General features: G+C 49.0%; 3 protein-coding genes across 5 annotated transcripts in view; all 3 read left to right on the top strand.

The window, feature by feature from the left end:
• LOC138468352 (solute carrier family 22 member 7-like) overlaps window positions 1-98,924 on the top strand; it is a 291,137-nt gene extending 192,213 nt beyond the window's left edge. The window contains exons 8-10 of one of the 2 annotated variants that reach the window (XM_069608872.1): window positions 20,408-20,516; window positions 81,949-82,155; window positions 98,214-98,924. In XM_069608872.1, coding sequence (XP_069464973.1) covers window positions 20,408-20,516; window positions 81,949-82,155; window positions 98,214-98,508 — 611 coding nt within the window. In that variant the 3' untranslated portion in view covers window positions 98,509-98,924. Of the gene's footprint in view, window positions 1-20,407; window positions 20,517-81,948; window positions 82,169-98,213 lie in introns of both variants that reach the window. The other variant, XM_069608873.1, reaches the window with a different exon arrangement.
• Window positions 98,925-293,956: 195,032 nt separating this feature from the next.
• Window positions 293,957-468,374, top strand: LOC138467370 (uncharacterized). Its single transcript, XM_069607331.1, has 5 exons — window positions 293,957-293,961; window positions 447,054-447,116; window positions 453,237-453,299; window positions 464,646-465,974; window positions 466,931-468,374. Exons 1-5 carry the CDS (start codon window positions 293,957-293,959, stop codon window positions 468,372-468,374), a joined length of 2,904 nt encoding a protein of 967 aa, XP_069463432.1.
• On the top strand, window positions 463,745-1,130,203 carry SLC22A7 (solute carrier family 22 member 7). 2 transcript variants are annotated; one of them, XM_069608871.1, is made up of 11 exons: window positions 463,745-463,899; window positions 481,573-481,967; window positions 601,476-601,579; window positions 622,590-622,744; window positions 683,574-683,742; window positions 684,236-684,359; window positions 707,975-708,084; window positions 708,189-708,403; window positions 889,548-889,656; window positions 926,727-926,933; window positions 1,129,724-1,130,203. In XM_069608871.1, exons 2-11 carry the CDS (start codon window positions 481,590-481,592, stop codon window positions 1,129,794-1,129,796), a joined length of 1,644 nt encoding a protein of 547 aa, XP_069464972.1. In that variant the 5' UTR covers window positions 463,745-463,899; window positions 481,573-481,589; the 3' UTR covers window positions 1,129,797-1,130,203. The 2 variants fall into 2 exon arrangements, with proteins under 2 accessions (XP_069464972.1, XP_069464971.1); XM_069608870.1 differs by having other exon boundaries at window positions 1,129,721-1,130,203.
• The last annotated feature ends 23,230 nt before the right edge of the window (window positions 1,130,204-1,153,433 follow it).

Genomic DNA, 1,153,433 nt, shown 5'->3' with positions numbered 1-1,153,433 from the left:
AAACACTAATAGCACTTAAGCTATTGACGACGCCATGACTGACCTTGTTCATCACCCCCTCCAGATATGCACTACGCTATCGGTGATGCCCATGCTCGCTAATCTTACCCACCTGGAAATCATAGCGGCACTTATGTACCTTCACCATGACAGAGTTCATTCATTGCCTTCCTCTACCGGGTATACACTACTACGCTATGAGGCCAAGAGATATTGGTCTCCAATTTTCTGGACCGATGGTGCTTGACTCGTAACCCAAGCACTTATGTACCAATGCGATGGCTGAGCTGATCGTTACTCCATCCAGATATGTGCTACGCTATCAGTCCAGGAGATACCAATCCTTGCAGATTGTACTCATCATGAAATCTTTGAGCGAAACCTCATAACTAGGACCTACTAGCATTTGTATATTTGCCAATCCTACCTATCTGGGAATGTATCTAGCTGAACTACCGACCTAGGGCCTCTCCAGCACCTCTATTGAAACAATGGGCCTCATTACACGTTATCTGGTAAAATCCGGCCATTACCGGCATGGCGCTATTAACGTGTCCGGCTTGGCATGATGCCGCTAATTGCGTGGCATTACGAGTAAGCGGATACGAGCACAACGCCATGCCGGTAATGACCCTACCGCCATGCCGCAAAAGACCCCAAAAAGTCCCTTACCGGCATCGACAAAAGCGCTGATAGCACTTCTGACCTCCTGCTACATGCAAATAGCGGTCACCGCTAATGGCGGTGACCGCTATTAGCGATCACCGCTATTAGCGGTGACCGTAATATTGCGGAACCGGAAATAGCGTCATCGCACAGGAACTGGAAAGAGCACGGCGGCCATCTTTAAAAACACAATCCATTGCCATCCTCAGCACCCAGGACCTGTTTCCACACGACTCCAACACCAAATCATCCCGGATACCCTGACGATGCCAAAGGCCATCAAGAAAGGTGCGGATCGGCAGGGCAAAGAAAAATTCACCAGCGAGGAGCTGATCATGTTAACCGAGACCCTTGCCGCAAATGCCAATGTTGTATTCGCCAATGACATGCGGCGTAAGAACCTCATGAAGAAAAAGGCCATCTGGGCAGAGGTGGCCCACACAGTCAGTGCGGTGGACGCCACCACCCGCACTGTCAAGGACTGCAGAAAGTGGTGGGACGATCTACGGCTCCGGGTCCGCACCATACTGGCTGCAAATCGCAACCTGGCCATGGCCACAGGAGGTGGCGCTGATTCACCAATCAAACTCCGGGAGTGGGAGGAGACCTGCGCCAGCACAACTGGCGTGGAATCCATTGAGGGAGTCGGAGACATGGAGCGTGGAGCGCCCACTTCATCAGATGGAGGTGAGTGTACACATTAAACAATGCACTGTGAAGGGTGAGGGGCGCCCCAAATCTGAGTCCAGAATCAGCCCATGGATCCAGCCACAAACATACATGCAAACAACCCTGCCAATGTGAGTGTCACACCCCAACACACACACACATGCATGCATCACCACATACACATGCAACACAGACCCATTCAGGCATGACCCACCCGACATCCCCATTACCGGATTAACAACTAAAGAGGTCCCAATGCATAGAGCGGCATGACGTAATCATTCTGCATAAGGCACGTAGAACCATCACCGATGATATTCCCTATTTTTGTCCCCCACAGGATCACAGACAGACAGTGATGAACAGGGCACTGTGACACATGCTCCCCCAGCCAAGAAAAAGGCCAGGACACAGGAGACAGGGGACACCACCACCACCTCAAGGGGCACAGGGAGGAGTGAGCACCAGCAGAGGGGTAAAGGCAGCAAGACCGCCAGTTCAACACGGCCTGAAGCCACGGCTGCTACAATTGCTGCACCCACGGCAGTGTTCCCCCCGTCGTTGGAAACAAGCACGGAGGGCCCGCTCTCTGCTGCCACCAGTTCGATGGGCACCTCCTCCTCTGCGAGTTCACGTCAGACAAGCCCCCGCCACTGCTCCTTGCGCACCATGAGGCGCACGCCATCGCAACCTCCCAATGGCGGTGGAGGCCATGAGAAGTAGGGCCAGCAAGAACTAGCTGGCACATGTGCAGCAGGACACCTACGCACTACAAGCCACACATGGGGTGTTGTGGGGGGAGGGGGAAAAGGGTGTTTTTGGGAGTGTTGGGGGAGGGGGGAAAGGGTGTTTTTGGGAGTGTTGTGGGGGGAGGGGGGAAAGGGTGTTTGCACAGTTGGGGCCATGGACTTTTTGTTCACAAATTAATCATAATACACTGTTGACAAGTTGAAACACAGGCTTGGTCTTCATCATTGTGTATGTGTACTGTATTGGGGACAGGGCCCATTGTGCGCCTCACCACATACAGCAGGGCAACAATACCCATCGCCATCCAAAAGAGTTGACCCTTGTCTCTCAGAATATTTGATATATCAGATGCTGACGCACATCGGGTCACTCCTGGCCATCGCCTCTTGCATGTACTGCTGACCCATTTCCCCCATCCTCATCCCCGTCAACATCATCTTCATCAGCTGGTTGCATGTCAATGTCAGGGGGCATAGGCACATTCCGTCTGATACACATATTGTGCTGCATGACACATGCCATGGTTATCTTCGGCACTTTGTCATGGCCGTACAGGAGAGCCTCATCCGGCCAGCTTAGGCACCAGAGCCGTGTCTTCAGAAGGCCAAATGCCTGCTCAATCACGACGCGGGTACGGTTCTGTGCAAGGTTCTATTCCTCTTCGTGCATGTTCTGTGGGTTCCGTATAGAGGTAAGGAGCCAACTCTTCAGGGGATATCCAGCATCACCTGCATGGCTGGAACAATGGGGCCTTGTTACTGGTCACCTCAATTGCAACCTGGACATTTCACACTAATTCTGTTAGCAAGTGGACGTGCACCATGCATGCTTCCGGCAGTATTTCCCATCTCCTGGGTGTGGACAGGTCCTAGGTGTTCCTAAGCCCAGGCAACCTTTGTACGACACTGCTAGTGTACTGCCATTATGATTCCAATGTCCCCATGCTGTGAAGCGGCACATCAGTAGTGGTGTACGGGCGTGGTTCTGTACAATGGCTACAGGTGATCCATTTGCATGCACTCAAGGGCGCATATCTGTTTTGATATTGTTCAACATACATTTACATTATGCATATTGGCTGCATGTAGCAGCTTTGTGTCATGTAGGGTATGGTATGATGTGCAATGTGCATGTGTATAGATGTGTCATGTATTGCGTTATGGATTGATGTCTTTGTTGTGCAGTTTACTACTTGCATGTGGTTTTGTGTCCTCTCCATTGTGGGCTGCGTTGGTGGACATTGGGGTACATCTGTATGGCCCTTTTATTGTACGGACGACAGTCCACAACCAGTTGGAGTATGCATCTCTCCCACCCCAAACACACCCCACATCACACTGCCATGTGCCTGCCCTGCTACTCACCAAGAGGCCACAAACTTTGTCCAGCATGGCGCTCCATGTTGCGTGGTATCATTGAGTTCCGCAGGACCATTGATTCATGGGTTGATCAGGGGTATCGGTCACGACAATGTGTTATTCTATTTTTTGAGTCACATACCATTTGGACATTGATGAAGTGGTAATGCCTTCTGTTTCAGTAGACAGCCTCATTGTGATGTGGGGGCACCATTTCCACATGGGTACAGTCGATTGCCCCGATGCTACTTGGGATGCATGCCAGTGAATAGATGCCAACTTTGTCGTTGGAGATCTCCTGGGCTGTCCGTGGCAGGGATATGTGTTCACTTGTGTACTTCAGGGGGGCATCGAGCAGGAGGTCAGCGTGCGTGTGAATACTGGTTGTGAAATGACATACATCTGCCCTACCGTATGCTGGTAGGTGCCTGTGGCCAGGTAGTGGAGCACAGTTACCACCTTCAGTAGAGGGGGGATGGCAGTACGGATGTCTATGTGGCTCACTATGTCGTTGTGATTCATGTCCACCATGGTGGTGATGGTATCCCGGTCCAGGCGGCACAGAGTGTGTATCTGCTCAGGGGTTAGGTTGAATGGAATGGCTAGAATCCTGGGGATTGCTGGCTGCCTCTGTGGTATGACTGGGTGCACTGGTGTGGCTTGCTGGGCCAGTATCGCCATACTCCTCCCCCTGCGTCTCCTCTGTGCTGCCTGTTGTTGTTGGTGCTGCAATGCAATCATGTCCTCCAGCCCATGTAATGCTGCAGGTATTGGAACCATCTCGGTGTGGGAAGGGGTGTGGTGTGCTCCTTTTGTGCTGCCCCAGTCTCCATTGCCTCCACCTGTGCTGTTGTGGCCACCTGTGGCAAGTGGGGACACTACTCAGCTCTCTTAACGTGTGGTTTGCGATGCCGATATTTCCTCCATGCCGGTATGGGCTTCTTCGGCCAATACCATGCTGCTATTTGCATGTCCGCATGCCTTGTAATGGCATGCTATTAGCGCCATGCCGCTATTTCCGACCTGAGAGGTTGCGCTCCCACGGACTGGCCGCTATTAGTGGCACCGTTCTTAGCGGTGCCGCTAATAGCGGCCAGTCCGGGTCGTGATAAACTAGGGGATTTAGCGATACCGGTAATCCCTTACCGGTACCGTTATTCCCTTACCGCCTAACGTGTAATGAGGCCCACTATGACTCGGGCCAGATCTGGCTGTCATCATCCAACAGACCATGCTAATAAACAATTGCAGATACAGGGAGGACCTTAGCCTAATAGCCGAACCCATAGGGATATCCCATCCCCTCTCGACAGGCACTGGAAACATGTTAGGAACAAGGTTCCCTTCATATCCACACACACACTCAAACACAATAATATGCTAACTCTTCCCTCTGCACCAACAAACGATAGAAACCAGCTATACCCCTCGATTAATTCGGCCTAGCTGCACCCATACTTATACACCTCCATGATCCCCTCAACAGGCTTTAGAGCGCAGCTATGCCCCATGAAAATCGGCCTAGCTGCCCACATAATCCCGCACACAATCTTTGCCGCCACCAGAATGCAGCTACCCAAGTCCAACTGGCCTTGCTGCACACATTCTACTGATCTCATACAACCACTGCACCACGCCTAGCAGTAGAATGCAGCTACACACCTCTCAATATGCCCTGGCTACACACATACCGAGTGCACCCAAGCACTCAACTACACTACTCTCTCCACCGACCTGGACTACGGTTCCCCAGGGCATTCAACGCACAGTGCTTTGAAATCATGGCAATGGTAAAAGGTGCTATACAAATACCCAATTGCTCATATATGAAAGATCTTTTAAGGGGTACCTTGCTTTCTTCTTCGTTTTTGCTGGGGTTTCACAAGAGATGTGAGAACTTTGCTAGTATGATCTCTCTACATCTCACAGACATTGTCTTCGTAAAAAAAAAGGAAAGTCACTGTGTGGGACAGATCTCTGATTGCGATGATCTTAATAGATTGCTAGTGTTCAGGGATAACCAACATCTATTCATACCACCGTGCAAGTTGAGATCCTGACATCGAGATCTTTACTTTAAATTCCGTTTAAACGTTTTGCCTACTTTAGAAGTCCTGCGGCCCAAACTGGGTATAGCTAGAGAGATGCCTGGGTGCCGGATGTGCGGTTCTGACCAAAAGGAATCATTGGCCCACTTGGTACTGGAGTGCCTGTTCTCCTTGGCAAAGAGAATTAGCCATTTGGGGAGGTTTCTGCATTCTACCTACCTGGTTCTGACTAAAAACCTATGGGAGAGGCCAATGCTTCCTGCCAATCAGGCTTTAACGATCGCATGGACATCATTCTTAGAGGAAATTGTCCAAGGTCTGAAAAATAGAATGTCTGAGGGGGAAGCAGCATGTAGGCAGATTTGGGATTAATTCATGTTTATATCTGTTAATTATGTTGACATTAGTTGATGAATTGTTTTATGATTTGAGTATCGAATTTAGTGTGTTGTTTTAATGTTTGTACTCGTTTTTTAGTTTTAAATAAGAAAATAAAATTCCAATAGCATAACATTACTACTACTACTGCTTCATACTACCACTACTGCTATTACCACACCCTCCTACTACTACCACCACTACTATCTCTACTAAGACTGCTGCAACTTCTACTACTGCTACCACTAATACTGCTGCTATAACTGCTATTGGTACTACTACTAATACTACTACTACTGGTATCACTAAGTCTACTAATGGTATCACTACAACTGTCTACTCCTACTACCACTACTACAACTGCTGGTACTATCTCCTCCGCGTACTGGTACTACCACTACTATTATCACTACTATTGGTACTACCACAACTTCTACTAATACTACTACCATTACTATGACTACCTCCTCTGACTAATATTACTGTTACTGCTATTGGTATTACTACCACTACTACTACCTCCTACTCCTACTATTACTACTACCATTACTGCTACCTCATCCTACTCCTACTAATTGTATTGGTACTACTAATACTACTACTACTAAAACTACTACTTCTACTACTGATACCACTGTTATTACTGATATTGGTACTACTACCACTGCTATTACTACCTCTACTACTGCTACTACTATTGAAAGCAAGCGTCCCCAAACAGCACGATCCTCCCCTTTAATGAGAGACAATGAAGGACTCTCCCAAAATGGGAATAAGGCCAAGACAGAGTGCGGGTGAACGTAAATGGGAGTTTATCAATCAGAATAGGGCATGCAAAGAACTCTGCAAACTCCGAGAGCGCTCTGTCTGACAATAGCAAAGACAGGCGTATATATTTACAAAAAACGTCATCGAAACCTACATACTATAGGGGGCACAAGTTCATTGGGATTGGGTGGCGACGACTAAATATAGGTGCTGCTGCGGTGTGGTTGGTCTTGGCTGGAGGACGTCACTGGTCACCCTCGTGGGTTGGGCTGGGCCTGGCAGGTCGGCTTGAGTTCATCCGGGCGGTGTTGGTGTCCCGAGGCGGCCTGTGGCAGAGATGAATGCCTTTTCTGACTTACTTGCCCTCTGCCGTGCACACTGCAGTCATTCAGTCATTTACAGTTTTATTCTCTTTAGTAAATCTTTTAATAGGTTAATGCAACACAGGAGGAATGCACCTTGTGAGGGATCTGGAGATAATATATCGTGGCTAGGTTACTTGTGATTTGTTGACCGGGACCATAGGTCGAGGGGCTAAGCTTCAGGGACTGGGGCGGGTGGTACAGGTCTTTCTGTCTTGTTAGAAGTGATTATGGATGTTTCGCTGTGTGTTGTCAAAGTGTTAGGTGTCCTGATTGCACAGGGCCATAAGTTTGAGACAGTCCGGTGGGTTGTGGGGTTTATGAGGGGGCGCTTGAGTTTAAACTGAGGTTTACTGCTGTGCTGTAAATAATGCAGGTGTCTGGCCGCGGCCTTGGGTGCTGGTGTGGGGCTACAAGTCTTTGAAGCGGCTCCAGTCGGGTCGGGGGAGGCGTGATAACACAGAGCGGGGCTCTGTTCTCCTGTCTTGGCAGCCTTCTGATGGAGGGAGGGGGATACATCGAGACCTTCTACACTTTCACAAAGGTATCTCCCTCGTGCGTTGCGGAATATAAGTAAAGACATCGCAAACATTTGAATACTTTCTATAATACTTATTTAAAATCACTTCGAAACATGCATTTTAATCTTTGCTGGGTGCGTTTCGATTATACCCAGTTTGAGCATCATATTTGTACATTAGACTCTAGCAGCTACAGTGTTTCAGTTACATGCATATACATTCTTAGTAAATGAGGTAGTGGTTAGATAAGTGGAGTACATAGAAAACGACCCGCCACTGTACGTGACGGTGGTGGCATATGAGGGGCTCAGACGTTCACACATGATACGTGCACTCTCGCGCATTCTTTTCATGGGTTCATAGTATAGTTACATCCGCTTTCTCGTGTACTCTAGCAGCATTAGCTTTAGTTATGGCGCGAAACCACGTGAGGTAGGCTGCCCAGTGATACACACAACGAACAGACCCCTGGAGCGTTCCTTTATCATTGGCATCCACCTGCAATGGTGCGAACTCGCCATAGCTTATATCATGGGAGCATACTCTCTCATTTTAATACATTCTACAGGCATTTGTATTTTGTGGAAGAAAGAAATAATGCAAGAGGTCTTGACATTAATATATACATATATATATATAAAGACTGTCTGCCATCAGAGGACCATTTTACTGTTCTTTCTCATTGTTCAGGCCTGCTGGCCGGGTCATGCTGATAGTGATGGTACACTGCGGGAGGTGAACTGTTACAATGTTAGCGTATTGTGCTAGCTCATGTCCGTCTTGTTCGTGGGAACGTGCTCGCAGCGGATCTGCCAGGGTGCTGCGGCAACAGGGATGTTCTCCAAGGGTGGGGGCCGCGCTACAGTGCGCTGAGCTCACACCATCCTTACCGGGCAAAGAATGGTTTTTGGGCCTAGCTCAATTTATGTTGTAAGCAATACATGCGGGCATTCGATACGTGTGGGCAATGTCTCCAGTGGGTGAGCCCCCCACCACCTGGGCCCGGGTGGCATGAGGGAACGCCCAATGGGCCATAGCCCTCACCTGGGGACGAAACGCAGGCGAGAGGGGTCTCCTGGACCAGCCCTCCCCTACACTATCACCACTACTACTATTATTGCTACTGGTACTACTACTACTAACACTACTATTACTACTGGCACTGCTACTACTGCATTTACCTACTACTGCTACTACTACTACTGCCATTACTACTATTGCTGTTGCTAGTAGAACTTCTATGTCTACTACTGCATCTACTAATATCACTACTACTATTACTGCTATTGGTTCCACTACTACCAGTAATACTGGCACCACTACTACTACTGTCTCCTCCTCCCACTGCCACTCATTCTACTACTGGTATGAGTGCTACTACGACCTCCTCCTCCTCCTACTACAACTACTGGTTTTACTAATGCTACTACATACTCCTCATGGTATTATTTTTACTACTACTACCTCATCCAACTACTACTGCTACCACTACTACTACTGCCACTAATGGCACTACCACTACTACATGTACTACTACCACTACTACTAATAGCTTCTCCTACTACTGCCTCCTCCTACTACTACAGCTACTACCACTACTACTAGTTCTACTGCCTCCTGATACTGCAGTACTGCTGCTGCTACTACTGCTTCCTCTTCTAGTGCTACCACTGCTACCACTACTACTATTATTGCTACTGGTACTACTACTACTCTACCACCTAGTGCTGGTACTACTACTACTGCCTCCTGCTAATGGTACATCTGCCTCCTTCTACTACTGCCAATACTACTCTTACTTATATTACTCATTTATATTATACATATTGCATACCACACACTGGACCAATGCATCTTTTTTATTTTTTTATTATTAGGTTTAATTAAATTTTTACAATTTTTACAAGAAATTGTTCTCTAAAAGAAGAAAAGAAGTAAACGTCTGTTTCAAATCTCAAGTTTAACACTATCGAGGTTGGTTGGCAGGACAGGATAGATTACAGTTCCAGTTTTTCAACGTTTGTCCTCTGCTTGTTCCTGGCCTATGTTCTGGAAGAATAGTGCTACAGCTATCACCAGTGCTGTTTTATTGCCGCTCATCAATCGGGACCACCAGACCCTTTCCTCATACATCTGTATGGTGGTTAAGTGCCAATCCAAGTAGGTGGTTGCTTTAGTTGTTCCTGAGCATGACAGCAACAGGTGCCTAACTGTTTCCACCTTGTCTTTTTTATTACAGTGTCGACAGCTATTAGTGCTTGATTTCCCCCTGACAGCTAGGATCTCTTTGTTTTTTAGAAGGTTCGGACATGCTCTTAGAAACGTTGTTCGCAGCGTTCTATTAGGGAATTTTGCTGGGTATCCCATCACTTGGTTTACTTTTTGTGTATTTGTCGGTAGGTGTGCAGTTAGCTTATTCTTAGACGCTGCTTCTAATGATTAACCTGCACTAAGTGAATATGCTGTAACAGTGCCACAATGCCTGCGGGCCGCTGGGCACTTTATAAATTCAAATACATAAATAAATAAATTGTATCCAATCCCATTCTTTTAATCTTTTTTTTTACTTTGGATGGGTACACTCCAGTTCTTCCTCCGTGCTGCCAATCTTGTTTAAGAGGGTATTATTCTTAACTGACCTGAACTACCTAACATTTAGTTTTTCCCTCCCTCCATTTCTCTGTAAATGATCTCAAATATTTTTGGCTGAGGAACTGATCTTCCTGTATAACATCAGTCTGATCAGATCGATCATCGCTTTAAGTGACACCAAACTCAATTCCCTTATGATAGTGGCCATTGGCATTGACGATGGTAGTCTAAACACTTTGTGTCAATAGTATGCTTCCAATTTTTGCCAGATTGTCTCAGGAATTAATGGCATTGCTTCTGCTCCATAAGAGATAGCTGGTGGCACTCTTGCTTTACAGAAATCTATCATCGGGATCAATGAAAAACGCCTGGATTTTTTGTCCATAGCCTTTGTTTGTGAGGCTAAGGTCTTAATCTTTGCATGGAGTGTTGTCTGCATTGCGATTTCTACTGGGCTGCCGTTGAGTGTTGTGCCCAAATATTTGAAGTTCTTTACTTTCTCAATTTGCTCTCCAGCAAGATGCCACTGTTGTTTTTTTTTTTTTTGCTTATTTGTTTTTTCATAGACCATCATTTACGTTTTGTCTGTGTTAAGTTCCAAGTCGTTTTGTTTTAAGTATTCAAGCAAGTTGTTTAGCTGACGTTGGAGCCCGATTGCAGTCTGGCCCAGTAAGATGATATCGTCAGCACATAGGAGGCGTGTGACTTTCTCTTCTGCTATCGTTTGGGGGAAAGATCTTATATTTCCCTCTTGGTCCTTGACATCTCCCATATATGAATACAAAGCTGGGGCTAATGGGCAACCTTGTTTAACCCCTCTGAAGGTCTCGATCTCTTCAGACAGTTGCCCCGCTCCACTGAGCCTCACTCTCATTGATGTTCCGGAGTGCATGGATTTGATAGGGTCCATGATTGAATTAGGACATTTCCATTTTGTCAAATTTAGCCATAGTTTCTCACGGTTGACCCGGTCAAACGCCTGGATTAGGTCAACAAAGGTTAAAAACACTCTAGTACTTCCCTCCATAATTTTAGCCTTCAGTGTGCTTAGCAACATGATGCTTACTGTTGTGCCCAGGTTTTTAACGAAGCCCGATTGGTAAGGGTCTGTGCAGTCTGCCGTCCTATCCCATGTTTGGAACTTATCCAGTAATAAGGAGCCGAAGAGTTTGCCTATCACACCCAATAAAGCTATTGGGTGAACATTCTTTGGGTTATCTTTTTTGCCCTTTTTGCAGATTGGGACCACATTTGCAGTTTTCCAAGATTCTCAAATTGATTTTGTTGTCAAACATTTTTTGATTACTCCCGCAATGAAGTGGGCCCATTCTTCTAGATGATTTTTCAAGTCGATATTGGTGATCCCATCAGGGCCTGGAGCTCTCAATCTATTGAGCATGGCTATTTTCCTCAAGACCAGTTCAACATCGTATTGAATGTCCCAAAGTTTTGATGGTGACTGTTGACAGGCACGAAGTTCTCCAAGCGGTTGTCGAAGGAGGTCTGAAAAGTATGTCACCCATTTTTGCTCGCCTACCTTATTTTGAAGGGCCTCGTGGATGTCTTTTGATGTCGAGTTTATAAGTAACCAAAAATCTTTTGATTGTCTTCTGCAGATTGAACGGAGCATTCCAGTTTTATCCGGTGGTTCTTTTGCCAGTTTTTGTAGGCTTTAGTTGCTGTTTTTGCGTTTTCCTGGTTTTCTGCGGTCAGTGTTTTTTTTGTGCGTCTTATTATTTGACGCAGCGCTTTTCTCTTCCCCACCAAGAGTGAGCTGTTTTTGTGAGGATGCTGTTTTGGTGGATTATTCCGGTTTTTCCATACCAATTGATAAGGAAGTAATAGTGGGCGTTAGTCAACCCTTGATGAGTCTGAGACCCTACCTTTTCATTCGTTTGCTACCAAGTGCTGCTTGGTTATTTCACTTATTGATTCTTTTGTCAGCCTTAAGCGAGTACCGCGGTCACAAGTTTCTATTGGAGTCCCCATTTGTTTTCTCAAAGTTTTTGGGGCTGTCCATGAAGTAATCAATATATCGTGATCACTGTGTAATGTTCTCTTCACCTTAAATCAGGATATGAGGGAGAGCAGTCCTTTTGACACATATATGTGGTCAATTGTAGCTCCACATCCATCGCGTTCCCATGTGGGGATGTACAGCTTATTTGAATCATTTACTGAGTGTATCATGGAGGTCCCTGGATTCCATTAGTTCTAATCATTGAGTGCCTCTTATAGCTGACCCTGTGCTATTTGCAGCTTGAATAGTATTTATTTTTTTATATTTGTTTTTTTCCTTTCCAATATTTCTACAGGTGGCGTTTAGGTCACCGCATATTATTATGTGGTTGACTTCATTTGCTGTGCTCATTTTATTGATGACTACTTTCATTTTACTCAGGAATTTTCTGTCTGATTGTGCTTTTGGGTTCCAATAAGTGTTAATTATCAGAATCAAGTCAACCTTGCTGTCTGTGGGTGACAGCTTTGGGTGATTCCAGGAGAGAGGCATGTATAAATGTATTAGAGAGAAGCATTTTTGGAGGTGCAGGTCACTTCCGGAGCGTATATCTGTTAGCAAACCTGAGGTAGGCCGCCCTTTTAGGCCTATTACAGCTGGCGAGATTGCAATCTCGTATCCATCCAAAGGCGGACTTACCACCAGTCATGTCTCTAGCAGACATAATAGATCACAATTCCCCAAGTTTACATCGCTGGGGATTGTCAGATGGCTTAAACCTTGCGTGTTCCAAGATCCCAAAGTTATGTGATTTTGAGCTGTGTGGCTTTCAGTTCCCATGGTCTCTTGCGTTTGGAGATGGTGCGCTGACTGTGGTGGTTAGGTTCTTGTGTGGTTTGCTAAAGCTTCTGGAATCCATGCCCACCTCCTTTGTTCCTTTTTCTTTAGACCTTTTAAATAGGAGCTGGCATTTGTTTCATGATAGTTGCTTGGTCAATCTTGATTGATGGTAATTTTAAATTTTGGTAAGGGTCCATGTGGTACTCGGCCGGTGTCCACATAGGTTTTGACACCTTCATTGTCTCTAGGATAAGGTCTAGATCTACTATCAGCCCCATTTTCTCTTTGGCCACTGGATTTTGAGGAGATACTCTCTTTTAGTGTTCCAATGGCGTTGTGGTTCACATTCGGTTTGCAGCTTACATCGTTCGGTTTCTCTTTTTCTTGGTTTTCCAGTATCTCTGTGGTTAGCTGCTGGAGTTTCTGATGGTAAATAGAGATCATCAGTTTTTTTCGGAGATCTTCGTCTCTCATATTCTCATTCTTCCAGTTTAGTTTCCTTTAGGTCATAGCCTAACTTTTGTAGATTCTCTGCTGCCTTGAGTATAATGGACTTCACCACTGGTGAGGTAATGTGTAGATATATGCTGTCTGTGCAGCCCCTATGACAGAATTCGATGATGTTTATGTCATCCGACCGGAGTTGTCTAAGGTTTGGAATATGATGGAGCAGATTCATTGTTGTGTTCCTATCTCCTTGATCCAGTATTTGTTCCAATTTGAGAGTCCTGCTTGTTCTTTTTCTACGGTTCGATGACGTTGAATCGCTTTTTGTTTGTCTGGTATCTCGGGCGAGAGTGTGTGACCTGAAATGATTGTCATTATGGTTACGATTTTGGTCGTGCATATGGTTCACGTATATTGAAGTGTTGTAACTGGTTCTGTTTTTTCCAGTTTTGTTTTTGCCTCTCCCAGACTCTCGGCCTCTCTGGGCTGGCCCTCTTTTATCTCTTGCGTTAGGAATCCTTCCAATGGACCTATGTTTGTGGAGGTGCCTGACGTTTAAGGAGTTGTGCTCCTCTTCTCGATTCCTTGAGAACAATTGACGCTTCTCGTCCATGGTCAAGAAGGTTGGAGAGTCAGGTTCCGTTATTGTTACTTTTTTCTTGGGTTCCAGCGAGAGCGAGTTCTACATATTTTAATCTGCTTCACTCTTACGCTGAGATATGTCAAGAAGTTCAGTTTCTGATTCTTCTATTGTATATTGGCTGATGTCCATTAAATCAATTGAAGTTTCCACCTCATCTATAATGGACACAGACGTGTTTGTATTTTCTGTACTGTTAAGTGAATGCTCTGTTGCTGGTACCAATTTTCGGATTCCTCGTAATGTTGTCCTTTGTTCAAATATTGATGCCAATCGCTTTTCTTTCATGACTCTGGTGTTCTGTTTCCGACCAATGTCAGTTTGAGAGTGTCCTGTCGGGAGAGCTGTTTTAACCTCTTTTAAACATAGGTATTTTTGTGAGGGCGAAGTGTCCAGCTTTAAATCAGGCTTGTTGTTTCCTTTTGGTTGCAATTTCAAGTTTGCTGGCTGTGCTGGATCAATTATTGGTTGTAAATGTTTGTTAGTTTCTAAGACCGTACAACCGTTTAACCTCCTCTCCCGGGTGAGATCTTGTTTTACTGAGTTTACCTTTTTTATATAGGTATCGAGAGGACTAGCTTGTTTTTGGGACGTCATCTGTTGGACCGTTTTCTGTGATTTGTTTTTGGATTGCTTAATTGAAGCTTTCACTAGAGGTGTGGATCTCTGATCTTCAGACATTGTTTTTTCAGGTGTAGCTGGTATTTTTAGAACTTCAGATGTTTGAGTATCAACTGCAATACTTTCTTGCTATGGGTGCTTTCAAACTGTGGCGTTTCTGTTTCTTGATCCTTTCTCTGTATAGCAGGAGTAGAGGTACTTTGTTCTCTGATATTTGATTTCCATGCTTCCGTTGATGTGCTGTATCCTTCCAAATATGTCCGTTTAGTGTGCATCAGTGCCACCATTGTTGTGTGATTTTTCAATGCCTCATTTAATGTTTCGTATAGCTTACTAAATGGCGCTAGGGCAATTGTTACAGCTGACATAATGGCAAACAAGTCTGGTTTCTTGTTTGGTGTTTCCTTTCCTACCGTTTGAGGGATCGCGCTCAGTCTTCTGTTCCTTGGTGGAGTAACTAGGGGAATCTGTGGTATTAAAGGTACAGCATGGGTATTTGAGTTAAGAGTCACACACGGATTCTCTTTTGTGTTTGTCTTGGTTTCGTTTACTGTTCCTTCCCTGGGTTGATCCATGTTTTTTGACAGGAGCTCTCTCAATGGGTGTCGGTGTCAGACACAGATTGTCTTTTGCTTCATTTGGAAGATGTTTCTTTGTTCTTCTGATATGGGGGGTCATTTTGCCCGTTGTTAAGGCTATTTGCGCCAATATCATATTGCCTTGCTTGCCAGAGGTTATTTCAGGCAACTGTGCGGTGCCCTATGGCTTTAAAATTCAACTAATGATCTTGACCTGTGGTGTTACTTCGTTTGCGGGAGGTTTCCCAAAATGCCATCGTTTTGGGGTTGACATTTGTTCATGTGTCTTAGCAGTGTTTCTGTTTACAAATGCTGAAGACAGCTGAGGGTTGCAGTTGCCTTCAATTTCTCTTTCTGTTAAGTCATCTACCCCTCCAAAATGTCTGCATCTGAAAGTTCGCTCAGTTGGACAGGGGTCACTTTCCCATGTTTGTTGAAAAAAAATTCTAATGAGCCAGTAAACGGCAGTCTCAGAGGGGTTATTTTCCTAAACTTGCGCGGTTGTTTCGGTAGATTTTGCACATTTTTGTTTGATTTGAACTGGCCAGTTTTGGGTTGGAATGGGATTTAAGGTGGGTAGCTTGTCCTCTTCATTTGTCTCTGCGTCCTTTCGATTCCCCCAAGCGCATGTTCTTTTCGGTTTTCTTGAGCTTCAATTCTCCCTTCGAAGATCCCTGGGTAGGTTGCGGCTTCTTTAATGGTTCCTCGGGTGTTTCGTCCTGGAGGTCACTCATAGCCTCAGTTATGTCTGTTTCTGCTTCAGAGCCCTTTGATTTGTCTGCTTCAGTCAGTGAACAATTAAGATCACTTGAATCATATTGGGGGCTGACCACATCCTCCCTTGCTGTCACTGGATGTACCTCGATCTGGATTTTTAATGCAGAATTTGGTCCACTCATACCCCACTCCACTGCAGGTTGAGTTGGTTGTTCGTTTTGTATTTTGGATGATTGAAACCCAGCTGGGTCCAATCTTGTTGTGAATGCTGTTGGGTTTAAAATATTGATAGATTGACTCCCAGCTGTGGCGCCATTGTCCCAATTTTGTTTGTGCCTAACCGGGATTTCCATTTGGGGTGAGATTTTAAGAATATTTACCGTGCCTGCTTGGTTTTGGCAAGAAGTTATTCTCCCCCCCTTCCTTCTTGCAGGCTTTGGTTGATTCCCTCGTACCTCTTTCTGCCTCAGCCGCTTTCAGGTCCGTTATTGGATTAGGCTGAAAGTTCTGAGCAGGTTCAAGGGGGCTCTTAAGGACCTCTCTAGTCCTTTAGTTTCCTCTATGGCCAGGCACAGTCTGTTGTTCATGCGAGGAGAGTGCTTCTCGTGAAATGGTCAGGCAATCGGCACATTGACTGCAGGTTTTACAGTAGTGTTATAGTATTCGTGAATTAAATACCAAGTAGATCTTTTAGGAGATGCCCATTACTTTGCCAGATGTCATGTTCAGATTACTTATGTCTCTTGAATGTATTCTGGAATGCAATCTCTTGTTCCTGGTGAGGACACTCTACTACATGTGGTAAAATTTGAATATCGTACGTCTCTTGAGTGTATTCTGGAATGCATTCTCTTGTTCCTAGTGAGGACACTACTACATGTGGTAAAATGTGAATATCGCACGTCTCTTGAGTGTATTCTGGAATGCATTCTCTTGTTCCTAGTGAGGACACTCGACTACATGTGGTAAAATGTGAATATCGCACGTCTCTTGAGTGTATTCTGGAATGCAATATCTTGTTCCTAGTGAGGAGACTCTACTACACATAAGATGTGAATATTGCATGTCTCTTGAGTGTATTCTGGAATGCATTCTCTTGTTCCTAGTGAGGACACTACTACATGTGGTAAAATGTGAATATCGCACGTCTCTTGAGTGTACTCTGGAATGCAATACCACATGTGGTAAGATGTGCTGTAGTGCCAGTCTATCTGTCAGCCCTTCGAGACTTATTTCCAAGTGATAGAGGTAGGGATTGCACAGAGTGACTTCACTGTGACCACGGGTCATCTATAATGGGTGACAGAGCGCCAACCTGTCGCCCGCATTGAATGAGCCAAGCCGGCCCAGTGAAAACACTGGGCACTCCCTCAGCGGCTTGCTGCAGCACAGGGAGCGCTCCTGGTCTGGTGTCAACTGTCAAAGGTTTGGCAGTTCAGTTATCCCAGTATGCATGCCCAATGGGCAGTGCAAGGCCAGTGTCATTTTGCTTCCCCAGACTTGTATGGTCCATTTGGGCATGCCAGCTCGGGTACTGCAGGGCTTAATGTGTACAAGAGGCACCCCTGCCCCTCCCCACCAATTCAGTAGCCCTGGGGCGTAGAGCTGGGGCCCTAGCAGCTCAACTGAACATGTGCAAGAACTAGTAAGCCCTCCCTGCTTCCTGTGTGTGCTGCACAGGAGCCGGAGAGCCGCTGTGAGAGCCTGAGATGGAGCAGATTCTTGACTGGTGCTGCAGGAAAAAAAGAAGAAAAAAAAACAATGCATGTGTGTGTACACATGCATGACTGTGTAAATAAAAAAATTCTATGGTATATGAGTGCATGTGTGAATGAGAGATTGTATGTTGTATAGGTGCATGGGTGAAGGAGACTGTATGAATGCTGCATCAGTGCGCAAGTGAATGTATATGAATTCTAAATGAATGTCTGTGCTTGTTTGCTTACATGTGTGCTGAGGAGCGGGCCTCTGATTTGGTGGGAGGGGGCTTACATTTGTGTAGCAGGCTGCAGCTGCCAGCCTGGTCATATTTTGGTAGTGTGCATGGCATTCTTTAATGGGCATTAGTGTTATTATGTTGCTAGACTGGCCTACATTGGTGGAGACAGTTTGGATATGCTTTCTTACTGTGGCCTGGCATTTCTGCTGAGCATCAAGGGTAAAGAAAACATGGTAAGTGGTAATACATGGTGAGATTGACTTACTCTGATGCAGTCAGTTTGAACATGTTTTCCTACAGTGGCATTGCTTTAATCTTGATGGCCAGTCATCAAAGCTAACATTATAAGTGTAATTATGTGGCTAGACTGGCCTACATTTTTTGGCATGCCATTTTTTACTGGGTATCAAGGGTAAGGCAAACAAGTGTTATTATGTGGCTGGATGACCTACATTTGTGCAGCCAACCTGAGCATGTTCTTTACTGCGGTGTGGCATTTTTTACTGTCATCAAGGGTAAAGCATTAGTGAGTGATCTTATGCAGCCATACTGTCGTAGAGCAGGGAAGGAGAGCTCTGGGGCAACATGTTCATCTTGGTAACAAGACTGCACTAAGCACCACAGGTTCGATACCCAGTTCTAGTCCTGCGCCTAAAGGCTGGAGTCCAACATGAAGCGTGCTGTAAGAACCCAATGGGCTTCATTATGATACTGGTGGTAGCCGTGTTGGTAAAAAAAGCACGGCTGCCGAGGGTATCATTTTTTTTCCGGCACCCGTAAATGGGCAATTACCGGGTCATTACGGCCTTGCCTGACCCGGTAATTGCCCATTCACGGGTGCCGGAAAAAAATGCTCTCCATTCCCATTTGAGCCCAATAGGGGAGATCGGATGCACCAGCACCATTCAGAATGGTGTTGGTGCATCCGACATGCTCTGCCCGCGTGTGCCGGTACGCCGACCTGGCAGGCAGGAAGGCACCCACAAGCAGAACTTGTAGTTTGCCGGTCCGGTAAACGGTACCGGTGTTATAACTGATGAACAAGGGCAAATATTTCCAACACATGCGTCTTTTGGCATTTATAATTGGCACCCACCTCTTACACGGGTCTTCATGGATCAGGAGTTTGAAGAAGGATGATAGTGGGTTTCACCTAGAAACCCTCCACTGCCCAGCCGAAAAGGCTAGGGAGTAGTGGTGCTTCCAGGGAAAAAAACCAAAAGGGGAAAAAACCCTGTGGCGCACTGCTAGGGTATGTGGAATCCTGGAAGCAGCTGTGGTCTTTCTTTTGTAATAGGCGGGACTTCTATTGAAGGCCGAAGTCCTCTCGTGACGTCTAGTAAAGACAGAATGCAATTGTGAATGGAAAGAGCAAAGTTGAAAGAGTGTGAAACTGATGGAAGAAGGGGAGGCTTACCCTGGAGTTACAGACAATTTCCTGATTGGTACCAGTCACGGGTGGAGTGATTGCAACCCTATAGCGTGAATGACCTAATAAGGTAAGGAGGTGGAAGTATTAAGCCCTATAGTGTTTTACACAGTAAACAGTAAAGAAGAGGATCGTAAGTCAATGGATAATGTCGCCTACCAAAGCATCCGTCACTCTGTCGCCATGAAGAGAAGAAATTGACTAGAAGGCTTCGAGTGGACGGCTGCAGAATGCCCCTACGGCTGGTTCCTAGCACTTTGGACGAAAGATAACAAATGTAAACAGATCGCACGCGAAAAGAGGAACACAAACTGAAGATGGATCCCAGCAAACGGGAGACTACGCACCGTACGGGTAATGCGGTAAGGCTGCACGTAGATTGAGGTCTCGATATGCCTCGCGTGTAAAGGAGGTAATCAGAAATGACTAAATACATGGAGGAGTAGAAACAGAGAAAGATTAGTTAAAGTGATTTCAGGAAAGAAGGTTTGTAGAATCTAGAATGTAAGTATATGTCTTGAAAAGAAGGAAGCAAGTAAGCGAACTTACGGAGCGCAACGCGACTCTGAATATTACCGTTTTTACCGGACCAGTAAACTTATAATGAGGCCCAATGTATTGATTTATTATATTTTTTTTATATTGGTGCTGCTAGCTTGGATATGTTTTCTTACTGTGGGATATCATGTTTGTATATGGTAATAAGGGCATATATTGGCGCAGCATGCGTGGACATGTATGAGCACAGCCAGCACGAGAATCTTTTTTATACTGGCATATATTGCGGGCAAAGGCATCATGAAAATGAGTAGGAAAAAGCTCATGCGCACTGTTGGTAACTTACATCTATTGAATTTGTGTGGCTTTTTACACATTTTTTCACAATAGTTGTGCTGTAAAATTAACCATTTTAACCAATTAGTTAAACAAATGTCTTGCAGGGGAAGCCCCCGCACCGAAGCAGTTGCTCGTTCATAGTGATGGGAAACATCAACAGATTTCCCATCCAGCACTGTACCCTATGCTGCACATGGGGGATAAACCTGCCCCAGATCCCAGCATTTGCTGGAAATGCTCCCAGTCCCATGATTACTGGCATGTAATTCCTTCTTTTCTCCTTCTAGAACAAGGCATGGTGCGCTCTGCGGTCGCCATCTTGGGCAAGGGTTTCTCAGAAGCCGCTTTCACCACAGCCTTTCTGTACACTGCAGAGCTCTACCCGACGGTCCTCAGGTAAGAGGTCTGGACATAAAGGAATGGTGTTAGCGAAGGTGCAAAGCGATGTGTGCAAACTCTGGTGCTAATAAAGTTTGTGAGCAGCAGAATGTGGGGTGCAGAGGAGCCTCGAGCATGGGTGTTTATACAGTTTGTGAGCACGAACACAGAGGTTTAAAGTGGCCTGCATGCGTGTTTATAAGGAGTGTGAACAACAACAGAGAGTTTTAGAGTGGTCTACTAGCACTGGTGTTTATAAAGATTGTGAACAAGAACACAGAGGTTTAGAGGTTTAGAGTGGCCTGCTAGCTCTGGTGTTTATAAAGATTGTGAACAAGAACACAGAGGTTTAGAGTGGCCTGCTAGCTCTGGTGTGATTGTGAACAAGAACACAGGTTTAGAGTGGCCTGCTAGCACTGGTGTTTATTAAGATTGTGAATAAGAACACAGAGGTTTAGAGTGGCCTGCAGGCACTGGTGTTTATTAAAGATTGTGAACAGGAAAACATAGGTTTAGAGGTTTAGAGTGACCTGCTAGCTCTGGTGTGATTGTGAACAAGAACACAGAGGTTTAGAGTGGCCTGCTAGCACTGGTGTTTATTAAGATTGTGAATAAGAACACAGAGGTTTAGAGTGGCCTGCTAGCACTGGTGTTTATAAAGATTGTGAACAAGAACACAGAGGTTTAGAGTGGCCTGCTAGCTCTGGTGTTTATAAGTAGTGTGAACAAGAACACAGAGGTTTAGAGCAGCCTGCTAGCACTGGTGTTTATTAAGATTGTGAATAAGAACACAGAGGTTTAGAGTGGCCTGCTAGCACTGGTGTTTATAAAGATTGTGAACAAGAACACAGATGTTTAGAGTGGCCTGCTAGCACTGGTGTTTATAAGTAGTGTGAACAAGAACACAGAGGTTTAGAGTGGCCTGCTAGCACTGGTGTTTATAAAGATCGTGAACAAGAACACAGAGGTTTAGAGTGGCCTGCTAGCTCTGGTGTTTATAAGTAGTGTGAACAAGAACACAGAGGTTTAGAGTGGCCTGCTAGCACTGGTGTTTATAAAGATTGTGAACAAGAACACAGAGGTTTAGAGTGGCCTGCTAGCACTGGTGTTTATAAAGATTGTGAAGAAGAACACAGAGGTTTAGAGTGGCCTGCTAGCACTGGTGTTTATTAAGATTGTGAATAAGAACACAGAGGTTTAGAGTGGCCTGCTAGCACTGGTGTTTATAAGTAGTGTGAACAAGAACACAGAGGTTTAGAGTGTGGCCTGCTAGTACTGGTGTTTATAAAGATCGTGAACAAGAACACAGAGGTTTAGAGTGGCCTGCTAGCTCTGGTGTTTATAAGTAGTGTGAACAAGAACACAGAGGTTTAGAGTGGCCTGCTAGCACTGGTGTTTATAAAGATTGTGAACAAGAACACAGAGGTTTAGAGTGGCCTGCTAGCTCTGGTGTTTATAAGTAGTGTGAACAAGAACACAGAGGTTTAGAGTGGCCTGCTAGCACTGGTGTTTGTAAAGATTGTGAACAAGAACACAGAGGTTTAGAGTAGCCTGCTAGCTCTGGTGTTTATAAGTAGTGTGAACAAGAAGACATAGGTTTAGAGTGGCCTGCTAGCACTGGTGTTTATTAAGATTGTGAATAAGAACACAGAGGTTTAGAGTGGCCTGCTAGCACTGGTGTTTATAAAGATTGTGAACAAGAACACAGAGGTTTAGAGTGGCCTGCTAGCACTGGTGTTTATAAGTAGTGTGAACAAGAACACAGAGGTTTAGAGTGGCCTGCTAGCACTGGTGTTTATAAAGATTGTGAACAAGAACACAGAGGTTTAGAGTGGCCTGCTAGCTCTGGTGTTTATAAGTAGTGTGAACAAGAACACAGAGGTTTAGAGTGGCCTGCTAGCACTGGTGTTTATTAAGATTGTGAACAAGAACACAGAGGTTTAGAGTGGCCTGCTAGCACTGGTGTGTTTATTAAGATTGCGAATAGGAACACAGAGGTTTAGAGTGGCCTGCTAGCACTGGTGTTTATTAAGATTGTGAATAAGAACACAGAGGTTTAGAGTGGCCTGCTAGCACTGGTGTTTATTAAGATTGTGAATAAGAACACAGAGGTTTAGAGTGGCCTGCTAGCACTGGTGTTTATAAGTAGTGTGAACAAGAACACAGAGGTTTAGAGCAGCCTGCTAGCACTGGTGTTTATTAAGATTGTGAACAAGAACACAGAGGTTTAGAGTGGCCTGCTAGCACTGGTGTTTATAAGGAGTGTGAACAAGAACACAGAGGTTTAGAGTGGCCTGCTAGCACTGCTGTTTATAAAGATTGTGAACAGGAACACAGAGGTTTAGAGTTGCCTGCTAGCACTGGTGTTTTTTTTAGGAATGTGAACAAGAACACAGAGGTTTAGAGTGGCCTGCTAGCTCTGGTGTTTATAAAGATTGTGAACAAGAACACAGAGGTTTAGAGTAGCGTGCAAACACTGGTGTTTAAAAGGAGTGTGAACAAGAACACAGAGGTTTAGAGTGGCCTGCTAGCACTGGTGTTTATAAAGATTGTGAACAGGAACAAAGAGGTTTAGAGTGGCCTGCTAGCACTGGTGTTTATTAAGAGTGTGAACAAGAACACAGAAGTTTAGAGTGGCCTGCTAGCACTGGTGTTTATAAGGAGTGTGAACAAGAACACAGAGGTTTGGCCTGCTAGCACTGGTGTTTATAAGGAGTGTGAAGAAGAACACAGAGGTTTAGAGTGGCCTGCTAGCACTGGTGTTTATAAAGATTGTGAACAAGAAGACATAGGTTTAAAGTGGCCTGCTAGCACTGGTGTTTATTAAGATTGTGAATAAGAACACAGAGGTTTAGAGTGGCCTGCTAGCACTGGTGTTTATAAAGATTGTGAACAGGAAAACAGAGGTTTAGAGTGGCCTGCTAGCACTGGTGTTTATAAGGAGTGTGAACAAGAACACAGAGGTTTAGAGTTGCCTGCTAGCTCTGGTGTTTATAAAGATTGTGAACAAGAACACAGAGGTTTAGAGTAGCGTGCAGGCAATGGTGTTTATAAAGATTGTGAACAAGAACACAGAGGTTTAGAGTGGCCAAATAGCACTGGTGTTTATTAAGAGTGTGAACAAGAACACAGAGGTTTAGAGTGGCCTGCTAGCACTGGTGTTTATAAGGAGTGTGAACAAGAACACAGAGGTTTAGAGTGGCCTGCTAGCTCTGGTGTTCATAAAGATTGTGAACAGGAACACAGAGGTTTAGAGTGGCATGCTAGCACTGGTGTTTATTAGGAATGTGAACAAGAACACAGAGGTTTAGAGTGGCCTGCTAGCTCTGGTGTTTATAAAGATTGTGAACAACAAGACATAGGTTTAAAGTGGCCTGCTAGCACTGGTGTTTATAAGGAGTGTGAACAAGAACACAGAGGTTTAGAGTGGACTACTAGCACTGGTGTTTATAAAGATTGTGAACAAAAACACAGAGGTTTAGAGTGGCCTGCTAGCTCTGGTGTTTAAAAGGAGTGTGAACAAGAACACAGAGGTTTAGAGTGGCCTGCTAACACTGGTATTTATAAAGACTGTGAACAAGAACACAGAGGTTTAGAGGTTTAGAGTGGCCTGCTAGCTCTGGTGTGATTGTGAACAAGAACAAAGAGGTTTAAACTGGCCTGCTAGCACTGGTGTTTATAAAGATTGTGAACAGGAACACAGAGGTTTAGAGTAGCGTGCAAGCACTGGTGTTTAAAAGGAGTGTGAACAACAACAGAGAGGTTTAGAGTGGCCTGCTAGCACTGGTGTTTATTAAGACTGTGACCAGGAACACAGAGGTTTAGAGTGGCCTGCTAGCACTGGTGTTTATAAAGATTGTGAACAAGAACACAGAGGTTAAGAGGTTTAGAGTGACCTGCTAGCTCTGGTGTGATTGTGAATAAGAACACAGAGGTTTCGAGTGGCCTGCTAGCACTGGTGTTTATAAAGATTGTGAACAAGAACACAGAGGTTTAGAGTGGCCAAATAGCACTGGTGTTTATAAGTAGTGTGAACAAGAACACAGAGGTTTAGAGCAGCCTGCTAGCACTGGTGTTTATTAAGATTGTGAACAAGAACACAGAGGTTTAAAGTGGCCTGCTAGCACTGGTGTTTATTAAGATTGTGAACAAGAACACAGAGGTTTAGAGGTTTAGAGTGGCCTGCTAGCTCTGCTGTGATTGTGAACAAAAACACAGAGGTTTAGAGTGGCCTGCTAGCACTGGTGTTTATAAGGAGTGTGAACAACAACAGAGAGTTTTAGAGTGGCCTGCTAGCACTGGTGTTTATAAAGATTGTGAACAAGAAGACATAGGTTTCAAGTGGCCTGCTAGCACTGGTGTTTATTAAGATTGTGAATAAGAACACAGAGGTTTAGAGTGGCCTGCTAGCACTGGTGTTTATAAAGATTGTGAACAGGAAAACAGAGGTTTAGAGTGGCCTGCTAGCACTGGTGTTTATAAGGAGTGTGAACAAGAACACAGAGGTTTAGAGTGGCCTGCTAGCACTGGTGTTCATAAGGAGTATGAACAACAACACAGAGGTTTAGAGTGGCCTGCTAGCACTGGTGTTTATAAAGATTGTGAACAGGAACACAGAGGTTTAGAGGGGCCTGCTAGCACTGGTTTTTATTAGGAATGTGAACAAGAACACAGAGGTTTAGAGTAGCGTGCAAGCAATGGTGTTTATAAAGATTGTGAAGAAGAACACAGAGGTTTAGAGTGGCCTGCTAGCACTGGTGTTATAAGGAGTGTGAACAAGAACACAGAGGTTTAGAGTGGCCTGCTAGTACTGGTGTTTATAAAGATTGTGAACAAGAACACAGAGGTTTAGAGTGGCCTGCTAGCACTGGTGTTTATAAGGAGTGTGAACAAGAACACAGAGGTTTAGAGTGGCCTGCTAGCACTGGTGTTTATAAAAATTGTGAACAGGAACACAGAGGTTTAGAGTGGCATGCTAGCACTGGTGTTTATTAGGAATGTGAACAAGAACACAGAGGTTTAGAGTGGCCTGCTAACACTGGTGTTTATTAAGATTGTGAACAAGAACACAGAGGTTTAGAGGTTTAGAGTGGCCTGCTAGCTCTGGTGTGATTGTGAACAAGAACACAGAGGTTTAAACTGGCCTGCTAGCACTGGTGTTTATAAAGATTGTGAACAAGAACACAGAGGTTTAGAGTGGCCTGCTAGCACTGGTGTTTATTAAGATTGTGAATAAGAACACAAAGGTTTAGAGTGGCCTGCTAGCACTGGTGTTTATAAAGATTGTGAACAGGAACACAGAGGTTTAGAGTGGCCTGCTAGCACTGGTGTTTAATAATAAGAGTGTGAATAAGAACACAGAGGATTAGAGTGGCCTGCTAGCACTGGTGTTTATTAAGATTGTGAATAAGAACACAGAGGTTTAGAGTGGCCTGCTAGCACTGGTGTTTATAAAGATTGTGAACAGGAACACAGGTTTAGAGGTTTAGAGTGACCTGCTAGCTCTGGTGTTTATAAGGAGTGTGAACAAGAACACAGCGGTTTAGAGTGGCCTGCTAGCACTGGTGTTTATAAAGATTGTGAACAGGAACACAGAGGTTTAGAGTGGCCTGCTAGCACTGGTGTTTATAAGGAGTGTGAACAAGAGCACAGAGGTTTAGAGTGGCCTGCTAGCACTGGTGTTTATAAAGATTGTGAACAAGAACACAGAGGTTTAGAGTGGCCTGCTAGCACTGGTGTTTATAAAGATTGTGAACAGGAACACAGAGGTTTAGAGTGGCCTGCTAGCACTGGTGTTTATAAAGATTGTGAACAAGAACTCAGAGGTTTAGAGTGGCCTGCTAGCACTGGTGTTTATAAGGAGTGTGAACAAGAACACAGAGGTTTAGAGTTGCCTGCTAGCACTGGTGTTATAAGGAGTGTGAACAAGAACACAGAGGTTTAGAGTGGCCTGCTAGTACTGGTGTTTATAAAGATTGTGAACAAGAACACAGAGGTTTAGAGTGGCCTGCTAGCACTGGTGTTTATAAGGAGTGTGAACAAGAACACAGAGGTTTAGAGTGGCCTGCTAGCACTGGTGTTTATAAAAATTGTGAACAGGAACACAGAGGTTTAGAGTGGCATGCTAGCACTGGTGTTTATTAGGAATGTGAACAAGAACACAGAGGTTTAGAGTGGCCTGCTAACACTGGTGTTTATTAAGATTGTGAACAAGAACACAGAGGTTTAGAGGTTTAGAGTGGCCTGCTAGCTCTGGTGTGATTGTGAACAAGAACACAGAGGTTTAAACTGGCCTGCTAGCACTGGTGTTTATAAAGATTGTGAACAGGAACACAGAGGTTTAGAGTAGCGTGCAAGCACTGGTGTTTAAAAGGAGTGTGAACAACAACAGAGAGGTTTAGAGTGGCCTGCTAGCACTGGTGTTTATTAAGACTGTGACCAGGAACACAGAGGTTTAGAGTGGCCTGCTAGCACTGGTGTTTATAAAGATTGTGAACAAGAACACGGAGGTTAAGAGGTTTAGAGTGACCTGCTAGCTCTGGTGTGATTGTGAATAAGAACACAGAGGTTTCGAGTGGCCTGCTAGCACTGGTGTTTATAAAGATTGTGAACAAGAACACAGAGGTTTAGAGTGGCCAAATAGCACTGGTGTTTATAAAGATTGTGAACAGGAACACAGAGGTTTAGAGTGGCCTGCTAGCACTTGTGTTTATAAGGAGGGTGAAGAAGAACACAGAGGTTTAGAGTGGCCTGCTAGCTCTGGTGTTTATAAGTAGTGTGAACAAGAACACAGAGGTTTAGAGTGGCCTGCCAGCACTGGTGTTTATAAAGATTGTGAACAAGAACACAGAGGTTTAGAGTGGCCAGCTAGCACTGGTGTTTATAAGGAGTGTGAACAAGAACACAGAGGTTTAGAGTAGCGTGCAAGCACTGGTGTTTATAAAGATTGTGAACAGGAACACAGAGGTTCAGAGTAGCGTGCAAGCACTGGTGTTTATAAGGAGTGTGAACAAGAACACAGAGGTTTAGAGTGGCCTACTAGCACTGGTCTTTATAAAGATTGTGAACAAAAACACAGAGGTTTGGAGTGGCCTGCTAACTCTGGTGTTTAAAAGGAGTGTGAACAAGAACACAGAGGTTTAGAGTGGCCTACTAGCACTGGTCTTTATAAAGATTGTGAACAAAAACACAGAGGTTTAGAGTGGCCTGCTAACTCTGGTTTTTAAAAGGAGTGTGAACAAGAACACAGAGGTTTAGAGTGGCCTGCTAACACTGGTGTTAATTAAGATTGTGAACAAGAACACAGAGGTTTAGAGTGGCCTGCTATCTCTGGTATTTATAAAGACTGTGAACAAGAACACAGAGGTTTAGAGGTTTAGAGTGGCCTGCTAGCTCTGGTGTGATTGTGAACAAGAACACAGAGGTTTAAACTGGCCTGCTAGCACTGGTGTTTATAAAGATTGTGAACAGGAACACAGAGGTTTAGAGTGGCCTGCTAGCACTGGTGTTTATTAAGAGTGTGAACAAGAACACAGAGGTTTAGAGTGGCCTGCTAGCACTGGTGTTTATAAAGATTGTGAACAGGAACACAGAGGTTTAGAGTGGCCTGCTAGCACTGGTGTTAAGATTGTGAACAGGAACACAGAGGTTTAGAGTGGCCTGCGAGCACTGGTGCTTATAAAGATTGTGAACAGGAACACAGAGGTTTAGAGTAGCGTGCAAGCACTGGTGTTTATAAAGATTGTGAACAGGAACACAGAGGTTTAGAGTGGCCTGCTAGCACTCACGTTTATAATGATTGTGAACTAGAACACAGAGGTTTAGAATGGCCTGCTAGCTCTGGCGTTTATAATGATTGTGAACTAGAACACAGAGGTTTAGAGTGGCCTGCTAGCTCTGGTGTTTATAAAGATTGTGAACAAGAACACAGAGGTTTAGAATAGCCTGCGAGCACTGGTGTTTATAAAGATTGTGTACAAGAACACAGAGGTTTAGAGCAGCCTGCTAGCACTGGTGTTTACAAAGATTGTGAACTAGAACACAGAGGTTTAGAGTGGCTTGCTAGCTATGGTGTTTATAAGTAGTGTGAACAAGAACACAGAGGATTCGAGTGGCCTGCTAGCACTGGTGCTTTTTAAAGATTGTGAACAGGAACACAGAGGTTTAGAGGTTTAGAGTGACCTGCTAGCTCTGGTGTGATTGTGAACAAGAACACAGAGGTTTAGAGTGGCCTGCTAGCACTGGTGTTTATTAAGATTGTGAATAAGAACACAAAGGTTTAGAGTGGCCTGCTAGCACTGGTGTTTATAAAGATTGTGAACAGGAACACAGAGGTTTAGAGTGGCCTGCTAGCACTGGTGTTTAATAATAAGAGTGTGAATAAGAACACAGAGGATTAGAGTGGCCTGCTAGCACTGGTGTTTATTAAGATTGTGAATAAGAACACAGAGGTTTAGAGTGGCCTGCTAGCACTGGTGTTTATAAAGATTGTGAACAGGAACACAGGTTTAGAGTGACCTGCTAGCTCTGGTGTTTATAAGGAGTGTGAACAAGAACACAGCGGTTTAGAGTGGCCTGCTAGCACTGGTGTTTATAAAGATTGTGAACAGGAACACAGAGGTTTAGAGTGGCCTGCTAGCACTGGTGTTTATAAGGAGTGTGAACAAGAGCACAGAGGTTTAGAGTGGCCTGCTAGCACTGGTGTTTATAAAGATTGTGAACAAGAACACAGAGGTTTAGAGTGGCCTGCTAGCACTGGTGTTTATAAAGATTGTGAACAGGAACACAGAGGTTTAGAGTGGCCTGCTAGCACTGGTGTTTATAAGGAGTGTGAACAAGAGCACAGAGGTTTAGAGTGGCCTGCTAGCACTGGTGTTTATAAAGATTGTGAACAAGAACACAGAGGTTTAGAGTGGCCTGCTAGCACTGGTGTTTATAAAGATTGTGAACAAGAACTCAGAGGTTTAGAGTGGCCTGCTAGCACTGGTGTTTATAAGGAGTGTGAACAAGAACACAGAGGTTTAGAGTTGCCTGCTAGCACTGGTGTTTATAAGGAGTGTGAACAAGAACACAGAGGTTTAGAGTGGCCTGCTAGCACTGTTGTTTATAAAGATTGTGAACAAGAAGACATAGGTTTATAATGGCCTGCTAGCACTGGTGTTTATAAGGAGTGTGAACAAGAACACAGAGGTTTAGAGTGGCCTACTAGCACTGGTGTTTATAAAGATTGTGAACAAAAACACAGAGGTTTAGAGTGGCCTGCTAGCTCTGGTGTTTATAAGTAGTGTGAACAAGAACACAGAGGTTTAGAGCAGCCTGCTAGCACTGGTGCTTATAAAGATTGTGAACAAGAACACAGAGGTTTAGAGTAGCGTGCAAGCACTGGTGTTTATAAAGATTGTGAACAGGAACACGGAGGTTTAGAGTGGCCTGCTAGCACTCACGTTTATAATGATTGTGAACTAGAACACAGAGGTTTAGAGTGGCCTGCTAGCTCTGGCGTTTATAATGATTGTGAACTAGAACACAGAGGTTTAGAGTGGCCTGCTAGCTCTGGTGTTTATAAAGATTGTGAACAAGAACACAGAGGTTTAGAGTGGCCTGCTAGCTCTGGTGTTTAAAAGGAGTGTGAACAAGAACACAGAGGTTTAGAGTAGCGTGCAAGCACTGGTGTTTATAAAGATTGTGAACTAGCCTGCTAGCACTGGTGTTTATTAAGAGTGTGAACAACAACACAGAGGTTTAGAGCAGCCTGCTAGCACTGGTGTTTATTAAGATTGTGAACAAGAACACAGAGGTTTAGAGTGGCCTGCGAACACTGGTGCTTATAAAGATTGTGAACACGAACACAGAGGTTTAGAGTAGCATGCAAGCCCTGGTGTTTATGAAGATTGTGAATAGGAACACAGAGGTTTAAAGTGGCTTGCTAGCACTGGCGTTTATAACGATTGTGAACTAAAACACAGAGGTTTAGAGTGGTCTGCTAGCTCTGGCGTTTACAAAGATTGTAAACAAGAACACAGAGGTTTAGAGGGGCCTGCTAGCACTGGCGCTTATAAAGATTGTGACCAAGAACACAGTGGTTTAGAGTGGCCTGCTAGCTCTGGTGTTTATTAAGATTGTGAACAAGAACACAGAGGTTTAGAGTGGCCTGCTAGCACTGGCGTTTCTAATGATTGTGAACAAGAACACAGAGGTTTAGAGTGGCCTGCTAGCACTGGCGCTTATAAAGATTGTGACCAAGAACAGATAGGTCTGGAGTGGCCTGCTAGCAGTGGTGTTTCCTTAAGATTGTGAACAAGAACACAGAGGTTTAGAGTAGCTTGCTAGCCCTGGTGTCTATAGTAATTGTAAACAACTGAATGTAGGCCCCACTGGAGCATGCAAACACTGGAGCTTATAATGTTTGTAGACAACAGAATGGGAGGGGACCAGGAGGGTGCAAACACTGGTGTTTATGATGTTTTTGCACCAGAGCACAGGAAATTCAGAGAAGGATGCAGGCACTGGTGTATATAAAGATAATGCAGTGTGAGAGGTTCTAAATAGCCTGCAAACGTTGTGCTTCTAAGGATGGTGCCCAAGAGTGATAAGTGGTAAGAGGGAGCCTCTCAACACGTGTGTATATGAACATGCTGAGTAGGAACGTGGGTGGTACAGAAGGGTGTGCCACAGTATTGTTCGAGGTGCAGATGAGTGTGAAAACACTACCATATACACACAAATGTTAAGAATTCATATTCAAAGGGGCAGTTGCATGTTGAAGAGTTTCCAAACATTGTGAAGAGGAACGCGTTATGTGTGTAGGAGTGTGCAAACACTAGTGTTTTGGATGCTTCTAAGGAGAATAGGCGATGCAGGGAGGCATGCAAAAAAGAAAAGGTTACTCACTGTAGTGACTATTGTAAGTCCATAGTCCCCTTTCCTCCATACTGTATGAGCGTTCCCACACTGGGACGGATCCAGAGCCATTTACACCACAAAATATGCACTTCCCCTTTAAATTTTAATTTAGGTGTGTGTAGGAGCGAGGATAGGGGTGATCGTGCACGCTGAAGTCACCCCATGGTGCCACACCTCTGTCCCCATAAACACGCATTGGGAACGACTGCCCTAACTACATATTTTTTAATGACTGGGATGGTTGGGTGGGATGTATGGAGGAGTCTATGGACTAGGAGTACAGTAACTCACTACGGTGAGTAACATTTTCTTACTCCTGCATTCCGTCCCCTTTCCTCCACACTTTATGGGCGATTCTAACGCAACATAAGCGTAAGGGAGGTGATGCATTGAGTAGTTTCACAATTCTGAGTACTGCCTGGCCAAACGCTGCATCTTTGCATGAACTGACATCCAGACAGTAATGATGACAGAAAGCCGATGGTGTTGCCCACATGGCTGCTTTGCTGATTATATCCCATGCTACGTGACGCCGGAAAGTGACTGCAGTTGCTTTTGCTCTTACTAGATGCGCCCGAATACCTTCAGGTGTCACCTTGCCCTACACTTTGTAGGCTTCTGATGCACATGACACCATCCCATGGAGACTTGCTTGCCCAGCGAAGCCACGCCAAAGGCTTCTGAATGACTTGGATCTGCTTAAATAGAATTGTAAAGCTTGTCTGACGTCTAGCCAGAGAAAGAACTTGTCGGCTTGTGACTGCGGGTTAGGAAAGAATGTAGGTAATACAATCTCTTGTTTTATGTGAAATTCAGACACCATTTTACGTAAAAAGGTCAGATGAGTGCGCAAAACTGCTATGTCCATGTGAAATGTTGTATACGGCTAGATGCTGCTAGCGCTTGAATTTCACTAACTCTTCTTGCTAATGTTAATGCCACTAACAGAACAGACTTTAGTGTCAAAGTTTATTGTCTGCGGAGGCCATGGGCTTGAATGGTTTATGAGCTAGAGCTGCTAAAACAGCACTGAGATTGGGGGAAATCATCTTGTTAACTCTTCCAGGCGCCCTTTGATGACAGGATTAGCTGAATTCCTATATGCTCTCATGGCACCTAGATACGTCCTGCACGTGTCTCCCTGTATCCTGCACTGTGCTAAATAAGCTGTAAACGATACGTTATCCAGCATACAATGTACGGGATCAATAGCATTCCGTTGAAGCCAGTGACAAACCCTCGTCCACTTGCTCTTATATTGGGACCTAGTTGAGTCCTTTATAGCTTCCTGAATAATGGCCATACTGACTTCAGACAGCTTTACATGAGCTAACGTTAGCTTTACAAGCCCCAGGCTGCTGGGGCCATCGCTTGTGGGTTCGGATGAAGCACTGCACCTCTTGTTGGGACAGGATCTGTTAAGGGACTTCTATTCAGCACTCCTACTAAGTCAATGCCGAGTCTGGGATGCCCAAGGGAAGCCCTTAATTATATATTTTCATGACTAATTCCTAAATCTGGATGATAAACCCTTGTATAACGCCCCTCTCTTTGAATCCCCCTGACCTCACTGAGCCAAGAATTAGGTTTGTTTTGCAAATTAAAAGATTTATTTTACAAATTAAACAATATATATATATCACACTTTTATAACGAATTAATATTTGATCGCACACTTATGAATATGACAGTGATCAACAATGGATAAAGTTACACTAGCACACTTTTGTAATCACCTAGGAGTTGGTATAGGAAGAATAAGGTAGCTGAGAATGCTTTTATGGTTTCAAGAAAAACAATGATTGAAAGAATGCAGTGCAGGAATAAACTGATATGGTTTCAACAAGAGAGAATATAATCCCTTTTCCCCTTGTGGCAATTCCCTTCCCCCCTATGCAGTATAAAGAGATGGAAGGAGAGCACACAATTTTCAGGAATACAATCAACATGCGATACGGATTCAGTTCAAATTCTAGTAATCTTGGAGCAACCGGTATGCTTTTAAAACATGCAGAAATATTTTGAATGTGATTTGTACTGAAGTGAAAATATGCTAAAAATTATTTTAATTCCCTATAGGCGATTCAGGGTAGGTGACAGCTACTTTGAATTAGTTCAAGTCAACACTATCAGTGATTCATGAGGGATTGCTGAAATCAAACGGATTTCAGCAATGCAAAGCAAAAGACAGCTATTTTTGACAGGTGGTAAAATGAGCAAGTTGCAATTTGCGGCACTTTTTCCGAGTGCGTCGAGCGCGATTACAGAAAAACTAAAAGTCTAGGGCTTGTTGGAAAGCTCAGGATCTTAGCTTCAAAATGAAAGTAAAATCTTGTTCCTAGCACACGCGGTTCCAAAGATACGGACAATTTTGTGGAGGCAGATTTTCAGAAATAAAGTAGTGATTCAGAATGGCAAATGACACTTTCACAGGTTTAAAGTCAGAGAATGGACACGATTTCTATGATGCAGTTCTGGACAGGTTAAAATGGTTTGAATCAGATTATTTTAGACTAAGAGATTGGTTCTGGCACAGTTTTCAGGATACTCACTCCTAGTCTTGGAAGGAATGGGCCTCCGTCACAGATCTGGTCAACAGGTTTAGCTGCGGTTCTCTCGCCACGGACGGTCTCTGGTACCTGTTCTGCTCACAGCGATCTGGATCAGCTCTGCTCTGCTGGTCTAGATCTCTGGTTCTGGCAAAAGTTCTTGGCACTGCACAGCGGTCTGGTCTGGATACAGCACTGCTTTCTGGGTTCTGGCATAGGGTTCTAGCCAGAATCAAACAGCACAGCCCGGCTGTTGAAGAGTCAGGTTGCAAAAGATTTGGAGGCCTGCTGAAAAGGATTCAGCTTGTAGTTCAGGCCCCTCTGCTTTAAAGTTCTGGAGTCTGGAGTCTAAGTTCTGAATGGTCCTTCTTGATATTGTCTGGTCCGGCAGAGTGCTTCGCAAGAAATCAGTTTGAAATGGAAAATTAATGTCCCTTCCTGGGTCTTAGTGGCTCTTTTCATGTCTTTTGAAAGTGGGTGGGAAGGCTGACTTTCTATGCCCAACTCTCTGAGGATCCTGATAGGTGAGAGCATCTTCTGTCCTCTGACTGGAGAACGGAGTAGTGAGTCAAGATGAGTCAGAGTGATGCTATTTTTTATGGCTGGCTGAAGTCCCTCCCCTTTGCATTTACTTAGAAAAACGATTTTTCATAACCACACATGCTTCCCCGATACACAAGTTGTTGAAATTACATGTACACATTGCAGATGAATTAAGGTACATTCTTGCCCAACTCTGATCTTCCTAAGAGCTTGGGTTCAGAAATGAAAACTTATTTTCATTTTTAGTGGGTTTTGCCATATTGGACTTTTACCCAAATTTACACAGAAGTACACCCCCTCTCTGGGCATATTATAGTAAATTACTATGTCTCTAGCATAAACACAGTGTCTACAATATTCATAATTCCCTGGGTTTTGCCTCAGAACATCACAGAGCTACCAGCTGAGTCTTGCACCGTGAGTAAAATTGTCATTTTAAGAATCTCAAAGTTGTACATTTCTGTCATCTGGTTACAATTCGTTATCAGTATTCTTATAAAACATATATTTGCCTTCAATTCACAAAAGTGTCTGGGTCCACCCCCAGAAACTTGGTGAGTCAGAGATCACATGTCTTGTTTCTCCCAGAGCAGTGTTGACAGTTAACACCCAAATCAGCATATCCTATTCAGTGGAAAGAGGCTATTGTTCCTTTCTGCCAGGCTGCAGGAAACTCTCCTCCCCTCCTAATTTACATGTCAAGGCGATATCCTGTACTGTTGGTGGTCAGAGCAGGTGTGAAGACTTCCCATCCTCTTGAACTTTTAATTGATTGAATCAGGCTGCCTTCTTGTGAGGGCCTGGGAACGGCAGGGGTTGACAATTCTCATTAATCAGCAAGCCCTTGAAGTCCCAGCTAGCTCAGGATCCTTTTGCAACTCCTGAAATACAGTTCTCCTGTCAGAGTTTAGATCGCTAGCGCCGGTTAGTGTCAAATGCTGGTACTGCACCCATTTTTGACAGCTGTCTTGAATTAATGTCTTTCAAAAAGGGGATTTAGCTTGACAGCATATGATTTTAGCTGACATCGTTTTGATGGGGATCCTTGCAGTAGAGTGATGTGGAACACCCCACAAGAAGGTTGAATCTTTATAGTGGTCTTGTGGGCCATGATTTCAGCAAATTTTGACACCAATGAAACACATTTTTGAACAGCCCTGTGTGCAACCAAAGGATGGGTCGGGGAATTGTCAAAAGTGGATGGTGGCTTATCTGTTAGGTTTTCGCTGCGCTTTTTCTGGTGGGCAGCATTGCTTTTTATGCTATCAGCAACGCACAGTGATGTTGTAGGGCTCGGATGCGTGGGTGAAAACATCCCACAAGCTCCCCTTCTTGCGATGGCCATTCTAATCTTCCATCGATGGAGCTTCGCAAGACTGGGATGTTAGCATCATCTTCTTCTGATTCCAGAGATGACAAAGTTCAGCATCTCTTCCTCCATCAGGTGGATCGATCGGTTCTCCTCGCCGGTCCTGATGGGCGTATTGGGCAGTACTCTGGGCCCCTCGGATCTCTGCTCCGGTCCCCGGATAGTTCTCCTTGGCCAGTCACCAGGTTTTCCCTCTCCTAGGATGACAAAGCAAAGCGGCAATACCTATTCGTAGACATTTCTCCCCCACTATTGATATAGTGGGGTGGCATATACATTTTATGAACCAAGAGACATTTGCATTCTTATTTTAAAAAACAAGATATAATCAGGAGACATTTGCATTCTTGTTACTATATTTTTGATATGTGGAATATTTTAGGGTTGGAGTTTTTATGGATCTGGAGCGGCCCCCTCTGGGATTGCAGAGGACTCCTCCAGTTGCTGCAGAGTGTGCCTGGGATGGCAACACTTTAGCTGATTAATATGGACCCACTTGTCTTCCCCCTCTGCCGAGCTGCCTTTGGGGATGCAGATCTTGTAGGCGACTGGGGAGATCTTGTCTACAATTTCAAAAGGTCCCTTCCATGTAGGCAAACATTTCCGCTGTTTGGCCTGGTTCCTTTGGAAATTGTATAGATAGACCCGGTCTCCCACATTGTATTCTTTCCTGGTAGTCTTCAGGTCATAGTGAGTTTTCATACTCTCGGCTGATCTTTCTAGATTCCGCTGAGCATAGGCAAAAGCATGTTGGAGGTGTTTCCTTAAATTCTCAACGTATTCGTGAGTTGTAGAGGCATTTATTAATGTCTGCTCTTGGGTCCAGTAGAGCAAATGCTGGGGAAGCACCATCTTGCGTCCAGTCATCAGCTCAAACGGTGACATTTTAGTTGCAGATGAAGGGGTAGATCTGATGGCCATTAGGACCAGAGGTAATCGGATATCCCAACTTGGCCCAGAATCTGCCACAATTTTTTTTTAATATCATCACAATGGTTTGGTTGTAACGTTCTTCTGCACCAGAAGAAGCTGGCTGGTAAGCAATGTGTAGCTTCCTTTTAACCCCCAGTATCTCCCACATCTTAATCGTTACTTGTCAGAATTATTCTTCACAGAATTGAACCCGTAGTGTAGAAGAAGAATTCTTCCCACCAATGTACTCCTTTGAATGTAAGTTATACACAGTGCAAAGGAATCAATTAATTGAAAGAATGGATATCCCACCGAGACAACGTGGCTGTAGAAGGAAATACAACACAATTAGTACCAAATGACTGATGATTGAAAATCACAATTCTAATCTAAACCCAATAACAGTAACCTGAGTGAACTGAATAGGATGGAATGTACTACCACGATCAGGTTAAGAAGAGAGCCCAGAGAAGTTCTGCAAAACAATATTCAATATGAGTAACCACTATGTGCCTAAGAAATAAGAATACTGAGCTAATGAGCTTATACCACAAGAATGTTCTTACCAGGGAATATCCAGGAGTGAATCCGTAGAATGGATGACACAAGCCACCTTCAGCAATCCGTGATAACAGACGGTAATCTCATGGCGCGGGGGACAGTTCTTCCAAGAGTTCGTATTCCCGCGTTGCAGCGGAGGCTTTCCCACGGCGCAGCGGCGGCTGTCCCACGGCGCGGCGGAGGCTGTCCTACGGCGCAGGAAAAAACTTGTGAGTCACTAATTAATCCAAGTGAATATGAAAGTCAGCACAACATACTAGGAAGTTACAAAACACACAAGACGTAAATTCAGAATCCAAAAGGTTAATCCATAAGCCGGTCCGAGTCCAAGAACACCTTACGGGCACCAAACAAACAGTCAAGGAAATTGCGAAAACGTAATCCAGGTCACAGAAGCCAGAGATCAAGGAACCATGAAAAGCTATGAGGAGAAGTCGCCAAAACAGTAGGGTAATCCAAAAGCCAAAAACAAGTACAATTCCGGGTTAAAACACGAGGAAAACCGTAGAAATATAAGACAAGAAACAAAACGCCAAAATGCTCAATCAGAAGTGCTGAGCAACTAAGGAGGAGGGGCTAAATACCCAGGATCACCTGATCAACGTCGTGATCGTGCACGAACATTACTCCTCCTTAGCAACGTGTCACCAAGCTTCCATGGCAACCTCCAGGCTCCGCCTCGGATAGCGTTTCTGGCAACCAAATGCCGTTGTCCCAGCGCTTTCCTTTGTTTGCCTTGTCTTGCTGCTGAAGGCACACGAAAACCCGTTCACAACTTCCCATGCCTGACAGTACCCTCCCCTAAAGATAGGCTCCGTCTCCTCGAGGCCCAAAATTCAGATATCAAGCGAGGGTCATGAAAGTGCTGTACTGGTTCCCAGGTTCGTTCCTCCGGTTCATAACCCTTCCAATCCACGTAATACATCCTAGTACCTCTAGAAACCTTGGTATCCAGAATTTTATGGACCTCATACTCCTCCTTCCCTTGCACCGTGATGGAAGGAGGGCGCATAGGGAGAGTGGTTCCGGGATGAAAAGGTTTGATTAGAGACACATGAAAAACGGGATGTACCTTCCACTTGGCTGGAAGAGACAGCCGAACCACTACAGGGCTGTGATATCATATGGCCCTACATAACGTGGAAGAAGAGCCCTCCTACCAGGAATACGCAGATTCTTAGTAGATAGCCAAACCCTATTTCCCACTCCATAATGAGGAGCCGGAGAACGGTGGACATCAGCAAAGCGCTTGGCGTTTTCCTGTGCAACAACAAGGTGTTTTTTCACCTGATCATGGATTGTACACAGATTCTGGATACAAGAAGAAGCCGCCGGCTGGCGTGTGGGCAAAACAGGGGCAACGGGAAAAGACCGAGGATGACGACCGAACATGGCAAAAAATGGGGAAGAGCGCGTAGAGGAATGTAAAGAATTGTTATACGCAAATTCTGCCATGGGGAGCAGTGAAAGCCAGGAATCCTGATATTGATGAATAAGGCACCTTAGATATTGTTCCATGGTGTAATTGAGGCGTTCAGTTTGTCCATCCGTTTGAGGGTGATAAGAACTGGAATATCTTTCATCAATTCCAAAAGAGGCAGTAAGTGACTTCCATAAAATGGGAAGTAAACTGCAAAACCCCTATCTGAGATGATAACGCAGGTAAGACCAAAGAGGCGAAAAACGTTCTTCAGAAACAAATCCGCCAGTCTCGGGGCAGATGGCAGACCTTGACAAGGCACAAACAATGCCAATTTGGTGAAGTAATCAATGATTACCCAAACAGTGTCAAATCCTGAAACCGGAGGCAAATCAACCACAAAGTCCATCGAGATCATGTACCAAGGATACTCGGGAACAGGCATGGATTGCAAGAGTCCAACCGGATTAGTACTAGGAGCTTTACATTGAGCACAGACATAGCAATGGGAAATATATTCCACAACGTCCTTTATCATCGAAGGACACCAACGCTGCAAGAGATCAAGAGTCTTCCTACTACCGGGATGTGCAGCTAATCTCGAATCATGGCACCATTGAATAGCCTTCTTCCGAGTACCACTATCCGGAAGAAACAGTAACCCCTTGATATGTGGCAACCCCTGAATGATTTCAAGATTGAGCTTAGCCAGTTCTGCAGGATTGTCTCTCACCCAATCCTGTAGATCGCTTCTTAGTGTGGGTTGAATGGTACAACCACAAATCACTTGGTGTGGTAACAAAAGAGGACCTTCCGATCTGAGAGGGAGAGATTCTCCATGGATATGTGAAAGGGCATCCGCCTTCGTGTGTAGAGCACCAGGGAGATAAGTAATCGTGAAATCGAACGTTGAAAAGAACTCATGCCATCTGGCATGCCGGGCGGTGGAACACTTAACTGACTGTAGGGCTACCAAATTCTTGTGATCAGTGTATACCTGAACAGGAAAAACCGAACCCAATAAATGGTGTTGCCAAATCATGAACAAATCACAAACTGCTAACAACTCCCTCTCTGTGATAGTGTAATTCTTTTCATAAGAGGTAAGTTTTCTAGAGTGAAAGGCCACTGGATGTAACCCCTTTGTTTCCGGACATTCCTGAGACAAAATTACCCCCAAGGCTATGTCCAAAGCATCCGCCTCTTGGGGTCTCCATGGAACCCTTCTGGAGGAGCCAATGGGAACTGTGAGGCAATGTATACCGGGCCAGCCTCTGCCTGTGCAGGTTCAACAACAGGCACATTAGGCATCGCCGGAGCTACTGGTGGTAATGGCTGAATGGCAGTTTGTAATTCGAGGATTTGTTGTTGTGTAGTAGTGTGAGCATTGGCCATATCAGATATTAAATCAGCCACTAACTGAAGCAAATTAGCCAGGGTCTCGTTGGGGTCCATGTTAAAGAAGGCTTCTGATTCTGTCAGAACTCCTCTTCACAGAATTGAACCCGTAGTGTAGAAGAAGAATTCTTCCCACCAATGTTCTCCTTTGAATGTAAAATATACACAGTGCAAAGGAATCAATTGAAAGAATGGATATCCCACCGAGACCATGTGGCTGTAGAAGGAAATACAACACAATTAGTACCAAATGACTGATGATTGAAAATCACAATTCTAATCTAAACCCAATAACACTATCCTGAGTGAACTGAATAGGATGGAATGTACTACCACGATCAGGTTAAGAAGAGAGCCCAGAGAAGTTCTGCAAAACAATATTCACTATGAGTAACCACTATGTGCCTAAGAAATAAGAATACTGAGCTAATGAGCTTATACCAAAAGAATTTTCTTACCAGGGAATATCCAGGAGTGAATCCGTAGAATGGATGACATGAGCCACCTTCAGCAATCCGTGATAACAGACGGTAATCTCACGGCGCGGGGAACAGTTCTTCCAAGAGTTCGTATTCCCACATTGCAGCGGAGGCTGTCCCACGGCGCAGCGGCGGCTGTCCCACGGCGCAGCGGCGGCTGTCCCACGGCGCAGCGGAGGCTGTCCTACGGCGCAGGAAAAAACTTGTGAGTCACTAATTAATCCAAGTGAATATGAAAGTCAGCACAATGTACTAGGAAGTTACAAAACACACGAGACGTAAATTCAGAATCCAAAAGGTTAATCCATAAGTCGGTCCGAGTCCAATAACACCTTACGGTCACCAAACAAACAGTCAAGGAAATTGCAAAAACGTAATCCAGGTCACAGAAGCCAGAGATCAAGGAACCATGAAAAGCTATGAGGAGAAGTCGCCAAAACAGTAGGGTAATCCAAAAGCCAAAAACAAGTACAATTCCGGGTCAAAACACAAGGAAAACCGTAGAAATATAAGACAAGAAACAAAACGCCAAAATGCTCAATCAGAAGCGCTGAGCAACTAAGGAGGAGGGGCTAAATACCCAGGATCACCTGATCAACGTCGTGATCGTGCACGAACATTACTCCTCCTTAGCAACGTGTCACCAAGCTTCCATGGCAACCTCCAGGCTCCGCCATGGATAGAGTTTCTGGCAACCAAATGCCGTTGTCCCAGCGCTTTCCTTTGTTTGCCTTGTCTTGCTGCTGAAGGCACACGAAAACCCGTTCGCAACTTCCCATGCCTGACATTACTTTGCTGGTAAAACGGCTACCTCTGTCTGACTCAATCCTTTGGGGTAGACCAAAATGCGAAAAGATGTGGTTGATCATCAGGGTAGCTGCTGTTTTTGCCTTGCAGTTTGGGGCCGGGAGACATTCCACCCACTTAGTAAATAAGCATGTCACCGTCAACATGTACTTATTCCCCCTAGAGGAGCGAATCACGGGCCCGATAAAGTCGACTTGCAAATCTGACCATGGCAGTGTCATCCCCCTCTTTTGGAGAGGCGCACGGTGTGTGAGGGATGTTGACTGAAATTGTGCACACACAAGACACCCCTTCAAGTATTGGTCGAGGTCCTGCCCCATGTGTGGCCAGTATTCAACCTCTCTTAAGATCTCAAGTGTTGTGTGAAACCCCCTATGACCGGTGGTGGCCGCATCATGGGCGTGACTTAACATCAGGCTTCGGAATGAGGTAGGAACCACTCACTGATCATAGCGAGCTTGGGATTTCCTTACCAACAAACCGTCTTGGATTCGGAACATTTTTGGACATTTCATCAACACTCTAAGGTCCTCTTTCCCAATGTAATCGGTATCTGTCAGGGGAAAGTTCTCAGGGTCCTCAATGTGTTGGTAAAACTTAGCAATTATTGGATCCCCCTTCTGAGCCGTAATCAAATCAGCATCTGGGGTCTCCTTACTCCATTGTGCAGTTGAAAGATCATTGTGAGCATTCGTCTGGGACCTAGTGATAGCAGTGACCTGGATCTCCCCCAACAGGGACTCAATCTCTATTAAATCCCCTTGGATGGCCCCGGTTTTGGCCAGCTGATCAGCTAAGTCATTTCCAGTTTTGTCTGGTCCCTCTACTTTGGAATGACCCTTGATCTTCTTCCAGTAGATGGTCATCCCATTCACGGTGACCAGATCATCAATGTTTTGGATTAACTTCCCATGTTTCAAGGGTTTGTTATTAGCACATAACATGCCTCTGGTTTTCCAATTAACCAGGTGCTCCATGAACCCGTTCCATACATAATCCGAATCTGTGATTATGACCAGTTTGTGGAGTTGATGTTGGACAGCAGTGAGGATGGCTTGATGCACAGCCATCAACTCTGCCACCTGACTACTTTGGGGACCAATCTTGTATCCAGCGGAGGGTTCTGGGGACTCATTCACCCATGCATTCCCTACGCCAGCCACTAGTTCTTTTTCCCCGTTGTTGTCAACATGGTAAGAACATCCGTCCACATAGACAGTGGGCATTCCCTCACACTTATCTTCTTCAAAGAATTTGTGTGGGGAATTAAGGTATGCCTCCATGTTGTCCTTGATCTTTAGACTTTTGTCCTCGAGACAGTTTTCTCTGACACAATCTTGCAAGTCAGCCAGACCTTGCGCGAGGGGACTCTTCTTGTTTTGGCCATATCTGACCTCCACAGGAAAGCCTTGCATTGACAGAATCCAGGAAGTAATTCGGGAATTACTCACATTTCCGGCCCGGATTCTGTCACTTTGGAGATATTGCAGAGGCTGGTGTGGAGTATCCACTATGATGTGTTCCCCTGGATAAACGGGCGGTAATTCTTCAATGCCCACACCATTGCCAGGAGTGCCTTCTCACAATCGTTGAATTTTTCCTCCACAGAGGATAAAGTTTTGCTCGCATAGGAGATTACTTTATTGACCTTGTTTCTGACAGGGTAAGCTAGGCAAGGCGCTTGTGAGAGGCTTCTTTTGAGCTGTTTTACTGCCTTGGATTGTTGTGGACCCCATTCCCACTTGACCCCCCCCCTTCAGGAGATGAATCAGGGGTCTGGTGATCTTTGCGTAGCCCTCAATGAACTTTCGGCTGTAATTAGTCAGTCCAAGGAGGCTCCTTAGTTCCCGAAGAGTTGTGGGGTCTTTCAGTTTCTGAAGTGCTTCCACTTTCTTTTCCTGGGGACAGAGACCCTGAGGAGTAATCTCATTCCCCAAGAAATTAACACGGGTTCTACACCACTGTGCTTTCTGAGAGGAAAGTTTTTCTCCGACGGCCCTCAACTGTGTCAGAACATAACGGATTTCTGCTACGTGTTCCTCCACAGATGGACTTTTGATGAGGACATCATCTACATAAGCCAGGTTACCCCTTGCACCCAGGTCGGGCATAGCCTTGTGTAGGAAAATGTTGAATTCATTTCCGGAGTTGAGGTATCCGAAGGGAGTTCGGGTCCATGTGTATTGCTGGCCCCCAAAAGTAAAAGCCAGTTTGTATTGGTCCTCCCTACTGACAGGCACGGTCCAGTATCCATTGGTCAGGTCTATTGCAGTGAATACCTGTGACCCCTGGATCTGGGCCAGCCCTTGGTCAATGTAGGGAAGAGGCCATCGGGAAGTATGGATCCGTTTGTTGAGCTCCCTAAAGTCGGCGCAGAGTCTCCACTGGCTGTTTGGCTTCAATATTCCCAGCACCGGATTATTGAAGGTGCTGTGGACTGGACGGATTATTCCCCAGGACTCAAGGGTCTTAATTATTTCAGTAAGGGACTCCATGAATGCGAGAGGCAAGCGATATTGCTTCACAAACACTGGAGTCATGCCAGGGTCCCTGGGAATTGTTGTTGTGTGGATGTCGGTGCGACCACAGTCATATAAGTCCACCGCAAAGAGATCTTGGAAATCCAAGAAAACTTGTTTCAACTTTTGCTTCTGCTCCAGAGACACACAGGCATCAGCTAGGTTGACGCTCTCTTCCACCATCTACCTGAAGCCTGGAAAGACTTCTGGTTTTGCTATCTCAGCGGCCTCCTCCAGCTGGGTGGAGAAGTCCCTGGTCAGGGTGCTGATTTGGACTGGAGGCTTCAGGTGGCAATGGCAGCCCTCATGGACCTGGAAAATCACCTAATCCCTCCTGAAGTCACAAGTCACATCTTCCCTACCATAAGGGCAGGAAGTGTACACCAGGAAGTTCCCCCCATGCCGGGTAAAGATCCTGTCTGGTGTTGTATTGTCCTCACTGTCACTGTCAAAACAGTCCTTGGGGAATTGGTCCTAACAGTTAATTTCCTAAATCAATGGAGAAATGTCGATCATCAACCGCCATTCCAATAATGGTGCCTGCGGCTAGAGTAATACTCTTTAAGTCGCTGTTATCCACCTCTATTGGAATGGTGTCATGTTCTATGTTGACTAATGGTGTTGGGTTTACCCCCAACCCTTGCTGTTGGAGAGAAGCATTTAGATGAATATAAGCATCGGGGTTTTTCAATTTTTGTCCTCTTTTAACTTTCACTTCCAGGGAGAATTGTCGGGTCCTTTCTGGGATGGTGACTTCCTCTTTAATCTGGATTTCAACTGCATAAGGTAGCAATTGAGCTGACCTAAATGCTTTTTCTGGATCATCAAAGCCCATGGGATTATCCGCTAATCGGGACCAAGCTTTGAAGCTTATTAGGTCCAAACTAATGGCAAAGTGATTGAGAATGTCACTGCCTAAGTAAAAGGCAGCAGTGGCGTCTCGCACAACCCAACAATTATGGGCTATGCTCTTGTTGCCAATGGAGATTTTGAGCATACACCTGCTTGGCAGGAGATGTTTGGAATTGGGTGTTTCCAGATCCATTTCCCATTTGTCTATCAGTTTGAATGTGGGAATGGCTGGATCTTTTGGGAGTTGGCGGAACAGGGCTTCGCTGATGAAGCTCTTACCGTTGTTCACACACACTCGAGCGAGAACAGAGTCCTTCCCATCATTTAACTGAACAGGGATGAACAACTGCTCTCCAATTTGCTGAATATCAGCCAGGCTTTGCGCTGATTTCACATCTTTCTGGACTATTGGAGTGGGAATGTCTGATTGTGGATTAATAAAGAATTTCAGAGTGTTTCCTTCTAGTGTGGAATACCACCTTAAACTGGAAGGAAGGTTGATTTTCAGAAATAGAGAGGACCCCCCGTCACCAGTCTGTTGTCCTACTGCTATTACTGTCACGTCTGGAGTTTGGTTTTCCTGGAAGTGAAATTCTACTTGGTCAGATTTTTGTTCAACCATGTGGCAGGTGCCGTTTAAACTAACATGGTTGACGCTCTGTTTTAATTTTATTGGTCGGCTAGTCTGGGTCCAGAGGACCTTGTTTATGCAATCTATTAGGGGTGACAACCTTCTCAGGAGGTCATAGTAAACAAGGGGTGCCCTCTGGAGTCACTACTATGACCGGGTGTTTCACCTTGTGTCGCCCAATTTTGATGTCCAAATCTGCAGTCCCCTCGACGGGAATTTCCTTCCCGTCAAAGTTCTGAAGTTGTCCAGGAAGAGAGGTGAGAGGAATTCGGTAATTCTCCCCCCTTCCTGCATTTAGTTCATCAAAGGCCCTTTTGGACAAAAGGGTAGCTTGGGATCCAGTGTCCACCAGCGGCAAAATTCTACCCTGCCCCTGTACTTGTACCGGGGCATAGTATCTTCCCTCCTTCTCTTCAAGGGGGCACAGATAATGCACATTTTTGGACAACTGGTGGGCTAATTTTCTGGTTTTGAACATTGAGAGAGAGGAGATTTGGGCAGAGTTCAGCAGGGAGTTTGGAGAATCTGAAAGAAAAAGTTGGCAATTGGATATTGATGCGGTTTTGGGTTCCCCTGGTTCCAGTTCTGTGCCGCCACCCCCCCCTTTTTGGAGGCAGTCACCAGGATGGGTTCGAACCAGGGGTTTTTGGTATTGTTGGTTCTGGGATAGAATGATGGGCGGCGACACCTCAATCCCCACATCTACCCAGTCTATTGATGCGGTTTTGGGTTCCCCTGGTTCCGGTTCTGGGCCGCCCCCCCCCCTTTTTGGAGGTAGTCACCCGGATGGGTTTGAACCAGGGGTTTTCGGTACTGTTGGTTCTGGGATAGAATGATGGGCGGCGACAGCTCAATCCCCACATCTACCCAGACTATTGATGCGGTTTTGGGTTCCCCTGGCTCCGGTTCTGGGCCACCCCCCTTTTTGGAGGCAGTCACCCGGAGGGGTTTGAACCAGGGGTTTTCGGTACTGTTGGTTCTGGGATAGAATGATGGGCGGCGACAGCTCAATCCCCACATCTACCCAGTCTGGGTTGGAATCCCTTGGGACCCATTTTTCCTTGGGAGGAGTTCCCCCATCTCTGATGGAGAAGATCCTTTTCCCAGGATCCTATGAGGATCCCTCTCCCTCAAATTGGAAGACCTATACCTCCTCCACAAAATGGGTCTGTTTGGGTCCTTTGTTTTTCCTACCTCCTCTCTGCTTCCTGGGTGGCAGACTTTCAGGGGTAGGAGATTTTGGTTCCGGTTCAAGGGTTTCCAGGGGCTGTTTACAAGTGGGGAAGGAAGCTTTCTCCAAGGCTTTAGACCCCCCTTCCCCTTGTGCCTCCCCCCTGGGAACTGGTGGGTTATCGGGGTGCTGCCTCCGTCATTGTTCTGGAGCACCAGGCCCAGAGTTTGGGGCATTCTGCGCCGGCATGCTCGTCTGAGGGTTCTGTTGAGCCCTCAGCATGTGACCCAGATCCCGTGCCATATTTTGGACCTGGCGCTCTAACTGTGAAACCCGCTCAGGCTGATACGGGTTTCTACTTTCTCCCCTGGGCTGATCCCGGGAAGGGTAGCTATCCCTTCTCTGGTAGCACCCCGGGTTGGGAAGATTTGGGTACTCCTCCACACTTGACCTCCCCTCTCCCGGATTAGGTGGTCTGGGCTCAGGGAATTGGGTAAAAAAGGATGGATGATTTTGGGGCTGGAAATTGGGTGGATACCTGGGAAAAAAGTTCTGCCCAGGGTTTGGTGAATTTCTGCCCTCCTGTGGGAAGTTAGGAGGGAAGTTCCCTGGGTTGGGTGCCTGGTTGGATCCCCCCCTTGGGCTGGAGGAGTCCATACATACCCCAGGATGGGTTGGTTTCCCTTGTAGCGGGGACTTACATAGTCAGGGGAGCGAGGGACCCCATCTGTGGGACTACCTCCTTAACTCCCTGTCTGTGACTGGCCCGAAGGCCTTCTGGGCTGAGAATTATTCGGTGCAGGCAGGTTTTTAGGCCCCCCATCTCCAAATCTAAAATGGGGGCAACCTTTACCTCTGCCACCTTGGCAGCAGCAGGGGTGCTGGTCGGTTTGGGGCTTTTCTGGGCGTTTTTATTTTCTATGGGCTTCTGCACCTCATAGATCCGGGTAGCCTGTTCAATGACCCATTCTAGTGACCTTTTCTCGTGAAAATCTCTCACTAGCTGGGTCATTATGTATTTGGGTAAGGCATGGAAAAACGTATTTACAAACTCTTTGCTGTCCGTGCGCACCCTTCTGGCAGTCTGCGCAACGGCACGCTTCAATTCCTGCACAAATTCTTGTGGGGCATGATCCTCCCCACATTGCAAATTGTAGGCTGCCTTGCGAGCCTCTTGGGGATTTCTGTGAACAGAAAAATGTTTCAAGATGGCCGCCCTATATGTGGACCATCTTGAATGGTTTTGGTCCTCCAGCCCCGCAAAGAAACTGGAGTATTCTGGGGAGAATGTCCATTTTACATACTGGATGCAACTACTGCTGTACTTCAAATGGAACGTCTCCATCATTTGCTCGTAAAGCTCCAAGTGTTCCCAAACAGAATACTTGCCGTTCTTGTGATAAGGGGTGATGACACTCCTTATTGCCTTAATCTGTTTTAAGGGGTCCTTAAGCAAGGCCCTTTTTGCCTTATTGGCCTTTTTGGTTCAGGTAACCCTGGTCCATTCCTCCTCTGACTCAGAAGCACTGCTCCCAGAGGTGCCTGTCTGATCTTCCAGGTTTTCCCGGATTCTGCGAGCCTGGGAATGGCTGGCAGAATGTGGGGCCTGGTCTCCTGTGTCCTGTGATGCTCAGAGGAGTCTTCAGATTCCTCCTTGCTGCCAGGATTTGATAAGACCCCCCCACTGACCTAACTGGGCAGAGGTTTTCAGGATGCCCTTAGTGGGCCAACTCTCCTGGGGTTTCCCACTAAATTGCACTGTACTTAGGTGCCCATACCCGGATGCCCGCCCATCCATTCCTGGGTGGTACTGGCCTATGAGCCCCATACTTTTGGCTGGATAGTAATCTGCCATCCCCGTGGCCCTGGGCTCATGTGCGCCATGGGACATGGGGGTGGCAGAGTCCAAGGACTGGGAGAGATGAAGGCCTCTGGTACTAGGGACCTCATCTCTATCAGCCCCTGCTCCCTGTTGCCATGCAAGAGCCTGTGCTTTCAGTTCCTCAGTTAAGGCCTTACTAGACTCTTATCAGTCTCTCCTGCATGGCTACCTGTTGCTGGAGCCTATCATTGTGCTGACAGAGAGCCTCATTCTCTCTCTATGCCTCCTGGTTGGTCCTGGAATACTGGGCCAGTCTTTGCTGTAGGAGGGTTCCTATTCCTACTGGCCTGTTCCGTTCTTGCCAGAGCATCTTCCACCCTCCTGGTGTGCTCTAACAAGTTCCGATGCTCTTTTTGGAGGTCACCCAGTCCATGGAGGGCCATGTGATTTTCTTCAATTTTTTCCTTTAATTGACAGACTTCCTGGCCTAAGGTGTCCCTTTCCTGACTAAGAGCCTGCATCTGTGCCTCCAGGTCGTCCCTCTGCCTTTTAAGGGCCCCAGCTTTCTGGCGCTCTTCTTCAAATTCTGTCTGGGTATCCAGGTCTTTCAGAATCAGTTTGTTGCTCTCTGCCTTCTCCCTATCTAGGTGGCTTTGCAGGTGACTACCTGCTCTGTGCATGCCCTATTGAAGTCAAGTTGTTGATCCAGCTTTTTCTGGCTCTGCAGTAGGGCGTACCAACCTTCTTGGTACTCCTTCTGCAAGGCCAGAAATCTTGTATCCTGGTCAGACTTTTCCTGTTGCAGGATAACCATATCCTCTTTTATTTTAATGATATACTGCCTACTATCATTTTCTGACTCCTGGCTCCTCTGTAGCCTCTGCTTGGAAGAGACCAGGCCAGATTGGGCCTTCTATAATGCCATCAGTTGCCTATTTGCCAGATCTTGGCCTTCAGCACATTTGTCCTGTATGGCTCCCATATATAAATATAAATATGCCGCTACCCTGGCAATCTTGTTGTGTGCATCCTTGGCCTTAGGGGCCATATATAGTTCACTCAGGGCCACATGTAAGGGATCCTGATCTCTCCATATATCTGACCCAGTTACAGCGACCTGTTGGCGATTGCCTGCAACCACACATTCTGGTCCTGTTCCGTCTATTCGCCTCTCACAAATAGCTTATGTAAGAGGTGCTCTCTCGCTATTGTGATATCTACCAAGGTCGTCATTCTGGAAATTGATTTCCTTCCTGACTTACAGAAGTTAGTATTTTATTTTGCAAAACAGACCGTTTCCTTAGAGCGTTCCTTTGAGGAGTGTTTTTACAGTGTAATACAGCGTGGTGATCCAACAGGATTTATGTATCCTATCAGTTAGCACACTGTATCAAGCTGCATAAGTAATAGATCTAATCCAGATGTCCCGGCTCGAGCCCCACTCTGTTAAGGGACTTCAATTCAGCACTCCCACTAAGTCAATGCCGAGTCTGGGATGCCCAAGGGAAGCCCTTAATTATATATTTTCATGACTAGTTCATAAATCTGGATGATAAACCCTTGTATAGCACCCCTCTCTTTGAATCCCCCTGACCTCACTGAGCCAAGAATTAGGTTTGTTTTGCAAATTAAAAGATTTCTTTTACAAATTAAACAATATATATATATATATATATATCACACTTTTATAATAAATTAATATTTGATCACACACTTATGAATGACAGTGATCAACAATGGATAATATTACACTAGCACACTTTTGTAATCACCTAGGAGTTGCTATAGGAAGGATAAGTGTAGCTGAGAATGCTTTTATGGTTTCAAGGAAAAACAGTGATGGAAAGAAGGCAGCACCGAAATAAACTGATATGGTTTCAACAAGAGAGAATATAATCCCTTTTCCCCTTGTGGCAATTCCCTCCCCCCCTATGCAGTATAAAGAGGTGGAAGGAGAGCACACAATTTTCAGGAATACAATCAACATGCGATACAGATTCAGTTCAAATTCTAGTAATCTTGGAGCAACCAGTATGTTTTTAAAACATGTAGAAATATTTTGAATGTGATTTGTACTGAAGTGAAAATATGCTAAAAATGATTTTAATTCCCTATAGGCGATTCAGGGTAGGTGACCGCTTATTTGAATTAGTTCAGGTCAACACTATCAGTTATTCATGAGGGATTATTAGGTTGAAAACGGATTTCAGCAATGCAAAGCAAAAGACAGCTATTTTTGACAGGTGGTGAAATGAGCTAGTTGCAATTCGCGGCACTTTTTCCGAGTGCGTCGAGCGCGATTACAGTAAAACTATAAGGAGTAGGAAGTCGGTTTAGGGCTTGTTGGAAAGCTCAGGATCTTAGCTTTAAAATGAAAGTTCCTAGCACACGCGGTTCCAGAGATACGGAAAATTTTGTGGAGGTAGATTTTCAGAAATAAAGTAGTGATTCAGAATGGCAAATGACACTTTCACAGGTTTAAAGTCAGAGAATGGACACGATTTCTATGATGCATTTCTGGACAGGTTAAAATGGTTTGAATCAGATTATTTTAGACTAAGAAAACAATTTTTCAAAACCACACATGCTTCCCTGATACACAAGTTGTTGAAATTACATGTACACATTGCAGATGAATTAAGGTACATTCTTGCCCAACTCTGATCTTCCTAAGAGCTTGGGTTCAGAAATGACAACTTATTTTCATTTTTAGTGGGTTTTGCCATATTGGACTTTTACCCAAATTTACACAGAGGTACACCCCCTCTCTGGGCATATTACAGTAAATTACTATGTCTCTAGCATAAACAGTGTCTACAATATTCATAATTCCCAGGGTTTTGCCTCAGGACATCACAGAGCGACCAGCTGAGTCTTGAACTGTGAGTAAAATTGTCATTTTAAGAATCTCAAAGTTGTACATTTCTGTCATCTGGTTACAATTAGTTATCAGTATTCTTATAAAACATATATTTGCCTTCAATTCACAAAAGTGTCTGGGTCCACCCCCAGAAACTTGGTGAGTCAGAGATCACATGTCTTGTTTCTCCCAGAGCAGTGTTGACAGTTAACACCCAAATCAGCATATCCTATTCAGTGGAAAGAGGGTATTGTTCCTTTCTGCCAGGCTGCAGGAACCTTTCCTCCCCTCCTAATTTACATGTCAAGGCGATATCCTGTACTGTTGGTGGTAAAATCAGGTGTGAAGACTTCACATCCTCTTGAACTTTTAATTGAATCAGGCTGCCTTCTTGTGAGGGCCTGGGAACGGCAGGGGTTGAGAATTCTCATTAATCAGCAATCCTTTGAAGTCCCAGCTAGCTCAGGATCCTTTTGCACCTCCTGAAATACAGTTCTCCTGTCAGAGTTTAGCTCGCTAGCGCCGGTTAGTGTCAAATGCCGGTACTGCACCCATTTTTGACAGCTGTCTTGAATTAATGTCTTTCAAAAAGGGGATTTAGCTTGACAGCATATGATTTTAGCTGACATCGTTTTGATGGGGATCCTTGCAGTAGAGTGATGTGGAACACCCCACAAGAAGGTTGAATCTTTATAGTGGTCTTGTGGGCCATGATTTCAGCAAATTTTGACACCAATGAAACTAATTTTTCAACAGCTCTGTGTGCAACCAAAGGATGCGTCTGGGAATTGTCAAAAGTGGATGGTGGCTTATCTGTTAGATTTTCACTGCGCTTTTTCTGGTGGGCACCATTGCTTTTTATGCTATCAGCAACGCACAGTGATGTTGTAGGGCTTGGATGCGTGGGTGAAAACATCCCACAGATCCAATCCAATACTTCCAGTCTGGAAGGTCCCTGATAAGCCATCCTTGTGAGGTCTGAGCACCATGCCCTGGAGGGCGACAGAGGGGCTATTAGAATTAATTAGGAATTCTTGGCTATTCTAAATTTGTTGAGGACCTTCTGCATGCGAGGCGTCAGTGGGAATGCATAACGTGTCATTTCCGACCGGTCTATCTGAAAGGCGTCTCCCTCCAAACTCTCCCCCTGGCCTTCCCAAGATGCAAACCTGTTGCATTTGATATTGCTGCTCATCCCAAAGAGGTCTATCTCTTGTTGACCTCCACATTAAGAACAACTCATGAAGAATACACTTTGCTGTCCCCCATTCGTCAGAGCTCACCCTGAGTCTGCTGAGCCTGTCGGCTTCCGCATTTTTCTGACCTGGTAAATGAGCTGCTTGAAGCCCCTGTACTATCACTGACTCCCACAACGGAGGGCTAGCTGGCATAGGTACAGGGAATTGGTCCCACCCTGTTTGTTTACGTACAACATTGAGGTGGTACTGTCTGTTAGGATTAGCACCACCTTGTTTTGTAAAATCAGACCCAAGGACTTCAATGCCAGAAATATTGCCTTCAACTCCAAATAATGTATATGTCTCTTTTTGTTGCTGGAGGGCCACAACCTGTGAGTCGTATGAGACCCTAACATTGCACCAGAGAAGAGTCTGTTATTACTATGTGGTAGAGGGTGAAATGGAGCTCCAGTCAAGGGTCTGTTTCCACCATAGGAGAACCTCCTTGAGAATTGCAGGGATCATTACTGTGTCCGATTGGGATCCTGTTTCTTGATCCCAGGACGCTGCTAAATGAAGTTGCATCCTCTGGATTTTGAGCCTTACGAATGCAAGTAGCAAGGAGACCCACAGATGCTGATACCACAACATTGTCATGAAGTCCTTTGCTAAGAAAGGCTTCACTGCTGTCAAGATATCCTTCCTCCGCTCCGGAGTGTGGAATATTCTGGCTTGTACTGTGTCGCACTGGAAACCAGTGATGGTAATCCTCTGACTGGGGGTCACCTCCGACTTCTTGGTGTTGATTGAGAATCACAACACAAAAAGTATGTCGATTAGGTTTGTAGGGACTGTGTCTGCTCTCATAAACCAATCGTCGAGATAGGAGTATACATGCTGTACCCTGTTCCTCAACAAGCTGGTTATCGCATTCATAATCTTTGTGAAGACTCTTGACAATGAAATTAAACCAAATGGGAGGACTTTGTATTGGAAATGTTTCCCCATGATCGAAAATCTGAGGAGTTGTCGATGGGGGTGCCAAATTGGTATGTGCAAGTAAGCGTCCTTCAGGTCCAAGGCGCATAGCCAGTCTCCTGCACAGAGGGACTCTGCAATCTGAGTTTGGGTCACAATCTTGAATTTTTCTAGGTGTAAATAAAGGTTGAGGAAAGATAGGTCCAACACAGCTCTCAGGCCCAACTGTTTCTTCTTGTGTATAGCGAAGATCCTGGAATAAAATCCCTTGTCCCTGTCTTACACAGGGACTCTTTCTACCGCTGGGGATTTCTTCAAGTTCTCTATTTCCTTGAGAAGTGCCGGAGATCATATCTGTATGAGTGGGAGGGATGCTGGGAGAGGAAAAGAGACAGGGAGACGAAACCTTTTTCCCACTGAAATTAACCAGCACTCTACAAAATGGTGAAAACCGATCGATAAAAACAACTCTAAGGGGATCAATAAGAAGTGCACCGTTTGCAAGAATAACCAAGTTTTATTACATGCAAAGACGTCCGGGAGTGTCAGTCAGCCCTGTAAAACTGAGAACTGTAACCACGCTCGACACACCCATTTCAAGTTTTATAGCGGAAAAACCCAAATTACCATAAGCAAAACAAATCAGATACGGCATAATCCCACCTTCACATTGGCTAACACCTATACAGAAATAGAAACATCACCTATAGTTCATTACCCTATTGGTCGTGCATATCTAAATATAACCCCTTACAGGATGACCTAATTGTACAGTCAGCAGAAAACAGCAAGATGTGATTTGTCCACTATATTCAGGTAGTTTGTTTATTTTGTTTATTTTATAAGGCGTTTACACAACAATAGACTCTTCTTGTTGGTCAAGGGAGCTTTGGCCAACTCACGAAGTGCATGCCCCCGACAAGACCCAATCAGGGAGCAATTGGGAACAATGAGGTCAACCCCGCCTAGGATTACAACGGCTTCCGAATGAGACCAGACAATTTGGCATACCCAGATAGCCGCTTCAATCTTGCAGCTGTATTCCTTGGCATCACCTCTTGCAAGTCCCGTCTTCAAACAGGTAATTTCCCCAGCACACCTCCTACCTTTTCTCTCTTGGGAAGCAGGTGCTTTATAAAAAAATGCAGTCCAGGCAACGCTCTTGGGGATGAATTTCTTATATTTATTTGATCAGACACCGGTAGTTCAAATGGACTGGCCACTTCTCAATGGGGGCAGCATTACTCAAAGCCTAGCTCAACACCATGGCCATGCCAGACACCAGGCTCTGTTCTCATGATATTTGTCCTTCACAGCGGCAGCACTGATCTAATCGTCCAAAACCAACGTTCCGTTCTCAGCTCCTCTGAGCTGCTCGGCCTGGCACAATTAACTGTTAGCTGTGCTGCACGTCTACCTTCTTCCACAGCCTTGCTGGGGGGAAGGATGCATAAAGTCGAATTAAATAGACGTCGTAATTCTCCAACTACCAGAAGCTGCAACTTCTAATGAGGCCTAATCCCAAATGGCAGAACTCTCACGCGGCATAAAGCCGTCATGTTACTACAGCACAACCCTTACCCTGTCTCACTGCTGGACACTTCAGCCACCTTTTCACCTGCTACCAAACATTTTCCTGTATATAAAATGAAACCGCATATTCTAAAATCTCCTCAATGCAACCAAAGCACAACATCAATCCCTACGACTAGCTACAAAACTATTAAACACGCCCCAGCTCTCACCTCTTTCTATAATAAGCAACTGTATTATATTGTTGCTCCTTCGTTCATTGCGTAAGGCTCTGTAATGCTCTCTAAAACGTGTCAAGGCTAACTACAAATAACACTTGTGCAGAACAGCCAAACCAAACAGCAAAATACTGACACTAAACGACCAGCTCTTTGTGCTAATACAAAAAAGGCAGCCTCAACCTCTTTGCAGGGTTGGGGCGTTGCACTTGCATCCCAACACACCACTGATCCTTGTGCAGAGCCACTCTACTACCCACAGGATATTTGTGGACCCAGATGACTGCATCATGTTGTCTCTGGCTCTGAGGCTGATGCTGAATAAGGGGGGGGGCGAGTAAACCCCTTTAGGGTTAGTTCTCTGTTGCTTCCGTCTATGAGTACTCAGCGATGGGTCCGGTTGCCTAGTCCTCCTTTCTTGGAAGCCTCTAAAACCCACAAATGATCTTAATCTGCTTTCCAACCTGGGTTGAACCTGGGAAAAAGTCTTTGAAGTCAGCTTGATAGGTATAGTTAAAGATTTAGCCAGGATATCGGGTGGCAGAGACGGTAAGGCTGGGTTGCTGGTATCCCGCTGGAATTACTGGGGGATACCAGCAACCCTGTAATGAGCCTCCATGTGTCATAAAGAAGATTCAAGCGGATTTTGCAGGACCATCTTTGCCTCAATAAGGCCAGACTTAAACGCTGCTTGCCTGTCAACCAGGAGATCTTGGGTGAACTCAGAAAAATGGAGTGATGAATTTATGTAGACTTTTTCTCCCAAAAGACTCCGAAAGCTTGTCCTCTCTGTTAAGAACGGCTGAAGACATAGCCTCTTGACCTGATGAGCCAGCACAGTAGGCTTGGCATAAAGTACGGCCGCTGCAACAACCGATTAAGGCGGATGGAGATGCGAGGCAAGCAAAGGTCCTTTTGAGCCCAATTGTCTGTACCGGGCATGGTCATTTTTTGATGACCGACTGGCAAGAGTGTGCCTTTGCCCATATCTTTTTTGCCACATTCTGTTAGTTCTGCTCTCTGCATGCTCAGACTCAACACATAAGCTACAACAGAATGCCTGATATATGGAGAGCTAGAACCTCTGCTAAAACTCCTGATTCTGGTTGCTCTTATGGAGGTATAGGAACCCCTGAAAAATTTCTAACCCTTCTAGCCTTTCATGAAAAGCCTTGGCAGAGAAGGGGAAATCGGCTTCCTCATCAGTATCCTGTTTCCAGATTGATCCTCTGGCTGCTGTCTCTTGGGGAGCTCTTTAGGGATGTTGCCCATCCTGCCTGAGGGTTGAGCCACGATATTGTGTGTCTCCCTGGATACCACAATTGGTGGCAGTGGTACCAGAGGAGGTGGGGGAGGTGGAAGAGGTGGTTGAATAAGCAGCAGAGTTGGCACTGAAGGGGGCTGTGGTGCCAGCGGCAGCCCCTATGGCTGTTCAAGTTGTTGAGGAAGAACTTCCTTTATAAGTCCTTAGAGAATGCCTGACATTTGAGGCGACTTCATCAAATTTAGGAACCTCTCAAAGAATCTGTCCTTGTATGCCGGTGAACTTTGTACCGAAGACAAGGAGCCCCTGAAGAAGGAGTCCAAGTTGATATGAGTGACTGGAACCAAAGGGCCTTGGCTGGGCTGCTGTATCCATGGCTCATAGTACCTAAGAGCACTAAATGTAGTTGGGTATGAGGTACATCAGGCAACATCACCACTTGACCCTCTACCCTTGCCACTGGCTCACTTTCCGTGTTTATTTGGGAACTTGATTCTGGTCATGAGCTCCCCGTAGCTGTCTCTGATGGAGAGGAGTCCACAGAAGAGGATGCCTTGCGAGAAGAGGCCGCCCGCACAAGAGCAATTTCCCACCATTGTGTGTACTTCAGACTGTGGTAAATTTTGAGTAGGCAGGGAAGCAGTGCCCGGCTCGACACTCTTAAGAGCAGGTCTTACTGGACCCTCAGTAGCTGTTCCGGTTCTCTTTTGGACCTCGGAGCCAGCTCTGGTAGGCTTGGAGCCTTCAGCAAAAGTGCTGATAGTCCTGCATAGAGGCACCCCCTCAGGCTAAGGTCCGGTCACAGAGCAGCCAGCCCCTCGGACTAATGTTTGGTAATAGAGCTGTTACGCCCCTTGGTACTAGGCCCGGTTGGATCCACAGACCCCTCAGTGCCTGCCCCGGTAGTTGTTTGAGACTACTGATATTAAGACCTTTCTAACCCCTCCCAGTCAGAGACCTCACAGGGAAGGGGTCCTCCTTCTGGGGTACCTCGGAAAATAAAGGCTCACTTACCTTGTAACAGAATTTTTGAAATGCGAATTCCTTCAGGTGGTTCGGTGGTGACTTCGAAAAGATTTCTCTCCACCTCGCAAGCCTGTTCTTAAATGATCTTGGTGTCACCACGTCACACGCCGCACACGAGTCCCACCGGTGGTCGGGGCCCAAAGACTGTAAGCATGGTGTAGGAGGATCCGAGACCGGGAAGTGAGTACTGCACGACAAACATCTACCTAAGTCAGAGGTACCCGACATGTGCCAAGAGACCTGGGTGCAAAAACACGTGGCAAATAGATGACAAAAGTATGCAGAGATTGCGTGAAAAGGGAAGTGCCTAGCAAAAAAATATACAGGTGCAGTACAGGCGTCCGTTCCTATCGAGCAGAAAAAGGGACTGAGGTGTGGGGCAGGGTTACGGAGTGTGGTCACCCCTATCCAATTTGAAGTGCATGTTTTGGAAGGGAAAAGGGGTCCCGTCTCTGTTTATCAATTTGATGAAGTGGGTGTGGGATTTTAGAGGCACGAGCAAACACTAGTGTTTTCTAAAGATGGTGAACAGGTATGAGGAGTGTACAAATATAGCTACATATCATGATGTTGCCGAGTGTGTGAGGTGCTGAGGTGCCTGTGAACAATGTTTGGAACCTGGTGTCCTGGAGCATTTGAGGTACAGAGGTTGGGGCAAGTGAGGAAGGTGAAGAGGAGCATGGGAGGTACAGTGGACCCTTTGAACACTGCTGGTGTCCATAAGGATCGTGAGCGGAAGCATGGGAACTGCACAGGAGCATGCAAATGCGCTCACAACGATGGGGAATAGGTGTGGAGGAGTGTACAAATACTAGTGTTTATAAAAACGATGAACGCGAGTGCAAGGACAAAGAGGAGCATGCAACTACGGGGGAGCAAAGTCACGTGAAACATGCAGGTACTGATGCCTGTAAACATGGTGGGAGGTGTAAAGGAGCATGCAAGTACTGATGCCTTTAAACATGGTGAACAGGTGCATGGGAGGTGTAAAGGAGCATGCAAGTACTGATGCCTGTAAACATGGTGAACCGGAGCCTGGGTGGTGTAAATCAGCAAGCATGCAAGTACTGATGCATGTACACATGGTGGGAGGTGTAAAGGAGCATGCAAGTACTGATGCCTGTAAACATGGTGAACAGGTGCATGGGAGGTGTAAAGGAGCATGCAAGTACTGATGGCTGTTAACATGGTGAACCAGAGCCTGGGTGGTGTAAATCAGCAAGCATGCAAGTACCAATGCCTGTAAACATGGTGAACCGGAGCCTGGGTGGTGTAAAGGAGCATGCAAGTACTGATGCCTGTACACATGGTGAACCGGAGCCTGGGTTTTGTAAAGGAGCATGCAAGTACTGATGCCTGTAAACATGGTGAACAGGTGCATGGTAGGTGTAAAGGAGCATGCAAGTACTGATGCCTGTAAACATGGTGAACAGGTGCATGGGAGCCTGTAAACATGGTAGGAGGTGTAAAGGAGCATGCAAGTACTGATGCCTGTAAACATGGTGAACCGGAGCCTGGGTGGTGTAAATCAGCAAGCATGCAAGTACTGATGCCTGTAAACATGGTGAACCGGAGCCTGGGTGGTGTAAAGGAGCATGCAAGTACTGATGCCTGTAAACATGGTGGGAGGTGTAAAGGAGCATGCAAGTACTGATTCCTGTAAACATGGTGAACCGGAGCCTGGGTGGTGTAAATCAGCAAGCATGCAAGTACTGATACCTGTAAACATGGCGAACTGGAGCCTGGGTGGTGTAAAGGAGCATGCAAGTGCTGATGCCTGTAAACATGGTGAACCGGGGCCTGGGTGGTGTAAAGGAGCATGCAAGTACTGATGCCTGTAAACATGGTGAACAGGTGCAAGGGAGGTGTAAAGGAGCATGCAAGTACTGATGCCTGTTAACATGGTGAACCAGAGCCTGGGTGGTGTAAATTAGCATGCAGGTACTGATGCCTGTAAACATGGTGGGAGGTGTAAAGGAGCATGCAGGTACTGATGCCTGTAAACATGGTGAACAGGTGCCTGGGAGGTGCAGAACTGGCCGCAAACACTGTGAATTCACAATTCTAATATGATTACATGAGGGGATGAGTGAGACTGAAAGTCCCTTCCTGCCACTCTGAGACAAGGCCCTCGTCATTTGGCTGCGTTTGTGACTGGTGACCTGACCCAACGTCTCATTCGATGCCTCATCAGCGACACAAATGACAGCTGTCCATTGAGGGTCTGTAAGCCCCTGAGGGGTCGGGGTGCACCATGTTTCCCTGTGTGTGTGTGTGTGTGTGTCTCCTTCCATTGATGGCTGTCTGGGCTTCAGTTGTTGGTGGCAGCCTGTTTCTGATTTTGAGTACAGCACACTGTGTCCCAGGGATGCCTCTTCTGGGAAACCCTATTTAAGCCTCAGTTTGACATAGCAAGCCTTATTCCTATGAGTAAGTGAATAGGATACCGATGTGGATATATATGGTCCTGACCTGTGTCCGTTTTGGAACGTAACACCAGATATGACCTGTTTGTAAACAGTCTAAATCCATTCTTGAGCCCACACCGAAAGACCCTGAAAGCTGAATAAAACAGTGGCAGTTCATTGGGTGAATAACAGGTGTGTTAATGGCCCCTAGTCCTGAGTTTCTGCAACACCTCAGCCCCAATGCACCATAAACCTGGAGAGCCGCTCCTTTACCTTCTGGTGTCCAGGCAAGACCCCAAAACCACAGAAGATGCCTCATACCAGAGGCGGAAAGGGGAACTAAAATTAAAACACTTTGCTGTAATGGTTAAAGGCAATGTTGGGAAATGACTTCAGGGTGTTTTTATGAAGAGGATTGCCGTGCCCGCCCCTACTGACACACCTGTGAAATGTGACCAGGCACTTAGGTTTCCCCAGGTAAGACAGAAAGGAGGGAGAAAAAAACAAACACCAAAGACAAGGGCCCCCAGCCTGTGGAAACAAAGGGGAAAACTATTGGAACCTAATCTCTATTGAGTAAAACTCTGTACATTCAAGACTTACTCCCACCTAGAGTGAGTGAAGACAACAGCAGCAAAGAAACTAGTTGGGGTCAGCAATCCTCCCTGAGCACTCAGTCCATAGGTCAGAGCCCCACACAAGCGCTCAGGAGGAACCTTTTCTAGTGTTCTTTAGCCTACAAAGCGAGCTCCGGTAGGGTAAAGAGTAGACTTGAGTCTGTGTTATGAATCATTTAGGAGGGATCTCTGAGGGACCGGGAGGGACCTCTTCCAGTGTCCATCGGCCTACAAAGCGAGCTGTAGATGTCATAAACAGTAGACATGAGTCTGTGTTAAGAACCGTTCAGGAGGGACCTCTTCCAGTGTCCTTAAGCCTGCAAAGCGAGCTGTAGATGTCGTAAACAGTAGACATGAGTGTGTGTTAAGGAAGGACCAGGAGGGACCTCTTCCAGTGTCCTTCAGCCTACAAAGCGAGCTGTAGATGTGGTAAAGAGTAGACTTGAGTGTGTGTTAAGGAGGGTCCGGGAGGAACGTGTTCTGGTGCCCTTCAGCCTACAATGCAAGCTCTTGGTGGGGTAAAGGGTAAACATGAGTGTGTGTTAAGGAAGGGCCGGGAGGGACCTCTTCCAGTGTCCTTCAGCCTACAAAGCGAGCTGTAGATGTGTTAAAGAGTAGACTTGAGTGTCTGTTGAGGAGGGTCCGGGAGGAACGTCTTCCGGTGTCCTTCAGCATACAATGCGAGCTCTTGGTGGGGTAAAGGGTATACTCTAGTGTGTGTTAAGGAGGGTCTGGGAGGGATGTTTTCCGATGTCCTTCAGTCTAAAATGCGAGCTCTTGGTGTGGTAAAGAGTAGACTTGAGTATGTGTTAAGGAGGATCCGGGAGGGACCTCTTCCAGTGTCATTCAGCCTACAAAGCAAGCTGTAGATGCTGTAAAGAGTAGACATGAGTGTGTGTTAAGGAGGGTCTGGGAGGGACCTCTTCCAGTGTCCTTCAGCCTACAAAGCAAGCTCTTGGTTTGGTAAAGAGTAGATTTGAGTGTGTGTTAAGGAGGGTCCTGGAGGGACCTCTTCCAGTGTCCTTCAGCCTACAAAGCGAGCTGTAGATGTGTTAAAGAGTAGACTTGAGTGTGTGTTAAGGCGGGTCCGGGAGGAACGTCTTCCGGTGTCCTTCAGCCTACAATGCGAGCTCTTGGTGGGGTAAAGGGTATACTCTAGTGTGTGTTTAGCAGGGTCTGGGAGGGACGTTTTCCAATGTCCTTCAGTCTAAAAAGCGAGCTCTTGGTGTGGTAAAGAGTAGACTTGAGTATGTGTTAAGGAGGGTCCGGGAGGCACTTCTTCCAGTGTCCTTCAGCCTACAAAGCGAGCTGTAGATTTGGTAAAGAGTAGACTTGAGTGTGTGTTAAGGAGGGTCTGGGAGGGACCTCTTCCAGTATCCTTCAGCCTACAAAGCAAGCTCTTGGTTTGGTAAAGAGTAGATTTGAGTGTGTGTTAAGGAGGGTCTGGGAGGAACGTCTTCCGGTGTCCTTCAGCCTACAATACGAGCTCTTGGTGGGGTAAAGGGTAGTAGACTTGAGTGTGTGTTAAAGAGGGTCTGGTAGGGTCCTCTTCCAGTGTCCTTCAGCCTATAAAGCGAGCTCTTGGTGGGGTAAAGGGTAGATTTGAGTGTGTGTTAAGGAAGGCCCAGGAGGGATCTCTTCCAGTGTCCTTCAGCCTACAAAGAGAGCTGTAGATGTGTTAAAGAGTAGACTTGAGTGTCTATTAATGAGGGTCCGGGAGGGACGTCTTCCGGTGTCCTTCAGCCTACAAAGCAAGCTCTTGGTTTGGTAAAGAGTAGACTTGAGTGTGTGTTAAGGAGGGTCCGGGAGGAATGTCTTCCGGTGTCTATCAGCCTACAATGCGAGCTCTTGGTGGGGTAAAGGGTAGTAGACTTGGGTGTGTGTTAAAGAGGGTCTGGTAGGGTCCTCTTCCAGTGTTCTTCAGCCTACAAAGCGAGCTCTTGGTGGGGTAAAGGGTAGACTTGAGTGTGTGTTAAGGAGGGTCCTGGAAGGACCTCTTCCAGTATCCTTCAGCCTACAAAGTGAGCTGTAGATGTGGTGAAGAGTAGACTTGAGTGTGTATTAATGAGGGTCCGGGTGGGACATCTTCCGGTGTGCTTTAGTCTACAAGGCGAGCTCTTGGTGGGGTAAAAGGTAGACTTGAGTTTGTGTTAAGGAGGGCCCGGGAGGGACTTCTTCCAGTGTCTTTCAGCCTGCAAAGCGAGCTGTAGATGTCGTAAACAGTAGATTTGAGTGTGTGTTAAGGAGGGTCCGGGAGGAACATCTTTCGGTGTCCTTCAGCCTACAATGCAAGCTCTTGGTGGGGTAAAGGGTAGACTTGAGTGTGTGTTAAGGAAGGGCCGGGAGGGACCGCTTCCACTGTCCTTCAGCCTACAAAGCGAGCTGTAGATGTGGTAAAGAGTAGACTTGAGAGTGTGTTGAAGAGGGTCCGGGAGGGACCTCTTCCAGTGTCTTTCAGCCTACAAAGCAAGCTGTAGATGTTGTAAAGAGTAGACTTGAGTGTGTGTTAAGGAGGGTTTGGGGGGGACCTCTTCCAGTGTCCTTAAGCCTACAAAGCGATCTCTTGGTGGGGTAAAGAGTAGACTTGAGCGTGTGTTAAGGAGAGTCCAGGAGGAACGTCTTCCAGTGTCTTTCAGCCTACAATGCGAGCTCTTGGTTGGGTAAAGGGTAGTAGACTTGAGTGTGTGTTAAAGAGGGTCCAGGAGGGACCTCTTCCAGTGTCCTTCAGCCTACAAAGCGAGCTCTTGGTGGAGTAAGGAGTAGACTTGTGTGTGTGTTAAGGAGGGACCGGGAGGGACCTCTTCCAGTGTCCTTCAGCCTACAAAGCGAGCTGTAAATTTGGTAAAGAGTAGACTTGAGTGTGTGTTTAAGGAGGGTCTGGGAGGAACGTCTTCCGGTGTCCTTCAGCCTACAATGCGAGCTCTTGGTGGGGTAAAGGGTATACTCTAGTGTGTGTTAAGGAGGGACTGGGAGGGACATTTTCCGGTGTCCTTCAGTCTAAAAAGTGAGCTCTTGGTGTGGTAAAGAGGAGACTTGTGTGTGTGTTAATGAGGGTCCGGGAGGGACCTCTTCCAGTGTCATTCAGCTTACAAAGTGAGCTGTAGATGTGGTAAAGAGTAGACTTGAGTGTGTGTTAAGGAGGATCCGGATGGGACCTCTTCCAGTGTCATTCAGCTTACAAAGCGAGCTGTAGATGTGGTAAAGAGTAGACTTGAGTGTGTGTTAAGGAGGGTCTGGGAGGGACCTCTTCCAGTATCCTTCAGCCTACAAAGCAAGCTGTAGATGCTGTAAAGAGTAGACATGAGTGTGTGTTAAGGAGAGTCTGGGAGGGACCTCTTCCAGTGTCCTTCAGCCTACAAAGCAAGCTCTTGGTTTGGTAAAGAGTAGATTTGAGTGTGTGTTAAGAAGGGTCTGGGAGGAACGTCTTCCGGTGTCTATCAGCCTACAATGTGAGCTCTTGGTGGGGTAAAGGGTAGTAGACTTGAGTGTGTGTTAAATAGGGTCTGGTAAGGACCTCTTCCAGTGTCCTTCACACTACAAAGCAAGCTCTTGGTGGGGTAAAGGGTAGACTTGAGTGTGTTTTAAGGAGGATCCGGGAGGGACCTCTTCAAGTATCCTTCAGCCTACAAAGCGAGCTGTAGATGTGGTAAAGAGTAGACTTGAGTGTGTGTTAAGGAGGATCCGGGAGGGACCTCTTCCAGTGTCATTCAGCCTACAAAGCAAGCTGTAGATGTTGTAAAGAGTAGACATGAGTGTGTGTTAAGGAGGGTCTGGTAGGGACCTCTTCCAGTGTCCTTCAGCCTACAAAGCGAGCTGTAGATGTGGTAAAGAGTAGACTTGAGTGTGTGTTAAGGAGGGTCCGAGAGGAATGTCTTCCGATGTCCTTCAGCCTATAAAGCAAGCTCTTGGTGGGGTAAAGGGTAGACTTGAGTGTGTGTTAAGGAGGGTCCTGGAGGGACCTCTTCCAGTTTCCTTCAGCCTACAAAGTGAGCTGTAGATGTGGTGAAGAGTAGACTTGAGTGTGTGTTAAGGTGGGTCCGGGAGGAACGTCTTCCAGTGTCCTTCAGCCTACAATGCAAGCTCTTGGTGGGGTAAAGGGTAGATTTGAGTGTGTGTTAAGGAAGATCCAGGAGGGACCTCTTCCAGTGTCCTTCAGCCTACAAAGCGAGCTGTAGATGTCATAAACAGTAGACACAAGTCTGTGTTAAGAACCATTCAGGAGGGACCTGTTCCAGTGTCCTTAAGCCTGCAAAGCGAGCTGTAGATGTCATAAACAGTAGACACGAGTCTGTGTTAAGAACCGTTCAGGAGAGACCTCTTCCAGTGTCCTTAAGCCTTCAAAGCGAGCTGTAGATGTCGTAAACAGTAGACTTGATTGTGTGTTAAGGAGGGTCCGGGAGGAACATCTTTCGGTGTCCTTCAGCCTACAATGCAAGCTCTTGGTGGGGTAAAGGGTAGACTTGAGTGTGTGTTAAGGAAGAGCCGGGAGGGACCTCTTTGAACTGTCCTTCAGCCTACAAAGCAAACTGTAGATGTTGTAAAGAGAGTAGACTTGAGTGTGTGTTAAGGAGGGTTTGGGGGGGACCTCTTCCAGTGTCCTTCAGCCTACAAAGCGAGCTCTTGGTGGGGTAAAGAGTAGACTTGAGCGTGTGTTAAGGAGAGTCCGGGAGGAACGTCTTCCGGTGTGTATCAGCCTACAATGTGAGCTCTTGGCGGGGTAAAGGGTAGACTTGAGTGTGTGTTAAGGAGGGTCTGGGAGGGACCTCTTCCAGTGTCCTTCAGCCTACAAAGCGAGCACTTGGTGGAGTAAAGAGTAGACTTGAGTGTGTGTTAAGGAGGGACCGGGAGGGACCTCTTCCAGTGTCCTTCAGCCTACAAAGCGAGCTGTAGATGAGGTAAAGAGTAGACTTGAGTGTGTGTTAAGGAGGGTCCGGGAGGAACGTGTCCCGGTGCCCTTCAGCCTACAATGCAAGCTCTTGGTGGGGTAAAGGGTATACTCTAGTGTGTGTTAAGGAGGGACTGGGAGGGATGTTTTCCGGTGTCCTTCAGTCTAAAAAGCGAGCTCTTGGTGTGGTAAAGAGGAGACTTGAGTGTGTGTTAATGAGGGTCCGGGAGGGACCTCTTCCAGTGTCATTCAGCTTACAAAGCGAGCTGTAGATGTGGTAAAGAGTAGACTTTAGTGTGTGTTAAGGAGGATCCGGGAGGGACCTCTTCCAGTGTCATTCAGCTTACAAAGCGAGCTGTAGATGTGGTAAAGAGTAGACTTGAGTGTCTGTTAAAGAGGGTCCGGGAGGAACCTTTTCCAGTGTCTATCAGCCTACAAAGCAAGCTGTAGATGTTGTAAAGAGTAGACATGAATGAGTGTTAAGGAGGGTCTGGGAGGGACCTCTTCCAGTGTCCTTCAGCCTACAAAGCGAGCTCTTGGTGGGGAAAAGAGTAGACTTGAGCGTGTGTTAAGGAGAGTCCGGGAGGAACGTCTTCCGGTGTGTATCAGCCTACAATGCAAGCTCTTGGTGGGGTAAAGAGTAGTAGACTTGAGTGTTTGTTAAAGAGGGTCCAGGAGGGACCTCTTCCAGTGTCCTTCAGCCTACAAAGCTAGCTGTAGATGTGGTAAAGAGTAGACTTGAGTGTGTGTTAAGGAGGGTCCGGCAGGAACGTGTCCCAGTGCCCTTCAGCCTACAATGCAAGCTCTTGGTGGGGTAAAGGGTAGACATGAGTGTGTGTTAAGGAAGGGCCGGGAGGGACCTCTTCCAGTGTCCTTCAGCCTACAAAGCGAGCTGTAGATGTGTTAAAGAGTAGACTTAAGTGTGTGTTAAGGAGCGTCCGGTGTCCTTCAGCCGACAATGCGAGCTCTTGGTGGGGTAAAGGGTATATGCTAGTGTGTTAAGAAGGGACTGAGAGGGACGTTTTCCGGTGTCCTTCTGTCTAAAAAGCGAGCTCTTGGTGTGGTAAAGAGCAGACTTGAGTGTGTGTTAATGAGGGTCTGGGAGGGACCTCTTCCACTGTCATTCAGCTTACAAAGTGAGCTGTAGATGTGGTAAAGAGTAGACTTGAGTGTGTGTTAAGGTGGGTCCGAGAGGAATGTCTTCCGGTGTCTATCAGCCTACAATGTGAGCTCTTGTTGGGGTAAAGGGTAGACTTGAGTGTGTGTTAAGGAAGGGCCGGGAGGGACCTCTTCCACTGTCCTTCAGCCTACAAAGCGAGCTGTAGATGTGGTAAAGAGTAGACTTCAGTGTGTGTTGAAGAGGGTCCGGGAGGGACCTCTTCCAGTGTCCTTCAGCCTACAAAGCGAGCTCTTGGTGGGGAAAAGAGTAGACTTGAGCGTATGTTAAGGAGAGTCCGGGAGGAACGTCTTCCGGTGTGTATCAGCCTACAATGCGAGCTCTTGGTGGGGTAAAGGGTAGTAGACTTGAGTGTGTGTTAAGGAGGGACCGGGAGGGACCTCTTCCAGTGTCCTCCAGCCTACAAAGCGAGCTGTAGATGTGTTAAAGAGTAGACTTGAGTGTGTGTTAAGGAGGGTCCGGGAGGAACGTCTTCCGGTGTCCTTCAGCCTACAATGCGAGCTCTTGGTGGGGTAAAGGGTATACGCTAGTGTGTGTTAAGAAGGGACTGGGAGGGACGTTTTCCGGTGTCCTTCTGTCTAAAAAGCGAGCTCTTGGTGTGGTAAAGAGCAGACTTGAGTGTGTGTTAATGAGGGTCCGGGAGGGACCTCTTCCACTGTCATTCAGCTTACAAAGTGAGCTGTAGATGTGGTAAAGAGTAGACTTGAGTGTGTGTTAAGGAGGATCCGGGAGGAACCTTTTCCAGTGTCTATCAGCCTACAAAGCAAGCTGTAGATGTTGTAAAGAGTAGACCTGAGTGTGTGTTAAGGTGGGTCTGAGAGGAATGTCTTCCGGTGTCTATCAGCCTACAATGTGAGCTCTTGGTGGGGTAAAGGATAGTAGACTTGAGTGTGTGTTAAAGAGGGTCTGGTAGGGAACTCTTCCAGTGTCCTTCAGCCTACAAATCAAGCTCTTGGTGGGGTAAAGGGTAGACTTGAGTGTGTGTTAAGGAGAGTCCGGGAGGGACCTCTTCCAGTATCCTTCAGCCTACAAAGCGAGCTGTAGATGTGGTAAAGAGTAGACTTGAGTGTGTGTTAAGGAGGGTCCGGGAGGAACGTCTTCCGGTGTCCTTCAGCCTACAATGCAAGCTCTTGGTGGGGTAAAGGGTAGACTTGAGTGTGTGTTAAGTAGAGTCCGGGAGGGACCTCTTCCAGTATCCTTCAGCCTACAAAGCGAGCTGTAGATGTGTAAAGAGTAGACTTGAGTGTGTGTTAAGGAGGGTCCGGGAGGAACTTCTTCCGGTGTCCTTCAGCCTACAATGCAAGCTCTTGGTGGGGTAAAGGGTAGACTTGAGTGTTTGTTAAGGAAGGTCCAGGAGGGACCTCTTCCAGTGTCCTTCAGCCTACAAAGCGAGCTGTAGATATGTTAAAGAGTAGACTTGAGTGTGTATTAAGGAGGGCCCGGGAGGGACGTCTTCCGGTGTCATGCAGCCTACAAAGCGAGCTGTAGATATGGTAAAGAGTACACTTGAATGTGTGTTATGAAGGGTCCGGGAGGGACCTTTTCCAGTGTCCTTTAGCCTACAAAGCGAGCTGTAGATGTGGTAAAGAGTAGACTTGAGTGTGTGTTAAGGAGGGTCGGGAGGGACCTCTTCCAGTGTCATTCAGCCTACAAAGCGAGCCGTAGATGTGGTAAAGAGTAGACTTGAGTGTGTGTTAAGGAGGGTCGGGAGGGACCTCTTCCAGTGTCCTTCAGCCTACAAAGCGAGCTCTTGGTGGGGAAAAGAGTAGACTTGAGCGTGTGTTAAGGAGAGTCCGGGAGGAACGTCTTCCGGTGTGTATCAGCCTACAATGTGAGCTCTTGGTGAGGTAAAGGGTAGACTTGAGTGTGTTAAGGAGGGTCTGGGAGGGACCTCTTCCAGTGTCCTTAAGCCTGCAAAGCGAGCTGTAGATGTCGTAAACAGTAGACTTGAGTGTGTGTTAAGGAGGGTCCGGGAGGAACATCTTTCGGTGTCCTTCAGCCTACAATGCAAGCTCTTGGTGGGGTAAAGGGTAGACTTGAGTGTGTGTTAAGGAAGGGCCGGGATGGACCTCTTCCACTGTCCTTCAGCCTACAAAGCGAGCTGTAGATGTGGTAAAGAGTAGACTTGAGTGTGTGTTAAGGAGGGTCGGGGAGGGACCTCTTCCAGTGTCCTTCAGCCTACAAAGCAAGCTCTTGGTTTGGTAAAGAGTAGATTTGAGTGTGTGTTAAGGAGGGTCCGGGAGGAACGTCTTCCGGTGTCTATCAGCCTACAATGTGAGCTCTTGGTGGGGTAAAGGGTAGACTTGAGTGTGTGTTAAAGAAGGTCCAGGAGGGACCTCTTCCAGTGTCCTTCACCCTACAAAGCAAGCTCTTGGTGGGGTAAAGGGTAGACTTGAGTGTGTGTTAAGGAGGGTCCGGGAGGGACCTCTTTTAGTGTCATTCAGCCTACAAAGCGAGCTGTAGATGTGGTAAAGAGACGACTTGAGTGTGTGTTGAAGAGGGTCTGGGAGGAAGGTCTTCCGGTGTCCTTCAGCCTACAATACGAGCTCTTGGTGGGGTAAAGGGTAGTAGACTTGAGTGTGTGTTAATGAGGGTCCGGGAGGGACGTCTTCCGGTGTCCTTCAGCCTACAAAGCAAGCTCTTGGTTTGGTAAAGAGTAGACTTGAGTGTGTGTTAAGGAGGGTCCGGGAGGAACGTCTTCCGGTGTCTATCAGCCTACAATGCGAGCTCTTGGTGGGGTAAAGGGTAGTAGACTTGGGTGTGTGTTAAAGAGGGTCTGGTAGGGTCCTCTTCCAGTGTTCTTCAGCCTACAAAGCGAGCTCTTGGTGGGGTAAAGGGTAGACTTGAGTGTGTGTTAAGGAGGGTCCGGGAGGGACCTCTTTTAGTGTCATTTAGCCTACAAAGCAAGCTGTAGATGTTGTAAAGAGTAGACATGAGTGTGTGTTAAGGAGGGTCTGGGAGGAAGGTCTTCCGGTGTCCTTCAGCCTACAATACGAGCTCTTGGTGGGGTAAAGGGTAGTAGACTTGAGTGTGTGTTAATGAGGGTCCGGGAGGGACGTCTTCCGGTGTCCTTCAGCCTACAAAGCAAGCTCTTGGTTTGGTAAAGAGTAGACTTGAGTGTGTGTTAAGGAGGGTCCGGGAGGAACGTCTTCCGGTGTCTATCAGCCTACAATGCGAGCTCTTGGTGGGGTAAAGGGTAGTAGACTTGGGTGTGTGTTAAAGAGGGTCTGGTAGGGTCCTCTTCCAGTGTTCTTCAGCCTACAAAGCGAGCTCTTGGTGGGGTAAAGGGTAGACTTGAGTGTGTGTTAAGGAGGGTCCGGGAGGGACCTCTTTTAGTGTCATTCAGCCTACAAAGCGAGCTGTAGATGTGGTAAAGAGACGACTTGAGTGTGTGTTGAAGAGGGTCTGGGAGGAACATCTTCCGATGTCTATCAGCCTACAATGTGAGCTCTTGGTGGGGTAAAGGGTAGACTTGAGTGTGTGTTAAGGAGGGTGTGGGAGGGACCTCTTCCAGTGTATCAGCCTACAATGCGAGCTCTTGGTGGGGTAAAGGGTATACTCTAGTGTGTGTTTAGCAGGGTCTGGGAGGGACGTTTTCCAATGTCCTTCAGTCTAAAAAGCGAGCTCTTGGTGTGGTAAAGAGTAGACTTGAGTATGTGTTAAGGAGGGTCCGGGAGGCACTTCTTCCAGTGTCCTTCAGCCTACAAAGCGAGCTGTAGATTTGGTAAAGAGTAGACTTGAGTGTGTGTTAAGGAGGATCCGGGAGGGACCTCTTCCAGTGTCATTTAGCCTACAAAGCAAGCTGTAGATGTTGTAAAGAGTAGACATGAGTGTGTGTTAAGGAGGGTCTGGGAGGAACGTCTTCCGGTGTCCTTCAGCCTACAATGCGAGCTCTTGGTGGGGTAAAGGGTAGTAGACTTGAGTGTGTGTTAATGAGGGTCCGGGAGGGACGTCTTCCGGTGTCTATCAGCCTACAATGCGAGCTCTTGGTGGGGTAAAGGGTAGTAGACTTGGGTGTGTGTTAAAGAGGGTCTGGTAGGGTCCTCTTCCAGTGTTCTTCAGCCTACAAAGCGAGCTCTTGGTGGGGTAAAGGGTAGACTTGAGTGTGTGTTAAGGAGGGTCCGGGAGGGACCTCTTTTAGTGTCATTCAGCCTACAAAGCGAGCTGTAGATGTGGTAAAGAGACGACTTGAGTGTGTGTTGAAGAGGGTCTGGGAGGAACATCTTCCGATGTCTATCAGCCTACAATGTGAGCTCTTGGTGGGGTAAAGGGTAGACTTGAGTGTGTGTTAAGGAGGGTGTGGGAGGGACCTCTTCCAGTGTATCAGCCTACAATGCGAGCTCTTGGTGGGGTAAAGGGTATACTCTAGTGTGTGTTTAGCAGGGTCTGGGAGGGACGTTTTCCAATGTCCTTCAGTCTAAAAAGCGAGCTCTTGGTGTGGTAAAGAGTAGACTTGAGTATGTGTTAAGGAGGGTCCGGGAGGCACTTCTTCCAGTGTCCTTCAGCCTACAAAGCGAGCTGTAGATTTGGTAAAGAGTAGACTTGAGTGTGTGTTAAGGAGGATCCGGGAGGGACCTCTTCCAGTGTCATTTAGCCTACAAAGCAAGCTGTAGATGTTGTAAAGAGTAGACATGAGTGTGTGTTAAGGAGGGTCTGGGAGGAACGTCTTCCGGTGTCCTTCAGCCTACAATACGAGCTCTTGGTGGGGTAAAGGGTAGTAGACTTGAGTGTGTGTTAATGAGGGTCCGGGAGGGACGTCTTCCGGTGTCCTTCAGCCTACAAAGCAAGCTCTTGGTTTGGTAAAGAGTAGACTTGAGTGTGTGTTAAGGAGGGTCCGGGAGGAACGTCTTCCGGTGTCTATCAGCCTACAATGCGAGCTCTTGGTGGGGTAAAGGGTAGTAGACTTGGGTGTGTGTTAAAGAGGGTCTGGTAGGGTCCTCTTCCAGTGTTCTTCAGCCTACAAAGCGAGCTCTTGGTGGGGTAAAGGGTAGACTTGAGTGTGTGTTAAGGAGGGTCCTGGAAGGACCTCTTCCAGTATCCTTCAGCCTACAAAGTGAGCTGTAGATGTGGTGAAGAGTAGACTTGAGTGTGTATTAATGAGGGTCCGGGTGGGACATCTTCCGGTGTGCTTTAGTCTACAAGGCGAGCTCTTGGTGGGGTAAAAGGTAGACTTGAGTTTGTGTTAAGGAGGGCCCGGGAGGGACTTCTTCCAGTGTCTTTCAGCCTGCAAAGCGAGCTGTAGATCTCATAAACAGTAGACACAGGTCTGTGTTAAGAACCGTTCAGGAGAGACCTCTTCCAGTGTCCTTAAGCCTACAAAGCGATCTCTTGGTGGGGTAAAGAGTAGACTTGAGCGTGTGTTAAGGAGAGTCCAGGAGGAACGTCTTCCAGTGTCTTTCAGCCTACAATGCGAGATCTTGGTTGGGTAAAGGGTAGTAGACTTGAGTGTGTGTTAAAGAGGGTCCAGGAGGGACCTCTTCCAGTGTCCTTCAGCCTACAAAGCGAGCTGTAGATGTAGTAAACAGTAGATTTGAGTGTGTGTTAAGGAGGGTCCGGGAGGAACATCTTTCGGTGTCCTTCAGCCTACAATGCAAGCTCTTGGTGGGGTAAAGGGTAGACTTGAGTGTGTGTTAAGGAAGGGCCGGGAGGGACCTCTTCCACTGTCCTTCAGCCTACAAAGCGAGCTGTAGATGTGGTAAAGAGTAGACTTGGGAGTGTGTTGAAGAGGGTCCGGGAGGGACCTCTTCCAGTGTCTTTCAGCCTACAAAGCAAGCTGTAGATGTTGTAAAGAGTAGACTTGAGTGTGTGTTAAGGAGGGTTTGGGGGGGACCTCTTCCAGTGTCCTTAAGCCTACAAAGCGATCTCTTGGTGGGGTAAAGAGTAGACTTGAGCGTGTGTTAAGGAGAGTCCAGGAGGAACGTCTTCCAGTGTCTTTCAGCCTACAATGCGAGCTCTTGGTTGGGTAAAGGGTAGTAGACTTGAGTGTGTGTTAAAGAGGGTCCAGGAGGGACCTCTTCCAGTGTCCTTCAGCCTACAAAGCGAGCTCTTGGTGGAGTAAAGAGTAGACTTGTGTGTGTGTTAAGGAGGGACCGGGAGGGACCTCTTCCAGTGTCCTTCAGCCTACAAAGCGAGCTGTAAATTTGGTAAAGAGTAGACTTGAGTGTGTGTTTAAGGAGGGTCTGGGAGGAACGTCTTCCGGTGTCCTTCAGCCTACAATGCGAGCTCTTGGTGGCGTAAAGGGTATACTCTAGTGTGTGTTAAGGAGGGACATTTTCCGGTGTCCTTCAGTCTAAAAAGTGAGCTCTTGGTGTGGTAAAGAGTAGACTTGAGTGTCTGTTAAAGAGGGTCCGGGAGGAACCTTTTCCAGTGTCTATCAGCCTACAAAGCAAGCTGTAGATGCTGTAAAGAGTAGACATGAGTGTGTGTTAAGGAGAGTCTGGGAGGGACCTCTTCCAGTGTCCTTCAGCCTACAAAGCAAGCTCTTGGTTTGGTAAAGAATAGATTTGAGTGTGTGTTAAAGAGGGTCTGGGAGGAACGTCTTCCGGTGTCTATCAGCCTACAATGTGAGCTTTTGGTGGGGTAAAGGGTAGACTTGAGTGTGTGTTAAAGAAGGTCCAGGAGGGACCTCTTCCAGTGTCCTTCAGCCTACAAAGAGAGCTGTAGATGTGTTAAAGAGTAGACTTGAGTGTGTGTGAAGGAGGGTCCGAGAGGAATGTCTTCCGTTGTCCTTCAGCCTACAATGTGAGCTCTTGGTGGGGTAAAGGGTAGTAGACTTGAGTGTGTGTTAAATAGGGTCTGGTAAGGACCTCTTCCAGTGTCCTTCACACTACAAAGCAAGCTCTTGGTGGGGTAAAGGGTAGACTTGAGTGTGTTTTAAGGAGAGTCCGGTAGGGACCTCTTCCAGTGTCATTCAGCCTACAAAGCGAGCTGTAGATGTGGTAAAGAGTAGACTTGAGTGTGTGTTAAGGAGGATCCGGGAGGGACCTCTTCCAGTGTCATTCAGCCTACAAAGCAAGCTGTAGATGTTGTAAAGAGTAGACATGAGTGTGTGTTAAAGAGGGTCTGGTAGGGACCTCTTCCAGTGTCCTTCAGCCTACAAAGCAAGCTCTTGGTGGGGTAAAGGGTAGACTTAAGTGTGTGTTAAGGAGGGTCCTGGAGGGACCTCTTCCAGTTTCCTTCAGCCTACAAAGTGAGCTGTAGATGTGGTGAAGAGTAGACTTGAGTGTGTGTTAAGGTGGGTCCGGGAGGAACGTCTTCCGGTGTCCTTCAGCCTACAATGCAAGCTCTTGGTGGGGTAAAGGGTAGATTTGAGTGTGTGTTAAGGAAGATCCAGGAGGGACCTCTTCCAGTGTCCTTCAGCCTACAAAGAGAGCTGTAGATGTGTTAAAGAGTAGACTTGAGTGTGTGTGAAGGAGGGTCCGAGAGGAATGTCTTCCGTTGTCCTTCAGCCTACAATGTGAGCTCTTGGTGGGGTAAAGGGTAGTAGACTTGAGTGTGTGTTAAATAGGGTCTGGTAAGGACCTCTTCCAGTGTCCTTCACACTACAAAGCAAGCTCTTGGTGGGGTAAAGGGTAGACTTGAGTGTGTTTTAAGGAGAGTCCGGTAGGGACCTCTTCCAGTGTCATTCAGCCTACAAAGCGAGCTGTAGATGTGGTAAAGAGTAGACTTGAGTGTGTGTTAAGGAGGATCCGGGAGGGACCTCTTCCAGTGTCATTCAGCCTACAAAGCAAGCTGTAGATGTTGTAAAGAGTAGACATGAGTGTGTGTTAAAGAGGGTCTGGTAGGGACCTCTTCCAGTGTCCTTCAGCCTACAAAGCAAGCTCTTGGTGGGGTAAAGGGTAGACTTGAGTGTGTGTTAAGGAGGGTCCTGGAGGGACCTCTTCCAGTTTCCTTCAGCCTACAAAGGGAGCTGTAGATGTGGTGAAGAGTAGACTTGAGTGTGTGTTAAGGTGGGTCCGGGAGGAACGTCTTCCGGTGTCCTTCAGCCTACAATGCAAGCTCTTGTTGGGGTAAAGGGTAGACTTGAGTGTGTGTTAAGGAAGGGCCGGGAGGGACCTCTTCCACTGTCCTTCAGCCTACAAAGCGAGCTGTAGATGTGGTAAAGAGTAGACTTCAGTGTGTGTTAAGGAGGGTCGGGAGGGACCTCTTCCAGTGTCAGTCAGCCTACAAAGCGAGCTGTAGATGTGGTAAAGAGTAGACTTGAGTGTGTGTTGAAGAGGGTCCGGGAGGGACCTCTTCCAGTGTCCTTCAGCCTACAAAGCGAGCTCTTGGTGGGGAAAAGAGTAGACTTGAGCGTATGTTAAGGAGAGTCCGGGAGGAACGTCTTCCGGTGTGTATCAGCCTACAATGTGAGCTCTTGGTGAGGTAAAGGGTAGACTTGTGTGTGTGTTAAGGAGGGTCTGGGAGGGACCTCTTCCAGTGTCTATCAGCCTACAATGCGAGCTCTTGGTGGGGTAAAGGGTAGTAGACTTGGGTGTTTGTTAAAGAGGGTCCAGGAGGGACCTCTTCCAGTGTCCTCCAGCCTACAAAGCGAGCTGTAGATGTGTTAAAGAGTAGACTTGAGTGTGTGTTAAGGAGGGTCCGGGAGGAACGTCTTCCGGTGTCCTTCAGCCTACAATGCGAGCTCTTGGTGGGGTAAAGGGTATACGCTAGTGTGTGTTAAGAAGGGACTGGGAGGGACGTTTTCCGGTGTCCTTCTGTCTAAAAAGCGAGCTCTTGGTGTGGTAAAGAGCAGACTTGAGTGTGTGTTAATGAGGGTCCTGGAGGGACCTCTTCCACTGTCATTCAGCTTACAAAGTGAGCTGTAGATGTGGTAAAGAGTAGACTTGAGTGTGTGTTAAGGAGGATCCGGGAGGGACCTCTTCCAGTGTCATTCAGCTTACAAAGCGAGCTGTAGATGTGGTAAAGAGTAGACATGAGTGTGTGTTAAGGTGGGTCCGAGAGGAATGTCTTCCGGTGTCTATCAGCCTACAATGTGAGCTCTTGTTGGGGTAAAGGGTAGACTTGAGTGTATGTTAAAGAGGATCCGGGAGAGACCTCTTCCAGTGTCATTCAGCTTACAAAGCGAGCTGTAGATGTGGTAAAGAGTAGACCTGAGTGTGTGTTAAGTTGGGTCTGAGAGGAATGTCTTCCGGTGTCTATCAGCCTACAATGTGAGCTCTTGGTGGGGTAAAGGATAGTAGACTTGAGTGTGTGTTAAAGAGGGTCTGGTAGGGAACTCTTCCAGTGTCCTTCAGCCTACAAATCAAGCTCTTGGTGGGGTAAAGGGTAGACTTGAGTGTGTGTTAAGGAGAGTCCGGGAGGGACCTCTTCCAGTATCCTTCAGCCTACAAAGCGAGCTGTAGATGTGGTAAAGAGTAGACTTGAGTGTGTGTTAAGGAGGGTCCGGGAGGAACGTCTTCCGGTGTCCTTCAGCCTACAATGCAAGCTCTTGGTGGGGTAAAGGGTAGACTTGAGTGTGTGTTAAGTAGAGTCCGGGAGGGACCTCTTCCAGTATCCTTCAGCCTACAAAGCGAGCTGTAGATGTGTAAAGAGTAGACTTGAGTGTGTGTTAAGGAGGGTCCGGGAGGAACTTCTTCCGGTGTCCTTCAGCCTACAATGCAAGCTCTTGGTGGGGTAAAGGGTAGACATGAGTGTGTGTTAAGGAAGGTCCAGGAGGGACCTCTTCCAGTGTCCTTCAGCCTACAAAGCGAGCTGTAGATGTTTTAAAGAGTAGACTTGAGTGTGTGTTAATGAGGGTCCGGGAGGGACCTCTTCCACTGTCATTCAGCTTACAAAGTGAGCTGTAGATGTGGTAAAGAGTAGACATGAGTGTGTGTTAAGGTGGGTCCGGGAGGAACGTCTTCCGGTGTTCTTCAGCCTACAATGCGAGCTCTTGGTGGGGTAAAGGGGTTTATAGTCATAATGTCGACAACAAAAATGTCGACAGTCAAAATTTCGAAAAAAAAATGTCGAAAAAAAAATTGTCGACTTTTTTTCAATGCATTTTTTTTTAAATGGGGGGGTTCCCCCCAACCCCCCTTTTTTATTTTTTTTTTAATTTTTCCCTTTTTTTTAACTCCCGAACCCCTAAAATAAATATATAATTAAAAAAAACGAAAGTCGACATTTTTTTTTTCGACATTTTTTTGTCGACATTTTTGTCTGTCGACATTTTTTTTTCGAAATTATGACTGCCCACCGGGTAAAGGGTATACGCTAGTGTGTGTTAAGAAGGGACTGGGAGGGACGTTTTCCGGTGTCCTTCTGTCTAAAAAGCGAGCTCTTGGTGTGGTAAAGAGCAGACTTGAGTGTGTGTTAATGAGGGTCCGGGAGGGACCTCTTCCACTGTCATTCAGCTTACAAAGTGAGCTGTAGATGTGGTAAAGAGTAGACATGAGTGTGTGTTAAGGTGGGTCCGAGAGGAATGTCTTCCGGTGTCCTTCAGCCTACAATGTGAGCTCTTTAGGGGTAAAGGGTAGTAGACTTGAGTGTGTTAAAGAGGGTCTGGTAGGGAACTCTTCCAGTGTCCTTCAGCCTACAAATCAAGCTCTTGGTGGGGTAAAGGGTAGACTTGAGTGTGTGTTAAGGAGAGTCCGGGAGGGACCTCTTCCAGTATCCTTCAGCCTACAAAGCGAGCTGTAGATGTGGTAAAGAGTAGACTTGAGTGTGTGTTAAGGAGGGTCCGGGAGGAACGTCTTCCGGTGTCCTTCAGCCTACAATGCAAGCTCTTGGTGGGGTAAAGGGTAGACTTGAGTGTGTGTTAAGTAGAGTCTGGGAGGGACCTCTTCCAGTATCCTTCAGCCTACAAAGCGAGCTGTAGATGTGGTAAAGAGTAGACTTGAGTGTGTGTTAAGGAGGGTCCGGGAGGAACTTCTTCCGGTGTCCTTCAGCCTACAATGCAAGCTCTTGGTGGGGTAAAGGGTAGACTTGAGTGTGTGTTAAGGAAGGTCCAGGAGGGACCTCTTCCAGTGTCCTTCAGCCTACAAAGCGAGCTGTAGATATGGTAAAGTGTAGACTTGAGTGTGTGTTAAGGAGGGTCCGGGAGGAACGTGTCCCGGTGCCCTTCAGCCTACAATGCAAGCTCTTGGTGGGGTAAAGGGTAGACATGAGTGTGTGTTAAGGAAGGGCCGGGAGGGACCTCTTCCAGTGTCCTCCAGCCTACAAAGCGAGCTGTAGATGTTTTAAAGAGTAGACTTGAGTGTGTGTTAAGGAGGGTCCGGGAGGAACGTCTTCCGGTGTCCTTCAGCCTACAATGCGAGCTCTTGGTGGGGTAAAGGGTATACGCTAGTGTGTGTTAAGAAGGGACTGGGAGGGACGTTTTCCGGTGTCCTTCTGTCTAAAAAGCGAGCTCTTGGTGTGGTAAAGAGCAGACTTGAGTGTGTGTTAAGGAGGATCCGGGAGGGACCTCTTCCAGTGTCATTCAGCTTACAAAACGAGCTGTAGATTGTTAAAGAGTAGACTTGAGTGTGTGTTAAGGAGGGTCGGGAGGGACCTCTTCCAGTGTCATTCAGCCTACAAAGCGAGCTGTAGATGTGGTAAACTCTTCAATGAGTGTGTATTGAAGAGGGTCCGGGAGGGACCTCTTCCAGTGTCCTTCAGCCTACAAAGCGAGCTCTTGGTGGGGAAAAGAGTAGACTTGAGCGTGTGTTAAGGAGAGTCCGGGAGGAACGTCTTCCGGTGTGTATCAGCCTACAATGTGAGCTCTTGGTGAGGTAAAGGGTAGTAGACTTGAGTGTGTGTTAAGGAGGGTCTGGGAGGGACCTCTTCCAGTGTCCTTCAGCCTACAAAGCGAGCTCTTGGTGGAGTAAAGAGTAGACTTGAGTGTGTGTTAAGGAGGGACCGGGAGGGACCTCTTCCAGTGTCCTTCAGCCTACAAAGCTAGCTGTAGATGTGGTAAAGAGTAGACTTGAGTGTGTGTTAAGGAGGGTCCGGGAGGAACGTGTCCCAGTGCCCTTCAGCCTACAATGCAAGCTCTTGGTGGGGTAAAGGGTAGACATGAGTGTGTGTTAAGGAAGGGCCGGGAGGGACCTCTTCCAGTGTCCTCCAGCCTACTAAGTGAGCTGTAGATGTGGTAAAGAGTAGACATGAGTGTGTGTTAAGGTGGGTCCGGGAGGAACGTCTTCCGGTGTTCTTCAGCCTACAATGCGAGCTCTTGGTGGGGTAAAGGGGTTTATAGTCATAATGTCGACAACAAAAATGTCGACAGTCAAAATTTCGAAAAAAAAATGTCGAAAAAAAAATTGTCGACTTTTTTTTTCAATGCATTTTTTTTTTAAATGGGGGGGTTCCCCCCCAACCCCCCCCATTTTTTTTTTTTTTTTTTTTAAATTTTTCCCTTTTTTTTAACTCCCGAACCCCTAAAATAAATATATAATTTAAAAAAACGAAAGTCGACATTTTTTTGTCGACATTTTTGTCTGTCAACATTTTTTTTTCGAAATTATGACTGCCCACCGGGTAAAGGGTATACGCTAGTGTGTGTTAAGAAGGGACTGGGAGGGACGTTTTCCGGTGTCCTTCTGTCTAAAAAGCGAGCTCTTGGTGTGGTAAAGAGCAGACTTGAGTGTGTGTTAATGAGGGTCCGGGAGGGACCTCTTCCACTGTCATTCAGCTTACAAAGTAAGCTGTAGATGTGGTAAAGAGTAGACATGAGTGTGTGTTAAGGTGGGTCCGAGAGGAATGTCTTCCGGTGTCCTTCAGCCTACAATGTGAGCTCTTTAGGGGTAAAGGGTAGTAGACTTGAGTGTGTGTTAAAGAGGGTCTGGTAGGGAACTCTTCCAGTGTCCTTCAGCCTACAAATCAAGCTCTTGGTGGGGTAAAGGGTAGACTTGAGTGTGTGTTAAGGAGAGTCCGGGAGGGACCTCTTCCAGTATCCTTCAGCCTACAAAGCGAGCTGTAGATGTGGTAAAGAGTAGACTTGAGTGTGTGTTAAGGAGGGTCCGGGAGGAACGTCTTCCGGTGTCCTTCAGCCTACAATGCAAGCTCTTGGTGGGGTAAAGGGTAGACTTGAGTGTGTGTTAAGTAGAGTCTGGGAGGGACCTCTTCCAGTATCCTTCAGCCTACAAAGCGAGCTGTAGATGTGGTAAAGAGTAGACTTGAGTGTGTGTTAAGGAAGGTCCAGGAGGGACCTCTTCCAGTGTCCTTCAGCCTACAAAGCGAGCTGTAGATATGGTAAAGTGTAGACTTGAGTGTGTGTTAAGGAGGGTCCGGGAGGAACGTGTCCCGGTGCCCTTCAGCCTACAATGCAAGCTCTTGGTGGGGTAAAGGGTAGACATGAGTGTGTGTTAAGGAAGGGCCGGGAGGGACCTCTTCCAGTGTCCTCCAGCCTACAAAGCGAGCTGTAGATGTTTTAAAGAGTAGACTTGAGTGTGTGTTAAGGAGGGTCCGGGAGGAGCGTCTTCCGGTGTCCTTCAGCCTACAATGCGAGCTCTTGGTGGGGTAAAGGGTATACGCTAGTGTGTGTTAAGAAGGGACTGGGAGGGACGTTTTCCGGTGTCGTCCTGTCTAAAAAGCGAGCTCTTGGTGTGGTAAAGAGCAGACTTGAGTGTGTGTTAATGAGGGTCCGGGAGGGACCTCTTCCACTGTCATTCAGCTCACAAAGTGAGCTGTAGATGTGGTAAAGAGTAGACTTGAGTGTGTGTTAAGGAGGATCCGGGAGGGACCTCTTCCAGTGTCATTCAGCTTACAAAACGAGCTGTAGATTGTTAAAGAGTAGACTTGAGTGTGTGTTAAGAACAAAAAAAGCTCAGATAAGATGATATGCGTCGAGGCCATGCATGATTGAGTGGTGAGTGAGTAGCATGTTGTCAGAGAGTGAGGAGAGAGCATAAAACAATGGCAGAAAAGGTGAAATGCTATAAGCGACGGAAAGTGGGAACACAGCCCAACAAAGCCCCTTACAGATATTCCTTGGCGAGGGGAAAGGTGGAGCGGGGTTTAGGATGCAATAGAACTAAAGTGGAACACTAGAAAAAAATACCTGCCAGCGGCCACTTGGGCACAGCAAGGACATGCATTACTCTGCCTAGAAATGCTTAAAGCAGGAGGGATCTGACCGGTCAGAAGCATGTACTGACCGGTCAGAAGCATGACCCACTGTACCTCATTTATTACCCAGGTTCCACTGGAGGTTCTGCTTCCACTGGATGGGTCTGGGCCAGGCTGCCCAGTTGCTGAATGAGCTTGTGTATTAGGTAGCTCACATCAAAGCTATAGTTAAAGTGAGTTCTGTGTTGCTGTGCTTGCAATGTGGGTTGAGGTTTCATCTGTTGTGGGATGGCCTTTGTATTAGAGAAATAGTTTGAATGTTTGGGCATCAACTTTGGCTGGAGACCATGCAAATGGCAATGGTACGCGGCATAAATCACAGTTACGGTTCCAACATTTTCAGACTTTACCTTCTGGTCGATTTGGCGTGTTGGTGGTCACCTTAAGGTATGTAGACTTTGGACCTCATTATGAGTGCTGTGATAGTGGTAAAACAGGCAGTACTTGGGAATTCAGTCAACCACAACTGTAAAAACTGCTTGCTTTTGTGTGAGGTAATTACCTCCGCACAAATGTGGTCATGCATGCGGTGCAATAACCGCAAGTCCTCAATGGACTCCAATCGTGCTTCAGAATGGGGAATAACTACTCGGTCCGTTTGACTCTAAATTATGTGCATAGCTACCGTTTTCTGCATGCAGTAACAGCGATAGAGTTTGGCGGTATTGCTCGGAGTAATACTGCCAACCAAGTGAAGAGGTGCTTTATGCTTTTCTGCAGGGCACTGCTGGAATGTGGTGGGGGGGAAATATAACAGATTGTTGAGTAGCCATTCAAGTATCTGCTCCTTTTACCACTTTAGCGCTCAGCACCAAGGACGGTGAACCACGATAAAGGGTAGAAGTAAGGTGAGAGTGAGTAGGTGCGGTGTGCACACTGGAGTCATGGCGTGTGCAACGCATGATCTACTGATGTACAAGTATGTCCGCGGGCGGCAACAGTACATTGGTGCTGTGCCCACTAGGGTCCTCACTCACAGTTTGTCGGTACTACGTTTGGTAGTACCGCCAAATGAAATTACTGTTACCGCATGACTGCATGCAATAAGCACACAGTATGTCGAAGGGTCTTCATGATTCAGAGTCTTGAGGACCCTTCAGTTTATCCTCAGTAATTTCCTCCACACAAAACAATCCAGTTTATTTTTACTTTTAACTGTGAAACTCTGAACTTGGCAGTGCATTTAAAATGGTGGTAATTCGGTTATCACCAGTTATTTCACCCCCATGTCAACCTCTGAATGAGGAAATTCATGCTTTGTGCTTTTGTAAATAAGTATTGAAGAATGGGGGTAGGTAAACTGGCGGTATCAATACTAAATACCTCTTCCTTCCTCTTTCCAGGCAGACTGGGCTAGGGTTTGTCTCTTTTGTGGCGCGGATAGCCAGTGCCACCGCACCACTTGTGATGCTGTTCGAAGACTCTTGGGTCCTGCTGCCCTCTCTGATTTTCAGCATCGTGGCCCTTGTGTGTGGAAGTGTGGCGTTTCTACTGCCAGAGACCACTCAAGTGCAGCTGCCGGAGACCATTGAAGACGTGGAAGGGGACAGGTACGCTGGGCTGGTAAGAGGGAGCCTCCTTAGGAAACGAAGTGAGACTTACTGTCACTTGAACACAATGCACCCCAACGGCTACTGGACAGAATGCTCTTCAAAGCTAGCAGATAAAATATATCTTTAGTTTGACATTTGCTTAGGACGCATCATTTGCACTCATTTGTAACCTATCACTTTATGTTATGTTGTGTTAAAGAAGCCCTTGCCCGATCCTTCCTCTCCAGCTAACTATCGCCCGATCTCCATTACTCCTTTCCTGAGCAAACTCTTGGAAAAGCTGGCCATCTCCCAGCTTAATCTGCATACTGAATCTGTTGGTTGCCTCCATGACCACCAGTCTGGCTTCGGAGCTGCCAAAAGCACGGAAACTGCTCTCCTGAACACCCGGAAACACTGGCTCTCCAATATTGACTGTAATATCCCTTCTGTTCTCATTCTCCTTGATCTATCCTCTGCTTTTGACACAGTCAACCATGCCATACTGCTCAATTGTCTCCAGGACAACCTTGGTATTACTGATCAGGCCCTGGCCTGGTTGACATCCTCTCTCACCAACTGACCCTCTCAGGTCCAACTGCGGTCTTCTTTCCTCTCTTCTATATCTCTCTCTACTTGTGGTGTTCCCCAGGGCTCTCAACTCTCTCCCTGGCTCTTCGACCACTACCTGGCACCTCTTGCCCACTGCATTGCTACTTTCTGCTCCAATTTTCAATGTTATGTGGATGACACTCAGCTCTCTTTCAGGCTCCTCTCAGCCGCCTCTGCTTTTTCTCTCATGCCAGACTGTCTGGCTGCAATTCAGGCATGGTGTGCCACCAGTGATCTCTGCCTTAATGCCAGTAAGACTGAGATCCTCCTTATTTGGACACCCGCTCCCTCCTTTCCTCTCTCTCTCTCTCTCTCTCTCTCTCTCTCTGGCGGCCCACGCTGGGCTCTCTTCCTGCTCCTTCCTGTGAGGCTAAGAACCTTGGTGTCATCTTCGACTCCACCCTCTCCTTCTCTCCTCACATCTCTGATGTCTCTAAGAAGTCAAACTATCAGTTGCAACGCCTCAGAGGCATTCTTCATTTTCTCACTTTCCCCCAGAAGCTCGCGGTCTCCAGAGCTCTGGTCCTCTCTAGAATGGACTATTGCAATAGCCTTTTTCTAAATCTTCCTGCCACTACTCTTCGACCTTGAAAACTTATCCAGAACAGGACTGCAAGACTTTTCCTTGGCCTCAAGCCCAGGGATTGTATCTCTTCAGCTCTGAAATCTCTTCATTGGCTCCTAGTGGCTATGAGGATTAACTTCAAGACCCTCTGTCCACAAGGCTTTCTAGGGCTTGGTCCCGCTCTACCTCCAACTTTCTCTTCCAAAACATCTTCATTCCCGAGCTCTCCGCTCATCCACCTCCAACTCTGAGGGTCAGACGCTTCTCCAAGCAGAGAGTTGGGGCAGATCTATCTCCTCGGCTGTGGCCTCCCTCTGGAACAGCCTCCCTTCCTCTCTCAAAGTTGAGCAGAGCCACCTCAGGTTCCGGAAGCAACACAAGTCCTTCCTTTTTGCTTCCGCTTTATCTCTTCCTCTCCCCTGCTGATGCACCTGACTGCTCCGCGTACTGGTCACCTGGTCACCCTCTGAACCCGGCCCCAGGCTCCGCAATGTCCAGTTGCCCTTGCACTGCCTCCGGGCTCCCCAGCACTTAAGTGTCTGTATCTGCAACCCTACAGTCCCTTCTCTCTGCACTTATGAGCCACCTGCTAGCTGCACTTGTGAGTTAACTGCACTTCCCACTTCCTCTCCCCCCTGGCACTTCTCCCCTTCTCTCTTCCCCGCACTTGTGCGATCTGAATGACACAAGGCCTAGTAAGTTTGTTATTTTGTCCTTCCTTGTTTACCTGTCCTTGTCTTGTTGCGCCTAGAAACACGTGAGCACAGGAGCGTTATAAATGCCACATCATATCATAGCATATCATATCGTACCATGTTATGTTGATTTATACTGCACACCGCTACTACCCAGGGGCAGTCTCCAGGCGCTCCCTTTACCTATCCAGATGCACATATATCGACAAAATCCAGCAAGCACATTTAATGAAAGTACTTACAGCCAAAGCAGGTGACACATTTGTAGTTGAGAAGGGGGTCTCTGAGGGTCTCATTAAGACTTTGGGGTTTGTGTGTAAAAAGAATGGTTATGGGATTACCGCCACAGTTAACACTCTGTCAAATTTAGAGTTTCTAAAGGAAACTCGTGAAATCCACCTGCTTTTGAGTGGGGGACATTTTCTCCACTAAACCATTACCACCTGCATCAATTGCCGCCTGCATTACTTACAGAACACCCTCGAGTGCTATGAGACTCCAAAATGGGGAATAACTGATCTTTAATTATGCGGCTCCTTCCCGTCACTGCATGCAAAATGAGCCCTAAGCCGTTATCATTTGGTACTGCCCCTTTCTGGTATCATGGCGCGCCTCTTCCGACATCAGCTCTCCCATCCAGTTACACAAAAACAAAAGGTTTGTCTCCCTCTGGCTGCTATGTGGCTGTGAGGCTTCCCTATGGACCCCCTGGAGAAGACCAGCAGCATCCTCCACTAGCAGCAAACTGTCATGGGCGCCTTTCTTCCCAGCATGCACAGAGGCTTTCCCTCCAGATCCCCTATCATGAGGGTGGCAGAGCTCTTTCTATAGCCGCCCTCTTCCCCCCACGCTGCTGTCAGTCGCTGTGGCTCTGCTTGGTCGAAAAACGAGATCCCCATTGGGCCTTCTACAAAACCCCACTCATTCCCAAGTAATAATAACACTCCCCAGAAAGCCCCTCAGCACCACCAGAAGGGGCACCACACTCACCAAGTCAATCTGTCTGTACTCCAAAAATCTTTGTCAAAACCCTCTCTATGTCAATCAACACAAGCATTGATTACTCTCCAAATAGTTTCCATGTTCAAAATCCTAACAAAATGCAATAGATTTGTTGGTTCACATAATGTTGATTGCCCCTAGTCACAAAAGAGAGTTGAGACTCTATTAATGTCGTGGAGGCGAGCATTATGCAGCAAGAAGTGCAAAACATAAAGAAGAACCTTGAGACCACCTCTTTCCAAGTACAAATCCCATACGCCTCTGCCAATGTCATGTGATCTCTGTCAGTCCCCCAATCCCCAAGCATCTGGACCCAGGTCATTCCTTGACTCTGTAAAGGAGTGGTATCAAACATATGATGTAATCATCAGGGGCACCTTGGGGAACAGCAATAAACTATCTGCAAATATATAAATGATGTCTCAAAATGACCCCCAAATTGATTTCTGTGGAGAGGAGTTCTAGATAGAGTCTTTGCCACTCCAATGATACAGGGTAATCAGAAAAGAATGAAGACTGGGAGCATGACATTGCTCAGCAGAGCCAACATCCCGGCTCAAATTAAGAAAAGGCCCACATTGTATCACTGAACCGCTCAGTAGACAATATAGCTGGAAATAAAATGTCCATCTAGGTCCCTCACTATGTAGGTGTAAGTGGTATGTGTGTGTGCATGCATCTATGTGGGTGTACACCTGTACATGTGTGTGAGCATTTGAATGTAGGTAAGTGTGTGCATGCAGGGATGTATTGGAGTGCACTGGAAGGTGTTTGGGCATGTGCACAGATATGTAGTTTAGTGACCATGCATGTCTGTATGTCTGTGTGTTTGTATGTGTGTTCATGCAGAAGTGCGCATTTGCATGTTGGAGGTGTGTGTGTGCATGCAAACAGGCGTGCCCATTCAGTTACGTGAGCATGTACAAATGTCTACATATATACACAAACCTTCAGACATGAACAAACACATGTGCTTACCTACACAGAGAAGTGTGAGTGCAGAAATGTATGCACATTTCTGATGTTTGTTAATCTGCTTAGAATCACATGCTGTGCATAGGTCCGACATCCAGTGGTCACTGCGGAGTATTGCATTTTGTTTTTCATAGTCGAAAAGGGACGTCGACAAGGCGTGTCTGAAATACTATCCCTGTAGTGACGTGCGTTGTACCCACAATCCCTCACGCGTCGAGGTCCCTCAGATTGTTTTTTTCCGCCCAGCTACTGGTCGCCTTTACGCGGAGCTCCTCGAGAGACATTGCAGATTTCATCTCCTCGACCTTTGGTCGTTTTCCTATTTAATATATAACACATCGATCCCTCCCTCGACGCAGTTGTGAAGCTGTCTCCGCCGAGCAAGATCTTCGACGGAGGGGACGAGCGGAGGAGATCCTTCGGCGTTGCCGAACACGTGGCCTGGCCTCGCAGGCCAAATACAGTAGGGAGAGTGGGGTCGTGGGACATCTCTGGTTCTTTTCTGAGAATGCCTTTCCTTTTCCCCTTCCTTTCCCTTGGGGTCGTTATCACGATTTATTGCCTCGGCTATGGAGAGGACACCCTTTAGGTTTTGCCCGCTTTGCAAGGGCAAGTTTACTTGGAAGGACAAGCATTCACGGTGTAACCGCTGCTTGCCCCTCGATCACAAAGAGGAGGGTTGCACGGCTTGTCGGCTTCTTAAGCCAAAGACTCTAAAAGACCGTAGGGTCAAGAGGTGGGCGGCCTACGCTATGTCGATGGCCGATTCTTCACCCGCCGCTGCTACCACCGACAGTGACGAGGAACGTGATAACACGAGCTCCGCTACGGAAGTCGCAGAACCCTCTAAAGAGCGCTCGCGCTCTTCGTCGTCTGTCCCCGGCCCCGACGGGCTCGGCTCACGCCCTGCTTATGGGGATGAACACCCCGGCGACACTGACGCACACGATACCACACATAAGCACACAACCCATGGCTCTTCTTCGTCGAAGACGAAGAAAGCATCAGCGCCCAAGGAGACGCAGGTTCCACCGGCGGCCTCCTTGGACCGTTCAGGTTCGAAGCCCCTCTCGCAACTGCAGCCGCGACCAGCGACTGGGCTTTCGGCAAATAAGGGCGCCGCCCCAAACCATCGGCCGGCGCGCACCAGCAGAGAGCGCACGCCGCCGTAGAACGATCGACACCCGTAACGTCGAAACCACAGCCCTCCGCTGACAAACGAGTCACAGAGAGCTTGGCGAGGATCGTTGTAGCCGACGCCCAGAAGCGTATGCCGAAAGACACGTCGAGCGCTACGCAAAGGTCGAAAGACACGCCGAAAAAGCCCGAAGAAAGACAGGGACTACCCCCTTCAGTCGGGGGGACCCCAGCACACCGGAAGGCTTTTCGGAAGGCGACGGGACACTTTCCTCGACGTTGTGGGAGAGGTCGAGCCATTTTCAGCTAGATGACACTAATTTTCCCCCGCTAGACCGCTCAGGGGTACCCCATGAAACCATGGAAAGGCTCCATCTCTGCATGGAGAGAATGGAGAGGTTTATGAAGACCCAGAACCCTCCTACTCCCAAGAGAACAAGAGAAGGGCCTCAGGAGTACCCCAGGGCCAAATATCCGAGACTATTTAATCCCCAGCAGGACACAGCCTCAGATTTCCATAATGTGTATGACCTCACTGGTGAGGAACAATACTTGGAGGAGGAGGATGAATTTGTGGACGATGAAGAGGGACAGAACCAGGAGGAAGGTCTGGAAGACAGCCCAGACATGGTAGGAGAAGGCTTCGGAGAAAATCCAGAAGAAGGACCTTCTCATCCCTGGCAATCCCCATCAGTATATTCGGACACTGATGTCCTGAACCTAAATCCTCCTGACAATTCACCTGTTAGAAACACGTTTCCTATTGACGATCAGCCCACATTTAATGCCCTGTTGCGCAGAGCAGCAGCACATTTCGAACTGGACACTGGGGAGATCTCTCCTGAAATAGACTTTGTGGAAAGAGTAATTAAGGAGAAACCCCCGGTCAGCCAGACCATTCCCCTCCTCGCTTCAGTGAAGAGAAGAATCATCCCTTTGCTATCCACACCCGCACTAATCAGAGGAGTTAATCCAAGAATTGAAAAACTTTTCACTCCTTCACCCTCAGACCCGCTGTACATCAGGGGACATTCCATTCCGGATTCCCTTGTAGTAACTAATACAAGGAAGAGGGCAGGGGTGCCGCTGTCCACCAGCGAGGCACCACCTGACAAGGAGGGCAAGAGGTTATATGCCCTTGCAAAGAGAGTCACATCCTCGGCTGCCTTTTCGGCAAGAATTGCGAACAACAATTCTTTGCTAGCTAGCTACGCGGACGCGCAGTGGGCCAAACTGCGCAAAGACGCCGAAGAAGCGCCGGAATCACTACATACACGCCTGCTATCAACTATTGGCGAAGGAACCCAGGTCAACCAGAGTATTGTAAAGAACTCTCTGGATGCTGCAGAGACAGCGGGACGTTCCCTGGTTCAGGGAATACTCCTAAAACGCCATGTATGGCTGCGCAACTCAGGGTTCAAACCGGAGACACAGGCGTTTTTAATAAATAAACCTGTTGAAGACTCAAACCTCTTCGGGAAAGCGGTGGATGAGGCTCTGGAGATGGCTAAAAAAGAGTTCGATACTATCAAAACTCTTGACCAGATCTCTAAGCCCACTACCGGACGCGGCTATGGCAACAAACGCTTTTTTCGTGGCCAACGCCAACAGCAGAATCAGCAGCAACAGTACCCTGCCACCAATTACCAGACCAATAGTGGGCAGTACAGCCAAAGAGGCCAGCGCCGTGGCAAAGGGAGAGGTCGGGGGTCCACCCCCGGAGGCTCCCAAGCCCCCAACAACACCAAGTGACGCGAAGATTTGCGTCCCCTCCCATGCAACACCGGTCGGGGGCCGGATAACATCCTTTCTTCCAGCATGGGAGGAAATAACGTCAGACCGCTGGGTACTTTCCACCGTAGCCCACGGATACTGCATCGAATTCAACGGTTCCCCAACATACAGACCCCCGAGGGGACGACGCATGACACCGGAACACCTTGCCATCCTTCTCCAAGAAGTACAACAACTGCTGGAAAAAGGAGCCATAGAGGTCGTGCCTCTATCTCAGGTAACGGAAGGTATTTATTCAGTGTACTTCCTTGTACCCAAAAAGGATCTAACCATGCGCCCTGTATTAGATCTGCGCCCAGCGAACAAGTTTATCAAACCCCAGAAGTTTCGTATGGTGACCTTACAGGAAGTGATCCCACTGCTATCACAGGGAGATTACATGACAACATTGGACATGAAAGATGCATACTTTCATATTTTAATGTTGCCAGCGCACAGAAAATACCTCCGGTTCATGATAGAGGGCAAACGCTACCAGTTCAGAGTGCTACCCTTTGGCATAGCATCGGCACCAAGGGTATTCACGAAGGTACTGGCAGTGGCAGCGGCCCACCTGCGCAGGTTGTCCATCCCAGTTTACCCTTACCTCGACGACTGGCTCATAACAGGGGATTCTTACGAAACATGCTTCTCCAATACCCAAAAGACTGTAGACCTTTTGTTCCAGTTGGGCTTCTCCATCAACGAAAAGAAGTCCAGCCTAGACCCCAGCCAAATCAAACAATTCCTAGGGGCTCTAATTCAAACAAAGGACGGCCTCGTCTTCCCCTCCAACGAGAGGGTCCAAAACATGCTGTTTCAGATCCCTCAATATGTGACCGGTCGAGAGGTGACGGTACGCAAAGCAATGCGCTTGCTCGGCATGATGGCGTTGTGTATTTATTTGGTACCTCACGCGCGCCTGCGCATGCGCCCTATGCAAGAGTGGCTCAACAGCCAGTGGTGTCAGGCCAGCGGACTATGGAACGATCTAGTGATGGTCTCGCAGGCCTTGGTTCTCTCGCTACGGTGGTGGACAAAGGAAAACCTGGAAAGAGGGAAACCCTTTGCCACACCTGCGGCGGAAGCCACTCTAACCACAGACGCATCCCTCACAGGATGGGGGGCTCACCTATCCCATCAGACTGCTCACGGAGTGTGGACTCCAAACGTAGCATCCAAACACACAAATCTACTGGAGCTACTAGCTGTGTTCAAGGCGCTAAAAGCCTTCCAGAAACACCTACAAGGCAAGACTGTGTTGGTCCTTACAGACAGCACCACAGCCATGTACTACATCAACAAGCAGGGGGGCACCCACTCTCCAGGACTGTCCAAACTGGCCCAAAATATATGGAAGTGGGCACTCAAACAAAACATGTTCCTACTGTCACAACATGTACCAGGGGAACTCAATCTGCTGGCAGACAAACTCAGCAGAGATTTCCCCCTGCCCGAAGAGTACGAATGGCGACTGCACGAAGACATCGTCTTCGACGTCTTCACACAATGGGGATTCTCAGAAATAGACCTGTTCGCAATCCTGGAGAACTCACAATGCCAAAGTTACGCCTCCAGGTACCCCCAGAACCAATCCAAGGGGAACGGTCTGTCGATGCAATGGTCAGGGAAATTTGTTTACGCTTTTCCCCCGACTCCCCTTCTTAACAAGGTGGTGCACAAGATGCACCAGGAACAAGTGACCATGATACTGGTGGCCCCAATGTGGGCCCGACAGCCATGGTTCGCTCACTTGATGGAGATGTCTCTATCTCCCCCAGTGAAACTCCCCTGCCCGTACAACATGCTGTCACAAGACAAGGGCAGGACTCTGCATCCATGCCACCAGAACATGAAATTAGCAGCTTGGCTCTTGAGATCATAGAATTCGGACATCTACAGCTCCCGCAGAGATGCATGGACATCCTCAGGGAAGCCAGAAAACCTAACACTCGCCACTGCTATTCTAGCAAGTGGAAGAGATTTGTCATCTGGTGCAGAGGAAAAAGCATCAACCCGACTGACTGCTCTCCCACACATATTGTTCTATACCTGACCCACTTATTGGATTCAGGTCTAGTGTTCAATTCCATTAAAGTCCACCTAGCGGCACTTTCTGCATACACCACTTCCCAACTCAAAGTGTCGTGGTGGAAGATCCCTGTTATAAAGGCCTTCATGGAGGGAGTAAAGAGAATACACCCCCCGATAGCTGACCCAGCTCCCGGATGGGACCTTAACGTGGTACTTACCAGACTCATGGGCTCACCATTCGAACCCATGCACAAAGCATCTTAAGACTGCTTTTCTAATAGCTATCACCTCCATCAGGAGAGTAAGTGAACTACAGGCTCTTTCTGTTCTAGACCCCTTCGTTACAGTTCACAGAGATAAGGTGGTTCTACGCACGCACCCAAGGTTTGCTCCGAAATTCATATCGAAATTCCACGTAAACCAGTCTATAGAACTGCCAACGTTCTTTCAAAATCCTTCCAACTGGGGAGAGAAGAGTCTGCACACACTAGATGTGCGCAGAGCGGTCATGTTCTACATGGAAAGAACCAGACCACTGAGGAAGACTAATCAGTTCTTCGTCTCGGTGGCAGCAGGGAGAGAAGGGGATGCAGTTTCAAAGTCCACTATTTCTAGATGGATTGTTCAATGCATCACTCTCTGCTATACTCTTGCTAAGAGAGAACTGCCCTTTAAGCCTAGAGCGCACTCTACTCGAGGCACGGGGGCGTCCATAGCATTCATTGCAAATGTTCCCCTTGAGTCCATCTGCAAAGCGGCTACCTGGAGTTCTGTGCACACCTTTACAAAACACTACTGTCTAGATGCACACTCGAGATCTGACTCCCAGGTGGGACAGGCAGTATTAAGACATCTTTTCTCTACTGTTCCTTCTCATAACCCACCGCCAACTCCGGGTACTGCTCGCTAGTCTATGCACAGCATGTGATTCTAAGCAGATTAACAAACATCAGAAGACAATGCATTACTTATCGTAAAAGCATTTCTGATGGTTGTATCTGCTTAGATTCACATGCGCCCACCCTTCCTCCCCGCTCGGATGGAAGGAACATAGACTTCCTTTTATATCTCTCTTTTCTGTACTCACTCACGTCTAGAAGGCTCCCTCAGGGCAGAAAAATACAAACAGAGGGACCTCGACGCGTGAGGGATTGTGGGTACAACGCACGTCACTATAGGGATAGTATTTCAGACACGCCTTGTCGACGTCCCTTTTCGACTACGAAAAACAAAATGCAATACTCCGCAGTGACCACTGGATGTCGGACCTATGCACAGCATGTGAATCTAAGCAGATACAACCATCAGAAATGCTTTTACGGTAAGTAATGCATTGTCATATGGAAGTGTATGAGTGCATGTAAATGTGTGAGTGTGTGCATATACAAGTGTGTATGTGTGCCGATTTGCACATGCATGCAGAGGTGAAAATATGCATGTATGTGTACATGGATGAAGATGTGTGTGTGCAGGTATGCAAAGGTATCTGTAGACAGATGTGTGAGCACATGGATCTACACTGATGCACACCCACCTGCACCCACTGAGGTGTGTGCGAATGCATGGAGATGTGTGACTGTGGATAAGTGTGTGTGTGTATGGGCATTATCATGGATGGTTATACTGGAGTGTGTGTGCAATACATTGGGCTTGATATGTAGGTGTGTGAGTGTGCGCACAGATGTGTATGCACATGCAGGTGTGAATTACTTGAAGGTGTGAATGCATACACAGCGTGTACAAGCATATGTGCAAAAACACAAACGAGTGTGTGTGCAGAGGTGTGTGAGCTCACAGAGGTGCATGAGCTTGCACAGGTGTTTGAATCCAATTGTGCAGGTGTGCATGTATGTGAAGGTGTGTGTATGGAGAGATGTGTGTGCACGCAGTTAGGTGTGTGTGTTGATAGTGTGTAAGTATGTGCATGCAAAGCTGTATATGGGAGCTCATGGGATGTCTGTGTGTAAGCAGATCGATGTGTGAACGTGTGGACATCTGTGTGTACATGCAGAATGTTGTCTGTGTGTATGTATGCAGGGGTCTATGTGTGTGGGTGGAGGTGTGAGCATGTGCACATAGCTACGTGCATTCATGTAGAGTTGCATGTGTGTACACACCCCTGCACATGTGCTTATACTATGGCACACACCTCTGCAACTTCACATGTGTGCAAACCCCATACATGATTTTCGTCTAATGTACTCAGGCTCACACCTGCACACACACACACACACACACACGCCTCTGTACAGTCACACACATGCACAGAAACACATCTCTGTGCACACTCCTCCATGTTCTCTCTCACTCCTGCATGTGAGCATGCTCACACCCTGGTGTACATGCTCATACCCATTTGACATACACCTCTGCATTCTCGCACCTCTATGCACATGAACACACATTCGCGCACACACACATATTCCACACCAACAACGGCTTCGTCACAGACAAAAAGGGCGACATATTGACCGCTCCAAACACACCACTGATATCTTACCCATACCAGACCGCAATTCAGGGCAATTACTGCAGAAGACCTGACCAACAGTCTTGCAGTCCTCAAAAAGTATACACTGTTCTCTTGTGAAGATCAACCAAGTTGAAGCACTGACTCTTCTTCTCAACATCATCAACGCATCCCTCATACAAGGCACCTTCCCGAAAATGGGGCAGATTCTTGCTCTGCTGCAAACTTGGCCCAGATGACCTGGCCAACTATCGCCCCATCACGCATTGACTTTTCTTTGCCAAAGTAATCGAGAAGACTTTCGCCATCCAGGATTACACAGTACAATCTCATTGCCACCATACACCTAATTGATGTCACTCAATACATCCTGGACAAAGGAGGCCCTTGCTTACTCGTCTCATTGATCTCTCTGCAGCCTGTGATACTGTTGACCGTGAAGACCTCCTCAAGTCCTTACTATGTGCATGAGCTTCGACAGAACAGCCCTGCAGTGGTTCGCCTCAGACCTCTCCAACAGAGACCAACTAGTCCAGTTGGGCCCCAACAGATCCTAACAATGCTCAGTAACCTGCAGAGTTCTGCAAGGCTCCATCCTGTCCCCTTTCACCTTACGCTACTACATAGAACCTCTGTGAGAACTCCTCACCAACCCTGACATCAAGATACACCAACACACAAATGACATACAGTTTTGCCTGCAGATCTTGCATCAGTGACATACATCAACTCAAGCACTGTCTGTTCTCATTACAAGCCTAGATATCGAATGTACCAACCTGACGCTCAACACTACAAAGATCCATTTCATTCTCCTAGGGAACCCCACCAAACATACTCAAGTGCAGAATTGGCTGGCAGCATGGAATCAGCTTTCAGCAACCTTTCACCCTGGCACAGGTTGCAGAAGAGTTCTCCCTGCCCCGGTCATCTCTCACCTGGATGGTGCAATGCCCTGCCCACAGGCGCCACAGATGCCACCTTGGGCCCCTCTGAAAGCCATCCAGCACACTGCAGCTTGCCTCCTCATAGGACTAAGAAAATGTGCCCACCTCATTGCCTTTCTCAAGGGGCTCCACCGGCGACACTGTCAAGCAAGCAGTTTATTCACACCACATTTAGCTGAGAAGCTCACCATCTGCGCAGGCCAGGGTACCCCCAGAAACCACATGTCCATGCTGGAAACAAATAGCTGCAAGAGAGAAAACAACAGGAAACCAGCCTTCTTTGCTATTCAGCCTGTCTCTGGATCAAGTCTCCATCACAGAAAAGACTGTCCCCCTCTATCCTGCATATCAGGAAGGACCTAAACACCATAGACTTAAAATCCCTACTCTTAAAAGAACATCTCGCCAATCGCTGATCACTCCACTCATCCCTACTTATGCCCTTTGGAGTTCCTCCAATCGCTGATCACTCCACTCATCCCTACTTCTGCCCTTTGGAGTTCCCCCAATCGCTGATCACTCCACTCATCCCTACTTCTGCCCTTTGGAGTTCCCCCAATCGCTGATCACTCCACTCATCCCTACTCATGCCCTTTGGAGTTCCCCCTATCACTGATCGCTCCACTCATCCCTACTTCTGCCCTTTGGAGTTCCCCAATCGCTGATCACTCCACTCATCCCTACTTCTGCCCATTGGAGCTTCTCAAATCGCTGATCACTCCACTCATCCCTACTTCTGCCCTTTGGAGTTCCCCCTATCGCTGATCACTCCACTCATCCCTACTCATGTCATTTGTGGTTCCCCCAATCGCTGATCACTCCACTCATCCCTACTTCTGCCCTTTGGAGTTCCCCCAATCGCTGATCACTCCACTCATCCCTACTTCTGCCCTTTGGAGTTCCCCCAATCGCTGATCACTCCACTCATCCCTACTTCTGCCCTTTGGAGTTCCCCCAATCGCTGATCAAGCCACTCATCCCTACTTCTGCCCTTTGGAGTTCCCCCAATCGCTGATCACTCCACTCATCCCTACTTCTGCCCTTTGGAGTTCCCCCAATCGCTGATCACTCCACTCATCCCTACTTCTGCCCTTTGGAGTTCCCCTGGGTGTGTCCTCTTTGTACAGGACTTTGCCGTTTTACAGATGCGTTTTTAAATCCCATGCACACATGCATACACCTGCACAAAAGTGCATGCTCACACACAATCCTGCACGCATGCATGCTCACACACACACTTCATTCTCCCTTACCAGCGCATGTTTGCACCCACAACTCTACATACATACACTCCTCTGTGAGTTCTCATACCCTTGCATGTGTGCTCATAACCTGTATGTGCACAAATGCACCCCACGTATGTTCACATAACTGTACACACTCCTACAAACATGTGTCCACACCTCTGTGTGCCCACACACATGTGTACACACTGCAAACTGAAATGCATGCCCGTACCTGACAAACAAGCACACAAGACCATGTGCACAGACTGCAGCACACACGCTGTGAACTCTGCATGTGATGACACATCAACACGCGGGTGCACATGCACGAAACTCTAGCGATAGAGAGAGCGAGAAAGAGATGGACCTAGACGGCAATTTGATGTTTGGTTATGTTGTCTACTGTAGAGTGTTGTGGGATGATAGAATGTGACCATGCGTTTTCTTTCAGAAAGGGTCTTGCCATGGCAAAACAATGTGAAGCTGTCAGTCATCATGTTTGTTCTCTGCTCATTGTGGAGCCTAATTTACATATTTACTTATGTTGTATTGCTATTCTCCAAAGAGCCACCGATGATTACTTTAATGTTTAAAAAAGCCCCATGCCTCCTTCAGACAGTGCTGTCTGCCTCTTCTGTACTTCTACTCACATAAGGTCTTCACAAGTAGCTGGACCACTTGACACTGAAAGCGTTAAAGAGTACCCAACACTAACTTCCTACTACTGATGCAGGCCCTTCATGCTCAGGGCACATGAGTAAGTGCAGCAGCCGCCATCTTGGAAGATGGTCTATGAGGGCCGTCCCCACTCAGCGGAGCAGATGCTAGAGGCTCAGTTTACTCTGGAATAGAGGGGATATCGAAGATCATGTGAAGCGGTGTCAGGCTCACATTCTGTATAGCGTCCCCTATGGCCAGCGTACAGATAGTGCACACAACCTAATAAGTCTCAAGTCTCAAGGACGAGATTGCTCGTCATGTTTGCATAGACTTACATAATAGCCTGGCACTTACGGGGTTAACTTAGGGGCAGAGGAAACTATGGAAATCAGCTTCCTTCCCTCCTGCCTTCATGACCACAACTGTTTCTATGCACAGCCCAGACTATAGAAACCGTGCTCTACCTTGTGCCAAACATTTGGTTGCCAGCCGGTCCTGGGAAGAGCGGTGGCTGCAAGGGGGCAATGCAAGGAATGTTAAGACGACCCTCCCACCCACCGGTTCAGTTCATTCTCCTCTTGGGGGAATCAGATCTCTCCTGTTTGATGGCCTTAAAGCCCTGGACCAAAGCCTACATCACAAGCGCAGAAATTAGGGATGAATTGACTTTCACTCATCAAATTCCACGGTCACTCAGGCGGTCTTCCGTCGTCCAGGGCGCGTTCTGGTGGCGTATCTTGCCACTATTGACTCTGCGCCACAGAATCGCTCAGGATTACTTCCCCGCCTTTCATAGTGGCTCCGTGGTTACCCTACTGAAAACCTACACACGGCACAAACCTATTCCACCAGCAACACCTTTAGGCTGTGAACATCCGGCCGTATCAATAGTGCCCAGGGGAGCACGTAGACAACCCCAATAAGGCAGGGGCTGCGGTTGGAAACCCTATGCCTCGTCTGGAAGGTACTAAAGAACATGGCACCAGCGTCCATCTCCAATCTCTTCCCTCTCTATCAACTGATCCGACCCATAATATCGGCATCCCAGAACCTCCCAGCTGCCTACCTCAATAGGAGTGAGATCTGCCCACACTCATTGCTCCGCCCAGTGGAACCCTGCTCCCCTCCACCTCATTCTTAAGACTCACTTGTTCCTTGGCGACTTCTGGTCCCAGAATCACATTGAAGATCACGATTGACCACTTGGATCAGTACACAAGACGTCCTGAAACCCGATCTTTGCCCCACTCGAGCAGAGTTGGCCAGTTAACGGGTCGAGCTGGTGTAGGCAAAGCTCAATCAGCAGCCTTGCTAATACCTTTCCTTAAACCATCCCCGGGCACTCAGAAGGTGATAAAAGGGGGTTTGTTTTAAAGCCCAGGAGACCTTAGCATTTGTTCACAATGAATGCCTCCCGCTGAACACTGGCTTAAGAGTCCCATGTCCTGGAGGACTGTATGATCCCTGAGGGGACGTCTGTATGGTGAGCCTAATGATTTACCCCACAGTCAGAGAGAGGTTGGGGTCTTTGTCATCAGCAGCTGGCATAGGCTGTGCACCAGCCATGTCCCTTCCCGCTCCAGGGGTACCCTCTAACAATAACAGCTAGCATTGTACTGAATAGTCATCCTTGCTGCAGGGATGAGGGTTATCTTTCCAGCTGAGAAATTGAGAAGCTCGGGTGCAGACTGATGGGTCTAGACAGCTGTGAAGAGGAACCCTGAGCAAACTGCAGGTAGCAAGAGCTCTTAGTTTCTAGTACAGATGCCTGCTGGTTCACACTGCCATCATGGGTCTCTTGCCACGTACCACTATATCTGCCGAATGCAACATTCTCGCTGGTTCCTGTCTTGTTATCCTCTTTCATGCATGCTCACGCAATACCAGCACGCTCAATATATCCCCGTCCTGTGCCTACATGTTTAAATGAAGCTGCAAGCAATACACATTCTTCTAATTTCAACTTTCTTTTACCTCTAGACTGAAGAATGCCTCAAGTCCCTACCTCGATGGCATGGAGCTGAACGGGATCCCCCTGATCAATGTGTGCCAGGAAGTGAGCCCCGGCAAGAGTGCCGCACTCTTAAACCAAAGCAATCAAGCCAGTGATCCCGCCTTTCCAGAGAACAGCAGTTATCCCAATGGCGCCATCCAGATAGTGGAGGCAGTGGACTTCAACAATATTCCAGCGCCTGCAAAGGACTTGATGGCCAAGTATGGGCAAATCTCCAGAAGCAGTGAAAGCCAAGCAGCTTGGGAAACCAAGGAGGAATGACATTTAGTGCAGGTCGCCCAAAGATGACGTCACTTGAGCCCAGCCACAGCAAGCAGTCACATCTAATGCACTTTTATCAGGGACATTATGATCACTGCGCCGCCTTATTAATGAGCAAGTGCCTCACTCAGTTACAACACCTGATCCATCAAAACAATTTTGGAAAATGAGGATGCGTCCCTTTTTGCGATGTAAGAGACCAGCTCCTAAAAGTTGGGCATTTTCAAGTCCTACCTCACCTCCTTTCTCCTGTACATCCTCCTCGCATGTGCAATCCCTCATCATGAACCCAACTCGATCGCAATTTAGCAATTTAGCCCACCTTCTCTTCGTGTTTTTGAAGACATGTATAGGCCAGTTTGGAGCAAAAGCTAGCAGTACATGAAGAAATAAATGAGAAATGATTTGCAATAAAAGTCAGGTGTTATTTGTTTTCAGCAGCTGGCCTTCGGTCTGTCCTGTGTCAGCGTATAACCCATTACTGGCCTCCCAGCATCTGATTCAATGCCGCCCAGCTAGTGAATGTGCGTGAGTCTGTGTGCCACATGTCTCCCTGGGCATACTGTGCCATGACATGACCACGTCTTTCATGCCCCGCGTGAAGGAGGGCAGCTGGATTTCGATGTGGCAGCATGCGCTGTGGTGGGTCAGATGTCTGACTAGCTCCATACCATGAGCAGATAACACATGTTGGTATCTTCAAGGCATGTCTGAGATCTATAATACATCTACAAAAAAAGATCCTGGGGCTTATAACCGGGGAGAGCTGACCTTTAAACTATCTTAGAACATTTTGGGATGTCAATGAGATAGGCCATACCTCCTGAACCAGGTAAGGTGGCATGATCTTTGATCTACATCAAAAGGTTCCTATGTTAATAGACAGTGAAAGATCCACTTGCTACAGGGTACAACCTGTCTATTTTAAAATGAAAAATGTGTCCACATTTAGATGCTGAAATACTGTTTGATTAAAGGATTAACATGTTTAAATATGGGGGTTCACCTCATAGGACCTTTGCCTGCCCCTTCCACACCTTTTCCCACATACAACCCTAGAAGAAATGCAGACTGACACGTATGGGCCTGATTCATGGAATGTTTTCCTATGGGATTGCGCCATTATAAAACACTTCCATGAATCAGGCCCTCAATGTTTCCCTTACATTCGCATTGCCTTGTTTTATTAATGGGGGCGTTTCAACCCCCAAATCCACATCATGCCCATTGACACCCGTCCCCATTTCTCATTTCACTTCTCTCTCAGCCCAAAATACATGTCGACCTTACATGTCTATAATTTGGCTGTGTCCATACTTTGTATATGTCGACCTTAAGAAGTCTTTATTTTGACCCGGTCTATATTTTGTACATGTCGACCTTAACCCCTTAAGTGCCAAGGGCGTGGTATCTCGTCCTTGGGATTACCTCCCTGTTGCCAAGGACGAGATTCCTCTTCCATGGCACTTAAGGGGTTTATAAAACAGAAAATGTTAGAAGGCACTGAATGGAGAAATACCAAAATCATCAAAAAAGGCCTTGGAACTGGGGGGGAGGGACCCATGGAAAACCTGGTCTATATTGTGTACATGTCGACCTTAAGAAGTCTATATTTGGACCCTTTCTATATTTTTTACATGTTGACCGTAAGAAGTCTTTATTTTGACCCTGTCTCTCTTTTGTATGTCCACCTTAAGAAGTTTGTATTCTGACCCTGTCTATCTTTTGTATGTCCACCTTAAGAAGTCTTTATTTTGAGCCTGTCTATCTTTTGTATGTCCACCTTAAGAAGTCGTTATTTTGACACTGTCTATATTATGTATGTCCACCTTAAGAAGTCTTTATTTTGACCCTGTCTATCTTTTGTATGTCCACCTTAAGAAGTCCTTATTATGATCTCTTGTGTATATCCACCTGAAGAAGTCTTTATTTTGACCCTGTCTATCTTTTGTATGTCCACCTTAAGAAGTCTGTATTCTGACCCTGTCTATCTTTTGTATGTCCACCTTAAGAAGTCTTTATTTTGACCCTGTCTCTCTTGTGTATATCCACCTGAAGAAGTCTTTATTTTGACCCTGTCTCTCTTGTGTATGTCCACCTGAAGAAGTCTTTATTTTGACCCTGTCTCTCTTTTATATGTCCACCTGAAGAAGTCCTTATTTTGACCCTGTCTCTCTTGTGTATATCCACCTGAAGAAGTCTTTATTTTGACCCTGTCTATCTTTTGTATGTCCACCTTAAGAAGTTTGTATTCTGACCCTGTCTATCTTTTGTATGTCCATCTTAAGAAGTCGTTATTTTGACACTGTCTATATTGTGTATGTCCACCTTAAGAAGTGTGTATTCTGACCCTGTCTATCTTTTGTATGTCCACCTTAAGAAGTCTTTATTTTAACCCTGTCTATCTTTTGTATGTCCACCTTAAGAAGTCTTTATTATGACCCTGTCTCTCTTGTGTATATCCACCTGAAGAAGTCTTTATTTTGACCCTGTCTCTCTTGTGTATATCCACCTGAAGAAGTCTTTATTTTGACCCTGTCTCTCTTGTGTATATCCACCTGAAGAAGTCTTTATTTTGACCCTGTCTATCTTTTGTATGTCCACCTTAAGAAGTCTGTATTCTGACCCTGTCTATCTTTTGTATGTCCACCTTAAGAAGTCTTTATTTTGACCCTGTCTCTCTTGTGTATATCCACCTGAAGAAGTCTTTATTTTACCCTGTCTCTCTTGTGTATGTCCACCCGAAGAAGTCTTTATTTTGACCCTGTCTCTCTTTTATATGTCCACCTGAAGAAGTCCTTATTTTGACCCTGTCTCTCTTGTGTATGTCCACCCGAAGAAGTCTTTATTTTGACCCTGTCTCTCTTTTGTATGTCTACCTTAAGAAGTCTGTATTCTGACCCTGTCTATCTTTTGTATGTCCACCTTAAGAAGTCGTTATTTTGACACTGTCGATATTGTGTATGTCCACCTTAAGAAGTCTGTATTCTGACCCTGTCTATCTTTTGTATGTCCACCTTAAGAAGTCTTTATTTTGACCCTGTCTATCTTTTGTATGTCCACCTTCAGAAGTCTTTATTATGACCCTGTCTCTCTTGTGTATATCCACCTGAAGAAGTCTTTATTTTGACCCTGTCTCTCTTGTGTATATCCACCTGAAGAAGTCTTTATTTTGACCCTGTCTCTCTTGTGTATATCCACCTGAAGAAGTCTTTATTTTGACCCTGTCTCTCTTGTGTATATCCACCTGAAGAAGTCTTTATTTTGACCCTGTCTCTCTTGTGTATATCCACCTGAAGAAGTCTTTATGACCCTGTCTCTCTTGTGTATATCCACCTGAAGAAGTCTTTATTTTGACCCTGTCTCTCTTGTGTATATCCACCTGAAGAAGTCTTTATTTTGACCCTGTCTCTCTTGTGTATATCCACCTGAAGAAGTCTTTATGACCCTGTCTCTCTTGTGTATATCCACCTGAAGAAGTCTTTATTTTGACCCTGTCTCTCTTGTGTATATCCACCTGAAGAAGTCTTTATTTTGACCCTGTCTATCTTGTGTATATCCACCTGAAGAAGTCTTTATTTTGACCCTGTCTCTCTTGTGTATATCCACCTGAAGAAGTCTTTATTTTGACCCTGTCTCTCTTGTGTATATCCACCTGAAGAAGTCTTTATTTTGACCCTGTCTCTCTTGTGTATATCCACCTGAAGAAGTCTTTATCTTGACCCTGTCTCTCTTGTGTATATCCACCTGAAGAAGTCTTTATTTTGACCCTGTCTCTCTTGTGTATATCCACCTGAAGAAGTCTTTATTTTGACCCTGTCTCTCTTGTGTATATCCACCCGAAGAAGTCTTTATTTTGACCCTGTCTATCTTTTATATGTCCACCTGAAGAAGTCTTTATTTTGACCCTGTCTCTCTTGTGTATATCCACCTGAAGAAGTCTTTATTTTGACCCTGTCTATCTTTTATATGTCCACTTTAAGACTCTTTGCCCTTATGAAAAAGCGAAGTAATAGCTCCTCACTCGTGAAACAAATGTGCACGTAGAGAAGCTCTGAGCCACACAGTGTCAAGCAGTGCTGCCACTTGCTCTCGACGCGGGAGAAATACCTTTGGCAGTAATAGATCGAGAAACCATGCTAGTGGGACGGACAAAGGGGCCAAAGCAGGTACCATCCCAGCAAGGGCTTTGCCGGGCCTCTGGACCTTTACTGACCCTGTCTGCCCCTAGAAGGGTTTATCACTGTTAGCACGCCAGGGGATTCCTTTGGGTGTTTATACTCTGAAAACATTTTCTCAACAAGCGATGGGTGCTACCATGGAAAATTAGAAAAGGGAGTAAGTCCCTTTTCCATTTTCATGGTGGCAGTGGGCAGGCAGCCGAGATGATGCAGGGTTGGGCGGGCAGGGTTCGGGGGTCCAAGGAAAAGGATGGGGGTGTGGGGAGCAGTTCAAGAGGGGCTCAACAAAAGGAAATGGTAGACACCCGGGGTACACGATCAGCAGGCAAAGTAACAGAAGATTACGAGATCTTTGAGTCAGCCTAGTGGAAAGAGTAAATGAATATGTATAACTTTACTTTACTTTTACTTTGTTACATTTATACCGCGCACCATTGACCCGGAGGCACAAGCACAAACAATAACAAAAAACAAAACATCACATAAAAATGAAACAACAGATACTCCTACTGCAAATTGATCAATCCGATAAAGGAACAGTTGGCAAACACAGGATGGGAGTAGTCCTCTCTTAAACAAATCAATAAATGATGGTCACACTTCTCTCGGGTTCAAACAGGATGGCATCAGAGTATCATATTACAATTCGAAGACCCTCTGGGAAAATAATGGCACATGCTTAAGTACATCGGTAAGCTGCTAGACCCACAACCCAGGGGGACACAGTCCCTATTTGATTGAGGGCACCATTCGTTTAGATCAATTCTACGTAGTATCTTCAAATCAGAAGAACTGACAACTCCCGGCCCCGTTCTTTGTCGATGCCATGCCAGCACCTTATTACGAAGAGCTTCTCTATGTTCTTTTCCAACAGGCTTCTCAATGCTTGTAAAACAAAGTTCCTTTAGCGAAGGCTTGTATACTCTTATCCTTGATTATTGGCATTTGTGCTTTTCTTATATGCAAACTCTGAGAAGTCACTTGAATAAGTTTAGAACTCATCTCTACAGGTTGGTTAGCAGACTTTACACAAGGTGTATAGCCAAGTAAAGGGAGTATAAGAGGCAATTCCTGGATTTACCCATTAGTGGCATCAGCAAGTGATTCATGAGTTTCATTAGTAGGAGGGTCACCCCCCCCCCCCCCAACCCCCCCGGCAGTAAGGTTTGAGAGGCTTGATCCACCCTCTCCAGTTGTATGGAAACTTGGCAAGCATTGTCAATTTTTAAAGTCTGATGAGGAGCGACTGGGACAGGTTGTGCATCTGCCAGAGTCGCATTAATCACACTACGATGGCACAGATCATCAATCACAGTCCTCTAACAAGTCCACCAAAGAGAAAAGATCAGAAAGACTGTTACATAGTTGAAGCTCTTTAAAAACACTCACCTTTAAGTGAGACCACTGGACATGGGCAGTATGAACTACTAAAGAGTTATTGGATCCAGAACCCCCTTGTAAAGCAGAGGAAGACAATATTTAATATTCTGCATGTTTCTCTTTCCCCCCTATCATGGAAGTATTATCCATTCCTTGTAAAGATTCAGGGGTGGCAAATCCTGTAAGATCTAAATTAGCAGTCTGGGAATCCAGTTCTTTCGTTAGACACTTACGATGAGAGCTCAAATCCTCGACCTTAACTAAGTCAGCTAATATATCTGGGCGATATAACCTTCTGCTGAAAGACTTCGTAGGTGCCCTAAAATGATCCTGGATGTGCCAGGGGGATTCTCTGATCTGTATGGCACGGGGGATCCTCCCATTCTCTTCTCATTTCTATACAGCTTATGCATCCTCTCAATTTCGGTCCCAGAAACCCAGGCAAGATCTGATCATCATTATCTGAAATATTGCCATACAATCAGAGAACCACCAAAGGAGCCCTACATCCCACTCCCCAGCTGCCATTAGGGTCTGCTGATCGAGGTCTATTTGAAGGAAGTCCCAATATGATTCTGCCACTTGCTCCTGGTCCCTTGAACATTCCTTGATTTTCATATGACCCTCCTTGTTTATCTACTCCCTGAGGTTGGGCACATTGGGTAGGTGTGTAATCTTTCCGTTCCTCACCTTGATGTACCAAGTGGAAGTGTTTGGCTGCATCCGAGTGGTTTTGTGCAGTTTCAATGGCCATGGCTAGCGTAGGTCGATTTAATTGTAATACAGCCTTTTGCAGAGAAGGGGTTAAGGAATTGGTGAACTGTTCTAACGTAATCATTTCTATCAGTTCTTCCAGGGATTTGTTGTTGATACAAAGGCTATGGTATTTTTGATACGTTTACCCATTCAAAGGGGGTTTCTCCAGGATTTAATATAATGGCCCTCCATTTTTGCCTCGAAGTTACAAGTTTGGCCCACTCTCTTCAATAGCCCTTCTTTTATGGATACAAAGGTGGCTCCCTGGGCAAGATTGAGTAGTTGGTAGGCAGTCTGTAGTTCACCTTTCAACAAGGGCCCCAAATAACAACTTTTTTTTCTTCCAATTAGGCTTTATTAATGGTTTTCCAAACAGTACAACAAACCATTCAAATGAAAAAACTAAAACATTACCATTAAGGTTGGAACATTGTTAGTAGAACCACAAATTAGCTAGGCCTTCTTTGGAATAAGACAAAGATTACACATTGAAAAGCCCCCCCCGTCCTCCCTCTACCCACCAACCCCCCTCTGCCCCTCTGTGGTTGACTCTTTTCCCTTTGTAAGTCCACTTGCGGGCTGAATCAAGACCGTGTCCGATATGTTCAAGGGCCATTAATGACTAGGGCCCTTTCGAGTGGTTTCTCTCATTCCACGCCTCCTTTTAGCCCCTCATTCCGGTACGCTAGATATTCCCCAAAGCAACCATGTTGTCTCATGTTAGCGCCCCTGCTGGTGAATCTGCTCCGGTTGTAGACAGTGCCATATACCTACTGAAAAATTCCCCCCACTCCTGCTCTACCCCCACCACCCTTGGGGCCCGCGTTTATTCGTTCCATAACGTACATATATTAGGCTACATTTATGCACTCCTTTTTGCTTGGTGTGCATGCTCTGGCAGCTAGTAACAGGCTCGCTGCCATGGGGGGGGGGGGTCATAAAGGTTCCCCGTCCACTTCCTCCAGATGGAACAGGACCAGCAACAGAGCTTTGATTCTAGTGATCCCATCAAGCTCCTTAATCCAGCCCAGGATCTTGACCGAGTAAAATTGTACCTTGCGGCACCCCACCACATGTGCCAGTAGTCCGTCCCTGGAGCCACATTCACGCCAACAGAAAGGGCTGACCTCCTGGTACATCTTGGAGAGTCTGACAGGGTCATACTGCCACCTGTTCGGCAGCTTGATGGCATGGAGTTTATATTGGGTAGAGATCGAAGACTAAGAGGCTTCGCTGCAGAGTTTGTCCCATAAACGTGGGTCCAGCCCCCTCCATATCTCTCCCACTGTCCCCTCAGCTTATCCGTGGATCCCTTTCCTGCATCCACCAGGGCCCCATACATGGCCGAGATCAGCCCCCTGCCCTCCGTTCTAGTGCCTAGGAACCTTTCGAAGGGTGTAAGGGCTCTCTTGATCTGCTCCTTCCAACCCTCCCCTGTCATCACCCTCTTGAGTTGGAGATAAAGGAAGACTGAGAGTTGGCCTATGCCCAGGGCCTCCTCAAGTTCAGAGATACTGATGAATCTGCCGTCCCTCCAGAGCTTTCTAACCCTCCCTCATACCAGGACTGCAATCTAACAGGACTGTGTATGGTGTCCCTGATTCCCAGCACCCAAATGTGTCCCAGCGGTGACAGCCAAGTCTTCACTCCCTTCATTTCTGCCACCGGCTTCCAGATATGCCAGACTGTCCCCACAATCGGATGTTTCTGTATTCTACATGGTATCTTATATCTCACCAACTGTGGCCAGCCGCATGTGCAAATTGTCTAAAGCAACCCATTGCAGGTCCGTCTGCGCCCTTAGATGGGGTATCGGGACTCTAAGCTGGGCGGCCCTGCAATAAAGTTTCACGTAGGGCAGACCCACACCTCCCTTTTCTTTTGGAAGGACGAGAATGTCTGCCGGAATCCTCGCTTTCTTCCCTTGCCATAGAAACTTCAACATGTTACCCCTGATTTCCTGAACATACGCATCCGGGATCTGGATGGGAAGCATTTGGAACAGATAGATCAACTTGGGGAGGAGGACCATTTTGAGGGCATTAAGGCGCCCCAGCCAAGAGACTGTCAGTTTACCCCACTTCTCTAAATCCTCCTTTAGCCGGTCCTGCAGCAGCTTGAAGTTAGCTTCAAACAGATCTTATAAATCCCTGGTAACATTAATCCCCAGGTATCAGAGTGGTCGCCGGCTGACCTGCATTCCAGGGCCATATTGCCATCCTCCTTCTTGTCCAAGGGGCAGAGGAGCACCGATTTGGACCTATTGATCTTAAACCCTGACATGGTACCATATAGTTCAATCAGTTGGACCGATACCGGTAAGGATCCCAGGGGATTTGAGACATCTAGCAACATGTCGTCCACATACAATGCTACTTTGTATTCCTTCTCTCCTATACTGAACCCCTCGATTCAAGACTCCCCCCCTGATCTGCGAGCGGTTCCAGGGACAGTGCAAACAGAATCAGCGAGAGGGGGCAGCCCTGTCTGGTTCCCCTCCCCCAGGGTGAATAACCTCCATTTACATTAACACATGCCCTGGGAGAGGAGTACACTGCCATGATCCCCGGCAGGACCCTTTCCCCCATACCACACTTAACCAGTACTGCTTTCAAAAAGTCCCACTCCACCCTGTCAAACGCCTTCTAGGCATCCACCGAGAGGAAGGCGGGGTCACATGCTAGTCTCTATGCCTCGTGCAATAGGTGCAAGGATTTTATCATTGTGTCCGCCCCCTGCCGGCCTTCAATGAAGCCCACTTGGTCAGGGTGTATCAGCCGGGGCATGTATTCCTCCAATCTGGTCGTGAGAACCCTGGCATATATTTTGGCATCAATGTTAAGAAGGGAAATGGGGCAGTACGCCCCACATGTGCTAGGGTCCTTACCCTCCTTGGGTATCACAGTAAGGAGTGTCCAGGAGAAGGACTTGGGGGTGGGCTACGCCTGTCTTAAAAATATCATTGAAGAGTTCTGTCATGAAAGGCAACAGAACTTTGAGAAGTTACTTGTAGAATCCCTCTGAGAACCCATCTTGCCTGGGGCCTTACCCAGCTGCATCCGCGCCACTGCCCTCCTAATCTCCTCCATTATAGGGGCCTCCAAGAACCTCGATTCAACTCCTGACAGTTTGTGCAAGGCGATGTCTGCTAAATATGCATCAATAGGTCCCTCCTCCTGTCTAGACTCAGATTTGTACAGGGCCTCATAAAAAGAGGCAAACACCTCTTGTATCTGCTCCGGTGAGGAGACCTGCACATTATCTTTCCCCATAAATTCAGAGACCTTCCCTTTGCTGTCCCCGCAGCCTGGCCACCAAGAGTGCATCAGCCTTATTGTCATGATGCCTACCCCCGGGCATCCGGATCGAGTCCATCAGCCCCAGGAGCAGGCATCCAGATACTTATTAAAACCCCAACAGCCCCGGCGCCAGGCTCATCATAGAAATCAGTCCTGGTGCCATAGGCGCCAGGCTCATAGACTTTACTTACCTTATGCAGACCATGCTGCAAATGATTCCAAGCCAACATGAGGCCTGGATGGGACTATTTTATTACAGGGACTATTTTTCACTCGGGTGTGGTTCTGGGGAACTTCTTACCTGGGACTACTTTGCAGGCTATTTAAACCACGCCCGAACAGCAGCCCATGCTTTGTGTTATTCTGCATCCAGCAGCGAAACGCTCACCGTGTCTGCAAGTTAGCATCCAGTCTTCTGCCACGCCCGCCTTGAATCTGGAGCTCCTAGACAAAAGGAAAAGAAAGGAGAAGAGGTTAGATCACTGACATTATTTGATTCCTTACCTGATTCCGGACCGAGCACAGCTCCGAGACTGGAAAGGACATTATTTCAGCACGCGTCGCTTCGCCAGCAGCAATGCCACGTTATACTCACCAGTCCACCGCATCTTTCGACTCGGCGCTGCCTCCATCATTTTCTTCGTCGAAACCCAGCACCTGGGGGGAAAACAAAAGGAATTATATGATATGGCATTTGTAACGGGCCTATACATAAGTGTTTCAAGGCCCGACGAGGCGGGGGGGAACAAGGGGAGAACAGACAACGATCCTACTAGGCCAGGTGTCATTCAGATCGTGCAAGTGCAAGGGTAGGGGCACTGGGAAAAGTGCAAGGGGAAGAGGAGAGGGGAAGTGCAGTACATGGTTAGTAGAATACAAGATAAGTAATAGGGCCAACTGGTGGCAAGTGCAAGGAGAGTGCAGTACATGGTTAGTAGAATACAAGATAAATAATAGGGCCAACATAGGGCCAACTGGTGGCAAGTGCAAGGTAAGTGCCGGGAGAAGGGGCTGTAGGAAACAGAGACAGTCCCGTAGTGCAGGTAGGCAGTGCAGGGAAGAGTGGCAGGGCCAAGGACCGAGATCGGTGAGTGGCCAGTTGCAGATTCAGTGCAGGTTCAGTGATTTACACAGTGAATAACAAGGTGAGCAAACCGACAAAGACAATCTCTTGCCACCATAGGCTTACCTGCTTTACCACCGGAGGTATTATCCTTTAATTCGCCGCATCTTCCTATGCTGCACCTATAAAGGGAGAGAAAACAGCAAGTTAAACTCATGCAACTTTTACCGGACAGTGTTTGGTAATACAGACTCTTACCTGAACGCCATCAGCTGCCTACAGGCAATATTCTTTTGGACCCAGCTGCAGCCTAACGAGGGAATGGAACAAGAGTGAACATCGGACATATTGAACTCTTTGAACTTTATAGGCACTGGAGTCAATATTCCTCCGGAACTCCTCCAGTACCTTCAAACCAGTGAAGTAAGTGGTATCTACGCGCCCCTGAATGCCATGCAGGATGGAGAGCTCATCATTTAAAAACATAAGGTGAGGTTACCAAGAGGGGATATCGGAGGTGATTAGTGGGGAGAACGAGAACAGTTGGGGGGCCATCACTAAAGTCCACGGGTTGCGAAATCCCTTTCTCCACTTGCAGGAGAATACTTCTACGAGTCCAGCAGACAAGATTAGGCAGGCCAGTCCAGACTGTCATCTCTGCACTAAGCATCACGTTGGTGGAGACCGCAGCTGTCCGGGTCCGATCGACGCCCCTGTGGGAACCAGGTGAGCGTAACAGAACCCAAAGCCTATCTACAAATCCCCACCCGGGCGTAATGGAGACCTCAGAAACCGACCAACTAGCCCAATTGTTAGGGGAACTTAGGGCAGAAGTGCACTCTGCGCGCCAAGACACCAACGCCCTCAGGAGAGAATTGATTGTGTCAAAGGAGCGCACTGATGATCTTGCCAGACAACTGCTGCAAAACCAAGCCGGGCAAACACCACTACCTGGACTTGGGGGGAATTCAACCCCCATTTTATCGAGCAGCCCTGTGCAAGTGGTTCTACCAGGGAGCATTCCTTTAGCTCCACCCGAACGCTTTGCTGGGGACCCGAAAAGGTTCGCCGTGAACATGAACCAATGCCGCTTGCACTTTTTATGCAGACCAGGAGCTTTTCCAAACGACCAAGCCAAAGTAGCCTTTGTACTGTCATACCTTAGTGGCAGCGCAGCAGATTGGTCAATTCCATTAGTCAACCAGGATGACCCTCTTCTTCGGGATTTTCAGGGTTTTCAATTGAGCATGGAAAGACTATTCGCCAGACATTCACAGGGACAGGCCCTGGGTAACGAACTTCTATCCCTACGACAAGGAAACCAGGACCTGCTAACTTATATCGCAACCTTCAATAGGTTGGTGGTTGAAACCGTATGGCCAGAGGTAAAGCGAATTACATTATTTCATTTTGGCCTTCGGGGTGAACTCAAAGATGTTTTGGCCCAAGTTGTGAACCCACCTCAGGATTGCGCAGAATATATAGACTTAGTGGTCCAGCTAGACCACCGACTTCAGAATAGAAAAGCTGATCGAGCTAATGTCGAGAATCGGGTATTGGTTAAACCCAATGTTACTCCCAAAGGAACAGATGCATCAGAACCAGTGCAGATCGGGGGGGTTAAGGGACCCTTAACTCAAAAAGAAAGAGATAGGAGACGACAGATGCAGTTGTGTCTGCACTGTGTGGCCTCGGGACATTTTCTACGGGATTGCCCTATAAAACCATCCAAGAAAGTAGTCGGAGTTGCTGATAGAAATCAAACAGAGCCTGATTCTGGAAACGACCACGCCCGACAAGCGTAGAGGTCCGCTTGCCAAGCTTAAAGAAGGACACTCAGACCTCGCACCTAATCATACTAATGGTCCTTATTGGTCCTCTGCATTGCCCACAAGGCCTTCTGGGGCCTTGGGCCAAAATACCTTCAACTCCCTCTTCCTAAATATCTTCCTTCTCGAGCTCTTCGCTCATCCGCCTCCAACTCCCTCATGGTCAGCTGCTTTTCCAAACAACGAGTTGGTGGCAGATCTCTCTCCGCTGCAGGGGCCTCCCTCTGGAACAGCCTTCCTGCCCCCCTGAAACCTGAGGAGAAGCACCTCAAAACATTCCTCTTCGCCTCCGCTTTCTCTCCCACTCTCCCCTGCTAAAGTTACTAAACTGCAACGAATCTGCAACTGGGCCACTCACCTTCTCGGTCCTTGGCCCAGCCACTCTCCCCTGCACTGCCTCCCTGGCACCCCCTGCACTACAGGACTGTGTCTGTATCCCTACAGCCCCTCCTTCCCAGCACTTACCTGCACTTACTCGCACTGCCACTAGCTGCCCCTTGTTACTTTCCTGTATGCTTTGACTTTCACATCATACACTCTGACTATGGTGTAAGGCTTGCCCTGTACTTGACGGTCCAATTACCTCAGCTGTCTGCCTTCGGAGCACACACGCGCAAACCGATACGCCTCAACGGTTTCTCCTTCACCGATCCGCGCTTCACAGCTGATGACACGATAACAATGAGCTCCTTATGATGCGTAGCTTATGCTGCTAGGTCCGCTCCTCTAATGCAGCAGGACTCGGACTTGCGAAATGAATACTAGCATTGCAATGCTTTAAAATAACACGTGCAAGCCGGCACAACGTTACAAAACACTTTTCTACTGTTGGCACGCGCGTTAAGTATCCAAATTAACGAAACATGTAAATACAATCCAATTTTGACTCGAAGCTTTACATCAATTTACAAATACTTTTTGAAGATTTAACAGCAACTATCTTCAACTTATTCTGTACATACAGTTCCTTTTAAACTTTACAGTTTTTTCAAGTACTTTTCTCTGTCACTTATCTGAAATATTGTCCCTGGCACTTCTTGGAGTAGATCTTCGAAGATATGAGGTTTCTTTATGTAGTTCCTATAGTTTTCCTCTGGAGCTCTAGTTCGCTGTGACCACTCTCATGCAGACCTTGGATGAAAGGCAGTTTAGAACCTCTGGCGGGTTCCAAACTGCATCATAGTAGGCCTCAGCCAATTATTGTTGATCAGGAAGTTCACCATCTTTGATTGGGAGAAAAACAGCTGGCTAACATGAGGAACATGAGGGTTAAGGAAATATTGTGAACATCCGCCCAACTAAACCTAGAAAAACCTTTGTTCCCAGGGACCTACCAGTCGTGATCCGACCATGCTATAGCACGAATCGCGGATGCCTGGGCGACATCCCACACGTCTCTAGAGAGGAACAATTAGTCTATTCTCGTGAATGATCCATGCGGGTGCAATAATAATGTATAGCCCCTCTCCTGCGGGTGGAGGGGCCGCCAGATATCTTGCAACCTATATAAGTCTAGAGACTCACAGACCTCCACATAAACCTTTCTCGGGGGCTCTTTTTCTCTATTGCACGTCACCTGCCTGTCCATGTCAGGGTTTGTCCAGATATTAAAATCACCTCTGAGAACCAGATGTCCCGAGCTTTTGCTTAAGATCTTAGGGAGGGTACCCTTCATGAATCTCAATTGCCCCTGGTTAGAGGCATAAATCATGGCGAACATGAAGGACACTTTCTGGATACTCCCCGAAATCAGGAAGGCCCTCCCGCCACATCTGACCAAACCTTTGATACCACCATCCTGAGTGTCTTGCGGATTAGAATCCCCACTCCTTCTTTCCTGCAAGGACCCAAGCCCCAGAATTTGTGTCCCACTGAGCCATTTGGGATCCTCCATTCTTCCCCCTTCATGAATTTGGTCTCTTGGAAGAAGAGGATATCTGGCCCTGATCAATGGAATTCCCTGGCCACCAAGGATCTCTTTGATGAGGAGTTCAGACCTTTAACATTCAAGGTAACCAACCTCAGGGTGCCCATTCACGGCCTGTCCCCCTTGGTCGCCATCGGGTCACCTCATGACAGGAGCTCCTTCTCCTCCACTTACTACGCCACTGTATAAGAAAGCAAACACTTTCAGGACCCAAACCAGTACTTCGACTGCTTAAGAGACAATCACCTCCCACAACCCCGTCCCTCCTCCCTTCTGCTTCCCCCCTCCCACTCCCTCCTGGTGCTCGGCCTGCCCCTTTGACCCATCCTAGAGTGCGACTGCACCACCAACCGGACCCGCAACTCGGGTCATCTGTACTGACACCACTTAACCATTGAGCCCTTCCCTCCCCAACAAATCCCTTGGCCCCACTGTTGCTCAGTTTTCTAACCAGTATATACTCGGTAGACCACCACCTCAAAGGAGATGGGTCTGCAGAACACACCTATCCTGAGTATGACAGCTGAACCTAGCCCCTCCCTTATGTCCCCCCTCTCTAAACCATGGAGCAGTTACTCGTGGTTACTGAACACAGCCATCTCACGTCAGGTCTCAGCTGCAGGGGAAGCATTTAGTTTCCTGTACTTCCTGCCACCAGGGATACGTTTCCTTCTGGGTCCCCTTACTTGCCACTGTCTGTCCTCTGTGTTCCTCTCGAGCGATCCCTCAGGGGCCTCTGTCACTCCCTGAAGTTCGTTCTGCACTCCGTTGATCTCATCCTCCGTGATCAGTTTATATTTCTGTCTATCAATCTCAAACGTGATGGAGAATGGAAACCTCCATCTATATCGAACACCTTTCTCATTAAGCCACTTGATGAGGGGCTGACACAGTCTTCTCTTGGCAAGGGTCAGGGATGATAAATCCTGAAAAATAATAATTCAAGAGTCATAGAGGGTCAGGATAGTTATGGAAGCTGGCAAAGATGGATCTACGGCCCCCGGGGGTGCCACCTGCTCTAGGTATCCTTTCAATTTTGGGTTCATCTATGGTATCGTCCCCAAAGACACATTTCGTAATCTCATACAGGCCTCTCTACAGGTCTCTCTCAATCCCCTCCTCTTTCTACGGTATCCCAAAAATTCTGAGGTTGTTCCTCCTCTCCTGTTCTCAAAGTCGTCCATCTTTAATTCAATCTCTGCTTCTCTGCGTTCGATATCTGTCATCCTCCCGCCCATTTGTGTTTCTATTATCTCGAGGGAGTACTGATTGTGCTCCATCTCCTGGAGTCTCTCCTCCATCTTGTCGATTCTCTGTGTGATCTTATCGACCTTCCTACCGGTGTCCGCTCTCATGCTCCTGATCTCGTCCATTATTGAGGCCACATCCTTTTTCGTAGCCATGGAGTCTTCCTCCTTCCCTGCCATGGTCTCTATTCATTCCATACTCCTTGTGTCAACCCTCGGGGTGTATCCTTACCCTGAGAGCCTCGGCGCCCAGTCCATGTATGACTTCACGCTGCTGTGTGCACTCAGGTGGGGTCTCCATGCTTGGGGGTGGCGGTGGAGCGACTTCGCTCGTGTGGCCAAACTTCATGTGTTCTCATAAGAAACCCAGGGGTTTCCCGGGCAGTGCTCCAAGTCCAGCACCCCGTGGGTAGGAGGGTCTCTCTCCCCACCGAGGGAACCCAACCCCCCCTGTGAGCAGCCATACTCGTGTCCTGTTCATGCGCCATGGCTAGCGGCTCATCGCCACCCACTGCACCTGGTGTGTACTGCCGTGGCTGGGCCGATTGCTCCATTCCACTCCTGTGCAGTCTGTATATCCCAGTGGGGCCCACACCTCCTTAGGCCCTGGGGGTACTATATCCTCTCACCGGGTCTCCATACGCCGGTGGCCCCCAGTTTATTCCATGGGCGGCCCCCTCCTGGTGCCACTGGTGAGCGCGGGCTGTCAGGGCCCCCGCTGTGCTGTTTCATGGGTCTGACTTTGGCTCCTATTCCTCAGGGCCCTTTGGATCCTATGGGTGCTCATCCCCCTCTGAGGCCCTGCAGTGTTGTCCTCCAAGGCCCGGTGGTCACGCCTTGAGGTGTGGGGCCATCCGCATGGTCTCTCCGGGTGCCGGCCAGCTACGGCCATCCCTGGTGGGTCAGGGTCTTCAGGAGGCAGGCACACGACCCGCAACCAAATAACATCTTTTAAGGTTTTCCTCCCATCCTAACTGTTCGGCTAATTGTTCAAAATTCTGAAAGAAGTTCCCTAGATCTTCACCTTCTGGGTATAGTTGTAGTATCCCCTTGGTAGTAGGGGTCTGGCTTGCAACATCGACCAATTTTGCCATGTTTTCTTGGAGCCTAATTTCGGACTGGATTTGATGGGCCGCCAACCAGGCTATGACAGCTGATAGGTCGGCCATTTCTTCCAGTGTGGTAAGGGTTCCTTCGGGGGTCTTTTCTGAATCAGAAAGAAAATAGGTCTCGAATAAAGTTTCAAAGTCGTTTGATCCTTCTGAGTCTGATTCTGCTGAAGGGAGTGATATAGGTATGTTTGTCTCTAACCCAGATAGTCCTGTGACGGTTGGTTATTGGGTACCAAAAAAAAGGTTCAGGGATTTAGGGCACTAGATCTATTGAAGGAAAAGGCTGGTCGGATTTTCAATAGTATTTGATCCCACTGTTGAAAATTATAATGAGAGAGTGGGAGGGTATCTTATAGCAATTGAGTTTTAAAAAACAGGTCTTGTTGACTCGTTGGGATATGAAGTTGAGAGAGCAAAACCTCTTTTTAAGAGTGGATGCACAGTCAGAGTCAAGGAATTCAACAATTCTATTTTCCTCTTCCGGTGGTATGACAATTATCAGCATCGATTCACATCCCACTCTGACACCATATGTATGGAAGGCATGGTAGCCACATTTCAATGGTGTTTATTGAAGTTTCACAAGGGTGAGATAAATGCCTATCTACACCCAAATCTACAGATGGGAGCAAGCTACGACCATCAAATAATAATAATGCACATTAAAAAGAAGCTGCTCCTGCTTGTGCGGATCGAGAGGGGCACTGACACAATCCCCCTTTCCTCGGGACTGAAACTCATTGAAACACTTGTGTATAGGCGCGTTATAAATGCCATATCATATCAAAAGGGCCTATACTAAAAAAACTATTGCTGAGGGGCGTGGCTTAGAGCCGACACGAGCGGCATGGCTCCATAGAAGCTCCTGGCGGGTCCCGGCTGCTAAACGGAATACCGCCGGCTCTCCTCTTCATTCACACTCCAAAATAAGTAGATAGAGTGAGGAAAGGAAGAAGCACAAACAGACCGCATGACAGACCAGAGAATGCTGTACTTAGTTTGAACGGCTCCGTTCAAGGTCCCCCGAAGCGGCCAGAGTGGTAGAAGTAAGATGGCGGCCGCTCCGTTTTGGAGCTCTTAACACGCAGCAGAGAGGAGGATCCATAACTCTTGGAAAGGCATGGGAGCCTGGCATGATCCCAGCGGGCAGCGAACTGGCAATTGAAGCGGAAAAGTAGCCAGAGTAAGAGAAGGGTGCCCAGCAGAGGCTTTGATGTCGTATGAATTGAATCTCTGACCATCCCCATTCCCCGGATAAACTCAGAATTGGATTCCAGCCACCGGCGGGTCCTTATCCTGGTCCGACGTGGTAGTGCTGAAGCAAGCAAGGAAGTGGGGAAGGCAGCAGAGAGAGGTCGGAAGCCTCTCCTGCTTGTGCAGATCAAGAGGGACACTGACGCAATCCCCCTTTCCTCGGGACTGAAGCTCCCAGTGGATTGTGTGTCCCTGCAGTACCGGTGTGTGTATAGCCGGCATGCGGAGGTGGGGCCCAGCGAAGCACAGTAGGGAGAAAGACTGTACGGGGCCTCGGGAATGGTCCCCAGGGGAAGGCTCCCTCCGAACCTGCAAGCTTGGAGCAACACGTACAACAATGCAGAGGAATCCAGCGCGCACCTGGCCCAAGGAAAGGAGTGATAACTGGTGAACGTACCAGACTGTGAGTGGGGGAATTCCAAGAGGGAACAACACGTATAAGAGGAAGGACTGATCCCTGGCAGCAGCTCATAAGTCTTCCATCCCAATCATAGGGAGGTAGGGAACCCATGGGTCTCCCAAGGGGTTGTGGAATACCAATCAAAGCATGGAATAACCTTGACAGCCTGGACTGCCTCTACAGCGACCCATGACTCATTAGAGCAAAGGGGGTACCTCCACCAAAGGCAAAGGGACACATCAGGAGCACCTGGATCAATCTGACAGGCTGTACCATCGGACCCCATAACGAAAGAGAGACAAAACACTGCCCTACGCAAGGCTGGGAGCTGAACCCTCATCCCCCCAAGAGGCGAGGGGGGTCCAAGAACTGCAGAGGAGGGAGTTCCCACTTATGACCAGCTGACTATCTCCAGGCAGTGGCAGTGCAGGTGTGGAGGCAACAATTCACATCCGCCCTGCTACATAAGCTCCCATTAATCCTGCTAAGACCCTCAGAGACCCCTGACTGCCAGTGATTCGAAAGTGTGACGCTCTCACTCTCCTGTTCCTCGAAGGGGCGAAGCAACGGTGGCAGCCCATCCCACGAAATCATCAAATCCCAGCTCCGAGGCACCTATACTTAGAACCCACAGAAGGGAAGGATGGCAAGAATGGGAAAGCAACGAAGCAGGCAGATATAGTTACGCTAATGGGCAACAACACCCAGGAGAAGATGAAGAAGGGTGAATATGCAGGGGAAAACACAACTGCTTGTTCCGGCAGCTCAGAATTAGCTCAATCAGCCACAAAGTCTGACCTAAAGGATTTATTGTCGGCCCTAACGATGGAAATTTAGAAAGGAACGGACGAGGTCATGAAGAAGATCTCAACCCTAGACAAGAGGGTGGAGGAGGTAGAAAGTAGGACAGCAGACATCGAAAACAACCTATGTGTCCAAGCTTTCGAAGTGGAAAAGGGTGCGGACAGGATTGCAGCCTTAGAAGCTAAATGTGAAGCCCTGGAGGCGAAACAGGAACATGCTGAAAAGTGTTCGAGGAGGAATAACATCCGCCTCCGGGCCATCCCCAGCTCGGTTGCAGACACAGATAATTAAATTATCAAAAGCAACAAAAGTCATGTGAGTCCAGTAGCGGTCCTAAAAAGGGAGGTCGCCACAGATTCATCTAGGAGGAGGCTCTGATGTGTATGGTGTATACAAAAGAGGACAGTAGGAAAGAGGTGAGTTTTAACTATCCCTGCCTGTGTGTTCACTAGTACTAGAAGGCGCTGGTTTACCACTTATCTAACAGTGACAGGAAACAGAATGGAATATTTACCAATTTGTAATATGCACCTATCATCAGGTAGAGATTAAAGGGTGTCTCCACAACCTAAATCAGACACATTATGTACACGTGAAATGTGTTTGATGGCTAAACAGTAAAAACTGAGCAAGACAACAATGCTCAATCATACTCCTATGTCAGTCTACTCATGGTAAGAATATACTTTAATAACCTGTAGAGGTGGCTAGGAGTGTGCATGTGTTCATAAAAGATAACCAAAAGTATCTGTATAGTAAAACTGGGTGCTAAAGTACCCCAACCCATATATGCAAATCTCTGAATTGTTTACAGGTGGGTTGTCTCAAAAATAGAGACTGAGGACAAAACGTACACAGTATGGGGATGTCATGCCTGCTGCGGCGTCTCCCCCTGGTTCTGCTGGCAAGACCACCCTGAAGGAGCTCCAACAGAGACGCTTCGCTCGGAGATCGGCAGTCAGGCCGCTCTATTCACGCTGGCTTTTGTATGAAAGATTGCCTTGGAGACGGCGTTTGCAGCAAGGACGCCATTCCTGATTGTCACATCATCACGTTCAGGCTGTCACTTGAAGCTTGAAGCGAACGTATTTAAAATCAATGCCTGGTGGCGTTAGCTGCTTCTGATTGTATTCCACACTGGAGCTTCGAATACTATCCTGCTACTTAGTATCCAGTTACTACTTGAATCGCCTGCCTTTCTGCGTTCGTGGAACCCGAGAGGGCAGGTACTTTCATCTAAAATCTTTTCTAGTCCTCACTGGCCTTCCTAATCATAACGGAGGGAATCCATCCTGCCGTGACGCCTGACGGAATTCCTCGCTAGCTTTCCCATTCATAGCAGAGGACGGTCATCCTGCCGCGACTCCTCACGAACACTCTCCAGAACACTGCACTAACCAGTGCGGGGTTGTTTTCAGAGTCCTTCTGGCTGAGGAAATTCTGCGCTGCTACTTGTTTCCATTGTGGGCAATACGCTTCCTGCACAAACATTATTTACCTATTACATCCTATCATCACACGTACAGAGTACATTCATTACTGAACTGAACTGTTATTCTGCAAGACGTTTTGCTGCTTCCTTGTTTGTTTTCACCACATATGTGCACTGAACTTTACGGACACTTTCCAGGAGTGCACCATCCCGATCCTATTGCGGCCCACGAAGTTCTTAACTTGAGTTCGAGTTTATTGAGGTTTATCGGCCAAGAACATGACCTGTATCCTTTATTGAACAATTGGAAGGTCAGCAAGCCCAGTCTAGACTACTGAGACAATCAGCCAAGAAACAACCTGTATCCTTTTATGGTCCAGGAGAGTGTTACCTTATCCTCATTGCAGTATATCAGTAGTGCGACAGAATCAGAAGCCTAAACATGGAGGGCACAGACCCTTTGGCAGTATTAACACAGCTGATATCTGATTAAAGAAACAACATGGTCACTGCACAGGATGCCTTACGTCACTGCATCAATGTATTACAGGATGCCGTGCGTACTCCTTCTCAGGGGACTGATCCTCCTGCAGCCACTGCTTCTGGTTCTGGTTTTCCGTTACACCACCAGGAGACAGTGCAGGTGGTAATGCCCACACAGTTCCCTTTGGCGCCACCTGAGAGGTTCACAGGCAACCCCAAAGCATATAAGACATTTGCCAATCATTGTCGCCTTCATTTCCTTTGTTGCACTAATTAGTTCCCTGATTTGACCACCAAAGCAGCTTTTGTGCTTTCCCATTTGGGAGGAACAGCTGTGGCCTGGGCTAACCCATTACTGAAATATAATAGTCCTCTGCTCTACGACTGTGATGCCCTTCTATCTGCCATAAGTAAGGTGTTTGACATGCGTTATGCAACACAAGCCAGAGATCTAGAATTACTGAGTCTGCAGCAAGTTAACCAGTCCTTATTGGCTTACTTAGCTGAGTTCAACCAGCTAACCGCTGAAACCAGCTGGCCTGAGGACAGGAAATCAGCTGTTTTTATAGAGGATTATCAGAAGATCTAAAAGACGCTCTGGCCACGGTGCCTGTGGTACCCTCAGGGTTCACCGAGTTACTGGATCTGGTTCTTCAGATCGACGCCCGTAGATCTGCCAGAAAAGGTGAGAAAAAACCTGGCATGCAGCCCCTTATGCGGTCTGATGCCCTTGTTGTTCCGTTAAATGAGCCTGACCCAATGCAAATTGGGGCGATCCGTGGCTGTTTATCTACAGCAGAAAGGGTAAATCGCCAGAAAAACAACTTATGCATGTATTGCGGTTCTGCTGACCATCTATTGATTTCTTGCCCCAAAAAAAGGCTAAGCGCTCGGAAAACGTCAGAGTTCGGCAATAGCAGGAGTCCCTGTGCTGGGTCCTAAACCGGACTCCATTTACGCCTTTCCGGCTTCGCCTGTTGCTGTCTCAGTAGACCTGCACTTCGGCGGTGCCTGTGTTTATTCCACAGCAATGGTTGACTCCGGGGCGACTAACAACTATATCAATATCAGTTTTGCTAAGACTAACGTTATACCCACAGTTTTGAAGAAGACTCTAGAATCTGTTAACACTGTCGATGGTTCAGCGTGAACCTCTGGCATGGCCACGGAAGAAACCATCCCCATTCAGATGGTCCTGTCCGATGGAAATACAGAAGAGGTGGTCTTTGATGTGATTGCGGCTCCTAAGTACAAGTTAATACTGGGGTTTGCGTGGTTGACACTACATAATCCGTCCATTGATTGGGTTGCTCGGCAACTACAGCACCCTTCGACGTACTGCAATGACCATTGTTTCCAAAACTAGGAAGTGACTAGAACATCCACTTGTTTGGCTTTCATGGACTTGACACCAACCATCAGTTCTATCCTGCCTAGCGGGACTCAGGTACTATGTGAATACGAAGATTTTTCCGATGTATTCGACAAAGGCATGGCTGAGCAATTACCGCCTCACAGACCATATGACTGCCCTATTGAACTAATGCCCGGTTTTAAGATATCAGCGGGTAGGGTGTATTCATTGACACGTCAGGAAGACGAAGTCCTGAAAGACTATATCGACAAGGCATTGAAGATGGGGTTTATACGTCCTTCTCAATCTCCTGCGGCCTCCCCATTATTCTTCGTTCCCAAGAAGGAAGGGGATTTAAGGCCCTGTATAGACTACAGGGCTCTTAACGTCATTACCATAAAAAACCAATACACTTTACCCTTGATTTAGGTTCTTCTGGACCAGTTGGGGGCCTCTGTGATTTTCACCAAACTAGACCTCCGGGGGGCATACAATCTAGTGCGCATCCGTGAAGGCGACAAGTGGAAAACCGCCTTCAAGACACGGTATGGGCTTTACGAATAACTTGTGATGCCTTTTGGACTTTGTAATGCACCTGAAACTTTTCAGTTCTTTATGAACGATATCTTCAGCGATCTCTTGGACCAATTTGCGGTCATCTATCTGGATGATATCCTGATTTATTCATCTTCATATCAGGAACATGTTACTCATGTGTCCAGAGTATTACAGAGGTTACGAGAAAACCTGATGTTTGTGAAAGCTGAGAAGTGTGTTTTCCATACACAGCAGGTGGAGTTCTTGGGATACGACATCACAAGTCATGGGGTGCGGATGAATCACTCCAAAGTCAAGGCCATTCTGGACTGGCCTATACCTGTCAACACCAAGGCACTGCAGTCCTTTTTGGGGTTTGCGAATTTTTACTGTGGATTCATTCGGTCTTTTTCTCTGACGGTGGCACCCCTTACCGCCTTGACCAGTTCCAAGGTATCGTCTTGTTGGAATTGCGCCGCTCAGGACGCCGCTTTCGACGCACTAAAAAAGACTTTCACTACGGCTCCCGTCCTACAGCACCCGGATCCTGAATTGCCATTCATGGTGGAAGCTGATGCATCCAGTATCGCGGTCAGCGCTATCCTTTCTCAGGAATGTCCGGATACCAAGGAAGTGCATCCGGTAGCTTACTTTTCCCGTAAGTTAACTCCATATGAATGGAATTATACTATTACTGAGAGGGAACTCCTTGCGGTCAAGGATGCCTTATTGGGTTGGCGCCACCATCTTCTGGGGGCCAAGAATCTGGTGTTGGTATACTTGGATCATCGTAACCTCCAGGCATTCAAGACTATGAAATGCCTTACAGCACCACAGGCCTGGTGGCATGCATTTTTTGCACAGTTTGATTTCCACATCACCTATCGTCCTTCACGACACATTGCCAAGGCAGATGCATTACCATGTTTGAATAGTGGAACTCCCAACGTCCGTCCGGAGCGGCTCCCTGTTCTGGCCGACCATGTGATTTGCAGCTGTTCAGCACAGCCTTCGCTCAAGCAGGAGCTGCTAGACTGGGTTTCCCAGAATCCACGTGAAATCCAGGAATACAATTTGGATATACACAACAGCCTACCTTTCATTCAAGGCGTACTCTTCCTGCCAACCGAAGGTACCCGGAACAAAGCACTACAATGGGGACACAACTCTCTGATCTCGGCTCATCCAGGCCAGAAGAAAACCCTGGAATGGCTCTGTAGATGGTGTTAGTGGCCGTCCATGTCACGTGATGTAACAGATTTTGTCTCCTCCTGTTCCGTTTGTGCTCAGTGTAAAACAAACCCTGGGAAACCAATGGGGCTTTTGTGGCCTCTCCCGGTTCCACACAAACCATGACATATGGTTTCCATGGATTTTGTTGTGGAGCTTCCAGCAGTCCAAGGTTTCGACACCATATGGGTTGTGGTGGATTACTTTACCAAACTCGCTCTCTTCATTCCCTGTAAGGGGGTACCCACAGCTCCCGTTCTCGTGGATTTGTTCATGCGGCAGGGTGTTTCAGGTTTTTTGGATTATCTTCCATAATTGTTACTGATGGGGCTCTCAGTTTACTTCAAGCTTCTGGAAAGCCTTGAGCGCTGCTTTTCTCATTGATGACAGGATGTCGAGCTCCTATCATCCACAAACAGACGGACAAACCGAAAGGAAGAATAGCTCCATGGAACATTACCTGCGGTGCTTATGTTTACAGTTCCAATCTACCTGGTTGTCTGTATTACGATCAGAGGAGTTCGCTTACAATAACTCCTTACACTCTTCCATTGGTACGTCTCCATTTCATGCTTTATATGGCCAGCATCCCAGATCCATTCCGTTGGATCCTATGCTTTCTCTTGATAACCCAGCCGCAGCTTCCAGCGTTCGGGATCTCACTGTATTACATGCCAGAATTAAGAAGCACCTTGTGAGAGCCATGTAGCGTTCTAAACAGTACGCTGATGCTCACAGGTCACCAGCTCCTGTCTATCGGGTCGGTATGAAGGTTTGGCTTTCAGCTAAGAATCTGAGGATTCCCTGCAAGAGGAAACTGCTGCTGCGGTTTATTGGACCCTGCGTTATCTCCGGTATTGTGAACCCGGCTGCCGTCCGTTTGGATCTCCCAGTCCGTTGGTGGGTGGATCTGGTTTTTCATGTCTCCCTCATTAAGCCATGTCTGCCTTCTACACGTTTACCTATTTGTCCTCTGGTGGTTTCTGTCAGGGGTTCTGAGGAGTACGAGGTGAACGCTATTCTAGACATGCGGTTGCGCTCTGGTAAGCCCTATTACCTAATTGAATGGAATGGCTATGGTCCGGAGGACAGGTCTTGGGAACCGTTATCTAATATTCACGCTCCAGGCCTGCTCTGCCGGTTTCATGTTAAGAGGGGTGTGGTGGGGCCTTTAGGGGATGGCACTGTCATGCCTGCTTCCGCGTCTCCCCCTTGTTCTGCTGGCAAGACCGCCCTGAAGAAGCTCCAACAGAGATGCTTCGCTCGAAGATCAGCAGTCAGGCTGCTCTATTCACGCTGGCGTTTGTATGAAAGATTGTCTTGGAGACAGCGTTTGCAGCAAGGACGCCATTCCTGATTGTCATGTCATCACGTTCAGGCTGTCACGTGAAGCTTGCAGCGAACATATTTAAAATCAACACCTGGAGGTGTTTGCTGCTTCTGATTGTATTGCACACTGGAGCTTCGGATACTATCCTGCTACTTAGTATCCACTTACTACTTGAATCACCTGCCTTTCCACGTTCGTGGAACTGTGGCGGGCAGGCACTTTCATCTAAAATCTTTTCTAGTCCTCACTGGCATTCCTAATCATAATGGAGGGAATCCATCTTGCTGTGACTCCTCACGGAAGTCCTCGATAGCCTTCCCATTCATAGAGAAGGACGGTCATCCTGCCGCAACTCCTCACGGACACTCTCCAGAACACTGCACTAATCAGTGCAGGGTTGTTTTCAGAGTCCTTCTGGCTGAGGAAATTCTGCACTGCTACTTGTTTCCATTGTGGGCAATACGCTTCCTGCACAGACATTATTTACCTATTACATCCTATCATCACACGTACAGAGTGCATTCATTACTGACCTGAACTGTTATTCTGCACTTTTTTCTGCTTCCTTGTTTGTTTTCACCACATATGTGCACTGAACTTTATGGACGCTTTCCAGGAGTGCACCATCCCGATCCTAGTGCGGCCCTCGTTCCGCTCGGGTGCTAGCTACCTTACTAACCGCCTCTCCCCCCTGGTCCTTGTTGCTTTTGGACTTCCTGGATCAAGACTCTCCTGGAATCACAAGTTGGCCTCCTTTCTCTGCATTAAAGAAACCAGCAGGTTAGTCTGATTCTACTATTCTTTGAGTTTGCTGTTCAGACCATTCATGAAGAACAGCTACTGATTAGAGTTTTTTTTTACACAGCCTGGCCTTTGTGGTTAATTGTGCTCCGTGCCCTTTCCATTTATTTCACCGCTCTAGCTGTGGATGTTATAGTAGCTAGCGGGGTTCATCAATTGGAAGGTCTTAACTTTAGTTAGAGTTTATTGAGGTTTATCGGCCAAGAACACGACCTGTATCCTTTATTGAACAATTGGAAGGTCACCAAGCCCAGTCAAGACTACTGAGACAATCAGCCAAGAAACAACCTGTATCCTTTTATGGTCCAGGTGAGTGTTACCTTATCCTCATTGCAGTGTATCAGTAGTGCGACAGGGGACAGCCTAGAAGGGCACCCACTTCTGTGTATAGGTTAGAACTGGTAATTGCTTAATGTTCTACGTCTACCGGTTTCAGTGGTGTTTAATCGAATTTACCCACTTTTTTCAGGACAGTTTTAGTTGGATACCAGAACAAACTGGAGTAAAAGGGAAAAAGGGTGGAGCATTGCAGGTTACTCAAATCCTCCTTGTTGATACTGCAGCACAGTCCATGACAAAAGTCTGTGGCCCTGTAAAGAAAAACGATACAAGGGTCAATAGAGTTGTTGCTGAGGCTAAATTAATTAGTACACACATGGCTAATTGTTAGCATGTTCATAAGACACACCTAAGACAGAAATGGAAAAGAAACTAGCCAGTTGCAAGGGAAGAGGCTGCCGTAATTGTGTGACCCAGTGTAGATGCACTGGAGTCACTGGGGCTAGGGCAATGATTAATTCCCTCATCACCCCGTTACACATACAGAGCCTCACAATGAAATGCAAACTAGACACGTGAAAATGATTTCTCTGAACAGGGAAAACAAGGCTACAATCATCCAAGTTTTCCTTAACATAAGGATTGGAATGTTTGTTACATTGGTTTATTATGTGATTTGTGCACTTTTCACTTTTTTATATTAACAGTACTATTTAGTCATACGTTAACACATAGTTGTATCGGAGCTGAGAAAATATGTGGTCAAGGATTTAAAGAGCAAACTGAGCTCAAATCCCGGGTTCACCTCTTAAATAAAGTGTGTGGTCGTGGAAGATTACGCCGTGTGCTTTGCCAGAAGTGAGTGTTAAGTGACCCTACACATTGTCTCTGCATTGTTTTGGGGGGGCAGAACATGGCCCCTTGGGCAATACCTGGATTTCCGAATACACTCCAACAGAAGATGAAATCAAGGTTATTGAAAAGGGGATGGGTTTTGTACCTACCAACAAACATGACCCATTCAATTTCAGACAACAAATTTTTACTTTCATGAGAAAAATCCATTTATTCCAATATTTCCAAGGCAGCGACTTTGAACCTGAAAATTCAGATTCCAAGCTACACAACAAATCTACATTCTGTGTCCCGAGTCAAGCACAAAGTGCGGAGGCAAAGGTGTTTCAGAAATGTGTACTCCATGACCTAGAACAATTGGAAAAGAAAACCAAAAATAAGACTACATTCATGAATATGAGTACACGTAAAAAAACAGCAATGAGAGATCTTCTCATGAATGAACAAATTGTTATCCGCAAGGAGGACAAGGGGGGAGCCATAGTACTACAAGACAAAGATAAATATGTACGGGAATGTAATAGGCAACTACTCGACCTAGAGAGCTATCGCCATCTTCACTGTGACCTGACCGATAAACTTAAACAACTCATCAGGCAGAAAGTCGAAAAAGCCAAACAGAGAGGGTGGGGTACACCTAACTTCCTTATAAAAACTAAACCAAGAATCCCTCAGTTTTACACCTTACCCAAAATTCATAAATCTCTGTCTAATCCACCTGGGAGACCAATCGTGTCAGGTGTAGAATCAGTACTGGAACCCCTGTCCAGATTTGCAGACACATTTCTTTAACCATTGGTCCGGAGGATGGAGTCATATATTCAAGACACCACCCAAATGATCAAAATAGTGGAAGATATATCTTTTGACATCGACACAGAAATCCTCCTTGGTCTTGAAGTGGTGGCCTTGTACACTAGCATTCCTCAGAAAGAATCAATCGAGATATTAGAAGAAAAACTCCTAAATTACCATGAAGTAGGTAAAACCCCAATCTCTTTCATCCCCTGGTGCGCAGAAATGAGTTTACAAGAAAACTACTTTCACTTCGACGGTGACTTTTACCAACAGACCCAGGGGACTGCAATGGGGGCCACACTGGCACCAAGTATCACCAACCTATATATGGAATTTTTTGAGCTAACAAAAATCATGCACATCACCAATCCTTTCTTGAAAAACATCAAAAAATGGAAAAGATATATTGACGATATTTTCGTCATTTGGAAGGGCACACCAACGGAACTACATGACTTTCTCACCTGGATAAACACCCAAAACAGGTTCCTTAAATTTACCTCGAGCTCCAGTAGGGAAGAACTTAATTTTCTGGACATTTTCAAACTATTTGTGAAACCATATCATAAACCCACAGACAGAAATTCCATGCTTCATTATGAAAGTTTTCATCCAAAACATGTGCGGGATAATCTACCTTTAAGTCAGTTTCTAAGATTGAAGAGGAACAGTTCCAACAAGGAGGATTTCCTAGCAACAGCCAAAAAGATGCAAATGAATCTGGAATTAAGAGGTTACACTAAACAAATAACCACACAAGCACTAAAAAGAGCGAAAAACAATCATCGAGAATCCCTCTTAGAATACAAAGAACACAGCTCACAAAGAAACCAAGACGCTAAATTGGTATTTGTTAACACTTACAGTAACATGTTGAACAAAATTAAGAAAATCATCACGAAGTATTGGTCCGTGCTGGACAAAAGCGAGACCCCTGTCCCGAGACCTATTGTGGCATTTAAACGCAGCAAGAACATTAAAGATCTCATTACTCGCAACAACATCACTCCAAAAATGCAACAACCGAAAAGGTAAACAGAAATATGGAATATGCCCCCAACATCAGGCCATTTCCCATGTGGACATTGCATTTATTGCAATTTAACAAAAAGAAGCACAGAAGTTGACCTGGGCTTACGCTCACCTTGGAAACAAATGAAACATACAAACTGCAATACAAGCATGGTCATCTATGCCATCTGGTGCCCCTGTAAAAAATTCTACATTGGTAAGACTGAGAGGAAGGTGAAACTGAGAATTGGGGAACATAAGAGTTGTTTGAGGAGCCGAACTGCAAATGCCCCCCTGGTGGACCATTGGGTGGAATACGGACACGCGGCTGAGGATATCAAATGGACTGTCCTTTACAAATTGATGCAGAGCACTGACATCAACAGAGACAAAGGCTTACTTCAGCGGAAAGAACAGCAGATTATCTTTTTGACCAAAAGCACAACTTCAGGGCTAAATGAAAAAATCGATTGGCTGAATGTTTGACCACCATAGCTGAGTGTATCCTTTTAGGACCTCTGACTAACAGTTGAGCAGAATATACTGCAAAACACTAGACAGAATACTCTTCTTCACATACTGACACGGTCACAAATGTGCATTAACATCTGAAGAAACGTGCACAGTACGTGTGGACCTAGGTGTGGAATCATATATATATATACTCAAGGGGTATCTGTATGGTAAATTACATACCACTGGTTTGACTTCTACACCGCCCCGTGCCAACGAGATGAATAGTTTCTTGTAGTGACCAATTGGTCTTGTGGAACGACTTGACAACATGCGTGTTCCAGTGACAAAATGAAAGGGCACTGGCGAGCATTTGTAGCTCAACAGCCACGCGAGACATGCAGCCATGTACGCGTTATTTCCTCTTACATTTTTTATTTCTTCTTCCACTCTTTCTAAGAGTCCGGCCGGATTACCCACAAACATGCCTGCCGGGGCGCAGTTGATGACAGTATAGCTACTAAAAAAATCTTAGGGTTTCCACTGAATTTTTCGTCAATTTCGGGTCACCTGGCTTGCGTATGATTGGTCATTTAAGCACGCCTACTGCAGGCACAACATCAGGTGGATCATTATAAATAGGCCACAGCCGCCGTCAGTGCTAGATATGCGGCTAATCACGTGATATTGCTCTCAACCTATCATAAGCGGGCTCTTTTGACGCCCTTGCATGTTTAAACACAAGCTGTTGAGCACATGATGCATGCATCTTGAGCCACGCCCATATCCACCACGGAGGAGTGTCTTTAGCCGAGCAAAGAATCACGTTCACAGGTACGAGAAAGCCAATTCGTATTTCTTTGGCGGTACTACAGCCCGCCCAGTGGCCACTGCTTTGCCATATTTAAGAGACCATTGAGGCTTATGCTGATTTGCCTCTATCTCCCTCTCCACAGTTTCGAGTATTTGCCATACACTGGCTGCCCTGCATACCCGATCAGCCAGACACGGTTGTGTGAGTCTGCTACTACATAGAAGATGCTGCTCCTCGCCCCTTAGCCGGACTTGCCCGGTGCACAGCGACGCCTACACTACGGTCCCTCGTTGGTTGGCGACCCCAGGTACTCGGCGAACTTTGAGAAAAAAAAAATATTTTCGGATGGGTTAAACTCTTCCCTTCACTTTTTACCGACTTACTTTAGGGTTTCTCTGTCCCCTTCCCGAGTCAAACTATAATACCGATGACTAACACGTAATGGAAGGAGACATTGATAACAGCACCCCTCTCTTGCGTGTGCTCTCTCTCTCGATCTTAGGCTGCACCGCAATTGACCTCCCACTGGTTTAGCCCTGCAACTCAGTGCCGAGTCGGGAAGAACCAACCGGCTACAGAGTAATCCTCCACAGAGCGTCCTCTGCTGGATTGCAAGATTTATTCACATAGACCATCAAGTAGATGGTAAGTCATCCCCGTACGCATGATGAAGATGAATTCGGGTGTTGAGAAAAAAGATAACCATATACAGTTGGGAGAATTGAGTCTCTTTTACTGGTATTAGGTTCAGATTGAAAAAGTGTCAAACGGAGAGATGAGTGAGCACCACAAAATTCAAAAATTACTCTAAATATTTAAGTCAGTGTAAAAAAGGTGTAAAGTTCAGAATAGTAGTTCTGGAGGAGCTAGCTGTGATAGGTCTGGAGACACCCTGACTCAAAAAATACAACAGAAGCTAAAGACCAAGTAGCAATACTAGGCCACACAGCCGCTCTCTTTGGGGCCCAATCTGGGTATGTAGTTGTTCAAAGTTCCAAGCAATATAAACAGGTATCAAAAATGTATAATGCTTAATAAAAAAAATAGATGAGTCTGTTTCATGATTGAGTATCCAAAATGATTATTTATCCAAAAGAAATTCAAAACAAAGAATGTCACTAATGAATTCTTAGTGAGGGAGCAATTGCCACAATCCATACATAATTCAGACTTACGAAATTAAGTTCCCAGTTTCCCCACTTATGTTATGTTATATTACTCTGCTTTTGTACTACGCTGAACCACCACCATAGTAGCTTCAAAGCGCTGAATCCTTGTTTGAGGCATATTTTGCCCCCGCCTGGGATCACCAGACCTTAGCCAGCTGGGAAGAATAGCATGAGCGAGGGTGGAGTAAGCGGGAGGGAGGGAAAGCGGGCAAGGAGTTTGCAGACACAGTTGGGCAGGGCTGTGTTGGGCTGCATGCTGGTCCATTACATACAGACCATCTCCTAGAGAGGGGAGACAGAAGGACAAGTGTTGAGCTGTTACTGGGATGCCAAGGCAGTCTAGAAGTGTCATAGGATATGGCTAGAGTACAGTTGGGCAGGGCTGTGTATGGCTGCATGCTGGTCCATTACATATAGACCATCTCCTAGAGAGGGGCGACAGAAGCACATGTGTTGAGCTGTTACTGGGATTCCAAGGCAGTCTTGAAGTGTCATAAGATATGGCTAGAGTACAGTTGGGTGCGTGGGGGGCTTGAGAGTGTGATCGGGCCACCCTGGCAGATATGTAGGCTTACAAATACCTCCTGTGTACATTCATGGTAACACAGGAACATTCCTGAATAATAATTCAACTTAAAAGGTGGTGTAATCCAAGAGTAGGGTGTGAGAGTGGCAAACGTTGGCAAAGATGTGTGATGGACAGGGTTCCAAGTGATGTTACAGAAATATGTTTACCGAAGACTGTTTTACTGAGCTGATTTTACTGAAAAATAATGTCGGTATTTTTTGTTTTTAGGGACCCCCTCAATCCACCCCCCCCCATTGTTTCAATGTTGTAACCCCACCCCAACATACCCCTTGTTGTAAAGCCTTTCACTAGACATCAGATGCATCACCACTGAAGCACAGACCAGCTGTAGTCCCTGGGTTAGTTCCAGGCAAGGCTTTTTTTCACATATGTACATTATGTACATTACTCCAGTTTCTCTTGTATATATGTACAGTCACGTATAGACTCTGACAGGAACATGGATGGGTATAAACATAACTAACAAAGGAGTGGACCCAGCGGCCATCCAGCCATCCCCAGCTCAGGCCCCAACTAACACTCACAGAACATTCACACACAGATCCCCCCAACATTCTCCTGAGCTGCATTCATGCACCAACATTCTTACAGCAGTCACCCAGGCCAGTGGCAAGACAAGACCATCTATTTTAAAAAAATACTGAGAAAAAAATGTGGTCATATTTTTTCAGTAAGACATTTTTCGGTAAAGACATTTCGGTAACATCACTGGATAACGATGGACAGAGTTAATACAGTAAATATTTTATATTTGGCCATAAAAGGAAAGAAACACTTTGTTCTGTTTAGCTGTGCCATAGCAAGACCACGGCAAGCCAGCAATGTAAGCACCAGTGACCCCAGGAGCAGGAAAGAAATGGCTACCAATAGCCTGTTCTATAGTGCAGATATGTGCTGACCCTGAATAAATGCTCAGGTTCGGGTGGCTTTCAGTGTGCAGTTTCCCTGCCGAGGATACCCAGCCCTGATGCTACTGCCCGATCAGTCATTGTGCCATGCCAGCAAATCTTCAAAGATTTCTGGCTTGTTTTGGAGACTGGGTCCCTGCGAGGCGGTTGCTGGACTCCTCTGGGAATAATACAGCTTTATAGACCTGCAGCGAGGGCCGTACCGGGTGTTATGGACCCTGAGGACCGAGTTAATGTCCCGAGGGAAGCGAGGGCCTTTAACAAGGTATTAGAACACCCTCAGAGCCCGATTCTGAACTTGGCGCAGTGAATGCGCTAAAGAGCAGGATTCACTGCGCCAAATCAGGACGCCCAGGCTCCACCTGTATTCTCAAGTGGGCCTGGGCATCCTTGTAGTGCACGACAGTGCGCTGTCAGCATTGCGCCTGTTTTTGTCATAATGGGCGCAGTCCTGAAATCTCAGCAGCATTTTTGTAAAATAACAACATATTTGTTATTTTGCAAAAATGCTGCTGAGAACACGAGTATATGAACACTTTCACACACACCAAAGCTGCACAGGTAAGTAAGAACAACCCGATTTGCGGGCTGTAATCAATCTGCAGGCTATACCAGTTCGTATAGCCCGCAGATGGACCAATCAAGATTGTGAAACACCCGTTAGGGTGTTCTAATATTCATATACACACCCCTCTCAAACCCAAATGCCAGAGGTGCAGTGGCCTAGTGAGGCCAGCAGGGGGCAGTAGCAAGTCCCAGGGTAGATCTCAGGCCCTGAGTGGACAGAATGTCATAGAAACACAAATGGATCTGCTCCGGAAAGGCAAAAGAAATGGCAGCCTGGGAGGTGTATACATTTGGAAACTCTTCAAAAGCAGTACAATAGGCAGAATTGCATTACAACCTGTCCCAACACAAATGAGTTGGTTGCAAAGCTAACAGCCAGTCCTACACCCTTTGCCGGGAGCAGGATCCATGGGGATTCGGGCAGTAGAGCACAAATAAAAGCAATACCTTTCTTCTTCTTATGTTTCAACTTTTATTTCTTTCTCTCTTTATTACGGCTAATGAGTGATATGTCTCGCGATTTATGCTGCTCTGCATTCCTCGTTCACTACCATGGAAGGTCTTGTCTAGCTTGCTTTCGCTCCTGGAAAATATCTCTCTCTCTTCCCTCTCTCTCTCCCAGCATCTCTTGCGTCGCGATGGAGAGTGACAGGACACAGCTCACTTTGGTTCTGTTCCTAGACCTTCGAGGCGCAAGAACTACTACTTTCAACAAACACTTCCCACTGATTCTTGTGCAATATCTCCAGAGTACAGTCCATTTGGTTCTCTTGAAACCTCGCACCACACACGTTTGGCTTCGGGAAATGTAAAAGCCAGCATTTCCACAACCCACTTCTCACTCTTCCCTGTCTCAATCAATGTCCCTTGTGCTGGGGAGCGTCAAGACCTGAATTCCCAAAAGACAATGGCCTTCATTATAAGTATGCCGTTAGGCGGTACATTTGGAGGTAAATCTGTTACCGCCAACTTTTCCACTATTTATTTATTTAGTTCCATTTATAAAGCGCACAACTGCCCTCGGGCATCGTGACGCTGTTCCAGAATATTCACTTAAGTGCAAGTTAACATAGATACAGATCTTAGGTACAGGATCACATAATTACAATTTAGACAGTATTCGTGTTCCATGGTTACAGGGGAACACAGTAGAGAGAGTACGGCCTACCTGAAAAGATTGACTTTTAACGCCTTTCTGAAGGCCATGAGAGAGGTTTCTTTTCTAAGTTTGAGTGGTTGTGAGTTCCAGGATTTTGGTGCTAGCACTTCAAACCTGGACGCCCGGCTTTGGCTCTGTTAAAGGCTGGGATTGTAAATTGGTTTGAGTATATGTCACGTTTAGGTCTGTGGGATTGTGCTTGATGTTTTCGTTCTGCTAGGTAGGGGGTGTGCCGATTGAGATAAACATCTGTGTGTGATGGTGAGTTCCTTGAACAGTATACGTTCTTTGATCGGGAGCCAGTGGGCGTTTTGTCTGGCCTGAGAGATATGCTCTCTCCTGGGGATACTGAGAGCAGCTCTAAGAGCATTATTTTGCGTGATTTGTAATCTGTTGATGTTTTTAGCGGACATAACTAGGAGGAGGACATTACAGTAGTCCAATTTTGCACCTACTGTGGCCCTACCAATGTTGAGACATTGTTTGGAGGATAGGTGGGGTTTTACAGGATTGGTGATTTTGGTTGTGAGTGCTGCTGATGGTGAGATGTAACTAACTTGTCTTTCCATAGACAGGGTGGGGTCCAGGTATACTGCCAGTGTTTTAACTGCAGCAGAGACTGTGATTACAGTGTTCTCTATGCTGAAATTGCTGTATTTACTGTCTAGTTTGTTCAGTGTCTCCTTGGGGCCTACCAGTAGGATTTCCGTTTTGTCCCCAGTGAGATTAAGGCCATTGGCCGCCACCCACGCCTGGATGATTGCATATGTCTTTTGTAGGGTTTTAAGGTCCTGCTCACAGTCACCAGCTAGTGGGAGAAGCATTTGTGTATCATCTGCATAGTTGGTTGAACGTTATGCCGAATTCTTCTAGGGCATTGAATAGTGGTAAGGTGAAAAGGTGATAGAGGGTAGGGGAGGTGCACGAACCTTGTGGCACCCCACAACCAATAGGGGATGGAGCAGCTGATGCCTGAGAAGACCCTCATGGCTGGGCCCTCCAGAAAGGATGTTATCCAAGTGGTGGCTTCGTGGGAGAAATGGGCAGAGTCTGTGAGGTGTTTCCCAAGGATCTTGTGGTCAACCAAGTCGAATGCTGCCGACAAGTCATGGAGCAAAAGAAGCGCAGACTTGCCCTTGTCCATGTTTTCTAGTAGCAGATTTTTTAGTCTAGCAGAGCTGACTCTGTGCCATGTCGAGGGCGAAAACCTGATGGCCTTTTCCCCAAGATGTTGTGCGTTTCCAAGTAGGAATGGATCTGTAACTAGGCAGCCTTACCTAGAAATTTCTGCAGGAATGGCACAGTGGTAATCGGCTTGTAGTTGTTTGGGGAGTCTTGGTCCAGTGTGGGATTTTTTAGCAGAGGCCTGACCCAAGCTTCCTTAAGGTAGGAGGGTACTGTGCCAGAAGTGAATGAGGCATTAATAAAGGCTGTAACGAAGGGAGCTAAGGCTCCGGCACAGTCTTTGATTATGCTTGCTGGGCAGTTGTCGCCCTTACTATGCTGAATCATGACTCACAGAAAATTGGTATTAATTCCGCTGGTGGAATTACCTCCAGTGGTAAATCCTCGTAGAATTGCAAGAATTAGCCCTGGGGCTATTTCTGTCAATAGAATTACCACCATAAACAAAACACCTATTTCCACCGTATTACAAGAGGAATTCAGTGGAAAAATCAGCGTTAATTCAGCCAAAAACCCAGCGCAGGTTATGGAAATCAAGGCGCAGGTGCACCAGATCCACACAGGAGAAGTATAAACGGGCCACACCTTCCCCAAACACACATCCAACCAACATGCAGCCACAAGTAGAGGTTGATTATGGGATCCACAACCTCCTTCCAGCTCCAGCAGCATTGAAGATCCCAGCAGGGGAGGAAACAGGCACTCATCCAGCCCCAGCAGCGTGCAAGACCCCAGCAAGGGTGGAGACAGGCGCTCATCTAGCCCCAGCAGCGTGCAAGACCCCAGCAAGGGAGGAGACAGGCGCTCATCTAGCCCCAGCAGCGTGCAAGACCCCAGCAGGGAAGGAGACAGGCGCTCATCCAGCTCTGGCAGCGTGCAAGACCCCAGCAGGGGAGGAGACAGGCGCTCATCCAGCTCCAGCAGCGTGCAAGGCCCCAGCAGGGGAGGAGACAGGCGCTCATCCAGCTCCAGCAGCGTGCAAGACCCCAGCAGGGGAGGAGACAGGCGCTCATCCAGCTCCAGCAGCGTGCAAGGCCCCAGCAGGGCAGGAGACAGTTGCTCATCCAGCTCCAGCACCGTGCAAGACCCCTGCACGGGAGGAGACAGGCGCTCATCCAGCCCCAGCACCGTGCAAGACCCCAGCAGGGGAGGAGACAGGCGCTCATCCAGCTCCAGCAGCGTGCAAGACCCCAGCAGGGGAGGAGACAGGCGCTCATCCAGCGCCAGCAGCGTGCAAGACCCCAGCAGTGGAGTAGACAGGCACTCATCCAGCTCCAGCAGAGCGCAAGACCCCAGCAGGGGAGGAGACAGGCGCTCATCCAGCTCCAGCAGCGCGCAAGACCCCAGCAGGGGAGGAGACAGGCGCTCATCCAGCTCCAGCAGCGCGCAAGGCCCCAGCAGGGGAGGAGACAGGCGCTCATCCAGCGCCAGCAGCGCGCAAGACCCCAGCAGGGGAGGAGACAGGCGCTCATCCAGCCCCAGCAGCGCGCAAGACCCCAGCAGGGGAGGAGACAGGCGCTCATCCAGCTCCAGCAGCGCGCAAGGCCCCAGCAGGGGAGGAGACAGGCGCTCATCCAGCGCCAGCAGCGCGCAAGACCCCAGCAGGGGAGGAGACAGGCGCTCATCCAGCTCCAGCAGCGCGCAAGACCCCAGCAGGGGAGGAGACAGGGGCTCATCCAGCGCCAGCAGCGCGCAAGACCCCAGCAGGGAAGGAGACAGGCACCGCAAAGGTGCAGGAGACTAAGAAATAGTGCTGGGCTTGTATAGTGCCACCCTGACAACTTAAATGTTGATAGAATATAAATGTGGTTGATAGTAAGTCTATAAATGCAGTGCCTGGTCGGTTGGTGTTGTGGTGTCATTTCCTCTCATCTGGCATACCATAGCGGTGGAGTCAGCATGGGTGATATTAACCCATTGGTCATTTATTTTGCATATACGATTGGTGCATTATTTATTTTATACTAAATGGATGTCTGTTTTTCCTTGCTCTCTAGCAGGTTCAATGTCAATTACCCAAACTACTGTGTTACTCATAAATCAGGAACTGTATTACGAACGTATGAAAAAAGGTTTTATTAGAACATAAATCACGTGTCTAGCCTAGATAAAGGTGTCTATGGTGAAACATTTTCACGTGCACCAATGGCAAATGTAGGCACAAATACAAGGGCACAGGCACGCCATGCTCGATGAAAAGTGAATGCCTACTCGTGATTAAATAAACAGTCACAATAGAATAACATTGAACTGAGCACACTGCATTGGGGGAAAGTGTTAGTTTAAAAGACGCAGCAGGCATGTGCTGTGGTGGGCACCCATACCACATGGCCGCCTATCCCTTTGGACACCGATGGACAGCCAATTGGTGACCCTCTATTGTTTGGACAGACCCACCATCACAGACCTGCTCATCCTGACCCGGATGATCCCCAGAGTGCCATTGCAATCAAAACTGCCACTCCGCCCGTCCCTCCCCCCAGTCCCCGCTGAAGCTTGTGTCGATCCTGCACTTTTGAACCACAGGCAGATTCCAGCACACTGTTGGGACGCTACATACAATGTCACAGCCCACTTTCTCAAAGGTGCTGGACCAAATCCTGGATGCGCTCATGAGGCATGCCCATCATCACATCTCCCTGCCCTACACCCAGACGCAGGTGCACCCATCAAAGGCATGTTTCTACACCATTGCCCAGTTCGGTTTGGCAGCACCACAGTGGCCTTGGATTGCAAACATGTGGCATTGGAGCCCCTAGAGGCAATGGAGCAGGCAAACAAAAAAACAGGAAACAGTACCATTACCTGAATGTCCAAATGACATGTGATGCAGACCTCACAATCAGCCACTGCTGCGCCTGATACCCTGGAGCCATGCATGATGCCATGACGCTAAGGAACAACACCCTACCAGCGCATGTGGACACACACAGAGGACAGCTGACCTTGCTTGTGGGTAAGCAGTAGTCAATCTGAATAAGACATATCACTGTTACTCACATGGGGAACGGAATGAGGAGTAATGTGACACAACCACAAGTCCCATGATGCATCACCAATAAAGCACTGAACAGGCGATGAGCCATGACTGACTTACCCCAGTACACATACTGAACTCAGGTGACTACACAGGACGTCCTGGCATGCAAGGCAGCAGAACGCAATCAGGGCCCCATCAAACCTATTACCTGACTAAGCATGATCATAGGGCGGTACATGGCCTACCACCACAGCATAGCGACAACTGCAATGGTGACGTCATTGCATCTAAAAATACACAATGAATGGTGTCTCATGCACTGTGAATGACTGCAAGTGTACCATGTATGCCGATACCCATCAACCGCAATATAGCCACGATGCACCATCCATATGCTCTGAGGTGTGTGCATTAGCCAACATCACATCAGGATCATATACATGTTCTCCGTCCCACACACTGCCATATCTCACACAGTCTATTCATGTTTTGCAGGTGATGCAGGCTATCCACAGTTACCATGGCTGATGATCCCTGGGAGGAACCCTGCTACGCCACAGGAGACAGCCTATAATGAGGCCCAGAGGAGGACCAGGCCATGCATTGAACGCACCTTCTGATTCACACACCTGACTGCCCCTTCCCTTCCCCATAGGGATAAAAGGCGGAGCAAGGAAGAACGTACGAGGAAGCAGTGATTCCACAAAAGCAGTTCAAACAGAGGAGACAGGCGGCACGACCTGAAAGGACGTCAAGGAGGGAATTGACATTGCCCTTTTCAACCTAGACCTGCAAAGCCTCTAAACAAAGAAACTGAAGACTGGGAATCGCAGCTGGCAGATGGTGTGACGGTTGTCAGCAGTACATGGAGCCCTACCACACTGATAGCCAGGGCAGGGAGACGAGGTTGCCATTGTGGTACCGTCCTTGACTCCAGCTGCAAAAGAAATGCCAACAGTTCAGCACAGCCAGTGAGTCAAAAGAACCTAGTAGGAGCCGGACTTTGTTAAGCTCAAGGTTGCAGTGGCAACATTAAAAGATTAAAGGTATAAACTACGAATACCAGAAGGCCATAGGAGAGGCTGACGAAAGGTGTCAAGGTGGTCATACAAGGGTCCAGCCAAATCCCTTGTATAATCGACAGTCCTTGACAAATTGCAAAAATATTAAGGATTGTGAATCAGGTGTTTGCACCCAGCTGAGGGGAATGCCATACGAACTGTGATTTTGGGAAACAGAGTGACCCAGCGAGACATGATCGACCTTCATGATCGGCCTTCGGATGTTTCTGTGATTAAAAATTAGCAAGTGCTATTGGAAGGTCTGAGCCTTGTTAGGGGGACCTAAATAAATGACATGGTTGTTTAAAAATGGCATTAAGACTTTTGAATACTACACACGATGAGGTTGTGATTGAACCCGACTTAGGGGTGCCAGGAGAAAAGCCAAGGGAAGTGAATCCCACATGGTGAAAAAAGCTGCATGAACTACATTGTGGTGAGGAATGTCCAGAAGGAGTGGTTCGTCTGAGCCCGACTGAGGGACACTAGCATTGAGAGATGGATCAGAGCCAGGCTGACGGGGATCCACAGTGAAGAATAATCGCTCGACGTGAAGAGGAATAAAAGGAACTTTTGTTTTGGTTATTGATGATACATCAGGCCCTCTGAAGTAAGAGACTTTGCTTGAAAGAGTCTTGAACACAGAAGGTCCCAATATTATTGAAAGGAGCTGTAACCTCGTACTGGAGAAGCCCAGGACTGTGCTGTGCTTAGGAGTCCCACCTTTGTCCCATGCTAGAAAATGTAGGGAAGGGAGACCCGGGCCATAACATCCTGACTTATCTTTTTGTGAACACTTCTTTCTTTTCTAGTGAACGCTGTCCCACACTGTTTTATAATTTAGCTGTAAGGACTGGCAATATGTTTTTTTAGTATAGGCCCTTTTATTTTGAAAAGACGCCGCTGGGACTGCCTTATTAATATTTGGTGGCCATATAAATTGATTTCCCTGGCCATGGTGTCATGTGAGGCCGAGATCTATTCCACAAGCTCCCTTACCCTCTGGCTGATAAGGCTGTTGCTGGCATTGCTGTGCACACTGCTCCCACACAGCCGATCGATGGATCGGGACACCCGCTTTGCCGCCACCCCCCCTCCCGGAGGACATTGCGCATGGCCTCTGAATGGCCCAATTGTTCTTTTGCAATTGCATACATTTCTCCCTGATATTTCTCCATTCTCTCCAGATGCTCCCCAATGGCCTGTCATGTGGGGCCCGGCGTATTGTCGTGGGCCCAGACCCACATTGTGGGAGGCACAGCGAGGTTGCTCTGCCTGGTCATCTGAGGATGAGCTGTGCTGGAATTGGAGTGCAGAGGGATGACAAGAATTAGGGGTGTACTGCATGGGAAAGAGGCTTCGCAGGGGAGGATTCTGGTGTAAAATGTCTCACGGGGGATGAGGTGGACTGGAGGTCGGTGAGGATGATTGTGATGGCATGTTTGCAGCGGGTGCAGTGGACTGCTCACATGGCTCGCTGTTGGCCCCGCCAGTTTATGTTTCGCCTGTGTTCCCAGCAGTGTAAGGGGTGCTGCTGTTGCAGGTGGAGCTGCAGGCTCACTGTTGGCCTGAGAAGGCCTTCCAGTTGTGGCAGTGGCAATGGAGGTGGACAGCACTGTTGGTTGAGGCCTTTTCTGGGAGGGAGGAGGGTATGCTCCCACTCCTGGATGAGGCATGGCCTGTGGTCTTCGTGGCAGCTGTTGGTGCTGGTGCGGTCGAGGTACCGGCCCCTTCTGGTGGTTCCTGGGTGTCTTGTTTGCCTACTGAGAGACATGAAAATGTGTGTAGATACATTGATAGTAATGTGCTTGGTGAGTCGACATGTACTGTTGCATGTGCTATGGGGGACAGAGGGCGGTAGGCCTCCAAGAGGACATGCTTCATGTGACTGGCAGTATGGCAGTCTTCTGCAATGATTGATGTACAAGCATATGGTCAATGTGAGGGACCTGCCTTGCTTGGAACATGCAGTCCTGTTCATCAATGACCTACAGGGTCACGTGTGCACATGTAGGGCACAACGGTTGTTGCTTGGTCATCTTGTAGTGCTGTTGGCTGATGGGTGATCTGATAGTTGTGGTTGAGTCATGTTGAAATGAGGTTGAACATCATTGTCTCCATGTGGCCTTTTGGGCTTCTGGCCAGTTGCAGTAGTTGCAGTGGTTGTTAGTCTAAGACACACGTCCAGTGGTGTTCTTTGATGGCCATCCGCTACGTGTATGGTACCATGCTTGCTGTGGTTTCTGTGCATGGGTGACTTGTGCGTGCAAGGGGTGGATGTGATGTGCACTGCAGATGTGCATCAGTCCTTGTTCTTTGCAGTGCAATGGTGGGACTTGTCTACGTCATGTCCTCGTCATCCTGCTTGGTTGTTATGTAAGGGGTATCCCGGCTTTGACGACTCATGTTGTTATGGCCTGCAGTGTCACGTGGATGGGTCATGCATTGTTGGGGTTGATGTTGCATGGATGCATGGCAGTATGTGTCTGTTTACATGCCATCATGGTTGTTTTGCAATGGACACATCATTCACGCAGGTACTCACCAGATGCTCCTTGGCTGCTGTCTCCAACCTCAGCGGAGCCCAAACCTTCCAGACCCACCATGTTGAGGATGCAGATACCCACCCCCTACCATAGGGTCAGCAGTAGGGGCTCAACGGTTCTTCCACCAGTGGCAGCCATCTCCCACCGGTGGTTAGCAGTGAGCCGGCAGACTCTTGAATTGTGGTAATTCCAACGCTTTTTCATGTCCTTAGCGTCACGTTGGTGTGCATTGTAGCCATCACCTTGTCACAGATTTCTGACCCTGCCTGCTGGTCTTTCTATGTTGGGCCCCATATAGTTTAACGGAGTGTGCCACCACCTGCTCTGCCAGTACAGTGAGCACCTGCTCATTTAATTTAGGTTTACGCATCAGCATATCCGGCACCCTGGATTTGCCCTTCCCTGATGACATGATTTTAGTCGTCTCTAGGTCTGGATGGCATTCATACAGTCTGATTTTGAACGGATTGCGATTTTCAAAATGGCTGCTGCAGTGCTTCCTTTTCACACGATGATGAAATTGTACTGTATTTCCCAGCAGTAACAATAACTCTGCTGATTATCAACACTAGCTCAGTTTTCTGCGTTTTTTCTGCTGGACAGAATTACCATTGCACGCGCCCACCATGTTGTGATACAGCAGAAATCCTGCTGCACACCAGGGCGGTAACAGTAATTCCACGGAGGAGTGACCACCGATTCTGTGCCACACTCTTAATGTCGGCCAATAGATTGTGGCTCACCTGAGATCTCTCAGAACCACATGCGTTACCTTGTAAAGTGTTAAAACTACAAGTGGCACCCAGCGAGGCTCAATAATCTGCTTTCTCTTTCTCAGCACTCACGAGTACTTCCCCCTGAGTGTATCTGATTCTGCTTGCGAACTCATCTTTCCAGCGCAGTTTCATGAGGGCAGCAGGATCCCTCAGACACCACGGTCTCAGGGCATCCCATGCCATATTTGTCTCATCTCAAAAGAACGTTTCTAACGCTCACCTGACTCCCACGGAGGCGCTGGTCTAGTCTGGGTTGCTGTGGCCTCTTCGAGCGTGATGCGCAGAACTCGGAACACCGACTGAACAGGACCCTCAAATCTTGCTTGTCTGGCCCGTAGGAATATCCTTCTGCAGATGAGAAAGGGGATTAACAGTCTGCAGAATAGTGTGCTTGCTCCCCCCCTTCCCCCCTTCGTTCTCCTCTAACTTCCTCCGAAATCCCCGGTTGAAGCTCACCTTATGGTTTGAAAGGATGAACTCTCCATCCTGCTTCTGGTGCAGGGGCGCGTGTTAGTCCAGTTACTTCACTGGTTTTCAAAATGGCGCTGGCAAAATCCACTTGACTTTTCCGAGCGGAACGCCGTAAGTATGAAGATTACAAAAGTTCAAGTGTTGAGCCTCCTTTTCTGTTGCCTTCCTAACCTGTGATATGTCCTTTATTTCAGGTGCAGAATGAAGGCGATGCGTTGAGGGATTGAATTGCCGATGGTAAACTCAGGTGAGTTAGCGATGGAGGCGATCCCTCTTAATGTCTTTATATTCCTCCAGTAATGTCTTTTGTCCTTTCCCCATAGGGGCCGGGGTGCGGTACCTGCCAACGAAGTGGCGCCGACCCGAAATGAGGAATGGTCCACCAACAGAAGACCGGTAAGTGTTATAGCGGAAAATTAGGCTTTCCTCATATGTTCCTTCTGCTCATCTTTTGTTTCTTCTTCTCTCCCCTAGGCGCAGAGATGTGGCGACCGGTGCAGACAGTCGCGGTGGAGCCAGAAGAACTCCCGAGGACAGGTGAGTGAAGCGCGGCGCTGCAGCGAGCAACGCGGTGCTTTTAATGAAAGTCTTTTCTCAGGAACAGGAACGCTGGTGTGAAGGTTCCGGATGCAGGTAAGAAGTTTGATAAAAATCTTGGTTTTCACCTTTCTCTTCTCTTCTTTCCTTACAGGTGTTCCAGGATCGAGGCGGGCGTGGCTGGAGACCAGATGCAGAAGCAGACACGGTGAGCGTTCAGCTGCTTGGATGCAGAACAACGCAAAGCGTGAGCTACTGTCTGGGCGTGGCTTAAATAGCCCCCAAAGTAGTTCCAGGTAAGTATCCTTCCCTGGCCACGCCCGAGTGGCAAAATAGTCCCAATGAAAAAATAGTCCCTTTCAGGTCTCAGGGAGGCCTGTATCTTGCAGCATGGTCTGCATCAGGTAAGTGCAAAAAACACCTTCCTTTATGAGCCTGGCGCCTATGGCGCCAGGACTGATGTCCAACATGAGCCTGGCGCCAACGGCGCCAGGACAGAGTCCAAAGAGCCCCTATAAGGGGCCGCTGGGCTTTTACCCGGGGGCATGATGCCTGCTCCCAGGGGTGCTGGGCCTGGCCTGGTGCTCTGGGGGTAGGCATCAAGATAGCACTCCCCCCCAAGGCCCCTCCCAAGGTCGTTCCCTCTGGAGGTTTCGGTTTGTTTGGGAAATTCCGATGGAACCTTTTTACCAGCCGAGGTGCATGTACGTGGTCGCTGGATTCCCAAGACCTTCCTAAGGCCCGTACCCTTTCCAATCAATTAGATAGAAAAGTTTTGATTTTGAGATCTTAGAATCCAAAATGTTCTTCACCTCGAATTCAGGCTCCCCATCTATCTGGATTGGTTCTGGTGGCTTTATTAATCTGGTTCCTGGTTGCACTGGTTTCAAAAGTGACACATGAAAAACGGGGTGAATCCGCATGTTAGCTGGTAGATCGAGCTTGACTGCCACTGGGTTAATTATAGCTTTGATCGAGTAAGGGCCCAAATACCTTGGATTAAAAGTTCGGGGTCCCTTGAGCAATAAGTGTTTGGTAGCCAACCATACTTGATCCCCTATTTGGTATGGAGGCGCCTCACTCCGATGCAGATCTGCATTCTTTTTGTATTTCCCTTTCGCTTGTTGCAAATGTGCAGTTGCATCCTTGAAGGCTTGAGTTATCGTGGAATGCAAATGGTCCACTGCGGGCATTTCAAGGCTCAGAGGTGAGTCCAGGTCTGAAGTACGAGGGTGATGTCCATATAGGGTATAAAAGGGGCTTTGTCCAGTTCCAGAGTGTACCGAGTTATTGTATGCATATTCGGCCACCCATAAAATATCCTTCCAATTACCCTCCGATTGGTGCAACATACATCGTAGGTATTGTTCAAGGGTCTGGTTCGTTCTCTCTGTCTGACCATCGGTCTGTGGGTGGTGGCTGGTTGAGAGTCTTACGTCGATTTGTGCCAGTTGACAACACTTTCTCCAAAAATGAGAAATAAACTGGCTTCCCCGGTCGGAGACTAGCATGGACGGGAATCCATGCAAACGGATGATATTTTCGAGGAATTCCTTGGCCAGGACAGAAGCTGAAGGTAATCCTTTCAACGGAATAAAATGGGCCATCTTGGAAAATAAATCCACCACAACCAGAATAGTATTGTATCCATTACAAGGGGGCAGGTCCGTGATAAAATCTAGTGACAAGGTGTGCCAAGGTGCTGGTGGAATGTCTAAAGGCTGAAGAAGACCGGCGGGTTTTGTCTTTTGGCCTTTGTTTTGGGCGCAAACTCCACAGGACATCACGAAAGATTTAATATCCTTTCGCCAGGAAGGCCACCAGAATTGTCGTTTAATTTTTTCCTCAGTTTTGGCAATGCCAGGATGTCCTTCCATCAGGGTATCATGATGACGGGAAATAACCAGTTCTTGCAACTCCTTTTCTGGCAATAATAAGCGTCCTTGGAAGTAAGGTAGGCCATCGTTGACCGAAAAGTAAGACCCCCTTTGGATCCAATCCTGCAAGGCTGTAGAGTACAGGAGTTGTTTTACCCGTGCTTGAATGTCTTCAAGGGTTTGTAAAGAGGTTATCCCCAAAATTCTTTGTTCGGGAATTATCGGCACAGGTTCTGAGTTTGTGTCTATTTCTCCCATTCCTATTCGAGATAGCGCGTCCGCTTTGCCATTCTTACAGCCGGGGCGGTAAGTGATTACAAAATCGAACTCAGCAAAGAACAAAGCCCATCGGAGCTGACGTGACGATTGAGCCTTGGCAGTTTTTAAATATTGTAAGTTTCGGTGATCAGTGATCACGGTGATGGTATGCCTGGCGCCAAGAAGATAATGCCGCCAAGCCTTAAAGGCGGACTTAATGGCTAATAATTCCTTGTCGGTGATTGCATAATTTACCTCAGGTGGCGAGAACTTTCTGGACCAAAATGCTACGGGGTGCAGTTGGTTGGTTTCAGGGTCTCTCTGAGACAGGACAGCTCCCATGGCTAAGCTGGACGCGTCGGTTTCGACTATATATGGGAGAAATCGGGACGCGGGTGCTTCAAAATAGGTGCGGACGTGAATTTAGCTTTCAATTCCTGAAAGGCCTGTTCGGCTTCCTCGGTCCATTCGAAGCGTTTATTTTTTCGCAAGAGTGTAGTGATGGGTTGTACCACACGTGAAAATTGCGGGATAAATCTGCGATAAAAATTAGCAAAATCAAGCATGCTTTGGACACCTTTCACCGAACTAGGTGATGGCCATTTGAGGATGGCATCCACTTTTCGTGAGTCCATGCGGACCCCTTTAGGTGTCAGGATGAATCCAAGAAACTCAACCTCGGTGGTATGGAAAACGCACTTTTCCAGCTTTGCAAACAGTTTGTGCTGGCGCAATTTCTCAAGGATGGCCCTGACATGCCTTCTGTGATCAGATTCCGAAGAGGAGTACACAAGAATGTCATCGATATATACGACAACACAAATATCTATGAGTTCCTTAAGGACATCGTTCATGAAGAATTGGAAGGCAGCAGGCGCGTTGCACAACCCGAAAGGCATCACCTGGTATTTGAATAATCCATATTTTGTATGGAATGCCGTTTTCCATTCGTCGCCTTCTTTTACTCGCACCAGATGATAAGCCCCCCGGAGATCTAACTTGGTGTATACGCAAGCGTCCTTCACCTGGTCAAGGAGTTCAGGGATCAGAGGCAGAGGGTAACGGTTTTTAACAGTTATCTGGTTCAATGCGCGGTAGTCGATACAAGTTCTAAGGTCGCCTTCTTTTTTGGGCACGAAGAACAAAGCCGAGGATGCCAGAGACTTTGACGGGCGAATGAAACCATTGGCTAGGTATTGATCTAAATATTGTCTCAAATGCAGATTCTCAGGTTCAGTAAGGGCATAAATCCTGCTACAAGGGGGTTGTGCACCGGGCACCAGATCGATTTGGCAATCGTACGATCTGTGGGGAGGTAACGTGTTGGCCTGTTCCTTTTGGAAGACGTCCTGAAAGTCTTGGTATTCCGGAGGTAGTTGCATGGAGACAGAGGTTACAGACGCTAGACTAATCTTCAGATTTTCTGGGTAGCAGGTTTGTGCACAATCCGGAAAGGTTATTCTCTTCGCTCGCCAATCAATTTGAGGATTATGTGTCTCTAACCAAGGGATTCCGAGAATAACCTGAAACTGTGGAGCCTTGATTACATCAAACACAACTGCCTCCCGATGGCCGTCCGGACCTATAAGTGTCACCTCAGCAGTGGAATGTGTTACCGTTCCAGAGGCAATTTCGGTTCCATCAACTGTGGTGATGACATCTTTGCTGGTTTTAGGACGCAGAGGGAGGTTAATCCTAGAGACCAATTCACGATCCACATAATTTCCTATAGCCAAAGTATCGATGTATGCCTTTATTGCATGCAACCGATTAGGCTGTTCCGGATCTACTAGGACCATTGGCACAATGAAATGCGAGGTCTGAGAGTTAGTTTTCAAGCTCGGCGAGTGGACCCCTACGCTTGTCGGGCGTGGTCGTTTCCCGAAACAGAGTCTTCATGGTTTTTATCAGCGGCTCCTACCACCTTCTTGGGCGGTTTTGCCGGGCAATCTCGTAGAAAGTGTCCAGAGGACCCACAATAAAGACATAATTGCATCTGCCGTCTTCTTTCACGTTCTTTTTGAGTTAAAGGTCCTTTAACCCCTCCGATTTGCATAGGCTCAGAGACATCAGCACCCTTGGGGTTAGCGTGGGTCTTGACCAACACCCGGGTCTCAAACTTGGACCGATCTGCTTTTCTGTTTTGAAGTCTGTGATCCAATTGGACCACTAAGTCTATATATTCTGTGCATTCTTGGGGCGGATTTACAACTTGGGCCAGGACATCTTTAAGTTCTCCACGTAGACCTCGATAAAATAACGTGATTCTTTTATCTTCTGGCCACCCAGTTTCCACAATTAGTCTATTAAAGGTTGCAATGTAGGATAGGAGGTCCTGATTGCCCTGTCGCAGGGATAGTAGTTCGTCATCCAGAGCCTGCCCCTGAGAGTGTCGAGCAAATAACCTTTCCATGCTTGCTTGAAATCCTTGAAAATCACGGATAATCGGGTCATCTTGAGTAACCAGTGGAACTGACCATCGGCAGCACAGCCGCTGAGATATGACAATACAAAGGCTACCTTGGTCTGGTCATTAGGGAAGGCCCCAGGTCTACATAGGAAGTGCAAACGACACTGATTCATGAATACGGCAAATCATTTGGGGTCCCCAGCAAAGCGTTCGGGTGGGGCCAGCGGCATGTTTCCAGGTAGATTAATCTGCACAGGGTTACTGGGAACCACGGGAGCGGGGTTCCCCCCGGAACCGGGTAGAGGATTGTGTCCAGCTTGACCTTGCAAAAACTGTCTAGCCAGGTCATCAGTTCTTTCCTTTGATACAATCACTTCCCTCCTGAGAGCATTAGTCTCTTGACGAGCGGCGTGTACTTCGGCCCGTAATTCCCCAGTAGTTGGGCCAACTGATCAGTCTCAGAAGTTTCCATAGCGCCTGGGTGGGAATTTGTAGGAAGGCTTCGCGTTCTGTAACGCTCACCTGACTCCCACGGAGGCGCTGGTCTAGTCTGGGTTGCTGTGGCCTCTTCGAGCGTGATGCGCAGAACTCGGAACACCGACTGAACAGGACCCTCAAATCTTGCTTGTCTGGCCCGTAGGAATATCCTTCTGCAGATGAGAAAGGGGATTAACAGTCTGCAGAATAGTGTGCTTGCTCCCCCCTTGCCCCCTTCGTTCTCCTCTAACTTCCACCGAAATCCCCGGTTGAAGCTCACCTTATGGTTTGAAAGGATGAACTCTCCATCCTGCTTCTGGTGCAGGGGCGCGTATTAGTCCAGTTACTTCACTGGTTTTCAGAATGGCGCTGGCAAAATCCACTTGACTTTTCCGAGCGGAACGCCGTAAGTATGAAGATTACAAAAGTTCAAGTGTTGAGCCTCCTTTTCTGTTGCCTTCCTAACCTGTGATCTGTCCTTTATTTCAGGTGCAGAATGAAGGCGATGCGTTGAGGGATTGAATTGCCGATGGTAAACTCAGGTGAGTTAGCGATGGAGGAGATCCCTCTTAATGTCTTTATGTTCCTCCAGTAATGTCTTTTGTCCTTTCCCCATAGGGGCCGGGGTGCGGTACCTGCCAACGAAGCGGCGCCGACCCGAAATGAGGAATGGTCCACCAACAGAAGACCGGTAAGTGTTATGGCGGAAAATTAGGCTTTCCTCATATGTTCCTTCTGCTCACCTTTTGTCTCTTCTTCTCTCCCCTAGGCGCAGAGATGTGGCGACGGGTGCAGACAGTCGCGGTGGAGCCAGAAGAACTCCCGAGGACAGGTGAGTGAAGCGCGGCGCTGCAGCGAGCAACGCAGTGCTTTTAAATGAGTCTTTTCTCAGGAACAGGAACGCTGGTGTGAAGGTTCCGGATGCAGGTAAGAAGTTTGATAAAAATCTTGGTTTTCACCTTTCTCTTCTCTTCTTTCCTTACAGGTGTTCCAGGATCGAGGCGGGCGTGGCTGGAGACCAGATGCAGAAGCAGACACGGTGAGCGTTCAGCTGCTTGGATGCAGAACAACGCAAAGCGTGAGCTACTGTCTGGGCGTGGCTTAAATAGCCCCCAAAGTAGTTCCAGGTAAGTATCCTTCCCTGGCCACGCCCGAGTGGCAAAATAGTCCCAATGAAAAAATAGTCCCTTTCAGGTCTCAGGGAGGCCTGAATCTTGCAGCATGGTCTGCATCAGGTAAGTGCAAAAAACACCTTCCTTTATGAGCCTGGCGCCTATGGCGCCAGGACTGATGTCCAACATGAGCCTGGCGCCAACGGCGCCAGGACAGAGTCCAAAGAGCCCCTATAAGGGGCCGCTGGGCTTTTACCCGGGGGCATGATGCCTGCTCCCAGGGGTGCTGGGCCTGGCCTGGTGCTCTGGGGGTAGGCATCAAGATAGCACTCCCCCCCAAGGCCCCTCCCAAGGTCGTTCCCTCTGGAGGTTTCGGTTTGTTTGGGAAATTCCGATGGAACCTTTTTACCAGCCGAGGTGCATGTACGTGGTCGCTGGATTCCCAAGACCTTCCTGAGGCCCGTACCCTTTCTAATCAATTAGATAGAAAAGTTTTGATTTTGAGATCTTAGAATCCAAAATGTTCTTCACCTCGAATTCAGGCTCCCCATCTATCTGGATTGGTTCTGGTGGCTTTATTAATCTGGTTCCTGGTTGCACTGGTTTCAAAAGTGACACATGAAAAACGGGGTGAATCCGCATGTTAGCTGGTAGATCGAGCTTGACTGCCACTGGGTTAATTATAGCTTTGATCGAGTAAGGGCCCAAATACCTTGGATTAAAAGTTCGGGGTCCCTTGAGCAATAAGTGTTTGGTAGCCAACCATACTTGATCCCCTATTTGGTATGGAGGCGCCTCACTCCGATGCAGATCTGCATTCTTTTTGTATTTCCCTTTCGCTTGTTGCAAATGTGCAGTTGCATCCTTGAAGGCTTGAGTTATCGTGGAATGCAAATGGTCCACTGCGGGCATTTCAAGGCTCAGAGGTGAGTCCAGGTCTGAAGTACGAGGGTGATGTCCATATAGGGTATAAAAGGGGCTTTGTCCAGTTCCAGAGTGTACCGAGTTATTGTATGCATATTCGGCCACCCATAAAATATCCTTCCAATTACCCTCCGATTGGTGCAACATACATCGTAGGTATTGTTCAAGGGTCTGGTTCGTTCTCTCTGTCTGACCATCGGTCTGTGGGTGGTGGCTGGTTGAGAGTCTTACGTCGATTTGTGCCAGTTGACAACACTTTCTCCAAAAATGAGAAATAAACTGGCTTCCCCGGTCGGAGACTAGCATGGACGGGAATCCATGCAAACGGATGATATTTTCGAGGAATTCCTTGGCTAGGACAGAAGCTGAAGGTAATCCTTTCAACGGAATAAAATGGGCCATCTTGGAAAATAAATCCACCACAACCAGAATAGTATTGTATCCATTACAAGGGGGCAGGTCCGTGATAAAATCTAGTGACAAGGTGTGCCAAGGTGCTGGTGGAATGTCTAAAGGCTGAAGAAGACCGGCGGGTTTTGTCTTTTGGCCTTTGTTTTGGGCGCAAACTCCACAGGACATCACGAAAGATTTAATATCCTTTCGCCAGGAAGGCCACCAGAATTGTCGTTTAATTTTTTCCTCAGTTTTGGCAATGCCAGGATGTCCTTCCATCAGGGTATCATGATGACGGGAAATAACCAGTTCTTGCAACTCCTTTTCTGGCAGTAATAAGCGTCCTTGGAAGTAAGGTAGGCCATCGTTGACCGAAAAGTAAGACCCCCTTTGGATCCAATCCTGCAAGGCTGTAGAGTACAGGAGTTATTTTACCCGTGCTTGAATGTCTTCAAGGGTTTGTAAAGAGGTTATCCCCAAAATTCTTTGTTCGGGAATTATCGGCACAGGTTCTGAGTTTGTGTCTATTTCTCCCATTCCTATTCGAGATAGCGCGTCCGCTTTGCCATTCTTACAGCCGGGGCGGTAAGTGATTACAAAATCGAACTCAGCAAAGAACAAAGCCCATCGGAGCTGACGTGACGATTGAGCCTTGGCAGTTTTTTAATATTGTAAGTTTCGGTGATCAGTGATCACGGTGATGGTATGCCTGGCGCCAAGAAGATAATGCCGCCAAGCCTTAAAGGCGGACTTAATGGCTAATAATTCCTTGTCGGTGATTGCATAATTTACCTCAGGTGGCGAGAACTTTCTGGACCAAAATGCTACGGGGTGCAGTTGGTTGGTTTCAGGGTCTCTCTGAGACAGGACAGCTCCCATGGCTAAGCTGGACGCGTCGGTTTCGACTATATATGGGAGAAATCGGGACGCGGGTGCTTCAAAATAGGTGCGGACGTGAATTTAGCTTTCAATTCCTGAAAGGCCTGTTCGGCTTCCTCGGTCCATTCGAAGCGTTTATTTTTTCGCAAGAGTGTAGTGATGGGTTGTACCACACGTGAAAATTGCGGGATAAATCTGCGATAAAAATTAGCAAAATCAAGCATGCTTTGGACACCTTTCACCGAACTAGGTGATGGCCATTTGAGGATGGCATCCACTTTTCGTGAGTCCATGCGGACCCCTTTAGGTGTCAGGATGAATCCAAGAAACTCAACCTCGGTGGTATGGAAAACGCACTTTTCCAGCTTTGCAAACAGTTTGTGCTGGCGCAATTTCTCAAGGACGGCCCTGACATGCCTTCTGTGATCAGATTCCGAAGAGGAGTACACAAGAATGTCATCGATATATACGACAACACAAACATCTATGAGTTCCTTAAGGACATCGTTCATGAAGAATTGGAAGGCAGCAGGCGCGTTGCACAACCCGAAAGGCATCACCTGGTATTCGAATAATCCATATTTTGTATGGAATGCCGTTTTCCATTCGTCGCCTTCTTTTACTCGCACCAGATGATAAGCCCCCCGGAGATCTAACTTGGTGTATACGCAAGCGTCCTTCACCTGGTCAAGGAGTTCAGGGATCAGAGGCAGAGGGTAACGGTTTTTAACAGTTATCTGGTTCAATGCGCGGTAGTCGATACAAGTTCTAAGGTCGCCTTCTTTTTTGGGCACGAAGAACAAAGCCGAGGATGCCAGAGACTTTGACGGGCGAATGAAACCATTGGCTAGGTATTGATCTAAATATTGTCTCAAATGCAGATTCTCAGGTTCAGTAAGGGCATAAATCCTGCTACAAGGGGGTTGTGCACCGGGCACCAGATCGATTTGGCAATCGTACGATCTGTGGGGAGGTAACGTGTTGGCCTGTTCCTTTTGGAAGACGTCCTGAAAGTCTTGGTATTCCGGAGGTAGTTGCATGGAGACAGAGGTTACAGACGCTAGACTAATCTTCAGATTTTCTGGGTAGCAGGTTTGTGCACAATCCGGAAAGGTTATTCTCTTCGCTCGCCAATCAATTTGAGGATTATGTGTCTCTAACCAAGGGATTCCGAGAATAACCTGAAACTGTGGAGCCTTGATTACATCAAACACAACTGCCTCCCGATGGCCGTCCGGACCTATAAGTGTCACCTCAGCAGTGGAATGTGTTACCGTTCCAGAGGCAATTTCGGTTCCATCGACTGTGGTGATGACATCTTTGCTGGTTTTAGGACGCAGAGGGAGGTTAATCCTAGAGACCAATTCACGATCCACATAATTTCCTATAGCCAAACTATCGATGTATGCCTTTATTGCATGCAACCGATTAGGCTGTTCCGGATCTACTAGGACCATTGGCACAATGAAATGCGAGGTCTGAGAGTTAGTTTTCAAGCTCGGCGAGCGGACCCCTACGCTTGTCGGGCGTGGTCGTTTCCCGAAACAGAGTCTTCATGGTTTTTATCAGCGGCTCCTACCACCTTCTTGGGCGGTTTTGCCGGGCAATCTCGTAGAAAGTGTCCAGAGGACCCACAATAAAGACATAATTGCATCTGCCGTCTTCTTTCACGTTCTTTTTGAGTTAAAGGTCCTTTAACCCCTCCGATTTGCATAGGCTCAGAGACATCAGAACCCTTGGGGTTAGCGTGGGTCTTGACCAACACCCGGGTCTCAAACTTGGACCGATCTGCTTTTCTGTTTTGAAGTCTGTGATCCAATTGGACCACTAAGTCTATATATTCTGTGCATTCTTGGGGCGGATTTACAACTTGGGCCAGGACATCTTTAAGTTCTCCACGTAGACCTCGATAAAATAACGTGATTCTTTTATCTTCTGGCCACCCAGTTTCCACAATTAGTCTATTAAAGGTTGCAATGTAGGATAGGAGGTCCATATTGCCCTGTCGCAGGGATAGGAGTTCGTCATCCAGAGCCTGCCCCTGAGAGTGTCGAGCAAATAACCTTTCCATGCTTGCTTGAAATCCTTGAAAATCACGGATAATCGGGTCATCTTGAGTAACCAGTGGAACTGACCATCGGCAGCACAGCCGCTGAGATATGACAATACAAAGGCTACCTTGGTCTGGTCATTAGGGAAGGCCCCAGGTCTACATAGGAAGTGCAAACGACACTGATTCATGAATACGGCAAATCATTTGGGGTCCCCAGCAAAGCGTTCGGGTGGGGCCAGCGGCATGTTTCCAGGTAGATTAATCTGCACAGGGTTACTGGGAACCACGGGAGCGGGGTTCCCCCCGGAACCGGGTAGAGGATTGTGTCCAGCTTGACCTTGCAAAAACTGTCTAGCCAGGTCATCAGTTCTTTCCTTTGATACAATCACTTCCCTCCTGAGAGCATTAGTCTCTTGACGAGCGGCGTGTACTTCGGCCCGTAATTCCCCAGTAGTTGGGCCAACTGATCAGTCTCAGAAGTTTCCATAGCGCCTGGGTGGGAATTTGTAGGAAGGCTTCGCGTTCTGTAACGCTCACCTGACTCCCACGGAGGCGCTGGTCTAGTCTGGGTTGCTGTGGCCTCTTCGAGCGTGATGCGCAGAACTCGGAACACCGACTGAACAGGACCCTCAAATCTTGCTTGTCTGGCCCGTAGGAATATCCTTCTGCAGATGAGAAAGGGGATTAACAGTCTGCAGAATAGTGTGCTTGCTCCCCCCTTGCCCCCTTCGTTCTCCTCTAACTTCCACCGAAATCCCCGGTTGAAGCTCACCTTATGGTTTGAAAGGATGAACTCTCCATCCTGCTTCTGGTGCAGGGGCGCGTATTAGTCCAGTTACTTCACTGGTTTTCAGAATGGCGCTGGCAAAATCCACTTGACTTTTCCGAGCGGAACGCCGTAAGTATGAAGATTACAAAAGTTCAAGTGTTGAGCCTCCTTTTCTGTTGCCTTCCTAACCTGTGATCTGTCCTTTATTTCAGGTGCAGAATGAAGGCGATGCGTTGAGGGATTGAATTGCCGATGGTAAACTCAGGTGAGTTAGCGATGGAGGCGATCCCTCTTAATGTCTTTATGTTCCTCCAGTAATGTCTTTTGTCCTTTCCCCATAGGGGCCGGGGTGCGGTACCTGCCAACGAAGCGGCGCCGACCCGAAATGAGGAATGGTCCACCAACAGAAGACCGGTAAGTGTTATGGCGGAAAATTAGGCTTTCCTCATATGTTCCTTCTGCTCACCTTTTGTCTCTTCTTCTCTCCCCTAGGCGCAGAGATGTGGCGACGGGTGCAGACAGTCGCGGTGGAGCCAGAAGAACTCCCGAGGACAGGTGAGTGAAGCGCGGCGCTGCAGCGAGCAACGCAGTGCTTTTAAATGAGTCTTTTCTCAGGAACAGGAACGCTGGTGTGAAGGTTCCGGATGCAGGTAAGAAGTTTGATAAAAATCTTGGTTTTCACCTTTCTCTTCTCTTCTTTCCTTACAGGTGTTCCAGGATCGAGGCGGGCGTGGCTGGAGACCAGATGCAGAAGCAGACACGGTGAGCGTTCAGCTGCTTGGATGCAGAACAACGCAAAGCGTGAGCTACTGTCTGGGCGTGGCTTAAATAGCCCCCAAAGTAGTTCCAGGTAAGTATCCTTCCCTGGCCACGCCCGAGTGGCAAAATAGTCCCAATGAAAAAATAGTCCCTTTCAGGTCTCAGGGAGGCCTGAATCTTGCAGCATGGTCTGCATCAGGTAAGTGCAAAAAACACCTTCCTTTATGAGCCTGGCACCTATGGCGCCAGGACTGATGTCCAACATGAGCCTGGCGCCAACGGTGCCAGGACAGAGTCCAAAGAGCCCCTATAAGGGGCCGCTGGGCTTTTACCCGGGGGCATGATGCCTGCTCCCAGGGGTGCTGGGCCTGGCCTGGTGCTCTGGGGGTAGGCATCAAGATAGCCCTCCCCCCCAAGGCCCCTCCCAAGGTCGTTCCCTCTGGAGGTTTCGGTTTGTTTGGGAAATTCCGATGGAACCTTTTTAGCAGCCGAGGTGCATGTACGTGGTCGCTGGATTCCCAAGACCTTTCCTGAGGCCCGTACCCTTTCCAATCAATTAGATAGAAAAGTTTTGATTTTGAGATCTTAGAATCCAAAATGTTTTTCACCTCGAATTCAGGCTCCCCATCTATCTGGATTGGTTCTGGTGGCTTTATTAATCTGGTTCCTGGTTGCACTGGTTTCAAAAGTGACACATGAAAAACGGGGTGAATCCGCATGTTAGCTGGTAGATCGAGCTTGACTGCCACTGGGTTAATTATAGCTTTGATCGAGTAAGGGCCCAAATACCTTGGATTAAAAGTTCGGGGTCCCTTGAGCAATAAGTGTTTGGTAGCCAACCATACTTGATCCCCTATTTGGTATGGAGGCGCCTCACTCCGATGCAGATCTGCATTCTTTTTGTATTTCCCTTTCGCTTGTTGCAAATGTGCAGTTGCATCCTTGAAGGCTTGAGTTATCGTGGAATGCAAATGGTCCACTGCGGGCATTTCAAGGCTCAGAGGTGAGTCCAGGTCTGAAGTACGAGGGTGATGTCCATATAGGGTATAAAAGGGGCTTTGTCCAGTTCCAGAGTGTACCGAGTTATTGTATGCATATTCGGCCACCCATAAAATATCCTTCCAATTACCCTCCGATTGGTGCAACATACATCGTAGGTATTGTTCAAGGGTCTGGTTCGTTCTCTCTGTCTGACCATCGGTCTGTGGGTGGTGGCTGGTTGAGAGTCTTACGTCGATTTGTGCCAGTTGACAACACTTTCTCCAAAAATGAGAAATAAACTGGCTTCCCCGGTCGGAGACTAGCATGGACGGGAATCCATGCAAACGGATGATATTTTCGAGGAATTCCTTGGCTAGGACAGAAGCTGAAGGTAATCCTTTCAACGGAATAAAATGGGCCATCTTGGAAAATAAATCCACCACAACCAGAATAGTATTGTATCCATTACAAGGGGGCAGGTCCGTGATAAAATCTAGTGACAAGGTGTGCCAAGGTGCTGGTGGAATGTCTAAAGGCTGAAGAAGACCGGCGGGTTTTGTCTTTTGGCCTTTGTTTTGGGCGCAAACTCCACAGGACATCACGAAAGATTTAATATCCTTTCGCCAGGAAGGCCACCAGAATTGTCGTTTAATTTTTTCCTCAGTTTTGGCAATGCCAGGATGTCCTTCCATCAGGGTATCATGATGACGGGAAATAACCAGTTCTTGCAACTCCTTTTCTGGCAGTAATAAGCGTCCTTGGAAGTAAGGTAGGCCATCGTTGACCGAAAAGTAAGACCCCCTTTGGATCCAATCCTGCAAGGCTGTAGAGTACAGGAGTTGTTTTACCCGTGCTTGAATGTCTTCAAGGGTTTGTAAAGAGGTTATCCCCAAAATTCTTTGTTCGGGAATTATCGGCACAGGTTCTGAGTTTGTGTCTATTTCTCCCATTCCTATTCGAGATAGCGCGTCCGCTTTGCCATTCTTACAGCCGGGGCGGTAAGTGATTACAAAATCGAACTCAGCAAAGAACAAAGCCCATCGGAGCTGACGTGACGATTGAGCCTTGGCAGTTTTTAAATATTGTAAGTTTCGGTGATCAGTGATCATGGTGATGGTATGCCTGGCGCCAAGAAGATAATGCCGCCAAGCCTTAAAGGCGGACTTAATGGCTAATAATTCCTTGTCGGTGATTGCATAATTTACCTCAGGTGGCGAGAACTTTCTGGACCAAAATGCTACGGGGTGCAGTTGGTTGGTTTCAGGGTCTCTCTGAGACAGGACAGCTCCCATGGCTAAGCTGGACGCGTCGGTTTCGACTATATATGGGAGAAATCGGGACGCGGGTGCTTCAAAATAGGTGCGGACGTGAATTTAGCTTTCAATTCCTGAAAGGCCTGTTCGGCTTCCTCGGTCCATTCGAAGCGTTTATTTTTTCGCAAGAGTGTAGTGATGGGTTGTACCACACGTGAAAATTGCGGGATAAATCTGCGATAAAAATTAGCAAAATCAAGCATGCTTTGGACACCTTTCACCGAACTAGGTGATGGCCATTTGAGGATGGCATCCACTTTTCGTGAGTCCATGCGGACCCCTTTAGGTGTCAGGATGAATCCAAGAAACTCAACCTCGGTGGTATGGAAAACGCACTTTTCCAGCTTTGCAAACAGTTTGTGCTGGCGCAATTTCTCAAGGACGGCCCTGACATGCCTTCTGTGATCAGATTCCGAAGAGGAGTACACAAGAATGTCATCGATATATACGACAACACAAACATCTATGAGTTCCTTAAGGACATCGTTCATGAAGAATTGGAAGGCAGCAGGCGCGTTGCACAACCCGAAAGGCATCACCTGGTATTCGAATAATCCATATTTTGTATGGAATGCCGTTTTCCATTCGTCGCCTTCTTTTACTCGCACCAGATGATAAGCCCCCCGGAGATCTAACTTGGTGTATACGCAAGCGTCCTTCACCTGGTCAAGGAGTTCAGGGATCAGAGGCAGAGGGTAACGGTTTTTAACAGTTATCTGGTTCAATGCGCGGTAGTCGATACAAGTTCTAAGGTCGCCTTCTTTTTTGGGCACGAAGAACAAAGCCGAGGATGCCAGAGACTTTGACGGGCGAATGAAACCATTGGCTAGGTATTGATCTAAATATTGTCTCAAATGCAGATTCTCAGGTTCAGTAAGGGCATAAATGCTGCTACAAGGGGGTTGTGCACCGGGCACCAGATCGATTTGGCAATCGTACGATCTGTGGGGAGGTAACGTGTTGGCCTGTTCCTTTTGGAAGACGTCCTGAAAGTCTTGGTATTCCGGAGGTAGTTGCATGGAGACAGAGGTTACAGACGCTAGACTAATCTTCAGATTTTCTGGGTAGCAGGTTTGTGCACAATCCGGAAAGGTTATTCTCTTCGCTCGCCAATCAATTTGAGGATTATGTGTCTCTAACCAAGGGATTCCGAGAATAACCTGAAACTGTGGAGCCTTGATTACATCAAACACAACTGCCTCCCGATGGCCGTCCGGACCTATAAGTGTCACCTCAGCAGTGGAATGTGTTACCGTTCCAGAGGCAATTTCGGTTCCATCGACTGTGGTGATGACATCTTTGCTGGTTTTAGGACGCAGAGGGAGGTTAATCCTAGAGACCAATTCACGATCCACATAATTTCCTATAGCCAAACTATCGATGTATGCCTTTATTGCATGCAACCGATTAGGCTGTTCCGGATCTACTAGGACCATTGGCACAATGAAATGCGAGGTCTGAGAGTTAGTTTTCAAGCTCGGCGAGCGGACCCCTACGCTTGTCGGGCGTGGTCGTTTCCCGAAACAGAGTCTTCATGGTTTTTATCAGCGGCTCCTACCACCTTCTTGGGCGGTTTTGCCGGGCAATCTCGTAGAAAGTGTCCAGAGGACCCACAATAAAGACATAATTGCATCTGCCGTCTTCTTTCACGTTCTTTTTGAGTTAAAGGTCCTTTAACCCCTCCGATTTGCATAGGCTCAGAGACATCAGCACCCTTGGGGTTAGCGTGGGTCTTGACCAACACCCGGGTCTCAAACTTGGACCGATCTGCTTTTCTGTTTTGAAGTCTGTGATCCAATTGGACCACTAAGTCTATATATTCTGTGCATTCTTGGGGCGGATTTACAACTTGGGCCAGGACATCTTTAAGTTCTCCACGTAGACCTCGATAAAATAACGTGATTCTTTTATCTTCTGGCCACCCAGTTTCCACAATTAGTCTATTAAAGGTTGCAATGTAGGATAGGAGGTCCTGATTGCCCTGTCGCAGGGATAGGAGTTCGTCATCCAGAGCCTGCCCCTGAGAGTGTCGAGCAAATAACCTTTCCATGCTTGCTTGAAATCCTTGAAAATCACGGATAATCGGGTCATCTTGAGTAACCAGTGGAACTGACCATCGGCAGCACAGCCGCTGAGATATGACAATACAAAGGCTACCTTGGTCTGGTCATTAGGGAAGGCCCCAGGTCTACATAGGAAGTGCAAACGACACTGATTCATGAATACGGCAAATCATTTGGGGTCCCCAGCAAAGCGTTCGGGTGGGGCCAGCGGCATGTTTCCAGGTAGATTAATCTGCACAGGGTTACTGGGAACCACGGGAGCGGGGTTCCCCCCGGAACCGGGTAGAGGATTGTGTCCAGCTTGACCTTGCAAAAACTGTCTAGCCAGGTCATCAGTTCTTTCCTTTGATACAATCACTTCCCTCCTGAGAGCATTAGTCTCTTGACGAGCGGCGTGTACTTCGGCCCGTAATTCCCCAGTAGTTGGGCCAACTGATCAGTCTCAGAAGTTTCCATAGCGCCTGGGTGGGAATTTGTAGGAAGGCTTCGCGTTCTGTAACGCTCACCTGACTCCCACGGAGGCGCTGGTCTAGTCTGGGTTGCTGTGGCCTCTTCGAGCGTGATGCGCAGAACTCGGAACACCGACTGAACAGGACCCTCAAATCTTGCTTGTCTGGCCCGTAGGAATATCCTTCTGCAGATGAGAAAGGGGATTAACAGTCTGCAGAATAGTGTGCTTGCTCCCCCCTTGCCCCCTTCGTTCTCCTCTAACTTCCACCAAAATCCCCGGTTGAAGCTCACCTTATGGTTTGAAAGGATAAACTCTCCATCCTGCTTCTGGTGCAGGGGCGCGTATTAGTCCAGTTACTTCACTGGTTTTCAGAATGGCGCTGGCAAAATCCACTTGACTTTTCCGAGCGGAACGCCGTAAGTATGAAGATTACAAAAGTTCAAGTGTTGAGCCTCCTTTTCTGTTGCCTTCCTAACCTGTGATCTGTCCTTTATTTCAGGTGCAGAATGAAGGCGATGCGTTGAGGGATTGAATTGCCGATGGTAAACTCAGGTGAGTTAGCGATGGAGGCGATCCCTCTTAATGTCTTTATGTTCCTCCAGTAATGTCTTTTGTCCTTTCCCCATAGGGGCCGGGGTGCGGTACCTGCCAACGAAGCGGCGCCGACCCGAAATGAGGAATGGTCCACCAACAGAAGACCGGTAAGTGTTATGGCGGAAAATTAGGCTTTCCTCATATGTTCCTTCTGCTCACCTTTTGTCTCTTCTTCTCTCCCCTAGGCGCAGAGATGTGGCGACGGGTGCAGACAGTCGCGGTGGAGCCAGAAGAACTCCCGAGGACAGGTGAGTGAAGCGCGGCGCTGCAGCGAGCAACGCAGTGCTTTTAAATGAGTCTTTTCTCAGGAACAGGAACGCTGGCGTGAAGGTTCCGGATGCAGGTAAGAAGTTTGATAAAATTCTTGGTTTTCACCTTTCTCTTCTCTTCTTTCCTTACAGGTGTTCCAGGATCGAGGCGGGCGTGGCTGGAGACCAGATGCAGGAGCAGACACGGTGAGCTTTCAGCTGCTTGGATGCAGAACAACACGAAGCGTGAGCTACTGTCTGGGCGTGGCTTAAATAGCCCCCAAAGTAGTTCCAGGTAAGTATCCTTCCCTGGCCATGCCCGAGTGGCAAAATAGTCCCAATGAAAAAATAGTCCCTTTCAGGTCTCAGGGAGGCCTGATTCTTGCAGCATGGTCTGCATCAGGTAAGTGCACAAAACACCTTCCTTTATGAGCCTGGCACCTATGGCGCCAGGACTGATGTCCAACATGAGCCTGGCGCCAACGGCGCCAGGACAGAGTCCAAAGAGCCCCTATAAGGGGCCGCTGGGCTTTTACCCGGGGGCATGATGCCTGCTCCCAGGGGTGCTGGGCCTGGCCTGGTGCTCCGGGGGTGGGCATCATGACAGTTTCTTTCCATGTCATTCATGTCTCACCCTCCTCACTCTGCACGGGGGTATGGTGCTGGAGGGTGTAGCTAATGCCCCCCTTGTGTGAGGGGGTAATGTGGGCGCAGGGGCATTGTTTGAGCTGGGTGGGGGCTGCTGTGGCCTGGTGTTCTGGTGCACGTGGGGAGTCTGTTAAGGGCGGTTGGGTGGTGGTAAGGTGTGAGCTTCCGATGGAGGACGCATCGGGATCTAATGATTGTGGAGCTGAGAGGCAGTCGGATCCTGTTAAGAAGAAATGTAAGTCACAGGTTGTGCCAAGGAGCAGGTCCCATGTGGATAGAGCGGGGGGTTGATGTCCGTGGCATCTCTGTTTCTTCAAGGTACTTTGTGTTGGAGCACGCAGAGGCAGTGCCGCTTTCTTCTGAGGTGGCGGGAGGTGCGGGCGGTTGTGTAGTGGGTGCTGTGTCTGGGATTGGTGTTGTGTGTGGCCAGAATGCTCCTCGGGCCCCGTGAGCCTCCCCAGCCACAGAGCACACACAGAGACATGCTCGCTGTCTGAGCTCCACGATCGCTCTAATGTGGCCGTGGCAATGCCCTGTTTATTACAAACACACGCAGCCAAGTTGCGTCTCTCCGCCATGTGTGTGCCCTTAAAGGGGCAGGCATCACACTCCTCCTTTTTCATAACAAACAACAAAAGAAGGTAACTGAAACACTTCAAACATTAGACTATACCCAAAACAAAACACCCCTTTAATCGCTTTCCTCCCAGTCCCACAAGTCACTGCTCCGTCTGTGGGCTGGGCCCACCAGTTCAGGGGTCCAACATACAGTCATTGAGATGGGCAGGCTTTCCCCTCCCAACCCTTTGGGGATACCTCCTGCCTGCCTCCCGGATCGAGCCCTCCTCACCTGCGTCTCCTCGACCTAGGGGACTCTGTGGATGGGCCAGGCCACCGCCCTCATCCAGTACCTCACCACCCTCTCTTGTCAGGACCGCCTCCGGCCTGGTCTCCCCCACCTACTTGAAGAAACTGCCATTACGGGTAACAGTGGCAGTCCCACCCGATGCAGTCACCATCGAGCCACGCACCGCCACCACGTTCATCGGACTAGGCTCATAGGTTAGTGAAAGCTTGCTTTGTGGATGCCGGTTCTTCACGAGTACTTCATCCCCACGACTCAGCTGCTGGGACCGGAGCCCTCTCCTGATGGTCTCTCCCTCTGTCCTGAGTCTCCATTCACGCTCCACTTGAGCATCATCGACGACAGCAGGTTCCCTCCCCTGCACCTCAGGGATCAGACCCCCGAGACACCGCTGAAACATTGCCTCCACTGGTGCCACTCCAGTGGACGCATGAGGGGTTGCCCTATATTTCCGCAGGAACTGATACAGCGCTCATTGCAGGCAGTGTCTTTGGCCGTGAGCGATGCAAAACACCTTGTTCAGAGTCCGCAGCTTCACCATTCGCACGGGGCCAGACTGGTGTAATTTTCCGATGTTGTATTCCGTAGTCCCCCATCAGCTGGACGAAGCTGTCCCCTTGAAATGGGGGTCCATTGTCTGAACACGGGGTCTAGGCATGCCGTGAGTGGCAAAGATCTTCTCCACCTTGTCAAAAGAGACCGATTCGATGAACTCAACATCTGGGTATCGCACCCACTCATCCACCAGTGCTCAGCTCGTGGACCCAAAGTCAGCATGGGTATTTTCCCAGGGCCTCATTCCACAGGGCATCGTCTCGATAAGGGGCTCCCTCTGTGCTAGGGCAACCGCCTGGCACCACACACAGGCTGACACAAAATCCTCCACCCCTCTTTCAGTGTCCGGGAACCATACTTTCACTCGTAGCCGTGCCTTCGTATTGGCAATTCCCTGATGGCCCTGGTGCGCTAGCTCCATGACTTGGGGAACCTTGCACATTGGTATCACCATGCAGTCACCCCAGAGCAGTAGGCCCGACTCAACAAATGTCAGTTCATCTTTGACTCTCCACAGTTGTAAACGTCGACCATGCCTCCTGCCTGTGTGTCCAGCACCGACCTCCAGGACCCTTGCTGAAGGGCTGCCTTTAGAATTATGAAGCACTCATCCTCGGCTGCTGCTTTTTCCAGCTCTTGTAGAGGCACTGAGTTTGGGGTTGCCGCATCCACAATTAGCCTCACATGTTCATCAGCCTCCTTCCCACTGATGTTTCCACATCCTTCCATCTTGCCTAGACAATATAATCTGCAGCATTGTTACTGCCTGGCCAGTACACCAATGAAAACCCATATTCCAGGAGCGCCAGCATCCACCACTCAATCCGGGCTGGAGGTTTGGAAGACGAGCCAGCTATGATCGGTAGCAGGGACTTGTGGTCAGTTACCACCGTCACTGGCTGTCCCAGCGCATACAGGTGAAAGCGTTGACACCCCTGCAAGACTGCCAGGACCTCCCTCTTGATTTGCGAGTATCGCTGCTCTGTCTCCGACAGTGCCTTGCTTGCGTAGGCGATCTGGCTGATCTCCCCATTAGTGTCCGTCTGGGTGAGAACTTCACCCAGACCAAAAGGGCTGGCATCCGCCACAATCTCTGATGTGAGGGATGGATCAAAAAACGCCATGGTGTCCTCTGCCGTCAGCGCTCCCTTCACATCTTCGAATGCGGCCTGCTCGAGCGGACCCCACTGCCATGTTGCCTCTTTCTGGTTGGGACTGCTCAGGGGCTGTTAGGGAGAATTCTCTTCTAACACCAATTTCCCATACCTATAGAGTGCCCCAGCAGCTTTGCTGGATTTGAAGGGTTTATATTTTTCTCCTGCTAAGAGTGAGACTCTTTTTTCCCCACTCTTAGACAGATTGCTAGTGTGTGTTTTAGGCTGTCTTGTGTGCTTATGGTCTATGGGGCTTTTCTCACCCTCATAGAAATCATCTTTTTAAGATGTGTGGTACACAGCGTCCTCCGTGCTGTACCACAGGGGTGTGGTAGCGACCCCCAAACATAGACTTCATACCCTGGGACTGACTACTGTCTCCCAGGGAATGTAAAGTCCCCATTGACTTTACTAGTCAATCCTTATGAACAAAATCAGTAAAACCCAACTTAATATGGAAGTACTGGAAAGGGTTAATAGTTTTTCCCTATTGTTCATTTTCGAGGGGGTACCGTACAGTCCCTCTCTCAAAGGTTTCTTGCTGGTGGCAGTGGTTTCGACCTTAAATATTCGACCGCAAAAATTTTCCTATGGGATTTTCCCATTGTTCGAGGCTACCACTTTTACTGACAGCCTCTAACATACCGCTGGTTTATTTTAATACTAACTTTACTCAGGTAGGTTTTTATTGCCAGAACTTTGATTACATTTCTTCCCGTGTCTTTCCCTATAGTCCTAACCCAGGTCGGGGATCCTTTGTTCGTCCTTTTGGCGGGCTTTTGCACAGAAGCCCTCCTCTCGGCGCCACTGAGTCTGGGGTAGACAGGATGTGTGGGAGGGGGAATAGGCACCCTGGACAGGGTTGCCTACGCAACCCAAGTCGCACTCTGCCCTGATAGGCTGGGGGGTTCTCCCGCCAGGAGAGCCACCCCACTGTGTGAGTGACAGCTAGGCTGTATGAATGGGGGTCTTGCTGTATAAAAGCAGGGTCCTGAGGATAAGACGTCGCCACTGGAACTAAGAAACGGAAGAGGGGAGAAGCTGGAGACATCTGAAACGACTGAACTGCCGGTGAAGCCCTGCTGCAGAGCTCACCACTTTTCTCCAACGACTTGAGAAGATCTTCATCTGCAAGAGTCTTCTTCCCTTGAGCTGGTGGGGCCAACCAGTTCGTCAATCGCCTTCCAGGACCTGCACTTGGAGCCAGATAGCCAGGCACCCGTCCACCATGACCGCGATTTAAAGGAGCGTACCTTTTAATCCATTTCGGCATCACCGCGGCTGGCTTCTTCCCTGGGCAGTGCAGTAACTCAAACCTTCCTCCACGACGAGAGCCTCTCTTCCTCTGCTGGACAACACAAACTGCAGGAACTGCTAGGAACCACCACCACCACAGGAGCCGCTTCCACTTTTTCAGGTAGATTGTTCCGCCAGGCCTCCTGTTTTGAGGGGTATTGCTAAAGGTGTTTAAAATCCTTTACCTACCTCCTGGGTTGACCGCCCCTATCGACTAACATTATCTTTTACCTTCTGCTCCCTCCTCTTGAATTGTTAAACCAAAGACTTTACTGCAGCTACTAGAACAGTTTGATCCTGGGCAAATTGCCCTGTACCACTAACTCTGGCACAGGCCTATTGACTTTGGCTAAAGCTGTTACAACTGCCTTCACTAGATTGCTTTTTACCCTCAACTGTGTTGGTGCACCCAAAACTCTTATAACCACTCTTCCTTCCCTCTTAAGTATTGCTGAAGTGCCATTGTGCTCAGTTTTCACCTATGTATGACTTTTGCTAAAGTGCTATCTTGCCTAACTTGTTCACAATCCACTTTGGAAGTATTGTTCGTGTGTTTAAGAGGTTACATCTGTATAAATTGTCCTTTCCCTCCCTTTTGAGAAATTACTAGAGTGCCATTTTTGCTTGGTTGACCCTGTGCCATTTTGCTCAGTTTTCACTCTGGCTCAAACTTGTCTACAATTTAAATAGGGAGTTGTGTATACTTTTCGTGACTGTTTTAACTTGCTTTGATGAATGTGATTAATGTTGAACTAGAAGTGTGTAAAATAAATATATATTCTTTTTAATACAAAGCTTTGGTTAATGTTTCCTTGTACCACAGTACTGTAGTCCTATTGTGTAAACCCTGAATACTGCTCATCTCCCTCTTGAGATAAGTCTGACTGCTCAGCCACAGCTACGAACTAAATCTTTGTGGTACAGACTGATACCAAAGGGGATTTATTGCTCTCACCTGTGGTCTTAATCTGCTGTAGTGCTCCCTAAGGGAACTGCACAGGATTCTGCCTAACAGGGGCTCAGACCTGGAGGCTAGGTTCCGAATGAACCGGCCACAGTAGATGACCATCCCCAGGAAGCTTCAGACTTCAGACACATTCTCAGGGGTCCTAGCCTCCACAATGTCTTTGACCTTTTGGGGGTTAGGGGACACGCCTCCCTCCTTGAATACGAACCTGAAAAACTCCATATTTTTCTTGAGGAATTTGTATTTTTCCTTATGCGAGGTTAGTCTGAGTGCCTGCAGCCATTCCAGAGTTCTCATGAGCCTCTCCCTATGTTCTGCCTCAACCTTCGCAAACACCAGGATGTCGTCACTGATGATGAGGATGCCATCCAAATCAGCCACTGCCCCACAAATGATGTTTTCGAACACCCCTGCCGCAGAAGACACCCCAAAGCTTAGGTGCTTGTATCTGTAGAGGTCTTGGTGCATGGTAAAGAGGGTTATATACCTTGAGTCTGATGTATCCCGCTCATAGGTCAAGTTTTGAAAAGAAACACATCCCTTGCAATTCCACAATAATTTCATCGATCGTGGGCGTAATGTGCTTTCACGTTTGATGGCCTTGTTCGGCAACCTCATGTCCACAGAAATTCTCACAGACTCAGGTTGCTTTGGCTTCCTTGCAATTACTATTGGAGACACCCACGGGGTCGGTCCATTCACCTTCTCAATGATGTCCAGTACCACTAAACTGTCCAGTTCTTTGTCAACGAGGTCCCACAGATGGAATGGGACTCTGCAATGCTTGAGTGCAATTGGTTGTATCAACTCGTCAAAGTGCAGCTTCAGTGGTTCGCCAGCCATGTGGCCTTTCCCCTCAAAGAGCTGTCTGTACTTTGCGAGCAGCCCCTGCACGTCTTCCACATACACTGAATAGGTGAAGCTCACAATGCTCAACGCTTCCACTGCTGCACAGCTCAGGAGAGTGTTGCTGTTGACGTTCGTTACATAGATTTGTGCCTTGACGGATGAACCTCCATGCTCAACATTTGCCACAAATGCTCCGGCCTATGGGATAGGCTGCTCACTGCCAAACGTGAATATGCGCGCCCTGGGCTTCTGTAATGACATTGACTGACGCCCCTGTGTCCACCAACACCGGTATTGTCAACTCATTGACTTTCATGAGACACCGTGGCTGCCTTCTGGTGGGGGCATGTAGCGCACTGACACTAGAGATAAAGAAGATATTCTCCTCCTCATCCTCTTATTCATCTTCGTAAGGCACACTGTTACCCGGGACTCAAGGGGTTAACGCTCGTGAGCCCCCTCCGTTGGAAAGGCGGAGTTTGACTGGGCAAGGGGGTTATGGGGCACGTGCGCTGCGAGTGCCAGTTCCAGTTTGGTTGTGAAAGAATAAAGAAGTTCCTCTTATCTCTCCGTGTGTGCGTCCTTCATTTGGGCCTAGATCCCTAGGCAACATTTGGCGACGAGGATCTCTCCCGCGCACCGGAGTCCTCCTCCTACGGCAGTCCGCCTGTGGTGGCCGATCCAGCGAGCCCCCTCCTCCTGCTCCACCTCCGCGCAACACGGCACTCCGCCGAATCCGCCTTGCCGGACCTCCTCCGTCGAACCTCCGCGGAAGCGACCCCGCCCGCGCACCCGTGGGCCTTCTCTCCCAGGCGCCATGAGCACCTCCAACCCGGGGTCCAGCCAGGGCTCGCCTCAACTGCCACGGGTGGCGAAGTCGATTCAACTACGACTGCCCCCGCCGTTCACTATGACTCCTCAGGCCACCAAAGGCCCCAGATGGACCGACTGGATGGACGATTTTCGACACTTCGTGAGAGGTTCCGGCGACGGGGACTCCCCCAATATGAGAGACATTTTCCTTAACCTGGTAGGGGGAGAGATCAAAACGGTCGTCAAGGCCATTCCGCCCACAGACCAGGACACTTTTCCCAAGCTGATCGGCGCTTTGGACAAACTGCTTATCATCGAAGTCAATCGGGACTATGAAAGATACCTGTTCAATCAATGCACCCAACTCCCGCAAGAGACCGTCGACGAATTCATCACACGTCTACGGGTGAAAGGGGCGAACTGCCAATTTGATGCGTTCTCGTTAGAGGAAGCTATCCGGCTGAGGGTGATCGAGGGATGCCTCTCCCCCGCACTCAAGAAACAGCTCCTCAAGAAACCGCTCACCATGCCCGAGGTCAGTGAACTCGCCCGCATCCACGAGAGGGTGGATGCGCAGGCCTCAGCCATGGGCCATTCCAACAACGCGAAAGTGGACTCAGGGGAATTCGTGGCCGCCATACTGCCCCCCCGTCAAGGCGACAGGGGCCCTCAGCCATATAGACCACCGATTGCCCCGTCGATGTCAACCCCGCGTCTGCAAAGACAGTGCTACCGCTGCGGGATGTCCTTCCCCCACTCAGGGTCTTGCCCAGCCCTGTCCCAGCGATGTACCAACTGCGGGAGAGAAGGACACTTTCACTCCGTTTGCAGGGAGGGCGTACCATTTCCACCGATGCGGCCCCAGGCGGCCCCCAGAATGCCGTTCCGCCCGCAACCCCTGCAATACAGCCAGCCGAGACCATATCAACAGGGCCTCGGCCAGAGGCGTTACGTTCGTGCGATGGACGAATACCTAGCGGCAGGATATGCCCCTCCGTATGACCAGGCCGAACAGCCCAGACATTTCACAGACGAATACGACAACCCGCCTGCAGAATACAGGCCGGAAACCCTCTGCCAAGACGACCAGGCGGCGGCCTACTACGCGCCGCAGGACCACTACGACCAGGATGAGTTCGTGAACCTCATCCTCGACAACAAAGAGGCCAGGGAGGCCCCGCAGATCCCGCTCAAGATGGCGAATTGCCAATTTCAATTTATGATCGACTCTGGGGCCACAGTGAACATCATGGGTGAACAAGACTACGCCAGGATACCATGCCCGCCACAGCTCAGTCCGTCTCGCTCCAGAATCTTCCAGTGGGGTGCCGCCACCCCGCTCCAAACGGTGGGTCAATTCACCCAGTGCCTTCTCCTGAACGGGCGGCAAGTCGATGCGACCATTCACGTGATACGGTCCCTCGCCAAGAGCCGATGCCTCCTTAGCTACTACACGGCGTCGCACCTCGGACTGATCGAAATTCACGTGAATGCGGGAGACGTGATCACTGCCGCAGCGGCCAAACCCGGCCAGGGGAACACGGTAGATGCGATTGCCTATCATCAAACTCAATCGCTCGTCTCACAAGAAGACATCGCGGAGGCCTTCCCCAAGCTCTGCGTGGGGCTAGGAAAACTACAGGGACCCCCCATCCGGCTCCACATTGACCCCAACGTGCGTCCAGTGCCGCAACATCCCAGAAGGGTCGGATTCCACCTTCAGGAGACAGTTTCGGAGGCGCTCCAGCAACTGCTCCGCGACGACATTATTGAACCGGCGACGGGGCCGACGCCGTGGGTGTCCCCCCTTGTGGTGGTACCCAAGGAAGGGGGTAAGATCCGCTTGTGTGTGGACATGCGGGTGGCCAACACGGCGATTCAACGGGAGCGACACCCGGGACCATGTATTGAGGACATGATTGTGCTGCTGAACAGTGCCCAAATGTTCTCCAAACTGGACTTAAATCAGGGATACCATCAGCTGGAGCTCCACCCTGATTCCCGGCCCATAACCACGTTTGCGACACACGATGGGCTCTTTAGATACCGGAGGCTGAACTTTGGAATCTCATCTGCCGCTGAGATCTTCCAGGAAACTATACGCCAGATCATCCGACCTATCAAGGGGGCTCTCAATTACAGCGACGACATTCTCGTCTTTGGATCGTCCAAGGAATCCCATGACAGGGCTCTACACGACACATGCGAAGCCCTTCAGAGTGCCGGCCTCACGCTCAACATATCAAAATGCCGGTTCAGCAGAACAAAACTCAAGTTCTTTGGACATATCTTCTCCAAGGACGGCATGCTGCCTGACCCTGAGAAGGTCGAGACGATCACCAACCTCGCCGAGCCCCGACAAGTGGCGGACGTCCGCTCGTTCCTTGGCATGGCAGGATACTGTGCGAGGTACATCCCCCACTATGCCTCCATCACAGACCCGCTGAGGAAACTGCTACAGAAGGAGTCGCCGTTTGAATGGACACAGGCCTGCCAACAGGCTTTCGCGGACATCAAGCAAGCCCTCGCCGAGGCTCATCGCCTCGCATATTTTAACCCACAGTGGCACACCGAGGTGGTAGTCGACGCCAGCCCCGTAGGCCTCGGCGCCATTCTGGCCCAAACCAGTGGCGCGGATGTTAACCCCAGACACGTGATTGCATACGCGAGCCGAGCGCTATCAACACCTGAACTAGCCTACTCCCAAGCCGAGAAGGAGAGCTTGGCAGCCGTCTGGGCGTGTGAGCATTTTCATAACTTTATAATCGGAAAGAAGTTTACGCTGATCACCGATCATCAGGCACTCCTCTCATTGTCTGGGAACCCGCATACCAAGATGCCACCGAGGATCGAGAGGTGGGGCATCCGCCTCCAGGAATATGATTACGATATCGTACACCGCCCGGGGGGCGACCTTAACCCCGCTGACTACCTCTCCCGACACCCAGTAGGGGCCCCGCTGGCACGGAAGGGTGACGTTGCGTATGTGCAATATGTGGCGGCTCAGGCGCTGCCCCCGGCACTATCACTTGAAAGGGTAGCGGCCGCATCAGCAGCCGATCCCACGACAGCCCTGGCGATCAGCCTCACGACGGCCAACAAGTGGAAAGATCACCAGAGAGCCACCCTAGCTCACCCGGGCGTGAACAAGCAAGAAATCGAACGGCTAGCCAGGGTCCATGGTGAACTGGCGGTAAAGGACGATAACATTCTGCTCAGAGGGTGCAGGATCGTCATCCCTGCCACACTCAGGAGCGAGGTGGTCAGCATAGCGCACGAAGGTCACAGGGGAGCGGAGAACACAAAGAAGCAGCTCAGATGCCATGTGTGGTTCCCCTTCCTGGACGCAGCTGTGGACGAGTGGGTGAAGAACTGCCACGCCTGTCAGTGCACAGCCCCTGCAGAACGTCCGCCCCCGCTCCAACACACTCAAATACCTGAGCACCCATGGGAACGAGTAGCCATGGATTTTTACGGGCCCACTGAAGCGGGCGACTACATTCTGCTCTTCGTGGATGAACACTCAAGATTCCCGATTGCCAAGAGAGTCAGTTCCACAGCGTTCTCTCAAGTTGCGGCAACGATAGAAGAGGTCTTTAGTGAGTGGGGGATCCCCAAGTGGGTCAAATCCGACAACGGACCACCGTTCTGTGGACACGAATTTGGGACATTGGCAGAGCACCTGGGGTTCAGGCACATGAAGATCACACCACGTCACCCCCAGGCTAATGGAATGGCGGAGCGATTTATGGGATCGATTAAGAAGACCATTCAGAGGGCACGGCTGGACGCCGTTGATACACACCAAGCGCTATGCCGCCTGTTAAGAGACTACAGGAACACTCCTCACGAGGTCACAAATAAGACGCCTGCAGAGCTCATGTTCAGATATGTGGTGCGAACTCGCATCCCGAGGAGTACGGTGCAGGCTGAGCCGGCCGACCAAGATCTGCTCCAGAGAGATGCGGTGGCAAAAGAGGTTGCGAGGCGTCGCACCGATGCACGAAGAGGAGCGGTGCTGCCGGAGCTCCAGGTGGGAGACGAAGTCCTGGTACAGCAGCCGGCAAGCAGGAAGACAGACCCGCGGTTTGCTCCAAGCCCCATGAGGATTGTTGCCATGAAAGGCACGATGGTGACGGCGGAAGATGAGAACAGGACCATCACCAGAAACTGTCAGCAGTTCAGGCCATATACAAGGAGAGAGCCCACGGAAGGAACCCAAAGGGCACTTTCACCGGAACCACGGATGCCGAGGGATGATGAGTGGTTTCCCCCGGAAGGGGACCCCCGGGACATGGCCCAGAGTGAAGTGATTGAAGAGGAGCCTGATCTGGGGACTCGAGGTGAGAGGCCGAGACGGCTCATAAAGAAGCCGATGAGACTTGTTGAAGAGTGTTGAGTTATTTGTTGAGACACAGCGTGTCAAGTTGATGTTTGGACATATTGTCCGGGGGTAGTGTTACCCGGGACTCAAGGGGTTAACGCTCGTGAGCCCCCTCCGTTGGAAAGGCGGAGTTTGACTGGGCAAGGGGGTTATGGGGCACGTGCGCTGCGAGTGCCAGTTCCAGTTTGGTTGTGAAAGAATAAAGAAGTTCCTCTTATCTCTCCGTGTGTGCGTCCTTCATTTGGGCCTAGATCCCTAGGCAACACACACCATCCTCCCCTTGGTCTACTTAGGAGACATTTGGTGGGCGCTGTGGCCTAAAGAACCCTGCCCGTACCGGCCCCCTTGGTACCACCACCGGCAACAGAGCCCTGCACATCCGGGCATAATCGTTGAGTGCCCCACAAAGTCCACAGGCTTTCCCCTGCGCAGGGCGCTCTGCGGGGTGCAGAAGATCATACCCACACTGTATGCAGGATTTGAGAGCTCTAGCACCTCTATCACGCTGGCCACCACGTGGACGTCAGGCCCCTATTCCGCCTTGACCTTGACTCAGAGCGCATACCTCCTCCATCTTCCCTGGATGCACTGCTGCATCCATTTTCGAAGCGCACACCTTCGGCACCTCCTGGCAACGGCTGAGCTCTAACATGCGGGGTAGCGTGAGTCCCGGTTCCCGCAGCACCTCTCTGCGCAGTTTTCCAGATGAGAAGCCTTGTATGAGTTGGTTTCTAATCATTGTTTATGAATCCTCCCAGGGACACGACAGGGACATCCGGTGCAGCTGTCCATAGAAAGTGTCCAGAGACTCATCGTCCTTCTGTCTGGCACTGCACATCACAAAGTGGTCATAATCTGCGTTTGCCAGCAGCATGAAATGCTTGCGCAGTGTGTTCTTGGCCGCCGTGTATGATGCATCCGCAGGTGTCAGGGACTGAAAGACTTCATTCACCGCTGGTCCGGCTGAGTAGAGAAGTGTGGCCACTTTGCTTTCCTCATCAGTCTCACCAGTGGCCTGGAAGTACATGTCGAGCCGATCTATCCAGAGCCTTCACTTTGTACCAAGGCTTGACGGGCCCTCGAAATATCAAACTAGGGCATACGTGTGAGCGTGCCCTGCTGTCTCGGCACACGCGTACCCACTGGGCCTGCTAATCCTGCCACTAGTGCTAGGGCTCCTGTACCGCCATCCTGGTCATTCATGGTGGTGAACGCACGAGCAACCCAAAAGAGCACTGGGGCCGCAACTCACAAATAGCCTCTTCCAGGAAAACTGTGTTAAAATATTGAGCGTGATGACGTTGGCCAAACATTCTCCTTCTGGCTAGTTCTGATGATTGCCCTTGCACCAAACCATACAGTCACAAAGTGCTTCCCCTGGCACCCAGTCCAGAATGTCCAAAAATTGGGGGGCATGTAGCCACTTTACACTACACCCTAGGGCCTGCAATCATGGTAGTCCCCTCCACCAATGTCCAAACAGCCAGGAAGAATGGGACAGTTCCCCAAGCCCAAAGATTAGAGATCCCAAAAATGGAGTGGGGTGGGCCCAGGGGACAAAGAATAACAAAGACTGTAGGCCTCCCCTTTCGCCTCACCTCACACTTGACACGTGAAAAGTGCTGAAAATACTCCAAACATGATGAATCTGCAGCACAATGCTGCCTTCTTTGTAGGGGTTCAAGAAATTCCACGTGGGGGGCCCACAAACACTCCTAGAACGAGCCGCAACTCTCACCACCGCATGGAGAAAATGGCAGCTGACCGCGTGGACTCTGCCCGGCAGAGCGGCATGAAAACTGGAGAAGAATGCCTCCATGTTCTTTCACCGCCTGTGCCCGGGTCTGCGTCGGATCAATCCCCCAACTCGTCGGATACTGTTGCATGTTGCCAGAATGCTCCTCTGGCCCCTGTGAGCCCCCCCCCCCAGCCACAGAGCACACACATAGACGTGCTCGCTGTCCGGGCTCCACGGTCGCTCTAACGCGGTCGTGGCAACGCCTTGTTTATTACAAGCACACGCGGCAGAGTTGTGTCACTCCGCCACATGGGTGCCCTTAAAGGGGCACTTGGGTCTTGTGTGCCGCAAAAAGGGTGTTGTTGTTACGGAGCAGGGAACGGATTTTGTGGTTCTTGTGGCAAGTGCTGTGGAGGGTCAGGATTTCGGGCTGGTGTGTGTTATGAGGGAAGGTGAAGGACACAAAAGGGTTCAAGGACGGAGTGGGGCAGGAGGAAGAGGAGGAGCCTCAGGAAGGAAGAGGCAGGAGTTCTAATAAAGTCTTAATGGAAGTAAAACATATCCTGTTGTCCTTCTGTGCGGCCTAAATGAGGTTAGGGTTAAACTAACAGTGTGGCCGACTGAGATAGTGCTCTCTGTAGAGGAGTGGGCTTGTCCGCCTCAGGCTATCCGTAAACTGGCTAGGGGTAAGCTTTTTGATTGCTGTGAGTCTTTTGAGCAGCAGTAGATAGAGTTGTGCTTGCACAGTGGTTGGGCGTGGTGTGTTGTTTACCGCCTGTTCGTGTGGCTAGAGGTATGGTGTTTATTTATTTATTTATTTATTTATATAGCACACCACGCCCTGGGGCATCTGTTCCACGCAGTACGGACTTGGCCTTTTTGGTGACTCTGCTTATGGACGTTGGTGTGGTTGCAGTGCAACAGTTGGGTCCTAGGAACGGGGATGGGGTAGTGCTTGCCTTGTGTAATGTTTGCCTTGTGTAATGTCTCCCGGTGGGTTAGTACAACGTCTATAGGCTGCCTGTAAAGTTGGCACAGATATTCTGCGTCTGCACAGCTGGAGTTGTGGGATTGCAGAACTAATAACTGCCTCACCTGGGCTCTTCGTCTGGAACTGGCTGCTCGGTGTTCACCTGCACGCAGGCCTCACAGCAGTACTTCGTCTGTACAGGTTTGTTGGTCAAGTGCCACAGGACTTTCCAAGTACTTGTAATGTATCTTAGTTGTCATCCCATCACCGCTTTTAGAACATTTCTCACATGTTTATATGTTCTGCATTCCTCACACCTTGGCTTTATCCGCAAGAAAGCCTGGCTTCCCTTCCCAGCTCCCTGCAGTGTCCCTGGGCAAGGCCGATGCAAGCTAGGCACTAACCAGCAGAGGGAGCCAAAAGGCAAGTTTTCCCTCTGCTTTCATTAAATAGGAACACATGTAATCGGATCAGTGACCACAGGATGGCCTCGCAGGAGCAGGAGCAGTGCTTCATTTGTTCAAAAAAATTAAGTCCAAGGGCTCAAATATTCTCAAGCACTGCCCGGGGCGCGGGGGCCCCCCGGTTACACATACTGGTCTGGGGGGGGCTGCAGCACCGTGAGTACACAGCGTCACCCTGCAGGCCGGAAATGAGACAGAGAGGGCAGTGCCATTCGTGGAGTCTGCAGCGTTCTAACGAGGAGCCTTTTATTGGGGGCCAGTCATGACGCCGCAGGGCCTGGGGGCAGTTTATTGGGCATCCCTCTCTCTCGTAATTAAAATTTTTATTTTCACATTAAGCAAACATAAATAAATGAACAGCAGTCCATGAAATTCACACATATCAACCAAGTGAAAGCAAAGTAATCAATTCGCCATAAACAATCCAAACATATAAACATCAAAAATAGAACAAGAAGGAAGAAAGGAAAAGAAGAAAAAGAAAAAGAAAAAGAAAAGGAAGAAAGAGAATAAGAGCGTAGGAGTAGAAGACATAAACCAAAAATTTCAATGCAAAATACTATACCTCAGACAAAAGGGCATTACAAAAACCATCACACAAACTATAGGTATTATACAGATTATGAGTGTTCAAGGGTAAGTACATAATACCCCAGATCAAAGATCAGGTTTATCCATATGCATCAAGAAAGCAGCTCCAAATGTCCCAAAATTTTTCAATGTCACCAGTGAGTTTGTAAATGGCTTTTTCATATGTTGAAACAGTAAGTAGCTCCTCCTCCCTCTCTCTCGTCGTCTTATGTCACCCTAAACCCCAGGATGATCTTCACTAGAGATGAATAACCCTGGTTGTGAGTGCTTAGAAGCCGAAGCTTTATCTGATGTGCTTCTGCCATGGGTTTCCCTTTCCCAGATTGTTCAGCAAGAATGATAGCTTGCATGTATGATCTGATTGGTTATTTATAACCCACTTAGTACCCAGAGGCTTCTACATCGGAGCCGGGGACCGAACCTGTGGTGCTCTGTGTCGTCTTGCTTCCAAGGCGAGCATGTTGCCCCTGAGCTATCCTTCTGAGTCACGCTGTTCCATTCTCTCGCTGGCTTACTACTCCTCTCTCCTACCCTCTCCTACTTTGATCCAATACCCCTCTTCCCCCATCTTTCTCCCCGCACAACCCTCTCGCCTGTCCCGCTGATGTTACGCACTCTTACCCTCATCCCTCCGTGCATCTCTCTGCTCGCGCCCATCCTCACTCGGCTACTATCACCACTCCTCACTCAGACACTCTCACCGCTTTTTAATTCTCTCTTCTCCCTGCACCCATTTCCTCGCACCACACTCTTTGCTATCCTTAGTCCCTTAAAGATGCAGTGAATTGTTGAGCAGCAGGAAGTTTGCCCCAGTCCAGATTATGGTGCACCTGCACCTGTCTGGGAATGAATAGCTTGCTGGTCTTCCCAGGCCACCCCTCTCAACTCACATGCTTTAGGCGGGTTTCACCCACTTGGAAGGAACTCATTCACGCCCCCTAGCCTCCTACCGGTCCATTCATATCAATGGGCTCTCGCCAGCCCCGGAGAATTAAAATGTTGAGAGCGGTGATATGATAGGACAGGTTATTTATTTACAACGCGCTTAATACCCAGAGGTTTCTAAGCGCGGACCCGGCCTCGAACCTGTGTTGCTACATGCCATCTTGCTTCCAAAGCGTGCACGTTGCCCCTGAGCTATCCTCCCGAGACAAGCCTTATCCAATGTCTGACGGAAGCTTGCACTTGCTCTGCCCAGTGTGTATCTGTTTGTGAAGGAAGCATTTACTGGCCCTGCACATGGGGTACATTTTGTGAGGAGACTTCCCCTTGGCCTGCCAAGACTATGTTGTGTGTTAGGGCTGCATACTCTCGCCCTCCCATACATGTTGGTGACTGAAGCTTGTACTAACCCTGTCCATGCTGTATGGGTACTTGTTTGGTACAGTTTTTCTGCTTATGAGTGAAGCTAGCTGTGTGTGTGTGCGTGCGCACACGTGCGTGCGTGCGCGTGTGTGTGGTGTATGTTATGTGATTTTATGATGTTATCAAAAGGTTTAAAAGATGCTGAAAGGGGAACATGTAAATGTGGGTTATGCATGGGGTCTGAGTCATATTGGTTTGGTAAAACGACCTTTTTCCTAGGGTGCCTAAAATCCTTACTTCGATCCTGGCTCCCGGTAAAGCCATTAGAAAGGAAAGGCTGGACGTGGCTAGCTGCCCGCAAAATGGCCGCTTAGCCCTGGGGCTCCCCGCGCTGTCCCCTCTCCCCCCTCATTTTAACATAGCCTGTCTGAAATCTTCTCATTGAAGTGGAGTAGAGTATTTGGTAGGACAGGCTACCAAATACTCTACTCCGGAGAGGAATCAGCTTGACTCGAAGAGGGCGACCTGTGATGCCTTTTCTTCGATTTTCTTGAATATTGCGAGGAATGATGTGATCCGTTCCTGGGGCGTGATTTAGTTTTTTGATCTCTTCCTTTGAGGAGAGGAATCATTCGATTCATCGGTTGATCTTTTACTCGATGGTGCCATCGGAGGGGATTTAGTAGGGGTCCTAACCACTGCTAGTTTCCCTTTACGCTCCTTCAGAGCCTTACCGGTCATCGACTGACAGGATTGACAGTCGCCTGTTCATGTTCTGAGCCAAGTTATCACAGACACAACCAATGGGGGTCCATTAGGGACATCTTGGTGCCACTATTGTAGCACTTTTTTAACCCGGTCTTCGGGGTTGTCGGAGCTGAAGACCATAACTCGATGAAGTTTTCTCAGAAAAGTTGAAGGGCGTTGTAATTTTCGAAGCAATTTCTGTCACGGAAAAACAGAACTGAAGCCAAGGGACGCTGCATGCGCTATATATACCGACAGAGATATCGACTACGAGACAGAAGCCCTTGAGGGACATTGAGTCGACCGCATCGACGCACAGCGCCCTCTGCCAAAAGGTTTTTCCAAAGCAGCTGAAGCTGAAAGATATCATGTCATAAGATGAGGAATAGGTTGGAGGACACAATCCATTCAAAGTAGCCTTTATGTATAGGCTGCATTACCAGAACTAGATCTAAGTGATCAACAAATGCTAGGTGAGCGCATTTTAACTAAAGAGGTGCGCAAAAGTATAACAATTATGAGCTGCGGGAAGGCACACAGGGAAGATGGTCTACTCTCAAATTCTAGCAGAAATACTTATGTTTAATGAGGCTGTAGACAAGGGGGCATTAAGAACGGAGTTCAATGCAGTGACTCTCACAATTATCCATGAAGCTGGATGGGCCCGTGTTGTGTAACAGCTATTGCCAGTTTCCTTCATCAACATGGACATTAAAATACTGGCCAAAGTGCTGGCCTCCAGACTTAAGAAGGTAATCGCAAATCTGGTCCAGGGGACGCATGTGGGTTTAAGGTTAGCGAGAGATAATATGCGCCTCCTGCTACATGCGATTTGTCGGGAGAGAGATGGTCAGGGACCCACAGTTGCACCCTCGCTAGATGCTGAAAAAGCATTTGATCGGGTGGAGTGGGGATACCTGTTCTGAACCCTGGAAAGGTTTAGTCTTGGCCGGGACTTCATAAATAAAGTGAGACTCCTTTAGGTCAGTCTAAATAGCAAAGTTGGGTGTGGGGGATATATGTCGCAATATTTTAATGTCAGTAGAGGGGCAGGTTAGGGATGCCCACTGTCCCCCGTGCTCTTTGTGCTCGCCCTGGAAACTCTTTCTCGCGCCATGAGGCAGAACAGCAAGAGAAGGGGTATTGAGATTCTAGAAAGTGTTTTTCGATGTAGACCTTTGCACGTTCATCTATACGTAGGTCGTATAGTTCAATTTTTGCAATAACTTGCTACTGCACAGTGTTTAGTGAATAAAAGGTAAATGGTTTTAATTCAAGTATTGCACAGTGTTTACATATCAGTGTGAAAAGCAAAATTCTTTGTTTCATTGAACTTGTGCTTGGAGGCACGTGCGTGTATTTCACCCTTTCTTGAGCTTTGTCAAGGCACTTAGTACATTGGTTTAGTGAATTCAGTGAGATACAACAATACATTCCATTCTTTAGTATAGTACAAAGAAATATTTTTTCAGTAATTCCTTTGTAATGTGTTGTGTTTTCCACTGTCCTGGGGTTCTGTTTAATTATGAAGATACTGTTGTGATACACAAAAGTGACAATTTGCCAATCAGGGCTTTAGATGACAGCATTAGCTGCTGAAAGCCAATAGTTTATTCAAAGTATGTGCTAAATGCTGACAGTAATCTGTTGTAGCACCTCCATTACGCAGTAGTGAGCTACAAGGAATATGCAGGCCTAGTAGGGGTGGTAGGTCACATTATCCATTATAGATAGACAGGCAGGGCGGAGACCCCAGTTCTGTAGCTAATAGAGACATTATTGGAGTGTTTGGAGCATTATGGCACCTATATAGCGCTTAGATAGCCAATCTTAAGCACTATGGACACTAAGCTATGAGTGCATGCCTTTTAGAGCTTGCTCACATGGGGTTAATTCATCTCAGCTTCTCTTAGAATATTCTGCCTTTCTAACTGTAGCCCTGCATGGCTTCCTAAACAAATCCTGTTTCCCTGAGAAGGCCTGGTACGGCCTTGCCCACACGCTGATAAGGACATTCCAGTGCTTTCGCAGTGGGGGGTCCAAGGGAGGGGTAGGAGCGAGCAGGGAGCATCTCAGAGAGAGTTGGGTTTTTCCATGAGTAAGCCTATATTTTGCACAGGGAAAATTCTGGAACTTTCCGCGGCACGAAAGCGAGGCTGATCCTCGCTTGAAGCAGTTTAAAACTGCATTCATCCGCCGGTAGGCGGAACCGCCGGTGGCCAGCACGAAGGCCACACAAAGGCCTGTTCCTGCGCCTGTTTCGCGCATGGGAGCGCGGCGTGGCCACCCCCCCTGCTCAATTTAAACTTCCCCGACCGCCTTCCGCAAAAGTCCGAGGCAAGCTATCGGAACCAAGTATCCAAATATCTCCATTCATACAAGGGGAACCTACTGTAAGTACTTTGCCCTTGTCCTTGTTCCTATTACTGACATTGCAATGATACGACTCCCCCTCAGTCGGCTTATATCTGTACTCCATTTACTACGTGGACCGTCATTTCAAGGAGTATAATCACGCATGCCAGTACCAGGGACACTACTGTAGGCATGCACTCTGAGCCACTATTATTTGAATGTGTTTCAGGCCACCATTGAAACTCTCGAACCTTAGCATATCATAAGTATTTTGTGCCTTATGGTCACTAGTAGACCACCTTATAACTGTATTGTGCCTTATGGTCACTAGTAGACCACCTTATAACTGTATTGTGCCTCATGGTCGCTTACAAACCATTTCTATTGTGTTGTGCCTTAAGGTCGATCACAGACCTTTTCATTGTGTTATGCCTTAAGGCTGCTTACAAACCATTTCTATTGTGTTGTGCCTTAAGGTCGATCACAGACCTTTTCATTGTGTTATGCCTTAAGGCTGCTTACAGACCATTTCAATTGTGTTGTGCCTTAAGGTCGCTTACAGACCATTTCAATTGTAATGTACCCTATGGTAGCCCACTGACCACTTCAACGGTGTTGTGCCTTAAGGGCGCTTCAAATTGTATTGTGCCGTGCCTGACTTGGGTCACGTCTAATCTAGGTTTACCACTGCCCTGGGCGACAGCCTGTGATTACGCTAATCTAGGGCTGCCCTGACCTTGCATTCCAGCCATTGGGTTATCCCTATCTAGGTGCCCAGGCTTCCAGCCATACCATAGCACCCTCACTCCCTTCCATTATCTCACCAGTCCCACTCAAGGAGACCCTATCTTGTCCCTGTCAACAAGCTCATAGGGAACCTATTCTGGCAGCCAGCACCACCATCATGCACATCAGCGTGCGCCTTCTATTGCACTACCTCCTAGCCACACACCTTGCCCTATTCACTCAACCACCCAAGTCAACCACTCCTACCTTTGAGGTTAATAACCTGGCCTGCCCTTACCTACGTGACCCAGCGTCACCCACCATGACTTTGACACCCTCAACGAGTCCTTCAGCAACTACCGTTGACGCTCACCACCCCTGCAACCAGATTAACCAATACCTTAATGACCCAGCTCTCTGGCTCAAACACTTTGCCACGAAACCAACTCCTAACCAACCTTGCCCCCTCACTCTCAGGAACAAGAGACTAGGCACCAGATTCCGCATTCGTCCTTCCCGCACCAACACCACTAAGCAAGCCCCACACACACCACCCAGCCCGCCTTCGCCCACCGCCACTTGCAAAACTAAGACCACAGGGGTTAAATTGCCTGTGTTCAAGGGTGCCCTCATCAATGCTAGATCCCTCACAGCACACGCTCTTGACATAGCCGACCTTATCACCACTGCCGACCTTGACTTCATTGCCATATCTGAAACCTGGCTACATGCCGCCTCTGGCCCTTCTCTATCCTTGGCCTTACCGCCTGACTATGGCATCACACGCTGTGACCGCTCCTCTGCCCATAGTAGAGGTGGCGGCGTGGCATTCATCCACAAAAACTCCCTTGACCTAAGAGTGGTATCCGACTCCAAACTCGAATCAGCTGAACTGCTGACAATCAAATTACTACTAACACCTAACCAAACGGCCACCCTTCACCTTATCTACAGGCCCCCAGGGCCGGCACCCACCTTTGTCAGTGAAATTTCCACTCTTCTTCTTGACAAAACAAAAAACAACTCCCAAACAATAATCTTAGGTGATTTCAATCTATGTCGCGGCGACCCTAAGGATCCTGTAGCAACTGATCTGGACAATGCTCTTACTGACCTTGGCCTCACCTTGTACATCCAAGAACCGACCCATATCAAAGGCAGGACCATCGATTGGTTAGCCGGTTCCAACTGCAACATCCAGGTCCTCAATAACTCCCCATGCTTATGGTCTGACCATCACATCATAACATTTAACATTGAAGCTACCCCGCGAGCCCCAACACCCATAGCCCCAGCCCTCCCCACCCGCAATAAAAAAAATATAACAAGAGAACAACTCCTCCCACTGTTACTCCCCTCTCTTAATGCGGCGACCAACGCCTGCTCTGATCCCACCTCCCTAGCAGACATCTACAACCAAACGATGCTCACGGCTATTGACACTATAGCACCAATCAAACCTAGGAAGGCTAAACCACGAGCACATCTCAACTCATGGTTCACTCCACAACTAAGAATCCTCCGCAAAGCCAAACGCTGCGGGGAAAACCGTTGGAAAAGCCACCCATCTCATGAGCATAAAGACGGCTTCCTCCTCGCCTCCCTCACTTATAAAGACGGCATCATCATTGCTAAAAATAAATCGCTTAATAATCGTATCATGCAAGCCGACTCTAATTCCATGGAACTCTTTAGAGTCCTAAAAGAGCTCGAAACCCCAGTCTCCCCGCCAGACACTTGCACGAAAGACAGCAAATGGTGTGCTAACATTCAAGCAGCCCTCCTAAAGAAAAATCTCTATGCTCCAATCTAAAATAAAAGAAAAGCAGGACTGCCTGAGGCGTGACAACCGCTCATTCTCCCCTACTAGGCCCACCCTCTCCAACTCTGCCAACATCAAACCTTTCACCTTCGCACCGCTCATTGTCACCGAAGTAGAAAACATCATCCTCAGGATGAAACCATCCAACTGCCAAGGTGACCCGTGCCCAGCTCCCATCATTAAGGACTCCGCCCATGACCTAGCCCCATTCATTACAGCCTTCATTAACTCATCCTTTGAAACAGGTATTGTCCCGGACAACCTTAAAGACGCCTGGGTGATCCCGCTACTAAAAAAACCTTCCCTTGACCCAAGCATACCTACGAATTTCTGACCTATTACTACAGTTCCATTTCTGCTGAAGATACTGGACCGAGCAGCTTGCCTGCAGATCCAAAACTACCTTGAATCAAACAATCTGTTAGGTCTACGACAATCCGGATTTCGGCCCAGACATGGGACCGAAACGGCTCTATTAGACCTAAAAACCCAGATCGAAGTCCTGAAGGACAAGGGCAAATTAGCAATGCTATTACTCGACCTTTCCGCCGCATTTGATTTGGTTAACCACCAGATCCTTTGCAGGCACCTCGACTCTGCTGCCAACTTCTCCCCCTCCGCAACGGCCTGGATCAAATCCTTCCTGAGCAACAGATCTATGAGGGTCTTTGCACCTTCCGCTGCCGCAGTTCCCTCCCCTATTCATTGCGGTGTTCCTCAGGGTTCTTGCGTGTCACCTACTCTTTACAATATCTTTACAATATCTTTACAATATCTTTATGAAACCACTCTTTGATCTGCTTGATTATCTGGGTGTCTCCTACACCAACTATGCGGACGACACCCAGATACTCATTCCCATCTCTGGTGATTATCTTGCTGACACCAAGGCCCTCAATGACGTCTACTTGGTCATCCAAGCCTGGATGGCCCAGCACCAGCTATGTCTGAACGACGATAAGACGCAGCTACTTATCCTGGATACATCACAACTCCTGAGCAAACTTGAGCCATCCTATCAGTCATTCATCATAGACGGCAACTCCATACAAGTCTCGAAAGACAGTAAACACTAGGCTTTTACCTGGATTCCACCTTATCCTTGTCAAGACAAACTAATGCAGTCAGGTCCACCTCCGCCTACACGTGCAAACTCATTTCAGCCTGCAGACCATTCCTCACCACCCACAATAGCGTCACACTAGCGAGAACACTTATCATGGCAAAAATAGACTACTGCAGTGCTCTATATTTAGGCACCAGCCAAGAAAACCTGTCCAAACTCCAAACCACCCAGAACAATGCAATTCGAGTGGCCCTGAACATCCCTCGTAACCACCACATCTCAGAAGCCAGAACGAGCCTTAAGTGGTTACCCGTGAAGCAGAGAATTTCCCTAAAAACGCTTGCCCTCACGCACAAATGCCTAGCCAACAAGGCTCCGATCTATCTCTGCAGTCAGCTTTCACGCCACTCCACTGCCCGACCACTAAGAATTGCTCAGACTCACTGCCTTACTATCCCTAGGTTTAAGCTCCAAAAAGCGGGAGGCACTAGCTTCCCTGTCCTAGCCTCCAAACTTTGGAACACCCTCCCCGCTGCCATCAGAGCTGAAGACTCCTTCAACACCTTTAAGAATAAAACCAAATCTTGGCTCTTTGACCAGCAATAGTTGTGTTAGACATCTGTCCTACTTACCCAGCCCGCCTGTTCCTCTGCACAATTTCCGGTCTGCTACCTTCCCAACTACCTCAGGGATACTTCCTCTGCGGAGCCTAGGGACACTGTACCATGTGTAATATTTGTAATTATTAAGATTGTTATTATGCTGATTTGATATACTTTTATTGTAATCTATCTGCCTGTATGTTCTTTTCTTGCAACCCTGTACAAATTGCGCCCTGATGCCCCCGGGCCTGATGGTCTGCGCGTTATAAATAAACAAATACAAATACTGTGCGTCATGGACTGACAGCACGAGATTACAAAAATGCATGCCCACCTGGATCAGGTGGGAGATCGATCCGTGGACTTGGTTCGAGGAAGATCGAGTGTCAGGAACCTGATGCTCTGTCGGCACCCTGCAGCGCTGTCATCTGAGCGGGGCTGGCAACAGCTAGCTTATGAGGGCCAGGGTCTCCTAGCACTGATTGAAGGGGCGTAAGACTTTGTTACTCTATGTTTCTCTACGTTCTGTGTTTCTCTTTTTTGTATTTCTCTAAGTTTTGTGTTTTGTAATCTTCTCTTACTTGAATCCCAAAGTGCTGCTAAATTTTACTGTTTATGCTTTTTTCTAATAAATGGTAAACATTTTGAAGGTGTCATTTGTCACTAGCATGAGTTCACTGCTTGGCACAATAAACCCTGTATTTTGGGCTGAATTGGGTAATTTTTGCTCTCAAGGGCTGGTCCCGGGGAAGATTTTCCCCTTTTCAAGGCAGATACTCCACCAATACGCTGTCCACTCCTTTTGGATGAATCTAATCGCTGATTAGATTCATCCGAAAGGAGTGGACAGCAACGCCTAGTACGAAGCAGAGGGATTTCCCAATAGGGAAAGATATATGTTAACGCAACTAAGGACTCTAAACCAAGTGTTTGACACCATAGAATATGGATTGCGTATTGGTGCAGTATCTTTATAATTAAACAGAACCCCAGGACAGTGGAAGACACGCACTAGATTAAGGACCACAGAAATGTGTTCATTCATGAACCTCAACCAAAGAAAATGCAACAAATTACAAATGAATTACTGAAAAAATATTTCTTTGTACTATACTAAAAAATGGAATGTATTTTTGTATCTCAATGAAAATCAGCACAATCGTGGCGGATTTTCCCCCAGCTAAGAGCTTGGGGTAAATCTGCCGATTCCGTGATTTGGTGGACCCTTAAATGCAGCGGTAATAGCGTTACCACCGTATTTAAGGGTTACCTGCCAAACTCGTGATGAGGCAGTATGTCTGAATCGTATTTATATTTCATTTTGTGGTTTCAGCATTTTATCTTTCTGCGCACATGTGATCTAATATGTACCAACTTTAACCAAAAAGTAACACTAAAGTATCTAATTAACTACACTGGATACATATGAAAATGTAACATCACGCCCAGTTCACTGCACCCCAGTCACACATATGGCACACAAAACATAAACCCCTTTATAATTAACTATACTGGATACATATGAAAATGTAACATCGCGCCCAGTTTGCTGCACCCCCAGTCACAAATATGGCACACAAAACATAAACCCCTTTTGATTGTGGGACCTTTCCTGACCACCCCAACAGTCCCACCTTTAGTTAATACAAATCATAATCATCTTCTTTGGGAACAACCCTACAATAACCTTTCATACCAGTCCCAATATGTGCATACTCCTCTGCTGAACAAACCCAACTCCACACTATCATCACAACTTGACAGAGTACACAAAACAACTTTAGTCTGAGTACCCATGTCAGATGAAATGGCAGCGATTCTGGCCTTGGACAGGGTCAGAGTCATCATAGCAGCTGCTTTCGGTACCTGGCAGAAGAACATCGTAAAATGATCTGACAAGAGCAAAAAACAATAAGAAACAAGACAAAATTTGGTAGAAGGATCTTTACAGCGAGACTTATCCGAGACAGCACTCAGGAGAAAAGTGAGTCTAAACATGAATCATTTGTAATTCCTGCCTCATTTTCCCTGATCAATCTGAATTTATGCAAGGCAGAGATAGTTTGTGACAGGGAACCATTCTTGGGAGGCACACATGTGCAACAAGTACCTCGCAATCTTTTTACATACACCACCCTCCATTGCTGTCAGGAGATTGGGGTTGTAATGATTTTGCAAAGTCATGAGCCACTGAGCTCTTCCTTACCAGCACTAAATGCTGTCTTGGAGGCATTGAGAAACAGTAGGAGTTCATATCTGGTCACATGGAGCCAGATCAACGATGCAAAGCTTGCAGCTTCAGTTCCCATTTGTGCCAACGGGCACAGTGCCATTGCCCTTAAACACAGAGAAAAATGGGTAAGTGTATGTATCGTAACAGGTTTTCTGGGCTCTTTGAGCCACGTCAGATGCTGCAAATAACTTTTCCACACATTCCCACATTCTTGGTTTATTTGTGCCACTGCTTTTCTGAGAATCCCCTCATTCCTCCAGCACTGCAACTCTTCACCCCTTGCTCCAATTGAGTTTTCAAAAAAATAGCCCCTTCTAATCTCAATTGTGCTCTTTGTGTGCACCGAACATTTTTCTGCTCTTTACGTTCTGCAACTGAACACTCTTCATCAATCGGCAAAACAGATGTTGTAATTGATTGCCCTTTAAACTGCCTGCGAACCTTGCACAATGCTAGGCGCATTAGGCATAGTGCGTTTGCTACCTCTACTTTATTTTGGATAAAAACCCTAGGAACACCAGAAGCATGGGGGATGAGAGAGCAGATGTAGCAATATCCTACTGATCTCTCTCTCCCAACCTTCCTCATATGGCTGTACCATACATTGTCTACTGCAAAATCATATGCATCTATTGTGGGATCTATTTAATCATCCCCATTATCCAAGAAATCAACATCAACACTTCTTTTTACTCTTGACCATACATCCTCTAATTCTACAAACCTAAATACATTTGAACCCTCTACATTTACATTTGTTACCATCTTCAAACATGAAGTCAAGTGAACTACAAAAAACATAGAAACACTCATTTTAACATACATTATACATTTGAATATTTCTTCATTTTCTAAACAGAGAAATTCAAGACCCAGATTTTTGTTCGCACCCCCCTTTTTCACTGGAATGAATGGCAGATCCTGAAGGCATATTTAACTTTGTTCCTGCTCCTGTTCTGGTGTAGGGGTGCCGGTATCCCTTCGGGTATCACTAATATGCACTCCACCTACACAACAGTCGGAGTCACATAAATAACATAGAGTGGCCCATGAAAACACTACTCATTCCAATGGCAAGGAAGGTCTGAATGAAGAGCCAGTCTCCCGGGAGTAGCTGTGGCTTGCGTTGGTTTCCTTGCCATTTTTTCGTGTAATCTGTTGGTGAGAAGACACAACCTGTGAAGATATAATCTTGACACTTTTAGATAAATCCCTAAGGTACTCCCTAAATTCCTCTCCTATGACCTCTGTGGTCTTGTGTGCACCTGATGCAGTGCGTGCAGGTGAAAGAGGTGTATGTAGCCTATGCCCCATCACAGTCTCATTGGGGGCTCAAGTGGTAGTCTTTTCCTGCCTGATTTCTCAAGTAAAACAGTGCTAGAGTTAAACAATAGTATCATGACATTTTTTACTCATTGCACACTTTTGCTAACTGGGCCTTAAGGACCCCATTAAGTCTATCCATGATTCTGTTTGCCTGTCGGTGGTATACCAAGCACAGCCTGTGCTTGATTCCTAAAAGTGAAGTAATTTCTGCGAACAAGGCATTAAAGAAGAAGAAACAGTAGGGGCCTCCAAAGAGTTAATTATGGTATGCCTACAATGAATGTATCATAATTCTTACTTTGAACACACAACTCTCTATTAACAAACATCAGGAACAGCCATGGGTGCCATAATGGCACTTCTCTACACAAACGTATTTATGCATAAATTGGAAGTGACACATATCCTCAATCCTCCAATGTGGTCTAAAAACCTAAAAACATGGGTATGTTATATAGATGACATTTTTGGAGTATGGCATGGATGATCTGATTTACTGAACAAATTCTTTGTATAAATGAACACAATAGATTCAAGGATACAATTCACTGCCATGATCGGCAACCCAGGTATACACTACCTAGACATACAAATCAACGTGCATGAGTGCAAGATCTCGACAACATTGTTCACCAAACCTACTGATACGAATAACTTATTGCATAGGTTGTGTTTTCATCCACAGAATACATTAAAAAACCTACAATATGGTCAAATGCTCAGAATTAAGAGAATAGTGAGTGATTCAACCGAATGTGATGCACAACTGTCTAAACTGTGTACAAAGCGTAAGGAAAGAGGATATTCAAAGTCAGATTTGAAAACAGCAGTGTCCAAAACAAGAACTCAGATACAGGATGACCTTTTGAAAAACAAGATAAAAAAGCATCATCCTCAATCATGTTTGTGTCTAAGTTTTGTACACAAAGCCAACAAATTAAGCGATGCACCACTAAACATTGGAATATACTGACGAGTGACGAAAGCACTAAAGATCTGTTTGGTAATTTTCCCACTTTCGCCTATCAAAGAATTAATAATATGAGGGACTTACTTGTCAACAGGAGGATTGGCACAGCACACTGGCCAAAGGTCAAAAAGCAAGGCACGTTTCTATGCCTCACTCTGATAACTGCAATAATATTAGTAAAGGAGCAGTAGCATTCCACCCGACAACTGGAGAAAACATTCAGTGGAGAGTATATGCCACCTGCCTCACAGAAAATGCAATATATTGCATACAATGCCCTTGTGGAATCATATGTTGGCAAAACAGGAAGAAAGATACGCTGCGAATGAATGAGCATATGTCATGTATAAGGAATAAGAACATGATATCTACATTTGCGCAACATTTTAACGACAAAGGACACATCATTTCCCAATTGAAATTTCAAGTTTTGGAAACTATAATGATATGATATGGCATTTATAACGCGTCTATACACAAGTGTTTCAAGGCGTGATGAGGCAAGTTAGGGGGAATAGAGACAGCGATCTTACTAGGCCAGGAGACATTGAGATCGTGCAAGTGCAGGGGGAAGAGGTAGGGGGCAGTGCAGTACATAGGATAACAGTAAGAATAATTAAAAAAATAATAAAAAGAGCGCCCAGCTGGTGGCAAGTGCAACGGTAAGTGCTGGTAGGGGGCTATAGGGATACAGAAACAGTCCCGAGTGCAAGGGTTGCTAGGGTGACAGTGTAGGTTTGCAACTCGGGGGAGGGGACCTGGGCCCGAGATCAGAGGGTAGCCAGGTAACCAGTGCAGTGTCAGTTTCTGCCAGGCGATCAGCAGGGGAGAGGAGGAGAGAAAGCAGAAGCAAAGAGGAAGGTCTTGAGGTGCTTCCGGAACCGGAGATGGTTCTGCTCAAGTTTCAGGGAGGCCCCAGCCGAAGAAAGAGATCTACCACCAACTCGTTGCTTGGAGAAATGACTGAACCTGAGGGAGTTGGAGTGAAAAGCTTGAGAGGGAAGATGTTTAGGAAGAGAGAGTTGAAGGTATTGAGGCCCCAGGCCCCAGTATGCCCTGTGGACAATGCAGAGGGTTTTGAATGTAATCCTTGCCACTGGGAGCCCGTGCAGAGATTTCAGTCCTGAAGAGATACGTTCCCTGGGCTTGAGGTTAAGGACAAGTCTCGCCAGTCCTGTTTTGGATGAATTGCAGAGGGCGGAGAGTACAGGCAGGCAGATTTAAAAAGAGGCTGTTGCAGTAGTCCAGCCAGAGAGAACCAGAGCTCTGGAGACAATGAGCTTCTGGGGGAAGGAGAGGAAAGGAAGAATACCTCTGAGGAGGTGCAGCTGGTATTGTGACTTCTTAGAGAGGTTAGAGATGTGAGGAGAGAAGGAGAGTGTGGAGTCGAAGATGACACAGAGGTTTTTATCCTCACAGGTGGGAGGCCGGCCAGAGAGTGACAGGAAAGGAGGGAGCAGGAGTGCTGATGAGGAGAATCACACTCTTACTGGCATTAAGGCAGAGATCTTTGGCAGCACACCACTCCTGGATAGCAGACAGACAGTCAGAGATAAGAGAAGGAGAGGAGGTGGCAGAAGGGAGCCTGAAAATGAGTTAAGTGTCATCTGCATAGCACTGAAATTTGGGGCAGAGAGCGGCAATGCAGTGGGCAAGAAGTGCCAGGTATTGGTTGAACAATCAGGGAGAGGGGTTAGACCCCTGGTGAACACCACAGGGAGAGATAGAGATAGAGGAGAGGAAGGACCCAAGTTGGACCTGGGAGGGTCGATCGTCAAGGAAAGAGGTCAGCCAAGCCAGAGCCTGATTGGCGATACCCAGGTTATCACAGAGATGGTGAGCAGGATGGCATGGCTGACCATGTCAAAGGAAGCGGAGGGATCAAGTAAGATGAGGACACGGGGGTGTTGGAATCAAGGTTGGAGAGCAGCTCTTCACAGATGTTCAGGAGAGCAGTTTCCGTGCTTCTGGCAGCTCTGAAGCCAGACCGATGGTCCTGGAGACAACAAACAGATTCAGTTTGAAGATTAAGCTGAGAGAGCCATCTATTCCAGGAGTTTGCCCAGGAAAGGAGTGATGGATATTGGGCGATAGTTAGCCGTGCAGGATGGGTCAGCAGAGGGTTTCTTAAGAAGAGAGTGCACAAGGGAGTGCACAAGGGGGGAAGGGAAGACGACTCCAGCGGCTAAGGAGTGGTTGCAGAAGTCAGCCAGGGCAGGAGCCAGAGTGTGAATGTGGTCCTTGATGGTTTTGGAGGAACAGGGGTGAACCTGTTTTGAGGAGACTTTCATAGATCAGACATGTCTAGAAACCTCATCTGGGGAGAACAGGGAAAAGGCACGAAAGACCAGAGAAAAGACCTTAAAAGAATCAGGGCACAGAGAGAAGCCTATTGGATTGACCATCTTAATGCTTTAAGCCCTAATGGAATGAATGAAGATTGGGACCTCAACTGTTTTCTTTAATTTTTGTTAATCTATATCAGTATATCAGTTTATATCAGTATGTTATGAGATTATGCGGCTATCCTAGGTAATTACCAAGATATTTAGTAGAATGTATGGCAGCTTTTTGATGGCATGCTGTATGACATTGTTGTTATATATTTAGATTAAAGAATGCTATTGGAAATGTACACATGTGTGATGATATGTGATGATCAGATGATACAAAGACGCCCTGAAGGACTAATGACAGAGCAAAATGCATTGGCTGGTATTTGCATTTGTGCACAATTGATTTGATTAAAATTCATAAATATTTTGTATATGTTTATTTTTGGTACACCCATTTGTGGACACAAAAGATTGTGAGAAGTCGACTTTTAATGCCATGTACTGAAATAAATTGACGACACCAGAAGAGTAGTTATAAGGGTGTGTAGCCCACATTGAACGCTAATCAGCCTAGGTCACTTATTTGTTATCGTTATTTTGCTTTCCCAGCATGGAGGCATGATACAGTGGGTTGCACCCCACTCACAATCCTATAGAATTTGATGAAACTTGAAATATTATTATTCAAGAAGCTACTTACTTAGTAGTGGTGCCCACTCACCATATCAATCATTAAAGGAGAGGGTCCATTGTCGGATTTTAAGACCAAAAAAAATCCCCACTGTGGAAATTCCTCCCTTACCAGAAACCTTGCTGTGGACTTAGCATCAGGATGTATGCAGGGACCTACCTCAAGCCACCGGGAGAATGAACAAACAACCACAATGAGGTACCGATAATTGATGCACCTCGTGATCATATCCACAAAGTCCACATGGAGCTCCATGCAGGGCCCAGACGGCCTAGGCAACACTCCCCTTACTGACCTCAGGGTATTTCCAGGACTGAATTCTTTGCAAACTACACAGTTCCCTACGAATCTACTTACCTGTTCCTGGAGGTTCGTTATAAACCATTCTTCCTGGAGCTCTGCTAAAATTTGTTGCAGAGAAGAGAAGTGTGCAACAGGAAATGTAGTTGCTCTAGAACCCAAAGAAGCAGCTCTATGGGTATTAGTACTTTTCTCCATCAACTCCTGTCTCTACAGCAAATCTGTGGGTGAAAGGACACATCTTTTCTTTTTCCAGAGCTCCTGTTCTTCTCTAGGGACTTTTCCTTGTAGCTCTATAATCTGAAGCACCAGGACTGCAATGAATGGGGCTGGCAACTGTTGGGACACGGTTTCCATTTTCTTTGAATCTGTAAAAGTTCAGTACGCTGCTTCCTTAACCACCTGTGACATTGTTTCCAAGGGCTATTGGATTAGTACGTTTTTTTTAAACAATTTTTATTACTTGTTCAAACAAACAAAACCAATATACACCAAACTGCAGTGCAAGCATCAATAGTACTGTTCCACATTTTCATTACACAATTTTAATCACTGCTCCCCTTATCCTGCCCCCCCCTTTACTAGCCTGTTTATTTTATTCAGATTGTGTCCGCACCGCATGGTGGGGTCCCATTTTCAGTTGATTCTGACAAATCTTGTATTATTCCAAATAATTCCGCCACCAACGATTTCCATGCCATCAGGGTACCCACCTCTTCCCCCCGCCCTACGTTACTTGCCTCCTGCCATACCATGGTCTCTGCCTCCGCCCACTTCTGCAGATCCTTCCACCACATTTCCACTCGTGGCCTATGACAATTTTTCCAACCCATGGCAATCCTCCTTTTTGCAAGCACATATGCTAAATCCTTCAGTTTATTGACATGCTTAAGTTTCTGCGATCTGGAGAACCCCCCCAGTAAGCAGGCCCAGGCTGAATCTATGACCATAGTAACTCCCTTCTCCGCCACTTTCCCAGCTACTTCGCTCCAGAAATGCTCTATCACCGGGCAGGACCAGAACATATGTACCATATCGGCCCGTTCCTCGCCACATTTGGGACATGTTTGTCTGCCAGCATTTTCAAACCTTGATATCCTCAGGGGCGTCATGTATGCCCTGTGCGTGATATATAATTGTATCTGTTTTAGTCTAGCGTTTCTTGACACCTTTTTATGGTACCCAAGGGCCCGTTCCCACATCACATCTTCTATCAGGGCTCTCACCTCCGCCTCCCAGTCTAGTCTCAGTTGCGTTAATTCTTTCCCAACTTTGGACATCATCATTTCGTACAATCTAGAGATCCCATGCCCTCCTTCCATTATATTGTATATTGTATCTATGGTGACATCCGGCTCTTCTTCCAGTACTGTCTCAGGCCAAGTTGTCTTAATTTTCTGCACCATTCTGTGATATGTAATATATTGTCCCACATGTAATCCCACTTCTCCTCCTAGCTCTTCAAAAGTTATAATGGTCCCCTCCCGCCACACATCTCCCATAGTTGCCAACCCCACCGATTCCCAGTGGTTCCTGATTGTCATTTGTAACTGCTTATCTCCCCCAGGCAACGTTACCAGAGGTATCTGCGGGGAGCATGGGACGGGTTTTCCATCATCCGGCATGCTCGTGCTCGGCGCCAGATCCTCCACCCAAGCATCATCATCTCAGGACGTGCATTCATTTCTGACTTGGGCAGCCAGATCATCTCTTTTAAATAAAATGGGGCACAGTCTGCTCTAAAAAACCTGGATTCAGGGGTCGCTTCATCTGAGAGCCATTTAGCGACATATTGCAGTTGGCTCGCTACGTAATAGATGTCATAGTTAGGCAATTTTATTCCCCCTTTTTCATAAAAGTTCTGCAACTTCCATAGTGCCACCCTATTCCTGGTACCCTGCCACAGGAAATCCCTGCACATGCCATTCAGTCTGGTGAAGAACTTCTTAGGTGTTAGGTACGGAATGTTCCCAAAATAATGCAGGAGCCTGGGTAAAACCACCATCTTGAGCATTGCACCTCGCCCCATCATTGCTAGAGGCAACTTCACCCAGAATTTCATACTCTTTTCTATTTTCGCTATGGCTACCTCGGTAGTGTGCCTATGTTCTTCTTCCACTGTATGGTGCACATCATTCCCAAGGTATCAAAAGGTTCCATCAACCCAAGGGGCCTGCAGCACCGGCAACCGCCTGACAGGGATCCCCTTATAACTACCTAGTGGGAAAATAACAGATTTCTGAGGGTTCACTGCGATGCCAGACAGCCTTGCGTACCCTTCCATAACCTCCAGGATGTATTGGAGATTTTCTTCTGGGTACCTCAGGTACAACAGCAAATCATCTGCATACAAGGACAGCAAGTGTCGCTCCCCTCCTACCTCGATACCTATTGTATCATATTGTAGTCTGAGGTATATCGCCAGAGGTTCTAAAGCTAATATATACAGCATAGGAGACCACGGGCACCTTTGTCTAGTAGCTTTGCTTAGCTGCCATCTGTCAGAAATCACTGCTCCCGTTTTAACTCTGGCCAACGGTTCACTGTATAGCATCTTTGCCCATCTTGTGTATCCTGGCCCCATACCATAGCCTGCCAAGGCTGCCAGCAGCCATGGCCACTTGACAGAATCGAAGGCCGTCACAGCGTCCAGGGACACTATTGCCATTTCACCCTCATTCTTACTCCCCCACTCAACAACTCGATGGAGTCGTCTGTGATTGTGAGTTATGTTCCTATTCGGGACATAGCCCGTCTGGTCGGGGTGTATTAGTTTGCCAATAACTCTGCGCAGTCTGCCTGCCAGGACAGCCGTCAATATCTTGCTGTCCTGGTTCAGCATTGACAATGGTCTATAGGAGCCGCAGTTATATCCGGGCTTATTAGGCTTGGGAAGCAGTATTATGATTGCTTCTCTTAGTGACTCTGGCAGCCGTCCCATCTCAAATGCTTCGTTTAGCATATCCAACATTGGGGGGAACACTTCTGCTTTATACACTTTGTAAAACTCACTTGGAAACCCGTCCGCCCCGGGGTCTTACTAGTCGGTAACTGTCTCACCACTTCTTCTAGCTCCTCCAAGGTGATTGGTGCGTCTAACTCCTCTCATTCTTCAGCACTTACTTGGGGCAAACCTATGCCATCCAATATATTTGATATTTCCTCATGGCTGCTTCTCTCACCTTCCTCATATAGTTTCCTGTAGTAATTTGCAAACTCCTGATTCACTCCCTCTTGGGTATCGGCTACACTGCCATCTGCTCTCGTTATTGTCCTAATGGTGGGTCTGGGGATCTCACTCTTGTATAACCATGCCAGGAGCCTTCCTGTTTTGTCTCCACCTGCATGCTGTCTCTCTATATATTTCTTATAGTTAAGATTACACAGCCTATCCCATTGCTCTGCATATGTCTGTTGCAATTTAACTATCAAATCCATGTCTCTTTCAGTGTCCCCTCTCCCCTTTTGCACCTCTTCCAATTCCCTTTTCTGCCTCCTGTAGATCGGCAAGGATTCCTCCCTGCAGGCTTTTAGATTTTGCTATGGCGACGCCCCGCATCACCACCTTAAAGGCTTCCCATAGCGTGCCCGCTGAATCCACACTCCCCGTATTTACCTCAAAGTAGTTTGTGATCTCCTCCCTTATCTCTTCCCTAAAATGGGGGTCCTTCAGCGTCTCTGCCCGGAGACGCCATGTTGGGATTCGCGCTCTTGGGGGGCAGTATTGCCAGCCAATAACCAGGGGCGAGTGGTCCTACAGGAAGAAATAATCCAGCCTCGTATGTAACTGTTGCGGGGCAGAATAGTGTGAGTACTGCCTTTATTGGGGGTGTATCATTCTCCACACATCTGCCAGACCAAAGTCGTCTAGCAACGTCTGCAATGCTTTTGCTGCTGGGGCATGTCTATCAAATTTCCGATCTGATCGATCCACACCAGGGTTCAGTACACAGTTGAAATCCCCACCCCAGATCACTGCACTCCCCACACACATGCTAAGGTTAGTACTCAGGGTTCTAAAGTATGTTGCTGTGTTCTGATTGGGGGCGTAGGTGTTCACAATACATATCTCCCTGTTTTCCACAAGTCCCCTCAACATGACCATTCTCCCATCTGCTTCCACAGTTTCCTGCAACAAGTGAAATGGGACATGCAGCGCCACCCAAATGAGCACTCCTCTAGCATAAGCAGAGTATGTTGAGCCCGCCACAGCCCCTTTCCATTTCTTCCCCACCGTTCCCAGCTTTTCCCGTGTCAAGTGAGTTTCCTGCAGCAGCGCAATGTCTATCTTTTGCCTGCGCAGGTACAACATAACCTTGTTCCTTTCTGGGTAATTATTAAGGCCCCTGACATTCCATGTGATTATTTTAAGATCCCCCATGGCTTGTTAAATCTCCCATTCCCCCCTAGCAGTGCAGACCTGTTCCTTTTCACATTCTTGTCTATATAGGCTCATACCCCAGTTCAAACTTCCCTTAACTACACACACCCCAAACACCCTTCCCTCCCTCCCTCCCGCCACCCTTCCCTTCCCCAACCTCACTCCCCCAAACAATTGCCCAGCTCCATCCCTGGATCTCAGGCACCCCCGCATCTAGCACTTTCTGGCGATAGCCTGTACTCAAAGCTCAGCAGGGTGAGGTAGCCCTAATGGCTATCCCGCTACTTCTACTACTATCTGGGGGGTAAGGTGCCTGTGTTCTGCCGCTCCTGTTTACCACAATCCAACCACATGCTATTATCCCCTCAGTCTATGTAATCAGAGCTCTATATTCCAGTCCAATGCCACTCAGTAAAATCTAGGATGTCCAAACCCAGCTGCCGCGCCACCCATCTCTTCTCATCTATTAAAGTTTCTGCCAAGCCTCTGCTGGGATACCTCACAACGTGACATACTAGTCCCCATGATTGCCGTAGTCACTTATCTTGTTCTCCTTGGGCTCGTGTAGCATCCTGTTCCGGGCAGCCCTGTAGGTCTAGCCAAGCGGCGGCCTCCTCTGGGGTGTCAAAGAAAAACATTCGGCTCTTATGTAGCACTTTCAGTCTCGCGGGATACAGAAGCATATATCTGATGCCGGCCACGCGCAGCCGTCTCTTCACCGCTACATAGCTGTATCTCTGCCTCTGGACCTGCCTTGTTAAGTCCAGATAAGCTGTGATGGTAGCCGAGGATCTGTCTATTGTGCCTCCTTTCCTGAAGTACTCCAAGATCTTTTCACGATCTCTATAATTCAGAATCTTGGCAATTATTGCATGGGGAGGTTCTCCGGGTTTTGGTTTTCTCGTGAGGGCTCTATGTGCACGCTCCACTGCAAATCCTTGTGAAAGTTTGTCAGCTCCTATTTCTTGCAGGATCATGTTTTCCACATAGCGCGTGGGGTCTTGGCCTTCTTCTCCTTCCGGCAGACCGACCACCCGAATGTTGTTCCTTCTCGCTCTCCCTTCCGCCTCCTCCGCACGGTTCTCCAGGTTGGCCACTTGCTGTTTCAGTATGTGGACTTCTTTTGCATTGTCAGTGCTGGTGGTCGTGTTGGTTTTAACAGCACTTTCCAGGCTGCTTGTTCTGTCTGCCAGCGCCCTGACATCTTGTCGCAACAAATTGACATCTATCCCAACCGTGTCGATCTTAGCCTCTAAGGAGGTCCGTAAGTCCGCCATTGCCGACCCCCAGGAGTCCTTTAGTTCTGTTATAGCTGCCAAAATCTGATGGTTGTCAGTCCCTGTTAGGCTCCCCGTGGGCCCACTTGCACCCACCAGCGCTGATGCGGCTGGAGACTGCTGCGTCTTGGCAAACAACTCCATCATGGGTTGTTTGGTCTTACTTTTGACCACGCTGCCGGTCATCTTGCGGCCCAGGGCAAATATCCCTTCACGCCTCGATCGTGGCACAGCAAGCCCACCACTCTATTTCAACTTGATGTATGCAGGTTACTCTTGATTATGGCTATTGTTACGGGGTGCTTTCTTAGATTCCTGCGCACCGAGCGATCTCCTCGTGTGGGTTATGTCCTCCCACGTACCGGTTAGCCCGTCTGCTTCTCGACGCAATTTCACTCTGTGCGCCCTTCAGATTACGCTCCTGGAGCCCAGCCCCTGCATTTTGCGCGTTGTTTGCCTTTTCTCAGTGCCGCTGGGCTTGTATGGCGCTCCAGTCACACCATCGCGCACCTGCCGGTCAAGGAAGTTCTTCTCCTTTCCTACGTCTTCCCCAATATCGCTCAGCACCATCAGCAGCACAGTCCACCCATCTCAGTTGCTCCACTGGGCTCCCCACACGTCCAGAGGCTGCCCCAGTTATTGTTGGACCCCAGGCTCTGGGTCTCCCCTGTAATGGCACAAGGGATAGCTTCCCTCTGTTGCCAGAAGTGTTATGTTCGTAGCTTCTCTCGTGGCTTATCTGCCATGAGAGGGGAAATTTCGTAGGCAGCACTAGTCTAGCTCCTTAGTCTTTCCGTGCATTTCAACATTATCAACCAGCCTCCATGCCCACTTCCACAGGCGCTAGTATTATTGCTATCCTTCAGCCGCGCTTCTTTATTAGGCGAGGATGGTGGCCCCTCCCCCATCCCTCGCACTGACGAGACAAAGGAAATGTCTCACAGAGGGCTCCCTCCCTGTGCTTGCCACGGCGCCCAGATCTTGTTTGGGCTCAGCAGTCCCATCCCCGCGATCCGCTCACACGGGCGCCTTTGTGCATTTACTCAGGCCCTCATCAGCTGGGCCTCCGCCTCTCCACTAGCGCTCGGCAGCTGATCGATGGTCGGGTATCACACCGCACCCCCTCTCCTGTCCCACGGCACCAGCGCAGGCACTGCATCCTCGCTCGTGCCTCCCAGAGGGCCTCCCTCCCGATGCCTCATGTCACGGGGGGCCACGCAGACCGCGGTCACCGGCCCCCGTCTCCTCCCCACACGGCACCGCAGTCACCGTTTGGGTGCACTCGCTCTGTCAGCCCTCTGGACTGCGTGACCTCTCTCCAAGTCGCCGCTTTCCTTTCGAGCGGCGTGAATGCAATCTCGTGTTCGGCTACAATGTTTCTTCATGAGCCGCTCGTCTTGTCACTCCAGTTTTCGCGCCGGCCCCTCATTGTTGTCCGCCATCTTGGATACACAGTAACAAAGTCACCAAACTTTCCAATGTCAGTTTCTTCCTTATTGCACACGCGATCTTCTCAATATTTGTAGCTGAGGCAGGGCATCCCATTCATGGACCCGTGTCTTCATTGTTGAAGCTAGGGGATCATTTCTAGCATGCGTAAACACGGATCAATAACGGATCATCGGAGCAGCTCCCAGCAGGCATGTCCTACTACATGGCCAGTTAGCCACGCCCCCCATTGGATTAGTACAGTTAGTATGCGTAGCACATTTAACTAAACCTACTTCTGCCGCTGACAAAGTTAATGCTTCAATTAGTCTGCATAGCGGTGCAGCATGCTGGACAGGGGTCCCTTCAGATCTCCTAAACCCTCTTCTCCGCCACCTTGATAACCCTGAATGCATAGTGGAGGGGAACATACGCACAGTCCGAATAAATTGTGACTGCCTTCCCCTTACTCATTTCTAGTGCCTCTATAAGTGCCACTGGTTCTGCCGCTTGCACAGAGTAATGTGAAGGAAACAGTCTCTTCAGTCTGACCCAGTATTCCATATCCACAAAGCCCATAACGGCTGCACCTGTACTCCTCTCACCGGTGTCCTGATCGATTATTGAAGACCCTTCAACACAAAGTACCTCACCTCCCTCCAAGGCATCCTCTTTGACATTCATCCTCTCTTCCACTTCCCCCTCATAAGTGGTACAATCATGAACAATATCATCAGGTTACACTGGCTTGGCTACAAATGTCACAGGATTGACTAGGTGACACTGCACAGGATGTAATGATGCATTTGACAGAATTACCTTGTACCCCGAAACTCTTTGGGTCATAAAAGTCGACTTTGATTTTTCTAGGATCGTGAAGACTGCATGCTCTACGTAGTGTCGCCGGGCAACCCATAGTAATGGTCGAAGACTTTTGAATCACAAAAGCTGCTGCTGCTAAAGCTTTCTTGCAAGGGAACTGTGCCTGCATTACTGGGTCAAGGAGTCCACTGTAGTACGCTAAAGGTTTGAGGCCTAGTGATGTTTGCTGGGTCAGTACTGCTGTCATCACCTGCTCAGTTGAATGAGAAAACAAATAGAATGTATTTTTGTAATTCAGGGTCGCTAATACTGGAGCTTTACTGACGAAACCGCCTTGAGTTCCAGAAAGCAAGTTGCCATTCCTTCAGACCATTCTATCAGACCTTTCACCTTATGCGCTTCCTTAAGCCCCTGCAGTATGGGCCTCATGTAACTAGCATAATCAAAGATTTCAATCTACAATAGTAGTAGTAGTTATAGAGCCCCCAAAAACTGCTGCATTTGTAATTGGTAATTTTGTAATTGGTTATTTATGACATGCTTAATACCCAGAGGTTTCTAAGTGCGGAACCGGGCATTGAACCAGTGTGCTCTGCATCATCTTGCTTCTAAGGCAAGCATGTTGTCCCTAAACTATCCTCCCAAGTTTCACTGACTGACTGAGGCGTATTTGGAACTGCAGTGGCGCTCTCTGGCATTACCTTTCTTCCTGCGGGCGATATCACTTGCCCCAAATATACAACTTTTGTCTGGCAGTGCTACAATTTTTCTTTATCCTCTTTGTACCTCTTCTCCGCAAGCAGGGAGAGGACCGTTATTGAATTGCCTCAACGCTGCTCCTCTTAAGTGCTACAAACTAATAAAACATCCACGTACTGATGTACAGTACTGGACTCATGTAAATTCCCCAAATCCATTTGAACCCCCCTGTTAAAGCCACTCTGAGATTCACAGTACCCCTGGGGAAATCTTGTGTGCTCGAAGCTCTGACCACGATACGTAAACGCTGTGAGGTACTGAGAATCAGGGTATAAGGGGACTGAGAAAAATTAATGTTTTAAATCAATCACCGTGCAGTGGGTTGACCCAGTTGGGATGTTACAGAGGATGGTGGCAGGATTCAGTACCACTGGAAATTCCGCCTCACCAATATTATTGAGGGGGCGCAAATCCTGGGAAATCTTCCAACTGGCTTTCTTCACAGGGTAGATGGCCGTATTGCATGGAGACACAGAAGGCTGTATTATGCCTTGCTTCAACAACGCCATAATGGTCTTGTAAATCCATTTGTCAGCCTCTCTAGACATGGAGTGCTGCTTAACCCGTAGTAATATTGCACTAAGTTTAAATTTTATTTGCACTACTCCAACACTCTTTAGCAGTCCTACCCATTCATCACAGCCTTCATCAACTCCTCCTTTAAAACTGGGACAGTCCCTGACAACCTCAAAGACGCTTGGGTGATCCCACTGCTCAAAAAACCAACTCTAGACCCTAGCATACCCACTAATTTTAGACCCATAACCACAGTCCCATTCCTGGATCGCGCAGCATACCTGCAGATCCAAGACCACTTGGAATCTAATAATCTCCTTGGCTCACGGCAATCTGGATTCCGCCCTAGACATGGGACAGAAACGGCCTTGATAGATTTAAAAACCCAAATTGAGATCTTGAAAGATAATGGAAAACTAGCTATGCTTCTTCTCCTAGACCTCTCTGCAGCCTTTGATTTGGTCAATCACCAAATCCTATGCCGGCACCTCCACTCTGCTGCCCATTTCTCAGACTCCGCCTCAGCGTGGATCAAATCCTTCCTGAGCAACAGATCCATGAGGGTCTTCTCACCATCTGCAGCCGCTGACCCTGCTCCTATTCACTGTGGCGTTCCACAAGGATCTTGTGTGTCACCGACACTTTATAATGTTTTCACTAAGCCGCTCTTTGATGTGCTTGATTATCTGGGTGTCTCATATACTAACTATGCTGACGACACTCAGATACTCATTCCCATCACAGGCGACTACCTAGTTGACACTAAGGCCCTGAATGACGTTTATTTGGTCATCCAGGCCTGGATGGCCCAACATGAATTATGTCTCAATGACGACAAGACGGAGCTTGTCATCCTAGGTTCACCGCAACGTCTTGGTAAGCTAGATCCTTCCTACCAGGCATTCATCATAGATGGTAATACTATCAAAGTCTCCAAAGACACTAAAACATTAGGTTTTTACTTGGACGCCACCTTCTCCTTGACCCGACAAACTAATGCTGTTAGATCAGCGTCGGCATACACGTGCAAACTCATTGCAGCTTGCAGACCATTCCTGACCACCCCGAACAGTGTCACCTTAGCTAGAACGCTCATTATGTCCAAGATTGACTATTGTAGCGCTCTATATCTAGGGACCAGCCAAGGGAATCTAAATAAACTCCAAGTCACCCAGAACAATGCCATTAGGGCAGCCTTAAACATTCCCAGAAACCACCACATCTCCGAAACTAGATCCAACCTACACTGGCTACCTGTCAAACAAAGAATAGCACTGAAAACACTTGCCCTCACGCACAGATGCCTAGCCAACAAGGCCCCCCCCTACCTTTGTAACAGGCTCTCCGTCCACTCCTCCACCCGACCGCAAAGAACTGCTCAGCTCCATAGCCTCTCTATCCCTAGGTTCAAACTGCAAAAAGCGGGGGGTACGAGCTTCCCTGTCCTTGCCTCCAAGCTGTGGAATACCCTCCCTGTCACCATCAGATCTGAAAACACCCTGAACACTTTCAAGCTAAAAAACAAACTTTGGCTTTTTGATCAGAACTAGGCACCACTGCTTCTAGGCCTATCTGCTAACTCCTACTGTTAGTTGTATATAATCATGTTTGCACATTCACTTGTATATAATAATCTTGTCTGTATATCTTGTATATAACCATGTATGTTGACTACCTGTATGTATATTAACCTAAGTTGCGCCCAGATGCCTTTGGGCCTGATGGTGCGCGTTACAAATAAACAAAATACAAATACAAATACATCATAAGGATTGCTGGTCCATAAATGGTCCAGTATCTTTTCCAAATCCTCCTTCCAATATGCCAATGTATTGGTCTGTGGTACTTCCTTTTGCTCTATAGCTATCTGGCAAAGCACTCAATATCAAAATCCATCACTCATGTGCCTTTGAACAATTACTCATCGGACACATCCCTTAGCGATAAGGTTGGATCGATACACAGAACTGCGTGCCATTCTCTGCTTTCCTAATCTGTGCCCGAGAGAACCACCCTGTTCTTCTTGATCACTACTGCCTCTAAGAGAATCGTAACAATGGTGCCTGGTGTTACCTCGTGCGGCACACCAGGCTGAAACAAGAACTCAATTGGTACACACCATGTCTGATTTCTGATTCCAGGAACCCAACTTAACAAAACCACTACTCCATAAAGAAACTGTATGTACAGGCACCCCCCTTATGATGTTGTTGCTACAGTATACATGCAAGCGCCCTGCTTCACTTACCGGACACAAAGCTGGAGTCACGCATACTATACCTTCCTTCGTGAAAGCAATTGACATCCACAACTTGCTTATGAGGTCTATTCCCAAAACATTTGCTGGGGTGTCTACAACACAGGGGCAGATACATTTTGAGTACCTACCTTAATACGTAGCTCTTCAGTATAAAGAACTGACAGGACAGCCCCAGAGAATCCCAGTGTGTCCATCATTTTTCCTTACAAGGGGAACTCACTTGCCTTACTGCAAGATTTTGTAGCCTCTGTGTCGACCATAAATGAGAACATTGGGTCACCTACCCGCACACCTATCTGGGGTTCCTCTTCCGGATCGTTGGTAACAGACAGGACTGGGACATCAGAGACACCTGCAAGCTGTCCTACTCCTGGTACATATTAGCATTGAGAAGCGAAAAAGTACTCCCATCAAAAACACTTGCTCTAGTGTAATGAGTAGCCGTAACTTGGGGTAACAGATCTTTCTCCCATGTCTGTACTGGTGCTTGTACTGGCATGGTCAATGGGTTATCGTAGGTCAGTGTAGCCCCATTTGCTGGATTCTGTTCAACCTGTGCCTGCTGTGATTGCACAGAGCCTGGAGCATATCGCAGGGTCAGGACTTGCATCTGCTAAACTCCCACGTTAAAATACAGTGACCTGTCTTGACAATCCCGTGACACATGTCCCAAACTCGTGCATGACCAACAACAAATCCAAAAAAAACCCTCCATAATTATTTCCCATTGGCCCATTAAATCAGGGGCCCATTCCTCCGAACCCGCCAAATGATTCACTTCCTCGTGGAAATCCTCCCCTACTCCTCGGAAACCCTCTCATTTGTCTTGGACCGGAAGAATACCTGTCCATCCACCCCTGTGTAATACCTGATTCACGCTGTCCCTGTTGTCCCAATTGCCCCTGCTGTCCCTCCATGGAGTTGGTAATTACTGCCCCTTCCAAACAAATCTTCGCCAATTGTTTCTGAACAAGCTTGACCTCGGCCTTTTGTGCTTGTTCCATACTCTCCTTTTCTATTTCTTGCCTCCTTTTACACAAATGCACAATATGTGCTTCAATTTCTGGCCAACTCTTGGCTTCCATCCCTACCACTTTATCTAGATCATACAGAACTTCCTTGGAAAGTTCCTTCTTGAGCATGTCGAACAAAATTGCCACATTCTTGTCCCACACTTCTCCCGTCTCTGCCCTCCACATTTCCTGAATTAACTGGATGTATGCAGCAGGATCACCATCCAATTTCATCATTTTGGCTAGAATATCATTTATATCAGGCGTATTGGGATACATCATTTGAAAGGCCCCGCATATCTGTCCCCTGCAATTATTAAAAGCTGCTCCATCGTGGGCATTTGTATCAACCAAACTCCCGGATACCCCAATCTCCTCCAAAGCTCATCTGACCGCTCCCCCAATAAACTCTTTATGTCCTCTATGGCCAAAATTACAACAGCAGTATGTTTCTCTAATGCATAAATCCACTTCACCGCCCCTGCAGTGAGTGGAGGGAGTGTCTTCATGAAGTTATTGTGATCCATGTGTGACCACAAGCCAAAATCCACCTTTCCCAGATACTTCTGGAGCAATGGCCTCACTAACTTCTATGGCCATGCGAGTACACCAGCGAGTTCTGAGATCCCATAGAGTACTATCTGTCACTGCTACTGGAACGGGAGGCAGGGCTGCTACATCCTACTCTCCTTGCTCGACATCCTCTTCATCTACTATTCTTGTTTTCACCTCCCCTGCGAATCTACAGGCACCGACGCATACTCAGCACTGCCATAGGATGCCATCTCCCATCCTGCCCGATCAAACCCTGTACCTGTGGCAATATCACTGTTCTCCATGTTCATCTCAACTGTTTTGATAACTGATTTATCCAACCTAACAAGAACCTGCCCAAGCCTCCACCTTCCTTTTTCTACATCCCTTACCTGTCTTATTCCTTCTTCCTGCTCTTCATCTCTTTGCCGCTGGAGAAGCACTACCTCTTCATCCACTAGCCCCAGCGCTTCTTTCATGTTTTCCCGCTCTTGTGTCTCTACCGCTCTTCCCAGCCTATCCTCTATACTACCAGGAAAAGGCCTAACCTCCTCCTTCTCCCTCGTTCCCAATCCTTCATCTGCTCTTCTGAATGCCAGCCTCAATCTTTCTCTTTCATTCACCCCAACCTAGCAGTCAGGGGAGTTATTCATTTTCTTCTCTCCATTCCAGGCTTTCTGTAGCCCTAACCATTGAAGGATTTACCCATCCACTTCCTTTGCTATCCTACTTCATAGGTATCGTAGATGATGGAGGCATCACCTGTGTTAGTCTCGCAACCACTGTAGTGGCCGCTGGGGAAGATGGAGGTTTGAACTTAGTGTCTGTGTACCCCTCTTCCGGCAATAAAGGATAGTACTCATATGGGGGCCGTATAGAAGGAATTCCTGAACCCTCCTTTTTCGGCACTTACTCCATGATTTTAACACTATGGCCCTTCCCTACCTTTTCATACATCCGCTATAGCTCTAAGATGTTCAACCGTTTCTGTAATTTTGAACCATTGTGCATCGTAGTTAAAAAAAAGTATGCAGGTTCTCCAAAATCCCTGTATCAAAGGTTCCCTCGATAGGCCAAGAATTGAACATTTTACCCTTGGTTTCCGGCTGCCTTTCCCTATGGTACTTTAGAATGTTCACCTTATGACCAGGAAGTACCTAACACAAATGATTCAACAGAGTCTCCATACTCCAACCCAATTTACCCAAACCGATTTCACAAAAAACATCACTGAAGCCGAACCTGTGGCACAAAGAATTTTCTCACCCAAGGAACCCTCCTTTTTACCTCTTCCCAGTGTCTTAGTAGTCACCCTCAATCACTCACCATGCTCGCTTACAATCCAATCACCTTACTCAGCTACTTGCTTTATTTCTACTTCTCACTCTTACACAAAAGTCAAAATCTTATCAAAAACACTTGCTGGCCAATATTTCAGAGATATCTCCTTCACACACGCACAGAAGGAGTGCAATGCTTTTCACTACAACACCGCTGCTCTCGCTCACTTTATCACTAGTACTGCCTTCTCTACTACAAAACCATCTTTCCCTGACTACAGAAAGTTTCCCTTCACTATTTCGACTAACCAAGAAAAGCGAGTTGAGGGCTCTGCCCGCACAGTCAATACAGTATGAAATATGCAAAGGGTAAACTTCAGGAAGGTATCTACGGGTGGACTTAACATAAGATGCCACATCACTTGTAAGTGAGGGCTCCCACCAACCAGACAAGCAAACTGAAGGGTATCAGGGCAAACCTCACAATGGCACAATGACCGTGCTGGGTGGAATAATAACTCACACCTCTAAAATATCAAACTAGGTAAAAATACATATAAGGGAAGTACAACGTGAAACAGTTAAATCACTCCTTCAAAGCACTCACCCTTTCAATCCCTGTAGCCCTGACTAACTTCACACACATATGCCAACTTTACCCTTACCAAACCCCTTAAATCAAAGAAACAACTCTCTTTTCCCATGTTTCCCCTCTTGCCTTACCCCAAAAAGTGCACTCACATGAACCCAAAGATCTCCAAAGTGGTGCTCTGTCAAGTCATTCTGCACAGCTGGTACCACGCCTTCAGGGAACAGACGGACCTTTAACCAATATAGCGCCCGCAAACCTCTCTTTTTCACTGTGCATGGAAGACTGGTCCCCACAGTGAGGTGCTGCAGCTGAGTTGTGCGGAGAGGAGACCCCCAACATCTCAGAAAGGCTGGGCACCCTTCTTGGTCACCAATTTTGTGGGGGCGGGTCCTTTAATCACCTTAACCCAAGCGGGCCCACGACCTGAGGAACGAGTGCATGTTTTTTACGTAAAGCAAGTTTATTGTACAATCATCTGGGGAGGAACTAGATGACGCTGTGGAGTCAAACTACCCAAGTCTCACTGAACCACATAAGTTGACACATTATGTACAGTTTTGCAACAGTTAAAACACTCCCATATATGTTGTTACAATCCACCCCCCACATGTGATCGGAAATTGGTAGCCTTTATCTTAACTACCATCTTCAGCTCATGTAAAACACACTTCCTTTCAGCATTTGTCCATGGTAGGTCATGACATCATCAAACAGTTAAACATATGTGTGCAAAACAAATTAATTACTAGTAACAACTGCCCTGAGCCATTTAACCTTAACCCTAACTGCACATGGATCACATAGATACTTCAAGCAATATGAAGAAGGCTGTTTAAACAGGTTCTCTTTGAATTTTTCTAGTTTCCATGCCCTGAAAGTGGTATGTGCAGTACTTTGCTGAAAATCTGGGGCTGCCACACTGTCCATCACCAGCTAGCCTGAACAGTTTGTCAGAGCCTTTCAATTGACATTTGTTCAATTTTCCAGGCTTCACTAATAGCGGGGAATAAACATTCACGTTGATATTTGTAGAACTGCGTTTTAGAAAGGTACTGAAGTCCCACAAATTGACAGAAACTGGACAACTTACTAAAAGTAGAGCCACTGAAAAGTAAATCTGCTGCACACAGTAGATTTCCAGCTGGCACTTTGCCCAGCATTGGTTGTGTCATGAATAAAGTTTCAGGCTCTAGAAGATTTGTGGCCCCCTTTTTCGTTCGCAAGAGAAGCCGTGCTCAGAAAGGTTCTGGCCCTTTAAGACGAGAACTACCAGGTGCATGGAAGTTGGCTTGGCAATGCTGGCGTCCCGTCACTTCCTCATTGCCCCGCCTCCGGCGTGCTGCTAGTGTGTTCACGTGATCACTATGCGCTCACGTGATTGTTTAATAAGCGCCGCCGGGAATCACTCGGTGCTTCTGAACTTCCTGGTTTCCAGTGGCATTACTTTGTACCTTTGATTCTTGTGAACCTTCCCTCCCTTTCCCCACACTTCTTGGAACTGCTATCCCGTGTATCGGACTTCGTACTGTCCCTGGATTCTGCCTGTCTTCTTCATCCTTGGTGTTTGGACATTGTTTGCTGCCTTCATCGTACTGCTTTGATCTCGGAACGTCCACGGACTTTGAACTAGCCTACGTTTGTTTGCCTTTTGGATTGCTTCTCTTACTAAGCCCCTTTGGAACTTCTTCGGATCTTGCGGGCTTTCTGGGATTGCGACGGACTTCTCTTTGAACTACCTTGGCTTATAGATACTTTTGGATTTTGGTTGTGGACTTGCCTTTGGATTTGAACTTTGTGTGTACTTTGAACTTGAGACTGCCAGTGAGTTCTGCTTAGGCGTCCTCGTTCCGTCGGGGTAGGCTCTGTTTGGATTCCCTTCATTCCTCTACGGACCATCGACTCTTCGTTTCCTCAACTGCTCCAGTACAGCTTCCTTCACGGTAAGGGTGTATTTTGAGCATTCACTTTTGGTAATCTTTAGCCTGCCAATTCCACTCGCTAGCATTTATTGTTGTATTTCCTTATCCACAGGGGTAAATTGGTAGATTGGTTGACACATTTCCTTGGGTTTGAGAGTTCTTAACTCAAAGGTCAGTGCTTTGTCATTTATTGCTTACAATGTATTACTGTTACGGATTGTGATTAACTTACATCACTTTCCTTGCAGTCTCTTACAGTCTACCTATACTCCTGTGTCGGCGCACCTTATCCTGAGTACTGCAGCCATCTTGGTCTTCGTTTGGCATCCTATCTTTTGGCTACTAGATTGCACTGGATGTTTATTTCCAGCCAGCGGGGTATAATAGTCAGAAGAATTCTTCGGCTACACAACGAGGGCAATATTCAACCCTGACAGATTCAGAAGCCTTAATTAATAATGGATGCCAACGATTCATTGACGACTATTCTCCAGCTTGTGGCTGAATTACGTACTGATATGGCTGCTGCCCACTCCGCCGCTGAAAGGCGCATTGATCAGCTTCAAGCTGGTTTACAACCCGGTGGTGCTCTTATACCCCCCGTCTGCAGTGCCCTCGGGTTCCGGTTTATCTCAGCCTCAGCAGGAGGCGGGCTCGATATATATGACGACCCAGTTTCCATTGGCTCCACCGGAGCGGTTTATGGGGGATCCTAAATCTTATAGGACCTTCCTAAACCAGTGTAGGTTGCATTTTCTTTGCAGGCCTGCTTCATTTCCGGACTCCACAACCAAAGCAGCCTTTTTGTTGTCACACTTGGGTGGTACTGCAGCGGCTTGGGCTAATCCCTTGCTTGAGGAAAGGAGTCACTTGTTATACAATTGTGACGCATTAATAGATGCCATGAGTCGTGTTTTTGACACGCGGTATGCCACACAGGCTACCGATTTGGAATTGCTTGGATTGCAACAAGGGAATACACCTCTCCTGACTTATGTAGCTAAGTTTAACCAGCTTATAGCAGAAACTGGTTGGCCAGAGGACAAGAAAGCCTCCCTGTTTTATAAGGGACTTTCCGATCCCCTAAAGGACACACTAGCCACTGTCCCAGTGATACCTACGGCCTTTCCCGAGTTATTGGACCTTGTCTTACAGGTTGACTCACGACAGGCAGAAAGGAGAGGGGAGAAGAGACTAGTCCAACCCACCTCTTCCTCTGCTCATGTCTCTGCTCCCAGTACGGTAGAACCCATGCGGATTGGATCTGTTCAGGGGCCAATATCACCAGAGACAAGGGAACACCGGAGAAAGAACGGACTCTGTTTCTACTGTGGGGCTTCTGATCACTTGTTCCGCTCATGCCCCAAGAAACCCAACAAGAAACAGGGAAACGCGAAAGCCTGACAATAATTGGAGTCCAGTTGTCGGGTGGTGTTTCTCGAGACTCCAATGGTCAGTTTCACTATGGTGTGTCGGTGGCTCTTTCCGCTGAGGATGGTGAGGAATGGTTAGTTACTGTGGTCCTGGATTCCGGGGCGACAGGTAGCTATGTGGATGATGCGCTGGCTAGAAGACTGGGGTTACCAATTGTCCTGAAATCATGTCAAGAGATCGTGAAGGCGGTCGATGGTTCGTCCATTTCGTCTGACATGGTAACCGAAAGTACTGCCGCCTTGATTATGAATATGGAAGACGGGCATACGGAAACTATCACATTCGACCTGATAGCTGCTCTCCAGTTTGGCTTTATTCTTGGCCTTCCTTGGTTACAGTCACATAACCCAGTGGTGGATTGGCAGTCCGGGGTGGTGTGTTTTCCTTCGGAATTCGGTGCTAAGAACTGCCAAGTGATTAATCAGGAGTCCGTAACAGCTAGTCGTGCGCTTTTGGACACGACTTTTGTTGTAGGTGCGGTAGGTAAAACACAGCTTCCTGATGAATATGAGAACTACCAGGACGTCTTTATGAAGGGGGTGCTGATGTTTTGCCACCACACAGACCATATGACTGCCCTATTGAGTTAATTCCGGGGGCTAAATTCCCCTCTGGGCGCATATATTCATTGACTCCTAAGGAAGATCAGGTTTTGAAGTCTTACATTGACAGATCTCTAGCATCTGGTTTCATATGCCCTTCGCGATCCCCGGCGGCCTCCCCCTTGTTCTTTGTGCCTAAGCGAGAGGGAGATCTCCGCCTGTGTATCGATTATTGCGCTTTGAATTCCATCACTATTAGAATCAGTACCCCATTCCGCTGATTTCTGATTTGTTGGACCAACTAGGTTCAGCTAAGATTTTGACCAAACTTGATCTAAGAGGGGCCTATAATTTGGTGCGAATACGTGAGGGGGATGAGTGGAAAACCGCCTTCAACACCAAGTATGGTCTCTTTGAATATAGGGTCATGCCCTTTGGCCTTTGCAATGCCCCAGCCACATTTCAGTACTTTGTTAATGAAATATTCCACGATATGATGGACTGGTACTTGATTGTATATCTCGATGATATCCTGATCTATTCACCGTCTTATTCTACACATGATGACCACGTTTCGGCTGTACTGCAACGGCTTCGGGAAAACCACCTTTATGCTAAGTTGGAGACATGTGTTTTCCACGTAAACGAGGTGGAGTTCCTAGGCTACAACATCACCAATAAGGGGGTGGAAATGAGCCGAGCTAAAGTAGCATCGGTGTTAGATTGGCCAACACCTGTCAACTTAAAGACCTTGCAATCGTTCCTTGGATTTGAAAATTTTTAACCGCACTTCGTCCAGGACTTCTCTGCAATTGTCAGCCCTTTTACTGCTCTCACCAGTTCAAAGCGCTCATTTATTTGGAATGAGGAGGCACAGAACGCCTTTGAGGCCTTGAAGACTGCTTTCACGACCGCCCCTGTACTCCAACATCCGGATCCGACCTCACTGTTTGTGGTTGAAGCTGATGCTTCGGAGGTGGCGATTGGGGCTGTATTATCTCAGTATTGTTCAGATATTAGTGGTCTACATCCTGTGGCTTACCATTCCAGGAAGCTTACCTCTTATGAGCATAATTACACAATAACAGAGAGAGAGCTGTTGGCGGTCAGAGGCGCCTTTTTGGTTTGGCGGCACCATCTATTAGGCACTTCAGAGCCGGTCCAGGTCTTTACGGACCATAGAAACCTCCTGGCTCCCCAGTCAGTGAAATGCATGACAGCACGTCATGCTCGATGGCATGAGTTCTTTTCGGCATTTAACTTTACCATCACTTATCGCCCTGGTTCTCAGAACTCTAAGGCGGATGCCCTTTCCCGCCTGCACGGGACCTCGGGTCCTGGTAGCCTTGATGGGGTCCCGGTTTTGCCTACTCAGGTGGTGTGTGGATGTACCTTGCAGCCATCTTTGAAGGAGTCTCTGCAGAACTGATTTAGGGAGTCACCTTCTGAAATAAATACCCTGGGACTCGAAGTGTTTCATTCAATACCTTATAAACTGGGAAAGGTCTACTTACCTGATTCATCCACCCGGAATACCGCCATGCAATGGTGCCACGATTCATCTTTAGCTGCCCATCCAGGTGTTAGAAAGACCCTGGATCTCTTAAAGAGATGGTGCTGGTGGCCTTCTCTAGATAAGGACGTGGCCTCGTATTGAGCAACATGTGCGGTGTGTGATCAGTGTAAACAGACTTCGGGTAAGCCGATCGGCCTGTTACAACCAATGCCCATCCCTGAACATCCTTGGGTAGCTATATCGATGGACTTTGTTGTGGAGTTACCGCGGGTGGATAGTTTTGACACTATTTGGGTGGTGATAGACTACTTCACTAAATTTGCTCTGTTTGTACCATGTCGTGGCATTCCTAGTGCTCCTACGTTAGCCGACCTGTTTTTGAAACACGTGTTCAGTTTATTCGGCTTACCTTCTGTCGTGGTCAATGATCGTGGTCCTCAATTTACATCTCGTTTTTGGAGGGCTTTGACTACTTCGCTCGGGATTGACGGGAGGTATTCAAGTGCCTACCACCTCAGACAGATGGGCAGACCGAGCGACTAAATGCCACCATGGAGCAATATCTCCGTTGTCTAACCTGCCTCTCCCAGGATACCTGGGTCTCTATGTTGGCTTTTGCTTAATTTGCCTACAACAATTTGTTACATTCAACTACCCAAGTGTCTGCGTTCTACGCTTTGTATGGCCAGCATCCTCGTTCTTTGCCACTAACTCCAGAGATACCAGTACGTAACCCGGCCGCAGAGGCCTGCATTAGAGACCTGTCTGAGATCCTAGCACAGGTGAAGAAACATCTACAAGAGGCGCGCCTACGGACCAAGGCCTTTGCTGATGCTAGACGCTCACCGGCTCCGGTTTATCATCCCGGCATGCGGGTGTGGCTATGGACCCGGAATCTGCATCTTCCTGGGCGGAGGCCCTTGTTGCCGCGTTTTGTGGGTCCGTATGTAGTGCAGCGGGTTATTAATGCTGCGGCCGTCTGCTTGACCCTTCCGGCCACTTGGAAGATACACCCTGTGTTCCACGTTTCATTACTGAAACCTTGTCATCCGGATGCCCAGCTGCCCTCTCGGCCATTACCCGTTCGGGTTCGGGGCACGGATGAGTATGAGGTATGTAAAGTGTTGGACACCAAGGTCTGTGGTAGTAAGCGGTTCTATCTCATAGACTGGAAGGGCTACGGTCCGGAAGACCGCACTTGGGAACCCGCTGTGAACGTCCCTGCCCCGACCCTGGTGTCACAGTTCTGGGCTTCTCGTAGGGTGAGGGCCCCTTTGAGGGAGGAATCTGTCATGAATAAAGCTTCAGGCTCTCGAAGGTTTGTGGCCCCCTTTTTCGTTCGCAAGAGAAGCTGTGCTCAGAAAGGTTCTGGCCCTTTAAGACGAGGACTACCAGGTGCATGGAAGTTGGCTTGGCAACGCTGGCGTCCCGTCACTTCCTCATTGCCCTGCCTCCAGTGTGCTGCTAGTGTGTTCACGTGATCACTATACGCTCACGTGATTGTTTAATAAGCGCCGCCGGGAATCACTTGGTGCTTCTGAACTTCCTGGTTTCCAGTGGCGTTACTTTGTACCTTTGATTCTTGTGAACCTTCTCTCCCTTTCCCCGCCCTTCTTGGAACTGCTATCCCATGTATCGGACTTCGGACTGTCCCTGGATTCTGCCTGTCTTCTTCATCCTTGGTGTTTGGACATTGTTTGCTGCCTTCATCGTACTGCTTTGACCTTTGGAACGTCCACGGACTTTGAACTAGCCTACGTTTGTTTGCCTTTTGGATTGCTTCTCTTGCTAAGCCACTTTGGAACTTCTTCGGATCTTGCGGGCTTTCTGGGATTGCGACGGACTTCTCTTTGAACTACCTTGGCTTACGGATACTTTTGGATTTTGGTTGTGGATTTGCCTTTGGATTTGAAACTTTGTGTGTACTTTGAACTTGAGACTGCCAGTGAGTTCTGCTTAGGCGTCCTCGTTCCGTCGGGGTAGGCTCTGTTTGGATTCCCTGCATTCCTCTAGGACCATCGACTCTTCGTTGCCTCAACTGCTCCAGTACAGCTTCCTTCACGGTAAGGGTGTATTTTGAGCATTCACTTTTGGTAATCATTAGCCTGCCAATTCCACTCGCTAGCATTTATTGTTGTATTTCCTTATCCACAGGGGTAAATTGGTTGATTGGTTGACACATTTCCTTGGGTTTGAGAGTTCTTAACTCAAAGGTCAGTGCTTTGTCATTTATTGCTTACACTGTATTACTGTTACGGATTGTGGTTAACTTACATCACTTTCCTTGCAGTCTCTTCCAGTCTACCTATACTCCTGTGTCGGCGCACCTTATCCTGAGTACTGCAGCCATCTTGGTCTTCGTTTGGCATCCTATCTTTTGGCTACTAGATCGCACTGGTTGTTTATTTCCAGCCAGCGGGGTATAATAGTCAGAAGAATTCTTCGGCTACACAACGAGGGCAATATTCAACCCTGACTATGAAAACGTATCATGGAGCTGGGCACAGGTGGCTTGGATTTTCAGGGTAGTGCCATGTGATACACGAGTCACATTCACCAATGGCTGCCTGCATACTTCCCGCCACACCGGATGGACACATTTCAGCATCAGTATAATCTCTACCAGGCAGCTGTTGAATACAATGTATTTGTGCGCCTTTATTAGACTATCTCCTGCATGAATGTAGTTTGTAACTCAACTGTGGTTGACATATCAGCCGAACAGGACACACTGAAGTCGAGATCTTTGGCAAGTTCCTCGGAAATTGCGTTGAGGCTTCAGCGTCTGTTATTTCAGCTTGTGTTATTTGCACACAAATTGGAGAAACCATCAATGTCGATTGTTTATTGGGTGGCCCTTTTTTTGTGATTGTAGATTGTGTGAAGTGGTCATTGAGTAAGTCAAAAGCATATTCATTATATTCAGTTTCATCTTCATCTTGTCAAGTTCTCACATTGTAGCAATGGTCCAAAAACACTTAGCTTGCTTGGCCGGTCACATTCAATTCATTTTCTGGCCATTGGGCATAAGCATCTCCAGTCTGCTTATTGACTGGAACACGCTGAGCCTCAAATAATAGTTGCTCCATGGTGAAATCTGTTTGGCAAGCAGCATCTTTGGTTTCATTTGTTGTCTGGGCCGCTAGGAGATGGCTTGTAAAACATGTTCAATGTAAATCCAATGTACAGTATATAGCACTTTAGATTAAAATAAAACATGTTATGAAGACCACACCAGACCAAACCACTTTTCGTAAACAAAATTGTTTATAAGTTATCCTTGTTTTCTTGATTATCTGTGAAACCCTGTTCTTCAATGTAACGACCGCACCAGCAAGCTGGTCCGCCACCTCTGATCCATGTGCCTTCTCTTCTAATTCCCAACCTTGTATACATCCCTTGAATAGAATATTCATTTAAAAAAAAGTCAATCGTATTTGAAATCAAATTTTTTCATCGGACACATCGCTTACATACATACCCTCATAAACAGTGTATGTCATTTAGTCAAAATATACATTTCAAATTTCACCTGATTGATGGCAAGTGTACTCGATCAGAGATCACCGTGCAAAACCTACTGATTCTAATGTTACACTCAAGTATTTTGCAATTTTGCATTGTATTCGGCATTAGGTTAGAAATTGTAACATTAGAACTGATATTATAAAAGTCTGAAAAACTGCATGTTTATATGAATGTCACTGTCTAATAGAATCAGATGTAGGATTTACTTTCTTTCATTCAAGGGAACCTTCAGTACGCATACCTCATACTCTGGACCAGCTCCAAAGGATAATGTAATTGTAGTGAAAGTACCAGCATCCCCCTGTAACACAGTACTAGTTTTAGTATGAATAAAAACAGTGAAATTGAACAGAGACAATCTTATGCAGACAATGGTACATATAAATAAAAACCCATGAATGAAACATTATGTAAACAAATGACAGGATGCGTAAACTATTTCATAATATCTAAAATTCCATGCATAATACATTTCCGTAATCGAAAAGCAAAATAAAACTACCTGATAGGCGCTCGAAGTTGTTGTCTCTATAAAAGAAATGGATGGAGAATCTTGCTCCTTCATTTGCAGTGCATTGTCACAAAGTGGTAAAGGGAACATTAGATTTGCATTAGATATGTGGGAAGATCCAACTCTGAATAACATGAACTTCAGCAAGTCTGTATGGCACCATTGGTATACTGGATGTATTGGTGATGTCGTCACTACCGATAGTCTGTTCTTCAGTCAATATGCTCACCTAAAAGAATTGACATGTGAAGCAACCGATTACAAAAAGATTATGCTTATTTCGTAGGGCACTATGGCATAGTTTTCTGTGTTCATAAATAATTTTCTATGATGCTCCTAAAACCAGGGACAGATATCTAGCAAAATGGGGTATAGTTATAAAGCAATACAATCTGGTAAATATGCAAAGTTTAGTAAGAAACATTTACACCACAAGCACCAATCCGTTCATGTAGTTACCCGTTCAGTACCCCAAGGCCTACAGCTATTTCATGAATCATGACTCACCTGAGGCAGCGTGTGCATGAATAGAGTTGGAATTGCATTTGGAAGCAATTTACGAGACGTTCTGAGTCGATGCTTCTTTGTGTACTGCGATTGGTCGTACATATCCGGGGTAAAGTGCAGGCTGCAGATGCAGAATCGATCGCCCCTCAAGTCCCCCAAGACATCCTGGGCTCTACTTTCAAGGTTGCCCGGCACAAATCCACAATATCTGACCCATTCTCTAAATAGATCTAAATTCCTCGGGAATGTATGCATTATTGTGCCCTGAGGTTTGGTATGGGTCTTAGAACAGCAACCATAAACCATAAAACCAGGCATTGTTGAAAAATCTGTTAAAGAAAAGTACACATAGTTAAAAAATTATTTTACATGAATGCGTGAGAAAGATGGAATTATATCATACATTTTTCTATGTAATGTTTGTTTTGGTCACAGAAGCAAAACCTGTGTAGCGTAGTGGACTATACACTAGGATAACTTTCATACAGAATTGATTGATGTGACGCAAATTGTAACGTGTTATTCGTCCGTTGAATGTACTTTCATGCATCAAAAGGAAACATGCTTAAAGACACGGTCCACGAAGGATGCAATTCTATCCCAATTGATACTGAAGACAATTGCTATATGTCGAGAACAGAACAAATTATACAGAAGTCACTGGTAATGGCAATGAGATGAATGAACATGACACTACTGGGTACATTTGTTCGAATAAATCGATAGAAATTTAGAGATAAAGAAGAGATGATTAGGTGACCTGCCCTTACCTTGACCAACAAACAGATTCAGCAAGCAGGGTAGTTTGTAGCAGGAGAACAGGTACCGTGATCATGAGTTGACTTGCAGTGCTCAAAGATGTTCACAGGTAGCACGATGACGAGCTGACTTTCAGTGGTCACAGATGTTCTCAGGTAGCAAGATCACGAGTTGACTTGCAGTGCTCACAGATGTTCTCATGATAAATATCAAGGGGTTTGTAAAGAATTAGAAAAGTGGGTGTGTATGTGAATGAGTGACATGTTTATGGTGTGGTCTTGTGTGGATAGCAGAGCGTGGCCTGCTTCAGGGGAGCCTGCCTGGAGACACCGGGTTTGGCTAGGCCATGTGTACAATGTCCGCTGTGCAGAAGATACCTTTGAAGTGTACATGGTGTTTGGCGCCTTGGCCGTTCCCATCCCTGCCAGCCCCTTTGCTAGTGCATATTCCACAGGTGTGAACTGCTTTGATAATGGAGGAGGGATGGATGGGCATGAAGCGTGCAGACAAGGCCCAGAACACTGCTGAAGGGAGAGACATACTTATGTGGATTGCAGAGGCAAGGTCTGCTTCAGGGGAGCCTGCCTAGAGACACTGGGTCTGGGGAGGCCATGTGAACAATGCCCCTGCACGGAAGACAACTTTGAAGTGTACATGGTGTTTGGCACCACAGCTGTTCTCACCATGAGAGCGCCCTTGGGAGGGCACGGACACAGGCGCAAACTGCCATTGATAGGGTAGGGGGATGGACGGCCAAGAGGCATGCAGGAAAGGGCCGGAACACTGCTGATTGGAGGCACAGTTATGTGGATTGCAGGGGCGCGGTCTGCTTCAGGGGAGTATGCCTGGAGACACTGGGTCTGGCTAGGCCATGTCTACAATGGCCCCTGCGCGTAAGATACCTTTGAAGTGTACATGGTGTTTGACACCTTGGCCGTTCCCATCCCTGCCAGCCCCCTTGGCAGCGCACATCCACAGGTGTGAACTGCCATTGATAATGGAGGGGGATGGATGGGCATGAGGCGTGCAGACAAGGCCCGGTTGACCGCTGAAGGGAGAGACACACTTATGTGGATTGCAGGGGCACGGTCTTCGTCAGGGGAGCATGCCTGAAGACACTGGGTCTGGGGAGGCCATGTGGACAATGGCCCCTGCGTGGAAGATACCTTTGAAGTGTACATGGTGTTTGGCACCTCGGCCATCACCACCCAGTCAGCCCTGCCAGGACAAGTGAGCATGTCCTTGATTCGCTGAAAAATTGAAACAACCATTCATAAAAGTTCAGTTGTATTTTATTTTGTTGTTGATGTTGATGGCGCAACGGTACTACACATTGTATATTTGGGTTGCAGCACAGTGTGGGAAAATCCCCTGTACCAACCGCTGTCACTGGGGAATGTTGTTCTAATGGCACCAATAACACAGGCGGGTATTACTCGTTGAACGCGGTATCCAAGCCTCCCATGAAGCCACCGTGTAAACACACAATAGGCCACCAGCATGTACCACCTGTGGAAGGGAAACATACAAACTGTATTTAAATGAATGAAGTTGCAAAACAACTATACAAATCCCTCGAACGCAAATGGCGGAAAGATAAAACCACCCTGAGCAGATCCACCTTAGCCCAGCACCATCACCACTACAAGGCCGAAATCCGGAAAGCAAAAAAAACCATTACAACTCTCGAATCCTCAACAGTAGAAACCCCAGCAAAGAACTCCACAAAATCCTCTCTGAATTCACCAAACCATCATGTACCACCACCCAATCAACCCCTTCTCAATCACTCTGTGACTCACTCTCTCTCCACTTCTACGCCACTGCTCTCGAAAGAACAAACTCCCTAATCAACAAACTGGCCCTCCTGCACCCACCGCACATTCCACCTACCCCACCCACCAATCCTCCGCCTGCAACTACAACCCACCCGACTTTCGACTCATTCACACCAATATCAACTGACCAATTTACCAAACTTCTCACCGCCCGGAAACCATCCAGCTCCCCGCTAGACCCCTGCCCAGCCTCAACCCTCAAAGAAATATTTGCATCTACTGGAGCAGGAGAATATGCGAGAACCATAATAAACGAGCCCCACTTCTCGGGAATTTTCCCTGACGTGTTCAAAACTGCTCATGTCAAACCCCTCCTAAAAAAACTGGGACTCAACCCTCTCGACCCCAAAAACTACTGTCCCATCTCAAACACCAGGTTCCTGTCATGACGACTGTGAGGGTGCACAAGTTGTGCCACAAGCAGGCTCCCACCAGAACCCTGAGGGCCTTAAAACCACTGCAAAAGGGCTCCTGGAGTCAGTCCTGGCACCTTTGGCACCAGGCTCATATGTAGGAAGGAAGGGCTGTTCAAACTAGGTCCCATTTATGTACAAGGGCCTTTAAATCCAACATGGAAGCACCCACACAGTCTAGTTCTAAGAACCAAGCCATGCGGTCTAGTGTTTTGGGTGTGGCAGGCCTGGAACTATTTTCCCTTGTACTACTTTACCTGGGCTATATGAACCACACCCTGACTGCAGAACATGCTTCGTGTTATCCTGCAACCAGCAGCGTTACGCTCATCGTGTCCAGCTCCTGGTCTTCAGCATCTTCCTGTAATCCTGCAAGAACAAGGACAAGATTATTCTGTCTTACCTGAGAAAACACCATCCAGCACTCAGCATCTCAACTGGGCTGCAATCTGTGGAAACCGAGAGAAGAAGAAACATCACTCACCTGTGAGTACTAGCTTAAGGACTTCCGGCAAACCACTACCACAGCTGCTGTTCGAACATTGCGACCTGCAATAACGAGAAAGGGAAAAACAATATTAGAACGCGCGCTTCCAAAACATTGAATTCCATCAGCCTTACCTGAATTACATCACGCTACGCCACACTTCTATCCGGAGCACCAAAGCAACATCTGCAAAGGAAAGGAGACATATTCAGGTTCTCATTCAATATTAAACAACCACATATCGCTGTACTTACCTTAACGGATTACGGGGGCCTGTTTTTCATCGCGCTCTCATCCACTCGCAGCACCACAGCGGCCTGTGAGGAGAACAAGAAGAAAACACAGGTTAGCTTTAAAAGACAATAAAGGCGCTGCGCTTCACGCTTTCTCTTACCTAGAAACGTGCCTCTCCATACCGCACACCAGCATCAAGACCTTCGCACCTAAAAAGAAGGAGATAAAGACATTAACGAATTCCCACCATAAACAGAACAAAGACTTACAATTAACAAACCTACCTGCCTACCAGCAGATCCAGGGTTACAGCAGGCCTGGGCCCAAGGAAGGTGTACTGCACCAGTGAAGCAACTCGGGCAGCTCGCCAACAAACGTCAAGCGCCCCTGCACAAGAAACGCAGGACGGATAGCTCACCCTACAAATAACTAAGGTGAGAGAAGAACCCAGTGGGAAGGGAATCGGTCAGAGGGAGGTGGGAGATTCACCCATTAGAGACAGTTATCACAAATCCTCCCTTCTGTAATTGCAGATTCATTATTCAGCACTGGGCAACTACGCATCCAGGGTTCCAGATCTCAGAGCCTTCCAAACGCCCCCAGGGATATCAGGTGAGCGTAACAGAACACAAAGCCTTTAAATCTTATCCACCTGGGTGTCATGGAGACATCTGAACCTGATCAGTTAGCCCAGCTTTTGGGCCAATTACGCACCGAGGTACACACAGCCCGGCAGGAAACCAATGACCTTAAGACAAGAGTTAATAGTCACAAATGACCGTACTAATGAACTAAGCAAACAGCTACTACAACCACAGGCGGGGCAGGCTCCATTGCCCGGATTCGCCCCATCCGTCGCTACACCATTATCAGTCAATCCAGTACAGATAACGTTGCTGGGAGCTGTACCCCTGGCACCACCAGAACGGTTTAATGGAGATCCCAGAAGGTAAGCAACATTCATGAACCAGTGCTGCCTCCATTTTCTTTGTAGGCCTGGGGCTTTCCCAAACGACCATGCGAGGGTGGCCTTCATGTTATCATATTTGAGTGGAAGTGCCGCAGACTGGTCGGTACCTTTAGTGAGCCGTGATGACCCATTACTGCAGAACTTCAGGGGTTTTCAACAGGAGAAGGAAAAGTTATTAGCTCGACAATTGCATGGACAAGCTCTTGATAACCAACTCCTGTCCCTCCGCTAAGGGAATCAAGATTTGCTAACTTGTATTGCCACCTTTAATAGACTGGTTGTAGAAGCGGGGTGGCCAGAAGATAAAAGAACCATGTTGTTTCATCGGGGCCTACAAGGAGATCTGAAGGATGTCCTTGCTAAAGTGGTAGGCCGACCTAAAGACTGTGCAGAGTTTATCAACCTGGTAGTTCAGTTGGACCACAGATTACAGGATCGAAGAACAGACCGAAGTAGACTCATAAATCGTGCCATGTACGTAAGTTCAAAGGAAATGTCAACGTCCATCAGAAAATACCACAGAACCCATGCAGATTGGAGGAGTACAACCCGCTTTAACGAAGGTTGAAAGAGACAATAGGAGACAGCTTCAGTTATGCCTATACTGCGGTAAATCGGGTCACTACCTCAAAGAATGCCCAGTGAAACCTCCAAGGAAGGTGCTAGGTGCTACAGAGAAAGAAGATGATGGAAAGGAATCAGAAAACTACCAGGCCCGCCAAGCGTAGAGGTCCGCTTGTCGAGCGAGAAGGATGAGTCACAGACCTCACATTTCGCCATACCAGTAACCTTGATCAATCACCAACGACCGTCATGGATGCATGCCATAGAGGCATATACAGACAGCGGAGCAGTTGGTAATTACATAGATCGAGATCTGGCAACAGAAATGGGACTTCACTTATGTACAAAACCAACAACTGAAAAGGTAACTTCTGTTGACTGTACAGAAATTGCTTCGGGACCAGTAACCCAATGCACAACAGAATTAACCCTTCTGTGTCAGGATGGACATCAAGAAGCAATCACGTTTGACCTCATCAAAGCTCCTCAGTTCTGGTTGATCTTAGGGATGCCATGGTTAGTAACTCACAATCCCCACATAGACTGGTATGCAAAGAGACTGACCTTTTCCGACGAATGCGCCCACGCTTGCTACCGGAAATCTATACCACAGCCAAACCTGAAATTTGTTCAAGGAATAGCATCGGGGATCGTGGAACCAATGGACACCTTACCAAAATAATATCAGGATTATCAAGAGGTTTTTTAGAAGGAACAGGCTAACACATTACTGCCACATAGGCCCTATGACTGTCAGATCAACCTGATACCTGGCGCACAGGTTCCTTGTGGTCGAATTTATGCACTTACGGAAACCGAAAATCTCCACTTGAAGTCCTATCTGGATCAATACCTGGCTAATGGTTTTATCCGCCCGTCAAAGTCACCGGCAGCCTCTCCCTTATTCTTCGTACCCAAGAAGGAAGGAGATTTGAGGACTTGCATCGATTACTGCGCACTTAATCAAATCACAGTAAAAAAACGCTACCCTTTTCCCCTTATCCCGGAACTGTTGGACCAAGTCATGGATGTCGAATCTACACCAAACTAGACCTCAGAGGAGCATACCACCTTGTACATGTTAAGAAAGGGGATGAATGGAAACCGCGTTTCGCAACAAGTATGGCCTGTACGAAATCAGGTAATGCCTTTCGAGCTGTGCAATGCTCCCGCAGCGTTCCAATACTTCATGAATGACGTATTACGGGAATTAATCGATGTCTGTGCCCTGGTCTATATTGACAACATCCTGGTGTATTCCCCCTCTGAAAGAGATCATGTGGAACATGTTCGCTCAGTCCTTGAAAAACTTCCCCAGCACAAACTGTACGCTATACTCGAGAAATGCTCCTTCCATGTCATCAAAGTTGCGTTCCTCGGTTTTGTTCGCTCGCCAAAGTGAGTCAAGATGGATTTACACAAAGTAGATGCCATCCTTAATTGGCCATCACTTTCTTCACTTAAAGGAACCCAAAACATGCTCGGCTTTGCAAATTTTTATCGCCGATTTATTCCAGATTTCTCACAGATAGTCCACCCAATCACATTGTTACTGAGAAAAAACAACAAATAAATTCCATTGGACTGAAGAGGCGGAACAGGCCTTTCAAGAACTCAAGAAAAGATTCACCTCTGCGCCAATTTTACGACATCCTTGCCCTGATCTCCCATATGTAGTGGAAACTGGTGCTTCCAGCGTAGCTATGGGAGCAGTTCTTTCTCAAAAAGATCCAGGGACAGGCCAATTACACCCCGTGGCCTTTTGGTCACGTACATTTTCACCACCAGAACTTAACTATGCAAATACAGACAAACAATTGTTGGCAATAAAATCAGCACTCAAAGCCTGGCAGCAGTATCTATTAGGTACCAGGCATACCATCACAGTAATCACAGATCACCGAAACCTTCAATACCTAAAGTCAGCAAAAGCCCAATCGTCACGACAGTTGCGGTGGACTCTATTCTTCGCAGAATACGATTACGTAATAACATACCGACTGGAAGTTTGGAATGGGAAGGCCGATGCCTTGTCTCGTATGGGTGTTGAAGAGAAACCGAACAGTACCCTGGACCCTGTTGCCATCATCCCAAGTGATAAACTACTGGGACTCACCACCACATTGACTCTGAGTGAACTTCAAGATAAGATTCAAACCTTAATGAACCCCGAGATCTTGCAGAAATGGAATTCCCAAAATGAACATCACACGGTTCTGGATGGATTACCCTACTTCAGGGAATGACTATATCTACCAAGTAAAGATCTGCAAAAATTGGTCATGTCTGGTTATCACGATTCCTTGATCGAACGCCATCCCGGGATTGCTAAGACTCTAGCCACGGTTAAACGGAATTATTGGTGGCCAACCTGGCGTAAGGACATTGCTCGATTCATTCTATCCTGTGGGATATGTGCACAGAATAAATCACAAAAACAGAAACCAGCTGACCTCCTACAACCACTGGATATTCCACTGGCTCCTTGGCATACTCTTTCTCTTGATTTTATTACAGACTTACCTCCCTGTCAAGGTTCTAATACCATTCGGTTGTAGACCTGTTCTCTAAAATGGCACATTTCATTCCATTCAAAGGATTTCCTAACGCTACCGGTCTGGCAAAAGCATTTCATGAACAGATTATAAAACTGCATGGTTTCCCCTCAGTCCTAATCTCATATCCTGGAAGCCAATTTGTATCCAACTTCTGGAGGAAATGTTGTACCATGGCACAAATCGATGTTCGATTATCCACTAGCCATCACCCCCAAACGGATGGACAAACAGAAAGAACAAACCAGACATTAGAACAGTATCTACGTTGCATGCTGCATCAAGTGGAAGAGAATTGGAAAGACTTGTTATGGATAGCGGGATGCGCATACAATAACTCCATACACACCAGCATGGGACAAAGCCTGTTCTACACAATATACAGAAGACATCCACGTACCTCTGAACTAGACTCCCCCACGACCTTGGTAATGCGAGCAGTAAAACCTCTACACACAAGCATAAATCCAGCCTTGAAAAGGGCAAATGAACATTTACTGCAAGCCAAAGACAGACAAAAAGAATTCTCGGACCGGCACCGAAAGAAAGCTCCCGATTACCAAGTTGGAGACGAAGTCTGGTTGGTATCAAAACATGTGCCCATAAAAGGTACCCGGACCTTTCGTCCAAGATATCTAGGACCCTATACCATCGAATCAGTGATAAATCCAGTGGCTAATGTTCCCTGTAAACTGCGCGGCTGCACGTCCGCCCACTTTTGTTTCTGAGGCCACGCAAAAACATTTAATCACTGCGCATGCTTTTGCCTGCCCTCTGTTCATCAGTCTGTTCTCAGCCAATTGCAAGCAGCAGAAACAATGGTTTGAATAGGATTGGTTGCAGGCAGTGCTTGACTGACATGCTGCACTGCTTCAGCCAATGAAATGGCTTCCTCCTTCAGTCCTTGTGCGTAATGCGTGGCATTACAGCTTTCCACTTTGGTAATAACACACGGCTCCATGATCGCGCTGTATGCTTCTCTCCCTGCTGGTGACCGCCTAGCATTTTCAGGCACAGACACAGCCTAGATCTTCACCGATGTGAGGGATTATTTCAGGGAGCTGTATTCCTCGTACAGCGGGACCCTCTCTTCACGCTTCGTTATCCAAAGATACGGATACAGACTACAGCGCGCATTCCAAGGTACTCTGGGGCTGCAGTATTTATCCAATCTCAAGTGCTGAAAAGAAAAATAGCACTCGATCGAGGCTTTTCAGTTTAGCGTTACTGAAAACAAAGTCAACGCTTCTTTAAAAGCACAAATGTGTGTTTATTCTTTAACAATGTTGATCGGTATTGAAAAAGCTGTGCGACATTATGCTCAGATTACGTGAACATGTCGTTGGATGTCACACAAAGCCTTTGTTCGGGTTGGATTATAAAGAGAGCTAGCGAAGGGGTGTAATTGCTTCTGGCTGGGTGAGGGTGCTGCAAGACAGTGTTTCACTGAATGGATTTCACTGTAAGCATTTAGGTCGTGAGTGATTGATGGTTAAGCAAACAGTAACAAGTTCAAGGATTAATCCATAACTCCTGATTTACAAAACGTTTTTCAATGAGAAAGCGCCTACTGAAAAACGCCTGGTAAATCAGGCCCATAGACTTGTTATGAGGAGGGTCGGATCATGTGTGTAGAAATAGGACACCATTTTTCTTAATGCATACATTTGACATATCGGATTCAAACGTATGGAAACTTTGACAGCATTGTCCCAAGGAGCTTTTTGTACTTCACGCTAATCAGATGGTGGGTTTATGTGCAAATGCCTGTGTGTTACTTTCAGGATAGTGCACGCATAGTACACCTCGATGTTGCTATTATATTTATTAAAAAAGTGTGTTCACTAAACTAAAACTGCCATGCCGAGGACCCTGTTGCTAGAGCAATGGCTACACTGACTGGCTGCCCTGGCACACTGTTTAGATTTTCTCAAGAGGCCATAATAGTTTAAGGGGCACAGTTTAAACACATTCTAGACAAACGGATAGAATAAAGCACACAGCAAGGATATTGTCGCCTAATCTAATGCTGGAATGCTGGTTTGTCCTGCAAGTGTTAAGGTGTTTAAATCCTGCTTTATTCAAAGAATATTTTGTCTAACTAAATCTACGTTGACACATAATAAGAGGAACAGCTGCGCTATGGTGCTTTTGGGGAAAATGAAGTATAAGTGTTCAATGTGATATTTATTAAAATAAGCATATACATCCAAAACACGTTTCTGCATTGCTGAGGGATTTTTAAAGCGAGTTAAACGCCTATGTGCTTTATCCCCTGCGTGTCCACATAGTGCACACATGATGATTCACTCACAGTTGTACACTGTCTTGAAAGCAGACAATACCTGTTACAACAGTGAGAAACCGGATTTGGAATGTGCCCTTGGCCCAAACCTTTTGATAATCTGGCCAACGCTTATGTAGTGGAAGGGTGAGTGGCCCTCTGTTTTATCATGTTTTCAGGACCGTGCGCACAAGCATGAGTGAATTATCATGTGTGCGCTAAGTGGACACGCAGGGAATAAAGCACATCAATGATTTATTTATTTATTTATTTATTTAAATGTTATAGTTTAATTTTTAAACTTGTCATTTGTCTCCAGTTTTCCAAGGTTTCTCTTCAACTTATTACAGGTTTGCCAAGACCTAGAATTTCTTGTAGAAATTGGCATATTGTCAAGATCAGTTTTTGCGATTTGCCGTTGAGCATCTCCATCCTTCTTTCTTCTGTCTCCATTGTTTGCTCTCCGATTTTATAATAGCTGCCGAATTTAGATCTTTGTTCTGAAAGTTTGTTGCATTCCATTAGTAGGTGGAACAGTCTTTCAGATTTTTGGGTGTCTAAACAGAAGCGGCAGAAATGTTCTGTTGGAGCAATTTGTCTGGTTTTGGCTAGATGGAAGCGTGTTGGTATGGTATTTGTTCGGACTTTCAAATATGTTGCACGGATTTTGGCATCAGGAAAGATGGTCAGGCAGGCTGGTAGTTCGTTAATCGATCGAATGTCTGTGTCGCATTGTAGGTTGAGGGAGTATTTTGTTTTTTCATCAAGGGTTATTATCCAGTCATTTTCCATTATTTTTGTTTTTACGTGTTGAGGTCGCATCGTAAGCATTTCATGTGAAATTTCTTCTGTTTGCATGAGTTGATCCAAATAGTTTTTCCATTGACCGAGGATTGTGTTGGTTATTGCTCCGTCGTGGAACTTCAAAATTTGTATTGCTGGTGTTTTCTCATCTGTGAGGAGCTTGCGGTATAGGTCTAGTTGTTTCCATAGGACAATTGAACTGATGGACTGTAGTGCTATTTCGTGTCTGATTCTAAGCATTGGAAAAGAAGGTGGCAGCTGTAAGATCTTACGCCAAAAGAGGGCTTCCAGCTTTGTCCAGCTGTAGTCCGTTGCATGTATCATGGCTTCTGTTCCGTAGACTATTGTCGGAATCACCTTTTGCTTGTAGTATGTGGTTATTGGTTTGAAAGAGTATTTGCCGAATTTGCGCTGGATCATACAGCCTTGTCTTGCTAGAGATTGAGTCCGTTGTTCCAGTTTCAGAGTCCACTCTTTTTCAGATTTGAATTGGTTTATGTGGATGCCCAAGTATTTGAATGTTGTCACTTCTTCGAGGCGGTTGTCATTTAGATGGATTTTTAGTTGTTTCCCGGTGTTATTGGTCGGTCTGGACAGTTGCATGATTTCTGTCTTTTTTGTATTGATGGTGAGTTTGTTTCGATTCATATAAAGGCTTAGTTGGCTGATGCTGTTTTGTAGACCTGATGGTGTCTTGTCCAGGAGAATGATATCGTCCGCATATGTCATGATTGTTACCGGAGTTGAGTTGATCTTTGAGGGGTTGAGGGCATCGGGCTGTAGATGGGTGTCGATGTCTGCGGTAAAGAGATTATACAATGTAGCTGCAAGAGGGCATCCTTGTTTTAGACCATTTTCGGCTTTTATTTTTGGTGTTGTGTGGCCTTCTCTTGTAAGTCTTATTGCTATGGTGGTGTTTGAATAGAGTTGTTTGATTGGGCCTAGTATGTCATTAGGGCATTCCCATTTTTCAAGTTTATTCCAAAGTTTTTGGCGGGATATCCCGTCGAAGGCCATGTGGAGGTCTATGAAAGCTGCGTATATTTTTGTTTTGCTGTTGATTGCTTCATGTTTTATCAGATTTAGCAATAGTATGTTGATGTTTGTCCCGACATTTGGGGTGAAACCAGTTTGTCTTATTGCGACGCGCTTTGTGTCAGTTGCCCACTGATTAAGTTTTTTCAGAAGAATCGATGCAAACAGCTTTCCTAACGGATCCAGTAGCGCAATTGGGCGGATGTTTGTCGGATCGTCCTTCGGACCTTGTTTATGGATAGGAACGATGGTCGCAGTTTTCCATGATGTTGGTATCTGGTTAAGCTTGTTAATGAGCGTGATGATGTTCCTCATGAGGTTGGCCCATGAGTGTGGATCTTTCTTTATCATTGCGTTCGATGTTCCATCAGGGCCTGGAGCGCGAGATAGCTTGAGTTTTTGGATCATCTAGAAAATGTCTTGATAGGTACAGTTTACTGTCCACTTTGTGTTCTGTTTTTGTGGATTTTTTCCAGTTTCTGATGGTCGGGCTTTATATATTTTTGTGTAGTGTTCAATCCATCGATCTTCAGTCACATTTCCTGTCATTTTTTGCTGGTCCGCTGCGTTGTTGTTCAGAAGATTCCATAGGTCTCAAAGATTGTGTGTTTTGTAAGTTTCTAAGATTGCTTCTGCATCTGCTTGTAATAGCATCATGTTGTGCGTTTTGATCCAGTTTCTGTAGGTTTATTTGGTGCTTTTATTTTGACGAAGGATTCCTTGTCTTTTTTTTTCGTCAATTGCCGCACTGTGTTTCTCAGTGCGCTTTTTCTTTCAACTAACTCCTTGCTGTATGAATGTTGATGAGTCTGTGCAGTATTCTGTTTGGTTGGTTTGTAGCAAGGTTGGAGTAGCCATCCGTAATTTAATTTCTGGTCGTCAGGTAGGGTAGTTTGGATAAATTGTCTTGTCAGTTAACTTGTTAATTGTTGGGTTATGCAAAGTTTTTTCCCGGCTGTGCAGACTTCTAGCGGGGTAGGACGATTGGGCTGAGGTTGGCGCGACATGTCTTGTCCATGTACGACAAGTTGGTTATGGTCGCTCTTTGTTGTTGCGATTATGCTTGTAGTTTGTACTGCAGCTCTTAGCACTTTGGAAAGATAAATGTAATCAATTATGCCAGATGATTTGCCTCGGGACCATGTGGAAAGAGGCTTGCCTGTTTCGTCTTTAGGATAATCAATGGATAGTAGATTGTGGATGCCGGTTTCTTTAATCCATTTTTTTGCACAAATTGTTCGTTTTTCGTTAGGAGTTGGTTGTCCGTCTTGTTGCCATAGATGTACGTTTAGGTTGCCACATAGTATGAAATCAATCCTTGTATGTTTAAGAATGAGGTTGTCAACTGTTAGGAAGACAGCGTCCAAGAACGCTTCATTGTTGATTGCCACTGGATTCCAGTACAGATTCATGATTGCAATTTTTCTTTCTTGTTTGGATGTCGTTATTGTAGGATCTAGGGCTTTCTTTGTCACTATTTATATGACTGTATTTTGTATCCACGGGTTGATGTTTGTTGTGTGCAGTATTGACCATGTGGGGTCAATCTTGATTAACGTTAGTAGACCTGATGTGGGTCTTCCTTTGGTTCTTGTCGGAGCTGGGTTTAGGAAGGCTAGAAAGCCGTCACAGCATGGAGTGTTTGAAAGCCATGTTTCTTGAAAACCGATGATCTGATATGAGTCGAATTCGGGTGATGGGTCGTTAAACAAGTGGGAGTTTCCCCGTGTATTCCATGAGCACAGGGTCCAGCTGTTTGATGTGTTGATTAATGGTTATGAGATATTGCTCAGTTCTGTAGAGACTGAGAGATTTAGCCTGTCATCTGATGCATACTGGCGTCTGATCGGACGATCTATGTTGTAGCTCATACTTGATTCGTCATGGTTATGTTTACTGTCTTGTAGGGTGTGCTGTCGTCTGAATTGGCGTTCACCGTTGTTACTGGTGGCATTATCTTTTTCAGTTTTGAAGTTTTGGGCTGCGGTCTTCTTAAGGTGGTCACACATGGTTGGAAGGTTATTTGAGTGGTTATGTCTCTCGTTTGACTGTTTTCTCGAATGTTCTTGATTGAGATTTGATGTGAAGGCGTTTCTGGGGTTTTCCTTTCTGCTGATATCTTCATATTTCGCTTTGATTTCAGACGTACAGCTGAAGCCCAGCTTGTGTAGCGCGGCTTTTGACGTTAGAATTTGCTCCATAGTTATTTTGTTGTGCAGTTTTAGTAATATTTTGTCATTGGAGTTTTCGTCTACAAAGATGACTAGGTCAATGTCTCTGGAACGTACTTGAATGAGGTTTGGAATTGATTGGAAAAGGATTAGAATGTTCGCTCTGTTTAGGACCAATTTGGTAGTCCTTGTGATGAAGTTTTCTATTTGTACCATGTGGCACTCTGTTGTCTTGAATGGGTTCAGGAATATTGGTTCAGATAGATCTGTGCATTCTCTCGGATGTTGTGATCCAGGGTTTTCTTTTGTTGGGCGAGTTGGGGAGTGCCTAGTGCTGATGCTACTGGTTGTTTCGTTGAGAAACGATGTTGAGGAGATTTCATCATAGGTTGACTGTTTACTTGGAGCGTCAATTGTATTGGTCATTGATCTATCTGAAATTTCTTCGCACGAGATTGTGTAACTAGCAGAGTGATTTGGTTGGTATTCGTTGATGACTATTAGACTTGAGTCATTTAATTGACTTTTCGTTTTCATTTTTTCTTGTGTTGGTGGGTCATCATGCGTCGTTAGGTTGAGTAGATCGTCTGATTCTGCGCTTTGGTCCTTGTGTGTTAGTGCTGTCTCAGCTGCTGGTTTTTTGTTTGGTTTTGGTGCCGGTAGGTCCGGGTGTTTCATTACAGATTTTTTAGTTAGATTTTTTGGTGCTTTTTCTGTGGTTGTATCTGGAACCGGCTTTGGTATTGACAGGTTACGGAGAAATGCTCGTGACCCCGTTTGCTTTTGAGTGTGTTTGGTGGGTTTCTTTGCTGGTTCTTTGTCAGTTTTTTTTGCTGGACCGAAGATCCCGAAGGTGTCGTTGACGATCATGGTTTGTGAGCCGTTTGTCAGTTTTGTTTTCTCTTTGCACGTGTTTGATGGGTTTGTTATTTGGGCCAATGAAGACGTTGAAGGTTTGTTTGGTGTGGATCTGGGTCGATCAAGGTTTAATTTTTCAGGTATCGTACAAGGTGGTGTGTTGTCTTTTGTTGTGTTCTGCGATAAGGGCACTTGGTTTCTGAGTAAGGTCATAAGTTCTTTTGTGAGTTGAATCTTTTCTTCCTTGTCGCCTCATGCTATCTCAAAAAGTCTTTGTTGCCAAATGCGAGATTGTTCTGCTTCAGAGTCTAGACGTTTCCCAATTGTATTTATGATTCTTCTGTGTGTATTTGCTTGGTGTGGATCATTGCCAGGAGAGTGGCTTGATCTCGTATGTTGTCTTTTGTTGCTTCGTGAAGTTTAAGGAAGGGTATCATGGATTGGGACTCCAATGCTAGCAGCATGTTTTGTAATTCAAACATTGATGTCGGAAGTCTCTGGTTTTGATTATCGCCATTTGGAGAAAAGTGTTTTCCTGTGACTCCAGATGTTGGGGTAGGGTGGTTTGTGGTATTTCCTTGCACCGGCGTATGAAAGGATTCCTCGGCATCGTAGTCAAATTGGGTAGTTTTTTGTTCCTTTTTTATTTTGAGATGTAAGTGTTGTGCTTGTCTGCGTGGGCTTTGTTTTCCATGGGATTCACAGTTCTGTTGGTTGGAATTTTTTGGTAGTGGCGTCGAAGTGCAGGATGGAGTTGCCAAGTGAGTCGGCTCACCGAAGATTTCTTTCCTTCTTTCTGCACTGTTCATGATGGACTCTATTTCAGTGATGTCTAAAGATAGACGGGCAGCTTTTCCTGTCGCTGTGTTCAGAAGGTGTATCAGAGGTTCATTTAATAGCTTTTGAGCAGTGTGGGCTTGTAACCACTGTAGTTTGGCCTGTTTTGCTTTTTCTTTTTTTGTCATCGCTGTCATCGGCACTCTCGGGGTAATCGTTTGGCTTGATTGTTTGTATGATTCTTCATTGTCAGTTTGGTTCTGAGTAGCCGCTGATATTTCGGCTGGTGGGAGATTTGACGTTTCTGTTGGTCGTGTGTCTCTAGTTGGGTCGTTGGCAGCGGTCATTGATGGATTAGGTTGAATTTTTGCGAGGGTTGGATCTGCAGTTATCTCGCTCCGTTTGTTTGTTTATTTTATTTCAGATTGCATATCTGGTGGTTTGTAAGCTCGGACGATCTCATTGTCCTCTGTGTGGCTTTTACAGGTCAATTGGTTGGTTTGGACGTTTTTTTCTGTTGTTAGCTGGTTTCCCATTTGGTCCCAAGTGGTTGGGATTTGTAGATCTTGAGCAGTTTGGTTCCTTGATTTGTTTGGATCGGCTCTTTAGTTTGTCCACAATCTGAGTGCGGTGAGGGTTCGCTTGTGCTTTCTGGGAGGGTCTGTTCTATGTCTTCCGACTGTTTTTGTGTTTCATTTTCTTGAATTTGTATTTCTGAGGTGTTGTGGGTTGGTCGATTTTCGTTATGAAGTTTGTTAGAGTTCTTCTTTTGAAATTCCTGTTCCATTGTTGTTTGTGAGGGGTCAATGTGAAGCTTTCCTCTGAGCCTTGTGTTTGGACGCATGGTCTGTTTCTTTTGCATTGAAAGGGACAGGTGATTTCCTGTCGTCTCTAGTACTCTTGCAAGTTTTGTTGTTGGTAATGTCCCAGTTTGCATTTCAAGGTGGGAGAGTCTCTTGGTGCGATGGTAGAGGGGTTGTTGTTGGACAAGGTTTCTTTATTATAGCACTCAGGACAGGATCAAAGGGGTGTGAGCCCTCACAGTCTCCTGTGTTCCGATGGATTCAGGAACGAGTAGGCACTTTAGATGAAGCAGTGGGGGCCAAAGTGATGAGCTAGGTCGTCGGAATTTCTTTGATACAGCGCCCAGGGCAGGATCAAAGGGGAGCAAGCCCCTACAGTCTCCTGCCTTCCGGTTAGTTCAGATGGTCACTGACGATTGTTTGCTGTAGATCGAAGATCTGGTCAGGATCAAAGGGGGGAGAACCCCTGCAGTCTCCTGTTTTTGGTCGTTACGTTGCTATGATGATGTACTTTCAATGATGGTGTTTCTGTTAGTATGGGGGAAGGGTTGGCAGGGTCAAAGGGGAGAAAGCCCCTGCAGTCTCCTTCCTTTGGTTAGTTGCTGAGGGTCTGAGCTCGGGACTCCAAGAATATCGCTTCTGCTGCTGATGTTATTGTAGCAAGGTAAGGGTTGGGGTTGGCAGGATCAGAGGGGAGAAAGCCCTTGCAGTCTCCTGCTGCTTGTTAGTTGCTAAGGGTCTTAGATCGGCACCCCAAGGAAAGCACTTGAGCTGTGGATGTTGTTATAGCAAGGAGGTCTCTTGTGCTATTAGTGTTTTTGGTGTTCTTGGAGCAAGGTAGGCGCTTGATGTAAAGCAGAGCGGAGGTTGCTCTCTGTGTTCTCCTATCTTATGAGATGTTATAAATTTCCTTATTGCGGCACAGGGGAGTTAGAAGAAGCCGGACACTAGCCTGCTTGTGTTGAAGGATCACTATTTTTTTTGCTGCGAGGCTAGGCTCTTTGTGCGGCGCTTTAGGTTTCCAGGGAGGTTGATGTTTTGAAGGGCTGTCTTGGTGAATTCTTTATTGTGCAGAGTTCTGATTTTCCCTTGGTTATGTGAGATTGTCTTGTGTCGGGAAGTAGCACTGCTTGGGTGGACACTGGGCAGTGTGGCAGGTTAAAGTCCTTCAGCTGGTAATGATTTGCCTGCAGTGGCAAAGGGTTGCCACTAGGTGGAGCCGGCATGCTCGAGGCTGTAGGATGGGAGAGCGCAGCTCACGGGGAGCCTCGATGAGAAGCTGGAGGCCACGGGAGGCCAGGCACCGCAGGCCGTACGGGGGACAGAAGAGCAGATGCGGGGTCACCCGGTATCAGCCGCGCAGAGGTGAGCACAGAGGTCCACGCCTCTTCCGTTCACAGTCGGAGCACCGTCGCACGGGGCTTGCTGGCGCGGGCCGTGCAGCAGCGGGCGGGCCGGCTCGCGGCTCGTCCGCATGTGGCTGGATTAGCGGAGCCGGGGTGCGTGAAGAGGAAGATCAGGCTCCGAGAGCACGCGGGTAAGGGTTGGCGGGCGGGCTCGATTGTCTTGGGGGTTTGTTATGCGGGCAGGAGATTTTCAACGTTGGGAGGCGAGGACTTGCAAGGGGGGGGTCAAATTAGCCAAAGGGAGGGGGGTGGGCAGACAGGACAGGCTTTAAGGAGCCAGGTATGTGTTTCTGGATGTGAAGGGGGGGAAGAGGGAAGTGTGGTGGCACAGATCACGCAGGAACAGTCACACAGTCACAGAGGGGCAGCTTGATCGGCGGAGCCGACGTGCATGGGTAGAAAGGCCAGGCTCCGAGGGCACATGGGTGAAGGATAGTGAGAGGGCTCAATCTTCTTGTTTGTTTGATCTATAAGCAGGAGAGATGTAACGTGGCGAGGTAAAGACTTGCGAGGACAGGAGTGTGCTCAAACGATGGGAAGCGGGGGGGAGCAGACAGGACAGGTTTTTGGGTGCCGTAGATGCAGTTCTTGTTAAGTGGAGGGGGGGAGGGCAAGCAAGGTGGCGGGCAGGTAGGGGGGTGTCACCACTCACCGTGGAGCAAAGGTTTCATCAGTTGTTTTGGGCCAGTCTCAGGGAAATCTCTTGATGGAAGTCTGTTGTTTTTTGTTGGAGGTAGAGCGGAGTGGCGCCACGGAGCCTGCAGAGCCTAAAGACCAAAAGACTCTGCAGCAGACTCTGCGGCCGCTCCGCAGCTTCCTGGGGATTATAAGTGAAATTGCCTGAGATAGAAAGAGGACTGGAAAAGTCTTCTGTGTTCCTGGAACAAAGCAAAGTAGAGTCCTGCAGTATCAGTATCCAAAAGACTCTGCAGCAGACTCCTCAATGATTTAATATTCACTCAGCAATGCAAAAAGGTGTTTTAAAAATATATGTGTATTGCAATAAACATCACAACGAACAATGTGTCTTGTTCATAATTGCAGTTTTGCCAGCAATGTAGTTGTCACACTGTATTGAGAAAAAAAATAACTTTGAATAAAACAGGATTTGAACAGCCTATTACTCGCAGGGCAAGCCCCTTAAGCTGTTTATACCAGTTGAGAACATCGGGACATCTGGGGCATCTAACATTATGCCCAAGTGATTTCTGCCCATGCTACACAGTTTTGCTAATGACCATCCAAACTGCTCAAACGCACACAACTTTTGCACTTTCAAAGATGCACTTCCATTGTTTTTAATAATACCAAAGTAGGTATACAGACAATCTTATTTGCAATGGGGGCTTTTGGAATCACCAAAGTGAAATGACTGTAACACGTGGTGTTAATTGATAATTGCACTCTTCAGTGTGCATGGATAGGGAGGGCATTGTGTTTGGTCGTTAGTATTACAGTGTTCCCAGATTACTATCAAAAGCGTAGCATTTATGAAACGCCTTCACTATTTCCAGACACCATAATACAATAATTGTCATGTCTCTGGAGCAATAGCTCAGGGGCAACGTTCTTGCCTTGGAAGCAAGAGGACACGGAGCAACACTGGTTCAATCCCTGGTTCTGTGCTTAGAAACCTCTGGGTATTAAGCACGTTATAAATAACCTATCATATCACTGTGGAATTTAATATTTTATGATCATGAGCACAGACTCCATCTCTCACCTTTCAGCTAAATGTGGGTGCTCGCACTGCACTGTGCCACTGCCTAGACTTCACAGAGCTCAGAGCATGCTACTTTTCAACCCTTTTTCTGCATTTGAATTCTGCGCTCTTTACCGCAACCACTTCCCCCGTGATTTTCTTTGCACCATGTATGTCTGTACAGGGGTTTTAAACAGTGCAACCTTGGCTAGCCTTTGTTTTTACATTGTGCACTGTTGAGGAACATGTAGTGTTAAACCAATGGATTCAGAGAATCTGGTGGCCATGTCTCCTTCCTGTTTGTGAATGGCATAAACCTTAGAATAAAACACATTTCACTGGCTGTAATCCATTGAAGAATACAAATATGATGGGCACATATACCCACATTAACATCTTTGCAAGCTGGTTGTTGATTAATACTAAGTTGTCACCATTCTTGGAGATTTTCTAAGCCCGTTGGTTTGACTTCCCAGTTGGTAGAACATGATATGTTGCATAGTATTATACTCTTTAAACTACTTCCCTCTTCAGTCATCATAGTCAATCATGTTTCGTCATTGCACCAAAGGCCAGCATAGTTTTTCTATTGCATATGTTTAATAAAGGGCAGAAGGTGGTAGGCTATCTACTCATCCTCTCACTTAAATATTTTAACAGATTTAAATGGTTACAATATCAGACTAGATATTAAAACGTTTGGAGGAGAACAGAACATCCAAAACCCCCCTGAAGTAGAGTGCGCCTTGCTATGCTTGCTTTGCTCACCACTGCATTACTCAGTTGCGCACATGACTGAAAAACAGCCCGCACACAGCCCAAAAAAAATAGAGGGAACATTGCCGGTGGCCGTCAAGTTAGACTTGCAAATTCATCCAGTGTTTCATGTATCACTTGTAAAACCTGTACAACCAGGAACCCGAGTCTTAACACCAACAAAACCTGTGCTAGTAGATAGAGAACATGAATTTGAAGTTAAAAACATCCTGGATTTGAAACGTACCAGATCTAAGCTATACTATTTAGTGGACTGGAAAGGGTACGGGCCTCAAGACAGAACTTGGGAACCGAGTGAACATATTCACGCACCACGTCTGATTAAGAGGTTTCACCTGGATAACCCCACCAAACCCAGATCGGACAGGAAGGCTACCATGAGAGGGGCCTTGGGGGGGGGAGTGCTGTCATGACCACTGTGAGGGGGCACAGGTTGTGCCACAAGCAGGCTCTCACCAGAACCCTGAGGGCCTTAAAACCACTTCAAAAGGGATGCTGGAGCCAGTCCTGGCGCCTTTGGCACCAGACTCATATGTAGGAAGGAAGGGCTGTTCAAACTAGGTCCCATTTATGTACATGGGTCTCTAAATCCAACATGGAAGCACCCATACAGTCTAGTTCTAAGAACCAAGCCATGCGGTCTAGTGTTTTGGGTGTGGCAGGCCTGGAACTACTTTCCCTGGTACTACTTTACCTGGCTATATAAACCACACCCTGACTGCAGAACATGCTTCGTGTTATTCTGCAACCAGCAGCGTTACGCTCACCGTGTCCAGCTCCTGGTCTTCAGCATCTTCCTGTAATCCTGCAAGAACAAGAACAAGATTATTCTGTTTTACCTGAGAAAACACCATCTAGCACTCAGCATCTCCACTGGGCTGAAATCTGTGGAAACCGAGAGAAGAAGAAACATCACTCACCTGTGAGTACTAGCTTAAGGACTTCCTGTGACCCGCTACCACAGCTGCTGTTCGAACATTGCGACCTGCAATAACGAGAAAGGGAAAAACAATATTAGAATGCGCGCTTCCAAAACATCAAATTCCAATGTCTTACCTGAATTCCATCACGCTACGCCACGCTTCCATACGGAGCTCCACAGCAACATCTGCAAAAGAAAAGAGACATATTCAGGTTTGTTTTCAATATTAAACAACCGCACAGTGCTGTACTTACCTTAACGGATTCCGGGGGCGTGTTTTTCATTGCACTCTCATCCACTCGCAGCACCACAGCGGCCTGTGAGGAGAACAAGAAGAAAACACAGGTTAGCTTTAAAAGACAATAAAGGCGCTGCGCTTTGCGCTTTCTCTTACCTAGAAACGTGCCGTTCCATCCGGCACGCCAGCATGAAGACCTTCGCACCTGAAAAGAAGGAGATAAAGACATTAACGAATTCCCACCATAAACAGAACAAAGACTTACAATTAATAAACCTACTTGCCTACCAGCAGATTCGGGGTCACAGCAGGCCTGGGCCCAAGGAAGGCGTACTGCACCAGTGAAGCAACTCGGGCAGCTCGCCAACAAACGTCAAGCGCCCCTGCACAAGAAACGCAGGACGGATAGCTCACCCTACAAATAACTACGGTGAGAAAAGAACCCAGTGGGAAGGGAATCGGTCAGAGGGAGATGGGAGATTCACCCATTAGAGACAGTTATCACAAATCCTCCCTTCTGTAATTGCAGATTCATTATTCAGCACTGGGCAACTACGCATCCAGGGTTCCAGATCTCGGAGCCTTGCAGACGCCCCCGGGGATATCAGGTGAGCGTAACATTCCTTGCTAAACTCATCGATCGAACCGCGTACTCCCAACTAAATGCCTTTGTCAAAGCCAAAAATCTCCTAGACCCCGCTCAATCAGGTTTCAGACCCCGACACGGAACTGAACTCCTCTGACCTCAATCTGGAATGACCTTAAAAACACAGCAGACTCTGCGGGATGCGCTGCACTAAGCCTTCTTGACCTATCTGCTGCCTTGAAGTGGATGGAACGGATGAAGTGGATGGAACGGATGAAGTGGATGTAACGGATGAACTAGATGTAACGGACGAACTAGATCTAACGGATGAACTGGATAGAATGGATGAAGTGGATGGAATGGATGAAGTTTATGGATCGGATGAAGTGGATGGAACGGATGAAATGGATGGAACAGATGTAGTTGATGGAACGGATGAAGTGGATGGATCGGATGAAACCGATGAAGCGGATGGAACGGATGGAATGGATGAAGCGGGTGGAATGGATCAAGCGGGTGGAACGGATCAAGCGGGTGGAACAGATGAAGTGGGTGGAACGGATGAATTGGTTGAAATGGATGAAGTGGATGGAATGGATGAAGTGGATGGAACGGATGAAGTGGATAGAACGGATGAAGTGGATGGAACACATGAAGCGAATGGAACGGATAAAGCAGATGGAACGGACGAAGCATGAAGTGGATGGAACGGATGAAATGGATGGAACGGATGAAGTGGATGGAACGGATGAAAGGGATGAAGAGGATGGAACGGATAGAATGGATGAAGCGGGTGGAATGGATCAAGCGGGTGGAACGGATCAAGCGGGTGGAACGGATCAAGCGGGTGGAACGGATCAAGTGGGTGGAACGGATGAAATGGGTGGAACGGATGAAATGGATAGTCCGGATGAAGTGGATGGAACGGATGACGTGGATGGAACGGATGACGTGGATGGAATGGATGAAGTGGATGGAACGGATGAAGTGGATAGAACGGATGAAGTGGATGGAACACATGAAGCGGATGGAACGGATAAAGCGGATGGAACAGAGGAAGCATGAAGTGGATGGAACTGATGAAGTGGAAGGAACGGATGATGATGGAATGGATAGACCAGAGGAAGTGGATCGAACGGAGGAAGTGGATGGAACTGATGAAGTGGATGGAACGGAAGATGATGGAATGGATAGACCAGAGGAAATGGATCGAACGGATGAAGTGGATGGAACGGATGGAACGGATGGAACAATGGAAGGGATGAAACGGATGAAATGGATGGAACGGATGAAACGGATTGAACGTATGAAGTGGATGGAACAGATGGAGTAGACACTACAGATGAAACAAATGGGACGGAGGGAATAGATGGAATGTATCGATCTGATGGAGAAGATGGAACAGATGAAATGGATGGAACAGGTAGAGTGGATGAAACAGGTAGAATGGATGAAACAGATGGAGTGGATGAACAGATAGAGTGGATAAACAGATGGAGTGGATGAACAGATGGAGTGGATGAACAGATGGAGTGGATGGAACAGAAGGAGTAGATTGAATAGAAGGAATGGATGGAACAGATGGAGTGATGGAACTGAAGGAGTTGAACGAAAAGTTGGAATGGATTGAACGGATATAGCAGATGGAAAGAATGGAGCAGATTGGAGTAGATGGAACAGATGTAGTAGTTGGAGTAGAAGGTTCAGGTAAAGTGGATAAAACAGATGGAGTGGATGGAACGGATAGAGCAGATGGAATGAATAGAGCGGATTGAACAGATCGTGCAGATGGAACAGATGGGGTGGATGGAGCAGATGGAGTCGATAGAACGGATAGAGCAGATGGAATGAATAGAGCGGATGGAACAGATCGAGTGGATCGGATGGAGTGGATGGAGTGAATCGAATGGATGGAGTGGATGGAGTGGAGGGAACGAATAGAGTGGATGGAACTGATAGAGTGGATGGAACGGACAGAGTGGATGGAATAGATAGAGTGGATGGAGTACATGGAACGGATGGAGTACATGGAACGGATGGAGTGCATGGAATGGACAGGATCGATGGAGTGGATGGAACGGATAGAGTAGATGGAACGGCCTTACTGAAAACCACCATATCACACTACCACGCCTACTCTCACCTATACACCACCACTCAACTTGAACACAGCGATACTATGACACATTCAGTATAGCTGTTCTCATACTAACACACGCCTCTTACTCTTCAACATCCTAAATAAGCACAGCTAGCTAAGCACACACCGCTATCCTAAGCGTCTCCTCAGGCCTAACGCAGCCAGAAATCAGTCTGGGTGTCAACCCCCCAAAATGAACACATTTTCCTGACCTCCCAACCACCACACCTACCACTATGAAGCAGCTATCATGCACGTGCCACACCAGCTGCACACATATCCGGTGCACCCACGCACCTTATGAGAGCGCTCTCAACTAAACTACAGTTCCCGAGGGCATTCAACCTACCAGCGTTTTGAGATCATACCAATGATACATAAGGCGCCATATAAATGCAAAGTAACATAACATAACATAAAATAAGTGTATCAAACCTTAGTTGAAAATGCAATCTTGTACCATATGGCATAGTTGCCAGTACAAATTTTACTTCATGGATCAATCAACATGCGCTTTAAATTGTAGACACATTACAAAAGTGAATAGCTATTCATTCCGTAATGTTTGTGGCACAGAGAAATATTGTTTCTTGGTTGTACGTGAAAGACACATAAGATGACCAGTATGATTTCCCCAAATCGCGAGTGATGTATAGAATTGCAAGACTACATTAATTTGGCAGTGATAGATCAAAGTTACGACAATATAGGAGACAAACAAGAAATATAAGTGGCCTCAGTGGTCAAAGTGATATCAAATCGAGAGTACACTTACTCCTTACTTGGATTGCGAGGGCGAACTGTTGCACGAGGTTCGTGCATAGGCATCATCATAATCCTTAACATGGACCATGTGAGGAAGGCTGCCCTGAAGCCTGGCAGCTCGGTAAGGTATTGCGACCATGTCTCATCTTCCGATGTGTAGGCCAAGCATCCAGAGTTTTTCTCGGCAGCAGCAGTTCTCCTCCTCGGTTGGCATTACCTTGCACCGATTGCAGGTACACCAGGTGGAAATGTCTTCCATGAGACTAGGCTCAGGCTCTTGATCTGGTGATTCGTCCTCCCAACTGTTGTGCAAAACCCCATTGTTTCCGCATGTTTCTCTTTCGACTAATTCCGCCTCGGAATACTCTGGCTCGTACTGGTAGGGCTGTATTGTTGCCATTATGTGACAAAATTAAAATAGATAGTAATGAAAGTGCCAGTATCTGTTTGCACGAGCTACAAGCAACAAAGATAGCTGAACAGAGCAGAAACGAGCCACAGGATACACAAAAAAAGACAAACGATTGAAAAAGCAACTCTGATGTTGTCTGATGAGAAGCGGTCTGTTTATACTTATTGAGGAAAGAGGCGGCCTGCCATTTCCATGGAGATGCGTCATTAGCTGGAGCACAGAGAAAGTTGACACGAGACGTGCATTGGCGTTGTGAAATGGGCCGTACGCATCTAGTGATGTCAGCTTCAGGAGCGCGGGATAGGATTTAGTGCCGCCAGGGCAGTTCACCTTAGGGCAATGCGGCAAGGGATAAGATTAGCACAAGATGGTCGCGCCCTGCTGCCTGATTTCGCATGTGTAAAAGTGATGAAAACTACGGTAAGGTGCATAGGAAATGTTTGTACAATCAATCAACGTATGCTTAAAAACACATGCCCAAATGCTTGGGACAATAATATTTTTGAGCGCACTATTCCTTTAATCAAAGACAACTTGCAAAAAGCTTGGGCCAAGACACAACTGTATCTTTGGAATTGAAAATCTCTATGGGGTAGGGTTCAGATAGTCAAAATGGTGGTAATAGCATGCCTGAACTACATGTTCAGGCTACTTCCATTGAAAGTGCTGCCCACTCTTATGAGAAAAATGTGCGGCATCAAGTCATTCATATGGGGCAGTCCACGACCAAGGCTTAAAATCGAAAAAGCTATATGCACCTGGAACCAAAGGGGTCTGAGACTCCCCAATGCTGAGCTATATTACCTAGTCCAACGACTCTTCCAGGTAGCTATCTTCTTCAAATTGACAAGTGCCAGGACCATGGGCACTTTGGGCATGAGATGGTCCGGAAGCCTGGCCCGGCGGAACTGTTTAGCATTGAAGAGCATCCTATATTGGGAGTTGTTGCTCAGGCCTGGAAAAGGACCCACTCTGTGATCAAGGTAGACATCAACTGTCACCTGGTGGCACCCATTTGGAATAATCAGGCAATTAAGATTGCAGATAGGGAGGTTTGCTGGTCGAGCTGGGTCCTTTACATTGAAGAAGCCTCCCTGAAGTATGACCTGACAAACAAAGAGGCGTGGAGGGCACTGCATAAGGGCGGCACAGGGGGCCCATCAGGCCTCTATAAGCCCCATCACCAAACTAATCAGTACATGGAGGAGTGACAGGAGTCCAGTTAGGGCACTCTGGGCCACTCTGATAGTATCATTGTTCGCCGAACAAAATAAGGCGGGCATCATAGATAGTTGGCAGAAGGTGTTGGAGGAGCAGCTCCCTGGCAAGGTGATCCACAGTATTATTTTCTGAAACTTTCAACAGGGAGTTAGGAAAGTGCACCCTACAGTTTACTCACTTTATGATTCTCCAGCGTTGGTAGATTCTAGAGAAAATTCAGGATACACTAGACAGAAACATCCCAGTAGACCCCAAACTCTGTATTTGGCATGACACATCTGATCTAAATGAAAGATGGCTAAACACTGTCCTGCTTGTAGCCAAGCAGATAATACTGAGACTGTTGAAGTCGACAACATGTCCTCTAGACCTGGGAGGAAGAGATGATTAAGGCTGCGTCATATGAACGCATTATATTTAGAGCTCACAACAGAGGCAGACTTCATGGTAAATGGGGGGCTTTTACTACCACTCACGCAGGGGAGAACCCGGTAGGCCTCCAGCACAGTCAATGACCCAAACAGACCGAGAACCAGAGGTTAAATATGTAAGACCTCTCACCCTGATACTGGAGGAACTGCACTCTAGTGTACCGCCACATATAGGCATCAATGTCTGCGTCCGGGTTTTACTGTTCTGTAGGTTGTTCTTTCTGTTAACCCTTTTGCTTTACTGTGTCTGGTTCAGTCTTCTGTCCCCTCCAAGTCCAAGAGTCTTCTCTCTAAAACTGATGGAATTAATCATGTGTAGGCTGAGGAACATATGCATATAGCAGGCCAGATGTGCAAGTGTGTCAAATGAGTGCTCCTAATCATAGTCGTGCATAGGATCGCAGATGACTAGTTGTTTTTTTTAATTACATTTTTGAAACACCCAGACCCGGAGGTATCACAGCATTGATACAACTAACAAGGAAAGAGTGCAAAGAGTACATGGGAAAAAAGATACAGGTTGTAGGATACAAAATAGGAACCTGGACAGGAGGCAGCAGGTTACTCATGTTTGTCAAATAACCAGGTCTTGACAAGTATTTTAAAAGTAGAGAATGATTGTTCAGTTCTGATAGATGGTGGAACGGAATTCCAGAGGGCAGGTGCCGTAACACAGAACCTAACTCCACCCGATTTGTTGGTTTTATAGTGGGGAGTATGCAAGGAAATGCTGGAGCTGGATCTTACATAACGTCTGTGGACAAATTTGGAGAGACAATTATTGATGCATTGTGGGGCCACTTTGTAAACACAATGGTGGGTGAGGGAAAGGCGTTTGAACTCAACCTGTGCTTTAATAGGGAGCCAATGAACAGCACATCTGTTGGCTGAGATATGATCATAGCATTTGAGGCCAAGGGCAGAGTGGAGAGCTTTGTTTTGGAACAGGTGTAATGTAGTCAGATTTGCAGTAGAGGTGCTGATCGGCAGAATGTTGCAATAGTCAAGTTTGGAGAGGATCAGTGCATGAGCGAGAGTGAGACAGTTTCTGGGGAGAGCAGCTTTCTGCTAAACGAAATTAGCTTCGCTGTGTAAAGGTGTGCGAGGCTAGGGTATTCATATGTCTAGGCATGGTGTGGTCAGCTTCAAGGTGTAATCTAAGTGTTTTGATATGCTTCAGAACAGCAAGGGGCATGCCATCAACACAAAAGGATGAGAAGCAGGCATCCAAATGTTGAAGACGGTGCATGGTGCATATGATGAGGAGCTCAGTTTTCTCATCATTGATGCATAAATTGTGTGTGGTCATCCAGTTCTGGATTGTGCTATAGACCTCATTGATTGTTATGGAGTAACAATTGTGATCACCCGAGAGGGGGATAAGGATTTGCGTATCATCGGCAAAACTGGTGTAGATGATGTTTCTGGCATCAAGGAGATCAAAAAATGTATAGGTGTTAAAAGGGATAGGAAAGAGGCAAGAGTCCTGAGAGACATCGATCGGGGCAGGAATAGCATCTGCTGCTGAGTCTCCTATGAAAACTCATGTAGTACGCTGCTGTGGACGGAGTTGATCCACAGCGTGGCTTTGTGGGAGAAATATAAGTGTTGGAGGAGGTGTTGACATCGGATGTTGTGATCGACCAGATCAAAGGCTGCTGAGAGATCTAACAAGAGCAGGATTGCTAGTTTGCCAGAGTCACTGATGGGGTCCGTTTGGATTTCCAGATCAAATAGAGCTGCGTCTGTGCTGTGCTTAGGGAGGGTACCCAGATTACCTTTTGTCCAGCAGTTGGTTGGTCTCCAGAAATTGCTAGACTTGGGTATAAACTAGGCAGTCCAGTATTTTAGGAAAAGGAATGGGACAGTGGTGATGGGGCGGTAATTAGTGAGGGTGAGAGGATTCAAAGGAGTTTTTTTTAAATAGAGGTGATACCCAGGCTGCTTTAATTGAGAAGGGCACTGAGCTAGAGGAGGAGGAAACGTTAGCAAATTCTGTGATGATAGGAATGAATGTGGGTGCACAGAGCTTAACTACATGGACTGGACATGAGTCACCTTTACAATTAGAAGGTTTAAGCGTCCTGATGCTGTCCGCTACTAGCTCCTTGGTGACTCGGGAGACGGTGAAGAGGGGGATATTGGTGGTGGGAGTCCCGCTAGGTGGGGCTAGTAAGGCAAGCGAAGGTGCTTTGCTGGCAAGTAAGGCTTTTTTAGTGCAAGAAGAGAGTCGATTTGTTGAGTAAGGGCATTTTGGATTGTGGTACATCCGAGGTTATCAGGGTGTATGCCAAAAATAAGGATAGCAAGTTACTCTTTACTGTTGGGACTGGCGTTAGTAATGCTGTCCTTGTAGCGATTAGATTTGCAGGTCTCCACTGCTTTCTTGTAATGCAAGGCTGTTGTGGCGAGATCCTGGCAGTTTATTGTAGAGGGGTGATTTTTGCACAAATGTTCAGGGCTCAGCATAGCAGGGGTTTTGTTCAACTTCAGTAGTGAGAGATTGAAGCTAATCAGGAAATGGTCTGACCATGAAACCGGATCAATGGATGACATGTTGATGTTAGAATTAGCAGTGAGTATCCAGTCGAGGATACAACCTTTAGAGTGAGCAGGAGCAGAGATAAGTTGGGTGAAACCCATGTCGCAGAGTCCGACAGTAAGTGCAGTAGCTTTGGTGTCAGAGGCATCATTAATGCCAAGATTCAGGTCTCCTATAATAATGCATTTGGTGAGAAGTTTCAAAAGTGGCGTGATAAGCAGTGGGATGTGAAGGTCAGGAAGGCTAGCTCCATTGGGTTGCCTGCAGATCAGGAGCCAGTTCACTGTGGTTTGAGGGTCAGTTGTCAGTTTTAGTAACAACATTTCCTATCCTGGGGTGGAAGGTAGTGGGCAGATCCTGAAATTCAAAGACAAATTGGCAATGAGGGCAACTCCACCTACTATTCCATCAAGGCAATCAAATCTATAGACAGTATAATCTGGTGAGCAAGGGACCAGAAGCGTTGTAGAGCCAGGACTCAGAGTAGCCGCTTGAATAGGTGTATGGGTGAGGCAGACTTAGGGCCTTACGCAATACACCTGTATTTATAGAGCAACATTATGACCTTCCAATCATATGAGTTTGTTATATGCTGTTGCACATACACTATGTTGTGTCCCAAAGACAGAGATCTTGAGGGTCAGCACTCAGGCTGAGAGTAACCTGAGGAATGCAGACTTGTGGCCAATGTCATTGGGTCATTCCCCCAAGGCCAGGGCTTCATTCAAAAGCCTGTATCTAGAGAGTCACATATTGCCTCGATATGCAGCGCTGGCTTTCTTTCTCAAACTCTTAGGAAAAGTGCTGTCTTTTATCCCTGAACATCTTCACACCTGAGTGGTCACAGCTTCGATTACTGCAACGGGATCTACCTAGGACAGCCGTAGTTCTTATTTCATCATCTTCAGACACTGCAGAACTCTGCAGTAGGTCTTGCACTCAATGCCCCTAGATGTACTCATACTTTACCTCTGCTCCTTCAGCAGCACTCGCCTCCTGTCAAGCAGTGCATTGAGTTTAAGATCCTGTGTATCGTCCACACAGCAGCTCAACTTGAGGGCCCCCTTTCCTCAAATAGAAACGTTGTCGATATGTTCCATCAAGAGCCCTTCGCTCTGGTTTTGGGATCCTGTCCCTAAATTCTGCGGGGCTCCTGAGGGTGGGTGTTCTTTCTCTGTTTTGGCTCCAAATCTATCGATCTCTCTTCCGTCTTACCTCTGCGGGCTGTCTGACGACCTCTCTTTTCGTAAAGCTTTAAAAACATTTTCTTTGTTTAGGCTCTTTTTAGGGGCTCCTTTTCTACTAGTGGTCCTTGCCGCAACCGCACCCAGATGCCTTTAGGGCCTTGGTTTTGCACTTTATAAATCCTTATACAATAAATGCAATGCTGTAGCCTTGCCAGTGGATGTCTTGGTGGTTGAGGGTTTGGTTGTTTGTTTGTCTTTCTCTTTACCTGCTATTCATATTTTAAAGAATGTTAAGGAGATGAAATGAAAAATAAAACCTTGATGAAATGTATATGAAATGATAATGAATTACAAATTGTTAGTGACGGTATCGTTTTCATGAATTTAATAAAAAGCATAATTCTAAAAACAAGAAAGGATAGGTTGATGGTCTGATGCTTATGGCAAAACACCCTACTGGTGACTGTATCCCATACACACTTTGACATCTGTCTCTCAACCTGCTTCACATGCAGCTTACACCGAGGAGTCCCCATGATATAATGTTGGAAAAGCAGTGAACATGCGTACCCATTTCTTCACCACCAGCAAACATGTATCAGCAAAACGTTGTGTCAGTCAACAGTGTAATGGAGAAACTGCAGTCGCTCACTGCAGACCAGGGTGACTAGTCTCAAACAAGGAATCATCCACCTTCCATCTCATCCACTGACCACCTCACAGGTGTGGTACCCTCATAGATGAGATCATTGACTGACCTTCAACAGCTTCAGTCTCTCACGTGACCAACATCTTCCTTGGAGACTTCAACCTCCACGGTGGACAAGTAACCAAAAACACAAATTCACTGGACGTAACACAACATGTGCTAGTCCCCCCACACACATTAGGGGTAATACCGTAGACCACATCTTATCCTCTGCTCCCCTCCTTCTGCTCGACTAGACAGGCCATGCATCCATCCCATTCTCTTTAACACAGCCTGCAATGGTCAGAATAAACACTTTGTGTTGGCACAATCGCTCCTTCAAAATCTTTCCAGTTGAGGTGCTGTATAACAGTTTCTTAATCTCCCCCACTTCTGACAACGTCATCTCGCTGTTAGAAACCTTTTGTCAAACCTCAAATGATCTGTGTCAGAACTAAACTGTCCACCCCTTGGTTTGCTCAAGAGCACTCTATCAACACACAGTCCATTAGAGCTTTTGAGAAATGCTGCCAAAATGCCCACAAACAAGAGGACCTGCTATCCCTCAAAGCCTCAAATTCCAAATGGCGGACACTGATACATGAAGCCAAGGCTACCTATTACAAATTAAACTACAGCCATTATGACACCCTTCAACAATAGCAGAGCCCGTTTTGCAAAAGTCAAACACTGCTCGAATCCCACACCAGACCCAGAGGTACCCAATCCTGGGAGATGTGGGAGGCTATCAATAAGTTCTTTATCAACAAGATCGATACCATTAGGCTCCACATTGAGCACTACAAATGTACTGCTTCCTTGCCTAACTGTCATGAAAATGTCCTTTGTTAACCGTAACTAATTTCTGTTTTCAAGTCTCTGCTGGGGCCGCATTCTTGTAACCCTGAATCAAGCCTCCCTAAGCCTTCTCATAGCGCCTCAATGCCTGAGGGCTACAGTGCGCTTTACAAATGCAAATAAACAAACAAATAAATAAATACAAATCTTCTGATCCCCCCTCCTGTTATCCCCCCACAGTCTGTTCAACCATGGACTGATTTCCCTCTGCTCTTGTCAGAGGACTTGTCGTACACGGATGCACCCTTAAAACAAACTTCTTACACCGGCAACATCCTCTCGGTTACCATCCTTAAAAAACATATCAGTCCTGCCTTTACTGTTAATGCGTAGGGTCCTCCATGCCTCCCTCACAGAGGGTATGTTCTCAGATGTTCTAGAAACAGGGCTTACACGCCCACTGCTGAAAAAAACACCCTCAACCCAGGAGACCTAGCTAGCTGCCAGCCAATCACAAGCCTACTTTTTATCAGCAACGTCATTGAGAAGGTAGTTGCTAACCATCTACTCATTAAGCTGAGCTGCTCTAAGATTACACATCTGGATTCCGACCCACATTTAGCACTGAAACAGCCACCATCCAGGTGGTTGAACGGGCCTTTAAATCATCGACAAAGGGGACTCATGCCTTCTTGCCCTCCAGTACCTGTCGGCTGCATTCAGCACGGTCGACCATCAGACACTACTCACCCTCCATGCACACAGGGCAGGCTTCTCTGGCATCATCCTGAAATGGTTCACATCCTACCTATCTGACAGACACCATGCTGTGCAGATGGCATCCCAGTGGCATGAACACTTCCCTGTCACCTGTGCAGTCCCCCAGGGTTCAATTGACTCCCTGGTCATCTCTAACCTTGATGTGAAAAAGCTGGGCTCACTCATAGAGGATCCCAACATCACGATACACCAATACGCAGATGATGCACAGATGAACCTATAGGTCAAGGGTCCACAAGATATCGCTTGCCTTTACTCATGCCTTGCAACCATTCAAATGTGGATAACAAGTACCACCAAGAGCAAATGTGTACTCCGGAGCCACCCCGGCAAGCAGGAATCCACTGAAAGGTGACTGGATGCAACGCATATGGGAGGGTTCAATCGCCATCCACTCAGAAAAGGGCCTACGCTTCATTGTAGATAGATATCTATGCTTCCAACAACACAGCACAAAAAAGCACAAACGACTTGACATCAGATCACTTTACTCTGCAAGATCAAGCCCTTCCTCTTGCTGCAGGACGTCAGCATGGTGGTGCAGACCCTGGTGATCTTGTGTAGTGGTAATGCCATCATTGCAGGGCTCCTGGCTGCTCACCTGGCCCCCTCAAAGTGGTCCACCATGCTGCAGCCCACCTCATCACCGCCTCGATGAAATTTGATCACCTCACTACCTCCACCCCCATGCACGAATTACACTGGCTTCCCATCCCGGCTAGGATCTGGTTCAAAATTGAGTACCACATGCATAAGGCAACCATAGCCGGTACACAGACCTCCCTGATGGCCAAACAAAAAATATTTGATGGCACAATGTCATCTTGCAGTAAGACCATTACCAGACTGGAAAGTAGACTGGCTCGCAGGGAGAAAACTAGAAAACAATCCTTCTCAAAGTACACTCTGGTCCTCTGGAACTCCAGAGGACCTGAAGACCAGAGTGTAACATCCATTAAAGACTGCACTGAAACACTTGCCTCCTTTCTCAAATCCTTCATTAACGCCTCCTTCAACGCCAACACAGTTCCAGACAGTTTAAAAGAAGCCTGGGTACGCCCCCTTCTAAAGAAAACACGCTTGACCCAGAAATTGCCAATAACTATAGGCCCATCACCACTGTGCCTTTCTTGCTCAAGATCCTGGATATAGTTGCCCACACGCAAATCCAGGAATACCTTGAAACTAACAATATCCTAGGCAAAAGACAGTCCGGCTTCCGACCAGGTCACGGGACGGAATCGGCCATACTCGACCTAAAAATACAACTTGGGGACATCATGGACAAAGGCAAACCGGCACTCCTTCTCCTACTGGATCTGTCCGCCGCCTTCGACCTTGTCAACCATGATATTCTAGCCATGCACCTAAAAAATGAAGCTCATTTTTCACCAGAAGCGATCTCGTGGGTAGCCTCATTTCTAAATGGCAGACTTATGAAGGTCTTCTCAGACACTGCCTCAGCCACCCCCACCATCTTCCACTGCGGCGTCCCTCAGGGCTCCTGCACCACCCCGACTCTCTACAACATATTTACCCTTCCACTTTTCAATGACCTCGATTGTTGCAATATAGCGTACACTAATTGCGCGGACTACACACAGGTACTACTCCGACTAACTGGGATCTATGAGGAAGATGTGACAGCCCTAACCAAAATCTACACAGCCATCCAAACAGGGATGGCTGCTAATGGCCTCTGCCTAAATGGGGATAAAACCGAGATCCTCATAGTAGGGACTAGCGAAACTCTCAACAAACTCCCCCCTCAATACAAATCCTCTAACATCGATAACTCCATCATCACAGTCTCCAAGACTGTCAAAACCCTAGGTGTTCACCTAGATGCCTCACTATCTATGTCCCGCCAAGTCAACACCATAGCCTCCACCTCAGCGCTCACCACCAAGGTGATCAACGCAGTCAAGCCTCTCCTCTCCACTAAAAACTGCTTATCCATTGCCAGGGCCACAATAGGTACCAAACTGGACTACTGTAATGCCCTTTTTCTAGGCACCTCCATCAACAACTTAAAAAAACTTCAAATCAGGCAAAACAATGTGCTCCGGGCTACGCTGACCATTCCCAAAAGGGAACACATCTCGGAAGCCAGAAAAAACGGTCATTGGCTACCGGTAAAGGAACGCATACTCTTCAAAGCCATGGCCATCACACACAGGTGCATTACTTCAGACGCCCCTCCCTATCTCTCAGAAAGAATTTCCCTCAGCACCTCAAACAGACCTACCAGAGCACAACGCGCCAACCAGATGTATGTTCCCACGTTCAAAAGAACCAGAGCAGGGGGGTCCAGCTTCCAACACCTTGCACCCAAAAATTGGAATGCCCTGCCTACCTCACTAAGGAATGAAAAATCATACACCACCTTTCGAAAACATCTAAAAACCTTCCCATTCCGTTAAAGTCACAGAACTAATCTGCACAGTTATGCTTGCACTGTAACCCTAGCAAGCTCTACCACTGCTATCTACTGCTACATCCTATGCTATGTTTACTCTCAAGTCTGCTGTAACAGCGCCACGATGCCTCAGGGCAGCTCTGCGTGCTTTATAAATGCAAATAATTAAAATAAATAAATCCAGTGGCAATTCGGACTGCTTCAAGCCTCCTTCAGTTTAGGAGAGCAATCAAGACTTGGCTTTTCTAACAACATCTGGGTGTACCCTCGATTACAGGTACCTTTTTCACATACCCATAAGCATATTGTATTTTGATCATTGTTATTAATGTTTAATTGATGACTTGTTAAATTCTCGCTACCAATGTTTTTCACTATGACCGGTGCAGTGCTCCATTGTCCTTGTGCTAGTTTTGCAATATAAACAAACAATAATCAGAGTCGGAATCATAACAGTAACTTAGTTATAGAATCATGGCAAAGACAAGACATAAAACTGAGCTAGTGAAAATCCTAAGAATAATCGTAGAATAGTTGGCAAAATACTATTTTCCTACTCTATGTAGGGCAGGCACGATTTAGACGAGCATTGCATCTTGAAGACCTATCACCCTCGAAGAACTCCGATCCGTGAAGTTGGTCATTGGTGTTGAAAGTAGCAAAGCGGCCAAGTAGAGCAAATGCTTTCACGCAGCCAACATTGCACAGTGACTGCATCTTATTCACGAAATTTAGAGAACGCAACTGCAGTGCCCCCAGAGGAGCTAAAAGTCAAACGGACTCCCATTAATAAAGGTGATCTTTGATAGATAATGTTTCTTTGTTGCAATATTTTTGAGTTCCTAGACTTGTTTGCTGGGATCTAGACAATGGAGTTTTGCCTTCCTTATCACCGGGGCTACTAGAGTAAGGTTTATGGTTGAGGTCCAAGGTCCGGATGTTTTGATCTTAATCTCCCATGATCCCTCACAAATCACTCTGCTGGCTGTGGCTGCTGGAAGTTGTAGTTCAAAACATCTGTAGAGTCAAAGGTTGCATACCCCTGGTTTAGGCTGAATGTCATAAACCAGGCATACACTCAGAAATGGGCAGATGTAAGAGTGCAAGAACTACCATAGAACCCTAACCAATGGCAAATACACCCATCCATTTGGTTTTATGTTTGGTTTCCAGACCACCAGGTATCCGAAAGGTGTATGTTATTCCCCCTCAGCCTTGAATCATTGAGGTCATTTTCTTGATCAGCTTACAAAAGCTATCCTTCAAGGAGGCTATGCCAATTTCCAGTGCTGCATTCATTCCTGCTTCTACCTTTAGCCTCACGTTCATGACGTGCAGTTTACCTCTCAGATCCTTCAAGGAGCCTACGCCATTATCCAGTGCTGCGTTCATTCCTACTGTTACCTCTAGCCTTGCGTTTATGACATGCAGTTCACCTCTCAGATCCTTCAAGGAGGCTATGCCATTATCCAGTGCTGCGTTCATTCCTACTGTTACCTTTTGCCTTGCGTTCATGACGTGCATTTCACCTCTCAGATCCTTCAAGGAGGCTACGCCATTATCCAGTGCTGCATTCATTCCTGCTGCTACCTTTAGCCTCGCGTTCATGACGTGCAGTTCACCTCTCAGATTCTTCAAGGAGGCTACACCATTATCCAGTGCTGTGTTTATTCCCGCTGTTACCTCAACCCTCTGTTCATGACATGCAGTTCACCTCTCAGATCGTTCAAGGAGGCTACGCCATTATCCAGTGCTGCGTTCATTCCTGCTGTTACCTTTAGCCTTGCGTTCATGACTTGCAGTTCACCTCTCAGAACCTTCAAGGAGGCTATGCCATTATCCAGTGCTGCATTCATTCCTGCTGCTACCTTTAGCCTTGCGTTCATGACGTGCAGTTCACCTCTCAGATCCTTCAAGGAGGCTACGGCATTATCCAGTGCTGCCTTTATTCCCGCTGTTACCTTAACCCTCTGTTCATGACGTGCAGTTCACCTCTCAGATCCTTCAAGGAGGCTATGCCATTATCCAGTGCTGCGTTCATTCCTGCTCATTGCCTTTAGCTTTGCCTTCATGATATGCAGTTCACCTATCAGATCCTTCAAGGAGGGAAGGCCATTACCAAGTGCTGCGTTAATTCCTGCTGTTACCGCGAGCCTTGCGTTCATGACGTGCAGTTCACTTCTCAGATCCTTCAAGGAGGTTACGCCATTATCCAGTGCTGCGTTCATTCCTGCTGTTACCTCTAGCCTTGCGTTCATGATGTGCAGTTCACCTCTCAGATCCTTCAAGGAGGCTATGCCATTATCCAGTGCTGCGTTCATTCCTGCTCGTTGCCTTTAGCTTTGCCTTCATGATATGCAGTTCACCTATCAGATCCTTCAAGGAGGGAAGGCCATTACCAAGTGCTGCGTTAATTCCTGCTGTTACCGCGAGCCTTGCGTTCATGACGTGCAGTTCACTTCTCAGATCCTTCAAGGAGGTTACGCCATTATCCAGTGCTGCGTTCATTCCTGCTGTTACCTCTAGCCTTGCGTTCATGATGTGCAGTTCACCTCTCAGATCCTTCAAGGAGGCTATGCCATTATCCAGTGCTGCGTTCATTCCTGCTGTTATCTCTAGCCTTGCGTTCATGATGTGCAGTTCACCTCTCAGATCCTTCAAGGAGACTACGCCATCATCCAGTGCTGCGTTCATTCCTACCGCTACCTTTAGCCTTGCGTTCATGATGTGCAGTTCACCTCTCAGATCCTTCAAGGAGGCTAGGCCATTATCCAGTGCTGCGTTCATTCCTACTGTTACCTTTAGCTTTGCGTTCATGATGTGCAGTTCCCCTATCAGATCCTTCAAGGAGGTTACGCCATTATCCAGTGCTGCGTTCATTCCTGCTGTTACCTCTAGCCTTGCGTTCATGATGTGCAGTTCACCTCTCAGATCCTTCAAGGGGACTACGCCATCATCCAGTGCTGCGTTCATTCCTACCGCTACCTTTAGCCTTGCGTTCATGATGTGCAGTTCACCTCTCAGATCCTTCAAGGAGGCTATGCCATTATCCAGTGCTGCGTTCATTCCTACTGTTACCTTTAGCTTTGCGTTCATGATGTGCAGTTCCCCTATCAGATCCTTCAAGGAGGTTACGCCATTATCCAGTGCTGCGTTCATTCCTGCTGTTACCTCTAGCCTTGCGTTCATGATGTGCAGTTCACCTCTCAGATCCTTCAAGGAGGCTATGCCATTATCCAGTGCTGCGTTCATTCCTACTGTTACCTTTAGCTTTGCGTTCATGATGTGCAGTTCCCCTATCAGATCCTTCAAGGAGGCTATGCATTATCCAGTGCTGCATTCATTCCTGCTGTTACCGTTAGCCTTGCGTTCATGACGTGCAGTTCACCCCTCAGATCCGTCAAGGAGGCTACGCCATTATCCAGTGTTGCATTAATTCCTACCGCTACCTTTAGCCTTGCGTTCACAACGTGCAGTTCATCTCTCAGATCTTTCAAGGAGGCTATGCCATTGTCCAGTGCTGCATTAATTCCTGCGGTTACCTTTAGCCTTGCGTTCTTGACGTGCAGTTCACCTCTCAGATCCTTCAAGGAGGCTACGCCATTATCCAGTGCTGCCTTCATTCCTACCGCTACTTTTAGCCTTGCGCTCATGATGTGCAGTTCACCTCTCAGATCCTTCAAGGAGGTTCCACCATTATCCAGTGGTGCGTTCATTTGCGCTGTTACTTTAGTCTTGCATTCATGACGTGTATTTCACCTCTCAGATCCTTCAAGGAGGCTAGACCATTATGCAGTGCTGCGTTCATTCCTGCTGTTACCGTCAGACTTGCGTTCATGACATGCACTTCACCTCTCTGATCCTTCAGGGAGGCTACGCCATTATCCAGTGCTGCGTTCATTCCTAGCGCTACCTTTAGCCTTGCGCTCATGAATTGCAGTTCACCTCTCAGATCCTTCAAGGAGGTTCTGCTATTATCCAGTGGTGCGTTCATTTGCACTGTTACTTTAGTCTTGCATTCATGACGTGTAGTTCACCTCTCAGATCCTTCAAGGAGGCTACGCGATTATCCAGTGTTGCGTTCATTCCTGCTGTTACCTTTAGCCTTGCGTTCATGACGTGCAATTCACCTCTCAGATCCTTCAAGGAGGCTACGCCATTATCCAGTGCTGCGTTCATTCCTACTGCTACCTTTAGCCTTGCGTTCTTGACGTGCAGTTCACCTCTTAGATCCTACAAGGAGGCAGCGCCATTATCCAGTGCTGCAATAATTCCTACCGCTACATGTAGTTTTGCATTCATGATGTGCAGTTCACCTCTCAGATCCTACAAGTAGGCTACGCCATTATCCAGTGCTGCGTTCATTTCTGCTGTTACCTTTAGTCTTGCGTTCATGACATGCAGTTCATTTCTTGGATCCTTCAAGGAGGCTATGCAATTATCCAGTGCTTCATTAATTCCTGCGTTACCTTTAGCCTTGTGTTCATGACGTACAGTTCACCTCTCAGATCCTACAAGGAGGCTACCCCATTATCCAGTGCTGCGTTCATTCCTGCTATTACCTTTGGCTTTGCCTTCAAGTCTTAGAGTTCACCTCTCAGATCTTTCAAGCAGGCTATGCCATTACCAGTGCTGCATTCATTCCTGCTGTTATCTTTAGCCTTGCATTCATGTCGTACAGTTCACCTCTGAGATTGTTCAAGGGGGGTACGCCATTATCCAGTGCTGCGTTCATTCTTGCTGTTTCCTTTAGCTTTGCGTTCATGGCGTGCAGTTGACCTCTCAGATCCTTCAAGTAGGCTATGCCATTATCCAGTGCTGCGGTCATTCATACCGCTACCTTTAGCCATGCATTCATGACATGCAGTTCACCTCTCAGATCCTTCAAGGAGACTAGGCCATTATCCAGTGCTGCGTTCATCCCTGCTGTTACCTTTAGACTTGCATTCATGATGTGCAGTTCACCTCTCAGATCCTTCAAGGAGGTTCCACCATTATCCAGTGGTGCGTTCATTTGCGCTGTTACTTTAGTCTTGCATTCATGACGTGTATTTCACCTCTCAGATCCTTCAAGGAGGCTATACCATTATGCAGTGCTGCGTTCATTCCTGCTGTTAACGTCAGACTTGCGGTCATGACGTGCACTTCACCTCTCTGATCCTTCAAGGAGGCTACGCCATTATCCAGTGCTGCGTTCATTCCTAGCGCTACCTTTAGCCTTGCGCTCATGATGTGCAGTTCACCTCTCAGATCCTTCAAGGAGGTTCTGCTATTATCCAGTGGTGCGTTCATTTGCACTGTTACTTTAGTCTTGCATTCATGACGTGTAGTTCACCTCTCAGATCCTTCAAGGAGGCTACACGATTATCCAGTGTTGCATTAATTCCTACCGCTACCTTTAGCCTTGCGTTCATGACGTGCAATTCACCTCTCAGATCCTTCAAGGAAGCTATGCCATTATCCAGTGCTGCGTTCATTCCTACTGCTACCTTTAGCCTTGTGTTCATGACGTGCAGTTCACCTCTCAGATCCTTCAAGGAGGCTATGCCATTATCCAGTGTTGCATTAATTCCTACCGCTACCTTTAGCCTTGCGTTCACGATGTGCAGTTCATCTCTCAGATCTTTCAAGGAGGCTATGCCATTGTCCAGTGCTGCATTAATTCCTGCCGTTACCTTTAGCCTTGCGTTCTTGACGTGCAGTTCACCTCTCAGATCCTTCAAGGAGGCTACGCCATTATCCAGTGCTGCGTTAATTCCTGCCATTACCTTGAGCTTTGCGGTTCATGACGTGCAGTTCACTTCTCAGATCCTTCAAGGAGGTTACGCCATTATCCAGTGCTGCGTTCGTTCCTACTGCTACTTTTAGCCTTGCATTCATGACGTGCAGTTCACCTCTTAGATCCTACAAGGAGGCTGCGCCATTATCCAGTGCTGCAATAATTCCTACCGCTACATTTAGTTTTGCATTCATGATGTGCAGTTCACCTCTCAGATCCTAAAAGTAGGCTACGCCATTATCCAGTGCTGCGTTAATTTCTGCTGTTACCTTTAGTCTTGCGTTCATGACATGCAGTTCACTTCTTGGATCCTTCAAGGAGGCTATGCAATTATCCAGTGCTTCATTAATTCCTGCGTTACCTTTAGCCTTGCGTTCATGATGTACAGTTCACCTCTCAGATCCTACAAGGAGGCTACACCATTATCCAGTGCTGCGTTCATTCCTGCTATTACCTTTGGCTTTGCGTTCAAGTCTTAGAGTTCACCTCTCAGATCCTTCAAGCAGGCTATGCCATTACCAGTGCTGCATTCATTCCTGCTGTTATCTTTAGCCCTTGCATTCATGTCGTACAGTTCACCTCTGAGATCGTTCAAGGAGGGTACGCCATTATCCAGTGCTGCGTTCATTCTTGCTGTTACCTTTAGCTTTGCGTTCATGGCGTGCAGTTGACCTCTCAGATCCTTCAAGTAGGCTATGCCATTATCCAGTGCTGCGGTCATTCATACCGCTACCTTTAGCCATGCATTCATGACATGCAGTTCACCTCTCAGATCCTTCAAGGAGACTAGGCCATTATCCAGTGCTGCGTTCATCCCTGCTGTTACCTTTAGACTTGCATTCATGATGTGCAGTTCACCTCTCAGATCCTTCAAGGAGGTTCCACCATTATGCAGTGGTGCGCTCATTTGCGCTGTTACTTTAGTCTTGCATTGATGAGGTGTATTTGACCTCTCAGATCCTTCAAGGAGGCTAGACCATTATGCAGTGCTGCGTTCATTCCTGCTGTTACCGTCAGACTTGCGTTCATGACGTGCACTTCACCTCTCTGATCCTTCAAGGAGGCTACGCCATTATCCAGTGCTGCGTTCATTCCTAGCGCTACCTTTAGCCTTGCGCTCATGATGTGCAGTTCACCTCTCAGATCCTTCAAGGAGGTTCTGCTATTATCCAGTGGTGTGTTCATTTGCACTGTTACTTTAGTCTTGCATTCATGACGTATAGTTCACCTCTCAGATCCTTCAAGGAGGCTACACGATTATCCAGTGTTGCGTTCATTCCTGCTGTTACCTTTAGCCTTGCGTTCATGACGTGCAATTCACCTCTCAGATCCTTCAAGGAGGCTACGCCATTATCCAGTGCTGCGTTCATTCCTACTGCTACCTTTAGCCTTGCGTTCATGACGTGCAGTTCACCTCTCAGATCCTTCAAGGAAGCTATGCCATTATCCAGTGGTGCGTTCATTCCTACCGCTACCTTTAGCCTTGTGTTCATGACGTGCAATTCACCTCTCAGATCCTTCAAGGAAGCTATGCCATTATCCAGTGCTGCGTTCATTCCTACTGTTACCTTTTGCCTTGCGTTCATGACGTGCATTTCACCTCTCAGATCCTTCAAGGAGGCTACGCCATTATCCAGTGCTGCATTCATTCCTGCTGCTACCTTTAGCCTCGCGTTCATGACGTGCAGTTCACCTCTCAGATTCTTCAAGGAGGCTACACCATTATCCAGTGCTGTGTTTATTCCCGCTGTTACCTCAACCCTCTGTTCATGACATGCAGTTCACCTCTCAGATCGTTCAAGGAGGCTACGCCATTATCCAGTGCTGCGTTCATTCCTGCTGTTACCTTTAGCCTTGCGTTCATGACTTGCAGTTCACCTCTCAGAACCTTCAAGGAGGCTATGCCATTATCCAGTGCTGCATTCATTCCTGCTGCTACCTTTAGCCTTGCGTTCATGACGTGCAGTTCACCTCTCAGATCCTTCAAGGAGGCTACGGCATTATCCAGTGCTGCCTTTATTCCCGCTGTTACCTTAACCCTCTGTTCATGACGTGCAGTTCACCTCTCAGATCCTTCAAGGAGGCTATGCCATTATCCAGTGCTGCGTTCATTCCTGCTCATTGCCTTTAGCTTTGCCTTCATGATATGCAGTTCACCTATCAGATCCTTCAAGGAGGGAAGGCCATTACCAAGTGCTGCGTTAATTCCTGCTGTTACCGCGAGCCTTGCGTTCATGACGTGCAGTTCACTTCTCAGATCCTTCAAGGAGGTTACGCCATTATCCAGTGCTGCGTTCATTCCTGCTGTTACCTCTAGCCTTGCGTTCATGATGTGCAGTTCACCTCTCAGATCCTTCAAGGAGGCTATGCCATTATCCAGTGCTGCGTTCATTCCTGCTGTTATCTCTAGCCTTGCGTTCATGATGTGCAGTTCACCTCTCAGATCCTTCAAGGAGACTACGCCATCATCCAGTGCTGCGTTCATTCCTACCGCTACCTTTAGCCTTGCGTTCATGATGTGCAGTTCACCTCTCAGATCCTTCAAGGAGGCTAGGCCATTATCCAGTGCTGCGTTCATTCCTACTGTTACCTTTAGCTTTGCGTTCATGATGTGCAGTTCCCCTATCAGATCCTTCAAGGAGGTTACGCCATTATCCAGTGCTGCGTTCATTCCTGCTGTTACCTCTAGCCTTGCGTTCATGATGTGCAGTTCACCTCTCAGATCCTTCAAGGGGACTACGCCATCATCCAGTGCTGCGTTCATTCCTACCGCTACCTTTAGCCTTGCGTTCATGATGTGCAGTTCACCTCTCAGATCCTTCAAGGAGGCTATGCCATTATCCAGTGCTGCGTTCATTCCTATTGTTACCTTTAGCTTTGCGTTCATGATGTGCAGTTCCCCTATCAGATCCTTCAAGGAGGTTACGCCATTATCCAGTGCTGCGTTCATTCCTGCTGTTACCTCTAGCCTTGCGTTCATGATGTGCAGTTCACCTCTCAGATCCTTCAAGGAGGCTATGCCATTATCCAGTGCTGCGTTCATTCCTACTGTTACCTTTAGCTTTGCGTTCATGATGTGCAGTTCCCCTATCAGATCCTTCAAGGAGGCTATGCATTATCCAGTGCTGCATTCATTCCTGCTGTTACCGTTAGCCTTGCGTTCATGACGTGCAGTTCACCCCTCAGATCCGTCAAGGAGGCTACGCCATTATCCAGTGTTGCATTAATTCCTACCGCTACCTTTAGCCTTGCGTTCACAACGTGCAGTTCATCTCTCAGATCTTTCAAGGAGGCTATGCCATTGTCCAGTGCTGCATTAATTCCTGCGGTTACCTTTAGCCTTGCGTTCTTGACGTGCAGTTCACCTCTCAGATCCTTCAAGGAGGCTACGCCATTATCCAGTGCTGCCTTCATTCCTACCGCTACTTTTAGCCTTGCGCTCATGATGTGCAGTTCACCTCTCAGATCCTTCAAGGAGGTTCCACCATTATCCAGTGGTGCGTTCATTTACGCTGTTACTTTAGTCTTGCATTCATGACGTGTATTTCACCTCTCAGATCCTTCAAGGAGGCTAGACCATTATGCAGTGCTGCGTTCATTCCTGCTGTTACCGTCAGACTTGCGTTCATGACATGCACTTCACCTCTCTGATCCTTCAGGGAGGCTACGCCATTATCCAGTGCTGCGTTCATTCCTAGCGCTACCTTTAGCCTTGCGCTCATGAATTGCAGTTCACCTCTCAGATCCTTCAAGGAGGTTCTGCTATTATCCAGTGGTGCGTTCATTTGCACTGTTACTTTAGTCTTGCATTCATGACGTGTAGTTCACCTCTCAGATCCTTCAAGGAGGCTACGCGATTATCCAGTGTTGCGTTCATTCCTGCTGTTACCTTTAGCCTTGCGTTCATGACGTGCAATTCACCTCTCAGATCCTTCAAGGAGGCTACGCCATTATCCAGTGCTGCGTTCATTCCTACTGCTACCTTTAGCCTTGCGTTCTTGACGTGCAGTTCACCTCTTAGATCCTACAAGGATGCAGCGCCATTATCCAGTGCTGCAATAATTCCTACCGCTACATTTAGTCTTGCATTCATGATGTGCAGTTCACCTCTCAGATCCTACAAGTAGGCTACGCCATTATCCAGTGCTGCGTTCATTTCTGCTGTTACCTTTAGTCTTGCGTTCATGACATGCAGTTCATTTCTTGGATCCTTCAAGGAGGCTATGCAATTATCCAGTGCTTCATTAATTCCTGCGTTACCTTTAGCCTTGTGTTCATGACGTACAGTTCACCTCTCAGATCCTACAAGGAGGCTACCCCATTATCCAGTGCTCCGTTCATTCCTGCTATTACCTTTGGCTTTGCCTTCAAGTCTTAGAGTTCACCTCTCAGATCCTTCAAGCAGGCTATGCCATTACCAGTGCTGCATTCATTCCTGCTGTTATCTTTAGCCTTGCATTCATGTCGTACAGTTCACCTCTGAGATTGTTCAAGGGGGGTACGCCATTATCCAGTGCTGCGTTCATTCTTGCTGTTTCCTTTAGCTTTGCGTTCATGGCGTGCAGTTGACCTCTCAGATCCTTCAAGTAGGCTATGCCATTATCCAGTGCTGCGGTCATTCATACCGCTACCTTTAGCCATGCATTCATGACATGCAGTTCACCTCTCAGATCCTTCAAGGAGACTAGGCCATTATCCAGTGCTGCGTTCATCCCTGCTGTTACCTTTAGACTTGCATTCATGATGTGCAGTTCACCTCTCAGATCCTTCAAGGAGGTTCCACCATTATCCAGTGGTGCGTTCATTTGCGCTGTTACTTTAGTCTTGCATTCATGACGTGTATTTCACCTCTCAGATCCTTCAAGGAGGCTATACCATTATGCAGTGCTGCGTTCATTCCTGCTGTTAACGTCAGACTTGCGGTCATGACGTGCACTTCACCTCTCTGATCCTTCAAGGAGGCTACGCCATTATCCAGTGCTGCGTTCATTCCTAGCGCTACCTTTAGCCTTGCGCTCATGATGTGCAGTTCACCTCTCAGATCCTTCAAGGAGGTTCTGCTATTATCCAGTGGTGCGTTCATTTGCACTGTTACTTTAGTCTTGCATTCATGACGTGTAGTTCACCTCTCAGATCCTTCAAGGAGGCTACACGATTATCCAGTGTTGCATTAATTCCTACCGCTACCTTTAGCCTTGCGTTCATGACGTGCAATTCACCTCTCAGATCCTTCAAGGAAGCTATGCCATTATCCAGTGCTGCGTTCATTCCTACTGCTACCTTTAGCCTTGTGTTCATGACGTGCAGTTCACCTCTCAGATCCTTCAAGGAGGCTATGCCATTATCCAGTGTTGCATTAATTCCTACCGCTACCTTTAGCCTTGCGTTCACGATGTGCAGTTCATCTCTCAGATCTTTCAAGGAGGCTATGCCATTGTCCAGTGCTGCATTAATTCCTGCCGTTACCTTTAGCCTTGCGTTCTTGACGTGCAGTTCACCTCTCAGATCCTTCAAGGAGGCTACGCCATTATCCAGTGCTGCGTTAATTCCTGCCATTACCTTGAGCTTTGCGGTTCATGACGTGCAGTTCACTTCTCAGATCCTTCAAGGAGGTTACGCCATTATCCAGTGCTGCGTTCGTTCCTACTGCTACTTTTAGCCTTGCATTCATGACGTGCAGTTCACCTCTTAGATCCTACAAGGAGGCTGCGCCATTATCCAGTGCTGCAATAATTCCTACCGCTACATTTAGTTTTGCATTCATGATGTGCAGTTCACCTCTCAGATCCTAAAAGTAGGCTACGCCATTATCCAGTGCTGCGTTAATTTCTGCTGTTACCTTTAGTCTTGCGTTCATGACATGCAGTTCACTTCTTGGATCCTTCAAGGAGGCTATGCAATTATCCAGTGCTTCATTAATTCCTGCGTTACCTTTAGCCTTGCGTTCATGATGTACAGTTCACCTCTCAGATCCTACAAGGAGGCTACACCATTATCCAGTGCTGCGTTCATTCCTGCTATTACCTTTGGCTTTGCGTTCAAGTCTTAGAGTTCACCTCTCAGATCCTTCAAGCAGGCTATGCCATTACCAGTGCTGCATTCATTCCTGCTGTTATCTTTAGCCCTTGCATTCATGTCGTACAGTTCACCTCTGAGATCGTTCAAGGAGGGTACGCCATTATCCAGTGCTGCGTTCATTCTTGCTGTTACCTTTAGCTTTGCGTTCATGGCGTGCAGTTGACCTCTCAGATCCTTCAAGTAGGCTATGCCATTATCCAGTGCTGCGGTCATTCATACCGCTACCTTTAGCCATGCATTCATGACATGCAGTTCACCTCTCAGATCCTTCAAGGAGACTAGGCCATTATCCAGTGCTGCGTTCATCCCTGCTGTTACCTTTAGACTTGCATTCATGATGTGCAGTTCACCTCTCAGATCCTTCAAGGAGGTTCCACCATTATGCAGTGGTGCGCTCATTTGCGCTGTTACTTTAGTCTTGCATTGATGAGGTGTATTTGACCTCTCAGATCCTTCAAGGAGGCTAGACCATTATGCAGTGCTGCGTTCATTCCTGCTGTTACCGTCAGACTTGCGTTCATGACGTGCACTTCACCTCTCTGATCCTTCAAGGAGGCTACGCCATTATCCAGTGCTGCGTTCATTCCTAGCGCTACCTTTAGCCTTGCGCTCATGATGTGCAGTTCACCTCTCAGATCCTTCAAGGAGGTTCTGCTATTATCCAGTGGTGTGTTCATTTGCACTGTTACTTTAGTCTTGCATTCATGACGTATAGTTCACCTCTCAGATCCTTCAAGGAGGCTACACGATTATCCAGTGTTGCGTTCATTCCTGCTGTTACCTTTAGCCTTGCGTTCATGACGTGCAATTCACCTCTCAGATCCTTCAAGGAGGCTACGCCATTATCCAGTGCTGCGTTCATTCCTACTGCTACCTTTAGCCTTGCGTTCATGACGTGCAGTTCACCTCTCAGATCCTTCAAGGAAGCTATGCCATTATCCAGTGGTGCGTTCATTCCTACCGCTACCTTTAGCCTTGTGTTCATGACGTGCAATTCACCTCTCAGATCCTTCAAGGAAGCTATGCCATTATCCAGTGCTGCGTTCATTCCTACTGTTACCTTTTGCCTTGCGTTCATGACGTGCATTTCACCTCTCAGATCCTTCAAGGAGGCTACGCCATTATCCAGTGCTGCATTCATTCCTGCTGCTACCTTTAGCCTCGCGTTCATGACGTGCAGTTCACCTCTCAGATTCTTCAAGGAGGCTACACCATTATCCAGTGCTGTGTTTATTCCCGCTGTTACCTCAACCCTCTGTTCATGACATGCAGTTCACCTCTCAGATCGTTCAAGGAGGCTACGCCATTATCCAGTGCTGCGTTCATTCCTGCTGTTACCTTTAGCCTTGCGTTCATGACTTGCAGTTCACCTCTCAGAACCTTCAAGGAGGCTATGCCATTATCCAGTGCTGCATTCATTCCTGCTGCTACCTTTAGCCTTGCGTTCATGACGTGCAGTTCACCTCTCAGATCCTTCAAGGAGGCTACGGCATTATCCAGTGCTGCCTTTATTCCCGCTGTTACCTTAACCCTCTGTTCATGACGTGCAGTTCACCTCTCAGATCCTTCAAGGAGGCTATGCCATTATCCAGTGCTGCGTTCATTCCTGCTCATTGCCTTTAGCTTTGCCTTCATGATATGCAGTTCACCTATCAGATCCTTCAAGGAGGGAAGGCCATTACCAAGTGCTGCGTTAATTCCTGCTGTTACCGCGAGCCTTGCGTTCATGACGTGCAGTTCACTTCTCAGATCCTTCAAGGAGGTTACGCCATTATCCAGTGCTGCGTTCATTCCTGCTGTTACCTCTAGCCTTGCGTTCATGATGTGCAGTTCACCTCTCAGATCCTTCAAGGAGGCTATGCCATTATCCAGTGCTGCGTTCATTCCTGCTGTTATCTCTAGCCTTGCGTTCATGATGTGCAGTTCACCTCTCAGATCCTTCAAGGAGACTACGCCATCATCCAGTGCTGCGTTCATTCCTACCGCTACCTTTAGCCTTGCGTTCATGATGTGCAGTTCACCTCTCAGATCCTTCAAGGAGGCTAGGCCATTATCCAGTGCTGCGTTCATTCCTACTGTTACCTTTAGCTTTGCGTTCATGATGTGCAGTTCCCCTATCAGATCCTTCAAGGAGGTTACGCCATTATCCAGTGCTGCGTTCATTCCTGCTGTTACCTCTAGCCTTGCGTTCATGATGTGCAGTTCACCTCTCAGATCCTTCAAGGGGACTACGCCATCATCCAGTGCTGCGTTCATTCCTACCGCTACCTTTAGCCTTGCGTTCATGATGTGCAGTTCACCTCTCAGATCCTTCAAGGAGGCTATGCCATTATCCAGTGCTGCGTTCATTCCTATTGTTACCTTTAGCTTTGCGTTCATGATGTGCAGTTCCCCTATCAGATCCTTCAAGGAGGTTACGCCATTATCCAGTGCTGCGTTCATTCCTGCTGTTACCTCTAGCCTTGCGTTCATGATGTGCAGTTCACCTCTCAGATCCTTCAAGGAGGCTATGCCATTATCCAGTGCTGCGTTCATTCCTACTGTTACCTTTAGCTTTGCGTTCATGATGTGCAGTTCCCCTATCAGATCCTTCAAGGAGGCTATGCATTATCCAGTGCTGCATTCATTCCTGCTGTTACCGTTAGCCTTGCGTTCATGACGTGCAGTTCACCCCTCAGATCCGTCAAGGAGGCTACGCCATTATCCAGTGTTGCATTAATTCCTACCGCTACCTTTAGCCTTGCGTTCACAACGTGCAGTTCATCTCTCAGATCTTTCAAGGAGGCTATGCCATTGTCCAGTGCTGCATTAATTCCTGCGGTTACCTTTAGCCTTGCGTTCTTGACGTGCAGTTCACCTCTCAGATCCTTCAAGGAGGCTACGCCATTATCCAGTGCTGCCTTCATTCCTACCGCTACTTTTAGCCTTGCGCTCATGATGTGCAGTTCACCTCTCAGATCCTTCAAGGAGGTTCCACCATTATCCAGTGGTGCGTTCATTTGCGCTGTTACTTTAGTCTTGCATTCATGACGTGTATTTCACCTCTCAGATCCTTCAAGGAGGCTAGACCATTATGCAGTGCTGCGTTCATTCCTGCTGTTACCGTCAGACTTGCGTTCATGACATGCACTTCACCTCTCTGATCCTTCAGGGAGGCTACGCCATTATCCAGTGCTGCGTTCATTCCTAGCGCTACCTTTAGCCTTGCGCTCATGAATTGCAGTTCACCTCTCAGATCCTTCAAGGAGGTTCTGCTATTATCCAGTGGTGCGTTCATTTGCACTGTTACTTTAGTCTTGCATTCATGACGTGTAGTTCACCTCTCAGATCCTTCAAGGAGGCTACGCGATTATCCAGTGTTGCGTTCATTCCTGCTGTTACCTTTAGCCTTGCGTTCATGACGTGCAATTCACCTCTCAGATCCTTCAAGGAGGCTACGCCATTATCCAGTGCTGCGTTCATTCCTACTGCTACCTTTAGCCTTGCGTTCTTGACGTGCAGTTCACCTCTTAGATCCTACAAGGATGCAGCGCCATTATCCAGTGCTGCAATAATTCCTACCGCTACATTTAGTCTTGCATTCATGATGTGCAGTTCACCTCTCAGATCCTACAAGTAGGCTACGCCATTATCCAGTGCTGCGTTCATTTCTGCTGTTACCTTTAGTCTTGCGTTCATGACATGCAGTTCATTTCTTGGATCCTTCAAGGAGGCTATGCAATTATCCAGTGCTTCATTAATTCCTGCGTTACCTTTAGCCTTGTGTTCATGACGTACAGTTCACCTCTCAGATCCTACAAGGAGGCTACCCCATTATCCAGTGCTCCGTTCATTCCTGCTATTACCTTTGGCTTTGCCTTCAAGTCTTAGAGTTCACCTCTCAGATCCTTCAAGCAGGCTATGCCATTACCAGTGCTGCATTCATTCCTGCTGTTATCTTTAGCCTTGCATTCATGTCGTACAGTTCACCTCTGAGATTGTTCAAGGGGGGTACGCCATTATCCAGTGCTGCGTTCATTCTTGCTGTTTCCTTTAGCTTTGCGTTCATGGCGTGCAGTTGACCTCTCAGATCCTTCAAGTAGGCTATGCCATTATCCAGTGCTGCGGTCATTCATACCGCTACCTTTAGCCATGCATTCATGACATGCAGTTCACCTCTCAGATCCTTCAAGGAGACTAGGCCATTATCCAGTGCTGCGTTCATCCCTGCTGTTACCTTTAGACTTGCATTCATGATGTGCAGTTCACCTCTCAGATCCTTCAAGGAGGTTCCACCATTATCCAGTGGTGCGTTCATTTGCGCTGTTACTTTAGTCTTGCATTCATGACGTGTATTTCACCTCTCAGATCCTTCAAGGAGGCTATACCATTATGCAGTGCTGCGTTCATTCCTGCTGTTAACGTCAGACTTGCGGTCATGACGTGCACTTCACCTCTCTGATCCTTCAAGGAGGCTACGCCATTATCCAGTGCTGCGTTCATTCCTAGCGCTACCTTTAGCCTTGCGCTCATGATGTGCAGTTCACCTCTCAGATCCTTCAAGGAGGTTCTGCTATTATCCAGTGGTGCGTTCATTTGCACTGTTACTTTAGTCTTGCATTCATGACGTGTAGTTCACCTCTCAGATCCTTCAAGGAGGCTACACGATTATCCAGTGTTGCATTAATTCCTACCGCTACCTTTAGCCTTGCGTTCATGACGTGCAATTCACCTCTCAGATCCTTCAAGGAAGCTATGCCATTATCCAGTGCTGCGTTCATTCCTACTGCTACCTTTAGCCTTGTGTTCATGACGTGCAGTTCACCTCTCAGATCCTTCAAGGAGGCTATGCCATTATCCAGTGTTGCATTAATTCCTACCGCTACCTTTAGCCTTGCGTTCACGATGTGCAGTTCATCTCTCAGATCTTTCAAGGAGGCTATGCCATTGTCCAGTGCTGCATTAATTCCTGCCGTTACCTTTAGCCTTGCGTTCTTGACGTGCAGTTCACCTCTCAGATCCTTCAAGGAGGCTACGCCATTATCCAGTGCTGCGTTAATTCCTGCCATTACCTTGAGCTTTGCGGTTCATGACGTGCAGTTCACTTCTCAGATCCTTCAAGGAGGTTACGCCATTATCCAGTGCTGCGTTCGTTCCTACTGCTACTTTTAGCCTTGCATTCATGACGTGCAGTTCACCTCTTAGATCCTACAAGGAGGCTGCGCCATTATCCAGTGCTGCAATAATTCCTACCGCTACATTTAGTTTTGCATTCATGATGTGCAGTTCACCTCTCAGATCCTAAAAGTAGGCTACGCCATTATCCAGTGCTGCGTTAATTTCTGCTGTTACCTTTAGTCTTGCGTTCATGACATGCAGTTCACTTCTTGGATCCTTCAAGGAGGCTATGCAATTATCCAGTGCTTCATTAATTCCTGCGTTACCTTTAGCCTTGCGTTCATGATGTACAGTTCACCTCTCAGATCCTACAAGGAGGCTACACCATTATCCAGTGCTGCGTTCATTCCTGCTATTACCTTTGGCTTTGCGTTCAAGTCTTAGAGTTCACCTCTCAGATCCTTCAAGCAGGCTATGCCATTACCAGTGCTGCATTCATTCCTGCTGTTATCTTTAGCCCTTGCATTCATGTCGTACAGTTCACCTCTGAGATCGTTCAAGGAGGGTACGCCATTATCCAGTGCTGCGTTCATTCTTGCTGTTACCTTTAGCTTTGCGTTCATGGCGTGCAGTTGACCTCTCAGATCCTTCAAGTAGGCTATGCCATTATCCAGTGCTGCGGTCATTCATACCGCTACCTTTAGCCATGCATTCATGACATGCAGTTCACCTCTCAGATCCTTCAAGGAGACTAGGCCATTATCCAGTGCTGCGTTCATCCCTGCTGTTACCTTTAGACTTGCATTCATGATGTGCAGTTCACCTCTCAGATCCTTCAAGGAGGTTCCACCATTATGCAGTGGTGCGCTCATTTGCGCTGTTACTTTAGTCTTGCATTGATGAGGTGTATTTGACCTCTCAGATCCTTCAAGGAGGCTAGACCATTATGGAGTGCTGCGTTCATTCCTGCTGTTACCGTCAGACTTGCGTTCATGACGTGCACTTCACCTCTCTGATCCTTCAAGGAGGCTACGCCATTATCCAGTGCTGCGTTCATTCCTAGCGCTACCTTTAGCCTTGCGCTCATGATGTGCAGTTCACCTCTCAGATCCTTCAAGGAGGTTCTGCTATTATCCAGTGGTGTGTTCATTTGCACTGTTACTTTAGTCTTGCATTCATGACGTATAGTTCACCTCTCAGATCCTTCAAGGAGGCTACACGATTATCCAGTGTTGCGTTCATTCCTGCTGTTACCTTTAGCCTTGCGTTCATGACGTGCAATTCACCTCTCAGATCCTTCAAGGAGGCTACGCCATTATCCAGTGCTGCGTTCATTCCTACTGCTACCTTTAGCCTTGCGTTCATGACGTGCAGTTCACCTCTCAGATCCTTCAAGGAAGCTATGCCATTATCCAGTGGTGCGTTCATTCCTACCGCTACCTTTAGCCTTGTGTTCATGACGTGCAATTCACCTCTCAGATCCTTCAAGGAAGCTATGCCATTATCCAGTGCTGCGTTCATTCGTACTGTTACCTTTTGCCTTGCGTTCATGACGTGCATTTCACCTCTCAGATCCTTCAAGGAGGCTACGCCATTATCCAGTGCTGCATTCATTCCTGCTGCTACCTTTAGCCTCGCGTTCATGACGTGCAGTTCACCTCTCAGATTCTTCAAGGAGGCTACACCATTATCCAGTGCTGTGTTTATTCCCGCTGTTACCTCAACCCTCTGTTCATGACATGCAGTTCACCTCTCAGATCGTTCAAGGAGGCTACGCCATTATCCAGTGCTGCGTTCATTCCTGCTGTTACCTTTAGCCTTGCGTTCATGACTTGCAGTTCACCTCTCAGAACCTTCAAGGAGGCTATGCCATTATCCAGTGCTGCATTCATTCCTGCTGCTACCTTTAGCCTTGCGTTCATGACGTGCAGTTCACCTCTCAGATCCTTCAAGGAGGCTACGGCATTATCCAGTGCTGCCTTTATTCCCGCTGTTACCTTAACCCTCTGTTCATGACGTGCAGTTCACCTCTCAGATCCTTCAAGGAGGCTATGCCATTATCCAGTGCTGCGTTCATTCCTGCTCATTGCCTTTAGCTTTGCCTTCATGATATGCAGTTCACCTATCAGATCCTTCAAGGAGGGAAGGCCATTACCAAGTGCTGCGTTAATTCCTGCTGTTACCGCGAGCCTTGCGTTCATGACGTGCAGTTCACTTCTCAGATCCTTCAAGGAGGTTACGCCATTATCCAGTGCTGCGTTCATTCCTGCTGTTACCTCTAGCCTTGCGTTCATGATGTGCAGTTCACCTCTCAGATCCTTCAAGGAGGCTATGCCATTATCCAGTGCTGCGTTCATTCCTGCTGTTATCTCTAGCCTTGCGTTCATGATGTGCAGTTCACCTCTCAGATCCTTCAAGGAGACTACGCCATCATCCAGTGCTGCGTTCATTCCTACCGCTACCTTTAGCCTTGCGTTCATGATGTGCAGTTCACCTCTCAGATCCTTCAAGGAGGCTAGGCCATTATCCAGTGCTGCGTTCATTCCTACTGTTACCTTTAGCTTTGCGTTCATGATGTGCAGTTCCCCTATCAGATCCTTCAAGGAGGTTACGCCATTATCCAGTGCTGCGTTCATTCCTGCTGTTACCTCTAGCCTTGCGTTCATGATGTGCAGTTCACCTCTCAGATCCTTCAAGGGGACTACGCCATCATCCAGTGCTGCGTTCATTCCTACCGCTACCTTTAGCCTTGCGTTCATGATGTGCAGTTCACCTCTCAGATCCTTCAAGGAGGCTATGCCATTATCCAGTGCTGCGTTCATTCCTACTGTTACCTTTAGCTTTGCGTTCATGATGTGCAGTTCCCCTATCAGATCCTTCAAGGAGGTTACGCCATTATCCAGTGCTGCGTTCATTCCTGCTGTTACCTCTAGCCTTGCGTTCATGATGTGCAGTTCACCTCTCAGATCCTTCAAGGAGGCTATTCCATTATCCAGTGCTGCGTTCATTCCTACTGTTACCTTTAGCTTTGCGTTCATGATGTGCAGTTCCCCTATCAGATCCTTCAAGGAGGCTATGCATTATCCAGTGCTGCATTCATTCCTGCTGTTACCGTTAGCCTTGCGTTCATGACGTGCAGTTCACCCCTCAGATCCGTCAAGGAGGCTACGCCATTATCCAGTGTTGCATTAATTCCTACCGCTACCTTTAGCCTTGCGTTCACAACGTGCAGTTCATCTCTCAGATCTTTCAAGGAGGCTATGCCATTGTCCAGTGCTGCATTAATTCCTGCGGTTACCTTTAGCCTTGCGTTCTTGACGTGCAGTTCACCTCTCAGATCCTTCAAGGAGGCTACGCCATTATCCAGTGCTGCCTTCATTCCTACCGCTACTTTTAGCCTTGCGCTCATGATGTGCAGTTCACCTCTCAGATCCTTCAAGGAGGTTCCACCATTATCCAGTGGTGCGTTCATTTGCGCTGTTACTTTAGTCTTGCATTCATGACGTGTATTTCACCTCTCAGATCCTTCAAGGAGGCTAGACCATTATGCAGTGCTGCGTTCATTCCTGCTGTTACCGTCAGACTTGCGTTCATGACATGCACTTCACCTCTCTGATCCTTCAGGGAGGCTACGCCATTATCCAGTGCTGCGTTCATTCCTAGCGCTACCTTTAGCCTTGCGCTCATGAATTGCAGTTCACCTCTCAGATCCTTCAAGGAGGTTCTGCTATTATCCAGTGGTGCGTTCATTTGCACTGTTACTTTAGTCTTGCATTCATGACGTGTAGTTCACCTCTCAGATCCTTCAAGGAGGCTACGCGATTATCCAGTGTTGCGTTCATTCCTGCTGTTACCTTTAGCCTTGCGTTCATGACGTGCAATTCACCTCTCAGATCCTTCAAGGAGGCTACGCCATTATCCAGTGCTGCGTTCATTCCTACTGCTACCTTTAGCCTTGCGTTCTTGACGTGCAGTTCACCTCTTAGATCCTACAAGGAGGCAGCGCCATTATCCAGTGCTGCAATAATTCCTACCGCTACATTTACTTTTGCATTCATGATGTGCAGTTCACCTCTCAGATCCTACAAGTAGGCTACGCCATTATCCAGTGCTGCGTTCATTTCTGCTGTTACCTTTAGTCTTGCGTTCATGACATGCAGTTCATTTCTTGGATCCTTCAAGGAGGCTATGCAATTATCCAGTGCTTCATTAATTCCTGCGTTACCTTTAGCCTTGTGTTCATGACGTACAGTTCACCTCTCAGATCCTACAAGGAGGCTACCCCATTATCCAGTGCTGCGTTCATTCCTGCTATTACCTTTGGCTTTGCCTTCAAGTCTTAGAGTTCACCTCTCAGATCCTTCAAGCAGGCTATGCCATTACCAGTGCTGCATTCATTCCTGCTGTTATCTTTAGCCTTGCATTCATGTCGTACAGTTCACCTCTGAGATTGTTCAAGGGGGGTACGCCATTATCCAGTGCTGCGTTCATTCTTGCTGTTTCCTTTAGCTTTGCGTTCATGGCGTGCAGTTGACCTCTCAGATCCTTCAAGTAGGCTATGCCATTATCCAGTGCTGCGGTCATTCATACCGCTACCTTTAGCCATGCATTCATGACATGCAGTTCACCTCTCAGATCCTTCAAGGAGACTAGGCCATTATCCAGTGCTGCGGTCATCCCTGCTGTTACCTTTAGACTTGCATTCATGATGTGCAGTTCACCTCTCAGATCCTTCAAGGAGGTTCCACCATTATCCAGTGGTGCGTTCATTTGCGCTGTTACTTTAGTCTTGCATTCATGACGTGTATTTCACCTCTCAGATCCTTCAAGGAGGCTATACCATTATGCAGTGCTGCGTTCATTCCTGCTGTTAACGTCAGACTTGCGGTCATGACGTGCACTTCACCTCTCTGATCCTTCAAGGAGGCTACGCCATTATCCAGTGCTGCGTTCATTCCTAGCGCTACCTTTAGCCTTGCGCTCATGATGTGCAGTTCACCTCTCAGATCCTTCAAGGAGGTTCTGCTATTATCCAGTGGTGCGTTCATTTGCACTGTTACTTTAGTCTTGCATTCATGACGTGTAGTTCACCTCTCAGATCCTTCAAGGAGGCTACACGATTATCCAGTGTTGCATTAATTCCTACCGCTACCTTTAGCCTTGCGTTCATGACGTGCAATTCACCTCTCAGATCCTTCAAGGAAGCTATGCCATTATCCAGTGCTGCGTTCATTCCTACTGCTACCTTTAGCCTTGTGTTCATGACGTGCAGTTCACCTCTCAGATCCTTCAAGGAGGCTATGCCATTATCCAGTGTTGCATTAATTCCTACCGCTACCTTTAGCCTTGCGTTCACGATGTGCAGTTCATCTCTCAGATCTTTCAAGGAGGCTATGCCATTGTCCAGTGCTGCATTAATTCCTGCCGTTACCTTTAGCCTTGCGTTCTTGACGTGCAGTTCACCTCTCAGATCCTTCAAGGAGGCTACGCCATTATCCAGTGCTGCGTTAATTCCTGCCATTACCTTGAGCTTTGCGGTTCATGACGTGCAGTTCACTTCTCAGATCCTTCAAGGAGGTTATGCCATTATCCAGTGCTGCGTTCGTTCCTACTGCTACTTTTAGCCTTGCATTCATGACGTGCAGTTCACCTCTTAGATCCTACAAGGAGGCTGCGCCATTATCCAGTGCTGCAATAATTCCTACCGCTACATTTAGTTTTGCATTCATGATGTGCAGTTCACCTCTCAGATCCTAAAAGTAGGCTACGCCATTATCCAGTGCTGCGTTAATTTCTGCTGTTACCTTTAGTCTTGCGTTCATGACATGCAGTTCACTTCTTGGATCCTTCAAGGAGGCTATGCAATTATCCAGTGCTTCATTAATTCCTGCGTTACCTTTAGCCTTGCGTTCATGATGTACAGTTCACCTCTCAGATCCTACAAGGAGGCTACACCATTATCCAGTGCTGCGTTCATTCCTGCTATTACCTTTGGCTTTGCGTTCAAGTCTTAGAGTTCACCTCTCAGATCCTTCAAGCAGGCTATGCCATTACCAGTGCTGCATTCATTCCTGCTGTTATCTTTAGCCCTTGCATTCATGTCGTACAGTTCACCTCTGAGATCGTTCAAGGAGGGTACGCCATTATCCAGTGCTGCGTTCATTCTTGCTGTTACCTTTAGCTTTGCGTTCATGGCGTGCAGTTGACCTCTCAGATCCTTCAAGTAGGCTATGCCATTATCCAGTGCTGCGGTCATTCATACCGCTACCTTTAGCCATGCATTCATGACATGCAGTTCACCTCTCAGATCCTTCAAGGAGACTAGGCCATTATCCAGTGCTGCGTTCATCCCTGCTGTTACCTTTAGACTTGCATTCATGATGTGCAGTTCACCTCTCAGATCCTTCAAGGAGGTTCCACCATTATGCAGTGGTGCGCTCATTTGCGCTGTTACTTTAGTCTTGCATTGATGAGGTGTATTTGACCTCTCAGATCCTTCAAGGAGGCTAGACCATTATGCAGTGCTGCGTTCATTCCTGCTGTTACCGTCAGACTTGCGTTCATGACGTGCACTTCACCTCTCTGATCCTTCAAGGAGGCTACGCCATTATCCAGTGCTGCGTTCATTCCTAGCGCTACCTTTAGCCTTGCGCTCATGATGTGCAGTTCACCTCTCAGATCCTTCAAGGAGGTTCTGCTATTATCCAGTGGTGTGTTCATTTGCACTGTTACTTTAGTCTTGCATTCATGACGTATAGTTCACCTCTCAGATCCTTCAAGGAGGCTACACGATTATCCAGTGTTGCGTTCATTCCTGCTGTTACCTTTAGCCTTGCGTTCATGACGTGCAATTCACCTCTCAGATCCTTCAAGGAGGCTACGCCATTATCCAGTGCTGCGTTCATTCCTACTGCTACCTTTAGCCTTGCGTTCATGACGTGCAGTTCACCTCTCAGATCCTTCAAGGAAGCTATGCCATTATCCAGTGGTGCGTTCATTCCTACCGCTACCTTTAGCCTTGTGTTCATGACGTGCAATTCACCTCTCAGATCCTTCAAGGAAGCTATGCCATTATCCAGTGCTGCGTTCATTCCTACTGTTACCTTTTGCCTTGCGTTCATGACGTGCATTTCACCTCTCAGATCCTTCAAGGAGGCTACGCCATTATCCAGTGCTGCATTCATTCCTGCTGCTACCTTTAGCCTCGCGTTCATGACGTGCAGTTCACCTCTCAGATTCTTCAAGGAGGCTACACCATTATCCAGTGCTGTGTTTATTCCCGCTGTTACCTCAACCCTCTGTTCATGACATGCAGTTCACCTCTCAGATCGTTCAATGAGGCTACGCCATTATCCAGTGCTGCGTTCATTCCTGCTGTTACCTTTAGCCTTGCGTTCATGACTTGCAGTTCACCTCTCAGAACCTTCAAGGAGGCTATGCCATTATCCAGTGCTGCATTCATTCCTGCTGCTACCTTTAGCCTTGCGTTCATGACGTGCAGTTCACCTCTCAGATCCTTCAAGGAGGCTACGGCATTATCCAGTGCTGCCTTTATTCCCGCTGTTACCTTAACCCTCTGTTCATGACGTGCAGTTCACCTCTCAGATCCTTCAAGGAGGCTATGCCATTATCCAGTGCTGCGTTCATTCCTGCTCATTGCCTTTAGCTTTGCCTTCATGATATGCAGTTCACCTATCAGATCCTTCAAGGAGGGAAGGCCATTACCAAGTGCTGCGTTAATTCCTGCTGTTACCGCGAGCCTTGCGTTCATGACGTGCAGTTCACTTCTCAGATCCTTCAAGGAGGTTACGCCATTATCCAGTGCTGCGTTCATTCCTGCTGTTACCTCTAGCCTTGCGTTCATGATGTGCAGTTCACCTCTCAGATCCTTCAAGGAGGCTATGCCATTATCCAGTGCTGCGTTCATTCCTGCTGTTATCTCTAGCCTTGCGTTCATGATGTGCAGTTCACCTCTCAGATCCTTCAAGGAGACTACGCCATCATCCAGTGCTGCGTTCATTCCTACCGCTACCTTTAGCCTTGCGTTCATGATGTGCAGTTCACCTCTCAGATCCTTCAAGGAGGCTAGGCCATTATCCAGTGCTGCGTTCATTCCTACTGTTACCTTTAGCTTTGCGTTCATGATGTGCAGTTCCCCTATCAGATCCTTCAAGGAGGTTACGCCATTATCCAGTGCTGCGTTCATTCCTGCTGTTACCTCTAGCCTTGCGTTCATGATGTGCAGTTCACCTCTCAGATCCTTCAAGGGGACTACGCCATCATCCAGTGCTGCGTTCATTCCTACCGCTACCTTTAGCCTTGCGTTCATGATGTGCAGTTCACCTCTCAGATCCTTCAAGGAGGCTATGCCATTATCCAGTGCTGCGTTCATTCCTACTGTTACCTTTAGCTTTGCGTTCATGATGTGCAGTTCCCCTATCAGATCCTTCAAGGAGGTTACGCCATTATCCAGTGCTGCGTTCATTCCTGCTGTTACCTCTAGCCTTGCGTTCATGATGTGCAGTTCACCTCTCAGATCCTTCAAGGAGGCTATGCCATTATCCAGTGCTGCGTTCATTCCTACTGTTACCTTTAGCTTTGCGTTCATGATGTGCAGTTCCCCTATCAGATCCTTCAAGGAGGCTATGCATTATCCAGTGCTGCATTCATTCCTGCTGTTACCGTTAGCCTTGCGTTCATGACGTGCAGTTCACCCCTCAGATCCGTCAAGGAGGCTACGCCATTATCCAGTGTTGCATTAATTCCTACCGCTACCTTTAGCCTTGCGTTCACAACGTGCAGTTCATCTCTCAGATCTTTCAAGGAGGCTATGCCATTGTCCAGTGCTGCATTAATTCCTGCGGTTACCTTTAGCCTTGCGTTCTTGACGTGCAGTTCACCTCTCAGATCCTTCAAGGAGGCTACGCCATTATCCAGTGCTGCCTTCATTCCTACCGCTACTTTTAGCCTTGCGCTCATGATGTGCAGTTCACCTCTCAGATCCTTCAAGGAGGTTCCACCATTATCCAGTGGTGCGTTCATTTGCGCTGTTACTTTAGTCTTGCATTCATGACGTGTATTTCACCTCTCAGATCCTTCAAGGAGGCTAGACCATTATGCAGTGCTGCGTTCATTCCTGCTGTTACCGTCAGACTTGCGTTCATGACATGCACTTCACCTCTCTGATCCTTCAGGGAGGCTACGCCATTATCCAGTGCTGCGTTCATTCCTAGCGCTACCTTTAGCCTTGCGCTCATGAATTGCAGTTCACCTCTCAGATCCTTCAAGGAGGTTCTGCTATTATCCAGTGGTGCGTTCATTTGCACTGTTACTTTAGTCTTGCATTCATGACGTGTAGTTCACCTCTCAGATCCTTCAAGGAGGCTACGCGATTATCCAGTGTTGCGTTCATTCCTGCTGTTACCTTTAGCCTTGCGTTCATGACGTGCAATTCACCTCTCAGATCCTTCAAGGAGGCTACGCCATTATCCAGTGCTGCGTTCATTCCTACTGCTACCTTTAGCCTTGCGTTCTTGACGTGCAGTTCACCTCTTAGATCCTACAAGGAGGCAGCGCCATTATCCAGTGCTGCAATAATTCCTACCGCTACATTTAGTTTTGCATTCATGATGTGCAGTTCACCTCTCAGATCCTACAAGTAGGCTACGCCATTATCCAGTGCTGCGTTCATTTCTGCTGTTACCTTTAGTCTTGCGTTCATGACATGCAGTTCATTTCTTGGATCCTTCAAGGAGGCTATGCAATTATCCAGTGCTTCATTAATTCCTGTGTTACCTTTAGCCTTGTGTTCATGACGTACAGTTCACCTCTCAGATCCTACAAGGAGGCTACACCATTATCCAGTGCTGCGTTCATTCCTGCTATTACCTTTGGCTTTGCCTTCAAGTCTTAGAGTTCACCTCTCAGATCCTTCAAGCAGGCTATGCCATTACCAGTGCTGCATTCATTCCTGCTGTTATCTTTAGCCTTGCATTCATGTCGTACAGTTCACCTCTGAGATTGTTCAAGGGGGGTACGCCATTATCCAGTGCTGCGTTCATTCTTGCTGTTTCCTTTAGCTTTGCGTTCATGGCGTGCAGTTGACCTCTCAGATCCTTCAAGTAGGCTATGCCATTATCCAGTGCTGCGGTCATTCATACCGCTACCTTTAGCCATGCATTCATGACATGCAGTTCACCTCTCAGATCCTTCAAGGAGACTAGGCCATTATCCAGTGCTGCGTTCATCCCTGCTGTTACCTTTAGACTTGCATTCATGATGTGCAGTTCACCTCTCAGATCCTTCAAGGAGGTTCCACCATTATCCAGTGGTGCGTTCATTTGCGCTGTTACTTTAGTCTTGCATTCATGACGTGTATTTCACCTCTCAGATCCTTCAAGGAGGCTACGCCATTATCCAGTGCTGCGTTCATTCCTAGCGCTACCTTTAGCCTTGCGCTCATGATGTGCAGTTCACCTCTCAGATCCTTCAAGGAGGTTCTGCTATTATCCAGTGGTGCGTTCATTTGCACTGTTACTTTAGTCTTGCATTCATGACGTGTAGTTCACCTCTCAGATCCTTCAAGGAGGCTACACGATTATCCAGTGTTGCATTAATTCCTACCGCTACCTTTAGCCTTGCGTTCATGACGTGCAATTCACCTCTCAGATCCTTCAAGGAAGCTATGCCATTATCCAGTGCTGCGTTCATTCCTACTGCTACCTTTAGCCTTGTGTTCATGACGTGCAGTTCACCTCTCAGATCCTTCAAGGAGGCTATGCCATTATCCAGTGTTGCATTAATTCCTACCGCTACCTTTAGCCTTGCGTTCACGATGTGCAGTTCATCTCTCAGATCTTTCAAGGAGGCTATGCCATTGTCCAGTGCTGCATTAATTCCTGCCGTTACCTTTAGCCTTGCGTTCTTGACGTGCAGTTCACCTCTCAGATCCTTCAAGGAGGCTACGCCATTATCCAGTGCTGCGTTAATTCCTGCCATTACCTTGAGCTTTGCGGTTCATGACGTGCAGTTCACTTCTCAGATCCTTCAAGGAGGTTACGCCATTATCCAGTGCTGCGTTCGTTCCTACTGCTACTTTTAGCCTTGCATTCATGACGTGCAGTTCACCTCTTAGATCCTACAAGGAGGCTGCGCCATTATCCAGTGCTGCAATAATTCCTACCGCTACATTTAGTTTTGCATTCATGATGTGCAGTTCACCTCTCAGATCCTAAAAGTAGGCTACGCCATTATCCAGTGCTGCGTTAATTTCTGCTGTTACCTTTAGTCTTGCGTTCATGACATGCAGTTCACTTCTTGGATCCTTCAAGGAGGCTATGCAATTATCCAGTGCTTCATTAATTCCTGCGTTACCTTTAGCCTTGCGTTCATGATGTACAGTTCACCTCTCAGATCCTACAAGGAGGCTACACCATTATCCAGTGCTGCGTTCATTCCTGCTATTACCTTTGGCTTTGCGTTCAAGTCTTAGAGTTCACCTCTCAGATCCTTCAAGCAGGCTATGACATTACCAGTGCTGCATTAATTCCTGCTGTTATCTTTAGCCCTTGCATTCATGTCGTACAGTTCACCTCTGAGATCGTTCAAGGAGGGTACACCATTATCCAGTGCTGCGTTCATTCTTGCTGTTACCTTTAGCTTTGCGTTCATGGCGTGCAGTTGACCTCTCAGATCCTTCAAGTAGGCTATGCCATTATCCAGTGCTGCGGTCATTCATACCGCTACCTTTAGCCATGCATTCATGACATGCAGTTCACCTCTCAGATCCTTCAAGGAGACTAGGCCATTATCCAGTGCTGCGTTCATCCCTGCTGTTACCTTTAGACTTGCATTCATGATGTGCAGTTCACCTCTCAGATCCTTCAAGGAGGTTCCACCATTATGCAGTGGTGCGCTCATTTGCGCTGTTACTTTAGTCTTGCATTGATGAGGTGTATTTGACCTCTCAGATCCTTCAAGGAGGCTAGACCATTATGCAGTGCTGCGTTCATTCCTGCTGTTACCGTCAGACTTGCGTTCATGACGTGCACTTCACCTCTCTGATCCTTCAAGGAGGCTACGCCATTATCCAGTGCTGCGTTCATTCCTAGCGCTACCTTTAGCCTTGCGCTCATGATGTGCAGTTCACCTCTCAGATCCTTCAAGGAGGTTCTGCTATTATCCAGTGGTGTGTTCATTTGCACTGTTACTTTAGTCTTGCATTCATGACGTATAGTTCACCTCTCAGATCCTTCAAGGAGGCTACACGATTATCCAGTGTTGCGTTCATTCCTGCTGTTACCTTTAGCCTTGCGTTCATGACGTGCAATTCACCTCTCAGATCCTTCAAGGAGGCTACGCCATTATCCAGTGCTGCGTTCATTCCTACTGCTACCTTTAGCCCTGCGTTCATGACGTGCAGTTCACCTCTCAGATCCTTCAAGGAAGCTATGCCATTATCCAGTGGTGCGTTCATTCCTACCGCTACCTTTAGCCTTGTGTTCATGACGTGCAATTCACCTCTCAGATCCTTCAAGGAAGCTATGCCATTATCCAGTGCTGCGTTCATTCCTACCGCTACCTTTAGCCTTGTGTTCATGACGTGCAGTTCACCTCTCAGATCCTTCAAGGAGGCTACGCCATTATCCAGTGTTGCATTAATTCCTACCGCTACCTTTAGCCTTGCGTTCACGACGTGCAGTTCATCTCTCAGATCTTTCAAGGAGGCTACGCCATTGTCCAGTGCTGCATTAATTCCTGCCGTTACCTTTAGACTTGCGTTCTTGACGTGCAGTTCACCTCTCAGATCCTTCAAGGAGGCTACGCCATTATCCAGTGCTGCGTTAATTCCTGCCATTACCTTGAGCTTTGCGGTTCATGATGTGCAGTTCACCTCTCAGATCCTTCAAGGAGCCTACGCCATTATCCAGTGCTGCGATCATTCCTACTGTTACCTTTAGCCTTGCGTTTATGACATGCAGTTCACGTCTCAGAACCTTCAAGGAGGATACGCCATTATCCAGTGCTGCATTCATTCCTGCTGCTACCTTTAGCCTCGCGTTCATGACGTGCAGTTCACCTCTCAGATCCTTCAAGGAGGCTACGGCATTATCCAGTGCTGCCTTTATTCCCGCTGTTACCTTAACCCTCTGTTCATGACGTGCAGTTCACCTCTCAGATCCTTCAAGGAGGCTATGCCATTATCCAGTGCTGCGTTCATTCCTACTGTTACCTTTAGCTTTGCCTTCATGATATGCAGTTCACCTATCAGATCCTTCAAGGAGGGAAGGCCATTACCCAGTGCTGCGTTAATTCCTGCTGTTACCGCTAGCCTTGCGTTCATGACCTGCAGTTCACTTCTCAGATCCTTCAAGGAGGTTACGCCATTATCCAGTGCTGCGTTCATTCCTGCTGTTACCTCTAGCCTTGCGTTCATGATGTGCAGTTCACCTCTCAGATCCTTCAAGGAGGCTATGCCATTATCCAGTGCTGCGTTCATTCCTACTGTTACCTTTAGCTTTGCGTTCATGATGTGCAGTTCCCCTATCAGATCCTTCAAGGAGGTTACGCCATTATCCAGTGCTGCGTTCATTCCTGCTGTTACCTCTAGCCTTGCGTTCATGATGTGCAGTTCACCTCTCAGATCCTTCAAGGAGGCTATGCCATTATCCAGTGCTGCGTTCATTCCTACTGTTACCTTTAGCTTTGCGTTCATGATGTGCAGTTCCCCTATCAGATCCTTCAAGGAGGCTATGCATTATCCAGTGCTGCATTCATTCCTGCTGTTACCGTTAGCCTTGCGTTCATGACGTGCAGTTCACCTCTCAGATCCTTCAAGGAGGTTACGCCATTATCAGAGCTGTGCACACTCCTAGCGCTACCTTTAGCCTTGCGCTCATGATTTGCAGTTCACCTCTCAGATCCTTCAAGGAGGTTCTGCTATTATCCAGTGGTGTGTTCATTTGCACTGTTACTTTAGTCTTGCATTCATGACATGTAGTTCACCTCTCAGATCCTTCAAGGAGGCTACGCGATTATCCAATGTTGCATTCATTCCTGCTGTTACCTTTAGCCTTGCGTTCATGACGTGCAATTCACCTCTCAGATCCTTCAAGGAGGCTATGCCATTATCCAGTGCTGCGTTCATTCCTACCGCTACCTTTAGCCTTGCGTTCTTGACGTGCAGTTCACCTCTTAGATCCTACAAGGAGGCAGCGCCATTATCCAGTGCTGCAATAATTCCTACCGCTACATTTAGTTTTGCATTCATGATGTGCAGTTCACCTCTCAGATCCTACAAGTAGGCTACGCCATTATCCAGTGCTGCGTTCATTTCTGCTGTTACCTTTAGTCTTGCGTTCATGACATGCAGTTCACTTCTTGGATCCTTCAAGGAGGCTATGCAATTATCCAGTGCTTCATTAATTCCTGCGTTACCTTTAGCCTTGCGTTCATGACGTACAGTTCACCTCTCAGATCCTACAAGGAGGCTACACCATTATCCAGTGCTGCGTTCATTCCTGCTATTACCTTTGGCTTTGCGTTCAAGTCTTAGAGTTCACCTCTCAGATCCTTCAAGCAGGCTATGCCATTACCAGTGCTGCATTCATTCCTGCTGTTATCTTTAGCCTTGCATTCATGTCGTACAGTTCACCTCTGAGATTGTTCAAGGGGGGTACGCCATTATCCAGTGCTGCGTTCATTCTTGCTGTTTCCTTTAGCTTTGCGTTCATGCCGTGCAGTTGACCTCTCAGATCCTTCAAGTAGGCTATGCCATTATCCAGTGCTGCGGTCATTCATACCGCTACCTTTAGCCATGCATTCATGACATGCAGTTCACCTCTCAGATCCTTCAAGGAGACTAGGCCATTATCCAGTGCTGCGTTCATCCCTGCTGTTACCTTTAGACTTGCATTCATGATGTGCAGTTCACCTCTCAGATCCTTCAAGGAGGTTCCACCATTATCCAGTGGTGCGTTCATTTGCGCTGTTACTTTAGTCTTGCATTCATGACGTGTATTTCACCTCTCAGATCCTTCAAGGAGGCTATACCATTATGCAGTGCTGCGTTCATTCCTGCTGTTAACGTCAGACTTGCGGTCATGACGTGCACTTCACCTCTCTGATCCTTCAAGGAGGCTACGCCATTATCCAGTGCTGCGTTCATTCCTAGCGCTACCTTTAGCCTTGCGCTCATGATGTGCAGTTCACCTCTCAGATCCTTCAAGGAGGTTCTGCTATTATCCAGTGGTGCGTTCATTTGCACTGTTACTTTAGTCTTGCATTCATGACGTGTAGTTCACCTCTCAGATCCTTCAAGGAGGCTACACGATTATCCAGTGTTGCGTTCACTCCTGCTGTTACCTTTAGCCTTGCGTTCATGACGTGCAATTCACCTCTCAGATCCTTCAAGGAAGCTATGCCATTATCCAGTGCTGCGTTCATTCCTACTGCTACCTTTAGCCTTGTGTTCATGACGTGCAATTCACCTCTCAGATCCTTCAAGGAAGCTATGCCATTATCCAGTGGTGCGTTCATTCCTACCGCTACCTTTAGCCTTGCGTTCACGACGTGCAGTTCATCTCTCAGATCTTTCAAGGAGGATATGCCATTGTCCAGTGCTGCATTAATTCCTGCCGTTACCTTTAGCCTTGCGTTCTTGACGTGCAGTTCACCTCTCAGATCCTTGAAGGAGGCTACGCCATTATCCAGTGCTGCGTTAATTCCTGCCATTACCTTGAGCTTTGCGGTTCATGACGTGCAGTTCACTTCTCAGATCCTTCAAGGAGGTTACGCCATTATCCAGTGCTGCGTTCGTTCCTACTGCTACTTTTAGCCTTGCATTCATGACGTGCAGTTCACCTCTTAGATCCTACAAGGAGGCTGCGCCATTATCCAGTGCTGCAATAATTCCTACCGCTACATTTAGTTTTGCATTCATGATGTGCAGTTCACCTCTCAGATCCTACAAGTAGGCTACGCCATTATCCAGTGCTGCGTTAATTTCTGCTGTTACCTTTAGTCTTGCGTTCATGACATGCAGTTCACTTCTTGGATCCTTCAAGGAGGCTATGCAATTATCCAGTGCTTCATTAATTCCTGCGTTACCTTTAGCCTTGCGTTCATGATGTACAGTTCACCTCTCAGATCCTACAAGGAGGCTACACCATTATCCAGTGCTGCGTTCATTCCTGCTATTACCTTTGGCTTTGCGTTTAAGTCTTAGAGTTCACCTCTCAGATCCTTCAAGCAGGCTATGCCATTACCAGTGCTGCATTCATTCCTGCTGTTATCTTTAGCCCTTGCATTCATGTCGTACAGTTCACCTCTGAGATCATTCAAGGAGAGTACGCCATTATCCAGTGCTGCGTTCATTCTTGCTGTTACCTTTAGCTTTGCGTTCATGGCGTGCAGTTGACCTCTCAGATCCTTCAAGTAGGCTATGCCATTATCCAGTGCTGCGGTCATTCATACCGCTACCTTTAGCCATGCATTCATGACATGCAGTTCACCTCTCAGATCCTTCAAGGACACTAGGCCATTATCCAGTGCTGCGTTCATCCCTGCTGTTACCTTTAGACTTGCATTCATGATGTGCAGTTCACCTCTCAGATCCTTCAAGGAGGTTCCACCATTATGCAGTGGTGCGCTCATTTGCGCTGTTACATTAGTCTTGCATTGATGAGGTGTATTTGACCTCTCAGATCCTTCAAGGAGGCTAGACCATTATGCAGTGCTGCGTTCATTCCTGCTGTTACCGTCAGACTTGCGTTCATGACGTGCACTTCACCTCTCTGATCCTTCAAGGAGGCTACGCCATTATCCAGTGCTGCGTTCATTCCTAGCGCTACCTTTAGCCTTGCGCTCATGATGTGCAGTTCACCTCTAAGATCCTTCAAGGAGGTTCTGCTATTATCCAGTGGTGTGTTCATTTGCACTGTTACTTTAGTCTTGCATTCATGACGTATAGTTCACCTCTCAGATCCTTCAAGGAGGCTACACGATTATCCAGTGTTACGTTCATTCCTGCTGTTACCTTTAGCCTTGTGTTCATGACGTGCAGTTCACCTCTCAGATCCTTCAAGGAGGCTACGCCATTATCCAGTGTTGCATTAATTCCTACCGCTACCTTTAGCCTTGCGTTCAGGACGTGCAGTTCATCTCTCAGATCTTTCAAGGAGGCTATGCCATTGTCCAGTGCTGCATTAATTCCTGCGGTTACCTTTAGCCTTGCGTTCTTGACGTGCAGTTCACCTCTCAGATCCTTCAAGGAGGCTACGCCATTATCCAGTGCTGCGTTAATTCCTGCCATTACCTTGAGCTTTGCGGTTCATGACGTGCAGTTCACTTCTTAGATCCTTCAAGGAGGTTACGCCATTATCCAGTGCTGCGTTGTTCCTACCGCTACTTTTAGCCTTGCATTCATGACGTGCAGTTCACCTCTTAGATCCTACAAGGAGGCTGCGCCATTATCCAGTGCTGCAATAATTCCTACCGCTACATTTAGTTTTGCATTCATGATGTGCAGTTCACCTCTCAGATCCTAGAAGTAGGCTACGCCATTAAACAGTGCTGCGTTCATTTCTGCTGTTACCTTTAGTCTTGCGTTCATGACATGCAGTTCACTTCTTGGATCCTTCAAGGAGGCTATGCAATTATCCAGTGCTTCATTAATTCCTGCGTTACCTTTAGCCTTGCGTTCATGACGTACAGTTCACCTCTCAGATCCTACAAGGAGGCTACACCATTATCCAGTGCTGCGTTCATTCCTGCTATTACCTTTGGCTTTGCGTTCAAGTCTTAGAGTTCACCTCTCAGATCCTTCAAGCAGGCTATGCCATTACCAGTGCTGCATTCATTCCTGCTGTTATCTTTAGCCTTGCATTCATGTCGTACAGTTCACCTCTGAGATTGTTCAAGGAGGGTGCGCCATTATCCAGTGCTGCGTTCATTCTTGCTGTTACCTTTAGCTTTGCGTTCATGGCGTGCAGTTGACCTCTCAGATCCTTCAAGTAGGCTATGCCATTATCCAGTGCTGCGGTCATTCATACCGCTACCTTTAGCCATGCATTCATGACATGCAGTTCACCTCTAAGATCCTTCAAGGACACTAGGCCATTATCCAGTGCTGCGTTCATCCCTGCTGTTACCTTTAGACTTGCATTCATGATGTGCAGTTCACCTCTCAGATCCTTCAAGGAGGTTCCACCATTATGCAGTGGTGCGCTCATTTGCGCTGTTACTTTAGTCTTGCATTGATGAGGTGTATTTGACCTCTCAGATCCTTCAAGGAGGCTAGACCATTATGCAGTGCTGCGTTCATTCCTGCTGTTACCGTCAGACTTGCGTTCATGACGTGCACTTCACCTCTCTGATCCTTCAAGGAGGCTACGCCATTATCCAGTGCTGCGTTCATTCCTAGCGCTACCTTTAGCCTTGCGCTCATGATGTGCAGTTCACCTCTAAGATCCTTCAAGGAGGTTCTGCTATTATCCAGTGGTGTGTTCATTTGCACTGTTACTTTAGTCTTGCATTCATGACGTATAGTTCACCTCTCAGATCCTTCAAGGAGGCTACACGATTATCCAGTGTTACGTTCATTCCTGCTGTTACCTTTAGCCTTGTGTTCATGACGTGCAGTTCACCTCTCAGATCCTTCAAGGAGGCTACGCCATTATCCAGTGTGTCATTAATTCCTACCGCTACCTTTAGCCTTGCGTTCAGGACGTGCAGTTCATCTCTCAGATCTTTCAAGGAGGCTATGCCATTGTCCAGTGCTGCATTAATTCCTGCGGTTATCTTTAGCCTTGCGTTCTTGACGTGCAGTTCACCTCTCAGATCCTTCAAGGAGGCTACGCCATTATCCAGTGCTGCGTTAATTCCTGCCATTACCTTGAGCTTTGCGGTTCATGACGTGCAGTTCACTTCTCAGATCCTTCAAGGAGGTTACGCCATTATCCAGTGCTGCGTTCGTTCCTACCGCTACTTTTAGCCTTGCATTCATGACGTGCAGTTCACCTCTTAGATCCTACAAGGAGGCTCCGCCATTATCCAGTGCTGCAATAATTCCTACCGCTACATTTAGTTTTGCATTCATGATGTGCAGTTCACCTCTCAGATCCTAGAAGTAGGCTACGCCATTAAACAGTGCTGCGTTCATTTCTGCTGTTACCTTTAGTCTTGCGTTCATGACATGCAGTTCACTTCTTGGATCCTTCAAGGAGGCTATGCAATTATCCAGTGCTTCATTAATTCCTGCGTTACCTTTAGCCTTGCGTTCATGACGTACAGTTCACCTCTCAGATCCTACAAGGAGGCTACACCATTATCCAGTGCTGCGTTCATTCCTGCTATTACCTTTGGCTTTGCGTTCAAGTCTTAGAGTTCACCTCTCAGATCCTTCAAGCAGGCTATGCCATTACCAGTGCTGCATTCATTCCTGCTGTTATCTTTAGCCTTGCATTCATGTCGTACAGTTCACCTCTGAGATCGTTCAAGGAGGGTACGCCATTATCCAGTGCTGCGTTCATTCTTGCTGTTACCTTTAGCTTTGCGTTCATGGCGTGCAGTTGACCTCTCAGATCCTTCAAGTAGGCTATGCCATTATCCAGTGCTGCGGTCATTCATACCGCTACCTTTAGCCATGCATTCATGACATGCATTTCACCTCTCAGATCCTTCAAGGAGACTAGGCCATTATCCAGTGCTGCGTTCATCCCTGCTGTTACCTTTAGACTTGCATTCATGATGTGCAGTTCACCACTCAGATCCTTCAAGGAGGTTCCACCATTATCCAGTGGTGCGCTCATTTGCGCTGTTACTTTAGTCTTGCATTCATGACGTGTATTTCACCTCTCAGATCCTTCAAGAGGCTAGACCATTATGCAGTGCTGCGTTCATTCCTGCTGTTACCGTCAGACTTGCGTTCATGACGTGCACTTCACCTCTCAGATCCTTCAAGGAGGCTACGCCATTATCCAGTGCTGTGTTCATTCCTAGCGCTACCTTTAGCCTTGCGCTCATGATGTGCAGTTCACCTCTCAGATCCTTCAAGGAGGTTCTGCTATTATCCAGTGGTGCGTTCATTTGCACTGTTACTTTAGTCTTGCATTCATGACATGTAGTTCACCTCTCAGATCCTTCAAGGAGGCTACACGATTATCCAGTGTTGCGTTCATTCCTGCTGTTACCTTTAGCCTTGCGTTCATGACGTGCAATTCACCTCTCAGATCCTTCAAGGAATCTATGCCATTATCCAGTGCTGCGTTCATTCCTACTGCTACCTTTAGCCTTGTGTTCATGACGTGCAATTCACCTCTCAGATCCTTCAAGGAAGCTATGCCATTATCCAGTGGTGCGTTCATTCCTACCGCTACCTTTAGCCTTGCGTTCACGACGTGCAGTTCATCTCTCAGATCTTTCAAGGAGGATATGCCATTGTCCAGTGCTGCATTAATTCCTGCCGTTACCTTTAGCCTTGCGTTCTTGACGTGCAGTTCACCTCTCAGATCCTTCAAGGAGGCTACGCCATTATCCAGTGCTGCGTTAATTCCTGCCATTACCTTGAGCTTTGCGGTTCATGACGTGCAGTTCACTTCTCAGATCCTTCAAGGAGGTTACGCCATTATCCAGTGCTGCGTTCGTTCCTACTGCTACTTTTAGCCTTGCATTCATGACGTGCAGTTCACCTCTTAGATCCTACAAGGAGGCTGCACCATTATCCAGTGCTGCAATAATTCCTACCGCTACATTTAGTTTTGCATTCATGATGTGCAGTTCACCTCTCAGATCCTACAAGTAGGCTACGCCATTATCCAGTGCTGCGTTAATTTCTGCTGTTACCTTTAGTCTTGCGTTCATGACATGCAGTTCACTTCTTGGATCCTTCAAGGAGGCTATGCAATTATCCAGTGCTTCATTAATTCCTGCGTTACCTTTAGCCTTGCGTTCATGATGTACAGTTCACCTCTCAGATCCTACAAGGAGGCTACACCATTATCCAGTGCTGCGTTCATTCCTGCTATTACCTTTGGCTTTGCGTTCAAGTCTTAGAGTTCACCTCTCAGATCCTTCAAGCAGGCTATGCCATTACCAGTGCTGCATTCATTCCTGCTGTTATCTTTAGCCCTTGCATTCATGTCGTACAGTTCACCTCTGAGATCATTCAAGGAGAGTACGCCATTATCCAGTGCTGCGTTCATTCTTGCTGTTACCTTTAGCTTTGCGTTCATGGCGTGCAGTTGACCTCTCAGATCCTTCAAGTAGGCTATGCCATTATCCAGTGCTGCGGTCATTCATACCGCTACCTTTAGCCATGCATTCATGACATGCAGTTCACCTCTCAGATCCTTCAAGGACACTAGGCCATTATCCAGTGCTGCGTTCATCCCTGCTGTTACCTTTAGACTTGCATTCATGATGTGCAGTTCACCTCTCAGATCCTTCAAGGAGGTTCCACCATTATGCAGTGGTGCGCTCATTTGCGCTGTTACTTTAGTCTTGCATTGATGAGGTGTATTTGACCTCTCAGATCCTTCAAGGAGGCTAGACCATTATGCAGTGCTGCGTTCATTCCTGCTGTTACCGTCAGATTTGCGTTCATGACGTGCACTTCACCTCTCTGATCCTTCAAGGAGGCTACGCCATTATCCAGTGCTGCGTTCATTCCTAGCGCTACCTTTAGCCTTGCGCTCATGATGTGCAGTTCACCTCTAAGATCCTTCAAGGAGGTTCTGCTATTATCCAGTGGTGTGTTCATTTGCACTGTTACTTTAGTCTTGCATTCATGACGTATAGTTCACCTCTCAGATCCTTCAAGGAGGCTACACGATTATCCAGTGTTGCGTTCATTCCTGCTGTTACCTTTAGCCTTGTGTTCATGACGTGCAGTTCACCTCTCAGATCCTTCAAGGAGGCTACGCCATTATCCAGTGTTGCATTAATTCCTACCGCTACCTTTAGCCTTGCGTTCAGGACGTGCAGTTCATCTCTCAGATCTTTCAAGGAGGCTATGCCATTGTCCAGTGCTGCATTAATTCCTGCGGTTACCTTTAGCCTTGCGTTCTTGACGTGCAGTTCACCTCTCAGATCCTTCAAGGAGGCTACGCCATTATCCAGTGCTGCGTTAATTCCTGCCATTACCTTGAGCTTTGCGGTTCATGACGTGCAGTTCACTTCTCAGATCCTTCAAGGAGGTTACGCCATTATCCAGTGCTGCGTTCGTTCCTACCGCTACTTTTAGCCTTGCATTCATGACGTGCAGTTCACCTCTTAGATCCTACAAGGAGGCTGCGCCATTATCCAGTGCTGCAATAATTCCTACCGCTACATTTAGTTTTGCATTCATGATGTGCAGTTCACCTCTCAGATCCTAGAAGTAGGCTACGCCATTAAACAGTGCTGCGTTCATTTCTGCTGTTACCTTTAGTCTTGCGTTCATGACATGCAGTTCACTTCTTGGATCCTTCAAGGAGGCTATGCAATTATCCAGTGCTTCATTAATTCCTGCGTTACCTTTAGCCTTGCGTTCATGACGTACAGTTCACCTCTCAGATCCTACAAGGAGGCTACACCATTATCCAGTGCTGCGTTCATTCCTGCTATTACCTTTGGCTTTGCGTTCAAGTCTTAGAGTTCACCTCTCAGATCCTTCAAGCAGGCTATGCCATTACCAGTGCTGCATTCATTCCTGCTGTTATCTTTAGCCTTGCATTCATGTCGTACAGTTCACCTCTGAGATCGTTCAAGGAGGGTACGCCATTATCCAGTGCTGCGTTCATTCTTGCTGTTACCTTTAGCTTTGCGTTCATGGCGTGCAGTTGACCTCTCAGATCCTTCAAGTAGGCTATGCCATTATCCAGTGCTGCGGTCATTCATACCGCTACCTTTAGCCATGCATTCATGACATGCATTTCACCTCTCAGATCCTTCAAGGAGACTAGGCCATTATCCAGTGCTGCGTTCATCCCTGCTGTTACCTTTAGACTTGCATTCATGATGTGCAGTTCACCACTCAGATCCTTCAAGGAGGTTCCACCATTATCCAGTGGTGCGCTCATTTGCGCTGTTACTTTAGTCTTGCATTCATGACGTGTATTTCACCTCTCAGATCCTTCAAGAGGCTAGACCATTATGCAGTGCTGCGTTCATTCCTGCTGTTACCGTCAGACTTGCGTTCATGACGTGCACTTCACCTCTCAGATCCTTCAAGGAGGCTACGCCATTATCCAGTGCTGTGTTCATTCCTAGCGCTACCTTTAGCCTTGCGCTCATGATGTGCAGTTCACCTCTCAGATCCTTCAAGGAGGTTCTGCTATTATCCAGTGGTGCGTTCATTTGCACTGTTACTTTAGTCTTGCATTCATGACGTGTAGTTCACCTCTCAGATCCTTCAAGGAGGCTACACGATTATCCAGTGTTGCGTTCATTCCTGCTGTTACCTTTAGCCTTGTGTTCATGACGTGCAATTCACCTCTCAGATCCTTCAAGGAAGCTATGCCATTATCCAGTGCTGCGTTCATTCCTACTGCTACCTTTAGCCTTGTGTTCATGACGTGCAGTTCACCTCTCAGATCCTTCAAGGAGGCTACGCCATTATCCAGTGTTGCATTCATTCCTACCACTACCTTTAGCCTTGCGTTCACGACGTGCAGTTCATCTCTCAGATCTTTCAAGGAGGCTATGCCATTGTCCAGTGCTGCATTAATTCCTGCGGTTACCTTTAGCCTTGCGTTCTTGACGTGCAGTTCACCTCTCAGATCCTTCAAGGAGGCTACGCCATTATCCAGTGCTGCGTTAATTCCTGCCATTACCTTGAGCTTTGCGGTTCATGATGTGCAGTTCACTTGTTAGATCCTTCAAGGAGGTTACGCCATTATCCAGTGCTGCGTTCGTTCCTACCGCTACTTTTAGCCTTGCATTGTTGACGTGCAGTTCACCTCTTAGATCCTACAAGGAGGCTGCACCATTATCCAGTGCTGCAATAATTCCTACCGCTACATTTAGTTTTGCATTCATGATGTGCAGTTCACCTCTCAGATCCTACAAGTAGGCTACGCCATTATCCAGTGCTGCGTTCATTTCTGCTGTTACCTTTAGTCTTGCATTCATGACATGCAGTTCACTTCTTGGATCCTTCAAGGAGGCTATGCAATTATCCAGTGCTTCATTAATTCCTGCGTTACCTTTAGCGTTGCGTTCATGACGTACAGTTCACCTCTCAGATTATACAAGGAGGCTACACCATTACCAGTGCTGCGTTCATTCCTGCTATTACCTTTGGCTTTGCGTTCAAGTCTTAGAGTTCACCTCTCAGAACCTTCAAGCAGGCTATGCCATTACCAGTGCTGCGTTCATTCCTGCTATTACCTTTAGCTTTGCGTTCATGGCGTGCAGTTGACCTCTCAGATCCTTCAAGTAGGCTATGCCATTATCCAGTGCTGCGGTCATTCATACTGCTACCTTTAGCCATGCATTCATGACATGCAGTTCACCTCTCAGATCCTTCAAGGAGACTAGGCCATTATCCAGTGCTGCGTTCATCCCTGCTGTTACCTTTAGACTTGCATTCATGATGTGCAGTTCACCTCTCAGATCCTTCAAGCAGGCTATGCCATTATCCAGTGCTGCACTCATTCCTACCACTACCGTTAGCTTTGCGTTCATGACGTGCAGTTCACCTCTCAGATCCTACAAGGAAGCTATGCCATTATCCAGTGCTGCGTTCATTCCTACCGCTACCTTTAGCCTTGCGCTCAGAACATGCAGTTCTCCTCTCAGAACCTTCAAGGAGGCTACGCCATTACACAGTGCTGCGTTCATTCCTAACGCTAACTTTAGCCTTGCGCTCATAACGCGCAGTTCACCTCTCAGATCCAACAAGGAAGCTATGCCATTATCCAGTGCGGCGTTAATTCCTACCGCTACCTTTAGCCTTGCTCTCATAACGTGCAGTTCACCTCTCAGATCCTTCAAGGAGGCTACACCATTATCCAGTGCTGCGTTCATTCCTGCTATTACCTTTGGCTTTGCGTTCAAGTCTTAGAGTTCACCTCTCAGATCCTTCAAGCAGGCTATGCCATTACCAGTGCTGCATTCATTCCTGCTGTTATCTTTAGCCTTGCATTCATGCCGTACAGTTCACCTCTGAGATCGTTCAAGGAGGGTACGCCATTATCCATTGCTGCGTTCATTCCTGCTGTTACCTTTAGCATTGCGTTCATGGCGTGCAGTTGACCTCTCAGATCCTTCAAGTAGGCTATGCCATTATCCAGTGCTGCGGTCATTCATACCGCTACCTTTAGCCATGCATTCATGACATGCAGTTCACCTCTCAGATCCTTCAAGGAGACTAGGCCATTATCCAGTGCTGCGTTCATCCCTGCTGTTACCTTTAGACTTGCATTCATAATGTGCAGTTCACCTCTCAGATCCTTCACGCAGGCTACTCCATTATCCAGTGCTGCAGTCATTCATACCGCTACCTTTAGCCATGCATTCATGACATGCAGTTCACCTCTCAGATCCTTCAAGGAGACTAGGCAATTATCCAGTGCTGCGTTCATCCCTGCTGTTACCTTTAGACTTGCGTTCATGACGTGCAGTTCACCTCTCAGATCCTACAAGGAAGCTACGCCATTACCCAGTGCTGCGTTCATTCCTAACGCTACCTTTAGCCTTGCGCTCATAACGCGCAGTTCACCTCTCAGATCCAACAAGGAAGCTATGCCATTATCCAGTGCTGCGTTAATTCCTACCGCTACCTTTAGCCTTGCTCTCATAATGTGCAGTTCACCTCTCAGATCCTTCAAGGAGGCTACGCCATTATCCAGTGCTGCGTTCATTCCTACCACTACCTTTAGCCTTGCTCTCATAACGTGCAGTTCACCTCTCAGATCCTTCAAGGAGGCTACGCCATTATCCAGTGCTGCTTTCATTCCTACCACTACCTTTAGCCTTGCGCTCATAACGTGCAGTTCACCTTTCAGATCCTACAAGGAGGCTACGCCATTATCCAGTGTTGCGTTAATTCCTACCGCTACCTTTCGCTTTGCGTTCATGACTTGCAGTTCGACCCTCAGATCCTACAAGGAGGCTATGCCATTATCCAGTGCTGCGTTCATTCCTACCGTTACCTTTAGCCTTGCACTCATAACAGCAGTTCACCTTTCAGATCCTACAAGGAGGCTACGCCATTATCCAGTGCTGCGTTCAATCCTACAGCTACCTTTCGCTTTGCGTTCATGATGTGCAGTTCACCTCTCAGATCCTACAAGGAGGCTACACCATTATCCAGTGCTGCGTTCATTCCTACCACTACCTTTAGCTTTGCGTTCATGACGTGCAGTTCACCTCTCAGATCCTACAAGGAAGCTATGCCATTATCCAGTGCTGCATTCATTCCTACCGCTACCTTTAGCCTTGCGCTCAGAACATGCAGTTCACCTCTCAGAACCTTCAAGGAGGCTACGCCATTATCCAGTGCTGCGTTCATTCCTAACGCTACCTATAGCCTTGCACTCATAACGCGCAGTTCATCTCTCAGATCCTACAAGGAAGCTATGCCATTATCCAGTGCTGCCTTCATTCTTACCGCTACCTTTAGCCTTGCGCTCATAACGTGCAGTTCACCTCTCAGATCCTTCAAGGAGGCTATGCCATTATCCAGTGCTGAGTTGATTCCTACCGCTAGCCTTGCACTCATAACGCGCAGTTCACCTTTCAGATCCTACAAGGAGGCTACGCCATTATCCAGTGCTGCGTTCATTCCTACCGCTACTTTTAGCCTTGCGTTCATGATGTGCAGTTCACCTCTCAGATCCTACAAGGAGGCTACGCCATTATCCAGTGCTGCGTTCATTCCTCCTGTTACCTTTAGCCTTAAAGCTCAGAACATGCAGTTCACCTGTCAGATCCTACAAGGAAGCTATGCCATTATCCAGTGCTGCGTTCATTCCTACCGCTACCTTTAGCCTTGCGCTCATAACGTGCAGTTCACCTCTCAGATACTACAAGGAGGCTACGCCATTATCCAGTGCTGCGTTCATTCCTGCTGTTACCTTTAGCCTTAAAGCTCAGAACATGCAGTTCACCTCTCAGATCCTACAAGGAAGCTATGCCATTATCCAGTGCTGCGTTCATTCCTACCGCTACCTTTAGCCTTGCGCTCATAACGTGCAGTTCACCTTTCAGATCCTTCAAGGAGACTACGCCATCATCCAGTGCTGCGTTCATTCCTACCGCTACCTTTCGTTTTGCGTTCATGATGTGCAGTTCACCTCTCAGATCCTACAAGGAAGCTACGCCATTATCCAGTGCTGCGTTCATACCTACTGCTACCTTTAGCCTTGCGCTCAGAACATGCAGTTCACCTCTCAGAACCTTCAAGGAGGCTACGCCATTATCCAGTGCTGCGTTCATTCCTGCCGCTACCTTTCGCTTTGCGTTCATGATGTGCAGTTCGCCTCTCGGATCCTACAAGGAGGCTACGCCATTATCCAGTGCTGCGTTCATTCCTGCCACTACCTTTAGCTTTGCGTACATGACGCGCAGTTCACTTCTCAGATCCTACAAGGAAGCTATGCCATTATCCAGTGCTGCGTTCATTCCTACCACTACCTTTAGCTTTGCGTTCATGACACGCAGTTCACCTCTCAGATCCTTCAAGGAGGCTAAGCCATTATCCATTGCTGCGTTCATTCCTGCTCATTGCCTTTAGCCTTGCGTTCATGATGTGCTCAAGGAGGCTACGCTATTATCCAGTGCTGCATTTATTCCTACCGCTACCTTTAGCTTTGCGTTCATGACGTGCAGTTCACCTCTCAGAACCTTCAAGGAGGCTACGCCATTATCCAGTGCTGCGTTCATTCCTAACGCTACCTTTCGCTTTGTGTTCATGACGTGCAGTTCACCTCTCAGATCCTACAAGGAGGCTACGCCATTATCCAGTGCTGCGTTCATTCCTACCACTCCCTTTAGCTTTGCATTCATGACGTGCAGTTCACCTCTCAGATCCTACAAGGAAGCTATGCCATTATCCAGTGCTGCATTCATTCCTACCGCTACCTTTAGCCTTGCGCTCAGAACATGCAGTTCACCTCTCAGAACCTTCAAGAACCTTCATTATCCAGTGCTGCGTTCATTCCTACCACTACCTTTAGCTTTGCAGTCATGACGTGCAGTTCACCTCTCAGATCCTACAAGGAAGCTATGCCATTATCCAGTGCTGCATTCATTCCTACCGCTACCTTTAGCCTTGCACTCAGAACATGCAGTTCACCTCTCAGAACCTTCAAGGAGGCTACGCCATTATCCAGTGCTGCGTTCATTCCCAACGCTACCTTTAGCGTTGCGCTCATAACGCGCAGTTCATCTCTCAGATCCTACAAGGAAGCTACGCCATTATCCAGTGCTGCGTTCATTCCTACCACTACCTTTAGCTTTGCATTCATGACGTGCAGTTCACCTCTCAGATCCTACAAGGAAGCTATGCCATTATCCAGTGCTGCATTCATTCCTACCGCTACCTTTAGCCTTGCGCTCAGAACATGCAGTTCACCTCTCAGAACCTTCAAGGACGCTACGCCATTATCCAGTGCTGCGTTCATTCCTAACGCTACCTTTAGCCTTGCACTCATAACGCGCAGTTCATCTCTCAGATCCTACAAGGAAGCTATGCCATTATCCAGTGCTGCCTTCATTCCTACCGCTACCTTTAGCCTTGCGCTCATAACGTGCAGTTCACCTCTCAGATCCTTCAAGGAGGCTATGCCATTATCCAGTGCTGAGTTGATTCCTACCGCTAGCCTTGCACTCATAGCGCGCAGTTCACCTTTCAGATCCTACAAGGAGGCTACGCCATTATCCAGTGCTGCGTTCATTCCTCCTGTTACCTTTAGCCTTAAAGCTCAGAACATGCAGTTCACCTCTCAGATCCTACAAGGAAGCTATGCCATTATCCAGTGCTGCGTTCATTCCTACGCTACCTTTAGCCTTGCGCTCATAACGTGCAGTTCACCTCTCAGATCCTACAAGGAGGCTACGCCATTATCCAGTGCTGCGTTCATTCCTGCTGTTACCTTTAGCCTTAAAGCTCAGAACATGCAGTTCACCTCTCAGATCCTACAAGGAAGCTATGCCATTATCCAGTGCTGCGTTCATTCCTGCTGTTATCTTTAGCCTCGCGTTCATGACGTGCAGTTCACCTCTCAGATCCTTCAAGTCAGCCTTGCTTGCATTTTCATCTCATTCTACCATTTGTAAAAGAGTGAACAGTTCTATATTGGGGTGTTCTTTGCATGTCTGTATTTAGCAGACATCTCTCATCTCTCACCACGTGTTGCTGTGTTATCTTCCGGACCATTGAACCTGTGCTTCCGGTTTCCTGTCATTTCTGTAGCTAACTGTAGTGTTTCCCTTCTGGCCTCTTTTTTGTGGTTGGTGTGGCGGATGCTGAATAGTTTCATTTTTGATGTTCTCCATTGGAGCGACTTTTAGATCAGCCTGTTAGCCTCTCCTTACAGTTAGGGGTTTTGGTCCTTCTCCTTTGTAGGCAATAAGACTTGGCATAGCCCCAAATATGTAGGTCATACAGGTGAAGGATCCCTTTATATATAGTGGGGATCCCAGGTGCTTATTATGCCCCCATGCCTGTTGTATGCCCTTGTTTTCCACGCTACCTATGTTCTGTACAGTAGAGACATATCTAACCTATGTGAAGAGGCTTGTCCTTTTCTTTCTATGCTGTTTCTTCATTTATTACCTAGAGTTAAGGTAGGGTTGCTAATAGGCCAGACAGAAACTGGAGCATGACTTACACTGCTTTCCTGGTCTTGTGCACACTCACTCACTTCAGAGGCAAACCCTGGGATCCAGAGCAGAAGGCAGGGCGTGTGTGCCAGGAAAGCAGTCAGGCAGGGATATGTAGACAGTGGGCAGTGGCCACGTATGATAGGAACAGTCACTGATGAATGTGAGGCTCATATGCCAGAGGTTCCCACTGACAGGAGCGGGCCGAGCGGAGGCCCGAGGGACCGGAGACCGCGGCCAATGCCAGGGGCAGCCACGCGTAGGAAGAGGCCTGGCCAGAGGCAAGGAGAGCAGGAAGTGACAGCTGAGTGTGCCAGGCGTGGCCAAAGGAGCAGAGATGGACAAAACAAAACGACAGCGGCTCATAGAGCGGCGGCTGTGTATGCCAGGAGGTGCCATTGCAGGTGCAGTGGGACACAAGCAGAAAGTATCCAGCCGCTGGGAGCCGCATTGAGAACCAATGATGTGGGAACAAACACGATTCTTCCAGCGGTCCCTATGTCGGTGCGCGATCAACATCTCTGCGTTCCTCCAGCTCTGGGGCTCCCAGCAGACCTGAGCGATGGAAGTATATGTCAGGGGGGTAACATTATGTTTTAAGCACAGCCATAAAATAATGGCATCTTAATGAAGATCTCTTGAACTTGTCAGCCCGGACAGACAGAATTGCCCATGCCACCTCAAAACTGGCCACAACCAGCAGCGGGCACTCTGCAGGAGGTTACTTCTCAATATCAAGGCTTTCTGCACCACACCATGAAGCGAGTGGAGAGGGGTCGTTGAATACCCTCTGGTTGAGTTCAAAGAAACTTTCATTGGACACAGAGTCATCTAGCCGCAGATACATGTACAAAATCGCAATTTTACCTTTATAAATAACACAAGTGTACAACCATTTTCAAATCCATTCACCAGTACTGCAGAATCCAAATGAGTCAAATCCATTTGGATCATATTAAGAAGAAGTACTACCAGCGTCGGGTAAAATCGTGTGAAAGACAATCTTTCCAGTTCATATGTGGCCCTTTTGAACATTAGAGGCTCCACCAATACACACTTTGAACTTTTTCGCCCTCACTCGCCAGGCTTGAGTCAGATATGTATTAAATCACATTTTCTTAAGAAAAGGAGCGCAACTCTGTGTTGCTTATGTCATTATCATTCAGAAGGGGAACTAGGAGTCTCCTTCTGGGGGCTTGATAACCCATACAAAAACATAAAAAATGTGCCATGGCCTCCTCCGCTGCCAAAAACATGGGGACACATCACTCTTACGGGATATTGGCGACGGGAAGAACCCAGCAGGTGAGACAACTGGCCCCACACCAGAGCTAAGGGTGCATAGTGTGTCGGCTGATATGACAGCCCGCGAGGGCAGGTACTGTATACCGCAATGTGCTCCGCTACAAGGACATTGCACCGTACCACAGTACCCAAGGCTCATTACCACCCCAAAGGTGTATATTCCTTTACATTTACACTAGTTAACTTTGGCTTTTGTATGATGTTTGTTTTGGGTTGTACCTCCCCATCACTCAGTGCCACTGTGTTACCTCTATTCATATAGAGACTTTAAGACCTTGGCTACTGTTAGGGATAACATTATATTTCTGTCATGCTTTAACTCACCGTGCACCTCACCGTGCACCTCACCATGCACCTCACCATGTACCTCTGAACGCATCTGCTTTATTTGCGATTTCAATTTTTGGGTTGTTGTGGGGCGAGGGAGAAGCTTTGATATTGAGATGTTAGCATAATATGACATAATGAACACAGAATGTACCATGGAAGAATGTGTATGTTATTTGGGTGCCTGGTGCTAATTCCCTTGAAAGTGTCAATAAGGATCAATTCAATGTTGTTGTTTCATCATGTGTTTTAATGATCTTAATCATGATCATTGCTTTGATGATCATTTCTTATTTTCACGTTTTCCGTTATATTTTGTAACATGTGTTTCACTACTTTGAAGCAGCTCCCCCTGCAGGATTTAAATGAATTACAGGTTCCTAGATTGTGCACCCATTCACTCCTGAGAACAGTGTCAAAAATCTTCTATCGGATCGATTTGTCCAGATTGTTATGTCGGATGAAAACGTCCTGAATATAAGGTTGTTCAGCTGCTGCTCGGGGTTCCCTGGATAGTGTCCTGTGCAAGGCCTCAGAGAGGAATGCTCAACAATGACCTCTTTCTGCAGGCGAAGGACCAGGGACGCCATTAAGAACAATTATACTATCATTTTATGATATAAAAGTTTCATTTGAGCACATCAGACGATATATGAACACATTGCAGTATGTTACATAAGAAAGAGAGCGTGAAAGAGAGAGTGTGAGAAACCTGAGGGTATTCCCACTCCTACGCCTCTTGCATCCTCGATGCAGGTGGCCAGGTGAAGGCCGTTGCGTTTGGAACCTGAACCTGGTGGTGGAGAAGCGAGGAAGGATCACCTGGGTGATGGGTCCTTGAGGATTGGGAGTGGGATGCCCCTAGGTGAGACATGGAACACCCCTTTTTCTAGTAACAGTCAACCTAACCCTCCCCTAACTTTTCTAGGTTGTTACAAGCCAATTTCCCTCATGATTCCACGCACAACAGCTGACAGGACTGAGACGAAGAAGAGGCAACTGAGAGTAATGGAGATTACTCCTCTTCACCACTTAGGTACTGAGACAAGCAAGCTGCATCCCAAGCACTGGGAAGGTCCGGCATGTCTACCTAACAACGGTCAGGCAGGTTCAATTAAACTGACACACCTGCAGCCTATTAGAGGGCTTCAAATGCATACAATGAGCGACCAACGAGGAGAGAGAGAGAGAGCCCGCAAGGAGAACCAGCCAAGAGAGCGGTGAAGGAGAAGCAGAGAGCCCAGCAAGGGACCCGCTCTTCGAGGGACCGATGTGGTGCAACTGGAATTCAAACCAGGATGCCGGTAGACCCAGTCCTCAAATAACGCTGCCATGTTTGCAAGCGAAAGCAAGGCAAGCAGGGCTGGCATTGATGCTGTTCTCCACCCCAGAGGCAGAGTGGAGCCCGCAGCAGAAGCCGTCGGGAGCAGGAGCAGACTGCTGGTGAGTGTCAGAATGACACACGAACATCAGTAGGGTCCAGGACAGGCAAGTGCCTGTCCACATATCGAATGTTGACCTATATGAAATCGCAATCTTGCAAGAAACCAGGATATCCTGAATACCGAATTACATGAAGCCTAAACATTGCCAGAAACCAAGGTATGCTGAATACCAAACTATATGAAAACTTAACATCACAAGGCAATGCAGATATACTGAATACCGACATGTCTGAAAACGTAACATTACACGGCAATGCAGATATACTGAATACCAAACTATATGAAAACTTAATATTAAAAGGAAATTCAGATATACTGAATACCGACCTATATGAAAACTTAACATTACATGGAAATGCAGATATACTGAATACCGACCTTTATGAGACTTTGACGTTTGAACACTGCATTGTAGGAAAACTTTGCATTGAAATAAACACATTGAATTGCAAACTCTAAAACACCTTTACCTTGAGACAATGCAAGTGTGCCTCCAAACTTCCATTTGATTAAGAAATATAAGAATACTTTTGGAACTCTGAATTGAAACTCAAATCTTAGTAAAACCCTGTTGCACAGAGAATTACATCTAACCTTACAATTGACTACTGTAAAGACTAAAGGAAGCATGAACCATTAACTTTAATGAATGAATGGCAAAACAACTTCTTAGTGAAGGGTGTATGATACATGGTGGCAGGGCCACGAGGCAATCCAGGAAAAGCTAAAGGATTTAAGATTGCACCCTAAAAACCAGGGGACCAGCACAGCAGAGTCAAGTAAGGGTGACTTGGCACACAGGAGCCAGTGCCAAGGAACCCTTATGATGGGCAGAGAAGTCCAGGGATCCTGGTTGCACGACCTGCGATGGGTGGAATGTGTGGTCTGACAACTGCGCCTAAACCAGGGAGCCCTAACTGGTGAGCACTAAAGACATTACGAAATAAGCTCAACAAAACTACTGCAACACATTAAAGCTATGCGTGTTGTCTTGGGAGCAGAATCCTGAGAACCTTTTTGTTCTGGAGTGTGCTACTTAAAACTTGGGGAAGGGAATCCCACAGGAATGGCCCTGAACGATATTGCCTTGAACTGATGAAGGTAATCGTTGAGACTTTTTCTTTTATGGAACTTTTATACTTGGGGAAGGGGAGCTAAGAGAAGGCTATGAGCTGGAAAAAGCTCAGAACTTTAGGCTAAACACTGTTTCTTTTGAGTTTGACATCCCTACACCTTGGCTTAATATAGTTGTGAGGGCAAGGATAGGTTTTGGACACAAACAGACTTTAAGTTGAGCTCTTTGAGAAATCCCATTTTAGCATAGGGCAAGTTAGGCCTTCACCCATCCTAACATTTCAGTTAAATAAACATCTTTTGTCTGAACTTGAAGTCTGATGTCTCTGTCGTACTTCATGATGCCTTCACAAGAGACAGAAAGACAGAGCAACATGGTATGAACCACAGTAACATATGAAATGCAGAACCCACACAGAACACAGCGCATTGCATTGGAAAAGGAGAGATGGCAAAGAATGCCCCATAATGAGGGATAGAACAGTGCATGGTATATCATCTTCTGCTACTCAGCGCCCCTTTAAAGGGCCATTAATAAAGATGATGTCAGGGGAGCGTCTTAAAGTCAGGTGTAAATGTACTGCTCTGCAGTAAAAGCCATCGGGCAGAAAGGTGAGAGAATTCAAGTGTGTGTGAACATGGGTGGCAGAGGTACAGGGGGTGGAGCAAAATAAAAAGAGGCAAAAAGTGAGTGCTGCCTCCTCAACTGTGTGTAAATCAATGATAACACACAAGAACCCTCACCCACCAAGCCCCTGAATGTATTGCGGGCAGGGGCCGTGGGAAGTGTACACTGTGCTGTAACCTAACAATGTATTGCGGGCAGGGGCCATGGGAAGTGTACACTGTGCTGTAACCTAACAATGTATTGCGGGCAGGGGCCGTGGGAAGTGTACACTGTGCTGTAACCTAACAATGTATTGCGGGCAGGGGCCATGGGAAGTGTACACTGTGCTGTAACCTAACAATGTATTGCGGGCAGGGGCCGTGGGAAGTGTACACTGTGCTGTAACCTAACAATGTATTGCGGGCAGGGGCCATGGGAAGTGTACACTGTGCTGTAACCTAACATGGAGCACTGGAAAAAGTGCCATAGGCACTTCACCCAAACGGTCTTAAATTGCTCCAGCTGCCCAGGCTGTTCTATTGGACTTAGGTTCTACCCCAGGTGGGTATAAAGTTCTTTTGTTTCTGTTCTTGAGGAACACCTTTGAATTCTCATAATTTCACACTTATTCTTATTCTTTGTACTGCACTCCTCCCATCCCCCATCCTTGCTATTAACTTGCACATTTCTGTTCTTGGCCACATCCTGCTTTGCCAGAGGACCCTGTGCCCCATTTGAGGGCCCTGCCTACAAAACAAAGCACCCTGGCCTACAACACCCAGGACTCTGCCTGCATGTGTGGGAGCCATCTGGAACACTGTGATTGGCTCCCAGATTAACATGTGACACAGTGCCTCAATTATTCAGTCTCCTCTGGGCATCGAGCCCGGGCAGCTGCAGCCAAGACCACAAAAAAGGAGCAAAGGGCAGCTCCCTGTTTGGGTGTGTTAGGACTGGAAAGGGCCTAGGGCCAGTAGCCCCAGCTCAAGCCAGGACTTTGTCAACCTTACCCTTTACCTAACTCCTGCCTCCAAGCATCGGGATCCTTCCACCCATTGGCCCTCATTACGACCCTGGCGGAAATCGAAAAACGATAGCGGAAATGTAATACCGCCATCGAATACCGCTCGGTGCGATTATGACCCGTCACCGTAAAGTACGATGCCATTAGCGACACCGTAGTGAACGCCAACGCTAACTGCACCAAGTACGCGCACGCGCGCCATGCAAAACCGTAATTACCACCATGGCGCAACGGTACGTGAATTCTGACCCCAGCGGACATTTACTTAACGCCATCAAGCATGGCGGAAAGTACCATTCCGCCATGGTGAGAATTACGGCATCGTGAACCAACCGTAAATGGCCCTACTGAGTGCCTGTACACCACTCCCTGCCCACATTGCACAACTCCTCGTAGGTGCAATGAAGTTACACAATGCAACCAGTGAAATGTACAAGTCACCCATGCATGCCAACGAACAAATGAATGTAGGGGCTCCAAGTGCCTTGTGAGTGGCCATCCATATTTGGCATGTCACCATTGCTGTACTGATGCAGCACAGGCATGTGAAGGTTCAAGTACAGCAAAATGAACTGAAATATGAGACAAAACAACAACAGGCCCCCATCGCTTGACACCAGTGTAAGGCAACATTCAAAGCAGTATCCTGAGGGAGACTGCACCAGCCCTGTACTCATGCCAGTAAACAAACCAACCATCAGCATAAGCATGTACCACACAAGTTGGCAGAGTGACTGAGCAGCCAGGCTCATCTCAAGAGGGGCCAATGGGAGCTGCAGGGCACAGATGGCACGAATACAGAAGCTATTCCAATGGACATGACCTCAGTCTCCCTCCAAGAAATGCACGCAAACACAGGCACCTGTGACCAGCCATTTTCTGATAATCACATCATTCCACCAATCCACCTGGCTGACCGGCATCTGTTACACAAAAGCTAATCCCCCGCCCCTGAGCATGACATCATTAAAACAGTCATAATGGCAGCCCCTATCCCTGACCTTACTGGGCTTCGTAGGCAAACGCGGCCAGTACAGTACCACGCAACTATACTCAGAAGCCGGAACCCAATGCAGATCTACTCACAATACATCGCTCCACAAATAGGAATATGCTACATTACTTGCAAAGAATAACGCTACACGGTTAACATCAGAATAAAATTTGAATGCACATCAAATTCACCAAGCCCATACAGCTATTAGGTCATAAACCCCAAAATATTTTCAATACTGTGGGCTGCATCCGCAATAAATGACCAGCTACTCCTTGTGTGACGCCCTGTTCCTTCATGGTACACAGGGGCTACATTCACGTTCAAAAAGGCAACATGGAAGCGCCTAGAACCGCAGGGCCGTCCCATTAGGTAGGCACTAGTCCAGCTGAAAGGTTGATATGTTGCTCCTAGCCACTAGTACTGCGTAAGGGCATGTGGCCCATTGGCGATCGTCCCATAAGATCGTAATGGTGCTCCACTGATTAACTCGAAGCAGCAGGTGTCGGGAGTAAAAGCCATCTGCAGGAGTGGCATACAGATGGCAGCGGCAAAAGGGGAGGAGATACCTGTCACCCAAATGAAATGAAAAAGAATAGTATGGGCATCAGAACTCCATTAGTATTACTCACTTCAATGATCACACTAAATCTACAGCCATATGCATGCTAGCCCACTCAAAAGGATTATTTCCACCCAAAAATCACTTGCCAATCATAACAATATAAATCGAGGTGAAAACACTATTACAAACGAGTGTTTGTGTGCATGCGTCTGTTAAAACAGAATCCATGAGATGGGATTAGTAACGTGCATAGACACAAGTGTTGGAAGCCGCGTCGAGACAGGGAGGGTTCAACAAGGGCAGATAGACGATGGTCCCACTATGGCAGCTCTGCATCACATAGCGCAGGGGAAGGGGATAGATTCCAAAAAGCCATGTACATGGCAAACTCTCAATTAAATCATCTGTCCATGCATCCATACATCATTCCCTCATCCCGGTATAAAAACGCCTGATTATTTACTCACATAACATTTGAAATCTCCATTGAGTCTGTGCGTAATGCAGTCTGCAAAATCCACTGTGCTCCAGGCCGGAATAATAGTGTTGCGAAGTAACATGTATTTGGGAACGTCCTGCCTAATCGTCCACTACGCTATTGCGCATCCCATACTATTCATTGCATTCTCGCCATGGCCCCTGTCCCAAGGACATTAAACAATAGAACGTTATATTTGAGGTCAGACCTGTGGGCGTCTCCTCGCCGCTAGCTGAAAACCGAAAGCGCTGTCCTTCGAATTCCTCATTTGCAACATCACGTCGAAAAGGCATCTGTGACCGTTTGAAATCACAAATTCATCCATGTAGTGCGGCAGTGTGTGAAAATGGCAACTGGCTTCACTCACAAATGGGACGCCCCGCCCGTCGGTGAACCTCGGTACAGTGCTCGCCCAAAGGGGATTGCAGCTGGCACAGGTGGAATGAATCACCACAGGTGGAGGCTACACAGCCTGAAAACACATAAATTGCACACCCAACCCCCTCCCACAACCACACCCACTCCAAAATGCTACCGGCAGGTCTAGCGATGTTGGCCCTGGGGGACCTGATAGCACTGCAAGTACTCCAACTTCAAGAAGAAGATGAACACCAACTACTACAACAACCGGCCGCACAGAGGAGACGCAGGAGGAGGAGGAGGGCAAGGCAGGGCCAGCAAGGCCCACCAGCACAGCCACTACCACCACGCAGGCAGCCCGCAATCCCACGCCTCCGAGCTCATCCGTTCAACCTCACTGCTGAGCAGATCCACACCCTCTACCGTTTGGACCGGGACACCATAATCGCCATTGTGGACATGACACACGCTGACCTTGTCAGCATGATAGATAGCCCAACCGCCATCCCACCCCTACTGAAGGTGGTGTCTGTACTCCACTTCCTGGCCACAGGCACCTACCAGCACACAGTCGGACAGTTGCATGGCATTTCACAGCCACTGTTCTCACGGACACTATTGCAAGTGCTCGATGCCCTCCTGAAGCACGCAGACAACTACATCTCATTACCACGCTCGGAGCTGGAGATTACAAACACAAAAGTGGGATTCCATGCACTTGCCGGCATACCGGGTTGCATTGGTGCCATCGACTGCACCCATGTGGAATTGGTTGTCCCACATGCCATGGAGGTCCAGTACCGCAACCGGAAACAATATCATTCTCTTAATGTACAAATGGTGTGTGACTCCAACAGGATCTTTACACATTGTTGTGCCCGATTTCCTGGATCACCCATGATTCTATGGTCTTGAGGAACTCTACAATACCACGCTACATGGAGTGACACGCAGGGAACAGATCCTGGCTACTCGGTGAGTCTCATTCCATGCATGATAATGTGGGGTATGTGATGCGGCAATGACCTGGCAGGAAGGGGGGGGGGATGCGTACGTAGCAATGTCATTCCACAAACATCCTTTATTGTCCACATACAGGTGATGCCGGGTATCCACTGAAGAAATGGCTCCTTACACCAGTCCGGAACCCACAGAACCAGCATGAGGAGGACTACAACCATGCCCACTCACGTACCCGTGTAGTCATAGAACAGGCATTCGGCCTACTAAAGGCTCGTTTCCGCTGCCTCAGCAGGTCTGGCGGGGCACTCCTGTACCGCCATGAGAAGGTTGCAAAGATAGTCATGGCATGTGTCATGCTACACAACATGTGCGTACGTAGAAATGTGCCCATGCCCCCTGACGCAGAACTGCAAGCACCTGAAGATGGTCATGATGAGGCTGGGGATGTGGCAGCACCTCAAGGAGTCCGCGAGGCACAGGAGGCCCGTGAAATTCGTCAGAATATCATAGATTCATGCTTCTAGCACTCACGCCTGGTGGCTGATGCATGGACACGGGACTTGTGGCACTGTGTGTGTCTGGAACATGCACAATGTGGACTGTACGCCTATAAAGGCCTCGTACACAAAGATCAATGTCCACACATCTCATTGGATGATTATGTAATGTTTATAGCATATGTGAAATTATATTACACACCCCATCGACCCGCCACCCAAGTAAGCCCAACACCCCCCCTCCACCCTCCTACCTCCCCCCCGAACACCAGTGTCCAAAGATGCTCATTGTCAGTGGGCAGACGCTATTGCAAGCCCCCTCTCCGGGTATCAGGGGCACCCCTGCCTGTGGAGCGCAGGTTCCTCCCAGATCTACGTTGGGGGCTGCCCTGGACGGAACTTGCAACGGATGATGTCTCGGCCGGCTCACGTCCATGCATGTCCCTAAGGGTTTGTGAGAGCTCAGTGAGCACACGGCGCACAGCGGCAAGTTCACCACATACGTCTTTGGACGTCGCATGCAGTTCCCCCCTCAGGCTCTCGGTGCTTCTCTCCATTTGTACCCTTAGTGTCTCTGTACTTCGCTCCATTTGTGCCCTAAGTGTCTCAGTAGATGTTTCTATGGCTGCCTTAGAAGCCCCACATTCATCAGCATGCTCCTTGAGGAGCGTGGCCAGTTGCTGCTGTTGCACGATCACCTGGTCGAGGGACTGTTGCCTCTGCTGGGCCATGCCCATTTGCGGTGGTGTCACAGAGGGGCTGATCACCTCATGTTGCCTTGCCACAGGGCTTGTGGGGGATGGCCAGTCGTCGTCTTGTGTGTGCCCCTGCGTGGTATCCTCATGGTGTACGGGATGAAACAAACAGGGGGATTGAGACAGGTCATGGATGGGTCCTACATCGACAGCACCGTTGTCTGTGTCGGAGCATGCTGGCATTAATGCAGTGTCACCTATGGTGCTGCTGCCATCAGAAGCAGTGCCTTCTGTGGCATCCATTGGGGGGACCTGTGGTGCTGCTGGTGTGGGCATGCTGGCTGCTGGGGTGCCTGTTGAAGTCCCCTCCTGTGTGCTGCCACTTGATTTGTGCTGCTGCCGTGTCTTGATCCGTGCAGCTGAGGTGGAGGGTCTTTGGCCGTTGGTCTTGGCCCTCTTTGCAGGTGTGCTGGTAGGGGTGTCCTGCAGCTCGTCGTTTGAATCGGACCCTGTGGTGGAGTAAAGGAGGGCGAGCGTTATTTATGGGTCTGTGGAAATTGGAATGGCAATGTATCACATGCATTGGGGTGGTACCTGAGGGTGATTTGGGTCAGGGCCTTGGAGGTGGTTTCATTTTTGTGTGGATTGAGGATGCAGTTGTTTTGCAGCCTGCAGTTAGGGTGTGCATGCTGCACGTGTAGAGGGTGTTTTTAGGATTTTTGATTGTTAATGTATTTGATGTGAGTTTTAAAGTGCGCTATCAGGCCAATGTATGTGGCCGTTCTCCTGGACATGTGTTTCTGTTGCACTGTGTGGACACATGGTACTTCACATGATTGGACATTGTGGATTTAGCATTGTTTTATTTGGCCCACCTACCTGATTCTTCGGATGTCTGCACTCCTTTCTCCATCCCTCCGACTCCCTCTATACTCTCCATTCCAATGGTGGAGGCACAGATTTCTTCCCAGGGGGTCAACTTGATGGGTGATTCCGATCCTCCCCCGATAGCTGTGGCAATGTTACGGTTGGCTGATAGTATGCTCCGTACGCGTATCCGCAAGTCGTCCCATCGCTTTCTGCATTGCTGTGGGGTGCGGGGTGCGGTCCCCACCGCACTTACCCGCTGTGCCACCAGGGCCCATATGGCCTTCTTGTTCGCAAGTGCCGTCCTGGTCATTTGCGTCGAGAAGACGACGGCAGCATTCTCCTGGAGGGTCTCTGTGAGCACGGTGAGTTCCTCATGGGAGAAGTGGACCTGCCGCTTGCGGTCGCACGCTTTTTTAGCAACTTTTCCCATTTTGATTGTTTTAACTAGGGTGGCTAACGGGTTGGGATGTGTCTCAGGGTCGGATTTTTGATGGTTGTGTTGGGATTCTGATTTTATAGGTGTACGGCGTGCTGTTTCCCGTTCCGGCCCCATGTTTTTACTTCCGTTTCCGTATATTTACGGTCACCGTATTTTGCGATTACCGCTCATTACGGTGACCGCTATGATGGGTGGCGGAATTGCACCTAGGGCGCCGTACGACGGCGGTGAGGGGCGTTTTGGGGACATTTCCGCCATCGCGGACTTTGCACTTCCGCCATGGCGTAATGCTCGTGCCCGATGGGTCAGAATTAGCCGCATTTTACTCCATCGTGCAATGGCGGAAACGCTATTTACGCTATAGCGGTCAGGTCAGTTACTTTCCGCCAGGGTCGTAATGAGGGCCATTGTCTCTCCATTCACCGCACAGCTTCTGTTACCTCAAGGGACCAAGAACATTTCTGTTTTTGGCATATTATGTATTTTGGTTACCTATAGACAAATTCTAGCCCAACTCAGAACTTACACATACTTCCTCTCAGCCATCCACCCAGCCCTCCCCATTCCCCTCACCCACCTACCCTTTCTCTCTCTTGGGCTTCATCGTGCATCTTGATTTCGCTGCATTCCTCCTTCTACCAACTCTTCTTATTCCCTTCTCTCATTGCCTTCAGCATCAACTTGGTGTAACGTCTGCATAACTCTCTGGCCTCCACATCTTCCTCCTTCCCCCGTGCACCCAGGCGACCCTGCGCTATCAGGATCTCCAACCCATCTACACCCATCGCCCACCCCAAAACACCTGCTTCTCCCCCTTCCCCCGATCCTCTTTCACTTGGCCTTTGGAATGCACAATCCCTCTGCAACAAGTCCTCCTACATCACTGGCCACTTCGACTCTTATCACCCTCAACTTTCACTTCTGGCTATCACAGAAACCTGGATCTCCCCCCGTGACTCTACAACACAACAGCTCTCCACAGTGACTCTGCTACCTTATCCCACTCTCCGTGACCTCTTGAAAAAGAGCCTGTGTGGGGATCCTTATAAATAGGGCCTGCAACACTATCCCGTTAACGCCATACAACGTCAACTTGAGCCATACTTGGCATTAGGTGGAGAATGCTTGCAAAGACCTGCAGGTGCAAAGTCAAGGGCCTCCCTCAGAAATGCCACCCAATACCCGTTACTGCCTCACTGAGCATGCGTGGTATAGCTACCACATGCAGAGATCAGTTTCACATGCTTCGTGTCTAGCTACAGCTATCGTATGCCAACTGCAATGTTCCCTCTAATTATTATTCTCTGAATACATGCTTTTGTGTGCACATGGGTTTCCATCTACGCAATGCACTGATGGGGTAAGCCACTTTGTGATGATTTGTGGTTAGTGAGCTTTGAATTTGAAGGGAGTGTGGAAGGGAACCTCCCACTCTCCAACCAATGCAGCTCTTTGCAAATCAGTATAAAGTTACATCTTGCAGCACCTTTTCCAATAATATATTGGCTACAAAACAGCTTCATGGTTGTAAGACATGCAACAGAACCTAGCAAACATACTTCAATGTACAGACACATACATGTATGTACAACATGAAAGCATGGTATGCTCAACAGAAACCTTGTATTTAGTTGTGGTGATTTATTTGTCAAGTGGTAATCAAAAGACCACAGCAAAAGACTGCATACCAAACAGCCCATTTCCCTCACTGAATGATACAACGTCGTTTCATCGACAGCTAGTTTTTTGACAGGTTTTTTTAACGAAAATATTTTGCAGAAAAAAACATTGAAAAATATAGGGGGACATAGAAGAGATTCGGGGGGTCGGGAATAGTGAATAAACTATAGGGAAGGGGGGTTTTGAGGAGAAAACCCCTCAAATAATGTTTTTTTTTTGTATGGGTTTTTTCAGCGGAAAATGTTTGTAAAAAAAACCTGTCAACAAAATAGCTGTCTGTGAAATGACATAGAACCCACTGAACTGTCCCGCCAACACATCTGAATTGGATTTTGAAAGAAACTGATTTGACATTGCCCGTTCCCCCATAACATATGTGACCCTGCGGCCTCCTAACCCCCCTTCCCGCCCCATGCTTCTGTGCTGGCCTCCAATACTAGTTGACAGGGTTCAGTAAAAAGTGGGGTGTGCTCCTCTGGGCTTGGTAGTGGGGTGTGCTCCTCTGGGCTTGGTAGCAGTAAAATATTTGTTGCAACACTTCCAGACTCGCAATACTTTGCAAACGAATATGCAAAGCCTCACCATGATATTAAGGGAGAGTTGAAGAAGAGCCAGAAAATCTCACAAACCTGTATGCACAGAATTATTGTGCAAGGCAAGCCAGAGTGTTAGCAGCATGCCCCCCACCCCCCCCTAACGTTTCTGGCCAGGGTTATACAAGTGCTCAGTGAAACAGCTGATTTGCACACAGGGATCTGAGTTACCATAGCATTCCTTACCTCCTCGACTGGCTTCCTCGTTACAGCCCTTACTTCCTTCAGGACATCGCCTCAAGGCAGTAAGGAGTGTGACGAGGAAGAATAGGGCTCGGTGTAATGAAGATTGCCAGTAAGTCACCGGCCCTTCAATGTGTATGGCCATTGGAACTCTGAGCCTTGGAAAGAAGGCAGATTTCCTGGAAGGCATTGCAGATGTCTTAGGATCTGTATGAGCAGTGCCAGGAATATTTCCAAACCCATCATCCTTTGTAGGCCAAGCAAATGATATTGCAATGCTGCTACCCCTTGGAGGGAATAAACATGCCTACCCCAGTTCATTGGAGGGCTAATAGGTGTTAACTACCAGACTCATGTAGTGGGGGATACTGTAAACGGGGTCGACCAGGATATCAAGACTACTTAGTATAGTATGATATGATATGATAGGTTATTTATAATGCACTTAATACCCAGAGGTTTTTAAGCGCGGACCCGGGGATCGAACCTGTGTTGCTCATTTTCGGCTTGCTTCCAAGGCGAGCATGTTGCCCCTGAGCTATCTTCCCGAGACATTCTCAACAGGGGAAACAGCAAGTATTGACTGGCTTGTGGATTATGAACTCTTGAGAAGGTGGCAATTGTCTGTGTGCACTGCCAATGCTCTCCTGACTGGCACCCAGAGGGTAGCTGGGCAAGCGCACATGCAAACAGCTTAGAGCACTGGTCTTCAAACTATGGGGTTGGCCCTGATAGGGGGCCCAAAGGATGTCCTGGGGGAGCACGAGGCTCTTCAAAAGGGGAGTGCGTTGATTGGTTTTAATAGAAAATACAAGCAGATATGGCATCTGTGGGACCGGACGCAGACTCCGGGGAGTGCTGCCTTACCCCATGTTTCCCTGCAGGGAGCTTCAGAGAGGTGACGTGACGCGAACTCCGGGGAGTGCTGCCTTACCCCATGTTCCCCTGCAGGGGGCTTCAGAGAGGTGACGTGACGCGGACTCCGGGGAGTGCTGCCTTACCCCATGTTCCCCTGCAGGGGGCTTCAGAGAGGTGACGTGACGCGGACTCCGGGGAGTGCTGCTTTACCCCATGTTCCCCTGCAGGGGGCTTCAGAGAGGTGACGTGACGCGGACTCCGGGAAGTGCTGCCTTACCCCATGTTCCCCTGCAGGGGGCTTCAGAGAGGTGACGTGACGCGGTCTCCGGGGAGTGCTGCGTTACCCCATGTTCCCCTGCAGGGGGCTTCAGATGGGTGACGTGACGCGGACTCCGGGGAGTGCTGCCTTAGCCTATGTTCCCCTGCAGGGGGCTTCAGATGGGTGACGTGACGCGGACTCCGGGGAGTGCTGCCTTAGCCCATGTTCCCCTGCAGGGGGCTTCAGAGAGGTGACGCGGACTCCGGGGAGTGCTGCCTTACCCCATGTTCCCCTGCAGGGGGCTTCAGAGAGGTGACGTAACGCGGACTCCGGGGAGTGCTGCCTTAGCCCATTTTCCCCTGCAGGGGGCTTCAGAGAGGTGATGTGACGCAGACTCCGGGGAGTGCTGCCTTAGCCCATGTTCCCCTGCAGGGGGCTTCAGAGAGGTGACGCAGACTCCGGGGAGTGCTGCCTTACCCCATGTTCCCATGCAGGGGGCTTCAGAGAGGTGACGTGACGCGGACTCCGGGGAGTGCTGCCTTACCCCATGTTCCCCTGTAGGGGGCTTCAGAGAGGTGACGTGACGCGGACTCCGGGGAGTGCTGCCTTACCCCATTTTCCCATGCAGAGGGCTTCAGAGAAGTGACGTGACGCGGACTCCGGGGAGTGCTGCCTTGCCCCATGTTCCCCTGCAGCGGGCTTCAGAGAGGTGACGTGACGCGGACCCTGGGGAGTGCTGCCTTAGCCCATGTTCCCCTGCAGGGGGTTTCAGAGAGGTGACGTGACGCGGACTCCGGGGAGTGCTGCTTTAGCCCATGTTCCCCTGCAGGGCGCTTCAGAGAGGTGACGTGAGGCGGACTCCGGGGAGTGCTGCCTTAGCCCATGTTCCCCTGCAGGGGGTTTCAGAGAGGTGACGTGACGCGGACTCCAGGGAGTGCTGCCTTAGCCCATGTTCCCCTGCAGGGGGCTTCAGAGAGGTGACGTGACGCGGACTCCGGGGAGTGCTGCCTTACCCCATGTTCCCCTGCAGGGGGCTTCAGAGAGGTGACGTGACGCAGACTCCGGGGAGTGCTGCCTTAGCCCATGTTCCCCTGCAGGGGGCTTCAGAGAGGTGACGCGGACTCCGGGGAGTGCTGCCTTACCCCTTGTTCCCCTGCAGGGGGCTTCAGAGAGGTGACGTGACGCGGACTCCGGGGAGTGCTGCCTTACCCCATGTTCCCCTGCAGGGGGCTTCAGAGAGGTAACATGACGCGGACTCCGGGGAGTGCTGCCTTACCCCATGTTCCCCTGCAGGGGGCTTCAGAGAGGTGACGTGACGCGGACTCCGGGGAGTGCTGCCTTAGCCCATTTTCCCCTGCAGGGGGCTTCAGAGAGGTGATGTGACGCGGACTCCGGGGAGTGCTGCCTTAGCCCATGTTCCCCTGCAGGGGGCTTCAGAGAGGTGACGCAGACTCTGGGGAGTGCTGCCTTACCCCATGTTCCTCTGCAGGAGGCTTCAGAGAGGTGACGTGACGCGGACTCCGGGGAGTGCTGCCTTACCCCATGTTCCCCTGCAGGGGGCTTCAGAGAGGTGACGTGACGCGGACTCCGGGGAGTGCTGCCTTACCCCATGTTCCCATGCAGGGGGCTTCAGAGAGGTGACGTGACGCGGAATCCGGGGAGTGCTGCCTTACCCCATGTTCCCCTGTAGGGGGCTTCAGAGAGGTGACGTGACGCGGACTCAGGGGAGTGCTGCCTTAGCCCATGTTCCCCTGCAGGGGGCTTCAGAGAGGTGACGTGACGCGGACTCCGGGGAGTGCTGCCTTAGCCCATGTTCCCCTGCAGGGGGTTTCAGAGAGGTGACGTGACGCAGACTCCAAGGAGTGCTGCCTTAGCCCATGTTCCCCTGCAGGGGGCTTCAGAGAGGTGACGTGACGCGGACTCCGGGGAGTGCTGCCTTACCCCATGTTCCCCTGCAGGGGGCTTCAGAGAGGTGACGTGACGCAGACTCCGAGGAGTGCTGCCTTAGCCCATGTTCCCCTGCAGGGGGCTTCAGAGAGGTGACGCGGACTCCGGGGAGTGCTGCCTTACCCCATGTTCCCCTGCAGGGGGCTTCAGACAGGCGACGTGACGCGGACTCTGGGGAGTGCTGCCTTACCCCATGTTCCCATGCAGGGGGCTTCAGAGAGGTGACGTGACGCAGACTCCGGGGAGTGCTGCCTTACCCCATGTTCCCCTGTAGGGGGCTTCAGAGAGGTGACGTGACGCGGACTCCGGGGAGTGCTGCCTTACCCCATGTTCCCCTTGCAGGGGGCTTCAGACAGGCGACGTGACGCGGACTCTGGGGAGTGCTGCCTTACCCCATGTTCCCATGCAGGGGGCTTCAGAGAGGTGACGTGACGCAGACTCCGGGGAGTGCTGCCTTACCCCATGTTCCCCTGTAGGGGGCTTCAGAGAGGTGACGTGACGCGGACTCCGGGGAGTGCTGCCTTACCCCATTTTCCCATGCAGGGGGCTTCAGAGAGGTGACGCGGACTCCGGGGAGTGCTGCCTTACCCCATGTTCCCCTGCAGGGGGCTTCAGAGAGGTGACGTGACGCGGACTCCGGGAAGTGCTGCCTTAGCCCATGTTCCCCTGCAGGGGGCTTCAGAGAGGTGACGTGACGCGGACCCCGGGGAGTGCTGCCTTACCCCATGTTCCCCTGTAGGGGGCTTCAGAGAGGTGACGTGACGCGGACTCCGGGGAGTGCTGCCTTACCCCATTTTCCCATGCAGGGGGCTTCAGAGAGGTGACGCGGACTCCGGGGAGTGCTGCCTTACCCCATGTTCCCCTGCAGGGGGCTTCAGAGAGGTGACGTGACGCGGACTCCGGGGAGTGCTGCCTTACCCCATGTTCCCCTGCAGGGGGCTTCAGACAGGCGACGTGACGCGGACTCTGGGGAGTGCTGCCTTACCCCATGTTCCCATGCAGGGGGCTTCAGAGAGGTGACGTGACGCAGACTCCGGGGAGTGCTGCCTTACCCCTTGTTCCCCTGTAGGGGGCTTCAGAGAGGTGACGTGACGCGGACTCCGGGGAGTGCTGCCTTACCCCATTTTCCCCTGCAGGGGGCTTCAGAGAGGTGACGCGGACTCCGGGGAGTGCTGCCTTACCCCTTGTTCCCCTGCAGGGGGCTTCAGAGAGGTGACGTGATGCGGACTCCGTGGAGTGCTGTCTTACCCCATGTTCCCCTGCAGGGGGCGTCAGAGAGGTGGCCTGACGCGGACTCCGGGGAGTGCTGCCTTACCCCATGTTCCCCTGCAGGGGGCTTCAGAGAGGTGACGTGACGCGGACTCCAGGGAGTGCTGCCTTACCCCATGTTCCCATGCAGGGGGCATCAGAGAGGTGACGTGACGCGGACCCCGGGGAGTGCTGCCTTACCCCATGTTCCCCTGTAGGGGGCTTCAGAGAGGTGACGTGACGCGGACTCCGGGGAGTGCTGCCTTACCCCATTTTCCCATGCAGGGGGCTTCAGAGAGGTGACGCGGACTCCGGGGAGTGCTGCCTTAGCCCATTTTCCCATGCAGGGGGCTTCAGAGAGGTGACGTTAGCCCATTTTCCCATGCAGGGGGCTTCAGAGAGGTGACGTGACGCGGACTCCGGGGAGTGCTGCCCTACCCCATTTTCCCATGCAGAGGGCTTCAGAGAGGTGACGTGACGCGGACTCCGGGGAGAGCTGCCTTAGCCCATGTTCCCCTGCAGGGGGTTTCAGAGAGGTGACGTGACGCGGACTCCGGGGAGTGCTGCCTTACCACATGTTCCCCTGCAGGGGGCTTCAGAGAGGTGACGTGACGCGGACTCCGGGGAGAGCTGCCTTAGCCCATGTTCCCCTGCAGGGGGTTTCAGAATGGTGACGTGACGCGGACTCCGGGGAGTGCTGCCTTAGCCCATGTTCCCCTGCAGGGGGCTTCAGAGAGATGACGTGACGCGGACTCCGGGGAGTTTTGCCTTATCCCATGTTCCCCTGCAGGGGGTTTCAGAGAGGTGACGTGACGCGGACTCCGGGGAGTGCTGCCTTAGCCCATGTTCCCCTGCAGGGGGCTTCAGAGAGGTGACGTGACGCGGACTCCAGGGAGTGCTGCCTTAGCCCATGTTCCCCTGCAGGGGGCTTCAGAGAGGTGACGTGACGCGGACTCCGGGGAGTGCTGCCTTAGCCCATGTTCCCCTGCAGGGGGCTTCAGAGAGGTGACGCGGACTCAGGGGAGTGCTGCCTTACCCCTTGTTCCCCTGCAGGGGGCTTCAGAGAGGTGATGTGACGCGGACTCCGGGGAGTGCTGCCTTAGCCCATGTTCCCCTGCAGGGGGCTTCAGAGAGGTGACGTGACGCGGACTCCGGGGAGTGCTGCCTTACCCCATGTTCCCCTGCAGGGGGCTTCAGAGAGGTGACGTGACGCGGACTCCGGGGAGTGCTGCCTTACCCCATGTTCCCATGCAGGGGGCTTCAGAGAGGTGACGTGACGCGGACTCCGGGGAGTGCTGCCTTACCCCATGTTCCCATGCAGGGGGCTTCAGAGAGGTGACGTGACGCTGAATCCGGGGAGTGCTGCCTTACCCCATGTTCCCCTGTAGGGGGCTTCAGAGAGGTGACGTGACGCGGACTCCGGGGAGTGCTGCCTTAGCCCATGTTCCCCTGCAGGGGGCTTCAGAGAGGTGACGTGACGCGGACTCCGGGGAGTGCTGCCTTAGCCCATGTTCCCCTGCAGGGGGTTTCAGAGAGGTGACGTGACGCGGACTCCGGGGAGTGCTGCCTTAGCCCATGTTCCCCTGCAGGGGGCTTCAGAGAGGTGACGTGACGCGGACTCCGGGGAGTGCTGCCTTAACCCATGTTCCCACGCAGGGGGCTTCAGAGAGGTGACGTGACGCAGACTCCGGGGAGTGCTGCCTTACCCCATGTTCCCCTGTAGGGGGCTTCAGAGAGGTGACGTGACGCGGACTCCGGGGAGTGCTGCCTTACCCCATTTTCCCATGCAGGGGGCTTCAGAGAGGTGACGCGGACTCCGGGGAGTGCTGCCTTACCCCATGTTCCCCTGCAGGGGGCTTCAGAGAGGTGACGTGACGCGGACTCCGGGAAGTGCTGCCTTAGCCCATGTTCCCCTGCAGGGGGCTTCAGAGAGGTGACGTGGCGCGGACTCCGGGGAGTGCTGCCTTAGCCCATGTTCCCCTGCAGGGGGCTTCAGAGAGGTGACGTGACGCGGACTCCGGGGAGTGCTGCCTTAGCCCATGTTCCCCTGCAGGGGGCTTCAGAGAGGTGACGCGGACTCCGGGGAGTGCTGCCTTACCCCTTGTTCCCTTGCAGGGGGCTTCAGAGAGGTGACGTGATGCGGACTCCGTGGAGTGCTGCCTTACCCCATTTTCCCATGCAGGGGGCTTCAGAGAGGTGATGTGACGCGGACTCCGGGGAGTGCTGCCTTACCCCATGTTCCCCTGCAGGGGGCTTCAGAGAGGTGACGTGACGCGGACTCCGGGGAGAGCTGCCTTAGCCCATGTTCCCCTGCAGGGGGTTTCAGAGAGGTGACGTGACGCCGACTCCGGGGAGTGCTGCCTTAGCCCATGTTCCCCTGCAGGGGGCTTCAGAGAGGTGACGTGACGCGGACTCCGGGGAGTTTTGCCTTATCCCATGTTCCCCTGCAGGGGGTTTCAGAGAGGTGACGTGACGCGGACTCCGGGGAGTGCTGCCTTAGCCCATGTTCCCCTGCAGGGGCTTCAGAGAGGTGACGTGACGCGGACTCCAGGGAGTGCTGCCTTAGCCCATGTTCCCCTGCAGGGGGCTTCAGAGAGGTGACGTGACGCGGACTCCCGGGAGTGCTGCCTTAGCCCATGTTCCCCTGCAGGGGGCTTCAGAGAGGTGACGCGGACTCAGGGGAGTGCTGCCTTACCCCTTGTTCCCCTGCAGGGGGCTTCAGAGAGGTGATGTGACGCTGACTCCGGGGAGTGCTGCCTTAGCCCATGTTCCCCTGCAGGGGGCTTCAGAGAGGTGACGTGACGCGGACTCCGGGGAGTGCTGCTTTACCCCATGTTCCCCTGCTGGGTGCTTCAGAGAGGTGACGTGACGCGGACTCTGGGGAGTGCTGCCTTACCCCATGTTCCCATGCAGGGGGCTTCAGAGAGGTGACGTGACGCGGACTCCGGGGAGTGCTGCCTTACCCCATGTTCCCATGCAGGGGGCTTCAGAGAGGTGACGTGACGCGGAATCCGGGGAGTGCTGCCTTACCCCATGTTCCCCTGTAGGGGGCTTCAGAGAGGTGACGTGACGCGGACTCTGGGGAGTGCTGCCTTAGCCCATGTTCCCCTGCAGGGGGCTTCAGAGAGGTGACGTGACGCGGACTCCGGGGAGTGCTGCCGTAGCCCATGTTCCCCTGCAGGGGGTTTCAGAGAGGTGACGTGACGCGGACTCCGCGGAGTGCTGCCTTAGCCCATGTTCCCCTGCAGGGGGTTTCAGAGAGGTGACGGGACGCGGACTCCGGGGAGTGCTGCCTTACCCCATGTTCCCCTGCAGGGGGCTTCAGAGAGGTGACGTGACGCAGACTCCGGGGAGTGCTGCCTTAGCCCATGTTCCCCTGCACGGGGCTCCAGAGAGGTGACGCGGACTCCGGGGAGTGCTGCCTTACCCCTTTTTCCCCTGCACGGGGCTTCAGAGAGGTGACGTGACGCGGACTCTGGGGAGTGCTGCCTTACCCCATGTTCCCCTGCAGGGGGCTTCAGAGAGGTGACGTGACGCGGACTCCGGGGAGTGCTGCCTTACCCCATGTTCCCCTGCAGGGGGCTTCAGAGAGGTGACGTGACGCGGACTCCGGGGAGTGCTGCCTTACCCCATGTTCCCATGCAGGGGGCTTCAGAGAGGTGACGTGACGCGGACTCCGGGGAGTGCTGCCTTACCCCATTTTCCCCTGTAGGGGGCTTCAGAGAGGTGACGTGACGCGGACTCCGGGGAGTGCTGCCTTACCCCATTTTCCCATGCAGGGGGCTTCAGAGAGGTGACGCGGACTCCGGGGAGTGCTGCCTTACCCCATGTTCCCCTGCAGGGGGCTTCAGAGAGGTGACGTGACGCGGACTCCGGGAAGTGCTGCCTTAGCCCATGTTCCCCTGCAGGGGGCTTCAGAGAGGTGACGTGACGCGGACTCCGGGGAGTGCTGCCTTAGCCCATGTTCCCCTGCAGGGGGTTTCAGACAGGTAACGTGACGCCGACTCCGGGGAGTGCTGCATTAGCCCATGTTCCCCTGCAGGGGGCTTCAGAGAGGTGACGTGATGCGGACTCCGGGGAGTGCTGCCTTAGCCCATGTTCCCCTGCAGGGGGCTTCAGAGAGGTGACGCGGACTCCGGGGAGTGCTGCCTTACCCCTTGTTCCCCTGCAGGGGGCTTCAGAGAGGTGACGTGATGCGGACTCCGTGGAGTGCTGCCTTACCCCATGTTCCCCTGCAGGGGGCGTCAGAGAGGTGACGTGACGCGGACTCCGGGGAGTGCTGCCTTACCCCATGTTCCCCTGCAGGGGGCTTCAGAGAGGTGACGTGACGCGGACTCCAGGGAGTGCTGCCTTACCCCATGTTCCCATGCAGGGGGCATCAGAGAGGTGACGTGACGCGGACCCCGGGGAGTGCTGCCTTACCCCATGTTCCCCTGTAGGGGGCTTCAGAGAGGTGACGTGACGCGGACTCCGGGGAGTGCTGCCTTACCCCATTTTCCCATGCAGGGGGCTTCAGAGAGGTGACGCGGACTCCGGGGAGTGCTGCCTTACCCCATTTTCCCATGCAGGGGGCTTCAGAGAGGTGACGTGACGCGGACTCCGGGGAGTGCTGCCTTACCCCATTTTCCCATGCAGGGGGCTTCAGAGAGGTGACGTGACGCGGACTCCGGGGAGTGCTGCCTTACCCCATGTTCCCCTGCAGGGGGCTTCAGAGAGGTGACGTGACGCGGACTCCGGGGAGAGCTTCCTTAGCCCATGTTCCCCTGCAGGGGGTTTCAGAGAGGTGACGTGACGCGGACTCCGGGGAGTGCTGCCTTAGCCCATGTTCCACTGCAGGGGGCTTCAGAGAGGTGACGTGACGCGGACTCCGGGGAGTTTTGCCTTATCTCATGTTCCCCTGCAGGGGGTTTCAGAGAGGTGACGTGACGCGGACTCCGGGGAGTGCTGCCTTAGCCCATGTTCCCCTGCAGGGGGTTTCAGAGAGGTGACGTGACGCGGACACCAGGAGTGCTGCCTTAGCCCATGTTCCCCTGCAGGGGGCTTCAGAGAGGTGACGTGACGCGGACTCCGGGGAGTGCTGCCTTAGCCCATGTTCCCCTGCAGGGGGCTTCAGAGAGGTGACGCGGACTCAGGGGAGTGCTGCCTTACCCCTTGTTCCCCTGCAGGGGGCTTCAGAGAGGTGATGTGACGCGGACTCCGGGGAGTGCTGCCTTAGCCCATGTTCCCCTGCAGGGGGCTTCAGAGAGGTGATGTGACGCGGACTCCGGGGAGTGCTGCCTTACCCCATGTTCCCCTGCAGGGAGCTTCAGAGAGGTGACGTGACGCGGACTCCGGGGAGTGCTGCCTTACCCCATGTTCCCATGCAGGGGGCTTCAGAGAGGTGACGTGACGCGGACTCCGGGGAGTGCTGCCTTACCCCATGTTTCCCTGTAGGGGGCTTCAGAGAGGTGACGTGACGCGGACTCCGGGGAGTGCTGCCTTACCCCATGTTCCCATGCAGGGGGCTTCAGAGAGGTGACGTGACGCGGACTCCGGGGAGTGCTGCCTTACCCCATGTTCCCCTGTATGGGGCTTCAGAGAGGTGACGTGACGCGGACTCCGGGGAGTGCTGCCTTACCCTATTTTCCCATGCAGGGGGCTTCAGAGAGGTGACGTGACGCGGACTCCGGGGAGTGCTGCCTTAGCCCATGTTCCCCTGCAGGGGGCTTCAGAGAGGTGACGTGACGTGGACTCCGGGGAGTGCTGCCTTAGCCCATGTTCCCCTGCAGGGGGCTTCAGAGAGGTGACGCGGACTCCGGGGAGTGCTGCCTTACCCCTTGTTCCCCTGCAGGGGGCTTCAGAGAGGTGATGTGACGCGGACTCCGGGGAGTGCTGCCTTACCTCTTGTTCCCCTGCAGGGGGCTTCAGAGAGGTGATGTGACGCGGACTCCGGGGAGTGCTGCCTTACCCCATGTTCCCCTGCAAGGTGCTTCAGAGAGGTGACGTGACGCGGACTCCGGGGAGTGCTGCCTTAGCCCATGTTCCCCTGCAGGGGGCTTCAGAGAAGTGACGTGACGCGGACTCCGGGGAGTGCTGCCTTAGCCCATGTTCCCCTGCAGGGGGCTTCAGAGAGGTGATGTGACGCGGACTCCGGGGAGTGCTGCCTTAGCCCATGTTCCCCTGCAGGGGGCTTCAGAGAGGTGACGCGGACTCCGGGGAGTGCTGCCTTACCCCTTGTTCCCCTGCAGGGGGCTTCAGAGAGGTGATGTGACGCGGACTCCGGGGAGTGCTGCCTTAGCCCATGTTCCCCTGCAGGGGGCTTCAGAGAGGTGACGTGACGCGGACTCCGGGGAGTGCTGCCTTACCCCATGTTCCCCTGCAGGGGGCTTCAGAAAGGTGACGTGACGCGGACTCCGGGGAGTGCTGCCTTACCCCATGTTCCCATGCTGGGGGCTTCAGAGAGGTGACGTGACGCGGACTCCGGGGTGTGCTGCCTTACCCCATGTTCCCATGCAGGGGGCTTCAGAGAGGTGACGTGACGCGGACTCCAGGGAGTGCTGCCTTACCCCATGTTCCCATGCAGGGGGCTTCAGAGAGGTGACGTGACGCGGACTCCGGGGAGTGCTGCCTTACCCCATGTTCCCCTGTAGGGGGCTTCAGAGAGGTGACGTGATGCGGACTCCGGGGAGTGCTGCCTTACCCTATTTTCCCTTGCAGGGGGCTTCAGAGAGGTGACGTGACGCGGACTCCGGGGAGTGCTGCCTTAGCCCATGTTCCCCTGCAGGGGGCTTCAGAGAGGTGACGTGACGCAGACTCCGGGGAGTGCTGCCTTAGCCCATGTTCCCCTGCAGGGGGCTTCAGAGAGGTGACGCGGACTCCGGGGACTGCTGCCTTACCCCTTGTTCCCCTGCAGGGGGCTTCAGAGAGGTGATGTGACGCGGACTCCGGGGAGTGCTGCCTTACACCTTGTTCCCCTGCAGGGGGCTTCAGAGAGGTGATGTGACGCGGACTCCGGGAGTGCTGCCTTACCCCATGTTCCCCTGCAAGGGGCTTCAGAGAGGTGACGTGACGCGGACTCCGGGGAGTGCTGCCTTAGCCCATGTTCCCCTGCAGGGGGTTTCAGACAGGTGACGTGACGCGGACTCCGGGGAGTGCTGCCTTAGCCCATGTTCCCCTGCAGGGGGCTTCAGAGAGGTGACGTGACGCGGACTCCGGGGAGTGCTGCCTTACCCCATGTTCCCCTGTAGGGGGCTTCAGAGAGGTGACGTGACGCGGACTCCGGGGAGTGCTGCCTTACCCCATTTTCCCATGCAGGGGGCTTCAGAGAGGTGACGCAGACTCCGGGGAGTGCTGCCTTACCACATTTTCCCATGCAGGGGGCTTCAGAGAGGTGACGTGACGCGGACTCCAGGGAGTGCTGCCTTACCCCATTTTCCCATGCAGGGGTCTTCAGAGAGGTGACGTGACGCGGACTCCGGGGAGTGCTGCCTTACCCCATGTTCCCCTGCAGGGGGCTTCAGAGAGGTGACGTGACGCGGACTCCGGGGAGTGCTGCCTTAGCCCATGTTCCCTTGGAGGGGGTTTCAGAGAGGTGACGTGACGCGGACTCCGGGGAGTGCTGCCTTAGCCCATGTTCCCCTGCAGGGGGCTTCAGAGAGGTGACATGACGCGGACTCCGGGGAGTGCTGCCTTAGCCCATGTTCCCCTGCAGGGGGCTTCAGAGAGGTGACGTGACGCGGACTCCGGGGAGTGCTGCCTTAGCCCATGTTCCCCTGCAGGGGGCTTCAGAGAGGTGACACGGACTCCGGGGAGTGCTGCCTTACCCCTTGTTCCCCTGCAGGGGGCTTCAGAGAGGTGATGTGACGCGGACTCCGGGGAGTGCTGCCTTACCCCTTGTTCCCCTGCAGGGGGCTTCAGAGAGGTGATGTGACGCGGACTCCGGGGTGTGCTGCCTTACCCCATGTTCCCCTGCAAGGGGATTCAGAGAGGTGACGTGACGCGGACTCCGGGGAGTGCTGCCTTAGCCCATGTTCCCCTGCAGGGGGTTTCAGACAGGTGATGTGACGCGGACTCCGGGGAGTGCTGCCTTAGGCCATATTCCCCTGCAGGGGGCTTCAGAGAGGTGACGTGTCGCGGACTCCCGGGAGTGCTGCCTCACCCCATGTTCCCCTGTAGGGGGCTTCAGAGAGGTGACGTGACGCGGACTCCGGGGAGTGCTGCCTTACCCCATTTTCCCATGCAGGGGGCTTCAGAGAGGTGACGCGGACTCCGGGGAGTGCTGCCTTACCCCATTTTCCCATGCAGGGGGCTTCAGAGAGGTGACGTGACGCGGACTCCGGGGAGTGCTGCCTTACCCCATTTTCCCATGCAGGGCTCTTCAGAGAGGTGACGTGACGCGGACTCCGGGGAGTGCTGCCTTACCCCATGTTCCCCTGCAGGGGGCTTCAGAGAGGTGACGTGACGCGGACTCCGGGGAGTGCTGCCTTAGCCCATGTTCCCCTGCAGGGGGTTTCAGAGAGGTGACGTGACGCGGACTCCGGGGAGTGCTGCCTTAGCCCGTGTTCCCCTGCAGGGGGCTTCAGAGAGGTGACGTGACGCGGACTCCGGAGAGTTTTGCCTTAGCCCATGTTCCCCTGCAGGGGGTTTCAGAGAGGTGACGTGACGCGGACTCCGGGGAGTGCTGCCTTAGCCCATGTTCCCCTGCAGGGGGCTTCAGAGAGGTGATGTGACGCGGACTCCGGGGAGTGCTGCCTTAGCCCATGTTCCCCTGCAGGGGGCTTCAGAGAGGTGACGTGACGCGGACTCCGGGGAGTGCTGCCTTAGCCCATGTTCCCCTGCAGGGGGCTTCAGAGAGGTGACGCGGACTCCGGGGAGTGCTGCCTTACCCCTTGTTCCCCTGCAGGGGGCTTCAGAGAGGTGATGTGACGCGGACTCTGGGGAGTGCTGCCTTAACCCATGTTCCCCTGCAGGGGGCTTCAGAGAGGTGACGTGACGCGGACTCCGGGGAGTGCTGCCTTACCCCATGTTCCCCTGCAGGGGGCTTCAGAGAGGTGACGTGAAGCGGACTCCGGGGAGTGCTGCCTTACCCCATGTTCCCATGCAGGGGGCTTCAGAGAGGTGACGTGACGCGGACTCCGGGGTGTGCTGCCTTACCCCATGTTCCCCTGTAGGGGGCTTCAGAGAGGTGACGTGACGCGGACTCCGGGGAGTGCTGCCTTACCCCATGTTCCCATGCAGGGGGCTTCAGAGAGGTGACGTGACGCGGACTCCGGGGAGTGCTGCCTTACCCCATGTTCCCCTGTAGAGGGCTTCAGAGAGGTGACGTTACGCGGACTCCGGGGAGTGCTGCCTTACTCTATTTTCCCCTGCAGGGGGCTTCAGAGAGGTGACGTGACGCGGACTCCGGGGAGTGCTGCCTTAGCCCATGTTCCCCTGCAGGAGGCTTCAGAGAGGTGACGTGACGCGGACTCCGGGGAGTGCTGCCTTAGCCCATGTTCCCCTGCAGGGGGCTTCAGAGAGGTGACGCGGACTCCGGGGAGTGCTGCCTTACCCCTTGTTCCCCTGCAGGGGGCTTCAGAGCGGTGATGTGACGCGGACTCCGGGGAGTGCTGCCTTACCCCTTGTTCCCCTGCAGGGGGCTTCAGAGAGGTGATGTGACGCGGACTCCGGGGAGTGCTGCCTTACCCCATGTTCCCCTGCAAGGGGCTTCAGAGAGGTGACGTGACGCGGACTCCGGGGAGTGCTGCCTTACCCCATGTTCCCCTGCAGGGGGCTTCAGAGAGGTGACATGACGCGGACTCCGGGGAGTGCTGCCTTTGTAACGCTCACCTGATTCTCGCAGAGGCGCCGGTCTTGACTGGGCGACTACCGTATCTTCAAAGGTGATGTGCAGCACCCGGTTGGCTCTTTGGGCTGGACCTCTGTGCCCTGTATGCCTGACGTGCAGAGTAAGATGTCTGCAGATAGAAAATACGGGGTTAATGAACTGGGGTTATTGGGGTGTCCCTATCTCTTTCCCCTTCTCCTCTCCTGTAGACCCCCACAGGTTAACGCTCTCACCTTAGGTAAGTGAATGCCGAGCTCTCCATCTGCCTCGGGGCAGGGTGCTGTAACCAGTTTCTTCACTGGATAGGTAGCGCAGGCCTCTTGACTTCAGAGGACTGCTGTCCGTCGTTTACTGCACGAACGGTAAGTTTCGAGTAACTCAAATGTCTTTAAGGTCTTTAATAATGATGTCTCTTGTTTTGCAGGGTTCCGGCGATGGCGGATGACGGGCTGAAGTGAGTTGAAGATGGAGCCCGTGTGATGGATAGAAGCGCCTGGAAGCACGTAAGTAAGCGCTTGTTGCCAGCTTCACGATGCGCTCTAACTGTCTTTTTATTTTGCAGGTACAAGTTCGGAGCGGCTGCAGGGTGCCGGGATACCCACTGGGTTAGATGTGGAAAGGAGTAATGGCACGTGAGTATTAAAGTTCCCCAATGTCTTTAAACGCACCTTGTTTTGTCTTTCAGATGCGGGATGCAGCGCCGACGGCCTCCGGAGCGTGCGAAGAGTTGGTAAGCTTTTGTCTTTCAGATGCCGGAATGCAGTGTGAAGACCTCCGGAGCGCACGAAGATTAGGTAAGCCTTTGCCTTTCAGATGCCGGAATGCTAACCTGTTCTTTCTTGTCTTTATAGGTGTTGCTGAAGACTGGATTCAGGATGGTAAGCCTTTTTCCTTAGGCCCAGGACCAGATGCAGAAGACACGATGAGCGTTCTGCTGCAGAGGGTGCAGAATAACGCAAAGCAAGATTCATCTACCGGGTGTGGTTTAAATAGCCTCCTGTAGTGCTTAGGTGTCTCCTTCCACAGCCACGCCTAAGTAAGAAAAGAGTTCCTGGTAAGAAAAGAGTTCCTGCCTTCCAGAAGAGTTCCAGTGTTCTGAATCTAGGGAGTGGCTCCAGCCCCACCCAACAGGAAAAGTAGTTCCAAACAGAAGAGGATCAGAGGCTCAACTGGCAGGCAAGTAAGCAGCATGGTCTGCTGCAGGTAAGTCCACCCAAGCATTATGAGCCCGGCGCTTCCAGCGCTGGGACTGGGCATATTTATGAGCCTGGTGCCACTGGCGCCAGGACTGGGTCCAAAAGGTCCCAATTGGGACTAGTTGGCACTCGGAACCTGGGTTATGGATCTGCTTCCAAGGGAGTTGGGAAAACCCTGACCTTTTGGAAGCAGAGATCATGACAGCCTTAGCCCATTTTCCCCTGCAGGGGGCTTCAGAGAGGTGATGTGACGCAGACTCCGGGGAGTACTGCCTTAGCCCAGGTTCCCCTGCAGGGGGCTTCAGAGAGGTGACGCAGACTCCGGGGAGTGCTGCCTTACCCCATGTTCCTCTGCAGGGGGCTTCAGAGAGGTGACGTGACGCGGACTCCGGGGAGTGCTGCCTTACCCCATGTTCCCCTGTAGGGGGCTTCAGAGAGGTGACGTGACGCGGACTCCGGGGAGTGCTGCCTTACCCCATTTTCCCATGCAGGGGGCTTCAGAGAGGTGACGTGGACTCCGGGGAGTGCTGCCTTACCCCATGTTCCCCTGTAGGGGGCTTCAGAGAGGTGACGTGACGCGGACTCCGGGGAGTGCTGCCTTACCCCATTTTCCCATGCAGTGGGCTTCAGAGAGGTGACGCGGACTCCGGGGAGTGCTGCCTTACCACATTTTCCCATGCAGGGGGCTTCAGAGAGGTGACGTGACGCGGACTCCGGGGAGTGCTGCCTTACCCCATTTTCCCATGCAGGGGTCTTCAGAGAGGTGACGTGACGCGGACTCCGGGGAGTGCTGCCTTACCCCATGTTCCCCTGCAGGGGGCTTCAGAGAGGTGACGTGACGCGGACTCCGGGGAGTGCTGCCTTAGCCCATGTTCCCCTGGAGGGGGTTTCAGAGAGGTGACATGACGCGGACTCCGGGGAGTGCTGCCTTAGCCCATGTTCCCCTGCAGGGGGCTTCAGAGAGGTGACATGACGCGGACTCCGGGGAGTGCTGCCTTAGCCCATGTTCCCCTGCAGGGGGCTTCAGAGAGGTGACGTGACGCGGACTCCGGGGAGTGCTGCCTTAGCCCATGTTCCCCTGCAGGGGGCTTCAGAGAGGTGACGCGGACTCCGGGGAGTGCTGCCTTACCCCTTGTTCCCCTGCAGGGGGCTTCAGAGAGGTGATGTGACGCGGACTCCGGGGAGTGCTGCCTTACCCCTTGTTCCCCTGCAGGGGGCTTCAGAGAGGTGATGTGACGCGGACTCCGGGGAGTGCTGCCTTACCCCATGTTCCCCTGCAAGGGGATTCAGAGAGGTGACGTGACGCGGACTCCGGGGAGTGCTGCCTTAGCCCATGTTCCCCTGCAGGGGGTTTCAGACAGGTGATGTGACGCGGACTCCGGGGAGTGCTGCCTTAGGCCATATTCCCCTGCAGGGGGCTTCAGAGAGGTGACGTGACACAGACTCCCGGGAGTGCTGCCTTACCCCATGTTCCCCTGTAGGGGGCTTCAGAGAGGTGACGTGACGCGGACTCCGGGGAGTGCTGCCTTACCCCATTTTCCCATGCAGGGGGCTTCAGAGAGGTGACGCGGACTCCGGGGAGTGCTGCCTTACCCCATTTTCCCATGCAGGGGGCTTCAGAGAGGTGACGTGACGCGGACTCCGGGGAGTGCTGCCTTACCCCATTTTCCCATGCAGGGCTCTTCAGAGAGGTGACGTGACGCGGACTCCGGGGAGTGCTGCCTTACCCCATGTTCCCCTGCAGGGGGCTTCAGAGAGGTGACGTGACGCGGACTCCGGGGAGTGCTGCCTTAGCCCATGTTCCCCTGCAGGGGGTTTCAGAGAGGTGACGTGACGCGGACTCCGGGGAGTGCTGCCTTAGCCCGTGTTCCCCTGCAGGGGGCTTCAGAGAGGTGACGTGACGCGGACTCCGGAGAGTTTTGCCTTAGCCCATGTTCCCCTGCAGGGGGTTTCAGAGAGGTGACGTGACGCGGACTCCGGGGAGTGCTGCCTTAGCCCATGTTCCCCTGCAGGGGGCTTCAGAGAGGTGATGTGACGCGGACTCCGGGGAGTGCTGCCTTAGCCCATGTTCCCCTGCAGGGGGCTTCAGAGAGGTGACGTGACGCGGACTCCGGGGAGTGCTGCCTTAGCCCATGTTCCCCTGCAGGGGGCTTCAGAGAGGTGACGCGGACTCCGGGGAGTGCTGCCTTACCCCTTGTTCCCCTGCAGGGGGCTTCAGAGAGGTGATATGACGCGGACTCTGGGGAGTGCTGCCTTAACCCATGTTCCCCTGCAGGGGGCTTCAGAGAGGTGACGTGACGCGGACTCCGGGGAGTGCTGCCTTACCCCATGTTCCCCTGCCGGAGGCTTAAGACAGGTGACGTGAAGCGGACTCCGGGGAGTGCTGCCTTACCCCATGTTCCCATGCAGGGGGCTTCAGAGAGGTGACGTGACGCGGACTCCGGGGAGTGCTGCCTTACCCCATGTTCCCATGCAGGGGGCTTCAGAGAGGTGACGTGACGCGGACTCCGGGGAGTGCTGCCTTACCCCATGTTCCCCTGTAGAGGGCTTCAGAGAGGTGACGTTACGCGGACTCCGGGGAGTGCTGCCTTACCCTATTTTCCCCTGCAGGGGGCTTCAGAGAGGTGACGTGACGCGGACTCCGGGGAGTGCTGCCTTAGCCCATGTTCCCCTGCAGGAGGCTTCAGAGAGATGACGTGACGCGGACTCCGGGGAGTGCTGCCTTAGCCCATGTTCCCCTGCAGGGGGCTTCAGAGAGGTGACGCGGACTCCGGGGAGTGCTGCCTTACCCCTTGTTCCCCTGCAGGGGGCTTCAGAGCGGTGATGTGACGCGGACTCCGGGGAGTGCTGCCTTACCCCTTGTTCCCCTGCAGGGGGCTTCAGAGAGGTGATGTGACGCGGACTCCGGGGAGTGCTGCCTTACCCCATGTTCCCCTGCAAGGGGCTTCAGAGAGGTGACGTGACGCGGACTCCGGGGAGTGCTGCCTTACCCCATGTTCCCCTGCAGGGGGCTTCAGAGAGGTGACATGACGCGGACTCCGGGGAGTGCTGCCTTAGCCCATTTTCCCCTGCAGGGGGCTTCAGAGAGGTGACGTGACGCAGACTCCGGGGAGTACTGCCTTAGCCCAGGTTCCCCTGCAGGGGGCTTCAGAGAGGTGACGCAGACTCCGGGGAGTGCTGCCTTACCCCATGTTCCCCTGCAGGGGGCTTCAGAGAGGTGACGCGGACTCCGGGGAGTGCTGCCTTACCCCTTGTTCCCCTGCAGGGGGCTTCAGAGAGGTGATGTGACGCGGACTCCGGGGAGTGCTGCCTTAGCCCATGTTCCCCTGCAGGGGGCTTCAGAGAGGTGACGTGACGCGGACTCCGGGGAGTGCTGCCTTACCCCATGTTCCCCTGCAGGGGGCTTCAGAAAGGTGACGTGACGCGGACTCCGGGGAGTGCTGCCTTACCCCATGTTCCCATGCTGGGGGCTTCAGAGAGGTGACGTGACGCGGACTCCGGGGTGTGCTGCCTTACCCCATGTTCCCATGCAGGGGGCTTCAGAGAGGTGACGTGACGCGGACTCCAGGGAGTGCTGCCTTACCCCATGTTCCCATGCAGGGGGCTTCAGAGAGGTGACGTGACGCGGACTCCGGGGAGTGCTGCCTTACCCCATGTTCCCCTGTAGGGGGCTTCAGAGAGGTGACGTGACGCGGACTCCGGGGAGTGCTGCCTTACCCTATTTTCCCATGCAGGGGGCTTCAGAGAGGTGACGTGACGCGGACTCCGGGGAGTGCTGCCTTAGCCCATGTTCCCCTGCAGGGGGCTTCAGAGAGGTGACGTGACGCAGACTCCGGGGAGTGCTGCCTTAGCCCATGTTCCCCTGCAGGGGGCTTCAGAGAGGTGACGCGGACTCCGGGGACTGCTGCCTTACCCCTTGTTCCCCTGCAGGGGGCTTCAGAGAGGTGATGTGACGCGGACTCCGGGGAGTGCTGCCTTACACCTTGTTCCCCTGCAGGGGGCTTCAGAGAGGTGATGTGACGCGGACTCCGGGAGTGCTGCCTTACCCCATGTTCCCCTGCAAGGGGCTTCAGAGAGGTGACGTGACGCGGACTCCGGGGAGTGCTGCCTTAGCCCATGTTCCCCTGCAGGGGGTTTCAGACAGGTGACGTGACGCGGACTCCGGGGAGTGCTGCCTTAGCCCATGTTCCCCTGCAGGGGGCTTCAGAGAGGTGACGTGACGCGGACTCCGGGGAGTGCTGCCTTACCCCATGTTCCCCTGTAGGGGGCTTCAGAGAGGTGACGTGACGCGGACTCCGGGGAGTGCTGCCTTACCCCATTTTCCCATGCAGGGGGCTTCAGAGAGGTGACGCAGACTCCGGGGAGTGCTGCCTTACCACATTTTCCCATGCAGGGGGCTTCAGAGAGGTGACGTGACGCGGACTCCAGGGAGTGCTGCCTTACCCCATTTTCCCATGCAGGGGTCTTCAGAGAGGTGACGTGACGCGGACTCCGGGGAGTGCTGCCTTACCCCATGTTCCCCTGCAGGGGGCTTCAGAGAGGTGACGTGACGCGGACTCCGGGGAGTGCTGCCTTAGCCCATGTTCCCTTGGAGGGGGTTTCAGAGAGGTGACGTGACGCGGACTCCGGGGAGTGCTGCCTTAGCCCATGTTCCCCTGCAGGGGGCTTCAGAGAGGTGACATGACGCGGACTCCGGGGAGTGCTGCCTTAGCCCATGTTCCCCTGCAGGGGGCTTCAGAGAGGTGACGTGACGCGGACTCCGGGGAGTGCTGCCTTAGCCCATGTTCCCCTGCAGGGGGCTTCAGAGAGGTGACACGGACTCCGGGGAGTGCTGCCTTACCCCTTGTTCCCCTGCAGGGGGCTTCAGAGAGGTGATGTGACGCGGACTCCGGGGAGTGCTGCCTTACCCCTTGTTCCCCTGCAGGGGGCTTCAGAGAGGTGATGTGACGCGGACTCCGGGGTGTGCTGCCTTACCCCATGTTCCCCTGCAAGGGGATTCAGAGAGGTGACGTGACGCGGACTCCGGGGAGTGCTGCCTTAGCCCATGTTCCCCTGCAGGGGGTTTCAGACAGGTGATGTGACGCGGACTCCGGGGAGTGCTGCCTTAGGCCATATTCCCCTGCAGGGGGCTTCAGAGAGGTGACGTGTCGCGGACTCCCGGGAGTGCTGCCTCACCCCATGTTCCCCTGTAGGGGGCTTCAGAGAGGTGACGTGACGCGGACTCCGGGGAGTGCTGCCTTACCCCATTTTCCCATGCAGGGGGCTTCAGAGAGGTGACGCGGACTCCGGGGAGTGCTGCCTTACCCCATTTTCCCATGCAGGGGGCTTCAGAGAGGTGACGTGACGCGGACTCCGGGGAGTGCTGCCTTACCCCATTTTCCCATGCAGGGCTCTTCAGAGAGGTGACGTGACGCGGACTCCGGGGAGTGCTGCCTTACCCCATGTTCCCCTGCAGGGGGCTTCAGAGAGGTGACGTGACGCGGACTCCGGGGAGTGCTGCCTTAGCCCATGTTCCCCTGCAGGGGGTTTCAGAGAGGTGACGTGACGCGGACTCCGGGGAGTGCTGCCTTAGCCCGTGTTCCCCTGCAGGGGGCTTCAGAGAGGTGACGTGACGCGGACTCCGGAGAGTTTTGCCTTAGCCCATGTTCCCCTGCAGGGGGTTTCAGAGAGGTGACGTGACGCGGACTCCGGGGAGTGCTGCCTTAGCCCATGTTCCCCTGCAGGGGGCTTCAGAGAGGTGATGTGACGCGGACTCCGGGGAGTGCTGCCTTAGCCCATGTTCCCCTGCAGGGGGCTTCAGAGAGGTGACGTGACGCGGACTCCGGGGAGTGCTGCCTTAGCCCATGTTCCCCTGCAGGGGGCTTCAGAGAGGTGACGCGGACTCCGGGGAGTGCTGCCTTACCCCTTGTTCCCCTGCAGGGGGCTTCAGAGAGGTGATGTGACGCGGACTCTGGGGAGTGCTGCCTTAACCCATGTTCCCCTGCAGGGGGCTTCAGAGAGGTGACGTGACGCGGACTCCGGGGAGTGCTGCCTTACCCCATGTTCCCCTGCAGGGGGCTTCAGAGAGGTGACGTGAAGCGGACTCCGGGGAGTGCTGCCTTACCCCATGTTCCCATGCAGGGGGCTTCAGAGAGGTGACGTGACGCGGACTCCGGGGTGTGCTGCCTTACCCCATGTTCCCCTGTAGGGGGCTTCAGAGAGGTGACGTGACGCGGACTCCGGGGAGTGCTGCCTTACCCCATGTTCCCATGCAGGGGGCTTCAGAGAGGTGACGTGACGCGGACTCCGGGGAGTGCTGCCTTACCCCATGTTCCCCTGTAGAGGGCTTCAGAGAGGTGACGTTACGCGGACTCCGGGGAGTGCTGCCTTACTCTATTTTCCCCTGCAGGGGGCTTCAGAGAGGTGACGTGACGCGGACTCCGGGGAGTGCTGCCTTAGCCCATGTTCCCCTGCAGGAGGCTTCAGAGAGGTGACGTGACGCGGACTCCGGGGAGTGCTGCCTTAGCCCATGTTCCCCTGCAGGGGGCTTCAGAGAGGTGACGCGGACTCCGGGGAGTGCTGCCTTACCCCTTGTTCCCCTGCAGGGGGCTTCAGAGCGGTGATGTGACGCGGACTCCGGGGAGTGCTGCCTTACCCCTTGTTCCCCTGCAGGGGGCTTCAGAGAGGTGATGTGACGCGGACTCCGGGGAGTGCTGCCTTACCCCATGTTCCCCTGCAAGGGGCTTCAGAGAGGTGACGTGACGCGGACTCCGGGGAGTGCTGCCTTACCCCATGTTCCCCTGCAGGGGGCTTCAGAGAGGTGACATGACGCGGACTCCGGGGAGTGCTGCCTTTGTAACGCTCACCTGATTCTCGCAGAGGCGCCGGTCTTGACTGGGCGACTACCGTATCTTCAAAGGTGATGTGCAGCACCCGGTTGGCTCTTTGGGCTGGACCTCTGTGCCCTGTATGCCTGACGTGCAGAGTAAGATGTCTGCAGATAGAAAATACGGGGTTAATGAACTGGGGTTATTGGGGTGTCCCTATCTCTTTCCCCTTCTCCTCTCCTGTAGACCCCCACAGGTTAACGCTCTCACCTTAGGTAAGTGAATGCCGAGCTCTCCATCTGCCTCGGGGCAGGGTGCTGTAACCAGTTTCTTCACTGGATAGGTAGCGCAGGCCTCTTGACTTCAGAGGACTGCTGTCCGTCGTTTACTGCACGAACGGTAAGTTTCGAGTAACTCAAATGTCTTTAAGGTCTTTAATAATGATGTCTCTTGTTTTGCAGGGTTCCGGCGATGGCGGATGACGGGCTGAAGTGAGTTGAAGATGGAGCCCGTGTGATGGATAGAAGCGCCTGGAAGCACGTAAGTAAGCGCTTGTTGCCAGCTTCACGATGCGCTCTAACTGTCTTTTTATTTTGCAGGTACAAGTTCGGAGCGGCTGCAGGGTGCCGGGATACCCACTGGGTTAGATGTGGAAAGGAGTAATGGCACGTGAGTATTAAAGTTCCCCAATGTCTTTAAACGCACCTTGTTTTGTCTTTCAGATGCGGGATGCAGCGCCGACGGCCTCCGGAGCGTGCGAAGAGTTGGTAAGCTTTTGTCTTTCAGATGCCGGAATGCAGTGTGAAGACCTCCGGAGCGCACGAAGATTAGGTAAGCCTTTGCCTTTCAGATGCCGGAATGCTAACCTGTTCTTTCTTGTCTTTATAGGTGTTGCTGAAGACTGGATTCAGGATGGTAAGCCTTTTTCCTTAGGCCCAGGACCAGATGCAGAAGACACGATGAGCGTTCTGCTGCAGAGGGTGCAGAATAACGCAAAGCAAGATTCATCTACCGGGTGTGGTTTAAATAGCCTCCTGTAGTGCTTAGGTGTCTCCTTCCACAGCCACGCCTAAGTAAGAAAAGAGTTCCTGGTAAGAAAAGAGTTCCTGCCTTCCAGAAGAGTTCCAGTGTTCTGAATCTAGGGAGTGGCTCCAGCCCCACCCAACAGGAAAAGTAGTTCCAAACAGAAGAGGATCAGAGGCTCAACTGGCAGGCAAGTAAGCAGCATGGTCTGCTGCAGGTAAGTCCACCCAAGCATTATGAGCCCGGCGCTTCCAGCGCTGGGACTGGGCATATTTATGAGCCTGGTGCCACTGGCGCCAGGACTGGGTCCAAAAGGTCCCAATTGGGACTAGTTGGCACTCGGAACCTGGGTTATGGATCTGCTTCCAAGGGAGTTGGGAAAACCCTGACCTTTTGGAAGCAGAGATCATGACAGCCTTAGCCCATTTTCCCCTGCAGGGGGCTTCAGAGAGGTGATGTGACGCAGACTCCGGGGAGTACTGCCTTAGCCCAGGTTCCCCTGCAGGGGGCTTCAGAGAGGTGACGCAGACTCCGGGGAGTGCTGCCTTACCCCATGTTCCTCTGCAGGGGGCTTCAGAGAGGTGACGTGACGCGGACTCCGGGGAGTGCTGCCTTACCCCATGTTCCCCTGTAGGGGGCTTCAGAGAGGTGACGTGACGCGGACTCCGGGGAGTGCTGCCTTACCCCATTTTCCCATGCAGGGGGCTTCAGAGAGGTGACGTGGACTCCGGGGAGTGCTGCCTTACCCCATGTTCCCCTGTAGGGGGCTTCAGAGAGGTGACGTGACGCGGACTCCGGGGAGTGCTGCCTTACCCCATTTTCCCATGCAGTGGGCTTCAGAGAGGTGACGCGGACTCCGGGGAGTGCTGCCTTACCACATTTTCCCATGCAGGGGGCTTCAGAGAGGTGACGTGACGCGGACTCCGGGGAGTGCTGCCTTACCCCATTTTCCCATGCAGGGGTCTTCAGAGAGGTGACGTGACGCGGACTCCGGGGAGTGCTGCCTTACCCCATGTTCCCCTGCAGGGGGCTTCAGAGAGGTGACGTGACGCGGACTCCGGGGAGTGCTGCCTTAGCCCATGTTCCCCTGGAGGGGGTTTCAGAGAGGTGACATGACGCGGACTCCGGGGAGTGCTGCCTTAGCCCATGTTCCCCTGCAGGGGGCTTCAGAGAGGTGACATGACGCGGACTCCGGGGAGTGCTGCCTTAGCCCATGTTCCCCTGCAGGGGGCTTCAGAGAGGTGACGTGACGCGGACTCCGGGGAGTGCTGCCTTAGCCCATGTTCCCCTGCAGGGGGCTTCAGAGAGGTGACGCGGACTCCGGGGAGTGCTGCCTTACCCCTTGTTCCCCTGCAGGGGGCTTCAGAGAGGTGATGTGACGCGGACTCCGGGGAGTGCTGCCTTACCCCTTGTTCCCCTGCAGGGGGCTTCAGAGAGGTGATGTGACGCGGACTCCGGGGAGTGCTGCCTTACCCCATGTTCCCCTGCAAGGGGATTCAGAGAGGTGACGTGACGCGGACTCCGGGGAGTGCTGCCTTAGCCCATGTTCCCCTGCAGGGGGTTTCAGACAGGTGATGTGACGCGGACTCCGGGGAGTGCTGCCTTAGGCCATATTCCCCTGCAGGGGGCTTCAGAGAGGTGACGTGACACAGACTCCCGGGAGTGCTGCCTTACCCCATGTTCCCCTGTAGGGGGCTTCAGAGAGGTGACGTGACGCGGACTCCGGGGAGTGCTGCCTTACCCCATTTTCCCATGCAGGGGGCTTCAGAGAGGTGACGCGGACTCCGGGGAGTGCTGCCTTACCCCATTTTCCCATGCAGGGGGCTTCAGAGAGGTGACGTGACGCGGACTCCGGGGAGTGCTGCCTTACCCCATTTTCCCATGCAGGGCTCTTCAGAGAGGTGACGTGACGCGGACTCCGGGGAGTGCTGCCTTACCCCATGTTCCCCTGCAGGGGGCTTCAGAGAGGTGACGTGACGCGGACTCCGGGGAGTGCTGCCTTAGCCCATGTTCCCCTGCAGGGGGTTTCAGAGAGGTGACGTGACGCGGACTCCGGGGAGTGCTGCCTTAGCCCGTGTTCCCCTGCAGGGGGCTTCAGAGAGGTGACGTGACGCGGACTCCGGAGAGTTTTGCCTTAGCCCATGTTCCCCTGCAGGGGGTTTCAGAGAGGTGACGTGACGCGGACTCCGGGGAGTGCTGCCTTAGCCCATGTTCCCCTGCAGGGGGCTTCAGAGAGGTGATGTGACGCGGACTCCGGGGAGTGCTGCCTTAGCCCATGTTCCCCTGCAGGGGGCTTCAGAGAGGTGACGTGACGCGGACTCCGGGGAGTGCTGCCTTAGCCCATGTTCCCCTGCAGGGGGCTTCAGAGAGGTGACGCGGACTCCGGGGAGTGCTGCCTTACCCCTTGTTCCCCTGCAGGGGGCTTCAGAGAGGTGATATGACGCGGACTCTGGGGAGTGCTGCCTTAACCCATGTTCCCCTGCAGGGGGCTTCAGAGAGGTGACGTGACGCGGACTCCGGGGAGTGCTGCCTTACCCCATGTTCCCCTGCCGGAGGCTTAAGAGAGGTGACGTGAAGCGGACTCCGGGGAGTGCTGCCTTACCCCATGTTCCCATGCAGGGGGCTTCAGAGAGGTGACGTGACGCGGACTCCGGGGAGTGCTGCCTTACCCCATGTTCCCATGCAGGGGGCTTCAGAGAGGTGACGTGACGCGGACTCCGGGGAGTGCTGCCTTACCCCATGTTCCCCTGTAGAGGGCTTCAGAGAGGTGACGTTACGCGGACTCCGGGGAGTGCTGCCTTACCCTATTTTCCCCTGCAGGGGGCTTCAGAGAGGTGACGTGACGCGGACTCCGGGGAGTGCTGCCTTAGCCCATGTTCCCCTGCAGGAGGCTTCAGAGAGATGACGTGACGCGGACTCCGGGGAGTGCTGCCTTAGCCCATGTTCCCCTGCAGGGGGCTTCAGAGAGGTGACGCGGACTCCGGGGAGTGCTGCCTTACCCCTTGTTCCCCTGCAGGGGGCTTCAGAGCGGTGATGTGACGCGGACTCCGGGGAGTGCTGCCTTACCCCTTGTTCCCCTGCAGGGGGCTTCAGAGAGGTGATGTGACGCGGACTCCGGGGAGTGCTGCCTTACCCCATGTTCCCCTGCAAGGGGCTTCAGAGAGGTGACGTGACGCGGACTCCGGGGAGTGCTGCCTTACCCCATGTTCCCCTGCAGGGGGCTTCAGAGAGGTGACATGACGCGGACTCCGGGGAGTGCTGCCTTAGCCCATTTTCCCCTGCAGGGGGCTTCAGAGAGGTGATGTGACGCAGACTCCGGGGAGTACTGCCTTAGCCCAGGTTCCCCTGCAGGGGGCTTCAGAGAGGTGACGCAGACTCTGGGGAGTGCTGCCTTACCCCATGTTCCCCTGCAGGGGGCTTCAGAGAGGTGACGTGATGCGGACTCCGTGGAGTGCTGCCTTACCCCATGTTCCCCTGCAGGGGGCGTCAGAGAGGTGACGTGACGCGGACTCCGGGGAGTGCTGCCTTACCCCATGTTCCCCTGCAGGGGGCTTCAGAGAGGTGACGTGACGCAGACTCCAGGGAGTGCTGCCTTACCCCATGTTCCCATGCAGGGGGCATCAGAGAGGTGACGTGACGCGGACCCCGGGGAGTGCTGCCTTACCCCATGTTCCCCTGTAGGGGGCTTCAGAGAGGTGACGTGACGCGGACTCCGGGGAGTGCTGCCTTACCCCATTTTCCCATGCAGGGGGCTTCAGAGAGGTGACGCGGACTCCGGGGAGTGCTGCCTTACCCCATTTTCCCATGCAGGGGGCTTCAGAGAGGTGACGTGACGCGGACTCCGGGGAGTGCTGCCTTACCCCATTTTCCCATGCAGGGGGCTTCAGAGAGGTGACGTGACGCGGACTCCGGGGAGTGCTGCCTTACCCCATGTTCCCCTGCAGGGGGCTTCAGAGAGGTGGCGTGACGCGGACTCCGGGGAGAGCTGCCTTAGCCCATGTTCCCCTGCAGGGGGTTTCAGAGAGGTGACGTGACGCGGACTCCGGGGAGTGCTGCCTTAGCCCATGTTCCACTGCAGGGGGCTTCAGAGAGGTGACGTGACGCGGACTCCGGGGAGTTTTGCCTTATCCCATGTTCCCCTGCAGGGGGTTTCAGAGAGGTGACGTGACGCGGACTCCGGGGAGTGCTGCCTTAGCCCATGTTCCCCTGCAGGGGGTTTCAGAGAGGTGACGTGACGCGGACTCCAGGAGTGCTGCCTTAGCCCATGTTCCCCTGCAGGGGGCTTCAGAGAGGTGACGTGACGCGGACTCCGGGGAGTGCTGCCTTAGCCCATGTTCCCCTTCAGGGGGCTTCAGAGAGGTGACGCGGACTCAGGGGAGTGCTGCCTTACCCCTTGTTCCCCTGCAGGGGGCTTCAGAGAGGTGATGTGACGCGGACTCCGGGGAGTGCTGCCTTAGCCCATGTTCCCCTGCAGGGGGCTTCAGAGAGGTGACGTGACGCGGACTCCGGGGGAGTGCTGCCTTACCCCATGTTCCCCTGCAGGGAGCTTTAGAGAGGTGACGTGACGCGGACTCCGGGGAGTGCTGCCTTACCCCATGTTCCCATGCAGGGGGCTTCAGAGAGGTGACGTGACGCGGACTCCGGGGAGTGCTGCCTTACCCCATGTTTCCCTGTAGGGGGCTTCAGAGAGGTGACGTGACGCGGACTCCGGGGAGTGCTGCCTTACCCCATTTTCCCATGCAGGGGGCTTCAGAGAGGTGACGCGGACTCCGGGGAGTGCTGCCTTACCACATTTTCCCATGCAGGGGGCTTCAGAGAGGTGACGTGACGCGGACTCCGGGGAGTGCTGCCTTACCCCATTTTCCCATGCAGGGGTCTTCAGAGAGGTGACGTGACGCGGACTCCGGGGAGTGCTGCCTTACCCCATGTTCCCCTGCAGGGGGCTTCAGAGAGGTGACGTGACGCGGACTCCGGGGAGTGCTGCCTTAGCCCATGTTCCCCTGGAGGGGGTTTCAGAGAGGTGACGTGACGCGGACTCCGGGGAGTGCTGCCTTAGCCCATGTTCCCCTGCAGGGGGCTTCAGAGAGGTGACGTGATGCGGACTCCGGGGAGTGCTGCCTTAGCCCATGTTCCCCTGCAGGGGGCTTCAGAGAGGTGACGTGACGCGGACTCCGGGGAGTGCTGCCTTAGCCCATGTTCCCCTGCAGGGGGCTTCAGAGAGGTGACGTGACGCGGACTCCGGGGAGTGCTGCCTTAGCCCATGTTCCCCTGCAGGGGGCTTCAGAGAAGTGACGTGACGCGGACTCCGGGGAGTGCTGCCTTACCCCTTGTTCCCCTGCAGGGGGCTTCAGAGAGGTGATGTGACGCGGACTCCGGGGAGTGCTGCCTTACCCCATGTTCCCATGCTGGGGGCTTCAGAGAGGTGACGTGACGCGGACTCCGGGGAGTGCTGCCTTACCCCATGTTCCCATGCAGGGGGCTTCAGAGAGGTGACGTGACGCGGACTCCGGGGAGTGCTGCCTTACCCCATGTTCCCCTGTAGGGGGCTTCAGAGAGGTGACGTGATGCGGACTCCGGGGAGTGCTGCCTTACCCTATTTTCCCCTGTAGGGGGCTTCAGAGAGGTGACGTGACGCAGACTCCGGGGAGTGCTGCCTTAGCCCATGTTCCACTGCAGGGGGCTTCAGAGAGGTGACACGGACTCCGGGGACTGCTGCCTTACCCCTTGTTCCCCTGCAGGGGGCTTCAGAGAGGTGATGTGACGCGGACTCCAGGGAGTGCTGCCTTACACCTTGTTCCCCTGCAGGGGGCTTCAGAGAGGTGATGTGACGCGGACTCCGGGGAGTGCTGCCTTACCCCATGTTCCCCTGCAAGGGGCTTCAGAGAGGTGACGTGACGCGGGCTCCGGGGAGTGCTGCCTTAGCCCATGTTCCCCTGCAGGGGGTTTCAGACAGGTGACGTGACGCGGACTCCGGGGAGTGCTGCCTTAGCCCATGTTCCCCTGCAGGGGGCTTCAGAGAGGTGACGTGACGCGGACTCCGGGGAGTGCTGCCTTACCCCATGTTCCCCTGTAGGGGGCTTCAGAGAGGTGACGTGACGCGGACTCCGGGGAGTGCTGCCTTACCCCATTTTCCCATGCAGGGGGCTTCAGAGAGGCTACGCGGACTCCGGGGAGTGCTGCCTTACCACATTTTCCCATGCAGGGGGCTTCAGAGAGGTGACGTGACGCGGACTCCGGGGAGTGCTGCCTTACCCCATTTTCCCATGCAGGGGTCTTCAGAGAGGTGACGTGACGCGGACTCCGGGGAGTGCTGCCTTACCCCATGTTCCCCTGCAGGGGGCTTCAGAGAGGTGACGTGACGCGGACTCCGGGGAGTGCTGCCTTACCCCATTTTCCCATGCAGGGGGCTTCAGAGAGGTGACGTGACGCGGACTCCGGGGAGTGCTGCCTTACCCCATTTTCCCATGCAGGGGGCTTCAGAGAGGTGACGTGACGCGGACTCCGGGGAGTGCTGCCTTACCCCATGTTCCCCTGCAGGGGGCTTCAGAGAGGTGGCGTGACGCGGACTCCGGGGAGAGCTGCCTTAGCCCATGTTCCCCTGCAGGGGGTTTCAGAGAGGTGACGTGACGCGGACTCCGGGGAGTGCTGCCTTAGCCCATGTTCCACTGCAGGGGGTTTCAGAGAGGTGACGTGACGCGGACTCCGGGGAGTGCTGCCTTAGCCCATGTTCCCCTGCAGGGGGTTTCAGAGAGGTGACGTGACGCGGACTCCAGGAGTGCTGCCTTAGCCCATGTTCCCCTGCAGGGGGCTTCAGAGAGGTGACGTGACGCGGACTCCGGGGAGTGCTGCCTTAGCCCATGTTCCCCTTCAGGGGGCTTCAGAGAGGTGACGCGGACTCAGGGGAGTGCTGCCTTACCCCTTGTTCCCCTGCAGGGGGCTTCAGAGAGGTGATGTGACGCGGACTCCGGGGAGTGCTGCCTTAGCCCATGTTCCCCTGCAGGGGGCTTCAGAGAGGTGACGTGACGCGGACTCCGGGGGAGTGCTGCCTTACCCCATGTTCCCCTGCAGGGAGCTTTAGAGAGGTGACGTGACGCGGACTCCGGGGAGTGCTGCCTTACCCCATGTTCCCATGCAGGGGGCTTCAGAGAGGTGACGTGACGCGGACTCCGGGGAGTGCTGCCTTACCCCATGTTTCCCTGTAGGGGGCTTCAGAGAGGTGACGTGACGCGGACTCCGGGGAGTGCTGCCTTACCCCATTTTCCCATGCAGGGGGCTTCAGAGAGGTGACGCGGACTCCGGGGAGTGCTGCCTTACCACATTTTCCCATGCAGGGGGCTTCAGAGAGGTGACGTGACGCGGACTCCGGGGAGTGCTGCCTTACCCCATTTTCCCATGCAGGGGTCTTCAGAGAGGTGACGTGACGCGGACTCCGGGGAGTGCTGCCTTACCCCATGTTCCCCTGCAGGGGGCTTCAGAGAGGTGACGTGACGCGGACTCCGGGGAGTGCTGCCTTAGCCCATGTTCCCCTGGAGGGGGTTTCAGAGAGGTGACGTGACGCGGACTCCGGGGAGTGCTGCCTTAGCCCATGTTCCCCTGCAGGGGGCTTCAGAGAGGTGACGTGATGCGGACTCCGGGGAGTGCTGCCTTAGCCCATGTTCCCCTGCAGGGGGCTTCAGAGAGGTGACGTGACGCGGACTCCGGGGAGTGCTGCCTTAGCCCATGTTCCCCTGCAGGGGGCTTCAGAGAGGTGACGTGACGCGGACTCCGGGGAGTGCTGCCTTAGCCCATGTTCCCCTGCAGGGGGCTTCAGAGAAGTGACGTGACGCGGACTCCGGGGAGTGCTGCCTTACCCCTTGTTCCCCTGCAGGGGGCTTCAGAGAGGTGATGTGACGCGGACTCCGGGGAGTGCTGCCTTACCCCATGTTCCCATGCTGGGGGCTTCAGAGAGGTGACGTGACGCGGACTCCGGGGAGTGCTGCCTTACCCCTTGTTCCCCTGCAGGGGGCTTCAGAGAGGTGATGTGACGCGGACTCCGGGGTGTGCTGCCTTACCCCATGTTCCCCTGCAAGGGGATTCAGAGAGGTGACGTGACGCGGACTCCGGGGAGTGCTGCCTTAGCCCATGTTCCCCTGCAGGGGGTTTCAGACAGGTGATGTGACGCGGACTCCGGGGAGTGCTGCCTTAGGCCATATTCCCCTGCAGGGGGCTTCAGAGAGGTGACGTGTCGCGGACTCCCGGGAGTGCTGCCTCACCCCATGTTCCCCTGTAGGGGGCTTCAGAGAGGTGACGTGACGCGGACTCCGGGGAGTGCTGCCTTACCCCATTTTCCCATGCAGGGGGCTTCAGAGAGGTGACGCGGACTCCGGGGAGTGCTGCCTTACCCCATTTTCCCATGCAGGGGGCTTCAGAGAGGTGACGTGACGCGGACTCCGGGGAGTGCTGCCTTACCCCATTTTCCCATGCAGGGCTCTTCAGAGAGGTGACGTGACGCGGACTCCGGGGAGTGCTGCCTTACCCCATGTTCCCCTGCAGGGGGCTTCAGAGAGGTGACGTGACGCGGACTCCGGGGAGTGCTGCCTTAGCCCATGTTCCCCTGCAGGGGGTTTCAGAGAGGTGACGTGACGCGGACTCCGGGGAGTGCTGCCTTAGCCCGTGTTCCCCTGCAGGGGGCTTCAGAGAGGTGACGTGACGCGGACTCCGGAGAGTTTTGCCTTAGCCCATGTTCCCCTGCAGGGGGTTTCAGAGAGGTGACGTGACGCGGACTCCGGGGAGTGCTGCCTTAGCCCATGTTCCCCTGCAGGGGGCTTCAGAGAGGTGATGTGACGCGGACTCCGGGGAGTGCTGCCTTAGCCCATGTTCCCCTGCAGGGGGCTTCAGAGAGGTGACGTGACGCGGACTCCGGGGAGTGCTGCCTTAGCCCATGTTCCCCTGCAGGGGGCTTCAGAGAGGTGACGCGGACTCCGGGGAGTGCTGCCTTACCCCTTGTTCCCCTGCAGGGGGCTTCAGAGAGGTGATGTGACGCGGACTCTGGGGAGTGCTGCCTTAACCCATGTTCCCCTGCAGGGGGCTTCAGAGAGGTGACGTGACGCGGACTCCGGGGAGTGCTGCCTTACCCCATGTTCCCCTGCAGGGGGCTTCAGAGAGGTGACGTGAAGCGGACTCCGGGGAGTGCTGCCTTACCCCATGTTCCCATGCAGGGGGCTTCAGAGAGGTGACGTGACGCGGACTCCGGGGTGTGCTGCCTTACCCCATGTTCCCCTGTAGGGGGCTTCAGAGAGGTGACGTGACGCGGACTCCGGGGAGTGCTGCCTTACCCCATGTTCCCATGCAGGGGGCTTCAGAGAGGTGACGTGACGCGGACTCCGGGGAGTGCTGCCTTACCCCATGTTCCCCTGTAGAGGGCTTCAGAGAGGTGACGTTACGCGGACTCCGGGGAGTGCTGCCTTACTCTATTTTCCCCTGCAGGGGGCTTCAGAGAGGTGACGTGACGCGGACTCCGGGGAGTGCTGCCTTAGCCCATGTTCCCCTGCAGGAGGCTTCAGAGAGGTGACGTGACGCGGACTCCGGGGAGTGCTGCCTTAGCCCATGTTCCCCTGCAGGGGGCTTCAGAGAGGTGACGCGGACTCCGGGGAGTGCTGCCTTACCCCTTGTTCCCCTGCAGGGGGCTTCAGAGCGGTGATGTGACGCGGACTCCGGGGAGTGCTGCCTTACCCCTTGTTCCCCTGCAGGGGGCTTCAGAGAGGTGATGTGACGCGGACTCCGGGGAGTGCTGCCTTACCCCATGTTCCCCTGCAAGGGGCTTCAGAGAGGTGACGTGACGCGGACTCCGGGGAGTGCTGCCTTACCCCATGTTCCCCTGCAGGGGGCTTCAGAGAGGTGACATGACGCGGACTCCGGGGAGTGCTGCCTTTGTAACGCTCACCTGATTCTCGCAGAGGCGCCGGTCTTGACTGGGCGACTACCGTATCTTCAAAGGTGATGTGCAGCACCCGGTTGGCTCTTTGGGCTGGACCTCTGTGCCCTGTATGCCTGACGTGCAGAGTAAGATGTCTGCAGATAGAAAATACGGGGTTAATGAACTGGGGTTATTGGGGTGTCCCTATCTCTTTCCCCTTCTCCTCTCCTGTAGACCCCCACAGGTTAACGCTCTCACCTTAGGTAAGTGAATGCCGAGCTCTCCATCTGCCTCGGGGCAGGGTGCTGTAACCAGTTTCTTCACTGGATAGGTAGCGCAGGCCTCTTGACTTCAGAGGACTGCTGTCCGTCGTTTACTGCACGAACGGTAAGTTTCGAGTAACTCAAATGTCTTTAAGGTCTTTAATAATGATGTCTCTTGTTTTGCAGGGTTCCGGCGATGGCGGATGACGGGCTGAAGTGAGTTGAAGATGGAGCCCGTGTGATGGATAGAAGCGCCTGGAAGCACGTAAGTAAGCGCTTGTTGCCAGCTTCACGATGCGCTCTAACTGTCTTTTTATTTTGCAGGTACAAGTTCGGAGCGGCTGCAGGGTGCCGGGATACCCACTGGGTTAGATGTGGAAAGGAGTAATGGCACGTGAGTATTAAAGTTCCCCAATGTCTTTAAACGCACCTTGTTTTGTCTTTCAGATGCGGGATGCAGCGCCGACGGCCTCCGGAGCGTGCGAAGAGTTGGTAAGCTTTTGTCTTTCAGATGCCGGAATGCAGTGTGAAGACCTCCGGAGCGCACGAAGATTAGGTAAGCCTTTGCCTTTCAGATGCCGGAATGCTAACCTGTTCTTTCTTGTCTTTATAGGTGTTGCTGAAGACTGGATTCAGGATGGTAAGCCTTTTTCCTTAGGCCCAGGACCAGATGCAGAAGACACGATGAGCGTTCTGCTGCAGAGGGTGCAGAATAACGCAAAGCAAGATTCATCTACCGGGTGTGGTTTAAATAGCCTCCTGTAGTGCTTAGGTGTCTCCTTCCACAGCCACGCCTAAGTAAGAAAAGAGTTCCTGGTAAGAAAAGAGTTCCTGCCTTCCAGAAGAGTTCCAGTGTTCTGAATCTAGGGAGTGGCTCCAGCCCCACCCAACAGGAAAAGTAGTTCCAAACAGAAGAGGATCAGAGGCTCAACTGGCAGGCAAGTAAGCAGCATGGTCTGCTGCAGGTAAGTCCACCCAAGCATTATGAGCCCGGCGCTTCCAGCGCTGGGACTGGGCATATTTATGAGCCTGGTGCCACTGGCGCCAGGACTGGGTCCAAAAGGTCCCAATTGGGACTAGTTGGCACTCGGAACCTGGGTTATGGATCTGCTTCCAAGGGAGTTGGGAAAACCCTGACCTTTTGGAAGCAGAGATCATGACAGCCTTAGCCCATTTTCCCCTGCAGGGGGCTTCAGAGAGGTGATGTGACGCAGACTCCGGGGAGTACTGCCTTAGCCCAGGTTCCCCTGCAGGGGGCTTCAGAGAGGTGACGCAGACTCCGGGGAGTGCTGCCTTACCCCATGTTCCTCTGCAGGGGGCTTCAGAGAGGTGACGTGACGCGGACTCCGGGGAGTGCTGCCTTACCCCATGTTCCCCTGTAGGGGGCTTCAGAGAGGTGACGTGACGCGGACTCCGGGGAGTGCTGCCTTACCCCATTTTCCCATGCAGGGGGCTTCAGAGAGGTGACGTGGACTCCGGGGAGTGCTGCCTTACCCCATGTTCCCCTGTAGGGGGCTTCAGAGAGGTGACGTGACGCGGACTCCGGGGAGTGCTGCCTTACCCCATTTTCCCATGCAGTGGGCTTCAGAGAGGTGACGCGGACTCCGGGGAGTGCTGCCTTACCACATTTTCCCATGCAGGGGGCTTCAGAGAGGTGACGTGACGCGGACTCCGGGGAGTGCTGCCTTACCCCATTTTCCCATGCAGGGGTCTTCAGAGAGGTGACGTGACGCGGACTCCGGGGAGTGCTGCCTTACCCCATGTTCCCCTGCAGGGGGCTTCAGAGAGGTGACGTGACGCGGACTCCGGGGAGTGCTGCCTTAGCCCATGTTCCCCTGGAGGGGGTTTCAGAGAGGTGACATGACGCGGACTCCGGGGAGTGCTGCCTTAGCCCATGTTCCCCTGCAGGGGGCTTCAGAGAGGTGACATGACGCGGACTCCGGGGAGTGCTGCCTTAGCCCATGTTCCCCTGCAGGGGGCTTCAGAGAGGTGACGTGACGCGGACTCCGGGGAGTGCTGCCTTAGCCCATGTTCCCCTGCAGGGGGCTTCAGAGAGGTGACGCGGACTCCGGGGAGTGCTGCCTTACCCCTTGTTCCCCTGCAGGGGGCTTCAGAGAGGTGATGTGACGCGGACTCCGGGGAGTGCTGCCTTACCCCTTGTTCCCCTGCAGGGGGCTTCAGAGAGGTGATGTGACGCGGACTCCGGGGAGTGCTGCCTTACCCCATGTTCCCCTGCAAGGGGATTCAGAGAGGTGACGTGACGCGGACTCCGGGGAGTGCTGCCTTAGCCCATGTTCCCCTGCAGGGGGTTTCAGACAGGTGATGTGACGCGGACTCCGGGGAGTGCTGCCTTAGGCCATATTCCCCTGCAGGGGGCTTCAGAGAGGTGACGTGACACAGACTCCCGGGAGTGCTGCCTTACCCCATGTTCCCCTGTAGGGGGCTTCAGAGAGGTGACGTGACGCGGACTCCGGGGAGTGCTGCCTTACCCCATTTTCCCATGCAGGGGGCTTCAGAGAGGTGACGCGGACTCCGGGGAGTGCTGCCTTACCCCATTTTCCCATGCAGGGGGCTTCAGAGAGGTGACGTGACGCGGACTCCGGGGAGTGCTGCCTTACCCCATTTTCCCATGCAGGGCTCTTCAGAGAGGTGACGTGACGCGGACTCCGGGGAGTGCTGCCTTACCCCATGTTCCCCTGCAGGGGGCTTCAGAGAGGTGACGTGACGCGGACTCCGGGGAGTGCTGCCTTAGCCCATGTTCCCCTGCAGGGGGTTTCAGAGAGGTGACGTGACGCGGACTCCGGGGAGTGCTGCCTTAGCCCGTGTTCCCCTGCAGGGGGCTTCAGAGAGGTGACGTGACGCGGACTCCGGAGAGTTTTGCCTTAGCCCATGTTCCCCTGCAGGGGGTTTCAGAGAGGTGACGTGACGCGGACTCCGGGGAGTGCTGCCTTAGCCCATGTTCCCCTGCAGGGGGCTTCAGAGAGGTGATGTGACGCGGACTCCGGGGAGTGCTGCCTTAGCCCATGTTCCCCTGCAGGGGGCTTCAGAGAGGTGACGTGACGCGGACTCCGGGGAGTGCTGCCTTCGCCCATGTTCCCCTGCAGGGGGCTTCAGAGAGGTGACGCGGACTCCGGGGAGTGCTGCCTTACCCCTTGTTCCCCTGCAGGGGGCTTCAGAGAGGTGATATGACGCGGACTCTGGGGAGTGCTGCCTTAACCCATGTTCCCCTGCAGGGGGCTTCAGAGAGGTGACGTGACGCGGACTCCGGGGAGTGCTGCCTTACCCCATGTTCCCCTGCCGGAGGCTTAAGAGAGGTGACGTGAAGCGGACTCCGGGGAGTGCTGCCTTACCCCATGTTCCCATGCAGGGGGCTTCAGAGAGGTGACGTGACGCGGACTCCGGGGAGTGCTGCCTTACCCCATGTTCCCATGCAGGGGGCTTCAGAGAGGTGACGTGACGCGGACTCCGGGGAGTGCTGCCTTACCCCATGTTCCCCTGTAGAGGGCTTCAGAGAGGTGACGTTACGCGGACTCCGGGGAGTGCTGCCTTACCCTATTTTCCCCTGCAGGGGGCTTCAGAGAGGTGACGTGACGCGGACTCCGGGGAGTGCTGCCTTAGCCCATGTTCCCCTGCAGGAGGCTTCAGAGAGATGACGTGACGCGGACTCCGGGGAGTGCTGCCTTAGCCCATGTTCCCCTGCAGGGGGCTTCAGAGAGGTGACGCGGACTCCGGGGAGTGCTGCCTTACCCCTTGTTCCCCTGCAGGGGGCTTCAGAGCGGTGATGTGACGCGGACTCCGGGGAGTGCTGCCTTACCCCTTGTTCCCCTGCAGGGGGCTTCAGAGAGGTGATGTGACGCGGACTCCGGGGAGTGCTGCCTTACCCCATGTTCCCCTGCAAGGGGCTTCAGAGAGGTGACGTGACGCGGACTCCGGGGAGTGCTGCCTTACCCCATGTTCCCCTGCAGGGGGCTTCAGAGAGGTGACATGACGCGGACTCCGGGGAGTGCTGCCTTAGCCCATTTTCCCCTGCAGGGGGCTTCAGAGAGGTGATGTGACGCAGACTCCGGGGAGTACTGCCTTAGCCCAGGTTCCCCTGCAGGGGGCTTCAGAGAGGTGACGCAGACTCTGGGGAGTGCTGCCTTACCCCATGTTCCCCTGCAGGGGGCTTCAGAGAGGTGACGTGATGCGGACTCCGTGGAGTGCTGCCTTACCCCATGTTCCCCTGCAGGGGGCGTCAGAGAGGTGACGTGACGCGGACTCCGGGGAGTGCTGCCTTACCCCATGTTCCCCTGCAGGGGGCTTCAGAGAGGTGACGTGACGCAGACTCCAGGGAGTGCTGCCTTACCCCATGTTCCCATGCAGGGGGCATCAGAGAGGTGACGTGACGCGGACCCCGGGGAGTGCTGCCTTACCCCATGTTCCCCTGTAGGGGGCTTCAGAGAGGTGACGTGACGCGGACTCCGGGGAGTGCTGCCTTACCCCATTTTCCCATGCAGGGGGCTTCAGAGAGGTGACGCGGACTCCGGGGAGTGCTGCCTTACCCCATTTTCCCATGCAGGGGGCTTCAGAGAGGTGACGTGACGCGGACTCCGGGGAGTGCTGCCTTACCCCATTTTCCCATGCAGGGGGCTTCAGAGAGGTGACGTGACGCGGACTCCGGGGAGTGCTGCCTTACCCCATGTTCCCCTGCAGGGGGCTTCAGAGAGGTGGCGTGACGCGGACTCCGGGGAGAGCTGCCTTAGCCCATGTTCCCCTGCAGGGGGTTTCAGAGAGGTGACGTGACGCGGACTCCGGGGAGTGCTGCCTTAGCCCATGTTCCACTGCAGGGGGCTTCAGAGAGGTGACGTGACGCGGACTCCGGGGAGTTTTGCCTTATCCCATGTTCCCCTGCAGGGGGTTTCAGAGAGGTGACGTGACGCGGACTCCGGGGAGTGCTGCCTTAGCCCATGTTCCCCTGCAGGGGGTTTCAGAGAGGTGACGTGACGCGGACTCCAGGAGTGCTGCCTTAGCCCATGTTCCCCTGCAGGGGGCTTCAGAGAGGTGACGTGACGCGGACTCCGGGGAGTGCTGCCTTAGCCCATGTTCCCCTTCAGGGGGCTTCAGAGAGGTGACGCGGACTCAGGGGAGTGCTGCCTTACCCCTTGTTCCCCTGCAGGGGGCTTCAGAGAGGTGATGTGACGCGGACTCCGGGGAGTGCTGCCTTAGCCCATGTTCCCCTGCAGGGGGCTTCAGAGAGGTGACGTGACGCGGACTCCGGGGGAGTGCTGCCTTACCCCATGTTCCCCTGCAGGGAGCTTTAGAGAGGTGACGTGACGCGGACTCCGGGGAGTGCTGCCTTACCCCATGTTCCCATGCAGGGGGCTTCAGAGAGGTGACGTGACGCGGACTCCGGGGAGTGCTGCCTTACCCCATGTTTCCCTGTAGGGGGCTTCAGAGAGGTGACGTGACGCGGACTCCGGGGAGTGCTGCCTTACCCCATTTTCCCATGCAGGGGGCTTCAGAGAGGTGACGCGGACTCCGGGGAGTGCTGCCTTACCACATTTTCCCATGCAGGGGGCTTCAGAGAGGTGACGTGACGCGGACTCCGGGGAGTGCTGCCTTACCCCATTTTCCCATGCAGGGGGCTTCAGAGAGGTGACGTGACGCGGACTCCGGGGAGTGCTGCCTTAGCCCATGTTCCCCTGCAGGAGGCTTCAGAGAAGTGACGTGACGCGGACTCCGGGGAGTGCTGCCTTACCCCTTGTTCCCCTGCAGGGGGCTTCAGAGAGGTGATGTGACGCGGACTCCGGGGAGTGCTGCCTTACCCCATGTTCCCATGCTGGGGGCTTCAGAGAGGTGACGTGACGCGGACTCCGGGGAGTGCTGCCTTACCCCATGTTCCCATGCAGGGGGCTTCAGAGAGGTGACGTGACGCGGACTCCGGGGAGTGCTGCCTTACCCCATGTTCCCCTGTAGGGGGCTTCAGAGAGGTGACGTGATGCGGACTCCGGGGAGTGCTGCCTTACCCTATTTTCCCCTGTAGGGGGCTTCAGAGAGGTGACGTGACGCAGACTCCGGGGAGTGCTGCCTTAGCCCATGTTCCCCTGCAGGGGGCTTCAGAGAGGTGACACGGACTCCGGGGACTGCTGCCTTACCCCTTGTTCCCCTGCAGGGGGCTTCAGAGAGGTGATGTGACGCGGACTCCAGGGAGTGCTGCCTTACACCTTGTTCCCCTGCAGGGGGCTTCAGAGAGGTGATGTGACGCGGACTCCGGGGAGTGCTGCCTTACCCCATGTTCCCCTGCAAGGGGCTTCAGAGAGGTGACGTGACGCGGGCTCCGGGGAGTGCTGCCTTAGCCCATGTTCCCCTGCAGGGGGTTTCAGACAGGTGACGTGACGCGGACTCCGGGGAGTGCTGCCTTAGCCCATGTTCCCCTGCAGGGGGCTTCAGAGAGGTGACGTGACGCGGACTCCGGGGAGTGCTGCCTTACCCCATGTTCCCCTGTAGGGGGCTTCAGAGAGGTGACGTGACGCGGACTCCGGGGAGTGCTGCCTTACCCCATTTTCCCATGCAGGGGGCTTCAGAGAGGCTACGCGGACTCCGGGGAGTGCTGCCTTACCACATTTTCCCATGCAGGGGGCTTCAGAGAGGTGACGTGACGCGGACTCCGGGGAGTGCTGCCTTACCCCATTTTCCCATGCAGGGGTCTTCAGAGAGGTGACGTGACGCGGACTCCGGGGAGTGCTGCCTTACCCCATGTTCCCCTGCAGGGGGCTTCAGAGAGGTGACGTGACGCGGACTCCGGGGAGTGCTGCCTTACCCCATTTTCCCATGCAGGGGGCTTCAGAGAGGTGACGTGACGCGGACTCCGGGGAGTGCTGCCTTACCCCATTTTCCCATGCAGGGGGCTTCAGAGAGGTGACGTGACGCGGACTCCGGGGAGTGCTGCCTTACCCCATGTTCCCCTGCAGGGGGCTTCAGAGAGGTGGCGTGACGCGGACTCCGGGGAGAGCTGCCTTAGCCCATGTTCCCCTGCAGGGGGTTTCAGAGAGGTGACGTGACGCGGACTCCGGGGAGTGCTGCCTTAGCCCATGTTCCACTGCAGGGGGTTTCAGAGAGGTGACGTGACGCGGACTCCGGGGAGTGCTGCCTTAGCCCATGTTCCCCTGCAGGGGGTTTCAGAGAGGTGACGTGACGCGGACTCCAGGAGTGCTGCCTTAGCCCATGTTCCCCTGCAGGGGGCTTCAGAGAGGTGACGTGACGCGGACTCCGGGGAGTGCTGCCTTAGCCCATGTTCCCCTTCAGGGGGCTTCAGAGAGGTGACGCGGACTCAGGGGAGTGCTGCCTTACCCCTTGTTCCCCTGCAGGGGGCTTCAGAGAGGTGATGTGACGCGGACTCCGGGGAGTGCTGCCTTAGCCCATGTTCCCCTGCAGGGGGCTTCAGAGAGGTGACGTGACGCGGACTCCGGGGGAGTGCTGCCTTACCCCATGTTCCCCTGCAGGGAGCTTTAGAGAGGTGACGTGACGCGGACTCCGGGGAGTGCTGCCTTACCCCATGTTCCCATGCAGGGGGCTTCAGAGAGGTGACGTGACGCGGACTCCGGGGAGTGCTGCCTTACCCCATGTTTCCCTGTAGGGGGCTTCAGAGAGGTGACGTGACGCGGACTCCGGGGAGTGCTGCCTTACCCCATTTTCCCATGCAGGGGGCTTCAGAGAGGTGACGCGGACTCCGGGGAGTGCTGCCTTACCACATTTTCCCATGCAGGGGGCTTCAGAGAGGTGACGTGACGCGGACTCCGGGGAGTGCTGCCTTACCCCATTTTCCCATGCAGGGGTCTTCAGAGAGGTGACGTGACGCGGACTCCGGGGAGTGCTGCCTTACCCCATGTTCCCCTGCAGGGGGCTTCAGAGAGGTGACGTGACGCGGACTCCGGGGAGTGCTGCCTTAGCCCATGTTCCCCTGGAGGGGGTTTCAGAGAGGTGACGTGACGCGGACTCCGGGGAGTGCTGCCTTAGCCCATGTTCCCCTGCAGGGGGCTTCAGAGAGGTGACGTGATGCGGACTCCGGGGAGTGCTGCCTTAGCCCATGTTCCCCTGCAGGGGGCTTCAGAGAGGTGACGTGACGCGGACTCCGGGGAGTGCTGCCTTAGCCCATGTTCCCCTGCAGGGGGCTTCAGAGAGGTGACGTGACGCGGACTCCGGGGAGTGCTGCCTTAGCCCATGTTCCCCTGCAGGGGGCTTCAGAGAAGTGACGTGACGCGGACTCCGGGGAGTGCTGCCTTACCCCTTGTTCCCCTGCAGGGGGCTTCAGAGAGGTGATGTGACGCGGACTCCGGGGAGTGCTGCCTTACCCCATGTTCCCATGCTGGGGGCTTCAGAGAGGTGACGTGACGCGGACTCCGGGGAGTGCTGCCTTACCCCATGTTCCCATGCAGGGGGCTTCAGAGAGGTGACGTGACGCGGACTCCGGGGAGTGCTGCCTTACCCCATGTTCCCCTGTAGGGGGCTTCAGAGAGGTGACGTGATGCGGACTCCGGGGAGTGCTGCCTTACCCTATTTTCCCCTGTAGGGGGCTTCAGAGAGGTGACGTGACGCAGACTCCGGGGAGTGCTGCCTTAGCCCATGTTCCCCTGCAGGGGGCTTCAGAGAGGTGACACGGACTCCGGGGACTGCTGCCTTACCCCTTGTTCCCCTGCAGGGGGCTTCAGAGAGGTGATGTGACGCGGACTCCAGGGAGTGCTGCCTTACACCTTGTTCCCCTGCAGGGGGCTTCAGAGAGGTGATGTGACGCGGACTCCGGGGAGTGCTGCCTTACCCCATGTTCCCCTGCAAGGGGCTTCAGAGAGGTGACGTGACGCGGGCTCCGGGGAGTGCTGCCTTAGCCCATGTTCCCCTGCAGGGGGTTTCAGACAGGTGACGTGACGCGGACTCCGGGGAGTGCTGCTTTAGCCCATGTTCCCCTGCAGGGGGCTTCAGAGAGGTGACGTGACGCGGACTCCGGGGAGTGCTGCCTTACCCCATGTTCCCCTGTAGGGGGCTTCAGAGAGGTGACGTGACGCGGACTCCGGGGAGTGCTGCCTTACCCCATTTTCCCATGCAGGGGGCTTCAGAGAGGTGACGCGGACTCCGGGGAGTGCTGCCTTACCACATTTTCCCATGCAGGGGGCTTCAGAGAGGTGACGTGACGCGGACTCCGGGGAGTGCTGCCTTACCCCATTTTCCCATGCAGGGGTCTTCAGAGAGGTGACGTGACGCGGACTCCGGGGAGTGCTGCCTTACCCCATGTTCCCCTGCAGGGGGCTTCAGAGAGGTGACGTGACGCGGACTCCGGGGAGTGCTGCCTTAGCCCATGTTCCCCTGGAGGGGGTTTCAGAGAGGTGACGTGACGCGGACTCCGGGGAGTGCTGCCTTAGCCCATGTTCCACTGCAGGGGGCTTCAGAGAGGTGACATGACGCGGACTCCGGGGAGTGCTGCCTTAGCCCATGTTCCCCTGCAGGGGGCTTCAGAGAGGTGACATGACGCGGACTCCGGGGAGTGCTGCCTTAGCCCATGTTCCCCTGCAGGGGGCTTCAGAGAGGTGACGCGGACTCCGGGGAGTGCTGCCTTACCCCTTGTTCCCCTGCAGGGGGCTTCAGAGAGGTGATGTGACGCGGACTCCGGGGAGTGCTGCCTTACCCCTTGTTCCCCTGCAGGGGGCTTCAGAGAGGTGATGTGACGCGGACTCCGGGGAGTGCTGCCTTAACCCATGTTCCCCTGCAAGGGGATTCAGAGAGGTGACGTGACGCGGACTCCGGGGAGTGCTGCCTTAGCCCATGTTCCCCTGCAGGGGGTTTCAGACAGGTGATGTGACGCGGACTCCGGGGAGTGCTGCCTTAGGCCATATTCCCCTGCAGGGGGCTTCAGAGAGGTGACGTGACGCGGACTCCCGGGAGTGCTGCCTTACCCCATGTTCCCCTGTAGGGGGCTTCAGAGAGGTGACGTGACGCGGACTCCGGGGAGTGCTGCCTTACCCCATTTTCCCATGCAGGGGGCTTCAGAGAGGTGACGCGGACTCCGGGGAGTGCTGCCTTACCCCATTTTCCCATGCAGGGGGCTTCAGAGAGGTGACGTGACGCGGACTCCGGGGAGTGCTGCCTTACCCCATTTTCCCATGCAGGGCTCTTCAGAGAGGTGACGTGACGCGGACTCCGGGGAGTGCTGCCTTACCCCATGTTCCCCTGCAGGGGGCTTCAGAGAGGTGACGTGACGCGGACTCCGGGGAGTGCTGCCTTAGCCCATGTTCCCCTGCAGGGGGTTTCAGAGAGGTGACGTGACGCGGACTCCGGGGAGTGCTGCCTTAGCCCGTGTTCCCCTGCAGGGGGCTTCAGAGAGGTGACGTGACGCGGACTCCGGAGAGTTTTGCCTTAGCCCATGTTCCCCTGCAGGGGGTTTCAGAGAGGTGACGTGACGCGGACTCCGGGGAGTGCTGCCTTAGCCCATGTTCCCCTGCAGGGGGCTTCAGATCTGATGTGACGCGGACTCCGGGGAGTGCTGCCTTAGCCCATGTTCCCCTGCAGGGGGCTTCAGAGAGGTGACGTGACGCGGACTCCGGGGAGTGCTGCCTTAGCCCATGTTCCCCTGCAGGGGGCTTCAGAGAGGGTACGCGGACTCCGGGGAGTGCTGCCTTACCCCTTGTTCCCCTGCAGGGGGCTTCAGAGAGGTGATGTGACGCGGACTCTGGGGAGTGCTGCCTTAACCCATGTTCCCCTGCAGGGGGCTTCAGAGAGGTGACGTGACGCGGACTCCGGGGAGTGCTGCCTTACCCCATGTTCCCCTGCAGGGGGCTTCAGAGAGGTGACGTGAAGCGGACTCCGGGGAGTGCTGCCTTACCACATGTTCCCATGCAGGGGGCTTCAGAGAGGTGACGTGACGCGGACTCCGGGGTGTGCTGCCTTACCCCATGTTCCCCTGTAGGGGGCTTCAGAGAGGTGACGTGACGCGGACTCCGGGGAGTGCTGCCTTACCCCATGTTCCCATGCAGGGGGCTTCAGAGAGGTGACATGACGCGGACTCCGGGGAGTGCTGCCTTACCGCATGTTCCCCTGTAGAGGGCTTCAGAGAGGTGACGTTACGCGGACTCCGGGGAGTGCTGCCTTACCCTATTTTCCCCTGCAGGGGGCTTCAGAGAGGTGACGTGACGCGGACTCCGGGGAGTGCTGCCTTAGCCCATGTTCCCCTGCAGGAGGCTTCAGAGAGGTGACGTGACGCGGACTCCGGGGAGTGCTGCCTTAGCCCATGTTCCCCTGCAGGGGGCTTCAGAGAGGTGACGCGGACTCCGGGGAGTGCTGCCTTACCCCTTGTTCCCCTGCAGGGGGCTTCAGAGCGGTGATGTGACGCGGACTCCGGGGAGTGCTGCCTTACCCCTTGTTCCCCTGCAGGGGGCTTCAGAGAGGTGATGTGACGCGGACTCCGGGGAGTGCTGCCTTACCCCATGTTCCCCTGCAAGGGGCTTCAGAGAGGTGACGTGACGCGGACTCCGGGGAGTGCTGCCTTACCCCATGTTCCCCTGCAGGGGGCTTCAGAGAGGTGACATGAGGCGGACTCCGGGGAGTGCTGCCTTAGCCCATTTTCCCCTGCAGGGGGCTTCAGAGAGGTGATGTGACGCAGACTCCGGGGAGTACTGCCTTAGCCCAGGTTCCCCTGCAGGGGGCTTCAGAGAGGTGACGCAGACTCCGGGGAGTGCTGCCTTACCCCATGTTCCTCTGCAGGGGGCTTCAGAGAGGTGACGTGACGCGGACTCCGGGGAGTGCTGCCTTACCCCATGTTCCCCTGTAGGGGGCTTCAGAGAGGTGACGTGACGCGGACTCCGGGGAGTGCTGCCTTACCCCATTTTCCCATGCAGGGGGCTTCAGAGAGGTGACGTGGACTCCGGGGAGTGCTGCCTTACCCAATGTTCCCCTGTAGGGGGCTTCAGAGAGGTGACGTGACGCGGACTCCGGGGAGTGCTGCCTTACCCCATTTTCCCATGCAGGGGGCTTCAGAGAGGTGACGCGGACTCCGGGGAGTGCTGCCTTACCACATTTTCCCATGCAGGGGGCTTCAGAGAGGTGACGTGACGCGGACTCCGGGGAGTGCTGCCTTACCCCATTTTCCCATGCAGGGGTCTTCAGAGAGGTGACGTGACGCGGACTCCGGGGAGTGCTGCCTTACCCCATGTTCCCCTGCAGGGGGCTTCAGAGAGGTGACGTGACGCGGACTCCGGGGAGTGCTGCCTTAGCCCATGTTCCCCTGGAGGGGGTTTCAGAGAGGTGACGTGACGCGGACTCCGGGGAGTGCTGCCTTAGCCCATGTTCTCCTGCAGGGGGCTTCAGAGAGGTGACATGACGCGGACTCCGGGGAGTGCTGCCTTAGCCCATGTTCCCCTGCAGGGGGCTTCAGAGAGGTGACGTGACGCGGACTCCGGGGAGTGCAGCCTTAGCCCATGTTCCCCTGCAGGGGGCTTCAGAGAGGTGACGCGGACTCCGGGGAGTGCTGCCTTACCCCTTGTTCCCCTGCAGGGGGCTTCAGAGAGGTGATGTGACGCGGACTCCGGGGAGTGCTGCCTTACCACTTGTTCCCCTGCAGGGGGCTTCAGAGAGGTGATGTGACGCGGACTCCGGGGAGTGCTGCCTTACCTTATGTTCCCCTGCAAGGGGATTCAGAGAGGTGACGTGACGCGGACTCCGGGGAGTGCTGCCTTAGCCCATGTTCCACTGCAGGGGGTTTCAGACAGGTGATGTGACGCGGACTCCGGGGAGTGCTGCCTTAGGCCATATTCCCCTGCAGGGGGCTTCAGAGAGGTGACGTGACGCGGACTCCCGGGAGTGCTGCCTTACCCCATGTTCGCCTGTAGGGGGCGTCAGAGAGGTGACGTGACGCGGACTCCGGGGAGTGCTGCCTTACCCCATTTTCCCATGCAGGGGGCTTCAGAGACGTGACGCGGACTCCGGGGAATGCTGCCTTACCCCATTTTCCCATGCAGGGGGCTTCAGAGAGGTGACGTGACGCGGACTCCGGGGAGTGCTGCCTTACCCCATTTTCCCATGCAGGGCTCTTCAGAGAGGTGACGTGACGCGGACTCCGGGGAGTGCTGCCTTACCCCATGTTCCCCTGCAGGGGGCTTCAGAGAGGTGACGTGACGCGGACTCCGGGGAGTGCTGCCTTAGCCCATGTTCCCCTGCAGGGGGTTTCAGAGAGGTGACGTGACGCGGACTCCGGGGAGTGCTGCCTTAGCCCATGTTCCCCTGCAGGGGGTTTCAGAGAGGTGACGTGACGCGGACTCCGGGGAGTGCTGCCTTACCCCATGTTCCCCTGCAAGGGGATTCAGAGAGGTGACGTGACGCGGACTCCGGGGAGTGCTGCCTTAGCCCATGTTCCCCTGCAGGGGGTTTCAGACAGGTGATGTGACGCGGACTCCGGGGAGTGCTGCCTTAGGCCATATTCCCCTGCAGGGGGCTTCAGAGAGGTGACGTGACGCGGACTCCCGGGAGTGCTGCCTTACCCCATGTTCCCCTGTAGGGGGCTTCAGAGAGGTGACGTGACGCGGACTCCGGGGAGTGCTGCCTTACCCCATTTTCCCATGCAGGGGGCTTCAGAGAGGTGACGCGGACTCCGGGGAGTGCTGCCTTACCCCATTTTCCCATGCAGGGGGCTTCAGAGAGGTGACGTGACGCGGACTCCGGGGAGTGCTGCCTTACCCCATTTTCCCATGCAGGGCTCTTCAGAGAGGTGACGTGACGCGGACTCCGGGGAGTGCTGCCTTACCCCATGTTCCCCTGCAGGGGGCTTCAGAGAGGTGACGTGACGCGGACTCCGGGGAGTGCTGCCTTAGCCCATGTTCCCCTGCAGGGGGTTTCAGAGAGGTGACGTGACGCGGACTCCGGGGAGTGCTGCCTTAGCCCGTGTTCCCCTGCAGGGGGCTTCAGAGAGGTGACGTGACGCGGACTCCGGAGAGTTTTGCCTTAGCCCATGTTCCCCTGCAGGGGGTTTCAGAGAGGTGACGTGACGCGGACTCCGGGGAGTGCTGCCTTAGCCCATGTTCCCCTGCAGGGGGCTTCAGATGTGATGTGACGCGGACTCCGGGGAGTGCTGCCTTAGCCCATGTTCCCCTGCAGGGGGCTTCAGAGAGGTGACGTGACGCGGACTCCGGGGAGTGCTGCCTTAGCCCATGTTCCCCTGCAGGGGGCTTCAGAGAGGTGACGTGGACTCCGGGGAGTGCTGCCTTACCCCTTGTTCCCCTGCAGGGGGCTTCAGAGAGGTGATGTGACGCGGACTCTGGGGAGTGCTGCCTTAACCCATGTTCCCCTGCAGGGGGCTTCAGAGAGGTGACGTGACGCGGACTCCGGGGAGTGCTGCCTTACCCCATGTTCCCCTGCAGGGGGCTTCAGAGAGGTGACGTGAAGCGGACTCCGGGGAGTGCTGCCTTACCCCATATTCCCATATAGGGGGCTTCAGAGAGGTGACGTGACGCGGACTCCGGGGTGTGCTGCCTTACCCCATGTTCCCCTGTAGGGGGCTTCAGAGAGGTGACGTGACGCGGACTCCGGGGAGTGCTGCCTTACCCCATGTTCCCATGCAGGGGGCTTCAGAGAGGTGACGTGACGCGGACTCCGAGGAGTGCTGCCTTACCCCATGTTCCCCTGTAGAGGGCTTCAGAGAGGTGACGTTACGCGGACTCCGGGGAGTGCTGCCTTACCCTATTTTCCCCTGCAGGGGGCTTCAGAGAGGTGACGTGACGCGGACTCCGGGGAGTGCTGCCTTAGCCCATGTTCCCCTGCAGGAGGCTTCAGAGAGGTGACGTGACGCGGACTCCGGGGAGTGCTGCCTTAGCCCATGTTCCCCTGCAGGGGGCTTCAGAGAGGTGACGCGGACTCCGGGGAGTGCTGCCTTACCCCTTGTTCCCCTGCAGGGGGCTTCAGAGCGGTGATGTGACGCGGACTCCGGGGAGTGCTGCCTTACCCCTTGTTCCCCTGCAGGGGGCTTCAGAGAGGTGATGTGACGCGGACTCCGGGGAGTGCTGCCTTACCCCATGTTCCCCTGCAAGGGGCTTCAGAGAGGTGACGTGACGCGGACTCCGGGGAGTGCTGCCTTACCCCATGTTCCCCTGCAGGGGGCTTCAGAGAGGTGACATGACGCGGACTCCGGGGAGTGCTGCCTTAGCCCATTTTCCCCTGCAGGGGGCTTCAGAGAGGTGATGTGACGCAGACTCCGGGGAGTACTGCCTTAGCCCAGGTTCCCCTGCAGGGGGCTTCAGAGAGGTGACGCAGACTCCGGGGAGTGCTGCCTTACCCCATGTTCCTCTGCAGGGGGCTTCAGAGAGGTGACGTGACGCGGACTCCGGGGAGTGCTGCCTTACCCCATGTTCCCCTGTAGGGGGCTTCAGAGAGGTGACGTGACGCGGACTCCGGGGAGTGCTGCCTTACCCCATTTTCCCATGCAGGGGGCTTCAGAGAGGTGACGTGGACTCCGGGGAGTGCTGCCTTACCCCATGTTCCCCTGTAGGGGGCTTCAGAGAGGTGACGTGACGCGGACTCCGGGGAGTGCTGCCTTACCCCATTTTCCCATGCAGGGGGCTTCAGAGAGGTGACGCGGACTCCGGGGAGTGCTGCCTTACCACATTTTCCCATGCAGGGGGCTTCAGAGAGGTGACGTGACGCGGACTCCGGGGAGTGCTGCCTTACCCCATTTTCCCATGCAGGGGTCTTCAGAGAGGTGACGTGACGCGGACTCCGGGGAGTGCTGCCTTACCCCATGTTCCCCTGCAGGGGGCTTCAGAGAGGTGACGTGACGCGGACTCCGGGGAGTGCTGCCTTAGCCCATGTTCCCCTGGAGGGGGTTTCAGAGAGGTGACGTGACGCGGACTCCGGGGAGTGCTGCCTTAGCCCATGTTCCCCTGCAGGGGGCTTCAGAGAGGTGACATGACGCGGACTCCGGGGAGTGCTGCCTTAGCCCATGTTCCCCTGCAGGGGGCTTCAGAGAGGTGACGTGACGCGGACTCCGGGGAGTGCTGCCTTAGCCCATGTTCCCCTGCAGGGGGCTTCAGAGAGGTGACGCGGACTCCGGGGAGTGCTACCTTACCCCTTGTTCCCCTGCAGGGGGCTTCAGAGAGGTGATGTGACGCGGACTCCGGGGAGTGCTGCCTTACCCCTTGTTCCCCTGCAGGGGGCTTCAGAGAGGTGATGTGACGCGGACTCCAGGGAGTGCTGCCTTACCTTATGTTCCCCTGCAAGGGGATTCAGAGAGGTGACGTGACGCGGACTCCGGGGAGTGCTGCCTTAGCCCATGTTCCCCTGCAGGGGGTTTCAGACAGGTGATGTGACGCGGACTCCGGGGAGTGCTGCCTTAGGCCATATTCCCCTGCAGGGGGCTTCAGAGAGGTGACGTGACGCGGACTCCCGGGAGTGCTGCCTTACCCCATGTTCCCCTGTAGGGGGCTTCAGAGAGGTGACGTGACGCGGACTCCGGGGAGTGCTGCCTTACCCCTTGTTCCCCTGCAGGGGGCTTCAGAGAGGTGAGGTGACGCGGACTCCGGGGAGTGCTGCCTTAGCCCATGTTCCCCTGCAGGGGGCTTCAGAGAGGTGACGTGACGCGGACTCCGGGGAGTTTTGCCTTATCCCATGTTCCCCTGCAGGGGGTTTCAGAGAGGTGACGTGACGCGGACTCCGGGGAGTGCTGCCTTAGCCCATGTTCCCCTGCAGGGGGCTTCAGAGAGATGACGTGACGCGGACTCCAGGGAGTGCTGCCTTAGCCCATGTTCCCCTGCAGGGGGCTTCAGAGAGGTGACGTGACGCGGACTCCGGGGAGTGCTGCCTTAGCCCATGTCCCCTGCAGGGGGCTTCAGAGAGGTGACGCGGACTCAGGGGAGTGCTGCCTTACCCCTTGTTCCCCTGTAGGGGGCTTCAGAGAGGTGATGTGACGCGGACTCCGGGGAGTGCTGCCTTAGCCCATGTTCCCCTGTAGGGGGCTTCAGAGAGGTGACGTGACGCGGACTCCGGGGAGTGCTGCCTTAGCCCATGTTCCCCTGCAGGGGGCTTCAGAGAGGTTATGTGACGCGGACTCCGGGGAGTGCTGCCTTACCCCTTGTTCCCCTGCAGGGGGCTTCAGAGAGGTGATGTGACGCGGACTCCGGGGAGTGCTGCCTTACCCCATGTTCCCCTGCAAGGGGCTTCAGAGAGGTGACGTGACGCGGACTCCGGGGAGTGCTGCCTTACCCCATGTTCCCCTGCAGGGGGCTTCAGAGAGGTGACATGACGCGGACTCCGGGGAGTGCTGCCTTAGCCCATTTTCCCCTGCAGGGGGCTTCAGAGAGGTGATGTGACGCAGACTCCGGGGAGTACTGCCTTAGCCCATGTTCCCCTGCAGGGGGCTTCAGAGAGGTGACGCAGACTCCGGGGAGTGCTGCCTTACCCCATGTTCCTCTGCAGGGGGCTTCAGAGAGGTGACGTGACGCGGACTCCGGGGAGTGCTGCCTTACCCCATGTTCCCCTGTAGGGGGCTTCAGAGAGGTGACGTGACGCGGACTCCGGGGAGTGCTGCCTTACCCCATTTTCCCATGCAGGGGGCTTCAGAGAGGTGACGTGGACTCCGGGGAGTGCTGCCTTACCCCATGTTCCCCTGTAGGGGGCTTCAGAGAGGTGACGTGACGCGGACTCCGGGGAGTGCTGCCTTACCCCATTTTCCCATGCAGGGGGCTTCAGAGAGGTGACGCGGACTCCGGGGAGTGCTGCCTTACCACATTTTCCCATGCAGGGGGCTTCAGAGAGGTGACGTGACGCGGACTCCGGGGAGTGCTGCCTTACCCCATTTTCCCATGCAGGGGTCTTCAGAGAGGTGACGTGACGCGGACTCCGGGGAGTGCTGCCTTACCCCATGTTCCCCTGCAGGGGGCTTCAGAGAGGTGACGTGACGCGGACTCCGGGGAGTGCTGCCTTAGCCCATGTTCCCCTGGAGGGGGTTTCAGAGAGGTGACGTGACGCGGACTCCGGGGAGTGCTGCCTTAGCCCATGTTCCCCTGCAGGGGGCTTCAGAGAGGTGACATGACGCGGACTCCGGGGAGTGCTGCCTTAGCCCATGTTCCCCTGCAGGGGGCTTCAGAGAGGTGACGTGACGCGGACTCCGGGGAGTGCTGCCTTAGCCCATGTTCCCCTGCAGGGGGCTTCAGAGAGGTGACGCGGACTCCGGGGAGTGCTACCTTACCCCTTGTTCCCCTGCAGGGGGCTTCAGAGAGGTGATGTGACGCGGACTCCGGGGAGTGCTGCCTTACCCCTTGTTCCCCTGCAGGGGGCTTCAGAGAGGTGATGTGACGCGGACTCCAGGGAGTGCTGCCTTACCTTATGTTCCCCTGCAAGGGGATTCAGAGAGGTGACGTGACGCGGACTCCGGGGAGTGCTGCCTTAGCCCATGTTCCCCTGCAGGGGGTTTCAGACAGGTGATGTGACGCGGACTCCGGGGAGTGCTGCCTTAGGCCATATTCCCCTGCAGGGGGCTTCAGAGAGGTGACGTGACGCGGACTCCCGGGAGTGCTGCCTTACCCCATGTTCCCCTGTAGGGGGCTTCAGAGAGGTGACGTGACGCGGACTCCGGGGAGTGCTGCCTTACCCCATTTTCCCATGCAGGGGGCTTCAGAGAGGTGACGCGGACTCCGGGGAGTGCTGCCTTACCCCATTTTCCCATGCAGGGGGCTTCAGAGAGGTGACGTGACGCGGACTCCGGGGAGTGCTGCCTTACCCCATTTTCCCATGCAGGGCTCTTCAGAGAGGTGACGTGACGCGGACTCCGGGGAGTGCTGCCTTACCCCATGTTCCCCTGCAGGGGGCTTCAGAGAGGTGACGTGACGCGGACTCCGGGGAGTGCTGCCTTAGCCCATGTTCCTCTGCAGGGGGTTTCAGAGAGGTGACGTGACGCGGACTCCGGGGAGTGCTGCCTTAGCCCGTGTTCCCCTGCAGGGGGCTTCAGAGAGGTGACGTGACGCGGACTCCGGAGAGTTTTGCCTTAGCCCATGTTCCCCTGCAGGGGGTTTCAGAGAGGTGACGTGACGCGGACTCCGGGGAGTGCTGCCTTAGCCCATGTTCCCCTGCAGGGGGCTTCAGAGAGGTGATGTGACGCGGACTCCGGGGAGTGCTGCCTTAGCCCATGTTCCCCTGCAGGGGGCTTCAGAGAGGTGACGTGACGCGGACTCCGGGGAGTGCTGCCTTAGCCCATGTTTCCCTGCAGGGGGCTTCAGAGAGGTGACGCAGACTCCGGGGAGTGCTGCCTTACCCCTTGTTCCCCTGCAGGGGGCTTCAGAGAGGTGATGTGACGCGGACTCTGGGGAGTGCTGCCTTAACCCATGTTCCCCTGCAGGGGGCTTCGGAGAGGTGACGTGACGCGGACTCCGGGGAGTGCTGCCTTACCCCATGTTCCCCTGCAGGGGGCTTCAGAGAGGTGACGTGAAGCGGACTCCGGGGAGTGCTGCCTTACCCCATGTTCCCATGCAGAGGGCTTCAGAGAGGTGACGTGACGCGGACTCCGGGGTGTGCTGCCTTACCCCATGTTCCCCTGTAGGGGGCTTCAGAGAGGTGACGTGACGCGGACTCCGGGGAGTGCTGCCTTACCCCATGTTCCCATGCAGGGGGCTTCAGAGAGGTGACGTGACGCGGACTCCGGGGAGTGCTGCCTTACCCCATGTTCCCCTGTAGAGGGCTTCAGAGAGGTGACGTTACGCGGACTCCGGGGAGTGCTGCCTTACCCTATTTTCCCCTGCAGGGGGCTTCAGAGAGGTGACGTGACGCGGACTTCGGGGAGTACTGCCTTAGCCCATGTTCCCCTGCAGGAGGCTTCAGAGAGGTGACGTGACGCGGACTCCGGGGAGTGCTGCCTTAGCCCATGTTCCCCTGCAGGGGGCTTCAGAGAGGTGACGCGGACTCCGGGGAGTGCTGCCTTACCCCTTGTTCCCCTGCAGGGGGCTTCAGAGCGGTGATGTGACGCGGACTCCGGGGAGTGCTGCCTTACCCCTTGTTCCCCTGCAGGGGGCTTCAGAGAGGTGATGTGACGCGGACTCCGGGGAGTGCTGCCTTACCCCATGTTCCCCTGCAAGGGGCTTCAGAGAGGTGACGTGACGCGGACTCCGGGGAGTGCTGCCTTACCCCATGTTCCCCTGCAGGGGGCTTCAGAGAGGTGACATGACGCGGACTCCGGGGAGTGCTGCCTTAGCCCATTTTCCCCTGCAGGGGGCTTCAGAGAGGTGATGTGACGCAGACTCCGGGGAGTACTGCCTTAGCCCAGGTTCCCCTGCAGGGGGCTTCAGAGAGGTGACGCAGACTCTGGGGAGTGCTGCCTTACCCCATGTTCCTCTGCAGGGGGCTTCAGAGAGGTGACGTGACGCGGACTCCGGGGAGTGCTGCCTTACCCCATGTTCCCCTGTAGGGGGCTTCAGAGAGGTGACGTGACGCGGACTCCGGGGAGTGCTGCCTTACCCCATTTTCCCATGCAGGGGGCTTCAGAGAGGTGACGTGACGCGGACCCCGGGGAGTGCTGCCTTAGCCCATGTTCCCCTGCAGGGGGTTTCAGAGAGGTGACGTGACGCGGACTCCGGGGAGTGCTGCCTTAGCCCATGTTCCCCTGCAGGGGGCTTCAGAGAGGTGACGTGACGCGGACTCCGGGGAGTGCTGCCTTAGCCCATGTTCCCCTGCAGGGGGTTTCAGAGAGGTGACGTGACGCGGACTCCGGGGAGTGCTGCCTTAGCCCATGTTCCCCTGCAGGGGGCTTCAGAGAGGTGACGTGACGCGGACTCCGGGGAGTGCTGCCTTACCCCATGTTCCCCTGCAGGGGGCTTCAGAGAGGTGACGTGACGCAGACTCCGGGGAGTGCTGCCTTAGCCCATGTTCCCCTGCAGGGGGCTTCAGAGAGGTGATGCGGACTCTGGGGAGTGCTGCCTTACCCCTTGTTCCCCTGCAGGGGGCTTCAGAGAGGTGACGTGACGCGGACTCCGGGGAGTGCTGCCTTACCCCATGTTCCCCTGCAGGGGGCTTCAGAGAGGTGACGTGACGCAGACTCCGGGGAGTGCTGCCTTACCCCATGTTCCCCTGCATGGGTTTTCAGAGAGGTGACGTGACGCGGACTCCGGGGAGTGCTGCCTTAGCCCATTTTCCCCTGCAGGGGGCTTCAGAGAGGTGATGTGACGCGGACTCCGGGGAGTGCTGCCTTAGCCCATGTTCCCCTACAGGGGGCTTCAGAGAGGTGACGCAGACTCCGGGGAGTGCTGCCTTACCCCATGTTCCTCTGCAGGGGGCTTCAGAGAGGTGACGTGACGCAGACTCCGGGGAGTGCTGCCTTACCCCATGTTCCCGTGCAGGGGGCTTCAGAGAGGTGACGTGACGCGGACTCCGGGGAGTGCTGCCTTACCCCATGTTCCCATGCAGGGGGCTTCAGAGAGGTGAGGTGACGTGACGCGGAATCCGGGGAGTGCTGCCTTACCCCATGTTCCCCTGTAGGGGGCTTCAGAGAGATGACGTGACGCGGACTCCGGGGAGTGCTGCCTTACCCCATTTTCCCATGCAGAGGGCTTCAGAGAAGTGACGTGACGCGGACTCCGGGGAGTGCTGCCTTGCCCCATGTTCCCCTGCAGGGGGCTTCAGAGAGGTGACGTGACGCGGACCCCGGGGAGTGCTGCCTTAGCCCATGTTCCCCTGCAGGGGGTTTCAGAGAGGTGACGTGACGCGGACCCCGGGGAGTGCTGCCTTAGCCCATGTTCCCCTGCAGGGGGCTTCAGAGAGGTGACGTGACGCGGACTCCGGGGAGTGCTGCCTTAGCCCATGTTCCCCTGCAGGGGGTTTCAGAGAGGTGACGTGACGCGGACTCCGGGGAGTGCTGCCTTAGCCCATGTTCCCGTGCAGGGGGCTTCAGAGAGGTGATGTGATGCGGACTCCGGGGAGTGCTGCCTTACCCCATGTTCCCATGCAGGGGGCTTCAGAGAGGTGAGGTGACGTGACGCGGAATCCGGGGAGTGCTGCCTTACCCCATGTTCCCCTGTAGGGGGCTTCAGAGAGGTGACGTGACGCGGACTCCGGGGAGTGCTGCCTTACCCCATTTTCCCATGCAGAGGGCTTCAGAGAAGTGACGTGACGCGGACTCCGGGGAGTGCTGCCTTGCCCCATGTTCCCCTGCAGGGGGCTTCAGAGAGGTGACGTGACGCGGACCCCGGGGAGTGCTGCCTTAGCCCATATTCCCCTGCAGGGGGTTTCAGAGAGGTGACGTGACGCGGACCCCGGGGAGTGCTGCCTTAGCCCATGTTCCCCTGCAGGGGGCTTCAGAGAGGTGACGTGACGCGGACTCCGGGGAGTGCTGCCTTAGCCCATGTTCCCCTGCAGGGGGCTTCAGAGAGGTGACGTGACGCGGACTCTGGGGAGTGCTGCCTTACCCCATGTTCCCCTGCAGGGGGCTTCAGAGAGGTGACGTGACGCAGACTCCGGGGAGTGCTGCCTTAGCCCATGTTCCCCTGCAGGGGGCTTCAGAGAGGTGACGCGGACTCCGGGGAGTGCTGCCTTACCCCTTGTTCCCCTGCAGGGGGCTTCAGAGAGGTGACGTGACGCGGACTCTGGGGAGTGCTGCCTTACCCCATGTTCCCCTGCAGGGGGCTTCAGAGAGGTGACGTGACGCGGACTCCGGGGAGTGCTGCCTTACCCCATGTTCCCCTGCAGGGGGCTTCAGAGAGGTGACGTGACGCGGACTCCGGGGAGTGCTGCCTTATCCCATGTTCCCATGCATGGGGCTTCAGAGCGGTGACGTGACGCAGACTCCGGGGAGTGCTGCCTTACCCCATGTTCCCCTGTAGGGGGCTTCAGAGAGGTGACGCGGACTCCGGGGAGTGCTGCCTTACCCCATGTTCCCCTGCAGGGGGCTTCAGAGAGGTGACGTGACGCGGACTCCAGGAAGTGCTGCCTTAGCCCATGTTCCCCTGCAGGGGGCTTCAGAGAGGTGACGTGACGCGGACTCCGGGGAGTGCTGCCTTAGCCCATGTTCCCCTGCAGGGGGTTTCAGAGAGGTGACGTGACGCGGACTCCGGGGAGTGCTGCCTTACCCCATGTTCCCCTGCAGGGGGCTTCAGAGAGGTGACGTGACGCAGACTCCGGGGAGTGCTGCCTTAGCCCATGTTACCCTGCAGGGGGCTTCAGAGAGGTGACGCGGACTCCGGGGAGTGCTGCCTTACCCCTTTTTCCCCTGCAGGGGGCTTCAGAGAGGTGACGTGACGCAGACTCCGGGGAGTGCTGCCTTACCCCATGTTCCCCTGTAGGGGGCTTCAGAGAGGTGACGTGACGCGGACTCCGGGGAGTGCTGCCTTACCCCATTTTCCCATGCAGGGGGCTTCAGAGAGGTGACGCGGACTCCGGGGAGTGCTGCCTTACCCCATGTTCCCCTGCAGGGGGCTTCAGAGAGGTGACGTGACGCGGACTCCGGGAAGTGCTGCCTTAGCCCATGTTCCCCTGCAGGGGGCTTCAGAGAGGTGACGTGACGCGGACTCCGGGGAGTGCTGCCTTAGCCCATGTTCCCCTGCAGGGGGTTTCAGACAGGTGACGTGACGCGGACTCCAGGGAGTGCTGCCTTAGCCCATGTTCCCCTGCAGGGGGCTTCAGAGAGGTGACGTGACGCGGACTCCGGGGAGTGCTGCCTTACCCCATGTTCCCCTGCAGGGGGCTTCAGAGAGGTGACGTGACGCGGACTCCGGGGAGTGTTGCCTTAGCCCATGTTCCCCTGCAGGGGGCTTCAGAGAGGTGACGCGGACTCCGGGGAGTGCTGCCTTACCCCTTGTTCCCCTGCAGGGGGCTTCAGAGAGGTGACGTGATGCGGACTCCGTGGAGTGCTGCCTTACCCCATGTTCCCCTGCAGGGGGCGTCAGAGAGGTCACGTGACGCGGACTCCGGGGAGTGCTGCCTTACCCCATGTTCCCCTGCAGGGGGCTTCAGAGAGGTGACGTGACGCGGACTCCAGGGAGTGCTGCCTTACCCCATGTTCCCATGCAGGGGGCATCAGAGAGGTGACGTGACGCGGACCCCGGTGAGTGCTGCCTTACCCCATGTTCCCCTGTAGGGGGCTTCAGAAAGGTGACGTGACGCGGACTCCCGGGAGTGCTGCCTTACCCCATTTTCCCATGCAGGGGACTTCAGAGAGGTGACGTGACGCGGACTCCGGGGAGTGCTGCCTTACCCCATTTTCCAATGCAGGGGGCTTCAGAGAGGTGACGTGACGCGGACTCCGGGGAGTGCTGCCTTACCCCATGTTCCCCTGCAGGGGGCTTCAGAGAGGTGACGTGACACGGACTCCTGGGAGAGCTGCCTTAGCCCATGTTCCCCTGCAGGGGGTTTCAGAGAGGTGACGTGACGCGGACTCCGGGGAGTGCTGCCTTAGCCCATGTTCCCCTGCAGGGGGCTTCAGAGAGGTGACGTGACGCGGACTCCGGGGAGTTTTGCCTTATCCCATGTTCCCCTGCAGGGGGTTTCAGAGAGGTGACGTGACGCGGACTACGGGGAGTGCTGCCTTAGACCATGTTCCCCTGCAGGGGGCTTCAGAGAGGTGACGTAACGCAGAGTCCAGGGAGTGCTGCCTTAGCCCATGTTCCCCTGCAGGGGGCTTCAGAGAGGTGACATGACGCGGACTCCGGGGAGTGCTGCCTTAGCCCATGTTCCCCTGCAGGGGGCTTCAGAGAGGTGACGCGGACTCAGGGGAGTGCTGCCTTACCCCTTGTTCCCCTGCAGGGGGCTTCAGAGAGGTGATGTGACGCGGACTCCGGGGAGTGCTGCCTTAGCCCATGTTCCCCTGCAGGGGGCTTCAGAGAGGTGACGTGACGCAGACTCCGGGGAGTGCTGCCTTACCCCATGTTCCCCTGCAGGGGGCTTCAGAGAGGTGACGTGACGCGGACGCCGGGGAGTGCTGCCTTACCCCATGTTCCCATGCAGGGGGCTTCAGAGAGGTGACGTGATGCGGACTCCGGGGAGTGCTGCCTTACCCCATGTTCCCATGTAGGGGGCTTCAGAGAGGTGACGTGACGCGGACTCCGGGGAGTGCTGCCTTACCCCATGTTCCCATGCAGGGGGCTTCAGAGAGGTGACGTGACGCGGACTCCGGGGAGTGCTGCCTTACCCCATGTTCCCCTGTAGGGGGCTTCAGAGAGGTGACGTGACGCGGACTCCGGGGAGTGCTGCCTTACCCTATTTTCCCATGCAGGGGGCCTCAGAGAGGTGACGTGACGCGGACTCCGGGGAGTGCTGCCTTAGCCCATGTTCCCCTGCAGGGGGCTTCAGAGAGGTGACGTGACGTGGACTCCGGGGAGTGCTGCCTTAGCCCATGTTCCCCTGCAGGGGGCTTCAGAGAGGTGACGCAGACTCCGGGGAGTGCTGCCTTACCCCTTGTTCCCCTGCAGGGGGCTTCAGAGAGGTGATGTGACGCGGACTCCGGGGAGTGCTGCCTTACCCCATTTTCCCATGCAGGGGGCTTCAGAGAGGTGACGTGACGCGGACTCCGGGGAGTGCTGCCTTACCCCATGTTCCCCTGCAGGGGGCTTCAGAGAGGTGACGTGACGCGGACTCCGGGGAGAGCTGCCTTAGCCCATGTTCCCCTGCAGGGGGTTTCAGAGAGGTGACGTGACGCGGACTCCGGGGAGTGCTGCCTTAGCCCATGTTCCCCTGCAGGGGGCTTCAGAGAGGTGACGTGACGCGGACTCCGGGGAGTTTTGCCTTATCCCATGTTCCCCTGCAGGGGGTTTCAGAGAGGTGACGTGACGCGGACTCCGGGGAGTGCTGCCTTAGCCCATGTTCCCCTGCAGGGGGCTTCAGAGAGGTGACGTGACGCGGACTCCAGGGAGTGCTGCCTTAGCCCATGTTCCCCTGCAGGGGGCTTCAGAGAGGTGACGTGACGCGGACTCCGGGGAGTGCTGCCTTAGCCCATGTTCCCCTGCAGGGGGCTTCAGAGAGGTGACGCGGACTCAGGGGAGTGCTGCCTTACCCCTTTTTCCCCTGCAGGGGGCTTCAGAGAGGTGATGTGACGCGGACTCCGGGGAGTGCTGCCTTAGCCCATGTTCCCCTGCAGGGGGCTTCAGAGAGGTGACGTGACGCGGACTCCGGGGGGTGCTGCCTTACCCCATGTTCCCATGCAGGGGGCTTCAGAGAGGTGACGTGACGCGGACTCCGGGGAGTGCTGCCTTACCCCATGTTCCCCTGTAGGGGGCTTCAGAGAGGTGACGTCACGCGGACTCCGGGGAGTGCTGCCTTACCCCATGTTCCCATGCAGGGGGCTTCAGAGAGGTGACGTGACGCAGACTCCGGGGAGTGCTGCCTTACCCCATGTTCCCCTGCAGGGGGCTTCAGAGAGGTGACGTGACGCGGACTCCTGGGAGAGCTGCCTTAGCCCATGTTCCCCTGCAGGGGGTTTCAGAGAGGTGACGTGACGCGGACTCCGGGGAGTGCTGCCTTAGCCCATGTTCCCCTGCAGGGGGCTTCAGAGAGGTGACGTGACGCGGACTCCGGGGAGTTTTGCCTTATCCCATGTTCCCCTGCAGGGGGTTTCAGAGAGGTGACGTGACGCGGACTCCGGGGAGTGCTGCCTTAGCCCATGTTCCCCTGCAGGGGGCTTCAGAGAGGTGACGTGACGCGGACTCCAGGGAGTGCTGCCTTAGCCCATGTTCCCCTGCAGGGGGCTTCAGAGAGGTGACGTGACGCGGACTCCGGGGAGTGCTGCCTTAGCCCATGTTCCCCTGCAGGGGGCTTCAGAGAGGTGACGCGGACTCAGGGGAGTGCTGCCTTACCCCTTGTTCCCCTGCAGGGGGCTTCAGAGAGGTGATGTGACGCGGACTCCGGGGAGTGCTGCCTTAGCCCATGTTCCCCTGCAGGGGGCTTCAGAGAGGTGACGTGATGCGGACTCCGGGGAGTGCTGCCTTACCCCATGTTCCCCTGCAGGGGGCTTCAGAGAGGTGACGTGACGCGGACTCCGGGGAGTGCTGCCTTACCCCATGTTCCCATGCAGGGGGCTTCAGAGAGGTGACGTGACGCGGACTCCGGGGAGTGCTGCCTTACCCCATGTTCCCCTGTAGGGGGCTTCAGAGAGGTGACGTGACGCGGACTCCGGGGAGTGCTGCCTTACCCCATGTTCCCATGCAGGGTGCTTCAGAGAGGTGACGTGACGCGGACTCCGGGGAGTGCTGCCTTACCCCATGTTCCCCTGTAGGGGGCTTCAGAGAGGTGACGTCACGCGGACTCCGGGGAGTGCTGCCTTACCCCATGTTCCCATGCAGGGGGCTTCAGAGAGGTGACGTGACGCAGACTCCGGGCAGTGCTGCCTTACCCCATGTTCCCCTGCAGGGGGCTTCAGAGAGGTGACGTGACGCGGACTCCTGGGAGAGCTGCCTTAGCCCATGTTCCCCTGCAGGGGGTTTCAGAGAGGTGACGTGACGCGGACTCCGGGGAGTGCTGCCTTAGCCCATGTTCCCCTGCAGGGGGCTTCAGAGAGGTGACGTGACGCGGACTCCGGGGAGTTTTGCCTTATCCCATGTTCCCCTGCAGGGGGTTTCAGAGAGGTGACGTGACGCGGACTCCGGGGAGTGCTGCCTTAGCCCATGTTCCCCTGCAGGGGGCTTCAGAGAGGTGACGTGACGCGGACTCCAGGGAGTGCTGCCTTAGCCCATGTTCCCCTGCAGGGGGCTTCAGAGAGGTGACGTGACGCGGACTCCGGGGAGTGCTGCCTTAGCCCATGTTCCCCTGCAGGGGGCTTCAGAGAGGTGACGCGGACTCAGGGGAGTGCTGCCTTACCCCTTGTTCCCCTGCAGGGGGCTTCAGAGAGGTGATGTGACGCGGACTCCGGGGAGTGCTGCCTTAGCCCATGTTCCCCTGCAGGGGGCTTCAGAGAGGTGACGTGATGCGGACTCCGGGGAGTGCTGCCTTACCCCATGTTCCCCTGCAGGGGGCTTCAGAGAGGTGACGTGACGCGGACTCCGGGGAGTGCTGCCTTACCCCATGTTCCCATGCAGGGGGCTTCAGAGAGGTGACGTGACGCGGACTCCGGGGAGTGCTGCCTTACCCCATGTTCCCCTGTAGGGGGCTTCAGAGAGGTGACGTGACGCGGACTCCGGGGAGTGCTGCCTTACCCCATGTTCCCATGCAGGGGGCTTCAGAGAGGTGACGTGACGCGGACTCCGGGGAGTGCTGCCTTACCCCATGTTCCCCTGTAGGGGGCTTCAGAGAGGTGACGTGACGCGGACTCCGGGGAGTGCTGCCTTACCCTATTTTCCCATGCAGGGGGCTTCAGAGAGGTGACGTGACGCGGACTCCGGGGAGTGCTGCCTTAGCCCATGTTCCCCTGCAGGGGGCTTCAGAGAGGTGACGTGACGTGGACTCCGGGGAGTGCTGCCTTAGCCCATGTTCCCCTGCAGGGGGCTTCAGAGAGGTGACGCGGACTCCGGGGAGTGCTGCCTTACCCCTTGTTCCCCTGCAGGGGGCTTCAGAGAGGTGATGTGACGTGGACTCCGGGGAGTGCTGCCTTACCCCATTTTCCCATGCAGGGGGCTTCAGAGAGGTGACGTGACGCGGACTCCGGGGAGTGCTGCCTTACCCCATGTTCCCCTGCAGGGGGCTTCAGAGAGGTGACGTGACGCGGACTCCGGGGAGTGCTGCCTTAGCCCATGTTCCCCTGCAGGGGGCTTCAGAGAGGTGACGTGACGTGACGCGGACTCCGGGGAGTTTTGCCTTATCCCATGTTCCCCTGCAGGGGGTTTCAGAGAGGTGACGTGACGCGGACTCCGGGGAGTGCTGCCTTAGCCCATGTTCCCCTGCAGGGGGCTTCAGAGAGGTGACGTGACGCGGACTCCAGGGAGTGCTGCCTTAGCCCATGTTCCCCTGCAGGGGGCTTCAGAGAGGTGACGTGACGCGGACTCCGGGGAGTGCTGCCTTAGCCCATGTTCCCCTGCAGGGGGCTTCAGAGAGGTGACGCGGACTCAGGGGAGTGCTGCCTTACCCCTTGTTCCCCTTCAGGGGGCTTCAGAGAGGTGATGTGACGCGGACTCCGGGGAGTGCTGCCTTAGCCCATGTTCCCCTGCAGGGGGCTTCAGAGAGGTGACGTGACGCGGACTCCGGGGAGTGCTGCCTTACCCCATGTTCCCCTGCAGGGGGCTTCAGAGAGGTGACGTGACGCGGACTCCGGGGAGTGCTGCCTTACCCCATGTTCCCATGCAGGGGGCTTCAGAGAGGTGACGTGACGCGGACTCCGGGGAGTGCTGCCTTACCCCATGTTCCCCTGTAGGGGGCTTCAGAGAGGTGACGTCACGCGGACTCCGGGGAGTGCTGCCTTACCCCATGTTCCCATGCAGGGGGCTTCAGAGAGGTGACGTGACGCAGACTCCGGGGAGTGCTGCCTTACCCCATGTTCCCCTGTAGGGGGCTTCAGAGAGGTGACGTGACGCGGACTCCGGGGAGTGCTGCCTTACCCTATTTTCCAATGCAGGGGGCTTCAGAGAGGTGACGTGACGCGGACTCCGGGGAGTGCTGCCTTAACCCATGTTCCCCTGCAGGGGGCTTCAGAGAGGTGACGTGACGCGGACTCCGGGGAGTGCTGCCTTAGCCCATGTTCCCCTGCAGGGGGCTTCAGAGAGGTGACGTGACGCGAACTCCGGGGAGTGCTGCCTTACCCCTTGTTCCCCTGCAGGGGGCTTCAGAGAGGTGAGGTGACGCGGACTCCGGGGAGTGCTGCCTTAGCCCATGTTCCCCTGCAGGGGGCTTCAGAGAGGTGACGTGACGCGGACTCCGGGGAGTTTTGCCTTATCCCATGTTCCCCTGCAGGGGGTTTCAGAGAGGTGACGTGACGCGGACTCCGGGGAGTGCTGCCTTAGCCCATGTTCCCCTGCAGGGGGCTTCAGAGAGATGACGTGACGCGGACTCCAGGGAGTGCTGCCTTAGCCCATGTTCCCCTGCAGGGGGCTTCAGAGAGGTGACGTGACGCGGACTCCGGGGAGTGCTGCCTTAGCCCATGTCCCCTGCAGGGGGCTTCAGAGAGGTGACGCGGACTCAGGGGAGTGCTGCCTTACCCCTTGTTCCCCTGTAGGGGGCTTCAGAGAGGTGATGTGACGCGGACTCCGGGGAGTGCTGCCTTAGCCCATGTTCCCCTGTAGGGGGCTTCAGAGAGGTGACGTGACGCGGACTCCGGGGAGTGCTGCCTTAGCCCATGTTCCCCTGCAGGGGGCTTCAGAGAGGTTATGTGACGCGGACTCCGGGGAGTGCTGCCTTACCCCTTGTTCCCCTGCAGGGGGCTTCAGAGAGGATTTGTGACGCGGACTCCGGGGAGTGCTGCCTTACCCCATGTTCCCCTGCAAGGGGCTTCAGAGAGGTGACGTGACGCGGACTCCGGGGAGTGCTGCCTTAGCCCATGTTCCCCTGCAGGGGGCTTCAGAGAGGTGACGTGACGCGGACTCCGGGGAGTGCTGCCTTAGCCCATTTTCCCCTGCAGGGGGCTTCAGAGAGGTGATGTGACGCAGACTCCGGGGAGTGCTGCCTTAGCCCATGCTCCCCTGCAGGGGGCTTCAGAGAGGTGACGCGGACTCCGGGGAGTGCTGCCTTACCCCATGTTCCCCTGCAGGGGGCTTCAGAGAGGTGACGTGAAGCGGACTCCGGGGAGTGCTGCCTTACCCCATGTTCCCCTGCAGGGGGCTTCAGAGAGGTGACGTGACGCGGACTCCGGGGAGTGCTGCCTTACCCCATTTTCCCATGCAGAGGGCTTCAGAGAGGTGACGTGACGCGGACTCCGGGGAGTGCTGCCTTACCCCATGTTCCCCTGTAGGGGGCTTCAGAGAGGTGACGTGACGCGGACTCCGGGGAGTGCTGCCTTACCCCATTTTCCCATGCAGAGGGCTTCAGAGAGGTGACGTGACGCGGACTCCGGGGAGTGCTGCCTTGCCCCATGTTCCCCTGCAGGGGGCTTCAGAGAGGTGACGTGACGCGGACCCCGGGGAGTGCTGCCTTAGCCCATGTTCCCCTGCAGGGGGTTTCAGAGAGGTGACGTGACGCGGACTCCGGGGAGTGCTGCCTTAGCCCATGTTCCCCTGCAGGGGGCTTCAGAGAGGTGACGTGACGCGGACTCCGGGGAGTGCTGCCTTAGCCCATGTTCCCCTGCAGGGGGCTTCAGAGAGGTGAGGTGACGCGGACTCCGGGGAGTGCTGCCTTAGCCCATGTTCCCCTGCAGGGGGCTTCAGAGAGGTGACGTGACGCGGACTCCGGGGAGTTTTGCCTTATCCCATGTTCCCCTGCAGGGGGTTTCAGAGAGGTGACGTGACGCGGACTCCGGGGAGTGCTGCCTTAGCCCATGTTCCCCTGCAGGGGGCTTCAGAGAGATGACGTGACGCGGACTCCAGGGAGTGCTGCCTTAGCCCATGTTCCCCTGCAGGGGGCTTCAGAGAGGTGACGTGACGCGGACTCCGGGGAGTGCTGCCTTAGCCCATGTCCCCTGCAGGGGGCTTCAGAGAGGTGACGCAGACTCAGGGGAGTGCTGCCTTACCCCTTGTTCCCCTGTAGGGGGCTTCAGAGAGGTGATGTGACGCGGACTCCGGGGAGTGCTGCCTTAGCCCATGTTCCCCTGTAGGGGGCTTCAGAGAGGTGACGTGACGCGGACTCCGGGGAGTGCTGCCTTAGCCCATGTTCCCCTGCAGGAGGCTTCAGAGAGGTGATGTGACGCGGACTCCGGGGAGTGCTGCCTTACCCCTTGTTCCCCTGCAGGGGGCTTCAGAGAGGTGATGTGACGCGGACTCCGGGGAGTGCTGCCTTACCCCATGTTCCCCTGCAGGGGGCTTCAAAGAGGTGACGTGACACGGACTCCGGGGAGTGCTGCCTTACCCCATGTTCCCCTCTAGGGGGCTTCAGAGAGGTGATGTGACCCGGACTCCGGGGAGTGCTGCCTTACCCCATTTTCCCATGCAGGGGGCTTCAGGGAGGTGACGCAGACTCCGGGGAGTGCTGCCTTACCCCATTTTCCCATGCAGGGGGCTTCAGAGAGGTGACGTGACGCGGACTCCGGGGAGTGCTGCCTTACCCCATTTTCCCATGCAGGGGTCTTCAGAGAGGTGACGTGACGCGGACTCCGGGGAGTGCTGCCTTACCCCATGTTCCCCTGCAGGGGGCTTCAGAGAGGTGACGTGACGCGGACTCTGGGGAGTGCTGCCTTAGCCCATGTTCCCCTGCAGGGGGTTTCAGAGAGGTGACGTGATGCGGACTCCGGGGAGTGCTGCCTTAGCCCATGTTCCCCTGCAGGGGGCTTCAGAGAGGTGACGTGACGCGGACTCCGGGGAGTGCTGCCTTAGCCCATGTTCCCCTGCAGGGGGCTTCAGAGAGGTGACGTGACGCGGACTCCGGGGAGTGCTGCCTTAGCCCATGTTCCCCTGCAGGGGGCTTCAGAGAGGTGACGCGGACTCCGGGGAGTGCTGCCTTACCCCTTGTTCCCCTGCAGGGGGCTTCAGAGAGGTGATGTGACGCGGACTCCGGGGAGTGCTGCCTTACCCCTTGTTCCCCTGCAGGGGGCTTCAGAGAGGTGATGTGACGCGGACTCCGGGGAGTGCTGCCTTACCCCATGTTCCCCTGCAAGGGGCTTCAGAGAGGTGATGTGACGCGGACTCCGGGGAGTGCTGCCTTAGCCCATGTTCCCCTGCAGGGGGTTTCAGACAGGTGACGTGACGCGGACTCCGGGGAGTGCTGCCTTACCCCATTTTCCCATGCAGGGGGCTTCAGAGAGGTGACGTGACGCGGACTCCGGGGAGTGCTGCCTTAAACTATTTTCCCATGCAGGGGGCTTCAGAGAGGTGACGTGACGCGGACTCCGGGGAGTGCTGCCTTAGCCCATGTTCCCCTGCAGGGGGCTTCAGAGAGGTGACGTGACGCGGACTCCGGGGAGTGCTGCCTTACCCCATGTTCCCCTGTAGGGGGCTTCAGAGAGGTGACGTGACGCGGACTCCGGGGAGTGCTGCCTTACCCCATTTTCCCATGCAGGGGGCTTCAGAGAGGTGACGTGACGCGGACTCCGGGAAGTGCTGCCTTAGCCCATGTTCCCCTGCAGGGGGCTTCAGAGAGGTGACGTGACGCGGACTCCGGGGAGTGCTGCCTTAGCCCATGTTCCCCTGCAGGGGGTTTCAGAGAGGTGACGTGACGCGGACTCCAGGGAGTGCTGCCTTAGCCCATGTTCCCCTGCAGGGGGCTTCAGAGAGGTGACGTGACGCGGACTCCGGGGAGTGCTGCCTTACCCCATGTTCCCCTGCAGGGGGCTTCAGAGAGGTGACGTGATGCGGACTCCGGGGAGTGCTGCCTTAGCCCATGTTCCCCTGCAGGGGGCTTCAGAGAGGTGACGCGGACTCCGGGGAGTGCTGCCTTACCCCTTGTTCCCCTGCAGGGGGCTTCAGAGAGGTGACGTGATGCGGACTCCGTGGAGTGCTGCCTTACCCCATGTTCCCCTGCAGGGGGCGTCAGAGAGGTCATGTGACGCGGACTCCGGGGAGTGCTGCCTTACCCCATGTTCCCCTGCAGGGGGCTTCAGAGAGGTGACGTGACGCGGACTCCAGGGAGTGCTGCCTTACCCCATGTTCCCATGCAGGGGGCATCAGAGAGGTGACGTGACGCGGACCCCGGTGAGTGCTGCCTTACCCCATGTTCCCCTGCAGGGGGCTTCAGAGAGGTGACGTGACGCGGACTCCGAGGAGTGCTGCCTTACCCCATTTTCCCATGCAGGGGGCTTCAGAGAGGTGACGTGACGCGGACTCCGGGGAGTGCTGCCTTACCCTATTTTCCCATGCAGGGGGCTTCAGAGAGGTGACGTGACGCGGACTCTGGGGAGGGCTGCCTTACCCCATTTTCCCATGCAGGGGGCTTCAGAGAGGTGACGTGACGCGGACTCCGGGGAGTGCTGCCTTACCCCATGTTTCCCTGCAGGGGGCTTCAGAGAGGTGACGTGACACGGACTCCTGGGAGAGCTGCCTTAGCCCATGTTCCCCTGCAGGGGGTTTCAGAGAGGTGACGTGACGCGGACTCCGGGGAGTGCTGCCTTAGCCCATGTTCCCCTGCAGGGGGCTTCAGAGAGGTGACGTGACGCGGACTCCGGGGAGTTTTGCCTTATCCCATGTTCCCCTGCAGGGGGTTTCAGAGAGGTGACGTGACGCGGACTCCGGGGAGTGCTGCCTTAGCCCATGTTCCCCTGCAGGGGGCTTCAGAGAGGTGATGTGACGCGGAGTCCAGGGAGTGCTGCCTTAGCCCATGTTCCCCTGCAGGGGGCTTCAGAGAGGTGACGTGACGCGGACTCCGGGGAGTGCTGCCTTACCCCATGTTCCCCTGCAGGGGGCTTCAGAGAGGTGACGTGACGCGGACGCCGGGGAGTGCTGCCTTACCCCTTGTTCCCCTGCAGGGGGCTTCAGAGAGGTGATGTGACGCGGACTCCGGGGAGTGCTGCCTTACCCCATGTTCCCCTGTAGGGGGCTTCAGAGAGGTGACGTGACGCGGACTCCGGGGAGTGCTGCCTTACCCCATGTTCCCATGCAGGGGGCTTCAGAGAGGTGACGTGACGCGGACTCCGGGGAGTGCTGCCTTACCCCATGTTCCCCTGTAGGGGGCTTCAGAGAGGTGACGTGACGCGGACTCCGGGGAGTGCTGCCTTACCCTATTTTCCCATGCAGGGGGCTTCAGAGAGGTGACGTGACGCGGACTCCGGGGAGTGCTGCCTTAGCCCATGTTCCCCTGCAGGGGGCTTCAGAGAGGTGACGTGACGCGGACTCCGGGGAGTGCTGCCTTAGCCCATGTTCCCCTGCAGGGGGCTTCAGAGAGGTGACGCGGACTCCGGGGAGTGCTGCCTTACCCCTTGTTCCCCTGCAGGGGGCTTCAGAGAGGTGATGTGACGCGGACTCCGGGGAGTGCTGCCTTACCCCATTTTCCCATGCAGGGGGCTTCAGAGAGGTGACGTGACGCGGACTCCGGGGAGTGCTGCCTTACCCCATGTTCCCCTGCAGGGGGCTTCAGAGAGGTGACGTGACGCGGACTCCGGGGAGAGCTGCCTTAGCCCATGTTCCCCTGCAGGGGGTTTCAGAGAGGTGACGTGACGCGGACTCCGGGGAGTGCTGCCTTAGCCCATGTTCCCCTGCAGGGGGCTTCAGAGAGGTGACGTGACGCGGACTCCGGGGAGTTTTGCCTTATCCCATGTTCCCCTGCAGGGGGTTTCAGAGAGGTGACGTGACGCGGACTCCGGGGAGTGCTGCCTTAGCCCATGTTCCCCTGCAGGGGGCTTCAGAGAGGTGACGTGACGCGGACTCCGGGGAGTGCTGCCTTAGCCCATGTTCCCCTGCAGGGGGCTTCAGAGAGGTGACGTGACGCGGACTCCGGGGAGTGCTGCCTTAGCCCATGTTCCCCTGCAGGGGGCTTCAGAGAGGTGACGCGGACTCAGGGGAGTGCTGCCTTACCCCTTGTTCCCCTGCAGGGGGCTTCAGAGAGGTGATGTGACGCGGACTCCGGGGAGTGCTGCCTTAGCCCATGTTCCCCTGCAGGGGGCTTCAGAGAGGTGACGTGACGCGGACTCCGGGGGGTGCTGCCTTACCCCATGTTCCCATGCAGGGGGCTTCAGCGAGGTGACGTGACGCGGACTCCGGGGAGTGCTGCCTTACCCCATGTTCCCCTGTAGGGGGCTTCAGAGAGGTGACGTCACGCGGACTCCGGGGAGTGCTGCCTTACCCCATGTTCCCATGCAGGGGGCTTCAGCGAGGTGACGTGACGCGGACTCCGGGGAGTGCTGCCTTACCCCATGTTCCCCTGTAGGGGGCTTCAGAGAGGTGACGTGACGCGGACTCCGGGGAGTGCTGCCTTACCCCATGTTCCCATGCAGGGGGCTTCAGAGAGGTGACGTGACGCGGACTCCGGGGAGTGCTGCCTTAGCCCATGTTCCCCTGCAGGGGGCTTCAGAGAGGTGACGTGACGCGGACTCTGGGGAGTTTTGCCTTATCCCATGTTCCCCTGCAGGGGGTTTCAGAGAGGTGACGTGACGCGGACTCCGGGGAGTGCTGCCTTAGCCCATGTTCCCCTGCAGGGGGCTTCAGAGAGGTGACGTGACGCGGACTCCAGGGAGTGCTGCCTTAGCCCATGTTCCCCTGCAGGGGGCTTCAGAGAGGTGACGTGACGCGGACTCCGGGGAGTGCTGCCTTAGCCCATGTTCCCCTGCAGGGGGCTTCAGAGAGGTGACGCAGACTCAGGGGAGTGCTGCCTTACCCCTTGTTCCCCTGCAGGGGGCTTCAGAGAGGTGATGTGACGCGGACTCCGGGGAGTGCTGCCTTAGCCCATGTTCCCCTGCAGGGGGCTTCAGAGAGGTGACGTGACGCGGACTCCGGGGAGTGCTGCCTTACCCCATGTTCCCCTGCAGGGGGCTTCAGAGAGGTGACGTGACGCGGACTCCGGGGAGTGCTGCCTTACCCCATGTTCCCATGCAGGGGGCTTCAGAGAGATGACGTGACGCGGACTCCGGGGAGTGCTGCCTTACCCCATGTTCCCCTGTAGGGGGCTTCAGAGAGGTGACGTGACGCGGACTCTGGGGAGTGCTGCCTTACCCCATGTTCCCATGCAGGGGGCTTCAGAGAGGTGACGTGACGCGGACTCCGGGGAGTGCTGCCTTACCCCATGTTCCCCTGTAGGGGGCTTCAGAGAGGTGACGTGACGCGGACTCCGGGGAGTGCTGCCTTACCCTATTTTCCCATGCAGGGGGCTTCAGAGAGGTGACGTGACGCGGACTCCGGGGAGTGCTGCCTTAGCCCATGTTCCCCTGCAGGGGGCTTCAGAGAGGTGACGTGACGTGGACTCCGGGGAGTGCTGCCTTAGCCCATGTTCCCCTGCAGGGGGCTTCAGAGAGGTGACGCGGACTCCGGGGAGTGCTGCCTTACCCCTTGTTCCCCTGCAGGGGGCTTCAGAGAGGTGATGTGACGCGGACTCCGGGGAGTGCTGCCTTACCCCATTTTCCCATGCAGGGGGCTTCAGAGAGGTGACGTGACGCGGACTCCGGGGAGTGCTGCCTTACCCCATGTTCCCCTGCAGGGGGCTTCAGAGAGGTGACGTGACGCGGACTCCGGGGAGAGCTGCCTTAGCCCATGTTCCCCTGCAGGGGGTTTCAGAGAGGTGACGTGACGCGGACTCCGGGGAGTGCTGCCTTAGCCCATGTTCCCCTGCAGGGGGCTTCAGAGAGGTGACGTGACGCGGACTCCAGGGAGTGCTGCCTTAGCCCATGTTCCCCTGCAGGGGGCTTCAGAGAGGTGACGTGACGCGGACTCCGGGGAGTGCTGCCTTAGCCCATGTTCCCCTGCAGGGGGCTTCAGAGAGGTGACGCGGACTCAGGGGAGTGCTGCCTTACCCCTTGTTCCCCTGCAGGGGGCTTCAGAGAGGTGATGTGACGCGGACTCCGGGGAGTGCTGCCTTAGCCCATGTTCCCCTGCAGGGGGCTTCAGAGAGGTGACGTGATGCGGACTCCGGGGAGTGCTGCCTTACCCCATGTTCCCCTGCAGGGGGCTTCAGAGAGGTGACGTGACGCGGACTCCGGGGAGTGCTGCCTTACCCCATGTTCCCATGCAGGGGGCTTCAGAGAGGTGACGTGACGCGGACCCCGGGGAGTGCTGCCTTACCCCATGTTCCCCTGTAGGGGGCTTCAGAGAGGTGACGTGACGCGGACTCCGGGGAGTGCTGCCTTACCCCATGTTCCCATGCAGGGGGATTCAGAGAGGTGACGCGGACTCCGGGGAGTGCTGCCTTACCCCATGTTCCCCTGTAGGGGGCTTCAGAGAGGTGACGTGACGCGGACTCCGGGGAGTGCTGCCTTACCCTATTTTCCCATGCAGGGGACTTCAGAGAGGTGACGTGACGCGGACTCCGGGGAGTGCTGCCTTACCCCATTTTCCCATGCAGGGGGCTTCAGAGAGGTGACGTGACGCGGACTCCGGGGAGTGCTGCCTTACCCCATGTTCCCCTGCAGGGGGCTTCAGAGAGGTGACGTGACACGGACTCCTGGGAGAGCTGCCTTAGCCCATGTTCCCCTGCAGGGGGTTTCAGAGAGGTGACGTGACGCGGACTCCGGGGAGTGCTGCCTTAGCCCATGTTCCCCTGCAGGGGGCTTCAGAGAGGTGACGTGACGCGGACTCCGGGGAGTTTTGCCTTATCCCATGTTCCCCTGCAGGGGGTTTCAGAGAGGTGACGTGACGCGGACTACGGGGAGTGCTGCCTTAGACCATGTTCCCCTGCAGGGGGCTTCAGAGAGGTGACGTGACGCAGAGTCCAGGGAGTGCTGCCTTAGCCCATGTTCCCCTGCAGGGGGCTTCAGAGAGGTGACGTGACGCGGACTCCGGGGAGTGCTGCCTTAGCCCATGTTCCCCTGCAGGGGGCTTCAGAGAGGTGACGCGGACTCAGGGGAGTGCTGCCTTACCCCTTGTTCCCCTGCAGGGGGCTTCAGAGAGGTGATGTGACGCGGACTCCGGGGAGTGCTGCCTTAGCCCATGTTTCCCTGCAGGGGGCTTCAGAGAGGTGACGTGACGCAGACTCCGGGGAGTGCTGCCTTACCCCATGTTCCCCTGCAGGGGGCTTCAGAGAGGTGACGTGACGCGGACGCCGGGGAGTGCTGCCTTACCCCATGTTCCCCTGCAGGGGGCTTCAGAGAGGTGACGTGATGCGGACTCCGGGGAGTGCTGCCTTACCCCATGTTCCCCTGTAGGGGGCTTCAGAGAGGTGACGTGACGCGGACTCCGGGGAGTGCTGCCTTACCCCATGTTCCCATGCAGGGGGCTTCAGAGAGGTGACGTGACGCGGACTCCGGGGAGTGCTGCCTTACCCCATGTTCCCCTGTAGGGGGCTTCAGAGAGGTGACGTGACGCGGACTCCGGGGAGTGCTGCCTTACCCTATTTTCCCATGCAGGGGGCCTCAGAGAGGTGACGTGACGCGGACTCCGGGGAGTGCTGCCTTAGCCCATGTTCCCCTGCAGGGGGCTTCAGAGAGGTGACGTGACGTGGACTCCGGGGAGTGCTGCCTTAGCCCATGTTCCCCTGCAGGGGGCTTCAGAGAGGTGACGCAGACTCCGGGGAGTGCTGCCTTACCCCTTGTTCCCCTGCAGGGGGCTTCAGAGAGGTGATGTGACGCGGACTCCGGGGAGTGCTGCCTTACCCCATTTTCCCATGCAGGGGGCTTCAGAGAGGTGACGTGACGCGGACTCCGGGGAGTGCTGCCTTACCCCATGTTCCCCTGCAGGGGGCTTCAGAGAGGTGACGTGACGCGGACTCCGGGGAGAGCTGCCTTAGCCCATGTTCCCCTGCAGGGGGTTTCAGAGAGGTGACGTGACGCGGACTCCGGGGAGTGCTGCCTTAGCCCATGTTCCCCTGCAGGGGGCTTCAGAGAGGTGACGTGATGCGGACTCCGGGGAGTTTTGCCTTATCCCATGTTCCCCTGCAGGGGGTTTCAGAGAGGTGACGTGACGCGGACTCCGGGGAGTGCTGCCTTAGCCCATGTTCCCCTGCAGGGGGCTTCAGAGAGGTGACGTGACGCGGACTCCAGGGAGTGCTGCCTTAGCCCATGTTCCCCTGCAGGGGGCTTCAGAGAGGTGACGTGACGCGGACTCCGGGGAGTGCTGCCTTAGCCCATGTTCCCCTGCAGGGGGCTTCAGAGAGGTGACGCGGACTCAGGGGAGTGCTGCCTTACCCCTTGTTCCCCTGCAGGGGGCTTCAGAGAGGTGATGTGACGCGGACTCCGGGGAGTGCTGCCTTAGCCCATGTTCCCCTGCAGGGGGCTTCAGAGAGGTGACGTGATGCGGACTCCGGGGAGTGCTGCCTTACCCCATGTTCCCCTGCAGGGGGCTTCAGAGAGGTGACGTGACGCGGACTCCGGGGAGTGCTGCCTTTCCCCATGTTCCCATGCAGGGGGCTTCAGAGAGGTGACGTGACGCGGACCCCGGGGAGTGCTGCCTTACCCCATGTTCCCCTGTAGGGGGCTTCAGAGAGGTGACGTGACGCGGACTCCGGGGAGTGCTGCCTTACCCCATGTTCCCATGCAGGGGGATTCAGAGAGGTGACGCGGACTCCGGGGAGTGCTGCCTTACCCCATGTTCCCCTGTAGGGGGCTTCAGAGAGGTGACGTGACGCGGACTCCGGGGAGTGCTGCCTTACCCTATTTTCCCATGCAGGGGACTTCAGAGAGGTGACGTGACGCGGACTCCGGGGAGTGCTGCCTTACCCCATTTTCCCATGCAGGGGGCTTCAGAGAGGTGACGTGACGCGGACTCCGGGGAGTGCTGCCTTACCCCATGTTCCCCTGCAGGGGGCTTCAGAGAGGTGACGTGACACGGACTCCTGGGAGAGCTGCCTTAGCCCATGTTCCCCTGCAGGGGGTTTCAGAGAGGTGACGTGACGCGGACTCCGGGGAGTGCTGCCTTAGCCCATGTTCCCCTGCAGGGGGCTTCAGAGAGGTGACGTGACGCGGACTCCGGGGAGTTTTGCCTTATCCCATGTTCCCCTGCAGGGGGTTTCAGAGAGGTGACGTGACGCGGACTACGGGGAGTGCTGCCTTAGACCATGTTCCCCTGCAGGGGGCTTCAGAGAGGTGACGTGACGCAGAGTCCAGGGAGTGCTGCCTTAGCCCATGTTCCCCTGCAGGGGGCTTCAGAGAGGTGACGTGACGCGGACTCCGGGGAGTGCTGCCTTAGCCCATGTTCCCCTGCAGGGGGCTTCAGAGAGGTGACGCGGACTCAGGGGAGTGCTGCCTTACCCCTTGTTCCCCTGCAGGGGGCTTCAGAGAGGTGATGTGACGCGGACTCCGGGGAGTGCTGCCTTAGCCCATGTTCCCCTGCAGGGGGCTTCAGAGAGGTGACGTGACGCAGACTCCGGGGAGTGCTGCCTTACCCCATGTTCCCCTGCAGGGGGCTTCAGAGAGGTGACGTGACGCGGACGCCGGGGAGTGCTGCCTTACCCCATGTTCCCATGCAGGGGGCTTCAGAGAGGTGACGTGATGCGGACTCCGGGGAGTGCTGCCTTACCCCATGTTCCCCTGTAGGGGGCTTCAGAGAGGTGACGTGACGCGGACTCCGGGGAGTGCTGCCTTACCCCATGTTCCCATGCAGGGGGCTTCAGAGAGGTGACGTGATGCGGACTCCGGGGAGTGCTGCCTTACCCCATGTTCCCCTGTAGGGGGCTTCAGAGAGGTGACGTGACGCGGACTCCGGGGAGTGCTGCCTTACCCTATTTTCCCATGCAGGGGGCCTCAGAGAGGTGACGTGACGCGGACTCCGGGGAGTGCTGCCTTAGCCCATGTTCCCCTGCAGGGGGCTTCAGAGAGGTGACGTGACGTGGACTCCGGGGAGTGCTGCCTTAGCCCATGTTCCCCTGCAGGGGGCTTCAGAGAGGTGACGCAGACTCCGGGGAGTGCTGCCTTACCCCTTGTTCCCCTGCAGGGGGCTTCAGAGAGGTGATGTGACGCGGACTCCGGGGAGTGCTGCCTTACCCCATGTTCCCCTGCAGGGGGCTTCAGAGAGGTGACGTGACGCGGACTCCGGGGAGAGCTGCCTTAGCCCATGTTCCCCTGCAGGGGGTTTCAGAGAGGTGACGTGACGCGGACTCCGGGGAGTGCTGCCTTAGCCCATGTTCCCCTGCAGGGGGCTTCAGAGAGGTGACGTGACGCGGACTCCGGGGAGTTTTGCCTTATCCCATGTTCCCCTGCAGGGGGTTTCAGAGAGGTGACGTGACGCGGACTCCGGGGAGTGCTGCCTTAGCCCATGTTCCCCTGCAGGGGGCTTCAGAGAGGTGACGTGACGCGGACTCCAGGGAGTGCTGCCTTAGCCCATGTTCCCCTGCAGGGGGCTTCAGAGAGGTGACGTGACGCGGACTCCGGGGAGTGCTGCCTTAGCCCATGTTCCCCTGCAGGGGGCTTCAGAGAGGTGACGCGGACTCAGGGGAGTGCTGCCTTACCCCTTTTTCCCCTGCAGGGGGCTTCAGAGAGGTGATGTGACGCGGACTCCGGGGAGTGCTGCCTTAGCCCATGTTCCCCTGCAGGGGGCTTCAGAGAGGTGACGTGACGCGGACTCCGGGGGGTGCTGCCTTACCCCATGTTCCCATGCAGGGGGCTTCAGAGAGGTGACGTGACGCGGACTCCGGGGAGTGCTGCCTTACCCCATGTTCCCCTGTAGGGGGCTTCAGAGAGGTGACGTCACGCGGACTCCGGGGAGTGCTGCCTTACCCCATGTTCCCATGCAGGGGGCTTCAGAGAGGTGACGTGACGCAGACTCCGGGGAGTGCTGCCTTACCCCATGTTCCCCTGCAGGGGGCTTCAGAGAGGTGACGTGACGCGGACTCCTGGGAGAGCTGCCTTAGCCCATGTTCCCCTGCAGGGGGTTTCAGAGAGGTGACGTGACGCGGACTCCGGGGAGTGCTGCCTTAGCCCATGTTCCCCTGCAGGGGGCTTCAGAGAGGTGACGTGACGCGGACTCCGGGGAGTTTTGCCTTACCCCATGTTCCCCTGCAGGGGGTTTCAGAGAGGTGACGTGACGCGGACTCCGGGGAGTGCTGCCTTAGCCCATGTTCCCCTGCAGGGGGTTTCAGAGAGGTGACGTGACGCGGACTCCGGGGAGTGCTGCCTTAGCCCATGTTCCCCTGCAGGGGGCTTCAGAGAGGTGACGTGACGCGGACTCCGGGGAGTTTTGCCTTATCCCATGTTCCCCTGCAGGGGGTTTCAGAGAGGTGACGTGACGCGGACTCCGGGGAGTGCTGCCTTAGCCCATGTTCCCCTGCAGGGGGCTTCAGAGAGGTGATGTGACGCGGACTCCGGGGAGTGCTGCCTTAGCCCATGTTCCCCTGCAGGGGGCTTCAGAGAGGTGACGTGATGCGGACTCCGGGGAGTGCTGCCTTACCCCATGTTCCCCTGCAGGGGGCTTCAGAGAGGTGACGTGACGCGGACTCCGGGGAGTGCTGCCTTACCCCATGTTCCCATGCAGGGGGCTTCAGAGAGGTGACGTGACGCGGACTCCGGGGAGTGCTGCCTTACCCCATGTTCCCCTGTAGGGGGCTTCAGAGAGGTGACGTGAGGCGGACTCCGGGGAGTGCTGCCTTACCCCATGTTCCCATGCAGGGGGCTTCAGAGAGGTGACGTGACGCGGACTCCGGGGAGTGCTGCCTTACCCCATGTTCCCCTGTAGGGGGCTTCAGAGAGGTGACGTCACGCGGACTCCGGGGAGTGCTGCCTTACCCCATGTTCCCATGCAGGGGGCTTCAGAGAGGTGACGTGACGCAGACTCCGGGCAGTGCTGCCTTACCCCATGTTCCCCTGCAGGGGGCTTCAGAGAGGTGACGTGACGCGGACTCCTGGGAGAGCTGCCTTAGCCCATGTTCCCCTGCAGGGGGTTTCAGAGAGGTGACGTGACGCGGACTCCGGGGAGTGCTGCCTTAGCCCATGTTCCCCTGCAGGGGGCTTCAGAGAGGTGACGTGACGCGGACTCCGGGGAGTTTTGCCTTATCCCATGTTCCCCTGCAGGGTGTTTCAGAGAGGTGACGTGACGCGGACTCCGGGGAGTGCTGCCTTAGCCCATGTTCCCCTGCAGGGGGCTTCAGAGAGGTGACGTGACGCGGACTCCAGGGAGTGCTGCCTTAGCCCATGTTCCCCTGCAGGGGGCTTCAGAGAGGTGACGTGACGCGGACTCCGGGGAGTGCTGCCTTAGCCCATGTTCCCCTGCAGGGGGCTTCAGAGAGGTGACGCGGACTCAGGGGAGTGCTGCCTTACCCCTTGTTCCCCTGCAGGGGGCTTCAGAGAGGTGATGTGACGCGGACTCCGGGGAGTGCTGCCTTAGCCCATGTTCCCCTGCAGGGGGCTTCAGAGAGGTGACGTGATGCGGACTCCGGGGAGTGCTGCCTTACCCCATGTTCCCCTGCAGGGGGCTTCAGAGAGGTGACGTGACGCGGACTCCGGGGAGTGCTGCCTTACCCCATGTTCCCATGCAGGGGGCTTCAGAGAGGTGACGTGACGCGGACTCCGGGGAGTGCTGCCTTACCCCATGTTCCCCTGTAGGGGGCTTCAGAGAGGTGACGTGACGCGGACTCCGGGGAGTGCTGCCTTACCCCATGTTCCCATGCAGGGGGCTTCAGAGAGGTGACGTGACGCGGACTCCGGGGAGTGCTGCCTTACCCCATGTTCCCCTGTAGGGGGCTTCAGAGAGGTGACGTGACGCGGACTCCGGGGAGTGCTGCCTTACCCTATTTTCCCATGCAGGGGGCTTCAGAGAGGTGACGTGACGCGGACTCCGGGGAGTGCTGCCTTAGCCCATGTTCCCCTGCAGGGGGCTTCAGAGAGGTGACGTGACGTGGACTCCGGGGAGTGCTGCCTTAGCCCATGTTCCCCTGCAGGGGGCTTCAGAGAGGTGACGCGGACTCCGGGGAGTGCTGCCTTACCCCTTGTTCCCCTGCAGGGGGCTTCAGAGAGGTGATGTGACGTGGACTCCGGGGAGTGCTGCCTTACCCCATTTTCCCATGCAGGGGGCTTCAGAGAGGTGACGTGACGCGGACTCCGGGGAGTGCTGCCTTACCCCATGTTCCCCTGCAGGGGGCTTCAGAGAGGTGACGTGACGCGGACTCCGGGGAGTGCTGCCTTAGCCCATGTTCCCCTGCAGGGGGCTTCAGAGAGGTGACGTGACGTGACGCGGACTCCGGGGAGTTTTGCCTTATCCCATGTTCCCCTGCAGGGGGTTTCAGAGAGGTGACGTGACGCGGACTCCGGGGAGTGCTGCCTTAGCCCATGTTCCCCTGCAGGGGGCTTCAGAGAGGTGACGTGACGCGGACTCCAGGGAGTGCTGCCTTAGCCCATGTTCCCCTGCAGGGGGCTTCAGAGAGGTGACGTGACGCGGACTCCGGGGAGTGCTGCCTTAGCCCATGTTCCCCTGCAGGGGGCTTCAGAGAGGTGACGCGGACTCAGGGGAGTGCTGCCTTACCCCTTGTTCCCCTTCAGGGGGCTTCAGAGAGGTGATGTGACGCGGACTCCGGGGAGTGCTGCCTTAGCCCATGTTCCCCTGCAGGGGGCTTCAGAGAGGTGACGTGACGCGGACTCCGGGGAGTGCTGCCTTACCCCATGTTCCCCTGCAGGGGGCTTCAGAGAGGTGACGTGACGCGGACTCCGGGGAGTGCTGCCTTACCCCATGTTCCCATGCAGGGGGCTTCAGAGAGGTGACGTGACGCGGACTCCGGGGAGTGCTGCCTTACCCCATGTTCCCCTGTAGGGGGCTTCAGAGAGGTGACGTCACGCGGACTCCGGGGAGTGCTGCCTTACCCCATGTTCCCATGCAGGGGGCTTCAGAGAGGTGACGTGACGCAGACTCCGGGGAGTGCTGCCTTACCCCATGTTCCCCTGTAGGGGGCTTCAGAGAGGTGACGTGACGCGGACTCCGGGGAGTGCTGCCTTACCCTATTTTCCAATGCAGGGGGCTTCAGAGAGGTGACGTGACGCGGACTCCGGGGAGTGCTGCCTTAACCCATGTTCCCCTGCAGGGGGCTTCAGAGAGGTGACGTGACGCGGACTCCGGGGAGTGCTGCCTTAGCCCATGTTCCCCTGCAGGGGGCTTCAGAGAGGTGACGTGACGCGAACTCCGGGGAGTGCTGCCTTACCCCTTGTTCCCCTGCAGGGGGCTTCAGAGAGGTGAGGTGACGCGGACTCCGGGGAGTGCTGCCTTAGCCCATGTTCCCCTGCAGGGGGCTTCAGAGAGGTGACGTGACGCGGACTCCGGGGAGTTTTGCCTTATCCCATGTTCCCCTGCAGGGGGTTTCAGAGAGGTGACGTGACGCGGACTCCGGGGAGTGCTGCCTTAGCCCATGTTCCCCTGCAGGGGGCTTCAGAGAGATGACGTGACGCGGACTCCAGGGAGTGCTGCCTTAGCCCATGTTCCCCTGCAGGGGGCTTCAGAGAGGTGACGTGACGCGGACTCCGGGGAGTGCTGCCTTAGCCCATGTCCCCTGCAGGGGGCTTCAGAGAGGTGACGCGGACTCAGGGGAGTGCTGCCTTACCCCTTGTTCCCCTGTAGGGGGCTTCAGAGAGGTGATGTGACGCGGACTCCGGGGAGTGCTGCCTTAGCCCATGTTCCCCTGTAGGGGGCTTCAGAGAGGTGACGTGACGCGGACTCCGGGGAGTGCTGCCTTAGCCCATGTTCCCCTGCAGGGGGCTTCAGAGAGGTTATGTGACGCGGACTCCGGGGAGTGCTGCCTTACCCCTTGTTCCCCTGCAGGGGGCTTCAGAGAGGATTTGTGACGCGGACTCCGGGGAGTGCTGCCTTACCCCATGTTCCCCTGCAAGGGGCTTCAGAGAGGTGACGTGACGCGGACTCCGGGGAGTGCTGCCTTAGCCCATGTTCCCCTGCAGGGGGCTTCAGAGAGGTGACGTGACGCGGACTCCGGGGAGTGCTGCCTTAGCCCATTTTCCCCTGCAGGGGGCTTCAGAGAGGTGATGTGACGCAGACTCCGGGGAGTGCTGCCTTAGCCCATGCTCCCCTGCAGGGGGCTTCAGAGAGGTGACGCGGACTCCGGGGAGTGCTGCCTTACCCCATGTTCCCCTGCAGGGGGCTTCAGAGAGGTGACGTGAAGCGGACTCCGGGGAGTGCTGCCTTACCCCATGTTCCCCTGCAGGGGGCTTCAGAGAGGTGACGTGACGCGGACTCCGGGGAGTGCTGCCTTACCCCATTTTCCCATGCAGAGGGCTTCAGAGAGGTGACGTGACGCGGACTCCGGGGAGTGCTGCCTTACCCCATGTTCCCCTGTAGGGGGCTTCAGAGAGGTGACGTGACGCGGACTCCGGGGAGTGCTGCCTTACCCCATTTTCCCATGCAGAGGGCTTCAGAGAGGTGACGTGACGCGGACTCCGGGGAGTGCTGCCTTGCCCCATGTTCCCCTGCAGGGGGCTTCAGAGAGGTGACGTGACGCGGACCCCGGGGAGTGCTGCCTTAGCCCATGTTCCCCTGCAGGGGGTTTCAGAGAGGTGACGTGACGCGGACTCCGGGGAGTGCTGCCTTAGCCCATGTTCCCCTGCAGGGGGCTTCAGAGAGGTGACGTGACGCGGACTCCGGGGAGTGCTGCCTTAGCCCATGTTCCCCTGCAGGGGGCTTCAGAGAGGTGAGGTGACGCGGACTCCGGGGAGTGCTGCCTTAGCCCATGTTCCCCTGCAGGGGGCTTCAGAGAGGTGACGTGACGCGGACTCCGGGGAGTTTTGCCTTATCCCATGTTCCCCTGCAGGGGGTTTCAGAGAGGTGACGTGACGCGGACTCCGGGGAGTGCTGCCTTAGCCCATGTTCCCCTGCAGGGGGCTTCAGAGAGATGACGTGACGCGGACTCCAGGGAGTGCTGCCTTAGCCCATGTTCCCCTGCAGGGGGCTTCAGAGAGGTGACGTGACGCGGACTCCGGGGAGTGCTGCCTTAGCCCATGTCCCCTGCAGGGGGCTTCAGAGAGGTGACGCGGACTCAGGGGAGTGCTGCCTTACCCCTTGTTCCCCTGTAGGGGGCTTCAGAGAGGTGATGTGACGCGGACTCCGGGGAGTGCTGCCTTAGCCCATGTTCCCCTGTAGGGGGCTTCAGAGAGGTGACGTGACGCGGACTCCGGGGAGTGCTGCCTTAGCCCATGTTCCCCTGCAGGAGGCTTCAGAGAGGTGATGTGACGCGGACTCCGGGGAGTGCTGCCTTACCCCTTGTTCCCCTGCAGGGGGCTTCAGAGAGGTGATGTGACGCGGACTCCGGGGAGTGCTGCCTTACCCCATGTTCCCCTGCAGGGGGCTTCAAAGAGGTGACGTGACACGGACTCCGGGGAGTGCTGCCTTACCCCATGTTCCCCTCTAGGGGGCTTCAGAGAGGTGATGTGACCCGGACTCCGGGGAGTGCTGCCTTACCCCATTTTCCCATGCAGGGGGCTTCAGGGAGGTGACGCAGACTCCGGGGAGTGCTGCCTTACCCCATTTTCCCATGCAGGGGGCTTCAGAGAGGTGACGTGACGCGGACTCCGGGGAGTGCTGCCTTACCCCATTTTCCCATGCAGGGGTCTTCAGAGAGGTGACGTGACGCGGACTCCGGGGAGTGCTGCCTTACCCCATGTTCCCCTGCAGGGGGCTTCAGAGAGGTGACGTGACGCGGACTCTGGGGAGTGCTGCCTTAGCCCATGTTCCCCTGCAGGGGGTTTCAGAGAGGTGACGTGATGCGGACTCCGGGGAGTGCTGCCTTAGCCCATGTTCCCCTGCAGGGGGCTTCAGAGAGGTGACGTGACGCGGACTCCGGGGAGTGCTGCCTTAGCCCATGTTCCCCTGCAGGGGGCTTCAGAGAGGTGACGTGACGCGGACTCCGGGGAGTGCTGCCTTAGCCCATGTTCCCCTGCAGGGGGCTTCAGAGAGGTGACGCGGACTCCGGGGAGTGCTGCCTTACCCCTTGTTCCCCTGCAGGGGGCTTCAGAGAGGTGATGTGACGCGGACTCCGGGGAGTGCTGCCTTACCCCTTGTTCCCCTGCAGGGGGCTTCAGAGAGGTGATGTGACGCGGACTCCGGGGAGTGCTGCCTTACCCCATGTTCCCCTGCAAGGGGCTTCAGAGAGGTGATGTGACGCGGACTCCGGGGAGTGCTGCCTTAGCCCATGTTCCCCTGCAGGGGGTTTCAGACAGGTGACGTGACGCGGACTCCGGGGAGTGCTGCCTTACCCCATTTTCCCATGCAGGGGGCTTCAGAGAGGTGACGTGACGCGGACTCCGGGGAGTGCTGCCTTAAACTATTTTCCATTGCAGGGGCTTCAGAGAGGTGACGTGACGCGGACTCCGGGGAGTGCTGCCTTAGCCCATGTTCCCCTGCAGGGGGCTTCAGAGAGGTGACGTGACGCGGACTCCGGGGAGTGCTGCCTTACCCCATGTTCCCCTGTAGGGGGCTTCAGAGAGGTGACGTGACGCGGACTCCGGGGAGTGCTGCCTTACCCCATTTTCCCATGCAGGGGGCTTCAGAGAGGTGACGTGACGCGGACTCCGGGAAGTGCTGCCTTAGCCCATGTTCCCCTGCAGGGGGCTTCAGAGAGGTGACGTGACGCGGACTCCGGGGAGTGCTGCCTTAGCCCATGTTCCCCTGCAGGGGGTTTCAGAGAGGTGACGTGAGGCGGACTCCAGGGAGTGCTGCCTTACCCCATGTTCCCATGCAGGGGGCTTCAGAGAGGTGACGTGACGCGGACTCCGGGGAGTGCTGCCTTACCCCATGTTCCCCTGTAGGGGGCTTCAGAGAGGTGACGTGACGCGGACTCCGGGGAGTGCTGCCTTACCCCATGTTCCCATGCAGGGGGCTTCAGAGAGGTGACGTGACGCGGACTCCGGGGAGTGCTGCCTTACCCCATGTTCCCCTGTAGGGGGCTTCAGAGAGGTGACGTGACGCGGACTCCGGGGAGTGCTGCCTTACCCTATTTTCCCATGCAGGGGGCTTCAGAGAGGTGACGTGACGCGGACTCCGGGGAGTGCTGCCTTAGCCCATGTTCCCCTGCAGGGGGCTTCAGAGAGGTGACGTGACGTGGACTCCGGGGAGTGCTGCCTTAGCCCATGTTCCCCTGCAGGGGGCTTCAGAGAGGTGACGCGGACTCCGGGGAGTGCTGCCTTACCCCTTGTTCCCCTGCAGGGGGCTTCAGAGAGGTGATGTGACGTGGACTCCGGGGAGTGCTGCCTTACCCCATTTTCCCATGCAGGGGGCTTCAGAGAGGTGACGTGACGCGGACTCCGGGGAGTGCTGCCTTACCCCATGTTCCCCTGCAGGGGGCTTCAGAGAGGTGACGTGACGCGGACTCCGGGGAGTGCTGCCTTAGCCCATGTTCCCCTGCAGGGGGCTTCAGAGAGGTGACGTGACGTGACGCGGACTCCGGGGAGTTTTGCCTTATCCCATGTTCCCCTGCAGGGGGTTTCAGAGAGGTGACGTGACGCGGACTCCGGGGAGTGCTGCCTTAGCCCATGTTCCCCTGCAGGGGGCTTCAGAGAGGTGACGTGACGCGGACTCCAGGGAGTGCTGCCTTAGCCCATGTTCCCCTGCAGGGGGCTTCAGAGAGGTGACGTGACGCGGACTCCGGGGAGTGCTGCCTTAGCCCATGTTCCCCTGCAGGGGGCTTCAGAGAGGTGACGCGGACTCAGGGGAGTGCTGCCTTACCCCTTGTTCCCCTTCAGGGGGCTTCAGAGAGGTGATGTGACGCGGACTCCGGGGAGTGCTGCCTTAGCCCATGTTCCCCTGCAGGGGGCTTCAGAGAGGTGACGTGACGCGGACTCCGGGGAGTGCTGCCTTACCCCATGTTCCCCTGCAGGGGGCTTCAGAGAGGTGACGTGACGCGGACTCCGGGGAGTGCTGCCTTACCCCATGTTCCCATGCAGGGGGCTTCAGAGAGGTGACGTGACGCGGACTCCGGGGAGTGCTGCCTTACCCCATGTTCCCCTGTAGGGGGCTTCAGAGAGGTGACGTCACGCGGACTCCGGGGAGTGCTGCCTTACCCCATGTTCCCATGCAGGGGGCTTCAGAGAGGTGACGTGACGCAGACTCCGGGGAGTGCTGCCTTACCCCATGTTCCCCTGTAGGGGGCTTCAGAGAGGTGACGTGACGCGGACTCCGGGGAGTGCTGCCTTACCCTATTTTCCAATGCAGGGGGCTTCAGAGAGGTGACGTGACGCGGACTCCGGGGAGTGCTGCCTTAACCCATGTTCCCCTGCAGGGGGCTTCAGAGAGGTGACGTGACGCGGACTCCGGGGAGTGCTGCCTTAGCCCATGTTCCCCTGCAGGGGGCTTCAGAGAGGTGACGTGACGCGAACTCCGGGGAGTGCTGCCTTACCCCTTGTTCCCCTGCAGGGGGCTTCAGAGAGGTGAGGTGACGCGGACTCCGGGGAGTGCTGCCTTAGCCCATGTTCCCCTGCAGGGGGCTTCAGAGAGGTGACGTGACGCGGACTCCGGGGAGTTTTGCCTTATCCCATGTTCCCCTGCAGGGGGTTTCAGAGAGGTGACGTGACGCGGACTCCGGGGAGTGCTGCCTTAGCCCATGTTCCCCTGCAGGGGGCTTCAGAGAGATGACGTGACGCGGACTCCAGGGAGTGCTGCCTTAGCCCATGTTCCCCTGCAGGGGGCTTCAGAGAGGTGACGTGACGCGGACTCCGGGGAGTGCTGCCTTAGCCCATGTCCCCTGCAGGGGGCTTCAGAGAGGTGACGCGGACTCAGGGGAGTGCTGCCTTACCCCTTGTTCCCCTGTAGGGGGCTTCAGAGAGGTGATGTGACGCGGACTCCGGGGAGTGCTGCCTTAGCCCATGTTCCCCTGTAGGGGGCTTCAGAGAGGTGACGTGACGCGGACTCCGGGGAGTGCTGCCTTAGCCCATGTTCCCCTGCAGGGGGCTTCAGAGAGGTTATGTGACGCGGACTCCGGGGAGTGCTGCCTTACCCCTTGTTCCCCTGCAGGGGGCTTCAGAGAGGATTTGTGACGCGGACTCCGGGGAGTGCTGCCTTACCCCATGTTCCCCTGCAAGGGGCTTCAGAGAGGTGACGTGACGCGGACTCCGGGGAGTGCTGCCTTAGCCCATGTTCCCCTGCAGGGGGCTTCAGAGAGGTGACGTGACGCGGACTCCGGGGAGTGCTGCCTTAGCCCATTTTCCCCTGCAGGGGGCTTCAGAGAGGTGATGTGACGCAGACTCCGGGGAGTGCTGCCTTAGCCCATGCTCCCCTGCAGGGGGCTTCAGAGAGGTGACGCGGACTCCGGGGAGTGCTGCCTTACCCCATGTTCCCCTGCAGGGGGCTTCAGAGAGGTGACGTGAAGCGGACTCCGGGGAGTGCTGCCTTACCCCATGTTCCCCTGCAGGCGGCTTCAGAGAGGTGACGTGACGCGGACTCCGGGGAGTGCTGCCTTACCCCATTTTCCCATGCAGAGGGCTTCAGAGAGGTGACGTGACGCGGACTCCGGGGAGTGCTGCCTTACCCCATGTTCCCCTGTAGGGGGCTTCAGAGAGGTGACGTGACGCGGACTCCGGGGAGTGCTGCCTTACCCCATTTTCCCATGCAGAGGGCTTCAGAGAGGTGACGTGACGCGGACTCCGGGGAGTGCTGCCTTGCCCCATGTTCCCCTGCAGGGGGCTTCAGAGAGGTGACGTGACGCGGACCCCGGGGAGTGCTGCCTTAGCCCATGTTCCCCTGCAGGGGGTTTCAGAGAGGTGACGTGACGCGGACTCCGGGGAGTGCTGCCTTAGCCCATGTTCCCCTGCAGGGGGCTTCAGAGAGGTGACGTGACGCGGACTCCGGGGAGTGCTGCCTTAGCCCATGTTCCCCTGCAGGGGGCTTCAGAGAGGTGAGGTGACGCGGACTCCGGGGAGTGCTGCCTTAGCCCATGTTCCCCTGCAGGGGGCTTCAGAGAGGTGACGTGACGCGGACTCCGGGGAGTTTTGCCTTATCCCATGTTCCCCTGCAGGGGGTTTCAGAGAGGTGACGTGACGCGGACTCCGGGGAGTGCTGCCTTAGCCCATGTTCCCCTGCAGGGGGCTTCAGAGAGATGACGTGACGCGGACTCCAGGGAGTGCTGCCTTAGCCCATGTTCCCCTGCAGGGGGCTTCAGAGAGGTGACGTGACGCGGACTCCGGGGAGTGCTGCCTTAGCCCATGTCCCCTGCAGGGGGCTTCAGAGAGGTGACGCGGACTCAGGGGAGTGCTGCCTTACCCCTTGTTCCCCTGTAGGGGGCTTCAGAGAGGTGATGTGACGCGGACTCCGGGGAGTGCTGCCTTAGCCCATGTTCCCCTGTAGGGGGCTTCAGAGAGGTGACGTGACGCGGACTCCGGGGAGTGCTGCCTTAGCCCATGTTCCCCTGCAGGAGGCTTCAGAGAGGTGATGTGACGCGGACTCCGGGGAGTGCTGCCTTACCCCTTGTTCCCCTGCAGGGGGCTTCAGAGAGGTGATGTGACGCGGACTCCGGGGAGTGCTGCCTTACCCCATGTTCCCCTGCAGGGGGCTTCAAAGAGGTGACGTGACACGGACTCCGGGGAGTGCTGCCTTACCCCATGTTCCCCTCTAGGGGGCTTCAGAGAGGTGATGTGACCCGGACTCCGGGGAGTGCTGCCTTACCCCATTTTCCCATGCAGGGGGCTTCAGGGAGGTGACGCAGACTCCGGGGAGTGCTGCCTTACCCCATTTTCCCATGCAGGGGGCTTCAGAGAGGTGACGTGACGCGGACTCCGGGGAGTGCTGCCTTACCCCATTTTCCCATGCAGGGGTCTTCAGAGAGGTGACGTGACGCGGACTCCGGGGAGTGCTGCCTTACCCCATGTTCCCCTGCAGGGGGCTTCAGAGAGGTGACGTGACGCGGACTCTGGGGAGTGCTGCCTTAGCCCATGTTCCCCTGCAGGGGGTTTCAGAGAGGTGACGTGATGCGGACTCCGGGGAGTGCTGCCTTAGCCCATGTTCCCCTGCAGGGGGCTTCAGAGAGGTGACGTGACGCGGACTCCGGGGAGTGCTGCCTTAGCCCATGTTCCCCTGCAGGGGGCTTCAGAGAGGTGACGTGACGCGGACTCCGGGGAGTGCTGCCTTAGCCCATGTTCCCCTGCAGGGGGCTTCAGAGAGGTGACGCGGACTCCGGGGAGTGCTGCCTTACCCCTTGTTCCCCTGCAGGGGGCTTCAGAGAGGTGATGTGACGCGGACTCCGGGGAGTGCTGCCTTACCCCTTGTTCCCCTGCAGGGGGCTTCAGAGAGGTGATGTGACGCGGACTCCGGGGAGTGCTGCCTTACCCCATGTTCCCCTGCAAGGGGCTTCAGAGAGGTGATGTGACGCGGACTCCGGGGAGTGCTGCCTTAGCCCATGTTCCCCTGCAGGGGGTTTCAGACAGGTGACGTGACGCGGACTCCGGGGAGTGCTGCCTTACCCCATTTTCCCATGCAGGGGGCTTCAGAGAGGTGACGTGACGCGGACTCCGGGGAGTGCTGCCTTAAACTATTTTCCCATGCAGGGGGCTTCAGAGAGGTGACGTGACGCGGACTCCGGGGAGTGCTGCCTTAGCCCATGTTCCCCTGCAGGGGGCTTCAGAGAGGTGACATGACGCGGACTCCGGGGAGTGCTGCCTTACCCCATGTTCCCCTGTAGGGGGCTTCAGAGAGGTGACGTGACGCGGACTCCGGGGAGTGCTGCCTTACCCCATTTTCCCATGCAGGGGGCTTCAGAGAGGTGACGTGACGCGGACTCCGGGAAGTGCTGCCTTAGCCCATGTTCCCCTGCAGGGGGCTTCAGAGAGGTGACGTGACGCGGACTCCGGGGAGTGCTGCCTTAGCCCATGTTCCCCTGCAGGGGGTTTCAGAGAGGTGACGTGACGCGGACTCCAGGGAGTGCTGCCTTAGCCCATGTTCCCCTGCAGGGGGCTTCAGAGAGGTGACGTGACGCGGACTCCGGGGAGTGCTGCCTTACCCCATGTTCCCCTGCAGGGGGCTTCAGAGAGGTGACGTGATGCGGACTCCGGGGAGTGCTGCCTTAGCCCATGTTCCCCTGCAGGGGGCTTCAGAGAGGTGACGCGGACTCCGGGGAGTGCTGCCTTACCCCTTGTTCCCCTGCAGGGGGCTTCAGAGAGGTGACGTGATGCGTACTCCGTGGAGTGCTGCCTTACCCCATGTTCCCCTGCAGGGGGCGTCAGAGAGGTCATGTGACGCGGACTCCGGGGAGTGCTGCCTTACCCCATGTTCCCCTGCAGGGGGCTTCAGAGAGGTGACGTGACGCGGACTCCAGGGAGTGCTGCCTTACCCCATGTTCCCATGCAGGGGGCATCAGAGAGGTGACGTGACGCGGACCCCGGTGAGTGCTGCCTTACCCCATGTTCCCCTGCAGGGGGCTTCAGAGAGGTGACGTGACGCGGACTCCGGGGAGTGCTGCCTTACCCCATTTTCCCATGCAGGGGGCTTCAGAGAGGTGACGTGACGCGGACTCCGGGGAGTGCTGCCTTACCCTATTTTCCCATGCAGGGGGCTTCAGAGAGGTGACGTGACGCGGACTCTGGGGAGTGCTGCCTTACCCCATTTTCCCATGCAGGGGGCTTCAGAGAGGTGACGTGACGCGGACTCCGGGGAGTGCTGCCTTACCCCATGTTTCCCTGCAGGGGGCTTCAGAGAGGTGACGTGACACGGACTCCTGGGAGAGCTGCCTTAGCCCATGTTCCCCTGCAGGGGGTTTCAGAGAGGTGACGTGACGCGGACTCCGGGGAGTGCTGCCTTAGCCCATGTTCCCCTGCAGGGGGCTTCAGAGAGGTGACGTGACGCGGACTCCGGGGAGTTTTGCCTTATCCCATGTTCCCCTGCAGGGGGTTTCAGAGAGGTGACGTGACGCGGACTCCGGGGAGTGCTGCCTTAGCCCATGTTCCCCTGCAGGGGGCTTCAGAGAGGTGATGTGACGCGGAGTCCAGGGAGTGCTGCCTTAGCCCATGTTCCCCTGCAGGGGGCTTCAGAGAGGTGACGTGACGCGGACTCCGGGGAGTGCTGCCTTAGCCCATGTTCCCCTGCAGGGGGCTTCAGAGAGGTGACGCGGACTCAGGGGAGTGCTGCCTTACCCCTTGTTCCCCTGCAGGGGGCTTCAGAGAGGTGATGTGACGCGGACTCCGGGGAGTGCTGCCTTAGCCCATGTTCCCCTGCAGGGGGCTTCAGAGAGGTGACGTGACGCGGACTCCGGGGAGTGCTGCCTTACCCCATGTTCCCCTGCAGGGGGCTTCAGAGAGGTGACGTGACGCGGACGCCGGGGAGTGCTGCCTTACCCCATGTTCCCATGCAGGGGGCTTCAGAGAGGTGACGTGACGCGGACTCCGGGGAGTGCTGCCTTACCCCATGTTCCCCTGTAGGGGGCTTCAGAGAGGTGACGTGACGCGGACTCCGGGGAGTGCTGCCTTACCCCATGTTCCCATGCAGGGGGCTTCAGAGAGGTGACGTGACGCGGACTCCGGGGAGTGCTGCCTTACCCCATGTTCCCCTGTAGGGGGCTTCAGAGAGGTGACGTGACGCGGACTCCGGGGAGTGCTGCCTTACCCTATTTTCCCATGCAGGGGGCTTCAGAGAGGTGACGTGACGCGGACTCTGGGGAGTGCTGCCTTAGCCCATGTTCCCCTGCAGGGGGCTTCAGAGAGGTGACGTGACGTGGACTCCGGGGAGTGCTGCCTTAGCCCATGTTCCCCTGCAGGGGGCTTCAGAGAGGTGACGCGGACTCCGGGGAGTGCTGCCTTACCCCTTGTTCCCCTGCAGGGGGCTTCAGAGAGGTGATGTGACGCGGACTCCGGGGAGTGCTGCCTTACCCCATTTTCCCATGCAGGGGGCTTCAGAGAGGTGACGTGACGCGGACTCCGGGGAGTGCTGCCTTACCCCATGTTCCCCTGCAGGGGGCTTCAGAGAGGTGACGTGACGCGGACTCCGGGGAGAGCTGCCTTAGCCCATGTTCCCCTGCAGGGGGTTTCAGAGAGGTGACGTGACGCGGACTCCGGGGAGTGCTGCCTTAGCCCATGTTCCCCTGCAGGGGGCTTCAGAGAGGTGACGTGACGCGGACTCCGGGGAGTTTTGCCTTATCCCATGTTCCCCTGCAGGGGGTTTCAGAGAGGTGACGTGACGCGGACTCCGGGGAGTGCTGCCTTAGCCCATGTTCCCCTGCAGGGGGCTTCAGAGAGGTGACGTGACGCGGACTCCGGGGAGTGCTGCCTTAGCCCATGTTCCCCTGCAGGGGGCTTCAGAGAGGTGACATGACGCGGACTCCGGGGAGTGCTGCCTTAGCCCATGTTCCCCTGCAGGGGGCTTCAGAGAGGTGACGCGGACTCAGGGGAGTGCTGCCTTACCCCTTGTTCCCCTGCAGGGGGCTTCAGAGAGGTGATGTGACGCGGACTCCGGGGAGTGCTGCCTTAGCCCATGTTCCCCTGCAGGGGGCTTCAGAGAGGTGACGTGACGCGGACTCCGGGGGGTGCTGCCTTACCCCATGTTCCCATGCAGGGGGCTTCAGCGAGGTGACGTGACGCGGACTCCGGGGAGTGCTGCCTTACCCCATGTTCCCCTGTAGGGGGCTTCAGAGAGGTGACGTCACGCGGACTCCGGGGAGTGCTGCCTTACCCCATGTTCCCATGCAGGGGGCTTCAGCGAGGTGACGTGACGCGGACTCCGGGGAGTGCTGCCTTACCCCATGTTCCCCTGTAGGGGGCTTCAGAGAGATGACGTGACGCGGACTCCGGGGAGTGCTGCCTTACCCCATGTTCCCATGCAGGGGGCTTCAGAGAGGTGACGTGACGCGGACTCCGGGGAGTGCTGCCTTAGCCCATGTTCCCCTGCAGGGGGCTTCAGAGAGGTGACGTGACGCGGACTCTGGGGAGTTTTGCCTTATCCCATGTTCCCCTGCAGGGGGTTTCAGAGAGGTGACGTGACGCGGACTCCGGGGAGTGCTGCCTTAGCCCATGTTCCCCTGCAGGGGGCTTCAGAGAGGTGACGTGACGAGGACTCCAGGGAGTGCTGCCTTAGGCCATGTTCCCCTGCAGGGGGCTTCAGAGAGGTGACGTGACGCGGACTCCGGGGAGTGCTGCCTTAGCCCATGTTCCCCTGCAGGGGGCTTCAGAGAGGTGACGCAGACTCAGGGGAGTGCTGCCTTACCCCTTGTTCCCCTGCAGGGGGCTTCAGAGAGGTGATGTGACGCGGACTCCGGGGAGTGCTGCCTTAGCCCATGTTCCCCTGCAGGGGGCTTCAGAGAGGTGACGTGACGCGGACTCCGGGGAGTGCTGCCTTACCCCATGTTCCCCTGCAGGGGGCTTCAGAGAGGTGACGTGACGCGGACTCCGGGGAGTGCTGCCTTACCCCATGTTCCCATGCAGGGGGCTTCAGAGAGGTGACGTGACGCGGACTCCGGGGAGTGCTGCCTTACCCCATGTTCCCCTGTAGGGGGCTTCAGAGAGGTGACGTGACGCGGACTCTGGGGAGTGCTGCCTTACCCCATGTTCCCATGCAGGGGGCTTCAGAGAGGTGACGTGACGCGGACTCCGGGGAGTGCTGCCTTACCCCATGTTCCCCTGTAGGGGGCTTCAGAGAGGTGACGTGACGCGGACTCCGGGGAGTGCTGCCTTACCCTATTTTCCCATGCAGGGGGCTTCAGAGAGGTGACGTGACGCGGACTCCGGGGAGTGCTGCCTTAGCCCATGTTCCCCTGCAGGGGGCTTCAGAGAGGTGACGTGACGTGGACTCCGGGGAGTGCTGCCTTAGCCCATGTTCCCCTGCAGGGGGCTTCAGAGAGGTGACGCGGACTCCGGGGAGTGCTGCCTTACCCCTTGTTCCCCTGCAGGGGGCTTCAGAGAGGTGATGTGACGCGGACTCCGGGGAGTGCTGCCTTACCCCATTTTCCCATGCAGGGGGCTTCAGAGAGGTGACGTGACGCGGACTCCGGGGAGTGCTGCCTTACCCCATGTTCCCCTGCAGGGGGCTTCAGAGAGGTGACGTGACGCGGACTCCGGGGAGAGCTGCCTTAGCCCATGTTCCCCTGCAGGGGGTTTCAGAGAGGTGACGTGACGCGGACTCCGGGGAGTGCTGCCTTAGCCCATGTTCCCCTGCAGGGGGCTTCAGAGAGGTGACGTGACGCGGACTCCAGGGAGTGCTGCCTTAGCCCATGTTCCCCTGCAGGGGGCTTCAGAGAGGTGACGTGACGCGGACTCCGGGGAGTGCTGCCTTAGCCCATGTTCCCCTGCAGGGGGCTTCAGAGAGGTGACGCGGACTCAGGGGTGTGCTGCCTTACCCCTTGTTCCCCTGCAGGGGGCTTCAGAGAGGTGATGTGACGCGGATTCCGGGGAGTGCTGCCTTAGCCCATGTTCCCCTGCAGGGGGCTTCAGAGAGGTGACGTGATGCGGACTCCGGGGAGTGCTGCCTTACCCCATGTTCCCCTGCAGGGGGCTTCAGAGAGGTGACGTGACGCGGACTCCGGGGAGTGCTGCCTTACCCCATGTTCCCATGCAGGGGGCTTCAGAGAGGTGACGTGACGCGGACCCCGGGGAGTGCTGCCTTACCCCATGTTCCCCTGTAGGGGGCTTCAGAGAGGTGACGTGACGCGGACTCCGGGGAGTGCTGCCTTACCCCATGTTCCCATGCAGGGGGATTCAGAGAGGTGACGCGGACTCCGGGGAGTGCTGCCTTACCCCATGTTCCCCTGTAGGGGGCTTCAGAGAGGTGACGTGACGCGGACTCCGGGGAGTGCTGCCTTACCCTATTTTCCCATGCAGGGGGCTTCAGAGAGGTGACGTGACGCGGACTCCGGGGAGTGCTGCCTTAGCCCATGTTCCCCTGCAGGGGGCTTCAGAGAGGTGACGTGACGTGGACTCCGGGGAGTGCTGCCTTAGCCCATGTTCCCCTGCAGGGGGCTTCAGAGAGGTGACGTGACGCGGACTCCGGGGAGTGCTGCCTTACCCCATGTTCCCCTGTAGGGGGCTTCAGAGAGGTGACGTGACGCGGACTCCGGGGAGTGCTGCCTTACCCTATTTTCCCATGCAGGGGGCTTCAGAGAGGTGACGTGACGCGGACTCCGGGGAGTGCTGCCTTAGCCCATGTTCCCCTGCAGGGGGCTTCAGAGAGGTGACGTGACGTGGACTCCGGGGAGTGCTGCCTTAGCCCATGTTCCCCTGCAGGGGGCTTCATAGAGGTGACGCGGACTCCGGGGAGTGCTGCCTTACCCCTTGTTCCCCTGCAGGGGGCTTCAGAGAGGTGATGTGACGCGGACTCCGGGGAGTGCTGCCTTACCCCATTTTCCCATGCAGGGGGCTTCAGAGAGGTGACGTGACGCGGACTCCGGGGAGTGCTGCCTTACCCCATGTTCCCCTGCAGGGGGCTTCAGAGAGGTGACGTGACGCGGACTCCGGGGAGAGCTGCCTTAGCCCATGTTCCCCTGCAGGGGGTTTCAGAGAGGTGACGTGACGCGGACTCCGGGGAGTGCTGCCTTAGCCCATGTTCCCCTGCAGGGGGCTTCAGAGAGGTGACGTGACGCGGACTCCAGGGAGTGCTGCCTTAGCCCATGTTCCCCTGCAGGGGGCTTCAGAGAGGTGACGTGACGCGGACTCCGGGGAGTGCTGCCTTAGCCCATGTTCCCCTGCAGGGGGCTTCAGAGAGGTGACGCGGACTCAGGGGAGTGCTGCCTTACCCCTTGTTCCCCTGCAGGGGGCTTCAGAGAGGTGATGTGACGCGGACTACGGGGAGTGCTGCCTTAGCCCATGTTCCCCTGCAGGGGGCTTCAGAGAGGTGACGTGATGCGGACTCCGGGGAGTGCTGCCTTACCCCATGTTCCCCTGCAGGGGGCTTCAGAGAGGTGACGTGACGCGGACTCCGGGGAGTGCTGCCTTACCCCATGTTCCCATGCAGGGGGCTTCAGAGAGGTGACGTGACGCGGACCCCGGGGAGTGCTGCCTTACCCCATGTTCCCCTGTAGGGGGCTTCAGAGAGGTGACGTGACGCGGACTCCGGGGAGTGCTGCCTTACCCCATGTTCCCATGCAGGGGGCTTCAGAGAGGTGACGCGGACTCCGGGGAGTGCTGCCTTACCCCATGTTCCCCTGTAGGGGGCTTCAGAGAGGTGACGTGACGCGGACTCCGGGGAGTGCTGCCTTACCCTATTTTCCCATGCAGGGGGCTTCAGAGAGGTGACGTGACGCGGACTCCGGGGAGTGCTGCCTTAGCCCATGTTCCCCTGCAGGGGGCTTCAGAGAGGTGACGTGACGTGGACTCCGGGGAGTGCTGCCTTAGCCCATGTTCCCCTGCAGGGGGCTTCAGAGAGGTGACGCGGACTCCGGGGAGTGCTGCCTTACCCCTTGTTCCAATGCAGGGGGCTTCAGAGAGGTGATGTGACGCGGACTCCGGGGAGTGCTGCCTTACCCCATTTTCCCATGCAGGGGGCTTCAGAGAGGTGACGTGACGCGGACTCCGGTGAGTGCTGCCTTACCCCATGTTCCCCTGCAGGGGGCTTCAGAGAGGTGACGTGACGCGGACTCCGGGGAGAGCTGCCTTAGCCCATGTTCCCCTGCAGGGGGTTTCAGAGAGGTGACGTGACGCGGACTCCGGGGAGTGCTGCCTTAGCCCATGTTCCCCTGCAGGGGGCTTCAGAGAGGTGACGTGACGTGACGCGGACTCCGGGGAGTTTTGCCTTATCCCATGTTCCCCTGCAGGGGGTTTCAGAGAGGTGACGTGACGCGGACTCCGGGGAGTGCTGCCTTAGCCCATGTTCCCCTGCAGGGGGCTTCAGAGAGGTGACGTGACGCGGACTCCAGGGAGTGCTGCCTTAGCCCATGTTCCCCTGCAGGGGGCTTCAGAGAGGTGACGTGACGCGGACTCCGGGGAGTGCTGCCTTAGCCCATGTTCCCCTGCAGGGGGCTTCAGAGAGGTGACGCGGACTCAGGGGAGTGCTGCCTTACCCCTTGTTCCCCTTCAGGGGGCTTCAGAGAGGTGATGTGACGCAGACTCCGGGGAGTGCTGCCTTAGCCCATGTTCCCCTGCAGGGGGCTTCAGAGAGGTGACGTGACGCGGACTCCGGGGAGTGCTGCCTTACCCCATGTTCCCCTGCAGGGGGCTTCAGAGAGGTGACGTGACGCGGACTCCGGGGAGTGCTGCCTTACCCCATGTTCCCATGCAGGGGGCTTCAGAGAGGTGACGTGACGCGGACTCCGGGGAGTGCTGCCTTACCCCATGTTCCCCTGTAGGGGGCTTCAGAGAGGTGACGTCACGCGGACTCCGGGGAGTGCTGCCTTACCCCATGTTCCCGTGCAGGGGGCTTCAGAGAGGTGACGTGACGCAGACTCCGGGGAGTGCTGCCTTACCCCATGTTCCCCTGTAGGGGGCTTCAGAGAGGTGACGTGACGCGGACTCCGGGGAGTGCTGCCTTACCCTATTTTCCCATGCAGGGGGCTTCAGAGAGGTGACGTGACGCGGACTCCGGGGAGTGCTGCCTTAACCCATGTTCCCCTGCAGGGGGCTTCAGAGAGGTGACGTGACGCGGACTCCGGGGAGTGCTGCCTTAGCCCATGTTCCCCTGCAGGGGGCTTCAGAGAGGTGACGTGACGCGAACTCCGGGGAGTGCTGCCTTACCCCTTGTTCCCCTGCAGGGGGCTTCAGAGAGGTGAGGTGACGCGGACTCCGGGGAGTGCTGCCTTAGCCCATGTTCCCCTGCAGGGGGCTTCAGAGAGGTGACGTGACGCGGACTCCGGGGAGTTTTGCCTTATCCCATGTTCCCCTGCAGGGGGCTTCAGAGAGGTGACGTGACGCGGACTCAGGGGAGTGCTGCCTTAGCCCATGTTCCCCTGCAGGGGGCTTCAGAGAGGTGACGCGGACTCAGGGGAGTGCTGCCTTACCCCTTGTTCCCCTGTAGGGGGCTTCAGAGAGGTGATGTGACGCGGACTCCGGGGAGTGCTGCCTTAGCCCATGTTCCCCTGTAGGGGGCTTCAGAGAGGTGACGTGACGCGGACTCCGGGGAGTGCTGCCTTAGCCCATGTTCCCCTGCAGGGGGCTTCAGAGAGGTGATGTGACGCGGACTCCAGGGAGTGCTGCCTTAGCCCATGTTCCCCTGCAGGGGGCTTCAGAGAGGTGACGTGACGCGGACTCCGGGGAGTGCTGCCTTAGCCCATGTTCCCCTGCAGGGGGCTTCAGAGAGGTGACGCGGACTCAGGGGAGGGCTGCCTTACCCCTTGTTCCCCTGTAGGGGGCTTCAGAGAGGTGATGTGACGCGGACTCCGGGGAGTGCTGCCTTAGCCCATGTTCCCCTGTAGGGGGCTTCAGAGAGGTGACGTGACGCAGACTCCGGGGAGTGCTGCCTTAGCCCATGTTCCCCTGCAGGGGGCTTCAGAGAGGTGATGTGACGCGGACTCCGGGGAGTGCTGCCTTACCCCTTGTTCCCCTGCAGGGGGCTTCAGAGAGGTGATGTGACGCGGACTCCGGGGAGTGCTGCCTTACCCCATGTTCCCCTGCAAGGGGCTTCAGAGAGGTGACGTGACGCGGACTCCGGGGAGTGCTGCCTTAGCCCATGTTCCCCTGCAGGGGGCTTCAGAGAGGTGACGTGACGCGGACTCCGGGGAGTGCTGCCTTAGCCCATTTTCCCCTGCAGGGGGCTTCAGAGAGGTGATGTGACGCAGACTCCGGGGAGTGCTGCCTTAGCCCATGCTCCCCTGCAGGGGGCTTCAGAGAGGTGACGCAGACTCCGGGGAGTGCTGCCTTACCCCATGTTCCTCTGCAGGGGGCTTCAGAGAGGTGACGTGACGCGGACTCCGGGGAGTGCTGCCTTACCCCATGTTCCCCTGCAGGGGGCTTCAGAGAGGTGACGTGAAGCGGACTCCGGGGAGTGCTGCCTTACCCCATGTTCCCCTGCAGGGGGCTTCAGAGAGGTGACGTGACGCGGACTCCGGGGAGTGCTGCCTTACCCCATTTTCCCATGCAGAGGGCTTCAGAGAGGTGACGTGACGCGGACTCCGGGGAGTGCTGCCTTACCCCATGTTCCCCTGTAGGGGGCTTCAGAGAGGTGACGTGACGCGGACTCCGGGGAGTGCTGCCTTACCCCATTTTCCCATGCAGAGGGCTTCAGAGAGGTGACGTGACGCGGACTCCGGGGAGTGCTGCCTTGCCCCATGTTCCCCTGCAGGGGGCTTCAGAGAGGTGACGTGACGCGGACCCCGGGGAGTGCTGCCTTAGCCCATGTTCCCCTGCAGGGGGTTTCAGAGAGGTGACGTGACGCGGACTCCGGGGAGTGCTGCCTTAGCCCATGTTCCCCTGCAGGGGGCTTCAGAGAGGTGACGTGACGCGGACTCCGGGGAGTGCTGCCTTAGCCCATGTTCCCCTGCAGGGGGTTTCAGAGAGGTGACGTGACGCGGATTCCGGGGAGTGCTGCCTTAGCCCATGTTCCCCTGCAGGGGGCTTCAGAGAGGTGACGTGACGCGGACTCCGGGGAGTGCTGCCTTAGCCCATGTTCCCCTGCAGGGGGCTTCAGAGAGGTGACGTGACGCGGACTCCGGGGAGTGCTGCCTTAGCCCATGTTCCCCTGCAGGGGGCTTCAGAGAGGTGACGTGACGTGGACTCCGGGGAGTGCTGCCTTAGCCCATGTTCCCCTGCAGGGGCCTTCAGAGAGGTGACGCGGACTCCGGGGAGTGCTGCCTTACCCCTTGTTCCCCTGCAGGGGGCTTCAGAGAGGTGATGTGACGCGGACTCCGGGGAGTGCTGCCTTACCCCATTTTCCCATGCAGGGGGCTTCAGAGAGGTGACGTGACGCGGACTCCGGGGAGTGCTGCCTTACCCCTGTTCCCCTGCAGGGGGCTTCAGAGAGGTGACGTGACGCGGACTCCGGGGAGAGCTGCCTTAGCCCATGTTCCCCTGCAGGGGGTTTCAGAGAGGTGACGTGACGCGAACTCCGGGGAGTGCTGCCTTAGCCCATGTTCCCCTGCAGGGGGCTTCAGAGAGGTGACGTGACGCGGACTCCGGGGAGTTTTGCCTTATCCCATGTTCCCCTGCAGGGGGTTTCAGAGAGGTGACGTGACGCGGACTCCGGGGAGTGCTGCCTTAGCCCATGTTCCCCTGCAGGGGGCTTCAGAGAGGTGACGTGACGCGGACTCCGGGGAGTGCTGCCTTAGCCCATGTTCCCCTGCAGGGGGCTTCAGAGAGGTGACGTGACGCGGACTCCGGGGAGTGCTGCCTTAGCCCATGTTCCCCTGCAGGGGGCTTCAGAGAGGTGACGCGGACTCAGGGGAGTGCTGCCTTACCCCTTGTTCCCCTGCAGGGGGCTTCAGAGAGGTGATGTGACGCGGACTCCGGGGAGTGCTGCCTTAGCCCATGTTCCCCTGCAGGGGGCTTCAGAGAGGTGACGTGACGCGGACTCCGGGGGGTGCTGCCTTACCCCATGTTCCCATGCAGGGGGCTTCAGCGAGGTGACGTGACGCGGACTCCGGGGAGTGCTGCCTTACCCCATGTTCCCCTGTAGGGGGCTTCAGAGAGGTGACGTCACGCGGACTCCGGGGAGTGCTGCCTTACCCCATGTTCCCATGCAGGGGGCTTCAGAGAGGTGACGTGACGCGGACTCCGGGGAGTGCTGCCTTACCCCATGTTCCCCTGCAGGGGGCTTCAGAGAGGTGACGTGACGCGGACTCCTGGGAGAGCTGCCTTAGCCCATGTTCCCCTGCAGGGGGTTTCAGAGAGGTGACGTGATGCGGACTCCGGGGAGTGCTGCCTTAGCCCATGTTCCCCTGCAGGGGGCTTCAGAGAGGTGACGTGACGCGGACTCTGGGGAGTTTTGCCTTATCCCATGTTCCCCTGCAGGGGGTTTCAGAGAGGTGACGTGACGCGGACTCCGGGGAGTGCTGCCTTAGCCCATGTTCCCCTGCAGGGGGCTTCAGAGAGGTGACGTGACGCGGACTCCAGGGAGTGCTGCCTTAGCCCATGTTCCCCTGCAGGGGGCTTCAGAGAGGTGACGTGACGCGGACTCCGGGGAGTGCTGCCTTAGCCCATGTTCCCCTGCAGGGGGCTTCAGAGAGGTGACGCAGACTCAGGGGAGTGCTGCCTTACCCCTTGTTCCCCTGCAGGGGGCTTCAGAGAGGTGATGTGACGCGGACTCCGGGGAGTGCTGCCTTAGCCCATGTTCCCCTGCAGGGGGCTTCAGAGAGGTGACGTGACGCGGACTCCGGGGAGTGCTGCCTTACCCCATGTTCCCCTGCAGGGGGCTTCAGAGAGGTGACGTGACGCGGACTCCGGGGAGTGCTGCGTTACCCCATGTTCCCATGCAGGGGGCTTCAGAGAGGTGACGTGACGCGGACTCCGGGGAGTGCTGCCTTACCCCATGTTCCCCTGTAGGGGGCTTCAGAGAGGTGACGTGACGCGGACTCTGGGGAGTGCTGCCTTACCCCATGTTCCCATGCAGGGGGCTTCAGAGAGGTGACGTGACGCGGACTCCGGGGAGTGCTGCCTTACCCCATGTTCCCCTGTAGGGGGCTTCAGAGAGGTGACGTGACGCGGACTCCGGGGAGTGCTGCCTTACCCTATTTTCCCATGCAGGGGGCTTCAGAGAGGTGACGTGACGTGGACTCCGGGGAGTGCTGCCTTAGCCCATGTTCCCCTGCAGGGGGCTTCAGAGAGGTGACGCGGACTCCGGGGAGTGCTGCCTTACCCCTTGTTCCCCTGCAGGGGGCTTCAGAGAGGTGATGTGACGCGGACTCCGGGGAGTGCTGCCTTACCCCATTTTCCCATGCAGGGGGCTTCAGAGAGGTGACGTGACGTGGACTCCGGGGAGTGCTGCCTTACCCCATGTTCCCCTGCAGGGGGCTTCAGAGAGGTGACGTGACGCGGACTCCGGGGAGAGCTGCCTTAGCCCATGTTCCCCTGCAGGGGGTTTCAGAGAGGTGACGTGACGCGGACTCCGGGGAGAGCTGCCTTAGCCCATGTTCCCCTGCAGGGGGTTTCAGAGAGGTGACGTGACGCGGACTCCAGGGAGTGCTGCCTTAGCCCATGTTCCCCTGCAGGGGGCTTCAGAGAGGTGACGTGACGCGGACTCCGGGGAGTGCTGCCTTAGCCCATGTTCCCCTGCAGGGGGCTTCAGAGAGGTGACGTGACGCGGACTCCGGGGAGTGCTGCCTTAGCCCATGTTCCCCTGCAGGGGGCTTCAGAGAGGTGACGCAGACTCAGGGGAGTGCTGCCTTACCCCTTGTTCCCCTGCAGGGGGCTTCAGAGAGGTGATGTGACGCGGACTCCGGGGAGTGCTGCCTTAGCCCATGTTCCCCTGCAGGGGGCTTCAGAGAGGTGACGTGACGCGGACTCCGGGGAGTGCTGCCTTACCCCATGTTCCCCTGCAGGGGGCTTCAGAGAGGTGACGTGACGCGGACTCCGGGGAGTGCTGCCTTACCCCATGTTCCCATGCAGGGGGCTTCAGAGAGGTGACGTGACGCGGACTCCGGGGAGTGCTGCCTTACCCCATGTTCCCCTGTAGGGGGCTTCAGAGAGGTGACGTGACGCGGACTCTGGGGAGTGCTGCCTTACCCCATGTTCCCATGCAGGGGGCTTCAGAGAGGTGACGTGACGCGGACTCCGGGGAGTGCTGCCTTACCCCATGTTCCCCTGTAGGGGGCTTCAGAGAGGTGACGTGACGCGGACTCCGGGGAGTGCTGCCTTACCCTATTTTCCCATGCAGGGGGCTTCAGAGAGGTGACGTGACGCGGACTCCGGGGAGTGCTGCCTTAGCCCATGTTCCCCTGCAGGGGGCTTCAGAGAGGTGACGTGACGTGGACTCCGGGGAGTGCTGCCTTAGCCCATGTTCCCCTGCAGGGGGCTTCAGAGAGGTGACGCGGACTCCGGGGAGTGCTGCCTTACCCCTTGTTCCCCTGCAGGGGGCTTCAGAGAGGTGATGTGACGCGGACTCCGGGGAGTGCTGCCTTACCCCATTTTCCCATGCAGGGGGCTTCAGAGAGGTGACGTGACGCGGACTCCGGGGAGTGCTGCCTTACCCCATGTTCCCCTGCAGGGGGCTTCAGAGAGGTGACGTGACGCGGACTCCGGGGAGAGCTGCCTTAGCCCATGTTCCCCTGCAGGGGGTTTCAGAGAGGTGACGTGACGCGGACTCCGGGGAGTGCTGCCTTAGCCCATGTTCCCCTGCAGGGGGCTTCAGAGAGGTGACGTGACGCGGACTCCAGGGAGTGCTGCCTTAGCCCATGTTCCCCTGCAGGGGGCTTCAGAGAGGTGACGTGACGCGGACTCCGGGGAGTGCTGCCTTAGCCCATGTTCCCCTGCAGGGGGCTTCAGAGAGGTGACGCGGACTCAGGGGAGTGCTGCCTTACCCCTTGTTCCCCTGCAGGGGGCTTCAGAGAGGTGATGTGACGCGGACTCCGGGGAGTGCTGCCTTAGCCCATGTTCCCCTGCAGGGGGCTTCAGAGAGGTGAGGTGATGCGGACTCCGGGGAGTGCTGCCTTACCCCATGTTCCCCTGCAGGGGGCTTCAGAGAGGTGACGTGACGCGGACTCCGGGGAGTGCTGCCTTACCCCATGTTCCCATGCAGGGGGCTTCAGAGAGGTGACGTGACGCGGACCCCGGGGAGTGCTGCCTTACCCCATGTTCCCCTGTAGGGGGCTTCAGAGAGGTGACGTGACGCGGACTCCGGGGAGTGCTGCCTTACCCCATGTTCCCATGCAGGGGGCTTCAGAGAGGTGACGTGACGTGGACTCCGGGGAGTGCTGCCTTACCCCATGTTCCCCTGTAGGGGGCTTCAGAGAGGTGACGTGACGCGGACTCCGGGGAGTGCTGCCTTACCCTATTTTCCCATGCAGGGGGCTTCAGAGAGGTGACGTGACGCGGACTCCGGGGAGTGCTGCCTTAGCCCATGTTCCCCTGCAGGGGGCTTCAGAGAGGTGACGTGACGTGGACTCCGGGGAGTGCTGCCTTAGCCCATGTTCCCCTGCAGGGGGCTTCAGAGAGGTGACGCGGACTCCGGGGAGTGCTGCCTTACCCCTTGTTCCCCTGCAGGGGGCTTCAGAGAGGTGATGTGACGCGGACTCCGGGGAGTGCTGCCTTACCCCATTTTCCCATGCAGGGGGCTTCAGAGAGGTGACGTGACGCGGACTCCGGGGAGTGCTGCCTTACCCCATGTTCCCCTGCAGGGGGCTTCAGAGAGGTGACGTGACGCGGACTCCGGGGAGAGCTGCCTTAGCCCATGTTCCCCTGCAGGGGGTTTCAGAGAGGTGACGTGACGCGGACTCCGGGGAGTGCTGCCTTAGCCCATGTTCCCCTGCAGGGGGCTTCAGAGAGGTGACGTGACGTGACGCGGACTCCGGGGAGTTTTGCCTTATCCCATGTTCCCCTGCAGGGGGTTTCAGAGAGGTGACGTGACGCGGACTCCGGGGAGTGCTGCCTTAGCCCATGTTCCCCTGCAGGGGGCTTCAGAGAGGTGACGTGACGCGGACTCCAGGGAGTGCTGCCTTAGCCCATGTTCCCCTGCAGGGGGCTTCAGAGAGGTGACGTGACGCGGACTCCGGGGAGTGCTGCCTTAGCCCATGTTCCCCTGCAGGGGGCTTCAGAGAGGTGACGCGGACTCAGGGGAGTGCTGCCTTACCCCTTGTTCCCATGCAGGGGGCTTCAGAGAGGTGACGTGACGCGGACTCCGGGGAGTGCTGCCTTACCCCATGTTCCCCTGTAGGGGGCTTCAGAGAGGTGACGTCACGCGGACTCCGGGGAGTGCTGCCTTACCCCATGTTCCCGTGCAGGGGGCTTCAGAGAGGTGACGTGACGCAGACTCCGGGGAGTGCTGCCTTACCCCATGTTCCCCTGTAGGGGGCTTCAGAGAGGTGACGTGACGCGGACTCCGGGGAGTGCTGCCTTACCCTATTTTCCCATGCAGGGGGCTTCAGAGAGGTGACGTGACGCGGACTCCGGGGAGTGCTGCCTTAACCCATGTTCCCCTGCAGGGGGCTTCAGAGAGGTGACGTGACGCGGACTCCGGGGAGTGCTGCCTTAGCCCATGTTCCCCTGCAGGGGGCTTCAGAGAGGTGACGTGACGCGAACTCCGGGGAGTGCTGCCTTACCCCTTGTTCCCCTGCAGGGGGCTTCAGAGAGGTGAGGTGACGCGGACTCCGGGGAGTGCTGCCTTAGCCCATGTTCCCCTGCAGGGGGCTTCAGAGAGGTGACGTGACGCGGACTCCGGGGAGTTTTGCCTTATCCCATGTTCCCCTGCAGGGGGCTTCAGAGAGGTGACGTGACGCGGACTCCGGGGAGTGCTGCCTTAGCCCATGTTCCCCTGCAGGGGGCTTCAGAGAGGTGACGCGGACTCAGGGGAGTGCTGCCTTACCCCTTGTTCCCCTGTAGGGGGCTTCAGAGAGGTGATGTGACGCGGACTCCGGGGAGTGCTGCCTTAGCCCATGTTCCCCTGTAGGGGGCTTCAGAGAGGTGACGTGACGCGGACTCCGGGGAGTGCTGCCTTAGCCCATGTTCCCCTGCAGGGGGCTTCAGAGAGGTGATGTGACGCGGACTCCAGGGAGTGCTGCCTTAGCCCATGTTCCCCTGCAGGGGGCTTCAGAGAGGTGACGTGACGCGGACTCCGGGGAGTGCTGCCTTAGCCCATGTTCCCCTGCAGGGGGCTTCAGAGAGGTGACGCGGACTCAGGGGAGGGCTGCCTTACCCCTTGTTCCCCTGTAGGGGGCTTCAGAGAGGTGATGTGACGCGGACTCCGGGGAGTGCTGCCTTAGCCCATGTTCCCCTGTAGGGGGCTTCAGAGAGGTGACGTGACGCAGACTCCGGGGAGTGCTGCCTTAGCCCATGTTCCCCTGCAGGGGGCTTCAGAGAGGTGATGTGACGCGGACTCCGGGGAGTGCTGCCTTACCCCTTGTTCCCCTGCAGGGGGCTTCAGAGAGGTGATGTGACGCGGACTCCGGGGAGTGCTGCCTTACCCCATGTTCCCCTGCAAGGGGCTTCAGAGAGGTGACGTGACGCGGACTCCGGGGAGTGCTGCCTTAGCCCATGTTCCCCTGCAGGGGGCTTCAGAGAGGTGACGTGACGCGGACTCCGGGGAGTGCTGCCTTAGCCCATTTTCCCCTGCAGGGGGCTTCAGAGAGGTGATGTGACGCAGACTCCGGGGAGTGCTGCCTTAGCCCATGCTCCCCTGCAGGGGGCTTCAGAGAGGTGACGCAGACTCCGGGGAGTGCTGCCTTACCCCATGTTCCTCTGCAGGGGGCTTCAGAGAGGTGACGTGACGCGGACTCCGGGGAGTGCTGCCTTACCCCATGTTCCCCTGCAGGGGGCTTCAGAGAGGTGACGTGAAGCGGACTCCGGGGAGTGCTGCCTTACCCCATGTTCCCCTGCAGGGGGCTTCAGAGAGGTGACGTGACGCGGACTCCGGGGAGTGCTGCCTTACCCCATTTTCCCATGCAGAGGGCTTCAGAGAGGTGACGTGACGCGGACTCCGGGGAGTGCTGCCTTACCCCATGTTCCCCTGTAGGGGGCTTCAGAGAGGTGACGTGACGCGGACTCCGGGGAGTGCTGCCTTACCCCATTTTCCCATGCAGAGGGCTTCAGAGAGGTGACGTGACACGGACTCCGGGGAGTGCTGCCTTGCCCCATGTTCCCCTGCAGGGGGCTTCAGAGAGGTGACGTGACGCGGACCCCGGGGAGTGCTGCCTTAGCCCATGTTCCCCTGCAGGGGGTTTCAGAGAGGTGACGTGACGCGGACTCCGGGGAGTGCTGCCTTAGCCCATGTTCCCCTGCAGGGGGCTTCAGAGAGGTGACGTGACGCGGACTCCGGGGAGTGCTGCCTTAGCCCATGTTCCCCTGCAGGGGGTTTCAGAGAGGTGACGTGACGCGGACTCCGGGGAGTGCTGCCTTAGCCCATGTTCCCCTGCAGGGGGCTTCAGAGAGGTGACGTGACGCGGACTCCGGGGAGTGCTGCCTTAGCCCATGTTCCCCTGCAGGGGGCTTCAGAGAGGTGACGCGGACTCAGGGGAGTGCTGCCTTACCCCTTGTTCCCCTGTAGGGGGCTTCAGAGAGGTGATGTGACGCGGACTCCGGGGAGTGCTGCCTTAGCCCATGTTCCCCTGTAGGGGGCTTCAGAGAGGTGACGTGACGCGGACTCCGGGGAGTGCTGCCTTAGCCCATGTTCCCCTGCAGGGGGCTTCAGAGAGGTGATGTGACGCGGACTCCGGGGAGTGCTGCCTTACCCCTTGTTCCCCTGCAGGGGGCTTCAGAGAGGTGATGTGACGCGGACTCCGGGGAGTGCTGCCTTACCCCATGTTCCCCTGCAAGGGGCTTCAGAGAGGTGACGTGACGCGGACTCCGGGGAGTGCTGCCTTAGCCCATGTTCCCCTGCAGGGGGCTTCAGAGAGGTGACGTGACGCGGACTCCGGGGAGTGCTGCCTTAGCCCATTTTCCCCTGCAGGGGGCTTCAGAGAGGTGACGTGACGCAGACTCCGGGGAGTGCTGCCTTAGCCCATGCTCCCCTGCAGGGGGCTTCAGAGAGGTGACGCAGACTCCGGGGAGTGCTGCCTTACCCCATGTTCCTCTGCAGGGGGCTTCAGAGAGGTGACGTGACGCGGACTCCGGGGAGTGCTGCCTTACCCCATGTTCCCCTGCAGGGGGCTTCAGAGAGGTGACGTGAAGCGGACTCCGGGGAGTGCTGCCTTACCCCATGTTCCCCTGCAGGGGGCTTCAGAGAGGTGACGTGACGCGGACTCCGGGGAGTGCTGCCTTACCCCATTTTCCCATGCAGAGGGCTTCAGAGAGGTGACGTGACGCGGACTCCGGGGAGTGCTGCCTTACCCCATGTTCCCCTGTAGGGGGCTTCAGAGAGGTGACGTGACACGGACTCCGGGGAGTGCTGCTTTACCCCATTTTCCCATGCAGAGGGCTTCAGAGAGGTGACGTGACGCGGACTCCGGGGAGTGCTGCCTTGCCCCATGTTCCCCTGCAGGGGGCTTCAGAGAGGTGACGTGACGCGGACCCCGGGGAGTGCTGCCTTAGCCCATGTTCCCCTGCAGGGGGTTTCAGAGAGGTGACGTGACGCGGACTCCGGGGAGTGCTGCCTTAGCCCATGTTCCCCTGCAGGGGGCTTCAGAGAGGTGACGTGACGCGGACTCCGGGGAGTGCTGCCTTAGCCCATGTTCCCCTGCAGGGGGTTTCAGAGAGGTGACGTGACGCGGACTCCGGGGAGTGCTGCCTTAGCCCATGTTCCCCTGCAGGGGGCTTCAGAGAGGTGACGTGACGCGGACTCCGGGGAGTGCTGCCTTACCCCATGTTCCCCTGCAGGGGGCTTCAGAGAGGTGACGTGACGCAGACTCCGGGGAGTGCTGCCTTAGCCCATGTTCCCCTGCAGGGGGCTTCAGAGAGGTGACGCGGACTCCGGGGAGTGCTGCCTTACCCCATGTTCCCCTGCAAGGGGCTTCAGAGAGGTGACGTGACGCGGACTCCGGGGAGTGCTGCCTTAGCCCATGTTCCCCTGCAGGGAGTTTCAGACAGGTGACGTGACGCGGACTCCGGGGAGTGCTGCCTTAGCCCATGTTCCCCTGCAGGGGGCTTCAAAGAGGTGACGTGACACGGACTCCGGGGAGTGCTGCCTTACCCCATGTTCCCCTCTAGGGGGCTTCAGAGAGGTGATGTGACCCGGACTCCGGGGAGTGCTGCCTTACCCCATTTTCCCATGCAGGGGGCTTCAGGGAGGTGACGCAGACTCCGGGGAGTGCTGCCTTACCCCATGTTCCCCTGTAGGGGGCTTCAGAGAGGTGACGTGACGCGGACTCCGGGGAGTGCTGCCTTACCCTATTTTCCCATGCAGGGGGCTTCAGAGAGGTGACGTGACGCGGACTCCGGGGAGTGCTGCCTTAGCCCATGTTCCCCTGCAGGGGGCTTCAGAGAGGTGACGTGACGTGGACTCCGGGGAGTGCTGCCTTAGCCCATGTTCCCCTGCAGGGGGCTTCAGAGAGGTGACGCGGACTCCGGGGAGTGCTGCCTTACCCCTTGTTCCCCTGCAGGGGGCTTCAGAGAGGTGATGTGACGCGGACTCCGGGGAGTGCTGCCTTACCCCATTTTCCCATGCAGGGGGCTTCAGAGAGGTGACGTGACGCGGACTCCGGGGAGTGCTGCCTTACCCCATGTTCCCCTGCAGGGGGCTTCAGAGAGGTGACGTGACGCGGACTCCGGGGAGTTTTGCCTTATCCCATGTTCCCCTGCAGGGGGTTTCAGAGAGGTGACGTGACGCGGACTCCGGGGAGTGCTGCCTTAGCCCATGTTCCCCTGCAGGGGGCTTCAGAGAGGTGACGTGACGCGGACTCCAGGGAGTGCTGCCTTAGCCCATGTTCCCCTGCAGGGGGCTTCAGAGAGGTGACGTGACGCGGACTCCGGGGAGTGCTGCCTTAGCCCATGTTCCCCTGCAGGGGGCTTCAGAGAGGTGACGCGGACTCAGGGGAGTGCTGCCTTACCCCTTGTTCCCCTTCAGGGGGCTTCAGAGAGGTGATGTGACGCGGACTCCGGGGAGTGCTGCCTTAGCCCATGTTCCCCTGCAGGGGGCTTCAGAGAGGTGACGTGACGCGGACTCCGGGGAGTGCTGCCTTACCCCATGTTCCCCTGCAGGGGGCTTCAGAGAGGTGACGTGACGCGGACTCCGGGGAGTGCTGCCTTACCCCATGTTCCCATGCAGGGGGCTTCAGAGAGGTGACGTGACGCGGACTCCGGGGAGTGCTGCCTTACCCCATGTTCCCCTGTAGGGGGCTTCAGAGAGGTGACGTCACGCGGACTCCGGGGAGTGCTGCCTTACCCCATGTTCCCGTGCAGGGGGCTTCAGAGAGGTGACGTGACGCAGACTCCGGGGAGTGCTGCCTTACCCCATGTTCCCCTGTAGGGGGCTTCAGAGAGGTGACGTGACGCGGACTCCGGGGAGTGCTGCCTTACCCTATTTTCCCATGCAGGGGGCTTCAGAGAGGTGACGTGACGCGGACTCCGGGGAGTGCTGCCTTAACCCATGTTCCCCTGCAGGGGGCTTCAGAGAGGTGACGTGACGCGGACTCCGGGGAGTGCTGCCTTAGCCCATGTTCCCCTGCAGGGGGCTTCAGAGAGGTGACGTGACGCGAACTCCGGGGAGTGCTGCTTTACCCCTTGTTCCCCTGCAGGGGGCTTCAGAGAGGTGAGGTGACGCGGACTCCGGGGAGTGCTGCCTTAGCCCATGTTCCCCTGCAGGGGCTTCAGAGAGGTGACGTGACGCGGACTCCGGGGAGTTTTGCCTTATCCCATGTTCCCCTGCAGGGGGCTTCAGAGAGGTGACGTGACGCGGACTCCGGGGAGTGCTGCCTTAGCCCATGTTCCCCTGCAGGGGGCTTCAGAGAGGTGACGCGGACTCAGGGGAGTGCTGCCTTACCCCTTGTTCCCCTGTAGGGGGCTTCAGAGAGGTGATGTGACGCGGACTCCGGGGAGTGCTGCCTTAGCCCATGTTCCCCTGTAGGGGGCTTCAGAGAGGTGACGTGACGCGGACTCCGGGGAGTGCTGCCTTAGCCCATGTTCCCCTGCAGGGGGCTTCAGAGAGGTGATGTGACGCGGACTCCAGGGAGTGCTGCCTTAGCCCATGTTCCCCTGCAGGGGGCTTCAGAGAGGTGACGTGACGCGGACTCCGGGGAGTGCTGCCTTAGCCCATGTTCCCCTGCAGGGGGCTTCAGAGAGGTGACGCGGACTCAGGGGAGTGCTGCCTTACCCCTTGTTCCCCTGTAGGGGGCTTCAGAGAGGTGATGTGACGCGGACTCCGGGGAGTGCTGCCTTAGCCCATGTTCCCCTGTAGGGGGCTTCAGAGAGGTGACGTGACGCAGACTCCGGGGAGTGCTGCCTTAGCCCATGTTCCCCTGCAGGGGGCTTCAGAGAGGTGATGTGACGCGGACTCCGGGGAGTGCTGCCTTACCCCTTGTTCCCCTGCAGGGGGCTTCAGAGAGGTGATGTGACGCGGACTCCGGGGAGTGCTGCCTTACCCCATGTTCCCCTGCAAGGGGCTTCAGAGAGGTGACGTGACGCGGACTCCGGGGAGTGCTGCCTTAGCCCATGTTCCCCTGCAGGGGGCTTCAGAGAGGTGACGTGACGCGGACTCCGGGGAGTGCTGCCTTAGCCCATTTTCCCCTGCAGGGGGCTTCAGAGAGGTGATGTGACGCAGACTCCGGGGAGTGCTGCCTTAGCCCATGCTCCCCCGCAGGGGGCTTCAGAGAGGTGACGCAGACTCCGGGGAGTGCTGCCTTACCCCATGTTCCTCTGCAGGGGGCTTCAGAGAGGTGACGTGACGCGGACTCCGGGGAGTGCTGCCTTACCCCATGTTCCCCTGCAGGGGGCTTCAGAGAGGTGACGTGAAGCGGACTCCGGGGAGTGCTGCCTTACCCCATGTTCCCCTGCAGGGGGCTTCAGAGAGGTGACGTGACGCGGACTCCGGGGAGTGCTGCCTTACCCCATTTTCCCATGCAGAGGGCTTCAGAGAGGTGACGTGACGCGGACTCCGGGGAGTGCTGCCTTACCTCATGTTCCCCTGTAGGGGGCTTCAGAGAGGTGACGTGACGCGGACTCCGGGGAGTGCTGCCTTACCCCATTTTCCCATGCAGAGGGCTTCAGAGAGGTGACGTGACGCGGACTCCGGGGAGTGCTGCCTTGCCCCATGTTCCCCTGCAGGGGGCTTCAGAGAGGTGACGTGACGCGGACCCCGGGGAGTGCTGCCTTAGCCCATGTTCCCCTGCAGGGGGTTTCAGAGAGGTGACGTGACGCGGACTCCGGGGAGTGCTGCCTTAGCCCATGTTCCCCTGCAGGGGGCTTCAGAGAGGTGACGTGACGCGGACTCCGGGGAGTGCTGCCTCAGCCCATGTTCCCCTGCAGGGGGTTTCAGAGAGGTGACGTGACGCGGACTCCGGGGAGTGCTGCCTTAGCCCATGTTCCCCTGCAGGGGGCTTCAGAGAGGTGACGTGACGCGGACTCCGGGGAGTGCTGCCTTAGCCCATGTTCCCCTGCAGGGGGCTTCAGAGAGGTGACGCGGACTCAGGGGAGTGCTGCCTTACCCCTTGTTCCCCTGTAGGGGGCTTCAGAGAGGTGATGTGACGCGGACTCCGGGGAGTGCTGCCTTAGCCCATGTTCCCCTGTAGGGGGCTTCAGAGAGGTGACGTGACGCGGACTCCGGGGAGTGCTGCCTTAGCCCATGTTCCCCTGCAGGGGGCTTCAGAGAGGTGATGTGACGCGGACTCCGGGGAGTGCTGCCTTACCCCTTGTTCCCCTGCAGGGGGCTTCAGAGAGGTGATGTGACGCGGACTCCGGGGAGTGCTGCCTTACCCCATGTTCCCCTGCAAGGGGCTTCAGAGAGGTGACGTGACGCGGACTCCGGGGAGTGCTGCCTTAGCCCATGTTCCCCTGCAGGGGGCTTCAGAGAGGTGACGTGACGCGGACTCCGGGGAGTGCTGCCTTAGCCCATTTTCCCCTGCAGGGGGCTTCAGAGAGGTGACGTGACGCAGACTCCGGGGAGTGCTGCCTTAGCCCATGCTCCCCTGCAGGGGGCTTCAGAGAGGTGACGCAGACTCCGGGGAGTGCTGCCTTACCCCATGTTCCTCTGCAGGGGGCTTCAGAGAGGTGACGTGACGCGGACTCCGGGGAGTGCTGCCTTACCCCATGTTCCCCTGCAGGGGGCTTCAGAGAGGTGACGTGAAGCGGACTCCGGGGAGTGCTGCCTTACCCCATGTTCCCCTGCAGGGGGCTTCAGAGAGGTGACGTGACGCGGACTCCGGGGAGTGCTGCCTTACCCCATTTTCCCATGCAGAGGGCTTCAGAGAGGTGACGTGACGCGGACTCCGGGGAGTGCTGCCTTACCCCATGTTCCCCTGTAGGGGGCTTCAGAGAGGTGACGTGACGCGGACTCCGGGGAGTGCTGCCTTACCCCATTTTCCCATGCAGAGGGCTTCAGAGAGGTGACGTGACGCGGACTCCGGGGAGTGCTGCCTTGCCCCATGTTCCCCTGCAGGGGGCTTCAGAGAGGTGACGTGACGCGGACCCCGGGGAGTGCTGCCTTAGCCCATGTTCCCCTGCAGGGGGTTTCAGAGAGGTGACGTGACGCGGACTCCGGGGAGTGCTGCCTTAGCCCATGTTCCCCTGCAGGGGCTTCAGAGAGGTGACGTGACGCGGACTCCGGGGAGTGCTGCCTTAGCCCATGTTCCCCTGCAGGGGGTTTCAGAGAGGTGACGTGACGCGGACTCCGGGGAGTGCTGCCTTAGCCCATGTTCCCCTGCAGGGGGCTTCAGAGAGGTGACGTGACGCGGACTCCGGGGAGTGCTGCCTTACCCCATGTTCCCCTGCAGGGGGCTTCAGAGAGGTGACGTGACGCAGACTCCGGGGAGTGCTGCCTTAGCCCATGTTCCCCTGCAGGGGGCTTCAGAGAGGTGACGCGGACTCCGGGGAGTGCTGCCTTACCCCATGTTCCCCTGCAAGGGGCTTCAGAGAGGTGACGTGACGCGGACTCCGGGGAGTGCTGCCTTAGCCCATGTTCCCCTGCAGGGAGTTTCAGACAGGTGACGTGACGCGGACTCCGGGGAGTGCTGCCTTAGCCCATGTTCCCCTGCAGGGGGCTTCAAAGAGGTGACGTGACACGGACTCCGGGGAGTGCTGCCTTACCCCATGTTCCCCTCTAGGGGGCTTCAGAGAGGTGATGTGACCCGGACTCCGGGGAGTGCTGCCTTACCCCATTTTCCCATGCAGGGGGCTTCAGGGAGGTGACGCAGACTCCGGGGAGTGCTGCCTTACCCCATTTTCCCATGCAGGGGGCTTCAGAGAGGTGACGTGACGCGGACTCCGGGGAGTGCTGCCTTACCCCATTTTCCCATGCAGGGGTCTTCAGAGAGGTGACGTGACGCGGACTCCGGGGAGTGCTGCCTTACCCCATGTTCCCCTGCAGGGGGCTTCAGAGAGGTGACCTGACGCGGACTCCGGGGAGTGCTGCCTTAGCCCATGTTCCCCTGCAGGGGGTTTCAGAGAGGTGACGTGACGCGGACTCCGGGGAGTGCTGCCTTAGCCCATGTTCCCCTGCAGGGGGCTTCAGAGAGGTGACGTGACGCGGACTCCGGGGAGTGCTGCCTTAGCCCATGTTCCCCTGCAGGGGGCTTCAGAGAGGTGACGTGACGCGGACTCCGGGGAGTGCTGCCTTAGCCCATGTTCCCCTGCAGGGGGCTTCGGAGAGGTGACGCGGACTCCGGGGAGTGCTGCCTTACCCCTTTTTCCCCTGCAGGGGGCTTCAGAGAGGTGATGTGACGCGGACTCCGGGGAGTGCTGCCTTACCCCTTGTTCACCTGCAGGGGGCTTCAGATAGGTGACGTGACGCGGACTCCGGGGAGTGCTGCCTTAGCCCATGTTCCCCTGCAGGGGGCTTCAGAGAGGTGACGTGACGCGGACTCCCGGGAGTGCTGCCTTACCCCATGTTCCCCTGTAGGGGGCTTCAGAGAGGTGACGTGACGCGGACTCCGGGGAGTGCTGCCTTACCCCATTTTCCCATGCAGGGGGCTTCAGAGAGGTGATGCGGACTCCGGGGAGTGCTGCCTTACCCCATTTTCCCATGCAGGGGGCTTCAGAGAGGTGACGTGACGCGGACTCCGGGGAGTGCTGCCTTACCCCATTTTCCCATGCAGGGGTCTTCAGAGAGGTGATGCGGACTCCGGGGAGTGCTGCCTTACCCCATGTTCCCCTGCAGGGGGCTTCAGAGAGGTGACGTGACGCGGACCCCGGGGAGTGCTGCCTTAGCCCATGTTCCCCTGCAGGGGGTTTCAGAGAGGTGACGTGACGCGGACTCCGGGGAGTGCTGCCTTAGCCCATGTTCCCCTGCAGGGGGCTTCAGAGAGGTGACGTGACGCGGACTCCGGGGAGTGCTGCCTTAGCCCATGTTCCCCTGCAGGGGGTTTCAGAGAGGTGACGTGACGCGGACTCCGGGGAGTGCTGCCTTAGCCCATGTTCCCCTGCAGGGGGCTTCAGAGAGGTGACGTGACGCGGACTCCGGGGAGTGCTGCCTTACCCCATGTTCCCCTGCAGGGGGCTTCAGAGAGGTGACGTGACGCAGACTCCGGGGAGTGCTGCCTTAGCCCATGTTCCCCTGCAGGGGGCTTCAGAGAGGTGACGCGGACTCCGGGGAGTGCTGCCTTACCCCATGTTCCCCTGCAAGGGGCTTCAGAGAGGTGACGTGACGCGGACTCCGGGGAGTTCTGCCTTAGCCCATGTTCCCCTGCAGGGAGTTTCAGACAGGTGACGTGACGCGGACTCCGGGGAGTGCTGCCTTAGCCCATGTTCCACTGCAGGGGGCTTCAAAGAGGTGACGTGACGCGGACTCCGCGGAGTGCTGCCTTACCCCATGTTCCCCTCTAGGGGGCTTCAGAGAGGTGATGTGACCCGGACTCCGGGGAGTGCTGCCTTACCCCATTTTCCCATGCAGGGGGCTTCAGGGAGGTGACGCAGACTCCGGGGAGTGCTGCCTTACCCCATTTTCCCATGCAGGGGGCTTCAGAGAGGTGACGTGACGCGGACTCCGGGGAGTGCTGCCTTACCCCATTTTCCCATGCAGGGGTCTTCAGAGAGGTGACGTGACGCGGACTCCGGGGAGTGCTGCCTTACCCCATGTTCCCCTGCAGGGGGCTTCAGAGAGGTGACGTGACGCGGACTCCGGGGAGTGCTGCCTTAGCACATGTTCCCCTGCAGGGGGTTTCAGAGAGGTGACGTGACGCGGACTCCGGGGAGTGCTGCCTTAGCCCATGTTCCCCTGCAGGGGGCTTCAGAGAGGTGACGCGGACTCCGGGGAGTGCTGCCTTACCCCTTGTTCCCCTGCAGGGGGCTTCAGAGAGGTGATGTGACGCGGACTCCGGGGAGTGCTGCCTTACCCCTTGTTCCCCTACAGGGGGCTTCAGAGAGGTGATGTGACGCGGACTCCGGGGAGTGCTGCCTTACCCCATGTTCCCCTGCAAGGGGCTTCAGAGAGGTGACGTGACGCGGACTCCGGGGAGTGCTGCCTTAGCCCATGTTCCCCTGCAGGGGGTTTCAGACAGGTGACGTGACGCGGACTCCGGGGAGTGCTGCCTTAGCCCATGTTCCCCTGCAGGGGCTTCAGAGAGGTGACGTGACGCGGACTCCGGGGAGTTTTGCCTTATCCCATGTTCCCCTGCAGGGGGCTTCAGAGAGGTGACGTGACGCGGACTCCGGGGAGTGCTGCCTTAGCCCATGTTCCCCTGCAGGGGGCATCAGAGAGGTGACGCGGACTCAGGGGAGTGCTGCCTTACCCCTTGTTCCCCTGTAGGGGGCTTCAGAGAGGTGATGTGACGCGGACTCCGGGGAGTGCTGCCTTAGCCCATGTTCCCCTGTAGGGGGCTTCAGAGAGGTGACGTGACGCGGACTCCGGGGAGTGCTGCCTTAGCCCATGTTCCCCTGCAGGGGGCTTCAGAGAGGTGATGTGACGCGGACTCCAGGGAGTGCTGCCTTAGCCCATGTTCCCCTGCAGGGGGCTTCAGAGAGGTGACGTGACGCGGACTCCGGGGAGTGCTGCCTTAGCCCATGTTCCCCTGCAGGGGGCTTCAGAGAGGTGACGCGGACTCAGGGGAGTGCTGCCTTACCCCTTGTTCCCCTGTAGGGGGCTTCAGAGAGGTGATGTGACGCGGACTCCGGGGAGTGCTGCCTTAGCCCATGTTCCCCTGTAGGGGGCTTCAGAGAGGTGACGTGACGCAGACTCCGGGGAGTGCTGCCTTAGCCCATGTTCCCCTGCAGGGGGCTTCAGAGAGGTGATGTGACGCGGACTCCGGGGAGTGCTGCCTTACCCCTTGTTCCGCTGCAGGGGGCTTCAGAGAGGTGATGTGACGCGGACTCCGGGGAGTGCTGCCTTACCCCATGTTCCCCTGCAAGGGGCTTCAGAGAGGTGACGTGACGCGGACTCCGGGGAGTGCTGCCTTAGCCCATGTTCCCCTGCAGGGGGCTTCAGAGAGGTGACGTGACGCGGACTCCGGGGAGTGCTGCCTTAGCCCATTTTCCCCTGCAGGGGGCTTCAGAGAGGTGATGTGACGCAGACTCCGGGGAGTGCTGCCTTAGCCCATGCTCCCCTGCAGGGGGCTTCAGAGAGGTGACGCAGACTCCGGGGAGTGCTGCCTTACCCCATGTTCCTCTGCAGGGGGCTTCAGAGAGGTGACGTGACGCGGACTCCGGGGAGTGCTGCCTTACCCCATGTTCCCCTGCAGGGGGCTTCAGAGAGGTGACGTGAAGCGGACTCCGGGGAGTGCTGCCTTACCCCATGTTCCCCTGCAGGGGGCTTCAGAGAGGTGACGTGACGCGGACTCCGGGGAGTGCTGCCTTACCCCATTTTCCCATGCAGAGGGCTTCAGAGAGGTGACGTGACGCGGACTCCGGGGAGTGCTGCCTTACCCCATGTTCCCCTGTAGGGGGCTTCAGAGAGGTGACGTGACGCGGACTCCGGGGAGTGCTGCCTTATCCCATGTTCCCCTGCAGGGGGCTTCAGAGAGGTGACGTGACGCGGACTCCGGGGAGTGCTGCCTTAGCCCATGTTCCCCTGCAGGGGGCATCAGAGAGGTGACGTGACGCGGACCCCGGGGAGTGCTGCCTTAGCCCATGTTCCCCTGCAGGGGGTTTCAGAGAGGTGACGTGACGCGGACTCCGGGGAGTGCTGCCTTAGCCCATGTTCCCCTGCAGGGGGCTTCAGAGAGGTGACGTGACGCGGACTCGGGGGAGTGCTGCCTTAGCCCATGTTCCCCTGCAGGGGGTTTCAGAGAGGTGACGTGACGCGGACTCCGGGGAGTGCTGCCTTAGCCCATGTTCCCCTGCAGGGGGCTTCAGAGAGGTGACGTGACGCGGACTCCGGGGAGTGCTGCCTTAGCCCATGTTCCCCTGCAGGGGGCTTCAGAGAGGTGACGCGGACTCAGGGGAGTGCTGCCTTACCCCTTGTTCCCCTGTAGGGGGCTTCAGAGAGGTGATGTGACGCGGACTCCGGGGAGTGCTGCCTTAGCCCATGTTCCCCTGTAGGGGGCTTCAGAGAGGTGACGTGACGCGGACTCCGGGGAGTGCTGCCTTAGCCCATGTTCCCCTGCAGGGGGCTTCAGAGAGGTGATGTGACGCGGACTCCGGGGAGTGCTGCCTTACCCCTTGTTCCCCTGCAGGGGGCTTCAGAGAGGTGATGTGACGCGGACTCCGGGGAGTGCTGCCTTACCCCATGTTCCCCTGCAAGGGGCTTCAGAGAGGTGACGTGACGCGGACTCCGGGGAGTGCTGCCTTAGCCCATGTTCCCCTGCAGGGGGCTTCAGAGAGGTGACGTGACGCGGACTCCGGGGAGTGCTGCCTTAGCCCATTTTCCCCTGCAGGGGGCTTCAGAGAGGTGACGTGACGCAGACTCCGGGGAGTGCTGCCTTAGCCCATGCTCCCCTGCAGGGGGCTTCAGAGAGGTGACGCAGACTCCGGGGAGTGCTGCCTTACCCCATGTTCCTCTGCAGGGGGCTTCAGAGAGGTGACGTGACGCGGACTCCGGGGAGTGCTGCCTTACCCCATGTTCCCCTGCAGGGGGCTTCAGAGAGGTGACGTGAAGCGGACTCCGGGGAGTGCTGCCTTACCCCATGTTCCCCTGCAGGGGGCTTCAGAGAGGTGACGTGACGCGGACTCCGGGGAGTGCTGCCTTACCCCATTTTCCCATGCAGAGGGCTTCAGAGAGGTGACGTGACGCGGACTCCGGGGAGTGCTGCCTTACCCCATGTTCCCCTGTAGGGGGCTTCAGAGAGGTGACGTGACGCGGACTCCGGGGAGTGCTGCCTTACCCCATTTTCCCATGCAGAGGGCTTCAGAGAGGTGACGTGACGCGGACTCCGGGGAGTGCTGCCTTGCCCCATGTTCCCCTGCAGGGGGCTTCAGAGAGGTGACGTGACGCGGACCCCGGGGAGTGCTGCCTTAGCCCATGTTCCCCTGCAGGGGGTTTCAGAGAGGTGACGTGACGCGGACTCCGGGGAGTGCTGCCTTAGCCCATGTTCCCCTGCAGGGGCTTCAGAGAGGTGACGTGACGCGGACTCCGGGGAGTGCTGCCTTAGCCCATGTTCCCCTGCAGGGGGTTTCAGAGAGGTGACGTGACGCGGACTCCGGGGAGTGCTGCCTTAGCCCATGTTCCCCTGCAGGGGGCTTCAGAGAGGTGACGTGACGCGGACTCCGGGGAGTGCTGCCTTACCCCATGTTCCCCTGCAGGGGGCTTCAGAGAGGTGACGTGACGCAGACTCCGGGGAGTGCTGCCTTAGCCCATGTTCCCCTGCAGGGGGCTTCAGAGAGGTGACGCGGACTCCGGGGAGTGCTGCCTTACCCCATGTTCCCCTGCAAGGGGCTTCAGAGAGGTGACGTGACGCGGACTCCGGGGAGTGCTGCCTTAGCCCATGTTCCCCTGCAGGGAGTTTCAGACAGGTGACGTGACGCGGACTCCGGGGAGTGCTGCCTTAACCCATGTTCCCCTGCAGGGGGCTTCAAAGAGGTGACGTGACACGGACTCCGGGGAGTGCTGCCTTACCCCATGTTCCCCTCTAGGGGGCTTCAGAGAGGTGATGTGACCCGGACTCCGGGGAGTGCTGCCTTACCCCATTTTCCCATGCAGGGGGCTTCAGGGAGGTGACGCAGACTCCGGGGAGTGCTGCCTTACCCCATTTTCCCATGCAGGGGGCTTCAGAGAGGTGACGTGACGCGGACTCCGGGGAGTGCTGCCTTACCCCATTTTCCCATGCAGGGGTCTTCAGAGAGGTGACGTGACGCGGACTCCGGGGAGTGCTGCCTTACCCCATGTTCCCCTGCAGGGGGCTTCAGAGAGGTGACCTGACGCGGACTCCGGGGAGTGCTGCCTTAGCCCATGTTCCCCTGCAGGGGGTTTCAGAGAGGTGACGTGACGCGGACTCCGGGGAGTGCTGCCTTAGCCCATGTTCCCCTGCAGGGGGCTTCGGAGAGGTGACGCGGACTCCGGGGAGTGCTGCCTTACCCCTTGTTCCCCTGCAGGGGGCTTCAGAGAGGTGATGTGACGCGGACTCCGGGGAGTGCTGCCTTACCCCTTGTTCCCCTGCAGGGGGCTTCAGAGAGGTGATGTGACGCGGACTCCGGGGAGTGCTGCCTTAGCCCATGTTCCCCTGCAGGGGGCTTCAGAGAGGTGACGTGACGCGGACTCCGGGGAGTGCTGCCTTAGCCCATGTTCCCCTGCAGGGGGCTTCAGAGAGGTGACGTGACGCGGACTCCGGGGAGTGCTGCCTTAGCCCATGTTCCCCTGCAGGGGGCTTCGGAGAGGTGACGCGGACTCCGGGGAGTGCTGCCTTACCCCTTGTTCCCCTGCAGGGGGCTTCAGAGAGGTGATGTGACGCGGACTCCGGGGAGTGCTGCCTTACCCCTTGTTCCCCTGCAGGGGGCTTCAGAGAGGTGATGTGACGCGGACTCCGGGGAGTGCTGCCTTACCCCATGTTCCCCTGCAAGGGGCTTCAGAGAGGTGACGTGACGCGGACTCCGGGGAGTGCTGCCTTAGCCCATGTTCCCCTGCAGGGGGTTTCAGACAGGTGACGTGACGCGGACTCCGGGGAGTGCTGCCTTAGCCCATGTTCCCCTGCAGGGGGCTTCAGAGAGGTGACGTGACGCGGACTCCCGGGAGTGCTGCCTTACCCCATGTTCCCCTGTAGGGGGCTTCAGAGAGGTGACGTGACGCGGACTCCGGGGAGTGCTGCCTTACCCCATTTTCCCATGCAGGGGGCTTCAGAGAGGTGATGCGGACTCCGGGGAGTGCTGCCTTACCCCATTTTCCCATGCAGGGGGCTTCAGAGAGGTGACGTGACGCGGACTCCGGGGAGTGCTGCCTTACCCCATTTTCCCATGCAGGGGTCTTCAGAGAGGTGATGCGGACTCCGGGGAGTGCTGCCTTACCCCATGTTCCCCTGCAGGGGGCTTCAGAGAGGTGACGTGACGCGGACCCCGGGGAGTGCTGCCTTAGCCCATGTTCCCCTGCAGGGGGTTTCAGAGAGGTGACGTGACGCGGACTCCGGGGAGTGCTGCCTTAGCCCATGTTCCCCTGCAGGGGGCTTCAGAGAGGTGACGTGACGCGGACTCCGGGGAGTGCTGCCTTAGCCCATGTTCCCCTGCAGGGGGTTTCAGAGAGGTGACGTGACGCGGACTCCGGGGAGTGCTGCCTTAGCCCATGTTCCCTTGCAGGGGGCTTCAGAGAGGTGACGTGACGCGGACTCCGGGGAGTGCTGCCTTACCCCATGTTCCCCTGCAGGGGGCTTCAGAGAGGTGACGTGACGCAGACTCCGGGGAGTGCTGCCTTAGCCCATGTTCCCCTGCAGGGGGCTTCAGAGAGGTGACGCGGACTCCGGGGAGTGCTGCCTTACCCCTTGTTCCCCTGCAGGGGGCTTCAGAGAGGTGATGTGACGCGGACTCCGGGGAGTGCTGCCTTACCCCTTGTTCCCCTGCAGGGGGCTTCAGAGAGGTGATGTGACGCGGACTCCGGGGAGTGCTGCCTTACCCCTTGTTCCCCTGCAGGGGGCTTCAGAGAGGTGATGTGACGCGGACTCCGGGGAGTGCTGCCTTACCCCATGTTCCCCTGCAAGGGGCTTCAGAGAGGTGACGTGACGCGGACTCCGGGGAGTGCTGCCTTAGCCCATGTTCCCCTGCAGGGGGTTTCAGACAGGTGACGTGACGCGGACTCCGGGGAGTGCTGCCTTAGCCCATGTTCCCCTGCAGGGGGCTTCAGAGAGGTGACGTGACGCGGACTCCCGGGAGTGCTGCCTTACCCCATGTTCCCCTGTAGGGGGCTTCAGAGAGGTGACGTGACGCGGACTCCGGGGAGTGCTGCCTTACCCCATTTTCCCATGCAGGGGGCTTCAGAGAGGTGATGCGGACTCCGGGGAGTGCTGCCTTACCCCATTTTCCCATGCAGGGGGCTTCAGAGAGGTGACGTGACGCGGACTCCGGGGAGTGCTGCCTTACCCCATTTTCCCATGCAGGGGTCTTCAGAGAGGTGATGCGGACTCCGGGGAGTGCTGCCTTACCCCATGTTCCCCTGCAGGGGGCTTCAGAGAGGTGACGTGACGCGGACCCCGGGGAGTGCTGCCTTAGCCCATGTTCCCCTGCAGGGGGTTTCAGAGAGGTGACGTGACGCGGACTCCGGGGAGTGCTGCCTTAGCCCATGTTCCCCTGCAGGGGGCTTCAGAGAGGTGACGTGACGCGGACTCCGGGGAGTGCTGCCTTAGCCCATGTTCCCCTGCAGGGGGTTTCAGAGAGGTGACGTGACGCGGACTCCGGGGAGTGCTGCCTTAGCCCATGTTCCCTTGCAGGGGGCTTCAGAGAGGTGACGTGACGCGGACTCCGGGGAGTGCTGCCTTACCCCATGTTCCCCTGCAGGGGGCTTCAGAGAGGTGACGTGACGCAGACTCCGGGGAGTGCTGCCTTAGCCCATGTTCCCCTGCAGGGGGCTTCAGAGAGGTGACGCGGACTCCGGGGAGTGCTGCCTTACCCCATGTTCCCCTGCAAGGGGCTTCAGAGAGGTGACGTGACGCGGACTCCGGGGAGTTCTGCCTTAGCCCATGTTCCCCTGCAGGGAGTTTCAGACAGGTGACGTGACGCGGACTCCGGGGAGTGCTGCCTTAGCCCATGTTCCACTGCAGGGGGCTTCAAAGAGGTGACGTGACGCGGACTCCGCGGAGTGCTGCCTTACCCCATGTTCCCCTCTAGGGGGCTTCAGAGAGGTGATGTGACCCGGACTCCGGGGAGTGCTGCCTTACCCCATTTTCCCATGCAGGGGGCTTCAGGGAGGTGACGCAGACTCCGGGGAGTGCTGCCTTACCCCATTTTCCCATGCAGGGGGCTTCAGAGAGGTGACGTGACGCGGACTCCGGGGAGTGCTGCCTTACCCCATTTTCCCATGCAGGGGTCTTCAGAGAGGTGACGTGACGCAGACTCCGGGGAGTGCTGCCTTACCCCATGTTCCCCTGCAGGGGGCTTCAGAGAGGTGACGTGACGCGGACTCCGGGGAGTGCTGCCTTAGCCCATGTTCCCCTGCAGGGGGTTTCAGAGAGGTGACGTGACGCGGACTCCGGGGAGTGCTGCCTTAGCCCATGTTCCCCTGCAGGGGGCTTCAGAGAGGTGACGCGGACTCCGGGGAGTGCTGCCTTACCCCTTGTTCCCCTGCAGGGGGCTTCAGAGAGGTGATGTGACGCGGACTCCGGGGAGTGCTGCCTTACCCCTTGTTCCCCTACAGGGGGCTTCAGAGAGGTGATGTGACGCGGACTCCGGGGAGTGCTGCCTTACCCCATGTTCCCCTGCAAGGGGCTTCAGAGAGGTGACGTGACGCGGACTCCGGGGAGTGCTGCCTTAGCCCATGTTCCCCTGCAGGGGGTTTCAGACAGGTGACGTGACGCGGACTCCGGGGAGTGCTGCCTTAGCCCATGTTCCCCTGCAGGGGGCTTCAGAGAGGTGACGTGACGCGGACTCCCGGGAGTGCTGCCTTACCCCATGTTCCCCTGTAGGGGGCTTCAGAGAGGTGACGTGACGCGGACTCCGGGGAGTGCTGCCTTACCCCATTTTCCCATGCAGGGGGCTTCAGAGAGGTGATGCGGACTCCGGGGAGTGCTGCCTTACCCCATTTTCCCATGCAGGGGGTTTCAGAGAGGTGACGTGACGCGGACTCCGGGGAGTGCTGCCTTACCCCATTTTCCCATGCAGGGGTCTTCAGAGAGGTGACTCTGACTCCGGGGAGTGCTGCCTTACCCCATGTTCCCCTGCAGGGGGCTTCAGAGAGGTGACGTGACGCGGACTCCGGGGAGTGCTGCCTTAGCCCATGTTCCCCTGCAGGGGGTTTCAGAGAGGTGACGTGACGCGGACTCCGGGGAGTGCTGCCTTAGCCCATGTTCCCCAGCAGGGGGCTTCAGATAGGTGACGTGACGCGGACTCCGGGGAGTTTTGCCTTAGCCCATGTTCAACTGCAGGGGGTTTCAGAGAGGTGACGTGACGCGGACTCCGGGGAGTGCTGCCTTAGCCCATGTTCCCCTGCAGGGGGCTTCAGAGAGGTGACGTGACGCGGCCTCCGGGGAGTGCTGCCTTAGCCCATGTTCCCCTGCAGGGGGCTTCAGAGAGGTGACGTGACGCGGACTCCGGGGAGTGCTGCCTTAGCCCATGTTCCCCTGCAGGGGGCTTCAGAGAGGTGACGCGGACTCCGGGGAGTGCTGCCTTATCCCTTGTTCCCCTGCAGGGGGCTTCAGAGAGGTGATGTGACGCGGACTCCGGGGAGTGCTGCCTTAGCCCATGTTCCCCTGCAGGGGGCTTCAGAGAGGTGACGTGACGCGGACTCCGGGGAGTGCTGCCTTACCCCATGTTCCCCTGCAGGGGGCTTCAGAGAGGTGACGTGACGCGGACTCCGGGGAGTGCTGCCTTACCCCATGTTCCCATGCAGGGGGCTTCAGAGAGGTGACGTGACGCGGACTCCGGGGTGTGCTGCCTTACCCCATGTTCCCCTGTAGGGGGCTTCAGAGAGGTGACGTGACGCGGACTCCGGGGAGTGCTGCCTTACCCATGTTCCCATGCAGGGGGCTTCAGAGAGGTGACGTGACGTGGACTCCGGGGAGTGCTGCCTTACCCCATGTTCCCCTGTAGGGGGCTTCAGAGAGGTGACGTGACGCGGACTCCGGGGAGTGCTGCCTTACCCTATTTTCCCCTGCAGGGGGCTTCAGAGAGGTGACGTGACGCGGACTCCGGGGAGTGCTGCCTTAGCCCATGTTCCCCTGCAGGGGGCTTCAGAGAGGTGACGTGACGCGGACTCCGGGGAGTGCTGCCTTAGCCCATATTCCCCTGCAGGGGGCTTCAGAGAGGTGACGCGGACTCCGGGGAGTGCTGCCTTACCCCATGTTCCCCTGTAGGGGGCTTCAGAGAGGTGACGTGACGCGGACTCCGGGGAGTGCTGCCTTACCCTATTTTCCCCTGCAGGGGGCTTCAGAGAGGTGACGTGACGCGGACTCCGGGGAGTGCTGCCTTAGCCCATGTTCCCCTGCAGGGGGCTTCAGAGAGGTGACGTGACGCGGACTCCGGGGAGTGCTGCCTTAGCCCATGTTCCCCTGCAGGGGGCTTCAGAGAGGTGACGCGGACTCCGGGGAGTGCTGCCTTACCCCTTGTTCCCCTGCAGGGGGCTTCAGAGAGGTGATGTGACGCGGACTCCGGGGAGTGCTGCCTTACCCCTTGTTCCCCTGCAGGGGGCTTCAGAGAGGTGATGTGACGCGGACTCCGGGGAGTGCTGCCTTACCCCATGTTCCCCTGCAAGGGGCTTCAGAGAGGTGACGTGACGCGGACTCAGGGGATTGCTGCCTTAGCCCATGTTCCCCTGCAGGGGGCTTCAGAGAGAGGTGGGTACAGTGAGTAGCCGCTGTCGGCATGGGGCGGTAGGCACCGAGTCTTGTTGACCATGATCCAGCTTTCTGGGGCATGGGACTGGTGGCAGTCGGCCAGTAGTTGGGAGTGAAACACACTGCCTTAGCAGACACCGTGCCAACGTCTGCAGGGAGAAGTTCAACTGCCTGTGGATGACAAGAGATTGAAGGGTTTGTGCTGTGATGAATAAGCCAAGTATCTAAACTAAGTACCGCGTCGGGCAAGATATATTTGCTGACTTGCAAGTGCGCATTTGACGTAAACCAACCGTTGAATGGTAGCGGCGCTGTGACCCCGGTGGGCATGGAGAGAACGCGTGTTAAGAGGTAAGGGGGCAGAGGGGAGACGGCCAGGGTGTAGAATTGATCATTATTTTGTTGTCTTTGGTCAAACAGTTTCCAGTTTAGATGTAGTTGCTGTGAAGGATTTGTGAGCCCCCTCTACCCCCTCCTGTAAGTTCTAGGGATAATAGAAATCAGGGGGTGGGCTATTTAGGCCCCCCACTTCTGTTTGTATTGCTGTACAGCAGATGCAGGCTATCTGAATGTAGAAGGGTTTCTAGCATTGGGGGTACAGGAGCCTGTAAGCAGCAGAAGATGCAGCCCTCCATCCGCCCAGGGTCCCGCAGAGGCTTTTGGGGAGGTTGGCAATGACCCCACAGGGGTCCAGGAGGAGTTGTGTTGATGTGTCTAATGCATGAACACACATTTGAATCAGCGAACATTGTGAAGTGAGCAAACGCGTTAATAACAAGATACATGCATTCAGGGACTCTCTGGCAAAACCAAGTACCCCATTCTGCACTGTCCACTCTCTTTTATTCGGCCTGGGAAGGTAGATTGGGGGGTTCCTAACATACAGGTCTACTATTGGGCGTCACAACTGGCGGTGGTGAATAACTGGAGGTTTGGGAAAGGGACGAGTGGACATGGAACAAGCTGGGATGGGACAGAGCTGTACAGCTAAGTCACTACACAGTGGCAATGGACAGTAGACTGGGTAGCAGATCGCAAGGGCAATGGGAGAGGCTTGGGCACTAGCAACATGACAAATGAGGTGTGAAATGGAAACAGTCATCCAGTGGAAATGGAACGAGCGGGAATGGGACTGACGGAGTAGCTAAGTCATTGCACAGTGGGAATGGACAGTAGACTGGGTAGCAGATCGCAAGGGCAATGGGAGAGGCTTGGGCTCTAGCTACGTGGCAAATGAGGTGTGAAATGGGAAGAGTCATCCAGTGGAAATGGAACGAGCAGGAATGGAACTGACGGAGTAGCTAAGTCATTACATGGTGGGAATGGACAGTAGACTGGGTTGCAGATCGCAATGGCAATGGGAGAGGCTTGGGCTCTAGCTACGTGGAAACTGAGGTTTGAAATGGAAAGAGTCATCCAGTGGAAATGGAACGAGCAGGAATGGGGCAGAAGGCGGTAGCTAAGTCATTACATGGTGGGAATGGACAGTAGACTGGGTTGCAGATCGCAAGGGCAATGGGAGAGGCTTGGGCACTAGCTACGTGGAAACTGAGGTTTGAAATTGGAAGAGTCATCCAGTGGAAATGGAAGGAACAGGAATGGGGCAGAAGGGGACAGCCAAGTCATTACATGGTGGCAATGGACAGTAGACTGGGATGCAGATCGCAAGGGCAATGGGAGAGGCTTGGGCACTAGCTATGTGGCAACTGAGGTGTGAAATGGGAACAGTCGTTCAGTGGAAATGGAACAAGCTGGAATGGGACAGAGCGGGACATCTAAGTCATTACATGGTGGGAATGGACAGCAGACTGGGATGCAGATCGCAAGGGCAATGGGAGAGGCTTGGGCACTAGCTACATGGCAAATAAGGTGTGAAATGGGAATAGTCATCCAGTGGAAATAGAATGAGCAGGAATGGGGCACTCAGCTAATGCCAGTCCTCTGCCTCCAGGCTTGGGCACTCAGTGTCACGACCCTCGCCCAAAACCCCCTCTGGCAAACCCATTGGCCAGGGGGAGTCAGGACTCGGGCCTCTAGAGCCTGGCATCCTCTTTTAAAGCCCTCATGGGGCCAGTCCTGGCACCTATGGCGCCAGGCTCATACACCATGAAAAACAATGTGCTTGGGAACTACTTTATTGTATTGTCAGCCAACATGGAGGCATCCACATAGCTTGGTTCCCAAGAACCAAGCTATGCGGTCTAGTGTTTTGGGTGTGGTAGCCTAGGGACTACTTTACCTGGACTATTTTGTTGGGGCTATTTAAAACACACCCGAGCAAGACAACACGCTTCGCGTTACTTTTCAACTTGCAACGTGACGCTCACCGTGTCCAGCTATTCCCTCGAACCTCGGAGAAGCAGAACCTGCAAGGAGACAAAAGGAACATCATTAGCAGCAGCATCTTACCTGCAGTCTTCATCTTTAAACACTTGCAGCTACTGAGAACAGCTTCCTGGAATCTGCACGCCTCCCGGACAGAACGATCTGAAAGAGGAAGATAGAGGCAACATTAAAGAAAGCAGTAGACATTGTAGGGGAGGATTGGTCCAAAAGACCCCCCCTTGCCTACATCCCCTCCCCAGGTAAGGGCCATGGCTCATCAGGGGTCCCCTTCTTACTACCAGGGCCCAGGTGGTGGATGGCTCACCTGCTGAAGACATCGCCCAAACGCATTGAATTTAGCTAGGCCTCAGAAACCATTTTGTCTAATAAAGATGGTGTGAGCTCGGCGCACTGCAGCACGGCACCCACCTTTGGAGAGTTTCAATTATCCCTGTGGCCGCAGCTCCCTGGCAGATCCGCTGTGAGCCCGTTCCCACGAACAAGACGGACATGAGCTAGTGTAAGATACCAACACTGTAACATTGCACCTTCCGCAGTGTATCACTGCTCCCAACATGACCCGGCCAGCAGAGCCTGGGTGGAAAAAGAACTGTAAAATGGCCATCAGATAAAAGCAGAAGTTCCCAAATGCTAATGCTAAAACTACCTGCAATGGGCGTATTTTGTCCACAAACCTCTTTGATTAAGAAAACCTGTAAAATGTACAGATATGGCAGACTACATGTTCACATGGCATTAGCAATGAAGCACCCACACCACTGCAGTTGTGTGCAAATAGTAGAAGCGTCTCGGGGGGGTTATTTGTTATGCGTATCATTGAAATGTTTACACCCCACGGTCCCGCGCCATAACCGAACTAATGCTGCTAGATTGCAAAGAAAGACAAATGCAACCATACTGAGCGCTCATGTGAAGGACGCGCGAGAATGCACCCTCCATGTGTGTAAGTCCAAGCCCCTTATGTGCCACTACCGTCACGTACGGTGGCAAGTCGTTTTCTATGTGCTCCATCAACCTCACTACTACCTCACTTACTGTAAATGTATATGCATATAACAAAATGTTGTAGTTGTTAAAACATAGTGTATAAATAATGAGCTCAGACTGGCTATATTTGAGAGGCATGTAGCAAAGTTAAAATGTAAGCTTTGGAATGATTCAATGAGTATTGTATAGTACGCCAATGTTTATGATGCTTTCACCTAAGGTCGGCAACACACGAGGAAGATACCTTTGTGAATATGAGCAAGGCCATTCCCCCTCCCTCCCAGCAAAGCCTGCCAGACGAGAGAGCAGAGGCCCGCGCCGCGCGGCTCCACCTCCCCCAACTAGGCGGGAGCCGCTTCAAAGATGTGTAGTTCCCTCTGCAGCGCCCAAGGCCACGGCCCGCCACCTGCATTATTTACAGCCCGGCAGTAAACCCCCGCCTGAATACACAAACTCAGAGGCGCCCCCTCTTAAACCCCACAACCCACCGGACCACCTTAAGTTAATGGCCCCTGTAAAATTAGGACACCCAATATTATGGTAACATCCCAGCAGCACATTCATAACGACTTCTAACAAGGCAAGAGGACATGTACCGTCTGTCCCATGCCCTGAGACCCAGCCCCACGACCTATGGCACCCGGTCAACAGGACACTGGTAACCATGCACTGATGAATCGCCACCAAACCCCTCTCAAGGTACATTCCTCCTGTGTTGCATTAACCTGTAGAATAACCTATTGGAAGATTTACTAAAGAAGATAATATTGCAATAACTGAATGACTGCGGTGTGCATGGCCTAGGGCAAATAAGTCAGGAAAAGACATTAATCTCTGACACTGGCCACAATGGCACAACAACACCGCCCGGATGAACTCAGCCGACCCGCCAGGCCCAGCCCAACCCACGAGGCTGACCAGCGACGTCCTCCAGCCAAGGCCAACCACATCACAGCAGCACCTATAGCTAGTCGTCGCCACCCAATCCCATTGAACTTGTGCCCCCTATAGTATGTAGGTTCTGATGACGTTTTTTGTAAATATTTACGCCTGTCTTTGCTATTGTCAGACAGAGCGCTCTCGGAGTTTGCAGAGTTCTTTGCATGCCCTATTCTGATTGATAAACTCCCCTTTACGCTCACCCGCACTTTGTCTTGGCCTTATTCCCATCCTGGGAGAGTCCTTCATTGTCTCTCATTGCGGGGAGGATCGTACTGGTTGGGGACGCTTGCCTTCAACATTTACAAATTACGAACTGCTCAAAAGGCTTACTTGGCTGGTCGCCTCTCGGCTGGCACCACTCCGGACATTCCACTCGTGCTGAAGAACACCGCGACCTACAAGGAAGGAAAACACAGGTTAGCAAAGGCAAGACTTCGCAGTGCTGCACATAGCGCTTACCGCATCATAGCGCTCTTAATGCGCCATCATTTACCAGAGGGGCTCAACCAAGCCAGTTCGCCGCGCTGAAGCTCTGCATACCTAAGGGAGAAAAAAGAGACATTTTAAACAAAGAAAGGCATGCAGGATAGCAACAAAACTAAAGAACAACAATAAGACCTACCTGAACAATATCAAACGGGCCGGCGTCAGTGAAGTAACTGGACCGCACTCGCCCATGAAAGACAACGCCCCCCTGCAAAGCAGGCAGGATGGAGAGCACGCCTAATTCTACCACACGGTGAGGAGAGGGCGCCAGAGGGACTGAAATCATACGGGGGTGGAGGGAGGATACTTACCGCAGTCGGTCAGTCTTGAACACAGTCCTCCTGTATTTTCAGGCAGAACCTTCCCCGCAGACCACATCAGGGCAAAGCTGAGAAGCATACCAGCGAGTAACCCAGCTGGGTGGCGTCCCTGTGGATACCAGGTGAGCGTAACAGAACGCAAAGCCTACCATAACAAATCCACCTGGGCGCCATGGAGACATCAGAAATGGCCAAATTGGCCCAATTACTAGAAGAGCTTCGTGCTGAGGTTCATTCTGCCCGACAAGAGACTAATGCCCTCTGGCGAGACCTAACAGTGACCAAAGAACGCACTGAAGAGATTAGCAGGCAATACTTGCAATCGCAGGCAGGACAGACGCCTCTACCTGGAAGCAATCCAACGATGCAAAACCCTGCCACACCACGCACTCCGGCACAGATCACGTTACCTGGAACAGTGCCCCTGGCACCACCAGAAAGGTTCTCATGCGACCCACGGAAGTATGCGGCATTCATCAATCAGTGCCGCCTTCATTTTCTTTGTAGGCCTGGAGCATTTCCAAACGACCAAGCTCAGGTAGCTTTTGTCTTATCATACTTGAGTGGTAGTGCAGCAGATTGGTCGGTGCTGTTGGTAACCCATGACGATCCTCTATTACATGACTTTAGGGGGTTCCAGAGAGAAATGGAAAAACATTTTGCTTGCCATACCCAGGATCAAGCAGTAGACAATGAACTCTTGTCCCTCCGACTGGGGAATGAGGACTTGTTAACGTACATTGCTACCTTCAACAGACTGGTTGCCGAATCTAGGTGGTCAGAAAACAAAAGAACCATGTTATTCCATCGAGGCTTACGAGGCAAATTAAAGGACGTCTTAGCCCAGGTGGTTGATCCACCCAGAGACTGTGCAGAATTCCTAAATCTGGTCGTGCAGCTAGACCACCGGTTGCAGGACCGAAAGGCAGTCCGGTCTAAGATGGACCCTCGGACCGTGTATGTTCAACCAAGGGAAAACACACCCCGTGTACCTAAAAATGGTGTAGAACCCATGCAGATTGGAGGGATACGGCCTCCATTAACAAAACAAGAGCGGGGCAAAATAAGACAACAACAGCTTTGTTTGTATTGTGGGAAACCAGGACATTTCCTGAAGGACTGTCCAGTAAAACCCCCAAGAAGAACAGTCGGGCCACAGAGAAGGATGAAGCTAAGGAATCGGAAAACTACCAAGCTCGACAAACGTAGAGGTCAGTTTGTCGTGTGAGAAGAAAGAGTTGCTGACCTCGCACTTTGCAATACCAGTGATCTTAATTAACCGCCAGAGGGACTGACAACAGACCAACAGTCGTCAAGAATACATGCCGTTGAAGCATACATTGATAGCGGAGCAGTTGGAAATTATATTGATCAAGAACTGGCAGCAGAGATGGGGCATCCTTTGTGTTCTAAGCCAACTATGGACAAGGTAACCACCGTGGATGGGACAGAAATCGCTTCCGGACCAGTAACCCAGTGCACAGCCAGGGTAACCCTGCTGTGCCAGGACGGACATCGGGAGTCTATTTCATTCGATCTCATCAAGGCACCTCAGTTCAGGCTAATACTAGGGATGCCATGGTTGGTTGCTCACAACCCTTTGATAGACTGGCGGGCATGAAAATTAACCTTCCCCGGTGACTGCTCCCCTGCCTGCTATTACCAAGAGTTGCAATCCGACATCTGTATCCCCATGACTCCCGGAGCGACAGTATCAACACTGGGAGCAACTAATACCTTGCCAAGTTAATACCATGATTTCCAAGATGTTTTCTGAAAGGACCAAGCCAATACATTGCCGCCGCACAGGCCTCATGACTGTCAGATCGACATTGTTCCTGGTGCACAAATCCCTTGCGGCAGGATCTACGCTCTCACAGAATCGGAAAACCTTCATTTGAAATCCTATTTAGACCAGTACCTTGCAAACGGATTTATCCGTCCTTCAAAGTCCCCCGCAGCCAGTCCTTTGTTCTTCGTACTGAAAAAGGAAGGAGACTTGAGAACCTGTATTGACTAACGTGCATTGAACCAGATCACCGTGAAGAACCGCTACCCCTTGCCACTTATCCCTGAGATGCTAGACCAAGTTAAAGATGCCCAGATTTATACCAAATTGGACCTTCGAGGAGCGTACCACCTGGTCCGAGTCAGAAAAGGAGATGAATGGAAAACCGCCTTCCGTACTAAGTACGGCTTGTTTGAATATCAAGTCATGCCCTTCGGGTTATGCAACGCTCCTGCGGCATTCCAGTATTTCATGAATGACGTCTTAAGGGAGTTAATTGATGTGTTAATTGATGTGTGCGCCTTAGTGTACATAGACGACATCTTAGTATACTAAGCCTCGGAACAAGATCATGTCAGGCACGTTCGTTCAGTCTTCACCAAGCTCCGTCAACATTGCTTGTTTGCAAAGCTTGAAAAATGCTTTTTTCACGTCACCGAAGTAGAATTTCTTGGTTTTATCCTTAATCCAGGAGGCATCAGAATGGACGTGCACAAGGTAGACGCCATTCTGAAATGGCCTTCACCGACGTCTCTGAAAGGGGTACAAAGCATGCTGGGCTTTGCGAACTTCTACCGCCGGTTCATCCCAGACTTCTCTCAGGTTGTGCACCCAATCACAGTACTATTACGAAAAAACAATAAAAAGTTTGCTTGGACCGAAGAAGCAGAAGAAGCCTTTCAGGAACCTAAACGAAGGTTTACCTTCGCTCCAACCCTGCGACATCCTCGTCCAGACCTCTATTATGTCGTTGAAACTGATGCGTCCAGTCTCGCAATGGGGGCTGTCCTTTCACAGAGAGACCCGGAAACATGCCAGCTACATCCAGTGGCCTTCTGGTCGAAAAAGTTCTCACCTCCAGAGATTAATTATGCCATCACGGACAAGGAACTCCTGGCTATCAAATTCGCCTTTAAAGCCTGGAGGCACTACCTTCTGGGGGCCAGACACACCATTACAGCCATCACAGACCACCGAAACCTGAAATATCTCAAAACAGCCAAGGCCTAGTTCTTCGCTGAATATGATTATGTAATCACATTTCGGCCAGGAGTCAGAAACGGAAAGGCGGATGCCTTATCTCGCATGGCCATAGATGAAATAGTATATACAACTCCAGACCCAGTACCTATTATACCTGTAGACAAACTCTTGGGTATCACGACAGCCTTAACACAGCAGAACTACAAAAAGAAATCCAACGGACAATGAATCCTGATGCCTACCTCGCATGGCAAACTCAAGGAGAACAATATACCATCAAGGACCATCTACCCTTTTTTAGGGATCACCTATATGTACCCAAGGAGGAATTACAACAGCATATTATTTCAAACTATCACGATTCACTGATCGAAGGGCATCCTGGGTTCGCCAAAACCCTACCTAAGGTGAAAGAGACCTTTTGGTGGCCTACCTGGCGTAAGGACATCATTCAGTATATTGAGTCCTGCGGTGTCTGCGCACAAAATAAATCACAGAAACAAAAACCATTTGGTCTCCTACAACCATTGGACATTCCTCCAGTTCCATGGCACACTCTTTCCCTTGACTTCATCACTGATCTACCTCCAAGCCAAGGGTTCAACACCATCCTTGTAGTTGTGGACTTATTCTCAAAGATGGCCCATTTTATTCCTCTCAAGGGCCTCCTAGACGTAGCCACTTTAGCAAAAGTGTTCCTGGAGGGCGTGGTTAAGCTACATGGCTTCCCTTCAGTTCTGGTCTCTGATCGAGGCATCCAGTTTGTTTCAAACTTCTGAAAATAATGTTGTGCAATGGCGCAGATCGACCTTCGGCTATCTACCAGTCACCATCCCCAAACGGACAGCCAAACCGAGAGAACCAATCAGACACTCAAGCAATATTTACGGTGCATGTTGCACCACGAACAAAGGAATTGGAAAGACCTACTGTGAATAGCCGAATATGCATATAACAATTCTTTGCATTCAAGCACGGGACAAACGCCCTTCTATACCCTTTATGGCAGACATCCACGTACCTCTGAACTAGACCTTCCAGCCAGCTTGGAAATGCCAGCGGTAAAGAATCTACAAACAACCATTACTCAGGCTTTCAAAAGGGCAAAGGAACACCTTATTCATGCCAAAGAAAAACAAAAGAGATTTGCCAACCAACACTGGAAAAAGGCCCCTGATTATCAAGTAGGAGACAAAGTTTGGTTAGCCGCTCAATTGGTACCCATCAAGGGAACCCGGACCTTTCATCCCAGATGCTTAGGACCGTATACCATTAAGGCAATTATCAACCCAGCACCCATGAAACTGGATTTACCACATAATCTACACATCCACCCGGTATTCCATGTGTCCCTCCTGAAACCAATGCAACCCGGCACACGGATTGGGACACCACCTAAGCCCATACTTGTTGACGGAGAACCAGAATTCGAAGTCAAAGACATCTTGGACTCTAAATACTCTAGGACCAAGCTATATTATTGTAACGCTCACATGACTCCCACGGAAGCGCTGGTCTAGTCTGGGTTGCTGTGGCTTATTCGAGCGTGATGCGCAGAACTCGGAACACCGACTGAACAGGACCCTCAAATCTTGCTTGTCTGGCCCGTAGGAATATCCTTTTGCAGATGAGAAAGGGGATTAACAGTCTGCAGAATAGTGTGCTTGCTCTCCCTTCCCCCCTTCGTTCTTCTCTAACTTCCTCCGAAATCCCCGGTTGAAGCTCACCTTATGGTTTGAAAGGATGAACTCTCCATCCTGCTTCTGGTGCAGGGGCGCGTGTTTGTCCAGTTACTTCACTGGTTTTCAGAATGGCGCTGGCAAAATCCACTTGACTTTTCCGAGCGGAACGCCGTAAGTATGAAGATTACAAAAGTTCAAGTGTAGAGCCTTCTTTTCTGTTGCTTTCCTAACCTGTGATCTGTCCTTTATTTCAGGTGCAGAATGAAGGCGATGCGTTGAGGGATTGAATTGCCGATGGTAAACTCAGGTGAGTTAGCGATGGGGGTGATCCCTCTTAATGTCTTTATATTCCTCCAGTAATGTCTTTTGTCCTTTCCCCTTAGGGGCCGGGGTGCGGTACCTGCCAACGAAGCGGCGCCGACCCGAAATGAAGAATGGTCCACCAACAGAAGACCGGTAAGTGTTATGGCGGAAAATTAGGCTTTCCTTATATGTTCCTTCTGCTCACCTTTTGTCTCTTCTTCTCTCCCCTAGGCGCAGAGATGTGGCGACCGGTGAAGACAGTCGCAGTGGAGCCAGAAGAACTCCCGAGGACAGGTGAGTGAAGCGCGGCGCTGCAGCGAGCAACGCAGTGCTTTTAAATGAAAGTCTTTTGTCAGGAACGCTGGCGTGAAGGTTCCGGATCCAGGTCACCTTTCTCTTCTCTTCTTTCCTTACAGGTGTTCTAGGATCGTGGCGGGCGTGGCTGGAGACCAGATGCAGGAGCAGACACGGTGAGCTTTCAGCTGCTTGGATGCAGAACAACGCAAAGCGCGAGCTACTGTCTGGGTGTGGCTTAAATAGCCCCCAAAGTAGTTCCAGGTAAGTATCCTTCCCTGGCCACGCCCGAGTGGCAAAATAGTCCCAATGAAAAAATAGTCCCTTTCAGGTCTCAGGGAGGCCTGAATCTTGCAGCATGGTCTGCATCAGGTAAGTGCACAAAACACTTTCCTTTATGAGCCTGGCGCCTATGGCGCCAGGACTGATGTCCAACATGAGCCTGGCACCAACGGTGCCAGGACAGAGTCCAAAGAGCCCCTATAAGGGGCCGCTGGGCTTTTACCCAGGGGCATGATGCCTGCTACCGGGGGTGCTGGGCCTGGCCTGGTGCTCCGGGGGAGGGATCATGACAATTATCTCGTCCATTGGAAAGGATGTGGACCACAAGATAGATCCTGGGAGCCCAGTGAGAATATCCACACACCACGTCTAATCAGGAAATTCCATCAGAACTTCCCAACCAAACCTGGGCCAGACAGAAGGAACACCATGGGAGGGGCCTTAGGGAGGAGTGCTGTCATGACCCTCGCCCAAAACCCCCTCTGGAAAACCCATTGGCCAGGTGGAGTCAGGACTCTGGCCTCTAGTGCCTGGCATCCTCTTCAAAAGCCCTCATGGGGCCAGTCCTGGCGCCTATGGCGCCAGGCTCATACACCATGAAAAACAATGTAATTGGGAACTACTTTATTGTATTGTCAGTAGGCATCATGACAGCACTCCCCCCCAAGGCCCCTCCCAAGGTCGTTCCCTCTCGAGGTTTCTGTTTGTTTGGGAAATTCCGATGGAACCTTTTTACCAGCCGAGGTGCATGTACGTGGTCGCTGGGTTCCCAAGACCTTTCCTGAGGCCTGTACCCTTTCCAATCAATTAGATAGAAAAGTTTTGATTTTGAGATCTTAGAATCCAAAATGTTCTTCACCTCGAATTCAGGCTCCCCATCTATCTAGATTGGTTCTGGTGGCTTTATTAATCTGGTTCCTGGTTGCACTGGTTTCAAAAGTGACACATGAAAAACGGGGTGAATCCGCATGTTAGCTGGTAGATCGAGCTTGACTGCCACTGGGTTAATTATAGCTTTGATCGAGTAAGGGCCCAAATACCTTGGATTAAAAGTTCGAGGTCCCTTGAGCAATAAGTGTTTGGTAGCCAACCATACTTGATCCCCTATTTGGTATGGAGGCGCCTCACTCCGATGCAGATCCGCATTCTTTTTGTATTTCCCTTTCGCTTGTTGCAAATGTGCAGTTGCATCCTTGAAGGCTTGAGTTATTGTGGAATGCAAATGGTCCACTGCGGGCATTTCAAGGCTCAGAGGTGAGTCCAGGTCTGAAGTACGAGGGTGATGTCCATATAGGGTATAAAAGGGGCTTTGTCCAGTTCCAGAGTGTACCGAGTTATTGTATGCATATTCGGCCACCCATAAAATATCCTTCCAATTACCCTCCGATTGGTGCAACATACATCGTAGGTATTGTTCAAGGGTCTGGTTCGTTCTCTCCGTCTGACCATCGGTCTGTGGGTGGTGGCTGGTTGAGAGTCTTACATCGATTTGTGCCAGTTGACAACACTTTCTCCAAAAATGAGAAATAAACTGGCTTCCCCGGTCGGAGACTAGTATGGACGGGAATCCATGCAAACGGATGATATTTTCGAGGAATTCCTTGGCTAGGACAGAAGCTGAAGGTAATCCTTTCAACGGAATAAAATGGGCCATCTTGGAAAATAAATCCACCACAACCAGAATAGTATTGTATCCATTACAAGGGGGCAGGTCTGTGATAAAATCTAGTGATAAGGTGTGCCAAGGTGCTGGTGGAATGTCTAAGGGCTGAAGAAGACCGGCGGGTTTTGTCTTTTGGCCTTTGTTTTGGGCGCAAACTCCACAGGACATCACGAAAGATTTAATGTCCTTTCGCCAGGAAGGCCACCAGAATTGTCGTTTAATTTTTTCCTCAGTTTTGGCAATGCCAGGATGTCCTTCCATCAGGGTATCATGATGACTGGAAATAACCAGTTCTTGCAATTCCTTTTCTGGCAGAAATAAGCGTCCTTGGAAGTAAGGTGGGCCATCGTTGACCAAAAAGTAAGACCCCCTTTGGATCCAATCCTGCAAGGCTGTAGAGTCCAGGAGTTGTTTTACCCGTGCTTGAATGTATACAAGGGTTTGTAAAGAGGATATCCACAAAATTCTTTGTTCGGGAATTATCGGCACAGGTTCAGAGTTTGTGTCTATTTCTCCCATTCCTATTCGAGATAGCGCTTCCGCTTTGCCATTCTTACAGCTGGGCGGTCAGTGATTACAAAATCAAACTCAGCAAAGAACAAAGCCCATCGGAGCTGACGTGACGATTGAGCCTTGGCAGTTTTTAAATATTGTAAGTTTCGGTGATCAGTGATCACGGTGATGTTATCCCTGGCGCCAAGAAGATAATGCTGCCAAGCCTTAAAGGCAGACTTAATGGCTAATAATTCCTTGTCGGTGATTGCATAATTTACCTCAGGCGGCGAGAACTTTCTGGACCAAAATGCTACGGGGTGCAGTTGGTTGGTTTCAGGGTCTCTCTTAGACAGGACAGCTCCCATGGCTAAGCTGGACGCGTCGGTTTCGACTACATATGGGAGATCGGGACGCGGGTGCTTCAAAATAGGTGCGGACGTGAATTTAGCTTTCAATTCCTGAAAGGCCTGTTCGGCTTCCTCGGTCCATTCGAAGCGTTTATTTTTTCGCAAGAGTGCAGTGATGGGTTGTACCACACGTGAAAATTCCGGGATAAATCTGCGATAAAAATGAGCAAAACCAAGCATGCTTTGGACACCTTTCACCGAACTAGGTGATGGCCATTTGAGGATGGCATCCACTTTTCGTGAGTCCATTCGGAGCCCTTTAGGTGTTAGGATGAATCCAAGAAACTCAACCTCGGTGGTATGGAAAACACACTTTTCCAGCTTTGCAAACAGTTTGTGCTGGCGCAATTTCTCAAGGACGGCCCTGACATGCTTTCTGTGATCAGATTCCGAAGAGGAGTACACAAGAATGTCATCGATATATACGACAACACAAACATTGATGAGTTCCCGAAGGACATCGTTCATAAAGAATTGGAAGGCAGCAGGCGCGTTGCACAACCCGAAAGGCATCACCTGCTATTCGAATAATCCATATTTTGTACTGAAGGCCGTTTTCCATTCGTCGCCTTCTTTTACTCGCACCAGATGATAAGCCTCCCGGAGATCTAACTTGGTGTATACGCAAGCGTCCTTCACCTGGTCAAGGAGTTCAGGGATCAGAGGCAGAGGGTAACGGTTTTTAACAGTTATCTGGTTCAATGCGTGGTAGTCGATACAAGTTCCAAGGTCGCCTTCTTTTTTGAGCACGAAGAACAAAGCCGAGGATGCCGGAGACTTTGACGGGCGAATGAAACCATTGGCTAGGTATTGATCTAAATATTGTCTCAAATGCAGATTCTCAGGTTCAGTAAGAGCATAAATCCTGCTACAAGGGGGTTGTGCACTGGGCACCAGATCGATTTGGCAATCGTACGATCTGTGGGGAGGTAACGTGTTGGCCTGTTCCTTTTGGAAGACGTCCTGAAAGTCTTGGTATTCTGGAGGTAGTTGCATGGAGACAGAGGTTACAGACGCTAGACTAATCTTCAGATTTTCTGGGTAGCAGGTTTGTGCACAATCCGGGAAGGTTATTCTCTTTGCTCGCCAATCAATTTGAGGATTATGTGTCTCTAACAAAGGGATTCCGAGAATAAACTGAAACTGTGGAGCCTTGATTACATCAAACACAACTGCCTCCCGATGGCCGTCTGGACCTATAAGTGTCACCTCAGCAGTGGAATGTGTTACCGGTCCAGAGGCAATTTCGGTTCCATCGACTGTGGTGATGACATCTTTGCTGGTTTTAGGACGCAGAGGGAGGTTAATCCTAGAGACCAATTCACGATCCACATAATTTCCTATAGCCCCACTATCGATGTATGCCTTTATTGCATGCAACCGCTTAGGCTGTTCCGGATCTACGAGGACCATTGGCACAATGAACTGCGAGGTCTGAGAGTTAGTTTTCAAGCTCGGCAAGCGGACCCCTACGCTTGTCGGGCGTGGTCGTTTTCCGAAACAGAGTCTTCATGGTTTTTATCAGCGGCTCCTACCACCTTCTTGGGCGGTTTTGCCGGGATATCTCGTAGAAAGTGTCCAGAGGACCCACAATAAAGACATAATTGCATCTGCCGTCTTCTTTCACGTTCTTTTTGAGTTAAAGGTCCTTTAACCCCTCCGATTTGCATAGGCTCAGAGACATCAGCACCCTTGGGGTTGCGTGGGTCTTGACCAACACCCGGGTCTCAAACTTGGACCGATCTGCTTTTCTGTTTTGAAGTTTGTGATCCAATTGGACCACTAAGTCTATATATTCTGTGCATTCTTGGGGCAGATTTACAACTTGGGCCAGGACATCTTTAAGTTCTCCGCGTAGACCTCGATAAAATAACGTGATTCTTTTATCCTCTGGCCACCCAGTTTCCACAATTAGTCTATTAAAGGTTGCAATGTAGGATAGGAGGTCCTGATTGCCCTGTCGCAGGGATAGGAGTTCGTCATCCAGAGCCTGCCCCTGAGAGTGTCGAGCAAATAACCTTTCCATGCTTGCTTGAAATCCTTGAAAATCACGGCGAATCGGGTCATCTTGAGTAACAAGTGGAACTGACCAATTGGCAGCACAGCCGCTGAGATATGACAATACAAAGGCTACCTTGGTCTGGTGATTAGGGAAGGCCCCAGGTCTGCATAGGAAGTGCAAACGACACTGATTCATGAATACGGCGAATCGTTTGGGGTCCCCAGCAAAGCGTTCGGGAGGGGCAACGGCATGTTTCCAGGTAGATTAATCTGCACAGGGTTACTGGGAACCACAGGAGCGGGGTTCCCCCCGGAACCGGGTAGAGGAGTATGTCCAGTTTGACCTTGCAAAAACTGTCTAGCCAGGTCATCAGTTCTTTCCTTTGATACAATCACTTCCCTCCTGAGAGCATTAGTCTCTTGACGAGCGGCGTGTACTTCGGCCCGTAATTCCCCCAGTAGTTGGGCCAACTGATCAGTCTCAGAAGTTTCCATAGCGCCTGGGTGGGAATTTGTATGTAGGAAGGCTTCGCGTTCTGTAACGCTCACCTGACTCCAACGGAGGCGCTGGTCTAGTCTGGGTTGCTGTGGCCTCTTCGAGCGTGATGCGCAGAACTCGGAACACCGACTGAACAGGACCCTCAAATCTTGCTTGTCTGGCCCGTGGGAATATCCTTCTGCAGATGAGAAAGGGGATTAACAGTCTGCAGAATAGTGTGCTTGCTCCCCCTTCCCCCCTTCGTTCTTCTCTAACTTCCTGCGAAATCCCCGGTTGAAGCTCACCTTATGGTTTGAAAGGATGAACTCTCCATCCTGCTTCTGGTGCAGGGGCGCGTGTTTGTCCAGTTACTTCACTGGTTTTCAGAATGGCGCTGGCAAAATCCACTTGACTTTTCCGAGCGGAACGCCGTAAGTATGAAGATTACAAAAGTTCAAGTGTAGAGCCTCCTTTTCTGTTGCTTTCCTAACCTGTGATCTGTCCTTTATTTCAGGTGCAGAATGAAGGCGATGCGTTGAGGGATTGAATTGCCGATGGTAAACTCAGGTGAGTTAGCGATGGGGGCGATCCCTCTTAATGTCTTTATATTCCTCCAGTAATGTCTTTTGTCCTTTCCCCTTAGGGGCCGGGGTGCGGTACCTGCCAACGAAGCGGCACCGACCCGAAATGAGGAATGGTCCACCAACAGAAGACCGGTAAGTGTTATGGCGGAAAATTAGGCTTTCCTCATATGTTCCTTCTGCTCACCTTTTGTCCCTTCTTCTCTCCCCTAGGCGCAGAGATGTGGCGACCGTTGCAGACAGTTCCGGTGGAGCCAGAAGAACTCCCGAGGACAGGTGAGTGAAGTGCGGCGCTGCAGCGAGCAACGCAGTGCTTTTAAATGAAAGTCTTTTCTCAGGAACGCTGGCGTGAAGGTTCCGGATGGAGGTAAGAAGTTTGATAAAATCCTTGGTTTTCACCTTTCTCTTCTCTTCTTTCCTTACAGGTGTTCTAGGATCGAGGCGGGCGTGGCTGGAGACCAGATGCAGGAGCAGACACGGTGAGCATTCAGCTGCTTGGATGCAGAACAACGCGAAGCGTGAGCTACTGTCTGGGCGTGGCTTAAATAGCCCCCAAAGTAGTTCCAGGTAAGTATCCTTCCCTGGCCACGCCCGAGTGGCAAAATAGTCCCAATGAAAAAATAGTCCCTTTCAGGTCTCAGGGAGGCCTGAATCTTGCAGCATGGTCTGCATCAGGTAAGTGCACAAAACACCTTCCTGCCAACGGTGCCAGGACAGAGTCCAAAGAGCCCCTATAAGGGGCAGCTGGGCTTTTACCCGGGGGCATGATGCCTGCTACCAGGGGTGCTGGGCCTTGCCTGGTGCTCAGGGGGTAGGCATCATGACAATTATTTCGTCCATTGGAAAGGATGTGGACCACAAGATAGGTCCTGGGAGCCCAGTGAGAATATCCACGCACCACGTCTAATCAGGAAATTCCATCAGAACTTCCCAACCAAACCTGGGCCAGACAGAAGGAACACCATGGGAGGGGCCTTAGGGGGAGTGCTGTCATGACCCTCGCCCAAAACCCCCTCTGGAAAACCCATTGGCCAGGTGGAGTCAGGACTCTGGCTTCTAGTGCCTGGCATCCTCTTCAAAAGCCCTCATGGGGCCAGTCCTGGCACCTATGGCGCCAGGCTCATACACCATGAAAAACAATGTGCTTGGGAACTACTTTATTGTATTGTCAGCCAACATGGAGGCATCCACATAGCTTGGTTCCTAAGAACCAAGCTATGCGGTCTCGTGTTTTGAGTGTGGTAGCCTAGGGACTACTTTACCTGGACTATTTTGTTGGGGCTATTTAAACCACACCCGAGCAAGACAACACGCTTCGCATTACTTTGCAGCTTGCAACGTGACGCTCACCGTGTCCAGCTATTCCCTCGAACCTCAGAAAAGCAGAACCTGCAAGGAGACAAAAGGAACATCATTAGCAGCAGCATCTTACCTGCAGTCTTCATCTTTAACCACTCGCAGCTACTGAGAACAGCTTCCTCAAATCTGCACGCCTCCCGGACAGAACGACCTGAAAGAGGAAGATAGAGGCAACATTAAAGAAAGCAGTAGAGACATTTACAACTTACGAACTGCTCAAAAGGCTTACCTGGCAGGTCGCCTCTCGGCTGGCCCCACTCCGGACATTTCACTCGCGCTGAAGAACACCGCGACCTACAAGGAAGGAAAACACAGGTTAGCAAAGGCAAGACTTTGCAGCGCTGCGCATAGCGCTTACTTACCGCATCATAGCGCTCTTAATGCGCCATCATTTACCAGCGGGGCTCAACCAAGCCAGTTCGCCGCGCTGAGGCTCTGCATACCTAATGGAGAAAAAAGAGACATTTTAAACAAAGAAAGGCATGCAGGATAACAACAAAACTAAAGAACAGCAATAAGACCTACCTGAACAATATCAAATGGGCCGGCGTCAGTGAAGTAACTGGACCGCACTCGCCCATGAAAGACAACGCGCCCCTGCAAAGAAGGCAGGATGGAGAGCACGCCTAATTCTACCACAAGGTAAGGACAGGGCGCCAGGGGGACTGAAATCATACGGGGGTGGAAGGAGGATACGTACCCCAGTCGGTCAGTCTTGAACACAGTCCTCCTGTATTTTCAGGCAGAACCTTCCCCGCAGACCACATCAGGGCAAAGCTGAGAAGCATACCAGCGAGTAACCCGGCTCGGTGGCGTCCCTGTGGATACCAGGTGAGCGTAACACTCAGCTAATGCCAGTCCTCAGCCTCCAGTCTTGGACACTCAGCTAAGGCCAGTCTCCTGCCTGCAGGCTTGGGCACTCAGCTAATGCCAGTCCTCTGTCTCCAGGCTTGGGCACTTAGCTAATGCCAGTCTCCTGCGTCCAGGCTTGGGCACTCAGCTAAGGCCAGTCTCCTGCCTCCATGCTTGGGCACTCAGCTAAGGCCAGTCTCCTGCCTCCATGCTTGGGCACTCAGATAAGCCCAGTCTCCTGCCTACAGGCGGGGGCACTCAGCTAAGGGCAGTCTCCTGCCTCCAGGCATGCGCACTCAGCTAATGCCAGTCTCCTGCCTCCAGGCGTGGGAACTCAGCTAATGCCAGTCTCTTGCCTCCAGGCGTGGGCACCCAGCTAAGGCCAGTCTCCTGCCTCCATGCTTGGGCACTCAGCTAAGGCCAGTCTCCTGCCTCCAGGCTTGGGCACTCAGCTAATGCCAGTCCTCTGCCTCCAGACTTGGGCACTCAGCTAATGCCAGTCCTCTGCCCCCAGGCTTGGGCACTCAGCTAATGCCAGTCTCCTGCCTCCATGCTTGGGCACTCAGCTAATGCCAGTCTCCTGCCTCCAGGTGGGGGTACTCCGCTAATGCCAGTCTCCTGCCTCCAGGTGGGGGCACTCAGCTAAGGCCAGTCCTCTGTCTAGTCTGGATCCTGTGCACCGTTCTCTTACTGTCTGTGAGCTACATCTATACCAGGGCCGGAACACCTTCCTTGTGGCTGCTTTTGAGGAATAGTGTTCTGTTCCTGTGCCACAACACAAGTGCCCTCGTTGTGGGCTGCTGATGTTGCCCTTTGCATGGTACTAGTTTATCCTTCTGATTGCAGCAAGAGTGAAGACTGCAAGGGCACTGCCAGGGAAGACCCGTGGTTATTTGGATATAAAGCTATGTGTTGTGGGCGTGACGAGGGGCGCAACCAGATGTTCTGTATTCCTTCATTCCTGTGGTTCCTTGGAGGGGGGCCCCACACGTGTCCGTGTACCGAGCCCCACAAGTGAGAAGGATGGTCCTGAGGCTGGAGTTATATGGGGGATGCCACACACTCTTTTGTAGGTCAGCCCCAGAGTCGTGTGCACCTTCTGCACACGGAGGGGATCCCCCTTTCTCTCTTCTCCTGCTCCCCATTGGGACAGAGGACCCCTTTTCCCTCCACTTGGAGCATGGACATCAGAAGGCTCATTGCGGTATTCAGTGGTGTCGCTATGGGGGGCAAAACCCCTCCTCAATATGAATAAATAATTGCTATATGAATGAAGCTGGGTTCATTACATTGTAATGCAAGTCCTTTACAGAAGAATTCTAATGTGAAAACACAGCTGTTGCTGCCAAAGTAAATGGTTGTTCTGTCACCTGCTCTCAGGGAAGGCCTTGCCTGAATGCAGTTTCAAACTGTTTGTACTGGCACACTGCGGTGTGACCAGCCTGCCGGGTTCTGAGGGCCCACTGGCCTGGCCCTGTGGTGCAGGTGTTCTGTTTGTACCATCTCACTTGTATTTGGCAAGGGACTATACTAGACTATCCTTGTGCATTCTTTTCTGATGGAAGGTTATCATTCAAAGATGGACAGTCTGGTACACTCTTATTGTACTCTTCCAAAAAACTTCTCTGAGAGTGGGAAAGGGGACAAACATTACCAGTGAGGATTCCTGTATGCTTTGCATTACATCACAGAGCATGTCAGGACTATATCAGTGATCAGAGTTATCTATATTGGATAAAGAAGTCTGTGATAAAAGGATTGTATGTGTGAATCTCTAAATGCATAACTGATGCATGGCTTGGTGCTCACACTACTGTTCACAACACTCACCTTACATTAACATGTTTGTAACCATAAATCATACATAAGCTTACGTTTTTGGATGCAAGTATAAAATGGCTGCAACATCGGCCACTCAAATGGGGTACAAGAGCTCTTTTGCTTCTTGTTTCTGAATAATTTTAGGTGAGGAAGGGCTGGGTCTCACTGTGGGCATGCCCAACCCCAGTACAGAAACATCTTTAGGGAATCATATCTACAGACAGGGCATGAACCCGCACAAGAGGGACCCAATAAACAATGCACAGAAAGGCTACACAGAAAGGATTGTACCTCTTACAAACTTTAGCCTGACCAGTAATAAGCTGATGAAGCATTTTAAACAAAACCGGCTTCTAATGCATGGTAAAGGGTCCACAGTTCCTCAGCCACTACCTCCTCATTCTTACGCAGGCCTCAGGGGTTATTTTTGCAAAAAAGAGCAGGCCCATGCTTTATCTAACAGAGCTGGCATTAGCATCTCTCATTAGTGCTGGCCTGCAGCTATTGAAAATCATGGTGTGGCAGTGTAGAAAGGGTGCTTGGCCTAGTGGATTTACAATTTCGGCAACTTCTTTGATTGTTTTATGCGTTTAAGTGTGGGCACAGTATAGCGTGCTGGTCAGAGCCACATACCCAAAAGGTTCCAGTGTGCTATTGTATGGACATTGGACGCATCAGACAAAAACAGGCATATATGCTGTTACATACGGGAGCACCACAGATGCCATTAAGCAACAAGGTGATGGCTTGTGCAGCACACAAAACATTGCTGCACACATCACCTCATTGATTTGCCATGGACTATTGTCTGCATGGGGACACCAAATTGCTAAGGTGCCCAGTGACATTGAGTTGCCATCTGGTGTGCACGCTAAGCAGTGGCTGGCTTGTTTAGACAATTAAAAGACCTTCGATGCTGAGCAGATGAATTTAGTCCATGTCCCAAAGCAGCCACTAGAGTACTTAAGCAGGAAAATGACAGTTAAGCTTCCCAGGGATGCACCGTATATAACTAAAAAGTAATATAAAAAAATAAAACGTTTTGTCAGTCCAATGAAGAGACATGAAAACATGACATGTGCTGGCCTGGTGAATACAAGTGCCCAGGTTCAGTTCTTAACACTGAAATGTTAAGCATATACTCGGTAAAAACAATGGTTTGTTAAATGAGCCATCACTTATAAATTCATTACCCCACTTGAAAGGCTGTCAACACAAAGAATGAGGGGTATAGGCTGTGACTCACGAGCATCTCACACGCTGTGTTAGGAATATGCGTTCCTTTGTTTGCATATTCCAACGCATTGCAGTCATGAACAAGTCCACAGAGAGCGGCCACCGGACATCTCAGGAGCTCTCACCGGCACAGCAGGCTGCTTATTCTTTTGTCCGGCAAGATCAAAGTCAGCTTTATGGGTGGGTCCCTTACTGCGCCCACCTCCTGAGCTATTTAGCTCTGCGCCGAGGGTCGTCGGCCGCTCAGCCCGGGCAAGAAACAGGGCTAGGAACAGCGAACGTCCAGCAGCAGGAGTGGCAATGTCTTGAAGAGGGTAACACGTTCTCTTAACAGAAATGGCAGAATGTTCACTTTATATAGGCGTGGGGGGGCAAGGGGGCAGTTCCAATGTCTCCTGTCGTCAGGGGTTAGAAATCCTGAAAGGCAGGACTTCCTCATGGTCTGCTATCTCAAGGTCCTGGACTCATCTGAGTGTCCATGTTATAACATCATGGATGACCTCTCTACACAATTATTTTTTTCAGGTTACATCGAAGATAAAACAGGTAAGTAAAAGAAAGGATAAATTATACCTGTCCACTAGCATTACAGAGGCATTTTATATCAGGCTTTAAATGCGCTGAGAGCAACATTGAGTTCAGCAGAAGACCACCAGAGGCACTCCTTCCGGCTGCCTGAGGCTGCCTACAAGAACTATCCAGTGTCGATCTACTGGCTAATCAGGTGACCTCTGACCCCAAAACCGCCATCTTTGAATGGTATTTCCATCCCGCTCCACCTGGGAATACCTCAGATCCACCTAGTACATTGCCAGCTAGCCCTGACTACTACTGAACTAAAATGCGTTCTCTTTCCTCATCCTCTTCCTGCTATTCTCTCCTTATGCGCTCGCCAATCCCCCACGTTTCGTATCCCTATCATAAAACTCACCACTTTCACCACATCATCTGCACACCACCCCCTTCTAACAAACAATGGCTGCCAACAGACCACTCTGCTCCTATCACCTACCCACCCCACCTCCCCTACTCTAACGTTCCATCTTAACTACCCTCGTCTGATGGGAAATGGTGGTGGTGTCGGCCACCCATTTTCTTCCCGTCTTAATATCTCATACCCCAATGCCACAATGCCTCCTACCTCCTTTTTCCTTCCTCGTTCTATTCACTTCATGTCTATCTATCGCCCTCCTGGCCCCACTGGACCATTCTCCAATGAACTCGGGCAGCTCCTTGATTCTCTCTCCCTGTCACATTAACCCATCCTCTTCGGCGGCTTTGACCTTCCTTCTCCGAGCACTCTGCAGAAATCTGAATGAACCCATGATCCGCTCTATTCATCACCCACCCACTCACTCTGCGGGCAACTCTCTTGACCTCTCTCTCAGCAATTCACACTACTGTCACGCCATCTGTTTTTGACCACTCCAGTGCAAACACCACCATTATCTTTCCAGCCTCTAACCTTTCCTCCCCACTTACCTCTCCCATAGCCCAAAGAAAAGGTAAACCCTCTGCTCTGCTATTCATCCCTTCCTCTCTGACCTTCACCTCTAACTCTCTTCCTTCCATTTTTTTATTTTATTGAGAATTTGTTAGGCACCTTATACAACAGAATTGTGTTTCGAAGCACCACAAGGCTAAATGGTAAGGGAACAACGGGAAGTAATAACAATGGCAAAACAGTCAAACACAGTCATGGTCCTACTGGGCCTTGTGGCATTCGGCCCTGCAAGTGTGGGAGATAGGGAGGAGGAGGACGAGCAGAGGAGCGGACAAGTGCTGGTAGGGGGCGCGGGCAGCAAGTGCTGCGGGGAGCCAAGGAGGAGAACCTCAGGCTAAGTGTTAGTGCAGGCGACTCTCAGGGGTGGGATGCAGAGCCACAAAGTAAGGGCCATCGAGGGCAGTGCAGTGGGGGGAGGAGGGTGCTGGTATCGACTGGGAATAAGGGCCTGGAATCCTGTGAGATTCGTGGGGATCAGGCCACCAGTCCCAGCGGCAGTGGTGATCGGCAGGGAAGGCAAAGAGGGAAAGACGTATAGAACAGCAGAGTTTTGAGCAGTTTCCGGAATTTAAGGAGGTCCGGCTCAAGTCTGAGACGGCCAGGGAGGTTGTTCCAAAGGGAGACGCCAGCCGAGGAGAGAGGCCTGCCCCCACTCTCTGCTTGGAGAGTTTGACAGTCAGAGAGTTGGAGTTAGAGGAGAGTAGGGTTCTAGCAGAGTATCTAGGGAGAAAAAGTTGGAGATAGCATGGTCCCAGGCCCAAGAAGGCCTTGTGGATGATGCAGAGGGTCTTGAACTTGATCCTTGGAGCCACATTGAGCCAGTGGAGAGATTTTAGGGCTGGAGAGATATGGTCCCTGGGCTCGAGGCCAGGAATAATTCTTGCAACCCTATTCTGGATAAACTGGAGGGGTCCAAGGGAGGAAAGAGGGATCTTGAGAAAAGAACGTTAGCAGGAATGATATGGGACGAAACAATACTGTTGTTCATGAAGCCTGGAAAGGGGTATCCATTCTTTTTACAGGATATTTTCGGCCACTGCATATTTTTGCTGCAAATGTTTAACCAAATTTTTTGCTGTGACAATATAGGGGGCTTTGGGTGAGACAACATGGTCTGGACCATGAGGGAAGGTTTTGCACCTGTATTTTCATTGGCAAAAAAATCAGTTAAAAAATGCTGGGAAAATAAAATCGGTGGTAAAACACATAGAACCTTGGTACGGTCGCTCTGGATTGTGGTTGATATTGACTCATGTCCATGTTTAATGTGGATATTAAAATCTCAGGCAAGGTAATGGCGGCCGCCTCTCAAGAGTTATTACCTTGATCATGCATGAGGTTCTGGGCAGAAAGACCACGTTTAAGCAAAGGAGACTGGTCTAGCTGCTAGATCATCATAAGAAAGGGGACTAGGACTAGGCCATAGTTGGCCTCAACTCTCACAAGGCTTTCAACAGAGTAGACTGGATCTATATGGAAGAAATACTGCCCGGCTTAGGGTCAGGCACATTGCTTATAAGGTGAGCCACGTTAGTATATGAGTCACCGCTGGCAAGAATCTGTTTGAGTGGTGGCCAGGAGGTAAGGGCACTAGACAAGGGTGCCCGTTATCACAGCTAATCTTCGCCCTGGCAGTGGAGAACTTGGCCAGATCAATTAGACAGAGATTTGGGTGGAAAGAAGACGTCACATTTGGGGGGCCACTGCATGTGGGTTAGCTCAATGCGATAATGTCCTTCTGTATGTTCACAGACTGAGTGGTACATTTCAAGAGATGCTGGAACTGGTGGAAGAATTTGGGATCATCTCGGGACTTGGAATAAATTGTCCGAAGTCCACCGTACCCCCATTACGGGGGGCTGCAACGAGCCTGCTAGAAGGATTGCTGATAATGCTGAGGGCCTTCAGATAGCTGGGCTTCCACGCCAGTAACAGCTCTATAACAAATGCTTCATCTGTTCAGGCGCTTTGCGCATTATGGTGGCCCCTCCCAATGTCCTTAACGGAGAGGGTAGCGCCAGCAAAACATGATTATACCAAGAGCACTATTCTAATTTCATTGCATGCCAGCGGGGATCCTCGGTCGTTCTGTGGTGCCCTGGATCCTTTAGTGTTGAAGCTATGCTGGGATGGGCAGAGGGTGAGGATTGGATTGAGGGGAGTGCAGCTCCCCTCTTGCAGGGTGGGCTGACCTCCCAAGGCTTTATAGCACAACTCCAATGGGCACCTTCACAGTACTGGTGGGGGTGGGGACGGTGCCATCAAATTACTATTTTGGCTAAGGCCCTGCTGGCCCCTACCCAGCTGAACAATATTGCCAAATTAACCAAAAAAACAAATGAGTAGATTGCTGGAGCTGATTGACACTGTTGGATAGTTCTGGAAAGGCATAACTTAGATGGAGCAGTACCGGGCACCGTACACATCAGCAACACTGATCTGCGGTAAGAGGTCAGCACCTGCCGGGCCCAGTTTCCAGAACTAACCAGAATTGCTGATATTGGGCTGGAAGGAACTCCAGATGTATGCTTCCCTAGTTTGATGCCATTGTGAAATAAAAGCAAATGAACACCATTTGTAATAGTGTGTCTTGGACTAGCTAAGAGATGCATTGCGCTTCGGTGGAAGCGTGCAGCACCCCCTAGATTAGGAGATTGGAGAAGGGATTTAGAGAAGTGGGAGACGGCTGAGCGAGATTTTAGATTATACATGGGACCTTTGATTAAGCCTCAGATATCAAAGCTGCCTGAGGAGGATATCTGCTTATCCTGAAATGAGAACATGTGAACTTTGTGTTTTTCATTAAATAAAGCGGGGAGGTGGGAATGCCTCCTATAAGATATCTAGATATATATATTAAAGGGTCTGCAGAAGCGGCCCTATAGTTATGGTTAAGTTGCTCAACCCATAGGAAGAGCAGTTTTTGGACGGCTCTGCAATAAAAGTAAATGGCCACCTCTGAATGATTTTGCAGAGTTTGGTGCCGTGTTGTCAATTTATAGGGGGTTCCAAAACTTTTGAAATCCTCATAGACATAATGTGCTCACGCCTGCAGCCCAAGCCGCTGGAAGGGTTTGCACCACGCTTGCGCGAGGAGTGGTGGCTTGGTCCCGATGCTGGCTTTTGCAAAGTTGGTGCAAATCCGTTCAGTAGATATTTTTAAAATGGCCCAAAAGCAGGTATCGTAAAATGTGTGATATCTGCATCCAGTCCGTGGACTCACTTCCTGATTCGGTGTCCGCTGTCATTTCTGGACCAATCAGAGAGCCACGTGGCGTTTGCGACATCGTACGCGTCTGCTGATTGGTCAATTAAAATGTTAGGTGCATCAAAACTTTTCAAACGGACGCCATGTTGGATCCGTGAACTGCGCCCGAACTGTCACTTGTGATGTCATCTTTGATGTCCTGGGTGTTAGTTTTATTAGTGTATGGCGGTGGCGTGAGTTATCGGTGTGTTTGTTGGGTTTTTAGATTTGACTTGTTACCATATTGTCCCTTTAACAAAGTATGTGTCCCTGAATTTATCAGTGCAACTTAACCATAACGTCCCTTTAACGTTTTTTCATTGAGATATGTAGATATATATATAAAGTGACGCATGGAGTGTTATGCCAGTACTGAAACCTGAACCGCCTGGAAGTGCAACGTTACTTAAACTGATAAATACATGTTGTTGTTGTTTTTTAAATGAGAACCATTGGGCACAGCATCCCATTGGATCACGCAGTAGAGTTAATGATCTTATTTGCTGATGTCATGGGTCTTTGGACTGCCAGAGAGGAAGGGCAATTTCCTAAATGATCTCATGCACCCCCTTGTCGGGGTGCTTTCAGTGCTCTCTTCAGTGTATCTTCGATGACTTGCAGGGGTGCAGACGGCATTGACGGGGTCGCTGCTTCAGTGCCTGGCACTGTCTACATCTAAAGAATTATTAACACCAAGAAAAGGAAAAGCAAAGGTCCGAAGTTAAAGGATCATTGCAGCCAGGCAAGGCGGGAGTGAAACAGGTCCCAAAGTCCACGAGTGAACGTGCATAAAACCTCTGGAAGGCTCAACACACAGCGCACCGCACAGACAGCGACTCCCAGCCTGGAACCGCACAGTGAGTACTCCCCCCCTCATCCTTCCACGACCAGCCTCCTTCCCATCACCTGAGCGCTGCAACCCGCTCCCATCAGCACTGAGCAGGCCCTCCCCCTCACTGCAAGCATCACTCCCATCAGCACTGAGCAGGACCTCCCCCTCACTGCAAGCAATGCTCCCATCAGCACTGAGCAGGACCTCCCCCTCACTGCAAGCAATGCTCCCATCAGCACTGAGCAGGCCCTCCCCCTCACTGCAAGCATCCTCCCATCAGCACTGCGCAGGACCTCCCCCTCACTGCAAGCAATGCTCCCATCAGCACTGAGCAGGTCCTCCCCCTCACTGCAAGCATCTCTCCCAGCAGCACTGAGCAGGCCCTCGCCCTCACTGCAAGCACCTCTCCCATCAGCACTGAGCAGGCCCTCCCCTCACTGCAAGCACCTCTCCCATCAGCGCTGAGCAGGACCTCCCCCTCACTGCAAGCAATGCTCCCATCAGCACTGAGCAGGACCTCCCCCTCACTGCAAGCAATGCTCCCATCAGCACTGAGCAGGCCCTCCCCCTCACTGCAAGCATCCTCCCATCAGCACTGCGCAGGACCTCTCCCTCACTGCAAGCAATGCTCCCATCAGCACTGAGCAGGTCCTCCCCCTCACTGCAAGCAATGCTCCCATCAGCACTGAGCAGGCCCTCCCCTCACTGCAAGCATCTCTCCCATCAGCACTGAGCAGGCCCTCCCCTCACTGCAAGCACCTCTCCCATCAGCACTGAGCAGGACCTCCCCCTCACTGCAAGCAATGCTCCCATCAGCACTGAGCAGGCCCTCCTCCTCACTGCAAGCATCGCTCCCATCAGCACTGCGCAGGACCTCCCCCTCACTGCAAGCAATGCTCCCATCAGCACTGAGCAGGACCTCCCCCTCACTGCAAGCATCGCTCCCATCAGCACTGCGCAGGACCTCCCCCTCACTGCAAGCAATGCTCCCATCAGCACTGAGCAGGACCTCCCCCTCACTGCAAGCATCACTCCCATCAGCACTGAGCAGGACCTCCCCCTCACTGCAAGCATCACTCCCATCAGCACTGAGCAGGACCTCCCCCTCACTGCAAGCATCACTCCCATCAGCACTGAGCAGGACCTCCCCCTCACTGCAAGCAATGCTCCCATCAGCACTGAGCAGGACCTCCCCCTCACTGCAAGCATCTCTCCCATCAGCACTGAGCAGGACCTCCCCCGCACTGCAAGCATCACTCCCATCAGCACTGAGCAGGCCCTCCCCCTCACTGCAAGCATCGCTCCCATCAGCACTGCGCAGGATCTCCCCCTCACTGCAAGCAATGCTCCCATCAGCACTGAGCAGGTCCTCCCCCTCACTGCAAGCAATGCTCCCATCAGCACTGTGCAGGACCTCCCCCTCACTGCAAGCACTGCTCCCATCAGCACTGTGCAGGACCTCCCCCTCACTGCAAGCATCACTCCCATCAGCACTGAGCAGGCCCTCCCCCTCACTGCAAGCATCTCTCCCATCAGCACTGAGCAGGACCTCCCCCTCACTGCAAGCATCTCTCCCATCAGCACTGAGCAGGCCCTCCCCCTCACTGCAAGCAATGCTCCCATCAGCACTGAGCAGGCCCTCCCCCTCACTGCAAGCATCACTCCCATCAGCACTGCGCAGGACCTCCCCTTCACTGCAAGCAATGCTCCCATCAGCACTGAGCAGGTCCTCCCCCTCACTGCAAGCAATGCTCCCATCAGCACTGAGCAGGACCTCCCCCTCACTGCAAGCAATGCTCCAATCAGCACTGAGCAGGCCCTCCCCCTCACTGCAAGCAATGCTCCAATCAGCACTGAGCAGGACCTCCCCCTCACTGCAAGCAATGCTCCAATCAGCACTGAGCAGGCCCTCCCCCTCACTGCAAGCATCGCTCCCATCAGCACTGTGCAGGATCTCCCCCTCACTGCAAGCATCACTCCCATCATCACTGAGAAGGCCCTCCCCCTCACTGCAAGCATCACTCCCATCAGCACTGAGCAGGACCTCCCCCTCACTGCAAGCAATGCTCCCATCAGCACTGAGCAGGCCCTCCCCTCACTGCAAGCACCTCTCCCATCAGCACTGAGCAGGACCTCCCCCTCACTGCAAGCATCTCTCCCATCAGCACTGAGCAGGCCCTCCCCTCACTGCAAGCACCTCTCCCATCAGCACTGAGCAGGACCTCCCCCTCACTGCAAGCATCTCTCCCATCAGCACTAAGCAGGCCCTCCACCTCACTGCAAGCATCTCTCCCACCAGCACTGAGCAGGCCCGCCCCTCACTGCAAGCATCTCTCCCATCAGCACTGAGCAGGCCCTCCCCCTCACTGCAAGCATCTCTCCCATCAGCACTGAGCAGGCCCTCCCCCTCACTGCAAGCATCTCTCCCATCAGCACTGAGCAGGCACTCCCCCTCACTGCAAGCATCTCTCCCATCAGCACTAAGCAGGCCCTCCATCTCACTGCAAGCATCTCTCCGCTCAGCACTGAGCAGCCCCCCCCTCACTGCAAGCATCCTCCCATCAGCACTGCGCAGGACCTCCCCCTCACTGCAAGCAATGCTCCCATCAGCACTGAGCAGGTCCTCCCCCTCACTGCAAGCATCTCTCCCAGCAGCACTGAGCAGGCCCTCGCCCTCACTGCAAGCACCTCTCCCATCAGCACTGAGCAGGCCCTCCCCTCACTGCAAGCACCTCTCCCATCAGCGCTGAGCAGGACCTCCCCCTCACTGCAAGCAATGCTCCCATCAGCACTGAGCAGGACCTCCCCCTCACTGCAAGCAATGCTCCCATCAGCACTGAGCAGGCCCTCCCCCTCACTGCAAGCATCCTCCCATCAGCACTGCGCAGGACCTCTCCCTCACTGCAAGCAATGCTCCCATCAGCACTGAGCAGGTCCTCCCCCTCACTGCAAGCAATGCTCCCATCAGCACTGAGCAGGCCCTCCCCTCACTGCAAGCATCTCTCCCATCAGCACTGAGCAGGCCCTCCCCTCACTGCAAGCACCTCTCCCATCAGCACTGAGCAGGACCTCCCCCTCACTGCAAGCAATGCTCCCATCAGCACTGAGCAGGCCCTCCTCCTCACTGCAAGCATCGCTCCCATCAGCACTGCGCAGGACCTCCCCCTCACTGCAAGCAATGCTCCCATCAGCACTGAGCAGGACCTCCCCCTCACTGCAAGCATCGCTCCCATCAGCACTGCGCAGGACCTCCCCCTCACTGCAAGCAATGCTCCCATCAGCACTGAGCAGGACCTCCCCCTCACTGCAAGCATCACTCCCATCAGCACTGAGCAGGACCTCCCCCTCACTGCAAGCATCACTCCCATCAGCACTGAGCAGGACCTCCCCCTCACTGCAAGCATCACTCCCATCAGCACTGAGCAGGACCTCCCCCTCACTGCAAGCAATGCTCCCATCAGCACTGAGCAGGACCTCCCCCTCACTGCAAGCATCTCTCCCATCAGCACTGAGCAGGACCTCCCCCGCACTGCAAGCATCACTCCCATCAGCACTGAGCAGGCCCTCCCCCTCACTGCAAGCATCGCTCCCATCAGCACTGCGCAGGATCTCCCCCTCACTGCAAGCAATGCTCCCATCAGCACTGAGCAGGTCCTCCCCCTCACTGCAAGCAATGCTCCCATCAGCACTGTGCAGGACCTCCCCCTCACTGCAAGCACTGCTCCCATCAGCACTGTGCAGGACCTCCCCCTCACTGCAAGCATCACTCCCATCAGCACTGAGCAGGCCCTCCCCCTCACTGCAAGCATCTCTCCCATCAGCACTGAGCAGGACCTCCCCCTCACTGCAAGCATCTCTCCCATCAGCACTGAGCAGGCCCTCCCCCTCACTGCAAGCAATGCTCCCATCAGCACTGAGCAGGCCCTCCCCCTCACTGCAAGCATCACTCCCATCAGCACTGCGCAGGACCTCCCCTTCACTGCAAGCAATGCTCCCATCAGCACTGAGCAGGTCCTCCCCCTCACTGCAAGCAATGCTCCCATCAGCACTGAGCAGGACCTCCCCCTCACTGCAAGCAATGCTCCAATCAGCACTGAGCAGGCCCTCCCCCTCACTGCAAGCAATGCTCCAATCAGCACTGAGCAGGACCTCCCCCTCACTGCAAGCAATGCTCCAATCAGCACTGAGCAGGCCCTCCCCCTCACTGCAAGCATCGCTCCCATCAGCACTGTGCAGGATCTCCCCCTCACTGCAAGCATCACTCCCATCATCACTGAGAAGGCCCTCCCCCTCACTGCAAGCATCACTCCCATCAGCACTGAGCAGGACCTCCCCCTCACTGCAAGCAATGCTCCCATCAGCACTGAGCAGGCCCTCCCCTCACTGCAAGCACCTCTCCCATCAGCACTGAGCAGGACCTCCCCCTCACTGCAAGCATCTCTCCCATCAGCACTGAGCAGGCCCTCCCCTCACTGCAAGCACCTCTCCCATCAGCACTGAGCAGGACCTCCCCCTCACTGCAAGCATCTCTCCCATCAGCACTAAGCAGGCCCTCCACCTCACTGCAAGCATCTCTCCCACCAGCACTGAGCAGGCCCGCCCCTCACTGCAAGCATCTCTCCCATCAGCACTGAGCAGGCCCTCCCCCTCACTGCAAGCATCTCTCCCATCAGCACTGAGCAGGCCCTCCCCCTCACTGCAAGCATCTCTCCCATCAGCACTGAGCAGGCACTCCCCCTCACTGCAAGCATCTCTCCCATCAGCACTAAGCAGGCCCTCCATCTCACTGCAAGCATCTCTCCGCTCAGCACTGAGCAGCCCCCCACTCACTGCAAGCATCTCTCCCATCAGCACTGAGCAGGCCCTCCCTTCACTGCAAGCATCTCTCCCATCAGCACTGAGCAGGCCCTCCCTTCACTGCAAGCATCTCTCCCATCAGCACTGAGCAGGCCCTCCCTTCACTGCAAGCATCTCTCCCATCAGCACTGAGCAGGCCCTCCCCTCACTGGAAGCATCTCTCCCATCAGCACTGAGCAGGTCCTCCCCCTCACTGCAAGCATCTGTCCAGCACCTGAACACTGCAGCCCAATCCCATCAGCACTGAGCAGGCCCTCCCCTCACTGCAAGCATCTCTCCCATCAGCACTGAGCAGGCCCTCCCCCTCACTGCAAGCATCTCTCCCAGCAGCACTGAGCAGGCCCTCCCCTCACTGCAAGCATCTCTCCCATCAGCACTGAGCAGGCCCTCCATCTCACTGCAAGCATCTCTCCCATCAGCACTGAGCAGGCCCTCCCTTCACTGCAAGCATCTCTCCCATCAGCACTGAGCAGGCCCTCCCTTCACTGCAAGCATCTCTCCCATCAGCACTGAGCAGGCCCTCCCCTCACTGGAAGCATCTCTCCCATCAGCACTGAGCAGGTCCTCCCCCTCACTGCAAGCATCTGTCCCAGCACCTGAACACTGCAGCCCGCTCCCATCAGCACTGAGCAGGCCCTCCATCTCACTGCAAGCATCTCTCCGATCAGCACTGAGCAGCCCCCCACTCACTGCAAGCATCTCTCCCATCAGCACTGAGTGGGCCCTCCCTTCACTGCAAGCATCTCTCCCATCAGCACTGAGCAGGCCCTCCCTTCACTGCAAGCATCTCTCCCATCAGCACTGAGCAGGCCCTCCCTTCAATGCAAGCATCTCTCCCATCAGCACTGAGCAGGCCCTCCCCTCACTGGAAGCATCTCTCCCATCAGCACTGAGCAGGCCCTCCCCCTCACTGCAAGCATCTCTCCCATCAGCACTAAGCAGGCCCTCCATCTCACTGCAAGCATCTCTCCGATCAGCACTGAGCAGCCCCCCACTCACTGCAAGCATCTCTCCCATCAGCACTGAGCAGGCCCTCCCTTCACTGCAAGCATCTCTCCCATCAGCACTGAGCAGGCCCTCCCTTCACTGCAAGCATCTCTCCCATCAGCACTGAGCAGGCCCTCCCCCTCACTGCAAGCATCTCTCCCATCAGCACTAAGCAGGCCCTCCCCCTCACTGCAAGCATCTCTCCCATCAGCACTAAGCAGGCCCTCCATCTCACTGCAAGCATCTCTCCGATCAGCACTGAGCAGCCCCCCACTCACTGCAAGCATCTCTCCCATCAGCACTGAGCAGGCCCTCCCCTCACTGGAAGCATCTCTCCCATCAGCACTGAGCAGGTCCTCCCCCTCACTGCAAGCATCTGTCCAGCACCTGAACACTGCAGCCCGCTCCCATCAGCACTGAGCAGGCCCTCCCCTCACTGGAAGCATCTCTCCCATCAGCACTGAGCAGGTCCTCCCCCTCACTGCAAGCATCTGTCCCAGCACCTGAACACTGCAGCCCGCTCCCATCAGCACTGAGCAGGCCCTCCCCTCACTGCAAGCATCTCTCCCATCAGCACTGAGCAGGCCCTCACCCTCACTGCAAGCACTGCAAGCATCTCTCCCAGCAGCACTGAGCAGGCCCTCCCCTCACTGCAAGCATCTCTCCCATCAGCACTGAGCAGGCCCTCCATCTCACTGCAAGCATCTCTCCCATCAGCACTAAGCAGGCCCTCCCCCTCACTGCAAGCATCTCTCCCATCAGCACTAAGCAGGCCCTCCATCTCACTGCAAGCATCTCTCCGATCAGCACTGAGCAGCCCCCCACTCACTGCAAGCATCTCTCCCATCAGCACTGAGCAGGCCCTCCCCTCACTGGAAGCATCTCTCCCATCAGCACTGAGCAGGTCCTCCCCCCTCACTGCAAGCATCTGTCCAGCACCTGAACACTGCAGCCCGCTCCCATCAGCACTGAGCAGGCCCTCCCCTCACTGCAAGCATCTCTCCCATCAGCACTGAGCAGGCCCTCCCCCTCACTGCAAGCATCTCTCCCAGCAGCACTGAGCAGACCCTCCCCCTCACTGCAAGCATCTCGCCCATCAGCACTGAGCAGGCCCTCCATCTCACTGCAAGCATCTCTCCCATCAGCACTGAGCAGGCCCTCCCTTCACTGCAAGCATCCCTCCCATCAGCACTGAGCAGGCCCTCCCTTCACTGCAAGCATCTCTCCCATCAGCACTGAGCAGGCCCTCCCTTCACTGCAAGCATCTCTCCCATCAGCACTGAGCAGGCCCTCCCTTCACTGCAAGCATCTCTCCCATCAGCACTGAGCAGGTCCTCCCCCTCACTGCAAGCATCTGTCACAGCACCTGAACACTGCAGCCCGCTCCCATCAGCACTGAGCAGGCCCTCCCCTCACTGCAAGCATCTCTCCCATCAGCACTGAGCAGGCCCTCCCCCTCACTGCAAGCATCTCTCCCAGCAGCACTGAGCAGGCCCTCCCCTCACTGCAAGCATCTCTCCCATCAGCACTGAGCAGGCCCTCCATCTCACTGCAAGCATCTCTCCCATCAGCACTGAGCAGGCCCTCCCTTCACTGCAAGCATCTCTCCCATCAGCAATGAGCAGGCCCTCCCCCTCACTGCAAGCACTGCAAGCATCTCTCCCAGCAGCACTGAGCAGGCCCTCCCCTCACTGCAAGCATCTCTCCCATCAGCACTGAGCAGGCCCTCCATCTCACTGCAAGCATCTCGTCCCAGCAGCCCCTGGTAGCCATCCTGTGGGCATCCCACCACGCTCATCCCCAGATTCCACAGTTCTTCCCTGAACAGATTCCTTCCTGGAACGGTCCCCTCTGCCCCAGTATGAGCAGCTGCCCCTCCAGGCCCCGCTGGCCAGAAGACACCCTCTCCCTCACTATCGTGTGACCACCACTCAGCTATTAGATACTTTCATCCAGTCTCCACTCCACTGTTAGTCACACCCTGCTGCACTGTCAAGTGAGTTCTTCTCCACCATTACAAACCTCTTATCCACTATCATCCGGTCTCCATGTCACTGTTAGACACAATCTTGTATACTATCATCCGGTCTCCATGTCACTGTTAGACACAGTCTTGTCCACTATCATCCGGCCCCACTCCACTGTTAGACACAGTCTTGTCCACTATCATCCGGTCTCCATGTCACTATTAGACACAGTCTTCTCCACTATCATCCGGTCTCCATGTCACTGTTAGACACAATCTTGTATACTATCATCCGGTCTCCATGTCACTGTTAGACACAGTCTTGTCCACTATCATCCGGCCCCACTCCACTGTTAGACACAGTCTTGTCCACTATCATCCGGTCTCCATGTCACTATTAGACACAGTCTTCTCCACTATCATCCGGTCTCCATGTCACTGTTAGACACACTCCACTATTGCACAAAGGCCACCCCACTATCATCAGTTATCCACCCAATATTAGACACAACTTTCTCTACTATCATCTCCTCTCTACTGCCCACTGTTAGTCACACCCTGCTGCACTGTCAAGCGATTTCTACTGCACTATTACAAACCTCTTCTCCACTATCATCCAGCCTCCACACCACTATTAGACACAGTCTTGTCCACTATCATCCAGCCTCCACTCGACTATTAGACACAGTCGTGTCCACTATTATCTGGTCTTCAAATCGCTGTTAGACACAGCCTTCTCCACTATCATCCGGCCTCTACTCCACTATTAGACACAGTCTTCTCCACTATCATCCGGTCTCCATGTCATTGTTAAACACACCCCACAATTGCAAAAAGGCCACCCCACAATCATCAGTTATCCACCCAATATTAGACACACTTTTCTCTACTATCACCACCTCTCCACTGCTATCACCACCTCTCCACTGCCCACTGTTAGTCACACCATGCTGCACTGTCAAGCGATTTCTATTGCACTATTACAAACCTCTTCTTCACCATCATCCAGCCTCCACTCCACTATTAGACACAGTCTTGTCCACTATCATCCGGTCTCCAAGTCACTATTAGACACAGTCTTGTACACTACCATCCGGTCTCTGTGTCAACGTTAGACACAGTCTTGTCCACTATCATCCAGCCCCACTCCACCGTTAGACACAGTCTTGACTACTATCATCCGGTCTCCATGTCACTGTTAGACACAATCCTATCCACTATCATCCGGCCTCCACTCCACTATTAGACACAGTCTTGTCCACTATCATCCGGTCTCCAAGTCACTGTTAGACACAGTCTTGTCCACTATCATCCGGCCTCCATGTCACTGTTAGACACAGTCTTGTACACTATCATCCGGTCTCCATGTCACTGTTAGACACAGCATTGTCCACTATCATCCAGCCTCCACTCCACTGTTAGACACAGTCTTGTCCACTATCATCTGGTCTCCATGTCACTGTTAAACACACCCCACTAATGCACAAAGGCGACCCCACTACCATCAGTTATCCACCCAATATCTCTACCATCACCACCTCTCCACTGCCCACCATTAGGAACTATCTTGTCCTTTATCATCAGGTCACTACCCCAATATAAACAGCATTCCTAATAGACCACCAGGTATCTACTATCAACGGGCCCCCCAGCCCCACTCCATCGTTAGACACACTCTTCTCCTCTATTTCTTTTCTTTTTTATTTATATATTTGTAACGCAGCAAAAGGTCGCAGGCATCAAGGCACACACAAACACATGAGGCAAGGAACATCAAAACAGAGGAGAGAAGGTTGCCTTTTCTGTGAGAGACAAGACGCAAGAATGAGTTGAACAGTGCAGCTTTCAGTAATCTACGGAAGGAGGAGAAATTCTCCTCTCCTCCTGCCTTACGGTCAGGGGTAGCGCATTATAAACTACACCTGCCTGGACTGGAAAGGATTTACTTATTCCTTTGCTCCATTGAAATCTGGGACAACACACAGGACTAGTGTTGCAGGATCGCAGGGCCCTTTTGGGTTCATATTTGACCAGCTTTTCCTGAAGATAGACAGGGTTTGCCATGGAGACATTTATGAACCAGGTTGGCCAACTTAAATTGCATTCAGGCGGCCACTGGCAACCAGTGCATGTCTTCCCTAGTGTTGGAAATATGAGTGCTATAGGAAACATCCGTCACAATGTGGATAGCATCATTTTGTAGGACTTGCCGTCTCTGTATGCAGCCTTTATTCGCCCCAGCCAAAGGTGCGTTGCAATAATCGATCCTTGGTAGAATGATCGCTCAGGCTAATGGGATACAGTTCCTCTCAGACACAAAAGGTCTAACGTGTCGGAGGAGTCTGAGATGGCACTGCCAGCTTTTAACTATTTGACTGGTGTGTGCCTCTGCCCCAAGAGAAGATTCCAAGTGAACCCCTCAGGTTTTCTCCTGAGGGAGTGTTTGTAGATGACAGCTCCCGATGGTACAGCTAGTGTGCCCGCGATCTAATTGGGCACATGCTTGAGAAGAGCCAAACATTAAGAGCTCAGTTTGGAGCTGTTCTGGTACATCCAGTGCAGAGACATCCAAGCCTCTACAGTTTTATAGATGCAAGCCAAATTGGCCCCTCCGGTTTCGAATCCCCATTGAGCTCAAGTACCAGCTGTGTATGATCAGCATAATTGGTGATATACACTTCAGTCTCAGTTAGAAGATTGCATAAGGGTTTCTATATAGATATTGGATAATGCAGGTGGCAGACAGGCACCCTGGGGTATTCTGCTAAATGTAAGGCCAGAGTCAGAGTTGCCGTCACCCCAGCAAAACGAAGACCTTCCATTACTTAGCAACGAGAGGATCCTGCATTCAGTGTACTGTGAACAGGTACGTTCTGATACAAGGGTGTTAAGGAGTGGTTCGTGATCCAAGAGATCGAAGGTCGCTGATAGGTCCAGTAACACCGAAGGCCCTGGTTGACCTTTGTTCAGGATGTCGAGCATCTGTCCCTGGAGATCTAGCATGGCAGGTTCAGTGCTATGACTCAGCTGGAAACCAGATTGCCTAGTGTGTAACTTGCAGGCAGAATCTAGATGCTCTTGAAGCTGGGCCGTGGCCACTCTGTCAATTATTTTCAACAGAAATACGGTGTTAGTAATTGGCCTGAGGTTCTTAGCATCATTTGGATTCAGCCCTGCTTTTTTCACTAAAGGGCTAACCGAGATCTCTTTTATCGCACCCGGGACATATTCGTGGGAAAATGATGCGTTCACGAATCGCACCAGAAATTGTAAGAACAATCTTTTGTTGTCAAAAGATTATTTTTGAGGGAATAAGATCTCTGTGACAAAGGGTAGGTCGCCTTTCACCTAAAGCCTTTTACATTTCAATCAGTGAAATGGGTTTCAAAGAGAATTCAAGGGGTGGTGAGAAAACTCAATGGTTGCTCGAAAGAGTGGAGTAGCGATCGCATTCATTAAGAAGTGGATCAGTGCTTAGCTCATTTTTAATTTTCTCTCGAGCAAGGGTAATTTTTTCGGCAAATGCATGCTGGATTCTAACGCGGTCTCAACTAGTTGGAATAAAAGGCTGTGCTAATGCCTTGGGCTTTTCTAGCGTTTTTAATATTTTGAAAAGTTTCTTAGTGTTATTTCCAACGTTATCAATTTGTTTATTAAAATAATGTTTCTTTGCAGTTTGTATGACTTGTCATGGTTCCTCCAGGTATTCCTGGAAGCGTCGGAGTTCGTTTTCCTCCATTCCCACTTTGCCCGTCTCTTCTTTGTCTTAAGTGCTTCAAGGTCTGACATAAACCCAACACGGTGGCACGTGCCATCCCATACTATCTTCCTGTTCATAGGGGCAGCCGGTCCAGCATAAGTGCCAGAGAAGATCTGTAGGCCTCAGCTAGGGCACAGGGGGAATCAGAGACATCAGTGATCTGTCACTACATTCCTGAAGGTCCAGCATAAGTGCCAGAGAAGATCTGTAGGCCTCAGCTAGGGCACAGGGGGAATCAGAGACATCAGTGATCTGTCACTACATTCCTGAAGGTCCAGCATAAGTGCCAGAGAAGATCTGTAGGCCTCAGCTAGGGCACATGGGGAATCAGAGACATCAGTGATCTGTCACTACATTCCTGAAGGTCCAGCATAAGTGCCAGAGAAGATCTGTAGGCCTCAGCTAGGGCACAGGGGGAATCAGAGACATCAGTGATCTGTCACTACATTCCTGAAGGTCCAGCATAAGTGCCAGAGAAGATCTGTAGGCCTCAGCTAGGGCACAGGGGGAATCAGAGACATCAGTGATCTGTCACTACATTCCTGAAGGTCCAACATAAGTGCCAGAGAAGATCTGTAGGCCTCAGTTAGGGCACAGGGGGAATCAGAGACATCAGTGATCTGTCACTACATTCCTGAAGGTCCAGAGACTGAACCTTCTTGAAGTTCGGGTTTTGGACCCTCCTAGGCATGCTTATTGGCTTTTTAGGTGTTTCGAGAAGCAGCGAATGAGCGATCATACCAGATATAAGGTCTGGTGCAGATGGCATTGATGTCTAGGTTCTGTGAAGTTACCCAGTCCAAGATGGTTTCCTTATTGGATGTGGGCTTGTTATTATGTACTATAAAAGATATATTGTTAAGATTCTGTTCCAGCAATATCGGATCCTTATTAGAGGTGCTACCTCGCCCACGGTTCAGGTCCCCCAAGAATAAAGTTGCACAGTTGGATTTATTCAGCGGCCTCAGTAATTGTACAATCTCATCCTTGAAATTGGGTCTATCCACAGGGCGACAGCAAATGAGCACAATGCTGACACAGCTGTTGTGGGTGGGATTTAACTTGAGATGGAGAATCTCACAGCTGTTACAAACACTGGGGACTGCGTTGAGTTGATAATCTTTCATTGCCCCGTTCCCTTTCTCCTGATTTTGAGAGAACAGAACATATCTCTCTGGTGTCTTTATAAGTCGATTTTCAGCCCACTAGAGTTTTTAAACCAGATCGCGGCTAGACATAATATACCAATGTCGTTGTCCACTATGTAGTCGTGGGCATCCTTGCCATGTCTGTTCAGAGGTCTGGGATTCAGGAATGTTGTCATTTATTCCAGTTTACCACTACAGTTACTTTGAGCTTGATTAGGTAAGGTTAAGATTCGGGTGGCAAAGGGCATATTGCTCTGGTAGATTTCACAGTTGTAGGTTTGTTATTAAGAGCTTTGGCTTGTTTGGCCTTAGGGACACTATGGCCCTTCTCTCTGGTTGAAGCAGCAGGTGTATCTATGCTGTTATTCAGTCCAGGACTATTTGTTTCAGGTGGCAAGGTGGAGACTAATGCATAATGAACTATTTTCCTCAGGGAACAAACCTGTGCCTCAGGTATTGAGACTGTGCTTGTGTTCGCATCGTCCTCAGTGGTTGAAGTAATGGATGGCAAATAGCCATGTCGGGAGGATAGCTCAGCGGCACTGTGCTCACTTTGGAAGCAAGACGACACGGAGCAAAACAGGTTCGATCCCCGGGTCCGTGCTTAGAAACCTCTGGGTATTAAGTGCGTTATAAATAACCTATCAATCAAAGCAGAGGTTTGAGACCCCCCTGCGGCATATTTGCCAAAGCAGGGAGTTTGTCCAAAGCTTAGACATCAGAATTGAATTTAGCAGCGAGAAGCGTTTCCTACAATGCCATCCGGGCAACTATCAACAGGTATCCACTCAACTATTAGATACACTCTTCTCTACTATCATCAGATCTCCAGACCACTGTTAGACACACTCCTCTCCACTATCATCAGGTCTCCACTCTTCTATTACACACGCTCATCCCCACAATTATCCAGTCTCACACAATCTTCTCCACTACCCTCAGATCTCTACTCCACTATCATCAGGTCTTCACCCCACTGTTAGACACACTCCTCTCCACTATCATCAGGTCTCCACTCTTCTATTACACACGCTCATCCCCACAATTATCCAGTCTCACACAATCTTCTCCACTACTCTCAGGTCTCTACTGCACTATCATCAGGTCTTCACTCCACTATTAGACACACATTACTCCACTCTCATCAGGTCTCCACTATTAGACACACATTTCTCCACTCTCATCAGGTCCCCACTGTTAGACACAATCCTGTCCTCTAGCATCAGGCATCCACTCCACTATTAGCAACATTCCTCCCTAGTTTCAATTGCCAGAAGCTTTCCACCCCACGGATAGACACACCACTCTATGCTGCGAGAAGCTCCCACATCCACTGTTAGATACACTCATCTCCTCTGGATCAGGTCTCCACCCCACTAGTTAACCACATCTCCATTATTTTCCATTCTCCACCCCACTGTTAGATTCACTGCTTCCCAGTGTCATCTGCTCCCCACTCCACTATTAGACACACTTTTCTCCACTGATATCGGGTCTCCACTCCACTATTGGACACACTGTTCTCCAGTATCATCCCATTGACACTCCACTATTAAACACACTGTTCTCCACTGTCATTTGGTCTCCAATTCACTATTAGACACATTATTTTGGGCTGTTGTCTGGTCTCCACTCCACTATTAGACACAGTCCACCCCACTATCATCAGGTTAGACATCTCATCTCCACTTTACTATAAGTCACACTCTTCCCCACTATCTTTAGGTCTTTGCCTACTATTTGACACACTTGTCTCCCCTGTTATCTGGTCTTCACTCCATTATCAAGTCCATTCTTCTGCAATATCATCAGGTCTCCAGTCCACTGTTAGACACACTCCTCTCCACTCTGCTAGTAGACACACACACTCTTCTATACTATCATATGGTCTCTACTCCACTATTAGACACATTACTCTCCACTATCATCAGGTCTCCATTCCACAATAAGATATACTTTTCTCCACCATCATCAGGTCTTCACTCTCTCCGAATAGACACACTCTTGCCCTCTAGTATCAGGTCTCCACTCCTACATTAGCAACATTCCTTCCTATTGCTGATTGCTAGAAGGTGTCCAGTCCACAAACAGAGGGAATCCTCTCTACGCTACACTGCTAGAACACACTCTTGGTCACCATCAACAGTTCTCCACCAGACTACTAAACACACTCTTCCCCACTGTTATTCAGTGTCTACTCACTATCAGGCACACTCTTCTCCACTATTAACAGGTAACACCTTTTCACCAATAAATATACTCTTGTCCTCTATCATTAGACCGACCTCCACTCCACTGTTTTCACCATTCCTCTCTAGCATTGATTGCCAGAATGTCTCCACTCCACTAATGACACACACTCTCTCGCCCCTCTAGACGCCTAGAATCTCCCTAGTCCACAAAGTGACAGAACCATCCAACTACCACCAGGGGACATTATTAGCCACATGTCTCTCCTCTATCATTATGCCTCTACTTATCTATTAGACAAACTCTTCTCCACTACAATCAGGGGTCCACTTCACCCCCATCGACTGGTATCAACCCCACTATTAAATTCACTGCTGTGCTCTATTATCAGGTCTCAACTATTATGAATATTCTCCTCTTCTCCCCCATGAACTGGTCTGCACTTCAGGATACACACACACGCACGCACATGCACGCACACACACACGCAGGCACACACACACGCAGGCACACACACACACACACACCGCGCGCGCACACAAACACACACGCACACACACACCCCCACACACTCACTCACCCACACACACCCACAGTTGCAGCCCTTCTCTCTATGCAGCGCGTTGCCACTCTGGTCCTATCCCTGCAGATTCCCTCCTGTATCCCACCACTGCTGTTCCACCAACTATTACTGTCTACCTCAATGGCCAGGAACACCCCTTTCTGGTGCCTACAACATTACATTACACCTCGTCAGCACCGCTGTCACATCTCCCTCACAGATGTGCATCCTTCGACTCAGTGGAGTGCACAGGGTCCGCTAGTGGGTGATTTCTTCAAGTCTTCTGCTGGAGCCCTAGTGATTCTGTTGCCCTCCGGCCATCTCCTCAAGTCTTCTGCTGGAGTCCTAGTGATTCTGGTAGCCGTCCGGTCATCTCCTCAAGTCTTCTGCTGGAGCCCTAGTGATTCTGGTAGCCCTCCGGCCATCTCATCAAGTCTTCTGCTGGAGCCCTGGTGATTCTGTTACCCTCCGGCCATCTCCTCAAGTCTTCTGCTGGAGCCCTGGTGATTCTGTTGCCTTCCGGCCATCTCCTCAAGTCTTCTGCTGGAGCCCTGGTGATTCTGTTGCCCTCCGGCCATCTCCTCAAGTCTTCTGCTGGAGCCCTGGTGATTCTGGTATCCCTCCGGCCATCTCCTCAAGTCTTCTGCTGGAGCCCTGGTGATTCTGGTAGACCTCCGGCCATCTCCTCAAGTCTTCTGCTGGAGCCCTGGTGATTCTGGTATCCCTCCGGCCATCTCCTCAAGTCTTCTGCTGGAGCCCTGGTGATTCTGGTAGACCTCCGGCCATCTCCTCAAGTCTTCTGCTGGAGCCCTGGTGATTCTGGTATCCCTCCGGCCATCGCCTCAAGTCTTCTGCTGGAGCCCTGGTGATTCTGGTAGACCCCCGGCCATCTCCTCAAGTCTTCTGCTGGAGCCCTGGTGATTCTGGTGCCCTCCGGCCATCTCCTCAAGTCTTCTGCTGGAGCCTTGGTGATTCTGGTATCCCTCCGGCCATCTCCTCAAGTCTTCTTCTGGAGCCCTGGTGATTCTGGTAGACCTCCGGCCATCTCCTCAAGTCTTCTGCTGGAGCCCTGGTGATTCTGGTATCCCTCCGGCCATCTCCTCAAGTCTTCTGCTGGAGCCCTGGTGATTCTGGTAGACCTCCGGCCATCTCCTCAAGTCTTCTGCTGGAGCCCTGGTGATTCTGGTAGACCTCCGGCCATCTCCTCAAGTCTTCTGCTGGAGCCCTGGTGATTCTGGTGGCCCTCCGGCCAGTGCTCATAGGGCCTCATCCACATCCAGCAGGTTTATCCTCTGTTGGTGCACCCGGATCCATGCCCGGGAAAACAGTTTCCTGTGCTTCCAAGGGGCTCTTCTCAGCTTTCAGTGTAGCCCTCTTTCTGTAGCACCCTGTCTCTACATTGCAGTAGCTTTCTCGCCAAACCTTACCATTGGCTCTTCTCAACATTGTGTCCTCCCTCCTCTGTGTCTCGTCCACCATCAGTAGTTGTTAGCCATGTATGCAAAGGCTTCTTGTGTTGGAAATTAACTCCAACCCTTATCCCTCATTTTCTCCCACCACCTTTGGTCAAGCGCCTTATACCTAACATTCTTTCACTACCTTTGGTCTCTAACATACTATCCATAACTTCTTCACACCACCTTTGATCTCAAACACCTTATCAGTAGTTATCAGTAATAGCCTTCCACCAAATTGGTGTCAGACTCCTCCCTCACTTTCCCTAATCACCTTTAGTGTCAGAGGCCTCATCCTTTACATTCTCTCAGCACCTTTGGTACCAAACACCTTGTCACTAAGTCTCCCACCAAATTTGATGTCAGACACCACCCCTTACTTTGTCTCACCACTCTTGGCATCAGACACCTTATACTCTAGCCTTCTCTCACCATGTTTGGTGTCAGACACCTTATCCCTAACATCCTGTCACCACCTTTGGTGCCAGGCACCTTGCCCCTTGCTTACTCCCACCTCCTTTGGTGTCAGACACCTTACACCCTAGCATTCTCTCACCATACTTGGCGCCAGGCACCTCACCCCTCGCTTACTCCCACCTCCTTTGGTGTCAGACTCCTTATCCATCACATTCTCCCACCCCTTTTGTTATCAGAGAAATGATCCCTAACATTCTCCAGCCAACGCTCATCCCAGGCTGCGTCTGTCAATCCTCTTTTCCTCTCATGAAGACTACACTTACTAGCATGCAACATTTTCTTTGTTCTGCCCAACAGCTGGATTGCCTCTGAAAATGAAGTTTGAAGACCTCCTAATTGATGCCGGGGGCCTCGGGAGGTTCCAGTTGTTCACTTTTCTTCTCTTGACCATACCACGCCTCACCCTGCCACTCCACTTCCTGATACACAACTTCCTGGCGGGAGTGCCCCCGCACCGCTGCGCCCTGCCCACCCAGGATGTGTTTGGGAACCTCACTGAGGAGGAGCAAGTCCTCATCTCCATCCCCCGGGAGCTGGGTGGGACCTTCAGCTCCTGCAAGATGTATCGGGAGCCCCAGGTGCAGCTGCTGGAGAACTCCACCGGGGGAGCTGGCAATGCCTCGGGCCTGCAGAGCTGCCAGCATGGCTGGGTCTATGACCACTCCCAGTTCTCCTCCACCATTGCTACCGAGGTAGGATCTGATTAAAGTTCCAACTGCTGGCATAGGAAGCCCGGTGTTTGTTGGGGGGCATGTCAAAAACAGAAACCCATGACGAACATTACAGTTGAGGAGCCGGAGATGTATGTACGTTACATGGAATGACCTCCTTGAATGATGGAGATGGGGGTGTGGATGTGGGAGGCAGGCCAAAATGGGGAAAGCCGTGTGGGAGACCCCATGCAGAGCCACAGTTTTGGGCCAGGGAATTAACAGACCCTGGTGAGGTATGTCCTCGTCCACGGGAAACTCGATGAGACAGAGGTACTCCTCATTAATCTCTATGGCCCAAGCACAGACGAGCCAGACTTCTACACTAAGGTATTTCAGAAATGTGCTAGATACCCAACTGCACACATCATCATGGGTGGAGATTTCAATACAATACTGTGCACCCAATTAGACCGCATGTCTAGATGCCCCAGAACACTCACCCAGGCTGCACGCACAATACACACGCATACAGCTGACCTGGGAATGCGCGATGTTTGGTGCTCCTTACATGGAGACAAGCGAGCATACACCTTTTACTCATCCGTGCATGACATGCACTCTAGAATTGACATCTGGCTGACATCTCAGAGGATCCTAGGCTAGGTATCAGAAGCGACAATATTACCCAGAACACTATCGTACCACTCACTGGTATTACTGTCTTTGTGTATTCCCAAGATCTCCCCGCGGAGACCCCCTTGGAGATTTAAGGCTATGTCTTTGGCGGATCACGTGTGTAAGAAAACTCTTACATAACACATTGACAAGTACTTCGAGAAAAATGAGGGCACGGTGGAGAATCAAGCGACACTGTGGCAGGCCTTTAAAGTATATATAAGGGGGATGGCTATGTCAACGGAGCTGGGAGTACTCAAGAATATTCGCAGGGAACTCAAGAGGCGTGAGGAAGGCATAGCGCGACTGCAGGAGCAATACGCCATTAATCCAACACCCCAGGTTAAACTAGATATTAAGGCACAGCTAGATGAGTATAAAGAGACAACGGGACGAGAGATCCGCTACTTTGACAAACTGGCAGCCACCAGGCGGTACGGTGAGCAAGAACGCCCTGGTAAACTTTTAGCCAAGATGGTGAGAGGAGAACGGGCCCAATCCAACATCCCATGTATAACACGACCAGACGGAGTGGTGGTCACTGATCAGGAAGAAATAGGGAAGGTATTTTATGATTTTTTATACAGGCCTATACTCTCCCCAGAGCATCGCCACAGAGGAAGAGATAGACAGATACCTGGCTGGGATACCCACAACACTTTTGTCGCCTGCGACAAAAGAATCCCTTGAAGATCCTTTGACACAAACAGAGATAGCTGAAGCCATAAAATCCCTCCCCAACGGGTAGGCTCCTTGTTCCGATGGAGTAAGTGCCAAATTCTATAAAGAGTTTGCCGCGTCCCTGGTTCCCCGATTACTTGATGTCTGGACCGAGGCTCTGAAATCTGGTGAACTGCCCGAAACACTGCACAAAGCGATCATTACGTTGTTGCTCAAACCCGGGAAGCGCCCGGAGGAATGTGGGTCGTATAGAACTCTTTCACTCAGAAATACAGATGGGAAAATCTTCGCTAAAATACTAGCTACATGATTAAACCCACTAATGTCTCATATGGTTCACGAGGACCAGGCTGGCTTGGGTAGGTCCACAGCGACCAATATTAGGCACTGCTACAATATTATAGCGTCAATACCTAAAATAAAATACCAATAAATAAAATAAACAAACAAACAAACAAATAAAGACACACAAGGGGTGACTGGCACTGGATATACAAAAGGCCTTTGATACGGTCTACTGGCCCTACCTATTCAGAGTCCTCAATAATTACGGGTTCGGCCTGAATTTTGTAAGGTGGGTACGGATACTATATACAAAACCGTATGCCAGAATATGTGTCAATGGCACCCTATCGGTGATCCTGGACTTAGCCGGTGCCACGAGACAAGGCTTCCCGCTGTGTCCACTATTATTTGCCTTGGTTATTGAGCTGCTATCGGATCTGCTAAGAGCTTGACATAGCAAGATCGGAATTCCCCTCGCAGGTGGGATAGAGATCATCACATTATATGCAGATGATATCATGTTGTATTTTAAGGACCCAGAGAACACCCTGGGTAGGGCCCTACGAACGGTAAAGGAATTCGGGGAATTCTCTGGGCTGAAGCTAAATTCGACCAAATCCGAGATGTTTCCCCTTAAGGATGCCACTTGAAACCCCACAGAGCTACTTGGGCTCTTATGGGCCCCCACACGGGTGATGTACCTAGGGGTAGAAATAGCGTGCAATACACAGACCGTCCGAGCCCTAAATTATGCAAGCATTGCAGATGCGCTATGCGCCAAACTGGAGCGCTGGCGATCATTGCCTTTTTTGCTTATGGGTAGGCTTGCCCTGGTCAAGATGATTATACTGCCAAAACTGTTTTACCTGTTTAGTACAGTCCCTGTATGGCCAGGCAGATCGTTGTTCGATAAGATCCAGGGTGCATGTACAACATTTGTTTGGAATGGGCAACCCAGAGTGAGTTGGCGCAGGCTTACCCAGACGTATCCACAGGGAGGTCTCTCCACTCCGGACTTCGAACTATATTACCTCGCAGCACAGGCTCACTACACTCCATACTGGATAGATGGGAACCCTCAAGAACCACACTCCGCAATTGAGACTCATTGCCTAGGCCCACTACAATTGTTACATAGAGCGGCAGAAGCCAGAGTCAGAAATGATAACACCATTGCCCCTGCATTAGTAACATGCTCAGCTTGGACCAGAATGGCGGGCCGCCCTGGACATGAGGTCCTATACCACCCAACTATGCCGCTATGGGAGGTTCACTACTTACCCCCGACACAGGATAAGACTCTTGCCACACACTGGAGGGGCAAAGGGATACACCGGTTTGGAGATCTATTTACAGATAAATTGTTCATCAGCTGGGAAGAAATTCATAAAATCATAGGGGGAAATCCACTGCAGAAGCTGCAATATATACGACTGCGCTCGGCCATGGCAGAAGAGTGGGAAATATTCCCGGAGGAACCGCAGATACACCCCGACTTGGGTTACATGTTCACAGCTAATGTAACTAAGACATCCATTTCTGAAGACAAGGGTAAATGGGGAAGGGATCTGGGTTGCACTATCACAGATTAAAAATGGGCAAACTTGTGTGCACTGTCAAGAAATATATCATATAACTCACGCTACCGACTAATACATTACAAGGTTTTGCATAGGGCCTACTACACTCCAGCCAGGATCAGAACCTTGTACCCTACAGCAGATGGGAAATGTCCAAGGTGCGGTAGCGAAGGGGCTGCTATCCTTCATATGTTGTGGTCTTGCAGATGACTTTCGGAATACTGGGAGGGAGAATGCTCTGCACTAGACGAAATGTCGGACCTTTCTGTGGTGTGGGACCCTGGAATATGTATGTTGAGCACAGTCAGCAAAATGAATCCAATCTGGCGCAAACTGCTTAATATCAGTCTGATACTAGCAAAATGAGCAATATTAATGCGATGGAAATGTGTGAAACCACCCACAACAAAGGACTGGGAAAGAGATATGACGTGGGCCAGTGATTGTGAGGAAGTGTAGGAAGTGTATGCCGACCAGATATAGGAAGTGTATGCCGACCTATTATCCACGCACAATCTCCCCAGGGACATCTGGGGCAGATATAGGAAGTGTATGCCGACCTATTATCCACGCACAATCTCACCAGGGACACTGGGGCAGATATAGGAAGTGTGTGCCGACATATTATCCACGCACAATCTCACCAGGGACACTGGGGCAGATATAGGAAGTGTATGCCGACCAGATATAGGAAGTGTATGCCGACCTATTATCCACGCACAATCTCCCCAGGGACATCTGGGGCAGATATAGGAAGTGTATGCCGACCTATTATCCACGCACAATCTCCCCAGGGACATCTGGGGCAGATATAGGAAGTGTATCCACGCACAATCTCACCAGGGACACTGGGGCAGATATAGGAAGTGTATGCCGACCTATTATCCACGCACAATCTCACCAGGGACACTGGGGCAGATATAGGAAGTGTATGCCGACCTATTATCCACGCACAATCTCCCCAGGGACACCTGGGGCAGATATGGACAATATTTGTCTGATAAATGTGAAAAGGCGGAGGGTTCAAAGTTACCATAATATTGCATCAAAGTGTACCCGCACATTGTGAAACGTGTGATGATGACGCTAGAATGATTGAATGTCTGTGTAAATTAAAATAAAAGTAAAAAAAAAAAAGAAAACCTGGTGAGGGTGCATTGTGTATGCAGAGGGACTGTGTGCCCCTTCTCGCAATAACAGGCAGGCTGCACAGAAAAGTGGGAACACAAATGAAGGCAGGAACAGATGTATTACAGGCAGAGAAGTTATCTCATTGCCAGCAGAGTAAGTTAGCCCCACTGGACACAGATCAGTGTCTGTGGGCATGAGGCAGACATTGATGGCAGGCATAAAAGCTAGGACACCCACTTGCATGGAACCCGGGGGGGGGGGGCGCGTGTGGTGGCTCACTGAATGCAGGGGGGGGTGGGAGAAAAGGGACAACAAGGAAGGGAAGGTTTGAAGAGGGTGAGAGCTGATAGAAGGGGGAGAGGGGTAGAGACCTAGGCACAGGACAGCATAAAGACAGGCAATAGGCCCCTGAGGGGGTGAAGCGAGAGAGAAAAAGAGGGAGAGACAGAGAATGAGAGAGAGAGTAGGGTCGAGGCAGAGGTGATCAGGTTGTGGAGAAAGGGACACAAGGGAAGGGAAAGAGGAGAAGAAGGCCAGACTGGGAGATGTGTACCTGCTAAGGGCCTCTGTAGCTTCTCTGCCCTCACCCACTTGTCCAGCACACCGCTGAAAGCAAAAAGAGACCCCAAAGCCGCTCTCAACTTGCTTATAAGGCTGTTGTTGACCCCGGCCCCTCCAGAGCCCATCCACAGGATCCAAGGAGGAAGGGGGCAGGGAAAACAGTGTGTAGGGCAGACACATGCTGTCACCGCCCCTTCATCTAGCGCCCACCTCTAGGATGAATACAGCTGTTCCTAGGGAGCAGAGGGGCTTGGTGACAGGAAGGGGGGGGGGGCAGGTAGGCAAACATAGGCAGGGGCAACAGATGGTGTGGAGAGGAGAGGAAGAAGAGATGGGCATAGGCATGGACCGGTCCTCCCTTCACAGCTGTGCTTCCTCACTCCGTCCTGCCCCCCCGCACTTCCCACTCTCCCATGATGGACACAATGGTTCCCAGGGTCCAAGGAGGAAGGTGACAGGAAGGGGGCATCACAGGTGGGCAAACATAGGCAGGGGCTGGGGAGAGCAGGAAGTTTTCTAAGGAAGGAGATGGAAGGGCCAGCCCCTCCCCTCCTAAGCTGCAGTAAAAGCTTGCAGCTGTCGCCTAGGCTTTGGATTCTATGTGTCTGGGCAGGAGCGGGCAGGAGCGGGCTTACACAATGGAGTCACACAGTGCAAGGTGAAAAATACATTTGGGAAAATGAAAAGTCATGCAATTCATTGAAAATGAAAAATACAGAAAACCCACAGTAAACAACTACTGACATATATGTGAGACATAGGTAAAGGCAGTCAGGGATCGGTTCCATCTAATTTCATCGCAGGATGTTTTTTCGCTGGGTTTTTTACCACGATTTTCTTTACGAAAAAACCCATCACATTTTTTTTAGATTATTTTGGGGGGGGGCGGGAATTCCCCCCACGAAACCCCCAATTTTCTTTAATTTGTATTTATTCCCAAACACCCACACCCCATATATATAATTTAATAACCTCCCCTAAAAATTAGATGGGATTTTTCGAAAAAAATGTGCACCAAAAAAACCCACAAAAAAACATCCTGCGATGAAAGGACGTCATACCCAGGGATGCACATGTGGCGACTGATGTTGCCACAAAGGGGCTGGAGGTGTATGAACATTGCGTGGCATGAGCTCCTCGAGTGATGGAGATGGGGGGGTGGAGGTGTATGAGCATTGCGTGGCATGAGCTCCTCGAGTGATGGAGATGGGGGGGTGGAGGTGTATGAGCATTGCGTGGCATGAGCTCCTCGAGTGATGGAGATGGGGGGGTGGAGGTGTATGTGTGTTACATGGAATGAGCTCCTCGAATGATGGAGATGAGGGAGTCAGAGATGTCTGGATGTTACATAGAATGAGCTCCTCGAGTGATGGAGATGAGGGGGTGCCGGGGATGTATGTGTGTTACATGTAATGAGCTCCTCGAGTTATGGAGATGAGGGGGGTGTAGGTGTATGTGTGTTACATGGAATGAGCCCCTCGAGTGAGGGAGATGAGGGGGCTGGAGATGTATGTATGTTACATGGAATGAGCACCTTGAGTGAGGGAGATGAGTGCCAGAGATGTCTGGATGTTACATAGAATGAGCTCCTCGAGTGATGCAGATGAGGGGCTGGAGATGTATGGATGTTACATGGAATGAGCTCCTCGAGTGATGGAGATGAGGGGCCGGAGATGTATGTGTGTTACATGGAATGAGCCCCTCGAGTGATGGAGATGAGAGCCTGAGATGTCTGGATGTTACATGAAATGAGCTCCTCGAGTGATGGAGATGAGGGAGTCAGAGATGTATGGATGTTCTGTGGAATGAGCGCCTCAAGTGATGAAGATGAGGGGGGTGGAGAAGTATGTATGTTACATGGAATGAGCACCTCGAGTGAGGGAGATGAGTGCCAGAGATGTATAGATGTTACATGGCATGAGCTCCTCGAATGATGGAGATGAGGGGCCGGAGATGTATGTGTGTTACATGGAATGAGCCCCTCGAGTGATGGAGATGAGGGGCCGGAGATGTATGTGTGTTACATGGAATGAGCCCCTCGAGTGATGGAGATGAGAGCCAGAGATGTCTGGATGTTACATGAAATGAGCTCCTCGAGTGATGGAGATGAGGGAGTCAGAGATGTATGGATGTTCTGTGGAATGAGCGCCTCAAGTGATGAAGATGAGGGGGTGGAGAAGTATGTATGTTACATGGCATGAGCTCCTCGAATGATGGAGATGAGGGGGCTGGAGATGTATGGATGTTCTGTGGAATGAGCGCCTCAAGTGATGAAGATGAGGGGGGTGGAGAAGTATGTATCTTACATGGAATGAGCACCTCGAGTGAGGGAGATGAGGGGGGTGGAGAAGTATGTATGTTACATGGAATGAGCACCTCGAGTGAGGGAGATGAGTGTCAGAGATGTATAGATGTTACATGGCATGAGCTCCTCGAATGATGGAGATGAGAGCCAGAGATGTCTGGATGTTACATGAAATGAGCTCCTCGAGTGATGGAGATGAGGGAGTCAGAGATGTATGTGTGTTACATGGAATGAGCCCCTCGAGTGATGGAGATGAGAGCCAGAGATGTATGTGTGTTACATGGAATGAGCCCCTCGAGTGATGGAGATGAGGGGGCTGGAGATGTATGGATGTTCTGTGGAATGAGCGCCTCAAGTGATGAAGATGAGGGGGGTGGAGAAGTATGTATCTTACATGGAATGAGCTCCTCGAGTGAGGGAGATGAGGGGGCTGGAGATGTATGGATGTTCTGTGGAATGAGCGCCTCAAGTGATGAAGATGAGGGGGGGTGTAGAAGTATGTATGTTACATGGAATGAGCTCCTCGAGTGAGGGAGATGAGTGCCAGAGATGTATAGATGTTACATGGCATGAGCTCCTCGAGTGATGGAGATGAGGGGGCTGGAGATGTATGGATGTTCTGTGGAATGAGCGCCTCAAGTGATGAAGATGAGGGGGGTGGAGAAGTATGTATGTTACATGGAATGAGCACCTTGAGTGAGGGAGATGAGTGCCAGAGATGTCTGGATGTTACATAGAATGAGCTCCTCGAGTGATGCAGATGAGGGGCTGGAGATGTATGGATGTTACATGGAATGAGCTCCTCGAGTGATGGAGATGAGGGGCCGGAGATGTATGTGTGTTACATGGAATGAGCCCCTCGAGTGATGGAGATGAGAGCCAGAGATGTCTGGATGTTACATGAAATGAGCTCCTCGAGTGATGGAGATGAGGGAGTCAGAGATGTATGGATGTTCTGTGGAATGAGCGCCTCAAGTGATGAAGATGAGGGGGGTGGAGAAGTATGTATGTTACATGGAATGAGCACCTCGAGTGAGGGAGATGAGTGCCAGAGATGTATAGATGTTACATGGCATGAGCTCCTCGAATGATGGAGATGAGGGGCCGGAGATGTATGTGTGTTACATGGAATGAGCCCCTCGAGTGATGGAGATGAGGGGCCGGAGATGTATGTGTGTTACATGGAATGAGCCCCTCGAGTGATGGAGATGAGAGCCAGAGATGTCTGGATGTTACATGAAATGAGCTCCTCGAGTGATGGAGATGAGGGAGTCAGAGATGTATGGATGTTCTGTGGAATGAGCGCCTCAAGTGATGAAGATGAGGGGGTGGAGAAGTATGTATGTTACATGGCATGAGCTCCTCGAATGATGGAGATGAGGGGGCTGGAGATGTATGGATGTTCTGTGGAATGAGCGCCTCAAGTGATGAAGATGAGGGGGGTGGAGAAGTATGTATCTTACATGGAATGAGCACCTCGAGTGAGGGAGATGAGGGGGGTGGAGAAGTATGTATGTTACATGGAATGAGCACCTCGAGTGAGGGAGATGAGTGTCAGAGATGTATAGATGTTACATGGCATGAGCTCCTCGAATGATGGAGATGAGAGCCAGAGATGTCTGGATGTTACATGAAATGAGCTCCTCGAGTGATGGAGATGAGGGAGTCAGAGATGTATGTGTGTTACATGGAATGAGCCCCTCGAGTGATGGAGATGAGAGCCAGAGATGTATGTGTGTTACATGGAATGAGCCCCTCGAGTGATGGAGATGAGGGGGCTGGAGATGTATGGATGTTCTGTGGAATGAGCGCCTCAAGTGATGAAGATGAGGGGGGTGGAGAAGTATGTATCTTACATGGAATGAGCTCCTCGAGTGAGGGAGATGAGGGGGCTGGAGATGTATGGATGTTCTGTGGAATGAGCGCCTCAAGTGATGAAGATGAGGGGGGGTGTAGAAGTATGTATGTTACATGGAATGAGCTCCTCGAGTGAGGGAGATGAGTGCCAGAGATGTATAGATGTTACATGGCATGAGCTCCTCGAGTGATGGAGATGAGGGGGCTGGAGATGTATGGATGTTCTGTGGAATGAGCGCCTCAAGTGATGAAGATGAGGGGGGTGGAGAAGTATGTATGTTACATGGAATGAGCACCTTGAGTGAGGGAGATGAGTGCCAGAGATGTCTGGATGTTACATAGAATGAGCTCCTCGAGTGATGCAGATGAGGGGCTGGAGATGTATGGATGTTACATGGAATGAGCTCCTCGAGTGATGGAGATGAGGGGCCGGAGATGTATGTGTGTTACATGGAATGAGCCCCTCGAGTGATGGAGATGAGAGCCAGAGATGTCTGGATGTTACATGAAATGAGCTCCTCGAGTGATGGAGATGAGGGAGTCAGAGATGTATGGATGTTCTGTGGAATGAGCGCCTCAAGTGATGAAGATGAGGGGGGTGGAGAAGTATGTATGTTACATGGAATGAGCACCTCGAGTGAGGGAGATGAGTGCCAGAGATGTATAGATGTTACATGGCATGAGCTCCTCGAATGATGGAGATGAGGGGCCGGAGATGTATGTGTGTTACATGGAATGAGCCCCTCGAGTGATGGAGATGAGGGGCCGGAGATGTATGTGTGTTACATGGAATGAGCCCCTCGAGTGATGGAGATGAGAGCCAGAGATGTCTGGATGTTACATGAAATGAGCTCCTCGAGTGATGGAGATGAGGGAGTCAGAGATGTATGGATGTTCTGTGGAATGAGCGCCTCAAGTGATGAAGATGAGGGGGTGGAGAAGTATGTATGTTACATGGAATGAGCACCCCGAGTGAGGGAGATGAGGGGGTGTAGGTGTATGGATGTTACATGGCATGAGCTCCTCGAGTGATGGAGATGAGGGGGCTGGAGATGTATGGATGTTCTGTGGAATGAGCGCCTCAAGTGATGAAGATGAGGGGGGTGGAGAAGTATGTATGTTACATGGAATGAGCTCCTCGAGTGAGGGAGATGAGTGCCAGAGATGTATAGATGTTACATGGCATGAGCTCCTCGAGTGATGGAGATGAGGGGGCTGGAGATGTATGGATGTTCTGTGGAATGAGCGCCTCAAGTGATGAAGATGAGGGGGGTGGAGAAGTATGTATGTTACATGGAATGAGCACCTCGAGTGAGGGAGATGAGTGCCAGAGATGTATAGATGTTACATGGCATGAGCTCCTCGAATGATGGAGATGAGGGGCCAGAGATGTATGTGTGTTACATGGAATGAGCCCCTCGAGTGATGGAGATGAGGGGGTTGGAGGTGTATGGATGTTACGTGGCATGAGCTTCTTGAGTGAAGGAGATGAGGGGCTGGAGATGTATGTGTGTTACATGGAATGAGCCCCTCGAGTGATGGAGATGAGAGCCAGAGATGTCTGGATGTTACATAGAATGAGCTCCTCGAGTAATGGAGATGAGGAGGTTGGAGGTGTATGGATGTTACGTGGCATGAGCTCCTCGAGTGAAGGAGATGAGGGGCCGGAGATGTATGTGTGTTACATGGAATGAGCCCCTCGAGTGATGGAGATGAGAGCCAGAGATGTCTTGATGTTACATAGAATGAGCTCCTCGAGTAATGGAGATGAGGGGGTCGGAGGTGTATGGATGTTACGTGGCATGAGCTCCTCGAGTGATGGAGATGAGGGGCCGGAGATGTATGTGTGTTACATGGAATGAGCCCCTCGAGTGATGGAGATGAGGGGGCTGGAGATGTATGGATGTTCTGTGGAATGAGCGCCTCAAGTGATGAAGATGAGGGGGGTGGAGAAGTATGTATGTTACATGGAATTAGCTCCTCAAGTGAGGGAGATGAGTGCCAGAGATGTATGGATGTTACATGGAATGAGCTCCTCGAGTGATGGAGATGGGGGGGTGGAGATGTATGCATATTGCATGGAATGAGCTCCTCGAGTGATGGAGATGAGAGCCAGAGATGTATGTATGTTACATGGAATGAGCTCCGCGAATGATGGAGATGGAGGGTGGAGATGTATGTATATTACATGGAATGAGCTTCTCGAGTGATGGAGATGAGAGCCAGAGATGTATGTATGTTACATGGAATGAGCTCCTCGAGTAATGGAGATGAGGGGCCGGAGATGTATGTGTGTTACATGGCATGAGCTCCTCGAATGATGGAGATGAGGGGGCCAGAGATGTATGTATGTTACCTGGAATGAGCCCCTCGAGTGATGGAGATGAGGGGCCGTAGATGTATGTGTGTTACATGGAATGAGCCCCTCGAGTGATGGAGATGAGGGGGTGTCGGGGATGTATGGATTTTACGTGGCATGAGCTCCTCGAGTGATGGAGATGAGGGGGTGGAGGTGTATGGATGTTACATGGCATGAGCTCCTCGAGTGATGGAGATGAGGGGGGTGGAGGTATATGGATGTTACATGTAATGAGCTCCTCGAGTGATGGAGATGAGGGGCCGGAGATGTATGTGATTTACATGGAATGAGCCCCTCGAGTGATGGAGATGAGAGCCAGAGATGTCTGGATGTTACATAGAATGAGCTCCTCGAGTGATGGAGATGAGGGGGTGCCGGGGATGTATGGATGTTACGTGGCATGAGCTCCTCGAGTGATGGAGATGAGGGGGGTGTAGGTGTATGGATGTTACATGTAATGAGCTCCTCGAGTGATGGAGATGAGGGGCCGGAGATGTATGTGTGTTACATGGAATGAGCCCCTCGAGTGATGGAGATGAGAGCCAGAGATGTCTGGATGTTACATAGAGTGAGCTCCTCGAGTAATGGAGATGAGGGGGTTGGAGGTGTATGGATGTTACGTGGCATGAGCTCCTCGAGTGAAGGAGATGAGGGGCCGGAGATGTATGTGTGTTACATGGAATGAGCCCCTCGAGTGATGGAGATGAGAGCCAGAGATGTCTGGATGTTACATAGAATGAGCTCCTCGAGTAATGGAGATGAGTGGGTCGGAGGTGTATGGATGTTCTGTGGAATGAGCGCCTCAAGTGATGAAGATGAGGGGGGTGGAGAAGTATGTATGTTACATGGAATGAGCTCCTCGAGTGATGGAGATAAGGGGTCGGAGATGTATGTGTGTTACATGGAATGAGCTCCTCGAGTGATGGAGATGAGAGCCAGAGAGATATGGATGTTACATGGCATGAGCTCCTTGAGTGATGGAGGTGAGGTTGCCAGGGACGTATGGATGTTACGTGGCATGAGCTCCTCGAGTGATGGAGATGAGGGGGGTGGAGGTATATGGATGTTACATGTAATGAGCTCCTCGAGTGATGGAGATGAGGGGCCGGAGATGTATGTGATTTACATGGAATGAGCCCCTCGAGTGATGGAGATGAGAGCCAGAGATGTCTGGATGTTACATAGAATGAGCTCCTCGAGTGATGGAGATGAGGGGGTGCCGGGGATGTATGGATGTTACGTGGCATGAGCTCCTCGAGTGATGGAGATGAGGGGGGTGTAGGTGTATGGATGTTACATGTAATGAGCTCCTCGAGTGATGGAGATGAGGGGCCGGAGATGTATGTGTGTTACATGGAATGAGCCCCTCGAGTGATGGAGATGAGAGCCAGAGATGTCTGGATGTTACATAGAATGAGCTCCTCGAGTGATGGAGATGAGGGGGTTGGAGGTGTATGGATGTTACGTGGCATGAGCTCCTTGAGTGAAGGAGATGAGGGGCCGGAGATGTATGTGTGTTACATGGAATGAGCCCCTCGAGTGATGGAGATGAGAGCCAGTGATGTCTGGATGTTACATAGAATGAGCTCCTCGAGTAATGGAGATGAGGGGGTTGGAGGTGTATGGATGTTACGTGGCCTGAGCTCCTCGAGTGAAGGAGATGAGGGGCCGGAGATGTATGTGTGTTACATGGAATGAGCCCCTCGAGTGATGGAGATGAGAGCCAGAGATGTCTGGATGTTACATAGAATGAGCTCCTCGAGTAATGGAGATGAGTGGGTCGGAGGTGTATGGATGTTCTGTGGAATGAGCGCCTCAAGTGATGAAGATGAGGGGGGTGGAGAAGTATGTATGTTACATGGAATGAGCTCCTCGAGTGATGGAGATGAGAGCCAGATATGTATGTATGTTACATGGAATGAGCTCCTCGAGTGATGGAGATGGGGGGTGGAGATGTATGTATATTACATGGAATGAGCTCCTCGAGTGATGGAGATGAGAGCCAGAGATGTATGTATGTTACATGGAATGAGCTCCTCGAGTGATGGAGATAAGGGGCCGGAGATGTATGTGTGTTACATGGAATGAGCTCCTCGAGTGATGGAGATGAGAGCCAGAGAGATATGGATGTTACATGGCATGAGCTCCTTGAGTGATGGAGGTGAGGTTGCCAGGGACGTATGGATGTTACGTGGCATGAGCTCCTCGAGTGATGGAGATGAGGGGGGTGGAGGTATATGGATGTTACATGTAATGAGCTCCTCGAGTGATGGAGATGAGAGCCAGAGATGTCTGGATGTTACATAGAATGAGCTCCTCGAGTGATGGAGATGAGAGCCAGAGATGTCTGGATGTTACATAGAATGAGCTCCTCGAGTGATGGAGATGAGGGGGTGCCGGGGATGTAAGAATGTTACGTGGCATGAGCTCCTCGAGTGATGGAGATGAGGGGGGTGGAGGTGTATGTGATTTACATGGAATGAGCCCCTCGAGTGATGGAGATGAGAGCCAGAGATGTCTGGATGTTACATAGAATGAGCTCCTCGAGTGATGGAGATGAGGGGGTGCCGGGGATGTAAGAATGTTACGTGGCATGAGCTCCTCGAGTGATGGAGATGAGGGGGGTGGAGATGTATGTGATTTACATGGAATGAGCCCCTCGAGTGATGGAGATGAGAGCCAGAGATGTCTGGATGTTACATAGAATGAGCTCCTCGAGTGATGGAGATGAGGGGGTGCCGGGGATGTAAGAATGTTACGTGGCATGAGCTCCTCGAGTGATGGAGATGAGGGGAGTGTAGGTGTATGGATGTTACATGTAAGGAGCTCCTCGAGTGATGGAGATGAGGGGCCGGAGATGTATGTGTGTTACATGGAGTGAGCCCCTCGAGTGATGGAGATGAGAGCCAGAGATGTCTGGATGTTACATAGAATGAGCTCCTCGAGTGATGGAGATGAGGGGGTTGGAGGTGTATGGATGTTACGTGGCATGAGCTTCTTGAGTGAAGGAGATGAGGGGCTGGAGATGTATGTGTGTTACATGGAATGAGCCCCTCGAGTGATGGAGATGAGAGCCAGAGATGTCTGGATGTTACATAGAATGAGCTCCTCGAGTAATGGAGATGAGGGGGTCAGAGGTGTATGGATGTTCCGTGGCATGAGTTCCTCGAGTGATGGAGATGAGGGGCCGGAGATGTATGTGTGTTACATGGAATGAGCTCCTCGAGTGATGGAGATGAGGGGGCTGGAGAAGTATGTATGTTACATGCAATGAGCTCCTCAAGTGAGGGAGATGAGTGCCAGAGATGTATGGATGTTACATGGAATGAGCTCCTCGAGTGATGGAGATGGGGGGGTGGAGATGTATGTATATTACATGGAATGAGCTCCTCGAGTGATGGAGATGAGAGCCAGAGATGTATGTATGTTACATGGAATCAGCTCCTCGAGTGATGGAGATGGGGGGGTGGAGATGTATGTATATTACATGGAATGAGCTCCTCGAGTGATGGAGATGAGAGCCAGAGATGTATGTATGTTACATGGAATGAGCTCCTCGAGTGATGGAGATGAGGTCCTGGAGATGTATGTATGTTACATGGAATGAGCTCCTCGAGTGATGGAGATGAGAGCCAGAGAGATATGGATGTTACATGGCATGAGCTCCTCGAGTGATGGAGATGAGGGGGGTGGAGGTGTATGGATGTTACATGTAATGAGCTCCTCGAGTGATGGAGATGAGGGGCCGGAGATGTATGTGTGTTACATGGAATGAGCTCCTCGAGTGATGGAGATGAGAGCCAGAGATGTATGTATGTTACATGGAATGAGCTCCTCGAGTGATGGAGATGAGGGGCCGGAGATGTATGTGTGTTACATGGAATGAGCCCCTCGAGTGATGGAGATGAGGATCCGGAGATGTATGTGTGTTACATGTAATGAGCTCCTCGAGTGATGGAGATGAGGGGCCGGAGATGTATGTGTGTTACATGGAATGAGCCCCTCGAGTGATGGAGATGGGGGGGTGGAGGTGTATGGATGTTGCATGGAATGAGCTCCTCGAGTGATGGAGATGGGGGGGTGGAGGTGTATGGATGTTGCATGGAATGAGCTCCTCGAGTGATGGAGATGGGGGGGTGGAGGTGTATGGATGTTACATGGAATGAGCTCCTCGAGTGATGGAGATGAGGAGCCGGAGATGTATGTGTGTTACATGGAATTAGCTCCTCGAGTGATGGAGATGGGGGGGTGGAGATGTATGTGTGTTACATGGAATTAGCTCCTCGAGTGATGGAGATGGGGGGGTGGAGGTGTATGGATGTTGCATGGAATGAGCTCCTCGAGTGATGGAGATGGGGGGTGGAGATGTATGGATGTTACATGGAATGAGCTCCTCGAGTGATGGAGATGGGGGGTGGAGATGTATGGATGTTACATGGAATGAGCTCCTCGAGTGATGGAGATGGGGGGTGGAGATGTATGTATATTACATGGAATGAGCTCCTCGAGTGATGGAGATGAGAGCCAGAGATGTATGTATGTTACATGGAATCAGCTCCTCGAGTGATGGAGATGGGGGGGTGGAGATGTATGTATATTACATGGAATGAGCTCCTCGAGTGATGGAGATGAGAGCCAGAGATGTATGTATGTTACATGGAATCAGCTCCTCGAGTGATGGAGATGGGGGGGTGGAGATGTATGTATATTACATGGAATGAGCTCCTCGAGTGATGGAGATGAGAGCCAGAGATGTATGTATGTTACATGGAATCAGCTCCTCGAGTGATGGAGATGGGGGGGTGGAGATGTATGTATATTACATGGAATGAGCTCCTCGAGTGATGGAGATGAGAGCCAGAGATGTATGTATGTTACATGGAATGAGCTCCTCGAGTGATGGAGATGAGGGGAGTGTAGGTGTATGGATGTTACATGTAATGAGCTCCTCGAGTGATGGAGATGAGGGGCCGGAGATGTATGTGTGTTACATGGAATGAGCTCCTCGAGTGATGGAGATGAGAGCCAGAGATGTATGTATGTTACATGGAATGAGCCCCTCGAGTGATGGAGATGAGGGGGTGGAGGTGTATGGATGTTACATCTAATGAGCTCCTCGAGTGATGGAGATGAGAGCCAGAGATGTATGTGTGTTACATGGAATGAGCCCCTCGAGTGATGGAGATGAGGGGTGCCGGGGATGTATGGATGTTACGTGGCATGAGCTCCTCGAGTTATGGAGATGAGAGGGGTGGAGGTTTATGGATGTTACATGTAATGAGCTCCTCGAGTGATGGAGATGAGGGGCCGGAGATGTATGTGTGTTACATGGAATGAGCCCCTCGAGTGATGGAGATGAGGATCCGGAGATGTATGTGTGTTACATGTAATGAGCTCCTCGAGTGATGGAGATGAGGAACCGGAGATGTATGTGTGTTACATGGAATGAGCCCCTCGAGTGATGGAGATGGGGGGGTGGAGGTGTATGGATGTTGCATGGAATGAGCTCCTCGAGTGATGGAGATGGGGGGGTGGAGGTGTATGGATGTTGCATGGAATGAGCTCCTCGAGTGATGGAGATGAGGAGCCGGAGATGTATGTGTGTTACATGGAATTAGCTCCTCGAGTGATGGAGATGGGGGGGTGGAGATGTATGTGTGTTACATGGAATTAGCTCCTCGAGTGATGGAGATGGGGGGGTGGAGGTGTATGGATGGTGCATGGAATGAGCTCCTCGAGTGATGGAGATGAGGAGCCGGAGATGTATGTGTGTTACATGGAATTAGCTCCTCGAGTGATGGAGATGGGGGGGTGGAGATGTATGGATGTTACATGGAATGAGCTCCTCGAGTGATGGAGATGGGGGGTGGAGATGTATGGATGTTACATGGAATGAGCTCCTCGAGTGATGGAGATGGGGGGTGGAGATGTATGGATGTTACATGGAATGAGCTCCTCGAGTGATGGAGATGGGGGGTGGAGATGTATGTGTGTAACATTGAAATAAGCCCCTCGAGTGAGGGAGATGAGTGCCAGAGATGTATGGATGTTACATGGAATGAGCTCCTCGAGTGATGGAGATGGGGGGGTGGAGATGTATGTATATTACATGGAATGAGCTCCTCGAGTGATGGAGATGAGAGCCAGAGATGTATGTATGTTACATGGAATCAGCTCCTCGAGTGATGGAGATGGGGGGGTGGAGATGTATGTATATTACATGGAATGAGCTCCTCGAGTGATGGAGATGAGAGCCAGAGATGTATGTATGTTACATGGAATGAGCTCCTCGAGTGATGGAGATGAGGGGCTGGAGATGTATGTATGTTACATGGAATGAGCTCCTCGAGTGATGGAGATGAGAGCCAGAGAGATATGGATGTTACATGTAATGAGCTCCTCGAGTGATGGAGATGAGGGGACGGAGATGTATGGATGTTACATGTAATGAGCTCCTCGAGTGATGGAGATGAGGGGCCGGAGATGTATGGATGTTACATGTAATGAGCTCCTCGAGTGATGGAGATGAGGGGCCGGAGATGTATGTGTGTTACATGTAATGAGCTCCTCGAGTGATGGAGATGAGGGGGTGCCGGGGATGTATGTGTGTTACATGTAATGAGCTCCTCGAGTGATGGAGATGAGGGGGTGCCGGGGATGTATGGATGTTACATGGCATGAGCTCCTCGAGTGATGGAGATGAGGGGCGGGAGATGTATGGATGTTACATGGAATGAGCTCCTCGAGTGATGGAGATGAGGGGACGGAGATGTATGTGTGTTACATGTAATGAGCTCCTCGAGTGATGGAGATGAGGGGCCGGAGATGTATGTGTGTTACATGTAATGAGCTCCTCGAGTGATGGAGATGAGGGGGTGCCGGGGATGTATGGATGTTACATGGCATGAGCTCCTCGAGTGATGGAGATGAGGGGCCGGAGATGTATGTGTGTTACGTGGCATGAGCTCCTCGAGTGATGGAGATGGGGGGGTGGAGGTGTATGGATGTTACGTGGCATGAGCTCCTCGAGTGATGGCGATGAGCGGGGTGGAGGTTTATGGATGTTACATGTAATGAGCCCCTCGAGTGATGGAGATGAGGGGCCAGAGATGTATGTGTGTTACATGGAATGAGCTCCTCGAGTGATGAAGATGAGGGGGTGGAGGTGTATGTGTGTTACATGGAATGAGCTCCTCGAGTGATGACCATGAGGGGGGTGGAGGTGTATGTGTGTTACATGGAATGAGCTCCTCGAGTGATGGAGATGAGGGGCCGGAGATGTATGTGTGTTACATGGAATGAGCCCCTCGAGTGATGGAGATGAGGATCCGGAGATGTATGTGTGTAACATTGAAATAAGCCCCTCGAGTGATGGAGATGAGGGGCCAGAGATGTACGTGTGTTACATGGAATGAGCCCCTCGAGTGATGGAGATGGGGGGGTGGAGGTGTATGGATGTTGCATGGAATGAGCCCCTCGAGTGATGGAGATGGGGGGGTGGAGGTGTATGGATGTTGCATGGAATGAGCCCCTCGAGTGATGGAGATGAGGGGGTGGAGGTGTATGGATGTTGCATGGAATGAGCTCCTCGAGTGATGGTGATGAAGATCCGGAGATGTATGTGTGTTACATGGAATGAGCCCCTCGAGTGATGGAGATGGGGGGGTGGAGGTGTATGGATGTTGCATGGAATGAGCCCCTCGAGTGATGGAGATGGGGGGGTGGAGGTGTATGGATGTTGCATGGAATGAGCCCCTCGAGTGATGGAGATGGGGGGGTGGAGGTGTATGGATGTTACATGGAATGAGCCCCTCGAGTGATGGAGATGAGGGGGGTGGAGGTGTATGGATGTTACATGTAATGAGCTCCTCGAGTGATGGAGATGAGGGGCCAGAGATGTATGTGTGTTACATGGAATGAGCTCCTCGAGTGATGGAGATGAGGGGGGTGGTGGTGTATGGATGTTACATGTAATGAGCTCCTCGAGTGATGGAGATGAGGGGGGTGGAGGTGTATGTGTGTTACATGGAATGAGCTCCTCGAGTGATGGAGATGAGGGGGGTGGAGGTGTATGGATGTTACATGTAATGAGCTCCTCGAGTGATGGAGATGAGGGGGGTGGAGGTGTATGGATGTTACATGTAATGAGCTCCTCGAGTGATGGAGATGAGGGGGGTGGAGGTGTATGTGTGTTACATGGAATGAGCCCCTCGAGTGATGGAGATGGGGGGGTGGAGGTGTATGGATGTTGCATGGAATGAGCCCCTCGAGTGATGGAGATGAGGGGGTGGAGGTGTATGGATGTTGCATGGAATGAGCTCCTCGAGTGATGGTGATGAAGATCCGGAGATGTATGTGTGTTACATGGAATGAGCCCCTCGAGTGATGGAGATGGGGGGGTGGAGGTGTATGGATGTTGCATGGAATGAGCCCCTCGAGTGATGGAGATGGGGGGGTGGAGGTGTATGGATGTTGCATGGAATGAGCCCCTCGAGTGATGGAGATGGGGGGGTGGAGGTGTATGGATGTTGCATGGAATGAGCCCCTCGAATGATGGAGATGGGGGGGTGGAGGTGTATGGATGTTACATGGAATGAGCCCCTCGAGTGATGGAGATGAGGGGGGTGGAGGTGTATGGATGTTACATGTAATGAGCTCCTCGAGTGATGGAGATGAGGGGCCAGAGATGTATGTGTGTTACATGGAATGAGCTCCTCGAGTGATGGAGATGAGGGGGGTGGAGGTGTATGGATGTTGCATGGAATGAGCTCCTCGAGTGATGGAGATGGGGGGGTGGAGGTGTATGGATGTTGCATGGAATGAGCCCCTCGAGTGATGGAGATGGGGGGGGTGGAGGTGTATGGATGTTGCATGGAATGAGCTCCTCAAGTGATGGAGATGAGGGGGGTGGAGGTGTATGTGTGTTACATGGAATGAGCCCCTCGAGTGATGGAGATGGGGCGGTGGAGGTGTATGTGTGTTACATGGAATGAGCTCCTCGAGTGATGGAGATGGGGGGGTGGAGGTGTATGGATGTTGCATGGAATGAGCCCCTCGAGTGATGGAGATGAGGGGGGTGGAGGTGTATGTGTGTTACATGGAATGAGCTCCTCGAGTGATGGAGATGAGAGCCAGAAAGGTTGACACAGAAGGCCCATTATACTGACCAGGCATCAGTTAGGTGTATGGCTTCTGTGACCAGTAAGAAAGTGTCTTCTAAATGTTATAAACTCTGTGTTCAGCACACAGTAGGAATGGGTAGTGTGCTTCTGACAGAAACAAACACACAACTGCTGTTAACAACGTGATGCTTTAGAGAACACAGAAGTAGGAGTTAATGGATAAATCCCACTGTAGGAAGAGAGAATTCCAAGGGAAGCGCATCTGTCACACCAGCAGAGCCAAATAGAGATGGTGATTGGATGCCCTCCACCCAAAGCGCCCTATCCTGGTTGGCATCATTCATACATTGCCCATTCAGCACAGCACTATCCGTCCCAGACCTTTCGATGGCATGGTGGGGGTTTCAGAAAGCGGCATGCCATCACCCATGGGGAAACGCTTAAATGAATCAGTCATGTGGCGGGTTTTACCAGCAGCCCCCTAAGGAGGACACCTGCGTGTATATGTTCTAACTCCTGGCTCTGTGCTGCAGCAGAGAGAAGATTCTCCATACCCGGTGCATCCTACCAGCCACTCCACACTCCTTAACTTTCCACATTCAAAACAGTATCGCATGCTTCCATATATGCATCTAGTAACGGCTTCTTGACCGAGTGCCTTCATTGTATCCAGAACTCCCTCATGTTAAATCAATCCATGATTCCAAAAACTGCTAAAGTTACAACTACAGTCAAGTACCTGAAAATGTTATAAAAATACTTGGATCCAAACCAGATAATACAATCTGGTCTCCTGCAGACCTGGCTCCCCATGGAAAACGAATATTATTTATTTGTATTATACTGCACCAGCTTACCACCATAGTAGTCTCAAAGCACATAAGCCTTGTCCGGGTTCAGGTGCATTAAGTCCCACCCGGGGGCAGGCGGGCCTTAACCTGCTTACGATGCATTGACTGGGAAAGGGGAGGCTACAGAAAGAGAGATGTGTGTAAAGGTTAGACCTGGCACTGAGCATAAGAAGGTGTGTAAGCAGATGGTAGACAGGTGGCGATTGCTCAGCTGTATACAAAGTCTGGGTGCGTTGCGGGGATTGAGATGTGCTCAGGCTTTCCTAAGGATGTTGTGGGCATGGTTGACCAAGGTCATCGCAATGGTTGTTCCGTGCCTTCTTAAAAGGTTGAGATAAATGGGCTGACCAAAGCTGAGGAGAAATATCCCAGAGTATGTGCAAAGAAGGATGATTTGAGGAAGGGAAAACGTGAAGGATAGGTGTCATCTCCTCCAATCTCCACCTTGCACGGCCAAACTCAGGTGGTGCCCTATCCAGGTACGGCAAACCTCCACCCCAAACTTCTGCCTGAGCCGGAAGAGGATTGACGCCCGAGGTGGAGCCCCTTAGCAAAACCAATCCATTCCACCTCAAACACAGAGCCTCACCAAGAGCATCCATTCTCCAACCCAGCTTCTTCTAAAGAACGAGCTCTATGACCATCCCTCGAGGAGTAGAGAGGACACTTCGCTGCCAGGCTTCTTGCAAACAGGTTACTTCCCTGTTCAGCTCCCACTCGTGGTTGGCAGTCGCCCGCTGGCACAAGGAACCTGCCACAAAGTTTTCCATTCCCAAAAGATACATTCCTTGGCGAATGGCCCCGTTGCCAAATCTGCACCGCTAGCAATGTGCCGTGCCAACGTGCTTCGACTTTGTGCCGCCCTGCTGGTTTATAGTTTAATACCGTTGACTATTGGAGGTCTAGGCAATTTTGCTTGAATGCAAACCAGAGTTCATCTTGACTCGGTTCTCAACCGAAAACGAATACCATTGACTATTTAAAAATAAAATGTTTTTTTAAATGTTATTATGAATTAGTTAACCGAAGTCAACCTTACATAAACAGCCAACAAATGCAACAAATACAACATCACATACTACATTATTCTAAAATGTATTCATAACAATGAAAACAGATAATAGAAGTCCTTACATAGAAGGCAGCCCATTAGATGGTCCTACGAACTCGACAGTTAAAACGTTATTCCAATACATATACAAAATCTCATAAGTCTCGTATACAAGTCTTTGACGATTGCCGAACTGGAAATGATGTCACACTAACTTATTCTCTGGTATATTTGTGAACTCAAACTTTAATGTGATAGCTCCTCCACGAGTCGTATGACAAAGGCGCCTCGGCGTCTTCTGCACGCTTTGTTTTGGCGCTACGATGTGATTGCGTAAGTCCGCACAGCCAAAGCCATTGGAAGGAGGAAGCCAATCAAATGCAACGCCTAGAAAGTAAAGAATAACACAACTGGGGCCCATGGAAAGGGACCCATTGCTTTAAGACATACTCGCCTTCCAGTGAAGAATCTAGCAGAGTGGCCTTGTGATGGAGAGCAAAAATAGCCAAACATAAAGGTGCACAGCATGGCCTGACATTGAAACTTGACTGGTGGTGGACATGGCTACTGCCCAAAGACTCTGCTCTTTCAATTAGATTCAAACGGTGTCAGCGATTCCCCGCGAGCGACTGCGCCTCTCTGAGCAGATTTGGGCAACAAATACATAAAGCGTATTAGTTATTATTTCATCTGGAATTGGGGATTTTACATTGCAATATGCAAGTCAAAACATGTTTTGCACACATTGTGCTTCATCAGGACAATATGTTGTACTGTAGTTCAATATTCAGTATTATCTATGAATTGGTAAACAAATAACATGAAATGAGTAAATGTTATGAATGTACTGAAAGATGACAGAAAGCCAGGAGATCAAGAGTGGGAAGAAGGAAGGCAAGATTGAGGTTGCACAGGAGATCAAGAGTGGGAGGAAGGAAGGCAAGATTGAGGTTGCGCAGGAGATCAAGAGTGGGAGGAAGGAAGGCAAGATTGAGGTTGCACAGGAGATCAAGAGTGGGAGGAAGGAAGGCAAGATTGAGGTTGCGCAGGAGATCAAGAGTGGGAGGAAGGAAGGCAAGATTGAGGTTACGCAGGAGATCAAGAGTGGGAGGAAGGAAGGCAAGATTGAGGTTGCGCAGGAGATCAAGAGTGGGAGGAAGGAAGGCAAGATTGAGGTTGCGCAGGAGATCAAGAGTGGGAGGAAGGAAGGCAAGATTGAGGTTGCACAGGAGATCAAGAGTGGGAGGAAGGAAGGCAAGATTGAGGTTGCACAGGAGATCAAGAGTGGGAGGAAGGAAGGCAAGATTGAGGTTGCACAGGAGATCAAGAGTGGGAGGAAGGAAGGCAAGATTGAGGTTGCACAGGAGATCAAGAGTGGGAGGAAGGAAGGCAAGATTGAGGTTGCACAGGAGATCAAGAGTGGGAGGAAGGAAGGCAAGATTGAGGTTGCGCAGGAGATCAAGAGTGGGAGGAAGGAAGGCAAGATTGAGGTTGCGCAGGAGATCAAGAGTGGGAGGAAGGAAGGCAAGATTGAGGTTGCGCAGGAGATCAAGAGTGGGAGGAAGGAAGGCAAGATTGAGGTTGCACAGGAGATCAAGAGTGGGAGGAAGGAAGGCAAGATTGAGGTTGCACAGGAGATCAAGAGTGGGAGGAAGGAAGGCAAGATTGAGGTTGCACAGGAGATCAAGAGTGGGAGGAAGGAAGGCAAGATTGAGGTTGCACAGCAGAATTAGCAAATGGAAACAGAATGTGTTGCATCATGCATGTGTGACGTGTGACCGACCCTTCCCAGGTTTATTGGCCTTTTTAGAGACAGGTGCAGCAATTTACCCTTCTATGATCCCCCCTCCCACACTTCCCCCCTCTTCCTCTCCCTTCTCCTTCCATGGCACTTGCACGCCCTGAATTGTCTCACGACCCAGTAAGGATGTCACCGCCTGTCTTTCCCCTGCGCTCCCCCCACCTACACCTCCCTTCCTTCCCCTCCCCTCTTTCTCTCCTCACTCTTTATATTGCACTTTGTTGATCCGAATGTTTCAAAACCTAGTCGGGACGTTATTGTTTTGGTTGTTCTCCCCTGTACCCATCCCTTGTCTTGCTGCACCTTGAAACACAATGTTTGCTGTGTAGGCGAATTACAAATAACCAATAAATACATATGGGTACCATTGATGTTGGTAGCATTACAAAAGGGAGACCATGTGGGTCATTCCAACCTTGGAGGACCTGCTAAATCCCCATTCTGAAAACCATTCCCCATTCCCATTCGAGCCCCCGTAGGGCTCAATGGGAATGGGAAAGGAGCTAATAGCGGGCCCGTTATTAGCTCCCTGGTCCCTTAGCGGTTCCCGCTAAGGGCGGCTGGTAAAACCAGCCGGCCTTAGTGGGACCCGCTAAGGGACCTCGGGATGCGGCGGTAGGGGGTTAACGGCACCAGCATCCTTACCGGTGCCGTTAACCCCTTACTGCCGGCCTCGTAATGAGGCCCCATGACAGGCATTTACCTCTAAAAAGACTAGTCAGGCTCTGGCAGTTAGTCACATGTCCAGCAGGAATGATGCAGCGAGTCCTCTTTCTGAGGTCGCTCACATGAGTACCATTGAGTTCAGCAATAAAACAATAAGGAGATGCCATGGCAGCCATTTCCCTCTAAAAAAAACATCACATGATGACACACGAATGATGCAGATGGTGACCTTTCTGATAGTACCGTTGAGGTTGGTAAATACTGTGCCCGACATTCACCTCTAGAAAAGCTCTATCGGGCTGGGGCAGACTCAGTCGCATTTCAAGCATTCATGGCACCGCTCATCCTCCTCCTGAGATCACTTGGCTGAGTGCCATTGGGGTTAAAATATGTGATAATCAAGGTTCATGGCAAGAATGTCTTAAATCATTAACAGTCTCTTGGGATGTGGTAATGGCAATGTAGAACCCTGCACTTTTCTGCCTGGTACTGGGCCAATGAGGATTGTGGAGGCGGGCCCGCCTAAGCTCAGGTTCCACTTGGTAGCACCCCCGCAGGGAGCCAGGAAGAAGAGCACGGGGCCTGGGTCACTCATTTCCAGAATGAAGGTAATGATCGCGATTCTCTCACTGACTCAATTGCTTGGATCCCACTTCAGAAAGGGATTAGTTCCAGTAGCAGGTTTTCTAGGAACTGAACTGGAGGGAGTTGTATTTACAGTATGCAAATTGCTTCCTCAATGTTGGGTGAACGTGCAAAAATCCTGCCCTTATCTAGTGCCATACCCTGTCATTTATTTTATTGGGCATTTGTAAGGCGCCTTGTACAACAGAATTGTGTTTCAAAGTGCCAGAAGGCTAAATGGGAAGGGAACAGGGCAAGAAGTAACAATGGCAAAAACAGTAAAATGCAGTCATGGCCCTACTAGGCCTTGTGGCATTCGGCCCTGCAAGTGCAGTGAGCAAAGTGCAAAAGAATGGGAGGAGGCTGGAGAGCAGAGGAGTAGGCAAGTGCTATTGGTGGGCCCAGGAGGGTAGTACTACGGGAAGCAAAGGAGAAGAACCTCAGGCTAAGTGCTACTCATTGTGCAACTCTCAACTCTCGCTCTCTTATAGCTCATGTGATTAAGACAATAATAGTAACCTGGATGAGCACAGCCTCTGGTCATGTCCTTTCCTTAGTTATCCCTGAGAGATATGTTAGACTTAATACTAATACACTTTACTGAAGAGGGAGAGGGAGAGGTGGTGTCCTAATTCATGAATCCTCTACCACTTTAATTACTTTGATCCATCCTGATCCTGAGGGATGGAACTGAAACTGCACTGGTCACTTGGCTACCCTCTGATCTTGGGCCCTGGTCCCCTCCCCGCCAGTTGCACACCTACACTGCCCCCCTCGCAACCATTGCCCCTACCAGCACCTGACACCTGATGTCTGCACTTACCCCTGCACTTGCCACCAGCTGGACGCACTTTTTAGTTATCATCTTTCTTATTTATTTGACTGTTTATCCCATGCACTGCCCCCCCCGCACTTTTCCCCTTCCGTTCTCCCCTGCACTTGCATGATCTCAATGTCACCTGGCCCAGTAAGATCGTTGTCTTTGTCCTCCCTCTGTTCCCCCTCCCTTGCCTCGTTGCGCCTTGAAACACTTGTGTATAGGCGCCTTATAAATGTCATATCATATAATGGGACCTACTAAGTGTCGAAGTGGCATCTACGATCCCAGAAATGCGCGTCTTCCTGATTTACTATCCTCAGAAATCTAGAGATCTTAACAATGCGTTCCGTGATATCATACTGACTGGTCTTAGACCACAAAGTAAAATGCTGCTACTTGGAGATTTCAACCTGGGATACATTGATCCGTCCCATCTGACGGCTGCAGATTTATACTCAGTCTTAAGTGGTCTTAGTTTTACACAACTTGTTCATTTTCCTCCCCATGTTAGAGGTCATACGTTGGACCTCGATTTTAGCCCGAAAAGTGGCTGTAACTGAGATCAGGGATAAAACCATTGATTGGTCAGACCATCTCTGTATCTCATTGAACGTAGCCAGTCTAGCAACATTGCTATATTTCCCAATGCACCACAGCCCATCGAAAGAAGTGTTCTCGCTTAGCCATTAACGAAATAGGAAATAGTGTTGCTGACATTAGTGCTGACAGACACTCAGACACTCAGAGGATTTAGTCAAAAGTCAATCCACAAATCAAGTCAGGTGCAAGCCCCTCTCGGATGCTATCTAAGATACTCTCTAAATTAAGTACCCCAGATATGCCTATGTTGGAGCTACTGCATCAAGCAATTGGGGCAACGATTTGCAAACATATTTTGCTGACAAACTCATTGATATGCGAAATAAAATGTCCACAACCAAAAAGCCATCCAGATTTTGAGAGGTCATGTGGTCATTGCATCTGCCGCTACTTACGAAGCTTGAGATATTGTTAAACCTCTTAGACCCACAGCTGGCCCAGGCGATACCGGCCCGGCGGAAGTACGTAAATACCAGGCGGAAGTACGTAAATGCCATCCTGAGGTTTTGGCACCATCTCTGCCTAGCATTGTAAAGATCTCTTTATCAGAAGGTTTCATCCCTGCTGTTGTAGACTGAAGCTGGTCTAGGCCACTTCTGAAAAGACTATTTCCGGGACTCTTTATTTGCTTGAACTATCGACCAATTCTAAACAGTGCCTTCTTACTTAAAGTCATCGACAGGTCCCCTTACATTCATTGGAGAGGTTTCAAAGAGAGTAGGGCGCTATTGGGTAAGTGCCAGTCAGGTTTTTAGAATTGGCCATAGCACTGAAACGGCCCTAATGCACACTAAGGATAGCCTACTTCACTACCTTGAATCTGATGGTGCAGGATTGCTGATGTTGCTGGACTTATTAGCAACTTTTGACACAATCGATCATCAAATCCCATTGCAATTCCTTGCAGAAAGTCTATGGCTTGATCCAAAAACACAACATTGGTTCTACTTTCCTTCCCGACTCTACCACGGGCAAAGCTAAAGCTTTGAATCTTTTGCTTCTTTTCAATCTTGCGGTGTACTGGAGGGGTCATGTCTGCTGACCCTATTATTCAACGTGTAGATATAAGCATTTGTCCAATCTTCGATCCAGAACTACGCAGACGATGCTCAGATTGTATGTAAAATTCAGAAAACCTCTGGGGATATCTGCACTCGCATTCAGACAGTCTTTCCTCCGATTCAATCCAGAATGAATGATAACGGAGTAGTCTGACTCAAAAACCGAATTTCTATCGGCCTGCTTAGACCAGCACAACACAGTACTCCCCTTCCAGAAAGCTAAGATCTAAAAACCTGTTTCTGATTTCTGAACCATGTTTTAGACATTTAAGAGCTTGGGCCGCTTCTTTCAAGTTCTGGTGGCTTCCCTCTGCAATGCTATTCCTCCAGAACTGTGAGGCATACAATCCCTGATGGCATTTAGAAAACTGCTAAAGACCCTTCTTTCCTAGGTTCTTACATTTATGAGTCATAATTGGTACTTGCCATGTTCTTAGTTAACCCATGGGTTGTTAGTGACATAGATATCTTGCAGTCAACCAGACTGGATGCAAACAAAACTATCTGGGACCATGCTAGGTGGCCCAAAGTATGTGTGTGCAGAGCCTCATGATGTATTGTTTGTTTGGGGCAAGTGGCCCTCCCCTAAGTAGCTTGCCCTTCCGCTAGGCCATGCCCAGCACCATTTGGCGGCTTCACCTTTCCAGGGCTATCCATTGATTTCGTACCCCACTTAAATCACTACTCATGGCCCTCAAGGGCAATTACTCAATAGGAGCAGACAGTAGTAGAAATACGGAGGTAGTAGGAGGTTTTGGTAGTAGTGATTGGAGGAGTTAAGATGATGTCATATCATAGGTTGGAGGCAGGAAGGTGGAGTGCAACATCGGACAGATAGTAGTATGGTCGGGAGGAGAACATTGTGGGACACCAGTGTCGAAGAGATCGAGTGTGCCACATCTGGTGGAAGAAAGGCACCTTCCCTAACACTCCCTTTGAACACTAAGCAGGCGTAGTAAAGGGCCAGCTAGAATGCCCCTAGGGAGTCAGTCAGCCTACGAACTAATGAAACCACCAATAGCGCAAACAAGAAACAGAGAGAAAGGTGTGAACTGGTGGTAACCCTAGCAATCCCATGAAGGACGCCTGGTTAGGGAGGGGGTAAACCAGTGGGAAGTAGAGAGAGATGGCCCGCCCTTCCGCTAACCTGGTAGGCCCTTAACATCTCCCGCAAGACCCCACTACCCATTCCAACTCTATAAAGTACAAATAAACACTCTTTGGACGTATTCAAGTCTCCAGAGTAGTTCTTTGTGGTGGGCCCTGTCACACCCTACAAATCATTGTTTTAAGCCTTCAAAGCCATTACAGAAGAAGTGAGACCATGTGCAAATCAGGCTTGGACCCTCCCCAAGAGGGGCAGTCCACCCTGAACTGCTTGGTCACATGGTCAAATTCAGCCTGCACCACACCAGAAGCAACCCCAGGCATGATTCTGCCTTACTAGGCATCATCAGTGAAGATTAGTTGACTAGCCACAGCAAACTCTGGACCCACGTCTGGTCATACCTGCCCCAATCAGAGTGATTTCAACTATGCTTTATAGACCTTGCTCAATGGGGATACTGGGAATTAAAGGCCCTGAAGAACGAGATAAATGCCCAAGCACAGCACATGATTGTAACAGGGTTTATGGACCTATAACCCATGACACAGCCCTATTATATGTGTTTTTAGGGTGGAAATCTACATGTGGTGGTTACAGGGAATTGGCTGTGAGCACATAGTTATGTGCCGACGGAGAGGCAGGTTTTCTGATACCGTGTCAGTCCGCTTCTGACGGGTGCATCCCAGCAAAGAAACAGAGTGGCGGCCGGAGGAGGAGGCACGGGTGGGCCGCGTCTGCTAGGTACAAGTTTGTCGGTGGGAGTTACCTGACTTACCTCCAGCCAAGAGCTGGAGGTAAATCAGGCTCCCACATGCAAAAAACAGTTGGTTTATTCTGGCACCAAATACCAGCAATTCCCTGCATGGAGTCCAATCGGACTCCATGGAATGGGGAATTGCCGGTATCCCCGCCGCCTGTAATATCCAGGTAATACCGCATATCAGGTGGCAGAAACGGTAAAACCGTTTGCTGGTATCCAGCCAGATTTCCTTCCTCCAGCCTAAGCACAAGGGTCACTTGGCTCCTCACCTCCTCCCATTTCATCTAGCAGTGTCTGTTGCACTTGTGGAGGGCCCGTACTACAACTCCCAAAGATATTACCTTTTTCTCCTCTCCCCACAATCTCGATCCATTTTATTTCATTAACTCTGCAGATGCCCTGATTTAAACCTTGCAGCATTTCCCGACCTGTTTTCTTCACTGCAACACGTGCAGCACGCTCCTTCTTCATTTCGGATTGCACTCTGCATGATGGCCGCCGTCTTCCTTGGCACAGGAGTGGCTCAGAGGGTTACCATGTAAACGCAGTCATGCTCTTAGTTATTGGGCGTTCCATCAGTTTCACTGGCCTGCTGGGAGCAGGCAGGTAAGAGAGCCGGGCCCCAGCACCGAGGCCCACACAAAGGCGCCTGTCTGAGCCTGTCCGAGCCTTGGAAGGGCTTTGAGGGCCTTCCATCTCCCCCTTACCATTTGACACTGCCCATCACTGCTCACCTTCCTGAACCAGTTCTCCATTATGCAGCCAGCTACTCCACAAACTCAATCCTCACCTGGGGCTTTGCTCTCCCATTTTAAGAGTTCTTGTGAGTTATGTCTGGACTACCCTATACCTATTCACTAATTCACAAATGTTGACCCTACCTGTGCCTTAATACAATTTCTGTTTTCCTATGCCTTACTTCGCCCCCTTTTTTGCATTCCATTTGTGTGCTTTTTTGAAAATGTCAAACTTAAGTGTGTTTGTACTATTGTACACCACCTTTTGCATTGAATTGGTGTGCTTTTTTGAACATTTCAAACTTAGGTGTGTTTTTGCTACTCTACACACCATTTTGCATTGCATTTGTGTGCTTTTTTGAAAATGTCATACTTAAGTGTGTTGCTAATTCTCTACACCCCATTTTTGTACTTAAGTGTTTCTACATCTGTGTGCTCTTTGGCAATTCCAAATTCTGGTTGTGCCTCAATCTGCGTTACGTACACCATCTTTCGGCTGCTAGGCTATCTGGTGAGTTTGTGCTTGTGCCATGCAGTATCTCCTCTATCCTCACCTCTACTCCACACCTATGACCCCCGCCATCTCCCCTACCTACTCTAACTGCTACACTATCATCTATCCTCCCTCTCTCACGAAGTCTGGAAGGAAAAGGTTTTAAAAAAAGACTTCCTGGCCACTAACTCTGGTCTACCCATCACAGACACCTAGATCAGCGCAACTTCCAGACAGATTGTCACTGAAATCCTCTTTTCTGTCCCCTCCCCAGATCTTTGGACTCCTCATCTGATCTCTACTTTCTCTCCTTTCGCATCCTCACCCATTAATGGTGGCACTTGATGGGAAGTACTCTTGGCAGGCTTCTCATCCTCCAGGTGTACCATTAATGTCTATCACAATGGCACTATCATGGCTCAGGGTCCTCAACCCAAACTCCTCATCTTTGACGGCGCCTGCCGTCTCTCATCAACTTCCTTCCTACGCCTGCTACTCCTTCCTCTCTCTGTCCCTCCTCCTCCTCCGACAGGTGTACCACGCCCCTGTACCCCTCCTCGGAAAACCTCTGAAAGCAGTGACCTGCTTCATCTAGTCACGCTTAATGCTTGCTCTGCTATCAAGCACTCTGCTGACATCTGCCTTCTTCTCGAAGACGTTGACCTCGATATCCTCGCTCTGACCGAGACGTAGTTCATGTCAGCTCAGTCACTGCTCTGGACTCCCTTCTCCCTGATGGCTACAAGATCATCTCTAAGCTTCACCCTAACCGTGCTGGTGGTGTGGTTGCCCTGATCTTCCCTAAGTGGGTCCCTTCTTCCCTCGTACCCACCCAGCCATACTCCTCCTTCGAGAGCCTGGTCTGCAAGCTGGTCATCTCTCCTACTTCCTACCTGACCATTACCACTATCTATAGGCCACCTGGCTCTATCTCCCTGTTCCTCTCAGAATGGGCTGATTTCTCCTCCTCTCTCCTTACATCTACCTCTAAACTCATCCCCCTTGACTCCTCTGTCATGGTGTCCACTCTCTTCCATGACCTCTGCACCTCGCTGTCCCTCTCCACTCTCCCATCAGGTCCTACCCACCCGGCTGGACGCACGCTCGATGCCTTTATCCACACTGATCTTTTGCTCTCTGCCCCTCTTGCCACCGCGCCTTCCTGGACAGACCACTCCATCCTCTCCTCTCACCTGGGCCCTCTCTGTCCTCTGACCGCACCTACCCCAGCTCTGTCAACCTCATTCATGAACATCCACCTGATGAAAGGGGTGTCAGTTGCTGCTTTCAGATCCACCTTCATCCCCCCTCTCTTTCCACTGCAGACGCTAACTCTGACTCTGCTCTCAGCAACCTCCATCTGGCCATCATTAACACTCTCGACCTTCTTGCTCCAGTCATGAGGATCCGCCTGAAACATGCCTCCGAATGTAACACTTGGTACGATTCTGATCTAGCAGCCCTGAAACGCAAGTGCAGAGCCACGGAATAGATGTAGCAGACCCCGAGGTCATCTTCTGACAACTGGCCTGTCGCCTTCTCCAAAGGCAATATCGTCTCTCCATTCATTCCAGGAAGAGAGCCCACATCCAGACTCAGACCTCTGGAGCATCCAACAACACGGCTGAACTCTTTAAAATCTGCAAGGAACTAGCCAATCCTTCTGCAGTCTCCACTGCGCCTCTTCCCTTCCAGGCCCTCTGCACTGCACTGGCCACCCACTTCACTGCAAAAACTCAGGACATCTTGAGTACTCCTTGTTCCTCTCCTTCCCTCTCCCCTCCTCCCATCCCCCTTTCACCCTGGGCTTCCCAATCTCCCTCAGCCACTCTCTACTCCTTCTCTCCTATCACATCGGATGAGGTCACTAGGGTTGTTCGCTCTATGAAGGTCTCATTCAAACAGGTCTCCCCTGTTCTTCCAGAACTATTAAGGACAACATCGGCTCCCTTGCCCCTGCACTTGCTGATTCCTGCAATCACTCTCTTGCTACCGGATCTTTCCCTCTTCCCTCAAGCACTCCCTTGCGCGCCCCTCCTGAAAAAAACCTCCTGCCGACATTTCGTGTCCGGCTAACTACCGCCCCATCTCTATCACTCCATTCCTTGGGAAACTTCTAGAGAAGCTGGTCTTCCCCCAACTGACCCACCATACTGAGCTCGTTGCTTGCCTACATGACCATCAATCTGGATTCCGAGAATCCACAGGCACAGAAACCGCTCTCCTGAACACCTGTGAAGAACTGTTCGCATCTCTTCACTCTAACTCACCCGCTGTTCTAATTCTACTTGATCTCTCCTCTGCATCTGATACAGTCAACCACTCCATCCTCATAAAACGGCTCCATTATACCCTTGGTATCTCAGAGCGGGCACTGGACTGGCTAACCTCCTTCCTCACTGACCGTCCCTCCCAGGTTATCCTGGGTTCTTTCTCCTCTTGCACCTCTATCTCCACCTGGAGCGTCCCGCAGGGCTCCAACCTTTCACCATGGCTCTTTAATGTCCATCTCGCCCCGCTTGCTCACCTTATTTCCACTTTCTCCTCTCACTTCCAGTGTTATGTAAATGACACTCAACTCTTCTTCAAACTTCCCTCTGATCCTCTCCCTACTTCCTCCACCATTCCTGACTGCTTATCTGCTATCCAGTCCTGGTTTGCCTCTAATGATCTTTGTCTCAATGCCAGCAAGACTGAGATCCTTCCTATTGGGACTCCTGCTCACTCTTTTCTCCCTTCTCTTTGGCCACCGTCTACGTGCTCTCCCCCTGCTCCTTCATCTGAAGCCAGAAACCTCTGAGTCATCTTTGACTCCTCTCTCTCTTTCCTCCCTCACATCTTGGACATTGCCAAGAAGGCCCATTTTCAACGCCACCTCCTCAGTGGTATCCTTCCTTTCCTCACTTTTTCCCAGAAGCTCCATGTCTCTAGAGCTCTGGTACTCTCTAGGCTGGACTACTGCAACAACCTCTTCCTTAATCTACCCTCTTCCCCTCTCTACCCCCTTCAGCTTATCCAGAATAGGGCTACAAGATGTATTCTTGGCCTCAAGCCCAGGGACTGTGTCTCTCCAGCCCTAAAATCTCTCCACTGGCTCCCGGTTGCTGCAAGGATCAAATTCAAATCTATCTGCATCATCCATAAGGCTGTATGGGGCCGGGGACCACGCTATCTACAACTTGCTCTCACCAAACACTCTCGCTCCAGATCTTTACGCTCCACCGGCTCCAATTCTCTGTGTGTCAAGCGCTACTCCAAGCAGCAAGCTGGTGGCTGATCTCTTTCCTTGGCTGGCTCCCTCCTCTGGACTAGCCTCCCCCTTCCTTTCTGTCTTGAGCCAGATTGTCTCAAATTCTGGAAGCTCCTCAAGGCTTTCCTCTTCACCTCCTCCTTCCCGCTCTCCCTCCCGTGCTAAACCCCACAGTCGCTGAGATTGGTGACTAGGGCCCTTATGTGTCGTTCCGGATCCTGGCCTTCTGTCCAATCCCCTTCAGCCTCCGCCCTCTCCCAGCACTTGCCTTCGGGCACCCACTGGCCTGTGTTGTCCCACAGGCCTGCACTTATTGTAGTGGCAGATGACCACTCTTCACCAAGTGATCTCTGCCAGTCACTTAACAGCTGCCAGCAACCGACTCTCGGGCACTTCCCCTTTGGAAACTTCTAGCACTTACCTCCTTCCCTTGTCCCTTCTCACTCTCTGCACTTGCCAGTTGCTAATGCTCACAAGGCCTACAAGGAACTTCTCTGTCTTGTTCATCAGTGTTGTTTATTTGCCTATGTGATCCCCTGTTCCCTCCCCTTTGCCCTGTGGGCACTTTGAAACCCAATTTCTTGATCTATAAGCGCCTTCCCAATGCACAATAAAATAAAATAAAATACTGGCAAACTTATAATAACCTGTATACGTAACAAGAACATGAACTCAGCGGTCGCCAGACACTTTAATCAAAAACACCATACAGCAGCTAAATTGAGATTCCAAATACTAGAAGTACTGAACAATTACCAACCAGGTATTGATCCAAAAAGAAAACAACAGCAATGAGAAGCATACTGGATAGATCGTCTGGACACACTATCACCCAGAGGAATGAATGAGGAATTTGATTTGAATTGTTTCTTATAATTTGTTACTGTTCACTCCAAACTAACCGTTTAAATTCTGTTTACTCAAAAGCTTCTGCACTAGAGACCATTATTGAGTTGGATATTTTTTGTTAACATATGAGCGTTTTCAAGTCTTCACCTACGTGACATGTTCCCAATTAGATCTCCAATAATCTTTCACTTTTGGTTATCCATGCATTTGATGCCTTACTGCAACTTTAGATACCGCATGCACATTAAGATACACCACCATATTTGTAACCATCACACTCTTAACAACATCCTCTAGTAAGTTTATTACACTGAACAGTCAATAACGTAAACAGCACAACATGTTGCATACTGCTATTCCTTATCCGATATGATACCTACCAGTCATTGTTTTAGATACTGATCGTTTCACGGTCTGTAAAAAAAAAATGTCAGAATATCTAAATTCCCAAATACGTCAGAAATTACTGTGCACCTTGAATTTAAATAAGTTTTATCATCATCGATTCCACCGTTAAGCTTATTTGTAGTATCTTTACCAATTTTGGTGCTCCTCACAAAATGGCCACAATAACACAGACAAACGTCCATGTTGAGCATGACGGTTTCCCTAGTAACCGGAACCTCGCTCCCATAGCAATACCTTGCGTCTACTTAGTTAGGCGACAGCAGACGGCAATGAGTCAGCGTGAGACAGCTTCTACGTTACCTAGAAGGTAAGAGTTATTAACAGAGACAGGACCAATTAGGACTCGGTAATCGGAGGACATGTCAATTGATTAACGTTACTTTGTTTGTATAGGTTTATGCTTGTGTCAGAATTACAGCGGCTAAGCCGTACACTGAACCGCAAGGAATTGCGTTCTTATACATCATTTAAAAGGTTAGATTCTTACGCACGAATGTTGTTTGCATGAAAGAGCCATCTCCCTGCATGCGCTCACATGTAAATTGCCAATCCGGTCTCAGGCACAACAATAGAACATTCTCACTATCACGAGAGATAGATGTAATACATCTACTCTGGAATCACAGTGATTTTCACACGACGAGCATACCACTACAAACACCAAGCGTCAGATTTAGTAAGGTAATAATCACACGTTAAACGTGATAACATAACAGAATAATTTGGTGAAATATGTGCTTGATGAAGAATGTTTATTTATTTATTGATCTCTTTCTTTCTTTCTCTCTTCTCTGTGTATGTTTTATCTCCATGTATGTGGGTACCCTGTTTGTTTCAATTGGTCATTGGACTTTTGGTCACATTATTTCAATATTAATGATGTCTGTTATGGAATCTGGCTACTATGTTGATTAGTCAAGGCCCTGATGAAGGACTACATAGTCCGAAATGCATTGGCCACTTAATGATGTTTGCTCACAGAAAAGCAACAGTATACCTATTTTTGAAGATTAACGAATAAATCACACAACCTATGAATTATATATTTTCTAACTGGATTATTTAAATGGGTAATAATTGAAGAATCCCGACGGGATATAAGGGTGTGCGGCCCACACCGCAGGCGACATTGCCTAGGTCTTTTTTCACGTCGTCCATTTTCTCTGTGCTGACACACGGTAGCACAGGTTAGTGGGCTGCACCCTAGAAGCAACAATATTGTACTAAAAACTAATTTCGAAATCAAGATAACTAGCAGTGCCGCTCAACTCCCAGCTTTCTCTCTAAACTTATAATAACCCCCATTGAGCTGTATTAATGACCCGGCATGATATAGGGTCCTAGAGCGGTTTAATCTGGTTTCTTGTGGTGGGTCCCACACCCCATTTTATGTCTCCTTTCTAGCTTCTTATAGCTAGTCAGCGGCGGGCTTCTCTAAACCAGTTGAAAGTACTGCTGTGCTAGGAAATGTGTGGTTGTACAATACCATTCAGACTTCCAACGTGGGCATGGCGGAGTCAGCCTTTTACCCTTCTGAAGTCAAATGAAATGAGTACCATTCAGATTGGCTATAATGAAGTTATTTTGCCAAGAAACGAATTAATTTGTGTTTTGCCACGTATCAAAATATGTTACCTTCCTATTACTCTTTCCTCGTATAGATCAGTGGGTTAACAGACCTGCTGCAACCATGTGAGTGGAACTTGTAAATCACAGATGTGAAGGCTGGAAGAGAGAGCCCAGTCTTTCGCCCCTTTGAAGTTGATGGAGGGAGTATCATTGAGTGGAGGAGCACTCCAATAATTGCGCCAAAGACCGTTTTTTGAGTGCACTATATTAATATGGCCTTCCTCTTAGCTTTACTGTTTGAAAGCACAACGCAGGTAACATAGCAAACAACGAAGCCACATAAAAGAAACCAGGAATCACAACTTATACATGTTCTGCAGTTACAACACTAAGCACTTAGTTGGTCTCCAGCATTACCCTGCTTATTTAGTGTTGAAACAATGTTTTTATCTGACACAAAGGGGACATGAAACAGAAGACTAGAATGAGCCCACTCTGTGATCTAGCAAACTAGTGTAGGTGCCACTTTAAAGGTGTCTGCAGAGAAACGGGTTACGCTTCACTGAAGAATAGGGTTGCCACCTTTGTTTCAGGCAAAAGCGGGCTTGCAGCCCCACCCCTATTTTTAGAGGCTCTACCCCTTGACACTCCCCCTTTTATACACTTGAAAATTGCACTACAATAGCAAGGGGATACGATAAATCATGTTTGCGGTTTTCCTTCATGTACCTATATTCATTTATTTTAAAAACAATCTGCATATTTAAATAAATAAATAATTATGTAAAGCTGAAAATTGCATCTCACTAAATTATATACTATGTATATTTTAACCTTGAAATGATGAAAGGCTGAACTGGTTCGGACACAATTGGATCCAGTGGCTGTCAAGCTGCTCAAATTTCAACAAGATGTGCACTAACCCACTTGCCAGAATGATTGAGGAAACTGACCGTTTCATTTATGAGAATGTTGTTAGTAATAAAAGCAGGTGTAAACATCTTCCCAGATGCTTTATTTTGAGCAATGAATTGTGTTTCAAAGCGCTCACAGGGCAAGGGTAAGGGAACATGGGAAAAAACAGCAAGAAAATGGTAAATAGAAAGCACAGAAAGGCGGCCCTACTAAGCCTTGTGAACATTTGGATTGTGTAAGTGCAGGAGAGAGGGGGGACAGGGAAAGGGGGTAAGTGCTAGGGGGTTCCACAGGCAATAGTAGCAGATGGGGCCCCCTTTCCTCTTCAAGTACATTTTTACAGGTGGGAACGGCCCCTTTGTGTCTTTAGTCCCTCCCCCTTTTGATAGGCTTTTGATATGAATTTTAATATAAAACATTTTATATATCAAAAAGATATCCAAATGCTTTCAAATGTATATTTTTATAGGTAGTGTGTTTTGATATGAAAAGGGTATCATTTATATCAGTTTGATGTGAAGTTTATTTTAAATGATTTTAATATAAATTTTATATTAAAATGTTTTTAATATGGTAGAGCGCGTGTGTGTTGGTGCTTTATCGAGGGCATAGTGAGTTGTGAGGAGTTAGCCGGTGAGTGTGAGGTGTTGGTGACGCTTTGATGACGCGGGAGTGGGCTGTGGCTGTGATGGTATGACGTCATGATGTTATATAAAGCTGGACTTTGATAAGCCTTTGAATAATTTTATATAAACTTTATATTATTTCTATTTATAAAAACGAACAAACAAAAATAATTTGCTTTGATATCAAAAAGGTTCGATCCCCCAACAAATGTGTATATAAACATTTGAACAAAATTTGATATCAATTAATTTTTTTGCTCTCAAACATTTTTGATATCAGATCTTTTGTATCAGATTGTCATATCAAAATTAAACGTTTTTAATATCAATATTTGATATCAAAATAAAACATTTATAACATATTGAATTTTTTTAATCAAAAATAAAACAATTGATATCAAAATTGTATCATTTTTTATATTGAAATAAAAAAAGAAATACCAAAATTATTTTGATTTGCCTTTGAATTATTTTATTTAAAAAAATATAAACTTTATATTATTTTTATATAAAGCTGGATTGATATGATATGGCATTTATAGCACGCCTATACACAAGTGTTTCAAGGCGTGACGAGCCAAGGGAGGGGGAACAGAGGGAGGACAGACAACGATCCTACTAGGCCCAGTGTCATTCAGATTGCGCAAGTGCATGGGATGGGGAAGGGGGAAAGTGCAGTACATGGGAATAGAATAATAACAACAGTAACGGCCAGCAAGTGGCAAGTGCAAGGTAAGTGCAGAATCAGGTGTCAAGTGCTGGAAGTGGGACTGTAGGGATACAGAGACATTCCCCAAGTGTGGGGGTTGCCAGGCAGGCAGTGCAGGTGTGAGACTGGCAGGGGAGGGAACTGGGCCCGAGATCCGAGGGTGACCAGGTAACCAGTGCAGTGTAGTATATAGATGTCCTATTAAGACCATAGGTATCAAATGGATCCGGTCTACATTGTATTATCAAGGTATGAAAGTGCGAAGTAGAGATACATACACTATTGGCTTTAATGCTGTTATCCAAAGCCTTTGTTTGATCATTATCTTTATATGCGGGCTGCAAAAGTTGCACCTGCGCTCGAGTGAGTAGCAAAGTGATTTGAGTGGGTTGAGAGCTAATCGGTTTTTGAACAGGTATGGAATTAGAAAAGTATTGGTGCACCGATTTCTCTGTCTCAAATATTCTTTGCTCCAAGGTGGAGAGTTCCTCCTGCACGTGGTCAAGTTTTGTGTGGATGAAATTGCTCTCCACATTGCACATTACTCAGGTTTTGTGATGTTTCTGTGGAATGGTCTTTTTTTTTTTTAAACTTATGTTTATTGATTTTACATAAATAACAGATAAGAGATAAACATTGCAACTTATAACATCCCTTCCCCCTCCCCCTTCCCTCCCCTTGGATCGGATGAAGTCATATTGTCCCGGGTTCCCATTATGCGTTGAAAATATCTGAAACTTTATTGTTGTGGGGCACCACTGTTCCATAAAGTCTGACTGGAGGTATTGTAGGGTCCCTTTCCACTCTTTTACAAACTTGTCTCCAGTTCCTTGGATTTTGTGGGTGATTTTCTCCATTGTTAAATGGGACCATACTTTCTGTAGCCAAGTAAATGTCATTGGGGTATTCTTATTTTTCCAATTTTGTGCTATGGTGGTCCATGCTGCTATAAGTAGTCCCGTAAAGCTTCTCCATTGTGATGTACGATATTGTCTTGCTGTGTCTTCTCTGATTCCGCAGAGCCACACCTCCTCCCCCATCAACTCCACATCTGGGAAAATTTTGCCCATTTCGTTTTTCACTTCTTCCCAGAATGGTTGTATACCCCTACAGTCCCACCATATGTGTCTCCACGTTCCCACTTCATCGCATCCTCTCCAGCATAGCTTAGGTGTGTTTGGGTACATCGAGTGAAGCTTCTCTGAGGTATAATGCCACTGTGTCATGATCTTGACCCACATCTCCCTGGTTTGTGCCGATCTGGTCATTCTGGGGATCAGTTTCCATAGGTCTGCCCATTGACTGTCCGATGGTTCATTCCCCAGTGTTCTGCCCCATTTTATTCTGTATGCCCATTTAATGTTTTCCCCTTGTGAGTTTATGTATTTGTACAGAGTTGATACCCACTTTTTTTCCCCTGTGTTGGAGATGATATGTGTCTCAAACCCTGTAAGATCCCTGGTTGCTGCCTCTGTGATCATCGGGGAGTTCAGCCAATGTTTTAGCTGCTCGTATCTATATCTGTCCCTTCTGGGTATATTCTCGCCTGCGAAGCAGGATTCAAGGGATATGATTTCTTTATCTGCGAATATCTCACCCAATTTTAGTGATACCCACCTTCTCCCAGCTATCATATGCCCCCTGTTCCATCCCTGGTGGAAATAGTGGATTTCTGCAGATGGGTGTAAAGGGTCCTATCGCTGTGGACATTATGCCTTTTCTTGTTTGGGAATCCCATGCTTCCAGCGTGGTTTTCATAATTTCACTTATTCCTAAATTCACATGTCTGTGCTGCCTCTGTTTCCAGAAGAGTTCTACCAGTGGGGTCCTCGCGACTGCTCTGTCTTGTTTGACCCATATCTGCTGTGGGTTCTCCCCCACCCACTCCCTCAGGACTTTCAGCTGTGCTGCCTGATAGAATTTTTTAAAATGGGGGAGCGCCAACCCTCCTTCTCTGGTTGGGGCTGTAAGGACCATCCTGGCTATTCTAGGTGTTTTCCCCTTCCATACAAAGGACAATACCAGTTTTGTTAATGATTTAAAGAACGAGTCTGGGACACCCACCGGGAGAGCCTGAAAATAATACAGTACCCTTGGGAGGACAGACATCTTGACGGCTTTTATTCTACCCCACCAGGAAATCTGTAGTGGGTTCCATCTGCCTAGCTCCTTTCGGATGTTTATGAGAAGCGGTGGGTAGTTTTCCCCATAGAATTGCTCTATTTTTTGAGGTACAATTTCCCCAGATATTTTATACCTTTCAGTACAATCTTAAGGTCCAGTAGTTTTGCTTCCCTTTCTATATTTGCTCTGTCCCCTGCCAGGATTAGTATCTCTGATTTTTTCTTATTTATTTTAAGGCCTGAAATGGCCCCATCATTTTCTAGTTCTCTCACTGCAGCTGATAACGTGGATTCTGGGTCCTCTAGGGTTATTAACATGTCATCCGCGTATGCAATCACTTTGTGTTGTTGACCTGCCATTTCTATCCCTTTTATGTGTACCGATTCCCGTATTTTAATTAGGAGGGGTTCTAAAAACAGAGCGTACAGCAGAGGTGAAAGGGGGCATCCCTGTTTCGTTCCTCTCGATATCCTCACCGTGTTCATAACCTCGCCATTAATGACTATTCTACTGGATGGGGAATTGTAGTTCGCTCTAATGCTCGCAATATACTGTTCCCCAAACCCCATGCGCTCCAGTATTTTGAACAGTGTCGACCACTCCACCCTATCAAAAGCCTTTTCGGCGTCTACCGACAGCAATATCGCTGGGGTGTGATTTATACCAATTTTTTCCACTAAATGGGCTAGCCTCCTTGTGTTGTCATGAGTTTGTCTGCCGGGAATAAAGCCTGATTGATCTTCGCTTATCAGTTTAGGGAGAAGCGGGGATAGCCTCGTTGCTAGGATCTTCGTATAGATTTTTGCATCTAGATTAATTAGGGATATTGGCCTATATGATGCTGGGTTTTTAGGATCTTTACCTTGTTTGTGAAATAGCAGAACCTTTGCTTCATTCATAGTGGGGGTCAGATTACCGCTGTCCTTAAAGGAGTTTAGGAGGATCGTTAGGATCTGGGTCAATATGTCTGCATATTTTTTATAGAATGAGGTCGTAAACCCATCTGGGCCTGGGGCTTTGTTACTTGGGAGTCCATTTATGGATTTACTGACTTCCTCCTCACTGATAGGTGTCTCTAGTGACTGCTTGTCCTCTTCTGATATTTTTGGGAAGTTTATGGCTTCTAAGTATGAATCTTGGGCGTTTGTGTCGGGGAATTCAGTGGAGTAGAGAGTTTGGTAGTAATGCCTCAATGTTTCCCCCATGTCTTGTGTGCATGTTTGGGGGTCTCCGTTGGTGTCATATATGGCTTTAATCGTTGTTTCCTTCTGTTTTTCCCTCAGTTGTCTCGCCAGGAGCCGGTCTGCTTTGTTTGCTCTAATATAACATCTTTGCTTCAGATAGAGTAGGTTCTTCTCTGCACCCTTCGTACGGAGCATCTCTAGTTGGCCCTGTGTATGTTTCAGTGATTTTTTTAAAGACTTTGTGGGGTGTGTCAGAAGTTTCTCTTGGATATCTTCGATTGTTTTTTCCAGCTCTTTTTCCCACCGAAACCTTTGTTTATCTCTTGTGATTTTCAACGCAATTATTTTCCCCCTCAACACTGCTTTAAATGCATCCCAGACTGCTAGCAGCGCTACCACCCCCGTGTCATTTTGTATAAAGTATTCCTCTATCATTTCCCTTATGGACTCCCCTGTAATTGGGTCCTGGATCAGCTCCTGCGGTAGTTTCCACCTCCATAGCCCAATCTTCCTCCCTGGGAGAGTCACATCCAGCCATAGCGGGGCATGGTCCGAGAGGGCTATTGTGCCCTTATCCAGCCCCTGGATTTTTCCCAGTAGTCCCACTGAGACCCAGAAATAGTCAATTCTTGACATGGAGTTGTGGACATGTGAGAAGTAAGTGTACCCCCTCTGTTCACCCTTCAGTTCCCTCCAAACATCATTCAGGGCCATTTGATCCATTTGCTGCCTCAGACGTTTTGATGGTGCCCCATGGCCATGCGTGAACCCCGTACTCCTATCTATATGTGGATTCCATGCCATATTGAAATCTCCCCCCATGATCACTTCCGCTTTAGCATAGTTTTCCAGTTTCGATAGGACATCCCTAAGAAAGCCGTCCTGTCCTTGATTGGGCGCATATATTGAGGCGAGTGTAATGTGAAGTCCTTCAATTACCACATTGACGAAGGCAAACCTCCCTTCTTTATCTATGTTTGTATCTAGTAGTTTAGTGTCCATTCCTTCTTTTACTGCAATCAGTATCCCAGGTTTTATCTCCGTTGTCGTTGCCTGAGCCCATATTTTGTAACCTTTTATCCACATTTTCTGCTTATCCCTCGTTCTGATATGGGTTTCCTGGAGAAGTAGTATGTCCGCCTTCCCCCTTTTAAACTACTTTTCCAGTTTAGCCCTTTTTGTTGGGTGATTCATGCCGCTTATATTGTATGTCACAAAGCGTAACATCCCCATTGTGTTATATTTGTTTGTCGTCGCCTCGGGTCCCCTTCTATTCTTGTTTCATTTCTTTGATTCCTCCGATCCCTTCCCCGCCCTTGAACTTCCCCGCCCCCCCAACATTGAACTTTAAACCAACCAAACTGTCCCCCGAGTTGGGCGAGGGTTCCTATTGACGCTAGAGCGTTGCGCCCATCGCTCCCTGCCCTCCTTACCCTCGGGGGGTATGTTATGGGGAGTCCTAAACCCCTATGCACCGAGTCCTCGCCGGGGGGGGAGCATGCGGGGGGGGCCTCTAGCAGTCGGGGGGGTGAGTGACGGTCTGTCACGGCTTCGGTCGTGCTGATTTTTGGCGGCCCGGGCGGAGCACAGATTAGCTGCGACTCCTCACCCCGGCGGCCATCTTGGAAAACCTGGAATGGTCTTTTAAAGTGTCAATCTCATTGAGAAGATCCTCCAAAGGTTCATGTGCCACTAGAGCCATCGACAACTGATTTATTACCCTTTTGGAAGTTTCATTGAGTCTAGTAATGTTAGAATATCTTTTAGTAATAACCACACTAACGTCTGCTACACGCTTTTTCGGTTCAGTCAGATTTTTAAGAAATTGTTTTCTGGCAGCCTGATTAGATACGGTGGCAGTCTTTATGTTTTTACTTAACAGTGGCGAGGTGCTAGCCAACGGTCTAATAGGATTGCAAACATAGCGATATGCTCTTTATTCTTGATTTTGTGTGAAGTTACTTTTTCCGCAGCGATTGCTCTATTCTTTTTACTAGGAGCCACTGAAATAGTCTCCAAAGGAACACTTGAGACGCATCTGTTGTTCACAGCGGGAGTCAGGCCAGATGTTGGGACAGTTGCGTTCTGGCTCGACAGCAGGTGTCATTCCTGATGTAGCACTAGATTCACTCATGTGGCAAGGAGCTAACACTAAAGAGTCTGCACCGTTCAGAGAATTGCAGCCAGGATTCGTCACCAAGGAGTCACAACCCCCTTGGGGTGCATGAATTAATGATATGCTTTCCAGACAAAGTATTGGTAAATGTCATTGACTGTTGTTGCGGACATTCATTGGATGAGTTCATTGCCATCAAGCAATGAGTCGACACAATTGACCACGTTTTCAGTTGATGTTGCAATATGTTTTCTAATAGGCTCATTTGTGTACTGAACCTAGCATCACAAGTTTCATAGAGTTTGGACAAAGAAGAGAGGGCCACATTCATTGCGGTCAACGTAGGTTGGAGTAAAATGCGCGAGGACGGTAAGGGGTTGTGAGGTAACGGAGGATTGTGAGTGGAGGGTGCTTTCGAGGCGATAGTCTGAGAAAAAGATATTGATAAAGCAGAAGAATTGTTTGAAATGTTACCAAACATTTCCGATGACTGCGATAGATTTGAATGATGAATTATGTCCAAGTGGTCATCCCAAGTCACAGACACACTGTGAATCGATAAGGGCAATGATGTGGGAGTGTTCAAGAGATTTGGATCCTCAAACAAGAGGCTTTGATGGGTGAGTCTATAATTACCAGGTCTGCCGTAACTGCTACGGAAGTGTCAGCCATATGTGACCATGCCGTTATCTTAGACATTCACAGATGTTTCTGGTGAGTGTCATGACTTCCACATGCTTATAGTTACAGGAATAGATTCCATAGTGATGTCATAGTGGGCGGGACAAAGACTGATATGCAAATGTATATTTCCCATCTGTGAAAGGTACAGTGAGCAAAAAGCGATGGCTGCGAACTCTCAAAGTGGAAAAAAAACCACACTACAGGTTATCATGCCGTGTTCTTTCTGGAGAGGAGCGCCTGCTACCTTTTTTTAAATGTTTTTACAGGGAACCTGGGGTTGGTCACCCTGAGTTACCTGGGAGAACCCAGACGTGGACTCCCGGCTCACTGTGCTCAGAGAGGCACAGCTCCACCTCACTGATGAGGCCCAACAAGGCTGAAACACGTGTATGGGGTTGCTGTTGGTGCTCTTGTTCAGAAGGGAATTGCCATCGCATTTTGGTGCTGGCGGGACAAAGACTGATATGCAAATAGGTATTTCCCATCTGTGAAGGTACAGTGAGCAAAAGCGATGGCTGTGAACTCTCAATGCGGCTGTGAACTCTCAATGCGGGAAAAAAACCCAGAACAGGTTATCATGCTGTGTTCCTTCTGGAGAGGGGCGCCAGCTACCTTTTTTGAAATCTTAGACATACACAGATGTTACTGTTCAGTGCCACTGGTTCACAAGATAATTGTTCCAAGTTCATAGTTACAGGAATAGATTCCATAGTGACGTCACTGAGATATGGGGGAGATGATAAATTATTTGTCTCCTCATTAGAACATAGCTTAATGGACTCAATTGGATAGAACCGTTGTATGTCCGCTGACATTGAGAGAGCTCTCGCTCGAGTCAGAGGAGCTCCATCTTTATAAAGGAGAGCTTCTTGTGCACCTGCAGTGTGCATTTCAACTGCTCGACAAGTTGTAACGTATCCAATTTGGACGGCATGTCTGTTTTTAGTGTATACGAACTAGTTGTTTTCCACTTCCGCATGCAAGAAAGCGATAGAGGGAATATCTCCAACAAGACAAATATTAGCCCAGCCCTCGTGTGTAATAGTACGGGCCCGGGCTCCTCAGGTGGAACGGGACAAGGGTTGATACTGAGAGTCCAGTATGTAAGAACAGAACGACTCACTAAAGTATAGAGTTAAAGTCTCATCCAAGACCCGCCAGCCCAGCCCAAGACAGCCACAGACAGCCCTTGTCAAACAGCGATTTCCCAAATGCGCGCGCGCAAATACGTGCAGGCACGAAGTAAATAGGATTCTGGGAAAAGTGGGCGGGATTTGACGTTTGCAGCTATTCAATGCTGTGAAAATGAATGATTCAATCAAGTGAAAAAGTCCAGGGAGCCACACAGCCACAGACAGCCCTTGTCAAACTTTGCTTTCCCAAATGCGCGCGCGCAAATACGTGCAGGCACGAAGTAAATAGGATTCTGGGAAAAGTGGGCGGGATTTGACGTTTGCAGCTATTCAATGCTGTGAAAATTAATGATTCAATCAAGTGAAAAAGTCCAGGGAGCCACACAGCCACAGACAGCCCTTGCCAAACATGGCTTTCCCAAATGCGCATATAATTTCCCTTCACGTCAAAGCAGTTACCATGAACCTAGTGTCTGAGTATCCGTGGAGCAACCCCACATGGGCAGTGAGATACGCGAGAGATGGCCCATGAAACAGAGAGGCACACATACAAAGAATCAGTATAGCATTACTCACCGACTCCAACATCCTCGAGTCGGGTGGCCATAGGGGCTTGATTCCAAGGTGGCACACTGTCATACAGCCAATCTGTGACCACCTAGGGTTTAAAACACTTCTAGGTTATTATTGACTGTCATTGTATTTAACATGTGTGGGCTATATACAATGTATATAGATTTCTTACCATATGAGTTGGTAGCCTAAGAGTACTGGGCTGTGGCCTAATGGGCTAACAATCTATTCTAAACTGTTGGGCTCATCTATGCAGCTATTTAAAGTGTGCAGGGGACGTGAGTTCCCTAATTGGAGACTGTTATACAGCTGCAGGCTGATCAAGAGGGATGAAGACCTCATTTATGCCACTAGGAGGGAGGTGGAACAAATAAACCTCCGTCTATCACACGATTTAAGCAATCACCAAACTAAGGTGCCCCCTATCAAACTATTGGTCCTACTGTTCTACAAATCCAGACAAAGGCGGGATATAAAGGGAGCCCGTCAGACCTGGATGGTGGGACTTAGGAGATGGATGATGAAAGCAGGAAGCAAAGAGGGATAACAGCTGTGGGCAAAGGACAGTCACAGGATATGGGGTGAAGTCCCACCAGAGGCCCATCGTGGTACCATAAAACCCCTAGAGCCTGAGGGAGCTCAGGGGAGAGCCTTCCACAGGCTGTCCAGAGCTTGAAGCTTGAAGCTCCTTCCAGCCAGACTCAAACTCGCAAACCCTTCCCTATTATGGAAGCAATGGAATAAAAATTCATGAAGAAATGGAGAGAACAGACAGGGATATCACTTTGGAGTGAAAGGCGAGCATGAGCCTCTGGGTGGTGAAGGAGAAAGCAACCATGAGGGAGGAGGAAGATGAAGATTCGGATTGGAAGGAGGCAGATACCATCTTGAGATACAGGGGAGCTATTGTTGGAGAGAGAGGCAGTAGGGAGATACCATCTTGAGATACAGGGGAGCTATTGTTGGAGAGAGAGGCAGTAGGGAGATACCATCTTGAAGAGATATGAGGGAGATATTGTTAGAGTGGAAAGAGAGAGATACCATCTAAAGGATCGTGGAGGGAGATGTCATTATGAAGTGGAAGGTGTTAGAAGACATTTGTCAAATGTTTTGGAGTAATGCATAAAAGGAGAGTAAGGGGGGAAGAGGACATTATGGTCCTGCAGAGGGAGATGATGAAGGAGTAAAAGAGTCGGGGAGTGCGGGAGAGACCCCATTGAGGGAGATAGAGTGGACAATATTAAGATGTGGATAGATCCAAACAAACAGAGTAAGGAAGGAGAAGGGTAGACCACTATGAGAAAGGGGACCTTCTGTAGGACCAGGACAGTCCAGAGGAGAGTACAGAGGGGGTATAGGTAGGGTATGGCGTCACTCAGCTATAGTGAGGGTGGAGAAGGGCACAAGACAAACCAGTGTATGGAGAAGTGAGTGGGTGAGTGCAGGATTTCTCCATCAAACCCCCTCTCCGTCACACACCACACCACTCTCAATGCGATGACGGCAGCAAAGCTACCCTACGCCACTCCAGAATGGAGCAGCCCGAAAACACCTCTGAAACCATTCTGCCCAGCCCTTCCACTGCTCCTTACCTTTAACCTGGGTGGCAGCTGGCATAAATCTGGGTCAATGACTCTTCCCACCCTGCTGCTGCACTGATTCTTTGCTGGGATGCACCAGGCAGAGACAGCTTGTATCCATTGCATCCTTGGCTACATCTGCCCGGTGCGGCACAGCAACCCGGCTCACTCTCGCCACATTCCCAGGTGGCTCCCAGCCAATTCCCTGCAACCAAAGCAGACAATTTCCCCCCATTTTTTTAAAATCCTAAAATGCATAAAATAGCTTTATAGACCCCACCCTCTAGTTGTACCAGGAGTTATGGGCAAACCTGTGCTCTGTCCTTTAACTCGGTCTTCAGGGTCCATAACGCAAGGTAAAATCACACTCATTGGGGCAGGTATGCCCAGAAGTGGGTACCGACTTTGCTGTGCCTACACAGACAAGCTATACTTCCCTTATGGTGCCCAGTGGGACGGAAACAGTCCTGGGCTTCCTTGTGGTTTGGAGCAGGCGGCATATGACCTAGCAATTTTGGCTGGACTACCCCTTTTGTTGTGAGACCAAGCCAGAATTGCATATGGTCTCTTTCTGGGTCTGTAGAGGGATAACATGGCTGAATAACAATGGTGTATAGCATAGCAATTCCAGTGGGTATGATTTATTCAAGACCATCCATCCATCACATTTTAGTGTTGTCTGACCATTGCCAGACAATTGAAGGCAAGTCCCTGAACGCTCACACCAGAGAGAATGCAACCCGCTAGGGAATAAAGGCCCAAGTCGATCTTGTAAGGATAACACGTTTTAATTTCACATGCAGATGAGAGCAACAGCAAAGAACTCTGCTGCTAAGAACGTTCTGCCAAAAAGTAGTACAAGCAGAATCATATAAAGGAAACATTGTCATAGATGACGCAATACGGTTTATAGTGATAATATTGAATACACAAATGTCGAAAGTCATAATTTCGAAAAAATAATGTAGAAAAAAAATCGAATTTCTTTTTCACTACGTTTTTTATTCGAAAGGGGGGGTTCCCCCTCCAACCCCCCTTTTTACCTTTTTTTTTACTCACGAAAACCCCCCAAAAATATTTTTTTAAACATTATTTTTTCAAAGGTCATTGGTTCCAGCCCAGTCCGTCTGTCTTCCATCATGTGGGTACTGCGGTGATCATCTTCTTCTCACGTCGAAGGTCAAAGAAAAAATTAACTACACTCCTAAAATAAAGCTACTTTATCACTATACTGTGCACCTGGCAGGCCTTAAAGGAATGGTTCGCCCAAATTTTTTTATTTTAAAAATAGATAGGAAATATAAAAAAAAGCCAGCCAGCTGTAGTAAACAAAAGCTACCACTGGGTGGCTTTTCCTTCATTGGTGCTGTACGCGGAGGACGGGGACCGGAGACTACAGGCAGAAAAGCTGCTGGCTTTTCCTTCATTAGTGCCGCAAAAGCAAAAGCCAGCACAGGCAGGCATCCATTTCACAAAATGGATGTGCCCATGTGCTTGCTTTTGCACATTTTTGAGCTTGAATTGCTCAAAATTTTACATAGGGACTTCGAAAAAAAAAATGCCAATCGTTTTTTTTTTTATATTGCCTATCTATTTTTGAAATAAATAATTTTGGGCGAACCATTCCTTTAAGATGGGCACAAAGGAGGTTCGGGGGCACTCTAGCCTTCACACACACATTTCACTCACTCCCTTCCACGCCATCCGGGTCCAAGGTATCCACCCTTGTTTTGAACTAAAATGTATCTCTGCCTGCATCTCACAATACAAATCAGACGATTGTCGCTCATCGATGTGCCCTGTCCGTCCTCTTTGAACATTTCAGGACTTGTTACTTTGGGGTCGGTGGTCAAAGGATACCTGGTGTCATGGAATTCAAGGATCTTAAGGTTTAGTAAGTAATAAGGGCTATAACTCGTCGTCGCCTGGGGATAGGCCAGGTCATGCTTTGGCCAGTGTGAGATAACACGCACACCAGGTGCTGGTCTGTGATCATGGCCTTGTAGGGCACATTCCTCTTGAGTAAAAAACACATCTTTGCAACACTGTTAGAACAATGAATAGGCGTTGTGTCAGTTGGGGGTGTGGGCTGTCCTCATGGGAGCTCGTGCATGGCTGGAGATTTCCCTCGTCTTGCAATTTGCGCCTAGTGCATACAATGCTGCATTCGCTGCGCAGGCCTTAGCTTCTACCTAGGTCCACTGGCTGCCCATTAGGCAGAGGATCATCTTTAAAATCCTCTCCCTCACCCATAAATGCCTCCATGACCTTGCTCCCCCCTACCTTGCCCAGAGAATTTCACGACCCACCTCGGCCAGGCCCACCAGATCTGCCTACACCAACCTGATTTCTACTCCCAAGACTTGTAGAGTACGTGCGGGCGGCTCGAGCTTCTCAGCCCTAGCAGCCTCACACTGGAACGCCCTACCTTCGCTCCTCAGGGGGATTGACTCTCACCTAGCCTTCCGCAAAGCCTTAAAAACCAGGCTGTTTGTCTAAACCTTCCTGCCTTTATATTTACAGGCTTACGAACGTCATTTGTAACTATGCTCCGCTCTTCTCTCTGTAACTAAGTACCTTATGTTTCCTATGTTTACACAATCTTGCTGCTTACGCCTTCATGTAATAGCGCCTCGATGTCTATGGGCTGCAGTGCGCTCTATAAATGTAAAAATAAAAATAAAAAATAAAATGATTACTAATATCTATGCAAAATAGCAATGCTGCTCGCGCCCTGCGCTACACTATGTGGGTTGATTATATTGAAGTGAGGTTGTTTGTATTGGGAGGTGGTCCTTTGATCGCCTACTCCCCCCCGGCCCATCATAGTGCTTCAAATGCATCTCATGTCACTCTAAAGTGCTTGTGGGGGTGGGGGGTTATCCTGGAAGTAGTACTTATAAATATCAGTACAGACTATACATCCATGGTCCATTGCTTTTGGAGGTAGCAGCAGGCTCTGATTCTGAACTCATCTGGCTTGCGTCTTTCCTCTCTCACTGTTGTCACCATTTGCCCCTGGGTCACAACCGCTTTGACTTCCGTCAAGTCTTGGGTGTAGTCAACAGGAATCACACCTGTCACCAATGCTCTTCAGAATCTACCTACTGTGAGGAACCTGATGGCGTACTCACTTCTTTTTCCGTGGCATCCTCTGCTCAGGTGGCCAGGGAAAGGCCATTGCTTTTGGATCCCGAATCTGTGGGTGGATATGCGAGGGAGGATCACCTGGGTGGAGGGAGCTTGGGGAGTGGGGAAAGGACGTTCTCGGGTGCAACATGGTATTCCCCATTCCCTTTTCACAATGAACCTTCTGTCCCAACAACCTTTGTAGGTTACTGTCAACCTTTCCCCTTTTCTTCCTTTCAAAGTGGTGCTCAGACTTGCCATTGTTATACTGAGACGAGGAAGAGACCAACTAGGAGGACACATCCTCATTAGGATAAACACACATCAGTCCCCTCTTGTTAATACAGATACATATCAGCCCAGTATCAAAATGAGAAAGAAACAGCCGGGAGTTATGCACACTTCCATTCATTCACACCACTCTGCTACTCAGACGAGGAAGAGGGCTTTGGAGGAGTTCAATGGTAATAGCCAGGCATGTCCAGCTAATAGGTTTCCCTATGGTCAGGCAATTAGAGTGAAGGACCTGCACCTGCAATCATTTGGCAAGTCCGAGGCGTATATGAATGGTGAGCGCCCAGCAGAGGGAGAGAGACAGCCTGGAGAGAAGGACGCGGCTTGTAGAAGCAGAGCAGGCTGGGGAGGAACCAGCGTGAGTGAAGCCGTGCCGGGGTCAAGGCTGCCTGTGAGAGGGTCGAGAATCCTGCTGTGCTCCCTGCCCGGTGTCTACAGCAGGAGCAGTGGGACACTGAAGCCTCTCGATCGCTGGATGTCTCAGAGAGAGCGAGAGGTGCTCTTAGTATCTCCCACTGGGGAAGAGCAAAGCTACGTGCTGCCGGGGCCAGCGAGCACTGCCCGCTGTGGCTCCCATGAGGAAAAGGCAAAGCAAACAGAAGCCGGGAAGCAGAACCAAGAAGCCCGAAGGAGCGGCTGCATACAGGTGAGTGCAAAGAAGGGAACACTCAAACAGGGGTGCCTCCGGGGCTGGAAACAAGCATGCCTGAATGCCGAACAAACTGAAAACTATTACAGATGCTATGAGAGACCAAGTCAAGTGTTTTTGAATACCAAACAAGCTGCAAGGTATTGCAGATACATTTGAAAGTTGCAACGAGCATTATGGAATACTGAACTAACTGAAAGATATGATGAACATATTTGAATACAGCACAAGACAAAAGCAAATTATGAGCACTTAAGAATGAAGTGATGAATTCCATGCAGTGAATTGTGTGAGGCAGAGGTCGTGGCAAAGTCAAAAAGAATGCCAAGTAGAATGTGAAATGAGCACTGGCCCAAGATACAAGGGCCGAAAGAACTATAGATTCAGAGAGAAAACCTGTGCTACCAAATACCTGAAGAATACAGAAGCATAACAAAGTGCATAGGGTTATCGGTTGCATGACCTGTAATGGGCAGACCGTGTGGTCCGACAACTGCGCATAGTCCGAGTGACCCCTATTTGGAAAGAGCTAAGAAAAGTAAAGGTAAAGAAGCTTGTATTTTGCAACAGTTACAAAAGAGAACGGTAAATGCAGAAAGAGAGAAATCTATGTGAACTATTGAATAACCTGGATGATCAAAGAATTGAACTGATTTTGGGCTTTGAAGTTGAAAGAGCTGAATTCTTGGGGAAGGGATCCCCGAGACCCTTTTTTGAAAGCTAAAAGTGTGAACTAGTATTTGTTACTTATCTTTTTGAAAGCTGGAAATTTGAACTCTTGGGGAAGGGATCTCTGAGACCTCAAACAGACAAAAGCCAGGATGAACAAGTAGGTTTGAAATTGGTATTGTTTTTGGAATTGGGACTACAAGATTTGAACTGGTACTGTTTTGAAAGCTAGACGATTGGAACTGATTTGGGTTCTGGAAGCTTGAAGAGCTGAATACTTGGGGAAGGGAGCCCCGAGAATTTGTGAACTGTGTTGAACTGTTGGGGAAGGGAACCCCAAGGCATTTTGGAACTGTTCTGACTTTTGGGGAAGGGAAAGCTGAGTATCAGCCAAGAGCTGGAAGAAGCTCAGAACTTTATTTTTGAACACTATTTCTTTTGATGCTGACATCCCTACACATTGTATACAGTTAGTTGTGAGGGCAAGTATAGCTTCTGGCCGCAGACAGACCTTTGATTGGAAGTTACTGACACAGACTATCCTTAGTTTGTTTACTTTAGGTTGGGAAATCCAACCTTAGCATAAGGCAAGTTAGAAATTAATCCATCCTGACATTTAAGTAAAATAAAGCATTTCCTTAGAAAATTGAATCTGTTGTCTGTGTCTTACTTCATGATTCCTTTATACAATACTCCCTACTGAAGCACGTAAGTGTCTGCGACTTACCCTGTCCTTCTCATGTTGATGGCAGTCTCCCTCTACTTATTTCTTTATTTGCAATTATTTAATTGGATTTAGCACCCAAACCCATATGTATCACGGCGCATGGACATAGTAGGTGGTTACAGACAGATAGTAAGTGTTGATCGAGGAACAAAACAGGTTATGCACATTTGTTAAAAAGCCATGTTTTGAAGATGTGAAGGAAGGTTCGTTATGGATGTGGTCACGACGGGTGTTCCAAAGGGTTGGGGCGGTGGCAGTGCAGTTGGTTCCTCCAGCTTGTTTGAGGTTGAAGCGGGGCATAAGTAAGGTCAGTTTGGAGGAGGATCTGAGGGAGCGTGTAGCTGGCTTGGGTGAGATACATGGGGTGAGGTAAGAGGGGGCATTCTTGTGAAGACATCGGTGAGTGATGGTCAGTGTTTTGAATTTGATTCTTGCATTCATGGGAAGCCTGTGGGCCTCTCTTCTTGAAGTAGAGATCTGGGCAGAGAGTTGTAGGCCTAGGACTGCTCGTAGTGCTTTGTTGTGCAGGATTGTAATTTTGCAAGTTTTTTGCAGATGTTCCCGATTGTTACACTAATCTAATTTACTGTCAATAATTGCTCGGTCAAGTGTCATCCAATTTTGGTGCCAGATGAATTTCCTACTCAGGGAGATGAGTTTAGCAGTGCAGGCAGTGGAGGAGGCTAATGCACTGACATGGCAGGGCATATTGAGCTTAGCATCGAGGTAAACCCCCAGGGTCTTCACGTGTTTGCATCACAAACAAGCAAACCTGCATGACTGCTCAACGATGGCCAAGAGTTTCCAGAAACTCAATGAAAGTTACAATAAACCTCTGTTCTCATTCGCCTAATGCACCACCAACTACCAGTCAACTCAAACCCTGCCGCTCATTGTAGGTCAGTCAATTCCCCCCTCCCCCGGAGCAAGGTTAAAAGCTGTCCTCCTCATGCCCCTACTCCTTTTCGTCTTCATCCACCCACCTGTGGAGTTTAAAGGCCACCACAGGATCAAATGTAGTGCCTTGAGCCAAGTTGGAAACAAAAGAACGGGCCCTATGTGGAAGGCCTAAGGGCTAAAAATATATTAAACAAAGAGGTCCTGCCACTTATTGGTTTCAACATACCATGGTTGGTGAATGTATTAATTAGTCAAAAGTGTTGGCTAGAATTAATCTTCCTTTTGAACCTATTCAAGCCTAATTCTGGGTTCATGAAGTCATTTGTCAAAAAAAATTAAGCTACAACTTGTATGTATCAAGACAGCCCTCTTTAGTTGGCTGTATCATTCATTCTGTTCATGTTTATTAATGACATATACAGTAACGAGAGGGATGGCCCTTACTGTGGAAGGATGAAGGGCTAGTAAATTATATGAAGCAAAAGGGGTGGCTCCTTCCACAAGTCGGAATGGAGACAGTACGTTACTGTACGTATGTCTACTTAATTTTTAAACAAGTTACACACAATGCTTCTAGAGTAAGCTCTGCATCCCTTGGCTAAATAGTTCAGATGTGGAGTAAATCCGTACAAATATCAATGAGCATTATTTTAACTCATACGACTGCTTTATTAATTCTAGCAGATCTTGTTGTCTGTTTGGTTCTTTTCTCCACATCTCAGCCCACCTCCCCGGCCCAACTTACCTTATTGTTGCGGCAGCGGCACCAGTCGCCTCTGCAGCAGCTTCCTTCCTCTCTTTTCGCCCGCCATGGTAATAGAAGAAGGACACCCCCTTGGCAGCCATTTTGGATAAGTATTTTCATACATTGAAAGGGAAGTGTGAGGCATCTGGTTCAATTAATGAAAAGCGGTAAACCGGGGTGCTAATTGCATTAACACCCTGTTTCAAGGGCTGGAACGGGGGTAACGGCCCGTAGCCTTCATTTACCCATTCAACTTGGGCTGCCGCACTGTTACTCCCCGTTCCAGCCCTTGGAGCAGGGTGCCAACGCCACAGTACAGAGAGTCCCCTGCACATAGTCACTGGGTCTGACCTTCAGTACAACAAATGAATTGAGTGTCAGCAATGTTAACTAACTTACTAACTGAATAAAAACCACCTTACCCCTCAGCGTGTCCTGATGTGAACCTCTGGTAAATGAATCGCCTTCCTCCTCTGACCCCTGTGGATGTTTGGTGGGGGTTCTTGCAGGAGGTTGCAACATGCTTTCCTTTGCCTTCCAGGAGAGGGGGGAGTGGGCATTGCATCACCAGAACAAGCAGTTATTTTGTACTTCACTTGTTCTGACCTCTCTGCTAATGACTGCAATGTTTGGGTCACTTGCTCTGCAAAACCATGTAATATCCCCTTTAAAGTAACATTTTAAAAAACTACCGTTTTGAAATCTTTGCATTAGAGATGAACCAAATACATATTTTATTTTCTCCTATGATTAATCCTATTCGCTGGGGGTCGGTCCATAGCTGAATCACTCTCAGAGTCTGTCTTCACTGTCTCTGATCACACAATCCAAACTGAGAGCAGAGAAGGACGTTAGAGTGCGTGGAAGCCTGGTGTGATATGGAAGACAGAAGGTGTAAGGCACAGAGCTGCCAAATTTCTCAGTTCCATGTGGAATCTTTGAGCCAGTCCTGTTTTTTTTGCATTGCATGCTGGGGCTTCTAGGCCCAACCTTGCAATGGGAAAAAAGAAACTACAAGTTCCAGCACGCAATTGGAAGCAAAAACCAGGACTGGCTTGAGGTGTCACACATGAAAATGGAAAATTGGCGGGAAGGGTCTGGTGGCCTGCGCCCAAGGCAGCTGCTGGGTGCCCATGGCCGGGGCAAAGGGGTCACAGCACACGAGGGCCGCCGGGTCTCTGGCCTTCCAGGTGTCACTGTTTAGCGCTTAGTAGAAGTCTGGATCTCCCCTGGGGCGCCTGAGGGACAGGGGCAGCAACCCAGCAGAGATTTTCCCTCCAGAGGGGGGTGGGGCCACTGATCGAGTGCGCAGGTACTTTGGCCATGGGTGGGTGGTGATGGTGATGTGCTCAGGCTCGGTTCATGTGGGGTGGACCCAGGACTCGCCCTGACTGCCTTTCCTTACACCTGGGTGTCCAGCTGCTGTGCTTGGTGGTACTCACATTCTGCTCTGGCCCTCTGGGCTGGTCGGTTAAGGCCCTGTGCTCTGGGATGCCAAAGCAGGGGACCACAGACTGCCTTGCGGAGCCCTGGTAGCTCTCCCCTGGGACTTCCACTGGACCCCAGGTCTAGACTGGGCCTCAGCTGCCGGCCTCGCTCTGTGCTCAGGCCCATTGGGCACCACCTGCACTGGGGCCCCCTCAGGGGGTTGGCTCGCTGCCTTTCTAGAGCACTGTTCTGGGTACGGAGGAGGCATTTGCCATCTGCGCCACACAGCCACCCCACAGGAAGACACTTCCCATCCACTACATGGAGAGAATAATTAGGAGTCAGTCGGGCCAACCACGCCACAAGGTGATGCCTGCCTTAAGGCCACCATCCAGGGTCCGTGGCTTAAGCCGCCAGCTCCAATCCCTGAGGCCGGGGCTTAAGTGCCACCCGCAACCAAGGCCCAGCCTCCCTTCCCTGCCGCCTACGGGCTGGGTCCTGCCACTCTGCCACCAGCTGGGCCAAGACCTTCTGGTCTGGTAGGCTGACCGGAAAGGGAGAGAAGAGAGCTCCCCAGACCACCTGCACTGCTAGGGGTGCATTCAAGGTGGTGTTTTCCATGCGCCCCATGGTGTATCAGGAAGGAGATCGTTTTTGTGACACTGCAGTGCTTTTTTGACAAAAGCTTGGCTCAGAGGATGACTTTCAATAGAATGCAGTGAGGTAGCTGTTCTACTACTTTTTTAAGCCTGACCCAGAATCAGATCATCTACGAATGATTTAGCACCAGGTCCCCCATGAACATGCAGTGCAGTACAGGCAAGAGAAGTGGCCCCGTTCTATCCACACCCAGGTCCCGAGGCGAGTGGCTCCATGCACCGGCCCAGAGGCCGGCTATCCTAGCCAAGCGAGGATCCACAGCGCTGAGGTATCGTTACGGTTTAGGGGGAATTCTGACTTACAGGCATTCAGTCATAATCCTGCAGATGGCACTTCTCCACACTGGCTCCTCAGTCAAGCACAGCGCAAGACTAGAGTCAAGCTCAACTGCTCAACACTTAGGCCGTCACGTCACCCCCGTGCCACCTGACTTGCAAGACGCCGTCCACCTCTCTCTTCCCCGCCAGCCTGTACAGCTTTACCCCTCCTCCGTGCCCCTCTCTGTCCTACCTCTTGTGTATATCTGTTCTGTTGTAACCTCTGAAAAGCGCCCTGTTATGCATCTGTATTGTTGTACACCTCTATAAAGGGTTCCGTTATGTATCTGTATTGTTGTATACCTCTATATAGCACTCTGATGCTTCTCGAAGCTAGGTCAGCACTCAATAATCCCATACTAATAATAGTAACAGGGCCTTATTTCCACTCTGATTCTGCAAGCCAGTTCCCTTGGCTGTGGTTTTGCTAGATAGTAGGTAGGGACAGTGGGAATCTCGCTCATCCATTCATGCAGGTCACTAATCAGATGACCAGGCATTTGGCTACTTGTACCACTTTTTTGAAGTGGCTCATTCAGGGTTACTTTTGCTGCCCATCAGCGTCAAATCGGAACCTACACCAACTTGATAGATTACACCTGTGTAGACACTATTGTGGCAATAAGCCCAGAAGCGGCAGGCCAATAGCGCCCCAGGTAATGCCCCCGGGTCCGTAGTTACAGGCCCGAGCACAGCGAGGGCCTTCACGAAGGCCCGGGGGCATTACCGTGGGCGGTATTGGCCTGCCGTCGAGGGTCTTATTGCTGTTAGTACCCCGGCCTTTTAGACCGGGGTACTAATGGCATTTTTCTTCTGTTTCGTGCGTTTTGAAACAGAAAAATAAATAAATAAATAATGAAAAAAAATGGCCACCGGGAAAGGGAAAACGTAGTCCGTTTTCCCTTTCCATGGCGGCCATCGGGAGCAGACGCGCTGGGATCAGAAGTGTTCCCAGCGCTTTCGCTCCCAAGACCAGAAGAAAAAAGAAGGTAAGTAGGGTTGGGAGGGCGGAAGGGAGGGGAAGGGGAAGGAAGAAAAAAAGACGTACCGCGGTCTCCGACGGGGGACGATAGAAGCCTCCAGCTGTGTTGAGGCTTGGAGCGGGGATGGCCCCGCTCTGAGTCTCCGCACGGCTGGAGGTTTCCATCGTCCCCCGCCGGAGGCCACGGGATAGAAGGTAAGTGGGGTGGGGTGGGAGGAGGGAGGAAAGGGAAAAAAAATATATGTTTTACCTGAGTCCCCGGCGGGGCACGAAGGAAGCCTCCAGCCATGGGGAGGCTCAGAGCGGGGATTGCCCCGTTTCGAGGCTCCTCATTGGCTGAGGGGCTGCCACGCCCCTCGCCGGGAACAGAGTACCCGGCACGCACGGCGTACAAGGGAATACCGTGTGGTATGGCTCGCAAATGGGCCAATCACCAAGCTGTATTCCCGTTGCGCCACGCGTGCCGGGTACTAATGGTGAATATCGCGCCTTGAAACACTTGTGTATAGGCGCGTTACAAATGCCATATCATATCATATCAATATCAGGTGAAGGACAATGCACAAGTAGGATGGATAAGTACACTGCTCAGTAAATATTCTTCTGAAATATTATACCAATAATACATTTGCACTAAGAAATAACAATATAAGCATAATGACTAAATACTAAGTATATTATTCAACCAGAACTTTACCTATCTAGCAACATATTATCCTATTATAACGATTAACATTTCAATAAACAGACCGAATAATAAATACATTTGAAGAACTGTAATTACATATCAAACGCAATCTTGCACACCACACTTAGAACTAGCTGCTGAATCATACATTGTCTAATATTTATCCATGAAAAGCTACCACATTTTTTTGCGATGTAAATTTGTATTGGCATTTCTTAAACAAACTGTGGTAAAACCAAAACACTGACCCCGCCCCAAAATCCCCCTTCACCAGGTCACAGTGATTCCCCATCGGGAGATCTGTCCGCTAAGTGTTCAACATCCTCGCTCTTCCCTCATCGCTGTCTCCTCCAAGTTGCTTTGCGCCCAAGCATTTTACTGACCAATCCTCATAGGCCCCCCTCTTCCTTCCAGCCGTCTGTCCCCATCCCCCCACCTGACTCTGTCCAGGACCCCCCTTAACCCAAGCCCAAAAACATCATGTTGCGCGGACACCAGGTCGTCTTGAAGTCTCTTTTGAGAAATCGAAAGACCAAATCCCACTCCAAGAGAAACTTCTGATGTTCTCCCCTTAGTGTGTACGTCACCTTCTCTAGCGCCACCAGGGACCAGACCTTTCCCACCCAATCATGTTCCGCGGGTGCGTCTTTTGCCTTCCATCTATGGGCTACTAGCAGTGCCCCCGCCATCACTAGGATCAGACATATCTTCTTTTGGGCTCTCGTATGCAACTTGTCCAAGGTACATCCAACCCCATGATAAGCAGCCCTGTGTCAGCCCCAATGTCTAAGCCCAACATGTCATTAATTGCTTCTCAAACCCTTTCCCAAAAAGGCACTACCTTCGGGCATTGACACCAAATAAGACCTCAGGAACCTTCCTCACCACATCCCCTGCAGCACAAGGAGGTCGCTGACAGATAGATTTACGCTAACCTACAAGGGGTGAGATGCCATTGGTGTCCAGTCATACTTTCAAAAAAATAGTTTCGACATACAAAAGTTCCGAATAAAGTTTCGAATAAAAAAGTTTTGAATGCATTCTTTTTCATTTTATGGGTTTTATTTCAGTTTTGTGTAAAAAACAAAGTTTGTTTTAAAAAGAAAACAGGGGTTGGGGGGAACACCTATTAGAAAAAAAAAACCTTCAAAACTTTTTTTTCCCGATGCTTTTGTGTCGGAACTTTTGTATGTCGAAACATTAACTTTCGAAACTATCACTATGAACCATGCCATTGATACATCATCTTTGCCCAGATTTCTTGAATCTGTAGAGAGATCGTTAGCTTGGGGATGTTCGCCCACAGGGATTGCCACTGCTCTAGATCGATTGATTGCTTGGTCTCCCTTTCCCAGATGGACATGAATTTCCACTCACCCGCTCCCTCCCCCTCCTTGAGCAGTCTGTACAGCTCTCCCACGAGGTGACTATCTCCTGCGCTAATTGAAACATATTTCTCAAATGGGGTCAATTCCCTGGTTGATGCCTCCTTTATAGTGGGATGTAGGACCCAATGTCTTAGTTGTATATATTGAAATCGCTCCCCCTCTCCCACTCCAAAATTGCTCTTGCATTGCGGGAAGGATTTCATCTGCCCCCTTCATATAGGTCTCTTAGGAGCCTACAGCCCCCTTCCTGCCAAGCGTCAAAGCCCGAGTTAGCTCCCAGCCCAGGGGCGAACTGAGGGTTAGCGACAATGGGCGTGAGATGTGATGGAAAGGAGGTAGTCTTTGATCTGTGCACTGTCTCGACCCACGAGTGACCTACCAGCGTCTCTATTTCACTGCCGTACACCTTTCTGGGCCTGTCCTCCCGGGGAAGCCGCAGCACCCTATCCAGCACAGTACCCACAACCGCCCTGTCCATTTCCCTCCAAATCTTCCCCCGGTCATCTTTCGCCCAGTCCCATAAGACCCTGATCTGAGCCGCACGATAATAGTTTACCATGTCTGGTTCCCCCATACCCCCTCTAGGTCTGGGCTGCTGCATCAGTTTACGGGATATTCTAGGTTTCCTATTGTCCCAGATGCAGGCCTGAGTGAGTTTACTTAACTTCCTGAAAAAGGGAGCCGGGGCCTTGGCCGGTTGCGCCATAAACAGTTACAATAGCTTTGGGAGGATAACCATCTTAACGGCATTAATCCTGCCCATCCAGTAAACAGCCAATGGACCACAACCCTGGAGTAACCCCTTGATCTTTCCCAGGAGCGGGGGGTAATTCACCTCATACAATTGTTCAATGGATCCCATTATATAAGTCCCCAAGTACTTAATCTTGCCAGGGGCCCAAGCAAAGTCTGAGCATTTCTTCAACTCCCTTTCCCTCCCCGGGGACATTTGTAGGCACAGCACTTCCGATTTACTTTTATTAATCTTTAGCCCTGCAACTTGACCGAATTCCGCCATGATTCTATCGACTACCTCCAGTGACTCTCGGGGGCTCGTTAGGATCAGCAGCATGTCATCTGCAAAAGCGGCTACTTTATGCGCCCTTCCCCCAAAAGGTGCTCCTTGATCGCCTGGGAGGCCCTGATTTTACCCAGAAGCGGCTCCAGGTAAATCGCATAAAGTAACAGCGACAGCGGGCAACCTTGTTTCGTGCCTCTAGTCACTGCCACCGGATCAGATGCCTCCCCATTGACCATCAGGCGTAATGTAGGATTACCATAATTAGCCTCTATCTTGCTCATGAGCTTTCCCCCAAACCCCATTTTGCGCATGGTCGAAAAAAGAAAGCCCCATTCTACCCTGTCTAACACTTCTCAGCGTTGAGGGCCACCACAATAGCCTCGGTTCTAGATTTGTTTACTTTTTCTAAAATGTGGGCAATTCTTCTGGTGTTGTCGTGTGTTTGTCTACCAAGTACGAATCCGGACTGGTCTGCTTCTATCAAAGACGGAAGGAGGGGTTCTAGTCTGGTCACCAAGGTCTTTGTGTAGATCTTTGTGTCGGGATTGATCAGCGCAATCTGCCTATACGCACCACTTGCTGTGGGCTCCTTCCCTTGCTTAGGGGGTAGCACGACTTTCGCCTCCTCCATAGATTGTGTTATCCCTCTCGCCGGCCCAAAGCCATTATAGAGGGCTACCAATGCGCGGGGCTAATACATCCCTAAACGTTTTATAAAAGTCTGACGTAAGACCATTGGGGCTGGGGGCTTTATTAAGGGGGAGTGCAGCAATGGTTTTGTGGACTTCCTCTATAGTTAGCTCTTTCTCTAATTCTTCCTGGTCTGCTACAGTTATCCCAGACAAGTTACACCCCTCAAAATACTCCACTTGATCCCATTCTGCTGGGCTATCAGACCGATAGACTTCCCCATAATACCTCACAAATTCACTTTTAATCGCCTGGAGATCTGTAAGCTAATTCCCTCTGCAGTCTTGATTTTCAGTATCATTCTATCCTTTTCCTCATTTCTTAGCATCGTTGTCAGTAGCCTATCTGCCCTTTTGGCCTTGACATAATACTTCTACTTAAAGTGCATCAAGGCCCTCTCCGCTTTAGTCAAGAGTATTGTATCCAGTTGGCCCTTGATCGCCCTGTATTCCCTTCTAATCTCCGCCGAGGGTCTGCTAGCTAATTTCTGCATTATTGTCTTCAACTTGGCCTCCAGTTCCTCCTCTAGCCTCCTAACCTCCTTGTCCCACCGTGCCTTTATCCCAATTATCTTCCCCCTAATGGTAGCATTAAAGGTGTCCCAAACTATACCCGGGTCCATGCCCTCTGTGTCATTCCTCTGAAAATATTGGGTTTTCTCTTTGCGCAGCTCCCCTTTCAAAATCTCATCCTTAAATATATGTGTCATGATTCCTGCCCCTCATGTCCCCAGCCCTCCAAGATGTCAGGCTGGAGCCAGGCCACAATCACCTACATGGCCCTCAAGGGCCTCTCCATCCCTCCAAAGACCCACTTGGAGTCAGACTTGGCGCTTGTGGCACCAGACTCACTCACTCCCATAGGATAACATTGGGGATTGGACTTGTAGTGCATTGATGGGGACAAGATGGAAGCCCCCACATATTTCGGTTCCCAGAACTGCATGTGCGGTCTAGTCTTTTGGGTGTGGTTCAGCCCAGAGGCACCTGGGATACCCAGAGACTATTTAAGCCACACCTAGGCTGAGAAACATACTTTGCGTTTTCTGCACCTGCAGCGTGACACTCACCGTGTTCGGATCAGTCTCCAGTAGGCCTGCATCTTTCTTCTGCGCTCAGCTCCTGCAAGAACAAGAACACCGTTAGGAACAGCCTTACCTTGCGGCGCTTCTGGCCATCAGTCATAGCTCCTTCTGTTCTGCGGGCATCTTCGGCAGTGTCATTCCCATCCCAGCACGCCGCTTCCTAAGGAAAAGGGAAAAGAACAGAAAAAAGGCATTAGTAAGCATTCTGCAAATCTTCGCTTATTTTTAAATACTGTATGAGCTTCAAACGCTTACCTGAATCCCAGCCACTCTGGGGGAACTCTGTCTCTGGAACTTCTCATCCATCTGCAAGAGGGAAAAGACACTCCAGGTTAGCGTGGAAACATCTAGAGACGCCGTATACCGCGCTTACCCACCGCATTTGTTCTTCATAACCGGCATCCACGCTGAAAACGTTGCGGCACCTAAAAGACACAGAAAAAGAACTCAGTTCTATGCAAATATGAAAGGGGTGCATCGCGCATCGCACTCTCACTCACCTTCAACGCTACTCATCTCAGCAGCACGCCGCCATCACCGGATGCCGGCCATCATCTAAGGAAGGAAAGGAACAAAGTTAGAGAACTGTTCAAAAGACTCATTATTTTTTTTGTTTTTTTTGTTTTATTGGTTAAGCATATTTAAACCTTAAACATTACATCCTTATTCCTTTAGTAAGATCATTGTTCCTTTGTTAAAATTCCTTTGGTCAAATTCTCTTCAGACAATAATTGCCAGGTCCTTATCATATTTCCTCAGGTACCTTATGGACCATCGTTCCATTGTTCCAAAGTTTGTTTAACCAAAGTTACTCGTTAATTAGTTACATAGGGCTACTCCTAATTTTTGTCTCACGGCCCGGGCCCTTCTTCCTCGTTCCAGGTTTAACGTTTCTACAAATTTTAGTGCATCAAGGGTTTTGCCAGTTTTTTCAGCAGTGAGGAGTCGTTCCCAATAATGTTCTACCGTCTCCTCCATGATATTCATTATGTAACTACCCATATACATCTCTCTTTTCCCTTTTAAGGCTGGGCAGATTAACATAACATGTCTTATCGTTTCCAGTTGGTCCTTCAGTTTGCAGAATCTACAGTAAGCTGCTGCTTTTTCAATTTGCCTTCTTTTCCATTTTAATTCTTTTCAGTGCCAGATGTTAAGTCTGCAGCGCAACAGCAGGTCCCGGTAATGCTTAGATGGAAATTTCAACAGATACGGAGGTAAGATGTTCAAGCCTTTTTCTTTTCAATCTTTGTTCCTGGGTTTCCTCCCAGTCTTTTTCCCGAATGACTCTTTTTGCTTTATCCGGGTTATTCTTTAGGGTGTCTTCCAAGAGATTAGCTTGTTCCAGGTAAGCCTTACATCTGCTTTTCCAATTATTAAGCATTTTGTCTTCATTCGATGTATTCGTCTTTGCTAGAATTTCAAATGGTTTTGATGGTATATCCAGAATGCACTTTCTATACAGTGATAGAGATTTCCAAAGTGCAACTGAGGTCACCGATTGGAGTCTAAGCTCAGTACTTATGAGTTCCACTGGTAGTGAGGTTGGTAGGCACAGGATTCTGCGCCAAAAATACGCCTCACATAGATTCCAAACCTCCCATTTTAGGGCTAGAAGTGCCTCAGTACCAGAGGTGATCACCGCCACCACTTTCTGCTTGAAGAAGGTAACAATCGGGGTTAAAGAAAACTTCCCATATCTGCGATGTAGGCAAATCCCTTGGTTTGTCAGGGTCACTAGTTTTTCCCGGATCAGAGAGTAGTGTGCCTGTTCGTTCCAGTTTTTGTTGATCATTATCCCCAGGTAGAGTGTTGTTTCCACTTCTTCCAATTTTTCATTTTCCAATGACCACGTCACAGTTTTTCCTGCCAGTTTCCTGCCCCGGCCAGATTTCATAGTTAAGATCATAGATTTTTTGACATTCATCTTCATGCTATTTTCTTTTAGATAGTTGTTAAAGGTCTCAATCCGTCTTTGTAGGCCTATTGGTGTTTGATCTATGAATACCGCGTCATCAGCATACAGCATCCAAGGTATCTCTTTTCCATTTATTTTCGGCGGGAATGCACGAATCTTCTCCTGCGCGGTTTTCATATCGGCCATATATAGTACAAAGAGGAACGGAGCTACTGCACAGCCCTGTTTGATTCCTCTGGAGGTTCTAATCCTCCTAAGGCCCCCGTTACTTGTGATTTGGACCTTGATTGAAGTATCAGTATGTAGTGTTTTAATAGCTTCAAGTAAGTCCTTTGGGCACCCCCAATTTCTCATCTTTGACCACAGGCGCTCTCTATTAATTCCATCGAAGGCTTGTTCGTGGTCAATAAAAGCTAGGTAGAGCTTTTTTTTCCCAGCTAATGTATTTGCCTTCAACAAGTTAATCAAAAATAGATTCAAGGTGGTGCCAACACCACTAACAAAGGCTGTCCGTCTTTCATCTCGGATTTTCGCCACAGAGGCCCATTTTTTTGAGGTCTCTCAGTAGCAGTGATGCAAATAGCTTGCCAATTGAATCTAGAGCGCTATTGGTCTGTAGTTCCTGGGGTTTTCACGGTCTCCCTACTTATATATCGGTACTATGTAAGCCTCCGTCCATGTGGCTGGTATTTGTTTAGTTTTCATAATTTTTCGGAATAGTGTGTATATTAAATCCTTCCAGGTCTCACAATTTTCTTTCAACAGTTTATTGGAGATGCCATCTGGGCCAGCTGCCCTTGAGGTACTAAGTTTTTTTATGAGGATTCGGATGTCATCTTTATCAAAATCCAAGGCCCAGGGAGTTGTATCAGAGACCTCTTTTATAGTTTTTTCCTGGCTTTCGCCTTCATAAAGAGCAGTGTAGTGTTCAAACTATTTATCTTCTGAGACTTGATTAATACCTACGGCAGATTGATTGTGGTCTCTGTCGTTGAGTAAATCCCATGTGCCTCTTGTGTTATTTGTAGATATTGCAGCTATCATTTTTTCGGCATCTCTCTGCAATCTTAAGTATCGAGTTTGTCTCAGCCAGTTTTTATAGGTTTGTTGACATTTCCTCTGAAGTTCGTATCTTTCTGTGCCGTTATTCTTTTTTATGAGTCTCATTTCTGATCTATATTGTTTCCTCCTCGCCACAAGTTGTTCATCATAAGCATGTTTTTTCGTAATGTTCTTTCTTTGGGTTGGATTATACTTGACCTCATAGGCTTCCAGCAGCCATTTGTAATCAACCAGCTCCGCATTTCTGTTTATCGCTTCTTTGTATCCTTGTACTAGTTTCGGGATTGCCTGATGAAAGACTCATTATACTTACCTGTGGAACTCTTGCCAGTGAAGTAACTAGGCAGCAACGAGCCCGCATCAATCAACGCGCCCCTGCCCTGAAGGCAGGACGGAGAGCACACTATCCAAGAAAACAAGGTGAGCTGTGGATCAAATGGAAGGGTTGGACCCCGGGGAAGAAGGGGTTCAAGCACACAGAGACAATAGGGAGTTAAACTCTAACAATCCTGTCTTTCAGGCCCATTCTCCAGTCAAATAGCCTCTAGGGAAGGGTTCAAGGTCGTAAGAGGTCAGAACAGGCTGGGTGACGTCCCCGTGGATACCAGGTGAGTGTTACAGAACGCAAAGCCTCACATCAAAATCCACCTGGGCGTCAGGGAAATGTTAGAAACTGACCAGTTAGCCCACATGTTGGGGCAGCTACGTTCCGAAGTACATGCAGCCAGGCAGGAGACCAACACCCTGAGGAGAGAGCTGATAGTAGCCAAAGAACGCACTGATGATTTAAGCCGGCAACTTCTCCAGTCACAAGCAGGACAGGCACCTTTGCCAGGAAGCGTGCCCTCGATGCCAGCGCCATCAGCCAATCCCGTTCGGATAACCCTTCCTGGGGCAGTTCCCTTGGCCCCGCCCAAACGATTTACAGGGGATCCCAAGAGGTTTGCAACGTTCATGAACCAGTGCAGCCTGCACTTCATTTGTAGGCCAGGGGCCTTTCCAAATGACCAATCACAGGTCGCTTTTGTGCTATCCTACCTAAGTGGTAGCACTGCAGACTGGTCTGTACCCTTTGTGGCCCAAGACGATCCTTTGCTGCATGACTTCAGGGGCTTTCAGCAGGAGATGGAAAAGCTGTTCGCCCGTCGTACTCATGGGCAGGCATTAGACAACGAACTTCTGTCCCTACGCCAAGGGAATAAAGACCTATTAACATACATAGCCACGTTCAATAGACTCGTAGTTGAAGCAGAATGGCCAGTGGAGAAGAGAACCACGTTATTTCTTTGGGGATTGTGGGGAGAGCTCAAGGATGTTCTTGGACAAGTAGTGAACCCTCCAAAAGACTGCTCAGAATTCATTGACCTTGTTGTTCAACTGGATCATAGGTTGCAGGACCGAAGAGCAGATCGAACCAGACCGGACCCTCGCCCTATGTATGTGCGTTCAAAGGACAATACTGCCCGAACAACGGAAGGTTCAGGAGAACCAATGCAAATCAGGGGGGTCAGATCCCCCTTGACTAAAGCGGAATGGGATAAAAAAGGAGTCCACAGCAGTTATGTCTGTACTGTGGAAGGTCAGATCATTTCCTTAAAGAGTGCCCTGTGAAGCCACTGAGGAGGACGGTAGGGGCCATGGACAAGGAAGATACCATCAAGGAATCGGAAAACTCCCCAGCCCGGCAAGTGTAGGGGTCCACTTCTCGAGCGAAGAAAGTGAACTACAGACCTCCCATTTTGCACTGTGGTCTTGATCAATCACCAACAACCATCTTGGATGCACGCAGTAAGAGCGTACATAGACAACGGGGCCGTTGGGAATTACATCGACAAGGATCTTGTGGCAAAGATGGGGCTTCCGTTACGCCCTAAATCAACCACTGACACTGTTACCACAGTCGACGGCACGGAAATAGCTTCTGGTCCAGTATCCCAATGCACTGCAGCTTTAACCCTTCTGTGCCAGGATGGACACCAAGAATCTATCGTTTTTGACCTCATTAAGGCACCACAGTTCTGGTTGATTTTGGAAATGCCATGGTTGGTAGCTCGCAATCCTCGAATCGATTGGCGAGCAAAAGAATTGACCTTTCCCGAGACTTGCGCCCACACATGTTATCGCCAAGAGAAACAACCAATAGACACCAGAACCTCCACGCTTGCGACTGCGGCAATCGGCACCCTACCAAGTGAATACCAGGACTTTCAAGATGTCTTTCAGAAAGAACAGGCTAATACCCTGCCACCGCATAGACCATACGATTGCCAAATCGACCTGATAACCGGCGCACAAATCCCTTGTGGGCGAATTTACGCACTCACGGAACCAGAAAACCAGCACCTGAAGGCCTATCTTGACCAATACCTGGCCAACGGGTTCATCCGTCCCTCGAAGTCTCCAGTAGCCAGTCCTCTATTCTTCGTACCGAAAAAGGAGGGGGACTTGAGAACGTGCATCGACTATCGCGCACTGGACCAGATTATCGTAAAAAATCGCTACCCCCTGCCACTGATACCTGAATTGCTTGATCAAGTCAAAGATGCCCAAATCTACACAAAACTAGACCTGAGGGGGGCATATCACCTTGTTTCGTGTAAAACAGGGGGACGAATGGAAAACTGCTTTCTACACCAAATACGGCTTATATCAAGTAATGCCCTTTGGCCTTTGCAACCCGCCTACTGCATTTCAATACTTCATGAACGATGTCCTACGGGAATTGATTGATGTCTGTGCTCTAGTGTACATCGACGATATCCTAGTATATTCCGCATCAAAGCAGGACCACGTTAAACACGTCCTATCCGTATTGGAGAAACTCCGTCAACACCAGCTCTATGCCAAGCTCGAAAAGCTCGAAAAGTGCTCATTCCACGTCTCCGAGGTGGAATTCCTGGGTTTTATTCTCAGCCCAAATGGAATCCGAATGGATGTACACAAGGTAGATGCTATCCTGAACTGGCCATCCCCAAATTAATTCAAGGGGGTTCAAAGTATGTTGGGTTTTGCAAACTTCTACCGCCGGTTCATCCCAGGATTTTCGCAAATCATGCATCCCATCACGTCATTACTAAGGAAAAGCAACAAAAGTAATTTGTATGAGAGGTTTGGGATTAGGTTTTGGCAAAAAAATTCAACTTTCTGAGATGTTTTAAGTGGTAGATTGTCCAATTTATCTGCCCAAGGCTTTAGCGTATCATTCATGCTGATGTTCTTTCCATAACCTGAATGTGGATCATAATCTAGGCTGAGATTGCGCTCACTATCCCCAGGATGTATAAAGTCTATTTGTTGTTGCTCCAAAGTCCATGGTTTACACTTGATCACTGTGATTTCTCCTCCTGTGTGACTTATAAAGAAACCATGTGGGCCTCATTACGACCCTGGCGGAATGGGTTAACGGGTGCCACTAATAGAGGCGGACCCGTTAAACCCATTCCGCCTCATTACGAGGTTCCCTCGCAGGACCCGGGAGCTAACAACGGGCCGGTCGTAATCGGCCCGTTGTTAGCTCCCTCTCCCATTCCCATTGAGCCCTATGGGGGCTCAAATGGGAATGGCGAAGGTCCGGGCCCGAGTTCCCTAAAGGAGGAATTATCGGGCCCTCCAAACTCCGAATGGCCCGGTAATTCCCCATTCAGGGAACCCGGATTCGGTTTTGGTGGCAGCCATGCCCTTATTAAGGGCATGGCTACCGCCAAAGTCGTAATGAGGCCCATGTGTCTTTATGATATTTAGCTTCAGGCCAGTTGATTTGCTGAATGTTTCAATGATTGTCAGGTTATGCTGCATGCCCTCCCATGAGTTGCTGAGGACGGCGATGTGATCTGCAAATGACAGACCTGTGAGTTGCTGTATGGGATCTTCGTTATTGAATGTGAAACCTTTTCCTTTTGATTCAAGATCAAATTTCAGAGGGTCCATAGTTAAGTTGAAAAGCAACAGGAGGAGCGTGTCATTTTGATGTTGGGTGTAGCGTCATTGTTTTTGCCTTTATGGTATGTTGATGAGTCATTATATAGACCTTCAATGACATTTCTCATCTGGGATGGCGCTCTAAGTCTTTTTAAACGGTTGATGATATGCTTATGATTTACTGAGTCAAATGCTTTGGAAATGTCCATAAATATTACAGCAAGAGAGTCTTTATGTTTCCTCTAACATTTTATGATGTTTTGTAGGAGAGTAACATTTTCAAGACAAACATGAACTCTCATGAATACTTTTTGCCTGTCTTTCAACGTAGCAAAAGCAGCTCGTCTTTTGGTTATGGCTTTTGTGAAATGTTTCATCAATGCTGAGCCTATTGTTATTGGCTCCAATTAGTGATCTTCTCAAGTTCATTCAGAGGCAGGTTTTTGGGAATGAGAATGGATCTGTTCCTTTTGATGCAATCTGGAACGTTAAGAGTTCTTGATCCACAAGGTAAGAAGTCTTGGTAGTACGGTGGGATCTTATTGGGGTCTGTTGTATGGATCCAGTGAACTAATGTTTCGGGAACAACAGCCTTATTTCCCTCCGCTTTTTCAAAGATGTTTGTCAGCCCTCTGACTGACACTTTTTGGACTAGTCACATAGGTGATCTTCAGGAAAGTACATTTTGGATTCTTTGTATTTTCTTTTTCTTTTTTAAAACTTTCATTATTGGTTCTCATAACTGTGTAACAACATACAACTTACCCATCCCGCAAAGTCTGCCCCTCTAACACAACTGCTCGTTGGCATCGTACACAAGGCAGTTCTATATCAATATGTGCGTGCATTGGGTTCATTAACGCCATCTTCACAGTGTCTTTTTGTTTTATTACTTTTACATGGCAGTGCACAGACCCCATATGAATCGACAGAGTTCCAGGCTTATTGGCAAGCTTCTGGTCACGCTTAACACATATCCTGCCTGTATCGCCTGCCATGCCATCTTCCCACCACGTGGCCGATTTATGCTTATGTTGAAACTTCTCCATCTGCCGGTGTGTTTTGTTTCCAGGCTCAGTAGTATTGCCTGAAGGGCCCCCAATAATCGACCGGGCGACTATTGACTGGGAGTGACATAGCATGACGGGTTTCTCTTTGTTCACGTGTGCTCATTAGTTCCAACCATCTCGTGAACCCGGGTGCTGAGCGTTTCTCCCACATTCTAGCTATTAGATATCTAGCTGTTACAATAGCCATCCCCATCAGCGTTTTCTCTCCTCTGGGGCCTCGTCCAATTAGCGCTAAGAGCCAAAACTCGGGTGTATAGTTCTATTGTGCCAGTAACATTGCAGACATAGCTTCCTCGATCCCACCCCAGAAGGGCCTCAGACGTGCGCAGGACCAAGATACATGGAATAAATCTGCAGGCTCTTTGTTGCATCTCATACATGAGGGGGGTCTCTCAGGGTAAATTCTATTTAATTTTGCTGGGAAATAGTATGCTTGGTGCAGGAATTCATAATTTATTAACCAAAACCTACTATTTAGGGATAGGTAACGTGCCTGCAAGCCGATGGTGTTACAGTGCTCGTCACTTAGTGTAACCCCAGAGTGTCCTCCCAGACTTTTCTTCTTCCCTCTAATCATCTTGTATAGGTTTGAGACCAGTTTACCAGTGAATAACGGTTTGAGCAGGTGTTGGAGAATAGGGTGGGCGCTTGTGGGAACTCAGGCCATTTTAGTCGCAGTACCACCCTGATTCTATAATACATGAGCAATGTCACAGCTGTCCATTCACCCCTTGACTTTAAGGTGTCCCAATTTATAAACTGCCCTTCATGCACTAAGTCGCCCAGTCTCAGGATCCCCAACTTCTGGAACTATGGGAAGCCAGTGGAGGGATTTCAGTGCCAGAGAGATGCGGTCCCAGGGCTTGAGGCAAGGATAAGTCTTGAAGTTCTGTTCTGGATGAGTTGTAGAGGACGGAGAGTAGAAGTAGGAAAGAGGCTGTTGCAATAGTCCTGCCTAGAGAGAAACAGGGCTCTTGAGGTGTTGAGCTTTTTGGGTAAAGGGAGGAGAAAAGGTACAATAGCTCTGAGGAGGTGCAGTTGGTAATTGGATTTTTGGGAGATGTCTGAGATGTGAGAGGAGAAGGAGAGAGTGGAGTCGAAGATGACCCCAAGATTGTTTGCCTCATTGGTAGGCGAGGGCTCAGGGCCAAGGGAGACAGGCCAGTGAGAGAGTGGGAAAGCGGAAGCAGGGGTCCCAATGAGTACGATCTCTGTCTTACTGGCATTCAGGCAGAGATCGTTAGCAGCACACCAAGCCTGAATTGCGGATAGACAATCCAGGATATGCGAGGAAGAGGAGGAGGCCGAGGGTAGCCTAAAAGCGAGCTGCGTGTCAGCCACATAGCACTGAAAGTTAGAGATAAAGGTAGAGATCCTGTGGGCCAAAGGGGGCCATGTAGATGTTGAAAAATTAGGGCGAAAGGTTAGAACCCTGGGGGTCCACCTGGGAGGGCCGGTCAGAGAGAAAGGAGGCGAGCCATTCCAGGGCCTGATATGTGATGCACAGGGTATCACAGAGACAGGTGATCAGGATGTTGTGGTTGACGCCGGTATCAAAAGCAGAAGAAAGATCGAGAAGAATGAGGACAGAGGGAGAGTTAGTGTCAAAATTTGAGAGCAGGTCTTCACAGGTGTTCAGAAGAGCAGTTTCCATGCCTCTGGATGCTCTAAAGCCAGAATGATGGTCATGTAGACAACCGACAGATTGAGTATGGAGGGTAAGTTGAGTGATAGCCAGCTTCTGCAGGAGTTTTCCCAGGAAAGGGGTGATGGAGATCGGGCGATAGCTTGCCGGAATGGGCAGGTCGGGAGAGGGTTTTTTGAGCAGAGGGTGCACAAGAGAGTGCTTGAGAGGAGAGGGGAAAACACCAGTGGTGAAAGAGGTTGCAGAGGTCAGCCAAGGCTGGAGCGAGAGTGTCAATATTGTCCTTGATGGTTTTGGCAGGGCAAGGGTCCACCTGTTTGGAAGAGGCTTTCATAGACTGGACTTGTCTAGCAACCTCATCAGGTGTGACTGGGGCGAGGGAGGAGAGAAGATGGGGGGTGGTAGGGGAGGTCGATGGGGGCCCAAGAGATGTTGGTACAGGAGGAAGAGCGCAAGAGAGTGAGGACAGGATGTCCTGTGTTTTGATTGGTGAAATGTGCGGCCAGGGCTCAGCAAAGGGCCTGGGTGGGTGCAGTAGAGGATGCGGCTGCAGTAGGTTTGGCCAGCTTCCTGCAGACTTTAAAAAGTTTGGCCATGTTTTTAGATGTCGCGGAGATGCATGTTTCAATATAGACTCTTTTTTTGGAGTGGATGTAGAGTCTATATTGCCTTTGAGGAAGGTGGCAGGCCAGTTTGTCAGAGGGTGTACCCAAAGATCCCCATTTACGTTCTGCTGCTCTGCACTTGCGTTTAAGGGCAGCCAGATCGGAGTCATACCAAGAGTTGTACTTTTTGTCAGGCTTCAGTTGGACCCTCATGACAGGGGCAAGAATGTCAAGAGTGGTGGAAATGGAACGTGAAAATTAGAGAGTGCTGTATCAGGGTGGGAGTCAGCCACAGGAGTAGAAGGTGGAGAGTAGGTTGAGGCACAAGCTGCCACTGACACACTTTTCTTGGGTTGGATGACCTTGGAGGCAGGAGGTGATGTAGGGTGTGCCATTGCAAAAGGAGAAGAGAGCTTCAAGTGAGAAGAGAGAAGAGAATGGTCAGTCCATGAGATTGGGGTAGTGAGAGGAATAGAGAGTGGGATGTCTGTGGAGATGAGAGCCTCCAAGGTGTGGCCAGCAGTCTGCATTGGACCAGAGGGTAGTATAATGGAAAGAGCAAGGGGGTCACACAGGTTGCGGAAAGGTCCGGAGAGTCAAGATGAATGTTAAGATCCCCCAGCAGGAGGAGGTGGGAAGAGGAGGAGAGGAGAGAAGAGGCCAGGTCAGCCCATTCCGAGAGGAAGAAGGTGGACTGGCCCGGAGGAGTAGGCCTGAGTTGGGGTAAGGGAAATGGGAATCCACTGAGGAAAAATCAGGGCTACTCCATCTCCTGGCCCGTTGGGCCTGGGCTCAGAGAGGATCTGGTAGCCTTCAGGGAAAAGTGTGTCAAAACTTGTGTCAGAGCTGTCCTTAAACCATGTCTCAGTAAGAGCAAGAACATCAAGGTCCAGGAGTTCAAGGAGGTGGCAGATGTCCGAGGAGTGCTTGACAGCAGAGCGAGAGTTTAGTGTGGCAACATGGAGAAGGTTTCCTCGTTTGAAGGACTTTCGGGGGGTGGTGCAGGGGACAGAGGGCCCCTCCGTAAGAGGCAAGAGTGCCTGAGAGATAGAGGTAGGGGGAGAGGAAGAGGGTGGTCTGGCCCATATTAGCCAGGCCATTGGGGCCAGGCGCTCTGGTTCGTTTCAGTCCTTTAATGATCCCTTCACTCAGTCAAATATTAACTGAAAAGGCAGGCCACTATGTGGGCAGCAATCGTCAGGTTCATCTCTGTCTTTAAGAAAAGTAAGTTCCAAGTAGTCCAACCATTTACTGGCTGGAATAGGGTTAACTGTACCATGGGCAGAGCAATCATTATACGTAGCAAGGACTTCCCATGTCCTTTTAGTATTGCCCCTCGCCAGTGCCTGCACCATATTTTGCCCCTGGACATTTTTCAACAATAATTAATGTCTCCTAACTCAATTTCTATAATGGTTTTTTAGCCTTCTGATGTCATGGTGCAGAATCAGAGGTCTTTTATATGTTTATTGACCACCTGTATCTCCTAAATCCAGCCACCCAGTCCACCCACTACTAGAAATTAACAAACTATGGACGAAGCTGACCTGGACAAAAAAACGGAATTACTTCATAACTGGATCACGACAACAAAAGACGAGATTGCCAAAGAAAAACCATTTACCGCATTGCGCAAAAGAGCAACAGCAAAATGGTTTACCCCTCTACTCAGTGCCATGAAAAGGAAAAATCTTGAACTAGAATGGAGGATCAAATATGATTGCAGAAAGAAATTCAAATTCCAACAACATATCCGCTCATACAAAAAGGAAATACAAAAAGCAAAAAGAAAATACTACGACAACTGAATCTTCAAAGGGCCAAATACTCAAAAAGAACTCTTTAAAATCATAAACGAAATAAAAAACCCACCGGGGTGCAACAATACTCCAATACCATCGGAGAAACTATGCAATGATCTTGGTGACCATTTCAAAAACAAAATCAAGACCATCCAACAGACCATACAAAGCAGACCATGCAACGATAATATTACGAGGAACACCCGAACAAACTTTCGGAGCTTCCCCCAAATACCAGTGGAGACATTCGTCAAACTGGCAAACAAAAGCAACAAAACGGGTTCCCCCACAGATCCATGTCCCCCCCCCAGACGTATACAAATCAATCCTCTCACAAGGAACACCCATGGAATACTACAGAAACATCATCAACCAATCAATCTCAACAGGGAAAGTGCCACAATCCTTCAAATCAGCATACATCAAGCAGCTCCTCAAGAACGCAGCAGGACCCATGGAGGACCTCTCCAACTACAGACCTTTCTCCAAGATGCCCTACCCAGCTAAATTGTGGAAACATACATATATAAAACTACCCAAGTATTCATAGAAGAGCACTGCCTACTGAACCAGGCACAAGTAGGCTTTAGACCGATGAGACGAACGGAAACAGCACTTCTCTCACTTTGGGATGATCTAAAGACGAACGCTGACGCAGACAAGAGTACTGCTCTTATACTTCTGGACCTCTCCGCGGCATTCAACACAGTTAACCACGGCAGCCTCATCATGAGACTGGAAGAAATTGGAATCACTGATTGCGCCTTACTATGGATCAAATCCTTCCTAACAAACAGAACAGAAACCATATGGATCAAACCTTTCAAATCCAGCCTAAAAGAGTCCTTGTGTGGAGTTACAACTATGCTGATGACACACAAATAGTTTTCAAAATACAAAATGCACAAGAAGAAAACACAACATTGGAGAACTGCCCCCGTGAAATCTACAACTGGATGAACTAGAACTGCCTCAAACTCAACCCAGGCAAAACAGAAATTATGATCTTCACAAAAAACGAAGAAGACAACCACTACATCCCCTGGCCAACAGAACTTGGCCCAATCCCAGCTCTGTCGTCGATTGTAAAAAACCTGGGAGTTTTGATGGACAACATACTTACCCTAGAGCCACAAGTAAATGCTCTAATCAAGAAATGCTTATTTCTCCTGCGAGCAGTAAAAAGGATCCTACCATTCCTGTCATTCGCCAACAAAACACTCACCGTCATCGCTCTTGTCATATCCAGAGTAGACTACGCCAATAGCCTATATCTGGGATGCCAGACAACTCCTAAAAAAACTCCAATGCATACAAAATGCGGTAGCTAGACTGCTCCTCAAATTACCTCGAAGAGAACACATCACACCAGCAATGAAAACGCTACACTTGCTAACAATAAAACAGCGAATCAAGTTCATAACGCACAGAGCAATCCACGGCCAGGTGCAGAGTTCCTAGGAGAAAAATTAAACGTAGAACGCTCAACAAGGCCCCTTAGATCCAGCAGTGACATCCGTCTAGAACCAAAACCTTACACCAAAAGAAAATTCAGAGGATCCTCCTTTTCCCACTTCAACCCAAAAACCTGGAACGATCTACCAAAGAAAATACGTAACACAAGAGATCACCTCCTATTCAGAAAACTCCTAAAATCTTGGCTCTTTATCCATTAGCTAGAATGAATGCCTAGGGGCACTTACACAGCTAAACAAAGCTGAGAGAGGATGCCGATTCCCCTGTCTTCCTAAGCTACCGCCCATCTACTGAAGTAAGGCAAGACCAATGTACGGCATATCCTAGCTACTGAAAGATAGAATCATATCAACAAAGGATCAGGGACATATCAGGATGTAAGGGGCAGGATGATGTGTCAAAATATCTTGGCCTGCAAAGTAAACACAGGCAGTAATGGAACACCAACAAAGAATAGACAGGAAGGGAACCAGGGACCGTAAATAACCCATTAATCCAACAGCTCAAACCTCTGCATACTTATCTCACCCAAAAAAAACAATAATATCTTGAGCTGCAAAGTAAACACAGGCAGTAATGGAACACGAACAAATAATAGACAGGAAGGGACCCGGGGACTGTATATATCCCACTAACCCAATAGCTCCAACCTCTGCATACTTATCTCACCCAAAAACCAATAATATCATGGGCTGCAAAGTAAACACAGCCAAATGAAAGATAGAAAGCTAGAATCATACCACAGAACTAGCAGGGAGACATCAGGATTGAAGGGGAAGGATGATATGTCAATAATATCTTGGCCTGCAAAGTAAACACAGGCAGTAATGGATCACCAACAAAGAATAGACAGGAAGGGAACCAGGGACTGTAACTAACCCATTAACCCAATAGCTCAAACTTCTGCATACTTATCTCACCCAAAAATCCACACAACCACTCTCTTACACAGCAACCCGCACACACTTCACCATACTGCAACAACAAACAATCAACACATAAGTCACACCAACAGCACACGAGGTCTCACATCGAACCGATATTCGCACCCAAGCTTGGCGCATGGAGAAAAACAAACTGAAGCTGCCAACAGGACACCGCCCTCTCACTTTCCCACTCCCTCTCCACCTTACTAACCCCCCACCCCTACCTTCTTGTTTGCAGATCCGCCTGAACCCCTGGGGACCAATTCCGTTGGTGAGGCTGCACGGGACAAAAACCTTTAACATTAACATTCTCCTATGCCCCCCACCTGCAAGTCAGCTACACAAATACACAGAAGAGTGGGGACATTTCCAGGAATGAGATCCCAGGACATGACATGACTGTGCAGAAATTGCTCAAGAGGACCGTCCTCTACAACTAATTACGTGTAATGCCCCCAGTGTAACGGCATGACCCTTCTTTGTGCTGGGTAAGGCATGCGGTGTGACATCCTCCGTGTTAATCATTATAACACGCACAAGCCTTTCCTGCTGCGGAAATATGAGGCTATACAAGGATTGCTGCTAACGTCCGCTACCCGCGTCACATCACGGCGAAGACCCTGTGAAACCAGCCCTACTGTGACAAGTCCACACAGACCAAGAAGAAACCCAACCCACAACTACACACTCAACCCGAGATGATGGAGCAATGAGGCTCAAGCCTCGGTATCCAATAATCACTGCTGATGGATAAAATCTATCAACGAGAAGAAGGCAGACGGAAGGGAGAAGACCCTGTGAAACCAGCTCTACTGTGACAGGTCCACACAGACCAAGAAGAAACCCAACCCACAATTACACACTCAACCCGAGAGGATGGAGTAATGAGGCTCAAGCCTCGGTATCCAATAATCACTGCTGATGGATAAAATCTATCAACGAGAAGAAGGCAGACGGAAGGGAGAAGACCCTGTGAAACCAGCTCTACTGTGACAGGTCCACACAGACCAAGAAGAAACCCAACCCACAATTACACACTCAACCCGAGAGGATGGAGTAATGAGGCTCAAGCCTCGGTATCCAATAATCACTGCTGATGGATAAAATCTATCAACGAGAAGAAGGCAGACGGAAGGGAGAAGACCCTGTGAAACCAGCTCTACTGTGACAAGTCCACACAGACCAAGAAGAATCCAAACAACCCGAGATGATAGAGTAATGAGGCTCAAGCCTCGTGTCAGCAAGAAGAAGAAAGACGCCGCCGGCGCCGTGTTCCCTTCAATACTTGGAAGCCAGTGGCCACAAGCCAAGAAGCAGGCAAGCGTAACAACAGCAGTGTGACTTCGAGTGATGCGTTCAACTGTGAAGTCTTCAACTTTATCTGCAATAAACAGAGATGCCCTTATGGGGGGGGGGCAAAAAGGGCCACCCTAAGAATGGCCCCCGCCTGGCTTCCTGGTGCAAAGAAGCCGGTGCACATGAATAGCGCATGCCATGATATTGCCTGGTACGGTGCTAGGGCAGTGTGCGTGTTCCCTGCCTGTGCACAACTACGGTCTAATCAGACCCATTGATCCACTATGGGTTCACCACAGCACAACCTGTGCAACTTTTTCACCTTTTTTAGGACATGTATTGATCGTATGCAATAATCAAACTGACATTAAAAAGTGTCAGTGGGGCGATGGTTCAGAAGATAGCTCACTGTGTTAAGCACTGGTTGCAGAGCTTTGTCTGTTTTTGACATATCACAGTGTCACATTCGGCGAGGCAGATAGATTCGGCCTTTTCTTCCAATGAAGCTACAAAACGTGAAGCCACCTACACCAAAGAGCATAAAGCATTAGTCAGGGGAGGTGATGCCCTAGCTATGCAACCGAACAACACTGTGATCCTGGACACATCATCTTGTCCCACTCTCTCACTTTAGTGGCATTGCTTAGCCCATCGCCTGGCCAGTGGAATGGGTCCCAGACAGAAGAGAGCCAGACAAATGTTACACGCCTTTAGCGACTTTATTTTCAGAGATGGTGTATTCCCTTTTTCGTACAACTTCAAATGTTCTTCACATTCTAAATTATGTTGAACTCTGTGTCAAATATCAGCTATTCTCGCAGTGACCTTATATTTGTTTGGTGATTTCAAAGTTTTGAAACACAGTAGTAAAACCAAGATGAGATTTCTGAGGTTCTCATCAATAAAGAGGCTATTATTTTAGTTCATGAATTCATTACAAGTAGCTGTACACGAAGGATTGGCAGTGTTCAAGTGCTAACAATGTAGATTGGGTGCAAATCCCAGCTTCACAATTAACAATAGGCACTGTGTTCCTGGGCAATTTATTTAACCTCATGGTGCCTATCCATTGAAAGTTACTTGTGCCTTAATATTTCAATAATGTCAGCCCCCTAGGAGTGATTTATTTCTCAGGGTACACTCTTCCAAAAAGCCTCCCTCACCGCTGAACTGGCTGTAGTGTTGCTATGCTAGTGTTTTGTTTCTTTGCTTACTGATGGCAACATCACATCCATGGTGCCCCTCTTCTGCTCCCAGTCTATGCTCGGCTGCACAAACCTCCCTGGAAACATATACTCTGCATCCTCTAGGCCATGGTACGTTTAATGCCCTTGCTGCCCTCAATCTGTCCCTTGTCCTCTCTGGGGTGCGAGTGGATGGGCACCCTTTTCATGTGTACTGCATCTATACAAAAGCCCCAATACCTTCCCTTCGGCTGCTATTGTTATAATGTGTCCTTGATGAGGACTGCTAATGTTGCCCCTGAAAACCACTGGTTTGTTATTCAGAGTCCATCAAGGGTGAAAGGTTAAGGGGACTTGAAGGGAGTGCACATGTGTGTTTTGCATTATGATTGTGAGTGCGGGGTGAGCCGAGGTTCTTGGACCCCTTCATTCTTTGTTTGAAGTGTGTGGTCTCCCGGGCCCCAGCATCCCGCTAGATGACCTGGGACATAAGGTTTAGCCCTACAAGCACCCATAAAGGTGCCCTGCAACACTGAGTCCAGGGAAACAGTGTTTACACCAGAACCCAGCGCGCAGTCAGGTCCATCCCCTGAAATTATGCAGAACACAGGGCCATCAAATCTGCCAACCTTTTCAAATGAGACGGCGGGCGATACACGAAGAGTTCATTGTTGCGGGTGCAATCTCCATTGACACGTATGTGAGGGCGAGGGAACCGATTCTCTGTCTCTGGTGGGTATGACCCGCCAAAAGCGGGTGAGTTGACAGGTCTGGGATAATTGCTGAGGCAGCCAGAACAGGTTACTCTGGACTATCTATCTGACTCAAAAGAATGACCCGGAAATGAATTGAGACAGAAGGCCCCAACAAAGGAGTCCTTCTTCAGTATCTACTATCAGCATTGGGGGAACGAGTCCAGGGCCACCCTAAGTCATTTGCTGCAGTGAAGCATGTGCAAATTGCCTGTGTAAAGTTGAGTTTCGTAGTTAGAATATCGACCAGTAGCAATGGGGTATTCATTAATATGGGCATTCCGATAGCAGCAATTAGATTTTTATGCTTTGACTGCCTTTAATCACGGCGGGCCGACATTTTTTAAAATTCTGTTCCGCCGTTTCACCCCAATATGCCGTTCCACCACTCATGCGCATCGAAAACAGTGGCACAAAGTTTCTTGTGCCACTTTGCAAAAGGAAACAAGCTGTGCAAAGTTTCTCATGCGGCTGCACGAATCTAGCATGGATCAAAAAGAGCGAGATGATATTGCCTGTGCCGCTGCGCAAACCTACCACAAATCGAAAAAAAGCTGCACAAAGTTTCTCGTAGCGCTGCGCAAAACTAGCACGATTTGAAAAAACCATGTGAAATTTCTCGTGCCGCAATGTAAAACTACTATCGATCTAAAATAAGGCTGCGCGAAGTTTCTCGTGCCACTGTGCGAAACTAATATGGATCGAAAAAAGACCAGCACAAAGTTTCTCTTGTCGCAAACATAGGACGGATTGAAAAAAAATCCACAAAGTTTCTCGTGTCGCTGCGTGAACCTACCATGAAAAACCGTGTGAAGTTTCTCGTAACACTGCATAAAGCTAGCACCGTTCAGAAAAACCAGCACAAAGTTTCTTTTATCGCTGCATGAAACTAGCACGTTTCAAAATAGAAGGCCTGTGCAAAGTTTCTCATTGCGCTACATGAAGCTAACATGGGACCCAAACACCACACTCTGCGTGAAACCGCCCAAAACCGGGTGAAATTTCAGTCACGGCAGAACCGTAATGCTGATTTCGCGGAACGGGCGGAAGCAGATGCCAGTGCAGATTTCACACTTTTTTCGCTTTGCGGGCAAACATTTTGCTTACCCCTATTTACCATGCACAACGTAGAATGGCACAGACTGCTCGTGCCTCATTCTCACCTTTCAACATATTTAACATAAATCCGGATGATAATTCGGTATTCAAAGTTCACATTTCGTGAAGTCAAGTGGTGTTTTTTAAAAGCAAATATAAAATCTGTGTTCATCAGTGTTTATCCATTTTCCACACTATTATGGGCAATTGTGGTCTTTCAGGGGGGTCATTTTGTTCTGTATGCTCAGTGCATGCAGAAGATTACTGCTGGAGATATTTATGCAGCAACAATCAATACAGGGAATTCTTTCCCTCCGCAATCGAAGGGCCACACCAATATTCCTTTTATGTTCAATCTAGCCCTGTCTGTGACTCATCCCATGTAGATCCTTTACCCCTGTGCCACAGATAAGCCAAGAATCAGGCCGGTGTGTAGAAAGAATATATATGAATAAATGAATAGCAACATTAATATTGTACAAATTACAAGATACACCACTTTCTCTGTGGCACAAAACAAAGCTTCAATTGCAAAGACTCACTTTTTAGGAATAGAGATTAACAAAAGATCTGAAATTACACCATATGTGTGTTTTTCACTTTTGGGGTCTCATGTAAATAAAACAAAGGTCAAATAAACAGTTCAAACCTTCTATCACCCACAAAAATCCCTTAATGCCAACAATGATGCAGCACCTTAGAACACGACCGGATCATAAGCTTGACACTCTACGTGAAATTTGATTTAAATAATATGCAACACTTTTCTCTTGGCAAAAACAATTTCACACATGCAGCACTCTGTATTGTCTCTTATGTACATATGCAATTCTTTTATGCTGTATTACTTTGTTACTGTAACCAAGACATGTGCCCAGATGCTCTTGGGCCAGGCGCACTATACAAATAAAATAAATACAAACACAAATACAGATACTAGGCGATGCCCGCAGTGTTGGACACAACAGACTTTTAAAACAAAATACCTTTAATAAGTATATCATCTTTCTTCCTTTGCAGAATGCAATGAAGACTCTCACCTCTGTCAGGAGTCACTTTGTCACTCTCTGTAGAGAGTGTGCTTTTCAAATCAGGGATTTCACTCTATGTAATTTGGAAAGACACTTTTCTGCCCTAACACCGAAACCCAGATATGAAGTTTACATTCAGCAACCCTCTGCTTTTAGGCAGGGTCTGAGGAATAGTGAAAAGCGAGGAATGTCGTTTTGACAAGTACACCCCTGCTCTTTAGTGCATTTTGGGGTTGGCAATGATAGATAGGAGTACCCAATTACTTTAATAGACTGTGGTGTAGTAAAGGTGCTAGTAAATCAGTTAGTGGTACTTTTACTTCACTGCCAAACTAATGCCGACATCCCCCTCCATGGAGTCCTGCTGGACTCCATGGAATGGGTAAAGACCGCCCTTTCCGCAACCTGTCATATCCTGGAAATTCCGGGATATCCGGCAGCAGAAATGGTAGGTCAGTTTGCCGGTATAGCGATACCAGCAAACCTGCAATGAGGGCCTATATATTTATTCATACTGGAAGCGATATTGTTAATTGTGAACTTCAACAAAATCGGCCCCTTGTAAGTTGGCCATAGTGGAGTAAATTAAATCATTACTTAGTAAACATGCTAAGGATATACTTGGTCTGCTCACCCTATCAATACGGGAAGACATCAATCAACCTTCAACCATCAATCAAGACTTGGTTTCTTTGGACAGGTTGCTTACATAAAATCCCTCTGGGTTTCTCGCTCAGGGAAAGAACAAGTATCTGGTGAAATGGACTCCATGTTCAGTCATAGATACCTCCAGCACCAATCCCCTTTGATTTGCCTCTCCTGTTATGGGTCCCAGCCTGCTATTAGTCCCTCCCTAGTTCCAGCAATTTGGTCAGCAGTTCCAACTCAGATGACATCAGACAGCTGTTCTCTATTTCCCATGTGTGTCCCCTTCTGACACCATAATCACATACCAAGGTAGTAAAATTAGGATTTGTCAGTTTATTGGCTCTAATTTTGGATTGACCACTATTGTGAGTCCCATTGCAATGATTGGTTCCTGAAGTTTCAAGGCATCATCCTTGTGAATTTATTAATCCACCCATCCGGGATAGCATTTTCACACCTGTCAGTTTTGCACCTACAAACTACAACAAGGCGAATTTCTCTCATTTCTAAATATACCTAACAATGTACATATCCATTGTTAGGTTTCTTTGCAGGGTTCTTTGCTGGACAAGCCGTGGAGGAGCGTTTTCCCAACATCGGTGGGTGAGGGGAGAACGATGCAGCCACAGTAAGTCCGGCATACCCGGTGTCTGGTTTTCCATATGTGGCTTTGCTCTGAATGGTCATCCGTATAAGGATCAACAATAACCCGCCACCCAGAAGGGTTTGTTGTGCATAAAAGCGAACATTGTTTCGTGTTACAAGGACACCACTTTTCACACAACCCTGTGCGTACTTATGATGATGTCACAAGTGGATTGAGAAAATGCTTGCAGAGAACAGGCTGCCTCTTTGTTTTGTGAAAAGAAATCCCCTACAAGCGCTAGAAAACAAAAAGGACCTGTTCAAGAAACTCCACCAAACAATGAAGTTAAATTACTGAGAGAGCTGGAGAAAATACTGAGGCGGGAGATTAGTAAGTGGTGGTAAGAACATTCAGTTCAAAATGATGTCGGTGTGGGCAGAATTCCCAGAGGTTTGCGCATCCTCACTACACCAACGTTTGAAGAGCAAGATCCTGCCATGTTGCAAGAATGAGGCGAATCGGGCAACACATGATCAGTCATTTTCCTGAATATTCTAATCAAATATGCACAAACAAATAGACAAAAGATACTGTTAAAAATTCAGGAAATTGAAGATCAGCTAACTACAATTGTCTCCAGCGAAGAAGGCAAACTTATTTGCATTAATTTGGAAAAAGGTTATAAGATGCATGAAGATGATATTAAATTAAGGAAACAACGAAAATTCCTTCGGGATAAGGAAGATTATGAGAAGGGAAGAGTGCTGACTTTTGCTAAACGCTTTGACAGCCTATGACAGAAACTCCCTGCTAATCCACAAATACCAGTGAATGAAGAACAAACTGAACAATCATATTCTGAAATTGACACAACAGAGGGTGAGAGTGAGTAGCCTCAGCAAAAATGCATTTTTTTTAGAGGAAATGAGACTGCTGGGTATCGATGGCAGAAACAACAGCAATAAGAAAACAAGAGGCAGAGGTCAAGGAAAAACCATGGGACAAAGAGGAAGAAAAAAACAAGGTGAGGACAACGCTTCAAGCACCTCGGACACAGACAGATCCGAGAGGCTAAGACGCTCTGGCACAAAGAAATCATAAAAACAGATATGGAGCTACCTGATATGGCAATAGTAAATCGCTCATTACATGCGTTTTCCTCTGATGAATAAAAGATACTCAAATTGGGATTCCACTTCTGCCCCACAGCATCCTATGAATACGTAGAGACTAGAATTGATTTTGATAAATATACGCAGAAAGTCAGACTTAAGAAATTCTTTGCAGTGAATCTGCCAAAATTGCATGCGAAAGAACCTTTACTGGAACATACATCTGTGCCCATTCAAGATATACAGATTCGTACTGATCTCAGGCACCTGTAATCTGAAAGTCGAGAACACGTCAATATTAGTGATCAAAACTGGGACTTATTGGATATCCAAACCAACTGGCCAGGTAAAAGTGAACTGAAACTTAAATCCAGGTTTAATCCTATGTTTAATCCTGACGGTCACATAGAAGCATTTCAAGATTTAGTGATCAATGAATTGAAGAAAATAAGAAAGAGAAAATCTTCAATAAACACAATCTAGAGGGGGGCGTCGGTCACATAGAAGCATTTCAAGATTTAGTGATCAATGAATTGAAAATAAGAAAGAGAAAATCTTCAATAAACACAATCTAGAGGGGGGCTAACCACGGGAAGCAGTAGACGTGCGTCTGTTCGGCTCCCGCGGCCGCACTAACATCCTGTTATAAAAAAGCCTGTTTTCGGGGGTAATAAGAGCTGGAAATACCCCTATGTGACGGCGAACATCCTTGGGCACACCCGGAGCGAAGATCGAAGAGAACCGCGGTCGGATTCACCGGAGACGACCGTGTGAAGTTTTGTGGCGACAGCAACAAGCCCGTCTTCAAAATGGCCGCGGGCGCATGCAGCTGAACGTCCTGTGCATATCCAGCGAGGCCGCGCTGAGGCAGTGTCCAACCCGCAACAGACTGGTCACAGCGGAAGAAAGGTGTGGACTTAGCGGAGTCCTGGAGAGGCCCCGATCGGCGAACATGCTCTCGCAGGACAGCTCAGTCAAGAAAGCGGCGGGAGAACCTGCCGAAAAGTGGAGTCTGGGCCTCCCGCACCGGCTCCCGCCCTTCGGGGGGCCCGGCCGGAGCTTCATCACTGGCCGGGAAGTCACGAGGGCCTGCAAAGGGAGAGAGGGCCGTGCACCCGTGTGAGCCTTGCCCTCCGATAACAGGCGAGCGGGGAGGCCCGGAGAGAGAGGCCCTTCCATCTTTCCGTCCCTGCGGGAGCCGCTGATTCAGAGACATACGCGCAGACCCATGGGCCGGTACGAGAGTGAGGGATACGCCTTGCCCCGGAAAGTGTGCTGCTGCTGGGCGGCAGGCGGCTGCGTCGGCCCTGGAGTGAGGACATATCCCCGGAGCACAGTAGCAACAAAGGGAGCGATTTGCCAAGAGGGTAAAAGAGACAAGAGGCACACCGGGAAGCGTAGTGCTCAGGCAAAAGCTGGCTGGACGGGCGCCCACATCGGCCCATATAGCGTACAAGGTGGACTTGGTGACACGGGGAAGGACAGTCCGAGGAAGCTTCATACCCAAAGCAGAATGGATCAGTACACCATTCCTCCATCCCAGCCCACTGAACACCACCCGCAATCCTCAGACGGCATGGAGACGGACCAAGGAACCTCGCTCAAAGACATCATGGCCGCCATTACCGACTCCTGCACGTCCATGGGGCAGAAAATGGACGGAATAAGCATGGATCTTTCCCTCCTCAGGCATGACCTCCAAAAATAAACGGCACGCACCGGGGAGGCTGAGCAGCGCATTTCCAACACGCAGGACAGGATGAACACCATGCAACAGCAGCTTCATAACACAACGTCCAAATTGAAGGTGCTGGAAGACAGAATTGAAGAGGGAGAGGGCAGGTCCAGACGCAACAATGTGCGCATCCTGGGTATACCCGAAAAGGCAGAGGGCGCCTGCATGGAACTTTTTCTAGAACAATGGCTTTCCGACCTGTACGAGCCCGATGCCTTTTCCAAGTTCTTTTCCATAGAGAGGGCACATAGGGTGCCCAGGGGCAGGCCACCGCCTGGCGCACCCCGACGAACTGTAATAGCAAGATTCGTAAATTACAGAGACCACGATGCCCTACTGAAACATGCGCGTGCCAAAGGAGCCATCACGTTCAATGGCTCCAAAATCGCCTTTTTCCCGGATTACACGAGGGAAGTGCAAAGGGCAAGGCAATCCTTCGACTCCCTGAAAAGGCAGCTACACACGATGGGACTGAAATATGGTCTGCTCTTCCCTGCACAGCTCAAGATTTATCACAAAGGCACAACAGTCCATTTTAGTGACCCTAAGGAGGCTTGGCGCTGGGCCGAGCAAAACATAGAGGGAGATTGGTCCGCCCCCCGCGAAAATAGGGGAAGAAACCGAAGACCTCCACCAGACCAACGGCGAGAACCCCGACGACCACCACCGCAGGACCCACCGGAAGACATAGGGGGGTGATAAACCCCCCTCACCACGGCTGTCAAAATCCTGTGACCACACTGAGATACTCAAGTCAGACCATAGATCTTCCCAGAGTACACACACACACACACAATGATAGGCAGCACATACCCACCTGTAGCGGCCGCGGTATGCCCCAAGCCCTACAATAGAAGAGAACCCCCCCGAGAGTGCAATAAATTCCAGGCGTAGTATATAGAATCACCTTTAGAGGAGTACTACCTTCCCCCCGGGTTCAACCTAGGGGAAGGCCACTTTTATTTGATATTAAGTTCAGTGCATGTTAGGTGTCCAGTTGACACCATAGTTTCTTTGTTTGGGCGACCAATGCTTCTAGTTGGGAGGAATATGGGGTGGGGGGTTTTGGGTTTGTTAAGCACAGCTTCATTAGGGACCTGTCGAACTAATAGAGGAACATGGCCGGAAAGGATGTCAGTACACCACGGGCATGTTTCCAACAGGCGCATAACGCTGCCAGTGACAATCAGGGCAGCCACCAACACATGCTCACATGGCAGAGTATCGTAATAATGTCAACACTCTCAGAACACTGAGGCTCATGTCGTGGAACGTCAATGGCCTGGGCAATGCAATCAAGCGCCGCCTGGTGCGCCAATTTTTGAACAGACGGGGGGCTGATATAGTGTTCCTATCCGAGACACATCTCGCGGGTACAGAATGCACCCTATTTAGGCATACAAATTATAAGCTGACATTTCACGCAGGCTTCACGATGGGCTCAAGAGGCGTCATGATCCTGGTACACAAAAACCTCCCCTTCCACCTCTACACGGTGACCCATGATACAGGCGGCAGATACATATATGTGACGGGCGACTTATGGGGGCAATCCATCGCACTGATAGCTATCTATGCACCACCGACCCTTCTAGAACCACTGCTCACTGACATTACCCTGTTAATCGCTAATGATACCTCCAACTGCATCATACTAGGTGGTGACTTCAATGAAGTCATGAATGTTACCCTGGATAGATCGCACATACGAAACAGGAACCCCAATGTCCCCACTAGGCTTGCCACGTTCGCCAACACACTCGGCCTGTGCGATATGTGGAGGGAACTTCACCCAGACACTAGAGCGTACTCTTTCCACTCGGGGGCCCATGCCTCGCTCTCCAGATTGGACTACTTCTTTACTCCCGCAACTGACCTATACAGGGCACAGGAAATAAACATGCTGCCTAGAGGCATCTCTGATCACTCTCCGCTAGAAATGTTACTTACAACGTCCCGGAGGATCCCACCGCCATGTTGGCGCCTGAACAGTTACTATCTGGGAGATCCTGAGCTGGTAAACAGACTACAGGAGACCACCAACACATACTTTGAGTTAAACACACAGACGGCAACGAATCCTGAGATGCTATGGGAAGCCTATAAAACGGTGCTAAGGGGCAAACTAATATCATGGAAGGCGGCCAAAAGGAGGCTGCACATGAGTAAGATTCTTGAAGCGGAGCTCCATGTCAAACAGGCAGAGGAGGGGCACGTAAACGAAAATACGCCAGCCTCTAACCGGACGTTGCTACTAGCACAAAAAAGATTGCAAAGCATAGCGATGGACAACGCTCGCCAAGCGCACACTGCTATGAGAGCAAGGATCTATGAAACGGGTGACAAGGCCAGCAAGATGCTGGCATGGCTGGAAAGGAAGGAGCAGGGACACAGCCATGTCCGGAGACTAGACCGAATTGAAACCCCTACCCTGAATAAGGCGCAGCGGCAACGGTTGGAGCGGGAGATCACTGAGGATGAGATTCTAGCCGCCATTTCTGGACTCCAGACCGGTAAGACTCCTGGTCCAAATGGCTTCCCGGTGGAGCTATGGCGAAGGGTGGGTACCAACGTGATAGCCCCCCAGCTACTGCAAATGTACCTCCATGCACGTGAAAAGGGCATTCTCCCTCCAGATCTCTGAGAAGCAACGATAGTAGTGATACCCAAGCCGGACAAGCCCCCGGAACGATGTAGCTCATACAGGCCCATTTCACTCATCAACTCTGAGACTAAAGTACTGGCAAAGCTTCTAGCGGACCGCCTACAAGAGGTAATTCCCTCCTTGATTCACCCGGACCAGTGCGGTTTCATGTCACAAAGATCAACTCGCATGAACCTCTGCAGACTATTCTCAGCTTTGGAAAGAGCTGACAGCATACAGGGGCCACTAGCACTGTTAGCAATTAACTTTGAAAAGGCCTTCGATTCGGTGAGATGGGAGGCTGTCTGGACCATAATGCGTTGCATGGGCTTCGGCGAGAACTTCATGAGTTGGGTGAGGCTGCTATACGAATCCCCGGTTGCTAGGACCAGGGTCAACGGTTGGCGATCAGAACTGTTCGGTCTGGGAAGGGGTACAAGGCAGGGCTGCCCACTATCGGCCATGATCTTCGCTATTGCGATCGAACCCCTGGCGATCCTGCTGCGAAACGATCTAACCTGGGAGGGCTTCCAGTGGTCCGAGACCTGGGAAGACAGAATATCCCTCTACGCGGATGACCTACTCATCTACCTGAAGGACCCAAATACCTCCTGCCCAGTTGTGCAACTGCTGGGCCAATATGAGGCATTAGGTGGACTATGCGTGAACTGGTCCAAATCCATCCTCTTCCCTATAGGGAACACCTCATTGGTGAGTCTCGCGACCGGCCCCTACCAGATCAAGAAGGAACAGTTCAAATACCTGGGGATACACATCACAACACACCTTACTGAATATACTTAAACCTCTCCCCCTTGGTGGCAAGATTTGCAGACGACACTCGCCACTGGATCTCCTTGCCACTGACGCTGATGGGTAGGGCAGCCTTGTTTAAAATGATTGCCCTCCCTAAATTCCTTTACATCCTACAAAATGTGCCATTGTATATCAACCATCGGGACTTCCACAAAATTGAATGCACCCTCTGGAAACTGCTTTGGAAAGGAGGCCACCCGAGAATTGCCCTTGCCACCCTTCAGAGGTCCGTCTGGGAAGGGGGGATCGGGCTGCCCAGGCTGCAATCATATTACTGGACCAGCCAGATGGAGGTGGTAAACAACATGCTTCACGGTGACGGGAGCCTCCCACACATCAAGGGCTTCCACTGTAACACTACAAATAAGCCAATAGAGCACATGTACAGGGACTTGGATCGCCCTCCGAAATCTGATATGACATCCCACATAACGAGAGTTTGGAAGGAAGCGCTTCGATTCTTGGGGTGGGGTGGGAAAATAACACTGGCCCAACCGTTGTGGAACAATTGCAACCTTCCTGAAGTACGAAAACTACCGAGATGGCCCGAGTGGACCCAGCGTGGAATCTCTACCGTTGGGGATGTGGTACAGGAGGACAACCTGGCAACATTCGAGATAATGCAAGAGAGGTTCTCCCTGCTGGACGCAGAGAGGTTCCACCACATGCAGCTGAATCATGCTTGGAGACAAGACCTGCCGGAAAGCTCCCCGCTTGAACGAAACATAGTCCTGGATCGGGTAGAGCGGAAGGTCACCTCCACCATGTACACTGTGATAACTTCCTTCGCGACATCGGAACTATCCAGTCTGAAATCAAAATGGGAAGGAGATGTGAGCCCACTCCTTCCGGAGGACTGGACGGAGGCCCTGTTGTACCCGCGTGAAACCACCATCTCTTCGAGACTCCGACTCATCCAGTTGAAGATCCTGCATCGCACTTACTACCCGAGAGTAGCCCTCTTCCGATGGGGCAGGGCCGCGGACACAAAGTGCCTACGCTGCAAGCGAGAGGAAGGTACCTTTTTTCATATCTGGTGGGAGTATAGTAATATTCAGTTGCTCTGGCAGAAATGCTGCGACAAACTGTCTAGCGTTCTGGGAAAGACGATACAGAGGTGCCCGAAACAATTGCTTCTGGGGGTCTTCGGGGAATCTGACTTATCCCTCTATGAGAAACTGCTGTGGTCAACCGCGTTTGCAGTTCTTAGGCGGAACATTGCATAACTGTGGGAGACGGAGCGCACACCCAGCTATGACCAGCGGGTCACGGACGTGGACATATGTGCAGTAATGGAGCACCAGGTGTACAAAGCAAGAGGGTGCCCGCAAAAGGCGGGGAAAATATGGAGAAGATGGGAAGAGGATAGCTGAAGGCCAAGGGCGACACTGTAGCTGCTGGGACTGTGTGAGGCCCACCGAAAGGGAAATATTGACTCTGTTAAGAGCACCCTGTGTCATGAAGTCATCCTATGTTAAATTTGACGGTCTGTTGGACCAAGGACCCTGAAACTGAGTTTGTTACTGTTATTGTTTCTTCTTTTGATTACTTTGCTCTCTTCCCACCACTTTCCTTCCCTGGCACTTGCCCCTCCCTCCCTCCTCCCTCTCCTCTCCCTCTTCATACCCTCCCTTCACCCACTCCCTCCCGTATCCCCTCCCTGGAATGTAGAGAGATGAATGTAATATTGTTTTAACCTTGAAAGCCAATAAAGTCTTTGATCAAAAAAATAAATAAACACAATCTAAGCCTCCGAGAACAAAAAATCTTGACAGAGCTGTACACACTCTCTAATTGTATCATTAAACCCTCTGATAAGGGAAATAACATAGTGATTATTGATCGCCATGATTATATAAAAGAGGCTGAAAGACAACTTACAGACAGACCACTTCATGGTACTGAAACGGCCCTTATTGACCTTAAGACACAAATCGATGAGTTGAAGGATAAAGGTAAAACAGCTATGCTCCTCCTCCTTGACTTATCGGCTGCCTTTGACCTTGTGGATCATGCAGTGTTATGCAACCATCTAGCGTCTGCCGCCCATTTCTCAAGTGAAGCTATAGCCTGGGTACAATCCTTCCTAGTCAACCGTACAATGAAAGTGTTCTCCCCTCGCTTCAGCGAACCCAATACAAATCACTTGTGGCGTCCCACAAGGCTCATGTGTCTGCCCTACAATGTACAATATCTTCACTAAGCCACTCTTCGACAAGATTGACAGGTGGGGGTAATTTACACCAATTATGCGGATGATACGCAGATCCTCATACCACTATCTGGCAACTTTGTCGAAGACACAGCTCTAGTAAACAAGATTTACCTCCTCATTCAGGCATGGATGACCACCCATGGCCTCTGCCTAAATGATGAGAAAACAGAGATACTGATCCTGGGCTCCGATGCTAACCTTAAAAAACTTAGCGCTAATTATCTTGCCTTCAACATTGATGGCAATATAATCAAAGTGGCAACCAAGGTAAAAACATTAGGCTTCTACCTCGACTCTACATTATCCCTCAAAAAACAAGTTAATTCCCTAGCCTCTTCCACAGCTTACACCTGCAAACTAATCAGGGCCTGCAGACCTTACCCCTCCAAAACTAATTGTATTACTCTAGCCAATGCCTTAGTAATGTCCAAACTGGACTATTGTAACGCCCTTTATGCAGGCGCCAGCAAAACTGTCATAAATAAATTGCAAATATTGCAGAACAATGCTCTTAGAGCAGCTCTGGACATACCCCGAAGAGCTCACATCTCCTACATCAGGAAAGACCAGCACTGGTTAAAAATCAGTGATAGAATTCTCCTCAAGACGTTATCCCTCACCCACAAAGGTCTGAAAAACACTGCACCCTCTTATATCTCGGCCAGACTGACAAGAAAATCCTCTACTCACCACACCAGAGCGTCTAACCACATCCTACTTGGAATACCCAGATTTAGACTAACTAAAGCAGGTGGAGCAAGTTTCCCTGTCAGAGCTGCCCGTGCCTGGAATGCACTCCCCATCACACTGAGAGCCAACTTACCTTACACCAGATTGAGATGTATCGTGAAAAGCTGGCTCTGGACTAATGATGACCCACAATCTGTGCCGTCGTGATAGGCTCGGATCTATTATCTCATCTATTGACCTGATACCTCTGAAACTGGACGTCAGACCATTTCATTTAGGGACCTGTATATTCTATCCTGTATTCATAGTTAGTATATTTTGTATACCTGTACTGCTAACCCTTAATATCACATGTAATGTATATATCATATCCTTTGTATGTATCCTATGACCGTAACCTAAGCTTAAGTATTCTTGCAACTGCTGCGCCCGGCTACCCCTGGGTTTGGAGCGCATTATCAAATAATAAAATAAACTAAACTAAACTAAACTAAACAGAGCTTGTTATACCAAATTGGAAAGTGAGCCTTCAGAGGATATGAATACTAAACTCTCCAAGTGCTTAAAAACATGGAATGACAGAGGCACACTTGATGACGACCTGTGCAAATGTTTACATCCGACATTTCCTGTTATGCCGACTATCTATTTTTGCTCAAACTTCATAAGAGTATGACCAGGCCACTGAGCAGACCTATTGTTACCCTGTGCGGAGCTCTCTTGGAAAACACTTGTCTTTTGTAACTACGTTGCCATTAATGCGCGTGAGACACCAAAAATGTCTTAAATAAAATAGATGGTATCCCCTGGGAATCCACTTTCTTATTGGCTACATTGGATGTGGTGTCCTTCTATACGTCCATCAAACACACTGATTTTACACACCAAATCCATGAACTATTTGCAACATGGGAAAATGATCTTGGAAATTATCAGCCTTTGTCTCAACAACAACACTAACCTGTGTTATATTGAGGATTTATTCGTCATCTGGGATGGTCCGACTACAGAATGGTTGGAATTTGTGAAGATCCTAAACGTAAACCAGTTAAACTTAAAATGCACCGAAAGCTACAGCAAGGCTGCTATCGTTTTCTTACATATTCTTCTTACTCTGGCACAAGGGGAACTGGTTGCTGAACTTTACAGAAAACCTACCAGTTCCAACATACCCCTGCACGCCAAAAGTAATCACCCTACAGTCCTAAAGTGGAGCATACCATACGGGGAGTTCATTCGTATACAGAGGGGCTGTTCCAAAATTGAAAGGTTTGATGTAGAATGTGCCCATATGGCCCACAGGTTTCAAAATCATGGCTATCCCAAGAAAGTCCTTGAAAGAGCTTACAACAAAGCGCAAGACAAAGATCGAATTTCCCTCTTGATATCTAATTCAGTCATAAAAACTGGACAGGAAGAGAAAGACACAGGTCTAGTTCTGACCTATGGCAATAGATCTAATGAAATACGCTGAATAATTACCTATTAGGCACCTGAATTGACTATGTTTTCTGTCCCCCAGCTGGTCTTTTTAGACCTACTTATCTATCATGTGGTTTCCATATTTGTTCCACTTACTTTTGATATAGATAATCAGATAATGCTTTTTCTGTATGATTATAGGTTCTTCTCACAAGGTTTGTTTTTTCCATTTACATTTTGCTTTTTTCATTTATGCGTTTTTCCCATTTGTGGTTTCGTTTACTGATGATATTTTTTTTCTTCTTTTTCTCAGGATTAGTTTGCCACCAATTATGAAACTACTTTTTTAACTGTCACATGCATATTGCACTGTATTTTTACACAATCTGTTAGAGTATTTTCTAACATAGATAGGTTCTTTCTTATATTGGAGACTTCTACTGGCTTTTTTCAATCTTGTCCAAGTTGAAGAAACTCTGGTGTAGTCTGAGGGGGTTTAGGTTTTAGCATATATATTTTATATGTTATGCCATCATATGTTATCTTTGCCTCTTGAGAAGATGATATAGTCTTGGGGTTCTTTTTACCATTTTCTTTATAGGGAGCTTATATGTTATTAGTGCTTTAGACCACTAAATTTGGTTTAGCCCTATGTTTGGTGCAATTGTGAAGCACATAGCACTTAATCCAATTGCATTTTGCACATATATTCAGGTGTATATATGTGCATCTGACAGCACTTCAACTAATTGCATTTTTGCACATCTATCCCATAGGCCCTGCTCTTTATCCTACTGATTTTATTTGAAGTCCCTGTATTTTAACTGTTATTTTTGTATCAAACATATTATTTTTGTAAGCATTGAGCATTTCATATAAAAAAGCTGTTGACATAACATACATGGAATAGGATTAGCACTATGCTTAAATCTATAGGCTTTGACGAACATTGCTTTCTTGCATACAGATGATGTATCATGTTTGGGACTTGAAGTTAAAAAGCAGTATTCATAACTGAACACTCATTAGACAGCTCGTACTATTAGTACGTATAGCAAGAATGGCCTGAATGGGATTAGTAGGCACTAAGCACTTTAGTGTGTTGCAGTCTTGCCTAATTTGCACATTGTAGCTAATGCTGTTTTGCATATAATGAATTGTATCCATCAATTGGGCATAATTCTAAATTCTCTATTTTTGTCAGGCACTATATACTGTACTCCCTTAAAGTATGGTTATTTTATCTATGTGGGACACATTGCGTGAAGTGCAGTCAGGGAGACTGTCAACTGTTTCCTTTCTGGATATAATTTCTTTCTGTAGTTGAACTTTCTACACGGTTCGATCTTTTAAATCGTTACTGCCATCAGTGCAGAAATAGAAAACAGTTTTAATTTTATTCTGTTTAAACCGTTCCAACAAACATAATTATGTTATTATCACTGTTGCCTTTGTCGAGCCGCACAGATGTCATAATTAGATTAACAGAGCAGGAATTATTTTTAATTGCTATACAGTCTGCTAATAATTCCAATACAGTCTCCCGCTGCATGGACACAGTAAACTTTCCCATTTGATATTCCCCGTTTTTAACGCTTTACAAATTGATAATTATAAATGTTTATCATATTTACTCAGCCATTTCAAAATGTCCAACTTCTTTGACTTAAAAAGACTAGCATTTTAGAGGCGATGTTCATTCCCAGCTCACAACCATAGAGGCGAGATTTCAGCTATAAGCCTCTTGTTTATTTTCGCACCCCTCAATGTGATCAATCGGTTGGATTATCGCAAAACGTGTTGTTGCTTGCTCATTTCTTCTTTCCACGGCACTAAAATGAAGGAAATTAAGTTGCTGTGAATTTCGTCGTGTCCTTCTTTTTCAGCCTGGTAATTATTACTTGGCAGCTGCTCTTTGGAGTGCAATCCGTCTCATCGTACTCACGTAGGTTGGCTGCTTCTGATATATTTGGGTCGGTCTTATCATGCCAGACCTAATGAAATGCATCTCATTTCGGCACAATGTTGCAGGTTTGAATGACAGATTTGCGTGATCTATTGAAAATGGTTAGTGTCACAAAATTTTACATACAGGTAAATAATTCACTAAGCTATTATCTCCCACAATCTCTGCTTTGTGACATTTTCTGGAAAGTCATAATCACATTTCAGGTTGTAACTCTTGTTTCCAACGTCAGATATTTAGGAGAGGTGTCATTACAGATAGGTCTGTTCATAAGCATTTTAATGACATTTGTCTCATTATTGTACGACTTATGGTTCCTGAGAAAATGAATGGCCGTCCATCTAAACCTATGTCAATCTCTGAATTATACATATTATAAATTCCATACACAGTCCATGTAGATCCAGCCATCTGTTTCTTTTTGTTGACCGAGGCTGGTATACATCCATTAACATTATTTCTCCCAGGGCTAATGGATCATCTGTTTCTTATCTTTAAGAGCAGAGAGGATTGCTCCACCGGGGACAGGTGGGCTACCATTATTTCTCAGCAGAGACCACAAATTTGTATTTTATTTTCAAGGTATATTCAGAGTTCAAGTTATTAAGGACTGCCTTTTGTGTTACAGGGCCATCTGTTGACCTCATCAACCCTTTAGTTTGGCACAAACCCTGTCTCCTGTCTTGGCTCTGGGAGCTTCAAGGAGATCTTCTTTCAGTTAAAGGGAAGACCATTCTGGGTAAGTGTAGTGGCAAGGGGACCAGTGCTTGGCCTTTGAATCTCATGGGAAAACACCTTATTTTTGGCTGAACAGAGCTTTTCTTCGTGCAGATAACTCATACATTTAAATGATAAAATGTCTGTTTACATGAGGCCTTTTTTAAATATCTCACATCAGGCTCTCAATGTCTTTAATCCTGATACATATTCACATTATTGTGACAATGGATATTCGTTTTGCATGTGTTCATTGTTCTAAGCTGCAAAATGCACACCTTTCCGTGGTAACTGTTTTTAATTTTTGCAAAGTTGCACTTTAAGCCTCAATCACATTTAATGGAAAGTAGGACTCTGGTTTTGGGCCTTATCATTCAGCACAGGGCCCATTTAATTTTGTTTAACTCTTTCTTGCTCTGTAACAGCATTTGGATGCGTGGAGGTTGAGAATGACACACTGCCCTTTCTGTTCTTCAGTCACATCTTGCCTTACATATTTCTTCATCTTTTGCACCTAACATGGCCAGGGCAGTTCATAGGTCTTGTAGCTGAAACTATCCCAACACTACCAAGGCTTACACATGTGGGTTTCCGGACCTTGCATGCAATTTTAAATACTCACAAAACGGAGTGTAATTTTGAAGAGTAAATGAAGGAGAATTTGACTTTAGTCTTCACTTTTACTCTCCACTTTGAGAGAAATAAAACACCTCCTGCAAATGTTGCTTTGGATGTTTCCCTTGGATTCTGCCTGCCTGGTCTTTTGCAGGTGCTAAACCAAAACATAGTCCATAGGAATACTTTGCTTTTACGTCTGCATGAAAATTTCATGCAGGCATAACACTGTGTACTCTTCCAACATGAAAGAAGGAAAGCAAAGCTGAGATACAAACTATGATTCCTTGGAAAGGCCCACAAATGAGATGGAACAACAAATGAAAGCCTGAAGACAATCTTACACTTTCATGTTCTGCACCACTTATTCTAAAATGATCACTCCAGTGTTTCTAAAAATAAATGTGTTTTTATTGTTGGATCTCTCTCCAAAGATTGCTGGAGATTTCAATAAAGAAAATGGTTCACAAAGCCGTTTCCAGGACTATGTATGAAATATTTCTGTAAGTAGTACTAACTTATTCATAAGTAAGTTACTATGCTACTCAGATGTCAAAAGTTGACTTAAAAACAAGGGAGTCATGAATGGATTTAAGACATATTGGAAGATGTTATGCACAGTTGCACAGTTTAAGCAAGAGCACATTAATCCAAGTGCTGTATGTGAAGGGCGAAAGAGAATGTCAATGGATGTAAACGTTTTGAATGTGTAAAATAAGATACAATGGGCCTCATTACAAGTGAGGCGGAACGGGTTAACGGGCTCCGCTAAAGGAGGCGTACCCGTTAAACACGTTCCGCCTCATTACAAGCTCCCTTCACGGGACCCGGTAAGTAACGCCTGGTCAAACCAGGTCAAGAGGGAGCAAACAGCGGGCTGCTCGTAATGGGCCCATTGTTTGCTCCCTCTCCCATTCCCATTGAGCCCTGTAGGGGCTCAATGGGAATGGGGAAGGCCCGGACCTGGGTTCCTGGAGGGAAGAAGTACCGGGCCCTCCAAACTCGGAATGGCCCGGGAATTCCCCATTCTGAGAACCCAGACCCGGACCCGATTTCGGCGGCAGCCATGCTGCCAATAGCGGCGTGGCTACCACCGAAGTCGTAATGAGGCCCAATCTGTGTTGGAAAAATATGCTTGGGTCAAAGAAAAAACATTTACAAAAGCTTATAATCATTTTTTTTTCTATCTCATTGGATGTGGAGTAAGTTACATGAGGGAAGGTCACTCCATAGAAGACCCCTTAATTTTGGGTTATAAGTGGGCATTTTTGTGAATCAGGTGTAATCTACTTGGATTTAATAACATTGGTAAATTACCATTTTCAGGTGTAAATTACAGCCAGCTGTTGGAGTAATCTACGGCTAGTTTCACTTCTGTAATACAGGATTCTTTTTTAATCAGCCTCGGAGTATCTGGCATAATCAGAATCAGTTGAACTGCCATTTGTAAATGCTTTGCTTCTCTGAGGCAACAGTAATCTGCATCCAAAGTAATTGATGAGTAAGTGCCTTTCTGAAAGCCATAACAGTTAACAATGTTGAAGAAACGTTGCCCTCTTTCTTCATCTATCGTCCCTCCTTATTTCACACTCTCATCTCAGATAATATGTGAAAACAGCTCCCAAGCCATGGCCTGCCAGCTCAGTGCTTTTAATTCATGTTGATTCGGATTCATGGGCTCTGTTTGCAATCTCTTCTTCCTATCGGAATTGTAAGACAAGTACCAGAATGCAAAGCAAGGTGTGCCAAAGGGCCTAAATGGCTTCTAATACCTGACACCGGGCAACTTGCTATGTCAGTAAATTGTTCTCTGCTATACCACTGCCATCGCTACATATGAAGACACAGCAAAAGTAACTGGCAAGTAATTCTCATACGACTATTTTAAGACCCCTAGAAATATCTTTTTGTGCTGCAGCATAATTGATCATAAGCGCTAGAAAGTTTGATCCTGTTACACCTACACTGAAATCATTGCATTAGCTCCCTCTCCAGCAACATATGCTTTTTTAATTGGGTTGTTTAACTTTCTAGGCACTTTGTTTAGGTTACCCGTCAAACCTTTCAGAACAACTTTGTGTTCTATGAAGAAATGAGAACTCTAGAAACAGAGACCATCTTTCAATTATTGTTCCTGAGGTAAAGCAAGCCCAAACTCAAAAAGTGGCACACACAGCTGCTCCAGCATTCCAGAATACTGTTTGTATTTGCACAGCAGAATCTTTGCTACATTTTAGGAAATTACTGAAAACCCATTTATTTCCTTGAGCTAAATATGTTTTAGAAAATAGGATATGATTATTTCCTTCAGCTATCCTAGTTTTTCACAAGGTTGTTACATTACCATACTCCATTGTGTATGTCTATGGTTTTAAAGCACTGCATAAATAATTGTGTTTGATAACCCTCCTGCTCTATACATGCCAAAAACTATATAGAAATGGAGACACTGAAGCCACAGGTCAGGATCGGCTGGCAAGGAAATAGGTGGGGAGTAGATAGAACTAACTTGACTTTATAAAACAAAGCTCCACAGATGAGCTGACAGAGAGATTACTGAGGGTTCCTGGTTAGCAGATTCTATGCAGGATGGCAGCACTGGTGGGCAGAGCTGAATCAAAGGGCTGCACCGGTTTCGGTCTGATTTCTGTTTAGAAGAAAGAGCAGATATTCTAATCCATTTACCAGAGTAGACTAACTCTGCGTCTAACATGGACTAACAATGGGCACTTTGCCAATGTTTTCCAATTCATATTTATTTGCCTGCCTGAATATTTCAGAGTGAGGTGGATTACGCCTTTTTTAATACACTTATTTTACATATTCCTTTTTTCCATGGTCTTGGATATCCAGTATCCGCTACCATGTCATTCTCTCAGGTTAGCTTCCAAATATTTTGGGATGTGTGGAAAAACACTGAGTTTGGTGTGCAGTAAATCTGGTCATTTAAAAAACTATACTCCTCTGTGCTGTGCTCCAGCCAGGATAACCAGACCTCCATATGCACTAGTGATTGGAAAGGACGAAACAATAGGTGGATTTCAACGTACATTTTTAATCAACCGCTTAAGCTTGATGTTTTAGTAACTGCCCTTAAAGGCCCTGGGCTTTTTTCTTTTAGCCGTTTCCATTTAAGGGGTTTATTTCAGTTACTATATTAAGATCTGTCTGCTGGTTCACCAATTTCAAAACTACTGCAAGTTTATGTTAAGTTTTATTGTGGCTATACACATTTTGATGGGTTGTAGGCTTTAGATCTCGAGAAGTGAATAGGAGAAGAGTAGGGCGCTAGCACTGTACTCAACTACATAATTGTAAATATTGAGGAGTTATTGACTACTATTTTTAATTCTCATATTATCTGTGCAAGAGAATAAATATACATAAATGCTGAAAGAGTGAAAGCATTCTGAAACGTTGTATTTATGTGTGTAAAGAGCATACATGTGTGTTATTTCAGTGATATAACTGTGTAGGAAAGTTACCGATGACGTCTTAATCTTACTCATTTACCCAAGGGCAATACAAGTTGGTTCCTAAGTGTTCTAAGTCTAAGCCTAAAACAACAGTGTTGTCCAATATTAAACCTGTCAGGTGCTCAGGGGTAGGGGCTTCTCTTGCACTAACTAAGCATAGAGATCTCTCCAGAACTGCCTATTATTATTGTTATTAACTGTGCCTCGGGTACAGCACTATTCTCTGCTGCAAAACTTGGCTCAGTCCCAGGAGGGTGGTTAGACCGGCCCAGGTGTGAAGATTAGGCTCTGCTAAATGGGCTATGGTGAATATGTCTTGCTTTGGTTCCATGTGATATTACTGCATTTTAAAGACCGAAAACAAAAAATACCGATTTCTTTTGCCTTTGTTGATGTCTGCTTTAAATGCGGCAATATGGCGTGCTCTCGCCCCCACACCCAAGGTAATCCCTTCCCCACCCCCACCCTTTCCCGGCAGTTATGTAAAATATGGGGGGTTTCACCACCCTAATTCCCCTTTCCCTGTCAACCCCCTTCCCAGCACAACACACACCAAGTACACGCACATCTGTACACGCACGCACTCACACAGACAAACACTCAAGCAGACACACACACAGACACTTACCTGCCAGCCCCATTGCGCACGCGTGTGCGGCAGGGGCTGACAGTTCGATTTAGAATGACGCTCTGTGCTTTCAAAGAGAGGTCATTCTAAATGGGTCTTTTTAGTTTTCGGTCAAGTGAAAACCTTATCCTTTCAATCATTGAGGCATTTACTATATGGGCCATGGCATTATTCTTTAGGTATTTGCCGAAATTGGTCTTTTTGAGATTATTAGCATTATTTTTCATTAACTTCGGTATCAGACTTTCACCTCCTTCGTGCCTCCCCCAAAAGCCTTGCTTGTTGTCTTACGTAGTCTTTTTCAGTCTTAAAGAGTCAACTTCTGAAGAGTCTGCTCTGGTGTAGAGCTCCTTCAATCTTTAACTGTGAATAACTGACCTCTAGCAGTAATGTGATTGAGGCTGATGAGTCTCTCCTATAGACAGGGGTAGATAAACAGAGGAGTGTGGCTTTCATTTAGATTTAGATTACCCCACACTGTGGAGAAGTGACTTTTCAGAACATTATAGCCTTAGTCTCTGCCTTGCATTATGCACACTGTTGGACCAGTGCACACAGGGATGCTGTTTAACACCTCAGTGCATAGGCCAACATCGCTCTGGTTCTCCATATCCACCCAATTTGGAGTCTGCAAGTCGGCCCGAAAGACATGTATCGGGGCCTCGTCCAAAGACCGTGGCCAGCCAGTGGGCCCAAAAGAAACATATTGGGGGAACATGCACTGGCCATGGCCAAAGGCAATGGCTAGTAACCCGTAAAACAACAATGGTATAACTATGGTATAACAAAACCCTTGAAATTCACTGAAAAAAACCTTAGTTAAGTTGCTAAATTGTGCCGATTTAACGCAACAGAACCCTTGAAATTCAGCGGATGTGGGACCAGCTTAAATTGGCACGTTCCTGGCACAGCCTATGAGCACAAACATATTATCAGAGAAGGGATTCACAGTGACATACAAAATGGCATTATGGGGACATGAACGGGGGCACGGCGAGTTAAACTGGTCTTGACTTCCCACATCCACTGAATTTCGAGGATTTTGTTGCGTTAAATCTGCGCAAATTAACTGCACCTTAACTGAGGTTTTTTCAGTGAATATATATTTATATATATGTAGAATTTTCCATTTCAGCCTAGTTCTGCATGCCACAACTAGCACCTAGTAAGTATCGCTGGAAGTTCACCTCCTCTACAGAGCCCCATCAGCAAGGCATGCTGGGTATGGAAATTAGCTGAGCCTTTTCCTCCAGAAAACTGTCTGTGTTTTACAGAGTAGCTCTACTTTATACACAGCATAATTAACACAAAAGGATACTTCGCAGGGCAACTGCATACTTGGTTTCACCATTATTAGGGATTATCAGTGGAGAATAGTGTGACAGTCTTGTGATTGGAGTGTTGGGGACTGTTTCACAAACACCAGTAAAGTTATGCTGGGTTTAAAAAGGCTTAAAAAAAAAACTTCCACCTGAAATGTGACAGTAAAATGTTCCATTTGTGCCAAGTCGCACATGCCACAACACCACCAAATAACCATCACTGAAAGATGACTACAAGAGTATCACTGGAAGATCGCCTCTAGTTCCGAGCCACATCAGCAAGGCATTGTGGGTATACAAATTAGGTCAAAGGCAAGCCTTTTGCTCATTCTACATTTACTTTTTACACGTTTGCCTGTGGGTGGGATCATTGGTTGTATCTGTACTGTGGTACTTTCCGGGTGAGATATCTGTGGTGTTTGCTCCCTGGACGGGCATTGTGGCTGCATGCTCCTGTGTGGTCCATTGAGATACTCCCACTATGGTGTATGTTCCCAGAGCTGGTCCAACATGATGACTGTGCTCGCTGGGACACTTCGAGTGCCCGCTGGGATCTTCACTGTCTGTACCCTTTTTAACCCCCTCAAATGCCTGTGTTCCATCATACTGCTAACAAATAGCAATAAAGCACCTCCCCCGAGTTATGTTATGTTATTTTACTTTGCATTTGTATAGCGCCTTATGTATCATTGGTTTGATCTCAAGGTGCTGGTAGGTTGAACGCCCTCGGGAACCGCAGTTCAAGTCAGTTGAGAGAGAGAGAGTCGTAAAGTGCGTGGGCGCACCAGGTATGTGTGCAGCCGGTGTGGTTGCTGCATGATAGCTGCTTCTTAGCGGTAGGTGTGGTGCTGAGGAGATCAGTTGAATGTGTTCAGTCTGGAGGGTGGACATCTAGACCGAGTTCTGGCTGCGTTAGGCCTGAGGAGACGCCTAAGCTCACCGGTATGTGCTAGCCAGCTGTGTTTTATTAGGATGATGGGTAGTTTGATGGGTCATGTTAGTATGAGAACAGCTTTACCGAACGTGACATAGCACCGCTGTGTTCTATTTGAATGGTGGTGTAAAGGAGAGAGTAAGCGTAGTAGTGTGATATTGTGGTAATCAGTAAAGTGTATGCGACCAGGCACACTCAGTGATGTTGGGAATACCTTCTAACTTGAACTCTAAAACAGTGCCGCTATTAGGGCATATTTCTAAGTTCAACCTTAACACAGTGACGCTATTGGGGCCCACTCAGTGATGTTGGGAATACCTTCTAACTTGAACTCTAATACAGTGCCGCTATTAGGGCATATTTCTAAGTTCAACCTTAACACAGTGATGCTATTGGGGCCCACTTAATGGTGTTGGGAGTACACACTAAAACCATCCAAAACCCACATCTCTCCCACCAGCTCCTAGAAGAAAGTCCCAGCCGATTATGCTCCCTGCTGGTTACAGATACCTCACTGCTCTCCAGAAAACACCTAGAAATGTACCAGTGCACAGTTCAGTGACTGATGAGCTGCATGCATCAAAACAACATCCAACATAGCTGGCAATTCCCCTCTGCCCCCATCAACGAAGCCCAACCTACTTTCCCCGCAGATTTTGCCTAAGGATTTCATGGAAAAGCATCAGCACTAGTTTCCTTTTCAAAACCTCATATCCTCCTGTGATGTCACAGCAATGGGACATGGCAGCTAATCAGAATACCTCAATGGAATATATCCCTACTAGTGGAAAAGCCGGTTAACACGGGCATACCTTGTGTTGGATTACAGATAGCCCCCTGTATGGGGGAAAAGAAGAAAGTCATTCATTCCTAATGCAACAGCTCCCTCTAACGGTGACAAAAGGCGAAGCGCCAGCCTCTACTGCGCATGACTGCATCGGAAAAACATGCATCAGCCATTTATTATTAGTAGATAGTTGATAGCTACCTATCTATAATTTAACATATGGTTTTAACATTACAATTTTAAAAACACTGCATTTCCACTGGGACAATGAGAATGTTGAAACATTTGAAAAAGGAATGCTGAAAGATTTTCGAGACGCAATAGGAGGGCCGAAGAGCATGCTTAGACCTCACTCAAGCTCACTGTACCTTTCACAGATGGGAAATAACCATTTGCATATCAGTCTTTGTCCCGCCCACATGGGCAGTCTAGCACCGCAATGCTATGGCATTTCCTTTCTGAGTACCAACAGCAACCCCATACACGTGTTTCAGCCTTGTTGGGCATCAACAGTAAGGTCATGGGCGCCCCTCTATGAGAACTAACATGGCAAAAATGGCCTGTTCTATGGGATGGTACCCCCTCTAGAGTCCGCTGCCACACTTTAGCTCACTGTTCCTGTCACAGATGGGAAATACCCATTTGCATATCAGTCTTTGTCCTGACCACATGGGCAGTCCAGCACCAAAATGCTATGGAAATTCCCTTCTGAACAAGAATAGCAACAGCAACTCCATACACGTGTTTCAGCCTTGCTGGGCATCATCAGTGAGGTGGAGCTGTGCCTCTCTGAGCACAATGAGCAAGGGGTCCACATCTGGATGACCCTGGGAAACTTAGGGTGACTAGACCTAAGGCCCTACAAAAATAAAAAATTAGTCATGGGCGCCCCTCTATCAGAACAAACAAGGCAAAATGGCCTGTTCTTTGGGATGGTACCCACTCTAGAGTGCGCTTCCACACTTTAGCTCACTGTACCTTTCACAGATGGGAAATATCCATTTGCATATGAGTCTTTGTCCCGCCCACAGTTAAATTTGATTCTGAACAATATTCGAGAAAAGGCAATCACATAGGACAAATACAAAGTAGTAAAGGCAGTTCATACAAGTAGTTGCCTGGTAATATCACCAAACAGTTACCCATTCCTAGACCGGTCTGCAATAAAAACAACCGCCTGACTAATATGGTCTGAGAATAATAGCTTAATAAATACACAGGTTCATTATTTTTAAACCCCCACAACCCTCCATCTGAAACAACACGAAGATGGACGCAGGGAGACCTTTCTAATGTAAAGTGCCTCCTTGATGAACAAGACAAGCGCGCAAGTGACTACTTTGCCTTCGAGCATAAAACAATATAATTTTTTTTTTTTAATGTTTTATTGGTTAAATACATTTTCAACCTTTAACAAAGACCCAGGAAATAGTCAATGTCCTTTTCCAGACCCCACCATCCTTACGAAGATTCAACCTCCTCTTCCACTTCATCATTACCCTCAAGACCTTTTAATATCGATTCTATGAATCGTAGTACTTCCAGGGTCGGACCAAGTTTTTGGACCGTCAGAACTCGTTCCCAATAATCCTCATCTGTCAATATTTTTATGTTATCCACCCAATCTCCTAGGTATAAATTCCTTCGGGTGATTAAGGCCGGACAAGAAAACGTCCAATGTTTTACTGATTCCAAGATGTCCGGAGCATTGCAGAAACAGCAACTAGCAGCTTCCTTTAGAATTTGTTTCCTTAAATATTGCACTTCTCTTGTTGGCAGGATGTTAAATCTGACTCTCATCAAGAGATCCCTATATTTTGAAGAGGGAAATCTTCGGAGGTAAGGTGGCGGATCATTCAGTGCCTTGCGCTCCCAGATGATATAATAACACTTTGTGTTCTCCCTCTTTAGATTGTCAGTGGCTATCCAGTCATTTTCTCGTATTTTTTTCTTTGCTTTCTCGGGATTATCTTTTAGCGTATCCATTTTGATATGATGATGTTCCAGAATTTCAAAGCAGTTCTGTTTCCAAGCATTAAAATGCGGATCTGCATTGATTACCTCTTTATTCGCTAATAATTCGAATGAAATGGGAGGTTTATCAAGGATACATTTTTGAAATAGCGAGAGGGTCTTCCACAGCACTATTGACTCCATTGATTGTAATCTCAGCTCATGTCTTATTATCGATGCAGGGAGACAGTTCGGAAGCCTAAGTACCCTTCTCCAGAAACAAGCCTCTAGAACCGCCCACGTTTTCCAGTGAAGATTTAACAATGATTCAGCTCCGTATGTTATGCTTGCCACTACTTTTTGCTTGTAGAATATGATTAGTGGCATCATTGAAAAGGTTCCGTAGCGTCGGTGCAGGGCTCGAGCTTGATTAGAGAGTTTCATCAGCTTTTCTTTGATAAAATTTAATTGGCCCTGCTCATTGATGTTTTTATTTATTCTGACCCCAGGTAAACTGTTGAATCAACTATTTCCAGAGGTTGATTGTCCAATGACCATGTAAAGCCCTTTTTATTTTTCCCGATATTAGGACCTCGTGCCGACTGCATTATTAGGACCATGGATTTTTTTACGTTGACCGACAGATGGTTTTTGCTTAAATAAGACTTGAATTCCACCATGCGTCTTTGCAGACCTATGGGAGTTTGGTCCATAAATACCACGTCGTCTGCATAGATGATCCATGAGAGGGCTTCCTCCTGAAATACTGGGGGGAATGCACGAATGTGTTCCTGTGATTCTTTCATGTCTGCTAGGTACAAAACAAACAGGAAAGGTGCCAGGGCGCACCCTTGCTTTATGCCCTTGGTGGTTAAGATTTTCTCTGTCAGATCTCCTCCTTTTGAGACCACTATCTGAACTGAGGTGTTGGTGTACAGTTCCTGAATGGCCTGTAGCAGATCTTGCGGGCAGTTCCATTTCCTGAGTTTGGACCAAAGCAGTTCTCTACAGATCCCATCAAAGGCCTGTTCGAGATCAATGAAGCCCAGGTAAATATTCCTTTTTTGTTTTAGTGCCCGCATTTTTATCATATTCAAGATGAATAGATTCAATGATGTTCCGACGCCACTCATGAAAGCTGTTTGTCTTTTGTCCAGAATCCCTTCCCTAATTGCCCACTTTTTGAGATCTCTTAGCAAGATGGAACAAAACAGTTTCCCTATGGAATCTAGGAGGGCGATGGGCCTGTAATTCCTTGGATTGTTACGGTCTCCTTTTTTATATATGGGTACAATTAGGGCCTCTTTCCAAGAGTGTGGGATTGATCTTGTTTTTAATATCTGCTGGAATAGTACCAGGATAAAATCCGCCCACTCTTCCTTGTTTTCCTTCAGCATTGAATTCGAGATGCCGTCTGGACCGGCAGCTCGCAATGAACTCAATTTTTGAATTCTTGTTAGAATGTCATCCCTGTCGATATCAATACGCCATTCGTTCCCCAAACTTTTCTTGGTCTTTATTGAACCTTTCTCCTGAAAGAGATCACTGTAAAACTTTACCCAGTCCTTTTTTGAGACGTTACTGGCTGTCAGGGCTGACTGAAAATCATCCCCTTTATTGATTATCTCCCACAGGGACCTAGAGTTAGATGTAGTTATTGCTGCCATCATTTTCTCGGCATCTGCTTGTGCTCGCCAAATCCTAGTGGATTTTAGCCAATTTTTATAAGACTGTTTACAATGTTTTATACGTTCCTCTTTGTTAATGTGGCTGCTTTTCTGGAGATGTCTCAAATCTGCACGATGTTCCCTTCTTTTTTCCACCAGGATTTTGCTATATGCGTGATTCCCCGTAAATCTTTTTTTTTGTTTAAGCCCTTTTTAATCTCAAACTCCTTAAGTAGGCAGCCATATTCCGCTGTTTCATGGTTAACTTCAAAGTTATGAGTAAGCCGGACTGCTAGTTGAGGGATTGTCCTTGCTTTAATTTTCAGCCTGTTACGTCCCCATGATAGTTCCATTTCGGGGATGTTTTGATGTTCCGGCTCTTCCGTTTTCCAGAGTAATTCAATTTCAAGGAGAGCATGGTCGCTACGAGTCTGTGGGACAACTTTAAAGGAGTTTATCCAAGGCAATGTATTTCTTGCGACAAAGCAATAATCCAAGCAGGCTTTCGTTGAGTTCGCAAACCAGGTGTCCGCTCCCGGAATATCACCTGCTGTTTGACCATTCAACATTGACAACTCTCGAGTGTCCATTTCTACCAGCCAGCGTTTTTCATTGTTCGGGAGATTGTGTCTTCTTTGCAACAAGCCATTTTTATCCAGCAATTTGATATTCAGATCCCCGCATATGATAATCAGTTGGTCCTTGTCTTCTCGCATTGAGGCGTCAAGAGCCACCGTCAAATCCGATAGATATTTCTCCGTAGCTAGTTCGGAGACATTCCAGTATGTATTTATTAACAAGAGTCTCTTTTCGTACCGTCCTCTGTTTTTCACTATTTTAAGTATTTGGAGAAGCGGATTTGGCGTCAGATGGTCTAAGACTTGGAGTTGACAGTCATCCTTCACTAAGGTTATAAGCCCCGCCCGGGGTCTTCCCAAAGGTCCTTTCTGTGCCGGATTTATATAGACCAAATAACCTTCACACACGGGAGTTGTTCTAATCCAGCTCTCTTGTATGCAAATTAGTTCATATTTCTCCAGGAACTTACTTTCTCCCGAATATAGATGGACGAATCCCCGTGTGTTCCATGAGGCTAAGAGGGATTTGGTTCCTACACCGATGTGGTCGGTCTATTGTCGCTTTTTTTCTGGATTGATACTGGGCGTATGTCCTCGACTCTCCACTTTTGTCAGTGTCCGATTACTGGCTCCTGCCCGTTTTGTCTTCTTACTTGAGTTATCAACCGTAAATCTCAGATTTGTTAGTAGGTTATCTGTTGACCTCTGGGTGCTGTTTATTTTGCGCACTGGTTCTGAGCTACGGTCCCTTGTATCCAGGCGATCTTGCCTGGTATTTAACTTTTGGTTCGACCGCTCTTCTTGTCGCGTGTTAATGGGTTTCCTTTGTCGGGTTTTTATAATTTTTTCCACCCTATCATCGACAGGTCTGTGGGTATTTGCCTCTCTCCAGGTATTTTTATTATCTGGGTCTGTAAGTCTATATCCCCAAGACTCCAGGTTATTCTTTACATCCAGTAAGCTATCTTTCAATTTTCTTGTTGTCAAGTGTAGTAGGACCACGTCCGGCTTTTCTTCATCAATGAATTCCACAATTGCCACATCATCAGTGTGGATTTTCCGACTTGCTGGTAGATCTTTAAGTATTGACATCACCCTGTTCCTAGTCAGCACTATCCTTCGTCTGTCTCTCCAGGTCCGTTCCAGTTTCAGTGTGTGGAAATGTTCATACTCACCTGGGGTGTCCCATCTCACCCCTTGCCGATATTTTGTCATTGACTTTTCAGGACTCCTGTATCTTGGGGTTTTTCTCGTAAGATTCCCTATGCTTGTCTGACGTCTAACCATTCGTCTGGCTTCTAGTTGTTTTAATAAGTCCCTACTTTTTGTTGCAATATTCGGGCTAATTTTCTTGTCCCGTGAGATTGATCGTAGTTCTTGGGTTTTAGTGTCAATCTTTTTTCCTTTGAGATCTTTTGCCCTTTTGTCACGGGATTTACACGGCGATTTATACCACCAATGAGATCGATTTTCTCGGTACTTGTCCCGTGGCCTCCTTTTAGCATTTTCCTTCTCATCTTTTGGGACACGGTCTCGTTGTTCTGACCATCGATGGGATCTACTTGCTTGATCCCTGTCCCGTGTGTTCCTTATGGCATTCCGATGTTTGTCTTTGGGATAATGAGAACGGTCCTGTCTTTGTTTATCGTTTTCGTTTTTCCTTATTTTCCCAGTGAGCTTATTCACTCGCTGATCTTCCTCTGTTCTTGATTCTTTTCCTGTCGGGACATCATTTAACTGCTTATCAATTTCATGCCATTCTGATAAGCTGATGTCGTCCCACATCTCTTCCTCTCTGGTTTCCTCAATTATTTCAATGAGATCACTCAGACAGCCACTTGTGTCCCGGCCGCTTTTCTTTTGCAGGACCGACTCCCCATCTTGAGGTATCTTCTGCACAACTTTTTCCTTCGATACACTCAACAAGTTAATTTCTCTCCTGGGCTTCTTAGGTAACGGCTCTTCCGGCTCCTCGATAGGCAGGTTGATGTTTCTTAAGAAGGCTCTTGATCCATTAGCCTTACGCTTGCATACCTGTTTTTTTGCTTTCTTTTGACCTGTTTCTTTCTGGTCTTTATGGGGAGGGTCTTTTGCGGTAGTGCTGTTTTTTCCCAATTGCTGTGGGGGTTCTTTGAAGATCGCAAAGCTTGATTTTACCTCCTCATCCTCTACTATCAAGATGCAGTCCGGATTAGTAGGTTTAGACGTCTTTATGCCCTTCCCTAATACTAAGGGACCGCCAACTTTTTCCTTTGTCTTGGCCATTTCCAGGTCTGTCCTTCTCCGGTCTTCCAGGTCTTTCCTCCTAGGATCTACCGGGTCCCGGTCCCTTATAGGACTTCGCTTTGGGTCTGATCTTAAGGCGGATTGCTGATTCAATTTTCTTATCCATTTATGATCATCCAGTATGGCTTCCATCAGTAGTTGCTTATCATTGGACTCCTGACGCGCCAAATCACATAGGCGATTTTGCCATTGATGTGAGAGGTCCGACTCTTTTTGTAATCTCATATCCAATTGCTTCGTGAAACTAACTATTTCACCCATCCCTTCCTCAATTTTTACTGTTGATAGGTGTAATAACTGCAAAGTTTCATTTAGAGTCTCGTAAAGTTTCAAAAAGGGAGCAAGCGTAATGTTTAGTGATGCCATCACCACATTTTGGATGTGAGCTAGGTCTTCCTGCCTTCCCTTCAAGCACAGATCACTTATTTTTTCCAGGGCGATGTCATCTATGCCCAGCTTGTGGGCCTTTTTCGCCTCCCCTTGGGAGGCTTGGCTTCTGTAATCCCTCTGTCTAATTCCTGGGGTTTGATGCAAATTACCCCCTATTTGTGAGGCGTTCAAAGGAAACTGATCTGCTGGATCCACTTCATCGTCAATCGCAGCTAGTTTATCCTTGATGAACGATAAACTTCTCCTTTTTTCTCTCACTATTTTGCCCGTGAGGTTTGAGATATCCTGAATTAATTCGGAAGCGAGGCTTGTATTACTAAGGGTTTCACAGGCCCTGTCCATGCCAGCACTTTGAGGGTAGGCTTCCTGCAAAGAACCAGGCCTGTGCTCCCCACAGTCACCGACACTTAAGTCTATATCGGTGAAACTGCTTCCAGAGCTTAAATGGATTTGTCGTGGGCTGGGAGATTTCTCCAGAGTGGCAGGATACATCTGAGGCTGATCATTCTCTGTAGTTGGAAATTCTGTGATCACCTCCTTCTGAGTTGGTATAATATCCAGATTTTCCCTAATTTTCTCTGATTGTATGCTGGGGAGTACAGACCCTTGTTGATCATTCAGGTCTTCCTTGTTCATGGGTGAGACTGAATCATAAAAATCTGACCCTTCTACCTTTGCTCCCATAGCCATACCTGTTGGGGCCACAGCATAGGACTGTTCCACAACCAGATTCTCCTTGTGTGTGTCTAGCCCCTCTTCCGAGGATTCTGCCCCACCGGGCATTTCCAGGCAATGAGACCCGTGCGGGGACGACCCTGCCTTTAAAGGGTTTTGCAGGTATATTTTTCCCCCTGGGTCACTCGGCAGGGTGTGCTGACTCTGTTCCCCCTGGGACCTATCCGCCACAGGTAGGCTCTGTTCTAAGTCTGGGTTGAATAAGGCCTCCGTCAGTGTATTGCCAGAATCCCCTTCATCGTGTACCAGGTCAATAGAAGTAATTTCTTGTATGGCCGGTGCTTGGGGCTGGGGGCTTGGGGCTGGTCCTGCACATGTCCTTTTTTTTGCTAAGAAGACAAGACGGCTTTGTTTCCAAGGCAACATACCTTTGTTAGGGCCGCCCACAATCGGTGACAATCCACTGGCCAAAGCCGGATCAGAAGCAACACGCTGCCTTACCTGTTGCCTGGTATTCACTCGCTCTTCCGCCCCTGAATCTGAGTTCTCACTTTTAAAGCGGCCCATCGTTGTGCAGCTCCTCTCGAGCTGGTCACTAAGAGAGGGAAGCAATATCCTCGTTGTAGGCACCTCCAGCGCCAAACAGCCGCACAACAGCCAGCTGCCTTTACTCCTTCGGGCTTAACGCCGCAAGGGTATGCTGGGCTCTGTTTTCTGTGCCTGGATAGGTCAGGTGATCGGTCACGTGACGGCACAGCGCTCCGCCTCCTCCTGGAAGCGAGCGAGCAGGCGAGTTGGAAATATGAAATGCGCGAGTTCTTAGAACTCCCAGCGCACGTTGACCAAAGACAGCAGCAGTAGCAAGAAAGAAAGTGTCCTCTCCTCACGGGAATTGCACAATATAATTAAGCTGGCTTGAATTTGCGAAACTGTCTGGTTATCATGAATGGTATTAGTAGCCTCTGTTGAGCAGGGAGTATAGGCTCTACCTGATAGGTTGATAGGTTATTTATAACACACTTAATACCTAGAGGTTTCTAGGCGCGGACCCGGGGATCGAACCTGTGTTGCTCCGTGCCATCTTGCTTCCAAGGCGAGCACGTTGCCGCTGAGCTATCCTCCCGGGACAAAACAGAAGAATAAAAAGTGCCCAATGGTTTTCAAATTATCCAGACAAAAAGGACACATCCGTGACTCTGATTTCATTCCTTCCCAATTTCCCCTCGAAGTAAACAATGAAAGGCAATTAAACCTAAAGGATAGTAAATGAAAGCGCTCTTGTCTGCTGGAGCACCCATCAAGGTAGGGCTATGGTAGAGCCGGAGTCGAAATTACCATATGGGCTCTGCTAGGGGTTTTCTCACTCTCAACAATCATGCGTCTATCTCCATGGGACTTCAGTAGCATTTCCTTAGCCTTTGCCCTGCAAAACCGAGCTTTGGATTCTGGCTCATAAAACCAGGGGGTTTTGTGTTGTCCCCAGGAGAATGACACCTATCTCCTGGTATTTGAAAAGTTATTTTTTGCGACTTTCAACTTGCTGTATGTTTTGCCATTCTCCCGCGGTACCAGAAAAGTGCCAAACACTTCTCTGCTGGTCAATGGACTTATCTTTGCCACTCCAGACAGGAAGTTCTCGTGCGGTTCTTAAATCCCTTGTATTGGGGTCCCAGACCTTTCCTTGGTGGTCAGTGAGTTTAAGGTTGCCACTGCAATGAGAAAGTTCTCCCGGATGCTTGCTTCACTGTTGTTAGTGTCCAGGACCTTGCTTTCATGGCCGGTGGGCTTATTGCTGCCACTGCAATGAGGAAGTTCTCCCGGATGCTTGCTTCACTGTTGTAAGTTTCCAAGACCTTGCTTTCATGGCCAGTGGGCTTATTGCTGCCACTGCAATGAGGAAGTTCTCCCGGATGCTTGCTTCAGTGTTGTTAGCGTCCAAGACCTTGCTTTCATGGCCAGTGGGCTTATTGCTGCCACTGCAATGAGGACGTTCTCCCGGATGCTTGCTTCACTGTTGTTAGTGTCCAGGACCTTGCTTTCATGGCCAGTGGGCTTATTGCTGCCACTGCAATGAGGACGTTCTCCCGGATGCTTGCTTCACTGTTGTAAGTTTCCAAGACCTTGCTTTCATGGCCAGTGGGCTTATTGCTGCCACTGCAATGAGGAAGTTCTCCCGGATGCTTGCTTCACTGTTGTAAGTTTCCAAGACCTTGCTTTCATGGCCAGTGGGCTTATTGCTGCCACTGCAATGAGGACGTTCTCCCGGATGCTTGCTTCAGTGTTGTTAGCGTCCAAGACCTTGCTTTCATGGCCAGTGGGCTTATTGCTGCCACTGCAATGAGGACGTTCTCCCGGATGCTTGCTTCACTGTTGTTAGCGTCCAAGACCTTGCTTTCATGGCCAGTGGGCTTATTGCTGCCACTGCAATGAGGACGTTCTCCCGGATGCTTGCTTCACTGTTGTTAGCGTCCAAGACCTTGCTTTCATGGCCAGTGGGCTTATTGCTGCCACTGCAATGAGGACGTTCTCCCGGATGCTTGCTTCACTGTTGTAAGTGTGCAAGACCTTGCTTTCATGGCCAGTGGGCTTATTGCTGCCACTGCAATGAGGAAGTTCTCCCGGATGCTTGCTTCACTGTTGTAAGTGTCCAAGACCTTGCTTTCATGGTCAGTGGGCTTATTGCTGCCACTGCAATGAGGAAGTTCTCCTTGGATGCTTGGTTCACTCTTCCAGTGTTCAGTAGCTACTTCATTACTACTGTGACGAGGGAGATCCTCCCTGATGCACTCTACACATTTCTGTCCCCCATATAACATTACCTTGTGTCCCTCTCTCTGCCTCCCCCATATCCCTACCGGGTCTCCCGTGCCTCCATTTACCTTCTTGTGGGATGCAGCACAGCAGCAGTCCTTCCCAGGATGGGATCCCTTGCTAGCGGCTTACTCTGCTCTTTCTGTCCGCTTCAACGGTCTTGCTGCACCTTCGCTGTCCTCCACTCCTCACAGTCTTGCCTCTGCTCCTCTCAGACCAACAATGGACTGTTGCAGCCTGCCACTAGCAACCCCTGCACAGTATTCCATCCAGCCCTCACTCAGAGTTTGTACCGCTCAGCTCTGGCAGGCTTCCAGCTTCCCTGCGATAAGGCTCTCTTTAGCCCCCCTTCTGTTTCTATTTTATCTTGGGCACTCCATCCTGGCGCAGCGTCAACACCTGCAGATAATGTCTCTTTGGCATTCCTCATGCCTCTGGTGAGCCACCTCATAGCAGTACTTAAGAGTTAGTTAGTCTTCATGGTTCCTGTGTTCTTTCTCGTCTCCATATGTACTGTTCTGGCAATGTCCCATGTGTTACAAAAATACATGGGCTTACACTCGATGAAATGGCGCGGTATGCAAGGTGGGTCTAGGGAATGTTGGGGAGTGACAAGTTTCTGCTGGGCTCAGCAAGGTTCTGCTGGGGACAAGATCGATCACCTAGGGCTGCGCCCTAGGTGATCGATCTTGTCCCCAGAGATGGAGTTCCTCCACATGAGGTTCTGCCGCATCAAACCACACCTAGGGAAACTATTGGGTAGCGGCCGCACCTACCTACCCTCATGGGAAAGGGCTCCCCCCTGGGGAGAAGTGACGACACCTTGCAAATCATCATAGTGCTCTATGGGTCTTTACTATCACCATAACCAATGTTTTTGTTGTGTTAATTGTCAGTTTCCTGTTAGACATAAAGTTAGCATAGTCTAATAGGATCTGCAATGCATTTAGTGTCTGTGTGAGGAGTACATCATTATCGTCAGCAAAGGCCAGTTGGGGTACTCTCAATTTGCAGTACACCAGCGATTGTGGTTTCCAAAGATGCTTAAAGCTCATTAGTATACAGATTAAATTAAATTGGAGCGAACACACACACCTGATGAAGACCTCTAGAGGTCTTAATGGGCCGGTACTTTCCCACCTGAATCATAGCAACGCATTCGGTGTTGGTATACAACAATATTATTTAACAGACCTTGAGGGATTCCCATATTCACTAGGACTCTCCAAAGTTGTGCCCCCTCCACCAAATTGAAAGCTGTAGAAAGACCCCTAAAGGCTAAACCTATTGTGCCTTCATTAATTACAGTACATTTGGAAGTAATCAGCATAAGGTGGTGGCCGTCCCCAACCCTTCCCTGAACCCAAGTTGTATATCACCCAAAATATTGAATGATGACATCCATTCCAACAGGTGCACTTTCAGCACTGAACCCCCAAATCTTGGATGAACCATCCAGAAGGGAAATTGGGCAATACAATTTGGGTCAGGTTTGTCATCCTTCTTGTAGATTGGAACTACTATACCTCGATGCCAAGTATCATGGATTATATTACCCTGCACAATAACACAAAAAGTGTTGTATAACAGGGGTGCCCACTGGTTCATATTAGACGTTAATATGTCTGACGGGACAACTTCCTGGTCAGGGGACCTATATGGTAGTTGGTTTGAGATGGCTTTTACTACGTTGGCCAGCTAATGCCTTTGCCACATGAAGAGAGGGGGGTGTAAACTACATCGTGGTATTTTGAGAAGATGGCACTATAGTGAGTTAGCCGGTGGCCTACATTAACATTGGGCTCACTCAAATGAGACCTGTGTGGCCCTCACACCGCAGCCAGCACCTTCCAAATTCTCCTGACATCCTTATTAAACACCACCTCCTATAGGTCCTCCCACGCTGCCTGGGCCAACTCCTTTTGTCGTAAGAGTGTGACCCTTCTGTATTCCCTCCTTTTACTTACAATCAATATATTGTCTCTTGGTTTCACTCGAAGTGCCTCCCATAATTGTTACCTGGCATCCCTGCATGTCGCATCGAGCCACCCTATACCCTCTGCCCTGAAGCATGTTTTATTCATTTTTGCAAAATGAGACTAATTCATTCCTCCTATGATATCATCACCTAGTACTTATTACCAACATTATGACCCGCATTGTGCTACTCAGTTTATCACCTGGTGGGATAGGGGGCAAAGGGCTGAGCCGGCCTGAACAGGGTATCAAACATTTGGCATTGTTCTGTTCCCAAGGCAAGCACGTTGCGCTTGAGCTATCTGCCCAGCTATGTGATTTAAAGATTAGAATCGAGAGTAAAACCAAGAGATTTAATTGAGGAAAAAGAAATGAGTGGGTCAAGGCTTTGTATTAAAGTTCTGGGGAAACAGCAGAGCAACAAACCAAAGGAAACTCCGTCCTTGACGGATGAAGCTTGAGAAAAGGAAGAGATATCCGTCCCTGACCGCAGTGAGACAGTCCCCAAAGCAGACATTGTCTGCTGGAGATGTCATCTGGGTATTGATCCATCATTAGATCCCTCCCATATCTCCCAGGAGGAGAGCCAAGCCATTTAAAGGGCAAGTGTGTTAATCAGCAGAGCTCGCACGGACAGAAGGCGCCCCTCCTGCCACAGAGTTCCTCCCTCACAGTCTTAGGTCCCTGGGATCCTATCTGTTCAACCTAAACATGCGTGGCATGGATGTATCATCCTTTGAGTAACTCAATTTACACAAGGGGTGGCCAGATGCCCTACGCTTACTGTATTAATAAATGAACCCATTCTGTGTGGTGTCCTAGACATTCAAAGAATATGATTGCAAGTCCCTTTTGTTTTGAATGACTGACACTGTCCCTGGCTTTTCTCTTTTAGTGGGACCTAGTCTGTGAGCAGAAGCGTCTGAATCAAGCGTCAGCCACCTTTTTCTTCATTGGTGTGACTGTGGGGGCCATCTTAGTCGGGTACCTGTCAGATAGGTAAAGTATTTTTTCATCAGACTGGTTTAATTTGGGTACATCTTGAAAACATTTTAAATGCATTGCCAAGCTGGCGTCTAATCAACAAGGCACTGCTGTCGGCTTCTATTGCACCTCATAGAATTTTGGTGGATGAAAGCTAAGCAAAGAGACAAATGAGTTCATTGTGCGCATTGCATCTCACAGCAGTTGAGTTCATGACATTTCATTTAACAATAATGTGTCCCATTGGAGGACCAGGCACCATGGTATTCGGAATGATCTTTCAGGGGGTGTTGACTCAGAAGATTGCCATCAGCTGTTCTTTAAATATTGGCGCCTCCCTAAAGACTTGGAATTAACCAGTGCTCATGGTTGCTCATGCAGAGGTCTCAGGTTAAGTGTGAGTAGCTCAGCAAGTCCTGTTTTATTTCCTTTGCTTTATGTTATGGGACGTGATCTTCTGCACGTATAATGGGTAAAAACAATACAGCAAGGATCAGAAAGCAAAGCCAACAACAGGACTGGGAAAGGAGCAGTTGAGAGCACTGCTAATGTGCTGAGGGTTCGGAGGGTGAAGTCTAGATAAGGGAGTGGGAAGTAACCCACTGGATAATACAGACCAAAAAGGGATCCATGCAAATACTTCAACTAAGGCCATTTTTGTTCTTTGCAAAATATCCACTCCCAAAAGCATTGAAGAGAAACAAGAACTGAGCTTTTAGAGAGTCAATATGAAATGGGTAAAATGGAATGCTAGTCAGCATGGAAAATGAAAATGTACATTTTCTTGAGTCAAATAAGTTCAGTTTGAGGATGAGAAAGGGTGCAGAGAGAGACAGCAACTCTAAAGGGACGAAAGGAAGAATCCAGCGCATTGGATATGTTGAAAGGCGTGAATCAGGGCCTGGGCCAACAAGCCCCCCCCTAAAATAGGAAATGGCAATTGATAAAACGATGCATGCTTTGCGATATCACTATTGATTTTTTCCAGGTAGATTTTATTGTGCTTAAAAACAAATTTCATAGTAATGTAGCACCGGTCTTGTTCCATGACGCTTCAATGACCCATAATTCATCCCTAAAGGAATTCATTCTATTAGCCTTAAACCCCATCCCACCCCACTTTACACATTCGATAGGAATGGAAGGCCATTATATGTACTCACTTCCATGAGAATCCCATAGCTCCTCCCGGTCAATTTTGAAACAGTGACTAGATATTCATTTCATAATCCTTGTCCGATAGAGCTTGCTCATGTCACTCTCAACTAAACCATCTAATCCTCCAATTCATTCTCGTTGTTCACCCAATTTGATTCAAAGCTTGCAGTCCCGCTGGGGCATATCAATACTTTCTCCATTTTCCTAAGGTGATCCAATACTCTTCTCTGATTCTCCCAGAATGTCTGCAATTGACCTGATATGTTAATAGTTAGTTGCTTCATTGCCAGAAGATTCCAGAATGTGATGTACCGTTCATTCAGAGTTGGAGGCCCACTTCTCAGAAGTAAACTGCCAATTGTTAGCTTTGTTGTCAAAAAGAGTGTTGTGATATTTGCCCCATATTACACCTCAGAGGATATGCATTTTGTTACAGTAATACACCCTGCGTCCCAAGGATGCTCAATCGTGGTCATCTCCTTTACAGATTACAAGGTCTCCAGCCTTTAGGCCGCAAGCTCGGGCAAGTTCACTGTATGCATATCAATGTGCCAGGGCCCCCACCATGCAATGTTTATAGATGTGTTCATAGCATGTAATCTGGACGGTATTCTCTGCACTGAAAAGAAGTTGCGTTAGGATATAACCGTTGGTTGGTGCGCTTGGGCCACTGGTATTATGGGTTGGCTAGCTGCGTCTCCAGCATTACCCTAAACCTATCACGGGAAAAGATCGATAATTGTGTTGTGCCAGTGAGTCGCGCTATACCAAAAAGATATTTTCCGTACAAGCCATACATTTAAAAATTCAAGTTTTGTTGTGCACTGAATGTATTATCTTGTGACAGGCGACATGTGTTTCGACACTGGGTCGTGTTAATTCCTGCAAATTGATATAAAAAATATAACATATAATTACAATATCAGAAAGTGAAGTTGAAATAACAATATAGAAATTTGACATACCAATTCATAATTAAAGCGCAGGTAGTTGAAACATGAGAAAAAATGAACAAGAATATGGTCTCATTCAAAGATTTGATAATCGTTTCATCAAGATCATTAAACACAGTGATTTTTGCTCTTATACTGCTAGAAGGGTGGTGCAGAGCACCCACTAACCCGTGCCAGGTGAATAGGATCCACATTTCTCAAAGTTATAAATGTGAGATATGAGTGATAGCTTGCTAGTCTCCACTTGTAAAAGGTGTTTCTGTTTTGCATGCATTTGTATAGTGCCACCTGATTACTATATTTATAGTGAGTTTCTCTCATTTTATCAATATGGTGGGTCTTACCAAATAGACTTGGGTCTGGTTCCCTGTGGGTATGGGAGAAATGGACTGGATTAAGTCTTGGTATGATCTCTTAGTTACATGACTATTATTGTATCACTATATTCGGTGTGCATCGCTTGATCTCTATGGTCCAATTATCCTTCATCTTCTAATTAAAACCTTCTTTCAGATACTGTAAAAAATATATCATAGAAAGGACTATGTGTCACTTGACTTCTATGACCGGTTGGTATCGGTAGCTATTGGTACCTCAATTGGTATCTGATTGTATTCTTGACTGATCCCTCATTTCTAGAAAGTAGCCTTTGACGGAAATATAGACCTGTAAAGGCAAGATGCCATAGTCAATAAATTGGTATGAATCAGGGTGAGTCACATCATTGATAATAAAGCAGTATTTTTAGCCCCTAGTCTCTGTGCTGTGAAAGCACATTTACAAAATGTGAGAATTCTTGTGTTTTTATATTAGAATCAGCTCTGTATTATAGCTAGTTGGGTGTGCTGAAGTGCATCTCCAACCATGCACGCTATTATAGCAAGAAAATGCCATAATATCTAATGGCTGTAAGATTGCTGATCCTATCAGCAGTCTCTGTCGGGTTCGCACCCTGCTTATCTTAGCAATATTCGAAATTGTTCTTTGGGGTTGATCCCGGACACTGCGCACGTGCAGGGCACGCTGCCGCCATTTTGGATATCTGTTTATATAGCCAATCCTACGTGTGACGTCACACACAAGAATGTGTGACGTCATATTCTGTATGTCATACTCGCTGCAATTGCTTTGTTCAGGCTTATTGATGATCTGGCAAAAGATAAAACGGTGTGCTAATAATAAATTGTGAGCATATTAGGATTGTATACTTATGTGTTGATTAAACGTGTGACGTGCACGCATCAAAGTGTGGCGTCACTGCTAATTAGCATACTTCCTAGAACACTATTGCAGTCTTTACGTTGTTCACTCTGATGCAATTAAATGTATTGGCATAGCGCCTTGTGTCATTTAGTGGTTGGTATGAGAATAATATACTGGTATGTGCAGTTCATGTTATCCTCACTGATATTTAGGGCCCAATTCATGGAATATTTGCCCGGCTCAAAGTGAATTTGCACTGCAGAAAAGTAACGTTGCACTGCCGACACAACCCCTGATTCATGGAACCGTGAAAAGTGTATTTTTGCAGTGCAAAGTCCGGGCAAAGTCAGTGCATAGTCAGTTTTGCAGTACAACATGACTTTGCCCAGACTTTTCAGCAGTGCAAATTCACTTTGAACTGGGCAAATATTCCATGAATAGGGCCCTTAGTTTGTTGTAATGGTAGATTAGGGCTGACCCTACAGTAATCTTATATTACACAGTGTGCCCTGTTTCTGGTAAGTTGGATGGGTGCATCAACATATGTCTGATCTAGCTTGTGATTGTTATCACTTGTGATAGGGTTACTAAGTGTATACGTTGCATCACGTAATTGGGTGATAGGCCTGGCAAAGGCTAATTAGGTGCTGCATGCAAACCTTAAGCTTTGTCGCAGTTGATACAAATATTAATAAACCATGGTCCATGATCTCTATAGCTACAGAAAAACATTAATTTAATGCTCAGTGTTGAGTCCCTCTTTAACAGATTGTAAGTTACAAATGCATTTTGACTCCATGAGTCCTATGAACCTTACGTCGTTCTTGTCTGCCATCGGGTGGCATTCCTGCCAATGGGCTGCAAGTGGCAACTTGTGGTCTTGGCTGTTCAAACTTGCCATATGTTCTCTAATTCTAACTCGTAATTGTCTGATGGTGCTCCCCACATACAATTTTGTACAAACACAAATTATGGCATATACTACAAAAGTTGTCCTGCAGTTGATAAAATCTTTGATCTTGATCTCTGTGCCCCCTTTATTTATTTACTTTATTTGTATTGCGCATTGACAAGGCCTGTAGGCATTAGAGCGCAAGGACACACACGAGCAAGCAGGGCAAGTGGGGGCCGAAGTAACTAGTAGAAGAGGAAAGTCTTAAGTGCCTGTTTGATAAATATACAGAATTTATCTGTATATTCACGACAGTCTGCATGGGCATACCGGCAAAAACAAACAGCAACAATCGCCAAGGCTATTATGTCACACTCCCTATCGCTAGTTATTGAAACCAGTACCACAGAATTATTAATTTCTATTAAAAACATGTTTTTTATTTTGTACCAGAATGAGACACATTTTTCATACCAAAACAATTCATTTATACACATTCATGAGCATAAATGTGTACAATCATAACAACACATATCTATTACAGACACCATTTCTGGACCCTGGTATTTTCTAGTGTCCCTTTTCACTTTCTTTTTTTCTTTGTGTTTAACCTGCTCTAGTTTAAGCAGTGTTGGTAGTAGCTGTATATTAAAGGTCGCCACAGTGTGTTTCGGCTGCCTCTTCACCCAACTGCAGTGTCACAATTTAGCGGCCTTCGTCAGGACAAAATATAATTTCTAGAATACATATCAAATGTGTATTGTGTCTTCTGCAGTAGTAGCCCAGCAAAATCACCAAGGATGAGTACCCCCTGTTAGAGCGAAATCCAGGAAATGGTGATGCTCATGGGCAAGCTTTTGCTAAATGGCCGTTTCAGTATGTTGGGTAGCCAATATTCGGGTGTGATCACATAAGTAGAATAATTCACCAGGCAGGCCGTTCTGGAGTAAGCAAAGTTGATCACTGTCCGTATGTTAGGAGCGACCCAATTTATAAAAGTCCCTGCAGCATTCTGCTACTGCATGCGAGTCTGGTTGCCAAGCCTATATGTTGTGGGTACAGGTACCACATTTGTGGTAGCCCATCACAGTTCTCAGCCAGTCGCTCCCACTGGTACGACTGGTGTCTAAAAATGAGGGACAAAGCTTAATTCTTATAGTGGGTGCTTTAGTAAACTCAAATTTGGACGTAATCAGAGTCCATAAGTAGGATAATCCAATGTCTTTAAAGTAGAGTGTGACAAGCTTCCCAAGCAAATGGTTACAAGTAAAGCATGGTCAGGCCATTGTGCATGCCCCTTACAAATGGGTACATGAACAGCATGTTCAAGGCCCATTCAAGCTTCCCTTATAGACAACGGGCACAACATGGGCAAGGCCAGTGTACCTTTCTTTTGCAATAAAATGTATAGAACTGACCCTGGCTCCCCTGCAGCTTGCACATTTAAACATATGCTAAGCATCCTGCTTTCACATACCGCCTGCCTCCAGCAGTTGTTATCCATGACCATGCATCTTTTGAGGTGAGGCGTGTGCAAGTGTTGCACTGTACAGACACTGCAGTTCCTCCACCTGTTTTTGGCAATCCTTCTTTCTTTGCTGATCTTCCTTCTTATGTGGAGGTGGTGGGGGTTCAGTGAGGTTGGTGGGGATGAGGCCTATAATACAGCTGTTGGTAGACCTATAGATACACATGTTTCTCTCTTGCTAAGAGCAGCATGGGGCTGTAGGCAGTGTGCAGTGCTGAAAGTCCCACGCTCAAGTCTGCCTAATCTGCCTGATAACCAATTTCAGCCTGTCCTGTGTGAGAGGGTAGGTTATGGGAGAGGTCCCCACAATACAGGGCAAAGCAACTCACCAAAAACCAAGTGATCCATTGGAGCAATAGGTCACCACAGGCAAAGGGCTGTCAGGGCCACCCATTATTCAATGCCTCCTCAGTGGCCTATAGGCCTTGCTTTTAAGTCACTCTACCTTTTAGTCATCAAATTAATAGTTTTCGTCAATTACCTGATTTTCACTAATATAGCAAAAAAGTGGACCAATAGATAAGAGATGACTGAGTGCTCTTGCTTATGTGATTCACAGCGAGTGATTTTAATTCAACATATATATAAAAACATTGCAAAACTTGATACCTACAGCAACAACTCAAAGTCTTTATCCCATCATTAAAACTCATACACATTCATTCACTCAGGCATCCTAATATTCTATACAACAGGAAAACATGGTATCACAAAATTACCATACCAAAATATACAAAACAACTTTGAGCTAAAACCCCTTATGATTAACAGATGTGCCCTCTGTATCTGTTACATGAGATCTAACAGTCGACACATGTTTCGGTTGATGTAAGATGGGCTTCAGATCTCTTGCCCTTTAATTTCTGCCAACCTTCATCAGGACATGAGACAACACCCAGCTATGTGTTGCCTCGCAGGAGGATGGGTTTGAGCAGCATGATCTACTCTATTTCTCAAGGCAAACAAAGCAAGCAGCAAGCAGTGCACCCATGATTTTTCAAGCATATGCATAAGCTTAGCCAATCACATTTTTAGCAGTCCATTATTTTTTTCAGCCAAACTGTTGGCTTGTGGATGGTTCACCGTGCATTGTTGATGCCTGATCCCCAGTCGTGTTGTGATCTCTTTCATCAAATCATTGGCAAAATGCCAGCCATTGTCGGAACAGATTTTATTGGAACCCCCCACATTGGAAACACCTCCCTCACCAGAAATATTGCAGCAGAGCAGGCATCATTGTGGACACAGGGACCTGCCTCAAGCCACCCTGAGAATGGACACACCACTATAAGCAAGTACTTGTATGAAGTACTTCTCTCTTGTATATCCACATAATCAATATGCAAGTCCCGGAAGAAGCCCTCCGGTCACAGCAATGTTCCCTGAACAACTCTTAATGTGTGACCTGGTAAAAACGTTTGACAAATCATACAATTACGTACATACTCAGAAACATACTCATACATATTTGGCACAAACCAGTCTTCAGTTATCCCTGCAGCCATATGCTCTGTCGATACGTGAAAGGGATTGTGAAGCTGTTCCAATGCCACTGGTAGTAGCTTCCTCGGCATGACCACTTTTCTTGTGCTATCATCTCGCCAAACCTTCTTCTTTCCCATCTTGCTAATCCTGAGTGTACTGTGGATGTAACATAAGCTGAGTCAGAGAAAATGTTCACTGTTTGGCCTTCAGACATCTTTAGTGCTTCAATCAGGGCTATTAATTCTGCTGCTTATGCAGAGTAATGATTTGGCAATCGTGTCTGTGAGTACACTATCAACTCCTCACCTTTTTGTACTCTGCGTCCATACCCCGCCACTGCACACCCTGAGTGCCTTTGCCCCGTGGTTTGATCAATGCTGGAACTCCCATCAATGAAAATCATGCCCCCCCCTTTGATTACTTCTTCCTTAATTACGGGGTTACCCTTGCTACTGTCAATGCATGCTACACAGTCATGCAAATAATCCCTTTCTTCAATGTTATCTGCAATTAACTCTGCTGGGTTTATTGTCCTGCGCATCACCACTTCTGGTGCTGGGTTGGTTAATATCACATTGTACCAAGAAGACCTCTGTGTTGTCAATGTCGATTTCCTTTTCTGTAGTATACAATGCATGTTCCACCTACAAAATCACTGGGCACCCCATGGATATTGTGGAAGCTTTTTCAGAAGCAAATGCAGCACCAGCAAGTGCCTGCTGTGTCCCTACATTACAGCATCTAGTGACCCACTATAGTATACAAGTGCCGTGTGTCCCTGTCCTTTCTTCGGAGTTAAAAATGCTGTCATTGCTTTTCCATCTGAGTGGGAAAACAGGTGGGATTTGTCCTTGTAATTAGGAGATGCTAATACTGGTGCATGTGCTTACTCGTTTTTTAGCTCGTCAAAGTTTCTGCCCATTTCAGCTGTCCAATTTAAGTGTGTTTTGTTTTTCTGTGCGTCTTTTAGTGCTTGCAACACTGCCCTGGTGTATGTCGAATAATCAAAAACCCATGCTCTGCAATAATTGTATAAGACCAAAATCTGCTGCACCTCTTTCACTGTCTTTGGTCGTGCAGTCTTGTGTATTGCTTCACTCTTTCTTGTGTTATGTTTCTTCCATCTGCTGATACAATCTGACCTAAGTACACCACCTCTTTCTGACAGTATTGCAATTTCCCCCTGTCCACCTTGTATCCTTTGTCTGGTAGCAGTGTTAGTAGTGTCACTGAGTCCTTTCTACACTCTTCTTCTGTTGTACTGCACACTAGCAAATCGTCAACATATTGTATAATTGTGCTAGCAACCTGTAAATTGCTTAAGTCCATTTGTATTACTTTTTTATTACTCTGTTGAAAATGCTTGGCCCTTCGCTATAGCCTTGAGGCATTCTAGTGTGTTCGAACTGCGTCCCGCGATATGTAAAGGCGGTGTGATACCTGGAGTCTAGGTATAGTGCAATAGAGAAAAAGGTGTTCATTTAAGTCCACCCCAGTAAAATGGTGTGCCTCTGCAGGAATATTGCAAAAAATTGTTGCCAGGTTGGAAATCAATGGAAACTCTGCCTCAATAATGTCATTTGGAGGGCACATATCCGGTATAAAACACCACACCCCTACCTTTGCCTTTTTGATCAGATAAATGGCAGTGTTTGCAGGGTGATGAGCTCAACTGTATTATGCTTTGCTGCCATTGGGCATGCAGTGTCTCAAATATTTCCTCATCTGCTTCTTGTGACAGTGGATATGCACTCATATGATTACTCATGGCAGTAGTGCTCCCTCTTTTAACTTGATGTGTACCGCCCCCGCCCCTTTGAGTACTGCTACATTATGGGGTCCTGTTGTCCATAAATTCTTAGGCACTTTTTCCAAATCTTCCTGTAAATACTGTCCTTTCTGTTTTGTTATCTGTGTCATCTGGGGCATTGCTCTTTCTGTTATGTGCACAGGGAAAGGCTGGCTTAGTTCGAACGCCATATCTCCTTCTTCATTCTCTTTTTGTTGCAAATAACTCTGTGTCGCTTACTCCTGTCAATGTCAGTGTGGGATCAATGCATAGTATTGATCACGTTTCCATGTTATTTTTATCAGTTGCAACTAGTATAATCATATCTTTTTGTACCACCACTTCCTCAAGGTACTGTAGTGTGTGTGTGTGCCTGAGCTAACAGAGGAGGGAAACTGAGGCCTGAACAAAAATGAATTGGAGGGATTTCCCCCAATCCCTGGCAGCCATCCCAACAACACATGCACCCAATACACAAACACCTCTATGTGTGTAGGTATCCCTCTCATTGTGCTGTGTGCATAGTTTGCCTGAATGAATACTGCCACCCGGACTGGGTACATTCCCGGTGTGGAGCACACCATCCCTTTCTCTGAGAATGAAATTGTGGCATTCAATTTGTTTAGCAAGTCTCTTCCCAGAATATTAATGGGAGTGTCTTTTGAATACAACAGAGGTGCTACAATATGTTGCATCCGTATTGTCAAGGGGAAATCTTTTGTCAGAGGAACTTTCAAAATTGTCCCTGAAATGCCTTGTGTGTCCAAACCTTTGTTAGATAGTAGAAATCGTTCCTCATTTATGCACAATTTTGTTGCTCCAGTAACTATGAGAAAGGAAAATCCCCTCTGTCCTATCTGATCTGCTACCTCCAGTTCCTCCTCTGGGTCTTCAGTTACTGTTATAACAGGACACACTCACACTCTCCGTGAGCACTCCTATTGGGAAAAAGTGTTTGCGGATGACGCAAACGGGTTGTCTCCCACCATTGTCACTCCAGTGTATGGAGGTATAGTAGTTTGTCCCAATATTGTTACCCCTTCTGGTATCGGTACTTGTGCTAGAGCCTAAAATAAGCTCACTGTACCTTCAGTACTTGTTATTTCCCCACCTTGTACCTGCCCCTGTCCCTGTGCAGTAATACATTGTATTTGTGCGGGTTGTATCTGCATATGCTGTTGCTGAGGTATTACCGGCACTTGCTGTGAAGTCTGCAGCATGTATGTCTGTTGTTGTAGTAGGATCTGCACATGTTGATGAGTTTGCTGCATGTACGTTTGTTGATGTTGTCCTGCTTGTGCAACAAGTGGGCATGTCCGTACAACAGGTCCAAAATTCCCACATGCAAAGCACTGCACTCCAAAATGTGGAACCATTCCCCAATATCCCATTCCCCTACCATGTGCATAATACCCTCTCCCAGTCTGGTACTGTCCCATGTATGCACCTCTTTTCCTGCTTGCATGATCCCTGGCTGCTGTGTGTTTACAAATGCGGTTTGTTGCTGCATCTATACTGTTCCCCACTGCTGATTGGGAAGCACCTGAGTGTAACCTCCTGGTGGCATTATAACAGCCACTGGAAACCCCCCTTGCTGTGACTGTGGAATGACAACTTGCCCTGTGAGTACCGCTCCCACCATATGTATTTTTGCCAGTTTCTTCTGAACCAATTTGTCTTCTGCCCTGGTAGCATTATCCACTAATTGTCACCTGTATTTTAGGCCACTCCTTTGCCTCAATTACCACTATATTTTCTCAAGAGAAACAGGGAGCCCCTTCGCTAAAATGTGGTAGAATAAAGGTATTTTTTGTCCCATGACTGTTTATTTTCCTGCATCCACATTTCCTGTATAGATTGTATGTATTCCGCCGGGTTCCCATCAGGCTTCATGTTTGCAAGCCAAATTAGAACCCATGTCTGACGTATCTGGATACAGTTCCCTCAGAGCCTTCCAAACATGTGCTCGATAATTGTTAAAGGGCGCTCCATTGTTTATATTAGAGCTTAATTTTACCCCAGAGTATCCGGCATGTTGCCATATTTTGTCACTTCTCTCCACAAGCAAGACTGCCAGCAAACCTTTTTTGTCTCCTATTGGTGTCCAGTTAAAGTTTCGAAAACAAAAGGATCGAATGCCAAAGGTGAGAGTGCATTCGACTGAAAACAAAAGGATCAACATTTTTTTTAAATGTATATATTTTTTTTGTTGCTCTAGTTTAGCTTAAAAAGGTGTTTTCACACCAAAAACTGGGGGGAACCCCCCAAAAAAAAAAAGTTGATCCTTTTTTTCGGTCGAATTGACTCGACCCTTTTGTCATTCGACCCTTTTGATTCGATACTATAACCTATAACCCTCCTATTGTCATTGGGATTCCCGCTGTCTCTTTCTCAAAAAAATAAATCTGCTTGCTCGTCCCTGCCATCAGTGAAGGTAAACTGTAAAATAGTTTATCTCTGTCCATTGTCTGCCACCATATATAATGAACCTCGCCCCTTGTTTTCTGTAAAAGCGCATCTGCGTGCATGCCCTGCGCTTATTGCCACATTGTGGTCTTTTTGCTACCGCTATTCTGGGTTTCCTGCTGCGAAGCCTGTTTCCCCGGCAACCCAGTGATTCTTCTCTTTCCTCCTCCTCTCTCGCATCCCTTCTCCTTTCCGGTCTTCTGTCTGTCAAAGGCTGGTTGTCTGTTTCATCATCTCAATGATTGCTGTTAGCGCTGTCTTCCCAGCCTGGCATGGGTGCCCTTCGCCCACCATATCAGTTTTGATGTTGTCCTTGTTTTATGCCCATTTATCTATTTTAAATTTAATATGTCCTGCTGTTCACCCCTGTTTATCTGTTCCCTTCTCCTGTCCTTTTCCTTTCTCGTCTATTTCCTTTTCCATTGCTTTTTCTGCCTCCTTGAATACGCTGTCAAGTTGTTGCTGTGCGTTATTTTTTATGTTGTTTAAATATTTCCTCTTCCCTTTCTCGTCCTTATCAATAATGCTTGTACTGTTCTCACTTTTCTTTGCATGTGTTCCCTCTTTAGCTAGAGACTCTCGTTTAAAATGTGTGTACCCTGCAGCTGGTTTTAATAACGGGTATATCGTATAAGGTGGGGTGGTGCACTTCCTTGCTCTTCCTCTTATTTCCCTTTCTCCTATTCTTTCTCTTTCTCTTCGTATAATTTCCAGAGCCCCAGGATGTAATGTCTTTTTTATGTTTTGCTCCTTTGTGTTTGGCTGCAAAATATGAGTACATATGTTCTATAATGTGCTTATTGAAAACATTCCCTCCCCAGGCCATTCTTTATAACAATTGGCCACTGTATTGTGCACCCATTCAAAATGGTACTTGGATATCTTATCGCGGTATTGGGTTAAACGTCTACACAGGTGGTTAAATGGAGCGTCCATCCAGTAGGACGTCATTGCCCTGCCTATTCCTTCCTTATTAAAATATTATTCTCTCCCAACTTCCTTCTTTTTACAAATTAAATCTTTAAAAATGTCACTCTCTCTTCAAACAATCCCACTCACTGAACCTGTATACTTACCGCTTTACTCGGTCGCCCTATTTTCATTCACTCCGACCTTTTCCATGGGCCCGCCTTCTCACACCTCCCACTCAATATTCTACTCACAATGGCCTTCTCCACAGACCCACCCTGTTAAATCATTTTATTATAGAAGCGTCCTTCTCCATAGGCCCACCGCATTAACAACAAAGCCCTTTATTAATGTGTTAGAAAAAGCTGTACTCCTCCTCTCGTTCAACTATATCAACAATTCACACTACACAGCCCTTGTGCTATTTACAGGTTAATTTGGCTCTGGCTCTTCCGTCCCTTCCACAGTCACATGAAATAAACACTACGATCACTTTTCACAACACTAAAAAACAAACTGCTGCTACTCACAAACACGTGTGCGCATATACCAAATAAACTGTTCCCCAAAAGAAATAAAATATCGCAACTATACCAATTGCCAGCACTACACCCAACTCTTGTCTAACAAGGACTGCCACTAACTACACAACCCTCTGCTCTAATGCAGATGTGCCACCATCTACCTGCCCCCTACCAAGACAGCAAACCTAATATCTAAGACTAGCACAGCCAATCGCCCTATTCACCACTAACGGGGTGTGCCCTATACACCACAAAAAGTCCCCACAGCTCCTGGCTCTTTCATGCACGGGTACACTCACGTGTCCTTTTAGGAGATTCTCCACATCTTTCAACCCCAAAATCTCCCTTTAAAGGCCTGCAGTTTCGGTCAGCGTAAGGTAAAGTCGGACCAAGCGTACCTTTGGGAAGTGGTGTCCACGGACCTCTCTTGGCTCGAGATCTTTGTACTGGGCGACAGGCACTGTCTCGCACTCCTCTGGGAGCACGGCTGAAATTCTCACACTTCGGTCGAACGGCTCACATATCTTGCTAGGGCCTCCAAAAATGTATCGTGGGTCGCCTCTCAAAACTCACCAAAAATTACAAAAGTAGTCAAAAAGCAGTCTACTCCAGTGCAAGAAGTAACACAGTTTTATTCAGGGCCCCAGACACAGCTGGAACAGCAAATGCAAACAGCTCATGGAACAGAACTGCATGAAAAGGTGCTGTCAAAGAACCGCCACTACAGTAAGAACCTTTATAGAAAGCAGATTAATTAGCACTTGCAATCGTGAAACATTAAAAAAAAATCTCCCCACACAAAAATGATTGGACCTCGCATCTTGGATTCATATAGAGAGACATAAACTACGATTAATCATTGGGTCCATAACCTTTCCACACCGCCCTTAAACATAGAGTTGTGATGTCACAATCCACCCCCAATTCCCACACACAAAATTAAGTGATTGAAACTATATTATTCTGCCCCGGTCGCCTCTTCCTGACTCCCATTGGAACGGCTACCCACCATGACACCATCAGAGCCTTGAACCGCGGACATACTGCTGCATAATTGTTGCACATTGGGAACCCTCTAACACTCTTCCCAGGAAAAAAGGTCTATGGGCGATGTGAAACTGCAGTGGTTCTCGCTGGCTCCATCTGAAAATCACATTTCATAAAATGATTTTGAGTTATAAAATGGTTCTACATTCATTGTTTCCTAGCGGACCCTGTGAGCTCTGATCAGTTGGCCCAAAAAAATAACAATCACTGTGTGCTTCCTTTAGCACTGGCCTGGGATCGCATGCTCTGTGCTAATAAACCAGCTGCGGCGACCTTTGCCGCAAACAAAATGCTTGCCTGCATTTAAAGCAGAGGCACGCTTTTAAGGACCATTTACAGCGTTTGATTCTATCACTAAGTTAATTATACTTACCTGTGTTCCACTGTTTATGGATTCGTTTTATTCAGCATTTTATCTCAGCATTAACGGAAAAAGTGTCCCCTCCCCCCGGACAGCGCTACTCTCGCAGCTTATAAGTGCGTCCCTTCATACCGTGCTCAACTTTTTATTACACAACCATAGCTGTGTGACAGTGCAGCTGAAAATTAGGTGTGAACAGGAAGTAGCAAAGCTTTTGTTCTATAGTGGAATGGGAAAGAGACTAATGCACCTGTGAGTATTGTGGTTTATAGGAGGGTATCCCATATTTTAGAGTAACCTGCAGCCAATTTGATTTTGATGAGGTAAATCTATAATATTTGAATGCCAGCAGAATGATAACTTGCTTTATGCGCCCCCTGCTGGCTAATACTTTAGACCGCAGCGTAGTCAGTTTAGTGATTGCACCACCATGCCTCTGCCATCCGTCTCCATGTGTTGCTCCACAGCTCCAGGTTCTGACATGTCCAACCATCATATCCCTCTATTTTTCAGTTGTTTTCAGGAAGGTTCCCTAAGACGTCCCATCGCTTCTCTGCTGCCCTTCTCCAGCCATCACTCCCTGCGTGTTTTACATACTCTCTTGTGCAATAAATGTGTTCCAGGTATCAATTTTTCTTTTTTCCATCAACAATGGCATTTAGACTGATTAGTCATTAAAGTTAATGTAAGGGTGTGGAGTGTCAGCAAACGGGTACCTGGTGGCATGCAGGATTTGCAGAGCGATCATACAGTTTCACATTATGTTCCATTGTTAAGGCCCAGACACCACGTTTTACCCCTTTCATAAAGGGTTTTCCTCACGGCACGTACTAGCTTCCTGGAGCTTTGCCGATTGCCATGGAAACTAGCACAGCATTCTCAGACTCCGGGTCAAGTGACACGTTCTGCAGTGTCACATGGTTGCGGGCTCTTAAGCCGTTCGTTACCCGAGTGGGGCGCTTCTGTTTAAGCTATGTTGTTGTCTTGAATCTCTGTTGCCCTTGGATCTTTTCTTGACTACGGACCTGATATATTGGATTGCCTCATCTCGTCTAGCCCTTGTCTGCCTTTGTCTCTGTCCGCCAGTTGCCGAACCTTGCTGAAAGCTACGTTACTTTGCCTTGTCCTTATCTGCTTTGTTTTTTTGCTCGCAAGTTGCTAGACCATTGTTTTGCTTGATGGACCGTATCGCCCAGTCCTTGTTTTGCGTGTTGTCTACGGAGCTTAACATTCACGTTCCAGAACCCCGACTATGTCCCACTCCATTACACTTACTGACCTCCTACCAAGTGATTGGGACTGTAGGATCACTGTTTTGCACTCTCCCCAGAACAGACTGTGCTCTTCTCTCCTTGGGACTCCACAGTTCTTCAGACATCGTCTCCGATCTGTATGGCATCCTTGTGTCGTCGGGTCTGGTGGCGTACATGGAACTAGAGACTCGCCACCCCAGGTCTAGGCGTCTTCGTGCCGTCGGGTCCAGTGGCGCACCTAGAACTAGAGACTCGCCAATCTAGGTTTGGGCGTCCTTGTGTCATCAGTGTAGCTCCTTCTTCCTCTGGACCAGCAACCAATATCCTCTCCGTGCCTACATCCTGGTAAGCCTGTTTTCACAATACGTTTGGTGTGGTTCTTTGTTTTTTCCCATTAACTTCACAATATTTACTCTGATAATTGCTGTCTTGCAGGGAAAAAAAACATTTTGAATTCTCAGGTTTTCACCTAACTGTGGTCTTCAATAACTACTCTCACCACAGGTTAGTCCATCTGTTTGATTCCCCGGTTCTTGTCTGGTTGCTAGCCTTCCACTGTACAGTGATATCTATATATTCCTCTGCAGGTATTCCTGTCTTTTGGTCTTCCTTTGGAGTATTCCTGTGCAGTCTTACAATGACAACACTCGACTGGTGTCCATCTTCTGGTTAATAGCCTTCCCAGAGTGTCTTATTGTTTTCTCACTTAGGAAGAGTATTATCTTGAAGACTCTACGGCTACACTACGAGGTCAAGGGCCGCTAGAGTCTGACAGGAGGTAGGAGACTGACACAGGAGTGGTGTATTGGTTGCCATAAACCTATATTCAAAAGAAAAAAAGGGAAAAACCTACCTAGCTCTATTACTGAGAGGTTTTTCCCTGCCTCAAACCAAATACTAAGGACTCTGTCAGGATGTACGTATAAAGTATATCATCCACCATCCTGGGTCCAAAACCTAGTTCCAACCCCTTACTCTTGTAACTAAACTAACTAATATGCCAATGTTCTTTGTCCTGGAGAATGGCTCCTCTCTCCTGGACGACTCACAGTTCCTGGTTTCGAGGGATTCTTTCCTTAGGTTTTGGTTCCCTTCCCCAGGAGATGAGTCTTTTCATCAAAAAGTGTAAATCAAAGTTCTCAAATGGTGCAAAGCAAAGTTCCACAGTGAAAAACACAAAGTTCCAAACAAGTGCAAAACAAAGTTCCAACGGTTGTCGCTCACCACAGTTCAAGAGAATGTCTCCCTTCTCTTGATGTTAGACAGGACTCACAACCACCAGGGGGAATGACTCCCTTCCCATGGCTTCATAAGTGTTCAACAATGTTAAGAGAATTATCCTCCTCTCTTGGTCTTTCACTAGTTTTCCAATGTAACACCAAGGGGTATATGCCTTTCTTTCCTGGTCTTCTCAAGCTTCACAATGTTAAGAGGAACTCTCATATCGTGGCTTCTTGCCCAGTATTCTGGCAAAACCCCGGGTCCACTGTCCTGCCAGGTCATGCTCTTTCTTATGCTTCATAATGCCAAGAGGACTTCTCCATTCTTGGCTTTTCCCACAATGTTCTTGCAAAACCCTGGTTCACTGTCCTGCCAGGTCTTGCTCTTTCTCAGACTTCCCAATGCCAAGAGAACTTCCCCACTCATGGCATTTCTCACCCAAGTTCTGGCAAAACCCTGGTTCACTCTCCTGCCAGGTCTTGCTCTTCATAACACAACTTCAGGTTAACAGGTATGGGTCCCAGATTCTGATTTGCCCTCTCTGGGAACCTGGCAGCCCTGGTACACCAACCTCCCAGGTACTGCCATGAGGTAGATGCCTCTGGATACAACTCAGTTTCTCATGTGCGTTCCAGACCCTTATTTCCCTTCTCTGGGAATCTTGCAGGCCATGTGCACTAACCTTCCAGGTACTGCCACGAGCAGGAACGCTCTGGATGCACTTTGATTTCACCGGTGGGTCCCAGACCCTTATTTCCCTTCTCTGGGAACTTTGCAGGCCATGTGCACTAACCTTCCAGGTACTGCCACGAGCAGGAACGCTCTGGATGCACTTTGATTTCACAGGTTGGTCCCAGACCCTTGTTTCCCTTCTTCAGGAATGTGGCAGTTATGGTGCTTTAACCTCTTAGGTACTGCCACTCCAACTTCATACGTGGGTCCCAGGCCCTTACTTTCGTATCTCTCTGTCTCGTTGGGTCCCCACTAGCCTTTCCGGTCCTCCAACCATCCTCTGGGTGATCACTGGTCTCTCACAACTGTCATTGGGGCTCTTCTCCCGTTCTCGGAGTCTCTCACAAGTTCTAGATGCGCCTACAAGGATTTGATCCCCAGCTCTCAGACTCAGCAACATTGTTAGGCTTCACCATATACAGCAGCCTGTCCTTCCAGAAACACATAGTCAAGAAGGCCCAAATAGCCTGGCTCAGAATCTCTACCATTCGAAAAATCAAACCCTTCATCCCGAAGCAGGAATTCAAGGCCGTAGGCCCTTGAGGTCTTGCACATCGATGGGGGAAATGATCTCCTGACAGGGCTGCCAGCTGCTCACGTGGCTCCTTTAAAAGCAGTCCACCACGCTGCAGCATGTCCTATTACAGGTGCACAGATCTTTGACCGAAAAACTAGGATATTGTTCAAGACTGCATGTATCATCTACAAAGCAGACATGCGTAGCACACCAGCGTACCTGGAAGCTAAGCTCCACATATTTTGTGGCACTCACTCCTTGCGCAGCAAATCGACCAACCGGCTTGAATCACATCTCATCCGCAAAGAGAGGACCCACAACCAATCAATCTATTGTCAGGTCATGCACCCACCCTCTGGAACTCGATCCCAGAATCGGCTCCAAAAGCCCCCACTATAATCCAGTTTTGCAAATCTCTGAAAACATGGCCCCTTCAGCAACACCTGACCAAAGCCTAATTCCAATGGACGCACATACCGACACACCAACCTCGCAGTACTGTGCTACTGTCAAAAGATGACAGCCCAAATGGGAGCTACCCACTCTCTGTACAGCGCTCCGTTGCTCTCGAGCTGGGTCTGCACTTTAAACAATTATAATAAAAATAAAATAGCCGTCGTTGTTCTCATGCAAAGGGAATCCCCTTAGTGAAAAGGGGACGACATCCACGGATTCATCACATGACAGAAAGCAAAATCTTTATTATGGCACTGTAAACTCGAGAAGCATTGTTTTTATATTACCTTGGGCACTATATTCCCTGTGCTACCTTAATCCTGTCCTGCATATTAATCATGCACTAAATTCTGAATATTTATCATGCACTATATGTATATTCACTGTGGTACCTTAATCCTGTCCTGCATATTAATCATGCACTAAATTCTGAATATTTATCATGCACTATATGTATATTCACTGTGTTACATTAATACTGTCCTGCATATTAATCATGCACTAAATTCTGAATATTTATCATGCACTATATGTATATTCACTGTGTTACATTAATCCTGTCCTGCATATTAATCATGCACTAAATTCTGAATATTTATCATGCACTATATGTATATTCACTGTGGTACCTTAATCCTGTCCTGCATATTAATCATGCACTAAATTCTGAATATTTATCATGCACTCACTATATGTATATTCACTGTGGTACCTTAATCCTGTCCTGCATATTAATCATGCACTAACTTCTGAATATTTACCATGCACTATATGTATATTCACTGTGTTACATTAATACTGTCCTGCATATTAATCATGCACTAAATTCTGAATATTTATCATGCACTATATGTATATTCACTGTGGTACCTTAATCCTGTCCTGCATATTAATCATGCACTAAATTCTGAATATTTATCATGCACTATATGTATATTCACTGTGTTACATTAATACTGTCCTGCATATTAATCATGCACTAAATTCTGAATATTTATCATGCACTATATGTATATTCACTGTGTTACATTAATACTGTCCTGCATATTAATCATGCACTAAATTCTGAATATTTATCATGCACTATATGTATATTCACTGTGGTACCTTAATCCTGTCCTGCATATTAATCATGCACTAAATTCTGAATATTTATCATGCACTCACTATATGTATATTCACTGTGGTACCTTAATCCTGTCCTGCATATTAATCATGCACTAACTTCTGAATATTTACCATGCACTATATGTATATTCACTGTGTTACATTAATACTGTCCTGCATATTAATCATGCACTAAATTCTGAATATTTATCATGCACTATATGTATATTCACTGTGTTACATTAATACTGTCCTGCATATTAATCATGCACTAAATTCTGAATATTTATCATGCACTCACTATATGTATATTCACTGTGGTACCTTAATCCTGTCCTGCATATTAATCATGCACTAACTTCTGAATATTTACCATGCACTATATGTATATTCACTGTGTTACATTAATACTGTCCTGCATATTAATCATGCACTAAATTCTGAATATTTATCATGCACTATATGTATATTCACTGTGGTACCTTAATCCTGTCCTGCATATTAATCATGCACTAACTTCTGAATATTTACCATGCACTATATGTATATTCACTGTGTTACATTAATACTGTCCTGCATATTAATCATGCACTAAATTCTGAATATTTATCATGCACTATATGTATATTCACTGTGTTACATTAATACTGTCCTGCATATTAATCATGCACTAAATTCTGAATATTTATCATGCACTATATGTATATTCACTGTGTTACATTAATACTGTCCTGCATATTAATCATGCACTAAATTATGAATATTTATCATGCACTATATGTATATTCACTGTGTTACATTAATACTGTCCTGCATATTAATCACGCACTAAATTCTGAATATTTGTCATGCACTATCTATATATTCACTCTGGTACCTTAATCCTGTCCTGCATATCAATCGTGCACTATATTATGCATATTTGTCATGCACTATATTATGCACATTTGTCATGCACTATCTATATATTCACTGTGGTACCTTAATCCAGCTCTGCATGTTTATCATGCACTAAATCATCTCTTGCCTATTCACCTGGGCACATTAATTAGAGCATCTGTACATTAATTGTGCTGCTGTGTCTGAAAGTAATTTCTGTTGGGCACATTATACGGGGCACATTGCATCTTGGCTCATTGATCGATTATGTTGGGGCAGTGTTCATTCAATGAAATGAACTCCAGCAATGCTTGGTGGGATTTGCCTTGCTCTTTGGGCCATTTGGTGAGTTTGCATGTATTTATGAAGTCGTACACATTTCTTCTTGTTGTGTTCAGCCATTTAAGCCCTTTGGATTCATCCTTGAAGCATTCATCAAGGTCCTGCTAATTATTAGAGACGTTGACCTGTAGCAACCCTTTAGGCTCCCCCACATGCTTGGTCAATGGTTCCTAACAGGCATAGTGTTTTGTGCTTCCACACAGGTATGGCCGGCGGACGATGCTCCTGGCGTGCTATGTCTTTACGCTGGTGTTCGGGATGGCGGCAGCAGCCTCGGTCAATTACACCATGCTTGCTGTCTTCAGGTCCCTGTCTGGTGTGTCACTGTCTGGATTGTCCATAATCACAGTGGCTTTAAGTAAGTAACTTGGTAGGGGAGTAAACATACCGTTGCTTTTGTGCATTTACACCTTTCTGTGCTTGTCTTGATATGATCTCTGGTACTCCAATTACACAATATGTCGGTGTGGGGTGGAAAACAAGCATATGCAAATTTCTTAAAATACATCATAAACTAAAAGAACAAAGATGTTCACAATAACATTAAAAGAATGTGCATGCCCAGGGGCTAAACTAGACCGACATGTCAGGGAACAGAAGAGGGTCAAGGGGTAATGTTTCAAATGGTGGGGATGGGAGCTAGGGTCAGACCTGTACTAGCTGTAAAGATGACAAGCTCTTTGGTAACTGCAAATATACCTTTATTACCAATACAGAAATACACCATGAGCGAGGAGGCGAACCTCCTGCTCCCCAGTGACTCCACCCTTCCACCTGCCCTATTGACATCCTTTTCCGCAACCACATGCTTTCTACAGGTGCTGTGTTAGGTCAAGCCACATTTGAATAATCCCTCCTTCCAGTATCAGTGCCCTATGAAGGTACATCATCTCCCGATTCTTTAATCTGAAAGTTCTTCTTTAGTTGTCTTGAATGAGTCGATATGCTTTCTCCTTCTCATGGTTGAGCTCATTCTCCTTGAGGATCCCATTGTGCGACTGGTTCCTGCTATCGCTCTGGCTCTTGGTTCCTCTAGGCAGGTATTACTTGATCATCATTTATCTCAAGTGACTCCTCGTGAGGTTGACATCCTAGGGCGCTTCTTTCGTTGTTGGTCTTTTGGGTCCTGAAAAAGATTTTGAAATGGGATGTATCGCTAGTTGCCTCTTTTATCCCTGAATCTGGAATCACCTTGGATCCATGGATCTGGGTCACCATCATTGGCCTTTGGTTGAAGTGGCAGTCTGACTTGTTTGCTTTGTCAGCACCCACTGTATCCCCATTATTAATATTGGTTCACTTGCACACCATTTTTCTTTTGTGTTTTGGATTTCTTTTGCATCTGGTCTCACGTTCTCTTATTCCTCCATTGTTCTTCGCTGAAGGTTGCTCAACCTGTGAGAGTCTGGCTTCATGCCCTATCATTGCTTCTGCATAAGCAGCGAGTGTGTTAGGGTTTGGGGTGTTGGGGCGATTGCTTACTGTACAGCGATCACTTCCACCTCCGACTGTTCAATTGCTTTCTTGAGCTTTGTCTAAAATCGTTCTATCATTCCATTGGCTTGCAGCCACATCAGGGGCTTTCGGGGCGTTGAAGTCAAGGAATTTTGAGAGTTGTTTGTATTGAAGACCATTGAATGAGAGTCCATTGTACTCCCACTCAACACTGGTGTATGCTGTAGTATCTGCCACTTGTACCACTGGAAACCTTGTATATTCGTCGATGTACAATGGACTGTAAGAATTGATGTCAACTTTATGCCATACTCAGCCAAGTATAGTGGAGGTGAGGGACCATTTGTCACAATCCACTGACACAGATGATGTGTCTGTACCCTTTGTTTTCCCATGTCATCGATGCCAGGGAAAACAGACACAGCTGCAGAGGAATCTCTTCGTAGCAACGACTCCGCCTTGTCAATCATGAGCAATGCTGACTAATTTCTTTCTATGGGATCGTGTTGCAGTTGCCTCACAGAATTAATCCCTTTGTTTTACCAGCCAATTGTCTCTTTAAGGCATCAAATTGTCGATGTCGTCCACTTGCGAGGTACTCAGTGTGTCATGGTTATTTTCAGTAAAATAACTTTCTGTCTTTTCTCCCTTGAACATTTCACCTTCGTGCAAATCACTGTGAATCTTGCAGCCCTATTAATTTAACACCAATGTCATTAAGTGATCATTTTCTGATCCCTTGGACTTCCCAGGTGGGAGTACTTAATACATTCAAACAAATTAGTCCCAACATAAATGTTAACAATCAGATCAACTCAGCAAAGAAGTCAACAGAGAAAGTATCCCTGCTCCGATGATCAGGGGCTGGAGAATGGTCTAAAACATAATTGGAATTTACGGGCGACTATGTCAACAATCACTGCCTCAGAAAGTTACGATGCATTTGGGATAATGAAAGCAGGTGATTGAAAGGTTCTTTTGATGTGTCCGTGCATCATAGGAAAAAAGAAATGGGCAGTTAGTTTAGCTCCAAACCAAATATAAAAACTGGCTGAGACAACACTGCCATTCATTAAATAGTGCACATTGGAAGTACCTTTTTAGATTACTAGGCATAACTGACAATAGGACATTTTGGTCCTATTATAGATGGAAACACCGCACAGGAATTAAACCCCACTTCTGAGGAAGTTTGGATTCATCATTTTACCTCACTTTCCTATGAACAATATGTGATTTGTCTTAAAATAGCAATTCTGAAAGAGGCGATTGTGCCAGTATCAGGTTTTAACAAAGATGATATTTATGATGTGATAGTGAAATGAAAATCCTCCAGAGCGCCTGGTCCCATTGCAATTGCATTGAAATCCCACCCGAGTTATTGGACTCGGTCATTGGCACTTTGTGTGTCCATCATATATTAAGCATTGGCGAGATCCCCGATAGATCGAGGGGAGCCATACTTGTGCCTCTTTATAAAAAGGGTGGTGCCCATGATCCCTCCAACTACAGGCTTCTCGTCATGCTTGACACTAGTGCTAAGACCTTTGCTATGTTCATTTTGAGGAAGCTCAGTAGCTGGGTTAAGGAGAAGTGTCTGTTAAAAAGATTCTAGACAGGATTTTGAAAGGTGCACAATAGAAGTCATAATATTTGCGCCCTTCATTATCTGGCCTCTGAAGCACATCATTCTAAACAGAAAATCTATCTATGTTTCATAGACTTTTCTAAGGCCTTTGACACTGTCTCACGCCCAATATTGTGGAACAAATTGGATAAATGGAGCCTTGATACTAGCTTGTTACATTATATTACAGCCTTTCATAATGGAACATCGGGTCCGACTTGAACAAGAGGGGACTCTCTCCTGGCCAGTTAACACAAACAAAGGTTTGAAATGGGTGCGTTCTTGCGTCCTTCTTATTTAATCTTTATGTATCAGATTTAGATGTTATACTGGGAAGGAAAGTAATTTCCCACCTCGTATTGGGGGTGAACATGTATCATGGCTTACATATGCCGATGAACCTATCCTGATACATTAGACGCCCATTCGCTTACAACGATCTATTAATGCCCTCTCGCTATTCACAGCCATCAATCAACTACAAATGAGCACAACTAAAACTAAGATGTTGGTGATAGGAGGCAGGACCAAGCGTAAACCAGACTTAACAACATATTGGGCCTCATTACGACCCTGGCGGACAGCCGTGCCTGTAATACAGGCACGGCTGCTGCCAGAGTCGGTGTTTTCCCGGCACCCTGGAATGGGCAATTACCGGGGTAGTACAACCCCGGCGGACCCGGTAATTGCCCATGCCAGGGCAATGGGAAACATTCTTCCCCATTCCCATTTGAGCCCCATAGGGCTCAATGGAAATGGGGAAGCCGCATGCACCGGCACCATTCATGCATGCGGGATGCTGTGCTCGCGGGTGCTGCTCTGCCCATCAGGTCAGATCCTGGCGGGCAGAAAGGCACCCGCGAGCACAACTCATAGTTTGACGGTCCGGGAACTACGGTCCCGGCAAGCTTACCGGTACCGTAGTTCCCAGACCGCAAACTTGTAATGAGGCCCATTGGAAATTGTACACAGTACATCTACCTGGGCTCCCTTTTTTGACTGTCTCCACCCCACTCCTTTTTTGGCAACTACATCTCGCCGAGAATTCTAAAGACATGATTGGTGATAAAGAGATTTTTAAAGAGCAAGGGAGGAAATCATTTAGAGAGTCCGTTAAAGATATACTTGACAAATATTATACCATGGTTGATGTATGGCTCGGATCCATTGGCTGACGGATAACGGATGGAAAAATTCTAAGATCTATTATGAGTGTGCCGAGAGCAGGCTAGTTGAGACTATTAGGTGTGAGTTGGGTTTGCCTTCTATTATGTCAATCTAGCTAATCCAACAATGCAAGCGTTATATATCCTTGTTACTGACTAAGACGGATACAAGTATACTCTCTGGTCTCATTGCTTCAAATTTGTATTTAGGAAAAATGAATTCCTTTATTACTAAATTAAAGAAAACAGCACTATCGCACTTTACTAATATTGATTTTTCTATTGAGGAAATGTTGGAGCTGCCAAATGTATTAGACATAATAAAGCAAAAGACACAGGTTTGGGACCGATATATATCATAACAAACAAAACTGTTTGGGGAATACTGCTTGCAGGGTTTCCGTGTTAATGCACCTTGTCTGTATTTACCTAAAATATGTGATTGCGAACTAAGTAGATTTATTACCTATCCACGTTTTAATATCTTGCCCCTGTTTGAGCATTGTGATGGTTTGACTAATATACCAGATGAGGCTAGATTATGGAGATTGTGTAATCAAACTGTGGAAACTAGTCGCCATGTCCTAATCCGGTGTCCTTGTTTAAAAGTCCAATACAAGAAAAGGTACTATGAATTTGTAGCACACGATGAAGATATACAGGGTGACCAATTTTGGAACACACTCTTTGGAGCTAGCTCATTAGTAATAACTTCTGCAGGTTTTTCTATGGAAGGTAGCATTGATTTAATTGACACAAATCTGAATGAATTATTTAAGATTGTAATTGGTATAGATTGATCATGCATAATTTAGATGAAATTTGTTGTTTTATTGATGCAATATGTATATGTGTTCTTTGGATAAGAGGTATTTATATTGGATCAAATATTTTTATGTGATAATATCGTGATTTATAGTCATTTTTAACATGTATTTTATATATGGTGTTATGAAGTACTGTGGTTAATGTTTTATTTGTTTAACCAAATGCACAATAAATAAAATAAAAAATAATAATTTGAGGAAAACAAAGAAAAAAAGCATGTACATCATACATTGAGCTCAGAATAAGAATGCAGGTCCAAATTAAGTTTCTGCAGAAATTGAGACAATCCTTAATGGAGGTTAACTCACAAAAAGCATCGACACCCCTTTTGAGAGGCAATAAAAGAAAGTGAGCATCAGCCCCAATGAGCTAACTTACTGATTTCAGTCACTCCAGTAAACTTTAAAACAAAACAATCAAGAGTGTAGGAATTACAGCAAGGTCTGGGGAAAACCACCCAAAAATAAATAAAGAAAAAACACAAAAAAGCAAATGACAACTTGACCTTGCACCACAGATAATCGTTGAAATCTCTAACAAAGATGAGATAAATATGTCTGATTTATCAACTTATTCTATATAGGATAATGATGTCCTTGGCACGGTTACAGGATCAGAATCAGTAATGATAAATATGTTGTTTAGTGTGACTAACAGTCATGTTTACAAACCCTTGAAGAAAAAAGAGCAGCTTACAATGTCTTAGAGAAACTAGGCCTTGTAAGGCAAACAAAAAGAATCTTTAGAAAGTGACCTGACATCGTGTACTAGGACTGGAAGGGGGTAGTTTCTTACCTGTAACTCCATTTCTCCAGCGTTGGTATCATTTATGGATTCACATGCTGTGAATATTCCCTGTTGCCAGGCTGGGGTAACCTTAGTAACTTTAATATAGTAGTGGAAAAACTATGACACCGTGAGTGTCCCATCAACATTGTTATGGGTGCTTTGGGCAGCTCCAATGGGACGTTGAGTGTATAGCACCGCATCAGATTTAAACTTCTCCAAAGGAGGAAGTCCTAAGCAGGAAGTTTTCCTGAGGGGGAAGGCCAGCGGGCGCATGTAAATCCATGAACGATACGAACGCTGGAGAAATTGAGTTACAGGTAAGAAACTACTCCCTTCTCCAGCATTGGATCTTTCATGTATTCACATGCTGTCAATAGACTGTGTAGCAGTAGAAATGCTTGGAGGTGCCTATCAGGCAAACAGAATGCAAGCCTTCAGTAATATAACAATAAGAAAAAGCATATGCCTTTAAGGTAAAGAACAGGAGAAGAAAAAGCCCCTGAAGCTGCATGGCTTACCATGGCTTACCTTACTGGAACAGGCGTTGGAGGACTGCCTGTCCCATTTGTACATCTTCGGCATGTTGGTGATGCAGAGAGTAGTTCCTGGTGAACATGTGGGGCACTTCCCACGTCGCTGCCTGGCAAATGTCCCTGATTGGTACGCATACCCATAGAGCTGCTGAGGCCACCTTGGACCTTGTGGAATGAGCTCTGGGAGCTGATTGTAGTGGTCTGTTGGCTTTTGTGTGACAGAAAGAAATAGTGGCCACCACCCAGGGTCAGATACCCTGCTTTGAAATTGGCCTACCTTTATCGGAAGGGCCGAAAGCCACAAAGAGCTTATTGGAGGATCTAAATGATTTTGTGCGGTCCAAGAATGTCTTTAAAGCTCTCTTAATGTCCAGAGAATGTAGAGCCTGTTCAGCCAGAGTAGAAGCATTAGGAAAATGGATGGAAGAGTGATTGTAGTGTTTTTGTGAAAATCCAATCGAATCTTTGGAATGAAATGTGGATTCGTAGAGAGAACCACCTTGACCCTCATGAAGCACAGATACAGTGGATCAGTGACCAGAGCCTGCAGTTCAGATACTCGTCTGGAGGACGTAATAGCCACCAGAAAGATTACTTTCCAAGTGAGAAATGTAATGTCAGCTGTAGACATAGGCTCAAAAGGCGGTTTCATGTGGGCTGTTAAAACTAGGTTTGGACTCCAAATAGATAAAAACCTTTTCCTTGGGGGAAAGGTTCTGAAAAGGGCCTTCCGGAAATGCTTTATTAATCTGTTCCTGTAGAGCAGGGTAGATGTTCTCTTTCGTGTGAATCTTGATATCACTCATAGGTGAACTTTAATAGAAGATACTGCCAGACCCTCTTTAGCTAACAACAAAAGGTAAGGAAGGAGTTGCTGAGGGGACACAATTAATGGCTGTAGGTCAGGTTGCCGCGCACACCAAGCGCAAAACCTTTTTCATTTGCCGATATCTGATATTTTGGTAGATGGAGCTCTTGCCACTGCCAAAATGTAGCAGCTATCCTGAGGTATATCTAGGTTTCTGAACTCAGATTAGGCAGGGCCTTGCAGCCAAGTTGAGGGAGCCTGAGTTGTGATGCCACACCATTCCCTTGTTCTGAGATAGGAGATCCGGTTGGGACCCTAGATGAAGCAGATGATTCATTGCCAGGTGAAGAAGGTTGGAGAACCAAGTCTCCCTGGGCCAGAACGGGCCACTAAAATGATTGTGCAGGGAACTTTGTGAATCATTTACACCGTTTTCCTTATTAGAGGAAAAGTGGGGAACGCGTAGTCCAAGGAAAAGAGAATGGGTCCCTCTGGGAGTTCGGATGAAGGATCCTGATGGCAAACTGATGCATTGTTTGTTTTCGGGGTTGGCAAAAAGGTCTAGAGGGGAAGGCCCCACTTTGCGAAAATCTTTGCCACCTGGGAGCTATTCAGTTGCCATTTGTATGTTGGTGAGGAGTCCCTGCTAAGGGTGTCTGCCTGTTTTTTCTAAACCCCTGGTAGGTGAAAAGCCTACTCTCTTCCGAGGGTTTCACTTGATTGTGGGTTGTCCGGAATTGTGCTCCCAGGAAGACCAAACTCTTTGAGGGAGTCAAGCAGGATTTGCTGTAATTGATGGCAAAGCCTAGACGTTGTAGTAGGAGTATTGCACTGTTGAGAGACTCCAGCGTCTGTTGGTAACTTGTTCCCTGGACCAACCAGTCGACCAAGTACGGATAAACGTGGTGGCCCCTTCTCTGGTGGACAGCTGCTACGGGAGCAAAATACTTGGTGAAAGTTCTTGGAGCTGATTTTAAGCCAAAAGGGAGAACCCGAAATTGGAAATGGCTGTTTCCCACTGTGAACATGATGAATTTTCAGTGCGTTGGGTGAATTGGAATGTAAAAATAAGCATTCTCGAGATCTAGAAACGCGAAAAACTCCTTAGGCTGCAGTGCCCATATGATGTCTTGCAATGTTAGCATCCTGAATTTTTGCTTTATTCTTTCTTTTGTTTAGCACCCACTGATCTAGAATGGAGTGTCACTTTCCGTTTGGCTTTTTTGACCAGGACAAACCTGGAATAGGTACCCTTTCCTCTCGCTCAGGGGGGAACCCTCTCAATGACTCTTTTTTTTTTAAACATGAGACGAACCTCTCCACCTAAGATGTGTAGGTTCGCAGAGGTAGCTTTCCCTTGGGCCATCCGCTATCTACAGGAGTTTGGCTGGCCCATATGTGGTGCCAGTGTAAGGTATCGGGGCTCGGAGTGAGTGGATCTTAGATGGAGTGGTGCTGCATCTTCGATATCTTGGTAACGCCCCTCAGAAAGTATTTTTAAAATGACTACTACAAGTATTTTCAATTGACAAAATATTTGATCAATGTTTCAAGAGATTCCTTATCTAAGAACTATTATGTCAAAAGACTTCCAACGAGCCACATTTCCGAGGGAAGACAGAACAGATATGGCATTAATCTATCTTTTCGCCAATTTAATTATGAATATGCTGCTTGATCAAGCCTTGGTGTTCGGCTCGCTGGGGTATGATATTTATAGATTCAATGAAGGGGCCATCATAAACAGAGATATTGGCACTTGTTTCCATTTTATCAAGCAAATCAAACATCTCGTCTGCTGCAGGTCTGAGAATTCATCATCAAAGTGATAAATATAGCCAAGGTAAATGATCCCTGATTGAGCATAAATAGCTAGACCAGAATTGAAGTGAAAAGACTGGTGTTGGGTTGCACACTCTCTTTGTAAGAGTACACAACTTTCAGAAGAATCTCTGTGATCAAAATAATTCCATCCTGTAAAACTCCTTTCATGGAATAGAAGGGGCCATACACATCTTTTCCAAGATTCTTCATACAAATTCTCTCTTTGTGACTTTGACATTCTCTGCTTCCAGGAAACCTGGTTACTCGAGGGACCTATTATGCATGGTTACTCTCTCTTCCACATTCCTGCTCGGATCCTCATTCGGTCTAAATTGAAAATCACCAGTGTTAAATAGGGGTCGCTGAGTCATGTTATACTTGCAGTCAATCTAACTTCAGCCAACCAAATCACCTTTCAAATACGTGATTGAACATTTATCGGAATCCAGCAAGAACTGTCTGGGAAACTGCTTAGGTGATTGGAATGCGGGATGTATTAATTGTAATTGTATTATTTTGTATGTTTAATATGGAGAAGGATTTGATATGATAAAGGAGAGTGGGATACATGGTTAGCAGAATACAAGATAAATAATAGGGCCAGCTGGTGGCAAGTGCAAGGTAAGTGCCGGGAGAAGGGGCTGTAGGATACAGAGACAGTCCCGTAGTGCAGGTGGGCAGTGCAGGGAAGAGTGGCTGGGCCAAGGACCGAGATCGGTGAGTGGCCAGTTGCAGATTCAGTGCAGGTTCAATGATTTTAGCAGGGGAGAGAGGGAGAGAAAGCAGAGGCAAAGAGGAAGGTTTTGAGGTGCTTCCGGAACCGGAGATGGTTCTCCTCAAGTTTCAGGGAGGAAGGAAGGCTGTTCCAGAGGGAGGCCCCTGCTGCAGAGAGAGATCTACCCCCAGCTTGTTGCTTGGAGAAGCGGCTGACCCTGAGGTAGTTGGAGGTGGATGAGCGAAGAGCTTGAGAAGGAAGATATTTAGGAAGAGAGAGTTGAAGGTATTTTGGCCCAAGGCCCCAGAAGGCCATGTGGACAATGCAGAGGGTTTTGAACTTAATCCTCGCAGCCACTGGGAGCCAGTGTAGCGATTTCAGTCCTGGAGAGATACGGTCCCTGGGCTTGAGGCCAAGGACAAGTCTTGCAGTCCTGTTCTGGATTAGTTGCAAAGGGCGGAGAGTAGAGGCAGGAAGATTTAGAAAGAGGCTGTTACAGTAGTCCAGCTTCGAGAGAACCAGGGCTCTGGAGACAGTGAGCTTCTGGGGGAAGGAGAGGAAAGGAAGGATACCTCTGAGGAGGTGTAGCTGGTAGTGTGACTTCTTAGAGACGTCAAATATGTGAGGAGAGAAAGAGAGTGTGGAGTCGAAGATGACCCTGAGGTTTTTTGCCTTGCAGGTAGGAGCAGGAAGAGGGCCAAGTGAGGCCGGCCAGAGAGCTGCAGGGAAGGAGGGAGTGGGTGTGCCGATAAGTAGAATCTCAGTCTTACTGGCATTAAGGCAGAGGTCGTTGGCGGCACACCATTCCTGGATAGCAGAAAGACAGTCGGAGATGAGGGAAGGGGAAGAGGAGGCCGAGGGTAGCCTGAAAATGAGCTGGGTATCATCCGCATAGCACTGAAAGTTGGGACAGAGAGCGGTGATGCGGCGGGCAAGAAGTGCCAGGTACTGGTTGAACAGCCAGGGGGAGAGGTTAGATCCCTGGGGGACACCACAGGTAGAGAAAAAGATGTCAGAGAGGAAGGAACCCAGTTGGACCTGGGAGGGTCGATTGGAGAGGAAGGAGGTCAGCCACGCCAGAGCCTGACCAGTGATACCCAGGTTATCACAGAGACGGTTGAGCAGGATGGTGTGGTTGACAGTGGCAAAGGCAGAAGAGAGGTTGAGCAAAATGAGAACACAAGGGGTGTTAGAGTCAAGGTTTGAGAGCAGGTCCTCACGGATGTTCAGGAGAGCAGTTTCCGTGCTTCTGGCAGCTCTGAAGCTAGACTGATGGTCATGAAGACTACCAACAGATTCAGCATGGAGATTAAGCTGGGAGATGGACAGTTTCTCCATGAGCTTGCCCAGGAAGGGAGTGATAGAGATTTTAATAATCCTAACATCAGGGTAGCTAGCTGTGACACTCTAATGAACCTATATGACCTTGATAGAATAAATGGTTTATAAATTCTAACCTCCAACCCCATTGTTTAGTTGCAAGATAGGCTCACAGGCATCAATACGAGATTATATTTTTACTTCAAAGTCCTTTTTTGAGAGATGCAGGAATCAAAATTAGGATTTGTTGACCAGGAGTAAAAGGTAGCTCCTGGGCACCAGGCATTACCCGATAGACAGCAGCTACCTTTAGGGAACCAGGAGCTAGTGTGCAGCAAATCGATCTTGTGTGCAAGATGCAAACTACTTTTTTTCTACTATACGTTATGGAATACACATCAAATGTCCCTTAGGTGAGACATTTTTTCTTTTTTTTTAATACATATTCCCTAACCCTCACAGTTAATATCACATAGTTATATTATTACAGCGCACCTTGCCTGTGGAGTCAAAAGTAACTCCTGGTAGCTGCTGGTTTCAAGCTAACCAGAGACCCCTGGTCTATAACTAGGAGCTAAATAGTTCCCAGCTCTTGGCAATTTCGAACCCTGGAGATGCACTTTATTTAATGTGATAGATACTCCTTTTAGCGATCATTCACTTTTGCAGCTAACTATTAATGTGGATATGGGACGCATATTAATTGTCAAACAGTTAGTACCTCTTTAGGTCAACAACTCTGTGACTAGATGAATCTTAAATGACATGTATGTTAACCTTTTTAATAACAAATTGTTCAAATGTGTGAGTTTTGAACCTAATGGTATGGTTGATAACTATACTGATCTTTTGACTTTATCAAACCTTTTTAAAAAATCTGGTAAGCCATTTAGATAAAACATTTCTGTGTAAATGTCCAAATTCGTACATTCAAAGGTACATTTTTCGATGAAATACTTCAAGAGAAAAAAGACCAGAGTTTATGGAACTTGATTAATACTTAGGGCTCGATTCAATTTGAAGCCCAAATTAACCAAATATCAGAATCAATTTGGAATCATAATTTCACCAATTTATACTCTAGACCTGAGGGTTGGCCAAATCTGGATATGTTCATAACTAATCCAGTCTGATGTCTGAATTTTGAGTTGGAAGATAGTCTTTCTTTTATCAAAAAAAGCAAAAGTTCCAGAGCTCCAGGTCTGGATGCACTCCCAAATGTGACGCTATAGGGTGGCCCTAAGCTGTGGGCTCATATTTTCTATCAACTGTTTAGTGGCTTATTGGTGGTGAAGTTTTGCCCGGTATCGTGGAAAACATCTTACATTGTCAGAATGAATAATAAACGAGCTAGGCAATCCAATTCACTATCGCCCGAACGCTTTATTGGAGGCAACAAGTAAGATCTTTGCATTTATTTATTAGGTGAACTGGAAGCCTGGATGCAAAAATCAGGTATACTGGATAGGAACCAGTTCAGTTTTAGGAAGAGGTTGAGCAACTCCCTGAGCTGTTTCATCATGTACCTTTTATATGAGTGCGAAGAAACCGCTTTATATTGTCCTAATTGACTTAACCATGCTATTTGATGAAGTGAATTGGGAAACATTGTGGCGGAAATTGAATAATTGGGGCAGCCCTGGGCCCCTTCTAGATATTTTCACGTATCTTCACAATACTACGCAAGTACAAATTAGACTTGACACGGAGGGTTCATTATCTGAACCTGTAATTACTTATCGAGGTTTGCGTCAAGGCTGTGTCCGTCCGGGCCCGACCTTGCTTAACCTGTACATGGCAGATGTGGTAAATTATCTAAAAGCTTATCTAATAAGCTTGCCCTCAACAGTTCCAAGACAGAACTTATGATGCTAGGTACTGCGACTCAGCTGAAGAAGCTTGATCCGGAGTATCTTTCTTTCAGAATTGCAGATTGCGATATTGTCACTCAGCACAAGGTTAAGACACTTGGGGTGACTTTTGATCAAGAACTATAAATGAAAAGTCAAGTTAATGGTCTTGTGTCTAGTACTTGTTACCATCTGAAATTCTTGGTCCAGCTACAGTCCTTTCTTTCATCGGCTAATCGCACCATAGTTGTGCAGTCTATTATAGGAGCCAAATTGGATTATTGTTCCAGCCTTCTGCTTGGAATTTCCTAACATGACATGGCCCTTTTACAGGTGATTCAAAATAACGCAGTACGTATTGATACAGGCTTGCAAAGGAGAGAACACGTCGCGGCTGCTAGGAGAGCCTTACACTGGCTCCCCATGTGCTGTCGAATAACCTATCGCTTTATGTGTATCACACACAACTCCATTTCTGGGCAGACTGAAGTATTTGGCGAGCCGTATTTCGTGCCTAGCGGCTCAAAGAGTTTTGAGATCTAATAATACCTGCCTTCTTGAAAGCCAGAGAACTCATCTTAATTATGTGGAGCAAAGATCTTTTCCGTATGCCGCTCCACGGATCTGGAATACCCTTTCTTTGGACCTTATTAGATCATGTACTAGTTTACATCTTTTTAAACACAGGCTGAAAACCTTTTTATTTGAGTAAACCACTGGACTGCTCTAGCCTGATCTATCTTTAATGATTCTGCTTTGTTGGCGCCCCTATGCCTCTGGGGTTGTATTGCTTGCGGTATAAATAAAATAAATAAATGAAATAAGTAAAAGGGGATCATGTTTATCCTCCATGTCTAGGCTCCCTATCCATATAGTATTTGGCCTATACAGATGGTTTTGTCCTGCTGGACCAGACCCCAAAAGAGCCGCAACGTTCAATTACCTCCTTAGTGGCTTTTACTGAGAATATGGATTTAGAATTACATCTGTATAAAATAAAAATTCAGAGCTTTGCAACGAACAAAAGATCTTAAAATAACTGTGTCTTAAACAAGTTGAGTTGGAGGATAGCGACTTGGAAATATTTTGGTTTTAATGTGAAAGAAAGGTATAATAAAACCAATTAATTAAAGGATATTTTGTGACCGAAGCAACACAAATGAAAAAACATTTTATTTAACAAAGCAAAAATCATACTTACTTTGTTTTTGGGGATCTGAATTCAAAAAGTACCAACTTTCCTTGGTTTCAAGTTGAAATGAAAGTGTGGCTTAATTTTTTTCATCTGCCACAAAGAGTTCCCATTTCCGCCATCAGTTTCAAAGGGGACCTTCTATCTTTGCAGGCAACAGTAGACTGGAAGATGCTATATCTTTGTGCTAACATTTTGGCTTCTTTAGACCATTCATTATTTTTGGATTGCTTCAATTTGGCCCAACAAGGCTCTTGTTCAGTCCTGAATAGTTGGAGTACGCATTGTCCTGGCCTTCTAGTGAAAATTAAAGCAACCAAAGAAGAATTAGTCTTTCGTCCAGATGACATTAAGAAAAAGATATGGCTTCAGGATTGGATTAATACTTGAACAGTAAAAAAACCGAATATAATTCATATTCTTACTTGCACCATTAAGATAGAAAACGAAACCATATACCCAACTATTTAAAAATATTTTGGAATGATGTTTGGAGATGAACCTTTATGATATTGAGGTTCAGTCTTCTCCTGACGTTGGAAGTAGGTTGTGCTACACGTAATGTGGATCGAGCTGTCGCTTTGTCGAGGACTAATACATTAGAGACTTTGGAGCACGTATGTCTAGAGTACTCCAAACTATTGCCCTTAATAGAAAAATACTTTGCCAGATGTGTTCAAAATATCAATTTGATGCATACTAAAATCTTCTGGATTCAAATAATAAATAGTTATATTCAAAAATTACTTGGAGATAAGCTGCAATTTTGACATGTACCTAGATAATTGATTAATGGTATAGAGGACTGATCAAGTTTGTCTATGGTTCAAAAGTATTAAATGAGTAATTGAATACAATTTTATTCATGAAATATTTGAGCAATTTTGTAAAAGTTTGTAATAAACCGTAAAAAACAAATAAAAATAAACACAAAAACAAATACAGAGACAACCTAAGGGACTTCAGAAAAAAACGAATTTTGTACAATTGTTTGAACATCAATGACAGAGTCTCAAACCCTGTTTTGGGGTGCACTAGCGCATCAGCTCTCTTGCAGCAAATTAGTAGCAGCCGAATTCACAAAGGGCATCTGCAGGAGTGCATCTTAGATGCCCTTTTCCCTATTTGCTCATTTGTGCAAATAAGGGGGCGTTTGTCTGCATTTTCACAAACAGGATGCACTTTAAAATGCCCATAAACGAGGGTCATCCTACTGTGCCCTTTGAAACGGGTGCTGAGGGAGTTGCGAAGGACCCTGTCATGATTTTCTTTGTAAGTTTAACAGCCGCACGTTAAACTGCAGCTGTCACACTAGCATTTACATCCCCCAAACAGGGATGGATATCTTTGTCAATTCACTGAGACGGGCCTTATTATGGCCCATCTTGGTGAAATGCGCTGCCAGCCAGCCCGTGGTTGCTGGCAACCTGTCATACATTAGTGTCTGGACCACGCTCCTGGCACTAAGCCCCTTTAGGAAATGTCAGGTCACCTTTGCGTAGAAGGTAACCTCAGCATTTCTGAAAATAGGGCAAATGAAACGAGTGGCTTCCCTGGTCCCAAGTCTGCAGTCTTTACCTTCAAAAGCAACTCTTTCACGTAAGGAAAAACATGCACACCCTATCTCCTGAGGTCTGTAGTCATATCCAGGAGATTGTTAAAGACACAAAAGGCAGTGAAGTTAATTGCCAATGCGTACCCCCTTCCCACCCCCACCCCGCCCTACAAGGAATCTTAATTGTGCTGGAACATGTAAATATGAATTCTGGAGGCCGAAGAAGGCCAACAAATCCTAATCCACCAGGGCATAAGAGCGAGTCAGATGGAGATTCAGGATCAGTTTTACACCAACGTAGACCAACCCCGTGTTGGACATGGGAACATCTCGCGAGTACCAGCTGTTCCCACGCTCGTGGGGCAATGCATGCTATGGGGCCCTTTATGGAGGATGTCTGGAGGGGTAGAAGAGAAGGTGAATTGTGGGGGCAGATCCAATTGACAATAGTCAATGAAATGACTTTGAGGCCTCATTTATCGAATGCAAGTTGCACTTTGCACAGGAGAAAGGATCTGAACCTACCCTTGCAGGAATTATTGAAGGCAAGGCGCCTCTTGGGATGGACATCAGTGCGGATGAGCCAATAGGCACTTGTGTAGCTTTTGAAGAGGGACTATAGCACCTGTGCTGCTAGGCCAGCTGCTGGGACCTTGTTCCCGGATGAAAGAACTGTGTAGAAAAGAGATCAATAGAAAAAGAACAGGTCTTGCCAGTAGAATGGGAAGATAATCCTGGCCACTTTGCTGAGGACCTGAAAGGTTTACATTTTTCCCGAGGTACATCTAGATTTGCTCGAAAGATGCGTATAAAATGGAAGTGGAACTCCTGCAACTTCACCCAGGCCACGTACCCCCTAAAAACTCAAAGGTGCGTGTACACAAATGTTTGTGATTGGCCCGTCTGCCCCTGTGCTCATGGATCTGCCTGCTCAATCCACTGTATACACTGCTAGGAATAGCGCCCACTGTGCTGCCAGGTTGCCGTCTGCAACCATTTACTAATAGTGTTCCCACTGTTTTGTGGGTATTATTGGGGCAAACAATTTAAGAGTGTTGGTCTAACAGGCAAAAGAAATGCTGCTACCGTACTTCTACTCTACAGTCCACTCCCCTTAATACTTATCGGGGTCTGTTGTACAGGGAGGGTTCAGAACCGGGTGCAGAACATAGCCCCCAATAAATGCAAGGTGGAGCCACAGTTCATGTACTGGGCTGGCTCCACTCACGCTGGCTCCAACTCCCTGCAACACCATTCGTGTTGGGTCAATAAACGTTGGTTTCTTAAGAACCACATCCTTGTGTGAGCCTCTTAGTGCTTCCCACTCGTGCTGCCCATGACACCTGTGACAAAAGATCACTTCCGTTAGGCCAGATCTCAAAGCAGCCTGGAACTCGGCCACTTCTACCATAAGGACTGGTTTTTGGCAGCTAGTAAGTTGTCCACGTGACCATAGCGGAAATGAAGAGCCACATTTGCATATACACTCCTTTTTATTTTAAAATGTTTTTATTGGCATTTGCTTAAGTACAACCATGCATTTATCAATCGTTACACATCAAGTAAAGACCTTTATACTTGCAGGGTTCCTTTAGTAACTAATAACAACAACCAACAACTAACATTCTTCACTTGTTCGGCACTGTGCCACTTCCAGTTTCTCCTCTCTTGTGGGCCGAGCTTCCTCACTCACCTCCCTGCCACAACATTCGGTCTAGTTCAGATTGGCCGTAATACATTATTATCAGAGTCAAATGTTTCACTGTGGAAAGTTGGACTTCACAGGGTTTTGTCGTCCGATGGGTGGAACATGTCCCAAACTACCCCCTTCCAGGCTTCACATTTATCACTTCCATCAGACCCCGATCTGTTCGACCCTTACATCCATACCTTAGTTTCTGCTTCTGCCCACCGCTCAAATTCTCTGTGCCATCGTGCATACTGTGGGCCCCCAGCGTGTTTCCAGGCCATACCAATTGCTCTCTTAGCCAGTATGCATGCCATGTCCATAAACATGATCGCATGCTTGTATTTGCTAGTTCTGGGAAATGCCCCGAGCAAGCATTCCTTCGGTGACCACTCCTATCTCACTATTCCTGCCCTCTTGCTGGCTTGCTCGATTCGTCCCCAGAACCTCCACACACTCCCACACACCCAAAACATATGTATTAGATCCATGTCCTCCCCCCACACCATGGGCGCCGTGTTAGCGTGTTTTTATTGAACGCGGCTACCCTGTGTGGGGTCATATATGTTTTTAGGGAGAATTCTCATAAATGGCTGATTTCCCTTACCTAAGGAGTCCCCCAGCAGCTTTGCTGGATTTCTAGGATTTATTTTTTCCCCCTGGTAAGAGTGTGAGCCTTTTTCCCACTCTTATATGTGTTTTGCTGTGTGTGTTTTTCACTTTTTGTGTGATCTTGGGCACTTGAGCCTCACCTACTCCATGTGCACCACTTTTTGTGTGTGTTACAGCACCTTCAGTGCAGTGACACAGGGTTGTCTTTGAGACTTCCCACTGACTCCATATTTCTGGGGCTGACTACTGTCCCCCAGAAACAGGTAAAGTTGCCATTAACTTTATATAGTCACTTTAAACCACAGACCCAGTACACCCCATCTTACATGGAGTATTGGAAAGGGATAACTCTTATCCCTTCTAGTCTGTGCCTCTCTGAGCTCTGTTTCGCTCCCTTAACATTAAGACTTGGCTGGTGGCAGTGGTAATTACCCTAACTTTTCTACCACGATTATCTTATGTAAACGTGGTATTGTTCCAGGCTATTACATTATCCTTGAACATAAACTCGCTTTACCAAATACATTTTATTTTGATTCCGGCTGGGTTTATTCACCATTTCTATTTGTTAAAGTCTTTCTCGTGTTTTTCTCTGCGCGCCAAACCGGGGATGATTCCTTTGTTCGCTGTCTTTTCGCAGGCTTCTGCAGAGAAGCCCTCCTTAAGGCGCCTGATAATCTAGGAAGGCAGTATGTGAGGGAGGGATCTTCGGACCCCTGCATGGGTTCCCTTGGTAACCCAAGTCGCTCTTTTGTCTGATTGGCTAAGGGGACTGGCCTTCCCAAGCCAGCCACCCTGCTGTGTGATTGACAGCCAGGCTGTATGAATGGGGGAAAACTGCATAAAAAGCAGGTCTCTGGGACTGGAAGAGCAGAATCGCCACTGGAACGAAAGACCCAATGAGGAACTGGAAGAAGAGGACCCCTACCACGACTGAACCGCCCGATCTCCAAATCCGACGACAGAGAAGATCCTCCAGGAAACCTCTTCCCTTGAGCTGGTGGGACCAACCAGTTCGCCCAAACTGCAAGCCAGGATCCCTCCTCTGGTCGAATTTGCTGTGCAGAGCTACAGTGGGCCGGATAGCCAGGAAGGTCGGACCCTGCTTGGGTTTTAAGGAGCTCACCTTTTATTCGTTGTTTTGCTCTGCTACTGGTTTCTTCCCTGGGTGGCGCAGGACCCTCCAGTCTTCCTACTTCGTATCAGTCCGACAGCCGCTTCAGGAACCGTGAGCCTGCAGGAACCACCAGCAACGTCCACCTCAGCTACAGCTCCCTCTCCGTTTTAAGGTTCTGTGCAAATCCGGTTGTCCATTTTGGTCAGACGCTGTAAAAGTGTTTGAAATCTTTCTCCAATCTGAGGGCTTGTCCTTGTCTTCTCTTTGAACTAACTTTTCTACCAACCAACCTCGTCCGGAATCTGTGCCACGAACTTTACCACGAATTACACAGAACCATATTATCTTGAGCAAAAGACTTTTGAACCATTGACTTTGGCCCTAAGCCTTTTCTATCTGATTTTAACCTTGTAGTCTCTCTTGTTCAATTGCCCTGATTACATACCTGTTGGGTTTGCCTAATTTCTAATAACGTTGTCTTTCCCTCCCTTTTAAATTGCTGGAGTGCCATTTTTTCCCACTTCATTTTGTGAGCATAACTTGTCTGGAATTTAAGGGAAGTGGTGTGGTGTATTTATGATTGTGATTTTTGACTTGCTTAGAATAGTAAAATGAAATACAACTGTTGAGTAAATAAATATATATTCTTTTACTTAGAAACCTTGAGTCAGTGTTTGCCTGAATCATAGTAATTGCTGTCCTTTGTGTAACTATTTGTACTGCTCACTTACTCTTGAGATAAGTCTGGCTGCTCCGCTACTGCTACCACTATAACTGTGTGGTACAGGCTTGTACCAAAGGTGAAATTGTACTGTCGCTTGTAGTCTTAATTGTGTGTAGTGTTCCCAAAGGCTACTGCATATAATTCTGCCTAACATATGTGCGGTACAGTATATTCAGCTGTATCAACCTAAAGCAAGAGTTTCTCGATACTTCTTTGGGGTACACCAGTATTCTTTCCAATTCCTTCTTGGTTATATCTGTGCCCAAATCCTTTTCCCATTGCTCTTTCAATGTCGTGCTCTTGGGGTTGGGTTTGTCTATCAGTGAGCTGTACAACCTGGATACCGGCCGCCAACCATCGCTTAAGGTGTACATTAGGGTCAGCAGGGGGTTCAGTGGTGGTTCCTCAGGCCAACCTGCCGATTTCCTTTTGGTCACACTCTTTTTTTTTTTTCATACCAGAGGATCTGCCCACCAGGCACATCTTCCTTCTCTTGTATCGAGTCAAACTCCCTGGAGACCCCCTCCTCGTACAAATCTCCCCAGGTGTATATGCCCCGCCTCTCCCATCATCTCACTATTACCAGATCTGTGTTATCTCTGCAGGTGTCAGCCACAATCGGCACCTCAGGTGAATAGGGGTGCCTAAGTTTCAGCAAAGCCACTACCCTACCCCATATCCTCCTCCCTAGTGTCACCACCATGGGGAATGCCCCAGGCAGTTCAGTGGGACCCACAGTATTTCTTTCAGTTTCGCCGGGGCCACGAGTCGTTGCAGCAACTCAGTTTCAGATGTGGGCTCACCCGCCAGCCACTTGACAATGTGGCTGAGTTTGGCCGCCAGGTAGTACTTTTCTAGGTCAGTTAATTGCACCCCTCCCTCACTATATGGCTGGCACAATGTAGCAAGTGACAGCTTGTGTCTGGTTGCTCCCCGCATAAATTCCTGCAGCAGTGTTTCCACTAGGCGGAAAAAGAACACCTTAACGTAGCTGTGTACATTATGAAAATAGTACAGGAATCTCGGTAGGATAATCATTTTGGTGATGGCCACCTGCATATACACTCCTAAGCCACATGTCAAGCAGCTTTTGATCTTCCATCAGTGGAGCCGTTAAAGAGTACCCCAAGCATAAATGAGCAGACTTTGTGAGGAGGATCCTGGGCGCTGCCACAACTGGGGAATATGTGGTTGAGGGACCCTTGATTGACAGATGTTATCTGCAACCAATTCTCTAAATATAAGAGCCAAGTGTTTATTTATAAGCAAGATCGAAAATGTTTTTATGAGAACTTTGCCGCCTCAGCCAGTACATGCTTCTGAAAGGCAATGCCTGTTTTCTCAGCCATGACGCTGGCTTCATTCAGATGTTGTTCTGGAGCAGAATGCCAAGGAACTTAGCAACAGCCGCCATGTGGTGATGTTAACCAGTCATACAAAAAGGGCGGTCTTTCTCTGTGTCATCATCCACAGGGTTAACTTGTTTGAGGGAGGGGTTCCCTGGCGTTGAATTGGATCTGGAGCAGGTGGGATCGCTTGATCCAGAGTACATGAAGGATCTAACAGCTGTGCACACTCATTGTGCTCCTGCGGATGCAGAGGTTGTTGCCGGAAAACCTTAAGCAAGCCAGTGGTGTTGGCACTGCCAGAGGCAGGAGTGGAGGAGAGTGCTGTTGGAATCGGCAGAGGTGAAGTCAGTGGCGATAGAGGATGCTGGTGGAATGCAGGGGGCAGGATCTCTATGATGAGACCCTTAAAGTAACTCACCACCAACAAGTGTATGAGCCTATGGAAGAGAACAAAGATATTGGCCTAAGCTGTAGACTGTGCGAGGGTCCCCGACACTAGAGACCAAGTTTCCGTTGTCATGGCGTACTGCTTCTGCCGAGTGGTCCACGGCTGAGAATTCTTCATGGGCAAAGATGGTGTAAGGTACGCAGTTGAGCAGGTCGATGAGGTAATATTGTCTCAGTGGCGAGTTGAGCAGGTCGATGAGGTAATATTGTCTCAGTGGCGATCCTCTGATGCAGATTGAGTTACAGGAGACTTTGTGCTCAACTGCACATTTGCCACCTTTGCCCTATGTGGACGCTCCGCACACGGCCTGGTAGCGCCTTTGGAGACCTCAAAGTAACCCATGACAGATGGCGATGTGCTCTCAGAACCATTGAGTGTCTCGATGCAGCGGCATCACCTCTGGTAGTGCAGAGGCTAACAGCTGAAGAACTGCTGAGGTCCCTCCCATGCAAGGATTCTCACTGTAAGTAGGCAACAAGTGGGAATGCAAAGGAAAAGAGGGGGTTTGTCTCCCTCTTCCTCTATGCATTTATCGAAAAGAAATTCTACAGGTAATCGGGTGAAATCGAACCACTAGAGCTCTTGTAAAACACAGCACAGGAATCCCACCATTGGTCAATTCCCAAACATTCCAGAAAGAGCGTGTAGTCATCCCTACAGACAAGGGGCTGCTTCGGCCACTTTACTACCTCCATTTTGGCAAATTCTCCACAAAAATAGGGAGTAAAAATACTCCCAACAAAAAATAGGAAAAAGGCATGTAGAAGCTTTCCCCCGCTGCTTTCACCTTCCCAGCTCCATCTTCATTGTTTTGCATTTATAGAGTGCTACGAACCCTCAGGCATCTGAGCGCTGCCTATCCTCCTCATTTTGGGTGCTTTTGGCCTCCACCAATGGGACTTCGAGAGTGGAGCTCCTCCCCTACAGTCTCCCTTCAGATTCTACCCTGTGCATGCTGGATATGATAATACAGCAAGAGTCTTTATTCCTGCGGAGGAGGGATGGAGGGCGCATGTGAATCTCTGAAAGATACCAATGCTGGAGAAGATTGGATCTTTCATAGATTCACATGCTATGAATCGATTATGTAGCAGTGTACACTTATAATGGCGGTAGGTAACAGAAAAAAAGGCATACCTCATAGAAAGAGGCGCTGCAGGACTGCTCTCCCTGACTTTGCGTCGGCAGCATGCTGCTCCTGGAGGCACTAATGTCTTGTGAACGTGTGCGGGACAGCGCAGGTGGCTGCCTGACAAATGTCTTTCAGGGGCACCCCGGACCACATCGCTGCTGAAGTTGTCGTAGCTCTGGTCGAGTGGGAGCTAGCAGGCCAGTGAGTGGCTTATTTTCTTTTGCATGGCAGAAGGAGATGGTGGAGGATATCCCCATTGTGATCCCCTGTGTTTGGAGTTCCATATGCCAGGAACAGTTGCATGGAGGCTCTTGACGACTTAGTTCTGTGGATGTAATATTTGAGTGCTCCTTTTTTTAAAGCAGAACTTAATTAGCTCAACATTGTTCACATGTACATTTAGCTTTGTATTTGCATACATGCTTTTCGCACATCTCAATTCCATCTAACATTTCATACTGTAGTAACTTCAAAACCGCCCCCACTCAAACCTCCCCCAACCAGTCCTATGAGAGCAGCCCCCTCTATCCTCCCTCCATTGGCTCAGTTCTCTTCCTCCTGTAATATCCCCAGCATCCTCAGTCTCTTTGGGATATATAGGTGTGTATTATCCTTAAATGCATAGGTAAGAAAGGGTGACCAAACTTTGCTAAATTTCCCCAATGTTCCATGTATTATTGCCATCATTTTCTCCACATCCTCAGTGTCCCAGATTGCATAGTACCATTGTATAATGGAGAGTGGTTCCTTCTGTTTCAATTGTTTTGCTATGCAACGCCTCGATCTCAGCAATAAATGTGCCCACAGTGTCCCAGTTCTTCCTCCCAATCATTGCTGCCCGCGGGCAATATGTTCAGGAGCGCCATAGCACCATCGAGTTCCGTGTCTGCTCCTAATATCTTAACCCCCCTTGACTTCAACTCCTGCCAGAAGTGTTTGAGCTGCGGACATCCCCACCAAATATGTTCCACCGTTCCCACTTTCCTACAGCCCCTCCAGCACATTGCTGATGTGGAGTTATACATTTTATGGAGTTTTTCTGGGGTGTAGTGCCATTGGTGTAGCAACTTGTATTGTAGTTTGTGATGCTGTACCGAGGTATATGGGCAGAACCAACTCTTTAAGGCTTTATTCCATTCCCTTCCCAATGTCTTCTCCCACTTGCTCCTCATTGCCCAGTTTTCCTGCTCCTCCGCGTCTGACAGGATCCTATAGATGGCTGATATCAACCTCCTGTTGTTTACGGTTGAGGACATCAACTTTTCCCATTCTGTGTGTTCCCTTGTGGCCCCTTCCATTATTGCGGGGGCCCCCACCAGTGTCTTATCTGCTGATAAGCAAATAGGTCCCCCTTGCCTAGGTCTAACTCCCTAAGGCAGTTTTAGAATGACATAAATTGATTCCCTTCGTAAAGATCTCTGACTCCCCACATCCCTCCCGCTCGCCATCATTTAAACCTATTGTAATCCATTCCTGGCGGGAAATCAGGATTACAAAAGATAGGTGTTTGTGGCGATGGCCACGGTGCTAGCTTGCGTCTCTTGTTTAGTTGGTCCCAGATCATTAGGGTGTTTCTTGTGATAGGGTTTTCCATAAGCCCTCCTAGCCTGTCCTCCTTTCTCAGTCACAGTATTTTCCAAATATATTCTTCCACCACCGCTTGTTCCATGTTGACCCAATGCTTTTGGTTATCCTCCCTCCCCCGCTCTGGTATGGCTCTTGTCATGATCCCTGCTTCCAAGGGGTCAGGACTTGCCCCACGACCTTGGAAGCAGGCCCATGACTCTGATCCCAGGAACCAGCCAGTCCCTATAGGGACCCTCTGGACCTTGTCCTGGCGCCAGTGGCGCCAGGCTCATGATGGTGACTGGTCCCGGCACAGGAAGCGCCGGGCTCATATTAGATAAGAGTGCTTGGTGGACCTACCTGTAGCAGACCATGCTGCTTACTTACCAGCTAACTGGTCTCCTGATCCTTCTCTGCCTGGAACTACTTTTTCTGTCTGGGTGGAGCAGGAGCCACTCCCTGGAAGCAGAACACAGGAACTCTTCTAGAAATCTGGAACTCTTTTCTTACCTGGGTGGGGCCGTGGAAGGAGACGCCTAAGCACTACAGAAGGCTATTTAAACCACACCCGATTGGTTTCACGTGCTTCGCGTTATTCTGCATCTGCAGCAGGACACTCACCGTGTCAGCTCCAGGAAACCTCCAGCTCCAGATCCTGTGAACACGAAATAACCTGCTGGAATCCAATCTTCAGTCTTCTTCAGTCTTCTGCAGCTCCTGCAAAACAAAGGCACAGGTTAGGCTAAAGTAAAGGCAGCGAATCTACTTACCTAATCCAACGGCAGCATCCAAGGCGCCTTTTTCTGCCTTTCTCTTCCGGCATCCGACATCTGCAAAGAGAGAGAACATCGGTCAGTAATATTCAACTACAAGTTCTGCTTACCTGTGTTACGCCCGTTCCAACTCAGCTCGCGCTGCATTCCGGCACCTGCAAGGCAAGATACATCGGTTAGTAACGCTTAGTTACAAGACTGCTTACCCGTCGCTTTCAATCTGTTCGCGCTGCACCTCAGCACCTGCAAAGACAAAAGAGACATTACGGAGCATTCTCCAGCGCTAGTGCAGTCTTTCTACTTACGTGCCATTAGAAGGATAATCTTCATCGTCACAGCATCTGAAAAGGGAAAGACATAGGGCCTCATTACGACCCTGGCGGTAAGGGGTTTACGCCAGCGTTAGCTGCGCCGACCCCTTACCGCCAACTACGAGTTCCCAGAGCGCCATGGTCACTTTTCCGCCCGCTTTTTGCGGGCGTAAAAATCCATGGCGCTATGGGACCTCGGTGTTAATTACGCCACCGTAGTGTACGGTGGCGTAATTAACACCTTCCCCACTCCCATTGAGCCCTATGGGGCCGAAATGGGAATGGGGAAGGGTAAATGGGTCAATGGGGACTTACCGCCCCGCCAACCTCGGAATGGGGCGGTAAGTCCGCCATCCGCCATGGCATAAAGGGACTTTGCGCCATGGCGGAAAAGTCCGCCGATGGCGGAAAAAATCCGCCAGGGTCGTAATGAGGGCCATAGACTTTACAGACTTAAGACTTTTGAAAGAGAAGAGAACAATGCAAAAGGAACTTTAATACTTACAAGGCACGCTCGTGCATTAACGGCGTCTTCGCTCTCAGCAAATCCTCTGCTATCAAGAGGCAGAGCTCGCATCCAGTGAAGCAACTGGATCCAGCGCCCCTGCACAAGACGCAGGATGGAGAGCCCGGCATTTACCTATATAAGGTAAGCGCAATATCAACCCAGTTCCACGGGGAAAGAAAGGGCGAGAGGGGCTAGGAACTTTCCGAACCTTCCAAACACTAATACCTTGGTTTACCCTTGCAGACATCTCACTCTTCAGCTTAAACTGTCGGTGGGAAGGGGGCCCAGTCCGGGAGCAAAACGAACCCTGCGCCTAACACTGAAGACAGTATCCTCGCCAGATCAAGACCTGCGCCTCCAGGGGAACCAGGTGAGCGTTACAGAACGCGAAGCCTTACCACAAAATTCCCGCCCAGGCGCAATGGAAACCTCAGACACAGACCAGTTGGCCCAATTACTCGGGGAGTTGAGGGCGGAAGTACACGCTGCACGTCAGGAAACAAATGCCCTAAGGAGGGAGTTAGTGGTCTCCAAAGAGCGAACAGACGATTTGGCTAGACAATTGCTGCAAGCCCAAGCTGGACAAACTCCTCTACCAACCCCAAGTGGGGGCCACGCTCCTCCAGCTTCCTCGAATCCGGTACAAATCAATCTACCAGGAAATATACATTTGGCTCCGCCCGAACGCTTTTCAGGTCATTCAAAAAGGTTTGCTGTGTTCTTCAATCAATGTCGCTTGCACTTTTTGTGCAGACCCGGCGCTTTTCCAACGGACCAGGCTAAAGTGGCCTTCGTGCTCTCTTATCTCAGTGGCAGTGCCGCAGATTGGTCTGTTCCTTTAGTGTCTCAAGATGACCCCATTCTCCATAACTTCCAGGACTTCCAAGCCAGTATGGAGAAACTGTTCGCAAGGCACTATCAGGGACAGGCCTTGGACAATGAACTTCTTTCACTACGACAGGGCAATCAAGATCTTCTGACTTATATTGCATCATTTAACAGACTAGTGGTGGAAACCGGATGGCCGGAGGATAAGAGGATCACACTGTTTTACAGAGGTCTGCGTGGGGAATTAAAAGACGTTCTGGCTCAAGTGGTAAATCCTCCACAAGACTGTTCCGAATATATCGATCTGGTAGTGCAATTGGATCATCGACTACAGAATCGGAAAGCCGATCGATCCAGATTTGAAACCCGACTTTTTTCAAGGCCACAAAGTTCTACGAAAGGAACTGATTCCGTGGAACCCATGCAAATAGGGGGTGTAAAAGGACCTTTAACCCAAAAGGAGAGGGAAAGGAGGAGACAACTGCAATTATGCCTCTATTGCGGAAACTCAGGGCACTTTCTTCGAGATTGTCCAGTGAAGCCCAAGAAGAAGATAGTAGGGGCGTCTGATAAAGGTACCGAGAATTCTGAGCCGGGAAACGACCTCGCCCGGCAAGTGTAGAGGTCCGCTTGCCGAGCGTTAAAACCAGTTCTTTGACCTCGCATTTCATCATGCCCATGGTCCTCGTGAGTCCTGAACAACCTAATCGTAAGCATGCCATTAATGCATACATTGATAGTGGCGCAATCGGGAATTACTTGGACTGTGAGCTGGCCGCCAGGATGAATCTGTCTCTTTGTCCAAAGACGGTGAAAGACGTCATTACCACCGTGGATGGGACGGAAATAGCTTCCGGACCCGTAACTCACACCACCATGGAAGTAACGTTAGTAAGCCAAGATGGGCATCAAGAGAAGATCGTGTTTGATGTGATCAAGGCCCCTCAGTTTCAAGTCATCTTGGGAGTTCCTTGGTTGGAGAAACACAATCCTCAAATTGATTGGCGAGCAAAGACAATCCGGTTTCCAGAATGCGCTTCTACCTGCTACCCTCAGCTCTCCACCAAACTAGCTGCAACTGTTTCTGAGAGTCCGCAACTGCCTCCTGAATACCAGGAATTCCAAGATGTCTTTCGGAAAGACCAAGCTAATTCTTTGCCTCCTCACAGATCATACGACTGTCAGATAGACCTGATTCCCGGATCCACTCCTCCGTGCAGTCGGATTTATGCCCTTACTGAACCTGAAAATCTCCACCTAAGGCAATATTTGGACCAGTACCTGGCTAACGGATTCATCCGTCCTTCGAAGTCCCCGGCCTCCTCAGCTCTGTTCTTCGTGCCAAAAAAGGAGGGAGACTTAAGAACGTGTATAGACTACCGTGCCCTGAACCAGATTACAATTAAGAACAGGTATCCATTGCCATTGATCCCAGAACTACTTGACCAAGTCAAAAACGCCTGCATATATACTAAGTTAGACCTCAGAGGAGCCTACCATTTGGTGCGAAAAAAGGAGGGCGATGAATGGAAGACGGCCTTTCGTACCAAGTATGGACTGTTCGAGTATCAAGTGATGCCCTTCGGGTTGTGTAACGCACCGGCCGCATTTCAGTTCTTTATGAATGACGTGCTCCGTGAACTCATTGATGTGTGTGTAGTTGTATACATTGACGACATTCTGGTTTATTCGTCCTCTGAGGCAGAACACCGAAAACATGTAACCGCAGTACTGGAGAGGCTCCGCAAACACAAACTTTTTGCAAAATTAGAGAAGTGCGTCTTTCATGTTACTGAGGTCGAATTTCTGGGATTTATTTTGTCACCTAACGGAGTTCACATGGACTCGAGGAAAGTAGATGCAATAATCAAGTGGCCCTCACCATCATCTGTAAAAGGGGTTCAAAGTATGTTGGGCTTCGCCAACTTCTATCGCAGGTTTATTCCAGACTTTTCTCGGGTAGTCCAACCCATTACAGCTCTCCTCAGAAAAAACAAACGTTTTGAATGGTCTACCGAGGCAGAACAAGCCTTTCAGGAGCTAAAGACTAAATTTACCTCCGCCCCGATTTTAAAACATCCCCGCCCGGAACTACCTTACATCGTCGAGACCGATGCCTCCAGCCTTGCTATGGGAGCAGTGCTTTCACAAAGAGATCCAGAAACCAACCAGTTGCACCCCGTGGCATTTTGGTCTCGTAAATTATCAGCCCCAGAAATCAATTACACCATTACCGATAAGGAACTGTTGGCTATTAAGTCCGCCTTTAAGGCCTGGCAGCATTATCTCTTAGGAGCCCGACACACAGTCACTGTCATTACTGACCATCGTAATCTACAGTATCTTAAATCAGCCAAAGCTCAATCCTCCAGACAACTTCGCTGGGCATTATTTTTTGCCGAATTTGATTTTATAATCACCTACCGACCAGGCAATAAGAATGGTAAAGCGGATGCCCTCTCTCGAATCGGAGTAGAGGAACACATGGTTAACCCTGAGCTCGTACCTATTATTCCTGAACAAAGAATCCTGGGTTTGATCAGCATGCAATCCATTGAAGAAATTGAAACCCAGGTTAAACAACTTGTAACTCCAACGGACATACAAAAATGGCAGCTTCAGGGGGAAGACTTCACAGTAAAGAACGACTTATTATACTTCAAGGAACGACTTTATCTACCCTGTACCAGCTTACAAAATCAAGTAATCTCTTGTTATCACGACTCCTTAATGGAAGGACACCCGGGTATGGCCAAGACCTCGGAAAAGGTCAAGCGTCACTTTTGGTGGCCATCTTGGAGAAAAGACATCAGAAACTTTTTCATGTCCTGTGGAGTGTGCGCCCAGAACAAGAGTCCTAAGGAAAAACCAGCAGGCCTCTTACAACCACTTGAAATCCCACCTCATCCCTGGCATACCCTTTCCATGGACTTTATCACCGACTTACCTCCCTGTTCCGGATACAATACAATCCTGGTAATCGTAGACTTATTTTCAAAAATGGCACATTTCATCCCACTAAAGGGGTTACCGTCAGCAGCAATCCTGGCTCGAGAATTTCTTGAAAACATCGTTCGGTTGCACGGCTTTCCTTCAGTTTTAATCTCAGACAGAGGAAGTCAATTCATCTCCCACTTCTGGCGGAGTTGCTGTCGGTTAGCTCAAATTGATGTGAGGCTTTCCACCAGTCACCACCCACAAACCGATGGTCAGACCGAAAGGACCAATCAGACTTTGGAACAGTACCTACGCTGCATGCTGCAACAGACAGGAGGAACTTGTAAGGACATCCTTTGGATAGCCGAGTACGCTTACAATAACTCAGTCCACTCTGGAACCGGAAAGACCCCGTTTTTTCTTTTGTATGGTAATCATCCTCGAACCTCTAACCTGGATCCACCTCAGGATCTTGGAACACCAGCAGTTGACCACCTACATTCAACCATCACCCAAGCCTTCAAGGAAGCTACTACCGACCTTCAAAGGGCCAAGGAACAATACAAGAAAGGAGCAGATCAACATCGAAAGGAAGCCCCTCAATACCAAATAGGAGATCAAGTCTGGTTATCCACCAAATATTTACCCCTAAAGCGACCACGCACCTTTAACCCAAGATACCTGGGACCCTACTCTGTTACTGCCATAATAAATCCAGTAGCGGTCAAGTTGGATTTACCCCCTCGCATGAAAATGCACCCAGTCTTCCATGTTTCACTACTAAAACCAGTTCAACCAGAAACCCGATTGACTAAATCTCCTGAACCTATCCTAGTTGACGGAGAACTTGAGTTTGAAATCAAAAATATCCTGGATTCCAAGATCTCCAAATCAAAACTACACTACCTGATTGACTGGAAAGGCTACGGCCCCCAAGAAAGATCTTGGGAACCTGCAGAACATGTACACGCACCCCGACTAATCAAGAAATTTCATCGGACATTTCCTAACAAACCAAGACCTCCGGAGAAGTCAACCTTGGGAGGGGCCTTGAGGGGGGGTGCTGTCATGATCCCTGCTTCCAAGGGGTCAGGACTTGCCCCACGACCTTGGAAGCAGGCCCATGACTCTGATCCCAGGAACCAGCCAGTCCCTATAGGGACCCTCTGGACCTTGTCCTGGCGCCAGTGGCGCCAGGCTCATGATGGTGACTGGTCCCGGCACAGGAAGCGCCGGGCTCATATTAGATAAGAGTGCTTGGTGGACCTACCTGTAGCAGACCATGCTACTTACTTACCAGCTAACTGGTCTCCTGATCCTTCTCTGCCTGGAACTACTTTTTCTGTCTGGGTGGAGCAGGAGCCACTCCCTGGAAGCAGAACACAGGAACTCTTCTAGAAATCTGGAACTCTTTTCTTACCTGGGTGGGGCCGTGGAAGGAGACGCCTAAGCACTACAGAAGGCTATTTAAACCACACCCGATTGGTTTCACGTGCTTCACGTTATTCTGCATCTGCAGCAGGACGCTCACCGTGTCAGCTCCAGGAAACCTCCAGCTCCAGATCCTGTGAACACGAAATAACCTGCTGGAATCCAATCTTCAGTCTTCTTCAGTCTTCTGCAGCTCCTGCAAAACAAAGGCACAGGTTAGGCTAAAGTAAAGGCAGCGAATCTACTTACCTAATCCAACGGCAGCATCCAAGGCGCCTTTTTCTGCCTTTCTCTTCCGGCATCTGACATCTGCAAAGAGAGAGAACATCGGTCAGTAATATTCAACTACAAGTTCTGCTTACCTGTGTTACGCCCGTTCCAACTCAGCTCGCGCTGCATTCCGGCACCTGCAAGGCAAGATACATCGGTTAGTAACGCTTAGTTACAAGACTGCTTACCCGTCGCTTTCAATCTGTTCGCGCTGCACCTCAGCACCTGCAAAGACAAAAGAGACATTACGGAGCATTCTCCAGCGCTAGTGCAGTCTTTCTACTTACGTGCCATTAGAAGGATAATCTTCATCGTCACAGCATCTGAAAAGGGAAAGACATAGACTTTACAGACTTAAGACTTTTGAAAGAGAAGAGAACAATGCAAAAGGAACTTTAATACTTACAAGGCACGCTCGTGCATTAACGGCGTCTTCGCTCTCAGCATATCCTCTGCTATCAAGAGGCAGAGCTCGCATCCAGTGAAGCAACTAGATCCAGCGCCCCTGCACAAGACGCAGGATGGAGAGCCCGGCATTTACCTATATAAGGTAAGCGCAATATCAACCCAGTTCCACGGGGAAAGAAAGGGCGAGAGGGGCTAGGAACTTTCCGAACCTTCCAAACACTAATACCTTGGTTTACCCTTGCAGACATCTCACTCTTCAGCTTAAACTGTCGGTGGGAAGGGGGCCCAGTCCGGGAGCAAAATGAACCCTGCGCCTAACACTGAAGACAGTATCCTCGCCAGATCAAGACCTGCGCCTCCGGGGGAACCAGGTGAGCGTTACAGCTCTCATTTGCGCTGCCTGGAGCTATTTTAGCATATGAGGGCACCCCGCACGCCCCTGGGTCGTATGTCTATATAGGATTCTTCTCCCTATCTGTGGTTTTTTCCCCATTCCAGAAAAAGCCCATGATGCTCTCTTGGATTTCTTTCATCAGCTTCCCCGGCACAGGCAGAGGGATCGCCTGGAAGAGATATAGCAGTCGGGGAAGTATATTCATTTTGACAGCGGCTATCCTTCCTAGCCATGATATGTACATTCCTTTCCACCTTGTGAGATCCGCTTTGATTTGTTTCACTAACGGAGGGTAGTTTGCCCCGATTATCTGTTTTGTGGTAGATGTCAGGTTCACCCCAAGTTATCTAACCAATCCTGTTGCCCACATAAACAGGGTGTTTCTTTCTAAGTGTTCCCGCTCTCTCTCCCCAACCGATAGATTTAAGATCTCTGATTTTGAGTAATTTACTTTGAACCCAAATACCTCAGAAAAGGCCTTTATCTCTTCCATTATTGCTGGGAGTGATGTCTTTGGTTTGGTGGCCATCAGAACCATGTTGTCCGCAAACAGGCCGATCTTGTGGTGTGCCTTTGCCCATCTGACCCCTTGTACCCTCTCTGTTTTTCTATATCCGCAGCGCAGAGGGCTCCATCACCAAAGCAAATAGCAGCAGAGAGAATGGGCAGGCTTGCTTCGTTCCCCTTCTTATCGTGAACAGGTTGGTCAGCCCCCCATTCACTTTAACCTTGGCATGGGGGTTCTGGTAGTATGCTTGGATCATTTTCAGACAGTTCGGTCCCACTCCCACCCTGCTCAGTGTTTGGACCATGAAATCCCAATTGAAATGGTCGAACACATTCTCAGCGTCCAGCATTAATAGCCATGTGGGCGTGGCACCACCCCCCTTGCAGCCTTATCCATTATGTGCAGGACACTTCTTATATTATCGAATGTGTTCCGACCCTGAATGAACCCCATTTGGTCCTGCGCTATTAAACCCGGGAGTACCCCTACCAGCCTAGCCGCTAGTACTCTTGTGTAAAGTTTTGAATCTACATTAATGATGGCTATCGGACGATATGAGGAGCATAGTGTGGGTTCTTTCCTGACTTTGGTATAAGAGTGATGTGCGCCATGTTCCTGGATAGGGATATCTCACCCCTCTCTCGGAAGTCATTGAATACCTCAGCCAGGCCTTTGAATAGTAGTTCACTATATGTTGTGTATAATGCCAATGTTAGTCCATCCTTCCCCGGGCTCTTATGCAGCTCCAAAAGTGTTATTGCCCTCTGCACCTCTTCCCACATGATGGGTTCCTCTAGTTGGTCTCTTTGCTCGGGGGATAATCTTGATCCCTTCCAACCTAGCAGTTATGCTTTTTGCTCGTCCCTATTTGATGGCTCTTCCCCGTAGAGGTTGGCGAAGAATTCCCTGACTATCCTACGTTTAGCCCTCTCGTCCCTAATTGTTTGCCCCTTTTATCCTCCAAAGTGGTTATAAACACCTTCTGTTCTCTAGTCCTTATCTGTCTCACCAATATCATCCCCACTTTATTCCCATGCTCACAGAACGTCTGCCTCCTTCTTAGGAGGATACTCTCAACTGACCTGTTAGTTAATTGTTTGAGTTGTCCTCTAACATGTGCCAGCTGCCTAGCAACCTTATGTGTTCCCCTTTCCTTGTGGGTTCTCTCCAGTTCTTTCCAGCCCTCTCCCTGCCTCCATCCTTGCTTCCTGTAACCGCTTCAATTCCCTTATGCAGTGTTCCTTAATCTGCCATTTAAACGCATTCCACCTCTCTCTGGGAGTGCCTCTCTGATCTCCCCCCTCCTCTGTAAATCTGCATATCTCATTCTCTACCTTCTGCCTTACTTCATGATCCCTGAGAAGATATTCTTCCTGTCTCCATCCCCCGGACCTCCCAGTGTGTCCCCTCCTTCCCATTCCAGTGAGACGGGGGCATGGTCTGAGATTATCATATGCCCTATGTGGACCCTTCTAGACGCTTGAACCACCCTCTGCGTTGCCATGATATAATCTATCTGGGAACATGTCTTGTGGACGTGTGAGTAAAATGGGTAGTCTCTTTCCTGTGGGTGATGTGCCCGCCATACCTTGTAAAGACTCTCTTCTTTAAAGCTTGTTCTCATTTGTTTGGACATTGCTCCTGTTGCATGACCCCTTGTCCCGTCCGATCTATCCATGATCGAATCTGCTGCTCGGTTGTAGTCCCCGGCCACTATTATCCCCCCTCCCCGAATCTGTTCAGCTCCTCCAGGAACTTCCCAAAGAATCCTTCTTGTCCTTAGTTGGGGGCATGTACTGATGCCCATGTGTATGTTAGGCTTTCCAGCTTCCCCTTTACCAGGACAAACCTCCCCTCTGGGTCGCACTTCACCCTGGCTCCCTCTACCCGTAGTGATTTGTGAAGGAGGATTGCCACTCCTGCCCGTTTGTTTCCCACGGTTGCATGGTATAGGAGCGGGTAGTCCCTGCTAGGGAGGCGGCCCTCATCTCCCTTCATCAAATGTGTCTCCTGAAGGCAGACTATTCCCACCCCCTCTTTCTCAATTTCCCGCAGGACTGTGATCCTTTTGTTCTGGCTGTTCAGTCCCTTTACGTTCCAAGAGTCTAACCTATACATTTGTTTTTGCTGGCAACTGCTCCAGTGTACCCGGACGCCTCTGTACCCCTTGACCAAGCCATGTTTTGTCCCGTTGCCCCTGGTTGCTCCCCGGTCTGGTTGTATGTCCCCAACTATCCCTGGATCCATTGTCCAGGTTCTCGACGTGGCCCCCTTATTCGAGCCTTGTGTGATTGTCGCTTCCCCCACCCGTCTTTATCTCCTTTCCAAACCCTGCATTAGTCTGTAGCATAGTCCTGTCGGCTTTTGATGTACAGCTTTCCAGGTTTCATTTACCCACTTCATGTCTTCTTCACCTTTTTGGAGCTCCACCACTGGGAGCTAGTTTGTGCTACGCCTGACATTTACCCTTGCTGGTTCTCCACATTGTCTGCCGGCAGTTCTTGCAGGGACATCCCCAGTGCCCTCAGTCCATCCTTGACCTGGGAAGCTGTCTTTTATTCGTTACCCATGCAGAATCGGAGCCTTGTTGGAAAGAGCCATCTGTATCTCATCTTTCTCTTATTCAGTTCTTCTGTGAGTGGTTTGAACAGCCGTCCCCTTGCCAATGTGGCTTGGGACAGGTCATCATATAATTGGATTTCACACCCTCTCAGTCGAAGTCTTCCCTTCCCTTTGGCCGCTCCCATAAGCAGTGTTTTGTCTTTATAGCTGTACATTTTCACCAGGATATCCCGTGGCCTCGCACCTGTGCCAGCTCTTCGGCTGCCCACTCTGCGCACTCTTTCTGTTCCCATGTTTCAGCCATGTTCTCCCTCCAGTAGGTCCTTGAACATCTCTCAGATGCAGTCCTCCAGATCGGAGCCCTCAGCCCCATCATTAAGTTCCTTGATTCGGATATTGTCCCTCTGTGACCTATTTTCTAGGTCCTTGCACTCCTCCTCCAAGGACCTTATTCTCTCATCTGCTCCTTTTGCCTGCTGTGTCAGTTCAGGTACTCTCTTCTCCAGCCCAGTTATGTGAGCCCCTACCTCCATCACGCTGTCGCCTAGCGAGTCTGTCTCTGCGGTTAGCTGTGATCACCTGCGAGGGGTCCTCCCTTATGCTCCTTTAGCCTTGACTGTCTCTGTCAGTTTTCCTTTAAACTTGGTCAGGGCTGCAAGCAGATCTTTCTTGGTGAGTGTCATCTCCTCGCTGCTCTGCGCTGTCAGGTTTCCAAAGAGAAGCTTTGTTTGCGTATGTTCCTTCTGGTGTCTCCCCTGTGCTCGCACTCCGGGTGTGGTTCTCTTCTTTTTTGGTCACATCTAAATTTTCCTATTTCACTCCTTCTAGGTCCTTTGCACCCCTTCTCCTGGGGTAGCTCTGCTGGCCCTCTGTCTCCTTGATCCTCTCCTACCAGCTGTGGATTGCCCCCACTAGATCTTATCCTCCTTGGTCAGGTCTTTTTGCCCGTGGGGGCGCTCTCCCTTTATCCCCTCAGCGCTCCTCTCCGCTATGTGTTCTAGCTTAGAGGGTTCCTGAGTGGGTCTCCGCTCCCCAATCACCACATTGCCTTGCTGCCTGGGGTGTTGGGCCCCGTTTGCTTCCCTGGGGCTTTTATCTCTTTAATCTCCTCCTCCTTCTGTTGTCCCTTCTCGGCTGTTGTGTTGGCTGTTCCTTGCAGGGGAGCAGGTCAGCCTCCTGGCCCCCAAGCTTACAACCTTCTGTTCACTCTTTATTGCTGCCCGGCAACCCCCTGCCGTTTCACTGTTGTCCCTCTCTTGTCCCTGCAGCCGTTATTGTTGCTCAGCAGCCCCCTGCCACTTCACCATTGTCCCTCTCCTGTCCCCGCAGGCCGGTGCTTCCCAGCGTTCACGCGGCCGCTGCAGTGTGCCGTCTCAGTGTGCCCCAGCTGCGACTCGCCACTCACTCTCCCGGGGTCTGTGCCTCTTCCTCCTCCTCTCCTCCCGCTTTAGGTGTCCCCCAGTGGCCACTCACATCTTCCCTGCAAGCTCTCCTTGTGCCGCCTGGGTGCAAGGAGAGCTCTCAGGGGCTGGATACATCCCGCAGCGCCTCTCTGCCTTTATCCACTTCGGCTTTCCCTCTGCTCCTCTTCTTCGGGTTCCGTTTCGGATCTGCCCCCAGACCTTCTGTGAGCTTCTCCCTCACCAGGCTCCGCAGCAATGAGGGGGTGGGTCGATTATCTCCCAATGATATCTATTCCGCGCCACCCGCCATCTTCATTTTGGGCCGCCCGTCACCCTGCCTGCTAAGTTTCTTTCTCCTCTAGGCTTCTGGGGGCTTCGTGGTGTTCCCTCCTTAGCCTCCAGCGTTCTTCTTTGCCTCAGGATCTCCCGCTGGCTGTGGAATTTGTATTATTGCAGGTTAAATACGTGTTGAATATCGGGCAGGGATGGAGCTCTTCTCTCACACGTTCGCATAGCCCGCCATCTTGGCTATGCCCCCTTTGAGCGCTATTTTAACGTCCAAAGAATGCAATGTGATTTCTGGAGGCAGGTTTTGGATCTTGGAAGAACACTGGGAGTGTATTTGAAGAAAACTTATTTTACCTATTTTATTTATTTACTATGCATTTTTAAGGCGCTTATACACCAATAAATTGTGTTTTAAAGCACCCAAAGATTGAAGGTATCTTTGGAATAAAATGTGGATTTGTTGTGAGGACTACCCTATCTTTTTAGAATCGCAGGAATGGTTCGGATATCATGAGGGCTTGCAACTCCTACACTCTTCTTGTGGATGTAATGCTATGATATGATATGATATGGCATTTGTAACGCGCCTATACACAAGTGTTTCAAGGCGCGAAGAGGCGGGGGGGGGGCAAGGGGAGACAGACAACGATCCTACTAGGCCAGGTGTCATTCAGATCGCACAAGTGAAAGGGCAGAGGGGAAGGGAAAAGTGCATGGGGGAAAGGGAAAGGGGAAAGTGCAGTACAGGGTTATTAGCATACAGCATACAGGATAAATAACAAGAGCCAGCTGTGGCAAGTGCGAGGTAAGTGCAGACAAGTGCTGGAAGGGGAGCTGTAGGGATACAGACACAGTCCCGCAGTGCAGGGGTTGCCGGGGAGGCAGTGTAGGGGAGAGTGGCTGGGCCAAGGACTGAGAACGGTGAGTGGCCCAGTTGCAGATTCAGTGCAGTTTCAGTAGTATTAGCAGGGGAGAGGGGGAGAGAAAGCGGAGGCAAAGAGGAAGGTTTTGAGGTGCTTCTGGAACTGGAGATGGTTCTCCTCAAGTTTCAGGGAGGCAGGAAGGCTGTTCCAGAGGGAGGCCCCTGCGGCGGAGAGAGATCTGCCCCCAACTCGTTGTTTGGGGAAGCGGCTGACCCGGAGGGGGTAGGAGGCGGATGAGCGAAGAGCTCGAGAAGGAAGATATTTAGGAAGAGAGAGTTGAAGGTATTTTGGCCCAAGGCCCCAGACGGCCTTGTGGACAATGCAGCGGGTTTTGAACTTGATCCTCGCAGTCACTGGAAGCCAGTGTAGTGATTTCAGTCCTGGAGAGATACTGTCCCTGGGCTTGAGGCCAAGGACAAGTCTCGCAGTCCTGTTCTGGATGAGTTGCAAAGGGCGGAGAGTAGAGGCGGGCAGATTTAGATAGAGGCTGTTACAGTAGTCCAGCTTCGAGAGAACCAGGGCTCTAGAGACAGTGAGCTTCTGGGAGAAGGAGAGGAAAGGAAGGATACCTCTGAGGAGGTGTAGCTGTTAGTGTGACTTCTTAGAGACGTCGGATATGTGAGGAGAGAAGGAGAGTGTGGAGTCGAAGATGACCCCGAGGTTTTTTGCCTACCAGGAATGCAACCTTCCAAGAAAGGAACTTTATCAGAGATGTTGCCAGTGGCTCGAATGGCGCATTCATGACCCCAGCCAGTACCATATTGAGACTCCATTGTGGCAGAAACCTTTTCATTGTTGGGAAAGATGTAAAATGGTCCCTCAAAAAAAGTTTCATTAGGCGGTGGCTAAAAAGAGGCGTTTTTCTTCTTTCTCTGGTGTATCTTGAGATGGCCGCGAGATGCACATTAATGGAAGTGTGAGAGAGTCCTCCTCGTGCTAAAGATAGAAGGTACGAAGGATGGCTTCTGGACTTGCAGAGAGGAGTTTAACATTTGGATGTTTTGCACACCATGAACAGAACCTTTTCCATATACTCTGGTAGAATCGATTTGTGTCAGGAGCACACGCTGCCCTGAGAATGTCTGCGCATTCACATGGCATATTTGTCTGTCCGGAAATGGGGTCCTGGAATGGGCAACCCCGGGTGATGTTTTGTCGTGCTGTCCACCATTGCAGTCAAAGCGTGAGCATCTGTGTGATCGGCACTCTGTTCTCCCATGATCCTGTTGTTTGGGCCCAGCTGGTTGCCAAGAACTTTTGTAGCGGCCGCATGTTGAGCCTGCAGTTGGGTATGAGCGGAATGCAGCAGGACATTGTCCCCAGTAATTTCATGCATTGCCATATGGTAAATTGTATCCCTGGTTTGAATTGAGGAACCAATGACTGGAGCGCAGTCTGTCCTGAGAGGGAAGCACTCGAGCGTCGGATGTTGGAAATTGGGCTCCTAGAAATACCAGGTTTTTGGATGGTTGCAGCGAGGATTTCTCAAAGTTTATCTCGATTCCCAGATGCTGTAGCAAGTGCTTCGTTTCTGAAACTGACGTGCATGCCTTTGCAACATGTGGTGCTCGCACTAACCAGTCGTTGAGATATGGGTATATATGCTGACCTTTTCTTCGGAGGGCTGCTGCGTCTGGCGCAAGGAATTTGTTGAACGTTTGTGGCTGGATTTTAACACAAACGAGAGCACCCTGAACTGATAGTGCTGCTTTCCTATTGCGAACCGAAAGTACTTTCAGTGTTTTGGATGAATTGGTACGTGGATGTACACGTCTTTTACTTCTAATAGATGCTAGGAAGTCGCTTGGTTGAACTGATTTTAAGATTTGTTGAAGCGTCACCATTTTGAACCGCTGGTTTTTGATAAATTTGTTCAGCTTTCGCACATCTAGTTTTGGGCGCCTGCTTCCTTCTGTTTTTTTCACAACAAAGTACTGGGAGTAAACCCCCTTCCCCTGGTGAGCGTTTGGCACTTTTCAAATGGTGTGGTTTGCCAACATTTGGTTAACCTCTTGTTTTAACACCTTTAGTTGTGGGACAGAATTGTTGATCAGGGGGATGTTTGGCAGTTGCTTGTTGAATTCTATTAGGTAGCCGTATTGGACCACCTGTAACACCCATTTGTCGGTTGTTATATTGCACCAGTGGTGCAAGTGGTGTGATAGTCTTCCCACCACTGGTGTCGCACTGGCTGTGCAGTCAGGTGCATGCTTTTGTCCTGCCCCTTTGGGAGCTGGTGGATCCTCTTCACTGCTGCCTGTAATCCCGTTGCCGCTGATACTCTTGGGAGTGTTTCTTGTATCCCTGGGTGTATTGTGAATATCGCCTGTATGCTTTTGAGCCTCAGGTGTTTGAGGAGTAGGTAAATCTTCCAGCCGCTCCTCTAAAGGTGCAAAAAGAGCACGTATTTTGCAGTGTGGTCAGCGTCTTAACTGTTTCAGTGTCAGCTTTTATTGCCTGAAGCGCTTCATCGATTTCTTAGGGACGCAGATATTTTCACCTTCAAAATGCATGTATAGGACTGTTTGCTGCACATCCGGCATAAAGTCGGTGCAGCGTAGCCACCCCTGTCGACGTAGCACCACCCCATTATTAATCTTTTTGAAGCCTGTTTCGGCCAAATCGACAGCGATATTTATGATGTGGTTTGTGGCTTCCTCTCCTTCCTTTAGTATAGCAAGCGGTTCTGTGTGCCTTTCCTCCGGTAAGTGTTCTAGTAGAGGTAAGTTGGTATCACATTTCACGGTCATATCTTGATGTTATAGCCAGAGCATTTGCCGCTTTGACTGTGGAAGCTCCAATGGAAAGTATCCTTCTTCCTAGAGCATCTATTTTGTGGCCTTCTGGCACTGGGGGTGTTGTACACTTACATGTTTGAGCGTGTACCTTCCTGGTCGCTGCTGCGGATACTACCGCCTCCGGTGACGGTTGCAACATGAGGCACTTATGGGTGGCATCTGGTGCATTACATTTCTTTTGGAGCCTGCCTTTGAATGCCAGCTCTGTGGACGGGTGCTTCATTATGACTTACCCCTCCTCCCATACATGGTCGAAGATGGGGATCGATACTACTGACTTTCTTGTTCTGTGCATGTGATCGAAAGGAAAACATTATTTTTTTACCTCAATAGGTATCAGGCCAAATTCTTTGCAAACTTTCAATATTAGTCTGTGGAATGCTCCAATCTCGTCTAGCAGGGATGGTTTTTGGGGCTCCCCTACAGGGTCATCAATTTGATCATCGTTGATGTCCCATCGACCATGCGGGGGTGGAGATCCAATTTCAGATTCTGTATCTTGTTGCTCTTGGTCAGTGTCCATGGCCGTGAGTTCCCCTTCTTCCTGGTCCACTTGTCTATGTATTGGTGCAAGTGGGCATAAGGGCTTTCCCCTGTTTGGTTTTAGCGAGATGTCATTACAGCGGGATGGTGACCTGTCGATATGTTTGCTCTTCATGGTGGATTTGCACAGTGGAGAGAGTGACTTTTGTGCACTTTGACACACCATGGTTGGGGATACTGATCCCTCGCCTTGGACGACTTGTAGCATCTCCTGGGTTCATGCTCTAGGCACTTGTACTGCAGTTGGGAGCCTGGTATCCAGCTGGCAAAACAGATTTTGAAGTGGGGACAACACTTGCAATGGCAGCAGAGTTTGCAGATTTAATTGCGGTTCTGGGGGCTATGTTTGAAGAATCGGCATAAGCAGATCTTTAGGATCCTGTGGAAGACATTGTGACCTAAGTGGAGGAACTTGGGGTCGCAAACCTCTCTCGATTACCACTGAATCCTCGGAGTCTGAAAAAACGGCTGACTCTTTATGGAGTGCTTTGAATTCAGAGTCCACTTCATTCTGCAGAATCTCTTCAGGCATGACCTGGGAGTATGTTATAGGGTAGAGTGGAGCTATGATGGGCTGAGACTGACTCCCCCCCCCTGTTCTCCTACATGAAGCTGCGGTGTCCTGGGCCTGCATGGCCTCATCTGTCTTTTTTGGTAGAGTTTTGCCATGTTTTATCACTTTCCTTGTTACTGGTTGACCGTCGACAAGCCCTTTTCTCCCGTTGTCGACTGGATTCACCCAGGTGTTTCCTTGTCCTTTTTCATAGAGCTTTGGCTTGTTGACGAGTTGTTTCCCGTCGACAAATGTTTTCTTATCAACGACCCTGTCGACGAATGCTTTCCAATCGGTCAATGCCTAACCGTCGACGGGTGACCTGTTGACGAGGCTTTTTCTGTCGACAAGCTTGGCTTGTCAGTTGGCTTGGCTTGTCTGTTGTCAGGCTCTTGCTTGCCAATGAGAGCTGCTTATCTGTCATCTGGCTATTGCCTGTCGATAAGCAATGTTTTTCTGGTGGCAAGGTTTCCCCCCCAGAAGGGGGTAGGCCCCTTGCCCTGCTATCCTTCGTGGCTGTCGATCGACCGTCCGTCAGAGGTTTTTCTTTGGGTGATGAGTTCTTCATCGTTGATGAGTTTGTCGTTGATGAGAGTCCATGCTTAGCTGATGGCTGCACCTGAGCAGTCAAAGAAAGCTCTAATAAGGGCTTGCTTATCGATGACAGCATCTCCTGAGGTTTTGGGCCCCTTTTGATGATCTGTTTTCGGCACCCCAGGAGGTCTTTCCTCTGATGTAGCACTTTTTGGTGTAGGCTCTTTCTTATCTGAGCGCCTATGGCCTGTCAGGCTTCTAGAAGATTATGCTTCTGAAGGGGGTTGGTGGTCTTCATTTAGCCAACAGACCAGACGTCTGTGCCTGTCTTTGAGCGTTTTTGTGCTAAACCCCTAGCAAATTTTACAATCCTCAACAGAGTGATGGGGGTGTAAGCAGTACATGCATTCAGGGTGCTTATCCCCCTCATAGACATTCTTTAAGCCACAGGTGGCACAGGATTTAAATAAAGATATCTTCCCCTCCATTCTGTCCCTCACATATCTGTACGACAGGTGACGTAAAGTTTGTGGCAGTATCTCCAAACAGTTGACGTTGTGGAGATTTTCCTGAGGAGAACCAACACGAGGACTCCTTCCAGCATGACATGTGGTTAGAATCTGAAGGGTGGCTGCAGGGGAGGACCTACATACTCGTCGCCCCATTGGCAGAGGCTGAAAGCACCCAAAAGGAGGCAGATAGGCAACAAAATAGAAGACTATATTTCTTTAATTACTAAATGTAAAAGTTAACCCAGGATTCCCATCTTGACGAGGGGAAATGTTTATAGCATGTGAATCTATGAACAATCTAATGCTGGATAAACATGCATCTTTTAATGTGCATGAGTAGCTAGATGCAAAGAAATACATATTACAAAAACATTCTGTTTTTCAGTGCAAAAATGTTTACTCGCTTATAAAAAAAATCACATTGGGAATTGGACTTACATTTTTACTCCCCAAAAAAATCATTTTACTCCCAACTTTAAAAAATAGGGATAAAATACTCATACTTCCCAGTAGCCAGGATGGACTAAATTAAAAAACAAAGGACAAACAAAAAAGGCAGAACAAATAAAATCTGCTGCTGGGCAAGCATTCAATCCATCAATGATGAAAAAGTGAAAGACAGGCATTTCCAGGACATATCACTGGTCATAGGTCTGTGCCATGCTCTTTGCATATGTATGGCATGGGTAGCATAGCTCAGTGCCAACAGGCTCGTCTTGGAAGCAAGATGACGCCTAGTAACACAGGTTCGAATCCTGGCACTTTGCATATTTATGGCTCGTCTTGGAAGCAAGATGACGCCTAGTAACACAGGTTCGAATCCTGGCACTTTGCATATTTATGGCACGGGTAGCATAGCTCAGTGGCAACCGGCTTGTCTTGGAAGCAAGATGACGCCTAGTAACACAGGTTCGAATCCTGGCACTTTGCATATTTATGGCTCGTCTTGGAAGCAAGATGACGCCTAGTAACACAGGTTCGAATCCTGGCACTTTCCATATTTATGGCACGGGTAGCATAGCTCAGTGGCAACCGGCTCGTCTTGGAAGCAAGATGACGCATAGTAACACAGGTTCGAATCCTGGCACTTTGCATATTTATGGCACGGGTAACATAGCTCAATGGCAACAGGCTCGTCTTGGAAGCAAGATGACGCCTAGTAACACAGGTTAGAATCCTGGCACTTTGTATATTCATGGCACGGGTAGCATAGCTCAGTGCCAACACGCTTGTCTTGGAAGCAAGACGGTGCAGAGCAACACAGGTTTGAATCCCGCGTCCACGCTTAGAAACCTCTTCGGTATAAAGCGCGTTATAAAAAAACAATTATAATTATGTATTGTGGTGCCGTGTATACCGTTATTTGAGACCTTGCCTGTACAATGGCTCCTGTCCCGTCCCCGTACTACACACTTCTAGAATTATGGAGGAAAGTGACGAAATGTAGGAGCATGTAAAAATAGCATTGTGGCATGGAGAACAAGTGTGTCTTAGATTTTATTTTATTGATTGCTCGCTTGCTAGCCGCTTATACAGCAAATAAATTCTGTTTCAAAGCGCCCACAGGGCAACAGGTAGGGAACATGGGATTGAAGTACATTAAAAATACAGAGAATATACATAATATAAATACAGTGGGGGAACGGAAAGTACGAACCTACAATGCCTTGTGAGTATTTAGAACGTGCAAGTGCAGCAAGTAAGAGGGAAGTGGGGTAGGTGCTGGGATGTCTAAGCTTGTGGGTGAGACACAGATGAAGTGCAAGGTAAGGTGAGTGCTACATGGCCTGGAGCCGCATTGGGTGCAAAGTGCCAGTCTCCAGGGCAGACGGTGTCCCGAGGCAAGTGCTGAAGGTAGGCAGAAGCTAAATGAAATACTCCAGCTTTTTGATCCGATGCCAACTTCAGGAAGTGTAAAGGACAAGAACAAGCACTTGAAGCCTGGACAATCAGGCTTTCAGAATTAGGGTGGTTTTACATCAGCGGCGTGTGAGGCTTGTGGGTGTCGGAGACGGTGTCTCTTTATATGTTGGACTGTGTGAGGTTTCATGTGCAGCGGGAATCTCTCAGAGTCAGGATGAGTGGCTTTGGGGTGGTTGTACAGGGGTTATCTGATCTGTTCAGTTCGAAAAGAGGGGTGGTGGATGATCAGTGTAGGTTCTTGCTTCAGTTTGTGTGTGAGACGGGGAAGTGGGACGAGATCTAGTGGAGATGGTTGACTGGTGCTTATTTTGGCGAACATCATCTAAGTAGATGGAAATCGGCGGGTTTGGTTTCTGGAGTCACCCTAACAAGAAGAATGAGAATTAGGGTGAATAGAAAGGCATGACCAGTCCCCCAGTGCCAGCCTATATTTCCATGCCAGTTTCTTGGAGAAAGATAGAGCAGAGATCAGTCTGTTCCAAGGAGCCAGTACTACCTCTGTCAGTGCTTCACTGTAAGGAATCAGTAAGCCTGTCTTTACATGGGCTCCTAATGGAAGTGAGTGAATAGACGTTCAAGTCACCCATCGGGTCCGGCATCGCCAGAGAGTAAACTGCCCTTGCCATGACAGGACTGAATAAGGTAAATTTCTGCTGAAGTGGAGGGACAGTTGCACACATATTCCATCTCCCTGCACAGTGTCATAGCCACATTCATCCCACAGTCTTTCAGTCAGATTTTCAATATGAGCCTCAGGATAGCTTTAACCACACACCGTGCCAGGCTGACTTCTTTAGGGAAGTCTGTACCGCCACCACCAATGTCTCTGAATCCAAACAGGACCTTGCCATCATTCATCCATTCATTTTCAAAATCTGTATAGTGCCTTCCACAGGCATGGGTAAGGACCCAACCCACTGGAGGTTGAATGCCCTCAGAGGGACCCAAGTTCAGAGTATGGTAAATTGGTAGGTGCTATTATGGCCAATCAAGTTTATGAGGTGGTGGCAAAGTCCCTGGTAGCCACCTATGTCTAAATGGCATGTGGATGGGTGAAAAGAGGTACACTACGAGAGATAAACTGAAGTGGGTGTGCAAGAGGATAGACAATGTGTGTAGCTACAGCTTGAATTTTTGTCATGAAAGGTAGCTGCATTCTTATGGTAGAGGTGTTGTGCAAAATGTCATTCGAGTTGTGCGCGAAAGCGAAATGCATGCAGGAGTGTGACCTCGGCTTTGGCTAATTCTGTAAGCACGGGTTCATCATCACAAATACTTTGAAGCCATACTAGGGAGGTATTTCCTGGTACAGAATTTCACTTAGGGGCACCCACCTGCTCCAAGAGAGTGGGTGTAGCAATCTGGCTGCCGTAGCCTTGCACTGGCTATACAGCGGTAGGGACTGGGGCATGGTCTGATGGGGTTGGATTCACCTCCATTGGCGGAGTGGCCACTGAACACAGTCCTGTGGGTCTTAGGATGAGCACCAGGGTCCTAAGCAGGAGCAGGATGAGCAGGGGCTACAGGCAGCAATACGGTTGTTGAGGTTTCTGATGCCTGCTTGAAAACAGAGAGCATATTCTCCCTGAAAGCCTCTCACCCAGCACGGGTGGTGGCTGCACTGAGAAAAGGCACCAGGCTCCTGATCTCTTCTAGTGTAGGTATCAGTCCCGCCTCCAAGGAACCGTGTATAGGCTGCAGGCTCCAGGGGAGTAAAAGGACCTGAGCACGGAGAGGACAACTCACAATAAAATCTTGATCTCTTTCTTTTGCTTCTTCACCTTAAGGGGTCCTTCTTCTAGCAGCTACCTGACTGTGCTGCGCGGTCCTCTTTATCTTTGGAGGCAGATTGTGCAGTGAGTCATAGGCCCTTTTTGCACTTGTGAGTGTCATGGGGTAGTTCTACAGGACAAGGAAAGGCACCACTTGTGCATAGCTCTCAACCATTTGTCTTGCAAAGGCGGGTGAAATCACCCGATTTTGTTTCTGGCGGGTGAGACGCCCATTGGAATGAATGGGCGTGCAGGAGGCCTGGTGGGTGAGTCAGCCCTTTGCAAGGCGGGTGACACCCGCCAAAAGCGGGTGAGTTGAGAGCTATGCTTGTGAGGGGGACAAGGTCGTCACCCTGGCCTAGTTCACACAGTACAGGAGAGAACTTTGCCGCTGGATCCCAGGGAGCTTGGGCACTAATGGATTAGCAAGATGTGCAATCATCAATGCTGTGCTTATTTATCAATAGTTGACTTATAAGGCTCCCTCTGTGAAAAATGTCACTTTGTGGCGTCACAAGTGGAGGTTGGTGGGTACTGCACTTTCAGGCCACCAATTGTGGGGGCGTGGGAGAGAGAGAAATGTGCAATGGCATGTGCAGGTAAGCACTCTACATCAGCTAGATGTCACAAGTGCAGAGGCATCGCCCCTAGGAACAATAAAACACAACAGATACGTGCAAAGTGCCAAGGGGCCACAATCAAGAACCCCAACACAGACCAGACCAGAAGCCAGACACAGGCAGGAGTACGCAGACACCTGAACCTGCAATGGCAGGAGCTTGCATGAAATATGAGAACACACTCTCCATGAGATCAATTCCATCATAAAAGCCAACACATCAATTTACTAAATCGGATTCAATCATGCACATTATGCAATTAAACTTATCATCAAGGGAGCAAAAAGGTTATTTTCAATGTATTCCAACGCATCTAAAAATAAATACAAGCCAAAGACATGATGCAAAGAAGTAATAAAGTGCAAATGTCATCACATATATAGAAAACAAAACAACTCATACAGTTTCTAATCACATACTTATAAAGTTCCTGCAACATAACACCTTCCTGCATTTTGCCTCTGTTGGACGAGTTTACCAGTTCACAAACACTTGACAGTGACCCTGCCACTCTAGTAGATACCTACAGTCAATCTCTTCCACGGGTTACCAATACTGTGGCCCCTTTGACCCACGGAAAGCCAAACCAATCTCACATCTTAATTCCTGGTTCTCTGCCGACCTCAAAGCCCTCAGTGCAAAAGAACATGAGGCTGAAACTAACTGGAAGAACAACCCAACTGAGTCCAATAAAGGTCACCTCAGCTCCTCAGCAGGACTTGCAAACAGTCGCTACTTCTAGTGAAGAGCTCGACCTACAACACAAGAATAGCCAACGCAAACTTAAGTTCCTGGGATCAGAAAGTGTTTTGAAGTGTGTGGGCTGTTGGGCTGTCTCCCCTGCTTCGTGTCACCTTGTATGGACTTTCTGCATGGACTTGCTGTAGCAGCGCCCACATCAAAGCAGTAGTCGGCAAGAGGCAGGCTGTAAGCAGTGTTCAGACACTGCAGATCCCTGAGATGAAAAGGTACTCGCTGGTGCTTCAGCACCACTGGTTGGATTGACTCATCGATGTGTAGCCGAACCGGCTCACCCACCAACTGTCCAATGCCTTCGAACACGGAGCTGTGTTTGGCCAGGAGCCCCTGAATGTCGTCCAGATATACTGAATAGGCGAATGTCACAATGCCCAGAGCTTCAGCCGCAGCACAGCCCAGCAGTGTGTTTTTGCTCACCGGCGTGACATAGAATCTGGCCCGTATGGATGAGTGGCGGTACTGAACTTTTGCCACGAACACGCCGTCCAAAGGAATGGGCTGGTCGCCCCCAAATGCGAAAATGCGTGCCCTTGGCGTAGTCAGCATAGGCGGGGCCTGCATCGTGTCATAGTGCTGTCTGGCCATCACATTCACGGATGCACCGGTGTCCACTAGCATTGGACCAGCACGTCGCATCTGGGCTGTCTCTTGGAGCGAGTTCTCAGCATGCTCACACTGGACACGAAGAAAATGTTCTCAACATCCTCTTCCTCTTCCTCCCCCTCCTGAGGGGCCCCTTCGTCACCCTGGTCCACCTGGGCAACGTTTGACGCCCTCTGGGGGCGGAATACACCGGCTCGAACAGGCCCCCTGGGCACTACCTTAGGAGCTGCAGTTCTGCACATCCTGGCGAAATGGTCTGCGCCTCCGCACCTACCACACTTCACCCCATTCGCAGGGCATTCAGCCGGGTGCGGGAGGTCGTACCTGCATTTCGGGCACGAGGAGGTCGTTCCTGGTGGGCGCGGGCCCTGGGTGTTTATGGGGCACTTCGCTCCACGGCCTCTACCGACGGCGCAAACTTCCTCCACTTTGCCTGGGCGCACACTCGCTTCAATTCTAGTGGCCCACAACTCAGACACCTCGTGGCATCTTCCAAGTTCTAGGATGCGAGGAAGGGTGATGCCAGGCTCGCGCAATATTTGGCACTGCAGTTTCCCAGAGGCGCACCCCTGAATGAGCTGATTGCGAATCATGACTTCCGGGTCGTTCCATGCACATGGCGCCGCCAGTCTGCGCAGCCGCCCATAGAACACGTCAAGAGTCTCGTCACCCTTCTGTCGAGCAGTTCCCATGAGAAAACATTCATAATCAGCATTAGCCATCGGCAGAAAATGATTATGGAGTGCATCCTTTGCCGCCGCAAAGGACCCATCCGCTGGTTGTAGGGACAGAAAGATCTCATGCACCGCCGGGCCAGCAGAATACAAGAGAGTAGCTAGCTTACTGTCGTCGCTCGTCTCCATCGTGGCCCTGAAGTACATCTCGAGTATGTCTATCCACATCTTCCACCTCTGTCCCAGGCTTGATGGTGTGCCCGAGATATCAAACTCAGGCATTGGCTGTAGGGACCCAGGTGGTTTAAGCAGAGGTCTTGGCGGGAGGGCGGGCGGAGGCTGAACTGCCGGAGCAGCGGCAGCAGCAGCAGCTTGGCTCATGGTGGATAGCGCACAGGCACCCCAGAGTATTTGAGTAATGGGGCCGCAACTCACCACCAGATACCACCAGCACCTTCCTCAGCAGGTAGTCTCCTGACGCGGTCCAAATGCCACCAATCTTCAGATGTGCCCCTTGTAGATGCACCGCTCCGGCCAGCAGGCAGGAAAAATGAAGAGTCCAAAAATTGAGCAGGGCGGGCCCCAACGTGGATTTGGCAGGCTTCCTATGGAGTCTCACCCATCAACTCGGTGAAAACAGTGAAAATGTCAATGAATCATTTGAAAATTGACACGTGCTGTTTCCAGTGGCTATCCGCCACTGGATGGTCCAAAAATTATGTCCGGATGGCTCACAGATGCTTCGTTATGAAGCCGTGAGCATCTGAGGCCTATTCATCAAGATGGCCGCCGGCCGCGTGTGCCTCTCCCCTCTCCGCGGTCAGATTTCGCTGAAGCGCTCACGTGGGATCATCTGCGCTACAAGCAATTATCTCCGCCTGTCCCAGGGAGTGGTCCGGTCCTAGTCGCCACTGTTAGCAGTGTTCAGACACTGCTGTCCGTGAGCCCCCCACCCCCCGTGACACAGAGACACGGAGACAGAGAGGTTTCTCGTGTGGGCTCCCCGGTGGTTGTGACGCCACCGGACACGCCCCGTTTATTTAACAGGGCACGCGACGGAGTGAACGTCACCCCGTTGCGTGCGCGCCCTTAAAGGGCCAGCGCCACACAGGCTGTCTGTGTTGAAACACGGTGTGCGCGTTACATCTTTACCCAAGTAAAGATTTTGGGACTGGGGCTCGTGCTTCCTATTGTGGGCGGGCGTTGGTGCTGGGTTTTCTGTAGCCGAAGCGCTCACTGAGTACATTGTTTTGTGTTCTTTCCTCCAGTCCTTTTTTGGCGATCCAACCCCTGATCCTCCCATTGGCTCATCCACAAGCCCTCCCATAAGTATCCGGTGCACGTGCATCTCGCGCACGCATTCAGAATTGTTTTGAAGTGTGTAGGCTGTTGGGCTGCTCGGGTGGGCGGTGAGGCGTGTGCGTAAGTCTTCTTGATATAGTTTTACTTTATTCACACACCAAGTAAGCTTTCAAACTGTGTCTTGTTTCTAAAAAAGGCAGCAGTGCCGTGGACGGAGTGGCTCAAAATGAGCCCTCTGCATAAAACACCAAGATTGATGGCACTGAGTTGCCTAGCATTCTACATACTACATGTAACCCTTTGTCGGGTATTCCAAAAGACATTTGTCTCGATCTTCCTAATACAGACATGTATTCATTAAACCCCATGTGTGACGTCCCAATTAATGACAATTCGCTCCTTGGTGCCGCGGGTGATATGGCTGTTCTTCCACCGACAGACACATCTCTAGTGGCACTGGTTGTTCTGGCTGAGTTGCATCTTTGGGCACGTTTATCTAATGGGCCCTCTACTCCTGCCTCGAGCTCCCACGGAGTTAGAGAACAAGTTCATTTTCATGCCACCATTGCCGCAAATCTAAAACAACTCATGGCGAATGGTGAAGATGAGTTGGGATTATCTGCGAGCAGCAACAAGCACAAGGCTCACTCACCTACTCATGACTTGATGGTCAATCCTAGGGAACTAACCTATCCGCAATCTCCTGTCTTAGGTTTTGACGCACAGCTGCCTAAAATCCTAGCTCACCAAATGCGTCCCCCTAACTCATCCCTACCATTATACCCTCTAGAGGACACGCTTATAGATCTAAATCAACAGGAACTTCAAAACGTTCCTGTTCTCACTAGGATTTTAAATTTACTGGACCAAGGGCATGAACATACACATGCTGCCATTAATGCCTTGAGCATCTTAATTTCTGACATTGCAATCAGACTATGTAGAATGGAAGGGTTTACGATGGCCCAGGAAAAATGTCATACATTCTGGGCGACACAGTTGCTTAATGGCGCGTCTAAAGCACAAAAGTCACACAAGTCTCCTGCCTGTACAACATCCCAGTTTTGAACCCTAGGTCCCACCCTGTCTCTAACTAGGCAGATCAACGCCACTAATCAATGTCTGCAAATCCTTCCTTTCTCCAGACAGCCAACCCACCCACCTTTGCCCGTGCGCTCATTGGCTCCTGATTGGATTATTGCAATGCCTTATTTGGAGGCACCTCTGCTCTTAATATCAGCAAATTACAGGTCATACAGAACAAAGCACTTAGGGCTGCATTGAATAGACCTATATAAGAACACATCTCAGCCGCCAGAAGTGCGCACTGGCTTCCAATTCACAAGCGCATCATCTTCAAAGCACTAGCCATCACCCACAAATGCCTATCAAACACGGCCCGTAGGTACCTCTCTCAAAAGTTCACAAAAGTGCCATCGACAAGACCCACCCACACCTCCAATACTCCCTTAGCACCCCAAGATTTAGACTACAGAGATTGGGGGTAAGAGGAAGCAGAGTTTCCCGGTCATTGTCAGCAAGAATTGGAACACACTACCACTGCACTTAAGATTGGAACAATGATACTGTGATTTCGGCAAGAACCTTAAGACTCTGCTGTTCACCTAGGATGCAGCCATTGTGAGACTCATATCCTAAAGAACTGTTTTTTTGCCATTAACGGTTTCACATGCTCAACCTATGTAACCAGTGTCTTGATGCCTCTGGGTTTAGAGCGCTTTATAAATGAAAAGGTTAAATAAAATAAATAATCGTGGTAGCACAATTCATGGTAACAACAACCTGATATTATTTGTCAATTGGTCTACCAGAAAATGCGAATATAAAGGAATGGTCACGCAAGGGTTACACCAAGCCAAGAATGAGCTAGCAGGCAGCGTAAGGGAGGTGAGAGGAAGGACCTGGGAGCAAGGTGGATGCCCACCGAGGTCCAGATTATCGGGCCACCTCCGGAGAGAAGCGTAGTTCAGGTGGTTCAGCCAGAGCAGGCTCAATGGAGAGTGAGGAAAAAGAGACCCATCTTAGGGTTCAAAGAGTTCTTTGAAAAGAAAAGTCTTTTGGTCTTTCCTAAAGCTGGGGCAGCTTTCCCTGCAAATGGGGCAGATAGCGCGTTCTAAAGACAGTCTTTGGCCTCTCAGACAAAACACCTGAAGGAGGCCTTTCTCAGGGACTGGAAAGGGTATGAATGGAACACGTTAGCTGGATGTACCCTGATCTCTGCCCCCAGTAGGCCAGGTGGATGATACTAAGGGCTTTGAAGGGAATCCTGGCCTGGAGGGAGCCAGTGAAGGTATTTAAGGGCAGGGGTGATATGATCATTAGCCCTGAGACCATCAACGAGTGGTAGTGTAACGCTCACCTGATTCCCGTAGAGGCGCCGGTCTTGACTGGGCGTATACCGTATCTTCAAAGGTGATGTGTAACACACGGCTGGCTCTTTGGGCTGGACCTCTGTGCACTGTATGTCTGACTTGAAGGGTAAGATGTCTGCAGATAGAAAATATGGGATTAATGAACTGGGTTATTGAATGTCTCTCTCTTCTTCCCTTTCTCTTCTCCTGTAGAACCCCAAAGGTTAACGCTCTCACCTTAGGTAAGTGAACGCCGTGCACTCCATCTGCCTCGGGGCAGGGTGCTGTAACCAGTTTCTTCACTGGATAAGGGGAGCAGGCCTCTTGACTTCAGAGGACTGCTGTCCGTCGTTTACTGCACGAACGGTAAGTTTCGAGTAACTCTAATGTCTTTAAAAGTCTTTAGTAATGATGTCTCTTGTTTTGCAGGGTTCCGGCGATGTTGGATGACGGGCTGAAGTGAGTTGAAGATGGAGCCCGTGTGATGAATAGAAGCGCCTGGAAGCACGTGAGTAAGCGCTTGTTGCCTGCTTCACGATGCGCTCTAACTGTCTCTTTATTTTGCAGGTACAAGTTCGGAGCGGCTGCAGGGTGCCGGAATACCCACTGGGTTAGATGTGGAAAGGAGTAATGGCACGTGAGTATTAAAGTTCCCCAATGTCTTTAAACGCACCTTGTTTTGTCTTTCAGATGCGGGATGCAGCGCCGAAGGCCTCCGGAGCGTGCGAAGAGTTGGTAAGCTTTTGTCTTTCAGATGCCGGAATGCAGTGCGAAGACCTCCGGAGCGCACGAAGAGTAGGTAAGCCTTTGTCTTTCAGATGCCGGAATGCAGCGCGAGGCGTTGGTGACAGCCGATGGACCAGGTAAGTGAAGCGCTGTCACTGAAGACCGTAATGCTAACCTGTTCTTTCTTGTCTTTATAGGTGTTGCTGAAGACTGGATTCAGGATGGTAAGCCTTTTTCCTTAGGCCCAGGATCAGATGCAGAAGACACGATGAGCGTTCTGCTGCAGAGGATGCAGAATAACGCAAAGCAAGATTCATCCATCGGGTGTGGTTTAAATAGCCTCCTGTAGTGCTTAAGTGTCTCCTTCCACAGCCACGCCTAGGTAAGAAAAGAGTTCCTGCTTTCCAGAAGAGTTCCAGTGTTCTGAACCTAGGGAGTGGCTCCTGCCCCACCCAACAGGAAAAGTAGTTCCAAACAGAAGAGGATCAGAGGCTCAACTGGCAGGCAAGTAAGCAGCATGGTCTGCTGCAGGTAAGTCCACCCAAGCATTATGAGCCCGGCGCTTCCAGCGCTGGGACTGGGCATATTTATGAGCCTGGTGCCACTGGCGCCAGGACTGGGTCCAAAAGGTCCCAATTGGGACTGGTTGACACTCGGAACCTGGGTTATGGATCTGCTTCCAAGGGAGTTGGGAAAACCCTGACCTTTTGGAAGCAGAGATCATGACAGTACCCCCCCTCAAGGCCCCTCCCAAACCGGGCTTCTCCGGGGGTTTTGGCTTGTCAGGAAATGTTCGGTGAAATCTTTTGATTAGGCGAGGAGCGTGGACATATTCAGCAGGTTCCCAGGATCTCTCTTGGGGGCCGTAGCCTTTCCAGTCAATTAGGTAAAATAGTTTAGATTTGGAGATCTTGGAGTCCAGAATGCTTTTGACTTCAAACTCGAGTTCTCCATCAACTAGGATGGGTTTTGGAGATTTAGTTAGTCGGGTTTGAGGTTGCACGGGTTTTAATAGAGAGACGTGGAAGACCGGATGTATCTTCATGTGCGGGGGCAAGTCCAACTTGACCGCTACTGGGTTTACTATGGTAGTGATGGAATAGGGACCAAGGTATCTTGGGTTGAATGTGCGTGGCCCTTTTAGAGGTAGATATTTGGTGGATAACCAGACTTGATCCCCTACTTGATATTGAGGGGCTTCCTTCCGATGTTGATCTGCTCCTTTCTTGTATTGTTCTTTAGCCCTTTGAAGGTGAGAAACAGCTTCCTTAAAGGCTTGGGTGATTGTAGAATGCAGGTAGTCTACTGCTGGTGTTTCAAGATCTTGGAGGGGATCCAACTCCGAGGTTCGAGGGTGACTGCCGTATAAAAGAAAAAACGGGGTTTTCCCAGTTCCCGAATGGACAGAGTTATTGTAGGCATATTCGGCTATCCAAAGGATGTCTTTCCAAGTTTTTTCAGTTTGTTGCAGCATGCAGCGTAAATACTGTTCCAGAGTTTGATTGGTCCTCTCGGTTTGTCCGTCGGTCTGAGGGTGGTGACTGGTCGATAGTCTCACATCAATTTGAGCCGACCGACAGCAACTTCGCCAAAAATGAGAAATAAATTGACTACCTCGATCCGAAATTAGAACCGAAGGAAAACCGTGCAGTCGGACGATGTTTTCGAGAAATTCTCGGGCCAGAGTTGCTGCTGTTGGCAAGCCTTTGAGCAGAATTAAATGCGCCATCTTGGAGAATAAGTCCACGATTACTAGAATCGTATTGTATCCGGAGCATGGAGGTAGATCGGTGATGAAGTCCATAGAAAGCGTGTGCCAAGGGCGAGGTGGGATGTCAATAGGGCGTAAGAGGCCTACTGGTCTTTCCTTTTGACTCTTGTTTTGGGCGCATACTCCACAGGACATTATAAAGTCTCTGATATCTTTTTTCCAAGACGGCCACCAGAAGTAGCGCTTGATCCTTTCTGAGTTCTTGGCCATACCGGGATGTCCTTCCATTAAAGAATCGTGATAACAAGAGATTACTTTTTTCTGTAAATCTGTGCTGGGCAGGTATAATCGTTCTTGGAAATACAATAAGTTGTCCTTTACAGCAAAGTCCTTTCCCTGCAGATGCCAATTCTGTATGTCTGCTGGAGTTACAAGTTGCCTGACTTTATCCTTAACTTCCTCTATGGATTGTGTGGCGATTACACCCAGAATTCTTTGTTCGGGAATGATTGGTACAGGTTTAGGGTTGATCAAGTGTTCTTCCACTCCCATCCGAGAAAGGGCATCAGCTTTACCGTTTTTTGTACCAGGTCGATAGGTAATTATGAAGTCAAACTCGGCAAAGAATAATGCCCAACGTAGTTGTCTAGAGGATTGGGCTTTTGCGGTTTTCAAATATTGCAGGTTTCGTTGATCCGTAATCACAGTAACGGTGTGTCGGGCCCCCAGCAGATAATGCTGCCAAGCCTTAAAGGCAGACTTGATAGCCAGAAGTTCCTTGTCAGTAATCGTGTAATTGATTTCAGGAGGCGAGAATTTGCGGGACCAAAATGCCACGGGATGCAACTGATTGGTTACCGGGTCCTTTTGTGATAGAACTGCCCCCATGGCAAGGCTTGAAGCATCAGTTTCCACGATGTAGGGGAGTTTGGGGCGAGGGTGTTTTAAGATTGGTGCAGAGATAAATTTAGTCTTCAAATCCTGGAAAGCTTGTTCCGCCTCGGTAGACCATTCAAAACGTTTGTTTTTCTTTAACAAGGCAGTGATGGGCTGGACTATTCGAGAAAATTCGGGGATAAACCTGCGGTAAAAGTTAGCAAAGCCTAACATGCTTTGCACACCTTTTACGGAGGATGGTGATGGCCATTTGAGAACTGCATCGACCTTCTTTGAATCCATACGCACTCCGCTAGGTGATAATATGAATCCCAAGAATTCAACTTCAGTCACGTTGAAAACACATTTTTCCAACTTAGCGAAAAGTTTGTGTTGACGCAATCTTTCGAGGACCATTTTCACGTGTTTCCGATGTTCAGATTCCGATGAAGAATAAACGAGGATGTCGTCAATGTAAACAACAACACACACATCTATGAGCTTTCTGAGGACATCGTTCATAAAATATTGAAAGGCGGCCGGGGCATTGCAAAGTCCGAAGGGCATGACCTGATATTCAAATAGCCCATATTTGGTGTGGAAGGCCGTCTTCCATTCATCGCCCTCTTTTACTCGTACCAAGTGGTAGGCTCCTCTAAGATCCAGCTTTGTATATATGCATGCTTTTCTGACTTGGTCCAGGAGTTCAGGGATCAAAGGTAACGGATATCTATTCTTGACGGTGATCTGGTTCAGGGAGCGATAATCTATACAAGTTCTAAGGTCTCCTTCCTTTTTTGGAACGAAGAACAAAGCTGAAGAAGCAGGGGACTTGGAAGGACGAATAAACCCATTTGCCAGGTATTGATCCAGGTATTGTCGAAGGTGAAGGTTCTTAGGCTCGGTGAGGGCATAAATTCTACTACAAGGAGGAGTAGATCCAGGTATCAGGTCTATCTGGCAGTCATAAGACCTATGAGGAGGTAGAGAGTTAGCCTGATCCTTCTGGAAAACATCTTGGTATTCTAGGTATTCGGGAGGTAACTGGGGAGTCTCTGAAGAAATTGCTGCCAGTGCAACACCAGGTGGAGGGTGACAAGTAGAGACACATTCTGGAAACTGGACCGTTCTTGCTCGCCAATCGATCAGAGGATTGTGTTTCTCTAAGCAAGGTATTCCTAGAATAATCTGAAACTGAGGAGCCTTGATCACATCGAACACGATCTTCTCATGGTGTCCATCTTGACTTACTAGCGTCACTTCTTGAGTGGTATGCGTTACTGGTCCGGAGGCTATCTCCGTTCCATCCACCGTAGTAATGACGTCCTTTACAGCCTTGGGACAAAGAGTTAGATTCATCCTCAAAACCATTTCATGATCCACATAATTGCCGATGGCACCGCTGTCGACATAAGCTTCAATTGCATGTAATCGATCCGGATTATCAGGGCTAATGAGGACCATAGGTATCACGAAATGCGAGGTCACGGAACTGGTTTTCACGCTCAGCAAGAGGACCTCTATTCTTGTCGGGCGAGGTCGTTTCCCTGCTCAGAGTTTGTAACTTTGGTAACTGCAGCTCCTACTGCCTTCTTGGCAGGTTTCACCGGACAGTCTCGAAGAAAGTGCCCTGAGTTTCCGCAATAGAGGCATAATTGCAACTGTTTTCTCCTTTCCCGCTCCTTTTGTGTTTGAGGACCTTTCAGGCCCCCTATTTGCATGGGTTCCCCGGAGTCTACTCCTTTGGAAGGAGTTGGCGGTTTGGAAAATACTCGAGCATCAAACTTGGAACGATCGGCCTTCCTGTTCTGCAGTCTGTGATCTATTTGAACGACTAAGTCTATATAGTCCGAACAATCTTGTGGGGGATTCACTACTTGGGCTAACACATCTTTGAGTTCTCCACGTAGACCTCTATAAAACAGCGTAATTCTTTTGTCCTCAGGCCATTGAGTTTCCACTATCAGTCTGTTGAAAGACGCAATATAAGCCAAAAGGTCTTGATTACCTTGTCGCAACGAAAGAAGCTCATTGTCCAAGGCCTGCCCCTGTGAATGTCTTGCGAACAGTTTTTCCATACTGAGCTGAAAAGCTTGAAAATCATGGAGGACCGGATCATCTTGATTTACTAGAGGGATCGACCAGTCTGCCGCATTGCCACTAAGGTATGAAAGCACGAAAGCTACTTTAGCTTGATCAGTTGGAAAGGCTGCTGGCCGGCATAAGAAATGCAACCTGCACTGATTGATAAATACTGCAAACCTCTTTGGGTCACCAGAAAATCGTTCGGGCGGAGCCAGAGGTACATTCCCAGGTAGGTTGATCTGCACTGGATTCATAGAGGATGCAGAAGGAAGATTTCCCCCAGATGCGGGTAACGGGGTCTGTCCGGCTTGTGACAGTAGCAATTGTCTAGCGAGATCATCTGTTCGCTCCTTGAAAATAATCAGTTCCCTTCTTAGAGCGTTCGTTTCCTGACGGGCTGCATGCACTTCTGCCCTTAGTTCCCCAAGTAACTGGGCTAGCTGGTCGGTATCCGAGGTTTCCATAGCGCCTGGATGGGAGTTTTGCGGTAGGCTTTGCGTTCTGTAACGCTCACCTGATTCCCGTAGAGGCGCCGGTCTTGACTGGGCGTATACCGTATCTTCAAAGGTGATGTGTAACACACGGCTGGCTCTTTGGGCTGGACCTCTGTGCACTGTATGTCTGACTTGAAGGGTAAGATGTCTGCAGATAGAAAATATGGGATTAATGAACTGGGTTATTGAATGTCTCTCTCTTCTTCCCTTTCTCTTCTCCTGTAGAACCCCAAAGGTTAACGCTCTCACCTTAGGTAAGTGAACGCCGTGCACTCCATCTGCCTCGGGGCAGGGTGCTGTAACCAGTTTCTTCACTGGATAAGTGGAGCAGGCCTCTTGACTTCAGAGGACTGCTGTCCGTCGTTTACTGCACGAACGGTAAGTTTCGAGTAACTCTAATGTCTTTAAAAGTCTTTAGTAATGATGTCTCTTGTTTTGCAGGGTTCCGGCGATGGCGGATGACGGGCTGAAGTGAGTTGAAGATGGAGCCCGTGTGATGAATAGAAGCGCCTGGAAGCATGTGAGTAAGCGCTTGTTGCCTGCTTAACGATGCGCTTTAACTGTCTCTTTATTTTGCAGGTACAAGTTCGGAGCGGCTGCAGGGTGCCGGAATACCCACTGGGTTAGATGTGGAAAGGAGTAATGGCACGTGAGTATTAAAGTTCCCCAATGTCTTTAAACGCACCTTGTTTTGTCTTTCAGATGCGGGATGCAGCGCCGAAGGCCTCCGGAGCGTGCAAAGAGTTGGTAAGCTTTTGTCTTTCAGATGCCGGAATGCAGTGCGAAGACCTCCGGAGCGCACGAAGAGTAGGTAAGCCTTTGTCTTTCAGATGCCGGAATGCAGCGCGAGGCGTTGGTGACAGCCGATGGACCAGGTAAGTGAAGCGCTGTCACTGAAGACCGTAATGCTAACCTGTTCTTTCTTGTCTTTATAGGTGTTGCTGAAGACTGGATTCAGGATGGTAAGCCTTTTTCCTTAGGCCCAGGATCAGATGCAGAAGACACGATGAGCGTTCTGCTGCAGAGGATGCAGAATAACGCAAAGCAAGATTCATCCATCGGGTGTGGTTTAAATAGCCTCCTGTAGTGCTTAGGTGTCTCCTTCCACAGCCACGCCTAGGTAAGAAAAGAGTTCCTGCTTTCCAGAAGAGTTCCAGTGTTCTGAACCTAGGGAGTGGCTCCTGCCCCACCCAACAGGAAAAGTAGTTCCAAACAGAAGAGGATCAGAGGCTCAACTGGCAGGCAAGTAAGCAGCATGGTCTGCTGCAGGTAAGTCCACCCAAGCATTATGAGCCCGGCGCTTCCAGCGCTGGGACTGGGCATATTTATGAGCCTGGTGCCACTGGCGCCAGGACTGGGTCCAAAAGGTCCCAATTGGGACGGGTTGGCACTCGGAACCTGGGTTATGGATCTGCTTCCAAGGGAGTTGGGAAAACCCTGACCTTTTGGAAGCAGAGATCATGACAGGTAGCCACTCTGTTTCTGTATAGTCTGAAGTCGGTGCAGTAAATATTTTGGGAGGCCCAGATAAAAGGCTATTGCAACAGTTGAGCGTTAGGAGGACCACCACCTCATGAAGGACAGAATGCACTTCAGAAAGTGCAGTTGGAAGAGAGACTTCTTAGAAAGCGCAAGAATCTGAGGCAGAGGCATTGCCAGGGGGAGGGGGCTGGGTGGGCTTTAGCTCTGGGTCATTTGGTTGTAGCCCGAGATAGAAGCTGAGGGACTACAACCAAAAGGCTAGGTAGCCCTGAGTCCCGCCAGTCCGACATTACCGTAGCCCCGGATCTCTTCCAAACCTAGCAACACCTCTGATCTGAGGCGAGAGAGCAGTTGAAGATCACTTCTAGGTTTCCAGTAAAAGGGGGGGGAGCATGGTAGGAGTGGATCACATAGAATATATCAGCTTTAGCAGCATTTAAACACAAATTATTCTTAAACATTCAGGCCTGGTCAAGAGAGGGACGTTGCAATCTGGTCAGGAGTTAGCGAGGAGTTACCAGTAACCTTGAACGGAATTTGGGTGTCATCAGCGTAAGACTGAAAGGAGAAGGAGGAGATGACAAAGGGTGTAGGTGCCAGGTGAGTGCAAATGTGCCAGGAGAAGAGTATGGAGCCATGGTGATACCCATTATTGGAATGTCATTCCCTGAATACCAGCCAAAAAGAGCAGGGAACGAGTTCTGGCAACTCAGTTGGGTGGAATATAGTCTACTGACCAATCGAAGCATAGAACAATTTGTGACCTGATTACCTGAAATGATTCACATGTCGTCAATGGCTGAAATTTTGCAACCTCAGAATGGCTGTCATTCCAGTAAACCATAGAGGCTGGACGAAACCTGACTTTTGGGGGTTGAATGAACCCTATTCCGCCATTCTGATCTGCCATTGTTGGTGGGCAGGAATTTTGTGCATGTATAGTTTAAAGCTCTAGATTGCAATGTGACTAAAAACTGAATGTCTGGTGATTGTGTCTTATTTTACAGGCGTGGAGTGGGTGGATACGGCCAATCGCACCAAAGCAGGAATCCTGAATGGACTCTTTTGGAGTATTGGAAACATGTTGCTCTCCCTGTTGGCTTATCTGATCCGAGACTGGCGCTATCTCCTCATCGTTGTCACTTCCCCTTGTATTTTGGGCATTATCAGCATATGGTGAGAGAAGGATGCCAGCCAGGCAAAACGCAGAATGCAGGTCTTTTACTAGTGCGTATCATTTCCGCACTGTCTTGTTTTTGCCTCTTAAAGACAGGAACACCCTTACTTTCATTCTCAGTGAAGCACCTTCCCTTGCTGTATGTCATTACATTCTTAAATCTTCTGAAATTACTTCTGCTTTTCCTTCCTCAACATGAGCTCTTCTACTGGACATTATGATTAGGAGCTTTTATTTGTATATTTTTATTCACACTGTTCCTTCTTCTGTCTTCCATCATGTAGCAAAAGCGCTCTTTCAATGAAATAACAAGAAAGTAAATCAAGCCTCGGTGTTGGCTCATCGCGATGACTGACCCTTTGCCACTGCGAACGAGTTTCTGATCTGCACACACCAATGGACCTCTGTGATTTAGGGCCCTCTGTGCCTGTCGTTCTCCTGATCCTTTATCCATTTTCTGTTCTTTCAATGTAACCATTCTTGTCTCCTCAGGTGGCTACCCGAGTCTGCCAGGTGGCTCTTGTCTAAAGGCAAGGTGAAGGAGGCCCATGCTCACTTGCTTAGGTGTTCTACAATGAACCGCAAGAAACACTTGTCTTCCAAAATCAGTACAGAGGTGAGATGATAAGTGGGACAAGATCATCATGTTTAGTATACTACAGGTTGTTTTTGTGGGTTCTATCCTATGTGTTTGCTGTGCTGGTTTTAATGCGGCTATCGAGTGTGTCATCATTCACGGAGGCTATTCTCTTTTTACTGCAGCTTTCCTTGGCCAAAGCCCTGCTAGGTTATCCGTAGCATGCTTTCGCCTCCTCATTTTGTAGTGGTGCCCAGCATGGTCTTTTATCATCACTGACATTCCCACTAGGTACTGTGCACTTTCACCATACTTCCGTTGCCCCAGAGGACTGAAGGAGCATAGGCGTGTTCATCACATGGCAACAGTGACCATGCTCTCTCCATATTACAGGGTATGCTTCACTTCTCATGGATTTATCACCTGTAAGTCTGGACAAGCAATAGGGTTTTATAATTGAACTGTACAAGTGAACGGTCTACTAGGATCTCCTTATCCACTTATCTACTAGGATCTCCTTATCCACGTTACACAGACAGTGGTCTGGTGGCAACTCAAGGAAGCACAATGCGGCAGCCACACAAAAGACTATAAGGGGATGCCGAACACCCACAGGACGGGGGTAGAGCTACGGGCGGAAAAAACATTGCAGAAGAAGCTCTTGCAGTGGTTTGGACCGGCCCGGGCCTTGCCACGTGGGTCTGAGAAGCCGTTTACAGCCACATGGGAGAGTGCTGCAGGTCGAGGGGCGAGACCGACGGGCCCAACAGATTGAGTATTCCTCCCAGCTTGGTGCTGCCTCAAGTACGCCCGGGGGCTGGAGGAGTGGAGAGCAGCCCATATCCCAGAACTTGCAGAGCCTGGCTAACTCTCAGTGAGCAACAGAGTAGAGGACGCACTGAGGGTCCCTTTCGCCCGCCACTGCAAGGAGAATATGTCACGGTAGAGTGTGGTGGATACAGCGAGGGGAGACCCCATCAGCTGCGATTTCTGTCTGTCCCTACTCGTCCGGGCCCAGCTACGAGTGGCGGGGCCGCTGAGAGCAGTAACGGCATCCAAAGCTTCTGCAACAGCCTGCCCTGGGGGGGAGCGAAAGTAGGCCCACCCAGATCTTCCCCAGACAAGGTGGATAAAGCACCCGGGACCAGCCCGGAGTGTGGTGCTTCTTCCCAGCTACCCCCTCCCCATAACTTAAGCCTGCCAAGTAGACTTGGGTCCTAAAGGGAACCCACACACTGAAGGGGAGGAGAGGAATACAGGCAGAGACGGGGAGGAGTGGGAAGAGATGGGGTGGAAAACAACCTGGTAGATGCCCACTACCGTATAAGCCACCACGCAAAGCCTCAAAGAAGCAGAGATCGGTAACTGCCTTGTGGAGCACTGCCGGGGAGGCTGAGACCTCGAAAAGGAGCGCCGAACAACTGGAGCCAGACATGGTGACATCGAAGGAGGGTGGGAGTTCAACTGCAGCTCTCACAAAAGCAGACCTGCTAGAATGTATGGCGGCGTTAGAGGAGAAGCTGACATCATCGGTTAGGAAAGGAATCGTGACAACGGGGGGTCTTCATAAATCCCTGGATGTCGTGGCCAAAGACATGAATTGGATAAACACCCACATGGGGGACGCTGAGGAGTACAATCATTCACTACATGGGGATGTGCTCCATCTGCAAGGGGAATTGGCAGGAGCGAACCAGGGAATGGAGGAGTTACTATATGCCATTTAGGATTTAGAGTGCACAGGGTGGGCCAGCTGTGGATGGGGCCCCGTGCCCAACCTAGGGATATTATTATGAAAGCCTCCAGGTGCGGGAGAGAGATTATCTCCAGCAAGCACAAACTCTTGATCTTTCAAGACTTAGCCGCTCCTACCCTCCAGAAATGACTCACATTTAGACCAGTGGCCGAGAAGCTTAAACAGGACCATATCCCATGGACACTCCTGTTTGGACTAATATTCACCTGGGAGGGGAGGCAGAGAAGGGGCACTATGCTGGAGGAGGCGGCAAAGGTCATGGGGATCTCACTTGAGCAACCCAGGGAAGAAGCAGAGGGAGGTTGTCCCCACTCAGCGGCTCCGTTTTATTTGTCCAAATTAATTTTACTGACTGTTGCTACACTTTACAGCTTATTGTTGCGCTGGATTATATTAGCCTTTGTTTTTACTTGTCTGCTCGTGATACATTGTGATATTGCTATTTTAGTATAGGACGCCGCTCATCGGCTAGTCCTTTTTCTATGTCTGCTCTCCGGCGTTCCTCGCCTCCCACTTGTTTTTTGATGGCACTTATGTGCTGCTTCACTCGCCCACGCAGCAGACTGGTGCAGCGGGCATGCCGTCAGAGTGCCGAAGGCACGCTTAAGGGAAGCCCTGTCTGTGCCCGTCCATGCACGGGTCGTGCATAGTCTGGTTGCTGGCATTGGCAACACTGGGGCAGCTACCTTCCTTGAACGTAGCACATTGTTATCTCTAGTCACTGATAAAACAAGATGGCCAGTGGGCCTTGAAAAATCCTTTACAACTGCTACAATTACATCGGTAGCAGGTCTCCAATGTGGTCTGCTTAATACTCGATCACTGTTGGCACACGCTATGAGTGTCATGACTTGCTGATGAGCTCCCAGCCAGATCTCCTGTTTTTGACAGAGACCTGGTTGTGTGACACATCTGGCCCCTCTATTGTCCAAGCCCTGCCCCAGAACTATGACCTTGCTCATGTGGATCATATTTAATCCAAGTAATAGCATTGTGTGAAAAGTGGGCAGTTGAGGCAAGGTGTTGGAATAGTACTTTGTGGTCCACCAGATTGAAGGCAGAAGATAAATTGAGGAGTAGTAATAGAGCTACTTTCCCATTCTCCTTGAGTTCATCGATCTGGGTCTTGCGATCTATCAGAACCGTTTCCGTACTGTGTTGAGGCCTAAAGCCAGATTGGCGGACTCCTAGTAGGTGGTTAGTCTCCAGATACTCCTGTATTTGGATATAGGCTACTTTGTCCAGTATTTTAAGAAGAAATGGAACAGTGGTTATCAGCCTATAATTAGTAGGAATGGAAGGGTCCAGAGATTTTCTTTTTTAGGAGTGGTTGTACCCATGACTCCTTTAGGTTGCTAGGAACAGTTCCAGATGAGAATGATGCATTAATCAGTTTGGAGATAAAAGGTGCCAAATCTATGGCAGTGTCTTTAATTATTTGAGCTGGGCAATTGTCTCCCTGACATCTTGATGGTTTGAGGGAAGCAATGATTTTTTCAACCTCAATGGATAGAAACTTGTGAGAATCTCAAACTTTGAGAAGGTTTAGTAGATGCGGTCGTCAGTGTGGCATCATGAATTATAGAATGTAGATTAGCTCTTTGGTCCGCAATCTTTTTCTGGAGAAGGGAGATTTTAGTTGTTAGGGCATTCTGGATTTTGGTACACCATAATTTGTCCTTAAGGCAGTCGTCCGTCTGGGGTATAGGAGCTTCCAATTCTCTTAGGATAGAGAAGAGTTCCTTGGAGCTTGAGCTTGCTTTGTGAATCCTGTCATTATAGGTTTCCTGTTTAATACGTATCATTTCTTTTTTATAGGAGGCAATGTAGTTGTTTAGGTTTGTTTTGTTGTCCTCCGTAAGTAGTTGTCTCCAGAGGGCTTCCAACTTTCTTTTTTCAGCTCTCAGGGATTTTAGTTGAGGTGTGAACCAAGAGTTCAGGTGACCTCTTGGTTAACTTTTTCGCATTTTGAGATGGACAATAGCGTCTAGCGCTTTAGCCATGGAGGAATTGCAGGCCTCTACTAGGGAATCTGGGTCAGAGGAATCCGACAGCCTGTTGAGGTCAGGGATTACATATGGTAGGATCTTGTCTGCCGTGATATTTCCTTTGTTTCTGGTGAGGAGTGGAGGAGCTATTAGGTTGGCTTTGGTAGTAAGGGTGTTGGTTGGAAGAGTAAAGGACAGAAGGAAGAGGTCTGCCCAAGTTTGTGATGTGATGGATATTACACAGTTAAGGTCGGACACTCAATCTAAGTTTCTGCCTTTGTCATGGGTAGCCTGAGTCACTCTTTGGGAGAAGCCAAGTTCCATAAGCGTATTAGTGACTGCTGAAGCATGTTGATCAATGGAATCATTGAAGTCCAGGTTGAAATCTCCAAGTAGGAGTATTTGGGAGGAAACCTTAGTGTTATCGGATAGAATTGTTGAAATGTCCTCATCAAAGGAGACAATCGGTCTGGGAGGTCTGTAGATTAAGTGAATTGTTAGGGTACTAGTGTAGGAGGTAGGTAATTTAACTGTGAGAAGTTCACAAGATTTGATGACTGGTGAGGGGGCTATTCTCATGGCTAGATTGGTCTTTACAATAATGGCTCTGCTTCTGCCTCTAGCATCAGTTCTGTCAGCACTGATGATGTTGTAGTTGTCAGGAACTGCGAGTAGGAGGGCTGGGCCTGCGGCTGCATGTAACCATGACTCTGTTATGGCTAGGAAGTCCAGATTGTCAGCTGTGATCAAATCCGCTATCTCAGTAGATTGCGCTACTAGTGATCTAGCATTGATTAATGCGCCGTTGAAATGTGAGGTATTGGCACGGTCAGGCAGGCCGGTAGATTATCCTGACTTACCTTAATGTTAGGTTTAAGATTGGTTACTGTCGGATTGGTATTCTTTCTGGCATAGATAATGGTGTTAGCCGAACAGGCATGAGGTTTAATCTGACTTACTTTGGTAATTGGGTTAGCATTCGTTAATGCATTATTATTCATTCTGGTATGGATTTTATTGTTAATGAAATTTGGTCAGGGGTTCATGAAGTTTGGATAGTCTAGAGCAGAGTCGAAAGTTTTTGGCTGAGGTAGAACACGGTATATCTGTTTTAGTAGGAGCCCAGACCATTTGCAGAGAAGTGGAGACAGATGGCAGGTGGTAATTTAGGTCCAAGGCAGTTTTATGTTATGAGTAAATGGGTTTAGACTCTACGTTGAAACTAGGAAGGAATCCGGAAGGTTTGATGGTCGAGGGTTGACTGGCTAACTTGAGACGTAGGCGGAATGGGGTAGGTTTAGGTTCCACAATTGGAGTAGTTTTGTTTGCCATGGTGCTTGTACCCTGTTCTCGCACTGCTACGACCTGGACTGTTCTTCACGGACTGCCTAGCCTATCGTTGGACTGCTACCTCTGCAAACGCTGTCGAACAACTCCTAGCCCGAATCATCTTCAAGCATGCTGTTGCCATCTAATCCCACATACGCGCACGGACTAGAGACTGCCATATTAAGTGCGCATTGCCATTAGGCGTCCTCGTTTCGTCGGGGCAGGTGACTATCGCGACTAGAGACTATCGCCACTTTCGCCATTAGGCGTCCTCGTGCCGTTGTGATAGTCCTTTGCTCTGGATGGTCTCTACTTTGGTGCATGCCTACTGAGGACTTCTTGGATTGCAACTTCTGTCGCACCTCTTGCACAATACAAATGGTAGGTCCCATAACATAGGGTTTGGTTCTGAATCCCTCCTTTAGTTCTTGCCTAATAACAACATACTGTGTATTGTAGGTGTTTGTCTACGATTGAGGGAGGTTAGCAGAAGGAGTTTTCATTCACAACACGCCAGAAAAAAACACCTCATATCAGGTTAGCAGATATTTTTGTAATTACTGTTCACACTGCCATGTTGAAAGTTCACCCCATTGATGGTGTTCATTTTTCTTGCAGTTTACGGTGTTTCGTGTGGTGTCCCATCTTCCTATTAATTGATCCATCTGCATGTATATTTCATCCAGAGGGATACATTAGTAAGAAGTGCTCTTCGGGTACACTACGAGTTCATCTACCCCGGATTCTGACAGGTGGCTAGAGATGGGTCTGACATATCCATTTGATTGCTCCTACCTCGGCATCTACTCTCCGCTGCCATTTCCACCGTTACTACTTGATTATCCAGTGCTTGCAGAGAGGTTCTCACAGGGTAAAAAAATGCAGCAATTTTCCCGAATCCTGTGCCACTGTGAGTCTTCCCTCTTGGCAAGAGGGCAATAGGCAAATTCTCAGGCACTTTTTTGTTGCTCTCAGCACTTCATGTCTTATTTTTCCTGTATGGTGCCTTATTGCGTAGATCGTAATTGTTAGCTCTCGCACATACTTTTCCGGGCATGGCAATTGTATTTAAAGAGATCTTGATGTGTGCAAGCAGTGTTAACACACTAAATTAGAGGGTATGTTATTACCTTTTAGCAGATCCTAGTGTCTGCTTGCTTAACTCACACTAGATATGTCAGTGTTGGGAAGTCTTTTGCAAGTTACAGTGAGGGTTATGAGCAGGTCAAACTTGACAGGTTTGCTGTTAACTTACCCTTCCGAATATGCTCACTTATGGCGCCCACACAACCGCTCACTCCGGCTCCCTGTGGCAGACAGCAGGAGACTGTCCTTAGCCAGACCTTCGCACCGGTGCTTCGCACCACCGAGTCATTTATGGAAATGCCACCTTTCTTTATTTCCAACAATTAAAAGGATATCTGCCAAGGAAAAACAGTCGATAATATCCTCCTCCACAAAACATTTCCAGCACTCTGTGTAGACTGCAGGAGACTGTCCTTAGCCAGTTTATTAATAATAATAAATAGGGTTGTTGACCCTCTTATCCTCCTCTTCTCGTGTCGGTGTGGGTCCCAGACTCGCAATGCTTTACACGACTTGGCTCACTCTTCTTCTAAGCAAGTGTTCTCCCATGGGTTGTCCCTTTTCCTCTCACAGAGTCCCAGACCCTCTTCTTTCTGGGTGCGTGTCCCAGACTTGCACGAGTGCATTGCATCAGCTTGGTTCACTACCTGCCAAGTATACAACTCAGTCAGGGTCACATACCCTCTTATTCTCATGCTCTTGTGTGCAGGTCCCAGACTCACACTGCTGCGTTGTATGTGCTTGGTTCACTCTTGAGTATACAACTCACACATGGCCCCACATCCCCTGCTTCCAACTTTATATTCTTCCTGTTGCTTCCCCGGACCTCCTGCACATCCCGGACTCCCCACGTACCTGTTTCGTTCCTTCTTGCAGGTATCAGTGGTTCCCGGGAAGCTGCATCCCTCTGTGAAGCTCCAGTAATGTTTGAGCTTCTGGGAGGCACTGGTCTTCTGGGTTGCCCCAGTGAGGGAGTCTCCAGCGTCCCTCAAGTTCCCCACATGCTGCTGGGGTTCAAGGATTCCCTCTCTCTGGGTGGAACGGTGGCCCACAGCCCCCTCTGTTGCAACACAGGATTCCTGCTCCTCGCTCCTCCAGGGAATGCTTCGCTCATACGTCCTGAGTCTGTCTTCCCTTTTATACTATCTCTGGCCAAAAGGACATGGAGAAACACTAGACTGCTGAATGTGGTTCTTACAGGTAATCCTCATGCTTCTACACGTAATCCTCATGCCTCCATGCTTCTCTCTCATAACAGTACTGATTTTATGACTCCCTTTCAAGTCATTGGGGTTCTTCTTCACATCACAGTACTGCAAAAGAGATCTTCACTTAGGTAACTCCTATTCTTCCTCATCCTAGTACTTTCTAGGGGATTGGAAGGGCAATGACTATTTATGAGCCTATTAGGGAGGAAGGGGTTGTTCTTAGGGCTGTAGGATGGGGATCTAGGGTCACTTGATTGGCAGGTATACCGTGCTCTCTGGGGAGCGTCGTCCATAATTCCAGAAGGGGTTTCCTCTCCCATGCAATCGTCCCCGGTGCACAACCCCCAGGGGGTTTATTGTTCTTTGGACGCACCGCCCTTGCCCCATGGAAAACGTCTCCCCCTATGAAAAAAGGAGCGACATCCTCAGATTCGTCACAGTATGTACCTGGAGTTACATACTAGGCCCACTGTAGCTCTTACACTGGCATGTCCAGAATTGCCCTAACTCTAGTAGGTATATGCTTCATTGTGTTGAGACTCCTCCCACGTCAGCTACCCGTATCTCCCACTTGTGTATCGGAACCAGGAAAATGTGCTGCAGCTAAGGTTAAAAAGTTCAACTTTCGGCTAATAATTGGGATCTCTATTAAGATTTTAAAAAAATTCTGAAGTCAATAAGACAAAAAAGGTGAGAAGACCTACCCACAGCAAAGTCTAGAACAGGATCACTGCTCCAACAAATAATTTCCAGGTTTTTCGTGCACTTAAAAATCCTCATCTTCACGATGGACCTCGCACTTGACTTTATTTCTGACCCATCTGGTGCCACAAAAAGAGACATATTTTCATAGGATTTTGAGGTTTCTGGATACATTGCAACATCTCCTGTTCTTCTATTCTTGTTTGCTGGTCAGGCTGCTCATTATAGAGAATCTCCTACCTTGGGATCTGGGGCGTAACTGTCTGGAGCTGGCTTAAGGTCGTCCTCAGACACATGGCGTGTACCTTTCCTAGGAGGCAGGGCTGGCAGGACTACTCTTCTTGCGCGAATAGGTTTCAGTACCTTCACAGGAAGTCTGTAGCATGGTCCAAGTGCTTCTTTATCATGGATCTTCTACAGGACGTAGTTACCAGACTTCAAGCTGTTCTGTGACTTATCTTTGTCTTATTGCTGTGGAAATGCTTCTTCACCAGGGATGGAGCCTCTCAGGAGATTTATGAGAAGCAGCTGGTCAGGCCTGGTGAGAGAACTACAATGACTGTGTAAGTCACGCATATACATAGAAGTGCCAAATAGCAACCCACGTGTTTTACCCTCACATTGAGAAAGTTAAGTTAGTTATGCTTTGCTCCACTATAGGTACATGATTCACCCAATAACCCCAGAAGAAAGGATGCATTTACTCAAGACTTACTTTACTTTACTATCCCATTGGCTCTCTCCACAATGCCACTGGCTTGTGGGCAAAATGGATCAGAGACATGCAAGGCACAACCCCAGCTTGGCAGGGCCTCTCTTAAGGCTTTGCCCAAAAAGGCTGCCCCATTGTCAGTTTGGAATAATTATGGTGCCGACATATCTAAGGACAGAAAATCCTTTATGACCTCTTGTCAGTCCGCTTTCTTCAGGTATATTAGCCAAGTGAATCTCTCCTGCCGTAAAAACTTCCCTGGCTCCACAAGGCTGTCTGGGGTCAGGGACCAGGCTATCTGCAACTTGCTATCACTAAATATTCTCCATCTAGACATCTACGTTCCTCTGGTACCAACTCTCTTTTTTTTTAAGCTTTTCTCCAAACACAGGGCCGGAGGCCAATCTCTCGCTCCAGCAGGCTCCCTCTTGTGCAACAGCCTCCCCCTTCCTCTAGAGCCGGACCTCCTCAAATTCCGGAAGCTCCTCAAGACTTTCCTCAGGACTTTCCTTTTCACTACCTGCTTCCCTTCCCTCCTTCTCTGCTAACCTCACAGTCACTACGATTGCTGACCAGGGCCTGCACGTGTCCTCGGGGCCCTGGCCTCCCACACCCAATCGCCTCAGCTTCTGTCTACACACTTCAATTGCCTTGGCACCCACTGCCATACCCACACTGTAGGCCTGCACTTACCCACTTATTGAGCGCAACGCTCCCTAGCACTTACTATACTTGCAACTTACAAATGCCCACGAGCACAGACATTTCAGCACTTACCACCACTCCCCCCCATCTTCTCTCTGTGCACTTGCACGTTCTGAATACTCACAAGGCCCACTAGGTTCATCTTTACTCCCAAGTGTATATATTGTTTTCAATACCATGTTCCCTCCCTGTTGCCATGTGGGCACTTTGAAGCACAATGTACTTGTTGTATAAGCGCCTAACAAGTGCACAATAAATAAATAAATAATAAATACATCTTGAGCACAAATCTATCACTACGAAGAAAGACTTGTACTTGGCCTATGTGTTTCATGTACATACATTCAAAAGACACTGTTGCCCTGATTAGTGTGCTTACTGGTGGTTTCTGGGAATTCTCCACTGTTGTCTTTAAACATATGGAGCCATTTGCTATGTACTGACGTATGTCTTTACTAAGCCCTGGCCACCAGTATATATCCTGCAAGAGCCGTCTAGTAGCTGTAAGGATGCAGAAGTATGGCTCATGCACATAAGGTGACATCGTTTTGGTTATAAACTTTTATTAACCTGTACAAAGGTTGGACAAACAGCCTCTCTGTCCCGTAAGCTAGGAGAGGTTTCCCAACCTCAATGAAAACTATGGAAAACATAGGATGTCAAATAAATAGTCACTGTCATGTCCAAAAACCATGCTTCTGCCCTAACACTAATCACCTCAATCTAATGTGCAAGGATGATTTTTCCAGACCTTAAAGTGATCATGACAGTTCTTGCCAACAGAAAAGTTCCCAATGTCTCGGTGGTCAAAACAATAAATGTTCCTTTTTCAGAATATGTATCTCCAGTGCTCAGGGGATAAGCTAATTTCCCCCAGATTCCTTCAGGTTATTTTTGAGGAGCTTGTCTTCTCTTTGTGTGATTTACTTTATCATCCTGGTCCCAGAGTCCATAGCTTCTTGAGAGGATTTAACTGAGTTCTTAGATTTTCACATGGGTGCAAGCCCCAGACTCACAAGGCTGTATCATACCAGCTGGGTGTACTCTCCTGCCAAGCGTATGTTTACTTCTGGCCTCTCCATTTTGCTTTCAGGGTCCCAGACCCTCTTATTCTCTGGTTCTAATATGGGTGCGGCTGGTTCTAATATGGGTGCGGGTCCCAGATTCGAATAGCTTGGTTTACTCTCCTGCCAAGCATGAGCTTCTTTCTGCTCTGACTGTTTCTCTCAGGGTCCCAGACCCTCATTCTTTGGCTCTCATATGGGTGCAGGTCCCAGACTCGCAATGTGCTGTTGCAATAGCTTGGTTTACTGTCCTGCCAAGCATATGTTTCCTTCTGTACCGTGTCTGTTTGTCTCAGGGTTCCAGACCCTCCGATTCCCTTGCTCTCATATAGGTGCGGTTCCCAGACTCAAAACAATGTCTCTTACTTGCCTGGTTTACTCTCCTGCCAAGTATAAAAGTGGTTCTTCCTTTCTCTCATGTTCCTGGGGTCCCAGATCCTTTTATCTTGTGCTCTGCAGTTCTTCCCAGACTCCACCCGGACCTCTAGCACCTCACATCTGAAAGGTACAGTGAGCTAAACGTGGTTGTAGACCCTCCCCAGTGGGCACCTTCCCAAAAAACAGTTTATTTGGCCGTGTTCGTTCTCGGTAAAGGAGCTCTCAGACCTCTCTTAGTATCTCTAGCATCTCTGTCTGTCCGCGTACCTGTTTGTGTGGTTTGCGTCTTTTGAACTGCAGTGATCTGGCATGAGGCTCAGGCCACATTCAGTGTTCTCTCACGTCGGCAGCACCTTTGAAAGTCAACTCTTCTTCCTTCAGCTGGACCTTCCGTCTCCAGGCGCATTCAGGTTCTCCTCATTGGCAGCTGCTCTGCCAGTTGCTGCTCCCTTCTCAAGCTGCACTCCTGCTTTCCGTGATATTCCTGTACTTTGGGATGCCCAGAGGTTTGTTCGGGCAGAGAACGAGGTAGCTCCTTATGGCTGGACTACCTTTGTTCAGATCTATACACAGCGTCACCGGCTGCGGTCCCCTGCTCGCCGTCTGTAGGGTTTCCTTGTCTGAGGATGGCTCTCTCCATGTTGGTTTCCCTCTGTATTTTTGTATTTCTTTTGAGCAATCAAATGCCGTGAGGGACTATACCGTTCACTCCGGTTCTCTGCAGTATTCTACATACTCCTGGTCATCTCCTTCGTCACAGTACTTGTATTGAAGTGATATGGAAAGCAACTTGTACTTTCAGGGCCGCTAGTCAGGTCTTGCCGACTAGGTTGGTTAGCCTTACAGAAGCAGATATTGGTACTGGTTGGAAAGTGAGAAGGAGAGTTTTGCTTGGGGAAAGAGGGAGGGTCTGACAAAGCAGAGGTATATATCACGTTCTCAGGGGATGGTCATCACTAATCCCATAAGGGGTTTCCTCTCTCATGTGATCCTCCCCTGGTGCACCACTCCCAGTGGGATTATTGTACTGTGGACGCACCACCCTGGCCGCATGGGAAAGGTCTCCCCCAGGGGAGAAAGGAAGACATCCACAGATACATTACACACCTTTCCCCCTATGCTGCTGCTTTCTTCATCTCCTAGTGGAAAACATGATAAAAGTCCACACTACCCTGCTCTTAAGCTTTCGGGTGTTCGACGAGAAAGCAATAAGGTTGGAGCTCAAGAAACCTTGGAGCTGGAGCTCACATAATTCTGCGGTTGGTATCTTTGTGGAGACTCATCCATGTGAGAGGTGAGTGGTCAGTAACTAACTGGAACTTCTCACTGGTAAGATAGTACTTAAAGTACCTAACCGCCCATTTTATGGCTAAAGCCTCCAGTTCGATTGTAGCAGCATTCTCATCTCAAGTGAAGAGCTTTCTGCTGATATATATTACAGGATGCTCTATTCCACTATACTCTTTGGACAAAGCGGCACCTAGAATAACATTTGAAACGTCTGTCTGAAGGATATATTATTTTGTGAAATTGCGTACCTTCAACACAGGCTTACTACAAAGAATATGTTTTAGGGTTTTAAAGCAGGCCTGATCGTTTTATCCCATTCAGGTTTTTGGGGCTCAGCGTTTCTTAACTTGTCCAGGAGGTAATGGAGGAACAGTACAGCATACACCGCCTTTAATGTAATCCAGGATAGGCATCCCCGACAACGTGAACCCAGGGCAAGCACAGAACAATAGACACAAGAATTCTTGTGTCTATTACACCGCCTTTAATAACTTGTCAGGCCAAGAATGGCTCCCGTTTAGTTTTTGCTACCGAAAATTCCTGTACGGTCCTGATTTTTTCAGTTTGCGGTTGCACTAGCCGTTTACGACCAAAAAAAGCAAATTTGGGTTACCAGTAAGACCGGATTTCCTCAGGGCCATGGTACTTCATAAAGATGAAATAAGTGTTCCTCCGAAATTTTACTATGAATGACTATATCATCCAAGTAGGCCCCACAAAAACTAGAAAATGGGAGGAGGATCTGATCCATTAGTCTCATAAAGGTTGCTGGTGCCCAGTGGAGACCAAACGGTAAGACTTTAAACTGAAACAGCCCCACAAGATTGGAAAAGGCTGTCTTCTCCCTGTCTTGTGAATTTACTGCTACCTGCCAATAGCCTATAGTTAGATTAATCGTGGAGAGAAAAACAGCAGATCCCCGTCGATCAATGATGTCCTCTATTCTAGGCATGTGATAATTGTTGAACTGGGATAGCGCGTTCAACTTCCAAAGGTCAATACGAAACCTCTGTGATTGATCTGGGTTCACCACTAGGACAGCTGGCAAGGACCATGGACTCTGTGATGGTTCTATTATGTCGGAAGCTAGAATCTTTTCCACTTCCTGACGGTTTATCTGTCTACAGGCCTTAGGAATTCTAGAGGGCATTAAATCAACAACCCTATCAGGAGGTGATAGGATATAGTGCTAAAACCCTTTTACTCTTCTTGGTTTGCTGTCAAAGATGTCTGGGAACTGGTCTAAAAGGGTTTAGATGTCCTGTTTTTTATTGGACAGGAGATCAGCAGGTATTAAATTGATCCCATCTATCTCTTCAGCTAGAAGACTGGACATCATCTCAGAAGCGGTTTCAACTGGATCCTCCCTCCATTCTTTTAAAAAGTTCATATGATACATTTGAGTTTTAGCCCTTCTTTCTGGCTGTGAGACTCGGTAATTGCAGGGACCAGTTTGTCCAAAAACCTTATAGCGACCGGGACAACATCTTATGCTCCGAGGTGGGAAGAAGCACCAACACCTTCTGACCAACAGCAAAGGAATGGGTGACTGAATGCGGTATTAATTGGCTTTTTTGTTTTCTTAGGATTTGCTAGGATGTGAATGTACTATAGATTTAACTATGGCCATATGTTACTTTAGAGGTTGTGCGGTCTGGGATAGAGGTAATATGGTTTCTTCTTGCTCTTCCCACTTTTCTCTTAGCATATCGAGAGCATCTCTGGGTTCAAGTTCATAGAGGAGTTTGAATGGTGAGAACCCAGGGAGGCCTGTGGAGTTTTTCTAATAGCAAATGGAGCGCAGGGCATCATCATGTCCCAATTCCTCCCATAAGCTTCTACTAGTTTTTTTAAGCACAGTCTTCAATGTTTTAGGAATCGTTCAACTAATCCGTCATTGTGTGGGTGAAACACAGAAGCTCTGAGGGTTTTGATCTGTAGAACTTGTTTTACTTCGACCAATTTGCTCTGGCGCAATATAAGCAAATAAAACAAGCAAACAAACATAAGCAATCTCATGAAAGCGGTTCCCTGATCGGTCAGGATGTCTTAAGGAAAAACTACCCGGGACAAGAAAGGAAGATGTTGTTTGAGGATCTGTTGTGTAGTGTTAAACCTCATTGGGAAAGCTTCTGGATATCTTGTGGCATAGTCAACTATCACTAAGATACATCTATTTCCCAATTTGGAAGGTTCTAGAGGACCTACAATGTCCATTCCTATTCTTGAAAAAGGGACATCAATAACGGGGAGAGGTTGCAAAGAAACTGGAGGGGGAGTATGTGTAGAGGTTTTCTGACAAAGTGGACAACTCAGAACAAAATGTGTAACTTCTGCATATACTCCTAGTCAATAAAACTAACTCACTATTTGCCCTTGGAGCTTAGCAGTTCCTAAATGCCCAGACGTAAGGTGTGCAAGTGCAATTTCGAGAGCGTGGAGTCCCTTCATGACCGATATCGCCTCTATATAGCACACCATGTGTAATAAAAAAGAATGGATCCTCCCTTGCTCTCCCATCATCCTTGGAGACAGCTTTGAGGAAGGCCTCTGCTATCATTGGGTCATTAAGCTGTGTGAATGCCAAGTCAGGGATGATTTCTGTTTCATCTTCAGTGATGGGGGGGGTCTTTAACCCCTCAGGAGTCGTTACTGTGTCAACGTCTGCCTCCCCAAAGTCTTTTGTTCCTCTGTCAGTGTCTTCTGTGAGGGGTCAGAAATGTGGGCCAGTCAACTTTGTGAAGGTTTTTAAAAATATACCATTTTATTAACTCAAAAGGTTGGATAAACGCCCCACTATCCCTACCCTGACGAGAATTTCCCTGCCTAAAATAAACTAAAGTAAACACTGTAACAAAAGTATTCCGTCTCTCACACTTAAACATACACAACCTAACAAGCCAGTATATGGCAGTTCAACAGCAACAAATATAACAGTCAAATTCAAATCATAAATTCTGTTTCTACTTCTAATCTGGATGAATTCCCCAGATTCAAGTAGGATTTTGTTCAACAGTTCCAAAAAGGTTAAGGAAATCCTGTATCGTAACAAGGTTCAACTTCAGTTATCCTTTGGTTCCAACTTGATAAAACAAAGTTCCAACATGATAAAACACAATTTCCAGCTTGATGACACAAAGTTCCAGCTTGCTTTGAACTAATAATTCACAAGGTCTTCCTCTTGTTACTTGCAACAAGGTTCTTGAAACACCTTTTTTTCAGCAACTCAGAATATTTCCTTACTTCATTGATTTCAACAAAAAAAGTATTTGCCTGGATATTTCTGCCCCAGCTCACAAAACCACATGTTTGACAATATTAAATATGTCTGCAGTAGGTCACACAATTCTGGCTTCAATTATATTAATCTGTAAGGATGATTCTGCTTTAATTCACAAAAATGCTGTATTGGCTCTTCAACTTCTTCTTCAAGACTTTTAACCATATCACAGTACTTCAATAGCTTCCACCTGGTCTACTCACCTGCCAGGCTTATTAAGACAACATTATCTGCTCTTGTATACTCTCCTATCAGAACAGATAAAAATACTTCAATATTCTCTGACCTGGTGTACTCTTCAGCCAGGCCAGAATCAACTACTACTTGCAAGTACTTCTGTGGTAAAGGTTGAGCTCAAACAGTTTAGCAATGTCTTTTTCTCTGCAACATCAAATATAAGAAACACTTCAAAGGAAACAAGAACCATACTGGTGCTGTTTGTTACACCTGCATGACTGCCACACTCTCTGCACGTTATGCTCCACTCTCTCTGAGCCTCTTCTTTCCGAAGGGCAGCCTTACTGCCACTCTTGTTTGTTCCCTTATGCACTAACCAACTGATGATAAGGTTTCTGTTTTAATTTCACACTTATTTAGCTTTGACTATGTGGGTTTAAGCCATTCTCTGTAGGACGTCCTTTTCATATGGGCAATAGTTTTTGCCAACAGTGAAAGTACCAACTGACTTCTTTTGGCTTTGGCAATTTGTGTTCTTTCTTAATTGCGTGGGAATGTTTTTCTTTTGACTTATTGTTTTGTTGTTGGCTCTTATTATGCCACACAATGTCACAATCACACTCTTCTGGTAAGGTAATCAGATTCTTATTTTGCCATCTGTGCTCTTTTAAATCAGCTTGGTTGATAATAGAAGAATTAACTTGCTTTATATTGGTTCAGTATTCAAAATGTTTCTTCTTCACTCGTTTAACTTTGTTTACCACATATCTATGGTTAAGACACCTGGGCTTGACAAGTTGGCAATCTGGGTGATTATCTATTAGTGAATTCAATGGATCTGGTTTGCGGTTATCTATTAGTGAATTCAATGGATCTGGTGTGCGCGTCCGTTCGCCTCGTTGCCTCCAGGTCCTCTGCTTCAGTTTCCCCACGCAGTCTGGGAATCTCTTCTCTGCAGCTCGTGTCTGTCACCAGCAGGGCTCTCCTGGCACCGACAACATGTTGGTGCTCGCCTGTCACTGGTGTTTGTCAGACAAGGGGGCAAGGTATCAAAAGGTGCGCTTGCCACTGCGAAACCTCTGCATTCTGCATTCCTCAGAGGGAGGGTAGCCTCTCCTGATGCTTCCCGCTGGGCCAGCTCTGCAATTACGGTCTTGAGCATTAAGGGCCCTCTCAGGACCGGCATCGACTTCACACCGCACTGTGGTCCCAGAGACTATGCTCACACACAACCTCTGCTTCTGCTGCCACGTGGCGGTAGGAAAAGTACTTCACCTTGTACTGCTGCTCCTTTTCATGACCTGTACCTGAAGGGGGGTTTTATGCCCCTCAGTCCTCCTCAGGTGTGAGTCATAAAGTCATTCCTAATTGACTGCAACCTGCAGGCCTGTGCCTCTGCAGTCCTCTTCTTCATCCCAGTTCTTTAGGAACTGTGGTACTTGTAGTCCACAGTACAAAATTCAGCTTTCTTAGTGAAATGATCATTACCACGTTCACTATTTATCGTATACCTATTCCCCAAAGTACTATAGGGATTCCATGAATTATTTGACTTTACAGAAGAGTATGGTTTCTCAGGATTTAAATTGGTAACATTTAAAGACTTTTCTTCCTTATTTCTCTGGTACTCATAGGGGCTTTCATGTTTATGAATATCAATGATTTTAAGAGGGTTTTTCGGACTCTCAGAATATAACTGCTTCTGGTTATCTTCCTCTACATTCCAAAAGTCAGTGTGAGAAAATAAAAACTCTCTCTGACAGAAAGCCATTACATATTCCAGCATTAAGGGTATTCCCCTACTTGAGGAAAACAAATAGCACGTCTCGTCCCACAAAATCCTCCTAATTCCCTGGGGCTCTTCTCCTTCCTGGTGATCCTCCCGGCTAACACCACCCCCAGGATTAGGATCAGGAAGCATCTGCATTCCCCTGGCCACCTGTGAGGAGACTTTAGGTAGGGTTTTTGTGAGGACTACGCAGGATTCATCACACTTCTGTCTCAGTTCTTTCTACTATCCTGGGGAACATGGCTTTCTCCAAAAATCTTTGAGCTATTTTGGCTCCGGCCTTAATTTGTTTACCATTATTTAGTAATAGTATTTTAACATGCCCTCAACAATCTGGGTCTATAACCCCAGCCATCATCTCTAAGGAAAACTTCCAACCCAACCCAGACTTTGAGGACATCCTGATGTAAGCCCCAGAGGAGGGGGGGGAATGAATACTAAGTTTGTTGGTATCAATTGTCTTTCCCTGGGTTCCAGGGTTGTTTCCCTAATACTGTAGAGATCAAAGCCCATTAATTACTAAAGTGGCTACTAAAGTGGCTACCAAAGGGTGACTGGCCCACACACTAAGTTTGGTAAAGCTAAGGGTCAGCCAGTTTTTGTCAACAAAGTCGGATCCCTCTCCCGACACCATATGTGAGGATGCAGAGGTAAGGCTCAGATACAAAGGTGACATTGTTTTTGTTATAGATTTTTATTAACCAACAAAAGGGTTGTGAACACTGTCCTTCTGTCCTTAAAGCTAGGAGGTGTTTCCCTGCATGAAAGAAAACGATAAAAAACATGAGGATGTCAAACAAATAGTCAGTCACTGTCATGTCCAAAACCCCTGCTTCTGGCCCCATCACTAAGAACCTAAATCTAATGCGCAAGGATGATCTTTCCAGAACTTAGTGATAATGACAGTTCTTGCCAGCAGAAAAGTTCCCAATGTCTCGGGTGGTCAAAACAATGAAAGAAATGTTCCTTTTTCTGAATATATATCTCCAGTGCTCAGGGGGTAAGCTCCTTTACCCTGGATACCTTCTGGTTCTATTTTAGGAGCTGGTCTCCTCTATATGTGATTTTCTTTATCTTCTTGGGTCCCAGACCCCATACCTTCTTGAGGGATTTTTTACTGAGTTATTAGATTTTCATATGGGTGTGAATGCCAGACTTGCAAAGCTGTATTATACCAGCTTGGTAGTGTTATGTTATGTCATGTTAAAGGTTATTTATACCACACACTATCACCACCTGCATGGTCCCTTGTCGCTCTGGCAGATCAAGATGGTAAGGTGGGGGGGGTGAGTAAATAGCAATTTGTCCTGAAAAATCCCCTTTCAGTAGAATTTACCAACATTACTAGCTTTATGGAACCATCACATCTCACATGAGAATTGACAAGCAAAATACAATCTATATCACATCACATGGGACACCCTAAAAGAAAGAAATGTGAATGTAAATGTATAATTTATTGTAGAGTAAAAGTAATACAAATGTCATGTTATTAGAATTTACCAACATTGATAGCTATATGCAACCACCACGTGCTTAAATGTGTATAGACACCGTGTTTATCCTGTAAACAAGTGATCATTCTTTTGAAACCACTGGTACCATCCATTGTTGGTAATTGCATAATGTGTAATAATAATGTGTATACAATGACATTGTAATGTTGTTTGTATACAACATGCTAACCATACCACTGTAAAATAGGTATTCACAATCCAAGTATTGAGGAAATGCCATTACACTATTATGTGACCACGTGTTTAAAAGTTTCTGCACAACACTGCCAATTGTTAAAATATTGTGAAAATGACTTGTAGTCCATTACCAATGCTCCATTATAGCGAGTTGATACTACTCAGCAATCTACATGCAATATCACAATGGCCGCCGGCACACAATCGCATCATCATGTTGATGATGTCATTGTGTACCAATTGCCGGGACTATTACAAACATAAAAGTGCTGCGAGAGACACAGGAGTCACTTAACAGTGATTCTGATGTCCCGAGCAAACGCTCTACAGAAATACTAAGGAAAGAGGCCACTTAGGAACTGAGACAGCTTTAGCAACACTAATCTGCGTACAATGGCTTAACTAAACATTTTTCAACACAGGCCACCAGGACAAGAAACCTATTGGAAGTCTACGATCCCATTCAAACAAGGTATGACTTTTAAATTCACTAGTTACAAATTAAGCAGACACCCTAAGAAAGTAGAAAAAGAATAAGTTAGGAAACCTACCTTATTTACATAACAGATCCTACAGTAGGATCCAAGGTCATAGAAAAGAACTCCATGAACAATCCGCAAGCTGATAGGAAGACACCAATTTCCCACAGAAGTGAAAAGTGAAGACTACATAGGCTGGTAAATATCACAATAATAACATGGACAGTTATGCTAGCAATATCCCATGTAGCACACCAAATGTATTCTGATTATTCTCTTCTAGAACTTGGTCCCTGAAGATGGTCCTAAATGCATTGGATATCTTAGGAAAGCCTATCTCTCTGATAAATAAATACTCTGTTTTACATAAAACTATACTTCAATTGAACTCAACTATGGACTACCTATGTGAAATGAATGTTGACAAGTTATATGCATAAATGTAAATCATAAGGTCATATATTCATACAGGTCCTTCGAGACATTTGGGACATCCCAACCCAGACAAATATCCCTGGTTTAGAGCTTTAGCCATTATCCACTCTTAAAGCTGCAGTTTGCTTCCTTTCTCCTTTCTTCCCCTCCCTCCTGACAGGCCCTGTTTCTTCTCTTTCTGTGAAGGGGAAGCACAGTATTCATCTCTGTATCGCTGTGGCTGCCAAAGCTGTGCCCTATCCCTTAACTGATAGGTACTCTTGTCACCACTTCTGCCCCTGTAGGGTCTCCTATCCCAACCAGCTTCTTGCCTGGGACCGGTACTATATCTCTCTACAGATATAGTTCTGCTACAAAAGGCCCTCCTTTCATCTTAAGCAGGGGGCATACTGCAAGCCCTTATCCTTCCCTTTCTGCATCTAGCTGAGAAGGTATTTCTGCCTGGTTCCCGTCTGGTACCAGTGGTACTAGTAGGTGGGACTCTTTTTTTAGAGTACTTACTGTCATCGGACTCCTTCCTTTTCCCTTCCCCGGGGGATCTTCCCTGGGGATCCCTGCATAGCTGTTACAATGGGATCAAATACTGCTAGACGTCCGAAGACTTCGAGTCTCACTGATTCACTTTTTATGAGGGGCATGAGTACTCCCATCATGGTATAATTACCCCCAGCTACTCCTAGCCCTAGACTCATTGCTGCTTCAATATCTCTGCCAGAATGAAGGTAAGTGCTGTATTTGAAGGAGTCCCTATTAGATCAAGGTACAACCAACTATACACTGGCACTGCAAACTCAGCTATCACAGCGATCCATTAGTAGATTACAACCTGTTGGCATTATAATTCCTATAGCCCTCTGCCTCTGCTGAGGAGTGACCTGAGGGTAGGATGCCTCTAGCTGGCTCAGATTAGTGGAATACCATCTAGACCATCTAGGGATGTCCCCTGCTGTGTGGGCAATAAGGCTTTGAAGGTCTGGAATGGAAGTGTTCCTTCCTCTCATGCTATTACTGGTCTGGGTGCTGCCAGAGCAGCTCGCAAGGCTCTATGTTTCACAGATTGAGCACGAACAGTGTCAAAATGTCTTACCAGAATGTCATAGTGGTCCCAGTTCGATGTGTCATTTGCATCTCTATTTGGGTAGAACCTAAGGATGTGTTCTAAGGTTCATCCCTCTATAGATAAAGGACCATGTCTAACCCTTGTAGTGGGGTAGATGAAGCCCCTTTGAATCCAGTTCTGGTGGTCTACCTGCGGCAAGGCTAACTCAGGATACCTATAGAGTGTGCACTCTATTTAATTAAGGTCCCTCTTAATGTGTAGGGTTTCAAACACGTCTCCTGGCTTGATGCCAGGTGTCTTCATATATGTAAACAGGGTTTCCCCTGGCAATACCCCAGGCACTGCACTGCCACTGTAAAGTTAGTGTTGATACCTCTAACACTTCCTTCCTGTAACCACATGGTTACTGCGCTGCAGCAGTTTACAGGTATAGGGGCATCAACATGTGGGTTAGCCATTCTAATACCTCTTAGCTAGATTGCACTTAAGAGTATTTGCTTAGAAGGACACCATGCTCTTCACTAGAGTACTTTGAGCTATTTATTCCACACACTAGAGTGTTTATTCTTTGCAATGCCAGGCCTGTAGCAACCCCCGTAGCCCCTCTTCAGTAGCTACATAGGGAGAATACTCTTAGGATGTAGGAGAGGTTGAGCAAAGTCCTGCCGCGGTCGTCAACAGTGATGTGATTCTTATCACCCCGATCACCAGAGCCTCTCCTCAACCCCGTGGGAGTGTCCAAGACAGGGGCTGTGGTAAGAATACAGATAGGGAAAAGCATATATCTTTCACTGTGCATCAGTAAAGAGAAGGCAACAACCCCTGCAGTAGGCTGCTGATCTCTCATCTGCGCAGGAGAGGTTTACTAATGTCACATTATATTTATTGATAGCCCTCTGCTATTTCCAGTAACCCTCCCAAGTGTATTACAAGACATGCACCATATATAATACAGCAATACACAATACATTTACTTAGATGCCCCACTCTTAAAGTTCATGTTCAAATGCATCCGACAAGACACTCAGCAATGGACACTCAATTCCTGCGCTCTCATAAAGTAAATATTTAAATAATGCAAAATAAGTAATAAAGAAACATCACTACCATAATGGTCACTATGAACAACACACTTAAAATGCAAAAAGTCATTAGTGAATAAGTAGAAATCATTGCCTCTACATACTCAAGACAAAAAACGGATACACTTTCTCCAAGAGATCAATGTCACCTCATAAAAGAACTAACTGCCTGACCAGGTCTTACTAGGCAACCTCATCAAATCTTGCTAAGCAATCTCACCAAATTGTGTTAGGCAATCTTCGTAGAAGCACCTAAAAGCACCTCCCCTTTCAATACCTCAAAACCTCTAAATATTTCTCAATGTGGTATCAATAATAGTAAAAAACCTTCTTTACTTACTATCTTTAATAGGCAGGTAGATGAGAGCTGGCAGAGCCCAGAGCCTGAAGTGGTCGACACAATCCAGGAAAAATGGCAACACATATTAAAAAAACATCAATACATAATCACCATGGTCTTTTCATCCAAAAGCATAACAATTGAGGACAAAACACTCCAAATAGAGTTCATGTCAATTGGGATTGACCATGGTATGAAGCATGCAGCCAATTAGAATTGAGGTTGTGAGCCGTCTTGGCTTGGGTGGACAAGTAAAAATATTCCCCATACAAATCAATCAAAATCAAATGTTCTACTCAAAAGTCAGTGGTCAGAGTCCACTGGGGACTGAAAATGTCTCAGAAAAGTCCAACATTCTATTTAGTGTCTTTAGACTCCAGACAAGGAAAAAGAGGGGCTTGACCCCCTCACACCTTCTGCTCCAGTGCTGCTCTATCTGTCTTCTTGCCAGCTCCCGGTCTACGCACAGCGAAATCTCCCTCTGCGGGACTTAAATGCAGCCATGTTTTTATTCTCTGGACTCTCACTGTTGACGCCTACTATATCTCAAAGTTGGGCAGTAGCTTGAAGTTGGGCAGCAGATTGAAGTTGAGTAAACAAGTTCAATATCAGTGCCCAACATCTTTCCTGTGAAAAGACAAAATATGATTTTTGCTGAGAACAAGGCTAATGCACCTTTCACCCACTTTAAAAAGCAGCCTGACAGCAAAAGGCTCCACTGAAAGTTCTGTAGTCTTTTCTTAATTTTGTAGTTCTTTCATATTGCTATCTCAGTCTTTGTTTACACTTGACGCTCATCCCAGAAAACCTGGAGAGCAGTTGCAAGGATTACTTACGCTTAAGTGTGGCACTGTGTTCTAATACTAAGGTCACTTGGCGCCCATCTCAGACTCACAAATGAAAACACTATTTTATGTTCAATGTACTATTATGAACACTTTCGCTTAGCCTGAATGTAATGTGCATTTTTCATGTTTAGTAAATATGGATCTGCATATGCATTGAGGGTTGGCCCGTGGCTCAAATGTGCTGCTTTAAGCATGGTTAGACATGGAATTACATGTTAGGCTTGACTTGCAACTTCACTTATCCATTCTCAGGTTCTCAGTAAGATCGCACAAGAGGAGAACACTGGAACCAACTACTCCTTCATAGACTTGTTTAGAACCCCAGTAATGCGGAAAATATCCCTCTGCACAGGGGTGATATGGTAAGAAACTCTTTGCTTGGAAAATTCTGTGGTTTCTCTTTCTTATTAATCTTGCAGAGTGGCAATAGCTCATGCTATGTTTTTTCCCGCCTTCTCTCTTGTAGGTTTGGCGTGGCGCTCGCATATTATGGAATCAGCCTCAACATCACAGGCTTTGGGCTGGATATATACACTACGCACTTCATCTATGGAGCAATCGAAGTACCAGCCAAGCTGAGCTTATACATTTTTATTACCAAGGGAGGCCGGCAGTGCTCACAGGCCTGGAGCCTGATTATCACTGGCTTCTCAATCGGCATAAACACTGTCATTCCACACTGTGAGTTTTTCACATTTCTAGCGCAAATATATTTCCATGCCTTGAGCTAAAAGAATGTCCACGTGCATGTGTTTGTGCAATGAAATAGGAGAAGATGCAGCAACTGGAGTACAAAAGGATGAATCAGATTGTACGAGAGGCAATAACTCATTAGAAAACTCTGTCAAGAACTGGCACTGACGAAAAGGCAGCAATGATTGAACAACCAGTATTTGCACTTATTTATTTTTTATTTTTACATTTGCTTTGCGCTCTAAACCCGTAGGCATCAAGGCGCAGCTTGAATACACATCACAGACATTGTGAGAATGTTACAAGACAGTGTTTCAGTGAAGGACAAGGTTACACAGTGAAGGAAAAGGAGTCACAGGAAACTATGTGAGGAGCCATGTTTTCAATAATTTACGGAAGATCCTGCATGATTGTTCTGCTCTCAGTGATGGAGGCAGTGAGTTCCACAGTTTTGCTGCAATGACTGGAAAGCTCGATCCACCCGCACTTGACAGCCTGAAATTAGGCAGTATGAGCCTGTTGGCATAGGTCGTTCTGGTTGGTCTTGAAGCAAGGGCTCTCGTGAATTTCTGAACAAGATAGGGTGTCAGTCTTAGAAAGGGTGATAGAGAAGGTTTTTAATATAATTCTTTCTTGTGTCGGGAGCCAATGGGCCTTTCTTCTGGCAGTAGTGATGTGATTTCTTTTTGGAATGTTTAGTGCTGAGCGAAGAGCATTGTTTTGGACCACTTTCAGCTGGTGAATGTTATGCTTGGTGGTGCCAGTGAACAGTGCGTTACAGTAGTCTAATCCTGCGCCTATGATGGCACAGGCAACGGTAAGGCAGCTGTCGGCAGACAGGCAGGGCCTGCAGGCATTAATACGTTTGATGGTGTGGGCTGCCGAGGAGGAAATAGTGTTGACTTGCCGTGTGAGTGAGAGGAGTCGTCTAATTAGACTCCCAAGGTTTTTACCAACTGAGACAGGGATGTTGATACGTTGATGGTGAAGGGAGTGTATTGTTGGCGAAGGTTGTTGATCACAGTGGGCAGGCCGACGATGAGTAACTCAGTTTTATCATCATTGAGACAGAGGAAGTTAGTGGCCATACAAGTTTGAAGGGTCTGATAGTGTTTAGCTTCTCTGAGTCTTGATGATAGTTGCCATATAGGGGGCGGAGAATCTGGGGATCATCGGCATAGTTAGTGTGCCAGCGATACCCATTGAGTCAAGGAGATCAAAAGTGGTTTTGTAATGTTATAAATTGTAAGGGAAGTGCAAGAGCCTTGGAGGATGCCGCAAGAGATAGGTGCAGGGTGGCACTTGCATTGTCAGCAAAGGCTCTGATTGCTCTGTCTTTCAAAAATGAGGTGACCCACCTGGATGCCTCTGGTGAGAAGTTGGTCGCAGATGTCAGGTGTTGAGAGAGAATTTTGTGGTCCACTAAGTGGAACGCTGCAGAAAGGTCCAGTAGTAGTAGTAAGAGGACTGATTTCCCAGCGCCCTTAATTTCGTCAAGCTAATTCTTCAAGCTGGGCAGGGCAGACTCTGTACCGTGTCCCTGGTGGAACCCTGATTTACGGATCCAAAGTATGCGATTGGATTCCAGGTAATGCTGAATTTGGATATCAGCTACTCTATCCAGGATTTTCTAAAGGATGGGTCGGTAGTTCGTGGGGGTGGTGGGGTCCAGTGAAGGTTTCTTTAGCAGTGGAAGTACCCAGGCTTCCTTTGGCTGGTGGGGGACATGGCAAGAAGCAAAGGAGGAATTGATAAAGGTGGTGATGAATGGGACCAAGTCTTCCGCACAGTCCTTGATAATTGTGGCAGGGCAGACGTCTCCTTTGCATCTAGAGGGCTTCAGACCTTTAAGTAAGGAAGCGACTTGGTCCTTGGAGATAGTTTTAAAGCAGAAAGGGAGGAGGTCTGGTGAGGCTGTTGAGATATGTGGCATCTGATGAGGAAGACTGTTGGGGTTAGTAATGACTTGCTTCCGTAAGAATTATTTCATGTAACAAGGCGATTTTAGGAACTTGGTGCACCAGGTCTCTTCTTTGAAGAAGTCTGGCGTGGGGGAGGAGGGCGTTTCAGGTTTTGTAAGAATGTTGAAAATCTCTCCAGAGTTCGATTTCGCATTAGCAATGCTTGTGTTGAAGGTGGCCGATTTCACTTGTAGGTTGGCTGTGTTGTACATTGCAGCAGTGGTGAAGGTGGATTTAAGAAGGGCAGAGGGGGTCTTTCTCCATTTAGCCTCTGCCTCCTGTTTCTTTGCGTGGAGTGCCAAGAGGTCGGCATGAACCAATAGTTGAGGTGGGTAGTGGGTTTTGATTTGCGAGATGCAAGAGCCGCAATGATGTTGACTGCTAGCCGCAACGTGTTGGAGTATAGGTTGGCAAGCATGTCTGGGTCAAGGTGGGCCAAGTGTACCGGTTGTAACATGTCGAGCATGGGCAGGATGCAGTCTTTAGTAAGTTTCTGCAAACTGCGTGCGATAGTAGGTTGAGAGCAAGCACAGAAATAATCATTGGGGCATCCAGCATGTCTGGCACTTCCTCAGAAAATATTCAACCCACCAGTATTCCCTTGTACTTCTTATTTGTTAGTTTCTAGCTAAGTATTGTTTTTTGATCTGAGCATTTGCAAAACACTAAGCCAATAAAGGCGTGGTTTCCTACATTGTGTGCCGTATGGATAACACTGCTGCAGACATCTTGGTTTTCTCAGAACAGTGACCTGACATAGCATGCAATATAACACTGTTCATGCACCCAATTCAAATACTGAATTACACCCTCATACTGTACACCATAACCCCATACCCAAATCCTATTTTAGCTGTTCATTAGTGTGTCTATCATTGTTACGTGATGTTGTAATGCACTGTTGTGAGCCCCACTGTTAGGAAATTGGGACCTCATGCATCAAAGCCTGCTTGCTGTCCTCAGCCTCCCTTCCTATTTGGCAGCCAACCCGGATATGCGGATATGCTAAGACAATGGCCTGCTGCAAGTTTCCAAAAAGGAGACATTCCCGTTCCAAGATGGACACCAGCCCATTAGATGATGGCACCACGCAGGAATAGATAGATTGCATATGATAGTTTCGGGTAGTTTCTTTCGAACGGAAACAAAAGGGAAATGAGACGCACAATCGAGTTTAGCAACTGATCCCATACTCCAGAAGATCATGCTTGGACAATCTTCTCCCTCCCTTCTAAGAAATGAGTAGTTTCTTTTTCAGGTCGCAGTGTTAACCCTGAATCCACCTGCTTCCTTGTGTTGCTCAATCGCCCCCGTCTACCTTGTCTATTTGTTTGGATCCTTAATTCTTGCATATAGATATAGACTTACGGAAGTTACTACATAGGACACTCTGCAGCCCCGGTGATGCTACCAGAGAAAGGAGGCTGTATTCCTATGAGAGAGGCGGCTTAAACCAACAGGTAGGAATCTCTCCCAGATAGCACATCTAACTTACACATACATAAGACCAACCTTACTTACATTTCAGGAAAAATTTAATAAAACATATCACTGCTACGGATCCTTAGTCTCCCATTACCCTCAGAGGACTTGCCCACTCCCACAGAGACTTGGTCATCCTACAGTAACAGCGGACTACCGTATTACTTTTGAGTTTTGCATTATTCTCTAAAGACCTTGTGCATTTTGATCCATTCGGGAGCCTAGTATCTTAACAAGGGCCCCACGTGGCAATTACATCCTTTGTACAGTGCCTATTGTTCATTTATTTAATCATCGGCTATTTTTTCTTCGTCCTATTTTGTACATTGTATATATCCTGTATTCATGTAAAAACTGTATATTTTGCTATCATGTAAATATTGTAACGTGTGGATACGAAACTATGTAAGTCTTGCATTTCCATTTTGCTGCGCGAGTCTGGTGCGCTTAACAAATGAATAAACAAACAAACAAACAAACATCACTGTGTACGGTTACCACCATTTCATAATCTTGCATTGTTAATAGTTTCATACGTTGCACTTTTATAGCACACTTTTACCAATAATTATTTTACATTTTTTAATTAAATTTGCATTATAATTTACAAGACTTTCACATAATTACAGTCCTCCTAATCATTTATCCATTAAAACAGTAATCACACGTCGAAAAAAAGGAAAGAGGGAGAAATAAAGATGGGGAAGTAAAGAGGAGGTTGGGGCTTCCAGATAGAAGCACACCTTTTCCAGATTAATTCGAGTCCAGAGGGTCAAGTAATCCTACAGCGATGTCCATATCTACTCCTTACTTTTACTCTAAGAATATCTCATTCATAAATGCCACTGTAGTTAATACCACTGACACCTTTTCCCCACTCAAAAGATGGGCCCATCATCCATCCAGTCTCAACGTTGGAACGTCTTTTAAATGATAGGTAAAAGTCCTTGTTCTAATTTCAGTCAGTCCTGGGCAAAACAGCAGCAAATGTCTTAATGTTTCCACTTGGTCCCTTTCCAAGCAGAAGCGGCATGTGTTGTCTTTCGGGGCTGCAACTGGCCGTCTTGACCTGATTATTTCATTTGTTGGCAGCAGATTCAATCTGAACCGGAGGAATTGGTCTCTGTGAAATCTGGACGGGACTTTAGCCAGGTATTTAGGTAGGACACCTAATGCCCTTTCTTCATGATCTGTCTGCTGATGCAATTTATAGGCAGAAGCCTTGTTTAAGGTAAGGATCCAGTCCTGCTATCCAAGTTTAGTTTTCAGTTTAGCTGGATTTGTATTCATGTCTTCTTCAGTGGACTCAAGTTCCCTCAGTTTTGCTGGGTTGCCTTTGACCCATTCTTTGAGTGCGCCGTTAGTGTCACGCCGCTATGACTCTGGTCTCTCTGGCAGCTCCAACGGGTATGCGGTGTGATACGATTCAACACGTCCAAGATGGCCGCTGATTTCCGTGCCGTTACTACAGACATTGGTATAGACTCTACACGCTCCGTAGAGACGCGGATGGCTGCTCACGTGATCGTATATAGTGAAGGAAGTACTACCATTCGCTGCGTCGCTAAGGCTGATTTCGGCGCTCCGTAAGTTCGCTGCTAGGCTATCTAACCTCGCTGATTTATGTGAATTCTCACTCTCTCTGACCTCTCTCTGTTTATTCGTCTTCCTATCAGACTCTCTTCTCCTCTCTCGACTCGGCTTCAATACTGGACCTTGTCTTTTCCCGGCAAGTTTACCGCCTCCAACATCCATTCTGAACTCCTCACACTCTCTACCTCCCCCTCCAAAGTAAGTTGGCGTTTTCTAAACACCAGCCCTCGGCCTTACTTTCCCTTGTTACTGCTGCAGGAAGATAATTATCTCTTTCTCTAAGGGTGGGCTCGCTTTCTCTGTTTTGGAACCTCAGTGTTGGAAATCCAATGTTCCAGATCCCATTATAGTTTTTTAATAGATTCTGCAAAATCCTCCAGTAAGTGCCAGCCTACCATTTATCTTGTTCCTTCCATTGGCTCTCTCCTGACTATTGAAATCTTCCCTGTCTTGTCTATACCTGTAGAAAATCCATCTCCACCACGAGCCTTCCATTATACCGAAGACCTCTACTGATCTCAAGACCTCTTCCAGACCTCCTGTGAGCGGCATCGTCCAGGGTTTCCTTCCCCTGAGGGTTTCCCTGGGGGGTGTGCACCTTCCCTCATTGGTATATTATTATTTCCGGTGAGGGAGGGCAGAACTTTCCGGGAGGGCTTTCATTTCAGCATTTGTATTCTCTGTGGGAAGTTGCTGTCTGATCAGGTCACTGATACCTTTGATATCGGATTCTAACCAAATAGTTAACAATTATAACAGTTAGACCCTTTCACAATTTCTTTGCGGATAAGTTCCTTATTGGTGTTTTGGCCCCCAATAAACATTTCCGGAATAGAGCCAGTCTCTTCCATTCTACTATGGCCCTCAAGGATTAAAGGCCAGGTTCTCTGCGCAGTATCTAGATGGGAACTGACTTCGAGACTTGTAATACTTTCTTCCAAGAGATGCCCTCCAAGATTGCCTATATCTTGTTTGGGATCCTCAGTGTTGCGTCAGATTCATATCTCAGAATTGGGACAACTTTTATCTTGTAAAAGTCCACTACAGGGACCAATGAAAAATGACCCCATTTCTTATTTATTATGGTCGCCTGACTTGCAAGTGATTTAGCTTTCAGCAGCAAAGAGTCGGTGACCGGAGCTCCAATTAAGCTTTTATTTATCAATGTTCCCAGATATTTGAACACTTCAACCTGTTCAATTCGAGCTCCACTCGAAAGTTGATTCTGACTTCTTCGATTTTTCTAACATAAGGATCTTCGTCTTTGTAGAATTTATCTGAAGGTCATTTTCCTGCATGGTAAAAATTAGTTTGTCTAGTTGACGCTGTAGCCCAATGGGCATTTGGTCAATTAGACCAGGTCATGAGCAAATAGTATGCGGCTTAATTGGCCCCTGCCTATCTGTGGAGGAAAGCTACTTGCAGTGTTCAAAGTTTGGCCAAGAAGCGATTAAAAAGGGTCGGGCCAGTAGACAGCCTTGCTTAAGGTCTTTGCATGTTGTTATTTCTTGGGAGAGAAGTCCACTTTTGTTGAGTCTTATTCTCATGCTGGTATTTGAATCTAAGGTGACCAGAGGTTCAAAAATCGACCTTGGGCAGTTCCAGGTCTTCAGTTTATACCACAGTCTTGGCCAACCCACCTGATCAAAAGCTTGGACAAAGTCGACAAAGGCTAAATAGATCCTTTGTGCTCACAAACCATTCCCTTCAGGATACGTAGGATCAAGATGCTCACAACAGTGCTTATACCTCGGACAAAGCTAGTTTGAAAAGGGTAATTCCGTCCTTCCGAGTCAGACCATTCATTTAACCTTGTCAGGAGCATCGATCAGAAGATTTTACAAATTACATCAAGGAGGGCGATGGGACGATAGTTCTTAGGATTGTCCTCTCTCCCTTCTTGAATATTGGAACGACAATGGAATCCGGGATGGAACAGTTGTCTAGAATTCACCTGAACAGGAGATGAATAAACTGGGCCCAGTGCGCCAGGTTTTGTTTAGCATGGCATTGGTAAGGCCATCCGGGCCCAGTGTATGGGAATTCATTTTCAATTTCTTCAATTTCACGTGGGACCTCCGAAAGTACTAATTCCTTGCTTGGTTCCAAAGTGGTGCTGACCTTTTTCTCTGCATAGCGATCCTGGAAATGGGCAACACATACGTCCTCCGTGACATAATTTATTTTGGGTAGTCTTGCATTCTCTAAGCAGTTTTTTTTTTTTATAAGGGACCAAAATTCCTTAGTCCTTCTCCCACATATTACTTGCAGCATTTTTTCCAAATCTTGTTGGTACATTTCCAAGCTGTGGGCTCGGACCCAATTTTTATATTATTGTTGTGATGCTATTTTGGATTGAAGTAGGTCATCGGGATGATTAGAATGTATAGCTCTTTGTTTCAATTTTCTCATTTCCTTTCTTTTTGTCGCCAACACTTCATCGTAGGAGTACAAACTAGTTTGGCCCCTCCCAGGCGCTCATTGGTTCCTAACAAGAAAATATTTGAGATGGGGAGTATAGTCTACGGAGCCACCCGGATCTATGTTCCCCTCATCCGCGGTCCCCTGAGTGAATCGTGTGGATAAACTGACGATCGAATCCTTTGAGATTCTTAATCCAGACCCACCATTGCATTCCATAAGAGAGCCCACTCCACTGTATTTTTTGGCTTTTGCATCTGATGCCAGGCCATTGTTAGAAGGTCATGATCGTTATGAGTGGTTCTCACTACTTTAAATGATGTTACGTGGGAGAGAAGAGTCCTTGACACAAAAATATAGTCTATGAACACCTCATGGCCATCCTTTGTCCAAGTTGGCCGGGGTGGCTTGTCCTCCGACATGTGGGCGTTTAGCATATGCAGGTCCCTCGAGATCATCGATGATTGCCAAGCCATTCCTCTCAACTTAGCCGCATTTTGGTGAGGACAGAATTTTGGGGTGTTATCTTAGGGGAGGCACCCGGCATTCAAGTCGCTGCATAAGATGATGTCACACACATGATATTTTACATAGGCGTTATCTATCAGTGTGGTCACATATTCCAGAAAGCTTTCAGTCGACGTTGCTCTCGGGTTCCAATATAGATATATAATAGCCAGGAATGATTCTTGTGCCTCCTGGTAGTGTGTAACTGGTAGGGACCATCTCACTATAGTAATCTGTGCAAAAAGGTTTCTTAGGGCCCTTTTTGGCTGGGTTAAGAATTACAGTGAATCCATCTAAACATGGTCTCATCCGCAACCTTGTCTCCTGGAGACAAACAATGTCAAAATCTCCCAAATTTACATCACTGTTGGCAGTGAGGTGTTTGAATCCTCTTGTGTTCCATGAAGCCAACCTTAGATTGGGATGGTAGTCTCTCTTAGAGAGCTATGATCCACTGTTTCAAGCCAAAGCACCCAGGAGCCAGGACCAGGAGATAGTATCCAGAGCACCCAATGTTTTCTCCTCAAGAATCTGGATCTTTCTTGTCGTGGCATTATTGTCAACAACATCTAGTGTAATACTTAGGTTGGATATTCCTGGGCCATTCAGAGGTCACTTTTAGGCTAAAGCATCTTGTGCTGTTCCCCTTAGAACTGGGTTTGCCAATTTGACCCTTCAGATTTTCTTCATTCGTCTTCCACAGTTGCTCGCTCTGGTGGGGGCTGTCTCTTTGCCCCATTAAACCCATCCCTGGCGAAGGTGTTCCAGCCCAATCATTTGCAGCTATGATGCCAAAGCCCAACATTTGTAGGCTTTCTGCTACTTGAAGCCGCTTACCCTTCACAATGGGTGTGATTGTGTGGAGGTACACACTATACGTGCATGATTCATCCACAAATTCAATTATCTTAATGTCATCAGAGGTAATTCGGCAGAGATTTGGGATGCATTGTAGTAAGTCCATTGCACTTTTGTGATTCAATATCGTGTCGAATTCCCTATCCACCACTCTCTCAAGTTTCACTGAGCGGGTACTTTTCCCACCCTGCCGACTTGAGAGGGGTGGCCGTTGGACCTATCTATCCACTTTTGAGTACTTCTGTGCTCTGATGGTTTCCTTTTTGGGGACTGGCCATTTGGATTTATTCTCAAAGGCCAAGTTTTCTGATCCCGTATCAGACTAATTAAATTTGGTTGACCGGGTCGAATAGGTCGGCCCGCTTTTTCTTGTCTTCGATCTAAGTCCAGTTCCAGTTTCTCAGAACTAGGGACAATGGGCCTTGGATCATTTTTGCAAAACCGGCCAATTTCCCTAGACTGACTTATGTGGGGGTGGTTTTTCTCTGCTCAAAATCTTTTTTCTTCCAGTGTCAGAAACACCGGAGAGCGAGCAGTCCCCTACTTGGGCATCTTAGTTCTCATGTACAGAGCCTGTTGCAGTGTTTGTCTAGCCACTATCAGATCCTGATAGGTCTCTCTTTCCAACTCAGGCTCTTTGAATACACGGATAGGTTCATTATGTCTTGGGAAGTGAAGGCTTCATCTTTCACCCCTTCCTCAGCCGTTGAGTCATCTGGCTCATCGACGATCAGCAGAGGTTGAGCAGATTTTGCCATTGTTGCCATGATTTCTTGACCACGTGGAACTTGGGATGACATAGGGGAGAGCAGAGCGTCTCTCAAGTATTTCCTAGAGTCCTTGGATTTTGCACCATGATAGAACATCTGATCAGGTCTGGCTTCCCTGAATGGCCAGAGGGACGTGCCAAGGCGGATCTATCTCTTTCGTTAATTCTTCCACTATTCGAAGGCTCAGTAAAGGAATCCGAACTGGGTGAAGGGTTTGAAGAGTCTTGCAGGGATTGTGCAAAGACATTTTTATTACTTTCTTTGCTTCCTTCGTCTGAGGAGGTCATCCCGACAGCTTGGTTAGGTTCTGGGTAGGCTCTTTGCCTCCTCTTTCCCTACTGCTAGGGTTTGTTAGATTCTTCAAACCTTGCTCATTGCTCCTTCTGCTCATAAGTGGCACAATCGAAAGGTTCCGACTTATGGTACCCTCACTCCGTTCCCCCCTCCCGAGTTAACAGTCTCGGGGGCTGTGACTGTGGGTTCGGTTGAGTCTCGGGTAATGTCCAGTAGCCGGGTCCTCTGAGTTGCTGGAGACTCAGGTTGGTTTCAGGGTGATAAGTCTGCCCCTGCAAAATTGCTAGTTCCTGAAGTAGCAATACATGTTCAGGCCTCACACAAAGTACTTCCCTCTTTCATTCGCTAAACAGTCTCTGAAGTGCAGGTGGGGGTGAGACTGTCCACCACTCCTTCCAAAATCTCAGCGTCTGATAATTCACCAGCTACATCATGGAAGAAGGTCTGTGATGTTTTAGACCTAGGGTGAAATAAAGCCATTACTTTGGCGCTGGTGGGGTCGCCCGTCTACAGGCCAGTTTTGTATGGTTTTTGAAGGGTAGTCGATGACGCCCCTGAGTGCAGTACTGTCTTCACATGAGTTGCTGAGGCCAGGGCAATTTTACTCAGTTTGACGGGCGTCCCCCTCCGGTTTGCCTCCTGTTTGTCTTAGAAGCTTGCAGGGTTAGAGCTAATGGGTAATGCAGAGCCTCTGGTTCCTGGGGTTGGCTATTACTCAACCCAGTCAGTTCCCCAGTTGAGAGACAGGACGGGTGTTCCAGACCCCCAACTTGCAGGTTTTTTAAGGGGGCTGGGCTCGTCAATTCCAATGAAAGTGGAGCATTCTTTCGTAGGAGTGATGCTTTACCAGAGTTCTCTTCCAACAGGGCAGCGATTGAATACTCACTATTGTGTATCTGAGCAAGAACTTGTCTCCACTGTGCACTAAGCTGGGGTTGGTCCAGTTCTAAAGTTCCTTGGTTGTCTGTAGATATATCAGCAATACCCTCTGCTGCAGATTTTGAGTAGCCTGGGTTCGCTGTGAAAAAGCCAAAGTCCTTTACCAGCGACTCTGAATTCACATTACATGCACCTAAGGTTTGGTCTGATGTAGAAAAAGAAAGTCGCAAGGTCAGTGGTGAGCGTGGTAATTTCGCTGCAGTCACAATTAGGGTTGTTGGGGGGCCTTTGTGTCCCCTCCTCTTGGGGTTTGGTTGCACCCACTTCCTGATCCTCAGTTCCAGAGGTAGCGAGGTCTGGGATTATTTTGTGTGACGGTGAAGCCGCAGGTGTCACGGATGCCTTCCCGGGAGATTGAGAGATGCAATTCTCAAGATGTTCATGCTGGGGATTTGGCAGGGGGTCTCGTTGGGTTGGGGGGTTCAGAATATCCATATCATTAATAGTTTTGTAGCGGGGAAGGCGGAGGTGTACGGCATGGAGTCTTACAAGAATGTTTGCATTACCATAGCTCTCAACTCGCACGCTTTTGGCGGGTGTCACCCTCCTTGTAAAAGGCCGACTCACCCGCCAAGCCTCCTCACGCCCATTCATTTCAATGGACGTCTCACCCGCCAAAAACAAAATCGGGTGATTTCACCCGCCTTTGCAACACAAATGGTTGAGAGCTATGGCATTACCCTGCTGTGGGGAGCCGGGCACGCGGGTATGGGTTAGTGTCAGAGAAATGTTAACAACAGCCCACTTCACATTACGCTTCCTGGTACCAGGCACCTTTGACCTCATACCTTTTAACTAGCTTTGCTGAGTTTGAGTCTTGCACCCCCCTCGACTTAGTGCATCGGAAGCTTTGACTTTCCTCCATTCCAAGCGCCTACACCTCCGCCCCCTCCTGCCGGCCGAGCGACTGCACTCAGCACCGAGCTTTGCGGCGCACTGCGTGCCACAGTGTGTGTTTTATATCCTTAAAGGCGCAGTAGTAGTAGTGAACACAGCAGTCGCACTCACTTCAACAAAATACCTTACCAATAATCACATTTGTGGTGTGTTGGAAGACTCAGATTGCCACCAGTTGCACAGGCTCCCTGAGCACAATTCAACCATCTTGCTCTAGGTGTCCCAAGTGCAACACTATGCAACTACTCACCACGAATAGGCAGCATTCCACATCCCACCCTGACACAGTACTTGGTAATTACTGTTGGGGAATGTCATATGTTGAAATTGTAAGTAGCGTAATGGCCATGCACAGAGAGCCGCTGGTTAGAAATTGGCTAACTAAGGTATTCTTAGGGTTCCAAGGCAAGGGTATGACAGGAAAGGGGCTGAAGATCATTGAGGGGAAAATGCAAAGTGGAACGATAAGGTGATAAGGGTCATCAACAGGGGAGATGGGTGCAGTGCAGGGCTGCACTGGAAGACAGTTCAGCTACAGTTCTGGGAAGGCCTTGAAAGGACTTGCCGGTCATGGAAATAGGAAGGTGGAACAAGTGCTTTGGATGGATAGCACGCACTAAAGACAGGAATGAAAATTTTCAAAAAGCATTGGAAAGTATCTTGTCCTTGTCTGACAAGTTTGGTATTCTTCAGTCACCGGAAGTAGCACTTCAGGTAGAGTGAGGCCCCAGGAGGCACATAAAGGGCAGTCACTGTGCTCAAACAGTTGAAAGTCCATGGCTTCCCTCCCAAACTACAGCATGGCCAGAAATTGCACACTCCTATATTCTCACCACACCCATCTTTCCACAGGCACGATTGATAGCCAGAGCCCAGAAAAACTAGGCCTTTCCTCCTCCTACTAAATGTTCGACTACCAACTGACAAGACCCTAGGATTCCAAGGCACCTAGGCTTCACTCTCCAAAACCACTAAAAACACAGTTCTCAATCTTCCAATCACATCCCACCAAACGTGGGCCCAGAAAAGATTCTGCAAGACCTGTTGGCCAACATACAATGGCTACATATGCACACCCTGCCCCAGGATACTGCCATCTACTTACAGCCTGGCCCTGTCTGGCAATGAGAGGCGCGCTGGTATACTCAGGATGCCCTGACCTCAAGTATGTTATGCCTCACTTCAACCCCTCCGGAACATATATCTGATGACTCTGTGCCTGCAACACAGAGTTCAGTCGGCCACAGCGTCCCTGCCTCCGACTTCCACGGGCCAAGCCAAGCGCTGACATGCTTAGCGCCGGTATGCACAAACCACCCAAACACACAAATAAGCCCATCCTCTCCGTCACCGCTCTCTGCAACCCCCTACAGCCCACCATCACTTCTTTCCTGCTGCCTGCCCAACCCACTTAACCTCTGCCCAACTCTCTGCAACAGACTTATGCCCACATCTCATGGTCAATGGCACACCACCACTCTCACCCCCTACCTACTCTCATAGGTACTTTTCTTTTCTTTCTTTGTTGGGCACGGAGTGCCTTCCATCCTGCTGCTGGTGCCCTGGGATTGGCCCTGGCCCACTACATCTGGGCCAATGAGGAGGCCGGCAGGCTTGGCCGGCCCTCCTCACAAGGCCCACTCCTAAGGCCCTGTCTACCGCTGTCCACCGCGGTACGCCGGATCGCCGGCCCCATGTTAGTGTTTGTCTACCCCCCGTGAGTATCTGTGTGCCCCCCCTGCCCCCCGTGAGTATCTGTGTGCCCCCTCCTGCCCCCCGTGAGTATCTGTGTACCCCCTCTGCCCCCCGTGAGTATCTGTGTGCCCCCCCGCCCCCGTGAGTATCTGTGTGCCGCGTGAGTATCTGTGTGCCCCCCCTGCCCCCTGTGAGTATCTGTGTGCCCCCCCTGCCCCCTGTGAGTATCTGTGTGCCCCCCTGCCCCCCGTGTGTATCTGAGTGCCCCCCTGCCCCCCGTGAGTATCTGTGTGCCCCCCTGCCCCCCGTGACTATCTGTGTGCCCCCCTGCCCCCCCGCCCCCCGTGAGTATCTGTGTGCCCCCCCTGCCCCCTGTGAGTATCTGTGTGCCCCCCTGCCCCCCTGCCCCCCGTGAGTATCTGTGTGCCCCCCCTGCTCCCCGTGAGTGTCTGTTTGCCCCCCCTGTCCCCCCTGAGATTCTGTTTGCCCCCCCGTGAGTATCTGTGTGCCCTCACCCTGCTTGCCCCCCCCTCTTGCTCTGCGCTCCACCCCCCTCCTCATTTCCATCCTCTTCAACTTCCCTCCTACTCCCCCTCCTTTTCTCCCCCCCTCTTAGACTTCCCCCTCCTAGCACTTACTCCTATCATCTGTTCCGTGACTCTTGATAGCAGCTTGTCTGTCTCCCCCCCTTTTGTTCTCCCCCTCCCCCCTCCCCTACTTTTCAATTTGTCACTGACTTTTTGCTCAGTAGCGTGTCTTGTTCTCCTTCCCCCCTCCGTCCACTTGCCCCCCCACCCCGCCTCTTGTTACCACCTGCACTGCGTAAATTGTCGTCAGACTTAGTAATGTTACTGCTTGCTCTGTTTTCCTTCCTTTCCATCACCTCTTGCCTTACTTGTTCTATGCACTTGCACTATCCGAAATGTCGACAGGCCTATTATGATAGTTATTTTCACATTCTGTATTGTTTCAAGGACTTTTGCTGAATGTAACTGTATTTTTCCTATGTCCCCTCCCTCCTTGAAGCGCTTTGAAACACATTGTGTATAGGCGCTATATAAATAAACTATCATATCATGTCCTACCGAAACCCAGCCCCTTCCTCCGCAAACTCAACTGCCTTATTGAAGTAATGAGTGTGACAGGGCCAGAGCTGTAGCCCTGTCAAGGGGGTGAGTGGAGGGGCAGAGCCCACTCCCACCCCAACATCGGTGCCTGAATGCAGGCAGGCCCTCTCCCCACTCCTCTTTACCTGCAGTGATGGCGACATACAGGCAGTAGAAGCATCACAGCAGTTGCAAGGAAGGCGCCGGAGCAGTGGTCTACAAAATATGCAGGGGCGCCACTAGCGGCACAACACCGACTGCCTAACACAGGAGGATGTAGACAAGCATTGCAGAAAAGCAATGGGTGCTGGAACACCCACAACATCGACCATCAAAGAAGCAAGGCTCCAGCTGACAGCATCAGCTGGAGCCTTGCACCGGCACAAGCCTCCATAAAACTATCAGGAAAATATGATTTAAAATAAAGGACTCCACGAAGCCCTTTACCCACTAAACCACCATAGAGTTTTGAGAGGGGCAAAACCCTGCAGCGTCACTTGGGGAAACAGTTGGCCTCAGGGAGCCAGTATAGTCTCCATGTGAGAAACGCAGCAGGGGCTATGTTGGAAAGGGGTGGACTTACCAGCCCTTTTAAGCCCTCCCATGACCATCTCCTGTCACACCCACAGAGCCAGGTAAGTGAGTATCCAATCCTGGGCAGGTGTGGGTTATTTAGGTATGTGTGAGTCTACAAGTGTGGTTTAGTTGGGTGAGGAGAGGGGCTGGTGGAGGACGTCCGAGAGACTAGAGGAGCCAAGAGCGATTGGATTGCGGCACCTATTGTTAAGGAGGGAGTCTATGGAGTGTTTAGGGGAGAGTGTGATTTGTGGAGGCAGAGTAGGAGTAACGGAGGGGCATAGTAGTAGTGGCAGAGGTGGCCGTAGTAGTCAGGAGTAAGGATAGTAGGCAGGGGGAGTAGCGAGTGAAGGAATTAAGTAGTAGAGGAGTGTGCAGTCCAGAGAGATAGAGGAAATCAGCGTACAAGGAAGGGGTGGTAGCGGAGTGGTAAAAGAAGTATAGAAAGAGTCTGGGAGATGGAGGGGGAGTGCGGTAGTAGCTATTGGCATAGAGGAAATAGAGTTAGCAAACATGGAAACAGTAAGGAGATGGCAAGGAAGATAGAAAGTCAGAGTGAGACACTGGACGGTCAGTAAGGGAGTGGGAGGAGGAAGATTTATAAGGGATCAGGGACAGGTACGAGAGTGTATTGTGAGGGGTTAGAAATGCGAGATGTACACAAAGGTATAGTTTTCTCAATGATTGCCATTTATTAAATGAAAAGGGGGAAATAAATGCCTAACTTTCCCTATTCTAACTAGGATGTTCCTACCTAACAAACTAAAACTAAAGAAAGATGACCTAGTGTCCAGAAGGTCTATGACGCTCACACTAAAACAAGCAACAAATGTATACAAGGAATATTTGTCAGTCTTCAGTTCAACAAAACAGTTTAGAAGTCCAAACTCAGAAAGTACTCCTTGTGACCAGGGTTGGGCGCCCTTCCCTTGGATCAATTCAGGAATACCCTTGGAAAAGATCGGATTCAATGAAGTTCTGTTCAATTCAACACAAAATGTCTTTCCCTCCACTGCATCCTCCCACTTGGTTAAGTAAATGTCTCTTTCAAAAACAAAAAAATCAAAGAAATTGGTGTCTTGCACAATATCCTTCTTGGTAAGGCAAATGTCTTTCTTACAAAATAAAAGTTCATACAGCAAGGCAATTGTTCTCCTCAGGATATAACGTAATTACTAGCATATCACACATAGTCATCCAATGGAATATTTTTGTCTGGATACCACAGCAACAATCTCTGGTGATGCAACAGTTTGTCAAAATTATAATAGAGTCAGCACATTCTTTCCACCACAGCTTTTTTGCCACAAACACACTTCTTCAAAACATCTTCTTTCCCAGTATACTTGCCTGCAAGGCCTAACTACTATGATCCCTTTTCTGGTGTGCTCACCCGAGAAGAAGAAAAACTCCTACAACTACAATCGATCTTAGTGGCAATATTTGTTCCAAGATTCTCCACACCAGTGTCCCATGTGAGAAGGGGCTGAACAAGGGTAGTCTCTTTTTATAGTCTCTTGACTCTTGGTAATGTGGGTTACAGTTTCCCCAAACTGGAAACTCAAGAGAGGAGAATTGCACCCAAGTTGCTTCTTGACTGCTTCTTTACAGCTTCTTGGCAATGTGGGTTACAGGTTCCCCCAATTGGTGTCCAACAGAAGGGGAGTTGTGCCCCTGTCGCCTCTGTACTACTTCTTTACACTCTCTTGGCAATGCGGGTTACAAGTTTCCTCCAGTTGGTATCCTATAAAAGGGAAATTACGCCCTTGTCGCCTCTGTACTTTATTTGTTAGGTAATCAAAATTGTTTGCTGTCAATTGTCCTGCTCGGTGCGGCCCAGGGTCACCTTCAGCATCAGGCCAACTCACCTGTCTTCTTTGGCGTCTCTGCTTCCCGGTTTGCTGCTGCGGCAAACCTCCTGATTCCTGCTCGCACTGTTGCCAGCTCCCGCGTATCTTCAGCATACTGCACTGTTTTTCTCCAGACATCTGCCAGCTCTGTTGGGTCTCTGTGCCCTCTCACACACACAATCGCCACAGGTCGGGTTGGATGCACGTCTCCCTTTAGGATGGCCTTCATTTCCTGAGGCCGCTTCCTGCTGCGCGCACTCTGCAATGTTGCACACCTTCACTTCTCGCGTTGGCATCAGCTGGTTCTCTTCCTTCTACTTCTGCGGCAGTCCCAGCACTCCGGACTGCCTCTGCTTCAACCACTCCTTCCGCATCTCTCCTCCATAACAACTAGACTGCTCATTCTGGCCAATGGCACCTTTGATGCTTGCTAAATCTGGGCTCTTCTTCCTCGTCTCAGTACCACAGACATCATGGATCCTGAAGCCTATAGTGGTTTTGGTTATTTGATATTTAGTTAGCTTTGTGAACTGAGAGTTGTCAATTTAGAGGATGTTATGAAAAGGGTTTGTGATTTCAGAGTTAAGATCTCTACCTAAGGCAGAATCCTGACAATTAGAGGATGTTATATTTAATTCTTGAACTGCCAAGGAACAAACCTTATTATGTTTAGATAACTTTTTCTAGCATGTTCTTTGGATAGTTTCATGAGAGGGACTTGTGCAGTAACAGCATGCCATTAAGTATTTGGGAGTGATAGGACTCTCATCCTCAGTAGAAGCGGAATACTGCATCTCTCCTAAATGAGTCTCCACTTCCCCATGACAGCCATCTCCCCCCATGTGATCCTCACACATGATCCCACCCCAGGGTTAGGATCAGGTAGAGGCTGCCTTCCACTGACCACATGGGAGGAGATCCTAGGTTAGGGTTTAGTGATGACTCTGCATGATTCATCACAGTTTGTAGGGAGTGAGCATGATACTGGGTGAATGAAGGTACCACTCATTACTCCCTGAGCTTACTAAGCAGCAATAGGTAACAGAGTACCTAGTAACCTAGGATAGTATGTCCCTAGGGAGCAAGACAGCCAGTGATTTAGGAAAAACACCTGAAGTGCAGAGAGAAGAAAAGACTGATAGGGGTTACTGATCCTAGCATTACCAAAATCCTGTTCGGGACGTCTGGGATAGGGAGGTGGGAATCAAGACCAAGGTAGACTAGAACGAAAAGGGCCAGCCCTAGTGCCCATCCCAAAAAATCCCCAGGCCCAAAGAACTTTGAGAATTAAAAGCCATTCTGACCACTTATTTTCAATAAACACTCTTTGACTTTCTTTAAGAGTCTGCATGTTTTTTGTGACGGATCCACTTTGCACATGAGGTTGCATGCCTCGTTATCCAAAGGGATTGCTGCCAGATTAGATCTGTCAACCAGAAAACAAGCCTGCCCGATTTTCATGGCGATGTGCACACTGCATCATGTGTGATGCCATGAGGCGTGCAAGCTAAAAATGATGGTGTGGGCCATGGCGTCATAAGTTTAAAGGTGGTCCATGGACAAAGTATAGGAGAGGTTGTTATAAATATAGTGACCCCGAGAGATACTATACTTATTTATTTACTATGTGCCTCTTTCTCTCTCATAAATCTTTAACTAGAGCTTCTTCCAATCAATTAACAACTGAACAGGACACACAATCTAAGTCATAAGTGTGTATATAATCTCTATAATAATACATTCTAAACCATTTCTGGTACAACATTGGGTACAGCACCTCATCCATCTGAAATCTGTACCAGTCCAGCTACAGATGCCATAATAAATCTAAATGTGCATGGTAGGGCTTCTTTACCTTGGGTGAGATTTATTAAGCACCATGACAAGCAGTTTATGTGTAAAGGGCCCCTTTAATGTGACCGGTCAAAAGCTTGCAAAAGACATGCTACCAGACGAATGCCTTCAGAACTCTCTAATACAGATTATCAACCTAACTCACCCCATCCCCTAAATCCAACCCTCAAATTACCCTCCCCATCTCCAAAGCCATTGACCATTCTGAGCTACGACCCCCACTTGCTCCTGCTCCATCAATTTACCTGTCTACCTTGCTCCACCTTTTATCTCTGTGGTTAAGGGGAAGCACCGTCACTTCTTGCCCGGGCTAGTCTTTCCTGCCCAGAGAGAGCTAACTGTTCCTTCCTAACTTCCCATCTGCCAAAATACTCCATCTACCTTAAAATGAACTATGATGCTGCTCCCCTGTCCCCCCTGAGGCAATACACTGGCATGCCAAAAACAACAATGACAAAACTATGCACAAAACAGTGAAATTAACCCCCTAACAGCCTTTACCTGTTAGGGAGAATTCTCATTCTATGGCTACTTCCCTCACCTAGTGAGTCCCCCAGCAGCTTTGCTGGATTTCTGGAGTTTACTTTTTCCACTTGGCAAGAGTGTGAGCCTTTTCCCCACTCTTACATGTGTTTTGCCATGTGTATTTTTACTGTTTGTGTGATCGTGGGCTCTGGAGGACACCACTCCATGAGCCCCACTTTTATGTGTGTTACACAGCACCTTCAGTGCAGTAATACAGGGTTGTCTTTGAGACTTCCCACTGACTCCATTTTTCTGGGGCTGACTACTGTTCCCCAGAAAGCAGGTAAAGTTGCCATTTATTTTACATAGTCATTTAAAACTACAGACCCAGTACACCCCATTTTCCACGGAGTACTGGAAAGGGTTAACTCCTATCCCTTTTACGTCTTTCCCTCTCTGAGCTTTGTTTTACTCTTTTAACATTTAGACTTGGCTGGTGGCAGTGGTACTTACCCTACCTTTTCTACCGCAATTATACTACGTAATCGTGGTACTGTTCCAGGCTATCATATCAGCCTCGAACATAAACCCGCTTGACCAAATGCTCTTTCTTTTGGCTGCGGTCGGGTTTATTCGCCATTTCTTTTTTTGTTAAAGTCCTTCTTGTGTTTTACTTTGCGAGGCAAACCAGGTTTGTCTTCTTTGTTCACCGTCTTTTGCCGGGCTCCTCTCAAGAAGCCCTCCTTTTGGCGCTTGGGTGTCTAGGTGGGCTGAATGTGAGGTGGGGGTGTAGTCACACCCTGCACAGGGTATGCTTGGAAACCCAAGTCGCACTTTGTCATGATTGGCTGAGGTGGTTGTCCGGGCCGGACAACCCCCCTGCTATGTGATTGACAGCCAGGCTGTGTGAATGGGGGATTTTCGCATAAAAGGCAGGACTCTTGGACTGGAAGTCAGAGTCGCCACTGGAACTGCAAGGAACCCGAAGAGAAGCGGAGAAGAAGACGGCTGCTGCAACTACTGAGTCCCGGTGGAGCCCTGCTGCAGTCCTGAGTTATTTACCATTCAACGACAAGAGAAGATCCAGTCCGGAGTCTTCTTACCTTGAGCCTGGTGGGATCAACCAGCTCATCTTCCACAGACAGAGGATCCTCTTCATGGTCGAAATCGCTGCACACAGCTGTAGTGGTCCAGATAGCCATCCGAAGAGCCTCTCCTGTTTTTAAAGGAGCGCACCTTTTATTCACCGTTGCTTTTGCTGCTGCTGGCTTCATCCCTGGGTAGTGCAGATCGCTCCAGACGTCCTCCTTCTTGTCTCCACGACTGAAGCCACAGGAACCGTGAGTCTGCAGGAACTACCAGGAACAAATGCCGTAGCACCAGCTCTTCTTCACTTGAATAAGGTACTGTGTCCGACCTCTAGGGACTTGGGTGAACCCCTTTCTCTTCACCAAAGGTTTGTCCTTATCTTCCTTCCCTCTTATAACATTTGCTTCCTCGTTTGACAATATCCAAGTACTCCTGGCAATCTCAAATCTGTGTGATCCTCGACAACAGGAACCCTAGTCCACTTGACATTGGTGCAGGCCTATTGACTTTTATTCACTTGTAGGAAAGTGCCCTCTGATTCTATTTGCCTTGACAAAAGTATTGGCTATGATTTTTATCCCCAACTCTCTTGTGTTGATTCATGTGCTAAGTGTGTTTTAACTCCGGTGACATTTCTTTCCGTGGGTACGCGTATCTTTAGTAAGACTGAACTGTCATTACTGTTGAAAAGTGATCGCATCTGTCCCCCGGTAACGTCTTTGTTTCCCAACACTGGTCTGTCAAAACCTATGGTACTTACCTTGTGTTGTGTTGCACAAAGTGAATTGGTTGTGTGTAGTGTATTTTTCGTGTGATTTTAAACTAATAGAACTGAAGTGTTTTACGAACAGATTGTCTATAAATAAATGTACTTTTACTTTTCAACCAAAAACCTTGAGTCAGTGTTTGCTTGAGTCACAGTAATTGTAGTCCTTTGTGTAATCTCTACTACTGCTCATATGCTCTTGAGATAAGTCTGGCTGCTCCGCTACTGCTACCACTCTAACAGTGTAGTAGTTTTGTACCAAAGGTGAACTTGTATTGCCACTTGTAGTCTTAATTGTGTGTAGTGGTCCCTAAAAACACTGCACAGGATTCTGCAGACACCTGTCACAAAAAGTTTTAAACCGTAGTAATCTATAGGCAACAGCGGAAAGAAAATGGTGGAGAGCAGAGGGTACAATCACTCCCATGATATGATAGGATATTTATAACACGCTTAATGCGCAGAGGTTTAAATGAATACCCTAAACTAATGAACCCCCAAAGCAACCAGCTACTTAGGTGGAGGAAAAACTTTTGAAGATACTCATGGTTTATGTACTTTGTGGGGACATTCGCTCATAAAAGCAAATCACAGGACATCATGTGTCTTTGACCGCTCCACCAGCCCAAACTCCCCATAGGGCAGAGACGCTGCCTCACCTCCCCGCCCTGCCCAGGGCCCTCGTGCGAAATAAAGCAATGGCTTAGACAATTAACTTATGTGTAACTTATGTACCATTCTTGGTGGTGACCCCAGCTGCTCCCCCAGCATTGATCACCTGTCTACAACACACCTCCCTATGAGTCCCACTCCTCCAACGCTTCTTGACCCAGGTTACCTTCTTTTTTAGTGTAAACCTAGCTTGGGAGCAACATAGCGCCATGCAGGTCATAGAGCAAAACATTGGCAATGAGAATTTAACAAGCCATCAAGCAAATATTAGTAATAATGATCACAGTACAATATATGGATGAGGTGTGCACAAGATATTTAGAATTCAGGCTGCACCAAGATGTTGTTGGAACAGACAGGTCTTCAGTTGTTTCCTTAACTGCAGAAGACTTGGAGCAGTCGTATTACCAGCGGGATGGAGTTGTAGAAGACCTGATCTGATAGATCTGATAATGAGCCGTTTGAGCCTTTTTCATCATGTGTTGTTGGAAGGAGAGATTGCTATGAAATCTAGAGATGTTTCCCTTTGTGCGCAATTACCTTAATCCCCTAGTTAGCCGAAAATGTTGCCATCTACTAATTGACATTTGTCCATGTCTTCTCCATGGCATCCTGATTTGTCTAACCCTTACAGACCCTCCTCAGCAGTATCGCAGTCTGGGTGATCTCCATGTGCCTCCATTGTTCCCTCACTGCCATTAAGTTGTCAAAACCCTCATTAAAGTCACACTTGCCTCTTCCCAGGTCATTTTTCCCAAATACTTAACAGCCAGAGTATGGGATTACCCTCCTTCATGCTCAACAACATTGGCATATATTGTCCCTATCTCATCCCACAAACCGTTCCATTTTACTGTTCCATAACTAACTCCCAGCTTCCTCCCCCTGCCTGATCACTGCTTTAATATTCTATTGACCTGAGCACCACACTGCTCAGTGTCTATAATGATGCAGGTGGGTGGGGGTGTCAAGGGGGGTGGGGGGAAAGGATGTGGGGGCAGCACAAACACAATCATTAAAACACTGTTACCACCGACCACCCGTATACACCTTAGATTTCCATCTCCCAAAGCCTATAATCTCTTCAACCCCAAGCTACCCCTTCTGATGCTTGAAGGACTGGGTACCACATTCCTGTTCCAGTAAACCAAACGTTTTCGGGCACTTCCTTAACACCGCCAAAACCTAGAACGCTGTCAGACAGTCCATAGCTGTGCACTGTGAGGGGTCAGAAATGAGAGGCGGACACAAAGTTGTAATGTTTTCAACAATCAACATCTTTATTAAAATAAAGAGGTCGGAGGGGGGCGCTGTTGCGCAAGTAAGAAGATGGCAGCCTGAGCTAAGAAGCTCCGAGCCAAGGCAGATCCTGATGAGAATTAATCCTGTTTTTGAACCACCTACGGACAGAATAGACATAAAGGCTGATCGCTGTATACTTTGGGAACAACACATAAAAATCTGGTCGAAAACTGCTGAATAACGGCAGTGATAATGATCTACCCCACAATCTACCCCGGATGTACCGTGAGATTCTGGCCGCTCGGGGGAACCAGGCAGTGTCCCCAAGAGCCCACGGGTGGAGCCCGACTGCAGGCCGTGAAAGGGGAGGAGCTGTGGCCAGTCGTCGGAGCGCCAGCTCCTCTAACGCTGCGGCGCGCTCAACGCGGTCATCGGAGTGTGGTTGCTTCCTCTGCACGTACGGAGCAGTGAACGCATGTAAAACCATCTGTGTGACCGGGCGCAGCGGATTGCCACAACATTGTGCGACACAAAAGAGACTTTGATCGGCCGCCTTGGGACACTGCTGATAGCCCGGAACGCTCTCCCACTCTCCCAACAAGGGCGGCACTGGCTGTGTAAGACCTAGCAGTGTGGAGAACAACACTGTGCCACTGCAGCTTGAGTATCTAACCGTACACGTACAGCCCTGAGATTGCGGTGCACCCCAGACAGACCTGTGACAGACTAGCGCAGATTTAAGGTCGCTGGGATTCTGTTATACAGATAGCAAAATCGACCCGCAGGGACGATATGTATTGGTCTGGGGCAATATAGCTGGACAACCAATTATCTTAATTAACACCTACGGACTGAATATTGATGACCCAGAGTTTTACATTAAAATTCTAGAAATGTTGACCCCAATGGATGACACTTGCAGTTTATGGGGAGGCGACTTCAACACGATACTAAACACCACCCTTGATAGGTCCTCTGTCACTCACCAGACATCCATCAGGGCAGCTACTAATTTACACCAGATATTGCTGCAAGTGCCTTTTATTGATGCATGGAAAACACTACACCCGCTTGACAGGCAGTACTTGTACTATTCCTCAATACATGATTCTGAATCGAGAATAGATAACTGGCTCCTCTCCTCATCTTTCTCAGACATGCTGATGAGCTGCGATATACATCCCTGCACGCTCTCGGATCATACTCCGGTATCCCTAGCGATTGTACTACATCAGACCTCACCAACAGCAAGATGATGGAAAATGCCCTTGGCTATCCTCAAAGACCCCAATGTAGCCGAATCCCTCCAAACTGAAATTGAGGAATTCTTCACAATTAATGAGGGTTGTGTTGATCGCCATGCGACATTATGGGAGACCTTCAAGGTCTGGGTGCAGGGGGTCCTTATGTCTAAGACCACCGGGCTACTGAAATCCGTTAGGCTAGAAATGGCGCAAGTGGAATCATGGCTACGGGAACCTGAACTCAAATATAGTGATACTCATGATAAAACAACGCTCACTGATATTAATAGATTATTGAATGAGTTCCACAAATTGGCGGCCAGGGAAATACAATATATGATCGCCCCCATAAGGGCACGCAGTTACGGGGAAGGTAATAAAGCAGGGCGCTCCCTGGCCAACTTGTTAAAAGCTGAACGGTATCAAAACCCCAAAGCCAGTATCCAAGCAATAAATGGCACGATAATCACGAAGGAGGAAGGAATTAATCAAGAATTCATGCAAATCTATACAGAGCTATACTCGAATCGTGACGCAAAAACCAATATGGAAGCAAATGACTACCTTAATGCATTAAACCTCTGAGGAAATAATAGAGGCAATAAAGTCCCTAACTTTGGGAAAGGTTCCAGGGTCTGACGGGTTGGGCATGGAGTTGTATAAGGAATATCATGCCGAAATTGCCCCAGTTCTGTTAAAGGTGTGGGAGGAAGAGATGGACCGTGGCATCCTGCCAGAAACTATGCGGGAAGCTATAATAACCGCACTATTGAAGCTAAGGCATCCACCCCATGATATGTCATCTTATAGTACCCTTTCACTAATTAACTCTGACGCAAACATTTTTGCCAAGGTCCTCGCCACTAGGCTTCTCCCCAGTATGCCTGGATTGGTCCACCCGGATCAGTGTGGCTTCATCCCGAATCGGTCTACGGCTTTGAACCTCTGCAGACTTTTTGGGGTCATGGCACAAAATGACCCCAAAGCACAGGCTGCAGTGGTTTCACTAGATGCCGAAAAGGCTTTTGACTCTGTATCCTGGGATTTGGAGCCAAGGTCCTCAGCAACTGCCCTCTCTCTAAATTATTCTCGCTAGGCAGGGGCACTAGACATGGCAGTCCATTCTCCCTTATACTGTTCGCCTTAACAATCGAACCAATGGCGACATTTGTGCGGCAGATCCACGGACACAGGGGGATCAGAATGATGGGCCCGACCCAGTCTATAGAATTATACGCGGATGACACACTTCTTTATATCCAAAATCCTGAGGCAAACATAGGCCCCATTAATGCTGACATACACGAGTTCGCTAAATACTCGGGATACAAGATTAACAACTCAAAGTCCGAAATATTCCCACTTACACCTGCCACTGTATGCCCCACTGGCGCCTACAGACATAAATGGTCACCCATTCGTGTTCGCTAGCTGGGCATAATCATGTCCAAAGAGAGGCTGACATTACACACAGACAATCACGAACAATTCTTGCACTTACTTAGCATTAAACTACAAATATGGGCTAAGCTGCCCATCTCCCTATACGGCCAGACCGCTATCTTGTAAATTGTAGTATTACCTAAGCTCCTATGTATCTTCGGTAATGTTCCTCTCTGGCCAGGTAGGGCATTCTTCACTAAACTCCAGTCCATGACCACCTCGTTCATATGGAACAGAGGAGCAGCCAGGATGAAGTGGGAAAAACTGGTTGAACCATACAATAAGGGTGGCATTGCAGCACCAGACTTTGAACTATGCTATCTGGTCGCGCAGGACCAATTTGCTAAACATTAGTATGATCCGCTGAACAATGCACCACATATTCCGGTAGAAGGTTTTGCTGCCTCCCCTACCGGGCTCCGTTCTGTCCTATTCAGCACACGGCATAAAGACCCATGCCCATTTGATCCCGTCAGTGTTACGGTCCATGCCTGGTCTGGGATTTACAAAAGACTACAGATAGAGACACCCTATGACCTGGAAGCCCCATTATGGAATTTCCCCGGCATCTCCGCCTCATATGACGGAACTCTGCAAAGATTATGGGATCCCAATAGGCAGGTAAAGATGCGTGATATGTTCCCGAATGGGAAATATGTAACCCTCGATGACTTTGCTAGCACAGTCGGTGGAGGGCAGCTAAGATCATTCCAATATCACTGTATGAAAGCGTGAATTTAGCGCTAGATGGCCGCTATTTCCTGACGAGCCAACCTCTCACGAATGTATATGGGCCATGACCTCTGGGACCGGGCCCGAAATATCCAGACTCTGTGCTATAATTCAGGCACACTCCCCGTTTTTGAACACTGTTAAAGCATCATGGGAGGCAGATATGGGGGTGGAGATCGCTGAATAGAAATCGGTCTAAGTATTGTCAACTGACCAAATCCGTATCACTAAACGCTGGTCTCTGCCTGATACAATTCAAGACCCTTAATAAACTACATTTCACACCGGCCAAAATGGCCAAGTTCTCTGTAAACTGTTCCGGAAGTTGTCAAAGGAGTGGGGAGTCATGTGCGGATTCATTTCAGATGTATTGGGCTTGCCCATTGGTTGCTGGGTTCTGGAAAGAGGTAGCAGAGATTATTGAGGAAATAATGCAGATCCTAGCGTCTCTCACCCCTCAAAAATACCTGTTTGGGGACATTGGGAAGGTGGCTGAAACCACAAGAAGACTATTCAATGTGTCATGTGTGATAGCAAACAAAATGTATATTGCAAACTTGGAAAAGCCCCCATGCACCGCACACTGATCATTTTCTCTGAGAACTAACATTCGTGAATGAATGCGAAGAACAATATGTGAATTCACTACCTGTGACAAACCGCCCCAAAGACATATGGGCCCCCTTCTGAAGGTTCTTATGTGACATGTTACCCAACGAGGAATTCTCCCCTGTGCCATCACCATAAATACGTAAAACCTGATTGTGCTGAACTGCTAAAAAATGCTTTCTTAGATTGTTTTTAATTCAATCGTGCTGTATGTAGATGGCATGACCATCAATAAATAAAGTAAAAAAAATAAAAATAAAGGGGTTAATTAAAGGCCTTTCTGTCCCTGTACTAAAGAGTTTCCCTGCCTAGGAAACTAAAACTAAAGATCAGTCTTTGGGCCTCATTACGAGGTGGCCGGTAAGGGATTACCGGCACCGGTAAGAGCACCAGTGCCGGTAATCCCTTACCACCCTCCTACGAGTTCCCTTTGCGGGTCCTCCCTTAACGCCTTTTTTTTCCAGGCGTTAAGGACGGGACCCGCAAAGGGATTCTGCAGCTAATAACGGTACCTCAATTTGCGGTACCGTTATTAGCGCCTTCCCCATTCTCATTGAGCCCTATGGGGGCTGAAATGGGAATGGGGAAGGGCCCTGGTGAATGGGGAATTACCGGTCCCGCCATCCTTGGAATGGACCGGTAATTGCTCCATTCATCAGGGCGGAGTCGGTAGGGTTTTGGAGGCAGCCATGGAGCTAATAGCTCCATGGCTGCCTCCAATCTCGTAATGAGGCCCTTTGACTCAACATCAAAATTATGCAAACTGTCCTTGTGTCCAAAACATATCTGACCCTCAAACTAGAAATAAACAATTAAATGTGTACGGTAAGTGTCTCTAATTATGATTTAGCAAAACGTGTGTACAAACCAAATATGGAAGTTCAACAAACAAACCTTGAATTAAGGGGTTGGTCCCCTTAATTCAGGTACGATAGTAAAAGTGTCCCTTTCAAACAATGATTGATGAGTAGCAGAAATTGCTCTTTCACACACTTTCTTGAGGATGGCGAAAACATTTCTTTTCAAGGAAAGATACCTCAACAGCAGTGGAAATGTCTCTTTCACACAACACTTTCTTAAGGATGGCGAAAAGTGTCTTTTCAAGCAATGATTCCTCAAGAGTAGTAGAAACGTCTCTTTCACACAACACTTTCTTAGGAATGTCAAAAAGTGCAGAAGTGTCTCATATACACAGCAACTTCCTAGAGTGATCTCCTGGTATACGCTCCTGCCAGGAATGTTATGTTAAGTTGATTTATACCGCACACCGCTACGACCCAGGGGCGCTCTCCAGGTGCTTGTGTGGCTCTGCAAGAAAAGGGGGTTGGGTCAGTAGTGAGGATAGGATGACAGGATAGGTTCAGGATCAGGAGGAACTGGCATCTATGTCTTGCATGTGTGAGTGGGTGCGGGCAGCTCTATGTGTTGAAACCCTATGGGTAAGACTCAGTGCCTCAGGTGTGTGCCAGTGTTTCTGTTATTGTTAGTTTGTTTTATGATATTGGGTGGGTTGTGGTTGCACACACTGGTTAGTCTCCATAAGGGATTCAGAGTCGTGGGTGTCCGTAGCTGTAAGACTATCAGGTGTGTTGGTGTTTATATGCGTTGACAGTTTAAGGACTATGGGGGGTGGTTCACTCTAGGAGTGCTTCAGCATCTCTGAGATGGTGGGTGTGAACATAGAATTGATTCTTGGTGTGTTTATATGTTGTGTGGCTAGCCCAAGATCTGGTGTAGTGGTGCTGGTTATGTTGGTGGAGCAGGAGGGAGAGGTGGGTGAGAGCCTCTGGTGTGACTCTAGATTGCCGCTTGATGGTATCTACCCATATTCATGATTGTGGTTTGTCGGCCCATCTCCCCTTCTCTCTAGTTGTTTATCTGTGATGCTATTTCTGCCGGTGTCACTTTGCGGTTGTCATGGTCCGTAGAATAATCAAGTTTTGAGTCATTTCCTGAAGGTGATGTGGTCTTCTGTGGTTCTAATTTCTTTGGGCATGGTGTCCCAGAGGTTAGCAATTAGATGCGAGACCGCTGTTCTGCTGAATTCGCTTTTTTCATAATCTTTGGTCCCTATTTGTAGGTCGTTGCTGGATCTTAGGTCCCTTCTTGGGTGATAGCAGCTAATCTGGTGTTGGAGGAATTCAGCCTGTCTGTGTAAGGCGTTGTGGCTGATGCAGAGTGTTTTGAATTTGATGCATTTTTTACTGGTGACTAGTGTAGGGTTTTCAGTGCTGGATTGAGTGGTCTCTTCTGTTTAGCCTTAGTAGGATCATGGCTGCTGTATTTCGCACCCTTTGGAGTTTCTTGGTGAGACTTTCCAGAATTCCTAGGTAGAGGCTGTTTGCGTAGTCAATTCTTGTGAGTATCAGGGATATAATTGTGAGGGTTCTGTGTGGGAAGGAGAGGTACGGGAGTAATCCTCTGAGTAGTCTTAGGAGGAAGAAGCATTTTTTGGTGATTGCGTTGACTTGCGGTTCCAGGGATAGTCCATTGTCCATGAGTATTCCTAGGTTATTTAGTACATTGGTAGTCTCCAGTTGCGTTCCCATGCCGGTCAGCCAGACCAGTTGTGGGTCCCCGCTGTTGAATCCTGTGGGTAAGAGCATTATTTCCAGTTTTACCAGGTTCAGTTTAAGGTTGTTTGTTGTCATTCAAATGTAGATGTCTGTGAGGCAGTTGTTGAGGCACTTCAATAGATTCTTTAGATCCCCTGGTGTACTCTCCTGCCAGGTATCTTTTTACAATATCTTCTTCTTTCATATGTTTTAGATGGATTACCTGGTATACTCCCCTGCCAGGAATCCCCCTTCTGGGTCTTGCAGATCCCCTGGTATACTCTCATGCCAGGTATTTTTCTCCCAAAGAGTTTCACTACCTGATGGGCTTCATTCACCACGATTTCTTATAATGTTTTCTTTCACTTTACGTATAACACAGTTGTACTTCTTTACTGTTTATACTTCACTAACTTTAGGTACTACTAGTTCCAACATCCCCCACATTGACATCTCATAAATGGAGACTTGTTCAAGTTCTGTCTGTTAAGTTCTTCATTAATATTCATTTGCCTGGGCAATACTTGTTCCAGTTTTCCCCAAATTGACTTTTCACATATGGAGACTTGTACAGTTTTTGCATTTCAACTTAATTAATGCTCATCTGCTGATGATAATATTTACTCCAACTTTCCCCATATTGACTTCTCTTATATGAAGATTTGTGTAAATTCTGTCTTTCTAATTTACTTGGTCGGTGTTCAAAATAAATTTTGAATTGCTCATATTCCTGTCGGCACGCCCTGGGGTTCCCAACATCTATGGGCAGAGCCACTGGTGTCTGATGGCGTTTCCGTACCATGGCACTATGCTTCAGTGAAGTTTTCACTCTGGGAAGGCTTCTCCCGGTTGGCAGACCCTAATTCAGTTCTCTCGCTGGCTCTGCATTAATTTGCTGGTAGAACTGCTGCTGTTCAACAAGTACGCTTGCCCAACAGCTTTGCTCTCACTGCCAGCTCTTTAGCGGTCCTCCCTAGGCATCCGCTGGGCTTCTCCCTGTCTCACGTCTCTCCGTAAATTGCGCTAGCAAGCGTTTGCTTGGAAGCGCTTTTCTCCTTCAGCACGGTCCGTTTCTGTGCATCTGCTTCTGCCTTTGGTTTTGCTTCCCGCTTCACCCGCTGTGCATCTCTCTTCTCCTCTCCTAAATGCAAGGGGTTCACCATGTTTAAATGTCCTGCACAGCTGATTTCCATTGCCACAACTAATCCGCACATTCAATATACATTAACTCCTTCCTCGTCTCAGTACTTGAGGCTTTATGCAAGTTGGAGTTCATAGGAATTTTAGACCATTTAAAGCGATATTGTTTTGGATCTTTGTTTAAATCAAAAACATCAGAGACAGGAGATGTTAAGTGTGTATTATGTGTATATGAGGTATGAATGGTATGTTAGGGATCCCAATCTGGCGTCACACACTTGACCAGGACACTTGGTCTTGACCTGGGATGTGGCGCTCAATAGGAATGCTTTTTCTTTAATTTCAATGAATTCAAATTGAGCCGGTACCCGACCCGTCACACACCCCCTTTTACAAATACCCTGAGTCACAATGGACCATAAACCAGGCTAGTTGGTGAAAATACAATATTGATTTAATTTTAAAGTACACAAAAATCACACACATTTTAATATCGGGCAGCAATCACCAATGGGGTGATAATGACAATGGAAATGGAAGCAAAGCACTTGGTTAACCTTCTAGTAGAACAGATCCAAAGCACAAATGAATAGGAACACTTTTGAAATTAGGAGAGATAGCACCCAAGTTAAGATTTCCCCCTGCAATGTTCCGCAGCCCACAATTAATCACATTCTGAGATAGAAAGAAGCAGCAGGTAGTCAGGAATAAGATGCAGCAAACAGAATCAAAATCCATCCTTCCCTCACAAAATAAGAGGCAATTTTAAACCCTTTGCAAAGGCCTAAAATCACACTCAGATTTTAACAAATATTTCATTAATGTGCAGTTAAATGTTTGAGGCAAATATGATTTCTCACAATGGCAGTAATATATAAAAACTGGCAATCACAGGCAATGGATCCACACAAGGCATACAATTCGAAAACAAGAGAAAAGTTAGAGCATGCTGCAGCCGAATAACACGTTGGAAAGTTGCGATTTTCTCAATGCCCGTTTAAAATGACACAAAGGAATTTGAGGTAAAACAGGTGAAATACTTGGGTTGGGAGGCAGATGTATATCACAGGGATAATATAGAGGTGAAATGATGTCTCTAGCTACCAAACTGGATGAGATATGCAAGATAGAAAAAGGTTCGATTTGGGTAAAAGGAAGCAGTGAAAGAGAAAAAAAAAATCCACTGAGAAAAGTACAGGTTTCACTTAAACTAAATTATCAAGACTATATTGATAAAGAGGGACACAGTAAGATTCAAGGTTGATTCGCGACTACAACCATGTCACCCCAGTGTTTAACTTTATGCAGAAATTACTTTAATTATTCCAAATATGACTGAGGGCTTAGGATCTATGCAGGACAAAAATGGATAGGAAAGTGGCGCTAACGCTTGGAGATAGATGACAAGATGCACAGAGACGATTAACAGTTTTAACAAGTTACCACGGTATGGATGGGATTGCTTAGAAAGTGGAATAAAGACAAAAGGGTCAAGATGGGGAGACTGTGTTTCTCTGGGATGGGGATTATACTCACAGTCCACTTTTGAGTCTGGGATTTTGGACAGTCAACAGGTTCTGGTCACAAAAGATTCTGGCCACCGGATAGCGGACTCTCCTGGCAAAAGACAGCTGGGCAGGGTCTGATTACCGAATATTAAAGGTCAGCGGGCATGCAGGTAGTGGCAAGAAGCCGGTCTGGTTTCAGGATGCTTCCCAAAAAGGGTGCCACAGCTTTTGCCCTTTTTAATGGGATTTTCTGAATATAGGCCTTTGCTGGAGTAGAGTCAGCTATGCTTTGGCCTGGCAGTGAAATCTGGAATCATCTATGCTTTGGCTTTGCAGTGGGCTCTGGAATCTTGCAGGATGAATGAAATATCAGGAACTCAGAGCAGGAAATTCATGAGAAAGTTTGTCTAGAGTCCTGTCAGGGACTCTTATTTATAAAGCATAGTGACATCATAGACTATATAGTGGGGTAGGCTTAGCTGAGCACGCCTCTAAACAACTGGATAGGACAATCAATGTTGGTTACCTCTTCTAGGAGGCAACTCAGTTCATGAGGTTGCAATTTATGAGATGAAAAGACTTCCCACAGTTAATTTTGCCACAACACAGTTTTGACATAAATGGCACATTTGTACAGTGGTAACATTTTAACAAATTACATGAGCAGATTACATATCTTATGCTGAGGATAGCCGTCCAATCCTCCAGTTTGTGAGACATTGTTTCGCCCTTTTAATACTTTTTAGTCTTTTTGAGTATGAAATATTCGGCTTAAAATTCTATAACTTTATACATGGGTGTGGATTATCACAAGGGACGTAAGTATTAAAATTCGCAATGGCATCATGGATACTTTCCTTATAATACCAAATTCTCTGCCTTTTCTATTCCCCATGTGTCAGTGAAGTCTATGACGTCTTAAATGAAAAATCGTATAGAGGAGGGAAACCCCCTTATTTAATATTTTGGGCCTCTTTACACGGTAGGCGGTGAGCCATGGCGCTATTAGCGCCATGGCTCATGCTGGTAAAATACCGGCACCGCCTTGGCGGAAAGGGGATTTACAGCCCCATTCCAAGGTTGGAGGGGCGGTAAATCCCCTTTCCGCCATTGCCCTTCCCCATTCCCATTTCTGGCCCATAGGGCTCTATGGGAATGGGGAAGGCGCTAATTACGGCACCGCAATTTTGCGGTGCCGTAATTAGTTCCGAGATCCCTTAGCGGGTTGGATTTTAACGCCTGCAAAAAGCAGGCGTTAAATCCCCCAACCCGCAAAGGGACCTCGTAGTAAGGCGGTAAGGATTTACCGGTACCGTTATTTTACCGGTACCGGTAAATCCTTACCGCCATCCGTGTAATGAGGACCTTTGTCTATTAGGGGTATATCGAGAATGAATTATAGAGGGCAACAAAGTAAGCGTCCCCACTCATGCAGACAACCCACTTAGAATCACCAGAACTTTAGAAGGTATATCAAAATTTTATTAAATGTTTATAAAAAATATCTAAAAAGTAAGAACATATTTATTAAAAGACAAGAGCAAAGTGCACGTAACAATAGTTAGTTTACTAATGTAGTTGATGGTTGTTCTAGCACCGATGTCACCATGACTTCGGGTTATAACACTTGAGAAATTGTGATGACATATACAAGTGAAACAATCATCCCTCGCCGGGTTTCAGGAATGATTAAGAAAACACATATAGCTAGTACTATTTGTTACTAGTATTTTGCCTCAACATGTTTCAGTTCTGTAAATTCAATAAAGAACTTTCTTCAGGAGGAACATGATTTTACCATGTCACTTCGACCTTGACAATAACTTCTTAAGAACATTAAAAGAAGACAATCTCGGCACCCAACGCGGAACTACTCCTCTGCGAGTTCACATCGAAGCTGCGATCGAGTGAACAGTCAGATACTGCGCCTTTTCTCCAAAGGACGAATGTTGATAACAATCCCCCTCACGCTCTCCAGGGTAGCCCTTAAAAGACTACCCAAAAATAGGCTTTTTATCCCCGGTCTCTACCTATTTCAAGGAAGTACTCCACCGCACCTAAGGACGCTTAACTAAGGAATCTGAAACATACCTATCTGTGAACACCAGGATCGAGATTGTCTTCTTTTAATGTTCTTAAGAAGTTATTGTCAAGGTCGAAGTGACTTAGTAAAATCATGTTCCTCCTGAAGAAAGTTCTTTATTGAATTTACAGAACTGAAACATGTCGAGGCAAAATACTAGTAACAAATAGTACTAGCTATATGTGTTTTCTTAATCATTCCTGAAACCCGGCGAGGGATTATTGCTTCACTTGTATATGTCATCACAATTTCTCAAGTGTTATAACCCAAAGTCATGGTGACATCGGTGCTAGAACAACCATCAACTATATTAGTAAACTAACTATTGTTACGTGCACTTTGTTCTTGTCTTTTAATAAATATGTTCTTACTTTTTGGATATATTTTATAAACATTTAATAAAATTTTGATATACCTTCTAAGGTTCTGGTGATTCTAAGTGGGTTGTCTGGATGAGTGGGGACACTTACTTTGTTGCCCTCTATAATTCAGTCTTAAATGAAAACCCATAAAATCACATATAAACTGTTAACTTTTCAAATTTTTGCAAGGTTCTGTGGCAAAGATAAAAGTCTTACAAGTTTTATTCATAAAATAGTCTTTGGAAGCAAATGTTCAGTAATGTTCCCCATATACGGGCATAGCTTCCAAGCTACCCCGCTCAATCTAGTTGTTATGGAGTTTTTTCCTTGAAGCTTCTTGTAGAAGTCACGAGGAGATGTGATTTTTCACTTTGCACATCCGTGTCCTAGAAATCCCATTGTAAGAGGCTGGTGTCATGATGCCTACCACCAGAGCACCAGGCCAGGCCCAGCACCCCCGGGAGCAGGCATCATGCCCCCGGGTAAAAGCCCAGCGGCCCCTTATAGGGGCTCTTTGGACTCTGTCCTGGCGCCTTTGGCGCCAGGCTCATAAAGGAAGGTGTTTTGTGCACTTACCTGATGCAGACCATGCTGCAAGATTCAGGCCTCCCTGAGACCTGAAAGGGACTATTTTTTCATTGGGACTATTTTGCCACTCGGGCGTGGCCAGGGAAAGATACTTACCTGGAACTACTTTGGGGGCTATTTAAGCCACGCCCAGACAGTAGCTCACGCTTCGTGTTGTTCTGCATCCAAGCAGCTGAACGCTCACCGTGTCTGCTCCTGCATCTGGTCTGTAGCCACGCCCACCTCTATCCTGGAAAAACCTGTAAGGAAAGAAGAGAAGAGAAAGGTGAAAACCAAGAAGTTTATCAAACTTCTTACCTGCATCCAGAACCTTCACGCCAGCGTTCCTGAGAAAATACTTTCATTTAAAAGCACTGCGTTGCCCGCTGCAGCGCCGCGCTTCGCTCACCTGTCCTCGGGAGTTTTTCTGGCTCCACCGCGACTGTCTGCACCGGTCACCACATCTCTGCGCCTAGGGGAGAGAAGAAGAGACAAAAGGTGAGCAGAAGGAACATATGAGGAAAGCCTAATTTTCCGCCATAACACTTACCGGTCTTCTGTTGGTGGATCATTCCTCATTTCGGGTCAGCGCCGCTTCGTTGGCAGGTACCGCACCCCGGCCCCTATGGGGAAAGGACAAAAGACATTACTGGAGGAATATAAAGACATTAAGAGGGATCGCCCCCATCGCTAACTCACCTGAGTTTACCATCGGCAAGTCAATCCCTCAACGCATCGCCTTCATTCTGCACCTGAAATAAAGGACAGATCACAGGTTAGGAAGGCAACAGAAAAGGAGGCTCAACACTTGAACTTTTGTAATCTTCATACTTACGGCGTTCGGCTCGGAAAAGTCAAGTGGATTTTGCCAGCGCCATTCTGAAAACCAGTGAAGTAACTGGACAAACATGCGCCCCTGCACCAGAAGCAGGATGGAGAGTTCATCCTTTCAAACTATAAGGTGAGCTTCAACCGGGGATTTCGGAGGAAGTTAGAGAAGAACGAAGGGGGTAAGGGGGGAGCAAGCACACTATTCTGCAGACTGTTAATCCCCTTTCCCATCTGCAGAAGGATATTCCTACGGGCCAGACAAGCAAGATTTGAGGGTCCTGTTCAGTCGGTGTTCCGAGTTCTGCGCATCACGCTCGAAGAGGCCACAGCAACCCAGACTAGACCAGCGCCTCCGTGGGAGTCAGGTGAGCGTTACAGAACGCGAAGCCTTCCTACAAATTCCCACCCAGGCGCTATGGAAACTTCTGAGACTGATCAGTTGGCCCAACTACTGGGGGAATTACGGGCCGAAGTACACGCCGCTCGTCAAGAGACTAATGCTCTTAGGAGGGAAGTGATTGTATCAAAGGAAAGAACTGATGACCTGACTAGACAGTTTTTGCAAGGTCAAGCTGGACACACTCCTCTACCCGGTTCCGGGGGGAACCCCGCTCCTGTGGTTCCCAGTAACCCTGTGCAGATTAATCTACCTGGAAACATGCCGCTGGTCCCACCCGAACGCTTTGCTGGGGACCCCAAACGATTCGCTGTATTCATGAATCAGTGTCGTTTGCACTTCCTATGCAGACCTGGGGCCTTCCCTAATGACCAGACCAAGGTAGCCTTTGTATTGTCATAGCTCAGCGGCTGTGCTGCCGATTGGTCAGTTCCACTGGTTACTCAAGATGACCCGATTCTCCGTGATTTTCAAGGATTTCAAGCAAGCATGGAAAGGTTATTTGCTCGACAGTCTCAGGGGCAGGCTCTGGGTGACGAACTGCTATCCCTGCGACAGGGCAATCAGGACCTCCTATCCTACATTGCAAACTTTAATAGACTAATTGTGGAAACTGGGTGGCCAGAGGATAAAAGAATCACGTTATTTTATCGAGGTCTACGCGGAGAACTTAAAGATGTCCTGGCCCAAATTGTAAATCCGCCCCAAGAATGCACAGAATATATAGACTTAGTGGTCCAATTGGATCACAGACTTCAAAACAGAAAAGCAGATCGGTCCAAGTTTGAGACCCGGGTGTTGGTCAAGACCCACGCTAACCCCAAGGGTGCTGATGTCTCTGAGCCTATGCAAATCGGAGGGGTTAAAGGACCTTTAACTCAAAAAGAACATGAAAGAAGACAGCAGATGCAATTATGTCTTTATTGTGGGTCCTCTGGACACTTTCTACGAGATTGCCCGGCAAAACCGCCCAAGAAGGTGGTAGGAGCCGCTGATAAAAACCATGAAGACTCTGTTTCGGGAAACGACCACGCCCGACAAGCGTAGGGGTCCGCTTGCCGAGCTTGAAAACTAACTCTCAGACCTCGCATTTCATTGTGCCAATGGTCCTCGTAGATCCGGAACAGCCTAAGCGGTTGCATGCAATAAAGGCATACATCGATAGCGGGGCTATAGGAAATTATGTGGATCGTGAATTGGTCTCTAGGATTAACCTCCCTCTGCGTCCTAAAACCAGCAAAGATGTCATCACCACAGTTGATGGAACCGAAATTGCCTCTGGACCGGTAACACATTCCACTGCTGAGGTGACACTTATAGGTCCGGACGGCCATCGGGAGGCAATTGTGTTTGATGTAATCAAGGCTCCACAGTTTCAGGTTATTCTCGGAATCCCTTGGTTAGAGACACATAATCCTCAAATTGATTGGCGAGCGAAGAGAATAACCTTCCCGATTGTGCACAAACCTGCTACCCAGAAAATCTGAAGATTAGTCTAGCGTCTGTAACCTCTGTCTCCATGCAACTACCTCCGGAATACCAAGACTTTCAGGACATCTTCCAAAAGGAACAGGCCAACATGTTACCTCCCCACAGATCGTACGATTGCCAAATCGATCTGGTGCCCGGTGCACAACCCCCTTGTAGCAGGATTTATGCCCTTACTGAACCTGAGAATCTGCATTTGAGACAATATTTAGATCAATACCTAGCCAATGGTTTCATTCGCCCGTCAAAGTTTCCGGCATCCTCGGCTTTGTTCTTCGTGCCCAAAAAAGAAGGCGACCTTAGAACTTGTATCGACTACCGCGCATTGAACCAAATAACTGTTAAAAACCGTTACCCTCTGCCTCTGATCCCTGAACTCCTTGACCAGGTGAAGGACGCTTGCGTATACACCAAGTTAGATCTCCGGGGGGCTTATCATCTGGTGCGAGTAAAAGAAGGCGACGAATGGGAAACGGCCTTCCGTACAAAATATGGATTATTTGAATACCAGGTGATGCCTTTCGGGTTGTGCAACGCGCCTGCTGCCTTCCAATTCTTCATGAACGATGTTCTTCGGGAACTCATCGATGTTTGTGTTGTCGTATATATCGATGACATTCTTGTGTACTCCTCTTCGGAATCTGATCACAGAAAGCATGTCAGGGCCGTCCTTGAGAAATTGCGCCAGCACAAACTGTTTGCAAAGCTGGCAAAGTGTGTTTTCCATACCACCGAGGTTGAGGTTCTTGGATTCATCCTGACACCTAAAGGGGTCCGAATGGACTCACAAAAAGTGGATGCCATCCTCAAATGGCCATCACCTAGTTTGGTGAAAGGTGTCCAAAGCATGCTTGGTTTTGCCAATTTTTATCGCAGATTTATCCCGGAATTTTCACGTGTGGTACAACCCATCACTGCACTCTTGCGGAAAAATAAACGCTTCGAATGGACCGAGGAAGCCGAACAGGCCTTTCAGGAATTGAAAGCTAAATTCACGTCCGCACCTATTTTGAAGCACTCGCGTCCCGATCTCCCATATATAGTCGAAACCGACGCGTCCAGCTTAGCCATGGGAGCTGTCCTGTCTCAGAGAGACCCTGAAACCAACCAACTGCGCCCTGTAGCATTTTGGTCCAGAAAGTTCTCGCCGCCTGAGGTAAATTATGCAATCACCGACAAGGCCATTAAGTCCGCCTTTAACTGGAAGTTAAGTGAAGTAACTGGACAAACACGCGCCCCTGCACCAGAAGCAGAAGATGGAGAGCTCATCCTTTCAAACCATAAGGTGAGCTTCAACCGGGGATTTCGGAGGAAGTTAGAGAAGAATGAAGGGGGGAAGGGGGGAGCAAGCACACTATTCTGCAGACTGTTAATCCCCTTTCTCATCTGCAGAAGGATATTCCTACGGGCCAGACAAGCAAGACTTGAGGGTCCTGTTCAGTCGGTGTTCCGAGTTCTGCGCATCATGCTCGAAGAGGCCACAGCAACCCAGACTAGACCAGCGCCTCCGTGGGAGTCAGGTGAGCGTTACAGCTGGAGCACAGACCGAGGTCTGTAAAGGTAGCAATTATCACTTGTGTGTTCTGGGATCTAATGTGGGGGCCTTTTGTTGGTAGCATCCTCCCAGCAGAAACCTGTTTTGGGCTAACTTTCCCCCATTCACTGCAGTTTAATTTATTTTATTTACTTTTGCTCTGAATTAGAAGAAACCTGCTGAATAAAACCATCTCATACATGTATTTCACAGCACAATCCCCTTTCACATTGCACAAGGGCAGGGCCTTATCCAACATGCACTTTTAAAACAGGTTTTTTCTTCTTTGGTTTGCAAAAGCCCATTTTGACACATGTGGTGAAAGCTAGCATTTTCCTTTCAAATTCGGTTTTTCTATCTGGATTCCCACATTGTTCTGTATCCATAGTTAGTTCCTTTTACACAACAGTCTGTACATGGCAAAGGTCTCCTGAAATTGACATGTGCACAGAAAGCTAGAATTTCTTTTCAAGCGGTGACTTTTGACATTTTGTAGCAAAAGTCTAAGCGTTTTTCCGTGCAGCCGAAGTAAAGCTTGAGTTGATTTTCTCAGATTTGGCTGGCGCAGCCTGCCATTCAGGAATAATGCTCTTTTCCGATGGAGCACAATGTGAATATGGCTGGGCATGACAGGGTCTTTTTGATAAAGGTATTGTGATGAAGAATAGGGAAAAATAGCATCAGAGCAGCATTATTTTTAATGTAAAATATATCTTTTTTAATGGGGACTTGTTGCAAGCAGCAGAGCAGCGCCGCTTTAATTTGCTTCTTTTTGGGTGCACACAAGAACACACACAGGCACCTTTCTCGGTGTGCTCCCTGTTCCAACTCGCCCATTTTGTGTTTGGCAAGATGGTGCAGCCATCGTTTTGTCATTGCAAAATGCAGTTTTGAGGCCAGGGTGCTCCAAGGTTCTGCTGAAGTGCAGCTTGGTGATGTGAGGAAGTACTACTGAGTGGGTAAATATATCCCACAAATCCCCCCCCCGACTCCTCTGAGATTCATTGTTGAGGGTGAGTAGGGGAAAGTGGGATTCATCAATGGGGCAAAGCGGGGTTCATCAGGTGGAGTCCTTCCATCAGGGAGCGGTACTCCATGATCCTCCCGTTGTCTCTTGTTGTAGTATGGAGTGGCACACACAGCTTTCTCTTGGATCTTCCTTTATGGTGTTGAGCGACACCCCCACATTTTCTTTGACATTTCCTTTCAAGGTCCCCGGGGAAGTCCTCCTTGGTTATGAATCGGCACAATCAGTACAAATCTATCAAATAAAACAGAACCGGTTACTACATTTTCCCACTGACTGCCCTCCAGGGGGGGTGGACAGCAGTGGGACACACATGCATTCAATAATGACATTTTATACACTAAAGACAAATGGTGAAACATACTCCCTGTTAAATAATTATACCTATAAATCTATCTGACCCCTTCTGGTTCTTCTTTTTCTTGTTCTTATTCGTTAGATGTCTTCTCTATTTGATTTTCTCTTGGCTCCTCAATTTGCTGCAAAGTTTGCCTAGGGTGACAACTCTTTAGCTGATTAATATGGACCCATTTGTCAGTTCGCCTTTGGGGATGTGGATTCTATAGGCGACAGGTGAAATTCTATCTACAATTTCAAAAGGACCACGCCAGCTTGGTAAAAATGTACGCTCTTTGGTCTGGTTCCTTTAGAAATTGTGCAAGTAAACACTGTCTCCTACTTGGGATTTCTTTTTTGGTTGTTTTTAAATCATATTGAGTCTTCATACCCTCTGCAGATTTTTCCAGATTCCGCTGAGCATACGCAAAAGCATGTTGAAGGTGTTTCCTTAGATTCTCAACATACTCATGAGTTGTGGAGACGTTTCTCAGTGTCTGCTCTTGTGTTCTATAGAGCAGATGCTGAGGTAGCACCATCCTTTGTCCATTCATCAGCTCAAAAGGAGACATCTTGGTTTCAGAAGAAGGTATAGATCAGATGGCCATCAGGACAAGCGGTAATCGGATGTCCCAAATTGGCCCAGAATCTGCCACAAACTTTTTTAGAATGTTCACAATTGTTTTGTTTGTACCTCTCAACTCCCCCACTAGAGGACTGCGGTATGCAATGTGAAGTTTCTTTTTTACCCCAAGTATCTGCCACATCTTTGTCATCACTTCGTTGGTGAAGTGACTACCTCGGTCTGACTCAATTCTTTGGGGTAGGCCAAAAAGCGAGAAGATGTGGTTGATCATCAGGGCAGCTGCTGATTCTGCCTTGCAATTTGGGGCCGGGAGACATTCCACCCATTTGGTAAACAAGCATGTTACAGTTAACATGTACTTGTTCCCCCTAGCGGAGCGAAACACAGGCCCAATGAAATCTACTTGTAAATCTGACCAAGGCAGTGTCATCCCCCTCTTCTGGAGGGGAGCTCGGTGTGTGAGTGAAGTTGGCCGAAATTGTGCACACACAAGACACCCCTTCAAGTATTGGTCGAGGTCCTGCCCCATGTGTGGCCATTATGTAACCTCTCGCAAGATTTCTAAAGTATTGCAGAACCCCTGATGACTGGCTGTGGACACCTCATGGGCGTGACTTAGCATCAGGCTTCGGAATGAGGTAGGGACCACCCACTGGTCACAGCCAGAGATGGATCACCTTACCAACAAACTGTCTTAGATTCAGAACATTTTTGGACACTTCATCAACACTCTGAGGTCCTCTTTCCCAATGTAGTCGGTATCCGTCAGGGGAAAGTTCTCAATGTGTGATAAAATCTACCAATAATCGGATCCCCTTTTTGTGCCATGATTAAATCAGCATCTGGGGTCTCCTTACTTCACTGGGCAGTTGAGAGTTCATTGTGATCATTTGTCTGGGACCTAGTGACAGCAGTGACCTGGATTTCCCCCAAAAGGGACTCAATCTCAAGGAGATCCCCCTGGATGGCTCCAGGTTTGCCAGGTGATCCGCTAGGTTGTTTCCAGTTTTGTCTGGCCCCTCTATTCTGGAATGACCCCTGATCTTCTTCCAATAGATAGTCATCCCCATAGAGGTGACCAGATCATCAATATTTTGGATTAGCTTGCCATGTTTGAGAGGTTTGTTATTAGCACATAGCATGCCTCTGGTTTTCCAATTAACCAGGTGCTCCACAAACCCGTTCCAGACATAATCTGAATCAGTGATTATGACCAGTTCGTGGTGTTGGTGTTGGACGGCAGTGAGGATCGCTAGATAAACTGCCATCAACTCTGCCACCGGACTATTGCAGGACTGATTTTGTACCCAGTGGAGGGTTCCGGGTCATCATTCACCCAGGCATTCCCAACGCCGGCCATCAGTTACTTTTCCCCATTGTTGTCAACATGGTAGGAGCACCCGTCCACATAAATTGTGGGCATTCCCTCGCACTTGTCTTCTTCATATACTTTGTGTGGGGAATTCAGGTACGCCTCCATGTTGTCCTGGATTTTAAGACTTTCGTCCTCGAAACAGTTTTTTCTGGCACAATCATGCAAGTCAGCCAGACCTTGCGCGAGGGGACTTTTCTTGTTTTGGCCATAACTGACCTCCACCGAAAATCCTTGCATTGACAGAATCCAGGAAGTAATTCTGCAATTACTCATATTTCTGGCACGGATTCTATCACTTTGGAGATATTGCAAAGGCTGGTGTGGAGTCTCCACTATGATGTGTTCCCCCTGGTTGAACGGGCAGTAATTCTTCAATGCCCACACCATTGCCAGGAGTGCCTTCTCACAATCGTTAAATTTTTTCTCCACAGAGGATAAAGTCTTGCTCGCATAGGAGATGACCTTATTGACCATGTCATGCTTTTGATATAATACTGCTGTCAAGCATGTATTCTAGAACCATGTCTCCAAGAAGAACTCCTTGTTTGTGACGGGGTAAACTAGACAAGGCATTTGTGAGAGGCTTCTTTTGAGTTGCTTTATTGGCTCGGCTTGTTCTGGACCCCACTCTCACTTTACCCCCCTTCATTAGATGGATCAGGGGTCTTATGATTTCTGCGTAATCCTCAATGAACTTCCTACTTTAATTAGTCAGTCCAAGGAGGCTTCTTAGCTCATGCAGACTTGTGGGGTCTTTCAGTTTTAGGAGTGCTTCCACTTTCTTCTCCTGGGGACAGAGACCCTCAGAAGTTATCTCATGCCCCAAGAAGTTGACATGGGTCCTGCATCACTGTGCCTTTTGGAAGGGCAGTTTTGCTTCAGCAACCCTCAATTGGGTCAGAACATAATGGATTTCCACTTTATGTTCCTCCACAGTTGAGCTTTTTATCAGGACATCATCTTCATAGGCCAGGTTACCCCTTTCACCCAAGTCTGGCATGGCCTTATGTAGAAAGATGTGAATTCGTTGCCGGAGTTGATGTATCCGAAGGGAGTCCGGGTCCACGTGTACTGCTGCCCCCGAAGGTAAAGGCCAGCTTGTATAGGTCCTCCCTATTGACGGGCACAGTCCAGTACCCATTGGTCAGGTCATGGAAGTGTATACCTTTGACCCCTGGATGTGGGCCAGTCCTTGGTCAATGTATGGGAGAGGACATCGGGACATGTGGACCCGTTTATTTAGCTTCCCAAGATCTGCACAGAGTCTCCACTGGCCGCTTGGTTTTAAAATGCCCAGCACCAGATTATCAAAGGTGCTGTGGACTGGACGAATTATCCCACGGGACTCAAGGTTTTTGATGATTTCCATCAGGGACTCCATGGATGCGAGAGGCAAGCGTTATTGCTTCACAAACACTGGACTCATTCCAGGGTCCGTGGGAATTGTTATAGTGTGGATTTCGGTGCGACCACAGTCATACGAGTCCACCGCAAAGAGATCTTGAAAATCTAAGAGCACTTGTTTCAACTTTTGCTTTGCTCCGGGGTCTCACAGGCATCAGCTAGGTTGACCCGCTCTCCAACCATTTGCCTGGAAAGACTTCCAGTTTTTCTATCTTAGCGGCCTACTTCAGCTGGGTGGAGAGGTCTCTGGTTAGAGTATTGACCTGGAAAGAGGGTTTCAGGTAGGAGAGGCAGTCCTTGTGGACCTGGAATATCACCTCATCCGGCCTTATGTCACAAGTCACCTCCTACTCCCCGTAACGGCAGGAAGAGTACACCAGGAAATTCCCCCTTGCCGGGTGATGATCCTGTCTGGTGGTAAGTCACTGTCACATCATTGTCAAAACAGTCATTGGGGATTGGCCCTACCAGTTCATTTCCTAGATCCATGGAAAAATGCCGGTCATCAACCGCCATTCCAATTATGGTGCCTGCGCCCAGAGTGATACTCCTAGGGTCGCTGTTATCCATCAATATTGGAATGGTGTTGTGTTCTACATTGACTAATGGGGTTGGGTTTAACCCCAACCCCTGCTGTTGGAGATGGGTGTTGAGGTGTACATATGCGTCAGGATTTTGCAGTTTCTGTGCTCTTTAAATTTTAATTCAAGTGGGAATAGTCGGTCCGTCCTGGGATGGTGACCTCTCCAATCTGAACTTCAATTGCATACGGCAGCAATTGGGCTGACCGAAATTCTTTTTCTGAATCATCAAAGCCCATGGGATTGCCCTCTAGTTGGGACCAGGCTTTGAAATTGATCAGGTCCAAATTAATGGCAAAACGATTGAGAATGTCACTGCCTAAATAGAATGCAGCAGGGACAACTCACACGACCCAACATTTATGTTCTATGCTTTTGTTACCTATAGAGATTTTGAGCATGCACCTGCTAGGCAGGAGATGTTTGGAATTGGGAGTTTCCAGGTCCATTTCCCACTTATCGATCAATTTAAATGTGGGAATGGCCAGATCTTTTGGGAGCTTTCGGAACATGGCTTCGCTGATGAAGCTCTTACCGTTGTTCACGCATACTCGGGTGAGAACAGACTTCTTCCCCTCATTTAACTGAATAGGGATGAACAACTGTTCTGTAATTTTCTGTATATCAGCTAAACTTTGAGCTGGTTTCTGATCACTTTTGGTTATATAATTGGGGTTTTCAGATTGTGAATCAGTATAAAATTTCAAAGTATTTCCTTCCAGTGTGGAATGCCACTTAAAACTGGAAGGAAGGTTGATTTTCAGGAATGGAGAGGATTTCCCATCACCAGTTTGTTGTCCTACAGCAATTACTGTCACGTCATGTTTTTGATTGTTCTGGAAATGAAACTCAATATGATCAGGTTTTTGTTCAACCATGTGGCATGTGTTATTTAAACTAACATGGTTGACACTCGGTTTTAATTTTATTGGCCTATTAGTCTGAGTCCAGAGGACCTTGTTCACACAGTCTATTAGGGGGACAACCTACGCAGGATGTCATTCCCTAGTTGACAGGGTATCCCCTCTGGAGTCACGACTATGGCCGGGTGTTTCACTTTGTGTCGGCCAATTTTTATCTCCAAATCCACAGTCCCCTCGACAGGAATTTAATTCTCATCGAAGTTCTAGAGTTGTCCAGGAAGAGGGGTGAGAGGGATCTGGTATCTCTCCCCCTTCCTGAATTTAGCTGAGCAAAGGCCGTTTTTGACAGAAGAGTGGCTTGGGATCCAGTGTCCACCAGTGCTGAAAATGTACGTTGCCCTTGCACTTGTACCGGTGCATAATATCTACCCTCCTACTCCTCAAGTGAGCTTAGGTAATGTGCATTTTGGGCAAGCTGGGTGGTCATTTTCTTTATTTAGGACTCCGACACAGGGGTAGTTTGGGCATAATTCTGTGTTGGAGTTTGGGAACCTAAATGCAAAATTTTACATTCTGATATTTGGGGAGTTTCGGGCTCCCCTTTTTCTGATTCTGGACTGACCCCCTACCCCCCGCTTTCTTGGAGGCAGTCACCAGAATCGGTTTGGGATCCTCCTTTTAATATTTGATTCTCTGGATGCTCATTCTGGGGTTCAAGGATGGGCGATTCTGAATCAGTCCCTACATCCACCCAGTCATCATTTAGATCTCTTGGGACCCAATTTTCCTTGGGAGGAGTTCCCCTGTCCCTGAAGGAGAAGATTTGTTTTCCCAGAATCCCCTGAGGATTCTTCCCCTTCAAACTGGAGGACACTAATTTCCTCAACAAAATGTGCCCTTTTAAGGTCTTCATTTCCCCTACCCACCCTCTGTTCCCTGGGTTGCAGATTTTCAGGGGCAGGAGATTTTTGTTCCAGCTCCGGGGGGCCAGAGGCTTTTCACGGGTGAGGAAGGAAGCTTCCTCTAGGGCTTTACACCCACCCTCTCCCCCGTGCCTCCTCTGGAACCGGTGAATTGTCAGGGTTTTCGCCCCGTTATTTTTCTGGGGTGCCAGACCCTTGGTTGGTGGGGTTCTGAGCCGCCATGTTCATCTGAGGGTTCTGTTGAGCCCTCAACATGCGACCCAAATCCTGGGTAAGGTTCTGGACCTGGCGCTCCTGTTGGGACACCCGTTCCGGCTGGTACAGGGATCTTTGCTCATACCTCGGTTGTTCACGGGAAGGCTAACTATCCCTTCTCCCGTAGTACCCTGGAGACGGTGGATTTGGTAGCCCTCCCCCCTCCTTGATTGGGTTGTCTGGGCTCCTGAAAGTGGGTAAAGAAAGGAGGGTTGTCCTGCAGATGGGGGTTAGGTGGATACCGGGGAAAGAAACTAAACAGAGTATTTGGGGGATTACTGCCCTCCTGGGGAAAATTAGGAGGGAAGTTTCCAGTGGCGGTACTTACCTGATTAGGTGCCCCCCCTTGGGATGAAGGAGTCCATACATACCCCAAGATTGGTCCGGTGCCCTTGTATCGGGGGCTGATATAATCAGGGTAAGTTAGGGGTCCCATTGGTGGGATTACCTCCCTGACCACCACCTGTTTGTGACTGGCCAGAAGGCCTTCTGGGTCTTTGATTTTGCTGGTTTGGGATTGGTGCATTTTTAGGCTCCCCCATTTCTAGGTCTAAAATGGGGGCAACCTTCACCCCTACTACCTTAGCAGCAGCAGGGGTGTTGGCTGGCTTGGGGTTTTTGGTCTGATTTTTGTTTTCTGCAGATTTTTGGACTTCACAAATGCGGGTCGCCTGGTCTATGACCGAGTCCAGAGATCTTTTATTGTGGAAATCCCAAATCAGCTGGGTCATAATATACTTTGGGAGCGCATGAAAGAAGGTAGTTATAAACTCCCTGCTATCCGTGCGCACCCTCCTAGTAGTTTGTGCAAAGGCACGTTTTAACCCCTGCACAAATTCTCGTGGGGCCTGATCTTCCCCGCACTGCAAATTGTAGGCCGCTTTGAGAGCCTCTTGGAGGTTTCTGTAAGCGGAAAAGTGTTTCAAGATGGCCGCCCTGTAGGTGGACCATCTTGAATGGTTCTAGTCCTCCAGCCCAGCAAAGAAGCTGGGGTACTCTGGAGAGAACGTCCACGTAGCATACTCTATGCAGTTCTGGTTGTCTTTAAGGTGGAAAGTGTCCATCATCTGCTCATAGAGTTCCAAATGTTCCCAGACAGAATATTTTGCGTTTTTGTGTTATGGGGTTATGAAGTTCCTAATGGCCTTAATCTGCCGACTGGGGTCTTTTGGGGTCTTTTGCCATAACTCTCTTTAGTTTATTTGCCTTCTTTGGCCTTGTCCCCCGAGTCCACTCGTCCTCAGACTCAGAGGCGCTGCTATTTGAGGTCCCCTCATGATCATCTAGGCGCTCCCTGATTCTGTGAGCCTGGGAGGGGCTCACAGAATGGTGGGGCCCAATTTCTTCTCCCCTGTGGCGCACAAGAGAGTAGTCTTCTGACTCCTCCCTGTGTCCAGGGTTGGCAGAGTATCCCCCACTGCCCTAATTGGGTGGAGGTCTTCGGGATGCTCTTTTTGGGTCTCATTTCATTTGGTTTTTCTACAAATTGAACCAACTGGTCCCTTGGAAGGTAACATTTCTGTAGATCTGATTCCCCGACCTTTCCGGGTCAGAGACATCAGCCTATATATTCTTGTACCTGTACAAGGACACCCTTCCATCAATTTCTGGAGGGCAGTGTTTAAAGCATTAAATGGGTTAGAGTCCCTTAGTACAGAGGTCATCGTACTATGATCAGGGGTTACCCTGCCCCTCTCTACCTGTTCGGTGTCCTTCCAGTTTGGATTAAATCTAGCACTCTCTCCAACCTTGCTAGTTTCTCCTTTTCAGCCCCTACGTCTTGATAATAAGCAAATATCTGAGTCTTTTGCTCAGCTATCAAAGCTTTACTGGCCTCTATGACCAGTGGTCGAAGTGTACGAAAAGAAGTAGAGGAACTATGTTCCACTGCTGGCCTGGCCCCCTCTCCACACACCCCGTTGTGGCGCACCCTCACACACATAATCCAAACCCCCAAACAAACACACCTGCTATTTAAGGGAATGTTCAGTGCAGTGCACTGAAGTACAAGCTTCCACTTCTTCCTACACTTTTATTTTAAAAGTAAACCATTCCAAAATGGTTTCTTTTTAAAATAAAGGTATAGGAACTGTGAAGTATAGGAGCACCACTCCCGGACGCTCCCACCCATTTCGACCTCTGTCTATGACCCGCTCTTGAGCTACCACCTGCTGGCGGAGCCCCTCATTCTCCTCACAGAGGGCCTCATTGTCTCTCTGCGCTTCCTGTATGGTTTGGGAACAATGAGACAATTTCTGTTGTAGGAGGTGAGCCTCCCTTTTCTGCACATTTAGAACCTCTATGGCCTGCTCTAACTCAAGTTCCCTTTGTCTCCTTTGTCCCATTAATTTATCAAATTCTTCTTTTAGGCCAGTGAGTCCCTGAAGGTCGGACTCCCTTCTCTCCAGATTGGTTTTTTAACTTACACATTTCCTGGTGGAGGGCCTCTTTCTCCTGATAAAGAGCGCCCCTTTGTCCCGTCAGGTCATCCCTTTGTTGGGTTATGGCACCTACTTTCTGGCGCTCTTCATCAAATTCTGCTTGGGAATGGAGGTCTCTCACAATTAATTTATTATTTTCCTCTTCCAATTTTTTTTTATCTGATCTTTTAGAGTAACCACCTGCTCTGCGCAGGCTCTACTATAGTTTATTTGTTGATGTAACTTCTGTTGACTCTTGTAGAGAGTCAACCTTTTCCCTACACTCCTCTTTCAATGCCTCTTATTGGGTCGCTTGTTCTGAATTATTCTGCTGTTGGAGAACCAAATCCTCTTTCAGCTTTTGAGTTCTATTTTCATTATGCTTTTCCTGCATCACTCTCATATTAAGATACATATGTGGCGCAATTGTGACAATTTTACTCTGCTCCTCTTTAATTTTCAGAGTCTTGTATAACTCGCTCAATGCATGGTGTAATGGGCCACCGTCCTGCCATGTATCCATGTCTATGGCGGTGACCTGTTGCGTTATTTCTTCTAGCCAGACCTTTTCATCTTGTTCTGGCCATTCCCCCCTGACAAATAGTTTGTGCAGAAGGTGCTCCCTAGCTATATTGATCTCTATAGTGCCTATTTTGGAAAGTTTTCTTTCTTTATTAATTTATTTATGCAAGGGTAAATCTGTATTCTATTGTTTTTTGTCTATTTTTGGGAGGATTCTACTTTAATTTTATATACAGGCCTGGCACTTAGGATTTTTGTTTTGGAGTGGTGCTTGTACAGCATAACACAGTATTCCAACTACACAAAGTATTCCTACCTTAGATGTTAGTCTGCTGTGTTAGGCTGTCACGGGTGAATAAACAAACTCAATTCCTGACTCGAGCTCCCAATTTGTTAAGGATCCCAATCGGGCATCACACTCTGGACCAGGACACTTGGACTTGACCTGGGATGTGGCGCTCAATAGGAATGCTTTTTCTTTAATTTCAATTAATTCAAATTGAGCCGGTACCTGACCCGTCTCACACCCCCTTTTACAAATGCCCCGGTCACAATGGGCCATGAACCAGGCCAGTTGTTGAAAATACAATATTGATTTATTTTTAAAGTTCACAAAAATCCCACAATTTTAATATTGGGCAGCAATCACCAATGGGGTGATAATGAGAATGGAAATGGAAGCAATGCACTTGGTTAACCTTCTAGTAGAACAGATCCAAAGCACAAACAATAGGAACACTTTTGAAATTAGGAGAGATAGCACCCAAGTTAAGATTTCCCCCTGCAATATTCCCTCAGCCCACAATTAATCAAATTCTGAGTGGATAGAAAGCAGCAGCAGGTAGTCAGGAATAAGAAGCAGCAAACAGAATCAAAATCCGACCTTCCCTTACAAAATAAGATGCGATTTTAAACCCTTTGCATAGGCCTAAAATGACACTTGGGTTTTAACAAAAAATTAATTAATGTGCAGTTAAATGAGGCAAATATGATTTCTCACAATGGCAGTAATAAACACTGGCAATCACAAGGCAATGGATCAACACAAGGCATACAATTCAAAAACAATAGAAAATTTAGAACATGGTGCAGCCGAATGACATGCCAGAAAGTTGCAATTTTCTCAATACCCGTTTAAAATGACACAAAGGAATTTGAGGTAAAATGGGTGAAATACTTGGATTCTCTCTCGTCCACCCCTGGCCCTTGTCCCCGCCTCCCTTACCCAAACGTCCCTGTCAGGGATGTTAGTAGCACTATGATCAGTTACCCCTTTCTGCCTTTCACAACCTGGGTTCCACGTGTTTTCCCAAGTTGTTGGCTATCTGGCTCCCTACGGATTTATTTATTGCATTTGTTGTATGCCCAACTCCAAGGGGATCATGGTGTAGATTTACAGTATACTTTTTCCTAGGGGTTACATGTACAAAGATTTTAGCATTTGCTGAATCTGTTTTCATGGGCATATACAACTTTGTTAAATAGTACATTGGCTTGTTTACAATATTGAAATCTTGTTACTTAAAATAATATACTTGTTGCAAGAGGTTTATCATTACGGTGGTTCTGGCTTACTAATCAACAGACATACAATCTTAATGGTTACATAGTGGGTACAATTTCGTTTTTTTTAATTGATATAGTTGAAACAAATCAACTTTTCAATACAAAACTTTACATTTAAAATATCACAAGTAAAATATAACAATGAAAACACTAGAGTAGGTGTAAAATGGGACAAACGAAATTCTTGATTACACAATTAGTAGAACAAAACTAACAATTGTTAAAAGTTTCAGTTCATTTAAAACATGAAACAGATTCGGGACTTAATAAGGTAAAAAAGAAAAGGTTATAAGAAAAGAGGACAACATTGTTCTTCAACAAGTTAAATTCACTGCATAAAGGAAATTAACTATGGCAATTTGTAAAGAAACATTTGTAGTGCACAGCAGCGTAGACCACCTCTGAAGTGGATCCAGATTTCCCAAATAGCTACAGTGACTGGAGAAAAATGTCAAACGCTCCTGAATTAAAGCTGGACAGGATGACAGGATGTGTTCCAGGGATTCTGTAACCTTGATGTCTAAACAGAACCGACAGGAGATTAATTCCGCTTCACAACACTTGCGTTGGGCAAGTAGTTCACAAGTGTGCCATAAATTGAAACGCATTCTTAGGATACCAAATCATTTTTTTTACAAGGGAACTTGAGCAGATACGGTTCCATAAACCCCAAACTTTTATGTCTGAATTTTTCAGGTATAGCAGATTTATATTGAAGGCATTTAGATCTAGTCTTGATCCAGTCATAACGATAAATTAGCTGTTCTACTTTATCTGGATTAGTCAAGAGCATGCTAAGGGAGTTACAATTTAGCGTTCGCTGACATAACATACAGAACTATATATCCATAATCGGAGGAGCTTAGTATTTGTTAAATAGCCAGGTTTTGAGGAGTTTCTTTAATTTGTTGAGGGAAGGCTCGTTGATAATGTTTACTGGGAGTGAGTTACAGATTCTGGGGGCTGCTACGGGGAAGCTGGAGCTGCCTGTTCTTACATTCTTGAATCTAGGGATGAGTAGGTGTGTGTTTGCGTTAGATGTAAGAGTTCTAGTTGCGGTTTTAATGCTTAAACCTTTGCTTAGATAGCTGGCGGCGTTGCCCGAGACACATTTGTGTGTAAGGGTAAGAGTTTTGTGGAGTATCCTGGCTTGAATAGGTAGCCAGTGTGCTTCTCTCGTGTGTTGAGATATGTGATGCCTTTTTTTAATGCCTAATGCTGCTCTTTATGCTTTATTCTGGAGTAGTGTTTTAGGTTCTAATAGTAGTATGTTGCAATAATCAATCTCAGCTAGGATGAGGGCTCTAGCCAGGGTGATGCAGTTTATTTGTGTAAGGAAGGGTCGACTCAGCGCAATGAGTTTGGCGGTATAGTCTGTGGATGAGGCAAGTACACTAATATGTTTGCACATAGGAAGACTGGAGTCCAGCTAGACTCCTTGAGTTGTTACTTGGTTGGAAATGGTGATGGGGGTGCCATCGATTACTCTAGCTGCTGTGTAATGTAGTTCAATTTTGGCTGGTTGGGCGGGTGAGCCTACAATCAGGATTTCTGTTTTTTCTCCGTTTAAGCATAGACTATTAGCTGTCATCCAGTTCTGGATGATGGAATAGATTTTGTTCACACAAATAGTATCCTGTTCCAGGTTGCCTGATATTGGGATAAGTATTTGTGTGTCATCCGCGAAGTTGGTGTATATTACTCCCATTGCGTCAAGTGCTGCTAATAGTAACTTGGTGTATGCATTTTAGAGCATTGGGGAGAGGCAGGATCCTTGAGGAACTCCTATCAGGACTGAGATGGGATCTGCTGCTACATCACCTATAGCTACTCTGGATGTGCGGTTAGAGAGCAATGATTTGATCCAGGCGTTGGCTTCCTTGGAGAAGTGGAAGTTATTTATGATCTACTAGATCGAATGCCGCGGACAGGTCCAGTAGTAGGAGAATGCATAGTTTCCCTGAGTCCCTGACAGCGTCCATCTGGTTTTTTTAGATCCAATAGTGCTGTCCCAGTGCTGTGTCCTGGGCGGAAGCCTGACTGTCCTTCCCCTAGCAGGTGATTGTTTTCAAGGTGGGATTGGACTTGGGAATAGGCAATTTTATCTATGATTTTGAGCAGGAAGGGGACAGTAGTATTGGGTATATAGTTGGTAGGGATGGGGGGGATCTAAGGTGGTTTTTCTAAGAAGGGGGGGTGACCCAAGCTTGTTCTATGTTAGTTGGGATGGTATTAGTGTTAAATGAGGCGTTAACGAAATTGGTACTGGTGGGTGCTAAAGTGGGAGCACAATCCTTGACTAATTTGCCAGGAAAGCTATCTCCTTTACAGTTGGAGGGTTTGAGTGAGGCTATAGTTTTTAATACTTGATCTGTGGTGACTGGGGTAAAATGAAATACTGGTATGTTGGATGTGGTGGTGGCAGATGGCAGTGGGGCTGGCTCTGTGTTAATTCTGGTTGCTAGTGCGTCTTGGATGGTGGTACACCATGCTTTGCTTACTTTGACTATGCTGGGTGGAAGGATGGGAGTTTCTAATGGGGTGGGATCTTCTAACTTTCCCTCTTATATCCCCTCTTAGTAGTCTCAAGGACGATTGAATAGTGCCTTCTTTCATCCAGCGTCAGGCTCACTCCTTTCACACCCTCTCGCACCTGACTCTTCGCCATACTGGTCTCTTAAGCTGTTCTCCTCCCACCACAACACTTTCCCTCCAATCCCTCACACTACCTTTCCACCTCCACCCTCCACTCTTATTTCCTTTCCAACTCCATACTATCGCTCATACCTCCAACTACCCCTCTATCTCTGTTATATTCTATTCACTCTATCCTTCCACTCTACTTCCTGCTTCGTACTATTCCTCTAGTTATAATCTCTTTTTCACTCTACGCCAATAGCTACTCCTGTTCTCCCACTCGCTGTCATTCTACCCACTCTGTGTCTGTTTTGTTTCTACTTCGTTGCTAACAGTATCCATGTCCTACCTTTACTTCCCACTATTTTTACTGTCAGATTCTTCTATTCACAAGCGCTTGCAAGCGCCCTCTACTACCAATGACCACTCTACTGCTTGTTTCTCTTAGTCGCTAACCTGCTATTCTGGCTACCTACTGTCCTTACCCACAACGACTACCTTTACTTCATGAACCTCAGGTATATGGTGTCCTGCTCACCCTTTTCGCTATCAAAGAACCCAGGGATATGGTGCTCTGCTCAGCCCTTTCGGTATCATAGAACCCAAGGATATGGTGCCCTGTTCACCCCTTTCAGTATCAGAGAACCCAGGGATATGGTACCATGCTCACCCCTTCTGCTACCATAGATCTTAGAGATATGGTGCCCTGCTGACCCATTTCACTATCATAGAACTCAGGGATATGGTGCTTTGTTCACCCCTTTCACTATCATAGAACCCAGGGATATGGTGCCATGCTCACGCCTTCTGCTACCATAAATCCTAGGTATATGGTGCCCTGCTGACCCCTTTCACTATCATTGAACCCAGGGATATGGTGCCATGCTCACCCCTTCTGCTACCATAGATCCCAGGTATATGGTGCCCTGCTGACCCCATTCACTATCATAGAACTCAGGGATATGGTGCCCTGTTCATCCCTTTCACTATCATAGAACTCAGGGATATGGTGCCATGCTCACCCCTTCTGCTACCATAAATCCCAGGGATACGGTGCCATGCTCACACCTTCTGCTATCATAGAACTCAGGGATATGGTGCCCAGTTCATCCATTTCACTATCATAGAACCCACCCAGGGATATGGTGCCCTGCTCACACCTTCTGCTATCATAGAAGTCAGGGATATGGTGCCCTGTTCACCCATTTCACTATCATAGAACCCACCCAGGGATATGGTGCCCTGCTCACCCCTTCTGCTATCATAGAACTCAGGGATATGGTGCCCTGTTCACCCATTTCACTATCATAGAACCCACCCAGGGACATGGTGCCCTGCTCACACCTTCTGCTATAATAGAATTCAGGGTAATGGTGCCCTGTTCACCCATTTCACTATCATAGAACCCACCCAGGGATATGGTGCCCTGCTCACACCTTCTGCTATAATAGAATTCAGGGATATGGTGCCCTGTTCACCCATTTCACTATCATAGAACCCACCCAGGGATAGGGTGTCCTGCTCACACCTCCTGCTATAATAGAACTCAGGGTTATGGTGCCCTGTTCACCCATTTCACTATCACAGAACCCACCCAGGGATATGGTGCCCTGCTCACACCTTCTGCTATCATAGAACTCAGGTATATGGTGCCCTGTTCACCCTTTTCACTATCATAGAACCCAGGGATATGGTGCCATGCTCACCCCGTCGGCTACCATAGATCCCAGGGATATGGTGCCCTGCTCACCCCTTCTGCTATCATAGAACTCAGGGATATGGTGCCCTGTTCACACATTTCACTATCATAGAACCCACCCAGGCATATGGCGCCCTGCTCACACCTTTTGGTATAATAGAACTCAGGGATATGGTGCCCTGTTCACCCATTTCACTATCATAGAACCCACCCAGGGATAGGGTGCCATGCACACACCTTCTGCTATAATAGAACTCAGGGTTATGGTGCCCTGTTCACCCATTTCACTATCACAGAACCCACCCAGGGATATGGTGCCCTGCTCACACCTTCTGCTATCAAAGAAATCAGGTATATGGTGCCCTGTTCACCCCTTTCACTATCATAGAACCCAGGGATATGGTGCCATGCTCACCCCTTCTGCTACCATAGATCTCAGGTATATGGTGCCCTGCTCACCCCTTCTGCTATGATAGAACTCAGGGATATGGTGCCCTGTTCACCCATTTCACTATCATAGAACCCACCCAGGGATAGGGTGCCCTGCTCACACCTTCTGCTATAATAGAACTCAGGGTTATGGTGCCCTGTTCACCCATTTCACTATCACAGAACCCACTCAGGGATATCGTGCCCTGCTCACACCTTCTGCTATCATAGAACTCAGGTATATGGTGCCCTGTTCACCCGTTTCACTATCATAGAACCCAGGGATATGGTGCCATGCTCACCCCGTCTGCTACCATAGATCCCAGGGATATGGTGCCCTGCTCACCCCTTCTGCTATAATAGAACTCAGGGATATGGTGCCCTGTTCACCCATTTCACTATCACAGAACCCACCCAGGGATATGGTGCCATGCTCACCCCTTTTTCCTTTCTGTCACTCCTACCACTATCCTCTGCTACTCCTACTCTACCTCTATTACTCACACTTTCTACTTTTACACTCCACACACACCCCCTCCTAATAATAACTTTGCACTCCTTTCGCTCTCGCCTCCATTTGTTTTCTCGGACGTCCTCCACCAACTCCTGTCCTCACCCAACTAATCCACACTTAAGCATTCACATAGGCTTACTCTCCCATGATTTGCCACTTACCTTAACAAATAGTTTACCTGGCTCCAGCCATCTAAAATAATAATAATATTCCCTGGTGGCATAGTGAGGAAAAGGTCTTTGTGGGGTTTTATTTATTATTTAAAATAATCCCTGGTGGTTTAGTGGTGGCTCCCTGTGCGAGCTTCAGCTGGCGCTGTCAGCTGGAGCCTTTCCCCTTTGATGGCTGGTGTTCTGTGTGTTAAAGCACCCCTTGTTTCTCTGCAACTCTTTTCCACATCCCCCGGTGTTAGGCTGCCGGTGTTGCGCCGCTCATGGCACCCCTTGGTTTTTGTAAACAGTTGCTTCAGCATCTTCCTAACAGTTGCTGTGTTGCTGATGGGGCCAGCTGTCCCACTCCAACTAAGGCCTGGAGGCCACCATTATTGCAGGTAAAGAGCAGTGGGGAGGGGGCCTGCCTGCACTCAGGCACTCGTGTTGGGTTTGGGTGGCCAACTCCCAGCTTATCCTCCACACTGAATCTGTTGGCTGCCTCCATGACCATCGGTCTGGCTTCAGCAACCAAAGGCACAGAAACTGCTCTCTTGAACACCTGTGAAGATCTGCTCTCTAACCTCGACTCCAGCTCTCCCTCTGGCCTCATCCTCCTGGACCTTTCCTCTGCATTCAAGATGGTCAATAATGCACCCTGATGAACCGACTCCGGGTGAACCTGGGCACCTCGGATCAGGCCCTGACGTGGCTGATCTCCTTCCTCCTGGACCGTCCCTCCCAGGTCCAACTTGGGTCCTTTTTCTCCTCCACCTCTCTCTCCACTTGTGGTGTCCTGCAGGGCTCTATCCTCTTACCCTGGTTCTTCAATGTCTATCTGTCCCCTTTGGTCCACCTGATCGCTACCTTCTCTTTGAACTTTCAATGTTAGGTGGATGACACTCAGCTCTCTTTCAGGCTTCCCTCAGCCTCCTTTTCTCCCTCACTCATTCCTGATTGTCTATCCGCGATTCAGGATTGGTGTGCCTCCAACAATCTTTGCCTTAATGCCAGTAAGACGGAGATCCTTCTCATTGGGATCCCTACTCCCGCTTTCCCTTTCTCACTCTAACCACTCCCCTTGAGCCCTCTACCCTCGCCTTCCTCTGAGGCAAAAAACCTTGGCGTCATCTTCGACTCCACACTCTCCTTCTCTCCTCACATCAGAGACCTTGCCAAAAAAGGCCCACTTCCAGCTGCACCTCCCCAGAGTTATTCTACCTTTTCTCACTTCCCCCAGACGCTCACTGTCTCTAGAGGACTGGTTCTCTCCAGGCTGGACTACCGCAAAAGCCTCTTTCTCAATCTGCCTACCTCTACTCTTCACCCCCTGCAACTAATCCTGAACAGGACTGCGAAACTTATCCTTGGCCTCAAGCCCAGGGACCGTATCTCTCCAGTCCTGAAATCTCTCCACTGGCTTCCGGTGGCTGCAAGGATCCAGTTCAAGACCCTCTGCATCGTACACAAGGATTTCTGGGGCCAGGGCCCGCATTACATCCAACTCTCTCTTCCAAAATACCTACGTTATAGAACCTTTTGCTCAGCTACCTCCAACTCTCTGAGGGCCAGTTGCTTTGCCAGGCAGAGAGTTGGGGAAGATCTCCAGCCTCTGTAGGTGCCTACCTCTGGAACGGCCTCCCTACCCCTATCAGACTTGAGCCGGTTCATCTGACGTTCCGGAAGCAGCTCAAGACCTTCCCTTTCTCCTCTGCCATCTCTCTCTCGCTCCCTTGCTAACTTAACTATGTGCACCTCTGAATGGTTTGCTTGGATCCCTAAGCCTCTCAACGGGTACCCAGTTCCTCCAAACCAGAGACCAATCTTCCTTTGCTCTGCCCCCTGGCCTACCGTGCACATAGGAGCTCTAAATGTAACCTCTACAGACCCCCTGCCTCCTTGCACTTACCCAGAGCCCAGCTGACCTGGCAGCACTTACTGCTATTCTGCTGATCTCACTTTCCCCTTTCCTCTCCCTTGCATGTCCCCTTCTCCTTCCCCGTGCACTTCTAGCGTCGCACTTGCATGATCTGAATGGCACATGGCCTAGTAGGATCGTTTGTCTTGTACTCCCTATGGCTTCTCTCCCTTGTCTTGTGGCACCTAGAAACACTTGTGTACAGATGTGTTATAAAAGCCTTATAATATCATATCCCCTGTTTGACGCAATCACAATACTGGCCCTGTCACAGTGCGCTCCCTACAGCTTGGTTAGTTCCATATATTTATTTATTGTGATTTGGCTTGCACAATCATTTCAATAGCTATAATCATAAAATATTTACCATTTTGTATATATACACAATACTATACAATCATAATCAAAATAACCACTATCTAGGATAACACTTACACAAATGTTAAATTATCTCGCAAGGATACAATAAATATTTTGAAATGAATAATTGTATTCAAAACTATTCAATCATCCACTTTATTCGGCCTTGAGACAATCAAAGTACATCATGAACCATAACCATAAGAAAAACAAAGCACAGAAAAGAAACCTGTAAATAAATAACCAGTCCTTCCACATTGTTATTAAAATGACTGCAATAACCCAGTGACAAGACAATTTGCCCACGGGACCCGTCACCAGTGATTCCTCTTGCATAACTCATGCTCCTTTCATCTCCATATTGGCTTAGAAAGATAGTATTGTGATTATTAGACAATACCACACCCCTTAGAGTTTACAACTGACTTGAATCACAACTAGAAAGCACCACAGAAGAATAGGACTGTGCTTATTAGCTTGTGCCCACTAGAAGAACACTGTGATTATTAGCTTGTGCCTTCCAGGATAGTACTGTGATTTTTAGCTGGTGCCATCCAGGATAGTACTGCGATTATTAGCTTGTGCTTTCTAGAATAGTACTGTGATTATTAGCTGTGCCTTCCAGGATAGTACTGTGATTATTAGCTTGTGCACGCTAGGATAGTACTGCAATGGTCGAAGTGTAAGAAAAGAAGTAGTGGAACTATGTTCCCTACTGGCCTGCCCTGCTCCTCAAAAACCCCATTGCCCTGCCCCCTCCGACACACAATACAAATCCCAAACACATTTGCCTGCTGTTTAAGGGAACGTTCAGTGCACTGCACTGAAAGTGCAAGTTTCAACTTCTTCCTACACTGTTATTTTAAAACGAAACTGTTCCGGAACGGTTTCTTTTTAAAATAAAAGTATAGGAGCTATAAAACTTAATTTAAAAAGTAGAGGAGCACCGCTCCCAACCGCTCCCGCTCACTTCGACCACTGTAGTACTGTGTTTATTAGCTTGTTTTCTCTAGGATATTACTGTGATTATTTGCTTGTGCCTTCCAGGATAGTACTGTGATTATTAGCTTGTGCCTGCAAGGATAGTACTGTGATTATTAGCGTGTGTCTTCCAGGATAGTACTGTGATTATTAGCTTGTGCCTGCTAGGATAGTACTGTGATTATTAGCTTGTGCCCGCTAGGATAGCAATTATTATCTTGTTTTCTCTAGGATAGTACTGTGATTATTAGCTTGTGCCTTCCAGGACATTACTGTGATTATTAGCTTGTGCCCGCTAGGATAGTACTGTGATTATTAGCTTGTGCCTTCCAGGATAGTACTGTGATTATTAGCTTGTGCCCGCTAGGATAGTACTGTGATTATTAGCTTGTGCCTTCCAGGATAGTACTGTGATTATTAGCTTGTGCCTTCCGTGATAGTACTGTGATTATTAGCTTGTGCCTTCCAGGATAGTACTGTGATTATTAGCTTGGTCCCTCTAGGATAGTACTGGGATTATTAGCTTGGTCCCTCTAGGATAGTACTGTGATTATTAGCTTTGCCCTCTAGGAGAGTATTGGGATTATTAGAGAGAGCCACGTTAGGGACAGACACTGAAATACCCAAGCGATATAACCCTAGTAGACCTCCCCAAACAGACAGCCCAAACTCAAGACAGCGACTGAACTTGTCATGACCTACAGAACGCGCCCCTTTTGGACTTCCTTGTCTCAGCAGGGCTTACACTCCCTGGTACTCCCAACATGGCCGCCCAGCATGAAACACCTTCCTCGCTCCACACGTTGGACGTAGCATGTTCTATTTATAGACCAGGCCCCTCGCGGCTCAGCGCGTCTCAATGCTATTGCGAAGTAGCAACCAGACGTGTGCTCCGTAGCTCGCGGTATTGTTTCCCTGATTGTGTCCCTTCTAAACTCCATTCCTAGTCCCTATCCTTTCCTTCTTCTTCCTGGACTTGTGTGCTGTGTAGTGCACCCTCTTCTTCCCCGGATTCCTGGATCGTTGCATCCTGGAACTTTGAACGCACGCTGGAGTCGGAAGAGACTTGTGCAGCCTTATTCAAGAAATCCAACAAAGATCGGACTCAGATGAGAAGGAGGAACTCCTTGACAGAACTACCCTAGCAATATCACCCGACTAGACCACTCAATAGGCAGAACCCAAGCTTATATCGGAAAATCCCCCACACCTAGTCCAACACCACAAGACAGACGGACCAACAGCACTAAGACCAACTCTGCAACAAAGAACTGAACAAAAAACCAACAAAAAAACACCCAAAACTTAAAATGCCACCAAAACGAATTAGACCAAATGAAAGACAAAGAGCAGAAAGAACAAACCCAACTGAACACCACCGAAGACTCGCAACCACAGAACACACCCCCACAGACAAGAACGATAATAGAACCAGCACTGAGAAAAGAGAAAAATCCCTATACCTCGCAAATAACCACTCACCGGAACGAACCGACCAAACGTACAAATCAAAAACGGCCAACAACCAAACAGAACAACACAGAAGAATGGACAAAGCTAGACATAGTAAGAAAATAATCAACGCCCTAACCCCATACATCACCAAAACAAGAGCACCCTTTGATCGATAGCCACAAAATTTAGAAGAGGAGCCTGTTGAAAACATAAATCTAAGACTGAACCTAGAAGAGCTTTTCGACAACACAGACTCATCTGTACCAACACCTCAACTAGAGATCGACTTGGAAAGAAACCCTAACACCAGTCAGAAGACAACGCTGACAAAGCAAAAACTATACCTTCAAAATCCACTGCAACCTAATAAACGCAAGATCCATGTCAAAACACTCAACAGAGACCTTGGACCTGCTCTTCGACAATGGCATTGACATCCTATTCGTCACAGAAACATGGCTGGATGACAACTACAGAATCACACTACAAAGCTGCCTCCCCACCAACTTCAAATGCCTTCAGTTAAACAGGAAGAATAAAAAAGGTGGAGACCTCACAATAGCATTCCAAGAACACCTGAAAGTAAAAACAGACAAACCTCTTAACATCAAGAACTGCGATCCGTGAACATACGCCTATCGAAAAATCCAAAAACAAACATTAAATTAATACTGGTTTACAGCCCACCGACATACAATGCAACCTTCGTCGACAACTTCATAGAAGCCATCACAAACAAAGCCATCGAACACGAACATCTAATAATCCTGGGGAACTTCAGCATCTGGTTCGAAGAAAAACACGCCAACTCTCAAAACTGACTGATTGAGCAGCTACCAAACATGAAACTACAACAGCTGGTCAAAGGGGCAAAACACTCGGCAGGACACACCGTTGACACATTCTTTGCCAAGTAAAATCTTATCACCACAGCACCACCAATACAATAACTTTGGAGCAACCATCTCATCCTTCCATTCGTGGTCAAACTACCAACTCAAGTCAGCATCCAGTCCCTCAAGAACCCAACCACCACAAAAAGAAACTGGAAAACAGTCAAAGCAAGCAACATAATAGAACAATTGGAGATGACCAAACCTTCAACAGCAGAACTGGAGAAGTCAGACCTAGACGGGAAAGTGGAGCTACTCCACAAATGGATTGCTGATACAATCGAAAACATCTCCCGGAAAAACCTTTTACCCCATCAAGAAAAAGAGCAACGGCAAAATGGTCCACCCCACTACTAAGCACCATGAAAAAGAACAACAAGAAGCTGGAATTGGAATGAAGGAAAGAATACGACCAAGATAAGAAAACCCAGTTCCAGAAACAAATCCGGTCATATAAGAAGGAAATTCAGAAGGCAAAGAGAAGGCATTATGACGACAGAATCACCAATGCCACCAACACACAAAAAGAAATGTTCAACATCATAAACTAAATGAGAAACCCACCAGGCTGCGACAACACTCTAATACCCTCACAGAAACTATGCAACAACTTGGCAGACCATTTCAAAAACAAAATCAATGACATCCGAAAAAATCATACAAAACAGACCAACCAACCCTACCACCCAACCAACCAGACCTCACGAGGAGCCACAGCACAAACTCCAAAACTTCCCGGAAATATCAGTAGAGACATTCGCCAAGCTGGTAAAACAAACCAAGAAAGCAAGATCACCCATGGATACCAGCCCCCCGGACATCTACAAATCAATCCTTGCACAAGGAGCGCCATTTGAATATTACAGAAACCTCTAAAATCTGTCACTCACAACAGGGACAGTACCACAATCCTTCAAATCAACCTATATTAAGCCACTTTAAAAAACACAAGTGGCAACGTGGAAGACCTCTCCACTACAGACCGATTTCAAACATCCCCTACCCGGCTAAACTCCTAGAAACATACGTATACAAATGAACCCAAGAACATGTAGAAAAACACCACTTGCTAGACCAAGCACAAGTCAGCTTCAGACCCGCAAGAGGAACACAATCGGCACTACTATCCATCTGGGACGACCTACAAACTAACACAGAGTCTAACACAACATCGCCTCTGATTCTGCTCGACCTCTCTGCAGCCTTTGACACAGTAAACCATGACACCCTAATAAACAGATTGGAAGATATAGGTGTAACGGGTTTGGCACTACTCTGGATTAAATCATTCCTAGCAGGCAGAAAAGAAACCGTATGGATAAAACCCTTCAAATCCACTCCACAAGTTAACAACTGTTGTGTACCACAAGAATCCACACTATCACCACTACACTTCAACATCTACCGGACTCCAGTAATCAGGATCTTCAAAAAATACAACATCACATGCTACAATTACACAGACGACACTCAAATCATCGACAAAATTGAAGATACGCAAGTCGATCACTCAACGTTAGTAGAATGTCTAAAAGAAATCTTTGATTTGAATTGATCATGCGTAGGTGTGACCATCTAACTCTTCCAACTTCATCCTTCCACGTGACTGAAGACCATGTAACATGTAATCGAGCTTTCAGTGTCTTTAAAATACTATTTCTTAATAGACCTCTGACGTCTTCTTGTTTTGTCCATGCCTTCTGAACAGGAGTTTTGTTCTTTCACACAATTTGTATCCAATGTCAGCTTACTCCAGTTTGATAAGACATTGGGCCTCATTACGAGTCCGGTGGTAACGGCAGGTTACCGCCGGACTAGTATTACTATTCCGCCTCTGTGATTCCCGGAATCACCGGGGCATTATGACCCCGGTGACCCAGGAATTCCAGAGGCGGAATTGTGTAAGTCCCCATTCCCATGGAGCCCCATAGGACTCCATGGGGATGGGGACAATGGAAACACTGGTTCCGTCTATGACAGAGCCGGTGTTTCCATGTCCGCCTGCAGGCGGGTGGTGTTAAACCCGCCCGGTCAGACCTGGCAGGGGTGACTCCTCCCGCCTGCAGGACTCTTAATCAGCCGGTCCGGAAAGAACGGTGGCTGCGGTTTTACCACCACCGTCCTTTCTGGACCGGCAGGGTCGTAATGAGGCTGGGCTCATCCAGCCTCACCTCTCTGAGATTCATTTTGTAATTCAGTTGTTTTTTAACTGCAACACACTAGAAATTAGGCCTTCTTTTTAATGTCCAGCACTGCTAAAATGCGTAGTGGAAACATCCATCCTTTACTTGATCATACACATATATATACATTGGTGCTTGCCTCAATCTATGCACTATAAACTAGCCTTCAGAATACGTTGTCTGCTTGTGTTTCTTTGCATCTGTACACGTGTAAAATGACTTGATATCTTCATTGTTTCTGTGGCATAAGCTTCTTCACCTTGAGCCCGAGATGTCACTTATCCTTGGTGCTTTCTTGATGCCTTATAGTATATCATCTTATTCTTTCATCTCTGCATCCTCTTATTCGCATCAGCTCGACTGAGTGAAGTCACCATTAATTTTGACCATTCATTTGCACTGCTTCTTCCGGAATTTTATTCAAATTTCCATCATATTTCCTTGTATGCAGGTATGGTTTTCTCAATGCAAACCTTGCTTCCAGGATTCTTCTAGGTATCGGTATCCCCAATCGTACTGCACAGTTTTCACACTCTGGCTCCCAACATATAGGCAATATAGGTAAAGTGGTTGGGTTGGGGGTACGTAGCTCCTCCTCTACACTCCCCCCTCTGGCCGATTTATCGACCACTCTCTCATCATCCTTCACATCCAAACATTTAGGTCTGAAGAACCACTTCTTTGGTATCCATATTTGTATGACTCCCTTCAGGCATCCTGCTGATTTGACATGCTCATCTTTGTTCCATGTCATGAGCCTGCATTGTTCCGTTGGACTGCAGTAAATCCATCTTCCCACATATTTCTTATGATTCTTTGGATATAGGAACTACTTCGTCCCCTCAGATGCATGGATACTGGCCTTCACAAAGTCTCTGATTTCTTCACTTGTCAGGTCTTTGGCCTCACATCCTGGTTCAACATTGATCATGACCTTCATCTCTATGGCTCTCCTTGCAGCCTTTTTGCATTGTGAGATTATTATCTTGATCACACAAAATCCAAGCAATATCATTATTGTGAGGGCTCCAAGGAATTTAAAAATGTCTGCCATCCATTCTGGAACCCAGGAGAAAAGGGATCCAAACCAACTGTCATCAGCAAAGTCTTCTACTTCATCTATCATCTAGCCATAAAGCTTTGTCAGCATGTCTATGGCCTCCATCAGGGTACCATTATCATCGTCATGAGAAGGTATGAACGTGCAACATGATTCTCTGATTTTTGCACACACACCTCCATCCATAGCTGTGATCATGTCCAAGACATATCTTTTCTGAAGGGTCATCAATCTTTTTTTTTTATAACTCGGTTTATTGAGTTTGAACAACACAACATAAAGAAACGAACATGAATGAGACATGAATCATCGGCATACATAGGATGAAGGCAATATGGCAATAATAACAGCTAGCATGGGCCCACGAGGTCAAGGACCGTAAGACATCAATAGGACAAGGCAGGCAATCAATGCTAGCAGTGCTACTGGTGTACCCCCACCCGCAGGTCTCAGTGAGCATCCAATCATTTACCCCATACTTTTTCAAATTTACGGGGGCAGCCCCGTGCATTATAGATCCGGCGCTCTGAGGCTGCGCACCTGTCCAACTCGTTACTCCAACGGTTCAGGCTCAGTGGATCGGCAGATCCCCAATTGGCTGCAATAAGTCTTTTGCCTGCTCCCAAAGCAATTGCCAGAAACATTTTCCCATATTTAGACAGGTCTACTTCACCTCCAATGCCTAAGAGTACCATCTTGGGATCCCTAGGGATTGGTGTCGCCAGAGCGGCTGAGATTGTGTTAATACAGTCTCTCCAGAAGGCCTGTACCACCCGACAGTCCCATATCATATGATAGAAGGTGGCGGGTACATTTTTGCATCAAACGCATGTCCCGTCCTCTATTCCACCCCATCTGGCCATTACGGCGCGTGAGTGGTATGAGCGATGGAGGATCCTCAACTGTATTAGTCTAAGCTTGGATTCTATACCAATTTCTCTGGGGGACACTAATGCTTCCACCCAGTCTTCAGGTTCCAGGGGATCTACATCCCTTTCCCACTTTGCCTTGAGCCCGTCGAGTTGTGCAGCCCCGAACGAGTTAAGGGCCTGATAGAGAGTGGAGGTGACCTTAGAAGAGATGTGTTGCGGGAGAATATTGGTCTCAATGGGAGAGCAGGGGGGTATGATCGTCGCGTCAGGGAATTGGGTGCGGATGGCGTGGGTCAGTTGCGCATGCCGAAACCGGTCCATGGGTGCCAGGTCGAATTGTTCTCGCATAGTCTCAAAGCCCAGGAGGCGACCCCCTTGTATCACATGTGCTAGTGTGTGTATTCCTTTTGCTTGCCAGTGACCAAAGGAGCCCATTTTTACTATTTCCGGGAGGAGCGCATTGTGCCATATGGGTTGTATCAGTGTTGGCTGTCCTTTCCAACCGATTAGTTTGTGTGCAGGGTCATCAATCTTATGGCTTTCATCTCTTCTCTGATAGCATTAATTCCCTTTATGATTGTGTTGATCATCTGCAGCAATTCCCATCTGGTAATCTGCAGCCGTTTGATATTTGCTCCAACCTGGATTCTCAGCATGAAGATTATTGTGAAAACTGAGAGGTCTGGCTGAACAGCCTGTGTTCATATGGTATGGCATCAAAAGCTTTTATATACTTTTCTGAGAAATAATTCTCTTTCTTCATTCTTTTTATCAGCTCCACAGATCTCCTTCTTTTCCTCATGTGAAGGAAACTGTCAGGTCACTTTTTGGAATCACCAAAGTTGGAACATGAACATTCACTATTGAGCAAAGTCCTCCCCAATTCGCTGGCAATTGTATATAAACTCCATTATCACTGCTGTCCTAATCTTCATTCCTGGTACATCAAAGATTTGACCACAGTTCTGGTATTCTCCCGTCTTCCTTGTGCCATTGTTTCTGAAGCACAATTTTGCACTCTCCAAAGGCACTATCTGCAAGGGTCCTCCTCCATCTTGGACCCAAGTCAGTAGTTTAGCAAGTCTTGGTCATAATGGCTTGCATCCATGTTTTACAATGCCAATAGTTGATTCGGGTGACCGATTATCACCCAAGCTCTGCAGATTACCACTCCTTCTTCCCATCCATCTGGAGAAAGCACTGATCCCCAGATCTGCATCTGTCCTCTGTTTTTGCAACTATTAATCTTTTCAGAAGATTTTTCAGGACTTTCAAGTCTTCTGTTCAGCTCCCATCTGATTCCAGCTCCTTTTACTCCAAGTCTCTCATACCCGATCCTATGATTCTTTGACTGAGCTCTGTCCCTTGTCTTTGAGTCTTGCACATAATCATCTTCATCTGGATCTGTCCATTCAGTTGCCCATTTAAGATAGGCATCTTGGCCCAAGAACTGGCCTCTTGTGCGGCAAAGTGCTACATGCGACAGACAATGTGCTGTCTGGACATCTAATTCAATGGCTATGAAAATCTTGGATTTGCCCATAATGTAAGGTAAGAATGCACATACAAAGCATTCCTCCTTGGAGGTCCTTCTTCCCACTTCCTTCATATGTTGATATATTATTCCCGAAATGTGCTGTACTGTCCAGGTAATCATTTAATTCAGTATGATCCTCCCTGGCATGCCTTTTGGATCGCATTCTTCTCTTGTGACCTTCTATAATTATCTTATGAAGTATGCCAGCATAATTTCTTCTTTTTGGATCAATCATAGGAACATTCAGGTGTACTTCTGCAGTAGGTTCAATTTCGAACAATCCTTTTCTTTGTCTCTCCTGTAGGGCCTATTTCTGGTGTCCAAAAATAACCTCTAAGACACTTTTGGCATGAGTACGATAGTTAGTGACATTTACCTCAGACTCTGGTGATTTGTCATCAATCTTTGAAACAGGGATAACTACATAGGGTCTAGGCTTCCTAGTAGTTGCCACGTATGTATCCTTCTTCTGCTCAGGAAGACTCTCAGGAGTCTTAGCTCCATGTACGTCTACATAATATGACGTACGCACTGTGAGTGAAAGGAGTATTATTATGAACAGAATGCAAGCATAAATAATGCAGAGGTAAGAGAACTTGCAGCATCAACTTTGTACACAACGCCATGCCATGTTCTGGCATGACAATGTTCCTACTAGTACTACCCATCTTTATTTTCTAAGGAAGGAAAAATAATCTTTAATATAGCAACATTATGTACTGCTTCTGGAAGCTGTTGACTTTGTTCTGCAATCTCTCCTTGATCAGCTATCAGTTTACTGGCTGGTAGGAACAAACACTCAGTGGATTCCTTGACTCCGTTTTTCACCAGACGAAATGTAGATGCCTCTCTTAGGTATGTTCTAGGCCTCTTCTCTAAAAAGTCTCACTTAATATGTCCTCAATCTATTTTAGATCATTTAGATCAGCTCAAAAACATAAACCAGTTCCCAGTTGATGCCTTAAATCTGTCTTAGACCAGATGACATGATGAACTTCTTTCAGCAAGAAACAAAAGTTATTTCTAACCAGCAATCTCTCGATCTGTCCTTCGAAGGAAAGTTTCACTCTGACCTCAGAGTTCGCACGGAATAGGTATTCACTTGTATGATAATGTCTCTCAAGATTTCGTTTAGTGCTGCATTGTTTTTCAGATCCCTCAGGAAGGTTCAGACATCGGTGTGTCTATTAACAAGCTGTGGGCATTCTTCAGTCAAGAAGTAGAAGACCAAACCGACCAGCCGGTGTGCGTTATCATCTGATAGGGGCATTTGCACTTTCCCCACTGTACTCAAGAGATCCGCTAGCCTCACAGCCGTGCATTTCGTGGTTGTTTTCTTTGAAACCACACTGGACCTTTCGACCCAGATACCTCCAGTGAGAGGATTACCCAGAGACCAGCCAATGCGGCTAGCGGATCGCTATTACAGTGCCTGTGAAATTGATTATCCCATAGCACAAATGTCATTTTGCACAGAACTCCGTCCTGATGAAGGCCGTGTTAAAGATGAGGCACACCTAGCCCACCTCAAAACGGCTGAAACACCTGGTGTAGACGCACTACTCCCCTGAAACCACAGCACATGAATTGCTGTCCACACAAGCAAAAATTGTTTTGTGTCTTCCTAATTGTTTATGTTGTTTTAAAAATCTTGTTCTGAATTTGTACACTATCTTGTTGTGAATTTTGAAAAACCCTCATAGAGGTTGGGTTTGTTATATGCACACCATTTGGATATTGTCCCAAAAATGTTTTGGTACTGTGTGTTGTAAACACATATTTTTCTGTTTGTTCTGTTTTGGTTCAGCATACCATTCTGATGTCTGAGTTTTTGGGAATTGTGCATTTATGTTCTGATTCACACAACTCTAATATAAAAAATGGAGAGATTTTTCTCTACGATACAATACTGAAGAGTGATTCCTTCTTTAAAAAAAATTGCAGCGGTCAAAAAAAACCTTGGGAGTTTCTCGTTATGAGCATAGTGTCTTTGGACCTATTCATTTGAATGCTTTGTTTTCTAGTTAACCCTCCTGGGTAGAACAGGTTCCATACCAGGAGCCCTAATTTTTGATCCGTTACTTGATCATACATATATATATATATGTATATATATACGTCGGCGCTTGCCGCAATCTATTCACTATAAGCTAGCCTTAAGAATACTTTGTCTGCTTGCGTTTCTTTGCATCTGTACACCTGTAAAATGACTCGATATCTTCATTGTTTCTGTGGGATAATCTTCTTCACCTTAAGCCCAAGATGTCACTTAGCCTTGGTGCTTTCTTGATGCGTTATAGAATATCCTCTTACTCTTTCATCTCTGCATCCTCTTATTCCCGTCGGCTCGACTCTATGTGACGTCACCATTCATTTTGACCATTCATTTGCTCTGCTTCTTCCGGCTTCCAGGATTCTTCTAGGTATCAGTATCCCCAATGGTACTGCACGGTTTTCACACTCTGGCTCCCAACATATAGGCAATACAGGTGAAGTGGTTGGGGTGGGGGTACTTGGTTCCTCCTCTACATTGCCATAAGAAGTGGGGACACAAGTGCCGGTGGGGCAGAGAAGCGGCCGGGGAACAACCCAACACCACATCCAGGCAAGGCGGGCGTACCCCTGTTCCAAAACAAGAAGCGGTGATGCCAACTTTGGAGGTGGGCAAAGAAATGGCCGTGAAGCAACCCAGCAACACACCTACGCAGGGCGGGCAAGCTCGCAGAGACAAAATTGGAATAGGGGACACAAGCGCCAGAACGGAACAATGAAGCAGCAGAAGGTGGCCAGGCTACGTTTCGATACAAGATGGGTGATCCAGTGGCAAAACTGAAGAGGTGGGGACACAGAGGCGAACAATCAAGACGGGTCGCGCCACAGTGAGCGAATCAGTTACAGCAGACAGTTTCTCACAACGAGAGCGGGGCGGCCCTCTATCAAACCGAACAGGCATCAGCAACGAGGAACGAAAGGTACGGAGCGGAGAGCAGGCCCAGGGGAGGAAGGAAGAGAGCGCTAGGAGGCCAGACAATGGGTCGGGTAACAGAGTCCTGAGCACTGGAGTTTGAATTAAATGGTACCCTGACACACAAGATGCCTGGGAGAAGCAGTGGCACAGGAGCCCTGAAATTGCGCAGGAGGAGGAAGCAAGCTAACTAGGACCCAGATCACAATTGTAGAAATGAAGTCTGGATAGCAATAAGTACGGAATCGAAGAACCAGGGCCACACGTAGCGAAAAACATAGAATAGGCTAAGCCTCAGCTGGACTGGATATAAGGCGTCCATCATCAGAACAGCATCACACCAGGAGGGATATCTAACTCTGAACTGAAGGGAGCTAGGGTATGGGTGTGAGGCAAATGGAGACGACCAACCTAGGAGAAATCGGCAATAAATCTGAGATACTGGGAACGAGTCCCAGATGCCAGGACAGAAGGGGAAGGCACACTGACCCACCAAAAGCAGAACCCCGAACACCACAAGGGGCAATTAGAGAACTATTAAAATCAGCACAAGGAGGGGACAACGGCCGCCGCCAGGGTGAACCAAGGTCAGAGGTGCAGACAAAACCACAGAGACAGAAGATATGGTTCTCAGCAAAGATGATCTGAAAGAGTGCCTCGGGGATCTAGAGGGAAGAATGATGACAACCTTCCAGGATCAATTTACTTCACTTAAAAAAGAATTGCGCAGCTCCCTAAAGGACATTAGAGGAGAAGTAAAGGATCTGGGAGACAGAGTGGACACCACAGAGCAGGGCTTGGCCGAGGTATCGGAAGACACAAGACAATACAGTGAACTTCTAGAGCAGTTGGCAAGGGTATCCCAAAACCTGGAAATACAAGCGGACAACCTGAAAAACCACGCAAGACGGTCCAACATCCGAATAAAAGGACTCAGTGAGGCAGTCAGCGATACATAATTCACAGTGACAGTACAGTAATGTTTTGTGGGCTTGCTGCTAGATAAGGCACCTGAGGAGGTGGGGACTGACAGGATACACCGAGTGGAACCCAGGAGAGCGGAACCAGGAGCGAGACCGAGAGATGTCCCTGTAGCTCTATCCTCATATGGCCAAAAATAGAGCTTATTAGCAGCAGCAAAGACCCACACATGTGTTACCATAAATGGGTCCCTGATGCAGTTGTTAAAGGATCCAGCACTGTCGAAGCTCCAGAAACGCAGAGACACGTGTCCTGTAACAAGGACGCTCAAAGCCAAGAAAATTCCATACAAGTGGACTTTCCCTTTTGGTCTACTGTTCACACTGGATGAGACAAAACATTGCACATAACGACGAGTGCAGAGGTTCAGTCACTGTTACACCTAAAGGACGAGGGAAATGAAGGAGAGCGGCGACCGACCCAAGAGGCACGAGACAATGGGACTGGTATAAGTTGCAGGGGAAATCGGGGAGTAGCGGAGCAAGTCTGAGAGGGGCGAGATCATGAGCAGTGGAAGGGTCAAGCTGGGACCTGGCATGGTCAAGAGGGCAGGGAGTGAAATTGGGAAGGAATAACAAAGGGCTGACAGTGGGGGAGGTAAGAAGGGGATGGGAGGAGAAGAAAATAATAGCAGCCCCAGACAGGGGACGGGGAGTGGGAAGAGATCTTGGAACATGATGGGAGATATAGTGAACCTCAGGAAGAGAGATAACCCAGGTATAAACTCGGTTTGGGGCCGTGGAGTTAGTCCCCGGGGGTATCCTAGGATCTCTGTTTCAGACCTGGGAAAGGTAGGGGGCAAGGAGAAGAGTTGTGGGGAGAAAACCAGTTGAGGCAAAGTGGGAAGGTGGGGTGAGGGAGGGGAGGGATGGGGCAGCAGGGTTGGTGTAAAGCGGGACTCACCACATTGGGGAGGTCTGGGTTTAGCACGGATGGGCGGGAGCGCGGTCAACATGGGGAAGCACACACCATAGGGAACGGCACTTAAGATCCTATCATATAATGTGAGGGGGATGAATACCCTAGTGAAGTGTAAAAAGTGGAGATGCAGATCAGACGCGGCCATGTGGATATAGTAATGTTGCAGGAAGCGCACATACAGAAAACGGATAGGGCCATCGTCAGGTTTAGACAGTTCCCATAGCTACAACAGGCTAATGCACAAGGGAATACGGCTCAAGAGCTAATAGAGCTCAAAGATTCACTCAAAGCAAAGATAATTCATACCCAAGCAGATGCACAGGGAAGGTATCTATTTTTACAAGTGCAGGTGGGCCACAGAACGGTAACCTTCGCAACGGTACATGCCAAATGTGGGACAGGATGGGTTAGAAGTGGTGACCAAATTAGAAAAGTATGCAGTCGGTGAGATAATTCTGACAGGGGACTTTAACATGGCATGGGACCCAGAGAAAGACAGAAGCGCAGGAGCTAGGTTGAGTGGTCTGGCTCCCACCAGTGTGCTACTGGATGTCTTCAAAGATTTGGCCCTCAGAGATGTTTGATGGGTTAAGAGGGACAGAGGAGAGGCAGTTTACTTGCCTTTCTCATGTCCATCAGACTCTATCTAGAATAGCTTATGTGTGGGTATCAGCTAGCGTGGTGGTGATGGTGGAAGACGTGGAACTAGGCACGATCACAATATCATACCATGCACCTGTAGCGTTAACAATGCAGGGGTGGGGGCTGCGCAGAGGATTATGAAATATTGCATGATATTGTAATGGACGAAGAGCCAGACAATAAAACAGAGGAATACTTTGATACGAATGCCAACCAGGAGATATCACAAGGAGGACTCTGGGATGCCTTTAAAGCGGTGATACAGAGGGAACTCATAACACTTAAGGCCTAGAAATTGAAGCAGAGGGAGGCAATGGAAAAGGAATTAGAGATCCAGCTACGCAAGAAGAAGCAGGCCACATCGAGGAACGCAGGGCAGAAGAGCAGGGCACTGAACAAGAGACTGAAAGAGAGAAGAAGCCAATTAGATCTGCTGCAAACTGGGAGGGCGGAAAGAGCGCTGCTGGGGACGAAACAGAGGTATTATATCCAAACGAACAAAGGGTATAGGCTGTTTGCTAGACCGCTGAGAAGGAAAGTGGCTAACCGCACCATTGTATGCATCAGAAAAACAGAAGGGACGATGGTGACTAACTCAGAGGCTATAACAGCAGCCTTTACTGAGTTCTATAGTGCCCTATATTCATCCAACTGCCCAATCAAAGAGCGGTCGAACAATACATTCGCCAAGTGCCCCTACCTAAACTATAACCCATGGACAGGGAGCGATTAGAGGAGGACTGTGAAGGGGTTAATTCTAAGGGGTTAAAACAGAAGGAGCTATCCAGCAACATCAAGCTTCACGGAAGCGAAAGAGTGAAGGGATGACAACAACGTGGGAGGTTCTTAGAATGGTGATGGACATGTCATTACACCAGTAGAACATGTAGCACTGAGTATGAGGGTGCTTTTCTTTAATGGAGTGTGTTTGTTTGACAGGGAACAGCTGATGAAGAAAATGATGTCTGTTACGAGTGGGCGTAACCCCGACGTGAATGAAGATAAACCTGTTGTATAGCCCGTTTGAATCAGCACGGTTGAGCTGGATTTATAAATAGTGAAAAGGTCTAAAATCTGTGCACTGAGACGCTTGTTCATAAGAAGTTGAAAGAAATCCTGTTATCTACGTTGAAGCAACCCGACTCTGAAGGAGACAAAGTGCCTTGCCTGCGAGCTGCTAAACTAAACTGAAGGAGCGTTGCTGTTACATCCAATGGCTACGACCTGAACAGCTGTGCTGCGTCAGGGGAATACGAGGCGACGTCGCTGAGGCCGACCAGCTGAGGAGGGCGTGTCGTAAGAAGACGGCGTCCACACCGCGAACAGCTGACTATTACGCAAATCTAGGCCCCCAGGACTTTACAGCTTCAAACTGTCAAATACTGTATTACGATGGCTATTCCCCCACACTAACGTGAGATGGGGGTTTAGATTCTATTAAAGACAAGGAGGCTCATATTATGCATTACAATCTTTACTCTGAAACCACAGCAGCAAAGAAAAAACTTTTACAAGCAAAAAAGTTGTAAAGAACAGAACTAAATAGAGTTCAATGTCAATGTAAAGGAGCTCCCCAATCCATCATGGAGGACAGGTCATGCCCTGCAGGAGACCAATGCGCAGGGACCCTTCCTTATATAATTCCATTACTCTAAACCCAACTCCTCTTTCGGTAGCTGTCTTGAACCAGATGTCCACTGCACAGATCAGATGATAAACGATGAAGACAAATCCAGCGAAGCTCTCGTACCACGCATTCCACATCTTGTAACTGTGAGCCACACTCCTGATCAGAACCTCAACTCATAGCTGTAAGAACAACAAGCAAGAGGGTGGGTGGGTGGATGGGAAGAACAACAAACCAAAGAATGTTCTCTCTTGAAACACCGGTGTTTATGCGTGTCATAACTGCCATATCATATCATATCATATCAAGGGTGGGTAGGTGGGATAATACTCGCCTCCTTGTCTTTAATAGAATCTAAACCCCCATCTCACATTAGTGTGGGGGATTAGCCATTCTATGACAAGACAGGAGGCTCATATTATGCAAGTTTGAAGCCCTTGCATCCAACTAGCACAACATGATCAGTACGATAGTGACAATATAATAAAAATAATAGAAGAAAATGTTTTAAATGTTTTCATTTGATCAATCAGCTGACCGCAAGAGTATTGCCCAAGGCTAGGCTGCCCGAATAACTGTCTTATAAAGGCATAGCCAAATCCACTGCAAGAAAAACAACTGGAAGATGTGCCAATTCCAGCGTTCCTTACAGGCCACCAAAACCAACTGGTTAAAAAGAGGGGGGGGGAGGGAAACACTGAACAAAGTTTTCTGATACTAATAGGTTAGGAAAAAAAAAACATCGGAGTAATAAACTCCTCTGTTGTCCAATCAAATATTTAAAACACTTAAATTCATACCATCTTTGGGAACCTAGATGGCAAACAAAAGAAGATAAACACTACCCCTTAGGGGGTGAAAGCTTTGTAGGTTCCATCCCATGCGTTAAAGGAAGATATCGTATTAGAAACAGGACATGTCACATAACTACACTGGGGAACCAAGTGGGAAAGACAAATCTTCATAAAAGGTAAAATGGGAATAAAAGGTCATTTTATTAATCTGTAATAGGATGACCTAGCCTGAGCGGAGCTGAAAAGCAATAGACTTAACACACAATTGTCCCCAGACATATGTGCATGCTAAGAAAGGTATGTCTTCTGGAGGCAGAAGCAGAATGGAAGAGAGAGGCCCCACCTGAAAAGTTAAACCTGCCAAACCGCCAAGACAGAGATCTTCAGACCTCCCGAGCTCTTGAAGAAGGACTCTGCTACCATGACAAAAGGAAGATATTTACAAAAAACCTGACCCTTAAGAGACCGAACTTGGCAAGGAGAAAAAAACGTATCTTACATCCAATCGCTAGCATTATAGTGGTATCTGAACCCCCTTGTAGATGTGCCAGGTTCTTGGACCTTGTTCCCTCCTCCATGGTTGATAAATCGCCTAGAGGATCATAACTAACCGAAGGAGGACCGCTAAATTCCATAGTCTTAGCAAAGACTCTAAACTGAAAAGAACTGATGACTAAACAGTTAAAATGAATTTGCTCACCAGAAGAGGACTAACCTCTATCTTAGCCAATCTGAAGAACCTTGAAGCCCCCAGCACCCTGTGTTGGCACCATATTGCAGAACAATCTTCTGTGAAAACCCAAAAGGTCTACCTGCCATGCAGGTGACTAGGAGAACCAAGTCATTAACTAAATATATCCCAGCCCTCTGGAAATTGCACTGACAGACACCTTCTGAGATAGTTAATGTAGAGACGTTGGAAAGCCTTGTGATAGAGGGCCGTAATAACTTGGATGGAAGATGAGTAGCACTCCCAGACCCCTCTATCCCACCAAGGGATATTGTGCCTTCCCAAAGGAGGAGAAACCTCCCCCACTTATCTAAGGAAAACCTTGCAACCCAGAAGAAGGGTACCCTGAGGACCACACTAAAGCCCCGCTTTACACCCTTAAAATAAATACACTCTTGCACTTCTAACCAACCCCCTGACCGTGGAAGGGGGGCTCCGCTTAACTTAGTGAAATACCAGGAAATTTGCAAAAAGGAAAGTAAACTGACGGGAGGGAAATGCTCAGTGCGAGTCTGCACTGGTCATGAGCCAGAACTCCTGTAAAAAGGAAAACGGAAACCATCAGGTGTTACTCCAAGAGGTGAAATATTATGATGCAATCTCCCCCAAGGATGGCGGGAAGGGGAATGAGTGGGGAAAGGACTTTGGGATAATTATCATGTCCCAAAAATGAAAGGTTGTGAAAGAATACTTAAACCACTGTCCCTTCAAACACTGAGGTCTGAGCCTCCGTATGCATGTAAGGCTGATCGGCCTCTATGGGGATCAGGGGAAGGAAAAAAATTAAGCACATTGCCCATAGCAAAATAGCACTTATATAGTGCTACAAACCCTCAGGTATACGAGTGTTGTTCATCACTACTACCAAAGGTGTGTGGTGTGAGGTGTTCACTTATCGATCTCAGCAGGATGAAAGACTGATTTAGACTCTTCCAAAATTTGGAACCTGCATCAGTAGGCTCTGCACAGATTTGAAAGCCAGCACGCTATTCGCTGCACTGTAGAAAAAATATATAATGAAAGAAACTAAACAACTCTCTTGAGGGTACAGAAGCCTGCTTGTACTCCTCGAGCAGAGTAGAAATTGTAACACACTGCTAGACGGTTAGCTGAAAACAGGCCAAGCCTTGGGAGGAAAACCATGGGGCGGGCACCAGAAAGTTATTATTTGGTAAATCGTCCTTCTGATACCAGCAAGTGTTTCCAAACACTCCATCCAATTAGAACATGGGTGCTCAACTCGCCTTGCAACAAAACTGAACAGATACCCTCGAGCTGACCTTGTCTCCACCAATAGTCCAAATAGTATAATGAATGTCATAATGGGACAAATAGTAAGGGAAACACGCCACCCTCTAAAGAGAGCATCAAGCACTGCAGACCTCAATAGGGACATAACGTGTCATTTTTTCTTCCTCATGTCGAGAGAAAATTCCGCAACTTAATCAGAACGGGTACAGAGTGGAGCAATTGTTATTGGGGAAAGAAAAACCTAAGGAATGGACTGAGTTGTCCTGAAACTAACTAAGGTGAAGGGTGACAGAATTTAACTAAAAGACGAAGGTTAACACCTGAGTGATGGCTAGGGAGAAAGGTACAACCCCCCACATGGGTCTGTTTACAACCACCTCCACACACTCTTTTCTTTAAAGTACTTAATGAATAAATAAATAAAATAATATCAAATAATATAAAAAGCCCAAGGAAGAGGGGTTACGCCCCCACAGGGGTCTGAACCCCGTCCCTTATAGAAACTGATGCCTACTGAGCTATCCGGGCTACTGACAATCCTGAAAACGCGAATGTGTTCCAGGCACTGCTTACATATATTGTTTAGCAAAAGAGCACACTGAGCAAGTGCACCTCCACTGCTCACCCTAGCAGGGTGTGGAACCAGCAGTATACAAGGGGTTCACCTCGCAGAAGAACACAGGCAAAGCCTGCCACTGAGTAGGTGACAGCACACCTACAGGGAAGATAATGACAACTGCCACATGCAGCACCTAAACAAAGCTGCCAACTTTAAGGGAGGAATACACTGAGCAAGTGCACCTCAAACTGCTCACCCTAGCAGGGCGTGATAACCAACAGTACACGAGGGGGTAACCTCGCAGAACCTGAAACCGAGCAGGTTATGGCACACAAATAGTTAAGGTAATCCCCAATGCCATATGCAGCACACAAAGTTGCCGACTTTAAGCAAGGAATACACTGAGCAAGTGTACCTCAAACTGCTCACCCTACCAGGGTGTGGCAACCCGCAGTACACGAGGGGACACCTCACCCTAGAACACAGGCAAAGCCTGCCACCGAGCAGGTGACGGCACCCTTACAGGGAAGATAATGACAACTGCCACATGCAGCACCTAAACAAAGCTGCTAAGTTTAAGGGAGGAATACACTGAGCAAGTGCACCTCAAACTGCTCACCCCAGCAGGGTCTGGTAACTAGCAGTACAGAAGGGGGTAACCTCGCAGAACCTGAAACCGAGCAGGACAAATCACCTATGCCCTGCGCAGCGCTTAAATAAATAAATAAAACTGCAGATTGGCAGCGTATCAGGCTCTTCAGTAGGCGAACTAGTGTCAAATATAAGCAGAAAATACCAATTTAAAAACAAAATTTAAAGTCAAGTTTTTAAATAGATATATATATATAAATACATATATATACAAAGGTAAATACATATGCACATCCATATGTGTACACTGGAAATGGCGGGAAGCGAACCGAGGTTCCTCTGCATGGTAAACCTGCAGCCTTCTTATTGTGCCATCTCGCTTGTGTGCAGAAACAGAAGCCTTCCGTATACTTCCCAACAATTAAGGGCCACGTGCGCCAGGTTAAAGCTGAAACAATACATATATATATATATATATATGGGATATATGTGATATATGGGATATATGGGATACATTACTCACCGTAATCGTATTTCTGATGCGTGTATCTGCTTAGATTCAAGTGCTGTGCATAGGCCGACATCTAGTGGAAGTTGCAGAGTATTACAGTTTGTTTTTCGAAACTCGAAAATGGGCGTCGACACAGGGCGTGCCAGTAATACTATCCCTAGTGTGACGTCCACTGTACCCATGATCCCTCACGCGTGTAGGCCCCTCAGATTGTATTTTTTCTGACATGAGGTAGCATGAAGAGTAGCGTGAGCACAGATAATCCAAGCAGATAGAAAGAAAGGTAAGACTACAAGCATCCATGCGCCTTCTCTCAGAGGGGAGGAAGGGTGGGTCGCATGTGAATCTAAGCAGATACAAGCATCAGAAATACGATTACGGTGAGTAATGTATCCCTTCTGAGGCTTGTGGAATCTGCTTAGATCACATGCTGTGCATAGATTAGCGAGCAGTACCTGAAGAAGGAGGTGGGATGTGAGAAGGGTCATGAGCAAATAAATGTCTTAGAACCGCTTGTCCTACTTGTGTACCTGTCTTGGAATGAGTGTCAATGCAGTAGTGCTGAGTAAAAGTGTGAATAGAGCTCCAAGTAGCTGCTTTGCAAATGGTGTCAAGGGGTACATTTGCAATGAAAGCCAGAGTGGCCCCAATGCCTCTTGTAGAGTGGGCTCTTGGCGTGAAAGGCAGTGTTTATTCAGAAAGGGAGTAACACAGCTGGATACAGTTAATAATCCACTTAGAGATGGCACCTTTAGAAGCGCGATCACCCTCTCTGCCTGTAGCTGCGGAGACAAACAGTTGGTCTGGGTTGCCAGACATTTCGTCGAAAAAAATTGGTCGACCAGACAAATGGTCAAACCAATTTGGTCGAAAACCAAATGGTCGAAATATTTTTTTTTTTATTTTAACCCTTTTTTTTTTTTTTGGGGGGGTCCCCCCCCAACCCCCTTTTTTTCTCTAAAAACCCCTTTTTTAACTAAACGAAAACCCGAAAAATAAATATATAAATAAAAAAAAAAATTCGACCATTTGGTTTTCGACCAAATTGCGTCGACCAAATTGCAGTCGACCAGTTTTTTTTCGACGAGTTGACTGGACACCGTTGGTCTGTTTTCCTTAGCGGTCTGGTCTTTTTTACATAGTAGAGGACCGCCCTACGCACATCTAGGGTTTGTAGTTTCACCTCAGCCGAGCTTTGTGGGTTTTGGAAGAAAGCCGGAAGCTCGATGGACTGGTTCACGTAGAATTTGGAAATAAACTTAGGTGAGAACCTAGGGTGTGTACGCAAAACCAGTTTATCCTTGTGAACTGTAAAGAAAGGATCCTCCACTGACAGAGCCTGAATTTCACTAACCCTTCTTATGGATGTAATAGCTACTAAGAAGGCTGTCTTATAAGTCAGGTGTTTGAGACTGCTTTTATGCATGGGTTCGAATGGGGGGCCCATGAGTTTAGCTAGCACCACATTAAGGTCCCACCCTGGTGGTGTGTTTGAAATAGGAGGGTGAAGTCTCTTTACTCCTTCCATGAAGGCTTTAACCACTGGAACTTTCCACCATGACACCTTATTATGGGAGGTGGTGTATGCTGACAGAGCTGCCAGATGCATCCAGCAGGTGGAGCATGTATGTAACAATAGTTGAAGGAGTGCAATCAACTTGGTTGATTTGTCTATTCTGGCACCAGATAACAAATCTCTTTCACTTGTCAAAGTAGCAGTGCCTCGTGTTAGGCTTCCTAGATTCTTTTAGGATGTCCATACATCTTTGAGGTAAATTTAGATGTCCAAACTCTGTGACCTCAGGAGCCATGCTGCTAGGTTCATTGAGCTGGGTAGAGGATGTACTGTTTGACCTTGATGCTGGGACAGTAGGTTGTACCAGCCCGGGAGTTTGATGGATTTGCACATCGCTAGTCTGCGTAAGTGTGGGAACCACGGTTGTCTCGCCCACATTGGAGCAACTAGGACGAGCGTCATCGATTCCCTGTTCATCTTGTTCACCACCTTCCTGATGAGAGGAGTTGGTGGTGGAAAAAAGGGTATGCAAACATTCCTGACCAGTTCATCCACAGGGCGTTCCCCTGGGATCCTGGTTGTGGGAATCTGGACGCGAATCTTGGGCATTGTCTGTTTTCGCTTGTGGCGAATAGGTCTATGGTGGGGGAACCCCACTGAGAGAAGAGATCTTCTACGATTTCTCTGTGTAGACACCATTCGTGCTCTTCTGGGAGGGGATCTCTGCTTAGTGCATCTGCTAGAGAATCGAGATCCCCTGGAACATGTTGCGATGACAGGAAGATGTACTGTGAGTGCCCATGTCCAAAATTTCCGAGCAAGTTTGGACAGATTTGGCGAACGAGTCCCTCCCTGCTTGTTTATGTAAAACATGGCTGTAGTGCTGTCCGTCGGGATCTGCACTGACAGATTCAGCAGGTAGGGTTCGAACGCTTGAAGCGCTCTGAATACTGCCAGAAGCTCTAGCAGGTTGATGTGATTCTTGGCCACTGAGTGAGACCAGAGACCCTGAGCTGTGTGGTGGAGGAGGTGAGCTCCCCACCCTGTCAGGCATGCATCGGTTGTGACTACCGCCTGAATCTCGGGATCGTAAAAGGGTTTCCCCTTGGACAGATTTTCTCTTGTCCACCAGTGAAGGCTTTGTACCAGTGTTGGCGAAACGACCACTAGATCGTCCCACTGACCACTTGCTGAGACCACTGTTTCGCCAACCATTCCTGCATGGGACGCATGCGCAGGCGCGCGTGGGGGACCAGGTAAATACATGACGCCATCATGCCTAACAAACGCATTGCTTTGCGTACCGTTATCTGACGACCGGCCTGATAGTGAGGAATTTGCAGAAGTATATTCCGAATTCTCTCCTCTGATGGAAAGGTCAACCCCTCTTGTGTGTCTAGGATAGCTCCCAGGAACTGTTTGGAGGTGCTTGGCACCAGACTTGACTTTTTCTCGTTTATTGAGAAACCCAATTCGAAGAGGAGGTCGATTGTTCTTTGAATGTTTGTTCTGCAAATCGCTGGGGTTTCCCCCGTGATGAGCCAGTCGTCCAGGTAAGCGTACACTGGGATTGCCTCCCTGCGTAGGTGTGCTGCCGCCACTGCCAGTACCTTGGTGAATACCCTTGGAGCCGAGGCTATTCCAAAGGGCAGTACCTTGAACTGGTAGTGCCGACTGTCCACCTTGAAGCGCAAGTACTTTCTGTGCGATGGGAACATGGAAATATGAAAATAGGCATCTTTCATGTCCAATGTTGCCATGTAGTCCCCCTTTTTTAGGAGGGGGATTACCTCTTGGAGAGTAGTCATGCGAAACTTTTGGGGCTTGACATATTTGTTTGCAGGCCGTAAGTCTAATACTGGGCGCATTGTTAAATCTTTCTTTGGTACAAGGAAGTAAGTTGAATAAATACCCTTGTTTACCTGGTGTCCCGGGACGAGTTTGATCGCGTTGTTTGCTAGCAGATTGACGATCTCCTCGAGGAGGATTCTTTGGTGGTCTAGAGAATGTGTTCTTTGTCGTGGAGGGTGGTTTCGGGGATGCTCTAAGAGTTCTATGCAGTATCCTGCGGACACTGCGGACAGCACCCATCTGTCTGATGTGATCCCTTCCCAAGCTTGGGTGAAGTTGGAAATGCGTCCTCCTACTGGGGATGCGTGAGAAGGGACCCTGAACGGAGTGTCACTGTTTTGGTGGAGGCATGCCGCCGCCTCTACTGGGGCTGCCTCTACCTTTACCCAGTCCTCTCTTATTCCCTCTGCTATAACCTTGGGTAGACTGTTGGTTATTGTTCCACTGCGTACCCTGGCCCTGGGAATAGTTTGACCCTCTTTGGGAATTTTGTCCGCGTGTGCGGCGAAAATTGCCATTACCCCTTTGATTAGGGGGTTTGGTGGTTAGTTGACCTAGGGACTTGAGTGTTTCATACTCGTCCTTGGCATTTTTCAGCGCGTCCTCGACCGCCTTACCGAACAATAGATCTGGCTCCACCAGTTTGTCTAACAATGATGCTTGTGTTTCGGCCTTGAATCCAGACTGCCGTAACCAAGCGTGTCTCTTGATAACAGTACCCTCTGCTATCAATCTACCGGCATTATCGGCGGCATCAAAGGTTGCCTTTAAAATGCAACCGGATATGGCTCTTCCTTCCGCTGAGACTCGTGCCAATTGGCTCTTTAGGGGCTCTGGGGCGGAATCTATGAGTGCTGCGACTTCCTCCCACTGGTGGCAGTTATAACTCGCCAGTAGGGTGGTGGAGTTGGCGATTCTTGCTTGGTAGGCGGAAGTGGAGGCAACCTTTCTGCCGAACCCATACTTGCTCTCCTTGTCGGGAGGAGCTTCTGATGATGACAAGGGTGTTCCTGCCCTCTTGCGGGTGTTTATAACGACTAGGGAGTCCGGTTTCAGATGCCCTCTTATATACAGTGGGTCTGATTGGGCTGCCCTGAATAGCTTCTCAATCCTGGGGTTGACTGCCCTGGTGAGATTGGGTTTTACCAGTGAAGGGTCTATTCTTCTTTGGATGGACATAGGGATAGGGATGGCCTGCGCAACAGGTTTCCTTCCTCCCACCAACTCTTCGGTAAAATCTCTTTCCTCTTGAGCACCCTGGGTGTCAATGTGGAAGTGGTTTGCTGCTCTAGATAGGACTTCATTTAGGAGGGGCTGGTTGTCGACAGGGGAGTCGGTAACCGGTGGTTCTTTATCTACCGGGGAATCCACCCTGTATATTTCTGGGTCGTCCTCTTCCTCCTCTTGTTCCTCATCGTCCCCATAGTAGCCTGTCCCAGTCTGTTCTTCCAACATGCCCAAATCTGTATCCTCACAAAGGGAAGGATCTTCTTGTTCCTGAGAATAAGGGTCAATGTGGAAGGGATCTGAAGACCGTGTTGTTTCGAACCGGGACTTTTTAATTGGGGGGATAGGATCCTTGGAGCCTGAGGGTGCTGACCCGTCGGGGTTATAAGTGAGAAAATGTTCGGGATTTTTAGAATAGAAATGTGCCAATGATGACATTCTTGACATGACTCTATCTATGTCCTCACTGGACCACTCTCTTGAACTGGGAATGACTCTGCCTGGGGGGGAGTTTCCCTGTCTCATCTATAATAGAGGTATGAGACCTGTCTGTCTGTTTCAGTGGAGTGGAATGTTTCTGCGGTGTGGAAGTAGGCTGAGACTGCTTCCTCTGTTGTTTTCCCCCCTCCCCGTCGCTGTAAGAGTGTTTGCCCTGCTTCTTTGGGCCTTCGGAGCTTTTCGACGCCTGACGTCAAGCTTCGGTAGTGGTGGTACTATCCTTTGACCGTGTAGGTTGGGATTCGGGAATGGGCGTTACTTGTACTGACGCAGACTCCTGGAGTGCGGTCTGGGGATAGAGGTCGGTTTCGTCTTCCAACGATCGAACTTCGGTTACCTTGGGGAGCGAGGCACTTTTGGCAATAGTGGATGATTGCCTGGCATAATGGGGCGATCTAGATCACGAACGCACAGAGGATGCCGATTCGGACCATTCCCTATGTGCCTCTTTTCGAGTGTTCGACGTGCGCATCGAGTCTCGGTGGGACTTCATGTGTTTGGAAGTGCTGTGGGTTGTAATTGCGTCGCCGGGGGTCTTCCCCCATAGGAGCCCTGCCGGACGACCTTCCGAGGTCGGGGACCTGCGCCTGGCTGTCTTTCGACGCCGTGTTTCCCTCGCCATCCGAAAGAACGGCGTCGCTGCCGTCGCTGAAGACACCCTCCGTGGCCATGGCCTCTTGACGCCTGCCGTGGTGGGCCCAACGCTTGGTGGAACGGTCTTTTAGTGTTTTAGGTTTGAACCTACTACATGCTCTGCAATTTGCCTCGGGGTGATCCCTTGGCAGGCAGAGATTGCACGTGGCATGTCTGTCAACCCAAGGATACTTGTGGTTGCACTTTGGGCAAAATTGGAAAGGGGTACCCTCCATGCGCACCTTGAGGCAGCGGGCTGGTAAGTGTAGGAATATATATAAGAAAATATATAAGAGTGTAGAGTATGTCCACCCCCCCACTCTCTCTACTTGTAGGGCCGAGGCCAGAGGCCTTCCGATATCCGGGCCGAGGCCAGAGGCCTTCCTAGGCCCACTCCGTCGTGAAGCTCTCGACGGTCGCCTTCTTCTCCGGTTCGGCGTTGACTGTCGAATTTCGGTGGCTCGACGTTAGGGTGGAGAAAAAGGGGGAAATATAATAACAATATTTTTCAAAGTATGGCTAATGCCAGGGATCTCCGCTGAATGCTTCCGACCAGTATGGCAGAAAAAAACAATCTGAGGGTCCTACACGCGTGAGGGATCATGGGTACAGTGGACGTCACACTAGGGATAGTATTACTGGCACGCCCTGTGTCGACGCCCATTTTCGAGTTTCGAAAAACAAACTGTAATACTCCGCAACTTCCACTAGATGTCGGCCTATGCACAGCATGTGATCTAAGCAGATTCCACAAGCCTCAGAAATATATATATAAAGAAAGAAAAAACATAAAGGCGTTTCAACTTAAAAGGAGGTTACAGCTGCGCGCTGTAGATATGCTCACTGAAAGAGCTTTACCAACAAAAAGAGGGCCGTGCACCTCTTTTAAAATTATAATTTTCATTTCATAACACTTTCAGATTTTTGATGTAGGAGGATTGGCTCGAACCCCCAACTTTTCAGGTACAAGTCACAAAGCTTACTGGCTGTGCCACAGACACTGGCTTTGTAAATACGCTCAAAGAAATGAAAACGAATGAAATGAAATGGGGCCACGCACCGGGACTGAAGCAGAAGCTTCTCATGGACCAGACCTAGTATTCCCCAGTGTCTCCTAACACAAGGAGGATTCCTGAAACAACAACAAAGGCCTGTGCACACCGTGTCTGAAACGGTAGCTTCCTATGAGACCACACAGGGCAGGCAGGCCCAGCCTTCATGCACCTGGAATTCCCAGGACAGTAATTCATGAAAGAAGCCGGCGTGCGCCTGGAAAGAAGCAGAAGCTTCCATTAGCCCAGCGCGTGCGGGCTAAATAAACACTAGAAAACATTATCAAAACAGGCTTAATATCCAGAGGCATACCAGCGCGAGTGCTACATTGTGAAAAGAAAACACATTAGCAAAAGTAACGGCCGCACACGGCCTTTCCAGATACAATGACAAAACCATAAATATTCCTCACATGATAGAGGAACCCAATAAAAATTAAGAAATACATTATATTTACACATTTTCTAAGGCCTAATGTACTACTAAGGCCCACTACTGACTAACATGCAAGACACAACGAAAAGGAGTGACTTAGCTGTGGTGTCAGCAGCAAAGAAAGAGGAGTTGGGTTTAGAGTAATGGACTTATATAAGGAAGGGTCCCTGCTCATTGGTTTCCTGCAGGGCAGGACCTGTCCTCCATGATGGATTGGGGAGCTCCCTTACATTGACATTGAACTCTATTTAGTTCTGTTCTTTACAACTGTTTTATTTGTAAAAGTTTTTTCTTTGCTGCTGTGGTTTCAGAGTAAAGATTGTAATGCATAATATGAGCCTCCTGTCTTGTCATACAATCAGTGGTCGATGTGTACGAAAAGACGTAGTGGAACTATGTTCCCTAGTGGCTGGCACCGCTCCCCATAGACCTCATTACCACGCCCCCTCCCATGCACAATAAAACCCCCAAAACACATGTACATGTTCTTTAAGGAAACGTGCTGTGCAGTGCACTGAAAGTGCAAGTTTCAACTTCTTCCTACACTTTTATTTCAAACCGTTCCGGAACGGTTTCTTTTTAAAATGAAAGTCTAGGAACGGTAAAACCTAATTAAAAGAAGTAGAGGAGCACCGCTCCCGACCGCTCCTGCCCACTTCAACCACTGATTACGATTACCAACTCTGGGAAGAAAGAAAGTCTGGGACGTTTCACGGAGGGGAAGAAGAAGTGACTTTAAAAGTAAGAAAATACGTTGTACCTCTGAGAATGTTATATTGCAAAACAAGTATAAAGACATTCATGCAGTTTATGAATGAGTATCGGCGAGGATGAGAAAGGGGTGAATAATTAGTAAGACTTTATAAATAACCCCAATGCCACAGGTGGAAACGCACCGAGAGATATGTAACATGATATAAGGTGAAGTTAAAAGTTGCTTGGTACTCACCGTAGCTTGAAGAAGGAAGCAAAAACATATACCAGCCTATGAACGACAACTGTGGCACATATAATAAAAGAAATCCCTGCAAAAGGAAGAAGAGATATCCTGTTTCTTTTATGGTAACTGTTCAATGAACATAATAACATTCTGTTTGAACCATTAAGAGAGAGTGTTGTCCTTATCCCACCACGAAAGTGTGACAAGGACATAAGGGAGGAAGAGGTTGAGATGATATTTAAGGCCCTGCCAGTGAATAAAGTGCTGGGTCCGGTTGGATACCCGGCAAGTGTTTACAAAATGTGCAGCTGGAAGCTGAGTTCAAATCTTGCGACCCTGTTCAACTCAACGGGACGAAAGGCGAGTGTGACACAAACGATGGCAGTAGCAAAAGTTGTGGTCTTTAAGAAGCCCAACAAGGACCCGGCAAAATGTGGGTCGTATCAGCCTTTTGCCTTATTGAACATCGACATAAAAATGTACATAGGTGCCCTAGCGCAAGACTAAACCCCTTGCTGCAGACCCTAATCGGGACGGATCAGTCAGGATTTATCAACAGGCGACAGACGTGGGACAACACAAGATGGATAATATATCTGGTAGAAAAAGCAGCCGTCCAGCGGGTTCCCTCAGTGCTAATCTCACTCGACGCCGAAAAGGCTTTCAACCGAATAGAATGGCCTTTCTTGTTTGCAACTATGGAACATATGGGGATAGGTACCAAATTCCTACACATGGTCAAAGCAAACTACAAAAAACCCTTGATGCACCTCTCAATTAACTCCCTGATACCCCGGAACATAAATATCACGAGGGGTACTAGACAAGGGAGACCCTAAGCCTCCGCTCATATACACAGTATACTTGGAGCCACTATTAATTACAATCTGGCAAAACCCACTCATTCAGGGCATACCATTCGGAGGAGAGGAGCATAAAATATCTGTGTTTGTGGATGACTTGATGATGTCCCTGACAAAAGTAGAAACGTCGATAGCTTCCCTAATTACGGAACTTGCCACGATGGAACAGGTAGCGGTACTTAAAATAAATATGTCTCCCTGTTTACAGTTGCTAGCGATTGTATAAGATACTTGGTGGTGAATATAGCCAACAGGCTGCCAAAACTGTATGGGGAAAATGACCCTGCATTGCTTGCCCAAGTTAAGGCAGATTTGGGAAACACTCCGCAGGGTGCTATACAACTTTCAAACGCACAGCATCCAGATCGCGCAGCTGTTCTTCAAAGAATTTCCACAGGATGGTGTTGCGATTTATCTGGCAAAATAAAAAACCTAGGGTGGCCCTGTAGATGTTGATGGTGTTCAAACATAAAGGGGAAGTAGGCCTCCCAAACGTCTTCAAATATTATGAAGCAGGGGTAGTTGAGGGTAGTTAGGGAATGGCTCTCGGAGGGCATGACAAAAACCTGGACAAGAATGGTCAAAGCAGTGGCTGGAACACCATTAGTAGGGATCTTATAGCTACACAGACGTGACAGACCCCAGAACACTTGTTTTAGCCAAGTTCTAGTAGAAACCTGTGTTGTTTGGGATGCCTAGTAGATCAGGGGTGTATATCCATGCGTTCATCCTCCTTAACACCGTTGTTCGGGAACCCTCAATTTTCCCCAGGGATGATGTGAGGCTCGTTCAATCAATGGCACAAAATGGGATGTAAGAAAGTGGGAGACATGGTGACGGGAGCGGGCTTTAAGCTCATTCAAAGAATGTAAGCGACAGATGGGATTGACTGAGAAAGATAGATTGGGGTACGTCCAGAGATTAAGCGAGCAACCAATCAGGGACTGACCTCATTTGAAAAGTTTGTTACCACACACACAGGGGACAGACAGATGTCTCAAGACTATACTCGATCTTAGCGAACTAGAAAATTAGCAGAACTTGGGGTATATGAAGAAGTGGGGAACAACCCTGGGGGCAGGCAATCCTGACAGATCACTGGGAGAACCTGTGGGGACATATACCAAAACTAACCAGGTCTAGTCAACTCAGGGAGACATGGTACAAGGTTTTTTGAAAAATTTATTTTTATCAACATTTTCTCATAACCATAACACACTTCCATCAAAAACATTAAACATATGCTTCAATACGTTCAAGTTCCCTGCATAACTCCCCAACTCCTCTCCCCCTTTAACTGCCTGCTTATTTCACAATTGTATTATTTCACTCTTCCTCGGTTCCAACCAATGTATCTTGTGTCACGTCCACATCCTCATTTTGATTGAACAGTGTCACTGTCAGGGCTATCCATTAGTACACGTGTTCCAAGTTCCAGACTATGTTCCCCCAGCGCTTTTTCCCACACTCCAGTTTCCGCTTCAGCCCATTTCTTGAGATCTCCCCACCACCTGTCTATGCAGGGCTCTTTAGAAGCCTTCCAATGCATGGCTATGCTTCGCTTAGCTGATATGTCAATCAAGTTTTTCATCTTTACAAGGGAATTTTGCTTAGTTTGTTTCCTAAACAGGCCCAGCAAACACGCTTCTGGGAACAAGATATCTAGAGTGATACTCCCCAGAGCCAATTTACTCACCACCCTCTCCCAAAAGCCATGCACCACCCTGCATTCCCAAAACATGTGCACCAGTCCTGCATTTTCTTCATCACATTTGGGACATGCCTGCCTGTTTGCTCCTTTAAATTTCACTATTGCAGTATGCCCTTTGTGGGATATACAATTGTATTAGCTGTAGCCTGGCATTCCTGGAGACCTTTTTATGATATAGGGCTATACTTTGCCATACCTTATCATCCAACGTTCTTCCCAACTCGTCCTCCCACTTTCCCTTACATTTTAATGGAGTTCTCAAGGTACGGTCTATTAATACCCCGTAGATTCTAGAGATGGTGTGTCCCCCCTCAGAGATATTTATGAGTGTTTCAATGTCTTCACATTCTATAGTCTCCTCAGCGACGACTGGCCACTTTCTTTTGATTGTACTAATCATAGTCCGGTGTAGCAGGAACTGTCCCACGTGTATATTCGTGGCCTCTCTCAATTCCGAAAAAAATTAAGCAACCTGTATCTCCCCGCAGGTCTCCTATTGTCTCCAATCCTACAGGCCTCCCACTCTACTCTTACTCCCATCCTCCCTCCATGCATATCAGCCATTACCGCAGCAAGGGGTGTCTGAGGCGAGATCGGGACTTCCAGTCCCATGGTTCCTACAGGTCCTCCTCCATATTTGTATTCCCAGTTTTACTAAATACGGGTGACTGTATTGTTTTCAGACTTAATCCCTAAGGTAAAGACTTTTCAGCACTGGTTGTAACAGAATCGTCTCCCCAGTAGGGTCATCTGCTATTCATTGTACTACAAACTGTAACTGGCAAGCCAGATAGTACAATTCAAAGTTCGGGATCTTCAATCCCCCCTAAGCGTAGGGCCGCTGTAATAAGTGAAGTGCAACGCAGTGTCTACCCCCCTGCCACAGGAAACCGCTGCACACCTTATCCAATTCCGTGAAGAATTTCTTAGGGATATTATATGGGATGTTTCCAAAACAGTGCATTAGCCCCGGCAATGCCACCATTAACCATTAACAGTGCTGCCCTCCCTGCCATCGACAGAGGTAGTTTGCTCCAAAACTCCATCGCCTTAACCAGGCCTTCCTTAGCCTGAACTGTGTTAATTTCATGTTCACGTTTGGGATCATGATGTACGTTCAGACATAGATATCTAAAAAGAGTCTTTACTCCATGGTAAAGGCATGACCGACAGCTCCGCCTTCCTAAGGGACGTCATCCCTGCCAATGGGAATAGACATGACTTGCCCTTATTGATTCGTATCCCTGTCAGTTTCCCGAAGCCGTCTAACACTTCCAACACGTATGGCAAGTTTATCTCAGGGTTATTCAAATAAAGCAACCTGTTGTCCGCATACATGTACCCTATGTGCCACACCCCATCTATTTCAATGCCTGTATCAATGTATTTGTGTCTCAAATATGCTGCCACAGGTTCAGTTGCCAATATGTATAGCATAGGGGACAGCGGGCACCCCTCTCTAGTCCCTTTCTGCAGTTCCCATTTGTTAGAGAATTCTCAGAAATGTGCGAATTCCTCCCACCTTAAAGACCCCAGCTCTTTTTGCTGAACTTTGGGACTTTTAATTCTAATTGTTTTCTGTGGTTCTTTTGGTGTTTGGAGTCTGACAAACTCCACAGGCATCTTTTTACATTGTGACACACAGCACCTTCAGTGTAGTGGCACAGGGAAGTCTTTCAGATTTCCAAAAGGTTTAAATACCTTCTCTTGGATAAACTACTGTTTCCGAGAGCAGTAAAGTGAAATTGACTTTGCTTACATTTGTAACTTTTTAGACCCAGCACACACTATCTTACCATAGGGTGCTGGAGAGGTTACTTAGTATCCCCTTTGTCTAGCTTCTCATGTAACATTTGTATGTTTTTTTTTAGACTTATTTATTCAGCTTGGCAGCATAACACAGGCGAGCAACACACAGGGCAGGTACAATGTAGTTACTGTTGAAACAATACAGGCAAACGGTATCTGCTTCCAATGTGGACATGTTCATCAAGTACATATGCAGAATAAGTGAGTCATAAGAGGACTGTGATTCAGGATGGGGAACCTAGTTTGATAGGGGTAATAGCTGGAGAAGATGCATCCGGTGTCGCATTCAGATCGGACATATAGGACCGGAATTTAAGCCAGATATCTCTGGGTCTTGAGTGAGTGGGTTGTAGGTAAGACCAGGTTTCCTCAGTGTCTGAGGCCCACGTGACTGCCCTGAGCCATTGAGCATGAGTGGGGGGGTGTGGGGCGTAGCCAACAGAGTAGGATGGATTATACTGCAAGGAGCATACAAAGGCCAACCAGTTTTTTGGAGTCCCGGGGGAGTCCGGTGAAGTCGTGAAAGAGGCACTTTATTGGGGAGGGGTCAATAGGGTGGTTGAGAATAGCGGATACGGTTGAGCACACCATACCCCAGAATTGGGAAAGGCGGGGGCAGGACCAAATTATGTGGATATAATCGGCAGTATCCTGGCCACATCTGGGACATCTTGGGGAGTGGTCACTAAACATACGATGTAATCTGTTCGGGGTATAATGAAACCTATGCAGTACTTTAAGCTGAATCGATTTGAAGCGGGAGTTAAAGGATACCCAGTGTATACGAGCACACATATGGGCCCAGCGTTCATCTGTCACCTGCACCCCAAGGTCGTCTTCCCATGCTCGCCTCAGTTTAGTGAATTTCGGAGCGGATCTGGATTGCACCATGGTATACAGCCTAGATATTTTACCTCTGGATGGCGTAGGGGAGGTCAGTTCTTCAATAGCAGGGTCATCTGGCGGTAACGCTGGGAACATATGGTAGTTTTGTTTAAGGGTTTTACGAAGGTACAAATACTGGAGCCATGCACACAGGCCACGTCTCAAGGGCAATGGGAGGTCCGGCCACTCAACAAAGCTGCCCTGCTCGAAGATGTCTCGAAGCAGCTCATATCCTGCCTCAGCCCAGCGTCGTACCATTGGTGGCGGTACTCGTGGAACCCCCGGGAGAAAGTTCCAAAGCGGGAGGTTGACATGAAACGGGTAAGCAGTTTCCATGTTTTCGTTAATGCCAAGGATGTAGAGGCGACCGGGTCTAGTGAGTCCAGTGCCGAGGGGACGGGTTGTATTACCAGGGAACGGATGTCTCTAACCACTTGTTTTTCAAGTCTGACATGTGGAGGGGGGTCCGTCGTGTTAAACCAGTACGAAGTGTATTGAATTTGGGAAACCAGCCAGTATTTAAGAAAATCAGGGGCTCCAAAGCCACCATTAGCCATAGGGGTAGACAAGGTACCAAGTTTAAGTCGATCCGCACCCGAGTGCCTAAGAAGGAGTTAATAGTGTGAGTCAATACTCGGAAGAAGCCCTCGCCTGGCCATAACGGGATGTTGGTGAACCTGTAGAGCAGTTGGAGTAATACTATCATTTTCAATATCCCTATTCTGCCTGCAAAGGAGATCGGTAGCTTACTCCATGCTAGCGTCTTAGTCGCCAGATGTGTAAGGTAATTTTGATAGTTCTCCTCGAAGGTCGATTCGAATTGTCGTGTTATTTCTATTCCCAGATAGGTGATTTTTTTCCTGAGCCCACGTGAACCCCAGGGTATCAGGAGGGGGGAGGGTGCAATCCGTGAGTGGGAAGAGAGTGGATTTTGAGCAGTTCACCTTGAGGCCCGAGATACGACCAAAGTGGACGACGTCCTTCAATATCGGGGATAAATTGACGGAGGGGGAACGTATGAAAAGCAGTGCGTCATAACCGTACAAGGACACTATGTCAGCCTGACCCGCAGTGCGGAGCCCTCTATGTGTGTGGGATTGGCGTAGCATGTCAGCAAAAGGTTCTATTACTATAGCGAAGATCAGGGGAGAGAATGGACAACCCTGTCTCGTCCCCCTAGCGATCTTAGAGAGAGGGGAAAATCGGTCTTCAGTGCGGACCCTAGCCACCGGATTTGAATAAAGCACCCTGACCCAGGAGAGAAAGGTGGGCCCAAATGTGCATTGTTCGAGGACCCGCCAAAGGTATTTCCAAGAAACCGAATCAAACGCTTTTTGCATGTCGAGCGTGGCGGCTACTGCGTGTACATTGGGACTTATTCTACTAATTATATTAAAAAGATGCCTCAGGTTCAAAGAGGTATTGCGCCCCGGGATGAAGCCCGCTTGATCTGAGTGGATAATAGATGGCATACAGGGGACAAGTCTTATTGCTAACAATTTGGCGTATATTTTGGCATCACAATTTATGAGCGAGAGCGGGCGATACGAACCGCACTGTGTGGGAGATTTACCAGGTTTGAGTAATACCGTTATTGTGGCTTCTCGAAGTGATGGGGGAAACATGCCTGCCTCTACTGATTCCTCCCAGAGAGCTATTAAGTGAGGGAGTAGGAGAGCTTTATAGCGTTTGTAAAATTCAATCGGGATGCCATCAGAGCCGGGGGCCTTCCGCGAGGAGAGGGAGTCAGTGGCATCTGATAACTCCTCCCGGGTGAGCGGGGAGTCGAGGGACCCAGTGGTCCCAGGGGAAATGGCTGATCGGGGGAGGGCATCGAGATAAGAATTGACTTCCGCCATTGAGGCCTCATCCGAGTTGGAATACAGGGCTTCATAAAATGTAAAAAATTCCGAGTTAATGTATTGTGATGCGATAGCCATAGAGCCGTTGGGCCTTTCAATCCCAGGGATATGCGGAGCCCCCAGCTCACGGTGGATGAGTCTAGCAAGGAAGCGGCCAGGGCACTCTCCCTCTCCATATTTCCTCGCCAGACCAGGGTTATCTAAGAATTTTTGTTCACAATCCGCCAGGGACCGGAATGTGTCTAACTCCACCCCTATGGATGCCAGGGTCTCAGGGGTTGAGAGCAGTGAGAATTGGGCCTCCAGGATCGATAGTTTGGATTCGCTTTCAGCGATGCCCCTCCGGATTGTTCTGAGAGTGCCATTTTCCTTGGACAGCGCTATACCCCTAATGTAAGCCTTAAATGACTCCCATAGAATGGCCTGCGAAGACACTGAACCTGTGTTTATCTCAAAGAACTCTTCAATAGCTAACTCGAGTTTGGAGCTGAACAAGGGGTTGAGGAGAGAATGGGGTTTCATCCTCCAGTGTCTAGTTCGGTCGCGGTTCGGACCCCAACCCATGGTAATGGACACTGGCGAGTGGTCAGATAGGGTTCTAGGAAGGATCCTCAGTTGTATAACATTTTTTATCAATACATCTGAGATCACCCATCTATCAATTCGGGAATAGGAGTCATGCACCGAGGAGAAGAAGGAGTAGGCGCGAGAATCAGGGTGGAAGAGTCTCCATGCATCAACCATAGCGAGGCGGGGCAGGGTAGACAGTGCAGTATAGGCTGCCTTGGTGAGTTGGCAGGGTCTGGCCCCGGATCTATTGAGGTCCACGTCAAAAATTGTGTTGAAGTCACCCCCTGTCTTGATATTGGGAAAATCTTCCTCGGGACCAGCCCTTAGAGCAAAAATTACCCAATTAGGCCCAAAATACAGGTTCTATTGTGCCGAGCAGTGAACTCATGCTATTGACAAATGACACCTTCAAAACGTTTTAGTATTTATTCTAAACAGTGAATTTCAGCAACATTTTGGGATTCAAGTTAGAGAAGATTACAAAGCACAAAACTTAAAGAAATGCAAAATATAGAGAAACATAGAACTTAGTGAAACATAGAGAAACACAGTCTTACGCCCCTTCAATCAGCACTGGGAGACCCTGGCCCTCATAAGCTAGCTGTAACAAGCCCCGCTCAGAGGACAGCGCTGCAGGGTGCCGACAGAGCAACAGATTCCAGACACTTGATCTTGCTCGAACCAAGTCCACAGATCGATCTCCCACCTGAGTCATGTGGGCATGCATTTTTATAATCTTGTGCTGTCAGTCCATGACGCACAGTTCTAGAAGCTTCCCTGTGCAAAATATAGGCTTGCTCATGGAAAAACCCAACTGTGAATGTCCACTGTGCTCCTTTTCTGTGCCCCTCCCTGCTTGGAGCCCATCTGCACGAAAGCTCAGGAATGTCTTATCAGTGCCTTCCCAGAGAAAAGAAGATTAGTTTACAAAACAATGCAGGGCTACAGTTAGAAAGTCGAGATGAATTAAGCCTATGTGAGCAAGCTCTAAAAGGCATGCACTCATAGCTTAGTGTTCATAGCGCTTAAGACTGGCTATCTAAGTGCTATATAGGTGCCATAATGTTCCAAACACTCCAATAATGGCTATTAGCTGCAGAGCTGGGGCCTTCGCCCTGCCTGTCTATCTACAATGCATAATGTGACCTACCACCCCTACTAGGCCTGCATATTCCTTGTAGCTCACTACTGCATAATGGAAGTGCTACAACAGACTGTCAGCATTTTTGGCACATACTTTGAATAAACTATTGGCTTTCAGCGGCTAATGCTGTCATCTAAAGCCCTGATTGGCAAATTTGCAATTTTGTGTATCACTACACCCCCCCAAAGAGTGGGAACTAGAGGGAAGCCATCGAGAAGGGATGTGAGATGTGCATAAAATTCTGGGTCATCTATGTTAGGGCCATGGATGTTCAGTAAGACCACTTCCCTGTTCTGAAGTGTGGCATGGAGTAGTATATATCTGCCCTGGCGGTCTATTTGTGAGGATATAAGAGCAAATTTAAGACTTTTATGAATAGGAGTCATGACCCCACAGCTTTGGGTAGAGAAGGTGGTAAAGTATCTTTGGGAAACCCACGTTTTAGCAAATCACATACATTGTTCGGCACAGGCATGTGTTTCTCTTGCAAGAAACGGATCTTAGTCCAATGACGTTCTGCTTGCAGCTGGAGTTGTCTCATTTTCTTAAAATTGCCCAATCCCCGCACATTCCAGCTCATGAAAGTCAGGTTATCTTCAGTCAATAATGCAGCGGTGTTCGTATCAAGAGAGTGTTAATATCCAATGGACCGATTTAGCAGCACTGTAGCCCCAGTCATTCCACGTCACCCTGTGATCCGCCTCCGCTGCCAACGCCAAGCTTTTTATAACATAACACCCAACGTATCCCACCCTCACCCACATCCCTCCCCCAACTAGAGGAATGACAATCCCAAAACCCTTTAACCAAATCCAAACCAGTGGCATCAACGTCTGGGGGCCTGTAGGCCAGACTGGTGGCGCTGCTCTGGGCCAATGGCAGATCCAAATAAAACATAGTGCCTACAATGAAGCTTCGTACGTAACTTGGAAAAGGCTTTTGCACATATTAGTGTGGAACAAACTTGTAGAGGTGAACCAAGCTGAGCTAAGTAAGGAGTAGGAGACTAATATATTCCTGGCGCAGGTGGGTGGCCGGTGTCGGTGAACCCCCCTCAGGACAGCTGAGCAGTTGTAGAAACATGGTTGGAGGGGAGGGTCATCCTGGGACATGTTCATCGATGAATCTGGAGGCCTCCTCCGGGATCGTGAAAAAGAATACCTGGTTGGTGTGCTCTATGCGCAGTTTGGCGGGATATAGCATGGAATATTTAATTCCATGGTCTCTGAGCCTTCTCTTCACCGCCAGGAAAGTCTTGCACTCCCGTTGGACAGCCACCGAGAAGTCAGGGTAGAGGTGTATCCTTGCGCCACCCAGCAGAAGCTCTCCCTTAAGTCTTGCGGCCTTGAGAAGGGCATCACAGTCTCGGAAGTTCAGCACCCGAGCTATAATGGGACGTGGAGGAGCGCCCGGCTTAGGTTTAGCTGTCAGGGCCTGGTGCGCCCGCTCTATAGCAAACTGTGGGGAGAGCCCCGGTGAGTCAAGGAGCGACAGCAATGTATGTTCAACAAAGTCCTCCATTGGTTCATTGATGCCATTCTCAGGAACACCGATAATGCAGAGGTTATTACGCCTCGATCGGGATTCCAAGTCCTCATTTTTCTTCTCCACCTCAAGAACCCGGTTTGAAAGAGCGGTGACCTCTGCAGGCAAGGCACCCAGCCCATCCTCGGCGGAGCTCACCCTGGTCTCGACCTCCGACGCTCGACTGTCAGTCCTTTCGATATGGGCCTTGATGGAGGATATGGTGCCATTCATGTCGTCTAATTTCGAATGGAGTGTGGTGAAGCCCTCGCGGATGAATTCCATCATGTCCTGGGACTCCGGGGTGACAAGTGATGATGAATTAGTAGGGGCCAGCTCAGGGACCTCTTCCGACGATCTCACCGGAGTCTTTGCAAACATATTGATGGAGCTCTGCTTTTTTCCGGCCCCCTTGGTCATTGTGGCGATGACGAGGGTCGAGTGGAGTGAGGGAGAGCTGGTGGGGACGAGGGTGAATGTCACTCAGCCTTGTAGTGTTTGTCTGTAGGAAGGACAGGATGTGAACTCCGGAATAGGTGATGTGGTTCACAGGAGGCTCCAGTTAATATGTGGGGCGTACAGTCAAAGTAAATGGGATGTAACCAGAGGCTAAGGCCCTTCCTGGCACAATGCAAGAGTCTAATGCGGCCCAGACCACGCACCAGGGACACCTCGGGGAAAGGTGGAGCGGAGCCGAGATAGGGTCCAGGCCACAGTTTGTCCTCAGATGCGAGCCACCGGGCCCCAATGCGTTCTGTATCAAGTGTTCACTGGGGGTGTCCCCCCAGGGCAGCGCAGACCAGTATTATTATTGTGCCTCGAGGCCGGGTACTGCCGGTAGACAATCCGTGGAGCAGTGCAGGGAAGGAGTGAAGAAGTGCCACTCCACGGGGGTGTTCATGGGGCCCTCCTCCTCCACGTACCTTATGGCCACCAGGATCTGGCAGTTTAGCATGCGTCATCAGGGGAGCGCAGTATCTAGTGTCCGTTGGTGTACCGCAGCTCCACTCCGAGCGTTGAAGTCTCGCTGACGGTGAGGCCCTCCACTGAACAGCCTCTCTGATGAGGCGCAGCAAGCGAGGGGGGGGCTGGGCAGGTCCGATGCAGGGCAGCCGCCTCCCCAAAACGACGCCGGACCAGTACGCAAGGGTCGGGGCACACCCGGGCCGCACAGCTCCAACGGCCGCGTCCACCCACGCCAGTGATGCAAGGCCTCAGTGCACGCACAGGCTTCCCCCAATCCCCACCTCTATCCAGAGCCATGGAGGCGTGCCATCCCCTGGCGGGCCTCCGCAAGAGTAATGGGGTGTCTCGGGCACGCTGGGCGGATCAGTCCGTCTCTCCGCCGGTGCTGGATTTTGGCGCGTAGGTGCGCCGCCAATGGGGGATGATTGCAGTAGTGCCCGATTACAAGGGTTCCCGGCACCGTTTTTCTTCGGGATTTGGACCGTGGGGTCCCTGGACCAGCGGCTCATAAATCGCGACAGCTTGGGTCGAATCTTTGGTCATAAAGATGCCAAATCAGGATCGTGTGATCTGCCTGCCACGGAGCTCGAACTTCAGGTGGCCATCTTGTTCGGCACTCAACAGCGCCCCCCAACATTTTTATGTTACCCTTTCTACAATTAATGGTTGGTGGCAGTGGTTTACTTTTTACTACCGTTGTGTGTTTTTACTGCGGGTTGCATTCGCAGGTGCAGTAAAGCACCCTTGGGTGCCATTTTCGTCAAAATGGCCCCAGTCTTCTTTTTTCACCATTTCTTTGTTGTGGAAAGGTCCTTCTTGTGATTTACTTTGCGTGCCAAACCAGGTTTGGTGCCATTGTTCATTTAATCTTTGGCGGGATTCATGAGTGAAGCCCGCCTCTGGCTCCAGTATGTCTAGCAGGGGCAGGAAGTGAGGGAGGTGCCTGAACCTCCTTGTGCATAATCCCCTTGGTTACAGGAATGCACCCAAAGGTGATTGGTTGGCTGGCTGTCCGGCAAAGACAGCCACCCTGCTGTGTGATTGACAGCTAGGCTGGAATTAATGGGAGTAACCTGCATAAAAGGCGAGGCTTTTTGGCTTGGATGGCAGAGTCGACCACTGGACGAAGGAAGCCGAAGAAGAACTTGGAAGAGAGGACTGCTGCAACTCCTGGACCGTTGGTTTGACCGGTGAAGCCCTGCTGCTGTGCTGAAGCTCCGAATTTACCTCAACTAATGCTGCAATGCTCCTGCAATGCTCCTCCCCTGCAAGTACGACTTCTCCCTTTGAGTTGGTGGGACCAATCAACTCCAAAGTAAGCCCATCTGGACATCCTCTCGAATCTGGCTGTACATCCACTGCGCTGCTGCTGGAACCAAAGTGCCAGGGAGAGGAAAAACAGATTGTGTGAGTTGCTTTTAAGTTGGACCCGAGCTCCAGGACGATCCTCCAGACTCCCAGGATGCAGGACTGGCCTAGCCTGAGCCACCCCAATAGAGTGCTGGACCGCAGATGCGAGGAAGGTCCAAAGTGGTATCCGAGAATCGCAATGGTGCTATATGCTATAAACGCGAGAAGCTGAAACACAAAAGTGACACTGATTTGAAGATTGCTGGTTGATGTCGTTGACCGTTCCGTTGCAGTGCAGGAGTCCCCAGAAGTCCTCCCTCTTGTCCCCACGACTGAGGCTCAGGAACAACAGGATCTGCAGAACTGCACATGAACAGAAGCCAGCTGCCACCTTATTCTTCAAACCAAAGGTACTGTACAGTCTAAGAGAACTTACCTCTTGTTGTGTAGCCTTGCTTGTTCTCAGTTGAGACTTGACTTGGCTTCTCTGTAGAGTTGCTTGCATCTTCTACTCTCACAAGCCTAACAGCTTGTGGACTACATTGATTCTTCTTTTCTACAAAGACTTCTAAAACATTGTGCAAGACTTTTTACTTACCTGCAAGAAGTGCTTCAGCTCACCTAGACCTTTGCTAACTTAACATTGGCTGGCCTGGCTCCCTGAATGACTCTTCTCTCCTTTAACATTGTGTTGCACCTGTCCCTCTAGGAAGGGGTTAACTTACTATGCTTTGGGGGTTCAAAAGTACTTACCTGCTTCAAAATATTAGTGATCTCTTGTTTGTTCTAATAACCCATCTGAGTAATGTTCTAAATGCAACAGTGATATATTAATGTCCACAGTGTCCTAGCTATTTAAGTCCCCTGAGGGTGTAGGAAGTGTCTGTGTGCCATCCCCAACGGGTATTTGCTGATTTAGAGAAGCGAGGAGGGTGTATTGTGAAGTGTATTTTTGTGTTACTATTATATTGCTCCCTTCTGAGGAAGGCTTATACAAACTGACTGTTAAATAAATTAATAATTGTTTAATCAAGAAACCTTGAGTATAAGTGTTTATTTTAACACTTGTCACTGTGAATCTCTGTGTAACTACCCTACTGCTCACATTGGCCCCTCTTGAGATAAGCCTGGCTGCTCAACCACACTACCAACCTGTGTAGTACAGACTTATACCAAAGGTTCCTATTGCCATGAGGTCAAGGTTGTTGTAGTTCACCCTAAGGGTGATTCTTACTCTCGCCCTAGGTTGAGTATATATCAACTTCACCCATTTCATATATCACGGCCCCCTTCCCATCCTTACCATAGTAGCATATAACCAGTCCCAGTGTACAGAGTCGAATGCATCCAGTGAGGCCACATCACTTTGCTCGGTTCTATCGCTTGTGCAATGTATGACGAGGTGAAATCTCCTAAAATTCCCTGCAATGCTCCTCCCCCGGAACATATCCTGTCTGGTCTTGATTGACTAGGGTTGGTATTACTGTCCTCAGCTTATTAGCCAAGAGTGCCGTAAGTATCTTACTATCCTGATTTAGGAGTGACAATGGTCTATAAGAGCCACGGTCTGTTTCTTCTGCGTATTCACCTACTCTTGTTCTGTGTCTAGGATGGAATGTATTGTATATCATACTTTCCTGTTGTTGTATAGCCAGGCTTGTAGAGCCAAAATTCGCCTGGCTTGTCACCTTGTGCATGACTTCGTTCCAGGTATCTCGCGCCTGCCTCAATCCGATTTCTTCCCCAGCATATTCCAGCCTGGCCCCCACCTTCCTCTCCAATTTATGTAGTTTATTTTCTGCGTCTCGTAAATCTTTAGTGATGGCCTTCTGCACTCCCCCTGATGTGGCCATCATCTCCCCTCTAATCACCACTTTATATGTTTCCCAAATAGTGCCCACTTGTTTAACGTTACCCTCATTCACTTACATGAAATCCTCTGTGCTTTTTCTTATATGTTCCTTAAATGCCTTATCTTGCAAAGATTCACTTCTTAGTCTCCAAGTGGGTATGGGAGGTCTAGGGGCCGCTATTTTCCATACCACTGATAGGGTGGAATGGTCTGACAAGACACTAGCCTGGTATTCAGTGTTGGTGAATTCCCACACATGTTCTTCTCCCGTGAACAAGTAATCCAGCCTTGTATGGACATCATGAGGGACCGAATAATGCGGGAATTCTCTACTATCTCTATGTCGTGTCCTCCATATATCTACCAGTTGAAAGTGGTCCAAGAGTGTGTTTAGGACCTTAGCAGGTGGGGCGGTTTTTTATACTTCACATTGGACCTGTCCTTAATTGGGTTTAGGGTGAAGTTAAAGTCTCTGCCCCATATCACGACTCCCACCCTGAAAGGGCCCAGCCTCACATACTGTGACCGGAAGAAGACAGTGGCATCATGATTGGGGGTGTAGGTGTTCATTATACACACCTCCCGATTTTCAAGAATCCCATGTAGTACAGCCATCCTCCCTTCATCATCAACTTTAGTGTTCAAAACCTTAAATGGGATAGTAGGGTTAACCCATATCATGACCCCTCTTGCGTATGTGGAGGATGGCGAGCCCACCATCATCCCACCCCACCCCATGTGCTGGGCAATTTCTTATATTTCTGTGCATTCAAGTGTGTTTCCTGCAATAGCACTATTCCAACCTTTTTCCGTCTTAAATACGTGACCACTCTGTGGTGCTAAATGTAATTATTAAGACCACAGACATTCCAGGTCATAATCCTCACCTCTTCAGCCATCGTCTACGAATTCCCAACAATCTAGTGGGACTCTTTGGCCCCCCACCCATCGGACCGGGATAGTATTTATCATGTACTCCATATTGATAGACTTATCTTCTTCCTCCCACCCCCTGTTCCTCCTCTCCCTCACCCCAACACGTAACAAAACTTCCCCCAACAATAACTGTCCAGCAGTGCCATGCATGCTTAGACTCCTCCTGCTTCTGCCCCCCGAACCTTAGTCTTCCCGGGGCTCCTGGTGACCAATGGGTGGGTACCATATTGTCCCCTATAACAAGGATGTGGGGTAGTAGGTGTTCTCCTTCGTGTATAGCTCTTGTGCTCCTGCAGTACATCAAATATTATAGTTACAGAATTATTCTGTGCCTCATGTCTCTATTGGTCCACGGTGGTTCAGCATGACTGCTCCCTCAGCGTCCAGGTGTTGCTGTCATGATCACTGCTTCCAAGGAGTCAGGACCAGCCCAACATCCTTGGAAGCAGGCCCCTAACCCTGATCCTAGGCACCAGCCGGTCCCCACAGGGACCTTTTGGACCTTGTCCTGGCGCAGGTGGCACCAGGCTCATCAGAAGCATCGGTCCCGGCACTGGAAGCGCCGGGCTCATCATTGGTGTGAAGGTGCTTTGGTGGACTTACCTGTGGCAGACCATGCTGCTTACTTGCCAGACTCTTAGAAGTCCTTGGTGAACTGGGACTACTTTCTTACCTGGGTGGGGCAGCTCCACTCCCTGGATACAGCACTGGAACTCTTCTGGAAGCAGGAACTCTTTTCTTACCTAGGCGGGGCCGTGGAAGGAGATGCCTCATCACTCCTAGGCTATTTAAACCACACCCGATTGATGAAATGTGCTTCGCGTTATTCTGCATCTGCAGCAGAACGCTCACCGAGTCTGTTCCAGCCTTTCTTCTTTGGATCCTGAACCTGCAAGAATTATACTTACCATTCCTGTACCCGATCAACATCAGCACCTGCAAAAGACCAGAAACAACAGGTTAGCAGAACGAACTTTAACACGCAGTGTTTACTTACCTGATCCATCGGCAGCGGCCGTGTCTCATGCTGCACCTTCGCCTGCAAAGATAAACAGCATTATCATACTTACTGGCACGCTGTGCATTCCGGCTTCTTCACGCTGCATCTTCACCTGCAAAGATAAACAGCATTATCATACTTACTGGCACGCTGTGCATTCCGGCTTCTTCACGCTGCATCTTCACCTGCAAGGATAAACAGCATTATTCTACTTACCGGCACGCTGTGCATTCCGGCTTCTTCACGCTGCATCTTCACCTGCAAAGATAAACTGCAGTGTTACACTTACCGGCACGTGGCGAATTCCGGATTTCTTCATTCTGCATCGTCGCCTGCAAAGAAAAAGAAAGAGACAGTAAGAGCGCTTGCCATACTTACGCAATTCCAGGCGTATCTCCGCCACGCATAAAAAGACTATAAAGAATAAAGGTGTCCAGAAACTTACCGGTCGTGCAGACAACGACGGTACCCATCCTCTGAAGTCAAGAGGCCAACGTTTCACCAGTGAAGGAACTGGCAACGGCACCCTGCACTAGACGCAGATGGAGAGCCCAGCATTCACCTATCTAAGGTGAGCACGTTGACCTGGGAGGGGGGCTCAACAGTCAGGCTGAGAGGAGAGAGATAGGGACATTCACAACCCAGACCTTTAATCCCCATATTATTTCACCTGCAGAAACCTCACCCTTCGAGTCCGACACACAGTGCGGAGAGGTTCGACCCCAGAAGCCAACCGAATCCTGCACATCACGTTTCGTGTTACAGACACCATCCTGCCAAGACCTGCGCCTCCGTGGGAATCAGGTGAGCGTTACAGAACTCGAAGCCCACCACAAAACTCCTACCCAGGCGCAATGGAAACCTCAGATACTGATCAACTAGCCCAGTTGCTTGGGGAATTAAGAGCAGAAGTACATGCAGCTCGCCAGGAAACGAGCTCTCTAAGAAGAGAACTGATAATTTCTAAGGAGCGAACCGAGGACCTTGCTAGGCAGTTGTTACAAACGCAGGCAGGACAGACACCTTTGCCCGTTCCAGGAGGGAGTTATCCTTCTGCATCAGCTTCAAATCCAGTGCAAATCAATCTGCCCGGTAATGTGCCCTTGGCTCCGTCCAAACGCTTTGCTGGTGATCCAAAGAAATTCGCAGTGTTCATCAACCAGTGCCGCCTGCACTTCTTATGTCGACCAGCTGCATTCCCAACAGACCAGGCCAAGGTGGCTTTCGTGCTTTCTTATCTCAGTGGCAGCGCTGCAGATTGGTCGATCCCTTTAGTCACCCAGAATGATCCGGTTTTACACGATTTTCAAGCCTTCCAGTCCAGCATGGAGAAACTGTTCGCAAGACATGCACAAGGGCAGGCCTTGGACAATGAACTTCTCTCATTACGACAGGGTAACCAAGACCTCTTGACTTATATAGCCTCTTTCAATAGACTCATAGTGGAAACACAATGGCCCGAGGACAAGAGAATAACGCTTTTCTACAGAGGCCTGCGTGGAGAGCTCAAGGATGTGCTAGCGCAAGTTGTGAATCCTCCACAAGAATGTTCGGACTATATTGACTTAGTTGTCCAACTGGACCATAGACTACAGAACAGGAAGGCAGATCCTTCCAGATTTGATACCCAAGTGTTTTCTAAACCAAAGACCTCGAATAAGGGAGCCGACACTGTGGAACCTATGCAAATAGGGGGCATAAGAGGACCTTTAACCCAGAAAGAGCGGGAAAGAAGAAGGCAGCTGCAATTATGCCTCTATTGCGGTAATTCAGGACACTTTCTTCGGGACTGTCCCGTGAAACCAGCTAAGAAGACTGTAGGAGCCGCGGATACCTGTACCACAAATTCTGAGCAGGGAAACAACCTCGCCCGACAAGAGTAGAGGTCCTCTTGCCGAGCGTTAAGATCTGTCCCGTGACCTCGCATTTCGTGATACCCATGGTCCTCATTAGTCCTGAACGTCCGGATCGTTTGCATGCAATTGAAGCTTACATTGACAGCGGAGCAATCGGTAACTATGTGGACCGTGAAATGGTATCAAGGATGAATCTACCCCTTGTCCCTAAGGCAGTAAAAGACGTCATCACTACTGTGGATGGCACGGAGATAGCCTCCGGACCAGTAACGCATGCCACCCAAGAAGTGACGTTGTTGAGTCACAATGGACAACGGGAGAGAATGGTGTTCGATGTAATCAAGGCCCCTCAGTTCCAGATCATTCTGGGAATCCCTTGGTTAGAGAAGCACAATCCTCAGATTGATTGGCGAGCAAAGACGGTTCCGTTTCCAGAGTGTTCTACCACTTGTTATCCTCGACCTGATGTTTCATTAGCGGCGATCTCTTCTGAGGAAATTCTCAAATTACCTCCCGAATACCAGGAGTTCCAAGACGTCTTCCAGAAGGATCAAGCTAACACTCTACCTCCTCATAGGTCTTACGACTGTCAAATAGATCTGATACCTGGAACAACTCCTCCTTGCAGCAGGATCTATGCCCTCACCGAGCCAGAGAACCTTCACCTCAGACAGTACCTGGACCAATACCTAGCTAACGGGTTTATCCGTCCTTCAAAATCTCCAGCTTCATCGGCTTTGTTCTTCGTTCCGAAAAAGGAAGGAGACCTTAGGACTTGCATAGATTACCGCGCCCTGAATCAGATCACTGTTAAAAACAGATACCCGTTACCTTTGATCCCTGAACTCCTGGACCAAGTCAAAGATGCATGTATATACACAAAGCTGGATCTCAGAGGAGCCTACCACTTGGTACGGATCAAAGAGGGCGATGAATGGAAAACGGCCTTCCGCACCAAGTACGGGCTATTCGAATATCAAGTGATGCCCTTTGGACTGTGTAATGCTCCTGCTGCTTTCCAATATTTTATGAACGATGTCCTTAGAGGGCTCATTGACATGTGTGTAGTTGTCTACATTGACGACATCCTCGTATATTCATCATCTGAAGAAGAACATCAGAGACACGTTAAAAAGGTTCTCGAGAGATTGCGTCAACATAGTCTTTTTGCTAAGCTTGAGAAATGCGTTTTCAACGCAACGGAAGTCGAGTTCCTGGGATTCATATTGTCACCTAACGGAGTCCATATGGATTCAAAGAAAGTTGATACAATTATCAAGTGGCCATCACCAACCTCTGTAAAAGGAGTTCAAAGCATGTTAGGATTCGCTAACTTTTACCGCAGATTCATTCCTGAATTTTCCCGGATAGTCCAGCCCATCACCGCTCTGTTGAAAAAGAACAAACGCTTTGAGTGGTCTTCTGAAGCGGAACAAGCTTTTCAAGACTTAAAAGCTAAATTCATTTCTGCACCTGTTTTAAAACATCCTCGCCCAGAACTTCCTTACATCATGGAAACGGATGCCTCTAGTCTTGCGATGGGAGCAGTGTTATCACAAAGAGATTCGGTCACCAACCAACTACATCCGGTTGCCTTTTGGTCCCGCAAGTTTTCGCCTCCTGAGATCAACTATTCAATTACTGACAAGGAACTTTTGGCCATCAGATCGGCCTTTAAAGCCTGGCGGCATTATCTTCTTGGAGCCAGACACACAGTCACCGTAATGACTGACCACCGCAATTTACAATATCTAAAGACAGCCAAAGCTCAGTCTTCCAGACAGCTTCGCTGGGCTCTGTTCTTAGCAGAATTTGACTTTATAATTACTTATCGACCAGGTAGTAAGAACGGAAAGGCGGATGCCCTCTCCCGGATGGGAGTAGATGAACATTTGATCAATCCAGATCCAATACCCATAATCCCAGAACAAAGGGTTTTGGGTTTGGTCAGCACTCAATCTTTTGAAGACATCAAGACCACGGTGAAATCGCTCCTAACTCCGACCGATTTGCAGGACTGGCAATTAAAGGGAAAAGAATTCTCAGTAGATCAAGACCTACCATATTTCCGAGGACGATTGCACTTGCCCTGTGAGAAACTACAAAAACAAGTAATCTCCGGTTATCATGATTCTCTAATGGAGGGACACCCTGGCATTACCAAAACCATGGAAAAGATTAAAAGACATTTCTGGTGGCCATCGTGGAAAAGGGATATTAGAGACTTTGTAATCTCCTGCGGTGTGTGTGCCCAGAATAAAAGTCAAAAGCAAAAACCAGCCGGCCTATTACAGCCACTTGACATTCCTCCCTGTCCATGGCATACCCTGTCCATGGATTTTATCACGGACTTACCTCCATGCTTGGGATATACTACCATCTTAGTAGTCGTGGATCTATTCTCGAAAATGGCTCACTTCATACCCTTGAAGGGTCTGCCTTCAGCCTCAGTATTGGCCCGGGAATTCTTGGCAAACATCGTTCGCGGTTTTCCTTCGGTTTTAGTCTCCGATAGGGGAAGTCAATTCATCTCCCGCTTCTGGCGCAGTTGCTGTCGTCTAGCCCAAGTTGATGTAAGACTTTCGACCAGTCACCATCCCCAAACTGACGGACAAACCGAAAGGACAAACCAGACATTAGAACAATATCTACGCTGCATGCTCCAACAAACAGAAAAACCCTGGAAGGACATTCTTTGGATCGCTGAATACGCTTACAACAATTCAACTCATTCTGGAACCGGGAAGACTCCTTTTTTCCTATTATATGGACACCATCCTAGAACCTCCAACCTGGATCCTCCCCAAGAAATTGAAGCACCTGCTGTGCATCACTTGCATTCGGAGATCACCTGTGCCTTTAAGGAAGCCACTACCCATCTGCAAAGAGCTAAAGCTCAATTCAAAAAGGCAGCCGATCGGCACCGTAAAGAGGCCCCTCACTACGCTGTAGGAGATCAAGTCTGGTTATCCACCAAGCACCTGCCTTTAAAAGGACCCCGCACTTTCATCCCGAGATACCTTGGGCCCTACCTCATATCTGCCATAATTAATCCGGTGGCTGCCAAATTGGAATTACCTACGCATATGAAAATACATCCAGTATTCCATGTCTCCTTATTAAAACCAGTACAACCAGAAACCCGATTGACTAAACTCCCAGAACCCGTTTTGGTAGACGGAGAACTCGAATTCGAAGTGAAGAACATCCTAGACTCCAAAATTTCCAGGTCTAAATTATACTAACTGGTTGATTGGAAAGGATATGGTCCCCAGGAAAGGTCTTGGGAACCCTCAGAACACGTCCACGCACCTCGTCTGGTCAAGAGATTCCATCTGAATCACCCCGACAAGCCAAAGCCCCGGGAAAGACACACTTAGGAGGGGCCTTGAGGGGGGATACTGTCATGATCACTGCTTCCAAGGAGTCAGGACAAGCCCAACGTCCTTGGAAGCAGGCCCCTAACCCTGATCCTAGGCACCAGCCGGTCCCCACAGGGACCTTTTGGACCTTGTCCTGGCGCCGGTGGCACCAGGCTCATCAGAAGCATCGGTCCCGGCACTGGAAGCGCCGGGCTCATCATTGGTGTGAAGGTGCTTGGGTGGACTTACCTGTGGCAGACCATGCTGCTTACTTACCAGACTCTTAGAAGTCCTCAGTGAACTGGGACTACTTTCTTACCTGGGTGGGGCAGCTCTACTCCCTGGATACAGCACTGGAACTCTTCTGGAAGCAGGAACTCTTTACTTACCTAGGCGGGGCCGAGGAAGGAGACTCCTCATCACTCCTAGGCTATTTAAACCACACCCGATTGATGAAATGTGCTTCGCGTTATTCTGCATCTGCAGCAGAACGCTCACCGAGTCTGTTCCAGCCTTTCTTCTTTGGATCCTGAACCTGCAAGAATTATACTTACCATTCCTGTACCCGATCAACATCAGCACCTGCAAAAGACCAGAAACAACAGGTTAGCAGAACGAACTTTAACATGCAGTGTTTACTTACCTGATCCATCGGCAGCGGCCGTGTCTCACGCTGCACCTTCGCCTGCAAAGATAAACAGCATTATCATACTTACTGGCACGCTGTGCATTCCGGCTTCTTCACGCTGCATCTTCACCTGCAAAGATAAACAGCATTATCATACTTACTGGCACGCTGTGCATTCCGGCTTCTTCACGCTGCATCTTCACCTGCAAGGATAAACAGCATTATTCTACTTACCAGCACGCTGTGCATTCCGGCTTCTTCACGCTGCATCTTCACCTGCAAAGAAAAACTGCAGTGTTACACTTACCGGCACGTGGCGAATTCCGGATTTCTTCATTCTGCATCGTCGCCTGCAAAGAAAAAGTCAAGAGGCCAACGTTTCACCAGTGAAGGAACTGGCAACGGCACCCTGCACTAGACGCAGATGGAGAGCCCAGCATTCACCTATCTAAGGTGAGCACGTTGACCTGGGAGGGGGGCTCAACAGTCAGGCTGAGAGGAGAGAGATAGGGACATTCACAACCCAGATCTTTAATCCCCATATTATTTCACCAGCAGAAACCTCACCCTTCGAGTCCGACACACAGTGCGGAGAGGTTCGACCCCAGAAGCCAACCGAATCCTGCACAACACGTTTCGTGTTACAGACACCTTCCTGCCAAGACCTGCGCCTCCGTGGGAATCAGGTGAGCGTTACAGTTGCAACCCCTCCAGCCATCCGTCGCTGCCACTGAGTACCCTTGTACGTCATCCTCTTCTATGTTCACTCCTCCAGAGGTGGGACTTTCACCCTGTCCATCCAATCTTGTGCTTCAGGCGGCGTTTCAAAGAACAAGGCCTTCCCGTTGTAGAGTATCTTCAGTTTAGCAGGGTAGATGAGCATATATTTGATCCCCGCTTTTTTCAGTCTTTGTGGCAATGAATTGTGCTTGGCTCTTTTGTACCTGGAAGGTATAGTCTGGATATATAGCCAACTTCGCAGAGGCTCTCTGTATGTCTCCCACATTCCTGGAGAATGCTAGGATATTCTCTCTGTCCTTATAGTTGAGGACCTTCGCTATGATAGGCCTCGGCGGGGCTCCTGGTGGCGGCTTCCTTACCAGGGAGGGATGTACTCTCTCTATGGTGAATCCCTGGGGAAGGTTCCAAGCCCCCAGTTCCTGCAGCAGTAGCAGTAGGTTTTTGATATAATTGGTGGGGTCAGTTCCTTCCACTCCCTCCGGCAGGCTGACTAGCCTTATGTTATTGAGTTAAGCCCTTCCCTCGGCGTCTTTGTCCCTGTCTTCCAGCAACTTTTATTGTATACTGTTGTTTTATTGTAAAGCGCTTTGGATTAAAGCGCTATATAAACTTAATAAACATAAACTTCACTTATTGACATAAAATGTCCACTTCCTTTGATGTCTGGTTGTTCTATGTAGTGTTCTGCAGCACTTGAGCTTATAGCTTACATGTGCCCTCCGCCAGCACCCGAACATCTTGCCGCAACAGGCCAACGTCTATGCGAACTTCGTCGATCTTGGATTCTATTGCTGCTTGAGGTGCAGCGCTGACATTCAGGATCTGTTGATTACCCTGTTCAACCGCCTTCATGTGGCCTTTGGTCTGTGTGTTTTCGTTGGGATTGATTGCACCTTCTGCAGTGCCCTCTGTATTCTTTGATAAGGCTTTCATGGTGGTCTGTTTGCCCTTCCCTTTGTTGCTTTTTCCAGCCATCAATTATGTCTCGCCTGGTCTTCCTCTCTCCTTTGGTCTTTACCGGGATTATGCCTTCCCAAGGTCTGCACTACCCGTGTCGGTTGAGAGTCTGCTGTGGCTCTTCAGGTATCTTGGTCAACTTCCTCAGCCGTCTCCCATCTGGTCACTATTGTGATTTGTTGTTTGAGCAGGGCCCTTCCTATTTATCGTCTCCTTGAGTCTCTGGCATTAATTACAGCTTAACATCTGCTCCGGGCCCCTCACAACAGCTCCTCGGTCCCACTGCTGACTGTTTGAGTTTTGCCCCTTCTCTGGCCTTCTGGACTACATGAAGCTTAGCGTGTTGCCAGTGGTGATCCACTAGTATACGTGCCCCTGGGTGAAGATTGCTCCCTACTCGCAATCCCTTCTTTACTTCTTGGGTGGGTAGTGACCAGCGTAGCCTGTCTTGTATTCCTCCAGGCTCTATCTGGGTATATCATGTGCTCTGGTTGTGCCCCCTCTGCTGTGCTGTGCTATTTTACTGCACACGTTCCAGCCTCACCAGGTTGTGCTTTACCAGTCTCTTGTTCATCGGCACTAGCCGGCTTGTGCCCGTCCTCTTATCCCACACAGGTCGCCACCCCACCTACCCTTTGTGCGATTCATCTCGGGGAAATACTCTTCCCTGAAGTCGCCAGCTCCTTGCAGCCTTGCAAAGTGCCTCCATAGCCGCACCACCTTTACATTGCCAGTCCGCTCTGTGCACTTCTGTATCTCCCTTCTACTCCATGCCTGTGACTGGGGATGACCTGGCGGTCGGACAACTGTTCATCATTTCCTCTACAGCCTGCAGGCTGGAATATTGCTGCTGTCTGGGTGTGCCTTCCCCCTGCACAGCAATGTAGTCGTTCCTTGAGCGTAGCCTCCGTACTGTGCCATCCAGCATGTGCTCTTCGTGCCCCACCGTTGCCTGCCAGTGCGTTGCCCGCGCCCCAACAGCCACTCGTATATGTCTGTGCTGGCCCGCCTCCCTTTCCGGCTTTAAGTGCAGCCGAAACCAGGTCTCTGGTTGAAGTGAGCCACTGCCCCGTCTCTTGAAACCCATTTCAATGCACTTTCGCAGGCCTGTGTTATGCGTATTGCGGTGCGTAATCATGTGGGCAATGTATCCCTGGGTTGCTGGCTGGGTTTCACTTTCCCAGATCAGGCCATACACGTTCCACTCAGCTAAGCGGGTCTGATCCTCAGCTGACTACATTTGTTTCAGTGTCGGAGGGAAGAGCGTCCCTTTCCGCTGTGTCTGCTCTGCAGGGGCTGTGTCTGCTCTGCAGGGGCTGCGTCTGGTGTGCAGGGGCTGCGTCTGGTGTGCAGGGGCTGCGTCTGGTCTGCAGGGGCTGCGTCTGGTGTGCAGGGGCTGTGTCTGGTCTGCAGGGGCTGTGTCTGGTGTGCAGGGGCTGCGTCTGGTGTGCAGGGGCTGCGTCTGGTGTGCAGGGGCTGCGTCTGGTGTGCAGGGGCTGCGTCTGGTCTGCAGGGGCTGCGTCTGGTCTGCAGGGGCTGCGTCTGGTGTGCAGGGGCTGTGTCTGGTCTGCAGGGGCTGTGTCTGGTGTGCAGGGGCTGCGTCTGGTGTGCAGGGGCTGCGTCTGGTGTGCAGGGGCTGTGTCTGGTGTGCAGGGGCTGCGTCTGGTCTGCAGGGGCTGCGTCTCTTGTCCCAGGAAGCCAGCAGCTCACTTCAGAGCCGGTATTTCGCAATCCGCTTCCGGCGCTCCGCCATTCCTCGCTCCAGCGCTCTGCTAATAAATTAAGTCGCTCTAATTGCACAGGTTTCCTGCTATCGTTTCGGAGACTTCAGTACTCCGTACAGGGTTTGCAAGCCGGCTGCCTGCATTATCGCCCACATCTGTTCCCCTCCAACCTCTCACTGTATCAATAGTCTAGCAGCTGGACTCCCCCGTGTATTTGGCCTTTCTCCGCAACAGTGTATCACACTGGATACGTGGTCGGAATGTATACGCCTCCATTATGTCAGCCCTGCTCCTCCGCTTCCAGCCAACAGCTCCCGCTTGGCTTTCTCTATCCGCTCCTATCTGCATTCTGGTCACCTGCATGCAGTTACTCCGATCCCCTTTGCTCTGCCCTGCTGGCCATTTTGTTTAGGTTCCATGTCACTGGATACAATCTTGCACTCGCTGTATCTCTTATGTTCCAATATCGTTCGGTACCAGCTGTTGCACAAATGCACCCTGCACCTTCACACGTCAGTAGGTCCGTTTCCAGGCCCATAATAGCTATGCTGATTCTGTTAGTTGTCAGATCGTCTCGGTTCAGCAGGAGCTACAATGAAACACGTCCTACTTCATGGCCACTTAGCCACGCCCCAGAGACATGGTACAAGGTTATGGCTCAGTGGCACTATATCCCGGAGGATGCATGGGATGTACCCCAATGTTTTGCAGGAATGCTGCAGGGAGTGCGTGGGGAGAGGGGACTGGAGATACATATGGGTGGAGTGTCTGAGGTTAAGGTGGATTCTGGATGGAAGTTGGTGCCTGTGAGAAACCTGAGGGCGTTCTCACTAGAAATTCCCTTCAATCCTTTGTTCAGGTGGCCAGGAAAGGCCACCATACTCGGATCCCAACCCTAAGGGTGGACAAGTGAGGGAGGATCACCTGGGCAGTGGGTCCCTGGGAACTGCGGGAAGAACGCCCTTGGGCGAGATGCGGTATCCCCTTCTTGTCAACACACCCCTAACTGACATCCCCTCTGTGTTTGTGGGATATTGTGACCAGAGTCCCGTCCTAGCCCAACCTTTTCCCTTACAGAAAGGAAGGACTGGCCCTCAAGTGAAACTAAGACCATCTCAAAACATCAGTGCAGACTTTATCTCCCATTCCCAAAAACCCATTTTTCAGCGACCTTACATTCATACCACCTTTTCTGACAAAAGTCTACACCCTCTTCATTCCTCTTCTAGGGGACACTACAACTCCCATAATCCCATTTCCCTATTGAAATACCCAAGGACTGAGACGAGGAAGAGAGTGAGAGGATTACCAAGGAAAAACACTTTGAGAAACAGAAAACAGACAATCACTCCCTGACAGTAGGCTGTCTCGATAATAGAATCACGCAAGGTCAGGCAGCCCCAACCCTGACTAAACGCCTAAAGCCTATTAACATCTCCCAGGTGTATAAAGAAAGGCTGCTGAGCAAGAGGGGTCAGTTTCTCTTGGGAGGTCAGGAGGGAGGCTGCAAGGCTAAGGCAGAGGAGCCCTACCTGAATCCCAAGCACTTGGGGAGAACAGCGAGTCAGACTCAGCACGGGTACCGGGAGGCTGCATGGCCGAGATAAGCAGGGGATCCCTAAGTGTTGAGAGCCTGCAGACGACGAGAAGAAAGGGAGCGACAGAGATGACAGCAGAGGCAGAAGAGGAGGAGACAAAGTGTGGTGGCTTCCAACTTCTTTCCCCACATACATTGAACTGGGTTGGTTCTCCCGCCCAGGTGAACGACAGAGTTTGGGAGGAGCAAGGCCGGTGAGGGAGGCCCCGAACTCATTAAAGCAAAAGTGAAGAAGGAAAGAAGGCCAGCACAACCAGTGAGTTCTTGGAAGCCATGGGAGAGAGCCCGATTTTGACAAGTGTTGAAAGTAACAGCAGAGTGGTTGGGGGAAAATATTAGTGCCTTATTGAAAATCTCTGTTGAACTGTGAACTGAGACTCCCAGAGATGGGAGGAGTCGTGATTGCAAGAAAGCAAAGTGCCATGAAGGACACATGTGAACTATTGTAAAGCAGTTGAAGTAGTTATGCATTAAGGCTGAGCAGACAATTGTGTGAGCACCTAGGTAACTCGAGCCCGACTGAGGGAAGTTAACCACAGGCGCATGGTGGTTCGAACCCGACTGAGGAAAGCCTGAAGATTAAGCTTGTGTATTATTAAAAGGGGGCTTGAAACCGGCTGAGGGAAGCCCGAAGAGAAAGTTTGTTTCAATTGTTAAAATTATGTTTGAATCGAATGTAGGGAAACCTGCGGTTAACTGTGTTCTTTAAGGTGGCAGGCTCAAGCCTGACAGAGGGGAGCCAGTAAAATTGTGCTTAACTGTATTGGCCCAGAGACAGGGGAGATAAACCTGTCAGGCCTGGGGAACATTTGAATCCATTGTGTTGAAAGAAGCCCAGACTTGCATGAAGGAATCCCGAGGGGCTAGTATTGAATACCGATAACAAAAACTGTGTTGGGTTGAACCTGAAGAAGCAAGAGAAGTCTATCGATATTTTTTTTAACTTGAATCCAGACGCAGGAGGGTCAGCTCTGAGTTATAAACTGTTCCAACTCTTGCCTTGTTGCTTGGAGATGTGCTTAAATAGGATACTGTATCCGACAACCACCTTATAGCAGATCTCTAGCTCCCGCAGTTTATTAATTGGGAAGGGAATTGCTACAGAACCCCATTTGCCATCTTGACTTATGTTGATGCACCTTTCTTTTGCTACTAGTAAATGTTTCTGCACCCAGTTATTAGGGGAAGGTTAGATTTATTAGTTTAACTGATTATTGGTTCTTGACAAGACTGACTAGGACTATTTCTATTTTATTTAATGGTGCAGCTTACTCCCATTTTAGTGATAGGGCAAGTTAGGAAGTCTCCAACCCCTTTTCAAAATTATAAAGGTTTTCAAAACCTGCTCTTTTGTATTGAGTTCATGCTGAACGCCATGGTTCCTCGCAGGGCCCAAATACAGTCAATGGTCCCATGCCCCGTGACACTTACCCCTAGGGAATGGATGTGCGGTACGTTTGGCTCAGAAATCTCACTCCCATCTAAGCCCCAACGTAAAGCATTAATGGAAATGCTCATCGCAGCCTGGTCAGTGCTAGCTAAACGGTGGAAGCAGATGGAACCCCAAACATGTGTAGGATGGCTGCATAAACTGTGGGGAATATTGGCGATGGAATGGGTCACCTATAGAGTACAAGGCGATACTGTGGAATTCAGGCAAGACTGTGGTTTGGTTCTGGAATTTCTTTTGGGGTACTATATGAAACAATGGTGCCCACAGAATCTGCGCATATTGGACATAATGTGAAAGGAACATTGCCACCCGTGGGTGGCGTGGACTATCAGACTTCAATGAAGGGAAGGTGCAGTGGTCGGAGGTGTGGGAGGAGGGAAGTGTTTTTTGATTGTTGTTGTTTATGCCAATAAAAACATGTTTAAAATGTTTTTTTTAATTGGAAGGGGCCTGAGCTTACAAAGGGAACTGTGTCACATTTCCTCCATGATGTTTTCAAACTTGAATAAGCTGAAGCTTGGGGAAGGGAATCCCAAGGGACTCAAAGGGCTCTGTGGAGAAAGTCTTCCAAACAGCCATGTTGATTGAACTGATTTGTGTGGCATTTACCAAACAGCACCTGGTAAGAAGACCACCATGAAACCAACTTTGGTTTCCCACTTTTTGTTGAACCACTATTTCTCCTTTTTAAAAAGACTTCCTACAATATTTTTCTACAGAGTGAGGCCAAGCATAGGTTTAAACACAGACAGCCTTTTATTTTGGACTATTAGACAACGACAACCATTAGAAACATCAGTTGAGAGAATTACCCCTTTAGAGTTAGGGCCAGTCAGGCATTACACTAACCCAGGAAATTTAGTAAATAAAGGTTTTCAAACAAACCCTTTTGAGTCTGTGTCTCTCTTTATAACATGCCTGTCTCACATATGGTGTCAGAGTGGGATGCAACTCAACTGAAACAAGTTGGGGAACCCTGAAGTATGAGAAGTTAAATGATAAGGTTTTCAATCCCAGAGTATCCACCAAAGGCTCTGTTGGGTTTAATCCTTGTGGTAGTCGGACACACCAAAAGAAGGACATCTTATCCGTACTGATCTTGTTCTTATTCCACCTCCCAGAACATCAGGACTTGCGTGGAAGTTTGGCATCAATGTCCTGGCTGGGATGATCAAACCTGATTTAAGAGGGGATATAAAAGTACTGCTCCAAAACCATGGGGAGAAGGCCTTTCAAATCCAGTGAGGAGACCAATTAGCCCAGCGAATACTTGAAAGAGTGATGTTACCTATCCTTAGGGAAGAGACGAGAAAGATGTTACTGAAAGCGGGGTGTTAGGTTTTAGGGAAGCTGATGCTCGACAGAGTTCTACCCAAACATCAGCCATCCAGGATGAAAGCTCTGATATGCTCCCCGACTTAGCCTTTGCTCAGTGGAATGATCCTCCACTCACTGAAGTCTTCCTAAAGGTTGTACCTGAGACGGAGGCTTGGAAGGGAGGAGGGACATTATTCTTTTAAAAGAATAGAATCCTGTATAGAGGGGATGTTATTTCTGAAGGAATGCCAAGAATACAGCTAGTAGTTTCCCGAAATCACAAACAAATATTGCTTGAGATAGTAAACTCACATCTCACAGGAGGGCATTTAGGTCAAGCCAAGACTCAGGCTTACTTGGCCAATACGTTCTATTGGCCAGGGATACATGTTGACATAAAACATTTCATTCAAACCTGTGACTTATGTCAGCACACCAGTACTCATTTACCACCAACAGCCCCATTAAATCCATTACAGATCATCAAAGTACCATTCTCGAGGATTGGAATGGACATCATTGGCCCCATCAAAAAATCTAAACTAGGGACCAAATATGTGTTGGTGATACTTGACTATGTCACCAAATACCCTGGGGCATTTCCCTTGCATAATAACACCACCCATCATATACTCAAGCATTTACTTCACTTCTACTCTTGAGTGGGTTTCCCTAAAAATATTCTAATGGACCAGGGCACCACCTTTATGAGTAAGCTCATTAGGGAAGTAAAAGAGCTACTTCATATAACTACCTTGAAGACATCCGCTTACCACACCCTGACAGACAAATAAGTTGAACGGTCTAATAAGACCCTTAAGACCATTCTTAAAAAGCTTGTTGATGAGGACAGAACCAATTGGGATCAAATGATTCTGTGGGCTCTGTTTGCCATAAGGAAAACACCTCAAGTCTCCACTAGTTTCTCACCCTTTGAACTATTGTGTGGGTGAGTATCCAGAGATGTTTTAGATATGCTTCGAGAAACATGAGAGGAGAGAGAAGAGTCTCCAATACTATTGTCCCAAACAGCTTCTTGGTTAAGAGCATATGGTAACCGGCCTGGTCTTTGGTTCAAGATCACCTTGGTAAAGTCAACCGAAAGCATCCTATGATAAGAATGTGTTGGGCGTGGCTTGGAGCGCCAGCGATGTGGCTGCTCCCCTGAGGCCCGCCGTGCGAAGCCCGCCGCTTCTGGGCCCCTAATGCGGCTTCACACCTCGGTACTGGAGCCCAGCTGATCCCAAGGACGTCGGAGGACCTGGGGCCCATGCAGGCTGAAGCTGGGCCCGTGACGCCCGACGGGGACGAAGATATCCGCTCCGGCCCCCAGGGCCTTCCTTAGCGACGACTTCCCAAGATGGCGGCCGTGCTCGTCTCTCGGCCCGGGAGGGCGGGGAGTGCTTCCTGAGGCCGCATCCAGACGCGGCTCAGCTCTTTGAGCGCCCGGGCGGAGCGACACCAGACCCCCGGACTTCTCCTTCGGTGGCCCCCGCTTCCCGCACTGCCGATCTGGACCTGCACGCGACCGCCTGACGAGGGAAGGCGCGGACGGCGCCCATCAGGTAGGGGCTGCTGGGGGTGAGGACCCGGGCCACACGGGAGGGGCCCTCCGGACCTGCCGTGGCGCCTGGGGTGGGGGCCACGCCATCACTACCCCCCCCTCCTTTGCCCTCCGGCGGGCTCCTGCCTCCGCCCCTCGCTGCCCAGGACTCGGAGCTCCGGACACCATACGCCGCACTCCTGGGGCGCCCCGGCCCATATCATCATCTGGGGCCGCCGCTCAGGCCCGTGACCTGGAGGTCCCCTCCCGCTACCATCCCCACCAGGGAATCCAAGCCTGGGTCCAGGGAGGAGGAGCGGTCCAGGCCGGGCCACGGTGAGTGACCCACAGCTACGAGCTCGGAGAAGAGCCTGATCAGCGCTGCCCGCATTTCCATCCCGGGCTACCCCTGGCCCCCCTTTGGCCTCAGAAGCGACCCGACGGCGTGTCTCCTGGGGCGCCCCGGCCCATTGCATCACCCGCTCTGCTCTCTCTGGTCTAGTCCTTAAGTGGGCGCACATCAGTCCACCTGCCCACTGGGACTTACGCCCCACACATTTGCCTACCACCAAGATTTGGAGAGCTCACCTCTTTATCTGAAGCCACTGTGCACCGGCCTAGCTTGGAATCAGCATTCCCTTTCCTCAGTCAGAAGCCTTGACGCTCATCCACAGGGGGGGCCTTCCAATCCATCTCCCCACCCACGATTCGCCAACATGTCGAGACAGTCGAAAGCTATTAAAAACGTGGACATTGCTACCATGCTCACCGCTCCTGACAGGGGAAAAAAACCGGACTCAGTTACTCCCACCCCAATGATCTCCCAGGAAGGGGGTGACACCCCAGCTACCAGAGGTGATCTACTGGCGTTTATGGCAGACATTAAAGCCGAGTTTCGGTCCTGCATGTCGGAACTCACCTCCAAATTGGAACAAACGGACCACAGGGTGACCGAGGTGGAGCAAAGACTGAGTGAGATCGAGGACCGCTCCCAAGACCAAACAGCTGCCATGGGAGATATTCAGCAAACAGTGAGAGCCCTCCAAGACAGGTGCGAGATCCTCGAATACAAACAAGAGGACCTGGAAAACAGAGCTCGTCGGAATAACCTCCGAATCCGGGGAGTTCCGTCCTCAGTCCCCGACCAAAATCTTGCAGGCTACATAGGAGACCTCTTCCAAATCCTCCTCCCACATCTAGATAAATCCCAACTGCTGCTGGATCGGACTCACAGACTGCGTCCGCGTCGGGGAGTAGATTCCGACCAGCCCCCGGATGTCATAACAAGAGTTCACTATTTCTCCACAAAAGAAGCTATCTCTGCTATCAGTCGGTCCGGAGATGATCTCTCCTTTCAAGGTCACCCTCTTCAAATTTATCAGGATCTCTCCCTCTCAACCCTTCAGAAGAGAAGGGCTCTCCGACCTTTAACCCTCTTCCTCCAAGAGCGGAAAGTCAAATACAGATGGCTCTTCCCCACAGCGCTGCAATTTTCTTATAATGGCTCCCTCCGGAGAATATCCCATTTGGATGATGCCGCTAAAATCATGCAGACATCCTCCGCCCCGGAGGGAACTATCGCCCCAGACTTGGAAGCCTCGGGGAGCCCTACGTCGGCCCTCCCTCCCCAACCCGGGCGTCCTCCATGGTCCAGGGCCTCCCGAAACAGGAGAAGATAACCCGAGCGGCCATAGATGTCCTCCGCTCCTCCGGCGTCCCGGACGCCCAACGCTCTTTTAGCTAAATTCAGAAACAGTAACTCCGGCCCAACACAGTCCTACGTTCGCCCGGCGCGGCGGGCTTCCTTCACGGCCTATGCCCCCCTCCAAGGTCCGTTTCATTTTAGAGTCCTTGGATGCAAATGTTACTTTGCCAGTCACAATTGGCCCTGTTGGCCTGGGGTGGGGTTACACCCACAATGTTTCCCACCCCTCTAGTTAAAAAGTTGGCCTCCCGTTGGGGGCCCCTGTTAAAATTGCAAGTGCGGTACAGACCACTTCTACACCCTCTTCACGATGGCAGCTAATGGACAACCTGGAGTCCCCCCTCCATACCCCAAGCAAGGGATCTCTAGCTCCCCGATCCCGGAACACCAGACGCTGAGATGCCTTTCCTGGAATGTTAACGGACTCAACTCTCCCCCCAAGCGCAAATCGATTCTCCAGAAGCTACAAGATGAGGAGGCCGGTGTGGTGTTCCTTCAAGAGACTCATCTCCTCCCGGCAGACTTTGGCCGGCTCCGTTCTAGCATGTATCCACGCCAGTTCTTCGCCTCAGGGAACTCCAAAAGGGGGGGCACAGCAATTTTGTTTCGGAAGGACCTGCGCCCCCAGATTTTGGACTCCATGATGTGCCCGGAGGGCCGCTTCGTGGCCATCAAGTGCCTCCTGCTGGGGGACCTCTATACCTTGGTATCGGCATATGCACCCAACTCGGGACAGGCAACTTTCTATGATTCCCTGGGCTCCTCCCTCTTAAGTTTTGCGGAAGGTCAGACAATAATCGGAGGGGACTTCAATGGGGTTCCAGACCCCACTAAGGACAAATCCAACCCCCCTGCCCTTGGCGAGTTCGGTCAGGCCCTCAGTCTGCTGCGGCTCTTCAGAACCCTGGAGGTGGTGGACACATGGCGGGTGCTTCACCCCACCGAGAAAGACTACTCTTTCTTCTCGGGCGTTCACAGAACTTATTCCAGAATCGACCTCCTTCTATCTTCTCCCCAAACTCTCGCCCTCGCTAATGAGGTGTCGATAGGCCAGCGAATTTTGTCGGACCATGCTCCGATAATAATGGAACTAAGCATTCAGAACACCCACGCCAAGGCGGCACGCAGATGGGCGCTCTATGACCCAATCCTCAATGATATGTCAATCAGAGACAATATAACCACCACCATCAAGAACTTCTTTGAGGAGAACCCAGCCGCAGACACCTCCCTAGCCAATAACTGGGATACAATGAAGGCTGTAGTTAGGGGATCCTTGATAGCTCAAGGCGTAGCTTACCATCGAAACCGGAAACAAGTCCGGCTATCCCTGGAAGAGGACTTGCGAGCAGCTGAGGAAGCCCAGAAAAAGAGGGGCTGGTCTCCTAAGATACAGAGAGCGCTTCGCTCGGCCAGGAAGAAACTGGAGGCCCACTATGCAGAACACACTGCGCAACTTTTGGCGAAGACCAAACAATTCTACTATGCTAAAAGTAACAAGGCCAACAAATTGCTGGTGGCCAAGCTGGCTAAAACAAGACGGACCAACACGATCATAGGGCTCCGGGACCCACAGGGGGTGATACATCACTCCGAACAGACGAAACTACAACTAGCCTCGGACCACTTAACCCAGGTCATGACAGCACCCCCCCGAGATCGGTCGAAGCAGGAGGCATACCTGCGGAACGCAGCCCTAACGCGTCTCCCGGACTCCACACGAGAGCAGTTGGAAGCCCCAATAACAGATGAAGAAGTTGACGGAGCCATCAAGGCCCTCAAATCGCGGGCCCCGGGCCCAGACGGATTCTCCCAGAGGTTCTATAAGATATTTAAGCTCCAGCTTATCCCCCACATGGTGGCCCTTTTCAACTCCTTCCAGGCCTCGGGATCTGTAACCCCCACAATGCAAGAGTCGGTGACGGTCCTCCTTCCTAAGCCGGGGAAAGACCCGAGAGATCCGGCGTCATACAGACCCATCGCCTTATTGAACATCGACGCCAACTTGTACTCGAAGATCTTGGCTAACCGCCTGGCACTTATCCTCCCGGAAATAATCCACCCTGACCAAACAGGCTTCATCCTTCACCGAGCAGCAGGGGACAACATTCGGCGGACCCTGAACCTAGTGAACATCGCCCACCGCGACTCCCAGGGCCTTGCCTTAATGGCCCTGGACGCAACCAAAGCTTTTGACAGAGTCGATTGGTCCTACTTGGAATGCACCCTGGAAGCATTTGGGTTCGGCCCCACAGCCCGAGCCATGATCCTGGCGAACTACAAGCAGCCTAAAACTATCCTCAGGATCAATGGCGCCCACTCAGCCCCGATACCTCTGTCTTGTGGGACAAGGCAGGGCTGCCCGCTGTCACCCCTACTCTTCGCCCTCACAATGGAGCCCTTCGCCCAGAAGATCAGGCGGAATGAATCCATTAAGGGACTTCAGGTGGGCCCGTCCCACCACAAAATCGCTCTTTACGCGGACGATGTACTATTGACACTCACGGAAGCCAGTACCTCAGCGAAACACGCCCTGGCCGAAATAAAGGAATTGGGGGAGGTCACCGGCTTTACTGTCAACTTCGCCAAATCAGTGGCCCTAGGAATCGGCCTCCGCCCAGAGGAAAAGGAGGCGTTAACGGGTCTGTGCCCGATTGAATGGCGGGACCACTCGATCCCCTATCTAGGAGTTTTCATCCCAGCAAACCCAAAGGAGACCTATCAAGCGAACTTTCCCAAACTGATCAAGGAGCTGGAGGGAGACCTGAAGCGTTGGACCACGCAGGAGATCTCACTAATGGGCCGGATCACAGCTGTCAAAATGAACTTGCTCCCTAGGTTTCTCTATGCCTGCTCATCCCTATCGGTGCCCTTCCCGACCCGGATCCTTCACGACCTACAGAGGAAGATATCGAAATTCATATGGAAAGGCAAAAAGGCCAGGATCCCCCACAAGACCCTGATTGGTAACGCCAGGCTGGGAGGCCTGGGGGTCCCGGACCTGCAGGCCTATAGGGCAGCGGCGCAACTGTCACACCTACACGCCTGGCAGTCGAGCACAGCCCGCCCCAGATGGGTGGAACTGGAGCAAGCCCAGCTCCCGCTCCCCCTCCGGTTCCTCCCTCACATCCAACCCCCTCTCAGGGCGCGCTGGAAGGACATCCTACTGACAACAAAGCAGACCCTAAGCTCCTGGGATTGGGCTCTAAAGCAGAAGGGAATCCCGAGGGGCCGAGGCCCCCTCTCACCGATCTTTCACAATCCCGACTTCTCCCCGGGATCTCTCCCCCGCAACTTCCAGAATTGGATAGACGGGGGCCTTGAAACCCTGGGGCAGATGTACTCCGAGGGCGGACCCCGGACCTTCGAACAGTGCAAGGAAACTTTTCGGCTTCAAGAGAGGGACAGGTTCACATACTGCCAGCTCCGCCACTGGTGTTCACACCCCCAGACCCTCCAGGCGGCAACCCGCCCCCCGACTCCACTGGAGCTAACCCTCGCGGATCTGCCGGCTAGAGGAAGAACTTCAGCCATATATAGATGCTTCTCGGGGGACTTTCTGGCGGCAAAAACTCGATCTATGGCTCAGTGGGAGGCGGACCTAGGCCATCCGTTCGATGACCAAACCTGGGTAGACATATGGTCCCGCACCCACTCCTCCTCCACCTGCGTCACCAACAAAGAATGTGCATATAAACTTACCTTGCGCTGGTATTACCCCCCTCTCAGACTCCACCACATGAATCCGCAAATGGACCCTGCCTGCTGGAGAGGCTGCAGTCAACCAGGCTCTTACTTCCACATGTGGTGGACATGCCCCAAGATCCAGCAATTCTGGACCAGGTGTCTCTCAGTCATCGAGCAAGTCACCGGCTCCGCCCTCCCACTGGACCCTGAGACAGTCCTACTGGGGATCCCGGTCCCCGGAATCTACCCCCGCTCCGGCAACAGGGCTAAGCTCCTCACACAATGCCTCTTGGCGGGCAAGACAGTTCTGGCCCGTTTCTGGAAGTCGCAAGACGGCCCTTGCCTGGCCCACTGGTGGGGAAAATTGTGGGACATTTTAATAGCGGAAAAGGTCACCGCTGCGAGAGCGGGGACTCTGCACCGCTTCCAGAATGTATGGGCTCCAGTGCTGGACTATGATCAGCGATTTCCTGCAATGACGTTCAAGCCAATCAACGCCCGTTGGGCCCTGGGGGACCTGGAGAGTACACACCAGGCGGGGGTGATAGACTGAATCTCTGGCCCGGGAAAACCGGAATGATGGGGGAAAGGGACACAAAGCCAGAATCTTTTCTTTGCAATGTTATACTGCCACCCGATACTGTTTGTAACCTATACTGCCTTGCTATAAATAAACACATTTAAAAAAAAAAAAAAAAAGAATGTGTTACTTAGCTATTTTTCCATCGGGAAAAAAGTCCATGTGCTTCTCCCTACCACACATAACAAGCTTATTTCTAATTTACCATATCAACTTATAAAAAGAGTGGAAGGAGAACACCCCTGAGTCTAATGCCACAATATCATCGTGTCTTACAATACTGTAATTCCCTCTGATATCACTGAGACACAACAGAAAGATCTTCCTGAATTGCTAGAGCAATTTCCTAATGTGTTTCGGGAAGAACCAGGCAGAGTGAAAGGAATATACCATCTCACCCGCACCCCTGCAGCAAGGTAGTTCATCTCAAACCGTATCGACTCCCTGAGGGCCGTAAAAATATTGCCATTTAAGTAGAGCAAATGTTTCAGGCCAACATAATTGAGCCACCTACCAGTCCCTGGTCATCCCCCTTGTATTAGTGGAAAAGCCAGACAAAAGTTGGAGGTTCTGTATAGACTTCTGAAAGGTAAATAGCATCTCAGCTCTTGACGCCTACCCAATGCCTCGTATTGACGATCTTATTGACAAATTGGGTAGTGCTATTTGTCCACCCCAGACTTAAACAAAGGGTACTGGCAAGTTCCCCTACACGGACCAGATAAAGAAAAGAGCGCTTTTCCCACATCACTTGGTCTGTATCAGTTTAAAGTCTTACCCTTTGGGTTGCATGGTGCCCCCTAGCAACTTTCCATAAGTTGATGGACAAGATTCTACAACCCTACTCAGAATTTTGTGGGGCATTCATAGACAACATCGTAATCCACAGTCCAACCTGGGAAACCATTTATCCAATCTATACACTGTAATAAGAGCCTTACAATAAGCCGGGTTAACAGCCTACCCAAGAAAATGCAAGTTAGCTCAACCTGCCGTAAAAGACGTATGGTTCTTTGTCAGAAATGACAGTGTTCAACCTCAAGAAGAAAAAGTTAGAGCCGTCTTAGAGTCCACTACGCCCAAAACTCAAAACTAAAAAGGATTTCAGATCTTTCCTAGGGTTAATTAGGTACCATCAAAGGTTCACACCTAATTCTTCCACCAGGACAGACAGATTGGCCGGTAAACTCTGAAATGCCGAACCCCAGAAACTTAAATGGGATACCTAATTCTTCCACCAAGACAGACAGATTGGCCGGTAAACTATGAAATGCCGAACCCCAGAAACTTAAATGGGATACCTAATTCTTCCACCAAGACAGACAGATTGGCCGGTAAACTCTGAAATGCCAAACCCCAGAAACTTAAATGGGATAAGAAGAATGAAATATGTTATCGGGTCCTCAAACAAACATTATCTCAAAGCCCTATCCTCAAGGAAGAAGACTTTTTGAAGGATGGCATATTTCAAACAGGTGCTTCTTTAACTGATTTAGGTGCAGTGTTATCACAAATCCATGACAGGCTAGAACGACCCATTTTATACACTAGCCGAAAACTGTTCAGAACAGTACTATTCATTGATCGAACTAGAAGCCTTAGCCATTAAGTGGGCCATCATCCATCTTAAATATTACTTGTTGGGCAGAAAGTGTAGTTGATCACTGATCACTCCCCCCTAATATGGATCAAAGGAAAGAGTCCAACCATAGAGTTATGTAGTGGTTTTTGGACCTACAACCCTATTGCTTCTCAGTGGAAAATCGAAAGGGCAATTCAGCCCAAACTGCATAGGGGAAGGATTTTTGAGAAACCTGATGGTATGCTCTCACCCACTCCCACAGGATCTTCCATTCAGGTGGCCAGGGAAGGGCCATTGCTTTTGGATCCCAAACCTGGGTGTGGACAAGTGAGGGAGGGTCAACTGGGTGGAGGGTCATGGGAGATTGGGAGGAGGGCAAAACATGGCATTCCCCCAGTCCTGAAAACACCCTAACCTACTCTCCCTCAACATTTGTGGGGTGTTTACAATCTCGCCCCATCTCCCCCTCCCCATTTCCAACAAATACTGAGATGAGAAGGCAACTAAGATTAATAAAGATTACTCATAGGAATAACATGGGGAAAGTAAGGCAAACCTACCCTAGAAAGAACGCAGGTTGTCCCACTAATAAAGTCAGGCAGGGTTAGGTATTCATTAGTAACTTCTCACACCGGACTCCACTTGACAGGTTGGTTCACTATAAAATGTGTGGTCATACATACAGGAGCGAGCTGGGGATGCAGTCTGGACCGGTGGAGCCCAGGAGCAGAGAGAAGCACAAGCTGCAGGATGGAGGAGGGCGGCGTGCAGAGAGGCTGGCCTGGTATGGATTAAGGGCTGCAGTGTAGCGAGGGAGCCATGCCTCGTGTGAGCCAGAGAAGTGCAGCCTGAATTCTGCTGGCCAGGTTCAGGAGAGTGCGTGTTCGCTTGGGGCATGTGCCGACCCCAAAGGTGCCTGAGGGGCAGGTGTAAGACCCTGATCTCAACCCCTGCATTTCCTGGAGGACCGCCTCTCAATGCGACGTTGCCCGGTGAGTTTCGTGGTGAATGTGAGCGAAACTCGGGAGCGTGTGTTTGGATGAGAGCGGAGCGGAAGAAAGGCACGGAAAGTAAAAAGTGGCACGGAATTGCAAGGAAAGGAAAGTGTAAAGGCTCAAAGCGAAGCAGAAAGTGTAAAGCCTGAAATCACAGCTGAGAGCATTAGCGAAGCAGAAAGTGTAAAGGCTAAAGGCACAACTAAAAGCAAAAGTGAAGCAGAAAGTAAGAAAAGCAGATCGGAGCGGAAAGCGAGTAAAAGACTGATCGAAGCGGGAAGTAAGAGAAAGTGAAAAGAAGCACAAGGGTGCGAGTCGCCCGTAACTGAAAAGAGAGGGGCATGAGAAAAGTCAAGAAAAAGTGCCAGAGGCACGATACAGAGGAAATCAGAAAAGAGGGTGCAAGGTAGCCCAAAAAGAGTAAAAGGACAAGCGCCAGAGGCACGACAAGAAAGACAAGAGTAAACAGTGCTAGTGTGCACGGAAAGGAAAGAAGTAGTAAAAGGGGTGCAGCAAGGAAGAAAAGACATCAGGAGCAGTAAGAGCAAGAAAACAAAGAGGGGGGCAAAAGGGTCAGAGTGGTCGTGCATAGGAAAAGCAAAGAGTCTGGCGTTTTCAAAAGCCTTTGATTCTACCCCATGAAAGGATGGCATATGGAAAAGGTTGTCCATAAACAAAAGGTAAATCCCGATTTATAATCTTATATAAGCTGATGCAGTAAGTTCCGAGGGGTCTTTGCTTCATAGGTTTATACATCTTATAGCTATCTGCACAAGCAGAGTTACACCCACAGTGACAACTAAAACAACTGCAAGTTAGAGACATGGTGGTACTCCTGTCAGTGCCAATAGAGCATGGACTTCTCTTCCCATAATAAATGAGTAACTTCAATAAGAGAAGATATGTTAAGTATGAGCAGCCATGGAAAAACATGGTCTTTCAAACTAAAAGGAAATGAAAAAGAAACAGCCCAACGCCAGGATAAATAAGTCCTCTTGTATAAAGAGAGGTGCTGGCAGTAGAGGAGCAGGAGCCAGAGGACTAATCTGAGGAAGAGGCTCTTTTATGAAGCCTTTGAAGTAAGATGTCATTGCAGAGTAGTTCTGTGAGGAAGTGGTAATATAAAACAGTCCTTGCATGTCTCCTGTTATTGTGTGGGCCAAAAACCTGGGACTAAGTAGCCAATCGGGCCAGGGTGCAGGAAGAGGCCTAAATTGTGTACCAATATGTCTGCCTCGGAATCCTGGGGTGAGTCTCCCACATTTTGCAGGCACGACATAGCTGAGATGAAAGCCGTTGATGTCAAAATGGTACCCAACTTCCTTTCATGATGCGTAGCCATTTTGTCTGTAACGGGTTGTGACACAGTTGAGGGTTTTGAGGCTCAGGTGGAAGGCCCTGAGCCCTCGAGGAAAACTGTCCATGCAGAGGTTGCTGTGTTAGGCCCTGACATGCCCTCAGCCACTGTGCAGTGGAAAACCCAGATAGGGCCGCTGTACATACACCAGTATGAGAACCCATGGAGTCCTCTACACAAATGCCATTAAGAGCCATGACGCCTGAAGTTACCCCCGGTGGAACAGCTCAAAGATATAAAAGAACGGGATAAGTCCTTCCCGACACAGCGTCCCACTGAAAACGTTACAGTGCTTCGGTTCCCTAGTAAAGACCAATTCACTTACCTTGACTCCTCAAGGACTCCTGAGATGCTATGAAATTTCAGCTTAGAAGATTTCCTTCCAGCGCATCAATCGTTTCTTGAGGGCTCCATGAGATAAAGAGTTGCAGGCCTTGTACGTATCACGTGGTTAATCAGGACCCAAGCTCTCCAAGCAAAGGGAGTGTGGGTCCTATTGTCATGATGCCTACGCCCGGGCATCCGGTTCGAGTCCATCAGCCCCGGGAGCAGGCATCCAGATACTCATTAAAACCCCAACAGCCCCGGCTGGGGGCTGTTTGGATTCAGTCCTGGCGCCTTAGGCGCCAGGCTCATCATAGAAATCAGTCCTGGCGCCATAGGCGCCAGGCTCATAGACTTTACTTACCTTATGCTGACCATGCTGCAAATGTGTCCAAGCCAACGTGAGGCCTGGATGGGACAATTTTATTACAGGGACTATTTTTCACTCGGGTGTGGTTCTGGGGAACTTCTTACCTGGGACTACTTTGCAGGCTATTTAAACAATGCTCGAACAGCAGCCCATGCTTTGCGTTATTCTGCATCCAGCAGCGTGACGCTCACCGCGTCTGCAAGCCAGCATCCAGTCTTCTGCCATGCCCGCCTCGAATCCGGAGCTCCTAGACAAAAGGCAAAGAAAGGAGAAGAGGTTAGATCACCGACATTATTTGATTCCTTACCTGATTCCGGACCCAGCACATCTCCGAGCCTGGAAAGGACATTATTTCAGCATGCGTCGCTTCGCCAGCAGCAGCGCCGCGTTATACTCACCAGTCCACCGCATCTTTCGACTCGGCGCTGCCTCCATCATTTTCTTCGTCGAACCCCAGCACCTGGGGGGAAAACAAAAGGAATAACAAGGTGAGCCGAGAAAACCAACAAGGACAATCTCTTTGCCACCATAGGCTTACCTGCTTTACCACCGGAGGTATTATTCTTTAATTCGCCGCATCTTCCTATGCCGCACCTATAAAGGGAGAGAAAACAGCAAGTTAAACTCATGCAACTTTTACCGGACAGTGTTTGGTAATACAGACTCTTACCTGAACGCCATCAGCTGCCTCCAGGCAATATTCTTTTGGACCCAGCTGCAACCAAACGAAGGAATGGAACAAGAGTGAACATCGGACATATTGAACTCTTTGAACTTTATAGACACTGGAGTCAATATTCCTCCGGAACTCCTCCAGTACCTTCAACCCAGTGAAATAACTGGTATCAACGCGCCCCTGCATGCCATGCAGGATGGAGAGCTCATCATTTAAAAACATAAGGTGAGGTTACCAAAAGGGAATATCGGAGGTGATTAGTGGGGAGAACGAGAAGTGTTGGGGGGCCATCACTAAAGTCCACGGGTGGCTAAATCCCTTTCTCCACTTGCAGGAGAATACTTCTACGAGTCCAGCAGTCAAGATTAGGCGGGCCAGTCCAGACTGTCATCTCTTCACTACGCATCACGTTGGTGGAGACCGCAGCTGTCTGGGTCTGATCGACGCCCCTGTGGGAACCAGGTGAGCGTAACACCTATGCCAAGAAATGACACAAGCACGACTGTTAGACCGCAACACCTACTTTTATTCCTCACATAAAACAAGGGTGGAAAGGCGAGAGCCCGGGAAGTGAAATTAAAAAGAAAAATGGAGGGAAATATAGAAGCACCTAAGAGTGCTGCTGTGTGACCAGCCCAGTCTGTGTGGAAAAGAGGGTGGCAGGCTTTGCAAGTGAGTGGAGTCAAGAGTGTGCTGTGACCACACATCACATGTACAGCCACTCAACCTCCAAATTTTAATTTCGGGAAAAATTGCTAAACCCATGTGCCAGTCCCATCCCAATGAGATGAACACTCATAAGTATGGAGAAAATGGGATGAAAAGGAGGAGTACGTGGAAGTAAGTGAGTTGAAAAGAAAAACAGTGGAGTGAAAGAGTATTCCTAGAGGATGGCAAAGGGAGGAGAGGAAAAGGAGATTCTGAAGAAGGAAGGAAGATGACTACAACCATAAGGAGAAGAGGTCAGGCTATTCCAGGAAGAGAGGGAGGTGGGTGGAGACCCTTTTCCTCAAAGAGAAGAGTCCGAGGCAGTAGCCTATGAACACACAGAGGCCGCTGTCCAGGGAACGTCCAGGAAAAACATGCAGAAGTCATAGTCCAATGCAATGCCCTGATCAACATAGCCCAGGCTCTGACACAGCACTAGAAACAGGAAGAAGAGATGCTGATCAAGGAAAGGGTAGCGAAAGTGAGGCTGATGTATTTGACCCAGTAAAAGGCATATATGGTGATGACTGAGGCCCTGACTAAGGGGAGATCAGAGACCCTGGCTAGAAAAAGAAACGCCAAAGACCAAGGTGAAAAATTAAATACATGCTGGTGTCCAAGTGGCTGTGAGGGGACCCAGGGCTCCTACCTCAATTGATATGCCCATGTCTCTGAGTAATTCAGAGTACTCAGGTTAGAGGGTATGAGGTACACCACAGTACCTTTAGGGGGCACCGCTCCACCCTGAGGGGGAAATTTGCCCTGAACAGGCTATAACGGAAAGATTCCTGTTTCTGCCTCCAGAACCTTTGGCAATTTCTGAAAGCATGATTCCCCTGAAGAAGGTAGTGCCACCTCAGCCACGTACGGTGTAGACAATTGGCACAGATCCAGCAGACAACCATCACTCTGGTCTTAGACCATGGGAGGCTAACTCCCCAATTTCTTGCTATCTAAACCATAAGGCCTAACTGGGCCTTCGAGATGGGGCTTGGTACATCTGTGGACCTCAGAGTGAGCTCCGGGAGGCTTGCACCCTTACACCTAGGCCTGGTAGTCCTCACGCATGCAGGCACACCTCAGGCCTAGAACAGTACTAGAGCCCATAGGCTCCTCTGACAGTCCTCTTGTGCTAGAGCCATACAGCCCCATAGGGCCGACCCTGGTAGAGTCAACCCACTCCTCAATGCAAGTACAGTAGTCTTGCAGGTCTCGGAATGGGCACCAGTCTGTAGCTACATTGGACCCCTCCCAGGAGGAACTCCTGTGGAAGGAGTCCTTCTGCTGGGGTGCTCTAGAAAGTCTTAAGTTACTTACCTGTAACTGTATTTCTCCAGCATTGGTATCTTTCATAGATTGACATGCTTGAATATTCCCCGTCGTCAGACCAGGAATCCTCAGTGATTTAAATAATTATTTTTTTCAAAATTAAATATATATACATTATTCCCATAGGAAATAAATGCAGATAGCCCTTAAGGCTATGAGCCACTCAATTGCGTAGTCCCTCTACCTCACTTTGGTCCTTTATGACCCAACCAATGAGGTGGCAGGGTTTAGGCTCCGCCCCAGGCTGCCATCTTTAGATTTTGAGCCATAGAAAACCACATGTATGATGACTGCCGGGCGTAGGAGCAGCCTCTCAGGGGAGGCGGGTGGGCGCATGTGAATCTATGAAAGATACCAATGCTGGAGATATACAGTTACAGGTAAGTAACGAAGACTTCTCCAGCATTGGATCTTTCATAGATTCAGATGCTTGAATAGAATACCAAGCAGTTAAAACATGTCCACATATCTGTGCATAAATATGCAGAAACCTTCCACGAGCCTTTACTACACAGCAATACAATGGTTACATACCTAGGGAAAGGCGGGAGAGAAGGCTGATCCTACCTTACACAAAGAGTTGGCGGAGCACTGCCTGGCCAACTGCTGATTCTTTGTTGGTATCTTCTGTCAGGCAGTAATGTTTGGCGAAAGTATGCAGAGTGCTCCAGTTAGTGGCTCAGCATATATCCTTCAATGCTACCCCTGCGTGGAAGGCCACTGAAGCTGCTCTCCCTCTGGTGGAGTGCGACGAACGAGGCCTGGTGAGTGGATCACCTTTGGACTGATGGCAGTGTATGATACATTGAGACACCCAACGTGCCAAAATCGGTTTCGAAATACTTTGACCTCTAGTGCGGCCAGAAAAAGCAATGAATAGTCTGGTCGAGGAGCAACACTCCTTGGTTACTTGTAAGTAACATTTTAGAACTCTTGCTACGTCTAGTGAATGCAATGAAATGTGATTCGGGAAGAAGGTTGGAATGACGATGCGCTCAGTGAGGGTCATTTCTGAAAGGACCTTGGGTAGGAACTTGGGGTGTGTTCTCAGAATGACGCAGTCCTTATGGAACAGGATAAAAGGAGGTTCTGATAAAAGGGCCTGTAATTCATTAATCCTCCTGGCCGATGTGATGACTACCAAGAAAGCCGTTTTCCAGGATAAAAATGTTATGTCAAGTTTGTGAATATGCTCGTACGGAGGCTCCATGAGAGCTGTTAGTACCGTGTTCAGACTCCAGGAACTGTTGTTGGTGTTGAAGGGTAAGTACGTAACAACCCTTTTAAGAAGATCTTGAGAGCCGGTTTGGTGAGCAATGACTGTTGATCTGGTCTTGCCGTGTATGCCGATATGGCCGATAGATGAACTTTGATAGAGGATAGGGAGAGCCCTGATTTAGCTAAATGCAATAAGTAGGGTAGTAGTTGTTGGGTCGATGCAGTGAGTGGATCCACCGACGATGTTTCGCACCACCTGGAGAAACTAGTCCATTTACGCATATAGGTGATTCGAGTAGAAGGGGCCCTGGAAGCTTGGATAGTATCTCAGCAATCCGTGGGGAGATTCAGGTTAATCAGCTTTAGCTGCTCAGGAACCAGGCCTTGAGTGATAGACTCGCTGGGTCGTGGTGAAGAACTTTGTTGTTCTGTTGAGCCAAAAGGCTCTGATGAGACTTGAGATGAAATGGGGGCCAACAGGAGAGGTGGTTTAGGGTTGGGTACCAGACCTGCCGGGCCCAATCCGGCGCTATCAGGATCATCGAGCAGGTCTGTTCCCTCAGTCTGATTCAATAAATGGGCTCCTGGTTGGGAGCCTATTCTACCCAGAAGGGTTACTAGTTAAACAAAATTACAATTGGATAGGTCCAGATAGGAATGCGCTCAAAAAACACTCATAAACCCTATTTCCCTCAGCATACAGAAAAGAAAAACTCACTCAGTCTACTTCTGAAAAAAGAAGCAATCGTTCTATTTGGTGGTAAGCAGTGGCAACGCACCCCTAACCACAGTGCATTGCCACTGCTTACCACCAAATAGAACAATTGCTTTCCACAACCCTTGTTTTGTTGTTACTATGTGAAATTGTTTTTGTTATATATTGTATTATGTGAATTGTTATGACAAACAACAACTGTGATTGAGTTTGTCTTGCACACAAAAATTGACTGTTATGCCAGAAAACATTTGGCTCTATTGTAAATCCTTTAGTCTGTACGTTTTTTGGTTGAGACATTTTGTGATGTCATATTGTTGAAAGAAATGTTCATTTTATACCAATTTATAAAAATTTAAAAGATTAACAAACAATCTTTTTTCAGAAGTAGACTGAGTGAGTTTTTCTTTTCTGTATGCTGAGGGAAATAGGGTTTATGAGTGTTTTTTGAGCGCATTCTTATCTGGACCTATTCAATTGTAATTTTGTTCCCTCAGTCTAGCAAGCACTCTCGCTATGAGAGGGATCGGGGGAAAGGCATATAAGAATTTTCCTGTCCAATCCACTGAGAATGCATCTCCTATTGAGAGATGCTCTGGTTACCTGGAGGTAAACTCGTCGCATTTCTTGTTGGCCTTGGTGGAGAAAAGGTCGATCTGTGGATGACCCCATTCGGCAAATATTCGTTGGACTTGCGTATCGTCTAGCTCCCATTCCTGGGATGCTGAGTAGTCCCTGCTTAACTTGTCTGTGAGGACACTGTCCACTCTCTGAAGGTGCTCAACTTGGATCTGGACTTTGTGATGTAAGGCCCATTCCCATAGCTGTTGAGCTTCTTGAGACAAGATCTCTGATTTCGTGCCTCCTTGTTTGTTCATGTAGTGCATGGAAGTTGTGTTGTCTGTCTGGATGGTCACTACTTGCCCGGCTACGGTAGGAATGCCTTGAGAGGCCACTTTATTGCCCTGAGCTCTAGGACATTGATGTGTAGTTGAGATTCTTGGGTGGACCAAGTGCCCTTGGTTTGGAGGTCCTCTAGGTGGGCCCCCCAACCCGATAGATATGCATCTGTCCTGAGGAGAAGGGTAGATGTCGGGGCCTGGAAAGGCATCCCCTGTAACAAGTTTTGGGGTGTTTTCCACCATCGAAGCATCTTGTGGAAGGTCGTCGATAGCTGGATGATATCATCCCATGACCCGAGTGCCAGCTTCCAATGGCGGTCTACGGTCTCTTGGATAGGCCTCATGCAGAGCCTGCAATTTGGTATGATAAATATGCAAGAGGAGATCATGCCCAGGAGAGATTTGAAAGAATGTACCATGGCTGCTATGTTTTCTAGGAACCACAAGGTCAAATGGAGAATAGGTGTTATTCTGTCTGCCGGTGGTCTTACTCTGGGTATGTTGGTATCTAGATCCGCACCAAGAAAAAGTACTGTTTTGCTGGGTACTGGGCAGGATTTTGCTTCGTTTATTGAAAAACCTAACCCCTTTAGGAGGTTCAACATTTTGAAACTGCCACGCTTGTGAGTTTAAATGAGCTTGCCTTTATCAACCAGCCGTCCAAATAAGGAAAAACTTCTGTTCCTGTTCTGTTTTGCTGCCACTGGAGCAAGGCACTTGGTACAAACCCTTGGTGCTGACTTTAGTCCTAATGGGAGGACACAGAATTGAAAATGTGACTCCCCTATTGCGAACCTGGGGAACTGCCTGTGGGCAGGCTGGATGGGAATGTGGAAATAGGCGTCCTCCAAGTTCAGAGTAGCCAGAAAATCGTGTTGGTTTAACCATGGTAGGACGTTCTGTATGGATGTCATCTTGAATTTGAGGCATTTGATGAACTTGTTGAGCGCTCTCAGGTCCAATATAGGTCTCCACTGACCGATTTTCTTTTTGACACGGAAGAACCGGGAATAGAAACCTCTTCCCTTCTGTTGGTCTGGGACCAGTTCTATAGCTGCTTTTAGGAGCAGTTTGTGGATTTCGAGCATAACATGCTTTAAGAGATGCACTTTGCATGTGGTCGGGGGGAAGGATGAAGGTTGATCCAGAAATTCGATGGTGTGACCCTCGCGGATCACCTGCAACACCCACTTGTCCAATGTTATTGTTTGCCAATGTCGGTAAAATCGACCTACTCTTCCCCCCACCGGGGAGTGGCTTGGAGGGGGGAGACAGGATCTGTCAATTCTGTTTGGTCTGGGTTTTGCCCTGGGTAGAGCCACGCCTTCCCCTTTGGGTGTATTTACTCGAAGATTGATGGTATCTGCTGTCCTGAAAGGTGCTGCCCTGCACCTTTTGACAATAGGAGGGTCGATCCCTGCACCTTTTGACCATAGGAGGGTCAATTAAACCCTCTGTATTTTGAAGACGCGCTTCGAAAAGAACAAAAAGGCCTGTGGTCCTTGCCCTTGTCCTTAAGAGTACTGATGGCTCGGGCTGTGTCATTGTCCGCCTTTATTCCCTTGATGTGGTTATCGATCTTTTTCCCAAACAGGTCCTGACCATCAAAAGGCATGTCCAATATTTATGCTTGGAGCTCGGGTCTAAAGTTTGCAGCCTTCATCCATGCTTGCCTTCTCAGGACAGTGCTGTGGGCCATTTGTCTAAAGCCTGACTCTGCCACGTCCACCGCCGCATCAATCATATGATCGGAAGTGGCCTCTCTGTCCGATATGATAGATCTGGCTTCCTCCTGCAGATCCGCTGGTAAATGTTTGGTAAGTTTAGACATGCAGAGCCATAGTTCACAGTCAAACCAAGCCGTCATGGCTAGAGCATTGCCAGCCCTGATGGTAAAATAGGCTAACGAAGATACCTTCCTGCCCATGGCCTCTAACTTGTGCCCTTCTTTATCGGGAGGAGCTGATAAGGGCGATGCAGGGTTAGCCAATTTCTTTCTGACTGCCACTGTGATGACAGAATCTGGTTTGTGTGTCCTCTAAGACAAAGTGGTGCTGTGTCTGGTGCCTTGTACTTTTTCTCTGGTCTCGAAACTAGAGCAGGAGTGGATAAGGGAGTAGCCAATATCTTGGATCCGGTATCCCATATGGTATCTAGAAGAGGAATTGTAGTTACTGTTCTCCTGCGCTTGTCTCTGTGCTCATAAAGCACCGACTTCTTTTCTTACGATGTGACTTGTAATTTGAACAGGTCAGCAGCTTTGCCGATAATGGTATGAAACGATATCAAGTCGTCAGGTGGAGAAGAATCTCCTGGGGAGTCTTTCTTTCTAGGCTTTTCCATGATGTAGTCATCCCATTCGCTTTGAGTGTCAGGCTCATGGGTAATCTCTCCCTCCTCAGGGTCTGAGAAATCCCTGAAAGGATCATCTTGCCAATCTGAGACTGATGCGGTTGATGGCAGAACTGTAGGATCTCTAACAGGAGATCTTGGCGCAGGCGATGACCTCGGAAGAGGGACCCTTGCCAGTGAAGCCCTGAGCGTTTTGCTCCTAGATCAGCGAGGAAGCTGAGGTGAATGTGCCCTTTTTTGCGGTATGCTCCTCGAAGGGGAACTTCTTGGTGTGCTATGGTGAGGTGAGATGTTTCTCTGCAGAGATCTTATCTCCCGTGGTGTAGACGACCAATTTCTTTCCCTTTGACATCTATAGAATTCATCGATGATCCTTTGCATCGATTCCATGAGCACTGGATCGTATGGATCAGGGGGTTCCTCTGTTGTGGGGTGCCAGGGAGGATTGTTTTCTTTGGGGGTGAGAATAGGTTGTTCACCAATGAAATCTGAGTCTGAAAACTCCTCCTGGAGAATGATGTCAGGGAGTCCCGTCATCTCTCTTAAAGGAGCCAGTTGTCCTCTGTCAGGATGCTCAGGTCCAAGGCGCAGGAGCGATGCAGATCCAACTATCCCCTCAATGGTCTTGGTGCCTGCAAGTCGAGGCTTACACAGACCTCCTCAACCAGAGCGGGGAAGGAGGGTTAGGGTCTCGATGTTTGGATAGGTAGGGGGATTTTAGGGTAACCGGATTGAGAGTTAGGGAGAGGTTATGGATAGGAATTGGGGAATTTAGGGTAGGGCCGATGATTGCACACTTTTATTTGGCCAATAATTTGGCTTGCATATTAGAATAGCAGTTGTAACTACATGTTACATGTAAAGGTGTTCCCCTTCGCTCACTACTAAAGAGTCAGGCATGAGCCTGTTTACATTAACATAGAAGTAGACAACCATATCACAAGTAACAAACAATTACAGGCATGATCCTGTGTGAGCTAACACGAGTGGTCAAGATCCACTTGCACACTTAGCTTTTTCAGTCTTTAAGTCCTGTCCTGCAAGGGCTGTCGAGTCCTGTGCCACGTCCTTGAAGTCTGAGGGTCTGGTTCAAACTAAAAGAAAACAAAAGACAAGCATTAGAGTATGCTTTCAAGTTTGGTGGTCACTCACTCTTCATAACACACTCAACACGCAACCAGCACTCGGTATGCTTAAGGTTCTCTGATTCCAATTGCGTGTGCTGCCGGACGTGGCTTATAACACCTAATATCAGCAGTTTGTCAAAGACGGTCTTTCCTCAGACCGATTGTACATAAATAACGCCCTTTTGTCTCATGTGCCTTCTGGGCGTAACGATCCATGAGGCGAAAGCATGCGGAACTCTGCACAAACATACAACTGTCTTGGTTTCTATCATCTATTTTATTTTTATTTTATTTTTGCATTTGTAAAGCGCACTGCAGCCCACGGGCATAGAGGTGCTATCAAGGATACTTAAGAAGGCTTGCTTGAGGGTTACAATAAGCGGCCCAAGTATATAACGTTTGCTTAGGTTGGTACAGTTACAGAACAGTATTATACAATGTAAGGTGTGAAACATTCAGTGAGGGAGCATATGTCAGGGATCATACGTGGGTAAGACCTCTAGACAAAAAGCCTAGTTTTTAATGCCTTGCGGAAGGCAGCATGGGATTCGATTGATCTGATCTCATTTGGGAGGTTGTTCCAGAGAGAGGCTGCCATTGATGGGAAGCTCGAGCCCACAGCACGCACTCTATGCGCGTGAGGAGTCAGGATGCGGTTGGCATAAGCGGCCCTGGAGGGTCGGGTCGCTGTTTGTTTGTAGATCCTTTGTTCAAGATAGGGGGGTGCGAGTCCGTGAAGACATTTAAGAGTTAGGTCAAGGGTTTTGAAGACCACCCTTTCTTTGATGGGTAGCCAGTGTGCCTCTCTCCTGACCAATGAGATGTGTTCTCTGCGTGAAATGTCTGTTGCAGCCCTTAAGGCATTGTTCTGGGCAATCTGGAGTTTAGCCAGGTTTCTTTGGGAGGTACTGATGAAGAGGGCATTGCAATAGTCAAGTCTGGAGCCAATGATAGTTCTGGCTATGGTAATGCAGTTCTGTTGGGTGAGGAATGGCCTGATAGCATTGATCAGTTTGGAGTGGTACGCTGCTGAGGAAGCAATAGCATTGACCTGCCTATCCATGGTCATGCTAGGTTCTAGGTATACGCCCAGTGTCTTTATGGTTTGTGATACTGCGATGGGGGTGTTGTCTAATTGAAGGCCTGATACTCCTTGTCAAGTTTGCTCAGTGTGAAGGGGGACCCGATCAACAGGAGTTCGGTTTTTTCACTGTTTAGACAGAGCCAGTTATCTGCCATCCAGGATTGAATGGTGAAGTAGATGAGGTTGAGGGTATCCGTATCAGTGAGATAGTCCCCCGATAGGGGTATGAGCACCTGGGTGTCATCTGCATAGTTTGTATATGAGATGCCCAGTGAGTCCAGAATACGGAACAGTGGTCTGTTGTAGAGGTTATATAGAGTGGAGGCAATGCAGGAGCCCTGGGGGACTCCACATTTGATCAGGCTAGGTGTGGCGTTAGAGGATTCTGAGAAAACCTTCATTACTCTCTCCTGCAGGAACGAGTTGATCCAAGCACAAGCCTTTGAAGTTTGCAGTGGTTGCGAGGTGATGGCATAGGGTTTTGTGCTCTACTAAGTCAAAGGCCACAGAGAGGTCTAGGAGCAGAAGGAGGGCTGGTTTGCCTGCATCTCTGATGTTATCTATTTGATTTTTTAGATCAAGTAGCGCCGTTTCAGTGCCATGACGAGGGTGAAATCCGGATTGGCGCAGGCCAAGAAGGTGGTTGTCCTCAATGAATTTCTGAACTTGCAGATAAGCTGCTTTGTCCAAGATCTTTAAGAGGAATGGGACCATAGTAATTGGTCTGTAGTTGCCAGGTATCAGCGGGTCGAGAGATGTTTTTTTTAGTAGAGATCGGACCCAAGCTTCTTTAAGGGAGCTGGGTACAGTGGAAGATTGGAAGGAGGAGTTAATAAAAGCAGTCACAAAGGGGGCGATGACTGGCACACAATCTTTAATGATGTGAGCTGGGCAGGCATCTCCCTTACAGTTAGACGGCTTAACAGACTTAATGAGGGCAATGACTTCCGATTCGCTCATGGGAGAGAAATCAAATTTGGGTACCTGGTTGAGTGTGTCCAGTGTAGGGTGTGTCGTTTGGGCTGCTAGTAAGGAGGAGACAGCCTTTTGATGGGCTAGGATTTTGGTGTGGAGGGAGTCGAGCTTGTCGAGCATAGCTTTTTGAATTTGGTTGCACAAGGCCTCGTCTTTGACAATGCTGGGTGGTGGGGTTGAAGGGGATTCAAGTTCCCTGAAAATAGCAAAGATTTCTTTAGTCCCGGAATCTGCATTATTAATTCTTGTGTTGTAGGATTCAGCTTTGGCCTGTGTGATAGCAATTTTGTATTCTCTGGCAATGGCCTTGAAGGCGGTTTTGTTCGGTTCAGTAGGGTTTCTTTTCCATGTGACAAGTGATGCCCTTTTTTTAGATCTAAGATCCATGAGTGCTTGGGAGAACCAGGCATTGGAATGCTTAGTTTTCTTAGCTTTTTTGACTGTCAAGGGAGCAATAGTATCTACTGCAGTGGGTATGATATGGTTGAAGGTGTTGGCTAATATTACACGATCATTGGGGAAAGGTGGTTGCAGGGCTAGAACCTGTAGGTGTGGGAGGAGGGTATCTTTCGTTAGTTTCTTGGAGCTCCTGGATAGTGTCGCGGGAAGCCGGATAGTGGGTTTCGACGACTCTGTAGAGATGTCGATGTGAAAGTTAATACAGGAATGGTCTGACCAAGGAATAGGGAATATGGTGGACTGGAGAATGGGGCAATTATGTTGCGCAACCCAGTCAAGGGTCCGACCTTAAGTGTGGGTGGGCTCAGTGATGGCTTGGACAAACCCTAAGGTAGTTAGTCCTTTTTGTATGGCAGTGGCATTGGAGTCTTGGGGGTCGTTGAGCCCTACTGTAATAAGCAACAAATGCAGTGCTTTCCTCTGAAAACCACGCCCACTTAGCTCTGTTTGGCGGTGCAGGGGCTCTGGAGGGGCTGGTAAATGCCCCCTGCGCTTTTCCCCCTCACTCCTACAGACTCCCTGGGCTATGCGGCACTTATCTGATAAAGACGAGGGGCCGGATCGCTGCTTCGGAGGCTCTGGGCCCCTCGCGTTGATTTCCTTGGAGCTGCTGGGCGCACGTTCTGTCTCTTCGGTGTCTCAAGCACAAGCCCTGTGCCTCGGGACTTGTGCATGCGCATCTGCGTACCACACCCAATACGGCCTTCTATTGGCTCACGGACCCGCAAGGCATGCTGGGTATTGTAGTCCTGGCTTGCCTTTTGCTGAGATTTGTAGTTTTGGAGCATTTTTAGCCTGCAGTAAGGGAAAAGCAGTCTTCTATAAGGCTGTAAACCCTTAAACAAAGGTTTCCTTACGGGCTCAAGTCCCACAGCCCCAATGGTTCTTTGTCCATGGCCAATTCTGCCCCTGACATCTTCCTATTGGTTCATGGGTTTCAGGAATGGACGGAGCCGTTCCCATTGGCACTGTAAGGCTGCTTTCATTGGGTGGTGAAACAGCAGCGTCCACGGGTGGTGTTCTGTGTTTGGTTTTGTCTGTGGACGAAGAAGTTGACAGTGCTTTCGACGGTGTAGTTGCATGCTTCATCGACGGTGGCTTTGTCGACGGTGGCTTTGTCGACAGTGGCTTTGTCGATGGGTGGTGGTCTTTATCCGTCAACTATAATTTCGTGGACAAGAGCTTTGTGGACGATTGATGGGATTCCTTCATCGACGATTGCTTCGTGGAAGCCGATTTCGATGACGATGATTTGCTCGTCGACAACAAGGTTTGAAGTGTTGTCGTGGACGAATGTGTCGTCGACGGCTTGGTCGTCGATGGGCCTCTACCACTAGTGCTGCTCGTAGACAGTGTTTTCGTAGACGATTGCCCCCCTGAGTTTTTTTGAAGACGCCTCATTACCTTTGGAGGTGCTTTTTTCCTCAAATGCTGTTTAATGTGGTCTCCAGAGCCCAAAGGAGGTTTTAGAGAGGTTAACTCCAACTTCCTCTTTCTGTGTGAAGGCAAGGCACTCCTTTCCACTGAAGATAAGTGGCGATGCAGGGTTAGCCAATTTCTTTCTGACTGCCACTGTGATGACAGAATCTGGTTTGTGTGTCCTCTAAGACAAAGTGGTGCTGTGTCTGGTGCCTTGTACTTTTTCTCTGGTCTCGAAACTAGAGCAGGAGTGGATAAGGGAGTAGCCAATATCTTGGATCCGGTATCCCATATGGTATCTAGAAGAGGAATTGTAGTTACTGTTCTCCTGCGCTTGTCTCTGTGCTCATAAAGCACCGACTTCTTTTCTTACGATGTGACTTGTAATTTGAACAGGTCAGCAGCTTTGCCGATAATGGTATGAAACGATATCAAGTCGTCAGGTGGAGAAGAATCTCCTGGGGAGTCTTTCTTTCTAGGCTTTTCCATGATGTAGTCATCCCATTCGCTTTGAGTGTCAGGCTCATGGGTAATCTCTCCCTCCTCAGGGTCTGAGAAATCCCTGAAAGGATCCTCTTGCCAATCTGAGACTGATGCGGTTGATGGCAGAACTGTAGGATCTCTAACAGGAGATCTTGGCGCAGGCGATGACCTCGGAAGAGGGACCCTTGCCAGTGAAGCCCTGAGCGTTTTGCTCCTAGATCAGCGAGGAAGCTGAGGTGAATGTGCCCTTTTTTGCGGTATGCTCCTCGAAGGGGAACTTCTTGGTGTGCTATGGTGAGGTGAGATGTTTCTCTGCAGAGATCTTATCTCCCGTGGTGTAGACGACCAATTTCTTTCCCTTTGACATCTATAGAATTCATCGATGATCCTTTGCATCGATTCCATGAGCACTGCATCGTATGGATCAGGGGGTTCCTCTGTTGTGGGGTGCCAGGGAGGATTGTTTTCTTTGGGGGTGAGAATAGGTTGTTCACCAATGAAATCTGAGTCTGAAAACTCCTCCTGGAGAATGATGTCAGGGAGTCCCGTCATCTCTCTTAAAGGAGCCAGTTGTCCTCTGTCAGGATGCTCAGGTCCAAGGCGCAGGAGCGATGCAGATCCAACTATCCCCTCAATGGTCTTGGTGCCTGCAAGTCGAGGCTTACACAGACCTCCTCAACCAGAGCGGGGAAGGAGGGTTAGGGTCTCGATGTTTGGATAGGTAGGGGGATTTTAGGGTAACCGGACTGAGAGTTAGGGAGAGGTTATGGATAGGAATTGGGGAATTTAGGGTAGGGCCGATGATTGCACACTTTTATTTGGCCAATAATTTGGCTTGCATATTAGAATAGCAGTTGTAACTACATGTTACATGTAAAGGTGTTCCCCTTCGCTCACTACTAAAGAGTCAGGCATGAGCCTGTTTACATTAACATAGAAGTAGACAACCATATCACAAGTAACAAACAATTACAGGCATGATCCTGTGTGAGCTAACACGAGTGGTCAAGATCCACTTGCACACTTAGCTTTTTCAGTCTTTAAGTCCTGTCCTGCAAGGGCTGTCGAGTCCTGTGCCACGTCCTTGAAGTCTAAGGGTCTGGTTCAAACTAAAAGAAAACAAAAGACAAGCATTAGAGTATGCTTTCAAGTTTGGTGGTCACTCACTCTTCATAACACACTCAACACGCAACCAGCACTCGGTATGCTTAAGGTTCTCTGATTCCAATTGCGTGTGCTGCCGGACGTGGCTTATAACACCTAATATCAGCAGTTTGTCAAAGACGGTCTTTCCTCAGACCGATTGTACATAAATAACGCCCTTTTGTCTCATGCGCCTTCTGGGCGTAACGATCCACGAGGCGAAAGCATGCGGAACTCTGCACAAACATACAACTGTCTTGGTTTCTATCATCTATTTTATTTTTATTTTATTTTTGCATTTGTAAAGCGCACTGCAGCCCACGGGCATAGAGGTGCTATCAAGGATACTTAAGAAGGCTTGCTTGAGGGTTACAATAAGCGGCCCAAGTATATAACGTTTGCTTAGGTTGGTACAGTTACAGAACAGTATTATACAATGTAAGGTGTGAAACATTCAGTGAGGGAGCATATGTCAGGGATCATACGTGGGTAAGACCTCTAGACAAAAAGCCTAGTTTTTAATGCCTTGCGGAAGGCAGCATGGGATTCGATTGATCTGATCTCATTTGGGAGGTTGTTCCAGAGAGAGGCTGCCATTGATGGGAAGCTCGAGCCCACAGCACGCACTCTATGCGCGTGAGGAGTCAGGATGCGGTTGGCATAAGCGGCCCTGGAGGGTCGGGTCGCTGTTTGTTTGTAGATCCTTTGTTCAAGATAGGGGGGTGCGAGTCCGTGAAGACATTTAAGAGTTAGGTCAAGGGTTTTGAAGACCACCCTTTCTTTGATGGGTAGCCAGTGTGCCTCTCTCCTGACCAATGAGATGTGTTCTCTGCGTGAAATGTCTGTTGCAGCCCTTAAGGCATTGTTCTGGGCAATCTGGAGTTTAGCCAGGTTTCTTTGGGAGGTACTGATGAAGAGGGCATTGCAATAGTCAAGTCTGGAGCCAATGATAGTTCTGGCTATGGTAATGCAGTTCTGTTGGGTGAGGAATGGCCTGATAGCATTGATCAGTTTGGAGTGGTACGCTGCTGAGGAAGCAATAGCATTGACCTGCCTATCCATGGTCATGCTAGGTTCTAGGTATACGCCCAGTGTCTTTATGGTTTGTGATACTGCGATGGGGGTGTTGTCTAATTGAAGGCCTGATACTCCTTGTCAAGTTTGCTCAGTGTGAAGGGGGACCCGATCAACAGGAGTTCGGTTTTTTCACTGTTTAGACAGAGCCAGTTATCTGCCATCCAGGATTGAATGGTGGAGTAGATGAGGTTGAGGGTATCCGTATCAGTGAGATAGTCCCCCGATAGGGGTATGAGCACCTGGGTGTCATCTGCATAGTTTGTATATGAGATGCCCAGTGAGTCCAGAATACGGAACAGTGGTCTGTTGTAGAGGTTATATAGAGTGGAGGCAATGCAGGAGCCCTGGGGGACTCCACATTTGATCAGGCTAGGTGTGGCGTTAGAGGATTCTGAGAAAACCTTCATTACTCTCTCCTGCAGGAACGAGTTGATCCAAGCACAAGCCTTTGAAGTTTGCAGTGGTTGCGAGGTGATGGCATAGGGTTTTGTGCTCTACTAAGTCAAAGGCCACAGAGAGGTCTAGGAGCAGAAGGAGGGCTGGTTTGCCTGCATCTCTGATGTTATCTATTTGATTTTTTAGATCAAGTAGCGCCGTTTCAGTGCCATGACGAGGGTGAAATCCGGATTGGCGCAGGCCAAGAAGGTGGTTGTCCTCAATGAATTTCTGAACTTGCAGATAAGCTGCTTTGTCCAAGATCTTTAAGAGGAATGGGACCATAGTAATTGGTCTGTAGTTGCCAGGTATCAGCGGGTCGAGAGATGTTTTTTTTAGTAGAGATCGGACCCAAGCTTCTTTAAGGGAGCTGGGTACAGTGGAAGATTGGAAGGAGGAGTTAATAAAAGCAGTCACAAAGGGGGCGATGACTGGCACACAATCTTTAATGATGTGAGCTGGGCAGGCATCTCCCTTACAGTTAGACGGCTTAACAGACTTAATGAGGGCAATGACTTCCGATTCGCTCATGGGAGAGAAATCAAATTTGGGTACCTGGTTGAGTGTGTCCAGTGTAGGGTGTGTCGTTTGGGCTGCTAGTAAGGAGGAGACAGCCTTTTGATGGGCTAGGATTTTGGTGTGGAGGGAGTCGAGCTTGTCGAGCATAGCTTTTTGAATTTGGTTGCACAAGGCCTCGTCTTTGACAATGCTGGGTGGTGGGGTTGAAGGGGATTCAAGTTCCCTGAAAATAGCAAAGATTTCTTTAGTCCCGGAATCTGCATTATTAATTCTTGTGTTGTAGGATTCAGCTTTGGCCTGTGTGATAGCAATTTTGTATTCTCTGGCAATGGCCTTGAAGGCGGTTTTGTTCGGTTCAGTAGGGTTTCTTTTCCATGTGACAAGTGATGCCCTTTTTTTAGATCTAAGATCCATGAGTGCTTGGGAGAACCAGGCATTGGAATGCTTAGTTTTCTTAGCTTTTTTGACTGTCAAGGGAGCAATAGTATCTACTGCAGTGGGTATGATATGGTTGAAGGTGTTGGCTAATATTACACGATCATTGGGGAAAGGTGGTTGCAGGGCTAGAACCTGTAGGTGTGGGAGGAGGGTATCTTTCGTTAGTTTCTTGGAGCTCCTGGATAGTGTCGCGGGAAGCCGGATAGTGGGTTTCGACGACTCTGTAGAGATGTCGATGTGAAAGTTAATACAGGAATGGTCTGACCAAGGAATAGGGAATATGGTGGACTGGAGAATGGGGCAATTATGTTGCGCAACCCAGTCAAGGGTCCGACCTTAAGTGTGGGTGGGCTCAGTGATGGCTTGGACAAACCCTAAGGTAGTTAGTCCTTTTTGTATGGCAGTGGCATTGGAGTCTTGGGGGTCGTTGAGCCCTACTGTAATAAGCAACAAATGCAGTGCTTTCCCCTGAAAACCACGCCCACTTAGCTCTGTTTGGCGGTGCAGGGGCTCTGGAGGGGCTGGTAAATGCCCCCTGCGCTTTTCCCCCTCACTCCTACAGACTCCCTGGGCTATGCGGCACTTATCTGATAAAGACGAGGGGCCGGATCGCTGCTTCGGAGGCTCTGGGCCCCTCGCGTTGATTTCCTTGGAGCTGCTGGGCGCACGTTCTGTCTCTTCGGTGTCTCAAGCACAAGCCCTGTGCCTCGGGACTTGTGCATGCGCATCTGCGTACCACACCCAATACGGCCTTCTATTGGCTCACGGACCCGCAAGGCATGCTGGGTATTGTAGTCCTGGCTTGCCTTTTGCTGAGATTTGTAGTTTTGGAGCATTTTTAGCCTGCAGTAAGGGAAAAGCAGTCTTCTATAAGGCTGTAAGCCCTTAAACAAAGGTTTCCTTACGGGCTCAAGTCCCACAGCCCCAATGGTTCTTTGTCCATGGCCAATTCTGCCCCTGACATCTTCCTATTGGTTCATGGGTTTCAGGAATGGACGGAGCCGTTCCCATTGGCACTGTAAGGCTGCTTTCATTGGGTGATGAAACAGCAGCGTCCACGGGTGGTGTTCTGTGTTTGGTTTTGTCCGTGGACGAAGAAGTTGACAGTGCTTTCGACGGTGTAGTTGCATGCTTCATCGACGGTGGCTTTGTCGACGGTGGCTTTGTCGACAGTGGCTTTGTCGATGGGTGGTGGTCTTTATCCGTCAACTATAATTTCGTGGACAAGAGCTTTGTGGACGATTGATGGGATTCCTTCATCGACGATTGCTTCGTGGAAGCCGATTTCGATGACGATGATTTGCTCGTCGACAACAAGGTTTGAAGTGTTGTCGTGGACGAATGTGTCGTCGACGGCTTGGTCGTCGATGGGCCTCTACCACTAGTGCTGCTCGTAGACAGTGTTTTCGTAGACGATTGCCCCCCTGAGTTTTTTTGAAGACGCCTCATTACCTTTGGAGGTGCTTTTTTCCTCAAATGCTGTTTAATGTGGTCTCCAGAGCCCAAAGGAGGTTTTAGAGAGGTTAACTCCAACTTCCTCTTTCTGTGTGAAGGCAAGGCACTCCTTTCCACTGAAGATAAGTGGCGATGCAGGGTTAGCCAATTTCTTTCTGACTGCCACTGTGATGACAGAATCTGGTTTGTGTGTCCTCTAAGACAAAGTGGTGCTGTGTCTGGTGCCTTGTACTTTTTCTCTGGTCTCGAAACTAGAGCAGGAGTGGATAAGGGAGTAGCCAATATCTTGGATCCGGTATCCCATATGGTATCTAGAAGAGGAATTGTAGTTACTGTTCTCCTGCGCTTGTCTCTGTGCTCATAAAGCACCGACTTCTTTTCTTACGATGTGACTTGTAATTTGAACAGGTCAGCAGCTTTGCCGATAATGGTATGAAACGATATCAAGTCGTCAGGTGGAGAAGAATCTCCTGGGGAGTCTTTCTTTCTAGGCTTTTCCATGATGTAGTCATCCCATTCGCTTTGAGTGTCAGGCTCATGGGTAATCTCTCCCTCCTCAGGGTCTGAGAAATCCCTGAAAGGATCCTCTTGCCAATCTGAGACTGATGCGGTTGATGGCAGAACTGTAGGATCTCTAACAGGAGATCTTGGCGCAGGCGATGACCTCGGAAGAGGGACCCTTGCCAGTGAAGCCCTGAGCGTTTTGCTCCTAGATCAGCGAGGAAGCTGAGGTGAATGTGCCCTTTTTTGCGGTATGCTCCTCGAAGGGGAACTTCTTGGTGTGCTATGGTGAGGTGAGATGTTTCTCTGCAGAGATCTTATCTCCCGTGGTGTAGACGACCAATTTCTTTCCCTTTGACATCTATAGAATTCATCGATGATCCTTTGCATCGATTCCATGAGCACTGGATCGTATGGATCAGGGGGTTCCTCTGTTGTGGGGTGCCAGGGAGGATTGTTTTCTTTGGGGGTGAGAATAGGTTGTTCACCAATGAAATCTGAGTCTGAAAACTCCTCCTGGAGAATGATGTCAGGGAGTCCCGTCATCTCTCTTAAAGGAGCCAGTTGTCCTCTGTCAGGATGCTCAGGTCCAAGGCGCAGGAGCGATGCAGATCCAACTATCCCCTCAATGGTCTTGGTGCCTGCAAGTCGAGGCTTACACAGACCTCCTCAACCAGAGCGGGGAAGGAGGGTTAGGGTCTCGATGTTTGGATAGGTAGGGGGATTTTAGGGTAACCGGACTGAGAGTTAGGGAGAGGTTATGGATAGGAATTGGGGAATTTAGGGTAGGGCCGATGATTGCACACTTTTATTTGGCCAATAATTTGGCTTGCATATTAGAATAGCAGTTGTAACTACATGTTACATGTAAAGGTGTTCCCCTTCGCTCACTACTAAAGAGTCAGGCATGAGCCTGTTTACATTAACATAGAAGTAGACAACCATATCACAAGTAACAAACAATTACAGGCATGATCCTGTGTGAGCTAACACGAGTGGTCAAGATCCACTTGCACACTTAGCTTTTTCAGTCTTTAAGTCCTGTCCTGCAAGGGCTGTCGAGTCCTGTGCCACGTCCTTGAAGTCTAAGGGTCTGGTTCAAACTAAAAGAAAACAAAAGACAAGCATTAGAGTATGCTTTCAAGTTTGGTGGTCACTCACTCTTCATAACACACTCAACACGCAACCAGCACTCGGTATGCTTAAGGTTCTCTGATTCCAATTGCGTGTGCTGCCGGACGTGGCTTATAACACCTAATATCAGCAGTTTGTCAAAGACGGTCTTTCCTCAGACCGATTGTACATAAATAACGCCCTTTTGTCTCATGCGCCTTCTGGGCGTAACGATCCACGAGGCGAAAGCATGCGGAACTCTGCACAAACATACAACTGTCTTGGTTTCTATCATCTATTTTATTTTTATTTTATTTTTGCATTTGTAAAGCGCACTGCAGCCCACGGGCATAGAGGTGCTATCAAGGATACTTAAGAAGGCTTGCTTGAGGGTTACAATAAGCGGCCCAAGTATATAACGTTTGCTTAGGTTGGTACAGTTACAGAACAGTATTATACAATGTAAGGTGTGAAACATTCAGTGAGGGAGCATATGTCAGGGATCATACGTGGGTAAGACCTCTAGACAAAAAGCCTAGTTTTTAATGCCTTGCGGAAGGCAGCATGGGATTCGATTGATCTGATCTCATTTGGGAGGTTGTTCCAGAGAGAGGCTGCCATTGATGGGAAGCTCGAGCCCACAGCACGCACTCTATGCGTGTGAGGAGTCAGGATGCGGTTGGCATAAGCGGCCCTGGAGGGTCGGGTCGCTGTTTGTTTGTAGATCCTTTGTTCAAGATAGGGGGGTGCGAGTCCGTGAAGACATTTAAGAGTTAGGTCAAGGGTTTTGAAGACCACCCTTTCTTTGATGGGTAGCCAGTGTGCCTCTCTCCTGACCAATGAGATGTGTTCTCTGCGTGAAATGTCTGTTGCAGCCCTTAAGGCATTGTTCTGGGCAATCTGGAGTTTAGCCAGGTTTCTTTGGGAGGTACTGATGAAGAGGGCATTGCAATAGTCAAGTCTGGAGCCAATGATAGTTCTGGCTATGGTAATGCAGTTCTGTTGGGTGAGGAATGGCCTGATAGCATTGATCAGTTTGGAGTGGTACGCTGCTGAGGAAGCAATAGCATTGACCTGCCTATCCATGGTCATGCTAGGTTCTAGGTATACGCCCAGTGTCTTTATGGTTTGTGATACTGCGATGGGGGTGTTGTCTAATTGAAGGCCTGATACTCCTTGTCAAGTTTGCTCAGTGTGAAGGGGGACCCGATCAACAGGAGTTCGGTTTTTTCACTGTTTAGACAGAGCCAGTTATCTGCCATCCAGGATTGAATGGTGGAGTAGATGAGGTTGAGGGTATCCGTATCAGTGAGATAGTCCCCCGATAGGGGTATGAGCACCTGGGTGTCATCTGCATAGTTTGTATATGAGATGCCCAGTGAGTCCAGAATACGGAACAGTGGTCTGTTGTAGAGGTTATATAGAGTGGAGGCAATGCAGGAGCCCTGGGGGACTCCACATTTGATCAGGCTAGGTGTGGCGTTAGAGGATTCTGAGAAAACCTTCATTACTCTCTCCTGCAGGAACGAGTTGATCCAAGCACAAGCCTTTGAAGTTTGCAGTGGTTGCGAGGTGATGGCATAGGGTTTTGTGCTCTACTAAGTCAAAGGCCACAGAGAGGTCTAGGAGCAGAAGGAGGGCTGGTTTGCCTGCATCTCTGATGTTATCTATTTGATTTTTTAGATCAAGTAGCGCCGTTTCAGTGCCATGACGAGGGTGAAATCCGGATTGGCGCAGGCCAAGAAGGTGGTTGTCCTCAATGAATTTCTGAACTTGCAGATAAGCTGCTTTGTCCAAGATCTTTAAGAGGAATGGGACCATAGTAATTGGTCTGTAGTTGCCAGGTATCAGCGGGTCGAGAGATGTTTTTTTTAGTAGAGATCGGACCCAAGCTTCTTTAAGGGAGCTGGGTACAGTGGAAGATTGGAAGGAGGAGTTAATAAAAGCAGTCACAAAGGGGGCGATGACTGGCACACAATCTTTAATGATGTGAGCTGGGCAGGCATCTCCCTTACAGTTAGACGGCTTAACAGACTTAATGAGGGCAATGACTTCCGATTCGCTCATGGGAGAGAAATCAAATTTGGGTACCTGGTTGAGTGTGTCCAGTGTAGGGTGTGTCGTTTGGGCTGCTAGTAAGGAGGGGACAGCCTTTTGATGGGCTAGGATTTTGGTGTGGAGGGAGTCGAGCTTGTCGAGCATAGCTTTTTGAATTTGGTTGCACAAGGCCTCGTCTTTGACAATGCTGGGTGGTGGGGTTGAAGGGGATTCAAGTTCCCTGAAAATAGCAAAGATTTCTTTAGTCCCGGAATCTGCATTATTAATTCTTGTGTTGTAGGATTCAGCTTTGGCCTGTGTGATAGCAATTTTGTATTCTCTGGCAATGGCCTTGAAGGCGGTTTTGTTCGGTTCAGTAGGGTTTCTTTTCCATGTGACAAGTGATGCCCTTTTTTTAGATCTAAGATCCATGAGTGCTTGGGAGAACCAGGCATTGGAATGCTTAGTTTTCTTAGCTTTTTTGACTGTCAAGGGAGCAATAGTATCTACTGCAGTGGGTATGATATGGTTGAAGGTGTTGGCTAATATTACACGATCATTGGGGAAAGGTGGTTGCAGGGCTAGAACCTGTAGGTGTGGGAGGAGGGTATCTTTCGTTAGTTTCTTGGAGCTCCTGGATAGTGTCGCGGGAAGCCGGATAGTGGGTTTCGACGACTCTGTAGAGATGTCGATGTGAAAGTTAATACAGGAATGGTCTGACCAAGGAATAGGGAATATGGTGGACTGGAGAATGGGGCAATTATGTTGCGCAACCCAGTCAAGGGTCCGACCTTAAGTGTGGGTGGGCTCAGTGATGGCTTGGACAAACCCTAAGGTAGTTAGTCCTTTTTGTATGGCGGTGGCATTGGAGTCTTGGGGGTCGTTGAGCCCTACTGTAATAAGCAACAAATGCAGTGCTTTCCCCTGAAAACCACGCCCACTTAGCTCTGTTTGGCGGTGCAGGGGCTCTGGAGGGGCTGGTAAATGCCCCCTGCGCTTTTCCCCCTCACTCCTACAGACTCCCTGGGCTATGCGGCACTTATCTGATAAAGACGAGGGGCCGGATCGCTGCTTCGGAGGCTCTGGGCCCCTCGCGTTGATTTCCTTGGAGCTGCTGGGCGCACGTTCTGTCTCTTCGGTGTCTCAAGCACAAGCCCTGTGCCTCGGGACTTGTGCATGCGCATCTGCGTACCACACCCAATACGGCCTTCTATTGGCTCACGGACCCGCAAGGCATGCTGGGTATTGTAGTCCTGGCTTGCCTTTTGCTGAGATTTGTAGTTTTGGAGCATTTTTAGCCTGCAGTAAGGGAAAAGCAGTCTTCTATAAGGCTGTAAGCCCTTAAACAAAGGTTTCCTTACGGGCTCAAGTCCCACAGCCCCAATGGTTCTTTGTCCATGGCCAATTCTGCCCCTGACATCTTCCTATTGGTTCATGGGTTTCAGGAATGGACGGAGCCGTTCCCATTGGCACTGTAAGGCTGCTTTCATTGGGTGGTGAAACAGCAGCGTCCACGGGTGGTGTTCTGTGTTTGGTTTTGTCCGTGGACGAAGAAGTTGACAGTGCTTTCGACGGTGTAGTTGCATGCTTCATCGACGGTGGCTTTGTCGACGGTGGCTTTGTCGACAGTGGCTTTGTCGATGGGTGGTGGTCTTTATCCGTCAACTATAATTTCGTGGACAAGAGCTTTGTGGACGATTGATGGGATTCCTTCATCGACGATTGCTTTGTGGAAGCCGATTTCGATGACGATGATTTGCTCGTCGACAAAAAGGTTTGAAGTGTTGTCGTGGACGAATGTGTCGTCGACGGCTTGGTCGTCGATGGGCCTCTACCACTAGTGCTGCTCGTAGACAGTGTTTTCGTAGACGATTGCCCCCCTGAGTTTTTTTGAAGACGCCTCATTACCTTTGGAGGTGCTTTTTTCCTCAAATGCTGTTTAATGTGGTCTCCAGAGCCCAAAGGAGGTTTTAGAGAGGTTAACTCCAACTTCCTCTTTCTGTGTGAAGGCAAGGCACTCCTTTCCACTGAAGATAAGTGGCGATGCAGGGTTAGCCAATTTCTTTCTGACTGCCACTGTGATGACAGAATCTGGTTTGTGTGTCCTCTAAGACAAAGTGGTGCTGTGTCTGGTGCCTTGTACTTTTTCTCTGGTCTCGAAACTAGAGCAGGAGTGGATAAGGGAGTAGCCAATATCTTGGATCCGGTATCCCATATGGTATCTAGAAGAGGAATTGTAGTTACTGTTCTCCTGCGCTTGTCTCTGTGCTCATAAAGCACCGACTTCTTTTCTTACGATGTGACTTGTAATTTGAACAGGTCAGCAGCTTTGCCGATAATGGTATGAAACGATATCAAGTCGTCAGGTGGAGAAGAATCTCCTGGGGAGTCTTTCTTTCTAGGCTTTTCCATGATGTAGTCATCCCATTCGCTTTGAGTGTCAGGCTCATGGGTAATCTCTCCCTCCTCAGGGTCTGAGAAATCCCTGAAAGGATCATCTTGCCAATCTGAGACTGATGCGGTTGATGGCAGAACTGTAGGATCTCTAACAGGAGATCTTGGCGCAGGCGATGACCTCGGAAGAGGGACCCTTGCCAGTGAAGCCCTGAGCGTTTTGCTCCTAGATCAGCGAGGAAGCTGAGGTGAATGTGCCCTTTTTTGCGGTATGCTCCTCGAAGGGGAACTTCTTGGTGTGCTATGGTGAGGTGAGATGTTTCTCTGCAGAGATCTTATCTCCCGTGGTGTAGACGACCAATTTCTTTCCCTTTGACATCTATAGAATTCATCGATGATCCTTTGCATCGATTCCATGAGCACTGGATCGTATGGATCAGGGGGTTCCTCTGTTGTGGGGTGCCAGGGAGGATTGTTTTCTTTGGGGGTGAGAATAGGTTGTTCACCAATGAAATCTGAGTCTGAAAACTCCTCCTGGAGAATGATGTCAGGGAGTCCCGTCATCTCTCTTAAAGGAGCCAGTTGTCCTCTGTCAGGATGCTCAGGTCCAAGGCGCAGGAGCGATGCAGATCCAACTATCCCCTCAATGGTCTTGGTGCCTGCAAGTCGAGGCTTACACAGACCTCCTCAACCAGAGCGGGGAAGGAGGGTTAGGGTCTCGATGTTTGGATAGGTAGGGGGATTTTAGGGTAACCGGATTGAGAGTTAGGGAGAGGTTATGGATAGGAATTGGGGAATTTAGGGTAGGGCCGATGATTGCACACTTTTATTTGGCCAATAATTTGGCTTGCATATTAGAATAGCAGTTGTAACTACATGTTACATGTAAAGGTGTTCCCCTTCGCTCACTACTAAAGAGTCAGGCATGAGCCTGTTTACATTAACATAGAAGTAGACAACCATATCACAAGTAACAAACAATTACAGGCATGATCCTGTGTGAGCTAACACGAGTGGTCAAGATCCACTTGCACACTTAGCTTTTTCAGTCTTTAAGTCCTGTCCTGCAAGGGCTGTCGAGTCCTGTGCCACGTCCTTGAAGTCTGAGGGTCTGGTTCAAACTAAAAGAAAACAAAAGACAAGCATTAGAGTATGCTTTCAAGTTTGGTGGTCACTCACTCTTCATAACACACTCAACACGCAACCAGCACTCGGTATGCTTAAGGTTCTCTGATTCCAATTGCGTGTGCTGCCGGACGTGGCTTATAACACCTAATATCAGCAGTTTGTCAAAGACGGTCTTTCCTCAGACCGATTGTACATAAATAACGCCCTTTTGTCTCATGTGCCTTCTGGGCGTAACGATCCATGAGGCGAAAGCATGCGGAACTCTGCACAAACATACAACTGTCTTGGTTTCTATCATCTATTTTATTTTTATTTTATTTTTGCATTTGTAAAGCGCACTGCAGCCCACGGGCATAGAGGTGCTATCAAGGATACTTAAGAAGGCTTGCTTGAGGGTTACAATAAGCGGCCCAAGTATATAACGTTTGCTTAGGTTGGTACAGTTACAGAACAGTATTATACAATGTAAGGTGTGAAACATTCAGTGAGGGAGCATATGTCAGGGATCATACGTGGGTAAGACCTCTAGACAAAAAGCCTAGTTTTTAATGCCTTGCGGAAGGCAGCATGGGATTCGATTGATCTGATCTCATTTGGGAGGTTGTTCCAGAGAGAGGCTGCCATTGATGGGAAGCTCGAGCCCACAGCACGCACTCTATGCGCGTGAGGAGTCAGGATGCGGTTGGCATAAGCGGCCCTGGAGGGTCGGGTCGCTGTTTGTTTGTAGATCCTTTGTTCAAGATAGGGGGGTGCGAGTCCGTGAAGACCTTTAAGAGTTAGGTCAAGGGTTTTGAAGACCACCCTTTCTTTGATGGGTAGCCAGTGTGCCTCTCTCCTGACCAATGAGATGTGTTCTCTGCGTGAAATGTCTGTTGCAGCCCTTAAGGCATTGTTCTGGGCAATCTGGAGTTTAGCCAGGTTTCTTTGGGAGGTACTGATGAAGAGGGCATTGCAATAGTCAAGTCTGGAGCCAATGATAGTTCTGGCTATGGTAATGCAGTTCTGTTGGGTGAGGAATGGCCTGATAGCATTGATCAGTTTGGAGTGGTACGCTGCTGAGGAAGCAATAGCATTGACCTGCCTATCCATGGTCATGCTAGGTTCTAGGTATACGCCCAGTGTCTTTATGGTTTGTGATACTGCGATGGGGGTGTTGTCTAATTGAAGGCCTGATACTCCTTGTCAAGTTTGCTCAGTGTGAAGGGGGACCCGATCAACAGGAGTTCGGTTTTTTCACTGTTTAGACAGAGCCAGTTATCTGCCATCCAGGATTGAATGGTGGAGTAGATGAGGTTGAGGGTATCCGTATCAGTGAGATAGTCCCCCGATAGGGGTATGAGCACCTGGGTGTCATCTGCATAGTTTGTATATGAGATGCCCAGTGAGTCCAGAATACGGAACAGTGGTCTGTTGTAGAGGTTATATAGAGTGGAGGCAATGCAGGAGCCCTGGGGGACTCCACATTTGATCAGGCTAGGTGTGGCGTTAGAGGATTCTGAGAAAACCTTCATTACTCTCTCCTGCAGGAACGAGTTGATCCAAGCACAAGCCTTTGAAGTTTGCAGTGGTTGCGAGGTGATGGCATAGGGTTTTGTGCTCTACTAAGTCAAAGGCCACAGAGAGGTCTAGGAGCAGAAGGAGGGCTGGTTTGCCTGCATCTCTGATGTTATCTATTTGATTTTTTAGATCAAGTAGCGCCGTTTCAGTGCCATGACGAGGGTGAAATCCGGATTGGCGCAGGCCAAGAAGGTGGTTGTCCTCAATGAATTTCTGAACTTGCAGATAAGCTGCTTTGTCCAAGATCTTTAAGAGGAATGGGACCATAGTAATTGGTCTGTAGTTGCCAGGTATCAGCGGGTCGAGAGATGTTTTTTTTAGTAGAGATCGGACCCAAGCTTCTTTAAGGGAGCTGGGTACAGTGGAAGATTGGAAGGAGGAGTTAATAAAAGCAGTCACAAAGGGGGCGATGACTGGCACACAATCTTTAATGATGTGAGCTGGGCAGGCATCTCCCTTACAGTTAGACGGCTTAACAGACTTAATGAGGGCAATGACTTCCGATTCGCTCATGGGGGAGAAATCAAATTTGGGTACCTGGTTGAGTGTGTCCAGTGTAGGGTGTGTCGTTTGGGCTGCTAGTAAGGAGGAGACAGCCTTTTGATGGGCTAGGATTTTGGTGTGGAGGGAGTCGAGCTTGTCGAGCATAGCTTTTTGAATTTGGTTGCACAAGGCCTCGTCTTTGACAATGCTGGGTGGTGGGGTTGAAGGGGATTCAAGTTCCCTGAAAATAGCAAAGATTTCTTTAGTCCCGGAATCTGCATTATTAATTTTTGTGTTGTAGGATTCAGCTTTGGCCTGTGTGATAGCAATTTTGTATTCTCTGGCAATGGCCTTGAAGGCGGTTTTGTTCGGTTCAGTAGGGTTTCTTTTCCATGTGACAAGTGATGCCCTTTTTTTAGATCTAAGATCCATGAGTGCTTGGGAGAACCAGGCATTGGAATGCTTAGTTTTCTTAGCTTTTTTGACTGTCAAGGGAGCAATAGTATCTACTGCAGTGGGTATGATATGGTTGAAGGTGTTGGCTAATATTACACGATCATTGGGGAAAGGTGGTTGCAGGGCTAGAACCTGTAGGTGTGGGAGGAGGGTATCTTTCGTTAGTTTCTTGGAGCTCCTGGATAGTGTCGCGGGAAGCCGGATAGTGGGTTTCGACGACTCTGTAGAGATGTCGATGTGAAAGTTAATACAGGAATGGTCTGACCAAGGAATAGGGAATATGGTGGACTGGAGAATGGGGCAATTATGTTGCGCAACCCAGTCAAGGGTCCGACCTTAAGTGTGGGTGGGCTCAGTGATGGCTTGGACAAACCCTAAGGTAGTTAGTCCTTTTTGTATGGCAGTGGCATTGGAGTCTTGGGGGTCGTTGAGCCCTACTGTAATAAGCAACAAATGCAGTGCTTTCCCCTGAAAACCACGCCCACTTAGCTCTGTTTGGCGGTGCAGGGGCTCTGGAGGGGCTGGTAAATGCCCCCTGCGCTTTTCCCCCTCACTCCTACAGACTCCCTGGGCTATGCGGCACTTATCTGATAAAGACGAGGGGCCGGATCGCTGCTTCGGAGGCTCTGGGCCCCTCGCGTTGATTTCCTTGGAGCTGCTGGGCGCACGTTCTGTCTCTTCGGTGTCTCAAGCACAAGCCCTGTGCCTCGGGACTTGTGCATGCGCATCTGCGTACCACACCCAATACGGCCTTCTATTGGCTCACGGACCCGCAAGGCATGCTGGGTATTGTAGTCCTGGCTTGCCTTTTGCTGAGATTTGTAGTTTTGGAGCATTTTTAGCCTGCAGTAAGGGAAAAGCAGTCTTCTATAAGGCTGTAAGCCCTTAAACAAAGGTTTCCTTACGGGCTCAAGTCCCACAGCCCCAATGGTTCTTTGTCCATGGCCAATTCTGCCCCTGACATCTTCCTATTGGTTCATGGGTTTCAGGAATGGACGGAGCCGTTCCCATTGGCACTGTAAGGCTGCTTTCATTGGGTGGTGAAACAGCAGCGTCCACGGGTGGTGTTCTGTGTTTGGTTTTGTCCGTGGACGAAGAAGTTGACAGTGCTTTCGACGGTGTAGTTGCATGCTTCATCGACGGTGGCTTTGTCGACGGTGGCTTTGTCGACAGTGGCTTTGTCGATGGGTGGTGGTCTTTATCCGTCAACTATAATTTCGTGGACAAGAGCTTTGTGGACGATTGATGGGATTCCTTCATCGACGATTGCTTCGTGGAAGCCGATTTCGATGACGATGATTTGCTCGTCGACAACAAGGTTTGAAGTGTTGTCGTGGACGAATGTGTCGTCGACGGCTTGGTCGTCGATGGGCCTCTACCACTAGTGCTGCTCGTAGACAGTGTTTTCGTAGACGATTGCCCCCCTGAGTTTTTTTGAAGACGCCTCATTACCTTTGGAGGTGCTTTTTTCCTCAAATGCTGTTTAATGTGGTCTCCAGAGCCCAAAGGAGGTTTTAGAGAGGTTAACTCCAACTTCCTCTTTCTGTGTGAAGGCAAGGCACTCCTTTCCACTGAAGATAAGTGGCGATGCAGGGTTAGCCAATTTCTTTCTGACTGCCACTGTGATGACAGAATCTGGTTTGTGTGTCCTCTAAGACAAAGTGGTGCTGTGTCTGGTGCCTTGTACTTTTTCTCTGGTCTCGAAACTAGAGCAGGAGTGGATAAGGGAGTAGCCAATATCTTGGATCCGGTATCCCATATGGTATCTAGAAGAGGAATTGTAGTTACTGTTCTCCTGCGCTTGTCTCTGTGCTCATAAAGCACCGACTTCTTTTCTTACGATGTGACTTGTAATTTGAACAGGTCAGCAGCTTTGCCGATAATGGTATGAAACGATATCAAGTCGTCAGGTGGAGAAGAATCTCCTGGGGAGTCTTTCTTTCTAGGCTTTTCCATGATGTAGTCATCCCATTCGCTTTGAGTGTCAGGCTCATGGGTAATCTCTCCCTCCTCAGGGTCTGAGAAATCCCTGAAAGGATCCTCTTGCCAATCTGAGACTGATGCGGTTGATGGCAGAACTGTAGGATCTCTAACAGGAGATCTTGGCGCAGGCGATGACCTCGGAAGAGGGACCCTTGCCAGTGAAGCCCTGAGCGTTTTGCTCCTAGATCAGCGAGGAAGCTGAGGTGAATGTGCCCTTTTTTGCGGTATGCTCCTCGAAGGGGAACTTCTTGGTGTGCTATGGTGAGGTGAGATGTTTCTCTGCAGAGATCTTATCTCCCGTGGTGTAGACGACCAATTTCTTTCCCTTTGACATCTATAGAATTCATCGATGATCCTTTGCATCGATTCCATGAGCACTGGATCGTATGGATCAGGGGGTTCCTCTGTTGTGGGGTGCCAGGGAGGATTGTTTTCTTTGGGGGTGAGAATAGGTTGTTCACCAATGAAATCTGAGTCTGAAAACTCCTCCTGGAGAATGATGTCAGGGAGTCCCGTCATCTCTCTTAAAGGAGCCAGTTGTCCTCTGTCAGGATGCTCAGGTCCAAGGCGCAGGAGCGATGCAGATCCAACTATCCCCTCAATGGTCTTGGTGCCTGCAAGTCGAGGCTTACACAGACCTCCTCAACCAGAGCGGGGAAGGAGGGTTAGGGTCTCGATGTTTGGATAGGTAGGGGGATTTTAGGGTAACCGGACTGAGAGTTAGGGAGAGGTTATGGATAGGAATTGGGGAATTTAGGGTAGGGCCGATGATTGCACACTTTTATTTGGCCAATAATTTGGCTTGCATATTAGAATAGCAGTTGTAACTACATGTTACATGTAAAGGTGTTCCCCTTCGCTCACTACTAAAGAGTCAGGCATGAGCCTGTTTACATTAACATAGAAGTAGACAACCATATCACAAGTAACAAACAATTACAGGCATGATCCTGTGTGAGCTAACACGAGTGGTCAAGATCCACTTGCACACTTAGCTTTTTCAGTCTTTAAGTCCTGTCCTGCAAGGGCTGTCGAGTCCTGTGCCACGTCCTTGAAGTCTAAGGGTCTGGTTCAAACTAAAAGAAAACAAAAGACAAGCATTAGAGTATGCTTTCAAGTTTGGTGGTCACTCACTCTTCATAACACACTCAACACGCAACCAGCACTCGGTATGCTTAAGGTTCTCTGATTCCAATTGCGTGTGCTGCCGGACGTGGTTTATAACACCTAATATCAGCAGTTTGTCAAAGACGGTCTTTCCTCAGACCGATTGTACATAAATAACGCCCTTTTGTCTCATGCGCCTTCTGGGCGTAACGATCCACGAGGCGAAAGCATGCGGAACTCTGCACAAACATACAACTGTCTTGGTTTCTATCATCTATTTTATTTTTATTTTATTTTTGCATTTGTAAAGCGCACTGCAGCCCACGGGCATAGAGGTGCTATCAAGGATACTTAAGAAGGCTTGCTTGAGGGTTACAATAAGCGGCCCAAGTATATAACGTTTGCTTAGGTTGGTACAGTTACAGAACAGTATTATACAATGTAAGGTGTGAAACATTCAGTGAGGGAGCATATGTCAGGGATCATACGTGGGTAAGACCTCTAGACAAAAAGCCTAGTTTTTAATGCCTTGCGGAAGGCAGCATGGGATTCGATTGATCTGATCTCATTTGGGAGGTTGTTCCAGAGAGAGGCTGCCATTGATGGGAAGCTCGAGCCCACAGCACGCACTCTATGCGCGTGAGGAGTCAGGATGCGGTTGGCATAAGCGGCCCTGGAGGGTCGGGTCGCTGTTTGTTTGTAGATCCTTTGTTCAAGATAGGGGGGTGCGAGTCCGTGAAGACATTTAAGAGTTAGGTCAAGGGTTTTGAAGACCACCCTTTCTTTGATGGGTAGCCAGTGTGCCTCTCTCCTGACCAATGAGATGTGTTCTCTGCGTGAAATGTCTGTTGCAGCCCTTAAGGCATTGTTCTGGGCAATCTGGAGTTTAGCCAGGTTTCTTTGGGAGGTACTGATGAAGAGGGCATTGCAATAGTCAAGTCTGGAGCCAATGATAGTTCTGGCTATGGTAATGCAGTTCTGTTGGGTGAGGAATGGCCTGATAGCATTGATCAGTTTGGAGTGGTACGCTGCTGAGGAAGCAATAGCATTGACCTGCCTATCCATGGTCATGCTAGGTTCTAGGTATACGCCCAGTGTCTTTATGGTTTGTGATACTGCGATGGGGGTGTTGTCTAATTGAAGGCCTGATACTCCTTGTCAAGTTTGCTCAGTGTGAAGGGGGACCCGATCAACAGGAGTTCGGTTTTTTCACTGTTTAGACAGAGCCAGTTATCTGCCATCCAGGATTGAATGGTGGAGTAGATGAGGTTGAGGGTATCCGTATCAGTGAGATAGTCCCCCGATAGGGGTATGAGCACCTGGGTGTCATCTGCATAGTTTGTATATGAGATGCCCAGTGAGTCCAGAATACGGAACAGTGGTCTGTTGTAGAGGTTATATAGAGTGGAGGCAATGCAGGAGCCCTGGGGGACTCCACATTTGATCAGGCTAGGTGTGGCGTTAGAGGATTCTGAGAAAACCTTCATTACTCTCTCCTGCAGGAACGAGTTGATCCAAGCACAAGCCTTTGAAGTTTGCAGTGGTTGCGAGGTGATGGCATAGGGTTTTGTGCTCTACTAAGTCAAAGGCCACAGAGAGGTCTAGGAGCAGAAGGAGGGCTGGTTTGCCTGCATCTCTGATGTTATCTATTTGATTTTTTAGATCAAGTAGCGCCGTTTCAGTGCCATGACGAGGGTGAAATCCGGATTGGCGCAGGCCAAGAAGGTGGTTGTCCTCAATGAATTTCTGAACTTGCAGATAAGCTGCTTTGTCCAAGATCTTTAAGAGGAATGGGACCATAGTAATTGGTCTGTAGTTGCCAGGTATCAGCGGGTCGAGAGATGTTTTTTTTAGTAGAGATCGGACCCAAGCTTCTTTAAGGGAGCTGGGTACAGTGGAAGATTGGAAGGAGGAGTTAATAAAAGCAGTCACAAAGGGGGCGATGACTGGCACACAATCTTTAATGATGTGAGCTGGGCAGGCATCTCCCTTACAGTTAGACGGCTTAACAGACTTAATGAGGGCAATGACTTCCGATTCGCTCATGGGAGAGAAATCAAATTTGGGTACCTGGTTGAGTGTGTCCAGTGTAGGGTGTGTCGTTTGGGCTGCTAGTAAGGAGGAGACAGCCTTTTGATGGGCTAGGATTTTGGTGTGGAGGGAGTCGAGCTTGTCGAGCATAGCTTTTTGAATTTGGTTGCACAAGGCCTCGTCTTTGACAATGCTGGGTGGTGGGGTTGAAGGGGATTCAAGTTCCCTGAAAATAGCAAAGATTTCTTTAGTCCCGGAATCTGCATTATTAATTCTTGTGTTGTAGGATTCAGCTTTGGCCTGTGTGATAGCAATTTTGTATTCTCTGGCAATGGCCTTGAAGGCGGTTTTGTTCGGTTCAGTAGGGTTTCTTTTCCATGTGACAAGTGATGCCCTTTTTTTAGATCTAAGATCCATGAGTGCTTGGGAGAACCAGGCATTGGAATGCTTAGTTTTCTTAGCTTTTTTGACTGTCAAGGGAGCAATAGTATCTACTGCAGTGGGTATGATATGGTTGAAGGTGTTGGCTAATATTACACGATCATTGGGGAAAGGTGGTTGCAGGGCTAGAACCTGTAGGTGTGGGAGGAGGGTATCTTTCGTTAGTTTCTTGGAGCTCCTGGATAGTGTCGCGGGAAGCCGGATAGTGGGTTTCGACGACTCTGTAGAGATGTCGATGTGAAAGTTAATACAGGAATGGTCTGACCAAGGAATAGGGAATATGGTGGACTGGAGAATGGGGCAATTATGTTGCGCAACCCAGTCAAGGGTCCGACCTTAAGTGTGGGTGGGCTCAGTGATGGCTTGGACAAACCCTAAGGTAGTTAGTCCTTTTTGTATGGCAGTGGCATTGGAGTCTTGGGGGTCGTTGAGCCCTACTGTAATAAGCAACAAATGCAGTGCTTTCCCCTGAAAACCACGCCCACTTAGCTCTGTTTGGCGGTGCAGGGGCTCTGGAGGGGCTGGTAAATGCCCCCTGCGCTTTTCCCCCTCACTCCTACAGACTCCCTGGGCTATGCGGCACTTATCTGATAAAGACGAGGGGCCGGATCGCTGCTTCGGAGGCTCTGGGCCCCTCGCGTTGATTTCCTTGGAGCTGCTGGGCGCACGTTCTGTCTCTTCGGTGTCTCAAGCACAAGCCCTGTGCCTCGGGACTTGTGCATGCGCATCTGCGTACCACACCCAATACGGCCTTCTATTGGCTCACGGACCCGCAAGGCATGCTGGGTATTGTAGTCCTGGCTTGCCTTTTGCTGAGATTTGTAGTTTTGGAGCATTTTTAGCCTGCAGTAAGGGAAAAGCAGTCTTCTATAAGGCTGTAAGCCCTTAAACAAAGGTTTCCTTACGGGCTCAAGTCCCACAGCCCCAATGGTTCTTTGTCCATGGCCAATTCTGCCCCTGACATCTTCCTATTGGTTCATGGGTTTCAGGAATGGACGGAGCCGTTCCCATTGGCACTGTAAGGCTGCTTTCATTGGGTGGTGAAACAGCAGCGTCCACGGGTGGTGTTCTGTGTTTGGTTTTGTCCGTGGACGAAGAAGTTGACAGTGCTTTCGACGGTGTAGTTGCATGCTTCATCGACGGTGGCTTTGTCGACGGTGGCTTTGTCGACAGTGGCTTTGTCGATGGGTGGTGGTCTTTATCCGTCAACTATAATTTCGTGGACAAGAGCTTTGTGGACGATTGATGGGATTCCTTCATCGACGATTGCTTCGTGGAAGCCGATTTCGATGACGATGATTTGCTCGTCGACAACAAGGTTTGAAGTGTTGTCGTGGACGAATGTGTCGTCGACGGCTTGGTCGTCGATGGGCCTCTACCACTAGTGCTGCTCGTAGACAGTGTTTTCGTAGACGATTGCCCCCCTGAGTTTTTTTGAAGACGCCTCATTACCTTTGGAGGTGCTTTTTTCCTCAAATGCTGTTTAATGTGGTCTCCAGAGCCCAAAGGAGGTTTTAGAGAGGTTAACTCCAACTTCCTCTTTCTGTGTGAAGGCAAGGCACTCCTTTCCACTGAAGATAAGTGGCGATGCAGGGTTAGCCAATTTCTTTCTGACTGCCACTGTGATGACAGAATCTGGTTTGTGTGTCCTCTAAGACAAAGTGGTGCTGTGTCTGGTGCCTTGTACTTTTTCTCTGGTCTCGAAACTAGAGCAGGAGTGGATAAGGGAGTAGCCAATATCTTGGATCCGGTATCCCATATGGTATCTAGAAGAGGAATTGTAGTTACTGTTCTCCTGCGCTTGTCTCTGTGCTCATAAAGCACCGACTTCTTTTCTTACGATGTGACTTGTAATTTGAACAGGTCAGCAGCTTTGCCGATAATGGTATGAAACGATATCAAGTCGTCAGGTGGAGAAGAATCTCCTGGGGAGTCTTTCTTTCTAGGCTTTTCCATGATGTAGTCATCCCATTCGCTTTGAGTGTCAGGCTCATGGGTAATCTCTCCCTCCTCAGGGTCTGAGAAATCCCTGAAAGGATCCTCTTGCCAATCTGAGACTGATGCGGTTGATGGCAGAACTGTAGGATCTCTAACAGGAGATCTTGGCGCAGGCGATGACCTCGGAAGAGGGACCCTTGCCAGTGAAGCCCTGAGCGTTTTGCTCCTAGATCAGCGAGGAAGCTGAGGTGAATGTGCCCTTTTTTGCGGTATGCTCCTCGAAGGGGAACTTCTTGGTGTGCTATGGTGAGGTGAGATGTTTCTCTGCAGAGATCTTATCTCCTGTGGTGTAGACGACCAATTTCTTTCCCTTTGACATCTATAGAATTCATCGATGATCCTTTGCATCGATTCCATGAGCACTGGATCGTATGGATCAGGGGGTTCCTCTGTTGTGGGGTGCCAGGGAGGATTGTTTTCTTTGGGGGTGAGAATAGGTTGTTCACCAATGAAATCTGAGTCTGAAAACTCCTCCTGGAGAATGATGTCAGGGAGTCCCGTCATCTCTCTTAAAGGAGCCAGTTGTCCTCTGTCAGGATGCTCAGGTCCAAGGCGCAGGAGCGATGCAGATCCAACTATCCCCTCAATGGTCTTGGTGCCTGCAAGTCGAGGCTTACACAGACCTCCTCAACCAGAGCGGGGAAGGAGGGTTAGGGTCTCGATGTTTGGATAGGTAGGGGGATTTTAGGGTAACCGGACTGAGAGTTAGGGAGAGGTTATGGATAGGAATTGGGGAATTTAGGGTAGGGCCGATGATTGCACACTTTTATTTGGCCAATAATTTGGCTTGCATATTAGAATAGCAGTTGTAACTACATGTTACATGTAAAGGTGTTCCCCTTCGCTCACTACTAAAGAGTCAGGCATGAGCCTGTTTACATTAACATAGAAGTAGACAACCATATCACAAGTAACAAACAATTACAGGCATGATCCTGTGTGAGCTAACACGAGTGGTCAAGATCCACTTGCACACTTAGCTTTTTCAGTCTTTAAGTCCTGTCCTGCAAGGGCTGTCGAGTCCTGTGCCACGTCCTTGAAGTCTAAGGGTCTGGTTCAAACTAAAAGAAAACAAAAGACAAGCATTAGAGTATGCTTTCAAGTTTGGTGGTCACTCACTCTTCATAACACACTCAACACGCAACCAGCACTCGGTATGCTTAAGGTTCTCTGATTCCAATTGCGTGTGCTGCCGGACGTGGCTTATAACACCTAATATCAGCAGTTTGTCAAAGACGGTCTTTCCTCAGACCGATTGTACATAAATAACGCCCTTTTGTCTCATGCGCCTTCTGGGCGTAACGATCCACGAGGCGAAAGCATGCGGAACTCTGCACAAACATACAACTGTCTTGGTTTCTATCATCTATTTTATTTTTATTTTATTTTTGCATTTGTAAAGCGCACTGCAGCCCACGGGCATAGAGGTGCTATCAAGGATACTTAAGAAGGCTTGCTTGAGGGTTACAATAAGCGGCCCAAGTATATAACGTTTGCTTAGGTTGGTACAGTTACAGAACAGTATTATACAATGTAAGGTGTGAAACATTCAGTGAGGGAGCATATGTCAGGGATCATACGTGGGTAAGACCTCTAGACAAAAAGCCTAGTTTTTAATGCCTTGCGGAAGGCAGCATGGGATTCGATTGATCTGATCTCATTTGGGAGGTTGTTCCAGAGAGAGGCTGCCATTGATGGGAAGCTCGAGCCCACAGCACGCACTCTATGCGTGTGAGGAGTCAGGATGCGGTTGGCATAAGCGGCCCTGGAGGGTCGGGTCGCTGTTTGTTTGTAGATCCTTTGTTCAAGATAGGGGGGTGCGAGTCCGTGAAGACATTTAAGAGTTAGGTCAAGGGTTTTGAAGACCACCCTTTCTTTGATGGGTAGCCAGTGTGCCTCTCTCCTGACCAATGAGATGTGTTCTCTGCGTGAAATGTCTGTTGCAGCCCTTAAGGCATTGTTCTGGGCAATCTGGAGTTTAGCCAGGTTTCTTTGGGAGGTACTGATGAAGAGGGCATTGCAATAGTCAAGTCTGGAGCCAATGATAGTTCTGGCTATGGTAATGCAGTTCTGTTGGGTGAGGAATGGCCTGATAGCATTGATCAGTTTGGAGTGGTACGCTGCTGAGGAAGCAATAGCATTGACCTGCCTATCCATGGTCATGCTAGGTTCTAGGTATACGCCCAGTGTCTTTATGGTTTGTGATACTGCGATGGGGGTGTTGTCTAATTGAAGGCCTGATACTCCTTGTCAAGTTTGCTCAGTGTGAAGGGGGACCCGATCAACAGGAGTTCGGTTTTTTCACTGTTTAGACAGAGCCAGTTATCTGCCATCCAGGATTGAATGGTGGAGTAGATGAGGTTGAGGGTATCCGTATCAGTGAGATAGTCCCCCGATAGGGGTATGAGCACCTGGGTGTCATCTGCATAGTTTGTATATGAGATGCCCAGTGAGTCCAGAATACGGAACAGTGGTCTGTTGTAGAGGTTATATAGAGTGGAGGCAATGCAGGAGCCCTGGGGGACTCCACATTTGATCAGGCTAGGTGTGGCGTTAGAGGATTCTGAGAAAACCTTCATTACTCTCTCCTGCAGGAACGAGTTGATCCAAGCACAAGCCTTTGAAGTTTGCAGTGGTTGCGAGGTGATGGCATAGGGTTTTGTGCTCTACTAAGTCAAAGGCCACAGAGAGGTCTAGGAGCAGAAGGAGGGCTGGTTTGCCTGCATCTCTGATGTTATCTATTTGATTTTTTAGATCAAGTAGCGCCGTTTCAGTGCCATGACGAGGGTGAAATCCGGATTGGCGCAGGCCAAGAAGGTGGTTGTCCTCAATGAATTTCTGAACTTGCAGATAAGCTGCTTTGTCCAAGATCTTTAAGAGGAATGGGACCATAGTAATTGGTCTGTAGTTGCCAGGTATCAGCGGGTCGAGAGATGTTTTTTTTAGTAGAGATCGGACCCAAGCTTCTTTAAGGGAGCTGGGTACAGTGGAAGATTGGAAGGAGGAGTTAATAAAAGCAGTCACAAAGGGGGCGATGACTGGCACACAATCTTTAATGATGTGAGCTGGGCAGGCATCTCCCTTACAGTTAGACGGCTTAACAGACTTAATGAGGGCAATGACTTCCGATTCGCTCATGGGAGAGAAATCAAATTTGGGTACCTGGTTGAGTGTGTCCAGTGTAGGGTGTGTCGTTTGGGCTGCTAGTAAGGAGGAGACAGCCTTTTGATGGGCTAGGATTTTGGTGTGGAGGGAGTCGAGCTTGTCGAGCATAGCTTTTTGAATTTGGTTGCACAAGGCCTCGTCTTTGACAATGCTGGGTGGTGGGGTTGAAGGGGATTCAAGTTCCCTGAAAATAGCAAAGATTTCTTTAGTCCCGGAATCTGCATTATTAATTCTTGTGTTGTAGGATTCAGCTTTGGCCTGTGTGATAGCAATTTTGTATTCTCTGGCAATGGCCTTGAAGGCGGTTTTGTTCGGTTCAGTAGGGTTTCTTTTCCATGTGACAAGTGATGCCCTTTTTTTAGATCTAAGATCCATGAGTGCTTGGGAGAACCAGGCATTGGAATGCTTAGTTTTCTTAGCTTTTTTGACTGTCAAGGGAGCAATAGTATCTACTGCAGTGGGTATGATATGGTTGAAGGTGTTGGCTAATATTACACGATCATTGGGGAAAGGTGGTTGCAGGGCTAGAACCTGTAGGTGTGGGAGGAGGGTATCTTTCGTTAGTTTCTTGGAGCTCCTGGATAGTGTCGCGGGAAGCCGGATAGTGGGTTTCGACGACTCTGTAGAGATGTCGATGTGAAAGTTAATACAGGAATGGTCTGACCAAGGAATAGGGAATATGGTGGACTGGAGAATGGGGCAATTATGTTGCGCAACCCAGTCAAGGGTCCGACCTTAAGTGTGGGTGGGCTCAGTGATGGCTTGGACAAACCCTAAGGTAGTTAGTCCTTTTTGTATGGCGGTGGCATTGGAGTCTTGGGGGTCGTTGAGCCCTACTGTAATAAGCAACAAATGCAGTGCTTTCCCCTGAAAACCACGCCCACTTAGCTCTGTTTGGCGGTGCAGGGGCTCTGGAGGGGCTGGTAAATGCCCCCTGCGCTTTTCCCCCTCACTCCTACAGACTCCCTGGGCTATGCGGCACTTATCTGATAAAGACGAGGGGCCGGATCGCTGCTTCGGAGGCTCTGGGCCCCTCGCGTTGATTTCCTTGGAGCTGCTGGGCGCACGTTCTGTCTCTTCGGTGTCTCAAGCACAAGCCCTGTGCCTCGGGACTTGTGCATGCGCATCTGCGTACCACACCCAATACGGCCTTCTATTGGCTCACGGACCCGCAAGGCATGCTGGGTATTGTAGTCCTGGCTTGCCTTTTGCTGAGATTTGTAGTTTTGGAGCATTTTTAGCCTGCAGTAAGGGAAAAGCAGTCTTCTATAAGGCTGTAAACCCTTAAACAAAGGTTTCCTTACGGGCTCAAGTCCCACAGCCCCAATGGTTCTTTGTCCATGGCCAATTCTGCCCCTGACATCTTCCTATTGGTTCATGGGTTTCAGGAATGGACGGAGCCGTTCCCATTGGCACTGTAAGGCTGCTTTCATTGGGTGGTGAAACAGCAGCGTCCACGGGTGGTGTTCTGTGTTTGGTTTTGTCCGTGGACGAAGAAGTTGACAGTGCTTTCGACGGTGTAGTTGCATGCTTCATCGACGGTGGCTTTGTCGACGGTGGCTTTGTCGACAGTGGCTTTGTCGATGGGTGGTGGTCTTTATCCGTCAACTATAATTTCGTGGACAAGAGCTTTGTGGACGATTGATGGGATTCCTTCATCGACGATTGCTTCGTGGAAGCCGATTTCGATGACGATGATTTGCTCGTCGACAACAAGGTTTGAAGTGTTGTCGTGGACGAATGTGTCGTCGACGGCTTGGTCGTCGATGGGCCTCTACCACTAGTGCTGCTCGTAGACAGTGTTTTCGTAGACGATTGCCCCCCTGAGTTTTTTTGAAGACGCCTCATTACCTTTGGAGGTGCTTTTTTCCTCAAATGCTGTTTAATGTGGTCTCCAGAGCCCAAAGGAGGTTTTAGAGAGGTTAACTCCAACTTCCTCTTTCTGTGTGAAGGCAAGGCACTCCTTTCCACTGAAGATAAGTGGCGATGCAGGGTTAGCCAATTTCTTTCTGACTGCCACTGTGATGACAGAATCTGGTTTGTGTGTCCTCTAAGACAAAGTGGTGCTGTGTCTGGTGCCTTGTACTTTTTCTCTGGTCTCGAAACTAGAGCAGGAGTGGATAAGGGAGTAGCCAATATCTTGGATCCGGTATCCCATATGGTATCTAGAAGAGGAATTGTAGTTACTGTTCTCCTGCGCTTGTCTCTGTGCTCATAAAGCACCGACTTCTTTTCTTACGATGTGACTTGTAATTTGAACAGGTCAGCAGCTTTGCCGATAATGGTATGAAACGATATCAAGTCGTCAGGTGGAGAAGAATCTCCTGGGGAGTCTTTCTTTCTAGGCTTTTCCGTGATGTAGTCATCCCATTCGCTTTGAGTGTCAGGCTCATGGGTAATCTCTCCCTCCTCAGGGTCTGAGAAATCCCTGAAAGGATCCTCTTGCCAATCTGAGACTGATGCGGTTGATGGCAGAACTGTAGGATCTCTAACAGGAGATCTTGGCGCAGGCGATGACCTCGGAAGAGGGACCCTTGCCAGTGAAGCCCTGAGCGTTTTGCTCCTAGATCAGCGAGGAAGCTGAGGTGAATGTGCCCTTTTTTGCGGTATGCTCCTCGAAGGGGAACTTCTTGGTGTGCTATGGTGAGGTGAGATGTTTCTCTGCAGAGATCTTATCTCCCGTGGTGTAGACGACCAATTTCTTTCCCTTTGACATCTATAGAATTCATCGATGATCCTTTGCATCGATTCCATGAGCACTGGATCGTATGGATCAGGGGGTTCCTCTGTTGTGGGGTGCCAGGGAGGATTGTTTTCTTTGGGGGTGAGAATAGGTTGTTCACCAATGAAATCTGAGGCTGAAAACTCCTCCTGGAGAATGATGTCAGGGAGTCCCGTCATCTCTCTTAAAGGAGCCAGTTGTCCTCTGTCAGGATGCTCAGGTCCAAGGCGCAGGAGCGATGCAGATCCAACTATCCCCTCAATGGTCTTGGTGCCTGCAAGTCGAGGCTTACACAGACCTCCTCAACCAGAGCGGGGAAGGAGGGTTAGGGTCTCGATGTTTGGATAGGTAGGGGGATTTTAGGGTAACCGGACTGAGAGTTAGGGAGAGGTTATGGATAGGAATTGGGGAATTTAGGGTAGGGCCGATGATTGCACACTTTTATTTGGCCAATAATTTGGCTTGCATATTAGAATAGCAGTTGTAACTACATGTTACATGTAAAGGTGTTCCCCTTCGCTCACTACTAAAGAGTCAGGCATGAGCCTGTTTACATTAACATAGAAGTAGACAACCATATCACAAGTAACAAACAATTACAGGCATGATCCTGTGTGAGCTAACACGAGTGGTCAAGATCCACTTGCACACTTAGCTTTTTCAGTCTTTAAGTCCTGTCCTGCAAGGGCTGTCGAGTCCTGTGCCACGTCCTTGAAGTCTAAGGGTCTGGTTCAAACTAAAAGAAAACAAAAGACAAGCATTAGAGTATGCTTTCAAGTTTGGTGGTCACTCACTCTTCATAACACACTCAACACGCAACCAGCACTCGGTATGCTTAAGGTTCTCTGATTCCAATTGCGTGTGCTGCCGGACGTGGCTTATAACACCTAATATCAGCAGTTTGTCAAAGACGGTCTTTCCTCAGACCGATTGTACATAAATAACGCCCTTTTGTCTCATGCGCCTTCTGGGCGTAACGATCCACGAGGCGAAAGCATGCGGAACTCTGCACAAACATACAACTGTCTTGGTTTCTATCATCTATTTTATTTTTATTTTATTTTTGCATTTGTAAAGCGCACTGCAGCCCACGGGCATAGAGGTGCTATCAAGGATACTTAAGAAGGCTTGCTTGAGGGTTACAATAAGCGGCCCAAGTATATAACGTTTGCTTAGGTTGGTACAGTTACAGAACAGTATTATACAATGTAAGGTGTGAAACATTCAGTGAGGGAGCATATGTCAGGGATCATACGTGGGTAAGACCTCTAGACAAAAAGCCTAGTTTTTAATGCCTTGCGGAAGGCAGCATGGGATTCGATTGATCTGATCTCATTTGGGAGGTTGTTCCAGAGAGAGGCTGCCATTGATGGGAAGCTCGAGCCCACAGCACGCACTCTATGCGTGTGAGGAGTCAGGATGCGGTTGGCATAAGCGGCCCTGGAGGGTCGGGTCGCTGTTTGTTTGTAGATCCTTTGTTCAAGATAGGGGGGTGCGAGTCCGTGAAGACATTTAAGAGTTAGGTCAAGGGTTTTGAAGACCACCCTTTCTTTGATGGGTAGCCAGTGTGCCTCTCTCCTGACCAATGAGATGTGTTCTCTGCGTGAAATGTCTGTTGCAGCCCTTAAGGCATTGTTCTGGGCAATCTGGAGTTTAGCCAGGTTTCTTTGGGAGGTACTGATGAAGAGGGCATTGCAATAGTCAAGTCTGGAGCCAATGATAGTTCTGGCTATGGTAATGCAGTTCTGTTGGGTGAGGAATGGCCTGATAGCATTGATCAGTTTGGAGTGGTACGCTGCTGAGGAAGCAATAGCATTGACCTGCCTATCCATGGTCATGCTAGGTTCTAGGTATACGCCCAGTGTCTTTATGGTTTGTGATACTGCGATGGGGGTGTTGTCTAATTGAAGGCCTGATACTCCTTGTCAAGTTTGCTCAGTGTGAAGGGGGACCCGATCAACAGGAGTTCGGTTTTTTCACTGTTTAGACAGAGCCAGTTATCTGCCATCCAGGATTGAATGGTGGAGTAGATGAGGTTGAGGGTATCCGTATCAGTGAGATAGTCCCCCGATAGGGGTATGAGCACCTGGGTGTCATCTGCATAGTTTGTATATGAGATGCCCAGTGAGTCCAGAATACGGAACAGTGGTCTGTTGTAGAGGTTATATAGAGTGGAGGCAATGCAGGAGCCCTGGGGGACTCCACATTTGATCAGGCTAGGTGTGGCGTTAGAGGATTCTGAGAAAACCTTCATTACTCTCTCCTGCAGGAACGAGTTGATCCAAGCACAAGCCTTTGAAGTTTGCAGTGGTTGCGAGGTGATGGCATAGGGTTTTGTGCTCTACTAAGTCAAAGGCCACAGAGAGGTCTAGGAGCAGAAGGAGGGCTGGTTTGCCTGCATCTCTGATGTTATCTATTTGATTTTTTAGATCAAGTAGCGCCGTTTCAGTGCCATGACGAGGGTGAAATCCGGATTGGCGCAGGCCAAGAAGGTGGTTGTCCTCAATGAATTTCTGAACTTGCAGATAAGCTGCTTTGTCCAAGATCTTTAAGAGGAATGGGACCATAGTAATTGGTCTGTAGTTGCCAGGTATCAGCGGGTCGAGAGATGTTTTTTTTAGTAGAGATCGGACCCAAGCTTCTTTAAGGGAGCTGGGTACAGTGGAAGATTGGAAGGAGGAGTTAATAAAAGCAGTCACAAAGGGGGCGATGACTGGCACACAATCTTTAATGATGTGAGCTAGGCAGGCATCTCCCTTACAGTTAGACGGCTTAACAGACTTAATGAGGGCAATGACTTCCGATTCGCTCATGGGAGAGAAATCAAATTTGGGTACCTGGTTGAGTGTGTCCAGTGTAGGGTGTGTCGTTTGGGCTGCTAGTAAGGAGGAGACAGCCTTTAGATGGGCTAGGATTTTGGTGTGGAGGGAGTCGAGCTTGTCGAGCATAGCTTTTTGAATTTGGTTGCACAAGGCCTCGTCTTTGACAATGCTGGGTGGTGGGGTTGAAGGGGATTCAAGTTCCCTGAAAATAGCAAAGATTTCTTTAGTCCCGGAATCTGCATTATTAATTCTTGTGTTGTAGGATTCAGCTTTGGCCTGTGTGATAGCAATTTTGTATTCTCTGGCAATGGCCTTGAAGGCGGTTTTGTTCGGTTCAGTAGGGTTTCTTTTCCATGTGACAAGTGATGCCCTTTTTTTAGATCTAAGATCCATGAGTGCTTGGGAGAACCAGGCATTGGAATGCTTAGTTTTCTTAGCTTTTTTGACTGTCAAGGGAGCAATAGTATCTACTGCAGTGGGTATGATATGGTTGAAGGTGTTGGCTAATATTACACGATCATTGGGGAAAGGTGGTTGCAGGGCTAGAACCTGTAGGTGTGGGAGGAGGGTATCTTTCGTTAGTTTCTTGGAGCTCCTGGATAGTGTCGCGGGAAGCCGGATAGTGGGTTTCGACGACTCTGTAGAGATGTCGATGTGAAAGTTAATACAGGAATGGTCTGACCAAGGAATAGGGAATATGGTGGACTGGAGAATGGGGCAATTATGTTGCGCAACCCAGTCAAGGGTCCGACCTTAAGTGTGGGTGGGCTCAGTGATGGCTTGGACAAACCCTAAGGTAGTTAGTCCTTTTTGTATGGCAGTGGCATTGGAGTCTTGGGGGTCGTTGAGCCCTACTGTAATAAGCAACAAATGCAGTGCTTTCCCCTGAAAACCACGCCCACTTAGCTCTGTTTGGCGGTGCAGGGGCTCTGGAGGGGCTGGTAAATGCCCCCTGCGCTTTTCCCCCTCACTCCTACAGACTCCCTGGGCTATGCGGCACTTATCTGATAAAGACGAGGGGCCGGATCGCTGCTTCGGAGGCTCTGGGCCCCTCGCGTTGATTTCCTTGGAGCTGCTGGGCGCACGTTCTGTCTCTTCGGTGTCTCAAGCACAAGCCCTGTGCCTCGGGACTTGTGCATGCGCATCTGCGTACCACACCCAATACGGCCTTCTATTGGCTCACGGACCCGCAAGGCATGCTGGGTATTGTAGTCCTGGCTTGCCTTTTGCTGAGATTTGTAGTTTTGGAGCATTTTTAGCCTGCAGTAAGGGAAAAGCAGTCTTCTATAAGGCTGTAAACCCTTAAACAAAGGTTTCCTTACGGGCTCAAGTCCCACAGCCCCAATGGTTCTTTGTCCATGGCCAATTCTGCCCCTGACATCTTCCTATTGGTTCATGGGTTTCAGGAATGGACGGAGCCGTTCCCATTGGCACTGTAAGGCTGCTTTCATTGGGTGGTGAAACAGCAGCGTCCACGGGTGGTGTTCTGTGTTTGGTTTTGTCCGTGGACGAAGAAGTTGACAGTGCTTTCGACGGTGTAGTTGCATGCTTCATCGACGGTGGCTTTGTCGACGGTGGCTTTGTCGACAGTGGCTTTGTCGATGGGTGGTGGTCTTTATCCGTCAACTATAATTTCGTGGACAAGAGCTTTGTGGACGATTGATGGGATTCCTTCATCGACGATTGCTTCGTGGAAGCCGATTTCGATGACGATGATTTGCTCGTCGACAACAAGGTTTGAAGTGTTGTCGTGGACGAATGTGTCGTCGACGGCTTGGTCGTCGATGGGCCTCTACCACTAGTGCTGCTCGTAGACAGTGTTTTCGTAGACGATTGCCCCCCTGAGTTTTTTTGAAGACGCCTCATTACCTTTGGAGGTGCTTTTTTCCTCAAATGCTGTTTAATGTGGTCTCCAGAGCCCAAAGGAGGTTTTAGAGAGGTTAACTCCAACTTCCTCTTTCTGTGTGAAGGCAAGGCACTCCTTTCCACTGAAGAAGCCCTTCTCTTTGAAGTTTGCCTCTCAGATGGTTTAACAGAAGTTACAGGGGCTGTCTTGACAGATTCTTCATCCGAAGAACGTCCTTTAGCTTCTAGGTGAAGAAGAAGTCTTCTGTGCCTGTCCTGTAGGGTTTTGGTGGAGAAAGCCCTGCAAATGTTGCATTTATTGATTTCATGAGGACACAGGCAATAAATGAATTGCTCATGAGGGTCTTTCATATAGACCAGTTTTTTCTTGCACCTCATGCAGTCCCTGAACAGGGAAGGCTTTTTGGCAGTTGGTTGTTCAACCATGGTGTGAAGAGATTTTCACTCGATGAATTTCCAGTGAAAAAGAGTGTTTTCTGAGCCCAGAAAAACAGAGCAAATAGAACGTGATCAGTATATCAAGGTAGGCTATTTTCAGAGAATATAACCGAAGTTAACAAGAAAATAAAACGAAAATCTCAGAGAGCTGGAGGATTCCCTCTGTCTGTTAGACTTCAGTGAAAAATCTGAAGATGGCTGCCTGGGGCAGAGCTTAAACCTTGTCACCTCATTGGTTGGGGCCATAAAGGACAAAATTGAGGTGGAGTGACTACACAATTGGGTGGTTCATAAGCCTTAAGGGCTATCTGCATTCATTTCCTATGGAATTCTAAAGTTACCTAATTGTGTGCCGACAGTGTGAGTAAGGTATGAATGTGGTCTGACATCACTATATGCTAGATATAGATGGCAATTTATATCATTATTTAGAAAATGCTTACTCGCACCAGATTCCAAAATGTTGCTGGGCATCATAGCCAAATATATGTTTAGCTCCCTGCAGAGCTTTGTCCGCAAATGGAGAGATTTGCTCATTCATACTTTGTGTGAGATAGAACTCACTATACAACTCCTGTTAGAAAATCCATGTGGAGTAAAGACCAAATTGTTTGAAAGTGATTGGATCTCCACCAGAGCGAAATGTATGAAGTATAAAACCTATAATACCACTCCATTTCAAATTAAAAAATATGGCACTGTGGAAAATTATCTGCAAAAGTCACCATCAGTTAAACATCGGAATGATTTTATGAGATTTAGGTTTGACCTATGGCTCACTAAAGAGATCCAAAGTAGGCGCAAAATCATTAAGGAGTGTGAGAACTTTTGTTGCTTCTGTAAGCTCGCAGAATTTAAAGAAACGTTGAAGCATTTATTGGTTGATTGTCCAATGCTCATGGAGCTATGTATTTTACATATTAAGAAGCTATTTGAGAATCGGTATACATTAACGAGAAAAGAACTATGGAAAAAATGTTTTTAGGTCCGAAACTAACAGTACGAATTACAGTTTTAAACTATCTGTATGTATTGAAACTAACACCCATACATGAAGATTACGTGTATTATAAGGGAAATTGATTATTTAGTAAGTGATAGAAGAATTGGTTGTAATAATGTGATATTTATTGGATGTAATAATGTGAATTTTGATGATACAGGATTTTTATTGTTTTATATAATCGTTAATAAAAAGAAATTTGTAAAGTTGATTTCTCAGCTGAACCAAATAAAAAAAATAAAGTATATATATTTCATTTTTTTAAAAATAATTATTTAAATCACTGAGGATTCCCGGTCTGACGACGGGGAATATACAAGCATCTGAATCTATGAAAGATCCAATGCTGGAGAAATAACAGTACACTTCCCTTGTCAGATTTGGCCTTCCAGTAGTCAAAGGCCTTCAAATGCTCTGGAGGAGGCATGGAGACAGTTTAGTGCCACCTAGAAAGCCATTTCATTAATGTCCTCAGAGTCGGCGAGGCGCACACAGTACACCAGTAGTCACACCCCAAACACTTTAGGAAGAATGAGTGGGGTGTTAATAGCATGGAAAGAGCCCTCGCAGGACACACACTGACTAAAGCCGCTCGTGCAGACCTACCTGGGGTAGTGGGTGCACTGAAGGCCAGGGTAGAGAAAGATATGAAACAGGAAAGAATGTACAGAAAGAATGTGAGCTAGCACTGTACAAGTCTGATCCCGTCCACGTAGAGAAAAGGACACCTGTGGGGCTCCGGGGGTAGGGACTAATGGGGCATGGTCACAACCGCAGATAGCCCCTTGAGTGCTTGTAAATTAAAGGAGAAGTGCTTATATTTACAATGCAAAAGTCTCCAGTCCTGTCACATGTGAGGCATCCTTAAAAAAGTGGAGGAGAAGGGGACATGGGGTATATAAGTAAGGATGTAGGCTATCACCTCAGGAGCGCCCTTTTGTTCACTGTCCCATTAAGGGACCTGAGTGTAAGCCCTGTAGAAAGTCTGCCCATCTGTTCCTATGAAAAACCATTTTCAAAAGCAATCAGAATGTCAACTTACCAGCACACATGCCATCTTGTAATAAGGTCAGCAAAACTGTCAACAGGGTGAAGGCAGGAAAAAAACACAAGCGAGTGCAAGCTCCCACTGACGATGTAACATCGCAGGATGCGGACAGGTGAAGAATGAAGCCTAGTTTCCACATCAGTGCTAGAGATGTGTGGGGAACGCGACATGGCAGAGCAGCAGCAAAATAACTACTCTGCAGGGTGATCTCCGGAGAGTGAACTCAAGATGTTGACCGCCACCACACTTCATTCTTCACACCATGGTCCGGCAATGCAGAGGTCTGTGGGGCTACCCACACCTGGGGGAATGAGGTAGCACACCCTCACTTAGCCAAACCAAAGGCCCCAAACGTGCAAATACTATTTGCATTAGGTTGTCATTTACCAGGCATTCTGAACTATACAAGGGGAAAACCGAATAACGGCAGTGTGGGTGTTTTTTGGGACGGAGTTTGGGGAGGAGGAGAGAGCAGACAGAACCAGAGGCCAAGATTCGGGTGAGAGGAGAGTGAGAAGACAGAAGAGGTGGAACTTTAGGAGTTTCAGAGAAGAGGAAAAGGCTGACAAGAGCTGAGTAAAGCAGAGGTGGAACATTTAGAGTTAGATGAAGGAGGATGAGGGGAGAGGAGAAGGAGTGTAATGAGAGGGATTGGAGAGAGGAGGAAGAGATTGATGAAAGAGAATAAGAGGAAAGGGGGAACATCAAGATCTGGAGAGATGAGGAGACTGAGAAGAGTAGGGTGAACAAAGCGGAGAAGACCCCATTAGCTTTGGGGAAAGCGGAGGGGCAGGTCCTGAGGCTGACAAGCGGAGACTAGGTTGGGTGGAGGGATCAGTGGGTGGTGAAGCACTAAAAGATTTAGGTGGAGCACAAGGGAAGAAAGGAATACCAGAAAATATGACGGATGTGAGCAAGTGGCAGAATGTTGAGGAGAGAGTGGGCAGGTGTGCCATAGAGTCAGGAACCTGAGTAAGGGGAGGTTGTGAGAAGTCTATTAAGAAGACAGAGGGAGCTTTGGCGTTGCCTCCTGCTTGCCTACAGCTATGGCCTTTTTGAAGAACCAACACAGATCCAGCAGACAACCACCCCTCTGGTCTTAGACCATGGGAAGTTTACTCCCCACCATGTTCAAGCTATCTAAAGACTTCTCAGTATCATGAATTTGAGAGGGTTACTTCACAGAGACTAAGCGAAATGGAGAGACCCCAAGAACCCATAAGGATAATTGTGAGACACAATTTAGATTTCATGCATTCCTGGAATATCTTAGTAACATAACTGGATAAGTAGATTTCATGCATTCCTGGAATATCTTAGTAACATAACTGGATAAGTAGATTTCATGCATTCCTGGAATATCTTAGTAACATAACTGGATACGCAGAATTCATGCATTCCTGGAATATCTTAGTAACATAACTGGATAAGTAGATTTCATGAATTCCTGGAATATCTTGGTAACATAACTGGATAAGTAGATTTCATGCATTCCTGGAATATCCTAGTAACATAACTGGATAAGTAGAATTCATGCATTCCTGGAATATCTTAGTAACATAACTGGATAACTAGATTTCATGAATTCCTGGAATATCTTAGTAACATAACTGGATAAGTAGAATTCATGCATTCCTGGAATATCTTAGTAACATAGCTGGATAAGTAGATTTCATGCATTCCTGGAATATCCTAGTAACATAACTGGATAAGTAGATTTCATGCATTCCTGGAATATCTTAGTAACATAACTGGATAAGTAGAATTCATGCATTCCTGGAATATCTTAGTAACATAACTGGATAAGTAGATTTCATGCATTCCTGGAATATCTTAGTAACATAGCTGGATAAGTAGATTTCATGCATTCCTGGAATATCTTAGTAACATAACTGGATAAGTAGAATTCATGCATTCCTGGAATATCTTAGTAACATAACTGGATAAGTAGATTTCATGAATTCCTGGAATATCTTAGTAACATAACTGGATAAGGTGCTATAGATTTCTTTTCCTTCCACACATCGAGTAGATACCCAAATCTATTGTTGCTGTAGTTTAGAGATTTTGATTGGCCATCAGTAAACCTAATACTAACAGTGTTGGCAGACTGTCAGACAGTAATTGACCCCTGATCCTGCCAAGTGATTTACACTGTTCTTCCTCTCTGTGGGAATATAGTTTCCTATAGCTAATATAGCTCTATAACTAGGGGATTGGTGGCACCCTACAGACAAAGTGCACGTCATTGATGGCTTTTTTTTCTGAATTACAGCTGTAAGCCAACTGAGGACAACAATTGCCATCCTGGGAAAGGCTTTCTCTGAGGCCTCCTTCGCCTGCATTTACCTGTACACAGCAGAGCTCTATCCCACCGTTCTCAGGTAGGCATGTTATACCCATTGCACCAGTTATATTCTTGCGTGAGGACATGGCCTATCCACTCAATAAGTGTGTTATGCAGACAGCCGCTGAGAGAAGTCAATGCTGGACCATGCTGTTGGATTCTCAATATTGTTGTTGGGGGAAAGAAGTGGTTAAGACAATGTGCATGATGTGTGTTGCTGCTTGTGTTTCCTCTGTTATTCCAGCCTCACAGCGATGGGTGTCAGCAGCCTTCAATCTATGCAGATAATGAATGCCTTTTTCAATACTTTTCTTAAAGAGGTTGCACATTCAAAATGTTTATGCCATAATTGTACTTACGTGAAGAATATGATAAAAAGAATAAAAAACCCCATGTGTAGGTTCTGACAGCTCTTGGGAAGCAGCTCCTGTGACAGTAAGGCAGCTACTGCTTGGCTGCTCTTTGCTCCAGGTGTGTCTATACTAGCCTATTCTAAACCACTAGAATGCCATGGGCCCCTAAACATGACATGCCTAGAGATCATTCTTAAATACCAAGGGCAAGGATGTGCATGGAAAAAGAAGAACACATCGTTTACAACCAAAAAGGTTGTGTGCAGAAAACTGGAAATAGAAAACAAATGTGTTGGATGGCTCACCCTTCATTCCCCTGCCTCGGCACTCCAGGAGCCCTGGTAGGGAAACATTTCCAGTGTACTGGGATATTTCCATCTGACAGAGGTTAGAGTGAGAGAGCTAGTGAGGAAGGAGTATGCCTGTTTAAATCCTATAGCCTTCAACCTGAATAAAGAGAACTATGCATGCTATGCTATCACAACTGGGCTGAGAGCAACGTGGAGCTCACCCCAACAGCAACCAAAGCCCTCTTTCCATCTGCCTGAGGCTGCCTGCGGCTGCCTGCAGAGTTCAGGAGAACCAAAAGAAGCATCTGGGATCGATCTAGGGACTGCCCATGTGACCTCTGACAAAGTTACTTCCGGGTTACTTTGGGTATATAAGCACTGTCCAATTGCCCGGGCAACCAGAGCAAAGGTAAGACAGAGCTATGGGTTGTTGCTATAGTCTTCTCTATTTCATTATGTGTTCCCCATTAGCCCCTGTAAGGGAATACAGAGCTACGGATGCAAAGGATTGCTGCTATAGCCTTCTCTTTGTCATTATGTGTTCCCCGTTAGCCCCTGTAAGGGAAGACAGAGCTGAGGGTTGCTGCTATAGCCTTCTCTATTTCATTCTGTGCTCCCCGTTAGCCCCTGTAAGGGAAGACAGAGCAAAGGGTTGCTGCTATAGCCTTCTCTATTTCATTATGTGTTCCCCGTTAGCCCCTGTAAGGGAAGGCAGAGCTAAGGGTTGCTGCTATAGCCTTCTCTATTTCATTATGTGTTCCCTGTTAGCCCCTGTAAGGGAAGGCAGAGCTAAGGGTTGCTGCTATAGCCTTCTCTATTTCATTCTGTGTTCCCCGTTAGCCCCTGTAAGGGAAGACAGAGCAAAGGGTTGCTGCTATAGCCTTCTCTATTTCATTCTGTGTTCCCCGTTAGCCCCTGTAAGGGAAGACAGAGCTGAGGGTTGCTGCTATAGCCTTCTCTATTTCATTCTGTGTTCCCCGTTAGCCCCTGTAAGGGAAGACAGAGCTGAGGGTTGCTGCTGTAGCCTTCTCTTTGTCATTATGTGTTCCCTGTTAGACCCCGGTAAGGGAAGACAGAGCTGAGGGTTGCTGCTATAGCCTTCTCTATTTCATTATGTGTTCCTGTTAAGCCCCTGTAAGGGAAGACAGAGCAAAGGGTTGCTGCTATAGCCTTCTCTATTTCATTCTGTGCTCCCCGTTAGCCCCTGTAAGGGAAGACAGAGCAAAGGGTTGCTGCTATAGCCTTCTCTATTTCATTATGTGTTCCCTGTTAGCCCCTGTAAGGGAAGGCAGAGCTAGTGGTTGCTGCTATAGCCTTCTCTATTTCATCCTGTGTTCCCTGTTAGCCCCTGTAAGGGAAGACAGAGCAAAGGGTTGCTGCTATAGCCTTCTCTATTTCATTATGTGTTCCCTGTTAGCCCCTGTAAGGGAAGGCAGAGCTAAGGGTTGCTGCTATAGCCTTCTCTTTTTCATTCTGTGTTCCCCGTTAGCCCCTGTAAGGGAAGACAGAGCAAAGGGTTGCTGCTATAGCCTTCTCTATTTCATTATGTGTTCCCCGTTAGCCCCTGTAAGGGAAGACAGAGCTGAGTGTTGCTGCTGTAGCCTTCTCTATTTCATTATGTGTTCCTGTTAAGCCCCTGTAAGGGAAGACAGAGCAAAGGGTTGCTGCTATAGCCTTCTCTATTTCATTCTGTGCTCCCCGTTAGCCCCTGTAAGGGAAGACAGAGCAAAGGGTTGCTGCTATAGCCTTCTCTATTTCATTATGTGTTCCCTGTTAGCCCCTGTAAGGGAAGGCAGAGCTAGTGGTTGCTGCTATAGCCTTCTCTATTTCATCCTGTGTTCCCTGTTAGCCCCTGTAAGGGAAGACAGAGCAAAGGGTTGCTGCTATAGCCTTCTCTATTTCATTATGTGTTCCCTGTTAGCCCCTGTAAGGGAAGGCAGAGCTAAGGGTTGCTGCTATAGCCTTCTCTATTTCATTCTGTGTTCCCCGTTAGCCCCTGTAAGGGAAGACAGAGCAAAGGGTTGCTGCTATAGCCTTCTCTATTTCATTATGTGTTCCCCGTTAGCCCCTGTAAGGGAAGACAGAGCTGAGTGTTGCTGCTGTAGCCTTCTCTTTGTCATTATGTGTTCCCTGTTAGCCCCTGTAAGGGAATACAGAGCTGAGGGTTGCTGCTATAGCCTTCTCTATTTCATTATGTGTTCCCCGTTAGCCCCTGTAAGGGAAGACAGGGTGAAGGGTTGCTGCTATAGCCTTCTCTATTTCATTATGTGTTCCCCGTTAGCCCCGGTAAGGGAAGACAGAGCGAAGGGTTGCTGCTATAGTCTTCTATATTTTATTATGTGTTCCCCGTTAGCCCCTGTAAGGGAAGGCAGAGCTAAGGGTTGCTGCTATAGCTTTCTCTATTTCATCCTGTGTTCCCTGTTAGCCCCTGTAAGGGAAGATGGAGCGAACGGTTATGATATGGAATGGCATTTATAACGCACCTATACACAAGTGTTTCAAGGCGCGACGAGGCAAGGGAAGGGGAACAAGGGAGGACAGACAATGATCTTACTAGGCCAGGTGTCATTAAAATCACGCAAGTGCAGGGAAGGAGGGAGATGGAAAGTGCGTGGGGAAGGGCAGAGGGGAAAGTGCAGTACAAGGATAGTAGAATAAATACGATAATAAAACGGCCAGCTGGTGGCAAGTGTGGGGTAAGTGCAGACATAAGTGCTGGTAGGAGGCCTGTAGGGATGCAGAAAACAGCCCAAGGGGTTGCCAGGGAGGCAGTGCAGGTGTGCAGCTGGTAGGGCCTGGGCCCAAGAACAGAAGGGGTGGCCAGGTAAACCAGTGCAGTTTCAACCAGGAGTTCAGCAGGGGAGAGAAGGAGAGAAAGCGGAGGCAAAGAGGAGGGTTTTGAGGTGCTTCTGGAACCGGAGATGGTTGCTGCTATAGCCTTCTCTATAGCCTTCTCTATGTCATTATGTGTTCCCCGTTAGCTCCTGTAAGGGAAGACAGAGCTGAGGGTTGCTGCTATAGCCTTCTCTATGTCATTGTGTTCCCTGTTAGACCCCGGTAAGGGAAGACAGAGCTGAGGGTTGCTGCTATAGCCTTCTCTATTTCAATATATGTTCCCGTTAAGCCCCTGTAACGGAAGACAGAGCAAAGGGTTGCTGCTATAGCCTTCTCTATTTCATTATATGTTCCCCGTTAGCTCCTGTAAGGGAAGACAGAGCTGAGGGTTGCTGCTATAGCGTTCTCTATTTCATTATGTGTTCCCTGCCAGCCCCGGTTTGCCACAGATTGCCACAAAAAAGCCATGCATACATCACACAAACAGCATTCAAATTTAACTCCAAAACTCCACTGAAACAACTATTTGCATACACCTCCAAATGTGAGTACCCCTAGATTCCTAATTACTGTACTGTCTCTCCAAACTATGCTACTCACCAGTGTCAGCTGGTGACATTGTAAAGGGGTGGGTCGTAAATGGCGGCCCCTGAATTCCCCGGCGAGAACACGCACAATGTACAAGTCTGAACCCCACAATGTAGTCAGAAGGCACCCCGCTGGTAAAAAGTTTGGAAAAATGGAGTCCAAAATGTACAATTTACATAACAACTTCACAAAAGTGTTAGGTTTCAGGTACTAATGATGAAAGATTCTGATGTATGCAATAGTGTATTTTAAATCAAGTTGTATTGAATATAGCTGCTACTAAAAGGATTAACACACAAACATTATACTTTATTTCTCAGACTGCAGGACATTGGTGTGTAGTATGCATTAATTGAATAATGTAATACTTGCTTACAACACAAACAGAATCAGATAACAATAAACTGAGTACCCTGTGACAAAGCCACTTTCAGTATTGGTAGCTTTTTTTTCTTCAAATTAGATTTTATTGAATTTGTTTTACAACAAAGTTCGGGGAAACAACATGAACAAAGTTAGAGAAAAATGCATTGATGTAATCATTACCGATTTGGCATCTTGTTTCTGTACATTATGAAGACAGTTACGAGAGTGCATCCTCTTCTCAAGAAACCCACAGCTGATCCTTCTTGTCCAGCTAACTATCGCCCAATTTCCATTACTTCCTTTCTGGGCAAACTCCTGGAAAAGTTGGCCATCTCTCAGCTTAACCTTCATTCAAATTCTGTTGGCTGTCTCCATGACCACCAGTCTGACTTCAGAGCTGCCATAAGCACGGAAACTCCTCTCTTGAACATCCGTGAAGATCTGCTCTCCAACCTTGACTCTAACATTCCCTCTGTCCTCATCCTCCTCGATCTCTCTTCTGCCTTCGACACGGTCAACCATACCATCCTGCTCAACCGTCTCTGTGAAAACCTGGGTATCACTGATCAGGCTCTGGCCTGGCTGACCTCTTTCCTCTCTGATCGACCCTCCCAGTTCCAACTTGGGTGCTTTCTATCATCTATCTTCCTCTCTACCTGTGGTGTTCCCCAGTGGTCTAACCTCGTACCCTGGCTTTTCAACCAATACCTGGCAACTCTTGCCCACTGCATTGCCATTTTCTGCTCAAATTTTCAGTGCTACGCTGACGACACTCAACTCATTTTCAGGCTGCCCTCGGCCACCTCCTCTCCCTCTCTCATCTCTGATTGCCTAACTGCCATTCAAGATTGGTGGGACGCCAATTATCTTTGTCTGAAGGCCAGCAAGACGGAGATCCTCCTCATCGGCACACCTTCACCATCCTTTCCCCTCACTCTCTGGCCGGCTTCCCTTAACCCTCCTCCTATCCCCACCTGCGAGGCTAAGAACCCCGGGGTCATCTTGAACTCTACCCTTTCCTTCTCCGCCCACATCTCTGAGGTCTCTAAAAAGTCAAACTTCCTACTGCACCTCCTCAGAGGTACTCTGCCTTTCCTCTCCTTCCCCCAGAAGCTCATGGTATCCCAGGTTCTGGTTCTTTCTAGATTGGACTCCGCCCTCTGCAACTAATCCAGAACAGGACTGCAAGACTTGTCCTTGGCCTCAAGTCCTGGGATCGTATATCTCTCCAGCTCTGAAATCTCTCCATTGGCTCCCAGTGGATGCAAGGATTAAATTCAAAACCCTCTGCATTGTCCACAAGGCTTTCTGGGGCCTGGGTCCAAAATACCTTCAGCTATCCCTCTGCAAATACCTCCCCTCTCGCGCTCTTCGTTCCTCTACCTCTAACTTCCTCAGGGTCAGTCGTTTTTCAAAGAAAGGAGCTGGGGGTAGATCCCTGTCTTCGGCTGGGGCCTCCTTCTGGAACAGCCTCCCTGTCACTCTAAAACTTGAGGAGAACCATCTCCGGTTCCAGAAGCACCTCAATACCTTCTTCTTTTCTTCTGCCTTCACTCGCCCTCCCCCCTGCAGATCTGTTCTCTCGTGGCACCGTGCCCCTGGCCACCCTCTGTCCTCCGGGCCCAGGTACCTGTTCACCCTGCCACCCTCCCGCACTGCCTCCGGACCACCCCGTGCACTAGGGTCTGTATCTGTACCCATAAAGCCCCCCCTTTTTCTTCCTGCACTTAGCAGACCTACCCTGTCTGCTGCCTTAAACTAGCACTTGCAAATTGCTGGCTGCACAACCACTGTTTGTTGCCTTTATTATTTATTTATTTATTTATTAGTATTTATCTGTTTCTCCTCTGCTTCGCACTTTCCACTTCTCCCCCCTTCCATGAACGTTTCCCCTCCCCCTCTCCCATGAACTTGCGCGTTCTCAATGTCACTGGGCCTAGTAACATCGCTGTTTTGTTCTCCACTGTTCCGCTCCCTTGCCTTGTCGCGCTCTGAAACACTTGTGTATGAGCGCGATAGAAATAAATTATCAATATCAATTACAGAAGTTGCGCAATGGGATTGTTTTTGCAAGATGTGCTCTATGTATCTGTACTGTTCATCACAACCAAAACCTTAATAGCATGATTCCCTTCCCTTTCTCCTACTCCCTCCCCTTGCCCCCTCCTTCTTCCACTTCTCACATCAGAGAACACTACTAAATAATATGGGTTCTTGGTCAAGCGCTGTCTGTCTTGTTGGTCTGTGGAGCCTCTTTGCGGGCTGAGCCGCGTGGTATTGGGAAACTTTTTGTTATCAATCTGTTCTAATTAGCCCTGGATCTTGACATCTGTCACATTTCGGGTTCTGTTGGGTGATGGGTAACCTTGACTCGGGTATGGCGCTTTGTATGTTTATGTGTTTCTATGCTCTGCATAATATTCAATGAAGGGCAGCCAGGTTGTGTCTATGTGGGAGTGTGTTTCCAACAGTGTGGCTGTAATACTCTCCATTTGGTATATCTCATGTGCTTTGGCCAGCCACTCCTTTTTCGGGGGCAATGTGCTGCATTTCCATCAGATCGTCAGGCAGACTCTTGCTGCCAAGAAGAGATTTCTGGGCATGTGTGACAACACTGTGTATTCCGCCCCCATATCCGTTTCTACCCTGAGTAATAGTAGCAGTGGGGATATGTTTCTGTGTATCCCTTTGATGGCCTGCACCCACCCTAGGGCTTCTTTCCAGTATGTTTGAACACTCTGACAGCTCCACCACTGGTGCCAGTAGTCACTAACCTCGGGACATCCTCTCAACAATGTGGCGCTACCCCCTAGTATATTTTGGCTAGTCTTTGTGGGGACAGATGCCATCGTTACAGTAGCCTCCCGTTGTGCATCTTATATTGCATCGAGATTGAGGAAGACCTGATTCTATATATTGCTACCCAAGCTGCCTTGTTTTCGTACAAGCCCAGCTCTGTGTCCCATTTACCTTGTGTGCTTGTTGTAGGGAGGTGACCTCTGTTGATAAGCAAGGAATACAATCACGAGATTATCCCTTTGGGAGTTTGGCTTTCGTTGAGGACTTTTTCTAACAAGGTTAACAGTCTACTGAGAGTGTCGGCCCAGCGTGCATCTCGCAGCGTGCTTCTGAGCTGCAGGTAGCGCAGTGGGGAGATGGTAGTGCCCTGCAAATGCTGTTTCCAGTTCCTGCTTTGTCATGAATGAGCCCTCCTTCCACATCTGTCCTGCCCTTATCAGGCTTCCCTCATACTGGGATTCAAAGCTGCTTAGGTCCACCAGCAGGTCTCTTATTGGGGTGCCCAAATGCAGCTTAGTGGTGAGGGCCAGGTCACCCCTTGCATCCTTGGGGATAGATGTCATATGGACCACAGTGTTTTGAGCACAGGGTGTTCACGAATTCTGCGTAGCAATGAGCTAGCGGGGACCCAAAGCCATTCACTCAGGATTATCGGGGTGAATAAATCATTTTCGAGGCCCACTCACTATTTTTAATTATTTATCCTTAGGTGGTCCACCAGCACCCGCAGTTGGGATGCCCTATATTATTCGAACAGGTCTGGGAAATTCATGTCTCCCTTATCCTTGGCCGTCACCAGGGTCATGTACGATATTCTCGGCTTCTGATCCGGCCACAAGTACTTGAGCAGGGATAGCTTGACATCTGTATGGAATGATTCCGGGATTACTACCGAGAGTGATCGATAGCTAATCTAGGGAGTACATTCCTTTTTATTGATGTAAAGGGCACCGCCTAGGACAGTGTCATTTTTGCCCACCTCTGCAGGTCTGCTTTGATTGTGTCCGATAGGGGAGTGAAATTCGCACTGAACAGATTCAATAGATCTCTGGTAATTTCTATTTCCAGATATTTTATTTGCTCTGTTTGTAGCTGGAATCCCCCTTCCGCAACATAGTGACTTGGGAGAGTGGTATAGTGGTAGACTGCTTTAGGGGGAGGGCCACTGTCGTGCTTAGGCTGATGCAGAATTCTGAAAGTCCCCCGTATTCCATGAGAGCTGTTATAAGGGTAGGACAGGGACCTATTCCTTTGTTGTTAAAGAGTTTTACCAAGAAGGGGGTTAGGGAACTACTCTGGGTTTTATAAAAAGCCGAGGTGAATCCACCTTGCCTTGGCACCAAACATGCTTTAAGGTTGGATATGGCGCCTTGGACTTCCTCGATGGTTATGGGGAAGGTTAAGGTCTCGTCTGACAATTGGTTTCAGGGGGTGTTTTTAAAGTACTGGACTATTTCTTCTGCTGAGCCACTGCCTTTCCGTGGTGTACAGTGTGTCATTCGTTTTCTCTCCCGGGTCCGTTACCTCCCCCCTTTTTTGACGTTCCGTTTGTGGACTGCTCTATCTGCCCTCTGGGCTCGTAGGGGCGCGGCCAGCATGGTGTGGGCCTTGTCGTCTTTCTCGTAGAATCTTTGCGTTAAGTACCTAAGTTGAATTAGCGCTTTTTATGCCATCATTCGCCCAGTTCTTTGCGGAGCGTTTCAAGTTTTGTTACTGTGTCTTGCCTACGAGCTGTCTGGGTCTGGAGGACGGCTTGCTCCTTTCTGATTTACCTTTTTATTTCATTCTCTCACAACAGCCTGGTTCTGTTTCTGAATGCTCACTCTGAGATCAGGACACCCCGTAGCATGGCTTTGGCCACCTCCCATAGTGTGTTTAATGCTATCTCCCCTTTGTCATTGCTTGAGAAGTAGCCCTTTATTTCCCCGACCAGGGTTTCCCTAAATATTGGGTCTTTATAGGGCATATCGTTACAGATCAATCTGCGATCCGTTTGCAAAGAGGGTCCCAGATCAAGCTCAATAGCAGCTAGTTGTATTGCATAAGCGTTTGCCATTTCTATAAGTAAATAATCATTTTGTGTGTACGTGAGGTGTAGGGGAGAGTAGTACGTGAATGCTCTTTTCTGTGGGTACCTCTCTCCACGTATCTACCAGGTAGCTGGTCTTTAGGAGATCAAGGAATGGTTGGCTGGCTGGATTGTGGGGAGGGGTCGCCCCCTGCCTCATGGAATCCCATTCCATGGCATGGTCTGCTATTACATTAAAATCCCCCCCCACATATCAGTGCTCCCGTCTTCCAGTTGTCAAAGAAGGCAAAGAGGTCTTTACTGAAGGCTAGTTGCTTCTGACTTGGCACGTATGCAGCGCAAAGGGTGATTCTACGTGTCCTCACTTTCCCATTAATTGCTACATGTCTCCCCTCCTTCTCCCTGTGAACCTGCGTGATATGCAGTTCTAGCTATTTCCTAAAGACAATACCCACCCATCCCTTTTTGTGCTCTCCTGATGTCCACAGCACCCCTCCTATACCCTTCCCCCCACCTTGAATTCTTTCCCTCTTGCAAGTTTAGTTACTTCAACAAACAACACATCTAGTTTGGAAAGTTTAAATTCTCTAACCAACAAGGAGCGTTTTTGTGGGGAATTCAGACCTTTTACATTAGGTGACCCAAACCAAATCCCGTTAGCTTGTGCCATGATCTTGTATCAGATGTCTTCCTATTACCTTTGACCATAGGGCTGTCAGCCGGTTGTTTCCCCCAACTGACCAACTTGTTCCATGTGGACAGCGCTTGCTCCGCCTACGTTGTTGCAGTTTGGTGACTGATATATGATATGATAGGTTATTTAAAATGTGCTTAATACCCAGAGGTTTCTAAGCGCGGACCTGTGTCGCTCTGTGTCGTCTTACTTCCAAGGCGAGCACATCGCCCCTGTGCTATCCTCCCGAGACTGCTAGTGAACCCTTTTCTCTTGTCTGATGTGCAATACCCCAACCCTCATCCACCTCCCTCTGAAAGGTGCTTCCATGGGCACTTCTCTCTTGGTTGGAGACGCCCTCAAAGCAATAAGGGCCACACTACAGGGGCTCCTCACTGAGATAAAACAACTGTTGTCCAAACAGGACTCATGCCAATGTGAACAGACCATGGCTATGAACAGACCCCCCTTTGTTTTGCATAAATTAACTTTGGGTCTCACCCTAAGTTACCAGGGTGATCCAGACGGGGACCCCTTGCTCACTGTTCTTAGAGAGGCACAGATTCACCTCACTGATGATGCCCAACAAGGCTGAAACACGTGTATGGGGTTGCTGTTGGTACTCTTGTTCAGAGGAGAATTGCCTAGCATTTCAGTGCTGGACTGCCCCAGGGCAGGACAAAGACTGATATGTGGGGAAACGTCTTCTCTGTGAAAAGGACAGTGAGCTAAAGACTTGGTAGAGTCTCTCCCAGGGGTTATTCACCCAAGAACAGGTCATGGGGCTGTGTTCTTGCTGGTAGAGAGATTGCCAGACCCCCCTTGTTTTGCATGGCTATGAACATGTTGAATCTTGAACTAACCAACTGAATCAATGCAAACTTATGTATCGACCTTAACTTGCAGGGCTATAGTGTATAGAGTTTTCATGGTAAAAATCGGACTCCTCTATGTGTCCCCCTTGCCAGTTTTATCCCGTCTTGCGGAGTGCGAGGAATGCCCATTTCAGGCTTGCCAATAGTTGTGAGTAGCCTACCATTTAGTCTATTGCAAAGTCCTCGCTGCACAGGCTTTCATGGGGTGTTAAAGCGCTTATATTTCGTTGTGCTTTGCGGGCGTCCTCTGCGAGGGGAGGTCATGGTTGTTTTGTCCACTGGGCCTCTGATCTTCCGAGTGTCTTGTCCTGTCTACTGGGCGCTCATCCGCAGAACTTGTAGAACTCCCTGCACTTCTTCTTCGGAGGGGTCGCAGTAGAACTCACCTCTGCGCTCAAAGTTAAGTGAAAAGGGGAATCCCCACCTGTAGCGGACATCTCGTTCCTGTAACCAGGCCGTGAGCGGTCGGCAGCCTTTCCTTTTAAGGAGTGTAAGTGCAGAAAGATCCTGGAAGATTTATACAGCCTATCCTTCAAAAGTGATGGGCTTGCTCTCCCTTTCTTTTTGGAGAATGTCCACTTCTTGTTTGTAGTAATGGCATTTGGCCAGGACAGATCTGGGACTATTTGGCGGGCATCGGCTCTGTGTATCCTGTCAAACTCAAAGTCCGAAGGTGCTCCGGGATCAAACAGAGATGATATCAGAACTTTCACTTGGCTTTGGAGAGAGGATGATGACTCACCTGGCCTTTCTTGGAGGCCTCCAATGTGGATATTCGTTTGCCTTTCCCTGTTTTCCATATCGGGAGGAAAGGTTAGGGGCAACGTGCTTGCCTTGGAAGCACGACAACACGGAGCAACAGAGGTTCTATCCCCGGGTCCATGCTTAGAACCCTCTGGGTATTAAGCGCATTATAAATAACCTATCCTATCTTCCAGCTTCAGCACTAGATCTCTTTCTCTTTGTTGTAAGTCCTGAAATGGGCTTCATTGTTCATTACTGTGAGGTTGCCGGATAACTGATTGTTTTCGAGTGCTTCTATGCGATCCTCCACTTTCCGCATTCTAAACTGCAGATCTGTGACCTGTTCATCAGGGAGGCCTTGATAGACCGAATCTCCCCCAGTAGGAGGCGAATGTCTGCTTTGGTTGAGCTGTCGTGGTCTGATCGTCCATCCTGCTTGTTTCAGTGTCTGCTGGTGGTTAGCTAAAGGTGTGCAACCTGGTCCTGGTGCACTGATCCAGGGTGTGGCGGTTGGTTTGCAAGCGCCCCTGGCTGCGCCCGTATGGTATGCCGTGCGCGGATAGTGTCTCATTGAGCGGGAGCTGCAGAGTTTTCTTCTATTAACACTTTCCTGAGTATGACTGGCCGCCAGCTGCTGCTTGCCATTTATTGCTTTAGGCCGGGGCGGTATGTGCTGGATGTTGTGGGTTCGCCCTCTTTCCTGGTTACCCCAGCATAGCTGAGACAGTTTATATTTGGGGCCTTTCACGCAGCTTTGCTTCCATGTGTTTGTTAGCAGGCGCCTTTGCTGTTTCTCATTCACGGGACTGTGTGAGCCACGGTAGTGTTGGGCACACTTTGCTGCGTTCTCGCTCCCCCGGGCTCCTGGCTTATCACTTCTCCCTCCGTGCCTCGCCGGGTGGGGCAGGGGACAGGTTCCGTTCTGCTATATGGTCAAGCCTTGGTCATATATGCGCCTTGCTTTGTCTCCCGCTCCCCCGGGCTGCTAGTATACTACTATTTCCCTCACCCTACGCTCTTCACTGGGCACTGGTTCAATAGCGCGTTGGGACCGACGTGCGCTTCGCACTGGTCTAGAGGCCCGGCTGGTGGGAGTCCCTCTGATCAGCTGTGGGAGCAAGGCGCACCGTGCCGCTGCTACACCTTACCACTTGCTCCTCTGGCTAGATAGGGCGAGGGGGGGGGGGCAGGGGCCTTCTCAAGGCACTTGCCATTTTCCGGGCCTTGTTGCCAGCTGGAGGGTGACCTCTTCCTGGTCGCTACTCCATCACATCTGACATGTTTTTCCCCCCTTTATTTTTCTCCCGACTCCGAGTGGATGCTCCAGTTCTGTGCGGGCAGCGTTCGGCCGATGGACAGCTGCAATGCTCCTAAGACTTGGCCCGCCTGTTGTCGGGGACGGTGGGCGGTCCTAGGTTCTGAGTCTGCTTAGTTCCTTTGTTTTGTTGCAGCAATCTTTTGCGCCGTGTCTGCTTGCTCTGTGAGGGAGACGGTGGCTTACGCTGCCATGTCGTCTGCACCCCCTGGTGGTCTCCGTATTGGTAGCTTTTTAAAGTGCTGTCATACTTGTTTTTTTGGACTTGCATATACTTTTAGGTGGACTGTGACTGTGTTTCTGATTTTTGGAATAACTTGTGATGTTAAGTGTTAGCAGCAGAGGCCGCTATAAATAAACACGCAGGAGCCAGTGGGTTCTACGAATGTCGTCTTCTTCTTCTTAATTATCGGAGGCGTGGCCGGACCCACGCAGGCGCTTCCCCATCCTATAGGTTGATGTGCACCGTACCCACTAATTATTATTTAGCTCCATTTAAACTCACAACTCCTCCCACCTCCCCGTCTGCCTCACAAAATCCAACATCACACTACTCCTCCTCCTGCCTCTCTCCCCATCACCTCCCAGCAAAGCCCTCCCGCTCAGCTCAGCCACACCCAACGCAGTCAACTGAACCCTCATCAATTCTCTCTCTGCAACATGTCTCTCACACCTAATCAAAAAATGTCCCACCGTTTCAGGCACCCCACTCACCGCACAGTCCCTTGATTCACGCTTCCCTATTCAAAATAGACAGTCATTCAGCCCCACATGACCTATCCTCAACCGATTCAGCATCACCTCCTCCCCCTCCTCCATTCTGAACTCCCTGCATCCACCTTCACCGACACTTTCCCACGAACACCGAACATCCACCTGCCCTTCACCCCACTCACCCACCTCTCCTGCCACTCATCCAGGACCTGTCTCACCATCACAGCCTTCACCTCATCCACACTCAAAGGCAACCTCACATCAACTGCTCCCCTCCTCATACCCTCACCCGCCGCCAGATCCACCAACTCATTTCCCAAAATGCCACTGTGACTGGGAACCCACGCCAACTCCAAATCCATACCCCCGCGCACACACCAATCAATCTTCATCCTAATGTCCAAAATCACATCCTTCCTATCACCATCCCCTGCCACAATCGCCTGCAACCCACTCAATGAATCCGAGAACACCACCACTTTAACTCCGTAACCAAACTAAACTCCTCCCCTTCCTCCCTCGTATCGGAACGTCACTTCCCATGTGACATTCAGTCTCCCTAGGGCTGCCTTAAAGGGACAGCCTGAGGCAACAACACCCCTGGCCAAATGTCCTTACAACACTTTAACTTAACTGTTTAACAAATGATTAGCATTCCTCTACTAAACTCGGAGGCTTCTTGATCGTCCTTTGGGGCCGTCCTCGCGACCCTTGGATGTGGTCGACGTCAACCTCTCTTGGGGGGTTTGGCTGACGTAGAACCTGCGGTTCGAGGGGAACCCATTCCTCATCATGAATATCAACATAGTCCGGGTCCGCTCCTCTCGTGACATGCTTGAACAGTGAACTGTTCCGTGTCAATTCTTTTCCGTTGTTTGCTGCCGTTACCATTGTCCCTTTTACAGCAATGACTTGAAGCGGCTCTGGTGAGAATTGGGATTCGTTTTATTTGTGCACGGCTTGTTGCACCCACACCTCATCTCCTATTTGGAAGTCTTTTGTTTGCGCTCTCCTCTTTTTGTCAGTCTGTTCTCGTGCCTTCCCTTTCCTTTCTTCGTCTCTTCGGATGACTTCTTGATCTGGTTCAAGCCTTGATGCAGGGTTGTTTACGAGCCTAGTTCTGACTTGATATCTCACCATGAGCTCAGCTGGGGTTTTATTGGTTACTTCGTGGGGTGTGTTTCGATAGTCTCTCAACATTCTGCATAAGGCTTGATGTGGATCGGTCCCTTCGACACATGCCCTTTGCATGGTCTTTTTGATGGATGCCATGGACCTTCCTGCCATGCCATTGGCCTGGGGCCACCTTGGGGTGACTTTTTGGTGTCGGAACCCCATGTGTTTTGCGAACACTCCAAATTCGTGGCCTCTGAAAGGCGGACCATTGTCTGACTTTATCGTGCCTGGGATCCCCCACTCACTGATGACCTCGTCGAATGTGGCTGCAACATGAGCAAACACGGTAGACTTGACTCGTTTCACGATAGGGAACCTGGAGTGTTCATCAATAAGCAGTAGTAGGTAGTCTCCTGATTCTAGTGGTCCATAAAAGTCTGTCGCCACTCGTTCCCACGGGTGATCTGGGATTGTGGTCACTCTGAGTGGCACTGGGGATTCTGGTTTCGCCGTGCATTGACAGGCTGTGCAGTTCCTTACCCATCGGTCGACCATATCGTCCATGAAGGGGAACCAGACGTGGCACTGTAACTGTCTTTTGGTATTTTCCACACCTCTGTGGCCTTCGTGAGCGGTTTTGTTGACCTCTGCCCTTAGTGTAGTGGGAATGACTAGTTTTCACCCCATAACAGAATGGAGTTGTCCTGAACCACTAACTCGGTGTGCACTCTGGCGAGTCTCTCGAGTTCACCTCGACTTGCTCCTGGATGTCTTTGGACCGCCCTCCGAAAGTCTTTCCATTTATTGTTTTCCGTCAGACTGATAGCCAGGGCCATTGATGGGTCCACCACTGAGGCAGCAGCAACGGTTTCGATGGAGATGGCAGGGGGTAAAGCGTTGGCAGTGACGTAATTGATGTATTCAGAGTCAACGGGCCTTGGAGTGGGGACGCCGAACGAGTGTGCGATAGGTAGTCCGCCGGGTTGTTCTCATCCACCGGTCTGTGGATGATCTCAAAGTTGTATTCTTGCAAACGGATTCCCCATCTTTCAATTCTGGGGGCATCTTCGTTCGTGGGTTTCCGAAGAGGGATAAGAGGGCTTGATGATCGGGTATGAGAGTGAACTTTTTCCCAATGATAAAATGATGAAAGTGTTCACAGGCCCAGACGGCCGCTAGGCTTTCTTTCTCTGCCTGAGAGTTAGCTGATTCCGGGGGAGCCAGGGCTCTACTGGCATAGGCAACCACGTGTCTTGGATGCGTGTCTTGTCCACTGGTTTGGGCGAGGATAGCTCCCAGGCCCACAGGGCTGGCATCGACGACAATTTCGGTGTGCCATTTAGGGTCAAAATATGCAAGTTTCCTGGCTTCCGCAACGGAGTGTTTGATGCTGTCAAAAGCAGCTTGGCACTCGTCAGTCCACTGGAATGGGACTTCTTTTTGCAGTAGGCGTCTTAGGGGTTCAGTAATGGCCGCAAATTGCGGTATGTATCGGGCACAGTATCCCCCCATGCCCAGGAAAGATCTGATATCTGCCACTTTACTGGGTTTCTCAAGATGGAGGATGGTAGAGACTTTGGCAGGTTCAGGGGTCATTCCTTCGGCCGAAAAGATGTGTCCAAACAACTTGAGTTTAGCTTTGCTGAACCGACATTTCTCTATGTTGAGAGTTAGTCCAGCCTCTTGTACCGCGGTGCAGGCGGCTCGAAGGGCGTCATCATCTTCGCGACGAGTCTTCCCAAACACAAGAATGTCATCACTATAATTTAGCGTGCCTTTTATTGGCCGTATAATTTGCCGTATTGTTTTGTGAAATATTTCAGCAGCTGCGGAGATCCCAAAGTTCAGCGTTTTGTAGCAGAACAGCCCTTCATGGGAGGCAAACATGGTGATTGGTCGGGAATCTGGGTGAAGCATGAGCTGGTGGTAACCCTGATTGAGCTCTAGTTTTGAGAAAAGTATGTATGGCGGTGTTGGCTACTCTCATATCTACGCACAGTCTGAGGTGCCCACCTTCCTTCGAGACAATTACGAGCGGGGATACCCATGGTGTAGGGCCTGTGGCCGGTTCAATAATGTCATTGCACAGGAGTTGGTTGAGTTCCTTTGAGACCGCTTCTTGTAAGTGAAACCCGACTCTGCGTGGGTGTTGTGGGACCGGGTGGACTTCTGGGTCTATGTGCAGCTTGATTGGTCGGCCTTTCAGTCTGCCTAGGCCGTGACAAATATCCTGGAATTCTTTTAGTTTTTCATCTTTTGTGATGATGGAGGTGTCAGAGGATCTTTGGTCCATGTTGTTTATTTGAGCATGCTTCAGGTTTTGGGGTTCGGCTGAGCTGATGAGGTCGCCGTCTTGCACAAGTATGCTTATCAGGCCTAGGTGTGAAGCGGTTTTGTAGCTCAGAAGACAGCGCCCTTTGGTGGGGCTTCTGAAAACATGGATGACGGTGGTAGTAGATTTGTCGCCGAACGTGAGGCATTTTTTGAACAATCCTACGCTACATAGAGGGGCGTCAGCACGCCATTGATATATTTTGGAAGTCGTTGGAGTTAGTGTAGGTTTGCTTTGGAGTAGTTGGAATTCCTTCTCACACATGATGTTTACTGTCGCCCCAGAGTCAATTAGGAAGCAGAACTGTTGGTTGCAGATATCCACTTGTATTCTGGGTGCTTCACGTGCCACTTCTTCACCCATGATGAGATTTACGAACTCATCTTGAGTGTGTGGGTCATATCGGTCTCCTTCGTAGTCTGGGTAGCCTTGCGACGCTGAGTATAAGACTTGTCTGGGTGGCGGTGGACCATCATACGCATCACGCAGCTGTGTGTTGGGTTCCGAAGTCTCATATTGTTGATAGTCATCTTCTGGATATACTTCTTCCACCACTCTCATGTACCTCCTGTTGGTATGGGCGAGTTTGGTATGGCTGATTAGGTCCAGGCCGCTGGAATGACCTGTTTAATGGAGTTGTGGTCATGCTAGGTGTGGGAAAAGGCCTCCCTTCCCTGCATACAACTTGAAAATGTCCTTCCCTGCCACAATTTCCACACTTTTGAGTGAGGGAAGGACATGGGCCAGTGTGGGGGAACGTCATCCCGCACCTGTAGCATTGTCTCTGCATTCGTGGGGTGGATGTGCCGCTTGAACCGCTGGTTCTTTCACTGCTCCTGACGTTGCCTGCCTGGACTGCTGCTATGACGTCACTTCTGTCTTGCTTGGTGGCCGCAGTGTTGGACATTTGCGTGGCTTGCTTGTCAACTCTCTCGAGTATCCGGGCCATCTCACACTTCCTCAATGGTGATAGGTTTCTTGAGTAGCTGTTTTTTCAATGCCGGCGAGACATACCTCTCAATTACTCTCAAACGGATGGCCTCATCCAGTGAAAACGCATCAAATTGACAGTGTGCACCTTTTATCCGGAGTCTTGTGATGAACTCATCAACTGTTTCATCGGTGTGTTGGGTGCACTGATTAAATATGTACCTTTCGTAATCACTGTTGGGGGCAATGACAAGCCGTTTGTTTAAGGCTATTAAGCTTGCAAAGTCAGTGAGTTCTGATGGGGGAATGGTATTGATTAGCGTTTTTATTTCTGTGCCCGCTGTGTTAATGAACATGCTGCGCAGGCGTGGGAAGGTTTCTTCGCCTGCTGCATCTATAAAATTGTTGAAATCTTCAAGCCACTCCACCCATCTTGCCCCTTTATCAGCCTGGGGGTTCATGGAGAAAGGGGGGGGCAGGCGCCATGCTGTCGCAGTTGACCTCGTGGCTGGTGCAACTGGTGGTGTGCTTTGGCCTGCTTCGTCGGCTGATGTGTTCATGATGGCCTTTGGTGAGGACCTGGAGTTCTTGGGTGAGTATACTGCTTGGATCCCTTGTGAAGGTGAAGCTCTGTACAGTCACTAGTCTCTTGGCGGCGTTATATAGGAGGTGTGACCCACCTGTAGGCCGTTGGTTCTTGGCTATGGAGTCTGTGATGTGTTGGGCACCGTGCTGAAGCAGGTGCCTGCCCTGGTTGCTGTCCAGGTGGATAGTTTCCTTAGTGCGGCGGGTTTATTTCATGTGTCCTTGAGTTGGGTGCTTGGTGGGACCGTGCACACTTTTTTAATTTATTTTTTTTGGCGGCCCCCTGCAGGGCATGGGGGCCGTGGCAGGATCACGCGGCGGTTAGTGGGTGGTCGCGGGTAGAGCCGCAGGCAGTTACTGGAGGCTGGATGAGGAGGCTGTGGAGGGAGGACCGCTGGGCAGCAGGATCGCTGCGTTCTGGAACCAACTGCATGGTGGGATCACCGACGCGCAAGGAGGACCGCGGGACAGTGATCACTGTTTCCGTGCGGCGGCCGTGTGGTGGGATCACCAACGCGCCGTAAGGAGGACCGCTGGCGTGTATGACCCTCGTCGCCAGTTGTTAGCAGCGGAGGCCGTTATAAATAAACACGCAGGAGCCAGCGGGTTCAACAAACGTCTTCTTTATTCGAACTCTGTAACCAAACTAAACTCCTCCCCTTCCTCCCTCGTATCGGAACGTCACTTCCCATGTGACATTCAGTCTCCCTAGGGCTGCCTCAAAGGGACAGCCTGCAGCAACATTAAGAAGTAGAGTTTCCATTATCTTTTTTTGTTAACAATTCAGATCAGCTAATACAGCAGCCACAGCCATATTCAATATGCAGGCATTCCCAGGGAACTGTTTCAGAAGTACTATTAACCCATTCAAATTATGACAGCGCTAGTGAGAAATGCCAGAACAGCCACTTTAACATCATAGGAACTTTAAAGGTGAGTTCTGCCCACTAGAGACTTCCAAATATGAGATACTCTCATATTCCAAGCGTTCGATTATAAATGTCCCAGACTACAATGAAAAAAACAGGACAGAAAGAGGTACTCACACCTGATCTGGCCTAGGACCACCTGGGAAGCTGTGCAAGTGAATACCTTATTGCCATATAAAAAAGCATAGCATCCCTGCTGATAAGGGCCGGTTCTTCTGATCCATTAAACGTATGGCTGTCCTACGCCCGGAAGTACTGGTGGTACAGTAGCAGTCATACTGAGAAGGGCTGGTTCCTCTGACCCATTAATAGTATGTCTGTCCTACGCCCAGAAGTTACTGGTAGTACAGTATAGCAGTCATACTGAGAAGGGCTGGTTCTTCTGACCCATTAATAGTATGGCTGTCTTACACCCAGAAGTACTGGTGGTACAGTATAGCAGTCATACTGAGAAAGTCTGGTAATCAAGCAGCCCTGCTGAGAAATGAGGTCAATGGGTGTTAAAAGAAGCAACTTTACAAGCACAGTAAAGCACTGAGAGAATTTAACACCCTCCACTGACAATCTTCCCATTCAACAAGAAAAGCTGGCTGTCACCTCTTACAGGTTTCATGTGGCGTGTCAAATCCCCACATTTCAACAGCAGCTGAAAATAACACAGTTCTTTTTGCACGGTGCATCCCTCAGCCAGATGCCATTTTAATGACGAGGGTAGGTGGAGAAAAAACCTATTGGCTGTGGTCTCGGGTCACCACACCAACTTTACCATCACACAATACAAACGTTTTATTTGCAAACTGTTGAGTTTACATGTGTTGGAATAACTGCTGCATTCATTGATGTGTCAGATTTTGCACCTATGGGTTTCTGTGTCTCTGGCGTCGCAAGCATATCCTCCGCTGAATCCAGTCTGAACCCTATTGGCCCTTGCATTTTACCAGACAAATTATTAGTCCGCTTTTAAGAGCCTTAAAAAATTCTAGAGCCCGAGGCCCTAATGGCATTTTGGCTGCAATATTAAAGAGTGAACCTTCTATTTGGGCAGATGCACTTTACCCATTGTTTACCAGGGTATGTAGGAGTAAGAATATCCCCGATTCTTGGAAAGAGGCAATATTGGTTCCGGTTTTCAAGACAGGTGATCGTTTATGCCCTGATAATTAGAGGTTGTTATCACTACTTGATGTCACTGGGAAGATTTTTTCAATTTATGTTTTAGAGCATCTGCAGGCTTGGGTGGTTAATGCTGAGATCTTGCACCCATGTCAGATTGGCTTTAGACCCGGGTCTAGTACAGTCCGTAATCTTAGAGTCCTGGATACATTTATCTCTCGGGTTTATGCAGCAGGTGGTCCCTCTTTGTATATAGTTTTTGTTGACTTCTGCTCCGCATTTGACCAGGTGGATCGGTACATTCTGTGGAGTAAATTACGACAACTCGGATGTCCCAGTTGGCTTTTGGAGGTCATCAGGGCTTTAGATGAAGGTAATTCGGCTTACATTAGATTAGATGACCACGGACTTCTCTCTGATAACATATTTATTAATAAGGGGGTCAGGCAGGGTGGTATGCTGGCCCCCTTACTTTTTAACATCTACATTGCAGATTTATTGATGATGTTGTTAGCAAAATCTGGATGCCCTCCTAAGATTGGTAATATCAGGATCAGAGGCATGTTATACGCGGTCGACCTGGCCATCTTTGACCATTTGGTGTCCAAGCTGAAGGCAATGTTGGAGGAAATGACTGATTATGCTAAAGAGTTTAAACTAACGGTTAAACTTGATAAGACCAAAGGGATGCTGGTTTCCTCTAGAAAGGATACGCTAATATTATTAATTCTAAGGTTACCAAAGCAAGACAAATTACAGGGGTATGTAGAAAGTTTGTAAGGGACCACTCCGGTTTTACTATGTCGGGAGTATTAATGCTTACAATGTTATGCTGTGTTACATGTGCTTGTATCACACCGATAGCCCACAGGCATCAGGGCGCTGAAAACATGCAACAAGACTAGACATACATTGGGACAAGCCAGAGGCAGCATTACAGATTCGCTGTGTCCTGAGTGGGGTGAAATCACTTGAACAATAATGTCTTCAGGCATTTCCTGAAAATTAGATAGTTCTCTTCCAACCACAAAGTAAGCAGTAGTTTATTCCACTGTTGTGCAGCACGTACTGAAAAGGATCTGCCCAGTCCTGCCATGCAATTATATCTTGCACATTAAGCAATCCCTTATCGGCTGAGTGTAGCTGTCACAAGGGAATATATCTCAACAATCAATGGTTATGCCCAGCGGTATTATACGGGCTGGAGGCTCTCGCCATGAAAGATCTAAAATGGCTAAATGGGGTGGAGGCCAGATTTTGGAGAGTGGTCCTACAGTTACCTAAGACAACTCCGGTCGAGTACATTCGTTTGGAATTAGGACTATTTTCACTCAGAGCCCAATTACTAATACGTAGAGGCTGTTTGTTGTTGAAAGCAAGGACCTTTCCTATCGGTCCATTACTGAGTGTATTTGGCTCTTGTTATAAATTGGACAGTGATGGAAGTAAGTGTATTAGTCATACTGGATTATTCAAAGAACTCTGAACAAGTTGATTGGTTCTCTGAATACAAACTTTGTTCCAATTTTGAGACCCTGAAAGGTGCCTTAAAAAGAAGAATCAAGAAATATGATTGGGTTTGTAATTATGATAATCTCAGTACCTTGAAATGCTACCCATATGTGGAGATGGTGGTTCATCAATATTTGAAGCCTGCAAGTTATCTAGATTATATTAAGAGCGATGAGCGATGAGTTCTGGACATTCTGTCTCAATTCTTTCTTGACAACTGCATTGTTGGCTCTGTATAGATTCTGGAGACCGGTGGAGAGATTGTTGGAGTAGTTCGATTTTGAAATACCACAGAACTGGGCAGTGTATGATAGAAGCAGAGAATACTTAATTGTATGTTCTGGGCCTGTGTGAGGTGGTATGATTTGGAAATACATTGTTTCTTTTTCTTTATTAATGTGATGATCTATCTTCAACTTTTAATGGAATATGTTTTTATTTTGACAAACATTTTATACTTATGAATTGATAAATTGTTAGAACCTTCACACCTCTACTGTCAAAAAAAGATCAGTGGATTATGCGAGAGACCCTGGATATATTTCATCCCTGTTCTTTCAATAAAGAACCTGGACAAAGACCAATCATGTCCACCTCGCATAGAGGGAAGGGTATGTAAGAAACCTGAAGGTGTCTCCCTTACTAGTCCCTGGGGATCTGCCATCCAGGTGGCCAGGACACGGCCATCGCTATTGGATCCAGTTCCTGGTGGTGGACCAGTGCGGGAGGATCACCTGGATGAGGGGTCTTCGGGAATGGAAGTGGGCACCGAAGGGTGAGGCGTGGTATCCAATTTCCTGTAACACATTTTCCTCATCCTATCAGGTAGGATACCTAGAAGCTTACCCTCCACCCCCTTTCCCGACACAAATACTTTCTCATGGACAGTTCATCGTGAGCGACAACAGACTAACACCAGAGCTGTATACCTGACATGTCCCAACACCATGGTCAGACAAGGTCAGGCAATTACGGATCATTAAACACACCTGACTTCTATCACACTTCCCTACACGGATAAAAGGCGTAGCATGAAAATGCACTCTGAGCGAGGAAAAGTACAAGAGGAAGCAGCAGTTCCAAGATGGTGATTTAACACAAGGAGAAAGGCGGTGAGATCAAAGAGGGTTGCAAGGAGGGAAGTACACTTGACCTCTAGAAACCGTTATTTTCACGAGCCTTGGAATGTGAGAAGCCTAAGACCGGAAGCTGATGCTGAACAAACCTATGCTGCTGTGTCGATAACCCAGGCCGGGAGGAGCGATTGGCACCTTTGGACTGTCCTTGGCTCCTCCAAGAAAGTGGCGCCAGTAAAAGCAGCACAGCCGGTGAGTTGGAGAAACTGATACGAAATCAGCTTGTGTTTGAAACAAGGTTGCAAGCAGCAACATTGTATGAAGAAATCCACAAAGGACAGTGCTTTGAGAGCATGTGATGAGAGGCGCAAACAAGTGGAAACTAAAAGAGTGAATGTACTTTGAAAAAGCCAACCTAGATACTGTGTATAGAGTCGTCCGGCGCCACAAGGGTGCTCACTCAAAGGTCTCTGTTAGGTATGCAACTGAATGGCAGCTGCATTGTAAAAAGGGAACTTTCTATCGAAGTGGTCCTGCGACGGGTCAAGCAAACCCCTGTGCGCGTTCGAAAGTCTTCGATAAGTATACAGTGAACTGCAATTGGTCGGAGCCCAGCTGAGGGAGACTAAATGAATGTGAAGAAGGGATATGAGCCTGGCTTAGGGGGTACCGGGGTAAACCGTGAGTCTCCTGAGAAAGAATATCTTATTTCGCAAACCTTGTATCAAAATGATCTGATCCCGGCTGAGGGCAGTCTGGGGTGAACGTGAGTCACCCGTGAAGGAATATTTTTGGAACCTTAAAATAAAGGGATCTGAGCCTGGAAGAGGGGTAGCCGCCATAATAGAATAGGGATCTGAGCCCGGCTGAGGGGGATCCAGGGAGAGAAACCCAAATCACAAAATTATAAGAAGAAAAGAACTTTCTATTTTTGTTTTTTATATCATGCCCTTTGAATTGGTTCCATGTAATAATGTCCCCTAAAAATGTCACCTGACAAAAATGTCACTGTTTTTGCAAAGATATTATTACATTGAACATGTAGGGGACACCCCCGCAACCCCCCTATTTTGTTACAAGGTGACCAGAGGACATCCACGCAACCTGTCCCCATACATAATGTCACCATATATAATGTCAACGGCTTTTCCCAGCGACATTATGTATGGGGACAAAATGTATAGGGACATTATTACCTGATACCTTTGAATCAAGAGACTTTGATGAGAAAAGAGATTTGGGCACAGAAGACTCTGATACTGGAATTGAAACTGTATCCCTGTGACGAGGAAGCCAGAGTGTGTGCTTGGCTCAAGTGAACCACCTTGCCCCATGCTGAAAACGTGGGGAAGGGAGGCCAACGGCACGAACATCCTGACTTATTTTGTGAACACTTGTTTCATTTGCATGAACATTCCCCCACACGATTTGTAAATTAGCAGTAAGGATTGGCAATAGGTATTTTAGTATAGGTCCTTTTATTTTGACAAGACTCCACTAGGTCCTCATTATTATTTGATGGTCATAGCTTGCCCCCATCTGTAGATTTAGGATTGGATAGGTGTTTATCACCCCCTTGTGAAAGTTCAATAAACACCCTTGAACTGTGGTCACTTGTGTCTGTCTTACTTCGATACCATGCCTTCCTTACAGTTGAGAGAAACACATTTAAGGGAACAGAAAGTATGTCAACTTTGCATAACATTGAACATGCATCAGTTTGTGTTCATTTGAGATCTTTCTACATCTAAAAGAACTGTATGCAGGTGTAAAAGAAAGGGAAACTCATGGTTTGTCCATTGTTGACTCTGTTGGGAAGGAGGGAGGTAACACTGGTCTTGTCCTCTGAAGCCTGCAGTGGCATTCTTACCTCCATTTTGGCAGAGCAGGACATGGTCGCTTGAGAATGAAGTGCAGATGCTAATGTTGCTTTCTTCCTGGAAGAGTCATCTTGGCAGATGGAAGAACGCTTCATCAGTTTCCTTGTGAAATCATATCTCACCAAAAGTGGGTTGCACAAAGCATAGCAGGGCTATGTTGGATGCCAGGTAGAACCAAAAGCCAAGTGCGCATGCAAAAGTGGAGATCCATGGTGATAAATCTCCCCAAAGCATTACAACCACCTTCAGCATGTATCTGGAGCACTTCGTAAATGTACTACAAACAAAATCCATGACTTCATTTGCATTCCATTTTTCAGTGGGGTAGCTTTCTTGTTGAGTGGGTCTAAAAGGGGAGATAAATATGCAAGCTGGATGCAGCACCAATGTGCCCAATTTAAGTTGTGTGAGCTTTATAAGTGAACTCAAGCAGTCAGACTTCAACAGGGCATCCCACACTAACACCTACACACACACTTATTTAGTATTGAATCCTGGCTGCAACATGACCCCCAATTACTCTCCCGAGCACACTTCATCACTTCAAATATCTGTTTCACGTCAGATTCTTGATGAGACTCTCCACATTCTACTTCCTCTGTAGTCGCAGATGCTTTGTCCTCAAAGACCATACTCTTTCTCCCAATGATGCAGTCCATCACAAAATAGAGTCATTGAACACTGGCGTGAACCATCTTGCAATCCTTCTGGAGACTCCAATACCTTCCTTGATAAATATGGCCACCAGTGGCTTGTGATCCGTGTGTACTGTGAATCTCCTTCCCCACAACTATGTCTTGAATTTGCCCATGGCCCACCCACATGCAAGAGCTTCACTCTCAATGACAGAATATTTGCATGCAGCAATTCTCAGCAGCCTGCAAAGAAAGACTAGTGCACACTCCTTGATCTTCACTTTGAGTGTGCATGGCTGCAACCATGCCTCACAGGTGCCAAATGTTGCACAGAATACGTCTTTTGAAATTCCCTTTTTTGATCTGAGTGAATTGCCTGTTGCAGTCCAGGAAGAATTGAATTCCTCTTAGTGAGATTTCTAATTTCCTTGGTTTTGGCTGACAGATTTTTTTGATTTTAGAGTAGAACTCAACCAAACCTAGATATGATGCAAGCTCTGCCTTACTGGTTGTTTCAGGCATGGCCACTATTGCCTTGACTGCAGCAGGATTTGGTCTGAACCATTCTGGAGTCAGCTCATAGCCCGAATAGTCCACTCTGTGCTGCCTAAATTCACATTTGTCAGGAATGATTGTCAGACCTACATCATGCGAGGCTCTAACTCTTGAGACATACTTTGTGTTATCTTTTATCTTTCCCCTCATACCAACAGGTCATCTTGCTAGGATCGCAGACCTGCGTTATTTGCAAACAGGTTGTACATTATCGTTTGGAAGATGCTTGCAGCCGAAATGAGTCCCAATGACATCAGTTTCAATTTGAACATCCTACAGAGTGAAATAAATGATGTTCGTTCTTGAGACTCGGGGATGTAGATGCGCTTGATGGTATGCCCATTGATGTCTAGCAGTGAGAACAAGGTGATGTTTGAAAGTTGCGATACCTGTTCAGAAACCTTGGGTACAGGAGATTGACCCGAAATGCTTTTTGTGTTGAGGCGTCTCAGATCTATGCAGATCCTCATGCGTCCAAGTCCCCTCACAAGCGTCCAGATCCCCAATGAAGCCTTCTATCTCCAGTCTCTTCAGTTACACTTCCATATCATTCTTCATGGCAAGGATGTCTGTCTTGCTTTAGCAACCATAGAGACAGTGACAGTGTTCTTATTAAGCTTCACTCAAAACCTGTGAGATATTCCATCTCTTTTCTGAACAGTCTCAGATCAATGACATTATGCCAGCAGCAAAAAGCTCCTCTGATAGGTTTTACCATGAGCACTTCCTCCACATTATTGGGATATAGTCTTATTCCCAAATTTGCTTAATTGTCCCATGAAAGCAAATGTCCCCCCTTCCTTGTCACATAAATTATGCTATTACCCTTGCAGCCATGGTTGTCTTGAACTCCCCTGGAATGCCAATAGGAACTTCTCCATGGGAGTCTGCTTGCGCCTATCTGTTTCCAGCGACGTGCATCACTTGAATAGAACTCCAGACTTGGCTGTTTACTAGTGTGTGATAGGCCCCACTGTCACCCAGGAGTTGTGTGCCAACCCTATTGATTCCAAAAACAGTTTGGGTTTCTTTCTTCTCGCATTGCCATTCACTGCGCTGACGGAATGCACCTCATCTTCTTATGTGCATTGATCAGATATCTGATTGCTTGCCATTGGCAACCTCTTGCAATCGGACCCTTTTGCCACATTCTGCACATTACTCACCAGGTGCCCCACGTTTCAACATTGGAAGCATCTCTGAGAAGTGAGGCAGCACGAGTCTCAGCAACCATTTCATATTGTGGGGATGCCTTGCCTTTTCTAGAGGGGTGCTGGTGAGGCAGCACGAGTCTCAGCAACCATTTCATATTGTGGAGATGCCTTGCCTTTTCTAGAGGGGTGCTGGTGAGGCAGCACGAGTCTCAGCAACCATTTCATATTGTGGCGATGTCTTGCCTTTTCTAGAGGGGTGCTGGTGAGGCAGCACGAGTCTCAGCAACCATTTCATATTGTGGTGATGTCTTACCTTTTCTAGAGGGGTGCTGGTGAGGCAGCACGAGTCTCAGCAACCATTTCATATTGTGGAGATGTCTTGCCTTTTCTAGAGGGGTGCTGGTGAGGCCGCACGAGTCTCAGCAACCATTTCATATAGTGGCGATGTCTTGCCTTTTGTAGAGGGGTGCTGGTGAGGTAGCATGAGTCTCAGCAACCATTTCATATTGTGGCGATTTCTTGCCTTTTCTAGAGGGGTTCTATTGAGGCAGCACGAGTCTCAGCAACCATTTCATATTGTGGAGATGTCTTGCCTTTTCTAGAGGGGTGCTGGTGAGGCAGCACGAGTCTCAGCAACCATTTCATATTGTGGCGATGTCTTGCCTCTTCTAGAGGGGTGCTGGTGATTCAACACGAGTCTCAGCAACCATTTCATATTGTGGCGATGTCTTGCCTCTTCTAGAGGGGCGCTGGTGAGGCAGCACGAGTCTCAGAAACCATTTCATATTGAGGCGATGTCTTGTCTTTTCTAGAGGGGTGCTGGTGAGGCAGCACGAGTCTCAGCAACCATTTCATATTGTGGAGTTGTCTTGCCTTTTCTAGAGGGGTGCTGGTGAGACAGCATGAGTTTCAGCAACCATTTCCTATTTTGGCAATGTCTTGCATTTTCTAGAGGGGTGCTGGTTTTCCTTTCTGCAATGTCTCATGCTTAGCAATGATGATGCTTGCTTGGGTTAGACAGAACAGCCTGAGCAGGCAGATGGCAGAATGATTCTGTTCAGGGTAAACTGCATACCTGTGTGCTTTCTGCATCCAGATTAAGGTGCAAGGCCTGCGCGCAGCAGCCTGGGATCAAGCAGGTCAGAGATGTGGAGCGTGATAAACTGATGCATTGGTACCGTGTGCGTGTTCTTTGGAGAGCGGCAGACTGATCATCAGTATTGCATGTCGGACAGTTCAGCAAGCACATAGAATGACCAAGTAACTGCAGATAAATTTCATTAAGTGGAAAGGGAGTGTTTACCACCAGGACCGGCTCTCCACAGCAGAGATTATAATCCTTAACTCTTATTGGAACCCGCTGGCTCAAAGTGATGAGCAATTTTTACATAAAGCGAACCTCATCTTGCAGAAAATCTTTGGGGAACACGAGCAAGCCCACTTGATAATATGTGGAGACTTAAACTCATCATTCCCAGATGCCAAAGAAGCAATAACAACATGCTGCGTCAACACTCTGGCAATCAAAAGAGGAAGAAAGTGGGCAAAAATAATGATGGTGTACGATATGCTAAATCTCCACTCCCTAAGAGGGAAGGAGGAACCCATTATTCCAACCTGGGAAAAAGGCGCCTCAATTGCAATATTGGACAACATTTTTGTCAATTGTGATCTCCTCCCCTACGTCACTAATTTTCGAGTTATACCGACTACAAACAGTGATCACAATCTGCTAGAATTTACGTGACATTGTTTCAAGAGACACGAACACGAACACGAATGCAGGCAGGAATCGAAGAGTCTGGGGGAAGGATAAAATTAAAAGTTAAAGCCAAAGACGTGGAAAACCTGACGGACACATTTAATGAGGCGGGCCTATCCAAAACACATATCGCCCCAGACTTTACTCAACATTTAAACATATACAGACACACGGTTAAGAACTTTAAACCCAATCTGGCTGGATTTACACATACATATGACAAGGCCCTGGTCGAAGAAAGGAGAAAGCTGAGGAAACTTCTCCGGTTGGCGAAAAAAACAAAATATCTTAAGGATTTACAGGCCGCAGCCTTAGCAAAGAAGAGCTACAAAAATTGGCTAAAGGCGCACAAAGCGGCAATGTACCAAGCAGATGCCGAGGCGCTTTTCCGGCTGCTAAACGGTCGAACTCAAGAGATTTTTGGCAAAAAATAAAATCATCAACGACCACTACGGTAAACACACTAATTAACTGTGTAGGGGAACAGAAATGGATGACCCATTTCACAGATCTTTTCCAAAATCCAAACTCAGAGTATCAACAACCTCACCTTAACTCAGAAACAGAGTGGTTTTTACCTACCGATGTAACATCTATCGAAATGAAAATCCGTAAACTAAAATACTCAAGAGTGCCAGGGCCGGATGCCTTAACAAATGGACATTTGAAACATGCCCGGAACAATGGGCAGTGTTCATCAAAGCTGTCTTTGACAGAATTATAAAAACGAAGTCAGTGCCATTATCCTGGAAAAATGCAACAATTGTTCCAATTTACAAGGCGGCCCTAGAGACAACCCAAAGAACTACAGACCGATAGCTTTGCTCGATGTAATTGGCAAGCTTTATGGGTCCACGTTACTTGATGCTTTCCAATCTTGGGCTGAAGAAGCAAATGTCTCTGACCATTTTCAAGCGGGTTTCGCCAAAAACCTTGGAACCTTAGTAAATATTCTCCGAATCAACACCTTAAAGGAGAAAACAAGTGCGGGAGGGTCAATAATTTACGTGGCTTTTGTCAACCTGGTTCAGGCCTTTGACCAGATCAACGGGGAGCTTCTATGGAAAAAGCTGGAAGGAAACACGTGCCCAGTCTACATTCTGGAACAAGTTCAAGCCCTACATATGGAAACATCAATATCTGTAAGATTAAACCAACAAGGCACTATTTCCAAACCTATTTCTACTTCAAGAGGAGTGAAGCAGGGCTGCCCCTTGGCACCAACTTTATTCTGTGCGTTTTTATGGCATCTCAAATACACAGAGTCTCAGGTTGGATCCTTTCCACCAAAACTGGGCGGCTCGACCATCTCAGGTCTTCTATATGCGGACGATTTAATCGTAAGTAGACCAAACTCCAATAGGTCTTCAAAGACAGCTAGACACCTTGAGCGAATATATAAGAACAAATAACTTGGAAATTAACACCTCTAAAACACAGATACTGACATTCCATAAATCATCAAAATCAAAGGTCAATTTTTCATGGTGTTTGGAAGGCGTAAAAATCCAAACGGTGGAAGAATTCAAATACTTGGGGGTCACTTTAAGTAACAACGCAACGGACAAGAACATGCAATCAAAACAGTGGGAGAAGACGAAACGCTTAACATCCCAGGCGAAAAGAATCGAAAGAGAATTCTGTAAATTCTCACTACAACCAATCATTGTGTTCTATAGAACAAAAGTTGTGCCCTCGATCCTATATGGAACAGAAGCTTTCCTGTCTCTCCCGGATAACCTCTGGCGGAAGCTCGAAAGCTATTTCTGGAGTACTCTGCTGAACCTACCGCCATCAACACCAATGGTTCTGATCAGAAGGGAACTTTGCATTTCATCCTTAGGCGCCATCCATGATTGAAACCATTTGAGTCTTTTCAGAAAACTGATCATCTCTTCACGGCCGAAACTTGTAGACATTATTCACAACGAGTTGCACGATCCGAACTCAAGCCTACTGAAACCATGGGCTCAGAGGGCTAAGGATACTCTGAAAGAAATAGGATCTACGGAACTTGAACTTGCAAACAACCCGACAAAAGTGACCATGAAATTGGAAACATGGGACTGGATAAAAACTCAGGACTTAGCCGTGGCATATAAATCAGTCTCACACCTGCTTTTGATCAGCAGGAAATTGAACGTTTCAAGACCATACTTAAGGACATTTCCAAACCGTCAATCGCGACAAACATTCATGAGAGCACGGCTAAATATTATCTCCACAAATGAAGTTAGAGCAATCAGAGGGATCTCAACCTCTAGCCTGTGTCGGTTTTGTGATAAGAGAGATGAAAAGGAAACCATCAGACATCTCCTATTGGACTGCATAGGACTGGAAAGAGAGATCAACTCATATGTTACACCTATCTGAGGGCATATCCCATTATGATGAGGAGTTTTGATGGAACCGCCTAATGGAGGGAGAGAAAACGCACAAGACCATCGCAGTGACCCAATTCTTGCAGAACATCGACTTAACGAAAGCATAGATGTGGACTTTATCATATCTTCTTTCTGTCTTCTCCAACTCTGTCTATTTTTCGTTCTCTCCTTTTCTTTCCGGTGCTGGGATGACTTGGGACTATACAATCATGGATATTTTCATGAAGGATGTAAGAAATTTTGTAAAAAAAAATGTGAAAAAATGTTAAATACATTTAAAAAAAAATAATAATACGTTTCCCCAACTTTATGTTCAAGTTACACATGAAGCAGCAGCTCTCTAACCAGAGTCCTTCTTTCTATGACCCCACTCCGTAACTAGATGTCTCCCCTGGAATCTGCCCACATGGTAGACTCACATGATGCCACGATCAGATATGAGAGAGCTATGGTAGAAGGCCGAAGGAAAGAGACAAAACAGATGGGTGAGAAGCGGCAAAGAGGGTAAGTGATGGAGGGTAAAGGAGATAGGGAAGCAACAGAAGAGCTGATCCAACTCCAATGCAATGTGTACTACTGTAAACCCTGCATAAACAGGTGGTCACCGAATGCCTTTAGTGAGCCTGCATGTGGCCCCTGCAGCAGGAGAGCTGCCTCTCTGCAGGCATAAATATTGTCATGTTAGTACCACAATCCGTAATGTAAGCATGTGCTGGGATTATGGATGACGTTGGGCAAAGAATGAAGAAGCTATATCCTGTAACAGCCTGAGCCTGCCCTCAGAAACTAGTCACAGCTACTAGCACTGTGCACCATTTTATAAAATGTATTATACGGATTTGGAGAACAGAAACTGATTAGCTTAATTGATATATTTATTTTTTCTAGAGTTTTGAGACCACCATTTGTTTAGGGTTTAAAAAAGAAATGAACATTTTGAAGCACCATTTCTTGTGAGAGTGTTTGTGAGTCAGTTATTGTGTGTGGTGCAAGGGTTACTTGGATAGCCCTTACTACTTCAAGTGCAGGCACACCACATATACCCACTGGGGGTTCTGAAACCCTTCTGCAAGTGCAGTGCCACTGCACATCCCCATCACCATCGAAGAACCTTATACATGCAGGAAATCCAGAATAGTGAAGAAAGAGTTACACCATCACATTAGTTCAACAATTGCTCCTGTACAACATCAGTGGTCAATGAGGTCTGTGACATAGTTGTAAGCTTTAGGCTAGGTGATGGAACTGGGGTAACCGTGGGGGTTGGGGACTGCTTCATGCTCTATAATTCAGTTGGGAAGAAAATATAGGTGTCTTCCCCTGCCACATCCGTAGCCTCATGCGTAGGCCACACGTATACCATGTTGCGGGATTCTGCAAATGTCGGAATCGATGTAGGAATGAAGCCATATAACAAGTGTATAAAATAAGCTGTAGTGGTTTGCTGCAGAACCAGGAAACGCTGGCAGAATGATTCCAAGACGGCAGACACATGTTATGTAAATTGAACTAGCGGAGCAGAGGAGTTGTCTACTAGACATCTGTCGGATAGAGAGTCATTAGTTCACACAGTTCATATGCAATTCGAGGGCACTAGCAAACCACTCGCGCCAGGGGTGTTGCTAGGTCTGGAAAAGATCAGGGGCTGAGCTAATCTCTGGACTGGTGGGACTCGGGGCTAGCTAGCCTTTTGGTTGTAGCCCCTGAGCTTCTATACAGGGCTACAAATAAAAGACCCGGGGCCATAGCCCCCCCAGCCGCTCCCAGCAACGCCTCTGACTCGCAGTCAGATAATTACAATCGCCAGCCCAAGGGTCACTGCTGCAAGAGGTGCAATGACCAGCGTGCCTCCTGCACATGATGACCAAGTACTGTCCATCCAGGTCTCTTGCTGTATGGCATTCTAGAAAAAGAAAGCATTCAGGCAGGAACCTCATATCCATCAAGAAAAGAAAATAGGTTTTGTCAGAGTTACAGTGTGTTGCTCAGGGGTTACATGGATAGCCCTTACTACTTCGCACATTTTCGTATCCCTCAGAGAAAAAGAAGAAAGCCAAAGTTGCTTCAGGAAATGTCTAAACACCCTGTTATTTAAGGAAGTCTTTAATCCTTATGGGTGGGTCTACTTGCCCTCACCAAGCCCACCTTAGATCAGCTTGATGGTTCCTCCGTTCTCTAGGTCCCTCCCGTCTCACATTTGATTGCCTCAGTCAGAGCTATACCTCCTCGTGCACTTCTATCATTACCCAAGGTTCTGAGGTTACTCGGTTTCTGTTTCAGAGGCACCTGTTTGTAATCTTGTATTTGTCCCTTCTGCACTTACTTCTAGTTTTCTGAATAACCGCCACTGTGCACTCCTGGCTTGCTGTATTTGTTCTGTATTGTGTTTTTGATGTACTGCAGGTACCTGCTTGTGCCGTTGCACATATCCTCTTGCAGGCCCCCTCCGCTTATCTGCTCTGAATGTGACAAAGCTGTGAAGATACGTTACACCCTCTCCCCTTCCACTTGTGGCACCACAAAGTGGCTGTTCATAGAGGAAGACTTTGAAAATCAACTATAAAGTTCCTGAAGATCCACCAGGAAAGGTCACTCTGAACCACCAAGCAGAGAAGCCTGATAACTCCTGGGTTCAGGGTACCCAATAGGAGAATCTAAGTCAGTGGTCTTCAAACCTTTTTGGCCGGGGCCCCCCCGAGCAAAATTTGGTGAGGTCGGAACCCCCCAGAAATGCCAAATGGACAGTATCTATTGCGCGCCGTCACCTGCTCCCATCGGTCGCTGGGCTCCCTCATCCCACTCCTACCCAGTCCCTGGTGTCTCCCCACCCCTTCACACACCCTGGGCTCTCCCCACTCTGCTCCCACCACTATCCCATGGTTCCCGCCCATTGTGCTCCCACCATAGTCCCTGGGTTCCCCCCCATCTCGTTCCCAACACAGTCTGAGGGTCAGTGGCAGCTGGTGATTTTTTTTAAGTGGAGCGGCATTTCTATTTTCCCCAAAAATGCCAAAGTGACCGAGCATAGTGTGGGAGCCCGAACCAATAAAGAGGGGCTCTGAGGGGGGGGGGTTCCCCCTGTGATTTTCTTTTTAATAATGGGTTAAAATGTTGCATTGTAGAGCATATTTTTAACAAAAAACTGGTAAATAGCCAAATAGTTTGCAATTGGTGCTGGGGGGCCCAGGGCGCAGGCATGACATTTTTTACTGGACATCTATGATAGATGTCCAGTAAAAAGATACCTTCCCTGTCCCCTGAGCACCACTGGGCCTAACGCAATCAACATGATTATGTGTGTATGCAAGGCGCTGCACATTCATAGAGCAATCACTCTATCATTCACACGAGCATCCATCACCATACACTCACTCATAACATAAGCATACACGCATCCATACACATGTTTAAATAAAAACAATGAACATAAACGTACCTTCTGCATTGGCCTGCGTGTGGGTGCTGAAACGCCCTGCTCCAGGCTGCTCTGTCTGTATGTGCGAGGAGGCGCAGGAGCTCCCCCTCGGATATACAGACTGGCAGTGGCCCAGCCAGCATTTCCAATGAGCTATGCAATGCTGGCGAAGCAAAACGCCCCAGCACTTGCATGGCTCAGTGAGCATGTCGGGCTGGGGAACTAAACTGAACTGTCAAAGGGAAACAATGTTTCCCTTTGACAGTTCAGCCAGCCCAGGAAAACTCTATCGCTAGAAAAAGCAGCTGAGGGAGTGCTCACTGTTTCCCTGGGCTGGCTCCTTAGCTCCTCCATAATGGGTGAGGGGCCCCTGGGTGGGCACCCCCTCGCCATTATGGATGAGCCACCAGGCTGGGACTGGCCTATAGGGCAATGCCTGCACCAAAATGTAAAATGCTAGTGTGGGCCAGTCAAAATGGGCCACCATTTTGGCCAATGTGGACCAGTTTGATGAGTTACTTAACTATGCAGTTAGTAATTTTGACCATTGTTGCTGAATATATCACAATTTACTTACATTTTAACACAAAGCACCCCCTGGGCCTCATTACAACCCTGGCGGTAGCTGTGTTGGTAAAACCGGCACGGCTGCCGCCGGAGTTGCATCCGGGTCCAGCACCCGTGAATGGGCAACTACCGGGTCATGCCGAGTTAGGCGGACCTGATGATTGCCCTTTCGCGGGTGCTGGTACCGGTAGATCCCCATTCCCATTTGAGCCCAATAGTGCTCAAATGGGAATGGGGAGCTCGAATGCACCGGCACCGTTAGTAACGGTGCCGGTGCATCCGACGAGCTGTGCTCGCGGGTGCCGCATGGCCTGCCAGGTCAGACCTGACGGGCTGTCAGGCACCCGCGAGCACAACTCTAACTATGGCGGTACGGTTGCAACGACTACTCACCGCCATAGTTGCAATGAGGCCCAGTCTGTGACTAAAGGAATGAAGATCCATTTACAACTGCGGGCCACTTTTTCATTGTTGCCTGAGACAGTTTCATGCTTCAGCCCGACCATGTGAGCCACCCCTGCCCATTTCTTCCAATCTAAAAAAAAAGGAAAAATCTTTTTTTTAAATATTTCATGCTGAGCTCTCAGGGCCCCCCAGGGATGCACCCGCGGACCCCTGGTGGGTCGCGCCCCACAGTTTTAATACCACTGGTCTAAGTAAACCAATGCCAGAAACAGACAATTTCAGAAACGATCAAGAAAAACTTGGTGTAGGCCAAGAAACTAAGGCGGGACACTATACATTTCAGAGAACAGGAGTGACTGATTGCTGCCAAGAAGGTGGTCCTGGTCCAGGATAGAGAGGAACAATACACAAACGGATCTAGTTTGTGAAAACACAAGTACACACCATATGGCCTAGTAAAACCTAACGCCTGTTACAAAATAAAAGGAAACATGAAATGTAGTACAATTTTTGAATCGTCTCATGATCACTGCATTGTGACAGGTTGTAGTGCATTTGTGTACCTGTGCCATAACAAAGCACATCCTCGAACATCAAATAGAAATACAAACAAGGGGGCTGTTGGCCACAGGCCTATACCCTGGAGGCTTTGTAGCAGGCAAGACAACTCTTGTGCATTTATTCGAAGAAGGAAGCTGTGTTGCTTGAGATCTGGGACCATGGTGGGGTTTGTAAATGGCTGAATAAGGAAGCAGTGCTACCTCAGATTTGTAAGGTCTGAGAATGGTAGGGTGGCTCTTGTCCATGAAGAAATATAAGGGAGCAGTGGAACCCGGCTCTGTGTTTGGTTTACTAGGTATGCCCTCTTTGAAGGCTTTGTGAAATGCAGAGTGGCTCACACTCATGAAAAAGACCTCAATCTTAGGTAGTAGCTAAGCTGGTTGTGCTGTATATTAGGGCATTGTGGGTGGCAAGATGGCTCTTGTATTTCAGAGTTGTGGGCTATGTTTTCTTAGTTTCCAGCTTTGCTGTTTACAGTATCCTCCTTTCTTCTTTAAATTCAAGGTGATCAGAACATAAGTATTCCGTGGCATATGTCAACTGGATTTCAATCCTAGTCAAATGAAGAGGTGCATAACATGGACCACTCAATTTTCTTTTACTGTATCCTTCCAGGCAGAATGGCATCGGCTACAACGCATTTTCTGCTCGCATAGCAGTGTCCGTGGCCCCGCTGATCCTGCTACTGGATGACGTTTGGCAGCCCCTGCCCCAAGTTATCTACTGCTTTGTTGCCATTCTCTGTGGCTTGATGGCCTTTTGCCTTCCAGAGACACTCAATGTGCACCTGCCAGAAACAGTAAAGGATGTTGAAGAGCAAGGGTAAGTCACACGCAACTAACCTGTAGGAATGAACTTCTAGAGGGAATTGCATATGAAAATGCACAGCAAGACCAGTTGTAGGAGTCACTTATTTGGGTAATTATCCACAGAAGCAAGCACCAAATACATTCGAGAACCTTGACAAAACGTTATGGGGCCAAAGTCTTCGAAAAAAGGACTGTTGGTATCCAGCAGACACTTCAGCAAGTGTTTTGATTTGGAAACCTCTAATATTGATCTTAGTGTTTGCTATCTTTGGCACTCTGCTCGCCCACGATAAAGGTGTATTTCTTTTCTATTGTAATACACCAATAGCTGATGCCAGGTACCCTTAATGCCTTGCTTGTGATTGATAATTATACAATGCACTCAACTGCAAATAAATATAATCCTGATTGAGTAGATGCAATTGACATTACTGTTCCCAGCTAACATGACAACTGGATGCAGCATTTGAAGTAGATCAATTCTCTTTGCAATCCTAAAACTAGTCACATTGTTCCTTTACCTTGTCTTGGAAAATCATCATCTTCTCAGATTGCTACAGTCTCTTTCTTTTGTGATGCTGACACTCACTTATCTAAATTGAAGAGGTGGGTCTGAGTCTGGCTGTTCAGCCCCGACAACTCCAGCAAGACATGTTTGGATTGTGGGGTCAGAAGGGTGTTTGCAACCTGCAACTATCCAGAAGGCTAGTTCTACATGTGATGGCAGAATTGCTTTGACCACAATATTTCGCCATTCAGTTCTTCAATGAGGATGGTAGGTCACTGAAAGAGGGTGGGAAGAAGGCTGGCACACTACTACCATATACAGTAGGGTTTGTCAAGTCAGAATACATATTTCCAAACATGTCTGGGCGATGCTTTAACTGTGGTAATATCATCTATAAAATACTGCCTGGTTTTGCTATACTACAATAAAGAATTTAATATATTGTTTGACAGAGTACTTGCTCACCTCTGAAGAGACATATGGACTCTAACCGATCATGCAAAGGATTTCACAGGAACACAAAGAAGATAGAACACCAAAGAATAGGCGTAATAGTAACAACGGGAAAACAGACCAAAGATAAATGAAGGCCCATGGTGTGAAATAAGAACGGAAACTAATGTAGGCTTCATGGGATCCAAGACCAGAAACAATGTGGGGTGCTAGTCCAACTCCACCAATCCATAGAAAAACAACTGGGCATCTGCAAGGAGGGGTAAAGTGGTGTGGGTGAGATGTTAAAGGATGTGTAATGGTTTCCACCCTTACACCTCAGAATGTGCATGGCAAACGGGACTTTACTGGGTCTACGGCAGTTCAGGCAGATCCCGACATTGCTGGTCTAGTGGTTAATGCGTCCTCTACGCATCTACCGGAAGGAGTGCGTCGAAGGAAAACCGCTGACACGCCCTCAGTGAGCAATGTAGACACGTTAAAAGAGGAGAACGCGGACTGCACGTCGCGTCACTACTCTGCTACAGACTGCAAGACGCTCCGTGAGTACGCATCAGGGATAATCCGAAAGTTTAATTCTGGTGTTGATCTGTTTAGGATTCTGTCAGCCTTTGTAAGCTTAAACATCTTTCTTTACTGTCTTATTCAAGGGTCAAGGACTTGCTTCGGTGGACGCGTGCGATCCGCCCTCCATTCTATTCCATCAGCTTCTGTTTTCAGCTCTGGTTTTCTACATACCAGTAGGCACGCCTTTAGGGGCATACTAGTTAGTCTTATTTACCTCCACTGTGGGTGAGACAGTATCCGATTCCTGTTTTCTTCCTCGCCCTCTAAGAAACAGCAATTGTCACAGGAATCGCATTTACCAGCTCCGGGACTACCATTCCCAGAATCCTTTTCCGGACTCGATTCACACTCCATCTCTTTCATACAAGGAGGCGCAGCTTCTTCTCCGAGCAGGTGGATAGGCTTTCTTTCTCATTTTGGTCGACAGTATAGAGCATTCTGTTATCAATCTATTTTACAACCTCTGCTTTGTATCTTAGCATTCGCAGGCTTAGGGAAGTTCCTCCTATACATCCGTCATTGAGATTCCAGTTCATATTGCATATTTGGTAAGGGGCGGGGAGACTCTTTGTAGCATCAGTTATCCTTCTTCTTGACAGTGTGTAGTGAATTATTCTTCTTTAACCTATTGTGCAGCTGGGCGAAATAGAACACGCAGTTACTCCTTCACCTGAAAGCAAGAACACCCGGCTGGTTCCGTGAGAAGGAAGGCGTTTATCAACGCTCCCTAGCAGCTCAGCACAGGGTTTTTTCCCCCCCTTGAGGGTTTCCCTGGGGTTCTCTTCGGGGGATAGCCTTCTGGTGCTTTCCACGCAGGGAGTTCCAGGTGAATCCTCTTTCTCGTCCGGAAACGGTGCCATCCACCCTTGCACCTGTCTCAACGAAGACAAGGTAGGAACCGCTGTCAGACGGAATTATCTGTATATTGTTGGCACTCGAGAACTAATCAAGGTTGATTAAATACGTAATAGTTACAGTATTACAGTTAGTGATGTCCATAGAATCTAGATATTTCTCTTAGGAGTTTATTCCTAAAATGGACCCCCAACAGCAGCAAGCCTAACAAATTCGGTAATTTATTGCTGCAGTTCAGTCATTGACAGCGGAAGTTCAGCAGCTGAAGGAGGAGAATGTTAATTTCCGCCAACAACAGCAACAAGATACAGCTGCATTAAGACAGCAACAGATGCAAATTCAGCAGGGTAACCGCACCCCCCAATGTTCGGAAGTACCACCTGGTCCCCTACCCGGGGGGCAATTTGATGGGAACCCTCACAAGGTAAAGGAGTTTTTAGACTCCTGTTCCATTCAATTTGCTTTTAAAGGAGCTTACTTTCATACAGATCGGGATAAGGTGGGGTATATGATTTCCCAGATGACGGGGCCTGCGTTAGCCTGGGCCACTCCTTTGGTAACCACAACTAATACAATTCTGGATTCTTACACCGCATTTTGCAATAGCATAAAGAGTATGTTCGGTCGGCAGGAACTTACAGTTGCTGCACAAGAACATTTACTAGATCTCAAACAGGGGAATCAAGATATTCTGTCCTACATTACTCGTTTCAAACAAATGTCAGGAGAGACAAGATGGTCAGATGAAGCATTAACCACAATATTTCGCCGAGGACTCTCCGAGGACCTCAAAGATGAGTTGTCTCGAGTACCTCGGCCACAGACGGTGGATGAATCTATAGCCTTGGTGTTACAAATAGATTACCGCCTTAAAGAAAGACAACAAGAAAGGAAGACGGGACCGACCTATAGACCTTCCTTGGAGAGTGCTTCATCATCAAAACCCTCATCTTCAGGCGAAGAACCTATGCAACTAGGAACTGCCTCCAGGGGACTCTTATCACCAGAGGAACGGTCTCGCCGATGTACTCTGGGACTATGTATGCATTGTGGGGCAAACACACACGCGGTACAAGATTGCCCCATTGCTCCCCTCAGGAAGTCGGGAAAAGCCAGCGCCCGGCCGTAAGAGGAACCACGGTCCGGGAACCATTGGTGCACACCGGTTCCTCATGAAATGTTTTGTTACCTCCAGTAACTATATCCTCAGGTGTCTCAGACACCAGCATGATCGTTTTGAAGGTCTCCTTAAAATTTGGCAATAAGGAAGTGCAAAATATCCCGGCCCTTATAGATTGTGGGGCCGCAGGAAACTTTGTGGACGATTTTTGGGCTCAGGAACAAGGGATTCCTAGATCTGCCAAAAAATAGACTATCCCAGTTGAAAGTGTGGACGGTAGTCCATTAGTCTCAGGGCCTATCAAGGATCAGACTAATTGAAATGGTTATTTCGTCCCATTCCGAGATACTCACGTTGGATATTATCAGAGCTGTCCATTACCCAGTTATTCTTGGGTTACCGTGGTTAAGAAGACACAACCCGTTTATTAACTGGTCGGCTAGATCCTTTTTTTTGGGTTCTGAGTTTTGTTTAGAAAATTTTATCCAGACTCATTCAGCCGTACCCACTGGGAAGGTCTCCGCTGAGCCGACACAGACAAATGTTCTCGTCCTTAATCAAGTAGCAGGTTTACCAGAGGAGTATCAAGAATTCCAACCTATATTTACCCCGTCAAAATACTCCGAACTACCACCCCATCGGAGAGATGATTGTGTCATCGAGCTGATTCCTGACCAACCGTTACCTTTTGGCACAATGTACATCCTTTCAGCTTCTGAAAAGGAGGCTCTTCGGGAATATTTGCAGGCGAACCTCAAGAATGGTTTAATCACGGAATTACGTCCTTGCATTGATTACCGAGGTCTCAATAAAATTACAGTCCCGGACAAGTACCCCATGCCATTAATACCCGATATTTTGGAAGCAGTTAAAGGTGCCAAGGTATATACGAAGTTAGATCTAAAAGGGGCTTATCATCTCATCCGCATAAGACCTGGTGATGAGTGGAAAACCACATTTCGTACATCATTTGGTCATTATCAGTACCAGGTTATGCCCTTTGGTTTGTCAAACGCACCTGCTATATTCCAAAGATTTATGGACCATCTATTTGCCGATATTCTTCTTCATTATGTCATCATTTATTTAGATGATATTCTCATATTTTCTAAATCTCTGCCGGAACATCAGAGGCATGTCAGAGAAGTACTTTCTAGATTACAACATAACCATTTGTTTTGCAAGATCGACAAATGGGAATTTCATCAGTCACAGGTGACCTATTTGGGGTACATCTTATCTAACACAGGGATTGCTATGGACCCTTCAAAAATCTCTGCCATTCAAAAATGGCCTGCTCCAACCACCGTGAAAGAGATCCAACGATTTATTGGATTCGCTAATTTTTACCGGAGATTCATACCCCACTTTTCCACTTTAACTTACCCTCTTACTACTCTTCTAAAGAAGGGAGTTCCTTTTCTATGGTCGAACATTGCTCAAGGAGCATTCGAAGAATTGAAGAGAAGATTTACATCTGCTCCGGTATTAATGAATCCAGATCAAAACAATTCCTTCATAGTGGAAACAGACGCTTCCCATTACGCGCTGGGAGCAGTATTACTTCAGAAAGACTCAAATGATCAAGAACGTCCGATTGCATATCTATCCAAGACGTTATCTCCTGCGGAATTAAACTATTCAGTCTTGGAAAAGGAACTATTGGCTATAAAACGAGCTTTTGAAGAGTAGAGGCACTTACTACTAGGCGCCAAACAGGTAATTGAGGTCAGAACTGACCATCATAATTTGAGAGCTCTTCAATATGCTCAGACCTGTAACAGTAGACAGGCCCGTTGGGCCCATTTTTTCTCTCCATTCAGAATTCATTTTAACTTAATTCCAGGAACCAATAATTTACTGGCAGATGCTCTCTCACGGAAAGAGATTTTAACTCAAAAACAGTTTTGATCTGAATGGATTTTTCCTCAGATTCAAGTAATCCAAGTGATCATCAAGGATCTCTTAACTCGGATACAAGAACAAACCAAACGGATGACAAGGGAACAAAGAGAAGAACTCACTTCGTGGAAGATGGTTAAAGAAGTAGGATGTTACTACTTAGGGCATCAGATCTTCCTCTCAACAGACCTCTTACGAAGGGAAATCCTCACATTATGTCATGATGCTAAGGTAGCTGGACACCGAGGGACGAAGACTACTCAAGAGCTGGTAGCCCGATATTTTTGGTGGCCATCCTGGAAAAAAGACATCATAGAATATGTGAATTCTTGTCCTCATTGTCTACAGGTAAAGACCCCACGGAATGCCCCGGTGGGTAAATTAGTCCAATTGTCTCTACCTTCTCGACCCTGGCAAATGATCTCCACGGACTTTATTGTAGATTTACCACCTTCCGGAGGATGTTCTACAATAATGGTTACCATAGACTACTTTTCAAAATTGGCACATTTTATTCCCTTGCGCAAACTTCCATCAGCCTCAGAAATGGCAAGAGGGTTCATTGAGAGACTATTTTCACTCCATGGTCTCCCCGAGAAGATAGTGTCTGACCGAGGGTCTCAGTACACTTCAAAGTATTGGAAGCAAGTGTGCCTTAAATTGAGCATTTCAAGAGCGATGAGTTCAGGGTACCATCCACAAACAAATGGTCAGACTGAACGTTTAAATCAGACCCTTGAAGGATATTTGAGGACTTATATATCGGCTACTCAGGATGACTGGAAGGAATTATTACCCATCGCAGAGTATGCGTATAACAATTCTTTTTACTCTTCAATCAGGATGAGTCCATTCCTTTGTACTTATGGATTTCACCCGGTTTCCTTTCCAGTTTCCAGTCATTCCACTTCACAATTTCCTGATGTGGAGCACCTTGTGTCAAGGAGTTACCCCCCTTCTCACCTGAATCCGTTCTTTACCGGTGTCCTTGGAGGCTGCCTTCTTTCGGATGGATGGGGTTTTGAAGAAGGTGGCCTGTGTCCCTGCCGAATCCAGAATGCGTTCAGTTTTCCCAGGCGGTCGAATCCAGGAGGCAAGGTAAGTTCGCTAGAACTAGAATCCAGGAGGAAGAAGAAGGGGGGGGGGTTCGAGGAAGGGATAGCGGAGTAGAAAGGAGAAGAACCGCAAGCTACGGAGCACACGTCTGGTCGCTAATCGCTATAGCATTGAGACGCTTCGGAGCCGCAGAAGGCGTGGTCTACAAATAGAGAAGGTTACGTCCAACGCATGGAGCGATAAGGGAATGCGTTGGACGGCCATATTGGAGGTATTAACGAGTATAAGTCCATTGTGACAAGGACCATGAGGCCCAAAAGGGGCGCACCCTGCGATTCATGACAGATGCCTCCTCTGAAGGCCCTTCCCTCCTGGTTTGCCCGGGTGGATGAGGTGGAACCTTCTGAGCAGCCGTGGGGCCTTGATGTTTGAGAGAGGTTCCCAGGTTCTTTTGCTAGGAGGATATCCTTTCCATTCAACCAGTATTGAAGCTGGCCCCTTCTATACCTGGAGTCACAAATCCGAGATACCTCATATTCCAATTGGTCATCGACCAGTATAGGAGAAGGTCTGGAGGGTTTTGGGAGGATGGATAGTAGGTTTTCAATAAAGATATGTGAAATACTGGGCGTATCTTCTTCCAGGATTCAGGCAACCCGATCCGATAAGAAACAGGATTTATAATTTCTTTAATGGAAAATGCACCATAGTACCAAGGGGCCAGTTTACTAGGGCGTAGATGTCAGGGTAGTAATTTGGAGGACAACCAGATCTGATCACCGACTGCATAAGAAGGGCCAGGTCCTCTTCTGGAATCTGCATATTTCTTGGTCTGTTTCCTGGCCTTCTCCAAAAATTCCTTGGCTTCTTTATTTATGTTGACAAGGGTTTCGATCCAGGAGTCAACTGTTGGTACTGGTGTAGATTGGGGAATAACAGAAGGTAGGCCCGACGGATGAAATCCTTGACTGCAATAAAAGGGGCTGATCTTAAGTGCCGAATGGTCAGAATTATTGTAAGCAAATTCAGCCACGGGTATCAGGAGCGACCAGTCATCCTGGACCTTGGTGGCGAAGCATCGAAGATACTGTTCCAGGGTTTGGTTGACACGTTCTGTGATTCCGTTGGTTTGAGGGTGGTAACCTGACGAAAGGGGACGTTGGATCCCTAAGCATTGACAGAGATGTTTCCAGAATTGTGAGATGTATTGAGGTCCGCGATCCGAAATGATCTTAGAAGGGAGTCTATGCAAACGGACTATGTGTTCCAGGAAGATTCCTGCTAGTTCAGAAGAGGATGGTAATTTACGCAGGGGCGTAAAATGAGCCATATGAGTGAACAGGTCTATGGTAACCATGATGGTGGTATACCCACGGGATGGTGGCAGTTCCACAATGAAGTCCGTAGCAATAATCTCCCAAGGCCTAGTTGGCAATGTAGGTTGTAGTAGAAGGCCCGCTGGTTTCTTGTTATTGTGTTTATTTTGACTGCAGACAACACAGGATTGAATGTACTGCCGTACATCGGGTCTCATCCTAGGCCACCAGAATTGCCTTTGTATCAGACGGAGGGTATTGGTGACACCACGATGTCCGGAGTGTAGGATATCGTGGCAGAGATTCATTATTCTCTGTTGTAGTCTTTTTGTAGAGATGACCAACAGATTATCTTTGAACAAATAGCCTTCCCGGACCTTTACATTCCAAGGATTTCTTTTGGATTTGTCCTTCCACAGATCAGAAGATTGGGTTTGGGCTTGGATTTCTTCGAGGAGGTTGACTGCCTGGGCCACAAAGATCGTGGGGGAAAACATCTGAGGATATGCCTTGTCTTCCATAGGCTCGTAGTCAGGTCTTCGAGATAAGGCGTCGGCGATCAGGTTTTGTGATCCAGGAACGTGAGTGATATGGAACTGGTACTGGGCAAAGAAGTATGCCCAACGTGCCTGACGACTGTTCCTACACTCCAAAGACTGTAGAATCTGGAGGTTTCGGTGGTCAGTACGGACCTGAACTGGATGTTTAGCTCCCAAAAGTAGATGTCGCCATTCAGTGAAGGCTTGGCGGATGGCTAACAATTCTTTTTCCAGGACTGAATAATGTGTTTCACTAGGAGTCAAAGTTCGTGAGAGGTAAGCAATTGGGTGTTCCAGTTTATCTCCTAATTCTTGTTTCAGGACTGCGCCAATGGCATAATTTGAAGCGTCCGTTTCTACCAGGAAAGGACGGCTAGTATCGGGTTGAGCCAAGATAGGAGCTCGCGTAAACTCTGTCTTTAAACGCCATATCTTGTGGTGTTGACCAGAGGAAAGGAGTGTCTTTCTTCAGGAGAGCAACAATCGGTTGAACTATCTCAGAGAAATTAGATATGAATTTCCGGTAGAAATTGGCGAGTCCCAGGAAAGATTGAATTTGTTTCACGGAAGTAGGAGTGTACCAGGTCAATATGGCTTTTACCTTTGAAGGGTCCATACCGATTCCTTCTGGGGTAAGGATAAACCCTAGGAAGTGAACGGAGGTCACATGAAACAAACATTTTTCAGGTTTGGCCAGGAGTTTGTGATCTCGGAGTCTCTGCAACACTGCCTTCACGTGCTCTTCATGTTGTTTAGGATCCTTGGAAAAGATCAGTATGTCATCCAGATATACAATAACAAAGAGAAACAGCATGTCAGAGAACACCCTATCCATAAAGCATTGGAAAACTGCTGGAGCGTTAGCCAATCCGAAGGGCATGACTAGGTACTCAAAATGGCCAAAGGGTGTTCTGAAGGCGGTCTTCCATTCGTCTCCTTCCCTGACACGGATCAAATGATAGGCGCCCCTGAGATCCAACTTGGTGAATATCACTGCGCCTCTCAAGGCTTCCAGGATATCCGAAATCAGGGGTAATGGGTACCGGATCCTTGAGGGTACATTGATTTAGCCCACGATAATCAAGGCAGGGTCTGAGTTCCTTGGTATCCTTCTTGGGAACAAAGAATAGAGAAGCACCAGCAGGAGATTTCGAAAGTCTTATGGTGCCATTTTGAAGGTTGGTATCCAGGTATTCTCTTAGGGCCTTCTTCTCGGGTTCGGAAAGAATGAACATCCTGCCGAAGGGAATCACTGCAGAGGGTTCCGTATCTATTGCGCAGTCTTCAGGTCTGTGTGGGGGTAAGGCCTGGACAATGGCAGTCGAAAACACATCAGCATAAGCTTGGTAGACTTCAGGAACTTGTATGACATTGGATACCATTAGTGGTGTCTGTTGTTCCTTTGTAGGTTCCTTTGGGTGTGTTAATGGAGGTTCTAGGGATAGACAATAAGACATGCAAAACTACGAGCCTAGGAATAGGGATCACGCAGACCAGTTGATATATGGGTTGTGTTTCTGTAGCCAGGGCATGCCCAATACCAAGGGATAATGAGCTGACTTAATAATGTCAAACGTGATCAGCTCTCGATGGTGATTTATTGAAAGCTGGATCTCCTTGGTCTGAAAGCTTATGGGTCCTGATGTGAGGGGTCTTCCGTCGATAGCCTCCACAGGCTGCATGGTGCTTCGTGACTCTTAGGGAATCTGATGTTTATCAACCCACTCATGATCGTTGAAAATTCCCATAGCTCCGCAGTCTACCAGGGCCAAAATGGGATAGTTTGTATTCTTGGATGGTAATAAAAAGGCCTGCAGTACCACCAAATTGTTTTGTCCAGGAGAGTTCAAGGATGGAATGGATGTGGAGCAAACATCTCTCTCCCGAAGCTCTGCTCCATCTAGGATCGGGAGCTGGCATTTCCCGAATGCCGAAGGGGGTGCTAAAGGACACTCCCTAACCAAATGCTTATCTGAGGCGCAGTACATGCACAAGCCTGTATGAATTCTCCTCATTCTCTCTTGTGGAGATATGGGTCCACGAAAGGCCCCAATCTGCATGGGCTCGGATTCTGAAACTGGGCTTGGGTTGATTTCCGGTCTGGGGGTGCCCTCAAATGATACCTTGGAAGGAGTTCCCCTGGATTTCTTCTTTTCTGACTTCCTTTCCTGGATACGGAAGTCAATCTGATGGCAAGATCCATTAATGCCTGGAATGAGCTTGGTCATGCCACTCTGGCCAGCTCATCCTTAATTTCTTCGTTCAAGCCTCTCCTGAACAGGGTAAAACTCGCCTCAGTGGACCAGTCGGCTTCCTTTGCTAGTTGTTTAAATCGGGTCACATACGTGAGCATATCCTGGGTCCCTTGCTGAAAGTCTAACAAGCGTTCTTGTGCGCTTTAGACCTGCTCAGGGTGGTCAAACATGTCTTTTAGGGCCCGTATAAACCCATCATAATCGTCCAGGAGGGCATCACTAGAGTTAACGAGGGGAGTGGCCCAAGTCAAGGCATTCCCGGAAAGGTGAGAGATTATAAAACCCACCTTGGCCCTGGGGGTCGCAAAATAGTAAGGCTTGAAGGTGAACTGAACCAAGCACGAATCCAGGAATGCACGAAGGGTCTTTGCTGAGCCGTCGTATTTATCCACGACTCCGCCCAGTATAACAGTCTCTTTTGTAGCAGAATCCTGGGATAGGACCAATTGTTTGAGAGCGGCGTTCTCCGCTTTCAGATTCTGTACCTCGGTTGATAGTTCCTGCATACGACGCATCAAGTCCTGCACGGCAGCCTCCATGTCGATATCGCTTTCGATTGGGTGGTGTCTCAAACTGTCAAAGAGTTCCCCCCTTCTCACCTGAATCCATTCTTTACCGGTGTCCTTGGAGGCTGCCTTCTTTCGGATGGATCGGGTTTTGAAGAAGGCGGCCCGTGTCCCTGCCGAATCCAGAATGCGTTCAGTTTTCCCAGGAGGTCGAATCCAGGAATCCAGGAGGCAAGGTAAGTTCGCTAGAACTAGAATCCAGGAGGAAGAAGAAGGGGGGGGGTTCGAGGAAGGGATAGCGGAGTAGAAAGAAGAAGAACCGCGAGCTACGGAGCACACGTCTGGTCGCTAATTGCTATAGCATTGAGACGCGCGGAGCTGCGGAAGGCGTGGTCTACAAATAGAGAAGGTTACGTCCAACGCATGGAGGGAGAAGGGAATGCATTGGACGGCTATATTGGAGGTATTAATGAGTATAAGTCCGATGTGACAAGGACCATGAGGCCCAAAAGGGGCGCACCCTGCGATTCATGACACCTTGTCAATCAGCTGAGCAAGTATCGTACTGAAGCTCGGAAGACGCTTCAAGAATCCCAAGTGCGGGTCAAGAAATATGCTGATCGCCATCGCTTTTTCGCACCGGATATTAAGACAGGTCATTATGTATGGTTGTCTGCAAGATTTTTACCTGAGCATCTGGTACCATCAAAATTGTCACCTCGATATTTTGGACCCTTTCGTGTCCTTTCCAAGATTGGACAAGCAGCCTTTTGTTTACGTCTTCCTACATCCTGGTCACGGATACATCCAGTTTTTCACATTTCACAATTAAAACCGGACAGCAGAAGTAAATTTCATCCTAAAACCACTGTCAATCCTCCTCCTCTACTAACATCCACTGGTCCTGAATTTGAAGCAGGGAAGATCTGTGATTCACGACTTCATTACGGGAAGCTTCAGTATCTAATAGACTTGGAAGGGTATTCCCCAGCAGAGAGATCATGGGAAAGAGCGGAACATATTCATGCTCCGCGACTGGTTCGGTCATTTCCTAAATGTCATCCCGACAAACCTGGGGGGGGTTCTCCCTAGAAAGGGGCATACTGTAATGGTTTCCACCCTTACACCTCAGAATGTGCATGGCAAACGGGACTTTACTTGGTCTACGGCAGTTCAGGCAGATCCCGACATTGCCGGTCTAGTGGTTAATGCATCCTCTACGCATCTACCGGAAGGAGAGCGTCGAAGGGAAACCGCCGACACCCCCCCAGTGAGCAACGTAGACACGTTAAAAGAGGAGAACGCGGACTGCACGTCGCGTCACTACTCTGCTAGAGACTGCGAGACGCTCCGTGAGTACGCATCAGGGCTAATCCGAAAGTTTAATTCTGGTGTTGATCTGTTTAGGATTCTGTCAGCCTTTGTAAGCTTACACACCTTTCTTTACTGCCTTATTCAAGGGTCAAGGACTTGCTTCGGCGGACGCGTGCGATCCGCCCTCCATTCTATTCCATCGTGTTGCAGGTGCCCACCAGCAGGATCCATAGCAGAAAGGTCTGGGAGGTAGAGGTAAGGCCAGGCACCACACGTGCAGCCACACAGCCCCTCTATACCCACTGCCTACCCACCACCACCACCAGCTTCCGGATCTACAAGGGCCACTTTGTCCCTCTCAACCCCTCACTGATTGCGGGCCGTTCCGTTCAGCGTACGATTCCCGAATGAAAATCCAAGAGGGCCGCCGCCGTGATGCCCGGATCTGCCTGACCTTGTCCCCAAGGCTCCAGGCATCCAGGAATACCCCATTGGTTGGGGCCATCCACATTACTCATGCCCAATCACCGTCAGGCGGGAGCCGGCGGGCGGAGTAAGGCCTAGGAAGAAGGCCAACAGCTGACTGAGCTGACGAGCGCTACCGGCGCTAGGCGATGACCCTATGCTCAAATTGGTGCAACTTCATCACGCTCCCATTGGCCTTCTGCCCATCTACCAGCGGTACGTGCCCATTCGCAATGCAAGATATACCTGCCTCCTGCACCACCACCAACCTGCACTATTGACTTATGAATACTCTATGACTCTGCCCACCTGTGATGCTCCCCTGTTATGCCGGCCCACAGACAGCGTGACACGTAAATCAGCCACTTTACCCTCGGTAGTGTCCTTACACTACGCGCCCATATTCCAATCTGCTGTACTGCTGTACTCTGCTTTACCCATCTTTATACTTATTGTGCAATGCCCAGTATGATACAATACACTCCTTGAACTATACATGCATACGCTATGCTGCCCCTTACCTGTCATGCCTATATCTGATACTAACCTCAGGTTATTTGCTCAGCCTAATTTTTGTTGTGCCTCACTTTGAAAGTGTTATTGTCTGCCCACATTTGCCACTTGCCTTGCACATCTGTTCAGCCTGCTGTGCCTCACTCTGAAATTGTTATTGAACTATATATGCATACGCTGTGCTGCCCTTCACCTGCTAGGCCTACACCTCATACTAACCTCAGGTTATTTGTTCAGCCTAACTTTTGTTGTGCCTCACATTGAAATTGTTATTGTTTGCCCACATTTGTCACTGGCCTAGCAAATATGCTTAGCCCAATTTGCTCCTGCCAGTTCATGCCTTATAGATTAGCGCGTAGACCACACCTGATCTGTGTTATCCCCTTTAGTTGCTGTATCTTGGAATGCCGTTCCCAGCCTCCTAGTCATACGATAGCATCTGCACTTATTGCCATTGACATTGTCACTCCTGTCCCACTCAGGAGATCCAACCCTGTCCGTGCCAACTAGCTCACAGGTACTATCCAAGCAACTAGCACCTCCATCATGCACGTCAGTGTGCGCCCTCTACTGCATTACATCCTAGCCACACACGTTGCATTAATCATTCAATTACCCAAGGCAACCATCCCCACCCTTGAGATCGATAATTTGGCCTGCCCAAACCCACACCACCCAGCCTCACCAACCATGACTATGACCCCCATAACGAGCCCCTCAGCAACTATCGCAGGCGCTCACCACCTGAGCAACCAGATTAACCAATACCTTAATGACCCAGCTCTCTGGCTAGAGCACTTTGCCAGGAAACCCACTCCTAACCAACCTTGCCCTCTCATTCTCAGGAATAAGAGACTAGGTACCAGATTCCGCATTCGTCCTTCCCGCACTAACACCCCTAAGCAAGCCCCACACATTCCACCCTCGCCCACCGCTACCTGCAAAATCAAGACCACAGGGGTTGAACTGCCCTCATTAATGCTAGATCTCTCACAGCACATGCTCTTGACATAGCCGACCTTATCACCACTGCTGACCTTGACTTCATTGCCATATCCGAAACCTGGCTTCATGCCGCATCTGGCCCCTCTCTAGCCCTGGCATTACCGCCTGACTATGGCATCACGCGCTGCGACCGCTCCTCTGCACAAACAAGAGGTGGCGGCGTGGCCTTCATCCATAAAAATTCCCTTGACCTAAGAGTGGTAGCTGATTCCAAACTTGAATCAGCTGAACTGTTGTCAATCAAAATAGCACTAACACCCAACCAAACGGCCACCCTTCACCTTATCTACAGGCCACCAGGCCCAGCACCCACCTTTGTCAGTGAAATTTCCACTCTCCTCCTAGACAAAATGAAAAACAACTCGCAAACAATCATCCCAGGCGACCTTAATCTAGGTCGTGGCAACCCCAAAGATCTTGTAGCAACTGATCTGGAAAATGCTCTCACAGAACTAGGCCTTACCTTGTACATCCAAGAACCAACTCATATCAAAGGCAGGACCATTGATTGGTTAGCCGGCGCCAACTGTAACATCCAGATCCTCAACAACTCCCCATGCTTATGGTCTGACCATCACATCATAATGTTTAACATCGAAGCTACCCCGCGAGCTCAAACGCCAATAGCCCCAGCACTCCCCACCCGCAACAACAAAAAATATAACAAAGGAACAACTCCTCCCTCTGTTACTCCCATCCCTTAATGCGGCAACTAACTCTTGTTCTGATCCCACCTCCCTAGCAGATACCTATAACCAAACTATGCTCTTGGCTATTGACACTATAGCACCAATCAAACCTAGGAAGGCCAAACCGCGAGCACATCTTAACTCATGGTTCACTCCTCAGCTAAGAATCCTCCGCAAAGCTAAATGCTGTGCGGAAAATCGCTGGAAAAGCCACCCATCTGATGAACACAAAGATGGCTTCCTCCTCGCCTCCCTTACTCATAAAGATGCCAACATCACTGCTAAAAAAGAATCGCTCAACAACCGTATCCTACAAGCTGACTCTAACTCCAAGGAACTTTTTAGAATCCTAAAAGAGCTCGAAACCCCAGTCTCCCCTCCTGACACATTCACGAAAGACAGCAACTGGTGTGCTAACATTCAAGCAGCACTACTTAACAAAATCTCTATGCTTCAATCCAAAATAAAAGAAAAGCAAGACAGCCTGAAGCGCGAGAACCGCTCGCCCTCCCCTACTAGGCCCACCCCCTCCAACACTGCTATCACCAAACCCTTCACCTTCTCACCGCTTACTGTCACTGAGGTAGAAAACATTATCCTGAGGATTAAACCGTCTAACTGCCAAGGTGACCCGTGCCCTGCTCCTATCATTAAGGATTCTGCCCATGATTTAGCTCCATTCTTCACAGCCTTCATCAACTCCTCCTTTAAAACAGGTATTGTCCCGGACAACCTTAAGGACGCCTGGGTGATCCCGCTACTAAAAAAACCTTCTCTAGACCCAAATATACCCACAAACTTCCGACCTATCACTACAGTACCATTTCTGCTTAAGATATTGGACCGCGCAGCTTACCTGCAGATCCAAAACTACCTCGAATCAAACACTCTGTTGGGCCTACGACAATTCGGATTTCGGCCCAGACATGGGACTGAAACAGCTCTACTAGACCTAAAAACTCAGATCGAAGTACTAAAGGACAATGGCAAACTTGCTATGCTTTTACTCCTCGACCTCTCTGCCGCATTTGATTTGGTTAACCACCAAATCCTTTGCAGACACCTCCACTCGGCTGCCAACTTCTCAACGTCCGCTGCGGCCTGGATCAAATCCTTCTTGAGCAACAGATCCATGAGGGTCTTTGCACCCTCTGCAGCGGCGGATCCTTCCCCTATTCATTGCGGCGTACCTCAGGGTTCCTGCGTGTCACCGACAATTTACAATATCTTTACGAAACCACTCTTTGATGTGCTTGATTATCTGGGTGTCTCCTACACCAATTATGCGGACGACACCCAGATACTCATTCCCATCTCAGGTGATTATCTGGCAGACACCAAGGCCCTCAATGACATCTACCTGGTTATCCAAGCTTGGATGGCCCAGCACCAGCTATGTCTGAACGACGATAAGACGGAGCTCCTTATCTTGGGTACCTCACAACGCCTGAGCAAACTCGAGCCGTCTTATCAGTCGTTCACCATAGACGGCAATACCATATGTGTCTCGAAAGACACCAAAACTTTAGGCTTTTACCTAGACTCGACCCTATCCCTATCGAGACAAACAAATGCAGTTAGGTCTACCTCCGCCTACACGTGCAAACTTATTTCTGCCTGCAGACCATTTCTTACTACCCCCAACAGTGTCACACTAGCCAGAACACTTATCATGGCAAAAATTGATTACTGCAGTGCTCTTTACTTAGGCACCAGCCAAGAGAACCTTTCCAAACTCCAAACTACCCAGAACAATGCCATTCGAGTGGCCCTGAACATCCCTCGCAACCATCACATCTCAGACGCCAGAACCAGCCTAAAGTGGCTACCGGTGAAGCAGAGAATTTCCCTAAAAACGCTTGCCCTCACGCACAAATGCTTAGCCAACAAAGCCCCGATCTATCTATGTAGTCGGCTTTCGCGCCACTCTACTACCCGACCTCTAAGAACTGCTCAGACTCACTGCCTAACCATCCCCAGGTTTAAGCTTCAGAAAGCGGGAGGCACCAGCTTCCCTGTCCTAGCCTCTAAACTCTGGAACACCCTCCCTGCTACTATCAGAGCCGAAGATTCCTTCAACACTAAAACCAAATCCTGGCTCTTTGACCAGCATTAAGACATGCCCAACACCTCTGTCTTATTTTCCCTGGCCTGCCCCCCTTGACTCCATTTCTGGCCTGCTAATTCTGCTAACGATTTTGCTCACACTAGGATACCTCCTCAGTTAATCCTAGTGCATTGTAAACTATGTAATATATGTAATTAATATGATTGTTATTTACTGGTATTGTTTAAATTTTTGTGATGTAACCTCCTTGCCTGTATGTTTGTCCTTGCAACTGTTGTACAAATTGCGCCCTGATGCCCCCGGGCCTGATGGTCTGCGCGTTATAAATAAACAAATACAAATACAAATACAAATCAGCTTCTGTTTTCAGCTCCGCATTTCTACATACCGGTAGGCACGCCTTTAGGGGCATACTAGTTAGTCTTATCTACCTCCACTGTGGGTGAGACAGTATCCGAATCCTGTTTTCTTCCTCGCCCTCTAGGAAACAGCAATTGTCACAGGAATCGCATTTACCAGCTCCGGGACTACCATTCCCAGAATCCGTTTCCGGACTCCATTCACACTCCTTCTCTTTCATACAAGGAGGCGCGGCTTCTTCTCCGAGCAGGTGGATAGGCTTTCTTTCTCATTTTGCTCGACAGTATAGAGCATTCTGTTATCAATCTATTTTACAACCTCTGCTTTGTATCTTAGCATTCGCAGGCTTAGGGAAGTTCCTCCTCTACACCCGTCATTGAGATTCTAGTTCATATATCATATTTGGTAAGGGGCAGGGAGACTCTTCGTAGCATCAGTTATCCTTCTTCGTGACAGTGTGTAGCTAATGATTGTTCTTTAACCTATTGTGCAGCTGGGCGAAATAGAACACGCAGTTACTCCTTCACCTGAAAGCAAGAACACCCGGCTGGTTCCGTGAGAAGGAAGGCATTTATCAACGCTCCCTAGCAGCTCAGCACAGGGTTTTTCTCACTTGAGGGTTTCCCTGGGGTTCTCTTCGGGGGATAGCCTTCTGGTGCTTTCCGCGCAGGGAGTTCCAGGTGAATCCTCTTTCTCATCCGGGAACGGTGCCATCCACCCTTGCACCTGTCTCGACGAAGACAAGGTAGGAACCGCTGTCAGACTGAATTATCTGTATATTATTGGCACTCGAGAACTAATCAAGGTTGATTAAATACGTAATAGTTACAGTATTACAGGATGGTCCATTGTTATTATGGTCAGCATGTATCGTGGATTATGTAGAGAGTCGGGGGTTAGCCTCAATCGTGCATCTCTCACGGGAGTCCTGTGATCGACAATCACATCCTGGTTGGTGGGAAAGGGGTGTGTGAGGCGTGGCAAAGTGGCAACCACAAAGAAAGGGGAACATCTATGTTCAGCGCAGGGCCTGCTTAGTTGAATCATCAAAGTGGGGAGAGTCACAAATAACCAGGCTGCCCAAGATACCTGAAACTAGTGTTATCTGAGGTCCATGGTGCCTTATGGTCAGGTACTTACATGGCCCCAAGCATCAGGAGCTTCCTCAGTGGTACCCATTGCTGCAGGTACCACTGCCACCACCATTGCCAGCTGAATCTGGCCCTGGGCAGTGCCCACCAGAGCAATCTTTTGTGCAACTCAGGTTCTGGCATGGCAAGAACCAGCTTTATCGCTGTCGTTGTTTCTCACTGTGCCGTTGATTCTGGACAACCTTGGTGTTATTAAGCTGCAATTTTCCTAATAGAACTCCGCTTTGCCTGGTCCCCTGATGCATGCCTGCACATTCTACGCACCACAGGCGCATCACTCCTCCTATGGAAGCAGGAGCAGACAATTGGAGAGATCATGCAGACTGCAATGCACTCAGTCATTAGTTCCACATACCCATGGTGTCTCCATGGATGCATGGGAGTGAATTAGAACTGGGGTTTCCTGTTTTCAGTTATTATGTTTTGCTGATTATGTTGGTGTTTTTCCAGGTTTTTTAATTCTTTTCAAAGTCAGTGTTTACTTATTGTTTCGCTCAAACAAATGGCAGACAACTGTATTTTCCCAGTGCTGACAACACTGTATCTTTTATTGATGCATGAGTATCAAGGTGATGCAGCCCTTGCCATTTCTTTGCATTCATGGACTTTTGGTCCTGAATTTATAATGCAAAAGGAAAACTACACATACAAAAATGCAGAGAATCAAATAAGGACTTGAAGGACTCAAGTTGCCTGACAGGGGGCAACATACAAGATTAAATTAACTTTGTATTAAACCCTAACTCCGGCTCTGCCCAAAGTTAATATAAATCATGGTGTAAAAGAGAAAAAGGGGAAGGTGCATGAGGGGCTGAGGTAGGGTTCTCAGTGTATTCATTTCCAGAGCGGCATGCAGAAAAAAGAACTGGCCAACCTTTAAAGAAACAACACTTGGAGGACTAATCTTGATTTACACACATTTCAATAAACCCTGTGGTAAAAATATTAGGTTTGCATGTTTACTAAGTGAATGGTTAAATAGATTCTGGAACCATTCCAAAAAAGAGCTGGGTATTTAATTCACTAGGAATTACGGATTACATACCACAGACAGACATAACTCTGCTACTCTTCAACTGAACTGTACAATCACGTTTTGCTAAAAACTTTGCATTATGGGAATAGAAGTGCCCTCATCTTGGCTAATTTCCCCAACAGAACTTAAAGAGAATAGTGTTTGATGGAGGATCATTAATCTTGATCAATATTCCATTTGGATGTTCTCTGATAAGTTGCTAACTGAGGTTTTTCAGCCCTGAGGCTTTGGAAATCCAATAATGAACTCTAAATGCTACCTTTTAAAAATGCATCGGCTAGGCAAATTACTAAACGGAATATATCATATGTAGAGACGTGTCGGCACTAGGCTTTGAATCAACTTGCACTGCACTTGAGGATTTCTGGTGCAATTGGGCTAGCTAGCTGCGAGGTCACGGGTAGGTTAGGTGTTGCCCACATCTCGTGTTAGGATTTGAACTTGTTTGTACCCGGATACCTTGGGCTTGAAAAAATTACTCTTTACATCCTTGTTTTCAGTGGCTTGCGTGCATTTTATTTGCATGGTGTTGGTGGTCAGTTTAAATCATATTCGGTATGACTGTATATTTCCAATGTACTGACCTAACTTTCAATTTTTACTTAATTTTTCTTTTTTTTTGTGTTTTTACTTAATGCAGGAATCCATGAGTAGCAAGGTCAGTAGTGTCATCTACTGGACATGTTCTTATAAACCACATAAAGGGGAAATTATGTTTTGGGGGCAGACATCAGATTAAATCAGATTTTTACCGAAATCCAAGTGTAATTGTGACATTCTTTAGCAAGCAAATGGGTGGTAAATGTGCATGCACAGTTGTAGATACCGTCGACTTTTGTGCTGCCTTCCCTCTACTCCTCATGTATTTTCTGTCATTCTATAATGCAGTACACAGAATCATATGGGGTTAGGAGGGCAAGTAACTCCCCATCCCTCCATAGTTATAGAACCACTCCTTCATGGGATGGGAATGAAGCACAATGTGAAACAGTACTGTAAATTAAAGAAAACACGAGTTTGGCGCATGAGTGGAAATAGTCCCGCCCCCACCCCAATCAATCTGTGCACAGGCTCTTCGCCTTGTCCATCAATCCGTTTATCCCAGAGCAATATGCAGGATCTTATTAATGGGAGACAGTTGGGAGGTCCATTTACTCTAACTGAATTTTGGACATAAAAGCACTCTTCTCCAATTCTAAGTACATGTCTGGTTGTTTCCATTGCAGTCTCAAAATATTGCATCACAAAAAATATTGTTTATTAGGCAGTCTACTTAACACGTGATAGCATGTTCATTATTTATGCTCATTGCAACTCATGAATGAATGCTGTGCTTGGTAGTTATTACAGAGACTCGTTAATCAGCCTCCAACAGTCCCACTTTGAACTGCAAAGTTAAATAGTCAATCTGATATATAGCCATAGGAAATGGAGCTCATGTGTCAATTGAGATATGAAAAATTGTGTTAAAATTGCATACCCCTGGGATCCGCACCTTTTCAGGTCCAGGAGGGTCACCACCATTGATAATACTTTTATTTCCATGGCATTGGATAAAAAATATGAAGGCTGTAACTAATACAGATAGTGACCATGCAATGTTAAAACTTTCTTTATGGCCACTAAGCCTATGGGATGGCAATCCTAGAAATCAGAGATGCAATGGAGACTTAGTCATAGGCCAAAGAAGGAGCTTCAGTAAAAACAACAGACACATAAAAGAATAATTCTCATTGGTTTAACATGTGTCTACAGGGTGGAATAACCACTTGATATTGGATTTTCTGGCTTAATTTTTTAAGGAATGCTGGTGAGAATCGGTCCATGGAGGTTAAACCTTTAGCCGTCTGCACAATGATGTGGCTAGACAAATCCTGCAAGCTTGCAAAGCCAGACCTGCTCAGAGCTCTTTAGTGTGCTAAATTCTCCAGGCCTCCTATTACAGTTAAACAAAATGTATGTAAAGCTTAAGATTTAGATTTGGTGGAAGGCTCTAGCTGCGAGTGTACGGTAAGAGATAGGCCCTCATTCCGAGTATGGTGGTAGTCATGGCGCTATTTGCGCCATGACGGCCTCCCATACCGGTACTGACTCCGGTTTGGTTCAATGGGGGCTTACCGGTCCATTCCGACCTTGGAGGGACCGGTAAATCCCCATTTACCAAACCATTCCCCATTCCCTTTTGAGCTCCGATAGGCGTTATTTGCGCCCAGGTCCCTTAACGGATCCCATCCTTAACACCTGGTTAGACCAGATGTTAAGGAAGGGACCCGCTAAGGGACCTCGTAGTAGGGCGGTAAGGGATTACCGGCACCGGTCTCCTTACCGGTGCCCGGTATCCCTTACCGCCCTACTCGGAATGAGGGCCATAGTCTCCCTACAGCTGAGCCGAATAGTCAGTGTTTCTGGTATTTGGTTGCTCACGGCCCAAGAAGGGCATTAAATAAGAGATTAGAGAATACATTTGCAGGGGAGACCTGGAGGGCTCATGGTGTATTGTTATACACAGAGGGGGATATTGAGGCTAATGTTGCAGTTATTTTCCTTTCCCCATGCAGGTATATTTCACAAATTGAAAATATGTGCTGTTTTAATCTAAATGAAATATTTTAAGCTATTAAGATATTAAAAAATAATCAGAGACTCAGCTCAGATGTTACGCCTAAACTGCTTGGATCAGTTCCACTGCCTGCTGCTGCTCGACACACTGTACAACGCTGCACAACAAACGCTCACTATTGACTCTTCCCCCTGCACCATACAGCTGGATGCGCCACACGATAGCAGGGGCGCAAAGCCAGTCTGCAGCTAGACGCTGTTGCCTCAGTTGCTTTCCTTCCTGCTGCTTGAGACGCTGTACAACACTGCACAACAAACGCGTGCTATGGGCCCCCACTCAGTACAGCCGGGCTGGCCGCCCGATAGCACAGGCGTGAAACGCAGGCTAAGTGTGGGGCTGGTCTGCACTCGGCAGCTTGCAGCCTGGGCTTTTTCTCCTGGCCTTGGGGTGTGAAATTCAACAGGGCTAAGTGCCTCGAGCTATAATCTAGACTGCTATACGAACATGGCACACAATCTGCGCTGCCACGTAGGCATCCCCAGCCCAGGGAGTCATGGCGCCCACAGCAAATAGGAATACACGGCTAAGAAATTCCCTAGGGGATAGATCATGGCTTTCTTCCCCTTGTCTGATAACGATTCGAGACCACATAATGCTTCTGAAAGATGAGGCCATTGCATGTCGTAACAGTGATATGATTGATTGGCTCCAATAAAGCAAGAGAAATTATTTAAACTGACATAACATGGGGGCGGTGAGGCAAGATGTAAGCAAAGCAACTCCAACTGATAACAAGTCCTTACTTAAACTATGCTACAGCCTCCAGCGGGTAACCAATGACATTAACACGCCTACAGAGGCATTCATGGAGACAGCCTACTGTCCAATCTAGTAGGTGCAAAGGTTCAAACGCCAAGGGATGGCTTCTCTCTTACACCTGAGCTGGATTAGAGCGGCAGTGCTAGGAGGGAGCTTTTAAGATCGGCACATATAAATTAGTTCCAACTGACTTTGCCCCAGTGGATTACAGACCCCAGAGTGGAGACTTTGTTGTATTCAGTAACGTAGATTCTGGCAGAACAAACCAAAAAAAATCCAGAAATCCTGGAATGGATGGAAGCCATGGCTTGTTTGGACAATTGATTGACTAAACCAAGCACAGTGGATTAGGAATACCAGGTACCCTTGGGGGACTTTACGATAACCGATAACCTAAATGCATGCTGCATATTCAGTGAGGAGCCCACACTGAATAAACCATCCGAGGACCCTAAGATGGAGGCATGGGTAGAAGGGCAGTCCCAGGGGCTGGGGAATGCTCCATTACCCAAGGAGACATACCCTTGAAAGAGGACACTTGGGATCATGAGTCCATGACCACAGAGCTGGGTCCACATACGGACATGAAGCACAGCAAAGGTTCTAGCACATCATGTTTGGTTCTTAAGTTACTCCCTTCCAAGGATAGTAGTTCTCTGAACCATTCTTTTGTATTAGCCCTTTGGCACATGATTCACTCATTATGTGTGCTTGATTCAGTTAATGTTAGCTCCTCTACAAATGGCATGATACAAATGTACTAGCATCAAATCATGCCATTAGCAACGCATGGCCTGGAAACTTGCTTCATGCCTTAAATGCAGACCTGGCTGGATAGACAGGAGGGGAGGGGGAGTACTGGAACCCCATTTTATGTATCCGATTGGAGCTAGGTCTTATGCCAATCACTGCCTTGGCGGAGCTATGTAAATGTTTGCTATTTACGCTCATTTATACCACAAACGATCCTTCTCTGCTGGCCATGACGGGTTCAGTGTTACGCGGCAACAGCTGCACCAGCCTAAACATGTTCTCTGATCGCTGTAATACCTTCAGTAACACTGAATGGGCACGAGAATGTTATCAAGGATATGTTATGACAAAATAACTTAAGGATGAGACTGAGGGATTGGTCAAAAAATGTTGAACATCTGTCCAACACTAAGATGTTTTCTGAATTTGCCCTACAGATGTTCCCATTGTTATACCCCCAAAGGTATGTACAGATGTGGCCTTCACCCAAGGCACGGAGATTCTTAATGTTGCTAAGATTGGAATCACGGGGGCACGATGTAGGTTTCTGTAGAACCTGCAGAAATTCTGATACTTCAGAAAGTACAAGGCACTTAATAATGGAATGCAGCAAACCTTTTGAGACACGATGTAATTACCTGAGGAATACCGCTGTCAACCAGTTATGGTGTCCAACAGACCATTCTGGGGCTTCTGTAATTCTGGCCATCCCACGGTACTGACTTAAGCACCTTTAGAAAAAAAGGATTCGATAATTAATTCAAAATAACGTATGGAGATTAGGACGATGCATCCTTTTATGAGTAACACATTTTGGTCCTTTTCGCTTTCTATATGAGAATTGTAATGAAATGTATTCTGTCATATGACTTATTTATATAGTGTGTAAAGTTATTTTTAACTATGTTACACTTCATAAAAAAAAGAATAAACTATTGATTGGTACGAGGGCCAGTAGTTAAAATGTCTGACCTAAAGATAAGGGTTTTAACACTTTACTGCATCCTGGGGAAAGTAGGTATTTCTCCAATTTACAAAAACCGTGACAGTGTATGCCCCGGAAACTATCACTCTACAGTCCCTTCAGAATGTTAATTTAAAATGTTTGAGAAAGATACTTGGAATAAGCAAAACCAATGGTTGAGTGTAATGACATTTTCCCTCCTGTGCAGGTATGTGGTTTTTCTTTTTTCTTTTTTTTTTAACGGGGCGGGCACCCAACCTCAAGCACTTCATTTTGATTTACAAATGAGCAAGTCGCTTTTTATTAGACAAGAACCACTCTATGCTTCATTTATGCAGGTGTCCACAGCATTTGACTCTGCGAAAAGAGCGAAGCTTTGGCTAATTCTAAGAAAGGCAGGTGACCCGGAGTAATTGTAGCACATATAGCTCACAATTCCACGACTGTGCGCTATGGCCAAGAGGGAAGAGTTATGGGGGCCTTGCAAGTACGGTGCTGTGTTCGGCAAGGGTAGGTACCAGCCGCTACCCTTTAATCTTTGATCTTATGCAACTGTTGGGCAGATAGTTATAAGGCAGACGGTATTTCAATCCCCATCCTGTTTTTTGCCGATGGTGGAGTCCTAATCATCAGAACTCCTAACTCACTTCAAAAACGATTAGATGCATGTAGCAACTATATGAGCTTCCGAGGTCTAAAGGTTAAAGCAGGCAAATCTGCGGTTATAGGTTTTTTGAGAGTGCAGTTACATGCCGACTACGTTTTAAAACTGGGAACTAGTACATACCGGGGTGGACAGCTTCAATTACTTGGGTATGAGATTCTGTCTTAATCTTCCTTTGTCATTCCCAAATTAATCCTGTCACCTAGAACTGGGTAAGACATTCAAAACAGAACATTTTCACTTAGCTCTGTCCTTTTGTATTTTAGTAGTGTAGGGAATATTTATAATAACATTACTGAGACAATTGTCAAGGAAATCTGGACAAGTGATAGAGCCCCATTAATGCATCGGGTGCTATGTTTAAAAGGACGGTTATCAGTTTTATTACACTTTACTGCACTTGAGCGCTAGGCAGAGCTTGAAAAACAGGCTACATTGTCATTGAAGAAGAACAAGTTACTTACCCCTGGTAACGTTCTTTCGTCTGGATATTCCTCCCACGTTTTCCTCATCTTTGATATTCGTATCTCGCCAGCTTTGCTGCTTCGGAAAAACAATTTCCCAGCAGAGGGCGCTGTGCACAATGTTGTGGCGTTCATGTCCCTTGAGGGCCTCCGTCGAGCGTCAACGTCATCAGCAGTATAAATAGTTTGTGCCGCACCCGTTGGGTTCAGTTCTGCTTTTTCGTTTTATCAATCGAGGACTTAACCAGACGTACCCCAGACCGCAAGCTCTCAGGAAACTCAGAGTGTAATTCATGTAAATTGTAGGGTGGGGTAGGCTGGCAGGGGCGAGGAGGTGTGTAACATCCAGTTGAAAGAACGTTACCAGGGGCAAGTAACTTCTTCTTTGAATGGATTGTGTCCTCCCACCTATTCCTCATCTTTGATAGCCTTTTTGGAGTAGGGAGTACTATTTAAATTAATTGTGAATGGAATGAAGGACTGCCTTAGCAAAAATACCTCCTTGAGTGGAAAAGGAGTCGAAGCAATAATGCTTAACAAAAGTATAAATGGACGCCCAAGTTCCTGCTGAGCAGATGTCAATTATAGGGACACCCCTTTGAAGAGCCGCAGAAGTTGCCATACCCCTCGTGGAATGAGCTTGAAGCCCTGCCGACGGGTCCTTTCCCACAAGTCTGTAGCACTCTCCAATAACCTGTGTGATCCACCGGTATATGGTTTGTTAGTTACTGCCAGGCCAGGTTTAGGGCCGGTATATCCCACAAACAGTCGATTATCACGGCGAAATATTGCCATTCTTGCATTGTAAAAGCTCAGAGCCCTTTTTGGTTCCAGCCTATGCAGCCTCGCCTCCCCCTTGCCCAAATGAGGAGGAGGGTAGAAAGTTGGCAGTGTTATCTTCTGTGACAAATGGAAGTCAGAGACTACTTTTGGCAGGAATGATGGTTTTACTTTGAGTACTTCCTTATCCTTATCCTTATGAAACGTAGTATGAGGAGGCTTGCATGAAGGAGCCTGCAACTCACTTACCCTGCGGGCTGATGTTAATGCCACAAGAAGTGCAGTTTGCAGAGTTAAGAGCCTTAACGGGCAGGAATGGAAAGGCTCGAAAGGGATACAAGTTAGACATTTTAACACAAGGTTTAAATCCCAAGGAGGGACATGCAATGGGACTGGAGGGTGCACGTTAGTGAGTCCCTTCAGAAATTGAACAATTAAATGTATTTTGAAATAGGAGACCTCTTCAGAGGAGCACTTACAAATGGAAGCACTGCCAGGTATCCTTTTATGGTTCCAATCTGGAGCCCCAGATTAGCCAAATGCAACAGAAAAGAAAGCACCATAGGAGGGCCACATTGAAAAGGGTCCACATTCTTGTCCTTGCACCAGTTACTGAATTTATCCCAACGACACGGGTACAAGGATTTGGTTGCTGGCCTTCTCCAATAAAGTGTTCGGGAGGTCCCAATCCTTATATCTTAGCCTCTCAGAAACCATGCATGAAGCCTGAGTGTCTTGACCTGTGGATGGAGAACCCGACCTTCCTCTTGCGAGAGAAGATCCCTAGTCACTTTAAACTACGGACCCAGTACACCCCATCTTACATGGAGTATTGGAAAGGGTTAGTTCCTACCCCTTTTTGTCTATGTCTCTCTGAGCTTTATTTTGCTCTCTTAACACTAAGACTTGGCTGGTGGCAGTGGTATCTAGCCTATCTTTTCTACCGCGATTATACTATATAAACGTGGTACTGTTTTAGGCTATTATATTAGCCTCGAACTTAAACCTGCATGTCCAAATACTTTTTATTTTGGCTCCGGTTGGGTTTTATCGCCATTTCTTTTTGTTAAAGTCCTTCTTGTGTTTTACTTTGCGCGTCAAACCAGTTTTGCCTCCTTTGTTCGGCGACCTTTGGCAGGCTTCTGTCCAGAAGCCCTCCTTTGGCGTCTGGGTGTCTAGGTGAGCTGAATGTGAGGGAGGGGTTTAGTCACCCCCTGCACAGGGTCTTCTTGGAGACCCAAGTCGCACTTTGTGTCGATTGGCTGAGGTGGTTGACCGGGCCGGACAACCCCCCTGCTTTGTGATTGACAGCCAGGCTGTGTGAATGGGGGATTTTGGCATAAGAGGCAGGTCTCTTGGGCTGGAAGTCAGAGTCACCACTGGAACTGCAAAGAACCAAAGAGAAGCAGAGAAGAAGACGGCTGCTGCAACTCCCGAGTCCCGGTGAAGCCCTGCTGCAGTTCTAAACTATCTACCCTTCAACGACAAGAGAAGATCCAGTCCAGAGTCTTCTTCCCTTGAGCCTGGTGGGATCAACCAGCTCACCTTCCACAGCCAGAGGATCCTCTTCTTGGTCAAAATAGCTGCAAATAGCTGTAGTGGTCCAGATAGCCATCTGAAGAGCCTCTCCTGTTTTAAAGGAGTGCACCTTTTATTCACCGTTGCTTTGCTGCTGCTGGCTTCATCCCTGGGTAATGCAGATCGCTCCAGACGTCCTCCTTGTCCCCATGACTGAAGCCCCAGGAACCGTGCGTCTGCAGGAACTACCAGGAACAACTGCCGTAGCACCAGCTTTTCTTCATACGAATAAGGTACTGTGTCCAGCTTCGAGGAATTGGGGAGAACCCTTTTTCCTCACCCAAGGCTTGCCCTTGTCTTCCTTCCCTCTTATAACTTTTGCTTCCCTTTTGACAATATCTAAGTACTCCTGGCAATCTTGAATCGTGAACTGTTCTAACCTTGTGATCCTCGACAACAGGGCCCTGCCCCATTTGACACTGGTGCAGGCCTATTCAGTTTTATCTACGTTTTAGAAAGTGTCTCTTGATTCTATCTGCCTTGACAAAAGTATTGCCTATGATTTTTATCCCCAACTCTCTTGTGTTAATTCATGTGCTAAGTGTGTTTGACTACGGTAACATTTCTTCTCGCGGGTACGCCTTTCTTTCGTAAGACCGAACTGTCATTACTGTCAAAAAGTGATCACGTAATAACCCACAGTAACGGCTTTGTTTCACAATACCGGTCTGTCAAATATAAAGGTACTTACCTTAAATTGTTCTGCACAAGGGGAATTGGTTGTGTGTAGTGTATGTGAAGTGTGGTTTTAATTCAATAAAAGTGAAGTGTTTTGTGAACAGATGGTCTAAAAATAAATGCACTTTTACTTTTTAACCAGAAAACTTGAGTCAGTGTTTGCTTGAGTCACACTAATTGTAGTCCTTTGTGTAATCTCCACTACTGCTCATTTGCTGTTGAGATAAGTCTGGCTGCTCAGCCACTGATACCACTTTTTCTGTGTAGTACAGGCTTGTACCAAAGGTGAAATTGTACTACCACTTGTAGGCTTAATCTTGTGTAGTGGTCCCTAAGGGTACTGCACAGGATTCTGCCTAACACCATGCATGAAGGCTGAGTGTCTTGATCTCTGAATGGAGAACCCGATCTTCCTCTTGTGAGAGAAGATCCTCTCTTAGTGGAAGACGTATTGGAGGGCAGATGGACAAGTCCAGAAGGTCCGGGTACCGCGTCCTCCTGGCCCAATCCGGGGCAATTAAGATCATCGATTTCCTGAATTTTCTCAACCTCCCAATTACGTGAGGAATGACGGGGACTGGAGGAAGCGCGTACAGAAGCGTATATTCACAGTCCACCACAAACGCGTCCCCTAGAGCTCCTCTTGGAGGAAATTCCCTTGAGCAGTACTGTTCGCACTTCCGGTTGACACCCGTCATGAACAGATCCACTTGAGGGGTTCCCCAAAGGGTGAAGGACTTCCTGAGCTAGTTCCCACTCGTGGGAGACTGTGCTCTGCCTGCTCAGAGTGTCCGCCGCCGTGTTCTGCTCCCCTGCTAGGTGAACTGCCGACAGAGAGATTCCTTCTTGTATTGCCCAGAACCAGAGCTGCATTGCCTCTCTGCACAGTGGTAGTAACCCTACACCGTCTCTCTTGTTGAGGTAGTACATGGCCACTGAGTTGTCCGTCATTATCAGGATATTCTTTCCCCATACAGAGGGCAGGAAGGCCTTCAGCGCTAGACTGATTGCCCTCAGCTCCAAAAGTTTGATGTGTAGTTTTGACTCAGATGGAGACCAATGACCGCTGGTTGTCAGATCGTTGGTGTGGGTTACCCACCCCGTGAGTAGGGCGTCCATAACTAACATTATTTCCGGCCACGGTTGCCAAACAGATTCTCCCTTGAGAATGTTGTCTTCGCAAGCCCACCAAAGAAGGTCTTGAGCAACTCTACTCGGAACTTGCAATTGATCTGTTATGTTATGTTATGTTAGCGGTACCAGCCCAACGTCCTTGGAAGCAGGCCCCTAACCCTAATCCTAGGCACCAGCCGGTCCCTACTGGGACCTTTTGGACCTTGTCCTGGCGCCGGTGGCACCAGGCTCATCAAAACCATCGGTCCCGGCACTGGAAGCGCCGGGCTCATAATTGGTGTGAAAGTGCTTGGGTGGACTTACCTGCAGCAGACCATGCTGCTTACTTACCAGCCACTTAGAAGCCCTCTGTGAACAGGAACTACTTTCTTACCTGGGTGGGGCAGCTCCACTCCCTGGATACAGCACTGGAACTCTTCTGGAAACTGGAACTCTTTTCTTACCTAGGCGGGGCCGTGGAAGAAGACGCCTCATCACTCCAAGGCTATTTAAACCACACCCGATAGATGAAACGTGCTTCGCGTTATTCTGCATCTGCAGCAGAACGCTCACCGAGTCTGTTCCAGCCTTTCTTCTTTCGATCCTGAACCTGCAAGAATTATACTTACCATTCCTGTATCCAGTCATCATCAGCACCTGCAAAAGACAAGAAACAACAGGTTAGCAAGGCAACCTTTACACGCAGTGCTTACTTACCTGATCCATCGGCAGCGGCCGTGTCTTCATGCTGCACCTCCGCCTGCAAAGATAAAAGCATTGTTATACTTACCGGCACGCCGTGAATTCCGGATTTCTTCATTCTGCATCGCCGCCTGTGAAGACAAAGTATTGTTACAACTTACTGGCATTACGCGGACTCCGGTGCTGCAAACCAACATCTGAAAGACAAAAGAAAAGACATTAGGCAGGTATTTACTTACGCCCATCACGCTCGTCGCCATAAAACGCCTGTGAATACTCCGGCGTCTCTTTAACACGAACTAAGCTGCAAGGAAAGAGACAGTTAGAGCGCTTGCCATACTTACGAATTTCCAGGCGCTTCACTCCATCTTCCATCTCAAGAGTCCTGCAATACATAAGGGAAAAGCATTATACAGAGTCTTCAATATTAACGTGCCACGCATTTAAAGACTATAAAGACAAAAGGTGTCCAGAAACTCACCGCTCGTGCAGATAACGACAGTAACCATCCTCTGAAGTCAAGAGGCGTATGTTTCACCAGTGAAGGAACTGGCAACGGCACCCTGCATCAGACGCAGATGGAGAGCCCAGCATTCACCTATCTAAGGTGAGCACGTTGACCTGGGGGCTCTACGAAAAAGCTGGGAAGAGAGAGAGAGAGAGAGAGAGGGACATTCAACAACCCAGACCATTAACACCCATATTCTTTCACCTGCAGAAACCTCACTCTTCGAGTTCGACACACAGTGCGAAGAGGTTCGACCCCAGAAGCCAATCGAGTCCTGCACATCACTTTTCGAGTCACAGACACCTTCCTGCCAAGACCCGCGCCTCCGTGGGAATCAGGTGAGCGTTACAGAACGCGAAGCCCACCACAAAACTCCTACCTAGGCGCAATGGAAACCTCAGACACTGATCAACTAGCCCAGTTGCTCGGGGAATTAAGAGCAGAAGTACATGCAGCTCGTCAGGAAACGAACTCTCTAAGAAGAGAACTGATAATTTCCAAGGAGCGAACTGAAGACCTCGCTAGACAGTTGCTACAAACGCAGGCAGGACAGACACCTTTCCCGCTCCTGGAGGAAGTTATCCTTCTGTATCATCTTTAAATCCAGTGCAAATTAATCTGCCCGGTAATGTGCCCTTGGCTCCGCCCGAACGCTTTTCTGGTGATCCAAAGAAATTCGCGGTGTTCATCAACCAGTGCCGCCTACACTTCTTATGTCGACCAGCTGCATTCCCAACAGACCAGACCAAGGTGGCTTTCGTGCTTTCTTATCTCAGTGGCAGCGCCGCAGATTGGTCGATCCCTTTAGTCACCCAGGATGATCCGGTTTTACATGATTTCCAGGCCTTCCAGTCCAGCATGGAGAAACTGTTCGCAAGACATGCACAAGGGCAGGCCTTGGACAATGAACTTCTTTCATTACGACAGGGTAATCAAGACCTCTTGACTTATATAGCCTCATTCAACAGACTTATAGTGGAAACTCAATGGCCCGAGGATAAGAGAATAACGCTTTTCTACAGAGGCCTGCGTGGAGAGCTCAAGGATGTGTTAGCTCAAGTCGTGAATCCTCCACAAGAATGCTCAGACTATATTGACTTAGTTGTCCAATTGGACCACAGACTACAGAACAGGAAGGCAGATCGTTCCAAATTTGATACCCGAGTGTTTTCTAAACCACAGAGCTCTACTAGGGGAGCTGACACCGTGGAACCCATGCAAATAGGGGGCATGAAAGGACCTTTAACCCAGAAAGAGCGGGAAAGAAGAAGGCAGCTGCAGTTATGCCTCTATTGCGGAAACTCAGGACACTTTCTTCGGGACTGTCCAGTGAAACCAGCTAAGAAGGCTGTAGGAGCCGCGGATACCTGTACCACAAAGTCTGAGCAGGGAAACGACCAAGCCCGACAAGAGTAGAGGTCCTCTTGCCGAGCGTTAAGATCTGTCCCGTGACCTTGCATTTCATGGTACCCATGGTCCTCATTAGTCCTGAACGTCCGGATCGTTTGCATGCAATTGAAGCTTACATCGACAGCGGAGCAATCGGTAATTATGTGGACCGTGAAATGGTATCAAGGATGAATCTACCCCTTGTCCCTAAGGCTGTAAAAGACGTCATTACTACTGTGGATGGCACGGAGATAGCCTCCGGACCAGTAACACATGCCACCCAAGAAGTGACGCTAGTGAGTCAAGATGGACACCGGGAGAGAATCGTGTTTGATGTGATCAAGGCTCCTCAGTTCCAGATCATTCTGGGAATCCCTTGGTTAGAGAAGCACAATCCTCAGATCGATTGGCGAGCAAAGACGGTTCAGTTTCCAGAATGTTTTACCACTTGTTATCCTAGGCCTGATGTTTCATTGGCGGCAATCTCTTCTGAGGAGGTTCCCAAGTTACCTCCCGAATACCAGGAATTCCAAGACGTCTTCCGGAAGGATCAAGCTAACACCCTGCCTCCTCATAGATCTTACGACTGTCAAATAGATTTGATACCCGGAACAACTCCTCCTTGCAGCAGGATCTATGCCCTCACCGAGCCAGAGAATCTTCACCTCAGACAATATCTGGACCAATACTTAGCTAACGGGTTTATCCGTCCTTCAAAATCTCCAGCTTCATCGGCTTTGTTCTTCGTTCCGAAAAAGGAAGGAGACCTTAGGACTTGCATAGATTATCGCGCCCTAAATCAAATCACCGTTAAAAACAGATACCCGTTACCTTTGATCCCTGAACTCCTGGACCAAGTCAAAGACGCATGTATATATACAAAATTGGATCTCAGAGGAGCCTACCACTTGGTACGGATAAAAGAGGGCGATGAATGGAAAACGGCCTTCCGCACCAAGTACGGGCTATTCGAATATCAAGTGATGCCCTTTGGACTTTGTAACGCTCCTGCCGCTTTCCAATATTTTATGAACGATGTCCTTAGAGAACTCATAGACGTGTGTGTTGTTGTCTACATTGACGACATCCTCGTCTATTCATCATCCGAAGAGGAACACCAGAGACACGTTAAAGAGGTTCTCGAGAGATTGCGTCAACATAATCTGTTTGCTAAGCTTGAAAAATGCGTTTTCAACGTAACTGAAGTCGAGTTCCTGGGATTCATATTGTCACCTAATGGAGTCCATATGGATTCAAAGAAAGTTGATGCAATCATCAAGTGGCCATCACCAACCTCTGTAAAAGGAGTTCAAAGCATGTTAGGCTTCGCTAACTTTTACCGCAGATTCATTCCTGAATTTTCTCGGATAGTCCAGCCCATCACCGCTCTGTTAGAAAAGAACAAACATTTTGAGTGGTCTTCTGAAGCAGAACAAGCTTTTCAGGACTTAAAAGCTAAATTCATTTCTGCACCTGTTCTAAAACATCCTCGCCCAGAACTCCCCTACATCGTGGAAACGGATGCTTCTAGTCTTGCTATGGGGGCAGTTTTATCACAAAGAGATCCGGTCACACACCAGTTACACCCTGTAGCCTTTTGGTCCCGCAAGTTTTCGGCTCCCGAGATCAACTATTCAATTACAGACAAGGAACTTTTAGCTATCAGATCGGCCTTTAAAGCATGGCGGCATTATCTTTTAGGAGCCAGACACACAGTCACCGTAATGACTGATCACCGCAATTTACAATATCTAAAGACGGCCAAAGCTCAGTCTTCCAGACAGCTTCGCTGGGCTCTGTCTCTGGCTGAATTTGACTTTATAATTACTTATCGACCAGGCAGTAAGAACGGAAAAGCAGATGCCCTCTCCCGGATGGGAGTAGATGAACGTTTGACCAATCCAGAACCAATACCCATAATCCCAGAACAAAGGATTTTGGGTTTGGTCAGCACTCAATCTTTTGAAGACATCAAGACCACGGTTAAATCACTCCTAACTCAGGCCGATTTGCAGGACTGGCAATTAAAGGGAAAAAAATTCTCAGTGGATCAAGATCTACCATAAATCCGAGGACGATTGCACTTGCCCTGTGAGAAAATACAAAAACAAGTAATCTCCTGTTATCACGACTCTCTAATGGAGGGTCACCCTGGCATTACCAAAACAATGGAAAAGATTAAAAGACATTTCTGGTGGCCATCATGGAAAAAGGATATTAGAGACTTTGTACTCTCCTGCGGTGTGTGTGCCCAGAATAAAAGTCAGAAGCAGAAACCAGCCGGCCTATTGCAGCCACTAGACATCCCTCCCTGTCCATGGCATACCCTGTCCATGGATTTCATCACGGACTTACCTCCATGCTCGGGGTATACTACCATTTTAGTAGTCGTGGATCTATTCTCCAAGATGGCTCACTTCATTCCCCTGAAGGGTCTACCTTCAGCCTCAGTATTGGCCCGAGAATTCCTAGAAAACATTGTTCGGTTACACGGTTTTCACTCAGTTTTAATCTCCGATAGGGGAAGTCAATTTGTCTCCCACTTCTGGCGCAGTTGCTGTCGTCTAGCCCAAATTGATGTAAGACTTTCGACCAGTCACCATCCCCAAACTGACGGACAAACCGAAAGGACAAATCAGACACTAGAGCAATATCTACGTTGCATGCTCCAACAAACTGAAAACCCTTGGAAGGATATCCTTTGGATCGCTGAATACGCTTACAACAATTCAACTCATTCTGGAACCGGGAAGACTCCTTTTTTCCTATTATACGGACACCATCCTAGAACCTCTAACCTGGATCCTCCCCAAGAATTTGAAGCACCTGCTGTGGATCACTTGCACTCGGAGATCACCCGGGCTTTTAAGGAAGCCACTGCCCATCTGCAAAGAGCTAAAGCTCAATTCAAAAAGGGAGCAGATCGACACCGAAAAGAGGCCCCTCACTACGCTGTAGGAGATCAGGTCTGGTTATCCACTAAGCACCTGCCTCTAAAAGGACCCCGCACCTTCATCCCGAGATACCTTGGACCCTATCTCATATCTGCCATAATTAATCCGGTGGCTGTCAAATTGGAATTACCTACGCATATGAAAATACATCCAGTATTCCATGTCTCCTTATTAAAACCAGTACAACCAGAAACCCGATTGACTGAACTCCCAGAACCGGTTTTAGTAGATGGAGAACTTGAATTCGAAGTAAAGAACATCCTAGACTCCAAAATCTCAAAATCTAAGTTATATTATCTGGTTGATTGGAAAGGATACGGCCCCCAGGAAAGGTCTTGGGAACCCTCAGACTATGTCCACGCACCTCGTCTGGTCAAGAAATTCCATCTGAATCACCCCAACAAGCCAAAACCCCCGGAGAAGACACGCTTAGGAGGGGCCTTGAGGGGGGGTGCTGTCATGATCACTGCTTCCAAGGAGCCAGGACCAGCCCAACGTCCTTGGAAGCAGGCCCCTAACCATAATCCTAGGCACCAGGCGGTCCCTACTGGGACCTTTTGGACCTTGTCCTGGCGCCGGTGGCACCAGGCTCATCAAAACCATCGGTCCCGGCACTGGAAGCGCCGGGCTCATAATTGGTGTGAAAGTGCTTGGGTGGACTTACCTGCAGCAGACCATGCTGCTTACTTACCAGCCACTTAGAAGCCCACTGTGAACAGGAACTACTTTCTTACCTGGGTGGGGCAGCTCCACTCCCTGGATACAGCACTGGAACTCTTCTGGAAACTGGAACTCTTTTCTTACCTAGGCGGGGCCGTGGAAGAAGACGCCTCATCACTCCAAGGCTATTTAAACCACACCCGATAGATGAAACGTGCTTGCGTTATTCTGCATCTGCAGCAGAACGCTCACCGAGTCTGTTCCAGCCTTTCTTCTTTCGATCCTGAACCTGCAAGAATTATACTTACCTTTCCTGTATCCAGTCATCATCAGCACCTGCAAAAGACAAGAAACAACAGGTTAGCAAGGCAACCTTTACACGCAGTGCTTACTCACCTGATCCATCGGCAGCGGCCGTGTCTTCACGCTGCACCTCCGCCTGCAAAGATAAAAGCATTGTTATACTTACCGGCACGCCGTGAATTCCGGATTTCTTCATTCTGCATCGCCGCCTGTGAAGACAAAGTATTGTTACAACTTACTGGCATTCCGCGGACTCCGGTGCTGCAAACCAACATCTGAAAGACAAAAGAAAAGACATTAAGCAGGTATTTACTTACGCCCATCACGCTCGTCGCCATAAAACGCCTGCGAATACTCCGGCGTCTCTTTAACACAAACTAAGCTGCAAGGAAAGAGACAGTTAGAGCGCTTGCCATAGTTACGAATTTCCAGGCGCTTCACTCCATCTTCCATCTCAAGAGTCCTGCAATACATAAGGGAAAAGCATTATACAGAGTCTTTAATATTAACGTGCCACGCATTTAAAGACTATAAAGACAAAAGGTGTCCAGAAACTCACCGCTCGTGCAGATAACGACGGTAACCATCCTCTGAAGTAAAGAGGCGTATGTTTCACCAGTGAAGGAACTGGCAACGGCACCCTGCATCAGACGCAGATGGAGAGCCCAGCATTCACCTATCTAAGGTGAGCACGTTGACCTGGGGGCTCTACGAAAAAGCTGGGAAGAGAGAGAGAGAGAGGGACATTCAACAACCCAGACCATTAACACCCATATTCTTTCACCTGCAGAAACCTCACTCTTCGAGTTCGACACACAGTGCGAAGAGGTTCGACCCCAGAAGCCAATCGAGTCCTGCACATCACTTTTCGAGTCACAGACACCTTCCTGCCAAGACCCGCGCCTCCGTGGGAATCAGGTGAGCGTTACAGCCCCCCCTGCTCTGATTGGGCACTTCTGCCCGTGCTTCCTGGGTCCATTGACATTGACCCGAGATCACCGGCGCCTCTTTCCCACCGAAGAGGCCAGGTGAGTGAGGAGTGTTTTGCCTGGCCCAGCTCCCCCTCTAAAGCGCCTATTTGCCCATCCAAAGCGGGCCCTAGGCCCTGCAGCGCCCCTCCAGCCGCCTCTCCCCCTTCCCACACCGTCCTCCATCCCCGATCCCTCCGGCCTCCCGACCCGCCCCCCCTGCTCTGATTGGGCACTTCTGCCCGTGCTTCCTGGGTCCATTGACCCGGGATCACTGGCGCCTCTTTCCCCCCCGAAGACGCCAGGTGAGTGAGGAGTGTTTTGCCTGGCCCAGCTCCCCCTCTAAAGCGCCTATTTGCCCATCCAAAGCGGGCCCTAGGCCCTGCAGCGCCCCTCCAGCCGCCTCTCCCCCTTCCCGCACCGTCCTCCATCCCCGATCCCTCCCGCCTCCCGACCCGTCCCCCCTGCTCTGATTGGGCACTTCTGCCCGTGCTTTCTGGATCCATTGAACCGAGATCACCGGCGCCTCTTTCCCAACAAGGACGCCAGGTGAGTGAGGAGTGTTTTGCCTGGCCCAGATCTCCCTCTAAAGCGCCTATTTGCCCATCCAAAGCAGGCCCTAGGCCCTGCAGCGCCCCTCCGCCTCTCCCCCTTCCCGCACCGTTCTCCATCCCTGATAACTCCCGCCTCCCGACCCGCCCCCCCTGCTCTGATTGGGCCTTCTGCCCTGGCTTCCTGGGTCCATTGACCCGAGGTCACCGGCGCCTCTTTCCCACCGAGGACGCCAGGTGAGTGAGGAGTGTTTTGCCTGGCCCAGCTCCCCCTCTAAAGCGCCTATTTGCCCATCCAAAGCGGGCCCTAGGTCCTGCAGCGCCCCTCCAGCCGCCTCTCCCCCTTCCTGCACCGTCCTCCATCCCCGATCCCTCCCGCCTCCCGACCCGCCCCCCCCTGCTCTGATTGGGCACTTCTGCCCGTGCTTCCTGGGTCCATTGACATTGACCCGAGATCACCGGCGCCTCTTTTCCACCGAGGACGCCAGGTGAGTGAGGAGTGTTTTGCCTGGCCCAGCTCCCCCTCTAAAGCGCCTATTTGCCCATCCAAAGCGGGCCCTAGGTCCTGCAGCGCCCCTCCAGCCGCCTCTCCCCCTTCCCGCACCGTCCTCCATCCCCGATCCCTCCCGCCTCCCGACCCGCCCCCCCCTGCTCTGATTGGGCACTTCTGCCCGTGCTTCCTGGGTCCATTGACATTGACCCGAGATCACCGGCGCCTCTTTCCCACCGAGGACGCCAGGTGTGTGAGGAGTGTTTTGCCTGGCCCAACTTCCCCCCTAAAGCGCCTATTTGCCAATCCAAAGCGGGCCCTAGGCCCTGCAGCGCCCCTCCAGCCGCCTCTCCCCCTTCCCACACCGTCCTCCATCCCCGATCCCTCCCGCCTCCCGACCCGCCCCCCCTGCTCTGATTGGACACTTCTGCCCGTGCTTCCTGGGTCCATTGACCCGGGATCACTGGCGCCTCTTTCCCCCCCGAGGACGCCAGGTGAGTGAGGAGTGTTTTGCCTGGCCCAGCTCCCCCTCTAAAGCGCCTATTTGCCCATCCAAAGTGGGCCCTAGGCCCTGCAGCGCCCCTCCAGCCGCCTCTCCCCCTTCCCGCACCGTCCTCCATCCCCGATCCCTCCTGCCTCCCAACCCGTCCCCCCTGCTCTGATTGGGCACTTCTGCCCGTGCTTTCTGGATCCATTGAACCGAGATCACCGGACCCTCTTTCCCAACAAGGACGCCAGGTGAGTGAGGAGTGTTTTGCCTGGCCCAGCTCCCCCTCTAAAGTGCCTATTTGCCCATCCAAAGCAGGCCCTAGGCCCTGCAGCGCCCCTCCAGCCGCCTCTCCCCCTTCCCGCACCGTTCTCCATCCCTGATCCCTCCCGCCTCCCGACCCGCCCCCCCTGCTCTGATTGGGCACTTCTGCCCGTGCTTCCTGGGTCCATTGACCCGAGGTCACCGGCGCCTCTTTCCCACCGAGGACGCCAGGTGAGTGAGGAGTGTTTTGCCTGGCCCAGCTCCCCCTCTAAAGCGCCTATTTGCCCATCCAAAGCGGGCCCTAGGCCCTGCAGCGCCCCTCCAGCCGCCTCTCCCCCTTCCCGCACCGTCCTCCATCCCCGATTCCTCCCGCCTCCCGACCAGCCCCCCCGCTCTGATTGGGCACTTCTGCCCGTGCTTCCTGGGTCCATTGATCCGAGATCACCAGCGCCTCTTTCCCACCGAGGACGCCGGGTGAGTGAGGAATGTTTTGCCTGGCCCAGCTCCCCCTCTAAAGCGCCTATTTGCCCATCCAAAGTGGGCCCTAGGCCCTGCAGCGCCCCTCCAGCCGCCTCTCCCCCTTCCCGCACCGTCCTCCATCCCCGATCCCTCCCGCCTCCCGACCCGCCCCCCTGCTCTGATTGGGCACTTCTGCCCGTGCTTCCTGGGTCCATTGACCCGAGATCACTGTCGCCTCTTTCCCACCTAGGACGCCAGGTGAGTGAGGAGTGTTTTGCCTGGCCCAGCTCCCCCTCTAAATCGCCTATTTGCCAATCCAAAGCGGGCCCTAGGCCCAGCAGCGCCCCTCCAGACGCCTCTCCCCCTTCCCGCACCGTCCTCCATCCCCGATCCCTCCCGCCTCCCGACCCGCCCCCCCTGCTCTAATTGGGCTCTTCTGCCCGTGCTTCCTGGGTCCATTGACCCGAGATCACCGGCGCCTCTTTCCCACAGAGGACGCCAGGTGAGTGAGGAGTGTTTTGTCTGTCCCAGCTCCCCCTCTAAATCGCCTATTTGCCCATCCAAAGCAGGCCCTAGGCCCTGCAGCGCCCCTCCAGCCGCCTCTCCCCCTTCCCGCACCGTCCTCCATCCCCAATCCCTCCCGCCTCCCGACCCGCCCCCCCTGCTCTGATTGGGCACTTCTGCCCGTGCTTCCTGGGTCCATTGACCCGAGATCACCGGCGCCTCTTTCCCACAGAGGACGCCAGGTGAGTGAGGAGTGTTTTGTCTGTCCCAGCTCCCCCTCTAAATCGCCTATTTGCCCATCCAAAGCAGGCCCTAGGCCCTGCAGCGCCCCTCCAGCCGCCTCTCCCCCTTCCCGCACCGTCCTCCATCCCCAATCCCTCCCGCCTCCCGACCCGCCCCCCCTGCTCTGATTGGGCACTTCTGCCCGTGCTTCCTGGGTCCATTGACCCGAGATCACTGGCGCTTCTTTCCCACTGAGGACGCCAGGTGTGTGAGGAGTGTTTTGCCTGGCCCAGCTCCCCCTTTAAAGCACCTATTTGCCCATCCAAAGCGGGCCCTAGGCCCTGCAGCGCCCCTCCAGCCGCCTCTTCCCCTTCCCGCACCGTCCTCCATCCCCGATCCCTCCCGCCTCCTGACCCGCCCCCCCCCTGCTCTGATTGGGCACTTCTGCCCGTGCTTCCTGGTTCCATTGACCCGAGATCACTGGCGCCTCTTTCCCCCCTGAGGACGCCAGGTGAGTGAGGAGTGTTTTGCCTGGCCCAGCTCCCCCTCTAAAGCGCCTATTTGCCCATCCAAAGCAGGCCCTAGGCCCTGCAGCGCCCCTCCAGCCGCCTCTCCCCCTTCCCGCACCGTCCTCCATCCCCGATCCCTCCCGCCTCTCGACCCGTCCCCCTGCTCTGATTGGGTACTTCTGCCCGTGCTTTCTGGATCCATTGAACCAAGATCACCGGCGCCTCTTTCCCAACAAGGATGCCAGGTGAGTGAGGAGTGTTTTGCCTGGCCCAGCTCCCCCTCTAAAGCGCCTATTTGCCCATCCAAAGCAGGCCCTAGGCCCTGCAGCGCCCCTCCAGCCGCCTCTCCCCCTTCCCGCACCGTTCTCCATCCCTGATCCCTCCCGCCTCCCGACCCGCCCCCCCTGCTCTGATTGGGCACTTCTGCCCGTGCTTCCTGGGTCCATTGACCCGAGATCACCAGCGCCTCTTTCCCACCAAGGACGCCAGGTGAGTGAGGAGTGTTTTGCCTGGCCCAGCTCCCCCTCTAAAGCACCTATTTGCCCATCCAAAGCGGGCCCTAGGCCCTGCAGCGCCCCTCCAGCCGCCTCTCCCCCTTCCCGCACCGTCCTCCATCCCCGATTCCTCCCGCCTCCCGACCAGCACCCCCTCCTGCTCTGATTGGGCACTTCTGCCCGTGCTTCCTGGGTCCATTGATCCGAGATCACCGGCGCCTCTTTCCCACCGAGGACGCCGGGTGAGTGAGGAGTGTTTTGCCTGGCCCAGCTCCCCCTCTAAAGCGCCTATTTGCCCATCCAAAGCGGGCCCTAGGTCCTGCAACGCCCCTCCAGCCGCCTCTCCCCCTTCCCGCACCGTCCTCCATCCCCGATCTCTCCCGCCTCCCGACCCGCCCCCCCCCTGCTCTGATTGGGCACTTCTGCCCGTGCTTCCTGGGTCCATTGACCCGAGATCACCGGCGCCTCTTTCCCACCGAGGACGCCAGGTGAGTGAGGAGTGTTTTGCCTGGCCCAGCTCCCCCTCTAAAGCGCCTATTTGCCCATCCAAAGCGGGCCCTAAGCCCTGCAGCACCCCTCCAGCTGCCTCTCCCCCTTCCCGCACCGTCCTCCATCCCCGATCCCTCCCGCCTCCCGACCCGCCCCCCCCTGCTCTGGTTGGGCACTTCTGCCCGTGCTTCCTGGATCCATTGACCCGAGATCACTGGCGCCTCTTTCCCACCGAGGACGCCAGGTGAGTGAGGAGTGTTTTGCCTGGCCCAGCTCCCCCTCTAAATCGCCTATTTGCCCATCCAAAGCGGGCCCTAGGCCCTGCAGCGCCCCTCCAGCTGCCTCTCCCCCTTCCCGCACCGTCCTCCATCCCCGATCCCTCCCGCCTCCCGACCCGCCCCCCTGCTCTAATTGGGCACTTCTGCCTGTGCTTCCTGGGTCCATTGACCCGAGATCACCGGCGCCTCTTTCCCACCGAGGACGCCAGGTGAGTGAGGAGTGTTTTGCCTGGCCTAGCTCCCCCTCTAAAGTACCTATTTGCCCATCCAAAGCGGGCCCTAGGCCCTGCAGCGCCCCTCCAGCCGCCTCTCCCCCTTCCCGCACCGTCCTCCATCCCCGATTCCTCCCGCCTCCCGACCCGCCCCCCCTGCTCTGATTGGGCACTTCTGCCCGTGCTTCCTGGGTCCATTGACCCGAGGTCACCGGCGCCTCTTTCCCACCGAGGACTCCTGGTGAGTGAGGAGTGTTTTGCCTGGCCCAGCTCCCCCTCTAAAGCACCTATTTGCCCATCCAAAGCGGGCCCTAGGCCCTGCAGCGCCCCTCCAGCTGCCTCTCCCCCTTCCCGCACCGTCCTCCATCCCCGATCCCTCCCGCCTCCCGACCCGGCCCCCCTGCTCTGATTGGGCACTTCTGCCCGTGCTTCCTGGGTCCATTGACCCGAGATCACCGGCGCCTCTTTCCCACCGAGGACGGCAGGTGAGTGAGGAGTGTTTTGCCTGGCCCAGCTCCCCCTCTAAAGCGCCTATTTGCCCATTCAAAGCGGGCCCTAGGCCCTACAGCGCCCCTCCAGCCGCCTCTCCCCCTTCCCGCACTGTCCTCCATTCCAAATCCCTCCCGCCTCCCGACCCGCCCCCCCTGCTCTGATTGGGCACTTCTGCCCGTGCTTCCTGGGTCCATTGACCCGAGATCACCAGCGCCTCTTTCCCACCAAGGACGCCAGGTGAGTGAGGAGTGTTTTGCCTGGCACAGCTCCCCCTCTAAAGCGCCTATTTGCCCATCCAAAGCGGGCCCTAGGCCCTGCAGCGCCCCTCCAGCCGCCTCTCCCCCTTCCCGCACCGTCCTCAATCCCTGATCCCTCCCGTCTCCCGACCCGCCCAGGCCCACTCTCATTGGTCCACCCACACTTCATCACTGGTCCTCCCAGGGCAGCCCTCTGCCCGTGCAGCCCTGCGGCTAAGGGCCCCAAGGCCAAGGGCGACTCCAACAGAGGCGGCTCCAGGAAGTGTCAGCAGGTGTCCGCAGGGGAAGTCAAGCCAGTGGCCAGCCTCAACCAGCAACTACAAGGACCAGTAAGGTAGGGTGGCTCGGATCGGGGAGACGTACATCTCTACCCTAGATACCTGGCCACTAGGCTAAACCAATGTCTGCCAATATGATCACCCCCCGTTGCCCCAAACGGCATTGATAGGCCTCTCTCCCACTACACAGGTGTCTCAAACTTAGCAGGGCCACTGAGCCCTAATTGCACTGTCTGTTCTCCAAACTGCATTGATAGGCCTCTCTCCCACTACATAGGTGTCTCAAACTTAGCAGGGCCACTGTGCCCAAATTGCATTGTCTGCTCTCCTAACTGCATTGATAGGCCTCTTTCCCACTACACAGGTGTCTCAAACTTAGCAGGGCCACTGAGCCCTAATTGCATTGTCTGTTCTCCAAACTGCATTAATAGGCCTCTCTCACACTACACAGGTGTCTCAAACTTAGCAGGGCCACTGTGCCCAAATTGCATTGTCTGCTCTCCTAACTGCATTGATAGGCCTCTCTCCCATTACACAGGTGTCTCAAACTTAGCAGGGCCGCTGTGCCCAAATTGCATTGTCTGCTCTCCCAACTGCATTGATAGGCCTCTCCCCCACTATACAGGTGTCTCAAACTTAGCAGGGCCGCTGTGCCCAAATTGCATTGTCTGCTCTCCCAACTGCATTGATAGTAGGGCCGCTGTGCCCAAATTGCATTGTCTGCTCTCCTAACTGCATTGCTAGGCCTATCCCCCACTATACAGGTGTCTCAAACTTAGCAGGGCTGCTGTGCCCAAATTGCATTGTCTGCTCTCCTAACTGCATTGATAGGCCTCTCTCCCACTACACAGGTGTCTCAAACTTAGCAGGGCTGCTTTGCCTCAGCTAACGATAGCGTTGAGACGCGCGGAGCCGCAGGGGCGTGGTTAATTTATGGAACGTGCTGCATGGACGTAAAGGTCGATAGACCGCGTTCAGCGAATACGGCCATGTTGGGTGTACTACAGCGAGTAACTCCCGATGTGCCAGGGACCAGGAGGACCAAAAGGGGCGTGATCGATGGATCATGACACTGTCTGTTCTCCAAACTGCATTGATAGGCCTCTCTCCCACTACACAGGTTTCTCAAACTTAGCAGGGCTGCTTTGCCCAAATTGCACTGTCTGTCACAGGTTTCGTGTTTTCTCACCTGTTTATGTTGCCTTGCGGGATCCTTCGCCGGGGTTTTCTTGCGTGCTGTTCGGGTCTTGTATAAGCCCGCTCGGCCGTCGTCGGATTCCAGGATTCGTTCAGCTTCTTCGTCCGGGATCAAGGAAACTCCAGGAAGAAAGAGTGCACACGGGGGAGGTGTGCGTGGACCGCGGAAGGAACAGGTACAAGGAAAGGGAAGGAGAAGGAGAGGGTCCGGGAATTAGAGCAGCAACTCAGTTCCAGGAGCACAACGCGACGCACGTCTAGCCTCAGCTAACGATAGCGTTGAGAAGCGCGGAGCCGCAGGGGCGTGGTTAATTTATGGAACGTGCTGCATGGACGTAAAGGTCGATAGACCGCGCTCTGCGAATACAGCCATGTTGTGTGTACTACAGCGAGTAACTCCCGACGTGTCAGGGACCAGGTGGACCAAAAGGGGCGTGATCGATGGATCATGACACTGTCTGTTCTCCAAACTGCATTGATAGCAGGGCCGCTGTGCCCTAATTGCACTGTCTGTTCTCCAAACTGCATTGATAGGCCTCTCTCCCACTACACAGGTGTCTCAAACCTAGCAGGGCCGCGGTGCCCTCATTGCATTGTCTGCTCTCCTAACTGCATTGATAGGCCTCTCTCCCACTACACTGGTTTCTCAAACTTAGCAGGGCTGCTTTGCCCAAATTGCACTGTCTGTCACAGGTTTCGTGTTTTCTCACCTGTTTATGTTGCCTTGCGGGATCCTTCGCCGGGGTTTTCTTGCGTGCTGTTCGGGTCTTGTATAAGCCCGCTCGGCCGTCGTCGGATTCCAGGATTCGTTCAGCTTCTTCGTCCGGGATCAAGGAAACTCCAGGAAGAAAGAGTGCACACGGGGGAGGTGTGCGTGGACCGCGGAAAGAACAGGTACAAGGAAAGGGAAGGAGAAGGAGAAGGTCCGGGAATTAGAGCAGCAACTCAGTTCCAGGAGCACAACGCGACGCACGTCTAGCCTCAGCTAACGATAGCGTTGAGAAGCGCGGAGCCGCAGGGGCGTGGTTAATTTATGGAACGTGCTGCATGGACGTAAAGGTCGATAGACCGCGCTCTGCGAATACAGCCATGTTGTGTGTACTACAGCGAGTAACTCCCGACGTGTCAGGGACCAGGTGGACCAAAAGGGGCGTGATCGATGGATCATGACACTGTCTGTTCTCCAAACTGCATTGATAGGCCTCTCTCCCACTACACAGGTGTCTCAAACCTAGCAGGGCCGCGGTGCCCTCATTGCATTGTCTGCTCTCCTAACTGCATTGATAGGCCTCTCTCCCACTACACAGGTGTCTCAAACTTAGCAGGGCCGCTGTGCCAAATTGCATTGTCTGTTCTCCAAATTGCATTGATAGGCCTCTCTCCCACTATACAGATGTCTCAAACTTAGCAGGGCCCCTGTGCCCAAATTGCATTGTCTGATCTCCAAAACGGAATAGATAGGCCTCCCTCCCACTATACAGGTGTCCCAAACTTAGCAGGACCCCTGTGCCCTAATTGCACTGAGGATCTCCAAACCGCATTGATAGGCCTCTCTCCCACTATACAGGTATCTCAAATCTAGCCTACAAGCAAATTTAACTAACTCTCAAGTCACCAGTGAATTACGGTCATTGATAGGCCTCTCTCCCAAATAAAGATTTAGTCCCTTTTCTGCTACCCTTCCCCACAGCTATTCAGCTATAGGCAAGTGGACGCCACAAGAATTGACACGCTGCGTTCCTCCTAAACAAGCACAAGAGGTAAGCCAGAGCGTTTTTTTCAATCACGCAGCAACAAGTTTTAACATTTAGAATCCCGCGGTCAGGTATTTGTATACAGACTGTAGCGCGGTATGGCGCGCCCAAAGAGTACACTCGAGATAGTCATGAACAGCAGTATATCAACGGCAGTATACGGAGTTAGCACTGTTCTTAAGCCATGGCGATAATTACAATACGGCCACAGCAGGAAGGCAAATAGGCTGAGAATCCCGCGGTCAGTTATATTTTTACAGACTGCAGCGCGATATGGCGCGCCCTAGTAGTAGACTCCAGATTGCCATGAATAGCACTTTCCATAACAGCAATGGCAGTACACGAAATAAAAATTGTTCTTAAGCCATGGTGATAATTACAATATGGCCACAGCAAGAATACTAACAGGGTAAGAAGTATCGCATTTACAAATCGTATCAATCAATGTGGCTAGTATGTTCACAGAAATGATTGCCATATGCATTAAGAAGTGAGAGGTGCAGGTTTATATGACCGCACACATACGGCATTCACTTTGCTTATAATGGTTATAATACGAAACACCAGCTTAGCATTCTAAAGATAGTTGATACTTGAGTTCCAGCTGTCACAAACTACACATGATCGGCTGGCTCATAAATCACAGTGGGCCTCATTACGACCCTGGCGGAAACCGAAAAACGATGGCGGAAATGCAATACCGCCATCGAATAGCGCTCGGTGCGACTATGACACGTCACCGCAAAGTACGATGCCATTAGCGACACCGTAGTGAACGCCAACGCTAACTGCACCAAGTACGCGCGCGCGCACCATGCCAAACCGTAATTACCACCATGGCGCAACGGTACGCGAATTCTGACCCTAGCGGACATGCACCTAACGCCATCAAGCACGGCGGAAAGTACCATTCCGCCATGGTGAGAAGTACGGCATCGCGAATCAACCGTAAACGGCCCCACTGAGTGCCTGTACACCGCTCCCTGGCCACATTGTACAACTCCCCGTAGGTGCAATGAAGTCACACAATGCAACCAGTGAAATGTACCAGTCATCCATGCCTGCCAACGAACAAATGAATCTCAAGAGGGGCCAATGGGAGCTGCAGGGCACAGATGGCACGAATACAGAAGCCATCCCAATGGACATGACCTCAGTCTCCCACCAAGAAACGCACGCAAACACAGGCACCTGTGACCAGCAATATTCCGAAAATCACATCATTCCACCAATCCACCTGGCTGACCGGCATCTGTTACACAAAAGCAAATCCCCCGCCCATGAGCAGGACATCATTAAAACAGTCATATTGGCAGCCCTCATCCCTGACCTCACTGGGCTTCGTAGGCAAACGCGCCCAGCACAGTACCACGCAACTATACTCCGAAGCTGGAACCCAATGCAGATCTCCTCACAATACATCGCTCCCCAAACAGGAATATGCCACATCACTTGCAAAGAAGAACGCTACACGGTCCATATCAGAATAGAAATTTAATGCACAACAAATTCACCAAGCCCATACAGCCATTAGGCCATGAACTCCAAAACACATTTCACCATTGTGGGCTGCATCCGCAATAAATGACCAGCTACTTCTTGTGTGACGCCCTGTTCCTTCATGGTACACAGGGGCTACATTCTCGTACGAAAAGGCAACATGGAAGCGCCTAGAACCGCAGGGCCGTCCCAATAGGGAGGCACTAGTCCAGCTGAAAGGCCGAAATGTTGCTCCTAGCCACAAGTACTGCGTAAGGGCATGTGGCCCATTGGCGATCGTCCCATAAGATCGTAATGCTGCTCCACTGATGAACACGAAGCAGCAGGTGTCGGGAGTAAAATCCATCTGCAGGAGTGGCATACAGATGGCAGTGGCAAAAGGGGAGGAGATACCTGTCAACCAAATGAAATGAAAAAGAACAGTATGGCCATCAGAACTTCATTAGTATTACTCACTTCAATGATCACACCAAATCCACAGCCATATGCATGCTAGCCCACTCCAAAGGATCATCACCACCCAAAAACCACTTGCGAATCATAACTATCTATATCGAGGTGAAAACACCATCACAAACGAGTGTACCTGTGCATGCGTCTGTTAAAACCGAATCCATCAGATGGGATTGGTAACGTGCATAGACACAAGTGTCTGAAGGCGCGTCGAGACAGGGAGGGCTCAACAAGGCCAGATAGACGATGGTCCCACTATGGCAGCTCTGCATCACATAGCGCAGGGGAAGGGGATAGATACCAAAAAGCCATGTACATGGCAAACTCTCAATTAAATCATCTGTCCATGCATCCATACATCATTCCCTCATCCCGTAATGAGAACGCCTGTTTCCATACTCACATAACATGTGAAATTTCCATTGAGTCTGTGCGTTATGCAGCCTGCAAAATCCACTGTGCCCCAGCCCGTAATACCAGTGTTGTGAAGTAACATGTATTTGGGAACGTCCGGCCTCATCGTCCACTTCGCCATTGCGCATCCCAAACTATTCATATCAATCATTGCATCCTCGCCATGGCCCCTGTCCCAAGGACATTGAACAATAGAACGTTATATTTGCAGTCAGACCTGTGGGCATCTCCTCGCCGCTAGCTGAAAACCGAAAGCGCCGCCCTTCGAATTCCTCATTTGCAACATCACGTCGAAAAGGCATCTGTGGCCGCTTGAAATCACAAATTAATCCATCTAGTGCGGCTGTGTGTGAAAATGGCAACTGCCTTCACTCACAAATGGGACGCCCCGCCCGTCGTTGAACCTCGGTGCAGTGATGCATGAGGGTCCACCGTTACTCGAGTACTACGTCCCACTGACCCTTCACAAGTCTGTTCGCGACTGCAAAGATAGTATGTGAAACAATGGGACCATAGCCGAATGAACATATCAACCAATGTTACACTGCCATCGGGTACAAATACATGATTGTAATAGCAAGATGCCATTCGTCGAATTGCAGCGTTGTGTGCGGGACGTGCTCGCCCAAAGGGGAGAGCAGCTTGCACAGGTGGAATGAATCACCACAGGTGGAGGCCATACAGCCTGAAAACACATAAATTGCACGCCCAGTCTCCTCCCACAACCACTCCGAAATGCTACCGGCAGGACTAGCTATGTTGGCCCTGGGGGACCTGATAGCACTGCAGGTACTCCAACTTCAAGAAGAAGACGAACACCAACTACAACCGGCCGCACGGAGGAGACGCAGGAGGAGGAGGAGGGCAAGGCAGGGCCAGCAAGGGCCGCCAGCACAGCCACTACCACCACGCAGGCAGCCCGCAATCCCACGCCTCCGATCACATCCGTTCAACCTCACTGATGAGCAGATCCACACCCTCTACCGTTTGGACCGGGACACCATAACCGCCATTGTGGACATGACACAGGCTGACCTTGTCAGCATGATAGATAGCCCAACCGCCATCCCACCCCTACTGAAGGTGGTGTCTGTACTCCACTTCCTGGCCACAGGCACCTACCAGCACACAGTCGGACAGTTGCATGGCATTTCACAGCCACTGTTCTCACGGACACTATTGCAAGTGCTCGATGCCCTCCTGAAGCACGCAGACGACTACATCTCTCTACCACGCTCGGAGCAGGAAATTACGAACACAAAAGTGGGATTCCATGCACTTGCCGGCATACCGGGTTGCATTGGTGCCATTGACTGCACCCATGTGGAATTGGTCGTCCCACATGCCATGGAGGCCCAGTACCACAACCGGAAACAATTTCATTCTCTGAATGTACAAATGGTGTGTGACTCCAACAGGATCATTACACATTGTTGTGCCCGATTCCCTGGATCAACCCATGATTCTATGATCTTGAGGAACTCTACAATACCACGCTACATGGAGCGACACGCAGGGAACAGATCCTGGCTACTCGGTGAGTCTCATTTCATGCATGATAATGTGGGGTATGTGATGCGGCAATGACCTGGCAGGAAGGGGGGGGGGTGCGTACGTAGCAATGGCATTCCACATGATTCGTTTATCGTCCACATACAGGTGATGCCGGATATCCACTGAAGAGATGGCTCCTCACACCAGTCCGGAACCCACGGGACCAGCATGAGGAGGACTACAACCATGCCCACTCACGTACCCGTGTAGTCATAGAACAGGCATTCGGCCTACTGAAGACTCGTTTCCGGTGCCTCAGCAGGTCTGGCGGGGCACTCCTGTACCGCCATGTGAAGGTTGCGAAGATGGTGATGGCATGTGTCATGCTACACAACATGTGCGTACGTAGAAATGTGCCCATGCCCCCTGACGCAGAACTGCAAGAACCTGAAGATGGTCATGATGAGGGTGGGGATGTGGCAGCACCTCAAGGAGTCTGCGAGGCACAGGAGGGCCGTGACATTCGTCAGCATCTCATAGATGCATGCTTCTAGCACTCACGCCTGGTGGCTGATACATGAACACGGGACTCGTGGCACTGTGTGTGTATGGTACATGCACAATATGGACTGTAAGCCTATAATGGCCTCGTACACAAAGATCAATGTCCACACATCTCATTGGTTGATCGTGCATTGTTTATGGCATATGTGATATCATGTTAAACACCCTATCGACCCGCCACCCAAGTGAGCCCAACACCCCCCCTCCACCCTCCTATCTCCCCCCCGAACACCAGTGTCCAGAGATGCTCATTGCCAGTGGGCAGTCGCTACTGCAAGCCCCCTCTGCGGGTATCAGGGGCACCCCTGCCTGTGGAGCGCAGGTTCCTCCCAGATCTACGTTGGGGGCTGCCCTGGACGGAACTTGCAACGGATGATGTCTCTGCCTGCTCACGTCCATGCATGTCCCTAAGGGTTTGTGAGAGCTCAGTGAGCACACGGCGCACTGCGGCAAGTTCGGCACATACGTCTTTGGACGTCGCATGCAGTTCCCCCCTCAGGCTCTCGGTGCTTCTCTCCATTTGGACTCTCAGGCTCTCGGTGCTACTCTCCATTTGGACTCTCAGGCACTCGGTGCTACTCTCCATTTGTGCCCTTAGTGTCTCTGTACTTCTCTCCATTTCTGCCCTAAGTGTCTCAGTTGATGTTTCTATGTCTGCCTTAGTGCCCCCACATTCATCGGCATGGTCCTTGAGGAGCGTGGCCAGTTGCTGCTGTTGCACGATTAACTGGTCGAGGGACTGTTGCCTCTGCTGGGCCATGGCCATTTGCGGTGGTGTCACAGAGTGGCTGTTCGCCTCATGTTGCCCTGCCACAGGGCTTGTGGGGGATGGCCAGTCGTCGTCTTGTGGGTGCCCCTGCGTGGTATCCTCATGGTGTACGGGATGGAACAGACAGGGGGATTGGGACAGGTCATGGATGGATCTGACTTCGACATCCCCGTTTTCTGTGTCGGAGCATGCTGCCATTAATGCAGTGTCACCTATGGTGCTGCTGCCACCAGAAGCAGTGCCTACTGTGGCATCCATTGGGGGGACCTGTGGTGGTGGTGGTGTGGGCATGCTGGCTGCTGGGGTGCCTGTTGGAGTTCCCTCCTCTGTGCTGCCACTTGATTTGTGCTGCTGCCGTGTCTTGATGCGTGCAGCTGAGGTGGAGGTTCTTTGGCCGTTGGTCTTGGCCCTCTTTGCAGGTGTGCTGGTAGGGGTGTCCTGGAGCTCGTCGTTTGGATCGGACCCTGTGGTGGAGTAAAGGAGGGCGAGCGTTATTGATGGGTCTGTGGGAATTGGAATGGCGATGTTTCACATGCATTGGGGTGGTACCTGAGGGTGATTTGGGTCGGGGCCTTGGAGGTGGTTTCATTTGTGTGTGGTGTGAGGGTGCAGTTGTTTGGCAGCCTGCAGTTAGGGTGTGCCTGCTGCACGTGTAGAGGGTGTTTTTAGGATTTTTAATTATTTATGTATTTGATGTGAGTTTTGATGTGTGCTATCAGGCCTATGTATGTGGACGTTCTCCTGGACATGTGTTACTGTTGCACTATGTGGGCACGTGGTACTTCACATGATTGGACATTGTGGTTTTGGCATTGTTTTATTTGGGCCACCTACCTGATTCTTCGGATGTCTGCACTCCTTTCTCCATCCCTCCGACTCCCTCTATGCTCTCCATTCCTATGGTGGAGGCACAGATTTCTTCCCAGGGGGTCAACTTGATGGGTGATTCCGATCCTCCCCCGGTGGCTGTGGCAATGTTGCGGTTGGCAGACAGTATGCTACGGACGCGTATCCGCAGGTCGTCCCATCGCTTTCTGCATTGCTGTGGGTTGCGGGGTGCGGTCCCCACCGCACTTACCCGCTGTGCCACCAGGGCCCATATGGCCTTCTTGTTCGCAAGTGCCGTCCTGGTCATTTGCGTGGAGAAGACGGCGGCTGCATTCTCCTGGAGGGTCTCTGTGAGTACGGTGAGTTCCTCACGGGAGAAGTGGACCTGCCGCTTGCGGTCGCACGCTTTCTTCGCTACTTTTCCCATTTTTCTTGGTTTCACTAGGGTGGATGACGGGTTGGGATGTGTCTCAGGGTAGTATTTTTAATGGTTGTGTGGATTTAGTGGTTTTATAGGTGTACGGCGTGATGTTTCCCGTTCCGGGACCATGCTTTTACTTCCGTTTCCGTATATTTACGGTCACCGTACTTTCCGGTTGGCGCTCACTGCGGTGTCCGCTGAGATGGGTGGCGGTATTGCACCTAGGGCGCCGTACGGCGGCGGTGTGGGCCGTTTTGGGGTCATTTCCACCATCGCGGACTTTGCACTTCCGCCATGGCGTGGTGCTCGTGCCCGATGGGTCGGAATGAGCCGCACTTTGCTCCATCGTGCAATGGCGGAAACGCTATTTACGCTGTGGCGGTCCGGTCAGTCACTTTCCGCCAGGGTCGTAATGAGGGCCAGTGTATAAATGTTTCGAAATCATTTGCCTTAAACAAGAAAACAGTCATAACTAGAGTTGGATATTTATTCAACGCGCCTTCTTTTTGCAGGCACCACTTCTGATGCTGCCGATACAAACAGCTCCCACTGGGTGATAGTAAACTATGCGGCTTTAAAGCACAGAATTCTGAAGATTTACCTACACAAAGGTGTTGATTGTAAGTCACTCCTTATTTTTTAACTTAGCGTTGGATTCAAACAAATACGCAGGGTAGTAATTTCCCCTATATGTGTTCCCTTTTAATAGGACTCCTGATAAGGGGTAATATAGAAGATTCCCTACAACTTTAACTCTGTGGTCCTGAACAAAACATTTCGACCACAGGTGGGTGCTTCTTTCTCGGCATAGTAATCTGGCCATCACCTTGAAAATAACTGAAAGAGTACAGACCGTTCCAAAATGTAATACATGTACTATTTATGTTTTTAGATGGCTTTTCGTATGAGAAAAGGGTGAAGACTTTAAGCTTCCAAAAAATCATCACTGTCCTGAAGATGGCCCAATAACAATTCTGTAGACCACCGTAGACAACGATTGTACTATTATAAGGGGCCGAAACATATGTCGACTTTCTAGAAAAACCAACTGTTTTTTCTGATGTCATGCATACTATTAACAACTAATATGCAAAAGGAAAATGTAAATTGCCGAACCCTTACGTTACAGCACGAATGAATTGGTATGAAAGGTATGAGTGGTGTATGAAAAAGACGATAACTGTACAGTTTTTTATAAAAATGTGGTTTTTTACCAAATTATTAAAATGATTTATACTTTTGTAATTTCACGGTCTCAGTCTAATAATTAGCGTCCTTAATAAGTACCCATTGTAGATTCATGCAACAGTTTCTAAGCACCGTAATCTGTGTTGTCGAAAGACCTTAGAGAGAGGGGTAGTCAGTCTGTTCCGTTTCTTTTCCTCTCTCCCACTATACAAGTATCTCAAATCTAGCCTACAAGCAAATTTAAGTAACTCTCAAGTCACCAGTGAATTACGGTGGGGGTCACTCTAACTAGGGCCTCTCACATCACAAGGCGAAAGTCCAAACCACCCACCAACCAACAGATACCCCTCCCAACCCACACAGCCTGCTCACCACAATGAACCGCCCTCAGGGAGATGGACAGTACAGAGAGACACCGATAACACCCAACTTAATAACCCTTACCACCCCCCTTCCCCTCCTAGGACAGCGACTGAACGAGTCGCCAACTCCAGCTGGAATACCACCTACAGACGGAGCCCAAACTATTAGCGGACTCCCCCTCACTCGCCAATACACCACAAGACCACAAGACAACCAGACCAAAGCAGAACCAACTAGACATAAACAAACAAAGACTAAACAACTCTCAATCTGACAATGCCGCGTAAATGACCCATTTCGAGGAAGAGACGAAGAGATGAAAGAACAAACACTCCAGAACAGCAACTTAGAACAACAACTGTAGACTGGACCCGCGCAGACAGGAACACAAACGGAAGCAACTCTGAGAGAAGAGAAAAATCCCTCTACCTAACTCCATACCTCGCAGACAACTGGCCACCACAGCAATCCAACCCAACATTAGAAGCAGCAACATCAAACAACATAACACAAGCAAGTAGAAGAAGGATGACCAACACAAACAACAAACAGACAACCGACGCAATAACCCCCTACATCACCAAAGCAAGAGGAACTTCCCATCAACAACCACAACTCCCGGAAGAAAAACGCGATGAAGACACAAAAAACCCAAGACAAAACCTAGAAGAACTCTTCGAAGACGCCGACACCCCGAATCCCACAGCCCAACAAGTGACCGACCAGGAAGGAAACGTCAACACCGAACAGAACATGACAAAAACCAAACCAAACAACACCTTCAAACTTCACTGCAATCTAATAAACGCAAGATCCATGTCAAAACACTCAACAGAGATCTTCGACCTACTCGACGACAACGGCATAGACATCCTGTTCATCACAGAAACATGACTGGACGAAAACTACAAAATCACACTCCAAAGCTGCCTTCCGACTGACTTCAAATGCCTACAAATAAACAGGAAAAACAAAAAAGGAGGAGGCATCGCTATTGCATTCAAAGAACACCTGAAAATAAAAACTGACGAACCACTCAACATCCTCAACTGCGAAACCATGGTGATACACCTAACAGCGAGCCCTAAAACCAACATCACATTCATCCTGGTGTACAGACCACCTACATATGATGCAACATTCGTCGATAACTTCATAGAAGCCATCACCAACTTAGCCATCAACCATGAACACCTAATCATCCTGGGGGACTTCAACATCTGGTTTGAAGACAGTACGCCAACTCCCAAAACTCACTAATTGAACAACTCAGCACCATGAAACTGCGACAACTAGTCAAAGGAGCAACGCACTCAGCAGGACACACCCTAGACGCAATTTTCACCAAAGAAGAACTCATCACCGTGGCACGTCCGATACAAATACTGTGGAGCGACCATCTCATTATCCCATTCGTGATCACTCTGCCTACCCAAGCCTACATCCAACATCCGAAACTCACACCCACCACCAAAAGAAACTGGAAACACATCAAAGAAAGCAACCTATTCAAACAGCTGGAATTAACAAAACCCTCAACTACAGAATTGGAGCTAGCGGACCTAGGGGGGAAAGCAGAGATACTGCACAAATGGATCACGGATACAATAGACAAGATAGCACCAGAAAAACCTTTCACCCCATCAAAAAAAAGAGCAATGTCAAAATGGTTTACCCCACTATTAAACCACATGGAAAAGAAAATCAAAAAGATGGATTTGGAATGGAGGAAAGAATACAACCCAGAAAAAAAACACTGTACCAGAAACAGGCATACAAGAAGGAAATTCAAAAGGCAAAGAGAAGACATTACGATGACAGAATCAACAATGCCACCAACACACAAAAAGAAATGTTTAGCATCATTAAAGAAATGAGAAACCCACCAGGCTGCGATAACACCCCAACCCCATCAGAAAAACTATGCAACGACCTGGCAAACCACTTAAAAAAAAAAACCAATGACATCCGACAAACCATTCAAAAGCGACCAACCAACCACAACACACAACCCAACGAATTTAACATGGAACCACAGCACAAACTCCAAAGCTTGACTGAAATATCAGCAGAGGCATTCGCAAAGCTGGTCAAACGAAGCAAGAAAGCGGAATCACCCATGGACCCCTGCCCCCAGACATCTACAAATCAATCCTCGCGCAAGGATCGCCAGCAGAACACTACAGAAACCTTCTAAATCTATCACTATCAACAGAGACTGTACCAAAGATCTTCAAATCAGCATACATCAAGCCACTCTAGAAAAACACAAGTGGCGAGGTAGATGACCTTTCCAACTACAGGCCGATATCTAACATCCCCTTCCCAGCAAAACTTATAGAAACCTATGTATATTAATTAACCCAAGAACACGTAGAAAAACACCACCTGCTGGACCAAGCTCAAATCGGCTTCAGACCAGCGAGAGGAACGGAAACAGCACTACTATCCATCTGGGACGACCTCAAAACTAACGCAGACTCAAACACTACCTCAGCCCTTATTCTGCTCGACCTCTCCGCAGCCTTTGACACAGTTAGCCACGACACCCTGACCAAAAGACTAGAAGACATAGGCATAACAGACACAGCACTCCGGTGGACCAAATCATTTCTAGCAGACAGAACAGAAACCGTATGGATAAAAGCTTTCAAATCCACTCCACGCGTTAACGACTGTGGAGTGCCACAAGGATCCTCACTATCTCCACCATATTTCAACATCTATCAGAGTCCGGTCATCAGAATCTTCAAAAAATACAACATTACATGTTACAATTACGCAGATGACACTCAGATCATCTACAAAATCAAAGACACCGATGCCGACCACTCAGCCCTAACCGACTGTCTAAAAGAAGTCTTCAACAGGATGGATGCCAACAACCTGAAAATCAACCCAGGAAAGACCGAAATCATGATAATATCCAAAGACCAGGAGAATGAAACCACCATCCAATGGCCTACGGAAATGGGAAACGCACCAACACCATCGAAGGTAGTAAGAAATCTGGGAGTCCTAATGGACAACACCCTAACCCTGGAACCACAAATAAATGCAACAGTGAAGAAATGCTTTTTCCTCCTCCACACAGCAAGAAGAATTCTACCTTTCCTCTTCTTCGCGCACAAAACACTCACTATCGTCGGCCTAATCACCAAACCAAAACCGGAAAAAGGATGACTAAACCAGAAAGGACACGGACATCCCCGACCCGAGAGGGTAACTCCCACGGCACCTGGACGGGTAACACCGGATAGACTGGAACACAGGCGGCACGCACGGAATCTGAGTCAACTACCCCAGACAATCCCACCATCACTTCACCCGCCCCTTAGCTACCGCCAGGCACCACAGTAATGTAGAACTGTCGAGATATTGACAATCACCACATGACCTGAGAGGTTGACATTGACAGGTGCACTGACCACAGGAGTATGAAGGGAGGATAAGAGGAGCTATGAGAGAGCATGTTAGAGGTGGGGGCCAGAGAAGTAAGGAACCTTATAAGCCAGTCAGACCCAGATCAGGACAGAGCCGCAGCAGGGGATACTACACAAGCCGAGCACCTCAATTCAGGACAGAGACGCAAACTAACCAACCCTACTAACAATTTCCCTTTTCTGCATACACCTCTCAAACTCCAAACCAAGCACAACCAAAACCTACAGCACAACAAACCGCACAAACTTCACTACATTGCAACAACAAAACAAAAACACACATAGTATTGCACAACAGTACACGACGACTACCGGCCGCAAACACCCCAGGCCCAGCCAACGGACCCAGCGGGATGAGGCCGCCAACAGCACATCACTGCTCCCTTGCACTTTTCCTGCTTCCTCCCACTAACTCAACCTCCCCACCTCTTTCAGAGCTGCCAGAGCGCCAGGGGACCGCTCCGGTGGTGATAGTGCGCGGTACAAATGTCCTTTAACATTAACACTGAGATGATCCTGGGCTTGCTCCGGTGAACGAGCCCTGGTCAGCCAATCGTCCTGGTAGGGGTAGACGTGAACCCCCCTCTTTCCTGAGACTCGCTGCCACTACTGCCATCAGCTTGGTGAAAATTCTCAGGGCGGAGGTCAGCCCGAATGGCAGAACTCGAAACTGATAATGCCAACCGTGAACCGCAGGTACTTCCTGTGCTTGAGATGGATTGGCACATGAAAGTAACCATCCTGAAGGTCCAATGATACCAACAAGTATTGGAGTTGAAGAGCCTGAAGGATCTGAGAAAGGGTAACCATCTTGAATTTGTCCTTCCTGAGGAACTTTTTCAAGTTTCTTAAGTCCAAGATGGGTCTCAATCCTCCGTCCTTCTTGGGAATGAGAAAGTAGGAGGAATACCAACGCTTGTTCCTCTCCGCTACAGGTACATGTTGTATTGCACCTTTCTCTAGCAGGGTTAAAATGTCCTCCTGCAAAAGGAGCGGATCTGGAATTTTGACAGAGTTGGTACCTGGTGTATGATCCCGAGGCCTTCTTTGAAAAGGAAGGCAGTAACTTTGGGCAACTGTTTCCAGTGCCCAAGCATCTGAAGTAATGCCCCGCCATTCGTTCAGATGCTGAGAGATTCTACCTTCCACCGGGGTCTTGTGGATCGAGGCCTCAGAGTGGCTTAGAGGCGGCTGCAGCAGCTGAGGGTAAAGATGCCACTGCTGGGGCTGATTTAGCACCCCTTCCTCGTCCACCACAAAGGAATCTTATTTGCCCCCTTTGTCTGGCCTGTCCTCTTCCTCTACCAACTGAGGAATAGAATCGGAAAGAACGACCCCTCCAGGAAGATGAACCTGAATAGGATTGTTGAGGTTGTTGAATGGAGGCGCTAAGGGACTTAGCTGCCGCCTTGGAGGTCTGCAGCTTCTCCAGACTCTCATCAGCCTTGCTGCCGAACAACCTCAAACTGTCGAAGGGCATGTTGAGCAGTCTGGTCTGCACGTCCGGTGCAAACCCTGACTTTCCCAAACACACCTGCGCAGTACTTTGCTTTCAGCCATGGATGTTCTGAGGCTGTCGGCAGTATCCTGTCCTGATTGGAGATGCTCTGAGGGGTCAGGCCTGCCTAACTCCAGCTCTGGAATCTAAATCTAATATTCGTACCAATAGCCAGAAATCACCAGTAGCAACACACTTTGCAGAAGCCAGACACAGAGTAGCACAATTAAAATGTGTTATACTTGAACAAGTCAAAGTGGGCCCTAGGGGAGGTGACCTTGTAAGGAAACTCCAACAGAGAGAAGTGCTATGGATTGAGTTACTGGATTGTCTTAGTCCTAGAGGTATAAATGTTGAGTTCGATTTGATGTGTTATGTGTAAAAAACCTCATGAAGTATGACCCTCTATGTCCCGTCTATCAAGGCTAAAGTTGAGCACCGCAGACTGCTGTAATTGTACCAGATGAGTAAAGAGATGAATTGGTAATTCCTTCAGAATGTGAACAGATTGGAACTGAGGTTCATTAATTCCAATCACGGCAGAGTGAATAGTTGAAGCTCTAGATTTTTGTTGTTAGTCAGCATCTGAACTATTGTATTCTTGTAGCTCGTTAGCATCTGAGTTATACTTCCGTATATTGCTTGTGGTACCATATTCACCATTGTCACGGTTTAAGATGCACGAAGAACTCTCAACTGTTTAAGTAGCCTTCTGCCATAAGAGACATATACGGTTATGATAGTTTTGATGCTGGTTCATGCATAAGGTTAATGTATACACTGTTTGGCACAGCTTCGCTAACAATTTGAGAGTTACTAATTTCACTAATGAGGGTAGGGGGATTTAGGAATGTCAAGATCCAAATGCGTGCCCATAGCACATACCAGGACTAGGAGCAAAATAATCATAGTAATTGGGTTGCCATGGGGTCCCCAGCAGACTTTGATCTGCACTCCCCCTATGCCCACCGTCACGCCATTGAGCCTTTCTGTTGGGGTTTGTGCATGGATAAGGTTAATGTGTACACGGTTTGGTACGGCTTCGCTTACAATTTGAGTGTTACTATTTTCACCATGTTGGTAGGGGGTCTAAAAATGTCAAGATCCGGATGCGTGCCCATAGCACATACCAGGACTAAAAGCAGTATAATCACACTAATTGGGTGGCCATGGGGGCCCCAGCAGACTTTGAACTGCACTCCCTCTATGCCCACCGCCATTAAGTCTTTCTGTCAATCCAAGTGAGTGGGTTGATTTTAGCAGATTTGAGCCGCTGGCCCTACGTACCGTTGTGTTTTGGGTGAGAGGTGGCTTTATCCCTCTTGGAATAGAACATGCTGGTACATACTTGTACCTCAATCCCTGTAAGGGGACGCGCGTCCTGTTGGATGACAATACAACATTACTGCCCACACAAAGATGGCGGTCCAAGGCACTCGGGCACATGCGCAAAGTCGCCATGGTAACCGTCATAAGCATCAGGGAGTGAGCTCTGCGCTTTGGCGTTGGGTGGCTTCTTTCCATTCCTCCGTGCGAGGTGAGTGTTTGCACATTCTCTCTCGTCCCTGTGCGCTCGGATGTCAGCGGACATCCATAGCAGGACGGGGGTGGTATGAAATGAACTCCCGTTAGAACGTGTTATGACATGCAATGAGTGTCGGCTGGGTCTCACTCGGCATTTCCGTGTGCCCTGGTTAGGAGCACTAAGATGTGTTGGTATGTCGGAAAATGTTACGCATATCGCGTTAGCCCTATCTCTCTAACTGCCCCATAGGGAGGCGTGATTTAAGTTAGAATCCCCCTGTGACACCCATTGGTGCCCACAAGGGCTAGAAGATCGCAGCACCCTGAAAAAGTGAGTAAAGAAAAAAATAAGAGTAAAGTGAGAAGTATCAATAGTTACACAAAGGACAGCAATTACTATGATTCAAACAAACACTGACTCAAGGTTTCTGTGTAAAAGAATATACATTTATTTACACATCAGTTATTAAATATTTCACTATTATCAAGCAGTTGAAAAATCACAATCTTAATACACTACACTACACCGCACCCAATAGATCCTGGACAAGTTAAGCTCAAAATAAATTGTGAGCAAAATGGCAATCCAGTAATTTAAAAGGGAGGGAAAGACAAAGTTAGACAGAAATTGAGCAGCTCCAACAAGTAAGTAAGCAGGGCAATCTACAAAAAGGAACTACAGCGAGGAAATCAAATTAAAGGGCCTGGCCCAAAGTCAATGGACCAAAGTCTTTGCAGAGGATCACACAGTTCAGAGTAGTTCGCGGTTAAGTCTTTGCCAAGAGTTCAGAATGAAGAATGCTGTAGCTGAGGCAGACGTTCCTGGCAGGTCCTGCAGGCTCACGTTTCCTGAAACGACTGTTGGACTGACACGAAGGAGGAAGACATATGTTTTTCCCTCAGGAATGAAACCGCCCCTCGAGCCACACGTCATTGAATAGCTGAGCAGTCCTCTCAGATGAATGTTTCTCCTTGCTTTAGGGACCCTGGTTTTCTCTATCTGACCTGAACTTGCCCCCAGACTCAGTGAAGGACTGCAGTCCAGCGTGATTGAATTTCTTGACATCAACTGTTTATGGACTACAAGGTTGGTGTCTTCTCTAATTTCTAAATGATTCAGTGGAGTTTTATACTCTAAGCCCATAGTGATTATTTCTTCTGTTATCCTGTGGGTATCCACATTGTGGCAAATCGAGATTAGTTTTGAACCAAAAGCAACCAAAGCCCTGAAGATGGATTATTTACTAATGGTGCTATTTGGGATTGTTGAAATGTACCTTGATGTTTTACGTGTTCTAGTGTGGAAGTTGTAAACACTAGTTAATTGAACATTTCTTTATAATTTTTGAAAGAGTCTGTTTGACTTACTGATTTTTGTATAATTTGGTGCTTCTCTTAGACATTTTTGGATTGAATATGCTCTCATGTATTATATATACATTTCAGTATTAAAACACTTGTGATATACAATGTTACTGCTTTTCGAGTTTATATACAGTTAAGGCACTGGCCAGTACCAGTGCTTCTATGTTCTATAGAAAAATACCCACTCTCCGTCTGAGAGTTTTGATTGTTTTTGAATTCTATCTACTTTATTGAGAAGCAAAATTCAGTTTATACCCCTGCTTATGTCCTGTTTTCGGGATTTTCATGTGGTTAGACTTCGAAAAGTGACATTTGGGATTCTGTCCCACTGGGAGTGCATATGGGGTTATCGTGTGGCAATGCACGTTTTTGTTTTTCTGGTCTCTAACTAGCCCCGAGTGGCCTCGTGGCATTTGCCCCTTTGCACCTGAAATAGATTTGAATCCGATTCAATTTTTGACACTGATACTTTTACCTTGTATAGCAAGATCCACATGAGTTAGTGCCTCCCAGCTCCTTTTTGTCTCGTCATGTCATCCTGCTCATATACCGGGGAAGCCCTACTCCACCCCATATACTCTGTGACCCTGTTCATAAGGTTTCTGTAACTTGAATCAGCATGCTCTGAGGGGTCAGGCCTGCCTAACTCCAGCTCTGGCGAAGTGTCAAGTCCACTAGCAGACTGGAGGGAGTCACAGAGATCTTTCATCCTTGACTCTGGGTCAATGAGCTCTTCACTTAAATTTTGAGTTCCAAACTGCACCCCAAATTGAGAGGTCTCCTCATCAGAAGTAATTTCCTCCTCATAAATTGAGGCCAGGGACTTAAAAAAGTATTCTTTCGATAGAGGCCTACAAATTTTATCCTATACCGGTAATCGATTTGATTAGATCGAAAGTTCTGTCGACAGTGTCGAAGACAGCTTCAAAAAAGGGGTCGATTTACTAGGAATCGCCGTTGATTCTGGTGTTGAAGCACTCGTCGCCAATGGCGTTGACAAAATCGTCGAAGGCCTCGACGATTTATGCTTTTTTCGACGGTATCGGGGATGGGCTCGGTTCTCGAGTCCTTTTCACCGGGTCGAGTATCTTGACGTACAGCTGGCCCTACTTTGACAAAGTAGCCTTTGACTTCTCTTAGTCGTCCTAAGGTGTGACCGGTGCATGGCTCTTGCGTGATTCTTTGAGGGGGTCAAGGCCGCATTCTCAAAAATCTGCATCATTTCCACTCTAAAGTGTTAGGGAGAATTCTCCAGAATGGCTAATTTCCGTTACCTACTGAGTCCCTCCGCAGCTTTGCTGAATTTCTAGGATTTCTTTTTTTCACCTCGTAAGACTGTGAGCCTTTTTTCCCACTCTTACATGTGTTTTGCTGTGTGTCTTTAACATTTTTTTGTCTTCATAGACTGTAGAGCATCACCTACTCTATAGGCATCATCTTTTTACTGTGTGTTACACAGCACCTTCAGTGTAGTGACACAGGGTTGTCTTTTTCAGACTTCCCAACTCCGACTCCATTTTCTGGGACTGACTACTGTCTCCCAGAGCATGTAAAGTTGCCATCAACTTTATTAGTATTTTTAAACTCACAGACCCAGAACAAACTATCTTACATAGAGTTCTGGAAAGAGTTAATAATTATCCCTTTTTGTCTGTTTCTCATGGAACATTGTTTCGTTCCCTTTTCATTAAGATTTGGTTGGTGGCAGTGGTAACTACCCTATTTTTCCTACCACAGTTATTCGAAATAGCCTTGGTATTGTTTTAGGATATCTTGGTAGCCTCGAACTTAAACTCGCTAGACCATACACGTTTTTATACGATTCCGGATGGGTTTATTCTCCATTTCTTTTTGTAAAAGTCTTTCTCGTGTTTTTCTCTGCGCGCCAAACCAGGTTAGATTCCTTTGTTCACCGACCTTTGGCGGGCTTCTGCTCAGAAGCCCTCGTTAGGTGCCTGAATGTCTGAGGGGGACAGGATGTGAGGGAGGGGTTTAAGACTCCCTGCACAGGGTCTCCTTGGAGACCCATGTCGCACTCTGGTATGATTGGCTGTGGTGACTGCCCCGGCAGGACAGCCACCCTGCTGTGTGACAGCCACCCTGCTGTGTGATTGACAGCCAGGCTGTGTGAATGGGGGAAAACTGCATAAAAAGCAGGTCTCTAGGTCTGGAAAGGCAGAGACGCCACTGGATCGAAAGAACCGAAGAGAAGCTGACAGAAGAGGACCTCTACCATGACTGAACCTCCCGGTGAGCCCTGCTGTGGGTCTGAATCTTCAAAATTCGACGACAGGGAAGTTCTGCAAGGAATCGTCTTCCCTTGAGATGGTGGGAACAACCAGTTTGCCAAACTGCAAGCCAGACTTCCCTTCTCTGGTCGAATTTGCTGTACAGAGCTACAGTGAACGGGATAGCCAAGAGGATCGGACCCTGCTTGGGCTTTAAGGAGCGCACCTTTTATTTGTTGCTTTGCTCCGCTGCTGGTTTATTCCCTGCGCAGTGCAGGACCCTCCAGTCTTCCTCCTTCGTGTCAGTCCAACAGTCGCTTCAGGAAACGTGAGCCTGCAGGACCTGCCAGGAACGTCTGCCTCAGCTACAGCATTCTTCGTTCTGAACTCTTGGCAAAGACTTAACCGCGAACTACTCTGAACTGTGTGATCCTCTGCAAAGACTTTGGTCCATTGACTTTGGGCCAGGCCCTTTAATTCGATTTCCTCGCTGTAGTTCCTTTTTCTAGATTGCCCTGCTTACTTACTTGTTTGAGCTGCTCAATGTCTGTCTAACTTTGTCTTTCCCTCCCTTTTAAATTACTGGAGTGCCATTTTGCTCACACTTTATTTTGAGCTTAACTTGTCCAGGACCTATTGGGTGCGGTGTAGTGCAGTGTATTAAGATTGTGATTTTTCAACTGCTTGATAATAGTGAAATGTTTAATAACTGATGTGTAAATAAATGTATATTCTTTTACTCAAAAACCTTGAGTCAGTGTTTGTTTGAATCATAGTAATTGCTGTCCTTTGTGTAACTATTGATACTGCTCACTTTACTCTTGAGATAAGTCTGGCTTCTCAGCCATCGCTACCACTTTACTGTGTAGTACAGGCTTGTACTGTCACTTGTAGTCCTAATTGTGTGTGGTGTTCCCAAAGGGTACTGCATATAATTCTGCCTAACATAAAGGCAGTTCATTTATGTGGGGAATCTGACCTAGTCGGGCATCTGATTACCTCAGTGAAGGAATCCGATGACGAAGAGGGAGACCTTCTTCGAAGAAGACGAAGACTGCCTCAATCTACTCCTCGACTGGGACCTCTTTGATCGTTTACACCGAGTGGAATCTCTAGACTCCCCAGACTTTCCCTTCTTCGAAGAAGACTTCTAAGCTTCCCTCCCCACCGCCAGTTTACCTCTGCGTTCCCAGAGAGCTTTTTCTGTCATCGACTAACAGGATCCACAGTCATCGGTACGGTGCCTGGAGCCTAGACACCACAGGCAGACAAGGTGAGGATCGGCTATTGACATCTTTGACCCATAGTGGTAACATTGTTTAAATCCCAACTTTGGGGTTGAAGGGGTAGAGGATGAAGACATTTTTCAACAGAACAATGAAGCGTGCCGATAGTACTCGAAGCGAAAGCTTTCGGAAAAACTGAACCGTAGGCAACAGGGGCGGCACAAGCTATTTATACTGATGATGATGTCGATGCTCGATGTAGGCCCTCGAGGGACATCGACGCCACGACATTGTGCACATCACCCTCTGCCGAGAATTTGTTTTGCCGAAGCAGCAGAGCTGAAGAGATACGAATATCAAAGATGAGGAACACATGGGAGGACACAATCCATTCGAAACACATTGTAGCCAAATTTGAAAGAGAGCGGGACATACAGGAGAGTAGTTAAACTATGAATGGGCATGCCACAAAATTACTACTCCAACCATCGGCAAAGAAGATTACCGATATAAGTAAGATACTAGCTGTGGATTTTGGGATTTGATACAATTGTTTTTAAAAAACAAATGAATTTTTTGTTCAAACTGTACGAAATATAATTTACAGGTTGATGTCTTAATGTAATAAGCAATGTTTATTGCAGCCGTAAATCGGGGCATATTGGCTCCAAAACAAAGATAGGTGTTCCATTGATGTGCGTCCAGAAATGTTTTTGTGTTGTAATTACAAACAGACAATAAGACAGACAAAAATATGAAAATTACTTATTTGGCATCTGCAACCTACAAAAACAACTATTTGAGTACTTCTTTGTAAACTACATTAGTGGTTCTCCCTTCAGGTGCTAGGATTACCAGATAGTTAGGTGAGCTCACTCGAACAGGCCATGTAGAAAACTGCCCATGCGAGAAGCAGTCTTCCCTTAGGTCAATCCCTGCTACCTTTAAAGTCTGCCCCTGAGATTTGTTGATGGTCATGGCGACACTAACCTTTAAGGGGAATATTAAAATGATTGTAATATTAAATTATAATGATATATTATGACTCAACTGGCAGATGTGAAATAAGAGCATACATTTTTTTTGTGATATCCATATCTTGAGAACTACTGATGTTGGGAGACCGAAACATACTTTATAATGAAGATTTAAAATGTCAATGTTTACTTTTCCAACATCTTCGGTTTGTGAGATATGGGTATCCTTCAAAAGAAATTCACCCCACGTTTCTACCCTGCTTAATTGGATTTTGGGAAAATGAAGAAGAATCTAAATACCAATTTAGAATTTTCACGTCTGCAACAAGTTTGATTTTTGAGAGATAGGCATCGTCATAAAAGAATTCACACCCCTTTCCACCACCTTAGGGACGGAATTTCCAAAAATCCTTCCTTAGTGGGTGCCTACGTCATGAAAACAATGTACCTTCCACATTTCACATTCCTAGGTTACACAGTTTGAGCTGGGCGTTGATGAGTCAGTCAGGACGTCTTCTTTATATATATATACATATATACATATATACATATATATATATATATATATATATATATATATATATATATATATATATATGACATTTATCATCAATTTCATGCTCATTTACTTACTGAGAATCACTCTGGCATCAAAACAATGCATTTTAATTAACTGCTTCTAGCTTTGGAGCAATAAAGTGAACTCGTAATGAGAAATGTTGGACACCTTAATCCAACAGATCTTGTGAAAGGAAAGTTGCCAACTGAGATCTTGCCACGGCAGGCGATTCACAATATTTTTCACATACGAAAATACATTGTATTCGTTGCACTAGCCCTCAAATGCGGTACCAAAACTTGCACACTAGGCAACAGATTAGGCAAAAACAGACATCAGCAATAAAACCATGACAAGCTTAAGGCCTTGAGTTCCAAGCACTTTACTAAATAGGTGTTGCAGAGAGAAGGTACTGTAGAGAGAGCTCTTCCTATGGTATCTTGGACAGTGATGGCTGTTTAATCCACATAGACAATCACATTCACCATCCGATGATGGTATAGAGGAGATAAGGAATTCTTCTTTCGGAAACATGACATTCTCCCCCACGTGTGCGGTTGTGGTTTCTTTCTCTTCATTGGAACTACTGTCTGTAATAATGGAATGGGACAGGGGCATATCAATCTCTCAGATAAATGAGGATTGTCATAGAGCATGGAACAGCGTGTCAATTCCCATTGGTCCCTTGTAGAATGAAGATATAGGTGACCCTTTCATGATGTCACTGTCCCCCCTCTGTACTGGTGCCAGGAGTATGTTGAGCAGCACTCTGCCTCCCCTTTGTATGTGTGGGAGATGGGGACCCCCACTGCAGATCTATTTCGATATCTGCCTTGGAGACCAGGTGAGCGAGACCCATGTAAAGAGGAGCCCAGTGGGCTTCATGGAATCAAAGAACTGTCATGCTCTGTGACCATCAGTACAGTCTGCATTTAGAGTGGTCAGTTCAGGGAAGCAGGCACACGATTGCAGAAGTCTGTGGGTCTGCTGTGCTCAGTATTAGTCTTCAGTGGCAGTTTGAGTTTACAGTGGCAGCTTGCATCTAATTTCAACAGATCTGGGTACCTTTTAAAGATAGAACACATCTTTTAGAGTGTTGTATTGCGTGTAGTTAGATGGTTGGGAGGCATTCCAGATCATCAAGGCCACTCCCCACCACCATCCTATCAGGAGGCTGTCAGGCCACACTCACCTCCACAGACTAATAGCAGGCTCAATGAAAACTGTACACAGAACCGCTGCTTTCATGATCGGGGCACACAGTAGTATATATGTCTCCCCTCTACTACTCAGAGCCCCCCAAATTTGTTAGGAAACTGTTGATAAAAAATCTGAACCAACAACATAGGATGACTAAAAGAAGCTGGTCTCCATGACTTATCACCAAAACAAAAGCCTTTCAAATGAACAGAGCAACATAGCCCACCATTAGATATGCAAGGCACACAAAACCAGCAACTCTTTCTTAGCCTTCACAGGATCAAGGCCAAGTGATTTAATTCGGTAAATGTTAAACTGGATCGACATGCCAGGCCTTTGGTAAACACAGGCAGCTACAAAGAGAATCCACAAAAAAGGTACATACCAAAGATGTGAAATCTTAACGGGCAAAAAATGAGAAGGCAAAACAGCTGCAGCCATCAAAAACAGTCTATCTTGGAACAAGCAGGGACAAAAGCTATTACTCACCATAACAATGAACACATATTGGTGCACATCAGCAGACACTGAAGGCCACTATAATACTGTTGCACTAACTCCAGTTAATTCTTCCTACAAAAGTCATATCTATTTAGTTTATTTATTATATGTTTTCTATTGCACTGCCTGCAAATAAAACGTTGTGCAGTGCCAGGGAAAGGTGCATGGGGGACGGGAACAAGATACGTAGAGACAAAAAGAAGAAATAGTTAGGGAACACAATAGCAGTTGACCCAGAGGCTGACTGTCCAGGTGGTCCAACATTTTGCTTCTTTAAAGTTTATCTACCAGCCAGCGGGCGAAGGATTGGTGAAACGTGACCATACTAGCGACTGTGTGGGGGAAGCAGGTTGCGGCATGATATGATATGATATGGCATTTATAACACGCCTATACACAAGTGCTTCAAGGCACGACGAGGCAGGGGGGGAACAAGGGGAGACAGACAACGATCCTACTAGGCCAGGTGTCATTCAGATTGCGCAAGTGCAAGGGGTAGAGGGGAAGGGAAAAGTGCAAGGGGGAAGGGAGACGGGAAAGTTCAGTACAGGGGTAGTAGAACAACAAGATAAATACTAAGGGCCAGCTGGTGGCAAGTGCAAGATAAGTGCAGACAAGTGCTGGGAAGGGGGGGCTGTAGGGATACAGAGACAGTCCCGCAGTGCAGGGGTTGCCAGGGAGGCAGTGCAGGGGAGAGTGGCTGGGCCAAGGACCGAGATCGGTGAGTGGCCCAGTTGCAGATTCAGTGCAGGTTCAGTGATTTTAGCAGGGGAGAGGGGGAGAGAAAGCGGAGGCAAAGAGGAAGATTTTGAGGTGCTTCCGGAACCGGAGATGGTTCTCCTCAAGTTTCAGGGAGGCCGGAAGGCTGTTCCAGAGGGAGGCCCCTGCTGCAGAGAGAGATCTACCCCCAACTCGTTGCTTGGAGAAGCGGCTGACCCTGAGGGAGTTGGAGGCGGATGACCGAAGAGCTCGAGAAGGAAGATATTTAGGAAGAGAGAGTTGAAGGTATTTTGGCCCAAGGCCCCAGAAGTCCTTGTGGACAATGCAGAGGGTTTTGAACTTGATCCTCGCAGTCACTGGGAGCCAGTGCAGTGATTTCAGTCCTGGAGAGATACGGTCCCTGGGCTTGAGGCCAAGGACAAGTCTCGCAGTCCTGTTCTGGATGAGTTGCAAAGGGCGGAGAGTAGAGGCGGGCAAATTTAGATAGAGGCTATTACAGTAGTCCAGCTTTGAGAGAACCAGGGCTCTAGAGACAGTGAGCTTCTGGGGGAAGGAGAGGATAGGAAGGATACCTCTGAGGAGGTGCACCTGGTAATGTGACTTCTTAGTGACATCAGAAATGTGAGGAGAGAAAGAGAGTCTGGAGTCGAAGATGACCCCGAGGCATGCCAAAAAGTACCCCATCATCTACGCAGCCAGATGTTAGATAATGTAAGAATTGCAAAACACCCTTAAAGTCTTTGCTGTGTGTTTTTTATTTTTATCCCCAGCGACGAGTGACTGAGAGGTGGAATGTTAAATTGCCAAAAAGCCCTAAATACTGAGGTGTAGTATTCTTTCAGCACCATACCCCTAATTATCAAAGTGATTTAAAGAGTCGTATACAAGGAGTAATGTACACATAATAGATTCAATTAAATAGATAACAATACTGAGAAAGGTCTTGTGATGCACAGTCAAAGCCTCGAAACGTGTTGTCAAGCAACGAAATATGACTCAAATATTGAAATATATTAAAAGGGAGACTATGAGAGATTTGTAATAGGGGAATGGAGGCTAAAAACTGGTTTAAGTGCTGAAAACGACCTGCCACGGAGTACAGATAATGAAATATCCAGGAAGCTCTGGTTTCTAAACATTTGAGTTTAGGGAGCCGTATGGAGAAGCGGCTCTTTCTTGGATAGGACTGCAACACTACTACAAATGCATTAACCTCTGTCATGAAAAGGCGATTATTTTCTAGGGCTCTCAGGATTGGCGGCAGATCAGTCCATAGATCAAACCTGGATCATTCTGATACCTCCTTTGCACAGATGCTGTCTAGGGATCCTCAGGAGTCAGGTGTTGGAAGATCTGAGTTATGTTGCTTTAGGGTAGCAGTTCAGTTCATTGACTTTATAGTGCGTGCCTTTGATCAGACAGTGTGACAAGCACAGGGTTCTCAATATGGTAATGTGTGCAACTGTCATCCCACAAAAGGTTAACAGGCTTTTGTGGACAATGTGAGGGGTCAGAAATGAGAGACGGACACAAAGTTGCAATATTTTCAACAATAGACATCTTTATTAAAGAAAAAGGGGTTGGATAAAGACCTTTCTGTCCCTATACTCAAGTGAGTTTCTCTTCCTAGGAAACTAAAACTAAAGATCAGTCTGGGTCTTGTCATAATTAGGCAAATTGCTCTTGTGTCCAAAATGTATCTGACCCTCACACTAAAATAAACAATGAAAGGTGTAAGGTGAGTGTCTCCGACTTGATTTAGCAAACGGTGTGTAGAAAAAAGAAAGTGAAAATGGGGTGCGCTAGAGAGTCCGAACAAGATGGTTGCCTGAGCACGAGGCTCTCTGTGGCTGTGCGGGCCTAATAGCAGAGGAGCCGGTGTCCCTCGGAATATAGAGCCAAAAACCACGAGCAGGCATTCGAACAGGTGGCGCACCGGCTATACAATTCTGAGGTGGTTGGTTCGCCTGTAGCCGGCGGGGTGACGACAGTGCGGAACGCTGTGTTTTCACGGTGATGGCAGAGGAGGAGTCCGCAGGGGCACACACTGGGTGCGTGCCGCCTGGGACAGGGAGAGTGAGAAGCTAATCACTCCCTCAGCATGCGGCACGTCTTCCGCGGCCCCGGCTGATTGCTGGTGCCTGGATGATTAATTCTCGGGACGTGAGCTGGCCTCCAGGGAATCCGCACCGCACGGAGGAGGCGGATGCTCAGTCACGGCACTGTGAAAATCAGAGGGACAATGTTAAGGTTCAGAAACATGGAATTAAATGCTATGACATGGAGATAAGCAGGGTGGGCAGCCGATACCCCATTGGAGGTAGTCAGAGTCCCATACATGTGTGGGTACTGGAAGCAGCGTGAGTGGAAAGTGCAAGGGACCCATGCCAACATCATTGTCACGCCTCAAACCCCTCTTGCCCTGGGCTAGCATTGGCACTGCATGGAGGCACCAGTGACCTCGAGGAGTCTGGCCTTCGGGTGTGGGATCACAGGACTGCTGAGCAGAGAAAAATGGCCTCTGGAAAGAGGAAGAAGAAATGTGTGGATGTGGATACAGATTTCCTTACCCCCTGTAGTGGGCAGCGTAGCCATGAAATGCCTGCTCTGCAGGACCCGGTAATGGTGGTGCTCGGATGCATTGAACAATCCATGTCGCGTTAGGAAGGAAAGTTGTATAAGCTGATGGAGAAGGTGGCCCAGCTGGAGACAAGGACTTCTACCCTCGAGTTGAAGACCACTGAGCTGGATAAACAGTGTTCACTGGTGCTCGAGCTAATTCAGGGTCTCAGTTGGGAAATTGACTCAATAGTGAAAGGCTCCAAGATGACTGAGGCTAGGCTGGAGAATGCAGCGTAGGGTTCTCAGCTACGTGTAATTGATCTCCCAAGGGACACAGAGAGCGAGGATCCCATCTGCTTTATGTTCCCTTGGTTCCGGAACAGTTAAACCTTGACGTGGTTGAAGACCCAATATATATCAACAGATGCTATAGCCTGAGGTCATCTGAGCCCAAATCGAACTTAACATCAGTTGGGGGCTCCACCATGTTGGTACATCTGATTGACCCCCCCCTCCTACAAGAAGCAGGAACTAAGAAAGTGCTGGAATATCAAGGCCACAGGATCCACCTGTTCCAAGACCTCTCTCCAGCCACTGATAAGAAAAGGAGGGCACTCAATGTTGTCAAGAAAGCCATCCTTAAGCGGGGGGTTAAAGCGGCCACAGTATGGGAGCGCTGGGTGGTGGCCATTAGCATGATATCTCTGCTCTGGGGCCCTGTTGTGGCTGGGTTTTGACCTGTGTTGACTGTTGGTTCTCCAAGATGTTATAATCTCTAAAGTTTGCAGCGTTGGCAGTGTTCTGAACCTCGATGTTACTCGACCCCTGGGGGCCCCCTGGAGGTCTGATTTTACTCTTAAGTTATTGTTCCGAAATATGGTGGGCACCACTTGTTCTGAGCTCTTGGACAAAGGGACACAACCACCTGAAGTCCCCCCCCATATGGAACATGGACTGCCAAGGTAGTTACCCCATGATACACCTTGTGATGTTTGTATGCAGTGGTATATCTTTGGTGCTAACTACTCTGTAACCTCTGTACTCTCTGTGTCTACAAGGTTAAAAATAATAAACAAAAATAAAAATAAAAAAAGTGAACATTCAACAAACAATCCTCGAATCCAGGAGGTAGTTCCCTTCCCCTGGATTATTTCAGGTAGAATAGTAAGGGGTTCTTTTCAACCAATGATTCCTTAAGACTAGCAGAAGGTTTATGTTACTTAGCTGTAACTATTGTTCTCCAGCATGGGTCTGGCATGGATTCACATGCTGATGAATATTCCCCGTCGTCAGGCAGGGAATTCTTGTAAGAGAAAAAACGGTTTCACTTTCACTTTAAAACTATATTGCTCCTCTAAACTAATCGTTGTCCTCTTGGTCGTACTGCCCCCATCCAGTGACAGTCCTCTCCCTAAGGCCCTCCTCTGTCAGCCATCTTCAGATTTGGTAAGCACGTATAGTGGCAGTATGACCAAGAAGAGCCGCAAAGGGGCCAGGAGGGAGGGTTCGCATGTGAATCCATGCCAGACCCAGGCTGGAGAAGAACAAGTTACTTACCAACTGGTAACGTTCTTTCGACTGGATGTTCCTCCAACGTATTCCACATCTTTAACGTATTCCACATCTTTGACATGTAATGTCTACAGCTGTGCACTTCGGAAACTTTTTCGGCAGAGTGCATCCTGCATCGATGATGTCGGGTCGATGTCCCTCGAAGGCCTCCGTCGAGGGCGACGTCACCGGATGTTATAAATAGGACGCAGGGGCCCGTAGCCTCAGTTTATGTTTCTAACCCCAGAAGGTGTGGCACCAATCCAATGCCTGCTTGACTGCAAATAGCCTTGCGGAAACGTAAGCTGCAATCGCATAGGAAATTCTCCGGAGGGGCAGGCTGGGAGGGTAATGTGGAATACGTTGGAGGAACATCCAGTCGAAAGAACGTTCCCAGTTGGTAAGTAACTTGTTCTTCAAATGGATTGTATCCTCCAACGTATTGCACATCTTTGACAGACTCCCAAAGCAGTACCATAAAATGGAGGAGGGAAAAGAATTTAGAGTACCTAATCAGATGGCGGAATAAAGAACCACCTTACCAAAGGCTATATCTTGACCATGGATCATATCCAGGGAGTAATGTTTAACAAAGGTGTGGATAGAAGCCCATGTGGCTGCATCACAAATATTCCTAATAGGAACTCCCCGTTGAAGGGCTGTGGAGGTAGCCATGCCCCTAGTGGAATGAGCTCGCAACCCTTCACGAGGGTCCTTTCCTGCCAATCGGTAACACTCTGTGATGGTGACGATAATCCACCTGGACAGGGTCTGTTTGATAACAGCCTGGCCCAATCGGTGTCCAGCATATCCCACAAAGAGTTGATCGTCCACTCTGACCCTGGACATCCTAGAAATATAAAAGCTCAGAGCTCTCCAATGATCCAACCTATGGAACTGCTCCTCTTCCTTACCAGGATAAGGAGGAGGATAGAAAGAAGGGAGAACCACTTTCTGGCTCAAATGAAATTCAGATACTACCTTAGGTAGAAAGGAAGGACGTACCCTTAGTACCACCCTATCTATCCTTGTGGAACACATCAAAGGGCGGCTTAGCGGAAAGTGCCTGCAATTCACTCACTCTGCGAGCAGAAGTAACCACAACCAAGAACACTGTCTTGAAGGACAATAATCTCAAAGGACAAGAGTGCAAAGGACCAAATGGAGCACCCATTAGAAATTTCAAAACCAAATTCAAATCCCAAACCGGCAAGGGAACGGTGGGAACACATTAATCAGTCCTCTAAGAAATTGAGAAATGAAAGGAATCTTAAAGTAAGAACATTCATCAGACGAGCGCTTAAATATAGACAGTGCCGCCAGGTAACCCTTAATGGTACCTACTTGAAGGCCCCTGTGGGCCAAAGAAAGTAAGAAAGACAAAACCATAGGAATGGAACACTGAAAAGGATCAACATTTTGTCCTCTGCACCAGTCGCAAAACAGATGGACATTTCTAGAAGGTCCGGGTACCACGCTCTCCTGGCCCAATCCGGAGCAATGAAGATGATGTGGGAACCGAACAGCCGTAACCTCTGCAACACTTGAGGAATGACGGGGACTGGAGGAAACGTGTACAGCAGTGAGAATGACCAATCCACTACGAACGCGTCCTCTAAGGCTCCTCTCCGAGGAATTTCCCTTGAGCGGAATCTCTTGCACTTCCGGTTGGCACTGGTGGTGAAGAGATCCACTTGTGGGGTTCCCCAAAGGGCGAAGATCTCCTGAATGACTTCCTGAGCCAACTCCCACTTGTGAGAGACCGTGCTCTGCCTGCTCAGAGCGTCTGCCGCTGCATTTTCGTCTCCGGCCAGATGAACTGCCGAGATCGAAATTCCCTGCTGGATGGCCCAGAACCAGAGCTGCATTGCCTCTATGCACAACAGGAGTGACCCTAACCCCCCCTTTTTTGTTGAGGTAATGCATGGCCACTGTGTTGTCCATCATTATCAGGACACTCTTCCCCTGCACAGACAGCAGAAAAGCCTTCAGGGCCAGCCTGATGGCCCTCAGCTCTAACAGATTGATGTGGAGTTTGGACTCTGACGGAGACCAACGACAGCTGGCAGTCAAGTCGCTGGCATTAGCGCCCCATCCTGTCAGGGAAGCATCCGTCACTACAGTCACCTCCAGCCACAGTTGCCAAAATGGCTCCCCCCCTCATCAGGTTCCCTTCGTTGGCCCACCACAGAAGATCCTGGGAGACCCGAGAGTGGAATCTGAACGGGATTTGACATCTTACCTGAGAACTGCGACCACTGCATCTTGAGGACCCATTGCAGGGATCACATCCTCAGCCTGGCCTCTGGCACCAGAAAAATGCAGGAGGCCATGAGGCCAAGCAACCTTAAGAATTTGAAAGCCGGGAGACTCTGGGCACGTTGAAACTTGTCCACTATCTGCACAATGTGATGAGCCCTCACCTTGGGAGGCGAGCACTTCCCCAAGGACGTGTCCAACACAGCCCCTATGTACTGGAGCTGTTGGGAAGGTGTCAGGTGCGACTTCTTGAAATTGAGGGAGAAGCCCAGCCTGTGGAGGGAGCAGCAGGTGAGACCGAGGTGAGCCAATGCTTGCTCGGGAGAGCGTGCACGGATCAGCCATTCGTCCAGGTAGGGGTAGACGTGGCCCTCCCCTTGCCTGAGATACGCTGCCACCACCAACATTAGCTTGGTGAAGCCCCTCGGGCGGAGGTCAATCCGAAGGGCAGGACCCGAAACTGAAAGTGCGAGTCGCCAGCCGCAAACCTCAGGTACTTCCTGTGCTTTGGATGAATCAACACATGAAAGTAAGCATACTGTAGGTCCAGAGACACCGACCAATCCTGAAGATGAAGGGCCTGGAGGACTTGATCATCTTGAACTTGTCGTTCCTGAGAGGTTTGTTCACCCAATGCAAGTGCAGGATGGGTCTCAATCCTGCATCTTTCTTTGGGATCAAAAAATAAAGGGAATATCAACCCTTGTTCCTCTCTGCCACAGGCACCAGTTCTATAGCGCCAGGGATGGAGAACCCTAGGCCTCCACCCAATGCGGAGAGTTGCTGCTCGAGTTGTCGGTGGACACCCATTTGGATTTCGATTTCGATTTTTGTGACTTACTGGGTTTAGAACCTCTACCTACCTGAAGCTTCCCCTTACGCTCCCGCAAGGCCTCGACAGTCAGCGACTGGCATTTTGAACAGTCAGTGTCGTGACTCTCGCCCAAGCACCACAAACAAATGCGATGCGGGTCGATGATCGACATTTTAGACTTGCATTCCCGGCAAGTCTTGAAGCCAGACCGCGGAGTCTGAGGTGTCGAAGAAGAAGACATCTCTACGATGAAACACACGAGGCATGCCGAGTTCTCGAAGCAAACACGTTTGCGGAAAAAACAGAACCGAGGCTACGGGCGCCCTGCGTCCTATTTATAACATCCAGTGACGTTGCCCTCGATTTAGGCCTTCGAGGGACATCGACCCGACATCATCGACGCAGGACGCCCTCTGCCGAAAAAGTTTCTGAAGTGCACAGCTGTGGACATTACATGTCAAAGATGTGGAATACGTTAAAGATGTGGAATACGTTGGAGGACACAATCCATTCGAACTATAGTTACAGGTAAGTAACTTAAACCATCTCCAGCATGGTGTCTGGCAAGGATTCACATGCTCATGAATAACAAATACACAGCAGTACACATTACACAACTGCGGGAGGTGGAAAGGCTCAATAGGAGCAATTAACACTTACCCCTAGAACAGACTCACAGGCTGCGTAGGACTGCCTGGCCAACTTTGGACTCCACCCTGGAATCCCTGTCGATGCAGTAGAACTTCGTGAAGGTATGTGTGGGGCTCCACATTGCATCGCTGCAGATGTCTAGCAGGTGTACCCCAGAAAGAAACACTGCCATTGCAGCGATCGCTCTGGTGGAGTGGGCTCTCGGGTGGCCCGGCAGAGGCCTGTTCGCCAGCCAATGACAGTGCACGATGCAGCCGGACAACTATCTTGAAATGGAAGCCTTGGACAAGGCCTTCCATGGTTCACAGGTCTAAAGTTCACAAACAATTGAGAAGTCTTCCAATAACTCTTTGTGTGTGTCACGTAGAACTTCAAGGCACAAGCAACGTCCAGCGAATGCAAGGCCCTCTCCGCCGGCGATGAAGGGTTCGGGAAGAAAACATGCAACACCAAAGGCTTGTTGAGGTGGAATTCCGACCGAACCTTCAGCATGAAAGAGGGGTGCGTATGCAGTACCACCCTTGATTCATGGAAAGTCAGGTATGGCTGTTTGCAGGGTAGGGCCTGGATCGTATCCACACACCTGGCTGAGGTGAAGGCCACAAGGAATGCAGTCTTCCAAGAGAGAAGTTTGAGTGGGGCTTGTTGCACAGGTTCGGAAGGTTCCCCCATTAGTCTCGTTAGCACCACATTGAGTTCTCATGCTGGAGCAGGTACCTCACCGGAAGGAAAAACTGAAAAAGCCCCTTGAGGAACTCCTTGACGAGTCTGTGGGACCAAAGTGAGGATCTTCCCTGGGATCTGGTGCAGCGTGAGATGGCCCCCAGGTGTACCCTGATAGATGCGTGAGCTAGCCCAGCTTTTGCCAAGCATGGAAGACCCTCAGAGGGGTTATCTTCTGCGACCGGCACCACGTAGCAAAACACTTCCACTTATGGCTATAGCACTTCAGATTCAACAACCCCCTGGCTTTGACGAGGACCTCCCTGCAGTCTGATGGCAACTCATAACCTCCAAACTCTAAGGCTGCAGGAGCAAATGCCTTCAGGTTCAGAGATCCTGGGTCATGATGAAGGATTGCGTCTCCTTCTCTGGCGGGCAGATCCGGAAGTACTGGCAACTTGACTGGAGGCGACACTGACAGACTAGCAGGTCCGGATACCAAATCTGCCTCTGCCACACCGGGGCGATGAGAATCATCTTGCACTGACTGAGTGTGTTGATTACAAGTAGCAGGAGATGAAACGTGGGGAAGGCATACAGAAACCAACCTTCCCACAGGAAGGAGGACGTGCCCCCTGTGCTCCTCAGTTGGTAGAACCGGCTGGCAAACTTCTGGCATTTTGAGTTTGTCCCTGTGGCAAAAAGATCATTCGGAGCTCTGCCACATTTGACAAACAGACGTTCCTCCTGATCCTGGCGAAGTCCCACTCGTGGCAAGAGCGCAGCTCCCTGCTGAGGTAGGCGGCGATGGTGTTCTTGACACCTGTCAGGTGGAGCGGGACGAGGAACATCCCCTGTCCGATGGCCCAATGCCACAAGACCTGAGCTTCCTTGGAGAGCGCCGGGGATTATGTGCCCCCTTGTTTCCTGACATAGAACATGGTGGTGGTGTTGTCTGTGAAGATCCTCACCACCTTGCCACTCGGTAGGAAGGACTTGAGGGCCCAGAACACTGCCCGTAACTCCTTGATGTTGATGTGCAAATCCTTCTCCTCCGGAAGCCACAGTCTTCTGGCGTGTAGACGTCCAGTGTTATCTCCCCAATCTTCCAGAGAGGCATCCGTGGTGACCATCTCCTGGTATGGCAGAGTCTGAAATCCCATCCCCTGGGCGATGTGGGAGCATACCCCCACCACTCTATTGCCCATCAGAACTTCTCGCTGAGGGGGATCTTGTCCGCAAAATTCCCAGGCACTTGTATCCAACGTGCATCCAAGAATTCCTGTAGGGGTCACATCTGCAACCTGAGCAGACAGAAGAGGTAGATGCAGGACGACATCATGCCCAGCAAAGACTTCATGGCCCGCACGATGGCTGTCTTTGCTGACGACAGCTGCTGTACCTTCCCTTGAATGGCCGCTAGCCTCTCCTCTGAGGGTGACACCAGGCAAGCCACTGTGTTGAGCCTGGCGCAGAGGAATTGTGCGTTCTGCAGTGGCGTTAAGCACGACTTCGGATAGTTCACAGAGAACCCCAGTTCCATCAGTAGCTGGATGGTCTCCTTTGTGTGCTCGTCGGCCAGTTCCCGGGATCGGGCTCATATCATCCAATTGTCCAGGTACGGTATACGGTTATGCCCTGCAGACGCAGGTGGGCCACCACCGGGGCCAGGCATTTTGTGAACACCCTTGGGGTCGACTTTAGGCTGAATGGTAAAGCTTTGAACTGGTAGTGTTGGCCTTGTACCACAAACCGTAGGAACCTCCAATGTTTCCTGTAGATGCGGACATGAAGTACGCATCCTCTAGGGCCAACAACATCAAGAAATCCCTTCCTCCAGTTGGCCGAGCACGTGTTGCAGCGTGACCATCCTGCATTTTTTGAATTTTTAGTACTTCTTCAGATGGCGCAGCTCCAGGATGGGTCTCCAACCTCCCATGTCTTCCTTCTGACCTGAAAGTATCTGGAATAGACTCCGTAGCCCTAGAACTGTTGGGGTACCAGCTCTATTGCCCCCTTTCGGTAGCATAGATCGCACTTCTTCCAGGAACCGAGGGATGTGCTGCTCCTGATGGGGAACTGGCGGAATACATGCACACCTATGTTGGAACTCCAAGGTGTGCCCCTGGGTGAGAGCATCCAACATCCAGCAGTCAATGGTGATCTTCTTCCACTCGCTGATGAACCTAGTAAGTCGGCCTCGCACTGGGGTGCACGAGTGGGGGCCCAACGTCTTACCTGGTTGAGGTAGCTTGGGCACCGGCGCCCTGCCCTGTGGGCAACAGCAAAGCTGACCTCCGGTACCATAGGCCTGGGACTGGGACTACAGAAGACAATTTTAAAAGGTGCACATAGATCATGGAGGCGCCAGAAAATCACAAAATGAGTAGCATGGATTATGGAGGTTAATTTCATACTGGTAAAAATAAAGACCACCTTTTCCAAAATGTTTGGCTAGTGGCAGATACCCTTGTCTCACAAAAGTTAACAAACGGGACAGTTATACACCGTGCATTTCACAAAAGAAGTCTCCCAGTGTGACTGCACGGTGGACTCCACGCCAGCTTCAGTAAAAGCGTTGTGGGTCAGATACTATCATTGTTTAAAACTAGTAAACACACAGATCGTTATTTTAATCACATCACAGTATTACCGTGCTTTCATAAAGCTGAGCAACACAGCATTTTTCCCCAGCTCCTGCACCACGTAGACACAAGTGGGAAGGGGTGTTTAGTTGTTGCTGGTGTTTATGTAGCACTAACATGATCCCAATACCAACTTAGGGACAAAAGGGAGAAACAATGACTGTTGGAAATGTTGTGTAAATGTTGCCCCCAAAGTCTGACTTTTTGCTGCTGTCAGAAACATGTGTTATAAAAACGCAGGTCACACCTAGGAAGTGTATGTTTGTTACAAATCGAATCCAATCACTAACACCGACTTTGAGTGGCTCTTCTCAACTGTTTGCTACAAAAAGCATAAGGCCTCTGCTGTGCCCCAAAGACCTTTGGGTGCTCCTCCGACCAAATCAAATCCATATTCTTTTATTAATTGTTGAACCTTATCACCTTGTGAGACACTAATGCCCAAGTCGAAATGTGTGTAGTGTGCACCCAGGACACTGGGAAGGAGGAGCGGAGCCTTGAGTAAGGGTCTTCTTTCGGTTGCACGCTGAGCTTTGCAGCAGGCGCAGAACTTATGTTCCACCAGACATTGAAAGCTATAGACGAAAATAGCAATGCAATAAGGCTGTGTTCCATTGGCTAAAGCGAGCAATATGAAATGGCCACCCCTCGCCTATTCTGTGAATGGATGCGCCCGGAAGCATTGGCTTCTGATAAAGGGTGCTAGAAATAGAGAGGAGGGTAGCATCTCAATCTGATTTTAAATAACAAAAAATGAAAAATAGCCCCCTTAAATGTTTAGTTTCTCTTATTTCACTGAGAGAAAATAAGTGTTCTAGTTGATACTTTGTCAACTGCTCCCCTAGTTTGCTGGGCTATGTCATCTTGGACAAATCATGTTTTCTCTCTGTGCGCCACTTACCAATTTACTTGCAAAATGGGAAGCGTTTATAAATGGGCTAAACTTTGGTTCACCAATTGGTGCTATAAAAGAAGGGGCCATTTTAATTTTGGTCATTGCATTTGATCATTCTTTTTTTTGTTGATAAAACATTTTTTATTGATTTTCAAAACAAACCAAAGAACTTACTATCCCCCACCTAACAATCATGCACATAATCACAATAGTAAGTCGCATAGTCCGTCACATATCACTTCACACCCGTTCATCCCTGGTGCCCGACAAGTCCTTAGTTCCCACCCTCCTCCCACTTCCCCAATATCTTATTGGCCTTCGCAGGGCAACCTTGTGCTGTATATTTTCTGTGTTCCATGGCTGCTCATACGTCCATATCAGCTGCCCATTGAGCCATGGTGCGCCCCATTTCTGGGCTATGTTGCGTTTTATCAGTCCCATTGCTGTGGATAGGAACAGCCTTTCCCATTTATTAACATTGTTTTCATCGGGGATACCCAATAGTAGTGTCTTTGGGTCCAGTGATATAGTACGGTCAAGGACCTCAGTTAGTTTATCACAACATTTGCTCAAGAAGGTCCTGATTCGAGGGCATTCCCACACGGTGTGTATAAAGGTTCCCTCCCTCTCCCGGCATCGCAGGCAACTAGGGTCTGGGGGCACATTTCCAGCCATATAGTGCAATCCTGGGATAATGGATTCTATGGAGAATCTTGAGCTGTATCAAGCGTAGTCTGGAGGCGATTGCAATCTCTCGCGGGTGCCTTAGCACCTGTATCCAGTCCTTTGCTTCAATGGCACCTATGTCTACCTCCCATTTAGCTTTGAGATTGGTCATTTCCGGGGTGGCGAAGGCCGTTATGGCATTATATAGGATGGAGGTGACTCTGGTAGGGATTTGTTCTGTGAGGAGATTACAATCCAGGGGTGTGCACTTGGGCACGTTAATGCTTGCTGGCAGGTGTTTCCTCAGGGCCGAGTTAGTTACACATACTTATAGTGTTCAGGAGCCGGAATTTCTGTTGTGAAGTTTCAAACGGGGCCATGACACCCTCAGTTAGGATATCACCTACTTTAGTAATCCCCGCCTCCACCCAGCTCGGCCATGACGTGAGTTTTCTTAATTCAGTAAGATTACTGTTGTGCCATAGGGGTTGCATCATGGTCACCTTGTTCCCCCACCCAATGAAGATGTGTGCTTGCTTCCAAATGGCGGTGATGTGTGCTGCCATTGTTTTAGGGAGAGGCCTGGTGAGGATCTGGTAGATCAAATTGAGTGGCTCAGTGTTGTGGGCATTACTTAGTTCTACCCTGATGTGCGGCAACGCCCGGTTGCCATGAAGTAAGTCACTGATCACAGCCATTTGGCTTGCCCAGTAATAGGTTTGAAGACGTGACACCCCCATATCCCCCTCCCAGACCGACTTTTGCAACGTAGCTAAAGCAATGTGGGGCTGCCCTCCACCCCATATAAGTTTCCGAAGGAGACCCTCAACCCGGTCAAATTCGAGGTCGGTGATCCTGAGTGGGGCATTTTGTAAAACATACAGGAAACGCAGTAGTGGCATCATCTTGAAGTGTGCGGCCCTGCCCATCAGTGTTAGGGGGAGGAGCCTCCAGTGTTGAACATCGTTCGCAAGGGCGGTCAGTAACCGGGTGTAGGTAATGGGACACATAGTCCGAAAAGGTTCCCAGAGATCCATATCCCTAAGTAATGGAAGCCACTATGCTCCACTCAGTATGAGCAATTTTGGGGAGTTGCGTGTTCCCTACCTTTCTCTGGGAAGAAAAACGATTTCCCCTAGTTGACTCTCAGCCCGCTGAACTCACTAAAGCGTGTCAGGATCTGTGGTACTATCGGGGAAGCTTGGAGTGGATCACTTAAGTAAATTAAAAGGTCATCGGCATAGAGGGACACCTTATCTTCATCGCCATCCGGCCATTTGTACCCTGTCCATGTGTTGATCTGCCGAAGCCATAAGGCTAATGACTCGATTGCCAGTGCAAATCGGAGGGGGGATAGAGGACATCCTTGCCGCATTCCTCTGCCGAGTGGAAAGGATCTAGAAGGCCAGCCGTTCACCTTAACCTTTGCGTGCGAAGCCTCGTATAGTAGTTGCACCCAGCCCAAAAATGTCTCACCAAACCCCATAAGTCTCATTGTTTCCCAGAGGCTTTCCCATGTCACTGAGTCAAACGCATTCTCGAAATCTATTGCCAGTAGTGCGAGTGGCGTATCGAGAATAGGGGCTCGGTGGACCAGGGAGGAAATACCTGGTTTCGATCTATTGGCTAGAAGCTTGGCGAGAATCTTAGCCTCCCCCTTAATCAATGATATTGGCCTGTATGAGGGGCATAGTTCAGGGGTTTTGCCCAGCTTAGGGATGACCACGATGGTGGCTTTCCGTAGATCCGGTGGGAGGGTACCTTGCTCCTTAGCTTGGAGGAAAATCTTATGGAGGGGAGCTGCCATCTTATCGCCGCCCAGTTTTTTCCAGGTCTCCACCGGGAATCCATTGGGACCTAGTATTTTCCCAGATTGCAACTGGGCAATGGTTTTTAGCAATTTCGGTTTCGGCAAGGTGACAGTCTAGTTGTGCCTTCTGCTGCTCGGACAGACATGGGAGTGTAATATTATCTAAGAATGAGGGGTCCGATGGGGATGTCGGGCTTCGGTAAAGGGCGGCATAAAAGCTAGCAAAGGCCTCTGCCATTTCGTGATCCGATTGGGTCCGTTCATTATGCTCATCTACAATCTCTCTAATATGTTGGTGTCCCTCATCCCTCCTCTCCAGCCAGGCCAACATCTTGCTTGCCTTATCCCCGTATTCATATATCTGAGCCCTCGATTCTCTGTGTGCGTGTTTGGCGTTGTCTAGCATAATGTTACAGAGACATTCTCTAGCCTTTAGAAGGGTTCAGTGTGTTTCAGGTGCAGTGTCAAGGATATACTTTGCCGCCCATTCCTCTACCTCCTTTTCAGCTTTTGTCATTTTCCGTAGCAGTGCCTTATAAGCTCCCCATACCGTCACAGGACTATCTACTATTGTAGAATTAATTTCAAAGTAATCATTAGTGTTTCTCCGTGACATGGTCGATAAATTCAGGAAAGCCCAAATAATAGTTGTTTAAACGCCATGGGCCTCATTACGAGTGCGGCGGTAAGGGGTTAACGGCACCGGTAAGGATGCCGGTGCCGTTAAACCCTTACCGCCGCATTCCGAGGTCCCTTAGCGGGTCCCACTAAGGCCGGCTGGTAAACCCAGCCGTCCTTAGCGGGAGCTGCTAAGGGACCAGGGAGCTAATAACGGGCCCGCTATTTGTGGGCCCGTTATTAGCTCCCTCCCCATTCCCATTGAGCCCTATGGGGGCTTGAATGGGAATCGGGAATGGGGATTCTCTGAATGGGGATTTACCGGGTCTTCCAAGGTTGGAATGACCCGGTAAGTCCCCATTCAGAGAACCCGGACACGAGTTTGGAGGCAGCCATGGCGCTAATAGCGCCATGGCTGCCTCCAAACTCGTAATGACCCCCCCATGTCTTTGGGGGAGCAGCTCTGTTCATACGCATCTCCATCACCAAGGATAAGTGATCCAAGATGCCTCGGGGGAGTATTTCTGCAGTGGTTACCCTGTAAGTGTCTGTTGCTGGGAGAAAAAAATGATCTAATCTGGAAAGGGAGGCATGGGCCCCCGAGTGGAATGAATAGCCCCTGTCCATAGAGTGAAGTTCTCTCCACAAATCCCGAAAGCCCAGTGCTGACGTGAATGTTGCTAGCTTTGTGTGGGTGTTTTGGTTGCAGCCACAGATGTGGGTGTGGTGTAAGGTTTTGCTCATTACATCATTAAAGTCCCCCCCTAGGAACCACATGTCTGGTTGATGTTTCGCTACCAGGGCTGTGATTTCATCCAGATGTTCGCCTCCGAGCCCCGGCGGGGAATATATTGCTGCAGTGGCCAGTGTCTCCCCCCAGAGTGTGCCCTACAGTATCACGAACCTGCCCCTGGGGTCTTGTTCCACTGTTCGCAGTGTAAACGGGAGAGGCTTGTTTATTAGAAGCAAGACACCCCGGGACCCCATAGTGCGCATCCTGCATGGCATGCGGATCGATAATTCGTTCTTCGAAAAAAGGTGCAGGTGTTTCGGTGATGAGGGCCATGTCGGGGGAGTGCCTGTTCAGAAACTGGCTGAGAAGACGTTGCTTGATTCCGGAACACATTCCGTTCACAGTCCAGGTGATTAGCTTATTGGTCGTCAGCCGAGCTTGTGTGTGCGCCATGTGTAGTGTACGCTACCAGGGTTATACAATCCGTTTGCAGTGAATGTGTGAGGAATGCGTGCTGAGTGATTATGTTTGACTTGCCACACTAACATTTAGTAGTTCTGAAACAACATTGATTACTTAGCAATTCGTCCGTCCCCCTCCCCATACTCTGCCCCCCGAACATCACTGACAATCAAGAACTATGACGTCAGTACAAACTATATAACAGAAACGACCCCAACCTCCAAAGCTAACAAACCGCACACGGGGTATTCTCCAGGGGTCAACTCTGCCCCCTCCCCAGATAATTCAAACAGCGTATATAACAAGTAGTAGTAGAAGGTATGTTTGGCGGCAAGCTGACGCCCCTCGGGGGAGGGGGGGTGCACGAGGCCGCCCAGCAGTGATTCGAGTCGTGAGATTTCTGGCGCATGCGCCTTCGGGTGAGGCAAAGGTACCCAGAGGATACTCATTTGTGGGTATATCGGATTGGTGGCTGAGGCTTGTTATCCTATTGAACACACCTTTTCCATTGCCTGGATCAAGTCTTAGCAGGTCACAATACGTAACAGCTCTCGGGTGAGCAGCAGGAAGCGCTGCACCTGGACTATTCCCTTCGAAGCACATGTGTCCCCTATGGCCCTCTGTAATCTTCTTCATTTCATTAAGCTCCCACACAGTGTTTTCCGGGATAAACTGTTGATTACAAGTGCACCTGACCACGCTTTCAACTCTCATGGCGGTTTATTATGAGTTTTTTAAAATCATGAGGACTTTCAATCCCTGGACGAAGGAGATAATTTCATGATTGCGCTTGAACATTTTGTTAATTTGAAATTGGCTAAATCGTGTTATATGTTTAAGACGACACAGCTCGAAGTCACGCGTGCCATTTTTTATAGCGCCCACCGCGTATGGCACAATATCTGCACATGAAAGGGGAAATGCTGAAAGTGTCTCTTTAGGGTTCCAACCTGGGTTCGGCAGCTATAGGAACCTCTGCAGACGGCACTAAACCCGCTAATCTACCTCATCAGAAGACGCTGGCCAGAAGGTCCTTTTAAGACTTTGCCTTTACACTGCACCCTGCATCACACCAATTGCCCCGACCCGCCATGCCTTTCTCGGCATTGTGCAAAATTATTTTTAACTTTTGTGCTCCTGGGATGTACTGATAAAGATTAGAGAATTTTTGCCAGGCCATTTTGCACTTTCAAGAGCCGACGCACTGTTGTTTTCCAAAGAATCCCATCGGCCTAAGGTTGCACCCTGGGAACTGTGCTCAAAACTGCCAAAAGCAATACTTCTCCGCTTCGCAATAGCAGCTCAAAAATTCCCACTGCAATGCCAAAAACACACCGTGCATGTCTGTTAAGGATACAACATTACAATAAGTTTGATATAGTGCTTTCTTGCACGTTGCAGCTTCTTCATAGCAGTGTAAATTGCTTTCACAAAATACGACTTTAACAAAATGGTCCGCTTTAGCTGGTCCTCCCTTAGACTAACTCGATTTATTTTCACATCAAGGGAAGGCCAAATGCTATAGTTGGGGGTGACACCAACTTTTTGGCCTCCCCTTCATCGGAAAAGACTCATGGAGTCGGTGGTTCCGATTCCAAACGAATGTAGGAGGCTAGCACTTGACTTGGGTGAGGTTTGTGCGAGCCGCCCGAGTGTCGATGCAGTGTCTGCTAACTGTTACGAGCCTAGATGGCATGACAACTAGGCCCTGCATTCCCCAAAGCAGGGCTCCAGGAGGACGGTCCTGCCTGTACTGGAGCACTGTCTTGGGGTATGAAGGGCCAGGAAGCTAGTCACAAAGATTAACTTACGTTTAATAAACTAACTTTACTTACTTAGTTGCTGGGCTGGCAACAGCCCGTGCATGTGGTGGGACTGTTCTCTGTTCAGCTCTACACAACCAAACGTAGCAGCACCGTGCACGAATTGAGTGGCACACATGCACCGTCACCACGCGTGCGCCAAATACCTATCACCCCACCCACACTCAATGTCATTGGCTGGCAAACAGCCAATCACATTCAGAATATTCTGGTGTTGCTATGGGCCTAAGTGTAGGTGATGTGATCAGATCTATGGTGCGTTGTTTGCACACAGATGATGTACTGGTGGGGCCATCACTCTAGCGCCACGCCAGCAGGTCAGATTGGGATGGGTTACATAGAGTGCTTGGAGCTACGACCCTCATGCACTCTACAGTACAACAAAATCTGCGCAAAACGGGACGTGCCCCTTTGTGGCCGTCGGCCCCAGGCAGCAATGAAGACACAACAGAGCGGCAACCGGGAGATTAATATTTATTTATAGTGTTATTGCCGCCATGCCGTGCTCCTGCACGCAGAATAGATTAAAAACTTCAGAATCTGTTCTGCAGTCATTCAACATGTTGCACACTCGCTGGGACCATTGGCTGGGGGGGCCAAGCCTACCGCCCTATGAAAGCAACCGCCACTGGATGTGGTGTATCTCTTGGATGATCTGCTTGATATCCCCCTGGAGGGGCGAAAAGACAACGAGCGATGCTGCTGTAGAGTGCTAAGGGAACATGCCGTCTCCATCTTTATTCGTCGACCGCCTTCCTGAACAGGTTTCCGCCATCGAAAGGCATGTCCAGCACCTTTGCATGTAGTCCTGGTGAATGTTCGTGGCGTTCAGACATGCCTGCCGACACAGGCAAACTGTTTCCCATCTATCGGAAACTTGTGTCGGCGGTGTCCACTGCCATCGTATTTGCATGGTCCAACACCACCTCCCCTTCCTAAAAGAGAGCGAGAGCCTCTGTTTTCTTGTTATAGGGGAGGAATTCCAGGATAGGGCCCAGCTTGTACCAAAGCACTCAGTCGCATCGGGACAAGATAGCCAGTGCATTATCCACCTTGATCGTGGATGGCGCTGTGTAGATAACTCTCTTCCCTATGGCGTCCACTTTCTTCCCCTCGTTGTCTGGTGGGACTGATGATGCAGAGGCTGGTTTGGCCGAACGTGTCCTTGTGGCAGCCGACACTACAGAGTCCGGCGACGGTTGTGACCTCCAGCACTTGGGTGCAGAGTCTGGCACCCTGTATTTCTTTTCCATCCTGTCATGTTTTGTTGGAGCCGTGCATGGGTTCTTCATGTTGGCTAGGCTTTCCTCCTAAATGTCATCCAAAAAGGGTACCACCATGATCGCCTTCCTCTTGGACTCCCGTCGCTGATATAGGAAGCTCTCCTTCGGGTGCCAGCTGGGACAGCTCAGAGGCTCTGGAGATCAACGAGTGGAATGATCCCACCTCGTCTGGCAGAGAGACTATGAGGAGTGTCAAGGTGCGGTGGCTCATCCGCCAGGAAGAAGTCCTCATAATCCTCGGTTCCTGTGGCCATACCAGTGTCCTTGTCTGGATCCACTGGTGGAGTCGGCTCCTGACGTGGTGGAGGAGGCTGATGCAGTGGCGTCGGACAATGTTTCCTCTTCTTACGCAGAGGCTGGTCAGGGGTCTGCGGTACAGCAGATGCTGGTGCTGAGAGCAACCTCTGCTGGATCTCCGTCAATGGGGTGTGGAGAGTCGACAGGATGTCCATGGATATGGCCCTCGGCTGTGGAGGGAATGATGGAGTGCTAGGCCCTGCACTACCGGCGTCCTCATGGACTGTATGGATAGACGCTTGGTCGTCGCCATCCGTGGATGAGATGTCCATTGGCTGAACGCAAGCCTTGCAGGGATGCTTTGGGGCCTCTTTGCCCCCCTTCCCTTTTTTCTTCCTGAAGGTTTTTTACTGGGGTCTGGACCTGTGCTTTCCCCTCCCCAGGAGTGCTTGCAGCCTTTGCTGCTGCCTTGGCAGCGGTGTCGCACCTCTGATTCATGGATACCCTCTGTGACGTAGGAACCACCCTCGTTGAGTTGGCACCTCCCGCTGCAGCGGTTATCACAGAAGAAGTTGACGAAGTGGTTGGGTTCTTTGGCTGCGCCTGTTGAGCTTGCTTGGGCTGCGTGGCCTTCTTCTCTTCTTCCGGCCTTGGCTTTTCTGCTTTGTCCCGTAACTTAGCTGGGGTGAAGGACTTCCTCTTTGAGGAGGAGCTTGATAGCAGGCTGGCTATGGAGGCGGAATGCGATGGTGATCGTGGCATATCCAACTTGGGACCCGCATCATCGGCGAACCCAGTGGAATCAGACTTGTTGTTCTTGGCCTTATCTTGGACCTGCACGGATGGGGAATCCTCAAAGGACTTTGACCTCCTCCCGGAGGGAGACTGCTCTTCGGACTGACAGGCCCTGGGTAAGGCATGACCCTGCTTGGAGCACAGGTCAGAGGCCTTGCTCGACTTGAGCCATGCCGCCAGACTGCTATACCTGTCTTTCTTGAAATACAGTTTTAAAGTAAAAGTGAAACTGCTTTTTCTTTTACCGAGGATTATCAGCCTGACGACTGGGAATATTCATGAGCATGTGAATCCATGTCACAAGTCCATGCTGGGGAAATGTCTCTTTCACACGCCTTCTACAAGATGGCAAAAATGTCTCTTGGAAAAATCTCTTTTCCACAATAGCTTTTAAAGGATGACCAAAGTATCTTTCACATAATACATCTTATGGTAATCACCTGGTATAATCTCCTGCCAGGTATCTTTTCCAAATCTTTTTTCCTTTTAATATGGTTTACTTGGTATACTCTCCTTCTAGGAATCCCTCCTCTGGGTTTTGCAGATCCCCTGGTATACTACCTTGCTAGGTATCTTTCTCCCAAAGGCTCACTGCCTAATGTGCATCTTTCACCAGGACTTCCTAAAATGTTCTCTTTTTGTATAACACAAGTGCACTCCTTCACTGTTTATACTTCATAGACAAGATCTTGATGTTAACTTCTTCACTGGTATTAATTTGTTTTGTGGCAATGCTTGTTCCAACTTTCCCCAAATGTACATCTCATGTATGGAGACTTGTACACATTTTGCCTTTCAACATCTTCATAAATGTACATTTGCTTACTCCAACTTTCCCCATATGGACTTCTCTTATATGAGTACTTGTGTAAATGCTGGCTTTCTAAATCACTCAATCAGTGTTCAAAATACGTGTTCAATGGTTTGTATGCCTTTCAGCACGTTCCGGGGTCCCCAACACCTATGGGCAGACTCCGCAGTGTTTGATGGTGTAGAGACTGCCAGGTGTATCTGTACTTCTGCCGTCTATACGGTTGGGATAGAGCACAGAGAACCCTAGCCAAGGTTCTCTAAATAGTAGCTATGGACGAGCAGCAAGGCTGGTTCTTAAGTACAGTGAGTCCCCAAGACCCCACCAAGGAATGTCCACACACTATGTTAGGTGATAGCCTTATTTTATATAAAGAAGCTGTGTTAAGTAAAATATATACAAATGGATAATAACACTTTGTACTCGGGCACTTCTATTCAATTAATGGCAAAATGATATAAACTCTATGCAGTACCACACAATTCTTAGATCAATAAATAATGCACCAACTGCTGACAGTCTTTAAAAAACATGCGAATCGCTAAGCAAGGGATGACTGCACAGCTTAAGGAAGAAAGGCAGGTTTGTTTCAGAACATAGAAAGTATACTTTAATAGTGATACTGCCTTAGATTTAGAACACTCACTACCAAATAACCAATTGACGGTCCTTAATAAAGAACCTACGCATAAGCTAGGCAACATTTTGGATTGGGTCGCTACTATAAATGTAACTGCCGTGACACTGGACACCAAACCATGTGTCTGGTCTGACCAACTGTTTATAAACGTTAACCTTCAGCTCCCCACTATCTTTATCCAAAGAAAAAATGCTATTAAGAAAATCACTAGTCGGAATTTCAACAATATCAAACCTACTGACTTACAATGCTGTATAAATCGGACTTATGACCTCTACTTCTGACAGGGACTTTCCTGACTCCTTAGTACTTGGATATGAGAAGGCCCTTACTGTACTGTTGAATAAGGTGGCCCCCTTAAAGTCTAAGGGCCTCATCATGAGTTGTGCAGTATCCCGGCGTATTTTCCGTTGAGTGCTATCTGCGCTAACGCTGCGATGTCTGGTCATGAGTCGGTGTGCACGCGCACAGGTTCATGTTGTTAACGCAAATAGCGCCCAGTCGAAAAAGTGACCATGAACCCATAAATCCAGCATGCATTGCGGTACTGCCGAGCCGCGGCTCTAATAGCGTGCAGGAAAAGTGTCACCACTGGAACGGGAAACAAAGCGGTGGCCATTTCTGAAATCACAATCCGACAAAAACCACAGCCCCTGCAAGCCATCCACTCCTGTTAAGCTTGGAAAATGTCTCAGGAACGTACCAGGGGCAAGTCAGCCTTGGATAGGGTAAGAAAACCCAAGTTTACAGATCAGGAACTTGCCATACTTGTTGAGGAGGTTCTGGGCCATCAGGAAGAGCTGTATGGCCACCGGCAGTGCAAGACAAGTGCACAGCGGCGAGCACAGATGTGGAGAGTAGTGAGCCAGAAGGTGTCAGCGGTGGCCGTGTGCCCAGGGATGGGAAGGATTGCTGCGAGCGGCTGAATGACTTGCGGGTCCATATCCGTGGTCTCCTGGCCTTGCACAGGTGTGAGAGCTGGCGACTGGAGGAAAGCCTGCACCACCACCACCCGAGTTGACCTCCTGGGAGGAGCAGATGACCACCCTGATTGACATGGCACAATTGAGGGAGTTGGCGGAGTGGAGGCAGGCACCGGTACCCAGGAGGCTGCAGGTGAGTACACCCCCCCTGAAAACTGCATAATCATGTTAGGCCAACCCCTCCAATCCCAGTATGTGTTTGCAATGTGTGTGACGCACCGCAGCCACCCATCAGTGCCTCCTCGTACCACTGTTCCCTAGTGCCCCCTTGTAACCTAAGCCCCAAGGGAAAGGCATTCATGGAGCATGGCACAGCAACGTGATGTGTGTGTTTGTGTATCAAAGCCCCGCCCCCCGGCACAGCGACATGGGAGCTGTGCATTCACAACAGCCATCTGAAGATGTCACACCAACATGTCCCTCTCCTGTAGCACATTCCACCAATCACAACACAGGGACTGAGTAATATGCAATGGGCAAGCATGATGAAAACTGTGCCCTAACCCACTTTAAGGCATGAAATCCATGATACAAATGTAAGCTGCCCTCAACTCATTCAACACCCTATGTATGCAACAGGCACGCAGCGATCATCGCAGGGTAATGATGATGGTGAACAAGCATCCACATCCAGCCGCAGGTCCCGACGTATATCAACCAGCACCACCACTCCCCCACCCAGCACAGGGACCGGTATAAGAAGGAAAGACGCAGGGCACATCCTAGGTCAACCCACCGGAGACCACTCAGACTGGCGCAACTTCCACAAGGCTGCAGGGTGTCACCACCACAAACGCCGGGAACCACCACGGACATTCAGGATGTGGAGGGAGTCACCAGTGGGTCTAACTTGGATGAGGGCCACACAACCACTGCGTCACAGCACACTGCACTGGTGTCCTCACCCAGCCACAGGGCCACACCTGAGATGGGCACACCCCAAGGGAGCCCGGAGCAGGGGTCAGAGGAAGTACACACTCCCCATGTACCTGTGCATGTACGTCGTGCCCGCAGACCCGTGCCTGATGTGGACACACCTTACTATGGTTCCCCTGAAGGCACCCCCTCCAACCGCAGCAGCCCCATCATAGATGCTGCCATGTCCCCCAACAGTTCCCCTGCCGCCCGACGCAGACTTGTCCGTCCAATCAATAGCACACCTGTCAGACCCATCACCACAGTACCTGCTGTAATGGGGCGGCTGGATGTGATGGAGGCCCAACAGCTGAAAATTGAGGCCATGTCTGTTGAGCACAAACGCCACATCAAGGCAATAAGCCGGGCCATACGCAGTGTTGCCATGACCATGGCACGTGATAATGCGTGCACCCGTAGAGTGGTGGATAGCTGTACAGCGGCCCCGACAGGATTCGGACAAAGAGTATGCAAGCTGTGTGAGTGCCAATCTGCATATGCTGAGCATATGCGGGAGGCAAACAATCAGCTCTGCCAGCAGCTGCAGTCCTAAAGAGTTATTTAATCTACCTCTACAACACCCACAGAGGGATCCCTGGAGGCTTCGACCAGGCGCTGTTCTCTGGGCAATCTCCTACACCGCTCACCAGAGAGACCCGGACGTGGGAAGCGCCCACGACCGTCCTAGATGGACATAGCACAGTTGTTAGGCGCCCTGGGCACATGGACCCACTTGCACTGTTTTTTGGGGAGTTCACAGGGTGCGGGGGGATTGTGTGCTGGGAAGTTCACAGAGGGAGAGGGGATTGTGTGCTGGGGAGTTCACAAGGGGGGAGGGTGGATTGTTCAACTAATATTAAATCCCGTTCATTATGCATACAAAGCATGGACATTCATGATTGTGTTAAAGTGCTCTTTATTTATCCATCCACCAGATCAAAAATAATTGTCAATCAGGCCTGTCTGGCCAACCTCCCCTCCCTCAAGCACATTTTCATCATAACTCCCATCCCCAGTTGGTTGGCCATCAGCATCGGCGGGCAGTGGCACATGCCTGCGACAGCAAATCTTGTGTAGCATGGCACAGGTAAGTACGATTTTGCAACTTTCTCTGGTGCATACATCAATGCCCCTCCCGTACGGTCTAGGCACCGGAAGCATGCCTTCAGCAATCCAAATTCCATTTCCACACAGATGCGTGTACGCCCATAGGCTATGTTGTATGCCAGCTCAGCTGGAGTGTGTGGATTACGCACAGGGGTCATGAGCCATGTGTACTGCGGGTATCCTGAATCACCTGCAGGGCTGAGAATGCGGACATTATGCCAAGGTTGGTTCAGTTGGTGTGCAAGGCTCAGATATCAGTGACATTAGCAGCAGATTAAAGTATGTGCTGAAAAGGTCCATGCTATCTCAGTGCAATGTTGTCATATATCCTTCGCCTTCCACCGGGACATGCATGGGCTGAGGTTTACATGCAGCAGTGTATCAATTAACACGTTAATGCTTATGTGTAGTACATGTACGCTACTTTTCATATACCTACTTTCATTGTGGTGGGTGCTGTGCAAGGTGCAGTATTCAATCAATGAAGTACTTACTGCTTGCAGAACCCCTGTGTCTAAATGCCACAGTACTCTGTCCCTTATTTCTGGATGAAAGGACCCTTATATCTGCATGCAACATTTGGTTAGGCCATGTGTTATGGCATTCGCTATGGCTAGTGTTGCATTTGCTACTTGGCACAATCATGTACATTTGGCCAGGAATGTGATTGGCCAATCAGTGGTCACTGTCTCAGGGATGGTTATTAACGTGAGTGCAACTACTCGTGTATGGTGCTTTTGTTGATGTGCCTACATTAGGACTCTATTGGCGTGACAGTCTGGTGGCCAGGGTGCGATATCTCTTCTGTGTCAGGGTGAGGAGCCGCAATGCGACACACACAAAATGATTTGTGGTAGTTGGGCTTCCATATGTGACTGTGCTTTCACAAGTGTGTGCCATTCATACTGGGTGTGTTCTGCTGTGTGGAACGCGTGCATGGGTTCTCGTGCAAGGCACATGCATGGAAATGGTGCTGTGCTAGTGCTGCCTGTGTCTTCTGCTGGCATGCAGGGATTCCTGTGTGTATACACCCCCTCACCCAACAGGTGGACATTGGCATGCATTTCAGTATACATTTGTACTCACCCAACATCCATGTGTTTTGGTCTCAGTGCCTCTCCATGTAGGCTGGCATTGTACTGTTGCGCAGGACCATGGAGTCGCGGGTGGATTCTGTGTCGCAGCAGTGGATGAAGGTTAGGTCGGGGCTACATGTCATCTTACAGTTCCTGTAGGCTGCCTCATGTTCCCGGGGTGCTACTAGTGCTACATGTGTGTAGTCTAGGGCTGCTATGACGGTGGGGACTTGGGCAATGGCATGGAACTGTGCCTTGAGCTGGTTGACCTGTGCATGTGTGGCTGGCAATGCAATGTGCTCATTGACATGGAGCAGCAGTGCATCCAGCACCTATCTTAACATGACACTGAAGGTGGACTGGGCCATACCATGATACCATGCATCATGGCAACAGTGCGTTGGAAGCTGCCAGTCCCGAAGTACTGTAGAATGGACACAAGGTTCACAAGTGGGGGCACAGCAGTGCTGATGGCTATACGGTTGCCTATGTCAGCCTGGATTGTGTCCAGTAACTGGGTGATAGTTTACCTGTCCAGCCTGTACTCACACACCAGCTGCCCAGCAATCAGGGCCCAGGGTGTTGGCCTGACCCTGGGGATGGCTGGCCGCCTTGCTAGTGCTGGTCTCCTCCTCCTCCTCCTTCTCCTCATCCCGACCACCCCCTGTGCTCCCAGGGCCCTGGGCTGGTTGCCTGGCCTCTGTAGCTCCATGCGCAGCAAGCACATGATGTCCACATCAAGACTCCTGGCTCCAAATGGCAACATGGTGTTGGGAAGGGTGAGTTGTGCATGGGTGGTCTTTTGTAGGCCGCTGGTGTGCATTGTTTTCATCTGGACCCTTATTGCGGTCTCATGTGTTCTTTTACCTCCAGCATTTGGCCAGGGGTATTTTTGGTGGTTTTCCCACTGATTTCCTGGCGCTAAGAGCACCAACGCCGGACTTGTGATGGCTCTGTAATAGCACGGTTGGGTGCCAGCGCTATTACAGCCGGCGCTATTGCAGCCGGCTGTACTACCGCTGGCTGTAAAAGCGCCAGCAAGATTTCCAGTCTTGATTCGACAGAGCAGTATTAGCAGCGCTTGTGATGACCCCCTAAGTCTGTTAGAGAAAGAAATAACAGACAAATACGGTACACACCAGCTCTAGCTATACATAAACAAGAGAAAAGGAAAGCAGAAAGAAATTGGGTTAAAGTACAAACACAAGAAAGCAAAAAGATTTGGAAAGGCCTAGAAAAAATATACCAGAACGAAATCTTCAAGGCTAATCAAGATTACTTTAACACAAAAATTATGAGCTCAAATAACCGCACCAAGAAGCTTTTCAAGATCTTTAAGAACCTCGAGAAGCCCCAGGTCCAGGTCACTAAAGTGGAACCTACAGATGAGGACTGTGAAGTAGTCCAGAGAGCTTTCGCTAATGAAATGAGTACAGCGCCGGCCAGTATTGCTGCTAACCTGGACCGTTCCGGCGTCCACTGCCACAGAGCCCCCACAGCATACACACACTTCTTTGTTGTTCTCCTTTGAAGCAACCTCCAGAGAAAAATTTAAGGAAATCCACTACATGCACAGGATATATTATCCCCTCGAGAATTGTTTTGGAAGGCAGGGAAACTTGTATTCCCTTTTTGGTTCGTTTTGCCAATGTAACATTTGCAACTCACCATGTGCCAGACTTGTTGAAAAAAGTGATGGTACTAAAAATAAAAGACAAGTTAGCGATCACAAAGCTGCAGACGTATGTGGAAAATATAAAGATACTTCATCCCAGGTAATCGGTTTTAGGCCTTCTCATGGCACAGAAAGCACACTCCTGGATGTGCAGGCAGAAATGCTCGACATTATGTACAGGAGGAAATCGGGGACTCCTGATTTTATTAAACCTATCAGCAGCCTTCGATCTCGTGGATCATGAGAAATTGCTCACTAGGCTTGCGGACCACGGGGGCTGCTCCAGTGGAACGATTGGCTGGGTTGACTCCTTCCTTTCTGACAGAAAGTCAAGAGTAGTCTGGGGCAATGCATGTTCCAAGCCGGACCTGATTAACTGTGGTGTACCGCAGGGAGCATGCCTCTCCCCAGTTCTGTTTAATATATTCTGTCGCACCCTATGCAACCTTTTGGATGCCTTAAGTTGCGTTTTTCGAACTACGCAGACGATATCCAGCTCATCATGGAGCTGAGTGGGGAATATGAAAAAGATCTTGAGAGCGTGCAACAAAAATATAAATCCATCCAAACCTGGATGACAATAAACAGACTCTGTCTTAACCCTGCCAAAACCGAATTCCTGATTTTTGGTTCCATGCAGTCGCGTGCAAAACTGGCTACACAGTATGAAGGCTTCACCATAGAGGCACACTACATAAAAACGGAATCCAAGGATAAAACCCTATGGGTCACCTTGGAGCCATCCCTTGGCGCAGAAACCCATATTTGCAGTATTGTGAGCAAATCCCAATACACCTAAGATAGCTTAGACTGGTAAAAGCCTTAGGTCTCTCTGGCAAACTGTAACACACTTGTTTGAGCTGTGATAATGCCTTGTCTTGACTACTGCAGTGCACTTCTGGCCAGAGCCGGCAAGGGCTGCATGAAAAAGCTTTGGACACTCCAAAATGAGACCGTCCGGATTATTAAAGGTACTGCAAGAAGAGACCCGGTATCTGTGCACAGGAGGGAACTGTACTGGTTGCCAGTAGAGGGCAGACTATATTTCAAGATGAGCACCATTGTGCATAAATGTCTGTACGGACAAGCACCACAATACTTGAAAGAGCATCTGACCCTGGAGAAACACCATAGAGCCACACGGTCTAAGGCCACAATGCACCTGACTCAACCTAGATGCAAATGAGTCAGAGGCAACACGCTCCTTTTCAGCTCAGGCAGGGTTGATCTGGAATAAGCTGCCCACCGACATGCGCATGGAGGAAAACAGTACCTCCTTTAGAAAACGTCTGAAAACGCTATTTGTCTAGTTTGTGAGTTACTCTTCTTTGATTACCTGTTGCGCCCTGATGCCCGCGGGCTCTGGCACTTTATAAACAAATAAACATTTACTGTGTGAGGACCCCCCCACATGGGCAACCTGTAAAGGTGAAGTCATGGGGTACTTTGTCTTGTCTATTACAGACCAGTACGAATATGTTCAAATATGCTCTGCTTTCTTTTTATAGGTTTCACCACCCAGAGTACCTGAGATGCCACAGGAGAACAGGATCCACAACGAATCTGGAACCCCACGATGATTCCTGAGGCTGGAATATGCTCTTCCTTGTCACAGTACCTTTGGTGCCTTGCCAGGCGAAGTGGTGGAGTTTCTCAGCTTTACTCGATGGGACCCCTAAAGGATGGACTACCCCTTGCAAGGATGAGTCGCTGGGATGCCGAGGCCAAGAGAAAATGAGGAACCAGACAGTGTCGGAAAGGCAGCACTTTCGGTCTTCGCAGTGATCTTCGTTGCCGTACCATTACTCCGGCTGTGGATGTCCCACAAAGGGGAAACATCCTGAGGACTCCGAAAAGACATGGCCGAAGAAGAGAAGACCCCTGGTGACCTTGGAGGCCTTTCAGTGGTGACAGGTGCAGTGGCAGAAGTAGGTGTCAGGATTTCGCAGTTCACTGACTCAACTACAGACCCCCACCAAGACTGGACCCTTGGGGCATCATCTTCAGGTTTTGGTGGCGGGAAACCCACCGGTGGACCTTCCTCTGCACACAGTGAACTGGGATCTTCTTCGGCAGTAAACATTGGTCAGATGTTGTGTAAGGGATGTCCCTTGAAAGATTCTTTGGAACATTCTTTGGAACATTTTGCAGCCCTGGGTTTCAAGCAGCACTATGCCAGGGTACCCCCTCTTCTGGGCAGTAGACAGCAATCTGGCTTCAGGCAGTCACAAACACTCCTCCAGACCCTGGGCGATACAACTGGATTCGACTCAAGATGTCCAAGAATTCCTCTCCTGCACTCACAAAAACACCTTCTCTGGATGGCAGGAACGCAGGACTGATGAAGAGTAGCAGGTGCACGATAGTCCCTCGTAGCTCGGGAAGAGGTCCCCTAACAAGGTGCTGTCTTGCGTCAGTCCTTGGAAGAACACGGCAGCTTTCGGATTACGTGTAGAAAATGCAGCAGCAGCAGACTTCTTCCTCCAACTTGGCTCCAGGGAACATGTTCTTCTTGCTTCAACTTCAACTTCAGCTTGTAAACAAATTGGTGAGTGTCAGAGGTCATTAGTTATACACATTTGTTCTCCATTCACTCAGGCTGAGCCAGGCTCATAGGCTTTCAGGCCATTTACTCTACCCAGACACCCATAACACAATGTCGATTGGAGTAAGCAACCAGCCTTTCAGCACTCTATACTTCATTCACTCCAGTTTCAGTCAGGGCTGGCTCAGATACTCTGTCACAAACTCACCCAAAACCAGACACCCACAACACAGAATCAGAGTTCACTCCAGACTCCATTCATACATGTCCCACCCCAAGGGTGTACCCACAACACACAGCTGCTGGGAAGGCTCCAGTCAGCCCCAGAGCCACATATTGTCTTTCCACCCAACAGCCAGTCAGGAAGAAGGTGACAGACTTTGGGAAACAAGGTGTACATGCCATAGAAACCAAGCGGCTACAGTGGCCATCTTGCCTTTCTTCTAGAATCCATTGATTCACATGGCAGGGACTGGGTGTCCCAAAAACGGAGGACACGCAAGCCATTGCCAAGTAAGCATGTAGCTGCCACTAGCCCATACTCTGCTCTGTAGGCCACACAGGTGCCCAAAAAAAACACACACATTGAGTACCAGGGCGTACCCCCACCCATGGGTGCCATATACAGTTCGGCTTTCCTCTTGGTTCTCTCTAGTGTACGCGGCGCTTCACTCGCAAGCTACATACGCGACTTCGCTCGCTAACCAGCAGAGAGCTTGGGATTCGTATTCAAGCCCAATACTATAATAACGCATGGATACATCTTAGCCACCATTCCAGACGGGTCGGTAATCTCACGAACACTAGCTGCTCAACCGGCATCCCACGTCTCTCATGTGAGCTTCTACACTAAAGTCTATCTGCAAGCACCTCACAGTCTGCAGCCATCGTTTAAAAGCCCCAACCCTTTGCGCACCTCACGCTACTTTGGTGCTACAAGCAAGCTCCAAATACATGCAGCATTGCAGCCCCTAAGGGAGACCTACCCCAGGCCCAAGATGAAGGCATTCTGCCGAAACGTCCTATGGACCAACACTTAGATTTCTCTCCTGGTCCCAACATCCTTTTGATCCACTTCTAGACGTCGACCATGTATGAGGTCACCCTTCAGCCTGGCTATAGACAACAAAGAGTTTTCGCATCTTTTGCTTCTGCTTGGATTGTCTTGTATTGAATACACATTAATCACTGGTCACAAAAGGTGGTGGTTACACAGTGCTCTTTATAGCATTATCTAGTTTTATCATTGAATTTTTTTGCAATTTACCTTGTAATAATTGTGTAAGGGCAAGGCTAAGACTGAGAATTAACCTCCCTGCACACTTAGTCTTTGTGAAGAATTTATTTGCAATTTTTTCTGTTATCTCTACAAATACCTCTCTTTCAATACTAATGATGCATGACTATTAAATGCATCCAGCAGCAAAATCAAATTAAAAGCTGTCTGAAGTATATCTATTCCTGTCTGAATTCCTCATTGTACATCTTCACATTCAATGCGTTTTTGTATTCTCTGGGACACAATAGAATTTAACAAGGCCTACTACAATCAATAAGTAGTCCCCCTAAATGTTACATGTCAGAACAGACCCCAATTGTTAACCAATTACTTCTAGCCCGTTGTTCTGCCATAGTTGGGCTATCCCTCCCGTTACTACTAGTCAGGAAGAAGGTGACAGACTTTGGGAAACAAGGTGTACATGCCATAGAAACCAAGCGGCTACAGTGGCCATCTTGCCTTTCTTCTAGAATCCATTGATTCACATGGCAGGGACTGGGTGTCCCAAAAACGGAGGACACGCAAGCCATTGCCAAGTAAGCATGTAGCTGCCACTAGCCCATACCCTGCTCTGTAGGCCACACAGGTGCCCAAAAAAAACACACACATTGAGTACCAGGGTGTACCCCCACCCATGGGTGCCATATGGGTATTCCATGGGTGTTGTTCACTAAAAGGAAAAATGAAGAGCTGCACTGCCAGAGGTCCAGGCTGGACCTCAGTGGTAGAAAACAAACAGAAATCACACACAGAGAAGTAGTAGGACAAGAACTAGGAGGCCCTGTCCCTCCAAAAGACATTTCAAACCTCCCAGATTGTGTTTCCAATTGCAGCACATTGATGCAGTGAAGTTTTTACTTTTGGAAAGCATCCCCTTCTTTGAAGACCCTCATTCTGTTCTATTGCTGGCTCAGCATTCCTCTGCCGGTAGAACGGTTGCTGCTCACCAAGACCGCATGTCCAACAGCTCCACTGTCGCTGCCGGTCTTCCAGTGGTCCCTCCAAGGCATTCGCTGCACCTCTACTGGTCTAACGCCTCTGCAGTAACTTATGCTTCCAAGCGGGTGCTTGGAAGCGCTTGCCTTTCTCTGTGTGTTCCATTTCCCAGCATCTGCTACTGCCTCCGGTTCTGCTTCCCGCTTCACGCATTCTGCATCTCTCTTCTTCACCTTCACTCTCCCATCGCAGGTGTTTACAATGTTTAAATGTCCCACGCAACTGATTTCCATTATAACTAGTCCACACGTTTGGCTTGGGGTTTCCTTCAATTCACATTGACTCCTCCTTCCTCTTCGTCGTCTCAGTACTTGAGTCTTTATGGGAGTTGGAGTCCATAGGAATTTCGGACCTTTTAAAGTTACATTATTTTAGGTCTTTGTTCAAATCAAAAACATCAGAGACAGGAGATGTTAAGTGAGCAGGATATGTACTGGTATTTTGCTCAGGTTGACAATATGCCATCAGCACTTTAGGCACTATCGAACCTAGAAACACTTGTGTACAGGTGCATTATAAATGCCATATCATATCTTACAGTGTTTGCTTTAGAAGGGTTGGAGGGGGGGTGTACTGTCTCTCTCCTAATGGAGTGACCACCTCCTCCTGGTGGTCATCCCCTCCCACATGATCCTCCCTCATAATACCACCCCCAGGGTCAGGAAGCGGCTGCCGTTCCCAGACCATGTGGAGGGAGTCCACCACCAGGGAATCTGTGATGACTACGTAGGATTCATTACAACACTCACTATTCTTTTCAGAACAAGGATCAGTCCTGTTTTAGACTGAATTCAAAGGTTCAGCAAGCATTTCAGGACTAAAATGCATATGCAGAACCAAGGCTTTGATCACTACAACCTTCTGATGCAACCTAGCAAGGGGAGGATTATTTGTAGCCTAAAGAGCTGAAAATGTGCCCCTGCATTGACTTGGAGTCGGCAATGACCAAGGGTCTGAAAATATGTGGAGGCGGTGGGTGGGTGGGTGGGTGGTCTATTCAGATACCAAATTGAAGGGACTATCAGAGATGTACTCAAGCCATAAATCATACTTTCAGTGTTGCGGCTATTGAGAAGGATGTAGTTGCCTGTCATTCATGTTTGGATCTGTAGCAAATATGAAAATGCACCAAGTGATGCCTTGTGATTTGTACAATTGGCTGAGTGTTTAGGAGCTATCTGAACATAATTGGAAGGGGCCCTTAAATGACTCAAAAAGAGGCAAAGGGGCTTATGTTCACATTGAACAGTCAGTGGGAGATGGCAGACCCTTGTGGGAACCCACAATAAAGACACTGGGTTTCCAATGTACGGCTTCCAAAAGGGACTTGAAAACACCTGTTAAGGCAAGATGCAATCCATGCCAGTGTTGTTCATATGATCCCGATGTACGTTTCAAGGTAACTTTGGAGTGGATAGTGTCAAATGCTGTTCATAAATTCTAGAGGACCAAAGTGGCTGGGCTGTTACTATCCATGGATTTTAGAATATCCTCCTGGACACTGATCAGGGCATATCCTTAACACGTCTTTCAAAATATTTCATATGGATGCCAAAAAAAAGCCCAAAAGTAGGCAACTTACCCTTTAGACAGAAGAGAAGAAAACCCTTTACAAAAATTCAAAATCGTGTCCAGTTTGTTCCCACAAGAATGTACCAAACCAATAACTCCCTTTGGGCTCAAAACTGTTGAAGGCAGAGTAAACTCACAATACCAATCCACGAAGCATTTGCTTTGACATTTTTGGAACATGAATGTACCTACCTTGTAAAGCTGTATGTGAAAAAAAAGTCAACCTAGCTTCAAAACTAGAACAGTAAATCTGTCCCAAAAGGCAAAATACGTAATTCATTTTTAGTTGCGGCTATTTGACAGCACTATAGCACCACCTATAAGCAGTACAGCTAGAGGGAAACGGCATAAGAGGAGAGACACAAAGCTTGTGGGTGGTGTACCCACCCATTGACTGCCCATGGCCATATTAATCCCTATGACCATTCCCTGCTTCTCCCTGCCCAAAACACATCCCCCTGGGATCTCTGAGCTAGCTATATCAAGCTTTCCCATCAGATGTTGTGCTCAATGTGCCTGCCAGTATTTTTTCAAAGCAATCTTCTGAGAGTTAATGACTTAATTGGAGCTGTACATGACCTTCTGGTGTAATACAAATGTCTTAACTAGTTCTGCTTTCAGCCACTCTATTTATAATCACTATGCATGTCCTTCAGTCAAGTCCTGTTAAAACAAGTATTGGCAAAGCCAACAATGAAGGCTTGTGTATAGTTATTAGGCATTTGCCAGGCAAAACTGTTGGCATTGTCAATGCGTGTTTAATTGTTATTGATACTTATCAACCATCAACTGTGTTAATTGTGCCTCTTCTAGGGAAAGTGCTCCATAGGACTAAACATTTCTACATTGAACTAGGAGGGCATTCTAGTCAAGGAGGCATGTAGGTGAACATGATTTTCCATTTCATTGTTATTTATTTGACCTGCACAGAGTGTGAACATGGAACATTGCAAATAAGGTTTGAAGCTTGATGGACGTGCCTTCACTGCAAGAGGCATACTGATCCCATTTAATAGTGTGCAACTTAGAAACGCAAACCGGGAGCTAACAATAAATATCAGAAAGTGAATATCCCTGACCCCCAACCGAACACCCCCTGCAGAGGAAATCTATTAAGGCAAAACACCTTCAATAGTTGATGCTAGAGAAAACAGATCTTCTGCAGCCGTCAGTCAAAAGTAGAGATAGCTACTCTGTCCTATGATCGGTGCATCTTCAAATCATTTCTTGAAATGAATACTGTCAGGGAAATCAATTGCAGGGCTCAATTTGGGGTGAGGTTAGTTCATCGAATCTCTAATAGCAGCATTGCAGGTGAACACAGACATGGAGACATACATTTCCCTGTACAATTGAAGACAGTGTTCCCCTCGTCCCCTAAATGAACCCCTACGTATACCTTTTTCATTCCATTATTTTGAATGCATTACGCAGATTACTATGGCCTCATCAAGGAGGGGTTCAGTCTTTGCCAATAAGCACAATGGCAGGCTTTGTGGAGCCTTTCTATTCCAGACATTGAAAGTCAAAACCGTGCCTTCATAAGAACATTTTGCAGTTGCACGCAAGGAATACAAATAACTATTAAGATTATCCTAATGGCGTTAGTCTGGAGGCAGCTTTTTCAGTATTATTTATTATAATTTTTGTAATTAAAGTGTCCCTCTAAATAATTGTGTAGATGCAGCAGTTTCAAATTAAGAGTAAATGCATAATTAAATTGCAAAACTATCAGTTTCTATTTTGCCTGCATTCACATTATTCTAAATGGATTCTCTTTCATAGCTAAACTAAGGCTTACTGTTCTCTAATGAATACTCTAAAGGTGCAGAAGGAGGAGTTGAGGAGACACAGTGGTCGTAGAAGTGATTGGCATAGACTTTCATTTATACCAAAATAAAAAGAACATGGGTCGGGGAAGATCCTAACTGCCCCTAAACACTAAGAGGGGTTGCCCTGCCCTGCATCAACAAAAGAATACGATGGACCCGGTCAGGATATCTGTCAAACAAAAATGTCTGTCTGTGTCTAACACTATTTACGTCCCTTACACTTTCAATCTGAATAAAAGAAAAGTGGGTGTCTTTTTAATTCCAGTAGGAGGCCACTCCTGCTCTGGATGCTGACACCACAGCACAGTCCTTCTGCAAAATAATGTTCACAACTCAAAGATTACCCAGTTCGCCACTCTCCCGAGGGAACTTCTTCCAGGGTTCCTAGTTCCTCTTTCTTGCAAATTAACGTTTCTCACAATACTCTGGAGAATTCCTCTTCCCCAGTCCATAGCACACAGAAATGGATCCTTCCCAGTCTCTTGTCAGGTCTGTTTCACTAACCTGCCAGACCGCACCGTCAACTTTTCCAATCTTGTATCAAGTCTGGTTTACTCTCCTGCCAGACTTGATTTACACAACTCTCACTTTCTCTGATATTTGTGTGTTGGGCTCCAGCCCACTTGTTATTCTTCTTGTACTGAGGTGGATATTCCACTGGTCGTTTTTGCCCGCTTTCATCTGGGTCCTCAAACCCTGTTCCTTTGGCTTGGCGGGATCCTTGTCCCTTCGTTACCTAGTGTCCACTTGGACAGACCTGCGGCCAGATTACAGAAACATTGCACTGGTGCAAGTGCAGAAATTGCACGCTATTAGCACTAGGGCAAAGTGTGCCGTATGTTTGAAAACACTGGGACATATTAGAAAAGTATTACACCATGACAAGTGCAGCCGGGGATGGTATAAGCACAGGGGCAAAAATTGCCATAGTGCAATAAAGATACATTTTCAATTAGTTGTTTTCCCCAGGGCAAAGTTTGCCCTAGTGCTAATACCCTTCCTTATTAGCACTAGGGCAAACTGTGCCCTGTTGCAATAATGCAGTAAAAATGTATCTTTTTTGCCCAAGGGCAATTTCTGCCCTGGTGCTTATACCATGGCAAACTGCACTGGTCATGCTGCAATAGTTTTATAATATTCCCATTGTTTTTAAAAAATAGGGCAAACCTTGCCCTAGTGCAAATACCGTGCTCTTCGGATGTTCTTTTTGGGTTTATAAAGTTCCTATATATTTGTATGCTTCCCTTTTCCTTCCCTTGTAACCCTCAGGGTGTTTTTGTAAAATGTGCACAGTACGTATTATATTGCACTGGATTCTCTTTCACACCCCCTTGTACCTTTCAGGATGTTCTGAGTGGATTTATCAAGTTCATGCTTTATTGCACTGGATTCTCTTTCACACCCCCCTTGTACCTTTCAGGATGTTCTGAGTGGATTTATCAAGTTCATGCTTTATTGCACTGGATTCTCTTTCACACCCCCCTTGTACCTTTCAGGATGTTCTGAGTGGATTTATCAAGTTCATGCTTTATTGCACTGGATTCTCTTTCCCACCCCCTTGTACCTTTCAGGATGTTCTGAGTGGATTTATCAAGTTCATGCTTTATTGCACTGGATTCTCTTTCACACCCCTTTGTACCTTTCAGGATGTTCTGAGTGGATTTATCAAGTTCATGCTTTATTGCACTGGATTCTCTTTCACACCGCCTTGTACCTTTCAGGATGTTCTGAGTGGATTTATCAAGTTCATGCTTTATTGCACTGGATTCTCTTTCACACCCCTTGTACCTTTCAGGATGTTCTGAGTGGATTTATCAAGTTCATGCTTTATTGCACTGGATTCTCTTTCACACCCCCTTGTACCTTTCAGGATGTTCTGAGTGGATTTATCAAGTTCATGCTTTATTGCACTGGATTCTCTTTCACACCCCCCTTGTACCTTTCAGGATGTTCTGAGTGGATTTATCAAGTTCATGCTTTATTGCACTGGATTCTCTTTCACACCCCCTTGTACCTTTCAGGATGTTCTGAGTGGATTTATCAAGTTCATGCTTTATTGCACTGGATTCTCTTTCACACCCCCTTGTACCTTTCAGGATGTTCTGAGTGGATTTATCAAGTTCATGCTTTATTGCACTGGATTCTCTTTCACACCCCCTTGTACCTTTCAGGATGTTCTGAGTGGATTTATCAAGTTCATGCTTTATTGCACTGGATTCTCTTTCACACCCCCCTTGTACCTTTCAGGATGTTCTGAGTGGATTTATCAAGTTCATGCTTTATTGCACTGGATTCTCTTTCACACCCCCCTTGTACCTTTCAGGATGTTCTGAGTGGATTTATCAAGTTCATGCTTTATTGCACTGGATTCTCTTTCACACCCCCTTGTACCTTTCAGGATGTTCTGAGTGGATTTATCAAGTTCATGCTTTATTGCACTGGATTCTCTTTCACACCCCCTTGTACCTTTCAGGATGTTCTGAGTGGATTTATCAAGTTCATGCTTTATTGCACTGGATTCTCATTCACACCCCCCTTGTACCTTTCAGGATGTTCTGAGTGGATTTATCAAGTTCATGCTTTATTGCACTGGATTCTCTTTCACACCCCCTTGTACCTTTCAGGATGTTCTGAGTGGATTTATCAAGTTCATGCTTTATTGCACTGGATTCTCTTTCACACCCCCCTTGTACTTTTCAGGATGTTCTGAGTGGATTTATCAAGTTCATGCTTTATTGCACTGGATTCTCTTTCACACCCCCCTTGTACCTTTCAGGATGTTCTGAGTGGATTTATCAAGTTCATGCTTTATTGCACTGGATTCCCTTTCACACCCCCCTTGTACCTTTCAGGATGTTCTGAGTGGATTTATCAAGTTCATGCTTTATTGCACTGGATTCTCTTTCACACCCCCCTTGTACCTTTCAGGATGTTCTGAGTGGATTTATCAAGTTCATGCTTTATTGCACTGGATTCTCTTTCACACCCCCCTTGTACCTTTCAGGATGTTCTGAGTGGATTTATCAAGTTCATGCTTTATTGCACTGGATTCACTTTCACACCCCCCTTGTACCTTTCAGGATGTTCTGAGTGGATTTATCAAGTTCATGCTTTATTGCACTGGATTCTCTTTCACACCCCCCTTGTACCTTTCAGGATGTTCTGAGTGGATTTATCAAGTTCATGCTTTATTGCACTGGATTCTCTTTCACACCCCCCTTGTACTTTTCAGGATGTTCTGAGTGGATTTATCAAGTTCATGCTTTATTGCACTGGATTCTCTTTCACACCCCCTTGTACCTTTCATGATGTTCTGAGTGGATTTATCAAGTTCATGCTTTATTGCACTGGATTCTCTTTCACACCCCCTTGTACCTTTCAGGATGTTCTGAGTGGATTTATCAAGTTCATGCTTTATTGCACTGGATTCTCTTTCACACCCCCCTTGTACCTTTCAGGATGTTCTGAGTGGATTTATCAAGTTCATGCTTTATTGCACTGGATTCTCTTTCACACCCCCCTTGTACCTTTCAGGATGTTCTGAGTTGATTTATCAAGTTCATGCTTTATTGCACTGGATTCTCTTTCACACCCCCTTGTACCTTTCAGGATGTTCTGAGTGGATTTATCAAGTTCATGCTTTATTGCACTGGATTCTCTTTCACACCCCCTTGTACCTTTCATGATGTTCTGAGTGGATTTATCAAGTTCATGCTTTATTGCACTGGATTCTCTTTCACACCCCCTTGTACCTTTCAGGATGTTCTGAGTGGATTTATCAAGTTCATGCTTTATTGCACTGGATTCTCTTTCACACCCCCTTGTACCTTTCAGGATGTTCTGAGTGGATATATCAAGTTCATGCTTTATTGCACTGGATTCTCTTTCACACCCCCTTGTACCTTTCAGGATGTTCTGAGTGGATTTATCAAGTTCATGCTTTATTGCACTGGATTCTCTTTCACACCCCCTTGTACCTTTCAGGATGTTCTGAGTGGATTTATCAAGTTCATGCTTTATTGCACTGGATTCTCTTTCACACCCCCCTTGTACCTTTCAGGATGTTCTGAGTGGATTTATCAAGTTCATGCTTTATTGCACTGGATTCTCTTTCACACCCCCCTTGTACCTTTCAGGATGTTCTGAGTGGATTTATCAAGTTCATGCTTTATTGCACTGGATTCTCTTTCACACCCCCTTGTACCTTTCAGGATGTTCTGAGTGGATTTATCAAGTTCATGCTTTATTGCACTGGATTCTCTTTCACACCCCCTTGTACCTTTCAGGATGTTCTGAGTGGATTTATCAAGTTCATGCTTTATTGCACTGGATTCTCATTCACACCCCCCTTGTACCTTTCAGGATGTTCTGAGTGGATTTATCAAGTTCATGCTTTATTGCACTGGATTCTCTTTCACACCCCCTTGTACCTTTCAGGATGTTCTGAGTGGATTTATCAAGTTCATGCTTTATTGCACTGGATTCTCTTTCACACCCCCCTTGTACTTTTCAGGATGTTCTGAGTGGATTTATCAAGTTCATGCTTTATTGCACTGGATTCTCTTTCACACCCCCCTTGTACCTTTCAGGATGTTCTGAGTGGATTTATCAAGTTCATGCTTTATTGCACTGGATTCTCTTTCACACCCCCCTTGTACCTTTCAGGATGTTCTGAGTGGATTTATCAAGTTCATGCTTTATTGCACTGGATTCCCTTTCACACCCCCCTTGTACCTTTCAGGATGTTCTGAGTGGATTTATCAAGTTCATGCTTTATTGCACTGGATTCTCTTTCACACCCCCCTTGTACCTTTCAGGATGTTCTGAGTGGATTTATCAAGTTCATGCTTTATTGCACTGGATTCTCTTTCACACCCCCCTTGTACCTTTCAGGATGTTCTGAGTGGATTTATCAAGTTCATGCTTTATTGCACTGGATTCTCTTTCACACCCCCCTTGTACCTTTCAGGATGTTCTGAGTGGATTTATCAAGTTCATGCTTTATTGCACTGGATTCTCTTTCACACCCCCCTTGTACTTTTCAGGATGTTCTGAGTGGATTTATCAAGTTCATGCTTTATTGCACTGGATTCTCTTTCACACCCCCTTGTACCTTTCAGGATGTTCTGAGTGGATTTATCAAGTTCATGCTATATTGCACAGGATTCTCTTTTTCATCCCCTTGTGCTCTTTGCGATGTTATCATTAACTTCCTTGGATCCCTCAATGCCCCCCTGACCGGTCCAGCCCTTTGCCTAACTTTGGGAACTCTCCTCACTCTTCAGGTTCCTCGGCACGGGACCAGCAGCTCCTTCCCTTCTCCTCCAGGGCTGGCTGTTCTAAGACCTAGGAACGAGTCCTTCTTCCCTTTTTACCTTCCACATTGCCTTTGGGTAGCTTTACTGCGTGTGATGGTAATGCTGTGGGGCTTCACCTTCTTGCTTCATCCTCCTTGTTACAGCAAAGTTCTGGATCAGACTCGATATGGTAGTTTATTTATATAGCGCGTATAGTTTCCTAGTGATTATTTCGAATGCCAAAGTTTCGAATGGCAATGTTTTGAAAAAAATGCATCGAAAACCAAAACAATTCATTTTTTCGATGCATATTTTTCCAAAACTTTGGCATTCTAAACTATATATTTGAAACAATGCCTGGTTACCGCGCCTTTACACAATGTGTTCCAAAGCACTTCACAACAAGGGAGGGAACAAGGGAAAATACAAAACATTCTTACAGGCCATGAACAACAAGAATGTGAAATTAGCTATCATACTCGGCCTGGTGACATTTCAGGTAGCGCAAGAGCTAAGACACAGAAAGGAAGGAAATGGGAACAGACAGGCGACTACCGTACTAGACGTGACGACATTTCTGGTAGAGCGGAGAATTACACGAGGTGAGGGAGATGAATAAAACAAGTGACTATTGTACTAGGGCTGAAGACATTTCAGATAGTGCTGGGGGGGATAACAAGTAAGGGGAGGGAGACAAACATTTGTGACTATCATGCTAGGTCCATGGACAATTCTGATCGAGTATGTGCACATAAAAAAGTAGCGGAGAGAGAGAAGGGGAAGGGAGAGGATAAGAGAATAGAATAAAAACAGTGAAAAAAGCAGAGAAGCAGAGGGGAGGGTGAAAAAACTTTCAACAGCAATGTTCAGCCAGTGGGTCTGCATCACTGTTCTCATCCGAGGATGTTCCTGGTATGGGCATTGTTGAAGAAGTGCCCGCCTTTTTATCCCTTGAATGGTCCTCAAGGCACCAAACCATAAAGTAGCTACTCCCACATTTTCCCGCTCTTTTCTGAGCTTGTCCAATAAAGATTTTAAAAACATACAGAGATGGTTTTCTGTTATGGAGGTATTGCAAACATTGCTCAGCTAACATGGAAGGAACATGGAAAGAACTCCTGTTAGGTGAGCACCTGAGGCTCAAATGCAATCCTTCCCAAAGTAGTATACATATGCTCCCAGAGGTGCTGTTTATTTCACAGAACTTCAACCTCAAAAGGGAAGCACTTGCATGAGTCTCCCTCTTCCTCGTTCCAGTTTTATTAATGATGCTCTCTATTAAAACACAACAAATATTGGTGTGGGGGGATCAGAGGGACTGGAGTAGGGGGTCAAGGAAGGTGGGGACGCCAAAGGGTGGGATGAATACTGCGTTATCCCAGGGCCGTTGTCACCAATTGCATGAGGGGTTTCCCTTCCCACGCGATCCACCCGTTGAGTACCACCCCCAGGGGGACTATCGCGTAGCGGCCTCACCTCTCTGGCCTCACAGAAAGGTGCCTACCCATGAAGATGTGACAATACCAATGGATTCGTCACAATACAGATCTCATATATGGACCGGCCTGCCTGGGCACCTGACTTCACTCCTCCTACTCCTTCCCTCTACCTCCAAGCCTCTCACCAGGCCTTCCCAGCACTCTGCTTCTCCAATCTCCTCCTCTTATTGCACTTCAGTAACTACTTCTCTCCAGTTCTTTTCAAATATCACCTGTCTTCGTCTCCAACAGGAATCAATTGGTCTGCTGTTGTGTTGTATTGTATTGTATTGTATTGTAGTTATTTATATAGTGCCATTTCCCCATTTGTATGGCCTCAATGCGCTTTGTAGTTGGAACGCCTTCAGGGATTGAAGTCCATGTATTGGAAAATTCAAAGAGTTTACTGTAAAATACGTGTGTGTATTCTGCCGGGTTAGTACTTAGGTGGGTTGGTTGGGCCCTAGTAACCAACCCAGACATCAAGCATGTAAGTGGGTGCTGTCGGCAGTTTAACATAGAGTAAAGCTTGGATTCCACTCCGGTCCAAGAGCGAAGAAAAACGGGACTAGTGCGGCTGAGCTAGCCGTGTTGCTGAGGCCACCGATAAAATGAAAGTAATCCTGCTGACGAGGAGACCAGTTCAGCCGGCCCACACCTTGCGGAGTGTGACGAGGGAAACAGAGAGGTGAGCGGGACACGCGAAAGGCAAGCCCGGGCTCCCAGAGTGGCAGATTCACCTTCTACTCCCCACCCCCGGTCACCCCCGTGGGCAGCGCACACGAAGCGCAAGGGAACTTTAAAGGGGCAGAGTAAAAAAACAAAAAAGAACCCGGCGGGGTAAAGGATTGGAAAACCTTTGGGCTCTCCTCTCCCCCGCACTGGAAAAAGGAGCCCACTTCCGCCCTGCTGCGCACTGGTTGGCCGTGAGGGACAGTTGCCAGATGTGGGCCCCCAGGTAGGAGCCTGGGACGTGTGCCCGTCTAAGAGACGATCCTCCCACCCCCTGAGGCTGGAGGCCTGAAGGGAGAGAAGAACTGGAGGGGGGGGGGGGGGGTAAAAACCAGGAGACCAAATAATTTGGAAAACATTCCAAGACCACACAAAGGAGCCCGAAACACAGAGGGTCAGCACCAAAGCCAGTGAAATCTCAGATCCAACTAGGCCCGGGAAAGGACTCATCAGAGCACTGCTAACTCGAGAGAGGTGATGTAGCCACTTAGGAGGGGAGGAGAGAGGGCCTAACCCACAGCCCATGGCTACATTAGACCCTGGATCGCTGAGCATGTAACTCGCTGCAAAGCGCTGTAACTAGGTGTGAGCCCCCGAAGTAGAACCCGGTGAGTGTGCCTGCCTCGGTGAAGGCCCAGAGGAGGTAGGAGAGTGTGGCAACAGACCCCAGGACAGGTCAAGAGAGTAACAAGCCACCCCCAGTGGCCCTGAATCCACGGCCCACACCACCACAGGAGGAGTAAGCCCGGAGGAGACGTGAAGAAGGGACCTCTAGTGATTTAATCCCATCTGATGTGATGAATCTGGATGCCATGGGGGAGGAGGGTGGGAATGGGGAGTTAAGGGGGGGCTGTTGTTGGTAATGTTCAGGGGGTGCCTGTTCTTAAAGGTTGGTACAAAGTATGGGCCCAGTTAGCAGGGGCTCAACCATGGAACTGTCTCGGAGGAGGGGGTGGTTAATGTGAAGTCTCGGAAAAGGGGCAATGCCTGGCCAGGGTGAAAAGATCATTGGCTCCTTCAGCATCCGGGGCCTCAACTTGGCAAGCAAACGATCATTGGTACAACGTGAGATCAAGAGGGCCCGACAGGATTGGATATGCCTTCAGGAAACACACTTTGTTACGCTCCCGGGAGGTGGGCAAAGTGATTATGTCCTCTGATGTCAAGAAGAGGCGTGGGGGTTGCAATTCTGTTCTCATACCGACTGATCTTCATGGTAGAATTGGTATTAGCCGACCCGAATGGGAGGTACGTGTTTGTAAAAGGTCAGCAGTATGGTACCAGGCTTACGTTGGGTGTTGTGTATGCTCCAAATGTGGGACAATGTGAATTTTGGGAGAAGGTCTGGGACAACATAATTGAATTTGTAGAAGGCCAACTGGTGGTCGGGGAGAGTTTAATATGGTATTAGACCGTATAAGGTGCCGTAAGAGGATGGGAGAACGACCGATAACCAGGGCAAATATGGGAGGCTTGGAATGCTTTAAACAGGTAAATGATGTGTTGGGCTTGTGTGACTCTCACTCGCTCTTGCTGGAGGGTGATGGGTTGTATACCTTTTACCTCGGCCGTTCATGATTCCTTCTCGCGTATAGACCTGGTCCTAGTAGACTCGACCTTAAAGGCACTGGTCTTGGACTCCCAGGTCGCTCCAATCCCATGGTCTGACGACGATATAGTGAGAGTCTCAGTGGAAATGGGGAGTTCATCGGGACCTGGGGGGAGCTGGAGATGCAATGACTCCCTGTTAAAGGATAGGGCAGTACAGCAGGAACTACTCACGGGAATCAACGATACCAAAGAGGTGGGGATTCATTAATTCTGGGGGGGGTCCTGATAAGGATAGGCTCAAAGAAGAAAAACTAAAGCGTGGATAAGGAGAGCTTGCTCCATCAGAAAATAGAGCAGATCCAGCCAGGGGCTACCCAGAAAAAGTATATATCACTCACAGAAGCAAAGGAACTCTGACGCTAGAAAACACAATTAAAGGCCATACTAAACCAGGCCACAGAAAAAAACCTCCTGTTTCTGAAACAGAAATATCATGAGAAAGGGGATAGGGCGGATATGACCCTTGCCTGGAGACTGAGGGAGGAGAAAAGGGGGAGGACCATAGGAGCTATAATGACTGAGAAGGGAAGGGTCTGTCTATGACACCAAAAGCATCAGGAACAAATTTGCAAAATATTATAGTACCCTCTATGCCTCGGAATGGAATGGGGAGGCACAGATAGACACATTTATTAGGGATACGCCCCTCCTGGGGCTACCCAAGGCAATGGTGGAAAGCCTAGAGAGCCCCATAACAGTAGAAGAGGTCCAGCGGGCCATAAAGGGGATGAAGTCAGGGTCAGCGCCTGGGAGGATGGCTTTTCAATGACATTTTACAAATTATTCAGGACATTGTTAGCCCCATGTCTGGTGAAAGTGTTTATTGCATGCCTGAGAGGGGAGGCCCTACCCTCCACGATTCTGCTAGCAACGATCATAGCAATCCCTAAGGACGGGAAGGATCCCACCAGTTGCTCCTCTTATCGACATATCTCCTGCCTAAATGGGGATGTAAAGATCTTGGCGAAAGTCTTGGAAACGGGATTGGAGGTGGGATTATGCTTCTAATGTATGGAGACCGGGTGGGCTTCTTTAGGGGAAGGCAAGGGTCGGACAACATTCAGAAGACCATGAACCTGATCATGGGGCACAAATGAATGGGCAAGATGCCTGCCTAGTCTCGCTAGATTCGGAGAAGGCCTTTGACAGGGTTGAATGCCCCTTCATTGATTCCATGATGAAGGTCCTGATGATGGGGCTGGAAACGAATTTCCTGAGATGGGTGGCAGAACTTTGCAACAGACCCAGGGCAAGGGTCCGGGTTAATCGAGGACTCACTGATACCTTCGTACTAACAAGAGGTACAAGACAGGGATGCCCCCTCTCCCCACTGCTATACGCCTTAGCCATGGAACCTTTGGCAATTGCGATTCAGGCAAATTACCAAACAAAGGGCATAGTGTGGTGGGGGGGATTGAGTGCAAACTTGCTCTTTGCAGACGACATATTGACTTACCTCACTAACATTCAGGACTCCCTCCCAGCACTTATGACCCAGATTGCGCAGTATGGCCGCCTCTCGGGGCTTAAAATCAATGTAGGGAAATAAGGAACAATGGAGATACTAGAGCAGCGCCCCCCTCCTTGACTTGAGAAGGCGATACCAAGGCCTGAGCGTAGACCAAAAGAGCATACAGACCTGGGTATTCATGTCACTAGGGACCTGAAGGAGATGGTTGTGGCCAACTATGACCCCTTCCGGACCTAACTGACGACTGACTTAAAGAGATGGGACCCCGTGATATTGACCTGGTACAGTAGGATGACCTCAATTTCAAATGAACCTGCTCCCTAGACTGCTATACTTGTTCTCAGCCATCCAGAGGCAGCTCCCAGAAAAAAATCTTCTTAGAAGTTACAGGAGAGCTCTGTAGATTAATTTGGAAAAATAAGACGCCAAGGGAAATAATTGCAACCCTGACACTTCCAAGGGATAAGGGGGGATTTGGATTCCCGGACATCCGTCTATATTATAAGACCGCCCAACTTAGGGTGATGCTTGAACAAATGAGAGACAACCTACTGGACCTACTTGGAGGACCTGGCAGCACCACCCACTGAAGGTGAGGGTCTATGTTTGGTCTCCAATCAGGTCCATCCCGGAACGACTAAGGTTCCACCCCATGCTGGGAGTCTTTTGGACAGTCTGGCATGAATCCAAGAGCACACATGTGTACACAACGTGCCCCGCCCCCATGTCCTTCATATGGGGGCCCCCATTTGACTTAGGACACCAGGGACTAGCCCGCTCACAGACATGGTCAGATGTGGGCCATGAACGGTTGGGATAATTGTTTAAAGATGGAGTCTTCCTGGAGTTGGTAACGGTTCTGGAGGTACTGGGAAGGGACTCGATTTCAGTATTTGAATATCTCTGCATCAAGGGTAAACTAACAGACCCAAAGTGGGATGGATTGGTGGCAAGAGTGTTAAATGCAGTGGAAAAAGTCATTGACTTGTCTACAACAAGAAAGGGTATACTGTCCAAGTTGTACAAAGCTATGAATGAGACGTGTCTACAGGGGAGACAAACATTGCAGAGCTACTGGATAGATCTAGTGGGGGAGGAGATTTCCAAGGAGTACTGGTCACGTATTTATAAATTGTTATCCAGGGTGGTCTGTTCACTTGCACGGTAGAACACAACTTCAAAATGTTAATGGGCTGGCATAGAGATCCCCAGAGATTGTCCAGAAAATTTGCGGGAGCTTCTCCCATTTGCCCCAGGGGTTGTGGGAGTCTGGGGCCTTTGGTCCACATGTGGTGGCGGTATCCCAAGGTACACGTTTTGGAAAGCGGTGTTGAGCTTGATGGAAGAGATCACAGGAAGAGGGTTGGGCCTGGACCAGCTGCAGTCTCTATTGGGGATCCCAGAAAAAGACAGGGAAGAATACAGACTCCCTAAGATGCGGGAAGCAATGTTAAGGGCAGGGAGACTGGCCATAGCCCAGTGTTGGAAAAGCAAAACGCTCCCCTCGAAAGAGGTTTGGGAGGGGAAAGTACATAACATGATGATAATGGAAAGGATGATAGCAGCAGTGAACGACGAGATGAATGAGTTTCAAGCAGAGTGGTTCTCTCTGTTTCTCAAATGGGGATTGGATGAAGGAAGTCACGGGGGTCGAATAAGCAAATGAGTGGAACTTGACTCGGGAGGGAGAGGGGAAAGGCCCTGGACGGAGCCGGCAAGGGTGAAAGACAGACATAATGAGGAAAAGAGCCTCCAAGACATTGATGAGGGAGAACTGCACCACTGAACGATTTTGGGTTAAGAAGGGGGGTTGAGGGAGGTGGGTGGAGGGAGTTGGGCAGGGTAAGGGCAGGAGCAATGCAAATAAAATTAAGTTTTGAAAAAAAAGCAGTTAGAAGGATTGTCTTCGTGGTCAGTAGCCTCACCAGGCAAGAGTGAAGAGGCTCAAAGGAATCACACGAGGAATTTTAGTACTATATTTAAATCCCAAATAGGGACCAAAAATGGGACTGAAGGGAACACATTTGTCAGTCACAGCGGCATCGTAAAGTAAGAGGTTTCTTCAAACATGCGCGTAGAAATGGAAAGCGTTGCCAAGTACCCCTTGACGGTTCCAACCTGGAGCCCCAGATTAGGTAGATGCAGTAGGAATGACAACACCATAGGTGTGTCTCATTGAAAAGGATCCACATTCGTCTCCCTGCACCAACTGCAGAACTTGCTCCAACGGCAGCGATACAGAGATTTTGTTGCTGGCGTTCTGACCGAAAGCAAGATCTCCATCACGTCTTCCGGGAGGTCCCAATCCTTGTATCCCAACCTCTCAGAAACCATGCAGGAAGATTGAGTGGCTTGACTTCCGGTTTGAGAACATGGCCCTCCTCTCGCAATAGAAGGTCATCTCTTTGCGGAAGACGAATTGGAGGGCAGATGGACATGTCCAGAAGGTCCTGTCACCTTGTCCTCCTGGCCCAATACGGAGCAATTACGAGCATGGATTTCCCCAACTTTCCCAACCTTCTGATAACTTGAGGAATGACTGGAACTGGAGGAAATGTGTACAGGAGTGGAAACTCCCAATCCACTACAAACACGTCTACTAGAGCTCCTCTCAGGGTAAATTCACAGAACAACTTCCACTTCCAGTTGATGCTGGAGGCAAACAGATCTACCTGAAGGGTTCCCCAAAGGGTGAAGACCTCTTGAAGGACTTCCTGAGCTAGTTCCCACTCATGAGAGACTGTGCTCTGCCTGCGCAGCTACGTGAACTGCAGATAAGATTTCTTCTTAAATTGCCCAGAATCAGAGCTGTATTGCCTCTCTGCACAGTGGCAGTGATCCTACAACGCCTCTCTTGTTGAGGTAATACATTGCCACTGTGTTGTTTATCATTATCGAGACAGTTTTCCCCATACAGAGGACAGAAAGGCCTTCAGCAAAAGGCTGATCCCCCCCCTGCTCCAAAAGATTCATGTATAGTTTGGACTCCGATGTAGACCACTGACCGTGACAGATCCTTGGCGTTGGCTCCCCATCCCATGAGTGAGGCATCCATAACTACTGTTATCTCTGGCCATGGCTGCCAAAAAGTACCAATGTTCAGAACGTTGTCCTCGCAGGCCCACCACAGGAGATCTGGAGAGACCTTGCTCAGAACCTGAAGCAGATCTGACATCTTGCCTGTAAACTGTGACTCATCCGAAGAACGCCTTTTTGACAGAGTCGTGGACAGGGATTTTAGAGGGGCTCTCCCCACCACGTGTTTCCCCTTGCGTTCCTTCAACCCCTTTCCCGTCATGGATTGGCAAGATCCAAAGTCGGCAGTTCTGTGGTCGATGCCAAGCCAACAAAAACAGACCCGATGTGGGTCGGTTACCGACATCTTAGCACAACAGTCGATGCATTTCTTGAACCCACTATTCGGGGTAGAAGAAGATGAAGCCATATCAAAGTTATGACGTGGTTTCGTAAGAAACCAGACATGCCATATCTGAAGTGTCAGCTATCGCGGAAAAACATAACTGAAGTAACGGGCGCATGGTACATGCTATTTATAACATCAATGATGTCAACCTCGAGACAGAGGCCCTCAAGGGAAATCGAGTTGACCATGATGACGAACAGCGGCCACTGCCGAAAAATGTATTCAGGAGGAGCTGACGCTGTAAGAGAGATATCTAAAGATGAGGAATACGTGGGAGTACACAATCCATTAGAATGAAAATTCATCCGCAGCCTCTTGACGAAGCAGTTCTGTGAAGCGATCCAGATTTCACCAATTTATAATATTAAAACTTGTGGGGACAAGGGCACGGGTGTTGACGTCCCGCAGGCCCACTCCTGGAGAATACTTCCTCACTGTTGCCGGCTGCTAGCCCCTCGCACCTGCTGCATGCCTGCTTTCAGAACCGGCAGACTTCCCCACAAGGGTGAAGCCCGCGGGGACAAGGGCGCGGGTGTTGGCATCCCGCAGGGTGTTCGTGGGCTGCAGGGGTTTTGTGCTCTCTCCTTGTGGACCCTCTGTGTATTGTGACATCAACTTGCTGTCCCGATGTGCCAAATGGCAAGCTGCTAGAGGCTGTGTTCATCATTTGGGTGTTGTGCCGTGCTTCGCTCCCAAATCCACGCCAGGACGCCAGAACGAACAAGGACCAGCAAGGGAGGAAACTGGGCTGCTGGGAATCACGTAGTCCTGTAACATTGGACAAGACTGAAAGTACTGAAAACACTGAGTTATTGGCATCGCTGTATACTTAACGGTACCCTTGGGTCTTCTGGTGCAGTCCTCTGTGAAATTACTAGCACATCTCCAAGTGCCCCATTGTGCTAACTCTTTAAGTAACTGGGAGAATCTCACTCTGAGTCTCTCATCCTGAGTTTATCAGTACATACACCATGGCAGCCGCTTCTGCCCAGGAACCCATGGAACTTGCCACTGTTTTTGGACTAGGGATTGGACTGGGTTTTGGGCTTGGAATTGGACCCAAGCGGAAAATACTGACCCTTAAGAATATAAAGAAAATCTCAAACTCAAATACTTCTGTCCTTCCAGGCACTGTCTATCTAGTGGACTTCAGTGTAGCCGACATTGCTGGCTATTTTGGGGGTGCCCACCTGCTAATTAGTGAAACCCAGCCGTTTTTGGAAACCCTAGTGTTCCAATCAGTTCATCACACAGGGAGGGGGTATTCAATGACACTATCTTGGCTGCTAAAAAACTTTACACCCCAACCTGTTCAATCGCTGTCGATCTGGATTGCAACCTGCCAACCTGTTCGATTGCCGGAGCTGAATTACTAAAAACTGCACCCAGGAGGACCTCCTAGTATCTCTGGCTCAGCTGCCCCAATTCTAACCCCCGTTCCCAGCATTCTTGGCCCATGGAGAATTAATCCCTTGGTGTTCTCCCCTCTGTTGCTAGGATGGCAATTGTTCCCTGGCTCAGTCCACAATTTCGTCACCAAGCGGGCAGGGGGTGATGGCACCACCCATAAAGTCTGCAGATGAGTCTTTTAATCAATCCACATGCCCACTAGCTGGCTGTAAGCGTGGACGGCGAGCCCATGGAGATCCTGGCAAGTGCACCAGTGGTAATCAATGTAGCCCTGCAGGATACTTCACCTAGCTCTGCACTTAAACCCAAGGAAGTGGAAGTAGTCAGCATCAACTCTGTGCATAAAGGGGAGGGGCGGTCCCATGGAAAAAAGAGTGTTGTCACAGCTGTAGCTTAGTTCTGTCTGAACTTTTGTTGATAAACAACCTACTCCTGTCTCTAACGGGAGCTGATGGAAAGAATGTAGAAGTAGAGAATCCACAGATTGACCAGGGGGGTGAGAATGGGGCCTCAGATAAGTTAATGGATCTGAGGTTAGCTGGACCTCTTGCTCACGAATCTTGTATTAATTCCCCTGAGATAATCAAGGGAGACAGTGTGCCCTAGGATGGTCGAATAATGTAAGTGTTCAAAGGGGGAAAGGGATATTTTGTAAATCAGCTCCACTTGTCCCTGATCCCAAAAGGATCCGCCATTTTGCTGTCCCGCTTCTATCCAGGCAGACTTGTCGGCTGCAGGCAGACAGAACCCCCAGGGTGAACAAGATACCTGCAAAGCAAACCAATGTGCTGTCCAAGAGTTGCCTAATCTATCTGATAAACCTACCAGGCCCCTCTCACCTCAGACCATATTTCTGCATGGAGTCTCCATACCGTCTTTAAAGCCGTATCAACCGAGGGAAGCCCTCCACAATACATGCTTACACTGGCTTTGCTATGTGAAAGGGCTCTCACTTTGTAACTAGGGAACTAATCATTGACTGTAGCAGGATCTCTAGAATGGGGGCGGTGTTTCCGACTGTAGAGATAAAGTTTCAAGACTCCAAAGTGGTTAGGGTTATTTTGAGCAACCATCGGGTCATCTCACTCCCTTGGCAGATTGTGCAGGTAGATTTCCCAGCAGCACAAAAGGTTCCTCCTTAGGTACTTTGTATAGTATCCAAAGATTTTGAACTAGGAGGGTCAAAATGGGGTTTATCCCAATGAGCCAAGGCCTGTTCCATAACCGACAGCTCCATAGGAAGAGGAGACTTAATCTGTTGAGAGGGAAGTTTGCCAAAAACTCTTGCAATCTCAGGTTTGTCTTTTGGTGTAATTTCTGTGGCCTTTGCCACAATGTCATGGAACATTTTAGTAGGAGAAATAGATGTATTGTCATCTGAATCCATATCAGTGTGCTTGGATACCCTTTGTTTCTTATTAGGAGGGACATTGTCTTCTCCTTCAACTGAAAGTGGTGTTGGTAATGGAGCTGGGTCTTCGGGATCCACTCCTTGAGGAGGCCCCATTTTATCTTTAATGTGTTGGGCTTAAACTTCCAGAAACAGCTGAGACAACATAGTCTCAAGGACTGTGTTAGTAATGTCGTTAGCCATATCTGATGGTTCGGTCTGGGTTATTTCTAGTCTCAAAGGATGTTGAAGAGTCAATTCTGGATGGTTGCTGAGTAGGATTGTAAATATTGAACACAACAGGTCTAGGAACCTGTATATTGGTCAACACCAATTGTGGAGCTGCAAGAGCCTTTGCATCCTGAATGGGTTCCGTCTAAATTTGCTCAGTACCAGGAGAAAATTGTGGAAATATTCCAGATGAAGCCTCACCAGAGTAGCAACAAATTCTTCAGGTAGCACTGTGAAGTATGTTGAAGAATCAAAATCTTCCTAGTCTGAAATCATACTAATATGCTCATCCTGACTCTTTGGTACCCATGTCCAAATTGTAATATTAGAAGATTTTCTTCTTTTGTGCCTCTTTGGAAAGGCCGGTACTGAGCTAGGTTATATGTGTATGCCTCTTATGCAAGATTTTCCCTGTCTTCAATGGTACAGAGGAATCTAGAGATTCAACTGTGGTAGCCAAAACAGAAACCTGGTCTTTCTTCAGTACCACAGTACTCGAAGATTTAACTACAGTAGCCAACTTCGGTACTGATGCAGACACATGGGAATCAGATGGTTACGAATTAACTCTGGAGGCTTTCGCCTCTCTTTGGCAAATCTTGACTGTATGGACAGCCGAGGCAGATGAGCTCATTCATGATACTGTAGTGAACATGTCAGGAGGGGTGCTAACCTCACAGACGGCGCTCATGCTACCAAGTTGTGTTATTTGACAGGATATATATTACCCTTACTCTTAGCATTTAATCAATTGGTCCAATGCATGCTAACTTGCCCACATGAGTTAAGTTCAGTCAGGGGAATATTTCATTTCGGTTCTGAATTTTGACTTGATCTCTTTTTGAGTTAATAATGTGGGAATATTGAAATAACTGTTAAAATATCTAGTATCCGTGTTCACACTTATATATACATATTTACTTTCTTCTGTTTGTTGTCTCTTTCCCATTGCCTTTAGCCCTTTGTTGTGTTTTATGCCCTTTTCGCCGTGTTGCCTTCTCCCCCATGCCTTTTGTAACAAGAATTACTAACAAATGCAATCAAAGAAATGCTGGCTGTAACTATAAATACTGTCATTACGCCCTGAAGACGGCCTAGTCAGGTTGAAACACGTGTTGGCGTGACATAGTTCCTTATATGAAGGCGTGACATAGCTCCTTATTTGAAGTCAATACAACTGTCTATTTGATTTGTACCAGAATACAGAAATTTACCCATACGTATATAAATATATATGGTCTCCTACTTTTATTCACTTTTCGAATTAGAAACCCTACCAAATAACACAACTTGGTAGCATACTAAGATTGCATGAGCGCAGTCTGTGAGGTTAGCACCCCTCATGACATATTCTCTACGTAGGTGATAGTGGAAAATCACCTGTCCAACCACACGGCTGCAGCTAACTTTACACACAATTTACTAACAAGGGTACCTTCTACCCCAGTGGTGCGCATTTACAACCCTGCAAGGGCCACTTTTTCCACAAAATCCAACATTCCATGATACTGTAGTGATTTGGTCAGGGGAGAACAAATCTTCCGGTATCAGACAGATCTTTGTAGACCATTTCCAACCTGGTGGTGCTAATGTTTTCCCACCAGGAGATACTAACGTTTCCCACCCACAGGTACGGGTGTAAGCGCATGGGGTTTCCCTCTAAACAATCCTGTGAAGACCCCCTAACTGGCGAGGCAGGCTTCATCTGGGTACCAAGGGCTGGTGCCGAAACACGTATCCCACCTGCAGGTGCGGTCCCCTTTTACTGATATCAGCCTCCTCCATGGTCCTTACGAAGTCTTCGGTCGCCTTTGGCACTGGTCCCAGCTGTGACATGGAAAGAAGACTACTACAGAGCGACCTTCAGTGAATTCCTCAGCTGAAAACACAGAACTCATTGGGTGATGGATACCCAGGCATCGGACGCAGGCATGATGTGGAGTGGCCGCTGAGAATTGCTGCCTACAACAGATGCATTGCTTGAATCCTATGGCAAACTGCAAACGTCAGAGGGAGGCACTGTGTTGAATAAAAAAATAAAAAAGAAACCAATCACATGAAAAATGGGATGTACAGCTAAGAAGTAACGCTCCAGAAAAAGGGGGAGTCACAGAGCACAGCAAATTCCAACCGGCTCAGTCGGTGGAACAACAAGAACTGGGTGTGGGCAGTTGGTGACGTAGGGGTGAGGGGTGAGGCTGGCACATGACGGAACGCACGTGTGATGTAGTCTCACCAACTTGAAGGTTCTTAAAGGAGCAGCTATATGTTTTAGCCAGCCTGTTCTGGCTTGCCTGTGCATGCAGGCGTACCCAAACAGTTGTGAAGAACGGAGAGCCAGGCCGTAGGAGATACAACGTTGCCATTTAGCTGATGTTTTCATAAACTAGAAATGCTTTCCATGGGAAGTAAATCAGGGTGTGTTTTTGTATGTATTCCCTTACAGCCTCTCTCATGCTGGCAATGTCGTTCAATGGAGCTGAAATGCATTGTGGTGCTTGTGTGCCAGTAATGCTGTTTAAAGTGACCACTGCAGGCAAATACAAGACGAAATAGAGTTATAGCTTTTTCATTGAACTAGTTCCAATGCAGTAAGTGGAATATTATCGTGACCTCATCAGTGAGGGCTTCAGTCTTTTCGAATTAGCATAATAACAGGCTCTGTAAAACCTGTCCATTCTATACACCCAACGTAAAATAAAATAACTTTATGAAAGAACTTTCCCAGCTGCATGTAACAAATGTAATTGAGTATTAATATTCTCTTAATGGTGTTAGTCTGGAAGTAATCTTACCAGTATGCTTTAATTTTGGAAGTGACAGCATTCCTCTAATTAATTGTGCTGGCACAGAAATTTGAAATGTGAGAGTAAATGCATTGTTAAATTACAAAGCTATTAATTCCATTCTGCCAGCATTAACATTATTTAAGATGGAATCTCTTTCTCTGCTTAATAGAGACCTACTTCTCTCAAACACACATCTCATTATTCTCATCTCATTATTACTTTACATCGACTTACATATATATTTCTCATCAACTTTCTGAATGGATATAGATTTTCATTTCTCCTTGACAAAACTATCTTGAAGTCTGTTGAATCGCCAAGTCTCAGTCTGGAACATTGATCTTTTGCCTGGTAGGCAGCTGAAAATGGTACAGAATTCTAAGAAAACGAAGTTGATTGATTCTTATTTTTATATCACGCATATCCCAGAAGGGAGCCTGGCAGCAAGCTGCATCTAGGCGCAGATGGAATTTTAATCAAATAACACAGCGGTTTACCTAAGCCTGTTGACTCAGATAATTACTTAAACAAATATGTTTTTAATTGCTTCCTGAATATAGTTAGAGAATTGATTTGCCGTAGCTGTAGAGGAAGGGAGTTCCATGCACGAGTGCCCATGGAAGAGAAATGTTAGTCACCCCACGTGGTGGTTCTGGAAAGGGGGGTTACTACAGGTCCTTTCCTGGGGGCTCTTGTCGGTATGCCCCTGGGGTGGCTAGCTGCTTTGGGCAGACTCACTGGTCTCTTCTAGTGTCTCTGCCAGGGATGTATTAAATACCCCAGACAACAATATCTGGCACTCAAGCCTTGCTAGGTTTCAGAGAATTAATTTCATCCTTTATTTCAGAGCTGCCACTCTTTTTCCCCACTTAGCAAGCCCCGCCCACGTGGTACCTTCCTGGTTGCCGCTCTTTTTCCCTACTTAAGGAGCACTCCAGCCTCTTTCCCTTTGCAGATGGGGAGCAGGTGCAAGTGGACCTAGGTCACATGGCCTAAGCCCCACCCACTTTCTTAGTCCTGCCTCTTCCTACCTGCTCCTAACTCTTAGATCAAGGGCGTTTCTCGCCCAGGCGTTTGAAGCGAAGGGCAGACGAAGAAAAGGGCAATTCCTGTTTGGACCAGGAGGACCAGGAGGACCCAGGGCCCGACCCCCTCCTCAGACAGCAGGTAAGCATGCACCAACATGTGTATACTCCCACTGTCCCCACAGGCCATGCTCACCCCATCTAGTCCCCCCGTGATTTTCCCTTGTGCCCCCCCCTTCCCGCACACAGGTGTTGCATGTTTTGCTTGATTCTTCTGCCCTGCTTAACCTCACCCGCCCCCCCAGCCTACTTCTGCAGGAGTCCATCCTGATACATTCTGGTTTCACCATCACCATCTAGTGGCCAATGCTGGATTTGACTTTTATGGACTTCATTGATTCACGGTGCGTCACCCTTTCTCAACTCTCATGCTGGACTTCCTTTGCATCTTGTACTCACGGTGGCCCTGAAGCATGCTGTTCGCATCTTCATCTTGTATCCTGGCTTGAACCATTATGTGTTACTACTGACTTCTGCAATTGTATTCGCTCTCCCCTCTTGCTTCTGCACTCTTCTTCACTGCTTACTCTCTGTTCTCTCCTCCTCTCCCTTTTCCTATCTCCTCCCGCCTCCCCTTACTTTCTTCTATGCACTTACTCTATCAGAATTGTCCTTGACCTAGTATGATAGCAACCTTGTTTGTCTTCTTCCCCTCCCCTATTTGTTTCCCCCCTAGCTCCCCCTCTCCCTCCAGCACTATCTGAAATGTCGTCAGGCCTAGTACGATAGTCGCTCGTTTTGTTTCTACCCTCCCTTTCTGCACCCCTCTCCTCACCTTTTGTTTTTCTCCGGCTCTACCAGAAATTTCCTAGGCCTAGTACGGTAATCGCCGGTCTGTTTCCATTTCCTTCCCACTCTCCCCCCCTCCCTTCCTTATCTATGCCCTAGCTCTTGAACTATCTGAAATGTTGTCAGGCCGAGTACGATAGTTCATTTCACATCCTTACTGTTCATGGCCTGTAAGAATGTCATTTTATTTTCCCTTGTTCCCTCCCTTGCCTTGAAGCGCTTTGAAACACATTGTGTATAGGCGCTATATAAATAAACTATGACATCATATCAGACAGTACAATTAAGAGATTGTGAGTGGATGTTTGTGATAATCAGAAAGTTTTGGTAGGTTCCAAGATTCAATTAACTCATTCCATCAGCTCCTAATCCAAACATGTAGGTTCAGAACACAACTTTAAGTCAAAAATACATCACAATATCTTTTGATGTGGCTACCAAAACATCTGATTCAGGGTATTTGTACTTTAGTTTTATTTAAATGCAGAAACATTTCTAGTCATTTGCATAATCTACTCAGAGGCAAATAATATTTTTACTTTTCATTGGCAATATCATGTCCAGCTTTTACTAAACGATTAGTAACTTTCTAATTTCAGTTTTTGTAAAAGAATTATCATTAAATGTTCTGAACAATCTTTCTGTTCAAGCTAGATGTTATTACAATTTAATAATTCTGCCACTAGAAATGCTGCTATTATGTGCCCATGTGTGAGGAGTCAGAAATGAGGGTCGGACACAAGGTATTAATATTCTCAATTAAAAACATTTATTAAAATAAAAATAGGTTGGGCAACTGCCTAACTGGCCCTATTCTAAGAATTTCCCAACCTAAAAATCAAAACTAAACAACAGTCAGTGTCAGGAAGTCAGTAACTGAAAAGCCACCCTTGTTTCCAAAACAAAGTTCTGACCCTCACACTAAAAACAAACAACAAAGGGGTGCAAGGAAATGTGTTTTTTCTTGATGTTAGCAAAAAGTGTTCAAAACCAAAACGTAATAATAACTCCAGCAAAAATGTTCTCCACGGTGAGACCCTTGGATCAGGAGGGTGGTCCCTTTCCCCTTAAATAGGATGAGTAATGTTCCCTTAAAGGCACTTTAATAGTTTCTTTGTGTCTTCACTGGACTCACAAAGCTCTTGTTCAAACCACAGGTTTTGCAACAGTCGTTCGGTAAGATTTCCTTTAATTCTGCAGATTGCCTGGTGTACTCCCCTACCAGGAATGTTCACTGAATCTCAACCACCTGGTGTACTTGCCTGCCAGTTCCTTGGTTATACAAAAATGGCCTATACCATGAGGTACTTGGTCTATTTGCCTAAAGTAACACTTGCTCAAACTTCTCCCCCACAGTGGCATCTCATGCGTCTGTGCTGGATTGGGCTTTGTCTTTGTACTGTGCATTGTCTACATTCGAACATTCTTCTGCTTGGGTGTTGAATTAGTAATTTACCTCAACTGCATTCAAACATTCTTATGCTTTTTTCAGAATTAGTACTCTTAGTTATCAAACACTTGCTGGTGTGCCTGTCGGAACGCCCCCGGGGGGCCCAGCTGCTTTGAGCAGACTCGCTGGTCTCTTCTAGTGGGGGCCTGACATCTTGGCCGGTTCAGGCTTGCTTGAGCGCCGGCGCCCCGCCCTGCAGGCGACGGTGACCTCTGCTACCGTAGGCCTGGGAGTGGCCTCTGTAGGCTTCTTGCCTTGAGGGTCAGGAAGGCTGTCTGTACGACGTAGAGAACCCTTTCAATGACCTGCTCGATTTTCCCTTGGAGGTGCGAAAAGAAGACAAGCAGTGCTTTTGGAGCATGCCAAGGGAGCGGGCTGTCTCCATATCCGCTTTGATGGCCTGAAGGGACTCGTCGATGGTCTTCCCAAATAGATTTTCCCCATCGAAGGGCATTTAGAGCACCTTCGCTTGGACCTCCTGATGGAAGTAAGTGGCCTTCATCCATCCCTGCCACTGAAGGCAGACACTGTTCCACATCTGCCGGAACCCTGTGTCAGTGACGTCCACTGCGACCGTGATGTCCTGGTCTGATGTCACTTCTCCTTCCTTGAAGAGAGCGAGGGCCTCCATCTTCTTATCGTCAGGGAGGAACTGCTTGCCAGCCGGTGCTTAAGAAATTACCTGAACCTGTAGGCCTTCCCGACTTGGAACTTTATTTTTTATTTTATGAATATTTGTAAGGCTCTACACAACAAATGGTGTTTACAAGACAAAAAAGGGGGGAAACAAAGGAGAAAGATTACAATAACGGTCCTACTAGGCCTTGTGACATTCAGATCATGCCAGTGAAGTAACAAGAAGTGCAAGGGAAGGGGTGGGGGGGTGAGAGAAGTGCCGGTCTGTGCGAAATGTGAAGTGCTAGGGCGGGAACAGAAGTGCAGGGTAAAGAGGAGAGAGAGCAAGTGAAAAAAGGGGATTTGGGGGGAAAGAGGGCCACACAGTCTAGGTGAGTGCTAAGGGGAGGCCAGGAGGGTATGTGCCAGGGATGGCATGGGGTGCAGGGTCCACATGCTAAGTGCAAGAAGGGGGGTGGATTGGGCAGGGGGGCTGGTGCCCTGTAGAACTCAGAGGGAACCAGGCAGCCAGTCACTGCGGTAGACAGGGGTGTTAGCAGGGGAGGGTGTGAGGAAGAAGAGAAAATGAGGGTTTTCTTCGTACTTTCAATGCAAAAAGTCAGAACTAAAGAAGTTACTTTAACTGTGAAGCCCTGCCCCCTCTGAGGCTACAAATTGAGGAAGCCGCGCGCACCAGCACGCGCGAACCAGGAAGAAGCACCGGTGAAGCACCGCTTTGCACCGGACCCCGAACGTTGCTCATTGGACTTTTGTGGATTTTGTGCTTATACTTGCCGTTACTTTAACTGTGAAGCCCCGCCCCCTCTGAGGCGTCGCTACAAATTGAGGAAGCCGCACGCGCACCAGGAAGAAGCACCGGTGAAGCACCGCTTTGCCGCATCATCGAGCGGTGCGGCGCCGGTGCTTGGCTTTTACCTCCGTTTGCTTGATTCTAGTCTTTCACACGTCTACTTTTGCCTCTGCTCGCCTTGTGGATCTTAAACTAGTTGGGGCTTTTGAGTGTGCTTTCCTTTGTGCCCGCTCCCGCTCACTATGAATTTGCCTATTTACACTCTGCGGACAGGCATGCCTGTACCGCTGTTTAACGGGAGTGAAAATTCAAGGTTTACATAAAAGTTTCTTTGATGACAATAATTGTTCCACTCCGAAGCGCTTTTTGGTGGAAGCTTCAAAAGCCCCCGCAAATCCATCAAAGGAGCCGGGTGCCTCAGACATTCGTGGGTTTTTTCAGCAAATATGGCAAAGGTGCCTGATACTCTCTCTCCCCCCACCCTCGACGGCTTGTTTAAATCAAGTGCGAACTGCTAATGGGAGGGCGGGTGTGGAGTGTGCCAAAGTGGTGAAACCTGCGAGTGGGGCTCTTGCTGACTGTACGGTGTTACGAGGGGTGTCTGTGACATCAGTTGCTACCTCAATTGTAGAGAGCTTTGTTATGGCTTCTAATTATGTCGCAGTAATTAACTTGGATTCTATGCATACCGATTATTTCTCTCAAACTTTGTCTGAAAAGCTATTGTTTTCACCAAATATGTGTCCTGTGGCTAGCCCGTCTAGGTCTAGCCTATCTGCATCCTTCCTGGTTCCTACGCCCAGGCAAACTAGGCAAGGAGAAGATGGGTAATTTTCTCCTAGAGAAAGTAGAGTGGTGAATCTGGCTTTTGAAGCCATGAACACCACTATGAACACCTTAGTCAAGCTATTTGACTCCCTAAATGACAAGATCTCAGCGCAAAGTGTGCAGCTGGCCTCTATTGTGGCCTGGAAGGCCATGCATGGAGCTGGAGCTTTGAGGGGAAATGACTGTGGTGAGCAAAAAACAGTAGCTCTTTCCCCAATCAAGGCTTTGGTTACTGACCATGCCACCTCTCCCATGAGGCAAACCTTTTCATGGCCTTGTTCAACTTCGGGGGAGAATTCTGCTGTTCCTATATTCATAGAAATAATTACAGATCCCTCTGTGTCTGCTAATGATGAGGTAATTCCCTCAACTCAGTTGCCAACTCAGACTGAAAGACACATTTATACCATCTTTGCCAAACCCCTCAAAGGAGCCTCTGGATGCCCTTTGAAAAAAAACTCAGGTTTGAAGAAGTCTGGTAGTGAAATTAGAGTTAACCCTGTGCAAAAATCTAAGAATGTTAAAACTAAGAAGAGTATAAATATTGGTTCCACGAAACAGTTCATTAACGCTTTGAATATTCCTTCTAAAAGCGCCACTGTAGTCACAGCAGAAATTGTGAGGAAATATATTGAAAAGGAGGGTCTTGAGGAGCTTCCAGAACTTAAGGAGATCTGGCTCAAGCCTGAGAGGGGCAGATAGACCATTCCAGAGGGTGGCTCTTGCGGAGGAGAGAGATATAACCCCCAATCTCTTCTTAGAGAAGCATCAAATTTGCGGAGAGTTGGATGCTGGAAGAATGAAGGGCTCTAGCAGGGAGGTATTTAGAGAGGGATAGTTGGATGTAGAGGGGTCCCAGGCCCCAGGAAGTCTTATGGATGATGCAGAGGGTCCTGAACTTGATCCTAGCAGCAACCGGGAGCCAGTTGAGAGATTTTAAGGCTGAGAGATGCAGTCTCTGGGCTTGAGGCCAAGGCTAAGTCTTGCAGTCCTATTGATGATTAGTTGAAGGGGCAAAGGGGGGTAAAGGAATATTGAGGAAGAGGCTGTTGCAGTAGTCCAGTCTAGAGAGGACCAGAGCTCTGGAGACATTGAGTTTCTGGGGGAAGGTGAGGAAAGCAAGAATGCCTCTGAGGAGGTGCAGCTGATAGTGGGCCTTCTTGCAAGGTCCAGGAAGGGAGGAGACAAGGAGAGAGAGATAGGAGTCAAAGATAACACCAAGGCTTTTTGCCTCACAAGAGGGTGAGGGGAGGGGACCCATAGAGGGCAGGCAGAGGCTAGGAGGGAGCTGGAGTCCCAACGAGAAGGATCTCAGCCTTACTGGCATTAAGGCAGAGATCAGTGGCAGCACACCATTCCTGAATATCAGTCAGACAGTCAGGAATGAGAGAGGCAGAAGAGGATCTAGTAGAGGGAAGCTTGAAGGAGAGTTGTGTGTCATCTGTATAACACTGGAAGTGAGGCGAGAAGGAGGGGATCAGGTGGGCCAGAGGGGAAAGGTAGATGTTGAAGAGCCACAACGAAAAGATAGTGCCTTGAGGGACCCCATGGGTGGAAAGTTTGATAGGGGAGAGATAACGGGCCCAGTTGAACCTGGGAAGGTCGGTCAGAGAGGAATGATCCAGAAGGATAAGAACAAATGGAGAGTAGGAATCGAGATTTGAGAGCAAGTATTCACAGATGTTCAGTAGAGTAGTTTCCGTGCCTCTGGATGCTCTGAAGCCACACTGGTGGTCGTGGAACAACCAACAGATTCAGTGTGTTGGATCCATTGGGAGATGACCATCTTCTCCAGGAGTTTTCGCAGGAAGTGGGTAATGGAGATAGGGTGGTAGTTAGCCAGGCAAGCAGGGTCGGCAGAGGACTTTTTGAGGAGAAGATGCACAGAGTGCTTGACGGGTAGCAGGAAGGAGCCAGTGGCAAAGGAGTGATTACAGAAATAAGGTAAATCTGGTGCAAGGGAGGCAATGTTGTCCTTGATAGTTCTGGAGGAGCAGGGGAGTGTAGCACCTATTTGGAGCAGACTTTCATAGAGAGGACGTGTCTGAGACCTCATCCAGTGCTATGGGCAAGAAAGAGGAGAGCAGGGAGGGGAGGGGGGCCAAGGCAGGCCTGAGTGCAGGGGAGGGAGGAGGTAGGGAAGTGGAGGAGAGTGACGACAGGATGCTCTGAGTTTTGGTTAAGAAGTGGGAGGCCAGTGAAGTACAGAGAGTCAGAGATGGCAGGGAGAAGTGGCGACTGCAGGAGGATTGGAAAGTTCCTTGCAGATTTTAAATAGTTTTCCTGTGTTAGTGGAGCCAGATATGCAGGCTTGGACATGGGCCCTCTTCTTCGAGTGGATGGGGAGTCTGTCTCGCCTTTGGAGCAGGTATCAGGCCAGTCTGTCAGAGAAGGTAGGAGGGACCTATTCATGGAAGATCAAGGCCACTCCGCCTGCAGACCGGTTAGGCCTAGGCTTAGAGAGGATCTTGTAGTCCTCAGGGAGGAGTGAGTCACAAACCAGTGAAGTAGGGGGTAGTGAACAACATCTCGGTGAGAGTGAGAAAGTCAAGGTTATAGTCTTCAAGAAGGAGACAGATAGAAGAGGAGTGTTTGATATCAGAGCGAGAGTGGAGGGTAGCTAGTTGAAGCTAGTTGCCACCTCTGAAGGTCTTCTGAAGAGGGGCACAGGTATGTGGTATGCCCGTCGGTGCTAGAGAAGGGGAAGAGGGTGGCAGACAGAAGAGTGGCAGGAGAAGGGAGGAAGTGGATGAGAGATAGAAGACATCTATCAAGAAGGAAGAGGTTGGGCTGATAGCCCTGGGCCATGACAGTGCCATTCTGATAGACAATGATGCAACTAGAGGATGAGAAGCATGCCAAGAGTACTTCCCATCTGGTGCCACCATTAATGGGTGATGAAGAGAAAGAGGACAGGACAGAGACAATGTGGGGAGTCCATAGGTCCAGAGAGGGAGCGATAAAGAGGTTGTCTTCCAGTGTGACTGGAAGAAGCATTGACGTAGGTGTCAGCAATGGGCAGGCCTGGATTGGAGACCAGATCTTTTTAGAACTTTTTCCTTCCAGGCTTCGAGAAAGATCAGATAGGTGATAGAGTAGTGGTTAGAGTAAATAGGAAAGATGGAGAAGACCATGGAGGGAGAGAGCAGAGATATGGAAAGGGGGGAGAGAGAGAGAACGGAGAAACTGCAATGTATAGAGAAACTGCACCATCCATGACAAACTCACCAAGTGACCTAGCAGCAAGACAGTTACAGACAAGTCAGGTGTATGAGAAGTCCAAGGTCACTGTCATGGGTATCAGGCAGGTAGTTCGGGCAAGCTGGTTGGAGGCTTGGCAGGCCTGGCATAGGCACACAAAGAACCCATAACAAATCCCTCCTTTCATTCCTTCCTAGTGTTTGTAGTAACTTCCTGGTTACCACTTCCTGTTGCCAAACAGGAAGTGCATGATAACTCATGAGCTCTCTAGTGTATGGGTGTGGCGGGCTATATAAGCCACACCCAAGATTCTTCCAGTGCGTCGTGTTGCTTACTGTGAGCTGTATCAGCAACATACTTGCCGTGCTCTTGATTAGCCAGCATCTGCTTACCTGCTCCGGATTGTCATGTTTCTGCTTACCTTCTCCAGATCATCCTGCTTCTGCTTACCTGCTCCAGATTATCCTGCTTCTGCTTACCTGCTCCGGATCATCCTACTTCTGCTTACCTGCTCCGGATCATCCTACTTCTGCTTACCCGCTCTGGATCATTCAGCTTCAGGTTACCTGGTTCTTACTCCACGCTGCAGCTATCTCCAGTAAAGAGGGGACTTCTACACCAGCACCTGTAAGAACAAAGAAGAACAGCGTTAACACGCGCACATCAGTAATGCTGCGCATACTCACCGAAACTTCCCGCGACGCTGGAATCCAGTTTAGTTGCACGAGCGCACAAACCCCTGTAAGAAGAGACATTATTCATTGTGCTTGCTCCAATAACGCGGACACTTATTTCACTGCGCTCTCTCTCTCTAAGCGGTGCATACTTACCAAAAGCCTCTGCGCACACTTACCTAACCACCAAGTCTCCAGTAGTGCTGAACCCAGACTCGAGGCGCTAATACCACATAATTTCTCCTGCAAGGGAAAGGGAGAGACATTGCCAGGCGCGCTCGAATTGAGGGCGCTGCGCAAATCTACCAGCAGCTAGCTTCTACACGCAGCGCTACTCACCCACAAAAATACCGGCAAACAGACACTACGGACAATTTTAGACACTCAACATTCTCCGTGCAACGTTCACTTGTGGGAAGGACTTTCTAGCCAGTGAAGAAACTGGCGCCTTGAACTCTCGGCCTCGCTGTGAAGGCATAAAACAGCATTTGGCATCTGAACTCAGCCTACAGACATTGGCACCAATCGCATGAGTGAATCTCACCCCTGCAAATGAAGGATGGAGTGCACACCCTATTAAAGATCAAGGTAAGCCCATAGGGGGATATCACAGCACACAGTAAAGAGAAGGGAAGGGCCCAGGGGAATCGGGTAAATTCAGGTCTGAGTGTACACCTTGTATTTGACAGGTATTCCTCCGGGTGAAACAGGGGAAGTGAAGACTCTGGGTCAAGGGAGGCTCATCCATCGCTCCTGCAGACACACAGCCGAGTGTGACAGTCGCCGCAGCCGCAATCCACTTCAATGTTCCTGGCAGTCACTCGGGGCAGAGCACTCTTCCCCCTCTTCCGATCCTCGCAACACTGCCAGGGCAGATGTCCCCCGCTCCCGGGGCTATGGAACGGCTCCAGGGCACACATCTGCAGCCACTTACCGAGTCTTGCAGGGGCTCCCAGTGTCAGGGCAGTGCTGGGGGACTCAGTACTTGTCTCCACACCTCACAGAGCCCGCAGTGCACCTGAGGCCCCACTCAGCATCCCAAACAGCGTGCCATCTTGCTTTTTCAGTCCGCTCCATGGATGTTGTGCAAGCAGCGCCAAATGAAGGGTTTTGGTGTCCAGGCTGATCTGTCACCATACGTTCTTCTCACAACAGTTGAGGGAAGGAGGTGAGCCTCGGCTCATGCAACACTTTCCTCCTCGTCATAATATATTGTCTGCCCTCTTCCAGTCATTCCACATCCATTCAAGCAGAGAAAAACTAACTGCAACTCTTGTTGGTGTGCAGTGAATCAACTGCTCACCAGTCCTATGTTCTTATTTCACTAGAAGGTACAGATCAAGATCCTTCGCCACAACCATATGACCCCAGAGCAGGGGGCCTGTCTGCTTCAGCCACATTGGTCACAGGAAAGGTAGGTGAAGGTGGGTTTGCAGCTTCCCTGATAGCGATTCACAGAGGGAGACCGGGCTATGCAAGTTCACTCCATTCCCTGAGGCAAAACCGGTTATTGGTCTTGTCAGAGATAAAAGCAACAGCCTGCCCCCGCCGTCTCCCTGCAACTTCTCTAGAGAGGCATACAATACATGCCAGGGATCCCTCCCCGCAAAGTCCTCCTCTCTCTAAGCTTGCCTCACTCCACTGAAGAGCAGAGCGCTGCTACATTCACCCTGGCGAGTGACTTCTTCACAACTCTCCTGGGAGCACACGAGCAGCTCCAGCTCACTGGTGCAGGTTCATCGTCTCTAGGCTCACACTATTGGCAATCAAATTACCCGCCAAGCCTTTGCTCGCCCTGCCACCATAAAGGGAGCACCTCCACTCACTGGCCACCCGCGTCCGGCCCCACATGCGACGTCCAATGGAGAGGAGCATCGCCAAACTTGACAAACAGTATGAGGTGCAGGAAAACACTGTTCTCACACGGTACCACTTTGCCACTAGGGAACAGAAAACTGTTGAATCCATTGAGACATGTGTTACAGTGTTAAGGGGCCTGGGCTGTCAAATGCCGCTTTACACGCTGCCAAGAGGAACACATTAGAGACCAGTTAATGATTATGTTAATGATTATGTGCATCAATGACAAGTTCAGTGAAGAGATGGGGAGGGAACACAACACAACCCTTGATAAAGCCATTAGGATTGCGAAGAACATAGAACACACAGAGTTGTGTATTAAGGAGTTGCACTCTAAGAAGAATGGTGATTGTCACAAGACATAATCAATAAAGCAACCAGAGCAGCACATAAGCAATGGTCTGGGAATGGTAAGAAAAGTGATTGAAAGGTGAAAGATGTATCCAGAGACAGTGATGTGGTACTCCGAGGTACCAAGAGTTATGGACGCCTATGGGATTCGCCCAAAGTGGAGTCTAAGAACAGACAAGGAAGGAGATGCTACAGATGTAGACGTGGCAGCCATTTAATAAATGACAAGAGGATCTGGCCAGATGTTGCAAACATTTCAAGTCGTTTGGGCAAGTAGGAGAAGTGAACGAGGACAATGATGATTATGAGTACATGGGAAAGGAAGTACGAGGAGGACAGTGATGATTATGAGTACATGGGAAAGGAAGTGATCAACTCTGTGCAAACAGTTTCTGGGAAGGTGAAGAGGAAGCAGCCATATGCCTTGGTTTCCATTAACAGAGTGCAAATGCACGTTAATAGACAGTGGAGCAGACTGTACACTGGTCAGTGCAAGCATGGAAGAGTGAATTCAAGTGCTTTACCCTAGAGGAGCCTGAGATTAGAGCAAAAGCATACGGAGATAGCCCCATTGACATAGTAATAATAATAATTATTTAGCATTTATATAGCGCAACAAACCCTCAGGTATCTGAGCGCTGCTTATTATTACCCACGGTGTGTGGTGCTCATTTATCGACCTCGGAAGGATGAAAGGCTGAGTTTGGCCCTGCCGGGATTCAAACCTGCGTTAGCACGATCTGAACGGATGTCAAAGTGAGCGCTCAACTCGCTGTGCTATCGGACCAGCTCAGTAGGGCAGTTCACAGCCAAATTACAGTTTAAAAGGAAGGAGAGCAACTGGTATGGTATACGTAGCGAGAAAAGGAAGAGAGCTTTGTTCATGGGATGATCAAGCGGAGTTCGCCATCAGATTAGATCCTCGTCACCCGTAACAGGCTTTGGCTGTTCAAGAAAATGAGGAGTACAACAATGCGGTGGAAGTGTCTGCTTGTTTTCTAGAGGTTTTTAAAAAGAATTTGTACTCCGGCCGGCCCATAGAGCCGAGGTTTGCTCCGAAGTACTTTAAGATGAGATAGCTGCACCTTTGAGATGGATGGGGGTGCAGATGTATTACTCCAACACCAATCAATAAGGACAACTCAATGGATTGGCAAATGGAGCCAGTTTAATGACAAGTACAAAAAATAGGGAGTCATGGCAATCAGCAGTGATGCGATAGTCCGTCTCGCTTCAACTCCAACAAACTTCATACAAGCAGTGACATTTATGCTCAAAACTCGTCATAATTGACGTGTAACACTTAAAAGTTAACATGCAATTCTATTGGTTAGGAAACGGTAACTTTAATATAGGTACTATATCTGTATATGGTAACTGAGTGAGGCGATTGGGTAAACACTGTCTGATGGGCGTCTAAGCCCTTTCTTCAAAAATGACTACTGTAGACGTCACTAAAAGTACGACGTCCCATTGGTTCTACTAACTCTAGGACCCTAGATTATTTGGTCCATTGTGATTGGGTTGGCATCAACACCCATGAACACATTTCCACTTTGCTTAGCAGCACGCAGAACAGTCAGCCAGGTGCAGGGTGCCCCTTACTGCCCAGCCTTCCTCCAATTAAGGTTACAATCAATCATCGCTTTAGCAACCATGTGTCAATTATTTTACTGTGCTTAGCCTCGAAACTGCATCTTCTGTCTGGAAAGGTTCTGATATCTCTGCCTGAGCGGATGCCAAGCGTAGATGTGAACCTGTGCTCCTTCTTGCTCGGCTGGTCACATGCTACCCACACTGTGGATTTGTCTAGTTTCTCTCAATGTGTGCATTTAATTCTTATTCAGCTTGCCACCTGCCTACGCCTCCTTATCTCGACCTTTCAAAGACAGGATATTCTGTTCTTAAGTTTCAATTTTTTTTATTTTTTTTATTTACTTGTGTATAATCAAAAGAAACAATGATTTTTACAAGGATGATCAAAATCCGGACTAGCCGCGTATGCTTCTGCTTTCGTATAAGTACGCCAGCTCACACACTCCATTACAAGAAGTTAGGGTCCTTTGCGTGTTGACCGGACTGGTCAGGCCCAGAAGGTCTAAATGTGACTGTGGGTCCGAAGGCCAGACCTTGCTACACCAAAGGTGGTGCTGTCTGTCTCAGTGAGAGGCCGTGCTTTCGCCTGCCTAGTGAGAAGATTCTATGGCCTTTATTTTTGTGAAGGCAGCTTCCAGTAGTTTACATGCCGCTACAGCCCAGCGTGTTTTTTCACCCGAGATAAGGCGGCACCACCATGTGTCTTCTTCCACCAACACTGAATTAACCCATAAGGGTTCCAAGTAGGCTGCACGTTCTGCGTTGAGAATGTTGCGGTTTAGCAGAAGATGGCGAATTGTCTCGATTGCGTCGTCGGTTTGACATAATCTGCGTGTGGTTGCCGCGGCCTGACTTCTTATCGCCATGATTTCTCTGGTATGGAGCAAGTTAAGCCTTGCTCTTAGGAAGTAGGTTCGAAGATTTCTGTTTGGAAATTTTACGCAGTAGGCCAGTGGGCTTTTGGGCCTATTGAATGTCAGTGGCAGATGCTTTAAGAATTTGATCGCTCTGGTTTGGTCGGCTGTGGTGATCCAGTCTTGATTTTTCAATTTTTGAGACACTCTTTGTGGATTGCTTTTCAGGTCCTCTGTAGAACATGCCACTTGTTCCAGATTGTTTACTTGGCAGGCGATCCACTTCTTGATCTCCGAGCATTTAGTTGATTCCAGCTCTTTGTTAATAATGTTAAAAATTGGTAGACCGTCTTGAATAAGAGTCTTTCTGAAGATAGCCATAGAGGCAAGGCTGACTGTTGCACCCAGCGAGAGTAGGCCCAGGTCACTTCTGATGGCTGCAATCGGGATGGAGTTCAGAAGACCCAAAGTTGTCTTCCAGATGTAGCCTTCCAGCTTAGGCCATATTGAACTAGGCATGTTAATGGTGGCGTCCATGCCATAGGTTAGTGCAGGGACTACTTTGCCTTTGTAGAAGTTAATGACGAGAATCCAAGAACATTTGCCGAATTTACGGTCAATCATCTTCATTTGTGAGGTAAGGTTTTTTACTTTCTCCCAAAGATGCAGTTGCATTTTTGTCTCCTTTGGAGTCCCGTCGATGTAAACTCCCAAGTATTTAAAATGTGGGACGACTTCAATGCTGCAATTATTCACTGACCAGGAGTGAGCTGATTTCTTCGGTTGACGCTTCTTGGCCAGTATCATAATTTTTGTCTTGATGTTGTTTATTGACGGCCATATACTCTGCCAGGTTATCTAGCTGACGTTGAAGACCTATTTGTGTCTGGTCTAAAAGCATCATGTCGTCCGCATAGAGAATACGGGACAGGACGGTGTTACCCAGCTTCGGAGGAAAGCTGCGGACTGTCACTTCAGATTTTTGGAAGTCTCCCAGGAAAGCAACAAAGAGGGCCGGCGCCAGCGGGCATCATTGTTTCACTCCTCTTTCTGATGGAATTTCTTTGGTAAGAGAGCCTTGATTATTTAAGCGGACACGTAAGGATGTCTTCGAGTGGAGAGCTATAATCGGTTGAAGGATTTTGTCTGGGCAGCTCCATCCTTGAAGCTTTTTCCATAGGCGCGTTCTATCGACTCTGTCAAAGGCCTGTGACAGGTCTATAAAAGCTGCATAGACAGTTGGGGCACCCTGCTTTATCTTAGCCTTTAGAATGCTAAGGATGAGGATGTTGACTGCTGTCCCGCCGTTCTTCTTAAAGCCCATCTGGAATTGATCTTCGCATGGGGCAGATTTGGCCCATCGACGAAAGTGGTCGAGAAGAAGAGTGGCAAACAATTTGCCCATGATGTCAAGTAGGGCTATAGGCCTGTAGTTTGCCGGATCTTCTCTGCTTCCCTTTTTGAAGATCGGAATCACAGTGGCTTCTGTCCAAGACGATGGTATCATTCTGCTAATTCTGCAGTGTGTAAACAGAAGACTGATAAAAACTGTCCACTCAGCAATGTTTTTTTTAAGTCAATGTTCGTGAGCCCATCAGGTCCCGTAGGCTCTGGATGTTTTAAGCTTCTGAATGCACTCGTAGATGTCAGCTTTCATGGAAAGGTCAACCCAGGGGGTCCTGTTGAATTCCGGCTCTTGGGTCACGTTAAAAGCAGGAGTGGCGAAGAGCTGTGTGAAGAAGTGTACCCAGGTGGCTGCCGGAACAGAGTTGATCATGTTTGCTCTGGTATTGCCTTGCGCGGTGTTAATCAGGGCCCAAAAATCAGCAGATTTTTTTGACGCCAGTGTTCTCATCATGGTTTCTGCGTCATTTTGGTACAGAGAGGACCTGCGTAGTCTTATCCATGCTTTGTAGGTTTTGTTTTCTTTTGCCCAAAGTGCCCATCCCAATATGGTATTTTCAGCTTTTGCAGTGCGTTTCATTTTCCTCAGAGCCTTTTTGTTATCCGCTATGAGTTTGTCGTAGGTATGGTTGAAAGTAGTGGAAGGCGTCTTTCTCTTTTTCTGGATGGACTTGTGATTGATCAGAAGCGGAATATAGTTGGGTCTCAAAAATAACTCGCCCGTTGTTGGATCGGCCCTGGTTGTAGCATATTGCTTGGTCATGGCTCTGACGCTGGCCGCTGTCAAGCGTAGTCGAGTTTGTTGGGGATTTACCTCTACCGACGATTTGTAGTTGTTGGATTCATAAGAAACAGAAGACCAGACGACGATGAGCATGTTGTGGTCGCTCTAGAGCGTTTTGGAAACCTTGAAGTTTTCGATCTTTGGGCACATCGGTTCAGAAATAAAGATGTAGTCCAACGTAGCCTTTGAAGAGCCTCTTTCCCAAGTTGGGATTTGCGGGAGCCAGTCTTTGATCCATGCTGCGTTGTGTATGTTCCTGGCCGACATCAGTGTCATCCAAGCCTGTCCTCTTGATTCCGTTGACACAGCAGCTGGTGATTTCGAATTATATGTAGCTACTGTTCGTTCCTTCTATTGATATCGTCACCATTCGTCTTCCATTAAGGCCTTTTTGGTTTATTCCGGGACGGTACTTAGTCAATCTTCATTTCGTCTCATATGCTGGTAGGGTTTTCTTAATGGATACCTTACTGTCCATGGTTTTCTGGGTACTGGGACTTCAATAGGCATTGTTCTCCTGATAGGTACTGGAAAGAGCCCTACTGCGGTGCTCTGCTGATTTATTTGCTCATCATACGTTACATATTTTTGTGTGAACGTTCCTGGTACTTCAAAATGGCCGACTGGAGTGCAGGCTTTATTTGTGACCTCCTCTACACTCCCCCCCCCCTCTGGGCGATTCATCGACCACTTTCACCTCCTTCTTTGAATTCGATTCACTTGACTCTTCTCTATTTATCCTCACTCCATCGCCTGGGTTCATTCCTTCTTAAACTCCTGGGTCTATGCATGATGGTTTGAAGAAATGTCTCTTCAGAGTCCATATCTTTATTACTGCCTTCAGGCTTCCTGCTGTCCTTACATGTTCATTTTTATTCCATGTCATGAGTTGACATTGTCCATTTGGGCTACAGTAAACCCATCTTCCTACATAATTTCTGTGTTTCCTGGGATAGAGAAACTTTGTACCTTCTGGCGCATGCCTGCTGGCCTTCAAAAAGTCTCTTATTTATTTACCAGTCAGGTCTTTGGGCTTCCATCCTGGCTTGACATCAATCATGATCTTCATCCCTATGGCTTTCCTCCCAGTTTTCTGGCATTGTGAGATTATTAGCTTGATAACGCAAAATCCTAGTAATAGCATCACTAGCAGGGCTCCCAGAAACATGAATATATCTGCCATCCATTGTGGGACCCACGAGAATAATGTTCCAAACCAGCTGTCATCATGAACTTAGTCAGTTTCGTCGATCATCTGGTTCTGTAGCTTCGTCAGCATACTTATTGCTCCTGTTACAGTTCCATTTTCCTCGTCATGATATGGTATAAATGTGCAACATGATTCTTGGCATGAAGATCGTCGTGAACACTGATGAGGTGAGGCTGAACAGAATGTGTTCATATGGGATTGCATGAAATGCTTATTCTGATTTAGCAATGAAGTCATTTTCTCTCTTCATTCGAGTTATCAGTTCCACAGATCTTTTCTTCCTCAGGTGAGCATCTGCTTTCGGGAAACTGTCAATATTCAGATCACTTTTTGGGATCATCAATGCTGGAACGTGGACATTCACTATTGTGCATATACCTCCCCAGTTTTTCGGCAGTCTGATTTATACCTTGGATCAACATGCCCAATAATGACCCATAATTACGACAGTGCCATGAACCATTCATGGAGCATCGAAAATTAGTTCACAGTTCTGATTCTCTGCCATCTTTCTTGTGCCATTATTCCTGAAGCACAATTTAGGGTTTCCAGTGGCACTATCTGCAAGGGTCCTCCTCTGTCTTCGACCCATGTCAGCTGCTTTGCAAGTTTTGACCAAAATGGCTTGCATATCCTTTGTGAATTTTCAATTGCCTCCTTGCATGCTCCAGCGACCATCCATGCACTGCAGATCACTACTCCTTTTTCCCATTCGTCTGGTGAAAGCACTGTTCCCCAATTCTGCATTTGGCCTCTGTTTTTCCAATTTTGAGCCTCACATGATTCCTAGTATGAGCTCTATTCTGTGTCTTGATGTCTTGGACATAATCATCTTCATCGGGAATAGGCTGTTTCAGTTGCCCATATTAATGAGGCATCACTTCCCATGAACTGGCCTCTGGTCTTGCACATTGCTACGTGTGAGAGACAGTGTGCTGTCGGGACATCAATTTCTACAGCCACGAAGATCTTGGATTTTCCCATGCTGTATGGTAAGAGTGCACAAACAAAGCATTCCCCTTCAGAATTTAGTCTTCCAACTTCCTTCATGTGCTGGTACAAAATGTTGTTTCCTAGGTGTGCTGTGCTATCCAGGTAGTCGTTCAGTTCATTGCGATCTCCATGCATGCTTCTCTTGAGCCTTAAGGTTTTCTTGTAGTTTGCTATTGCTACATCTCTGAATGCATCTGTATGGCTCTTTCTTGCTGGGGGATTTTCACATATTCCGATCCACGGTGCAGGCCTCCTCATCTGTGCCATTTGAGTGGGCAAACGGCTGGCAGTTCTTTCCCTCTCTTCGTACATTCTTCTCCTGCTGGTTACAAATGCCCATTCCAACCAGCCGGACGCTGGTCCGGTATATGGCTGTATTGTGGAACTGGTACTTGTCCTTGTGTGGGAATATATATGCTTGGCAATACAGTCTCTGCGGTTTTGTTCTTCAGTTCCTCTTGCAGTTTCCTCGCTCTGGCTATGTGTGGAAATAATGAGTCTTCTATCATTTGTGTCCGTGCAGAGAGTTTCTCTGAGGTGGCCTTTGTTTTCTTGATTTCTGATATGACTGCTTCTGTTGGTTTTCCTCTTAACTAATCTTGTTTTCTCAGAACATCTTCTGTGAAGTTTCTTATGGCAGGCAGTCTCTTCTTTTCTACTGTATTGGTTTGTGGTTCTGCAGTCATTGACACAAGGCCTGTTTCGTGTGCATTCAGTGTTTGCGTGCGTTTAGTTGTCAGTGATTTTATTTCATTCATTCCGTGCCGACCCTGTCTCCGGCTTTTCTGTTTGTCTGTGACCACAAGTGTGTCTGTGTCATTGCTAATCACATCCATTTCAAGTTCTTTCATTCCTCCATCAGATCTTCTAGGGACTGGAATGACTTAATAAGGTCTGGGTGCTTTTGGGGGTTTCATGCATGCATCATTAGGTGGGTGCACTGAAATTGGAACCCGTTGTGCACCAATAAAGAATGTGGTTCTGACAGTAAAACCATACTGAATATGATGCATAGATACATTATGCCCCAGTATGTCGGGCGGCAACATTTTCTTCCAGAGAAGCGTGGTCATCTCTCTTCTTGCGGGAGGACCAGATTGCTGCTCTGGACCCCCATCTCGATCATTCGTCAAATGTCAATGTTTATTATTTCTGTGTTTTAAGAGTGTCAGGTGCTCCACTAGTGCCCCCCCCCTCATGCGAGTGACAAATTATCTCTTATTCCAGGATACAGTTCTTTCAAATAAAATAACACTTAAGTGAGTCCCTTTACTGTGCATGTTCAAAGTAAGTAAGCTCCCAGTATGAAGGAATAGGGGAAAAAAATAACAAGTGTAACAAGTGGAGTTTTTGACACTGCTTCCTCGATCTGTCCCTCGGCGGAAGGCTTTTTTTTTTTATTTGAAACTTCAGACTTGATTGCCTCAGTGCTCACACTGTGGCATCAGACTTTTGTTACAACATAAAAGTTTTGTTGGTTTCCTCACTAAACATACAATTTAGTATTATCAATGACACTTCAGCATCTTGTCTAAAAGAAAACAAGGAAGACAAGTTTTCGATCAATGATCATATAGAAGCCTCCAGCTCTAAAGAGTCCATAAAGTCCACCACAGCGCAGCTTAATTTCACTGAACTGCCAGCCATTGCATATGACCAACAGTCCCGAGATTCAGAGTTCACTGGACTGAAGCTTCCCAATTGCAGAATCCGTTTTTGTGTGGTCTGAGTACATTTTGTAAGTAAATGTTCCAAAGATTCAATTTCTTTCAGGCATAAGCGACACTTATTGCCAGTGACTTCTTTTGAATGACGAAGCCACATCATCGCCTTGGTTTTTATTGAATTTAGACAAATACGTAGAAATTGCTCACGATGATGTCGGGAAGGACAATTTGTTAGGTAGCGGCATGGTACACCTAACTTATGTGCTCCCAACCCAGAGTCTAAAGTCGTTGGCATCCTTAGATGTTCGTCATTATTTTGAATCCAACATGAAAGTTCAATTTTTTTTTCACGGCTTGTGGTCTCATTACCAAAGCTTCTACTGTTAGATCGGCATGTATTAGGATCTGTTCCATACATTGTTTCCACTCTTCCAGGAGATTTGATTTTCCTGTGCCTGGTCTGGAGGAAAAAACTTGAAAAGCTGGTGGAATTGGCGTCGAAATAATTTTCCGCAGAGCCATCAAAGATTTCCACATGACACATGCATGAAGAGAATTCAAAGAGAGTTCATATCTTAGCTGCTTCATTGAGATATACGCCGGTAGCTTCAGAACTCGTCGCCAAAAGATGCCTTCTAATTTATTCCAAAAGGTGATGTCAATGTTCCATCTCGCTTCAGACCCAAAAGTTATAGCTGGAACTACTTTTTGGGTATAAAATGTCAGCACGGGGGTTAAGGTGAATTTTCCGTATGTTTTATACAGCAACTGAGCTTGAATACTAAACTGAATCATTCGATTTGTCATGTCGCTTTTCCAATGCTGGTCACACAATTAATTGTTAAATGAGATTCCCAGGTATCTTATTGAGTCTACCACATCCAGATGTTTATTATCAATTTTCCACCTAAATTGATGTTTATTTTTGGTATTTGTCCTACCAATGATGATTATCTTGGTTTTTTCAGTATTTAATACCAAATCATTTTTATTTAGATAGTCATGTAGATTTGTTATTTGCCTTTGTAAACCTATCGGGGTCTTGTCTAAGGGAACCACGTCATCAGCGTAAATGATGCATCCGATTTCTGTATTATTTAAAATAGGCGGAAAACATCTTACATTTTTACGATGTGCTGGAATATCAGCAATAAACAGTTTGAATAACTCGGCAGCCAATGGGCAGCCTTGTTTCACGCCCATATTTGTAGATATCTGATTAGATAAGGTGCCTTGGTTATTCAATCTTATGCTGATGACGGTATTTGAATACAACGCTCTTATAGGTTCAATTAAGTTACTGGTACATTTCCAATTTTCCAATTTTTGATCGATTGATGCTATCAAAAGCACCCCATAGATCGATGAAAGCTACATACAATCGTGATTTAGTTCTTAAACTTTCAGAATAGTCATTAGTAGGAGATTCACCTCGACACCAACTCCTTTGGTAAAACCTGTTTGCCGTATGTCCGGAATTTGTTCCATTACAGACCATTGTACCAGCTTCTGGCGTAAAAAGGAAGCAAATATTTTCCCAATAGTATCTGACAGGGCAATCGGGCGATAGTTAATTGGATCTGCCCGATTTCCCTTTTTATAAATGGGAACAATTATTGCTTTGCGCCAAGAGACCGGAATCGTCATTGTTACTGATAATCGTAGGAACAATGATTCCATGAATATTGCCCATTCATCTTCATGTTTTTTCAACATAACATTCATTATTAAATCTGGACCAGCGGCATGTGAATTTTTCAGGGTCCGTATTACTGGTTTTATATCTTCGGCTGAGATTTGCATATCCCATGATGACAAAATTATGTTCAGCAGGTCTTATTTCTTCATGCTGTGAATTTCTGAAGATTTTAGCAAAGTGAAGTTCCCATTGTAATGCATCGATCCCATTTGACAAAGCAGAGTGATGTTTTGAGTTTCCTGTGTTCAGGATTGCCCAGATTTCTCGAAAAATTCTTCTGGACTAACTGTTTCATTAATAGCTCTGCTTTGTCTTGCTCAATAATCATTTTTTGGGATTTTAACCAATTCCGATACAATTGTCGACGCTTTTTAATTGCAATTTTGATGGATTCTATTGCAATACATGATTTTTTCAATTTCCTCACATCACGTCGCATGGCCTTTTTTGCTAGCTTCAATAATGTTGATGACAGATGTTTATGTGTTTGTCCCATAACAGAATTAGAGGCTCTTTCAATGACGAAATCCGAAAGCAAGGGAACATAATCAACCGACATTGATTTGTCATAAAGAAGCTTCTGATTAAGTTTTTGTATTTTGGAACCATTTATCCTAAGGCGATTTCCGCCAGCATTCACAGAAAGTGGTATATCATGTATTCTTGTTTCATTTGTCCATTCCACTGGACAGGCCAACTGCAACAAATTATGGTCACTACTTGACATAGGAGATATTAACAATGACAAATACTTTTCAAATAGATTTTGGGAAACCCAAAAAAAGTCAATGATTGATTGTGCGTTATGATCCGACCACGTTTGCTTTGGCGGTTGATCACCTGGCACATGACCGTTGACCATTTTACAGTTGCGATTTCCTAATACGTGGCTCCAACAGTGCGCTGGACTACTTACTTCATTGTTTGGTGATAGTTTAAACACCTGGTTAACTTGGTCGTATTTGAACCACGTACAATTTAAGTCTCCAGCGCAGATTATTGAAACGTTCTTATAATTCAATATTGCTTTGCCAATAAGATGTTTTATTGAATCCAGAAACAATTTTGTGCTGATTTTTTTCGGGTTCCAATATCCATTTAGGATAAGCAGGTGCTTCCTTGTGTTCATATTTTTGTTATTTGTTTGAAGTAAGGCTCCTTGCACAAATGAATTAGGACTAAATGAGTCAATGAGCCGCCACCACGTGTTTATCTTATCATCAACAATCCAGAGGAAGGACGCCCCTTTGTGTTTTTAATTGCGGGGTTTAAGAGAATCACAAAACCTTCTCTAGCTGGTGGATCGCTTAACCATGTCTCTTGCAGGCAGATGGCAAAAACCTTTTTTATCTCGACATCAAATCGGTTGAACAAATGAGTAAATCCTCTCGTATTCCAGGACAAAAATTCCCGAATACTTTCATTTTCAATTGCTGATGGCTAGTGCCAAGCATTTTTGTTGTTTTGTGTTTTGTATTCGATGGCCTTTGTGCATGATCTTTGGGAGCCTGGAATTTGCATTGCTCGACGTAGATTAGCACATCTTTGTTCTGAATTATTATGAGAGGTGCTCTTCAAACTGGTCATAGGAGTCTCTGAACCAGAACTAATTGGTTCAACCGATATATCAAATCCAAACATCAACAGTTCGTCAGAGGCATTCAGGATAGTATTACGAACAGAAGCTGAGGAAATGTGCAAGAGCACTTGGTCACAAAACCGCTCAGTTGCGTACTCCACAATTTTTATATCGTCAGATGTGATTGTTCGAAGTGATGGAATGCAAGAAAATAATATCACATTATTGCGGTTTAAATTCAAATCATCTTCTTGATGGAGATTTTGCAGTCTCAATTTACAGTTCGAGGATTTGTTGTCTGATTTCAAGGATGTGGAAGCACGAGAGAGGTAATGAACTTGTTTATTGTTTTGAGTTCTTGTTTGTTTAGGGTTCAAAAGTGATGGTATATTTTTCAAACTTTTCTCAGTCACCGTTGATCTGTATTCAGAACTCCTATCTTTTTGCAACTCAGATGTTAGAATTTGTGGTGGTGGAACACGAGGGGTTTCAGGAGCCTTACATGGATTTAAAGTTGGTCGATCACTTAATGTGTCATCCGAGTATGTAGAAAGATCACAAATGTTAATCGAGATCCTGAAGAGTGACTTCTAATACTTTCCGGTCCTGAGTCCACTCTTTGACGCTTGCTAGAGGAAGCTACAAATCGCACAGGGTCCTTTTTAGGATTCACTTCAGCATGTATAGTATTAGGAACACTTGGTTTAGATGGCTCGAAGCGATTGAACAAGCCTAACCTGGCATCTGCGGGTACATTTCGAATAAAATTTCGTGATTTCTGAGACTGTACATCCTTGTTAGTGACAGGCCTCCTTTTTCCTTGCGCTGGTTTGCGCTGGTTTTGCCGATTTAGTGTGCAGTCGACCTTCTTTGTTGTAGTCTCGATTGATTTTGCTGATCCTTGGAAAATTCCAAAAGACATCGAGGGCATCAGGGAGACTGCACTTTTGGTTTGCTCTTCCATTTGTTGGCTCATTATTTGTGCTGGAGCGGGAACAGTGCAGCAAATATCAAGATTTATATTATTTGCTGGCAAGTCCGCATCAGGGCACAGTATAGTTTGAGGAATCGTCATAGACGTCATTTCCACGTCTGTTCCATTTGAAGACTGCTCATATGATTTGTTCACACCTTCAGTTGAGTTTTTTGATGTTATTTTCAATACTGCATCACGTTTTCCTGCAAAGGATAATGCGTTTTTATGTGACTCGATTTTAGAGTTCATCAATGTGGAAGAGTGGCGCATCCATTTCACAGCATCAAGCAAGCCATCAGATAAAGAGTCATTCTGACAATGATGGCGTGCGGCAAGATCGCTTAGCCGCTCTTGCCAACGCAGTGTATGTTCAGCTTTTATGATATTATGAGTAGGGTCTGATCTTTGTGGGCTTCATGAAGAGACTCATACATCTTCAAAAATGGCAGAAGAGCTGCAGACGAGGCCGCTAATACATTGTTATATATCTGCATAGCTGCTGCCGAGGAAAGACTTGGTTTCGACTCAGTACCAGTCTTACCTGCTGAACATGTGTGTAGATTGTTGATTCTGAATTGGAATTATTTGTTGTTGACAAGTTCCCAAATTCGTTCATCACAGGAACTTGTAAAGATTGCAATTGATTCACTCGCGATCCACTCTTTCTTGGTGAGCTCTTTGAAGTTCTCATGTGAGTTCTTAATTTGGTTGTAGATGTGCTCGTATCTCGCTCCACTTCATCATGTAAATAACAATTTTCTTGTAAGAGTCGGCCAGTAATATGGCATTTCCCCATCAAAGCGACATTGTGTTTCTCTCAAGATATTTTTGATGTTTCTGCATCAAGGTTCTGGACGTTGCAAGACGAATTCGCTTGAGAACTTTGATTTTTGCGTCCTAATGAGAAACGGCTCGATCGTTGCTTTACATCAACTTCATCAAATCGAAACCGTGAGTGCCTAGAAATGCTTTGTGGTGATATTTGTGCGGTTGTTTTTGCATTGACCACTCGTGTAGGTATTTGAAACTGACCTTTCATGTTCAAATGTAGAAAGGTCTTTTTAGTCATGTTAATCACTGACGAGGAGCCAGCCAAAATTGTATCATCATTATCAACCGAATGAGTAATCGTTTCTGGTGCTACTGTACATTTTGTTACTTCATTTATATCCTCATCTTGGGAAGCTTCCATTAATTCTGCATCCGTTAATTCGTGGGCAGTAAAAAAAACATCTACTATTTCAGAGTGAATTGGAAGTGGTGAAACTATTCCTAGAGCACTCCGGTCGAGTAAAGGTAGGTTGAGCAGAGTTAATAGTGGTTTTTGTGGTGGAGTGACAAAGGGGACAGCCGCTACATCCGTAGCGTCAGAGGTAGTTGTCACTTCAACTTCACCGACATTATCTGGTGCACTATTGGACCTACTAGGATCTCCAGAATTATTTGAATATTTTTGCGCAACATCAAAAGCTACAGGAGCAACAAAAGAGTTATCGGCGACGTTTAGATCAGCCGATACTTGTGTCGGAAGACTATTTAAGGTTTCCATTTCATCAGACGGGGCAAGAAAGCTAGTTGACATAGCTTCGTCTCTGCCCCCAACTTCTGCCCCAGCTTCAACAGTAGATAAATGTACAGACGCTTTGGGTAAATATTCCAAATCTGTAGTGATTATCAAGGGGGTTGTACAGTCTACTGATAGAACAGTGTGCTCAATGGGTTCGGATTGTAGACAAGGATCCACTAATTGCTTAGATACACTTTTTCTTGATTTTGAGCTTACCTTGGATGTCTCTAGGCCAGAGTCTGCTTTTAAAGCTGTCCATGGATTCTGCATCCGCCGTTGGTGTATGGTCTTTCGTCTTGTTTGTGGCCCCACCTGGCCCCCCGATCCCGATTGTGCGGTCATGCTATTTGTGATGCCGCACCACTCTGCGCACAAACTGCAGTTGAGAGTGACCAGAGGCCGAGATCTAAGCTTAACAGCAGATCCAGTAGGTGCCAAGACAAGACCAGGACCCAACGCCAAACAGCAGCAAAACAGTTTGTGCCGCCGAAGAATGTGCCGCCCTTTACTCCGTGGCCGGGCTTAACGCCGCAAGGGTGGTTGAGGCTGTGACTTCAAGTGGCGAAGAGGTCACGTGACTGCACACCTGAGCACCGATGTGCTCCGCCTCCTCCAGGAAGCGAGCGCAGATTCTCCTGGCAAGAGTCTTCCAAGACTCGCAGTGCCGATGTCAACAAACGTTCATTCAATAAAAAGCAACTTCCTCAGTCGAACAGGCTTTTAGAATCTCCTCAGATAGCTCCGCTGATGGTTAGAGAGTTCCACTTGGAGCACAATTCCGTGTAAGAGCATTCCCATCTGTGCAATATTAGCTGGATCTCTGATGAATGTGAGGACGTCAACATCAATTGGTCTCCCCACTAGCTCTGGAAAGTCAGTGACTAGGCGAAAGAGGACATTGTGTGCCAACCTGCTGTCTTCATCTGTCCTGTATTTGCTGGAATTTGGGATTATGTGTTCTTTTCCTTAATGTAAACAATGTCTGCACTATCCGGTCGCGTGGAGTGCGACTAGAATTTAGGAGATGGCTTAGGTGCTCTGTATTTGCTGGATCTCGAAGAAACGTAATTGTGTCTGTTGTTCTTCCAACAAGAGTTGGACAGTCTTCAATTATACGGAAGAACAATGTGTTGATAAGCTCATTGATTTCCTCTTGTGTTTGGGACATTTGGTTTCTCCTCACTGTACTTGGGAAGTAGGAGAAATTGTTTGGCAATGACAGTGAGCAGTTGTCTTATTGTCTTTTCGTTTTCAGGATCTTGAAGAAAGTCAGTGACACTGGTGACCCTTCCTACCACTGACGGGTATGATCTTAACACTAGATCAAATAGGTGACCACATCCTTGGCGATGTTGCTACTGCGGGACACCATAAGGGATTCCGAATAGGGTCTCGGTATGGAATGAGTCAGGATACTGTATTTGCTTCCAATGTAAGTGTCCTCGGTCAAAAATGGCCATATTCTTTTCTCATCAAGGCTTAAGTGTGCCTCAGTCCCAAGTTCAGCAGTCAAAAGACTGTGTAGTGGCGTATATGTGCAATTTTCTTCTTCACCCTGCAACTAGGATGCACAGAGTGTCTGTGTTGTATGTCCTTATCCCCTTTTTTGGTTGGAGGAAGTGTCCAATTTAAGCCACAACTTGCAAAAAGTTCTTTGTCTGGCTGGTCATGCGTCCTTCTTCCTCGTCATGGATCTTGTCTGCACTTGCTGTGGTTCTTCCCTGTCGCTCGTTGATTCCTCTCGTTGGGGTGCAGGCAGGGGGCCTTCTCCAATTTAGGGTTTGATATCGCAGAGAAAAATCCAAGCTCTCCTGCCTTGTAGTTTCACTGCGGATGGAGTGCAGTCCTCCACTGTAAAAGGACCGTTGAATCTTAGCTCGTCCCACTTTTTCCTTGTATGATTCTTCACAAGGACGGCGTCTCCAGGGAAGATGGGTGGAACACGTAGACCTTGAACTTGGTCTATTGTAGTATCCCCGTCTGTGTTCTGTGCTGCTCTGCACCCTTTTCGTCGTTGCTGCAGCTGGTCTGAAATTACAGCAAGGCAAGATGTCATGCAGTTCAAATAGTTTTGGATTTCAGACCCTAACATTTCTCCTGTTGACTGGGCATCACATCTAGCTCTATCTCGAGGTGGCAGAGGAGTTCTCATTCTTCTTCCTGTGGCTATCTCGTGTGGCATAAGATGATGATCGGAACCGGGTTGGTTCTGAAGTGCATCCAGTGCCAGTGGAAGGCAGTGCAACCATCCCTTCTTTAGCAAGCCATCCTTTCCTTTAACAAGCCGTTGAGCTTCTCACAGATCCCATTACCTTGTGGTTGATATGCCGACGAGAACTTGTGCTTTATACCAAGCAGCAAGCTAATCTGTTTGAACACTGCATTGACAAAGTGAGGGCCATTATCTGATCTCATGACCTTGCACACCCCCCACCTGGGGAAAACGTCTCTCACTAAAAATGTGGCCGCAGAGGTAGAGTCTGGGCGTGTACATGGACCTGCCTCAATCCATCTAGAGAATGGACACGCCACAACAATTAAATATCTGTACCAGTTACATACTTGAATCATGTCGACGTAGTCGACATGCAAGTGCTGAAAAGGCCCATTTGGCCTTGGGATGATTCCTCTCATTACCTTTAATGTGTGCCCAGCCGTCAATTGCTGGCAGATTATGCAGTTTACCATAAAGAATGCAACGTGCTCTGATAAATTCGGTATGAACCAGTCTTCAGCGAGCGTTGCTGCTAGATTCTCTTTTGTCATGTGCGCCGGGTAATGTAACTGCTCCAGCGCTATTTTTTAATAGGGCTACAGGCATTACTGGTTTACCAGTGCTGTCTTGTCGCCACAAGCTGTCAGAGGGGTTTAAAGAACACCCTCGACGTTTCCACAGGTTCTTCTCTTCCTGTGGTACCTCCCCTTGGAGTTCCATTAGCTGTGTTTTCCCCAAATTACTGTAACTTTCAGGTGCAGTTTGTGTAGCCATCATTCGCTCGTTGGCATGGATAACTTCCACTGCCATGATCGTCTCACTTTTGGATGCCATACGCTTGGCTTCCGTGTCTGCTGCTTGATTCCTGCTTGAGAGAAAATCTGTCCCTTTCGTGTGGGAGGTGCATTTCACAACCGCTATGCTCACTGGGAGCTGTAGTACCTTTATCAGCCTATCCAATAGGGCTGCGTGCTACACTGGCGTGCCGTCTGCTCGGAGGTAGCTCCTCCTCTTCCAGAATGCTTGGCCTGCGTGCACTGTTGGCGTCACATAGACGGAGTCACTGTACACCATTACTATAGTGAACACTGTGGCAGCTAAACTTGGTTCGCAAGGAAAATGACCTCTCATTACTGGGTCCAAATTCCCACTGTAGTATGCCAGGGGCTTGTACCCCAACGTGGTTCTCTGTGTGAGTACTGCTGTCATAATGCTGCCGTTCGTGTGTGAAAACAGGTAAAATTCCTCTGCATAATTGGAAATCCCGAGAACTGGAGCTGTGCAAATAGCTCTTTTGAGTTCAGCAAACCCTTTCTCCATGGTCTCAGACCATTCAATCTTTTCTTTCCTCACTTAGGCCTTCTTTAGGGCCTGAAGAAAAGGCTTACCGTAAGAGCTGTAGTTGAAGACCCATGCCTTGACATAGTTGCATAGGCCTAAAAAGCTCTCCATCTGCTTTATCATGTGTGGCTTAGACGTGTTAAGTATGGCTTCAGCTCTTTCTGGGGTCACTCTCTTTCCCTCATGCGAGATTAGATATTGTAACTTTTCCTTGTCAACTTTATATCCTTACTCAGCCAGTATAGTCAATAGCTGAACAGAATCGTGCCTGCATTGCTCTTCTGTGGTGCTGCAAATTAAGATCCATGTATTGCAGGACAACACTTTCTAATGCAATATTGCTCAAGTCCATCTGCAGGACTCGGTTGAAAATAGAAGAAGACTCACAGTACTGCTGTGGAAGCCTTGTGCTTTTCAGACGCATTTGTCTGAACGTGAATGACGTTAGATCTTGTGAGTCACGGTGCAAGGGGACTGAGAAAAATGCATTTTTCAAGTCAATCACCGTGAAATATTTTGCCTCAACAGGTATGTTACATAGAATTGTAGACGGGTTAGGGACTAGAGGGAATTCAGCCTCAACAATATCATTTATTGGGCGTAAATCCTGGATTAAACACCAAGAACCTCCCTTTGATTTTTTGATCGGATAAACCACGATATTGCACGACGACTCTGACGTCACTAAGATGCCCTGTTCCATCATTGCAAAAATTGTCTTAAAAATCTCCTCATCTGCCTCTCTGGACATGGGATATTGTCGGGCCTTGGTAGAATTGCTCCTGGTTTCAGTTTAATCTTCACTTCTCCAACAACTTTCAAGAGGCCTACGTCATAGGGGCCTGTAGTCCATACTGAGACAGGCACCCTGGCCATATCGTCATCAAAATATGCAGGATGATTTTGTGCCAATATCATTCTCTGAGGTACTTCTCTTTTAATCATTTTTACCCAAAAAGGTGAGACTCACTTCCACCATTGTCTCTCCCATATCTGTTTGCTCTTCAAATAAATCATCATCGGTGACGTCAATGGATATGCTTCTTCAATGGCGATTACTGCGCACCATTGTCGGCCCTCGTTGTCATAACCATCAATCAAAGCCACTCAACCTCATACTGCAGCTGTGTGTATCATCAAGGGAAATACTTGTCCCTTCTCCTCATGCATCGGTATTCTGGGTCTGAATAAGAACTCATCAGGGGTTCTTATGATTTTGCCTACAAGGCCTGGCAATCCTGCCATAAGCATACGCATACCATATGCGAAAATGTCTGGCTCTAATGGTATGGCCCTCATGGCTATGTGTCCTGAGTATGCCCTAATCATTTCACATATATTTGAGTAGTGCATTCCTGGAGTGGAAAATACTATGCCCTCCTCTGTGAACGAGATTGTCATGTTTAACTTTGTCATTAAACCTAAACCCAAAATCTTTACTGGGGTCTGTCGTGAATATAGTAAGTAGTAGGCACGTTCATCTCACATTCTCCTATGGAGACTGGAAGTGCATTTGTGAAGGGAACACGACTGGTAGCTCCTGTAAAACTCTGAGTATCTATGGCCTCGGCGGACAAGGAAAACTTGCTTTCACGTATGCATGAGCGTGTTGCACTCGTGTCAACTAAGAAGGAATATTCTTTACCCCCTATAACGACATCCACCCTATGTTCCCTGTGAGGGTCTGGCGTCACTGATAGGATACAGCACATCAGGGTTCCCAGTAAGCGGTCCTAGTCCATATACAATCCTGGCCCACTGTGCGCTTGTGGATTTCCCCCATTCCCATTGTTACTTCCCATTCCAGGGTTTGGAGTCTGCCCTGTGCTCATCGTCTGTGATAATTGCAACGCAGCCTGTTGGGATTGTCCTTGTGGAAAGTTTCGCATGCTTTGAGGTTGCACGCCTTGTTGCGCTCCTGGCGCTTGTTGTTGCACTGTGTGATTCTGTGCAATACCCTGCTGTAAAACTGCAGGTGGATTCGTCATGCCTGCTCCTCTCCCTTGGCCGCTCTGCATCATGCCTTGGTTTCTGCATGTGCGCGCCAAGTACCCTGTCATTCCACACAGCCAACATACTGGCGGTGGTCGGATCATTTGCCCATTTGACATATCTTGGTTACCATTTTGCATATTTTGAAAGCCTCCCTGATTATTTTGGAAACCTCCCTGATTGCTCTGCCATCCTCTTTCCCTGGGCTAAAACCCAGTACTGCTCTGATTATTCTTCTGCGGATTAGTCACCTGCTGCATGCTTGATTCAGCTGTGCTAGTTGTCATGGCTCCCTCAAGAGCATATTTTGACAATTTCTTTTGCACCAATTTCGCTTCTTCACCTTTACGTGCAGCTTTTTTTTTGCAATTCTCTTCTTGCAGCAGCCTACAATAGTGTGTGATGGTCAACTGCATTTCAGCCTAAGGCTTGGCCTCAATTCCCAACAATTTCTTGAGTTGTTTCTGCACCGGCTCTGGCAGCCCTTGGCACAATATATGGTAAAACACAGGGATAGATTTCGTCCAAGATTCATGAGTCTCGAGTACCCAAGTGTCTTGAAAATTCTGTATGTAAATTAACAGATCCTCAGACTCCTTCATTTTTCGCGTCATTATAGCTCCCATATCGGAAGTATCTGGGTAGAGCACTCATAGCGCTTTCCATACTGCGGCTCTCTCTTCTCTCATTGTTCTATCTATTGCAGGGGTAATATTCCTGCATCGCCGTCTTCCTGGCAATGTCCTGAGCCTGTCTACATAGGGCGGTGAAGACACCCCCCTCAGACCATGAGTTATTTCTTCATGTCGGTCAGACTGCGTGGCTGACTCTGATGCCCTCTGTGCAGATTCACTAGTGTCTGACCATCTTATTCCTTTTTCCCTGGGGAGTAGTCTTTCACTCCGTTTCTCTTCCTCATTTCCCTCGCGCTCCTCCCTTTTCGAGTCAGACATTGTCTGTCCCCAACTAGTGCCACTTCTTGTGTCCTCCTTACTCCTACTTATTTCTTATCTATCCAGGGATAGTTCTCTATTCCTACTATTTCGGGAGACATCCTCAGTGTCGTACAGCTGAGTGCTCTCCAGGCGCTCATCTTCCCTCTCCCCTTGGGGTGTTTGTTCTAACCCCATTTCATCATATATTCTATCGATCGTTCCTCCGATGCTTCTGGTGTCGAAGTCATCTTCCATATTTGCCCTAGACGTGCCTGGTACTGAATCGTACACAGGAAAGAATACTTCTATATCTTCCCAATCTACTACTGGATCAGGTTTTTTAACCTCTCTCCCCAGATATTCAAGATCGCGTGCTCTCTGTCTATGCTTCTTTTCTATGCCGTCATCAAATTCTCTGCGCTTCCTCGCCTCTTCTCTTACTCTTTCTTCTTCCTTTTTCTTTTCATTTCTACGTCCATCTGTCCTTCGAATTTCCTCATCTCTTCGTCTCTTTATTTTCGTATCCTTTTCTCTTCCTCTAACCTTTGCTGTTCCTGTCGGTCTCGATTATTGGCTGCTCTAGGTTTGTGATCGAGCTGTCTCTCTTGCTCTTCGTGATATAGCTGTTCTCGCCTTTGTCTGTCTTTCTTTTTTATTCTTTTGTCTCTCAATTCCTTCTCTTTTCCCTTTCCCTGTACATCCTTTATCCTTTCTTTTTGTTTCGCGTCATCAATGCCTTTGCCATCAGGTTTTAATAAAATATGTCCTCCCCATCGTTTCGCACATTAAGTATCCAATCTGTTGGAGGCTCCTCCTCCTTTCCCTGTTCAAACATTTTCCAAAGCTCCAGGACAGCTAGGCTTTTTTCTAGCTTTTTGCCTGTGTATGTGGCATGCAAATATGTTCTCATATGTTGCAAGACGGCTTTAGATAAGGACCCACCTTGTGGCCATGGCATAAACATTTTGTGGGCAGTCCCTTTAACCCACTCTGTACTGTATTTCTTCAGTTTATGTGCGTGTTTCGGCAACTGTTTGCATAAGTTTCTCTAAGGAGTTATGTCCTCCATGCTCAAATCTGTTCCTTTTCCTCTTATATAACACTTGTCAACACTTTTGTGTGGTTTAAACAGTTCCAACAATATGAGCGAGCACCAAACACTGCAAGCTCCAATCCAGATTTTATCACAAAATCTTATACCTTCTAATTTACTCAAAAAACATCAATTCATATGCGATTTTATCTCAGCTATTAAATCGCGTAAAAATTCAATCAGTTTTCCCGAAGACATTTTTTTCATATGACGTCATAACAAAAGACATCTTGACAGACTAGACTAACACCAGCTGGTCACAGTTATCTCTGCCTCTAATCATTACCCCTTCATGGAGTCTAAACGTACCCCTTTCACGACGTCTTTAACCGTCGTGGTAATCTAATCGTTCCCCCTTTAGCTGGGACTCTGGGTACACGTTTCTTCTAGCCGCTTGTATTAAAAGCGCAGGAATAAGGCGGATCCTTTCACTTCTCGGGTGTCCTCCCAGTAACCTTTAATTATTCTTAAATCATTATCCCTATATATATATATATATATATATATATATATATATATATATATATATATATATATATATACACATACATACATAGTCTTCTCTACTTCTAACTATATTTAGTTTTTTTCTCTGCCTCCCTCTGTTACCTTTTCCCGTTACTTGTTCTAAAGCATGCACTATTTGCCACAACATTCAATTTTTTTTTTGTCCACTCACCGTTCGCATGGTTCCTCTCTGGACCCTCGGGATCACCGCCTTTGTTACCGTCTTCTTTGGTTTTTTGCCCGCTCAGCTGCCCGTAGAAATGGGAAGGGATGCATGGGGAACACAGGTTCCTTCAGGCCCTGTTTGCAGTCTTTTTATACTACCACTGTCTACGGGGAGCTTCACGGTCTACTCAGCCGAATGGCAAAGGACTTGTGATATTGCCGAAGACCTAGAGTTACTTTATGTCGATGGTCAATAGGTGTCTCATTCTAATCAATAATCGATAAACCATCAATCTCTGCTACCAAGTGTACTCCGGAGACCCCCGGCCAGCCCATAGAGCCAAAGTTTGCTCCGAAGTACTTTAAGACGAGATAGCTGCACCTTTGAGATGGATGGGGGTGCAGATTTATTACTCCAAAACCAATCAATAAGGACAACTCAATAGATTGGCAAAGGGAGTCCTTTTAATGACAAGTACAAAAAACAGGGAGTCATGGCAATCAGCAGTGATGCGATAGTCCATTTCGCTTCAACTCCAACGAACTTCATACAAGCAGTGACATTTATACTCAAAACTCGTCATAATTGATGTGTAACACTTAAAAGTTAACATGCAATTCTATTGGCTAGGAAGAGGTAACTTTAATATAGGTACTATATCTGTATATGGTAACGGAGTGAGGGGATTGGGTAAACACTATCAGATGGGCGTCTAAGCCCTTCCTTCAAAAATGACTACTGTAGATGTCACTAAAGGTACGACGTCCCATTGGTTCTACTACCCATAGGACCCTAGATTATTTGGTCCATTGTGATTGGGTTGGCATCAACCCCATGCATACATTTCCACTTTGCTTAGCAGCACGGTCAGCCAGGTGCAGGCTGCCCCTCAGCTACCCGGCCTTCCTCCAATTAAGGTTACAATCAATCATCGCTTGAGCAACCATGCGTCAATTATTTTACTGTGGTTGGCCTCGAAACTGCATCTTCGGTCTGGCAAAGTTCTGATATCTCTGCCTGGGCGGATGCCAAGCGTATGTGTGAACCCGTGCTCCTTCTTACTCGGCTGGTCACGTGCTACCCACAACGTGAATTTGTCTAGTTTCTCTCAATTTGTGATTTAATTCTTGTTCAGCTTGCCACCTACCTACGCCTCCTTATCTCGACCTATCAAAAACAGGATATTCTGTTCTTAAGTTTCAATTATATGTAGCTACTGTTCATTCCTTCTATTGGTTTGACCTTGGCTCTCCTGGCACGAGTGGCATCTTCCGAGTTTCGATTCAGCCGTCTCTTCTCGTTTTATAAGAATATGAATCTTGTCTTGTTTGGCCTCTAGTAACCTGAGTTGATTCTGCTTTTCGTGCAAAGTGGAATCACACTTATAACACAATGCTTCGTTTTGAGGTAGATTATGCATAATGGCGCTTGCCGCGCTATTCTTCTACTTAGCATAGTAAGCCGCACAGGGTTCTTAGCTTTCTTGCGGTTCCAAGCATATGTACAGGTGTTAGATGGTTGAATATCTTCATCCTGCTTACAGCTTAAGCTTCTTTGCATTTCAACATCGTTCTCTTCTTCTAGGTTCACGATATCTTTATTCATGGCGTTTCGTCATTGTGTGTCATTTTTTGGTTGTCATTTCTTCTATCTGCGAGTCTGTCCGGGCCCTCTTGACGTCACCATTCGTCTTCCATTAAGGCCTTTTTGGTTTCTTCCGGGACGGCACTTAGGCAATCTTCATTTTGTCTCATATGCTGGTAGGGTTTTCTTAATTGATACCTTACGGTCCATGGTTTTCCGGGTACTGGGACTTCAATAGGCATTGTTCTCCTGATAGGTTCTAGGCAGAGCCCTACTGCGGCTCTCTGCTGGTTTATTTGCTCATCATAAGTTACATATTTTGGTGAGAACATTCGTGGTACTTCAAAATGGGCGACTGGAGTGCAGGCTTTATTTGGGACCTCCTCTACAAATTGGGTTTTCTCAGAGGTTTTGATCATTGCATAAGACTCAAGCGTGGAGCCTTCCCAGTGGCTGCTAAAGTCAGGATGGTACCTTTGGCATTGAGCAAAGAAGTAGAATCCCACATTAAAGGAATGGAAAAGGAAGGAATTATTGAAAAAGTGGAGGCTTCCGGATAGATCAGCCAGATTGTTGTTGTGAGAAGCCCAATGGTTCTGTAAGACTTTGTATCAACCTTAGGAGCTTGAACAGCAAGGTGATGGCAGAGAAATTTCCCCTATCGAGAACAGACGTTTTGCTGTCTTGAGTGGCCGATAGTCTCCATTTTAGACTTATGAGCGGCATCACCAAATTGAACTCCATGAGGATTCAATGGACTTGACATCCTTCAGGACTCCCATTGGTTTGTTTCGGCGTAGGCAGATGCCATTCGGGCTTGTCTCGGCAGCAAGTGTATTTAAGAATGTCATGCACAGGCTGCTGGGTAACAAATTGGGAGTGCTGTTCCATCAAGACAATGTCCTTGTGTGTGGTGCGTCTATGGAAGAACATGATAGACAACTAAGAAGAGTGCTTGTTTTTAAAAAAAGGCAGGTTTGACAATAGCCATGGGGAAAGGCATAGCGGATGTATTTCCCAGGGCTGCAGCTGGACATTCCTGTGTAGGAGAAGATGCATGTGAGGAGGAAGTGACATGTATTTTTAAGGTGCAGGAGAGCATCAAACAGAAAGATTGAATTAAGGGGGGGCGTGGCTAGTCCGCCATGCAGTGAGACGTACTACGGGAAGCTCCTGTATGATCCTGTGAACAATCCGATTAGAACTGACTTACTCGACTTGAAACTCTACAGGCAGGCGTCGGAAGACCCACTGACCGCTTCATCCAAGTCCTGAGAAGAACCGGACCGTGGAACGTGATGAAACAGTGCAGATAAACACACAGAGTGCTGCAGGCAAGATGGCGGCCCGCTAGGGGATAACTCAGCAGCGCAGCGACCCGAGGCGGGAGATCACAAGAAGCCGCCGGATGGAGCCGGGGGCCCAGAGAAGGGAAGAGGACATCAGCGGTGGGCGCGGAAACGAGGGAGAGTGGCAGCGACAGGGCAAGTCAAGCGGAGCGACTGAAGAGGAGGCGGCGCCGAGGGAGCCAGAGAAGCCCAGCATGTCAGCGAGGGCTCAGCACGTAAGGAGCAGGTGCCAGGGCTCTGAGCGACAGCGTCTGGAGAAAGGAGAGCGGCAGCGACAGGGGAAGCAGAGCGGTAGCTGAGAAGGAGGCGCCGAGGGAGCAGAACAAGTCCCATAAGCTACCGAGGACCCAGTGTGCAGGTAGTGGGCGCCGGGCAGAGGACGGTGCCGCCTCCAGCCCCTGCCGATTCCCACAGGCATGGCGGGGAGACCCGGAGGAAGACCGAGGGCCGGTGATGACCCAGGAAGGAGCGGAGGGGCACGGAAAGAACACGCAGCTGCCTTGAGATCGCTCCAAAAAGCATTATCGAGGCCCAGCAGCAGGAAGGTGAGGAGAGCGCTGGGAAGCCCACATGACACCCTGGGAGCGCGCAGAAGCACCCCCCCCCCCACAAAAATAAAGGGAACCATCAGAAAGGCATAACGGACTGGCAGAGGGATTGCTGGTGTATAAGGATTACTCAAGCAGAGCAACGTGGCCCCCCTGGAGAGGGAGGTTTGAATTCAGAACCCAGTGGGGGAAGAGGTGAGGAGGAGCTGGGTGGTGCCCACTCAGTCCAGAGGGAGAACAATAATAACTACAATAACAGCACAGTGAACCAGGTTGCGAGCCCTCACTGACAATATAGGGGAGAAGAGCCCCGAGCACCCGAACCCTGTGGGAAATACACAGCCGGAACCATAGACCGAGCAGAACCCATCAAAGAGCGACACCAGGTGGGGACAAAAGTTGAGACACCGTATGCTGAGATTGGAAGCCTAGGGAAGAGGGGCAGGAAGGTAATTGAGAGACCGCAGTAAGTCAAGAGAAACCAGTTGCCAGCAGCCTCCACCCAAATAGGTCCCGACTCCACACGGATCCGGTACACGGGCCGTAGGCAAAGGGCAAAACAGCAGCATAGCACCCAGAGCCCGCACAGTGACGATGTCCAATAAGAAGGCACAAGGGAAGTCGAAACAAGTTAGTATGGACAACTTTGCCAAGGCATCAGACAAAAGCAGCTGAATCCACCGGGGGTAGCAATGACTGAGGCAAATACCCCACACCAACCAGACAAAGGAAAGGATGGACAGATCCTGGAGGCGATCGCCTCCCTACAGACGTCTCTTGAGAAGAAGATGGACACGGCCATAGGGGCCCTGAAAGCGTCCCTAGAACAAAAACTAGACACGGTCATGGTGGACGTAGGCCTCCTCCGCCAGGATGCAAGGAACCTGACGGATAGAGTGACAACAGTGGAGCAGCAGGTACATCAGAATACAGAGCACTCTACGGTCACACGGACCCAAATGACGGAGGTGCTCCAGAAAGTCAAGATCCTGGAAAGGCAGGTGGAAGACGCAGAAGGGAGGGTAAGAAGAAAAAACGTCCGCATAATAGGGGTAGGGGGAAACGACCCCACCGAATATATCGAGAACATGCTCCTACAGGCGGTTGGAGCTGGAACACTGTCCCAGGGCTTCGTGGTGGAATGAGCACATAGAGCATTGACGCGGAGACCCCAACCGGGCGCCCCCCCCAAGAGCCATGATTGCCAAGATCATGAACTTCAAAAGACAGAGAAAGGATACTGGCATTCTCGAGGGGAGGGTGATCACCAGGAGCGCCTCCAAGATCACCATATACCCTGACTATACAGCCACGGTCCAAAAACAAAGAGCCCAGTTCGGCCCCACAAAAGAACGCCTCAGAAAGGCAGAGATATGATATATGCTCCTGTTCCCGGCTAAACTGAAGGTGATACATAAGGAACAAGTTACTTACCTGTAACTGTTGTTCTCCAGCATGGGTCTGGCATGGATTCACATGCTCATGAATATTCCCCGTCGTCAGGCTGGGAATCCTCGGTAAAGAAAAAATCAGTATCAGTTTTGTTTCTGATCTGTCTTTCTTAGTAGTAACCAATCACTGATCTCTGGGTCATACTGCCCCCAGCCAATGACTGCCCTCTCCCTAAGCCCTGCCTCTGGCAGCCATCCTCAGATTTGGTAGCACGCCAAGTGGCAGTATGACCAAGTGAAGAGCCGCAGAGGGGCAGGTGGGAGGGTTCGCATGTGAATCCATGCCAGACCCATGCTGGAGAACAACAGTTAGAGGTAAGTAACTTGTTCCTTCTCCAGCATGGGGTCTGGCATGGATTCACATGCTCATGAATAAAAATACATAGCAGTATACACATGCACAACCACGGGAGGTGGCAACAGGCTCAACATAAAGCAATACAGCAACTCAACATTAAGCAGTTCTTACCTCCTCATCAGGCTCACCTTAAGCAAACAGGTTGCGCAGCACTGCTTGGCCGACCCTGGAGTCCCGATCGACGCAGTAGAATCTTGTAAAGGTGTGCGTCGACCTTCACATAGCAGCCCTGCAGATGTCCAGCAGGGGCACACCAGACAGAAACGCCGTGGTAGTAGCGATCGCTCTGGTCGAATGGGCTCTCGGACGGCCGGGCAGCGGTCGGTTTGTCAACCGGTGACAATGCATGATGCAGCCGGAGAGCCATCTGGAAATGGAAGTCTTCAAGAGAGCCTTCCCTTGATTCACAGACCCAAAATTCACAAACAGTTGTGACGTCTTCCGGAAACTCTTTGTGCGGTCCACGTAGAACTTCAGCGCTCTAGCTACATCCAGCGAGTGCAAAGTCCTCTCGGCCGGTGTCGAAGGCGACGGGAAGAAAACTGGTAACACCAAGGGCTCGTTGAGGTGGAAGTCCGACGGCACCTTGGGCATGAAGGAGGGGTGCGTCCTCAGCACTACCCTCGTGTCATGAAAAGTCAAGTATGGAGGCTTGCAAGATAGGGCCTGAATCTCTCCTACTCGTCGTGCAGAGGTGATGGCCACGAGGAACGCTGTCTTCCATGACAGGAACTTCAAAGGCGCCTAATGCATAGGCTCGAATGGGGCTCCCACGAGCCTGGTCAGCACCACATTAAGCTCCCACGCCGGGGCAGGGGCCTTCACCGGCGGGAATGATCAGAATAGTCCCTTCATAAATTCCTTTACCAGGCGATGAGACCACAAGGACGCCCGTCCCGTAGTCTTGGTATATCGGGAAATGGCAGCCAGATGTATTTTTATGGAGGCGTGAGCCAGTCCAGATTTGGCCAGCCACAGTAGGTACGGCAGCACTTGAGGGGCCGTAATCCGCCGAGGGTTAATCTTCTGTGCACGGCACCAGACAGAGAACCTCTTCCATTTATGACCGTAACACTTGAGAGTTGAGGACGCCCTGGCCTTTGCAAGAACCTCTCTGCAATCAGCTGGGATATCGTACCCTCCAAACTCTAGTGCTGCAGGAGCCAGGCCTGCAAGTTCAATGACTGTGGGTCGTGGTGTAGAATGGCGCCTCCTTCTCTGGAGAGAAGATCCGCGCCCGGTGGCAAGCTTGATTGGTGGGGATGTTGACAAATCCAGAAGGTCCGGGAACCAGATCTGCCTCAGCCACGCCGGTGTGACGAGGATCATCCTGCGCCTGGACTTCTTGAGCTGGTTGATGAGACAGAGCAGCAACGGCAACGGAGGGAACGCGTATAGAAACAGGCCGTCCCAAGGGAACGAGAAAGCATCGCCCATGCTCCTCGGCTGTGGGAACCTGCTGGCGAACCTCTGGCACTTGGAGTTCGTCGCCGTCGCGAACAGGTCGATCTGGGGTTTGCCCCATCGTTGGAAGAGTCGATCCACTTGGTCCTGGCGCAGTTCCCACTCGTGGCACGAGCGCAGCTCCCTGCTGAGTGAGTCCGCGATGGTGTTTTTTATTCCTACCAGGTGGAAGGGAACCAGAAACATCCCCTGGGCGACGGCCCAGTGCCACAGATCCTGGGCCTCCTTGGATAGGGCTGGGGATCTGGTGCCTCCTTGCTTCCGTATATAGAACATCGTGGTGGTGTTGTCGGTGAAGATCCTCACCACTTTGCCCTTGAGGGACGGAAGGAACGACTTGAGAGCCCAGAACACTGCTCGGAGCTCCAGAATGTTGATGTGGAGAGACCTCTCCTCCGGGAGCCAAAGGCCTCTTGCGTGGAGGTCTCCGGTGTGGGCCCCCCAACCCTCCAGAGAGGCGTCCGTCGTCACAGTCTCCTGAAACGCCGGGATTTGAAATTCCGTGCCTGTCGTGAGGTGAGCATGGATGCCCCACCATAAGATCGCCCGACGGAACTCCTCGTCGAGAGGGATCCTGTCCTCGAAACAGCCCCTCGCCTGAAGCCAGCGGGCGTCGAGGAACTCCTGTAGCAGACGCATCTGAAGTCTGCAAAGGGGTACAAGATAGATGCATGAGGACATCATCCTGAGGAGGGACTTGATGGACCTCACCCTGGCCACGTCCATGGCTAGCAGGCGCCGCACCTTGCCCAGGATGGTCTTGGTCCTCTCCTCTGAAGGGGAGGCCAATTGGCCCACTGTATCGAGCTTCGCTCCCAGAAACAGTGCTATCTGCGATGGAACCAGGTGGGATTTGGGGTAGTTGATGGCGAACCCCAGCTCCGTGAGCAACTGGACAGTCCTCGCTGTGTGTTCGACGGCGAGTTCCCTTGTCCTTGCCCAGATTAGCCAGTCGTCCAGGTAGGGGTAAACGTGGATCCCCTTCAGACGCAGCCGCGCCGCCACTGGTGCCAGGCACTTGGTGAAAACCCTGGGTGCCGACTTTAATCCGAACGGTAGGGCCATGAATTGGTAGTGGCGTCCCTGAACCACGAACCTGAGGAACTTCCTGTGCCTTTTTAGAATAGGGATGTGGAAGTAAGCATCCTCCAGGTCCAAAGACGATAGGAAGTTGCCTTCCTCCAGATGTCCCAGCACTTGCTGGAGGGTGACCATCCTGAATTTCTGCGCCTTGATGTACTTGTTTAAGTGACGCAGGTCCAGGATGGGGCGCCAACCGCCTGTCTTCTTCTTGACGAGGAAGTACCTTGAGTACACTCCGGAGCCCTCTGGGGACGAGCTCAATGGCACCTTTCTTGAGCATCGCCTTTACCTCCAACAGTAGTTCAGGGACGTGATTCTCCTTCCTGGCCATGGGAGGAATGCAAGGGCACTTCTTTTGGAATTCCAGCGAGTGCCCGTCGGCCAGGGTGTCCAACACCCAACGGTCGGTGGAGATGGACTCCCACACGCTGACGAACTTTGTCAGTCGGCCTCCCACCGGGGTGCTTTGGTGGGGGACCGACAACCCGGCCGGGTCAATCTTGCTTGGAGGCGGCCTTGCCGCCTTGGTCTCATTGGCGACGGCGGCGGGAACCCCCTTGCTTGCCGCGACCTCTGTAGGCCTCCTGGGAAGAGGAGCGGGCCGCCTGGCGGTAAGTGGAGGAGCCACCGCTGGATCCTTTGGAGGCACCCTGTCTGCCTCCGGAGCTCCGAAAGGGCCATCGCTGTTGAAGCACCCCCAGGGCCCGGGCCGTCTCTGAGTCGGTCTTGATGGCCTGTAGGGACTCATCCACCACCTTACCAAAAAGGTTGTTGCCGTCGAACGGCATGTCCAACACCCTGGTCTGGACGTCCTGGCGAAAGTCTGTCGCCTTGAGCCATCCTCGTCGTCGGAGGCAAACTCTGTTGCCCAGTTGGCGAAATCCGGTATCGGCAATGTCTGTTGCCACCGTTATGGCGTGATCCGACGCCACCTCACCTTCCTGCAGAATTTCTAGGGCCTCAGCCCTTTTGTCATCAGGCAGGAAGTCTAGCAGGGGAGCTATCTTGAACCAGAGCTCCCTGTCGTAGCGGGCCACGATCGCTAAGGCATTGGCCGCCTTAATCGTTGTCGCCGTCGACGAGATGACTCGTCGTCCCATAGAGTCCAACTTCTTGCCCTCGCTGTCCGGCGTGGAAGTGGAAGTTGAAGCCACCGCACCTGCTGCCTTCTTCTTAGCCGCCGCCGAGACGACAGAGTCCGGCGTGGGCTGGTCCCTGAGGCACAATGGGGTGGCATCGGGGATCCGGTACTTCTTCTAGTACCTGTCCCTCTTGGCTGGTGTCGTGGAAGGGTTCTTGAGGACAGCAAGCCCCTCGTCCCAGATGTCGTCGAGTAAAGGCACCGCAAGGACTGTCTTCCTCTTGGCCTCTCGTCGTTGGTGCAGAAACCCATCCTTTTTCTGTTCTTCAGGGCAGAGCTGGAAGAGCTCGGATGCCCTGGTTATCATGGCGTGGAAAGAGCCAATTTTGTTGGCTGGATACGCCTGCGGGGGGGTGACGACGGGATGTCCGCTGTGTCATCACCGCCGTCATCGTCCGTCCCCGTCGCTGTATCTGTCGCCGTATCCTCTCTAGGGTCTGGCGAGGGGGATGAGGGGTCCACCGGTTTCGCAGGCACGAAGGGTGGAGCGGGGTGGACTCTCCTCCGCTTGTTCGGAGGGCTTCCCGACGGGCCTGGTTCTGGATCCTCCGTTGGGGTCCGTGGTAATCTCGTCCTTATCTCGGTGCATAAGGATTGGATTGCCAACAAAATGGCCACCGAGCTATCCTGGGGCTCGGGCAATGGCTGCGACGGACGGGAAGGCCGCTCCACTGGGCGCTGTTCATCATCGTCGTCGCTATCTTCGATCAAGTCAGCAGGGACCGCCCTCTGGGATCGAATCTTCTCGAACCTCTCGTTGAGGCCTATGAACCTCTCGTTGAGGCCTAAGGACCTCTCGTTGAGGCCCTTCTCGGTTTCCACCAATTCCTCCTCAGAGGCTGATTCCGAGTCTTTAATGGCCACCGGCCCCCCTCCCTCTTTTTCCGCCGGGGGCTTCACGGGGGTCTTAGCGATGGGCTGGAAAGAGGATTCCCTCTGCGGTGGCAGGGATACTCTGGGCCCAAGAGGGCGTTTCCACAGGCGTAGTCTCAGCCGGCTTCGCCAGGGTCGCAGCGACCACTTCGGTAGAGGCCTTTGCCGGGTGGATCAAAGCCTTCACCACCTTAGGTGTGTCCTGGGCCTTCGCCTTGGGGGGAGGGTCAGCGCCTCGCTCCCCCTTCGAGATCGACCGGGTCCGCTCCAGCGGCCTACCCGGGTTCTCGGACTTCCTCTTCCCCGAACCAGAGTGCTGGCTCGTGGTCGAACGTGCCAGGGAAGTAGCGCCCTGCTTGGCAACCGAAGAGCCCCACCTTTCGGCGCTCCCGGTGCCCGCGGACTCGCAGTGCTTGGCCTTCTGTTGGGCCCCTGTCGCCGGGGCGCCTCACAGGACTTAGAAGCCTGCTCAGACTTCTTCTTCGCCTTCTCACCTGCTGTGCCCTTCTCCAGCCAGGCGGCGAGGCGGGAACGACGATCTTGTTTGGTCCGTTCTGAAAGGTTCTTGCAGAACGCACAGTCTTTCTCCACGTGCGTCTTGTCCTGAGGGAGAAAGTAGAGACATCACGAATGCTCGTCCTCCTTGAAAACGTTCTGTAATCCGCATCCAGGGCAGCACCTGAACAGCTTGGATCCGGGCGTTGAGCTTCCCTTCTCCTGGGCCATGTCCGTTGAGGTAGTTCGCAGATCTTCCGGAATCCTCCAAGAAGTGTAAACTCGATGAAAACTTCACCCTTGAGGGGCGTAGAAGAATTCCGAAACGGATCCCCGTTATCGGAAGTAGAAACGGTGGAGCTTGAGGCTCGATTAAACTGAAAAAATTTGAAAATCTCCTGAAAAAGCGTGAAAACGCAGCAAAAAAATCGAGAGCTAAACACGAGGACTCCTAACACTTGAGCATGCAGTAAAAATCTGAGGATGGCTGCCAGAGGCGGGGTTTAGGGAGAGGGCAGTCATTGGCTGGGGGCAGTATGACCCAGAGATCAGTGATTGGTTACTACTAAGAAAGACAGATCAGAAACGAAACTGATACTGATTTTTTCTTTACAGAGGATTCCCAGCGTGACGACGGGGAATATTCATGAGCATGTGAATCCATGCAAGACCCCATGCTGGAGAATATTCATGAGCATGTGAATCCATGCCAGACCCCATGCTGGAGAAGGGGAAAACACACTTCTTCGAGTCCACGGAAGAGGCTTACACGTGGATGGATTCTCAAGGAATCCCCCAACTAGAGCGAAGAAACGCTAATAGAGGTAGGGCCCAGCCTGGGCAGGAGATCCGCAGATAGCCAGAATTAAAGAAGCCAAGTACCTAGCAAACAAAAAGTCAAGAAAAGAAAAGTAACATGAAGGAGCGACCAGCCCCACTAAGCCGCATTAGCCAAGCAAAACTCAACCCCAGGAAGAGTGTAAGAGTTCAGATGTCAGTTTTAAGGCATCACGCTGCGGCGAGTCGGCTTCATCCAGAGGAGCACGGCGAGAGAAGCGGTGAGGCCGGAGCAGGGGGAGGGTGGCTGGGCGTTAGTTCTTTAGTTATAGTTTGGGTTATTGACAGGTATGAATGGTTGGAAGATGGCATTGGCGACACAAGAAATAACAATGACTATGAGGGGGAAACACCAGCACGCAGTGACTGGAAGAGACCACAGCAAAGATCCAGGAGACACGATTGTCAAGAGAAGAAGAAAATGAGCCATACGAGGGCGACCTCGGCCAGCAGCAGGGAAAACGAAAGCAGGGAAGTGGGCAAAAATGTGAGGCCATGGGACCGCGAAGCCAGGATAACAAACATCCATGAGCCGGGATGAGCTAACAATAGCAACATGGAATGTGAGGGGCCTTAACGCGTACATTAAGAGACTGCGAGTCTACGCCTGGCTGAACAAAATGAAGGTCAAGATAGCAATGCTTCAAGAAATGCACCTGACGCGAGAGAAGCAGTCTAAGGTCGAGCAAAAATGGGGAGGGCAGGTATATAGTGCCACATATTCAAATTACGCAAGCGGAGTATTGATATGGATCGCCCCAGGAGTGCCATTCCAACTCATAAAAAAGGAGATCGACCCAGAAGGAAGAATGGTGATAGTGCATGGTATGCTAGAAAATAAGGAAGTGTGCCTAGTTAATACCTATGCTCCAAACCATGACACGGCAGAATTCTTCAAAAAACTAACACCTAAATTGGCCTTCATCTGGAGACAGGTACATGGGGCAAGAAGAGGGTACACACACTATAGGGCACCCCACGGAATATTTACACGGATAGACTACATACTTAGGGGTATTGAAACACTGCACGATTTTACAGGGATCAACATTAGGACCCGAACGCTTTCAGATCACGCTCCAATATTGACAACATGGGTGCACACAAACGGTAAAGCCCCAATACCAACGTGGCGACTCCGAGCAGAATCTTTGGAAGAGGGAGAATTCCAAGAACATCTACAGGAAGCAATAGATGACTATTTTGACCATAATGAAGGAAGTGTAGAGAGTAATGCCACACTCTGGGACGCGTTCAAGGTAGTAATAAGGGGGGCAGCAATCGGCAAAATGGGAGGTCTAAAGGGAGCGGCCATAGCAGAACTTAATGCACTAGAAAGACAGATAGAAACAGAGGAACATAGGGCGCAGGTAGAGGGAGAGGAGCCTGGGACGCTGATGGAGTTGAGAACAGAGTGTATGGAACTCTGGGAGAAGTTGGGACGGTTGAATTATGCGAGGTATCTGCAAAGATTACATGCGGAAGGGGACAAACCTAGTAGACTCCTGGCTTGGCTCACTAGGCAAGAAAATAAAAGGGAGCCCATTACAGTGCTAGAAGATGAGACAGGGACGGAGGTTAGGAGCCAAGAGCACATTAACCGCTTATTTGCGGAGTTCTATGAAAAATTTTATGCCCCTAACCCAAAGGTGGACCCTGATGACATCACCGACGCACTAGCAGAGATAAGGCTGCCAAAATTAACAGAAGAGCAGGCCCAAATACTTGATGCCCCACTCACAGAGGAAGAGATAGCGGGTGTAATAGCAGAACTCCCTACAGGTAAAGCCCCGGTCCCAGATGGACTCCCAGGAGAGTTCTATAAAAAGTTTAAAGGCACTATTGCCCCAATGTTATTGGAGACATATCAAGATGCGTATGAAAGTGTACGATTACCGGCTAGCATGTCAGAATCAATTATTGTTCCGATCCTTAAGCCGGGGAAAACGCCCCCAAAGTGCACTGCATATAGGCCGATTTCCCTCATAAAGAAACCGCCTGAAACAAGCGATCCCCACATTAATACATCCAGATCAAACAAGTTACGTTCCAGGACGGAATACATCGTGGAACCTCCGTAGACTACATCACGTGATAGAACAAACCAAGGGCGAAGAGAATGTGCGATAGTGTCTCTCGACGCAGTCAAAGTATTTGATTCGGTGAACTGGGGGTGGTTGATGAAGGTCCTCGCCCACTTTGGCATTGGTGAAGGGTTCCTGGGATGAATTAGGCTACTGTATAGTGAGCCTAGAGCCTGGGTGAAGACAGGAAGATATATCTCGAAAGACTGGAGGATCTATAGAGGAACAAAACAAGGGTGCCCACTGTCACCAATGTTATATATCTTGGCCCTTGAACCATTGGCAGTCTTCTTTAGAGCAGAATACGGAGACACAGGGATAGAGGTGGACGGAGTGCTCCACCAAATTTCGTTATATGCAGACAATATGTTATTGTTTGTAGAAAACCTGCATACTAGCCTACCCTGCCTCCTAGAAGCAAAAGGAGCATACACCAGACTCTCAGGTATAACAATAAATAAGGAGAAGTCTTTGATCTTCCCCCTGGCAAATTTGAGGTGGATTCCCCCGGCGGAACTCCCAGACGTAGGCCTAACGTGGGTAACACATTCCTTTAGATATTTGGGAATAGAGGTTCACCATAACACTGCAGACTCACCGGCATAACACACAGGCAGCACTGTAAAAAACAAAAAATGCATGACCTTCTGGAGGACACTGCCACTGGGAATGATGGGTAGGGCGGCCCTCCTGAAAATGGAAGTACTCCCACGCCTATTATATTATTTCACAAACATTCCGTATAGCATCCCTATGACCTTCTTCACAAAATTAAACACAATAGCAAGGAACTTCCTGTGGGCAGGGGGTAGAAGCAGGATTGCAATGAAGACCCTACAGAAAGACTATGAAGGAGGAGGCATTAGGCTGCCAGACTTTGAAAGATCTGGCTGGGCAGCTGCAATTTGTGGTCAAATGGCTAGTGGAAGATGAAACAATTGATGCAACCAATTTCCAGCCCGCACTGAAAACATATTATCTGAGGGAAATATTGTGGCTGGACAAACCCCTGCTTAGGAACCTGCCATACCTGCTCAACCTCGCAGCGAGGTTGTGGAACAGAGCATGGAAATTACAGGGGATGGAAGACCCCTATTCAGCACAAATCCCCCTGGCGGGCCTAATAGGCATGGACACAAATATTCTGGCAACGTTCCGAACACAGTGGGAAGCCAAAGGCGTAGCGCAAATCGGGGACGTGAGAAGAGAAGGGAGATGGGCAGATTTCCAGGAGATGGTGGAAGAACACGACATACACGAGGGCCAATTTATCATGCATAACAGATTAATCCTCAGAATTAAAAATAGATGACCAGAAGGGAGGCAGCAGGAGCATTGGACATGTGGTATGACATATCAGAGGGGACACATACTACCTCCAGATTATACAACCAGATGCTCAGACCCCACACCGAACAAGAGTTGCATATAAAACAACGTTGGGAAGAAGAACTCCACAAACCATTCAGCGACCAAGAATGGAGTAGGGTGCTGACATACCCAAAGACAGTGTCTAGGAACGCAAGGTTCAAACAAGCACAGCTCACACCCAAAAGAATGACTGTGATGCGTAGAGGGGAACCCAGCGGATGCCCCCGATGCTCAGCTGCTGAAGCAGACATGGTGCACATGTTCTGGACATGCCCTGCGGTACAGACTTTCTGCGAAGGCATTAGGACCAGAACAGCGAAGTGTGGCCTTCAGATACAGGCAGAGCACCCTGAACGGTACCTGCTGGGCCTCTTCCCACGAGGGGGCAGAGACAAAGTGCATCTAGCAAAAATGAAAGACTTGACATGCATATTAGCCAAAAGAAGGATTGCCATGTCCTGGAAATCCAGAGAAGGCCGAACATAGAGGCATGGTGGTCGGACCTCCGGAAGTGGACACTAACGGAGACTGCGGAGTGGATCAGAGCAGTGCAGAGAGGGGAGGGGGAAACGGCCCGAAAAATAGCAGCATGGAATTCCCTAGTGCAGGACCTATTTGGACAAGAAGGGGAGGAAACTGACGAAGAGGACCTGGAGGAGGTACGGGGAAGCCGGAGGACCCAGGACAGAGGGACACTAGCGACCGAACAATAGACAACAAATGCACGGTCACCGTTGCAGCCCATACAAGTAGCTACAGGCCGAGGAGGTGAGGTCGTCGGACAGCTCCAGGATAATGAACCCATAGCAGAATCCGCGAGGCAGCCAAAGTGCCAGTTTGAGTTTGTAGGTTTGTATGTTATATATATATATATATATATATATATATATATATATGTTAATTGAAAACAATAAAGACATTAAAAAAAATTGAATGAAGCATGTGTCAAGAATGACGTTTATCTGACAGTGGTGAGGCTGTTGCAAGCGGTTCTTATGCCAGTGGTGATGAGAAAGTCAAGGAGTATAGAAGAGTAAGAGATGAATTATGTGTGATGGATTCTCATTTGTGCAGAGGTTATCGACTGGTAGTTCCAGAGGATATGAGGATTGCTATGGAGTTGGGGCACAGAGGACATTTGGGTCTGGCAAGGAGCAAAGCGCTGATAAGGTCTGACTTTTGGTGGCCTGGGATAGATAAAGAGGTGGAGGTCATGGTGAAAGATTGCTCAGATTGTGTTGATGGTGAGAAAGGACTCGGTGTGTAAACCGCCCATGAATTCCATGGTATGAGGGAGCTCTGGACTTATTGTGCCCGCACAGTATCAAAGGGGCCAGGCATACATATTTGGTTGTGATGGACATGTTGTCGAAATGGCCGCAAATGTGTGTTTTGAAGGATGTGACTTTCAGCAGCATTATTTTGGCAAGAAGGTTTTTCAATGTTTGTTGGATAATGGACCACAGTTGGTATCGAGAGAATTCAGAGCATGTTTAGAGAAGTATGGAAATGAACAAGTGACAATGACTTTGTATCACCCCTAGGGCAATGGATGTGGAGAACGATTCAATCGCATTTTGATGGATGTCATCAGGATTGATATAGCCAGTGGTGGGGAGTGTATTAGGGCAGTTACGGAGAGGACCTTTTAATATAGGTTGGCTCCCGACACAGTGGTGGTGCCATTTGAAATGCTGAGAGGCAGAAAGCCTAATACAAATGTATGCCCGGTTGGATGGGCAGATCCAGGTGTGAGGGCAGAGGTGTCGAACTGGTAAATGAGAAAATGCAGTTAACTGGAAATGGAGTGGAGATTTGATGAGAAGAATTGTTATAAGTCTGTTGGTGTTAGACCAGGGAATATAATCAAATTGAAGTTGTCGATTAAGATCAAAAAGGGTGACTGCAGATTTTCAAAGGAGATGGAAGATATCAAGGATTTGGGTGAATCGGTTATGGTCAAAGGTGGAGGGGTTTGGACAAGGAGAGAATGGCTGTAATCAGAAGGAATTTGATTGAGGTATGGTGGAAGGAAGGGAGGTGTTAGGAGTGAGTTCCTAACGTGCATTGAGGAAGACATACCCACATATGTATCACTTTATGATTGTTGACAAGGGGGGTCCTGGGAGTCTCTCTGCCAGACATTAGTCCTGGTTACGAGAGACTTACCCAGAGTCTTTAGCTCACTATCTTTCACAGAGAAGAAATATCCTAAACATATCAGTCTTTGTCCTGCCCTGGGGCAGTCCAGCACCGAAATGCTAGGCAATTCTCCTCTGAACAAGAGTACCAACAGCATCCCCAGACACGTGTTTCGGTCTGGTTGGACCTCATCAGTAGGGAGGAGCTGTGCCTCTCTAAGAATAGTGAGCAAGGGGTCCACGTCTGGATTCCCCTAGTAACTTAGGGTGAGACCCAAAGTTACTTGAATATGCAAATTGACAAGGGGGGTCCTGGGAGTCTCTCTGCCAGACATTAGTCCTGGTTACGAGAGACTTACCCAGAGTCTTTAGCTCACTATCTTTCACAGAGAAGAAATATCCTAAACATATCAGTCTTTGTCCTGCCCTGGGGCAGTCCAGCACCGAAATGCTAGGCAATTCTCCTCTGAACAAGAGTACCAACAGCATCCCCAGACACGTGTTTCGGTCTGGTTGGACCTCATCAGTAGGGAGGAGCTGTGCCTCTCTAAGAATAGTGAGCAAGGGGTCCACGTCTGGATTCCCCTAGTAACTTAGTGGACCCCTTGCTCACTATTCTTAGAGAGGCACAGCTCCTCCCTACTGATGAGGTCCAACCAGACCGAAACACGTGTCTGGGGATGCTGTTGGTACTCTTGTTCAGAGGAGAATTGCCTAGCATTTCGGTGCTGGACTGCCCCAGGGCAGGACAAAGACTGATATGTTTGGGATATTTCTTCTCTGTGAAAGATAGTGAGCTAAAGATTCTGGGTAAGTCTCTCGTAACCAGGACTAATGTCTGGCAGAGGGACTCCCAGGACCCCCCTTGTTAATTTGCATATTCAAGTAACTTTGGGTCTCACCCTAACTTACTAGGGGAATCCAGACGTGGACCCCTTGCTCACTATTCTTAGAGAGGCACAGATCCACCCTACTGATGAGGTCCAACCAGACCGAAACACGTGTCTGGGGTTTCTGTTGGTACTCTTGTTCAGAGGAGAATTGCCTAGCATTTCAGTGCTGGACTGCCCCAGGGCAGGACAAAGACTGATATGTTTGGGATATTTCTGCTCTGTGAAAGATAGTGAGCTAAAGACTCTGGGTAAGTCTCTCGTAACCAGGATTAATGTCTGGCAGAGGGACTCCCAGGACCCCCCTTGTTAATTTGCATATTCAAGTAACTTTGGGTCTCACCCTAACTTACTAGGGGAATCCAGACGTGGACCCCTTGCTCACTATTCTTAGAGAGGCACAGATCCACCCTACTGATGAGGTCCAACCAGACCGAAACACGTGTCTGGAGTTTCTGTTGGTACTCTTGTTCAGAGGAGAATTGCCTAGCATTTCGGTGCTGGACTGCCCCAGGGCAGGACAAAGACTGATATGTTTGGGATATTTCTTCTCTGTGAAAGATAGTGAGCTAAAGACTCTGGGTAAGTCTCTCGTAACCAGGACTAATGTCTGGCAGAGGGACTCCCAGGACCCCCCTTGTTAATTTGCATATTCAAGTAACTTTGGGTCTCACCCTAACTTACTAGGGGAATCCAGACGTGGACCCCTTGCTCACTATTCTTAGAGAGGCACAGATCCACCCTACTGATGAGGTCCAACCAGACCGAAACACGTGTCTGGGGTTTCTGTTGGTACTCTTGTTCAGAGGAGAATTGCCTAGCATTTCGGTGCTGGACTGCCCCAGGGCAGGACAAAGACTGATATGTTTGGGATATTCCTTCTCTGTGAAAGATAGTGAGCTAAAGACTCTGGGTAAGTCTCTCGTAACCAGGACTAATGTCTGGCAGAGGGACTCCCAGGACCCCCTTGTTAATTTGCATATTCAAGTAACTTTGGGTCTCACCCTAACTTACTAGGGGAATCCAGACGTGGACCCCTTGCTCACTATTCTTAGAGAGGCACAGATCCACCCTACTGATGAGGTCCAACCAGACCGAAACACGTGTCTGGGGTTTCTGTTGGTACTCTTGTTCAGAGGAGAATTGCCTAGCATTTCGGTGCTGGACTGCCCCAGGGCAGGACAAAGACTGATATGTTTGGGATATTTCTTCTCTGTGAAAGATAGTGAGCTAAAGACTCTGGGTAAGTCTCTCGTAACCAGGACTAATGTCTGGCAGAGGGACTCCCAGGACCCCCCTTGTTAATTCACTTTATGTTTGGTCATATACAATATTGCAAACAGTTTATTTATATTTATTTATTTGAATTATTATAGCGCACATCGGCCTGGGAGCATCGTGGCGCTGTTACAGTATGCTTACTTGGTATAGGAATACATTACAGCATGTAGGTACGTTCATTGCGTTACATACAGTCAACATATATAAGCGAAAGGTGAAAAGACGGGTTTGTTGAACAGAGTAGTTTTCAGCAGTTTGCGGAAAGTGGTGTAGGATATTTCGTTTCTTAATCCAGTGGGTAGTGCGTTCTAGCTTTTTGGTGCTAGGTGTTGAAAGCTGGACCCGCCGGCTTTTATTCCTTTGAAGGTGGGTACGTAGATCTGGTTGGTCAGATGGGATCTGGTGGACGAGTTGAGAGTGATCCTATCCGATAAGTAAGGAGGGGCATCAACGGAGCGGCATCTATGTGTGATGGCCATGGTTTTGAAAAGGATGCGTTCTTTTACGGGTAGCCAGTGTGCATCTTTCCTGGCCTGAAAGATGTTTCCTTTTGGGAATGCTCAGTGCTGCTCTCAGCGCATTGTTCTGTGTGATTTGCATTTTGTTTAGATTTTTTGCAGAGGTGCCCAGGAAAAGGGCATTGCAGTAGTCCAGTTTGGTGCTGTCAAGACTTGCGAGTCGCGAGGAACAAGGATACCTCCGTCCCTAAGCAGCCAACAGTGAGACCAAAAGACACTCGCTGTTCGAACATTAGGGCCACAGGTGGAAGAAATAGGATACCCAGGACTTCCGGCTGGCTGCTGCAAAGGAAAAGGGCAAGTTAGGTGATGGCAACAAGATAAGCAATGTGTTATATGTAGGAAACAGTAGGCACACCTACCAGAAGTCAGGAGATAGAGTATCCTAAATGGTGTGGTAATACCTGTTCCCTCAGCGGGCCTATACAACACACAGGGGCACTGGGAGGTAGAAGAAAGCACCCTTACACCACGCTGGCACCACCTGTAGCCTGATGCCTGTGACTGATGGAGTGTCACAGGAAGGCAAATCCAGGGCAGCTGATTCAAAGGGGAAAACCGTAAGAAGTCCGTAAAGAATCCGAAGTCAGAACCAGAATGTCGATCTGCTGGCGTAGGGAACCAAGAACAATCCGTAAGCAATCCGAGGTCAGAACCAGGAGTAACAATCCCAAGGCGTAGCACAAAAGGGTAAGGCAAACAGGAGTCCGTAGAGCGAGGTCCAGAGGTCAAAAGCACAAAGAAAACAAAGTAAACAGGAATCCAGATCGTAACGCCACACGCCGTAAGAAAACAGCTGAGAAGCGTTGTGTTGCTGGTTAGTGTCTGTTTTATCCCATAACTTCTGTCACGTGAGCCTGTTGATCACGTGATGCGTCACATGATTCCATGACTGACGCGGCGCAACGGGTACGCTGGTCCTTAGCAACAGGGGGCGTGGCTAGTGTCTGACTGCAATTGGCAATGACGCGCCTGGAAACATGGCGTGCCCCTGGTGCTCCACATGAGACACCTTTCCTCCTTTGCGTGTGCAGGCGCCACTGGAGTCGCCATGCCGGATACACATGATGGCTCCTCCCATGGTATCCTCTCCAGTGCCCCAGCACTCTTCTCCCCAGCGAGGGAGCGAACCTCTGAAGCAGACGGAGGGGGAACTTAGAGGTGGCAATCCCAGATCCCGGGCATCTATGTGGGTGAGTTCTGTAATAGAGGCTAGGGACTTGCTGCAGGGAGGTGTGAGCATGTGTGCATGGACGTGTGGGCGTGACAGAATCCCCCCACCCCCAAAGGGCCCATGACCCCGTGGCCAAGATGGGTGCTCCCGGTGGAATCGGGACACTAATAAGGGCGCATGGACATTGGACGCCAATTCGCACGGCCTCTCCTCGGGGCCATACCCCACCCAATCAACCAGGTAGTACAGGCGATCCCTAGAAACACGGGAACCCAAAGTAGCATTTACTTCATATTCCACAGAGTCGTCACGTACCACTGGGGAAGGGGGAACGGACAATCTAGAGGCAACTGTGCAGGGCTTAGGCAGGGAGGAGTGAAAGACAAGATGTATCCTCCAAGCAGGAGGAAGCGACAATCGAAAAGCCATCAGATTCACCACACGTAGGACTGTGTATGGACCCACAAAACGCGGCAAGAGCTTACAAGAGCCAGGCAGTTGCAGATGTCTAGTGGAGAGCCACACCCTATCCCCCGGGGCATAGGATGGTGTAGGAGCCTGTTTCTTATTAGCCGCCGCCCTCATGCTTTCCTGTGCCTCAAGGAGGTGCGTGAGTGTTTGCGCATGGATCAGGGACATTTCACGGACACAAGCAGTGGCAGTGGGCACATTTGGCCCAGACAGGTCTGGTATTGGCAGGGTGCGAGGATTCTGTCCATACAGGGAATTGAAAGGGGAAGTACCCAGAGAAGAATGTGGTGCATTGTTGTAGGCGAATTCTGCCAGATGTATGAGTTGATACCATGATTGCTGATTTTGCAGGGTGAGACATCGTAGATACTGTTCCATTACTTGATTCACTCTCTCTGCCCATCCGTTTCCGGATGGTAAGCAGAGGAATAATGGGCATCTATTCCTAGTAGACTGGTGAGGATCTTCTAGAATTTGGATGTAAATTGGGTACCGCGATCCGAAACCAGGACTGTGGGTAACCCAAAAAAACAAAACACCTACCAAAAGAACATCTCTGCCAATCTGGGTGCTGAGGGTATGCCTGTACAGGGGACAAAACAGGCCATTTTGGTAAATGAGTCAACTACCACCCAAATGGTGTCAAACCCCTTGATTCTGGGTAGGTCGGTAACAAAGTCCAGAGTGAGTGTATGCCATGGTCTCGGGAGTACAGGTAGCGGTTGGAGTAGGCCAAGAGGACGTCCCTTCCTATTTTTGCACTGAACACAAATAGAACATGTGTTGACATAAGCATTAACATCTGCCCTCATCGAAGGCCACCAACACCAGCGTTGTAGTAAACCTAAAGTGCGCCTTTGTCCGCGGTGGCCATTAATGGGAGCATCGTGGGACCACTCTAGAGCTAAATTGCGTGATTCCATGATTGGAATAAACACTTTATCCTGATAGTAGGGAAGATCGTCATGTAACACTAACCCCCAATCTGATATTTGTTCGGGATGTGATTTAGTCCACTGACGTATAGTGTGTAGTAGGCTCGAAAGGAGGGGTTAATAGGCATACTACATGTTTTTTCTCTAAGACCGTTTCTGGAAAAACCGGGAGAGAAACACCCCCTGGGGAACGAGAAAGAGCATCAGCCTGTCAGTGTGTAGTTCCTGGTTTATGCTTGATGACAAAGTTGTAGGCAGCAAAGCATAAGTGCCATCAAACTTGTCTGCTATTTGCGCATTTTAATGAGGCCAAGTCCTGTAGGTTTCTATGGTCGGAATAGACAATTGTCTGAGCTTGCTCCTTTTTCCTCTTCTTCCATTAATGGTGGCACGCGTTGGGATGTCCTCTTGGCCTCCTTCCACTCCTCCAAGGTCATTATTAATGTTTACCCTCAGGCCAACCTTCACCTCTTTGATAGACGCTTCCTACGCCTCATCAACTTCCTTTCTTCTCCTGCTGTCCCCCCTCCCCTTTCCTCGGCTACCTTGCGCCTTCTCCCTCCCCTCTCTGCCCCCCCTCGGGCTCCTTCTATATCTCCGCAGGGCGTACCCCTGATCTGTACCCCTCCGGGGAAGTCCTTCAAGGATGGCAACCTTCTCCACATTGCCACTCTCAACTCTTGTTCTGCTGTCAAACATTCCTCTGATATCTGCCACCTTCTCGAAGAACTTGACCTTGAGGTCCACGGTCTCACTGAGACATGGTTCACGACCAGCTCTGTCACTAGCTTTGACATGCTTCTACCTGACCGCTACAAGATCCTCTCTGTGCCCAGGCCCAACCGCTCTGGTGGGGGTGTTGCCTTCATCTTCCCTGAGTGGATTCCTGGCTCTGTCACTCCTACGCAGACCTACTCCTCTTTTGAATGTCTTGTCTGCCGGCTCTCTCTCTCTCTCTCCTAGCCATTCCCTTACCGTGGCTATCTATCCACCGCCTGCTCAGATTTCCTCCTTTCTCTCTGAGTGGGCGGACCTCTCCTCCTCTCTCTTGGCCTCAACCACTCAACTCCTCCTTCTTGGAGACTTCAACATCCACTTGGATGCCTCCTGTCCCCCCTCTGGACACTTTTGTGACCTCTGCGACTCTCTTTCACTAACCATTCTCCCCTCCGGCCCGACTCATTCTGCAGGGCACACTCTCGATGCTCTGATCTCCTCTGACCTTCCCCTCTCTGTCCCCCCCTCTCCACTCCTCTCTCTGGAGTTCTCACTTTCTCCTATCCTCCCACCTCACCCTCCCTACCCCTCAGGCCAAGCCACCTTCATCACGGCCACCCTCCTTCGCGGTCATCTGACCCATGAAGCGCGTGTCTGTTGAGGCTTTCGCCACCACCTTCTCACCCCCAGATCCCCCTTTTGGCTGACTCCCACCCTGATACATCCCTCTCCATGCTCCACTTTGCTATATCTGATACTCTTGATATCCTTGCCCCTGTCATGAGAATCTGCCTGAAGCACAAAGCCAAGTGTAACTCCTGCTATGACTCCGACCTCGTCACCCTTAAACGCGAGTGCAGGGTGGCCGAGAGGAAATGGCGTGCTTCATGTTCATCCTCTGACATACTGGCCTGCCGCAACAGCAATACCAAGAAGAGAGCCCATATCCAAGCCCGGATCTCTGCGGCATCTAACAACTCGGCTGAACTCTTTAAAATCTGCAAGGAACTGGCCAATCCTGCTGCAGTCTCTACCTCTCCTGTCCCTTCCCAGGCCCTCTGCACAACACTGGCTTCTCACTTCATTTCCAAAACTCAGGACATCATGTCCTCACTCTCCTCCTATCAACTCACTCCCTCTACCGCCTGCTCTTCCTCTGGCCTTTCTGCTGCCATCCCCCCTCCCTCCCTCTCTTCCTTTCCCCTTTTTTCTGCTGACGAGGTTTCTCGACAAGTCCGATCCATGAAAGTCTCGTCAAAACAGGTTCACCCCTGTTCTTCCAAAACTATCAAGGACCACATCGACTCCCTGGCTCCTGCCCTGACTGATTTCTGCAATCACTCCTTCACCACTGGAGTCTTCCCATCCCCCCTGAAGCACTCCCTTGTACACCCTCTTAAGAAACCCTCTGCTGACCCCTACTGCCCGGCTAACTATCGCCCAATCTCCATCACTCCCTTCCTGGGCAAGCTCCCGGAGAAATTGGCCATCTCCCATCTTAATCTCCACACCGAATCTGTTGGTTGTCTTCATGACCATCAGTCTGGCTTCAGGGCTGCCAGAAGCATGGAAACTGCTCTCCTGAACATCCGTGAAAACCTTCTCTCCAACCTCGACTCCAACACCCCGTGTGTCCTTATCTTGCTTGATCTCTCTTCTGCCTTTGACACTGTCAACCACGCCCATCCTGCTCAACCGTCTCTGTGATAACCTGGGTATCACGGGACAGGCTCCGACCGACCCTCCCAGGTCCAACTTGGGTCCTTCCTCTCCGATATCTTTTTCTCTACCTGTGGGGTCCCCCAGGGTTCTAACCTCTCTCCTTGGCTGTTCAACCAATACCTGGCACCTACCGCATCGCCGCTCTCTGCCCAAATTTTCAGTGCTATGCAGATGATACTCAGCTCATTTTCAGGCTACCCTCAGCCTCCTCCTCTTTGACTGTCTGCCTGCTATCCAGGAGTGGTGTGCCGCCATTGACCTCTGCCTTAATGCCAGTAAGACCGAGATTCTACTCATCGGCACTCCCTCTCCCTCCTTCTCTTCAGCTCTCTGGCCGGCCTCTCTTGGCCCTCTTCCTGCTCCCACCTGCAAGGCTAAAAACCTCAAGGTCATCTTCGACTCCACACTCTCCTTCTCTCCTCACATCTCCGACGTCTCGAAGAAGTCACACTACCAGCTGCACCTCCTCAGAGGTATTCTTCCTCTCCTCTCCTTCCCCCAGAAGCTCACCGTCTCCAGAGCCCTGGTTCTCTCTAAGTTGGACTATTCCAACAGCCTCTATCTAAATCTGCCTGCCTCTACTCTCCGCCCTCTGCAACTTATCTAAAACAGGACTGCGAGACTTGTCCTTGGCCTCAAGACCAGGGATCGTATCTCTCCAGGACTGAAATCTCTGCACTGGCTCCCAGTGGCTGCAAGGATTAAGTTCAAAACCCTCTGCATTATCCACAAGGCCCTCTGGGGCCTGGGCCGCATTACCTTCAAAACTCTTCCTAAATACCTTCCTTCTCAGGCTTTTCGCTCATCTGCCTCCAACTCCCATAGGGTTAGCCGCTTCTACAAGCAACGAGTTGGTGGTCGATCTCTCTCCTCGGCTGGGGCCTCCCTCCGGAACAGCCTTCCTGCCTCCCTGAAACTTGAGGAGAATCATCTCTGGTTCCGGAAACACCTGAAAACCTTCCTCTTTGCTTCTGCTTTCTCTGCCTCTCTCCCCTGCTGAAATTCCTGCCGATTCTGCACTGGTTACCTGGCAACCCTTTCTGATCTTTGGCCAGATCCCGCCTTTGCACACCTCCCCTGCCTCCCTGACAACCCCCTGCACTTAGGGACTGGTTCTGTATCCCTTCAGTCCCCTTCCAGCACTTATGTCTGCTCTTACCTTGCACTTGCCACCATCAGGCCGTTTTATTTATCGTATTTATTCTTCTTTCCCATGTTCTGCACTTTCCCCTTTCCCTTCCCCATGGCACTCTTCCCTTTTTCCCTACCCTTGCGCGATCTGAATGACACCTGGCCTAGTAGGATCGTTGTCTGTCTTCCACTGTTTTCCCCCTCCCTTGCCTTGTTGCGCCTTGAAACACTTGTGTATAGGCATGTTATAAATGCCATATCATATATCATATCTGATGCGTGGCCTCTAGTAGATAGTGGGCCTCATTACAAGGTTGGAGGTAGCCATGGCGCTATTAGCGCCATGTCTGCCTCCAAACTCGTTCCGACTCCGCCCTGCTGAATGGAGCAATTACCGGTCCATTCCAAGGTTGGTGGGACCGGTAATTCCCCATTCACTAGTGCCATTCCCCATTCCCATTTGAGCCCCCACAGGGCTCAATGGGAATGGGGAAGGCGCTAATAATGGTACCGTAAATTGCGGTACCGTTATTAGCTCCAGAGTCCCTTTGCGGGTCCAATCCTTAACGACTGGAAAAACCAGGCATTAAGGGAGGACCCACAAAGGGAACTCGTAGTAGGGCGGTAAGGGATTACCGGCCCCGGTAATCCCTTACCGCCCACCTCGTAATGAGGCCCAGTGTCTCCAAACCTGAAATACTTCTTTGATGGCCAGTAATTCTTTCTCAGTGACGGTGTAGTGTGTTTCTGTAATGTTGAACTTCAGGGAGTGATAGGCCACTGGATGTAACCGGCCGGAATCAGGGCATGTCTGGGATAAGACTGCTCCCATGGCAAACGAGGAGGCATGGTCTTCCACTATAAAAGGAAGATCGGGATTCGGGTGTTGGAGAACCGGGGCCGTGGTAAAAGCGGCTTTTAATTTGTCAAAGGCTTCCTGTTGTTTCTTGGACCATATAAAGGGTACATGAAGACTGGTAAGAGCAGTAAGAGGAGCCTAAATGTCAGAGAACCCAAAGATAAACCGCCTGTAGAAATTGGCGAAGCCCAGGAATGACTGTAGGGCTTTGCAGGAGTTGGGAACAGACCAGTCCAATACCGCATGGATCTTGGACTCGTTCCTGGATAGACCTCCAGGCGAAATGTGGAACCCCAAGAATTCTACACTGTTTACATGGAATAGGCATTTCACGGGTTTGGCATAGAGGGAATGGGCCCATAACCGGGAGAGTACTTCACGGACATGTTTCACGTGATCCTGTATATTGGGTGAAAACACCAGTATGTCATCCAAATAAAGGACAACGTATGCATCGATGATGTCACTAAATATGTCATTCATATACCGCTGGAACGTTGCAGGGGCATTACATAAACCAAACGGCATGTCTGTATATTCGTAGAGCCCATACCGCATACAGAATGCTGTTTTCCATTTGTCACCTTGGCGAATCCTAATTAGGTTGTAGGCCCCGCTAAGGTCCAACTTGGTATATATGGTGGCGTGTGTCAAACGCTCGAGCAGGGGTCCAATGAGGGGTATTGGGTACCTTTTCTTATTGGTTATGGCATTAAGACGTCGATAGTCAATACAGGGACGTAGGTCCCCCTTCTCGTTGTGGTACAAAGAATATTGGGCTAGTGGCAGGTGATGCTGATTGTCGGATATGACCAAGTTTTAAGGCCATTTGGATATATTCTTTAAGTATTTTCTCCTCCACAGGTGATGATGAATAAATCCTCCCCTTTTGTAACGCGCCTATACACAAGTGTTTCAAGGCGCGACGAGGCAGGGGGGGGGGACAAGGGGAGACAGACAACGATCTTACTAGGCCAGGTGTCATTCAGATCGCGCAAGTGCAAGGGTAGAGGGGAAGGGAAAAGTGCATGGGGGAAAGGGAGAGGGGAAAGTGCAGTACAGGGTTATTAGCATACAGCATACAGGATAAATAACAAGGGCCAGCTGGTGGCAAGTGCGAGGTAAGTGCAGACAAGTGCTGGGAAGGGGGGCTGTATGGATACAGACACAGTCCCGTAGTGCAGGGGTTGCTGTGGAGGCAGTGCAGGGGAGAGTGGCTGGTCCGAGAACGGTGAATGGCCCAGTTGCAGATTCAGTGCAGTTTCAGTAGTATTAGCAGGGGAGAGGGGGAGAGAAAGCGGAGGCAAAGAGGAAGGTTTTGAGGTGCTTCCGGAACCGGAGGTGGTTCTCCTCAAGTTTCAGGGACGTAGGAAGGCTGTTCCAGAGGGAGGCCCCTGCAGTGGAAAGAGATCTGCCCCCAACTCGTTGTTTGGAGAAGCGGCTGACCCTGAGGGAGTTGGAGGCGGATGAGCGAAGAGCTCGAGAAGGAAGATATTTAGGAAGAGAGAGTTGAAGGTATTTTGGGCCAAGGCCCCAGACGGCCTTGTGGACAATGCAGAGGGTTTTGAACTTGATCCTCGCAGTCACTGGGAGCCAGTGTAGTGATTTCAGTCCTGGAGAGATACAGTCCCTGGGCTTGAGACCAAGGACAAGTCTTGCAGTCCTGTTCTGGATGAGTTGCAAAGGGCGGAGAGTAGAGGCGGGCAGATTAAGATAGAGGCTGTTACAGTAGTCCAGCTTAGAGAGAACCAGGGCTCTAGAGACAGTGAGCTTCTGGGGGAAGGAGAGGAAAGGAAGGAAACCTCTGAGGAGGTGTAGCTGGTAGTGTGACTTATTAGATACGTCGGATATGTGATGAGAGAAGGAGAGTGTGGAGTCGAAGATGACGCCAAGGTTTTTTGCCTTGCAGGTAGGAGCAGGAAGAGGGCCCAGAGAGGCCGGCCAGAGAGCAGCAGGGAAGGAGGGAGTGGGAGTGCTGATGAGTAGAATCTCAGTCTTACTGGCATTAAGGCAGAGGTCGTTGGCGGCACACCATTCCTGGATAGCAGAAAGACAGTCAGAGATGAGGGAAGGAGAAGAGGAGGCCGAGGGTAGCCTGAAAATGAGCTGGGTATCATCCGCATAGCACTGAAAGTAGGGGCAGAGAGCGGCGATGTGGTGGGCGAGAAGTGCCAGATACTGGTTGAACAGCCAGGGAGAGAGGTTAGATCCCTGGGGGACACCAAAGGTAGAGAAGAAGATGTCAGAGGAAAGACCCCAGTTGGACCTGGGAGGGTCGATTTGAGAGGAAAGAGGTCAGCCACGCCAGAGCCTGACCAGTGATACCGAGGTTATCACGGAGACGGTTGAGCAGGATGGTATGGTTGACAGTATCAAAGGCAGAAGAGAGATGAAGCAAAATGAGAACACATGGAATGTTACAGTCAAGGTTCGAGAGCAGGTCCTCACGGATGTTCAGGAGAGCAGTTTCCATGCTTCTGGCAGCTCTGAAGCCAGACTGATGGTCATGAAGACTACCAACACATTCAGCATGGAGATTAAGCTGGGAGATGGCCAGTTTCTCCAGGAGCTTGCCCAGGAAGGGAGTGATAGAGATTGGGCGATAGTTAGCTGGTCAGAAGAGGGTTTCTTAAGAAGGGGGTGCACAAGGGAGTGCTTGAGAGGGGATGGGAAGACTCCAGAGGCAAAGGAGTGATTGCAGAAGTCAGCAAGGGCAGGAGCCAAGGAGTCAATGTGGTCCTTGATAGTTTTGGAGGAACAGGGGTGGACCTGTTTTGACGAGACTTTCATAGATCGGACTTGTCTTGAAACCTCGTCAGCAGAAAAAAGGGGAAAGGAAGAGAAGGAGAGAGGAGGGGTGGCTGCAGAATGTCCGCCTCTGGTACCAAATCAATGGGGCAATCGTAAGGCCTGTGTGGTGGCAAGGCCTCTGCGCAACCCTTATCGAATACATCTAGGTAGTCGTGATATTAAGTAGGCAACCCACAGACGAGAGTATCCACCATGTGTTGGGGTGGATCAACAACCATCAGGGGTGGTTCGTCCAGAGTAAGCCGGGCTACTGCACCTAGCAATTGTGATGGCGTCTCCACCATTCCTAGTTGAGTAAGGCATTTGGTCTGACAGAAAGGTGATTCAAAATACAGTTGGCCGGAGGCCCAATCAATCACCGGGTTATGGAGATGCAACCAAGGTATCCCAAGGATAAGACCAAAATGGGGGGAGTCATGATTAAATCAAAGACTATAGTTTCCTTATGGGTATCTTGGATTACCAGGGTCAAGGGAGCGGTCTGTTTGATAGGACCTGAAATGAGCGGTGTACTGTCCACTGCTTGCACCGGTTCGGGCCGTGGCTTAGACTGTAAAGGTAAATTGAGAGAGAGGGCTAAAGCATTGTCAATATAGTTCCCTGTGGCACCAGAATCGATGACAAGGTGGACTGAATGTATGGTATCGGGGGCAAAGAACAAAGTGGCCTGTATCAGTATAGGTTTCATACCAGTGTGTGTTAGTGTGGTTGGTGTGGGGGTCTAATCGTAGCTCGTCCGTGCCCCCATATTCAGGGACGAGCTTTTTGAAAACCCGGGGTTTTGAGACAAGGGCGTCTAGGGCATTCCTTGACAAAGTGTCCATTAAGGCCGCAGTAGAAACAGGTGTTTGCTGTCCTCCTGCGTTCCCTTTCAGTGGGCGTGATTGGACTACGAACCCCCCCTATTTGCATGGGTTCTCCTTGAGATCCTGTCAGGGTTGGTGGGGCTGAAGAGAAGCCTGACCCTGCTCTCCTCTCAGAGTGTCTAGCGTCTACCTGGAGGGTTAGGTCCACTAGTTCATTCAAGAGGACCGGCAGGGATGGGTCTACCGCCAAAGCATTTTTCATGGCATCGTTTAACCCTTTATAGAAGACTACTGCTTTTTTGTCTTCAGGCCAAGCAGTCTCTACTGCTAACTGATTGTACCGATTTATGTAGTCGATGAGAGTGGATTTCCCTTGTGTTAAATTGAGTAGCTCTAGATCTCTGGATTGGGCCTTGTGTCTTATGTCGAACACTTTGGTCATTTCTGTTACCAACAGGTCAAAATCATAAAGTGCTGGACTGTCACTTTCTAACAAGGGATTGGCCCAAGTGGCCGCAATACCAGCCAAATGGGAGGGCGTAAATGCGGCTTTTGTTGTTGAATCAGGAAAGGACTGTGGTTTATATAAGAAATGCAGCTTGCACTGATTCAGGAAGGTGTGGAATCTTCTGGGGTCTCCCTGGAATTTTTCTGGTGCTGCCAATGGAAAGGGAGTGGGCACAATGATCCGAGTAGTGACGGTCGGTACAGCCTGGAGCGCACTTGGTGAAGGTGTGGGGTCCCCAAATTCCGGGTCAGCCGGTAAAGCATGACGTTCGCTTTGTATAGTATCAAGGCGTTGGTGAATGGCTGCAGTTGCAGCAGCCATATCAGAACGTAGGACAGTAATGGCCTGGACCAGCGCAGCCACCGGATCCCCAGTTGAGGGATCCATGTTCCAAGCGACAGGAGGCTTCTCAGTCTGTCAAGACTTGCGAGGAACAAGGATACCTCCATCCCTAAACAGCCAACAGCGAGACCAAAAGACACTCGCTGTTCGAAGATTAGGGCCACAGGTGGAAGATACCCAGGGCTTCCGGATGGCTGCTGCAAAGGAAAGGGGCAAGTTAGGTGATGGCAACAAGATAAGCAATGTGTTATATGTAGGAAACAGTAGGCACACCTACCAGAAGTCAGGAGATAGAGTATCCTAAATGGTGGGGTAATACCTGTTCCCTCAGCGGGCCGATACAACACACAGGGGCACTGGGAGGTAGAAGAAAGCACCCTTACACCACGCTGGCACCACCTGTAGCTTGAGCCTGTGACTGATAGAGTGTCACTGGAAGGCAAATTCAGGGCAGCTGATTCAAAGGGGAAAACCGTAAGAAGTCCGTAAACAATCCGAAGTCAGAACCAGAATGTCGATCTGCTGGCGTAGGGAACCAAGAACAATCCGTGAGGAATCCGTAAGCAATCCGAGGTCAGAACCAGGAGTAACAATCCCAAGGCGTAGCACAAAAGGGTAAGGCAAACAGGAGTCCGTAGAGCGAGGTCCAGAGGTCAAAAACACAAAGAAAACAAAGTAAACAGGAATCCAGATCGTAACGGCACACGCCGTAAGAAAACAGCTGAGACGCGTTGTGTTGCTGGGTAGTGTCTGTTTTATCCCGTAACTTCTGTCACGTGAGCCTGTTGATCATGTGATGCGTCACATGATTCAGTGACTGACGCGGCCCAATGGGTACGCTGGTCCTTACCAACAGGGGGCGTGGCTAGTGTCTGACTGCAATTGGCAATGACGCGCCTGGAAACATGGCGTGCCCCTGGTGCTCCACATGAGACACCTTTCCTCCTTTGCGTGTACAGGCGCCACAAGACTTGCCATGCCAGATACACATGATGGCTCCCCCCCGTGATATCCTCTCCAGTGCCCCAGCACTCTTCTGCCCACCGAGGGAGCAAACCCCTGAAGCGGACGCAGGGGGAACTTAGAGGTGGCAACCCCAGATCCCGGGCATCTACGTGGGTGAGTTCTGTAACAGAGGCTAGGGACTTGCTGCAGGGAGGTGTGAGCATGTGTGCATGGACGTGTGCGCGCGACAGGTGCCTACTGTGGCTCTAGATATCGATAAGGTCTTTTTATAGCAGAGAGGAAAGGTTTAACCGCATTGATTACCTTAGTGGTGAGAGCGGCGGAGGAGGCTATGGAATTGACCTGATGTGACATTGACAGAGTTAAGTCAAGGTATACTCCTAGGGTTTTTACTGCTGAGTAGACCGTAATGGTGGAGTTGTCAATATTAAAGGTTTTGTATTGTGGTGGGAGTTTGTTCAAGGTTTCTTTGGTGCCTACTATGAGGATCTCTGTTCATGCATTGTACATAGTTGACAGGATACTGTACATAGTTGACATAATAGTGTTCAGCATCCACATAACCTGGAATCTCTGGGGAAGGTCTGGAGTGTGCAGAGGTTCCAAAGGTGGCTGTTTACTGGACGGTGAGCTGGGAGGTCGCGTCCAAGAACCTTGCTCCTTGATAAAAGGCTTTCCACTTACCGATGTGTCCAGAGCCTTTATTCTTTAACCGCCCCCAAGCCGGAGCAGGAGCCTTCACTGGTGGAAAAGTCCTGAAGAGACCTTTGAGGAACTCCGTGACAAGCCTGTGCGACCACAGGGAGGGTTTACCGGGTGCCAGGTTATACTTGGATATGGCAGCTAGATGCACCTTGATAGAGGCGTTAGCCAGGCCAGCCTTGGCCAGCAAAAGCAGATACAGGAGGAGCTGCGTAGCTGTGATTCGCAGAGGCGTAACCTTTGCAGTCCTGCACCTTACTGTAAATTGCTTCTATTTGGGGCTGTAACAAGACAGCGAAGAGAAAGCTCTGGCCAGGATCATCTTGCATTCCTGCGGCAGGGAATAGTGCCCAAACTCTAGGGATCCAGGAGCCAGGCTGTGAGGCTCAGTGAAGCTGGGTCGTGGTGCATAACTGCTGAACCCATATGCATGCATTAGTAATGGTCGAACCCCAAACCCTCACCCATAATGATAGGCTCACAACTTGTATCAAGTGTTGGCAATAAAAGGCCATAGGATTTTATTGTACAGATATGGGTTATGTAAATAACAATATCACATATCATGATGGTATCATACTTCTGGGCACCGGGTCCTGAGGTTACCCCCTCGGACCCGTGCCGCTACACACGGGCAGGTTGCCGGCTGACCGTGTTCCCCCAAGAGTATGCCCTAGAGACAGCCCCTGTGAGCAAGTGTTGTGTTGATTTCCCGAAAGAAATGCTCCATGCCCTGGCTAGACAGATGGGTGCCGTCGTGGAGAAAAAGGTCTGGGTTGCCTAGTGTAATGGCTGGGTGTTTTATGAAACCCAGTCCTCTTGTCACACAGAATCTCTCTATCGTCCTGTCCAGTTTTCTTCTGGATATGTCTATAGATTTGTAGCAGTTGGCCCCTAGCCATTTCTTTCTTGGTAAGATGGCTGAGAAGTATATTTCAGTACCCCTCCAGTTGTTCGAAATGCCTGCTAGGGAGGAGCAGATTTCTTTGCATAGGATGCGTCTAGCTGTGCTGACTAGGTCGTTGCCCTCTAGATGGATGATCAGGAATTCTGGGGTGTCCCTGTATGCCACCAGTTCTGCTAGCGTTTCGTGGACGTCAGCCCAGCGTAGGCCTCGGTATCGCCACCATGAAGTAATGGTGTTTCTGAAAGGTGGCCCTTCTTTGGTCTCTTCTGCCCATCTGCCTGTCCTCGATTCGCCTGTTTCTGTGGTGGTGGGAGGTAGGGAAAAGAAAGAACATTTTTTGGGCGGATGGCTATATTAATTTTGGTCTGATATATCTTTTATAACAGTCTGACTTCCATCCCCCTATGTTTTTTAGTAGTTGCGGAGCTAAACCTCCTTGCCATGCTGCAGTGGCGGCACCTATCCTGAAGGAATGCGTGCCGAACTGTTTGGGATCCCACCCTGCTCTGCTGATTGCTTTTATCCCCCCCCCCACTTTGGGTCATTGTGCGTAATAGAGGTTGGTGATGCAAACTAGGCAGTTTGTTGCCTCATCGATGCAACAAATATTGATGGATCTTTTTGCACCCGTTTTCGACTGTTGCATTTCTATGTTAACACTCTCCTGTCTCACCCTGATTTCCATGACTCCCAGGCCGTTTGTGGCTTTGGTGCTGGAAGCGATGAGTTCTCCTACCCGGAAAGCCCCGAAGTAGGCTAGGAAAAAGGCTGTTTTAAATAACATTATCTCGTATGGGTGCCAACATATGGTTTCTAAATGGCTTGCTATCTGCACCAGTTTGCTGAAATCAAGGGGTCGGCGGGTGTCCACTTGCGGACCCTCTATTCTGCCCCATCCCTTCATTGCATAAGAGATGAGGGCGTTCTGGGTGGGGTCTGAATCGCCCTGTATTTTCGTAAAGTATGAAATTGCCACCAGGTGTTTTTTAGCCCAATCACTTTTGAAACCTTGTTCCCGGGCCCATTTTAAAAATACTTCTATATCTTTAATCGTTATTAGTTCTACGTGGTTTACACCTGTGGCTTTAAATACTGTTTGCAAACACTTACTGTACTGTGTTGCAGTGGTGCTTGCCACCGCCCTCTCTGCCATCTCTGTTAGGAAGCCTGTGAGGTTGTTGGCACCCGTTGTTGATGTGCCTGATTCTTGTTGGGCATCCCGCCCTGGGCTCTCTGGCGCTGGTGTTGATGCCAATGTGTTGCTGGTACCCCTTTTAGAGGTGCCTGCTTTGTATTGGTCATCCCGGCCTGTACTCTCTGGTGCTGGCGTTGATGCCAATGTGTTGTTGGCACCCGTTTTAGAGGTGCCTGCTTTGTATTGGTCATCCCGGCCTGCACTCTCTGGTGCTGGCGTTGATGCCGATGTGTTGTTGGCACCCGTTTTAGAGGTGCCTGGTTTTCGTTGGGCATCCCGGCCTGTGCTCTCTGGCGTTGGCGCCGTTATTCTTGTCTTCCCATTATTGCCCAGCATTCTGCTGGTATTGGCGTCATCTGTTCTTGGGCGTGCAGCGCTAGCTCTCGGAATCTTGTCCACTGGAAACGAGATAAGGCATCAGCAATGTTATTATCTGCCCCTGAAATGTGCTTCGCTTTGAGTACAACGTTTACTTGTAGTGTGACTGTTGTAATGGCTCGTAATACTTTTAGTATTAAAGGGCATTTCGTAGACCTTTTGTTTATGGAGCCCACTACAGCCATGTTATTGCACCAGATCAAAAGTTCCGTATTCGCTAGTCGCCTGCCCCAGATGTGTAATGTTAGCCAGATGGGGAATATTTCTAGTAGGGTGATGTTTCTTGTCCACCCGGCTGCTTGCCATGAATTGGGCCAGTGTTCTGCCACCCATTCGGAGTCTAGTATGGCTCCAAACCCCTTGCTCCCAGCTGCGTCAGTGTATAGGACCCTGTTTGACCGGGTATTTAAAGGCGTTTGCCAAAGTAAAGACCCGTTGAAATCTTTGGGGAATTTTCCCCATGTTTCCAGGTCCTGTTTCACCTCTCTGCCTAGCCGGATATGCAAGTGTGGTTTGGTGAGTGATTTGAATATCCTCCCTTGAGGTATTACTTTGGATGCGAAATTGAGGCTGCCTGCTAAGGATGGTATTTCCTTTACAGTCCCCTTTTCTCTCATTATCAGGTTTTGTATTTTAGCCAGGAGTTCTGATATTTTTGTTTTGGGGATTCTGCAGAGCCCCTTTGCTGAGTCTATTTCGATGCCCAGAAAAATTATGTTTGTGTGGTTTGGTGGTTTTTTCCCTCGCTAGGGGAATTCCCCACTGAGCGGCCATGTGCTCCAGTTTTGTTAAAGCCTGGCCACATTCCTCAGAGTTTCGTGGCCCTATGACCATGAAATCGTCTAGGTAATGCACTATTTTTGTCCCTGGTCTCTGCTTTAGGAAAGCCCATTGAAAAAAGGAACTGAATTGCTCAAATAGTGCACAGGGTACTGCGCACCCCATGGGGAGGCATCTATCTACATAGAATTAGTTGTTAAAAGTGAAACCTAGCCACTGCTTTGACTCTGGGTGGACTGGCAAGAGTCTGGAAGCAGATTCGATGTCCAGCTTAGCCATCAAAGCGTTTCTGCCGCACTCTTGTATGAGCTTTACCGCTTCTTGGAAATGCGTGTAAGGTACAGCGGATTCTGTGTGTGGGATGCCGTCGTTTAAAGACTGGCCTTTAGGGTAGGATAGGGGGTGGATTAGTCTCATTTTTCTGGGTTCTTTTTTGGGGACCAGGCCTAGTGGAGATATTAAATATTCCTTTAGAGGCATGGCGTCACAGGGACCTGCTACCCTGCCCAGTTGCAGTTCTTTCTTGATTTTGGTTTCTACTATCTGGGGGTTGTCCCTGGCTGACTTTAGGTTCATCGGGATGTATTGTGACCCAGTGCCCTTAAATGGGATGAAAAACCCTTTGGTGAAACCCTGCAATATTATCCTGCTGGTTTCCTTGTCTGGGTAGCTGTTTAGGGCGTCCCTAAAATTGCCCGGGTTGATGGTTCTAAAATTGGGATATCATTCTTTCTTGGCTGGTAGTCTGGTGCAATTGCTTGCTGCATGGTCGCCGTTGCAGTTTGTGCAGGCACGTTTGTACCAGCATTCTTTGCCCCATGTACACTGGTTTTTCCCAAAATTTCTGCATGGGATGTTGGATTTAACAGCCTGCTGTTTGTTCCGTCTCTGGGCATTATTTTTAGCCGTCCAAGGCTGGTTCCTCCGAAAGGGCTGCTCCCCTTTTTTGGATTTATCATTGTCATGGGATTTGCTTACTTGCGAATTTTTGCTGTTTTTGGAAGAAGAATGCATGGTATCTTCTTCCTGGGGAGGTTCGGCGTGGAGGGTGTATAAATCGCTCTGGACTTCATCCCACTCAATGGCCGGCCTTTCTGACATGCTCCTCCTAAATCTGATATCGTATGCAAGCCATGTCTTCCCTCTCTGTGTTACTTTTACTTCCCTTATTTTATCAACGTATGCCCAGATCTTCCTACCATCCATGGGGAATTTTTCTTCATATATTGTTGCTAAAAGGGCAAAGGCCTGTAACCAGTTGTCCCGGTTTTGTTCGACCTGGGCATTTCTGGCAATAGCTTTTTCTTCTATTTTTTCGGGGTCTCTGAAAGAGTCTTTCCCTTTGCGCTGTGCTTCTATTAGGGAAAAGATTTCTATGAATTCTTCCCATATGGCTTCTTTGATTGTGGTATCAATGTTCCATGCCAGGCATCTTTTGTATCTATTTATTATCTCTGTTTGGAAAGATTTCATTTTTTGGTCTAATTGTGCATTACAGATTGTTACAATGTCAGTTGTATTGCTGCCGTGTGTCCCCGTCGCGCCCGTGTTGTCTGTGCCTGGGGTTGCCCATGCTTTTAGGGCACCTGCTGAATCTGTTGCTGGAGTTGTGGAGGCTGTTGTATTTATAGCTGGGGCGCTATTGGCAACTGCTGTACTTGTTGTGGCGGGATTGCTGTAGGTAGTGTTACGGGTGGGTTGACAACCGTTATTGTAGGTTCTATTGCAATGGTAGGGTTTGAGGCCCCAGGTTCCCTTGTGGGCGTTGTCTGTTTCCCCCTTATTTCTACCATTAGTTGCTGTAACTCCGCTACATTCTCGCATAGTTTTGACAATGTTTTGGTACCTTTTCTAGCGCCTTCAGATATTTTTCTCCTTTTTAATGGTGCAGAAACCTCCTCCTGGCTGGGTGGACTGGTAATTCCTTCCCTGGGTAGGCCTTACATGTTTTCTCTAACCCATGCCCATCAGTAGTGTTCCGCTGCTTCAATGGCTGCTAGCAATTATGGTGATTTGGGCTTCTGCACCGGTGTTGGGGGTGCCTGTGCTTTCCGTTTGGGCCCCATGTTCTTCTATGCCTGCTATAGGGAAAGGAAAAAGGTTTTATCAAGGAGTTAAATTTGTTGTTATCGGCAAATTCTTTGCGCCTATTCTATTTGTTACCCGTGCTGGGTAACTGTTGACTGGTGCCTTCTAGACCGTGTTCAGAAAATTGGGCAGCCCCCAGGCTTGATTTACTGGATTTAAATAATTGGTTTCGCTTGTGAGGTCGCCCTGCAATATTACAGAAATGATTTTAAATCTGCAGTATTTGGGCCCGCCGAGCTTGAAACTGTGTTCGCCAGCTCTGCGTGGCTGTCAAGAAAAAACGAGTTCCCGGCTCGCTGTGCTACCAAGCTGGCTTGTGACTCTGCCAGAGTTTAAAACTGGCTTGTGTTATCTTGCCCCGCCTGCCTTATAACGCGGGGGTTCCGGTCCACTGTAATAAAATGTTCCTCTTCCGGACATAAATGTCTATTTTTCCTCCCTCGTAGTCCCAACGCGGTGGCTCACCTGTAAAGTTGTTGAATCGGTCGCCGTCCGCGCCGTGCTGTTCGAGTGCCTCTCTCTCCTTCGTTCGCACTGGTTTTGGGGATGATTCCGCAGCACGAGTCTTTGTTTGTTTTGTTTTGGACACGCTCGCCACTGGTTGATAACAGCAGTTACCCTGCCTCGCTTTTGGGATGCCCATGCAGCATTGCCCAGTATTGTTCTGTTTTCTCTGGACAGAAAATCGGGAAGTGGAGACAGTCGGATGGACTAAGCAGGTATGGGTACCACATCGCCATGTCCACAAACAGAATAATGAGGATCACCCTGTAATGGCAATGTCCGAGTGTGTTGATCACACATAGCAGGAGTGGAATTGGCAGGAAGGCGTACAGGGAGAGCCCGTCCCACGGGAACAAGAAGGCATCCCCCAGGCTCTTCAGCTGAGGGTACCTGTTGGTGAAACTCTAGCACTTAGAGTTGGTCGCCGGCGTGAAGAGGTTAATGTGGGGTTGACCACACTTGCGGAAGAGAAGGGATCCTTACACCTGCTGAAGTTCCCACTCATGGCTGGACTGCAGCTCTCTGCTGAGCTAGTGTGTGATGGTGTTCTTGTTGCCTGCCAGGTGAAGGGGACAAGGAACATGTCCTAACAATGTCCCAATGGTACAGAGACAAGGAAAGCGCTTCCCACCATGCTGTCAGATGTAGAACATGGTGGTGGTGTCCATGAAGATCCGCACCACCTTCCCCTGCAGCTGAGGCTGGAACGATTTGAGGGCCCAGAAGACTGCCCGGGGCTCTGGGATGTTTATCTAAAGGTCTTTCTCTCCTGGTCCGAGGGCTCTGGCATGCAACTAACCTGTGTGGGCCGCCTACCCTTCCAGAGAGGCATCTGTGTTGACCGTGGCTTGGTACGACGTAGAGCTTGTCGGAACTCCTGGGTGGGGGCATTCCTGTCCATCCAAGAGATCATGACCGGAAACCACCTTGCATCGAGAAACTCCCGAAGAGGCCTCATCTGGAGCCTGCAAAGGGGAACAAGATAGATGCAGGAGGACATCATGCCCAACAGCAACTTGATGGAGCGCACTGTTGTCTTGGACACTGACAGATGTTGAACCAACCCCAGGAAGTCGTTCACCCTCTCTTCCAAGGGGGGTTGCTAGACATGCAACCAGGTAGAGGTGGGCGCCCAGGAACTGAGCATTCTGCGATGGCACTATGCAGGACTTCCAGGGAATTGATGGAGAATCTGACAGCCGTCAGAAGTCAGATGGTCTCCATCGTGTGCTGGGTTGCCAGGGCATGTAACTGGGAGCGCATGAGCCTATCGTCCAGATAAGGGTATACATGGATGCCCTTGCGGCATAGATGCGCTGCAACCAATGCCAAGCACTTTGTGAACACTCTTGGAGCCCTGAACTGGTATTTCCGGCCCTGGCCCACAAAAGGTAGGACCTTCCGATGTTTCTGGTGGTTGGGGATGTGAAAGTATGCGTACTCCATGTCCAGAGTCGCCAGAAAATCCCCTTCTTCCAGCTGATAGAGCACATGCTGCAACATAACCTTCCCAAACTTCTGGGACTAAGTACTTGTTAAGGCATCTTAAATCCAGGATTGGCCGCCATCCTACTGACTTCTTACAAACCAGAAAGTATATGGAGTACACTCTGGAGCCCTGGAATCGCTGAGGGACAGGTTCCATTGCCCCTTTCTTTAACATGGCTTGAACCTCCTGCAACAGTTGAGCCATGTACAGTTCCTGGCGCGCCACAGTGATTAAAAACCACAGAACAGGTTATCATGCCATGTTCTTTCGAGAGAGGGTGTCTGCTACCTTTTTTTGCATGTCACCACCTTGGACTGGACCTCTGCCTGGAGGTTTGAGGCTTTCAGACAACCCTGGCATCGAAGGGCCACACAATTGCCCCTTCTGGCAGAACCGCTATGTCCAGTGCCAAATTGATGGTGTGATCAGAGGCCAGCTCTCCCTCCTGGAACAGGACAGGGCTTCAGACTTGTCATCCGGCAGGAAATCCAATATCGGCCTGAGCTTGTGCCAAAGCACCCTGTCGTAACAGGTTGCTGCCACATTCAGTTTGTGGGCGTGTTGTTGGCCCCAGTGAAGCAGGAGTATAGGCTTGCTACTGAGTGCTGCAGTGGTTGCCAGACTCGGATCCTAGGCCTTCCGCATGTTATTCAACCACTTCCGAGTTGTCCTCCTGAGCAGGACACTGTGTGTGACAAGTCACATTGATTTTTGGGCAGGTACTCTGTGCCACCACAATCTGTTGCCACATTCAGTTTCTCAGGACGAACACCAGCACTTATCTACAGCACCAGTGGCAGAGTAAGGAGTAGCACAATCTGCGTTGATTATATCTGCAAATCAAGTGCGGCGGACATACAGCACCTGGCGGTGGCCATGGTATTTGCCAATGTTCTGCGAGAAAGCAACATCCAAAGAGCAATAGCACAGCAACACCAAGCTGCCCCCACCCAAAAAATACTTGGCCCCACTGAATGAAGTAATTTGTGCAACCCTTAGAATAAACAACAAGCTGGCCCCATCTCCCTGCGCACATTTCAATGGAAGCTAGGAAGGGCCGTAAAACAAGATGCCCTCCAACTGCTTAGCCCAATTAAAATCAGATAATTTGCACAATCCAGGAGATACACAAGATGACCCAGCCATGCTACACACATTTCAATAGAATCTAGGAAGCACTGTGTGAAAAATGAGACAACAGCAACCAAGCTTCCTCCACAAATGCCTAGCCCCATTGATTCAGATAATGTTGGCAACACACGAGATATAACAAGTTGGCCACTACACATGTCTTTTTATGGATGCTAGGAAGGCCCGTCTGGAAACAGGAGACAGCATTAATACAAACTGCACCCAAACACTCCGCTCCATTTATTCAGATAATTTGGGCAGCCCATGAGATACAACAAGCTGGCCCATCACCCTCCACACATTTCAATGGAAGCTAAAAGGAGCATGTGGAAACACGAGACAATAGCAATACAAGACAATCAGGCCTAAACACAAATCGAGCTGATCACTAAATGAAACTTTGCCTTATGCGAAATATCACAAAGCAGGTTCAAACAGGAAGGCACAAGTTTAGGTGTGCTAAATATGGCATGGAACATTAAGTGAGTGAAATGACTGCTACATTTTGTCACCAGTTGAGCGAAACTGCCGAAACATACATTTGATTTCGCAAAGCACAAAAAGGCAAAATCAGAACCCTCTCATTTCATTTTTGGAAATTTCACCTACCACTTTGTCTTGACCAGGGTCAGTTTTAAGAAGGCAATGGCTTAGGTGTAGCAGAAGAAATGTTTGAGATGCTGGGTGCTGTGGACATAATTAAACGCGTGGTATACTGGAGTAGCTTGTTGAAGTCAGTGAGAAGATTGTCCAGTGTTTCCATGTAGTAGGTGGCCACGAGGCTTGCCATTCGTGCATAGAAAAGACACTACTATCAGCACCCCGGATTACCAGATTGGCAACCCAGGGTGCTAATATCATTAGGTATCCACTCCACGGGCTGAACAGGGGTGTGGAGGGAAGGTAACCGCCTGAGGGCCCTCATTAAAAAGGCCCCGCTTTGCTCTGGCTCAGTTTTTAACTAGGGCCCAGGCTGTTAACCCCCCCGAATAGCTGGTGGAACGTGTACTTCATGCTATACAAGACAATTGGATTGTTTGATGTCCCATTGCAGACAATGCGCTAGCACAGGGCAATAATGGCTAGTATAAGTCCTTTGTCCAACATTCCCATATATTTTTTCTTTGACTCTTCTAGTTTTAAACAAAACATTCTACTCTCATTGGGTGAAATGTTCTAATAGTGATACTACCACCCTACTTAAGGGAAATTACCAGGTGGTCCCCTAGAACTACTTAAACTGCCACGGTTCGCTCTGGCTTTTAACTTGGGCCTGGGGCTATCACCTGGTAATTCCCTCAGAATGCATTATTATGGCTTAATTAGGGCCAAATCATAATGGGAAGATGTTGGGTAGGAATGTGTGGCCAAGGCTGTTGAAGTAGGACCAGAAGGCAAGTGTACCCTTTGATCAGGATGGGCAGGGCATCTTCATTCACAGATTGCAGAAGGGGTTCTGGCAGAACTTGTGAAGAGGCCCAATATATAATGTATAAAGCACAAACTAAGGCCCAAAGGCAACTAAGCGCTGAAGGGCAGCAAGCCCAGAACAATCAATTGCATCAAACTTCAGCTAAAGAAGAAGAAAAAAGACTAGAACAAGTGAGTCTTCAGTGCTCTCCCGAAGGGAAAATAGTCAACAAGTGTTGTCAGGTAAAGCAGAAGAGCATTCCACAAGCTGGGGGCAAGGACTGAAAAAGAACGACCACCCAGATGCTTTCTGCCTGATAGAACCTTTGGGTAGATTTGCAACATAGTTTATACGTCTTAATAAACTACAATAATGACAGGCTTGCATAACCATATTCTATGCATTTCCATACTTCTGTTACAAGAAAGAAGGAACTGAATTACACATAGGTAATCAACCTTGGCCGAGCCAGTGAGGCATCATTGTTGAGTCTGGTATTGGGGCTTACAAAGTGATGCCCACTCTTGGAATAGAAGATGTATTGCAAATGTTAATTACTGAAATACTTAATGACAAATTTTCTTTTTTAAGTGCGGACTAACTTCAACAAACCTCTTTTCTTCAGCAGGACAGGCTCAATGTGGTACAAAGGGAATCCACAAGAGGACATACCTTTGAAGGGTGAGGAGAAGACATACTAAGAGCAATGGTGCTATGCAACTGTGTGGTATTGGGCATCAAGAGATGACAAAATCAAGCAAAGCAAAATACCTCAAGACAATACTTACACGGATCACATACTTATTTACAACTCAAGAAACACAAAAGAAGCGCTTAATCTATGCTTTTCATTCTTCCAGCAGTGTTCTCAGAAAAAATATACTATCTCCAGAATATGTAATGATGAAATCAGGAACCATCACATGATTTCAATTATCCCCTACTTTGGAATGTAATGTTACTTTTGTTTTAGCAAATCTGTTGTTGATGGTCCCTTCTGACTCTTTCATGATGCTACACTTCCCACCTCGGACATCAGTGGAATGAAACGGGGAGTATATAGCATCAGGTTGGAATAAAAGAATGAATAAGAACCTTTGGTAACAGCCTTTGTGATGGATTTCTTCTTCCTGGTTCCTCATCATTTCAAATAGCTCCAGGTGCAGATTGATATCGAAAAGGTCTGACTAAAGTTACCATCCATCAAGCAAATGTCTAAATGGATATATATATTGAACCCTGTACACAGGTGCAGAGAAGGCGGAAGGCACTCCAGGAAGCAGCTTTGCATGCGAGAATCTCAGCAAAACACTGAGCCAGGAAACCATTAAATGTCAGCCAAAAGGTAATACTTTAATAAATCAAATGTCCAGGACAGAAAAAAACAACAGGAAAAACGACGCGTTTCGCGGTAACAAACCGCTTGTTCACGTTAGGGGTGAAGAACACAGAAAAAGGACTATTTATTCTACCATAGGCTCTATGGTTGTGGTATAGAGAGTCGCACACACTTCCTTTGAGTCTAGTACTCGTGCCTGCCATCTTTGATTGGGTTCAACGGCTTAGCCAATCATTACGGCAAGACAAGGCAAAACATGCTTGTGAATCGGGCATTGTAAAAGGTAGGCAAAAAGATGGAACAAGTTACTTACCTCTAACTGTTGTTCTCCAGCATGGGTCTGGCATGGATTCACATGCTCATGAATATTCCCCGTCGTCAGGCTGGGAATCCTCGGTAACGAAAAAACCAGTATCAGTTTCGTTTCTGATCTGTCTTTCTCAGTAGTAACCAATCACTGGTCTCTGGGTCATACTGCCCCCAGCCAATGACTGCCCTCTCCCTAAAGCCCGCCTCTGGCAGCCATCTTCAGATTTGGTAGCACGCAAAGTGGCAGTATGACCAAGTGAAGAGCCGTAGAGGGACAGGAGGGAGGGTTCGCATGTGAATCCATGCCAGACCCATGCTGGAGAACAACAGTTACAGGTAAGTAACTTGTTCCTTCTCTAGCATGGGGTCTGGCATGGATTCACATGCTCATGAATATAATAATACATAGCAGTACACTTGCACAACCACGGGAGGTGGCAAGGCTCAACATTAAGCATTACATAAAACTCAACATTAAGCATCTCTTACCTCCCCACCAGGCTCACCTTAAGTGAACAGGTTGCGCAGCACTGCCTGGCTGACTCTGGACTCCTCCCTGGAATCCCGGTCGACGCAGTAGAATCTCGTGAAGGTGTGCGTCGACCTCCACGTAGCAGCCCTGCAGATGTCCAGCAGGGGCACACCAGACAAGAACGCTGTGGTAGCAGCGATCGATCTGGTCGAATGGGCTCTCGGACGTCCGGGCAACGGTGGGTTTGCCAACCGGTGACAATGCATGATGCAGCCGGAGAGCCATCTGGAAATGGAAGCCTTCGAGAGAGCCTTCCCTTGGTTCACAGGTCCAAAGTTCACAAACAGCTGTGATGTGTTCCGAAAACTCTTAGTTCGGTCCGCGTAGAACTTCAGCGCTCTAGCCACATCCAGCTAGTGCAAAGTCCTCTCGGCCGGAGACGAAGGTGAAGGGAAGAAAACAGGTAGCACCAAGGGCTCGTTGAGGTGGAAGTCCGACGGCACCTTGGGCATAAACGAGGGGTGCGTCCTCAGCACCACCCTCGTGTCGTGAAAATTCAAGTATGGAGGCTTGCAGGATAGGGCCTGGATCTCTCCCACTCGCCGTGCGGAGGTGATGGCCACAAGAAACGCAGTCTTCCACGACAGGAATTTCAGCAGCGCCGAATGCAGGGGCTCGAATGGCCCCCCCATGAGCCTGGTCAGCACCAAGTTGAGTTCCCACGCCGGGGCAGGGGCCTTCACCGGCGGGAACGATCAGAACAGTCCCTTCATAAATTCCTTCACCAGGCGATGGGACCACAAGGACGCCTGTCCTGTGGTTCTGGTGTATCGGGAGATCGCAGCCAGATGTATCTTGATGGAGGCGTGAGCCAGTCCAGCCTTGGCCAGCGACAGTAGGTACGGCAGCACTTGAGGGGCCGTAATCCATAGAGGGTTAATCTTCTGTGCACGGCACCAGACAGAGAACCTCTTCCACTTATGTCCGTAGCACTTGAGAGTTGAGGACGCCCTGGCTTTTGCAAGGACCTCTCTGCAGTCAGCCGGGATATCGTACCCTCCAAACTCTAGCGCTGCAGGAGCCAGGCCTGCAAGTTCAGCGACTCTGGGTCGTGATGAAGTATGCCGCCTCCTTCTCTGGAGAGAAGATCTGCATCCGCCGGCAGCTTGACTGGTGGGGACGCTGACAAGTCCAGAAGGTCCGGGAACCAGATCTGCCTCGGCCACAAGACCAGGATCATCCTGCACCGGAACCTCTTGAGCTGGTTGACGAGTCGGAGCAGCAACAGCAACGGAGGGAACGCATAAAGGAACAGGCCTTCCCAGGGGAACGAGAAAGCATCGCCCATGCGCCTCGGCTGGGGGAACCTGCTGGCGAACGTCTGGCACTTGGAGTTCGACGCTGTCGCGAACAGGTCGATCTGGGGTTCCCCCCCCCCCCCCCATCGTCGGAAGAGTCGATCCACTTGATCCTGACGTAGTTCCCACTCGTGGCACGAGCGCAGCTCCCTGCTGAGTGAGTCGGCGATGGTGTTCTTTATCCCTGCCAGATAAAAGGGCACCAGAAACATCCCTTGGGCGACGGCCCAATGCCACAGATCCTGGGCTTCCTTGGAGAGGGCTGCCGATCTGGTTCCTCCCTGCTTCTAGATGTAGAACATCGTGGTGGTGTTGTCGGTGAAGATTCTCACCACCTTGCCCTTGAGGGATGGAAGAAAGGACCTGAGGGCCCAGAACACTGCCCGGAGCTCCAGGATGTTGATGTGGAGTGTCTTCTCCTCCGGGAGGCAGAGGCCTCTCGCGTGAAGTTCTCCGGTGTGCGCTCCCCACCCTTCCAGGGAGGCATCCGCCACGGTTATCTGGTGGGATGGGGTCTGAAAGTCTGTGCCCGCCGTCAGATGAGCGCGGGTGCCCCACCACCGGATCGCTCATCGGAAAGTCTTGTTGAGCGGGATCCTGTCTTCAAAGCTGCCCGTCGCTTGGATCCAGCGGGAGTCGAGGAAGGCATCCTTCGCATGTGCAGGCATCCGAAGCCTGCACAGGCGCACGAGATATATGTAGGAGGACATATCCCGAGGAGGGACTTGATGGACCTCACCCAGGCCACGTCCGTGGCCAGCAGGCGCTGCACCTTGCCCAGGATGGCCTTCGTCCTTTCTTCCGACGGTGAGGCCAGGTGCGCCACTGTGTCGAGATTTGCTCCCAGAAACAGTGCGACTTGCGACAGGACCAGGTGGGATTTGGGAAAGTTGATGGAGAATCCCAGGTCCGAGAGCAGCTGGACAGTCTTTGCTGTGTGATCCACGGCCAGCTCCCTTGTCGCTGCTCGGATGAGCCAGTCGTCCAGGTAAGGGTAGACGTGGACCCCTGCAGGCGCAGCCGCGCTGCCACCGGTGCGAGGCACTTGGTGAACACCCTGCGTGCCGACTTCAATCCGAACGGGAGGGCCTTGAACTGGTAGTGCCGTCCTTGGACCACAAACCTGAGGAACTTTTGGTGACCATTCAGAATGGGGATGTGGAAGTACGCATCCTCCAAATCCAACGACGACAGGAAATCGCCCTCCTCCAGCTGTCCTAGCACGTGCTGGAGGGTGACCATCTGGAATTTCTGTGCCTTGATGCATTTTTTCAGCCGTTGCAGGTCCAGGATGGGGCGCCATCCTCCTGTATTCTTTTTTTACTAACTAGGAAGTACCTTGAGTATACTCCGGAGCCTCTTTCGGGACGAGCACGATGGCACCTTTTCTGAGCAACGCCCTCACCTCCAAGAGTAGTTGAGGGACGTGATTTTCCTTCCTGACCACGGGTGGAATGCGGGGGCACTTTTTTACAAAGTCGAGGGCGTGCCCCTGCGCCAGGGCGTCCAGCACCCAACGGTCGGTGGAGATGGACTCCCACACGCTGACTAACTCCGCCAGCTGGCCTCCCACCGGGGTGCTTCGGTGGGGGCCCGACCCCGCTGTCGGTTCAATCTTGCTTGGCAGACGCCTTGCCGCCTTGGCCTCACTGGCGACGACGGCAGGGTCCCCCCCGATTTGCCTCATCCTCTATAGGCTTCCTGCGACGAGGAGCGGGCCGCTTGGCGGTACGTAGAGGAGCCACCGCCGAATCCCTTGGAGGCACTCTGCTTGCCTCCGGCGCTCTGAAAGGACGGCCTCCGTTGCCGGAGGACGCCTAAGGCCCTAGCAGTCTCTGTGTCCACCTTGATGGCTTGGAGGGACTCATCCACCGTTTTCCCAAACAGGTTGTTCCCGTCGACCGGCATGTCCAGCACCTTAGCTTGCACAGGTGTCCAGTCATAATTTCGAAAACATAATTTCGAAAGTAAAAAAAGTCGAATCAAAAATGTCGAAAAAAAAAATGTCGAATTGTTTTTTTTTTCGATATTTTTTTTTGGCTCTAGTTTCTGTGAAAAAAATAGGTAAAAATAAAAAAAGAGGGGTTGGGGGGAACCCCCCATTTCGAAAAAAAAACGTCATTAAAAAAAAATTCGACATTTTTTTTTTCGACATTTTTTTTTCGACTTTTTGACTTTCGAATATTTTGTATTCGAAATTATGTCTATGAACCGCTTGCACATCCTGGCGGAAATCCGTCGCCTTGAGCCAACCTCGTCGTCTAAGGCAAATGCTGTTGCCTAGCTGGCGGAAACCGGTGTCGGCAATGTCCGTTGCCGGCGTAATGGCGTGGTCCGACGCCACTTCGCCTTCTTGCAAGATCTCCAGGGCCTCGGCCCTCTTGTCATCCGCTAAGAAGTCCAACAGGGGGGCGATCTTGAACCATAACTCCCTGTCGTAGCGGGCCACGATCGCGAGGGCGTTGGCCGCCTTAATCGTTGTTGCCGCCGACGAGATAATTCGTCCCATTGCGTCCAGCTTCTTAACTTCGCCGTCCGGCGGGGAAGTTGACATTGAGACAGACGCCCCCCTGCTTTCTTCTTGGCCGCCGCTGAGACGACCAAGTCCGGGGTAGGTTGTGCCCTAAGGCACAGAGGGGTCCGCGTCGGGGGCCTGGTACTTCTTCTCGTACCGATCCTTCTTGGCAGGTGTCGTAGAAGGGTTCTTGAGAAGGGTGAGACCCTCGTCCCAGATATCATCCAGCAGAGGCACGGCGAGGACTGACTTCCTCCTGGCCTCGCGCCATTGGTAAAGGAAACCTTCCTCCTCCTCCTCGGGGCAGAGCTGAAAAAGCTTGGATGCCCTGGCGATCATTGCGTGGAAAGATCCGATCTCATCGGACCGGGAGGCCCGGGCTGGTGATGGGAGCTCCGGCCTGTCGTCACCGGTACCCGTCGTGGCCGTGTCTGTTCCCGTGTCACCAACAGGGACGGGGGATGTGGGTAAAGGCCGAGCAGGCCGCGAGGGCTGAGAAGGAGGGGCTGGGTGGATCAGTCTTCTCTTGTTCAGGGGGGCTTCCCGCCGGGACCGGCTCTGGTTCCTACGCCGGACCTGGTACCGGGTCCTCTGTCGGAGGTAAGGGCAATCTCATCCTTATCTCTGAACATAAGGACTGTATCACCAACAAAATGGCAGCCGAGTTATCCTGTGGCTCCGGAAGCGACGGCTGACTAGGACCCTCGCCAGTGCCGCCGTCACTTTCATCGTCACCCTCGTCGGGATCCCTCCTGTGGGGACGTGCCTCCTCGACGCCCTCGTTGAGGCCCTCTAGGACTTCTGCCAACTCCTCTTCGGATGTTGTGTCAGAGTCCACAATGGCCACCGCCCCCCCCCCTCTTTTTCCGCCGGGGTCTTCACGGGGGTCGTTTCGATAGGTCTGAAAGAGGCTTCCCTCCGCGGAGGCAGGGAGACTCTGGGCCCCGAGGTCACCTTCACTGGTGTAGCCTCCACAGGCTGCGCCAGGGACGCAGCGACTCCCTCGATAGAGGCCTCGGCCTGGTGAATCAATGCCTTCACCGCCTTAGGCGCGTTTGAGGCCTTCACCTTTGGGGGAGGGTCACTGCCTCACTCCCCCTCGGCCGAATCCTTCGAGATCGACCGAGGCCTCTCAGAGGCTTACCCGGGTTCTCAGATTTCCTCTTCCCCGAACCAGAGCGTTGGCTCGTGGTTGATGGTGCCGGGGAAGGCGCGCCCTGCCTGGCAGCCGAAGAGCCCGACCGTTCGGCGCTCCCGGTGCTCGCGGACTCGCAGTACTTTGCCTTCTGTTGGGCCCCCGTCGCCGGGGCGTCCTCACAGGACTTAGAAGACCCCTCGGACTTCTTCTTATTCTCACCCGACGTACTCCTTCCTTCCAGCCAGTTGGAGAGATGAAGGTGTCGTCCCTGATGGTCCGTTCCGACATGTTCCTGCAAAACGCACAGTCCTTCTCCACGTGCGTTTTGTCCTCATGAAGGCAGTAGAGACATTTCGAATGCTCGTCCTCCTTGAACACATTCTGTAGCTGGCATCCAGGGCAGACCCTGAACAGCTTTCCGGGCGTCGAGCTTCCTTTCTCCTGGGCCATGTTCGCGTAGGCCGCAGAAACTTCTGGAATCCTCCAAGAAGCGTAACTCGACAAAATCTTCACCCTGGGGCGTAGAAAAATCTGACACGGATCCCCGTTAATCGGATGTAGAGCCGGTGGAGCTTGAGGCTCTATTTGACCGAAAAATGAGAAATTCTCTTTGAAAAAGCGCAAAAACGCAGCAAAAGCTCAAGAGCTAAGCACGAGGACTCCCCAACACTTGAGCGTGCGGTAAAAATCTGAAGATGGCTGCCAGAGGCGGGGCTTAGGGAGAGGGCATTCATTGGCTGGGGGCAGTATGACCCAGAGACCAGTGATTGGTTACTACTGAGAAAGACAGATCAGAAACGAAACTGATACTGATTTTTTCTTTAGCGAGGATTCCCAGCCTGATGACGGGTAATATTCATGAGCATGTGAATCCATGCCAGACCCCATGCTGGAGATATTACAGAATTAAGATCACTTCATGTAGGGTATCTATTAAAACAAAACCAATGCATTATTTGGAATTCAGTGCATAGTGCACATAATTTTTTGTTCTGAGATTCATGTGTATTAAAATTATCTATTCGAGTACAAATACCTGGTTTCGCTAGCTGTGCAAAGTATGCAATATACAACAAAATATTGTTAAAGTGCTACGTGCAATTAGCAGCCACAAAGTACAACTCACAGTTGATAAAGTACAACGTGCGTTTAGCAGCCTCGCAACATTATTCTCTATATTAGAATAAAATAAAGTGTTTAGTGCATAAAAATACCGTACTTTGAAAATACACAAAATTCCCGATTTCCGCCCCTTGCTGTCTTTTGGATGGTATGTATACCAAAGTACCCAAAACCTTTGAGTATATATTTTAATTATTATTTATACCGCGCAGAAGCCCGCAGGCATCAGGGCGCCAACAATTAGACAAAGGACATACATATATGACGGGACAGCATTGTACTTCCTCCTATTCTTATATGTCTATGTTCTTAGATCGCCAGTTTTTTCTGTGCCGATTTTGCCCAATATTTTTGGCTGAAAAAACTCATCCAATGTTTTCTTCTTTTTCTTTATTGGGGTGGGGAGGGTCCCCCCATGCCTCCTCCTTCCCTATTATCTAGTCCCAATTCACTCAGCGAAAGAAATCCTGGCGATGCAACGTTGTAAAGTCTAAATACTTGCCCTTACACTTCAATGTTGTTCTACCCCCTCAACTCTCCCTTTCCCATGTCCACCAATTATTTAAATAGAAGTTAAAAACAAACACCTGAGCATGTTAGTTAGTGGAGGTCCGGCCTTTCTTCTTCACCTTCTCTCCACCCCAGACCTTTGCTATAGAAGAACAAGTTACTTCTTACCTGGTAACGTTCTTTCGATGGGATGTTCCTCAGACGTATTCCTCATTTTATCTTAGATAATTCGTCTCCAGCTTGCTGGCCTCGGAAATTTTTTCTCTGTAGAGGGCGCTGCGCGTCGACATCCGCCGAGTTGGTGTCCCTCGACAGCCACCGTATCAGCGCCGACATCACAATGCCCATAAATAGCGCGGAGGAACATCCCATCGAAAGAACGTTACCAGGTAAGAAGTAACTTGTTCTCCGAAGAGATTGTGTCCTCCGACGTATTCCTTATCTTAGATAGACTCCCATAGCAGTGGCATGTAATTGGAGGTGGGAGTAAGAATGTCATGTATCCCTTTTAGGAATGGACCGAATGTAATACGGCTTTGCCAAATCTGGTCTCTTGACTAGCAGAGGAATCCAGGTTGTAAAATCTTGTGAATGTATGTGCGGACGACAATGTGGCAGCCGCACATATATGTCTCGGACCGGTACCCCTCTTTCGAGGGCCGAAGAGGCTGCGATACCCCTGGTTGAATGAGCCCTAAGATTCTGAGGGGGCTCTTTCCCTGCTAGTTTGTAACATTCCAGAATGGCCAAAATAATCCACCTGGAAATGGTCAGTTTTGTTATGGGTAGTCCCAACTTGTGACCTGAGTAGCCTACAAACAATTGGTCTGCTTGCCTAATCCTAGCCAGTCTGCTGATGTAAAAGCTTAGAGCTCGCCTTGGGTCCAGCCTATGTAGCCTTTCTTCCTCTTTCCCCGGATGGGGAGGAGGGTAGAAGGAAGGTAAGGTAATTTTCTGAGTGATGTGAAATTCAGAAACCACCTTTGGGAGGAAATTAGGCTTCACCTGTAGGACAACTTTGTCCTTATGGAAAAAAGTATGGGGGGGTTTACAAGATAGAGCTTGTAATTCACTCACCCTCCTAGCAGATGTTAGTGCTACTAATAGGACAGTCTTAAGAGTGAGAAATCTCAGCGAACAAGAGTGGAGTGGTTCGAAGGGAGTACCCATTAGGAAATGTAAGACTAAATTTAAATCCCATAGGGGAACTTGGAATGGTCTTGGAGGATAGACATTAGTTAATCCCTTGAGAAATTGTATTACTAAGGGTAGTTTGAAATACGATGGTTCCTCCGCAGTGCGCTTGAAGATTGATAGCGCCGCGAGATAGCCTTTTACAGTGCCAACTTGAAGGCCTAAGTTTGCCAAGTAGAGTAGAAACGATAACACCGTTGGTGTACCGCATGAAAAAGGGTCGATATTGTTCTCTCTACACCAGCTGCAAAATTTGTTCCAACGGCAGCGGTATAAAGACTTTGTTGCTGGCCTTCTGGCCGAAAGCAACACCTCCATGATGTCATCAGGGAGGTCCCAATCCTTGTACCTCAACCTTTCAGAAGCCAAGCGTGAAGGTTGAGGGTTCTTATGTCTGGATGGAGAACCTGACCTCCCTTCTGCGAGAGAAGATTCTCTGAGTGGAAGACGGATTGGAGGGCAGATGGACATATCCAGAAGGTCCGGGTACCACGTTCTCCTGGTCCAGTCCAGGGCAATTAGGATCATGGTTTTCCGGAATCTTCTCAACCTCCTGATCATTTGAGGAATAACAAGGACTGGTGGAAACGCGTAAAGGAGTGGAGACTCCCAGTCCACTACGAACGCGTCCCCTAGAGCTCCCCTCGGGGGAAATTCCCTTGAACAGAACAGATCGCACTTCCTGTTGGTACTGGTGGCGAACAGATCCACCTGAGGGGTTCCCCAAAGGGCGAAGATCTCTTGAAGGACTTCCTGAGCTAGCTTCCATTCGTGGGAGACTGTGCTCTGCCTGCTCAGAGCGTCCGCTGTCAAGTTCTTCTCTCCGGCTAGGTGAACTGCCGATAGATAGATTCCTTCCTGAATTGCCCAAACCCAGAGCTGCATTGCCTCTATGCACAGTGGCAGTGACCCTACGCCTCATATGTTGTTGAGGTAGTGCATGGCCACCGTGTTGTCTGTCATTATCAGGACATTTCTCCCCTGTACTGATGGCAGGAAATCTTTCAGCGCTAGTCTGATCGCTCTCAGCTCTAACAGGTTGATGTGTAGTCTGGACACCGATGGAGACCAACGACCGCTGATGGTCAAGTCGTTGGCATGGGCTCTCCACCCCGTGAGTGAGGCGTCTGTGACTACTGTTATCTCCAGCCATGGTTGCCAAAACAGTTCTCCTTTCAAGATGTTCTCTGGATAGGCCCACCATTGAAGGTCATGGGCTACCTTGTCCGGAATCCGGTGGAGATCTGTCATTCTTCCTGAGTATTGTGACCACTGGGTTCTTAGTGCCCACTGGAGAGATCTCATTCTCAGGCGAGCCTCTGGCACAAGGAAGATGCAGGATGCCATGAGGCCTAGCAATCTCAAAAAGTCAAAGGCTGGGAGATGTTGGGCATTTTGAAACTTGTTGACCATCTGCAGAATATCTTGAGCCCTCACCTCTGGTGGCGAGACTTTTCCCAGGGAAGTGTCCAGGACCGCTCCAATGAACTGGAGTCTCTGTGATGGTATCATCTGTGACTTCTTTAAATTGAGGGAGAAGCCCAGTTTGTGAAGGAACTGGCAGACATAATCTAGCTGTATCTGAGCTTGTTCTGAAGATACAGCTCTGATCAGCCAATCGTACAGGTAGGGGTAGACTTGGATCCCTTCCCTCCTTAGACTTGCAGCCACTACCGACATTAGCTTGGTGAAGACCCTCGGGCGGAGGTCAGCCCAAATGGCAGAACTCGAAATTGATAATGAGAGCTGCCAATTGCGACCTCAGGTATTTCCTGTGTTTGAGATGGATTGGCACATGGAAATAAGCATCCTGGAGTTCCAGAGATACCAGCCAGTCCTGGATCTGGAGGGCCTGAAGGATCCGAGAGAGAGTTACCATCTTCAACTTGTCCTTACTGAGGAACTTGTTCAATTCTCGTAAATCCAAGTTAGGTCTCAGTCCTCCGTCCTTCTTCGGTATGAGAAAGTAGGGGGAGTACCAGCCCTTGTTCCCCTCCGCTACAGGTACCGGTTCTATGGCACCTTTCTCTAGCAGGTCTACAATTTCCTGCAAGAGGAGCGGATCTGGAAATTTTAGAGAGCTGTGCCCCGGTGGATGACTGAGGGATTCGTAGAAAGGGTAGGCAGTAACCTTGGCCAACTGTCTCCAATGCCCAAGCATCTAACGTAATAGCCTGCCATTCCGTCAGATGGTGAGTTAACCTGCCCCCTACAGGTGTTTTGTGTGGAAAGACCTCAGAGTGGTTTGGGGCGGCTGATGCAGATGCCGAGAGTAAAGAGGCACCTGCTGCTGCTGCGGCCTTAGTACTTTTGACCCGTCCACCTCGGGTGGATCTCCTTTGGCCTCTTTGAGCCGGCTGTCCTCTGCCTTTCCCGAATGCGGAATAATAGCGAAAGGACTTTCCTCTCCCAAAGGTTCCTGAAGGGCGAAAAGGAGTTTGGCGGATTGCAGCTCCTAAAGATTTTGCTGCTGCTTTAGATGTTGGCAACATTTCCAGACTGTCATCAGCCTTTTTACCGAATAAAGAAGAGCCGTCAAAGGGCATATTCAAAAGTCTGGCCTGTACATCTGGAGCAAAGCCAGACTTTCGTAACCACGCATGCCTGCGGATTGTAGTACTTGCCTCCATGGCCCTGCTGATACTGTCAGCGGAATCAATGCCAGTTTGAAGAGATCGCACATGGCATATTTGCCATCTTTAATGATGTTAAGGAAGGCTTCCCTTTCATCTCCTTCCGGTATGCAGTCAGCCGCTGATGAAGCACACTCCCACAGTGTGTGACTGAACCTGGCGAGCGTACAAGTGGCGTTGATGGATTTCAACGCCATACTACAAGCAGAAAAGACTTTGCCATAGAATCGTACCTTTTGTCATCCCTGTCCTGTGGAACAGTAGGATAAGCGGATCTGCTGCTTGATGAAGTTGCCGCTTGAACCACCAGGCTCTCTGGAGTCGGGTGTTTTGATAAATATTCAGGGTCAGCTGCAGCTACCCTATACTTGGCTGACAATTTTTTATTGACTGCAGGGATAACCTCAGGAGTTTCCCAATTTGATGAAATTTTCCTTTGTAAAGCTGTATGGAAAGGGACCACAGGATCCTCCTGTGGACCTTTATCTAGTATGTCTGTAAGGTTATCCTGTTGAAAAACAGGTGAAGGCACAGACCAACCCATGAATCCAATAATTCTTGCCATCAGGGTTCTATAGTGTCAGGATTCCATGGCATATTTCCACATTTTCAAAGAGACACTTTACTAGAAAACTCCCATTTAGGAGGCTACATCATCATATATATTTGTAGGAGTAATGTTGAGTGATGTTTGGGTGTTTGCTCTGAATTAAACATCTGATTGTTTACTTAAGTTTCCTTAATGTTAAACTATTCAGGAAGTGCCTAATTTCCCAAGCCAAGATGGAGGGTCCGTTCCACAACAGTGATTGGATGAGAGATGCTGTGAGGTAGTTTGGAACTTTCACTAAGATTCTAAACTGCCTTTCATTCCAGTTTCCTTAGAGGAAGGTTGCAGTTATTTAGCTCTGTAGAAAATTTAACTATAGTGATCTTTAGAAACTTTTTAAGAAGGAAAAAACTACTGAAAAGAGAAAGTTATTTCAAGAAGAACTCACCAAGCGTTGAAAGAAGAATATCTATACAGATGAAGCAAGCTAAGTCAATAAGTGGTTTACACTTATTATTTGTTATCAATATAATATCTACTATTGGAGTCAAGAAGTTATTTTGAAACAATATTTGTTTGAAAAAAGTAATCCTACTAAGCTATGAACTTTCATGTGCTCTTTTGCTCGTGTTGTTAACCGGCTGGTAAAGGAAACGTTCTCTTCTCTGTAATTGCAGCTGCATTTACATTTTATCTTTATAAATGTTCTAGTTGGAATAGTATTTCTGAAACTAGGTATAAATTGTTTTACATGAGTGAAGTTATTGTGGTGTTTTACAATGCTAAATTATCGAATATTTATTTGAATTCTTGAGTGAGCGTGAAGTTCGTCATAGATTGTTTTTTGAGTAAAGTACCTTAAAACGTGTATCGTGCGTCCTCTATTGTGCTCCTGTTACTTCCTGGTTGTGACGTAGTTGCATATTCTTGTGCGTCGTATCGTGGAAGTATTATCGAGTGGCTTCCATTTTGGTAGCGCTTATTTTCTTTAGTGCGCGGTTCCTATTCAGAGTGCGCGTGTGCGCGGTTCCTCTTCAACTGCGCGGTTCACCTCTCCAGAGTGCGCGGTGTGCGTGGTTCCTCTTCAACTGTACGGTTCATCTTCGAGTGCGCGGTGCCGTTTGCTTCGTGTTTTTTCATTTGCTTCGATTCATTTGAGAGCACATCTTCATTCAAAGATTCCTGTATTCTTCATGGGAGTTAAGGTATGAGCACGCTATTTCCAGATGTCAATAGCAGCGTGTTCATCTTTGTAACGCTCACCTGATTCCCATGGAGGCGCAGGTCTGGCTTCGAGTGCTGATGCTTCTTCAATGGTGAAGCGCAGGACTCTGAAGATGGACAGGAAGGGCCCTCTACTCTGGCTTCTCCGGCTCGCAGGAATATTCCCCTGTACGTGAAAAGGGAGTATCACCTACTGACTGAGTTATGCTCAAGCCTCCCACTCTCTTCCAACCCTCCACGATACCCTTCCACGATTCCCCGTGAAGTCTCACCTTAGGGTCCGGAAGGATGAGCTCTCCATCCTGCTTCTGATGCAGGGGCGCGTTGAAACCCAGTTACTTCACTGGATTGAGGATTGGTGGGAGTTCAGGTAAGCTTGACTATTCAGGTAAGGCTCTGTAAAAGTTCTGTTGCAAGTTCAAAAGTCCAAGCTTAATAATGTTCATTGTCTTTTTGCAGCAAGCGCTAATGCTTATGTCTTTTTTCCCCTTAGAGGCCGGGGTTCGGAATGCCGGAGATATGGCACCGACCCAAAGTGAAACGTGCAGTTCCAGTTCCAGTAAATGGCAGGTTAGTTCTGGATGAGCGCTCAGGAACTGTCTTTGCATACGCTCATTCAATGTCTTTGTCTTTTTTCCCCGTAGGGGCCGGGGTCCGGAAAATGCCTGGAAGCGGCAAGACCCGAAATGAAATGGGAATGACCCAACAGGTAAGTCTTATTCCCTTCCTTCCCTCACCTCTTATTCTTGTCTTTTTCTCTAGGCTCTGGGAAGTGGCTGTGTATCCGGATGATCGCTGCTGAAGATGGAGGAACCCAGGAAAGGTGAGTGAAATGCAGCGCTGCAGCGATCGTAACGAAATGCCTTTAAAAAAATAATGTCTTCCCTTTCAGGATCGTCGGTGATGTCTCCGTGGTGCAGATTTAGCTGGTAAGGTCTCTTGTCTCCCTTTGTAGGTGACCCAGGATGCTGACAGGCATGGCTGAAGTCCAGATGCAGGAGCTGACACGGTGAGCGTCCAGCTGCGAGGAGCAGAACAACGCGAAGCGTGAGTTGCTGATCGGGTGTGGTTTAAATAACTTTGGAAGAAGTTCCCAGTGTGTATCCTTCCACCGATCAGGTATGTATCCTTCCCCGACCACACCCGGGTGGAAAGTAGTCCCACAGGTAAAGTAGTTCCATTCAGGCCTCAAGAGGGCCTGGATGTAGCAGCATGGTCTGCATCAGGTAAGTGCACCTTAAAACACTTGAACACATGTCTAGCTTTATGAGCCTGGCGCCTAAGGCGCCAGGACAGGGGTCCAACATGAGCCTGGCGCCTAAGGCGCCAGGACTGCGTCCAAAGGGCCCCAGCTTGGGCCCGCTGGCACTCTCCTGGGGGAAATGATGCCTGCCTCTGGGGTTGCTGGGTCGGACCTGGCGCCTTGGAGGTAGGCATCATGACACTCTTCAACATTTGTACTGCAGTTAAGTGAAAGTTACCAAGAAAAAACAAATTTTAGATTGTGGATTTCCGTCATCGATATTCGGACAAGAACACTTTTAAATCTCAAGACTATTTTTTGAAGGACTTTGAACTATTAATGCTTCACAATAAATTAAGATTCTTGAGACTATAAGTTTGAGTAAAAGAAGATATTAAAGATTCAGAAAGAAAGATACGTAGCTATATTAAGCCTATCAGCTATAAAGCATAGACTGCAGGTATATATATATATATATATATATATATTTCTCTTAACTGAAAACATATTAAAGCTTTTGTGGTTAATTAAAGTGATAGTAATGGTATATCATATATGTTTAGATCTTCACAGACACGACACTGAGGAATCATCAATCCAGTACACCAGTTCCAGATGGAAAACCAGTAGTCGAGAAGTCTACATAGAAAAGACCAGTGAAGATCTGCTTTTGTTTTGTTCTCCATTCCCCTTTGGTTTGCCAGTTTGGTAATTATATCTTATTAGAGATTGTTGAGTTGGCACACCTAGGGGGTCTGGTGGGCCAGCATCACTCCTGCAGGAAGATTCAAGACTGGACCTTGACATATTGGGGGTTTTGGCATGTTCCCCTGGGTCTGGTTTGACACATTCCACTTCTGGGGAAGTGTCCAATCCACTTGCCTCATGTAGGGATTCCTGTAGGTCTTTCAACCTTCTTTCCTCAGAGGTAAAATCCTCTGAAACAGGTGGTGTGGTCCTCTGCAGTCCTAAGGGTCTTTCTTGGTCAGAATCTTCCCCTTCTTCATGGATTGAAGATAATCTGGGGTACTCTGACCTTCGAAATGGTGTAAAACCGATTTCTAAAGCAGAAGGAGCCAAACGTGTCATTATTGGCCGAGAAAACGTCGATGCCGATGTGAAAGGCTTCGAAGGCGCCGCGAAAGGAGTCGAGAAAACTGGAAAAGGCCTCGAGGAACTCGAGAGGATCGGGATCCTACTCGAGGATGTCAACGACGTTCTCAGAGTCGAGCTGGAGGCTCTGGGCATAACCGTTGGCTGTGAAGTAGCCGTGTTTTTTTCTTTTATCGATTTGATCGACCGATGCGTCGAAGAACCCTTCGACAACGGCGTCGATGGCACCAATCCATGAGTCGAAGGGATCTTCGACGACGGCGTCGAAGATGGTGCCTTCCTACCCGATGGCCCGTGGCGCTCTCGGGTGGACTCTTTCGCCGGGTGCAATGATTTGCAGCGTTTTGATTTTTTGGGTCTTTCACCCAGGGTATCACCCTCAGCTGTCTTCGAGGGGGTCGAGGCCGCTTTCTCGAAGGCGCTTGGCATCTTTTTCCTGAATTCCTCCCACTCAGCCTGAGAGCTGTGTTTTGTGGGGCAGGAGACCCTTTCTGGGGAAACAGAAGATGACAAGGAAGGGGATCTTCGATGTCTCTTTTTTGAGTGTCTACATCTCGACGAGTGGTGGGAGCTACTTTGAGACCTAGAATGGGAATGCTTTCGACGGCGAGGAGACAAATTCCTCGACCGAAGAAACTTTCAAGGTGGTTTTGACTGACTTACATCTCTCGAGCTTCCCCTTGCGCTCCTTCAAGGCTTTCGCCGTCATGGACATGCAGTCCTCACACTCCGAACAATGGTGCTCGACTCCCAAGCACCACAAACAGATATTGTGAGGATCCGTTATCGACATTTTCTTTCCGCAGTCTCGACATTTTTTGAAGCCGGACCGCGGAGTCGGTTCGGATGAGGAAGCCATCGAGTACGAATTGGTTTTATCGAGGAAATATAAGAGGTCTATCTGACTGAACTGAGCAACGATATTCTGAGGCCCCACGAAGCGCGGAAAAACAGAACTGAACAACGGACGCCGCGCATGGCTATTTATGGGCATGGTGACGTCGGCGCCGATACGGTGGCTGTCGAGGGACACCAACTCGGCAGACGTCGACGCGCAGCGCCCTCTACAGAGAAAAAAATCTCTGAGGCCAGCAAGCTGGAGACAAATTATCTAAGATAAGATAAGGAATACGTCGGAGGACACAATCCCTTCGAAAAACTCTTCCTTGACATAAACTCGGCCCTATGCTCTGCCATTGAGCGCCACTAGCAGATTTGCACCTTCAGCCCCATTAACCCTTGCTGAGCCATGGATTTCCCTCAAGGATTGCCAACCTATGACCAACTTGTGACTGCATCTACGGAACTAGTGCAAAGACCGCTCATCTTCATTCATGATGTATATATTACACGGTTACTGCCCCTGCTCTGTATGCCACCTTATGCCAAGGGAAGACTACTACTTCCCCAAACATATGTCCTTGCGCCAATCCTACCCTTTCCCCCAAGCCCATCAACTCGCCACTATCCTTCAGGCCATGCTGCCCATGCCTCTCTGTTTACACTACACGTGCTAAGGACTTTGCCCGCTATTTCCCATCCAGGATCTGAACCCTAATCACTGTCCTCTTCCCCACAATCTACCTTTTACCCCCTCCCCTACTCCCCTCTGCCCTTTACTTAAGTGGCTCCCTTTAACCGAACATACCTGCGAACCAGGGCACAGTGTCCAGAAAAGCAATTCATCTTGTGCCTGTATGGAGCCATTTGCTCCTATATCAATACTGGCAGTACCCCGTACCTGCTCCTACCTCTAATCTTTCCCAAAGCTGGTAGTACTATAGGTGTCTTGAAGCATGGAGGTAAGATTCCAATCTCTCAAAATACCTTTGCCGTCCTTAACAACCCACCCACCTGTTCTAGCTCCTTTCTCTCCCACTACTGCAAGGTCTATGATAACATGAAGTTAACAATCTCTGACTCCTCCAATCTGGGTTCTGCATTCCCTTAACTAAAATCTCACTGACAAAAATATATTTACTAATCTCTGTTACTTAAAACTCAACTTCCTCCTCACTTTGCTTGACCTTTCTGTGGCATTTGACACCGTTGACTACCCCTCTTCCTTCTTACCCACTCCCATCTCGTCTTCCAAGACACTGCCTTGCAGGCTTACCTTTCTGGCCATTCACTCGTCATCTCCTGAAACACAAATATGTATGATCCAACCCATCACCTACTGGGAGTGCCCAATGTTTCTCTTCTTAGCAGACTGATCAGGACTCCAAATCTCTTGGTAAGCTCATCTTATCCAAAGAGTTCTCCTACCACATGCTCACAGGTACCTGGGATCATCTTCTTTCCCACTTTTACCCTAATCTCTTTTCTAATATCTATGACTTTGACAACACACCACTGGATGGCGTATCATGATCTTATGCTCAACTCATGCAAATCATCTATCTACCAGGACCCACTTCCCTACTCCCCTTATCCTTTCTCCAGGACATCCCTTAAGTCTTACAGCCTTGGTATCCTCTTCGACAATGATCTCAAAGTCAACCAATTCATAATTTCTACCGCTGCAAAACCCCAACCTACCAAACATCAGGAAAATGTTTCCCATCCAATTTATCACTCCACTAAAACGAATACCCATTCTCATACTCGACTACTGTCTCTCCATGCAACACTGACACCTCACTGGTCATCTCAATAGTCTGCTTTGAAGATCGCCCGCATTTCCTCTGACCAGAAAAACCCAAACCAATGTACCCTATGTGCCAAAAACAAAAGAGCACCAAGAACTTGGTTATATGGAGGCAAGTAGAATAAGAGTTCTATAGTTACAATGGTGAGTATATGAACAAATTATCTTCCTGTTAATTCAGATTCTCTTAGTTTAGTTTATTATTTATATAGCGCACCATACCCTGGGGCATCTGGGCGCAACAAACAAGAATATACTCAACTTAGTTACAAATACATGATAAGTAGGAAAGTACAGACATCATCAAGTTACAATAAGCAGGTATTTCTCTCCCCTCCTTTACAACTGGTTGGGATTACCTGCGTACACAGAAGAAGCAGGAAAAGCTATAAAATCTGAAGCAACCAGAAAGTAGCAATCGGGATCATTGTTGAGTGACATGGAGCTCCTAAACTTCTAAAGAGCTTGATGTATGAGTGGAAGTGGAGAAAAGGCACATAGAGTCTTGTTGGACCAGTCTAGGAAAATAGCATTTGTGTAGTTTCCCTACTCTTCCGAACCAGGTGGCATAAAGAGGGCATAGAGCATTCTGCTGAGTAATTCACAGGTCCACTTGTGGATGCCGCCATCTGATGAACATCTTCCATGCAACAGACTGGCTCAACTCCCACTCATGATGAGCATACAATAGCCTGCCCAGCAAATCCACCATCACATTCTTCTCTCCCTCCAAGTGGACTGTGATCAGGAATTGATGGTCTGGGTGCCCACTGTCAAATCTGCTCCATTAGGAGGCAGGGAGGACGCAAAGGATTGCTTCCCTACTTTTTTAAGAAATATATAAAACGTTTCTATGTCAACATCTGCATCTCCTTTTCCTGAATAGAAGGAAGAAGGGACTTGAGTAAAGTGAAGATGATAGCTCTAAGTTCCCAGACCAGACATTGGTGTTGTCCATTTTGTCCTGACAACTCCATAGTCTCCGTGTCTGAAGCTGGAGGCAATGGGCTTTACAACGGTATTCCTAGGAATATCGTTATTGAAACCTATGGAAGAGAAGGGCGCGAAAAACAGTAAGTCCCTCCAGGTGGTGCACTTAATTCATCCGCCCAATCAGGGATTCCTGAATATGATTGGAGATCAACTTGGACTGTGGCTCCATAAGCCAATTCCAGTTCTGAAACAGATGCTATTTTTTTTTAAATTCTATTTGGTTAAAAAAATAAACCTTTACAAATGCCACATGATAGAAAACAGGAAAGAAAAAAAAGACATCTTGATCACAATCAATTCATCAAATGCCTTAATAAAAAAAAAGAAAAGTCTAGAAAAACTTAAACACATTCATGTCAACATTAAATTTGTTAAAATCTGTCCTAAAGACACAATAAAACCAATCATCAATACAATCTTCATCCTTAAAATCGTACTACTAAATCCTGTCACTGCAATACCCACTGAGGTTGGAAATCCATGGAGTCATCTCAGCCAGAGTAGATCAGCATCCACACTAGATAAACTGGCAAGACTCCAAAAATTAGCAACACAAAGGGATACAAATGCATTGCAATGGGTCAGCAAGTGTTTCAGGGTTTCAAATTCGCTTTTGTCATTACAAAACCAACAACAGGCTTCTTCCTCGGTTATGAGTTTGCGCCTTAACATTATCTTCTTTGAATAGTACAAGTTCCATAAAATCGAAGAAAATGTTCCCAATAATATCTATTGGGGAAGATAATCAAATAAGGGGCAACTATTCCCCATTGCTTATGCTCAGACTGCAGGTCAACTAAAGAAGAATAGCTATGATACTTATCGAGAGTGTTATACCAGTCCATTCTGTATAACGTATGCTTCACAGTGCCTAGGTGTGAGCCAAGATGCCAAGTCTCAATACCCCTTTCCCAATAACACATAGATAACGATCACAATGTACACTCAAGGGAGTAAATACATTAAAATAATTTACAATTAAAGTTTCAACTCATCATAGAGGGATTCTGCTAAAGAAAAACAGACAGACTGGTAAAAACACAAAAGCCTCCATTTCACCCTTGTGTGAAGAAAGGTTATGTCTGAGCTCGTAACAAATGGCAGCCACAGCGGCTGCATTTGGGACTCCTAGGACTTTCTGCTATGGCAATGCTTCAATTTTATCTAGATATTCAAAATCCCATAAACCAAGCAGTTCCGCCCCATAGATAATTTTAGGGATAACTTTTCCCCCCTAAAAATTCAATACTGGCTTTAGTGAGTATCTTCCATATTTCTTATTAATAGTCAATATCCGATTTACCAGTATACTGGCTTTTTGCTTCAACAAATTACATGTTATAACATTTGTATAGCGCCAAAAGCCCTAGGGCGTCCAGGTGCTTACTTACAAACAAGAAACAGAAGAGACATGGCAGCTGTGATGGAAGCTTACATAAACAACATCGTTTTCAGAGATTTCCTAAAGGCTAGGTGGTCCGTTTGTTCCCTAAGTATTTCTGGTAGATCATGCCATGCATGTGCGGCCAAGACTGGGAAGGAGCGTCCATTTCCCTGTTTTCTCTTGACTCTAGCCACGTTCAAGAGGTGGGCTGAATTAGATCGAAGGTCTCTAGTAGATTTATGTATGGAGACTTTTTCCTTCAGGTAACTAGGTGCTGATCCATGAATGCACTTATGGCATAGAGCCAGGAGTTTAAAGGAGATCCTGGCCGATATATGCAGCCAGTGCAATTTCTTCCTGGCAGAGGTGGTAGGTTCATTACGTTTCATGCCATAGATTATACGGATAGCCGCATTTTGTATTTTTTGCAATCTGAAGATGTCTTCCTTACTGGCACCACCCAGTAAGGCATTGCAATAGTCCACTAGCGGAAGAATGACGGCCCTAACCAATTTTGCTCGATTGTCTTTAGAGATTAGTGGGGCCACCTGCCTTAGCACTCTCAAATAATATGGAGTATTTTACACAATGGCATCTACTTGGGCACCTGTGTTCAAGGTAGCTTCCAGGTATGTTCCCAAGTTCTTTACCTTATTTACAACCATTTACATAAGCACTCTTTCTGAGGTTGGCCACATTTGGGAAAAGCTAAGTAAATCCAGCTCTCCACCGGGACAGACTAACTCCATTTGAATGGACACTATTTTCGATTCCTAGCAAGTTGTAATATCTTAGTTTTCCCAGGATTTACTATAAAGAAATTATCTTTTGCAAATTGGGAAAAAGCAGACATGAGCCGCTGCAAGTCTCTAGGCATGCGGTCAAATAATAAAACATCTGCATAAGCCATCAAAATTATATTAAATTAACCTATCTTGGGAGAAACAAATGAAACTAGACTGAAATAGTACTCTACATCTGAAACAAAGGTTAAAGAGGCAGGGTGCCAAAATGCCTCCCTGCCTCAGACCTGAGCCCGTCACAATCCTAAGAGATAGGCAACCCTCCCTACTCAGACTGACCTGGATCGCAGAAGAGTCCTGCAGCCCTATGATCAATCTTAGCAGGTGGTCAAGGTTCCCCCACTGTGCCAATTTGGCCCATAATAATTTGCTATTCGCACGTTCAAAAGGGGTAGACAGGTCGATTGACGCAACAAAGACTGATGACAATTTTTTGGACCAGGCTGCGTCCTGTAGAAATGCAACTATAAATCCATTCAGATTGGTGCTGTGGCCCTTTCTAAAACCAGTTAGCATTTCTTTTATTCATTCTACCCATTTCATTAGCCCAAGACTCCAGATGCAAAAATAGAAGGAACGCAAAGACCTTTCTGTCTGCATCCACTATAGAAATTGGGCAGTAGTTTTGGGGATCGATCATTGAGCCCTTCTTAAAAAAGTGGATAACGTACAAGGTCCTCCAAGACTCTGGGAACCTCTCTGTCATTGCTATATTCTTAAATAAAATAGAAAGTGTGTTAGACCACATGATAGGGTCTTCTTTAAAAACTTTGTTTGAGGGTCGATAAGGGCCCAGAGCCCTAGAGTCACTAATTAGTTTATGAAGCTCCAAAACGTACCCATGTTTGACATTTAAATACCATTGAGCCTGAATACCCTTCAAACTGTACACCAGGGATGTTGGTATATTACCCTTATTTGAATATAGAGCCTCATAACTGGAAACGCAATCCGCTTCTGCAACAGCTTTAAACAGCAGTTCCGCTTGGCATGATTCTTGTGCCTTTATAATTTCCCAGAAGCCTGAGATATTTCTGGATTTTAAGATTTCAAATCACTGTGTGAGCATCCTTCTGCAATAAAAGTGCACAATGCTGTTTAAGATCATTATTATAGCACTGTTTGGCTTTCTTAAACAAGAAGGATCCCTCATGGGGAATAAGGGTTTTATACATTTTCTTAATTTCTGCTCGCATAGTTCTTTTGGCGTTCGGAAGATTCGCGTCAAACACAAGCTGGTGTTTTTTAGAGTGCATTTTACTTGATTTCGATCCATTAGAAGTTGGGAAAGTCTCGTTTATAATGGCATTAATCGATTGTTCGTAATTACAGAAATTGAATGTCACCAATTTCCATTCATAGGTGGTCCTACTCCTAATGCACCCATATTAGCATTAAAAAGGCAAATGTTGCCTTCCCTCCATATTACCCTATTTTTTCCCCGACTGGCCAGTATTCCCACAGGGGCACCCTTTTCATCTTTCCCCAGCGCAATATCAAAAGCAGCCTGAAACATATGGTGATCGCTCCAGGTCGTTCATATATCTTTTAGGTAATTAAAACATTGACATACATTGTAAGCAAACAGCAGATCGTGCAAGGTAGATTGTTACCCCTATGCCATGTTGGTTTACTAGGACAATAACCTTGAACATATCCATTTAGAATGTGCAGACCTAAGGATGACCAGCAGGAACACCAGTTCCTACCATATGCATCTTTCCCGTAGATCCCATGGGTATAAGGGCTTTGTTCCCGTCCTCATCAGTGTTGTCGTTTCACAATATA

Source organism: Ambystoma mexicanum, chromosome 4q (assembly GCF_040938575.1).
Source record: "Ambystoma mexicanum isolate Mex_15411 chromosome 4q, UKY_AmexF1_1, whole genome shotgun sequence".
Taxonomy (NCBI): Eukaryota; Metazoa; Chordata; class Amphibia; order Caudata; family Ambystomatidae; genus Ambystoma; species Ambystoma mexicanum.
This window is presented reverse-complemented; position numbering and strand designations above follow the sequence as displayed.

Bases quoted from the DNA above. Each gene is read 5' to 3' on its own strand.
- LOC138467370 (XM_069607331.1), top strand. The intron at 453,300-464,645 runs GTGAGTGAAGTG...CTCTCCCATCAG, and splicing joins AGAAGAACTCCCGAGGACAG to CACTGAGCAGGACCTCCCCC. The intron at 465,975-466,930 runs GCAAGCACCTCT...CTCTCCCATCAG, and splicing joins GAGCAGGCCCTCCCCTCACT to CACTGAGCAGGACCTCCCCC.
- SLC22A7 (XM_069608870.1), top strand. From the start codon at position 481,590: ATGAAGTTTGAAGACCTCCTAATTGATGCCGGGGGCCTCGGGAGGTTC. The intron at 481,968-601,475 runs GTAGGATCTGAT...TTTCTCTTTTAG, and splicing joins CCTCCACCATTGCTACCGAG to TGGGACCTAGTCTGTGAGCA. The intron at 683,743-684,235 runs GTGAGAGAAGGA...TTGTCTCCTCAG, and splicing joins TTGGGCATTATCAGCATATG to GTGGCTACCCGAGTCTGCCA.